Source organism: Arvicola amphibius, chromosome 5 (genome assembly GCF_903992535.2).
Source record: "Arvicola amphibius chromosome 5, mArvAmp1.2, whole genome shotgun sequence".
Classification (NCBI taxonomy): domain Eukaryota; kingdom Metazoa; phylum Chordata; class Mammalia; order Rodentia; family Cricetidae; genus Arvicola; species Arvicola amphibius.
The window spans coordinates 16,028,066-17,181,498 of NC_052051.1; the positions used below are offsets into that span (position 1 = coordinate 16,028,066).

The 1,153,433-nt window shown below is 42.8% G+C and overlaps 1 protein-coding gene across 1 annotated transcript; it reads left to right on the plus strand.

Annotated features, from left to right (window-relative positions):
* The first annotated feature begins 137,088 nt into the window (after positions 1-137,088).
* Ptprt (protein tyrosine phosphatase receptor type T) lies at positions 137,089-921,205 on the plus strand. Its single transcript, XM_042055120.1, has 32 exons — positions 137,089-137,212; positions 138,231-138,356; positions 212,998-213,269; positions 225,106-225,187; positions 237,912-238,027; positions 253,434-253,608; positions 335,368-335,661; positions 532,215-532,511; positions 555,835-555,944; positions 645,538-645,739; positions 647,031-647,133; positions 695,438-695,711; positions 725,100-725,136; positions 759,740-759,875; positions 771,023-771,052; positions 803,498-803,646; positions 846,900-847,087; positions 867,327-867,414; positions 877,310-877,386; positions 884,121-884,157; positions 885,554-885,651; positions 888,369-888,428; positions 889,110-889,226; positions 890,697-890,851; positions 894,349-894,484; positions 896,337-896,486; positions 898,370-898,543; positions 902,269-902,400; positions 915,786-915,911; positions 917,075-917,238; positions 920,139-920,274; positions 921,152-921,205. Exons 1-32 carry the CDS (start codon positions 137,089-137,091, stop codon positions 921,203-921,205), a joined length of 4,419 nt encoding a protein of 1,472 aa, XP_041911054.1.
* Positions 921,206-1,153,433: the final 232,228 nt, after the last annotated feature.

Below are 1,153,433 nucleotides of genomic sequence, written 5' to 3' on the forward strand. Positions count from 1 at the left end.
CTTCTTGGTCGCTCACGTCTCACTAAGCGCTTACACACAGAAAACATCTTCATTCCCAGTTTTGAGATCTCAGCTTTAGGGGTTCTGTCTCTTTTGGGTCTCTGAACCCTGAAGCAGGTTTTAAAGTCTTTATTTAATTTGAGACGTTTTAATAACTAGGGAAGTTATAGCAGCTAAGCTTTATGTAATCCTGGAAACTACTCTGCCTTTAGAGGACAGTCAGGGTAGAGATGAGAGAGACTCTACCCTTTTCTTGGCAGCCACACCAGGCTTTCCTGTGCTCCCTTACCTGCTCAGCCCCCCGCCCCCAGGACATATTGAGGAATGGGAACCCTGAGATGGGGAGGACTCAGCTCTTAGTCTGGCCATCTCCATCTCCTCAGAGTGTGTCTCATGGGGGCCGCTTTCCACTCCACTTCCCCAGCCGCTTATATGGTGTGAGCTACATGCTAAGTCTGTATTCTCTAACTGAGATGCTGCTGTCATGTGGCTGTTTCCTGGGGGAGCAATTCACTGTCACCAGAATTGGTTAGAAACACAGGTTTCTTTTTAAATGGAGATGCAGCCAGGATGTGGGCTCCAGGACAGAGGTCATTCCTCATTCAGATCTTTAGCTGTATGGCTGGAGCAGTTGAATCACCTGGCTGAGCTTTGGTCCCCCTCTTCTGTAAAAGGGGGCAGATGTACTCTTCCCAACACTATAGTCATGGATATGAAGACAGCACAGCAAGAGACGGGAGGGGGGGTTAAATGCGATGGCTTCTTGGTCAGCTGTTCTAGATTTTAACCCCGGCTGCATCACTTGCTGTATGACTCTGAGATTGGCTAAGTCTGTGCTCAGTGGTTTTCTGCAGCGTTGGGTGCCCTCGCCCCCTTGTGCTAGCCTCTAACTTCATTTTCTTTTCTTATGTGTACTTCATCTGTTGGAGCCCTTGTAAGTTTGGGGATAAAATTGCCTTATTAATCATTCCTTTGTAAATACCACTGTGAAACAAGAGGATATTGCATTCACTCATCTTTTCATTATTATGGTAATAACTTTCAATTTATAACTAATTAACGTTGCTCCTTTCTAACCTGGCCTTCATTACAGGCAGCCAGTGAGGGCTCCAGAAGTTGACGCGCAGCAAGGGGGAGCCCGCAGCAGCCTCTGAGGGGCAATCTCTCCGACGCTTTTATTTTTAGATTATGGGTGGAGAGAGACCTGTTTCCATCTGCCTGTGTCTGGGGCTCAGGTGTGGCTGTCCATCTCCCAGCACGAGATTGGCTGGTGTGACTGAGTCTGGGGAGTGGCGGCAGCCTGCAGGAAGCAATCAGAGAACACAGCTTGAGATGCAGGAGGTGCTCAGGGCTATCCTAGAAACAAATACTCAAAGGGCCGTAGCTACTGTCATCAAAATGTCTTTAGCAGGATCTGGATTTGTTCTCTGAGTCCCCAGGGAGAGACCCAGGAGAAATGGGCAGTAGTGAGAAGGAGGCAGAGTTGGATGCAAGGTAAGATGTGTATGTGCCCGTTACTATGACAGTCACAGCTCTTAGGGTGGAGCAGTCCTCCTTGGGAGGTCTCAGTTGCTATCCCATCTTCATTTCGAGATATATTCAAGTTCATTCCAGTTTAAACTCACGTGGCTTTGCATGACTTATAGGTAGCAAGTCATTCAGTAGAACTTCTAGATCCCTTGACATTCTGTATTGCAAACGGCATCTTTCTATTGTGGAGTAGTTGACTAGAAAGACGTTTAGCACAGCTACCTGCTTCGTCGGGGAGTGTTACTATAGCATCATTCTACTGCAAGCTGATGTAGGCCAGCAAACTGAGCAGACTCCGCAAATGCAGGGAGGGCTGGCAGGAGATGCCTTAATGACATGCTGATCCTCTTTGATCTCCGGCATGATGCAGAGAGCACCAGCCCCCTCTTGCCGCCCAAGGGGCTGAGATGAGAGACTCCAGTTTCCCTGTGGACTTCGCTAGAATGAGAGTCATTAGCTTTCCTCTGTTTATGAAGCGAACATAAACACATACAAAAATGGTTCCCATTCTCCCTTCTGGATTAATTAGACATATTTAGTCCTCTTGGATTAATTAGGTTCATTTGTTACTTTTCTTCCCCCAGTAAAAAGTTTTGCTACTGTGGGTGAAGGGCACAGAGAAAGTCTGCATCGTTAAAGCCTTGCTACCCTTCCCAGGATCCCAAAGTAGCCCGTTGCATACTGTCCAGTAGAGTTTTTCCACAGTGATTGAGAGAGTCCACATCTGGTCTGCTCAACAGGTGGTCACGATAGCTGCTGAGTTCATGTGCTCACTGAGCGCTTCAAACATGGCCAGTGCAGTGGAGGGGCTGAGATTTGGTTCTATTTCATTCTGCAATGAAGGGATGCAGAACGAAAGGACAGAATTCTAGTTCAGCCAAGGCTCCCCGGAGTGAAAACGAGTGACACCAGGAATGAAGCACCTGAGAGGGCTTGGCACACAGTCACCAGAGGGGCCTTTTGTTTGGACTGCCCTACAGTGTGGCCCCAGTCGTGGGATGTTCAGGCCTTTTGAAGCTACCCAGCAATGTCTGAGGGAGGCTATTCACTATTCATTCTGCCGCTCTGACAGAATGCCTGAAAGAAGGAACTGAAGAAAGATTTATTGTCTCATGGTTTGGGGGATTTCATCCTATTGAGGAGAGGCATCAAAGCAAGAGCATCTCTCTCATGGAAGTATGAGGTGGCTGGTCACACATGGCATCTTGTTATGGAAGTTGGGAAAATGAGCCTGGAATCAAGGCTGTGGAGCACCTTCCAAAGCTTACCTTCACTTCTGCCAACCAGCCTCCACCTTCTGAAAGCTGCCAACCCCGACAAACACCATCACTTAGGAATCAAGGGCTACACATAGGAGTGTATGAGGGACATTTCACAATCAGATCATACCAGACCTGCAGAAGTCAAGTGTCATTCTGATCCTCTGTCACGTGGACAGATAATGGACCTTCGTTGAGCGTCCATTTTTCCATCTATAACAGTAGAACCTACTCCAAAGGATTGTGTGAGTGGATTAGTTACCATCTGGGCTGCTGTAACAAAACCCCTTCGACCTGACCCTTAGAAAAAACAGACTTTGCAGGTTTGAAAGCCAAGAAGTCCAAAATGAAGGCTCCCAAGATTCAGTGTCTGGTAAGGGCTGCTCTATGTTTTAAAGGCAGGACTGCCTTACTGTGGCCCTTTGTGGTGGGAGGGCAAGGGAGCTTACTCGAGATTTTTGGGAGCAGAGCCCTTGTGCCTCAGGCCTAATACAGTCCCACTGGTTCTTGGCTCTGACATTCAGCCTTTATTTCTTTACTTTTTGAGGACACTGGAATTCGTACTGTAGCAAGGAGGATCAAATAACTGTAAGCTATTTAGCACACTGTCTGGCTTACAGTAAATATTCATCGAGGGCTGTATACTGTTGTTTCCTGGGCAAGCAGATGCTAAGTGGCTACTGTCACCTCCTCCTCAGATTCACGTGCCCAGCTTAGGATCTGGGCACTTGTTCTCTGGCTCCGAGAGAATCTTGTGCCCCTGGCTGAGCTGAATCCTGTCTCAGCACTGACTCCATTTTAAAGCTACAATCTACCACCTCAGAGAAGCTTGGTACAAAGGAGGGTCCTAAGAATGACATGCATGGAGGGTCCAAGGAAGGGGATATAGTTGAGAACTTCTGGGTAAACTGGGAGGGGGACAGAAGGAAGGGGATGGGGCATGGAAACATGAGGGATCCAGATGGCCGAGCTGGGGAGGTATGGAGAGGGAGACTAGTGAGTGAAAGAGGTATCTTGATAGAGGGAGCCATTATGGGGTTAGGGAGAAACCTGGTGCAAGGGAAATTCCCACAAACCCACAAGGATGACCCCAGCTAAGACTCCTAGCAATAGTGGAGAGGGTGCCTGAACTGGCCTTTCCCTGTAGTCAGATTGGTGACTACCCTAATGTCATCATAGAGCCTACATTCAGTAACTGATGGAAGCAGATGCAGAGATCCACAGCCAAGCACTGGCTGAGCTCCTGGAGTTTGGTTGAAGACAGGGAGGAGGGGGTCATATGAGCAAGGTGGGCCAAGATCATGATGGGGAAAACCACAGAGACAGCTGACCGGAGCTAGTGTGAGCTCATGGACTCTGGACTGTCAGCTGGGGAATCTGCATAGGTTCCTTTTGAACGAGGACCTCTGAATGTGATTGACTGATAGAGGAGGGTCATCTATCTGTTACTTTCATTGGTTAATAAAGAAACTGCCTTGGCCTTTTAATAGGACAGAAAATTAGGTAGGCGGAGTAGACAGAACAGAACAGTGGGAGAAAGAAAGCAGAGTCAGGTAGATGCCTCAGGCAGTCGCCATAGCTCTCCTCTCTGAGATGGACGCAGGCTAAGATCCTTCCCGGTAAGACACCTCATGGTGCTACACAGATTACTAAATATGGGTTAAAGCGAGATATGAGAATTAGCCAAAAAGAGGCTGAAACTAATGGGCCAGGCAGTGTTTAAATGAATACAATTTTGTGTTGTTATTTTGGTATATAAGCTAGCCAGGTGGCCGGGAGCCAGGCGGGAATGCAGCCCGCCGCTCCTCACTACAGTTGACAGTCATGTAGCTTAATCTGTTGGGGGGACCCCTGGCAATGGGACCAGAACTTATCTTGGGTGCATGAACTGGCTTACTGGAGCCCATTCCCTATGGTGGGATACTTTGCTCAGTCTTCATACAGAGGAGACGGGCTTGGTCCTAGTATGTGTTTGGGGGGTGTATGTGTGTGCACATGCATGCATGCATGAGTTTGAGTGTGAGTATATTTGAGACAGTCTTGCTGTGTACCCTAGGCTGACTTTTAGTTTTAGCTGGCTTGAGTATTAAGATTATAAACATACATTTACATACCTGGCAGATTTTTTTGTCTTCTTTTTTTAAACCCTGAGTGTCTTTTCTCCCCTTTGACCTACTAGAACACCTACTCCTTTCTTTGTTGCTGAACAACCCATCTCCCAAACCTTGTATTCCCCTCAAATTCAGTTCTCACATCAACCATATTTATTTATGGAATTTTATAAATGATAGGCAACTCTGTAAAGTCGGTTTGTCCTCTGGGTAGAGGAAGTAGAGAGAATAATGTCATCCCCCAAGCTCATGGACCCTCTTATAACAGAACTTGCCACAGGGTATCACAATGTACCCATGCCACGTCTCTGTCTTTTTAATATGTGCTTCTGTGATATGCTTTCCCCACTCAGCTTAGTGGCTGTCACATAGTAAGTCACTCAGCTCTCAAATAGTTCTCAATTCTTAGTGGTAGGTTTTTGATAAATATTAGAGGATGAAAAGGGGGAGATGTGCTCTAGTCAGATATAATAGGTTCTATATCAATAGTAAATGATCTCCAATAAAAGTCCCCAGATCTCAGTAAGTCACTAACCATGCTCCAACCATGCATCCCATGTACCACAGGTCGGCTGCGGCTTTATTCTGAGTGGCTGTCAATCTACTCCTCAGACCCTGACATGAGAAATGGACAATCTATGGCATTCACACATGAGCTGGATCCCCAGCTCTCTCCTGGAAATGACACAGTGGTCCCAAACAAGTCCAATAGGCACTGCTGAGCTCAGTGTCAGGCCAAGCTCTTCCCATGAGGAAGGGTGTCAGAACCTATGAAGCCAGAGCTTCTACCTCTTCAATGAGGGCTATATAATCTTCCTCCATGAACTGCCCTAAAACCTGTGGTCACGCCTGATGTCCACGGAGTTCTAAACCCAACAGTTAAAGCTCTCCGAGTAGTGATAAACAATACCATGGACTTAAAGGCCATGGATGAATGGCCCCTGTCCTCAGAGCCCGGGGGAGTTTGGAGGCAGTTTTCAGGAAACATGACCATCTAAGGAGGAGCACACCCAGCCACCTAGTTTCTGGACACTGCCGCCCTTTGCTGCAATGCCCACTCTGTGCTGCTATTGTTGGTGATGCAAACTAAAGCCCTTCCAACCATGACAGCCCCATGGTGGCCTGTACGCACGACTTCACTGTATCTCATGAGCAGTCGGTGGACCATGGAGACAGTTGACGGACGGCTACTGCTTGTAATTTCCGGGGCCTGCAACTTGTTTGGAGCTTCCAGGGCCAGACAGCGTGACTACTCTACCATTCTGGCTTTGAAAAATGCCCTTTGAAAGGCTTGTTCTAGTCAGTCACTAGCTGGAATAAATCGTGGGAGGAACAGAGAATCGCCGTGGCAAGACAGGTCTTGAGATTTGGAGATGCGATGCAGAGCTCCAGCAGCTGCGTGGCTGCTGAGGAGATACTGACAGGTGCCTGTCTTCCTGATCCTTCCCTGCCCTAACTTGAAGGTGAACGGCTTCCTTTTTTTTTGGTAGGGGTGGAAGAAGAAGGAAAGGGGTGATTCGTACGTAAAATGTGAGAAGCCCAATCCCATGTGTGCTGGCTGGTTTTATGTCAACTTAAGACAAGTTAAAGTCATCTGAGAGGAGGAAACAGTGAGGAAAATGCTGCCCTATGATGGAGCTGTGGGCAAGCCTGTGGGGCATTTTCTCACACTGATTGATATGGGAGGGCCCAGCCCATTGTGGGTGGTGTCATCCCTGGACTGGTGGTCCTGGGTTCTGTGAGAAAGCAGGCTGAGCAAGCCATGGTGAGAAAGCCAGTAAGCAATACCCCTTTATGGCACGCTGTATCAGCTGCTGCTTCCAGGTCTCTGCCCTGTTTGAGTTCCTCTCCTGACTTCCTTTGATGATGAAGAGTGGTGTGGAATGTCAGCCGGATAAACCCTCTCCTCCCTAGGTTGCTTTTTTGTCATAGTGTTCATCCCAGCAATAATAACTCTAACTAGGGTACCATGATATCCTGACCCCATGTCATCCCGACCTCTTGACTTCCAGAACTATATCATCTCTGCCTCCTCTGGTCCTTCCTCTGCCTCTTGTTCTGTCTCACTCGTCCTTAGATTTTCCTCTCATATCATTCCCTTTCCTGCTCCCACACTGAGCACTTGCTGCTCCTCAGGGACTGGGATTATATCTGCATCCTCTATCATTAGTCTATAGGATCTGTCCTGGGCTGGCGGCTATAGGATGCTCAGGGCAAAGGAAGGAACTTGTGATGTCTCTCTTGGTGCTGTAGCTCAGCTCATTGATACTCCACCCTTCCAGAAGCTTTGTGAGCCCAGCTTGTCTCCCCTGAGATATCAAGGCCCTGGAGACAAAATCTAAAATGTTAGTGTCTTACTCAGATGGGGTCAGTGGTGTAACATTCACTTCTTTCTTGCAAGATTGCAGTAAACTGGGCAAAGACAGTGCAAGACAGTGGGGGCTTCTAGAGTTAAGTTGAATGAAAGGGGGGCCTTTTACCTATGACATTTCAGGGAAGTTGGAGGCAGGGGAATGACCATGTTTGTCACTAGGGAAATGTTGCTGTGAACCAACTTGAAAAGGCAAAATGGGAGCAAAGGAAAACTCTCAGAAGGTATGCCTATGTATTGCAGGTAGGAGGGACCTGCTGTTAACCACAGGTTGGGGACAGTGGCTCATAAGTCAGAACAGAGTCAGGCTTAATGTAGTTGTCAACCAAAGTGTATCACATGGTCCTCTACAAAGGAACAAGGTCTCAGATTCCCAGGGTGCACAGGGCAGGCTAATGTCATTGGCCAAAGTGGGGAGGCACTGGTGAGAAGAGGCAGGAAAGAGAACACTCTCTTTATGAGACTGCTCTCTATCAAAGCATTGTGTTGGCTTTTTAAAAAATTATAAAATAGCTTTTCATTAGGTCAGAAAGGGCATTTTCTGAAAATGCAGGTGGGAGGGGACAGTTGAAGCAAAGACTTTGCGGTCCCCCCTTCCTACGGGGCCACAGTTTGGTTTCTGTGTTTCCAATTATAATGCAGGTAAATCCTCTCTCTCCCTCCCTCTTCCCCTTCCCACACATTCACATGAGCATCAGCATTATTAGAAAGGACCACTGTACCTACATAGTTATTTTCTTCCGAAGAAAGTCCTCAGCTGACTGGACAGTGTCTACCTGTACTGATGATTATCTTCCCCACTCAGTCCTCTGGTTCAAACACCTGTCTACTCTGGAAACTCCCTCACCTCTGGGCCTGCGGCAGCCATTTTCCCTGATGCCAACCACCTGGGCTTCCTTTCAAAGGCAAAGACAGACTCAGTCCTTTTGAACCACTATAATAAGTCTTTGCCTGCCTGCCTACTTCCTTCCCTCCCTCCTTCCTTGCTTCAAAAGAGACAAGGTCTCAAATAGCCCAGGCTGGCCTGACCTTGCTATGTAGCCAAGGATGACCTTTAACTCCTAATCCTCCTGCCTCCATCCTGGGTGCGGAGATTATGCGTCCACACCACCATGCTCTAAGGTTGACAAACACCTTTTACAAAGCCCCACCTCCTTCTCTGTATAGACAGTGCTGTGTTCTGTTTTCGTGGCTTAGGGATGGCTGATGAGTACCAACTGAAGCAGAGTGAGAATATCTCCAGTATATCTATCTCTCTTAGATGTGCTATGATGAATAACCCTATGCCTCTGCCTTTGAATTTCTGCAGAATGTATTCCTAAAAAGAGACTGAATGTGTCAAAGAGAATGTGCATTTAGAACAGCAATAAATATTAGCACATTGCTCTGTGGAGGGATAAAGCTGCTTCCAGTCTAATTTTCAACTCCTTTTGCTCTTGAAAACAATGGGTATTCAGCTTTGCAAGCCCACATCTTGGGAAAATTGTGTCTTATTTTTTTTAATGTAAAATTGTGAGTTTTGTTCTTACATTTTTTGTTTATTTGTCTTGAATAGGAACTTTTCTGTAATTTTCTTTAAGTCCTTGGTCTCCATTTCTTCTTGGCTTGTTTTAGTTTTTGTTGATTGATAGGTACTCTTTACATTTTAAGGATACTCATTCATGTTTTGTCATACAGATTTTACATTTTAATCATTTGTCTTTTAATATTATTGATGGTTTTTTTTGGTAATACAAGGAACTCAATTTTGTTTGGTGAAATCAACTTTTCCCTGCATGAGTTTCATGCCATACTCAGAATGGTCCCCATCTTTCAAACTGTGAGACCTTTTCCTGTACACTCTGTTGGAAGTGTTATTTTTTTCTTTTTCACATTTAATTACTCAATCTGGTTGTAGCTGATTCTGAGGGTGGTGTAACTTGTGGTCCTTACTTCATTGTTCCCTAGTCATTTGGCCACTGTGAATGTTTACTTCTGAAGAAGGATGGATGGGGAATCACTGACCTGTCTTTATTTCTTACTCCCGGGGCTATGTGAGATTATTTTGGTCTTCAAATGGAAAAGAACCCTGGCATGTTCTTTAGACCCATTGGTCTCTTAGATGGTCCGTGGTCAGATAGGGGATAAGCCACTGACAAACCACTCAACCCTCCCGTTCCTTCATTAGCAAAACAGAAATCACCATGTCCTGTCTGTGATGTGGAATGTTAACATTAAATAAAACAGAGGATGATAGCTCCGGTGTATCAGGAGGTGTTAGGTAAGTCTAGTCAGCTTTAGTCTCTGAGCCCTGTCCTAAAGAAACACGGTGAGGAGTGTCGGGCCCTGTCCTGGGGACCAGGGTCCTTTTCAGCCCCAGTCTGCTTCATTGTGCCATCGGACTTTTTCCATGGTGGTCTGCCCAGCTTCTGGGATCACCATCTTCCATCATTGGCACATGATTCCAGCATCAGCCAGCTGCCTATGGGACATAGGAGTTTGCTATCAGAGCCACCAGGACAGGTGACAGACAAGTGGAGTTGAGTGACAAAGAGAAGAAGCAGGAGTGGTTTTGGAAAGATGAGAGCCCAAAGCAAGCCTGAGATGGGTACAGAGATAAGTGGAGGGAAATAGCGGGAGAGAGGAGCAGAGAAGACTAGAGAGGGTGGGGGATGGAAGAGACAGGAAGGAGAAGTCACTGAGAGGGATCAAGATAAGTCAGGGCGTATCCAGAACACAGCATTTCACAGCTTCTCCTCCCCACCCCAACTCTTACACCCCTTCTTCCCCCCTTCCTCAGTGCTGCTGAGCCGAGGAGGGTTGGCAAAGAGGCCCCATTTAGCAGTCACTCACTCTCCACACTTTGCCCAGTCCTGAGTTTCTGCACTAACTACTGCCCGCTGCGAAAGGAAGCTCCTCTGGCCAAGGGGGAGAGCAGCTCCTGCCTATGGTGTGGTCGTACATATTCAGACAGTGGAGTGGCGTGTCCGCTTAGCAAAGCAACAGTAGTTACCTGTGGCCTGTTATCCCCTACCCTGTTACGCTCACAGTACCAGGCATGAATTCCCACCTGTGGTATTAGCCTCAGGTCCAACTTTCATGCTGCTGTTGCAATGAACACACACTGCCTGGCAGGTGAGTATCGCAGCTTTCAGTGTCCAGACCTGGTTAAGGTCGTTGATAGCTTTTCTCCCCCAGAAGCCTGCATGGCACCTTCTGATTGTGTAAGCTAGGCAGCGAGGAAGAAGTTTTCAGGGCACTTCCAGATTGATCTATGTCTGACAGGCAAAATGTGTTGTTTCTCCAGCAATCGGGTCTTACCAGCCAGTCACAGTGGGGAATGTTGTTTCTGAGAGCCTTTAGTGCCTCCTGGCCCATAGCTCATAGAAAAGTATCCGTGTAGCATTGAGACATTTTATTTAATAATTCGTGTCTTCTGGGGGAAGCATTTTCCATTCATGCAGGTTACCTGCTTTCAAACACTTTTTAAAAATTATGTTTTTTAATTAGAGTACAAAGTAGTTCCAGTGCAAGTAATACAAAGTAACTTTCTATAGGCTTAAAATTTTCATTTAGTCTTTATTTTTAGGACTTACTTTTAGTCTTATTTATGTGTACCTGTGTTTGTGTATATGCTCGTGAGTGCAGGTGCTCAAGGAGGTCAGTAGGGGGCGCTGATCTCCTGGAGCAAAAGTTACTGGCAGTTGTAGGACATAGGGGCTGGAAAATGATCTTAAGTTCTTGGCAACAGCAGCAAAGGCTCTTGCAAAGCCATCTCTCCAGCCCCTTCCATATGGGTCTCCCTGTAATGCATCTTAATTTCAGTTAGCCCATCCCCTAATCTGAGATAGGATGCTTTTAGCATGTGAATAACTGGAACCATTTGGCTAGGTTCTCTGAGAGGGGACATGTCTCAGTGCTCAGGTCAGATAATTCTTTATTGTGTGTGTGTGTGTGTGTGTGTGTGTGTGTGTGTGTGCGTGCGCGCACATGTGTGTAAAGGGTGTATGTGTGTGTGTATGCAGGTGTGATCACCTGTTGTACATACGTGTGTAGTTCAGAGGTTGTCACTGGGTCTCTTCCTCTGTTGATCTTTACTTCATCTTCTGAGACAGGGTCTTTCGTTGAATCTGGAACTTACCATTTTGGCTGGAATGGCTGGCCAGCAAGTCCCTACAATCTGGCCATCTCTTTTCCCAGTGTTGGTATAACAGATGCTTGCTGCCACACACAACTCTCTTATATTGGTTCTGGGCATCTGAACCCAGGTGCTCATCCTTGAGCAGCAGACACATCATCTCTCGAGCCATCTCCCCAGCCCTCTTCTTCTTTGGGAATGCCGTATATCCATTCTGTGAACTTTTCTGGCTTTCATCTCTCCTTAGGTGTTGTCTCCTAATCTTATACTGTGTTCCCACAGGAATTTGAGCAGGTGTAACATGTGGGTTGCACACTCAGGGAGGGCTGGTGCAATAGTTGTCTCTTTTATAGGTGAGAAAGTCTAACGCTGGGAAGGGATACCCCTGGCACTTATGTGTGGTGGCTCCTGGAGTCCAGCCCAGGAACTCTGATTCTATAGTTCACACTCAGTTCTTCCTTGAGGCTGGAGGTTATCCAGCCCGTAGCCTGTGCCATAGAGACAAACCAGCATGCTCACTGAACACCTCCACCTACGCCCAAGTGTTGCCATTCAAATCCTTCTGATTTGGGTTATTTTCTTACTGAAAATGTGGACCTCAGGGAATCAGATGTTGGTTATTCATTGAACAGAACACTGCTGGCCCCTCCTTATTTTATTTATTTTATTGTCACCCTAAGGGCAAACAGAAAGACTGGACATAGTACATCTGAGCACCTATGTTGTGCCAACTGCGTGGACAGCTGTGAAAAGCAAGTCACAGAGAGTTGAGGACCGTGCAGAACTGGGGTGTGACCTTGGGTCTGTCTGATTTTCTCTTTTTCTGCTCCTCTTTCTGCTAAGAAGTAAGCACTCTAGGCTTTAGTGGAGAAATTGACAAACATGTCCCATAGGGTATCAAGTCCCTTCATGACAGTGTCAAGGCAGGCCAGCCAGAGGGAAGGTCTGCAGGGTCTAGAAGAGGATTCTGTGGTCACAGTGGAGATCGTAAAGGACTCGGTGAAGCATGCATACTGTAAACCTGGGATTAAAAGAGAGAGAGAGGTTCTTTCCCTTTAAAATATTGTATGCCCTCAACTTTATGGGAAAATGCTTTAAAATGCTTATCTAGGACCCCCAATTCCACATCCCTTACACTATTTGACATGCAAAGTGTCATATTCAAAAGCAAATTAGTCTGAAATGAATCCTCTTTTACCCTTTTTTATTTTCAAAATCCAGATTTAGAATTTAGGTTCATTAATATGCATAAACACTACTCGATTAAGCCTGTTTTAATTTCTCTGTGTGCTTTGTAAACAGGGATTACAAAGATGTTTGAATTTTCATAGCAGATTTTGGAGTAGTGTATACATTTGAGCCATTATCACATAATAAATAAATAACCCCCTGGATCCGGGAGCTGGTGATGTCATCCCAGGATGTTGATTTTCTTCTCCTCATCTGGTCCTGTAAATATAAGCACTTCTCTGAATGTGGCTGAATAATAGCGCCCCGTGCCTGGGTCCCCATGCGGTGGGCATGTTCCAGCATTAGTGCTGGGGGATTGAAGCTTCCACTTGGCTTTGGGAAAATGGACTTGGAAAAACACCACATTTATTAAATCTCACACTAAACGCTGACAGTTGTAGGCATTAGTTCTTCATGGTGTCTGCCAAGTGAGCTGGAAGAGTAGGCTTATCTTGTTATATGCAGCTCGAAGAGTGACAGCCTCGCAGAGGACGGTTCCAGCCATCAGGGTGAACGGCCAAGACGCATGTCAGAGAAGTGCCATGGGGAAACAGGCTTCTCAAGGGGAGCTCAGTTTCCAAGCGTGGAGGCAAGATGTACTTTTCCCATGATGCACCACGGCACTGTTTTTTAATTGTTATCTGCGCATGGGGACACTTGAGGGAAAGAAGTATGTCTGGTAAGGAGAGGAACAATGTACGGAGTGTTTTGCATCGTTGCATGTTAAACAAAGAGCTGGCTGGCTTCCGTTTTTTAATTCTTTGATCCTCATAACAATCCCTTGAGATGGTTGCTATGATGTTTGTGATTGTTGTGCTTATCTCGTAGATATGGACAAGAAATGTCTAGAACTTCCCAACGACTGCAAGGCCACAGAGAGCTCCAGCCTAGCTTTGTCTGCCCCAAGCCCCTTCTCCCCACCGCATCTCTTGCTCATCTCTGTTGTGTTCCCAGGGATAGGAAAGCACAAGTACCCAGCAATATTTGTTGAGTGACTGAAGGAATCCTAAGTGGAACCAGCTGGCTGCTCCCCTTCCTTACGGCATCTGTGCCCTGCATTGCCACGAGTCCGTGTGTCTTGGAGACGCATGGCACCTGTGCCCTGCATTGCCATGAGTCTGTGTGTCTTGGAGACGCATGGCACCTGTGCCCTGCATTGCCATGAGTCTGTGTGTCTTGGAGACGCATGGCACCTGTGCCCTGCATTGCCATGAGTCCGTGTGTCTTGGAGATGCATGGCACCTGTGCCCTGCATTGCTGAGTCCGTGTGTCTTGGAGACACTCTATAGGCTCAACCAAGAGTCTCTCTTCCTAGATGCCCCCCACCAGGTGTGTACCCCTTTCTGCTTTCTCCCTTATTTCTGCTATTTTACCTGCTGTTTATTTGCTTTTCTTCCCTGGAAAGCAGGCACAAAGTTTGATCTCTCCCACTGTTTTAGCCGGCTCTTGGGTCTAGCATGGCTTCTGGGCACAGAGAAGATGGCAAGGTTTGTTTTCTTGTACCAGCTCATTTGCAGGTTGCTTATGGGGAGTCAGATGTATCCATGGAAGCAGAAATCATGTCAGTGAGCTTTCCGCTTTGAGGTAACAATCTCAGCCCCCACGCATTGGTCGTGCAAGTGTTCCCTCTAGGTTAGAGCACATCCTCCTGACCATGTCCCCCCTCGGTGTGGGAGGTACCGTCTCTGAATGGGAAGAAGTGGGACTTTGGGGGATCAAACAGGAGTATATTCTTTTATGAACAACACGGAAACCCAGAGCTGTGTGGACCTGTGTACAGAACACCTGTAGTATCAAGAGTCATGGGAGGGATTCAGGAAATTATTAAGATGCTTTCTTAGGATGGCAACAGTGGAAGAAAGGAAAGAAGCACTGCCTACGCTGAGCCTGATGTGAGGGCTCCTGGGATGGTAACTCCCAGAAGAGAATGGCTCAGGGATGAACTCTGAGGGAAGTGGGGCAGGGAGGGGCGGAAAGCCAAGCAAAACTGTGGCCTCAGCTAGAAACAGTGACCTCCAGCTGGACCCCGTGGATCTCTGGGGTAGGAATCTAGTAACAGATGCTTCTGCCTAGAAGTGAGAAGTGTTTGGCCCTCCAAGGCATTGAACCATTAACCCCTGGCTCTCTCCATGGAAAATGGTTTGTGGGAGCTAACCTTCCATGTGGCTGCTGCTTTGGACTGGCTGAGGACATTTCTCTGGTTCTGGTGGTCACTCTGAGTTCCGGCATCCAGAATTGGAGTTGAGCACAGCAGCCCAGTACAGGGGTCAGGATAGGCATCTTGAGAGTCCTCTCCAGCATTACAGCTACCTCTATGGCTTTGGATAAGTCTGTTGAATTGTTGTTCCTCCTCCTCCTCTTTGATTGTCTAGAAAATAATGACACTTTACCTCTTAAAATCATTCCTGTATTTTATTTTATGCATTGCAGGTGTTTTGCCTGCACGTATGTCTAGGCACATGTGTGCAGTGCCCGTGGAAGCCAGAAGAGGGCGTCATGTCCCTTGTGACTGGAGTTACAGGTGGTTGTGAGCCACCACGTGGGAGCTAAGATTCAAATCTAGGTTCTCTACAAGGGCATCTTGTGCTCTTAAATGGTGAGCCATCTCTCTAACTCCTACTCATTTTTAAGTGTCAATAAAGGGACAAAAGGGACAATCACATTGTTGTGAGTCCATCTCTGACATCCATTTTCTAACCCCTTTCCTCTTCTGAAAACTAAATCTCTCCAACCACCCTATGACAATTTTAATTCCAAGTCCCCTCTGTACCAACCACTATTCTATTATTTTTCTATCAATTTGATGTTCAAGACACATCATCAAAATGGAGCCATCTGCTCTTTGTCTTTTTGTGACTGCTTCCTTCAGTTCTTAATGCTCCCAGGATACATATGCTGTATCTTACACGAGAATTCCCTTCTCTGTGTGTACAGTATATGTTTCGTTTTACTTACTGAACCAGCAGTGGGCATTTGGATTGCTTTCAGCTTGGGCTACTGTGAAAAATGCTATCTGCAGGGATCTACAGATGCCTGTAGTCATCTCTTGTTTTATGCTGAGGTGCAGCAGAGCCCAGGGTTTCACTATGGAAGATACTGAGCCAACTGAGCATCCTTATTTGAGGTGATAACCGCAGCCTCCTTTGGTATCTTTGACGGTGGAGCTCAGCGGCTTCTGCAGAGGTAGGAGGTGCTTAGCATGCTATCAAGACTGACTGCCGGTTGGGGATTACCATCTTTGGGAAGTATTTTTAAATTGAGATAAATTTCAAAATTTCATTTAGAATACTTAAAGAGAGGAAATTTATGATCTGTGAGGTTTCAGAGGCTTTATCTACCCTTCTTCAGCAGACTCTGGCAACTCGTCACTTGGGCATTTTCTAGATGGCTGTGCTCACCTCTCTGGCCCGTGTCACTTTCTGTAGCCTGTCTGATGCTTATGTAACGAGGGGGACTGTCATTGGACTCATCAGTGACTCTGAATAAATGAATTGGTAAGTCAATGAATGAATCCATGGGGAGACAGAGGCTGCTCTACCTTGGGTTTGAGCCAACAGTATGTGGTCTACTGATTTGCTTTTGGAATAAGCAAAGGGTGTTTCCCTAAGGAATAAGGAGGAAGGGGACCATGCTCCGTAGTTTCTCAGGCCTCTCAAGTTTTCAGGGCAGCAGTCTGTTTCTTGTCTCTCTGCTTTGATACACAAGGACAATGGAAAAGCAATTCTTTCTTGTTGCCTCTCTCAGGGGACGTGTGAAGCTGCTTGGCATGGAATATTCTGAGCTCTTTAATCTCTTAGGAAGAAAGGAGTTTTATGAGGATAATAATAGACTGTCCTTGGTACATTAGAACCTGCACAGTACCCATGGCTAGTGGAGGAATTGATTTTGAGGAGTATTTTTTTTTGAAATTGTTCATTTCTGTTTACCTAACAAGTGTTGAATTTCTGCAGCTCTGTGTTTCTGGCTGGGGTGAGGTATTTATAAGCGAAGTTGGGTGATAGTGGCATGACTGTGTTGACAGTGATGATGGTGATGGTGATTGATAGTAATGTTGTCAGCCAAAATGCATTATTATTGCTCAGTTAGAGAATCCATGCTCAATGCTGTCTTCCAGCCCTCATGACATCATAAGGCTGATGCTATCATTGACTCAACTGTAAAGATGGGAAAACTGAGACCCAGAAGAGACACATGATTGGATCTAGGTCATTCAGTTGGTAAAAAAGCAGAGTTTTCCACAAACGATTTCCATGTGGCACACGAGAAAACCATTCTCCCTAATAAAAGTGTAAGTTGAGATCTAGTCAGCTGTCAAGGAAGGGGCGGGTTTCCAGCGGATTGTTCTCAAGAAAGAACTGGAGAGAGGGGAAGTGTTCGGTTGACCTGGAAGGGTTGGAGGATTGTGGGGGATGGGTAGACGTTGAGCTGTGATGTGCGGTATCAGTTCAGGATTCACATGTAACTGGATGTCGTGAAGGGTCAATAGGAGTGACAGAGGATGACAAATGCAGGAAGGGGGGGTGGGACCAAATAATGGAGCGTATAAGTGCTATTTTTATGCCGCAGCCAATGGTCAAAGGACATGTTTGGTAAATGGTGAGTATAATTAGGAGATAGGATTGTACACAGAAAGTAAGACAGGGACTTTTCTTGGAGGGGGAGACCCAATCCCTCCCTCCACTTCTCCTTTATCTCAGGAACAAATGAGAAACCCAGAAGTTATCACCAGTTATTGGTGATAACGGATGATGGCTGTGAATTCCTGGCTTTTGAAATGTGCAGTCCCCAGAATCCTGGGTCTGATTAGATATGGTTGAAGACTTTATCAGAGGAACGAGAGAGTGTCATGGCTTCCTGTCAGCAGATAGAGGGTTCTATTGGGCACTTGGGTCTGAGTGGACAGACAGAGAGATGAGCAAAGAACATTCTAGGTAGTGTGCACAAGGAAGTCATGGCAAAGTTGCTTCCTTCGTGAGGGTCTCTGGGGGAGGTGTGTTCTGTGCCTCTATCTTTGCCTCTGGTGCTTGCTGGCGATCTTTCTTGGTACTTGGCTCATAAAACATCACTCTAATTTTTAACTCTGCTGTGCATCTCTGGTTTCTTGTGGTTCTTTGGATTTGTTTCCCTTTGTGTAAGAGCCACCTCATTTTAATCTGACCATATTGTCTCTTAAATAACAATACCCATAAAAACCTTTCCAAATAAGAATGTGATCTTCTAAGGTTCTAGGTGGTGCAAAATTTTCCTTCTGGGACAGTCTCTCATCTAGTCCACAATATGTAAGCAAGAGCCAGAGTAAGTCACGTGGGTGCGAGGTCATCTGGGTGATTTGCTCAGCAGGCAGAACCTGGGAAGTTAAGTGTGAGAAAGGGGCTCTTGCTGGAAAGCCTGTTGGGGACACAACCACCTAGGTTCTGAATGACATACACATGATTATGAGCTTTACACTCCAAGGGATTTGGAGTCTGTGGCCTCCAAGAGTGTCTGATAAAGGAAGCTGGGATAATGGAGGAGAGGCACTAGTGACAGCCTGGGCCAGCTGGAAGGAGTTCATGACTAAGGTGAGGCAGTTGTACTATGAAAGGAAAGGAAGGATGGGACAGTTTTAAAATTTTCGTTTATTTTTACTTCATGTGTATACATGAGTGTTTGGTCTGCATGCATGTATGTGTACCATGTGCATGGCTGGTGCCCACAGAAGACATCAGAAGTACTGGATCCTCTGGAAGTGGAGTTATAGACAGCTGTAAGCTGCCCTGTGGGTGCTGAGAACCAAACTTGAGCCTCTATATGAACAGCAAGTGCTTTTAATTGCTGAGCTATATCTCTCCAGCCCAGATAGATACGTTTTAAAAGAACGACCACAGACTCAGTGAGAGATAGGATGTGGTAAAAAGAGAGAGTGAACTTTTGAACTTGAGTGAATCTAATGCTAAAAAAGGAGAGAAGCGTTTATGAGGAGAGCACATTTTGCCTTGGGTGTGATGAGTTTGGGCTTCTCGGAAGGCAGATTGCGGACATCTATCAGCCCGCTATAAACGTGGTTCTGCCGCTCGCTGGCTCCTTCCTGTTTGTTCCAGTAAATCTGAAGGAGAGGATACTGAAGTACAAGGGGCCCGTACTCTTTGAGGAGGTCAGATTCTCAAGAGTTTGTATAAATGTAGCCATAGTCATAGATTTCTTATGACTGGCATATGTCATAAGACACATTCCAGAAGCAAAGATGATAGGAGGATCTTTCTGGGACACAAACCTGAGAATATTTCAGAATACACTGTCCTATGGTGTGCCCTCAGGGAGTGGTCTCCACTGTCATCATGGTAGAGTACTGCTCATTAGTTTTCTGACAAGTTTGCTCAAGGCCTAGAACAGGTCTTAGACTATTTTTTACCTCAACTTCTCCGATCCTTCTACAATACAAAGAACACACACACACACACACACACACACATACACACACACACACAATGTCCCCCTCATTTAATGTGAAGAACATACCCAGTGTTCTTTCTCACTTTTATAATTTGTACTGAACACTTTCTTTTCCTGGAACGTCGAAGGTGGATTTTTCTTCAAGACTCTTGGCTCCCCAGTAATGATATGGAGACTTATTAAATATGAAAGCTTGACCAATAGATTAGGCATGTTTCTAACTAGCTCTTTTAACTTAAATTAATCCATTTTTATTAATTTACTTTTTGCCTCATGGTTTTATTACCTCATCTCCATGTTTCCTGTCCTGCTTGGTCTGCATCTCCTGGCATCTCCCCCTTCTTCTTCCCAGTGTCTTTTGTGCCTAGAAATCCTGCCTAGCTATTGGCTGTTCAGTTCAGAGTGACATCTTCACAGTGTGTAAAAAGATTATTTCACAACAAAACTTCTTCTTTGCTTCCATTTCCCCATCTCAGCTCAACATTTAATGATCTGTAACTCTCTAGGCAAAGTGTGTTCACTGACAAGTTTTTCCTCAAAGCCTGTAGTCTCCCTAAAACTGATGCATCCCTATATCCCTACCTTCTCCTAGAGAACTGAGCATGTAATATGTATGTAGGAGCCATTCAATATACAGTACTGCACAGAGTAGAGAAAGAAAGAAATGAATGGATAGGTAGTGTGTATGTGTGTGTGTGCCATATTCCCAAATATTGTTTATAAATGTTCTTTTACATTTGAAGGGGGATATGACATAGATATGAATAATTTGCATTGGTATGGATTTGGCTTTATTGATATAAAGTTAAGGTCAGTTTTGTTATATGCATATGTATTTCTGATCTTGATTAAGGTATTATGATTGTGTAGTTCATTTAAAATGTAATATATAATTAGGAAATATAGGTTGTTAATGGATAATCAAGCTTATAGTCATGTTAGTTAGATTTTCTAGGTGTGCATAGATATATTTCAGATAGGCATCCTTCATATCTTTCGAAGACTACAAAATATGGCATTTAAAATGTTTTAATAACTTAGGGCTTTTCATGACAATGAGACATGTCTGCTCCTGGCAGCACCAATCTACTTCAAGAGGAAGATGGGCATCGAAGAGGCTCCTTGTGGAGTTTGCTAGCCATTTGGACAAGAAACTTCTCTTGCCTGGACTGTGTAGCTGGACACAAAGAACCCAAAGAGAGAGGACTGCTGAACTTGCCTAAAGGTGAGATGATCCTTCGGGGTTCCTGATTCATAAAAGAGTCTGTAAGACATTCTGAAGGAATACATTCAGAAGAAAGTGACTGAACTGTCTTTAAATTTTCCTGCTTCATGGAAATGTCTGCTGAGTACTATGGGCCTGTAGGCTAAAGATGGATGCCCCAACAGTACAAAAGAACTTTGGGTAACTGTACAGGTAGCAAGATGTCTCTGTCAATTCTAGAGTTTTGGAAGTTGCTTACTTCTTGTTTACTTAGGTAATATTATATCCTTCTGGAGTCTTTGATGGAGTTGAAGAATGAATAGTTATTATTATAGTTTTCTTTAGTTATGATATAAGACAAAGTAGATATAAATATTATAACTGCAATTCTTGCTTGATACCTGTTATATGTAATTTTACTATGTTAAAATAAACCTTTTTTGTTTAAACAGAAAAGGGGAAATGATGTAGGAGGTCCTTCTGTATTTGTGTTGCTTTCATTGGTTAATAAAGAAAACTGCCTTGGCCTTTTGATAGGGGAGAAGTTAGATAGGCAGGGGAAAGAGAACTGAAAGCTGGGAGAAAGAAGGTAGGGGAGAGAGAGCCGCCATGGAGCCAGCTGCCAGGTCAGACATGCTGACTCTCTCCCTGTAAGCCACGACCTCGTGGTGACATACAGATTATTAGAAATGGGTTGAATCAAGATGTGAGAGTTAGCCAATAAGAGGTTAGAGCTTATGGGCCAGATACTAATTTAATTAATACAATTTCTGTGTGATTATTTCCAGGTGTTAAGCTAGCCTGGTGGGATGAAACAGAAGGGCCCTGTGTTCCCTACAATGTGTATTTATGGGAAGCCAGCTGCAGAACCATACTTCCAGCAGGGGAGGTGTAGCAATACTTGCCTAGCTTTCATCACAGAGCGCCCAAAATAAACCAATTTAGGATCCTGCTAGAGTTTATCCCAGGGAACCAATGAGTTTATTGGTCTTACTTCCAGAGCATGGCCAACCCTAAAGTAGCTGCACTCAAAGATTTGTGGCCAGCATGGTGACAGCTCCCCAGTGGCTGCATAGATGGAGACTCATATGTTAACTTTCCCCATTTGAGGGGGTGGGGGGGTCTCTGCAGGTGTCAAGCAGGCAGTGATCTGTGGAGAGGTGAGAATGAAAACTCAGTTCAGACTGCATTTGTTGATCATTTTTATTATCATTTATCTTAAAGAATTCAGGACTATCAGCCAAGCAGCAAGGGTCTTGTGAACCATTTTATTCTACTGAAGCATGAGAAAGACCTGTGTGTTTCCAGAAGAAAGCTCTGCACTTGTAAAGTCAAATGGAGAGCCTTGGATTGCCACCAGAGAAGGGTCACCATGAAGTGGAGCAGCTTTGTGATGACCTTATGCAGAGCATGAGTAAAGAGGGACAGCGCTGTGGTCAAGAGAGATATTACCGTTGGTTTATGCTGACTTCTTGCCCTTGAGAGAATGGGTCCTAGCCTATTTGTGCTATTATAATAAAACCCCCATAGATCAGGTGGCTTATCCACAAAAGAAATGTGTGTTCTTTCTTCTGGAATTGGGAAAGTTGGAGATCAAGGTCCAGCAGGCTCTTTATATAGAGAGGATCAGCTTCCTATTGTGGTATGGAGGAGGCCACTTGTTTGTTTCCCAGCTGCCCAGACTCCTGAGATAACCACATAGAAACTGTATTAATTAAATCACTGCTTGGCCAATTACTTAATCATATTGCTAGCTAGCTCTTACATCTAGAATTAACCCATCTTCATTATTTTATATTTTACCATGAGATTCGTAGCCTACCTGCAGGGTTTCACAATGTCTGTCTCTGGTGGAGGCTCCATGGATTCTCCCTGACTGCCTCCTTTCTCCCAGCATTCAGTTTAGTTTTTCCCACCTAGCTAAATTCTGTCTTGATATAGGTCTAAAGTGGTTTCTTTATTAATCATTGGTAATCACAACATTCAGAGGAGAATCCCACATCATCCTATTTCTGTCTTCATTCCTTTTAAGCAATTGATAGAAGGGGTCAAGGATCTCTCTGAAGGCCATTTATAGTGGCACTAAGCAATTTATTAGTGATCTACCCTCATGACTTTATTTTGTCATGCAGGTCACACCTAATACCATTGCCCTGGATATTAGGATTTCAGCATGTTGAATTTGGGGCACACCATCTATCTTAATCAGGGTTGTTTAGGGGAGCAGAATTGATGAAATTAATATATACATATTTATCTATCTATCTCTCTATATATATCAAAAGAATTTATCAAGTCAGCTTACATTACAATAGTAATAGCAGTTGTTTCTCATTTGACAGCCTGAGACCCCTGTAATTTCTGGTTCCTTGAGGTTGTGTACCTCAGTTGTCTGAGGAGTCCCACAATGGCTGTCTCACATTGCAGAGGTCAGGAACTTGACAGTTGTTCAGTCCATGAGGCTAAATGCTTTAGCTGTCCCAGTCTGGCTCCAACGTCTTGAAAGGTTCTTGGAAAGTTCCGGTCCTTAGGCAATGAAAGAAGCATAGAAATTATGGTTCTGACATCAGGGGAGAAATCAGTATCTGTGGCATCAGGGAGAATCAACATCAAAAGGAAGACTGACAGCCGGGCAGGATGATCAAGCAAGCAAAGGGTGAATGGTCTTCCTTCTGTTATGAACGTTTTTTGTTGTTATTGTTTTTGTTTTCTGAGAATAGGTTTCTTTTTGTAACACAGGCTATCCTGAGAAACTCACCCTGTCTAGGTTGGCCTTGAAGTCAGAAATCTGCCTGCATCTGCCTCTCAAGTGCTAGGATTAAAAGCTTGTGTTACCACCACCCGGCCTGCTATGAACTTTTAAAAATTTGGGCTGCTACTAAAAAGGGGAAGCCCACACTTGAGGTAGGTCTTTCTGCAGCAAGGAAAACAGGCAAGACAATCCCTTAGTTGAGGCCTCCTATTCTGGTGATCCTAATTTGTGGCAAGTTGGCATTAAAACTAGGCAGCCCACCATCTCTTAGACTTTATAAATATTCCTTACATTTGTGGCAAAGCCATTGGTACAGCACTGTGCCCAAGAGGCCATTACTGGCTGGTGTTTGTTGAGCTAATACAGGACATTTACTTATCTCACCTCACAGCTGTGGCAGATTCTAGTCCGTCATTCATTTTATAGTTGTTATGTGACTTTTCCTGGTTGGACTTAAAAACATCTATTTATTACACATGGGCATCAGTGACAGAACAGGAAAGAGATGCAACTCAAATCTGTCTTGGGAATCTATTGACTTTACAGGAGCAGAGGTGACTCAAAGGCACCTCTTACAACCAAAAGGCTCACCCAAGCATGGGTGGCAACTCACAAAACTGAGTACTTGGGACTGTGGGACCACCAAAGGGCTCACACAGGCATGGGTGGAGACTCATAAAACTGTGTACCTGGGGCTGTGGGCTAGTTGGTCTCCTCTTCCCCAGAAATCATTTGCTGCACATAAAGGGCCTTGTAAATCTTGACACTTGCACGAGCTCCCTAATCATTTTAGGATATAGGAGTTTCCTTATCTTATGAGCCACCCTCCAGGAGAGAACACTTGAACACAGGGGAGCTGATGTTGCCATTCCAGCAAAGGAAAGGGAAACAGAGGCGACTCTCACTTGGCCAAGGCCACAGAGCTGAGTAGCTGTAGGTGATGCCTGAAGCTTTCATGCCGAACACATCTTTGCGCTGAGGCAGCTGACTTTTTCAAACTAGGTCACATTATGACTCCTCCTGCATTTCAGAGAGGAAGTTTGAGATAGGAGACTGGAAGGCTGATGGGTGATGACCATGTTAACAGACACTCTGGTGGAAATTAAGGTAGAAAATCTCCGGTTTGTGGCTTTGGGTTTCAAGTGGCCCCTGAAGTCTGCTGAATCCTGTCTAGACATTTTCCTAACACGCTTTGAATCAGGCAATTCCATGGTATTCAGTTGGATAAGCAAATGTCTTAACGAGAAATATTAGTGTTTCTGGATCCTTATCTCAATCATAACATTTGGTACAGTGGCTTTAATTTACATATCAAAGTTACTGAAAGGAAAATGATAAATAACTCATGAAGGCAGAAATGGCTAAAGATAGTTGAATAATAATATCTGATGCCGAATGCATTTACAACCAGAAGCTAGTATTTCTTTCCCGAGAACCATGGAAGCAAATATGTGTTTGTTTCTAACATAAAAATCAGAACCAACAAGATTCTGTATTTTCTGAGATCTTACTGTTCCCTTGAAATCCTTTATCTTGTCAAAGGAAAGAGCGAAGTGTTGTAACTAACAGGCAGCTCTCACAGCTACTCTGCTCGATGCTTTATTTTTTAATTAAACGATGACGATGATGCTACAGATCCTGTCTGACCTTTTGATTGACATGGCCATCTCTGGCACTCTCATCTGCACTTTCTCTCTCTCAACTCCTCTTGCCCCTAGTCTTGATTTCAGATTGCTTCGATTGCTTTGGTGAGATTTTACCTAGAGTTTCTTTCACACTGTTTGGTTGGTGGTCTTGCATTAGAATGAGATACTATCTTGGTGACCCCTTGGAAGCTTCATATTTCCTGTGGTCTAGAGATTTTGTGTAGAATCCAAATGGCATCTCCACCCCTTGCCTCGCAGCCTTTTTCAGGAGATAAAGGTTAAATTAGCTTATCACCCCCACCTCCTTTATGCGCCAAGGTGCTAGACATCTCAGCAAGTGTATGTCTTTTTTGGGAGGGACCCACAGGCTACTGTGGCTCAGTGACCTATAGAATAAAAGGGACTTTAGTTCCTTCTGAGAGAAGTGTCAACATATGATTCCACTCATCAGATTTTGCATTCATGAAAAGAAACAAAGACGATTCGATAAAAAGCATCTCAAAGCATTTCATAGTATGACCCACAGCAGCAGGAAGGCAGCCCTAGGAAGAATGAGACTGATGGTGCTGTCACCTTCTAGGGGAGGTTGAACAAGAGACACTGAAGCAAAGAGGTAGAGAAAGGGCTGACTGACATGCCAGGGTCTCTGTAGGCCTTGAGGTGAAACAGCTCCTATTGATGATTCTACCTTGGATTTGGGAAATCAGAATGAATTATTATTTGCTATTACTATGCAGGATGATATGATCTCGTTTTGACTAAAGCAATCTTCCTTGATTAGGTTCAGCCACTCTGCTTTATTTCCAGATATATCGGAAAATAAAAGTTTTCTTTCTCTTGAGACATAAAAGGTTATGCTCATGGGGAAGGGTAGTCTGATTTTTCTTTAATTTTAAGAAATGGCATTTATTCTGTATTTCTGTTTTATAACTATCTTTTTGGTCAGTGTCAAAAATATAGGAAAATGTAGGAAATATATAGATGAAAAAAAACATGACTCATATTTTAGAGTATTTCTATTTCGCATATGGAATTAAAATGCCATTTTTAATAAATTGGTGTCTAACTATGCATTAAGCTTCCTACTCCTCATTTTAAAATTGACCAAATTATCATATACATTTATTTGACCATTCCATTCTCGCTATTAACTTGTTTAAATGTCTCCCTCTGATTGTGCATAAAGGTCACTCGTCGCTTTTGCTATTGGAAGAATGTTAAAATAAAAAGTTTAGGAAATGAATCTTTGCATTTTTCCGTGATTATTTTCGTAGGCTAGAGTCCCACAGATAGAGAAAAAAAATGACTAAGAATATTTCTTTTAATTATGCTTAAAGGTTCCTGTTCAACCAGTTCATACTCTTACCTATTTGCATTTAAAACAATTGAATAGCATTTGGATACTCTTGGCACAGCTGGAACAGAGAGGACAACACGCACATAGCACACGGCACACGGGCTTGCTCTCCGAGCAAACACTGTGGAGAAGGATACAGAGAGTGGATGTGTAAGCAAATGACTACTATAAAAATGACAGCCTCCCCTCGTTGCTGAACTGTTTGCTACATATGGATTGAGGGTAGATCACTGCTTTCAGCTGTCTACCCACCAGGGATGCCACCAAGCACCCATGGGCACGTCCCAGACTGTGGTGACACACATGGTGCTGGTTAAACTAAAGGGGTCAGTGAACAAAAGTCATGAGCCTCGGAAAAGGGCTCGTAGAAAGTGGGGCGGTGGTAGCAGGGATGGAGGAGATAAGGGAGGGTGTGGGAGAGAGTAATCAATACATTATATCTAACAAGGCTAATCAATTAAAAACTGGGAAGAATTATGGCCAGTCCTTCCCCTCCTTGCAATGAATCATGCAGAAGACAAGCAAGAGATCGTAGAATCTAAGAAGGCCAGTTAGCAGAGCTGCCCTGATGGACAGAGCATGCAGTTGAAGTTTGAACGACTAAAAACTTGCTATGTACAGAATGAGGGAAAAACCATTCCAAATAGAGATGAATGTCAAGAGGTGTGCTGAGGCACGGGGGTGGGACAGAGCTTAGAATGTTGTAGGAACTAAGAGTGTGTACAGGGAAGGAAAGGAAAGAAGGGATAAGAAGGGGTGAAAGAGTGAACAGGAACTGATCACCGTCATGCAGGACTTTGTGGGTGGTGTATGTGTGTGCGTGCATGCATGTGTGTGTGCATGCACATGTACATGAGTGAGTACGTGTATGCATGTGTGCTCATTGTACATGTATGTGGAAGCCTTGGGTGTGGTTTCTCAGGAGTCATCTACTTGCTTTTGAGACAGGATCTCTCAATTGGCTTGAAGCTCACTGGATTAGGCTAGTCTGGCTGGCCATGGCGACCCAGGGAATCGATTTGTCTCTCATTCTCCAGCACTGGGGTTACAGGTTCATGCTGTTATATCTCGATTTTTGAGTAAATTCTGGGGATTGGACTCAGGTCCTGTTGCCTGTTTTTTTTTTTTTTGAGGTTAGAATAATAAGAAGCCAATGGGGAGTCAGGGTTTAAATCTCATGCTTAAGGAGAACACAGCGGTGCTGTGATAAGGAGATGGATTATCAGGAGGTTCCCAAGAAGCTAAGTCCCTCTAAACCACCACCCATGCCCTTGGTTTCCTAAAGACAGACCATTGGCATCAGCTGCCAGAAGTACTTAGGCAATATTCATGCGAGTTGAAGAAAATTGTGAGAGATATTTACAACCCTAGATATGTAGATTATATGTATACATTTGTATATATATTTGACCAAATTCTCATGCAAGGTTTTTCATTTATCATTATTTAAAGTATATTAGGTGTGTCTTGCCTCAAAAAGTTCTAGCCTTAGGTCTGAAGGAATCTGAACTAAATAGACCAGAATAACATTTTATTTTATTGAGATGATAAAAATGCATACATAATATGCAAACCAGTATGAAGAGATGAAGACAGCATGCTGCTTTGACATGGTTATGCTAAACTTACCCTGACAGACCTTGACATAGTGTTCACTATTGCAAGTAATGCAGTAAGGAGGACCTTGCCCTCCAGGTCTTGTGGGTGCCTTCCTAAGAACTGTTTACCACAGCAGACTCAGGGTAGCTGTGTACCCGTTGAACCTCTTCTGTCAGATGGGTGCAAGCAGCCCAGCATCTTCGCTAACTCAGAGCAGTATTCGGCTCTAAAATCTTTGTCTGTTGAGCATATGTTCATCGGCATCTTTTTTTGGTTACTGGGTGTTACATAATCTTTATTTGTTAAGTCACTTTCCCCCCTGCTGCTGCTGCAGTAGCAGAATCTAGAACAATGCCTAGAGATCGGGGATCATTTTCCATTTGCTTCTTATTTAAAAAGAAAATTCCTGTTTTATTAACCCTTTCTTTCAAGAATTGGCTAGTACCATGGATTGCTAGAGTCATTGCCTTTTCTGGGCATGTTTTGGTAGTTCATTATTTTTTATATTAACTCTTTGTTTGAAACTTCAAGTTTCATTGGCAGTTTTTTGTTACATTTTGCTCATGATTAAAAGTTTCTTTCCCAGTACAGATTCTTTAAAAAAAAAAAACTGCTTTAAAGTATCTCAGTCATTTTTATGATTTCTGGCTTGGAATTGTATTCATAAAAGTCTTCCTCCGCTAAATAAATTTACCCATAGTTTTCTTTTCTCTTAATAAATTTAGCAATAAACTGTTGTCACATACTCAGAATGAGCTCTGCTCCCTTTCTGTTCAGGATTTATTTAGCAATGTGGGATTCCTTTCTGTTGGAAGCTTCAGTTTGAAATTGTGTGTATGCGCATGTGTGTGTGTGTGTGTGTGTGTGTGTGTGTGTGTGTGTGAGAGAGAGAGAGAGAGAGAGAGAGAGAGAGAGAGAAAGCAGGTGCCATACACCATGACATAGGTGGGGAGTGTCAGAAGGACAATCTCAGAATTTGGTCCTTGCCTTCCACCTTGTTGGAGACAGGGTCTCCTGATGCCTAGCACTGCTCATGACAAGCTAGATGGCCTTTGAGCTGCTGGGATTCTCCTGGTTTCTTCCTTCCTGCTCCCCTTGGGAGCCAGCCCTGTTATTAGAGATGTGTGCTCACAGTTTTATGTGTGTTCTAGGAATCTAGACTCAGGTCCTCGTCATTGGCCATCTTCCCAGACCTCACTTTTGAATCTATGTAAATAAAATACTCTACTATATTATCTTAAAAGGATTTTATAGTTTTCAACTTTTCTCTGATCTAACACCATTTGGTTATGAATGCCCTGGGGAGTTTCTAAAAATGAAGCTAATGACTGAGTAGGGTCAGGTTAGGGCTGGAAGGTTAAGTCTTTTGTATGTGTTGGGGAGTGGAGTGGAGAGGGAGGAGTTCTGGAGTCCACCCAGGATCTTGTTCATGTTGGCAGGTGCTCTAACTTCAAATTGCAGCTCCAGTCCTGAGTGTTAGTTCTTCCCATGAGCCATCAGCTAGTGCTCTCTGCTGCTGGTGTGTATAGACCACCTCTTCTGAGAGGCGTGAAGATGCGGGGCACACTCGTGTATACATAGTTTTATTCAAGTTCTCAAATTATTGGCAGAGGAAGTATTTTCTAATAATTGTATACTTGCATTTTCTTTCTGTATCTCATTTCACTGTTTGCTTGTGTCTTTGCTTTTCCTCTTTGATTAGATTAATTCATGGCTTATCTACTTTATTGTCTTTTCTCAAAGAACCAGCCTTTAGATTTATTTATTAATTCTGATATTTCTGTGCGTTTTAATGAGTTGATTTCTTCTTTGATCTTTATTTTGCCCTTCATTTTGCCTCACTATACTCTATTTTCTTCTACGTTTGCATATTAATATCTTGACTCTTATTATGGTTCTCGCTCAGTGACTAAAATATTTAAGGCTCTAAAATTTAGGTTGAGCATATGTTGGCCAATCTCCATGTATTTTGATATGTGTTAGTCTCACTATTGCTATTCTCTAAAATTCTGTAATTGCTATTTTGGTTTTATTTTTTTTTTTGACCCAAGAACTATTTCCAAGCTGCTGGAATAATTATTTTGTTCTACTTTTGAAATTAATTTCTGGTTTCTTGTAGTGTGAGAGGAGGCTATAATCTATATTATTAATTTCCTTTTTTGGAAATTTAATGGGATTTTCTTGTTTGTTGCCTATTGGCTGATTATATAACTATTTAGTGGGCATTTGAAAAGGAACCCAGTTATTTATTTGCAGTTTGTAAAGCATGGATAAAGCTTTCACATTGATTTTAATAACATTAATCATAGTCTCTAATTCTTATTATAATAATGAGCAGTCTGCTATTATTTTTCCTCCCATTATCTTGAATTTAAAACAGATTCAGTTTTGCCCTTCCTTCTCTTTGTTTTCTTCTGGTAGATTATCATGATGTAGCCCAGGCTTGCCCCCAACTTTCCATTCTCCTACTTCCACCTCCCAAATGCTGGAACTATAGAAAAACAGTACCACATTTACCTTTCAACAGTTTCTTCTTTACAATATTTGATGCTGTGTAATTAGACTATAGATATTTTGATATTTATGTATTTATTCTGGATCGTGCCCTATGTCAATTTGAAGGTGACCTTCTTAAAAATACAAGTTAATATTATTGTATTTACCAAATCCCATTTTATAACCTATAGAGTCATTTCTGCCTTCATTTTACTTGGTGTTTTTGTTTCTATCTTTACCTCTCTTCCATCTTTGTGTGTTATGTGTGTGCATGTCTGTATGTGGAAAGAGGTGTGCACACACACAAATGGGCATGCTCATGGGAGCCAGAGATTGACAAGGGTTGCCCTCTTCAGTACATCTCTACCTTGTTCTTTTAGAGAGAGCCTCTCATTGAACCTGGAGCTCACCAGTTTAGCTAGTTTGGTTGACGAGCAAGCCTCAGGGATCCTCTGGTCTCCAGCTCCCCTGCCCCGCCTTGGATTACAGTTACACAGCTGCATTTGTTTGTGTTGAAGTGGTTAGAGGGGTTTAAACGTAGGTCCTCATGCTGCAGTGAACACTTCACTGACAGCGCCATCTCCTCAGCATATTTTTGCATCTTGGAGTTGGAGTTCTGATCGTCTTCATCATCCTGGAGTTCATTTGAAAAAATGTTTCCTGTTGAGTTCATCCTATCTATGATGATTAATCTCCATTTGGCTGGATTCAGGAACATTGGGATTAGGCTTATCAGCGGGGGTGTTAGCAGGGAGGTGTAACTGAGCTCGGGGAATCCACTGTGAGTTTGAAGGGTATTATCAATGGTCCAGGCTCCTGCATGCAATAGCAAGAAGAAAGATGACTTTGGCTTAGCTTTCTCTGTCACCTTCCACTTTATTATCTTTTGAGCCAGGGTCTCTCATTCAACATGAAGCTCATCCTTCCAGCCAGGCTGGTTGATCAGTAAAGCCCTAAGATCCTCCAGTCCCCCTGCAGCAGCGGAGTTACAGGTAATATAAAAACCCACACCTGGATTTTTATGTAGGTGCTGGTATCTGGATTCAGGTCTTCATGGTTGCTTATGAAACAAGCCCTTTCCTACTGAGCCATTTCTCCAACCGAGGCATTTTTTTTTTCTTATAGGATGTAAGTTCTCCCAACACCCAGACTTTCTTGAAGGCCATGGATATTTTCTCTTTCAGTTTGACTGATTTTAGTGTCTATCTTGCTTTCTTAATTTCTTTTGAGGGGCACAGGCTACACACAGCAAATACCAGACTTCTTTACTTTTTAGCCTCTAACATTATCAAGGATTTTTTTTTTTTTTAAATCCAGCTATTAACCACTCATTTATTCCTTGAGAATTTCAGGTTTGCTTCGCTCCTTCGCTGCTGGATCTGCTCCTGTGTTCCGCAAGGACTTTGTTTCTTTGTCTCCCCCCCTATTTTCTTAGTTCTTTCATTCCACTTCTCACGCACTTCGGATTTGATTTCATGTTTTCACGATTTTTTAGTTTTTTTTGAGAGCTCAGATCATTGCTGTCACAATTTCCTCTTCTATTTTTTTTGAGTTTGTCTTCTTAAAATGTATGATCTCAGAAATGCAAACCTATAATCCATTTTTAAAAATCTGTGGTTTTTTTGTTTTTTGTTCCAGAAATGTGATGTGAGCCTCATCTGTACTTTTGTCGACTTTTTAACTCATTGTGAAATGGGACTTCATATTTCAGATCTGTTACTTGTTATAAGACCCTGTGCTTGATTTTTCTTTGACATGCAGCTTTCTTTCTAGGTGCCGTCAGATCTCCTATAACACCAGAGATGAGGGCCAGCTTTGACGTTTCCCTTCAGGTTTGAATGTGCTGTTCCTTTGAGAGGCAGGAGAAGAAGGAAGATCTGGGTCTTTGGTTTATTATCACTGAGGAGTTGTGTGTTAGTAGGATCTACGATATTTTCCAATTCTTCTTTTCCCCGATCATTTCATTCTGTCTTAAAGCCAGATGTGAATATGCACCATGGCTCACGATGTGATGATTTATCCAAATTGTCCCCCATTCGGTACTGTTTCAAAATCTACCATATTGGTAAGTAATCCCTTTTTTGTTTTTACAAAATAAGGCCAAAGCCACCGAATATATATGGCTTCAGAAGGCTTTTTACTCTCTTCCCCACTCTTATTTGCTGTTTTTTTCTTTTTTAAGGAATAACCAGTTCTGCCACAAAAATAAAAGATTCTTATTGTGTAAAATCTCTGAAAGTGATTTTAAGAATACCCAAGGCAGGAAAAACAAACAAACAAACAAACAAAAAAACAAAAAAACAAAAAAAGTCTTGTCATCTTACTGTGCAGAAGTAGCTGCTCGCCTTGTGACACTGTTGTGCCTGTCTGTGTATGTGTGTGGGTTAATATAATGTGGATAATAAGCTTGTGGTTTGGAAACTTTATTTTCCTTTGCTTAGAAATTTTCCTGAGTGTCTAAATATTCTTTCTCATCAGCAGCTTTAATGACTGCACGACACCTTCCTCCTCCTTGCGCTTTCCTCTTAGTTTCCTGTAAAGAAATGCTATGTACAATGACTGAACAGAAGACAAAGCTAGGGGGCATACAAGATGCACTATACATTCAAAATAAATGAAGCCTCGGTTGGGGAAGCAGTGGGTAGTCTTAGCATGCCTCTGCACATCTATACACACTTCCATAGACACACACATGCCCGTCCTTGAGGTCAGCAGACAGTATATAGCAGGTGTGGAGAATAGCTCTTATTGCCAGTGTGTGATGGGGTGGGGCATGTGATTGCCACGTTGGTCTTTATCTCAGCTCTAAAGCAGGAGGTGTCACATCTTCCCCTACACAGCTTTCAGAGCAACTTGATTCCTAAAATGCTACTGCAATTGCTTACTGCATGGCTAATTCCATGCTCCACGTAGGGTTAATGGGAGTAGTGAAAATCCATTTGATTCCACTAAAGTTTTCAGCACCTACTCTGGCAAAAGCCAGGGTGGGCAAACCACTACTGGGGCACCACCCTCTCTACTCAAGTGTCTTGTCTTGTTAGGCAAATTCCTTTTTTTTTTAAATCAATGATCTTCTGGGTGACAGTGCAAGCCTCCTCTCATCACTGATATGATTAATTCATTCATCATGTTAGACTGATTTAATTATTTATTATGTCGTTTTGTTTATTTAATTTGCATATCAATGGCCAGGGTACAGCATAGCTCGACTTCCTGCGGAAGCATATTAAGAAAGGTTTCTAGGCCAATGCAGGTTCCAGGGGCAAAAGAAAAAGGAAAAAAAAAAAAAAACAGAAACAAAACCAAAATTCCTAGCAACCCCCCCCCCAACAAAAAAAAGCTTCTCCATAATTGAATGAATACTTAGGTGCTGGAATGCAACAGCTTAAAATTTTTTCTGACCTGATGGCCAACCAACTTATTCTTGATCCTTCCAGGGAGACCATGAGCTGTGAATTATTCATTCTCATCTACCCACATGTCAGTGTTGGCTGATTTTGCTTTTCCATAGAGAAGGAAGCTGTTCCCTTGAGACACATCTGTCTCAAATTCTTGGTCCTTGACTTCAAGGAACAACAACACTAGTAGTTGCTCCCTGATTCCTTGTCTCTGGATTCTCTATTTCCATTATAGGCTCTAATAAGATGGGGGCCCCAAAGAGATATTATACATGTTTCCATCTCCAGATCCCCAGCTTGGAACAATAGGAGGAAGGTAATAAATTTTCCTATCTACTTGGCCATCAGCATCTTATGAAGTAGACTGAAGGCCCATGACTGAGCCAGGACATGATGTTTTGTGTGACTTTGTCAAATCACTGAAAGCTAATTCCTGTCTCCCAGGCACTTTCATTATCATTTTGTAATCTCCCTTTGTGTTCCTGCTCTGGTCACCATTGCTGTATAACAGGCCATCTAGATGCTTGATGGCTCGAGACATTAACTACAAATGTGGCTCATTTGGATGCCTTTGGGCAGCCTCAGTAGAGGTTTGTCTGTTCCCTATAGCATCTGCTAGGGTAGTTAGGGACAGAGGAATGCCTTGCTCTCCTGTCTACCAAGTGAGTGCTGGAACTCAGCTGGGCCGAGGACTGAGGGCCCTCAGTTTCTTTCTTCTTGGGTTGACCAAACTTTTTCATAGCATGGAGTCACAGGGATGGGCTGCCTGGCTTTGTCACCTTGCTTTGAAAGTCACCTGAAATCACTTCACCACATCCATTCTGTATGCTGTATGTTGTTGTTCCCAGTCCCAGCCAGGTTCAAGGAGAGGTGGGGGATGAACCTGCACACAGTGATGGGGCAGTGCCAAAGTCAGAGAGCAGAGGAGTACGCGGGTAGAAGATGCTGTTGCTGCCATCATTGGAAAATGATCTCTGCTCCAACTTGTCAGAGCTCCAATGCCTCCCCCTTCTTTTACAGATGATAAAACGGAGGCCTAGGAAGGCAGAGTATCGTTGCCATGGTCACAAGCTGATGGGAGTGATTGAGCTGAGCTTGACTTCTGGGAATCTGGCTGTGGACTTCTGTATCCATGTCCTCTAGTCCAGGGGCTACCGGCATGGCCTCGGGGCCTAGGTGTTGCAGATAAGAACTCAGGTCCTCACACTTGCACAGAAAGCATTCTTAACTACCCCACAGACCCCAAGAATCTTGCTTTCAGATTTCGTTTTCACTCTAAAGTTTCTACTTGTGAGCTAGGAAGATGGCTCATTTAGTAAAGTGCTTGACATGTAAACACGATGATCTGAGCTGAGATCCCCAACACCCACACAGAAATCTAGATGTAGGGGACCAGAGATGGCTCAGGGGTTAAGATCACTTGTTGCTTCTCCAGAGGGCCTGGGTTCTAGTTCCAGCATCCACACCATGGTTTATAACCATCTCTAACTTCAGTGCCAGGGAGGGGAGTCTGTGCTCTCTTCTGGTCGCCAAGAGCACCAGGTGTGGTGGTGGTATACAGACATACCGGCAGGCAGAAAGAACAGACACGCATATTTAAAAATGTAGTGCCTTCCACTTGGAATCTGGTACTGGGGTGCTGGAACTCACTGGCTGTCTAGTCTAGCTGATTCAGGTTTAGTGAGAGATCCTGCTCCAAAACAAGGTAGCTGGCCCCGAGGAATGAACCTAAGGTTTCCCTCTTGCCTCCACTGACACGTGTGTGTGTGTGTGTGTGTGTGTGTGTCTGCACACATGCATGTGCCCCCACAAATAATGTACATACACCACATGCATAGCAACACACATATGTTTTTTTTTAACTTGTTTTAAAATTAAATTTGCGGGGGCTGGATAGATGGGTTAATGATTAGAGCTGATCTTGCTGAGGACCCAAGTTTAATTTCCAGCACCTGTATCAGGCAGCCCACAACACCCTATACCTCCAGTTGCAGGCAATCTGAGCAGCCTCTGACCTCCCTAGACATCTGCACTCACATGTACATACCCGCATATAGACACGTGCACATATCCTTCCTACACATACTTCATTTAAAAATAAATCATTAAAATTAAGTTTATCAATCATACACATGTCTAGATTAGCCCTGCATTTTATGAAAACATTAAGAGTTTTCCCTAAAAAAAACCTTATTGCTTCTATAGGACAAATTATGCTATTGTTCCAGGTCATCTGGCCCAAATGGTAGCCAAAATTTGCAGCATCTCTTCCCCTATCACATAATCTGAAGTCTGTGAGAATGGTTATGACTTCTCCAGCAGTTTCAGGCAGGGGATTAAGAGACCTGGGTTTTATCTGGTTCCATAGACTGTATACCCTAAGATACTGCTCAGACATTCATACTGGGTTTCCAAGAGGGGGATGTGTGGCCACTCCCAGAGGTTAGGAACATAGCCATGTGGCCTCCCTCAAGTGGGGCATTTCTTTAAAGTTTTATGCTTTCACTTAAAAATTCATGTGGATTTTTAATTCTGCTTATAAATATATTCATGTTGGTTTAGCATCATGTTGTTACTCAGAGTAATCTTAGCTACATCTTAATAACAGATAAAGCCCTACCCTCAGTGGCTCGCTGGATTGGGGAATGTGCGTGGCTGCGCTGTCCCTTCCAGGTCTGAGGCATCCTGGTTGATGCAAAATTGTATTATCTCAAATTCCAATATACCTTAGTGTTATGTTTCTTAATTTGGTGCTCACTTTGAAGGCAGGAAATCAACATCTTAATAGCTTAATATACACGCACATATGCATATGTGTGTTGCTTGATTAATCCTTTTTATCCACTAAGTAGAAGATACTTCTGGCATTCTAATAGTGACACACACATTTGTAATGAAGAAATATGCGGATAACTTTTTGAGTGTGTGTGCATGTGCATGCATGGTGTGTGTGGCCTCCATGTGTGTGCATGCATATAGAGTTCGAGGTGGATATTGGAAATCTTCTTTGCTCATCATAACTCATTCAGCGAGGCAGCATCTCCCAGTCAATCTCAGTGCCTGCTGGCATCTCAGTCCAACTCGGTGCTCACGACACTGTTAGTCTTCCCGGCCAGCTTGCTCTGGGGTCCCCTGTCTCCATGTTCCGAGGTTGTAATTACAAGTGGGCTGCCATACATATCCATCATTTAAAATGTGGGTTCTGAGGATCTGAACTCCCATCCTCATGCTTTAACTGCTGAGCCATCTTTCCAACATGCTTTAACTGCTGAGCCATCTTTCCAACAACCATGTGCTTATCTCTCAAAGAATACTTAAGAATTCTTCACTGTGACACAAAACACATAAGGCAAAGCTCCTTATTTTAACCATGTTAAGTGGCTTTAAATATATTTACAATATTGTGCGGCCATCACCACTGTCCGTTTCCAGAACTTTCTCATCATTCTCAGAGAAACCGCAGCCGTGAAACAATACTTCTTCATTTCCTACCTGCCAGCCCCTGTCAACTACCATTCTGCGTCTGTCTCTGTGACCCTGCCTACTTTAGCCACTCTGCAAGCTGCGCCAGACATAATGTTCCCTTAGAGCACAGCCTTGCTCACTTGTGTTTTGTCTGACTGCTTTTGCGCCATGCTGCAGAGGTGAGCAGCTGTGATCGACGCTGAATATCCCGGGGACCTGAAAATATTTGCTATTAATGCTCTCCAGAACAAAGTTTGCAGACTCCGGAATGCGATTGGAGGTGGCTGACCTCTATGATTATTTCATTAGTGTGGGAGAGGAGCCTCATTTCCAGACTGTCAGGGATAGACTTTCGCAGCATAAATGTAACCAAGACCTTTTAACTCCACCTGCTGAAATTCCTAGCATTTTTCAGCCTCCCTCGGTTTTGTAGCTAAAAGGATGGAAAGCATTTGGGGACTGTAGTTAACGTATATTTCAAAATAGCAGAAAGAGGATTCTAAATGTTTCCCCTAAAAGAAATGAGAAATACTTGAGGTGATAGATGTGCTTGTTAATGCGAATTGAGCATTCCTCCACCTCTGCATGCGCTGAAATTGCATACATTATGAGCAAATATTTATCATTTAAGAACAAAACAAAAAACTTAGGGCTAGCAAGATGGCACAGAGGGTGAAGGTGTTTTGCCACCAAGCCTGATGATGGCTGAGTGTGGATCCCTGGAATCCAAATGCTAGAAAGAGAGCTGATTTCTGCAAGTTGCTCTCTGACCTCCACACTCCACATACTCACCAAGGCACACAAGTGTATACACACACATACACACACGATAATAAATAAATGAGACCTTCTTTCCCGACTTATTCATTTTCCTTTTCTTCCATAACAGAAATACTTGTACTAGGAAGGAACAAGCATAGGACCAAACTAGCCCCTCTGAATGTGGCTGACAGCTGCGTGGCTGGGGCAGACTGGGAGCCACTGGCAGTGGCAGCAGGATTTATCCCTACTGCATGTACTGGCTTTTTGGGATCCTATTCTCTTTGGATAGATACCTTGTTCAGCCTAGATATAGTAGGGAGGACCTTGGGCCTTCCCCAAAGCAAAGTGCCTTACCCTCTCTGATGATTGGATGGGGGTTTGGTGGGAGGTGTGTGGAGGGAATGGGAGGAGGGGAGGGAGTGGGAACTTGGGTTGGCATGTATAATGAAAAAAAGATAGTTTGTTTCCTTTTTCTAAAAAAATAAAAATATAGTAATTTATTAATCCTTAGAGAACTTTATGCAGCATATTGCTATCATATTCATTCACCACCCCCAACTCCTCCCAGGACCAAGCCTCTGCTTCCTGTCTTTTATTAAAGAAGAGCCAGTCTAACAGCAGCTATCCCAGTCCTCCACCTCTTACAGTCTTTGTGTCCCCTCTTCTGTAATGTTCCCTGAGCTTTAAGTGGGAGGTTGGGAAGGCACCCCATCTTTCCTTGATCTATGTGTTTTGTCCGGGTGTAATGGTCTTCATTTGTTGCAAAATGAAGTTTCTTCAGTAAGGAGTGAGGGCTCCATTTACCCGTGGACGTGAGGCAGGTCTTAAGAATGCAGGTAGAGGTCACACTGGGTAGTTAAATAGCAGGTCCTCTGCTAGGACCCATTAACCACCAGTTCTAGTGGTGAAAGGTGTGAATTCCCTTCTATTGAGTACGCCTTAATCCCAACTAGGTGACTGCAGGTTACCTGCAGGATGTAAGTGCCATTATTGTATCTTTAAGGATCTCTTGCTATGTTGGTCACTGTCGTCCTTCGTTATAGGATGACATCTTTATAGCTGGATAGGACTATTGATTGCTTTTCTCTTTTGACAGCTTTCATGACCCCTTTTAAAACTGTGAGAACTCGCCCTCAGTGAGGAGGTCAAATCCAGATCAATTCCTCCAAACCTTGTGTTCGAAGTGTGTGGTGTCTTCAACCATAAGGTCTTACCTTTTATTTCTGGAAAGCACCAAGGGCAACGGCAAGAATCCGTATTGTCTGGGGAGGGGTCTCGAACTCCCTTGACCAACAACTGGAAAGGTGGTTTCCCATGTCTGTGACTGGGGATTTCATTAGATAGTCTATAGAGTTTTGGGGGGAAGTATTGTCTCCCTAATTTCTATATATCTTCAATTCAAATATATGTATATATTCATAGACTTATATATATTTTATATAATTTTAAGTAGGAATAAATCATATAATTTCTTATGGGTTTTAAAAACTCCCTTGGTGCTACTTGTTTTCCCTCTTTCCTGCTCCCTCGGTGGTGCCATTACTTCTCCCTCCCCAGGTACGTCTGCCCACCTCTTTTCACATTTCCCTCTTATTAGTAACCATGTCCTACTATTCCTGCCAGCCCCCTTCTGGTCGACACTGTCCATTCCTCACCGTTTTTCCTGATTATGAAATGATACTGGGTGAACCAGCTAACTTTGCAAATTCCTTTTCCGTTAGTTTGAGTGATGGATTTGTTTTTCCTGCTTAGATTTTTGACCTTTTTTTTTTTTGTTAGTTTTATGATCTTCTCTCTTCCATGAAGAAAAATAAGACTCTGACTTACAGTTCTAAAGCCACCGCTGCATCTGTCTTCAAACTCATTTCTTATTTTACTGTGTATTTAAAAATACAAGCCAGGTTATCGCTATCTCTTGCTTTCCAAGACCCGTCACTTTTGCTGTTCCCTTGACCCCACAAGCTGATGAGAGATGGTGTCATGGGTGATGTAGAACTACTTGCTATCTCTCACTTGCCAAACAAATGTTTGCATAAATACCTGTATTAGCCGGGCGGTGGTGGCACACGCCTTTAATCCCAGCACTCAGGAGGCAGAGGCAGGCGGATCTCTGTGAGTTCGAGGCCAGCCTGGTCTACAAGAGCTAGTTCCAGGACAGGCTCTAAAAAAGCTGCAGAGAAACCCTGTCTCGAAAAACCAAAAAAAAAAAAAAAAATACCTGTATTATAATGGTACTGACTGAAACCTCAACCCAATTATACATGACAGAGTTTGGGAGACATGCCACTAAAGATGCAGATAGTCAACACACAGGTGTAACAGGTGTGTGTGAATGTGTGTGTGTGTGTGTGTGATGTTATATGTGAGTGTGATGCATACACATGAATGTGTAGGTACATGTTCCCATGTGTGTGCATGTGGAGGCCAGAGCAGGATGTTAGAGGTCTTCTTCCTTGGCTCTTCAAGTTCCTACTTTGAGACAGGGTCTCTTGCTGAAATAGAAACACTCTTTGTTAGCTAAGCTGGCTATCAATTGAGTTATTGGGATCTGACTGCTTCTTTTCTCCTATTCTTGGGTCAGAGGCACACACAGCCAAGCCTGACTTTTTACACAGGTTCTGGTGATCTAAACTAACATACTCAGACTTGCGGGATAAATGCTCTTACCATTACCATCTACCTAGCTCTATTTGTTTGTTTTAATGACAAGGTCTTATTCTGTAGTCAAGGCTGGCTTTAAATTTTGGGCAATCTTTCTGCTTCAGCTTTCTAGTCCTAGGATGATAGGCATGAACCATCACACACCTTACTTCCAATATATTTTTATTAACATAAAACTTTATTGGCAAAATAGAACAGGCCACACCCTATTATAAATGATGTCATTCTCTCTCCTAACATTGCATGTGTTTATAAGTGTGTATTGTTTTTAAATCTCTCCTTGCAAAGCTGATAGCTTCGTGAGGTTATGTTAGATACCCTTGCATGAGTGTCACCATACTTAGGCATGTTCTTTTTGTTTCTACCATAACCAATAAGAATCAGCTAAAGCGCCACGCCCAACCTGCTCTGCATTGTTCCTCCTGCCTCTCCACTTCTGGTCAATACTGCTTACTCCACACAATTCAACAGCTCCTTAGTTCTGGGCAGAGCATGCTTGTGGTGTGACCTGCAAGTTGAGATTTCTATATGTTCCTCTTGTCCTCTTTCAAATTCTCAGTGATTTCAAGTCTGTTTCAAGATTCTCATTTTAGTTACTAGTTCTGTCAAGGTGAGCAGGGGTGGGATAACACGAACAGTGCAGGCTATAGAAGCTATGTGTTGGAGCACTTCCTGTGGCCACGGTCATCCTGTATCTATATGGTCCAATAGGGTGTCCCAGCAACAGGTGGATACTAATGACTAGAGATGTGGCTAGTATAAATGGGGACTGGTGGTATAATTTTATTCAATGTCAGTGGCTCATAAATTTCCCTGTGAGGTTGGTGGTTACTATATGGGGGAGTACAGACAGGGGAAGCTCTGGGGGTGGCTTCTGGCTGGTCAGTGGAGAGCTGGATTACAGGTCTGCCTTACCAGGCTGGACAACAGTGGATCTTTCAGGAACTGGGGAGAGCTTATGGATGGCCTGGAGGATGGGTAGAAGATGGCAGAGAGATTCTGGAAGGAGAGTTCAAGAGAGAGATGACAGGCATCCTACCAGTGGCCTGGATTCTGTGGCCTCCTGTGCCTTCCAGGGACTCTAGGACTGGAGAACTGGAGCTGTGGAAGCTGAGAGGATCCATTCCTGCCCAGACAGGCCCGAATGAAGTAGCGTGACTCCCATCTTGCCAGTTTATTGATGGCAAAAGGCTACCTCAGTTCATTGCCTTTACAGAAGGGTTTGTCTGCAGCTCCTGACACCCACAGAAGTCCCTCTCCTCTGTAGAATTCCATTTCAACAGATTCTGTGTGTCTGGTTCTCTGTGTAGGAAGGCTGCTGACTTCCTATGCTTTGACTTCTTTACCTGTAGAATGGAATCTAAATACTATCTACCTTATACAATTTTTATGAGCCTCGAGGGAGCTAAGTTCGTGTGAACTACTTGAGAGTGAATGGCACATGGGAGAATTAAGGACTTCTTGGAGCTAGGGAGATGGCTCAGGCAGTGAAATGTTTGCTGTGCAGAAGTGTGGGTCCCAGTTTCCATGTAAAAAGCTGATATCACAGTGTGTGTCCGTAATGGGGATGGGAGAATGAAGACAGGTGCATCCCCATAGCTCACCCGCCAGCCGGCCTGTCCAGTCAGTGAGCTCTATCTAGGTTCAGCCACAGACTCTGTCTTTAAATCAAATAGAACACAACTTTACCTGGGTGCTTGGATTAGAGATGTTCGTTACCACACTCAGTGTTTTTATGATTTAAAATTTTCCTTTTTAATTTAGAAACACACAATACTGTTGTTAACAAAAGAGGCATATTGTCACACACCTTTAATCCCAGCACTCAGGAGACAGAGGCAGGAGCTCTCTGTGAGTTCCAAGTCAACCAAGTCTACAAGGAGAGAACACATCTCAAAAACAATAATAAGAAACGGGAAGGGAGGGAAAAGAGGAGAGAAAGACAGAAGATACCTGCACATGCACATGTGCACGCATGCGCGCACACACACAGACACATGCACACACACAAAGACACACACACACACACATGAATGTATATTCACATAGTCTCTTGTATACACACAAACATACTCAGGTACACACATACAGCAAATAAACACAGGCACACAGAAGAATTGAGAGTGGCTTGCTGTCAATCATTTTACCATCATCACAGATTGTCATCTTTGAGTTAAGAACCTCTAGTTCCATATATTGACTTTGTCTCACCTCATCTGACGTCCTGGGCTTCTCTGAGCCTCATTTAGAAACTCCCAAGGGGTTTGTGTGTGCTAGGGTTTAACATAGCAACAGGATGTTGCAGAGGGGAACAAAGACCAGGGATGAACAAAGTGGAGGAAGATGCTAGAACACTCTCTACCCCATTTCCTCAAATGCCAGTTGTCCTGAAACGGGAAGGTAGAGGTTCAGGAAGGTGACTGACTTGGGTGACTGCAGACGAATCTAAGTGAGACACAGCTGATGAGGGAACACCTGGGGCCTGTATCCCACCCGGTGGCACGTGTAGGGGAGCCTCTCTCTGAGAAGATAATCTGGTTAGAGTGTCCCCTTTCTTCCTGTGGCCTTTGGAAGGCAGATCACGTGTGCAATGGAAATGTTAATTGGCAAAGGTTGGGAATATCTCATTATCGCCGAGTGCTGGTTAATATCATGTTAATATTCAACCTCTCCTCCTGTTGCTTGGTTCATGAAATGAGTGACCGAAGAGATGAATGAAATGCGCTCCTGTGAGCCGGGCCTTACTCTGCCTGAGCTCACACTTTTCTGACTTCCTCTGCTCTCACCTTCTGGGGCTCCCGTGGCTCACAGGGGTAAATTTACTGTGTCCTAGTTCTCACCTCTTCATTCACTTGATTCCGGCTGCTAGGCTGTGCCTTGAGCCAGGAGACACACCTTGCCAGGCTGCTCTTTGTACCTCACCTCTGCCATCTGCAGGACCACTCCCCCACATCCCCCAAGTCTCACCATCTCCCATTTCTGTTGGACCAACCCTGATCCCTGTCCATAAAACACTGACATCATCCTTCCTTGCTTTTGCTCTGTCTTAGTTATTACTTCCCCGCAGTGCTCACTAACTTTATGTAATTTAACTTTCTATAATATTTTGGGGTTTTGATGTTTCCCACCACAAATTAGCAGCCTCCCCCGAGAAGCGCAACTTCAGTGCGGTCCACACTGTCCTCATTTCTTGGCATACTGCCTGGCATAGACTGTGTGACCAGCAGACGTAGAATGAATGAGTCTCTGGGCTCCCAGGCTGCCATTCAAGGCTCTGACCCCTAATCTCACTTTATTCCACTCTCTTGAGAGTCCCCCCTGTTCCCACATGAGTTCTCTATACTTGCCCTCCATTCCCGTCGGTATATCCTTACTTTCCTGACCTGCTGTTGTCTCAGGCAGATCTCTTTTGCTAGAAGTATGCAGCTGAAGGCTCCCTACTGGGTGCATCCAACCTTTGGCACTGTTGCATGATGTTATCATCTACCCAGTCCATTGAGGGTTGGACTTGTAATCAAGTTACAAAAAAAAAAAAAAAAAAAAAACTCAATGTTTTAAGTTAGCTGAAGGTTTTGTGTTGGGCTGTAGTTATAGCGAGTCTTGCTCCCGTGCACACACAGCCACAGATGGACCATAGCTTCACAGGGGAGACGCCTGCGGGCCACCTTGTCATCCTCTGTCATAGCTGCTCATTGACTTTATGCTATATTTATTCGTTCTTATTGACAGCTCTTGGGACTTGAGTCTTTCTTTGCTCTTGGTGCTTCTGTCAGTTATTTTTCTTGTGGCTCTAAGGAAATACCCAATGAGAGCAACTTCATGAAGGAAGGGTTTATTCTGACTCACAATATAGGGCAACGGAAGCGTGAGGCAGCACAGTGCAGCCATAGTCAGGGGACAGAGGGACTTGAATGCTTGTGCTCAGCTCACTTGTTCCTTTTTATCGAATTCTGGACCCTTGCCCATGGAATCATGTGACCTTAATAAACTCAATCTAGATATTGCTGAGACTTTTCTCCTAGGTCACGCTAGATCCTATCAAGCTGACAGCCAATGTTAACCATTGCAGCGGTGGTGCGTGGGCTTGCCTTGGCATTAGTTTAGGACATTGGACGTTGGTGTCAGGCATACCTAGATTTTTCTTGCACTGCCTTGACTAGTTGATTAAGTGAAAGAACTTCTCTATGCCCATCTATTTTCCCCTGAAATTAGGAGTAAGGATACCTACCTGAGAAGTCATTGTGTAAAGGACAGAATATGGCATGCATGGGGGCACACAGTAGGTGCTCAAGGAAAGTGCTGAGGGGGGCCGTGGGGTGAGAGTGGAGTCATGGAAAGGTATGGGATCAGTTATGCTAATTAGAGATATGTTATTTCCATGTGCTGAATTTGGAATGGGAGATTGTTTTTGTTCTACATTAGAATAATTAGAAGACTCTTATCTTTATTGAAATTCTTCTGCCGAAAGAGGCGAGCTTTTGTGTCAAAGATAATGCTGGCTTTTTATAAGCCTCTGTGTGGTAGACAATAGCGGGGCCTTTTAACGCATGTGCTTAGGATTTTTCTGTCTGTCTCTCTATAAGATCTGTCAATTCAAGTCTTACCTTGGCTTTCAGGTGACTTTTGTGACATTTAGGAAGTCATTTATTTGTGAATTATGGAGAGGTATGGTCTGCATATACATGCACACCTGGATATACTCATGCATACATGAACATACCCAGTATACCTAAGGAGATAGGTGCTTATGCACAGATAGATAAATGCATATTAGTAAATACATATGGATACAGTGTAGTCAATGCACATATCAATTTCCATGCATGCCGACACGGCACTCTCCTGCGGGTAAAGTCTATAGGTGTGGTAGATCTTCAGAGCAAAGTAGAGTTTTGGTTGGTTGGGGCACAAGGGGGAAAACTGAAGCCCATGGAACTACTGTGTAGCTGCTGCCGTGCCATGAGAAATGCTACCTATGCTAAACATGGCATAGAGAAAATTAGGCTCTAGAAGCAAAACAGGAAATGGATCATATACCAGATCTCAGGTGGGAGGGTGGGGGCTGCTGGCATTGGCTCCAAACAGCTTGGAACCACTCTGCTATTCTAGAAGGCTATAGGTAGGGGCTCTGCTCACTTACCCCAGACAATTTACTTTCCCTGGTAGTGTGAAGTGAGTATTCACAGCCCCCAGGAAGGGACCTGAACTAGCACACAGCTCCTGTGTTGATGTTCTTAGAGGCTCCATGTCCCTGTGACAGTGGACTTGTCATGGAAGGGGAGCAGATCGCTTGCTGTTATCTGAACCCCCACTGTAGCCTTGGGAAGATGCTCAGCCCCCAGGACTAGTCCATTGATGTGTATAGAGCATCCAGAAGTAAAACTCTGGCTCGCAGAGAGGCACCCAGGCAACGCAGGGTCTTCCTTCTTTGTCCAGCTGCATGGTCATTTACAGCCTCAGAGTTGGCAACAAGGAAGTACAAATGAGACACAGGGGATGTGCGTAGTGACCGTTGGGATTCACCAGTTTAACAGTTCCCAGAAGACACAGGAGAGGAGACTTCAAAATGAACAAGAACAGAGGAAACCAAGGCCGAGGTGCCACAGTACGGAAAGACAAAAGAGCCAGCCTGGAGTCCCTCCATAAGCAAGGTCAAGTTGTGTGCTGAACCTGACTGACTACGATCTTAGACAGGCCAGCTTATCTCTTTGGGGTGTGAGGGAGGTACTGATTATACCTACTTTATATGTCATGAGATGTTAGGGCCTCTCCATGGGAGGGACAGTGATGACAACCTAGAGCATCTTCCCAGGAGGCTGGGATGAGAGAGGGCCGGAAGAAGCAGTTGCTGCAGTTAGGAAAGCCCAGGGGAGCGGGTGTAGGTGTGATCCATCTTGCGGCTTCCTCTCATACCACTTTCCCCATTGAGCTCTTTCTACGCGGGTCACATCTCACTTCCCAGAGGCCCTTGCTGACTCAGAGCTTGTGCTCACGTCTCTTGGCCTGAGACATTTTCAGTGTTTTGCAAGACGGGCTCCTTCACACTCTTGGGTCTAGTTTCAAATTTCATCTTCCTTCTTGAGACCTTCCCTGTCCATCCTGGCCAAGTGCATGTTCACGGTCCCTAGGTCAACTACCCTCTGCCATGCTCTGTTTTTCTAACCTCATGAGGTAATACTTTTCATGTTGTTTACCACACTGTGTTCTACACACACCACACTGAGCTCTCTAAGGATAATAGAGGGCCTTAATCCCTGCTGCCTCCATCCCATTCATCCTGTGCTGATTGCAGAGAGATGCTGAGTGATTATGGATGTCCTAGTATGAATGATCCAAGTGTGACATCTCTGAGTCCATATAAGGAAGTAATTCCATACTCTGAAGACTGAGTACCCTTCCCCAGAGGGGTGTGAACTAAAACAGTAGCCCCACATATTGGTGATGCGGTAGATGACAGCTGGTACGCCTCTCTTCAGAAGAAGTTAGGACCTTAATGGCACTTTCTGGCATATAGCTTCTTCTTCCTGTGCATCTAACTTTGGCCTATTGAGCTAGAGGTGGCTGGAAGTAGAACCAGCAGCAATGAGATGTCCTGTCTGACAGGTGTGGTGACTCAGTTGCTAATACTCAGCTCTCTTGTCTCTGACCAAAATCCATCCTAAGGAATGGGAAAAGGAGAGAAATGGACGTGGATTTCAGATCTGATGCTGTTGGAAAGTTTTTGCCTTGTCACAACCTATCCTACAACTTAGTGACTTAAAAATAACTGGCTTTTCACTTCCTTTGTGTCTGGTCCTGCTGGGCCTGTCTTGTTTGGAAACTATTGGGCTCTCTTGTGTCTAAGATGGCTCTCTCATATCTGTGGTATTTGGTAAGCTGTCACCTCTTAAGCTTTGGTCCTTCTCTAAGTGGGTTCTCAGACACCAGTTGACTGGCCTAGGTTCTTACTTAGGATGCTTTCGAGTTTCTGAATGTGCCTGAAGGAATGATCTATGCTCATGTTCTTTGTGTGTGTGCGCATACACACATATGGGTATTCATACGCATGTGTGAATGTACATGTAAAAACAATACTACAACCTTGGTTGTCCTACACCAGGCACTTTCTTCTGCGCCTTTAAGATGGAGTCTCTTGTTATACTTAAGCTTGCTAGGTGGGCCAGGATGGCTGGCTAGTGATCCCTAGGCATCTGCCTGATGCTGCCTTCTTAGCACTGAGGTCACACTAGCATGTCACTATGCCTAAATATTTTAAGGTTGGTTCTGAGCATCAAACTCAGGTTCTCATAATATTTTACAAACTGAACTCCCCCTCCCCCCACCATGGACTTTTTAAAGCCTCTATTCATGGCAGGTTTGTTAATGTCTTCTTACTCATAAAGCTAATAGCATGAGAAGTGGAAGCACAGGGGTGTGGCTCCAAGGAATTAGGCATTGCCAACCGTCTGTCCTTTGTGAGGTAACTTTCATGCATGGTTTATGTCATTCCTTCAAAGATTTCATTCTTAAAATAAGGGACTTTTATTGCTTCTTATTTATAGATGGCGCCTCAAGGGTCACAGAAATTGAAGGAGGTGTGTTCACACAGTTGGGACTGACTACGGGGAATCTGCATAGAGATAAATTTATACAACAAGGAAAGTGTGACAGGACAGAGACCAAGTCCAACTCTGCTGAAGCAAAGAGCCAGGCTGGGAGATTTTCAAGAGGGGGAATACTTAAGTTTCCTGTGTTCACCAACTGACCTTTGCAAAGGAAAAGTAACTGTTCTTGTAATTTAAGGATAGCAGAGAATTTTAAAAGTTGAGTCAAGGCACTCTGAGGTAGGCTCCTTCCCACATCTTGCTGTATAGCCTGGGTTCCTACCTTAGCTTCCTGAGTTCTGTGTGCTAGGAATAGAGGTACGTGTCATCATGCCTGGCTCTCCTGTCCTCCTCCCTCTCTCTTTCCAAAGTTTCACCCATCCCAGGCTGCCCTCAAACTCACTCACCTCCCTTCTTATCTGAGGATGACCTTGCTGTAACCTGCTGGCTTTCACTTCCCTAGTACTGCACAGGTACGCAACCCCCACCAGATTTATGCATTGTGGGCTGGGGTCAAATGCAGGATTTCCCACATGCTAAGTAAGTACTCTACAAGCTCAGCTGGATGATTCTTATATTTCAGTGAGATCTTTCTTAGTGAAAGACATTTCTCTGACTATCTATTCATTGGAGTCCTCTAAAAACAGAGCTGATAGAATAAAAGATCTATATCTTTATTTATATCTATATACATATACATACATATACATGCACATGTGTGTGTGCGTGCATGTGAGAGGGAAAGATAGACAGACAGAGAGAGAGAGAGAGAGAGAGAGAGAGGGAGGGAGAGAGAGAGGAGAGGAGAGAGAGAAAGAGTGGCCTACAGACTGTGGTCTGGCTAGTCTAAGAGCGACTGTTGCCCAGAGGAAAGGCAAAGATCTAGTAATTGTTTAGTCTATGAGATTGTATGTCTCAGTTGCTCTTCAGTCTGTCTTGGAATCCCTAAGAAGCTGGTTCTAAAACTGGTGGAGTGCCTCAGTAACAGGATCAATGAACTCACCAGTCCAAGTGAGAGCAAACAGGCAGAAAGCAAAGCTTCCTTCTTCCATGTTCTTTTAGGTGGGCTGCCACCAGATAGTATGGCCCAGATCTAGGATGGGCCTTCCCGCCTCAAATGGTCAAATAGAGACGATCTCTGACAGGTGTGCAGCTGCTGGGTTTTAGTTGATTCTAGGCACGGTCAAATTGACACCCAAGATCAGTCATCACAGGCCGTAACACAGTAAGAGAGCAGGCGGCTGTCATACATTTTAAATGGGCAGAGGAAGTATGTTTTCTAAACTAAATTTTTCTGAGAATATGGAGAGCACAACAACCAGAAGAAGTTTGTTGTTGGGGAATATTATTTTAAGGTGTGTTACTTTTGTTTATGTTGCATTTGTTTAACTCCGTGAAGCTGTGTTACTGTGCCTATCTAAAACACCTGATGGACTAATAAAGAGCTGAACGGCCAATAGGAAGGCAGAAGAGAAGAACAGGCGGGGCTGGCAGGCAGAGAGAATAAATATGAGGAGAATTCTGGGAGAAAAAAGAATCTGGGGAAGGGAAAGGAGCTGGACTTCAGGGACCAGCCACCCAGATACACAGCCAGACATGGAGTGGGAAGGAAAGAAAAGGTGTACGAAAATAAAGAAAGATAAAAGCCCCGAGGCCAAAGACAGATGGGATAATTTAAGTTTAGAAAAGCTGTCAAGAAACAAACCAATCTAAGGCCTGGGATTTATAACTAAGAATAAGGCTCTGTGTGTGATTTATTTGGGAGCTGAGTATTGTCCCCCCCACCCCCGCCAAAAGACTAAGGAGCAGTTTGTTTGAAAGTTCATTAAGTTGAGTGGAACAATGAGGGTATCTTGATCAGAACAGCAATTGGAACCCAGGACTTAACTGATGCCAATTCCTCTGTGAGCCAGCATCAGTGCACACTTCCTCTGTGAGCTAACACCAGTGCACACTTCCTCTGTGAGCTAACACCAATGCACATCTCCTCTGTGAGCCAACACCAGTGCACACCCCCTCTGTGAGCCAACACCAGTGCACACCTCCTCTGTGAGCCAACACCAGTGCACACCTCCTCTGTGAGCCAACACCAGTGCATACCTCCTCTGTGAGCCAACACCAGTGCACACCTCCTCTGTGAGCTAACACCAATGCATACTTCCTCTATGATTTCTAGTGGTTTTGTGCAAATCTGGCTGCATTTGGCAGAGACAAAGCTGCCACTCACCATTTAGCAGTAGCTTCTAGAAATTCATTCTTACTTGAATAACAGAGTGTATTTAACACATCCATGGGTCCTATAAAACAGATCAGCATATAGTAAAAGCAGATCTTAAAATACACTATGGGATTTTCATTGTGCAATGTCAGAGCTAGGAGGGCCCAAGAGTTCAAGTTTTTCTATTCCCTTGGCTGATCAAGTGGGAATTGGTCTTGTCCAAGGTCACCAAGTCTTTCTTGGATCTGTGGCTGTCCCCAGGACTCCCAAATACTGTTTCCAGTGCAGACTTCTTCCCACCCCTCTCTCAGGCTTTGAGGCAGTGGCTTCTCCTGTTTTCCTTTCCTTTCTTTTTAAAGGCTCACTGGCAGCTACTGCTTTAAGGCAGAAAATGTATTCATTTAAATGACTTCGTTTGGAAATAGAAGCTTGAATAATGATGTTACCATTTATAATTGCTCTGATTAACCACACCACCGTTTTGCAGTTTAGAATAAAAAAAGCCTCATTGCCTTTGTGATGTGAATTTTAATTGCTTTCTCTCAGGAAGACCCCTTCAGGCAGACTTGCATGCTTCTCAGTTTCCCCCGAACTTCAGAAAGACCCCTCAGGCCAGACCTGCGCACTCTTGACTTCTCTGCAGAGATTTGGATTGGACACGGGAAACTGTTCAGGGAATTCCTGGATGATTGGAGATTCTGGGAAAGATGCTACTGATGTCTAGAGTCACTCACCTTTCAACTTAGACGTGATAACTTCCCTGGGGGATCATAGCACAGGGGTTGCCACAAAGCTCAGACTAGAGGCGTGGGATAAGGGGATTTGAGACTTTTCTTACGGTGTTTAAGGTTTCCTGTAGATGTCATCTTTAAGATTTCAAACAGGGCAAGATCATCCATAATTCATCTGCCAGTGAACCTGTCTGTGTCTTCTCAAGTGGATTTCCTTTTTCTTTACTTTTTAATCTTTAAGGCATTTCAGTTATTGTTTGACATTTTACCCATACAAAATCAGAATCAGCCCAATACAGTGGGAAAGACAAGAATTTGAGAAAATATAGGTAGGTATTTATCTGATCTTGGGTGGAAGCAAGGGATTTCTGTTTATAAAAAAATCAGGAAGTAAATTACAAGGTTATAGGTGATGGATTTAGCAACACAGAAGTCAGAAATATTTGTAAGTAAAAAATGCAGTCACACAAAAGTTAAAAGGAGAGTGACCCCAGGAAAATATTTATAACATAGAGGAGTCACAGTAGTCAACCAGTTTTAATATATAAAGAGCAGTAATAGCCAAAGACCAGGGTCTGAACAGAGAAGTAGGGACGTGTGACCAGACAATGCATGTGAGAAAGACTGCCAGTCAGTGAAAATCTGGGGCATAAAAATCAACAGCCCAGCTTTACAACTGAAATGTAAATCAGAAAAGACAAAAAGAGCCTGAAGAGGTGGCTCAGTCTGTAAAGTGCCTGCTTTGCAAGCACAAAGACCTGAGTTCAATCCCCACAACCCATGATCAGAACAGCTGATCATTGTAGCTTGCATTTATGACCCGGATATGAGGGAAGCAGAATGAGGTACTCAGGGGCTCTCTGGCTAGCCGCTGTAGCCAAATGGGGGAGCTCCAGGCCAAGCCAACAAGATAGTTTGTCTTAATAAAAAGATGGCACATGAGGTTGTTTTCTAGCCTTCCTGTGCTTGTTCACCCACACATGTATGTGAACCAACACACATACGAATCTATATACAGACACACACACACATACACACACAGACACATACAAACACAGACACAGACACACACAGACACAGACACACACAGACACACACACACACACACACACATACACACACATACACACGGTATCTCTTTCTCCATTTACAGTGTTAACTAACAGTGATACAGTTGGGACTGAGGTGATGTGATTGCCAGAATATAAATTCCTGCAGAGCTTTTGGAGCACAGTTCTGTCGCCATGTGTTCTCAGCGACAGGGCACATCTGAGTGTGGTGCGGGCTGTTTGGTCACTGCGGGAACGGTGCAACGCTCAGACATGTAGTCAGTATAGGTCAGTGATATCTGTGGGGGCTCTTGACTGGTGTGAGTCTGCTGAGAGAGAGTATGCCCTGCTAGTTCCTAAAGTGGAAGGAATAGTCTTCAAAGTGATGAGAAAAACCACACTATAATCATCCAGTCCACTGCCAGGTTTCTATGACCGTTATCAATATTAGGTATTGTGTATAACTCTGTATGCCCTACTGTCCGGTGACCGCCACCACAATCCACACACCACCCCACATACATGAAAATAGCACACGGTGCCACACTGTGACAGATGCCCACATTGCACCTGTGGCAGGGTCTTTATAGCTGCATTATATGCTTTTGGAACTGCCATGCCTTACTATGAAGTATGTTGTTAACTAGAATGTCACATGACCATCTGGCTTTAGAAATTAACATGAGCATACACAATGATCCTGTAACTCCATCTTCGGAAACTGATTACTTTTAGAAAATCATTAGTGATACTTATGAGAGGTGATGGAAAATTGCTTTCGGATATCATTTAAGATGGAAAGAAATGAGAAAAACAAATTTAAAAAGTCTAGATATAAAGAATGCTTAAAGTCATTATGATGGTTTCATTTCATCAGATTATCTGGAGATGTAAGAAGAAAGGATCAGGTCAAAGTAATACTGAATGCAACCTTTAAAAAAAAAGCCACACTATGTTTGGTTGAAAAATTAACCAGGCGTGGTGGCTCAGGCCTGCAATTCCACCAGTTTGAGAAACTGGGGAAAGAAGGTCATGAACTCAAATCCCGCTTGGACAGCTTAGACCTGTCTTAGTTTATAAAATAAAACATGGCAGAGAATGTAGCTCATTGATCGGGCACCTGCCTAGTGTATGCATTTCCAACATATCTCACCAACATCTCTCTCTCTCTCTCTCTCTCTCTCTCTCTCTCTCTCTCTCTCTCTCTCTCTCTCTCTCTCTCTCTCATATACACACACACACGTACACACACACTCAGACACAGACATACACAAATGCTTAATGAGTTGTCCCTTAGTTGTAATGTTGCTGTTTTTAAAGGGAAACATAAACACATGTAAGTAAATAGAAGAAAACAAAGCTAAGACTTATGATTTTTTCCCCTTGAGTGGTAGATTGTGGGTAATTTATGTTCTGAAGGAATTTGCAAACTATTTTTTATATTTCTGTAGTAAATCCTTTTAAGTCTAATAAATAATAAAACAAATGTGAAAGGAGAAGGAGCAAGTTTAGGCCAGACCTGTCTGCGTCTAAATAATCTGAGATTGCATATATTAGTTCATTGCACTGTCGTCATATTTGAATCTATTTTTGAAATGCTCGCACTACAGGTTCTTGCAAGATTGGTCTAAGGGTGAACTCAGAGCACACAAGAGTGTGGAGCTGAAAAGACTCGCTAAATGTTGCTAGTGCCTTCTGTCCCCTCCCCAGTCTGTGTAAAATGATGGATTTGGATCCGTTGGTCTTAACTGCTCTTCAAAATTTTGTCTTTGTTCTGATTTTGTTCTATGCAATCATAGCCTCTTGTGTTTGACTTCCCCAAAATGAAGGCCAACAGGCCTGCTCCCAAGGCTAAATCACTTAATATAGTAAAAATTTTTTTTTTGAATAGGTGTATTTAAAAGCTGGGTACAGATCTTTCCTTTCTGTCCCTTCTTTCTTACCATTTTGACAGAGTTTTCCAAAATTTCATAAAGTTCCCAGAGGTGGTAAAGTTATGATGAAACAGCTATTTGTGTGCCATGTTAATGAACATGCAAACTCATCTATCTTTGGTTAGGAAAGTTTGGAAGGATGGACTGGCAAAATGGCTCAGCAAGTAAATAGACTCTCTGCCAAGCCTGACAGCCTGAATTTGATACCTGGGATCCACATAGCAGAATGAGAGAGCAGGTTCCACAAATTTATTCTTTAACCACTACTGGAATGGGTGGCATGTGCATTCTTACACATACATGCATACATAATACTGCATACATACACACAATAAATGAATGTATTTTATTTTCAACACAATATGGAAGTCTTTAAGCATCTTCATGTCTTTGCTCAGTAATCTCATTGAGAAAATAGTATTTTAAGAGACAAATTAGACGTGTATCATAGTTTCTCAACAGTGAATTCCAGTTCTGTCCTTTCTAGAGTTTGAGGGGCTAATACAGAAACCAATGGTCTGAGAACCTCTTGGGAAGACTCATGCTGGACTGTCCAGAGGATGGTGGTATGCTGGGATCCATGTTCCTGATATAGTTCTTTGTCTTCGTTGTCTAGATGAACTTCGTTTACATTCATAAGCTTGTATTTGCATCTGAATATTGACAGGGAGCTGACATATGAAGTTGACTAGTGCGCCGTCCTTCTCTGTGCATTCATTGTCTCGTCTGTAAAATGGGCCTGTTAATGTTTCACTTACAAGGGTTTGCATGGGCAAGAGTGCACAATTAGACCACATGGGCAAAAGTACACGATTAGACCACATGGGCAAGAGTACACGATTAGACCACATGCCTATGTCTGTTCCTATGCCTACCTTTTGTTTTCAGTGATTTGGAATCATAGTTTAATGCTTTGGCCTTATTTACTGATTCTTCTGGGACCTTTAGGAAATAGCCAGGATGCCAGACTCCTCATTCCCCAGCAACCTCCATAAACAGTGCTGACTGAACCCTTTCTTAGCCATCCTTGGGACCAGGCTTGGGTAGAGGGTTGGTGTCAGTTCTCAGTTCGTTCAGGTGTCAAGATACCAAAAGGGTAGTTTAAGATAGGCTCCTATTATTATTGTCATTTTATTTATTTTATATTTTGTGCATGCATGTGTATGTGAGTGTAGCCTGTATGTGTTGTGTATGTGCATGTGTGTGTAGGAATGTGAGCAGATGCCATAGGAGGATGCTGGGTATTTTGCTATATCCCTCTTTTCCTTATTCCCTTGACGAGACAGGGTCTCCCACTGATGTTGAGTTTGAGACAGGGTCTCCCACTGATGGTGGAGCTGTGATGGCAGCCATCAAGGCCTAACAATACTTCCATCTCCATCTCTCATAGTCCTGGAATCACAGGTCTGTGTGCAGTCATGCCCAGCTTTGTGTGTGGATGCTAGGGTCTGGACTCGTCTTCATGTTAGCTCAGCAAGCCTGCTTGTGCCTACCCACTGAATCATTCTCCAATCCCCAGGACAGAATATTTTTATGGAAAATGTTCTCACAAAATGAATTGACAAGTTTTAGATATTACATAACAAATTCAGAGTAGGAGAGTAGAAAGACTAAGGAAAAGGTAACAACATGTTTTATGATTACCCAAACATATCCGTTATTTTCATGTGCTTTTTAAGGCTGTTTGGTTTAATGCGATTGATTTCATGAATTGCCATATGCTTAGATTTTTTTCACCATATAGTATAATATTCACTCTTTCATGTTTTTAAAACTCGTTGTAAAAATACCTTTGCACATATGCATCATAGTCCATTTAGTAGACAGATGATTCACATTTAGATATCTTGATTATTTTCAAATCAATAAAAACCAATATTGCTTTTCACATTTGGTAGTTTTGTTTCTTACTCTTGGTGTCAATATTAGTTATTTTACAAATTGTTCCCTTGTTTTTTTAAACTTCATTATTTCTTTCAGAATTTACTATTGTTCTCAAAATGACAATTAATGAATTTGACAGAGACCGAGTTTTGTTGCTAAAAGTGTGTGTGTGCCCACGCTCATAAGTGTCCTTTATGGTCGGAGAGCAAAGAACTGGGGAAAGCAAACAGGCAATGAATACAAGTGAGAGCCAGAAAACTTTGCCAATGCTCTGTTTGCCAATTAAGCTAAGCGCCGCAGGATTATGTTTTGGTTCAACGTCTGTAGTGACTCATGGTTAAATCTCTAAAAGATTTTAGCTATCTTTTAAATGTTCTATTGTCTGTGATTTTTTAATAGATTCTAGCTATCTTTTAAATGTTTTATTGTTTGTAGTTTTCATTGAGAATCCAGGTCTCACAGTGGCCCTGATGAGAAATCATGGTACAAATCCTCCCTGACTTGGCATGAGTACTTACAGCAAATTGGAAACGACCTTTGTAAATGCTACAGGGAATGCGTCTGTATGAGTGTGGTATATGTGTGCATGTGCTGTGTGCGCATGTGTGTGAGCAGAGGCCAAAGCAAGACACCAAGTACCTTGCTATGTATATAATATCTTTTGTCTACATTTTTGTTAGGAATTTGGATCATTAAAAAAAAATGAAGATGTGTTCCTTCCAGGGGATAAAGAAACCGATTTTTCTTCTTCCCCGCCTCTAGTCTTATTGGAACTTGTACCAATTTTCTGGAGTCGGTCACCCAGCACTTACAATTGCTTTCAGCAGAAGGGATCTTATTTCAGGAGCCTGTGAAGAGGAAAAGGAAGTGTGTTCTCGGGACTGAGAGTCAATGTGGAATGACAGAAGATGCCCAGGAGTTTGGCTTGTGCCTGTGGCATGGAAAACGTCTGAGGGGGCCGCGTTTATGTTGGAGTGCAATGCAGCCATGTATTGTCAGAGAGGCGCTGGTCTGCAAGGGGAGGGGAATATGGTATAAATGACACCTTGCTGGAATGAAGAAATGTCCCTAATATTTGGGGCTAATGCGACTTACCTGTTATTGGTGAAAAGATAGCTGTGGTTTTTGTTGGTGGGCAATGTTAGCGAGAGAGGCCGCCTGACTCTGCGTCGCTCCTGCAGCTGGTGTCATTGCATGTGTGCCTGTTGCTGAGTGCCTCCTCGGCCATCTTCATTTCATTTCCTGTCGCAGTAGTAACACACCCTGACAAAGTAAGGCAGAAAGGGCTTCCTTGGCTCACAGTTTCCTGCTCTGGTCCATCGCTGGTGGGGTAGTCAAGGCGGCAGGAACTTGAAGCAGCTAGTCACATTAGGAAGAATGAGTTTGCTGTGTGAACAGCACTTACTGTTTGGGGGAGAGGGTGGTAATGCACCAGAGATAAGCGCAGGCAAGCCTGGGGTAGAAAATGATGGGGACTATTGAGAGAGAATGATGAAGCGGTAGATGAAGACAGTGATAAAGAGGCTGTGATGGTCCCTCTGAGGAGGTGACATTTGAGCTGACATTTGAGGACCAAATGTCAAGAGTGAGGCTGCCACATGAGGACTTGGACAGAATCTCTTGTTCTTGTTGTCTCTCTGTCTCCTCCCTGAGACATAACCTCTTCAGCCATTCCCATATCAAAACAGCACCATGACCGTCCAGCTGCTGAAATCAGGCCCTAGGTGTTTTCCATGATTTCTCATTTCCCTTTTGTGTTCGTTCCACTCCCATCTCCACCCCTCCCCCCTGAAACATATTCCCAGCCAGAAGCATTCTCCCTCCAGGAGGCTGCCCTCCACTTGGCTGCATAGCCTCCCGATGAATCGTCCTGTCTCCACTCTTGTCGTTCTTCTCCCACATCCCATAATTATTCTTCCCCCAGCAGTTGAGTTGGGCTGATCAGTATGGTAACTGCCAGCCACACGTGAGTGCCTAAAAGGAAATTAATTAGACAATCCAATTAAGCCTTCAGTTTTCCCAGTCACATCTGCCGTGTTTCAAGTGGTCAACAGCCGTGTGGCCAGAGACGTGACATATTCTTGACAGCATGTCCATATGACGTGACATCAACACAGGAAATTCATCTGGAAATCTAGAGTGTTGAAATGCCTGGTCATATCCCTCTCTGTCCAAGAGCTCAGATATTTTCACAAGCTCCCTTGGACTAAAATCCCAACTCTCACTCCAGGGGAGCCCCACAGACTGCTTCTCAACAGTTCATACCGCATCTTCTTTTTCCCTTCCTGGGTCACTGCCTTGTAGTCAGACCCCATATTCTATTTCCAGACCACCAGGAGAATGTGTTTTCCTTGGGGCTTTTCATGAGCATTTACACCTTGAGTTCCCTTCCTATGGAATGCTTGTCTTCTTTGCTCTAACACATCACAGCCTTGGTGTTGGGTATTCATTGATAATATTTGCCATTTCTTTTCCCTGGCTCCTTGTGCCCTTAGCATCCTTCATAACTGAGCCAGTAGCTTTGGTGGGTTGGTCATGCCAAGCAGGAGAAACAGCAAGTTTAAAGGCTGGGATATGTTAGATGTGTTTATGGAAAAGGAAGGAAACAAACAACAGAAGCCAAGACTGGAGTGTTTAAAGTGTGCTTCACGAAGGAGAAGTTGTAAAAATAAAGCATATATTAAAAGGTGATCAGGGGAGAGCCGGGCGGTGGTTGCGCATGCCTTTAATCCCAGCACTCGGGAGGCAGAGGCAGGCGGATCTCTGTGAGTTCGAGGCCAGCCTGGTCTACAAGAACTAGTTACAGGACAGGCTCTAAAAAAAAAAAAAAAAAAAAAAAAAAAAAAAAAAAAAAAAGCTGCAGAGAAACCCTGTCTCGAAAAACCAAAAAAAATAAAAATATTAAAAAAATAAATAAATAAAAGGTGGTCAGGGCACAGATCACATGAGCCCTGGAAAGCCACCAAAAGGAAATTGTATTGTATTCCAGGTTCAGTTGGGAGCCATGGGAGGTTTCTTAAATAGAGGAGAAATATCTGATTTATGATTTACTCTCTCTTCTAGCTTTATTTCTTTGCCTCTATGGATAACTCTGTTTTAACATTTTTTTTTTTTTTTTTTTTTTACCTTAGGTGGAGGACTTGGGGATAGTTTTAACTTTGAGATTTTCTTTCCCAAGGGACAGTACTTTCTCAGAGGGAACAATTAAGAGTCCCAACACACTTTGACTCTTTGAAATGCCTTCTGACATGCATTGTTGCTAGGTTTGAAGGTTAAAATCCTTAGCTTCCTCCAGAAGGTGACAGAGGCACACACTAAAACTAATTAGCAAATCTTCAAAGTGTGGATTGCAACCATTTGTTAGGGTTTTGAAATGCAAATAAAAAAAATCCTTGCCTAACTCCTCCCTGGGACGAGGGAATATCTCTGGGACTCATGCTTGGTCTTAGAGTTCCTCTGTTTAAGACCATATAGCCTCCACCTAGAGACATATATGACCACAGTTCAGGTCTGTAGCTTGTTCTTCTCTCACTTCCTAAAGACCAAATTGGGGAAAAAGATATCCAATTTTTCCCAAATGTTCCCTTAGTTCTAAGATGCTGGTCAGGAAACAGAGGTACCTGTAGATAAGCTGTTGCTTTCTGGAAACAGCTACAACATAAACATTTTATTAAAAATACACATCCATGGCAAGAAAGGTCCCCATTTTAGAGACATTAAAGTAAGGAACAAAACTCATCTCTCTCTGTCTATGTATATATCTTTTTCTGTGTATCTTTCATCTGTCATTTATAATCTATCTGTGCTGGTCTGAGTGAGAGTGGCCCCCATAGGTTCATGTTTGAATACTTGGTTCCTCATTGGTGGAACTGGTTGGAAGGATTAGGAGGTGTAGCCTTGTTGGAGGAGGTGTGTCACGGGGGCCAGGCTTTGAGGTTTCAAAAGATTTGGAACATTCCTGGTGTACTCTCTACCTCTTTCTTGCAGATCAGGAAGTGAGCTGTCCCTGCCACCATCATCAGCTCATTCTAACGTTCTGAAACTGTAAGCTCAGTAGAACACTTTCTTCTTTTAGCTGTCTTGGTCATGGTGCTTTGTCACAGAGAGAGCAAAGACGCTGTTTGCCATCTCTTTAATTTTGCGACATGTTGTGTGAGTGTGGTGTCTGAGAACACATATGCGTGCTGGTGCATGAACTTGTTGAGGTCAGAGGGTGACATTTAATATCTTCCTTTATTACTCTCTGCTGTGTTTCTTTTCTTTTCTTTTCTTTTTTCTTTCTTTTTTTTTTTTTTTTTTTTTTGGTTTTTCGAGACAGGGTTTCCCTGTAGTTTCTAGAGCCTGTCCTGGAACTAGCTCTTGTAGACCAGGCTGGCCTTGAAACTCAGAGATCCACCTCCTTCTGCCTCCCTAGTGCTGGGATTAAAGGTGTGCGCCACCACCGCCCGGCTTCTGCTGTGTTTCTTAGACAGATCTCAGTAGATTGATTGATTGGCTAGACTGGCTGGCTAGTAAGCTGCCGGGATTCCTTTTTTCTCTGAATTCTAGTCTTAGATTATACATATGTGCCACTGTGTTTGGCTGACAGTCCAAACTTAGGCCCTTGTGCTTTCATAGCAAGTACTTTACTCACCCCAAGCCCTGGTATGTATGTATGTATGCATGTATGTATGTATGTATGTATGTATGTATGTATGTATGTATGTGTGATACATCTATCTATCATCTATCTATCTATCTATCTATCTATCTATCTATCTATCTATCTATCTATTATCTATCTGTCTATCTATCATCTATCTATCCATCTATTATCTGTCTGTCTGTCTATCTATCATCTATCTTCTTGTGTTCATTACTTTCCATTTGTATCATTTTTCTCTCATCTGTTGATGAAGTATCATGGTTTGAATAAATGTGTCTACAGGACCTCTGACAGACTTGATTTCATACCCATGGCACTGTGGGAGGTGGTAGAATCTCTAAGATGTGGGGCTCCAGCTCAAGTCTGGGTCCTAGCCACTCATGGGAAGCGAGTCCTTGACTCTGACTGATGCTGTTGATGCATTCCAGATGTGTTTTTTTTATTGCATTCATCTGTTTACTAAAGCATTTTAATTATTGTCCTATGAGCTGATAATCTTGCTTCTCAGCCATCTAAGATGACATATGTGTACGCATTGCTCAAGAATCAATAGGATTGAGTTTCTGGGCCTGAAGGATGGAGTAGAGGTCACGTAGAAGGGACACATGGAAGAAAACTTAGGGGGTAACTATGCCAGCAGCTTTGTAGCAGACTCTTTTTTGCTACTTTGGAGCTATGCAGCACCAGGTGAGTTCTTTTACCTCTCTGAGTTGGCCTCCTCACTCATAAAACAGGTTGAACAAGTTTTCAACCTCTTAGCCATAGTTCTTGAAGCCAAATATATTTCCGAATTCAGATTTACTTGATTCTTTAAGAATGGCAGTATACCTATCGCATACAGCAAATAACATTCCAGCAGAAGCTGGGTAACACTCTCAAATCAAGTAGGCTGGTGTTTTACAGAAAAAAAAAAGCACGAATATGTTGTGTATTGCAGTACATACTTGTGATTCTAGCATTCAGGAGCTGTTCAGGAGGACAGTGAAGCTGAGATTAGCCTGCATGGAAAGACCATATCTCTTGAAAAACAAAACAAAACAAACCCCGATACCAAAAACCCAAAGAAAATGAAGAATTTAAATAAATAAATATTTTAAAATAGAGCATAGGTATAAATAAAGTCTTCACTTTATATATTTTCATCAAATTTTTGAAAGGGATTTTTGATTTCTAAGTCTTTGAGAATTTAGAATTCTTAGAACGGGGCTAGGCATCTGCAGCTGAATCCTGGGATGGCTAATGGCTCACGATGGGGTACTCAGATCTATCCCAGTACAGTTTGTGAAAGTATTTTCAAACCATCCCAGATGAGCAGAGCTGAGTGTAGCTTTTCCAGAGCTTGGTAGTCCTGGCTGGACTCTTGTGACTACAGCCAAGGACTCTTGAAGTCTGAGGTTTGCATCCACACCCCATGGACTCGACTTCTCTCTCAGCACCGAGCTACCATCTCTGCACGCACAGTGTTTTGACTAGCATTTGGTAGACAAGGAAGGAACTAAATCAGAAGACTGCCTTCCCATCCCACCCCTAGGTGGAATCATCCTTTCTGCTGATCTTTTCTTTTTTTATGGCTGTAAAATAAGGAGAAAATTGAGAACAATAGCAACAACCAAAAGAGCATTTTCCTTCAGGCAAGCATATGTGTGACACTCCATTAGCGATAAGTGACATCTTCTTCCATCTCGCAGGAATCAACACAATATTCATGCTAACCAGGCATCTACGGCACAACTGGCGGTTGACGTCACTTTCCATCCATCCTATCAGTCATTTTCGGGCGAGTGGTGTGTGTCTGTGAGCCCCACTTGGGCACAGTCAGATGTTTGTAGCACCTCCGTCATTTCCCTATAAGTGCTCACTGGATCTTCAGTAGCTCACAGCAGAGGCCAGGCAGGGCCCATGGACGCAGAACCCGAGCACAGGGCTCAAGGCTTTTGATGGATACAAAGGGTGGGGATTGAGGCACTGGGAAGGCCTTCTCTGGGGGCTGGCCTCTACCACTTCCCGGCCTGGGAGATCTCTGCAGTGTTCATATGCCCTCTGAGCCTTGACTTATACGCAGAGGTGGCAGTGACCTGTGTCACTAGGCTGCTCTGGAGAATAAAGGACTGGTCGAAGTGAGAGTGCCGTTATCAGCTAGAGAGGGTTCCAGGAAATTTACATTTGTCTTGTTCGGTTCCCTTCTATCAGCTTTCGCGTTACCACACTGGGGTTCACTCGTGTGGCTCAAGCTGCATTCTGGCAGCTTCTCTGCTGGTCCAATCCTCCTGAGAATTTGTCTGTGTGTGAGTTCATTTGGAATCGTGTTTGTGTTCACTCCCTTATTCATGTCTCCATCTGTCTGTTCATCCATCCTTCCGTCTGTCCATCTGTCTCTCCACTGGATCCCAGTGTGATAGCTGTGAGGTCAGACTTGGGGATACAAAGCAAAAGCGGATCAGGATGGGCTTTGCCCCAGAGGAGGTCCTGGAGAAAGGGACCACAGGTGGGTGTAGTCAGGGGTATCGGTCAGGAGTGGGTAGCAGACAGTGGGGACCTGAGAGGAAAGAGCACAGGTCTTTAGAGGCGGCAATAGCAGTAGATGGAATAGCTAGAAGAATTCCTTAAGAACATCGTGGTACTCAGAAAGCAAGCCGAAAAGGGGAGGGCACAGTAGCAGAAGGAACAGCGTCTGAAAGCCTCGATGCTCAAAGGGTGAACACATGGTCATCCCTAGCTAGAGTAGAGGGCTGGAAGGGACACTTGTCTTGGCAGATAGAAGGTACAAGGAATAGGTCGGGGCAAGGTGCTCAGCATCTACGGGCACAGCCTGAGAATTGGGTTCCGTCTTGATGCCTGTGACTGGCTTGTCGTCTATTGCTGGAAGAGTTCAGGAAGGAGCTTGTGAGTCTTGGTTTGAGGTTTTAAAGATTTCTCTGACATCTGGTAGGAACTGGACTTGGACGATATGAACCTGGAGGCAGGAGGGTCCTTGAGGGATTTGAATGACAGCCTCAGGAGGAAGCTCTACCAGGAACAGGGAATACAAATGCCACAAAAAATATTCAGGGGCCTGGGGATGAGATCTCTGGGTTGGCCTTAACAAGTCACTACAGATATAGTGGTTTAAAGCAGTGTAAATCTCTCCTCTCACAGCTCCGGAGGTCGGGATCTGAAATCAAGGTGTTAGCCCTGAAGGCTTCAGGGGACATCTGTTCCTTTCCTTGTCTTCCCGGGTTCTGGTGACTGCCAGCATACTTTGTAGCTGTTACTGCCCTGTGGGCCTTGAACTTCTTGTTTCGTTTTTGTGTCCAAGGCCCTCTCTTGTGTTTCTGATTGCATCCATACCCCTCACTCAGGGTCACAAACCAAGACAAGCTAACCTTAAGATCTTTAAGTTATTTTTCACGTAAAGCTAGATTGGCAGATTCAAGAAATCAGGAGGCGATATAATTTTAAGAGGTCATTCATGGATCTACCACAGGGATAGGTGGCTCCTCTTCTCTTTGCTTCTAAGGAGTCATGGAAGGAAAGGTTAGGGCCTTTCACAAGTGCCCCTGCAGCCCCGTGCAAACACTGCCTGGTGTGCTGTGACTTCCCCACAGGTCCTTTCCACTGTCTCCTGAGTAGAGAATACCAAACTAAGTGCTTCTCTTGGAAGAGGGTGTTACAAAGACAGAAAATGGAAGCGAAATCAAGGGAAGTCTTTAAGCAGGGTCAGAAGACAGTTTTTTGCAGAGAATCTAATTTTTTCTGGCAGTGCCGCAGACACACTGCAATCGTCAATCGTTTCTTAAGCAAAATGCAATCTGCAAAGATGATTCTCCTGCAGTTTGACCAACTTGCCCCTGCCTGATGATCAGATGAGCTGAGCTGCAGACTTCCCCTGCTTCTGTCTTTCTCCTGGGTTACATGCAGTTGCTCTTTGTTATATTGACGGAGAAGCTGTGTCACCAAGGAAGAAGTGCCACTTTTATATGGCTCCCATCATTCTGCGTTAACTCCTGAGTGAAGATGCTCTCCAAACCACTGTCTTGTTCCCTTGGCCAGAGTTCAGGGAGCACCTAGTCAAAGTGTGTGGCATTTCTGCTGCGGACACAGCAAAGACATACACAAAGCCCATGCTTTTGGGAGAAGGGCCCTACATTCAGCCGTGTTTGTGACTACATGGATGCTAATGATAAGATAATGCAAGGGTCTGAGGGAGCAGAGAAGACAAACATTCGCAGTAAAGTCCACATAGAAATAGCCAGTGAGTATGTGACGTGTTAACCAGCTTCCCTAGATGTGAGCTGTAATCAATGGAATCTGCTATTCTCATGCTAGGCTAGACAAGGTAAGATAAACACAGTGCACACCTGTCTTAGTTTCTTTCCCTCTTGCTGTGATTAAATACTCGGGCAAAAGGTAACAAGGGAAAAAGGGCTTGTTTTAACCCACAGTTCCAAGTATAGTCCATTATGGAGGTGAAGTCAAGGAGGTAGGAGGGAGGCTAAAGTAGCCGGTCACGACACAGCCACAGGTAGGAAACAGGGAAGGATGAATGTGAGCTAGCGTTCACCCCCCTTTTCTATTTGATACAGCCCGATATCCCCTGACTAGGAGGTGGTTCTCCTCACAGGTCTCCATGCCCAATTAAGATATACCTCCATAGGTATGCAGAGAGGCCCAACTCCCATGTAGTTCTAGATTCTGTCAAGTTGTCAATTAACACAACTATCACAGCTACCCAGCATTGGTGGGGTAGTGATGTAGGTGTTATCTTCTATCTATCTGTTGATTTCATTGGTTAATAAAGAAACTGCCTTGGCCCATTTGATAGGCTGGCCCTTAGGTGGGTGGAGTAGACAGAACAGAATGCTGGGAAGTTAGTCAGTCGCCATGCCTCTCCTCTCCAAGACAGACGCAGGTTAAGATCTCTCCTGCCGCAGCCCCTCACTACAGTGGTAGGAATGGAAATTGTCTGCACTTCAGGAATTCAATTTTCTATTAAAAATTCTTAAAACATTTCCCAAGGCAAATTTGTATATTCCTAGGTCCCTCCTTTCTGTGGTCCCGTTGAACTTATCCTTCTCCCTCATTCTGTTGGATGGTTCCATCATGATGGTTGACACATGGAATTGGATTTTTTTTTTGTAGAGTCTTACTATGTAGCCCAGGCTGGCCTAGAACTCACTATGTAGACCAGGCTGGCCTTGAATTTGTGGTGAACCTCTTACCTCTGCCTTCAAAATTCTGCGATTGTAAGCATGTGCCATTACCTTCATTTTATTTATTGATTGATTGATTTATTATAGTTGTCTAGATCCTTTGTACTTACCTCCTGTACTGAGTATTTAAGTTTTTAGAATGTCTATAAGGCAGTTCTTAGGAGAGAAAGGTGACAAGAGCCAGAAGCTGCAGAGGACAGCTGAGAAACAATGTTGTCTGGACACGATAGGGCCATTGCACACTTAAGCTCCAAGCAGCTGTAACTGCACATGCGTGATCTGCACAAGCTCAAACTAGCCTAGATCCTAGCACTGACTGTGGCTGTGGTGGGAACGATGGAGGAGAGTCAGTTTTCTTCAGGGATTCAGACCCTGTTTGCCTTATCCATGCTTCAGAAGATGTGTGAACAGCCGGCGCTAAGTGGACTCAGCGTGTTTGTAGAGAGAAGCTGGGACAGAGGAGTTTTGGAGGGATAGTGGGCGATCTGGAGGGGAAGGAAGCCAGTGAACTTGATCAAACTGCATTATAAATATGTATGCAATTCTGAAACAGAAAAAAGGAATGCACCCCTATAAAAACCCATGAGGTTTATATACAACTATAGTTTCATTTATATTTTATTTTAGTTTAATTTTTATTATAATTTTTGTTCACCTGATTTGTGGGATAAGCAATTGAATCAAGGGTCACACATGCTAGGCAAGGGCTGCCCCTGAACTGTACCTCCTGTTTGTTTTGAGATAGGATGTTCAGAGCTAACCCAGACTGGCCTTGAACTCATGATTCTGTCTTGCCTCCTGAGATTGAGACTGCAGACTTATACCAGCATGTTCTGCTTCAATTTTCTCTTAAAACAAAAGTATTAAGAACTCAAAACTCATGGCTTCCTAATTCTTATATGACATTTTATTATTAAGTGTGCTCTTGACGTTGTTTCCATCTGTAGCATAGCTGTGTGGTACAAACACGATATAGATGGTCCTTGATTTGTGATGGTTTGACTTTTTTTTATTGTTTTGCAGCTTTAGAGGGATATAAAAGTGATATACATCCAGTAAAGGCTGCACTTCCAGTTTTGAATTTTGATGTTTTCCTGTGCTATTAGCATGCTAGCCCATGATACTCTCTGAGGATGCTGGGCTATAGCTCACCTGCATTGAACAAGCGCTTAGTCCACCATGTTATCATGAGAATGAGCATGCCGCATGGACTGTGCAGCTGAGTGAGGTGCCTCTGTGGATTCGAGGTATTCAGTGCATTTCTGACTTACTCTTGTATGTGTAGATTGGAGTCAAGAGGGCACCTGCAGGGAATTGAACAAGGGGCTCATGGATAGTGGTAGAAATAGAGACCATTCTTTAAGAGAATGCGTCCAAAGGTGGATGTTGGCCAGAGAGTAGGGGAAAGTTAGATGCCCAAAGGTCTTGAGCTATCAGAGTCCTGACCCTCAGTGAGTCATTTACACAGTGCTTATATCTTCCTTATTTGAAAACCCAGGTCTTTTTTCCCAGGTGTTTTTTCCCACATGTAGTCCTGGTGGGAAAGTTCCCCAGGCTTTCTGTCAACTGGCTTCTTCTGTATAGCAATGTTGAGTTTCTCTCTACCCTACTCTACTGCGCCTTATAGCAATTTCAACTTAAGAACTAACCCCGCCATAAGTGGGAGAGCCTCTGGTTAATGGAATCCTGTGGCACACCTCTTCTTCGCTCTAACTTCAGAAGTGCGGTGCTGCCCATCTGAAACAGGTCATGGTAGGGCTACTTAAATCACCAGCTGCGTCAAGTTCTGTTCCCTGGAGGGGCTCTAGTCAAGCATCCATGGGCGCTCCTCTGTCTGAAGAGAGGTGTCCATTTGTATTCTTGCTGTGTGTGTATTTAGGGTGTGGGTTTGTGTGTACAGTTGGAATTTCAGACCTGCAGTTTGCACATCTGTGGATTCAGCTTACTGCAGATGGAAGATATTCTCAACAAACACTGCACAGCTGACTGAACAAGTCCAGACTCCTTCTTCCTGCCATTGTCCCCTAAACAATACAGTCTAGCAATGGTTTGCATATCATTTGCATTGTACGAGACAATTTTCTGGAGTTGATTTAATGCAAGAGGATGTATGAATGACTTAATTCCTAAATATCCTTATATTTCTGAAATAAAATATACTTGGTTATGTCCTCTATTTGTTTGTGGTAGGACTTTGTTTCTTAGCTTTACAAAGGTTTGCATTTATGTGCATAATACTGGTTTGTAATTTTTTAAATTTTCACACTTTTGTAGCTTTTTGATAAAATGATTATGATAGAAATATATTTTTGAGATTTATTTTTACTTATCTGTGTGTTTCTGTGTGACTGTGTGCATGAGTGCAGGTGCCCGTGGAGGCAGAAGAGGGCATCAGATCCCTTGAGCTGGAGTTCCAGGCAGTTGTGAGTCATCCAGTGTGGCTTTTGGGGACATTCCCAGGTCCTCTGGAAGAGCAGTATGTGCTCTTAACCACTGAGTTATCTCTCCAGTCCAATAGAAATTTTTGTAAATAAATAACACTGGGGTTGCATTTTCCCTCCTAATTTAACAGAGAATGGATGTTTACCTTTGTCCTTGCCATGAGACAATATAACTATAGTTGTACATTGTCTAAATTTTTCTTCTAAGTTTATGTGTATGCGGCCTTCTTATTGCCATTTAAATAAACACTCAAGAGTTGAATATGTTGGTACTCAGAGAGGATACTGAGTTTAAAACCAGCCTGGGCTAGGCCATAAAAACTTGTCTTAAAAATGAAACAAAAAATAATAAAATAAATTCAAATCAAAGCACAGAAAAAGAAATTTTCTGTACAAGGATAAGAGTTTGGCATGAATCAGTTGTTAGCATTGGGCAGGGCTTTTCTCATTTACCTGTTCCTTTGCCAGGAAGCAGGGATGAGAGGTACATCCCAGCACTGTGGTTGTGTTTGGCGGATGCAAGCACTAACAGTTTGCTTGCGTATCTCACAGCAGTGCTGTTTGCTACACCAAAGGTCCTGCTAGTTGAGATGGCTTTGTGAATCCACGTGGAATGGCTTTCTCCACACTGCTTTCTGCCCTGCCTTTGAATTCCACCTGCGTTTTTTCTATTGACATTTGTCTTTTAAATCTGCTCATACTTTCAAACTTAACCCTTTTGTAACCTAATTGCAAGAGATTGAGTCTCATAGCAAATATTTGGATACACTCAAATCTTTGTTCAATGTGTGTGTCTGTGTCCACCACTAGGGAAGTAAATTGAGTGACTTACACAGAACAATGAACCTGTTCTGACTGATGCCCACCATCTTGATTTATTCCTTTCTGTGTTGACAGGGGTTTCTGTCCCACCCTGTCCCGTAGCCATTCTGTCACAAAGAAACACACAGAGGTCTACATTATTTATAAACGGATTGGCCTATTAGCTCAGGTTTCTTATTAACTTTTACATCTTAAACTAACCAATAATCTTTGTCTGTGTTAGCCACATGCCTTGGTATCTTTTACCAGTGAGGCATTCTCATCTTGCTTCCTCTTTGCCTAGGTGACCTCTGCAGACTAAGCCTTTCCTCTTATCAGAATTCCCCTGTTCTGGTTGCCCTACCTATACTTCCTGCCTAGCTACCGGCCAATCAGCATTTTATTAAACCAATACTTGTGACAAATCTTTATAGGGTACAAGAACATTGTCCCACAGCATTTCTGTATTGTGATTTTTGTTGTGAATTTGTCTTTATCCTCACTTTTCTTTTGATATATAGGTTGGCCACTGTAGGAGGAAGGCCCTAGTTAGTTCCTAGCTGCTCAGCAGCTCAGACCTGAAATAACCACACAGAAACTATATTAGTTAAATCACTGCTTGGCCCATTAGTTACAACTTTTATTGGGTAACTCTTATATTAATTTAACCCATTTCTATTAATCTGTATATCACCATGTGGCTGTGGCTTACTGGGTAAAGTTCCCAGTATCTCACTCTAGTGGCAGCTCCATGGCTTCTCTCTATTCCACCCTTCCTTCTCCCAGCATACAGCCTAGCTTTCCCCACCTAGTTCTGTTCTTCCCTGCCATAGGCTCAAAGCAGTTCTTTCTTTATTAACCAAAAAAGTAACACAGAGACAGAAGGAACTCCCACATCATTTCCCCTTTTCTGTTTAAACAAAAAGGAAGGCTTTAACTTTAACATAGTAAAATTACATGTAACAAAATAGGTATCAACTAAGAATTACAGGTACACTATTTATATTTATCTTTTATAATAACTAAGGAAAACTATAACTATCTATCTATTCTTCAACTCCATCAAAGACTCCAGAAGGATGTAATATTACCTAAGTAAACAATAAGTTCATTATAAGCACCTTCTAAAACTCTAGAATTGATAGAGAAATCTCACTGACTGGACAGTCATTCAAAGTTTTTCTGTACCGTTGGGGCATCCATATTCAGCCTACCGGCCCATAGTATCCAGCAGACTTTTCTATGAAACAGGAAATTTCAAAGACAGTTCAGCCTACATTGGCAGTTTGTCAGTCACTTCTATGTCCTGTAGAATGTCTGGAAGACTCTTTCATGTAGCTGGAACCCCGAAGGATCGTACCTTTAGGCAAATTCAACAGTCACTTCTCTGTGGGTTCTGCATGATAATCTTTTGGCAGGCAATATCTAGACTGACCATGGCTGTCACTTTCTTAATGATTGTGAAAGGAATAATTCCCAGCAGTAACCATTTTCCCAGAGCTGAAAAGATTTACCACCAGGGCTTAGAGACACTCTTTCTAACCAGGCATAGTGTTGCACACTTGTAATCTTAGAACCCAGGAGGCAGAGACAGAAGTATTGTGAGTTCAAGGCCAGAGTAGGCTACTAGGGAAGACCTGAACAAAAAACAAAGAAACAAACAACAAAATAAAATGAAATCTCCAAACTAAATGCTCTGCTGCTTCCTTGTTTTCTAACCATTCATATTGGAAATATTTTGTTCTTGGGTACATTCAGTGGCCTTGGGACATTTAAATTAAAGCTTTCCCCAAAAGGTATTTCTAACCGTTATCCAAATCCCAAGTATATTATTTGGTTTTTGCTTGTGTGGTATGGTGAGGTAATCTTTCTTTTCCTAGTTTTTGATGGTGAAGTTGGGATTTTTATACACATTTCTGATTTAATCATTATTAATTAAAGTTATATGCTCAGATGTCGTTGTAAAAGAACCACTGGTTGCATTTATAGTCTGTTTACAGCCATCTGTTAATCAATTTTAAAGAAAACTCCACACTTAGCTTGTTTAGCTCCCGCCTGCCCGATTCTTAAAGCCATAACTACACTTTATGTTTTGAAAATAACTCCACTTGGTAAGAGCATTTCTACTAGTGCTTGACAGAGAGAGAGATGCAGGGTTGCATTTTCATTTGTAAATATTTCTCAGCATCCTCAAAACATGAACAAAAATGCTTTAAACCTTGGAGATAATTAATTACTAACCCTTGCAGTCTGATAATGTCGAGGAGTCTGAGCCGAGTCATTTACCCAGATAAATATCTTGTTTTCTTCTTTGAAGCTTAGAAAAAAAATGTGCTTATTAAAAAAAAAAACTCCCAATTTTTCAAAGGATTTCTCATTATCTGTGTGCCAACTCTCTCTTGTCATCCTCGTTTCTGATTGTTAGTCTGGTCGTTCTCTTATGACCAAGGCTTCCTCTCCCACTATTTTCTGTAATAATATGTTTACATAATTAGCCAACATCTCTGTGCATTTCCCTTTTGCATATGTCCATGTTCATTGCTCCACTCCTCGAAATAGCCGAGATAGAGAATCCATCTAAGAATATGTGGTCCATCTGCAGAATGGAGTTGGGTTTAGCCACGAAGGACACAATTATGTCATTTGTAGGAACATGACTAGAACTGGAGATCATAGTGAAATAAGTCATGCTTAGAGAGACAAATCCCCTGTTTTTTTTCATTTGTAAACCCCTAATTTGATGTAGTTTTATGAAACTATGTATGTATGACATTATTATTTCCATTCCAAGAGTATGTAGGGGAAGGAATGGGAATAATGGGAGGGAACAGAGGGTGAGGGGAGATGATGGTCAAAGTAAGTACATGATATTCTTGTCTTTATGAAGTCTATTGCTATGTTACATGAACATCTCAAGATTGATGTGGGATGTCCTTCTGTATATGTATTGCTTTTATTGGTTGATGAATAAAGCTCTTTTGGCCAATGGCTGAGCAGAGTAAAGCTAGGCAGGAAATCTGAACAGCAATAGAGGAGAGAGAGAGAGAGAGAGAGAGAGAGAGAGAGAGAGAGAGAGAGAGAGAGAGTAGGCGGAGTCAGACATATGGGCTGAAGGAGTTCCCACAACACAAGATCATTTGTCGTCACCACTGCCGAAACCCCCCACCCCAGCCTTTCAGGTGAGGTGACACGTTCCCAGGTCTAGGGATATAGATTTGAACATGTCTATCGGTCCTTATTCAGCTGATTACAGTGCCTAACCTGGGACATGCAGGGTCCTCTCACCTACACTCCACGCATAAGAGCTGGTAGACTGGGTCCCTTCCTCTTCCTCACCTCTGTCCCAAAGTCACTCACTTCCTAGTGTTTGCTCATTCTCCCCATGAAGCATCTGTTGTGTGGATGGGTGTTATTGACTATTTCTTCTGTTCTAAGACACTCGTTCCTCTTGTTGAGTGTAACTATGCTCTTCCTTCTGAGGGACGTCGTACCTCCATATCCACCGGGCATCTAATTGCATACAGTAATTAAAATGCTTCGCACCCTGAGCAATGGTACCATACCATGTGGTTCAGCTTTGAAGAGTAGATAAAATACGATTTTATCTTCTGGGAGAATCCACATCCCTGCAGTGATCTCCATCACCACCTCCTTTCCTTTATTTCTGGGATATTTTGTTCTGCCTATTATTGTGCCCATAGTCTGTGGCTCTGCTCCAGATAGATTTTTAAATATATTAAACTTCTCTTCTTGATCACTGAGTACCAAACAGTTTTCTCTAATTGCCTATCTTTGAGTATTTTCTCAGCTTTTAAAACCAGATTTTATCTGTTTACCTGTTCTTTAAAAGAAGCCCTCCCCCCTTTTCATGGAAACCAAGATTCCTTGAATTTCTAAAGAACACAAAGCAAGGGAATCATTAATTTTAGAGCAGTATATTTCTCTTCATTCTTTATTTTTGTTTTTTTTTTTAATTTAGACATATATCATCCTAGGCCCTGTATTGGATAAACTTTTCATTTTTTATGACTTGCAAATGGATATGGTTCTGTCTATCTTTGTGTGTTCTCTTACAACAAATAAATGGATTATTTGGAGTACTCTTTATTCTCTGCTCCGGTGTTGCTTGTGACATCACGTGGCACAGGTACAGGTGTAGTGTATTCCAGGGTGTGAGTGTGTGCACACTCGTGAATACATGTTACTGTGATCTAATACTGGTGGCAGAAATAGTGACAGACACATTTTGGTGGTTACATATACATAAAGGAACTTTTCTATTAATGGGACTAAATGAGTTATTTTTTTTTTATCCTTGTTGGTAATGTTTGAATGTCTATTCCCTCTAAAATTTTAGTTCCTCAAGCTAAGAGGTATGGTCATAGTACCATCCATGGGTGGTACCCGAATGAATTAGTGCCCTTAGGAGTGGCTTGAGGGAACAGGTTTGGTCCTTCCACCATGTGATGACACAACAAGAACATACTTCACTGGAAGCCGAAGACAAACTCTCTGGGCATTGAATTCTCAGCACCTTGTTTTCATCCTTGCAAGACTCAGAACTTAGAGTGCTGTGTTTCTATTACTTATAAGCTATTCAAGATGCCTTGTTCGAGCATTATGTAGCATATCAAGCTCATAAATTATCCTGTCTATAGTACAGATTGGAAATGTAACTGACTGTTTATAGTTGTTATTTAAGTTCAAATACAGGGACCTGGAGAGTGCTCAGGAGGTGGAGATTGCACCATCTTAGCATCATTGGCGATGTGCATTGGTCTTTCCAGGTAAACCCTGGTCTTTGTAAGGCAGTACATCCCTTTCTGTTTTCACTGTGTCAGATAGACTTTGAAGAATGACAGATTTATTTTAGGCCCTGGTCTCAGAGGGTTCAGCCAGTGGTTTCTTGGGCTGAACATCATCCTGATATAAGCATGTGACAATAGAGAGCTATTGATGTCACAGCACAGAAAGAAACAAAGTGAGGCATGAAGCGACCTATCCTCGGTGACACCTTCCTCTAGCCAGGTCTTGCCTCTCAAAGTTTCTATGGTGTCTCTAAATAGCATCCCCAGCTGTTGGCCATATATTCAAAACAGGCCTGCGAGGGACACATCAAATTTAAAACACGCAAAAGGGTGGCTCTCTCTTTGGAGGACATTTATCAATTTCCAGGCCCTGGAGGATAGAGCTTGCCCTAGTGGCCTGGAACTGGGGCTGGGAGGTGCTAATATATCCTCGCGTGCTGGCAACACTCTGTTCTGTGTATGTTGTTCCTCAGTATAATCATTAATAAAAGTCCTTTCCTATCTTAAGAGTGACCCTGTGTGGATGATTCATTGTGTATTCCTTAGTGAAGGGGAGGGAGGAGGTGCCAGCAGCTAGGTGCAGGCAAGACAAATGTTCTGCACAGTGTTCTGTGATGTTAAGAGGCTACTCGGTTCCCGTCTGCAGGCGAGCTAGTTAAGGTTGGACCAGACATGTTTTATGTGATGGTCTCCCCTCACCTCCTCCTTGCTCCTCCCTCAATCTCTTCATCCACCCTGATGCTCTCAGGATTCTCATCTGGGGACGAAGCCTACCCTGGAAAAGGATGCTATGTAATTTGTATGTGAGACACAGAGCCTGCCTGCTGCTCTTATTCTTGATCTCCTTCTGGGCCCCTTGCTTGACTGAGTGCAATGAATGAGGTGTCATTTAAGAGATTGTGATATAGAGATCACAAGTATTAGACCAAAAGTACAAACTATTAATTGATTAAAAAGTAATTAATGAAAACCTAATTAAAGATGACGTTCTGAGCATGGCACTCCTGGAATCCTGGGACAGTCTCAATTGCCAACTTTCCTCTGAGATCTCCATGTATAATTGAGAGGTATTAGGCTCTAATGGATGAGATTAATATGAAATTTAATTAATGAAAAAGGAAATTAAATCTGAGTTTTGTTTAAAAAGATTTCCAGAGACGGATACATTGCCCCAGAACAGTAGGTGTTGGAAGGTTCATTAATGAAAGTCTTTGCAAGTGACAGGATGTCACCTGCTGAGATGACAAGCGCCCTCGTCCTGCGTCATTTGTCTCCATTACTCTGTGTGTGACGTCAACTCGGGAGGTTGTACAACATAAGGGGAGGTGGCCGAAGTTTGCCCTCATTCCCAAACAGAGAAAGAACATTCTGGAATCCTTCTCGTGTAACTTCCCAGATAGGAAGGAGTAAATAAAGATTGGCCTTCTCGGTGGCTGAAAAAGAAATTGAGTGCCAAGTCAAGATAGAACATTATGTTAACAACAAGTTTGTTTTTCCTATGGTTGTATAAGAAATTAACTTCATTTTCTATGCAGGGGCCTGCGCCTAGAAGGGTTGATGAGCATGCGGAGTACAAAGTTCCCGATGATGTCGGCTCTCTGGGTGATCCCAGGGACCACAGCTTGACCTCTCACGGGGTTTGTTGTTCTGTTTCATTGATCTATAGTTAATCACTTCTGTGTTTGATTTTTTTTCCCTGTGAAATGAGTTGGGGAGTTTAGGCATGTATGCTCGGGACAGCTCATCATACCAATTCTAGATGTTTCTGAAATTCAGTGCTGGGAGGAGACCTTATTAGAAATGTGCATATTAGCATGGGGCTGTAGCCAAGAAGGTGTGTTTGCATGGGTGGTTTAAGTATAGGTACCTTCAATGCTAAGTGGACATGAAGTCAAATGCCTCCGGCAACAGAATGAAGGAGCAGTCCATTGGACCCGCAGAGGTGGGTATCCTGGCCTTAGATTGTTTGTCATCCTGGGTCCCACCTGTTCCTTTGCTCTTGGCTCTTTGCTCAATAATACTTAGCAGTACACATCTTTTTTGGCCCCTTCTTTGGGGAGAAGACCAATGTTTGGCACAGTCTCGATTGCATCTGTCATTGTAGGAGCTATCGTCTGGTGTGAAAGTGTGAGCTGATAGTGTTTGGAAATGTGCCATCTTTGGTCTGTCTTCCCCCTTCCTTAGGTTGCTTTTCTTCCCACAATTTCCCTGCCCCTCACAGTAAAGCCAGCAAGAATATTCGATCTTGGTCTCTTGGCCTTGCTTCCCAGGCTATCTTTGTGACTGTGGCCTGGGAATTATAGTCAGCTTATTTTAGGAAGCCCTGGCTTCATCACTTGGTAAATGGGATAATAACGATAGTTTTTGCATCATTGGAAGAACACTAATAGATGAGAATTGCTAGTAGAAAGAGGTATTAACATCACCAAATTAACCACTATTATATGTTTGGCCCATGACAACTTGGGCAGTTTGGAAGGTCTTGAGTATGGAGTTAGGTGGTACAAGCAAACACTGTTCTAAAACTGTGCTTTCATAACTTGCTTCAAAGCCACTTGTGACAGCAAAGAACCCAGTGTTAGAGATAGGTGTGGGAAAGCATCCCACTGCAGGCTTTTAAGGAAGAGCCTCTCAGGGTTCACCTTGTTTAGTTCTTTCTAAGTTTACGAACCTGAACCACCAAGCCATTCCTGTCCCTCTTCCCTGTCAGGCTGTGGTCAGGATTAACGGTGTTAACACAGCAGAGCATGTGAAACAATGTGTGGTACACAGTAAATTCTCAGTGTTAATGATCATCATTAATATGACTGATAGGACAGCATGCGCTGTGCATCACCAAGGGGGGTCATAGTTTTCAGTGGCTCCCACACTCACATTATCCACCATTGCCTCTCTCCTCTTCTCCATCTTTACCCATCCATCCTCCCTTCTTCCCCTGCTTCACTTCTTTTCCTCTCGTCGTTCCTCTGTCATCTTCCTTCTCTTCCAGCCTGCCCCACCTTGCTATTTTTCTAATATTGTAATCCCAAGAACTTCTTTTTCAAAAAGAGAAAGATTTATTTATTACATACACAGTGATCTTCCTTCATGCAAGAAGACAGTACCAGATCTCATTATAAATGGCTGTGAGTCACCATGTGTTTGCTGGGAATTGAACTTGTGACCTCTGGAAAAGGAACCAGTGCTTTTAACCTCTGAGCCACCTCTCCAGCCCCCCCCCCCAAGGACTTTGTGAACATAGCTTCTCCAGATAGAAGTGTCCCATTGTCATTTAGAGCATGGGACCTTGATGCAGTCAGCTAGGTTCAGAGAGGTAATCACCAGTCTATTGTGTGTGCTAGCTTGCCTTAGAGGAGGGAAGGTATTATGTCCCCACCCCTTGTTCTTACACCCAGGTACCTGTAGATGGTCCAGGACTTAAACACACATCTGGCTGTGCATCTTCACGTGCTTTGTGCTGCTGTCACATCTGGCTGTGTATCTTTACGTGCTTGGTGCTGCTGTCATTGTGGACAGCATATGCCACTTACAATTCTGAAATTTGCAGGGTGCCATGGCTGTCCAGTAGGCACATTTGCATGTTACATAATAGTTTAATCCTAGATGGCACTGAAGGCCACAGGATGTCACATCCATATACTACTTCTTTCTCAGTTAGGGTCAGGAGAGTCAGCTAGGATTGCTTACCCAGGCTTTCTACCAGTTTTTCTTTTGATATCTACTCATGAAGCAATGCCCTCCTCATGATTATACTTCTTAATTCTCTCTAGGGAAGACGGTTCTGATCAGATACTTGAATATGTGGTCAGTTTGCAAAGTATGCTGGGAAATCATTACCTTGGAATATAGGTCACTCAGCAATCTCTTATGAGTTCAGTCCATCTTGTTTAGTCCCCCTGAGACTCACAAACTTTGGCACGGTGGATTCAAGAATGTGCAGTCATGAGTGCCTCTGTCTAGGTGAGGCTACCACAGTCAAGTGGTCTTATAGAGAGAGTTTCAGAGAGGACCCTGAGCCGCTATGGCATTTTTCAGATCCACCATTTTCCCAGGGTGTGGTACTTCCATCCAAGGAGGTCAAGATCAGTCAGGGATGGGTGATATTTTCCTCCTCTTTTCCTTCTTCAACATTAATAACACCCATTGCTTACTGTAGTCCATACTTCAAGGCTGGAACCAGGGTGTTGGTATCTTCTCCTGGAATGGAGGTTTGGTCTTAAAAGCATTTTCTTGGTCAGGTCATGTGTCTGGCTTTTTATCTGCATCCTTTCATGTATTTTCCAGGGCAACTATGGGAGGTAAGTGCAGTTATCCTTGATTTGCTGCTGGGGAAACAGAGGCTGAACTAGGATTCGGACTCTGGGATATGTGACTCAACCAGGCATTGATGCCTGATGGTACTTTTCGGTCTTTCACTGACTCCCTCTTTTCATTGCTGCTGTCTTAGACCTGTGCCATGGGTAGATGGTGCACCCACCCTACACACCCACTCTGGTTTTTGGAGTATGTTCATAGTCTAAAGCACTGAAATCTTAGCTCCTTGAGGATTGGAACTTTATCTCTCATAGCTACTGTGTATCCTCATTGTCCAACAGCATGCCTGACACATGGTATGCACATAAGAATACCAGGAATGATAAATAGTAGGCAACTTGTTTTAGAACATTATTATGGTGGGGAAATTGCCTATCATCTACTTATCTACTATCCTTTATGCTCCTTTCCATTTATACATCTACCCACATATTCATCTATACATTCATTTATCTACTAATCATCCTTGCCTCCCCATCTGCCCATGTATCATAATTATACATGAATGTGTCCATCCATATATTGATTCACGTACCCATATATCTACCCATTTATTTATCCATAAAGCTATTCATCAACTGACCATTCATCCATATATTCATGAATTCATCTACCTCCATCCACATAGTCATCACTAGTTCACACAGACTTAATTCATAACCATCCATCCATCCATCCATCCATCCATCCATCCATCCATCCATTTGTCTATTCATCTTTGTGTCTGTCCAACCATTCTATCTGTCCATCCATCGATTCATCTTTTGTTCTCTTATCCATCCAACCATCCACTTTTTTAGAGCAAGAAAAAAGCAAATCACATCTGGTCCCCCTAGGTCAGATTCAAGTAAGAACTATGACATTGATCTAAGATGAAGGAAGCACAGCATTATATCTTATTTTCAGAGTGAATCAAGATAAAAGCGGACACTTCATGAGTTAATAAGTGTCTTAAAATTTGAAACTTCATCTAAAATATTAAAATGCAACCTGTGCTTTTTCCTCATTTTTTTTTTCTGTAGATGATCAGAAACAACCTGAGTAATTCAGATACAACACCTTGCCTGTTAGAAAGCTACATGCACTTTAGGGTGCAAACCAGAGGTTGCAGACATATTAATATTGAAGAGCTTGGGGACTGCCTAAAGCTACGGTGTAGCGTGTTGTACAAGTGCTGGATTACTAAGTAGAAAGTTTTATAGTTTTCAGCTAGGGGATATTGGGTCTTTCCTTGTGTCTGTCATAGCAGGGCCACCCTGGGATACAGGAGATCCCAGCTCTGCCTCTGAGGTTGGGATTTGGTGGTACTCATGAGAGGATACAGGGGATTCCATTCTGCTCCTGTAGACTCCTGCCTGTGGTCATAGCTAACAAAGTAGCTGGGATATAAGGGAGGCGATTACCGGTGTACAAGCTTCATAAATATGAGATGAGACGGCTGGGGTGGAAATGAAAGTTGAGATGCTCAAAAATAAAGCGTGAAAGAGCCCTGGCCCCATCTAAGAACAGGACTGATCTCTGTACGCTGGCAAAATGTACAATTTCCCTTCACTTACTACAGAGTCTCTGTTTCTATAGAAACCGCCAATTTTATAGACAGATTGGCTCTGTGAGAAGGCACCATGGGTTCAGTTTGAAGCCAAGTGCCATCAGGGCAAGGCGCTCCCAACCCCGAGGAGGGGGCTTTCTTCTGTGCTTGCTAACTAGCTCTCTTGGGGATGGTTAATGACGACGAGGCTTGGAACCTGTCAGGATTATTACAATAACACTTGCAGGGCTGTTTTCCTTCCGTGGAGCCCCGAAACCACTAACAGGTCTGCACTTTATGGAGTGCTCTCATGGAGGTCAGAATCAGATCCGTTTGTTCATCAGATACATGCTGATATCTTAGCACCGAACACTATGCAGAGCCCTGGAGGCTGGACTCCAGGAGTGGAGGAAAACGGGCAGATGCATAGCTCCATTTTAGTTGACAGAGAGGTGTCTCTGTCTGTGGCCACTTGGGAGAGAAGGTTCTGGTGTTTAGTGGAGCTCATGAATAATTTGGCAAAGATAGGCAATAACCACGTGTGTCAATCTCCTTCAGTGCATAACAAATGACCCCATACCGAGTACCATAGCAGGCCGTGGTGGCATATACCCGTAACTCCGGTATTCAGGATGTTGAGGCAAGAGCATCAGGCTAGCACAGACTATTACTGAGATCATGTATCAAAACAAAAAGCAAAAGAAAACATGTACCTAATGACGCAGACCGACAGTGCTTCTAGGTGATCAGAAGTCTGGACCATGAATTGGACAGACACAGTGGGAAGATGCCTCCCCGCTCTTAGTTTGGGGTTTCAACTGGTGTGAGCCTAAGGCAGAAATGACTGGCATAGTTTAATGAGTTCTCATAGCTAAAACCTCGGTTTTCCCTGTGACATATTGGAGCGAATGTGTTCAAGAACGGTTCTTTTTTTTTTTTAAAGATATTTTTGTATTTTATTTTTATTATTTAAAAAATTAAATTTAAATATGTTCTGATCATACTCTCCCCCTCCCTACCTACCCTACTTTAAGTTCTTTTTTTAAATTGATTTTATTGAGCCCTACATTTTTCTCAGCTCCCCTTCCTGTCTCTCCCCTCGCCTTCAACCCTTTCCCAGAGTCCCCATGCTCCCAATTTACCCAGGAGATTTTTTTTTCTACTTCCCATGTAGATTAGATCCATGTAAGTCTCTCTTAGGGTCCTCATTGTTGTCTAGGTTCTCTGGGATTGTGATTTGTAGCCTGATTTCATTTGCTTTATGTTTAAAAACCACTTACGAGTGAGTACATATGATAAATGTCTTTCTTGGTCTGAGTTAAATCACTCAATATGATGTTTTCTAGATCTATCCATTTGCCTGAAAATTTCAAGATGTCATTATTTTTCTCTGCTGTGTACTACTCTATTGTATAAATGTACCACATCCATTCTTACATCCAATGTACCTTATCCATTCTTCAGTAGAGGAGCATTTATGTTGTTTCCAGGTTCTGGCTATTACAAACAAAGCTGCTATGAACATAGTTGAGCACATGTCCTTGTGGCACGATTGAGCATCCTTTGGATATATACCCAAAAGTGGTATTACTGGGTCCTGAGGAAGGTTGTTTCCTAATTTTCTGAGAAATCACCATGCAGATATCCAAAGGAACTGTACCAGCTTGCACTCCCACCAGCAATGCAGGAGTATTCCCTTTACCTCACACCCTGTTCAACATAAGTTGTCATCAGTGTTTTTGATCTTGGCCATTCTAACAGGTGTAAGATGGACTCTCAGAGTTGTTTTGATTTGCATTTCTCTGACTACTAAGGATATTGAGCATTTCCTTAATTGTCTTTCAGCTGTTTTAGATTTCTCTGTTGATAATTCTCTGTTTAGGTCTGTACTCCATTTTTTTTATCGGATTATGTGTTTTTTTGATGACCAATTTCTTGAGTTCTTAGTATATTTTGGAGATCAGACCTCTGTCTGATGTGGAGTTGGTAAAGATCTTTTCCCACTCTGTAGGCTGTCATTTTGTCTTGTTGACCGTGTCCTTTGTTTTACAGAGACTTTTCTGTTTCAGGAGGTCCCATTTATTAATTGTTTCTCTCAGTGTCTGTGCCACTGGGGTTATATTTAGGAAGTAGTCTCCTGTGTCAATGCGTTCAAGTGTATTTCCACTTTCTTTTCTATGAGATTCAGTGTGGCTGGCTTTATGTTGAGGTCTTTGTTCCATCTAGACTTGAGTTTTATGCATGGTGATAGATATGGATCTATTTTATTTCTTCTACATGTTGATATCCAGTTATGCCATAACCATTTGTTAAATATGCTTTATTTTTTCCACTTGATATTTTTTGCTGCTTTGTCAAAAATCAGGTGTTTGAAGGTGTGTAGATTGATATCTGGGTCATCTATTCAGTTTCATTGGTCCTCATGTCTGTTTTTATGCTAACACCAGGCTGTTTTCAGTACTGTAGTAGAGTTTGAAGTCAGGGATTGTGATACCTCTAGGATTTCTTTTATTGTACAAGATTGTTTATGCTATCCTAGTTATTTTTGCTTTCCATATGAAAATGAGTACCATTCTTTTGAGATCTGTGAAGAATTTTGCTGGGATTTTGATGGGCATTGCATTGAATCTATATATTGCATTTGGTAAGATTGTCATTTTTATTATGTTAATTCTACCTACCCAAGAACATGGGCGATCTTTCCACTTTCTAGTGTGTTCTTCAATTTCTTTCTTCAAAGATTTAAAGTTCTTATCATACAAGTGTTCCACTTGTTTGGTTATAGTTACTCTGAGATATTTTATGCTATTTGTGGCTATTGTGAAGAGTTATGCTTCTCTGATTTCTTTCTCAGCCCATTTATCATCTGTGTACAGGACGGCTACTGATTTTTTTGAGTTAATCTTGTATCCTGCTACACTAAAGTGTTTATGAGTTATAGAAGTTCCTTGGTAGAATTTTTGGGGTCACTTATGTAAACTATTATATCATCAGCAAATAGTGAGAATTTTACTTCTTATTTTCCAATTTGTATCCCCTTGATATCCTTTTGGAGTCTTATTGCTCTAGCTAGGACCTTGAGAATTATATTGAATAGATATGGAGAGAGTGAACAACCTTGTTTTGTTCCTAATTTCAGTGAGATCACTGAGAGTTTCTCTCCATTTATTTTGATGTTGGCTTGCTGTATATTGCCTTTATTATGTTTAGGTGTGTTCCTTGTATCCCTGGTCTCTCCAAGACCTTTATCACGAAGGGATGTTGGATTTTTGTCGAAAGCTTTTTCAGCATCTAATGAGATGATCATGTGGTTTTTATTTTTCAGTTTGTCTATATGGTGGATTACCTTGACAGATATTTGTATTTTGAACCATTCCTGCGTCTTTGTATGAAGCCGACTTGATCATGGTGGATGATGGTTCGATGTGTTCTTGGATTCAATTTGCCAGTATTTTGTTTAGTATTTTTGCATCAATGTTCATGAGTGAGATTGGTCTGTAATTCTCTTTCTTAGTAATGTCTTTCTGTGGTTTGAGTATCAGGGTAATTTTAGTCTCATAAAAAAAGTTTGGCAATGTTCCCCCTGTTTCTATTGTGTGGAACAATTTGAGGAGTATTGGTATTAGTTCTTTGAAAATCTTATAGAATTCTGAGCTGAAACCATCTGGTCCTGGGCTTTTTTTGGTTGGGAGAGTTTTGATGAATATTCCTATTTCAAAAATGGTTCTTCTGTTCATATGGCTGTACTCAGTTGAGAGGTCTGGGCACCAGATGACATTAGATTGTCTCTACACTACTCCTCCACTGCCCAAGCTTCCTCACATTGTGCTGCCTCAGAGAAACATAATTCCTTTCATGGCGATGGAAGCTAGGAGCTTGTGAGCTGGCTTCAGAATTCTCGACCATCATGGCTGATATATTTTATGGGAGAGAACAAATCACCAATGAAGGCTCGAGTGGATGTAGGGAGAGAAGAGGGACGGGTGCTCTCTCTCAGCTATGGAATGGTGCCCATGGCCTTGAGGGAAGGAGTTGATGGCATGTGTCTTTTGAGAGTTTCCCCACTGAAGCATCTATACTCCTCTTCTATATCAGGGTGTGGTTGGAGTGGAGGAAATAAACACCATTATAGGATTATCATTAGGGGACTGATCTACAATCTGGGGTGAGAAACAGGTGTGGCCTTGCTGTAGAGAGTAGTTCCTCTCATCAGGCCAGATTTGGGTTCAGAGATACAGTTCCAGTAACATGTCCATGTGATAAATAAAAACGCCCACAAATACATGGCTATGTGGTATAATAGTTATGTGTTAACTCAGGCCTAGTGACACGACAGCCAATGCCCTTTCTTGGTTGGCCAGTTATGTAAGACACACTCAAAACTATCATGAACGCAGTATTGGGTCATTTAACAGAAAAAAGCATTGAGACCTTCATGCATGATGAAATCCCAGGGCCCGGAGGATATGCTGATCTTCACGCATGATGAAATCCCAGGGCCCGGAGGACATGCTGATCTTTGGATCTCTCCTTGCTACTCATTTTTCACTTTTGTGAGATGGCTGAGCCACGCCCACAGGTAGACACTCCCCACAGGGAAGCAGGATGGACAAATACCCTTTCATTTGAACTCAGTGGGAAAAGAAGTGCCTCTTATCACCAGCCAGCCAAATCCTGGACCAGACTTGCTCTGTCTTATAATGGATCACTTGAAAACCCCTGAAACAGTCATCTAGGCCAAGGGCATGGGGTGGGAACCATGACTGGCCAGTCTTTGGTTACTACTGTTCATCCTTTAACCCAGCCATCAGCCCAGTCCAGGAGGATGGAAGGTTGTGATAAGCCAACTTTGGGTTACAATCTACACTCAACACCACCTGGAATAAGTTCTCCTGAAGATGCCCCAGGTGTTCTTAGAGACAGCTAATGCACAAAAGGCTGTAGGGTAGAACAGACAAACTGCCCTCTCAGGGTGTAAGGCGAAACAGATCAAAGAGATGACCTAGGAACAGAGTGTTGTTGGATTAGAAAAGAAAGGGGCCTGGACAGACTCCAGAGAGCTGCTGATGGGGGTGCTGCAGAAATCGACACGCTAGGTATGTGCTGCGGTAACGCTGGGTATGACCGTGATTGCTTCAGATTGAGAAGGCTACTGGAAAATAAGGAGAAACTGGGAGGTTGGGTTTGATCCACGCACATACTGTACACATGAATATGTACAACTCTTGTGAGGATAAAAATGAATAAAAGATGTTGAACATTTCTGTTAGTCATCAGAGAAATGCAAATCAAAACAACTCTGAGATTCCATCTTACACCTATAAGAATGGCCAAGATCAAAAAACACTGATGACAACTTATGCTGGAGAGGTTGTTGGGTAAAGGGAACGCTTCTGCATTGCTGGTGGGAGTGCAAGCTGGTACAACCCCTTTGGATGCCAGTGTGTCAATTTCTCAGAAAATTAGGAAACCACCTTCCTCAAGACGCAGCAATACCACTTTTGGGTATATATCGCGAAGATGTTCAATCATGCCACAAGGACATGTGCTCAACATGTCAAATGTTCATAGCAGCATTGTTTGTAATAGCCAGAACTTGGAAACAACTTAAATGCCCTTCGACCGAAGAATGGATAAGGAAAATGTGGTACATTTACACAGCAGAAAATAATAACGACATCTTGAATTTTGCAGGCAAATGGATGGAGCTAGAAAACATCATATTGAGTGAGGTAACCCAGACACAGAAAGACAATTATCACATGTACTCACTTATAAGTGGTTTTTAAACATAAAGCAAAGAAAACCAGCCCACAAATCACAATCCCAGAGAACCTAGACAACAATGCAGACCCTAAGAGAGACTTACATAGATTTAATCAACATGGGAAGGAGAAAAAGACAAGATCTCCTGAGTAAATTTGGAGCATGGAGCATGGGAACCTTGGGCAAGGATTGAAGGGGAGAGGCAGGGAGGGGAGCAGAGAAAAATGTAGAAGAGCTCAATAAAAATCAATAAAAAAAAATAAGGAAATGATGAATAAAAGATATTGAAATGGAGGTCTCAAGGAGAAAACCCAGCAGCCGAAGGGAAGATGTACGTTAAGAGAAGGCTCATCAGGCGTGGTGACAACTCGATCTCAGCTCTCACTTGGGAGGTGGAGGCAGAAGGACCAGAAGTTTGAGGCCATCTTCAGCTAGATGCATACCAGCCTGGATACATCAGATTGTCTCAAAAAGGGAAGAACTCCAGGGGAGGCGCCAGCTGGAAATGTCCTTCAGAAGTGAAATGAGATTCACTTGCGTTCACCTTTGATCAACAAGTGCTCAGAACACCTATGATGGGCCGTGTGACAGAGATATGTGTGAATGATACAGAGACGATTTCCCTGAGTTCGTGGGTCTGAATCCCGGACAAGGAGGAAGGTGGTAATTAGAATCAGTGACAAGTGATTTTAGTGAGAAGATTTCTGGGGAGTCAGGGTGTGTTTTTGTGTTCTGGGTGAGGAGGGTGTGGACGGTGACATAGTGGGAAAGGTAGTTATTGCCTGGCTGGAAACCCCACTGTCTAAGACGGGCAAGGAACCAGGGCTGGAGTCAGAGGGAGCCGATTTTATTCTTTTCAGTTGTAGAAATAAGATCGGAGCTCAATCTTTCTGCGCACCGGTTATTCTGTGCCCTTGTCTATTGTGATGTTCTGTCTGGTCTGGTCCCCAGGAAGAGACCTGGTTACTTGTCTCTGCTGGAAAGAGGCACAGGCTGGTGCTCGCAGGGACAGAAGCTGCATTAGAACTTTCCTTGCCTGTAGGAGAGCAGGAAGGAGCCCCGTCTCTCTTTGGTGTCTCAGCTTCCAAGGCCAGGGGAATCTGGGTAGCATGAAAACACAGCCAGATGCAAGAAGGCTGCATTTTAACAAGCTGAGGTCTCCCAGCTAAAGACAACAAATAGCCTTACCTTCCTGTGGGTCTGCATGCTCTGTGGGCAACATTCCTTCTTCCCTGGTGTGCCAGCTGTTGTGAAATGCAGGCAGTGCAGGGTGGGGGCTGGGCTAATGTAGATAATTGGCCCCCGGGTAACTGAGAGTTGATTGTAATTAACCTAATTTCAGAAGAGAGGCTCAAGATCCCATACCTGCAGCTTCCAAGCAATTCCAGCTAGAATTTCTCACCTGCTCCTCTCCCTCACCTACTCTATCAGAGGTTTGACACTGGGGTCCAGAGAGGTTTGGTCCCCGGGGGGCCTTTGGCAGAGTCTGGAGACATTTTTGACTGTCCTGATATGGGAGAGGCACTGGTGGCATCTGGTAGGTGGAGATTGGGGTGTCATTGAGCCTACAAAGCACAGGGCAAAGTCCAGGACATGCGGTGTTGACATGTCATGGCTGAGAGATGGCTCATTCAGTAGATGCTTGCTTCATAAGCGTGAGGACCCTAGAACCCATTTGAAAATGGCAAGTGTTGGGCTGGAAAGATGACTCATTTGTCAAGAGTGCTCATCCAGAGGACCTGAGTTTGGTTCCCAGCCACCCATTTTGGGTGGCTCACAAACACTTGTCATTCTGGACTCCAGGAATCCGATGACATCCCCTTCCTGGACTCTGTTCACAGTGCACTCACTCACAGGCACATACAGATACATAGACACACATACACATATAATACAGCCTTAGAAAAGGAGGCTAAGTGTGAGTGTGTGTGTTTATAATTCCAGTGCTGGGGAGGTAGAGACAGGAGGCTTCCTGGGTCTTGCTGGCCACCTAGTTGAGCAAAATCACTGACTTCCAGGTTCAGTAAGAGCCACAGTCCCAAATGTAAGGTGGGAACTGATAGCAGAAAACATCTGATGTCTGTCTCCGGCATCCTATTACATATGCCCACGGGTACCCATACATGTGCACACATAGACTATCACAAATTTAAAAGTGGGGGGGACCCACATCAGCAGTGTGAAGAAAGCTGAGACACCCTGTGAACACATCCTGCTCTTTGAGGAAAGGAGGGTCCTATGATTTGGGGCAAAGAAGATGGGGAGATCCGAGGCTACATCGGGTACTGTCTCTGCACTCACAGGATGTGAACAGGATACTCCTTCTGGAAGGTGGTAGGCTTTCAGTATAGAGCCAGGCTTTTGACATAGAATCCTTGGTGATATTTATAGTCACATCTCAGGGCTCTAGACTAGAACACTGATAACATTCTGGACCACTGGCATGCCTGCACCACCCTTGACTGATGCCTCGGCAAGGATAGACCACAATCTGTTTTGCCTCAGTCTGAAATATGGCACCATTTAAACTCTTGGAGGTGTTTGGCTTTGGGGGTTTCTAAGCTTGTTTTCTTCATCAAAAATGTGCAGGTAATATTTTACCTTTCCCTCTGTGGGTTCTGGCCAGTGCACTGACTCAGTGTAGCTAGACACAGATGCGGGAAGAAAATGAACCCATTTCTATTAACACTTCCCTAGGTGTCCCATGGAGGGAGCATGCGGACACTGATAAATCCTGGATCTGAGATTCGTTCTCCACCAGCCTTGATTGGCAGTAACGAGCAGCTGGCATTCATTACCCATATGACCTTGAAAGCTATTTGACCTCTGTGTTGGCGTTTCTTCGGTTGCAACAAGATGATGATAATGCCTATCCTATGGGAAGTTCTGAGACTTGGACCAGATTAATATATGCATTAATATTTTACACAGGTTATCAGACACATAGAAGATATATTCTGTTGGCTATTGTGTAAATAAATGTATATAATATATATACTTTACATAAATAAAAACTATTTTGATATTTAATATGTAACTATTTAAAGTACACTTATATATAATATAAAATATTTCATAGATCATATCTCATACCATATACACATATCTATAAATATACACATGCAATTCCTGTGACAATATCCAGTGACAAAAGCCACTAGTGAATATTCATTTCATGGGTAAAACTGTGGAATGGCGTCATTTGTTCATTCAGTTATTCATCCATGCCTTCATTTAGTGACTTAGTCAGTCAGTGGATGAGTTTAGTAAGTTTCTGTTAAGTGCCAGGCACGGGCAGCAGTGTTCTCTTTTGCCACGAGGCTTAAGGGCTGGTGCACATCAAAGATACATGCAATTGCTAAAAATGAGCACATGTTTCAGGTAAAAAGTCACCAAGTATGGGACATCTATGTGGGGGTTGGGCCAGGCTTCTCTAAGGAGGGAAGTAAACTGAGACCTGATGAAAGAAAAGGTGCAGTCGGTCCTGGTAAAATCTCGGGAGCTTTACTAGAGGAGAGAAGAGCCTATACAAAGGCCAAGGGGTGCTAGTGAACACGGCCTCTCTGGGAACTGAATACCAGCGCGGAGTGGAGGGGCTGTGCTCTTCCTTGGATGTTGGTATGTTGGTCAGTCATTCCCAGATGTTTTATATTTTGTTCTGACCTCAAGGATGGCAATGAAAGGCAGTGGAGTTGGGGATGGGGTTCTTCTTACTGGAAAGGCTGTGAGAGAGAATGGCTGGAAGGCTTCCACCAGTGGACAAGAAAGGCCATTACATTCATTGCAATGGTAGCATCAATACTGCTTTGGAGGACAGAAGTCCTAGCGGAAGCTCTTTGAGCCTCTCCAGCTCCTTCCTTGTTCTCCCTCACTGTGTCTAGTCTTCATACTTCCTGTGGGGATGGTGGACCTGTGAGCATGGGTGTGATCCTGGAGGGGAGAATCTTCCTCTTCCCGGCTCTTCACCTGTGATTTGACCCTACTGTGGGAGGGTCAGTTGATGGCCATGCTTCTGGAGCATCATGGCTTAAGTACTTTCCAGGTGGTCATTGAGTTGAGCTGGTATTACTCGAGTGGTGTATAATGTAGTCGATGACGTCAGGGAATGCAGAAGATGTGGAACAAGAAAGCAGGAGAACCAGCCCCTGTGTGTGTGTGTGCACGCGCGCTCGCGCACGCTGTATCCTGAGGTCATTTAGGCACAGTTATTGGGGATAGAATTAGAATTTACAGCACCTCAACTCAGAACCAGTGATCCTGCCCTCATGGTTTCTCACCATGATAGTTAATCCTGTCAGTGGGATTTAGGATCATCTAGAAGACATACTAGGTAAGCTGTGGACCAGAATTTCTCCCTCTCTTTCTGCTTCCTAACTGCAGACATTAGTGATTAGCTTCCTCATCCTCCTCATGGCCTGCCTTTGTCTCCATGATGGACTGGACCTTCTCTCTCTAAATCAAAACAAACCCTTCCATTTCATAGTTGCTTTTATCAGACATTTTGTCAAAGCAGGGAGAAAAGGAACTTATACTTCCTTGGTGCTGAGTCCTATACTTGGTGGCAAGGGTATGAGAGGGAGAATAGAGCCTTTGGTCTTCAACTCCAAGTCATAGAACTGCAAAGCTTCCAAGTCCATTAGGAGGGTGTAGAGATTTCCAGCCTGTAATTTTGAATGGGGAATGATTCCCTAGATGAAAGTTAAGCTGAGTTCTATCTCAGCTAAACACATCATATTTGAGGACGATTGCTGGTAGGCACACATACTTCTCTTGATGCTGTGGTTGTGTTGAACAGATAGAAGGCTTGTCTTCCTCATCCTCTGCTCATCCATTGCATTCCTTTCCATCCAGTTTGGTCCTCACACACCCATCCCCATTTGCAAAGTGTCTTTGGGACAAGACCTCTTTGGGTCAGGATGTGGTCAGCTGGTTTCTCAGAATATTGCTTCAAGGTAGCCTATTTCATTTCATCTCTGGCCCTAGTGATATATGCCTTAGTGACTCTGCAATGCAAATATTCCCCCCTCCTGAACTTCTTCTCTCTGTTTTTTTGTGTTGGGCTGTGTTTTTCTGATTTTGATAAGGAGCGACTTATTGGTTGTAAAGTTCTTAGGAAGTGCCTTTGATCTGACCTCTCCCAGAATATGCCTGGGGCTCAGAAGGTGATGCTAGTTAAACACATGATGCCCATTATCACTAATGTAGGTTTTACAACCATTATACATAGTGAATGCCATATAGAATAATCAACTTTAGCATAATTTTCTCTGCCAGTTTTTCTGTAACCTCAAGGAGTCCATGGCTGACCAGGTGCTATCAGAGCAACCTGTAAAGTTCAAGTGTTATTGTTCTCTGATGTACCACAGAGGCATCGTGCAAGGGTGTGTAGGAAACATGATCCTAGAGAGTGCATACGTGAAGCACCGATGTGAGCTGGGAAGTCATAGAGGATGACTGGGTGAGGAGTCATGGGAATGGACGGGAAAGATAGATGTGAATGGTTTGTTGAGTTAGAAAGTTGGCTAATGCTCAAGGGATGCATGGATTAAACAGAGAGAGAGGAAGTTAGTAGCTGAGTGAACATTTATGCAAATGAGGCAAAGGGAGTGGAGGGAGCTTGGAACTGGATTGACATTTGTACCTGGTATGGGGTAGGCCCTAGACAGACACTTCCATGTGACATCTGCCAATCTCAACAACGACTTTGAAGTCTTCAGTTTGCCACCTCTTTTAGTGGTGAAGGAGCTGAGGGTCTGAGAGATTATGCTGCTCTCAATGGAGTGGGCTATGAAGCTCTTTTTGCTGCGCTTTTATTTTGGCACGATTGTAGCTCACTCCGGAACACTGGTGGGATGTGGAGGAGCCAAAGTGGAGGCTGCCACCAGAATGATGCCACTGTTTATTGATGAAGTGAGCCAGGCTTCATAAAATACGGAAAGTTTTCATTTTCTGACCATGTTTGTAGCTGTCTAAACTCCTCTCTGGTGGGGGGGGGGCACATTGTATTCTAGTTCTCTTGTGAGTTTGAGTGGGCTCTGTTCTTTCACACACAGCAGGGGTCACACTTATCTCTACAACTTCCATATGCATAACACACCATGGGTGCTCTACTATACGGACAGTTTCCTGACTCTCCTCCACTTTCTTCTTTGCTTTCTAAGCCTGCCCCATTTTTATGGACCCATTTCACCTTTTCATAGTGCTTTTTCGCTCATCCCAGCCCATCACTTTTTATCTCTCTTCTTTGCCTTAGTTATAACTATGTGAATACATTCATTTGCCCAGTGAGCTTGGGATCTCTTTGAGGACATTAAATGCTGTTCTCTGACCATTTTATGGTCTCTACTGTGTCTGGATTGATGCTTCAGGCCCGGGACTGGTATGATGAAGCACATAAAACAGGAGTTTTAGAGGGCAAGAAAATTGGATGCTAATCTTGATTTCACCATTGTGCAAGTAGGTGATCTTGGGTAACTTTGGCGACTTCTGACATCTGCATTTCAAGTCATGGGATAGGAGCAAAATAAAGATTATCGTTTGAAGGTTGTATTTTAAAGACTAACTCAGATAATCACTTGATGAAGGCCTGGAACCATGGCTGATGACCGGTAATGCTGGTGTTTTTCCCTCCATGCCCTTGAGAGAGTGACAGGGTTGTGGCATTGAGAGGAGACAATTTGCTTTATTTAGCTTCCTCTGCTTGTCCAACAAGTGCTCTGTGGAAGGCCAGGCAGCTACCCAGAGCATGCTTGTGTGAAGCTTGCGTACTTCCAACGGGTGAAGGTGGGTGGAATGGTCTGACCCTCCTCGCTTGCCACTCAGCGTTTTTATCAACATCCTTTTTCATCAAATCCCCATTTCTACGTAAAATCAGATTTTTTATTAATGATGTCATTTATCCGAGTATTTATTTACTATCTCCCTCTTTTCTTAAAAAAATTGAAGCCCGTTAAAAGCCAAAGCCTTGTGTGATTCACTGCCATAGCCCAGCTCCTAGCTTGAGAACTTGCTGCTGGGTAGGGATCAAGTAAATGTTGGATGAGTGAATGAAGAATGAGTCAGTGGATTTCAATTTGGCTAAACAAATATTTCCTTAGCCCTGACTAGGGGCTGGGTTTTGAGCAAGACACTGAATATAGGGATTTGTAAGACAAGCACTCATCTCAAGAAGAGAGGGAGAGGAGTAAGGAGGGAAAGACAAACAGAAATAGACCCAGGCTTGGCAGGTGACTCAGTGGGCAAAGTGCTTGCCCAAGAAGTGTGAGGACCAGAGGTTGGTTCCTAGAGCTCATGCAGATGAGCTCGGTGTCCCAGTTAATTCCAGTGCCCGGGGACAGAGATGGATATTTCCCCTTGACAAGCCAGTAGTTAGACGAGCAGAAGTGGCGAGCTCTGGGCTCAAGTGAGATGCTCCTTCAATATGTAATGTGGAAAATTATCAATAAAGACATTCAGGGGCTGCAGAGATGGCTCAGAGGTTAAGAGCACTGACTGCTCTTCCGGAGGTCCTGAGTTCAATTCCCAGCAACCACATGGTGGCTCACAACCATCTGTAATGAGATCTGGTGCCCTCTTCTGGCCTGCAGGCATGCATGGAGGCTGAACACTGCATACATAATAAATAAATAAATAAATAAATAAATAAATAAATAAATAAATAAATCTTTAAAAAGATTCAGTGTCAATGTCTGGCTTTTATGTGTACAGGTATATGCATATCTACATATACCCATGAGTTTCCTCACATGCAAACATGCCTACACATATGTACATATACTATACATGCATGCACATATAATGGGACCCTTTACGTTTTCTAGTTTCTGAGTCAGAGTTGGTAGTCACTGGGGGCAGTATAAGGGGTAGACGAGCAGCCTGTGGGAGGAAAGCTTCAAGAGTCTGAGTCTGATTCTGTTTTGGAATTGACTTCTCCCCTGCATCACTCCAGATTAGCCTGGAAGGCCACTTTGCCTGGCAGGAGAAATTGACATCCCATTGAAATTGATGAAATATTTAAGCATTTCTCCATCAGCTGAACACTGGCATTTGGGGAAAACTCATTTAATAAGAGGCCTGTCTGACCCATGCAAATGTGTCCCCATGTCTCCTATTTCTATGGATTATACAGAAGCCGGGGACTCCAGTGAAGGGGGCAAGCGAGTGTGGCCAAAAGCCTCTCTGGAGTTCAAGTGCTAAGTGTCTTCTTTATTGCTCACCTCTCAAGGCAGCTCCTGTTTCAGCTGCTGGCAGTAAGTGCAGGTTAGACCCGTGAAGTTCTTATCAATGCTGCTTGCGAGCTTCAGAACTTTAATTTTTAATGGGTTGCCTTTCTTTCCTTTCCTCTCCATTTTTCCCCTACACTTCTAATGCAATAGGAAGACCAAAAATTTATAATTTAAGACACAGCAACTATTGAGAGAGAGGACAAAGGGGCTATTGAAACACTATAGGCATTCAGAAAACCCCAAACAGGCATAAGCCCCTTGCCTCTTTTCATTGCACAATGGAGCCCTCTCTAATGAGCTGTGGGGGAGGGAAGCCAGGCTGAAACCCCTAGTGCAACCCCTGTGGAATGAGAAGTAGGCTGCAGGAGGAAAGGAAGGGCTCTTACTGGCAGAGGAAATGTTGGGAGGTGGGGCTTACTGTCCTGGCTGAACTCTTTCTTCTCCAACCTTCTCTGATTCTCCTCTCCTCTCATATACTGCCAGCCATTGAAAGTCTAGCCTGAGCACATGGTGATTGGGCCTTTAACAAAGTCAGGAGATACTTTTAGTAGATTTTGGCAGAGGGCACTATAATAAAGAGCCACCTTCAGACCCTAGCTGTGACGTGACTCTTAATGGCCAAGTCATTTGTCTTGGAAGACACACAAAGAGGGATTGGTAAAATACACCTCTGGATATTTCTGGGATGGAGATTCCAGATCATGGATTGGATCAATGGTTTTAACATGGATGGATCTAAATGTGCTTGGACTAGTAGGAACTAGTGCAGCTGGAGAAAGTTTGCCTCGTTGGAGGAAGTAGTCACTGAGCTGGTTCTCTTTGAAGGATTTATCGTGGCCTTGGCCCCTTCCTGTCACATTCTCTGCTTCCTGTCAACCATGATATGGGTTACTTTGTTCTCCCAATTGCTTCCTGCCATGATGTTCAACCTTACCTCAAGCCCAGAAGTGTGAAGCCAAGTGACCACGAACTGGCAGCCCTGACAGCTCAGCCAAAATAAACCAAGGATTTGATACAGCTACAAAACCAAATAACAACTAAAAGCTCCAAAAAAAAAAAAAAAAAAAAAAAAAAAAAAAAATGAAAAGAAAACACAGCAACACACACACACACACACACACACACACACACACACACACCACTGGCGAGTCTAGAAAGTAGGAGAAATGTTTGCTTTAGTGGAAATCTCTGGTTGTCTAGTTGTAGACTGGGGGACATCACTCTTGGGTTTCTGATTTTTTTTAAGTTTATATAATCTATTTAACACCTCTCTAAATTTTCAAGAACTGTTGTGCATAATCGATCTGCTAGAGGTTCAGCTGACCCACCCATTCTTCCCTCCTAAAATGGTCACCACCATTTTCACCTCCACTGCCATGTTTCTGGTACAGCTATGTCTGCTTATGAAGTCATCTTTTGGACCACTGAAACATCTTCCTCATCCTCAGTGATAAATAATATAATAAAACCCAGTGTGTTTTAGGTCCTTTGAGTCACGATCTAATTCTAATTTGAAATTATATTTTGACACTAATTACTTCAAGGTGTTTTTGAAGTGGCAACTTCTGCCAGACTCCCTATCTTCGTGTGCAGGGTGGAGTAATAAACAGAGTGAAATAATCAAAAATTCAGCAAGGGCTTTGTAGTTCACTGTTCTGTTTGGTGTTAGTAGCGAGATAATATTTAGCAATTAATCGTTAGCCATGGCAGATGGTGAGTGAAGTATTGTTTGTGTGAACACTTTTTACCAAGGGTGAATCAAAAAGCGAGAGTCAAATTTTCTGTATTCTGTAATTACTCCTAGCATGGGATGGAGATTCAGGAGCAATTCTCAACTCTCTGAAGCTTAGGAGAGAGATGGAGCCAGTGGATGGCAGCTACAGGATCACTTTGGTTGGTGGGAGGTCTTTCTAAAACCAGCCATAGAACAGCAGCTTCATGGGATAGTGAAGTTCCTATCATTCAACACCCGCAGGCAGAGGCTCTGCTGCTCATGGTGACTGTTGTTTTAGAGTTCCAGGCTTAACTCCTGTTGTTGAGAAGAAGTTGGAGGAAGGTAGTGGGGTGGATATTATCCAAGTATGTTGTATACACCTATTAAATTTTCAAAGGATAAATATAAAGTATTTTTTAAAAATTCAAAATCCTTACAAAACCCAGGAGTCCTTACATGATCTGCTTTGCTCTATGCCCACGATTTTCTGTCTCTCACTCCCTCTTCTCTAACCCCACTGACTTTATATTCCTGCCTCAGGACCTTTGCATTTGATCCTCTGTCAGGAATGCTTTCCCCTTAGACAACTACATGGCTATTCCCTGAACTCCTTTTATGATTTTGCATAATTATAACCCCACAGAGGCCTTAGATATATGCTACATTTTGTAACCCATGATCCCACCATGCCCCACTGTGTTCATAAGCTTTCTGTGACTGTGATAAAAAACCAGTTTTATCATGGCTCAAGATTTCAGAGGTTTTGGTTTGTGGATGGTTAGCCCCATTGCTTTTGTGTCATGGCCGGGCAGAACATCAAGGCAGGGAACAGGGGGCAGGGAAGGCCTCATGGTTATGGTGGCCAGAAAGCTGAGAGAACAAGGAAGAGAGGCTTAGGTCCAAGGCCCTAACTTACATCCCTTTGGCCCAATCTCCTAAAGGTTCCACCACCAACCAATGGTACCACAGACTGGGAACCAAGCCTTTTGTACTTGGCCTTTGATTGAAATTTCAGATCCAAACCATAGCACTAGGTATTTTCCTCCTGGCTTTGATTTCTCCGTAGCCACCACCAGTGCTAAGTACACTAATTATCTTATTTTTCTTTTTTTCAGAATACGAGCTCAGTGGGAGCAGGGAATTTTACATGTTCAGATTATGCTTTCACTCACCTAGCATTTAGGGCAGTGTTGGTCTGCAGTAGCACCCACTGAATACTTGTTGAAATGAATGAGCAACTCTCTAAAATACCTCAGGCTCCAAGTCTTTGGCAAGAGGTTCAGGTGACCTTCTTGCCCTTTCTGTTTTTTTTTTTTTTTTCCATCCCTCTAGAGATTTAGGGATCATACCTCAGGTCTCATGAGCAAGGGACATGCTATCATGATGTGTTACACCCAACCCCCTTTCAGAGGTCCTACTGAAAGGTTCATTTCAGAGGTTCATTTCTTGGTTTCTGACTTCTGATTCTTCTTATTTTGGGGGTGAGGGAATGAGACAGGGACTCATTCTTCAACCTGGGCCAGGCTGGAACTCACGGTCCCACTTCCTTAGTCTCCTGAGTGGTGGAATTACAGGTGTGTACCACTGTGCTCAGTTTCACAGGGAACTTTCTGAGGAAGGAGGTTTATGAAGCGGCTCCTGATAATCTTTGTCTCTAGATATTCATGCCCTTGTATCTCCTTCTCCTCCAGTCTGGACCAGACCTGGAGATACAGTTGTAAATGTAATGTGGCTAGAAAAGGTAATGGGTCATCTATTCGACAGAAAGGTCTCAGAAGGCTGGGCCTTCTGTGGTGTTAGGGCTCTCTTGCAGGCCCATAGCGCTTGCCTTCTTGTTGGCTCACTGTGACGAAGCAAGTTAGCATGCTATAAGAGACTCTGGAGATGTCTGTGAGTGACATGGTGCCTCGGAACAATTGCTCATTAAGAACCAAGGCTGAATTCTACCAGGCCACATGGACCAGCCCACTCCCATGTGAGGGAACAGGCCTTCCCCTGGGGAACCTTTGCCTACGGCTGCAACACTGGCACAGATCTCAGCTGCGGCCTTCTGGGACACTGAAACAGCGGACCTGACTAGCTCTGCCTACGTTCTGACAGTAGAAACTCTGAGATGATAAATGTTTATTGTTTTAACTGCTAATGCACTTTGGGGATGGTTTGTTACTCAGCAGCAGGTAGCTAATATACTTCTGGTTTCTTTTCTACCTAATGGAAACTGTTTTACCAGAAGACTTAAATTCTTCTCCAAATTCTGTTTTCTCAAATCTGCACATACTTTTCTTCAGTCCGCACCCCATTTCCCCCCAGCCTCCTGCCCTCCTTCTTTTTTCCCTCTCTTTCTCTCCCATCTGTGGGATTCCAGACACAGGTGTTTGACACACTTTCAGGCTCAGCAAACTGCCTGAGGCCCCATTAGCGATGCCATGATAAGGCATGTAAATTCTCAGTACAACTGACACTGCTCAAGGCTAAGCCATCATCGAGACCTGTGTGATTATCCCAAGGCATGGCGCTGCCCAGAAGGCCAGCTGGTATTTATAGGAAACTGAGAGTTAGGCACTGGGGGGAAATGTGTTCCAGACTGTTGCACTTACTTTCAGAGAGAATCATATTCTCTGAAAAATGGCACAGGATGTTGAGCTGATAGGAAATTCACCACAATTGTATGGCTCACTGGGCTTGCATTGTGGCTGAGAAAAAAAAAATCATCTTGTTGGGTTGGGGAGATGACAGTCACATCTCCTCTGCCGGCTGGTGATAGATGTTTGAGGACAGACTGGAGACGAGGCTGCATTCTTCTCCGAACTTTAAATCTCTGAGTTGCATTTTAAAGTAAATCAACAGCAAAGAAGGACGGGCTGACAGCAGCAGCACCAAGGCTCCAGCCCAGCGGCCGCGTGAGCAGGTAGACGAAACAAAGCTTGGAGATAAGTGTTCAGAAATTCAGAGAGGCATCTTGTCTGTCATTTGTAATGGCTAAAAGCTCTGAGGAAAATATCTTCTCATATGCACGGGTTTAGAGGAGGTAAGTTTAATCAATCAATCAATCAACCAACCAATCAGCTGGCTGGAAAATAATCACCATTCCTACATTGTGCCTGGCATCGTGCTCCAGGCTAGGAAAATACAGTCAAATAAGATCTTAGCTTTCTTATTAAGTTGCTCATGAAAGAAAAAAACCGGTTTAAGGCAAACATAAATATATATAAAATTGCAATATTATGATATGGTAAGAGATCAGTTGGTGGGGAGGCTTAATGGGGAACAGTTGGTCCCATCTGTAGGAGACGGGAGAGGAACAAATGTAGATATTTTTCTGAAAAGATAAGGAAACCATGCTGGTAGGTACAAGCTTAAGATTTAGAGGTGCAGAGGACATTCTAGGGGTGAAGAGTTGGCTCATACAAAGGCCCAGTGGTATGAGAACTTGTCACAAGGATGAGGAATTATCGAGGTTGATGTGTGCCAGAAAGATTATATGAGGCCAGGGATATTATATGAAGCTGGTCCAAGATGCCTTGAGGGTCAGGCTTAAGCTTAGAGTCCGTCAAAGAGTACAGGACAGGGGGCTGGTCAGGTCTGATGTTTACAAAGTTCACCCTTATGTTCAAAGTGGAGGAGAGGCTGCAAGAAGTGAGAAGGAGGACAAACCCACAGGGCAAAGAACAGGGCAACTGTCCCCACACCATCTGAACCAGGCTTGCTGTGGGCCTTATCCTTTTCCCCAGCTGGGTTTTTATCACGGTGCCCGTTTGCAGGCAGTAGGAAGCATCCCTTGGGGAAGGGAGCATGAAGCTGTAGGCAATCTATTTAGACTAACCAAAGTGTCCAGGGCAGGTACCTGATGTCCCTTCTTTAAACTACAGTGAGGCCTCAGCAGAGCATGAACTAGCTGTTGGTGAACAGCTGTCCTGATTGACAAAGTTGTGGGATGCTCAGTTCTGAAATGGGGGACTTCTAGGGACACTGTGGCACCTTACAATGTCCTGGCTGCATGGCACAGGGGTCTCCCAGCTAGGGATGGAAGGAGGAGGTTATTGTATAAGGTTGTCCTCTGAGTACAGCAGAAACCATCCTCAGCAGAGCATGTGAGATTAAATTGCTTAAGATCTGGCCTGCTTACTGTTGACAGTCCCTCTCATTGAAGTGGTGTGAGGGGGCCACTAGAGCATCACCCAATCTCAGCTGTTCCCTATCCTGTACCGCACCCCAGCCAGTTGTGTGTCATTCTGCCCTATAGTGTGTGGAAGGTTAACTGAAGGGGGGACTTTAGGTGAAGCAGTTGAGGGGAAGTCTTCATCAATGTTTGGGGGAGACTTTCCAGTGTGGCTTTTTGGGGTCATTTGTACTCCCGTGGCAAACCCCTTACCCTGCTCTGTAAGCAAGCTCAATCAACTCATTGATTCCATAAACTGGACTCTGGTGGAAACCTACTTTGGTTTGTTATTGGTGCTTTATGGGAGTAGACATTGCTGTCTCACTAGAGAGAGAGAGGCTCTGTCCTTTTCTTCTGATCAGTCACCCCTCTTGCAGAGCCTCTCAACCAGCACCTTCCTTCCTTCCTCCCTTCCTTCCTTCCTTCCTTCCTTCCTTCCTTCCTTCCTTCCTTCCTTCCTTCCTTCCTTCCTTCCTTGCTTTTTTTCCTTTCTTTCTTTCTTTCTTTCTTTCTTTCTTTCTTTCTTTCTTTCTTTCTTTCTTTCTTTCTTTCTTTCTTTCTTCTTTCTTTTTTTGAGACAAGGTTTCTCTGCCTTGGCTGTCCCAGAACTTACTTTGTAGGTCAGGCTGACTTTAAACTCACTGAGATCCACCTGCCTATGCTTCCCAAGCATTAGGTGCGCACTACCATATCTGGCTAAGATGTATTTCTCTCTTTCTTTTCCCTCTCTCTCTCTCTCTCTCTCTCTCTCTCTCTCTCTCTCTCTCTCTCTCTCTCTCTCCCCTCCCTCTTTCTTTCTTTTGTGGGTTCTAGGAATTGAACTCCAGTTCTCTAGAAGAGCAGTCAGTACTGTTAACCACTAAGCCATCTCTCCAGCTCAACCAGAATTTGTAAAACATTCTATCCCAGCATTTGAGCTCCTTCTTCTGGACTCAGGCTCTCGTCCCTCTTTGTCTGAGACACATGCAGGTCACTCTTTGAAGACTGGGACCCTTCTCTACAGCCTCCATAGCAGCCAGACTCTGAGTGGGCACGTGTTTTAGGAGACGTATTGGCTGTCTTATTGCAACAGCTACTCTTCCAAGGTCCCTAAGAGGTTTTTTCCCCCTCTGAAATGGTAAACTTTGTAAAGACTTGTGCCCACACCAGGCCTGCATGCAACATCCATGGATGAAGGAGCCTGCCCTAACCCTAGGCAGGAGTTTCCAGTCAGTATGTGGAACTGGCAGGATGCAACAGGGAAAATGTAGACAGGACGTTTCCTGTCATTTCAAGGCATCACGGTCTAATGTCAGCAGCTCGCTTGCCCCCACCCCTTTCCCTGCTACTAAACAGATGCGTCTGTATTTGGGCATGCTAGGTTTCCGGTTAGATGGAGAACATGTCATTCCTTTAGCAAACGTTTGTGGGGTCCCTGTGCTGTGTCCTTTTGTCAGATTGCCAGCAGTGCCCCTCCCCCTTCCCCCTTTCTGGCTCCAGAAGCTGCCTTAAGGAGAGGACTCATCCTCATTCTGAGCAGAATGCACAGTAGTCTCTTCTGTCATTTGCCCCCCACAGATCTCTCTGTCCTCAACTGAGCCCATGAGGTAGTCACCCAGCTTTCTTTCGGGAAGGGCTGACACTCACCTTGGGTGCCTGCTGCTCTTACTCAGGTTGGAGCTGCCACAGCAAGATCTGCAGGTTAGAAGGCTGAAACAACACACTTTTCTCCCACCTGCACATCACCGTTCCGGCTAATGCAGTTTCTGGTACGGGTTCTTTCTCTGTTTGACCATCAGCTGCCTTTCTGCTGGGACCCCATGCAGCCTTTCCTAACAGTGGGCATGTAGAAAGAGAGAGCTCTCCTCCAGTCTCCTCCTCTCTTTGCTTCTCTTCCTCCTCCTCCTCCTTCTCTCTCTGGACCTCTTCCTTCTCTCTTCCTGTTGTTCCCTAGACTGTGTCTCTTCCTCCTACTCTTCTTCCTCTTCCGAAATCTTTGTTTCTTCTTCCATCTTCCTTCTCCTCTTCTTTCTCCTTCCACCATCCCTCCTGTTAAGATCCCGCCCTTATTCCTCATTTAACTTTCATTTCCTCCTAAAAGCCAAAGTCCAAATGTGACCCCACTGAGAATTACAACTTAAATATTTGGAGGTGGTGGTGGGAAGTTACAAGCTGGCTCAAAACCTTGCCTTTCTCCATGTCTGACTCCTGATTCCTGACCCAGGCCTGAGACTTGGTTCTCTGAATGAAGGTACCGCTAAGGATGTGGGGGGTGGTGGTCAAACAGGAGGGGCTCAGGTGAAATAGCTTGTCTCATCCAAAGATCTTGAAGATGGGTGTTTCCTGTTAAAGTTTCTACTCTTTATATACCAGGAACAACAGCTATCCTAAGCTGACTCACTCATGTGGCAGGTGTGTTTTGCTGCTTTCTACAAGGTAAATTGTGCTGCTGTTGTGCCAGCTTTGTCTCCTAGGAGAGAGGAGAAGGCATAGGGGATGTACATGAGGGCACATGGCAGACAGAGAGGAGCCTTGATTGGCACCATTGCATGGTGGGTGCTCCAAGGGGAGTGTCGTGGAATGCATCGTAAACAAGTGTTCACAGCCTTGTGGCTGCTCTTTTAGACAAGATTTCCTTATTTATTCACAAGCTGACTGTTGTCATGTGTCAATCTCTGTCTCTTTTGATAAGACTTCATGGAGTGGGAAAAGAGTTTAGCCAGGTTTTTTAAGAACGCATATCTGTACTGGCAGGAATGTGCCCCTCCCTCCTACCCCATGGCTGATGATGCTTGTATCAGAGGGGACCAGCAGGCTTGTGAGGTGGTTTTCATTGAGCTAATATTGTCTGTTAGTATCACATCTATTGGGAATTCTAAAAAGTAGGGCCTCTCTTCCTCACTGTCACCAAACTCCCAGACTTGCTGTCCCCTGGCCTGCTTTGTCAGAAGCAAGTGTAGGGAATGACACTTACACTTACCCAGAAGTCTTCCTGCTGCAATGGGCTCCAAGCATGCTTGAAAGTAGCGGCTTGGAGGAAGGGTTCCCAGTCTGTGGACCACTTTTTTCAGCCTGCTCAGGCACTAAGCTGAGGATATAGAACCTAACTGTCACGAGTCAGACCATTCCAACACGCACAATCACCAGTGAAGGAGAAATTTCAAGTATTTACTAAATGATTTGCTAACACATTGTCATGGAAACTGCTAACTCTTGAGGGGGTCTGCTCTTGAGTGGCTGCTCTGACATATGCTTGCAAGAGCTGAGGACACTTGTATTCCAACAAGCGTCAAATCAAATATTATTTTTCAGATTTTATTTAAGAGGAAAATCTGCCCATCATTTTGGCTCTGAGGACTGTTAGAATAAGAAAAAATTTTCTCTGACATTGGCTCTGAGTCTTGCCAGGTCCGAATGCTGTCTATCTCTAACTTATTTCTCTGTGCTCCCATGTTAGTTGTCTTTCCTTGACTGTAATAAAATACCCGAGATAACCAACTTACAAAGAGAAAAGGGTCAGTTTGGATCCCAGATCTGAAGGTTGCATATCATAACTGATAGGCTGTTTGTGATGGTATAACCATGGTGATAACGGCTGGTGGAACAAAAATGGTTTTGTTCACTGTGGTGTTTTGAATAAGATTGGCCCCCGTAGACTCAAATAGTTGCATACTTAGTCTGCAATTGGTGAACTGTTTGAGAAGTATTAGAAGGATTAGGAGGTGTGGCCTTGTTGGGGTAGGTGTGGCCTTATTGGAGGAGGGATGGCATTGTTGGAGGAGGTGTATCATTATGGGTGGGCTTTGAGGTTTCAGAAGCCCTTGTCCAGCATGCGCGCTCTCTCTCTCTCCCTCCCTCCCTCTCTCTCTCTCTGCCTCCATGCCTGTCTGGATCATTATGCAAACTCTCAGCTCCTTCTCTGCATGCCACCATGCTCCTTGGCATGATGATGGTGGACTAAGCCTCTGAAACTGTAAGCAAGCGCCCAATTAAAAGCTTTTCTTTTGTATGAGTTGCCTTGGTCATGGTGTCTCTTCACAGCAATAGAACACTGACTAAGACAACAAGAAAACAGAAATAGAGCTAAGAAGGGGTCAGGATCTCACATTCCCCATTCAAGGGTACAATCTCATTGGCCTAAGGATCTCCCTTGACTTAAGGACTGCTCCCATTGACCAAAGGACCTCTCCTCTGTCCCACCATCTAAAGTCCTGCCACCTTCTGATAGCACCAGCCTGGGAGACAGTCAACATTTAAAGCGGGTGTATCCAGCTTATGTATCCAGCACATTGAGTCTCAGGATGCTAAGAGCAGCTCCACACATCTGTAGACAGCAGTGTCATGTTGAAGTGCATGAGTCTCAGAATACTGAGTGCAGCCCCACCGCATCTGTAGATAGCATGCCATGCTGAAGTGCAGGAAGATTACGTACCACAGATGTGCAGTATGGTGCCTCATTACTTTTAAATACTATTTTTTATTTAAGAAATAGGAAGGTTTCTATTTAATACATATTTCTGGTAAGGAAATAGGGAGCAATGGGAAATGCACACAGGAAAAAAGCAACAGCTATGTGTAAGAGCGTTGGCGATGAAAAGGCTTGCTTTGGCTTTTATCCTTTCCTTGTTCATATTTATGTATCTGTGTGTTTTAAACACAATTGGAATAACTATTTGCATGAGAGATCATTTCATATCCTGCTTCATTACTTAATGTTTGATTATAAACGTGTCCAGACACTTCAGATTATTTAGAAGTCTAAATTATTGATAACGGTGAGCGCTTCAACCGCACGTATATATCACAACTATTTAGCCAATTTCCTGTTGTGGTTGGAACACGTTTGAATTCCTTTGCCTGCTTATGAATGATGCCACACCAAATATCATAAAATATCTCCTTAGAAGAGAGTTACTCTGCCAAGTGCTCAGGATGTTTAACTGACACACGCGTGCCCAGGCTTCATTCTAGGGATCCTGCAGTGACTTCCATATCTACCAGCAGAAGCTGAATCATAGCCCTCTTGCCCAAAGGATGGATGAAGCTCAAAAGAGAACAGCTATTCCATTGGTGATATACAATAGCACCACTCTGGAGGAGAGGTAAAGTTTATCTACCTGTAATGAAATAATTTTTTAAAAAAAAATGTAGTGGCATAATTTTTTTTTAAAAAAATGATACCACTTCATCTACCCCTTCTCTGAGAAACCAATGAGTTTATTATGCTTGCATCCATAGCAACAGTGAGGGTTTGGGGCAGGAGGATGAATGAATTGCAACCACGTTGGAAGGTCTGCATCCAATATGGGTGATGATCAGGCTGTGTAGCTGGAGTCTCCCCACTCCCCATAGTCATGGCCAGAGAACCCCAGGCTTTGTACAATTAGGACAGAACTGCATACAGCTCTTTGGGAGAGGTGGCTGGATACTCAGGTGAGGGTCCTATGACCCTCCTTGCCACCTCCTTCTCTGAGGAGTCACCTGGCCCAACTACAATCAGAGGGCCCAGGAGAATCCCTGAAGATGGAAGATGGTGACTTACAACTGAATATTTTGTTATTTTAGTATTTGCTGCTTGTGGGACAGCCATGAAAGCAGTTATCTGCGGAAACGGTGCTAGGCGTAAGAAGAGCCAGAAGGTATGCCTGGCAAGGCCAGGCCTTGTAGGAGAGGGTGTGTATTGATTGCTGTTCCCATGGTTGTGACAAAATTCCTGTCAAAGTAACTTAAGAAAGGAAGGTGTGATGGTCAGTGTTAATTACCCACTTGTAGAATCTAAAATCCCTGAGGAGAGGAGGTATCATTTAGTCTCTGGCCATGCCTGTGAGGGATTATGTTAATTTACTGGGGATGAAGGACCCACTGTAGAAGTAGGTGGCACCATCCCCCGCGCTTGAGAGGTGATTCTATAAAACGGAGAAAACTAGCTGAACAAGAGAATCATCACTCTGCTTTCTGATGTGGATGAGATGCTCCCAGCACCTGCTGCCTTGCCCTTCCCACCATGATGAACGAGACCTTGAACTAGGAGCCCAAGCCAGCCTTCCTCTGCTTCGGTTGTTCTCGTCAGAGCGTCCTGTTACAGTAACAGAGACAAGAAGTGCAGGCTTGTTGATTTTGTAGCTCAGTTTGGGTACACAGTTCATCACGACAGGGAAGTCACAGAGGCAGGATTCTGAGACAGTCTGCCACGGTGAATGCTGGCACTCGGCTTGATTTTCCTTTTTTATTCAGCCTGGGACTCCAGCCCAAGGAATGGTGTTACCCCATTAAGGTGGACCTTCCCAGCTCTCCTAACCTAACCTAATCTAGATTGCTTCCTTATAGGCATTGTTAGAGGCTTGGTTCCCAAGTGATTCTAGAACTTGCCATACTGGCGATCAATATCAACCGTCCTAGGATGTTTCATTCTTCTGATTTGAAATGGAGGCCAGGCTTCTGTGCGCGGAGACACCATCTTTCCTGGAATAGCTGCAGATATGGAAGATGTACGGGGAAGATAAGCTCGCCAGAATGGAGGCTCCAACATGTGGAAGACAGGAGTTACTGCCACATGCTGTCTGTCTCTCGGCTAGCTGAAGGCCATTGCTCCAACACCTGCTTCTTTTCCTGGATGACCCCTCCTTAGTTCTCTAGATGGTCACACTGTGTCCCCTGCTTTACACACCCAAAACGACACAGCAGGGTCCACGCGCAGCTCCTGCTGTCAGCTCCCCACGTTGTTCACTCTCACTGGCTTGTGCCAGCTGTGCACGATGTATGGCCTGAGGACAGATGTGCCCCAGGAAATCTGTCCTGAGCTTGCTGTATCCTGGCCTGTGCAGTCCACCCTGTAGCTCGCAGCTGCAGGTGCGGGGCTCCCCAGACAGCTGCAGTCATCCGCGTCCTGTCTGGGCTCTGTCCTCTCATCCCCTCCCTCTGTCCTACACTGGGCATCTCCAAGGGCCGCCTTGCTGGGAGCAGCTGTTGATTCGGATTTTCATCAGGACTTTTATAATTAAAATTCGAAGCTCTTCAGACATTTGCGTTCCATTACATTGAAGGAGCAGCTGTTAAAATTTGAGGTAGGGAACCAGAGGCTCTTGCAGTGCGCTTGGGGTTAGATTAATTAAGTATGTAGATGTATTTCCCCTTCTCACAGTCTGGGTATAGGACTGGGAGAGCAATCCCCAACCTCCCTGCCTTGCCCTAGTTCCTATATGCCAGGCGCTGCGTTATTCTGTATTACTTAGTAGTCTCAGAAACTAACTGTATGCATGGGTCAGATCCTGAGTCTGCTCGTCATTGTCCATGTGACCTTGGGAAAGTTACCTAATCTCTTTGCAAAACGAGGAGAAATGACACATAGAGAGAGGCCTGAGTTCAGTCCATGCCTAGATCAATCAGCGCTCTTTAAAGGAACAGACCTTTTAGAATGAATGTATGTTAAAAGGGGATAGATTAGATTGGCTTGCAAGATGTGTCCAGCCTTGGGTAGTTCAACAATGACTGTTTCACACTGGAGAGGCAGAGAGTTCCATAGTGGCTCAGTCCTCAAGGCTGGATGTCTCAGCAGATCCAATCAGGTGCCAAAGCCCTGGAAGGTTCCCAGAGAGCTGCTGGTCTACAGGCTGCATGGGCATCCTGAAGGAGTTGGTTCTAATACTGGTGAAGGAATACTTCAAAACCAGGGTAGATGAACTTACCAGGGAGCGTGAGGGAAGTGGGCAGAAAGCAAAGTTTCCTTCTCCCATGTTCTTTTATATAAACTGCCAACAGAAGGCATGGCCCAGATTTAGGCTGGGTCTTCCTGCTTCAAATAATCTGCCTAAGAACATCCCTTACAGAAGTACACACCTGACTGGGTTTTAGTTGATTTTAGATGCTGTCAAGTTGAAGACCCAGGTTAACCATCTCTACGTGCCTAACTTGAGTTTGCATTTATTACTAGAATTTCATCTATGCTCTCAATAGATTAGCAGCAAACCTGAATTACAGAAGAGAAGAGGAAGGGAACCCTTTGCAGGTCAAGTCATAGGCATGCACAAGTGCCTTCAACAGGAGATCTGCCAGGTATGGAAATAAAGTCAGTCTGCAGGCATCGTTCCATTGTCCCACCATGACTTTTCCCTTTTTTTCTCTTCCAATCTTGGTGCAGATTTCTCCATGCAGGTCTTGCCTTTTGTCCTTCCCCTTAACCAGGATTGTGGCTTCAAGCCTGGGAGTCACTAAATCTCATATTAGATATGTGACAAGTGGGGCATCCCAGAAGAATGAGGTTTCTTATTTGTTGGACCCTCAGCTGTTCCTGTCTTTTCTTATCATAGAGATCTGAAGACATGTCTAGAGCAGCCTTAATACCTTATCTGTGTACTGTCGTCCTACTGTGGCTTCTAGGAAGTAAATCATATACACACAGACACACATAGGTACACACAGAGACACCGACACTCAGGCACACATACAGATACACAAACACAGAGACAGACAGACATACAGAACTCCCCACACAGACACACACACAAAAACACACATAAACACACACAGATAGACACACACAGACATACACAGACCTAAATAGACATAGATGGGCAGAAACAAACACAGATGCACAACACACAGATACATACATATATATAGACAGACAGACATATAAACATAGATACACACATAGACACACACAGAAGCACATATAGAGACACACACAGACACACAGGCATGCACACAGACACAGATAAACCCATACAGAGACACACACACAGTCACATACATACATACAGGCAGACACACGGAGACACAGAAAAATACAGAGGTACATATAAAGATACACACAGACACACAAACACAGACACACACACAGATACACACACACACACAGAGTCACAAACACACATACAAATCCGGAGACACAGACACAGAGATTCCCCCAGTCACACAGAGACATATACACAGATACACAAACATGCAGATACACACACACGGACATACTGACAACACAGATAACACAGACAGAGACACACATGGAAACATAGATACATATACACAGGCACACAGACATGAACTCATACACACAGAGATGTATGCATACATGGAGAAACACAGACACACACACACACACACACACACGGAGATGCACAGATACACACACACAGATACAGACCCATGCACAAACAGACATATGCACACATGGGGAAACATACATACATACATACATACACACACACACACACACACACACACACACACACCAGCAGAAGAATGTCCATTCCAAGCTCTCCAATCTGGAGCTGCAGTGTAAACAGCTCCCCTCAATGTGTGCTCCTTCTATGTGAACAGTGGCAGTGTTTGTGGTACCTGCCATTCCTAGCTGTGAGCACACCAAGCTCGACTGCCACCCTGCTGGGCTTGACATACATTATTTAATTTCATCCCCACAATAATCCTACTGAGAAGTATGATTTTTCTGTCTGCTGCAGATGAAGAAGTAAGATCTGTAAAGGTTCAGAAACAGATCCCAGGGACCATGGAGCACAGGCATGAGGCTGGGATTGTTATTTGTTTGTGTGGTACTGACCCACCCCGTGAGTGTACTCCTGGGAAAGTCATCCATTAGAATGCATAACACTCTGGCTCAAGATTCTCTGGAAAGGGATCCCAGCAGGAGATTTCTGTCCCCCTGTGAAATATGTCCCCCTTCATCCTTTGTTAGATGCTGTAAGTTTCTTGAAGCATCAGATGCAGTGAAATAAATTGCAATAAGAGTGACTGAGAAAAAAATGTTCTTAGCTAATCCGGACCTGCTGGTTTCTGGAGAAGAGCCAAGAAAGGGGTCTAGATTGACATGACCCCACTACTAGATCTGTGAACTGGAGAGGATCAATGCCATGTAGGAATAAGGAGGAGAGGGACAGTGTTGGACTCAAGGAGGGTGCTGGATGGTGAAGTGTGGGAAGGGTATCATAGACATTGCATGGGAGAAAATCATTTTCCATCCTTCTAGCGCTCTGTATGCTAGTCCTCTGCATGCAAAGAGATGTTCTCAGTGTCGGGGTATTAGTAACGTGCTGACCTTCCAACATGGATGATCATTTTTGCCCTAGGGGAAGCAGGTTTCATGATGAAAGCCCTAGGCAAGCAGTGTCATCAGGCAAGCAATGCTATCAGGCAAGCAGTGCTATTCATACTATCAAGCCAATATTCACGTTTCCCTGTTCCCCTCCCCTTGAATTTGTCTTTAGCTTTGTGGTCCGGTTTTGGTGAGTGAGTCTTTTGTCCATATATAGTAGTAATATGGAGATGCCCTTTAAGTAACAGTGAAAAGTGAACTTCTCAGGAAGGTACCATGAGGGCCTGCAGTTCAACCCCTGGAAGCAATGTAAAAACATGGGCATGGTTGCATACATTTGTAATCCTTGTGCAGGGAAGGTTGAGATAGTTGGATTTCTGGAGCCTGCTACCCACCAACTCAAGTTGAACTGGTGAGCCCTAATTCCCATGAAAGACCCTGTTGGAATCAAACAATGGCAGTATAGCTCCCAAGGAATACATAAGGTTTACCTTTGATCTTCACATTCATGTACACATGCATCAAACTTGCATACACATACGTGCATGTGCATGCATACACACATACTCGTCTCTCCTAAGTATTGGTGTAAATGACACTAGTATTTCACAGAGGCCCAGGAGAGTTTTGCTTGGAAGTCAGTACTTCTGAAAAACTAGGATTTTCTGGCTTTAACATTTAACTGTCGGCAGGGTTAGGTTTCCATTTTGAAAGATGTCTCTCTCTTCTTCAAAAACTGCCACGTGTCTAGTAATTCTTATATTATGACCATAAAACACCTGTGTTAGATGTCTGGGAGGCCTTTACGAGTGTGCGTGCTTAGGGCTCATCCCTGTAGTAGAGGCTCAGAGTCCCCAGAGCTCAGCCCAGGAATCTGCATCTAATAAGTTGTAAGGTGGGGGGGAGTTATATAACCAATAAACGTGGAGGACCCCAGATGAAGTCTTGTGAATATAAACTTGTCAATCAAAGCCCTCTTCTGTCCACATATCTGCTCAGTGCCACATGCTCACCTAAACCTTTTGAACCACTTTCTCTTTGCTGTGTAGTGAGGTTAATGCAGCTGTTTTAGGGGACTCCTATAAGGCTCAGCCATTTTCCAGCTGTGAAGTTCTGTGTGCAATCCAGCCAGTATGTGTAACCTTGGCTTTCTTTGCCTTGGAAATGTCAAAGTGATTTCACTTGTACTTAAGCCCTCGTGGTAAAGAGATTGAATGCTTGTATGGGTTTAGGGTATGTGGGCCCTATTTTATCTATTTTGCTTCTACGTTTGGACTTTTGGAATCAAGTTGTTTTTGTTCCCAGGGGTCTCAGGTGCAGCCTTGGATGCTGGCAAGCATTGAGTAGCCTGTTCATCAGACCGAGGCTGCTGCTCTGCTTCTGTGACCAGAATGGAAGGCTGTTTTATACACGGGTACCATGGCTTTCCATTGCTGACTGTGTGCAGCATAAAGCCCAGAGATCTCTCAGGACTTTGCAACACAGAGTGTAATTGAAAAAAAGAAAAAAAAACAAGACAAGGAAGAGGAGTAATATTAAAAGGCAGATGTAAAAGTGGTCAGGGAAATTCTTATGTAAATCCATAGTATTTATTCAGAGTACCCAGTTTAGCTTGAAACAAATGGGGTACTGATGACATCAGACACTCTCAACAAGGGGCACCCTGGATATGACCACAGGACATGTGCGTTCCCTGGAATTAATGTCAAAGGCTCCCGGTTAGTTTGAATTTTATTGAGTGACCTTGTTCAGTCATCTGGTTTCTCTAGGCTCTAGTTTTTCTCAAAGGCAAAATAGCGGTGATAATGAACCTGCCTCTTGGGGCTATTATCCGGATGACTGGGAAGATCCATGTGAGAAGTGTGTTGTCACCTAGGTGGTGGTGTACGGGCGTTGTGTACCCATCTGTCACCTGGCAAGATATGTGCAGGCATTTCCCACTGTCTGGAAGTCTTCAATCAGTTTTAATCCCTGAGGTCTTGCACATTTAGAAGCTTTTTCTGTCGTTTGATTTCGAGATTGCAAATCCATGGGCCTTGAGCCCAGCTCATGGCACAGAACCTGTACTGTTCTGAACATACTGTTTTCTTAAGACAGCTCTGGGATGCTTTCTGAAAGGATCTGTATTTTTCATTTTCTTGAGAACCCTGTCCCTCTGTATCTCCTAGACTGTGACTTGGTTCATTTTTTGTTGTCTGTGAACAGAAATGCCTGGTGGTGGCCTTCAGTGTTCTTGATTTCAATTTAGCATCTCCAGGTGCTGTGGATGGACATGCTCTACGTATGACTGGCTCTCCCAGGCATACTTTAGATACATATCTGACATCAGTAGCCATGGTTACAGGCAGAAAAGAAAATGGGAGGGTCTCCCTGACTCCATTATGGAGTCTTTTCTGTCTATGAAAATGGAATATCTAATATCTGTCACGTCACAAAATAGGTAGACATTGGACACTATAGGAGTGGAGAAAAGCATAGCTTAGGATGGAGGTGCTACTTGGAGAAGGCTTCCTTGAGGAAAACTCGATGTCTCAACTTCACTTCCAGCCATTAGGATACCATAGGGTCAGGATGGTTTAGACTGCACCTGTCTACAATGATAAAGGTTTGAAGGCATTTAACGTTGCAGTGTGTTTGATGACCTTGGTGAAGATGCACAGGTCCGATGATCCCGAGGATCCTTGGCAGCAAGGGAGTCATCCGGACCATCATAGTCAGGCTTCTGGAGGCAGCCATCTTCTCCTCCAGAGTGTGTTACTGCCTAGGATTAAATGAAAGACCTACCAGTGCTATGAGTGAGTTATGAACCCACCAGGGATGCTGAGATACCAAGGGAAGGTATGGAGGGACGGGCTGGGAATAAGGTTGACATTGTCAACTTTAGATATGAAGTCAAGAAAACTGAGCCATAGTCATATGGACATGGTGTGTAGGTAGGTAGGTGTGTAGGTAGGTAGGTAGGCAGACCAACGTGAGTTTAGTGAAGAAGGCTAGAATAAAATTATATAGTTATGGTCATTGTATGGTATTATTCTGTGGGCTTGGATGCAGTAGTCAAGACGAGGGGGGAGTACTGAATCCTGAGCACTCTACTGAAGGGCTCAGGAAGAGCAGAAGAGCCCAGCAGTGGGGTTCAGCAGAGTAAGCTGTAGTCTAGCAGAACAGCACAGAAACACCGTGTCCAAACCCCAGAGGTGGGGGCGGGGCACCAGCTCCAGCAACAATGCTCCTGAAGTCAATGTGATGGGGACTGAGAGCTGCCCTTCAGATTCAGCCAAATGACGACAGCAGAGGTGACCTTGAAAAGAGCGGTTCACTCTCCTGCTGTGTGTGAGAACCTGGGTAGCAGGTACAGTGGATACCGAGGGGACAGGTACAGTGGATACCGAGGGGGCAGAAACTCCGAGTTTGTTTTTTCTTGTTCTCAGAAGAACAAAGAGATGATGATGAGCGTGACTTTGACACACCCATATCCACTTCTGTTCTGAAAGAAAGTGGGGTAGCAAAACCTTATTTCAGCAGTCTTGGGACACGGAGATTGCAAAACAAAACCTCAGCCACACCTGCTCTGTACAGTCAGTGGCTCAATACTTGTCTTTTCATAGCCCCATATCCTCCGCTCAACTCCCTTACTGTGCGTACAGGTTTGTCTTTTTGGTTTTTCTTTTTCGTTGTTGTTTTCAAACCCACTAGAACGTCTAACTCCAGCTCATTTGGTATCTTGCTTTTCTTGCTTAACACTCCATCACGAGCATTTTCCCATGCTGTCTCTTTGCCACGGTAACCTCAGGAGTTAGAATTCACACGAGCTCATTAGGACCTGTTCCCGGCCTCCATATTTCCTGTGGAATCTGAAGCTAATGAAGGGGCTGAAGAAAATGTCTGTAAATATTTTGTTGTTTTGCAAACACAGGCGCTCTTAAATCCAGTTTAATGATTGCTCAGTTTAATTAAACCCTCTTGGTCTTATTTGTTACCCCGCTCTCTGCACTGATTAGAGCCCGGCCTGAAAGGAGAAATTCAAACGTGTGTTGCAGTTGCTTTGCTCTTTCTCTCTCCTCACCGATGTGAAGGGAGAAATTCAAAAGCAAGAATGTGAATCTGTTTGTGTATTCTCCTGGCTGAACTGCACAGAAGCCTTTTGTTTAGATGAGGGGTTGCAGATCTTTTATGTGTGTGCGCCTCATGCCCTTTGGAAAACGCATTAAGATGTTTCTTGTTTAGAACATTTATGTGCACAACAGAGTGAAATTCGGTCATGCTGTGTGATCATGTCACCCATGACATTTGCATGGGCCGTTGTTCCCTTACCCTAAATATCTCTTTTCTCTTCTTTCCTTCTCTGTCAGTTTTCCACTTACTTCCCTCCCCGATGGCCCTCTGCCCCAGGCAGCAAATTTCTCCACTTTTTGATACTATAGTTTTGCCATTGCCACCATTTTATATAAAAGGAACCATAGGGTGTGTGGGCCTTTGCGCCTGACTTTGTCATTTAGGCTATTCTTTTCTTGATTTGACCATCCTGTGCATGATCTAGGCTCACGCTGGGGACTCTCCCATACTAAGGAGCGACAATGCACTTACTGTTCCTTCCTCCTTCTGACTCACCTCAATTTCCTTGTTCAAACTCAAATCACTGTGGCTGTGATCGCCTCAGAGCACCTTTGAGTGTGCTGCTGACCATTTAGCCCTTTCTCAATGCCGTAGTTCCAGGCTGGCCTTGGGTCACCTAAGCTCTTATATAGTGGACTGGAGTCCTAGGGAGGGAATGGCCTCTGAGAGCCACACACTGGGAATTGCTTATTGTTAACACCACCCTTGGATAATCCTTTAAGGCTTCTGTGATAAAGCATGTTTGATGAGTGCTTCTAAGGCACAGTGCCTTTTTATAAGATCTGTTGAGCTGGGGCTGGGGAGATAGCCGAGTCCATAAAGAGCCTGCTGTGCAAACCCCAGGGCCTGAGTTAAATCTGCAGGTCCCAAGTAAAAAGTCCTGGGTGTGGTAGCATTCTCTTGCAATTCCATTCTGGGCAAGGGGCAAGGTAGAAACAGGCAGATCCCTGGGGCTTGCTGGCCAGCCAGTGTAGCCTGTTTGGTGAGTTCTAGGCCAATGAGACAGCTAGTATCAAATAACAAAGTAAGTAGCTCCTGAGGAATGACACCCATGGTTGTCCTCTAGCCTTTACAGGCATGTACACATATGTGTACACACAACACACACACACACACACACACACACACACACACACACACACATTTATTGAGTTAGACGACATGAATAGAATGTGTAGAACAAAAATCAATGCCCACCTCAGTAGACCCTGATAGTGCTCTTCATTGAATGGATGGGTAGATGGGAGGGTCTAAGGATTTTTTGCCTAGCTACAGGGATTTCCCCCATTCTGTTTTAGTATTAAGTCTTTGACTTTCATTCAAATGATCTGTTTTTGAGCAGTAGGGATTTAACGAGCTAATATTTTCAAAATAAAGCCTACAGTTGGCACCTAATATATTCAGCAAGATGTTTCATGGACTGGCAGCTTGTGCGTGCCAGATCAGGAGCACGTGCAGCTCATTTTTGTTTGGTTGTTTTTTAAACTTAAGGGCTTAGGGCACCTGGCCTTAGCATTTTCCAACTGCCATTTCCAGTGGGGGCCCCCATATTAGCATCATCTCACATCTCAGAGGCTTGGTCTCTTCTTTGCTTTATCAGAAGTTCATAGCTCGACATTCCAGCCCAGATGGTGGGGTCCAAGTGCCCTGGATCCCAGGAAGGGAGAAAAACTGGGAGAAAGAAAAGCACAGGGCACATCGGTTTCCCGTGCTTTCCCTACTGCTGTTAGTTGTGCTGTTTGACATGAGCCTTTGTATTCTCAGCTGCTGACCACTGCAGGGGCCATCCCTTGGGGTTTCTTTGATTGAGAACCAGCCCTGAAAAGTTGGACAGGTGTCCCCATAGTCCGTAAAGAGAGTGCAGCTCCAGGAGTGTTTGGGGTTGAGTTTCAAGGCACAGATGATAAACTTTTAGTGTTGTCCTGTTTCCTAGTGGCAGGCCTCAGCCTGAGACACCCTGGATGTCGTTCCCTGGGCAAGGTCCGTTTTATGTTTAGAGAGTTATGTGGCTAATGCAGCATGAGCTTGAAGGGCCTCTCCTGGAGTTCTGAGTGGGAAGGATGCTATAGAGAACAGTGGGCTGCTTTAGTCATTTAGGGCACCTGGATTCAGCCTCTTTCCTTAGAGACTTAACTGATGAAGAATTTGCATGTGAGTATACATGCCTTCCACCACGTGTTCTTTACCCTCATAGTGTAGTTCATGCTTTGTGAACTGTATGCCAGCCCCAAGTGGTGGTTGGGACTGTGTTTCCCTTCATCTTGAACTGCAGACACCATCAAAAGACAAATTATAATTGTGAACAGCCACAAGAAAAAATTTAGAAGGGAGACACTGTGGTCATTTGAATGTAGTTGGCCCCCATAAGCTCATAGAAAGGGCACAGTTAGGAGGTTTGACCTTGTTGGATGAGGTGTGTCACCCTGGGGGTGGGCCTTGAGGTCTTCTATGCTCAAGCTACATCCACATGGCACACAGACTCCTGCTGCCTGCGAATCAAGATGCAGAACTCTCAGCTACCTCTCCAGACCATGTCTCTCTGCATGCTGTCATGCTTCCCACCATAATAATGGACTAAAAGCCTCTGAAACTGTAAGATGCCAGCTCACTTAAATGTTTTCCTTTATAAAAGTTGCCGTGGTCATGGTGTCTCTTCACAGCAATTGAAACCCTAACTAAGACGGATGCTATTACAATAGAAAGGAGAGTTACAGTGCTGTTTGGTTGGGGTGTGCTGGTTTGTGTCTGAACTATCCCCCTATGATGGTATGTTGATGGTTGTTCTCTAGCTGGTCATGCTGCTATTTTTATTTTTTAGTTTCTTTTTATTGATTTTATTGAGCTCTACATTTTTCTCTGCTCCCCTCCCTGTCTCTCCCCTCCTCTTCAACCCTCTCCTATGGTCCCCATGCTCCCAATTTACTCAGGAGATCTTGTCTTTTACTACTTCCCATGTAGATTAGATCCATGTATGTCTCTCTTAGGGTCCTCATTGTTGTCTAGGTTCCCTGGGATTGTGATTTGTAGCCTGGTTTTCTTTGCTTTATGTTTAAAAACCACTTATTAGTGAGTACATGTAATAATTGTCTTTCTGTGTCTGGGTTACCTCACTCAAAATGATGTTTTCTAGCTCCATCCATTTGCCTGCAAAATTCAAGATGTCATTATTTTTCTCCGCTGTGCAGTACTCCATTGTGTAAATGTACCACATCTTCCTTATCCATTCTTCTATTGAGGGGCATTTAGGTTGTTTTCAGGTTCTGGCTATGACAAACAGTGCTGATATGAACATAGTTGAGCACATGTTCTTGTGGCATGATTGAGCATCCTTTAGATATATACCCAAAAGTGGTATTACTGGGTCTTGAGGAAGGTTGTTTCCTAATTTTCTGAGAAATTGCCACACTGACATCCAAAGGGGCTGTACCAGCTTGCATTCCCACCAGCAATGCAGAAGTGTTTCCTTTTCCCCACAACCTCTCCAGCATAAGTTGTCATCAGTGTTTTTGATCTTGGCCATTCTTACAGGTATAATATAAAATAGAAAAAAGAAAGCATATTTAACAAATGGTGCTGGCATAACTGGATATCAATATGTAGAAGAATGAAAATAGATCCATATCTATCACCATGCACAAAACTCAAGTCCAGATGGACAAAGACCTCAACATAAAGCCAGCCACACTGAACCTCATAGAAGAGAAAGTGGGAAGTACACTTGAACACATTGGCACAGGAGACCACTTCCGAAATATAACCCCAGCAGCACAGACACTGAGAGAAACAATTAATAAATGGGACCTCCTAAAACTGAAGAGTCGGTAGAGACGGCCTGGTGATTAAGGGAACTGGAAATGTTCTGTGGAGGTCGGCTGGCCTGGGAAGGGTCTGAGAGGTGGGGTGAGGAAGCCTGAGCCCTATCTGATCCATCCACACCGGGTGGCTTTATCTAAAGTGGTTAGTAGCGTGTCTAGACTTTCTGGACAAACGTTGAGAATTAGAAGTCCCTATCTGGCCTCGTCATAGGTAAGCTAAGGTTGTCCGCAGCTTTCTGTATGCTGTATGAGGAACATGGTTCTAGGTAGAGAGCTCTTTCCTGGAACACAGAGGGCTTGAAGGATTTCTCAACCCAGAATACAGGGCTTTGGTGTCGTTGAGACTCTGCTCCCTACCTACCAGGCCCTGTGTACAACAGTAGCTCACCTCTCACACTGGCCCCAGGGTAGGGAGAGAATTACGGGGTTGACACTGCCCACCTGGGTTCTTACTGCGCCTGACCCAGAAGGAAAACTGTATCTGGAAGGCGGAGAGAGCAAACGAGAGATCCCTGGTACTCAGACTCAGGTAGGCAAAGACATTGTAGGAACAACAAGCTACTCTGACACCGCTGACCACTCGGGAGTGTAGCTAGGGGATGAGAGCAGCTGCACCAGTCAAAGGACCGAGTCCTTGGGCTTCTCCTTTACACCTCCCCTTGGCTGCAGCAGTCCTTTGTCTAGAAATGATGGACGGTGAAGGAGGAGAATTCACTGCTTCTGCCTCCCACCATCGGGTTCCAACGTAGCTGGCATTCCTATCCCCGGCTTTGTGGCTTCTGGAGGCCCTTTCTGTGACGGTGATAGAATAACAGTGATATAGGGCTCACTTCTCAAGGTCCTCAGCCCCATGGAGTTCCCCTCCATTCTGGACTGATTGGAGGGCAGAAAACAATGTGATTTCCCTGGCCGTATTAAATAGTTCTCAGATCTTCTTTCCGTAATGTCCTTTTAAACAGCGGCCATCCATCTGTCTCCCACAGTAAGACTATGGATACATTGTGAGGGACACCATTGCAGCAGCTGCCTCTGCTACTCCCAGCTCCACGGATCAGGGTGTGTGGGCGAGTCTGATCCACTCTGCCCACGGATGCATGTTACCTCACTGGGCAGCCTGCCCCAGTACCGGGCAAAGGCGGAAAACCAACATAAAGCTTTTGTGTGTTTTAGAATGCAGCTTGCTGGGGACTTTCAAGGCAAGCCAACTACTGTCAGGGCAGGGATTCCCCAGTCCTTCCTCATAGCCCTGCCAGGTTTGAAAGCTCTTTCTCAGAGACTGAATGATCTTTCTGCAGGGGCCTCTAAACTGAACCGTAAGCTTAGATTTTGTAATGGAAGCTCGGTTTTCTAAACACATTGTGTAGTGCAGCTGGGCTCCCAGAGGGGCCCTAACATGGCAAAGGCGGTGATTCTGGGAGCCATTTTCTCTTTCCTCTGACCAGGAGACATTAACAAAGATATTAGCACAACCATTTTCCTTCAGTGGCCAAAGTTTGGGTTGCCTCTGTTTCCTTAATTATATCTTTCTTTCCCACCCTCTCTTTATCTCTGAGTTTATTAAGTCATTGGGTTGCATATTTGTGAAGTAGGCCATTTATGGAGGGCTGAGGGTTCAGATAATTGGAGGGAGGAAAGCTGCCCTAGAGCCATGTTTTCAAGGCTCCCGACACACTCAAATTAGGCGCTGTGTGTTTGATTATTTTTTTTAAAATTTCAAATTAAAGTTTCAAATATATACTAAGGAGGTAAACGGCTTCAGTGAGTACCACCTTGTGGTTGTTTTTTCACTAGTGCCCAATCCACTCACCCCTTATGTGCCATTAGGATGCTTTCCCCCATTTCTGAGCAGATCGACTCCTGCTGCTGTTTGGCTATGAAACCCTCCCTTCACCTTCAGCTGCTGCTCCCCTTATGTTTGGTGCCTTCCTGTCATTCTTATATCAGCAGAGAATCAGATGTTGTATAATCTGTTGACTCTCTCACTGAGTGACCAGAAAGCATTTTTTCTTTGTTTTTGTTATCAATAGTTCTGTCATTTTTTTTATTGCAAAGTGCTTTTCCATTGTATAGAAGCACATGCATTTGGTTTTTTTTTTTTTAAAAAAACTCATGTTCTAAGGATCCAAGGAATATGGTTTTGATGTGTAATGCAGACAAATGTGTTTCATAGGCCTCAGCTTCTAAGAAAAGGGGTGTTAGCATAGTTAACTTGTCATCCGTGTTTCCTTGAAACGAGGTGCCATGACCAGAATATAATATAGAATAAAATCAAATTGAAGTGAGCAGGTTATGGGCTAGAGAAGTCACTGTCCTTCTGGCTTCTACTTAAAGCACTTCTAGGAGACAGCAAGGAAGAAGAGATAGCCTAGGACAGCCCCACACTCCACTTCCCAAGAAGACAAAGACAGTTGGGTCCTGAAATTTGTCAGGAATGTTTAGGACACCTACGCAAATGAAGATGGATATAGCTATTGCAAACAAAACAAAAGAAAATAAGAATAGTCACATGTCTATTCTGGTAAGTGGTATGGTAAAGGAACAATATACAGCTATATGATAGAATTTATAAAACAGACTTCAACAACCATATGAATAACCCAATAACCTCAAGAAGGGACTTGACAAAAATCAGTTCTTTTTTTTTTTTTTTGGTTTTTCGAGACAGTATTTCTCTGTGTCCTGGGGGATTAAAGGCATGCGCCACCACCACCTGGCTTCAAACTCCAGTTCTTATGGTGACTTACAAGCCAGCAAGTAGACCAGGACCTCTAGGAATTATGAAATGGAGCCTTGTAGTTCTCAATGAACAATATTCTAATCTACACCTAGTTTTACAGTTTGCCATAAAGGCAATAGAAACATTGTGATTAAAGTCACTGCTAGAGCTGTCTGAAAGCCTGGTAACTCCCGTGAAGAGATGTAACACATACTGTTAGATGTTAACTTGTATCGAGTGAGGTCGCTGGGATACACTCCAGTCACTAACGGCAGGTGTGCAATGGAAGGGAGAAGGGTAGCTGCAGAGACGGAAAAGGCGTTATGTGTAAACTGGAAGAAATGGCCTGTGAAGATGGAGTTGGGGGTGGGTGGGACCAGCCCAGCTCTGAGTCAGTCCGAAGAGCAGCAGCCAATCTCTGGGAACTGTCAGCCCTGAGAAAGAGCCAACCCCGCCCACCCGTTCATTTCCAACTTCTGACCTCAGAACTGCAAGGCAAGGCCTTTTGTTCAAGCCACTTGGTATGTGGTGCTTTGGTATAGCAGCCCTGGGGCACGGGTATGGCTCCTAGCACTTCACTGGCACTCACTGTGTGCCAGGTCCTGCTTGGAAACCTAAGGCAGAGGCTTTTACCATGTTTTCCAAAGGCCGTTCAGCTAATCAGAGGTGGAGCAGGGATTTAATTAGCGGCAATCTGCTTTCTGAGCTACATCATTAGCTGTATCATATTCAGACCCATGAGAATTATGCAGGATCTCCCAAAAGTGCTTTTGAAAGTAAAATGCAGGAACCCAAGAGATGCTGCAACAGTTAAAGGCTACTTGCTGCTCTTGCAGAGGACCTGGGTTTGGCTCCCAGCTCCCAGGTCATGTGCCCTATAACTGCCTGTAACTCCAGCTCCAGGGGATTAGCTGCCCTCTTTTGGCCTCCTTGGGATCCTGGGTGTATGATGTGCACACATATGCACTCAGGCTTACTCACATACATATACAACCATAAATAAATTTTTAAAAAAGCAAAATGTAGTTAGATTTATATGCTCATCATCCACTATAGTTATTCCTGGATAAATTAAATATTTAAATGTACTTATAACTTAACAAAAGAATCACAGATGACATAAGGAAATATTAATTTCTTCTGTGGTATCAAACCTATGTAGATATTCTATGAAGAAAAATGTAGCACCTTAGGATATGATTTCTAGATTTTGCTTTATATTCTATATTACACGCACATCAAAAATTATTCAGAGGATAGAAAAAAAGAGGATCACTTATAACTGAGAATGTATTAAGTAGATTAATGTCTTTACTGTATAATAACACAAATTAGAATAAACAGCTCAATCATAAATGACCAAAGGGCATAAGTAGATAATTTATGAATGAAGAAATAGCAATGGTTGATTGAACTTATGAAAAACGTTCAAGCGAATATTCAAATAAAAACTGAAACAAAGGGCCTCTGTAGTTCACCAATTAAATTGACAAAGATTAAAAATAATGATTATATTCAATGCTGGTGAGAGTGCAAGAGATTTGGACAATATTCTATATTATAAGTTTTGTTAATTGTAATAACTGTTCTGGAAGGTGATTTGAATATGTATATATGTATATAATTATAATACAGATCTTTCATCCCTAAAAATCCAATGTTCAGAAAGTTATCCTAAGGAAAGAAGTATAAATAGGCCTTAAGGTTTATTTCCTTGTTTGATGGATATTAAAATATGAAAACAAAAAATGATAAAAGATTTGACTTATCAAAGACATATAAGATATTATGTTAAGCGTTAGTATTTGACTTTTGAATAGTAAAATGGCAAAATATTTCCAATATAACAATGCAGTATAAAAGCTGGTTGGGTAGAAACCTCTTTATACATCATGCTTCTAATATTTTTAAGAAAATAAGTGCATGTATCTCTAAGTAGAGAAAGAAAAACTCAGTAGCCATAATCAAATGTGACTAGGGTAACTCCTGGAGAGACGAGTTTGAAGAATATTGTGCTCCTCATTTTTTTCTTCAAATTACCTGCAATTAAAAACTATCATTTTTTTTGCATTTAAATAAAACCAACAAGCATGACTTATATAGTCAAATGCATATGTAGGCATAAAAACAAATTAATGTATGTAGGCTGTTCCTATGTAGCATATATACAACTTTCTGGTGTCAGTTACAGCCTCCAAATGTGATGTTTTCCGATGTATGGCATTAATAGATATTTTGATATTTGTGACCACCCTCAGCATCTCACCCCCACACCCTGGATCTTGCCGAATATCTGTGGCTATAGGATAACCAGAATTGGTAGGTGCGCCTTACTCTCTATCGATAGTTAGGGCTTCCTAAAATGTGATAATATATTTTACAAATGTAAATCCTCGGTCATAATAATAATAATGATTGTATATTTAGCTTTTAAAGTACATCAGACTTTCTGCTTCTGGATGCTTACTGTCGCCTTTAAAGGTGTGTGTGTGTGTGTGTGTGTGTGTACACACATATGTGCTACATACCAAGACAAGACTCACAAATGATGTAACATGACTGTGTTAGCTTTGGGAGGGAGATACCGTGATTTAAGAGTGGGCTCTTGTGAAGCATTTAAGGAAAACTTGCTCTGTCATCACATCTGCCTCAGTCCCGTCTTTATTTTGTGTAACTGTCTTTTAGAATACCCCTTTGGGTATCATTGAATAAAAGAGCCGTCTTGAGGCTCACTGCAATGTACAGACCCAATATACACTCCTCACTCATCTGTCTGGTTGATTCCAGAAAATTGCAACTTCCTTGGGGAGTCACCGGAACCAGTTCCCTTTACGTCCACCCCCAGTCAATACCATTTCTTCTGTTTAAGTTTTCCAGTAACAACTAGACTGTGAGACTTGCTAGTCTGTGAAAGTTCTCTCACTTCTCAGAGGACTAGGACGTGAAGAGGGTCACATGAAGACTCCTACTGATTCAACCACATGGTTTCAAGCTGTTCCCAATATGGTTCTGGCATACAGTTGGCAACAAGGGTCATAGCTCTTCTCTCTCTCTCTCTCTCTCTCTCTCTCTCTCTCTCTCTCTCTCTCTCTCTCTCTCTCTCTCTCTCTCTCTCTCTGTGTGTGTGTGTGTGTGTGTGTGTGTGTGTGTATGTGTGTGTATGTATGTATGTATGTATGTGTTCGTGTGTACACATGACCAGCATACCCCAGGGATCACCTCTCTTCTCCTCTGTGGGGATTAGAGGCATGTGATGATGTGTTTGGCCTTATGTGAGTTCTTGGGATCTGAACTCTGGTCTTCATGCTTGTTCTTTACCTAGTGATCTTTCTTCCTGGTCTATTTCTTAAGGCTAGCCTCAAGGGTTCCAGGTTTTAGCTTCTGTGAGAAATCTTTGTTAAAGCTTCCAGTGGAGATCAGGGTAATTCTAGTATGTCTAAATCAAAACAGCTCCAAACTCCCAACTGGGCGGCAGGCTTCCCGGATGATCCTCAGGGCCTGCGGGCTGGAGTGTGTCAGATGGTATGGCCTGGGGCTTCTTATGAAAACATAATCTAAAAATCATCAGCCAGACCACCTGTTGGATGGAATAGGATAAAGCTGACAGCTTTGCAGCATCCACTTACAGGGTTCAAAGGTGGGATGGTGGCATGGGGAGAAAAAAAGTAGCAGAGAGCCATGAGAGAATAGGCAAGACTGAAATAAGCAAGTCTGAAAGGGCTTAGCATGTCTCAGAAAACTGGGCAAATGTCCAAATTGCAGTATTTTGGCAGATCTGTGGACAATAGCAGCTTTTTTTTTTGTTTTTTTAGCACTGTTGCATGTGTTTATCCCAGAGGTAAAATCCAGAATGTTTATATGACAGCAAGTGCGTGTAAGGAAATGGAACATACCTTGACTCTGAGACCCAGCTCATCTCCTACCTGCACCCCAGTGTGAAGTTAGGAACACGAGGCAGGCTGTGTCCAGGTGTAGTAGAGGTTGGCAAATGCTGGGCCGTTCATGGACACCTCCATCAGAATGTGGCACGAGGACCAATGAGACGATTCAAAGGATCAAGGTGCTTTCTGCACAATTCTGGCAACTTAAGTTCAGTCCCTGGCACATGTAGATGTGAAGGAGAGGACCGAGTCCACAGACTTGTCCTCTGGCTGCCACATGAGCTCTGCTGCGCCCTTTCACAGTGCATCTATGGTGCTTTACCACAGCAGTAGAAACCCTGGGGGAGCTATAGCATCATCGAGAACTATGGCATGGCGACATGTAGTAATATTGGTCACTTCCAGAGCTGGCACCTGTCATGCCTCTCTGCATCCTCTGAGAGTGTTGCAGAGCTCTGAATCCCAAGTCACAGGGGTATAGGCTCCAGGTTCCTCTCTGTCACATTATATTCCAAACCCCAGAGAGGGGCCTAGCCGTTTGTTCAGAGAGTCATATACTTTATAAAATGATCCAAAGTGAGATCATTCTAGAGACATTTGGTTAAGCCTGCCATATGATTTCCCTCCAGTTTGCTTTTCATTATACTTTTCTTTTGAATGTGAAAGGCAGGAGCAAGGCCTTTGGAGTAGTCAGAGTTCTTTAAGGATGTATACAAGCAGAAGTTAAAATTTAGTCTGGGTTAATAGAACAAGCACATATTGTGCGTGTATGTGTGTGTGTGTGTGGTGTTTGCATGAGAGAGATTCATAACTAGTTACCGTGCACATGCCTGGTGCCATCAATTCATAACTTACTTATTATAATTTAATACCCAAGAGAACATACAATAACCTGGAATATTATAGCACATAGATGAAATATCATTGATGAGAATTTTCAAGAGTCCTAACCTGTGATGTGAACTTGAAGGAGAGTTTAAACTAGCTATTCATAATAGAGAAATAGGTCTGGGAAGATGGCTCAGTGGTTAAAGTACTTGCCTTACAAGTGTAAGGGCTGAAGTTTAGATCACTACAACCAGGTGGGCATGGTTGCTTTTCTGTAATTCTAGGCAGAGACTGGGCATCCATGGAGCAGCTTGGCCATCACGACTAGACATAGCTATGAGCTCTGGGTTTGGCTGAGAATGCCTCGGTGGATAAGGTTGAGGAGCAATTGAAGATGATTTCTGACATCAACTCCAGGTCTCCACATGCATGTGCACCATCCCACACAGGTGCCTATCCACATGCAAAAACATACATGCATGCACATGGATAACACACACAGTCATGGAAAGGGACAAAAGGAAATACTAAGTGAAGAAGAGATATTAATCAAGCTGCAAGAGGGGACATTTTTAGTGCCTGTCTCTAAAAGCATGATACTGTGAAGCTGCTGTTGTTGAGAAATGATCCCAGAAACAGCATCTAGAAAGTCAGAGAGAAGATAGTTCCTAATGCTGATAGTTTTCAGGGTAATGCAATGCTTATAGTGGTTCTTGGTCACTAGAATTTTATTTTTTCTTGTAACTCCTTTTCTCATTTTAAATACATAGGGTCTATTCCAAGTTTACATTCTTTTCCTTGCAGATTGTACCTTTACCAATGTGTTTATCCTTCAAGCTTCACAAAATTCAAAATGCTTCTGGAAGTGCTAGAGAATTATCTTCTTGTAATTAGACCTTCACTCTGAAAAGATGAATGACTCGTCCCAGGTCCTGGGTCACGAGCTGGGCAGCACACACAAACAGGGATTCTTCGGGCTTCTTCTCACCCATTGGTTGCACTCTGCTTCCTCAGCAGGGCGTGTCGCCATTGTAGGTTTGCTGTTTTGGAGCTGACTCCAGTTATATCTGTAACGGGCAGGACCCTAGATGACCAGGGAAGGTTTCCTGCTCAGCCTTCTTCAGACTTCCACAACTTTCCTTCTCCAGGAAGCATTCACAGATGTGGTGGCTTACAGAAGATGCGTCCCTTGTAATGGTCTTAGAGCCGAGTCCGCCTTTCAGTGTGACTCGTACAGGGATCATGGCTGCTTGTTGTTTGGGGTGTTGCTGCTGGCACTCATCTTCAAAGCCATTTTGATATTGTGTTCTATTTTAGTTATGCTCTTAGCTCTTGCCCTTCCAGGGTGAAGGTTCCACTAGACACTTTCAGAGAACTGGCATGCAGCAGTGAGAGCTGTTGGTGCAGAAAGGGAAAGGTGCTCAAGTGAGATACCCTGCCCCCCACTTATGCCGCTCTGGGTTCAGTGTTTTGCATTTTATTTACTTTTTCTGAGAGTCCTTAAGAATCTATAAATGTATCACCTAATCCTGTCATCATCTCATTTTACCTCAGTTTCTCTCTGTGGCTTTTTCTTCCTGTTTTAACGAGAGAGAGAGAGAGAGAGAGAGAGAGGGAGGGAGGGAGGGAGGGAGGGAGGGAGGGAGGGAGGGAGGAATTTTTTTTTTTGGTTTTTCGAGACAGGGTTTCTCTGTGGCTTTGGTGCCTGTCCTGGAACTAGCTCTTGTAGACCAGGCTGGCCTCGAACTCACAGAGATCCGCCTGCCTCTGCCTCCCGAGTGCTGGGATTAAAGGCGTGCGCCACCACCGCCCGGCAAGGGAGGAATATTTATGTGAGTATGTGGGAATTTGTGTGTATATTCATGTAGAAGCCACTTCAGGCATTATTCTTCAGTTAACTGTTCATCTTATTTTTTTGAGACAAGATCTCTGGGTCTCTCGGTGGCCTGGAACTCTCCACTTCAGCTAGGCAGGCTGGCTAGCAACTCCCAGGGATCCACCTGTTTCCGTTTCCCCAGTTCTAGGATTACAAGAACACACCTTCACACAGGTTTTTCACAGAGGCTCTGGTGCTTGAACTCAGGTCTTGTCCTCAGGCTTGTGCAGTGAGCATTTACTCACCAAACCATCTCCCAGCCCCTTAATGAGGATGCACTGTGCTATCTAGCTCATGCCAGAGCTCTTTTCATTACACGTTAGCAATACTTCCTTTTTCTGTTTCTCTTGAATTCGTTTTCCTAATTTGTGATTCTTATTTTCCTTCCAGATTTTTTTATTTCATGACTATAGGTAGGAGATATCAGGGGAGGGGGAGATGGAACCTAAACCTTGTCTTCTGTTGATGTGGTTTCTAATCATTAGATGTGGTACATTTTTGAACTTGGGCATTGACAGTATGGAAAAACCACACAGCCAGCCTAGTTAATTCTAGGCAGAGGTTTAACAGTTTTCCTGTACATTCTAACAAGGGTCTAAAAGTTTGCCATTAGCATCTCAAAATTCATTTCAGTTTCTGTAATCGTGTTACCATTTTCCCCCATCTCCTTCCCTGTATCATCACTATGCTAGCTCCTTTTCACTCCCTCTGAAAGTTTTCCCCTTTCTATGAGAGACAGCCAGGCGCTTCCAGCCAGATCCATCTTCAACAGAGTGCACTGGGCCAAGGTCATGCAGCCGGCTGGCGGCAAAGCCAAGTCTTCAATGCAAGGTTCTTTTCTCCCAGGCAAACCCTCAATCTTCAGGACCACCTGCCTCCTTGTCCTGTCAGGTCCTGAGTTATTATGTGATTTAGCAAGTGGCAGCTTTGGTAAAAGTTCATTTCTGTTTCAGAGAGTTTTTGCCTGAGGTGAAGTCATGTTGGCAGGGGCTAAACTTCTGCTTTGGGCCTGCATGGATTTAAAAAAAAAATGTGCATCGAGCTGGGAATTGCTAAGTGCTTGTTCTAGAGATGAGAAATGTGTTTGTGTGTCCTGGACATGAACTTCAGGCATCTGAGAGGCCAGGATGATGTGACTTTGAGGTACTGGTTCTGCTTTATTCTGGGTACCTTAGCGAGCAATCTTCTTGCCTTTTGAAGTGTTCATCAAAGGCCACTTCTTTAATTCCTACAATGGTGCTCCCTTTCCATTGGCATATGCCTCTGCCTAGGTGAGTTTTCCCTCTGCTGGGAACCAAAATGTCAGTATTTGAGAATGGACAGGCTGGCTGGCTGAACCAAGGACAAGCTAATACAGCTGTACCAACAGTTAACTTTATCATCCCTGAGACCAAGATCTGTGGGTGGACCCAGTACTGGCATTTGAGTGATTTAAGCTTCAAATTATTTGAAGCCACTTTATGCTTTGCCCTTAAAAGCCCTTTATTCGACATTTAATGCCCTTCTAAGAGGTCATGGTAGATGAAGCCCATCTGGCTACCACAGCCTGACTTGCCAAAGTTGAACTGTCTGAAGGGGCTTCCATGAGCAGTTATATTTAGCATAATACTCAGACCACAGTAACTATGTTATCTGCATAGTTACCAGTTTGGTGATTTATATATGGAACTCTGGGTGCTATTGCCATGCTTAATGAATGGATGGGACCTTGGTTTTTACTTTAGGTAATTAAATGTTAATATACTTATAAAAATTAAAGCATGTGAACTTGTATCCATCAGCTGGACCTTGCTATGTCTTAGGTTTTTGTATGCATGACATTGTGAAATAGACAGGTGATGGCCTCTGGGGAAAGGAAATGGCCAGAATTAGCCAACAGAGGGGGTGCACACCAGAATCAGCCAACAGAGGGGGTGAGCACCAGAATCAGCCAACAGAGGGTGTGCACACTGAATTCTGAAGTTGTAATGGTTTCAGCTCGTTCACCTCCTCTATGATCAATTATTAAATCATGGCATGTCTGTTATGATCTGGTCTGGTAAGACCATGAGAATCACTGGTGCTGTGTGGTGGTGACAAGCGCATTTAATTCTAGCACTCAGGAGACAGAGGCAAGCGGATCTCTGTGAGTTCAAGGCCAGTTTGGTCTGCGAAGCCAGGTCCAGGATAGCCAGGATAGTTACACACAGAAACCCTGCCAAAACCAAATCAAAACAAAACAAAAAACAGCAACAACAAAGAGAACAACAAGGAGAAATATCTGGCTTGATTCTGGAACCATGAAATATGATATTTAATAAGCCCACTTTCTGCAGACACCTTCCATTCATTCCCTCACTCAGTGTTGCGTTTCCCTCAGACTGTGGATGAGTCCGGAGTGTGCAGTGATGAATAAGTAGACACAGTCTTCCTACCTCAGACGGGTGACGTCCCAGGGGTAGACAGTAAATGAGTGTATGAGCATCTGAAGAGTGCAGCCAGGGTGCAGAGGCCTCCTCAGGCATAGACAAAGTGGCATGGTAGAGAAGGGAGGGGCTATTTTTGTCTGAATATTTGAATCGTCTTCTCAGGGAATTTGAATTCTCATGGGGAATCATCTGGAGGGAGCCTTGCGAAGCCCCAGCATGTGAATGATCTGAGCAAGCCGTGCAAAGATCCTGAGCACACTGGGATCTTGGCTTTGGCTTCTGAGGACTTCTGATGCTGACTATTCCTGCCAGAAATTTTCCTCACCTTACCCCAAAGGACAGAAAGTTTTCTCCCCGAGACGGGGCATGACCTATGGTCCTCTCTGTCTTTGACTGTTCCCTCTAAATAAAAGTGAAAGACACATCGCTATTGTGTGGGAAAAGCTCAAAGTTGTTCTTCCGGCAGCTGAGGGGGTGGAGGTCTGGCCAGGGCTCAGGGCTTCTGGGTTCTGCCCCAGCTCTGGACCCCTCCTCTTTGTACCCTTTGCCCTTTTGTCTGTTTACCCACCTGTAAAATTAGGAGCCGGACCAGCTGATCCTTTGGTCTTCATGTTTGAGAAGGCAGTGGAATCCTTGTGGCTGCTCCCATACTGTTTGGGGGCAGAATGAATTGCTCTTAGTTGTGGCTACTTTTCCGTCTGATAGGATTCTCTCCCTTGCCCTTGACTTGACCCTTCCTCGTCTGTTGTGACTGAAGGTGACTCTCTCTTTTCTTTTCTCAAGATTCATCCTCTCCTTGGTAGGTTGCGGCTGAGGGGAAGCTTGCCAAACCCTCCACCATAGTGTTCTCGCTGTCAGAGAACATCACAATGCCTAAGTGTAAACTGATACCCGGGAAGCTCGGGTGTGAGAGAAGGTAGAGTTCTGCTGCCACGTGACGCAGTGAGTCAGAGGCCAGGCAGTCTGTAGAAGTCAAGGGGTCCTAGGAGAGGGCTTGCTTACTGCCTCCGTGACAAGTGAAGAAACCTGGGACCACGGAGACCGTCTTTCCCAAGGTCACCCAGGAGTAAGTGCTGAGGGTGCTGGGGTTGCTGTGCAGTTCCTTGTCACTATGGAAACTGCCCATCCATCCAGGACACACATGACAAACTTAGATATGGCTTCTCTAATGCTTTACGTTGAAAGATTTTGCAAGTCAGATGCATGTAAAACATCTAACCTTTCCATTTTGGATTTATACATGGAGAATAAATATTAATGTTTCAAGTACTTACTTGGTACCTACTGTGTGCCAGATGCTATTTTTGGTCTTTATAGACTTCAAGTTCATCCAATCCTCTTAATAGTGGTAGGGGGTGAAAGCAATTAGTATTTTAGGCTTACAGATGGCAGAAGGGAGGCTCATTGAGTTTACATTGGCCAAGGTCATACAGTTAGTAAAACGGAAGAGTTTAATGGTTGACTCCAGGGTCTACAGCTTTCACCATCCCTTGGGCTGTATCTTCCTGGACCAAGACCAGCCTCCTCCAATGAAGGTAAGTATGTTTGTAAATCACAAATCTCAGTGTTCAACTTCACAGGATGAAACCACAGCCCAGCAAAGATGCAAGCAGACTGATTCCAGTTCGAGGACACCCCCGCCTCTATTGCCCTATGGTTTTCCCATGGTACTCTGCCTTGGGTTGTTTTCTAAACACACTGCTGGTCTCAAAGACACTCAGCGGCAAGGTCATTATTCTTTCTGGAAATGTTCTGACTGGCTCCCATCTTTGTTGCTTTCCTTCCTCGTGGGCCATTTTGAAGCCTAGACCCTGGAGAGAAGAACCTGCTGATCAGATCATACGCCATTTCCCTGTCCTTTTTGGGGACTGTCCAAGCCATCAGAGGGGCATCATCTCATGTATCACGCTCCTACCATTTAAAGAGCTCTGAAACATCCTTTCCCTATTAGGACTATTGTTTCTATCTGTTGAGTCCATGAGTATTTGACATTGGATGACTTTATAAAACATTCTACTAATTGGATTTGTTAAAGCAAATAAATCAAACACTAATTGGAACGTGCCCTGCCATTATTTTTGCTTACTGAATTAGATATAATGGTGTGAAGGCCTTCTTATCATATTTGTGCACTTATTTAAACACCCCCCTGGCACACACTTTTGCAAATTCAATTAGATATTCAAAAAAGAAATTCAATTTATGCAAGGCTGGTTTACATTCATTCCGGGGGCAAGACTGCACTCCCCACGATACGCTGCTCACGATTAATAAGCCCTACTTAGATCCTGCCCAGCCTTCAGAGCATCTGTCTGCACGAGGGTAGAATCTCAATGACTCGGGGGCTGGAGCTCTTTAGAATGTGTGTGTCCGTAGAACAAGGCTTGCTTCCTGGGCCTGCAAACTGTGCTTGCTCGGGCCCCAGCTGCTGGCTGACAGCACAGCTATTACCCTCTCGATTTCTTTATTTTACAGCATGGTATTCTATATTGTAGTTTTGTGTTGGCCTCACAGTGTTTATAGCCGGACCTTGGAGTCTGCCTTGGTTGGCAGACATAGCGTGATTAAATTCAGCTCTGCCCTCCCTCTGATACTACATATGTCTTCTGCTCTGGCCTCGGTTTTCTAGTCTGGGTATAGTGGCAATGTCAGTGTCTCACCCAGGAGGTGTTTTTCTGAGTCAGGGGCTCACTCAGGTGGTCCCTTTTCCCAGAGCCAGGCGTGTGATATCAGAAAACAGCGGGTATGTCTCTCCATTTCCCAGGGAGAGGAAGAATCAGTCTCTAAGAAATGGGGATTGAGTGTCAGAAATCACATTGCATCAGACACTTGAGTGATGATGGGTGGTACTCTATTGGCACTCAGTGATCGTGCTAGCGTTGGGAATGTCCATTACACCGAATTAGGATTGTGGTCTGCACCTCAAGCCTGAGTCTTCCCTGGCTTTTCAATAGCCCATGAGTAACAGGTTTTGCATTTTTAAATGGCTAGGATGATAAAGGAATGTTATCTTGTGATAAGCAGTTTATATGCAGTTTTAGATCCAGGAAGTGCTAGGCATGGTGGTTCACACCTTGGGAAGCAGGAGTATGGGGGACGATTATGCATTTGAGGTTAGCCTGAATTATCTAACAAGAACCTTCTCCAGTAGAACAAGGTCATTATTTTATTTATTTATTTACTTACTTACTTTATTTATTTAGAAGCACAGCTGTGCTCATTCTTTACACGTTATGCCACCAAACTATAGTGCCTTGCTTAGCATTAGCAACAGAGCTCGGGGCCACTGTGATAAGCAGAACCATGAGGTAGCCCCAAAGATTCCTGACTTGCTCAAGAATCTGCATCCTGTAGAGTCCCCACCCCCTACATGGCAGATCACATATAGTGTGCTTGTCCCACGCCTTGGTTATGTTAGTGGTGAAGGTGAGAAAGTGTCATATGTAGCTAAGGTCCCAAATCACTTGAGCACAGTTAGTTCTAAGTGATATTCTTGGATAGATCCTGCTTTAAGGAAGAGGTTGCCACAGAAGGCTCATGCTGGGGCCACGTGGTCAGGAATTCTGGGTAGCATCTGTGGGCTAAGAATGGCTGCTGGTGTAGCTATCAAGAAAAACAGGACCTCTGTTGTCTGAGATTTCTGTCCTGCCCAGTTCCTGCAGTCATTAAGTCCCACAGAATTGAGGATTAGCACATGGTAGGCTTGCAGCGGCGAGTTATTTGGGAGCAGAGGACATGAAAACTGGCTCAGGACCATCAACCAGTTCTGTTTAAAAAGACATGTTAATTGCTATGGTGACCTAGTCTAATGGGTAAGTGTGTGTGTGGACTGAGCTAGTCTGGGTTCAAAGTCAAGCTTTGCCACTTGAGATTATTGTGATCTTGGGCAACATTTTTGGAGTATTCTATATGTTAGTTTCTTCATGCATGTCATGGTCATCAGTGATCATGTCTAGCTCATGCATTGGCTGTGATAATTAAGTGACTGTTATAGATAACCAGCACCATGCTTGGCACAGAGTGCTGTCTATATTCTCATCCCTCAGAATGGCATCCTTATGTTAACCATTCCTTGACCCTAGAGCATTGCCGGTTGGAGTTGAGTCCTTAGCAGGCTCTCCCCACACCTGTTGCTGCAATTCTAATTTCTCTTATCCTAATTTATACAAATTAATATGAAGGGGCGTGGTCGACCGGTATTTAGAATTAACCAGACCAGCTCCAAACAATGAATATAGTTTAATAATAGGAAAACAGAGAGACTCACACAACCAGAGTTCCGTGAGCACCACGCACGGCCGAGCGCTGAGCCAGAGAGAGCTTAAACAAGGGGCCTGCAAGCATTCCCCTTCCTTCTTCCCTCGCCCCAGACGGCCACACCCTAGCCAAATGTGATTGGCTGAGCTTCCCCATCATCAATATAAATCTAATTTATCATATGCTGTCTGTCCCGCCATCCTCACCTTCTCTCTTCCAAGGCGGCCTTATGGTTTCTCATTAGTTCACTAGTTGACTTCTCTTTTCACTCAAGTTCAAGTCTCAACCTTTGCAAAATTGGGATAAATACTCTTAAAAGTCCCAGCCTGAACACTGAGCCCTCAGTCCCTCCCCTCATGAAAGGTTCACTGAGTTCTCTGTGACCCCCCAAGAGAAAGGCATAGATGGACTACATTCCCCGGTGAGGGTGTCAATCTGGCACTTTGCCACGAATAAGGTTCATTTTAATGTATTCAGCTACTCTTTGAATAAAGTCAAGCCCACGCTGTGGCTCGACTTTGGCAGAGACTCCCATGGCCTACATATGTTCTCTTGGATCTTTGGAGCCTGCGACTGGAAAGATATCACCCTGTGACCTCAGATGTCTCACATCCTGTGACACCAGAGGCGTCCTCTGAGCGCCCCAAGCGTGACACTCTGTGGGTTCCTAGTACGTTCTGTTCTAGCTACACAGACTAGGCAGGGTAGGAAGCGTCCCTTTGCCTCCCCCATGCCAGGTCGCCTCAGTTTCTGGTCGTGTTTGTCAACACTGTGAGTTACTCCACCAGCAGTACTGATCACGCGGAAGGAAACTGAAGGCGAATCTCTCTACCTTTTTAAAAATAATTTTCCTCTCTCATGTTTGCCCTGGTTTCCTATCTTCACCTCGCTTCGTGGCTGGATATTAAAGGCACTGCTTTCTATTCTCAAAGAAGCAGGATGAGGCTCAGAGTCTGAATATGGAGTATTCTAAAAGAGGCTGTGCCGGAGCATTGGAGAGCTTTGGTTCCAGGACGCCAGGGCGAACATCCCGCTTCCTCTTCTTCATGTGTTTGAGCTGCTTCTAGGGGGTCGGTGAGGCTGCATCTGTAAGATGGGGTAGACACAGCAGCAGGGTGAAAATAGTGTAGGTAATGGCTGATCGTAAATGGCTGTTAATAAAAAGGACTGTCGCTGTGGTTGTTGCTAGCTGATGTCATGCTTTTTCCCCGGCTGGGTAAGTCCCTTGGGAGTTCTGCCACGAGGTTCCATGTAGAAAGGTCGAGAGCAATGCTTCTTTCCCAGAGCAAGAACTGACAGATGACAATCCCTGGGCAGAACATAGCCTGCCTCCATTATTATATATGAAGTTTTAAGGGAATGTAGCCACACCGGCTTGTTTCCGTATTGGCCATGGTTTCTTTTGCGTTGCTAGGGCAGGGCTTAGCAGCTGTGACAGAGACTGTGTAGCCACAAAGCTAAAGAGATTTGCTATTTGGCCCTTTGTAGAAAAGTTTGCTGAACCCTGTCTTTGAGAAGGGGGTTGGGGTTTTCTGTTTCCGTATGCAGACAGATTTACATAGACATCAGCACAGTTCACATACAGTGCCTGGCACCCAGCAGAAGGTAACAAATCTCCCGTCCCTCTTCTGAACTTAATTCTGCTCTGGAACACATAGGATCATATCTGAGAAATGCAGAGGCAGGCACATTTATATTTTTATTGAATTCTATTCCTCTCTCATTTCCAAAAGAAGAGCTCATGTTTAAAAAAAATTCTGATTGGCACTATAAACCTTATTTATGCTTTAATGTCTCCTAAAGTATGTAGCCCACACTATTTTTACTCCCTTACAGATGCTGATATGCTATACATTACCAAATCCAAATGGATTTTCAAAATCCAATTTCCTTGCTCCAGTCTTCCGTTTCTCTGTTGACTTTTTATGTTTGACTTGCATCAGAGCGTCTGGGGCTTCTGCCACATTTTGACCTCGACCTGTCCAGTGAAATAGCTCAAGAGGAGAGTCCTCGGGTGGTGGCTGCCCTTCCCTGTCCTCCTGTGGCTCTGTGAGTCTCCATCCGGCTTGATGGTGGCTTCTGGAAGCAGTCTGAACTAGTTCTTGGGGTGGGAGTGGAGACGAAGGTGCTATTTCCTCCCCAAACGATTGTGCTATGGTTGACATCAGTTACCTGACACTGCGTGCTCCTTATGTCTGAATGAGGTCAGTGTCCAAATGAGTTTTCTTTAGGGATTCTTTCCAATCATATATCTTCCTTAAGTGACCTACCACAAATACCTTATAGAGATTGCTAGGCCTTTCGTGTTATGGTCTCTAGGGAAGATAGGTAGATGTCATTTTTGAATGATCAGCATTACCTACAAAAGTCTTAAGGTCTTGGGGCTTGGATCAGCATTTCTTGCAGTGCATTTGGGAGAGTTTAGATTTCTTCTCTTCTTCTTTCCTGTTGACTCCTAGTGTTCATGGCACTATGGCTCGAGACAGAGTATGGTGCTGCCTTTGCTTGTTCTAGTAAGCTCCTCTTGTATGAACATTCCACTGTCGCTCCTTCTGTCTTTGAATGCTACCGTCTGCAGCCCTGGCCACCAAAGGCCTTTGCAGCATCAGAGAAGCTGGGAAGGACAGCGTGTCCGGGGTGCTTTCTGTGTGTAGCCCCTGTCTCTGAGAGGTTGTCATGGTGGAGGGTCATCGTAGTGAAGGTCTGCTTCCAGTTAATGCTGAGAAATCTTGGACCACTCCAACTTCGCAATTCTCTCACCCACTCCCAACCGTGGCATCTGGAGCACACACTTACATTTGCAGTCATTCCTTAACTTGCTTATTTGTTGCGGTCTGCCTCACTATTCTTCCGACATCTCTCTGGCAAGCCCCGTGTAGTCAGTGCCAGCACTATATCTAATCTTCAGCAAGGGACTTTGTTGAATTAGCAAAGAACTACAGTAAAGCAAATATTTCTTCTCTCCACCAGTCCACCAGTCACGTCCTACCCTCTTCTTATCAAAGAAGTTCCCCACTGGCCTTACTGCAGATTTCAGGTTTTTTTTTTTTTTGTTGTGTTTCTTGGACCTCTTTACCTTTCTGTTCCTCTCAAGATGTTTGTGTTTGTGTGGCTCCTTTTTTTTTTTATTTAATGCAAAGCACTCCTCAACTCCTGCCCCGCCAGAATGGGACCAGCCCTCTATTGCTGAGCCCAGCATTCACCGGGGTACTGTCAGAACCTGCTCAAGTGACTATAACAGAATACTTTAATCTGGGTGATTTATGAACAAAAATAAAAAAAAAAAAACCTTGTTCCCAATTCTGGAGGTTTAGACGTCTGCAACAGGACAGCAGCTGACGCGGGGCCCAACGACAGCCCGTTCTCCTCAGCTGCCTCCTTTCGTCTTGTTTACATGTCAGTCCTTTTGTTTACCTCACAGAACAACAGGTTTCCTTACGACGTTTTCACCTGTACTTTGTTTCCATCGGTTTCCTCCCCACCCCCTCTCCCCCTCTCCTCTTCCTCTTCCTCTCCTGTCATCCTTTCGTGTTGCTTTCATGTCATATGAATTCTATTGTCCTCTTCTTGGCCTTCCTCCTGCAAAGCTCACTTGGCAGAAGGAGTGAGTGTGCTCCCCAGGGCCTCTTTCATCAGGACACGAAGCTCCTACCTGAGAGCCAAACCCTCATAACCCAATCGCCTCCTAAAAATCCCTCCTCTTAATCCCACTTACTAGGGGGTGAGTTCCAGCGTAGGAACTGGAAAAGGACACAGGCTCAAGGCCTGCAGTGGATGGGGCTCAGCTTATGATGGGGACAAATGGGTGTTTGGAGGGGGGCAGGGTGCTGAACACCACGGAGACAACACAGGGACGAGATGGACTAGAATGGGAATGGGTGTGGACCACGAGCCAGGAGGCCACAGCAGGCTCAGGTCAGCAGGTGCTAGCTCCTTCTGTGGACCAGCCTGTGCTCCTTTTGTGATATCCGTCCTCTGGCCTTCTGCCTGTGAAGATGCTCTTCTCTTGCTGAGCCCTGTTAACTCTCTCCTTTACAGTAGTGGGCTCCCGTGTCTCTGGTCACAGCAGCTCTCCTAGTTGGAGCCTCCATTCTAATCTTTTATCCCATTCAATGTCACCTTGAATGGACTTACAACCCAAATATGTGCTGTTTATCCTTGCCAATATGAAACAGACACAGTATAATGTCAAATCATGGATGGCTTGAACTTTAGGGGAGAATCTAGAAACCCGCACTGTTGACTTTCTCGTCTTTCCCAATGCATGGTTGTCTAATTCTTTACCACTTTGTTCTTCCAACTCCACGAAGCATGGGTTTTCAGTCTGCTTTTACAGGGAAGAAGGTGAGGGGTGGTCCAGAGTGTATTCTGTGTTTACCTTTCATAGTCACCCCTTACCTAGAGCTGGAAGCCATGTCAGAGGCATGTCCTGGCATTCCTTGTCCCTACTCAGAATGAGATGTTCCTATTTATATTCTCAGGAAGTCAGACTGAAATCAATGTAACTAGCCTTATTAACTTTCTTAAATGAGGGAGGGGTCACCAATGCCAGAAACTTTTCTGGGATCACCAAGGCAAATATAAAAATCTAGTTTGCCTGTTGCCTGCTTTTGGTTCTTTCCCTCCCTCCCTCCCTCCCCCCCCCTCTCTCTCGCTCTCTCTCTCTCCCCCTCCCCTTTCCCCTCCACCTCTCCCCCTCCCTCTCCTTCCTTCCCTTCCTACCTCCTTCCTTTCTTTTGTTGGTTTCTTTTCTTTTCTTTCTTCTCCTCTTCCTTCTCTTTCTTTTTTCTCCTATTTTATTTTGGTTATTTTTCCTCTGACACCTCTCTAGAGTTTAAGATTCAAAGCTGTAAATGAAGAACTGGTGTGGAAAGGGTAACTAGCCAAGCTTCATGCATGGGGCTGTACTTACTCATCTCTCTTTTGTCTGCAGGTGGCTGTTCCTTTGATGAGCACTACAGCAACTGTGGGTATAGCGTGGCTCTGGGCACCAATGGGTTTACCTGGGAGCAGATTAACACATGGGAGAAGCCAATGCTGGACCCAGCTGTGCCTACAGGTATGTGACCTATCATGTTTGGGGCTGAGATGGAGGTGGCTGGCTTTTTACAGTGGCTCATGGGGGAAGGACCTTTTTATGGATTGAGGTGAGAGAATAGTAGGTTACTATGTAAATAGTGAATTGCCCGTCTTTGTTCAGGCAAGGCTAAGTGAGTTCTTTAGAATGGAGCGATAATTACAGACCATCAGGATCCAGAGACCTTTGGGATTATTTTTACTCAGAGATTTTTAAGCTCTGTCTATGCACAGGGTATCACTGAGTTTTGCTGTGGGGTCTGATGGTAATGACATTTTAGAAAAAGATGAGATTGCTCTTTTTCTCTATAAGCATGAGTTGTACACATCAGGACGTTCCCACTGTTAAATTATTATAGCTTTGGTGACTGTCCTAACATCTAAAATACCAGGCTTATTTAACCTGTAATGTAAAGTCTTGATGGATTCCTGCATGAGGCAGGCCTGTGGGAGAGGTGAACCTGCTGGGTTTTAGGGATGTATTTGGAGGAGGATTACACATACTCAAAGAGAATCCTGTCAGAGTTGGTGAATCGGGCAGGGCATAGGAGTAAGATTGCTTGGTGATGCGAGCTAGGAAGTCCTACATCCCTGTGAAGGTGAAGGTCATCCTTTTGTACAGTAGGAAAGCCAATTGGATATAGGACATGAGAGGACGTTGTCTGTGGAGACTTCCTGGCCAGTGACTCCATGTGGCTCACACATTGTCTTATATTGCACCAGCCCCTCAGCCCTCCCTGAGGCTCACCCTGTTCTTCTCTGCTAGTTCAACCTGTCCTTAAGCACTAGAGTTCTTTGGGCTTGTTCTGTACTTTCCTCGTGGATGGCTTCTCCAACACCATTGCTTCAGGTTCTATCTGAGCACAGATGTGCCAGCATCTGTGACTCCCACTGCTATGCCCTCTTGGTCAATTCTAGGGAGAGAGTTTCTGAGATATCAGTAAGTGGAGACAGAGGAGATTCTCAGAAGAATCTAGGGGCAGAAGTGTCTTCTCTGACTTTGAGCTTGACTCCAAAGCAGGAGACCCCTGGCTGGATTTGCATGGTTTCTACGAAGGCTTGTGTCATGTCTGTTTCTCAGGAGGGTCTTGAGTTCAAGGCTATCTCAAAAGGAAAGAAACAAGCCTGAAGTACTGACTAAAGCAGCATGGGAAAACTGTATCTTTTGCCTCCTTGTGGTTTTTAGTAATGCTGACTTCATTTCTGTAGTATCCCAGTCATTTGTTCCATTAGGATCCCAAAAGCTAAAACACTTGTGCTTAATTAATTAATTAACTAATTCCAGTTCTGGCATAGAACTCACTATGTAGATCAGACTGCTGTTGAATTCACAGGACTCAATCTGCCTCTGCCTCTTGAGTGCTGGCATTAACAGTGTGTGTCACCAATCCCTACATGTTCTCTGCTCTCTTGGCCATCTTTGAGACTGATCAAATTTGGATCTTATAGTGCATGCATGTGTGTGCATATATGTATGCATGTGTGCATGTGTGTATGGGTGATGGGTGTGCATGCATCCGTGTGTGTATGCATCAGTGTGTAAATGTATATATACGTGACTGTTAAGTGCATTTATGTGTGCATTTGTATGCATCCATGTGTGTGAGTGTGTGTGTGTATTCATGAATATACATGTGTTTTCTGTATATCTTTAGCCCACTCAAAATCATGTAGTGTCTCATAATCCAACATTTTCAAAATTAGCCTTCCTTCCTTCCTTCCTTCCCCCACTCCCTCCCTCCTTTCCTTCTTTCTTTTCTTTTTGAGATAACAGAACTTAAGACTGCCCTCCAAAGTGTTGGGATTACAAGTGTCTACCAATATGTCTAGCTATAAGTGAACTCTTAATTCACCCTTTCCCCTTCCATGTCTATGAACTCTCTGGAATGATTCAGAAGCCAGTGGCTATATTTGTCTTCCCTGTTTCCTGTGTGATAGTCTCTTCATCCTAATGTCTCCCCAATTCTGAATTCATCATAGGTATGCCTGGTTTCTTTGCCTAGACTCTCATTCTTCTGGTGCAGATCACCTCTGCCTCTCTTTTGGGAACCTGGGGACCTTTGTTCTGGTTCTTTGAGTCATTCTTTTGAATTCAGTCTGTACAGAAGCCAAAGAGATTCTGGTGGGATACGGGGCTGTCCATTCCCTTGCCCCTTCATCCTTCTGCAGTTTCTCTCTTGAAGATTTTGAGGTCTCCTGCTGCTCTGACATGACAGATTCCTGCTGTCCCCTCAAGACCCTGACAGCTTATCCTGCTTCAGCTTCTACCCTGACCATTTCTGCTTCCCCTGTGTTGCTTCACATGGGCTCCCGTCGGTTGCTCTCAAACTCTGACTCCCCTGCCTCAGGAGCTCACACACGACGCTCCCGGGAAGCCCTTCCCTCTAGTCTGCCCTGACGTTGTGACTTCTTCCCATTCAGTCTGGGGTGGCTCTTGGTAAAGATCCCCACATTGTGACTAACGTCCCTCAGATGAGAAATCCACATGACTGAGGACCACAGTAGCCTTGTTCACAGCTGCATTGTCGGCAGCTGCGGGATGTGGTGTGACAGATGGAGCATCCATGGCACAGTGTGCTGGAAGAGGGCACGGATCGGGCCACGTACTGAAGTGGTTAGTAACAAAGATGTGAGCTACAGTTTAGAGGCCTTTGGCACTCTTCTTCCTGATCACCTGCTTATCCCAATCGCGTGTCCTTCCTATTATCCTTCCCATTTTACAGAGAAGAAAACCAAGGTTCTGGGCAGCAACCTGGCAAGATGGATGCCTCCTCCTCCCCCCACTTTCCCTCCCTGAGGCATGATGATTACTTCTAATCTTAATTTTCTCAGCCCCTTATTACAGCAGAGTGTCATTTCGTAAATATTGGATCATGCTAATACAGTCTTCTGAGCATTCCTAATAGAGGCATTTGATAGTGATCGCTGAAATGAGTCTGTCAGGGGCGCCTCTGTGTGCTGCTCAGGCTGAGAGGCATGGATGCGAATTTGGATGAGGGGAGAAACTGTTCTTACAGGCAGCGGCTGGAATCTTATCCTGTTCTGTGGTCCAGTACTTTCCATCTCTTTGGAAATCTAGCTTGAGTCTGTTTATTCAGATGCCCCTTGCTGTTTATTGATCCCCTCTGGGCAACAAGCTCTGTGTCATACTTGGCCTGAATGGATAGGATCATGTCATTTTGGAGCTTAATCTCTTTAGTGGCTTGGCCTTTAAGTGGACTATGATCCACACACTGTGAGACCTATCCAGTCCTGGGCCATCTAATGCCGTCTTTTTTCAAACGCCATTCCTTACCTCTCAGGGCTCCAGATACCCTGGCTGACCTGGTGATCGGACATGTCACACTCTTTCCTGGCATAGGAACTTCAGACATGCTCCTCTGCTCACTGGAATGCCCTTCTCTATCATTTATCACCTTCTTCAAGTCTCAGCTCATGCAGTTTCCCATAGACACTTCCACCACTGAAGGAAGTTTCCTTGGGTGTCTGATTGTCGCCTCCAGTTCTTTGCTTTCAAAGCCCTTGTTATATAGACCCAATGTTAGCTTCGCAACAGCTGTGGGAAAACACCCAGGAGAACCAACGTAAAGGAAGAAACATTTATTAGGGCTCAGGGCAAGGTGAAGTGGATCCATGGCTTTGGACCAGAGGTAGGTCTAGCAGGAGGGTGTGAGACAGAGGATACCTTCCCGCTTGGAGTCCAGGAAGCAAGGAGACAGAGAGAAGAAGTCACATGTTCAGTGATGTTTGTCCCTCAGTCTGGCTCAGCTTTCTCAGTTCCCCTTATTTTCCAGTAGGCCATTCAATGGTTAATCTATCATCCAATGGTTAATCTATCATTCAATGGTTAATCTATCATTCAATGGTTAATCTATCATTCAATGGTTAATCTATCATTCAATAGACGGATCCCTTGGGTGGAGCCCCTTGTGGTTCAGTCACTTCTCCAAATTCCCACTTCTGAATGTTGCAGTGGAGACCAAGTCTTCACACGTGGGCCTTCTAGAGACATTTCAGATTCAAACCATAGCACACATGACAGAGGAGCTCCTTCCAGTCTTGTGCCAGAGCGGAGTGATGCTGGCACCTGGATGCTCCTGTCCCAGTTTGCTCACTTCTCACTGGAAGATCCGCGTGAGAGCTCTCTGGAGATGGCTGGGTGAGTGTGAATGGTCAGCCTCGGTGGGCCTCAGGCAGTGTTAGCGGCCCCAGACTCTTTCCTTGCTCTTGAACCCTATGGGAATCTAGGCGTGGGACCACCTGAGGTCCCGTGCCTCCCTCAAGCTCACTGGTACCCAATGCTACTTCCCAAGGGGGAGACTTTTAGCAGCTGCTCTGGCGTGAGTCACACAGGCAAGAGAAGCTTCTCCCTTCCCAGAATGCACTGCCTGTAGTTCAGCTCCCCGAATCCAGTACTGTCCCCCCATCACACTCTTCCCCACCTTCTCCATGGAGAAGTCTTTGGGCCAGCATTCCAGGCTTCAGACCTGCTTTCCAGGCATCGTGTCTGTGGCTCCATCACAGAGGAATAGAGTAAGGCTCGCAACACCCACAAACCCTCTCTAGGGCTCTGTCTTATCTAACTGTAGCTGCCACAGATCCTTAACGCTTGGCATGAACTAAAGGTTTCCACACAGTGGTCCAGAGATTTATCCAGAGGGAGGGGCATAACAATGCATGTGTTGTGGGTGCCGTGTGTGGGGGGGGGAGGGGCTGACATGAGTGCACTCGCATCAGTCGGTACATTGGGATGGTATGTGTCCACATGCTTGGGTGTGCCTCTGAAGGTCAGTCTTGGGTATCTTCCTCAGTTGCCCTCTACTTTGTTTTTTACAGAGGATCTTTCTCCTTTACCCGGCCAGCAAGCCTCAGCCATCTCCTTTTGTCTACCTCCCCAGGGCCAAAATTCTACACGCATGCTAACACACTGAGCTTCTTCATGTGCTTCTAGAGCTCTGTCTCAGGACCTCATGCTGGCACGGCCAGTTGTTTACCCACGGAGCTACATCTCCAGGCACACGGTGTGTGACTCTCAGGTCACACGTCTGTGTGTACAAGAAATTCTTCATTTCTCATCTTTACATCACCTTAGCTTTGACTCTGATCCCACAGGGAGCTGAGATCATAAGTTTTACTCGTTTATTCTGTGACTATCTTGAGACTTATGCTGGTCATTATGAGTTCATCAGGAAGTCTTCTGCTACCTCCCCCTAAATCCCTTTGTGCTGGTTTGAATAAGTATGGCCCCCATAGACTCATGTGTTTGAATGTTTGGTGACAGGAAGTGGCAGTATGAGGAGGTGTGGTCTTGTTGGAGTAGTTGTGGGCTTGTTGTAGGAAGTGTGTCACTGTGAGGGTAGGCTTTGAGGTCTCATATGCTCAAACTACACTCAATGGGGCACACAGTCTCCTTCTGCCTGTGGATCAAGATGTAGAACTCTCAGCTCCTTCTCCAGCGCCATGTCTGCATGCATGCCACCATGCTTCCCTCCGTGATGACAATGGACTAAACCTCTGAAATTGTAAGCCAGCCCCGATTACGTATTTTCCTTTGTAATAGTTGCTGTGGTCATGGTGTCTCTTCACAGTCATAGAAACAAACCCAAACTAAGACACCCTTCCCTATTCTGCTTCTTTCTGAGGCTGGGAGCCTTTTGCTGGGCCTAGCTGGCCCTGGTTCCCACTCATCATCCTGTCTTTGGCCTTTCCAGCAAGTGCTTCTGCAAAGCAGGGTGGTCCAGCAAGTTCTTCTCTTCCGGGATGGGAAACCTCCTCCCTCCCCTGCTTGCCTCCCCCCAAATGCAGCCTTCTGTCCCAGCCTTTCTATAGCCCATGGCAAACTCTGCACAGTAACTTTAAACTTTTGAGAACCGGAGGAATGAAGAAAGCAACTCTGACTTTAAGTAGCTTCTCTCTGGACCACACACATCCAGGGAGAACAGAGAGATACCAAGTTTAGTATTTGCCTGTATAGAATGTTGGAAAGGACAGGAGCTGGAGATAATACAGGAAGAACATGAGACACCCTGCAACCAGCCCACTCCTACCCATCAGTCTCTCCCATGGGAGTAGACACAGCTTCCACCATAGCTCTGGGTTCCCTTTCATGCCCTTGACCTCTTAGGCCACCTGTCTCCACTTTTCTGCTAATATTTATGGAGGACTTCCATCAGTTATGGACTGGACTGTGCCTCTTTAGAGGACATGTAGAAGTTCTAAATGCTGGTACTTGTGCACTTGACCTTGTTTGGAAATGATTTGGAGTCCTCATTTCCCCGACTTCCTTAAGATGAAGACATACTGGTTATACGGGGTGTCAGTCTAAAATGGCAAATAGGAGGTCTAGTTAGGGTTTCTATTGTTGTGAGAAAACAGTATGATCAAAAGAAACTTGCAGAGGAGAGGGTTACTTTATCTTACAACACTCGGGTTGCTGTTCTTCACTGAGGGAAGTCAGAGGAACTCATGGCCAGAACCTAGAGGCAGGAATGGAAGCAGAAGCCCTGGCAACCCTACTCAGCGACTTGCTTCTCATGGCTTACTCGCCTGCCTTATTAAACCATCCAGTGCCACCTGCCTTGGGTGGCAACTCCTATAATGGGTTGAGCCTTCCCACATCAATCAGTAACTGAGAAAATGTCCCAGAGGTTTGCCCATTGGCTAATCTTGCGGAGGCATTTTCTCAATTGTGGTTTCCTACTTTCAGATATGTCCCAGTTAGTGTCAAGTTGACAAAACCCAACCAGCTCATGGGGCAGAGACACACAGATACCCAGGGGAAAAGGTCACGTGAAGATAAAGGCAGATATTGGAGTAATGCATCTACTAACCAAAGAAGGCCAATGGTGACCGGCAAAAGGCAGGGCCTAGCCAATGTAGAAAAGGCTGCCTTCCTGGAGCCTTTAGTGAGAACATGGTTCAGTGTGATTCTGAACTTTTGGCCTCCAGATCTGGGATAGGTTTTTCTTGTCTTCAGTTACCAGTTTGTGGTAGTTAAGAAAGTTGAAGTCCAGTTGATCCCACATCAGTGCCCCTGCCCAGCCTCCCTGCCCAGGACACCTTTTCCACACAGGAATTTATCCAAGGGCATTGGAAATGCTAGGAGCTGGTATTTACTTTGTGCCTCCTCTAACCAAGAATTGGATTAGGCATTTTCCCACACACTATTTGATCTACTTTTCAACATCTCCCAGGAGTTCCGTGATACTGTTGCCTCTTTATCTTGGAGTGTACTAGGTCCCAGAGAACTAAGTAACTGGTCCAAGATCACGTGATCTCCACAGCAGGGGAGGCAGGCTTGGAATCCTGACCAGTGAAATATAAATTGTGTGCATGTTTCTGTCATCAACTGAGTATCTTTTAAAATGATTTCTATTTGCAGTGTGATTTATGATGGCAAAAACAATGCATATTCATGCAGGGGAATATACACAATAGACACAGCTACAGAGAACAAAGTAGAAGTCATGCATGCATACAAATACACATAAATATGTTTCTTCGTATGCTTTTTGAAAAGCGTTTTCCCATATCATTAAATATTTCTCAAATCATGTTTTCTAAAAGCTTCAGGGTTTTCCATTCCAACGGCTGCTCCACAGTTTATTTAACAACCCAGGCTTATTGCATATTTAAGTTCCTTGTATTTACGTCTAAGCCACATTGCAGACACTCTTTGTGTGCATACACCAGTGTAATCTTCTCCAGTAGGACTTTCCAAACTTGCTTTCAGTGGGATATGTTTCTGTGTTCCCTCATGTACCCCCAAACCAGAATGGTTGCTCATTATTTTTAAGATATGGGGAAGAACACGATCCCCATGTCAAACCTGGTTGGGAAAATGCTTTGTAAATTCTAAAGCAGCAGAGGAGTTGGGAGCTGATGGCAGTCTGCTCAGAGTAACGGAGTAGCTCATGGTTTGAATGCTAGAAGGATGGAGGTTCTCCTCAGTGTTTTAGAAGGAATTATTTATGCCAAGATGGGTGTCACCTATACAGAGCATCTTGGGATCGCCAGCATTGATTAGATGGATTGCAGGTTTGTTCATGGTCTGTGTGCTAAGCTAGATTTTGTTAATTTGCAGACAAGGTCAACATCCTACTTGTATCTGTCACTGCAATGCTGGGATTTAACATGTAATTATCAAATTAATTATGTGTAATTGTGCATGTATATATGAGTGTGTGTGCATGTGAGCATGCATGCATGCATGTGTGTGTGGTTGTGTATGTATGTGTGTGCATATATAAACATGTGTGCATGCATGTATGTGTGTATGTGCCTGCCTATGTGTGTGTGTGTGTGTGTGCATTTATGAACTTGCCTGTATGTGCATATGTATTTGTAGGGACATGGGGTATCTTTTGGGATTGATCACTGCTCTCTGCTTTAATTGCTGAGGCAGAGCTCTTGCTGAATCCAGAGCTCACCGGTTTTGCTAGACTAGTCATCCAGCATGCCTGGGAATGACCCTTCTTCGTCTCCCATTTGTGACTCTCAGGACCATAGGTTACTGCTGTGCCTGTTATATGGATGTTGGAGACCCAGCCTCCAGTCCTCATGGAAATGCAGCAAGTACCTCGACCACCGAGTCGTCTCTCCCCTGCAGTATTACATTGTGTGTGTGTGTGTGTGTGTGTGTGTGTGTGTGTGTGTGTGTGTTTGCCATGGTAGGGCTGTTGAGGAACAGTTTCCACAGTTGAATCTCTCCTTCTACTATGGGTTCTTATGAACTCAGATCATTGGGCTTGCATAACAAGCTTTAACTCACTGAGCCCTACCACTGGCCCAGGTGTTTTCATGATATAACTCTGGCATGCACCCTAAAGACTAGCTTCTTCTACCTTTTCAACCCCTTCCTTCCTTCCTTCCTTCCTTCCTTCCTTCCTTCCTTCTTTCCTTCCTTTCTTCCTCCCTCCCTCCCTCCCTTCTTCCCTCCCTCCCTGCCTCCCTCCTTCCGTCCTTTCTTCCTCCCTCCCTCCCTTCCTCCATCCATCCACCCATCCACCCACCTATCTATCTATCTATCTATCTATCTATCTATCTATCTATCTATCTTCTCTGTGTCTGGTTATGGAAGACCATCTTGCTAGGTAATTTTAGCAATCTCCCATTGAAATGAACCTTGGTAAATTATAGAGCTAGACACTCAAGTACCAACTAACAGTCTGAGATTGCTTCACAGGTAACCTGGATGCAGCCATCTGGAGTCTCCTGCCATGGATTTTCATTTAGGAGTTCTTGAACAGCATCCAGAGCTTGAGAGTTGGGTGTCATGGGAGAGTGGTAGTACCTGACCACAGTGCTGGAACTAAAAGATGTTGCTTACTGGCCAGCCAGAACTGCTTTATAGTCTGCTTTTCAAAAGATTAGTCTTTATGACATTTAACAGCACTCTTTGAGAACATTCCTAGTTTTGAGAAAGATAATCACAGTTGACTTTTCTTGTTAGCTGCAAGCCCTATGTGTCATACCATCGTGTCTTTGCTATACTTACTGAGCCATTTGGCTAGCGAATACATCATGTCCAACTTCTCCTCTCAGAGCCCACTTCTTCCGGAAGGCTTGCCTGGACTCTTCTAATCACTTTTTTCCTCCATTGTGCTTCCGTTGTTGAGTTTATCACTGGATGTTGTATCTGGTGCCACACTAGGGCTGAGAGCCTCTTCAAGACCTGGATGATGTTCATGTTTCCAGCATTGAGCACATGGTGGTGCACACATGGACTCCCTGCATAGTGGGATATTAGTGGAGTTGAGAGGAAGTGATTTCAGAAGCATTTTCAGCTCTGATGTTTTCATATTCTCAGAAGCCCTGTGGCCTTAACAGTTTGAGTGTGTACTGTTTGCTGGATGAGGTTGTACTGAGGAGCATCAAATGGTTTATCCTTGAAGGTCATTTGGGGCTTGTTTTCTGTTGTTCCTTGAATTCGTAGACTAGGTAAAAGAATTTTGGGGATACTCCCTTCCATCATACAGAAGTGGGACAAACACTCAGAATGGTGGGGAGTGGAATTTAGGAGGGACTCTCTGGGGGAAAGCTTTGTACATCCCAATCTCATTTATTGTTCCTTTCAAAGTATTAATGCTAAAATGGCCCAGATACATGATCTTTATCCTAATATCACTAATAATATCCCTTATCCTAACATCATTTTTAATATCACTCACTACTGATTGGTTCAAAACTCCATCTTCCTAGATTTCCATTCAGTTTTTCTTCCATTTGTCTTCCGTCATTAATGATAAAATATTGCATATTAATTCTTTTAACAATGACTGGTTTGTACATATATATTAATTCTTTCTTGTTCTTGTCTCATCTGATCCAAATATCACTATTTACAGATCAGCATGTGTTGAAAGAGAAAAGGAAAAGGGAGAAGGAAAGAGAATAAGAGAAAAAAGGAAACTGGGTGCTAAATGACAGAAGATGAAGAGAAGACAGAGAGAGCATAGATGTACAGTAATTATAAATATACAGATACATATATATTATAAAGATTACTATAATTGTCCTGATCATAGGGGAGTGGTATTTATATAATAGTTATCTTGCAGCAGGGTGCTATACTAAGCAGATTAAAGACATTCACCAATGTAATCTCTAAAATATTCTTCTTAAGTACATATTATTATCTACATCTTAAAAATGAGGAGAGTCAGGCACAGAAAGCTTAAATGGCTCATCTAGAGTCACCACTGACATGTGCTTGAGCAAGGATTCATCCTCAGGAAGTCTGGGTGGGTTCATCCTCAGGAACTCTAGGGATACAGATTCCAACTACTTCTGAAGTCCCCTGACCGATCTGTCATCCATCTCTTCTCCCACTACTGTATGCAGATTCAACTGACCCTCCAAGATGACCTGCTGTCCTATTGGGTAGATGAGACATTATTTATGTGCTAGGGTACTAGTTAAATCAACCCAGTACCAAAGAAAACGGCAGCAGAGAACAATGCATAAAGGTGCCAGGCTTCCAACACAGACAGAAGACAGCCCTTGTCTCATATGGCTCTCAGAAAATTGCTTACGAAGCATCTCATCTTATGAGATGGTCTCCTGTGTACCTGGGACTCCACAATTAATTGGGAAAACTGCATTAGCCTGTGATGACCCCAATCAGTGCTAGTTTGGGATGTTTATAGGGATCACAGAATTGGTAGAAAAAAATGGGCAGGAAATTGAATGCAGGTTTAGTAATTATAGCAGCGGATGTGACTGTGTAATAAGGACGGCGAGCTGTTGTTACAAAGTGTCCTAAGGATTGCTTCGAGCAGCAAGAAAGCATCCTGCAGTGTTCAGAATGCGCATCTGCTAGATAAACAGGGTAACACATCTGTTTTAGCGTACAGGTGGGTGGCTATTTTAATATGTGGGTTTCTAGTGACATCATACCTGGATTCCAGATGTGTCACATGCTCAGCAGTATATGGGAGAGTTTTAATCTTCAGTCCCCCACTCCCCGCCCCATCCAGGTCCAAGGTCTGGTCCTCAGCATCGGGTTAATGGGAGTTGGTGGAACCTTCAGTGGGAAAAGCTAGGAAGTGGTCTTAGGGTGTTGGAGGCCTGTCCTTGAAGTGGGACCTCAGTCTTCATCTTCTCTTCCTCTTTCTGTTTTCTCCTCCCCTTCTCTTCTTTACCTCCTTCTCTTTTTCTTCCTCCTCTCTTTCTCTTCCCTCTCTTCCTCTGTCCTCCTCTTCCTTCTCCACCCCCCTCTTCTTTTCCTTTAAACTTCCTGGAACACAAGGTTTTGCCTCTTCATGTGCTCCCTGCCACACGTACTGCCTCACTGTAGGCCCGAAGCAACAGGAACAATTTAATACACAGACTGAAACCTCTAAAATTCTTATGCCTGAGCCGGGCGGTGGTGGTGCACGCCTTTAATCCCAGCACTCGGGAGGCAGAGGCAGGCGGATCTCTGTGAGTTCGAGACCAGCCTGGTCTACAAGAGCTAGTTCCAGGACAGGCTCCAAAGCCACAGAGAAACCCTGTCTCGAAAAAACCAAAAAAAAAAAAAAAAAAAAAAAAAAAAAAAAAAAAAAAAAAAAAGTAAAATTCTTATGCCCAATACACGTGTCCTCTGTAGAAGCACATTCATCTCAGGTATTGGTTGAAGCAGCAGAGAGGTAACTGAGACAGTAGAATTAGAATTAAGAATTATATGCATGTGTCATTTGGATATTTCAGTGGTGGACTCTGATGTCCAGAACGCATATGGACAGTTTTTAATAAAGAATTAAAAAATCAAGACTGAACAGGTGGCTCAGCAGTTAAGATCGCTGGCTGCTCTTCTAGAGGTTCTGGGTTCCATTCCCAATACCCACATGGCAACCTACACCCATCTATAACTCCAGTTCCAGGACAGCCTCTTCTGGCATCTCTGGGCACCAGGTCCATTGTGTACAGACAGACAGACAGAACACCCATTCATCTGAAATAATACATTTTTAAAAAGAATATTATAAATGTTGAGACTGCAACAACCAACATTCTTCCCCTAAATATGTATATTATTTGATGATCAATAGTCTAAGTTGTTTGTGTGTTATTATTTAATATCTCAGCAACACTGATAACTGAATATTATTTCTCTTATTATACAAATGAAGGAACGTTATCTAATACCCTGAAATATTTGAAATAGAGGAGCTGGGATTTGAGTCTCTGCATTATGACTCCAGATATTTTGCACCACAATTAGTTTTTCAACCAATAAGTAATTTTATGAAATATGTTTTTGTTAGGATTGTTTCGAAATCAGTTATCCCATGGAACTGAGGTTGGCCTTTTGTTCAGAATCCTGCCTTGGTTTTGCTGAGTGCTGGGATAGGCAACTGAGTGAGGTGGGCACAACTATCTCTAGTTTCATTTATGTGTTTAATATTTATAATTAAATACTAAGTATAAAAATAGAGATGTGCTAGATGGTGTGGCACATACCTTTAATCCCAGCATGCGGGAGGCAGAAGCAGGCAGATCTCTGTGACTTCGAGGCCAGCCTGATCTACAAGAGCTAGTTCCAGGACAGGCTCGACAAATGAGAGAGAGAGAGAGAGAGAGAGAGAGAGAGAGAGAGAGAGAGAGAGAGAGAGAGAGAGAGAGAGAGAACTAATTTATACACCTAAAAATTTATATATTAAGTTAAATTTTTGTAGGCTTCTCACTGAAATGGAAAGAATGGTTTACTGAAAATGTTTTTTTTTTCACATTAAGATAAACATGTGTGGTCTGTGTATTTCCTAGTGGGTGTGTGCATATGTGCATTTGAGTTTGCATGTGAATGGAGGCCAGAGGTTGATACAGGGTGTCTTTTTTTAGTTGCTTTCCACCTTTGTTTTTTTTTTTTTTTTTTTTTTTTTTTTTTTTTTTTTTTTTTTTTTGAGACAGTGTCCTTCATTAAACCCAAATCTCAACAATTCAGCCATGTTAGCTGGTTTGTGGGCTCTAGGGATTCTCCTGTCTCTAGTAACAGCCCTGTGGTTACAAACACATGGTGCCATATCCAGATTTTTATCCGGGTGCTAGGGACTAGAACTCAGGTCCTTATGCTCGCATGCAGCAAATACTTTATTCCAAGAATGGTTAAGTCTGATTTAATGATTAGGGTTGATTCTGCCAGTTTGTGGAGTTGACTACATCTGTCAAGGTGGAAATGTGGGTATGATGAGCTTAACTTCTGCTCAGTTAAGCATCATGGGAGCAGCCATGTCCCAGACACTCCCTGAACAGGATGAGGGAGAGATGAGCTTCCCTGGGCCCTCCAGCCTCTTGCTGCTTTGACTGCACTGTTCTCAGGACAACCTGTTGACAGCCATGACTGAGCATCCCTCTAGTCCTGTGACTTCTGCCCTGTGTTAGGTGCTGTTCTTATTGACTGTTTACATGACAGGACTGCCATTCTAGAGTCCAGGATCCCTTTGAGTGAACCTTCCCTTCTGAGTGGATACACTATATTTCCTATCAAGGAGGCAGCTTTCTTAAAGCTTTGGAAGTGATAGTGATTTGAATTATCATTGTAATTACTGAGAGATTTGGTAAGAAAAGAAAATTGCTTAGTAGAAATAGAGTAGTTTCTTTGAATTTAGTGAACGTAAGACGGCTGAGGCATCTCTATAAAACATAGTCCAATAATCTGGAAAATTCAATAGTCAATTGCCGTCTCATTTGGGGCTATCCTGGACCTGAACATAGATAGAATGTAGGAGCCATAGTTACATGGGCAACCAAGTATTGAAATATGGCTAGTCTTAATACATCTAAAATATACACCTGTTTCAAAGGTTTCATCATCAAAAGAGGACATAAAACATTCTATGTGGGGATTTTCATGTCAGTTATGTGTTCCAATGAGTTTAGATATTTGGGGTTTGGCAAAATTATTAAAATTGATCATACACATTTTTAACCTTTTAGATATGGCAACTAAAAGTGTTTAAAATTTCATAGGTGGTTCTCATCATATTTCTCTTGGCCCGTCCTGCCATGGATTGTTGGAATTTATTGTGCCAACTGTCCTTTTGCCCACGGGGATGTTTCACTTTGAGGATGATAACAGCTGGTGTGTATTGGGCACTTATTATATACCAGGCTGTTTAAATGTTTCCACTGGGTGGATCATAGAAACCCAGTGTTGCTTAGTTACTCTTCTGATTTCCCCCTCTCACAGATGCAGAAATTGAGGTACAGAGCGATTAAACATCTTTCCCTTAGTCACAGAAGGAGCAAAGGATTGGAACCAAAGCCTGTTCAGTGGCTCCTACTGATACCTTTCAAGGCTCTTGCTTTCTTCAGAACGCCCTAAGATTTCTGTTCCTCCTTTGCTGTGCCTACTCACTCTCCGGTTCTCAGTTTTCCCACCAAGAAGTGAACTGGCCATCCCTCAGAACCTTTTAGTTGTTTTCTTCCTGCATGTGTGCATTGTGTGCATGCATGCATGTGCATGCACATGCAGGCATGTCTATGCACATTTATGTCTAGGCTGCGGATCTTTCACTTAGCCTTGACATTCTTTGAACGAGACAAGGAGATGTCTGTGTATCTGTTATGCTCTGCAACTCTCTAGAGCCAGTAAGCAGCTTTCTCTGTTCCTCCTCCTACTGCTTCTGTGTAATTAGCTCTGTGTTTGGTCCTAGCTCTGCTATTAACCTGCTTTGTAACTTTCAGACATGCATTGCTCTTATCTGTGCCTTATCTACCATTACGAATCAAAACAGAAGCCTTGTTCTTCTGGCCTGGCATTCTTTGATTTGTAACTGAGGGATGAAGGAACTGGAACATTGTAAGTGAGGGAATTCAGTGATTCCTGTGTAAAATAAAACATTGTGAGAAATCTTGCGGCCCTCACCCATCCATCCCCCTGTCATTCATCGGTCAGGTAGGACAGGTGCCTCTGATTCTCTGACAGGAGAATTTGTCTTCATGAGTGCTTGGAGACCCAGCTCTTTCGAGACAATCTGTCCCCGAGAACTGAGGCTTGCACATTAATATAAATCCCCCAGGTAAGCATACAGTATTTACTAGGTTCCCAGGTACCCACCAAGTTACAGGTCTCTACTGTGTGCCTCAGGAAGGACAGAGGACTGCTTCAGAATTCATTTTTTTCAGGACAGTACTCATTGACATTGATTCATTTCATCAGAATGATAGAAAGTCCTCCATTCTTTTAGTGTTGGTGAGGTGTGTCTGTAACTTTAGTACCTGAAGGCAGAGGTAGAAGGACTGAGAATTTGAGACCAGTTTGGTCTACATTGTGAGTTCAAGCCCAGCCTGGGGAACATAGAAAGGGCTCATGTAATAAAAAATGACCACATTTTTTAAAAATATCTTCCGTCACAGAGTGTTGACACCACTCAGTGCTAGCTTTCGGTTGAGGAAGCAACCATGCTTCAAACCACCCTCAAGTCTTTGAAAAATTGCTTCCTTTCCTAAGTATTGTGTTTCACATTAAGAAATCAAGTTACACTTTCTCAGAATTCAAAACATTATTTGTCACCAGTGAAACAACATATAAAAGCTTGGGCCAAGCCTGAGTTTTCTGTGCCCTTTAAGAGTCTTGGCGGTTTCTAAGATTAAAGGAAGACTTTGGGCACCAAGAACAATCGAGAGCCAGAGCTGGAGCAAGAAAACCTGTTAAACACGTCAGTTTGGAATTAGGTAAGAAAACCAAAGCTGCCATAGGTATTTTTGGTAGGAATGGGTTTTGTAGAAAGTATCAGATGGCTAAAATACCTTTGAAACCATCATTTATGTGGTTAGTGGTCATCCACAGGAGGTTTAGACTCTGCAATGGGGAAGGACAATTTCTTCAACAAATGGTATGGGATAAACAGACATCTAAATGAAGAACATTGAAACTTTACCTTAATGCCACACACACACAACATTAGCTAAAATGTCATTAGATACTTACCTATAAAACATTGGGTTATGAGACTTAAAGAATATATGGGAGGAAGCTTCATGACTTGGCCAGTGGATTTTTGATATGACATTAAAAGCATAAGGGTTTTTAGCAAAAATAGTCACATGGTACTACATCAAACTAGAAAGCGTGCGCGCGAGAGAGAACAACATTGGAAAAGAAACTCACAGAATGGAGGAAAATGTTCTCAAACCACAGCTAATAAGGGGTTACTGCTGGAAACTATGGCCACTCCTCACAACTCAACAACACAACAAGGTATTGAGTAAAAGCTGGACAAAGACTTTGGACAGACAGTTCTCTAAGAAAAACATACAATTAGCAATAGACATATGAGTATCACTAACAATTAGATCAATTTAAATCCAAACATCAACAAAGCATTACCTTGCATTTATTTGGATGACTTCATAAAATGAAAATCCGAACAACTGAAGGTAGCCAAGGCCAATGGCCTGGATTTGGAGGAGTTGTGAGCACTGGGCTGTAGGTGGGAGTATAAAATGGCACAGCAGCTGGACAAACAAGAAAATCAAACGGAGCCACACATGATGCGGCAACCCCCTTTCTAGCTGCGTGTCTTCAAGAACTGTGAGCAGGACCTTGAAGAGATAGGCATGCGTGCGTCCATGTTCCTTTCGGTATTGTTCGTATCGTCAGTATCATAGCCAAGAGGCAGGAACATCTCAGGCAGCCATCAACAGCTGAGTGGTTGAGAAAGGATGGCTTCTTTTCTCTTTGCCACTCAAAGAGACATTTTATTGAATCAATTCATTATTTCATAGTTTCACACGCGTATATAGTGCATTCTATTATTCTGACCACCCCCCCCATCCTCTCTTATCTCCCTTATCACCCCTAATTCTTCCCCCTCTTCTGTACAGGCTCCTTTCCTTCACTCGTGACTTTTTGTTTTCTTTTGAGACCCTCTGATTTTTAACCAGAACAGTCCATGAGCAGATGCTATATATATTCAAGGGAATATTATTCAGCCTTCAGAAGGATGGGGATTCTGACTCCATGGGTGAACTGCGAAACCGTTATGCTAAAGAAAATACAACTCATAAAATGACAACCCCGGAGATTCCAGTTAGAGGAGCACATTACTGTGGCCAAATACCTGACCCACAACTGGAGGAGGAAATATTTGGTCAGGGTCCTCTTTCGACTCCAGAAGTATTAGCTCCTCTTCGACCAAGGTTTTGGTGGCGTCTGTGTGCTTGATTGGCTGAACCTGAAGACAACACTTCCTTACGAAGCTCTTTGCTAGGGGAGTACTCCAGGGTTACTTTCTTCTTAAAGGAAACATTTTTCAATGAGTTTATAGTTTTATACTCTGGAAGCTGTGATGAGCGGGGTCCATCAATTCCTGCATTGCAGTCAAAGCCCCCCTCCTATTATCAGGGTGCAGATTGCTTGCTTCTTCTTAAGTGGCGCAGGTTTCTTTTATATCCGCGACCTCTCTGCCCACAGTGTTAGCTGGGCCCGTACTTGCTTTCTGACTAAACGGCATGCTACTTCACAAATTTAAGGCCAACTCATTTCTCATTTCTCTCTGAAAACCCGATTAAAAGCACAAAGAAATAACTGTGCCTCACAATGCTATGCTACAGAGAATATTCCTCTGACTAATCCATTAGGTCATTACGTTTGAGTTCAGTCTCACTCAAATTTCAAGACGGAGGCAAATTACAGTTTTTTTTGGGGGGGGGGTGTGTGTGCCAGATTTTAACATGGATGGATTCTAGTCCATTTCCCGATGGTGTGCTTACTCCCTTCTGCAACCTCGTGAACACTGTCCTTTTTGCTTCTGGCTTCATGCACTCACAGCAGAATCCTCCTCTTACGTTCCACTTAAGCAGTCTAGAGCTTTGTAAGTCCCCATCTCCAACCTTTCCAAATTCTACAGCAGTTCTAAAGACCTGAAAGCCAAAACCATATGGTCATGTTTGGTTGCTCATTTCTCTGGTACAAATTATCTGCGTTAGTTATTTTCTTTCGTCTCTGGGACAAAAATCCAACCAAAACAACTTGAGGGAGGCAGGGTCTATTTTGATTGATAGTTTCCTAGGGGTCAATTCATCAGGACAGGGACGATATGGCAGAGCAACTACCTGATAGCGGTGGGAACGTGTGGCGAAAGCTGTTCACATCCAGGAAGCAGATAGCAAGACAGGAAGTGGGGACTGCATGTAACCGTCAATGATGCCTTCCAGTGACCTACTTCTGCCAGCGAGGAGGCCCCGTTTTCATAAATGTTCTGCAGCTTTCCCAAGTAGCACCACTGCTTGGGGAATAAGCATTTAAGACACTAGCCTGTGCGGTACATTTCAGATGTAAAAACACACAATGAGACTTCTATAATAGAGAAAATAATAAAAACTGAAAATAGGTTTCTGATTGTTAGCACCGGGAGGAGAAGGGAGATGGGATGCTGTTAAGTGGTGTTGTTCGTGCTGCAGAAGCGGAAGTCTGGGAGGGGTAGGCTGTAAACAGTGCAAGTTTATTTCTCATAGTCCTAGGGGCTAAGGACTCCAAGGCCAAGCTCCTAGCAGGAGAATCACATTCTGCCTCTAATATGGTATCACAAATACTGTGTCCTCACATGACAAAGGATAAACAGTCCTACTTAGGTCTCTGTAGCACTGGCATGGTGTGAGAGACCTGGGTCTCATGACTTAGTCACTTCTTCACCTCCTGATGTCCTCACGTTAGTATTTGACTTTCTACATATTGATTTTGAGGGATGTGTGCATGCAAGCATGTAGCAAGTGGAGATAGGATTTTAGGTTTGCAAAATGAAAAATTCTTTTTCTTTTTCAAGACAGGGTTTCTTTCTCTGTAGCTTTAGAGCCTGTCCTGGAACTAGCTCTTGTAGATCAGGCTGGCCTCGAACTCACAAAGATCCACCTGCCTCTGCCTCCTGAGTGCTGGGATTAAAAGCATGTGCCACCTCTGCCCAGCTACAAAATGAAACATTCTATAGAGACATTGTGTAACAGTTGAATACAGTTAGCACTATAGAATTATTTATTTAGAAATGGCCTGGGTCCTGACTCTGTTGTGCTCCTGAGATTCAGGGCAGCCTGGAGCCAGATGTTTAGTCTCTCTGGACCCTGCACAACGAGGGAAAATTAAGTAGATAAAAACACAGTGCTCTTATATTGTTGTTGTCCCACCAGGTCTATGAAGTCCTCCTGCTATGGTACAGTGTGTTTGGCAGTCAAGGACTTTATGGTGTTTTCACTAAACGGAATGAGAGGAGTCTCACTTGTGTGCGAAGGTGTGGAGATGGGGCTAGAGACTCATTTGAAACATAGCCCAGCCTTTGTAAAAGAATTCTCACTGCTCTTTTCTGTGGGGGGTGTGGTAGCGATAATTAAAAGACAGACTGCACTTAACACCAGTATTTAGCTACTTCAAACAAAATATCAACTTTACAAGCCTGATTTTTTTTAAAACTTTACACATTATTTTAGACTTAATAATGTAGGGAATGATAGCAGTAGGATTATTTGCCTGGGATGAACATATATATCATGGAGGGGTGCTGGTCCTGCAGAGGGGAAACAAACAGCTGGAAATAGCCTCCTGTCAGCTAAGTGAGACTATCCGGCTAGGTGTCTGAAGGGACTCCCTTGAACACAGATCAGCACATGGCCTTTTGGACTCTCCAGCAACACCTTATCTCCTGGTGCCTGCCCCAGTGGGAGCTGGAAATGTCAAGTTGCATGCTGGCAATTGTCTGCACCTGAGATCTGAGGCTTTGCATGGTTTGTTTAGCTCACCTAGACACATCAGGGCACCCCCACCTATTCCCAAGCCTCGGGTCATGACTGGGGTGGGGGAATCAGCTACAGTGTGGAGCTTACTTCCCTTTAGAGGTACTAGAAGGCAGAGATGAAAAACTTCCCACCCCTGGACCCCTGACATGCCTGCTACTGTAATCATACTTAGAAAATGAATTTAGGAGACCAGTAGCTTGGCCAGGCATGGCAGGCAGCTCATGCCTTCAATCCCAGAGTTCCAGACGCTGACATAGGAAGATTACAAATTCAGGATTGGCTTGGTCTATATAGTCAGACCTTGTCTCAACAAGCAGGCCCAAGACCAAATAGCTCAGTTGTCTTTTAGACCTGGACCTGGATCAGCTCCCACCCATGGTGGGCATACTTACTCCAGGTTGCTCCTGAAAGCTGGTCTTCTGCGGTGGACTTGAGCAAATAGGTCACCTGAATCGGCCCAGCTGCCCTGGACAGGAGGGTAGGCTGAGTGCTTACATCATGCCAGCTCTCCCAGCTGCTCAGATCACATCATAGAGGCTTTTCTGTCACATACATTCAGGTTTGAGCCACAGTTCTGGTGTTCATGAGCCCATTATCATGAATAGCCGAGTAAAGAACCAGCTTTTTGTACCTTGTGCTGTAAGACTGGAAACATCTGTCTGCCTTACGCTGCTGCTGTACCAGGAGACGGTGGTGAGCAGGTTTTAAGAACTCTGCCATTCTGGGCATTGCTTGTTGCTGCTGTTACTGTGACCTTCAAAAACAGCTGGTTCTAAACTTCCTGTGTCAAAGAACTGTAGTGCTTCTTGAAAAGACCACCCCCGCTCACCCACCCAGCCCCTCGGAGGGCAGATTAAAGTTGTTGTGGCTGCAAACCCAGCCGATACGGGCTGTAATATAGTAAATTATCACTTGTTTTGCAGTCTTGACGAGAAAAATAAATGCAATTACACTCATGAATGTTGAAAAATGAAGCAAAGCCATGTGAATCGGCACATTCGAGGTGCTTTTCCAAATGAAAAGCTGCCTACAATGAATGCTAATGGGCTCCCTCCCTCCTGCTCCCTGGCATATGGTGCGACGTGATCTCTCTGAATTAAGAGAGCAGCTGTGCCAAGCTCCTGGCCGTGGCAGCAGTGGCTTTGAACAGCCCCATGATAGCAGCCTCAACAAGTAGACCCCAACTTCCTCCCTTGCCTGAGGTCCCAGGATGGGCCCAGTTTTCTAAAGAAGGTACTGAAATGATTTTGGTGCTGTGGCTCTGCTTCAAGATCCTTGAATCCATTCTGTAGTTGACTCTGTATGGCGGGTGCTTATGGAAAAGCTACTGCCTACTCTATGCCCCACATGATGTTGGGAACAAGAGAGATAAATCCAAGGCATCCTTTTCCTGCTGGTTACACAAGACCTTGCCACCCACGCCTGAGGGACAACATCTAGCTTTGTGTTGTCACCATAGTGGCCACCAGCCATATGAGGTCACTGAGCACTTAAGGTGTGGCTAGTCCATATGAGATGTGCCTGAAGTCTAAAGTACACACCGAACACAAAGATTTAGTACAAAAACAATGTCCAAATACTCGGGAAGGCGTGTTAGTTATACGCCAGCAGCACACAGTTTCTGTGAGGGACTGGGGCACCGGAGGATTTTGTTTGCATGGACTTCTGGGTTCTGATGAGCTAAGTAAAGTATGATAAAATTAACTTTACTTTTTTTTAAAGACAAACTTTTAAAATCACAGCCGCTAACATTTTCAAAGAACTGGAACGGCTCATCCTTCTGTTGAGCTGTGTGGATCTAACTCTGCTCTCTGGCCTCCTACACCTTTTGACACACTCCCTGCAGGGTCCGCCTGTTAGACCTTCAGCCACAGCTGGTGTTCGCAGTCCCAGGGACTTGGTACTGATGGGAGGCTTTCCCCAGCTGTCTTTCAACTTAACTGTCACCTTCTGTGAGACGTATTCTCTGACCATCCTTAAGCATATGTGGTCTCTGGTTGTCACACACCCTTTCTGGTCCCCTCCATCATGTTTAGATGCTTTATGTATTTATTTGCTTGAGTGTCTATTTCCCCTAAGAGAACAGAAGGAAGGGCAGAGAGTGTTCCTGTTTATTTCATGTTGTTTTCAGGTGTGTGTGTGTGTGTGTGTGTGTGTGTGTATGTGTACATGTTTTCATGAGTCTATACCAAGTAGGTGGAGGCCAGAGCTCAACATTGGGTATCAGTTCTCAGGTGCAACTCACCTTCATGTATTGAGACCAAGTTTTCCACTGAAACCTGGGGCCTCACCGATCAGGTGAGGCTTGGCTGTCCAGTGCACTGCTGAGTTCTACCAGTCTCTGTTCCCAAATCCTCAGGCTACAAGTAAGCCCCGCGGTGCCTGACTCTTTTGCTTAGGTATTGAATGCCGGTCCTTAGGGTTTCCTAGTAGATACTTTATCAACCAAGCTATCTCTCTAGTTTTCAATTCTGATCGCCATCTTACTGTAGCAACTGACACATAGTAGGCCCTCAAACCGTCTTCCTAGATGAATGCACAAATAGTTAATTATTTCATCCATATTGCAAAGGAGAAAATATTTTGGGTTATTTTTTGCATTGTCGATGTTTGGAAAGGAGTCAACAATAGGTCCTAATTTATCAATCAAAGAAAGTCTGAGTGGAAAGTGTGTGGTCGGTGAATGATGTAATGGATTTGGTAGAATCGGGGTTATGTGCATCGACAAGGAAGCTAAGCACAAGTGGCTGACCACAGTGCAGAGCGTAAGAGGAAAGGCCAGGGAAGAGCATCAGGGGACTGCTTGGACTATGGAGAACACAGACATACTGTTGTCTTCTATCAGTGCGTGCCTTTTGGCCGCAATGAGCCAGGGTAGCTGGTGCAGGAAGCTTGGAGATGAAGGCCAGAGAGGTTGCCCTCCTAAGTACAGAGCAGGGAAGAGATTCTCTCTGGACTGACAAGCTGAGACACTGATGGGGAGGGAGCTGGTGGGGAGGGAGCTGGTGGGAGAACAGTGGGTGATTATCATCCCGAAAAGACCTACAAAGCTATTTTCTTTAATGCGACGGAACATGCCTATTCCAAACCAACAACCCATATCCTAAAAGTGGGATGCTTATGAGCATTAAAATTATTTAACATTCATGAAGGGATTTCTGGCCATTGAGTGGAAAGTGTAATTATGGGAGACATAAAGTTGTTATTTGTAGAGGATATTATTATTCGCCAAAAAACTCAAGAGAAATAAGTGAAAAAAATGTTACAACCCCAATAAAAGAGTCCGACAGGGCAGCTAGTCAGGGAATAATCATACAAAAATCAACAATTTCCTTAACCTTGGTAATAACTAGTTATAAAAATAATATTAAATGCCTAATCTTGTGAAGGCATCAAAAGAATAGAAAACCTGAGGAAACTCAAGAACTTTAGAAGGAACTTTAGAAGGAAGCTGAAGAGCAAAACAGGGGAAAAACAAGCAAAAGATAGATATGTCTCATTCCTTGACAAAGACTTCCTACTTTAAATCCTGTGGGCTTGGTGTTACAGTGTATTACTCTTAAAGTGTATTACAGTGGCAATTTATGAGCAGGGTTGCAAATAGATTGTTTAGTTTATCTAGAAAAAAATAAATGAGTACAGATGCCCAGACAGATGTTGGGAGACAACAGTGGAGGAAGATTCCTACTTCCAGAAGATCAGCAAAACAGAATATGTCCTATAAAGAAACATGTATATGCTTGTATGACTGTGTGTGTTTGAGCATGTACCTGTATATTATAAATAATCTTGACACTTCCAGTAAGTATGAAGACTCATCTACAGTGAGGTGTCCGGGGTAAGTTTGGATTGATTTTTTAATATTCACCATCAAATGGTATTTAAGATGAATGAAATAAGTACTACTTAAATATAAAAAAATTAAATCTCTATAAAAAATTAAATGATGCATAAGTGAATGTTTAAATAATTTTAATCTTAGGACAGTTTTCTGTGGAAAAAAGTAGCAATAACAACAAATATTTATCCCTAAAAATTAAACAAAATGAAAAGACCTGCATCAAAATAAATCCTGATACATATACATATATATATATATGAAACTATATATGTATATATTTATACAAAACAAATGATTAATACCATGAATATGGAAAGAGCTTTTACAAATCAATGAAAGAAAGACAAATGATCCATTAGACAAAGTCTGTGTTAGTGAGATTTCTGAGAAATACTGTCAGTGTAAGACACATTGGTACAATATTTAGAGAAGACAATTTAACATTTGTCAGAAACATGAACTATGTATATCTCTGGCCCCAGAGTTTATTCTTGAAATGGTATTGCAAGGAAATAATCAAAGATAAGCATAAAGTGACAATCTCTGGTTGTGTGACCTCAACTTCCCAGAATTTGGCTCTAGCTATTGCACTACAGAAAGCATCAGCTTGCTTCCCAGGATGGCCTCGAGGCTTCTTTGGGATGGTTTGCCGTAAAGTCCTGGGAGAATGGCATTGTGTATTCTTAGTTCATTCCATTTTCCCATATCTTCTTCACTTTCTTTATATGCTTGGAGTCCCTTGGGCACCATTAGGGCATCTTCTATATTTCAGCTCCAGGAGGATCAAAGGCCAGAGCCTGAAACCCATGTCCAAGTTCAGTGGAGTGTCTTTAAGAATGAATGGGATAAAACCAAAAAAAAAAAAAAAAAAGAATGAATGTTTAGTTTGGCATGTCATACATTTAGTAAGTGCCAACAGCATACAGGCCAGGGCTTGGGTTGGTATTGGGTGAAAAGGTCTCTGCTTGACCACCTGTGAATGAAGCTCCAATTAGTCCTTGACTTTGACCCTTGTCTTGTCCAGTCTAGTTTTCAAAAGAGCCCTTCTAGGACTAGGTTAATTTACCGGACCATCTATCCCCCTTGGTGTCTGTTCAGCCTGTTTGGATTCTGCCTTAGTTTGCTTTCCTGTTAATGTATTTAAAAATACCCCGGTAAATGCAGCTTAAAGGATAAAGGGTATGTCTTACTCCAGGTTGTCATCTATCATAGCAATGAAGCCACAGTGGCAGGAGCTTAGGGGATTGGTCATATTCATAATTCATAGTCAGGTACGAGGAGTGACATGTGCATGAATGCTATGCTCAGCTCGCTTTCTCCTTCTCCATACAGCCCAGGATTCAAAGTCAGCGAATGTTCCACCCATGGTGGGTGAGTGGGTTTTCCCACCTAACATAAACAAAATAATCCTCCACAGACATGCGCACAGGCCATCCTAGTCCAGGCGCTTCCTCAGTGAGCTGCTCGCCAGTAGATTCTCGGTTGTATCAAGTTGTCAGTTAAAACTAACAGGCTGTTATAAAAATACAATAACTACGTAGCTTTTAGGAACAGCAATTTCTTTCTTTCCTTTGTAGTCTGACTTCCTACGAAGGCTAAATCCAAGATGACTCTCTAGTACTGAGGGCTCTCTTCTCATAGACGGAGCTCTGGAGTTCGTCTTTGTCTGGTTACTACTGCCATGATGAACACCATGGCCGAAAGCAAACTGGGCCATAAACGGCTTATTTGGCTTAATATTTTCACATCCATAGTCCATCTTTGAAGGAAGCCAGGACAGGAACTGAAACAGAGCAGGAACCTGGAGTCAGGAGCCAATGCAGAGGCCATGGAGGGGTTCTGTTTACTGGCTTGCTTTTCATAGCTTTCTCAGCTTGCATTCTTACAGAACCAAGGACCACCAACCCAGGGATGGCACTACCCACTATGTGCTGGGTCCTCCCACATCCATCACTACTTAGTAAAATGCCCTACGAGCTTGTCTACAGCCCAATCTTATGGAGGAATTTTATCAGTTGGGGTTCCCTCCTCTCAGATCATTCTAGCCTGTGTCATAGTTGATGTAACAGTAGCCAGCACAGAGCTGTGTCTTCATGTTGTGGAAGAGGCCAAGTGGCCCTCTGGGGTCTCCACCGTAAGGGAGTTAGTCTCATGAGGGGTCTGCCCTCAACACATAAGCACCACCCAGTGGTCTCATCTTCTAATATTGTTGCCCCGGGGGCTAGGATTTCAACAGAAGAATTTTGGGAGGATGTAAATAATCAGAGCATCTATCTGATTACTGTGAGTGACATTTAGCCAGAATCCTGTTACATTAGTTCATTAAGTGTCTTCCTACTGCTCCTGGTATTTCTCTATTATTTAAATCTGCTTTTTACCCTAGTTCTGTCCCCTATTGCAAGAGGCTTTAATAAAATCTTTGTTAACATTTTACCATGGCAAGTATCCATACTATGGATACTTTTATCTATGCCATGGCCTACTCTACAGGAGTTTTAGACCTAATAGATAAATTGGTAGGCAGCACTCCAATCAGCTCTTTAGAAGAACACATTCATTTATTGACTCAACAGATATATAATGAAGATATATGTTATACTATATCAGGTGATCCTGGGAGCACAATTGTGAGCAAACAAGATACCCCGTATACACCCACACAAAGTTCAGTAGGGAGCAGAGGGGGGCTTCCTCATCTCTGGTGTTAGGCAGAAAATAGGGATCCCAAGTCAAGAAGAAGAAAACACTCCCTACAGGAGGTGACATCTCAGTTACATCCCCAGTGAGTTCAACTGTCACGTATGGACTGCAAGGCTCTATGGTTTCAGAGCCCTTGTAAGCACATTTGTGAGTAAGTGAGCTGCTGGACAGCTCAGGAGCCAGCCTATGGGGAAATAGACAGCTGAGGTTTCCAGAGGCAGCCCAGCTGAGAGGAGACAGGGGCAGGGAGATTATCCTAATAGGATTTCACAAAGACCACTTAACAGTTGCTGAGCTTGGGGGGAAAGTAGTTATGAGCTAAGGGTGGAGAAATAGCCAAGAATCTGGCAACTCGGCGAAAGCTTGGAGAGAAAAGCTGACAGCCAACAGACGGAACAAGATGATGCTTGCAAAAAGGTAAAAAGAATAGATGGAGGGGAGGTACTCCGAGAGCTACGGATGGAAGTGGAAGCACATTAATATAAGTTGAGGACACGCATTAAGATAATTCCAGTGCTAAGTCGGAGCAGAGCCAAGACTTTTCATTACAGCGCTTCACACTGTCAGCGAACTCGCAGAAACAGATGTGGGTGGTGGAGGGTCAGGACTGATGTGGAATGAAAGGTATGGACACAAAACACGCCCAGAAATAGGGATGCGACCTCTAACGCCATCTCGGCAAGAGAGGGAAATGGAGCCTCCAGGAAATGAAACTTCTCATCAAGGCCACACAACAAAATAAGGAAGTTCTAGAATGAGGAGAGTAGAGCCTGGCGTGTTGCTGGTGGGTTTGCAAGAACGGTAAAGACCCCACGGAAAACAGTTGACAGCCCTCAAAGAAAGTGAAAGATGGAGTTTTTAAATGAGCCTGTAGTCTACCTGTGGGCATACGCCCCACAAAATAGAAACAAGTGTGCAGAATTGACTGAGTGGGACTTGTGCGTGCTGGTGAGTGGCTGACCTTCCACAGCAGCTGGCACGCACCCTCTCGTTCTCTCCAGCCCATCTCTCCTCCCTCTTTATCCAGAAGCACCTATTGACGAGTACATGGTGTTGGTTTCCACGCCACTTCCCGGACGAGACGAGAGGAGAGCCTTTGCAGGCCTGACAGTGTGTCGAGTTTCCACACACCTTGCCAACACATAGCCAGGGTTTCAGGTCAGAGTTCCATGGAAGGAATCAACTTTGCCCTACCTGTGAACCTGAAGCAAAAGTGGTCCCCAGTGTGTAAACCACCATTGCTTGCTCTAGTTACTTAACTGCTTGTTCCAGGGAGTTTGTGCTCTCATTCATTTCCCCGGTGTTACAAAGCAGTGGTCTGTCTCTGTTTCCTGGAGATCCTCTTCTTGCATGAGAATTAAAAAAAAGACATTTGCTTGCCACACCTGCTTTGAAGGCATACAATGTTCACTGAATTAATATGAAGAGCTTTAATTTTTTTCCCTTTACCGATTGTTGTGTCAAGGAGCAGGGCGGTCACATGATAATGCTATTTGACCCAAATTAGTTATTTTTAAATTATCTCTTTTCTTTTTTTGATTTAATTTTACTTGTATTCATATATGTGTGTGTGTGCATATGTATGTATGTGTGTGTGTGTGTGTTTGTATGTGTGTATATCCCATGTGGTGCCTGACGTGGCAAGAGTTGCATGTAGTTGTGAGCTGCCTGATGTGGGGGCTGGGAACTTAACTTGGCTCCTCTGGAAGGCAAGAAGTACTCTTAATCATTGAGTCATTTTTTTTCAGCCCCTATGCTAAATTCTCTTCTGCTAAGTGTTTTAGTTTATTTGAGCAGTGTCTGCCTCCCCTCTTAGGAGAAAGGAAGCCTTTGGGGACTTGCAAATGGGACTATTGGATGTAGTTAGGCACAGAAACTAGAGACAATGGGAACTTTGTCTCTATGTCTAACTATATCTAATAGCTGTCAGTAAGACCATTTCTACTGACTTGGTGGTGGGCAAACCCTCAGGGGATCAGGGCTATTGCCTATAGCTTCTTTTTGTTCCCCAGAATCGATAGAATCACCCCTTTTAAGAAGAGGCCCTTCTGTTTCAGAGGTTTTAGTTTTTGTTTCCTTAAACCCTTTTGTTGTCTTAACCTGCCCCATGTTTCCAGTGACTCATTATCACTGCTTCATGATAAAGAGGTCTAGGGAGGAGTTTAGGGGAAGATGTCCAGCTATAGCGGGGTAGCATTCTCCGGGTGGCTCACGTCTTCCCTAGGGGTTGACAACCCTCTTTCAGTTGTTTCTTTCAAATCAGAAACTCCTGTATTTAGCCTCAACAGTGCCATCCCATTTGAAAGAAAAGAAGAGATGTGAATTCTTCTCCTTTCCGTTTAACCCAGATGACCTTGAAAATCTTCAACGTGAAGTCATGGTGCTTATTGTGTTTCAGGATCAATTGGGTTTTCCTGGTCCTTTGAACTTCTTGTTTATGTCATCCAGCTCTGGGGATGGAAGTTCTGTGAATGGCATGCCCGCCACCATAGTTTCTGGAAGACTTGGCACCCTTTCCACTCTACCTTGCTGTGTGATTATAAATACACTCTTGCACAGCCAGTGTGACATGCTCTTATTTGCAAAGGGTTTTCAATGACCATATTCACAGAAATGGCCTATTTATATGTCAAACGCATTATTGGATAAGTGCTTTTGTAAGAATAGAAGGATGGCAAACAAAAGATCCAGGTCCAGGCTGCCAAAAGATATTGCATGGCCTCTCCCGCTCCCCCCACCCCCTCATTACCCCATGTTCATATAAAGTCACTATAGAGGGGTTCAGTGCTGAATGGATTTTAACTGGGCAATGGCTTTCAGAGGACTGTTTTCTTGTTTTCCCTTCAAGATCTTAATTTTATTGATGGTATTGCTGCTGCTCTTGGACCTAGCATCACGGATCTAATTTAATTTAATTTGCTTCCTTGCAAAGAAGGTGATCCCTTGCCCAGCTGCAGCTCTGAGCAGAGAGGGAGCAAGCAGGCTTGGAGATAAAGACTGAACCTTATCAGACCTCTCTAAGGTTTATGTTAATGAGCAAAGCTTAGAGAATTTGGGAACTTTCTCCCTGTGATTGCTTAACTACCATGCTGCTTCCTAGGCAGTTAGGCATATTGTGCCTCCCTGTCTGCTGGGCTGCAAGAAACTGGGGGAAACTGGGATTACGTGGGCTGTGGATTCTGCTGCTACCAGGTGCCGTGCAGAGATGAGGATAAGACACATGGCAGGTGGTTTTTTCCATTCATTCTGTCACTTTGTGCTTAGGGAAGCTTCTTGGGGAGAATTAGGATGGGCAACAGGTATGGTTAGGTAATCCCGCACTAAACACAGCTTCTGTGACTTCAGTAGTTTATTTCTTTGGAGGAATTCTTTAAACTTTCTTTAAACTTAAGTCATGTGTGAAGAGGACCAGTGCCTCCCCCTTCTTATCTGCATTCTCAGCAGCTTCCAGATTGTAGGATCCAACATTTCTCAATTTTAAATTTTATAGGTGTGTGTTTTGCACATATGTGTGCAAGTGCGTGTGGGAGCCAGAGATGGGCCTCAGTTCCTTCCTCAGAAGTTGTCCATTTTCTATATTTGGAAAGCATGGCCTCTCACCATTTTTAGACTAGGTTGAGTGGCCAGTGAGTTCCAGGGGTCCTTTTGTCTCAGTGTCCCCAGTGCATGGACGACAACTTTTCCATCACTCGGAGATTTTTAGGGATGAGATTCAACTCTTCATGTTTTACCAATTGACACCTGCCCACTTGTCCCAAGGCCCCCTGGTTCATGGCTTAGATGAAAGGATTTAGGGAAGAGCTGCACGATTGAAGGTACATTTCTATTCTTGAATTGGTCTTGGTACACAAGAGTAAAAGACATTTCTGATCCAACTTGTTTTGCTCTCATTCTGAAATATCACTAGGCTGCCTCTAGGAATTCTGCCATCCAGCCTCTGGCTGCCGGCATCTTTGGCTTGATCTTTGCTGGGAAAGCTTCGTTACTTCATTTGATTTCTTAAATATCCCGGCAACCCAGGTCGAGCCTGTATTTGGTATATTCTCTTGGTTACTCAGATTGGTGGGTGGCCATTCCATTAGATTTCTCGGTGAGTTTCTGTAGTTCCATCTACTTCTGGTCTCTTCTCTTGTCCACCCTAGGCTGGTGAGCTAGAGTTCCCTCCTGTATAGTATCATGAACTGAAGACACGTGGCCAGGTCAGATGAGTGAGTTTGTGAAGTGGGACAGCCTCATGTGGATAAAATCCCTGTGTGGAGGACACACTTCCAGATTGTAGAAAAAAATCCTCCTAAGGATGAAAAAAATCTGGATCAGAAAAATCAAAGGACAGAGGCCTCATGAAAAAATATAATTAATATTCTAAAAAAGCGTATCAATGAACAATCCATTGGCATTAGGGAGAGGTTTCAGGAGCCAGATACAAAATAAATTCCAAAAAAGTTAGCTTTTCTCATGTGTGCAGTTTTTGAGCTATAATATGCAGAACAAAGGAGATCCTAATAATAATATAGATCAGAGTATTTTAAGGGTTTAGGATGAAGATAATAGGAATATGTAGGGCCTGGATGAAAAACCTTAAAACATGAGCACACAAAAGACTTGAATGCTTGGGAAAATAGCACATTTCTGAATGAAGGCATGAGTCATGTTAGTTTTCCCTCAAATTTCTTACCTATTTGTATTTTTTATGATCTGTCAGAAATCATTCTAGGTTTATATGGAAAAAGAATATGTCCCCAAGAATAGCAACAACTAATTACTTAAAACTAAATGGGTAATTTGCACAGTAAAAAGTTATAAAGACTCCTAAAATGATAGAACTCTATAAACACATTGTTTTTATGTGGTTACTGAAGTATAATTGAAGCCAAACAGAAAAGAGAATAAGAATAATGTGAGTATGCATAAGTGTTTATTATGTATGATTATGGATTTTGCATTAGTGGAGAAAGAATTGATTATTAATACAATTAGAAAAATTGGTGAGTTAGTGGGGAAAGTAGATCATTATATGTTAGAAAGGATAAAACAAAATGTAGTTAGATTTTACATGGTATTTGTATGAGAAGATTTGGAAACTGTAATGATGTTTGATTTTATATGTTAAATGAATTTTAAAAGTATATTAAAATAAAAGATCCAGATTTTCTATTCCCTTTCCAGTTAAGCACCTCAAGAGACCACAAATAGTCATTGCCATTAGTCTCTCTTCTTTCATGATGCCACACCTGGTAACTGCAGCCATTCTGCCCCTGTTCCTACCTCCCCATCAGAACAGATGTAGCCAAGGTCACAGTGACCTCCATAGCCAAATATGGTGACACTTGTCTTGCACTTGTCTAGTGCAGTCCATGACTCTCTTCTTGAAGCTGACTTATCACTTGGCTCCTGCACCATCACACTCTCTTCGAAGCCCTCAGACCACTTTGATTTTTCTCAGTCTTCTTGGCTGGTTTCAGGCCCTCGTAGAGTGGATAGACCACACTTGCTTTTATGCAGTTGGGCAGATTCTATTGAAATCTATCGTAGGTGGTTGTCTTGAAGCCTACTGTAGTCTGAATGTAGGCTCAACTTTATTTTTATCTCAAACCCAGACTTTTCTCAAACTGTGCTTGGAAAGACCAGTTGCCAACATGTTATGGTCACTCGTGTGTCTTACTAGTTCCTTCACTATAGCAAATGCACCACCAAGCTTGCACTGTCCCCATAGTCCCACTTCAGCCTTTCCCATGCTGTCAATTTCACGTTTTCATCATTGGGACCAAAACACTTGACGGACACGGCTTGAGAGAGGAGAGATTTATTTTGGCTTATGTTATTAGAAAGTCATAATCTGTTATGACTGGGAGGGCAGGGCAGTGTGGCTCAGTCCCTGTAGGTGAGAGAAAGGAGTGACCACTTTTCACATGGTGGCATATGGGAAGTAAGGAGCAGGCCAGAACCAAGAGTGGTTATAAGTTTCTAAAGACCAGTCCTGGACCCCACCTCCTAAAGGGTCCACAGCCATTAGAATAGTACTACTACACACCTGGGTCCAGGAATCAAAACAAGACACACTGGGGGGACATTAAGGTTTAAATGGCAACGCGTGGTCTTCACGGAGTAGGGGAAATATCAATCTTGTGATCAGATAAAATAAACATGTAGTGAATACTACCTTCTTTTCACCACAAGTTGGCAAACTGCGGCCTGAATTTCAGGTCTGGCAGCTTGATTGTTATAACTATATGGAAACAGGGCTGCATCTCTTCCTTAACCGTTGTGGCTGCTTTTGCAGAGCTAAGTAGGTGCAGCAGCCCCCAGGATGGTTTCAAAGCCATGGACAGTGCTGTCTGCCTCCTTGCTAATATCCCATGACCCCAGGCTTTGTCACCTCAACATCTGGAATTGGAGCTGAAGTGATGGCTAAGAAACAGAAATTATCTTGTCTCTGAATCCATGGTGACTGTAGATACTTTTCTCCCAACTTGGATACTTTTAAGGACGCAAAGGATGTGTCTCCCAGACCAACAGGGAGATACAGCTATGGATGCTGTAATGGATCGTTGAGAATTAGATTAGGAAGAGAGAAGTGCATCGAGCAAGGTTAGAATTAATAGAATTAAGTAAAAATAATAGAAATCAATGCTAGTAAAGCAACAGTGTTCATCAGTAGCTGGGGGCATTCCGACTCATTGTCTCTTTAGAAACGTTCCGTGGAAAACAGGAAGTCAGGCAGTCATCCTCTAGTCAACGGTGGGCAGAATGCCATTTATTATGCGAGATAATAGCAGGGATAGAAACTCAAGTGCTCCTTGAATTGTACGAGGGACAGAGATGTGAGACAAGAACAAAATGTTCCACTCTAATGAGTGGAAAAGAACATCAGAGGATGGGTAGCATGGACATTTGAAACAGCGCAGAGTGGTGGACAGGAGGGAACAGCTGTAATTAAGTAAAGATCTAAGGAAGTGGCAAGGAGACAGAGCTTGCACGTTTGACTTAGCAATGAGCCAGCTACCAAGGGCTCTAATGAGGACCAAAGAGGATGACACTTGTGTGGAATGAGACCTCGGTAATCGGGTCTGTGAGTTTCTTGGGACACGAGAGGACAGCGAGCAAAAAGACAGATGGGCTACAGGGCTGCGCTTCTAGGCAGCCACTTCCAAAGCACTGCATGGTCACGAGGAATCTCAAGTAAACTCCTGGAGAAACTTTTCTTACAATGCTCCTGGGACTTGGAGCATCTTTTGGGTTTCTTGGAGAGTAAGGATCAGGCCATGGGCTGTGGGTAAAGTTGATAACTCAGTCATGAAAGAGTAGATGTAGGTGGAATGCCTTTGAGGAGAAAACCACAAGCCAGTGGGTATATAGCAATGGAATAAAATGGATCTGTCATGCTGCTGCTGGGGGATGCCAAAAGTTGGTTCCCAGGAAGACAGCACATGTATGACCTACATATACATGGTTAATGGACACTAGTAATTAATGGAATCCCACTTAGCCCTCACTGAATGAACCATAGTTTCTCTCCTGTTTTTAAAATTCTGCCTTTCAGAGTGGGAATATAGCTCAGTTGGGAGACTGCATGCCTAACATTCATAAGTCACTGAGTTCAAACTCCAGGGTTGCAGAAACAAGCATGGTGACACATGCTATAATTCTAGCTCTGGTAAGAGAAATGCAGTAAGGTCAGAAGTTGACGGTTATCCTCAGCTATGCGGTGAACTTAAGGTCAACTTGGAATATACAAAAGCCTGTTTAAAATCTACCTTGGAGAAGGAGCCTTTCCTGGTTTGGAAAACCTATGGATGTATGACGAGAGTTCCAGAGTGGTGCCTGAAAATATATCTTATCTGTTCAGTTCTCCTCAGAGGTGGGCATGCTCAGCTCGCTATAATATTGTATCAACTGGGTTGATTTACAGTCATGTGTTGCAGCATGATGTTGTGGCCAGTGACGGGCCACCTACATGACAATGGTCTCATAAGATTATACTGCCTAGTGATGTAAGCATCTTGGTTCATATAGGCGTACCCTGTGATGTCTGCACAAGGGTGATATCAGAACCAATATATGTCTCAGAACAGATGGCCATCCCATGTTGTCACTTTAGGGAGTTGTTTTATGAAAAAAAAAATGAGTTACATTTTCTATAAAGTTCTGTATTCAGACCTAGAACAAGCAAGAACATTTCAAAAGGGTGTTAGCTGGTTATGATTGAGAAGATAAGATTTAGTCTTTCGGAACTGTGTCTCTCTTTCTTAGCCAATGCCATAGATGCTAGGAAAGGCAAGGGCCATTTTGGCTGCTAGAAGGACTTTATTTTCCATTCTGAGGACAGAAACGCCCAGAGCCTCTTACTACCCTGAGTCTTTGCCTCTAAAATATACGAGCATTCTCTAGGTAAGTCAGGTAGCTGCCTAAAATAACTGAATGCCTAGACTAAGGCATCTGTCTTCAGAACTCCAGTTAGCTTCCCGGTGACCAGAGCAAGATCTGTGTATCCAAGGTGCTCGCTAGAGCAAACTTGTCAGTCAGTGTGTCTGCTTAAACCCTGAATGCTTTATAGTCTGTGATGTTGCCATCCATATGACCCTCTGAATTTCCTCTGTCCTTCTCCATCATGCCCACTGCCCTTGGATGGCGACTTTATGATTCAGCATTGCCCTCGTATGCCTGGGAAAGAAAGAGAAGCAGCAAAGTATGTTGTTAGTACTTATTCCATGAACCTCTCCCTTACCTTGCCTTAGGCCAACCATGTCCCTTGACTGAGGGTCACAGATGCTGTCAAAGGAGTCTTCTCATCACTGTCCTCTCTAAACTAGAGTCTGGTAAGAATAGTTTCAGAGTGGTCCTGTGGGGTAGAGATGATTCTCTAAAAAGTCCTGCTGAGAAAAACAGGGGTCAGGATCTAACTTGCTTGCTCAAGGCTATCTGATAAGTATATCATGGAACTGAGGTTTGATTCATTAAGGCATCAGGGTTAAGCTGTACCACCACTCCAACTGACTACTTAGGCATGATCTAATTTGATCTTCATTAAAAAATGGGAGGAGATTACTTTATCATTGTCTCTGTTACTGAAGCGAGAGAAGTCAAACAAGGAGCAGGGCAGTTTTTTTTTTTTTTTCAGAGTTACGTTGTTGGCTAGGAGTGGAGATAAAACTTGTACTTACCTCTGTTTCTGACCACTGTGCTAGGGTCCCTGATTCCATAGCCTCTTTTTAACATACTTGAGTTTAGGGAAAGACACATGTAAGTAGAAAGGGGGAAAATTCAGGCATTGTAATCTTCTTGGAACCCATCCCGAGACCCATATGTGTCCTTAACAAGGCTCTCCAGAGCTTATCACCTCATATGCAGCCAGAGGGGCACCCAGGCTCCCAATGAGCACACAGAGACCTCTGAAGAGTTAATTCTCCAAATGCTTTAACTCTTACCCCTTTGGATACATAGAACCCCTATCCTCTATTATGTCCGAATCTCAGCAAATGACTGTAGTTGATTTGTAGGGTGAGTTTCATATTAAACCAAGGTGATATATCTGTGCCCCCTCCTAGGCTGGATGGAGCCATTGCTGTGATATCGTGATTGCAAAGAGGAAGGAGCCCTATAACCTTACACTTGGGGAACAGCTCGTTCCTCCCTGAGTGGCTTTTGTGCTGTGGAAGCATTTGCCCCAGCCCTCACATCTGCATCTGTAATGCATTTTGTTGAGCTCTGCTCAGAGGGGGCGGTCACCACAAGGTGTTTCATTAGGTCTTAATAAGCCTTGTATGTGCAGCCTGGCCTGCCTCTCCCCCGTGGAGCTGCTTTCTGCATGAGGCAGGGTAGGGTGGATGGTTCAGACATAATTTGCATTGGCAGCAGGAATATTATTTTTGCAGTATAAAGCACGGTGGGTGACCTTATCAAAGCGGGAGGAAGTGAGCAGGCAGCAATAGAACAGGCAGGCGTCCGCAGTTACAGGTGACACATGGAGGCTGGCTGATGGCAGGAGCGGTGGCGAGAAGATGTTAAGTCTCTCAGCTACTTTGCGCTAGCCCAGAGGTTACAGGATGCTCAGCCTTCTCTCTAGAACCTCAGGGATCCAATCCCTGAACACCCAAGGTGAGGCTGCCTCTTGATTGCCTTGAGCTGGGCTATCCCCAGAATCTCAAGAAATCAGAGACAGCCCAAAGTTCTGAATGAGAACAGGGAAGAATCGGCCCTCTACTGGACCAGGGATCAGGATGAACCTCAAACACCGCATGGTATCTTTGCTGTGGAACCCCTCTGTCCAGGCATGAGGTCTTGCACAAATTGGTGAATTAATGAATGGATGGATGACTTTATAAATGTTTGAGTATAAAGAAAACTCTGGAGACATTGGATGTACTAGGGACCATGCATTTGGGAGAGAGGGAGGTGTTGGCACATAGATTATAGAGGTTGTATGGGTTCATTGCTGTGGGAAGCTGCCATGGGAACCCTTGTCTGAATGGTTCCAGCCAGGGCCCTTCCTCCACCCCAGGAAACTATTGCATTGGTCTTCAGTCTGACACTTTGTAAGTTTCCAAGGAAGGAGAAACTATTGGCATTTTAGATATCACTGGCTCTGGGGACATTCTCTACCTTTGGAAGTCATCTAGGCCAGGTAGATGAGCCTTGTAGAAAAGCTCTCTTTATGCAAGTGGCAATGTAGACACTCTGGAGGCGGCAGCAGCTTTGGCACCAGGCTCGTCTCTTCAGATGAGCCTGTCAGGGCTCTCACTTTCCTCTTCATGCCCTTTGAATTTTACAGACTCCTACCAGGGACCTGTCCTATTTTATTTTAATCACAGAAAAGTGGAAAAAAATTGAAAATACTGTTATTTCTATTACTGTTTCTGCCATTTCCCCTACTATTTGTGCCATTATAGCAACTGCCGAGAAAGAAGAAAAGTGATGAATTAATGTGCATATCATATGGCCAAGAACTGGCACTCAGAGCGTCATGGCCAAGTACTGGCACTCAGAGCGTCATGGCCAAGTACTGGCACTCAGAGCGTCATGGCCAAGTACTGGCACTCAGAGCGTCATGGCCAAATATTGGCACTCAAAGCATCACAGCCAAGTACTGGCACTCAGAGCATTAGGCCATCCCATTTTATAATCACCACAATTCCTGCTGCCGCCGTGGTCCCAGTGTGCATATTTGGCAACACTGTTTTATTCTGAAGATTCGTCTTCCTCCTCCTCATCTCCTCTGGTTGGGCCAAATACGGGTTATTGATCTCAGTCTTCTCTTAGCTGTGTTTCTGAGGTTTTTGTGTATGACACATACTTTGTTTCTGACCTGTTGATTTTCTTTCTGGGGAAGAGGAAAGAGGGCAGAGCCTCCATACTCATGTGCACGCATGTGAAAATGCACCCCACCCCCACATACGTATTCACCAATGTAGTTGCATAAACACACACACACACACACACACACACACACACACACACATTATCCAACATTAAGCACGGAGATGATTTCAACCCAATTCCAAAGTAGCCCTACCCTGTTTACTCCTGGAAGCTGAAGCTGTTGCCAGGGGAATGCTTTCTTTCCTATATACTTTAGCAAGTACTGAGACCGGCCTTTCCCCATCCCTTCCCAATTGATACCATTAACCTGTCACAGCCTCGATTTTCTCAACTTTGGACTCAGGCTGCCAGGGGTGGTCACCTTTGCCAAGGTTTGGGGAAAAAAATGACAACTTGGATGCTACCATCTGCTGTGTTTACCTGCATTACCCTCGGCTTCCAGAGATGCTATTTTTAAAAGGAGTCATTCTTGAGATTTCTTTTGTCAGGCTTCTGCCTTGTGGTTGCTGTCCAGAAGAGGCCGTGACCAGGGCGGTCAGACCATAGGGTCCAAGGAATGAAGTCCCCCAGGGTGCTGCAGAACCATGCTTATCCTGAGACGGTGTCAGCCGCGAAGGCTTCATGTCAACTGAGATGCACGCTGCATAATTGCTTATTTACCTCCTGCCTGGGATTGCCTATCATAAGATATCCATAGCTGCAGTTTATTTTCCGAATCTCTTTAGGGAACCAACGTTTATTGCTCTCGGGAAGAATAATGGCATTCTCAAGACTGGAAGTTTCTTTGGCTGGAAACTACGAGGCAGACATACAATAGCTTGTCCAGCATCACACAGGCCTAATTAGAGAGGCTTTCCTGACCCCAGCTTACACAGTTCAGCTGCTCAGCTCCCTTACAGGGACTTGCATGGGCTCCTTTTGTTTCCACACATCTTCCACGTGTGGGGATTGCTCTCGGTACAGGCTCCTTAAAAACCACTTCATACACGAGCAAGGAAGGAGACCCGTGAATCCTGTCTGCCTACCTTTCACTGTACCAGGCTGCTTTGGAGAATGTGGGACTTGGGTGATTCTGAGGATTTTTTCTAACAGTGGTCTTTATGGGACAATGATTTTTGCCAAATCTTAATAACTGTAGAATTAAAAGTCATAGCATAATGATTAGGGTGAACATTGTCCCTTATGGAGGCCTTGGTTTGGGAACTGAAAAAGAATAAAGAGACTGAATCATGCTGAGAACCACTGACCACTTGTAACCCAGAAGATGGAGTCATTCAGGCCACAGTATAATGTTTATGGAGACTGTTGGATTTTGGTGTAGGGAGAATGGAATGTTTTCCCCTATACCCATTCATAAGAATTTAGCTGTCCAGAACTAGCTATTCAGCAGGATATCGCTACACGTAGACTATCTCTTGTGCTTTGCCATGAATCCATGAAGTAGATTCAGGCATACCTCCTCTTAAGTGAAATGAGAAACTCCAAAGCAATGAGCAGGGGAAATTGTCTTTTCTCAAGTTCAACACTAAATTCATTTAGCTGTGGAATCTGACCCAAACTGAAGTCAAGCTGTGTGTATTCCTTACTTAGCTCACATTGTTGAAAGTGTTTGTATGGAAATATGTATTTATTTGAGCTTACAATGTTGCCTCAGAAGTCGTAAGGTAGTACAGGTGTCTTTGTTATCTGTCTACAAACTAGAGCTGATTTGAATTCTGAAATGTCACTTGCCACTTGTCCCAAGGGCTTGTGACTGGAAATGAGGGTGTGAACTAGAATCTGTGTTCTACAGTGTCACGGGCAGTTCAGTGATGTGCCCGAATGCACAGAGATCATGAAGGGCTCAGCTAAACACATGGAGATTTCAAAGGATTTTGATTTGTTAGTGAAGAGGTCCCTGGTAGTAGAGTGACTGAGCTGTGATGTTATGTGTTAAGGGGCAGGTGCCAAGCCTGAAGTAAGATAAGCTGTCTGATTCGTGCTTCGGTTCCCAACCTGGAGGAAGAAGGACTTTCAGTGATGTGATGTGAACATCAAGAGTCACCTATGACTGCTCTCTCCCCTCAGTCCCCAGTCCTGACAGTGTCCTGGTAAACAGACTGGATGTTGCCTGTTCTCACTTTTGCCACTGGGATGTTGTTATCACCATCACCATTATCTCTCTCCTAGATGTCACTTCTAGCTGCTCTAGAACCCTTTGGCCTCTCCAGTTCCTGTCTGCACATAGCACGTGGAAAGGCCTTAGTGCCAAACTCTATTGATGCTGTTGTTATTTGAATAGGAAATGTCTCCCCATAGGCTCCTGTGTTTGAACTCTCTGTCTCCAGTAGGTGGTGCTCTTTGATCAAGGTTGTGGAGAAGGGTGCCTAGAGAAGGGTGGTCTTGAGATTTTATAGCCCTGCCCCACATCTTCCTTATTATGGATGAAGAGTGGCTGGCAGCCACTGTTCCCATTGTCATGTTTTCCCTGCCAGGATGGATTCTACTGGAACTCTGAGCCAGAGAAAGCCCACCTCCGTTAAGTTGGTTCTTGTCAGGCACTTTGTTAAAACAAGAAGAAAAGTAACTAAGTTGGATGCCTAGTAATCTTCACGCCTCCCCATTTCTCTTAGGATACTTCCAGAATCCCCAGCACACTGCAGTCTTATATCACATGTGTGCTGGCCTCCCTGTGTCATCAAGTATTCTCTCTCATCCTGGAGACACAAGGATGTCTTTCATGTCCACAATGTATGCTGTGCTCCACCCCATCCGGGGAGTTTCACACATGCAGTCAATTGAGGATAAGATAGGCTTTCTCTTCCTTCTGCCAGGAAAACCCAAATCACATCTCATTCTTTAACTTGTGACTCAAATGTCTCCCTTTGTGCTGCCTCTGTCAAGTGATCTTAAGATATTTTTCTTTGGTGGAGCAGACCACAAGTTTGAGTTATGTACTTACTGCTGTAGTAGTCAGTAGAGACCTATTACCTGCTTCCTATCCTCCCCAAATCATTTTCCTAACTCTCAGATGCCAGTGCCCCACACAAACATCTGCCATTACCTATGCAAGAAATAACAAGTGAATGGAATCCTAGCTGTGGAATGAATGTATGCCAGACTAGACTCTGCAAGAACATTTAGCTTGTTTGTTGAGTGCAGTTAGTATGTAATAAAGGTGGAGCCACAGTCTTGCCCGCTTCTTCCCAAGCCCCATAGATTCTCTGCTTACTCTGTATGGTGGAATCCATGGAGTTTCTCCTGTGCCAAGATTAGTGTCCTATCTCCCAGAAGAAATGAACGCCTTCTTCTCCAGAAACACTCGAGAGTCTCCATTCTGTTCACTTCCATGGATCGGGACAATGAGGTTCCTCTGTGTCCCCTCCTGGGTCTTCCCTGTCCTGGCCAATTATCACTTGCAGATGTGTAGGAGGGTTTACTGACTTGGCAACAAAAAAATTCTGACAAGGTTGGGGAGAAAAAAGAACCCTTATGCATTCCTGGTTGGGGCAGGCATAGCCACTGTTCAAATCCTATGGATTTCTTCTAATGGTAAAATTTTCATATGACTTGGTGATTCCAGATCTCAAAATCCCAAGGGAGTCCATGTCTGTATACCGTAGACTTCCTTGATCATCCCTGATCGCCACTGAACTGACCATCACAATGGTCGAGATAAGGAAGCAGCCTACATGCACACCAGCAGAGGACTAAAGAAAATGAGGTGTCTATACACACACAATGGGGTTTCACTCAACTATGAAGAAGAATGAAGGCATGGCCATGGGACATTGTTTTAAAAGCTTCCAGAAAGAGACTTTTCAAATACAGGATATTTGAGTCACTGAGGGAGAAAAGTCATCCAGGTAGGCAGTGACACTATTGTGTTTGGAACATAATGTGCCTCTTCAAGGTGACATCCCAGAGGCAGGTGATAGGAGAAGGAACTCTCAGCCTCCCAGTGTTGAATATGATGGTAGATATAGGAGAGAGGGTCCCATGGTTGTTAGCATGTAACACAGTTAATATTTATTTTTGGTTAAGCTCTGAGATTTCACTTCAGTTATTGTCTCTGGATCCTATCTCTAGATGAAGAAATAATTAGATGGCCTTAGTGGTAAGAAAGCAAATGTCTATCAAAGCAAGCCTGCTAAATGCAGGTGATGGTGTTGGGATCTAGACTCTTAAATAATTCACTATAAGCCTATGAGTATCAGAGTAAGATGGGGTGACTCACTTTAAGGGCTGGGGATTCTGAGAGTCAACAAGATTCTTGGCATACTCAGATGGGGCCCTAAGGGTCCTTTGCATGTGGGGTGCCTCCAGCCATCACAAAAAGGGAATAGGAAGGGAATCTTGGCTGTATCCCCACCACGTGTAGAACTTGAGGCGATCCTTTCCTTGTAGTGGGGGTCTTGGTCTCTCATTATGACATTGGCAGGGGACAAAGAGAGAGGGCCACTTCCTACCTACCCCAAGAAGTGCCTGTACCAAGGGAAAATGAAGAGCTCTGTAATTCAGTCTGGCCTCAGCCTTCCAGGGTTTGAATCCCAAGTTTCATGGGCTTTATTGACTGACATTGGACAGATTTCCTGGGCTTTCTGTGCTGTGATTTCTTTATGTTTTAGCATGCAGATGGTAATAGTTAATTCTTAATTTCTGAGGATTAAATGAAATTGTGAACATTAAAAGCTTGGCATGATGCCACAGATGCAGCAAGTGTCCAATAAACATTAGCTGTTGTCATCTAATTATTTCCTAATCGTTCTAATTATAAAAGAGGTTTTATCATCCTGGTTTCATGGGTGAGAAATCTGCCAAAAGGTGTTGAAATTAGTGTCTGGAAATGAGTGCCTGACCAGGGAATCAAACCTGGGTTCTGTTTGGCCCAAAGCTCCACTCTTCACTTTGTATTTTACTCTATTTCGAACCCACAGTCCTGAAAACCAGCTGTTGACACTGCCCAGGTCTCATCATGGGCCTTGAACTCCTTTAATGACAGTCTTTCTTTTCTTGCCCATTCTGCCTGGCTGTGCCTTGCCAGTTGTGAAAGAAGAAATCATGAGGCTCAGGTTCTAACACGAGAGAGCTTTGTATGAGCAGAAGCTAATACACGGTCCTTTTGGCATAACAAAAGTATGGTTCTTTTTGTTTGCTAGCTGAAGTGCACAGGCTAGACAGAAGCCCTCCTGTCTCTGCAGCCATTCATGCTATTTGGAGAACCTCTATTTGAAGCAAGATATACAGCTACCTGGGATTTGCCACTGTGGAACTAGGTCTGACTATAGCAGGGAGTCACAGAAGGGGCTCCTGGCCTCTGGACGCGAGGAACTCATTCCTAAGAAGGCATAGCTTTTCTTTATGGTTTTCTTTGGGTTAGATCTGTTGTCAGACAGATTTCTTGTGTGTTTGTGCTTGGGGACACTTGTGTGTTTATGTACACACGTGAGCATGCATGTGGAGGCCACAGGGCAACCTCAGCTTCCGTTATTCAAAATGCCACCAAGGTTGTCTGCTTGTTTGCTTTTGTTTTGAGGCAGGGTCTCTCATTGACCTAGAACTTGCCAATTTGGGGAGATTCAGTGGCCAGCAAGCCCCTAAGGACTTACCCATGTGTCTAACTCACCAGCTCCAGGATTATAGAAGTATGTTACAACACCCAGCCCCCCCCCACCCACTTTCTACTTTCTTACTCATCCCCACCCCTATCTTTCTTTCCTCATGGTTTCTGTGGATTGAACTTATTCTCTCATACTTGCAAGGCAAGCTGCTTGCTGACTGAGCCATTCCATAGCCCAACTGTGTCTTTGAGATGGTAGAGAAGAGACATGGTAGAAGAAAAACAAAGTACTCACCTCAGGCAGCCAGGGAGCAGAGAGAAGGAGCAGGGAGAGAGGGTAGAATTAAGCCCTGGTGCCCAGAGGATAAAACCCAGTGACAGACTTCTTCCACCTGGGTCTCACCTCTAAAAGATTGCAGAGCCTCCTATGGTACAACCCAGTTATGAGCCCATCATAGACAACTCTGTTGGTTAGTTCAGAGCCCTGGTGACCCAATCCCTCCCCCAAATCTCACCAACTGTCAAACAACCTTTAACACAAAAACTTCTAGGAAACATTTTATATTCATAATGTGCCTGATTAAGAAGAGAAACATTTTCCTACTCTGAATCATGTATTATATGTTATTGTTATGTCTTTCTGTATTTCTCAAACCCCATCCTTCCTCCCTCCCTGTATTCCGTTGTCTCTCCCTTCCTGCTTTTCTTTCTTCTTCCTTCCCTCTTCATGGCTATTTTCTGCTCAGTTCCTTCAGCTTTTCTTCTAAGACATCTCTTGTATTTTCTTCATATTTTTACATTTTTGGACACAGGAGAGTCCTCCTTTTATTCTCTAGATAGCCCTTGGTCTCCAGGAATACATGGCTTCTCTTTGCAGCCTTAAGATTATTCTTGCCTCTCCCTTTCATGGTAAAGAATTGCTGGCTTGTTGGTGTCTCTGGGTGTCTATTCCTATTTAAAGAGGAGGCTTAACATGTAGAAGGAGTGGACTGGAAAAGGAGCTCATTCAGTGACAGGATGCACTGCATGGAGAAGAAGCAGACCGCGCTGAGACCTTCATGATGTTTTTACTTGAGTTCTAATCTCCTGCATTGTCTCACTCTCCCAAGAGATACACGGGTTACTCTACTAAGGAGACATGGAGTATATAGAAGGCTGGATCTCAGTGCAGTCAGAGCAAGAGACACTTGACACAGTGTGTTGCTTCTAGTGGCTTATCACTCCTGGATTTACCCAGATCCTTACCTGCCCACAACAGGTCACCACGTCATCTGCGTAAGATCCCTTCTGTTAGATCTGTTTTTGTGGCTAATCGCACCTAGGAAGGGAAAGGGTGGTTTTCTGAAGGCTTGATGGGTATAGGAGGGAATTTAGGGGACTTAACATTTTTAACAGGCTTTCAGATAGTTCCCTTTTGTCTCCTTGTGCCACCCCCACCTCCAGGCAGAAGAATCTCCAGGCAGAGGAGTCCGGTGTTGTCAATTTCTAGATCTTTCTAGTGTTCTGTTGAGTCTATTGCCTTGTACTCCTCACCCTGGTGTTGACCCTCACCACCCTGCCCAGTTACTGTTCTCCACCATTCAGAAATGTTGGCATCCATCTGTTTTGACTGTTTGCTTTCCCGCTCCCATGCACGTGTGAGCTGTGTCTTTGCAACTCCTACGCCATCATTTTAGTGAGAACCGAGGAGAAAATAAGTTTAATGTGTGTGTGATTAATCTATTATAGTTAATTGGAAGTTGATCTCTTCTCAACCCTTTCTTCATCAACCTTGCTATAACTGTTTCTATGCTTATTCTTTTACATTTGTGTACCTCACTTCCTTTTGTTAAATATAGATGCATATATATCCATAAAATGAGAGAAACTCTAACTGTGATGGTTAAGTTTTCTTCTCCTTTGGATTTCTTCCAGTATTTTTCCACCATTTAGTATTTTTAGTGACTGCACATTTTCATCATTATGTTATACTACATTGCCACACTATAAATTATTGAATCATGTCTTTGCCCCCAGGGAATCCACGGCAATTCTTGTCTTATAGTATTATAAATAATTTTGTTTTGAGATGTCTCATGCAAATCTTTGTTGGTATTTTTAACTTGTCTTCCAAGTTGAAGTTGGGATTGTCCATTTTCTAGTGTGTGTTTTGACAGAATCTGATTTACACTGTGATCCATGATGTGGGATATGATATGTGTCAAATTACCTCTCAATAAATACTTCTGAAAAAAAAAAAACTTCTGTTAGGGTGTAATCCAAGCATCTAGAGACTACTCACTGAACTTATACTAAGATGTGAAATTACCCCTGCTGTATGATCTTTACTAATTTGGTAAGACACGTACACTGCTGGTGTATGTGTACATGCATGTGTACATGTGTGTGAATGAGTGTATGCATATGTGTGCCTGTGCTACCTGGGTGTGGGCTGTTGTGGGCAGTGTACATGTCATAGTGGGTGTGTGGAGGTGTCGGGAGCTCACCTTCTGCCTTGTTTGTGACAGGTGTTCACTCTCCATGTGCCACTGTTTTTCTTGCCTCTGTCTTGACTCTAGGATACTGGGATGTGGTACCTGACCTAGCTTTATATAGTTCTGAGCCTCTGAACTCTGGTCCTCACACAATCACTTGAGCTTTATCTATAGCTCAAATGTGACGGTATTTTATGATTGTCCTCTAGAGTTTCCTTTCCTGAATACTTCATATCTTTTATCATATTTATAAGTTATTTCTAGAAGAATATCATGCTCCACTTGCTAATTATTTTAAAGTCCATTTTCCTCATTTTTATTTGCTTTCAGACTTTTTGATGTCTCTGATGAATAATTTTAACTTTAATGCTGTCCATAATAAAAGTACTTTGTATTTTCTTTTGCTTTTAGGCTTCAAAATTTATTTCTCTGTCCATTAAAGGGATAAATATCCTCCTAGATTATTTTGTAGGTTAAATTAAGTTTAAAATCCCTCTTTATGTTCAACTTTCTTTGTGTGTTAGTTGCTTAACAGTTAATATTTGGGCCTTTGAATGAAAAGGAATTTTTATCCACTGTTTTTCAGATGATTACACAACAATTATTCTCATCCAGCTTTCTTCTGGTATGTCAGAGTGGGTCTTTCTCAGCAAACTCTCTCTCCTAGGCTATTCTTGGTGCCCTTACTTTCTCTGTTCTTATGGTAGCGTAGCATACTTTTACTTACCATGACTTTACAAGGAATTTGAGGCACGAAAGCACACGCCTTTTTCCTTACATATCACTGGGGCAGAAGTAGAGCTCTCTGTACCTCCTTTAAGGCAGTCTTTAGAATTATCTGCTCATGTTCCAGAACAATTCTTGAGCTTCGGTCACATGGTAAATATTAAACAGACAATGGTTGTGTGTGTGTGAATTTCCCTCTTACTTGGTGGCGTCTTCAGATTGAGGATCTGATTCAGGATGAATATGTATCTTTACTTTTCTATGGGTCCTTTTATATCCCTTAGTTTTAGGGGTCTCTTTGTTGGGTTCTCACAATCTTTTTTTTAAGTTGATTTCTGAGTATTGGCTGCTATCATGATTTAATTTATTTCTTGTTAGAATTTGCAAGTGACTATTGCTGCTATATAAGAGGGCTGCTATGATTGCCTGCTTATTTTAGAGCTCTTGTATTACTGGATTCCTTCATCAACCCTTGAGGCCTTTGGGTAGATGATTGGGTTTTCTCAGCATTCAGAAACCAATGGGCCAAGCACAAAATGTAATTTTATCTCTTGCATTTTTTATCACATAAATATTTCCTCCTCGTCTCTTTCTTGTCTCCCTCCCTTTTTAATTCCATTGCATAGAATTGCAAATCAATGTGAATGATATTGGTGTAACCTGGTTACATTCTAGAGTTTAATGGAAATGAATGACTTCAGTGTCTGACTCCCACACATAACATTGTTGTTCGGCTTCATATGGATACTGTGATATTCCGAGGTTATTGTTTTCGGATTCTAGAATGCTGGTTTCTTTAAAGCCAAGAATATGGAAATATTTTTTCCCCAGAGCCTATTTTGCAGTAATAGGTTGGACATTGTTTCTCCTATTGTGTTCCTGCTAAAATTATCCAACATAGACATCCATATCAGCTTTGCAAATGGTCTTCACTTTCCTGGAATAGTTGTCTTTGACTATACATATATTTCATTTTCATAAGTGTGGTTAATTTACTTTAATTCAGGGAGCATTGTTTGTACACACACACACACACACACACACACACACATCAGGTTGTTCAATAGTTGCATATTTAATTTCATTTACAAAGCTAACAAGCTTGTTAAGGAAACACCCGAAACCAAGTGTAGCTATGAAATAGCATGAAAAGCCTCGCGCTGAAAAGCCACCATATGCTGCTCACTTTCCTGCTCCAATCCCACTCTCGCGGGCCGTCCGTTTCTATTTCTGTTTGTTCTGAGGGCTGTCTCTGCATGTGCAAATAATTCCTTAAAGTGCCTCTCTTGACTTCTTAACTTCAGGCATCGGCTGACTTTCTGCAAAGAGAAAAGGGGACTTGCTCTTCTCAATCACTCACTACCTCCCAGGAGATTGAGGGCTCGTGTTTTTTGCCTCCTCCTGGTAATCCTTCTACGTTCAGATGGTATGATTAAACTGGTCCAGGAAACAGTGTGTTCTGCTCCCTTCCTTCTTTTCTGCTGTTCACTTAGCCTTCACTCTTCTGTGATCAAGGTTTGTGATTCTAGACTTTTCTCTGCAATTCTTGTCATTCATGACTAATTGATGTCATGATTCCAAAATGTGGAGTATTCCTAAGTACATCTCACACCATTAGTGCTCTGTAGATCCTGTCCAGTGTGCCCAGATCTTGTCTTGCCTTCTGCTAGTTTCAGGTATTTTTTCCTGTACTTTTAAAAGGAGGATGCTTTTTACTTCTGGCTCAATGGATGCTCTTTTGATCACAGCCTACTATTTTCTTTTATAATACTGTCTGAACTATCCACCATTCATCTTTGCTACTCACCTCACTCATGTCTTTATTCCACGGAATGAAAGTCGCCTCCAGGCTTTAACATTATTCCAGAACTACCTGTTTTACTACAATTAACCTAATCATTGTACCACATTCTGCGCGGATGTCAGGTCTTTTTTTACAGTTAGCTTCATTGCGACCAACAAGGAAGATGTTTTTGTTTTTGCTTTTGTTTCGTATGTATTTGCTATCACCCCTAATAACAGAAAGATTTTTGCTTCCAGACACTTGTCTACAGGCTTACAAAAACCTAGTATTGGTTTTTTTTTTTTTGCATCCCAAGCTGGCTTTGAACTTATAATCTTTCTTCCTCAATGTCCCTAAAGACTGGGATTTAGGCTTTTGTCCCTGTGCCTGACTATAAAAGTCTAGTAAAATGATAGAAGCCCAATAAACAAATATTTCAGTTCCAAACCTATCAAGTAACTGCCTAACACAGCTTGAGTGATAAGTGGAAGTTTTCATGATTATGTGACTCCAAATATCTGGGTCACATTTGATACTTTTTGGGTATATAAATTTTTATGTTATTTAAAATTTAACATACAGAATAGTGGGTTTCATTGACACTATTTTTTTTTTTTGAACCAAGGTCTCTAGTAGCCCAGGCTGGCCTCAGACTTGCTGTGTTATTAATGATGATAATGAACTCTTTTGTCCTTCTGCATCTACATCCCCAGTGCTGGGATGACAGCTACTACTCTCAGCTTCCATTATGACATTTGATGCCTATATATTTAGGTGGATGAACTTATGCTCCTGTGTCTCCCCATCAGTGCACATGCCAGTTCCTCCTACTCACTCTTTCTGTTCTTTCTCCCAACTTTTCCACATTTGCTTTCATGTCACAGGTAGATTGATCGATTGATTGACAGTTATCTTGTGTATGTAAGAAAGCATGTGTGCCTTCCCCTTCTCCCATTGCCCTTGATTTTTCCCTTTTCCTTTGTCCCCTTCCTTTCTCCAATAATCACTAGACTCATATTTTCATCTCTCTCTCTCTCCCTCCCTCCTTCCCTCCCTCCCTCCCTCCCTCTCCCTCTCTCTCTCTCTCTCACCCACACACCCATCCACCCACCCCCCCACACACAAATTTGAGGACATCTTGTAGGAGTTAGTTCTGTCCCTCCGTAATGTAAGTTCTGGGGACCAAGTTTAGTCCGTCGGGCTTAGCAACAAGTGCCTTTACCTAGTGTACCACTTTCTCAGGCCTTCTTCTACCTTAGCTTCTTGAGGCAGGGTCTCTTCATCAAACCCAGAACTAACCTGCAATGCCACCTTTCTCTAGTGAGTCTCTGTCTGGTGATCCAAACTAACTGTAGTCCTCTTTCCTGCTAACCAAGTTTTTGAGACATTGTTATAGTCCTAAAACCCAATTATTTTTAATTCATCTCTTGATGGACATGCTGGTCTTACATCTTGACCATTATAAGTATTGTAGCAATAAACATGAATGTGCGAGTATCTGCATGCCATGCTTACTTAGATTTCTTCAGGCTTATGGCAAAAAATATACTACATAGACAGCTGTATCAGATGGTAGTCCTGTTTACAGATTTTGCTACACCAGTGTAGACTCCCACCACTTTGTATAGAGGATTCTTCTATCTTCACTTGCTCCCCAGTATCTGTTATCATTTGTTCTTCTGGTGATAGCTATTCTGATTGAGGTACAATGGAATTTCAATGCAGTTTTAATTTGCATTTCTCTGATGGATAAGCATATTAAATATCTCTTCCTATATTTATTGACTTATTGTCTTCAGTCTTTTGAGAGCTGTCTCTTTTTTTATTGAGCTCTACATTTTTCTCTGCTCCTCTCCCTGCCTCTCCCCTCTCCTTCTTTAGTTCACTTGCTTGTTTATTAATAAGAGGACATATAAAAATTTTGTGTGTGTGTGTGTTTTGGTGCTTAATATTTTTAGTTGAGTTTCTTTAGAGAGTCTAGATGCTAATTCTCTGTCAGAAGTAGGGTTGGCAAAGATTTTCTCCTGCACTATAAGGTGTTTCTTCACTCACCTTATTGCTTCCTTTGCTATATAGAAGCCTTTTAGTCTCTTGCAATCCAATTTGTCAGTTCTTAGAAATATTTCCTGAGTTGTTGGAGTCATTTGCATAAAGTCCTTGCCTCTTCCTACAGCTTGCAGTACTTTCCCTGTGATTTCTTACCCCTGTGCTTCCGAGTTTCAGAGTTTTGGCCTTAAATTAGACCAATCCATTTGAATCGGTCCATTCCAAAATGTGATATACATATATTCTTCTACATGTGGATATCCAGTCTTTCTGATATCATTTGTTCAAAAGGTTGTCTTTTGTCCAGTGTGTGTGTGTGTGTGTGTGTGTGTGTGTGTGTGTGTGTGTGTGTTTTGCATTGATCCAAACATCTTTTTTTTTTCTGTACCATGTTGTTTCTGTCACTGTGGTGTTGTAGTACAATTTAAGATCAGGTATTCTGATAGTTCCAGCACTGCTTTCTGCTCAGGATTGTTTTGGCTACTCAGGGTTTTTGTGCCTTCATAGGCATTAGAAAATTGCTTTTTCTAGAGCTGTAAAAACTGTCAAAGTTTTGATGGGGTTTGCATTAAATTTGTAAGATTGCTCTTGTGAATATAGTGTTATTTGCAGTATTAATTCTGTTGATCCAAGAGCACGAGGGCATCCTTCCATATTCCAGTGCCTTCACTTTTAACATTTTTCAATCAGAGGAATACTGGCTTCATAGAATGAGCATACTAGTGCTTTATCTCTTTTATCTTATGACTAAAACAATTTGAGGAGCATTGGTGCTGGCTCCTTTAAAAGTTGGTAAGAATTTAACTGCCAGTCTTGGACTCTTTTTTGGTAGGAAACTGTTACTACTTTTATCCCATTTCTTACTAAGAATCTAGTTCAGTTATATGTATTCTCTTGAATTAAAATTAATTCCTCTGATACAAAGACCAGACAAAGATATGACAAAAGAAAATTTTGGAGCAATTTTTGTGATGAATGTGTCTAGGAATTTATTAATTTTTTCAGATTTTCCAGCTCCTTTAAACTGTAAGTTTTTAAAGCATACCATAATGATACTTGAATTTCATTAGTGTATTTCGCAAAATCTTCCTTTTAACCCTTAATTTTATTTATTTTTCATGATCCTGTCTTTCTTTTCATTAGTTTGGATAAGGCTATGTCAACATTACTTCATTTTTCAAAGAGCTAAATCTTTGCTTCATTTTCTTTGTGTTTTCCTTCAGCTTTCAGTCTGAACTTCATTAGTTTCTCCTCTGATCTTTATTATTTGTATCTACCCACTGCTTTGGGCTTCTGCTTGTTTTTGTTTTTCTAAAACCTTGAGGTCCCTAATTAAGTTATTTGTTTGAACTCTCCATGATTGCTTTATATAGGCCCTTATAGCTATTAAAGTCCCTCTTATAACTCTCTTTGCTGCATCCCAGAAGCTCTGGTCAGTGATTTTCATTTTCACTTGATTCTAGGGATTTTAAATTTCTTCTCTAATTTCCTTGCTGGCATATAGTCAAGAGTATATTGCTCAATTGCTCACTGTTTTATGGTTTCTCTTGCTATTGATTTGTAGTTTTATTTCCCTGCGATTTGATAAGATACAAGAAATTATTTTGATTTCTTTGTTTTTATGAGGCATTGCTTTATTCCTTAAAATGTGATATATTTTAAAGAAAGTTCCATGGGCCTCTGAGAAGAATTACAATTTAGCAGCTGCTGGGTTGAATGCTCTGTAGATGTCTACTAAATCCATTTGATCTGTGCTACCATTTAACGTTGATGTTTCTTTCTTGGATTTTAGACTAGTTGACCTACCTACTAATAGGAGTATGATCCTGAGGTTACCCTCTACTATTGCAAATTAGGATCTATTTGTTTCTGTATGGCCATTATTGTTTTGTTTATTGATTGGGAGCCCAATATTTAGCAATTGCATATTTGCGATTGTTACATATCCTGGATGCATCGTTCTTAATGTGTAGTGTTGTTTTTCAATATCTTTTGAGTAATTTTGGTGTTAAACATACTTTATCAGATAATAGAACAGCTACATAGACATATATATATATATATATATATATATATATATTTCTTGGAGATAACAGTTATTTGGATCTGATTGTTTAATCCAATCAGCTAGTCTCCATCTTTTGCTTGGAGAGCTAAAACCATCTATGTTTTAGGGCTTATTATTAATATAGTTTTCATTAGTCTTGCTTTGTTGTTGTTTATATCTGTCTAGATACTGTTTGTTCTTCTTTCTTCTCTATTCATACTACACTTTTTTTCTACTTTACTATGCTGAGCATGGTGATTTCTGTCCTAACTTTTATTTATTCATCCATTCTTGTGAATTGCGCTTTCTCATACTCTTATGATAGAGGCTTTCCTGTTCTGTGTTTAAGGTCTCTTTAAATATCTTCTGCCTTGATCACGATTGATTTATATTTCTGTACTTCCCACTAGCCTTGAAATGTCTTTATTTCTCCACAGATGTAAAAGATATCTTCATTGTGGATATAGTCTTGGTTGAGGAGTTATTTACCTCCAAGGCTTGAAATATATCATTTTATACTTTCTTGGCTTTCAGGTTTCTGTCGTAGGTCTCATGTAATTCTGATACGTTTCCTTTTGTGAGTAAGTATTTTCCCTTACAGTGTTTATTTGTTTATATTTTTGACATCTTGACTACAGTGTGTCATGGAAAGGTCTTTGCGGTCATGTCTATTTGGAGTTTTTTGTTTCTTGTGCTTGGATGTTCATTTTTTCCCCTTATAGCCACATTTTTCCCTTTTGAAGTTTCCAGAGTGTATTTTCTACATATTTAGTTTTCAAACTTGTTCCTTCTATTGTAGCACAAATTCTAATTGGTCATAATAATAAAAATTCAGAGTCAGCTATCAGGGGGTGAAAGACAAAGGATCAGAGAAGCAGAACATCAAGCTACTAGAGAGTTCTTACCTCTACTAATGCTCAGACCAAAGGGACAATCCTGTCCTCAGACTGCATTCTCAGTGGACACTCTCTCTTCCCAGATACACATAGGTTTGTGTTATGTTGACAAGAATTAATGAGAACAAAGCTGAGCAATGCAGTGTAGACTTTAATGCATGTGCCCTGGGAGAGATAACGAACAGACATGCTTCAGAGCAAGGAGATGAAAGTTAGCACAAGCACTACTATTTTTAAATGATCTAGCTTATCTATTAGTAAATTTATTTGAATTCCGTGTGTGTGTGTGTGTGAATGTAGTGTATGCTATGTGTGCATGGGGGCCACAAGAAGGCACTAGATTTTTGGAGCTGGAGTTCCTGTCATGGCTGCTGGGACCTAATTCTAGTTCTCTGCAAGTGCCACGAGTGCTCCCAACCTCTAAGTCTCCTTGCCAGCCCTATACCATTTTTTTTGAGAGCCTTTCCCTTTCCTGACTCAGCATTTGGTCTAACTCACTGTTTTATTCCTTTGTTGTCTTTTTTTCCTCCACTCACTTCTGAAAGACAGTCTTCACTCTAAGATCTGCCTAGGCAGCACCAGCAAATGGGGAGAGGAATGAGAGCTCCTCTTAACACACAAGGTTCATTTCCAAGAAGACTTCTCGCGAATAGCCTGCTTTTCATGAATTAGAACCATAGGGTTCTTGTATGCCTCACTTCCTGGTGAAGCACAGCCTGTGCCTTCTGCCTTCTTACATATCAGGAAGAGGAATGGATAACATGGTTCCTAGGGTTTCAGGAAGTCCTAGCGCTTCGTAATCCTGTGAATCAGAAAATGACATTCATCATTGTACAGTAGCAGATATTTCATTCACAGTCAAAATGATTGCAAACTCACTATTCATATAATATTTGAAAGCTTGCAAAGCAATTTACATAGATTAAGTATGAAGTAGTTTTAGCACTGCAGAAAAACTTTGAGTTTAGTACTGTATTTATGGTTATCACCCCGGCTTCCATATGAAAATACACTTCAGAAATGCATTAATAGAATCTTCATTACAGATTTGTCCTCCAATACCATGGAGAACTCTCAATATGAGAAAATATAAGCAAATAAAATTCTCCATAAGATCTAAACAGGGGAAAGAAAACAAACATGGTGTTTAAATAGCAGTTAATACAGAAGGACACTGAAATCATGTAGTGGGATGAAGAGGGAGGTGAACATTGCTTGCTGCCCACCCCCATATTACTGTCAACCCTAGAATTTCTTCCTACAACCCAAACATCTCGAGGAAACCAAATCGACTCAGTAGGTATCTTTTTCCTCATCCAATTAAAAACTATGAAAAATGGCATGGGATGGATAGATGCAGGAAGTATAAGTAAAAAAATGAAGTTAGAGTATAAAGACAGACAGTTAAGTTTTTTTTATTGCAGACAAATATACAGGGATATCTACTAGATTGGGTAAAATACATGAAAATGGAGACTCTATCCTCATAGGAAGAACAAATATTTACAGCTGGGTGCAGCGAATCCAAGTACTGACAGTTTCACAGAATCTAGAAAGAAGGAGTGGGTACCTGGTGTTCTAAAAAACTAAATGTCACTTGGCTGAGCTGTCCTTTTTCCAATTCCACCAGGTCTCAGAAATCAGGCAGAACAAAGAATACACATTCTTCAGACAGCTTCGAGGGAAAAAAACAAACTGTTCCCTGATCTGGTGGGAAGACAGTCAGGTATCCCCCATGCTATATATCTTAGTAAATCAAAAGTTTGGATGGAATTACATAAGCAGAGCCTTGTAGACAAAAGAGAAGAATGTCCTGGTAACATAAAACACACTACAATCAAAAACAGCAAAGGGGAGGGGAATTTAAGGGAGAGAGATAAAAAGATAGAAGCAGGCAAACTGGGTACTGTGCCAGGGCAGTGATTCTAGTCTAGAAAGAAATATATATTAAGGAAGAAAAGTAAATGATTCACAATCATTTTACTCTATAAAACAACTTTGAATGAACAAGTTTATAAAACATAAGTTCAAGGACAAGATAGCAAAAGAACAGCAGAAGATTAATGGGGACAAAGAGGAAACAGACTGTGCATTAGCGGGATTTAAGAGGCCACAAGTAAATTCATGACAGTGAAAACAGAAACAAAATTAAAACAAAACAGAAAAGCCGCGTCTGTGGAAAATGGGAGTGAGCGTCTCAACAGGTATAAGGATGCAGGTGGAAAAAGAGACGAGGATGGTGGAGGGAGAAGTAAGTAAGGACGGGTGGAGAGAAAGGAGGGCTTAGTTCGTGCATACATATATGTGCCATCTGCATCATACAGATGCCATGTTGCCATCCGTGTACATCGCACAGCTAACAAAGTGGTGAGCTTCCAGTCAGCGAGAGATCCTGTCTCTAGGCAACAAGGTCGGGAGTAATCAAGAAAGGTACCCAATGTCCTGCTCTGGCCTCTACATATCACACATGGATGGATACTCCTATATACTCACATGCATACACCACACACATACATATCACACACGCACACACACACACACACACATGCACACACACATACACACACACACAAGAAAAATATAGAGAATATGAAAAAGTCAAAACACAGAAAACCGATTGTTACCAGACTTGGAAAGGAAGTGTGTAAATTTGATGGCTCCAGAATTTCTCTTTGTGGCCCTGAAGACGTTCTGGTCGTAGATAATCATGAAAGTTGCACAGTTTCGTGAGGGTGGCGGCACAGAATCCGTCACTTGAACATGGTTAGGATTGTAAATTTTATGTTATATATTTTTGAAAAATAATAAGAAACTACAGAGTAGCAGAGATTTGTACAGAATGCTGGATAGACAGCAAGACACAGCCTACTTAAGTTGCTAAACCTTGGGACAAAGAGTTGACCTGTTTTCTAGACAGAGTATTTTATATAGAATGGGGTTGAGTAGGAAGAAAGTCATCTGGCTTCAGACTTCTCTATGGCACCATTTGGTCTTCGAAGATAAATGGTGTCTCAAAGATCTGAAAGAAAGAAAGCACAGTTCAAGAAGATCACAGCATATATGGATAGGCAGTAATTGTCTTCATGGGTAAATGTATCTGAGTACTATATCATTCTGGGCATCTTGGAAAAGTAATTAATCACAAGTCCAACTAATTAAGAGTGAGTAAAAAGAAAAGATTGGTGAATGCAGAGCTCAGGGTGCAAGACTTGATGGTCCAGACTCGATCTGTCTAAACAGAGAACTAACGGTGATCAAGTATTACGGTTACAGATCAGGGCCCAGAGGTTATAAACCCAGCCATTGTGACAGCAGCAGTCACCAGCACCCAGCACCCAGAGACTTGGAGGAAACTTGAAGGAACAGGGAGACTAACACTGCACCCTTCGGCTATTGGCTGAAGGCGTTCCACCAGAAATACATCCTCCACCCACACTCTTCACATCATGGAACCACTAACCAGTGTCTAAAATTAGGATGGATAGTTAAGGAAGCATTCCTCTAAATTCTCAGTGCTTTTTTTCCACTGTATTCTTAACCTTGAGCGACTCTTTCCTTGGTGAAAGCACAGGCAAAGGTCTGGGTTTCCTTCATTCCTATTTCAATTTCCCTTTCTTGTGTCCAAACAAATACAATCTCTATAAATTTTAAAGTGGCATCTATTAGTTTATCCTCACAGTTGATATTTCTTATTCTTCTACCATCCGAAATGCAGCTATCCATCTTCGCATCTCTGTGTATATCAGAAGGTATTTAAAATGATGTTTGCCATATGTTAATGATAGCTATTTCTGGACGGTGAGATTGGGATCTTTTTTTTTTTGTAACTTGAATTTTTGTACTTCTTTGCATTTTTTGAGTTCTTCAAAATGAATATGTATCATTTTCACAATAACAATAAAGTGATCTTTCTTTAAAAATAAAAAGTCAAAGCAAATATGTCAAGATGTTCACAGTGGTTTGATCCTACTTGGTGGAACTGTGGGTGTTTATGATTTCCTTCTTTGTAGTTTTTCGATTTTCTGACAGTTTTAATTTATTAAAATGTGCAAAGAATTAAGAGAAAAAAGTAAAGTGCAACAGGCTCATCCTATGTTTTTCTGTCAGAGTGTTGAAGTTGTGATTCAAACATAAATTCAGGCAAGGGAGGAATTGAGATGGGTTGGGTGGGACCCCTGCCTGAGCAGGAAGCAGCGATGGAGACCCATGATGGTAGAAGTCATCCTGATGGAGTTCCAGTTCCTTCGTAGGGGAGGCCAGTGCTTCAGTGGTGGGGCAGTTACTTTTAGTATAGCTAAGACTCAAACTTTGACCGACATCCTGAAAGGCTGTGAGAGTCTCACCCCATGGCAGTTGCATATTGACAGAGGAGGGTCTGCAGGCGACAGATGCTGTTTCACACCATTATGGTCTTTGGCTCTGGGGACTACTTTTGAGGCTCTCCAGTGTCTTCCTGAGTATGAGTAAAACTGAATGCCATGGTAGTCTTGAATGAGCTAAGTCCGACTCCAAATCCTGAACAGACCTGGGAGACTTAATTCTGATTCACCGGTGGTTAATTTGGATTTCCAAGCACTTACAGCTGTGTCAGGGTCTCTGGTTTGCTCTAGAGCATAAAATCATCTCGATATCCAGGTGGATCAGATATTCCTCCTACTCCCCATTTCATTGTAACAAAGTCGCATCTTAGCATAGTCGTTGACTAGGGACTCCTTTCTCTACGATATATGTAAACCATAACCTGTGAAACTAGTCACAGCATAGTCATTGAATAGGGACTCCTTTCTCTGATACATATGCACACTGCAGCCCCCGGAACTTGTCTCCGTGAGCTCATTTGGAAAAAAAGTCTTTGCAGATATAAGTAAATTACAGATCTCAAAATGAGAGCATCCTGGATTTAGACAGGGCCCTAAGTTCTTTGTAAATGAAAGGCAGAGTAGGGTTTGAAGCAGAGGGACAGAAAGAAGACCAAAAGGAAGACAGAGGCAGAGAAGATCAGAAGGTGTGTCTGCTCAGAGCCTTAGGGCCCTCAGAAGCTGGAGAAGACCAGGCAGCTTTCTCCCATGGAACTGCTGGAGGTACCACAGTCCTGTAGATAACATCTTGATTCAGACCTTGGCCTTCAAAACAGCCAGAGAATGAATTTCTATTTATTGTCTGAAACCCAAGCTTGGGTTAATTGGCTGCGAATGCCCCTGGAAAGCCGTCTTCCTGCTTGGAATGGTGAGCAGAGTCTAAGTCCTGGTTTCTGGCTTTTGATATCAGGTCTTATGTCTGGGAGGAGGCTCATGCTAAAGAGCTTGTATTATGAACACAAAGTGGAATATGCCCATGATCCTAGCAATGGGGAGCTGAGGCCAGAAGCTCTCAATCCCAGAGCAAAGCCTAGATCAGGCTAAGCTACATGATAAAGGCCATTAAAATTAAAAAAAAATCATAGAAACAGCTTCAATGGTTAAGAAGGAAGAGGAAGAAAATATAATTAACTATTATTAACTGCACAATATCAAGACTGCCAGAATCCCAGCATGGATGAGGAAGGGACTCATGAAGTCCTACCTCTCAGTGAAGAGATTCTACAATTGCTAGCTGCCTGGAGGCATCCATTTTATTCAGGGATGTGGTCCCTGAGAGGCAACCCATGCCCCAGTCTTGTACATATAGGAAGCACCGAGTGGATTCAGGATGTTTAAAAAGAGCACACATGAAGTTTAGAAGGAAAATGTGGGATAGTAGGGGGAGAATTGGAGAGGAGGTGATGGGGGTCAATTTATATCTAAACACCATATATACATCTATGAAATTCTCAAACCCAAAACAACTGGGTCTCTCTGCTCTGTCTTACTACTCCTTTACTCAAAGGCAAGGAAGGGAGATGTTGTCATGTTGATTTGCGGCCAGAGTCCCTTGTAATACCACTTGGCAGGACAGTACTGGCTGTCCTTTTGCTCCGGGCCCTTTTTGTCCTCAGTTCCACTCACTTTCTCTGTCAGCTCAGAGCAGATTTCGAACCCAGTGGAAGAATGAGGAATTAGGCAATGGCAAGGACACCATCTCTTGACTGCACTTTTGCCTTAGCCCTCGACTGATTTTTCTACTTCTTGCTTCCTGCTTTTTTGCTTCTTCAGTAGCCTGGCTGACCTGCCCCTGGTCCCTCCATATTGCTTAATGCTATCCAGCCCTCAAGGTCTTTTCGTGGACTAGAAGACACCAGGACCTAAAATTGTACTTCTCTGCTCCTTAGGCTGGAGGTTGCACTCAGACTCCACCAGTAAGAGGTCTGGAAGGCGGAAGAGCCAGAATGTAGCTGAGAGCAAGTGCCTGTGTTAGGGGTCAGGAGCTAGAGATCTTTGCTTCTGTTGGCTGTCTTTCCCGGCAGTCACCCAAACAGCCCAAGTTGGATTTCCTGTGATCCCCCTACCCAGGAGTTTCCTTTGCAAGGTAGTCCTGACTATCATCCCAGTCTTCCCATAGTTGTGGAGAAGTCAGAGTAATTCTGTGAAAAATCCACTATTGTAAACATGCAGAATGGCTTTTGTTGTCCCAACAGGACCTTATAGAAGCATTGCTCTTTATGAAGTGAGTATTTGTCATATCTCAATTCTTTTTTTTTTTTTTTTTGGTTTTTCGAGACAGGGTTTCCCTGTAGTTTCTAGAGCCTGTCCTGGATCTAGCTCTTATAGACCAGGTTGGCCTCGAATGCAGAGATCTGCCTGCCTCTGCCTCCCGAGTGCTGGGATTAAAGGCGTGTACCACCACCACCACCCGGCTTCATATCTCAATTCTTATAGACATCCATTGGCTCCTAATTGATGTGCCATCCCTCAGTCTGTTTTGTCCATGTCCTTGGCCCTCATGTTCCCATACACTAGTTGGGTAAGGCTAATAAATGGTTCTGGAATGGCTTGTGATATTGCCTATGAAACAGAAGCAAGGTGGAGTTGGATGCTTATCGGTATGATTTTTGGCATCTAGCTCTAGAACTAGCAGCTTTGGGAGGACCACACAGTGGATTGAGGAGAAGCAGATAAAAATACAGGCCGAGGAATACATCACACCCCTGGCTCCATCAGTCATTGAGTAGAGTACCTGAAAATAGCAAACCTTAAATAAGGTTACCATCTGAAGCCATGAGGCAGGCTTTAGGGTCCTGGAAAGTTTATCACGAGGTCCCCTTTCCCATTTACACAAAGAAGGTACTCAAGGGAATAAATGCTATTGTGTATGTCTCCATCACTCATTCTGTGTACATGGTGCTCATGAACATTTGATGGACACATACATGAATAATTGAATGGATGAGTGACCAAATGAGTCAATGTATTTAAGGGTATGGGAGGATCCGAAGTCATCATGAGCAAGAATTTCTACTCAAGATGGCAAGGTTGGTAGGCAGCCATTGTGTGTGACTTTCAACTCTAAGGTCCAATATATCTACTTTGGTCTAGGCAGGTAAGACACAGGACTGTTTTAATATTTGATACAGGAGATAAAGGAAATGTCATAAAATCTCAGGTGGATAAAGGGTTGTGTTTCTGTTTATGGCATGGGACAATAGAACCAGAGGGTCTGGTGTTCAGGAACTCATGGTAGAGATTAGCTTGAGGGCCTTTGGGGATCGTAGCCACTTCCATTTTCCCACAAAGTTTTCCACAAAAACAACAAACGCAAAAGGCCATTGCAATAGCATCAAGTAAGTCACACACACTTACATGGGATTGGAGAAAGTGTCCCCTACTCTATGACTAATTGGAGTAGTCACTCAGTAGCTTATGTGTAGATGGGCTCTCATTCCTCTGTGCTCCTCTAATAGAGGACTGGAGCTAGTGAAGAATGGGACAGGCATTGCCATCTAAGGAGCAGTACCCCCATAGACTCTCAAACCCTCATAGTTTTTAATCTCACCCTTTTCTCTTGCTTGAGGTCAAAATTCCCAATTCCAAGGCAAGCATTAGCAGGTGATTGTGTGGCACACTACTTCTTAGGAGGTGTGGTTTTCACAAGTGATATGCTGTAGCGGGCTAGTAGAATGTTTATGAGCATGGGGGCTCTATGTATGCCATCTGTTCTCGGTATCATGCCAGACAGTAAGCGTTTAGAGGATCAAAGAGCCACCCCTCTGCAACCTCATCATAGTTCATGATAACAATGGCTAGTTATAAAGACCTTAGCCTTTGCCTAGACCTGATCTAAGCCAGGGGTCTGCAAGCTGCTGTTCATGCGTGATGCCTGCTGCCTTTCATTTTGCATAGCCTTAGAGAAGCTACCTGTGAAGGTTAATCGGCATTGTTGGTTTTCCTGCGTTTTGAATCACCTGGGAGACACACCTCTGGACATGTCTGCGAGAGTGTTTCCTGAAAGCTGTAGCCAAGGAGAGAAGTCCTACCCTTTAAAAGGGGTGGCACCATCCCGTGCCTGGGGTGCCAGGCTAAATAAAATGGGGGAGGGGGGTGGGGTAAGCCAGCTGAACACTGCCATTCATCTTTCTATAATTTGAGAATGTGAACGTAGTCAGGACCAGACTCTCAGACTCTGGATGCCGTGCCTTCCATGGCATTATGAATTGTATCCCCTCAAACTGTGAGCTGAAGTAAATACCTCTGTGCACCTAGTTGCTTTTCTGTCATGTATTTAGCCACAGCAGTGAGGAGTATGACTAATACACCAGCTCATCTCTTCATGTATCTGTTGTTTGTTGTGTCTGTCCCATTTCGCCACTGCAGTCGAGTAGCTGTGACAAGGACTTTATGGTCTTCAAAGCCTAGAATACTGACCCTTATACCCGTTGCATAAGACATGTGTCAGCTTCTTCTATGAGCTGTTTCACATGTTAATTCAGCTAATCCTTACACAAAGCCCATTTTACTGTCACCACTTTAAGTACTAGGAAACAGAGAGAGTGCCTAAGTCATTTGTCAAGGGAAGGGCTTGCGGATGTGGCAGAGAAAGGACTTGACTGCCCATATCTGGCTCCAGAGCCTGTTTCTTAGCCACCTTGTGCTTCTCACAGTTAACCAATAAGATAAGAGGATCTCCTGTGTACGAGGATTTAGGGCACGAGACACATGTGTCTACCTGCTTTCCAGGAAAGCATTTACAGAGAAAATCTGACAGACGCCGTGCAGGCTTGCTCTCTTTGTCCTTTTACAAAGCACAGGACTCACTGATCTGTGTTGTTAAGGAAAAGCTGAAGGAACTGCAGAAATGGCTGAGTCTGTAAAGTGCTTCCCACCTTGGCATGGAAACTTGCGTTCAGTTCCCCAAACCCATGGGCAAAATCTGGGTGTGGAGGCACACACATCTGATCCCAGTGCTGGGAGATAGAGAGAGCTCCCCAGAGCTCAGTGTCCAGCTAGCCTCGCCTAATTGGCAAACCCATGACCAGTGAGCATCCTGTCAGAGACACAATTGGTGGCACCTGTAGAAGAACAAATCTGAGGTCATCCTATGGTCTCTGCATCTAGGTATGCACACGCTCTCTGTCTCTCTCTCTCTCTCTCTCTCTCTCTCTCTCTCTCTCTCTCTCTCTCTCTCTCTCTCTCTCTCTGTTCTCTCTCCCATCTTAAAGAATGGAGTGAAATTAAGAAATTTATTCACAACCATATGATTTATTTTATAAAAAAGAAATGCAGAATCACAAATGCACGGGCTTGGATAATGCACCATTCACGGATACTGCCTGGGGAAATAATCATTGAGGGGTACTTCAAAGCATTGAAAGATGAGCTAAAAATCAAGAACTGAAAATGGGCAAATCATGGGATAAAAAGTCTGCTAAGTCTCCCTGGGGGTCGTCTACAGAGGTCCTGTTCAACCTGCTCCAAAGCTCCTGAGGAGAATTGTCATCGTGGCAAAGTGACTCTGATTAAGTCTCTTGGCTGTTTTTGCTCGCAGCTGTCTTTCCAGGGCCTACAACAGTGTCTGGTGTATCATTCGAGGAGCACACGATACATTTGTCACACACAAAAAATAATCTGCGGTGTCACCAATGAACAGGCAGCCCTATGGGAAGGAGAGGATGCCTGCTCCTCCCCAGTGGCACATGGGCATAGCTTCAGAGCAAACCAGACCTCCATAAACTGTTACCCCTCATTAAGCTTTCTCTTCAGGACAACTTTACTAACTGCAATCACAAGCCCAATTAAATGCCAGGAGTCTGTAGAAAATACCTACCTGTGCCAGGAAACAAGACTATAAGGAGGCACCTTGAGAGTTTGTGTGTAGTTGTCTATCGACAGCGGGTGCTTCCTTTTCTTACCCCACCTAACTACTTTTTGGTTGTTGTTGTTTTTTGATGTATCACTTCATAATTAAATATCCCACACCCCCTCTAAATCTGATGTTACATCATCTTTACAAAAATCATGAGGACTGTCAGATATCTTTATGGGCCTGAAGGTTTGCATTTTTAACCAGCGCTTGGTGATGCTGATGTAGCTGCCCAGGAACCACAGTTGGGGACCCACTGGCAAAGAGACATGCTCTTTAGGGGTCTGTTGAGATGGCTGTCTATGGCTTCGTGGAGTTTCCTAGGACCTTTGCCTGTATGAACAGTGAGAATGGTGGGGCCTACTTACTCTGCATAGGATCAGCTATCTTATGGTTGGCACTCCATAGGAGGGTTCACAGATGCTCCCAGTGGCCATGAAATGATAGTTAAGATATTAAATGTTCATCATACATTCAGTTTTTACAATGAGGAAGTGAAGTGGGTACTACTGTTACCTTCATCTCCTCCATTTTACAGATGAAGATGGGAGTTTAAGGAAGTTGCCAATGGAGGCACAGCTGGGAGATGGCAGGGCTGGGATTGGATCTGACAGTCTAAATCGAGTCCGTTGTTCCTATCTTCCATTATTTCAATGACTCTGTAGAAGAAAAGAGGCAATAAATGGCCCTAGTGATGTTGGCCAAGTTGCTTGAATTTTCTTTGCTCTCATTCTCTCAGAAAAGGAAATAGCTTTCCCCATCTTATGTGAAAAAAGAAATACCTTTTAGATTAAAAAAAAATAAGCTGTCTGGATTAATTGGATAACAGCTGTCAAACTTTTGTAGCTCCTTAGAGGATGGTGAAAGAGGAGGAATAATTATTGTGCTATTTTCCATGTAGACCCTAGTACATTTGGGGGAGTCAATGAATGTCTAATGATATTCTTGGTAATTAGCACTGATGGAAGAGAGATTGCTCAGGCCAGAGGAGAGGACTTTCTAGAGCTGGGCAGTAGAGAAAGCTTTTACAGTGGATAACCAGTGGCCAGAGACCTCGTGCCCTGTAAGAAGTATGCAGGCCATGGCTCAGGGAAAAGGGAGTGTCTCCAAGCAGGTGAGTTTCCTGTGGCCCCAGGAGGAGACAGGGGCCAGGACAGCATGTTGATTTTCCTAAGTTCATAGGCTCCTGGCTTACCAAGCCTGGGCAATTACAGCCCAGTTTCTTCAGTGGCTTACTAAGTGGGGCCAAAGAGCAACTGCATTAGCCTCACTTAGAGGCTTATCAGGAATGCAAATTCCTGCCCTCTACCCTAGACTGATTGCAGGTTGAATCCAGCAAACTTTAAAAGGATTTCCAGGTGCTCTGGTTATATTCAACAATCCTGGACTTACTCTTTTCAAACTATACAGATCATCTTAGAATCAGATACACAACGAAGATCAAGTGTTGGCACTGTGGCTACGTGGCTCTGGGCAAGTTACTGCACCTCTGTGACTGTCGAGTTTCTTCCCTATAAGCCAAGAGGATGAAGGGAAAAGATTACTGGTGGCACTGAGCAAGACTGAGACTCTTTTACTTTCTGGCTTTGAAACAGAAAATTTTATCAGCGTGGAACATTCTGTTTCCCTCTCACCCGCCTGACATCTCCTTCATCCCCTCAGTCCTTCACATATTTTTTTGCTCAAGCTGATTGCTGCTTTCTTTCTTCCTAATTCCCTCTCCCTCCAGTCGAGTCTAGGTTAGATACTCTACCATACACATACCTTACTTATCGTAAGACCTTCCAAGTTTTGAGATTGCTTTTAATTTTGCTTTGGTTTCTAGAAGGTGAGATATTAAGTGCTGTTTCCTGTCCTCCTGGAGTGTCAGACACAAAGCAACTGGAGGAGGAACATTTAAAGTTTCTGAATTTTACTAGAATACTCATTCTGGTGGATTTCGTGAGGAAACTGGTATAAGGGTTGGATTGCCATGTGGAGGAAACTGAGGCATGTAAATACTAGAAGTCTTCTACAAGTTATGGACACAAGACAGGAGAGTAAGCTTTGATATTTGAGGACTGAGGGACAGGTGCAAATTGGAGAATATATAAACCTTAGCAGAAGTCTATTGGCTGGAATGCCTGTTGACAGAGGCACACACTCACCTTCAGTCTTCATGCCGGGGGCTGCTGGATATTGAGCCAGCAATTGTGATAAGAAGACCTCCCTTGGGCTTGGGATCTAGGTTAGGAGCTGACTGAGCTTGACTCCCTGAACTGGAGATAACTGGATCCCTGAGGCAGCTGCCAGCCAGTCTGCCCTATGTGGTGAGCTCCTGGCCAGTGAGGGAGACCCTGTCTCACAAAACATAGATGACATCTGAAAAATTATGCTCAAGAAACGTGCACACACAAACACACACACAGAGTAGAACACACACACACACACACACACACACACGTGAACACACACACCCATACACATGAACATACACAAAGAATTCCTCCTTCTATCACCAGGACAGTATTTCTGAAAGCTCAGAGAAGCTCTTAGCCTTTGTTTATTTATCAGATACAAGGTTGTGGACCTCTCTGGGAAATAGATGGATGTCCTTCCCAGGGGGAAAACAAACAGGAAACACAGCAAATGTCCCCGTCTGCTGACCTTGCCAATCACGGGAAACCTGGCCAGGTTGCTTTCAGACCAGTTATTGTAGGGAACATAAAAGCATCCACTGAGTGGGGAAGTAGGTGGTGACACCGCCTGTCTCTCCCAGGTCTGGCATTTTAAAACTTGGGAACTAATAGCGATGACCCAATTTAGTAATGGGAACGTAAGGCAGCATTATTTTAGCAGGCTTAGTCATCTCTTTGTTTTGTTCTCTCTCCTTATTTCTCTCCCTCTCTCTCTCCTCCCCCTTTTCTCATCCTCCCTCTCTCCCTTCCCATTTGTTCCTTTCCCACTGCAAATATAATAATTCAGTGTTTTCTACAGAGCATGCCATAGTCGAACGTTCTGTGAGTGTAATTGGAGCATAAATGTAACTAATCAAAATATTATCATGCCAACGGATGTGTGAAGAGTTGGGAGATTTAAATCTATATCTATTTTAGTTCCACGTCACTTCAGTTTTGAGTGGTAGACACAAAGGACTTAGCCCAGTGAATGTCAAAAACAGTTTGGGGTCTGACACCGTCTCAGCCACAATGCTCGCTTTTCTCTTTGTGCTGTAACAGCTTGCCAGGTGATTCCATTGTCACTTGTTCTTCCTACTCTTCGCCCCCTCGACTTACCTGTGCCAGCTCCCCAGACTAAGGTCAGATTACCCCAGGGAGTGAGTTTGTGTCCACTCCTTGCCACCGAATCTAACATGCCCAGGAGTGGCCTGAACTAGGAGCTGTAATAACAGTGGCCGCTGCTTAGGTTTGAATCTCAGCTTTGGTGTTAACTGTGTGGCCTTGAGAAAGTTTCACTGCTCAGTGTCCGTTCCCATTTTTTGTTTAAGAATGGTGATGATAGTAAGTACCTCATACGGCCGATTTTAGATGGACTGCATGGATGCAAAAAGATTGGGTAGTATGTGTTTGGTACAGTTGCTAAAGAGAGAAAGGAATTCTTGCACAAACAGACACACACACACACACACACACACACACACACACAGAGAGAGAGAGAGAGAGAGAGAGAGAGAGAGAGAGAGAGAGAGAGAGAGAGAGAATATATTGTGTTTATCCCAGAATAGATTAATGGAGAATGCCCTTTTCTTCCTGTTCTTCCTCACAAGGAACCCAGGAGAACAGTCTAGTTAGCCATATTTCCTGACTCATCAGTGACTCCTGCTTTAGATTTTGTGAAGGGGTAGTGTATGTGTGTGTTTGTGTGTGTGTGTGTGTGTTTGTGTATTGGGAGGGGGAAGTTATAAGTTTCTTAAGAGGCTTTATATATGTGCTTCATGCTTTGTTCTGACTAGTGACAGCTCTTTCTCTTCCTTTCCCAACCCTGCATCTGTGTCCTACCCTTCCCGTGTTTTCCTGATTCACACCTCATCATAGCTCCTTGTCATCCCTCCCAGGCCTCTTCCTCTCCTCATCTTCCTTTCCTTTGCCCTCTTTTCTTTAGTTTGTTGCTTTCTTCCTTAACCCTGTCTCAGAGGTAGAGTGGTAAGGGTATCCCTAGCCTTTTGGAACTTGGCAAAAAGCCCAAGTGCTTATGGATCCCTAGCCCGAGTCTGCTTGAGTCAGGGCACAGAGCATGGGGCGTGGGGAACCCCTCCTGTCACACATGAAATCCAATCACCTAGATGCACTCCATTTTTAAACATTATCCACACCTACATGGATTATCAGATAACAGTTTCTTAGGAAATTGCCTTAACGAATTTGCATATGAAATATATGAATCCCAGCTCGCTGGTCTGAATGGATGATTACAGAAATACTTATGACTTGTTCACACAAACTGACTGACAAAATATTCACAGTGTGCAGTTCCTTTGAAATTCCAGGATCTATTTTCCTTGTTTTAAATGCATATTATGAATCCATTAAGCTGTAATTAACACCCTCCCCCATTTTCTGGTATATTAAAAGAGAAGCCACTTTCTCCCCCCACCTTTTTTTGACACATGGTAATTAGATTGCTTTCCCAGATAATATGGGTAATACTGAATGATATGTTTGGGACTGTGGCTATTGGTTTACTGTTATGTTTTTGATCAGCTGATCTCTGACATGCAGCTCAACCATGAGGAGTTGAGGCCCCAGGTTGGTCTGTGCACCAGTGCCTCACTGGAATGCTAAGTGGTTTTTAAACCAATTCCTGGTGTGTAGGACATCCTCCGTGTCACTCTACGGGTTAGTGTCACCGGCTACTTGCTATCTGCTGTCAAAGCCACCTTCACCAAGTTCAAGGAGTGTTCATCCTTCAGTATTCACCAAAATGAACGTCAAAGTTCCATTTCACTTTGCACATCCCATTTTATAGATGAGGCCGCTGAGGGTTCTGAGAAAGATGAGGACTTTCTCAGAGTCACATTTCTAACGAACAAAAGACCCGGAAGGAAAACTAGAAGCCTGGTGAAGATCCAGCACCCTTTCCGCGCTGCTCCAGCTGCTTGGCTTTCAGCAGCTCTTGGGCATCTGCCTCTATCCTTTCTCCCTTCACAGGTCCTGGCGCGTGAAGCTGGCAGCCCACCTGTCTTCAGGGACCCCTCGTGTTCTTGTTCTCAGAGCTGCAGGCCCTCGGTTGCCAGTCGCCCAAGCACACTCATGTAATCTTAATGAACAACGTGCAAAGCCATTAAAAACTCAATTAGGACTTTCTTTTTACTGCCGACGTGAGGAAATGCATTCCTGAGGTGCTCATGTGTAAACACAATAGCCGCCATCTGCTTCTGAGAAGCGCGGTGCCTCCAGAAAGGGTATCTGTGAGGCAGACACATCAGTAACAGGGCGCTTATCAAGGCCTTATTATGCACGGAGAGGGAAAACACAAAATTTATGGCCAGCCAGAGAGTACTTCCTGGTTTAATTCCACGATTTTCAGTGTTGTGTATAATAACTATGAGGAAACTAATACTGTTTTATGTTCCTTATCACATTGGTACTTTCTCTTTTTTTTTAGGGCAAAGGAAAAGACTGTATTTACAGTCTTCCTCTTTCTTGTTTTTTTGACTGATCTTGGCATAATGACTGCCTCATTTTTGATCTCTAGGAAACCGACAGCCTTGGGATGATATTAATTATGCCAACCTGTTGATCAAAGAGGGCCCCACTGCGCCGCTGCAGAACAGGGCTCTCACACTTGAATCATCTTAGAAATGGCAGGCCTGGGCTCAAAGGACTCAGAGATATGGCTTCTTGCTTTTCCGGAGGGTGTGGCAAGACCTCTCATGGAGAGGGCCATCAGAACATTATCCCGTGTCCCGGAAGACACTACTCCTGCCTTTCTGGCTGTCGTGGCTTCCGCCTCTGTGCCTTTGCGCCTTTCCTTCTAATTCAAACCACCCAGGGTTGCTTCTCGTATGGGCATCCTGACTTGCAGCATCTTGTCACTTTGCTTTATGCTTTCAATTCCTTTAATAAAGGGGCTGGAGAGAGATAACGGGTGGTCTTCCCGAGGAGCCCAAATCATGATGCTGCTGTGGAAAGATAAACCTCAAAATTCCATTGGCTTCATAACCCAATTATAGTTTATTCCTTCGTAAGAATCCCTTTGTGTCCAAACTGAGGCCCTGGCAGGTGGTTGACCTACAGTGTAGGCATGGCTACTCTGGCTCTTTCACTATGGCTCTACCATCTCCTGGATTCTCGAAATCCTGAGAATTCAGTGTGGTTGGGATTAGAGAAAGGACCGGTCACCCCCATACTTTCATGTATGTGTGCACTGTCACTGAGGCTCTTGATAGAAATGTGGGTGCAGACTGTAGAGGCATGCAGGGGTCTGAGATTCTCATGTCTTGCAAACTCTTGGATGATGCTGAGGCTGTGAATGAAGGACCATTTGTTAGGAAGTGAAGCGGCGAAGATTGGAAATAACCAAAAATAGTCCTTTTATAATTACTCAATTTTAATACAAGGGGAGACAAGGGAACTTACAGAACCAAGGGTCCAGCGAAGCGGTGAGCGCGGGGCAGCGCAAAAGAACGGGCCGCCTTCCGGCTCCCCAATCCTATTTAAGGGGAATGCTACCCCGCTGGAGCAGCCACGCCCCTGAACGCAGGGATTGGGCCAGCTGCCCCAACATCTCCCCCTTTTGTCTAAATAAGACAGATTTAGAAACCAAATACAACTATATATAATGGGAACAGACCATATAAAATTACAAAAAGTAAACAATATCAGGCGAGAAGTATATAACGAAGAATTTTTTTAATCACTCTACTTTGGGAAGTCTAAATAATCTAGAAGGTAGCTACCATTATCTAATCTTTAACCCCATCAAAGATCTGAGAAGGAGAGTAAAATTATCAAAGTAACCAGGAAGCACAAACGAGAAACTTTTAAAATGTGCAACAGAAGACAGAGACAATTGACTACCTGGGCAACCACACGAAGTCTTGATAGCAATGTTGAGGCAACCAACTTTGGCTGAGGCCTGAAAAAACCTGACATACCATTATACAATGGCAAGGAACCTTTAGTAGAACAATCCTATCCTGTCTTGGCAAGATAAGACAATTTTGTTTTATCCACTTATGGATATTTTGTAGTTTAGTCAGTAATGGAGGTATGGGCTTTTCTTTGCCCCAAGGCCAGTTCTGCCAAGTAGAAGACAAACTCCCAGTGGAGTGTCTTTGGTGCTCAACGTTTTCTCGGGAGTAGAGCATTGTTGCCAGGAGTGATTATGTCTCATAAATACAAAACTCTAGGTTAGATTAAAGGCCATGTTCTACAGTTCTTCAAAGAGGTTGAAGATTATGTTATCTATACTAAATACAACCTCTAAGTGTCTAAAAACCCTGATTGTCCTAAAAATAAACATGACCAACATATAATTTTTAACACTTATGTAACTGTATGACTAATAGAATAGACAACTGTGCAATAAATGAAGACAATGATTTTCAAATGTAAACAGGGTCCTTACATAAATAATATCTGAGGTAGAAATGTACAGTGCAATATGGTAAACAATGTCATTACATAAATAATATCAGAGGTAGAGATGTACATTGCAATATAGTAAACAATGTCAATATAACAATTGTTTCAAACAGAGGTAGTATCATACTCTCATACAATGTTCAATATATCAATATACAAGAATCAACACTCATATAGTTTTTTTTTTAAAAAAAACAATAACTCACAAAAATCAATTATTTTAGATCACCAGTTAATCCCTCCCTCCCCCCTTTATATATATATATATATATATATATATATACACATATAGATATACACATAATTTATACCCCTGAGTCCATATAAAGCCTTTTACAACCCGACCACCCTATACCAGCCACCAATTAGTGTCCTTAAATCTGAGGGTAAACTTTGTTGGGGGGAGGGCGTCGTCATCCAAGATTGCTGCTACCCCACTGGAGCAGCCACGCCCCTGAACGCAGGGATTGGGCCAGCTGCCCCAACAAGGAAGAGAAGATAATGAAGGATGGATGTGAGCATGAGAGGGAGCCAGTTGTTAAGGATTAAGTATGGAACAGGTGCACACCATACCCGGACTTCTTTGGAACAGAGTTCTGTAGCCCCACTGAACAATATTTTTGTGTCCAGAGTTGTGTTAGGCTGTACTAAGTAGGATAAATGCCATGTTCTCTGCAGGCTTGTTCAGCTACTGACGCTAGGAAGAAGAGAAATGGGAACATGAGCTTCTGGAAGGAACTTTCCCTAGTTTTCTCTGCCGTGGAGTGTAAGAAGATGCAGGTACATGTGCAGTGGTGTAGATTGGCAGGTGGACAGGAGCTGAGTGTATCCAGAAGCCGTCATGCAACCTGGGATGGAGAGAGTTCAGCATATTTCACTTCTCGGGCTGCCTCTCCTCCTGGGAGATGCATGGCTGCGATTGGCAAAGAGAGCCCACTACTCTTTGTGGCACTTGTGGGCCATCAGCCCTCTGTCAAGGAGACCCGTGAAGAACCTGCATGCAGACTAGCAAAGGCAGGTGTGGGTGTTGACTCAGTCTTACCTCTGAGCCTCAGTTCCCCTTTTAGGGATTTGCTCCTTGCTAGCTCACTGGGGGCTTTTGATAACCAGATATCATCTGTAATAGGGACACATCTTTCCACTTTGGCTCAGTTATTGCCAGGTCATGAAGGAGGGTTCTTTACACTACTGACCACTCTTGTTCCTCTTCCGCTGGATAGTAACCCAGGAGCTGGGGGAGTTTTCTGATTGGTAGATTATTAAAAATCTGACTGCAGTTTTCTCTGTCCTTGTTATTTGGCTTCCTTGTTGAAGTTTTTGTTTGTTTATTTTAATATGAGCTTATTCTATTTCCCCCAGTCATCTCCCTGAAGAACAGCTTTTCCCCTTAGGAATCTGGATTGAGTTAGGGATGATTTCAGGGCATCTGGTTATTTTTTTTTTATGCTTGAATGTGGGGAGCGATTGAAGCCTAATTTATCTTCAAGACTGATATTTTCTTTAATCCAGCTTTGTGGACGATTGTATAGAGGCTTTAAATATAATCTCCCTTCTGTGTCCACTTGTAAATTTGTTCAGAACCCAGGAGACAAGGTGCAAATGGTTTGTACTGCCTAAAACCCCAACAAGATATGGATGGCGCAGCCTTATTCCCTTGCAGCTCCATAGTCTTTCCGGTATCAGGGTGAGCAAGGCGAGTTATGGCTACCGAAGCAGCTCATTTTGCCTGGGGATAAGGGGTCTTAAGATTTCATTCAGAATGAAGGTTTTAGTGGTCGCAGTAAGGTTTCAAAGCAATTCTGGTTTTCAGAATAGAAAACATTTATCCCAGCATTAGTGGAGTTTATCTACTGTGTTTTATGGTGCATTTTATTCAGGAGACTCATAAGACTTTTAAGTTGCGGAGTTCAGCCTCCCTCCTCAGTTGGGAAATTCCCTTTGATATCCCAGTTGGTGCAGCCTTTGAGGAGCCACCTGCAGTGGCTCACTTTGTCCCTGGGCGGTTGATTCCATTTTGCACAAATTTCACTCGTTATAAAAATCTGTTGCATAATGAGCTGAGCTGTGCCTCTTCATTGTGATGGATCTGCATCTTGTTCTCGGGAAGCTTTATCAACTAGCCACTGTCGCAGCGATGTTGTAGGGACACTCAGGAGGAAAGCGGTGGCAAACAGCAGTGAGCATTGATTCTTATACTCACTGATCCATGCATCGACTGCAGGTTGACTGATGTGGGCTAGATATGTTGGCCGCATGGCTGTGCTCCTTGCTTTCAAGTGGTGGGGCTTGGCTCTTTCCTCAGGGACTTCCTGTGTATGTTAATTCTTAATCATGATATCAGCTTCTTATCACCAAAATAGTAGCGACAGAAGATGCTTGTCTTCTTGATTCTGTCTAGAATGGCACCTTTTAATACCTGTGTGGCTTCTATTAATAAGTCACATAATGGAGCCTGGTGTCAAGAGATAGCCTCTCATTCCACAGAGGGAACTGTAAAGTCTGTGCCAAAGGACTTGGATCCAGAGAGAGATATGGAGCAGGAGACAATTTCAGTTTGTCATGGCAGCTGGAAAGAGGCTCACTCAGGTCTATAGCACAGCCTTTGATATTCTTAGGAGCAGTTATAGTTATTAGAAGGAGTTATATGTTCTACCAATAGATACCTGCTATTAGTATGAGTCTACAAGTACTCACTTCGCATTCCTCCTTGAGCATCTTAGAGTTGATTCTCATACTTTTGGGAGGGATATATTTCTTCCACAGATATGCTCGATTTGTATACAGTCTCCTTTAATATGGAGTCTCTCATGCTGAGTGCAGATGGAGTCTGTCTGTATACAGGACCCTCCCATATTATAGAGTTTCTGCCTCAGCTGGGACAAGCCCCATCTTAGGTGAGGTTATTTCTCATCCCATGTTGCCTGTAGGGAATGTGTTTGACTTCCTTCTGAGGTTCTGCACTTAGAGATAAGCAATCTACCAGGTAGAAATGCTCCCTGTATAGGACCATTGATCTCCCGATCTCCTCATTCTTCCAAAGCCACCATGAGGAGGGATTTTTGCACCAGTTATGGAAATCCTTCTCAGAACTCTGAGATGGGATGTGGCTTTCTCAGAGTCTCCCTAACCTGTAGCTAAAATGGGTTTTCATTTCCAGCCTCCCTATTAGGTACCGTGTATGGGTGCGACACGTTTTCAGAAGGGCATTTTCTCTCTTTGTCTCTGTCTGCTACCCACTGTGGGTCTCTAGGCTCCTTCATGATGGTGAACAGCTCCGGAAGGGCTTCTGGCCAGAAAGCGCATCTTCTTCTGCCGACACTGAAGGAGAATGACACCCACTGCATTGATTTCCACTACTACTTCTCCAGCCGAGATCGCTCCAGCCCGGGAGCCTTGAATGTCTACGTGAAGGTGAACGGTGGTCCCCAAGGGAACCCTGTCTGGAATGTGTCTGGGGTTGTCACCGAGGGCTGGGTGAAGGCAGAGCTTGCCATCAGCACCTTCTGGCCTCATTTCTACCAGGTACGTAACTTAACCTTGCTCTCTTTCTAGTAGCTAATGCTTATGTATCTTTATACCCCTTGCCTTTCCTAGAGTGGGTAGATCTAGAAAGGACCTGATTTATTTACTCATTCAGCTCATGCTGAAGACACTTTTCCAGGGATGCAGAGGGGACCCAGCATAGCCCCTGTCTCCCTGGAGGTCATCAGGAGGGGACCGATGTGTCGATAAGCAGTGGCAGCATAGCAGGGTTCTTGTGGAGACATGCAGACCCTGGAGTCTCTTGTAAACTAACAACTGGATTCCACACATGATAAGGGTGAGGTCCGGAGAGGTAAGCTGACTAGTCAGGTGCAGGTTATTTGGTTGAAGGGGCAATAGAGTAGTGCTTAAGATGAGAAGACAGCTGGGCCCAATTAGGAAGGTTGAATTCAGATAGATTGGAAAGGGAGGGGAAGACATTTGAAATATCTGGGAAAGAGGATCATGCAGGACACAGAGCATGAGAAAGTAAGAGCTTTTGAGGAATTTGGAAACTACGTTTTCTTTCTTTCTTTTTGGTTTTCTTACTATTGTTTGTTTTTGGTGGTTGTCCTCCCACCCGCCCCCATTTTGGGACAGGGTCTCACACAGCCTATCCTGGAACTCACAATACATCCCTGGCTGGCCTTGAACTTATATCAATCCTCTTGCCTCAGCTTCCCAAGTGCTGGAATTCAGATGTATGTAATCACGCCCAGCATAAACTAAGACCTTTAAGGATGTCTTGCAGAAGAGACATACAGGGATGTCTCTTATAGAACATGTAGGTCACGGGGGTCTGAAGGCCAGGCTAACAAGCCCATCTTAGAGCAGTGCTTCATAAACCTCCATTTGGGAAGGAAGGACCACGTTTTCCCAATTCATTGCCGATCAATACTTCTATAAGACACTTTAAACTATGTTGTTGTGATGCCAGGTTTTTATGTCCGCTTGGAACCCCATTCTAACTTGCCCCACTCATCTCACTGTGGATGAAGACAAGTGGAACAGACCCACACGGCTCCACAGGGTGTTTGCAGGGGTACAGCTCCAGACAGGTGCTAGTCGAAATGATTGAGAAATTTTCCTTAAAAACGCATCTTTAGCTAAAATTTCCATATCGTTGAATTGATGTGTGTTTACGTGTGCAATCTAGTGCCTTTTCTAAGTAAAAACTACTGTGTTCTGCATTCACCGCCATCACCCATTTTTAGAAAGTCTCCTTCATCTCCCGAGCTCCCTTGTACACCCTCTCAGCTCCCATTCTCACTGATGAAAGTTCTCAAGTAAGGAAGTGCCACCCATCTGCATTTTGGAGACAATGTCTGGTGTCTGAAGCAGAAGATAGACCCAGGGGTGGCAGACGGGTGGCCAGGGCTTCCTAGATGGCCCTGAGTTCCACACCCAGTTTGCAGCTCTTTCAGCCAGTTGGTGTTCGGAACCCAGTTCTCTCCTGCGCTTGCTTGTTTACGTTAACGAGGCAGTTTTAGCCCTATTTTTTCTTTGCTTCGGCAACTAAAAGTCAGCATTTAATACTCAATTACCTTCAGTACTTAGCCTAGGTTTTTGCCACATCTATTTCCCATTTTATCTTCAGTGGCTTGTGATTTGTCTTTAGAGTGACGGCATTGTCCTCTCTTAGGCCTTTCCTGTAATTTCTCTAGAATCGGAGGGGAGAGAATGATGATGGTCACGATGGTGATGCTGAGGGGATGGTGATAATAATAATGATGATGATGGTGATGACACCTACCATTTATTGAGTGCTATGTTACAGGTACTGCACAAAATAGCCTTTTAGAAATGCAGAGGTGAGTCAGGCAGAGCCTGGCTGTCTGGTAATGAGTGTGGACTACACTCATTTTGTACACTCATTTTGTACACTCATTTTGCACCTACTCCCTCTGTGAGAGCAGTAATGTCTTAGCAAGAAAAGTGGCTAAAAGAGAATATAATGGTTTTAACATGTGTATCATTAACACTGGGACATTTTTTTTTTATTGGAGATGTCTTGAGAAAGGTGCATTTGGCCTCCTTAGTTCTTTGTCTTTTCTCGCCTTGCAAAGAGGTTTTTAAGTAGTACCAGGTCCACACACCTTGATCTGGCTTCACGGTGTCAGATATGTTTCAGAGTTCACAGTATTTGCAATTCACAGGGTTATAATGTCTGTATTCACTATGTTCTTTGTAAGTCACAGCCATCACAGGCTCTCTTCCTGGTGCACCAGATACTCGGACTGTACATTTTACGCATATTCACAAGGTGTGGCATAAATTAAGGCTATGTATTATATCTGACCAGCTCAGCTTAGCTTTTATCACTAATTTACATTATAAAATACCCATGTGACATAGGTTGTTTCAGCGCATGCTGGGTATCTGAGTCGCCCTTGGGATATAACCCCCCTCCCCCAGTTTTGTACCGGTACAGTTTCATGAATGAGAGGAATTCTTTTTGCTATCTCAGGAAGGACTTGTACTAGTTGTTTTGTGAGATGCTCTTTGGTGAAGGTGAAGTGGTCCAGGATTTGGGAAAACTCTGTGGTATCTCTATCTAGGAAGCAAAGCCAGCCAGGGAGGATTCTAGGGAGCCAGAAAGAAATCTGTATATTGGTATTTAATCTACTGTCTGCTATGGAAGTTTGACCTTTACCTGACTTTAGCATGTGAACATCTTAGCATAGAGGTTATATCCTAGAGAGTGGTACCTCAGCTTCCTGATTTATCTGAGATAGCCAAGGTTTATTCCCCTTATCTTGATGAATTCTTGTGCATCATGGGGACCATTTGGGATTGCTAAATTACACAGTCCATAGAGATTTGGAGCGTGTTTTTGTTTTTTGGCACAAGTAGTTTTGGCTTATCCCTTTTGTGCATCAGACAGAAAATGTTTTAGTTTGGTGGGCCTTAAGTGTCTGTTATCACTACCTAACTTTTGTTGCGCCACGAAAGCAGACATTCACAATATGTAAATGAATAAATGTAGCTGATCCAATAAAGTTTTATGTGTAACAATGGCTGACGGCCGAGTTTTTGATTTCCGGGCCTTAGTCTGCTGCACTCTGGTGTGAATCAGGCTGAGATGTATTACGAAGTTCAGCAGCACATAGAAAAGCATTGGCACATCTCGAGCCACAATTGAAATTTCTGGTCTGTAGCATTCCCTGTGTACCACTGAGTGTGAACATCTGCTATCTCCACACACTCACAAACACTCCCACTGAGGCCTTAGGCTTCGATCAGACAACCTTTTTTAGAGCCTACTGTGAGTAGGTGCAGGAGAGGGTCATGGCTTGAAGTATACTAAACAGGACAGTTGACCCAGAAAAGGGACCATCCCTCCATTTGCCCTGCTCTTTGATGGAGATTGGGGAAGAAAGGATATTTGATGAGCTCCCATCTCCCTGGCCCTGTGGTAGGCCTATTTCTGTATCCCATGTACTTGTACAGAAGCTCCCTGTTTTGGCTGGCAGCAGCTCTAGCCTTCCAGCATAGGAGACATTATTAGTAAATCAGATTTCCCATAATTCTGACTGAGTTCTCCAGCTCCGAGCTCTGCATCCTCTGTTTTGAGGAAGCATTACATCTATTCTGGAAACCTGCTGTTCTCTAACTGTGGGATGCTGGCTGTGCCCCATCATCTATCATGTAGGGTTCCAATTGTCTCACATGTAAGACAGAAAGAGGAAACGGTGGGTACCAGACGTGGTCTCTCTGTAATGTAAAGTAGATCATATATGGAGAGGCATGTCAGGCTTGAAGTGGCTGGAAGGAGGAAGGAACAGAAATAGAGGGAAAAGAAGGGAAGGGAGGAAGCCATCCCTGAAGAACGGCACTGCTTTGGTGGGCTTGCCATCTGCGGCCTCTGGGTTTTTTCTTAGGTAGGTAGCCTTGCCCAGAGACTTCCAAACAGCTTCCATCACCCTCACATTCCCTTGGCTCCGAGCTTTGTGAGGACGAATCACTTATGTGTTGGGAGCAGTGCTGGAAAAAGCACGTGTCACCCCTGTCTACACTCAAGCCATTTCTGGGCACTCACAAGCACAGTTGAGCACACATAGACACCTGAATTCCTGTGTCTGCCCAGATTCAAACACTCAAATATGCATGCTCAGGGGTAGACTAAAGAGAAAGGGGACCCCTCAAGAGACTAAAAGATGGGAACAAGACTTAAGGCTCCACTCCTGTAGTTAGATCGTGAGGACAGAGTCAAATTTGGATTTCAACATTGCTGGGCTTTGGACCTTATGGGTTTGTGTATTCATTTATTAAAGTCATATTTCACAGTCCTAAAATTGACTTTAGCTCTGTAATAAACAAAAATGTCATCTTTCATGTTATTGGACTTTTGACAGCTGGGCCCTCAGCAGGGCCCCAGGTGAGAAAAATCCCTTTGCTGGCCACACACCCCACCCCACCCCTGTCTCCCTGCCCTGGAATGCTGGTTTAATGACTGTGAATCTTTGTGCTTCTAGTCTATGCAACTTTCCAGGTAATATCAATTCAATTTCATATTTTAGTGGCTCTGAACTTATCTGCCCTAATATTTAGAGAAAAAATAATACCCTTACTAATTTTTCAGTCACCTTCCTGCTCTTCTCTCTGTTTCCTGCGTTAGTAAAATGGCCTTTTATTCAGCCCTGAGCAGTGTCCATAAACCCTTGAAATGAAGGACTCACCTGACTGGTGGAAGTCTCCTCAGAGCTCAGTCCCTTTCTCAGGATCTACCTGGCCCCTGGCACTTTAGGTTTAGCATTGGCAGTGACAATTCAGGAGGTTTTGTCACACCTGTACACCCTCCCTCTCACCCTTTGACTCCCACCCTATCTCCTGTCCCACACTCGAGCTCTTTCTATTATGCCAAGAATGTTCCTCTGACGGAGTGGGAAAGAATGTCCCTTGATTGTACTCTAAGCCATCTTCCCACAGAGCACTCTTGCACCCCTTGGAAACTTTTACTGTGTTTTCTGCAGAAGATCAGAGAGAAATCTTGGGTCTCTTAATCCGTGACCTGATATGTTCACATCCTTCCCTGAACATATGCATCACAATTTATTTTAGTTTAGTGTAATCCTCTCTGAGTCTCTCCTGGGAGTTGCTTCCCGGCTTTGACTCTGCACAGAGGCAGGTTTGAACTGGCCTGCATAAGCCTCCTCTCCATATCTGCATCAGCAGGTCCCCAGCGGGGCTTCAGGCTCTCGATAGCTGTAGTTGACGGCAGAGTCCTTGCAGCAGCCTTGAGGCTGAGGGATGTTGTCCTTCACAGAGCTTGAGATACTGGGACCAGGCCTTCCACTGTGGTCTTTCATCCAGGGTCTTTGCTTCTCTGAGTGTCCTCTGCCCTTCTGGGCACGTGGCCTACTACAGTATTCCACCCAGCCGCACCGCCTCCCTCCCTGCTCCTTAGAGACATCCACCTCTGGAGTATTCTCAGATCTCCACTCCTGTCTCCCTCTATCATGTCTCTCGTTTTCATGACCTAAGTTGGCCATTGTTTCTCTGCTCATAGCTCCGAGGTGGACTTTTCCTTTTACAGGACTTTAACATCCTCCTTTGTAGTATCTGTCCTTAGAAAATGGCCCTGGCTAAGACGTAGCCAGTGATTGACACCTCCCATCCCAATGCAGAGCTGTGGAGCAGTCACTGCGACTCAACAGAGCAGGGGTCTTCTGAAACACCTCTGAACATCTTCCATGACACTTAAGAGATTTGCACTCATTCCTATTTTATCAATTGTGATTATTCCTACTGAAATTACTTGCCAGATTTTTGGGGGAGAGTCATGGAGGAAGACTAATCATTCGTTTTCTTGGCTATCAATAATTCTTTGGAACTCCCCAAATAACAAGGATATGCTTCTTTTAACTGGCATAAATATTACGTGTCTTGTTCTCAGGTTGTCATTTGACTTTTGAGTTTTTTTCAGACTCTTGTTAACATAAGAAACAATCTCTGACAGCATAGTTATTAATATGCATTGTATAATTTAAGAACTTGATTTTTATGGTTGTTATTATTTTCTAGTTTTGGGAAATTTGGTTTCAAAAACATATAAAACCAAACCTATACAAATTTTATTCTTTGGGAGACTTATTGGTGTGACACCGTAATTTAGCTTATGATCACTTTATAAATCCATGAGCATTTGAACAGAAATTTTGATTTCTCAAAATATTTAGTAACACATTTAGGAAAAAAAATATATAGTTGCCGTATTGGTTTTTCTATTTATCGATCTATTTGACTGACCAAGAAATAGATCAAAATCTTTAGATCCCATCATTATTTTCCTTTCAAGTCTCTTGTCTTGAGGGACTTTGAATACAATTTTTTTTCATGGTTTATTATATATATATATATATATATATATATATATATATATATTTCCATCTCCTTCCCTCCTCCTCCCCCCTCCCTCCCCTCCTCCTCTCCCTTCCCTCCCCTCCCCTCCACCCATACCTCCCCTCCCTCCTTCTCAAGGCCAAGGAGCCATCAGGGTTCCCCACTCTATGCTAAGACCAATGTCCTCCCAACTCCCCCCAGGTCCAGGAAGGTGATCGATCAAGCTGAGAAGGCTCCCACAGAGCCCCTCCATGCAGAAGAATCAGAGCCCAGAGCCATTGTCCTTTGCTTCTCAGTCAGCCCCCGCTGTTGGCCACATTCAGAGAGACGGGTTTGGTCGCATGATCCATCAGTCCCATTCCAACTGGAGTTGGTGATCTCCCATTAGTTCTGTCCCACCGTCTCCATGAGTGAACGCACCCCTCTCATTCCTGACTTTCTCCCTCAAGTTCTCGCTCCTTCTGCTCCTCATCAGGACCTTGGGAGCTCAGTCCAGTGCTCCAATGTGGGGCTCAGTCACCTTCCCCATCTGTCGCCAGCTGGAGGTTCCCTCACGGTCCTGATTTTCTTTCTCATGTTCTCTCTCCTTCTGCTCCTCATCAGGACCTTGGGAGCTCAGTCCGGTGCTCCAATGTGGGGCTCTGTCATTTTCTTCATCTATCGTCAGGTGGAGGTTCTATGGTGATATGCAAGAAATTCATCAGTATGGCTATAGGAACTGGTCTTTTCAGGCTCCCTCTCCTCAGCTGCCCAAGGAACTAACTGGGGGCATCTCCCTGGAAACCTGGGAACCCCTCTAGGGTCAAGTCTCTTGACAACCCTCAGGTAGCTCCTTAAATTAAGATATATGCTTCCCTGCTCCCATATCCACCCTTCCTATATCCCAAGCACCCCATTCCTCCGAGCTCCCCCCGTTCTCCCCTTCACACTTTTCTCTCCCCATCTTCCCTTGGCCCAGTCTTGCCCAACCCTCAAGTTCCCAATTTTGCCTGGCAATCGTGTCTACTTCCAATATCCAGGAGGATTGCTATATCTTTTTTTGGGAGTTCACCTTCTTATTATCTTCTCAAGGATCCCAAATTTATAGGCTCGATGCCCTTTAATTATGGCTAGAAACCGAATATGAGTGAGTACATCCCATGTTCATCTTTTTGGGTCTGGGTTACCTCACTCAGAATAGTGTTTTCTATTTCCATCCATTTGCCTGCAAAATTCAAGATGTCATTGTTTTTTACCGCTGAGTAGTATTCTAGCATGTATATATTCCACAGTTTCTTCATCCATTCTTCCACTGAAGGGCATCTAGGTTGTTTCCAGGATCTGGCTATAATGGTCAATTGGTCAATTTAGTCTACTTAATGGTTATATTTTTCAGTTTGGCTAAAAATCTACTTTGAAACAATCCCATTATTTTTTATAACAACTGTTTTCTGTTCGCTTGCATTTTCCTTATTGTGTCTTTGTTCCACATGCTATTTGTAAGGTTACTGAGTTATTCTGCCTTAGGTGTTTATCTTACTGCATACAATTAGATTTTGATTATTTAGACATTCTGGGTGTTTTCCTCTATTTTAACCCATTTATATTTATTGTCAAAACAGAAACATTTTTTCTTGGGTTTGTCATTTTTTATATCACAGTGTGAATGCTTTTCTGCTGTTTCTTTTGAAATATATTTACTTTATATTCTTTATTTTCTTTTTGTCTGTGGATTTTACTTTGGTTTTTCCATTGAATCACTTAAACTCTCTCTCTCGCGCACACACACACACACACACACACGCACACACACACATACACACACACATCCTCACACAGAGATACGCAAGTTGACACCTGCTTCTTTATAGAACAATTTCTATAGTTTTCCCCTTTTGCAGGATGAAGAAAATATCATTTTTATCTATGCATGCTTTTTTTCAGATCATGCACAATCCCATTTGTTAATTCTCTCTGAAGGACCTGTACATTTTTTGGAAAACACTTTTCTAGAGTGGTCATTATGCAGAAGCCACTATGTTGCTGTATGTCTGTCACTCCCATCATCATTTCATAGAACTCTCAGATTTGACTGATGATCTTAGCACCAAGGAAACTCTCTTCGCAGCTATTTCCACCTTCTCTTCCTGCTCTCTTAGTATAATCATTAGAGCTCTGGGGCCCACTGAAAGCTCTAACCTTTAAATCCACTGGCCTGAACAACAAGGTTCCCTGTGGAGATTTCCTATTGATCTCAGCACCTACTTTATTATCCAACCACAGGCTTGAGCTGAGTCTAGTGATGGGACAGGGGATTCATCTTGGAGGTCATCACTATGGTAGATATGAGAAACGATTATAGGCTGAATTAAATATTAACACTGATACCTGACTGGCTTCGACAAACAAATGGCTGTGATGGAAAAACAGAGGCATATTTTAAAAATTCTACTAAGGTAGAGTCAAAAAGAAACTGAAGATAGGGATGAGGTTGAAGGAGAAGCCCATATAGGTGCCCAGGACTCCAGCTAGGATTAGTGGGGAAGGAATAGCACTATATTTTAGGAGGGATAACCCACTGGGTGTAAAGTAGAACACTGAGGGAAAATAGACTCAGAACTGTTACATATAGATTGCGTATGAGGAAACTTCATGATATGTATAATAATTCAGGGCCATGAGCTGGTTAGATGATGCTGATTGATGCTCTGATGAAAGACATTGGTCACAGAGCTGGGCTTGGTGTCACCAATGAATTGGCAGTGGCTGAATCCACTAATCCTAGCTGGAGTCCTGGGCACCTATATGGGCTTCTCCTTCAACCCCATCCCTTATTTTCCGTTTCTTTTTGATTCTACCATAGTAGAATTTCTCAAATATGCCTCCGTTTTTCCATCTTTTTTATTAGATGGATCATAGGAAGCAGTCTCATCCAAAGGGATGGAGAAGAAGGAATGCCTATAAACTTATGGCAGGATGGTTTGTAGATATGAGGAAAATCAAATATGAAATATCCTTGAGCCTAAGCAGAGGTGGAAAGAGAGAAGCTGTGGATACTGGCAGTTTCAGAAGTATGTTTAAGAAGTAATAACAATGATAGTAGACATTTATTGAGAATGCCATGTGTACAGCATTCTCAATAGGATATTAATTCTCTCCACCTGAAAAGTTATCTAATGGGGTCAATATTGCACAGACACTGGGGCTCAAAACACAGAACTCTTTCTTCTTCTTTTTATGTAATATTTTATTTATGTATACAGATTTTTTTGTGTACATATTCCAGAAGAGGGCATCAGGTCCTATGGGACTATAGTTATAGAAGATTGTTAGCCACAATATGGTTGCTGGGAATGGAACTCAGGGTCTCTGGAAGAACTGCCCATGCTCTTAACTGCTGAGCCATTCCTCCAGCCCCACCATCTTCCTTCTGAAATTAGGAGAGAGATCTGGAGACTTTTTTTTTAATCAGATTCAGTAATTAGAATATTAGTGTCTGTCATAAAAACAGTCTTGAGAGAGATATTTGTGACTGATTGGGATTTATTTATTTATTTATTTTTGAGGCAGGGTTTCTCTGTATAGCTTTGGAGCCTGTCCTGGAAGTTGCTCTGTAACCCAGACTGGCCTCAGACTCACAGAGATCTGTCTGCCTTTGCCTCCCGAGTGCTGGGATTAAAAGTGTACGCCACCACTGCCTGGCTACTGATTGGGATTTTTATACTTACCATTTTGTGGAGGAAGTAAGGAAGTGATATGAATGGCTTTATTAAACTACTAAGAATTGTGATTGAAATACAATTAACCACAGAGAAGAGCTTCCTACAGAGAGGTAGTATTTTTAATACTAGGAAAAGCTGATACCATTTATATATGTTAAGGTCAGAGGGAAAAGGGGAGAGCCTAGAAATACAGAGCAGCAAAGGAAAGTCAAGAAAAGCCAAGATTCTGGAAACTTCAGCAGGGATCAGCCAGGTTCAAGTATATTGACTTACTTGCAGAGATTGTGGTTGGTGTGGAAGAAGGGTAGGTTTGCATTGAAAAGGGAGAAGTCAGCCCCTCCCTGATCTTGAAGCTTTAGTGCCTTCTCCTATTGGGTGAGTGGAAGCTAGAAGGAGAACACTGGGTAGGGCTTGTGGCTGGAGAGGGACTGTGGACAATAAACTTGATAGGGTTCTAAAAGAGGTGCAAAGGAACTAGTTTTATAGGGAGAATCACATTGGTGATTAGCCACCATCGTAGAAGGAGCCTGGGCCTGGAGAGAAAGTCAGAAGGTCTAGGTGAATACGCAGACTCCAGGGAAATGCAAATGCAGGTACTGTGTGGGTCTAATTAACAGAGGAAAGAATAGTGAGCTGGGAGAGGATTATAGGGTTAAAATCTAACAGAGGATTGCAAAGTGTCACGTCCAAGTTCGGGAATGTAGCTGATGTAGATGGGGGAACGTGAATTAGTACTGTAAAAGGTCCTGGCCACGGGGCTCACACGGAAACTCATTTCTCCTCAGTGAAGAGGGTGGGAAGACAAGGGAAGTCTAACTATAACATCCTTGTGGAAGTAAAAAGTTTTGTTAGGGCTCTGAGTAGAGAAAAGAAAAGTTCTTGCTTCCTTCCATTCCTGGATAGATTGCTATTAGTCTCTATGAAGTGTGATGAAGACATCCGGGTAGCCTTAGGAAATGGCTCAGCCAGAAAAGTGCTTGTTGTGTAAACACAAGGACTTGAGTTTGAACTCTATCACCCTTATACAAAGGAGGCAGGCTTTTACAGTCCCAGGGCTGGACAGGCGCAGGCAGACAGTCTAGCTTAACTGGAGAATTCTATGCCAAGTGAGAGACCCTATCTCATAAAACAAGATGGGTGGCATCTGAAGAATGACAACAGAGCACACATGCAAACACACACACACACACACACACACACACACACACATACACACAGGAAATTCAAGTTGACTATAAAGTCACATCAGGATCAACTCTCCTTGGCTTACACTGTTTTCCAAGACAGTAAGGAAATTGGGCTATTTGTAATTGTTCCTTCTGTAATTCATTTGGAGACATAATGAGGGATGGGGACCCGGGATCTTATGTTATCTCTGAAATCCACTAAAAAATGTTCTACATGGTTGACTTCTATTGCTGGTCACCAGAATGTAGATTTTTTTTGGTCTTGTTTGGAAACCCAAGTCAACTGGCAGTATGTTACATGATTTCTAATTGGTCTTAATAATAAAACCCCAGAGTCAGGTATCAGGGTAAATGCTGAAAGATCAGAGATGTGAACTAGAGAGACATTTTATCTCTACCAAATCCTCAGACGGAGGGGGACAAGATCCTGTCTCTGTGAATGCTCAGACTGAATGCTTGAGCTCTGGTCTACTCTCCTACTGTGAGGCATTAATGACTGGTTCTGAGAGAAAACTGACACAGAAGGGGACTGGGGGCTGTGTGGCTTCTTCAGGTGGATATGGACAACTGCTTCTGCGAAACTGATGTCAGCCCTGTGTATTGCAGGTGATATTTGAATCCGTCTCTTTGAAGGGTCATCCTGGTTACATCGCTGTGGACGAGGTCCGGGTCCTTGCTCATCCATGCAGTAAGTCTATCCATTTCTCCTAACACATCCATTCTCCATGGCAGACTGGGAAGTCGCAGGGATGCAGTGCCCCTGTTCATTCAGCTCACAGCCATCTCACTTGCTCTCTTTTAATCTTTCAAAACTGCTTACACACCCAGTGCAATCAGTCCTGAAGAAATCCATAATTTTGCTGGCCGGTTCAAGAGGCAGCACCTCCAGGATTTGCAGAGACTGGCAAAAACAATTTGTCTGAATCTCTCTCCATTATTAAGAGAGTCTAAAGTCCTGATTGTTTATTAGTGGGATTCAGACCACTGAAGTGGAAGAATTAGAGGCCTTTGGATAGACTCTTCTGCAATTGTCTTTAAAAAAATAAGCGAAATAAAAAAGAACATTAAACATGAAACAAATTAGCATACTCTTTACCCACAAGGTAAAGGACCCCAGAGCTATTAATTCTTTACAAATAACTTTAAATACACTTATCAGCACTGTGTAGGCGTAGGGCAAGATTACCATGGTTCATACTCATGGTACAGTGTCAAGAGTCCTCAGGGGCATGCCACTCCTCCTTGAAGTTTCCCTCTTTGTAGCATTCAGTCAAAGACACTTGAATGTGCCTCAAGCCCCTGTGCAGCCAAGTCCCGGGTGCAAGCAGTTGTGCTGATATTATACCTCATAGGTTGGAAGACTATAGTCTGGGGATGCCTAAGGGATCATGGAAGCCACTGCCAGAGGAGGCTGGGATGCCAGGTCCTCAGTTTGGAAGCCCTGTGTTTTATATTCCTATCAGTTTCTTCGCAGCTATTTAGTTCTAGATGACTCCTGGGGGTTCCTCAACTCTCTCATGTGACCGTAAGACATTGAGATAAATATATTTTAGTAGGATGAAATACCCATGGCAGACTGACATTTTAAAAAAAATCTTAGTTTTTTTCTTTGACAATATCATACATGTAATGTAGTGTATCTTGATCATATCTATGTATTAGTTCCTCCCAGAATCCCACCTTTCATCTCCCTCCCAGCTTCAAATGCTCCCCTCCTCTCTTTCGCTCATTAATCAATTATTTAAAACCCACAGAGTCTAATTAATGCTTTCCATATATGTGTGGTTGTTGAGTTCATCCTTGGGGTATGGGGAACTGCCAGTGATCACACACCTAGAGAAAAGAAAAACTTCCTATTCCCATGACATATTGCAGCCATCAGCTGCCAATAGTTCCTCAGGTAGGAGTGGGGATTCTAGGGAGCCCTTACTCTATTCTTTCTAGAATTTTTAACTGGATAGATTTTATGCAGGTCATATGTGGAAAACCACAGAGAAAATGAATTTCACTTGTATGACAGCCATGCCATGCCCAAAGGACAGCAGCTCACACCCATCCCTTATCTTCTTGCTCTTCCGTTCTTTTAAGCTCTTCTTCTGTTGTGTTTCCTGAGCCTGGGAAGGCAGACTGCCATAGACATCCCATATATAGCTGAGTTGTTCCTTTTTGAAGGTTTTGTAGAATTCTGCAATGAACTTATCCAGTGCTGGCCTTATTTTCAGCTGGGAGACTTGTAATTACTATTTCAATCTTGTTGCTCGTTAGGGACCTGTTTAACATTTTTTATGTCATATTGATTTAATTTTGGTATGTTGTCTGCATCTAGATTTTTCCATTTCCTTTAGATTTGTTTTTTAAATTTTGTATAGTGGGGGGCTTTAAAAACATGTTCTTATTATTTTCTGAATTTCAATGGTATCTGTTCTAATGTTTCCCAAATCATTTCTAATTTTACTAATTTGTGTCTTTTTTGTATTTGTTTTAGTAAACTTGTCTATAAATGTGCCAATCTTATTGATCTTTCCCAAGAACCATCTCATTGTTCTATTGATTATTTGTAGTAGTTTTTCTACTCCATTAATTTCAGTCCTGATTTTGATTATCTCTTTCTGCCTACTATTTGGGCATCATTAAGTTATTTATTTGAGAATTCTCAATATTTTTTTTTGATTCAGGCACTTACTGTTATAAATAGTACCCTTAGTACAAGCAAACTAGCTTTGTAAAGAAAAGAGGTTTATTAGCTCACAGGCTTGGGCCTGGTGATAGCGTTCCAGCTTGTAGAGTCTGGGGCAGAGCAGAACATCATATGGAAACACAGGGCGAGGACACACATGGGTGTCAAAGCTCTGTTTACGTTTTTCTAACACCAGGATTGAATTATTCATGCTCCACTGTGAAGAACTTGTCCATGCCTTACCTGATTCTGAAACCGCCCATTCTAAATGTCACTGTCAGACGCTCCCCTTTTGGTGTCACTTGACTTTGGGTACTCAACTTTGGTTTGAGTTGGGAAGACAAATCATTCACACCAAACAGTTAGGCTATGGGTAATGGAGCAGCTTACCGCCACCTCAAGAGGCATCCTGAGTACTTATCTATGTGCCTTTTTATTGCCACACAGGTCCACTCCCCGACACACACACACACACACACACACACACACACACACACACACATCTGGGCATGAGTCTCACATCAGTCCCACTGTGTTCCTGTCATTGAAATGGATCTTTTTGCTTCTGTTGCCATCTGTTCGTCAGATCTTCTATTATCATTTCCTTCCCACTTCCGGGGAGAAGACCACCATGGTCTGACTCGTTAGCTTAAAGCACCTTCTCTGGAAAAATTTATGGTCAGTTCCAAGTTTCAGACAATATTTGGGGGAACTGGGTCTGATGTCTATGTAAGAGACGCTCTCTTTCAGTGATGAACCAGCCACTCAGAAATGCAAGGTAGACTGGGTTCCCTGTTGTTCCTGCTATTGTCTGGGTTATGTCTCAAGTCTTTTCAGAGTGTCTTAGGTGGCTCTGTCCACTGACTCATGCTTGGGAAATACCTCTGCGGAAGTCACAAACATATGAAGAGGATCCAAAATCCCCAGCAATGTAGGGTTTCAATGGAAGACATACAGATGGGTTCCCCTTGCCTGTCCTGACTGATTCCCTCTCTTGATCCTCATGAGTCTTATCAATGTCAGATACCCATTAGGGAATGATCTGTATTCTAAGACTGGACGGTGGTGTCAGGAGCACCTGTTCTTCTCACATCCATTTAACTACACACTCAACCCTATGCATTCTTCAGTGTTGAGCAGTCTCCCCCATACGCCTTTTATCTTCCTTACATCCTGCACGTGTCTATCGCCATAGAGCACACCTACCATTGCTACCCAAGCTCATTGTTTTTATGCATGGACTTGGTCTTTCTTGGTGACCCTCGGTTTTCTCCAGCAGAATATATAGCATGCTGGTCTGACCTGGGGATCTAGTGCTCTGTGCTCCTGTTGGAAACCTCCCTTTCACCATAATATCTTGATGCTCATCTCTTGGCCAACCTCTCTGTCTTATCTCCAAGTCCTGTCCATCATCAGCAGGCACCCCCTTCTCTTCATTGTATCGCTGGAGGAGAAAACCCCTGGAGCGCATTTGGATGCCTTTCTACCTGCAAAACCATAAGGACATTGGGAATCTTCCCTATTTTCACTAGGATGTCTGGGAATTTAAGATTCTCCTAATAGCCCCATCCTCCTCCTGCTGAGAAGTGTGGATTGCACAGTTATAGAATTGCTGAGAGTCGGTTACCCAGCAAATGGACCATGGGCTATAGCTCTAGAAGACATGACCTTGGCTTTATTTCCACATGGCATATTGTGGCAGTGTTTAAGCCCAGCGCTCAGGAGGCTTAAGCACATCCTTGCCAGAAAACACAATGTGAGATCCATGAAAGAGTAGCTGGAGTCTGAGAAAATCACACTAAGGAGATATGCAAACACTGCCAGGGTGTGTAGTCCCCTGAGGTACACCCACAGCTCCTACACTCAGGTCACTGCTGGTCCAGGGTTTTACCCTTTCTTCATTTCAGCAACTAAGTTATTGATTGTGAGCTGTGTGTTTTCTTGTGCTTTTCTGGGCGTAGCAGATAGTCAAGCAAGAAAGGGTTGGCACCTGTGCTTGTGGTGTTTAACTAGCAGGGGGCAAGAAGGAGAAAGAAATTGAGTATCTAATACTAGATCATCAATGGATGATTTGGAATATGGGAAAGTGTTGTGAATAGGATAAATATGGGAAGTGGAACCTGCAGGACTCCTTAGGTGGTGTGGTCATGGGATGTGGCTCCAAAGATGTGACCAGAGCTGGGACTCTAATCATGGAAAAGAGGTTGCTTTCTAAAAATCTTCTAAGGTGATGGAACAGCAAGGGCAGAATCCCTGCACTGGGTAACAGCCCCATGCTGACAGTGCGTACTGGTAGCTGGGGCACAGCAAACTATGTCCCAGGTGAACCTTGGGCAGGTGACCTGGGACCTCACCAATCAGGGCCTCAGGCGTCATTGTGGGTGGATATTAGTCATAGGTGCAGGAAGGCAATGCCAGAGGGCTTATTTGGGGATGGAATGGTTTCAGTTAACTCATGAAAAGTGCTATCTGGTGAATGGGTTTAAATCCCATAGGGAGGATGGAGAAACTATAAGGAAGAACATTCTGGAGCTAGGCTAGACACAGTGGTGACCTGAAGCAGGGCAGTGACAGTCAGCTACTCACCACACAGGAAGTGATTACTGAGCTTGTCCTTGTTGTCAGGCACTGTTCTGGGATCGTGGAGCTACAGGAGACAAACTCATCGTCTGTCCTCGTAGGCCTCCAGTAAAGTGAGTGAGACGGAAGCAAAACCACCAATGCCACAATTATATTACGTGTAACAGATGGTTTATTGCTTCACAAAGATTGTGGTCCAGACATGCCAGAGACAAGGTGGCTTAAGTGATCACACTGCATTTTCTAAGAGCCCTTGTGGATAGGAATTCAAGGTTAAGGTGTTGAAAAATTAACCTCGGAGATAGCATCCTAGGCTGGCAAATTTTTCCTCAGTGAAACCTCTCTTGGTCTTTTCTCTCTGTGTAAAAGTCCTTGGTGTCTTTTGTGTGTCTGGATCTCCTCTTCCTGAAAGAACACTAGTTAGATTAGATCAGGGGCTACCCAACAGCCTCATTTTGGCTTAATCAGTTCTAATGAAGCAGTATTGCTGGATACAGACATATTCTGTGTTTGAGTTTCCAGGAGACAGCGGCGCTATGGAGAAACACAGACCTTGGGAAAGCAGTGGCCAGGCGGGTACTGCATTCGGGGACTGGAAGGAACTAATCTTATTCAATAGGTTAAGTTGGGAGGCAGATGCCCCAAAGATGGTGGCTTCCACATCTTTGAGTATTCCTTCTACCTTGAGGTAACCACAGGCCTTAGAGCTGCTCATGGGATTCCACATCATCTCACCTTTGTGCCTCCTGGGCAGCCAGCTGCACTGCAGTGTTACCCCCAAATTCTCAGTCTCAGAATTAATTTTACTCAGAAGTTTGCAAGATTTTAACTATACTGAAAAATATATTTCCTTATATCTTCAAATTTTTATGAGTCTCTGCTTCTGTCCTTCAAAACATTTTCTATTGACATAGGACCATAGTTTATCAATAAAGGATTCAATTAATTATTCTAAAAGTTGTGGACAGAGGAATCAGGACTGATTTGCAATCTTATCCTCTTTCCCATTGAAGCTGGCTTTAACTATTTGCCTCAAAGCTTTCAAAATAGTGGCCAAAAGTCAGGCATAATCCTCCAAAAAAATATTTTACCATGGAAAGCTTCTCACCCATATTTTATAGCCCATTTAACTTGCTGTTGTTGTGATTCAGAATTATTTTGTAGCTATCATCCTTTGCTAGATCTTGGTGCCAGCCCTTAGCAGGGCCACCGCAGTTAAAGCTTCAATAACTGTCAGCACACTGTTCCACTCAGTTTCAAACTTTCTAACTCCCAAGTTGACTTTTAGATTTCTTTTTTTTCAAACCTATTTTCCCCCTATCACGGGGCCATGTCCCTCAGCCCACAGAGCAACAGCAACACGCTTCTAATGTATGTAGGAGCCTTCACTTCAATTGTGTGGCCTCCTGCTGAGCATTGTCAGGTTTAAAGAGCGAGATAAAGGGCACAATAATACGTCTTCAGATGCTGCACTGACATCTGCAGGAGTTTAAATGTCACCGGCATCAAGGCATTTTGCCCCAAATGCACAGTCGGTTTCCTCTTAACCCTGTTCAGCAGGATCCCATTTTAAGGGGAACTCAGTCTCAGTGAGTAGTCAGGGGGGTGCTACAAGCCTATGGCTTCTTGGAGGACCCAGGGATACCTGTGTTTGACTGAAGGTTGGCGAGTTGATGTTGGCACAATTATTTCACCCCCAAAGTGCGGAGGCAGAGGGAAGGTAATGATGGAAAGAGTGGCTGGAGAGGAGGCTGGAGTTGGGGGTGAAGGGAGGGTCAGAGAAGCCAGGAGCCCCAAGAAGACCAAATGCAAGGAAGATCCCAACCATGATCATGAGTCAGGGGTGATCCAGGGCTTATCCAGAGTAGAGATGAGAGGGAGGGCCTATGGGGAGACTGCAGAATGAGAAGATAATTGAGAAAAGTCCCTGTAGTTTAGTGGTTCCTACAGTGTGTGGAGGGTGCAGACTCACTGCTGGATTTAGGGGCTCAGAGAGGGTACCACTGGCCATCGGGAATTGTTCCAAGTGACGGAACAGAAGAGCAACTTATCAGAGGCCACGAATTGGTGGGACCTGAGTACTGATGAGTTTGACTAAGACTGAACGGTGTTTTCATCAAACGTACTCAAGATTGTATGGTAAGGGACTTCACATAAAATGCAGACTGTTTATTCTTCTGGAGAAATCAGATGATTGACAGTTCTGAACAAAATACTCCCATCTCCACCCCACTCCCTGCAACCCTTTCAGTGTGGTATGAGGTCTTTAAGTTCCCCTCTGTAGCCACCATTCCGTGGCAATTTGCCAACATTAGAACTGGCACTAAATACCAGTTCTCACTCTGCTTGCAACATTTTTTTCTTTATTTTGTGGAAATGTCTCTCCAAAATGGAGGATGAAAAAGGGAGCAAGAAGGCGGTGTTTTTTGTTAGTTTTGATTTACAGTGGAGCCGCTTTCTTCATTTGAGTAGCGGTTTGGTTGCTGGGAGGGCTTGGGCTTGATGTCTCTGCTGTAAATCAGAATCATCCGTGTTTCCTGAGAACGGGAACACCCGTGGACATTCCACATCTGCATTCAGAATTGGGAAGAGAGGAAGGAGATGAAATAATGAAAGAATTAAGAATGGAACTCTGTGGCTGAGAAGGGAGAAGGGGGAGGAGTCAGAAACCTGCAGGTGCCAATCAAAAGGGAACTGTCTCTAAGTGTACGTCTCCTGGAACTTAACCACTTGCCCCATGACCCAAAGGAGAAGAGGAGGGTGACCTTTGTAAAACTCAACAGAATGACTTGATTTTGGAGCCTAGACACTCCCTCCCTATATAGGGTGGGTGTTCCCTTCCCTTTTGAAACTGGAGTAGAAACAGACCTACAAGGTTTGTTCCATCTGTAATTATTCAGCCACAGATAAGGCTGCACTTCCAGGTTCTAAAGGCAGGAACGTGGGGTCAGGCCCTCAGGCACAAAAGCCCCGACTCCATGACCCATGGGCGCGCATTCGTGGTTACATCCACGTATGACTCAGCTAAACCCTTGTGCGCATGCGTGAGTCATCCGTCACCTACGTCATCTGTGTGACGTAGTCACGCCAACCCCCTGTGCGCATGTGTGGGGCAGCCTTTACAAGCTAGACGCGCTATCTTCTGCTCTCTCTGCACTTAAGCGGGTTTGTTGGCGGTCCGTGTCTCCTTCTCACTCACGCCCAGGTAATTTCACCATTCCTAGCTGAAGCACTGAGAGTTCCAAACCCGCTCCCCAAAATTATTCAGGAGAGCCAAAAGAGAACAGTTGGAAGCAACCAGAGCAGCATGACACTTGTCACATTGGTAGATGGAGACGACCTGAAGAAGGGATCTCATCTGGGTTTTGCGCCCATGACACTTTAGCCACAGGGCTGTGACAGCAGCATGTGGGGTTATCTGAACTGTCGTCGTCTGGTTTAAAGACCGGAGCAGATGGTACATACTTTCTCACAGCAAGTGTCCCCAATCACACTGAAGTCCCTGGGTTTGGGGAGAGTCTTACAGGTAGTGGCACATTTTGGTAGCCAAGACAGGTCAAACCACAGGGGAAAGGAGCATGGACAAGGGTCCCTTGTAAAATATTTGGGAGCAAAAAGAGAAGCCAGGAAAGTCATCACAGTCCACCCTAAAGGTCCTTTCTCTGCACTCTGAGGCCTGTCCAATGACATCATCTTCCCTTGCAAGGTCAAGAAGGCAAGAGAGTGACTAGTTCAAAATGGAGTTTGGAGCTCAGATGGGGCTAGGCTGAATTCTTTGTGTCTCTCTGTGAAGCTCTGTAGCTTTGGTAACTATTCTAGTTTCATCTCTGTTGTATTATAAAATACCCGATTAAAAAAAACAACTTAGGAGAAAAGAATTTATTTGGCTTAAAATACTAGCTTACACTCTATCATAGTTGGGAACACAAAGCAAGAGGAACTTGAAGCAGATACATTCACAGTCAAGAATCAAAGGAAATGCATGCACACATTCTCAGCTCAATTTCTCCAGTGACAAAATTTAGGGTCCCCTGCCTAGGAAATGGCACCCTACCCATGCTGCGCTGTATCTTCCAATATCAATTAACTTAATTCCCCTACCAGAAAGGGGAACACTTATTTTCCGCTGATGGGAATGCAAACTGGGACAACCACTATGAAAAGCATTGCGTAGGAAAATCAAAACTCAGAAGCTGGAAATAGATCTACCAAGGATCCAGCTACACCACTCTTGAGAATATACCCAAAGGACTCTGTATCTCAGCACAGAGGATAGAGGGAGTTGCTCCTTCATGCTCATCGCTGCTCTATTTACAATAACTAGTAAATGGAAAGGGCCTTAGATATCCATCAACTGATAAATGGATATTGTATATGTGGCGCATTTGCAGAATGGAATATTAAACTATTGAGAAAATGAACTTGTGAAACATTAAGCTGCTAAAAATGAAATTATGAAATTCTCAGGTAAATGGATGAAGCTAGAAACAATGATTCTGAGTGAGATAACCCAGTTCCAGAAAGACAAACATCGCATATTTTCTCTCCTTTGTAGATACTAACTTTGAGTCAGATTATGAGTGTGTTTTCTTTGGAATACCCACAGAGATTAGGAAATTAGTAAGGAGGCATGGGCGGAGGGGAGCTTTCAAGGGAGGAGAGATAGACCGCAGTACTGTAGATGATTAAAAAGGAATAGTGGAACCAGAAGGGCTAAATTTGGGTGGTGCATGGGAGGACAGTGTAGTATGATTTTTGTTTGGGTCACTAGGTCATAAATAATGATGCAGAGACGTATTAATTATGAAAGCTCAGCTTTATCTAAGGCTTATCCCACTAGCTCTTATAACTTAGTCCATATTTTTTTAATTAATCTGTGTTCTACCATGTGGCTTTTATCTCTATCCTCCTATTTTGTGTGTCCAACTTGTTCAGCGTCTGGCTGGCTTCTCTGCCTCTCTTCTTCCCAGAGTCCTCTCTGTGCCTGGAAGTCCCACCCATATCTCCTGCCTAGCTATTGGTCATTAACTCTTTATTAAACCAATCAGAAGGTGCCTTGGTAAAGACACATCTTTAAAGTGTACAAAAAAACTATTCTACAATAGGACAATATAGAGGAGAGAATATGGGGAGGGAAAACTTAGCTTTTACTTTACTTAAAGTAAAGGCCTTTTGAGAAAGTCCTATGGAAACCTACTACTATAGGAGCTTTCTGAAATATGTACTGAAGCATAAAATAAAAGAATTTTAAGAGTTGCTCTGCAAGAGGAGGATAATGCCCCAGCTAGAGATCACATGTTAGTAAATAAAATTCCCAGTAACAGAAAAGGGCTACCTCTTTTTGAGTTGTTGGCCAACAGGGTCCCAGAGACCCCACCAAGCATTATAGGCTGTTGTCAAGACTGTTGTTTACCCTCCAGAACTTAGTGAAAAGATGATATTTTTTAAAACTCTACATACTTAAAAATGAAGCTGGTATTGACCTAGAAACTTGATCTCTACTGACTACATTTTCCAGTGCTGGAGAGTGCTATGTGGACACAGGAGAAAAAAAATTAATTAAGACAAAACAATGTAATAAAAACAGAAAAAATAAAAAAGTAGTTATCAGTTTTGCACAGCTTCAGACCCTGAATGCTAAGATATGACTGTTGGTGCAATTGTCATGAGAGCACCCAGTCACCTTCTGATGGTACCGTTTGATGGAACCCATGCCTGATATCATTAATAGGGACAAGAACTTGTGACTAGATAGGTCATGGGACCTGGAGGATGACCTAGTTACACTATTCTGCTAAATGAACATATAGTATTAAGATAACTACTACTGACTTATTGCTATAGACCAGTGCATCTCAAACACTATCAGAGAAGCTTCTCCTTGCAGCAGACAGCACTGAACACAAAGACTCTCAACTAGCCAATGTACAGAAAATAAGAGATGCTGGAGTGCCCCGCCCTAAATGGAACATACATACCATCACACCCTTCCCACAAGGCTCAGGCATCATTGTGGAAGAGGGGATGAAAAGAGCCAGAGACCATGGAGAACATCAAGGAAACGGTGTTTCCTAGACACAGCAGGGCCGTTTCACTTATGAATTCTTACTAATAGTAACAGCAGGCCCAAGATCTGTGTGAGCTCAGTCAAATACAATGCCAGGATAAAGACGGGATGGTATGAAATCCTACCACTAGCTTAGGAACTGTTAGCATTTAGTAGATGTGGGAAGAGGGAGGGTCAGTTTTGTTTAATGCTGTGACCATGTAGGTGGACTCCATTCTAGGGAAGTCTTTATTCCATAAAGATGGGCAAATTAAACTGCACTTAATATAGAGAGGGTAGGGGCAGCAGAGGAAGGGTTGAGTGAAGAGCGTGGAGAAATTGGTGGTGAATATGATCAAAGTATGTTGTAGGAAATTAACATAAAATTAACAAAAATATTACTTTAGAAAATGATAACCCCATAGACATGGCTAGAGATTAACCCAACGTAGGGTGTCCTTCCTCTTTGAGATCCTCTTTCCAGGTGATTCTGGGTTATGTCAAGTTGACAATTAAAGTTAGCTGTCACAACAATCTCGAGCTTGCTGATGCTAATTCCTACTCTTCACCATCTGCTTCACAGGGATACCATGAAATTAGAATAGATAAAACATGCAAAGTGTTTTGCTGGTTGTTTTGATGTCAACTTGACACAAGATACAGTCATTTTAAAAAGAAGGAATCTCAGTTGAGAAAATGCTCCCACCAGATAAGCCTCTGGAATAACCTGTGGGGCATGGTAGGAGAGTTTTCCTGATTCATTATTGGTGTAGCCCATTACTGGTGGTGCCACTCCTAGGGAGGTGGTTCTGGATGGTATAAGAAAACAGGCTGAGCAAGCCACAGAGAGCAATCCATTAAGCAGTCTTCCTCCATGGTCACTGCTGTATTTCTACCACCATGTATCTATCCTGAGTTCCTGTTCTGACTTTCCTGGATGATGAACTACAAGTTGTGAGATTAATTAAGCCCTCCCCTCCCCAAGCTGTAGTATTTTACCAAGACAACAGAAACCTTAACTAAGACTCCTGCTTAGCACTGGTGGGTGTTTCAGTAGGTGTTATTCTTCCTATTTTTCTTGATGTCCTTGCTATTATAAGGACTCTCCATTTAACCATATCTGGGATAAGGAGTCTGTGCCCAGCTTATCATTGATTTTATTGATGATCATAGAGAATCTTCAGTGGATTCAATGACAAAGCTCATTCCTCTTGTCACTAGTGATCAGCTAATGGAAACCAGATATTGCTGTTTTATAAGCACTTATATAGAAGAACATTTAACTCCACAAACAAGGAAAGAGGTGAACACAAGCTATCCAACATGAAACCCAGGCTGATCCCAGGGCTGATTATCTTACATGCTGGTTTTTGTTTGAAAATCATGTTGTGCTCAATCCCCAGAATCCGTGTTCTACATCCTGTCCATGCTTAAGAGATGCCACAGAGTAAAGCTGAGAATGTAAACTATGTACCTTTGTGAACATGGGTGGATTTCTGGAATTCATAGGGGCAGTTGCGCTGTATTGAGTAAATTCTAGATGCTGAGCATGGTACCTATCCCAAGGAAATATTCAGTAAACAAAAGCTCCTATACTTTCTTTCTGTTTTCTTCCTACAGTATTCTTTGTCCTTATCCATTGCCATCATTAGCATCTTCACCAGAGTCAAGGGAGGAGCTTTGGGTTCTATGATTCTGCCTTTAACCTCCTGTCTGTCATTTCCAGGGACAACATTCACTTTGGACAGTTCTAGAGATATGTAGACCAAGTTGTCATAGGAACTTTGAGGGTCTCATAGGATAGGATTCATATCTTGGCGCCCCTGTTTTCTGGATTCCCAACTGTGCCAAACTATGCCATGCTCAGAGTCTTACATTTGTGAGCTTTGAACTGAAGATGCTCTCCTGTCTACTCCATAGATCATGAGGCTTAAAAGAGACAATATGTGGAATTCACAGAGTAGGCCTCACTCGGCAGTGGTCCATCAACTCTTATCTGAGCCTGACATCTTCTCCGGCACATGCCTATCCTGGACCGCTGTCCCTGATGGAGAAGCAGTGTGGGAAACTGCATCCTGTCCTCACGTGTTCTTTGGTTTTCTCTCTTAGGGAAAGCACCTCATTTCCTGCGACTCCAGAACGTTGAGGTGAATGTTGGTCAGAACGCCACGTTTCAGTGCATTGCTGGTGGGAAGTGGTCTCAGCACGACAAGCTTTGGCTTCAGGTAAGAGTGAGAGAGGATCTTGTTCACATGTTCCCTCCCCTTGCAAGAAAGAAAGTATATTCTTCGAAGAGGGGTGGGGTGGGGGAGGGGTATCATTTGAAAAGATTCCTACTCTTTGGATATTGCTCTTCACCTGTGCTTTTGTGAAAACGTATCTACTGTTTCACTAGATTGACATTTTATAGATGGAGAAGCTGATGACAATGTCAAAATCCGAGGTCTAGAATTTGTGAAAACGACCTCCCCCACAGCTACCACAAAGTACTCTCTGACAAAGCTACACGTACAAGGCTAAGATGAGCTAAATATTTTAGGGTCTGGGTTTGTGACGTCCTTGACAAAAAGGTACTTGGATATCTTCATGAAACAGTTGCTCTTTTCTTATAAAAGGCTCCTGGGATGATCAGACTGTTCTCTGGCTAAATGAGCCCATCACTGAGTAGAGTTATCAGGACAGTGCTTTAAGCGTGGATCCACTTGTCTTTCCTGTCTGCTCATTGATCCTACTTTCCTAGCGAGATTAGAGAGCATCTCTGGGTAGAGTACAAAGCCAGAGGATGGGACAGAGAATGAGAGCACTCACGGTGATGTCACTGTCATGCCCCTGTCACTGCGAACACAAGTACAAAGGTCCAAGGGAGCACAGAAGAACTTTACTGAAGATAATTGAGATGTAATGTTTAAGGCATACAACTTGACAAGTTCAATATATTTGTGTGTGAATAGTTTCATAATCAAGTTAATGAACATTGGTGTCACCTTTCAAGGTGTCCTTGTCTCCATTTTTGATCTCTCCCTGCTCCAGTGTGGAATAAAGAACCAATGGTGTTTCTTGAAACTACGTATTATTTACATGTTCTACAATTTTGTATCAACATCGGGCTTGGGGGAATATGGGTCAGCGGATGAGGCCGTGCTGTGCAACTGTGAGGACTGGAGTTCAGAGTCCCAGAATGCATGAAAATTCCTATGTGGTAGCATGGTATCTAATCCCAGTATGCCTGTGGTGAGACAGAAGGTGGAGACAGGAGCATCCCTGAGGCCTTATGAGCCAGCTAGCCTGGTGAATGCACAGCGGACACAAGAGGCTTCCAGCAGGTATATAAATTCGCTAGGCAACGGTTCTCTTAATAAGGCTGGACAAGGTAATGCAGTAGGAGGAATGGGTATCAAAAGCAGGCAACAGAGTCAGAGACAGCCCCTGCTCCCACTGTTATTAAGAAGAATCTGCTACAAACACTAATATGTTATGTGTGTGTGTGTGTTTGTATGTATGTATGGATGGATGGATATATATGTGTTATTCTTTCATTTCTCTTTGGTAAATGTCTAGTAGTGAAATGACCAGGTCTTCTGTAGATGTGAGTTTACTTTCGGAAGAACCAGGAGCTATTTTCAAACAAGGCATTGCCCCAGCAGTCTAGGCAAGGTCACTTGTCTCGCATCCTCACCAACACCCGCTGTAGTTTGTCTTTTCAATTCAAGTAGGTGTTTGTCTCAATACCTCAGTGTATTGGAAAGTTTGTCTCCCCAGTGACCAAGGCTGTTCAACGATTCTTCGTGTGCTCATCGGCCCAGGCGGATTCTGTACATTTTAATGGCAGTTTATACTGTCGCCTCTCTTCTTACATTTGAACCTTCTTTTCCTACAGATGAAAACTCCCTGGGCAACAAAGCCCATTTTAGGCGCCAACAATTTCCCCTTGACGCTTCTGTCCTCCTTCTGTGTCACTCCATATGAAGTAGCGCTATTGACTTTTTCCATCATAATTAGAGCTAAAGCACTGTCATTTTATTGGCCTTGATTCCACTGGGCCATGAGAATGAGGTAAGGGCAATCACAGTATCTTCAGAAACTTTATTTGGGTATTCCAATTATCGTAAGGTCAGTATCGCTGCAGTTCTGACTTGTGTGCACGAAGCCTCGGGTCTGTAAACAGAAGATATTAGCGCAGAGCGCAGCAGAAGTGTCGAAGAAAACAGACAGAAATACACATGTGGAGCTCTTACACATCTTGTTTATTTCAACGTTTTTCAGGTGGCTTCCAATAGGATACAGAGCAAGACAAGATCATGTAAACTAAAAGCACGGCACCACGAGGCAGGAAGAACACATGAGAGCTCCTTCTCAGGCTGTGCCTGTATTTGCGCATTCCCGCTGCTGGCTCTCGGGTCGCGAGTGGGACGCCTGAGCACCACAGGCGCCAGTGGGATAAAGAAAGCTTGTCAGACATACAGTTTACAATGTCTGTGAGATAAACACAAACCAATTGCTCAGGAAGATTCTAACTGTTGTTCACACAGAGGCCAGACAGAAATAGCTCCCGGGAGCCCTCATAAAGCTGAGACTGTGTGATGTAATGAACAGCGTCCCTCACCACAGTCCTATTGAGGGTACACAAGTGGCTTCTGTGGGTCTGCTTCCCATCATAATAATACTCTGTGTGGAAGCAGGCTTAGGAGGAGGAAGGAAACGGGGGACACAGCTCGAGCAGGGGTCCTCAGCTTTCTGCTAATCTATCTCTACCCGGGGAGGCTTTAAACTTAACACAGTGAGTGGATAGATGCAATAACTACCCCTGCAAGGAAGGCTCCTTGAGTATTGGCTCCCTCCTCCATATTTTAGGGAATATTAGGAAGGAGGGCTTAAATACTGGGCTTTCTGCCAAAGGCCCGTGTTGACTAGTGAATTCCAGGCATGCGTGCAACACTGTGTGGTTGGAAGTTGTTGAACACAGTAAGCACAGGTAAACAGAAACAACAAGACACACACGTACACACAAGTATATGCAGTACATAGACAGGGCCTTCATTTCTGGAAGATAATTAGGCTCCAAGTCTAAAACCATCAGTGCTAGGTTTTTCTAAAATTAGCTTCATTTATGGCAGTTTTCTAAGGAAATGACCAGAAATGGGGACAAAGATGTACCTGTTACTGTATTCAATTGAACAGAAAACTAGAAAGAACTGGAATGTTCTGCAAGTGGTTAATTAAGTAAATGCTGGAATGAAGTAATTAAATATTAGATGGTGGACAAACACATATTTTCATAGTATGTAATTAAGTGAAAAATGCAAGCTATAAAGCAGTTAATATATTTAATGTTTTAAATAAAAAACATGTGCATACCTAAATATGTACAGTTATATACTTACTTATATAATGTATATACATCCATATATCTTGCATATGTATATATATATGCTTATAATACTATAAAGCATACATATTGTGGTAATAGAGCATATAAACTATTTCATTCAAATATAAATTTCATTGAAATTGAAATAGAAATAATATTTCATTGAAATAGTAAAAGTGAATGCAAAAAAATTACAAAACAAAAATAAATGCCTTTAAGAGGGGAGAAAATGGATATTTTCCCTTAGATATAGGTATTCTGGGGGTAGTAGCAAGTGTCTCTTAGGGTTGAGCAGCCAGTTTCAGTGGGAAGGCTGGCTTCCTGGTGAGGACACAGACCAGATTCTCTCAGGCATACTGTTTATCCAGATGGGGGGGTTAGAATATTCTGCATGTGTCTTCCTTTCTTACCACAATGCATGGCGGATGGGACTCTACCCTCATCCAACTCTCCAGGGATGTCAGAGCAGGACCACCTGTCAGGACCACCATGGAGCTAGCCTTTGAGGCCTCTCTACAATGAGTATGCTCCCCTGGGAGTCTGTACAACCAATAACAGTTGCCGCCTCAGAAATGAGGCCTTGTGTCCAGATGCTCTGCATGGATCTCAGCAGAGTCTATGTATGTGTTGAGACAGTCACAGGCACCCGAGAGGGTCTAACAGGGAAAGGGTCTCATTCTGGGAACCCATCACTCCATGCCAGCTGTGCCAGGCTGTGAGATGAAGAGACGTGTCTGTCAGTCCGCATAGTCTGCCGTCAGTCTGCATAGCAGCAATTCTTCCTGTTAACTTCTTACCTTGATCCCTGGGGAAGCACTGGTTACCAACGTGCAGAGAGTGCTGAGTGAGGAATCTCCTCCCCAAACAGCTCTGAACTTGATGTCCCTCTGTGTCAGGCTTCTACATGGTGGTCATAGAAATGATGCAGCAAGGATGGTATAGCCAAGAGAATGTGGATAACAGCGGACATGTCCTGAGGGCCTACACATGAAACACTTTGAAAACACATGAAAGATAATGCTCACCACGACCTTTCAACAACAGCAACAACAACAACAACAAAAAGCTGACATTAACATCCCCAATGAGGGGGAGCATGGGCGAGAGGGGTGTAAATGAGGAATTCAGGGTCAAACTGGGATTGAGCAGGAGAGCCAGGATAAGGATGTGTGTTTCATGTCTCTTGGCCACACCAAATCTAAACATTCTTTGCAGGTGGATCCCTATTTAAAAATGTAACTTCAAGCTGGGAAAATGGCTCAGTGCAGAAAGTACTTGCCATGTAAGCTCTAGGACCCGAGTTCTATCTCCAGCACCCATGCACATCTGCAAGACCCGTGTTTGGGAGGCAGAGACAAGAGGATCCCAGGTTTGCTGGTCAGTCACTTTAGCTGATTCAGACAGCTGGAAGGCTCAGTAGGAATCTTGTCTCAGAGTAAGGTGGGGAGCGATTGAGGAAGATATCCAGTGTCAGTCTCTGTCCTCCCACCACACACACACACACACACACACACACACACACACACACACATGCATGCACATACCCACACGCACACGCACACACACATATGTGTGCACACAGATGCACATGCACACACACTTGTGTGCACACAGATGCACATGCACACATGCACATGCGTGCATATGCACACACATTCCTTTATTTAGCATACATTTATGCCTCTAGTTTCCCCTCTACTGTACTAGAGACTTAAATGTATTTGAATTCCCCAAATCTGTAAGAAAATCACTGAAATAAAAATATACTTGAAATGTCACTCAAACTGACCTCTCTGGATGCATGTTGGCTTTATTGCCCCTCCTTAGCCATGTTTCATAAATATAAGGTTGATATTTGCAATGTGGTTTTCGTCAGCATCCATCTCTTTCTAAAAGCCACCCTTGTAAATATCAGCAGTGTGTTCCTTGTTAAAACCGAGGGATGCTTATCAGTCCTTATACAGATGTTCCTTGGGTTAAGGATGGAGTGGCATCCCGATCAACCCATACTGAATGTGAGTGGCATTTAAAGTACATTTAGTGCACTCAAGCTAAGGGTCAACATAGCTCAGCAATGCAGTGTATTGTGGAGTTCCAGTTGCTTTCCCATCTCATTGCTGACTGACTGGAAACGGGCTTCTGCCTGCTGTCCGTCATCTTCTCAAGTGGTGTAGCACATACCGCTAGCCAAAGCCCAAATGAAAATTCAAAAATGAAAGCGCAAGTCCTGCTTAATATGTGCCACTTTCACACCGCTGTGGAGTTGGGGGTGTTCTCCGTCAACCCCCGTCAGTGGGGTCACTGTCTATACCTGACTATTCTTTCACTGAGCACTCCTTCTGTGAACATCTGCCTGCCCTCCTGGGTCTCCGAGGTCATGAGCCAATCACTGTTACAGGATTGTTTTTTAGCTGATTTGCAGGTTAACAGGATGTTGCTGGGAGATGCGGGACTCCTGGTTCAGAGATGAGGGGTGCATGTACAACGATGTCCCAACATGGTGTCATAGCCGAGGAACCCCATGTTAAGAAAAGTATACATTAATATTTATTAGTAGAGATTATTGAGGTATAAGCTATGATCATAAATTATTTTTTTAGTTATGGTCTTGACATCTCATACTTGATCTTCTCTGATATTCTTCACCCAAAGGTCACTCCAGATCAACAAATAGCTCCAGGATATGCATGACGCTCCTGGTAGAGCGCTTCCCTAGTGTGTGCCATGGCCCCCGGGTTCCATTTTGAGCACTGTGAAAAGTAAATGGAAAACAGCTTCATCTGCGCCTAACGCCCGTGTCCTTTCTCCTGTCATAGGCAGCTCTGAGGATCCTGGCTACTCTGACCTGGAGCCTTCCCCTTGGATATGTCTCTCTCTTATGCCGCTCCTTTGTGTCTTCTCTCATCCTCGGCCTATGCTTTCAGGATTTATTCCAGATCAGCTGGCTTCCTCCTTGGCTAGGAGCTGGGGGCAGGACAGAGAGCACTCAGAACCAATCTTTGCCCCACCTCCCACATGGAGCTCACCTTCTGGGGGTGAGGACAGACCATTGAGCAACACAGCTAACTATTCCATCACAAAGTGGAAAGGCTGCTTGGGGAAGATGGGGCTGGCGGTGGCAAGATGGGGGAAGTAGGGAGGGGTGCATGTTCAGTATGGTCAGCAGCTTGGGAGGAAGTGGCTTTCTGTGGAGCTTGGAGGGGTGGACCACTCTCAAACAAAGGAGGTTGTTGCTGGGAGATGGCAAATCTGCAGGCCCTTCCCCACCTGCTTGTCATGTCTGCTTTGCTGCAAGTCTGTGGCTCTCTGTGGGGCCTACACCAGTCCTCTTCTGAGTCCAGAGAAACTCTGGACTCAGGCATCAGACCCAAATGAGCCGCTGGCCATGAATGCAGTGGACCCTTGGAAGGCTTTCAGAACAGCTAATCAAAAATGATTTATGTCTACTTCTATTTCTTTTAACTTTTAATAAAGAATAATCAAAAGCTATTCTTTAGAGACTGCCAAAAAGGTACAAATGTGCTCTTAAGAGAATTGATGGGCACGATTCTAGTAAGTTTCCAAATGTCATACCATTGCAGGGAGGACTGGGGGTGAAAAGAATATTCATTACCAATGGATTGTGGGAATGTCACCTAAATATTTGCTGGCTGTGAGACTCCTGGAGCAATCAGACCATTTCAGCTGGAAATGTTGGACCTGATTATTTATTTACTTATATTTTTGATTCCTGAAGCTCAAACTAGTTTGCGAGATTGCAAGACACTGTATTAGAATATCTTCTATTTAGCGAGTGTGCAATTGTTGTGTAGAACCAGCAACAGTTTTCTTGTATTAAAGACAGCCTGTCCTCATTTCTGCCAATTACAAATCAATTGCAAGCCTGGCTCCTCTCTCTGAAATAATGACAGCCCTTTGCCCCCCTCATGCTATGTCTTATCTCTTTGTGAAGGGGATAATGTCATGGCACAAGATGTGAGTGGTGAAGGAACAGCAAAACAGTGAGGCCATAATAGATGCCTTGATGGCACATAATTAGGAATAGAACATGCTCTGTGCATTATGTGCAGCTCTTCTCTAGGTGGTTCCCAAGACAAAGATCCTACCTGAGGTGGAATGGCGTGTATGTTCAGAGGATAGCGTAGTGTAAATATTTCTAGATCATTTTCTGCAATGGATGAGCTGGCTTACCCACATAAAACAAAGCAAGCCCAAAGGAAGTAGAATACAAGTTTTTTTTTGTTTTGTTTTTGTTTTTGTTTTTGTTTTTTTCCGAGACAGGGTTTCTCTGTAGCTTTGGAACCTGTCCTGGAACTAGCTCTTGTAGACCAGGCTGGCCTCAAACTCACAGAGATCCGCCTGCCTCTGCCTCCCGAGTGCTGGGATTAAAGGTGTGTGCCACCACCGCCCGGCTTACAAGTTTATTTTATAGAGAGGTGTGGTAGAAATAGATAGGTTGATAGATAGATAGATTGAGAGATTGATTTTGAGTTCATGGGAAACTGTTACCCTGAGAGGGACATTGGTAAACATGAGATTGAACTGAAGGTTGTTTAGGCTGTAAGACCCCTCTGTTCTGGTTAGAGAGTGTGTCCCATTCCTGGATGATTTGGAATGTATGTTTCTCTCTGACCAGATGCAGCTCCATTGACCTTGGTAAGCAGACAGACCCTCTAGTAAGCTTCTATGGGCAGGACTCAGTCATCATGAGGTCAGGAATGTGGCTCTGTTTTTACATCCCGGGCTGGGTGTAGCCTTCTGCAATTAGGTACCTTTGGTGCAGTGAAAAATTTGCAGCCCCAGGAAATTGTCCTAGCGATAAAGCAGCTTACAATTTGTGCGTTCTGGTGTTGTCTACTTACTTTACCCTGAAGGACTGAGAATGAGATTAGCTCTTCAAGTTGTTGAACCCAGACCAAAGTGAGCAGCACTGGCATCATTTGAGAAGCTGTTAGAAATGAGAATATCTGCCTTCACCCCAAACCCCTGGAATCCCTGCGTATGTGATTCAGATGAACCCTAAAAACTGAGAGCCATGGGTCTATACTGATGAAGATGGCTTCAGAAAGCCTTGTTCACCTACTGATCTGTTAGCTGCTATAACTTGATACTGTGGGACATGTGTGTGTGTGTATGTGTGTATGTGTGTGTTTGTGTGTGTATGTGTTTGTGTGTGTGTGTGTGTGTGTGTGTGTGTGTAATGTCTGTTTATGACTTATAGACTTATATGCTTCAACTAGTTCTAGAGAATCAGGCCTGGGCTTTCCACAGAGCAGTCATTGATTTTCAAACACAGAAGCATCTGGAACCTTACGTGGTCCACCTTCTGTTACAGAGCCACTGAGGGTCTGTGCCTGTTACACAGTGGACAGCATGGGTGCTGGTGGTGAATGGCCTGTTCCTAAAACAGATCATCTAGGTATATTTTCTCCCTCAGCAAAGTCACAAAAACCGTGCTCTACTGGGGCTCACAGGCCAGCTTCAGTGTACTTGGGAACTCGCTAAAGATGAAGAATCCCAGGCCTGCTCACTGAATCACATAATCCCAATCAGTTTTAACAAGGTCTCTACTTTAAGCCATATTTCTTGACTTCTCCTCCAGCTTTGCTCCAAGGTGGTTTCAAATGTATTAGAGACAGGGACTTACTATATAGCCCAGGCTAGCCCCAAACACTCCGCCTTCTTGTGTCTGCCTCCCAAGTGTTTGGGTCAGAAATGTTCACCATCACACTTGCTTAAGTAGAACTGTTAATTATTACGACCCATAGCATACTTTACCAAGCATCAGTTTGTTAAGATACAAATTGCCTGATTGATTAGAATCAGTCAGTTCCCCGTTGATGAAGTCTAAGGCAGGGCCAGAGAGCCCACACCACATTTCTAGTTCACAAGGGATGTAATCCAGCTTGAGCACCAGCCTTGAGAAGCACTGTTGTAGGCTATTCTAAGAGCAGGCCTTTTTTCCACGCCCACCCCACTCTTCCGCTGTGAAGTAGGCTATTTCAATGCCCTACTTCATGTTTATGTTTTTGCCTTTTTTGTTGTTTTGCTAGAATCTTTACCCAGCCTGTGAATTCCTCTGGGCAGAAATTATACCTTCCACGCCCCACAGTCTCTCATTTTCTGTTTTGTAAAATAATGAGTACATTTCTAGAGTGATTAATAATAGAATAGGGAAAGAGGAGAAAACCTGAAGTCCAAGCTCCAGTAAACAGCATCTACAGATGGAGGAGATCAGCTGCAGCTCTCCTAACAACTGACTCTGCTAACCAGTTCCCCAGAGCCACTGAGGTGGCCAGTCCAGTGACCACCGTTGCGGAACTTCCCCAGGGATTTGAAGAGGAAGGAATCCCTCGTGTGCTTGCCAGTGAACACAGTGCTGAGTGAAGACTAGGTACTCCAAAATGCCAGTTAGGGCCAGATGTGGTAGCACGACTGTATTCCAGGGATGCCAGGGTAGGAAGTCGAGACCAGTTTGGGCTATCCGGTAAGTTAAGAGGCTAGCCTGGGCAATAGAGAAGATGGTTTTAAGACCTTAAGACATAATCATATTAGCTTTTATTCAGTGCTCACATTAATCTTAATTTAAACAAGATATTCAGTTCTGTTTATTTATGCAGTTCTCTCTTTCTTTGTGTGTGTGTGTGGGGGGTGTATGTGTGTTGTGTTGTGTTGCATTATGAAACAATGTTTTATTGTAGAAAACTTGAGCTTTCTGCTTAGTAAGTATTCTATCATGGTCACTTCCATTAACAACAACAATACAGCCTACGAAAGCAAATTATTTAGAAACCAAATACTCGTAGGTTTCAAAGTGATGCTTGCTGGAATTCAAGGGCACCATGTGTGATTTACTTTAGGAGAAGGTGTAGATAGGAAAGTGTCAGGCAGCACGGATGCTTTTATTGTTCTTACCAGAGTCTCTTCAGAAGTCAGAGTTCTCGTTCCCCGAGCCTGTGCATGTAAGCTGCCTAAGACTCTAGCTTCCTATCTCTAGGAGCCAGCTTCAGCCAATGGGAAGTTTCCTCATGTTGCTATGACTACACCTGGCCACACTGGTAGTTCAAGGGTTGGCCCCTGGTTTCTAGGCAAAGACTTCTCCTTCCACTAGTGACACCCTTTTAACCATAGGAAAGTTTACCCTGAGTACATAGGGTATATAAGACAGGCATGTAAACCAAACACATACTGGCAATAAATTATAAAGAAATATTTTATTGCTTGATATATAGATGCATATAATTTTATATTGAAGATCAAAGCAAATTTGAGTACTAATGAAATGGATATGCTTACTAATTTTTGCATAAAGAATTAAATCTTGGCTAAATATTTGATACTGTAGGATGGAGAGTTTCTTCAACACTTTTAAGAGTTGATCAATATTTTAATTTTATAATTGCCAATGATAAGAATTCTGTTTTATATAAATACATAGTACAAAATGGCAGAGTATGTTTAGGGCCATTTCAGAAATTGTTGTATTTAATAATTAAAAAAATAAAACTCAAGTCAGATACTCAAACAAGAGTTCTAACAATCAAATATAGCATGAACAGTCAAATATGGCACTGTAGAACAATTAATAAAAACCCAGAGACAGATACTGGGGTTCAACCTGAAGGTCAGCCACTGACTCTTACCTCTACTTCAGTTGGAAATGGTGATTCTGCCTCCAGGAATTTTCAGAATGAGACTGTCTGAGAGCTGTCTCCTCCCATTTTATAATCCTCTCTAGGGCTGGGATTAAAGGTGTGCACCACTACCGCCTGGGATTCAATGGCAAAGTAGCGAGGCTATTAGGATTAAAGGTGTGTGCCACCACTGCCTGGTCTGCAAGGCTGTTTTACTCTCTGATCTTCAGGCAAGCTTTATTTATTAAAATACAAATGAGATATCACAACATGGCATGGTGGTATGCAGTGTTCATGCCACAACCTAGGGTCTCAGTGAAGGATTATCTGAGATGCTGGCCCATCAGCATGTCTGTAGGGGCATCGTCTGAATTGCTTAGCAAGGACACTATTGAAAAGTTAGAGGTACCATTCCTTGATTTTATACTTGGGCTGCAGAAGAATAGACAAAGCTAGTTCAGTAATAAACGTGTATGCATTCGCTTCTCCCTGCTCTTGACTGTGGATGTGACTGGCCCCTTTAAGCTTCTTCCCTGGGACTCCCTGATAGGCTGGATTTAATACAGAATTATGAGCCAGATGACAACCCCTTTTCTCCTCTAAATGGCTTTATGTCAAGGTATTTCATCATAGCAAAAGAAATGAAACTATGATGTTCCCCTTGTCAGTCAAGCTCATGGACCTAGATTTCAAATTCTTCCCTTGTTTAACCAAGTTCCCTCTTGTTTTTTCCTTTGCATTTCCCGTTCTGCCTTTATCTGGGACTGGACCAGTAGCTATGGCATGTGCTTCTTACACACTCACTGTATTTGAATCCCTTCATATGGTCATAGCATTTAAACACCCAGGGCTCTTCCTGTCTGAGCATGCATGTCCTGCTCTTGGAGTACTCTGTGATTTCTTCCTCTGGAATCCTCCATCCTGCGTGTCCATCTTGACCTCCAGTCCTCCCCTGCTCTCCCCTGCCTGTTTTGAGCCAGCACACTCACAGGCTGTTCTCATCAGCACTCCTCTTTCTGAATTTAACCTCCATTTCTCCTTGCCCACAGTCCATCCCTGCACTCTCTCTGCCTTGACTCGGGGGCCCTCCTGCTTGTTCCTGCCCTGCTGTTACCTGCTCCCAATATGACAAGTATGATTATCAAAAGGGCCTGCTTTCCAGAGATTTCATAAGACAACCTGCAATTTCCTATCCTTCAGTGGGAGAAAGGTTCTCAGTTCAGGAGCTGAACAGAAAAAAAAAAAATGTGAACGGTTCAGGAGAATGCACTTAATCCTCTTCAGTTCTGCCAGAATCTGACATCATTAGGAAGATAAGTAAATAATACTGGAGGCAACATCAAGATAAAATGTAAATGCGCACAATGCAGCTTGAGCACTTAACCAGCCCTTTCTCTTAGTATTAGTTTCTTATTGCGGTTGAAATAAGTTCTACAAACCTAACGGCTCAGAACAAATTTATTTCTCTGCCATTGTTGAGAGGAGCAGTCAGAAGGGAGCTTCAGCGAGTCCTGCATATGGCACTCAGGTGTGGGTGGGATGTGTTCCCTGAGGGTGTGTCCAGCCAGTACATAGACTGCACGTGGCCACGGAGAGCAATGAGTGCAGCCCACCGCAAAATTGTAAATGTAAAAGTTGTGAAGTTTCTGCAGTTGTTTCTGTGTTTGGTTGTATGTCCTTTTGTTAGTTTCAAAAGAATATTTATTTTAATTTTATATGTACGTGTCCGTTTGTGTACCATGTGCATGAAGTGCCCAAGGTGGCCAGAAGAGGGCACTGGATGTCCTCTAACTGGAGTCAGAGATGATTATGACCTGCTGTACGAATGCTGGAAATTGAAGCCAGGTCCCCTGGAAGAGCAGGCAGTGCTGAGTCATCTCTCTAGCCTTGATTGTAGTTTTTGGTTTTTTTGATTGTGAACCTTGTAGATGTTGATGATGTTGTTTTAAAATGACAAAAGGCTGGTCTGGTTGTAAGTGTCTGGGGAGAATGCCTTCCCTTTTATAAATGATACCGGGGCCTCCAATTTCCTGTTATAAACAATACCCATGAGTCAGTTAGCTCCTGACTCCCTCCTTCAGATTCAAGTGAATGCTGCCTCCCTCTAACCTGTCCTTCTACACATACCTCCTTCTCTGACTCTCACGTTCCCCCACTCCCACTTTAGCTTGTAAACCTTTGTGATACATTGATCCCAGGTGTGTGTGTGTATGTGTGTGTGTGTGTGTATGTTTGCATTTTCACAGGTTCTGGGATTAGGGTGTGCGAATCTTTGGGAGGGGAGCTATTATTCCACTGACAGAATTTTTCTTTGCTGATTTCATGGTTAATTTGCAAACTCTTTTAACACCAGAATGTGCCTTAATGCTAAGTGTTTTGTGTACATTCTCATTTATCGCTCACAGTGGCTCCACAGGTGAGCAGTTTTTGACGAATCTGTTGTGTATGGGAAGAAAGAGAGGGGAGGGGAGAGGGAAAGAAAGGAAAGCTTTATAAATAAATCGGGTTAGACAATATCTAACTAATCCTCTGTCACTGACTCACGCATGTATTAAAGTGTTCTTGCATTGCCCTGCTAAGAAAGGGTGAAGATGGAGCACTTTGGGTGACCCTATATCCTCTGAAGTCCCCTCCCCTATACACTCTGCACCTTTTCCAAATCAGGGTTTGATTCTTCTATTTTCCAGAATCTTTTCAACCTCTTTATCACACTATCATGAAGTGGGGGTGTTCTTTAGTATCTGGTAGCTTTTTGTACCTAGGTCTAAGCTGTATTATTTCTTGCAAGGATTCTCCAAGACATGCACAGGTGTTTGGGGGCTATAGTTCCAGTGACTTCTGCTCCCTTATGTGGCTTTATTTTGGTCATGCTGGATCATTTCTGGCATGGGAGGAGGGTATGGCTACCTTTCTTGTTGTCCTGATTTTGGGAAATGCCATTTGCTTTAGTATTTGGAAATGCAGCGGTGATCCAGTTTGAGGCTGAAAGTCCTAAGAATGTTAAAACATTGTGGTGAAGGAAATTGCCCTTTTTGACTCCCCCAACTAATTTGAAGCAAGTCTTTCCTTTGGTGGGAGCTTTGGTGACTCTGCTTCCTGTCTCTTGGTTTGCCATATCCTCATGGGCTTGGTACTACCTCATCAGCTGCCCTGCCCATTCCTGTATCCCCATCTAAACATGTTCCTGATGGGAGGTAGATTGGAAAATGACATAAAAAATGGGTTGTGCACATGGATAGAATATGTACTTCATGGGAGAAGCAAAAGAGATCTTATCTAGGAAGACATGAGGCCTGGGAATCATAAATAGCCAGGTTTCTCTAAATCCAACCAGACAATTAAAACCCTCCATTTCACTTGAGAGATAAAAATTACATTAAAGCAGGCAATGGGGATAAAGTCTTAGGAAAAAAAAATGTTTGAACGGATGCGGGGAAGCCTGGATGAGGGATGTGTTTGCTCTACATATTTATTTAACCTCTCTGACATTTGATTCTTCTGAGAAGAGCAGCAATAACACACACCTCAACAAGGCTGTGAAGATTAAAATGGAGGATTACACAAAAGCACCCAGCTCGGGATCAGCTGCATACTAGGTGCTTAGTAAATATCCACTCAAAATGCATCCTCATGCATGCCTTCCCAGCTACTACAGCTTGCTACTGTGAAAGAATCTATTTAACCCAAAGCATCACACCTAAAACTCAGATTGCTAAAGACAAACACTTATGTGTATTTGCCCTGATCCTACAAATCTTGGTAGAGTTGGTATAGGAAAATGAATGGGATTTTTGTCTCTTGGGGACTCATGGTCTCAAGTGGGGAACAGTCATGGACCAGGATGTGGGAAAGGTTTGCACAGTACAGAGAGGCACAGCTGCCTTTCAGATGGTGGCATGATTGATGAGGGAGCTTCCTAGAGGCAGTGGCAGGCTAAACATTGATCAGTGGGAAAGGGGCTGTTCCCAGGGACATAGAACATTCTGAGCAGAGGAAAGAGGGCATGGCAAAGAGGAGAGGTAGAAATTATCGACAGTGACAGCCTGGGGCAGATGGGAGTCAAAGCCATTGAGACATTGATCACCTGCTGAGGATCTGAGAGCAAGGGAGATTACTAATACTCTATGTGGGTTGAATTGTTTGTTAATCTGCTGAAGGCCGTCTTTGGGGAAATACTGCGGTTTCTGCTTATGAGATTGAAGGAAAATAAGAAGAGCGAAGGTTAAGGGAATGGAGCCAACTCCAAAAGTGTGCTGAGCCAGGAGCTGAGGCAATTAGGAGAAGCTTTTGTCCCAGTTCCTTCCAAGCAGACACCCTTCCCCTTGAATCATTTTTTTTTTCTTGCCCTCCCTCTCTTCCTTCCTTCCTTCCTATTTTTTGAGAAGGCTTCATTATGTAGACTTGCCTCAAACTTGGAAGCCACCTGCCTCAGCTTTTAGAGTGCTGGATTGACAGACCTGTGGCGGTGCATTCAGTGGGTGGGGTTTGACTAGATAGAAGCGGTTTGCCATTCTATTTCAAGGAAGTCCTAGGCCCCTGGAGCATTCAAAGGTCATGGGGTCTATGTTGAAGGTTTGTAGGAAGTCCTGGTACTATGATTTCTTCTTCCTTTTCTTTCTGTGTCTTCAGCAATGGAATGGCAGAGACACGGCCCTCATGGTCACTCGTGTGGTCAACCACAGGCGCTTCTCGGCCACGGTCAGTGTGGCAGACACCTCTCAACGCAGCGTCTCCAAGTATCGCTGTGTAATCCGCTCAGATGGTGGGTCCGGCGTGTCCAACTACGCAGAGCTGATCGTGAAAGGTGAGTGCCGCCTCGCCACAGCTTTGCCAACTGGCTGGTTACGGGAATCTTAACTCCATTTTTATACAGCTAGCTCCTTCTCTCGCCTGTTGCTTCCACCTCCTCCCAACAGCGCGAGACAGCTTTACAGTCACTGCTCTCCAGAACATTCTCCCATAGGAGATACCTACGTGTGGGATGTCTACCACAGATGCAACCTGCAAGTTTGACTTGTATTTCAAATCAAGATGATTACATGTCCTTTGTGGTTTAGGGATGTCCTACTGAAATGTTCTCGTAGAATTGTTTGTGAGGGTTTTATAGCTGCACGTTTCCTGTAATGACAATATTTCAGGAAGACTTTTGAAAGAGGGAGCCTACCTCCCAAATGCTCTGGAGTCAACGCTCATCTGTTTTCTTGTGTTTGTTCACTTTGAGGTATGTCCACGATTCCCTTACAACATGCACATGGGCCCCTGTCTTAATTACTTTCCTGTCGCCAGGACAAAACATCGTGACTGAGGCAGCTTATAAAATAAAACATCTAATGTGAGGCTTGTGGTTCCAGGGGGCTTGAGTCCATGATTATCATGGCAGGAAACACGGAAGCAGACAAATAGGCATAGATTACCATCAGGAGCAGTAGCCGAAGACGAGCACACACGTCTTGATTTACAAGCACGAGACAAAAAGAGGACTAACTAGGAATCGCCTTGGCTTTTGAAACCTCAAAGTCCGCCCCCACTGACACACCTCTTTCAACAAGGCCGTACCTATTAATCCTTCCCAAAAAGTTCTATTGACTGGGAACCAAGTATTCAAATGTGTGCACCTCTGGAGACCATTCTCATTCAAATCCCGCATTCCCTTTCCTGCCTCTTTGGAGGACTTTGGCAAACCCTATGCCTACTGAAGCTGTTCTTTGAGTTCTCCTGCTTATCAGGCACATGCCATTTGTGCTGCTTTGAATTAGCAAAATCCCTCCTAGGCTCCCACATTTAAACACTTGGCTTCAGGTTTCTGGCACTGTTTGAGAAGGCCAGGGAACCTTTAGGAGGCAGAGCCTTGTTGGAGGACGTAACTCACTGGGGATGGGCTTTGAGAGGCCATAGCCTGGCCTCACCCGGCTTCTGCTTTGCTCTCTCTGCTTTGTGTTTGTGAGTGAATATATCATCTCTCGTCTTCCTGTTCTGGCTGCCTGCTGTTGCCTCCCCCACCATATGGACTCCCCTCTATAACCACAAGCCAAAATAAACTCTGCCTCTGGTCACGGTGTTACACAGCAGCAGAAAAGAAACGAATGCCCGTGCAGTCCAGTGCATTTTCCTCTTTTTAAAAATCCCCATATCCACAGTCATTTAAGTATTTCCAGGTGTTTCTGTTTATATCATTTCTTCCTTTGAGTGTGCAAAAATTAACATCTCAGTTCAGTTCTCCCAAAACAACAACTAATAATAATTTTAGTTTTTTTTTAATTATTATATAAAAACAGATTCTTTCCTTAGATAAATCTCTGGAAGTTGAATTGGTAGACCAAAGCATATGAATATCTTTATGAATTTTCTTCTCTCTATTGTAATATTGCTTTTGCAAAGAATGGTTTGGCGGTTTACACAGGCAGCAATAGTGTATGAATGTATTCATTTTATCACTGCTATGTTCACTGATTAAAATTTCAATATAGCAAATATTTAGTGAATGAAATAATGAACCTGTTCGTATTGTGCCAGCTGTAGAATAATACCTGCTGTGTTTGAAGGGAGAAAAAATAGCGCCTGATTCTCAGAAGGCTCTGGGCTGTTTGCGGTTGTTGCTGCCACTGCTGCTCTGTTTTTATTTGAGCATGGATTGGTGTAAAAACTTTGACTTCTCGTTGCTGGCTCTGTGTGACTGGTGGCTTCAATGGGACCAGAATGGAGAGCACTGTCTGGACTCCGTATTCTGAACTATCCTGACTCTGCATGTATAGTCACATGGAGGATGATATATTGGCACTCACTGAGCTATCCTGACTTTGTAGATAGTCAGGGTGGAGGGTGATGTATTAACATTCATGTCACCTCGTCTCCTTTCCTACTGTGATGGGCAACAGCGTCTGCCAATTTGACGGGGTCTGGATTCACCTATGAGTCAAGCCTCTGGCTGTGCCTACCAGGAGTTACCCAGATTTGATTGGCCTTGGGACGTACCTGTGTTGGATTACTTATATTAAATCAACCTGGGAAGAATATCTCAGCTACGGACAGCACTGTTAGGTGAACGGATGTCACGGACTGAATAATAAGAATGTGAGCCCAGAATGAGCATCACCGCCCTCTGCTTCCCAAATGTGGATGGAATGTAACCAGCTGCCTCGAGCTGCGGCTGAGATGGCTGTCTACCACAGCGGACTTCATTCTGGAGCCATGAGCCAAATTAAACCTTATCTTCAGTTGCTTCTGCCAGGACATCCTAGCCCAGCTTAGCAATAGGGAAAGGAAATAATGCACCTCCATGGCTCTTATCACACCTCCCTTTGCTTGTGCTTCATTTAGTCCCCCTTTTCAGACGTGAGCTCTGGAAGCAGGAGGGTATCCTCTGTCTCTTTCAAGCACTCCTATTCAAGGCTTATACCTAGCATGGGTTCTGTGTTCACGGAACGACAGAAGTTGCTAGTGTTTGACTGCTTTCATCGGCATGGCCCATCATTTCATGAGTCTCAACTGGGAGATTTCTGTGCCCTGTGAGTGCACATTGGCTCCAGCGGGCACTTACTTCATCACCAGAATGTCATGAACCTTTAAGACAAAGATCAACAAATTAGGTGGTCATGAACAAAATAATATTTTAAAAGGCACCTTTAAGTTTATTCACATGACGTGCCATTAATATATAAAAGAAACCATCACTTTGATTGCATTAGGCTCAGATCTTAACTTTTCTGGTCCCATAAGATTGATTTGTGTGACACAGTGGCCTTTGCAGGCCTTTCTAATACTCAGTGACTCTAATTTCCTGAGCTGTCTCCTGGAGCACTCACTGTGCCTTTTCATAGTTGATTTCCCACTCTGCTTTGGGAGTCCCACAGTTGAATGCCCCATTCTCTTTTGCTTTCTGCCGTCTTATTGGTGAAAATAATTTTTGACTTCTCTTTGCTGGCTCTGTGTGACTGGTGACTGTGTGAATGGAGATCACTGCTTGGGCTCTCTATTCTGAGCTATCCTGACTCCAGGTGGGTAGTCACATGGAGGGTGATGTAATAACACTCACGTCACCTTGTCTCCTTTCGTGGACAATAGCGACTGCCAATTTGACAGGGTCAAGATTCACCTATGAGACAAGCCTCTGGCTGTGCCTATCAGGAGGTACCCAGATGTGGTTGGCCTTGGGACAGAACTGTGAGGCACCCTGCACATACCTGACTGATACAGAGTGGTTCTGAGGGGATGGGAAAGACCATGGCAGTCAGTGCTGTACCTTGAAGTTTGTACTCATAGAAAAACGGGGCCAGAAAATGCTTGCTTTGTTCTTTCCCTATGTCTTCTACTCAGAGTCAGGGTGAAGAGGTGTAGAAGTGTTGATCTATGAGCTACCGGGGCAGGGGGATTGCTGAAGCCATGTTCTCTTGGCTTGGAGATGGTGGTCACTGGGACAGTGCTTTGTCTTTGTTGGCTGTATCCACTGGGGCCTAGTGAAGGCACAGAGTAGAGTGTGAATTCTGGTCCCGGGTGCATTAGTCAGATGTGTGACTGTGACCCCTCCATAACCCCTTCCCCTGCAGCCCATGCTGTCCTCTGAGAGGTGACTGGGAGCTTCTGCGGCTCCTCTGCAGTGGGCAATGGTGCATTAGTACTTTCTGTAATCTGGCTCCGTTTTATGGCACCTTGATAAAATTCATCCACTCTTTTGGCAGAGGATTTCACTTTTTAAGCACACCTTCCCCCCACATTTTAATACTGAGTGGGTGACAAGCCATTTGCTTGGTCCCCTCACATACGCTGTCTCATTTGATCTTAATTGCAGCTCTTCACAGTGGTTTTATTTCAACTTCTTTTATAGCTGAGAGAGCCAGCATAGCAGGGCTGATGAGGTGAGGGTCATCCTAAAGGGAGAGTTAGGGTTGGATCTGAGTCTGAGGTGGACTGCTATAGCTATGTTCGGGAGAGGGGGCTGGGGATTAGGGCTTTGTTGGCTCATGGTATCACAATGTTATAATCAGTGTCAAAGGGATGGAGATAACAGGCAAGCAGGTAGAGACGCTCCCCCAGTACATGTAAGGCAGTGAGAGCAGGGTTACTCGGAGGTACCCAAAGGAAACCTGTCAGCTTCCAGTCCGTGGCCAGTGGCCACTTGAAGGCAGGGGACGAGAGCATTTGAGGGCAAGGTCTTATGAAGATTGATTCTCCCCACTAAAAGACAGCCCTGGCCGAGCCAGCGGTTTGCGTGCTTCCGCGCTGAAATACTTGTATTTAAAATGAAAAGAAGAATAGCAGTCATTCTTTTGGCGAGGAAAGGAGAAATATCTAAAAAGCAAAAGTAACTGACTTCCTAAGGGCCACTTGCTGTTGAAGCAGTGGCCCCCACTGCCATTTCTCCTCCTGAGTGACAATGGCTTTTGCTTATCATACAGTTTGCATGGGCTGAAGAGACAGACGTGAACATTCAGCTAACTTTGGGGCATTGGGAAAAGAAAATGATCCTTGTTGTGTTTTTCTTCCCATGCACACAGTAATGCCTGAGTCAAGATGTCTCGCTTGGACTCCTGGACCTATCCTGATTCATCTCTGTGACTTTGAACAGGGTCTAAAGCTCTCAGTGCCTCAGCAGATACATCTAGGAATAGAGTGATAGGATTTTGTCCCTGGGAGGGTGTCGTGAGGGTGAAACGGGATGACCAGTGCAGGAGTGTTCAGAGCTGTGACTGACCCACGTGTCAGGTGCGACTCAGTGACCAGACGCCTCACCCAGTACCTCCGTGGCCTTGGAGAAATCATTTAAGGCCTATGTAAAATGGAGGGTGGTACTAATCCCCATGTGGTAATGCTTGAACAGGAGGAAAGAGCATGAAAATGTAGCTTGTGCCCTTCATTCAAACTGTGACCTATCTGTGACTGAGAGCGTATAGCCTCTCCACCCAGTACCTGAGGTGCCAGGGCTGGAGGGAGGCCTGTGCCATGGCTTCCGTAGCAAGTGTACGCACTGAGGTGAGCAGAGCAAGCTGGGATGAGTCCCTGTCTCCATGCACACTGACGTGCCCTCATGTTCCTTTGCTCACCAGCATCCTAGCACAGTGCAAATCAGGGCTTTAGAAGATGCAGCCTAATCTTAGCTGTAGGTGGTATCAGCATTCTTTGGGCGACTCAGACGGCAATGAAAGCAAATTGGAATTACTTAATTCTGAAGAAGCTGTTTATTGAGTTGTGATAATGTACTGGCTATATGTTAGATTACCCTGTAATTGAGGTTTCACTCACTTGACAGCCCGTCCCCTGCCTACCTGTTCCAGGCCAGTGCTTATAAACGTTCTTATTCTCTCCACTTATTTCTGATGGTTCTGGGCTCTTCCATTTCAGGGTGTTTTGCTTGGTGAAAGGACATAAATTGTTGCTCAGCTTCATTCTAATATTCATAAATTAACGATTTTAGAATTTGCTGTCAGCCAGGCAGTGGTGGCATACTCAGGAGGTAGAGGCTGGCAGATCTCTGGGACATTGAGGCCAGCCTGGTCTACAAAGTGAGCTGGAAGACAGCCAGAGCGCTGTTATACACACACACACACACACACACACACACACACACACACGTCCATACCCCACCAAGTACTCGGGACTTGTCAGCATAAAGTTAGTGTCTCTGGAAAATGTTATGGCTGTGTGGATCGTCAGGTGAGTTCAGCTGGAGCATGGTGATTAAGAGTACGGACTGTAGATTAGAATATACCTGAATTTCAGTCTTGGTCTTGATCTCTGCTACCTGTGAGACTTCAGGTTAAGCACACACTCACTTCTGACTCACTTCTGGCCCCATTTTCCTTGTCTATACAATGGGATAAATACATTTATCTGATGGGTTCTCTCTTAATGAGGGTCCTATTGCTGTGAAGAGATACTGTGGCCATGGCAACTCATATAAAATAAAGCATTGAATTGGAGCTTGCTTACAGTTTCAGAGGTTTAGTTTGTTGTTACGGTGATGAGCAAGTTGTCTTTACAGGCAGACATGGTATTGGCGAATAGCTGAGAGTTCTACACCTGGTTCTGCAAGCAGTGAGAAGAAAGAGACTCTGGGCTCAGCTTGAGCTTTTTAAAACCCAAAAGCCTACATCCAGCATACACTTTTTCAATGAAGTCACACTTCCTAATCTTTTCAAATAGTTCCACTCCCTCTTAATGAAGCATTCAGATCTGTGAGTCTGTGGGTGCCATTCTTATTCAAACTGCAGGTCCCTTGGACATAGACAGTGGAATATGTATAGACCCTAGCACAACATAAGTACCCACAAAATTATGTCTGTTATTATCAACAATTTTATTTTTACCATTTTTATTAGGGGTTGTTGCCCAAAGGTTCTCTCCTTGTTCTGTCTTAAGGGAGGCTTTTCCACATATTGGACACTTAATTTTTGGTTAGATTTAGCACTCACTCTTCTGAGAGAGAGAGAGAGAGGACTGAGGTCATCATATCCATCTTATACGTTGATATTAGCTGCAGAAATGCTTTACTTACACCATTTGGTATTGTCTTATTTTTTTTCTTCTTTAAATATTGTATATCATGCTTAAAAGCTTCTAAGATTTATTTATTATGTACACACTGTTCGCCTGCATTCCAGAAGAAGGCACTGAATCTCATTATAAATGGTTGTGAGCCACCATGTGGTTGCTGGGAATTGAACTCAGGTCCTCTAGGAAGAGCAGCCAGTGCTCTTAACCACTGGGCCATCTCTCCAGCCTCCAAAAGTTCTTGAAGTTGTATAAAGATGGGCCACATTGATCGTCCTGTATCCTGGGCTGGTGATAGAGAGCTGTATGTTCTGATTTCTCTACAACTGACTACTCTCCTATCTTGGTCTCTTTTGTTCATTCACTACCTGTCAGTGTCTTGGTCCCTCTATTGCTATGAAGAGACGCCATGACCACTCGCAATTGTTATAAAGGAAAGCTTTTAACTGGGCTTTGCTTACAGTTTCAGAGGCTTAGTCCATTATCTTCTTGGTGGAAGGCATGGTGGAAATAGCGTTGGAGAAGTAGCTGAGATCTACACCTGGGTCTGCAGGCAACAAGAAGAGAGAGACTGGTCCTGGTGTAGGCCTTTAAAACCTCAAAGCCCACTCCCAGTGACACACTATCTCCAACAAGGTCACACCTAACCTTATCAAATAGTGCCACTCCCTGGTGACTAAGTATTCAAGTTTATATGCCTATGGGAACAATTCTTACTTAAACTACCTTGAGTTTACAGCTATAGCTTGAAATCTAGAATGACAAGAGCTGCTGAATCCTTCTTATGTTTGTGTTATTAGTAAATATTCATTGAGTCCAAGAAGGTGTGTTCTGGCTAGAGGATACATACAGACTTACAGCGCATACCATAGAGTTGGTATCAGGCACCAGCTACATGAGCTTAAGCATCTTAACAATCACCCTCTGAAGTAGACCATTAGTAACCCCCTTTTACAAATGAAGGAACAGAGATGGAGATTTATCAAGCTCACACTGATTTCAAGTGACAAACGTAAGCCGCCTATCTCCGCCTTCTATTTCACACTTCCTGAAAAATCCAGAATGGTGGGTCCCATAATACCACATGGAGTGAACAATGCAGTCTTGAAAAGCTAGCAAGGTTGCTACAAGTCATTCCACAAGTGATGGGTCCCGTGGCCTTGGCAGGTGTGTGGATAGGGCTAGCCTGGCTCCGTTTTGAAACATGATGAGCAAGGATCGAAGAAATAGACATGCTATGGTATATCTGTGGGGGGGAGGGATATGCACGTGAATCATACACACACGTGCGCGCACACACACTCACACACATGTACATGAATCACACACCCCCTTCAGCAGTTATATCATACTCAGAATACAGTTCACACATTTGCCGTGGCCTCTAAGTCTGTCTTCTCTGTCTCTTTGATTCCTGACCCCCTCCCCTCGCACACATTAGCCGTCTCATCTCTTCTCTAACTACACTGATCCTTGTCCTCTTTGAAAGATACCCAGCTAGTTCTGACCCCAGGACCTTTGTACTTGCTTGTCTCTTTGCCAGGTGTAGTTTTCTTTCTGGTAATTAGATCACTCACGCGCTTTGTTCCCTCTGGCCTCTGCCCTAGCAGCAGCCTCTCAGAGAGGTCTCCTCTGAAGGCCTCATCTGACAGAACACTCACAGGATTTTCAGCCCAACTTCTGTAGCTTCAATCCTTGGTGTTATGCTCTGATTTCCTAGATCTTGTTGTTATCAGATAGTGTCACTTTTATCTTTGTACATGTGAGAAAGTCACCGCCAAAACAAAATACCTGAGATAACAAACACATGAAAAAAAGAAAAACAAACTTCATTTGGGTCACAGTCTATTGCTTGGGAATATTGGTGGGGATACTGAAAGTCAATGGTGGGAGCATAGTATGGAAGAGCTAACTGCTCACTTCATGGCCAGGACACAAAAGCAGAAGAGACTGAGGTCCTTTGAAGTAGTAGTTCCCTTGAAGGGAATGTGACCTGCTTTAGTTAATTTGTATGACCATTGCTAAAGACCAAACAATACAAATAAAAAAAGGAAGGGAGGGAGGAAGGAAGGGAGGAAGGAGGGAAGATTGACTATTATTTACCTTGGCTCACACTTTCAGAAGGCTTAGTCCCTGATTTATTGACCCATGTGCTTGAGCAAAATACCATGGTAGTGGCTTCAGCCGTACTTCTGTATGTGGCTAAGGGAATTCTTCATGATAGACAAGAAGCAGAAAGAAGAGGCTACAGGAAGTGGCCAGAGAAAGACAGAGTCCCAGGGCCATGCTTCCATTTACCTACTTCCTCCAAAGGCCCTGCCTTCTATTTCCCACCACTACAGGATGGATGATGCAATTGTACCATGAATCCACCAAAGGTTTAATCATTTAGCAGGTCAGGGATCTCTGATCTAATTGTCTTTGGAAACTGAGGTCCCATTATAAGCACACCCAGAAGAGGGCTTTTCTTACCTCCTAGGCACTTTGTTTTCAGATGAACTTGACAGTAGTAGCCACTGCAGACCTCCCTGTAGGCCTTCCCTTCTAACTGTCTCACCACCTCCCAACAGAGGAGACATCCTAGGGACCACATCAAAACTGTACCTGTATGCTATTCATTTCTGCTAGAGCACAGGTGCTTGAAATGAGAAGCTTTGTGCGTCCAGTTTCTTCCTGGCAACACCCACACATCTGCCCATGGATAGTTCCAAGTCACCCTCCACAAACATGCAGCTCTACTCAAGCCCTTTACCATCCCTTCCTTATTTGATTATTATTTTTCTTAAAGTCTTATTTTTGAACTGCAAATTGCCTGGAGCATACCTCAAAGCACTCATCATAGGGGGGATGCTTGTTGCCTTCACTCATCAGAGGCATTTCCCTCCTTTTGGAGGCGCTCCTCATTTGAACTCATTTCTCTTCTACTCCTGATAAAGTTATATCTGTCTCCTTTGCAGCTACCTGCTTCTTTCCCCTCTCCCCTTCAAGCATGCATTTTCATCATGCTTTTCTTCTTCCAGTGGAGCCTGCAAGCTTTGTAATGTCCTGTGTTGTTCTTATGGCCTTGATCTACGCAAGCTGTGATTTGGAGCCCGAGTCTACCTTCTCCAGTCATGCTAATTATGCAGCCTGCCATGTGGCCATGAGATCATCATTTCCTTATGAAAAAGCTTCTGGGCTCTCATTGGTCCTTTTTAATGGAAGACTCTTGGATTGTGATGAACCCTACCTGTTTACCCAGGAGTGCTTCAAATGTTAGTGTGTGCATCCAACTTAGATCAAAAAGTTGAACAGCTTTTCACATTAACCCAATTCCTCCCTGCCGCTCCCACTTCTTGCCAGTTCTCAGAGAAGCTCAGTAATATCATCTTTTTTATGCAGACTTTGTTCCCTCTAGGATAGCCTTCTCATGCTTCCATCCTAGCTTACATTATCCTTTACTGTAGCTGTGATCCCCAAGAACACATAGATAAGGAGTCTGGGTCTTGGTTCCAGATTATGATTCAACTCTCTGTTGACTATATGAATTGGGAATGGAATTCTGTGACTCCCTAAGCGTAAAAATGGAATAATGAATGCTAGCTGCCTTAGATTTGGGAGGATGGTCACATATACAGAGCCAAGACAAGCATGGTTCTGTGTGTGTTTTCACGTGTCTGTGTGTGTGTATGTGTGTGTGTGATGTGATGCTTGTCTTTGTCGGTTTCATCGTCCCTGCATTCGCCAGCTGCCCCACCTCAGCCTCTCACTTTCTCGCTCTTGATAGCGTCTCCATTAGCTTTTCATGGGAAGGGAGAAATGACAGATGGAAAAAGGGTGGAAAACTTAACTTGAACATATGTGTGTGGGGGAAGCTAGCAGGGAGATATCTATGTATATTGTACTTTATACAGGCACAGCGACCAGCTTATTTTAAAGAAGTGAAAATGTGGATAAATAAAACCTGACAAGTATTGGTTCCCTTGAATTATTTTGACTACTTCATCAGCTGCATGCTGATGTGTTGAATTAACAGTTTTAACGCATTTGGAAATTAAATCAAATGGCAATTGCATTAAATCTTCATTCACTTGGAACATTACCGTCCCGTGTTCAAGTGGAAGAACGATGGGGGCCAGGCTATAGTTAGCTGGCATTTGTGGACCATCTATTGCACACCAGCCACTTTGCTGGGTGTCTGCCCATGAGATCATACTTCACCGTAGTCTCGGGTTGCATGGGAAGATACTGACTCTCTGCTAGTCTTGTGAGTCGTACCATCTAGGCCTGCCCTGTTCCTTAAGTAAAAGTGATTAATTTTTCTGCTGTGCCTATGGCACATGTTGTCTTCTTTTCTTCTGGTAGATGGAATAGTATTCCTAAGAAGCTAAATTTGGGGTTCCACTGTGCTCAGTTAAGCCAAAGACTCCAGCTATGTGAGGGTACTGGGCCGGTGTCTCCCTACCCTCACCGCAGCCCAATTTACTTCTGAGACTTGCAGCCTCTCCCTTGACCACGCCTCCTTAACTGAGGTTGATGCCTGCTATCCACAGTGAACATGTGGTGATATCACAAACAGATTTGATTTCCTACCTGTGGAGGGGAACCCTACTGTCAGAATTCATAAATGCTGTCAAACATCTGCCTTATGGTACACAGTATAGCTCTGCAGGAAAGAATGGTCCAGCCCCATAGGACCAGAAGACATAGGGAAACCCCTGGCCCAGACTATATCTATGGGGAGATTTCTTTATCCCCGATGTTCTGGTGCTGAGTTTCAGTCCTATGACCTCTGGCCAGGTGGGTTATGCAGTGTGTGATTCAGCTTGCTTGAGTCCAGATCTTTCTATTTTCTCTGTCTTGAGAGCTTTGCCTTCACTCCCTCATTTTCCCATTAAACCCACGGAGACCCAGTAAGGAAAATAGACGAATTCCTCAGTGCTGAGATCTATGGAAAATTCCTAGTAACTCTTTCTGCCTCTGGAAGAGAACAAGATAAATGCCTCACTTTTCTCTAAGAATGGGAACAGTCTCTATGACCGAAGACTACATTTCCCAGAATGCCTAACTCATTAGAGCTGCAGTCAAAGCGGAAGACTTTCTAAGGTCTGCATGTTCTCTCAGGCTCAAACAGTTTACAAGTATGATCACTAGAGTCCACATTCTCTCATCAGACTTTGACTGGGTGATGATAAGTCCAAGCTCCCAGGAGATGATGGACTCAAAATATTCAAGAAACCTTGGTCTTTGAATTACCTGCTAAAGAACTGTCTTCTAAGCAGGGTTGTTATTGAATGAGTAAAAATGTGTGTGTGTGTGTGTGTGTGTGTGTTCAGCTATAATGTGTTAGAGCTTATTTGTTACAGAAGCTAAAAGCATCCTAATGACTAAAAGTTGGATCAAGAAAGCCTTTAATGATACCCTCAGACCTAACCTCTGCAACTAAAGCTTTATAGGCGTCTCAGAAACAGATGAAAAGATGCATCTTCCCCTTCCACAGACACTGGACTCCAAAGCTCAAGCTATATACAACTCAAAAGCTGAACAAAAATACCTTTCTTTGGGTGGGATAGAATATTGAATTTTCCAACCACTGTTTGTTGATAAGGACCCTGCAAATTCAAAGACATAAGGACAAATACTATATCATTATATGAGTGACAGGGGCTAGAGATAGGCTTGGCCATCACCCATGGAGCTCAGGTAAAGGTTGACCTGATGTGATATGTTGTTAATTCATTCAGAAGGATGAGTCTTGCGTGAAAATTCCAAAAGTCAGTGGGGCAGGTCCTGGTACATTAGATAAGGTATGTAACAGGTTCAACTGGTCACAGAAGCTGTCCTTGTGGCCACACTCACCCAACATTCCCGTTCTTTAGTCTAAGGTGAATAGCTCATGAACGGAGCTCAGTGACTCTGTGAGGTAGTGTGTAATAGTGTGGAAGGGAACCAGATCCAGTGCTTGGCACTTCTCACCACTGACCTCTTATTGATGATTCCTATGTACAAACTGTCAAAACATGCACATGTCAGCCAGACAACACTGGGACAGTCAGTAGGAGGCAGGCAGATGCCACACAGCAGCATCTCAGCAGCGGAGGTGACCCTGGTAGCTCATCCAGTCATCAGAAAAGTTCATCGTACTAGTGTGACGTTATCCTAAAAACCCACACCCACCTTCTGCCCAAGATATGCTCATTCTCATCCAGGGAGCCAAGAGCCCACGCATAGGGGAGGCTTATCTGAGAAGAGATGCAGTTTCCTGTCTTGCTGTCAATTGGACTTGGATGACCATATCTTGGCTCCTCAGTTTCCCTATTTGTTAAAGGTGAGGGTTGGATTAGAATGGTACACTTCACTCATTCTCCTTCTTGAACAGCAGAATGCCTTCCTAAAACAGGACGAGAAAGAAATGACATGTGTGTGGAATTGCGGGCTGGAATAGTATAAAATTCATGCTTCTCTGCCACCTGGCCAGGTGGATATCTTTGCTTCTTTAAGTCTTTTTTTTTTTAATTTCCCAATTCTCATGACTCTCCTCTTATTTCATGCCTTTCTGAGCGTGGTAGGAAAAGAAGCTAGGATATGGCCCCCTCTCCTGTACACTGAAATGTGCTTGTGCCCAGCCTTTCATTATTAATCAGAGCCGCATGCCTGTTGCTTCTATGTGTATCTGGGGGCAGATGTGCCTCGCTTTCCACCCAATAACTGGAGTGTGTTTCTTTCTGATGGAATGCAGCTTCTGGTGGCAGGGAGAGGCAGTTGCTGGCAGAGCCGCTGATCTCAGCGCGGGGGAGCCTCCTGCTCGAGCTAAGCAGCATCCTGAACTCTAGCCTTCGCTCTTCTGATCTTGCACACACGTGAGCAAGGAGCTGCTGGGCCTGGGAGACAGGACTGCAAATTCCTGTGTCTTGCAAACACGTGAACGTATTCTTCTTACTGGGAGCGGGCAGGCTGCTCTTTTGAGCCAGCTGGGTTGTTTCAGTCTGTGTTCTCTGTCTCTAACATCTTACTGTTTGGTCCATCTCCCTAAGTGCTTGAGCCTCAGTTTCTCTACCTGTCAAAAGGGAAGAATGATGTTATCTCAACTTCCCTGCAGCAGTGTGGGAGCCTTGCAGTGTAGGATCCACTTTTTATCAGTTAGGGAAGTTCAAAGACTCCTATGACAGCATCCTCCGTTCCATGTGTCTTTATTTTTTTTTCCTTTTGCACAAGCAAGCAGGCCTTCCCAGATCTCTGTATTTAGGTAAGGCCAGAGCGACATAAGGCCAAGTATAGCAAAGTCCTTCATGCATGGCCTGCCTCTCCTGACCTCTTCTATAGACAAGCAGTAGAGACAGAAGTTCCGTGTGGAGTTGAACATCACAATACTACATGCTACAACTCCAGTGAGTGTGACAGTGTGAATGAGCAACAGTGGCCAACCATGGCTCATCTGATTCCCGAGGAAGGAACAGACGGGACTGCCACAGGAAGGGCTTTGCCCCGTGCCCTAGCCTTGCCTATTTCAATGTCTGAGGAGCCTCTTCCGGTCTCCTGTACAGTAGACAGATATCTGTGGTCTCTGGCAAGAGCCATTGTCCCTGCTTAGCCTGCTGTGGGAGTCTAACAATGAGTCTGGACTTAGGGAAGGGGAGTTAGCTGGTGCTTCTGTCATTTGCTGTAAGTAAGTTTTCTTGGCTCTGTCACACTGTGCCTGACAGGAGCAGCTACAGGTGTGAGAGAGGTTTGCTTTACCTCATTGTTTATAGTCCATCATGATGGAGGAAGGTATGGTGGCTCAAGTGGCTCAGTCCATGGTCATGTGAGCTTGCATCTCCCTCACATCCTTGGCAGCAGATATGAAGCAGAAGCAAAGAACTCAGGTTGGAAGCAGGACCACACTATAAACAAGGCCTGTCTCCTGTGTTCCTTGCATCGTGGCAGCCACTTTCTCCCAGTTAGGCCTCATCTTCTGAAGGTTCCACAACTGGACGATACAACTGTGCAAGGTGGAGAGCAAGTGCTCAAAAAGGAGCTCATGTGGGCATCTCACACTCAGACCCACCCTAACTTGGCGTAGAGGCTGGCTGCCCAGCTGGCTGTTCTTTGTCTGTGGCTTCACTACCTCAGGTGTTTTTTTCAGTTACTCCAAGGACGTTCTTCTGTGACTCTCTTGTGGACCAACTGCCCACTTTTGTCCTTCTGTTCAATGAATACAGTCCACTAGACGACCAGCCATGCTTGCAGGCCTGGAGATAAGGTGCATTCATCCAGCTATCCCCACATGTTACTGTTGAATCCCGGTCTCTGCTGACATTGTTCCTTTTCTTTTGCAATTATACAGAGATGATATAAAATGCAGGTCCTCCCTTTCATAACCTGAGCCTCATGCAGCAGTTGGCTGTGCCTTTCCTGTCTGTGTGCTCTGCCTTCACTGCTCCAGCCCAAGCCCCCACTCTCCCCACCCTCCTTATCCTGACATGACTGAGCACTTCGGACTGACTCTAGTTCCTTTATTTCATTGATGGTTTTCCCCACTGTCCCTGGAAATCATGGAGTATGCCTTTTAGTTAGACTAATGACAGCCTTTGCACATGGCGGCCTGTGGCAGGAGTTCTTGTCCCAAAGTCATTCTGCAACCAGGGACTCCACCAAACTTTATTCTAGCTGTTAAGGCTGGGAAAGAATCAGCTGTCTTTTATGTTTTAGTTTATTTGGGGGGAGCTTCCTTTCTTTGGTCTTTATTCTTGGTGATCTCGATTAGCTCTCATACTTCCTCTCTACTCTGCACTATTAAATTTACACACACAGCTGGGCAGTGGTGGCACACGCCTTTAATCCCAGCACTCGGGAGGCAGAGGCAGGCGGATCTCTGTGAGTTCAAAGCCAGCCTGGTCTACAAGAGCTAGTTTCAGGACAGGCTCCAAAGCTACGGAGAATCCCTGCCTCGAAAAAAAATCCCTCCCCCTACGCACGCATGCACAAACACACATACACACACACACACACACACACACACACACACACACACACTTTCATATTGTATCAAACTTTTAAGGATTTAAGGCAATTGGGGAAGATTACAGCAGAGAAATATCAGTGCATGAAGTAAGTGTTCTTCAAAGAATCCATGCTTTGCCAGGTGCCTCAGCCTCTGGCCGCTGTCTTGAGTTTGCTTTCCTCTGCTGTTGTAAAACACCATGACCAAAAGCAACTTGGGAAGGAAAGGATTTATTTCTCTTACACTTTCATACCACGGTCCATCATGGAAGGAACTTAGTTCGGGAACTCAAGGCAGGAACCTGGAGGCAGGAACTGAGGCAGTAGTCGTGGAGGAACACTGATTACTGGCTTGATCGTCATGACTTGCTCGACCTGCTTTCTTATAGCATCCAGGACCCCCTGCCCAGGGGTGATCTCACCCACAATGGGTGGAACTCTCCACATCAATCACTAATTAAGAAAATATACCACAGGCCCATTTGGTAGGGGCGTTTTCTCAGTTGAGGTTCTCTCTGACCAAACGATTCTAGCTTGTGTCAAGTTGACATAAAACTATCCAGCATGGTCACCACAGCAGCAAGATCTCGGTGGCCATATAGGCTAATGCTGTGCTGCTGCCGCTCCCTCCCTCTCCCTTTTTCAGAGGCTCTCGGGCAGAGCAGTCTGGCAGCAGACAGTTGCCTTGGGCCCCGTTTGCACAGCTCATTTCTGCCAGCGCCACTTGCCAGTTCCTCCCTCTGGCTTTGGATTAATTCCCTCTGGCAGAAGCATGGTTCTCCTCTGCCTTTCCTTTGCATCTCAGAATCAGGACCCGATCTCATTGCCAGGATGCACCCATCCAGCCCTCAATCCGTCATACCTCCCAAGTTTGCCCAGCTCTGCCCACACTCTCGTGCCTATCCGGCTAAAGCAACACATTGTTGACGTAGTTGGAGAGGGGAAAACACCCTGTCTGCATCTTCAATGTGAGGGGCAGCATCCCAAGTCTAATGGGATAGAGCCCCAGAGATTATGGCATAGGCCTCTAGGCTACCCAGGCAATGGAGCTGCCTCTGTCCAGTTTCATCCCAAGGCTCCAATGCTGGACCTGGGACTTCTTCTTTTGCCTTCATTTGTAGCTCTGTCCTTTGTTGTTGTGTCCTTCCTACATGATCACACAGCAAGACAGTGGTAGGTTGGGGGTAGCAGTTTGGTGTCTGTACTTCCTACTTCTTGACCTCAAAGCTAATAGAGCACGTGTCTTTCCATGTTAGAATCTCAGTCTTAGCAGAAGTTTCTGCCATCTTGCCTGGGGTGTGCATCTCAGATTAGCACAGCCATTCTGCCCTATGGTCTTCAGAGCCCAGAGTTTTGTAGCCAATTCTGTGCTCAGAGTTAGAGGATCCAGGTTGTCCGAGAAGATGGGAATAGGATATAGGAGCCCTTCCTCCACATAAAGAATCCCAGTCAGACAGAGAGGAGATAGCTGTAGGAGGCTGAAGGGTTATGGGGGGGGGGCTTCCCCTGAGAAGAGAAACCATGGAAAGAATGAGAACAGATGAATAGTTGGGAGTCTACAAATTGTATCCTCCGGACGCAGACTTAAATACCATTGGAAAGGATCTGTGTTGAATTTCTGCTGGATAAATTGCACAAATTTCACTCTTGTGGTAGGCCGTTTTAGAATGGAATGTACTTAAATATTTAATTGCAAGAATTTATTTATTTTGTAGGTGTGCAGATGTGTCTACAGGCTTAGTGGAAAGTGCCCTTTCTCTGAATCCTCTCACTGCCCCAACACTAGTGTTTAGAACTAAGTTATAAGTTGATGTCTGACGCTAAGAGTGGTACTCTCTGTCTCTTCTGGTTTACACCAGGACAGAAATGACTTAAGGCGTGTGATAGAGCATGAGAAGAACGTGACTTTTCACTCTGAAGAGCACGTGGCTTATTGTCAGGGACTGCTTACATGCAGTTCTGTGGTCTAAAAGCAAACCAGGGGAGGCCCTCTATTCAGATTCCAAATCTGCCACTTTCTGTTCGTACTGGGGCTTACCTCCACTCGTTGGCAAACCCCTCATGGTGTTTGCAAGGTGACCACAACAAGACCATCCTCTTCAGTCTGCCATGAGGTGACATGGCTGCAGCAGTAGCTGTCAGCTCTACATCCTCTGGCCTTGTCCCACAGGTGGAGTTTAGTGACTCTCAATGCACCCGCTGCTAACTTCCGTTTGCGACCTCTAAGGAGCTCGTGCACATCCCATGTACTGTCATATTAATATTTGCTTTTTCTTTCCTCTCTCTGATTTACCCCTGGCTGGGGATCTCTAAGCTGCCAAGCATGGGGCTGGTGTTATAGACAGTCTTTGGGATTTCTTAGCTTAGCTTGTGAACCAGTTGATTTGACTTCTATCTATAGTACCATAAACTTCCCTATAGGTGTCACTGTGTCCAGATGTCTCTCTGCTTGCAATGAAAGTTGTTATTAAATTGGGTCCTTAGCTATGTGTCTTCTACAGAGACTCCTTCCAAATATAGTCTTGTTCATAGACACCAGACATTGGTATTTAGACATCTCTTCTTGGGGGCACAATTCAACCCATGGCACCTATATGTTTTATTGATTTGAAACCCCTCTCTCTCAGACACTCATGAATTATTCTTGTGTGTCTTTGCATCCGTAGAGTCCAAATGCCTTCTCTTATGATGAAATGCCAGCGCATGCCTTCAGGTGTATGCAGAGGCCGCGACCATCCTGGAGGTGTGAACAGTCAGGAGTGTGACTGCTTCTGCCCAGACACTAGTTCTTTACTTGTTTTTCTTCCAGCTCTTAGGTCTTGGCCTCTTTTTGCTCCTTCAGATTCTCTCCGTGTTCTACTGACAGACAAAACCTGGTACTCTTTAACAGTGGCCCCCACAGAAGGGGGCCCATCCAAAGATTGGACCTTATGTCTCTTTAGCTGTAGTTTTCAGGAACCTTACCTCGGGCTCCTTTAACAGCCAAACTGACTTTAGTCCTCCCCATTGCCACTGCTAGATGGTGGCATTGCTTTTCACGGGACCTAGGACCTTGGGCTGCTTCTTGCATTTTTGAAGATGTCTGATCCACCATTGCAATCCAATGGAATCTCTGTACACTGCACATTGTGTTGCTAATGTATTAAGTTCCTTAAGTTATGGGTTCTGTAGGATAGTTATTGTGTCTGTGCTTCCTCATTATCTGTCTCTTGTGCTGGGCACACTGAGGATACTCAGCACATGTATGCTGTATAAATGTAAGATATGGGGACTAGAGATATTTCTCAGTCACTAAGATTGTTGCCACACAAGCATGTGGACCTGTATTCAAGGCTTATTACCCATGAATAAGCTGTGCACTATAGTATGTGCCTATAAACTGAGCACTGGGAAGTTAGAAGCAGGAGGGTCCTGGGAGTGTGGTAACCAGCCGAATCAGCGATCATTAGCACCAGGGAAAGCCTCTGTCTCAAAAAATAAAGTGAAGAGAGATTGAAGGAGATACCTGATATCAAGTTCTGTCATCTGCATGAATGTGCACACATGCATGCACAAATATCTGCATGGGCATGCACACAGACATTTCCGCATGTATACACATACACAAGAAATGGCAAGATGGTTGTATATTGCTGGCTGTATTTGGGGCAAGGCAGGCAAAGCTCCCCATAGTTCTTCTCTTCTAGACCTGAGCTTTACCCACCCTGGCTGAAAGCCAGCCACAGCAATTTTGGTCAGCCTCTGGGGCTTTGCCCTAGAAAACTCTTCACTGCCATAGTTCATCACAGGCACTTTGTGCCCAGAGAGGACTTCCTCTTGGCAGCCACCCCCACCATTACAAAGTATATGTGCACCCACATCTCCGGCCATCTGCCAGGAACCCTTCCCTGCTAGGCTCTAATTTCTGTGAAAGCCAAGGCCGCGGCCAGTTTGTACATTCTTTTGTGAGACTACTGTTAAAAAGAGGAACTCTTCGGGTGGATCTTCTTGAAATGAAATGGTTCTTCCTTCCATGTGTGAAACCTGACACAGATGCTCTGAATAACTCACAGTTTTGATATCCACTTCATAGTGGAGAAGCCAGAGAGATTAAGCAACCTGGGTAAGGACACACAGTTGAGTAGGGGGACATGGTGTAATGAGTGGCTCAAGTCCCCTAGAGGTAATGGATAGCAACAGCCAGTTGGATGGGGCTAGTTTCACAGAAGCCCGGGACATCTAGGGCTGTCCTGGCTTCCAGGCTGCCCTTGGGGACTGCAGCACCGCAAGCTGCAGCTACTACAGTCACTGAATTCCAGGTGATTTCTGTTCTAATTGCTCTTTTCAAGTGGTGTGCTTGTAGTTCTATGTGGGGGGACTTAGTGTTTATAGCAACTGCTAATGACAGGGCTACTGAAAAAGACTGTCTATTTTTGGAATGAAGCTTCAGTTTAAAAGAAATAAAAATAAACAACACACACACATATATATATATTTATGTATGCACACACAGAGATATATGTTAGAATAAGTATGTTGAAAGAAATCAAGCCCACCTTAAAATATTCTCCCTCCTGGTGAAAGTGGAGTGGGGATTTATCTGAGATTGAAGGTCATTCAGCTATAGACTGGTATTGCCAAGGGATGGCACTGCCTCCACTTCCTGCTCATCTTGAAGACAGCTTGGGTGGGACCTAACATGGCTTAAGCCTTTTCCTTCCTATAATCTGATTGGCTCCATGGGCTCCGGAGTCAGCTCTGTCCAACCCTGTCTGCTGTGTTTTCCTGAGGACAGGTCCCAGGAGTGTCCCTGAAGATGGCACCTCAGTGCTCATCTCTTCCCAGGCCACAGGGAATCCTTGGCAAATGCTGTTACTAATGGTGACAATCATCATTGTGTCAATAATACCTGACAGTTGTTGAGACATTAGAGTCTGTCTAGTCCTTGCTGGGCACTTGGTGGACACTTGTGTTTTGATTCTATAAAAGTTTGCTCATTTGATCCCACTCCAGAGGCAGAAATGTGTCCTATTCGAAATTGACAAAATCCAAACCACTGGGAGCTTGGTTTCATGGCTTCACTGAGGCAGAAGGTTTCCAGAAGGACTTTCAGCTGCTGTCACGTGTTTCTGTTCCCTGCCTCACCTGCTGCTCATCCTTCAGAGAACCAAGCATCAGCTGCCCCTTTAGCCCCATTCCTGGAAGTGGCAGATGGAAAAGCTTTTAAACCAATCTGGACCCAGCCTTGGTCATCCTAGCTAAGCCTTAACTGACCATAGATCTGAAAGCCAGAAATGAGAGCCACAGAAATGACTGTGTCTGTCATTAAGATTTGTGATTGCAAAAGATGACTACTAGAGTACTTTAAAAGGATGAAATTGTACATGGGGGAATGAAGCAGTAGGCAAAGCAGTTGGAAGTATGAGGACCTGAGTTCAAACTTCCAGAACCTATGTAAAACTGGATGCAATGACGTGCACATCGGTAAATGCTGTGCTGTGAGGAGATACGGGGTGGAGACAGTAGAATCTCTGAAGTCTCTAGGGCCAGGAAGACTGGCATATACAGCAGTCACAATGACCCTGTCTCAAAACAAGATGGAAGGTCAGAACCACATGTGAGGTTGTCCTCTGACACATGCCACAGCACACGTATACACAGCATACACTTTTTCTTAGATTAAAACGTCATAGATAGCTCTCGTGATAATATTATCACCACCTTACTATGCCCATAAGGTTGTGTTAAATCTTCTCCTGCTAGTATCTTGCCAAGTTTTGACCTTCTGACCTTGTCAGCCTGGGGAACCCGATAGCCCTAGTGCCCTGGGAGGTTGTGGTCCCTATAGGCTTTGAGAGCCAGCACGTTACTGGGGTAGGAAATGACAAGTGATGCCATTGGAGATGCTCTGGAGCCATAAAGAGGCTCCATTTCCTGTGTTCCCACTGGTTCACGAACGGGCTAAATTCAGTGTTCTACATTCCTGAACTTATGGGGAAGACCTGGCTTTTGGAAGACCCCATCTGCAGAATTTCTGGTGACTGCCTTCCATAGCATTTACTGATCCAGAAGTCCATGAGGACCAAAGGCCTAGAGTCCTGTAGCTCAACTGTTGTGATGGCTTCTCGGGACCTTGGGACCTGCTGGGGTATGTCTAGAGCCAGGGTTTACCTGGGTCCTGCTGGCCACATTCAGGGTAACTAAAAAGCAGCCTAACACCAAAGGACTCATTCAAATAATCTCACCCAAGACTTAGCGTTCTTTCTTCTATAGATTAAATCTGTTCTTTGACAATTAACATACAGTGCATTCTGTCTTCTCTTTCCTCCTACTGTGTTTTACTCCTCACCCTTCTGTCATTCTGCCATCCCTCCCTCCTTCCCACAGTTCCACTTCCTAATCTCATGCATTTTTGGTTTTGTTCTGTGACCTGTCTAGGGCCGTCTTTGTGGCCATATGTTTGGAGCTATCCTTTGGATCCTGACGGGCTTATCATTTGGTACCCACCTAAAGGCAATAACTATCCCTTCCCCAGAACTCATACGTTGTCAATAGTTCACCAAGGAAAGTTGGGACCCGATGAATGGCTCCTCAGTCCATGACTGGATGTTCATTGGCCCAGTCTCATGCAGGTGCAGTGCAGGCAGCTAGATGTGCTGTGAGGTTATATTTGCAATAGCTAGATCATTCCCTGAATGTTGTGTTTTGCAGCCCTTCTCTCTGTCTTCCAGCTCTCCATTCTTCCCATTCCCCCTTCTGTCCTATTCTTGGCCTTAGAAAAAGTGGTAAAAATGGCCTGTTTGGAGCTAAGCATTCAACTATCATTTGTTTTAAGCTTCTTGAGCAGCCATAATGGTCTAACTATTCATGTTTCTACCCACAGACAAACACTGATCTCATCCCTAATAAGAGCGGCTCCTCCTTGAGTGAATGGTAGTAAACACAGACATTCTCGTGGTCCTGTGACTGCATCAAGTGTGGATTCAGGATCTAGTTGCCATCCAGGACTCCTGGGGTCTCCTCTACACCTGGGAGAAGGTTCAATCCATGTAAAACTCTGCTGCTTCTGAGGCCATTTCCTGCCCATGTCACCTCAGCATCTGCCTGAGGCCTGGATCCTGTGCCTGTTCCACCCTCTGCAGCCCTGCTTCTCCCTAGGTCTATATTCTGCTGTGTTAACTGCTCAGAGGGTTTGACTGGGAAGAGAGCTCAGTGAGGAAAGCACTTGCATGGAAGCATGCAGACCCAAGCTCAATTCATACCCATGTAGAAAGACCTAGGTGTGGTGTTTAGAACCCCAACAGATAGATCCCTGGGGCTTGCTGGCCAGCCAGTCTAGCCCAATTAAATCCTTATTTCCAAATAAATAAATAATAAAAAAACCACCAAAACAACAACAAAAAGCCACAAAAGAATGAACGATAGACAGTACTTTCTAAGAAATGACACCCAATGTTATACTCAGGCCTCCACATGCACACACACACACACACACACACACACACACACGAGTCTACAGAAACACATGTACACTCACACACATACTCCCAGGCACAGAGTCCAGGGGACCATTGTGCAAGAATATAACAAAGATATGTGTGTGTTGATAAACCCAAAAGAAGATTTTCCACAGAAGTCTGCAGCCTTCATCGGCAGCAAGGGCAGCTGATGGAGCCACAGAAAGCACACTGTATTGATTTCAAACAAGCAACCAAAGTGAGAGTTCAAAACGCCTTCTGGAAGGCAGGCAGCCCTTGGCTCTGGTGAAGTGCTAATGAGCTCCCCAGCCAGCTCCAGCTGACCTGCATCTTCTCAGAGAAAGACCCAGGGCCCAGCATCAAGAGAGGCGCCAGCAAGAGGGCTATAGAGGCCAGGAATGCAGAGAGGCTTCCTGGGCTCCTCGCACCTCCGTGCTCCAAAGTCTTTTGTTTCTCTTCTTTTTATCTTCACAAGGGGAAGCAAAGAGCCAGCATGCAGAGGGAATTCCTCCCTGTATTCCGTTCTGATCTGTTTGCTTGTATAAATGAGCTCATCTTTCAGAAGACAGTGAACCTGCTCCCTTGAAGGGGCAGAGACAGGAGGATTTGCTTATTCTTCTCCTGTGGTCCTTGTCTCCTCCAGCATCCTGAGCCAAGTCATCTTTTCCATGTGAATATCAAGAGGCACAGGTCACATGGAAGGCGGGGACTGAAACCTTGTATCTGTGGTGGTGGGTGGTGTGGTGCTTTATAAGGCAGGCGCATGCCTGGGTATTGAATTGGCACTTTCACTCCTGCCTGACGTTGTGTCCAGAAACCTTTTTCAGAGAGATAACCTTTCGTGGATCTCTGTGCACAGGTGCTTAGAGCTCTGTGCAACCTGTTGCGCTCGTCCGCAGCACAGCTGCCAAGAGATAGAGACCGCTGGTAGGGCATGGGCTCTTTCCCTGGTAATTGTAATGTGCACACCTACTTTTCTTTATTCGCCTTGCATTTTGAATTTGATTTATATTTCCAACTTTTGCAAGATATGCTTTGCCGGCACCTGGTTAAAGTCTTATACCCTGAGGCAGATATTTCTACCAAAAGACCCTAGACATCAGACTCTAAACCACAGGAATCCTGAGTTCTACCCCCAAGTCTGAGGTACAAGAAACTTATCAAACAGGTAAACCTTCAGCAGAGTGATCGATCGTTCATCTTTAGAGGCTTTACCTATTCCCTGTGCTCTGTGCCCCTTCACCTCCCTCTCACGGTCATGCCTAAAACACTCTTTTAGTTGCACCCTTCCTCTGTAGATCCCATTAGTCTTCATGAACAGGTGAGGCCATTCCCTTTCCTGAGCTCTCCCACAATACTTAATAAATAAAAATTAAATACTTAATAAATAAAAATTAAATATTTAATAGTTAAATTAAGTATTATGTCTTGTGTGTTCAAGTATTTATTGAATGGCTTCTATATGTCCAGGAACTATTTAGCTACCCAGAGATACAAAAGTTGGTTACCACATGCATGGTAACCCAACACTGTCCAGTAGAACTTTCTTCTGTGATAGAAATGTTCTAGGTCTACGGTATCAGAGTTGTTAGGTTGGTGATCATATGTGGCTAGTGTGTGCTTGAAATGTGCTTATGAGTAAGGAATTTATTTTAAACTTTATTATTTTTAGTTACATTTTGGGGGGGTTTAAGTAGCCATGTATATCTGTATCTATCATATTGGAAAGTATCATTCTATAGGAGTCAATGGAGTTTAAAGAGCTAAGTGACCAGTATAGTATTGCAAACTGTGTTGAGGGCTTTGTGGGAATCAGAGTGATCCATGGGTAGATTGACTTTGAACATGAGAATCTTCTTTGAGAAAGTGTCATTAGATCAAAGATGTCAGCCGTTGAAAGAGCAGGAAGACAGCCCTTCTAGAGAAGGGGTTGAGTGAGTAGGAGCCCCCCAGGTTGGCATGGGCATGGATAGTGAAGAAGTTGAAGGTAGACAGAATGGCTGGTGCAAGTGGATAAATGATGGAACTAGAGGCCGGGGGGCATCAGAGGACCACATGACTTAAGTCCTTAGAATAGGGACAGACAGGAACTTGCTGGGAATTCTCACACCAGACATTAGGTCTTTTTTCTGTCTAGCAGCTCTATGCTTCTACAACACATGGCCCAAGCAGTGTAAGTTCCCAGCGTTTATACACAATGTTGGGTCTGGCCTGAGTCTCATATATGTCCCACGTCCACCCTTGTCTCAGGCCTAACTCATTTAGACCTGTCTAATTTATGAGGCTTCCACACATGCCAGGGTAGGGGGCCTGTCCATGTTTGTCTCTGTGAAAAAGAAATACTACTGTCTCTGCTAGAGCTTCCGGTTCTGATTGTGCCGGCTTGGTAGTTAAGATTCTAGGAGCATTTAGCGCAAGGAAGAATTGCTGTAATGACAAGTGGATCCTTCTGTAACCTTCACTTAATTGAATGAAGTGGCAGACCCAGCAAAAGACACAAATAAAATTTGGGCAATTAGAATGTGTTGGACCGCTGGTGTCAGACCAGTGTGGAAATCCTACAGCTGGTTTGTGAGTCTGGTTCTAGCCAGGGAGGCTGTGCTTGCAGGCCAGGTGGAGATATTTGTGCTGTCTTTCCATCCTTTCTATCGTCCCCTAAATAATACTTTCACTTCAGAATGTTCTTTAAAGGAAAAGGTGGAAAGCGCTGAGGCCAAGGTCCCCCTAGGAGCAGAATCCGAGATCCAAGATTCCACTTTCTAGATGCAGCATGCCGACTTGATCAGGTTTTCTCCCTGTCACTCCTAGGGAAACAAACATGGGTTTGTGCCTCATTTTATATCCCTCTTATTTATAAAATTGGCATAAGCCTACCAACATAACAGAAACTTTGGTAAGATTTGATAAGGCATGGCAGGTCCCCAGCCTAATACTTGGCATTTTGTAAGTGTTATAGTCTTCGTTGTTATTATCAAAAGTCATGGTCATATCAATTTGGCCAAGAGTGGTCTTGGCATAATGTTGGGATTCCATTAAGTATATAGCACAGGTTCAGGTTTTTGTAGGTGTCTGTGTGTATGTTGTATATGTATTATACATATTTGTATCTACATGTGCAGATGGATATGCGTGGGGCATGCATATGCATATGCACGTGGTGACCAGAGGTCAACAATGGGCAGCTGTCTGAGTTGCTTGCTAGCCATATATATTTTTTGAGAAAGGTTTTCTCACTGAACCTGGAATTAGTGAATTTGCCCAGACTAGCTAAACCCCAAGTTCCCAGGATTTGCAGGCCTTTATTCTCCTGGAGTTACATGTGTCACTGCTCCCAGATTGCATTTTTCACATGGGTTCTGGGGATCCAAACTCAGGTTCTCTTGCTTACATAGTAGCCCATGTCCTTAGCTCTTAGCACAGACTCTCGATCTGGGAGGAGGCAGCCATAGTGAATATCATTGTATTAGTTGCTCTTGCTGACATAAAATACCATGACAACAAGCAGCTTCCTTTGCCTTATGGTTCCATCATAACTGGAAGCATGGCCACCTGAGAAAGGAGCTGAGAGCTCACATCTTGCACCTCAAATATGAAGCAGAAAAACAGAATTCATCCCCAGTGCCACACATCCCCAGGAAAGTTGCATTACCTAACTTCCATGAACAGTACCACTGATGCTTTGGTGACAGGCATTCAAATGTCTGGAACTATAGAGGACACTTCTAATTCAAACCAACCCAGTCATATTATCTAAAATTTAACTAGAGGACCTGTCATCTTGTCTAAACCCAAACCTTGAGATGTGAATGAGTGACTAGGTCTAAGGGCCACATTCGGAAGTAGTCTCTTACCTCTTAGCCAAGGACCAAGCAGCATCCCATCCACGTGTGGTTCCTTCCCTTCATCTGCCCCTCCCATCCTCCATTTCAGATCTCTCCCCTTACAACTACAAACCCCAGTTTTGCGTGGGAGTGGGGGCTGCTAGGATTTTGTCTCCCCCATCCCCTTAACTTTGGCTCATGGGAGGTGTCTTTCTGTCCTTGTGTGCAAAGAGAGCTGACGTGGAATCCCACACATTCCAGTCCTGATCTTTCCCCATTGTTGGACACACAGCAGGACTCCACAGGCAAATGGAAAAGAAAAGGCTTGATCACTGTTTATTTTCCTTAATTTTCATTGTGCCTCTTTTATTTTTACCCTTGATTATAAGCAACAGAAAAGTTCCTTTCTGTTTGTCTTTTCCTACCCTTTTGCAGCTGTTGGTTTGAATAGCATCTACTAGACTGACCCCACCCCCACCCCCCAGCCTCAGACTCAGAAAGGAGAAAAATTAGCTAAAAGGGAAACAAGAGAAGCATTTTTAGTTCAGAGCAGGGGCCTTATTTTGCCAAATCTCCATCCTTCTGTGTGACAACTCACTGCTTCTAGGGACAAAAAGATTTTGTCATCCTGATTGTTTTCTTTAATTCTTTTTTTTTTTAAATTTGAAGACAAATTTAATTGTTCCATAGTCCAGTTTTGGCTTTTATAGAGAAGCCAATGGACTGGTAGGTGGGTAAGACTTTGCTTATTCTCAGATCCTTTATTTACTCCCTCAGTCCTGCATATCTATTTATTCATCAAAGACGTTTATATACCTGCTAATTGCCTGTGTTTTGCTAGTGGCTAAGGATGCAATTTGCCCAAATGAGTGACTGTCTAAAGACACTCACTGTCTTGCTGGGGAGACTTTGCGAATCAAGGATTGCAAGCAAGGATAGATAGCAAGGCAGTAAGAAAATGGTCGTGGTCAATCAGTGCGCAGGCACACTACCACTGGCCCTCACTCAGCTTCCCATTTTACAACATATTGGCCATGTGACCTTTGTTAAAGAATTCTTTCTCCTTCTGCTTCCTCATCTATTATAATTTGGTGATGGTGGGCATGACCTCGGGAGAGCCTGAAGACTAAATGAGGTGTGTCCAGGGTGCTTGGTGGGATGCCTTGTGTAGGAAGAACTGTGGACAAATGCTGTCACTTTTGTTTTTGAGTAAGGGAACCAAAGATGGTGGGATTCCAGTGATGGTGGTTCAGTATTTGACTCCATCACCAACTCAGCTGCTCTGTAGCCATTTGCCTAAGTTCTCATCCCTACAGAGTAGCATGCTGTTGTGTGCTCTGCTGAGACAGTGCTGCTCTCAGTTAATAACGAATATCAGAGAGAGGTGAGGTGGGAGAGAGAGAGAGAGAGAGAGAGAGAGAGAGAGAGAGAGAGAGAGAGAGAGAGAGAGAGAGAGGGAGAGGGAGAGAGAGAGAGAGGCTGATTCATTCATTGTGCCTGTATTGGGAAGGACTTAGAAATCCATTGGCTTTCTCTTCTGGGTCCTGGCATGAGGGTATAACTAGAGTTTTTCATTGGGACTACTGGCCAACTCCCAAATAACCACACGGAGACTTAATATTAATTATAAATGTTTGGCATATAGCTTAGGCTTGTTTTTAGCTAGCTCTTATACCTTACATTAACCCATTTCTATTAATTTGTGTGCTTCCTTAGGCTTGTTCACCACACATATGTGCTCCCCATCCTGCTCACTCTGCATCTCATGGTATCCTCTCAGACTCCCATGACTCCTTTATCCCAGCATTCTCCTAGTCTCCTAGTCTGGTTCTCATGCCTCACCTTATCCTGCCCAGCTGTAGGCCAGTCAGCTTCTTTATTAAACCTGTCACAGTGACATACATTCACACAGTGTAAAGGAATATTTCACATGACAGTATGGTTTAAATAGAAGACAATAGAAATATATATATAAGCAGCCAAAAAAGATGTGGCCCCATGCTTCCTGATCTCACTTCTAAGAGCAACTGACAAGTTATAAGTCTCTAGCCAAAAGACAAGTTCCTCTTTTGGCTCCTCTAAGGGCTTCAGATTTTTTTCCAGCAGGATATTTCTAGGGAAATTCTAACATCTTGGGACTCCATTCTTTCAGCCATTTGATAGGCAAAGAAAGAGGCATAAATGTCTCTTTGGAACATATTCACTCCCGCCAGGCAGGCTGGTTATATTACCCAAGGAATAGCAGCACTGCCAGTGCCTAGAACTTGTTAGACACAGAAATTCTCTGGTCTACATATTTTTCATGAATCAGATTCGGAGGCAGGGTCTTGGAACCTGCTGTAAAAACCTTTCAGATTATTTAAATACATGCTAAAATTTGAGATGCACATTGTTAGAGGTAAATGATGACAGGGGTCCAGCATGGAATCTATCCAAATATCAATGCTTGATAAAGGTATTTACAGTTGTTATCCCAGCGAGAACAAAAATAACCAGCAGTGAATATCTCTGCCAGGATGCAGCAGCTTTTTTGGAAGGTTCAATTTGAGCTTTCTCCAGGAAGATGATTGTGGGTGTTGAAGAAAGAAGAGAACTGAATGGCAACTCTGTGTGAGTAGAGGCATAGTGAGGTTTGGGGACTATAAGGGGTAGTACTTTTCAAGTGCAGAATTCCAGGAAAGAGAGATGCCTGGAGATATAGCCATGGGCATGCAGCCTGGAGGGCTGGGGTCATGAGATCTGACTTCATTATACCCATGATACGTTAACCTTATATCAGAGACAATCGAAGGCTATTAAACATAAATCTCAAGATCAAGTTTGTGGTAAGGCTTCCCATTCAGGTTGAAGTATGGTAGTAAAAATGTTCAATGGGCAAGTACAAATGAGACCCTAAACTTGCCAGACTAAAATTTTTACTAAAATTGAGCACTCATTGGCAGACCAGTTGTTCTTTTCTGACACATTCTTGCATTTGCTTTTCTGTTAACATTTACTGATGCTTTCAGTGCTTTAGACATCCGGCAGTGCACACATGTGGATGTCTAGTGGAGACCATGTGTATACCTCCCTTAGTCTCCAGTCTTCTGAGAAAAGTGACGACTGTGACATCTACATGGTATCTTAAGGAAAGGATGTAATTAATAGTAAGCACCTGGCATGTTTTAAATGTTGTCACTGATGTAACCTCTGCCATTTTTTTAACTGTTGACATGGTACTCAGAGTATCCCAAATATCATTTTAGTCAGCAGGAAAAGTCAGAGATGCTTTGTCATATCAGGAATACTGATATCAGGTTTAGAAAAACCTCTCTTCATTGGTTAGAACATGCAGGTTATAGGGCAAATCTGTTCTTCCAGAGATGCCTGGTAAGTTCAGACAATCAGATGACTGTGGCAAAACAGACCCAATCAGGAACCAAACAGAAAACAGCACAAAGATGTAGCTGGAACGAATGCATTTTCATTGCTGTCTTATATTCCCTTCCTAGTTTAATCTCAGTGGTAATATACTTAGGTAATTATATTGCGTGTGGCTTTTTGAAGAGAGTAACTTTCTTGCATTACCTGTTATTGTCTCTTCAAGAGTAGAGTACACAGTAGGTGGCCTATAAATATTTTGGTTAGTGAATCGATGAATACCTTGAATGTCACAGATTGCTATACATAATTTCATTCCCACTTTCTAGGACGTGCCTCAGAAATATCAAGTAATCTTCCTAAGACTAAACAATGTTATCAGGGCTAGGATTAAAATTCTAGTCTCCTATGTCTAAATCCAGTGGTACATTCAGCCTAGCCCAGTTCAGCTAATCAAGCCACCCATAGAAGCTGCTTGGGTGGCTTCTTGGTGTGATGAATCTTGCCTCTAAGATCCAGATGTCTGCACTGAGAACATTCTATAGGGAGACACAACAAATGTATCTAAACGAGGCAAGTGGCATCTGACTGGGACCACACTGTACTTAGACTCGCAAAGCTTGGCCTCAGCCAGTAGAAATAAAAGGAAGAATACCCCCAGCTAAAGAGCTAAGGAGACATTACTTTAGCTCTTGGGCATCTATGAACTGAAGGGGCACTTATTTGTCTGGCCCCCAAAAGAAAACACAGACACAGCTGCGGGAGCCTGGTGGCCTTCACGGCTGCATCCTGTCCATCTGCCCTTGAGGGGTGGGGTGCAGCCGGTTCTCCCCAGCCCAGGTAGCTTCTGTGTTCTACAGTTGCCATGGTCCACAGTGAAGACTGCCTATGTAGTGGCATTATAGCATCTAGGGACAGCAGACCATAGCTGACCTGCTGACACCAGAGCTGACAGGGTCAAGTTCAAGTCCAGTTTTCTGTATTGTTTTTGCTTTCATGTTAGTCAAAGGAAGACAGTAAGAAAGTGATTCCTTCTTTGTAAGATAATGTGGAGACTTAACAGTCAACATGGCGGTGAGAAAATAGCATTAGGGCTGTCTCAAACAAGGTGGGAGGAGACAACCGACAACCAAATTGGCCTCTGACATCCACACACATACTGTGCGTGTATGTGCCTTCATTCACACATATACACATATGTACTTGCATGCATATACACACAAAAGAAAACAGGATATGCATTAATATATACTTTTTACATATTTATTATACACTGACCTACCTACCCACTCTGTATGTGATCACTAACTTAAGGCTCACAGCAATTCAGTAATAGAAGTATTTTTATGACCGTTTGTTCGACGGAAGGATGACCAAGCTTTCTTTCTGCTGAACTTGAGATTTGCACTTTCTAAAGTAACTCATTTAGCAGGTGTTAAAGGTGGGACTCAAACTCAGGCCATCTGAATCTAAATAGCTTGCTTTGTTTCTACTACTGCTTACTCCTTTATATGGTTGCTTTGCCAAGCTGTTAAAATTTACCGTAGTTCAGTAAAATATCTGGCATATGATGAGCTGCCTCTGAGGTACTTATCCCATTGATTTTTGCTGTCTAATATGGTACCCAGTGACCATGTGCTGCTCTTTAAATTCAACTTTCAATAGATTAAATGTCATTAAAAATAAAAGAAAGCAGCACTTGTGTAGGGAAACACAGCTGCATACAATTGCTGATTTCATGGCATTCTGTTGGGTAGTGCTATTAGGGCCAGTGGCACATGCCAAGTTTGGTCATGGGGTAGACAGGCAAAACCCAGATCCCCGAAGACTTACAGAGGACATTGGAAAAACATTTCAATCTCAGCCAGACTAAGGGAAAACAGAGTTGGTCAGCGTTCTCTTTGTGGAAGAAGTTCTTAGAATGAACATAGAATTGAAATCAGAAGCTCAGGGAGACCAGGGGAAGCATCAGAAGGCAAGGGTAGAGGCTGTTTCCAGGAGTCAGAGGGGCCAGTGTGAACATCCAGTGAAATTGTCCCTGGTCTAAGCAAGAACTATTCTTGTGGTGTGCTGCATGGGTGAAGCTGCCTTGAAGTAGGGGTGAGGCACTGGAGACAAAGGGTACACAGATACTTGTTTGAGGCCAGCACTGTTGGTCTCACTTTAGAGCTCGTTTGAAATGTCAGATTATCTTTCTGCAGTCCAGTGAAGTGGTGCTAGAATTTTACCAGATCCACCAAGAGATTTACAGGCCCAGCAACATCTGCAATACTGCCTCAGTGAGTGGTAGATGAGGAAGATCGAGGCAACCCCTGGTCTGAGAGGAGCTTTAGGAATGCTAGACTTGGTGGGGGTGTGGAAGAGATAGAGAGACCAAGGACAGGAAGTGAAGAGGTCCTCCAGGGTTCTCTGCAGAGGCTGGACACAGTGCTGGGTACTTACTGTAAAGGTGAAGAGCAGTCTCTCTGGCAACACAGCGACATTGGTGTCCTCCAAAGGTTCCCTCAGTAGGACAAGAAGACAGGCACAAAATTGTGAGCCTTGTGGGTTTTGGAAGCAATCTCTGAATGGTCAGTCATTGGTAGGTGTGCTAGGTGGGTCTGCTGGGCAGCTGCAGATTAAATGGAGTTCAATGACTGAGTGTAAGGGGTTGACCGAATGGATGGATAGATGGATGGAGGTGTCTGTGAATCCAGGAGAAAGAGGTGAGGAGTATGCCTGTGTGTGTATTCGACTGTGAGGGAGAGGGGGGAGGAGGTGAGGGGAAGGGGAAAGGAGAGGGTGGAGAGAGAGTAGGAGGGGAGGGGAGAGAAGAAAGGGAGGGAGATAGAAGAGGAGAGGGAAAGAAAAGAGGAAAAGAGAGGAGAAGAGAGGGGAGGGGAGAGGAAAGGACAGGGAAAACCTTCATGGATACACAGAGCTCAATTGTCTTCTTTTTATGCAAGTGGTTCATGATAGGAGTGACGTAGGAACCTCATTGCTCTGACGACAGCCCCAATATCATCAGAGCCAGCAGACTGTGTAGAACAATCACCCTTACATCCCCAACTCTTCCAACTGACCCCCTTTTCCCAACCTGATTTCATGTTTTTATCCCTCTTTTGAATTGATATGTACCTGTTTGTTCAGATAGAAACACACAGGAAAGCACGACTTCTCCTCTTAGTCTTTCAGCCTTACCAGTCAATAATCTGGAAATGTCCCAGGTAACCCCTGTAGAAGGAGCTGCTGGCCGCTTCCCTGCCGCCCGGCTCCCGGCCGCCTGACTAGCTTATGCCCTGAAATAACAACACACAAACTGTATTCATTTAAACACTGCCTGGCCCATTAGTTACCCCCTACCTGCCTCTCTAAGCTTGCATTGACTCACACCATTGAGGTCCATTGTTACATCTGCATCCTCCCTAGTCAAGCGATCGCCCTCCATTTGATTTTCTCCTCTCCAGCCTCAGTGCTAGCTCCCTAAACACACTGTTCCTGAGAACTCCCCATTCTCCATATTTCCAGGGCTCTGTGCTTTCTTTAAGATCTGTTGTAGCCTCTGGACTCTAGCTTTTCCTTCATCATCTCATTTTTAAGACCCTCGTTGCTATTTGTCTCTTTGTCCAGGTCAAAGCAGATCCTCTTATACTTGTAGATGCCGTATCTCCCTGTTGCTCGAACCCTGCTCTCTCCTTGGAGGAGTGCTGCTTTCTTAGATGCAACAAATAGTTCTGTCCCACAGAACTCTCATCTGATGCTTGTCACCATTTGTCAGTTTTATATTTTCTTAGGTGTCTTCTCACTTAGACAGGCTGTGAGCTCAGAGCATCAAGGATCTCATGAAGACTCAGAGCAGGTGATCAGTGTAGGTCCTAGGCAGCCTCTCTGTCTACCCAAGTTCATCAGTTACCCAAGACTAACTCCACTAAGCGATGATTGTAAGCCTGTTAGGTAAAGTCAGCCATTGTCTAAGGGTTCCCTGCAGCAGCATTACCTGAGAACTTAGTTGGGAACTCCAAGGCATGAGGTCAACCTTAGATGTCCAGACTCAGAAAGCCTGCAGTGACTTTGAAGCCTGTGGTCATACCAGCCCTCCAAAGTGATCCCTTTTTCACATTCAAGTTGGAGGCATGTTTACTTTAGGCAATTGGCATCACATAAATAAATTGCCAAATATCTGCTGGTTACAATGGTGGAGAGTTTTCCACTTAACACAACATTTTCTCTGTATGGAGACTTAGGGACCAGTCTTCCCATCTTCTGCCGTCCTCTCTGCTACATCACATGCTAAGGGGACACTTTGTTTTCTGTTGTTTGCTTTCATTGGCAAAGCCTGAAGATAGTGTGTTTACACTCACTTTTTAGTGGCTGGAATTCAGCTACAGTGGCCATACCTGTCTGCGTGGGATCCTGGGAATGTCAGCCCCAAAGAAGACACAGGCTTATGAACAATGTGACAGTCTCTACCCAGAGAGATGGTCTTTATCACCCTTCAAACTCTGACTGAGCCTTTCCTAACAGCAGACCAGGACTTCATCTGTGTTATGGTGACAGGGGAGAGTCTTCAGTCACTAAGTTAAAGGGATTTAGACAGGGTAACGGTTGAGAGATACTAGTGCAGTGTACAAGAGTGATCCAGAGAGGTCGCTGGAGGGGCTCCTCACTCACTGAAGTGTTTGTGAGGTACTGGAGGATGTGTGAGGACAGTCACATGCGATATTTATGGTATTTTGAACAGTATATATGAAAGAGTAATGGGTGAGGAAAGCAGAGTTCAGAAAGTTTAAGTGGCTTGTCCTGGTCACACAGCTAGTTAGCAGCTTGTCCTGGTCACACAGCTAGTTAGCAGCTTGTCCTGGTCACACAGCTAGGTAAGAGCTTGTCCTCATCACACAACTAGTTATATACACAGAGGTGTGTGCTGGGTCTAGTGCTGGGGACCTCAGAGACATGTGTTTTTAATCAATAACTGAGTATGCTATTAGGACAAATTCTAGGAACTCCCCCCACCCCCACCCAGAATAGCACGAGGAACATTCCACAGGTGCCAGAAGGAAGTCTTGAGGTAGCTTTATCCAGAAGCTTTGGGCATTCTACTTCAGACTTCTGTTCCCTCCTTCACAGTTTCTCCTTTCAGAAGGAATCCTGGACAGTACGGCCTCAGAGGCACGGAGGCTCAGCCTCCCAGCCGGCCTTCCTTTCCCGGCATATCCATCTGCTTCAGTTGCTATAACAAATACCCTGTGCTGAGGAAGTTTGAACTGGAAAAGCAAAGCTCATTTAGTTCAGATAAAGATCTCAGATAAAGATCTGAGATTTGGACACGTGCTTCTGAATGGCTCTCGTGGTGGCTCTCAGCATGGTAGGGGCGAGGCAAAGAGAGATGACATGGTAAGTCCGAAAGTCAGAGATTACAGAGGGGCTAGTTCTGTTCATTCTTTATGTAATAATCCATTCTTAAAGGAACCAGTTCGTTCCTTGAGACCAGCATAATCCCATTCCTAGGACAACATCATCAATGATGTGAGAACCTTTTTTTCTATCACAGGTAGTTACTCTGACAAGTGCCCATGTATCCTGAGTCTCCTGTGCTGATTAGCCAACCATGCCCAACTGTCATGTCCAGTTCCTACCAGTGGAATGAAACATAGTTACCACCTACAAGATGGATAAAGGACAGAGGTCATTTGCTTGCACCTGGTTTGGGTGCTGGCTTATCTTTTTTATAAGAAGAAATAACCTAGCTGAACTATTTTCCTTTTTGTTCTTTTTGTCCCTTTGTGTAACCCCAAAACTATCCTTTTCCAACCATTATCTAACCATTTCCCTACAACTCTCAATGCCGTTCCATCAAGGCCTGTGCTTCTGGCAAATGAACTTTATTGAGGGGCGCACCCAAACTAAATAAAAAAAACCATAGCACCTGGGGCATACTCTCAACTCCCTTCAGAGAACTGGGTTCTGCACCATTTACATCAGGCCCAGTACGGGTGCTCTTCATCATATTTGAAGTGGTAGAGCCTGAGTAGAGCTCAAGCCTACACACACTCATCCAGCTCTGGCTGTGCCAGGTTCCTTGCTTAAGAGGGAAGTATGGAGGCTCCTGAACACCAACTTACCAACACATAGCTGTACTAGTTCCAGGCATGTCTGAGTTTCCTCTGGGTGCCAGGTAGTCCCAATCAACTCTGAGCTGAGAGAAATCCTCCATTTTGGTAAAAATTGTATAAAATATATTTTAAAGTAAAGCTTGATATTGCAAAGATGTCCTTTTCTTGTAAAGAAGTTTTCTTCTAAATTGAAAAAAAAAATAAATGAAATATTTTCTTGGTTGCTTTTGTTTTTTAAAAAATCAGAGTCTTAAATATTTCAGCCATCTGTTCTCTATTATTTCTGCAACTCTGTGTTGAATATGTAGGGGGTAGGGTGGAAGAGATTTAAATGGCCATTGAAATTGTTTTAAGTAATTAAAACTGATAAAAATTGTAAGTTTTTACCTAATCCCTGGATGATTTGATTGGAGTCAGCCAGATGTAAAAATGCCTGAGACAAATTATCCTGTGCCTATATGACATGCAATTTTGACAAAATATCTTTAAAACAGCTGCTAAGTATGCAATCTGGGAATTTGACAGTGCAGAAGGACAATTCTGTGTACTCAGGAAAGCTTGGCAAAAATCCATTCTAACTTTGGTCATTAGAATGAATTGTGTTCATTCAAGATGAAACCATGTGTGGATAATGAGAAGGCAAGTAAGACTCCTGACTTTTCCCTGTGCAGCCAGTATGCTGTGGGTGCATATGTCAGTGTAATACCGGAGTTCTGGTCAACCTTTTCTTTTCGAATCCATATGGCATTTTCCTCATTGAGCTCTCTATAATTCCAACAACAGCCGGTGTATCTGTGACACCCATATTACCTTCCACAATTTCTCGATGAAATGTGAATCTATTTTTCCATTACTGGCTCTGATACTTACTGTCATATGACCTTGAGTTTGTCACTTAGCTTTTCACACACACACACACACACACACACACACACACACACACACACACACACAGAGAGAGAGAGAGAGAGAGAGAGAGAGAGAGACAGAGAGACAGAGAGAGAGAGAGAGAGAGAGAGAGAAAGAGAGAGATACACAGACATACATAGACATATACATGGATAGTGAGTTTTATCTTTGATTATAGCCTGTTATGCACATAAGCTCACACTTTGATACAGAGGAAATGATCACTGTCTCTTAGCCTCCATTTGGGTAGAAACTTATTTCTTCAATGTACCTGATAGATACTTGGTATCTTTCTCAAATACTTAAGGAGTAAATAACTGGCAGGTGAAGGAATTAAGTTTGCAATTTCTTCAGTATCTCTTCTACCAGCACTGGTTGTCTGAAACGTAAGGATTCTTTCCTAGGGCTTCTCAGCTCATAGTGGATGTCTGTGGTAGGGGTGCACCTTTCCAATGCAGCAGCCACCACGTCATCAGAGTGTCTATTTCTGCAACCCTTCTTACTTGTGTCAGTATATCATGTGACTTCATCGTCCTGTGATCCTGAGGCCTCCATTTTCTGCTTTCTCCCAGGGGTAGTTAGTGATTTCATCACTATTCCTAGCCTGGAACTCATTGCTGTATCCCCCAACCTGAGAAAGAAGACTTCACTAGGGTTATCAATGTGAGGATTGTGAAGGCTGTAGTCCACAACTACCTGCTGTTTGCTAAGCACATTAAATGTATTGTTATGTTCAGTTCTCATAAGACCCTTCAACACAGGTGCTAAATATTCCCTAATGTAGCATTGAAGAAACTGAGGCTCAGAGGTGAGAAATAACTTGCATGAGGGCTCAGAGATTCAGATCTATCTCTGTGCCTTCAAGGAGGAAACAAAGTCCATAGATTTCTCTTGTATCCCTTCAGAGCTGTGATCCCATGACTGATGTCTTTTGGTCTCTTCCCAGTTTCTAGAGTTGAAACTTGTCTGCCCTATGCATAGTTTCTTCTCTCAAATGTCAGATCCCCAGAGTACCAGACACCTACCAGCAGTTGATGATGCTTTTTGCTTCATGTTCTTTCTATGACAGATTCTATCCAGTCTCATTATTTTAATTATGACTAGAGTTGCTGATGACTTTCATAGCCATATCTCTTGCTCAGACAATTCCCCGAAATTCCCAATTAATTACATGCCAGAGACAATCTTGCAGATGACCACAGGTACCTCCAGCTGAACCTGCTCTTCTTATAGTTTTTGATTTCTATTAATGATCTCCCTATTTATTTCACCTCTAATATTAGAAAGAAATCTGAGATTAATTTTAAGTTCCAACTCACCTCAACCACACATCCAATCAATTCATTTGGACCTGGCAATATATCTCCTTTTTCTTGACTGAACCCTTCACTATCTTTACCACAATCCTTACATTGACTCTTGCCAGCCCTCAGCTGGATTCTTGCAGTGGCTTTTAGAGGGAATAAGGGTAAACATTGATTTTAAAGTAGCATGTAAATACATAAAAAAGCATAAATCATGAGTGAATGCACAGACATAGAGAATACTCAACCAAGATGTGATATATTACTAGTGCACAGTAACCTTTCTTGCCTGCCCTTCTGCATTATTAATTCTCATTCTCAATGGTTTTAGGATTTTTTTAAGAGTTCCTTTTTCTGTTTTTGAATCTTATATAATTAGAACCATAGAGTGTGTGTTTCTGGACTTTTTTTCATTAAAAATAGTATTTGTGAGTCCAACTTATTGTGTGTGTTATGCTGAGTATTCATTATTTAATTTTACATAGTGTGGCCTTATATGGATATATAAAATATGTGTACTCTCTTCTTAAGACCTGTCTTGCTTCCTATTTTAGTTGCAATGAAACCTGCTGTTCTGATCACTCTGTATGTGTTTTTATCTATAGCATTTAGACTCCATTTCTTTGGATAACCTGGAGTGGAGCTATTCTTTGAGTTAAACAGGTATTAGCAGATAGAATGGTGATGTCGGCTTACTCTCTGTATGCTATGAATGTTTTATTGCCATTTGGTTAATAAAGAAGGGGCTTTTGGCCAATGGCTTAACAGAATATACGAGGCTGAAAAAGATATATGTATATTGAGAGAAAGTAAGCGGAGTCAGGGAGACACCATGTAGTCACCGCAGGAGACAGGCGCTGGACAGAACCTTACTGGTAGGCCACAATTACATGATAATACATAGATTAATAGAAATGGGCTAGTTTAAGATGTAAGAGCTAGCTAGAAATATGCTTAAGCTATTTGCAAAACAGTATTGTGAGTAATACAGTTTCTGTGTGATTATTTCTGGTCTGGGCGGCTGGGAAATGAATGAGCAGTCTCTATCAATAGACTGGGTTATTGTTGACAGTCTTGTAAAGTTAACTCTTCTAATATTAGGTGTATAGGGATAATTCTTTGTGGTTTTAACTTACATTATTCTGAAGATTACTGAGTTGAATGCCTTAACACAGACATACATGGGGATTATCTATCAATCTCTTATCTATGGTATATATGAGACCATGTTTTAAAAATAGCCACTTTAATGACATCTATCCATATTTTTGCATTTATTTGTATTTGTCCCATTTGAGAAAGAATTGTATCCCTTAAGATTAACAATTGTGTTGTATTTTAGAAGACACATTATTCTACGTTCCATAATAAACCCATGTAATCTGAAGTTGATTTCTCTGAATGAGGTGTTAAATGGAGATGATGGCTCATTTTATCCAAATAGATATCAGCTGATAGTGTATGATTACAAAAATATTGTGCTTCCACAAGTCGTTGTAATTGGACTTTTTCAATATGTTATGTGACTGTAAATGTGTGGGCTCATAGCTAGATTCCCCATCCCTTTCTGTTGATAGCTTTGTTTACTAATGTTTTGATAACTCATTTGACTTGGTTATTATAAATTTATCTTACATTTTGAAATTAATGTGAAGTCTAAGACTCTCTACATTCTAAAGCCAAAGAGCAGATAATTATTATCTCAGATATCTGTGAGTTTGCTAGACACTGGCAGATAGTGGCTGAGTTTGGCATCCTGTCTCTATTCAAGCTGTGAACCAGCCCATCTCAGATCTCTGTTCTGAAAAGAGCAGCTACCATAGTTTAAGATTCTTATAGGAAGGACAGAAGTGTAACAAGTTGCATCCTGCTGCATATAGACTTAAAGAGTTGAGTGTTGAGAGCAGGATTAGAGTTATGGTAAACACAAGTAAAAGGTGTCATGCTTCTGTCTTGACCCCCCACACACTCTTTATGAGTTTTGTTTTAACTGTTTTGGGTCCTTTGTACCTCTCTATGCATATTGGCTAGTGTGTCAACCTATTTAAAAAGAAAAAAATACTTTTGGGATTTTGGCCAAAATTTTCATTTTCTATATGAGAATTTTGAGATAACTTGTCGTTTACTGAAATTTAATTTTACAGTCCATTAATGTGACATAACTCTTCATTCATTAAGGCTTTATTTTAAACTAATTAATTAATTTAGTATAGAGATTGGATCTTACTATTATGCCAAGCCACTTTGGAAATCAGTGTGGTGATTTCTCAGACAATTAGGAAATAATCTACCTAAAAACCCAGCAATACCACTTTTGGGTATATAGTCAAAGGATGCTCAGTTGTACCCAAGGACATGTGCTCAACTATGATCAGAGCAAAATTATTTGCAATAGCCAGAACCTGGAAATAATATAAAGTCCCTCAACCAAAGAATATATAAAGAAAATGTGGTATATTTATACAATGGAGTACTACACAGAAAAAAAAATGACATCTTGAAATTTGAGGCAAATGGATAGATCTAGAAAAAGTTATATTGAGTGAGGTAACCCAGACCCAGAAAGACATATAATATGTACTCACTCATAAGTGGCTTTCAGACGTAAAGCAAAGAAAAACCAGCCTACAATTTATAACCCCAGAGAACCTAGACAACAAAAAGCACCTTAAGAGAGACATACATGGATCTAATCTACATGGGAAGTAGAAAAAGACAAGATCTTCTGATTAAATTGATAGCATGGGGACCATGGGAGATGGTAGAAGGGGGTGGAGAAGAAGGAAGAGGAGTGGAGAAAATATATAGCTCAATAAAAACAATAAAAAAAGCAAAAAAACCACTACATTTACTTATAGTGGTGTGTGTGTGTTTGTGTGTGTGTGTGTGTGTGTGTGTGTTTGTGTGTACATGCCATGGTGTACATATCGAGGACACAGAACAACCCCTGGGATTCAGTTCTCTCATTCTACCATGTGGATTCTGGGCATTGAACTTAGGTTGTCAAGTTTGGTAACAAGCACCTTTACCTACTGAACCATCTTGTTGATTCAAGAAACTGGACTGTTCTTGAATCCTGAGTCTCAAATTATCCTCCTGCCTCTGATTCCCACATATTTGAAACCATTGACAGATGTTCATATACCTAGCTTGCCAGTAGTGCTTCCTTCCTCCCTCCATCTCACCCTCCCTCCCTTTCTCCCTCTCTCCCTCTCTCCTTCTCTTCCTCCCTCCCTTCTCCCCCCTCTCTCCCTCCCTCCCTTTCTCCTTCCCCTCTCCCTTTCTTTATTGTTTTATTTTTTGTACTATGGATAGAAACCAGGCCATGGTGCACACCAGGCTATTGATCTACTAACACTGTGTCTGTACCCTATTATGTATTTATATACTCTTTCTACCTGTGTCTTTTTTTTCAGCTTATCTTTATGACATTTATAAATACTAGACAACTTTACTGTTAGACCACATGGTATTGCCTGGCAACTTGAGTCTCATTAACTCTTTGTTTTTAATCTTGCTTTCACCCAATTGGTAGTCATATTTGGTCATTTCTACTAAGTTTTTAATCTTGTGATGAATTGCTATTAATCCAAGAGCAAACTTTTTTGTTTTGGCTTTGGCACATTTTTATGATGAAAATGTATCATCCATCCATCCATCCATCCATCCATCCATCCATTTTACTTTCTCTACTTCTCCTATGACTCCCTGTTTGTCCTTTCATAATTTTGAATTTCTTCTCACTCTTTAATTATATCTATAATAGTTATTTTAATGTTCTTTAATGTTCTTGTCTGCAGACTGTCACTTCTCAATCATCTTGGGGGACTGTTCATGTCTCAGTGGTTTTGTTTACTATTCTTTGACTTCCTGTTTCTTCACCAGGAACCCAGACAGTATGCTCTAGGCAGTCTGAATTATGTCAATTTTCTTTAAAGGGTATTGAATTGTATCCTGGCAGGCAGTTAAATTGCTTGGCATGTCCTCCTGAACCTGTCACGGTGTTTTCTTCTTGTTTGGATGCATCTATTTCAGTTTTGTCAGTCATCCGCACGTGCGGTCCTCACTTTCAGGCATGGTGCCCATGCCTGTGACTTATTCTTTCTGAGCTTCAGCTGGGGTCTCCACTGAATGGATGGGCATGCTTGCAATGCTCCCCAGTACTGTGTAACTTCTCATCTTTCTGTTTAGTTCTCAAGTCTCCATTACTTACTCTTTTTTTAGAACTGATATTAGAGTTTTTCTTTGCATGTGTACAGGCCAGTCACTGTCTAAAGACTGGCAAAGAAATCCCTCATGTAGCCGGGCGGTGGTGGCGCACGCCTTTAATCCCAGCACTCGGGAGGCAGAGGCAGGTGGATCTCTGTGAGTTCGAGGCCAGCCTGGTCTACAAGAGCTAGTTCCAGGACAGGCTCTAAAAAAGCTACAGAGAAACCCTGTCTCCAAAAACCAAAAAAAGAAAAGAGAGAAAAAAAAAAAAGAAATCCCTCATGTGTTTTCTGGTACCTGGTTTTATAAGTTCCAGCCTCTAAAGCATCATTTCTCAGGTTCCAGCAGGCCTTCTCAGTGCAGTAAGACTGCCATGCTGTGCTTGGACACTGCCTGCCTGTGTTGGATCTGGAGAATTTCCCCAGGCAGGAAGTCACGATAAACCCTGACACACTTGTATTTTTCTTTGACTAGTGACCAAAATATCATGTTGAAAAATTAAAACTCAGATTATTTGTAGTTTATTAATTGTTTTGTCAGGAGATCAAGTCTAGTGCCAGTCAGCCAGTCGTGACCACGTGCAATAAGTCCTTGTCATAGCATAAAGAAGATTAAAGTCATCGTTTCACCCTCTGCATGCTGCAACGTGAGCTATATCAAGGTTTGCTTATGTCCTGTTTATAGTTGTACCTCCATTTTCTAGTAGAACACCTGCCACAGAATTGGTACATAGTGTGTGTTGACTTGATCCATATCATTATCCCATCTGGAAGCTGACTGATTCATTTAGGATGGATCTCATGGTCAATAGAGCAAGAGAGTACGTGTCTGGTATCTGGACTGGGGTGAATCTTGGTTTTTTCCCTTATTCTGTGAGCTGCTTAGAATTCTAAAAATATAACACCATGAGAGATAGCGCTGGTGATATCACATATTCCATAGCTACTTTTGATCTAGTGGAGACATTGAGGCCTTGAGAAGGCAATATGGTGTTCTGCTTAGATCCTGTTCCTGCTTACTCCTTTGTAAAGATCATTTTTATTATTTCTACATTCATCAAAATGCTTTAAAATAAAAAAAAATCTAAGAGTATCATATAAGACATAACCATACTTAAGAACAGAGGATGATGGGAAGGCAAATTGCATAAAATTGCATAATATGCCTTGGGAAGGGAGAAGAAAGAACAGCCATCCCTGAGATGCCTGGACACGGTGCCAAGAAGAGGGTGCTGTGGTCTTAAGAACCCTTGAAACACACTTTTGAATCTTACTCCAATTCTTGTTGTAAGGAGTTTAAAAATAAATATAATGTTATTCTCTTTTGTTTGTTTTTTAGGTAATATATTTTATTAATATGTTGTTATTATTATTAGCATTACTATATCATTCAAAATCAAATGCCACGTTAAAAAGTATACACTAGAGATCCCTCTGTCCATGCTTTATCCAAGTAACACATTTTTCTTCCTGAAGATTCCTAGTGGTCTCATTTTTTATTATCTTTCCTGAGACATTTCATATATACATTAATCAAATTCTCATTCTTTGGCTCATGGATAAAACTGCTTGTTACTCAAACCTGATGCCCTGAGTTCTATCCTCAGAACCTGTATTGGAAGGAGAGAATTGATTACTGAAAATTGTCCTTTGGCTTCAAGATATATTTGTGACACAGACACAGACACACACACACACACACACACACACACACACACACACCACAATGCAATTAAAAATCCCTCCATTATATTGCTTGTTTGCACAAATTAAGAATATTCCAAAACTCTTTATATCTCATTTTCCCATTTAATATGTCTGGTAATGTTTCTGCCATATTAAGTTTCCAATTCTCTCTAAAATTTAGAAAATCCCAGTGTATGGATAGACTTTCATTTGTTTACCTAGGTTCTAAGAGTAGCCATTGGGTTGTTTCTACACATTTTTTTTTAATCAAAAAGAATATTACCATGTCCAAACCTCATTTTATTGTGCAAGCATATCTTTAGTATAATTTCCTAGGTTTAGGTTTCCTGGACATTTATCTTTGATAGATATTGTGAAAGTATTGTCCATAGGGCTCGTTTCAATGACTATGCCTATCAACAATGTGTGCAAGTTGGTATAAAGTTTGGTCTTTGAATCTTTAAGATGGACTTTACCTTAGGTCCCACCTTTCCATTACCATATGCCATGGATAGGAATGAATGGATCAGAAGTTCAGTCTTCTTGTGTACTATTGCTGATGTGGGCTTAAATCCAGGCATCCTAACTGAACGGTACAGATCCCAGGGTGCTGTGAATGTGAGGAGGGCCTGATTGAGCCTGTCGACTCATTCTGTGTCTTGGTTAAGATTTCTATCATTGTGAAGCGACATCATGACCATGGCAACTCTTACAAAGGAAAACATTTAACTGGGGTTGGCTCATAGTTCAGAGGTTCAGTCCATTATCATCATAGTGGGAAACATGGAGGCGTGAAGGCAGACATGGGGCTGGAGAAGTAGCTGAGGCTTCTACATCCAGATCAGCAGACAGCAGAAAGAGAGAGTGATACTGGGCCTGGCTTGAGCATCTGAGACCTCAAAGCCCACATCCAGTGGCACATTCCTTCAACACGGCCACACCTACTCCAACAAGGCCACATCTCCTACTAGTGCTATGGGCCTGTGGGGGCCATTTTTATTCAAACCACCACCCCCCCTGCATCCTTAACTAATTAGAGCAGTAAATGAGCCTGACTGTGAGTATGCAGAGTTCTCAAAAGAGTCCTCTTTGCCGAAATCTCGGTGGAGACCTCCAATTGCCACGCACCGCACCCCCGTGTCTGTGTTCGGTGCGCTGGCACCCAGTTTGCGAGATTCAGGCAAGGGGCTGGAGGTTAAAATACACAAACACACACAGACAGAAAGACAGACATTTCCCAAGAATGCCCCCTTTATTGTGTTCAGGGGCAGATTATATAGAGATGGCCATGCACCAGCCAAACCCACCAGAAACCACTCTGCCATCAGGAACTCCTGAAGGTCTCATGCTCAGAACAGCTGTAGGCACTCAGATCAGGAGATTACAAGAAATTCAGGATCTGGGGTCCCACTGCTCCCAACACCTCTTTTCGGCTGCTGTGTCATGTTTTCTTTCTTCAAATAATGGAGAATCTGCACCTGGCAAGTCAGAGTAGGACACTAAGCCTATTTTCAGCTTGGGCCAAACCTGCAGCCTGATCCCCAGGACTCGAGAAGAAACCACAATGACACCTGGGCAATGGTAACCTCTTCATAAGGCAGAGATGGCATTCAGGCTCTTTCCTAATGATGCATCTCTTTCTATACAAGTGTCCTTATAGTTGGTGTCTCCCATCTTTCCCTGACTTATTAGTGCAGGTGACAAGTGGCCTATTGTGCACCTTGCTGTGAAGTGGGAATCTTGTCACATCTCTGCTTCTACTACGACTAATATCACATTATCTAGGCATCAAATAGGGGCGTTGGGAAGGGGCGCACAAAGGATGATAATCACCATGGACTCTAGGCCACCTGAACTGCATGCTCACCCCTGTCCCTACCAGCTTTGGAGATTTCAGATAATGAGGGTATCGTCTTAGTCTCCTCCCCCTCTTTAGGGAGGAGAAGTGTCACATTGACACTGTGGTAGCAAGATGCAGTAGATAACAGGAAGGAAGACTCAAAGTCAGAGTTGAGGAAGTTTTGATTGCTGTCTACATGCCTTGGTAATCAGCATATAGAAGTCCTCTATCATAGCCTAAAATTATGGAACAGCTACAGCCTGGAACCCTGTAATGATCCTGACAAAGAGGACAAGAGAGTTTCAGTGTTATGGCATGAAAATGAGTTTGCTGCTATCTCTTGTTATTTCTTTGAGGGTGCTGCAACCAGCATCTATGAGAAGGTCAAGACAGTGATACAGAGTGGACAGCAACTGTGTGCTGTGCCGTGTGGTGCCGTGTTTCAGGGAGCTGCCACTAACAGGTCAGGTCACTATCAGCCTGATTAATACATTGCCCAGGTGGACTCAGGCATGCAGGATTCTGACTTGCTTTGATTATTCAAGTTATTAAAAATGAGTTTGAAGACTTCTTATCTTGGTGAAGAGCCACATGGACCATAATCAGCTCTTATCTCCATGACCTTAAGTGATATAAGAAGACTAAAGACAGATCTGTGTGCATGTGTATGTATATGTATGTGTATATATATGTATATGTGCATGTGTATGTATATGTTGTATGTGTGTGTGTGGGGGTGTACACATGTGAGGGAGGTTCAGAGGCCAATGCCAGGTATCTTCTATCATTCCTCTATCCCATCTTTTCTTTCCTGAGAAAGATCTCTCATGGAATATGGTGCTCACTAATTCTGCTAGGCTGGCTGCCCTGTGAACTCCCAGGTTCCTCTCATCTTGGCTTCTTCTGAGCTGGGATTATATATGTGCACTGCTGTGCCCGACTCTTTCATGGGTGATTTGGATGGGATCTCAGGTCCTCACACATCTGTGCACACACTTCACCAACTAGGGCATCTTTCTAGCTCTTAGACAGCTTTAAACTAACAATCCTGTCAACCAGCCACATCTGAAATTTTTCTGTTATTCATCTGTATAGGAATTTGGTGTATACTCCATTAGAAGAGCATATCACTTTATTTTATATATTTTAAGGTAATGTTACACCCACCAGCATTTTGTGTATTCCTTTATGGTCTTGGACATATTTATAATTTAATAGTCACATAGAATTTTCAACAGTGGATTACATTCCTGTGTTCGTTTTCTCATGTTCTGTAAGAAATGACTTCAAACTTGGCAGCTGAAAGTCACATTATCTCAGATAATGAAAGTCCATTATCTCAGAGGTCTCAGGGCCAGAAGCTGGGGTACAATGTGGCTGGGTGGCTGGATGCTGGGTCCCAAGTATCACCAGGCCAAAACTGAGGTGCTCAGTGGGCAGAATTCTCATCTTGAAACTTCAGAGAACCATCTGCCTCCACACGCATCCCTGTGTCTGGCTGAATTCTGGTCGTGGCCCAGGTGAGACAGAAGAGGCATTCCTTTGCTGGCTGTCCGCGGGGAGCTACCCTTCACTCACAGATGGCCACCCTGTTCTTTGTCATCTGTTGCCTTTTATCCTCAGAGTCAGTGTTAGAGCCTCTAATTTGACTCAAAGCCTCCAGACTTCAAATCTCCTTCAGCCAGAAGAGCGCAGACTCTTTGAAGGTCTGATGGTCAGTTTAACTCAGCACGATCTCTTTCTCCCGGCTAAGTTGCCCAGTGGCAGCCAGGGCAGAGGAGTGCCGCCCAGTATGGGCTTGCATAGCAACTTCCGTCTTTTATTACAACTGTATTTCTAAGGTGGCCACAACACAGTATCATCAGAGCCAGGGTCCTACCACACAACAGTCACCTTTTCATAGTTTTGAGAACAAGAAGCCTGACCATAATCTAGATATTGGGGTCCACACTCCCTACAAAATATGGGTGTGGTAGGAAACCCTCTTTCTTTTCCTGGCTTCTGGCGGTTTATGGGCCATCAGTGGAATGCCTAACTGAATACATGGAACATTGTACTCCTTAACCTGCACATGTTGTCCTGTGTTTGCCTTTGTGCCTTCCTTAGTTAAGACACTCGCCATGTTAGATTAGGGCCCATCCTGCTGCAGTATGACTGCTCACCTTAGCTAATTGTATTGCAACGATCCCTTTCCTTGAATGGTGGGCATTAGGGAATTAAAGTATTCTGAGTGGAAATCATAATTCAAGTTTTAGTAACTGTTTTTTTTTTTAAAAAAAACTGTGTTCTTGGACTGCTTCAAAATTCTGTATGGTAGATATTTTTAATCATCACACTGACTAATAGTTTTATTCATTATTTCCCAATAATGGGGTCCTTGAAATGGACCTCTGAACAGAAAGATTATTCGCAACCAAAGAAGAAATGCAGCAACATGAAAGACCGGTGCTGAGGTGCTGCATGCTCGTGGTCATTAAAAATGCACTAATTCTTAGAGGATTTCATACAATGTCATCTGACTTTGTCTACTCCCCTTCCTTTCCTCTTCTCAGATTTAACCATTTCTCATCCTCCCCACTCAGATTTCTTGTTCTCTCTCCATCCCTCCCTACTGTGAGTCCAGTTAGCGGTGTTCAAATACTCTTGGGCGTGTAAGGTACCCTGGAGCATAGTTGACCTACCAGGGGCCAAACCCTTAAAGCTAAAGCTGTCTGTCTGTCTGTCTGTCTCTCTCTCTCTCTCTCTCTCTCTCTCTCTCTCTCTCTCTCTCTCTCTCTGCAGTTATCGATGAGTCAGCTGCCCCCCATCTTGGGTGGAACTTCATGTCCATCTCGCCTGTCCCTCAGTGCTGGGATTTTGTCCGCCCATACTCCCGCATATGCAGTTTCCCTTTGTGTCTAGACAACACTGTTTCCCTGTAGCCATTCACAGCCTCTGGCTCTTAGTTCCCCGCTCTTCCAGGATGGTTCCTGAGCCTTGGGGGGGAGGACTATCATACAGTTGTTTTACTTAGAGCTGAACATACACATAAGCTCTCATTCTCTGCTTCATGACCACTTATGGACCACTGTGTTATTTGTCTACAAGAGGAACATGTGTGATGATGAGAGACGCACTAATCTACTAGTGTGGTAATATGTCATCAGGGGTCCTTTTAATACTGTGTTCCCTTAGGGCCAGTGACCTATCCAGCCATATAGTCTGGGCCCTTATAGCGGTGACCAGGTATGGGTTCTATCCCATGGAGCAGGCCTTAAAGCCAATCACAGTGTGTTTGGTTACACATGGAATACTCATGCGCTATAGTACCAGTGAGCATATCTTTTCAGACCACTGTTGGCTGGCAGTGTTTGCAGCTGAGTACGGCTAATGATTGCATTGAACGATATCTAGTATGAATGGATTTTCCATGTTAAGTACCAGCTTGAAGATTCTATCTCCCATGGTTCAATTATGTGGCACCTTCAGCAATAGAGTCTTGTGGTCAAGTTCTTGAGGGTAACCGAGATTAATGACAGTAATCTCTAAAGTTTGGGGGTCTATGGACCTTCCTGTCCAAAAACACCAAAGAGCTAAGAGGTAACCCATTCCTGACTCTGGAGTTTTTGTTTCCAGCATTTGATATTCAGTAGAGGTATTGTTTCTTATTGCATGATAGACCTATTAAGGCTGTGTGTGTGTGTGTGTGTGATATTTTAGGCAGCTTCTACAGTAGTAGTGTTTCCATATGGCTTTCAGAAGGCACTTAGTGTTAGTCATCTCTCCCACATTCCCTCCTGTGAACAGAATCTTCCCAATAGAAGAACAAATTCAGCTTCTCAAAAACACTGGTGCTGAGGTGGCTAATTGCTCGTGTTTTCGTGTTTTTCCTTTACTCTTACATTGTATGTTGTATCTTCTGTACACATTTTTAAGACATTAACAACACTTCATAGATAAAGCAACTGAGATACAGGAAGAAACTTGTCTAGTGTATGTGTTCATTGAAACCCAGCAGGAAAAACAGTCTTCAGATATTTCAAATAGAAATCATTTCTTGTAGAGAATTGTTTGTTTATTGGGATGAGGCAGCTCAAGAATCAAGAACTCCCAGCCGCTGCGAGAGTCCTTGGGCTGGGTGATTGAAGATGGTGATTGTGTTACTGGTTCAGGGTGCTGGGCCACTTACAAGCCCACTGAGAGGTATGGTGTTTCTAGGGTGACTCACTGTAGTCAGTTACCAGAAGGACAGGGATAAGTGCCTCCTTTCTCTGAGTTCAATTTTTCTACCCAGTACTTGGAAGGAGTGAGAAGAGATGGTCCCGGAGCTTCCTCCTCCAAGAGCAGAGGTTGGATGATTCACTGCTTGAGAAATTCATGGAGCCTTGGTTACAGTGGGAGGAACAGAAACAGGAGCCTCAACTGGCCCACAGGAGTTCTTTGCTTTGTGCCCACTGCGTATTACTTTGCCAACCACAGCAGGACCACTTTCAAGTTGAGAGTGGAGGTATGGGTACATAAGTACCTGGATTTTATCTCTTAGATTTTGTTCTTCTCTTTCCTGGTAACAATTTTTCTTCAAGCCCCTCTTTTCCTCCTTTATTCTTGTTTATTTTGAGTGATCTGTTTCCTCTGTTTTTATTCCATGATTCTGCAGAAGGGTCTGTAGCAGTGCTAGCCTCGACCTTATTCCTTAAAAATTTTAAATATGTAATCTGTGTGTTTACACATGTATGTGCATAGCAAACAAGTATTTAGAGGTCAGGGGGTAGCCCGCAGAAGTTGGCTCTTTCTGCCACCCTGTGGATCTCAGGGATTTAACTTCAGTTGTCAGACTTGGTAGGGGTCCTTGTCTAATAAGCCATCTCACTGGTCCCCTGACCTTTGTCCTTAATGGATGAACAAAATATTTATTACTGCCACCGAGCAGCACTGGGTCCTTTCTCTGTCATTCTCTAAATGATAGGAGTGGAAGAGTGGGCTTGTCTCTGGATTTTGATCATCGGAGCCCTTTTTGGCCTTGCTTCTGGATACAGGTAATCGGTCAGTCAGCCCCATGCTTATGGACTGGTTATGGGGCTGGGCTTCCCATCATGACTTTGTAAAGAAATGTGACCAGAAGAATTGTGGTTGGAAATTGACAGGGCGTGTCTTCCTCGGGATCTTCATGAAAGTGTCAGGTGTGTTGAGATTCAGAATCCAGAATGGTGGCCTAGCCATTCGTCTACCCTCATGTTTGCAGCAGTCTTCAACCTGGCCTCTGTTGTCCATGGGGACTGGTAGAGAGGGCGGTGCCTTCTTTATCCTACCAATTGTAGGGCATGAGGTAGCCATCTGGGGTCAGTGGAAGCCCTTTATTTACACTCTGTCCAAACCAAGTAGTCCACTTTCTTCCTCTGTTAGTTAAAAAGGAAGGAATCCACAGGGGGGTTCAGTGTGTCAGGAGAGTGTTCCTAAGGTAGAGAAGAGATACCACACTCAGCACTCCGCAGACAAATGAGTGTGCACACCAGCCTCTTAAAGTTTCTGCAGCCAGGATGGTTGCCTTCTCCTAACCTTGGGCTCTCTGATTGTGCTTCACTGTTCTGGCTGATTCCCCGGGGGGGGGGGGGGGAGTGTTCCTGAAAATTCCCATGCTGAGATGAGGCACATGCTATATTGACTCAATGGCTTGAAGAATCTCAAAGTGAAGCCAGGAGTAGCTGTCAGGGCAAGCACTTAATACGGGCATGCATAGTAAATAGAGAGCAGAGCAAACAGCACTTCATTCAGAGTTCAGCAAGGCTCCGTGGAGGTGGAAACATCTTCAGGTAGGTGGGTGGGCGTGGTGATTGGCAGGTATACCTAGGTAAATTAGGGCATGGGAGAAAAAGGATGGGCACCAAATAGATTAGGGTTAGGGTTAGCTTCAGTGTTCCAGGCTGGCCCACATTCACATCTTTCTTTGCCATACAAAAGCTATGTGGCTTTGGACATATGATTTTCAATGCCAATATCTGTAAACTGAGGAGAGAAGAAATTGTAGTTGTAATCCTTGGGAACTTAAATACTTGTAAATGTGTCAGTGTCTGAGCCCTGTCACATGCTACTATAGGTAAGGGCTATGAAATAGGGTAGAGCTGATGATCTTGTGCCTTCTCTCTGAGTCCCTCCAACTTTTCCTGGCATGTGACCTTTGATCATTTCAGGGCATCCAGTCTTTGCAGGAACCCCCCAAATCTCACTGAGCCATGCTCATTTCTTTTTAGGTTTTGTAGGAGAGTCTTTTGTATCCCTGGCTGGTCTCAAACATGCTCTGTAGCTGAGGATGACTTTTAGCTTCTTATTCTCCTGCCTAAATATCCAGAGCCTGGAATAACAGGTGTGTGCCACCACGCCCACTTTTTATGTAGTGCTGGCAATTAAACCCAGGAGCATTCAGGACAAGCAGTCTCTGCCATGTTTCTTGTACAACTTCAAGCTTCACATTTCCCAAAACCAGCTCTGGGAGAAGCCATTACTGTCAATCTAAAGCCCATGGTTTCTTCTTCTTTCTGTAAGATCTCCTCCCATTGTGTGTTCTGGGCTCTAGAAGGTGTGTGAATTCTAAAGACCCCACAAAGGAAAAGACCTCTGAAACTGAAATCTGGACTAGAAAGGGGTCCTCCAATCCTACAGCATCGTGACTTTCTCTGAGTAACATCATTGAGCATCCTACAGTAATGCCCATCAATACTGACTAATTCCACATTGTGTGGGACACCAACACCTACTGTTGGTCATGAACCTCATCTGCCTCTCTCCAATCCTGGTTTGGATAATGTACCTTGTGGCTGCAGGAGTTTTTCCAGAATGAGCAGGAATGACTCACGTTATTGCCCTAAAGCCCTGTGGAAATGTATTACCACTCGCTTCCTCCCCCGTGTGATAAATCTGATTATAACTTGCAGACGGCCACTCGTGGCTGTGCAGCGGTTTAAAATGTACGGAAAGATTCATTCGGCTAAACTGAACTTGTCAGGTGGAGAGCCTGAGGGAATTCTTGCTGCAGACACAAGTTGTGTTCTGTCTGCTGTAGCCTTGTGGCAGCTTTCAAATTGCTGTTAGGAAATAAATCCATTCATCAGTATGGACCACCCCCGGCTCTGCCAGGCTACGGGCTCCTTGGAGGCTGAATGTTCCTGAGTGGCTCACCTGTCTTACAGGGTCTGTTGTGATTTGCCCTTGATAATGGATTCTTTTTTATTTCATTTTAATATTCCAGCCTTACAAAACAAAACAGACTCACCCAATATTGTAGATAGAAACGGCCCCCAAAGACTTCCTTGTCTGGACCCTGGCTAAGGGTTCTGATAGTCAGATGGAGACAGTGACATCTCCTGGATCACACAGTTAGGTCATCAGGAAATCTGGCTCAAGGACTGAGGAGGTGGCTCAGGCATGAGTGTCTGTGTTCAACGTCATTCCCAGCCCCCTTATGAAAAATCTTGGTGTGGTGGTATGTGCCGGTGATCCCTGAGCTGGAGAAGTGGAAACAGGAAGATCCCTGAGGCTTGCTGGTCAGGCAGTCTAGCCAAATCAGAGAGCTCCAGGTTCAGTGAGAGACCATGCTTCAAAACATAAGGTTGAGAAAACATCTAGTCTGTTTCTATACAGCGCTGGCTGCCAACGCTCGTTTGCGCTTTTCTTGGCTGTTCCTGTTAAAGAAGGCTGGGAGGGGTCCATTTGAGCTTCTCTCTCCTGTTTTACAGTCTCTTTTGAGTAATAAGGTCAGCTTGTTTAATAAGTTCAACTTCAAAGTAGGTCAGGGACTTTATTTCTGTGCATGGTCCATTAGCATTCTTAAGTGAGAACATCTTTTTTTTTTTTAAACTGAGAAACATCCTCTGTAAAGTTGAGATACTCCACGCCTCCTATCTCCCGAGATGCCGTGTCAGATTCTTGCACATGCCACACACCCTGGGTGAAGGGGGAAGGGTCTCTCAGTCTCGGAGCTTCTCAGAGGGTCCTGAGGGGACCTGAGGAGACCCTAGAAGCCGCAGCACATGAAGCTGAGGCAATAAAGAAATTGTCGTGGGTCACTTTAAATGGGAGGTGTGTTTGGATTCATCAAAGAGAATTCTGTGAAAACTACAAATTCTAGGGTAGAAAGAATCAATCTCTATGTCAAGAAAATTCTCGAACCCTTTGTGACTGACTTGCCTTCCAGAATCTGTCACCCAGTGATCCCACAGGCAGGGAACAAACCAGGGGCTTGGGTTTGGCTGCTGATGCCAGAGAGGAAGGGACGGACGGAGGGACGGAGGGATGGAGGAGAGAGAGAGAGAGAGAGAGAGAGAGAGAGAGAGAGAGAGAGAGAGAGAGAGAGAGAGAGCTTTATGTAGGTCTACTACCAAGAATATCAATTTTGTATTTTTAGCGTGGCCTAAATTGTTGTGTAGGCTTGCTCCTTTATCAATTGTTTTTATTTTTAACCCTAAAAGGGTATTAGAAACACAGTAAAAGAAAAGAAAATGGTTCTCATTTTAAGCCTCTATGTGAGACACTGCACTTGACTCTGTGAGGGGCATAGGCATGATTGGTCATTGTCCCCATGCCACAGAGACTCTGTTGTCAGGGAGAGAGACGCAGACAAGAATGACGGCATCCCACAGAATGGAACAGTGCTGGTGTGGGCTACAAAAGCCTCTGAAAGAATGTTTCACATTTCATTTGTCTTGTGCCCCTTGATTCGAGTTTTCCCCTTGTTAGTCTCTTATTTGTTTAATGCCTTTGCTTGTAAAAGACAAAGAACTTGCCCCCTGATCTTTGAGATGGGGCCTTATAGTTCAAATATATCTTCAACTGTTAAAATAGTGGGCAAACAAAGTTCATTGGTGGGTACCCAGTTGACTGTTACAAGCCATTTTAGAAGTTGTCAGACAAGCTGGTGGGTCCAAGGATTTTAATGGGGACTTGTAAGGTGATATGTGTGACCATCTGTGTTTCGAACCTGACTCAGTATGAGTAAGCAAAGCAGCACAGTACACCAGGATCGTAGTGGCTGAGTATAGAGTAAGGGATGCTACCCTGGCTTCAGAATGCTGACGCATGCACTTCAGGCTGTTTGCAAAGAAAGCACAGTGAGGTTGGATTTCTTCTCATTTCTCACTCTCCTCCATGGCTGCTATACTACAGTGACTGCTTAATCCCTGCAGACCATTCTGAAAGCAGCTGAGATCCTCCTCATGGTCTGCGGTGATTTGGAATAGCAGCATCCCCCATAGACTTGGGCATTTGTACACTTGGTCTCTAGATGGTGGCTGTTTGGGGAGGTGTAGAGGATACGGTCCTGCTGGAGGAAGCAGCGTCAGGGATAGGCTTCAGGTGTACATAGCCTGGGACTGGAGAGATGGCTCAGTTGTTCGGAGCATTTCCTGCTCAGGCAAAGGATTTGGGTTCCATTCCATGGACTCACAGGCCCATGTGGTGACTCACAACTGCCTGTAACTCCAGTTCCAGGAGCTTGAACACCTTCTTCTGGCTTCCTTGGGCATGGCACATACATACTGTATTTACATATGGCAAACATTCATATACATAAAATAAAAATGTTAATAAAACTTTATAAAAAAGGAATATATAGACTCACCAGAGTCTGCTCACTCTCCCTGCTTTGTGCTTGGTGTTCGAGATATGGCCTCTCATCTTCTTGGTCCAGCCACCATGGTGCCTGCTGCCCTGTTGGCCTGCCGCCCTGGCCTCTTAGTCCTCTGGAATCGTAAACCCAAATGAATGTTTCTTTCTATGAGTTGCCTTAGCCAAGGTCCTTTACTACAGCAGCAGAAAATGCTTAACCCATATACCAAGCCAGAAGGGGGAAGAAAGGAGACCATTCCTTGATTTGTCCATTCTTGTGTGCCGTTACTGCTGGTTCTGATACTGGTATTAGATACATAGAGGTAAGTTTAACATTGCTAACTAGAACAAGGTAGCTGGGGACTCACTCATGGAATCAGTGTTCAGGAAGGATTTGGATGACAAAAGGTAGCCTGGTGATGCTTGTGTTTGTTTGCATCTTGGAAATGCTTGGGGAGTTTGAAACCATTGTTAATCTCTGGGTCTCATTTCGGAGATTCTCAGTGGTTCACTAAAGGTTAAGGCCCGAGCGTCAGGAGCTTAAACCTTTCTCCATGATCCTAATATGCAGCCAAGTTTGAGGGTTAACTGGCGAGGCCACAAAAGCTATCCTGTAAGTATTATCTCTTTCTACAAGGATCTGTAATAAAAACAGTATTTATTCATATGTAGGGGAGCTACTTGGAGGGACCTTAGCATTTGCTGCTTAAAGGTGAGTGTAATTGAGTGCCCTCAAAGAGCTCTTGACAGGACCAAGCCTCATGGTTTCAATGATGACTACCATTTCTGAGAAAAAGCGCCATGGAGGCTTCTTATATGTCAAGGAGATGGGCTACTTAACTTTTGAATTGACCTTGAGGCCAAACTATTCTCACATCACCTTTCTGGGAAAGGGTCACCATTGATACAGGCTAGCTGTCTGGGAACCTCACTGAGATTCCCAGCTAGGAGCATTTCCTTCCTGTAGGAGAATAAAAGGTAGAAGGGGAAATTCATGAGGCAATTTGCAGAGACCGTAAAGTCCTCCAGGCTGTGGTGCGCTCTGTAGGAATGATGCCATTAGAGGCCTAGTCTAAAAACTGCTAATGCTTTGGGGAAATTGCCACCATGTGCCAGTGTACTTTGGCATATGTGACTTAAAGATTGTGTTACTGGTTAAGATCTAGATGGGTGTTTTGGCAAGACCAAACACACACACACACACACACACACATACACACACACACACTGGTAAGTGTATGTGTTTTGTCCTTTATGAACAATGATGACTGTTTTGCTGAGCCCATCAATGCACCTCATTGATGAAGCAAAGGAATCTATTGGAAGTGAACTTCCAGATTCACTTTTGCTATGATTGCATGTATGACCACAAAAGTAAATTTTAAACATTTTTGTCCACAGTTTGTCATCCCACTGAAGAAATAAAGAGGTAGATTTTAGACCTAACTTTTGTAAACAACTGCCTCCCTAGCTGTTGGAAACTTTGAATAATGAATACAGAAGCCTACCCTGTACCATATGTGTGTACGTGCATGTGTTCCTGCATGTGTGTGTAATAAACACATATACTTATATTAAATTTCATTTTACATTCCCATCTCTGTGACATATTGGACATCTGGAGAAAAACCTTCTTTTGGCTCATGGTTTCAGTACATTGTGGAAGGGAGGGTATAGTAGAACTCCCTGCTCCAGCCCAGCCAGGGAGCACACCCAGGGACAGTGCCCAATAAGTATTAGGGATTATCCTTTGCCCCATCTTTTCTTCAATCTGTGATCTAAGATCACCTACACTGAGATGAGTCATCTTCCTTAGTAGATCATCTCTGTAAACAGCTCCACAAGTGCACCTAAAATGTGTTTCATGAATCTCCTAGGTAGCTCTCAGTCAGGTTAAGTGGACAACTGAGGTTTACCATCACGAGTTCCGTGTTTCACAAGCATCTACCTGTATTTGGTTTACATGGTTTTCACCAGTTATCTTCCTTTCAAGTAATTTAGAAACTGGTGCCTCGTAAGTAATAATGAATATACAGAAAAATATACCAAACATCTGGATGTTATTGCCCACAAGTGTTTTCTTCTGTGGAATAAAGCACTGAGCTTATCAAGTGTTAAAATACCTCTTTAAATGCATTAAAACACATCTTTAGAGGGTATCCTTCAGTAACAGTGGGCTTCCTCTTTTTATTTTGATCCCAAACAGACTGAACTGTGTTTTCTCCAGTCTTTGCCTGTTTGTGAGTCTCATCTTCAAAGGAGATTTTGAAACTTATCTTAAAAGAAATGTCAGGCTGTGTGTGCATGTGTGTGTGTGTGTGTGTGTTCTTTACCTTTTTCTACTTGGTATTTATTTCCACCTAAGACTTTCTTTTGTAGTTACAAAAAGAATCTAGTTACATACATGTAAATTATTATGGAATGTATCTATGGAATATATGTGATGTATTGGTCACTTATAGCATGAAACAACAGAAACATATTCTGTGTGCCTGGGTTGGGATACTGGTGTAGCTGGGTCAGTTCTGGCTGAGCTCCCAGAAGGCTAAGTCGAGAGTCATCTTGGGCTGTAATCATCTCCAAACTTGATGGGTAGAGAATTTAGCTATCTCACTCAGAAAAACATCACTTGTGTTGGCTAAAGATGCAGTTTCTGTGCCATGTGTTCCTGAAGGAGAGCAGAGAGGAGAAGGGTGGAAATAGAAAGAAAAATTGAGAGAGAGTTAGAAGATCAGGGTGATCATAGAAGAAAGGAAGGAGTGGGAGGAGAGGAAGAAAGAGAGAAAGGGAGAAGGAGAAGGGGGAGAAAGAAGAGAGTAACGAAGAAGAGAGGCAGGAGAAGAAGGAAGAGAGGTGAAAATGAGAGGGTGGGAAGGGAGACAGGGAGGACAAGTAGATAAGATGGTGACATTTTTGTGACCTGACCTCAGATGTTAGTTCATGGTGTTCTCACTGTACTTGTGTTCCAAACCAGTTGTTACGTTCAGTTCCATGTCAGTGGTACAGAATTATACTAGGATGTGGTCATGAAGAACCAACATATGCTGGGGGCTGTTGTAGAACTGACCACAATGATTCAAAAGTGATGGTGTTATCTAATGCATGCGTTGTTCGGGACTTTCTTGTACAAGAGACAAGGAATTTTAGCTCTCTGCACCTGTGTCTTAACGCTGAATCACACGTTAAACAAGCCTTTAAGCATGTCTCACACTCTTCAGACTGACAGCTCTCCTGCACGAATCTCCTGCCAAACGCAAGGTTGTGCTCTCATTTCTTCCCAGTCAAGTTCAATAAGGGGATGCTAAAGGACAGTATTGTATTGGATATGTGCCTTCCAGGTTGTATGTTCTTTGGAGTTTTACTGTCTCATATCTTATTTAGTAGTCTTTGAATTCCCCAATTTTAAACAACTATCCATCATCTTGATTGAAGGCTAATTTAAAAAAATATTGTACTTGTAAAAAATAAATGAAGAGAGGCACTGTAGGTTTTGAAATAATTCAGGATCCCCACCACACACCAGTATTTTCTGTGTTATTGGGGAACTCTCTGGGGTACAAAATAGGACCGAGCTGAGGTGTCAGTGTCAAATGAATCCTTGAACATATTACTTTTTTGGCCAAGAATATGAACTATTTGTATGAATTTGTGTGGAACTAAAAATTAATAAGGACTTGGCATCAAAAGCATGCATTATAAAAAGAGAAATTGATAAATTGAACCTTACCAAAATTAAAGCTTTTTTACTCCATGAAAGCTCATTCAAGGAGGCTAAAAGACAAGCTATAGAGTAAGAAAGCATACTTTTACAGCCCCATATATGACAGATGAGTACTGTCTAAAATATATAAAGTACCATTAAAATAACAGCAAATCAAGACAATAAGAAAATGGAAAAATACATCAGCAGACATTCCAATGAAGAGGGTTTTTTTAATGTAAACTAAGCTCATAAAGTAGTCAGTTGCTGACGGCTGGGGATTGAAATAGAAACACAATGAAACATCAGTATATAATTACCAGAAACATCTATAAATCTAAAAGTATGATGCAAAAGAAGGAAGCGGCTATTGGGAGCAAAGGCACAGCAAAAGGGGAATGGTAGAGGATGATGGGGTAAAAATGATCAGGATCCATGTGTACACATAGAAAAAAAAAACAAAGAACAAGAGATGGCAACACCACCAGTGTTGGCAAATAGCTAGCTCCTTCCTCATTGCAGTGGGCATGGGCAATGTTCTAGCTGCTCTGTTAAACTTTCCAAATTTTTCCTTTTTCAATATTACCTGGAATATTTTAGGCCTTTTCTATTTTTATATAGATTTGAGAACTTATTTGTCAAAATTTCCTTAAAGCCAGCATGAAACAAAATGTTCTCATGTGTTCAATTCAAGATGATCTACAACTTTACAATATTGACTCTTCTATTTCACAGACATAGACTCTTTCCTTCCTTATTCAAAGATTTAAAACATTTTCAGTAATGTTTTATAGCTTTAAGTGTAGAGGAATATGTGAATATATTCACAAACAGAGGCATATGCATATATATATATATATATATGTACATTCTTGGGTATCTTCGTTGAAACTATTTTATTATTGAAGTATAATACATTGAAATAAATGATAGTAATATATGAATATCTCAATTTTTCTGCAAATATACATTAATATAACAATGTAAATATGGCCATAAACATTTTAAGTACTCTATATATTTCATTCTATTTCTGTTTTGGGGGGGGTTGTTTGTTTGTTTGTTTGTGTTTTGTTTTTTGAGACAGGGTTTCTCTGTAGCTTTGGAGTCTGTCCTGGAACTAGCTCTTGTAGACCATGCTGGTCTTGAACTCACAGAGATCAGCCTGCCTCTGCCTGCCAAGTGCTGGCATTAAAGGCATGTGCCACCATTGCCCAGCTCATGCTATTTCTGAATCAATTACTTCCATCCAAAGGGAACATTATTACAGTGTCTACTTTTCAGTAAATGGCATCTTTTATGTTTCTTTTTATAATAGTTTATATTCCATGAATATTAATATATGGAACTTGGATAAAATATCCTTGCTAATTTTCATCATCTTTTGAGATTTTGGGAGGAGGAATTTTCTATATATACAATCCTGTGTTGATGAATAATGAAACTGTCTTATTTCCTTTCCAATTTTATGTCTTTTTCTTGCTTCATTGCATTGACTTGAACACCCAGTAGAACTAGGGAAGTTAAGAGAAAGTCTTCAATATCATACTGTCAATTATGATTTTAGACTTATATTTTGTACATCCTTTATCACATTAAGAAAATTCTCCCCTATGACTATTTGCTAAGAACTTCATTATGCATGAGTGGATGTTGACTTTCATCAAATATTTCGTTGGCATCTTTTGAAATGATTGAATTCATTTTTAGAAAATTCCATGCATGTACACAAGGTATAACCTAGCTCCTTTCGTACCACACAACATATCCTCAGTTTCATGTCTTTTTTTTTTTTTTTTTTTTTACAACTTACTAAGTCAGATTAGTGCTTCTTATAAGTATCCATTAGGGCATAGGCAGACTAACTGGCTACCCCAGTCCAAAGTCAAGTGATTATTCCTTCCTCAGCAGCTATCAACTGCAATAAACTCCTCAGCTAGGTGAGGCATCTAATAACCCTTACTTATTCTTGGTGTCTAAACTTTTAACTTTTGATTCCACGGAGGTCTTGTGTTGGTAACCAAAGCTGCTGAGAGTTGATTTGTGTAATAGTGTGTCATAACCAGAGGCCTCTCCATCCTCTTTTGTGTCTTTTCTACCCGTTTCTTCTAAGATTATGTGGATTTCATCTGATAGATTTCCTGGTCTTAAGCCAGTCTTGTATTCCTGGAATAAATCAACTTGGTCATGATCTTTTCTTCATTTTATAAATTAATTGCTTTCCTTCATTTTCCTATTGTGTAGGCTGTTGTCTCCATGCTTTTGAGAGATGGGCCTCAGAGTTACTTTTTATATGATATCATTGTAAGATTTTGATATTTATCCTTGGATTCCCAAATGGATTTGGAAGTATATTTTCTCTTCATATTTCTAGAAAGTATTTTCATGAAAGTAAAATTTCATTGAAATCTTTTATGTGTGTAAAAATTTGAAAATAACTTCTCTGTGCCATCATGTAGAATTTCTTCTATGAAATTGCTCCATCTAAAACTTGATTGTTTTATAAAACTCAGTGGAAGCCAATACATATCTCTTCAAGTTCTTTACGCCCATCTTCAAGAAACAGTTAAACTCTATATTAGAAATATCTAGAATATTGCTTGAAGAGCCATGAATACTGAGTTTGCATGGAGCTATAGGAGACTGTGGAAGATATTAGCGTGAAGTAAAGCCATTTTTTTCTGCCTTCAGAGCCCATAGCCTCCCGTTTAAGACAGAATCCTGGGGAATAAAACCTCAGTCTATAGGACCTTGCAAAGTTTTGCAAAATTCTTTTGTTTCAAACCCTTTGCCATGTGAACAGTTGCTTAGCTCTGCTGGATCCTCTCTCCTGCCTGAATATGGCAGAGCACAGAGACAGCCCTACGGGAATGAGAAGGGATTTGGGAGAAGCTAATTTTTCAGTTCCTTTACATTAAGGGGACAATCATCTCCTAAACTCTCCACACAAACTGAGAAGGCTATGTGGATAAGCTTCTTAATCCATCTGAACACCCCTTCCTGACACTTCAGAGGAATCTATACTTTTAGGTACTTCTAGCCATTTCAGCAGCTTACAGACTAATTATGCATCTCCTCCTTGCACATAGGGATAGACAAAGGAGAGAAATTTGCAAAATAACAATCTCTCTAAGCCCCATTCCCCCTCTGTGCAAGCCTTTCTATTGGTGTCTGGTAGCATAGCAACTGATGAAGCCTCATGGTCTGTAGTTGCTCCAGACTGCATATTCCTTCCCTTGTTCTCTGTATCTCCATTTATTGTGTTTTCTCAGATATATTCTAGTGTGATAGTACCAATTTTTCTCCTGGTGCTTGTTGGCCACAAGTTGCTGATGCTTGTGAGAGAGAAGTGGTTTCTTCATTCATGGATCTGAATTTGACTCTTTCACTTCAGTCCAAGATGCTTCAAGAATCCAGATGGTCAGATTGTAGATCATAGCATACTTAAGAGTCTGGGCTAGATGGCCATTGTTGGAAAGGACTTTGGAATGGAGAAAGGGAACATTGCAGGAAACAAGACCATCAGTTTTGTCAGGTATTTGATCTTTACCAAGACCAAGTCAGATAAGATTTATTGCCCCAGTTGAAGATGGAAAGATGAAGAACCCAAGCCTCAAGGGAATGATGTCCCAAAGTGACACAACTAATCAATAGTAAGCCAACCTCTCTTTGACCCAAATGCTCATTGAATGTTTTAATCCCCCACACTGTCCTTTGAATTGCAAAGAGATTGCACACAGGGCATTGGACATAGCTTGGAAGAACTATCACAGAGCATTGGAATACTGGGAAAGTAAAGTGGGTAGATACCTGCTAATTTTAACCACACATGCACTATAGAGGCCAAGGAAATCTGTGTAGGAATAAACAAACCGCCTTGGCTTTTTGATAAGGCAAGATTTAGGTGGGTGGAGTAGACAGAACAGGAAGAAGGAAGTGAGGTAGACGCCTCAAGCAGACCGCTTTGCCTCTCCTCAGGGAGACAGTTGCCATGAAGCCAGCCACCAGGTCCGAAATGCTGAATCTTTCCGGGTAAGACACCACTTGTGGTGTTACATAGATTATTAGATATGGGTTAAAGCAAGAGATGTGAGAATTAGCTAATAAGAGGCTGGAACTAATGGGCCAACCCAGTGTTTAAAAGAATACAGTTTCTGTGTAATTATTTTGGGGCATAAGCTAGCCGGTGGCTGGGAGCAGGGCGGTGAGAACGCGGCCCGCAGCTCCATCACTACATAGGAAACCAGGACTCTTGAAGCCTCACTTTGTATTGGTTCCATTTCCTTGGCTCCTTTTATCCGATCTGTGATCATGTGTTGTCTTCCTTTGGTTTCCTTAACCTGTAACTTATTCCTCTCACCCAGCCTGTCCAACCCCATCATATTCCTCAGACCTCTCCAGCATCTCTCCCGTCTATACCTGACAATAGATGCTGACTTCCTTACTAGATTCGCAAGTCTAATTTCCTTCCTGAGACCTGTTCTCTACCCAGCATTCAGAAGGGTTTTACTAAAGGAACTGATATCTGTGCCATACCAGTGCTTACAAAGTCTTGGTATGATGAATACTTTGTCTGGTACCCATTGACCTCTCTGCTCCTCTTTTTGTCACCTGGATTTCTACAGGACCTACAGCTTGAGAATAGCCTAGACTTGGCTCAGAGGAACCTACCCCATCCTCAACCCTGTTTTAAGACTTTAGTCTCAGCTTTCAAAAATGTGCCTCATGGTTTGATGTCACCAAGAAACCCTCTATGAGCTCCTCCATCTTATTTTGATATCTTTTCTAGTATTAATAGGCTGTACATACTATAAGAAGTGGCCATGAACTTTGTACCCTAAACCATATAGGTTTCTTATCTGATAGTACCAAAGGTCAGGTGTCTAACACAACTAACTATACTGTGCTCATTTGTCTCATGGGATTACTTATTCCATGGCCTTTCCAAGTTTCTATAGGTCATTATTTCCCTATCTAATAATGTATCTTTATCTATCTTCTAAGCCACAGAAAAATATTTTTCTTTTGTCTTCCTTGTTCACTGAAAATGACTATAGGTTATTGATGTGGGATTTCCCTATGTATGCTATGAATACCATTAGTTAATAAACTGTCTTGGGTCTGCACAGAAAATAGAGGTAGGTGGGGAAAACTAAACAACTGAATACTAGGAGAAGAAAGGCAGAGTCAGAGGGAAGTCATGGAGCTGCTGCTGGAGACAGGCATGCTAAAACTTTGCTGGTAGGCCACTACCTCATGGTGGTGCACAGGTTAATGGTTATGGGTTAAATTAAGATGTAAGAGTTAGCCAATAAGAAGCTAGAGCGAATGGGCCAAGCAGTGATTTAAATAATGTAGTATTTTGGGGCTAAGTGGTCTGGAACCAACAAGTGGCTCTCTCCTCCAACAGGTTATTATGCTGAGCCCACCTGCATAATCCAGGGCACTAGACCCAATGGCTGTGTCTCCATCACATCTGCAGAGTCCCTTTGGTTCTAAAAGTTTGAGAACAGAACTTGGACATTATTTTCAGGCTGTTTTTCCTGATTTATCACATTCCTGTCTTAGCCAGTACAACTTTGGACCTACCATATCAGTTGTGTAATTCCAATTTCATCCCAGTAAGTTTAGTTTCTCTCGCTAGTCTCAGGTTCCTCCACAGTAGAGATAGTGCTTTACTTTGATCTATTGTCCTGGGAACAAGGAGGCTCAGTCTTCAGTAGCTGTTTGTTGAACTAGAGATTTTTTGTTCAGCTCTTATCTTTGTCTAGTCTGTGGCTGGCCAGAGGGTTAGAACAACAGGCAGTTAAAATTACAAATTCTAGACCTACGTGATAGGAGAGAAACAACTCCTGTTAAGTTACCCATTAGCTTCTGCAAGCAAACCATAGTGTGTACATGTACACATATACACACCACAAATAAATGGATAGATAGATAGATAGATAGATAGATAGATAGATAGATAGATAGATAGATAAAATGTAATAAAAACACAAACTCTAGAGCAGGACAGTCTGGGTATCCTGACTCTACCATGTACTAAATGCATGACCTTGGGCAAATTACTTATCTTCTGTGTCTTTGTTTCTTGATGTGGAAAATGAAGATGATTATAATATATAGCTTGGCTATGTAGGGTTAACCAGCCCTCAGCCCACACAAAGTATTTCAGCAGAGAACTTTCATTGGTGGAGGAATTGTGTATAAATGCTGGAGGGCTGACAGAGCAAATGTGAGAGAGGCTGTAGCAGCCACAAATGACAGGAAGCACCTGCTGCATCTAGGTCTTAGCCAGCCAATGGGAACAAGTCTTGCTATGGGGACTAGAAGTCTGGAAAGACTAGAACCCTGGAGGGATAGTTGCTGACACCTCCAAAGGGCGGGTTCCCTTCAATAGTTCATCAGCACTAAGGGCATGCCCTGGATTCTGACGATGTTTCCAGTGAGAGGCTATGCTATGGTTAACCGCACTGAAGACCAGAAAACGTGAAAGCTCAGAAAGCAGCTGCTCTTGCTGCACTGGCAATGAGACCAGAAGGGAACATTTCAGACCTTTGTTTAACTCCCTCTAGAGCACTGGTTCTCAACCTTCCCAATGCTGCCCCCCTTTACTGCAGCTCCTCATGTTGTGGTGACCCCCAACTATAAAATTATTTTGTTGCTACTTCGGAACTGTAATTTTGCTGTGGTTATAAATCATAATGCAAATATCTGAGATGCAGGCTATCTGATATGTGACTCCTGTGGGGGTCACGCCCTAAAGATTGAGAAACACACTGCTCTAGCATCTCCTATTCCTGGGCACCTGAAGTAGAATTTGCAGGGTTCTATCCCAGAGTCACAGAGGTGGTCATTACAAGCTTAAGGCCAGAAGACCAGAGATAAGTGGCTGGCATATTCCTTTAATTTTCTCATCTTTAAAGTGCACCTAGAATAATATTTACATTATAGCATGGTACAGAGAAATGAACAGGTTCATATAAGTAAGCCCAGTACTAAAAGCTTATGCGTACCACAAAGAGATTATTAGTTGCTCTTGCCCTGTAGTATGCGATGTCTCTAATGGCCACATGGGTATATCTGGAACTCAGAGATCCAAACTCTCTAAGATGTGAGTTCCTCTTACTCATTTCTCTAGAGCAATGCTGCTGGGCAAAAGTGGGGCAGAGGCCGAAAGATTGTCTGTGAGATGCCCTTTGCTGCTCTGAGACAGGGCGCCTCTGCAGAGCGGCCTCTGATTGCAAAGCTTGACAATCCTAGGTCTCTCAGGTCCTCCTCCAAGGGAGACAGACCCTTGATTCATGCTTCCTGAAGACTCCTGATTAGCAAGTAAGTTTTAAAAAGGCTCTTCTTGCATAATTATTCTGCTCTTAATTTTGGGAAATGGCCCAGCCAAGAGTAATCTTGAAAATTATGAGGCACTGAGGGACAAAGAGGAGCCAGGGGCAGACAGAGTATTGCAGATCATAAAAATCTCATCTGGTGCTAAGCTGTTGCTGAATTATGCAATTTCTAAATGACTTCACAGGTTTTGCTATGATGTGTTAAGTAGACTGAGGCTGGGCTCCTGAATGTATTTACTTGTGGAAATGTTTATTAGAAAACACTGACATTGCTGTTGTTAACTTTTTATCCAGATGTATGCAGGAAAATGTGTTGGGGTCTTTCTGTTCCCCAGAGTTAGAGACCTGGGGACTCTGTACTGACTCGCTCACCAGTAGCTGGGTAGAAGTGTGGTGACAGAGATAACATGACATATACCTATGTGCTGGGAGTGGCCTGCTTGTTTTAAATATAGTGGTTTGTTTTATCCTAATGTCAATTCCTGTAAGGAAAGGGATATTATCAACCTGTTTTATAAATTACGAATTTGAATGTTTAATTCTTTGCGGTTTTATCATTGTTCTTTGGGGTTTTTGTTTTTGTTTTTTTGACTCGATCTCACTTTGCCCAGACTGGCCTCAAACTTGCCAAGTAGCCAACGATGATCTTGAACCTCTCATCTTCTGCCTTCCATGTTCTGGGTTGTAGGCATGTGCCACCACCCTTCATTCATGTGGTACTGGGATTGGACCCGGGTATTTGTGTTTGCTATACCAATACTCTACCCGCTGAGCTGTACCCTCAGCCCAAATGGGGAATTTGAGATATAGATATTAAATAACATGTCAAGGCTTTCATAATAATTTAAATTAGATTTCTCCCCAAACAGACTCTGAGACACATTTGCAAGTAGTTTGCCTAAAAGTTAAAGGGCATACTAGTGGAGATGGGGAGGTGAGGCAGAGAAGGAAAGGGTCCCCTGAAGGATGGTTCAGGATTTTGTAACCCTGCCTTGTATCTGATGATCAGTGCCACTAGGGGTCATCTGAGATATAGGGAATTATCATACTGTCTTATCAAGAGCCAGCAAATTAGGGTATTTACTTACGGACTCTTATCCTTCTTTGGGGTGAAGGTTTTCCCTGAGTGTAGTATCTAGTCTTGGCAGAGCCAGTCTGCCTTGCCAGGTTCCCTTACAGCCCTGTGACAGCAGCATTAGCAGAGAGCTAGCCCAGGTGCTGGAGAGAGGACGTTTCTAAAGCGTGGAGGTGCTAACCACTAAGCAGTCTGGCTGGGGGCCTCCAGTGACTACTGTATATGACTAAAAACAGCAGAACTGGGATTCAAAGTGATTCAATTCAGATTCCAACTCAAGCAACCAAAATAAGAGATATTAAAACTCAACCTTATAGTTTGGTTTATAAAATGCCCCACTCCAAGACCCATATGTAGATCATATGTCCCCAAACTGGTGACACTAATTGGAGACATAATGCTTGCTGCCTTTAGGTGGGATGCTTAGCGGTCAGAAGTGGGCTGTACAAATGAAACAAAGCCTTTCTCCCCCATGTTTCTCTTGATCATGGTGTTTTATCACAGCAATAGAAACCCCTAACTATGAACATTATATAGACATTAATCTAGTATGAACTAAGTTTCCATATGAAGAAGGAAATTTGGGTACAAATTCCAGCCACATAAGAACATGTACAAAGACAGGGTAGAGGGTGATGAAGTGCATGCACAAACCACAGAAGCCTGAGGACTTTTGACGTAACTCAAGAGGCTCAGCGAGGTAAGCAATGAGCCTTCCTAGAGCCTCGCAAGAGAAAGTGGTCCTACTGACAGTTCGACGTCAGATGTCTCAATTTTAGAACTGCAGGACAATAAACAACTATTGCTTTCAGCTGTCTACATTGGGGCATATTGTTTCAGAAGTCCTAGGAGAGTAATATTCCCTGTCTCAGGATAAGTGCCGTTAGCAGTGGGAGCTGCGCTGCTGGGGAGCAGGGAGAGGTAGTGATGCCTTTGCCTCCAGGGAGACTGACTAATTAATGCCATGCACTTCTGGTGCCTTTGCCTGCCACTGGTATAGTTCATGTCCAGAGCTCCTATGAGATTAGGCTGAATCTAGTCTTGCAATTGAAATCACATCCTCGTTTAGAGCCATTGCTTCCCCTCTCCTGCCTCCTGAGAATTCATCTCTAGTCTCTTGCCTCTGCAGAAGCCTTGTCTCTGGCTCTGCCTCTTGTATCCTGAGCTAAGAGACCAGAAAGCAGAGAGAACAAAGTAGAAGGATGGGAGTCTCCAGGAGGGCACTGCACAGAAGAGCTCAGTTTTCAAGGACAAGAGAAAGTGAGTTAGCTGGAGAAGGGGAAGGGGAATCTAGCAGAGACAGGAGCACAAGCCGAGATGTCTTCTGCTATTTCTGTATCAACAGTGTGTAAAGTTAAGATGGTGAAGGTACTATAATGAACCTAGTGGGCTGGAGAGAATTATCCTCCTAGAGGCCAGTGTGTGCTGTCTCAGTATAAAGACTATAAGAGGCTAGAGAGATGGCTCAGAGGTTAAGAGCGTGCACTGCCCTTGCACAGGACCCAGTTTCAGTTCTCGGTACTCACATCAGGTAGCTTACAACCATCTGCTCCAGGGGGATCCATTGCTTCTGAACTCCATGGGCACCTGCACTCATATGCACATGGGCACACACATAGACACATGCCCGTGCACCTGGTTCATGTGCACGCACACACACACGCAATTAATTCAAATAAATCATTTTAAAACTTTACCGTTTATATGGTCAATAGAAAATATGCTTCTTATCCCTGAACCTCTTCAAGCTGCCTGTCAGGCACATATTGGGGCCCTCGGTTTCCACGAGGTGAGACATGGAGACTTCCTGCATACCTTCTGCATCCACAGCTCCATAACTGTTGGCTCCTGTTAACATGGCATGGGCTAGTTCCGGATCTGCCTTCTCTTCCTCACCACCTTCTGTACCTTGATCAGGATTGCTTTCCCTCTTCACACAGTGAGGGTACTGATAAACTTGTCTGTGGTTTTCCTTGGACTTTTTCCCGGCTCCTCTGGTAATCAGGATCAGCTAATCTGCTTAAGCTGTAGGTTTTGTTGCCTGGTTTGTTTGTTTCACTTAGAAAGTAGGAATGATGATACCAGCTGCCCGAGAGAATTGTATGCCCCCAGCATGGTGCTGGATGAAAGGAACGTCCTTTGTGAACACACCCACCCGGTCTTCTTCACTGCTTACCTGGAAGAGCATTTGTATAGTGCACAGAAAGCAGCGGTTCAGTACTCGGGAAAGAGCGTAGACTTTGAGAAGATGCAGGACTCAGTTCTGGTTACTACCTGTGTGATGTGAGCAGGCGACATTTTATGAAACACAGAGCCTTGGATCCATATGAGAACATTTTTGTCTCATTGCATGGATCACTGTAGGGAGAAAATTTACCTTTTAGGTTTGGGTTTTTTTTTGTTTGTTTTGTTTTGTTTTTTTAATTTTAAGACCATTTGAAGTTCAAATCTCATTACCATGGAGTCTTTTGGGTGGTATCAGAAGTAGCCATATCTCCCACTGCTACTGTGATGTTGATGGGAAACCAGCAAGACAAACGATGTACCTGTGCTTCTTGATCTCTGGTACCTAGATGTCTGGGCAGATGCCAGGGGATGGATCACAGAAAAGGACATGCTACATGAGAAACCGTGAGATAATAGACAACTGGGCTTATTTAAATTTGCATCTTTACAAGAACTAGCCAATGCCTGTTTATTAGAAAACATCTGTCCTGGAGAGACAGGGGTTGGGGTGGGGTGGGAAAGTACCTGCTTGCTTAGTGTTGTATAAAGGAGACATTGAGAATCAACATTTGTATAGTATCTAGTATCTATACAAAAGGTATATATCTATTGTATAGTGTTAGTATCTAGGTGTTTAGTTTTGCTTTTTGTTTTCTTGAGACATTGTCTCACTTCTGTTGCCAAATATGACTTAGAACTCAACCATACAGCCTAGTTTAGCCTCACCCTTGCAGCAATTCCCCTGCCAATGGCATCTCAGTACTGCTGGGATTGCAGGCTTATACTCTCATGACCTGCCGGCTATCTGGTATTTTAATAGACTTAAGTGGGTGGAACTTTGTTTTCTTGTTTGAATTAGTTAAAGTAGAATTTTAAACCTACAGATATCAGTCTGAGAGAGATTTTTCTGAAAGCATTTGTGGTGTCTCATGAAAGGGTTAACCTTTTCTTTTTTTTTTTTTCTTTTTTTTTGGGTTTTTCGAGACAGGGTTTCTCTGCAGCTTTTTTAGAGCCTGTCCTGGAACTAGCTCTTGTAGACCAGGCTGGCCTCAAACTCACAGAGATCCGCCTGCCTCTGCCTCCCGAGTGCTGGGATTAAAGGCGTGCGCCACCACCGCCCGGCTTTTTTTTTTCTTTTTTTTTTCTTTTTTTTTTTGGAAGAGTTAACCTTTTATCACAGAATGGCTTGTTACTAGTATTAGCTAGACATGCCTGAAAGGAGCCCCCCTCCCCCAACAGTGTGGGCTCCCTTCAGTCTAGTTTGTCTTAAAGCAGCTTTCTTTCTGTTTAAACATAATTCTTCAAGATTTTTATACAGTGTAATTTTTAAAAAATAATTACAAAGGTTACATGGGAGCTTGGGGGCTGGGCCACAGCCTGTGACCTTGTTGGCTCCCGGAGGGTGTGCCACCACCAGAGCCATCAAGCAGTGTATTTTGATCCTCCGTCCTAGCTCCTCCAAGGCCCACCCTCACCTCCCCACCCCACAATTTCATGTTGTCTTCTCTTCTCCCTTTTAGAAATTAACCCACCAGCTCCAGTGGATGCTACCCATGTGCTCCTGGGGCTGGGCCATCCACTGGAATGGGGTTGACCTACAGGAACCACACCCATAAAGAAAACCGACTCTGTCGTCCCCAGAAGCCTCAACTGTCCCTAGCTCCTCAGTTAGGGTTGTGGACTGGTAAAGCCCCTCCCATCCCATGCTGACATATTAACTGGCAGCCTCCGTTGCTGCTACTTCATGAGCCCTACAGTTCGGCCTTGTGCAGTAGACACTGTGTGCCCCTGGTCCTCCCTTACCCCTGCTTCTCTTCTATGATGGTCTCTGAGCCTTATGGAGGGAATGTGGGGTTGATCTTTTCTTGACTCTCATCTCAAAGAGAAAGGTCTTGTAGCAGCTAGCTCTCCGGTGGGGACTGGTTGGCGGCATAGTCAAACTCCACATCCTAGAAACTATGGTACCAATCATGGCAAGGTGCGCTGTTGCTAACTGTCAAGTCCCTTTTCTCTGAGGAACACAAGTGGGTGGTGTTTTTCCTATACATGCAAGTTCTGTTCTGTTGGATGTGCAAAAAGAAGCTCTTTTCTGGCTGTGAAATTCTTGGCACATTTCAGAGGAGTACTCCTCTTCTCTCTCTGTGGTAATGTTATCCTTACATTAGTGCTTGGGAGTGAAGCCTCTTAGGCAGGTACTTCAGTCCCAATCTTGGTTCATTGAATGACTAATTATTTGACATTCATCTTGATATCTCTTCTTTTTAGAAAAATTTTAAAAAGTTGGTCTTTACAGCTGTTACCCGTAGGATTTCTGTGATCATAAAACCAATTAGCATTTTAACACCCTAAGTGCACTGACAGGTGTCCACAGATGTCCAGTCTTTAAGCTCACTCTGCTGTCACTTGGGTTATAATTATTATTAGTCTTATCATTTCCATCCTTCCCATATCCCAGGGTTTTAAATTGAAAGGATATAGTGTGAGGGCTGGCGTGTTCTTTAAAAAAAAAGTCTTTCTGTTTTGTTTTGGTGGATAGTTGTATGTTTTCTAGATATTGGGGATTTTTCTCTAGTCATATATTTCAAAGATATTCCTAGGTGGGTCTAAACTCGAGCCTTCTGATTGGCTTGGTCTGGATCTCCCTGTGTTCTTCACATTTCACAGTCTGAAAACTCGAGACTTTGTTTGAGAGTTTTCTTCATTTATGTTTTGAGAACCGTTCGGTCCCAGGGTTTTAGTTTTCCTCTGTTCCTCTACAAACCCTTCTGCTCCTTAGACAGACATCCACACCTGCTTCTCTCCAACATTCCTCCTGATGCCCTCATCTCTTTGCCCCTACACTAACCTTTCCTTTTAAGAGGATTTATTAAATTCTTCACTGCCCACTTAAATAACTTCTCAAATATATAAATCTTCCCTTTTAAACTTGTAGACAGGTTTTCACTATGTAATTCACGCCAGTCTGGAACCCGCTATCCTCCTGTCTCAGCCTTATCGGTATTGATATATAAATGTGCTTTGCCACATCCAGCTAAGACATCAAATACTTATTCAACTTTGACCCTGTGATAATCTGATCGGTTCAAGAGATGCTCAGGAGACTAGTAAAGGACACGTCTCGGTGCACCTGTGAGGGTGTTTCCCCACAGGAAGGGAGGTTTCACTACACAGGGGGACCTGCTCTGAATGTGAGAGACACTGACCATATTGGATGGGGACTCATATGGAAAAACAGAAGAAGAAGAAAGCTAGTAATATTTCTCTCTGCCCCCTACTATTCCTCTCCCTCCCTCCATCCCTCCACCTTCCCACTGCATTCCGGGTTGTTATTGTGATATGAGCACCTCTGCTCCCCATGCCCTCCCTACCATGATGGAGAGAAACAACCATAATTCTAATATAAACTAAATCTCCCACTTAGGTTGTTTTGCTTAGAGTTTTGTCTTGCTGTCAGAAGTTCAAGATGAGGGACGAAAGATAATTCCAGGAGCACCCATTAGTATATTGTTTGTTGTGGTTCATTTGACTGCACTCAGGGACCGCCTGGCCCCCAGCCAGGCTGAGGATGAAAGGCAAGGCAGACTCAGTGAATGCATAGGCAATCCTTGTGGTCCTAGCTAGAGAATTTAAATATTTCTGCAACTTACGTCGTAAAGCCATTTTCCAATCTTGAGGTGAGAAAATCAAACCCCACAAAGCTCAGGTAGACTATTTAGGATCACACATATGAGAAGTGATGAGCAAGGGGCCAAGAAGACTTGAACTCTGGCTGCAGCGCCCCTTCATCTCTTGATCCTTGGCCCCACTATTTTACGCATCAGTCTTGCTTAAGCATCAGTAATCTCTCAGTTACTACAGGGACTTTGAACACCTTTGCAGATACCTCAATGGTCCAGACTACCAAAGAAGTTTTACGGCAGATTTGAAAAGCAGAGCTGTACAGGACTTAGTTAAGAGTAAAAAGAAAACAGCCCAACGGACCTGAAGAGCATTTGTGAAAGTGTGGGAGTGCTGGTAGCATATCCTTGTGCTTGTCTCCCTGTGCGCCTACGTTTACATGTTGTTAGACCTCTCTAGACCACATGACCAGTAAATCAAAAGAAATGCAAGCTCCGATAGAGTAAAGAAGGCGGCAGCGTGTGCTGGAGGCCACAGTATCCCTACCTGAACCGTATTAAGGTTCCCTGAACACCCGAATGACCTCCAGTGTTCTTCAGAACATTTGATTTTTGTCCAAAGCAGACAGTACATGTACACACCGATCCATCTTCAGCTATTTGAAGCACTTTTGCTCTCTGTAGGAATTTCTGGGAGTCAAACTGCTACAAGTGCTCACAGCAGGGAAAAGAAAGACAGAATTGGTCTGAAGATTGCTGCCTGAGGATGAGGCTGAATTACATTAAGGGGTTACTTCACCATCTATACATCGAAAGAGAGCTTTGGCATCTTGAGGGCAACTGTAGCCCAGGGTTTGAGGGTTGCTCACAACATCTTTTTCCTCAGTAGGCTTTGATATCTAGCCAGAGGGGGGCCAATGCCATTTTCTAAGTCAGGCTATAGCTCCCTAACAGCTGACTTTTCTCCCTCTTGATTTGGTTCCAAACTTTGTGGGCCGAGAGGCCATCAGGTGTCAATCACTGGTCTTTGCATAGTGGATGCTGGGAGTCGGAGAGGGGTTGATTGTGTTATATGTGGGGAAGCTTCTGGTCGGGAGCTAATAGTATCTGAGCAACTGAGCCCCAGGGGCTGTACTGGAGAGTCAAGATCTGAAAAAAAGATATAATTTCTTAGAGAGAAATGGCACAGGATTGAAGGTTCATCTCCTTTTAAACATTTATTTTTATTAGTAATTGTTGTGTGTGTGTGGTTTTGTGCACATGAGTGCAGGTGTCTTCAGAAGTCAGAGTTGCCAGATCCTGTGGAGCTGAGGTTACAGGTGACTGTGAGCCACCTGATGGGGGTGCTGGTTATCAAATTCAGGTTCTCTGAAAGAGTCAAAATGTGCTCTCAAATGCCTTCTTTCTTCTTATAAACTTTGTAGGATTTATTCTAAATAAATTTAGAAACCTGTATCTCTGTGAACAGTCTTTCTCATTGACTGACCAGAGATCAGTAATGCTTTGGTTTGGTTTTATGATTTATAAGTGTGTGTGTGTGTGTGTGTGTGTGTGTGTGTGTGTGTGTGTGCGTGTGTTCATGCATGTGGAAGTCGGAGGACAACTAGAAGTGTCTGTTCCCCCCTCCACCTTGTTGAGACAGGGTCTCTTTTGCTGTTGTGTTGCTAAGCTGCATCTTCTGGGTCAGCTGGTCCGAGAGCTTTCACATGGTCCTCCTGTGTCTGTCTCCCATGCTGCCACAGGAGTTCAGGGATTACAGCACTGAGACATGGTGTTTTGCTTTTTAGCATGAATTCTACAGATTGAATCCAAGTCACCAGGCCTGTGCTCAAGAACTTTGACGGGCTGAATCATCTCATCAGCCTAGTTTCTCATACAACTTCAACACCCCATATCTACAACCAAACACGTCTGTATTTTAAGGTCCGTTTTGATGAGTGTCACTGTGTTACTGTTTTGTCAACTTGACACAAGCTGGGGTCTTCTCAGAAGAGGAAATCTCAATTGAGAAAATGTCTCCGTAAGATTGGTCATGTCTCTGAGGCATTTACTTGATTAATCATTGATGTGGGAGGGCCCAGCCCACTGTAGGTGGTACCAATCAATGTTCAGGTGGTCCAGGGTTCTGTAAAAGGAACAAGCTGAGTGAGCCACGGGGAACAAGCCAGGAGGCAGCTTCCCTCCATGGCTCCTGTCTTGAGGTTTTGCTTTGATGCCCTCAATGCTGGTCTGTAGCTTTCAAGGTGAAATAAATCCCATTCTCCCTGAGTTTATTTCAATCATGGTCTTTATACCTGCAATAGAAGGAAAACTGGGAAGTTCTATAACCATATTCAAGGTATAGAAAATTTACAAACTCCAGAAGTTTTCCTCATGACCCCTTCCAGATAGCCAGACTGCTAGAGAAAATAATGTTCTTGTTTCTATTATTTAACTGAATCAACATGTAGAACATGCCAGCATCTCAGAAATGTTTGTATTCCCAAGTGAATAAATAAATCTTCACAATATATGGTTTTAGTTGTTGATCTGAATGGCCTTGGGTGATTTCTGTCCAAGCAATACAGACTTGGGGGACCTCTGTAAATTTCTGAACCCTATAGTACTCTCCCCTAAGCTTCCCCTGGAAGATCTTTACTGGTCAATAGGCCCCTTTGCAGACTGTCCCCTGCAATATGACCCACGTCCCAGTTTGTCATTGCTGTTTTCTCAGCTATCTCACCACTGAATTCAAGGAACAGATGGCCTCAACTTCCAGTGAGATGCACAGGTTTGTAAAGGATGAGATTTCTCTCCCGGAGAACTACTGCCTGCCAATTTGTTCATCTTAAAACCCCAGTGACGTTGTTGATGCAAAGAAAGATGGATTCAAAAGCATTTTTATTTTCTAAAGACAGGTTCACATGTGTCCCAAACTAGTCTAGAACTCGTTATGTCTCCAAAGAGAACCTTACACTTCTGACCCTCCTGCGTCTACCACTTTAGTCCCGGGCTAAAGTGTGGGGCACTATATCCAGTGTATATTATGTTGGGAACTGGGCTAGATAAACATGTAACAACTGAGCTACCTCTCTAGTCCTGGGATAAGTTATGGGACACTATATCCAGTGTATATAACGTTGGGAACTGAGCTAGATAAACATGTAACAACTGAGCTACATCTCTAGTCCTGGAAACAAGCATTTGTAGGAGGCTCCTCTATGGCCTGTGTGCTATGTCGTGGATCAGTCTCATGTCTTCATGTTTTAGATATGAATGTGTTGGGTGCACCATTTTCATGGGACTGAGCCATTTACTCATCAGCACTCTATGAAAACCTTTGCATGCTTATTTTCCCCCAAAGGTAGGGAGCCTGGGAAACTGGAAATGCTGAATCGTAATCCCTTTTATGGTTATGTTCCCACCCTCTGTCCCTGCAACAAAGGGTAGTCTAGAGTCTTGAAGAAGTGTAATATAAGGGCATGTAGGTTCAGTAGATTCTCTGATATTTTCTCTATTTTCAATGCATAGACTTATACATGGGCTTCAGAGGTTTTATTATTTACTTATGTTATTGTTGTAGCAAAATACCTGATAGAACAATTGAATGGAGGAAAGGTGTATTGGGGATTTTAGTTTAGGGAGAGAGAGAGAGAGAGAGAGAGAGAGAGAGAGAGAGAGAGAGAGAGAGAGAGAGAGAGGCAGAGAGAGAGAGAGAACACCTAGACTGCACATGAACTTGTGAACCTGCAAGCCATTTGAGATGGGTACATTTATACACTTGAGAAGATGTTTGTTATTGCACTTGTAGCTACCATTAGAAATACATGAAAAGAGAGTAAATGTTTGGAAAGATTAATACTGTATTTTCTTTCCGGTGGTCAGAAATTGAAAACTGCTAAGGCCTGAAATAGGAGAGCAGTAAACCATGGGAGAAAGTCGATGGAAGAGCTGAATGCAGCCACCGCTCAGCTCCCACAGCATTGGAGTGGGTTGCTCTTTGTCCCATCCAGAGCCACTCTGTGAATAATTATATTAAGGAATTAGGCAGAGTCATCATGGAGCTACAAAATACCACCCTTGAGGCCTCACTGGAGACTGATGGGAGCTCCTGAGAGTTGATAATGGCTGTCAGAGGCTCCATATATTTAAAATGCACAAAGGACGAGTCCAGAAATTATCTGCCTGCCAACTTAACTTCTCTACCTGGAACAAATTATCCCAAAATCAATTTGCAAACACCTTGGAGATAACAAGGTCTTGAGTAATAACCTCCATGGCTTTGTAAAGAAAGCACCTAGCTTGACTAATCTGCTTAATTCCCTTCTCTGACCAAATGGTGAGCTGTAATAGAGGCAGTCTGAAGTTGTCCCTCAAGATGTGTGCTTCGAGTCACACTGAGAGGATGTTGTCCACCCCTGGTTTATAGCAAATTATTTTGCTTTTGGAGAATCATTAATGCTGGGCCATTAATTAAAGAAAAACACAGAATAAGTCTTTATCCCAAAGTATCCACCTGAGTTCCAAACTAACGACACCCACACTTTGCTCATCTGAGCAGTCCAGAGACTCCCCACCCCCAATTAGGACCTCCTTAATAAATCTGCATTTGGCTTCTCACCCCCATCACCTTTATATTCAACTTTAGGATTCAAGGACTTGTTCATTCTCCTGGACAGATAACCCCATTCCTGGCTTTTGGTCATTAAACAATACCAGACTCAGACAAGGAGGCCTGAGATCATTTGCATAGTGATGTCTCTGGCAGAATTATTTACCATGGCTAAGCTTAGAACAGCCCATATACTCAACCGTGGGAACACACTTAGGATGATAATTTTATAGTCAGTACCTAGAAGAGACAGTAACTCCCTCTTCCTTGTAGCATGTAACTGGACCTACTAGGGTGCTTAAAGTGAGGGAAACAAAACCATCTACCACTAGCCTGTGTGTCATTGAGACTACAGGAAAATGTGAGACATGAACGAGAACTGCGTTAGAATGTGCAGAAATGGCTGGTAAGAGAGACATGCTTTCTCTTCCTTACCTTTTGTGATTGTTGTTCCCACGTCTGCGTTTGTCACAAATAAAAATAATGAACACACCATGCTTCTTTAAAAAACAAAACAAACAAAATGTGGGTGAGGGATGCTGGAGAGATTTCGTTGGTTAAGATGGCTTAGCGGTTAATAGCACTGATTGCTCTTCCAGAGGTCCCAGGTTCGATTCCCAGCACCCACATGGCAGTTCACAATGGTCTGTAACTCCAGTTCCCGGGGATCTGATATCCCCATACAGACATACATACAGGCAAAACCCCAATGTACATTATATAAATAAATAAACATTTTTTTAAAAAGAGTACTTCCCACTGTTGTGGAAGAGTGAGTGGAATTCAGTTCCCAGCACACACATCAGGCAGCTCACAACTACCTGTAACTCCAAGCCTAAGAGGGTGGATGTTCTCTTCTGGATTCTGCAGGTACCTGCACTCACATGTAAATACCCACACACTTATGCCCAACTAAAAATAAATCAATCCTTTGGATCATGGGTTGCATCTCAGAATCCACATCCCTGACAAAATGTGACTCCCCCTCCCCAGTAGATATCATAACTCCTTAGGTAGTGGTGGCACTTCACGAGCCCCTCTGTATTTGTGCTGGGACTATGGTTGATCCTGGTTAAGTCCTGTGAAAATAATAGGCACGTATGAATATTAAATAAAATATCTACATTTTAAAAAATTTATTTTATTTTATGTGCGTGAATATTTAGCCCGAGTATGTGTCTCTGTATCATTTGTGTGCCTGGTATGTGTGAGTATTAGAAGATCCCCTACTGTAACTGGAGTTACACATGGTTATGAGCTACCAGGTGTGTGCTGGGACTTGAACGCAGGTCTTCTTCAAGAGCAAACAAATGATCTTATCCTCTGAGGTATCTTTCCTGCTTCAAATAAAAAATTTTTCAGAAAGTAAAATAAAGCCTGAAAGACACCTCAAAACAAACAGATGGCCACGTGGTAAAGCATGGTGAGACATTCCTATAATTCCTGTAATTGGAAGGCCAAGGCAAGGGAACCTGGCATTTGAGACCAGCCTGGATACATAGTGAGTCTGAGGTCCAACATATAGACCAACATATAGAGACCATGCAGGGGGTTGTTAATTGCTCTATGAGTTTGGTTATGTCTATTTGGTTAAATATATATTGCCTAAGGAAGGTGTCACATAGATCAATAAGCACAGAACTTGCTATACCCTTCCTTTGGCCTGTGATTCCTGCTATGCCAAGGACACTGTGCTGGCAGAAACCCGGCAGGGTGAGGGCCAAGCTGGATTCTTGTTGTATCTCCATCTCCTATCTGTGTTCACCCCACCATCTGCAGAGGGTTTCTGCTAACAGTGTGTGTAATTTGAGGTGGAACCAGCCCGAAAGCCTCCTCCTGGAGGACTAGGTCTCAGAGCATCCAAAGGTTCTGTGCAAGCTGCCATGGGAGAAAAGCAATCAGTTTTACCCAACTACCTACTAACCATGACAATGACCAGCCCAGCAAGACATCACCAGTGATACAATAGTGTCAATGATATCTTGGGAATAATGCTCAGCTGTTAAATTGGATTTAAGTATCCTTAATAGGAGGAAATTTGTGGTTGGTTAAAGTAAACCTATTCAACACCCCATGATGGTTGATATCATGGGCTCTAGAGGAGGATCTACTACATGCACTTTTTTAGATCAGTGCAGTGCTTAACTGTATTCTAAATACATATCTTTCTGCCCATGGATAAGTTTTGCTCTTAGACCCTATCAAAGAAAATTCCTATTACAGTAGATGGAGCTAACTGGGGAAACAACCCACTGTCTTAGTCAGAGTTACGATTGCTGTGACCAACACCATGACCAACGCAACTTGGGGAAGAAAGTGTTTATTTGGCTTATGATTCCACATCACTGCTTACCATTGGAGGAAGTCAGGACAGGAACTCAGACTGGACAGGAGCCTGGAGGCAGGAGCTGATACAGAGGCCTTGGAGGAGTACTGATTACTAGCTGGCTCTTGTAGCTTGCCCAGTCTGCTGTTTTCTTATAGAACCCAGGAACACTAGCCCAGGATTGGCAATGCCCATAATGGACTACTCCCCACATCAAACAGCTTGCGTCAAGTTGACATAAAATTAACCAGCACACCCACAATTGGTAAAGTGCAGACAACAGACTCTCGGGTGTCCAGCCCCAAATGATACATCTGTCTATAACATGATCCCTACAATGAAAGCTCAGAGTAGATCATGAAAGAGGAGAAAGGTGGTGAAGGGCCACAGGATCAGGGCATGCGGTGTGAGACAGTGCCTTCTATATATGAGAGTTGTACCCACGACACTGCAATTACATTGTTCCCTCAACAGCACCCACTTAATGTCCAACACCAGATGCTTGCCAGCATGGACGGGAAAAATCTCACAAGGCTCCACCCCTAGATGAAGAACTATAGGCAACTAAAGGCTGCTGAGAGGGAGAATCAGCCCCCTGCCAGGTTATGCAGTCCCAACCAGTCATTCCTAAACATATATTCACACAAGTTACTCTAAATGGTAATGAGAGAGAGAGAGAGAGAGAGAGAGAGAGAGAGAGAGAGAGAGAGAGAGAGAGAGAGAGAGAGAGAGAGAGAGAGAGAGAGAGAGAGATTATGCCCTTGTGGAGATCAGGGACAACTTTTGGGGGTCATGTTCCATTCTACCATGTGGGTACTTTGAGTCCATCTCAAGGTATCATGGTTGGCACAAGCTCCTTTACCTGCCATTTCAACAGCCTTCTCTATGGTTTTGTTGAGAGTTCGGCCACTTTTCTTTACATGCTTGGATTCTACTTTGTAAGCTTAGACTGACATTCCTTGGCTTGCTTGCTTTCTTTTACAGAGCCTCCCACGCCCATTGCTCCCCCAGAACTGCTGGCGGTGGGGGCCACCTACCTGTGGATTAAGCCAAATGCCAACTCCATTATTGGGGATGGCCCCATCATTCTGAAGGAAGTGGAATACCGCACTACCACGGGCACCTGGGCCGAGACCCACATCGTGGACTCTCCCAACTACAAGCTCTGGCATCTGGACCCTGATGTGGAGTATGAGATCCGGGTGCTGCTCACACGGCCAGGCGAGGGAGGCACAGGACCACCAGGGCCTCCTCTTACCACCAGGACCAAGTGTGCAGGTAAGGACGTCCCTCTAGATATTATGCTGTTCTGATTGGCCCTCCTCTTGCCTCTTGGACACAGGTTCCTCTGGTGTAGATGTGCTGCCTTTGATGGAAAGACCATTAAAGGCTTGCTCAGAATTGAGAGAAACTCTCAGCTCTGGATGTGATTCTAGAACCTTCTGTCTTTGGTCGTGTCACAGAGATGCTCATGGTGTTGACAGTATTTCTGACGGGGCATTGGCTCTATTGTTGTGAGGAATCCTAGTGCTGTTTGTATGTCTCTAGTGGATTTTGGTTCTGTGTCTCCAAGGAATCCTGCCTCTGATTGTAGCCTTCAAAGTCCCTATATCAACTACGTTCCTGCAGGCTTCTGGTTCCAATTGTCTGTCTAGTAGGCGTAGTTTTCTTGGTCTGCGACCCCTGGATCTGGTCATTGCCCTGGTGCTTCCTGGTTCTAGTTTTGTCTCCGAGGAGATCCTCTTGCCAGTTACATTGCTATAGCTTCCTGGTTCTGTGAGTGTCTCTGAATTGATTCTGAAACTGCCTTGTTTCCTCAGATTTTCCCAACTCCATATCCTCTGGGGGCTCATGACTTCTGACTAAAGAGTGTGACTTGGCGCAGTCCTTCTGGGAACCTCTGGATTCTATGTTAACTGTAGGTTTCTGGCTCCAGCTGTTTCCCTGGTGTTCCTGCCTAAGCCCTGCTGGGGTGGATGTGATTGGAAAGGTTCTCTGCATACAAAATTATCTCTGAGGTCTCTTGGCTTTGTCTGTTGGCTGAGCTTGGATCTCTGAATGGAACCCATGAAATTAAAAGAGACTGGTGCTCATTTTTCTAAAACTCACCATCTGTCCTTATCACCCTCAAGTACCACTCCATGGCAGTACTTTTGTTCCATGTATACATGAAGGGAGAGCGGCTCAGGATTTTCTGACTTTATCCAGGCTCCCCACATGGCCAATGGTACCCTCAGGATTTGCACTCAGGTTTTCTGACTCCAGAAGTCTGGATCTTTGGCGACACCGTGATGGATGGAGAGGCAAGCGCCCCTGGTATAACATTCTGAGCTCAGGGCTACTGTACTGCTGTGGTTCCGGGCCTAGTGACGCATCCAGCATGGGCTTCCAAGGGGAAATGAAGCAATACTGCCTCTGAGTGAAGAATTCATAGATGCACCAACACGGGACACAGCGGAGGATGTTGTATCAGGCCTGTTAGAATTTGACAGTCATGTCACTAAAATTGTTGCCCCTCACTGTATTATGCTATAAAGAACACAGGGATTAGGAGGAAAAGCAAGGGTAGAGGCTCCCCTTACTTCCTCAGTAACCCATGAAAACGAGAGCACCATCTGATGCTCCCGGGAGCACAATTTTAGACATCAGGTGGAGCAGAAAGTACAAGACACTATTACTGCAGCTCGCAGACACCTCCCGGAAAGCTCAGTATTTTCTTTACAAGTAGAGATAGGGGGTTTGCAGCCTGTGCGTTCCTGGGAGGCAGGAAGAAGCCATCTGAATTAGATGGAAAGGAAGCACCAGGTGGAAATGGGTGTGTCTGACCACAGTGGTGAACTGAGGGGAACTCTGTGTGAGTGTGTGTGTGTTTCTGTGTGGCTTCAAGTTTTTACTTTATGTCTTCTGTGCGCACAGTCACATATAAGTACATTTGCTCTGTGCTTGCATTGCTCCCTCCTAGATCAATGGTTTTGGAACAAGGTTGAATTTTAGTTGTTCATGAGCCAGTTTGAGTGTTAGAGCAGAACTGACAGCAGCCCCTCTTTCACATCTCAGGAGCGTTCCTGATAGTGCAGAAGCCAAGGATCACCAATATTTCTATGGCCCAGACTTTACTCCTTTGAAAATTATTGAACTACTGTGATGAACAGAGAGTCCATTTTCCCAATGATTTTTCTAAACAGATCTTTGGTAAAATTCCTCATTGAAACCTGATTATGAAGCTGACTGCTTTCAAAGGACAGAAGGATATGTTATTAAGCCAGGCAATGCCTTACCTCAGCTCTGCCATGCAATAGTCATTCATAAAAATAATTGATTTGAACCTGTTGATAAGGCTTCTCTTTCTCCACAAGGTAAATGTAAGGGCTTTGATCTTTGGAAATGGCATTCAAAGCACTTTCAAAGCCCCTGTGGACTTATTTGCTCGTGATCATATAATGCACTTAGAAATTCAATCGCGAGATGATCATCTCAATAAAAATTTATAACCTATTGCAAACAGTTGCCACGGCTGCCTAATGGATTTTACATGTGACAGGCACAATGGTCTGACTATTGTTGTAAAAATTAGGAGTTAAAATGTTGTTTGTGGTATTGTATTTCAAGAAATGGTGGTGTTTAAGTAAGTTAGACTTAAATCTCAAATAACCTACATTCTTAAACTATGTCATAAAGAAAATCATCTTTTTTTTTCCATTGCCACTGATGGTAGATTGTTCTCTTTGCTTCGTAATTAATTTTTAGGAGAATTTCGAGCTGATATCCGTTTGTAGATGCCCTTTATTACCTTCGGTATTTGGAGTTTTCCCCCCTTCCCCTACTCTATTATTAATCACTCTGGAAATGTACTCATTATTTTGCAAAACAGAGTGTGGAAAGTATAATTTTTGCCCAGAGGAATTTGCAGGCTGGGTAAAGATTCAAGAAAAATAGAAAAGGGTGGTAGGGTATAAACATGAAGTTTGGGTGTGGAAATAGCGAGCTTTGTGAAGGAAGATGGGGTCAGCAAGCAGTGTCCTTAGGCACATTTGGAGCAGCATTCCTCAGTGTGGGATTCCTGGACCAGGGACATCAGTATGGCTAGAGACTGGGCACTTTGGTTTACCCTGACTCTTATGTTGAAACCTGGGTCTCCATGTGATGGTGTAGGAGACGGAGCCTTTGGAACAACTATGTCATGGGTAGATTTGCACTATTATAAGAGAGTATCCAGAGTTCTCTCTTGCTTACTCACCAAGTGAGGGCATAGTGAGAAGACGCCCTCTATGGCCAGTAATCCAGCCTTTACTAGCACTGTAAAAAGCCAATTTCCATTATTTATAAATAACCCAATCTATGGTATTATGTCACAGAAACCCAAAAGAATTAAGTTTCATGTAAGCTCAGACCTAGAATCTCCTCACCTAGTGAATCAGAAAGTACAAGAGAAAGGCCATGCAATCAGAAGTCCTGACTCACACAGCTGCAAATGCAAACATTGCATCAGTGGCACATTGGTGTGCCCACTGCGAGTAGACCCACAGTGTGTGCGACTTGAACTCTGAGAGGCAGACTGCCACTCACATGACTGGATCAAGGCTACACAGCATGCCAAGTGCTGAGAACGAGGTCTCCTTGCCACTGCTTTGAAGGAGTTGGGGGTGGGTTCCTCTGCTCATGAGTGTCCTCTCAAGTACGGGGTTGGGTAGTAACTATGGAGACCAGCTAAAAATGAATGGCTGCATTTGTCCTTTCAAACACTTACTCATTCTCTTCTATGAGCCAATCTCTTTTCTAGGCAGTGGGGGAAGAGGCTGGCTTTGAAAGGACAGGACAGGCAGGGGCAGAAGCTTAGCAATGGTTATGTTATAAGCTCAGTTAAGCTCCAAAAAGATACCAGGGTGACCAAGTCAGTGAGGGCAGGTGGGGGTATATTCTTGTTCTACTTGGTATGACCAGAAAGATCCTTGACGTAGTAGAAACCAAGAAGCTGAGTCTGACCCTTTAAGGGGGAGACATTAAGAGTTTGGCTATAGTGTGTGAAGGACCAATAGGCAGGAGTTCAGAGCACATGCTTAGCTACTTATATCATAGACAGATTCACAGCAATTTCCATATGTGGGGAAGCAAGAAGAGGGTCTAAGGTGAGAGCTAGGGCTTGTGGTATATGTAACTGAGGTATGAGAGAGAGAATCTTATTCTGAGATGGTAAGTGCTGAAGATGTTAAGGGAGAGAATATGATTTGTTTAGGGGAAGATGAATAGCAGTCAATGGGAATGTATTAGTCTAGAGCTTAAGAAATTTGAGCTTTTCCCATGAGAACGTCTCTAACTTCACCTGGACGTTAGGGTTGGGGACCTCCTTAGCACTGATAAAATTAGTTTAATTCTCTTTGTCTTCCTGCTTTCCTCTCAAAATGCTTCATTCATTTTTAATTCGTCATTTTGTTTCTTTCCCTCATTTTAATCATTCATCATCCTTCCTGGTATAAAGGCCTAGGGGCAAAGACAATGATGTATATCAAAGTGTTTTGAAAATCTCAAAATGCTCTTCAGACTCTTGTAATGGAACGAATCACAAGCTGTTGGTGCTTCTGTTATGAACATTATTATTGTGAGCCATTAACACACAGAGAGGAAGGCTAGCCTGGCCGGTTGTCAGGACTAGCATAGCTCTAGCCATGTTCTCTAGTTCTTCCCCCTCTCATGAGGATTTCCATTTCAGAGCATGATGCTCATGGTGTCATCTGTGTTCTGGGCCGCTTTCTTATCGAGGACATTGAGTGCTTTCCTCCAGCACAGTGGGTCTCAGCCTGTGAGTTGCAACCCCTTTGGGACTGCATATCAGATACTCTGCATATCAGATATTTACATTAAGACTCATAACAGTAGCAAAATTAGGCAGCAACAAAATAATGTTATGGTTGAGGGTTACTAAACACATGGAACTGTATTAAATGGTTGCAGCCCTAGGAAGGCTGAGAACCACTGCTCTAGAAAATCCCAGACAGCAAACATCCGGGTAGCAATGGGAGTTCAGGGATGCTGCACAATGGGCGGCTCACTTTGAACCTTGCCTCTAAAGGGCGGGCCACACTGTCCCCACAGACCGCTTCCCTGGTGAAGCACCTGAACTCTTACTGTTTTCTCTACCCAGTGTTGACTTAATTGTCATAGAACCCACGCTGCGGTCACACCCAGGAAAAATCTTTTAGGTTCCAAGTACAGACAGTTAGGCATTGTGGGACATATCTCTAGTCCCCAGCATACTGGTGGCTATGGCAGTCACAAGTTAAAGGCCAGCCTGGGCTACTTAACAATACCTTATATTCAGAAGAAGGCTACTGCATTCATTATTTGGAGTTTGTAAAGAACCCTGAAGGCAATGACATTGAAGAAATTTACCACTGGGGAAAGCAAGAGGCACCATATTAACCCAGCCTAGCTCTGCAGCTCTTCTGTAGGTGTCAGTTCCAATGGCTTCAGCCCCATCCTGTTGGTTTCTGAAAAGAATCATCTAAACACCACACAAAAAGACTCTGCCACACGGTCCCCCAGATCTGCTTCCAAACGACACCCACATATCAGCCTTGGTTTTGCTTTCTACAAGCATTTCCCATCATCTCAAATCAAGATGTTAGCAATCTAAAGTTGTGCCTCTTCTCCCCTGGAAACCCCATTTTTCCATCCCCCCTGGGCGGCTCTCTTCACATCCCTGTTATAGGTTCACCAATCCATACAGTAAGCTGAGTGATTGCCGCTTCCTGTAAATCAAAGACCCGCTGCCTGAGAGCCCCCTTCATCGTGGTCAAGCAAAGCTCCAATCCCCCAAGTGGAAACCCACTTTGCCTGGTCAGAGATGGCTGCTCCATTGCTGATTTCAAGGGCTCTTTTTCTATTCCCTTCACCTGAGGGCTGATTGCACCTTATATTTTATTTACATATTTATGGGTTTCTACTTGAAATGATATGTGTCTAGTTCTCTCTTTTCTCCAGAGGGATAAAAAGGAGGAATTCAAATTGCTGAGCTCAATGAAGTGAGAGTAGTCATTAGAATTTAGTGAAAAAGATATGGGCCTTCGAGCCAGAGAGAATCTGGTTTTTATTTCAAGTGGGACATTTGCTAGCTGGATGACCAGGGATGTATTACTTCACTTCTCTGTGCCGCCGTTTCTTTTCTTCTCTTTAAGGGATATTCTATCACATCATTTTCCCCGGAGCTTCAGTAAGGTATATGCCTAACAGAGAACTCAGAACCCCAAAAGCCTTTATGAACATAATTAATTTAGAATGGATCTCAGGCCTGGGAAGGGGGTATTAAGACATGGACCAATTTTCTACCTTGGGCGTTATGTTCGTAAGAACATTTCTCTAGTGCTGTGGTTAGCACAGAACTCTGATAATCTGCGGGAAGGATGGGATGTTTGTGATCGTCCTGGGTCATTGCTCAGTAGCTGTGATGGTACCTGATGGTGGGGATGGGGTATGGAGGATGGGGCTTGTTCTTTTTCTGGTTCTAGCCAGAGTTCCAGTAAAATAGAGACATGTGACAATTGAACCCCCTTCTCTTCTAGAAGGTCAAGGAACATAAGAACATTAGTGACATTTCATTTGTATTTTAATAAATCTTGCCTGAAGGTCAGAAAAGTAAAACAGTCACACTGGCCAGCCTTACAGACCAGGCAGCTATGACACACAGCTTTAATCCCAGTAGACACACTAGCTTGCCACAGAAACCAGACAGTAGTGGTGCACACCCTCAATTCCAGAACTAGAGAGGGTTATAAGATGGAAGGAGACGACTCTCACACTTAATCTCATTCTGAGGATCACAGTGTTCAGACTGAAGTTGAGTTAAGAGTCAGTGGCTGATGTTTTGTTTTTCTGATCTTCAGTTGAACCCCAATTTCTGTCTCTGAGTTTTTATTAATTGTGCTTCAAGAACAAGACCTTGCAAATTCAGGGAAAAAAACTGTGAGGGAGGAGGATGGGAGGAGAGTTCTGAACAGCGACAGACAGCACCTTCGGGGGTCTCTTTTTTATATGTAAAAATTGTTCTTATTACAATCTTTTCTCATTTTACATAGCTATCCCCATTCCCAGCCCCTCCCCTCTTCCCGCCCCACTCTTTTCCTCAGCCTGATCCACATCCACTTTTCAGAGAGGGTAGGTATCTTTTCTTAAAGAGAACAGTAGGGCCAGAACAGAAGGGTCTCTCATTCTAGAGAGCAATTCTGCCTCAGAAGAGAGCGTGAACAAGAGAAAGACAAAAGAAATACTTAAGGGTCTTCAAAAATAGGGCAGAATCATCTCACTGGCCCTTTTCTTCACTGCTGTAAGCGTTGCTGAACCATCTGTAATGTGACGGTGTGTGTTTGGGAGGGAGCAGATGTAGCATAATTTGGCTCAGGGCTTTGAACTGCACTCCTAAGTGCGTGTTGTTATGAATACAACCTCATCCTCACTGTTACCCTGCACTACAGTCTAGGTAAAATGATGCATAAATCTTAAGGGAACACGGCAAGACTAGCCAATAAAATACCAAATCCCCATCCCATTCAGAATGCAATAATGCAATCAATAGATTCTAAAGACCAAAAACTTCAGACATGCCACACCGTGCTTGAAGGGACATTGCTGCTGATAAGCTCAGGACTGGAAGCCACTGCGGAAAATAGATTGTGACCACTGTTTCCTCAGAAAGTGGGGTGTAAACAGAGACTGTTCTTTGGTTTTTCAGGCCATCCATACCTGAATAATCACACAGAAACTATATTAATTAAAACACTGTTTGGCCAATAGCTTAGGCAAATTCCCAGCTAGCTCTTACATCTTTTTTTAATTTTTATTTTTCCATTCAGTTATTTACACTTCCTTCCCTCCTCCCAATCCCCTCCTGCTCCCCTACACTCCTCCTCCCTCTCCCACCCTGCTTGAGAGAGGGCAGGGAATCCTGCCCTGTGGGAAGTCCAAGCCCCCCCCCCCATCCAGGCCTAGGGAGCTGTACATCCATATAGACTAGGGTCCCAAAAAACCAGAACAGAGGGCTGACTGTGAAGCACTGGAACCTGTTTTTATAGCTCTTACATCTTAAATTAACCAATTTCTATTAATCTGTGTCTCACTACAAGGCTGTGTCCTACCAGTAAGGTTCTGGCATCCTTGTCCCTCAGCAGCTACATAGATAGCATCTCCCTGACTCTGCCTACTCTCTCTCTCTAGATCTCTGTTTGGATTTCCCACCTGGTTTTATTCTGTCCTGCAATAGGCCAAAGCACCTTTTTTTATTAACCAATGGTAATAAAACATATTCACAGAATACAGAAGGGAATCTCATATCATCTCCCCTTTTCTGTCTAAATAAAAAGGAAGGTTTTAACTTTAACATACTAAAATTATATATAACAAAACAGGTATCAAATAAGAATTACAGTTACAATATTTTTGTGAGTCTGAAGTTTTATATCTAATTTATCTTTTATTATAACTAAGGAAAATTATAACTGTAACTCTCTGTCTCCAACTCCATCACAGACTCCAGAAGGATATAATATTACCTAAGTAAACAGGAAGTATATTGTAAGCAAATTTCCAAACTCTAGAATTAACAGAGACATCTCATTGCCTGGAACCCAAAGTTCTTCTGTTTTTTTGTTTGTTTTGTTTTGTTTTTTTGTTTCTTTGTTTTTTTTTTCGAGACAGGGTTTCTCTGTAGCTTTTTTAGAGCCTGTCCTGGAACTAGCTCTTGTAGACCAGGCTGGCCTCAAACTCACAGAGATCCGCCTGCCTCTGCCTCCCAAGTGCTGGGATTAAAGGCGTGTGCCACCACCACCCGGCCCCAAAGTTCTTCTGTAATGCTGGGGCATCCATCTTCAGCTTACAGACCTATAGTATCTGGCAGACTTTTCCACGAAGCAGGAAATTTGAAAGACTGTTTCGCCTATTAGAAGTTTGTCGGTCACTTTCTTCTGTGTCCTGCAGAATATCTGGCAGACCTTTTCATGAAGCAGGAACCCTGAAAGTCTGTCTCACCTTCATTTGACAAGTTCAGCAGTAACTATGGGTACAGCATACCATCAAGCAGTCCAGGCAAGAACAGTTTTTTTTTTTTTTTTTTTTTTTTTTTTGCCCAGATGGCTAGCCTTGTCATATTGAAGGCAAATTCTATAATGAGTTTCTTCAATGCCCATAAACCTCTCTGAAGTAATTGGTGCTGCTAGAATCATACATGTCTCACTGTTGAAAAAAAGCCTAAGTTCTGCCGGGTGGTGGTGGTGCACAGCTTTAATCCCAGTACTCGAGAGGCAGAGGCGGGCAGATCTCTGTGAGTTTAAGGCCAATCTGGTCTATAAGATCTAGTTCCAAGACAGGCTCCAAAGTTACAGAGAAACCCTGTCTTGAAAAAAAAGAAAAGTTTGAAGAATACCTATCCATTTGAAATATATTTCAGTACATCTAGAAAACATAACTAATAAGACTACAAATTTGACTATTAAGATGACTGTCTATTAATCTGTATTTTAACTACATGTTACATTTTTAAATGAGTGGCACAAACACAATACCTTAAACAAGAGTAGAAATACACATATAACAAATTGATCTTAAATTAATATCAATAAACCAAAGTCCATACCAATGTAAAGTTTTCATTTCTATATCATATCTCCTTAAATGAAAACAAACATTTATAAACAATCATTTTGGGAATTTGGGCATAGTTTCCCTAAACTGCTTCCTACTGTTTGTTGTACTTTTAGGGCTTATGGAGACCTTTTGGGGGGGACCGTTTCTTGTTCAATCAAACCACATTAGCCTGGAAGGAACCCACAAGTTTCCATCCTCTGTGGAAGAAAATCAGAACTTCTTTTCCAAAATAACATATCCTTAGACTCAAATTTTGAAGTCAAGATACCTTTAAAATATATGTGTTGGTTTAGTTTAGCAGTTCCCAGAATCAAATGTCTCCTGCAGTCAAGAAATTCAAAGAAAACACAATAATATACATAAGCCAGACTCTCTGTGTATTTTCCATCTTTATGTGGCTTCTCTATTACTTTTTAATATTTGTTATCTTTACTCCTTTAATCTATGACTTCCTGTATTCTTTTATATTAATTTTACCATCTCTTTAAAGACTTCCTTTTATTTTGTTAAACTATTTTTTATATCTTTATCTCTTTTTTTCTCTCTCCCAAGTCTATGTACATGTTTTTAAACACATTGTGACCTGCTCAGAGATTTATTTCTGTCTGAATCTATCTTTATTGAATATCTGTAATCTTTTTGGATCACTGTTGTAAACTGTTAGGCTGGCATGGCTAGGACCAGAGCAACCACTTTGATTCTTGGTTTCACCCTGCTTGGCTTTTCAACATGACAAAGTTCCTTTTACCACCAGCTCTGGGAGCCAACTTTACCACACCAACTCTCGGAAGCAGGTGACCCATGCTGCTACCAAGTAACTTGCAGCATGCTGCCCTCAAACCCCATGCAAGTACTTCCTAACAGAATCTCCCGAATGAGTCAGAGTCATTAGTACCACCTGTGCAAACCAGGAAGCCATCTATTAAAGGAGCCATACTTCTGCTTGTGGCCAGCAAACAGAGCCTATATGAAAAAAAATGTGGCTTCCAAGAAGCACCAATTGACTCCCATTTTTGTGAGTTTAGAAGCTCCCCCTTTTTAAAGCCTTTTTAGATGTTATGTGGATCCATGCCAAATGGTGGCAGGTTACCTCTCCCGTCTCTGTTTTCTCTAGTGTTTCTATACTGCCTTCTTCCCTAGGTGTATAGAACCATAGAGGTCAAGCTCAAATAAGGTAGGAAGGAGCTGCTCTTATTTCATCAATTCTGGAGCCTCCATAAGAACCACAAAGTGTCTTCTCAAGGGCCTAAATGTTTGATATCCTCTTCTTATAAATCTCTCTTTTTTTCCATCATACAAGCATGAACAAGTAGCTGCCTTAGAGCCTTTCTCCCTTGGTTTATGGAAGAGAAGGTGTAAGGTAAAACCTTTTCTCTTAAAACCCATACTTTACAGTCTCAACGAGTTTCTTCCCCCAACCCTACCACATATTGTATGGACTGAGTGTGGTGTTGGGATGATCCAGCTGGGCCGCTCATTGCAACCTCTGGAAAGGATGGTTGGTGGAGCCTTAAGCGTCTATGTGGACTGTTCCCTTGTTTAACTGCTTATTACTGGTCATGAGGTGTAAGTCAAATTCCAAACCAACCACAGAAACATCATTCCACCCCTCCCGTACTTAGATACCCCTGGCACACTATGCCTTCCAGGAACGTGGGCTTCCTGGAAGCTGAGGACCGAGAAGAAGATGGTCAGTGTTTCCCCAGTCTCTCTCTCTCAATCTTGAAGGTTCAGATTTGAACAAAAAGTGAGTCACAGAAAACCACTAATGGTAATGAGAGCTAATACCATTTAGTTATCAGATCATTCAATGAAAATAGCCTCAGAATACATTAAAATTAGGGTCACTCACTCCTAAAGCTGTAAAAGCTTAAGATGATAAACACAGCAAATGGATGTTTATTCCAAGGTAAACAGTGGCTGTCAATACAAATATCCACTGTCTGCAGCTTGGATAGCCTGAAGCTGGCATTAGATATCTTGTACTTCTTGTCACAGCCTTCAGGGTGGGCATAACTTTCTCCAGTGACTATGGGGCAGATGACATGACCAAGGCCACACTCTTGCCCCAGTGATCCAGCCAGGGATTGAGCCTTTGATGTGTAGCTATGTCTTAGTTTCTTTCTGTTGCTACGACAAAAGGCCAGCCAAATGGCTCAGACTCTCACTGCCAGTCCCCACCACCTGAGTCCCTTCCCTGGGACTCATATGGTGGAAGGAGAGAAAGGCAACTCCCACAATTTGCCCTCTGACTTGTGGACCCGTGAGCACACACACAAGAAATTAATACCTGAAATCAAAAGCACTTTTTAAAAAGCAACTTAAGGAAAGAAGGGTTTGCTCTGGCTCCCAGGTGGAGGACACTGTCCATCACGGTGGGGGAGGCAAGGTGACAAGAGGGCGCGCAACTGCTCAGATCACTTTCCTAGTTAGGGACAGAGAGCAGTGAGTGCTTGATGCTGCCCAATCCCCTTTGATTTGCTCCAGTCAAGGATGGGAATGGTCCAGCCTATGATTAATATGATCTTCACACATCAATTATTACAAGGACATCCAGATTCCCATCTCCTAGGTGATTCTATCTCCTGTCAAATTGACAACTGAAACTAAGGCTCAGGGCTACAAAGCCCACTCTCTGATATGAGCCCCAGGATTCGGTGTGATTAGCAAAGCATCCATACACTATGGCCAAGCAGGGCTTCTCCCAGAATAGGGGGAGAGAAATTCTTGAATATCAGAAAAGTACTAGTGGAATGTTTCCTTCTAGTGGTCAGAGAATAAAAACCATATGACCCTCTCAGGAGAGGCTGGGAAGTAATTTGAAAGAAATTCACCCTTCATTACTGATCAGAATCCTTAGTGAGCCAGCAGTGGGAAGGTGCTTTCTTATTTCAGGCAGAAAATGTTCTTATAGTCTCAAAGCCCAAGAGACTAAAGCAAACTTTCAAAAAGGGAGGGGTGAGGGAGAGAAAATGGTAGTAGAAATACAAACTCATTTCAGTCTTGCTGTTGGACACTAAGTAAATAAACAAAAATCAATAGTTACATGCCAGTAATAACTGTTACAAAAACATAATAAAAGATATCATATTCCCAAACACAATTAAAATGTAAATGCTTAGGAGTAAAGTAGGAAAGACTCAGAATCTATGTGAATATACACACACCTACAGAGTTTCATTGAGGATGATAAAGCAAAACCGGAATAAATGGAGCCATATATCATGCTGCTGGATTAGCAAATTTAGTACTGTGAAGATATCATTGTTCCCAAATTAATTTATAGGCTTAATATAATTGTGATCAAACTTCTAATGTGATTCGTTTTGAAACTTAACAAAGTGATTTAGAAACTGATCTGAAAAAATAGCTGGGAATGAGGGAGTAATGCAGACCATTTAGAAAAATGGCAGGAGGAGGGGATTTCTCTGTGAGATATCAACATTTATATTCACTATCATAATTAAAGCTCTGAAGGATATAATCTATGGAAAAACATAATTTAGAGATTTGTCTGAATGTGTAAATTCTTAATAAATTGCATGTGATTAATAAGTAGTATATATTATAAATAATTGGGAAAATGAATGTTCATATATACCAGGGTATACAAAATAAATTACAGATAGATTAAGCACTTAAAATATAGATAAAAATAATAAGTAGGAGAAAGTGAAGAAAATTTTCTTAGGCAGCAGTCTCAGTTCCTTAAAAGTGAACAGATCCATCGTCAAGGTTGTGTTTGGAACACTCACAACTCAGAAAGAGAAAAAGGAGAAGGGAAGCCTATGGCGGGCACTGACAGTAATTAAAAATCCAATGGTTTAACTGGCTGTGGGAAAAGCTGCGGCAGAACAAGAACAAAGGGTACATACTGTTATGGAAAGAGTGCGGCAGTCACTAAACTCTAACTGCGTTGATAGATAAAAAGCTTCATTGCATAAACAGTTAAATGAAGTAAAAATGTGAAGGGGGTGGGGATTAGAAATGGCTTCCTAGGTAGAGTGCCTGCCGTGCAGGCATGAGGTCCTGAGCATGTAGACTCCCAGCACCCATGCAAAGGCCTGGTGTGTTGCTGCACATCTGCAATACCAGTACTGGCTAGGGTAGAGACAGACTCCAAGAGCTTAGCCAGCCAGCTGAGTGGGATCAATTACCATCTGATCCAGTGTGCCACTGTCTCAAAAAGTAAGGTGATGAGCAATGGAAGGAGATACCCTGTGTCAACCACTGACCTACACACACACACACACACACACACACACACACACACACACACATCCACACCCACCTGCAGGAATACCTCTGTGCACCACACACATGCACGCACACAGATATGAATGCTGAAATGCACAGTAAAATGTCCAGTGTTACAAACAAATAAATGTGTCCTACCTGCTCCGTTACAACAGTCTGTGTTTTATCTGATTGTGGCTAGCAGTGTGAAAGGCCAGGCAGTTCCAAAGGTGGGCTGACGGACACTGTGATTTTCTTTCTAACCAAACACTGGGAGCTCTCGGAAGGAGCCCTGTGTGGACTCTGTCACTGCACTCTTTTCTTTTTTTTCTCAGTGCACTCTTTATGAGGGCAAATACTCGCAAATCACTTAAACAGGGCAACAATAGGAAAATAAATAATGTTTGCTATTCACATAGTACAATTTTCTGTTACTTTATACAAACCACATTCTCCATGACATCAAATGACATGGGTTAGTGTTCAACATGTAAAATGAAAAATTCAAAACTGCTCTTCTGGGAGACCCTGGTTCAATTCCTGGCCCTGATATGATCTCTCACAGCTGTCTGTAACTCAGTCCCAGGGGGATCCAGTCCCAGGAACCCTCTTTTGGACTCCTCAAGCACCAGATAAGTATGTGGTACGCAGGCACACATTTCTGTGCAGGCAAAACACTCATGCACATGAAAATAAACAATATATAATATAAGATTTGAATATGCAGCCACTGCCAAGGACCATGTTTGGGTCTGGGTCCTACCATGGCCGGGGTCTGTGCCAGAGTCAAAGTCCTGTATTTTCATCAAAGTTTGGACAGAAGCCAGGGATTGGGGCTAAAACCTGAGGTCTTGGTGGTTTCTGCTGCATGCCACCAGAGCCGTTCCAATCTGAGTGGCCAGTGTGTCCACCCAGAGCCAAGATGTTGTCTGGGCCCAAGCTGCTGCCAAGGGTCATGTTTGGGCTCCTTGGTCCAGCTGCATGGGGGATTTGTGTCTGTAGCCTTTGTCACCTCAGGAGACTATAGGAACCTTGTGTAATGAAATCAGAGGTCCATGCTGAGTGGGCCCCACCACCCTACGCTGGATCTGGGACACCTTGCCCTGAAGCAAAAGAACTGGTCCCCTGCTCTCGGGAGAGATGGCCCCACCCCTCACCACAGACAAGGGAGAACTGATCCTGATAACAGGAGCATGGGGGAGCTGACTCCACCCCTTCGCCTGAGACAGGTGGCCCCAGTGGTCCAGATCAGCTCAGCTACTAACCAGGCCCATGACCATCCCTTGGGGTGGTCCACCCTAACATCTACCCCATCTGGGACCTGCTGGAGCTTGTGAAGGAACTGGTCACATGGAACAATGCCAACAGGATCTCCATGACTACCAGAGGATCCAGTGATGATGGCATACCAGAAACCAGAGATCTTGAACCATATCAGTGAATCTTTGCAATGAACATTTGCTAGTAAAGACGATTGGACAAAAGGGTATACTGTGTGACAACACCGCTCCCAGTGCCACCAGGGCAAATGAAGAGGTGATGGAGAGGTGGGAAAGATGAAGAAAGGATGAGGGGTTTAGTTGGTTGGTTTGTTTTGATTTCTTTTGGTTTTTTTTTTACTTGCTTTGTTTTATTTTGGTTTGATTTTTTTAAAATTTTTCTTTGAGGGGCACTTCAGAGTTGTGGGGAAGATATGCAGGGACTGGGAGGTGAGCAGAATTAGGGTGCATGATGTGAAATTCCCAAAGAATCAATAAAGAAATTATGTAAAAACAAATACACAAACAAAAAAAACCTGACTATGTAAGTACTGTCCCAATTTGGAGTAATTTATCTGCAAAGAATTGCGAGGTGTGGATAAGATCTATTCCGTATCCTGCCAGAGACAAGCAGAGCACTGGGACTCCCATCACACCAGCCCAGGATTTTGAATGCTCTGTTTCAAATACAGTTCCTTAAATAAGAAAAACAAAAGGCTGCACCTACACTAAGATTTTATAAGGTTGATTGACTGATTAGAACACCTTTGATTGTAATGAGTTGGAATATTGCAGATCTAGAGCCAAATTATTTTGGACTACCTTTATTTTTCTTAATAGACATTCATTACCTACCTCAGTGACTGTCATCTTGTGACTCATGAAACTTCCCGGGATATATTAGCAGGTCACTGGCTTCCACCAACCATAATCAATGCCATCAGGAGGCATGTCAGACCTGTCTAAGAGAGGTCTCTCAGTTATAGCCTGGCTGCATGGTGTCCAACGGTTGTATATAGAAACTGTCTTGAGTATTTTAATCTATTGTCTTCTGTTAAGTATAAAAGCTTCCATCAGCTGTTACGATGTTAGGACCTGATATTTAGAGCAACTTTGTGGATCTGTGTTTTGGGTCATCCTCATTCATGTTTGGCACCAGAATAAGTGATCTCTTCTTTCCTTTGAGATGAGTACTGTGTTCCTACATGGGCATTTCTCCCCGACTCTTAGCAGGACTAATGTAGACTAGGTCATTTATCAATTGTCCAAAGCTCTAGAATATATCTTAGTGTTTGGTGGGACAAGCAGACTTGCTTGGCAAATGACTTCAATTCCTTTCTGAGCTTGGAAAGTTATCAGACAGATATCACATCTTCATCTCCCCTCTCCCACCTTGCACATGAGGATAACAATGTCTCTTTTAAGTGTTGGTTATTGAACACAAGGTTTGCATGCACTAGGCAAGCACTCTACCACTGAACTAAATCCCCAGCCCCCTTTATGTATTAATGGCAGTCTCCTGATAGAAAGGCAAAGAATCATCTAATTGTTCTGTCCTCGGCACTGGATTCCTCAGCATCCTCAGTCTGGTGCTGGAGTCCCTGGGAAGTCCTAGAGAGGCCCTGGTCATTGGTCTTTGGAATCCTGGTCATTAGTTCTAATACCAGTGAAGGAAAGCCTCAGCAACAGGGCAGATGAAGTTGCCAACAACAACGAGGGCAAGCAGACAAAAGGAAAATGCTTCTTTTGTCCATGCCCCGTTATGAGAGCTGTCACGGGAGTTGTGGCCCTGGTTTAGGGTGGGGTTTCTGACCTAAGATGATCCAGATTTAGGATAGGCCTCCTATGTCAAATGACCCACTCCAGAAAAAGCTCCTCACAGGTGTGCCCAGGTGCCTAGGTTTTAGTTGATTCTAGAAGTAATTAGTCAAGCTGAGAACGAAGATTAACCATCACACCTTCTGTTTTAAGATGGCATCTCACTACAAATTAACTCTACAGCCCAAACTGATTTTGAACTTGGCATCCTCCTGCCTTAGCCTCCCAAGCATTGGAGATTTCAGGCTCAAACCACCTGGTCAGATTACAGTCATGTCATGCACAATGCAAAGCAGTTGTATTGCTCCAGGATCTATTTCTGAACCCCTCCCCCCCCCCGCATACTGTGTGCATTGAGCTGAACATTAAATGGGTTGGGGTGGGGTGGCTAAATTTGAGATGAAAGGTTTAAGTGGGGAAAACATCTATGGTAATTTGAATATAACTGGCCCCTATAAGCTCATCAGAAGTGTCACTATTAGGTGCAGCATTGTTGGAGGAAGTGTGCCATTGTGGAGGCAGGCTTTGAGGTCTCATACATGCTCAAGTCATGCCCAGTGGTTCAGTTCACATTCTGTTGACTGTGGATCAAAGATAGAGAACTCTCAGCTCCTTCTCCAGCACCATGTCTGCCTGCATGCCATGCTCCACCTTGATGACAATGGACTGAACCTCTGAACTGTAAGTCATCAAGTAAAATGTTTTCCTGTATAAGAATTGCCATGGTCGTGGTATCTCTTCACACCAGTAGAAACCCTAACCAAGACAATATCCTTAAAATGCTTTCAGTATATCTGTTTATGTATCTACACATACATATATACATACACATGCATATACAAGCACACATACACACACAGAGATTTTGAAATTATAGATCACTATAAATGTTTTCTCTTTGTTTTACTAAACTGCATAAAACTTATCCAATTAAGAGTGTCTCCCCCTTAGAGTCAAGTGTGGATATAAAAGAATTGTTACGCACTGTAAAACACGATATAAATGTGAGAGGTTATTTTTAATTGCACTTAGCAAATCATTGGTATTTTGGGAAGCTACAGGCATAGTTCTACATTGCTAAGGCCCTGGACTATAAATGGAGCAAGGGATGGTTCACGGACGGCTTTGTTTTCAGGTTTTTCTGACTTTGGATACAGGTTCATTTATTTGGGTGCAGGATGACCTAGCACAATTTGCATGACTGTTCCGGACTATTTCTCCACCTATTAACCAGGGATAATATTGCTCTCTCTTCTGCTCCTTATTTTGAGACAAAGTCTCACAAAATTGCCAAGGCTAGCTCTCAGCTGACTCCTAAGCCTAAACTGTCCTTGAACTTGAGACCCTCCTCCCTTTAATCCCCTCTTCTCTCCACTCACTTTACCTGTGTTCTCTTTGGCTTTTTTGCAGGCTCCAACCACTCCCATCTTTTTCCATTTCCTCAGAAGTATAAAACACAAGCTTTGTAAGAGCAAAGTCCTGACTTTGGTCTCCAGCACCATGAGACTCCGAAATGAATAGCAAAGTTCCACGCAAAGCCCTTTCTAGCCTGGGGTCTTTGCATGAGTTGTCCCCTCCTCCATGGAGTGTTCTCTCCACCCCCGCTTTTCCCTAACTCACTTACCACTACCCTACATGTGCCACCATCACACTGCAACCTAAGTTAGTTTCATCTTCACTTTTCTTGTAAAGCATTTAAAACCCTGCCCATCTGCTCATTTGTCCATCTGTTTGATTGCATGTGCTGTTTCTGTTTGATGTTATATCTCCAGGGGCAGCTCCCTGCTCTGTTCTGACTGGAATTGTATGTAAACAGCTAAAAAGGAATATGAGTGTCAAATGCATGAAGGTTGTGAAGAGGTATGTGCACCTTAGAAACAAGTTTGTAACATTAGAAAATACACAGTCAGAAATGAAAATGGCCCCATGTAATACCATCCATTGAAGACAGAGGTTGCCAAGGTGGCATTTTGAATGGTTCTTACTGTGCACTGAACTCATTAATGAATGTGGGTTCATGGTGGTCTCTGGTATATGGTGAGGTTTCTACTTTGTTTCTCACATATTTGACATGATATCCCAGCACTGGGATGGGAAGGGATGGTCAGACAGTCCCATGAGGAACAGGTGGGATGGAACACTGGGATGGAAGAAGGAGCCATTATTGCAAATCCTTTGGCTTTGGAGACACAGAACCGATACAGTGAGAATGACTTTGGGCGGAGAGCACAGCCCTGTCCATGTGATCGGCATCTCTGTGTGTGCAGAGCGTTGACCTTTCTAACTTTCTGTTGCCCTCTCTGAACAGAATCTCATGATCTTCAGAGTAAGCTGAGACTAACTCAGTGATGGTTCCTGCTGTATACAGGGGTGGTTCTGAGGGTGTGATGGAATGAAGGGATAGTCTACCAACTGGAATTTCATGATGACTAGGAAACAGCCTCTTTGGGCTCCACGTTCCCACCCCCCCTGCCCTCCACCCACTGCAGAGGTTTCTGTAGTCTCTGAGTCATGGATTAACTAGATATTTGGTGGGGAGGGGAAGGGGAGAACTATGGGACAGAGGAGGCAGAGATTCTGATTAATTGAAAAGGTTTTTTTTATTTGAAGGTTAAGCAGCAAATCCATTTAAACTTGACCCAGACTGTTTTATATGGGATAGTATATGAACTAAACACAATAAAATTGAGCCCAGGGGAATATTCCTGAGAAGAAAGAAGTCAATAATGTGACCCTCAGTTGCTTTTTACAGTTGATATGGGTGTTTGGTTACTCCCACACCCACTAAAAGAATTTGATCAAGGCCTTGGCATCTTAGACCTCCAAAGACATTAGACTTAATACCCCATGGGTATTAAGTGGCCAGTATTCTGTCTTGAGCACAGTAGATGTTGTGCGTGCTAAGGACAGACTTATGTCTCTAGCTGTGAATCTGGCAGCTTTAGGAAGAGATGTGCATGATTACCAAGGGGTTCTGTATTATGTTGAGTTGAGGATTCTAAAGGAGGGAGCAATGGGATCCTTGTAATATGCGAGACAGAGCACCCTAAGAATATAGCACTTGATTCTGACCATGTATTGTCAAGGACATTAGGTAAGAGATTTTATGTGGGATGGTAATGGGCCCTGTGGGGCTGGGCTGTGAAATCTGTATTGGCAGCCTGGGGTGCTGACTATGACATTTCCTTGCCGTCTAGAGGGCCTCCAGTGCTCGGAGCTGTTCAGACATCTGCTGCAGACAGCGGAAAGGCAAAGGAAGGTGTTTACATCCTCCTGGCGTGGCGGAGTTGGGGAGAGAATTACGTCTTCATTTTTATCTTGGAAGATGTGGAAAAAAACACTGAAGTAGAATTCAAAAATAGCCCATAAATTTCACCATTTGTACATAACCATTCCAAATTCCAACACAGTTTTGCCCATTACAGCTTTTGTCTGCTATTGCTTTGTTTCTCAGATGCAAACACATTCATCCCCTTGTACAAATTTGAGCCAATACGTACATAGTCTATGAGCAGTTGATTTTTTATTGAGCGGTATGTGGTATGATGGTTGATTTTCATTGTCATCTCGACCAGATTTAGAATCATTGTAGAAACACACCTCTGGGTATATCTACGAGGGTGTTTTCAGAAACATTCATCTGAGGAGGGAAGGCCCATCTTGAATGTGGCAGCACCATCTCATGTGTTGAGACGTTAGACTACATTTAGAAGGAGAAAATGAGCTGAGTATCAGTGTTCATTTTGTTCTGCTTTTTGACAGATGACACAGTGTGACCAGCTACCTCATACTCCTGCTGGCATGCCTTCTCTGCTGTGATAGACTATGACCCCTCAAACTGAGACAAGACAAACCTTCATCCCTTAAATTGCTTCTTATCAGCATTTGGTCATAGCAATGAGAAAAGTAACTAATATATAATGTGAATATATTTCATACACCTAAGTATATTTGCAGTCTGATAAGTTAAGATATATATTTAATAACACTATGTACCAAACATAGGAATTGGGATTAAGGAATATAACACAGTGAATGAAATAATCATAGGCTTGTTTTTATTTCTGTTTATCCCAAAGACTAATGGAGGAAACACTTATTATGTTTAGTTCAGACATGGGGTACTATCCATTCTCATTGTTTCTGGTTTCCATGTTTGCAAATTCATTTATCCCACAAAATTTACTTAAACACCAATGCCAATGCCACAATCCACTCTCTGCCCCTACATCCTGTCATAAATGTACTCATAAGTGCACACCAAGCCGTAAAATATCTGAGTTGTTTGACATACATATTCTCAATGGAGGCCCAGTGAGGTGGCAAGTCTGCTCTTTATTCTAGTGTAAAAGATGGAGATCCTCATGGTGGGTGCTCATATGTAACGTTTTCTCTCTTTCAGTGCTTTTTGTTGGGAACTCTGTTGTTTAAAATGTAGTAGCGCTAAAGTGCCAACCGGTACCCCTAAGTACTAGAAGGCTAGGATGTGCCTTCCAGAGACACAGGTATGCTGAAGGAGCTCTGCTCAGGCATGAGTTACTGTGCTGTTGGCTGTGCGTTCAATGTTAATGAATCAGCCATGTCTATTAAACAAGGTGTCCCCAAGCAGAAACACACACATGAAACAGGGACATGCATTCATCAGTTGAAACTAATATTGTGACTAGAGGAACATAACCACGTATTTCCTCCAGGAGCCCATGGTACAGTATTCTGTAATTCAGGGCAGCTTTATTGAAAATTGCCTTGAGCAACAAGAGTCAGCCATATGCCTGCCTATGCTCTTCAGTGAAGGAGGACACCCAGGAATGGAGACATATGTTTAGGTTTTTTTGGCTTCACATATTTAAACCTATTAAATAAGCATAATTTCAAGACAAGATAACATCATTGCCATCATAGAGATGCAAAGATGAGCATGATTTTATCTAATTCATGAATGGGGAAACTGACGAGGAGTTACATTCAGTGCAGAGGATAACTCGAAGATCAGAATATCTACATATTAGGAATATTGAAATGAATATGCAAATGAGGCAAAACTGACCCATTTCTTTGAGGAAAAGCTGTCCCTCTTCCAGAAAGAACCATTTGCATGTCCATAGAGACGAATTATGCTGGATTGCTGTTAACCACAATTCCCAGAGTCTTCACAGCTCCACAGACACAGCATCAGATAGCAAGTGAGCAGGATTACAGACAAAGCGTGTGTCCCAATGAAGCGCACACTTTTTCCTCCCACAAACTTCTAATAAATTTAATCAGCCTACTGAGAGTAGGGAAGACGAAGAGGCTGATTCCGATGAACACATGGAATGTGGAGGCAGAGCCTGAAAGTAGGTGTCTAGAGGAGTAGGGGACAGTCAGGGAGATACACGGCCTTAGGGTCAACAGCATGGACAGTTGCCAGCCATCTGAGGAGCCCCACTAAGATCTGCTCCAAACGCCCCTTTGGAACTGGCAAGGTGGCCGCCAGCAGTGACTTGGCATGGACAGTTCTTATAAGGATACGGCAGGTACGAGAGGTATGAATGGGTGAAATAGAGACAAGAGAGACGAAACAGTATTCTACATCTTGACATGCCATCGTGGATGTATAACTGATTACATCCCACCTTTGATTCTTTGACATTTAGGTCTTTTAAAATATTTTAAAATTACAGTTGCTATCTTGATAGATGCCTAATAAATTTATCTGGAATAAATTCCTAGAATTAGGCTGAGTCACTGAGCCTTTCAATACTTTGTTCTTTTTTATTAAAAAATTGGATCAATTTACACCCAGCGCTCAACTGTGGACAATGAGGCTTTGTTTGTTGGGACATGTGTGTCTGAAGCTATTGTGAGCCTGTGTTCTCTCTTTATTCCTTTGTGTTTGCCTGGGACAAAAACTCTGCAAATAAGAAATTTGGTGTTGAGAGTTGATAACCGATGGCTCTTATTTCTTATCTGTGATTACAAGTCCCAACCTCTAATTTGGTTATTTGGTACAGAATCAATTCTTTGCCTTGTTGGCATCCATCCATGTTAAATATCAGCAGACTGTTATCTTCCCTTTTGACTTGGGTTAGGTACGCTCTGATTTAGCCCCAGACATTTTCTTTCCTTCATCATCTCTGTTTTCCTCGTAGCCTTCCATTTTGCAACAGCTTTTTTTTCCTCTTAGACTATGACCACCCTACCATACTCAAGAACAACACTGTCATTCTTGGAGGGATAGAGGGACTTTCTACCTGTTCCTGAGGGCTGGATTCCCACTGTGCTTTCAAAAAAAATTATATATATTTTGCTATTCATTGTTTTCACTTTTTATTTTATACTTATTACTAACTGTCTTACCAGGTTTGTGGAACCTGGAAAGTTTTTAAGGCAGATAATTGTCATTGTCTTTTATTTTCCAGTTGACTATGTTGGATTTTCCAAATTAATTTCCTTTTGCTGATTTATTTTGTTCTGTCCTAATGAATTCTCTGGGTGGGAGGGGAATTTACGTATCGAATAGGTTCAGATATAAAGTGATGCTACTGGATCTTCTCGATTGTCAGGCTGAAGCAAGCCTCAGTATGACTAAATGGCAGAATTATTAATTTGTAGTTACATATGATGGACATCTGATCCAGGTACTTACATATGTCAGGTAAACCCTCTACCGCTGAACTGTGTCTCCAGCCTGAGAAAATTAATTTAATTGCATATCACAAAAGCTCAAGAAGATAAGTCTCCCTCTCCATCTTTCCATTTCATCAGCTCTGTCATAGCGACTGGTGTAGTGGCCTGGGGGAACCAATGTGACCTAGATTATATATTCTCTACTTACCAGTGGTATCGCCATAGACGAGTTTGCTGAACTTCACTGGACCTCTTCTGTTTGTTTGGAGTGACAGTCTGGCTCCTTTGAGGCACCTACACATAAGCAACTTTGTGCAGAGCGGCTCAGACACTCAGAACATGACCCGTGACCTAAGAAGATGATGAGTCTTGAGAGCTGGTTTTGATTAGCTTTTCTGGACCTCATAAAACCTCTCATGTCACAGCCTCAGGCTCAGCCCATACCCATCTCCATAGAAACCCTTTGGCATGGAAACCTTGGAGCTCTTAGTGAGCCAACTCCAAAAGGGAACAGCCTGACATATCTGTTGCAGGAGTTCTCAGTGGTTGTCAGGGGCACTTCCTCAGATGCCCCCCCAAGTCCCCTCTGTGTGCTTGTCTGTCTTGTAAGGGGCTTGTTTTCAGTGTCCTTCACCTCGCTGTGCAAGGAAGAGCCTTTTCACCTCTCTCCTGTACTTCTTCATCATCTTTCCCTCCCTATTGTCAATCAGGAATCTGTCTCTCCCCCTTCCAAGTTCCCTCCACCCTCCCTAGGACAGTCAACTGAATCTTGCCAGCACATATCTGGCTCTGGATCTTCCCTACTTTACTTTTTTCTACCCCTCCCTCTCTTTTGCTTTTTCTGACATTCAAGGACCTTCAGGAGATCTTCCAACTTTACCTGTCCTGTCGAACCCCCTTTCTCAGTCAGCTTCATGACTAAGAGATCTCACTGCTCACAAGAATGTTTTAGAGCCCGGAATGATGGTATTTAGACTCAAACATATGTTGGAAAAACAGTATGATTAAAAGTAACAAGTGTTTAATTCTCTCCATATTATGTCTACATGACATATATAAAATCAAGTTTGCTGTTTAAAATTTTCATTTCAACTATTAGTTAGCTTTCCTCCCAGACAAAGAATTCTCAAAGTACAAAGTGATTAGAAAAATCCAGAGGCAGTGATAAGTTATTAAGTTGTAGAGAACCAAATGATATTAAAAGCAAATTTATTTTATCAGTATTACAGAATTATTTTATGACAAAATTAAAATTAGTGTTGGAGAAAGAATGTAAGTGTGTTTTAATATGGTTTGATAGAGAGTTTCAAAACTACACTGGCCTTTGAAGATTAGGCACAGACTTGGAACTGCCTTTGTCTTTACTCTCTGCCTCCCTTTGCACCAGCTACTCCCTGATATGTCTTTGCTCCTGTAGACTACAGTACCATTTATCTTTTTCTTTTGTTATCTTTTAAGTCTGTGATAATTGGTGATGTCTTCAATTTACCACCATCCCTACGAGGTTTAGTTGCTGAGTTTACCTGTTAGCAATCTAGTAAGAACCGGGGCTTTACACACAATGTGAATTCTCCTTATTCTTAACTGGTTGAGGACTGGTTTGTCCCAAGTAGTTGTCATTAAAAAGGGGAATGATGGGGTGCTCAGAGGTAGATTGAGCATGTCCTTGTAGTAATGAGTCGAGCATGAACAGGTCTGCTTTTCGTCCTGCCCAGATCCCACACGGCTAGCTTTACACCTGAAATAATTACAGGGAGACTGTATTCATTTAAACACTGCCTGGCCCATTAGTTTCAGCCTCTTATTAGTTAATTCTCACATCTTGCTTTAACCCATATTTAGTAATGTGTGTAGCACCACGAGGTGGTGTCTTACCAGGAAAGATTCAGCATGTCTGACCTGGTGGCTGGCTTCATGGCATCTGTCTCAGAGAAGAGAGGCATGGCAATTTCCTGAAGCATCTGCCTCACTTCCCTCTTTCCAGCATTCTGTTCTGTCTACTCCACCCACCTAAGGGCTGGCCTATCAAATGGGCCAAGGCAGTTTCTTTATTAACCAATGAAATCAACTCAAACAGAAGACCCTCCCACATCATGTCCTGTCTTGGGTTACCCCACCACAGGCACTCAGTGAGAACCCAAACATGACCTATTTAGGAAATTCACACTAAGTCATGTGACATGACACAGAGATAAGGAGAAGACAAAGACAGGAAAATTACCCTTGGCAAGTGACCAAGCCCTTGACTTTGAACTCAGAGGATGTCATGGCCATCAACTTCCCCTGTGTTCTCCATAGAAGATTGAAGGGACTATTGTTATGGAATAACACTGTGAAGATGTGTCTTTGCCAAGGGTTCTTCTGATTGGTTTAATAAGAGTTGACTGGCTGGTAGCTAGGTAGGAGGTATAGGTAGGACAGCCAGACACAGAGGATGCTGGGAAGAAGAAGAAGGGAGAGTCTAAGGATTCACAAACTAGACACAGAAGAAGCAGGACATGTAGAAAATGAGGTTTTGAGTCATGAACCATGTGGTAGAACTTAGGTATGAAATATGGAATAATTTAAATTGTAAGAGCTAGTTAGTAACCAGTCTAAGTTATCAGCTGAGTCTCTGTGTGGTTATGTGGGAACTGGCCAGCAGTCCTGACAAAAAACTCCACTTACAGACTATGGTAGACAGGATCGGTTCTAACACAGCGAATAGGGTTTCCAAGTACCATGAGAATAATGAGTGGTGGAAAGGCACAGGTTCCAAGAAGGAGCTAGGATATGATCTTCCAATGATAGAGAAATTCCTGAGAACCACAGTGGTCTGGGGGAAAGTCAAGGAAAGGGACCCAGTGTCCCCAAAACATTGGTACTGTAGTGTCCAGCACAGCCTGGCAGTAGGCAAGTACTGAGCAATGTGTTCCTTTAATAAAAGACTGCGTCCCACAACCATGCACATGGTATTGTGGATTCAGAGATGATAGTTCCTTTCTATAAGTGCCCCATTTCATAATGAATGTTTAAAGAACCATTTTTGGTCATTAGAGTAGAATAGAAACAAACTATATGGCAGATCTGTTACTTACACTCTCTAATTGAGTATTACTAGCAATCAAAGAGTAGAACTAGCTCTGAAATATATTATCATTATTTATTTGTATGTGGAGAAGGCATATATGGAAATGGAGGACAATTAGTAGGGGTTGGATCTCTGTTTCCACTGTGTGTGTCCCAGGGATTAGATTCAGGTCCTCAGGCTTGGCAGTAAGTGACTTTAACTACTGAGCCATCTTGTTGCTCCAGAATCATCTCTCTCTTTTTAATTTTTTTTTATATGAGGGCAAAGGTCAGAGAAGAAAATCTCCTGCTATGGGCTATAGAGTTGAAGAGTAGCCATGCAGAGGACCTTAGCCCTGGCCCTCTGCAATTCCACCTCTACCATCTGTGATGTTTTAAAAACTTGAGACTTCTCCTTGGGGACGAGAAACCTCCCTGGGCTTGCAGTCCTGGCACACGAGTCTCAGATCTGCCCTTCCCTCTGTCTCATAATGAGTATTTCTTCAGATCTGAGAGCCTATGCCTTCTCATCTGCAAAATGGGAATACAGATGATTACTTGATAAACTTAAAACAGGTTGAGATGGATAATTTGACAGTGTTTTAAACAACTGTTATAAAGTTAGAAATCAATATAATATGCCCATACCTATTTTGTTTTCTTTGAGATTGACCAAAGACCTTCCACAAGTTAGGCGAGTGCTATGCCGCTGAGCTACATCCCCAGACTCCCACATAGTTTCTTGTATTTCATTTTGGAAAGTGAGGAAGTTTAGGCATGATCATTAATTCTATTTGGTCCAATTAAATCTGTGTCCATTGACTTGTTTACTATCATAACTTCCAAACATCCTCTCTACAAATGCATTTGCCATGTTCTCATAATAATAACATGCATCAAAACTGGTTTCCTTCTCCAAATGCCTTTTGGTAGTGGAACCACTTGTGATCATACACTGTCTGAATTTAAACGCCATCTTGTTGCACATGTGAAAGGAGCCCCTTGGAAAGAGGGTAAAGTGCCCTTTATTTAGTATGACTGGGGGGGAGGGGGAGACAGTCTTTCTTGAAGACTGTTCTTGGAGAAGCAAGTTTACATATTTCCCCAAGAGCTGGAACATCACTGGGATTCCTTAATTTGTGTTATTTTTTCACTGTGCCCACACAAGGCTCAATCACTTTTGCTTTCTGCTCTTGTCATTCTGTGCCACAGTGGCAGAGATGAATATCTTCTGCTCTATGGTTATTTTCCCGAGACGCTAAAAATATTGGGAGGAAATTGGTTTTTCTCTTCTGCCTTATCTTTGCATACGTATTCTGGGGGATCTCAGAGCAGCTCAGGGGGTGACCTTTGCTTTATTGTCACGGTAGAACCATGACACAAGCACAAGCCACACAGAAAGAAAGCCCAGACTCTCTGCATACTGAATCTCTCCACAGCCCTGGCCTCTGTGGCTATATCTGCCTGAAAGTATCAAGGGGGTGGTGAGAATAAACCCACTGGCCAATTTCAATTTATTCCTGCCCTCTGGTTTGACATGGTCCCCTCCCCTGTAGCTAGCTAATTGATTCTCATGACTGATGGAGGTGACAGATATATTTTTGAAAATGATGTAATCCCTGATGAGACAAGAGATGGAGGGTGTATGTGTGCGTGTGTGTGTGTGTGTGTGTGTGTGTGTGTGTATGAGAGAGAGAGAGAGAGAGAGAGAGAGAGAGAGAGAGAGAAAGAGAGTGTTGTGTGAGTGTGTGTATGTGTATGTATGCGTGTGTATGTGTGCGTGTGTGGTGTGTATTGATATTATCAGCGTTGGGTAGTGCTCTCTGCAAATTCCTCAGTGGTTGATTCAGATATTACAGTACTAGATGATAGGATGGGAACTGAGTCCTGGTTGGGACACCCGGGTCTTGGTTTTGCTATTTTCTTGAGGAAGTTTAGTAACTCCTGTGAGATTCGTTTTTTTCCATTTTTAAAATCCTTTATTGTTTGAGATTCTCACACATGTATAGAATGAAATATGGTCATATACACTCTTCTTTTCTGCCCCCAATTTTTCCTATATTTCTCAACGCTTCTCCTTCCTAAATTCATACCTTCTTTTTGATAGCCCATTAAGTCCAATTAGTGCTGTGTATATATCACAAGTGTGGGCCATCTGCTGAGCCATGGGAAACCTGCCAGTAGCCATCTCTATGATTCTCCCCCAGTAGCCATCAACTACCACTAGCTCCTCAGTAAGGAGCAGAACCTGAGGAGCATTTGCCCCATCTATGCAAGGATTTTAGCTAGCTTGATCTTTTGTAGATCTTGTTGAGGCAGTCAGAGATGCCATGAGTTCATGAGATAGCTGTTGTCATATCCGGAAGACAGCATGCCACAGTCCTCCCCACTCCTACAAGCTCATGAGATAGCTGTTGACATATCCGGAAGACAGCATGCCACACTCCTCCCCACTTTCTCAAGCTCTTCCATTCTTTATACTTCCTCTCCCAAGATCTTCTTTGAGTCTTGGTAGTAGATGGCTTGCTGATAAAGATGTCCAGTTTAGGGCTGAGCTTCTTTTCCATTAAAAAATTAAGGCATCAAAGAGACATCTAATTACCTAACTAATATCTATCCTCACCTTTTCTTTCTTTCATTTTCTTAATTGAAAAGGGGCCACATATAGTCCAGGATGACCCTGAACTCCTGATTCTCCATAGTGACAGAATTATGGGCTTGTGCTACCTTATGCATTTTCATGTACTGTTAGGGATCAATTCCAGGGCCTCGTGCACACTAGATAAGCAATCTGCCAACTTAGTAACACCCTCAGCCTCCAATTTGTAACTTCTAATTGAGGTTGGATTTTTACCTAGCAACAGTGTTAGCATCTAAAGACTATTATTTCCCAGGATCCCATGCAGTTGAGTATGAGTATGTGACTAAGTTTTTTTTTTTTTTTTATCAATGAGCTATAAGCAGAGTGGGAACATTCTTTCTAAGGAGGCAACAGTTACTTGTGACCACTTACTGCTGTTATAGCAGTCCTTCTGCCTTAGAGATATAGACCTAAGGTGAATGAGTCTTCCCTACATCCTGGAGCAGGCCTAAGTCACTCAATGTTTTGTACTGGATACCCTTGAGTGTTAAGTGGATACAAAAAGATTCTCATACTAAATCAGCTGGGGTGCCTCCAACTTCAGAGGAAAGCAAGGGAGGGCTGTGTCTCCCTCCCACTCAACAAGCACTTTTTGCAGTAGGTAAATCCCTCAGCTCTTTAAGGATCTTAAGCTAATTCCACAGAAGAAGGGCGTTGTTAAGGTTTCCTAGGGACAGCGTTCTTTTCTCTCTGATAGAGGTGGACTGTGATCAAGTCACGCATGCGTGTCAGGGAATTCAGTCTGGAGGACGCAGTGAGACAACAGCAGGAGTGATAATGGTTAGATTGCCCCAGTTGTGGGTGAAGAAATAGGGGATGGAGTGATCTGAAGGGTCTGTGAGGCCCAAGGCTCACTGTGAGGCTGTGACAAGGACCCATTCAGTGTGCTGTGCTGTGCACTATTCACATACACTTCTGTGGACTTCGCTGGTGGCCTTGGCCTTCTGAGGAAATTCGGCTTAGATTCTAGACCCTCTCACACCCAGGACAACTCTTCGCGTGGGTAGGATCTCACTTAACCACAGAGCCGACTTCTTTTAGAGCAGCGGTTCTTAACCTGTGGGTTGCAACCCCTTTGGGGAGCAAACAGCCCTTTCACAGGGGTCACCTTTAACCATCTGCATATCAGATATATACATTGCGATTCATAACAGTAGCAAAATTGCAGTTATGAGGTAGCACTGAAAATAATTTTATGTTTGGGTGGTCAAAACAACGTAAGGATCTATATTAAGGGGTCACATTAGGAAGGTTGAGAACCCCTGCTCTAGAGGTTGCTAAAGAGACACGTTAGGAGGCATAAGGCTGCTGAAGCTGACTGCAGTCCTGTCTTACGGGTTTCTTTATGTATTCTCTGGGGGTAAAGGGTACCATGGAAATTCAGGAAAGTGATATAGGATAAAGGCAAGTGACGCCAGCCCCCCCCCCCACCCCCGCCTCCAAAAGGAACCTGGAGACTGAAATGATGACGGAATTGAACCATTCGTTCTTGAAAGCATCTGACGTCAATATGGCTGCCAGCAATGCAGCAAATTAAACAAGATGCCTCAAGGCCCTGGAGCCATGGAAGAGTACTGTAAAACCCACAGAGCACCCCAGGGTGAGCCATGTCCTCTGAGTATCAGAGAGAGGAAAGATACTGATGGACCACACCCAAGCCTCTTTCCTCTACGTGTTATGGGATGCAGTACTACCAGATCCTTTCCTTCGAGGCTTTATCTCCTACCCTTTGTTATTACTTAATGATTTCTTTTCATCCAAACCACTTAGGTGTGATTTTCAGCATCTGTGGGATGAAAGCAGAATCTAGATTGCCCAGCTTTTCTCTCCATTTTGAAATCTGGGAGAACTGGTCACTAGAGCCTGGGTTTAATGAGTGTCAGCTGATTTCATAGACTCTGTCCTTGTTAGCAGGCTCAGGAAGATAAAGTCACAGTCCCTTCCTCCTGGCTCCCATTTCTGTCTTCCAGGGGCTCAGAGGGTGGCATGTTAAAGGGCTGTGTTGGCAAAGGCAAGGTCATGGGGGTGAGTGCTAAGTCCTAGGTGAAGAGCACCCTGGAGATGTGTCTTATTTTATGGCTGAGACTCAGGGGAACTTGCAAATCGAAGGGATTCATCTATTAGCTGTCACAGCTGGGCTTCTGGGCAAGGCTGAATGACTGAGAAATCGAGCCTGAAGTCTGCCAGAGGGATGGGTCAAGGGGAGCATCTGGCTATTGGCTGGACCAGAGTGCCGAGTGTGAAGGGCCATTTGTTTACCTCCCTCATTTGTTCACTGAACGTCTTTTCTATGACAGATGCTGAGAGGGAGACTTGAGACGAAGGGGTGAAGGGCATTTCTTCTATCTCAAATAGTTCACCATCTCATCACAAGAGAGACTTGTATGAGCTGTTATACTTTGCAGACATATACGTAATCATGCAGGGTGGGAAGCCACCGAGGCAGAGACTGAGGTAGAGAGATAAGTAGGTGTGGTCTTCTAGAAGACCTTGTAAAGGAATACTGAATCAGGGTGAGGTTCTGTAGCAGGAAAAAATAAAACCCAGAGACAGATATTGGGGCTCGACCTGAAGATCAGAAAAGCAAAGCAGCCAGCCAGTAACTCTTACCTCTACCTCCAAGAATTGTAAAACTCCACACCCCACCTTCCACCCTCCACTGAATTCCTGTCTCTTCCTCCTTATATTCCTCTCTCCACCCAGCCATATCAGTGCCGTCTCCACCTTCCTAGAGCTTGGATTAAAGGCATGTGATCCCAAGTGAAGGAATCACCTTTGTGTGAGCTCTGTTTCTCCTTTTAGGCAGATTCAATCTTGTGTAGCCCAGGGTGGCCATGTAGTAACAGAGACCCATCTGCCTCTGTCTCCTGAGTCCTGGGATTAAAGGTATGTGTCACCACTCCCTGGCCTGTATGGCTGACTGGTGTGGCTGCTTTGCCCTCTGATCTTCATCAAGCTTCATTTATTAAAACAAAAGTAATACAGCACTGTAGGAATCACTTCCCTTCACTTGTTCTTCAGGCTACAGTTTCTAGTAACTGTTCAAAAAACAAATACAAGATCTTAGTATTAGCCCATGGGCCATAAAAGCAATGCACAGGGCTTTCTCCTCCACCTCCCTCCAGTAAGGGGCTAGCCTCCTGTAGCCCGTGTTAATCTGCCATTGGTTGTACGCCATTGGGGAAGGGTGGTACTTAATGGGCAAAGTGAATTCATTATCTGAGGCATTTCTTGGAGGGAGTTAAGGTCCCAGTGGGGTGCTGAGGTTTCTTAGTCAACTTGCCTTCACGGGGTAAAGGGAACCTAGTGGTATCCACTGTACTCGTTAACAGTTTTTGCAGTGTGCTCATCCTGGGCCAGGCAGTATTGGGTGAGCTTCCCCAACCAGTTATTGAATTTTCAGGTTAGCTCTAACTCCAGCTCATTTATGTCAAATTCAGTGGCTTTCAACACTTTGATTCTGTTGGCTTAGTTATTAATTAGCAAAATATATACTTATTCAAGCTCCCTTCTCTTCTACACACGTCCTGCCTGAAACATATGCATGATGGCCCCAAAGGAAGACATGCTCTTTTTCTTCCCAGATAACTTTGATTTGCTTCCAAAGACTCCCATGACCTCATCTTCCTCTGTCGTATCTGTTGCTAGTTAGTCTCTCCCCTGTGGTGTTTTTCAGTCCCCATTCTTCCTTCTTGTAGGGAAATCCCCATGTCTTGATGATTGGTCTCAAGTTTGTGCAAAGCAAAGGAATGTGTTGATTTTACTGTATGTGGTTTCCTTGGGAGATGACCCTGAGAAACACAGAGAAAAAACTGGAAGAGACCGGGAAGGACTGAATGGCATGTTAACAGACAGCTCACCTCTGTGTTTTTTCTGTGGACAGTCTTCTAGATTCACACTTTAGAAAGCAGGGATATGTCCCTCCTCCCCTAGTTTCCAACAGGATGAAGTTTGTTGCTCTAAGACAGCTCCTTTGCACTCCCTGAAGACCCAGAGTCAAACATATTCTATTCCTTCAGTGGGACTCTCTTCTCCAAAGTCACGACCAGTCTAGCAGGCTGTCTGTGATCTCCAGGCTCAGGGTATGCTGCCGACAGCTGTTACTCAGCCTTCATCAACTTTTACTAGCCCTTCAAATCCAGAATTCTTTTTGCTCCAGAGGATTTGTTGCCGGTTTCTACATTGCGATAGATACAGCTGGACAGACAGCAGCATCAAGAAGTTATAGTATGTTCCTAGGTGGATTCCTGCATGATCCTTAGCTCTGACTCTGGATGGACTTAGTGAGGCTCTGCCCTTCTCCAGGTCAGTTTCTTCCTCCATGTAATGGAGATGATGACAAGCTTTCGGCCGGACTGCAAAGGAAGAAATGGATATGCACATGCTTAGGACTCGGTGAAGCGCAGGTGGATGTAAGTTATCGATTACACACTAAGTGCTGGGATTAAAGCAGTGTAAATGGATTGATGATAATTATCCCAGGGCTTTACTCTAATGTGTAGGAAGCTACAGCTCTCACCCATCACTCCTTAAAGAGGTTTTCTGGCTGTTCCTGGAGACAGGCCCTTTGGGGTATGCTAAAGACTGCTTTGCTGAGTCTCTGTTCAAGGGATCATGACTGAAGGGGAGGTTGGGACCTTGGCTTTCCCAGGAAGATAGCTCTGTTTCCAGCCCATTGCCTGGCTGCTGGCCTAGAACATGTCGCCAACACATTTGTATAGGTGAGAGCCTGACCTGCTGGCATTGAAGCGCTGAGACTAGAGAGGAATGCGAACTTAGAGCCACAGGGCGCAAGTACATTGGTGCCTGGTTTGAGAGGCTGTGCTGGCAAATCACATGAGAGACTGAGAGCCGGCTATAGGCATTTTATCTCAGGCAGCCATTGCTGATGTCTGTACAGGGCTTGGCCTATCATCACGTGTATATTGAGAGTATGGTCCAATGGAGTTGAGGGCTGTGTTAGAAAGGCTGGTTCTGGAAGAGCTCCAGAAGAAACTGTCACAGAGTTTAAATGGTAGAGACCAGCAGGTCTGGGGGAAACAGGCTTGTTACACATGTTCAATCAATTGAAGCCTCAGTGTGCGTTAGTGGAGAAGAGGTGAGAGGACAGAGCCAGGGTCCCAGCTGATTTCCAGCAGGCCTCCTGGGTAGTTCAGATGGCTGGTACTTCCGGAACTCTTCATCAAGACCAGCACTAGACATCACAAGGCTTTTCAGTCTGTGGATCTTGTATCTAAGCTACATAGGCCTTTTTTCCCCCTGAGGATGCACCCAGAATGCCTTGGCCATGAATGAGCAAGCACTATAGGCTCAGAGTGGAAGGCTCCAAACAGGTTGGTTTGAGGAGCAGCTTCTTGGAACAAACTAAGCAGTATATAATGGGGTCTCTAAGGCTGACATTCCCAGGGTCAAGCCTTGCCTTTCTCATTTAATGACCATGGGAATGTGGGAAAAGTATTTAAGCTATTTGTGACTGATTTTTCCACCTATAAAATGAAGGTAGGAGCCGGGCGGTGGTGGCACACGCCTCTAATCCCAGCACTCGGGAGGCAGAGGCAGACGGATCTCTGTGAGTTCGAGGCCAGCCTGGTCTACAAGAGCTAGTTCCAGGACAGGCTCCAAAGCCACAGAGAAACTCTGTCTCCAAGAACCAAAAAAAAAAAAAAAAAAAAAAAAATGAAGTTAGGATAGCATTATCTCATGGGGTGTGGAATAACAAATAAATGATAGAATCCCTGTGAAATTTTGTCGCAGTGCTGACTCGCTAGATGGTGTCAGCCTGGGCAAAGGAAGTCGCACCTGTGCGTTTCTGGACGTGACTTTATCAGTCAGTTATTGCCATAATACGGTTGTGTGACAAAACCTGTATAGCCTCGATGACACAGAACAGATGTTGACCTTTGTACGGGTCCTGTTGACTTGAATCAGGCCGGCCTATGTGCATCCTGGATCAGCAGACAGGTCATTTGGAGCTAGATGGCCCAGGGAGCCTCAGTTGCAATGGCTCTACTTTTCTCCACATGATCTGCCATTCCCTGGCAAGACACTTTGGGCTTGATCTCATATCAGGATCAGGGACCCAAGATGGGAAGGAAAACCGTACAATTCTCTTTTCAGCCTTCACTTGTCTGAGGTTTCTGTTTTACCACTGACCAAAACGAGTCATGTGATCATGCCCAATGTCAAAGTTGGAGGCTGTCACTTGATTATAGAGCAAACAGCACAGATACAGATAAACAACCAAACATGGCTATAAATGCACTCAGCAGCACTCTGGTCCTTTTAATAAACTTCCCAGGGGACAGCTATTCTTGGCAATAGTCATTTCAATAATTCTTCTTTCCCGCTAGCTAATTGGGCTATTCCTCATTGGGAACTGCTAATATTAAAGGACATAGCACTATTACCATTCACTGGGCTTTTTGTTGATGCCAGTTATTGAATATTTCTAGCCTGGGAGGCTACGGAGAGTATCAGTGAGATAATTTGCATAAATTCTTTTGTTTAACTCAGAGCAAATAGGTTGTATTAACTCAGTAAATGTAACCATTGATATTTTTGTAGTTGTTCGACTGACTGACTGATTGATTGATCCAGTTTATTGGCACTGTGTATTGAACCTAGAACCTTCTCCATGTAAGACCAGTGATCTATCACTGGACGATTCCCCCAGTCCTTGGCTTTTATTTTGAGACAGTGTCTTGCTGAATTACCCAAGATGGATTAGAACTCATTCTATAATCTAGCCAAGCTGGGACTTGTGAGCTTCCTGTCTCAGCTTCTCAAGTAGCTGCGATAACAGGCCTGTGTCACCACACCCATCTTGAATTGTAGTTTATTTCATTTGTTTTTTTCATCCAGGGGACTGCTAAATGTTATTTTAATCTCAGTGTTGGCATTTTCATCCCAATTTAGCAAATGAATCACGAAACCTAGCGGCATTAATAACCCTCACAATGTCACACAACTAGTAAGGGTAAGACCTTTTACAATTACATTTGGGGATTCTCTTATTTTTTTAATGTGATATGAAAGAGAGAACACAGACAAGGATAGAAAGTTCTGAGCCAGACCCAAGATGATCTACCTTAAGGTCCTGGGACTTTATTTCTGCTTGGCGGAGCCTCAAAGAGTATGCAGACCCTGTTCTGAGTGGCAGCTTTGCAGACACCCTGACCACTTGGCACTCTCTTGTCTCCCGGACTAACCTCCCAGGTTTGCTGTGCTGCTACTCATGCAGTCGGTATGCCCACATACCAGGGCTTCTGTACTTAGTAGATGCTTGGGTCTTCTGGGCCAAGTTCAGCTCCTCAGCCCTTCCAGCTCTCCACTAGCATGAGAAGCAGATGTTCAGGTTCCATTGGAAACCAGAGTGAGTCTATGTCTCCAGAAGTCATGCACGTGGAGCTGGCATGTGGCTCATGGCGAGAAGCACGAATCCTTGTCTCGATACTGACTCTTACCTTGACATGGAAGACCGTAAGTCATAGATATCCTGTGGATGCAGTCTCTAGTTCTCAGGATCCATGAGGAGTGCTGCCTTCAGCCTTCCCTGTATCTTGTTGAGGGAGAAGCATGATTATTGCTGGACACAGATGGAATGGTCTTTGTCCCAGGTCCAGGCACCATTAGATTTAGGAAGCCTTGTATCATCTTTGCAACAAGGACTCTCAGTGATGACTGCTAATGTGACTTCTTCTTTGTGAGATTTATTTGAAGAACTCATACTTAGTGCTTATGTATGCATACACATGTGTGTGAATGCCAACTGAGGCCGGAAGATGACATCACGTCTCCTGGAGCTGGAGTTGTAGGCATTTGTGAGCTACCTGATGTGGGTGCTGGGGACCTAACTCTGGTCCCCCCAAAAGATCAGTAAGCATTCTTAATCACTGAATCATCTCTCTAGAAATCTTAAATGATTTCTTGACAAAGGTTAGGTAGAAAGAGACAAGGTGGATAAAGAAAGCCTCTATTAGAAGAGACTTATATCCATCAAAATAGCATACACTTTCAGCTTAAACTGTTGCTTAATCTGCAGCTTCATGGTGTTCTGAGAGCACAGTTCTCAGTCCGTCTGGGGGTGGCAGTAGATTGGCACAGTCATTTCAGAAAGAACTGGAAATGTGTACCAAAAGCCTCAAAATGGTTCAGAGTAATCTAATATAGGAGAAAATTACCATAAGGAATCGATCTAAACCAAGGATAGAACTACATGGAGGGAAAGGTATGGGGGCAAAAATTGGAGACAGACCTAAGCGCCGGAGAATGAGATAATGGTTCAGGAAATCCTAGCTAGTCCACTTAGTGGACTATTATGTAGCTGTTAAAATGGTAATTATAGATGCTATTGAGCAACATAGGGAATGCTTATGATAGAATGGCAAATAAACTAACCCAGAGACGCCACTGAACATTCACAGTGATTAAAATCATGCAAAAATGTTCCTGTGTTTTCATAAATGGTATGGCTCCGGCAACAATATATATTCTGAATTTCTAGGTAGAGACAGAGAGGGGAGAGAGACTTCCAACTAGCGAGCAAAACAGGCTTGCTCAGAGCAAGCTGATGGCAACCTCAATGGCAAATGAAGTCTCCTATCAATTTTAAATTTCTTTTTTAAGATGTATTTATATGATTGCTCTATCTGCATGCATGCCTTTATGCCAGAAGAGGGAATCAGATCCCATTACAGATAGTTGTGAGCCACCATGTGGGTGCTGGGAATTGAACTCAGGTCCTCTGGCAGAAGAACAGTAAGTGCTCTTAATAGGTGAGCCATCTCTCTAGTCCTGAATTCTAAATTCCTTTAGCAAGTTTTATTTTTCAATGAGTGTTGCAGAATCTATATTGCTAAAATTCACATATGTTTATATTTTTAATAGTTCCTTCAAACCTGTATATTTTAAAGTATATTGGAATTTAGGAAACACAATGTCCAGCAAGCTCATTAGATGAACTATCTGGACTTGCTGAGAGTGCTGGGCTGGAGAGCTGTGGACAGAAACCAGCTTGAACGGGTGGAGGCTGGGAGGGTGCAGCATGCTTAGATAACTGTTTGAGGAGGGTCGACTGTAAAATGGAGGTGTCCTACAGGTTCATAGCTGCTAAAGGACATCTGGTTAAAACTCCTAACTTTAGCTGTATTGTTTGAAATGCCAGGATTGCTATATAAAGCCCAAATCCTTATAGGCAACACCAGATGAAATTCCTGGAATATATGGAGCAAGATTCCTAAGAAGGTGTAAAGCAGTTAATGTCTGGATAGTTCTGTAGTTTTCTTTTATATGATATAAAAGTGAAATCTTTTGACCTGATAGATACAAACTAGTTAGTCTTCAAATATGGGGATGGGGATATTGAGAATCAAGGAAACCGAGAAGCTGGGATAAACCAAAGGATGTTTCTTGGGAAACGTCCTCTGGTTTGTTGTGTTTTCTTAGTAGAATTCCATACTTTGTGCTAAGTGACCATGTCCTTTTCATCTCCCTTTTTCCCCCTCTGCAAAATGCAGAAGCAAATGTAGAGAATGCGTTAGAGCTGAGATCTGAGGGATTGCTGTGGGAATGTGCAGAGCTGGTTGGGGCTGGCTCAGGGGCAGCAGGCAAAGGCAGCTGGCAGCCAAGGCACAGGAATTCCAGCGCTCCGAGGAAACCAGAAGTCCTGCGGTCCTCATGCAGGAAGTCCAGCGTCTAGAACTATAATAAAAATGAGCACCACTGCTCCCTGTCCTATTATTTCTTGGCTTGTTTTTAAAGAGTGCAAATGCCAGCCTCGGGTGGCTACAGAGCAACTCTGAAACGATAAAATTATATTGTGACAAAGATGGGTTCCTTGTAGAAGAGGTCAAGTGTGAATTTGGGCATTTTTTCTGAACCGGCTGAAATTTAAAGGTTAACTTGTCCTCCTACTGGGGACATTAATAACTAAAAGCGGCAAATGGGAAGATAATTTAAATTTTTCACATTTGAGTTTTATAAAATCTACCTGAAGCCTTATAATTAACATGCAATGACAATCTTTGTAACAAGAGATTTTTCCCTCAGCTTTTCTTTAAATGTGCAGTACTTAAATGGGCTCTGCTATTATAATTTCTCCATTGATTTATGGGCTTATTTTAGACATCATCATAAGTATCTAGGAAATCATTTTATAAACAAAATGTAAAACTCAGATCCAACTTACTTGTTATAAATATTTTAAATTAAAATGATAATGTGCCTAAAATCCAGATAAAGATCCTTAGACAAAGGAATAGGTACTGACATAGAAATGCTTTTTACTGGTGCTTATTCAGTTCTGTCACTGTGGCCTTCAATTTGTATTTCATTCTCTTGTTTCTATACCTGGATATGCACAATTGGACATGCAGTATCTTGAAAATATATTCTGCATATTCTAGATATGTTTAGTTGGGAATGAGAGGGAAGGACATTCAGTTACTCATGTGTGGGCTCATCATTACCAGTTTAGCTTTGGACCTGTGTGTGATGGCGTTTCCACAGAGGTTTAACGGAGGATGGAAGACTCACTCTGTATGTGGCCTGTACCATCCCTTAGACTGGGGTTCTGAACTGCATCAAAAAGAAAAACCAAGCAAGCAAGCTGAGTACCAGTATTTTGTCTCTCTTTTGCTTCCTGTGTGTGGATGCAATGTGACCCGCTATGCCTTCTCTGCCTTCCTTGCCATGACTTCTGCTTCCTGAGTGTGGATGCATTGTGCTGTTGTTTTCTTTTTTAATTGTTGCTGCTTTTTAAGCTATGGCTAGCCTAGTTAACCACTGTAACTCTGTAGCTACCAGCAGCAGTTGGCTGCAAAAGGAAATTCTTCTGTTCCTTTAGGCACCGACTCTTTCAAAGTTACAAAAGAAACTTATCTAAATCTCTGTCCCTCCAAAGAACTCAAGATTCAAAGGTTGATGTAGAATCCTGCTCCCTGGAGAGGCTAAATAGCAAGCAGCTCACCTAGCTCATCTCCTCACATCTCCCCAGAGGTTCTCCAGCTTCTCCTCACCCCTCCTTCTCCACCTGGCTCCTCCCTACAACTAACTTCCTTCACCATTTAGGAGGCAAAGGCAGGTAGATGTCTATGAGTTTAAGGCTACTGTGTAGCAAGTTTGAGAATAGCCAAGGCTATACAGTGACAGTCTATCTCAAACAAAAAAAAAATAAAGAAAGAAGAAAGCAAGGAAGAAAAGAATAAAAGAGAAAGAAAGAGAAGAAGAAAAAAGAGTAAAGGCTTGGCCAGAGGTGGTGGGACAGATCTTCACCCCACACTCAGAGATGGGGGCAGATGGAGCTCTGTGAATTTTCAGTCATCACGGTCTGTATCACAAACAAAAAACTAAACAACAGTAACAAAACAAAACAAAACAAACAGAAAGCCCACATCACATCCGTTTCTTATGCAAGGGTGATGGAACACACACCTTCTCACAAGTCCTGCCACTAATGCCCATCTTAAAACCCTACCAATTCACTCTCATAGTCACTTGTGAGTGTCTCTGCTTCTCCCTCGGGTATTTTTGTCTCTGATGCACCCACCATGATAATTTTCTTAAAGTTCTCTCTGTTTGCTAGGAGTGTAGCAAAGAGAAGCATCCACACACAGCATAAAGGTTTTAGAACCTGTGTGTGACTGGTATGACTTGTTCAGTGATACTTAATTTAAGCTATTAGATATTCTCAATTCTCCACCCACATGAGATTTTTGATTGCCCTTGCAATTATAAAGAAATACCAGGATTTGGGTCCCACCTATATGATCACAGTTTGTAGGCCGCCTTTGGATGTCTGAATGATCTGATGAGCATGTGTGAAAACAACCAAGTACAAGGTTAATGTAGCCTCGTGTTACTGAAATCATTACTCAGTTTTACTAATTTTATAAGTAGCAATCTTAAGAGACCTTTTCAGCGTTAAGTCAAGGACATTCCTTAAAAGACCATGACAGAGACCTCACTGGTAGCTAACAGTTACTTCTTATGAGTTATGTATAGAACTGCAGTGTACACAAGTGCTTAAGAAGCCAGCGTGGACACTCGGTGTACAGAAATCAGGGTGGTGATGGTTTGCTAACAGTAGGCAGTAGCATTCAGTGGGTGAGTGAGCTCCATGTGGGTCTCATTCTGGCTGCTAGTCTAGACCTCACCACTCTCTGATCTGTACAATGGAATCTTACCTAGTTTCACACAAAACTGAAAAACCTGAGGCTTCCAGAAAGAGATGTTATGAATGCTATATGCACCTCTGGAATCCTAGCACATCCAAAACTAAGAATTATGGCTGTGCTTGTTCAACTATAGTCATCCAGGCACATTTCTACACATATCTGTTATTCCTATTACAAGCAATTCCAGCAACAGAAGAAATAACAATTTTTCAGGGATTATAAGTTCATATAATTGCACATCAGAGGAAAATATGGATATTAAAGCCTCATAAGTGTTGAGATGCAGCACATTTTTGCCTGTTATTTTTTCAATTTCTTGCTCATGAATTTCAGCTTAAAGTACATTCATTCCCCCCACACCATTTTACCCTCTTGTTTCATAGATTTCAGAAATAAAATTTACCATGACATGGAACTTAAGTATTTTTTGCTACTAAAATCCTCTACACTATAAACTGTTTATCTAAAATTTTATTTCCATAGCTGTCGTTGCTCCTCTAGAGATATGCGCACCTGTCTGTTTTTAGTGTAGGCTTGTAAGCCTGTCTTTCTAACGTTTGTCATTCTAGGTGCAGGACTTTGAGTGACTTTTGTCTTAGAGCTCTGTCATTTTAGAAGCACATGGTATTTCCAATGTCTTTTGTGACAAAGGAAGAGAGAAATAGGTAGGACACACTGGCTCCTGGCTATCTGAACCCAGCAAGATGTACCATTTATGCTTACAGCACATTGGCATCCGCTGCCAGACAAACTGGGTTTCCCATTTCAGTTTTGTTTATGTATCGTCTCAGGACTGAGTTGGGGATCATCGGGTAACCTACCAAACTGTGCTCATTCCCCATACCCCCAATTATAACAAAATGTCATAGTAGAGATTAAGCAGAATTTGCCATTTCCCAGCTGTGAAATACAGTTTTAAAAACATGTGGTTATTCTCCAAATGAAATTGTGTGTCCTCCCAAATACTGTTCGCTATTTTTGGTCTGGAAGATGCCTCGCTGCATTTGATCTAACTCTAGGACATGAAATACATTGAGAGTTGCAGTATTGGAGTTTGTCTGCTTCTCTCTGGTGTCAATCTAATAGAGCAAGTGCATGGGTTTTTTCCTAGCGACTCAATTTCAGATGGCTCCGGCAGCCTTCAAAACGGGAGACTTTTCAAAGACCTAGGATGCTCAAGGTCAGCTATAGCTGGTGGCTAACATTAATTCTGGTTTCTATCCCGAGCTGTGAAAGGCTGGTTTTGTCCTTCACGTGAATTGCAAATGGAGTTAGAGACCACAGTCATTCTCGGGATCCATTCTCATACTAGTGAGTTTGGCGAGGTATTTCCTGACTTGTGTTTGCCGAACAGATTGTCTATTACTAGACTTGCTTTTTGATGCTATGCTGTGGTACTGACTCTGCCATCAAGACAAAATCTGTAACTCCAGCTGCTAGGATGCCTATCAGCAGATGGCTTTCAACACCTAGTCCTATACTCGGGTCTTATCGCGCCATCCTTGCTTTGATGATTGCAGAAAGGACCGGTAGGACGCAGGGTGGAGGTTATGCTAGTGGTCACAGCTTAAACAGTAAAAGAACAGGTTGAGATCAACACAGGAAGAGCCAAGCATGAGAGGTTCAGTCATCCCCTCAGTGGACTTGTGCCAGCAATGTGTGCCCCAGCAAACATGTGATAATGATACATAGGATGTTAGGATGCTGCCAAGCAACCTTGAGGTCCATGATTTTTATCGGAGGTGAGTCCTATAGGCTTAATATGACCATGTGACTTACCTCAACTTCTTGGTCCCCAGCTAGCAGACCTCGAGGGCTTCTTGGAGGTTGTATCCCCAAACTGGTCAATGTTTTCTTTGTCATACAGCATTTTACCACTTGAAGTTCACCAAGTTGAATCCTTTGACATAAGGATCGTCTGCAAGAGACTTATCAGTCTCTGAGAGCTGCCTCACCCAGAGTCATATTGTTTCTTAGGGCAGCTAGGGTCATCAACCACTGGAGCAGGCAGGATGCATGCCTCACACCCTGACCTAACTGCAGGACACTCAGATGGGCCATTTGAACTCTGTCCTTGAGTCTTAGTCACAGCTGCGCTTCGCTCACTCCTGTTAATCCCGCCTTCTCTCCATAGATGTTAACACCAAGGAAACCTTGTGATAAACACCTTCCTTCCTAATTTCCAGCCTACATCTCAGGGAACCTGCCATGTGACGAAATGTGAAATTGAGGTATTTTCACGTGTTGGTCGTTTTGTTTCTTCTGAGTGATTTTATTTTGGTTCTATTTTCCACGATCATCATCAAATTATAGAGAGCTTGAAAGTTAATTTGGAAAAAATAAAGGTGTTTTTCCTTAAATAAACGGTCTCAATGTACCCAGCACCAGGTGGTAGACAATTCCAGTTTTTCACTTATTTCTCCAACATTAGGGTTTATATTCTTGGAGTTAGACTTTCTGTCCAAAAGAGATAATTTTTTTCTTCCTGTTACCTCAGGTTATGAATATTAACTCCTCCCTGACACCATAAAAGATCTTGTAAAAGTGGCCACCTGGATGACGGCTTAGTTACCGGCACAATTGTTTCGGTTGAAGATTTTTCTGTCTGGCATTGTTTCCTGAGTGAGCCTCCTGTCTCCATCATGAGTAAGATCAACAGCCACAAGGATGAGATCATGCTGGTAGTTCCCTTTCCAGGGGAGAGAGACATCAGCCACTTAGAGAGTATTTGTGATGTCAAACTCTGTGCATGGTGCTCCCCATATTCCTAAAGTCACTGATCCTAATTCATAGCCAACATTCTTAGTGGTAACTAAGTATATCCTGCTGTCAAGGCCATTGTGAATTATATTAAATTTACACACTGATGCTTGCAGTCTCTAATCTTTCTTGTTTCTGGATACATGCCCAGTAAATACATCAACACTTTATTTTGTGTCCACACATTTATATAAAGATTTGTGGATATATATAGCATAGTATTTTAAAGTAAAGTATATCAAATAAATAAAGGATTGAAAACAAATGAATTTTAATATTGTATTTACTTTATGAATTAAGCCATACCAGAACTGAAAAGTAGCAATGGATTATTATGGTCTCCATACCTGTCTAGGATCTGATATCTTGTATAATTCTGACTTCCTATTATGTTGGTAAGGAGGTATGTGGCTCTTTTTCCTCTCTCACCACTAAGCATAATTTTATATTAGTTTCTTAAAGCTGTTGTCACAGATTGCCACAAGTGTGGTATCTTAAAAATAATTAAATCTATTATGTGATAGTTACACATTATCTTCTAACTTTCTCAGGTCAGGGGTTAGACATAGCTTTCATTGAATTGACTTCCAGACACTCTTGGGGTAAATCCACTTTTTTTCCTGTTGTAGCATCTAGAACTTACCCTAGTTCCTGCAAATGCAGTGGGAGAGAACCTATACATCTTTCTCTGACTCTAACCTCTTCCCATTGCAAAGGTCTTAGTGATGACTTTGGGCCACTCAGGTGATCATGGGGAAGGACACTTTTTAAGATATTCTTTATCATATCAGTAGAATACCTCTTATTTTTTTAATTTTATTTTACATTCCAACCACACTCCTCCCTCCTACCCCTCTTCTATCCCCCGCCCTGTGCCTCCCTACCAGTTCACTCCCCCTCCACTCCTCCCATAGGGTAAGGCTTCCCATGGTGAGTCAGCAAAGCCTGGCACATTAAGCTAAGGCATGACCAAGCCCCTCCCCACTGCCTTAAGGCTGAGCCTGGCATCCCACCATAGAGAATGGGCTCGGAAAAGCTAGCTCAGGTACCAGGGAAAGATCCTGATCCCACTGCCGAGAACACCTCAGATAGACCAAGCTACCCAACTGTCTCCCATATGCAGAGGGTCTATTTCAGTCCCATGGAGGGGGTTTCCACAGTTGTCGCTCTAAATTTCCCTCAAGTTTGGTTCAGCTGTCTCTGTAGATTTCCCCATCATAATCTTGACCTCCCTTGCTCATATATTCCCTCCTCCCTCTCTTCAGCTGTACTCCCCAGAGCTCGACCTGGTGCTTGATGGTGGATCTCTGCATCTGGTTCCATCAGTTCCTGGATGAAGGTTTTATGATGACAGTTTGGGTACTGTCTACACCCCACCTAATCACTTCTTGTCTCCACCTCCCATGTGCTGGAATTAGAGGCACGTGCCACCATTGCCTGGCTTCTATGGTTCACTAGTGGCTAACTCTGCTCTCTGATTTCCAGGCAAGCCTTCTTTGTCAGAACACAAACAAAATACCACATAGCGGGTACCATTAGAAACCACTTTACCATAGGCAATTGTTTAAGGTATCCTGGTGATGAAAGGGATGGAAGAGAGATCCCAGGGTGTGGAAGTTCTCACCGAGATTCACTCACGTTTGCCCTCCCATGTTCCTCTGACTCACTGGGTACACAATAGCTATGCTTGCTGAGAATTGCACCAGATCTTTTGTGGTGTGTCTCATGGCTCAATTTCTTTAACTTCTCCTCTTCTTCGCACACTGTAAAGCACAGGCGACTGATCTGTACATTCCTTGACAACTATAGTTCCATTTTCTCTATTTAGAAACAAACGTAATTACTTAAACTGGAGCAGACAGAACTACTTTTGCAGAAAAGTCAAAACATGTATCAATACTCATCTCTACAATTATTTCTCAAGGAAAAAAAGTCCTCCCTGGCTTTTCTTAATAATGAGGAAGAGTCTCAACAGAAGGTGGCTACTTATGCAGTAATATGGACCAGTTCTTCACCTCACATCTGAGCCTCGCTTGGCCAGCTTGCCCCAGGAGTCAGGGAATCATGAAGACCAAACTCAAATTCTTCTGCAGCACAGGAGAACACTGAGGAATATGTTTTCTGAGGTGAATGTACCTAGACTTGTGTCATTGACTGTGCTACTTCTTAAAAATTATTACTGAACAAAATCACATGCCAAATTGAGTCTGTGAAAGACCATCAAGTAAATATTTTTAAGTTTTGTGACTCGCAAGGCCTCTATTATATGTTGAAATCTTAGCAAAACTTTATGCCCCAGTATATGTTAACTTTGGTCCCTGGGGTGTAAGCTGCTGACTCTTAACTAAGTCATGTAATATCTTGAAACTTTACGTAATTCTGACTAATATTTTACTTCCAAGATATTAATAGAATTGAACAGAGATGCTGTGTGTGTGATACTTAGTATAATACCTAAAACAAATATATGCTCTATATGCCATTTGATAAAAGGATATGTAGATATAAGAATGAGATAATTGAGATCGAGAGGCAGAAGGAAAAAGAAAGTGAGCATAACCTTATTAAAATTAAATTTCTAATTTCTAGAAGGGAACTCTTCCAAGCTAACGGCATACTAAAGTAAACGGAGTGAGTTGAGCAGCTGATTGAAGCTTTGTCACAGGTAGCGGAACAGCACAGCTACACTTGCCCCGATGCTTCCTCAAAACTGGCCTCCGTGAAGTGATGGAGATTGATTCACATCTCAGAAGCAGAGGCCTTGGTGTCACCTGTGTCTTGACCCTGTCCCACTATGATAAAATACATCCAAAGCTTTTTAAGAATTTGAACAAGAAGAAAAGTGAAATTGCACGAAAAATTGAAGCTCACTTCCCCCCCGAATCTCACTGCTGTGCCTGGTCACCCAGTGTATGGCTTGAATAGTGTGTTCATCATTTAGGATGAAATAGGTGAAAAAATATGCAGGGTTTTTGACTATTTCCTGTAAGAAATGAGATTGGCTCTGTGTGGGGATGCTTCACAATCATATGGAAGTGTCATTTAAGAATAGGTGTGTGTCATACCAGCCAATGGAGCCTCATCAAAGCTCCTTTCTGTAGGCAGAGAGGTGCGATTCTAGTCAAGGTTTCTTTTCCCCCTTGTTGCTAGACTGAGGTCTGAAGGGGTGACAGGCAGTCACTGTCAAGCTAGAACCGCCATGTTGGATATGTATCTAATGCCACAGGCTATTTCAGGGAATCAAGTCTTTGCCCTCGTGCACAAAAATAGCAATTCCACCTGTTTTAATTACATTTCTCACCATTATGACAAAGTACCTCTCTGAAACCTTTTGAAAGACAAAATATCTGATTTGGCTTCTTGTTTCAGAGGGTTTAAACCCTTGTTTACTTGGCCATGTGCTTGACAAGAACGTGCTAGTGTGGGAGTAATGTAGAAAAGGAGGCTTCTCACTTCAGGGCAGACAGGATGCAGAGGAAGGGAAGGCATAATTTTCAAGTCATGTCCCTGGCACCAGCTTCCTCCAGTGAGGCTGCATCTTCTAACATTCCCAGAATCTTTCAAAAATAGTGCCACCACCGAGTACCGGACATTTGGCCAGAAGCCTGCAAGGTCCATTTTCTGTTCTAACCATAGCCCCACACTTGACTTTCTGTGGTTGCTCACAGGAGTCTCATTCTCTTCATAATCCCCTGAGTACATGGTGGACCCTCTGATTTCTGACTCTGAAGGGTTTCTGACTCTCAAAGGGTTTGGGGATTGAAAAGGTCCAGGCTGTGGTTGAGAAACGCTGAATGATTAGTCTCAGAGCTGGAGAGTGTCAAGGATAATGGGGACAGAATATCTTTAATGTGCTCAGTTAAGAACCTTTTCTGGGGCTCCGGATCAGTAAAGTAAGCTAGACTTCACAGTTAGAACTTTGAGTTGCTCAACCCAAGTCCTACAGCATAAACCCTGTTTTCTTTTGTCTCGATACCCTTTAATGGACCTCCTAGCCTGGCATTATCTATGGGACTGCTCTGTCAGTGTTCAGTGTATGTATATATATTTATGGGTGTTTGTGTAGTATATATGTGTGTGAGTCGGTGTGTGGGTGTGCTGGCAAGTTTCATCTCAACCTAACATAAGCTAGTGTCATCGGAGAAAAGGGAATAGCAGTGGAGAAAATGTCCTCTTAAGTTTCTAGGAAGTTTCCAATGGGATCAGAGCCTTTACTGTGGCTTCTGTAGGAAACCTATGGACAGAAAGTATATGTCCTTATAAACCATTCTAGGCTAGTCCTGATTTTCACTCTTCGTTACATCTGTCTTGTTTCTCACGTTCTCCCTGTAGACTGCCTCCAACCTTTTCGGTGGCTCACTGAATACCAAATGGGTAATGTTCTTTCATGAATGGTTATTAACCAACTCTGCCTCGGAACTGCCGTATTTCATACATCCAGCCCCCAAATCTCAGTTTCCTAACATGCTCTGCTTTTCTTCTTTGCCTGCTGTTTTTCATAACACTCAGAGGTGAATTGGACCAAAGTAATGACAACTCCAAATACCAGTCTCGTTTCAACTTACTCCATCCTGTAATAGTGTGTGCATTGGCTCAGTTCTCCCAACGTGCTGCTTGGGACATGTCTTTTAGCTGATATGCCTTTAAAGAAATACTTAGTTTTTTCCCCCCTTTTTTTTGGAGCAGTCTGAGTGCCACAGTAAATGCAATGGTCTACTTGCAATATTAATAACCGATGTGGTTTTAACCTTATGTTCCTAATAAAGGAATGCTCTGCCGTTTAAGGCTCCAGGATGAATAATAGCTGAGTGTTTCTATTGTCCTCTTAAAATGGAGCTCACTATATGTTGAATCACAACAGCACGACTTTTTATAGGTTGTGAATAGCATAAAGGCCCATCATGTCGTTGCAGACTGTGCCAAGTGAATGGATAATGGTGAACCAATTATTATAAATAATGCCTTGTTTCCCTCTGGCCCCTGCGCAGATTTCAAAGAATGGGACTCTATGAAGGCTGGGAGATTAAATGAAGTGAGACATCGTTAGCACCGGTACCCAGCACCATGCTTGGCACATGATCTCAGCAGCATCTCCATTCTGCAGAGGTCATTTTTGTTTTGTTGTAACTCGTACTTTGTTTGCCACGATGAGTCTAGCCCTGGGTTCTGGGTCAAGCCCGTCAGGGTGTGAGCCCAGGAAGTTTTACATTGCTTCTAGAATGCTCCTGGATGGAGCCGGTTGCAATGGAACTAGAGAAAGGTAAGAGATTTGAACATTAAAGCAGAGACAATGGGACTAAGATTAGTCTGAGTGGAAAGGTGAGATTGGCTTTAGGCTCTGGGCAGATCAGAGGATCCTACTGAAATATATGTAGGGCGCACTCCCTAGCTAGGGTTCTGGAAACGTGTGAGTTGAGCATGTCGGAGGTCCCGCTGTGTACTGAACTAATGTGCTTTTCGAGCTCTGATGGTCACAGTATCTTTGTGAAACAAGGTCTCCCAAGACACACGCTGATGGAATAGCACCAAGTCCTGTCACTGCCTCATTCCATTCCATAGAGTTTCACTAATTCTTTCTTGTGAGCTTTATTGAGATAAGGTGGTGGATAAGGGTGCTCTGATTTCCAAGTTTTTAATAATTATATGATGTATTTTCCTGTGTATGAAGTTGTTCTTTTTCCAGGCTTATATATTTTAAAGCTAATAACTTTTGTTTCTATTTTTTCTGTTTTGACCTTTCTCGTTCTACTTTGCTTGCTATTTAATATCCAGCTACTCACAAATGCAATTCTATCCAACAAGAGGGGCAAAGACCAGAGTAAGTGGACAGCAGGAAGCAAATCTTAATAAAAATGTACCTCTTATAGTTACAAGTCTAGATGGAAGAAGTAATAGTCACTTTAAATCCAGCACTGCACAATTCAATGGCATACCCATGACAAGGTGCTCCTTGACATGAATTAGATTAGAATATTCTTCTATCTCAGAAAATATAATCTTCTTCCACCAAGGCCCTGGGATATGGATGGTATCTATTGAAAATTGTGGGTATCAAAGACTCAAGAAAATTTTATTTGTGAATATTTATAAAAGAAATAGCCAGTCCTTCAGTTAATAACCTCACTCCACTTCTGCTTTTCTTTACTGTTTCAAATGGATTTCTGGTGCTCCTGAATTTGTCTCAGTCCATCATCAGTTGCCTGTATCTATCTGTGTATGGGGGTCATTTGAGAGGGATGTAATAGTTGGGTGAAATTGCCAAGCAAGAGAGAAAGAGGTAGGTAAAGACTTCTGACTCACCAGAGTCTAGGTAGTGATCTAACTCACAGTGGAAATGATAGTGGGAAGGGAGGGGAAAGAGCTAAGCACAATAACTAGGAATACAGACATTGAGCATATGGTTCGTGTTGGAGTGAGAGAGGCCATTCAAGCAAACCAAAGCAAAACTGCGGAGATGTATTTAAGGATGCCATCAGTGGAATTCCATGCTTACTGTTAATCCTTTAAAGGGAGGGACTGAAAGAAATGACCAGTTCTACAGCCACAGTGCCCATGGCAGTCATTTTACAGAATACAGGGAAGGGTAGAATTTATATGGAACGGGTTAACCACAGAAAGTGGGGTTATCCTGATTTCACTCTTCTACCCAATTCAACTATGAAGGAGCGTGGAGGGTTTGGAGAGACATGGAGACACAAGATCTAGGTTTTCAGGGCAGGGAAGATGTGGAATTGTGAAAATACCCATGGGAAGAAGCCTATACAGAGGGAGTGATGAAAGACAGAAGTAGAAAGAGTAATAGATATAGGTGAAGATTCTTAATGAGACTGCAGGTAGGGGTCCAGAACCCAGGGAAATAACAACCCTCTGTTTATTGGCAGCACAGGAGGAAATGGATGCAGTAGGGTGTAGAGGAGAATGATAAAGGTCTGGAAAGGCAGCCCTGGAGGACGGGAAGGAGCACGTACCCTAAAGTATGGTAAAGGACTAACTCTTTGACCTTGGTGCCCTTTGCTGGCCCTCAATGGCTTAGTTGGCACAGAGTCAAAGGAGGTAGCTTCCTTGGTTCACATAAAACATGACAAATTGAGTTAACCCCTTCAATTGTTAAGTCCTAAATCCTGGATCACAGAAGTGAACTTACTTAGAAATAGGCTCGTTGTGGAGATAATTAAATTAAAACGAATACACTAGGTTGAGCTGTAATCTAATGCTGCTAGTGTCTTTATAGAAAAGGGAAATTTAGACATACGGACATATGCACTGTGAGAAGCTGGGGGAAGATGAGCACAGATATCTGGGTGTTGCTGCTGTAAGCCAAGAGATGATGAGATAGTCTCCAAACCATCAGAGGCAAAGAAAGTTGGGGATTCTGTCTTACAGTCCTTATAGGGAATCAAATCTGCTGCTACTTTGACATTGGACCTCTGGCCTCACAAACTGTGAGCCTATAACAATTGCCGGTGTTTAATCCTCTAAGCTTGCGGCTCTTTATTGAGGAAGCTCTGGAATTCTGATAGAAAGGAATTGGGACATTTGATTTTGTTCCCCCTTTTCCTGTCCAAAGAGAGCACCTACAGAAACACTTCGAGGATACAGTACTCTGGAGGAGATAGCCTCAGGAATACAAGGTGGGTAAAGAAAGAGAGGCAAAAAAGCACAGAAGGAAGAGAAAGGATGAGGTGCGGTATGGAAGTGGTTTTTGCTCCCTCAGTGGTAACTGTAATTAGACCAGAGGATCACAGCTTCTTAGAAGGCCTCCACTCTACCCACCCAGGATTTTCCAGTAAAGGTTAATCCTAGCCTCTGGGTCCTTGCTACAGTGATCACGGTGTTACACCCCAGATTAGAGCTTCAGCTTAGATCAGAGCCAAGGTATTTGCGAATCACTGGTTCATGGAGGCCCTGGCTTTCATTTACATATGATAACCACAGACCTTCGGTATCCTCAGAGGGACTTTCAAATGATCTGAGCCCTGGGCCTCTTCAAAGGACTGCATAACTAGTATGGATTTAATGGGCTATTCACCCCATGATTCAGCATTTTCTTGGTTCCAGCACTCAGAGAGTTCGCTCATTAGCTTCAAGAGGCAGCATTTTAATGGAATAAAATAAGAGGAAAAGCGGGTTGTGGTTTCAAAAGTTACTGTGATTAAAATCGTATGGACAGCTGCTGTTCAGGGGAGTGTCACCCAGTGTGGATGAAAACGTGCTTTCTGTCAGAGAGCCACTGGGCTGTGAAGCCTGTTTACTGTATAGAAGATTCTCTCCGCTTCTCTAAGTCTTCAAAGTAGTGTGTGCATAGACAGCATGGATAGCAAATCTATTTCTTAAAAAAAGTTCTAATTTAAAGAATAACCTTTTTTCTTCATTGAAGAAAATTTGAAAAATACATTTAAGCAAATATCTTTTTTAAAAGCAGGACAATCTCTCGAGTTTTAACATTTAGGGTGTGTATCCATCTGGTGTCTTCTTCCCTATGCATACATATATATGCATACATTTTACTAATTGGAGTCCTACTGTAAATACAGTTTTCAAACTTGCTGTAGTTAGCATATCCGGACACAGTTCCTATGCTACGGCGCTACTCTTGCAGTGGCTCACCATGTGGGTATTCATTAATTTATTTAATTCATCTCATTTCGTTGGAAATTTAGATTGGTTTTCAGGTTTGCGCTATTAGAGTTGATTCAATGTACATTTTTTCAATATGTAATTTTTAAAAAAGCCCGAGGCTTCTGGGTTTGCATTCTGATATGTTTGAAGGTCAGTCAGGTAGTGGCATCTGGGTGTAGAGGGCTGTCATACTCCTGCCTCTCTAACTGCCTTCTTTGTGCACTAAATGCAAGGTCCTTGGAGGAGGTCATTGTCTGATCTTTACTTGAGCAACCTTGGGGGAGAGTTCATACCAACAGAATAGCCTTTGAAAATGGCTGTGCGGGAAATGGGGCCTAAGTGCTGAGTGCAATAGAAGGAGGAGCAATTTGAGGGGGTGGTGCTCAGGCACTGGACGGATTCTACCAATGAGCTGGGCTGTGTGACTCACAGGAGAAGGGGGTGCACTCGGGTGTTTCTGCTCCCCCTTCTACATCCTCTCAAGACAGAAAATTCCTAAGCTGTTCTCAGTGACAGTTGTGCAAAATGAAAAGCTTTGTGAATGTGCAGAGAATAGATTATCCTGACTGCTGTTAAGCGTTTGACAAATTGGGAGTTTTGTCATACATCAAAGAACAATAGAGGGAGAATAAGGAGCGATGTGCATCATATAAATACAACATACCTGATGCTTCTCAGCGTCATTTATCTTCCTGGGTGGTGGGGCTCAGGAGAGCACTGGGAGACAAGTGGGAAGAGGGAGGCCAGTGGCCCCAGGAGCCTCCAGAAACAAACCCCGTGATCAAGATCAAGGTGTGCCTCAGGATACGCCAAGCCATTTAGGGACTTTCTCCTTGTGATTTCTTAAACGAGGGAGAAATCTTGTGAGTCGGATAGAGAATGGAGTCTGTGAAGCTACTTATGGGCCAAGCAAGAGTCTTAGGTACTCCAGCATTTAGAGGAAATGGAGACTGATCTGCGTGCAGTCTGACAGAGCTATGTCCAGATGTGGATACAATGGGAATGTGGATGGATGGCTGAGAGGCAGGTCTGTTCCTGTTTTCCCCTGCCCCTCCTGGCCACAGCTTCTACCACCTTTAGCAGAAGGAATGCAAAACTCCAGGATGGTGTGGTTCAGTCTCAGGACTCAGAAGAAGAAGAGCTTGCATCGAATGTACAGTGGGTTCCATTCCAGAGGGCAGCCATGGTCCTTATGTACACCACAAAGAGAAATCTGCAGAGACAGCTAGAGGCAGGAAGCAGGTGTGAAGGCTGGGCAGGCTGCAGAAGAGGTGGGGGAGGACTTGAGAGCAGATCTTCACATCCCTTTCGCAAAAGGGCAGCCTTCGGCATCCAGGAGAATCAACTTCTTCAAGCCTCAGTTTTGTGGATGGACCGTTGGTGCTTGTTAAAAGATGAGCCAATAGAGCCTGTCTTATGAGGATCACAGAAAGGCTCTAAATCTAATTGCAATGATGGGCACACAACTCTGTGAAGGTACTAAAGAGCACTGAATCACACAGTTCCAACGACTGAATTCTATGACATGTGGATTATGTCTCAGTAAAGGTACTATTCCTTTTAACCCAAGAAAAGGAGGCAAAAAGTGTCTGGCACACAGCATGGGGAATTTATTTATATAGACTTGAGTTTCTTCCCATCCCACAGATGCCCGTGGAAAAGGTTGACAAGCCCTCTGTTCTCAGCGTTCCAAGTTCAAGTCTTTATATTCTGCTTCTAGAAATGTTGTCTTCTTTCCAAAAAGCAGACACCCAGCCTTCATTTAAGCCCAACGTGCTTACCACAGTGACATTCATAGTTGAATAATTGCGTTCCAGGAACATTGGGGGTGTGAGCTAACAGCCCGGTTTCCATCAATCCAATTCCTTCCCTGTGTCTTCAGAGATCACTCTTATAGATCCGAGTGTCTATGTTGAGTCTGCATACCATATTGCAAAATAATTTGCTAGAAGGGGAAAAAAATTGTGGAAAAGAAGTCCTTTCTGCTGTGGAACGCAGATTTTTCTTATAGTAATTGAAGCCTGCTTCCCACTGCCTGTCTGAATTCTGGCATCTGCTGAGGCTTGGATGCCTGGAGTCAAATGGAATAAGTGCCTCTTTGGAGAACAGTCCTGGAGGCCAGGCGTATTTGTCACATGTCAGTGGCATCTGCCTCTGGCTGTGAAGTGTATATTTAAAATGTGCTCACACTTGACTGCACCCGTGTCCTGCTCCAAATGTGTTTATCGAATTGCCCATCACAGGACCCATCCTGAAGGTTTGGGGGATTAGGGGCTGGCTGACCCATTCACCTTTATCTCCAGCCTGAAAGCCTCCTAAAGCGTTGAATGTCCCCTGTTCACCCTCGTGACTTCCTCCTCCTCCCTGGAATGAGAAGGCTGGAGGATTCAGTTTCTTGTCTGGTTACCCAGCACTGGAGATGGATTTGTTACCTTGGTTGAAGAAAACAGAAAGCCACAGCTAGTATAATAGCCCTTCTGTAACAAGGGGATAAGCATAGAGTTTGGAGCCAGCAGACTTGTTTTTTGAGTACTGGTTGAGTCACTTAGCAGTCATGTGACACTAGGTATATCAAGTAGATTCTCTTGGCCTCAAACATAAAAACAAGGCCTTATATTACTCAAAGACCCTAAATTTATGATTTAAAATATTAAAAATGGATTTCATAGTCCCCTTAGTGAACTTATCTCAGTGATCTAAAGACCTCCACTGAGCTCCACATTTTAAAAATCCCAACAACTTTCAAGAGTCCCTTTAACACATGTGCATCTGAAGAACACACAGGATCCAAACTGTAGCCCCAACTCTATAGTAAACTCTGAGATCCTTCCCAATAACAAGTTGAAAACATTGACCCCCAACTTCTCCCATTGTGAAAGGTCTTAGCCCCATTCCACTGAGGTGAGCAGGTTGTGGCTGTTCCTTCCTGTGGAAAAAAAAATCAAGAGTGCTGCTTGCAGAAGGTTTTCTCCTAAACCTCTTTTTCACATGGAGGTGCTCTTTTTCTGAATTACTTTCTTGGCAGTGAAAGGAATGGCATTACGTGACAAGATACCTCTCTGAGCTCCAGGTGACAGTTCCAGCCCAGATGACCTTCAGCCACACCAACACAAGCACAAGACATGTGAGGGAATAAGACTTACTGGAAATATATTCCTTCCTCTAGTCCCAACTTCCCCAGCCTTGATCCAATATCCAGGTTACTCTAGTGATTCTTCCCAGTTGACATCCCGGACACTACAGAGTAGAAAAACCATGCATGCTAGATCTTCCTATCGCCCTGATCAAATGAGCCTTTAACTGTTGCTTTAGAATTATGGTGCACTGAATGTCTGTATCTACCCACCCCTGTCCCCAATTCCCAGACTGAAGCCCTTTACCCCAATGTCATGCTATTTGGAGGTTGAACCTTTAGGGAGAAATAGAATTAGAAGCGGTCAAGAGAGTAGGACCTCTGTGATGGGATCAGTACCTTTCTAAAAACATAGAAAGACACCAGAGCCAGATTCCCCCCACCTGTCTCTTTCCCCCTACACACACCAAGGCAATGCCATGAGACCGCATAGCAAGAAAGCAGTGGTCTGCAAGCCAAGAATATCAGCCTTCCCATGCCACTGTCGTGATCTTGAACTTTCAGCCTCTAAAATGATTAGAAAATAATTGTGTGCTATTTAAAGCATTCAGATACAGTGTTTCATTAGAACAGTCACGTGTGCATCTGTGGAGCACCAGAGGTGTAGACCTGCCCAGACTTAGTCCTGTTGTTTGTAGCTTGGGCCCTTGTTCATCACAGAGGAAGTCTGCAGGGAATGAACTAGCCATACCAAACAACCTTCCAAGAGAAAAGTGTGGCTCAAACTGGCAATCCTTGGTAGATTGGAGTTGGCTTCTCTCTCTCTTCCGAGTGGTCATTGTGATATACATTACCTGGGATAAGGATTGGGCTTCCTTAACAGACAGCTGGCCTCTGGGGTTGGGGGAAGGGGACTGATAAACGTGCTCCTGCCACTTCCTTGTGTGTGTAGTGGTAAGGCACAGCGTAGAGGGAGTTCAGGAATGAGGCACACAGTTCCTCTGGAAGGACTCGCCCAGTGCCCTTCTGCCTTCCTTCTCCCTGTGCCATCTCTGAATGTTTATCCTCAGTCAGTCTCCTTCCTCCCAGCCTGAACAGATCAGAGCTATTATCCAAGGACAATGGGGTCCCCCCATGGTCTTTTTTCCATTCTGCACGCAGAGAGGCAGAGCTGACAACATGGATATTTATATCATTCCGGCTTTCCAGAGGCCTCAATTCACTAATGAATTTAACCCTCCCTAACAACGGCCCTCTATGAGGGAGGCATCACAGTGTGTTCATCAACAAGGGCACCGAGGCAGTGGCTGAGGCTTCTCCTGATGCATGAGATAGCCAGCTGTGGCCATTATGGGTCAGAAGAGGCATGTTGTGCCAGATACAGAGAATGGGACAAGGAACTTAGATCTGGGTGGGAGTGGACCCTGTGGTTATTTCTTGGAAGGATAGAATTGTACTTGAAGTCTCTGCTTCTCATTGATAAAACTGGGAAAGTAAGGAATCTAATCAATGTGTAGGACTTTTTGTGAAGATTCAGTGCCAAGCGTTGTGGAATGTTGTTTAAAGATGTGTTTATACTGTGAGATATTTGTTTAATGATGCAAAGACATGTTGCATTCTTTTATGCTGCATTTGTTTAATTCTGTGAAGCTGTGTTACTTTGCCTATCTAAAACACCTGATTGGTCTATTATTAGACCTGAGTAGCCAATGGCAAGGCAGGAGAAAGGATCGGTGGGGCTGTCAGAGAGAATAAATAGGAGGAGAAATCTGGAAGGAGCAAGATCTAGGAGGAAGAGAAGAAGGACTCCAGCGTCCAAACACCCAGCTGCACAGCAAACCATGGAGTAAGAAGGAAAGAAAGGTTTATAGACTAGAGAAAGGTAAAAGCCCAGAGGCAAAAGGTAGTCAGGATAATTTAAGTTAAGAAAAGCTGGCTAGAAAGAAGCCAAACTAAGACCGAACACTCATACATAATAATAAACCTCCATCTATTTATTTGGGAGCTGGATGATGGGACCTCCAAAGAGCAAAGAGTAAAAAGTAAATAAATAAAGAGATACACACATGGGGGCATTTTCTGATCTGTGACACGTGCATAGGCATGCTATTAATGTGGGTGCCAGAAAGATCTGCCTTATATTGAGGGTGAAGGACAGAGGGCAGAGAGAGAACCCTCAAACTTTCCTGAAAGATGCTGAACTAAAAGTAAACACCTATAAACCTCTCAGACCCAGACCATTGGCTCCCTTTCTCTGAACTCTGAGCTCCACGGAGCCTATGTTTTCCTAAATATACGCAGCACCGGGTGCTCTTGCTCTCACTCATTCCTGGTCCAGGCCCGCTCAGGTTCATTCTCTTATTCATCTGTCCATTCATTCACTTAACTCTGTTTTTGTATGCATGGGGGGGAATACTTTATTCTATGAAGAATAAGAATTATTGATGGTTGAGTAAAAAAAAAATCAAGATTTCAAGGTGCTGGCCTGCAGAGGTTTTGAGCCTGTAGGTTTTGAATCTTGGACTTTTTCCAAAATATGAATGCATTTGTGTCAACTTGTGATGGTCAGTCTTTATTGATAACTTGACTGGAGACATTCCTCTGGATATATCTGTGAGGTAGGAAGACCGACACTGGATGTAGCTGCCACTGTCACATGGGTTGGGGTCCTAGAATAAATAAAAAGAGGGAAAAGAACTCGATCCCTCATTTCTTTTGACTTTCTGACTTCATGCACAACGTGACCAGCTGCTTCATGCTTCTGCTGCCACAACTATAGTCACTGGACATGCCATGTCTCCCCTGCTGTGACGGGCCGCACCCTTTGTCTGGGAATCACTTAGAGTGACTTTCATTTGGTATTTTGTCATAGCAAGAGAGAAGCACCTAAGCTTTTACCCATGATTGGTGGCACAGCCATAATCTTCCCTTCTGTCATCAAATCTTTACCTAAGAAGTTCTGTATATCCTCCTTGTACCTATTACCCACAGCTATTTTCATTGTTCTAAAATATGCAAACATAAAGTATGCCTTCTTAACTATTATTCTATGCAAATTTTAATCGCAATAAGTGCTTTCATAATGGGGTGTAGTCACCAGCAACATCCATCTCCATAACTCTCTTCACCGTGCAGAACTGAGACTCTACACACTCCATAAAAATTTGGCAACCACTGTTTTTCCTGACTATGATTTTCACTATTCTAGGTATCTCATGTCATTGGAATCATGAAGTCTTTTTCACTCTGTAACTAGCTTGTTTCACTTAGCATATAGGTTGGTCTGTGTTAGTGTGTATTTCAGAGTTCCCTCCCTATGCATATGTCACATCTTTCTTCCCATCCATCTCTCTAATGACACCTGAGTTGCTTCCACAGGTTAGTTATTGTAGACAATAATTTTGTGAAGGTATTTCTGTTCAAGGATTACTTTTTTACTCCAAAAGGATGACTCTGGCTGATGGATATTTGTGGCAACTGATCACAGCGCTGCTCCGTGGAAGGCACTCTTAAAGCAGGAAGACAGAAATAACTAAGTTGTAATAGTTAAGCAACCATGTATATATGGCACAAAGATTCATCATGCTTGTGGAGAGAGAAAAGAGCCAAGAGCATGGGACACCAGATCAGAGTTCTCAATCTCAAGCTAGTTATTTAGCTGTTTTGAGCCCCCCTTTTTTTTTGGTACTTAGGAAAGTAGGATTGTGCTTTTGTCTGTTGCATGTGCAGTTGAATGGGAGAATGCAGTGGACATATTTTATCAAACAAAAGGCATTAAGTGAACGACAGTTGTCATTCCCCCAAGGGCCTGGCATGTAACACATGCCCAACAAATGCTGTTGGAATTAATAACCATTTGCTTAAATCTGCATGTAGCAGCCTTTGTTTGGAATTCTTATTCTCTTGTCCCTAGATTGGACTTTCGGTGGACTGTCCTTTGCAGGAATGACCCGATTATACTAGCTCTGTTAAGTACAAGCAGGTGTACACATCTCCGTGTGCTACTGTGTGCCCCAAGAGAACAATGACATTGATATTTGGATGAACTAGGCCTCTCAGGAAAGTAAAGGCAAAATAGTAGGTGTCACAGAGAGTTTGGGAACATTGGTGTCCAGAGAAGACTCCAGGGGACATATAGTATACCACTAAGTAGGCATGTCTCAATTTTCAGTGTACATAAGAATGACTGGAGATACTGTGAAATATGGACTATGGTTCTTTGGGATTGGAGTGGAGCCTGATGTATTCTTCATTTCTGTTAACTTCTTTTGGTGATATGGTTGCATACAATTCACCAAACATATAACACACAAGAGCCCATCCTGTCTGCAAGGCTGATTAGAGAGCTGGAGCACAGAAAGATTCCTGGTCCATACAGCACATCAGTGATATTCTGTGCTCCTGTCTAAGGGGAAATAGGCTTCCTTCCCTGTACCCACATGATTCTCCATAATGGTGCCCTAGAAACTGTGTCTTGGACCAGAAGACCAGTCTTAATGTTCTTCTTTCTGTTGGTCTCTGAAAGGCTTGGCCATTTAAGTCAATTGTTCACCGACATTTACACAAGCGTACTTTGTTCCAATGTCTGAAGCATATTTGGATAAGACTGTGATAAATGTGTGAAAATTGAAGCTGGAGGTCAGTGGCTGGAGCTGAGGTGTTAGCTCAGCTGTGAGGACTCACCTAGCCTTTGGCCTGTAGAGGCTGAGATGTGAGTAAATTGACACCCATGGGACTTACGAGCTGAAGATGCATAGTGTCTCTCATTCATGAGTTGATGAGCAGAACCTGGCCTTGCAAGTCACAGGTGTAAGCTCTTACCTGGATTTTTAAATCCATGTCTTCCCCCAAGTATGGTCAAAGCTCTCCCTACTGCAGGCTGGGTCTTAAGGTGTGAGGCACAAAGTGACCAGGTAGATTCTGTTCAGGTCTAGCTCTGACCAAACGGACACATCCTTACTAGCTACAAAGAAGACATAATAAAATTCTTTATAGCCAGACTTTCTTCGGACTGCCAGCTCCCAGCCGATGACACAGAGACTTGTTATTAATTATGAAAGCTTGACCTTAGCTTAGTCTTGTTCCCAACTAGATCTTAAAGGTTAAATTAGCCCATTTCTATTCATCTACGTTCTGCCTTGTGACTCATCTGTCCTCCTTACTGTACATCTGACTTCCTCCGCACCTTACTGGCAATTCTAGACTTTCTGATTCTTTCCTCAAGTTCCTCTCTCCCCTAAAGTCCTGTACATCTTCTCCTGCCTTGCTATTGGCCATGCAGTTCTTTATTAAACCAATCAGAAAGCACGTTGGTAGGGACGCATAGTCACAGTGTACAAAACGATTGTTTCACAATATATCTTTTTTTTAAATTTTTAAAATTTCTTTTAATGTCACTGCCCACTATATCTCTAATTGGATTCTTAAAGGACTCCTTGAGCCTCTATCCATTTTTATAGCACTTGGTTCCCACCTTAATCTCAAAGTGCCATTACCATGCCTATATTTCTGTGACACACACAGAGAAAGATGATTAGACAGACAGACGGACAGACAGGCAGGCAGGCAGGCAGGCAGGCAGGCAGATAGAGAACCCCTCTCTGATTACCTCTCTTTACCTTGACTGCCTTCTTGCTGGCTACTCTCCACTGTTGACAGTTTGCTCTCTTCTGCAGCAATGCTCTGAACTAGGTTTTACCCCAGAGACTGAATGAGTTGCCTTCTGAGCACCCAGCAAACTTCATGGTGGGGAGGAGGCTCCTCTCATGTTCTTTCACCCATGCCAAGGCAACTACGGTAGTTAGGAGAACTGTACAACGCAGTGTGTTCTGGGTAGAGAAGGAAGAGCTTGTCTATGAAGGCCAGGTCAGTAGAATGTCCTAGGATAGGACAATTGGGCAATCAATCCCTCCTGCCCCCTCTTTCAACCTTCCCACCTCTTTCCTTCTAACAGGCTCATTTTGAGCAGCTGTTGAACTTCGAAGGGATCATCAGGGACAATGGTCTTAGTGGCTTTTATTGAGTGTTCTTGTGGCTCGAAGAAAGAAAACAGTATCCTAACTGGGTCATGAGGGGCTTCCTGATCAGAGTGGACCCTATAGATAGGAAGGAGGATAGAGCTCACAGGGAGAAGGTGGCCTTTGCTGTGTAACACGAGGTAGCAGAAAGGGACACAGGCAGAAAAACAAGTCAGGGTTTGTTTTCTTACCTAGTGTATCTTAATTTGAATTTTCTGTAGTGACCTTGGTATTTAAATGCCTTTGTTCCTGTGGGGCGGCCATAAAGCTTCAGTGTCCATGGGCTGTGGAGAAATAGAGAGCTAGCCGTTGACTTGCCTGGCTGTTAGGAACCTGGAAGTGTTTACCAAGCCTGATAGGTTGGATTACCTGGGGGTCAAGCGCCCCAGTTGGCTTCCTAGTTCTTTTATGAGAAGGAGAAGCCCCTCTTTCAGTGCTCTACTGTTTTACATCCTCCTCCTCCATCAGCATAGACACTCACATAGGTGCAGGCAGCAAAACTTGTTGATGAGCTCATTTGTTTAGATTCCAGAGAGAGGAAGGAAGTGGGCGGGGGGGGGGGGGGGGGGGGGAGTCTTTCCGGCCTTCTCTCTCTCCCAGGCATGCCCAGGTGAGTTGACCCTATATGATCAGGACAAATAAGACAGCAGGACTCGCTGTCCTGGGACGTTATAACCTCTGTTTGATGAGCTAAAAGTCAGAATCACCCAGTTTTTATGAGCTTTAAAGCATTCCAAGAAACCAGATTTCTCGTCTCAGGAACAACCGAATGGCTCTTCCATCTCAAGCCCAGCATCAGCAAGGCAGATGAGTATCAGAATTCAACAGACCCCATGTGTTAATGGGGTGAAGGAAGGAGACAAAATATTTTAAATGTATGGGTTCTTAACAGAAGACTCTGTTTAAAAGACCAGGACATGCAGAGGCAGAAGGAGACTGAGGGAGTGACATTAACTAGAACATTGTTGGCTCATGGCCGTCAGCTTCTGCAGGAAGTCCTGATTAGGCCCATGTCTGCCTGAAGCCACCTGCAACAGGAACATCATTCTGTTGTAAGCTCCTGACCACTTCCACACACTTGGGTGTTTTTCTCAGTTTCCTGACTTTAGGTATATTTATATGCCCATCCCTTAGTGTCTCTGATTTGTTCCTAAAAGTATATTCTTCCCATAAGAGAAGGGTGACAGAGCAGAGATACTGATTCCGTGGCATTTGTTGAATCTGAAGTTCTTACAGGGTCCTCAGCCTGAGCAGCTAAGTATTCCGGATGGAGGAGTCTAGAAGGTGGGTGGAGAATAATTACATCTTATTTGTTCTAATGCCCTGTTCCTCGGTTTCTTGGCCCACATGTGTAGGGAGATGAGTGAATGTCATTGTTGTCTGTCTGCTAAGTGAAGTTTTGAGGGCTAACATTTATCACCATCTCCAGGTTCCTGCGAAGAACATCCTATTCTCCTTCCCCTTTACCCAGTCTCCACTTAGTACCCAGAGTGAGTTTCTGAGAACAGAAGTCAGACCACATCACTCCCCTGCTTCAGTCACCTCCAAGCTTCCTATTGCATTTTGCATAAAATACAAACTCCTTCAGTGGCCTTCAGGGCTTGGCATGACCACTCCGGCCGTGCCCACCTCTCAGCAGCCACCCACCCCTCAGCCCCTTCTCCCACCCCTGCTGGGAGCTGTGTTCCAGTTGCACTGGCCAAGCTAGTTCTGCTGCTTGTTCTGCAGCTTGTAGTGTGCCTCAACCCCTACCTCCAGCTCCTCCAGTCCCTCCCGCCCTTCCCGCCACACCCTCCCCACTAACCCAGACAGTCCTGTGACTGACTGATAGAGCTCTGTGCTTGGCCAGTTCCCCCCGTTCCCCTGCCCCACACCCTCTATCCTACCTTGCTGATATATCTTGTATGTTTTCTTCTGCACTGATCTCTCTCTCTGAATTTGTGTACAGCATTTATCTGTTTCCCTTTTTAAACATTTAATGTTTTTGTTTGTTTGTTGAGACAGGGTTTGATTATGTAGCCCAAGCTGGCATTGGACTCTTTTTTAAAAAATCATATTACAGTTCATTTTCATTTGAGATTAAAAAGACAGAAAAGCATTTTATGTGCTGACTGAACTATATTATCTTAGATCGCACAATGTGGGCTGTGCCTATTCTTAGCTATGTCACTTGCCATATTTTAAATTTCTCTGTGCCTTGGTCACCCCATAGGTACAATGGAGGTATTACTAACTAGCATCCATATTTTGTCATTAGCGTTGAGTGCAAGAATATATGTAATACTTTTGGCCAGTGTCTTACCCCTGGTAAGCCCTGAATAGTGGACAGCCTATATTATTACTTTTTGGTAATTCTTATTCACAGGTGGCTCTTCTGGGAGTCCTTTAGGGGCAATTTGATAATACACAGGTGTTATCTGAATTCCTCTTTCTCTCCTTCTCAATCAGCAGGAGCCTTAAGGGTGAGTTTGTCTGTTGCAAATGACTTGGAGGATAGCAGAATATGCAGCCATTGTATACAAAGAAGCATAAACTTTAGAGACAGAAGGAACTGGTATGTGTGAGTGGTACATTCAGAACGTAGGAGAAACCACCCAGTAGACTATGGTTCACACACACACACACACACACACACACACACACACACACACTATGAGGTGCTTAGCTAAATGGGAATGAATGACTGTGGGATGGGGAAGACTGTTTTATTATTATTTGCGTAAATGACTTCAATTCATTTGTTGGTTGTTGTTGTTACTTCTTATTTCCAACCAGTGTGTCTGGTGTTCTACATATCTGCATGCTGCTGGGCACAGGCCCCAGCCCCAACAGCCAGAATCAATAGCTAGAGAAAGAACATTCCAGAAAGGTTCTTGGAAATCACGTCACCCAAACATATTTATTTAACGATGAGAACAACTACAACCAAGGAAGGAACCTTATTTTATTCAGTAATTCAGTAATGATTTATTGAGCCAGTTGCTGTGGCAAGGCCCCAAGCTAGGGGAGAAAAATCAAAGGAGCCATCTCTCTTTCAGAATGAAGCATCCACAATTAACTCTTAGAAAAGACTACTTAATAGATGCAATATGCAAAGAGCTGGGCCTGAGAATTACAAGCTTTGAGTTCCAATCTAACTTCCATCACCCCTTAAAAAAAAGAAAATCTAACCCAGAGGAATTTACTGAGCCTTGGCTCTTTATGTGTAAAAGGTGGAAGATGGTGTCTGACTGTGAATCTCACAAGGAATTTATGAGCGCACAGATAATCCTGACACATGCTGATGCTTGATGGCCTATACGCACTTGTAGACGATGCTTTTGTTGCTGGTAGGATGATAATTTGCAAACAGGGAATTGCGGCGGCAGGAATAATATAATGCGAAAATGGAAGGATGGCTGTGGAGGTGGAAGGAGGATTGTGGCTTGGGGAGGGAGAGACTCCGGAGAGCAAAGGCTGAGCCCCAAACCTTTATTCTGAGAAGTATGTGTTTCCCTACTATTTGGAATAAACGGAAGGGATTTTCTCCATGAGGAGTGGTTCAATTGGGTGGCAGCCACGACACTTAGCATCCCAGTTTGTCTTTTGGGAAGCGTGAGGAAGGACGGGAGTGAAGCTCAGAAGAACTGGGGTGGGAACCACTGAGGGAGCTGGCAGAAGGATCCTTTAAGGTGGAGAGGTTGGCATAAAAATAGTGTGTTTATTTTCTACTACTAAAACAAGATAGTGGAGGCTGGATAACTTTATAAAGGAAAAAAGGCTTATCTAGTTCATATTTCTGGAGTTCCAAGGGCATGGTGCCAGCCTCGGTTCAGCTCTGCTGAGGGCCTTGCAGTTATGATGTAAGAAAATGGGAGCAGAGATGGAGAGGACGCCACAAGACAAGGAGCTAAGGAAGGAGAATGGTCAGACGATGCTCCTGTAAGAGCCTTTGGAAGAGCATCATTCAGTCATTCAGGGGTCCTGGGAGAGAGCTATTTCTTCCTTCCTGAAAACTTACCCTGTGACCTTCAGGTTTCCCACTCATCCCCACCACTTTCCAACATTCTTTCCCTGATGACCAAGCTTCCAAAACATGAACCCCTGAGAAACAGACCACTTCCAGGCTGTAGAAGACATTGATGTGGCAAATTCGAAGGACAAGATATGGTTTAAAGTGAGACCTGAAGTTAATGTAGGTATGGCTTAGATGAACCATTTTACCAGGCAGACCCGAGCTAAGCCAGGAGAGAGAGAGAGAGAGAGAGAGAGAGAGAGAGAGAGAGAGGAGAGAGAGAGAAGAGGAGAGAGAGAGAGGAGAGATATGAGAGGACAGCTTTGGTGACACAAGATAAAGATTATTTGTTGCAATTGTGATTTATAGTCAGAGACAGCCTCCATCCCATTGTAGCTGCCCCTGGAAGCCACATGTGGCCTTGTGAAATGTGTGGCTAATTCTGCAGGAGAGCCTATCAGGGTGAGGATGCTGAGAGCAATCATCATCTGGAGTGCATATGAAGAATGGGCGTGCGGTAGATGGGACCCATTCAAATGAGCATCCTTCTGGGGAGTAGAACAGCAGCACCCTGGGGCTCCTTGGCTTTTGTGGTACCCAGCACTGTACTCCAGTTCTCCATCACAGGATCTCTCTTCCCACTTCAGAGAGTTAATGGGATCTTAAGGCAGGGGGCATTCCTTCCCTGAGGAGGGATAGATGGAATTTTCTCAGAAGACATGCATCTATTAAGCTCCTGTGGTTTGTAGAAACATCCCTGTGGATGGTGACAGCATGGAGAGTGACAGAAGCAACGCTTGTGGCACTTCCCAAGTGTTGCTATTCATGAACCTCCATTCCAGCATGTCCAAACCTGACATTTTAACGTCTTCCTTAAGAACAGATGCACCCTCTTCAGGCAAAGTCACCATGTTGCTGTCCCCACCATAGTCTGCCCATTGTCCTCAATGCTTTCCTGCTCACTCCTCACCTGCCACCTCTGCTTCCCCTGCATCTGCACCACTGCTGCTTCAGGTCCTAGGTCTTTCCACATCTGAGAAGTGAACAAGCAAGCTAAGCTCACCCTGCCTCGGTTTGTACTTCACTTCCTGCCCTCCTCTGAGGGGTGGATCGCTTACATTGCTTTGCCAGCATTTGCTTTGTTTCTTCACTGGGGCCACCTTGAAGTCTTCTTTAGGTGGCCTCTCTGTGCTAGGCACTGGAGGTTCTAGCAGAGCAGGAGCCTTCTGATCAAGGCACCCACAGCTTAGTGAGGAGCGGCTGTAGGAAGAGTTATGTCAGTGTGACTTAGATGGTGAAGGCCAGCTAAGACTGTGGATGCAGCCTTTGGGTGACTGTGCTCCTTTAGGTCATTTCCTCCACCTAACAAAAATGCCAGGATTGAGCTGGAAGCTATGGAAACCGTGTTCACATCATATTGAAAAGAAGCTAACTAGTTCTTTACTAGTTCCAACCCTCCATCTACCCACTAGTAACATTTTGTGTCTTTACTAATAGCTTTTAGTTCATATACTTATACTTAAAGAAATATGATGCTTGACTATTTTATTTTACAGACTACATCTGTTTATTTCTACTGAGGCTTTAACATTTATAAAGCATCTTCTTTGTTCCTTGTTGTAGAGAGAATGCATCGCTACTTCTGAAATTTTAAACAGTAAGAACTACAAGCAAACAGATCTCATGTGTTGCTTGAGGCATCACATCTGCTAGGACTTTGACACATGTCCTTTCAGAGTTCGAGTCCTACCCCACATGTAAATATAACACAGGTGCTGACATCAATCTTCTGCTTTCTTCATCATCGCACACTGGCTTTTTTTTATTCCCCTTGAATTGTTTTCCTTTATCTATATGATATCACATATAGAATATTATAAATCATTGAAATCATTTTTTTGTAGACCCTTAGGGTGCCTCTCTATAGTCATGATGAGGAACTGATTCTGTGTGTATGTTTATGTGTGTCTCTCTCTCTCTCTGTGTGTGTGTGTGTGTGTGTGAGTGTGCACTCAAAGCATGTGTGCATGTCTGGCTCATTGGTTTCCTTGCTATTAAGCCCCAGAAGACAACTTGCTCTGAAAAAGACTGTAAACAGCTACAGCGTTGGTGTGTATGTGTCATCAGTAGAATTATAACATGATTTCCAGTGACCCCCGTCAATCTTTAGCTACCACGTTTCTTGTCACAGATGGGGGCTGAGACTTGATTTAACCAATAGATTATAGCAAAGGCTGTCACTCCCATGACCATGTTTTAATATGTGCTAAAATAAGGTTTTGCAGATGTAGCTAGGAGCCAAACATGTGGCTTTAAAGGATAGATTAGTTTTAATGAGTCTTAGTAATTGGGAAAGCCCGTTATAACAGAGTCTGGAAGCCAGGGTCCTTCTTTTCCGCTAATCTTGAAGAAGTTACCCACCAAATCTGTAGCTACAAGCAGATGAAACCTGCCAATCCTACATGAGCTTGAAAGAAGATGGAGCTGCAGATGAGGTCCAAGCCCTGACTGACATCGCTATACTGTTTGTAAGGTGCTAACCCTAGAACCCTCCTACCTCCTCTCTGAGTTCCCAGCCCACAGAAACTTTGAGACAGTGTATGTTGTTTTAATCTTTTGAAATTTTGATGATTTGCCATGAATGAAGAGAGCACTGATACAATATACGAGAACTGCCTCTGATAAATCATGCATGATTTAAACTTCTTTTAAGCCAGTCCAATGTCCACATAAATTTCTGTCAATACTAGATGTTGCTAAGCTTTAAATTTTTGAGAATCTAAGAAGGCAAAATAATACTTTTATGTCTGTAAGTTAGAGCTAAGATTGAATGCTTTCTGTGTTTTAATTTAAAAATTGTTCACTATATGTGCATAGCTATTTTGCTTACATATATGACTGTGTACTATGTACATGCCCATGGAAGCCAGAAGATGTTGGATCTTCTAAGACTGAAGTTACAGTTGTTAAACACCATGTGGGTGCTGGGAGTCAAACATGGGAAGTACTCCAGAAGAGCAACCAGGGCTCTTAACTGCTGAGCCATCCCCCACCTCTACTGTGATGTGGGAGTCCCCTCTGTGTGCTATAATTACCATAAATGAATAAAGAAACTGCTTTGGATATATAGCAGGGCAGAATCTACCTAGGCAGGGAAAATTAAGCTGAATGCTGGGAGAAAGCAGGGCAGAGTCAGCGAGAAGCCATGTAGCCCCATCAGAGTCAGACATTGGAACTTTAGTCGGTATGCCACAGCCATGTGATGATACACAGATTAATAAAAATGGCTTAAATTCATATGTAAGAGTTAGCCAATAAGAAGCTAGAGTTAATGGGCTAAGCAGTGATTTAAATAATCCAGTTTTGTGTTATTTCAGGTTTAAGCTAGCCAGGCAGCTGGGAATCAACAAGCAGCCTCCAACTACATTTGACGCCCAATTGGGGCTTGACCCATGACCCTGGGATTAAGAGTCCCATGCTCTACCTATGGGAACTAACAAGTGACCTCTCTCCAACAAATTGGCACCCTCATGGCCAACTCAAATCCACTTAGTGATTATTTGGGGTCTAAGCTAGGTAGGCAGCCAGGAACCAATAAGCAACCTCTCTCCAACACTACTGTATTTTAATCAAAAATTAATTTGGCTAATGACAAAATCATATCCTCTTTCTAGCTTTGTCTCTTTCATATTGATTTGTATTAAGTATGATTGCTTCCTCTGCTGGACATGGTAGTTGTTGTTATGGTTGTTGTTTTTATTTTTCCTAATATCATTTATATTATTTAGTGACCATAGACATGGATTCCCTCCTTCTCTGAGCTTTTAAAGTGCCATTCTGTCCATCTGTATGGACATTTGGTTGATGGATAGTAAGGAGAGACATGATAATATAGCCACATGTGAGCAGATAAGCGAATGATGAGGGGACCTGCAGTACATTAAGGAGATGGAGATGGCAAGGTGGAGATTTGCTCAGAGGGCTTTCAGAAATAGCATGGGCAGGCTTTGATATTCTTCAGGCAAGGTTCCTTACTAGATGTAGCATGCTGGTGAAGAATTGAAATAATAGAGTATTTTATGGCCTAGACTGGTGGGTAGCAAGTTCACCAGGGACCCTTTCTCTCATGGATGTGGACAACCAGTGGCTGTGGGCCTTTAAACTCCCCCAGAGAAGGAAGCAAAGCCATACCTTTATTTCTAGTGGGTGGATGAAATGAATAAACTGTTCTTGGAGATGCCCTTCCTTTCTCTAATAGACAGACTCTTTGCTTTTATGGTAGTCCCTCAGCAGACAGAGCCATGACTTCGATGCTGAGCACATTAGCCAGGGTGTTTGACAAACAAGCATCCCCTTGGACATGCTGGCACAGTGCAGATCTCCCTTTAAGCATCCTGAGCAGTCTAGTCTGTGGGCAGGGGTAGCTGTGGGTTGGAAGAAGCATTCTTTCTTGCAATGGAAAAACCTTAGTGAGATGTTAAACATTACATTAAAATATCTGGCAAGAGGAAAGAAAGCCATTTGTTCTGTTCCAAGATGCCAGATAGTTCCTCAAACCATCTAAAGGGAAGCCATGCTGCCCACAGTGTGTAACTACATGAATGCAGATGATCGGCTGGGCAGGAGATGTCTTCTCCCAGGACATTTGGAAATATTTGGACACTTGTTCAATTATCTAGCATCTGGTGTGGGTAGAGGCCATGATGCTCCTAAGTGTTCTAAAATGCATGAGGTGGGCCCCAGTAACAGAACTGTGTGGCATCAAATGTTCACGCTGAGGAGACAGAGAACCCCTGGTCTGGTAGGAATGAGAGCATGGCAGGGGCTGGAGAGATGCCTCAATGTAAGAACACTCGCTGCCTTTCCAGGAGACCCGAGTTTGGTTCCAGCATTCGCATCAGGCAGTTAACTCACAACTACTGGCAGTGCCGGGGGATCTGTTGCCTTCATCTGGCCTCTGTGGGCACTGCACTCTTGTATGTATACACACACACACACACACACACACACACAGAGAGAGAGAGAGAGAGTGAGAGAGAGAGAGAGAGAGAGAGTGAGAGAGAGAGAGAGAGTTAATATTTTTTAAAAAAATAGTGCTGTGTCTGAGTCTATGGTATGTCTAGTTTAGGGCTATATGAAAATACCTCTAAGCACTGTACCATGTCCTGTCAGTATGGCCTCTGTAAATGGAGACTGCCCTTTCATTTCTCAGCCATCCAGACCCAAATAATCACACAAAATTATATTAATTATACCACTGTTTGGCCAACAACTTGGGTGTGTTCCTAGCTAGTTCTTATATCTTAAATTAACCCATTTCTATTAATTTGTGTATCACCACAAGGCTGTGGCTTACTGGTAAGGTTCTGGAATCTTTCTCCTTTGGTAGCTATGTGGCATCTGCCTGACTCTGCTTTCTTTCTCCCTGCATTCAGTTTAGTTTTTCTGCCTACCTATATTCTGCCCTGCCATAGGCCAAAGCAGCTTCTTTTTTAACCAATAGTAATAAAATATATTCATAGCATAGAGAGGGGAATCCCACAATAGGCTTCCCAGAATCTCTTCTTCTCCTGGTATTTCTTCTGAGTACCATTTTGCCTTCTTAATGATGGGAACCCTAGAGAGGTTCAACACTATGGGGTATGAATCTCTCAGTTCACCTGCAGAGTTCTGGCCACAAGTAACACTGATTGTCCTATAGCTGAAAGGACCTTTCAAAAAACACATCTATCTTTGAAGTAGGAGGATATTTCCTCAAACCCCAAATTAAACAGCTCTAAATACTGGTTGCTGTTTACCAAGGAATATCAGATCCAACACAACATATACCAACACTGACTTCATCTTTGATTCTGATGATGTTATTTGCCAGCCGAGATAAAAACTGTGTCCAGCAGGAGAGGTCAGCTGTGGAAGGAGACAAGAGGCTGTATATTTAAAATTATGAGAGTGGATAAATATTTGATATGTAGTAACTAAAACTGGACATTGCTTATGTATGGGTCAGAACAGACTATGTGGATTCTCAGTGCCAGGTATGGGGAAGGTAACGCTGTAATAAATTAATGTTAAATTTGTCTATGCATCTCTAGAATAATGTGATTTTTACAGTTAATGGAGATATATATGCACTATATAAAGACATTCAGAGGTTCTTCTGTCTCTTGGTTTGTTTCCAGATTGATTCCACTGAGCAAGGTTTTCTTTTCTTCTCTTTCTAATGTTTGTTGATGGTGGCAGTATTCTTTTCTGTCCCAGGAGAGATACAGAAAACAAACATTACAAAAAAATAAGTATTGGCCTTAAATTGTCACTCATAAAGAATCCTGATGCCTATGTTCTGTTTCCATGAACCAATTTTGCAGAAAGAGGTTTTTTTTGTGTGTCTTGCGTCTGTTTCTCAGAAATAGTCTCCATGGGACAAGATCTGGATTGACAGCAGTAAATGGGATTTGCATGGAGGCAGCATCTCCAACTAACAATTGCACAGAGGGTTCTCAGCCCTCATCATTCTTAATCCCCCTTGGCAGGAACTCCCACCCCCTTTGTTCCTGCATTTTGCCTCCTTCCCTTAGTGTCTGTCTCCTGCCTTGGCTGTTTTTACTGTCGTCATGCTGGCTCCTTTGCAGGTGCCCAGCCACCTGTTCCATTCTGCCCCTGTGCTCTCTCTTATGGAAATTTCATCGACTCCCAAGGTCTTAACCACTGACTCTACAGACAATTCTGAAATCCCTACCTCTAGCTTCCGCCAGTCATAGACTCACTGGCCACTGAGATGAAAATATGCAGTTAATCTCTTCCCCATAGTCTACTTTCAACAAAGGGAAAAGCTCTGCTTTTGCAGGGTAAGACACACAAAGTGGTATTTTGATGTGTCTTGCTCCTTTAGATTTGGGAACAATCTTAGGGTAGCTTAAAACGAATCTATTCTCTGTATTAGGACCCTTCCTACAAATGAGAGTTGACATCTTTCTAACCCTCCTTATTTTTGTTATCACTATTACCCTACTGTTGCCATCCCAGGCAACAGCTTCTATTTCCTATGAACTCTAAGGCTGTCGCATATATGGAAAAATGAAATCCTCAAAGCCCACGGAACCTGGTTTTAATGGGTAGATCACTAATCCCTCCATCTCTGCCAAATGTCACTCACCAGTTTCCACGACATCACCCACTGATCTCTATGATGACACAGCTTGGTTCTATACCTGATCCAACTATGAAGAAGGCAAAACAGAATGAGGTGCTAGAGAGAGGCCTGGAAGACGAACAGGGACAGCCCTTCTGGAGGGGTGGATCCTCCTCCTTAGACTTTTAAAATTTGAAGCCTGGAGGCTGTTAGAGACCACCTGACCACTGTAAGTAGAAGTGGCATCCATTAGTGAGCGAGTAGGGAAATTTGGGGTATTCTACTCTTTGGAGGAATTTAATATTCTGCAATCCTTTTTATACCTGAGCTGAACACTGCTGTAAACGCTCACAATGAACTTCAGTTTGGTTTCTACTTCTAGCTGCATGCATCCACTGCCATGTTTGACTGCCTAATTGATCAGTGGCTACTTCTCACACATGGGAGATTTTCCCAGCTACTTTTATACCAAGGGAAATGGAGGGAAAAATGATGTTGAAGTTTTTGAGGTCATTTTCGTTCACAAAGATAAAGAAATTTACTAAAGGTGCCCTCATGTGAGCTAAGAGGAGAGACTGTCTTTTGGTCCTTGGCTTAGCATGGCAGGAGCTGATAGCATAGGCAGGTGGAGTTCGGCTAGAGATCAAGTGGACTGGCAGGCATCCTAAATGGGAGCTCTGTGTGATACTTACCAAGAGTGAATGAGTTCCACGGAGCCGGGCAGCACTCTCAGGGCAGATTACCCCATGCCGTCAAAGCATGAGACACCGAAGACCCTTTTACCAACCTTGTCCTAAAACTCTTGATTATGTTAATGTCTTCATCTTCTCTGGGTTAAGGGAGAGCTGAGGAAATAAAGCCTAATGGAAAAGGTCCTGTCTTTCAGCCTGGAACCCTGGGTGCAGGGCCTCAGAGCAAGCATCCTTAACAGCACCTCAGTGTGCCTCAGTAGGTTCTAGTGGACCCCCAGGGTGACTTAGCGTGCTTCAGTGCACCCCAGTGTGCTCTTGGCTCTCTCTCTCTCTCTCTCTCTCTTTCTCTCTCTCTCTCTCTCTCTCTTATTTCCATGAGATATTGGTTCCACTTTTTGTTCCCTCCTGCAGTATTAAAATAGGAAACAGAAGTGGGGGAATTGCCCGCTTTTCTGGGGAGGAGTTCTTCAGAAATCCTTCCACAGTATGGTGTAAGTCTTTAGTAAGGTGACCATCTCTGTTATGACTGTGGAAGCTGCAGGGTCCCTGAGTTCAAGGCTTGTATTTGTCCTGTACCTGTGCTTGGCTTACATCCTACATTGTCTATTATCTTCATTCCAATTAACTCTTTCATTGTCATTGTCTCTGCTCCCAGAGAGAAAACTGCAGCTTAGCAAGATATAGGTTCTAACCTGCAGAGACCTGAGTCTAGGGTGAGGGATTAGGACTAAAACCCATTAGAAACATGCCACACTCTCTCTGTTGTCTAATTATTGGGCTGCTTTAGGTTGCTTCAGTGGCTTTGTGTGGCATCCTCAGTAACTCACAGTAACAAATGATCATGAACATGGTGAATTTTTTTTTAAGGGCTGGGGTGAGAAGTTGCAGACAAAACAGCTGATACCTGTGGGCACCTGAACTCTATTAGCTAAACCCTCAGCTCACAGAACAGCCCTTTGCCCAGTAGCGGTTGACTCTAAACTTCATCCTGTCTTAGTAACTGCTGCATCCAGTGTACCTTACTGAACATCACCTGGGCGTGGTAGTGCACACCTGCAATCTTACCACTCAGGAGAAGGGTTTTGAGACAGGAGGATCACAAGGCTATGGCCAGCCTGAGCTCCATGTGGGATTCTGTCTCAGAACAAGTCCGCAGTGTGGGTTTGCAATGCTCCATGGAACTAGAGTGTCTTAGGATTGGGAAAGAAAAGCCACAGTTTCCAGACTGCCATTTCATGAACCTGTCTCCGTGACACAGTTCTTTATTTATAGCTTAACGAACATGCTCCCTTGATCTCCATGTCTTCTTTCTGTTTTGACATTACACGACATTTTTAGGCAGTAATATTTATTGAACCTTTTTTTTTAGTGTTTCTGGATTTTGAGTAAAAACCTGTAAAGCCTTTAGACATTCCCACGGCTTTGAAGAATTTTATTTTCTCTCTCCTTTCTTGTCTCCTAGGATTTCAATAATTTTTTTTATATTTAAAATTTGATCTGTTTGGGGTTTGATTTGGTATGTGACATAGAAATTGATGCATTTCTAAGAAGTTACTCTTTGGGATGCCCCTTTAATAACTATGCTAAACGTCCACGGACACTGAGCTCTGACTCTGAACTTTCAGGTGTTCTAATGGTCATGGCCAATTCCTGTTAATATGTTAGTTAATTGTTGAGGTTTCTTGTGTCCCCTACTCCTGATTCATTTCCGGAGAAGCCGCCACACCTACCTTGTCACTTGCCCATATGAAGCAGGCTTGTGATTGTCTATCTGTCTTCATCCTACGGAGCTGTGATCTCCTCAAGAGTAGGGACCAAATCCCCTCGGCTTTTCTGCCGTTCAGGAGTTAGCTCACGCTGGCAGGTGGCAGGTGTTCTCTGCCGTTATCAGTTGCATCACAAGCCACCTGAAACCTAACGGCCGCGCTATTTCATTTTGATGATAACTGTTTCAGTGAGTTGTGACTGGGTTCATCTGGATGGCCTCACTGTTGGAGCTCTCCGTGTGGTTGCATCAGGAGCTGGTGCTGGGATCGTCGATGAGAATTCCTCACGTCCAAGCCAGGTGGGGGATGCTGGCTGTCACTGGGACCTCAGCTGGGCCTTCTGGCTCAAGCCCCTGTCATGTGGCCTGCATTTCTATAACATGGTGACTACCTCCAAAAGCTGGAGAATTTGGCAGAAGCTGTGCCATTCTTTGTGACAAAGCCTCAGAACCGTGGCATAAAAGCACAGCTGCCGTGTTCCATGGTCTGAGAACATCACAGAGGTCTGCTTCAGTTCAAGACGAGGAAACATCAATTCAGTGTCTCGATGGAGAGTGATAAAATCACAGTGGAGAAAGTGGCGTAGGCATGTCTGTTATCAGAACACATAACCCAATAATCTAGGCAGGGGATTGTGAGTTCATTTTGTCTTCATGTCCCATCTCATCCCATCCCATCATAAATCATATCATATCATATCATATCATATCATGACTGCCCATTCTACTGTTATATCAGTTCAGTTCACTATAGCTGTTTATCAAATAGATGCAAATGTACAACTCAGATCACTGGTGTGGTTACATTGTGAGCCTAGATTTGATCTAGAATCTCTGATGAGATAAGATCCAGTGCTGTCAGGAATGCTGCTTATTTAGTTGTTTTGGTTTTGTTTGTTTTTTCTGTGTTTGTTTTGTTTTGTTTTTAGTTTTTCCAGATAGGCTTTCACTGTGTAGTTCTGGATGTCCCTGGAACTTACTCTATAGACCAGGTTGACCTCAAACTCAGAGATCCTCTTGCCTCTGCCTTCTGAGTGCTGGGATTAAAGGTGTGCGCCACCACTGACCAGCAGAAATGTTTTCTTCTACACCTCCCCAGGCTGGAGGTGAAGCCAAAATGCTTTGTTTCTGGGGAGGTTTTTCTGTCTGCACCACAGTTCCAGGAACCACAGGGGGTGTGGCAGCACCGTGGCTCAGCTCTTTTCTTCTTGACTATAAACTTTCCCTCTTCCATTCAAAGAGCCAGCTTACTGAAGTTTGTTTTCCGTCTACTTTCTGAAGCAAGCGCTTTGCAGAAGATGGATGCAAGGGAAGTGACACATTAAGTATTTCTGCTGAAATGTGGGGCTTCCGCTCAAATGGAAGGTGCTGTGTTTATGACTGGCTCACAAATTGAAGAATGGAACTCGCTTTTTGCACAATTGAGTTTATTATTTTTGCTCTCAGAGGTGGCTCTTGCTAGTGGAGAAAGCTAAAAGTGCTTGAGGAAGCTGTCTGATTTGATTCTGCCAGATAAAGTAAGCAGGGCACTGTGTGCGAACCACAAGAGACTGAATGGGAGAGTTCTCCTGTGCCTAGGAGAACCTCACTCATTGTTGACCAGTCTCATGGGCAGGAAGGCGCTGGCAGCGAACATCGTGTAGGATTGCTACCACTTGGGTCTTCAGGTCAGACTTTAACTACCTAGTGGGTGTATGCCTTATGAGATAATCCATTCTTATGAAAGTCTTTGTTGCAATGGCCTTTGCTGTGTGTGGTCGTAGACAGACAGACCCTAAACTCAGATGCTGTAGACTCAAACACTACTCCTCTTTCATACCAACACATGTTACCCTGTTCCTTATGGCCACAGTGGTTCCATCTCAATACTGAGCTAGCTTTTAGAAGTTGAAGAACATTTAAATATAGATAAAACAGTGGCTGGCATACAGTGACTGCTCAGTCTGTGTTGGCTACTAGATCCATTGTTTCTGATACTGTTGTTTAATTGCCACTGTTAATCATGATCTACTCCATGTTCTCCCTAGACCTACCTGTACAACTTCACATTATTCATCTATTTAAAATTTTTAGTAGCAATATTTGTTTAAAAGGAAACATTTTTAGCAATATCTTTTAGCAATAAATTTTGCTTAACTAATTTATACAACGTATTTTTAATTTAACCAACATAAAAGAGTTGCTGATAATCTGGGTCAGGTGGCCCAGGCCTATAATCCCAACTACTTGGGAGACTTGAGGAAGGAGGAACACAGGTTTAAGGATGACCTGGGCGATGTAGTAAGGGCCACATCTCAAAGTTTCAAAGCAGTAAAAGAGGGATGGATCTACACAGCTCAGTTAAATGTGTGCTTAGCCTGCACGAGGCTGTGAATTCAGCTCCTAATCCCCCACCTAATCATCAAGGACATACTTTTTAATCTACTTCACGTTAAGCTTTTGTTCTACGAGACCTGTGTACTTCCTACAGCATCTCGCATTTGCATTAACTGCATTTCATCTACTCCATAGTGTCATGTGTTTGGTCACTGTCACCCTGAGGAATATAGCTCCAGTGGCTTGTTATTCCATGAATTTAGTCACAGCAGACATGGTGCCTACTGGGGTGGTGGTGGGGGGGTGTTATTCCTTACTAGGTTCTGTGAGCTGGCTACTTTATATTGCCATATAATTTCTTTTTTATGAAGTAAAGTTGAATTTTATTAAGAGAAGGATTTAACACAGATTTAAGCACAAGCATTAAGGGCAAAAGTGGTGCTGAGGGAGAGGACAGTGTGTACCCAAGGCATGGGTCTGGCTCCTCAAGAGAGAGTCATATTGAGTATATTAGCAATAGCCATATATATGGTAATTCTTGTGGCCATCTTGCTAGCAAGTATTTTATACCCATTTTATTGCTTCAATAATAAAATTGAAGAACTGAATTTTCCCTAGTTGCCCAGCTTGGAAGGGCAGAATTTGAACTCGGGTCTACAAGAGCGAGGCAACTTTCTTCTGGTAAAGCAGGTGATCACTTTTACTGGCAGAGTGATTACGAGTCTGTCTAGCGCTGGGGCAGGGATCACATACATCATTCGCCTTGTTTGCTTTGAAGACAGCTAGGTCAGTACCAAGAGAAGGACTGATCCTGAGTCTAGGGTAGGTATACAGGATAAGTCTTGATTACAGCTGTGTCTGTGACCTGTGTTATGACTTAGTGAAAAGTTGGGGTCATGCTGTTCATTGGCCAGATTCAGGGCTCCTTCTTTCCAAGGGTAAGAACTGACTGTGGGTCTAGTCTGTGGCCAAGTCAAACGTTGATCTGAGATTGAGTTCAGGGTTTTGCTTCAGTTCAAGGTCAAAACTTACTTATGTCCCAAAGCTAGAGCAGTACACACATCTGGTTCATAGAGGACCCATTGTTTGCTCATAGTCCTGAGTACATACCAGGCCGTACCTTTGTAATATCATGATTTTATCCTTCCCCATCTTGGTGCCTCTATGGTGTGCCATACAAATGTCTGTTGTGTACCTAGCTGGAGCGTCTTCTAGAGTCCCCACAGGAATGGCAGCTTCTCTGGAGATGTTAGGGAGTCATAATGGCCAGACACCTCTGCTACTTTCACCCTGCATGGGACCAGGCTCTATGAAGTTAGTTCAACAGCCACACAGCATGTGACCCAAGAAAGGCAGGCTGAGTATTGTTCAAAGAGTCGCTGGGGCATTTAGGGACCATGATATAGCACGTCTCTCTCCCTGAATCCTCACCTGAGCCCAAGCCTCCTGATATTGCTAGATCAGGCTCAGAAGGTTATGTCTGTTAGGCATAGCCATGTACCGGACAGGGAGCCTCAGGGGGACCTGTGTGTGAGGTAAGGGAAGCAATAACCCTACTCTTCCAGACAGCCAGCACTCAGTTGCAGGGATGAACGAGGGGGCATTCTCAAATAAATCATTCATAGAGAAGCACGGTAGAAATGGTGTGGGCAATATTTTCTCCTTTGTGTAAGGAAGTGCAGAAATAAAAATACAAGGAGAATGTTAAGTGATACAGGGAGATGCTCGCAGAGGCAGCTTCCATTTGCTGAGGTTTCAGGCAGGCGGAGGGCTTTCCATAGCAAGCATGGATGGCTTTCTAGGGTGAGCCGAGAATATGAACAGCATCAGGTGTGAGGTAACTTCAGCTGTTCCTGAAATTCGGGGTGCCGTGACTACTCTTTCCTGTGTCCCACTGCATGTCCAGGGATCAGGTTCTCTTTTAGGCATAGTGGGGAGCATAAAAGGAAGGCTTAACAGGAGCTTTTTGAAATGCCCTAACTTTCTAAATGTGGTTTCCGCGTGTTCTCAACTCTACAATGGGGTTGGAAGGATTCTTCATGCACCCAGCTCTTGTTAGTTTGAGCTCAAATCAAAAGCAGACGGTAAGAATCCAAAATGATGAAGCTCACCATCCCCATGTTATAGAAAAGATCATGTTATTCTGTGACAGATAGGCTGTCCTGATTCTAATATGAAGTGTCCCCACAGGCTCATGTGTGTGAGCACTGGTCCCCAGTTGTGGGCCCTTTTTAGGAGTTTGTGGATCCTTTGGAAATTAGGACCCAGCTGGCAGACATAGGGCATATAAAACAGAAGACACCCCTGTTCCTAGTTATAGCCCACCCCTATACCTGGTCACATCACTGCTCCCTACTAACCTCGTGGTTTTGCTGCCATGTCTTCCCTGCCATGGTAGACTGTGTATCCCTTTAAACCATGAGCCCAAGTAATCCTCCTTTTCCTTAGTTAATAATGTCAGCTATTTTGTAACAAGGAGGAAAGCGATTAATACAGATCAGTTCTGAGGAATGTGTCACTAAGCAGTGTCATTGTTGTGTGAACGTCACCATGAATTTATGTACATTGAGATATGTAGTCTACTGTAGGTCTAGGCAATGTGGCATATGTTGTTATATGTGCAGCCTATTGATAAATGAATTATAATTACGCAGCATGCACCATATTTCCTTTGGCGTAAAAGAGCTTTGTGTGTTTTGTTGTGACTGCCAGGATTCTGAAGCAGGTTCCAAAGAGTGTTTGTGCATTTATAATGCAATTTGGGAGCATCGATGTGTGTACTTGACAATAATATTGAACACGCACTTAATTTGGACTTGTAAGCAATCACTGGTAATCCTTTTATGTTTCATCTTTATGTTTCTCTATGAAATTGTTTTTCTTTACATGCACCATGAAAAGTATCAAACAGTCTAGCAAGAATGACAGTGGAATTGAACAGAATATCGATGGCAGCAAGGACTGTATATTTGTGTGTTTGTGTATGTATAAATGTCGTGTCATGTTCATATATGTATAAAGATATGTTCATGCATATGCATAACAGTATCTTGCCACATTAAAATTAAATTTAAATTTCTGATAAAAGAGATGAATTATTCAATAAAGTACATTGGAGCTTTTGGCAACTTTGGTGAAAAATAATTATATTTTTACACTCAACTCTAAGATGTGTCCCGATTACTGCTATTATCAAATAACTAAAATTAAAACTGGCTTAGTGATGTATTCCTATGATCCCAGAATTCAGAAGACTGAGGCAGAAAAATTGCTTGAAGTCAACTGGGACTATACAGCAAAACCTTGACTAAAACTTTAAAAAATGATAATAGTGATAAAATAAAATATATTGAAATTGAAAACATAAAGCAAATTGGATGATGTATAGGCAAATATATATGAAATCTTATATAGGAAACAATTTATCTCCTGACTCCGTGCCTTAGTTTCTTCATATTATAAGATTTTGTATCTTGTAGGAAGACTGTGGGGATTAAGCAATGTATGTGAATTCTTCAGAAAAGCAATTGCCTGAAGAAATTATATGTAAGTATTAACTACTCTTATCAAGTATAGGAACTAAACTAAAATGATAATCGGACTACATAAAATGTTAGAATTTCTGAATATCAAGAAATAGGATACACAAAATAGAATGCAAATCACACATTAAAAATTCATCCTGCCTGACAGATAATGGGAAAGAGTATGCATATATAGAGTTTTTTCAAGCCAACAAGGGAAAAGACACACAAACAGTGGCTTTCTGAGGATAAGAGAAAAACATCCACACTCATCAGTTCTTTCTACAGATTGTTGGCACACAGCTGCTGTGTATCGAACTCTGTGTGGGACAGTGAGTGCAGCAATGGGCAGAGCTAAATCCCTGTGATCAGGGAACCTACATCTTAGTGGGCAGTGTACATACAAGCCAGAAACCTGGTTCACGAAGAGCCAAATAAATTTCAATTCTGACGAGGAACCATGTTTATTAATGTTCCCATATCGCAAATATTTTTGAGTGATTTTATCACATATTCTGGATGATACAGGGAAATTAACACCCTCACACATTTGTAATAGGAGCAAGAACCACTGAAGCTTGACTGTTGGGAATTTTGAGCAAGGCGCTAACAGATCTTGAGATGTGTGATCCCTACATTGTGACAATTTTATGTATAGGAAGATACCTTCAAGTAGTCAAAATGCATTAGAAAGATTCTTGTACAAGAGCAAGAGAGAAACAAAAACAAATTTTGTTTGAAAAGTGCCATAATGAAAGCTGCTTCTCATATGCTAACAAACATGTAAGCAGAAAAATATAATATGGGTTGATGGATTCGTTTATTTCCCACTATTTATTGTTCATCCTGCCCCTAAAGCATTGTCGTAGGCCCAGAGGATACAGCAGTGAGAAATGAAGCCATGCATTTATTCTTGGGAAGTTTGCATCATAGGAAGAAGACACCGTCTAAACTGACAACAAACCCACAAACAGGTGCACACATGCACACACTTTATATACATATGCAGTGTGTATACAGTCAGGATTATGAAAATGCTATGGAGAAATCCAAGGCATATAAAGCATGGAAAGATGTGTTTCTCCTGTTACAAAGGGCTGAGGTGGAGTTGTATAACCTATGTATTGGTTAAGGTGTCAGAGGTGATATATGTGTGTTTTTTTGTTGTTTTTTTTAAAGAAAGATTTATTTATTTATTATATATACAACATTCTGCCTCGATGTATGCCTGCACGCCAGATCTCAGTACAGATGGTTGTGAGCCACCATGTGGTTCCTGGGAATTGAACTCAGGACCTTTGGAAGAGCAGCCAGTGCTCTTAACCTCTGAGCCATCGTTCCAGCCTCCCCCCCCTTTTTGAGACAGGGTTTCTCTGTAGCTTTGAAGCCAGTCCTAGAACTAGCTCTTGTAGACCAGCACCTTGAACTCACAGAGATCTGCCTGCCTCTGCCTCCCAAGTGCTGGGATTAAAGTCATGTGCCACCACTGCCCGGCTGTGATATCTCTGACTGATGATTATGCATAGGCCATGTGAAGCCAGGCCCATGCCATGCTGACCTTTTATAGAAGCATCCTCAAGAGAGGATGAGAAGGCAAATCACCTAAGAGGTTATTGAGAACTGTGGGACATTTTGAAGATTGTGAGGGTATTGGGAATTCTGGTCAATACTGAATAATAACATTATATATGATTTTGGGGGTCAGGAATGTAGACAGAGCCCTTCTGAGAGGCTCTGCATCATTGACTCGTGGTAGTTTGAATGAAAATGGCCTCAAAAGGCTCATAGGGAAGCCTCATAGGCACTGTTAGGAGGTGTGACCTTGTTTGAATAGGTGTGGCTTTTTTGGAGGAAGCGTGTCACTGGAGGTGGGCTTTGGGGTTTCAGAAGCCCAGGCTAGACCCAGTGTAGCTCTCTCTTCCTGCTGCCCACCTATCTGGATGTAGAACCCTTAGCCACTTCTACAGAACCATGTCTGCCTGTGTGCTGCAGGGCTCACAACCATGACAGTAACAGGCTAAACCTCTGAACTGTAAGCTACCCTCAGTTAAATGCTTTCCTTTGAAAAAGTTGTCTCTTTACAGCAATAGAACCATAACCGAGACATTAACCAACTGGCCTCTTGGTGGAAAGTTGGGCGGCTTTTTAGGGTCTAAAATGAATTTTGGGTAGAGCTGGCTAGTGGGCTGGGTTATGGTGGCTAGTCACCTGAATGCCTACATACATCTGGTATGATGCTCTCTAGAAGAGGCCAAGTGCAGAAAGGGCTTGCAGGCTCAGTTGGAAGTCAAATTTAATCCACCACAGTAAAGGAGAGGGGAAAGGAGCCAAGGGACCAATGCAATTTTAGTAACTTAAGATTATGGCTTTATAGACATAATCAAAATATTCAGCAAAGAAAATTACTGACTATGCTGTACAAATTTATATTTTCCCAGGGGAATATTTGTTAACTAATAACTTTTTTATTAGGGAGTGATGTATGAGAGAAGATAGTACAGTGTGTGTGTGTGTGTGTGTGTGTGTGTGTCCCCGTATACATATATACTTTTGAAAGCTTGTGGCGGTAGAAGGTAGTGTTCAGCTAATACTTGGGTACTATGTGTCGCTAGCCCGGGTTAGTAATGATTGTAGAGCTTCCTATTCTTTGTCATGGCCATTGGATGGAATTATTCTGAACAAGGGGTCCTGCAAGTGACTCTTTGCATTCTTGACTCTGACATAATCAGGGTTGACCCTGAAGCAGATTTTTGAACAGATGATCCTGACCAGGCTAGTGGCTACAATAAGTTTTCCAGTTTTTTTTTTTTTGATCTTACTAAACATTCTCCCCAAGAGTCTGTTTAGAGACTGTAAGCCTCTAAGGATGTGTTCCCATGGTCAAGATGTGGTTCAAGGTCCTCTCTATTGATCCACAAGCCAATGGAGTTGCAATGTTGCTGTGTCATTCATTTATTCTTTTTTTTAAATTTAAAGAATTTTTTATTAAAAAATTATTTATTTTTAATCTTTGCATTGCTATGTGCATGTCTGTGAATCATTCATTTATTCTTACATGCAGCCAGCAGCTTTGTACATGTCAGGGCGAGCAAGGGCTCAAGCATCGGACAGTGCCCTACATGCTGGGGTTGTGAAGATCAGTGGGGATGGTTATTCTTTTTCTGTGAGCAGCTTGTGGAAGGAACAGAATCAGCCACTGGTGTGGCCTGGACCGGGCTTTGTGTGGTAACTCTATACATCATTTTGGATGGATGAAGTGAGCAAATGAGTGAAATAGCCATTGGGGACCAAGTGTGTGACTTGTTCTAACAAAGAAGTTAGAGATGAAGTTTCCATAGACTTCTCTATAGGGCCCAGACCTTTGTGTAAGTCTGGAGGAGGTAGGAGGAAACTTCCTCCATGTTCTCTTCTGCAGTGTCTCTGGCCATACCGAACAAACTGCTATTGGGAAGCCACAGACACCAGGTCACCCGTGTCTTGAGGTCTGGGCAAATTTTTAAAAAGACAGCTTTTCTGCTCCCCGAATCTATACAGAAAAGAACAGCTCCTGACTGATTTGCAAGTAGCCCCTCCTGGTCCCCTTGACCTGTGATTTTGTACATCCTACAATCATAGGTGGCAGCCAAGGAGTTGTGGGTCCCTGCGGGTCATATGTAACCCACTATGACCCTGTGTCTGCCCATCTCTGGACAATGATATTCAGTCTGTCATTTCATAGCTAGCTTGAGATAGCTAATTGTCACAACAATGGGTTTGAAGAACACTCCATCTTCCCAGGGAGACCCTACACCAGATCCTGCCTCCAGGACCAGTCACCAGTAAAAGAGGGCTACAGACTGAACCAAGTCAGTCACTCCCTTTCTCTTCTCTCCACAAAGCAGGGCATATTCAGATCCTCCTCTGTCAATCTGGGAAGTAGGCCTGGACTGATATTCCACATTCATAAGATTATCACAGAGCTTAGCAAGGAGCCTGGAGCCCCAGACTCACTAGGCTGTGTCAAAGCCAGGAGCCCAGCCCCTTTGTTGTTCCCAGAACTGATTTGTTTTTCTGTACTATTGTGTATTCATTTCAGTTCTACCTTTAGAGCAGAATTTAAGTTGTTTATTGATTTGGGCTGTAAATTGCTCTGCAGTGCTCCAGGCGGAAGAGCAGACAACTACAAATTCCAGCGCACCTATAGCAGCCTCCTCTACCTCCCACCACTGAGCTCTTTCCATCTGCAGGGCCATCTCTTTTAAAAAAGAATACCAATCCAAGTTCCCACTCCCTCCCTTCCTCCCATTCCCTCCACACACCTCCCACTCCACCCCCATCTAATCCTCAGAGAGGGTAAGGCACATTGCCTTGTGGAAGGTCCAAGGTCCTCCCTACTATATCTAGGCTGAGCAAGGTATACATCCTAAGAGAATAGGATCCCCAAAGCCAGTACAAGCAGTAGGGATAAATCCTGGTGCCACTGTCAGTGGCCCCTTAGTCTTCCCCAGCCATGCAACTGTCAACCCCATTCAGAGGGATTAGTCTGGTTCTATGCTTGTCCCTTCCCCGTCCAACTGGAGTTGGTGAGCTCCCATTAGCTCAGGTTCAGCGGGTGTACCAATCATGATCTTGACCTCATATTCTCATTCCTTCCACTCTTCAACTGGACTTTGGGAGCTCAGCCTAGTGCTCCGATGTGCATTTCTGCCTTTGCCTCCATCAGTTGCTGGATGAAGGCTCTATGGTGTTATTTAAGATAATTATCAGTCTGACTACAGGGCAAGTCAAGATTGGGCCCCCTCTCCTCTATTGCCCAGGTTCCTAGGTGGGGCCATCCTTTTGGATTCCTGGGAATTTCTCTAGAGTCAGGTTTCTGCTAACCCTATAATGACTCCCTCAATCAAGATATCTCTCTCCTTGCTCTCATCTCTGTTCTTCCTCCATCTCAACCATCCCATTCCCTCAAGTTCTACCCTCCCTCTCTTCTTTCCTTTTCTCCTACTTTCCCCTCTCCCCCACGCCTATGCTCCTAATCCTACCAGTCAATCCTGTTCATTTCCAGTTTCCAGGTGGGTCTCTCTCTGTTTTTCTTTGGGCTCACCTTATTACTTAGTGAAGCTCCATTTTCAAGTATGCTTTTTCTTCTTCCTCCTCTATGTGGACTCTTTTGTTAAGGTTGAATCTTTAGTCCCTCCTTCTGAAGAACTGGGGAAAGGGTGATGGACTTTTCATGTTGATGTGACAGCATACCTGAGCAAAGCTACTCAAGGAGAAAATGTTTTCTTCCGGCTCCTGGTTTGAGGGTGCACTCCAGCATGGTACTAAGGCATGCCCGCAGAAGTGCAAAGCAGGAGGCAGAAAGATGAATGATGGTGCTCAACTCATCTTCGCCTTTTCGTTTAGTTCTGGACCCTTGTATCTTAGTTAGGGTTTCTATTGCTGTGAAGAGACACTATGACCATTGCAACTCTTATAAAGGAAAAGCTTTTAATTGGGGTGGCTTACATTCGCAGAGGTTTAGTCTATTATTACCATGATGTGATTTGGTGACATGCAGGCAGACGTGGTGCTGGAGTTGAGAGTCTTACATCTTGATAGGCAAGCAACAGGAAGTGGTCTGAGACAGTGGGCAGTATCTTGAGCATATATAAGACCACAAAGCCTGCCTCCAGAGTGACACACTTCCTCCAACAAGAACATGACTACTCCAACAAGGTCACAGCTCTCTTTCTCTTTCTCTTTCTCCCTATATGTACCCATGTCTGTACATTTATGTAGAAGCCAGAGATTGACATCAGATGACTCTCTTACTTGTTCTCCACTTAGTTTCCTGAGGTCGAATCTCCCACTCAACCTGGGGCTCACTGATTTGCTTGGGTTCATTCTGTTCCTTTATTTCCACACTGGGTCTACAGACAGCTACATACTACCACATCCATCTGTCTTCTTTGTGGGTACTAGGGATCCAAGCTCAGGTTCTTATGCCTCCACAGCAGTTTGATGCTGACTGAATCATCTCCCCAGTCCTGATCCTGTACTTCTCGTGTGTACATCATTTTCATTCCTGGAGAGATAGAATATTAGTGTGTCCCGAAAGTACCAGTAAGCTTTACCAGTGAGATTCTGCCTTGTGTATTTCCAGAGAGACCCAGGATGAAGTCTAAGATGACTCACAAGAGTCTCTTGGTTGACATGAAGTTATTTACTACTCCTACTCTGAGCCTCAGTTTCCTCATCTCGAGCTGAGAGAACTGACATGACTAACCCCATGAATAACCTCTTGTGTGTATTTCGGTGTTAAGGGTGTGTGAGGCTGGGGCAGAGGGCCTCTGCATTACAGCTTGATGGTGTTCTGCCTCATCCTGGAAATTTGCATCTGTGTCTGCACATTTGTACACACACATGCATAGACACAGCCCATCCTAGTTCTGAAGGATTGCTTGTTTGGATGGATACCCACTTTCTGGCCACACCAGAGACTCTCTCGGGTCAGCACCTTTTGAACTTGAGTCATTTATTTCTGTTTTCATACTCTTGATCTTCCTCTTTGGCTCATCATCTGGACTCCCCTCACCCTTCCTGGTTGCCACAGCAGCCAGAGAGATGGTCTAGGCACCCAGTAGTCCCGCAGATCTAGTAATAACAGAGATGCTCTCTGTCCCTAGTCTATGAAGCTGAAGAAACCTGGTTCAGAGAACAGATCACAGTTCGCCCATTTAGTCTGTTCTCATAGCTGAGTACTTAGGTCTCTGACCAAGCTTCTTCTTGGAAGCCTGCCCCAATACTTGGGTAGTCCCAAGGTTACCTCCTCCCATGTACCTGTCTGTCCCTTGGGCTGTTCTCTCACCTTTATCTACATCACCAAGGTTAACACCTACGTGAGTTTTAGAGGGAATGACTCAATAAAGCTGGTTGTTTTCCTTGCAAAACCATACTTCTGTTATTCAGTTTTGTACAGAATCAGATTTTTGCTTTCCGTTCTGCTATTACACTCCTTGGTGTTAATGTGACCTACCTTGCTTTATTTATTAACCGTCTCCCTATTGGCAGGCTTTCTTGGTGCTGACCCTCCATCAGTCTATTAAGCCCACTCATTTCTAAAATACTACTTGACCGGAACATTGTAGTCTACTTTACTGTCAGTTTTATTCCTCCTCATTTTACTCTGCCACATCACTCTTGATCATCCGTGTATCATAGAATTTACCACTCTATATCCAAATGGCCTGCCTTTCTCACCCTACACTAGGGCAGGAATTGGACATCAACTGTCCCAGAGAATACATCAGCCACTTTGGTAGCAGAAATCCTGTGGGAACTGGGTGACTATCTGTTAAGCATTTAATAAATTGTACTAAAAAATGACTGTGAATTCACCTGCTCAGAAAGACACGCAAAGGTGTTCATTCCTTTTTTGCTTCTACCTAAATAAACCACACTGAGTTCTAGAAGATGGGTTGTGTTCTTGAACCGCATGACTCCTGAGCTTACGAAAACTCCAGAGAACTCAAGGGTCTCAAAGCACCCGACTCAGTGCATGCCACACCACACAGAACCCAAGCCACAGCACCATTAAGATCCTGGAAAAGAGTAGCCAAACACGTGTCCTTGAAATCACTGTTGTGATTTACTTGATCAACTCAGTGATACATCTAGCCATTAGATGTCATTAAGCTTTGGCCATAGGTAAACACTGCTACATGGCATGGGTGTGTTGCTCAACATGACTCTGAACTTCCAAAGGCTCACAACTTAGCTGCTTGGTAGCCATGTCCAGAATAGGTACCCAACATCCATGGAGGATATTAAGAAAGGCTGCCAGAGGGAGCGATGCCTAAACTGAGGTGGGTCAGAATGAGGGGAAGGAGATCAATGATAAATTGGCTCATACCAGATTTTATTGGGATCATGGCTTTATGAGAAAAATCACTTCCTAGGGCGCTTACACTGGCTGCGTCACAGCATGTGGAGAGGTTGCTGAAGGCTTGGGTTCCTTGTGGGAAGGGTGAGCCAATAGATTAACCAGGCAATAATGTAGATCTTCCTGAGCAGAAAGGTGATCCCTGAGCAGATAGGATCCAAACAGATCTACAAGGTAGGAAGTTCCCTGTGTGCACCGTTGGAAGTTGCTGGGACACAGACAAAATCAGAGTGACCAGGAAAGTAGCCCGGAAAGGTGATGGGGATGGCTAGAAAGAAGCGATCAGGTCCAGAATAAATTTTTAGAAACTAAAATCATCTTGGCAGCTTGTTAGACCATAGAGTTGGCAAGAAGAGCTTGGGGCTAAAATCTGACCTGCTGCCTAGTCTTAGTTTCTCTGGGACATTCATACCATAGCAACAAATTTGGAGGCACTATGGAAGGAACTCTGACTTGCAAAGACCAAAATGTCTATTGTGTGACCATTTGGGAAAGAAAGCATCACTAACCCCTAGCTTGTATGTAGGGCATGGGAAACTAGAAGGAAGGAGGGGCTTGAAGCATCCTCTGTGTTTCTGTATGCTGGTGACTTGTACTTACATGGAGACCTAGACGGTAGGAAGGGGCTTCCTTCACCTTTCAAACCTCCTTGGTCTCCCTTCCTTAGTCTCTTAAATGAACTATAACCCCCAGTCTGGATCTTCCTTGAATTCCTTCACTGGAATCCTAGGCCCCTGTCCTCCCTCAGTGAAATCCTGGGCCCTGTCCTCCCTTCCCTGGAATCCTGGGCCCTGTCCTCCCTCACTGGAATCCTGGACCCTGTCCTCCCTTCCTTGGAATCCTGGACCCTGTCCTCCCTTCCTTGGAATCCTGGACCCTGTCCTCCCTTCCTTGGAATCCTGTACCCTGTCCTCCCTTCCTTGGAATCCTGTACCCTGTCCTCCCTTCCTTGGAATCTTGGGCCCTGTCCTCCCTCACTGGAATCCTGGGCCCTGTCCTCCCTTCCCTAGAATCCTGAGTCCTTTCCTCCCCTCCCTGAAATCCTGGGCCCTGTCTTCCCTTCCCTGAAATCCTGGGTCCTGTCCTCCCTTCCCTGGAATCCTGGGCCCTGTCCTCCCTACATGCAAATGTAACTCTGCTACAAACTGATGAGTCTTCTACAACTTTGATTTTGACTTCACCTGCCCTTAGAATTGCATGATCATGCTGCTCCCCTGTGGCTTGGCCAAAGCACTGATCCGGTATGCACATATACCAGCCTGGGTCTCTCTGTGTACATGTAACCCAACTCCGTTCCAGAGCTGGACCTGGTTCTATTTCAACTTTGACCCAGGCTGCTTCTCTTCAGTGTTTCCCCCGACAGATCATAACCACCTCTTCCACTGACACTCAGATGCCCATCTGACTACTAAACGTGCCCCAGTGAGCCAGCTGCCACAGAGGAGGGCGCTGCTTCTCCACTGTCATTCTCTGCAGCTGAAGTAAACCACAGGGATGCAGTCTGTGACTGTCTCTCTCAGAGGCCAGGCTGTCTCTTCCCAGGCAGGTCATCTTTGGTGGGTGTGTAAATCCACTTTTCTGCTTGTCAAAGTGACATTTTCATGATGCCCAAAGTTATTAAGTGGCATCTTTGGGTGCCTACTTTTTAAGCAAAGTGGAGTAGGCTGGGAAATGTCAATAGTGGTAATGTACAGTTATGTCCCCAATACCCTTTTGATTGAACACATGATGGAAACAGTGCAAACCACAGAGCCCTTTGCAGGGAATTGCCAGTTAAAGAATTTGTTCAGACTCTTGGCTTTTTAACTGCAAACTCTGAGTATCTTAAATAAAATACCAGCTGCCATGGGCCTCCGACAGACTAGGAAATGTCAGAGCTCAGCCTGCAATGCTCTGGCAGGCTCTGTAGCCTCCAGCCTACATGGGCAGGCTCCAGTCTGTCCTCAGTCAGAGATGGAAGAAGTCTACCTCGTACTCTGAGGGTATTGTGATGGCGTGACTGCTGTGTTCCCTTCTGTGGAAGAGAACCAGCTGGGAAGATGCTGTAGACAGAAGTTTACTGAGGAGGGGGATGCCGGAGGGCCCGACTGCTGAACTCATACTTGCATTGCAGTACAGTCCTCCTGTGTATGTCATCCATTCCATTCCTTCAAACCCAGTCTCAGGCTCGATTTCTCCCAGGGTCTGACACTTGCTTGGCAGTTCTTACCATGATGCTGTGCTCTGCCGTCTCTTTATTGCTGGGACCCCCACAGAGTCCCGCCTTGTACCCGAATTTCCAGAAAATTTCTTCCTGTTGGGAATGTTTTTTTTTTTTCTAGGCCATTATGCCAGGAGGGTTGGGGAAGAGTACATTCATCAGTTATAGTAGAGTACCTCCTAGTGGCTTGGGTGCTTGTCTCTCCCATGGCAGACTGGTTCTTATATAACTAGGCTCATTTAGCTGACCTCCCTACTAACCCCATGTCCTTGATGGACATTCCTTCCCTGGATGACCATTGTTTTGCATATCTCCTGTGTGTGGGGAGATGGAGAGGTCATGTGTGGGTGGTGCATGTGTGTGCATATGGAAGTGGTTGGTACATCTTTTTGTTTCTAGACATGGCCTCTCAGTGGGATTTAGAGTCCTCTGATTAGGCTAGATTGACTGCCTTTATGGGGATTATATTCAAATGTATGTTCGGGGAAAGGGAGGAGAGAGGGGAGGGACATACGGAGTGGTATGGAGATATGTACATTTTTCTATAGAACAATTTAATCTTAGCGGTGTTGGTCAAATTAATTTGGAGTTAGTGACTGGAAGATTTAGGATGGGGTGAGGCTCCTGAGTGGCCTAGACTGCCCCAAACATTTTCTTTATTCTGTTTCTTCTATAAGGAGTTGATGACTGCTATTTGTGGAAAACCAGAGATGTTTGTATTTGATAGCTATTATTCCTTGATGAAAGGTTAAGGAACAAATTGAACAGTTAATTAATGAAACACATAGTGAGGTCTACTAGAGAAGGTGGGGATATGGGAATATATGAGCAGGATCTGTCCTGGGTACTTACTAGTAAGAGGCACCCTTAGTTGAGGCTCCAGTAGAGAGCCCTTCATTGTCTGTGTCCCTTGGATGTGGGCTGAGATCTTCAAGGCCAGCCGTGTAACTTCTTCTGCCCTCTGATCTCTCCTCTTCCCCACATTTTCCTGTCTTTCCACTTCTTTGCTCACCAACTTCTCACCTTGACCTCTTTTCTCTTCCCTCTTCTGCCTTCTCTAGACTCTATCTCTTGCTCCCTTCCTCCCCCATTTTTCACTTATAAAATCTTTGGTTACATTCGAGTTATCCAAATCATCCAGATGAATCTCCCCATCTGGAGACCATTAACTTAATAATTTAATTAACGTAACATCAACGTTATCTGTAGCACCTCTTTTGCAAAATAAGGCAGACCAGTCCTTAGTCACAGGGTCTACAAATTCGGACAGGGTACAGACTCTTTTTTTCTTTTCTGAGGGGACAATATTCTGCTCACCATGATATTTATCACAGCAATGCTTGTGTTAATAAAAGGGTCAAAACAACCCCAATATCCCAGAAGAGAAAATGGTTAAATTATTTTACCTCCACATTATACCTGACACCATTAAGGTACTTAGGAAGAATTGATCACCGCGTAGATGATTCTGGAGTGGACAGTTTTGGAGCTGTGCAAATTTAAAAGCATTGTGAGTTGCAAAATGTGTGAAAAGGATTATTATGAACAATTAGGAGCAAATACGTCCAAAATGGAATAATAGTTCGCATTTATTACAGTGCGTAGTCGATTCATTTCTATTTAATTCCAATCGTCTGCACTTTCCCAGTTTTTCTGTAATAAGCACACATTAAAAAATGTTAGTATTGACAAAAAATATCTGGAGTGGGCAGAGCCAGGAAAGAATGGGGTTCTAAAAGCTCTTTGCATCCAAGTCAGTGATCTGATGGTGTGATGGGGTCACTGTGGTTGGCCATCTTTCCTCACTCTGAGCGTTGGTGGTTTTGTGGGTGTGATAGATGAAAGGTGTCTTCTACCCTGCCTTCCTACAGGAGATGTTGATGTTTCTCTGCTGCAGTGATCAAACTGCTACTCAAAAAGAACAGTGCATCCCACCATGTGGTCTGCAGATCAGCAGTGGGAGCTCCCTGGTGGAGGCTATAAACTAACAGTGGTCGCCTGTTCCCAAGAGCGATGAGTGAATAAGTGAACATTATATACAAAGACCACCTTTAGAAATGGGCGGTGTCATATAGAAGTGAATTCTGTAGGAGTTCAGTTTTATATATAGTGAAAGCTATTAGGGACCCTACAAAGTCACTGTGTTTGCAAGGGGAATGAATAAAAGTGCTCGCTACCCCCTCTCTCTCCCTCTCTCTCTTCCTTTCTCTCTCTTTTCCTCTCTTCCTCTCTCTTTCTCTCTCTCTCTCTCTCTCTCTCTCTCTCTCTCTCTCTGTGTGTGTGTGTGTGAGTGAGTGTGTTCAGGTGTGCATGTGTATAACTAGAATTAGTTCATCATTGGAGCTTTCTGAGGACTTTAACTCATTATGATGAAAGTTTTGGTTGCTTTGCCTACATCAAGCACCTTAAACATGAATGTGCATACTTGAAATACAATTAATCATAGTATCTGGTGGAAATAACTCTCCCACCTCTCTCAGATAGAGAATCCTCGGATATTGTGTTTTGGATTAGATGTCCCCCATAAGTTCTGGGCGTCAGAATAGTTGTTTGCTGTCTGGTGGCTGTTTGGGAAGGACTAGGAGATGTGATTTTGCTGGAAGGAATCACTGAGGGTAGGCTTTGAGGTTTCAAAAGACACATTCTATTTCTTTTTGTGGTTTTTTTAAAAAAGAAACAAACTATCTTTTTATTATACATACACTCCCTCCTCTCCTCCCATTCCCTCCACTTACCCCTCCTATCTCTCATCTGCTCCTCAGAGAGGGTAAGGCACATTGCTTTGGGGAAGGTTCAAGGCCCTCCCTACTATATATAGCCAGCAGCTGATGGAAACAGAGGCAGAGACCTGCATCGCAGCACTGAACTGAGCTCCCAAAGTCCAGTTGAAGAGTGGGAGGAGTGAGAATATGATAAAAGAGGTCAAGACCATGATGAGCACACTCGCCAAAACAGTCTACCTGAGCTAATGGGCGCTCACCAACACCAGCCAGACTGGGAAGGAACAAGCATAGGACCATACTGGTCCCTCTGTGCTTGATAGTTGCATGGCTGGGGTAGATTGAGAGGCCACTGGCAGTGGCACCAGGATTTATCCCTACTGCTTATACTGTCTTTTTGGGAACATGTTCTCTTTTGATGGATACCTTGCTCAGACTCATGGTATTTCTAATTTATCTATCTTTCTGCTTCCTGTTTGAGTCAATATCTGGACTCTCAGCTGCTGTTCCAGCACTATATGCCTGACTGCCTCCTGCCATGTTCTCTCCCATGATGGTTATGGGCTTCTAATCTGTATAACCACAAGCCCCAGCCCCAAATTTTTTTCAACAAGTTTTCTTAATTATGTATTATTCTATCATTATAATAGAAAAGTGTCTAATATGGATATATGAGTCTCTTGTTTAAAATGGCACAGTACGTGCTTATATCCTTGCAAACCCTTATTTATATTTTAAATAATCTCTAGGTTAATTATAATAGTTTAATGCAATGTAAATATCATGCTAACAGTCATTATTCTGTATTATTTGGTAGCAATACCAAGGAAAAAAGTTTGCGCATTTTCAATAAAGATACAGCCTGACCCCACACCATGGCCCATGGTCCACGATTGGCTAGATCTTTAGATGTTATATCCAAAGATACAAAATCTGCAGATGTTGAGAGCCCATTTTGGTAGGGGCCTAAAAGGTTTGGAAAAAAATGAGACAGTGATATTTTTATATAGTAGAAGACATGAATGGAATGAAAAACTGTGAATTTCCTTGGAAAATCTTCGGCATTTCCTGGAAACATCAAAATGTCGGAGTACATGGCTTATTAATTATGAGCCTCTCACCTTAGTAATTAAGCAATAAAGGGCCATCAGGTAGTGCATTTGTGGGCTATTAGAGCAACGTTTGGGGGAGCTGGAAACTTACAGCTGAAGATTAAGTGGTTCTCACCCCCTGAGAGAGGCATTAATCACCCAGAGCTGCCCTGCTTGGTGGGTCTGGTTACTTCTTTAGAAAGCCACTTACCCATCAAAGTCAGCAATCCCAGTTCATGCAGAGTGGAACTGCAGAAGGAAGCGGGGGACTTAGCAAGGGCAAGCAATGTTTCCGTGAGTGATATTTCTGACTCCATACAGCATCTGCCTGTGAGTCACCCTTGTGCTCTTGTCAAGGAGGAACAGATGGGAAAGATGCCCCAGACCCCTATGACACACAGTGAATGTCCTGCCAGGTGTAAGGACTATATGTCCTTGGGACAATGTAGCGCAGTAGAAGCGTGCTAACTTTATAAATAGGCAAGTTGGGTTTAAATAGTAGCTTCATTTCTTTCCTGGAGACTTTGAGCAACTTAATCTTACTAGATCTAGGCATATTAATTTGCCTGTGTCAGCTATTCCCATGTTAAACATCAGGCAGAACATCAGTGCATTCAGCGGTGAGAGTTGACTTAGCTCATGTATGTTGTCTTAGTCCATTTGTTTTCCTTCTGATTAAATACGTGAGAAAATCTGTATAAAGCAAGAAAGATTTATTTTGTCTTTGGCCTTCAGAGTTTTGTTCCGGCATGCTCTGCTCTGTTGCTATGGGCCTATGCCAAGGTGGAACTTCACTGCAGCAAGAACTATGGTGATGTAAAGCAACTCACATGGTGGCCAGGAGGCAGGAAGAGGGGTACAGGAAGGGGCCAGGGACCATGTATAACCTTCAGAGGCATGCCTAGTGACTTCTTTCACCTAGATTCTACATCCTCAAATGTCTGCTATCTCTTAAAGAGTGCCACTAAGCTAGGGACCAAGTCTTTACCACATGAACCTTGTTACAGCGTCTTAGTAGAGTCAAAGCATACACGTGTGCAGCAGGTTGGTCAGTCCAAGCTGAACGTGTTTACTCTTTGGATATTGAGAATCAGCTAGTACAGGATGTTATACCTGGATTGGCTCTGTTTTGGATGTGGTTCCAATGCCTCCATCCCTCCTTGGAGGACCAGGGAGTGACCCTGGAGCTTAATCTCCTCATGATAAAGGCAGCAGCGTGGAGGGTAAGTGAGACACACAGTGAGGTTCTTGAGCTGAAGTCAAGATGTAGCAGTGGGCTCCACCTAGTTACTCTGCTAGGTGCTGGATGTGGGGCTCTGAACAAGGCACCTTTGTGCAAACCAGAACCTTGTAAGTGTGTCAGACATTAAGCAGATACGTGTGCAAGTGCTCAGAAATTAATATCCATTGTTGTAAATACTACAAAAAGGAAGTGGGAAGTGTTAACAGGATCTATACAGCAAAACCATCTGCCATAGTTGAAGGAAGAAAAACTTTATCAGCTCAGTGATGGCTCACTCCTTTAATCCCAGCACTCAGGAGGGAGGGGCAGGTGGATCTCTGAGTTTGGGGCCAGCCTGGTCTTCAAAGTGAGTTCCAGGATAACCAGGGCTACACAGAGAAACCCTGTCTCAAAAAACCAAAAAATTAAAAAAACACAAAAATTAAAGAAGACAAGAACGTTTTATGAGCTATTCTAAAGTCTACTTTAAAATGTAAATTTTTAAAGAAATTATTTTTAAGTGTGTATGTGTCAATGTGAGGGTTATTTGCACATGAGTGCAGGTCCCCATAGAAGCCAGGGATATAGGATGACCATGGAGCTGGAGCTGGAGGTAACGGTAAGTTACCTGATGTGGGTGCTGGGAATTGCACCCAGGTTCTCTGGAACACAAGTCAGTCTTCTTAACCACCGAGGCACCCCTCCAGCCCCTACTCTAAGTCTTAAGTGGAATGCTTGGCCTGAATGCTGGAGACATTAGGACAGCATGGTACCTTGTATAAAGATTCCCAGCCAAGGTGAGGGACGCACACATGTTCTGCTCACTAAGCCTTACATGGTTTTGGGTCTGTTGTGCATAAGCAATCCTGCAGTGTAGGGTGGGTCTGTGGTTTCCAGTTCCAAACATCTCCCCAAGTTTATGGTCAGTTAACCATGCAATGTTCACAGACGGCAGATGCACATGAACCTTGGCTGGGATTTAGAGTGTCTTACTCTCAACTATCAAATCCAATGAATGGATATGCTCAGGGGTGATGGGCCTCCAGGAGAACGAGGAGGAAATAACTCAAGATAGAGGCTAGGAGAGAGCTCTGGGTAGTGATTACTAGACAGCGCTCAGTGCGTTTATGGAGAGACCCTGAAGCCACGAGCACATATGCCAATCACTCAGCATCAGGAAGTAGGGTGTGAGAGAACTCGGTCCCAAAGAGCCCTTTGCTTCTTGCCGTCTAGAGCATGGCATGCCTCTGGCCAGAGCTCTGAGAGGACACACTGTCATTTTGTACCAAAAGCCCGACAATCCATAAGGAAAAGAAGCACTGGGCCTCTGCTCTCACAACAAACCATTTCAGCACACTCACTCTTGCTCTGCATGGCCGAGGCTCAGTTTCTCATCTCTACAGCCGGAAGAGTGAAAATGCCCCCCCCTTCAGTTGCTGGAAGGGTTCAAGGAGCCATGTTGCGCTAAGTGCTTAGCACAGTACTGGCATGCGGTGAAAAACTGAAATATGGCTTGTTTTCAGAGGCTTCTAGGAACTTGAAGCATCTGGGTTTAGCAGCGTTGACAGCTCTGTGTAGGCCTGGGGCTTGGCACCTCTGACCCCAAGTTCCAGCTCCAACAACTGGACTTGAGTCTACGGCAGTTTGTTGAGTTCTGGCATTCAGCTTTTATTTGAGAGCCAACCCGAAGGGGCATAGAAGAAATTGGATTTATTCTTTATGACAGTTCTTAGTGGAGCCTGGCAATCAATCACATGTCAGGATGCTGTTTTGAAAAGAAGCAGGTTATAGGTGGACTTTGGAGACCCACTCCACTTAGGAGTGAGCGGTGGGAAACACATCACTTACTCCTTCTGCTCAGTTTTTTCACATGTGAAGTGGAGAATAAGAATTCAACCCTTGAAAGGGGGAATGTCCTGGGATTTAAAAAAACAGAAGAGAAAGCCTCCCAGAACCTGCTTGTGTGGCCCCCACTAATTACCAGTAAATGAAAGGTCCCCCATGTGTAATATCTTTGGTTGTTGGGTGGAAGGCATTGAAAGGACTGTTTAAGCCATTTTGCTGCATCAATACTAATTAAGACAATCACAATCTCAAACCCGAGCACCATGCATCAATGCAGACATTGTAGGCCACTAGAAAAATATATCACAGCGGCAAAGCAGGCTGCTGTTCAATAAATACTTTGCGACTGATTAATCATCCCCTGCATCTGTGCAGTACTTCAGAGTTAATGAAGCAGTTTCCCTCTGGTTGGTATAGTAACTCCGCACAACATGGAGAGGAGGTTGGCATTAGCTCATTGGACAGATATTTGGAGCTAGGAAGAAGGCGAGACATCTCGTGGATGATGTCAGTCTGGTTGGAGAAGTGAGGAGGTCAGTTCATCGCTTCTCTTGAGTAGGTGTAAGAAGGCACGGTACAGGAGAGAGGTCACCCCCAGCAACTACAGAAAGTTACCTAGAGGAGACAGTGCAGCTGAGTCCCAAAGTGTAGCTAGGAGGATGTTTAATATTAATTTATTTATCTATCTCTCTCTGTGTGAGCATGCACGCAGGTGTGCACATGCACAAGATGGGGGAGGGTCCATACATGGTTGTAGGAGATTAATCTGTGAGGTCACTTTTCTCCTTCCATCTTACTTGGGTTCCAGAGATGGGACTCAAGTCTCCAGGATTCCAGGGCAAGTGCCTTCACCAGGTGAAGTGTCTAGTTGACACTCAGGAGTTTGGTTTAGGGACATGGTTTGTGCATAAATAGTTATAGACAGGTTAGCTCAAACTCACAATCCCTTGGCTTCAACCTCCCAAGTGCTGGGAATATATAGGCACTTCATTTTCATAGGTGGAGAGGAACACATGTCGGGGCAGATTAGGCTGCAGTAATAATCACGCCCAAACATAGAAAGCTCAACATAGCCAACGCTTGTTTATTATTATTTTAATCAACTTTTAATTTTGAAATAATTTTAAACTCATAAAACACTGCAAAGTTCCCATTTACTTTACCCAGTTTTATCGAATGCTAACATTTTACATAACCATAGTATATTTGTGGGGTACGATTGGCTAAACTCCAGATTTTAGCTTTAAAAAAAGTTTCCATAGATACATTTTTCTTATCCCATGGTTAATGTTAAGATGACACTGCACTTAGTGAAAGTTCCCTTTTGCTCTCTCTGGATAAACCCAGTGCAAGGTCCTGGAAGTGTCCGTCGAGTTGTCTAATGAGGAGGGACAGGGCTCTGACATCCTCTCTTGGTGGCTCCTGAGTATCTATCTTGTCATCTTCATCCCAGCCGTTAGTTTTGTTTCCTTCTTATTACTGAAAACCACTGGAGTTAGTTGTGCACTTTTTATGCAGTTGTGTTCTGAACGTAAACCTTCTGTAAAAACAATACCATCTATCAGAGAAGCATTCCCTTAAAACTGCATACAGCCAGCATGGGGGTGGGAGATAATTCCCACTTAACTGCATGCTGACAAAGGAGAACAAACTAGAGGCGAATTGGTTGTCTGTGCCACAAGGGAATGTGGGGGAATTAAGAGGGAATTGCATCCATAAAGCCAACAGGAAGGGTGAGTGCGAATATGCCCATTTTGGAGGCAGAAAAGATAAGGCTGAAGGCAGGAAGGCACAGCTGTTAGGCTTGGCTGCAGGGACCAACTCCAGGGTTGTTTAGGCCACAAGCCAAGCTGTGCTCTTTTCTTGGCCCCAGAGATCTTGAGATCAATAGGTGAACTGTAGGACGGACAAGGCACAGGCTATTCCATCTCATTCATTTCTTCAGGGGTGACATTTATCAACACTGGGACAAGCGTTTTGTCATTAGGGGGAGGAAATGTTTGCTTTGGCCTGCAGTTTAGAGATTTCAGGTTGTCTTGGTGGGAGAAGCCTTGTGGCTAGAGTACCTGCTCGAGCTCCTCGCAGAAAGGAGACCAGGGAGCAGAGAACTCAGGCCAGTCCAGAAGAGGGCATGGCCTTCGTGGACCCACCTATAGTGTCGAATTTCCACCAACTCTGACCTACATCTCAAAGGTTCCACACATTCCCCAGAAAATACCAACAGTTAGGGACCACAGTCTCAAACATACAGCCTGTGGCTACATTCTAGACTTCAGCCACTATAAAGCCTGTTTTGATTGTTTGGTTGAACTGAAATCTCTTTATTCTCAAGGAAAAAGGCAAACGATGAGGGAATAAAAGAGGGAATCTTGGGGCTCCGGTTGATCTGAGTTTCTTACCAGGCCCATGCCCAGAGGCTCTGTCGCAGCTGGGTAAGATGGGGACCATGTCTGCCTGTCATCTCCAGCATGACGCTGGTGTCTGTTTATTTCTGACTGGATGGAATATAATTGCTCCCGAGGCTGACAGTGACAAATGATGGCATTGGGGAGTGTGTTCCTCTGAGTAATGGGATGGGCTTGTGTTTCTCAGCCAACAGAAACAGGCCTTGTCAGCAAGCAACAGGGGGTTTGCTTCTCAGCTTGAGGCCTCATGGGCATGACAGTTTTTGGGGGTGAGTTCTAAGTTTTCTCAGCAGCTGGAATCTGTCCCTTTTGGGATACGAGGGACAATCTATGCCAGGGCTTTCTTGTCTTGGGTACAATAGCCTCTGCCCACAGCTTTCTTTCTAAGTCTCATTTGTCTGTGGTCAACCATTATCTGAAAATACCAATTAGAAAAAACTCCCAGAGATGAACCATTCTAAGTTTTAATGTGCAGTATTCTAAAGAGTGTGATGAAGTCACTCCCCTGTCTGTGAATGAAGCATCCCTTCATCCAGCATGTCCAGCCTGTATATGCTATCTTCTCTTAACCACTTAGGAACAGTCTGGGATGACAGATCACCTGCAATGCGTTCAGTGTCTTAGTGCCTGTGTCCGCACAGCCAGTGTTTGATTTTATGATGCCGCCAAAGCTCAGTGCAGTGCTATTAGAACGTTATCACAGTATATAGTTACAATTATTTTATTTGCTATTATTTATTCCCGTTAATGTCTTATATAGCCTCCAAGTTGTAAATTAAACTTTAAGGTCCATAGAAAACTAAAACGTATATATCAATTTTGAAGTATGTTTTGGGAAGCTTGGAGCATCTTCTCAGTGGATAGCGTGGCAGCACAGCTTTGACATGGACTCAAAGCTCCCACCATACCAACTACAACACAACCTACATTGGAGGAGCAATGTACTTCTTATATGTAGCTGTTAAAGCAGAAATACATTTATTGGGTTTATCCTCCTTTATTTAAAAAACAGAAAAGGTCTTTTTGGAAAAGCTTAAATAATGCAAAATGATAGCTAGACAAAGCCAATTGACTCTATATATCTGGAGGTTTTGCTGGTTCCTTCTATAAAAGCAGTTGGGCAAACAGCCAAGTGTGTCTTTGAACCCTCTTATAGTTAAGGATGGTCATAGTACAGGCTTTGAGGTAGGGATGCATGGTTAGACAGCCTCTACTTTGAACCCGAGCCTTTCAAACACCTTGTATGACTGTCTCTTCCCTCTGATGGACCTGTGCAGCGAGTGCCTTCAAGAGATGGAAACACCTGTGTCTCTGACAGAAAGAGCCTGGGTTCTCCAGTAATGGAGTAAACCTTCCTCTATACCCATGAGCAAAATTAATAACATTTCTTCTATTTGATATCAGGGGTTACAAATATTGACCAGCTCTGAATAGAAAACTTTTCATACCTTTAATATGGATATATGTAGACATGCATACATGCACACACACATACACACACGCACTCGCACACGCACACGCACGCACACACACACACACACACACATGCGTCCATATGATGGAGTTGTATCATAAAACTATTGACCTGATTAGTCTATGAAAAGACTTGTGGACTTCCTATGGTAGAGTTATATTTAATCACTTTAGGGCCTGCATATTATTTCGTTATATGTATGTTCCACAATTTAACAGATCACCTCTTTATGGGCATTTAAGTCATTTCCCATTTTTAATAAAATATCTAAGTACTTTTGTGATCCACAGACTGATACAAAACTCCTTGCAGGCACTAACCCATTTCCTGAGGATATCTTCCTCAAAGCTGAGTCATTTGACCACATTTTAATGGCATCTACTCATCAAAGGAAGGTCTATAGGGAAAAAAGTATTGGTTTAAAGCTCAGGAGTGTATGAAAGATTTATTCTTTGAAAACCATCAACTCAGTGCTAATCTGATAAGTGAAAAAGCATGTCCTTTTCACACATTGCTGTTTGTTGATTGATAATTTTGAGTAACTTCATACTTATCAGCCCTGAATATTGACAGTTGCCTCTTCTTTGCCCACTTTTTCTTTTGGAGGCTTTTCGTGGTTTTTTTTTTTTTTTTTTTTGTTATTCTCTAAAATCCCTTTGCCTGTTAAGGGCAATATTTGTTAGTATATTTTACTTAGCTTTAACCTGCTTATAGTCTTCATGCTCTTTCTGTCGGGAAGTTTCCAAGTTTCATTTCAGTCTTTCTTCCATACTTTTAGTCCTATTGTCCCTTCTGGGAACCAAGACCAGGAAATGGTTTTATTCTTCAGACTTTCTTCCAACATTTTTGATTGCTTTACCCTTCTTTGTTCCTTTATGTCTTTAGCCCATCTACAAAGCATTTCCTTGTAAAGGAGATGTAATCATCTGACTTTAGTTTACACTAGGGGCCAGGAAGGGAGGAAGAACAAAGTATACTCAATGAAATATACTGCAGCCCTGGCGGAGGACATTTAATTATGAAGCTAAGTGGGGTGGTCATGGCCAGGTGATAATCATAGTCTGGGATAAGTAGGACATTAAAATCAGCAGGTGGGGCTTAGATATAGTATGTACTTTTGTATTTAAATCCTTGGGCCTGGATCTAGGTATAGAATCAAGAGAAATGAATCCTTGTGTCTACAGATGTTGCAGCCTAAGAATGCCAACTATCACTGTAGTCATATTGGCCCCAAGTGTAGAACAACAAAATGGCAGTTCAAAGGGGAATAGAGGAATAAGTGATAGTGAACACAATGGAATCCTACTTAGCAACAGAAGTAGATCAACTCTTGATACACTCAGTAACGTAGAGTAACCTCAAATCCTTCATTTTGGAAAAAGCTAGACACGCAAAAAATATATATGGTATGTGAATCTGCAGGACATTTTAGGATTAGGCAAACCTATTTCAGTGCTAATATAAGGTCAGAATATCAAGTCCCTTTGGGGATGTGATGTTACCTGAAATGATGGATGAGATCACTCAGGAGAGATATAAATTAATGCTCTATGAGCTAATTTGGGTAGCAGGGAAGTAGGTGTGTACATACCTAGACATTTATCAAATTGCATGTTTGAGGTTTCTGTATTTTATATTTTTTTTAAAAAAATCAGTTTTAATAAAAGAAGCTCCTGATTATGGGTGGGAAAGGATCATCTTCGCTCCACAGATAAAGCAACTGAATCCGAGAGATATGGTTTGTTTTGTGAGTTGACATTTCAGGCCAGAGCTGACAGAATGGTGGCTCCCTTGACTGGAACAGGTAGGGTCTGCAGGATTTGGCACCATCCCTGAGAGACTCAGGTGTGGAAAGGGAAGCCACAGCTAGTCTCAGGATGGTAGTCAGTGAGGTCACAGCCCCAGCAGACGCCGTATCCATCCACATCCTGTATGGTTTCTCTCTCTTTGGAGTGTTTATCAATATGAACTGGCAGCCCCTGGTACTGACAGGTAGCCAGAAGCACAATTCTTCTGGTCCCACTCACTCAGTTGGGTATTTGCTTTGGTATAAGCAGAAAACATGATGTCATACGACTGTATCCAAACCACACACCTAGGCCCACAAGAAACAGGGAATAGCATGTACCAAGGCACAGCATGTCAATATACTGCCAGCTTCTCAATATACTCTAGAGGACTTGTGCATGGCTCTCCTGATACACACCCGCTGGCTCATTCTTGCAAGCCTCTTTCTTTGGATATTCCCATTATACACAGGAGATAGTGGTAGCAACCTCAGGACAGCATCACTGGTTTTAAATATTCCTCGATGACGTATGCATCCAGCCACAAGACCTCCCTAATACAGCTCCCTGCTGCTGTCCTGGGTCCTAGCTGAGCTCTCAGCCCTTGGCCTCTGCCCTTTGCAAGAACCTTGGGAGACAGGGAGTGCTGGCTTATACAGGAGGAGGTTGTACCTTCTCGTGGAACTTCTCAGCAAACTGGCACACATGTTTACTAACTTGAGAGCAGTTCATCGCTAAGGTTCTATTTCTGAGGGAGAAAAAGCAATTGTTAGAGTCCTTAAACTAAGGCAAAAGCGGACCTCATTTTGAGGTGATTGCTGTGTCCCAGGGACCGGCAGCATTTGCTGTCAGCCACAGGTTAACCACAGGGCACTGGTGCCAATTCCGAAGCCTCCCAGACCTTTTGTTCCCTGGGAGGAAATTGCCAAGAGATGTGAAGAGTCATTAGAAAGAGAGGCTGGGGGTGGAGAATTGGCCAAGTGGCAGGCCTGCACTCTGTTCCTACTGAGAAAGAAGCCATGGAGGAGATTTCACTAAAGCCCCAGGACCCCAGTCAGACAGAAGCATGTCTTCAGCTAGTGGCAACATTGTGTTAAGAACCTGCTGGGAAGGTTGTGCTTCACATCAGAGCCACGGAGTCTGCTCTGTGAAAGCTCACAGTCAGTGGAAGGTTGCAGAATATTCTTAATTACTCCTGGGACATTCCAGACTGATCGTATGTAACAAAGGCTACTTGCAAATGGTGTGTAATCCATGTGTTATCAACAGGAGCGAAATGAAGACCTTGGCTACATGTGTATAGTGTGTAGGTGATGAACCAGGGGATTCAGGCAATGTCTGGAGACACTTTGATCACAATTGGCAGTGATGTCACTAGTATACAGGCATCACAGGACAGGGTACTCTAAAATAACCTTCAAATGGGACTGAGGAGTCTCCACAGCTCACAAAGCGCTGTGCAGCCCATATAAAAGGGTGGGAATCATGGTGTGTTCTTGTAACCCATCTCTGGGGCTAACTGAACTGAGTCAGTGAGTTCCAGGGCAATGAGAGACCCTGTCTCAAAATAAAATCTAAACAGAACATGGTAGAAAGCTCCTGAATTGATGCCTTAGGTTCACCTCTAGTGCCCCCCCCCCACCACATATGCACACACACACACACAGACACGTGCATGTACTCATGTATACATGTACACCTGTGAATAACCCCCCCACGAAGGATTATACAGCCCTGAATGAATGTTCATAGAACTGAAACACTGCTGGAAGGGAACAAAGAAGCAAGGTATTTTCTCTAACTGTCAACCCCTCCATCCTCTACTCTTCTGTCAGTGCCTCCTAGTGACTGCACCCAGCTAGAATCTAGAGCCTGGGAGATCAGTGGGGATGGTCTGTTGATGTCAGCTCCCGCTCCCCCCCATGGTTGGTTGATGCCCTTACAAGGTGAGAGGACCAAATTGAACCCACAGCTCCCAGTGAGCTTTGTTTCTGCTCAGACAGCAGGGCAGGTGCTTGGTGGCCCCAGGCTGCTCGCTTTGTCATCTTTGCTCCTGCTGCCGCTGCTCTTTTAGTGTTGGCTGTCAGAATGAGGGCAGGTCATGAAGGTGGGAGCTGCAGGGGGAGAAAAAAAGCTGGGGTAGGACGCTGGGAGAGAGTGCTGCCTGAGATGCTGCTGAAATATGTGTTTTCACACAGTTCACGAACTTCTTATCCCCTCCCTGGTTTGGATGAGAAAGTACGAGCTAAGTAGCTACAATAATTTTTTTTCTAGCACAATGAATTTAAAAATGGAATTGCTGTGCAAAGCAGTGAGTGATTGTTCGGTAAACAGGCTAAGTACAATTACATCTTGGCTGTTTGAGCTCTGACATTTCTTTGGGAACAGAATAGCTTCAGGATGGATGTTTGGAGACCAGATTATTCTCACTTTTTGGAGCACAAGATCTTCCAATTAGGGATCAAAGGGCATCAGAGTATTCGCTCTGGTCTGAGAACATTCCAGCCCATGCACGATTACAGATCGCATACCGGCCCTCCTTCAACAACAGCAGACTTTAAAAATACATAGAAACAAATTAATTTACTGAAAAAAGTGCAGGGCCTCTGCCTGTGCCTGCCACAGTCTTTGTGTCTAGCATCATCAGCTGCAGAGTGGCGGATGTTCAGTGTGCACTTCAGTCGATTAATGGTTGAAGCAGCGAGTATGTGAGCATGCCCAGTAGACATTTAAAGCCAGATCTCAGGACCAAAGCAGCTTTTCATCAGGAGCTGTGCATCTCAGACTTCCCCTGTCTGCTACACGGAACCGCTGTCTGTGTGTGCAGGACGCTGGCTTCATCCAGTTCACTAAAATGTCTGGAAGAGACATTTAAGATGTTCAAGCGTGAGAGAGACACACGCCTTTCTCAGTGCTACCTTTAGATGTGTCTCAGACCTTAAGGAAAGAGTTATCTTTTTGACTGAAGATATAACATCTGTGGGTTTTTTACCTGGCCATTAGCTCCTGCTCGTTCTATTGCAAAGTTAAGGACAAATTGATGAGGAGATGATGTTTATTTAGCTGCCTTAACCACAGTGTATAGTCTATACATGCTGGTGCGCTCTCTCTCTCTCTCTCTCTCTCTCTCTCTCTCTCTCTCTCTCTCTCTCTCTCTCTCTCTCTCTCTCTCTCTCTTAAATCTACCTAGAAACTAGTATGGGGATAGTATCATGCTGGAAACAGATTCTGGGAGGAAAATTCTTTGTTCTGAGCTGTGATCTTTTGAGTTATAAGGACTCTAGTGTGACTTTGTGTTACTGGACTTCAGTTTCTTCATCTGTGAAATCTCGGAAGCAACTTACCCCTTTGTAATGAGGCTGACGTAGCAAATATATGAAGCTTATACCAGGGAAGTAAGGATATGGCCCGATCAGTAAAGTGCTTGCCTCTTAAGCAAGAGAGCCTGAGCTTGGATCCCAGGCATCCGTGTAAAAACCCAGATATAGCAGTACATAGTAATACTAGAGCTGGGGATGCAAAAGCAGAAGTATTTCTGCTGATTGCTGGCCAGCCAATCTAGCAAGCCCAACCGGTGATTTTCCAGGTTCAAAGAGACCATCTCAAAAACTAAGATGGAGTGTCATCCAGGAAGATACCCCTGGCTTCCACAGGCACTCACATGCACGAGCACCCATCTGCACAGAAACACACATGCACGTGCATGTGCACACACGCGCGCGCATGCACATACACACATAAGCACCAGTTTTGTAGCATAGCCACAGTCCTGAATTCAGAGAGTCATGGTCTGGACCACCAACCTCCACTTTCTGGGTGTTGCACTGTCTGCAATCAATATCCTGCTGAGTCTCGTGGGCTTTGGAAAGATTTGAGTGAGATGTGAAGAAGGAGAAAGAAAATGAAGAAACCGCTATAGACTTTGGCACATCTGTCTTCAGTCCCAAGAGGACACAGGGCCTCAGTAACCTGAGTTAACTTGGAGGAAGCTTATTGAGAATGGGGAAAGGCTTCCGCATGAAAACACACTGTGCCTTTGCCATGCGGACTAAATGGATCCCTACCTGAGAGGATTTTGTCACCCAACCCAGAGGGAAAAATCATCAACACAGTCTTCACCTCTCACCACTTGGGCAACTTGAGAATCTCTTTACTTCTCAGAGACTCCGGTATTATCTTCTTATCTCCTTCGTCCTAGTCTTTGAAAAAAAGTCACCTTCTTAGAGAGTCTTTTTATAGTCTTTTTTATAATAACTGGCTTTATTATAGCAACAGAAAAATAACAGTGTGGCTTCACAACAGATATTCTTTATATTGCTTTCCTTCCCCATTAGGCATGGGCTTCCTGGAGCCAGTTACTCCAGACTCAAGAGTCTAGAGCAATTATCTGTTATTAAAGAAGTCACATGGTGCAATGGGGTGCTCCACCTTCACAGCGAAGGGAAAATGGGAGAGATTGAGCTGAAGACAGTGCATTCTTTTAAGATGTATACGTCATGGCTCCTTCCATTCTGTTGGACAAGCCAAGTCTTCTGATAAACCTCATTCCCTGGGAATATTAGGCAACAGAGTCTTGGCGGTGTCAAGGAAAGGGAACGGAAGGAATGGAAGTTGAAGGAGAATGTAGCCGACCTGCTATGACTCTTTGGGTGGTGTTAATGAGCTGCAGGTGACCTGTGACATCAGCGTCATCTACCTGAGTGCCAGCTTAAGTTTTCTTCACTGTGCTCACCATCATAACCCTATGTAACTTGCTTGCATAGTTTCCAGTTGTCTGTCTGTGCCTTGCATCCAAGTGTAGACATACCTCTTTCTATGGGAGTATCTTCAAAGTCTGGGACAGTAGCTTCCCGACTTTGAATTGATTAACGGAACAATCTTTTATGAGAGGTAAGAATGGACAATGGAGCAAGCATTTCTCTGAGCATCAGGCCCTCCACTTCTGACCAAGAGCACCCGTCCCCATTAGATTCTTCTTCAGTTCCCATGCTTTGAAGCAAAGCTTTGAGTTTCTCTGGAGATCCCATTGGAGCTCCCACTTGTCAATCATTCCTCACAGTCTTGTCTGCTGACAACAGTTTACCTTTCTCTGCAGATTACATGTTAGGACAGGGTACCAGGGCAGGCAGCTTCTGCTACAGATATAATACTTTACAGAATTTCTGTAGAAATCAAATACTCAACTGTGCCAATGGTTGACTTAGGTCTTTTTTAAAAAAATAATATATGTATATATACATATATATATATATATATATATGAGTGTAGTCAGTTTTAAGAAACATAAAAAATAGAAACAACATTAAATAAAAGTTCCTTTAAAATCTTCTTTTACGTTTTGAAATGCTGCTTCCAGCATTCAGTCTATCTTTAATTTTATTATTGTCATTGACAATTGAGCACAAATTTGGCTAGGTGAAGTTTGACGAGCAGCCAATGGAGTCTAAAAATTTACCATTTTCAGCGAAGTTTAATGAGTCTCATCATTGCCTTGGCTTTACGGTCCTTTGCTTCTCATTATGAATGCGTGTTCCCGTAATTTCATTTCGACATTCTGCTTTTGCGCACTGACAATGAACGGCACATGAGAAACTCCAAGTAGTTACCTCAGCGTATTTGCTGAGCAGTCAGTGAGCACCTGCCATTATTGGAGGTGGCGGAGTCCCTGTGGGGACTCAGAGGACAGCTTCCCTGCCCTCTTGAAATTGAACAGACTCCCTGGAGAGTTCTCTGCCTCAAGGACTTGTGGGGAGAGATGGGACAGCACTGAGTGAGTCCAGGAGAGAGTGGCATTGCCTTTCATGCCTGTTTTCCTGCCTTTGTTTGTTTGTTTCTCTAGTGATGCACGAAGCTTAAGTTTTTAGAGAAAGGGTGTTTCAAGGAGGCCCCTGGGTGTTAGAGGGTGAGCAGTTTTAGGATGAACAAGCCAAAATTGATGACTGAGTGTACGTAATTATAATTTCTTTCCCTCCTGGAACTGGGTTTTTGTTTTTTTGGTTTTTTGTTTGTTTGTTTGTTTGTTTAAATATACCACAGGTATTTAGGAGCTTTGGTTGTTCTATCCTTTTTTGAGGTGGAGTCTTGATTCATAGCAGAGACTAGCCTCAATTTTGCACCCCTCCAGGTGAGCCTGCGAAGTGTTGGGGTTACATGCATGTGCCGCTGTGCCAGACATATTTTCTTTATATGTGCTTTAGACATATTTTCTTAGCTTCAGTAAAGTGGCTCTGTGGTCTTTATGGTGAGGAATGCCTAGATCCACTCCTCTTGCTGCTTTCTGTGGCTCTGGATGACATCATTTGTTTTGCTGCTCAGCCAGAAGCTGTAACTTCCTCCTGGATTCTGCCCTTTATTCAGCCCAGGTCCTCCGAACAGTGGCTCAGACCCATCGATTCCATCTGAGAGGTGCATGCTGTCTCCTTGACTTTCCTTCATCCCTCTGTGGCTGTCTGGTAGAAGTCAGTTCCCTTCTGGAACACGGCAGATGGAGCCTGCATTTGTGTTTCAGGCCCCGGCTGCCGCCAGGTGGGTCTATAGCCTCGTGTTCATCTGTCACTGACCCTTCCACCCGCCAGTCAGAGCTCTGTGGGTTAGGAGAGGAGAGTGGACAAATGAAGGGAGAGAGAGGAGAGGGAGGGTGAGTGGAAAGATTTGAGGTGGGGGAGAAGGAAAGGGAGGAATGAACAGTGGGCAAGAAGGAAAAGAAAGTTCTGAGGAGACCATACCTCTGGACAGTGGGGTGAAGCCCTGAGGTGACAATGCCACTGGAAAGTGGGGTGAAGAAGGGACACAGCAAGTAAAAGTTTGTGACAAAGGAAGAAAAGTTTTGTTGAGGGGAGGGAAAGAAAGGCTTATGTGAGAGAGAAACAAATGGTAGTGAAAATGAACAGTTGAGTGAGCAGAAACTGAAGTGGTAGAACATAGGGAAGAGAGCAACTGTAGGTGAAGATGCCTGTGTGCAGAGACAGGAAAGGGAAGTTCAGTGGTAGAGAGAGGAACAGGAAGCTGGGTGGTGGAGAGGAATAGCTGGTAGGAGGAGAGGACACAAATTTGAAAGCTTAAGAGATTTTGTAGTTACACAAACTGTGGGAGAACGAGAGCAGGAATGGTGCTCACATCCTGGAGCACCCTCCCTGACCTTCCCCAGCTTCCAGCAAGCTGCAATGGCTCCTTTTCAGGTTAGTCTCTCTCATGTCTGTGGCTTTTCTACAGTAGGAGACCTGACCCACAGCATTGGGATCAGGGCTCCTGGTAACCTGGGGAGCTTTGTCCAGTATGGCCTCTGCTCAGACGCATGCTGGCGTGTCAGAGTGTATACCTCTACCCCTCTACCCTTTCTGTGATGGGCTGAATTGAGGACGTTGGTTAGAGATGCTCTATCCCCAACCCTGTGATGGGCTGAAGTGAGGACCTTGGTACACTGGTTAGAGATGTCCATAAAACTCGGCCCGGCTCCAAGGATCTTTACCCTCTATTGGAACCCCAGTGCCCAGAGAAGAATACAATGTGGCGGAGGGCTTATCTTGGAAAGATAAACATCTTAACTTAGATAGAACTGGGGTGGCTCCACAATGACCATGTCTGACTTCCTGCTTGCCTGTCCTGAACAGAAGACAGACCCATTTTCTAATAAGTTCCAATGAAGACAGAAATATTTCAATTCTAGGGGAGAACTCAGTGATGGAGTGCTTGCCTTCCATCCAGAAGGTCATGGACTGCATCCCACAGAACTCCAAACAAAACAAAAGGCCTGATGGATGAGGCCTGGGCACAAGCAAAGCAGACTCTGAGGTGGAAGTAGACTTGTGGAGGTTCTTCTCTGCATGCTGTCTTCCCCAATTTCCCCACTGCTATGGACTGACCCCCAGCTAGAGGCAGGTGTAGGGACAGAACAAAAGGACATGTCAAAGCAAATGTGTGATATTTAAACATGTTACAGGAACAGACCATGTCAAACTAGGTTCACTAATGAATACCAAATTGGAGTGTGTTGCATCAATCTAACGTGTTACCGTTTCGTGAAGAAGAATTGTATTTCGTGTTTAAGGCCATGTCAGACTTGAGATTCAAAGTCTAGAGTGAATGGGGCTGGAGTAATAGCCCAGCCCTTACTGCTTTTGCAGAGGACCTGCATTCAGTTCCCAGCACCCACATGGAGGTGAAACCATCTGTAACTCCAGCTCCAGGGAATCTGATGCCCTCTTCTGACTTCCATGGATACCAAGCACACATGTAGTACACTTATACAGACAGCAACAGACAAAACACCCAAATGCACAAAGTAAAAATAAATAAATCTTTAAGAAATCAAATACGTATGAATAAAAATGCATATAAACATTTTTATGATCTTCATCACAGGGTTTTGTGTAAGTAGAGTGGTGCATGTGGAGTGTGTGTGTGTGTGTGTGTGTGTGCATGAGCATGTGTGAGTTTGTGTGTCTGTTTGTGAAGGATAAGTGTGTAGGTTTGTTTGTATTTGTGTGTGTGGTATGTATGTGAAGGAGTATGAGTGTGTTGCGTTTGAGTGAATATGTATATATGTGTTTGGTGTGTGTGTGTGTGTGTGTCTGTGTGTGTGTTTTATTGACTTTTGCATGTGTCACTCCAAATTCATTTCCTGGTCACTGGAGCCCCAATGATATGTTAGGATTCTTTAAGCAAGAACCAGTGCCCAAAGCCATGCAATGGTTCATCTCTACCAATGCCCCTCACTTTATCTCTAGGCCATAAACTGTGTATTCACTACACTTGTCAGGGCATACTACTTTACAAGGTTCACTTAAGTGCTATTCCAGAATTATCCCAAGGCCTCATTTGATGTAGGAGGGTCTTCTTTCTATGTGTTGTTTTCATTGGTTGAATAAAGAAGCTGCCTTGGCTTTTTGATAGGTCAGCCCTTAGATGGGTGGAGTAGACAGAACAGAATTCTGGGAAAAAGAACAGTCAGGCAGACGCCATGATTCTCCTGCCTGAGACGAATAGATGCTGGCTAGACTCATGCTTGTAAGCCACAGTCAAGTGGTGATACACCTTATTAGGAATGGGTTAATCAAGATGTGAGAGTTAGTCAGTAAAAGGCTAGAGCTAATGGGCCAATGGGCCAGGCAGCAATTTAATTAATACAGATCTCTATGAGATTATTTCGGGCATAAGCTAGCTGGGTGGCCGGGACAAGCAGTCCACCAGCCCGGGTGTAAACCAGTCAGGCTGTGGGATGCAGCCCACCGCTCCTCCTTACAGCACTCATTTACTTCTTACACTGCAGGTTTGTAAGTACTTACGGTATGCCACCTGGATGCTGCACACAGGGTAAACAGAAACGATTGACAAATGCCCCTGCTTTTATAGTGAATACTTACTGGCAATGAACTCTGAAATGTTCCCAGGGTATTCTCATGTAATATTTTATTTTCCCTAAAAGCCCATGGAGAGTCCTGCATTCTGCAGTTCCAGGCTTAACTGCTGTTCATTCATACGGAGATGAATGGGAAGAGTTTTCATACTGTCAGTGGTTCCCCAATTCCCTGGGAACCACCTCAGACACTTACTCTTGCCAACACAAAAGCTATTACTGCCTTTTTTACACCAAGGTCTCCCTTACCCTAACACTGGACATGGACTCTCAGCGTGAATCAACTGTCATACCAGCATTTCAAACCCATCTGTAAGTTTTCATATGAGAATATAAATTCCTTGTGGTTTAAAAAATTAAGACATTTTCGAGCAGCTATAGAGAAACGTTTTTCAGAATCAAAAATAATAATCTTACCACAAAGATGTAATCCTACTAACGATCTACTTGATCATGTGGGTCTCTTCCAAATGTGACATTTTAATAATTTTTCCCACTTTTCACAACTGTTAAGTGTGTGATGAGGAGAAACATCTGTGTCTTACATCATTAATTTATTACTTGTGGTAAAGTCCAAGAAACTGAATTGCTAATGCAAAGTCTGTGGAGACATGCCGTCATTGAATGTTCTACTTTTTTTAGTCTTTGTCAGTAATGGACAAAAGAGCCCTTTGTTCACAGATATTATTTTCCTAATTAATAATCACGATGCTCATGTCATTTATCATTTACTGTCTTTTCTAAATGTCAATGGCCTATTTATATTGTCTGTACATTTTTAGAAACTGTCTTGGTTGTATTGTACTTACAGGTTTGTAGGTGAGATGACTATATAAACATAAACAGAGACTTGTTGTGTAGTTTGTTACAAATACCAACCTTGATTTTCATTTTCCTTTTAATTTTGTTTTAGATATACTTAAGAATTTGTTATAGTGTGGATTACTAAATATTTTCACCACAAAAGTAATGCTATATACAAGGCAGAAAGCTCAGAAAGGCAGAAATATACAGTGTTGTGTTTTCATATTCTGTGTTTATATATCATAAATACAGTATTGTTTATATTTCTATAAGTTTTCTTTCTATCTAAGCACTTTATTAGGATGCATAGTATTCTGTTGCAATAGTATTTATTTTTAGTAGATGGTAATATTCATAGGTCTTAATTTTATAACCACGTGTCCCTAATTACAAAGCACCATATTAACCCCTGGCAATGCAGCTGTGAAGGAACCCAGACCATACCTTAGGGACCATTATTGGACCTTACATTTCTTTATAGCAGAATTTTACAAAGGAGATACACTGGCTATGGAATGCAAATGATATCAGAGATTGCATTGGTAGCATAGGAATCTGTCTGAAAGAGGTATTTAAATAAAGCCTCTCCCCAAACCAGATCTACTCATGTATATATACAATGCCTGTTTCTGTACACTCACACACACGCACACACATACACACACACACACACACACACACACAGAGAGAGAGAGAGAGAGAGAGAGAGGAGAGTAAGTACATTTGGGCACCATATATCAATCAAAAAGAGAGAGGGAGAAACATTTGGATACCATGCCTCAGTCAAATTAACTACCACAGGAAGTGTTGGATATTTTCCTGAATTCTGAAGAACATTGCTGAAGGTTCAGGAATTATGCACATATTTTAACAAATGGAGTTATTAATTTTAATTGTGTGTGTGTACAGGACAAATATCATGCTCATATGTTTACCCTGGTTTCACATTCGAATCACCTGGGTGCCTAGGACCTCAGAGACCATTAACTTTGCTTTTTTGAGAGAGGGTCTTTCTCTTGGACCTGGGTCTTGGTGATTCAGCTCAGAAGCTACCTCCCTAGCAATGACATTCCAAGTATGTACCATCACACACAGCTTCTTGTCTGGGTGCTGGGAATAAAATCCAGGTCCTCATTCTTGTATAGCAAACATTTTACTATCAAGCCTGTGGGAATTATTGAAGAGGCAAATTTGGAATAAGTGTCTAAGACAGACTGTAAGAGAGCAGGGTTTACCTTGGTTTCACATGGGAATCACCTGGATGCCTAGAGCCACACCCAGAAGTTTTAACTCACTCATTTTGCCACCCCTGCGTTATCAGACTTTTGATCTCTGAAAAGCTGAAACGAATCCAGCTACCACTGACATGTCTGTAGAGACCCAAGAGATGGTTCCCACCCTGTAGGGCATCGTTGGAGAACTTTGTGAAATAGACGGCAAGAACCCTGTTTCCGGATGGGCTAAGAGATAAGTGTTCACAGGTGATACTCATTATACTGGTCTAAGGTGTATACTTTAAGAACTGCTGTAGAGATAGAATAGGAGGAGGCCAGGACCATTCCACAACTTGTATATCTCCTTTGTCATTCTCAACTATGTCGAAACAGTGTTACAATGAGAAGATTAAAAACAGCAAGGAAAAGGCACTAACAATGACTGCCTAGAGAAGCAGAATGGGTCTTGGGAGAAGAGACTCTACTAATTTCAATGGTGCTGGGGCATCTGGGTAGTTCAAGACAAAGAGCTGACCTTGGGAGTTCACTGAGACTCATGAGCTCATGCAGGTTAGTGTTGGTTGAGATAAAGTTAGATGTGACAAGGAAAGAGAAAGTCATTTCAGGAAATCTTTGGGGAAGAGATTTGACTTGAGCTAAGCTATCACTGAATTTTTGTGTTATTTTCAATTTTCCATTAATGTACCATTTTAGAGAGCATTGTTACAGATGCATCAGTGTGGATTCATATGACTCTTTCAGATAAAGTCTTTGAGTTAGAATTGCTGAAAAAATTATTCGCAGCTTGAACTTCAGATAGAAAACATAGATATGGAATATAAAGAATCAGACCGAGCTCCAAAACCAATTGGATCACAATTCATGGGAATTATGACCACTCTGCCCCATCACCAACCCCTACAGTTTTCATTTTAATCCACAAAAATGTGATATGTTTAAAGCTCCATTGTTTAATTTCAGTTCTTTGATACTAAAAGTAGGAAAGTTTCGAGTGTTTTCTGCTTTCGTGTGTCTTTTCGTTTGCAAGTTTCAACTTTGCCACACCTTTCACCCAGGAGACAGCCATCTGTCTGACTGAATTAGGAAGACTGTTTATGTATTAATGACACTACTCTTGGTTACCTCCACACTTGCAAACTATTTCCCCATTTAGCTACGTTTCAATGGTCTGTGATGATGGTGAAATGGTGTATTTTATGTTTTGAATTTGTCTACTTTTTAAAAAAAATCACCTTGAAATTTAGTGATAATCATGCAGAGCAATGCTGAGTCATATATTGATATTAATCATAAATCATTAAGAGTGTCCCTTTATGCACAGAGGGTAATGAAGGGCTGAAACCAGAATATTCAGGAAGAGAATGTTTTTAAACTAGAGAAAGACATTAGAGATGGGGCCTTAAGGAAACACATCAAGCACAATGGTGAGAGACACAAAACACTTAACCTGATGGCCATACTAGTCACATTGGTGTTCAAAACCACCAAGGCAAGTGAGTGGTTCCAGAAGGCAAAGGCAAAACTAATTCATACCCTTATCACTCAACAAGTGAGGGAGTAGGACTTCTGAGCAAGACGGAATAGAAGTCCAAAATGTGACCAGCTAGAAAGTGCCAAGACACAATGTAACTTCAGAGATTCAAACTTTCTACCACAGATGCAGTCAGGATTACCCAAAGCCATCTTATTACACTAGATAAGAATTCACTAACATTGTACACAAGGGAAAATGCACTTAGCCAAACAAACAAACAAAAAAAATCCCTCTCTGTTTAGCCATCCATTTCAAATTTTTATAGAAAATTGTGTAGGCAGCATCAATTATGCTTGGGCAAATTTAGACTAATTAATGGGTTGACTAAGATAATTATTGAAATTTGTCTATGGATGAAAGGAGGAAAGATGAGCCATTTAAATTGCTTTTTGTGTGTGCCTGATGACGATTTCTAAAAGAATGGGCCTGCTGAGAAGCCTATGAAATGGGAGTGGCCCGGTTCTTCTCAGGGTGATGATGAGTAACAAGGCAGCTGTTTTAATCAACACTTCAGGATTAAGATTAACGCCTTAAAAAGTCCAATATGCATAAATCCATAGAAGGTGCAGCTTATATAAAGGAATATGTATTTATGGGAGGTCAGCAATCTACAAACATTCTTTCAGATGGTTTGTGTGTGTGAATACCTTTTGCCTCTAAAAATCAACCCTTTGAAGAAGACATTAGACATGTAGACATGAGGTCCCTGAAGCTCATAAGGGTTAAGCAGGTAACCAGTTTCTATAAACTAGTACAAGGGGAATGTGCCCCGTTCTGTTGCTTTCATTCTCTGTGTTCTATCTCTTCCAGGAAGCTTCCTTGGATGGTAATTTATTTGTTGTAGTGACAAATTCATTGCTCAAACCAGACTTGTATTTACCGAGAAATGTCTTCCAAAGCAAGTGTTTGACGTACAGGACATCCTTCTCATTTCCTTCTAGCTACACTAAAACATTGAAAAATGTTTCCTGAATTTACTTTTTCATTCTAGGGAACTGAGGTGGGCCATTTATTTAAAAAAAAACAACAAGAACAACAACAAAAAAAAACTAGATCTTTCTGTGGAAGTTGAAACATAGCTTCACTGTGCAGCACTTTCAAAAATGGTATGAGCAGCATGCTGGGTACATAGGCAAGAGATATCATGCCTCCAGACTTGGAAGACTCAAATTTGGATTAGAAAGATGTCTCATTAGCTGTTGTTGAAAAGGTCAGCAATCTGTTGGGTTCAATTGATAGAGGTCACCTCACAAACCTTAGTGAAGAAGAATGATTTTTCTTGAGGTTCTCTGGAGGAACTGAAGCAGTAGAATAAATATAGCTTAAACTTATTGGATTGACTTATGGGGTGTTGAAGAATTTGAGTTTTGATATCAGCGAATTATAGCAGCGGAGCAGTAGCACAAGTGAAGCTACATCGTAGTAGATGCACTTTCCAAAGCAAACAAGAAAAAGTGTGTAGGTGACCATATTGGTGATACTTTATGGGAGCAGCTCCTGATATTTCTAGGAGACAATATGACCCAAACCAGGATGGCACCAGTAGACGTGGTAGCATGGATGGAGGGAAGCCCATGAGACCTCAGCTCTACACAGAGAACTACAGGGAACTCAGGAATGTTGAGAATGGGAGGAACAGACTTCCCCAGGGAAACACCCACCAATTGGTTGTCCAATAGCAAATAGTCATCCCTAAAAACATACATACATCCAATTAACATCAAACGGTCTAAGCAGGTTTTAATTACATATATAGGAATTTACGTAATTAACACACATGTGTGTCACAACAATTAAACACAAAGAGGCAATGAATTTGAAAGAAGATTGTTGTTTTTAACAAAATCTAAATTGTTTGATTTTTACCAATAAAGACTCTGGAGTCAGATGCTGGGGTGAAAACCTGCTATCTGAAAGAGACAGTGAAGACACCCAACTGACCTTCCTTCTCTACTGACATCCCAGAAGCCTCCTCTTCCACATCTCAAACAAGACCTTCAGACTGACTATTCCTCCGTTCTACTTGCTGTGCATCTCTCTATCCATTTCTATCTCCTAACTACCTCCCATTCTCTATGGGTTTTTCTTAATAATCTTATGTTCTCTTTCTGTTAATTGGTTGCTTGCTCTACCTCTTGACCTATGGTTGACTTTATTTAGCACTGTTTACCATATTCAAGGAGAAAGCTCTTAGATAAACAGTGTGTGGTAGAGCTGAGCCACACCATGACTTGAACAGGTTTTTCCAGTAAATAATGCAATCTCAGGATTCACAGTGTGATCAGCTATCCTGCAACAGAAGATGGGGTGGAAAAGGACACTGAATGGGATGTTCTCAGCTGAAGGTAGTTACTCAATAAATGATCTCATGATTGTTTAACTACATACCAGTCACAGTTCTCCAAAAGATGCAAACTCTTAAACTATTCACAGCTCGTGTTTATTTTTAATATGAAGCAGAGTCTGGTCTTTGTTCAGTTAAAAAATATCTGTTCAGGAAACAATGGAGACAGGTCCTTGAGACAGAAATGGATCAAGTCTCTGCCCCTGAGACTCTCCTGACCATGTTGTTTAAATGCTCTCTAGGTGTCTGAACCCTAGAAGCACAAGCCTCGGGATGCAGCTTGTATTGAGAATTATTTTCCAAATGACTGCCCCAGCCTGGGCCTCTGCAGTTGCCCCTGGATCCTCCTGGATCCTCACAGCTGCTCTGATAGAGGGCTGTCTCACTTGTTTGCTTCTTTGCCATTCTCTTTAGTTTTAATTTCGTTGTTTCAATTTCTATCTCTCTGATTACTAATGAGTTTGAACATCAATCTCAAGCTTATTATTTCTTCTTTATTAATCGTCTGTTCACATAACTTATGCATGATTCTTTTTTTTTCTTGAGAAAGGGTCCTGACACATCTATTAAGTTTTCATGATTTGCATTTGTATTCCTGATATCATTTGGTTGATGATTGTGATGCTTTCAAATGTTACATGTATCTGTTCTGGCCTGCCTTTGGTTTTATTAAATGTAAGTCCATAAGTTTTTATAAAAATAAAATCCCTCAGTTCTTTGCTTTATACTGTCTGTCCTTCAAGTTTTTGACAACTTCTCCACCCTTAAGTCACAAAGATAATCTTCCATATTTTCTTCTATTACATTTATAGCCTGTTTTGTATATTTTAATACCTGATATCATTGTTATATACTTCTATCATTGTGTTTTGCTCTACTTGAGAAGCCAGCATTCCCAAAATATAACTAATCTGATTGTCAAGTACCATTGATCTCTAATTTGCTTTTTATATCATACCATACATTTTCATATTTCAGTAACCAATTGTAGGCCTGATTGTTGAGTTCTGTTCTCCTCATGCCTTCTTCGTCTATCCCAATATTGATCTGGGGATATCCAATCTCATTCTTTGTGACTTATTAATTTCTATCATTTCTTATAAATTTTAAACTTATGTAATTACTAGGCTACAATTGGGACTTTTGGAAAATTTTCATTGATCTCACAGATGAATTTAGTTTGAAAAGATGATGTATTTGTTGCATTATTGCATTCGTTCTAATAACATGTAATGTGTACATCCACTTGGTTTTATATGTTCACTATTATAGTGTTATAAATTTGCATATATATATGCACAAACATATGTTAGGGATAGAAGGGAGAAAAATATGTGTGTGTCTGTGTGTGTGTCTGTGTGTGTCTGTGTGTCTGTGTGTGTGTCTGTGTATGTTCATGTACATAAGCGTGGGTGCAGAGAATGAAGTCAGAGGACAACTCCAGATGTAAGTTCTTGCCTTCTGTCTTGTTTGAGACAGAGTCTCTTTGCTTAACCCCATGTGGACCCTGCTAGCTGGTCTACATGCTTGCAATAAGAATGCTGGGATTACAGATGTACATTACCAGGTCTAGCTTGGTTCTGGGGATCCAACCTTAGGTTTCATGCTTGCCCAGCAAGTACTTTCCCCACTGAGCCATCTCCCTAGGCTTCTTTGGTTGTCTTCATGTACGTCTTACAAATTCTTAATTAATTCTTAGGCATGTTAGTTTTATTGTCATAGTAGAGTATATGATATGTAATTTTTACTGTTGTTTTATTTAGTTACTGATGGTGTGGAAAAGTGTCATTGATTTTTCAGAGTTAACTTTGAATACAGCTACATACTAAAGTTTTATTGATTGTAATAGCTTGTGACTGTGTTGCATTTTTTCTCTTTTTGGTATATGTGATTGCATTTTATCTGCCAATATTGACCATATTATTTCTTAAAATGTCTATCTAGTGTTTGGCGACACTGTGGAGATATGAACAAACATTTACTTAAACCAGATAGGAAATCAACAAAAAACCCAAAGTTATAATGCCACCAGGGTGTTACTTAGTGAAACAATGAGTTTATTGGGGTTACTTACAGAAGAACAAATAAGGCATTGCTTACAGGAACATAAACAGAGCAGCCCGTCACTGAAAGCCTAACACAAGTAATGACTTGTGAAAACTGAAACCCTAGAACTTGCTGAACAACTTGCAGGCAGCTCAGTGGGTCCAGAGTCTCTTCTCTTCAGCAGTCTTTGCCATTCATCTCGGGGAGAGAAAGACTTTGTGAGCCTGGTAAGTTTCAAGGACTCTCTGAGACTTGTGAGTTGCTTCCCTCTTCAGTCATAATGGGCTTTCCTTTAGAACCCCCAAGCCTTAACAGATTTCATTTAGAACTTCGTAAGTCATAAGGAACTTCCTTCCAGAAAAGACTGATTCAATTCAGAGGAAATTGCTACTTAACTCATCCAATCTGCTCTTATTTCTTTGAAAATCAGAACCAATGTTGGATGTCTTTGTCTTGCTTCCAATCTTAAAATGCACATTTTAGCACTCTCTAAAAAATATTTACTCTTTATTGAAGGGTTTAGGTATATATACCTTTTAAATAATTAAGAATATTATCTTATTTTTAGTATATATCTTTTAAATAGTTAATATTATTTTAAGTTATGTGGTGTTTCTTTCTAATCAAATATAAAGGTTGAGAGCCATGGGAGATCACTAAGTCAGGAAACAGTAAAGTGCTTATCAAACAAGGGTAAAGATCTGAGTTTGAGCCTCAGCTTCCATGCAAAAACTGATCATGATATTGTGTGTTTGCATTAAGAAGGAAGGAAGGAAGGAAGGAAGGAAGGAAGGAAGGAAGGAAGGAAGGAAGGAAGGAAGGAAGAAAAGCAAAGCAGCTTCGCATGGGCACATGTCTTTAATCCCAGTACTCAGAAGGTAGAGGCAAGCAGATATCTGAGTTTGAGACAGAGTGAGTTCCAGGACATTGAAGGCTACACAGAGAAACCCTGTCTCAAAAATTTAAAACCAAACCCAAACCAAGGTATATAGCGTCTGGGGACCAGCACCCATGGTAGCTTCTGGCCTTCACATACACACGTACACAATCATACACATAAACCCTTCCCCTCCTCAAAGCAAAATTAAAATTTATCAATATTTTCTGTCATTTAACTTATTATGACTTTCTCTTAAGACTACGCCAATTTATCTATTAATTGAAATCACAGTGCATTTTATTATGTGACAAGAATATATAAGCTTCTGATTGTAAAATGTAAAGTCTTTCAAATGTGTTTTAATTCTTTCATGCTAAAATCAATCTTATACATATATGAACATTTAAGTTATTCACATAAATTAAGGGCAGGGATAACTTATGTAAATAGGTTCACAGTAAGCTTTAAAAATGATTTCAGTATTTCCTAAAGACCATATTAGCAAAATAGTTTCTAATTTTGTAGACATTTTTCTTACTCTACAAATCTTTAGTTCTCAGTCTTAGTCCATTGAAAGTTATAGTTAATACATAGTTTTTATACAAGTAATACATTTCTGAGATACAAAGCAAAAGGGACATAAGAATACATGAGAAAGAATAAACTTCCCTCCAGTCCACATCCATGCACTACCTAGTTCCCTCCCCTTACGTTAATCAAAGTGATGAGCACATAAGCATTCATAGGTAAGCAAACTTTGTGCTCAAACACCTAACAGATGTCAGTGAATCTACTACTTAAGACTCTTGGTTTACTTGTCAATGTAACCATTCAGGTGCATTAAGATGGCTGTTTTGTATTTTTATGCCATCAAATCATATAGCACTGTAAAAGATCCATCTCTTCATGTGTAGCTTGGTTGGTTTAACAGTGTACTGCTAATAGACATGTAAGCCATTTGCAGCCATTTGTTCTTATAAACATCATTTCATGCATGTGTGAGTACATTTGCAGGAAAGATTCTTGGATGTCGAGTTATTGGTCCCAAGGCATTTACAGATGTAATTTTCATAGATTTGCCAAATTATCTTCTCTTCGTGGATTGTGTCACAAGTCTGTTCTTTGACAAATATGCAAGGATGCTTGTTTTCCCTGTATTCTGTCCTACAAAGAACATGTCTTAAAACTATAGCAACTTATACATGAAAAACATCTTAGTGAAATACTATTTTATATTTCTGGAACTATAAATTAATTTGAATTTCTTTTTAAATACTTCTGAATCATTCACATTTTCCCCCTGGGATAAACCTCCTGTACTCATTTTTTTTTTTCTGTTGGATGGGTTTTCCTTCCTGATTTATAATAGAAAAATTTCAAGTATTAAATGATAGTTAACTTAAGTCTGGGGATATAGCTTAATGGCAGGGCATTTGCTTAATAGTCCCAAGGCCCCGGATTTGATCTTCACTAGTAGAAAAAAATAAAAGTCTATTGCCAGATTCTTTGCACTCAACATAATGTTCTTTTTCACAGTTGCCTGATATTGTTGATCATTTTACCCATGAAATGTAGAACCTTCTGGTTTAGTGTATCAGAATCACATGAAATTTAAATAACCTGGGGAATATTGACATCACTTTATGTAATTTTACTTCATAGTTTGAAATCTTTATTCGAGCCATATCTGTACATAGTCTAGAAGATCAAATTGCCTTTATAGTGAAGAACAAGTAGAGACCCTGGCTCCCCTCTCACCGCATAACAAGCACTTTTGCCTGAATTGAAGCCTAGCCTCACATTTGCGTACTAGAAACTTCTCTTGTTAATTGTGTTTGTTCTCTTTACTGCTGTCTATTAGCTTCTTTTTTTATTGATTTTTATTGAACTCTACATTTTTCTTTGCTTCCCTCCCTGCCTCTCCCTCCCCCTTCAACTCTCCCCCAAGGTCCTCATGCTCTCAATTTACTCAGGAGATCTTGTCTTTTTCTCCTTCCCATGTAGATTAGATCTATGTAAGTCTCTCTTAGTGTCCTCATTGTTGTCTAAATTCTCTGGGATTGTGGTTTGTAGGATGGTTTTCTTTACTTTATGTTTAAAAACCATCTATGAGTGAGTACAGGTGACAGTTGTCTTCCTGTGTCTGGGTTACCTCACTCAAAATAATGTTCTCTAGCTCCATCCATTTTTCTGCAAAATTCAAGATGTCATTATTTTTTTCTGCTGTGTAGTACTCCATTGTATAAATGTACCACATTTTCCTTATCCATTCTTTGGTTGAAAGACACTTAAGGAAATGTTCAACATCCTTAGTCACCAGAGAAATGCAAATCAAAACAACTCTGAGATTCCATCGTAAACCTGTAAGAATGTCCAAGATCAAAAACACTGATGACAACTTATGCTGGAGAGGTTATGGGGTAAAGGAACCACTTCTGCATTGCTGGTGGGAATGCAAGCTGGTACAACCCCTTTGGATGTCAGTGTGGCGATTTCTCAGAAAATTAGGAAACCACCTTCCTCAAGACCCAGTAATACCACTTTTGGGTTTATATATCTAAAGAATGCTCAATCATGTCACAAGGACATGTGCTCAACTATGTTCATAGTAGCATTGTTTGTCATAGCTAGAACCTGGAAACAACCTAGATGCCCCTCGACCGAAGTATTAGCTTCTTACAAAGGAAGATGGCTTAGCTTTTCCTGTTTTCACCCAGCATCCCATGGGCATTATCCCCACCCACCATCCTCTTCCTTACAATTGAGTGATATCCTAATTTTGGTTAGATCAACAGTCAGTGTTTTCAATATTTTGACTATGTAAATGCCATTCAAAACTGAACCATGCAGTAAATTACGATTATTTTCCCTTTCTGCACAACTATTATGTTTTCCCCGAAGCTAATATTTGCCGTGTTTATGGTTTGTTTGCTTCATTTTTATGTTTTTATTACTAATTCAGCCCCAGATCTTTGCCAATTATCTAAAACCCTCCTCCAGTAATTCAGATGCTTCGGTTGCTTCCTTCTTCATTTTCTTCCACCCACTGAAAGCCTCCCCCCCTCCCTGCCACAGATGCCGGCTTGTTCTGCTCTTCCTTCTTTAGCTCAAGGATGCTCTGCATCTTTGTGTCAGTGTCCGTTGCCAACTGCTCTTCTGGTTCTCCTAACTTTTCTCAGAGGAGCCTATCGTCCAAGAGGTCAGTATGTGTCATCTTTTCTAGGCAAACCTTTCATGCAACAGATGATTTAAATGGAAATAATTGTTCTCTAAAGGTCCCGTCACCTCACACTTCAGCAGGCATCTTTGTTTTTGAGAAACATAAAGGTATTCCTAGCCGTGGCCTACTCCCCACTCTCCTCGGACTGCTTCCAATGCTTCCCAACTCTAGAAGTTAGCAATTATGTGCATCAAAGTGTATGTATTTCTGTGCATGTACTTATTGAGCTGATGCTAAGCTATCAATTCTAGCGGTACTCATACATCATGCTCAGGAAAATTCTTTTTTTTTTTTTTTTTTTTTTTTTTTTTGGTTTTTTCGAGACAGGGTTTCTCTGTAGCTTTGGAGCCTGTCCTGGAACTAGCTCTTGTAGACCAGGCTGGTCTCGAACTCACAGAGATCCGCCTGCCTCTGCCTCCCGAGTGCTGGGATTAAAGGCGTGCGCCACCACCGCCCGGCCAGGAAAATTCTTGAACGCTTCTTTGAGCATCTTTAATTGTGTATGTTAATTATACAAAATAGTTGGTTTTCATGCACATGTACAGAGTACTTTGATCATATTTTTCCCTATTACCTACACTTACCTTCCATTACCCCCTTTTCTCTCCGAATATTTCCTCTCTACTTTAATGCCTTTGTGTGCACATCTGTATGCAGGTGTGCTAACCCAGGTAGGTGTGTGTAGGGGTCAGAGATTGATGATGGCTTGTCTTCCACAACACTTCTCCATCTTTTCTTCACAATGTATCTCTCATTGAACCTGAAGCTCAGTGTTTTTCCTAGGCTGCCTAGTGGCCTCTGAGATCCTCTTGTCTCTGTCCCCCAGTACTGTAGTTAAAGACGCATGCTGCTCCATCCAGCTTTTTAGAGGGGTGCAAGGGATTGAACTTCAATTCTCATAAACAGTTTCACATGTCAACTACAGAGCCCCTGCTTTTGTCTGATCTGTGTAAGATTCTACCTAGGAGAGAACTGTGGGGCTTTTCTCTCCGAGGTCTCTCACTTAACATGACGATCTGCAGTCCCGACAACAACCCTGCAGGCCATGTGATTCTTTATGGTGAATATGGCTCCGCTGTGTGTGTATTCCCTGTAGGCTTTCGTCCATTGCTAGGCACCTAGGTTGATCTAAACTTGGCTATTATAAGTTAGTGCTAGTTTGAACGTGAGTGTTCAGGTTACCTTTGTGTTTCTAAGTTAGACTACTTCTTTTCTTAGTTATTCTCTCCTGTTATATTTGTCTTCTCCTTTCTTTCTCTGAAGCTATGGCTTTTTGATGTTGGGATGGTTGGGTTGTTTCTCTAATACCCATGTACCCATGTTTTTACATTTCAAATATCTTCAGTGTTTTGCTTGGCTGAGAGATCTCCTCAACTTCCTCTTTCTTTCCTTTTTGACTTTTGATCCATGCCATCATTGCTTTTCATTCCTGAGAACTCACTATTGTTTACTGAAGGTTCCTTTTTGCACACGTTTGCAATGTTGTCTTATGTCTCTGGGGATGTTTGTAATAGCCTTTTCTGTTTGTAGTTGTCCTAACATTGAATACTCCATTCCCTTCAAGTTTCTCTGTTCTGCTTGCTTGTTTTGATCTCTATCTCCTGTAGTTGATACTTCTTTAGATATCTGTGTCTGGTGAGAAATTGTGAGACCTGGATTGAGACAAACCTGGGGGTAGGGAGGGAGATACCACAACGACTGAGGAAGTGGAGCTATTTAAGGTGGTCATTAGCTGAAACAGCTAGAGATAAAGTGATTTCAGTTCTTTAATTAATAGAGATTGGTAGCAAGTTAAGAGAGATGGAGTCTGGGAAAGTGCATATCGAAGGCTGGAGAGACAGTTCAGGGTTTGAGAGTGTGTATTTCTCCTGGAGAGGACCTGTGTTTGGCTCCCAGCATCCACACTGGGCTGCTCACAGCCACCTATATGCCAGCTCCAGGTACTCAGTGCCTGTGGCTCTGTGGGCACTCACTCATGGCAAATAACCCCCTCTACTTGCACACTTAGGTAATCAAATACATATTATTGAAAATGTTTAGCATAGAAAATCCTGTGTATGTTGTCTGGGGCATGTGGATTATTTTACCTTGTAAAAATTGGGCAAAAGTAAATAATCCTATGTATTAGTTTTACTTAATTTGGTAACAGGAGTATTAAGCATCCCTTCCAGCCTAGACCATAGTGCTGTGTGTCAAGTTCTATGCCTCATCTGGAGACACATTCAACTGTATCTTACTGAATGTCAAGATAACTTGCAAATGCAGTCGTGAGAATGGCCCCATTGACAGTGCAGGGGACTGAATGGTAGATAGGCAATGGTTAGTGAGCACTGGTAAATAGAAATCTGCCTGTCTTCTCTGCACTGAGTGTTTATAAAGCACAAATAGAGCATAAAAGGGGAATTAGTAAGAATTGCATCCATAGATGGCATTCGAACCTTTGTTTGGCTTGTGAATAGAAGTTTATCAAAATACCTCATGCTCCTATCTCCATCCCCTCTTAACTATTTCCCCTTCCTGGGGCCCTCCATTTAGCTCCTCATAGGGTTCTCATTTTACCTTGCTTCTATGGGGTTGTGGGTTGTAGCCTGGTTATCCTTTGCTTTATGTCTAATATCCACTTATGAGTGAGTACATACTGTGTTTGTTTTTCTGGGTCTGGGTTACCTCACTCAGGATGTTTTTTCTAGTTTCATCCATTTGCCTGCAGATTGGACCAGGACTTATCCTGGGTGCAAGAAAAGGCTTTTTGGATCCCATTCCCTATGGTGGGATACCTTCTCAGCCTTGATACTAGGGGAGGAGCCTGGTCCTGCCCCAAGTTGGTACGCTGACTCCTCAAAGGAGGCCTTATCCTCTTCTGAGGAGTGAATGAGGGTAAGATGGGGGTAAGTAGGGGTAGGAGAAGGGGAGAGAAGGGGAACTGGGGTTGGTATGTAAAATGAAAAAATATTTAAGTTAAAAAAAGAAGTTAAAAAGAAGTTAATCAAAATGCTCTGTGGGGGAGGGCTGGTGCAAAAAAATAGCTATAGGAGAGGGCCTCATGGTGGGTGAGGCTAGGATGTGGTTCTATGTGTTGGGAGACAAAACACTGAGAGGCCACAGCGAAGTAGCTATGATAAAGCCACATGTCCTTCTCCTTCTGTCCAATAATATAATACACATGGTTCATGAGAGCTATAGGTAAGAACTTCGAATTCCCTTTGGCACCAATTGTACTTTCCACTCTGCACGGAGCAATATTGTTCCAAATGATGACATAAGTTCATCCTCATGTGACTCGATGTATAATATTTCTGAGTGGCTAATTAATTCTGTAATCACATAAGTAGCAATTAGCAAGATGCTTCTCTGATTAGGAGCCTGTGGTCAAGAGGTTCTTGCATACTTGCATTTACTGAAAAGGAAGTCCCTTCTTCGTGGCACCTGTTAATTTCTACCAGCAGGGGACCTGAAATTTAGACAAAAGATCTCAACTCCTCCCCTTCTCTACACCTGTCACTTGTTCTTGTATAGGAAGTATTCCTGCACCTGCCACTCATCCTTGTGCAGGGAGTATTCATGCACCTGTCACTCATTCTCGTATAGGGAGTATTCCTGCACCTGTCACTCATCCTTGGATAGGGAGTATTCCTGCACCTGTCACTCATTCTTGTATAGGAAGTATTCCTGCACCTGTCACTCATTCTCATACAGGGCATATTGCAAAGGCAACCTCAGATGTGGGTTTTTAACCTACCACCTTGATGTAAAATCTCTTTACTCTTTGCTACTGTGTACACAAGGATCTCTGACCCTTTGAATTCTGGGGATTCTACTGTTTCCACTTCTCTCTCATCTTACTGTAGGAGCACTGGGTTTATAGACATATACTACCATATCTGGCCTTAGGTGGGTTCAATGGATTCAAACCGAGGTCCTCATGTGAAGCACGATTAATAAAAACTTAGAGAGATTGGGTTTCAACCTGAAGATCTGGAAACAAAAGAGCCAGTCACTGGTGCTTACCTTGACCTTGTCCGAAATGGCGATCCTGCCTCCAGGAATCTCAGAATGAGACTGTCTGAGAGCTGTATCCTCCCGTTTTATAATCCTCTCTAGGGCAGGGATTAAAGTTATGCACCCCTGGGATTAAAGCCATGCTTTGCGTGGTTTCTACGGCAACTAGTGTGGCTACTGGGATTAAAGGTGCCTGTCATTGTGGCTACTGGGATTAAAGGTGCCTGTCATTGCTGGCTGGTCTGTAAAACTGGCTGGTGTGCTTGTTTTACTTTCCCAACTCCCCAGGCAAGCTTTAGTTATTAAAATACAATGAAATGTCACTACCCTCATGCTTAGGTGGCAAATGCTTTGCCCACTGACCCTTCTCCATAGTTCCTCAGTGTCATTATTGACACATAATCTTGTGAGGATTATTTCACTTCTGTCATTCTGATTTGGAAAAATGAAACCTCATCTGCCCAATTAGTAAGTGTTACAATAGATACTTTCTCTACATCCTCACTTAGTCTGCGAACCATTATTATCACTTTAGAGGTATATAATCAGAGGCCCCAAATGTTCATAACACATGCATAGCCTTGGATAATGGCAAGGTGTTTACATCTGGAAATGAAAGTATTCCCTGACAGCTTTTCTGAGGCTGACCAGGGAAGTGTTAGAAACAGAAGGTAGAATAAAAATTATTGATAATAACACTGATGGTAGATAGCCTTAAGCTCAAACATAGAGTTTCCAAATTGCCATCTATCTCCCAGTGGATATTGTTTAGAAATACTACATTTGACTTTATAACATTGCTACTAGGATTAGAGGATAACATATAGAATATATACAACTTTTGAGAACTGTTAGCTGCTCCTGTTTCTAAGAAGAAGATGTGCCTGGCTTATATGATGCTTTTTCTTATGAAATGGTCAGCTCCATTCACTGTCGTCCTTTGGCATACCCAGTGGGGGCATTTATTCTTTTTGCTTAACAACAGTCAGTCCCTATTTACAGATAACTCTAGCTTGCGTTAAGTTGACCAAAAACTAATGAGCTCATATGGGAACGCCAAGGGAATGAATTCGACCTTCTCATACGGGGTCCTATCACTGCCAGGGCCATTCTTAGGTACTGACCACTAGTCTCATCAGCTGCTGTCTTGATCTGATAACTGGCTAGAGACAGGAGCCCCCTTAAAATTACAGTAGTTTCTATTCCAACTACCTTTTTGCTGAATCCTTGCAAATAGTGCTATGACTTTGGGCAAGTTCATTAGACTCCTTTTCCCTGTGTTTTTTATTTTCATAAATGGAATTAACTGTGGGCTTGCATCCCATGGGCACTGGATTTACTGGAAGGGAAAAAATACACAAGATTTTTAGCACAGAACCAGCTTTGTCCCAAATGCTCAATAAATATTAATCACTGTCCATCTATTTCTAGTCTCAGTTTCCTTATGGTTCTGGTGGATAGTCAGTTCCATTTTATAGAAAAAGCAATTAAGACAGAGTGATCACATGACACTCACAGGATGAGAACAGTCATAGCATTTGACTTTGAAGTCACCATTGATAACTGATGATCAAAATATGGAGAGACTTTCTTAGGATAAATCCCTGATCAGTCCATGTTCTCTCCCTCTTTCTTCTCCCCCTTCACCTCCTCCTTCATTCCTGCTTCAGTCCCCCCTTCTAATATCTATTTGCCAAAGCTTCAAAAGAATCCTCCTGGCTGGACACTGGTGTATCAAAGCTTATTAGCACAGCGAGTGTCAAGGTCTAAGGCAGAGATCCTAACAGAGGCTGCTCTCCTTTTCTGGCCGTCCTCATCGCTGGCCTAGGGAGAGCTGTTGATAGCATCTGCCTGCCCATCTTGTTCTTCCCAAGTGAGTTCTGGCCCACCCTTTCCCTACTGTCTCCCTGATCATGTGACCTGTCTTTCCTTGGCATCATATGTGACTCCAAACTCATGGACAGAGGAAACAGTGGCACAGGAATGTTCAGAAAGAACATTGAGTAAGAGAACATGGCTTGTCCCAGCTTCCAACTTTGCTCAGGTGGGGAGAGGCACCTTTGTACACCCCCTTTTTTTTTTTACATTCATAAGTACAATAATTATCACCCCAATGTTGGAAGAAAATGAGCTTGAAGAGGACTATGTGGTGGTGGTGTGAAAACTGCGAAATAAGGACGGAAAGGAGTGGACAGAATGGACACGTGACATTCAACCCTCACAATAAGTCCTGCAGGAAGTAATAACCATCCCATTTTAGAGATAGGAACCCAAGGCAGACTATCGTCAGAGCGCATTTTTACAGTAAACCTGTTCACCTTACTAAACCCACCCAGAGCCATGCACACCACTCACCCTGTGCCACGCTGTTTCCTCTCCTTTCCAATTTGGTAGCCAACTAACAGGCATGTGGGAGCCCTAGAAGTTCCTCTTAAGCTTTCAGAAAGATGAGCAGGATTCCCGAAGGAGCACTTCAGAGTCTGCTCGGGAAAGCACCCAGGCTGAGAGCTGGCAGCACCCCGAAGTGTGATTACTTGAGTCTACAAAGGAACACTGACTCAGTGGAACAGCCCATTCGAAAATTCCTCTGCTTGATTTTTCTGGAATCAAATTAGGCCGGTGAATAGGCCAGTGGCGTTTTCATCAATTTCTCAGCCTTCCCTTGGAACCGAGCCTGATTTCCTTGGCCTCCCGCAATGCTGCCTGCTGTTTTCTGAGCAAACTGGCTTCCAGAACCAAAGCCCTGCTTGGGTAATGTGGCACGGCCACGTGGCAGAGGGAAGATTACAGGTATTTCAGGTCATTTAGGATCATTTAGAATCGAGCTGTTTTCTGGGCAGGCAATTAATCCAGTTGCATTAAAGGAAGCTGCTGGGTTCTTACACCTCTCCTTGAGTTAAGAGGCGGAATTTGGAGGCCCTATTAGCTGATTTGCCAACTGGCTTTGGGGCCCAGTGGTGTCTTCCTTAAGGAAAGGACCACTCCCCTGTCAACCATAAATAGATCTGCTATGGGAAGAAGGTTAACTGATGAAACAGATGTCATGGCTACTCAATGGGATGTAAAGGTCTCATTGTAGGTCTGAGCGAGAGGACAGCCAGAGGCGTCTGGAAGCGTTGAGAGCAGACAGAGAAAGAAGTAGACTGATCATGGTTGGCAGACTGGACCTGACCAGGGAGGAGAGAATAGCAGGAGATAGAAAATAGAGACTAGATAGTGAGATTAGCAGGAGCATAGAGATAGCATGGTGAGAATACCTAGGGCCTAGAATACTGAGAATAGCCAGGTTAGGAAGGGTGAGTAGCAGGGCGGGGGTGGGGCAAGAAAAGGCCAGGAGACTGGAGTGGGGGCTTTGAAATTATAACAAGTACTGTGAGTAGGGACTGACGAAATCTAGAGGCCAGAACGGACCTTGATTATGCCTATAGGTGCCGCAGGTATATGGAGAGTCTTGTGTCCCTGTTGCTGGAGGTAATGAACTGGCTTCACAAATTCCTGAGACACACTGGCGTTTATCTAACCACCAGAAATCCTGCTCTAGTCCAGACTGAGCACATTTCTGGATATTTGGGCTGCCTTTGCGTTGAAAGGTTTGAGCATTGATTTGGAGTCCACCACTTTCTAAGAATAAGAACCTGGTAGGATCTTGAAATAGAAGTTTGGAGGAATGCTGTCAGGTCAGGGAATTGGGTGATTTCATGAGCATCACCATGCCAGAAACGTAGATAAACAGGCTGTGAACATGCTGTGTCTTTCTGAAACATAAGAATATATCAGATAACAATAGCAAGGTACTGTGATTTCAAAGGCAGCAGTTAGCCCAAAAATCCTACTTTCCTTTGTAACTCAGTCAATAGAAACCCGGGTCCTAGTATACAAAACTTAATTATTAATATTAACTTCCATTTTAAATTTGAAAAATAATCCAAAACATGTGGGAACTGAACAGAATGGGCACGGAACGCATCATGCAGTAAATCTATCATCTGTCTATCTTTCTGTCTGTTATAGAATAGATATAAAAGATTAAAGAGGCTATACCAGAGTCTTAAGAGGTTTTCAGAAGCGGACGGGCAGACACGTCTGTGTTGGTAAGATAAAGAACTCGAATCACCTGTAAGATAGGAGCTGCTACCCTTATGTCAGGCCCCTGTGGAGTCAGAGTTGAGACTGAGGATTCAGGGTGAGTCAAGCCAGGAGGTAAAAGAGCGGGACAGGCCCCGAGATGGAAAACGCAGACAGGCTGAGGGACAGCAGGAGACTGGGTAGAGGATAATTGAGTAAGACTGTTAACACCTGCCGTGTGCCAACAGGCAAAGAGCTCCAGACTGTCCCAGGGACTTCACCAGGTGTCAGATGGCAGAGCATTATGGGAGCTGTTGCCATCGCAGTCATGGGTGGGTGTCTTCTTCTTTATGGGGTCCATAAAGAAGTTGTACTTCTTCTTCTGTCTAGTGTGTATGATAAGTTCTTGGGCCTGGTTTCGCTGGCATGATTTGAATATGCTCATTGGCCTATAGTAACTCATCTCCCAGCCTGCACTGCACAGGTGGTTCTGGAGATGTTGTAGTTACTGGTCAACCCAGGCACAAGGGCACCATCCATCCTCAAAATGGAATCACGGGCTGCCTGTGAAACAGTCTCTCACAGCAAGGCTCAGTCTGGGGAAAAACTAAAAACAAACAAAACGCTCTTCTACACAGTATGCAATAACAAACTTAGGACCCATCATAACAAGATCCAAACAGATAGGATCAAAAATAAACACAATGCCTTGGGGCATTCTCTTTCAATTAATATGGGTCTGAACACAGTGTATGGGGTCCCTGGAGGGCATCTGGAATTGTGCCATCCTTGAAGTCCTGCTATAGGCTGAGCATGTGCACCTCCATTTACATCAGCCTCACAAGCAATCACATGAGGTAGGAACTGCAGGGATGGTGGTTAAGACTTGAAGAAATGAATGAGTTTATACTAAGCCCAAGAATCGATGGCATTTAGCTCAGCAGCTACACTATCCACATCCTCCGAAGGCTTACTTTAGGGGACTTTATTTTTCCATGCTCAGGCAATACAAAGCCAGGTGGTCATACTGTTTAGCAGTATCTTTTTCTTCCGGCCTTGTCTTTTCCCAAAACAAGAGAGATGCATTGATTGTCCATGCTGCAGTGAGAGCCTATGTGTCCCATCATGTTGTGGTGAGGAGAAGCATCCCTTTCTACTCATTTTTAATGGATCCAATGCTATCTAGTGGATAGCACATGCTTGGCCAAGTTTCTTTCATTTCTGTCTCTCTTTCCTTTGAAGCGGTATTAGAGAGCTGTCTCCATGAAGGCTGAGGTAGAGCTGGCAGTCTGTGGAAAACATAAGCATGTACTCAGCATAAATATGGCCTCCTTAGGAGAAGCATACAAATCTCTGCCCTCTCCTGATACCGGGAGTCCTTGCTTCTGTACATGGCCCTCCTTTCAACACTTACCCATAGAATAGAATCCACTGAGGAAAACGTGCTTGCCTGGTTGGGTATGTTCTAAAATGAGAGTTCCATGGCAGAAGCCAAAGGGGCTGGCAGCCGGGAGGCAGAAGTTTATATTTGCTGAAGAAATGCTAATGAAAACTCCATTAACGTCCTTCCCAGTGAAGTCAGGCACATCTGCCATGCCCAAGTAAATGTGATAATCAATAAGAAGGCCAATAATCAATTTATAGACTTGCCTATCTTTCCCAATTCTGGTGATGCTATTCTGCCCATTCGCAGCCCCCTCAGCACGTGGACCGCCCTCTGTCCACAACACAAGTAAAATTTCAGTTTTATTTTACTTTGTTTTATGACTATAGAAGGAAATACATATACTTAAAATTCTATCATTTCATATCATCATATTGTCGTATAAAAATAGAAAACTACCCCCCATAGAGAAGATTTTAGGTAGCAGGCCATTGTGTGTTGACATCTCTTTTCCTTAAGAATTTAACTTACTGACTTTTCTAATTCCAAAAATGATTCTTCCTAGATAAGGGAGGGTCAAATCTCCCTGCCACCATTAGGTGGCAACTGAAGCATGCTTGTCACTAATCTTGGGGATGGACTCCTTAGCTCCTCTGTGAGGCATTCCCTATGTTCGTATTGGGTTTAATCCATGGGTCTCTGTGCTCAGAACTGCGTTATAATGAAAATGTTAGGGCTCATTGGCATGCAGTTTATAGCAGTCCTTGTTTCAAAAAGCAACACATTCTAGGTTACACCCTGGCTCCCGCAGAGCAGAAGCTGGGTCTCCAAGCACAGTGTCTACTAACACAGATTCCAGAACCTTGTTCTCACTTCTCTTTGCAGTGCCTTAGTCTGAGAGTTTCAAGTGACAAGGTAGGATTGGATAAGCCCATGGATCAGAAAGACATTGAATTGACAGGAAAAGTACTTGCATTTTCTTAAACAAGAACAAAATCTCAAGAGAACACTGAAGAGTTTCAATTTCCCTTTACCATCATTGACCTGGTAAACTCTACATTCCTAGCTGGATCCCAGAAACTACCTCTCCTTCAAAGCCCTTGGGTAGATCTCCAGGCAAAGCTTCCATCCTGAAGAGATTACATGGTGATGATCTGTGCCTGCTGCCTCCCTTTGGGGTCCACACGATGCTTAGGGGGCATTGTGCACAGTACGTGGCATGCAGCAGGCAAACTGAGTGACGAATGGTAAATGACTTAGAATAAACTCCTAGTAATACTTGGCTTGCCCTGTATTTTTCAAGGAGGAGATCATGGAAGGTAGGGTTGTCCTCTAAAGAATTCCCCTTTCATTGCTTCATCTACCTCATTGGATTTGTGGTCAGTGCTTTGTCAGCCTGTGGACAAGCCCTTTCTGGTCATAAATGAGATGAAATCATTGTAGCTGTGTATTGCAGAGTTATATGAAGGTCCCATAAGATTACAGTTCCTTGTTACATGGTGGCTATCTCCATTTGTATGAACATATTTTGTGACGTCAACACAATGGCAGAGTCACCCAATGGTCGGTTCTCTAGAATGTGTTCTTATCTCATGGCTCTGCTGACTAGAAGCAAGCAGCAGCCACAGCCTTAGGAGCACATCACGTTTCAACTCGGGCAACCGAACAGGTTTCATGGATGAAGAATCTTTTTAGGAAATTGTTTTGCAGCCTGGGGAGAATGCTCAGTTGGTGAAAAACTGCCTCAGTTTCCTTTCTCTTAAGATGGATGTCTGGCATTGTGTAAAGCACTAGATGGTTCCTCATCAAAGGTTTATGGAGTGTAATTTATGAAGTCAAAAACAAAACAAAACTATCAAAAATACGTGGATTGTATTATCACCTGCCCTCTAGGACACACCTCTTGCTTAGGAGTAGATGGACCGTACAAAACAGACTCTGTGTGTGTGTGTGTGTGTGTGTGTGTGTGTGTAGGCATGCACATATACATGCACACACTTTTGTTTTTCTAAGAGAGAGAAAGAAAATGGTGTTAGGCAGATAGGGAACATGAAAGGATCTGGGGGGAGGTGTGAGAGAGGAAATATTATGATCCAAATATTTTATATAAAATCTTTTAAGATATATTTTTAAAAAGATGTTACACAAATCATTTTTATTTCTGTTTGACCAAAGTAAGACAAGGATGGGGCAGGAGCATTGATGATAGAAAAAGTTCATTTAGAATTAAAAGAAGAAGAAGAAAGAGGTCAGCTCTGCTTTTCATAGATAGTTATAGACTTTTCTAAGTTTTTTTTTTCTGTAAGAGCATGGCAGATATCATAAAAGGATTCCAAAAAACAGTTATAATATGACAAACTGATGACTGACGGAGCCATAAATGGGCAATTGCCAAGTTTAAGGAGACAAAAAACAATCAGGGCATGAAGGCTGACAGGAAAGCCAGAAACATGAACTCAGCTGTTCAGTAGAAATGAGAGAGAGAGAGAGAGAGAGAGAGAGAGAGAGAGAGAGAGAGAGAGAGAGAGAGAGAGAGAGAGAGGAGAATGAATTTCAGAATGCTGGGCACACTTCTGGAATGCTCGAAGTATGGACAGGAAAGCTATACTGCAGGGCTATCATTGTGTTTATGTTTTAGGTATTTAAACTCTAGGCCTATGAGGAAGCAAAAAGGGGAGGTGCTTTTAAGGCTTTCCCAGTTTACGCGGCAGCTGAATTGTAATAGAAATGATCTATAGTATTGGTCATTCTGAGAATAAAACTTGGAGTTAACTATGACATGCAAATGATCTGACTGAGACTCAAAGTCAGGCCAAGGAATTGTGAGGGATGTGAAAAACGTAATGGTTTTGGATAGCTAACTTTCAGAGCTGTTGTATTTGGCACAAAAATACCTAACCGTTCATTTATACATTTATATCAATATGTATGTGCAGAACACTCACTACATGCCAGCCACTGCAAGTTGTCAAACTTAAATCAAGGCAATATCCTCAGATGCTATGAACATATGAGCTATCTTGAAGTTTTCAAGTGCTGTCCAAGTAAGAGAAATCCGTATTGAGTTCTAAAGGGTGGGTAAGAAAGACAAATAGCAGAAAAAAATTAAAAAGAAAAATTGTGAGGCTGGAGAGATGGCTAAGTAGTTAAGAGCACTCGCTGCCCTTGAAGAGGACCCAGGTTCAGTTACCAGTATATACATGGCAGCTCCCAGCTCCAGGTGATCTCTCTTCTGGCTGCCAGAAGCACCAGGCATGCAAATAGTGCACAGACATGCATTCAGGCAAACACTCATATGTATACACAAAAATAAATGAATATTTTAAAAAGCAAAAATAAGGTATAAAGACGTTCTTAGCAAAAGAAACTAAATATACAAAGATCCCAGAGCTGGCAGACACATGATATATTCCAGTAATAATGAGCACAGCAGTTGGAGTGTAGTTTGCAATCAGAGGTCCAGCAGGAGCCAGCTCATGGGCCTTGTAGACCATGTGGAAGATTTCGCCCCTCGCCTATGAATGATGGAAAACATTGGAAGATTTTAGGCAAGAGATCCACAGAGCTTTGCATTTTAAAATATTCTATGTTCTATCAGCTAAAACTTGGAATTCATTTTTTCCCATAGAAATAACTTAATAAATGGTAGCTCTGGGAAGCCAGAATAATGCTATTAGCACAATGTATCCAGCTAAACAGCCTACTGAAAAGCTTGGCTTTGTTGCCAACCGCCATTTATAACTTAGTTTCTATAAGAAAATGCATTCCAAATTCCAGACAACCTAATTACAAATGACATTTTGGGGGACAGCCTACAATCTACTTAGACTTGTGAAAAGACTCCAACATTTTTTCATATCAAAAGTTGTTAAGTAAGGTGAGTAACAGACTTCTAATTTTGAGATGCCAGAGGAACAAGCCATTTGCCCACTTCTGCTCCCTGAAATTACCCCTCCATAAAAAGAAAAAAGGACCAGAAGAAAAGAAAATGCAAGCGGTAAGGTAAAAGCAAAAAGAATGTATTTTGCTGGATGATAGCTATGAGGAAGGGCTGCAGTGTGAACATTAAGGGTATGGTTGGGAGCTGAAAGGAGACATCTATGGCCCTAGACCCTAACAAAGTCAGCAGGACTGATTACAAGATTGGTATTTTACCCTAAGAAGCCAAGACCTTTGAGGTTAGTTTCAGAGGCCACATAGGGATAGAGCAATACTTTCATACAATTTTCCAGAACAGAGAATTAAGGGGCTGACTGAATAAAGAGCTAAGATCCAGCCTATAACTGGCTTCAAGGTAGAAACAATGGGATTTTATGGCATTGACCTATGTGGGGTAAAATAACTAATGTGTACACCATGTACTTTGTACCAAGGGAATTTGCTATGAAGTGGGAGGATTATTACAGCTTAGAATACATCCCAGCTACACTTCTGATAAAACCATATGCGGTTACTGCAAAAAGAACTCTACTCAATCATTGGTAATAGTAATTATAATTAAAGAAACCAATACAGGTCCCACACAAGGACAGTTTCATAAAACGGAGGAGGAAATGGACGGGAGACAAAAGCTGCCTCAGAAATATTGCTGCCGATAAAATGAATGCTGGGTCCAATTTATCCCTATTAATTTAAAATGAAAGCTAAGCAATTGCCTCTTTCCACAAGAAAAATACAACATGATGAATATCCAGCAGGCAATAAAACAGGTTTGGATTATTCAGAGTTGGGAAAGAGTAAGAAATCAGAGCATCCTGTCAGTGACTGAGTTGTACTGGGAACTTCAGAAAGGGGAAGTGGGGATACCTCATATTCAAAAACCTCCAGTAACAGTGAAGAAAGGAAACATAAGCTAAAGCACTGAAAATAATCTCAGAAAATAGATAGATGTGGAAGACAAAGGAAATTTAGAATGTCCATAATTATGTTCCCCAAAGAAGAAAACTAATCTGAACAAAGCAATGTCATATTGAAAGAAGCACAGCTACATGTGAAAGGTACACTAATAATATCAGAAGTGCAGTCACCATATATAAATTTGATTAAATTATTTTAGAACAAACCTCAGTCAACAGTAGCAAATGGATTCAATATTCTGTGCCCAGCCTTTTTGCTATAACTTCTCCATTCAAAAAAGACACAATTATAATTGCAGAAATAGAAATGTGGAAATTGTCCAGTTTATTTCCACTGTGACCAACACTGAAAGTCATGTATTCTTAAAACAAAACAGCAAAAAACACTGAAACATTTATCCTGTCTCATAAATGGTAGGAAATTGCAAGTGTGCTTTAAAATGAATGATTATGCCTGGGTAATAAAGGAAATATTCATAGGATAAAATAAACATGAGCTGAGAATTGAGTCTTGAGTGAACAGAAACCAGAGCCTGAGGTTTGGTTTCAGTGGATCCAAGATGAAAGTCTCACCCTTAATAAATCATATACACTTTAAATGAAGCAGCCTCAATGAACTACCAAATAGGCAAAATTTATGTATTTATTAAAAAGAAAGACGGGATGGTGGATCTGAAAAATACCTGATGCGAACAAAGCACATTTTTTTAAAAAAAGAATTGCATGTGATAGCTAAGAAATTATAAAGTTAGTGGACATGAAAAGGAAAGAAATGAGGGACATGCAAGAAGCCTATTAATAACTTGTGAGGTGAAATTTAAAACTCATTTAAAAATATTTTGTTTTTAATTTTAGTGACATATATATGTGTCTCTGTGTGTGGTTTGTGCACTTGAGTGCAGATACCTGTGCAGTCCCAAAGAGGGCGTCAGATCCCCTGGAGCTGGAGCTAAAGTGTTTGTGAGCTGTCTGATATGCATGCTGGGGACCACACTTAACTCTTCTGCAAGAATGGTGCGTTCTCTAACCACTGAGCAATCTCTCCATTCCCATGAGGTAGAATTGATTAAGCTACTGAATATACTCAGGGAGACAAAAATTGAAAGTCTCAAAAAGAGTTGATAAGGATAGAGCAATATTGAAAGAGATGTAGCTAAGAATTTTCTAGAACTTGTAGAAGAAACTATTTCTTAATTCCAGAAGCCCAGTTAATCCCAAGTAGAATGAATTAAAATACTGAAAAGACACCTACACTTATTATAGAAAATTTCAAAGCATCCCAAAACATCTTAAAATATGAATGGGAAAATATACAACTTACTTTGCCATGGAATCACCAATTCAAATCAGACTCAGTTTCAGCAATGAATGCTGGAAAACAGCAAACAAGCTACAGCATGAGCATGAACAGGCAAAACAGCAAACCTTCATTTGGATACACAGCTGAGCATATGGATAAGAGCAAGCAGTCTGAACAATAAAAACACAAGCATTGACTTCCAAGAACCCATCACTCTAGTGGATTCAGAGGATGACTGAATGGGAAATTTATCTACCACAGAAGACAGGCATAAGGGCAAGAAATGATGGTGATCTAAGCAGCTGTTATGGACAATGTGAATTGCAATAAACTGTGTGAAGAAATATTATAATGTATAGTTGGATGTGTGCACATACTAAAAAAAGAGTGAAATTACTGGTCAACAATATGCATACAAAGGGGGATAGAGTTAATTGGATTTAGTGTCAAAGATCCATGAGTTGTTTGGAATATACTGATAATATTTGGACTTTGGATAAAATGTACATAGTATAATTTTAAAGAGAGTCTTTTATATTCATTTCCCAAAAAAGAGAGAGGCATTGACAAGAGGATTGGAAAATTACATAGAAGTTGAAGGAGAAGCAAAAAGCAAAATGAAATGAAGAAGTGATGTGAATTTATCAGTACCCATATTGCACATCCTTGCCCTTCTCCAAAGTTCAGCAATTGACAGAGCTGTTGTAGAAAACATTGTTTCTTCTAGTAAATCTTTTATGATGGATAATGAAATTAGAGATTAAGTTTTTAATTTCCTAAAGTTTCTCCTACAAGCAAAACAAACAACAAAATACCAACTCAAAAGACATGATCTCCCATTCAATTACAATTTGTGGGTGAGAATAATTAAACCATTGATAACTAGAAGTCCAATTCTGGGACATTCAAACATTTAGGATTTAAAAGAAAACTATATCGTTTGTATTTACAGATAAAAGGGACTAGATTCCAAAAAGGAGGATCAGATTACTAAGAGACCCATGAACCCAGAGCCTGCATGGTGGTCAGTACCATGTAGAGAGGATGGCAAAGCAGCGAGGCATCCTGGGGGGACCTCCGAGTAAGAATCAACATGTCCCCACTGAAAACACAAAAATCAATATTGGAGCTAGTGTGGTGGTACATGTCTATACTGTTCTCACCTGGGAGGATGGCACAGGAGAATCTCGAGTTCCAGAATGATCTGGGCAACAGAGTTAGGCAGGTCTCAAAAATAAGAACAATAATAAAAGAAGAAAAGAGAAAAATAACAGCAATCAAGTTTGAAAATAAGGGCAACCACCAAGAGAGACCCTGCACATCACAATAGTGAATGATACCAGAGGTTCTGCTTTAAAGCATGAGAAGTATAGAGCCATCTTGAAACCACAGTCTCTTCAAAATAGCCTCCATTCAGGTAAAAATACTGGAATTATAGTCTAAACTGAGCAACACAAAGCAGTAGCAATAAGGAATTGAAAATGTGGATAAAAAAGTTGGGGATCAGAAGGGAAGTCAATATATCTTTGTAGGCCATGCAGGAAGAAGAAAAGGAAATGCTGGAAAGCTATTAATTAAGTTTTGGATGATGTGCTCTTCATGTTCAGGGAAATGAATTTCATATAAAAGATGGGATAAAATCACTGAAATCAGAATTACCAAGAGAAAAAAGAAATCATATCACATCGTGAAAGCACGGCAGAGAGATATCCCTATAAGCCAGATGAAAATGGTAGTGTACTTTTTCAAAATCTGTAAAAGACATCGTGAAATGAGACATTAAAGGATTAAGAAACAGAACTAGAGAATTTGGGGTTGAAGCCAAAGGACTTGGGAAATGACTACAAATTTAAGAAAACACTTCTCAGAAATGAGGAATAAACTGGAAGTAACACAAGAGTAAATGAACACAAAGAACTGTGCTTAGAGAAAAGCAAGAGAGGGGAGGATTACCAGAAAAGAAATGTAATTAAAATCAGGAGATGAGGGAAAAGTTGGAAAGAAAGCTAAGAAGATCACCATAGCTAAGCCAGAATGTCCAAGGAATAAACTCAAAGCAAAGGCATGGATACCACAATGTCCAACTGGGCAAGGGGAATGGCTCTATGAGTAGAGTACTCGCTGTTTAAATGTGAAGACCTGAGTTCTAAAAAGACAGACATGTCAATACTTGATTATAATCTCTGCACTTGAAAAGGAAGAATTCTTGGGACTTCCTTACCTGCAAGTCTAGACAATCAATACGTTACTGGTTCAGTAAGATACCCTCTCTCAAAAAATAAGGTATAGAGTGACAAAGAAAGATACATACTTCACATATAGACCTCTATACATATTATCCACATGGGTGTTCACATATGCATATACCCCTTTACCACCCCACATGTATACAATTCAAGAAAACATTCTTGAAGAGACCAATCAAAATGATAAAATGAGAAGGCAATACAGATTATAAGGGGGACAGAGAAGTCTAAAAGGCTTAGCAGAGGGTAAGATATTAAAAAGACCTAACATTTTCTCATATGAATATTTAAAAGATATAGAGAGTTAACAATATATTGGCATTAAACTCACACATGCACACATACACATGCATACATACACATATACAAGCATGAACACACACATGCATGCGCATACCTGGGAAGTAAGGAGAGGGACTATTTGGAAAGAGAAAAGTTCAAGTAAGGTTTAAAAACAGTTCATAATAAAACATATTATGTTGTATGCCAAGTAAAACTAAATTTTAAAATGAAGAAAAAAAAAGGACACCATGCCTATATGAGAACATATATCTAAAACAATCTATACTAGGGCATATTTCAGCATCATTTTTTGGAACTTGTAATAAAATTATTCTTTCATATTTACAGGAAAAATGTCTTAGTCATATATAAAAGAAAAATGAGATTATTATCAAGCTTTTGACTGTAATGCTATGTAGATGTAAGAAAGTGAGCAGTATATTGATAAAGCACAAAATAATATGATCTAAGATTTTATACACAAGAAAAGTAACTTTCAAGCATATACTTGCAAACAAGTTGTTCTCCACAACAAAAATATTAGAGATTATTCTCATGGGTTCTTCTTGAGGAATCTACTCAACAATGAGCTGCAGTCAACCGACATGGTTGCAGAGAGGTGAACACAGTGCCAGTGAATACACTGTTAGATGACTGTATGCTCTGACTATGTAGATTCACTACAGTTATTAGGAAGAGTGTCATGAGATTTATTGTTTGAATAATGAGGTTAGTAGAGCTGATAGTATTGTTACTGACACTTGAAGATGGCTATGTGCAAATGGAGGGAAATGTGATATTCTCTTTTATTTTTACCACTTTCATATGTAGTGTGAGACTAGTTGTGGGAAGATATGAACAAATATCTTCTCATCCAAGAATCCACAAAAGTCAAGCTTGGTGAACTGTGGGGAGCAGATGTAGTCCTGAGTGAGTGTGTGTTTTTTATGTAAGCAAGACCAATTCAAGGGCCTTAATGCTTCAGACTCAAGGAAATGGCAAAGCCTCCTCTGGTCCAAGTATGAGTGTTGAGAAATGGTTGACCTTTATCTAAAACTATAATATGCAGAAGCTGTCAACTGCAGCTTCTTCCTCCTGGATGACTGGGATTTGGGGTTACTACTCTACTGGGACCTCTAGTGCAGATTAGTCCAACATCATCGCATTATATATAATAAATTGTATATTGTGTATAGTAAATGCACGAGTTTCCTGGTTGTTGGTTTGTCTCCATCAGAGTGCATGGCTTACCTAGTCCTAGCTTTTCTGCATGTATGTATGCTGTTTCCTGTAACCAGAGGCTAAGATTTAGCTTCCCAGCCACCTAGACCCAAATAATCACCTGGAAATTATATAAATTACAACACTGTTTGGCTGATAACTCAGGTATATTCTTAGTTCTTACATATTAAATTAATAACCCATTAGTATAATTTTATATTTTACTGTGAGGCTTGTGCTTCTTGGGCAGCTACATAGCATCTCCTTGACTCTACTACTTTCTCTCTATACATCTCTCTTCCAGCCTGGTTATATTCTGCCCTGCCATAGGCCAAAGCAGCTTTATTTATTAATCAGTAAGAGCAACATATATACAGAAGCACATCCCATATCATCTCCCCTTTTCTTTCTACATAAAAAGTTTCTGTCCTGCCCGGTTCTCACAATTGTTTTTTTTTTTTTTTTTTTTTTTTTTTTTTTTTTTTTTTTTTTTTTGGTTTTTCGAGACAGGGTTTCCCTGTAGTTTCTAGAGGCTGTCCTGGAACTAGCTCTTGTAGACCAGGCTGGCCTCAAACTCACTGCCTCTGCCTCCCGAGTGCTGGGATTAAAGGTGTGTGCCACCACCGCCCGGCTTTGGTTCTCACAATTGTTAAGTCCCAAAGAAATCACACATAGGTCTACATTAACTATAAACTGATTGGCACATTAGCTCAGGCTTCTTATTAACTCTTATAACTTAAATTAGCCTATTATTCTTATCTGTGTTAGCCACATGGCTCAATACCTTTTTCAGCGGTGTAGTCACATCTCATTTCTTCTGTGTCTGGATAAGACTGCAGAGGGAGCTTCCCTGTTCTCATTGACCTGCCTCTACTTCCTGTCTGGTTGTCCTGCCTATACTTCCTGACTGGCTACTGGCCAATCAGCATTTATTTAAAACATAATTGACAGAATATAAACAATTGTTCTGCATGAGAAGGATTAATCTTTAACATAGTAAAACTATATATATATATATATAAAACAGTTATCAAGCAAGAATTGTAGTTGAAATATTTAGTCTATTTACATTTGGCAAATTAAGGAAAATACTGTATCATCTATCCTATCTTTGTGAGTCTAAACTTTTATATCTAATTTATCATTTATCATAACTAAGGAAAACTATAACTTTCTGTATTCAACTCTTCAAAGACTACAGAAGGATCTAACATTACCTAAGTAAACAAAAGTGCATTATAAGCAGCTTTCTAGAATTGACAGAGACATCTTTCTGCCTGGACAGTCCTCCAAGGTTCTTCTGTAACATTGGGGCATCCATCTTCAGCCTACAGGCCCATAATATCTGTCACACTTTTCCATGAAGCAGAAAATTTGAAGATCTGTTCTGCCTCCTAACAGCAAAGTTCATAAGTTGGTTTCCTCTGTGTCTTACAGAAAGTCTGGCAGTTTCTTCTGTGAAACAAGAACCCTGAAGGACCATCCTATCTTTCAGAAAATTCAGCTGTCACTTTTCTGTGGGTCCTGCATGTCCAGTTCACATAGCATATCATCAAGCAGTCCAGGCAAGAACAGTTTCTTGCCCAAATGGCTAGCCTTATCATATTGAAGGCAAATTCCATAATGAGTTTCTTCAATGCCCATAAACCTCTCTGAAGTAATTGGTGCTGCCAGAAGCAGACATGTCTCACTGTTGAGAAAAGTCTAAGTTCTTAAAACATTTTAAATGCCATGTTCTGTATGTCTTTAAAGTGTTTAAGATTATTTAACTGAAATATATCTCTATATATCTAGAAAACCTATCTAACATAGTTGAAAGTTTGATTATTACAGATGACTATCTATTAGTCTGTATTTCTTAACTATACATTACATTTTTAAGTGAACTGCACAAACACAATACCTTAAACAAGAGTAGAAATACATATACACAGTGTAGCAAATCAACCTTAAATTTGTATCAATAGACCAAGATACATACCTATGCAAAGTATTTATCTATATATTTCCATTTTTTTCTTAAAAAAGACCTTGATTGTGACCATTAACACTTTATAATCAACCTCCTTTAGATGAAAACAAACACTTATAAACAATATTTGGGAATTTAGTTCTTGAGATTATTTCCTGCTGGTTGTTGGATGAAGTATTCTTAGGGTTCACAGAGTTCTTTCAGGGAGTCTTGTTCCATCAAACCACATTAGCCTTGAAAGAATCCACAAGTTCTCATCCTCTGTGGAAACAAAATCAGTAACTCTTTTCCTAAGTAACATATCTTGAGACTCATTTTTTGCTTTTTTCTTTTTTATTGATTTCTATTGAGCTCCACATTTTTCTCTGCTTCCCTCCCTGCCTCTCCACTCCCCCTTTAACCTCCCCCAACATCCCCATGCTCCCAATTTACTCAGAAGATCTTGTCTTTTTCTACTTCCCATGTAGATTAGATCTATGTAAGTCTCTCTTAGTGTCCTCATTGTTGTCTAAGTTCTCTGGAATTGTGTTTTGTAGGCTGGTTTTCTCAAATTTTGAAGTAGTAACCAATAAGAGCAACACATATACAGAAGGACATCCCACATCAGTTTCTTCCTTCCCCTCTTACCCTAATCAAATCAATACCAAAGTTCTGTAGATTGTGGCAGTAAATGAGTTAGTTTATTGGGGTTACTTAGAGAAATGTGGGGGATCCAAAGACAGCTGCTTCTTTGTGACAAAGACAGAGATCTCTGTGCATTCGAGGCCAGCCTGGTCTACAAGAGCTAGTTCCAGGACAGGCTCCAAAGCCACAGAGAAACCCTGTCTCTCAAAACAAAACAAAAAGCAAAATAAATTCATAGGAATTTTTCATAATTGCAATGTAAACAATTCATACTTTGGATTGGGATCAGAGTAGATGCATGCACAGATAGATAGATAGAAAGATAGATAGACAGACAGACAGACAGACAGACAGATAGATAGATAGATAGATAGATAGATAGATACATACATACATACATCATGAACAAATTAATGTACATTTATCACATTCTGAGCTCTGCCTACTAAGAAATCTTAGTATGACAGCTGAGTCAAAATGAACATACATAACTTCCAAATCTTATTTTCTAAGGATTTATTTGTTTTTTAAAATATTATGAGTATGTGTATATGTCTGTGTGAGGATGCATGCTCATGCGTTGTATCTCTGTAGACCAGAAGAGTGCATCAAATCCCCTAATGCTGGAAATTTGGTTCCTCTGTAAAATCAGTATAGATTCTTAACCAATGGGTTTGCTCTCCAGCCCTAAGATTTTGATTTCTAAATAGTGGTCTCTCATAGGAAAAAATGAACCCTTCTTACAGAGTATTTGATCTCAGGGCAGAGGCAAATAACTTCAAAATGAAACCATGGCAGGAGTATTGACTCAATAATGTTTTTAGATACAAAAGAATGTAGTGGGATAGAGAGGAACCAGACCAGAGGAGGAGGAAAGCATTATCTTTAAAAGTATGCACAGAAACAACAACAGAAGCAACTCTACTGTGGCATTCTGGGATGTGCATTTTGAAGATAAACCTATAAATAAAGCCAGAAGTATTTTTCATAAAGGCAGGAATGTGATTACATTGAAAAGAATGAAGGGCTATGATTACTATTCTTCCAGAGAAACCAGCGAATTTTATTTGTTGTCTTGAGTGTCAATATGCTTTACAGGCATTTCCTAAGCTCTCTATTTTTTTCTATTTCACTTTCTCTATTTGTCCTATATTTTACAATAAATGCATTTGCTTGCTTATGCCGCATGCTTTTAAATAGACACATTCCAGACATAAGGTTATAAAGGGACTAGAAGTAAAGAAATGAGAATACAATACATTTTTTATGTATAGAGTAGAATGCTGTGGGCACAAACGGCCCCCAAAGTGAGCTGGTGTAGTTATGATAATATGAGACAAAAAAGACCTTAGGTAAAATAATAATAAAGAAAAAAATCTGTCACAACATTAGGATAAAAGGTTAAATTCACTAAGACTATGTAATTCTAAACTAGTATGAACAACATAGTGCAGGTTAGAACATATAAAACAAAACTTAACAATAAGAAATGAAAATTGTAAATGACTAATATTCAAAAGTATCACACATCTTAGTCATTATCAAACAGATTATATTAACTATTAATGAAGATACGAAGTTTTAAATAACAAAATTAAGGTCTAAGAGGACAATAAAAATATAATAATTGGAAATTATAAGTATAGCCTTTTGAAGAACATATAGAAAATAAGTAGAAGGCAGTGGTGGTGTACACCTTTAATCCCAGAACTTGGGAAGCAGATCTTTGTGAGTTCAAGGCCAGTGTGGTCTACAAAGCAAGTTTCTGGACAGCTAGAGCTGTTACACAGAGAAACCCTGTATTGGAAAAAAAAGAATTAAAGAAAAAAAGAAAAGAAGTAAAGTATAGACTCTACTAATTTTAAAACATGAATACATAAAACAATATTTTATTTCTTTATCATCTGTAGTTACCAGAAAGAAAATAAAAAAAAGAAAAATAAAAAATAACTTAAGATCTGTATTCACTTTATTTGATGTAGGGCATCCTTCTATATATGTGTTGCTTTATTGGATGATGAATAAAACTGTTGGACAATGGCTTAGCAGACTGAAGCCAGACATGAAATCTGAATAGAGATAAAGAGAGAGAGTGGATGGGGTCACAGAGCTATCATGTAGCAGCAAAAAGAGACAGACTCCCAGAACTTTTACCTGTAAGCCACAGTCTTATGATGAAACGTGAATTAATATAAATGGGTTAATTCAAGATGTAAGAGCTAGCTAGAAATATGCCTGAATCATTGGCCAAACCATGTTGTAATTTATATAGTTTCTGTGTTATTATTCAGGTCTGAGCAGTCACCGAAACAAGCATGCAGTCTCTGCCTGCAAATGATGCTAGCTGGGGCAACTACATACACATATAAACTAAGAGAGTTTGGGAAGAATTTCTACACACAAAACAGAGTTAAGCATGGCTTCTTGGTAGCAGCATTTTCTCAGGTGGGCTCTGTTTGCTAGAGACAAACAGAAGCATGATTCCTTTAAGAGAAGGCTTCCTGACTCAGTGGTAGCAGCAAAAACTGTGTGGCTCCTTTAAGAAGGCATCCTGGTTCATGCTGGTTGCACAAAGATGTCTGGTTCTTTTAGGAGGAGGTCCTACACTTAAATGGAGTTTGTGAGCAGTGTGCTACTAGTTGCTTTGTGGCAACACAGCATCCCTGGAGCTGGGGCGGTAAGCATGACTCACAGAGCTGGCAATGAACATTCATCTGCCATGTTGGATGAGGCAGAGCCAATTAGTCGTAGCCATACCTGCTTAGCATTTTAACAAGTGCTCTTGATCAGAAAATGATTACAGATACTCAATAAAGAGATTCAAATAGGTCATAGGTCTTATGAACAGGTTCATATGACTATGGACAGGTCATAGTGTGTTTAAAAAAATGTATGTAAGTAACCTTGAGAATATTTTTAAAAAAATAAAACAAATTCTTTAAAGAAACAGTAAAATAATATAGAAGAGTACAAACAGCCCATAGATTAATGGAGTAAAGAAAAAAGCCACAAAAAGGTGGAGTATACACAAAGAGTCTGGATTATGTATACTAATGTGGTTTTTTTTAAATATTTAACTGCAGAGAGACTTTTGTCAGACTGCTAAGTGAAACCAACATATTTATTTTAAAGGTATTTTGACTTCAAAATTTGGGTCTAAGGATATGTTACTTTGGAAAAGAGGTTCTGCTTTTGTTTACACAGAAGAAGAGAACCTGTGGATTCCTTCCAGGCTAATGTGGTTTAATGGAACAAGACCCCCATGAAAGTTCTCTGTGAACCCAAAAGACATTTCGCCCAACAAATAGCAGGAATTAGTTTAGAGAAAACAGTGCCCAAATTCACAAAATGATTGTTTATAAATGTTTGTTTTCTTTAAAAGGGGCATTATATAGAGATGAATACTTTGTATTGGTATGAATTTTGGTCTATTGATACAAATTTAAGGTTGATTTGTTAAACTGTGTGTATATATTTCTACTCTTGCTTAAGGCATTATGTTGAAACAACTTATTTAAAATGTAATATATAATTAAAAATTACAGATTAATAGATAGTCATTTAAAATACTCAAAGTTGTAGTTATGCTAATTAGATTTTCTGAATGTACAGAGATATATTTCAAGTAGATAGGTATTCTTTAACTCATTCAAAGACCTAAAGAATATGACATTTAAAACATTTTAAGAACTTAGACTTTTCTCAACAGTGAGACATGTCTGCTTCTGGCAGCACCAATTACTTCAGAGAGGTTGATGGGCATTGAAGAACCTCGTTGTGGAATTTGCCTTCAAGGCTAGCCATTTGGGCAAGAAACTGTTCTTGCCTGGACTGCTTGATGGTATGCTGTGTGAACTGGACATGCAGAACCCATAGAAAAGTGACAGCTGAATTTTCTGAAAGATGGATGTTCCTTCATGGTTCCTGCTTCACAGAAGAAACTGCCAGACATTCTGAAGGCTACAAACTTCCAATATAGGCAAAAAAGCCTTTCAAATTTCCTGCTTCATGGAAAAGTCTGACAAATATTATGGTCCTGTAGACTGAAGATAGATTCCCCAATGTCACAGAACTTTGGGTGACTGTCAGAGCAGAGAGATGTCTCTGTCAATTCTAGAGTTTTGGAAGTTGCTTACAATGTACTTCCTGTTTACTTAGGTAATAGTTTATCCTTCTGGTGTCTTTGAAGAGTTGAATACAGATATTTACAATTTTCCTTAGTTATGATAAAAGATGAATTAATATAAAACTTTAGACTCACAAAGTATAACTTTTGCTTGATAACTGTTTTGTATATGTAATTTTACTATGTTAAAATTTTTCTTTGTAATTAGACAGGAAATGGGAGATGATGTGGCATATCCTTCTGTATATGTGTTGCTTTATTGGTTGATGAATAAAGCTGTTTGGCCAATGGCTTCTCAGAGTAAATCCAGGCACAAAATCTGAACAGAAATACAGAGAGAGAGTGGGTAGAGTCAGGGAGATGCCATATAGCTGCCAAAAGAGACAGACTCCCAGAACATTTACTGGTAAATCAGAGCCTTGTGATGATATGCAGATTAGTAGAAATTGGTTAATAAGAGCTAGTTAGAAATATGCCCGAATCGTTGGTTGAACAGAGTTTTAATTAATATAGTTTCTGTGTGACTATTTGGGTCTACATAGTCTGGAAATAAATGAGCAGTCTCCTCCATTTATTCATAGATTAAAAGTGAAACTATAATAAAATATTATTCTCTACTAGATTTAAATCTACTATAATCATTTAGGTACAATTTTATTTTTCTGTCAAGAGGATTTCACATAGAAATTCTTGTGTAAATATTCATTGAAGCTTTATATATAACAGCCCCAAACTGCAAATCACTGATGTCCTCCAGTCTGTGAATGACTAGATGAATTATGCATCTATATATTATCTAATGCTACTCAACAGTAACCAGTATACATACAATAACTTGGATGAATCGCCAGAATACAAGATTAAGTGAAAAAATAGTTATTGCTAAAATATTATATATTGTTGGAATCCATTTAATGCATGGCTTACTTTGGGTTTCTATGGCTGTGAAGAGACATCATAACCATGGCAAATTTTATAAAGGAAAATATTTAATTCAAGTGGTGGCTTACAGTTCAGAGGCTTAGTCCATTATGGGGAGCATGGCAACATGCAGGCAGACATATTGACAAGAAGACAACAGGAAGTGAACTGGGGGGTCACACTGAGAAAAGCTTGAGCAAAAGAGACCCCAAATCCCACCCCTACAAAGGCACACTTCCTCCAACAAGTTCACACATCCTCTAACAAGGCCACATACCCTAATAGTGCTACTCTCTTTCTTCCAAATCACAACAATACAAGTCTTGAAATGTTTTTTGCTTGTTTGTTTTGGTGGAAAACAAATTAGTAGCTTCCAAAGTTACAAAGGGTCTGTGGATTATAGGGAATTAGAGAGAGAAAGGCACTGTTTTGTTTTTGGGGTTTTTTTTGTTTTTTGTTTTTGTCATGATGGAGACCTCTTGTATCAATGTTAGTAACTTTATCATGAATACACACTATGGCTTGTCAAGATTGTATAATAGGAAAACTTGATAAACCAGCATATACTGGATTTTTCTGTAATATTTCTTAGAGATGCATGCAAATCTACATTTCTATTGAAGTAAAAATTGATGGAAACTGCAAATAAAATGTATAAATGAAAACATGCAAGATATAGCAAAGGTAAGATTCTAAGTCCTTATTCTGATTTTTAAATGCTAAATTATTTGTAATGTTACTCTCTAAGCTACACATGAAAAAATATGTTCCTTGAATTAAAATTTAAAAATTAAAATAATGAGCATAATCCAAAAATTTATGAAACAAGCAAAAGTTCCAAAAGTTAAGATCAGCAAGGTCAAAAAGCAGAAATCTCCCCCATCTCTCGTATGTCTGTGTGTGTGTGTGTGTGTGTGTGTACGTGTGTGTGCCACACCCTGTTCAGAGAACCCAAAGCTATTTTATAGATATAGCAGAATTTAAAATAGAAGAGAATAGAATTGCTAATCTCTTGCACTACAATTTGAATCTTTTGGCAAAGTAAATAATTTCTAAGAAAACAAAGTACTATGACAAACTAAAATGAATATTTCTAAATACATTAAGCATTACGAAATGAACAAAATCATTAGGAATCCATTTAATACTGTGTACAGTTACCAGAATATTAATATCAGTATTTGTTCTACACCCAGGGGATGGGAACTATGACTCATATAGTCACTGTTCTTTGGACTCAGTATGGATTCCAGCTTGTGAAGTGGGACTTCAATCCAGTCAGAAACTGGTTGATTCCTCCCATGACACTTTGCCACTATTTCACCACCAGTGGGCATAGTTTTCCAGGTCAATTATGATTGTACCTTGCAAGATTCACAACTGACTGAGACTGGTGATTTCTCTTCTCCCAGAGTAGCAAGCACAGGACCTAGTAGCACTGTGAAAGCTAGCTAGTAAGGATGAAGCTTCCGGGTCACTGACAGCTTGATGTCTCTATGTCCTACAACCCAAGAATATGGCGTCTTCAGCAATTAGTACTGTCAAGTTCTGGAGGGTAACCAATAGCAACGGTCAGAGCCTTTATAATACTATACATAAGAGGTCTATGGGAACTCATTAATCTCCAGCTTCAATTAAAGTAACTCATTCCTCGCACTGGGATTTTTATTTGATATCCTCTGGTATCTAGTAGGAGAATTGTTGTCCTTTTATAATAACTAAATTTAAACTCTTTTTATATTTGTATGTGTTTATCTTTCAGGAAGCTTCCATTGTAGTAGGTTTTCATATTACATTTTAAGCCCATCTTTAGTGCTGGCTGCTCATCCCTGTATTTTATCCTCTATTTTGCTCGTTTACCCCTGACCCAGTTTAACCTTTCTGTTATTCTACTTTCTCCCCTTTAAAGCCCCAGTAGGTTATTGAGTCTCTCAGGCTTCATCAGAGAAGCTTCTTTTTGTAGTAGATGGCAATGAACACAGAGACTCATCGTTGACCAAAGTACAGAGAATGAGAGGATACAGTGTGGTCAACCCTATCTGTGACATACATAACACAATCTCCTTCCGGTGATTATAGATCATCACAGTAAAGGGGGTGAAAATTAATAGAGTAAGTAGTGCTGAATACAACTTGACAGTGTTTTCCAGACACAACAGGTCAATTGTGCACATGAACTCACAATGGTTGAGGCAGCACAAGACCTGTGCAAGGTCAAGCCAGACAACATCTCCATACGGAAGGAGAGGTAGGCATGAAGTCCCACCGCTAGCCAGAAAGCTACTGATGATTGATAGCTGTTCTGAGGAGACTTTGTTTTCTTTAGGTTGTGGTCCCTGATAGGTTGGATTCGGTGTGGAAGAGTAAGGGTGGATCTGGAAGGAGTTGGGTGAGAGGGGTGTATGTGTGATCAAAATACAATGTATAAAATTATCAAATAAGCAATACAAATACTTTATATGAAAATGACAATGACTCACATCAGAATAACAAATACACACACACACACACACACACACACACACACATACCCCAAAAGTATAAAATGCTCTAAGAAGAAACAAGAGACTTCAATGAGTGTAAACAAGTTAGTAGAAAAGAGATGCCAGGAAGTATAAAAAACAGGTCATATTTTCAAACATAAGTTCAATCATTAAATATCAGGCATTTCTAGAGTAGGTATGTCACTACTAATGTGCCTTTAGAGGTCCAAGAACAATGTTGAAGCAAGGAGATCACAATGAATGCATCATCGTCCTTATGGTCAGTGCTGATGCAACCTCTCTCAGAAAGTGGAAAATTTTACCCCTAAACATCATACTATTAGAGTTGATTTTGAATAAAATAGATCAAAAGTACTCAATAACTGGAGGCTTAGGATTGTTTGCAAACACACATGAGAATTCAAGAAAATTGAGGCTACGTTAGTCATGATCAGTTCTCAACACACTTCCTTTGTAACACAGACATTATTTGAATAGAAAACAGTTAACATAAAATCAATAAAATTTAATTTTGTGTTGATTTTATTGTATCAGAACTCAAATCCCTTGTACTATACAGTGGTCAGAGAGTTTCAGTGAGAACTGAGAAATATTTAGAATTCTGTATTAATGAAAATATTTATTGAAATACATGCAGTGCACTTAAGACAGAACTTAGGGATAAAGCTGAGAAATTTATGCTAGTGATGACTTAGAGCTGGAAATTAATGGATTAATTATTTCACTTCAAAGATTATGAAAGGGAAGAAACAATTAAAGGCAGACATTAATTAAATAGAATAAAATACACAATAGAAATGACAAAATCAAAGTCCTAGAATAAAAGCTGCAATAACTGACATCTCTATCAAGATTAAGTGAAAAAGAGATAATATAAGTAAACTGGATTCCACTAAAAATGGAAAGTGTATAAATGTATCCATTATATAAAAGATAATACTATAATTTCTGGGATAATTATAATGGAAAAGTATGTGGAAAAGACTACATTATAAATAAATATAAAAACTGACTGAATCCCTGGCTTGTATGAAATGTTTCCCTTAGGCTCATGCTCAGGATGGTTGGGCCCCAGCTAATGATGTGATATTGGGAGGTAACGGAATATCCAGGAAGAATGATAGGGCCGGAGGAAGTGAGTTCCTGGGGATGGGTCCCTGCAATATCTCCTGTTGTTCCTTGCTTGCTGCTGTAATGTGGGACCCTCATTGGGTCCCACTGCTGTGATGTTCTGCTTAAGCACAGAAAGCCAAGCACCCATGGCTGGAACTTCCTGAAATTGTTAGACAAAGGAAACTCCTTCCTAAGTTCTTTCTGACAGGTAACATCAAGACAAAGTCACTAATCTAACATGGTGGTGTATGCTTGTAATCCCTGCCAAGTTACAGGGTCGGGTGGGGAATTGGGATTATGAATTTGGAGCTAACCTGGGCAGCACAGTAAATTCTAGGACAACATGGCTCATATAGTGTGACCATGTCTCAGAAAATTAAGAAAAAAAAAAAGAATAGAAATTACAGAAAGGTAAGTACTCATATGTACACAATAAATAAAAATAAACCAAGGAAAATATAAATATAAAAAGTCTTATTATCCTCAAAAAGTACCTGTGATCAATAATTATCAAATCTTTCCCCTCACATTGTTAGCTCCAAATAGTCTAATAGGGAAGATTTACCAAACACTTGAAGCATCAGAAAGTCTAGGCTTACATAAAATCTTACAAAGATAAATAATGGGAACTTTTCATGATTCATATACTTAAAAAAATAAAATCTGTGCCAAAAGTAGATAAAGACAATATTTAAAAGGAAGCTATAATTTATTTCTCTCATGAATATTCAGAAATCAAAACTTTATTAGCAAAAACTTGTGATAACTTTCTTCTATGGTGCAATATTAATGGTGTGTATGAATTTTAAGAAGGCTAGCTTATTTGTGTAAATAAATTACTTAAGTCAATATGAAAATTTACAAAGTTTCTCATAGGAAATATTAAAATATCAGGCACAGGTTGTATTGGGTTCTATTTTGAGTTATATATTCTACAAGAGAATCTTAAATTGGTATGAGTTTAGTAAATCAAAGCCATATGGCAGAATCTGCTAAAGCTGAATATAACAAAATTCTTTATAGAAATAATGAAGATACCATGGTAAAACCATGTCCAACATGGATCTACCTCACAAAGAAGTATTATGTCAGCAAAAATCTAGATATAAAATGATGCTTTCTGTGTAATTCTTTAAGTACATAAAACTCAAAACAGATATATAGTCAAAGGGCTCAGCATCTGAATGGTCCACCTGACTTTGGTGTCATCCTCAGCAGGGATGCATCCCTTGGCAGGGGTGGGTCTCCTAGTGGTGATGTTGTGTTCTGCATCCTGTGCTTCTTACATGACTCTTCACTCTTTGAAAATCTTTAAAGCTTTGCATGTATGAGTTGTGCACATTTGTGCACATTGCACTCCAGTAAAAAAGATCATTGGACAATTCAATTGCATTTGTATGCCCCAGCTGCAAACAGAAAAGATATTAAAATGACAACAATTATAAAAATGAAGTATTGTTTTCATGGTTTAAAAAAGCACAGATACATGATTCCTATGAAGACATTTATAAAATTATATTAGAAGGCATTAAATACATTTCAATAAATAGATTTAATATTAGATTAAAAGGACTTGATTTGTTTTAGATGTCAGTTCTTCCGAAATAAATATGTAGATTCAGTGGCACTTCAACTAAAACCATCCCTGTGAACCTAGAAAAAGGCTTCTCTAATTTGTGCCAAAGACGATGTGCGAGGGGAGAAACCAGACCCTGTGATCAATACCCAACACTACAAAGTTATCTAAATTAAAAAGTCAAAAAAGGGCAAAGGAGGAGCTTTTCCCCTTACTAATTAATATATAGCACAAGTTACAGAGGTTAAGCATATGATCTTGTTACAAAGTTTGATAAACAAAAGACAATGAGAACAAAAAATCGGCCCACACATCCACAAAACTGTTTGATAAAATGCTAATGCAGCCAACCTATATGGCTCTGAAATCACTGACTGTTCACATAGATAACCGCCAGGAATTCAATCACTTCTCATGCAAAAAATTGATTTCTGATGAACTGACTCATATACGAAAGAAAGAGATTCATAATTTTTTAAAATAAGAAGAAATTATTTTGACAATGGGGTTGAGACAAATTTCTTAAACATTGAAGATACACACACACACACACACACACACACACACACACACACACACACACAATGCATTTATTACCTAAGGAGTTGCTGAAAAATATCTGACCAAAACAGCATTAAGAAGCGAATTTGGGCTCATAATGGTCCAGTCTACAATGGTGGGGAAGGCATGTCAGCAAGATCTCATGGTGGTGGGTCAAACACCGTATCTACAGTCAGGAAGTAGACAGATGTGCGTGCTGTGTTCCGCTTGCTGCTGCCTTTTTAATTTGCCTAGTACCCCGTGGAATGACACCTTCCATAGGATGGGTTTTCCCGTCTCAGTTAACCTAATGTTTAAACTCCTTCATAGACGCAACAAGAGAGATTTGTCTCCTAGGTAATTAATTCTATCTCTTGTCAGACTGGCAATTAATAGTAGCCACATTATATTTGTATTTGGTAAAAGCCAGGCCATCTGTGAAAAGAAAGCGGAGTAGGAAGGAGAGGATAGGAGAGAGACTATGGCCGATGCATATGATATTCTTAGATGAAAACATCTTTATGAAACATATAGCTACTAGTATGAAAGTGTGACTTTCAAGTGTCAGAGAAAATCAATACCACAATTGTGCAATAACTAGAAAACGTCAGTAAGGACAATCCGTAACAACTGGTGGGCTTACAGCAAAAGTGAGGCACTTGTGGATTTTATTTTCACTTTTTTAAATTAATACCTGTGATTTAAGAAGCTACTTCAAATTATTTTTCAATGGAATAAAGCAAAAAAGTAGATAAGAGAAAGCATCCAGAATTTAGTGAAATTTTAAAAGTTCAAAAATATAATGGCCTCTTCGAAGAGGTAACAGAGTACCTTACACAATGAGTGCATCTAGATAACATGAAGAAAACCCATGCAGAATATATGAAAATCTCCATGATAACTACAAAACAGTACGATGTCATGGAAAGAACGAGGTATGTCAAACACGCTGATAGATGCAGAGTGATATCTGGGATATGTTGCTGGCTTTACAAGGAAAAAACAGAGCAGCGTGCACAGTCAAACTCCGTCTGTGGTTAAAGTTCTCAAGGAACATGTAAAAACATTATATCGGCTTCTTAATAATTTCAACATATAGGATCATATAGTCCACAATCCAACTTATGAGTATTTTATAGTAAAAAGAAAAAGAAAAGAAAGGAAGGAAGGAAGACAGACAAAAGCGTCTTGATCACAAAAAATACATAAAACTACTGTGTGCATAATAACCAAAAAGATGTAGGCTGTGACTGGTTTAGGGCAAAATGAAGTTTGTTAGGTTTACACTGTAGAAGACTATCCAGCAATGATAAATGGATGGATATTGTTGCCAATAACAACTGGATCAACCTCAAAGGCTTTCTACTGAGTACAATCTTCAGAGGATGCCTCTTATATGATGTTTCCACAAAGCAGAATTAGAGAGTAGAAGTTGGTGGCTTCCAGCTTTGGAATGGGAGGCACTGTGACTGTGGATTGAGTTTATAAATAGTGAGGTTATGTTGCATCCTGGTCATGGTGGAAGTCACATGAAATGTGCCTGTGTATTAAGGTTCACAAAACAGCACTTACCAAAATTTTTTAAAATATATTATAAAATTTCAAAACTAGACATACTTATATTTAAGGATAAAGTATCTCTTGAAAGTTGCACTTAATTTATTTTCTTTGTTGATTCCACAGAGGAAAACAGAACAGAAAGCTTGGATTCAACAAAGGCTGGAGTAGAGCTTTGCCCCATACAGCTCTGGTACTTTCGGAATTTGTCCTTTGTGTTTAAACACAGTAGATATACTTGAAGAACTATATATACTCTTCACAAAATGAAAGTTTGTTCTGTACAATTGGAGATCATAGTGCTGGGGATATAGCCTAGTGTATATAGTTCTTTCCTATACTTCATAAAATCCTCTTCTCAAGCTCTAGAGTCATCCTTGTGCCCAAAGAATTGGAAATATGCACTGGAACCTGGTGGAGTCACCAGTGGTTACACAGCTGAAGGCCATGCTTCCTTAGATCCTTGAATCTCTTTGTAGCCAATAGTTCAGCAGTGCTGAATAGGGCCTTACTGTAAAGGGGCCTCCTCCTGTATAGACCCAGCATGGACATCTGCACCTGTGCTGAGTTCATGGTTGTCCTGTCTTGTGTCTAGAAGATGACATTTTGCAGGCTTTTCCCCAATTTTCAGCTCTTAGAGTCCTCCTGCCCTTCTATCATATTTCCTTTCCCTTGGTGGGAATGGCATAAATAAAAGTCTTGTTTCAGCCTGAGCAGTCATCTGTCACTAATTCTCTGTACCTTGAGCAGACACAAGCTTCTGCATTCACCCATAACTGAGAAGAGAGGCTTCTCCGATTAATACAGAGAGTAAGTAGCCTTTTTCTATGTGTATCTATAAACACAGATATTTCCAAGGTGATTTGGTGGTGTGTCAGTTTAGACACACAACAATAAATGTCCTTCAATCTCTCTCCAGGCGACAACCTCCCTGCCAGGGATTTTTGACTAGGTTTATAGTACTAGGAATGGATTTTCTACTTTGGAGCAGACCTCAAAGCTGTTCACAGAAGCCTTGAGTTATTAATGTCATTAGTGCCCGGAGTGGGATATATCCTATTTTCCAGGGAGGTCCAGGGGCACTCGAAACAATTTAGGCTCTTGCCATTCCTAGTATTTGCTTTCCAGAACTCGATGATTTGACCTTCTTTCAGAAGATATCACACATCTTGACTACATGATACAAAGAAATCAAGCAAGGCCAGGCGGTGGTGGCGCACGCCTTTAATCCCAGCACTCGGGAGGCAGAGGCAGGCGGATCTCTGAGTTTGAGGCCAGCCTGGTCTACAAGAGCTAGTTCCAGGACAGGCTCTAGAAACTACAGGGAAACCCTGTCTCGAAAAAACCAAAAAAAAAAAAAAAAAAAAAGAAAGAAATCAAGCAGGAATTTTGATGGAAGCCACCTCCCTGATTACTAGCTGGTATAGTCTTGGAAAGTGCCATGCAAGGTGATGTGAAAGGAAAGACATTGACCGTTACATATGAACCATACAAACTGCAAGACCAACCAGCTGGGCAGGAGGCACCCACTTGTGCTACCCTGACAGTACTGACGTAGAAGGTAACCACACACTCTCTGCAGATGCGTTTTTACCCAAGCAAGGTTCCAGGAATACACTGCAAAAGAAACAATGACGGTTATACAAGAATGTAGGCTCTAGACAATTATCCCTAGGCAGCAAAAAGCCTCAGGAACCCATCATTTTCCAGAGTTATTGACATTATAGCAGTCATGCAGTGTTGGAGGAAGAGAGCCGCTTGTTGGTTCCTGGCTGCCCAGCAAGCTTAGGCCTGAAATAATCACACAGAAAACATATTATTTAATTCACGGCTTGGCCCATTAGCTCTAGCTTCTTATTGGCTCTTACATATTAATTTAACCCATTTCTATTAATCTGTATATCGCCACGTGGCAGTGGCTTACCACGTAAAATTCCCAGCATCTGTCTCCATGGCTTTTCTCTGACTTTGCCCTTCTTTCTTCCAGCATACAACCTAGCTTTCCCCGCCAAGCTCTGCTCCCCATAGCTCTGCTATAGGTCCAAAGCAGTTTTCTTATTTATCAGTGGTAATCACAGCATACAGAGGGAAATCCCATATCAACGCAAGGCATTTCTTCCTGGGGTATTTTGAAGGGCAGCAAGTATTAGAAACAGATGACCGTGGGATCACTGACCTGTGGCTATAGTGCCAAGTAGAAGGTGGTGCTTTTACAGCTAGTCTTTGGAGTTCTTTTGAGGGCTTTGTTTCTTATGAAAACTACAGTCAAACTGGAAGCACACCTTCTTCTTCCTGGATTCATGCTAGCAAGACACTATGTATATTCGCATTCTCAAATTTTTGATCTTTTAAAAAAGATATCCCTCTATTATGGGCAGAACTCAGAAAATGGTATAACACATCCAGGTAATACGGTGACTCCCATATTCTTTCTATGTCTGTGACCACAGAACTCAGGCTAGCATGCCAAGATTGATTACAATTTCTGAGTAGCCCCTCCAGTAAAGAGTAGTTGAAAGCCATAATGTATTCAACACTGATTATGTGAGAAGCTCCTCTATGTGGATGCTTAGTCTGTATTTTCAAAATAGGCAAAAGATCATAGTGTTTTTTATCACTTCAGTCTATAACATGACAGATGTAACAGGGTCCCTCATTGTACAAAGAGATGAGCTTAGATTCAGAATAATTTTGCTTTAACAATATAATTAGAGAGAATTTGACTGAATTTTTCAAGCCTGAAATATTTGCCAGAGTGACATACAGTGACTGTAATTAAAGGCCAGTTCTTACTGGACCCTGAGAAATGAATGTATGGAACAGTACTGCACAAGGCAGTTTGACTAGAAACAAATGAAGTCAAAGGACATATGTAAAGGGCAGGCGTAAAACATGCAGCAGCCAAAGTTCCAGCCCAGTGTCCAAATCTGTTAAGTACTAATGAGCTTACGGCACCAATAACCGAAGCAGAGAAAAAACAACTGTATAAAGGGACTTGGAGCATGCAGTGTTCTAGGCAGCTGGATTGGGCTGTGATTCCAACTCTGCTACTCAGTAGCTGTTGGCATGCTAGATTGCTTACTATCTCTGTCTGGACCTTACTTTCCTTATCATCAGGTAGAGACATTCAAAGTAGAGTAAATGAGTTACTCTCTATTTGTAAAGTCACTTAGAATGGTTCCTGGTGCCCAGGAAAGGCTGGTAGGTAAAATTACCTTTTAAGTGGATTTCTATTCTTCAGACTCATGAAGAATCCTGCTGTGCCATTTTGCAAATTAGACATTCAGCACAAAAACTCTGTTATGAGCCACCTCTCACACAGTTTGGGCTCAAATCTACATTGGCTTGACTGGGAGGCCAGCCACCCCCCACTTTCTCAGTCTCTAGTATTGTCCTTGCATGAAGGTGTTATTAGAATTATACTTTAGGACCTGCCTTTGGGCATAGAAGATACCCCCAAAACAAAACCTAACAAAAGAATGGCATTTTGAGAATTCTACCTTAGTCTTGTTTTTCTTCTACATACCTAAAAGCCACAATTAAAAGGAAATGGGAAGACTATAACACACACACACACACACACACACACACACACACACACACACACACAAAGGGTAATTACTGATTTTATTAAAAACATCTATCATAGAGCCACACAACCATTGTTATTTCAAGCCTGGGAATACAATGCACACTATTAAGCCATTTGATGATTCAAGATAAAAGCATGATTAAATATGTTAATGAAAGTGCCAGCCTGCATCAAGATGCACACCACAGATCAACCTCAGACAGATCCTGCTGCTGCCGAGATGTTCCCTTTGTGAACTTCCTACTCAACCTGGCTTCTAGTGAGTTAGCTATTTTGTGCTGTATATATGTAATATATAGACCAGAGGGTAATGACATTCCCTGTGATCCTGGGCCACGCTGGCTACCCTGGAATCCTGCCCTCTGACTGCTGTTCAATCCCATTTTCAGTGCCTTCCTAGTGGAGTTAAAAACCAGGTCCCTGGTATTGTCTTACCACTTCCCTCTGTTCTCATGCCTGGAAGGACAGGAACCCACTGCAATCAGGATGGCTTGAGTGTGTCAAGTCTCAATAGTTGGTCAAGTCTCATGTTGGCTTCTTAACACATTAAGACAGGTGTTCTAATTTTCCCTGTTTTATCCTCCTTACTGTCCTGTCTTTACACAGAGCTGGGTTCAGAAATGTTAAATACTTCAGTGAGATGTCCCTGTTCTCATATGGCTCAGCCCTCTCTGTCACCCTGGGTCAGATGTCCCAATGTGAGTATAAGTGATACCTATCTGACCAAGGTGGAGGCCTCAAGGACTAGTTTGTATAACACTGCATTTTCTGCAATCTGTTTCATAAATTTGATTTCTCATGTAATTAGGATTAGTAGAGTCCCATTTTAACCCATCAGTGGACATGTAACACAAGAGACATACTTGCTGTTTTGGACCAGAGATGCCCTACCTGTCCTGTACCTGGTCAAGCCTGAGCAACTTGTACAGACCTGGGAATGTGGGATCTGGAATCTGTCATCTGAATGACATTTGTTCTATTTTCAAAGACCTTACTCTTTCTAACACCCCCAGCATTTTGAATGATACTTGGTTAGACGCTAGCATCTGGGACATCTTCCTCACAATGCAAGGTTCGAAGAAAGAATATAAATGAAATCTAGATAGATGTTTTGTGTGGACTCTGAGGAGCCCATCAGGAGAAACCAGAGGTCCCTGGAGCTCAAGGTCAGAATAAAGTGCCAGTTCACTCTAACCTTCGATGGACTCATCTCATCTGATTCTTCTCTTCTTTCTCCCTCATGTATAATGGAAACTGTACTGTCCATTCTTAGCCTTGTTGACCTCTAATGAACCTTGATATCGAACAGTATCTTCCTTGCTTTCTCAAGCCAGGAAAGATATATTCTGGGATTCTACTTGATACCATGGACCACTGTTCATTACCTTTGTGGGGGAAAATATTATGAGATGTAATGGGTTGAAGGTGAGATAATCGGGGGTCTAAATATGAGAGGAAAGGAGGAAATAGATGAGGAAAGATGCCAAGAAATAGATTCAGCTGGAAGGCATGAGAGTCATACATTTAGGTCAATAAAGAAGACCCACAAACAATCTGGGTTTGTATGCGGAGTCCTTAGGGCTGTGTTTCAAGTGGACTCTCAGTCTTCTAGATCTGTACCATCAACCACTAGACTTACTGCTTTTAGTTGTAAACCACATCAGCAAAACTTTTCTGAGAACACATTTCCCCATATACACATATGCTTACTCGTAAAAGTAAAAACAGCTGGATCATGTACACCTTATATGTATTTTGTGTGTCTAAAATGCACAGCCAAGGAAAAATATTTAAAAGATGAGTATGTAAATAAAAAGAAACCATATAAAATATTCTTTTCATATTCTGCCATCACTCAGCATGAGTTGGAATATACATAACCCACTATTACTGGGCCAGTGGCTTTGCATCATTCCACCTAGAAGTGACTTTGTGGGCACCAGTAATAGAACCCATGGGTAAAGGGGCACCAAGGAGCTTTCAAAAGCTTGTTGTGGCTGAATTTTTCATTAAGCTATAAAGAACACGATGAATAAACTATTCCTTAATCAAATTCCAATGAAGAGCACAGTCAAGGGTCAAAGATGCCTTTTGCTTTTTTTTGTTTTTCAATGTCACAGGTGACTGACAATAGTGTCCTTTACAGATCAAGCCAGGAGAATAGATCCTCCCCCTTGTTATTCAGAGAAGCGTTAATTTGCACATTTAAAGCAGTAGTTCCTGTTGCTCACCTCAGAGTCACACTTCTCCTGTGACCCTAAGAATCTGTCATCTCAACAAATAGCTAAAGAGTCAAACATATCACAGATCCATTTAAATAATAAAGTCATGATTCTGTCAGTCCTATTTATGAAATGGAAGAACACCTTGATATATAGAACAGAGGCTTGGTGACTGGTTTGTTTGTATTAAAATACGGGAAGAGAGAGAAATGAATCTCCTTAAATAGAAACTTGAAAATGATTTCTTTGGGGCAAAAAGTGGGCATTTATATTCTGTGACATACTGTTTTGGGCACTTCTTGCCAGACTCCCAGAACATAGGACCTGTGGAGTGGTTGCCTTTTGAATGTGTAAATTTATAAGGATTTTTGAATATGTGGTTCATATAGGTCTGAAGAGTCTAGTAAAGTGTTATAAAGTCTAAAAGGTTATAATTTTTAATTTCATCTTATTGTAGATAGGATTAATGCTCAAATCCAAAAGTGTCAAAAGGGGAAGAAAATGCATTAAAAAGCAAGATAGAAAGCAAGATGATAATGGATCAATTGTACAAATAATTCTTAATTCATCTTTACTCTGAAGAAATGTGCAAGAATAAAACTCTTCAAATATAAACCATTAGATTAACTAGAAAACATCATCCAAACTGTTCAGTTTTCAAAAAGATACATCAATAAAAGGAGAACATGGATAATTTTGAAGTCAAGACTGGCAAAATAAATCATGAAAACACTAACAATAAAAAACTGGAAAATATTAACATTAGATAAAATAGGCAAAAAGAACAACAACATGCTATTGTTTTACTAATATAGGATTTGATTTGCATTTCATTCATGAAAGGTCCTGTTATTCTTGGAGTTTTATCAACTCCAAACCTATGTGCACATAACAACACAAATGTACAAAACATATGTAGACCCAGTTTGACAGGACTGTAGAAATAATTTTAAATTGATCAATGGGAGATTTTTTTTCAAACATAGTTTTCCTTCACTGAGTAAATGTTTGCTCTCAGTTTTGTTTCAAACAAACTTCTAGGACTTGAGTAGATAAAAGGGTATACATCTGAATTCCTAGTTTTATAATATGCATATACCCTAGGATGTAAAACATAATAAAAAAATTAATATGATGAGTGCTAAGAAAGAAAAAGCTAAATAAAAGTTGTGATGCAGAAAGTTATGGGGTAAGAGGCCTATTGTTTAGTCCATGGTGAAGGTAGGTGTCCCTCATAAAATAAAGTGACATACAAGGAGCCATAGAATCAACCAAAGACCCCGAGTGAAGGAAAACATTTCAAATAGTCAGTCAGTGTGCTGAAACAGAGGATGCAGAGTTCTTGGGCCACTCCCTACAACAAGGAGATGGTATTACAGAGTGTGTGAGTGGAGAGGCTGGCAGACAGACAACTTCAACTAGCTGGATAATGAATAAGAATGGAGATTCACTGGACACCTTAAAGTAACCATATAACTGATGACTGTGAAAAGATTTACCACCGAGCGGTGGTGGCACACGCCTTTAATCCCAGCCCTGAGGAGGCAGAAGCAGGTGGATTTCTGTGAGTTCGAGGCCAGTCTGGTCTACAAGAGCAAGTTCCATAACAGACATTAGAACTACAGTGAAACCCTGTCTCGAAAAGAGAGAGAGAGGGGAGAGAGAGAGAGAGAGAGAGAGGGAGTGAGGGAGGGAGGGAGGGAGAGAGAGAGAGAGCGAGAGAGAGAGAGAAATGGTTTACCTAACATTTGGCATGAATTCTGCTTGAAAAGCACATAAACAGGTATTTTTTGAATCAATAATTAATATGTAAGGCAAGTCTGAGATCTTCTGAGTTAGCCTCACACATTCTCTGACCAGAATGAAGTTAAGTTAGAAATTTGAAGAAAAGATAGAGCAAAAAGCTAACAACATTTGAAAATATAAAAACGCTTGTACAATGTATATAGGTCACTGAGCACATCATAAAGAAAATGTGTAAGCTCTTAAAAACTTAGTGACAATAAAATATGACAAACCCCCAAGGAGTTGTCTTTTTTTTTTTTTTTTTTTTTTTTTTTTTTGGTTTTTTCGAGACAGGGTTTCCCTGTAGTTTCTAGAGCCTGTCCTGGAACTAGCTTTTGTAGACCAGGCTGGCCTTGAACTCAGAGATCCACCTGCCTCTGCCTCCCGAGTGCTGGGATTAAAGGCGCACGCCACCACCGCCCAAGGAGTTGTCTAAATCCGCACTTGAAGAAAGTTTACAGTTTAAATTGCATATAAAAACAAAGGGTATTCAAATACTGAATGATGTCATCATTCATCTTTAAAAGGTAAGGAATTGTGAATTGAATGAAGAAAGAGGAGGGAGAGAAAATAACCAACCAGAGAAGGCATAGATGAAACAAAAATAAAAAAATACCATGAAACCCAAAGCTTTTTGAAAGGCGTTTTTAAACATCCTGAAGTATTAGCAATTATTTGGGGGGGTGGGGGGGGGGAACAAGCTTCTTAAGCACTCTTCTGAAGAATACAATTTGTTGCATCCACTTTGAGAAGCAATTTGTAGTCACCTGAAGATGTGTGCGGCATACTATCCAGTGTTTTATAGTCTAGACCAGAGAAAATACTGTGTTTGTATTCTTAGGAGATACGCACATAGCCTTCATAGCAGAAGCTAGAACACTGCCAGCTGATATGTGTCTATGTCAAGAAAATTGATGAGTAAATTGTAGTTTACATGTGTTTATATAGCATCATGTTATAGGACAGTAAAAACGAGCAAGCCCATTCAAAATGGACAGCCCTCACATTGAAGTTTGAGTGAAAGCTATAGGATAAAGGAAGAATATCTGTGCCTTTTCCATTTAAAATGAACTCCGAAACATACGCAGGTTAACCATATCTGCTGTGGAGATGCAGGATTAGAAGGACATCTACCCAGCTTCCCCCAGAGGTAGCGGATAGAGGCAGTACATAGATGTGATAGGAAGGTGCACGTAGATTTCGATCACGTTGTGTTTGTTCCATTTCTGAAGATGTTCATTATACATACTATTTAATTTTATTATTTTTAGCTGCATATACTTTATTATTTTTATTATCTTACTGAGAAATAAATTTAATTGCGTCCTTTTTAAAACCAAGTTTGTTTGTGTTCTTTCTATTCCCAATTCTTTCCACTGCCCTGTTCCTCGCTTGCGCCCTCTTATCCCTGGTTCCCACCTCCCTGCTTTCACGTCACAGTCTATATACATAATTTATAAGAGCGTTTTCATATGAGATAATTTCTACTAAAAAAATTGCCGGTTAATGACTGTTAGAAACAACAATTTATTGGGGCTGGAGAGAAGACTCGGTAGTTATGAGCACTGGCTGCTTCTCCAGAGGACACAGTTTGGTTCTCAGCAAACATATTGGCACATAACTATCTATAACTCCATTTCTAGGCACCGGATACCCTCTTTTGTTCTCCATGGATACCAGGCGTGCGTCATGTGATACATAGACACTTATACAGAAAAAAGCAGCCAGACATGTAAAATTATAATTTTAAAAAGGAGAAACGGTTTATCAATTACTAAAATAAAACAATATATAATGACAGTGGAAGATGTAACTGACAATACTAACTCTAGAGAAGATATGAAATGGATGTCTTCTCAGTCAGCCTCCACCGTCGGCCACATTCAGAGAGTCTGGTTTGGTCGCCTGTTCCATCAGTCCCAATCCAACTGGAGTTGGTGATCTCCCATTAGTTCTGTCCCACCGTCTCCATGGGTGAACGCACCCCTCACGGTCCTGACTTTCTTTCTCATGTTCTCTCTCCTTCTGCTCCTCATCAGGACCTTGGGAGCTCAGTCCGGTGCTCCAATGTGGGGCTCAGTCATTTTCTTCATCTATCGCCAGGTGGAGGTTCTATGGTGATATGCAAGAAATTCATCAGTATGGCTATAGGAACTGGCCTTTTCAGGCTCCCTCTCCTCAGCTGCCCAAGGAACTAGCTGGGGGCGTCTCCCTGGAAACCTGGGAACCTCTCTAGGGTCTAGTCTCTTGACAACCCTCAGATGGCTCACTAAATTAAGATATATGCTTCCCTGCTCCCATATCCACCCTTCCTGTATCCCAAGCATCCCATTCCTCCGCTGAGCCTTGACTCTTCTGCATGGACAGGCTCTGTGGGAGCCTTCTCAGCTTGGTTGATCACCTTCCTGGACCTGGGGGGAGTTGGGAGGACCTTGGTCTTAACATAGTGTAGGGAACCCCGATGGCTCCTTGGCCTGAAGAGGGAGGGAGGGGGGTATGGGTGGAGGGGAGAGGAGGGAAGGGGGAGGAAGAGGGGAGGAGATGGAAATTTTTAAATATAAAAAAAGGAAAAAAATATGAGGTTTTAAATTTGTAATATACAGGGAAATATGATTTGTCTAACATTGAGGTATACAATACTGAAGTTGTCAAAAATTTAAATATATTTACATTAGTATTTCCTAATTAAAAAAAAAAAGAAATGGATGTAATTTTTAAAAATTCAATAACTGAAAAACATCTTCTGGGGAGGCTAATGCAAATCTAAATCAACACGATATTCAATATTATCTTTTTGCATATTCTCTCAGTAATTATAAAATTCAAGGATATTCTCCAATTCATCCAATAAGCCTAAAATGTCTTCCTGCAACCTCCTAGAACAAAAACATCAAGGAAATTCCAGACTAATGTCACTTCTAGTTAAGAGTAAAATTCATTTTGTCTTGTTGACTGTGTCCTTTGCTTTACAGAAGCTCCTCAGTTTCAGGAGGTCCCATTTATTAATTGTTGCTCTAGTGTCTATGCTACTGGGGTTATATTTAGGAAGTGGTCTCCTGTGCCAATGTGTTCAAGTGTACTTCTTACTTTCTCTTCTAAGAAGTTCAGTGCGGTTGGTTTTCTTGGGAAAAGATCTTCACCAACCCTATATCGACAGAGGACTGATCTCCAAAATATACAACGAACTCAAGAAAATTGACATCAAAAGAACAAATAATTCAATAAAAAAACGACAGTCTACATAATGGGAAAAGATCTTCACTAACCCTACATTATACAGAGGTCTGATCTCTATAATATACAAAGAACTCAATAAACTGGTCATCAAAAGAACAAATAATCCAATAAAAAATGGAGTACAGATCTGAACAGAGAACTCCCAACAGAGAAATCTAAAATGGCTGAAAGACAGGTAAAGAAATGGTCAACATGCTTAGTCATCAGAGAAATGCAAATCAAAACAACTTTAAGATTTTATCTTACACCTGTAAGAATGGCCAAGATCAAAAATACTGATGACAACTTATGCTGGAGAGGTTGTAGGGAAAAGGGAACACTTGTGCATTTCTGGTGGGAATGGAAGCTGGTACAGCCCCTTTGGATGTCAGTGTGGCGATTTCTCAGAAAATTAGGAAACAACCTTCCTCAAGACCCAGGAATACCACTTTTGGGTATATATCCAAAGGATGCTCAATCGTGCCACAAGGACATTCGCTCAACTATCTTCATAGCAGCTTTGTTTGTCATAGCCAGAACTTAGAAACAACTTAAATGCCCCTCAACTGAAGAATGGATAAGGAAAATATGGTATATTTACACAGCAGAAAAAAATAACAACATCTTGAATTTTGCAGAAAAATGGATGGAGCTAGAAAACATTATTTTGAGTGAGGTAACCCAGACACAGAAAGAAAAGTATCAAATGCTCACTTATATAAGTGGATTTTAAACATAAAACAAAGAAAACCAGCCTACAAACCACAATCCCAGAGAACTTAGACAACCATGAGGACACTAAGAGAGACTTACATAGATCTAATCTACATGGGAAGTAGTAAAAGACAAGATCTCCTGAGTAAATTGGGAGCATGGGGACCATGAGAGAGGGTTGGAGGGGAGGGGAAAGACAGGGAGTGGAGCAGAAAAAAATGTAGAGCTCAATAAAATCAATATAAAGGAAAGAAAAGGGGAAAAAGAACAAAAGTAAACTGCAGCTCTGTATATTCACACATGGCAAAAGCAGAGTAAAAAGCTGAGAGCTGGAATGACCACTTTCAAAAACGGACCAGGAAATAGTGAAATTTCTGAGTGAAAACAGAATAATGATTATTTTTCAAACGTGGTATGTTACACAATAACAGCACAAGCCTGAAATCCTACTGCTGCTCTAAGGTGGCCAAACAAGAGCAAAGCATGCTTTGATAAAACTCTTCTTCCAAAAATGTTGCCAGGCTGAGTTTCACCTAAGTGTTATAGTTTGTGTGGTCTTTCTTGACAAGGAAAGAATGAAACTAAGTGCGTAACTACCCCACACCTAAGGTTATTACTTATGGGGATAGTCCCAAGAGAAATGTTCTCATTACTACCAATAAACTATATGCAACGATGTAGTGTTTTTCATAGCTTCGTACACCCTCTCTGTGAATGTGCATGAGTGTGTGTGCATGCATGTGTGTGATTACTCGTGTTTGTGTTCATACATGTGTGTACACATGCATATGTCTGCATGCATGTGTACATGTACACGTGTATATGTCTGCATGTATGTGTACACATGTGTGTAGTATATGTGTGTATGTGTGTGCTTCATGCATATGTATGCGTGTGTGCATGCATGTGTGTCTGTATGTTCATGTGGGGGAAATGCAGCTGCATATCCAATGTGTGCCTGCAAAGGCCAAAGGTTCATAACTGGATGCCTTCTTCAACCACTCTCCACCTTATATAACGAGGCATAATCTCTCCCTGAACAGGGAGCTTGCTGATTTTGCTAGTTCAGCTAACCAGCTTGCTTTGGGAAACCCTGTCTTCTGCCTTCCAAGGGTTTTAATTGCAAGCAGCTGACATACTGGTCTGGCATTTGCCTGGGCTCTAGGGATCCAAATTCTGGATGCCAAACACTTTATCCATTGAGCCTTTCCCTTGGCCCTAGCAGCAAAATTCTTAATAGGTAATAACTTGAAATAACTGTAAATGCCCCTGAGTGGTAGAATAACTAACAAACTGAGGAATGTTCATACCATGTAGTATTGTATTTATTGAGAATGGAGATGGGCAAGTTCTTACACATGCACAAAAATAGGAGAAGGAAAAAACTAAACAAAAAATGTAGCTTATGATTCCATGTATGAAAAACTTCAAAAGTAGGTAAAATTATGCTTGGAAGTATCAGCTGGGATTTCGGTTCTCTTCTGTGAGTTTAGAGACTGGAGGATGCCATGTTGTAGCCTCTGAGGTGTTGTTTGTCCTGTTGGCTTCACAAGAGTGTTTGCTTTATGGAAGGACACTGAGGTGTTTGCCTTTGATTTATAATATGCATGTGTAATAGCAATTGAAACTGAAGAAGTGAAAAGATTAATAGATGGAGACAAAGTTAGGTTCAGTGAGGAAATACAAGGGCTGTCTAATGCTGGAAAATATGTTAATGTAATTACCACATTAATCAATCCAAATAGAAGAATCAAGCTGAATAGATGAATAGAATCTCTTGCTAAAATTAAAAACCCATTGATAGTAAACTAAAAAGGATTTCATCAATCTTAAAAAAGAACTTTCTTAATCTGATAAGGAACATATTTAAAAATCAGACAAAGCACCATAAAAATGATGAAGTATGAAAACATTGCACCAAAAAACCAAAGAAAAATGAGGAAGAAACACACTTCTTGCATAATACTGAAGGTTTTGGGCATAGTCAAGAATTATAAAGGAAAAACATCAGAAAGAATGTAAAGCAGTATGCCAATCACCTGTGGCATGGTTGTCTAGAGAGAAAAAAGACGACTGAATATGCTTACAATTGTACTATATTATGGGTAGCAAAAGGCTATATATCAGTTTCATTAAAAATCAGATCAGTGGGTAAGTCATTTATAGCTCTATGGAGCAATTGTAAAAATTTAATTTAAAGCATCAGAATAGCTATTATCATTTTACTTAAGATATATTCTATTTTTATTTATGTGTTTATATGTACTTGTATGTATGCATTCATATGTGTATACAGGTACTCACAGAGAGTAGAGGAAAGCATTGGATAGCCTGAAACTGGAGTTAAGTTACAGTAACCTGTAATTCTTACACATATATTGGAAGGAAACCTATTTATTCGAATGAAAAATGGAAACCCTAATGTCTAAGGGGTTAGACTTGGGTACTTAAAGCTTATGTTTTTCTGTGTATTTCAGTTGCTTTAGAACTCATCCCCCTTTGTCAAGGGGTAATGATGCCTATATAACAAAGCCAAAACACTTTGCATATAGTTATTAAAATACCATTTGCAAATGATATGGATGTCTTTTGATAATTGCTGGAGAATTGTGGTTTCTTTCCTCTTCTTGGTGATTCTTCTGGCATAAAATGCAGACTCTGGGCATGGGGCATGGAAAATAAGGAGAGAAGTTTTTGGCTTGGCTCTTCTCCTTCTGAGTCTTGCTGTCCTTTCAAGTCACCTGGTTGAAGACCCAGAGTAGGAACTGCTGATGGAACTGTCCCGAGATACAGAAGACACTGGTGAGAGGCCTGCCTCCCCAACCACTGTTCTGGGCCTCACAATGACTCATCCGTTGACTCATGATGATCTGAGCAAAGAAAATATAGCATAGAGAATGTGTCACTTTTCCTTGACTCTATTTTGCCTTTAGGTTTTCTAGAGCCAACATTTGCATCTCACCATCCTCATCTATACGTAAGGTAGCCCTGATGGTGTTGAAGTTCTTGCCTGCTATTGCAACAAACCTTAGTACTCAGGGACCTTATGTTAAGACAGGGACTCATAGTGAAGACAAGCTACATACGTAAACAGGTAGATCACTAGGCTGACAATCCCACAATTCCCCAAAGGGTTCAATACTCTAGAGTGAAACCACTTGCACTAAGGAAATAAGAAAAGTTTTAGGATGATACGGTGCTAAATTAACAGCCACCTTGTTTCATTAAGTCAAGAAGTAACTTTTGTTTTATAAAATTTTGGAAGTTACAGAGGATTATGAGCAGAGAAAATACTATCTTATATATCTCTAAATCTTCTATCCATTCATCCATTATTCATCTCTTCATGTATCCATGTATCTATCTATTTAACCATCCATCCATCCATCCAACTATATTCCCACTCACCTATCCATTCATCTATTTATGTATTCACCATACATCTATCCACCCATCCATTCATCCATCCTTCCTTCCATCCATCCATCCATCCATCCACCACACACCCATCCATCCATCCATCCATCCATCCACCCACCCATCCATCCACAAACCCATCCACCCAACCATCTATCCATCCATCCATCCATCCACCCACCCATCCGTCTACTCACCCATCCATCCATCCCTCCACCCATCCATCCATCCACAAACCCATCCACCCAACCATCTATCCATTCATCCATCCATCCACCCACCCACACACACACCCATCCATCCATCCATCCATCCATCCATCCATCCATCCATCCATCCATATATTGACCATTCCATCCATGTAGACATCCATTCATTCACATTTGACTACCCATTATGTGACAACTATGATTTTAGACACAGGAGAAACAACAGAAATACACAAAGTTCTTGCTCTTGTGTATTGTATTTTCAGTCTAATCCTATTAGTGACCAATCGCATGAACACACAAATATGATAACTTCTGCAAAAGACAAAGATAAATAAATATAGTAGCTTATTGTGGTAGTGATATGGCCCAAAAGGGGAAGGATGTTTTCTTTTTAGCTCATGAAATGTCTCCTTTATTGCATATTACCATAACCTACAGCCCAGATTCACAATTGACATATGGTATACCCTTTCCTGGGTGCTTGCACTCCTGCCATCTTTCCAACCCTGTGCTCTCACGGCCCCAACTTCATTACTCCTTATCATTAAGGCTTCCCCGTGCGTCATCATAACATTTGCACTGAGAAAACTTGTTTCCCTAATTTTCTCAAGGATCAATAAAAACAAATTAAAATAGAGGATTAAAGGTGTCTTTTTGTCACATTATTTTCCTGAGAACAAAAGATGTAGTGATATCATTGTTATTTCTCTAGAGGTCCCTAACTGTAATATAAAGCCATTTAGTAGACTTTCAGATGGTAATAACTCACTGCTTATTTCCCCTCCCTCCAGGGAACCAGGGGGAGGAGAAAATGCAGGTAGGCAAAAGGATGGGATGAATGAGAAAAGCTGCAGCGTCCATATTGTAAAATACATTAAGAGATGTATCACTTTGATAGTCCATTTCCTGAAAGTAAGGGGAGGGGCTGGGCAGTATGACTTGGGGTATGCAGCTCCTCGGCAAATGGAGAGGTAATTCGGGGTATGGTAAGAAGGAAGAAATGAGCTTGGCAAAAGCCAAGGGCTGTGTTGGGGAATTCGCTAAGCATTTGGAGGAATAGACAAGGGGTTCTGTGTTTCCATTTCGAGTAAGTTGAAAGAGATAGCTCCTTCAGGTAAGACAGGGAAAACTTCTCTCAAGACCCCCAGGGAACACCACAGGCCCAAAGGATGCATGTGTTTAGAAGGGAAACTATGCCCTTCGTTGACAAGGGTTGTGGGGAGTCTGTATTTCAGCCTGGGAGACCTAGTCTGACACTGTGATTGCACCGTAGGACTTGGATTATGACCACCAAGTTCATATCCTACCTGTTTACAATTCTCAGCCTCTGCTTGTCCATCTGTGATATTAAAAGCTCAATACCTACCTTATGCAGAGCTTGGAGGAGGAAATAAGATTATGGGCAAACAGGACTTAAACAGCAAGGGAACGGATGTTATTGGAGATGATGAAATGATAAATTCCTTGACCTCAACTGAGTCCTCCTAAGATCCCCCACCCTTTTCACATATGAGTAAACCCAGTCCTGCAGTCAGGAAAAGCACAGACCCAAAAACATCTGCACTTAACACATCTGCTGTACTGGTTCGTAGATCTATGACTTAGTCATTGTGCTTCTGGACCCTTGGCCATTTCACCCATAAAATAGAGCACTGCAGTTGTAATTATAGAAAGTAAATATGCTGTGGACAAGGTGCTTAGCAAGTGCCTGGCACATATTCCTTAAAACTGCACAACATGGACAGGTGTTTACAAGTTATGGCTGCTTTTTTTTATGGTTATGATGTGAGATGGAAACAAGTTAATGACTGAACTGGGAGTCTAAATCTATTGACACGGGATAATATCAAGTAGGCAAAAAATGAGCAGAGATGTTGAATATCTAAAAAGTAAAGTTATTAAACTCAGTCATAGTAAGATACTGAGAAGTTAGTGTTGAGTAATTTTGAGTGATGGAAATCTAACCTCAAACAACAACGGTATTGTTTGAGCACAATACAAGTAGAGCGTGCATTAACCTATGTAAAAAGAAAGTTAAATATAAAGAATCCTTGTCACAAACACCGTGTCCCCCAATAAATAATACAATAGTGCAATAAAACAGGAAATTAATTACCAAAGAAATAGTTTATAAGATCTGCAGATCTGACAACTGAATTGCATACTGCTAAATTATACTTAGGTGAAAGGAAAGTCCTCGAGAAATCATAGAGTAAATAGTCATGACAGGTCAGAGAATGCCTGCAGTTGTATCACAGATCAAAAGGCACACATACAGGGATGGAATTTTAAAGTAAGTTACCAGGTAACAGAGGTTGAAAAGCAAGAGGCTATAAACATAGAGAGACAAAACAAACACGCAAACAAATGAAAACAAAGCACAGGAGAAGATGTTCCATATCACCAGCCGCTGGGGAAATGTCAGCTGAAACCAGAGTAAGGCATGGCGCCTCTCTCCACTTATCTGAATGGCTCGCAGAAAAGCAGCTATGTTGTAAACTGCTAGTAAGGATGTGGAGAAACTGCTGGGAGTGGGGGAAGTCAAGTGGGAGGCCTCTCAGGAAGCTAGTCTTTTTTATTATTTTAGTTTTTGAATTCTTAAGTGTGTGTGTGTGTGTGTGTGTGTGTGTGCACCCATGTGCCATTACAAGTGCATGTGGAGGTCAGAGGACAACTTGCAGGCGTCGGTTTTCTCCTTCCACAATGCACAATGCTGGTCCGGGCAGTCAAACTCAGGGCACCGTGCTTGGCGGCAAGCACCCTGGCCCCCTGAGCCATCTGAGCAGCTTTAGTCTGTTTATAAGTCTGAAAGGGTTCTCCAATCCAGGGGCTGTATTCACGGGCGTTCATTCCACGAACATGAAACATCATCTTCACACAGAAGCTAGTGCATGAGGAGCCACACTCAAGTTCTTCATGGTAACCCCAAATTAGACAGTATCCAAGCGCCTTTTAGGGGCTCAGTGATGAAAGAGTAACTGCGAGGCAGCTGCACCATGGAGTCTACTAAGCAATGAGCAGGTGCAAACTGTTGATACGGGGCAACTCGGACAAGCACCTGGCGAAAAGTTCTTCTGAGACAAAGTAGTAAATGTTATTTTTTTTTTATATAATTCCTTCAAATGCAGTTATAGAGGCGATGGCCAGGTTATTGGTTGAGAGGGGTTTCAGTCTGGAAGGGAAGCGAAAGAGAGGAGAATGGCTTCGGTAGCAGAATAAACACCTTAGTTCCTGCAGCTCCAGCACAGTCCCTCAGACCAGGTGATCTCTTCCCACACTTACAGATGCTGCAGGTGATCTTTGATCACTCATTGCTACAAGGCAGCACCTAGCCATTTCTTTCTCTAGAGGGAGCAGGACGGGTCTACACATCACTCTCAGCGGTGAACCCTTCTTGGTTCTCTATATAAGACATTAACCATTCACATGACTCTGCCCAATTGCCTCCTAAAGTGCATTCGCTATACTGTGCTTGTCTAGAAAAGGCCAGCATTAGCTTTGCAGGCATCCAAATATGCAGACCGTAGTGGCAGGGGAGCCCTGTGATGGTGCGCTGCACGTGTTAAAATGACATAAAATTAAACACCAACATTCACAAGGATGTGTATGTGAGGTCTGAATTAACACTGTGGCTTGAGATAGTGACAGTTTCCTGTGTGCATTTTACATCAGATGTTAACAGTCCGGGAGGCTGGGTTATAGTTCTTAGGGAAGTTTTGTATGGTTCTTTGCCACCTCTCATGAATCTGTAATCATTTTTAAAGACTGAAAATGAGCTAAGCATTCAACTCAAGAATATCAGAAAAAAAGTCCAAATAAGCAAGGAAAATATTAACTGAATAGAGGAGAATTTAAAAATATATAATTTAGTTCTTTGAAAAGAATGCTAAAAAAGAGCCAGTTGATGAAAGAAAGACATGACAAACACAAATATTTTTAAAGTAGGAATATAATGAATCCTGTGCTGCTGAACTAAGAACTTTGAATGCATATAATTATGGAAAAACTTAAAATGACAAACCTAGCATAAGGACAAAAAGAACAATTCAGGAGATCAATGGGACTAAAGAAATTGAAATGATAGCCAAGCAATCCCCCAAATCACTAGGCCCTCAACAAGAAGGCTCAAGACCAAGCCAGTCAAAAGTTTCAGTGTGGATGGGGACACCTACCCCAAGTTCCTAACTCTATCCGAAGAGCTAATGTGAGCGGATGGGTGCTGAGGAAGGGAGAGTCATTCTTCTTTGGGGATCTGGCCACTGTCAGCTAGGTTGCTCACATCCCAGTGGATGGCCGCACACCCGTGTGCAGATAGGCAGCACCAGCAGACTCAGGGGTTTGCTAACAGCAACAATGACGACGACGACAACAACAACAACGACAAGAAGAACATGACGTTGGCAGGTGTAAGTGAGGATCAAGTGAAACCACCGAACTGGACCACTCCATGGGTAGAAAGAAAGGCATATTGACGATCCAACTTCAAAGGCTCTATCTTGGGGGGTGGGGGAAAGGCAGGGAGAAGAGCAAACTAGAAGGAAAGCAAGCCAGTTTGACACAACAGTCAGCAGAGCTGGTGTCTTTGAGCTGACACAGGCTGGTCTATTGACAAGAACTAGACGCCCTTGGTCTGGATCAGTGGTTCTCAACCTGTGGGTTGCACATTGCACGCATCAGATATCCTGCATATCAGATAGTTATATCATGATTCATAACAGCAGCAAAATTATAGTTATGAAGTAACAATGAAATAATTTTATGATCGGGGATCACCACAACATGAGAATTTGTATTGAAGGGTCACAGCATTAGGAAGCTTGAGGACCACCGCTCTAGGAGCTGACCTTAGAGGAAAGATTAACGGAACTTCCTGGCAGGTTAAAGGACATTCCTGATAAACAGAAAACCCACCTTTAGGCTTCCGTTTATCTGGCCAGAGTCCGTCTGTCTAGGGCTTTGTAATCAGCACTGCTTTTTTTGGGGGGAGGGGGCTGTTTTGAACCTAACAGGGGGTACTTGAGGTAGGGAGCATTAGGGGGGATTAGACACAGATAGTGTTGAATGGATATAATCAAAATGCATTTCATAAAAGTATGAAAATGTAAAAACATAGTAAAAGCGCTCATTAAAAACAAGAGCTACATTGACCCTGTCTCAAAAACATCAACCACAGCATCAAAACCCACTGAGCTCATGAGCCTGCTGAGCGGTAGGTGCTAACAAGTTACCAGAAGAGTCTTGACTTTTAACTTAATGCTATTTTTTTTTCTAGAAAATCAAACAAGGGCAATTTAGTTCCTTTTATGAAGTTACTAGAACCTAAATTCTAAAATCAGTTAAAAATCCAAGACAAGAAATTATAGGCACATTTTATGTATGGATGTATCTGAAACCAAATCCAGCCAGTGGGTTCAACACCGTTTAGAAAAATATTTATCTTGTACATGGAAGCTTATCTCAGAACTGAGTTAATTTCAGTAAGAGCATAATTCATTACTTTAATATAAGTGACATAAATCATATAGCTGCTTACATGAGACAAACATTTGTTAAAACATTGTCAACAATTTATCATTTAATTTTAAATGTATTTAGAAAACAGAAGGAAATTTTTAAAATTTAAATTTCCATACTTAAGCAGAATCCTGCAGAAAATATGACCCTTGAGTCATCGGGAGTAAGATTTAGGCATATCTCTATGAGTTCAAGACCAGACTGGTCTACATAGAGAGTAATAAGACAGACCAGGATATAGAGTGAGACTCTGTGGTGGTTTAAATGAGAATTACCCCCATAGGCTCATAAATTTATAGGCTTGGTCATCAGTTAGTGAACTGCTTAGAAAGATTAGGGGGCGTGATCTTGTTGGAGGAGGAATGTCATTGGGAGTGGACTTTGAGGATCAAAAGCCCATACCAGACTCTGTAATGTAACTCTCAGTTACTTCTCTTGCGCCATACCTACCTACAATCTAACAGCAATTCTGCCAAGCTTCCTGCCATGGTGATAATAGACCAACACTATGAAACTATGAGCAAATCCCCAATAAACTTCTTTACAAGAATTGTCTTGTAGTATGGTTGAGCATCCTTTGGGTATATGCCCAAGAGTGGTATTGTTGGGTCTTGAGGTAGGTTGATTCTCAATTTACCTAGGAAATGCAATACTGATTTCCAGAGTGGTTGTACAAGTTTGCATTCCCACCAACAATGGAGGAGTGTTCCCCTTACTCCACACCCTCTTGAGCATAAGCTATCGTTGGTGTTTTTTGATCTTAGCCATTCTGACTGGTTTAAGATGAACTCTCAGAGTTGTTTTGATTTTTTTTTTTTTTTTTTTTTTGCCATTTGAGATTCTTCTGTTGAGAATTCTCTGTTGAGTTCTGTACCCCATTTTTAATCGGGTTATTTGGAATTTTGATGTCTAATTTCTTTCTTTCTTTTTGGTTTTTTTGAGACAGGGTTTCCCTGTAGTTTCTAGCCTGGCCTGTAACTAGCTCTTGTAGACCAGAGGCTGGCCTCGAACTCAGAGATCCGCCTGCTTCTGCTTCCCGAGTGCTGGGATTAAAAGCATGCGCCACCACCACCCGGCTTTTTTTTTGGGGGGGATGTCTAATTTCTTGAGTTCTTTATATATTTTGGAGATTAGTCCTGTCTGATGTGGGGTTGGTGGAGATCTTTTCCCATTCAGTAGGCTGCCTTTTTGTCTTATTGACTGTGTCCTTTGCTTTACAGAAGCTTCTCGGTTTCAGGAATGTCCCATTTATTTATTGTTGCTCTCAGTGTCTGTGCTACTGGTGTTATGTTTAGGAAGTGGTCTCCTGTGCCCATGCATTGAAGGCTACTTTCCACTTTCTCTTCTATCAGGTTCATTGTGGTCTGATTTATATAGATGTCTTGACTTGATTTATATTTGGACTTGAGATTCATGCATGGGGATAGATATGGATGTGGTTTCTCTTTATAGCAATAGAGCACTAAGACAGACCTTTTCTTAAAAACTAAATAAATTAATAAAAGTAAACTCGTTGGAATTAGAGGGATGTTAAGGGAACAATAATTAGAATTCGTTGGTTTGACAAAGAGTAGGTAAAGTAGATAATGCCACTGATTGTTATGCGTGTGTTGCTACACAGAATTCTCACACAACGAGGAGTTGAGGGTGTCTGAAAGCCCTTTGTCCAATTAAGCTTAATCATTAGTCTTAATCTCTTAGGACTATATATACTGGAAAGAGGCTCATGCAAATCCACATAGGGATATACTGTAGAAGGTGCTCTTCAGCACAGTTTATAGTAGTCATTACTGGGAAGTGAATCCTTCAGTGGGGAGTAGACTGACCCCGTAGACGGGCATAAACCCTGAAATCCCATGTAGTGGTTGGAAGTGGTTGACTAAGGGCACATAGGGGCATAGACATATGTCAAAGGAATAGTGCTAAACAGCAAAGAGAGAAAGCTGGAATATATTCCAATTTACATAATTAAAATGCATGCATACTAATCAATTGCATGCATTTTTAAAAATTCATTCAAGCAAGAGAACATATGTGGAAATCACATTTCTATGGAGGAAAGGCAATGAAGGTGAAAATGGAGATAAAAATGCAGAAATATATAAATGCAGAAATATATAAATGCAGAACAATATTTGGGAATTGTATGGGCTTCTGTTGCTCTTGTAACGAGTCACTACACATGAATCTATTTTTATTGTCAGAAGTTCAAAATAGTTCTTCCAGGCTGTTCCTTTTGCAGAGTTTAGGTGAGAATCAGTTTCCTTCCTTTTTTCTAGGAGGCTGCTTACGTTGCTTGGCTTGGGGAAACTCTCTCTATCTTTGGTACTAGTATGCCTTGGAGAGGCATACTCTCTCTTCTTGCATCTTCTGTTCTGCTTTTAAGGACCTTTTGATACAGTGAGTTCAGCAAGATGGTCCAGGGTAACCTCCCTGAAGTAGTTGCTCAACTTAATCTTATCCAGTGTATTTCTTTATAGAAGGTAGCAGGTTCTAGATGACATGTATTTATTTCCAATCACAGGGGATTTGGTACCAAGAAGTAGGATTTTAGTATGTGTGGGTGCATGTGGTCTGAGTAGGTGTTTTTGTGGTGGGGGTGTATACTTAACCTGACCAGTTTGTCAGATGGCTCAGCCAGTTCACTTTGACCTTGGGAAGGCCAGAGTGACTTTCCTAGCTGTGTCCCTTTGTCCCAGAGAATCATCACACAGTAATCTACATAGGCAGAGAGAGGCCACTGTCTTGCATTTTGTGTATTCAGCAGAAACTTCTGGATTTCCAGACATCGGCTGCAAAATCAGATTTCCCTTTCTCCAGAGGACCAATTCTGGACTGTGTATTATAAGGCTATAACCAAAGCATAGACATGTATCGATTTGGATTGTTTGAGCTATCATTCAGCAAATATTGACTCACACTGCCTTCTCCTTTCATCCTCTGTGGATAGCAGCCCCACTCCTGTTGGGTTTGCCTATGTGACCTGCCCTGACTGATATAGTCATTATTCATAGACATGATATAAGGGAGCTTTTGGGAATTGTACACAGGTTGGCTTAATTCTGACAAATCTATCAAAGAAGACACAGGGCCTGGGGAGTGCTGACCTTGTAGCCTAGGATCCAGAATAAATAGAACAAACCTAAAAACAGCTCAAAAGCTTAAGTCAAGCTGAGCCTAGCCTGGATAATACATGTAAGACCATATAAGAGACTCAAAAATAAATACCTAGTTTTAAAGCAATTGCTTGGGAGTGATTTATTACACAGCACTATGATATGTCAATACTACACCTATGTGCATATATAATTCCATTCAAACCTCACAAGAACCTCAGGAGATAAGGGCTAACCTAGGTATTCAGGGTTGAGAGTTCATAAATAAGGTTTGATGGGCAAGAGAGAGAAGTTGTGAGAATGGTGGGCATCTGAGAAAGGTCTCGTGTAAATTGAGGTCTGATGAAAAGCAGGAAAAGCAGGGTTATAGAGGACTTGCAACTTGACCTTGGTTTTCTGAGGCGACCCTCCACAACCGTTGAAAGTCAATGAAAAATAATAGTGGTGGGTGGTCTTAGTCTCTGTTCTATAGCTATGAAGAGTCACTACAACCAAGGCAACTCTTCTGAAAGAAAGTAATTAATTGGGGGCTGGCTAACAGTTGCTGAGGGACAGTCCATCATCATAGCAGGAATCACACATGGCAGGTAGGCATGGGGCTGAGAGCTCTACTTCCTGATCCACGGGCAGTCAGGTAAAGAGAAACACTGGGACTTGTGTGGGCGTTTAAAACATCAAAGCCCATCTCTAATGAACAGCTCCTCCAACAAGTCTGTATTTACTGTAAGAAGGCCATGCCTCCTAATCCTTCCCAAACACTTTCACTAACTGGGACCAAGCATTCAAATACATGAGCCTATGGGGACCATTTTCATTTAAACCACCAAATGTAAGCCACCAAATGAGGATTTTTTTTCCCTATCAGAGTTGTAAAGATGGTCAGGTAAAATCTGTAAGACCATACCACTGCATCGCAGCAAAGGGCCAGCCTCCATATTGGAGCCTCAGCCAGGACCGTGATGTGTGCATTTTATCCTGCCACTGTCATGGAAAGGTGTACAAGCAGGCCAGGAAGTGCTTCATAAATGATCCAGATGGCATTAGGAAGGCTAAGGTACTCTCTGGCTCCTGCTTCCCTATCCCATACCCTACCTGGCTTCCCTTTGGGATGTTTGGCAAAGTCACTGGAATAAAGCTCTACTCATATCATTCATTCATTTCCATCCCCTTTGGCCAGGTAGATCCCAAGCAAGAGTGGACAGAGCATAAAGCTTCCTTTAACTGACAGTGGTTTTTATTTGAAAATGTTCCTACAGTTTAATGATACTCTTGTACATTTCAAAGAATAAAGCTTTGGACATCATTAAAAAAAAAAAAAGCTTGGTAGGCATTTCTGGGGCTGCTGACACAGCAGGGCTCGTCAGGGTCCAGCAGTCCTGAGCAGTGTCTATAGATTAATACAATTCCTTGTGAGATCAAGAGTGTCCCGGGGTGGAGGAGTTCTCGGCTGTGAGCTGTCAGAGCTTTGAAAAAGCCCAGATCTGAATATAAAAGCCAGACTCTCTCACTGAAAGGGAAAGTAGTAGTTTTGGAGAGGGACCATCAAAGTCCAATTAGGAGCTATGACTTCTGCATGTTGTACAGAGTCTAGACACAATTTGATCTACAACAAGGCTTCTTAAATAGTGACAGCAATAGCTATATTGAAGGTTCTTTCCCAAGTCCACTGCTGTCATTATGCAGAGTCAAGAGAACAAAAATGTTCAGAATATTTAACACCTTGAATCCAGCACAAAGTGGCTTTTGACCATCAAGAGTGTTTTTCCTTTCACTTACCCACGGTTCTTCTCTCTCTCTCTCTTTCTCTCTCTTTTTCTCTCTTTCTCTCTCTTTCTCTCTCTTTCTATTTCTCTCTCTTTCTCTTTCCTTCCTTCTCTTATTTTTTTATTTTGACAATGGATAAGGATACTGGCCATGGATTAAAGGTGAATTGAAATAAAACCTGGAAGATGTTGTAGGCTTGGCATCTCTTCCTCCACCCTCCCTAAATCGCCTCCTCTTTATCTGGAATCTGAAACCATGTAATTTGGAAATTGCTTCTCTCTTTCCAACCTGATTTTCTCTGCAACAAAAGTAATTTTTAAACATTCTAAAGCTTTTATTTCCAGACTTCAGCCTTGTGCCTGTGTCAAGCGAATGTTCCCAGCTTCTGAGCACTTGAGCAGCTAATGTGTTGGGAGGCATGGCTGGCAGACCACCTTGTCCCAGGGCTCAGCGACAGAGCAGGTGGAGAGGCGAGGGAAATTGGAGATCTGGGGAAGCACAGTTAGTTGGCTAGGGTTCCAGCTTTGTGGCTGTGGATTTCTCAGTCTACATCGCACAGTGGTACAGGACATGAAGAACATGAACATTCAAGCCTGTTCAGGGAGTATTGTTTTCTGTAGTAGTCAAGATAAAGTACCTGTTTATAACTAGTATCCTTAACTGTCAGAGTTCTCAATATGTGTGCTGAAGCCACCATGAATGCCTGGGAACTCCTAAAGACACCAAGAGCTATTTCTAAATATAGGAAATGCAGCAGCACGAAGCAGACACCATGCAAGCTGCTAACCTTAGGCAGTCTCTAGTTTGGGAACTAGACTATGTGGCTTGTGTGCATTTGCCATGATACCATAGCTTTGCAAAGCCAGGTTTTGGGCTGTGTCTCTGGTGAAATGCAATTATTGGATACAAATCAACTTGGAGCTGGCAACAGATCTAACGGTGTCTGAACTGGACCCACAGTGAAGAAACTGTGTGGTGCTGCTCAAAACGATGCACGTGTTCATTAGTGAATAGTGATCGTTAAGAGTAAAATAATTCATCCTCCTCTTGATGTGTGTGCTGGATAGTTTTATGTCAACTTGACACAAACTAAAGTCATCTGAGAAGAGGGAACCACAATTAAGAAAGTGCCTCCACAAGATCTGGCTTAAAGCAAGCCTGTAGGGAATTTTTTAAATTAGTGATTGATGGGGAAGGGCCCAGCTCATTATGTGTGGGGCCACCCCTGAGTTGGTGGTTCTGGGTTCTATAAGAAACCAGGCTCAGGAAATTGGGATGAGCAAGTCAGTAAGAAGTACTTCTCCATGGCCTCTGCATCAGCTCCTGCCTTCAGGTTTCTGCCCAGTTTGAGTTCCTGTCCTGACTTCCTTCAGCGATGGGCTCTGATATGGAATGGTGAACCAGGCAAACCTTTTCCTCCTCCAAGTGGTTGAGGTCATGGTGTTTCATCATAGCAACAGAAACCCTGTCTAAGACAATGTGTCTGTCTTGTTTTCTCAAATCCTCCTTAAGATGCCCAGGTATAGGTATTTAAGAGATTATATTAATTGACTACTGAATGAAGCTAGTAGATGTTTCTTTGGCTTGGGTTGTACAAAAATAAATGACTTAAAACAGCAAGGGCACCATGAACTGGGAAAGTCTGGGAAGCTGTGGTTAACTGTGTGCGAAGAAGGGTCTACAAAACAGAGACAGTAATAGGAGGAAATTAGACAAATGGCATCAATGTAGGAAGCAGTAGTCTCTAGCGCCAGCAAGAAAGGGAAGGGCTACAACTGCAAAACCCTAAAAGATAGGAATAAAGAGTATTTTTCTGGCTGGTGCTACTATGAAGCTTATTCTATCATTCTCTCTCTCTCTCTCTCTCTCTCTCTCTCTCTCTCATTGAAAAGTACATTTTGTATGAAGCTCAATCTTTCACTATTGGAGAAACTCTAAACTAGACCTGTATATTTTGATGAAAGACCTCCCACCCTCAGATGAATAACTTGCACTGGCATGAGCACACAAGAATTTGGTGGCAGCATCTTCCTACTCCTCCGGCCCCACCCTTGCTCCACCTATTGGCAAAAGGAGCACTGAGGCCAGTGATTAAGCAGAGATATGGTTTTTTTTTTTTTTTTTTTTTTTTTTTTAATCTCACTCCCCACGCCTAAAAGTAGGGTATCAAAGGAGTGTTCGGAGTCTGGCCTGGCAGTGCACACCTGGAATTCTAGCACTTGGGATGCAGAGGTAAGACAATCAGGAGTTCAAGGTCATCCTCAACTACAGAGCAAATTCAAGGCCAGCCTGGAATAGCTGAGGCCCTGTCTCAAAGCAAACAAGAACAAATGGTGCTTAGAGCCAAGAAACAATGCTTTAGTACCTGGTTCAGAGCCCTCAGTTTCCAGCTCTGAGGCTCTTATACCAGTCCATCAGTCACTTCTTGAGACTGATTTTATCTGAATCTTGGCTCTCTATCCTGGTCTTATGGATAGAAGTGGACCAGGCGTGATTAAACTCTCGCTTGCATTTCAACCAAATTCAGTCGTAGTGTGAGGTCACGGATTTGGATCAGAGTAGCTGATCTTTAGACTAAGGTCCAGAGTTGAGTAGATGCTGAGATAGACGAGGAACTATAAAAGATAAAGGACTGACAACTTGTAGTCCACATGTCACCTCTGCCTAACCACCCTCTGTGCCCAGCACACACTGGCTGGCATTTTATCTAGTTTGCCTCTCATCTGGTTTCTTTAAAGCAGTTACTATTTTATTGTAACATGACACATGCTATTTCCTTCAGCATGTAATTTGGTCAGGCCATGTGCTTGATTGCCACTGTGGTTATCTGACTCTGCCCTGCCAAGGATTAATCTTGAGGAAGGCAGAGAACCTGTCACATTTTTAAGAAGACTATGTTCCCAACACCTCATCTGCCACCCTGTTGCTACCTACGTTATTTTAAACTGAATCACAGAGAAAAGTAAAACTTTGTGTAGAAGGAGAGGAAAGATTAGGAGGTGGTAGCAGGACTTGAAATCAACCTGCTTGTTTTTCTCCACAGTGCTCATTATCAAATGGCCCCTAACACATTTGTCTGATATAGTATTCAATCCTCTTGCCTTCAATAGAATACATTCTCTATAAGAAGAGAGAGGATATTTGGTCTGCTCTTACATACCATATAGTGCTGGGTATAAAGCAAGAGCTTAAAATATTTATTTGAAGAAAGCATCTTTCCAGTGTTTTACCTTGAGCAAAGAATACCCTTAGTGCACTGTTACAGCTATCCTGACTGTTACTGTTATTCCTTGATATGGACGGGAGGTTGGGCCAAGACATGTGGACTTGCTAGGGCATCACTGTATAGGGCCCACCCGTCTGGTAAGAGGTAGGGATAACTACTCCACTGCCCTGTCCTTATACACCTCAGCCTTTCAATGGCCATCTGTCTACCCGTTATAAGTCCTTCGATATTAAACATGCTATCCTCTCTGTTTGGGCTTTAATCTTTTCATCCCCCACTTCTCCCAGCCCCATCCTGACACACCTTCCCATTTACGTTCACATATGTAGGTCTGTGTCACTGGCATGGGATGACTGTATTATATAGATAGTGAAGCTTAGTCCAGAGCCAGGAGCCTTCGAGTCAAGACCAAGAACATACCACCCAGGAGTACACAAGCATTTGAGCTGAGAAATCTAAGCCTTATTGAATACTCTCAGTACCACAGAGGCTTCTGATACATGTCTTGGTAGATAACTACTATTTTGCCAATTGGCATAATCTGTATAAGAAATTGGTTGTCTTTAGAAGCCTGTTGACTAGCATAATGATTACTATAAATTATTAAAGTTATTCAAAATATGTAGTCTAGCCAATAGTTTTGTTTATTCTGTTGGAGTACTGGAGACAGAACTCAGGACCTTGTGTGTCCTTGGCAAGCGGCTTCAGTCTGAGTTACACCTTCAGGTCCCAGATCCTTTCACAACATTTTTCAGACTTGCACAGTGACAAGCAAGATCTCTGCTTTTCAAACTTTTTTCTATAAGATATTTTTATTGATTATTTAAATAACACCCCAGAAAATTGACATAATTGTTTACATTTGTGCTGTCTCTTGAACCTTGCTCAGTCTCAATTAGTGTCATCTTGTATATCCCATTCTTTTTCTTTTTTTTTAAAGCTGAACCTCATGCCATGATTCCTAAACAGTCCTGTGACTGGGTGACTTTAAGACATTTGTTTTGTCCCTTCTATGAGAGCAGTCAAATGAAACCCCATAACCTTGACTGCCTGATCTACACAAAGCATCGTGGAAGCATAGGCATCCCCATTATACATGGGTTGTCTGGCCAGGTGCCATTACAAACACAGGTATGAACAGACATAGCAGAGACTACCAGACCTTCAGGGTCTGAAATATTTGCTATCTGGTCTCTTACACAAAGGGAAAATATTTTCCCACTTACGATACTATCCCATCTGCTCCAAATGATCCTTTCATGCAAAATGGAAAGCAAATTGCCTTAAAGGACAGACTTCTGGGCCCTCACTGAGCCATATGGAACAGACTGACCTATTTTGTGCTTGCTGGCTAATACATGTTCATATAATAAATGTTCATCTGCGAAGTAGAATTGGGCTCAAGACTTGCTCTCATTATAACCTAATAATGCAGTTATAGAGGAATCGTTAACCTGAACTCACCTCAAATTTCTTTGGTGGCTTCAGTTTCTATCAAAAAGAATGTCTGGGTTGTGCAAGACTCATGTTCAAATTGGCTCAAGTGAGTCCCCAAAGTGAAGCTATACATTGCTGCTCTGTGTACCCAGGAGGCTAGTACTTCCCCTGCAGAGGACACAGTGGGCTCTGTCACGCTCTCCTTCATAGCTATTATGCCTGTACCCCGCTAGTATAAATTCCACTAAGATGAGAAAGTATCTGCCTCATTCACCTTTATCTCCAATGCCCGGTCCATCTCAGAGATCTAATATATTTTCATAGACGTTATAACCTACCTATAGTATTATCCGAAGAGGTATCCTTGAAAGGTTAGTAATGATAAATCATTGCTGGTTAAAGCGTAAGCCTAGAAGCAACCTATAGTACATACAAGGTCAGGAGCTGGAGCATGGTAATGTCCCTGAGTTCTGCTTGACTTAATATCAGGTCATCTCACTTCCTCTTCTGGGAAGTGTAACTCTGTCAGACACACAGTTGACATACTGACTTCTTGCTTCACTCATGGCCCTTGGAGACATCCATCACACAAATAGGATAATGAGGCCCAGCTATAGGTAGGAGAAGGGAACTGCTTTCCAGTTAGGTGCTCACAGAGACAATGATCTTCTCACCATACTATGGTACCTCCTTGATCAATATATACTGTTCAGTTTAGGGATACGATGAAATGGTCAATGAATTACCTTCTCCAGGACATTGCCACAAGAAGGTAGTGGACAACCCACCTCCTCCGCTATCTTGTTCCAGCTTCTGATCGTTAGAATTGTCAAGGCAGCTGCTGTCAGATGTCTGTGTGGTTGGTCATGGTCAACAAATTCCAGCCACCAAACATCTGCAATAATAAAAGTCAGTTAAAAAGTGAAGGATTCGAGAAAGAAGATGGATTTTTAACTTTGCTCCTTTTTCCTTTTCCCCCTCCTCTGTGTATCATTTCCATGCAGGAATTGCAAATTAATGGCCACATCGAGCTATCTGTCAATGTATTACTGCTCTTGCAGTGTCAAATTATGTTGGCAATAATGTTTCCAGCTGCCTAGGACTCCATTGCAATTTAATTTGAAAGGAACTCAAATTGCATCTCCAAATGGATAAAAAATTAATTTTACATACAAGCTCTCCACCTCCACATTTTCAGCCCCATGCCCCAAATTATCTCAATTTAGGTTCAACTTGGAACAGTACATGTGCCCAGCCAGCTCCACATGCCAAGATGAATACATGGTAAATTCATGAACTGGAAATCTGATTTCTGCTCCTTTCTTTAATAAGATGTTCTGCTTTGATTAAGGTCATTAGGAGATTCTACAGCTATTTCCTTTGACTTAATGGCTGAGTCCATGCAGAACAAAACCAGAAGGCAATTCTGAGTTAACCACATGATTACCCTTAAAATTGAAACACAAAGAGACCCCTGGAACACCCTGTTGCTTATTGTTTTTTTCTATTATATTAGGACCTTGGTTATGCTCCTGAGGTCAGGCATCATTGGCTTTTTAGATTTACATATCCATCAATTTAATTTGGCTGTTTGTCTAACCTATATATTAGTTCTATGTTCAAGTTATCATGCGACAAAACCTCCTGTGATTCAATTAGAGGTTGACAAAAGTCTCTAGGTGTGCTAACTAGAGAATTTAAGGCAGTCACAATGGTCAAGGAAGTCCTTTGAAAAATTTACCAGCAAATAGTGATTTTAGAACTGGACTTTGAATATATTGACAAGCAATTAGTCTCTGTAGGCAGCATCTCAAACACAGAGAACAACACAGACAAAAGCAAGGGATGTCAAAGGACTTGCATGCCATATTCCCCTTTAGGAGTCTAGGGTTTGATATATAAATAGTAGAAACAGAGGCAGAGGGAATTGGGGTAGGAAGCTCCCAGTAAAGAAGCTAAGCTTCTTTTTAGAGGTGGCAATAGTTTCTTAAAATGTTAGGGACACACACACACACACACACACGCACCTGCACCTGCACCTAGCACATGCAAAATTCTTAATGACCCTGAAATAAAAGGACAAATGGAAGCCTGTGACCAGTTTCTATTCTCCTTTGACCCAACTCTGTTTCTCTCATCAAGGACTTGTGCAAATATGGGTGGAGACCTCAGGCCTCAAATTCAAGCTCTCTCTGCTCCTCTTCTCAGCTATTCTTTGCCCTAGCAGTGCTCACAGGAAGGGACAACTAAGGAAAGTAGGCCTCACAGGACCTACAATGAGTTTGGAGCTATGGAGACAGAAAATCTTAGGGTTTCAGTGACGTGAAGCATGTTCAGAAGGCAGATCAGGGGACAGGTGGGCACGATGCACCCACTGCTGAGCCCTTGTCCTGGGAAGAAGTCAGTCTGACAGGATCCAATATGGGACTCAGAACAAGGTCCATGGCTGCACTGCGAAGGTGTTGGGATGAGAGCCACTTCTATTTCCCATAAGAGAATAACTTTCCAAGGCTTACATGAGCCAGCAGCTCTGTGCTCTGTCTGCTGTCTTTTTGGCCTGTTACTGAAGAAGGTCACATGGACAAGACCTTATCTGGAAGCAGAGACCAGAGGCTGTAGGCTTGGATGTATTTACACGAGGGATATAAATTCAACAAACCAATCTCTACTGCACACACAAGACTTTCTCAGCAATTTCAACTTGTTTGCACCGACCCAAATGTAAACCCAGGACTTTGACCATGGAAGGCAATTACTGGCGCAGCATCTCAGTTTGGCAGGTGAAGCTATTTGGGAGGTGGGGGTCATCACACTTGAAAGTATGAGTGTTCCCATCACACATTCTGAAAACTAGTTTTTCTCGTGTAGGATTTCAGGATCCTCTCTTGGTTGAAAACAAAGCAAAAAAAGAAACGCGTGCCTCGGAGATCCTGCCGATGTGCTGGCGTGCATAGAGGAGGAGGGGTGGAAACAAGTGATTGGAACTCAGTTTCCTAGAACAAACGACCATCTGGTCATCTCCTAGGAAGTCCGCTCGACAGATCCCAGAGATGCTAGACAAACGGAAAATAGTCGTTGGCAATCTGGGAGACAAATGTATAAACAAGCAGTTCCTGGGCAGTGTGACAAGTGCTAATTATGATGGACAGTGGTGCTTGGAGGTAGGGCTGTGTTCCGCTTGAAGCCTCGGGGACATAGACCACAGGGTTGTTTCCCAAAGGCAGATGCTGAAGCTCTACCTAGCCCAGAGCTCCTGCCTCATAGCCAACGCCTCTGCCTTCTAGAATGTGAATGACCATGGTCACAAGACACTTTCAACTGCATTTACCTTACCCAGGGGGCCACTAGAGCCCCAACTTACTGCCTTTGAACTGAGATTTCCCTGAACCTCTTAATTTTAATAGACTGGGGGAACCTTCACAACCATCTCCCAAGGTCTCTTTAGTGGACTGATGTATTCTGAGTCCCCTTTTTCTGGTGATGCTGTGGAGAGTCCTATTTGGCCGAAGTGTGCATGCATGTCTCAGTTCTGTCTGAAGTCTAGTCATAGTAAATATTTTTGTGACATCTGAAGAGAAGTCACATGGAAAGCAGTCATATTTGTGGGTCCTCCCAACATTCTACTATGTACTTATTTCCCTACTTTTCCTAATTTATCTACCCACCCAAGAACTTGGTGTTTGTCTTCTCATGAAGGCTTAGTAGGGCTGCAAGCAAGGCCCTGGGAATGCAGCTCCTAGTCTTAAAACACTCCCGTACATGTGGGTAGCAATGACTGGACTTAGTGGGCTATAAACAATAACAAAACAATGGGAAGTTTGGAAGGGTTGTGTTGGGGGAACATGGGGCAAGGTGGAGGGGAAAATGGGAATAGAATTGGTATTTTATTGTATACATGTATGAAATGCTCAAGAAAAAGACAAACTTTTAAAGGCTTCTTAGGGCATTTCTCCAAGAGAGGCAGTTCTGTGTAAGAGGAATCCCCACTGTTAGGGAAAGGCAATTTTCTCTCTTTACAGTTCATTTTATGCTCATTAGCAGCCCTCTGAGATTAGTGCAGTAATTTCCATGTTATAGATGAGAAGATGGAGGCACAAAGATGGAGTGCCCTTGGCCAAGGTCACTTAGCTATTGTGTGCCAGACTCTGGCTTCCAGCTATGTTCCAGCTCAATCATGTATTCTCTGGAGAAGCAGGGTCTACTCCTGTGCCCCAAAATTCCTAAACCAGAGGGAAGCTCTTTGCTGCATGTCAGGCTTCCCACTCCTCTTGAACCCCGTGAGAAGAGGGAAGGAAGGCTCCGGGATCAGGTCCCTCACAGAAAGTCAGGAAGGTGTTTATATGTACATCTGTACAGTTGGGTGGCGGAAAATAGGGTGGGAATTGAAGACAGGCCTGTGTACAGCTTAGCACTGAGTCCCAGCATTGACTCCGCTGGTGGCAAGTCCCAGGCTCTTAAGGACAAAGCAATTTTTGTGTTACAATTTTTGTTCTTCCCTAGCTTTCCTCTAGGTCTCTTCCAAATCCCCAACGGCTGTGGTCTGCCTCATGTTTACGCTCCTATTCTGACCTGTCTCTGGTGGGGCCACGTAGAGAAAAATCAAAGGATTGGGACTTTCTTAAGACTGTAAATCTCAGCCCTGTCTCTCACTGTGTGGCCTGAGGACGCAGGTCTCATCTTTCAGCACCTTGGTTTCCTCTCGAGTAGGTCTTCTGATGCCTCCTCACGAGTTGTGAGGGCGATCAAGCCCAGCACATGCCCCTTCAATGGCTGTGGTAGTCTGGCCCACTTTTTACCTCCCTTGTATACTAGACATGGGATGGGATCAGGCAGATTCAAATTCAAAGCCTCATCTGTTACTTTGTCCAAGTTCCATTACCTCTCCAGGCTTTGATTTGTTCATTTGTCAAGTGAGTTGGCAATCCCTTCCTTCTAGCATCATGATTCAGGAAATAGAACAAACACTTTCTGGATGCTGTTCCACTGATGATACTTTATTTGTACTTTTAGACCATACTGAACAACTCAACACTTGTCTTTGACATGGAATATTGTAGTATTTAAGATGTGTAACAAAACTATGTCCTTAGCCTTAACTGAGTATTAAATATCTGTGCTATCACTCCCTAATGAGGGAATAGAGGAACCCATGAGGTAATTTCCCTCCTGGGGTTCAGTGTTGGTTTTGAAGAAGGCCCCAGAGAAGGAGCCTTTGAAAGGTGTTACTTCGGGGTGTATACTGGCAGAGTTCTGGAATGTTTGCAGACAGAAAAATTCCTGCTGGACGAAAGCTGGAGGGGTTGCTGACATTTCCCAGGCTAAACGCCCTCTATCACTCTGCCCATGTATCTGTTGTCACCGCAAACTAGACCACAGAGACACACCCAGCCAAGCAATCATAGCCATCCTGCTCACAGCCCCTGACTGTGAGTCCCACATCTTTTATCTTTCATTCCACATAGGTTCAGCATACTGGGCCCTGAGCATCTCGTCCGCGGTCCCTTTCACCAAGTCACTCATTTGCTTTTGGGACTCTGGCTCTCTTTTGCACAAAGGACTCTGTAGCATGGATAACCAAGTTGAAGAATGAGGTGTGAATTCCTCAGCCGAGGAAAGGCCAGAGCTACTGATTTAAGCAGTGTGCACATCTATGGGATGGATCACCCTCCTCCCTGACACACTTGTGAAGTGTGTGCCTTGACAAAGCTCTCTTATAAGCTACACTTCTCCCATAGGGGTGATTTAGGGAACTAAGTTGGTAGCAAGAGTCCCCACCATAGCCTTTCTTGTGGTGCAGAGGCAGCTGCACTCCAAAAGCTCTGGGAACTCGAGGACCATATCCTTGTCTGGTGCTCTGCATAATGGTGCTGCCCAGAACTGGCATTTTGAGGCATTCAGGTTCTGTATGGCATATGAAAGATAATGATTATTCTTATTACTCTCTCTATTACTATAAAATAAAGCCCCAGCTAGTCTATATGATGTGCTTATTAATTCCAGGTGCAACTCTAATGGCTCAGAGTATTTTATCTGGCTCCACCCTCTCCTGCAGTGGGGTTAGCTTCTAGTATCACTAATTTACAAATGAAGTAAAATGTAGACTCAAAGACACGGCACAGCTTGATAATGGCCTGGAAGTAGTATGGGGTTAAATGCGGACCAGACCCCTAAGTCACTGTCCTTGTCTGTTTTAATAAGTTTTGTGAAAAAAAAAATCGTCTCTTTATCTCTTGCAAGGTATAAATATCAGTATAGAGATTATGAAGTACAATATGGTCATTGTTATATACGGGGGTCTGGGACAAAGATCGGCGTGTAAAGGGAGGTGAGGTACAGTATTGGGGTGCTGGGGACTAGTGGAGTGATGCTCATGGGGGACGTGAGGGGACAGGAGGAAGAGTGGAGTGTGGCAGGATGCTAGAATGATTCATTCATATCGTGAGAGTGGGAAGGTGAATTCAAAGGCCAAGTTCTTGCGACATTGTGGTCATACAGATGGATTGGAGCTTGAATGTCTGTCCGTGGTGTAACCAAAGTTCCAAATTGTGCATCTGATGGGAGGAAAAGGGGGGACCCTCAGCTCTATGGAAAGAGGTTTCAGCTGAATTAAACACAGAACTCCACTAGTCATCTAAATCAGCGAATGGCAGAAGTGGGTGCACTTGGGAGCATCCGACAGTTGTCAGTGGAACTCAGATGAAGCCCTAATTTTATATTTTTGTGACTGGCACATTTCATTGTGAAGGAAATAGAAAAATTTTCACCCTATTTATTTTTGTTTTGTCTTAGATCTGTGTACTTAAAGAAAAGAATTTGATTTAAAGAAAAATTTCATGTAAATTATGCTGCAGGAGGCAAAAGTCATAGGAGACCGTGGAGACGTTGAGATGTGCGTGGAAGAGCAACAGTGTCCACCCACTTCCTGTAGTCTCCTCAAAACTCACGTACCTTGTGTGTATTTTCCAGATCCTGTGCACGGCCCTCAGAATGTGGAGATTGTGGACATTCGGGCCAGGCAGCTGACCCTGCAGTGGGAGCCCTTTGGCTACGCAGTGACCCGCTGCCACAGTTACAACCTCACGGTGCAGTACCAGTACGTGTTCAACCAGCAGCAGTACGAGGCTGAGGAGGTGATCCAGACCTCTTCCCACTACACCCTGCGGGGTCTGCGGCCCTTCATGACCATCAGACTGCGGCTACTGCTCTCCAACCCTGAGGGCCGGATGGAGAGTGAGGAGCTGGTGGTGCAGACCGAGGAAGATGGTGAGTGGGGGATAGTGAGCCAGTTTATGGGAACAGAGAAGGTGAAGTGTGCTCAGGGGTCATACCAGTAAGTGGTGTGGTGCGCGTGCGTGAGTGCGTGCGTGCGTGCGTGCGTGTGTGTGTGTGTGTTTATACATGTGGAGGCTGCAGCTCAGAGGTGCAAGTGTCTTCTCTATTTTTTTCCATCTGACTTTTTGAGACATGGTCTCTCTTTGGCGTTTGGTGCTCATGGATACACAGGCTAGTCATCAAGCCTCAAAGACCTTCCTACCTCGGCATTCACACCACTAGGAATGCAGTCTTACTCTGCCATACACATTTTTTTTTTTTTTGGTTTTTTTCGAGACAGGGTTTCTCTGCAGCTTTAGAGCCTGTCCTGGAGCTAGCTCTTGTAGACCAGGCTGGTCTCAAACTCACAGAGATCCGCCTGCCTCTGCCTCCCGAGTGCTGGGATACACATTTTTTATTTGGATGCTGGGAATCCTAGCTCAGGTCCTCGGTCTTACACAGGAAGCAATTTACTGATGGATCCGACTCCGTAACCCTGCCCTCCATCTTCCATCTTCCCACTGTCCTCAAGACCTCCCTAGAAGCAGACTGTGCATAGTAGGATTCCAGAGTGGCCATGTTGCCGGGAGCAGTGTCAGCTTGGCCATAGGTATGTGCTTGTGGTAACCCCATGTCTCCCCCATTTCCTCCTCACATTCTATCGCTCTTCCTACCCAAGATTTAACTCTTCAGATGCCTCCTGGAAAGGGTAGTCATTTATTGTTTAAGCATATGGAGATTGAAAACCAAACAACTTGATTCTGCACAAATTTAAAAAAAAACAAAACAAAACAGAATAGCTTAAGGCATAACGTGCACATTGAATGCGCGCAAAGTTGATTATCCACCGGAATGTCCCGCAGGCATCTCAAATACCATGTACTGCAAAATGAGCTAATGTTCTCATCTAGGCTGGCTTACCTTCTCGTGTTCCTTGTTTCAATGAGCTACACCTGGGAGAGAGAGAGAGAGAGAGAGAGAGAGAGAGAGAGAGAGAGAGAGAGAGAGAGAGAGAGAGAGAGAGAGGAAAATCAACCTAGAAATGTCTTCACACACCTCCCACCACCCACCCCTCCTCTTCCCCTCACCCCTGCCCCATCACAGTCCCCATCCACTCCATCCCTTCTATCCCATCCCACCTTGCCTTCCCACCTCACCACCTTATCCCACTCCATCCTTCCCCTCCCCTCCCCTGTCCATCTTCCCTCCCCTCACCATACCTCCCCCACCCTACAAGGCTCTATGGCGTCTGCTTCTTGCACTGCTTCTTGGAATGTGTCTCCTACCTTGAGAATACTAGATTATTGAGCCTTTTTAAATAGAGAATATAACTATCGTCCTCTCTGTCATGCCAATGCTTTTGCTTCAGTTTAGACTGACATCTCCCTTCATGTCTGCAGGACAGGTTCCTCGACTATGATTCCAAAACTTTACTTCAATTTTACTTTCTCCATAAGTTATCTTTGCCTCAAGTTTCTTGGTTGTTTCATCCCAGGATTGCAGTACAGTCTGCATGGAACTCCAAACAGTAGGCATCTTCTGTATGACAGAATTTGTGATTTCTAAGACATACCTAAGAAACACTTCACGCTGTGTTTATTTTGGTTTGATCCTTAGCCAGGCTAATTACCGGCCCTATTAAATTCTCTAGAATCGGATTCAATGTAGATTTGTGTACAAGAGATTAAAGAGTTTGGGTAGGGATGACAAGTAGGCCAGCAAAGTGGAGGAAGCCCTGTTACAACTTCCGGCAGGTCTGAGGAGAGCTCTCGAGGGTTTGCTATGTATCACAGATGTTCCACGCCAGAGGAGGGAGCTGCAGCTTGTCTTAGATCTGGTTCCATTTTTTTATTCAAACACGCAAAGCCCCTATCTCCAACAGAGAGAACAACACTCTTTGAGAAGGCAGACTCTCTGGTCCAGTATGCCTGGGGCACCCTTTTTAATCTCTTAGTACATTGGTTTTCTCACTTATAAAATGAACTTGATGCTAATACTACCTTGTAATTTATTGTGAATATTAAAGGGGATGAAAGATTAAAAAAATGGCCCAAGACCCAGTACTAGGCTCTCAATAAGCATAGCTACCTATTACATTTATAGTAAGTCACAGAAAAAAAAAAGTAAGTCACAGAAAGCCTCTGGTACAAAACCTCAGCCAAGCAGATGTTGTGGGATTTGTCTCCATGCTCTTACCAACCATTGGCCTGGCTGTGGGAAGTCTACTGAGGGTTCTGAAGGATTGGCCATATAGCTGGGTCCTGATAGGAGAAGCAGGGTAGTGAGCAGAGAGTGGTCGGTGATTGCTATTCCAGGGGGCTATCCTCTGGTTCCGGCAGGGAGGAGCCTTTGTGGACAAATCATCATGATATAGCCAAGGAGCGCCTCAGAGGGAAGCGTTCTCTAGGTTCCAAGGCCCCTTTGAGCTGCACTATGTCCATCAGCAACAGCAAGTCCCAAGTCCTACCTTCAAACTCTGTCTTGTCCTCTCTCATTCTCATTTTTACCACCAGGAGAAAAATAAACATACCACAAAGCCTTTATCAAAACAATGTGGGAACAGCAGTGCTTTGAAATTAAATTTATAGTAAACATCATTAATAAAACATCAATTCCTGCTTCGGGAGATGTGTGGACATTATCATATTAAAGACACCAGCTCATAAGACACCCTTCCTTGGTCTGTCGCTCTTCTGAGGTCATAGCTCATAATCTCCTGGAAGACTCCAGCAGGGAGTAGAGACTCTTTGGCAGTTTGTATTTATTTTTGTTTGTTAATGTGTTGTCTCAATATGTTCCTCAAGCTACTCTTAAACTCTTGGCTGAAGCCATCCTCCAGCCTCAGCCTCTTGAGTAGCTAGGATGAAGGCATGCATCAAGATTGCTGTGTACAATCCCTGAAGGCCAGGGCCAGATTGCCTTCTCCATAGCGGGTGAAAACATTGGCTCCTTTTCCTGGAAACCCATTAACAGTAAGAATACAGTGAGGTGGGAGCCCTTGAGGGGATGCTTGCCTGAAACTCTCCTCCAGGAGCCAGAGAGCAGCCTCCTAGACTGGGCTGGCTGACTTTGTGTTGCTTTCACCTGCCCTCAAAAGTTTTGAGTTGAAAGGGTTCAAGATCAGTCATTTTAGCACCCCAGGACCTTTGAGGGTCCACAGAATAATTGCCACAAAGCAGCTCCTGGTCTCTGAGACACTGGGCTTTATCAGGAAAACAACTATTGGAAAAAAAGTGGACTTTTACTTTGTTGTGTTCTACAAATATCTCAGATCTTCATGGTCATCATCCACCTTTAGCCAGCCTACAGCTAAGCGTACGGAAATTTAACAGAGGCAGTCCTAGAAGGTACAAACTATGGGACATGAAGTCGGAGAGGTATGAGAACAGGTGGGGTAGATCTGAGAGGAGTTGCAGGAGTCATGGATGAGTATGATCAAAATATGGTGTATGAATGTATAAAATTCTCAAAAAGTTAATAAAAATATTATATTCTAAAATAAACTATGGTATTTAACCTATGAGTTCTTCAGTGTGCATAGCTCAAAGTAAAGATATTCTCATATAAATCCACCGTATTATGCAACGTCTAATAAAGTTGACATTACCTTAAAATGACAACCCAGGCCATCAGGAAAGTCTAGTGCAGTGGTTATCAACCTGTGAGCCACAACCCCTTTGGTCCTTATGACATGTCCTTGTTAGTCCTCCTCTTCTCTGGCATGCTGCAATGCCCCCGACTGTCTGTAATGTTCCTGCTCCAGAGGCCATCACTTTCCTAAAGATTTCTGCTTGCTTCTTCAGGGAGCAGTCTCTGGGCTCTATGACGGTTTGCTACATTCAGTGGAACAGCAATGTCACTAACTGATCCATGAAGACAGAGCTGGGGAATATAATTCACCTGTTTTAAATCATGAGCCAATCCGGACTGAAACACATGCCTCCCGATACTTCTGCACACATATTCCAACAGTGAGGACCCCGATTTTCTGCATCCATCTGTCTGTCCATTTGTACAGTCCCAAAATGTACCAACCCACCAGCAATTAGTGGGCCTACTAACAAAACATTTTCATTTCTCTGCACTGCATTTTGTACTGCTTGGAATGTGCAGTCAAAATACTGTGTTCAAACGTTCTGAGTTTCTATCTATATGATCTTAGTTTTAATTTGATAGCCAATTAAGGTCCTTTTAATTTTAAGGTTTTCTTTCCTCTATGCTTTGAAACATAAATGTTACTACTTCCAACATGCAAATCAGTTGCTTCTTTAAAATGTCAGAACTCTATGTTACAAAGGATTCATTCTGAGAAATAACTGACACAATCCTTCTGTATTCTTCAATTCAAAACCTGAAAGACCAACATTTTAATTACAAAACACTGCATTTTGCTATTCATTTTCAATTTAGTATTGCATGTATATGTATATGTATATGTATATGTATATGTATATGTATATGTATATGTATATTTTAGACATGACTGCTTGGTATTGGATAACCAATTAGGAGGTTCATTCCTGGGGAAGACTTATTCTCTCTCTCAGCAGCCATTGGTTGACTATAGCTCCTAGGGGTGGAACCACATGAGACTTCTCCATACATGTTGGCATGTTAGTTTGTAGTGTCATTGTAAAGATTGCTGAGATTTCATGGCTGCAGCTTCTGAGATATATACAAGACACTATCTCACATCAGGTGTCCTGATCCTCTGGCTCTTACAATCTCTCTGCTCCCTCTTCCATGCATTCCCTGAGCCTTAGACATAGGGGTTGTTTTGTGGATATCAGTTGGAACTGGGTACCCCATGATCAATTGTTGCCTGCTTTTGGACCAACTGTGTCCCCATCAGCCATAAACATAAAACTTCTTTATGACGGAAAAGAGCTACATTTATGTTTAACTGTTTGATTATTCTTTCATTTCCATTTCATATAGTTTATTTAGCAAAAAGCAAATAATATTTTCCTCTTCCCTTCCTTCTACCTCCTCTTTATCTTCTTCCTCCTTCCTCTTCTCTGCCCCTTTTATCCTTCCCAATCATCCCCCACAATTCCATTGAGCCCAGAGCCTTCCACACGCCTGCACCACTGCGGTAACTCGGGGTTCCCTTTTCCTTCTATTTAATACTAAACCTATGGAATAATGTATACTTCACCTGTATTTATGTTCACTTTCTCTATCCTAGAAAACATTCCATGTAAACAATGACCCGTTCTCTTCACACCTTCCTGGTGCCATGGCTGTGTGGAGCGATTGCCCGAGTGTCCAGTGACAGCTGTTTCAGTTATGTTCTATGACCTAATTTTTTTCATCTGTGTCATCTTGTGTCCCCCCATTTCAAGCATCATATTTGCTGGTTGATTGGTTGCTTGCTGTAAAGAGGTACACTGTAGTCATACTGCAGCCAATAGCCTTGTTGTGTAAGTTGTTGGGTGTTTGTGGAGATGTATTTTCAGGTAAATTCTTCACGGTAGGCTTGCTGAAGTCAAAGGGTAAATGCACAATCAATTAAGTTCTCCTTCAGAGAAGGCCTATCATTTTTCATTTTCGCAGGCACCGTGTACTGATTTAATCTTCACACCAAATATGAAAGAACAAGCAGGATTTCCCCCTGTTGTATAATAAGGGGATGTAATTTTAACAATACATAAAAAATGTAATTGATTATAATAAGCAACAGTAACAAATATATTAACATAATTGATATTTGATATGTTTAACCACATCTAATAGGTATATTATCCCAAGGTGGCAAAACAAGCTTAAACTCAAGTGCTTTCATGTAAGGAAAAGTAGCAGTGCTCAGTGCCTTAATTTTGTGTGCAGTTCTTATGAGCCTACTCAGTGGGTTTCTTAGGTTACTGTGAGCCAAAGCAGAGTGCACTTTGCCAATGACAGGTAAAGCTACACTAACAAGAGGGCGCATGCAAGAGGTAAAGTAACAGGAAATAACAACAAGGCAGATGGAACGCAGTGCAGAGGGAGACAGTACAGATAGAAAACTGTGTACCTTAGGAGGTCCTTCCAGCCTCATTTCACCTCATCTTCTTGCACCATAGTGATTGTAAAGGTGACCTTGCAGCATTATGAGTGACAGGGAGAAACACAGTTATGTTTGTCATGAGCCCGCAGTGAGTTAGGCTTTGTACTCATACTCTTGTCCTTGGAGTCTGCTGTCAACCACCAGGGTGCTGGGGCTGTTGCCATTGTTGGGCAGGTAAGGAATTCATACATTTCCAAGTCTTACCTGTGCAGCCTTCCCTGACCATGTGTTATGAAAGCCCAGAGCTGGCTTACTTTTTCTGTCTCTGCAGCATGCTTTACATTAGTCCTTTAGCTTCTGACCTGTCCCTCTAAAGGAGTGGAAGCTTGGTCAAAGCAGAGATTTCATTTTGATTCAGTGGATGGATTACTCTGATGGATGTTTTAGTGGATGGGTATCTCTGATGGATGTTTCCTTGTAAGAAGGATGTTGGTCTACACTGTGTGCTCATAAACCATTGGCTGAGTAATGAGTTAATGAATGAGTATCTGAAATCAAAGCCCATATCCCTTTCATGATAGCATGCTGTTCGTAAATGGGCACCATTTCATAAGCTGGGTACTTGCATGTGTCCTTTAGGTGCAAATGAAGCTCACTCATCCTGGCTTGCTAAAGAGGACTGTGGGTAGCTCCTCTTGCCTCCAAGTTTGGTAATACATTTACTGCTTAGAGTCAACTATGGTTGGAAAATTCACACCATGGAAATTAGAAAACAAGTTATTCTTTTCCTCCCAGAGAGCTTGTGGAAAAAAAAATATTTAGTAGCATACTACTGGTTTCTTCAATAAAAGATGTAGTTGATGTCTTGAGCTAAGAAGATTATTTCTGGAAGAAATAATTTCCCTCCAGTGAATCTATAAAACATGAGTAGAATGAAATGTTTCTTAAATTTTTCCACAAGACTCCCTCACACACACTGGTGTCTGCTGAAGACTTCACTAGTCAGTTTGTTTTCTAAGTTAATTCTGGGCTTCCTTATGAGGAGTGGTCAATCAGCCAAGTGGCCAGTGAGAACCCTGAAATGGAGGGGGGAGGGAGAGGAAAGGAGAAGTCCCAGTTTCCTAGTCCGTGGCTCTGAGCTCTTCCATGTACAGCTTTTATGCTTTCCATTACTGTCCCCCAAGTTCCCCATGGTGAACCCATCTTACAGATGTGCAGATTGAGAAGATGAAGAAAGAAGAGAAGAGGAAAGGGCACAGGGCAAACAAGATGGAAAGGGGACAGAAAACGAGGGAAAGCAGGCAAGAGATGGAGAAACTTCCTTTGACAACAATCTGTTCTCTTGTCTATTGAAATAAAAATCCCCCTTAAATTACCACCTGACTTTAAAGCATAAGAAAACATCTGGTTTAATTACAGTGAATTTACATGAACCTACTGACAAGAAGCACAGTTAAAATTAGAAATTTTACTGTGCTTTTTTTAAGAGAATGAAATTATAAAGTAATTAACCTTTGTTGTAGAACTCTGTCAAGAGGATGGAAAGTTCCATGCTGTGACAGAAGAAGAAATGAAAGTGTGGACGAGGAAAATGTGGGTTCATTAAAGAATTATACAGAATTTAAAAAAGGAATTGAAGGTAGGCACAGGATTAGAAGATATGGCAAAAAGAAATCTCCCAACACAGCAGAGTCTTTTGAGAGAGAGAGAGAGAGAGAGAGAGAGAGAGAGAGAGAGAGAGAGAGAGAGAGAGAGAGACCCAGTTTCATCAAATGAAAGTCACTGTACTGCTTTGTAAAGGACATCCTGACCTACAGAAGCAGGGATGGAGTGGGAGGGAAGAGCCCTGGCCTGAGGCTGACTCATCTTGACCATGGCTGTGACATCTGGTAGATGCAATCACCTTTCCACCTCCAAAGTACAAGTACAAACCCGCAAAGTGATGGGAGAAAGGAGATCATGCTCGAAGTCGAAGGATGTGAGCCAGTTCCAGTTCTGTTTGTCACCTTGTTAGGACACCTTGTTTATGATATGCATATTCTAAGCATATATGTCCCCCCACATGTAAGATGGGGCCAATGGTGACAGCAGGCTTCAGTCAGTGCAGAGATGCATATTTGGTCAAGGAGAGTAAAAAACTGAGTGTCCATCCCTCATCAAGACATCTTTATCATCATCATGACCCCACTCACGCTCTCCATCCTCAACAAGGCTCAGGGAACATCAAGGAAGAGTCAGAAAGGATGTGAGAGCCAAAGGATGGGAAGAAATGCTGTGGCATGCTGACTTCTGGACATGACATAGCTACCCCACTCATGAACTCACAGAAGCTGTGGTCCTCGGCCCAAGATCAGCACAGCTAATGTTTTGACATTAATGGGGGAGATGACAATCTCCAGCTCAAGTCTCTTACTAAAGTGCAGTTGATAGCTGATGTGGGAAGTAAGAGCACTCTCCTCTAAAGGTGTGGTGACTGCCAGCTTTGCCGTGGCTCTCCATCCATATGGTGATAAGACAGAGCAGAAGAGGAAGAGGAGGAAGGGGAGAAGGGGGCAGCAGCAGTGGCAGCATACTTGAAGCTGTGAGAAGCATGTGTTGGGAAAGTGGAAAGATCTGGATGGAGAAAGTGGGAGTGGGATCTTATTTCATTGTACACATGTACAAAATTCTTACAAATAAAGGAAATATATGTTACAAAGCTACACTCCACAGATGTCTGCACATAAAGCCCTCAGCTGTGCTAAGTGGTGTGGAGCCAGAAGCAGAGAGAGAATATAACTCTTGATTGGAAAAAAGCCAGGCCAAGGGCTTATGTATATTTTCTCCTCGCTGTGGCAAAGGAGGACTTTTTAAACAGCTTCCAACCTTTATTTAATCCAGATTACAAACGCTCAGGTTGACTGTGACTTTTCCTCTTTCACTCCTTCAAGTTTTGTAGGTACAAAGCTTCAACCCTCCTGGAATGAACCTTTCTCCTCTCTGCCTTCCCTGCTCTTCCCTCCCAGGTTACTGGCCAATCATTCCAGGCCCCATCTGCTTTCTCAACCTCTCAGCCTGGCTCTCATTTCATGTACATGGAGCTCTGTTTCATGGAATCCTTCACCTATCCGAGGCCCCCTTTTTGTAGCTGACCACACACCACCCTTCCATTTGCTCCAGTTGAAATCAGGGACACCGATGGAGTATGTCCTAAAAACTGTCCAAAAACAGCGTTCTTTTCCTGATGAACTCATTATTTCTACTCTCTACAGAATAGTTATCTGCATCTTCAGATCTCTGTCACCTCCATATTGCTATCATATTTAGCTGATGACCTTGTCTACAATACTAAGGAGACTGAAGACATTTGATACTTCTTGACCCACGTAGTGCCCACATACTCAATCTTTCCTCTCATTTCCAGAGATAAAACATTTGTTTTCTAAGTGAAAACCAATTTCTCTACTTAATGTGCCAAATCCTACTTCCCTTTCCCTAAGGGAGGTCATTACTCTAGTGCTAGTATACTGTCTACCCTATAGCAAAAATCCTTCTCTGTAAATGATTATTGCACTTTCCATGGAAGCTTTATTTTCATCATCTTTAAAAAGACAAAAGCAAGATTGTCCATTCTTCCCTGCTCTTCCAGCTGCTTTTCCACATGACCAGTTTCCCCTTCTGAATTTCATGAACACACTCAGCCAAAGTAGCTCAAATCCAGATCACTTCTCCAATACAGTTCTTTTGAGATCACCCGATGACTTAGTTTGTCTGTTATTGTCATAAGATGCAGTGACAAAACTTAAGAGGCAAGCAGTTTGTTTTGGTTCTCATTTGGCAGAGAAGTTCATCATGGCAGAGAAGTTACAGCAGCAGGATCTGAGGCCTCTGGTTCCATTACATCCACAATTAAGAAGCAGAGTGCAATAAATGCACCTGCTCTACTCATTTCTCATCTTTATAGAGTCCAGGATCTTGTCCCAAGGAATGGTGTCACCCCCAGTAGGCAGCTCTTCCTGCCTCAATTAACCTAGTCAAGATGCTCGTCCACAGGCACATTCAGAGATCCACCTTCTAGGTGGCTCTAGATCATACCAGATGCTCATCCACAGGTACATTTAGAGATCCATCTTCTAGTGGCTCTAGATCATATCAAGATGCTCATCCACAGGCACATCCAGAGATCCATTTTCTAGATAACTCTAGATCATATCAAGGTGACAATTGGGATTAACCATCACTCTTGTGATCTTAATGAATTCAACCATCATTATTCCAAGAGTCAAATCTTATTTAGCCAGCCATCACTGTTGGGCATGGTTGGCTGCCACATTCTCCTTAAACTCCATTTTCCACAGAGTTTCCATGTTATCACACATTTCTAGACTCCCTTTCTCTCCTGCATTTCTTTTAAACATCTCAGCTTTATTGACTTATATTTTTGAGTCTCTTTCCAGTCATTTCGGAATCGAAGGTTAGATAGACTTGGGAAAGTAGATTTGTAGACCACATAGATCTCTTTGGCAGTTATTTTATTCTGCTGTTGCAGCAGGAAAGTATCCAGCAACAATATATACATGATTGGGTATGACGATTTTCCAATAAAATTTTATTTATCAAAGCAAGCAGCTGGTTGGATTTGTATCAAGGGCCACAGATTGCTGACTGTGGATCCATTTATTTACCTAATTATTTCTGATCCCTTGGCTTTAAAATCCACACACAAGCTAATAATTTTTCTAATGGATGTCTCCAGGCCAGACCTCTCTTCAGCCCTCCTGAATGATTTACTTACCCACAAGCTCAACCCTCTCACTTGGATCGCTCTGGTCCTTTGGAACGAAACATCCCAAATAGAAGGAGGTAGTCATCACTCAACCGATGTCAACCTCTTTCTCCCCACTGTCTTCTCTATCTTAATTAGTAGCACTGTGTTTTATTAGTGGCTCCTCACTTTATGAGACCCTGGGATGCACAGCTCTAGGAAACCCCTTCATGTTAGGTTCTCTGTAATTAGTGCACCAGGCTCACTCTCTACATCTTACTCATCAGCATAATCTCTTAGTTCTGTCATCAATATAGTAGCTCAGAGACATTGAACAACCTAGCCCATTGCTGGTTCACAGCCTCTATTGCTGCCTCCCTGTTTTCAGCTGCTGTGATCACCAGTGTGGATGATGTGAGCAATTATTCTTTCAGCCTCAATCCTGGGCTCGCCACACTGTTCTCTACAATGCATCCAGAATATTTTTGGGGGGTTGTTTGTTTGTTTGTTGCTTTTGTTTTTGTTTTGTTTTTTTTCAAGATAGGGTTTCTCTGTGTGGCTTTGAGGCTGTCCTGGAAGTCACTCTGTAAACCAAGCTGACCTTGAACTCACAGAGATCTACCAGCCTCTGCCTCCAGAGCTCCCAAGTACTGGGATTAAAGGCATGTGGTACCACTGCCCGGTCAGACTTTTTTTTTTTAACCATGAAGAAAATCACCTCAGCCTCTTGCTCTAATCCCTTCTGGTCTTTCTCATGCTATTGAGATAAAACCCCCATGACATACAATGTCCAAAGTCCCTAGGAGCCCCAGTTCTGTTTTTTCTGACTTTATCTCCTACTTCTGTTTTATTTTATGAATCCAATCGTTGACTTCAATTTTACCAAGCATGCCCTTGCCTCAGGGCCTTTGCACTTGTCACCCCTTCTGACTAGAATGGCCTTCTACCAGATAAACATGGCCGTCTACTTTGGCCCCCATCATGTCTTCATTCCTATTTAGAATTTAAGAGCTCTTCATAGCCAATTTCATTTAAATGTGGAAGCCTCTTATATGACACTTTGTCTCTCTTCCCTGCTTCATGTATCCCTTTAGCATTTATCAACTGAAACTCTGCATTTATACTTTACCTTTTATTATGTATATTTTCCCAAATAGAGTGCACTCCACAGAGACAGGATTATTCTCTCTGTTTTGTTTACCGTTACAATGCAAGTACTTAGAACAGTTCCAACTAGATAATACGCACACATAAATATGTTATCAAATCAACGAATCTTGAACCCTAAGAGACAAAATAAATTTTTACAATTATTTACTGAAGAAATCTGAAGACCATTGTTAGAGCTGTTTAGCATCCCTGGTAAGCCATGAAAAGATACAGCTTCTGTGGTTAGCAATACGGTATCATTCCAGAAAAGGAGCATGAGGCAGAGACACATTGGAAATAAGAACAATCTACAGAATTCAAAGTGTGATACCCAGTCCTTATTAAAGCAGCTTTTGGGGGAACACAGTGGAATCCTAGGGAGGGGCAAGCACACAGGGCACTTAGTTTGTGCCAGGTGCCTTGCTCAGTACATTATGGTGTTGAAATATTAAATGCTCATGGCAAACTATGAGAAAGGTGCCAGTTTCATACCCTCCTTAAAGCAAAAATAATTCCACCTAACGATGTTAAATGACTTGCCCCAGGTTACACAGCAAACAAGTACAAACAAAACAAAACCCTGGCAGCATGGGTCCAGTAGTAGCTTAGAGTCCAAGTGATGAGAATGTAAGTTTTGATTTAAAATGGTGATCACCTTTCTTGAGATACCTTCCCAAAGAATGGAAACTATCCTGAGTGCCATAAGAGAATGTAACACAGCTATAGCAGGAGGAGCTAATACAGAGTTGCATGGAAAGCCAACCCCTAAGAGTCAGGGCTAAAGGCAGGGTTGAACTACCAAGATCTCAACTCCAGATGTCAGGCCCCAGTGCACAGGATGAAGGCTCTTACTGGAAGTTGATGTCCAGTGTACAAGTAAGGAAAGTAACTTGTTCACATTTCCTGTTGCTGGGATGAGAAGCTCAGATAGCAACAACTTTAGGAGGAAGTGTTTATCTTGACTTTACAGCTTCAAGAGCATAGACCAGAAATCAAGGCGTGGCTGGGGGTGGTGTGAGGGCTTGAAACCACTGGTTACATTGTTTCTGCAGCCAATAAGATGGATACTTGTGCTCTGATTGCTTTCTCTTTCTTCTACATCTTATCAAATTGAGCACTGAGACTTAACAGCTCAACATGGAAAGGACATTAATACATCATTGGAAGGAGACACTCCAAATAGAGGAAGTACAATGTTCTGAATACTACAGGCTGTCCCTCCTTAAACACCTAGAAAGTCTCTCTGTAGAGAACCCTTGTAACTGGAAGGCCACTTGTTTGTCCCGGCCACCCAGAACTGAAATAATCACACAGAAACTGTATTAATCAAATCACTGCTTGGCCCATTAGCTTTAACTTCTTATTGGCTAACTCTTACATATTAATTTAACTCATTTCTATTAATCTGTATATCACCATGAGCTCGTGGCCAACCAGCAGAGTTTCAGCACATCTATCTCCAGCAACAGATCCATGGTGTCTCTCTGACTCTGCTTTCTTCCTCCCAGAATTCAGTTCTATCTTCCCCGCCTACCTAAGTTCTCCCCTATCTGGACAAGGCAGTTTCTTTATTCATTAACCAATGCAAGCAACACATAGAAAGAAGGACCACCTACACCAAACCCTCCTCATACCTGGTTATTTCTTTAAATGCTCTGAGTACCACATCCTCACAAGACAAACAGAATCCTTGTCTGGTCAAATAACGCATGCACGTGTTCTGTTCTTTCCTTTCCCTTTGAGTTAGAGAAACAGAACTGGGCTTCGGTCATTATCAGAATGATTCACAAAGTCAGACCATTTATAATATTCCCACCTCTGAAAATACCTTTTATGAGTTTCATAAAGACAGGTTTCTGGTCAGATAAAAAGGACTCCATTTTTATTAAAGAGGAAAGGATCTGATATTGCAAAACTAGGGTCCCCCAGGAATTAAAGATAAAAAGACCTTTTTGTTGTTGGTTTTATAAAGAAAATGCTAATATCTAGTTTTAAGAATATCTAAGTAAACACTGATATGGAATATGTCCCTAAAATGGAAATTAATATTGTAAAGCTATGATTTCCCCCACAGTGATCGTAAGAGTTCAAAACTATTTGCTAGATGTGTAGTTAAGGAATAAAAATCTATAAATAAAAGCAAGGTCATTGAATGACATTCACTAGAACTAAATTAATGAGATGTTTGTTTTATCCACTTGTACAGAGTTAATTTCACACACAAGCATACACACACACAAGAGTTTCAAAAGACTCCGAATATAATTTTACATTAACATTTAAATATTTTCTGACATGGAAAAATTCTTAGACATATATTTAAAACCTAGTAAAGAGAAAATTTTTTACGTAGTTCTACAATATATTCAGAAATAGAACCAATGACATAGACTTTTTCAATGAAGAAATAGTTTAACAGTTGAAAAGTTTGACTTTGTTTTACACATGTGGTTGAATCATCATTGTGGGAATTTGTATTCTCAAGCTACTCACAACCGTTCATAAAGGGGAAATACCAGCACATCCTGCCCCAATTCATGATGGGACCATAATCTTGACTTTCAAGGCAGACAAGTTCACAATGAGAGAAGGAAATTAAGTGTAGATGTCCCAATCAAAAGAGAGCTGAACAACCCAGTATCACATATATGAGTTGAAAATATATTTAAAGAAAGAAGCCAGCATTGGCTTAAACTTTGCAACACTGTTAAACTTTGCAATATCCATTTATATAATTCACTGCATTAACATCCTAAGAGAGGGGAGGAAATGTATCATCACTACAGTGGATTCAGTTAAAGCCCAGCATGATTTCAAAATAAAATTTCCTTGAATATGAGAAATTAAATGGACCTTTTAACCTGCTAAATGATAACTACAAGTGACCTACAAACACCACATGCAAGGATAAAAGAATAGCATCATTATCTTTGAAATTGGAAAAACACATATGTCTATCATTATTCCCATTAAATACTGTATTGTTGACCCTAAAAGACAAAAATAAAATGAGCTAAAATATTGGAAAGAAAAAGACTGTTATTAGCTACAGATGCTGTGATTATTTACATAGATAACCCAAAGGAGTCTGAATACAAATATTAGATTTAAAACTGGTATATTTCCCAAAATATCCACATTGAGGAACATATTCCATTTCTATTTGTCTAACAGGTATGTGGTATTTTTTAAAGATACTATTTATAATTGCAATAAAAACATATACAAAGGACATTCAAGAAGGCCCCCCCAAATAGGCGCATTATACTTGTGATGGGAAAATATAACATCATACAAATAGATTAATATAAAAGGCAAGTTATCTTCAAGCAATTACAACAAAAACCCCCAACATTTTTAATTTGTATATGGGTTCAAAAGTGTATTTATGCTAAAAAAAAAAAAAAGTTGGCTACTTAAGACAGTCCTGAAGAAATTCAATACTATTCAGCTCGTGAGAAAAGTATCCAGTGCTTTTAACCACTGAGCCATCCTCCATCATTTTTCCTATATAGTGTGGCAAATCATGATTCATTAAGAGAAAGCGATGTGCATGCAGGGTTGGTCTATCAGAATGGCTAAACAAAACAGAACTTCCGGTCCCATACCCGCATGGGAACGTGATCGAAGTTAAAAATAGCATGGCACGTAAGTCCTGTAATTTATTTTGGTAAATGATGCTAGACTGCAGGTGTGCACTTAATAAAGATCATTTTTATCAAAGGCATCGCTTCCAAATTTTTAGGAGCATTTAAAAAATGCTGTTGGACCTTGAAAGAGAGAAAGTGTTTCTTCAAATGACTATTTTGTTTGGGTTTCTCAGAAGCTAAATCTACAAGGATTTCAGTGGAAGGCTATTTAGGTGGCCACACTGGACACGGAGAGGGAGATGCAGGGGAGGAAAGAATGAATCAGGGCAACATATATTAACCAGCAATTCCATCAAACGCTGGATTTTAGAACAGAGCCCAAACACGGCCGCTGACTCATTCACTCTTTCTCCTCAACAGATGAGTACAAATGCATGCAATGAGTGTTTTTTAAAGCAAAACTTTTATTTTCAATGGTTTTTAGGTGTCATTTTTAGTTTTCAGCTTTGTTTTCCTGGTGATTCACGCTTAGAGTCATTGGTGATAGCATTAGTCTACCACGAATTGGAAAATGTCCTAGTGTCTTCTTCCCTGCCATCACCACTACCAACCCCACCCCTAACCACACGGCCACCAACACTTCAGTGTTTAAGATGCAGATGAAAGCCAGTAGAATGTGGAGTAACCAAACCAGTGGTGAAGAAACACGGATGCCCATCCGTCAACTTCCTGTCTCTCATGATTACTAGAGATGTCTTAAAAACTTAACTAACACTCCTTGATTCCCCTGTGTGGTCACCAGGTTTATCCCCATGGCCTTAAGTAAAGAGAAAATGAGGTGTTTGAGACTGTGTGTTTTTCAGTAGGATGGGGATGGGGCACCAACAGTGTCTGCTGCTGTTTGCCTTTTTCTCTCAACTCTCATATAAAAATTGAAGGTCTCTGGTGAATTCAACCATATTCAAATTAACAACTGATTTATATCCAAAGGCAAATATAAGACACAAACTGAGAGATTTCCTGTTGCTGTTGTTGCTTTCCTGTGCTGGGGATAGAACCCAGGGCTCTGAATATAAGAGGCGGATACTCTGCCCCTGAGGTGCTACCCAGCCCTCAGAGAGTTGTTTTTTTTTTAAATATAAGACTTGTTTTATGAAATAAAGAAACCAGTAAATCAACACAAAGAGGCATTGCAGCCAACAAATATTAACAGATGCTCAACTCGTTTATTAAACAGGGAGGAACAGATAGAAATCTCTGGGAAATCACTTACCAGTTGGCCTAGGCTTTCAAAACTGATATTGCCAAGTATTTTTAAGGCTATTGGAATGTGCAAACTTATAGAACACTGAACAAGAGAGTCCAAAATTCTGACATCGCTTTGGAAAACAATTTGGTATGACTCAGGAAATCTGTATACTGATAATCTCTTTGGTCCATCTATTCCTAAGTACACCTTGGTATCTATGGATGCACTGGGAGGAACGGTAAATCATCTCAGGATGGAGATGAAAACGAAACTGGTCAGGCACTGGAGGGTGCTGTGTTGACAAAGGGCTGACTAGGAGGTACCACCTCAAGAAGCAGGCATCCAGAGCGTCTGCCAACTTTAGTCTGTCTGGAAGAAGAGCAGACCATGCCTTGAGTGACCTTTGAGGTGGAAGCCCCTTCCAAGCCAACCAGGGTTAGTGAGCCACACCCCTAATGACAGATGATAAAAGCCCACAGGATGTGGATAGATAGGACCTAGAAGATGAGAGCTGAAGTCCCTATTTCTTCTAACAAAAGATTCTCAATTGGAGCCAGAAGTGTTGGGTTCACCTTAATGGAGTCTAGTATACATTCAAACAGAGTTTTAAAAAATTCATGTATTCATGTGAGCCAGGCACAAGAGAGACCCACCTGGAAATAACTCTATGTTCAGTCTGAGGTGGAATGATAAGATAAACCTGGGAAAATGACATTCTTGAACTGAAGAGTAAGAAGACACGGCTGATGGATCTCCAGATGTCCTAGAATGATGAATGGAGGTCTCGGAACATTTGATCTGCATGTATGAAAGGAAGAAAGAAAACCTAGATGACCCGTTGTTCTGGGTCATGTGATTATATTGTTGACTCCAAATAAGAATTTGGGGTGATTAAGATGAAGTTTTGTAATATCTGGTATGTTGATGCCAGTGGTAAAGGGGAAAGAAGGAGTCAGTGATCAGAGGCATAGAGGGTATAACACCTTGCTTCTTATGTAATCATCATGTGATTATTCCATTATCATCCTGTAAACACAGACAAATTTCGTAGATTTTATATTAGGGCAAAAAAAGAGAAGCTTTTTAATATAATACAAAACAAGAGGAAGAAAGTAATAAAATTATTAAAATGCAATTTATAGGAAACAAAAAATACTCCATAGCTTTAATCAATGGACACAATTAGAGGTACTAATGAAGGAAGATTTAAATAGTGTTACAGATTAGAAGGACCCATAGTTATAGACCTGTTCTTTGCCCTCAAAAGAAGATAGAAATGAATCTGCAAAAATAAGTTCTGTTGGAATAGCTTTGAAATTTTATAAAATTATTTCTAAGTTCTTCTGACATTTTTTTTTTTGACACGGGTTCTTATGTAACCGTGTTTACTCCCAAATGGTATGTAGACAAGGATGACTTTGAGCCTCTAATCCTCTCACCTCTGCCTCCTAAGCACTAGGATCACATGTGTGTGTTATTCTTGAACAATAACAGAATAACCACACCCCCAGAAACATGGAAAGGGAATAATAATGAAAGAGAAGGGCTTGTTCTGCCAGTGTTAAAGCATATCATCCCAACCTTAATAAGGAGGTAGTGTCATACTAGGATCTATGACCTAGTGAAGGCTGAAACATATGCCAGGCTATAAAATAACCCATCGTGGAAAGGTGGCATTTTAAATCACAGTGAAAAGTTTTCACTGGCCAAATAATTGTCCTAAGAACACTGTAAAGAATTATGGTTAAAATTTCTACTCTGTGCAGTGTAGAAAATAAATTCCAGATGAACCTTCCCCACCTTCAGACAAACATTCAGATGAATCTGTAGAAGCCCCATTTCTCTCTTCATTCTACTGTCTACTCAGTGATTCGACCATTTCTGCTCTCCCCACAGTCTTGCACTGCTGGAAGGCAGATGAGCTCCCACTTTAACTTTAGGCTACTGAGGTTCCTTTGCCTAAGCAGCTTCATTACTTCATCCTCTTTTCACCTGTCACAGTGAAAAAGGGACTTCTACCCACCCATTCCTGCTCTTGTCTTTCCAGGGTGCTCCCAAGACAGCCCCCTTCCTCTTCTCCACTCTTTTAACTTATGGCCCCTTTGGGATTATTTTTGACTAACCTAGCCAAGGTAACCCTTCCCATCTTTGGAAAAGGACTGGGTTTTTTTGGCCCCAATTCTCATCTCTCTCGTCTTTTACATTTTCTTGCCCTTTATAATGAAAAGATTTTGTTCATTGCACTTTATCTTCTACTTTTTTTTAGCCCTCTTCAGGTAGTATGTACACAACCAGTCCCCCTACAGTATTATTACTCTTGATGCAAGTGTTGGGATACTAGTTTCATTAGCAATCTCAAGGCCACATCTGAGTTGACTATTCAACCATATCCATCACTGCTAAGCAGTCCCATCCCAACTCCCTCTCCCTCCATAGCTGCTGCAGTGACAACTCAATTTTCTGGTTTCCTAGTTGCTTTTCTCAACACTGGCTCCTTGTGCCCCCATGTCTTTTCCTCCTCGCTGTTGAGACAAGTTTCTCTTAGCCGAGTCTGGAAACTGCCTTTCCCCTCTTCTCTTGCTTTTGCTGCTGGGCCTATTTCTAGGATACGATTTCAATATCCAATCTTCGGTCTTGACCTTGTCTCTCCCTCCAAAGGCTATTCACCCACTCTGGTTGGGTGTTCTACACGTACCTCAAGAACATGTAGAAAAGCTGAGCTCACCAGATTTCTCTCCAAAATTAGCCATCCTTACGATCCTTCCCTATATGAACAACAGCCTGATTTCCTCAGTTATATTTAACAGTGCTGGGGCCCTCCCTGACACATCCTGTCATCGTTGCCCTCATCCATCACCATCAGTTCATGCTGGTTTAGCATGAAAGAATTCTACAGTTCATGTCTCTTCTAGACTCCTCGCCCTGCTGCAAGCTAACATCCTTTGTCTCCAAAATGACTGCAGACTTAACTGATTTTCCTTTTTCCACTCTTGACCTCAGAAAGCTATCCACCACACTCCCAATACTCCCTTTCCTCTAAGTACTCTATTTATCCATCAACTCTGACTTACATGCCACTCAGTGTCCTGGCTTGCTAGCCTAGCTTTTTCTTTGCTCATTGTTCTCCTAGTATTATATACCCTTACCTGAGAGTTCTGATAGTTTGAATGAAATAATTACAGGTATAGCTATTTAACACATTTATTTAATGCTCCCTTGATCACAAGCTTTGGATTTGGTTATATTTCCCTTTGTTAGTTGGTTAATCCTAATGTCAATAACAGTCCCCTCATCACATGAATTAAGATATGTTTGTGGAGAAGGAAAGGGGGTTAGGAAGAAGCAATAAGAATTTTGACTCATTTTAAAAACTGTAGAACTTTAAAGTTTGTAATTAAAAACTTTAAAAGGCAAGTGAAAATCTGTAGGAGGAGGGGGCCCTTGTTCTTCACGGCCACTCGGCTAGCTTAGTCCCGAAATAACCACACAGAAACTGTATTAATTAAATCAGTGCTTGGCCCATTAGCTCTAGCTTCTTATTGGCTAACTCTTACATCTTAATTTAACTCATTTCTAGTAATCTGTGTATCGCCATGTGGCAGTGGCTTACCGGGTAAAATTCCCAGCGTCTGTCTCTGGAGGTTTCATGGCGTTCCTCTGACTCCGCCTTCTTCCTCCCAGCAATCTGTTTAATTTTCCCCACCTACCTCACTTCTGCCCTATCAAAAGGCCCAAAGCAGTTTCTTTATTAACCAATGAAAGCAACACAAAAACAGAAGGACCTCCTACACCAAAATTCCTGCAAAAACAAAAGGACTAACAGTCACCAAAAAACCATATTTGTAAACTATGCAAAATAAATGTGTCTTTACAAAGGGATAGCAGTGACAGTGCCATAAGATAAAGATGAGCAAAAATGAAGACACGTACAGGAAACTGAGCACAGGGTGTAGAGAGCATGCTCCTAAAGAGAATCAATGCAAATGACTAATTAAAAGTGGAAAAAGTTCTGCTTTCCAGTATTCTAAAAATGGCACATATACTTAATTTTTTAAATAGTCAGTGTGGGAAGAAATCAGGCCTAGGCTTATTCTTCTGTTAGGAGCCCAGACTCACACAGACTTTCTGGGAGGCAATCTGGTAATATGTGTCAAAATCTCTAAAAATAGGGTCTACTTAGGCCTAGTAAATTAATTGCCACAAATTTTCTTGAGGACACTAGCAAAGTTGCATGCAGACTCTTATGTGTAAGAATGCCCATCAAGAAAGCTGAAATTTGCCAGAACATGGATGGAACAGGAAAATATTGTATTAAGTCAGGTGACCCAGGTTCAGAGTTTCAAATACTGTATGTTGTCTCTTGTATATAGCCCTGAGTTTCTAATTTTTATGTGTGCATTTTTGTGGGAGTGAGTTTTTATCAAGGTAATGATGCTCCAAAGGGGCCCATGAGAGTGGAAATGTGGGTTTTAAGTAAGGAACTCAGGGAGGTGAACGGGGGCACTAGAAGCATAAAAACACACAGGCAAGTGCAGAGAAATGGGGGAAGGAGGTTCAGCAACAATGAACATATGACCATCTTGTAAGAAAACCTGTACTTTGTGGTAATTTTTAAAAGCATGTTTAACTCCATGATATCCACAACAATGAAATTTTCAAACAACTTAACATTCAATAAAAAGAGAGATTTGTTATGTCCATAATGCAGTCACATGCTTCCAAGTGGCCATTAAAATGTTTGATCTCAAAAGAACATTAGAATTTTAGGAAATTTTAAGGTCTATGCTTTTCTAGTTATGAAAGAAAGTAAAATACAGCATACACAGTATAGATTAAATATGACAAAAAGTAAATTCAAATTTTATATTTAAAAGATATATATGCGGCTATATTCCCACACATTACTGGAAAGCTATCTTTGGATTTGGGTATGAGTGATTTTTGTTCATCCTCTTTTAAGATTTTTGTTTGTTTTATTCACTTTTTTATTTTTTATTTCTATTTTCCCTTTTCACCCTTTTATTGAAAATTGATTCTTTTTTTTCTTATACTATATCTCGATTACACTGTTTCCCTTCCTTCTACATCTCCCTGCTCCTCCATACAGATCCACTCCCTTTCTGTCTCTCATTAGGACAGGACAAGCTTCTACAAGATAGCAGAATAACAAAAAAGTAAAATATAATGATGCTTTACAAATATTATCAAAATTGTACAAGACAAACCACAAGAAGGAAGGAAGCCCAAGAGAGGCACAAGAATCAGAGCCCCACTCATTCTCACAGTCAGGAGTCCCACAAAATACTAAACTGAAGCTATAATATATCTTAAGAGAACATGGTGCCGACCAGAAGATCTTTTTGTATATTCTTAATATCAACCAATTATATGCATCATGACCATAATGAGAAAAACTTAAATAAATTTTAATTTGACAATGGGGAACTGATTGCAGCATATGGCTGAGGCTCTATCCAGAGAAGCATAGCATGATGTTTAAAAATATATGCACTGAAGTTCTGAGACAGGTGTTCCATTCCTTCTTTACAACTTAAGTATGACCTTGACCAAGTTACTTAATTCTCAAAACTTCATTTTTTTTTTATCAGCATGGAGAATAATACCCACTAGGCAGAGATGTTTTGTAGCTTAAGTGAAATAATCTATGTAAAGTTTGGATCAAAGAGTAAGCACCTAGTAAGAGTAAACTGCTTTTCTTATGCCAAAGTATAAATAGATCTGGTAATGATTTACATGAATTCTTCCTTCTCTAAAGGCTTATAAGTGGAAGTTTGGGGAATCATTTTCTTTCTGGCTCAGCATCCTCCAAACTGTTGTGAGAGGATGCTGGAACCAACCAGAAGATGCTGAAGGAAAGACTGGCCTATTATAGAAGCAATCTCAAGAAAAGTGTGCTCATTAGGGTGAAATACTGGCATAAGCCATGCACCAACCTCTTCATCCAACCAACAAGTGAATATTAAACATCTACCCAGCAAAGGATTACGAGACTCAGCAGCACAATGAGTCAGCTGACTTCTTGGAGCAAGATGAGGTTCTTCTAATTGGGCATGTGGTTACTGCTGGACACAGGAATTAATAAAACTAGGAAGCATTTTATAAAGTTGGAGAAAACTTGGCAGGGATCAGGGACTGAGTTATTAAAATGATTTTAATAAATCATTTTATTATGCATCAAATTACAACCTAAAGTAAGCTGAAGTCTACCTACTTATGTTCCGTGTGACCAATCAGGTTTACTTCACCAGTAGGCTTTCTCAGTGAGTGAATGAAAAGCTGTCAGTCAAATCCATCCAATTGTCTGATTTTGGAAATGAAGTTTTATTGAAATAAACCCATATTTATTCATTTACAGATCTTCTATGGTCATTTTTGTGCAAAGTCAAGAGAATGAAGCAGAGGTAGTATCAACCATCAGTCATGACATATAATGCCTAGTCCTTTATAGAAACTTTGATAGACTGTGGTCTTGGTTACTAGAACTGGAGAAATGATGTGGGAGGTGACATCAGGCTTACAACATTTCCCTTCTTCAGTTCCAGGAGCTGTTCCTCTTGAGTCCATCCAGGGAGGGCCCTTTGAGGAGAAAATCTACATCCAGTGGAAACCTCCCAATGAAACCAATGGCGTCATCACACTCTATGAGGTAAGGAAACTCCTGAGCCACTTCAGTTAGTTCAGCTTCATTCAGTGAGTTACTTCAAGGGCATAGAGGTGAGTGAGACACAACTTGGGCATATAGTTGGGCTCTTTTGATTATCCCAAAGACAAATACATGTGGATATGCCTTGCATTGATATTATCGTGGTTAGAAGTGATCAATAGTTTAAGGTATCAGGTTGTCCTGATGTAAAAGAGAAGATCGAGACCTGGAAGACAGAAGCTAAAGTTTGTATGGAAACCACAGTGCTCATGGCAAATCACCCTACATATATATCAGTTCGTGGGTTTTAGAAAGACTCATATAGCTATTCTCTGTTTCAAGGGTAAAATATTCCTGAGTCTTAACCTGCTCTATACCCAAAGCATATTATATCATTATCCAACTGGTAGTTCTAATCCTCACACCCATCAACAAGGCTTTTTCTTATCAACCATGGGATAGATCATATTCAGGAAGAGCACACCCACCAAGCAGACACCTGAAGATGATAAACTAAGATATCTAGAAGTCTGTTGCAGAACAAAAACAAAACTATCTCCACAAAGGCTGATAATCTAGTCAAAAACAGGTATGTGGGTAAAATTGACTTACTTTTCATTTTTGTATTCTGAGACAGCATGACCTTCTAATACTGGACAAAGTAGAAAACAGAGTGATAAAAATGAGGGGCCTGGATGCTGAAGTTAAAAATGGTATATATTGTGTCCTAAAAGCATGTCCATAGTCTCAGGTCCTCCTTGGTAAGATCTCCTCTCTTCAGACCTGATCCCTCATCTATGAGACTTAAGTGCCAATCACTGCTTCAGACTATAACACATCACTCCCAGGCTGAGACTGAACCCTGATCTGCTCAGGGGCTCATGCCACTAAGCAACCATGAAGAAACAGGCACCTGCAAAGAGTGGGCTTGGGAAGGGAACTAGGCACAGTGTAAAGCATTTTTGAGTCAAGGATCAGGATTGGTCTAATGCACCCATAAGCCTTCTAGAGACATGGATGGTCCTTGGATATCTATGAAGCAAGAGGTTATCAGCATGTACAAAAGAAAACACCTTGTCTCACTGGACACCTGGTTTCAAAAGATCTACATAATGTCCTCATTTTAGAAAGTTATTTCGGGGACCTTGGTACAGCTCTCAGGGTTAACACTTGGAAGGAGAAATATAAGTACCTTAATGTCTATGATCCTTCTTGGGCCACAGAGAAAAATCTTTCCTTCTGTGTTTAATAGAAGAGAAACATTCATATTGGCACAGTTGACTAGGTAGGGAATACTCAAAATATTGTCTGAAACAAAAATCCTATCAATTCACAGTAATTCACAGTTGTGTGTTTTTCATTGTAGAGACCACAATCAGAGAGAAATAGAGGAAGGAAAGGAAAGAGACAGAGACCGACAAACTGACCTGAAATTTTATTGTTCATAGCAGCCTGTGTTTCATAGAGCAGGATAAAGATCCATGATTTAGGGAGTGATGGTCCTATCACATGAAATTTCTCCATTGTAGAAGCATACGGATCCAGAGTTCATGGATTAGCAACACCGAAAAGATTTTAGAAACCAACATAAGCTAATTTATCATCTCTTATTAACATTCAATTTAAAAAGATATAATTCCAAGGCTACAAAAGGATATCATTTCAGAATAAAGGTCTCTGAAATTGAGTGAATTTAGCTTTATAAATAGCTCATGGTAAGTGCCTTGTTTTTCTCTTTCAAAATGATGACAGCTTGGTCATGAAAGGCTCTGTTCTTGCACTTACCTGCTCTTGGAAAGCCCTAGGTTCCAGTTTTAAAAGTGTGCCTGAATCTCTGCATAGACTTCTTTCTCAAGAGCTCATCAGCTTTTATATCATAGGGCTGTGCATTGCTCTGGACTGGCAAAGCAATGCTTTGCCATTTTGTGATTAGACTAAAGAAGCCGATGGACGGAGAAGTGGCCAAAACACAGCTGTGAGTGAGATATGTGGATTTATAACATCTGTGTGAGGTCCAATCTCTGGAGCCCTTAGCCACAAGGTGAGAGGAAGGAAGATGGAGAATCTTGTCTGGCTTACTTGATTATGAACCCAGTGCCATGTGGAGACTCGAAGACCTGAATTAATTTCCATAATGGACTCTTCTAAAGATGGCTCTGTGGTTGTATTTTCAAGTAACTTCGTGGGCTATGATTATAGAGAACCAAGGCCAGGAGATCGCTACTGACTGACATTTCTGTGAGCCATTTGAGAACACACCAAAACTCTTGGGGGATTCTGGTTTTGTGTGTTTAGTTCCTTGTATTCTGTGTGGAAGCATGACTGTGATGGTGCATGTCACAAGCTAACGAGGCCAAAGCATGGTAAGAATGTTAATGTGGAGGTCAGGCCCTAGATCAGAATCCAAGTTTGCCTCATTACCCGTGTGAGGCCTGTGACACATCGGATATTCACTTAGGACTGCAGGCTTCTCCACTGGCAAAAACTTAGAAAAATAGTAATGTAATTTACTAGATGAGGTTGCTGCAAGGTTCATATTAAATACGTATTTAGCACAGTCTTGGAATTTAGAAGTAATGTGTTATCTATTAACACTGCATAGAAATGAGGAAGTTGAGGGATAGAATGTGACATGTCACACGGTCATCAGCCAGGATGGCATATCCTGTCTCCTGAATTCAGGTGAAGCCTCTGATAAAACACAGTATGGCTTATGAACCAGCACTGCCTGGGAACTTCAGAAATGCAACACACCAGGCCCCATCAGTACTTCCTGAGTCCCAAATTCCAGTGTAACCAGACCCTGATAGATTCATACAGGCGTTAACAACTGAGAAGAGTTTTTCTAAAAACATGAGATTTTAGAAAGTTCTTGCAGTTGACAGAGGGGCATTCACTCTTGAGCAGAGGGAGGTGAGGTTCCCTCCACAATGAGCTCAAGCTAGCCTTGTCCCTGAGAACAAGCAGTAGACCTTGCTTTTAGAGACATCTATCGCGAAATATGTGTTTATGAGGCAATTTCCAAATTTAATTAGATGAAACCAATTTGCTTTTTAAAATTAGGATCTAGCTGTAATTTCCAGAGAGGAATCCATAAATCACAAAGCACTCTCTTCTAGCCTCAAAAAAAAAAAAACACCCTAATATTTTGTTACAGGGGAAAGAAAATAGGATGACACAAATGGAAGAGAAATTCGGATTATCTGTGCCTTTCTATATACAACCCAATCTCGACTCACCAAAGCCAAAGCAAAAGCATGCACACATGTGCGTGCACACACACAAACACACACGCGCGCGCGAGAGAGAGAGAGAGGGGGGAGGGATAGAGAAAGGCAAAGAGAGACTAGTTCTCCATTGTTGAAACCATGTATCTTAAACAGAGTGGGTCCAAGCAGTGCTCCGACAAAATTTCTTCCCCTTTAAATCCACATCACACAGCAACCTCTGGAGTTATCCTTAAAGAATCTTGTACCCCTAAATCTTAGTGGCTTTGATTAAGTACCATTCTGTCTTTGAACCGTGGTCTCCACTTTATAATCGGAATGTGCCAAACTGTGTCAGGCTTCAGCTGTGTAAGAATGAGAGATGAACGAATCCCTGTCAAACATGCAAAGCAAAGGTTATAAACCTTGTGTGGTTGTTTTGCCTGGAGCCTGGGGAGATCTGGGAAAGCCAAACAGTGGTGTCAGGAAGAACCCAGCTTGACCCAGCTAGTGCCACAGCCCTGAGGTCAGAATGACTGGAATGTCTGACAGGCAAGAGGCAGAGTGGCCAGAGCTTTTATCATGGAGAAGACTGAGGAGACCCTGTGTGAGCAATGTCTGCGTAGAGCCTGTAGACCTAAAGTTTGCCTTTTATCTTGAGGAGGATGGAAAATTCTAGAAGAAATTTAACCAGAGAAATTTAAAGAATCCGGTGTATGTGTGTGTGTGTGTGTGAGAGAGAGAGGGGGGGGAGGGGGAGGGGGAGGGAGAAAGAGAGAGAGAGAGGATGTCAGATGTCCTTTCTATCCCTTTCCTTATTACCTCATTTGAGGTATGCTTCTCTCACTGAACTTGGTACTCATCTTGTTTTCCATTTATCCCTTTGTTTTCTGTTCTTTATTTTTGATTTTGTTTTTTGGCTAGGCTGACTGGCCAGCGAGCCCCAGACGCTCTCTCTTCTTCACTATGCTGGCCTTACTGGCAGATGCTGCCATGCCTTCCTCTCTACATAGACACTAGGAATCCATCTCAGGTCCTTTGCTTGCTTAGCACGTGCTCCTGCCCACTGACCCATCTGGTGTGTGGAAAACACACCAGGAGGCAAGAACACTGCCATCTTCTATGAAGCTGCTATGAGGGCTCACTTATTTATTGCACCTAGGTGGAAGATAGGAGGTTTGTTATGGCTGCCTTGTTTTTAATTGCTGACAGGCCTCAACCATTTCAACTCAGTCGGGAGTTCTTACCTGGATGAGCTCTCAGAATCTGGGCAGGTTAGCTTCTGGACTTTCTTCCCATAATAGATGTGAGTCTCACCTTGACTGTTCTGACATTTCACTTCTATGAACCAGCAGTCATCACCATGCCTCTCCTCACAGAAGGAAGAGCTCAGAATTCTCTGCAGAGCTATAGGAGTGGGCTTTCCTTCCGCAATAGAAAGTCTGGGTGAATGAGATCATGACTTCCTATAACTGGGGATTCACTTCAGTGGGGGATAAAGAATCCATGTCTGTGATTGTTCCTACCTTCTGAGTGTCAGGTGATGTCAAAGGTCTTCTGTCCAGACTCCAGAAACATCAACACCACATAGGAGCACGCTAGAGGTGAAGAATCTCAGGCTACAGAACCCATGGCATTAGAACTTCAGTCAGCATGATCCTTCGGTGGTGATTCCCGTGTACATTTGAGCATACCAAGCTGTGTTCTGAAAGATATTCTAAAATTCCACCTTTTGGACCTTTAAAAGGAGGCAGTAGAGGTAGTGAAAGAATTACAAACTCATCTGGAAACATCTGCCTGAAGGAAGCATGGCAGTCATTGCGTGGAAGATATGGCTGTATGCTAAGGAATGCCCTTTATAATGGGCTCCAAAGAGCAGAGTATTTTCATCATCAGTGTAGAAAGCTTGCTATTCACACAGTTTTTATGTCTGAGTGGGATTCCAAGGTTCATCACTCAGGGCCTAGATGTGAAAGAAAGATAAAGACAACCAGAATTCCTCCAACCCAGACCATGCAATAGCCAGAAATGGGGTCACGTAGGGCAAAAACCTGTCAAGCAATTGTCTCAAAGTTCTTCGATAAAATCATTGGGAGACAAACTGCTCAGAGCTCATGAAAAATAGTAATCAATATGTGTTTTTGTTCCAATTCAATTAATTGTGCGCATCTCTGCCCCAAAATAAAATTCACACCACATGAGGGAATTGGGCCAGAAGATGTTACACTTGCAACTGGGTTAACGAAGTGTGAAAATATTTAAAATTCAGACATATGAAGCTTACCAGTAAGCCTTTCTGTTTAGCAGTCAAAATCACCAAGTTTCTAATTACAGAGTATAAATCTGAGAAGCTTAAAGGGAATGAGAAGACCCTAATGAGGCAGGAATGGGTGTCTTGATTATACTAGACTTGATTGACATTTATCTTGCAAGCTATTCTAGGTACCCAACATTCAGAGTTAAGCAAAACACAGACTTTGCCTCAATAAAACAAGGCAGCATTGCTGTGTGGGAACGCCTTTAAAAAGGTATGATAGGTCTGAGAATTGTCAATATTTTTCCAGAATACAGATGGCTGGATTCAGTCTGAACATAAAGCAGGGACTCCGGAAATCAACATAGTAGAATGCACTGCAAGACGGCAGTGAGTTCCGAGGCAGAGGAACTTTGAGCAGGATTGGAGCCAACAGCAACTTTGATGGAGAGAGCTAGCAAGCTGTGTGTAAGATCAGGGTTAAGGGCTCAAAGAGGAGGCTTCTGGACCTGGATGAATGCACACACCACCCTCTGCCCTTTAGCTTGAGCACAGTGAGTACTTAGGCCCCATCAATACTGGGCTCTCGTGTCTATGGTCCACAGAGGCACAGTGGGAAGGATGCAATATGGTCCAGATGGACAGGAGGTAGGAAGGGATCAGCTGAATCATAACTAATACAACCCTAAGCCCAAGTTCGAGTAATTTAAGACAGATCTATGTTAATTAGGATACAAGATTTCCATAATGCAGACCACTATGGGGTCTGGTAAGCCAGGCTGGTAACTAGAAAAAGAAACCTCTTGATTCTTTTGAATTGCTAATGACAGAAATATGAGCGTTATCTGTTATCCCAGATGCTGTACAGAGAATCCACAGAAAGTTCTATCATTTCTCCTGTCCAAATAGTCCCAGGTCAGGCCAAATGGTCCCATTTCCATCAAGCCTATCCTGAGTGCCATCTGATTCCTGGATCATTTAGTGGCTCTTGCCTGTACCCAACTATACCCCACTCCCAGTACACTGTCAATTTCATTATGCCAATCATGTTCCTTGACCTCACCTGCATTTTAGAACACTGAGTCATGTAGCCTCTGCTTGCCTCTTCTATTTGACTCGTATTAGTTGCTATGTCCCGGATCCCCCAGCCTTCCATCACTTTCTTAGGCTCCCCAAGTCTCCTGCAACCTTCAGAACGCCATCTTTCTTGACTCCAGCTTCCTCCCTTTTTTCCCTTCTTAGGGTTTGTTCCTTTTGTTCTTTACTTCCAAGAGGATTTGCTCTTTACTTCCCTCTTTGTCTCAGACTGTTTCTTCTTGTTTCCTTTTTAGCCACTTGCTTTTTTAAATGCTCTTCCTCAGACCACACTCAATTTGATTATGTGCCATACTGTAGCCTTATCCAAGCCCCTGGACTTTTAGCACCATGAGTTATGGGCTCTGTGATGATTAATTTTCTGTGTTATCTTGGATAGGTCACAATGTCTAGAAGTGTGGTCAATCATTACACTGCACACTTTTGTAGGGGTGTTTGGGGTGAGATTAACTAGACAAGTGTACTGTGGATAAACCAGATTGACTTATATAGTATGAATACAGCCAATCAGGTGAAGATTTGGGTAAGGCAGGCGAAGGCTGAGATCTGCTGAGTGAAAAGAATTCAGCCAGCAGATCTTCAGATTTGAACTCAAACATCAGCTCTCTGGTTCCACGTCAGAGAACACCCAACACTGTAGGTTCTGCATAATATGTACTCATTCTTTAAATGAATGTATAAAACTGTGCTTTGTCTTATCACGAGGTGTAGGGAATTTTTGTCTAAATTATTTAGTGGTTTAAACCTGGTTAAAGATTAGTGTTACCGCTTATCACTCCTCAATTTTACTTTAAACCTAAAACTGTCCTAAGAAAGGAGCCTACTTTTTTTTTCTAGACAGGGTTTCTCTGTGTAGCTTTGGAGCCTGCCCTGGAACTAGCTCTTGCAGACCAGTCTGGCCTCGAACTCACAGAGGTCCACCTGCCTCTGCCTCCCAAGTGCTGGGATTAAAGGTGTGTACCACCACCGCCCGGCAAAAAGGAACCTGTGTTTTTTTTTTTAATCCCATTTTGAACCCTTGAAAAATGTTTGTAAATAAATAATGAGATAGTTACACCAATGAGAGGGTAGCTAGACAGGTCTCACTGTAGTCCAAATAGCTAAGGATTTCTTACAGAGGGTCCTAGCTGTGTAATTTGAGTGTATTTGTTTGCTTATTAATTTTAAATTTATTGAGGAAACTTCAATGAAGATGATACAGGATTGCAAATAAGCACAATGCGAAATAAATCCAGCCTCTACTATCCTATTAAGGACCCGCTAAATAAACACAGCCTGACCATTGCTTCCTCCATATTCTATCTTAGTGGGCTAGCCTCCAACTGCTTCTGATGCAAGACACTGAAGCCAGCTTATTCCTTATTCATAGATAGATGCAAGGTGCCTGTGCTCTTAAAGGCTTAAATTTTGAGAAGCCCTGGTTGGCCTTTCCCCCTCAAGATTACTGCATGAATAGGATATGCCATATTGGCAGACACACTGGGAGACAGCATTGCATGAATAGGATATGCCATATTGGCAGACACACTGGGAGACAGCATTGCATGAATAGGATATGTCATATTGGCAGACACACTGGGAGACAGCATTGCATCACCATCCCTTTATGTTTGATAATTGCCTCTTATAACTCAGATGCAGTAGCCCACCACAGACTTCACTTATGACTCTTCCTCCTCTCCTAGATAGCAGAAGTTGGTTCTATTGTTTTTCATAAGATTAAGAAAGATACACACGTACACAACACATAATATTTGCCCAGAGGTATTTCCTAAATCTTAAAAGCCAGGGCTCTGAGTTGTCTGGGAGCCATTTCTTATTTTAGATCCCCCAGCTCATCACTCACTCCTCATAGGATGCTTCCTTCCAGAGACTTTAAACATGTAGGCATCTCTGGGTAGATGCCGTAGACAGGGCAGGGTGTCTGAGTATAAGAGGCAGGATGACAGGTATGTTACTAGGAACAGCTCTGCTTGAAAAGGCTGATTTCTGACTCTCAGAGTCTTGAAGGAAGGAGACGTGTGCTGAAGTAAGTTGCATTTATGCAGGTAGGTTCATTATAACCACCTGTCACTCCCCTGCAAGATACCAACAGTGCCTATATATTTGCCTTGGGTGCTCTGTTTTATTCTATTACAACATGAGTATCTGTGATGGAGCCAGGGAACATGATGAAAGACATCATTAGATGTATAGCACATGTTACTTAAGAACAGAAACTCATTCTCCAGGCAATAGGTTTTCCAGAAGAGACACCAGTCATTGGGTTCAGCTGTAAACTGTGGGAGCCATTGCATGGGAATGCAGTGTAGACATGCAAGCGCATTTGTGTTTGAGTGTTGGTGTGTTTGTGGGAGAGTTTATATTTTGTGAGTTTATTCTGTGTGTGCTGGTGTGAGAATAAATAAACATGTGTTCACATCTGATGAGGCATCTGTGATTAGTGTGTACCCTTATCCATACTCCGCTTCCTAACTCCTTCCGTAGAGTTGCTCCAGCTCACGGTAGAGAGGTCGGTAACCTCTTGGGAGAGCTGCCCTGTCGTCTCAAGAGGCTCCCAGTTGTAGCTCATGGACTTCTTGTCATGATATCATTTAGAAATTTGCTGAAGGGGAAATTTTAGATTGAAGAAAAAAATCTCCAGGAGAGATGAAGGATGAACATGAACCATGATCTTAGCCTTGTATTTGCCCAGGGTGGCCTCTTTCATGCTTCTTATGTGGAACTGCATTTTGATGCACTGCATGGGACCAGAACCTTTGTAGGAGACCCCTCTGTACACAGTCACATGACTAGTCAGGGACGCTTCCCCTGGTAGCCATGTCCTTTTCAATGCACTGCCCAGAGGCGGAGTGTAAGTTGCTGAGAACATCTTTCAACATCGCAGGTTGTTCTCTTTTCATGTCTGATGTTTTACCACTCACTCCTATGGAATTCTGCCAGTCTGGGCAGTGCGGCATTGCTTTTAAATGGCTGCGTGGTGTTTCTGTTTGGGTCAGAGTCCTTTAGTCTTTAGGACATAAATGAATGGGAGCTGCAAGTTTTCATCTACTATCAGGACAGGTGGTAGCTCTGAGCCCCTGGAGGCTGGAATTCAAATTTGCCATGATTCCAGCTTACCTCTGTCATTGTTTAGGAAATAGCAGATGGCTTTTCTTCTTCTCCCCAACCCAATTGGATCTTTTCTTTTCATTACTTTTTACTTTACTCTTAACTTGGAAGAAGTAATTCCATTACAACTGGCACCAAAGAACAGAACTTCGCTCTAATTTCTTGTGGCTTCAATGCATATAGACACATATGTACAGACACATAACACATGAACACACAGTCATACAAATATCCGGATGATTAGGCACACACACATATAGAATATACATGTACATGCTTACATGCACAAACACACACACACACATATATATGTGCATATATATGATACATGTACAATAGACAAATACATGCAAACAGACAAATGGATACATTTGCATATGAATAGAGATTTGTATGCTCATACATATGCATATAATGCATGCATGTATATATCTACAAATCTATCTATATATGTATATATGCATACACATGCATGCTTGCATACCATGTCCTTCAATTTGTCATAAAGGTGCTCATGGCTTTCTTGGTCTCTTATTTTGTTCTAGGCATATTATTAACATGTATCTTTTACTGAAAATCAGATTGGGAATTATTCAGTTAGGAAAATTAATATTCACTTTTGGTTTGCCATTGGCAAATGATGTATTGGAATTAGTCCTTCCCAAGTTTGGGTCTTGGTTTCCACATTTATTAATTAGGAGATTTAACCAATAGACTCAGGGGGGTCTTGCAGGCCCTGACTTAACCACTTGTGGGTCAAAACTTAGAATAATGCTACTCCTAGTTTCATGAAGCCCTTTTCTTATTCTTCTGTGTGCGACTTTTTTGTTCATTCTGAATGTGATCTTCTTATTTATCCATTCATGCATAGCAGGTCATTTATTAGACCTGCAGAATTTTGAAGTACCTTTCATATACTTATTATCTACAGAAGTCCATGTATCTATTTATATCTTTTCAACTCATCCTTCTGCCTCTTCCAGTGTTCTGAATGCTCTACATAATATGTTCACATTTTATATAGCTTTATAATAAACATTTCTGTGTAATCATTTGAAGTATTTTCATTCTAAGTTATATTCCTAACATGCCTCCCTATTGATGAATATAGCTGTAGTTCATTCCCCTTGACTACTGTCTTTTAGTCCATCATTTGAGTTATTAGAATGTACCTTGCACACACGAGGGATTGCTCCCACTAGGATGTTTTTATCAGTGTGCTGAAGTGAGCACCATCTATTCAGGTCAGGTAACACAGGACTGAAATCTTAGCCACTGGTAATAACAAGGCAGGAGGATCACAAGTTGGAGGTGTTCCTGGTCTAAAGAGTGAGTTCACAGTCAGTTTGGGAAACATAACTAGCTCCATGGTAGATCATTTGCCTAATAGTCATGCAGTCCCAGGTTCGATCCCCAGTACTAACAAGAGTACCACTATACATTACTTCTATTTATTCAAGTATGTGTTTTGTCCTGGGTGTGAATGTAGAAGATGGGTAATGTGTTATAGTTAACTATGCCCCAAAAAGCCAAACAATTTTCTTAATTAGTTTAACCAGTTTACATTATTTTAGGCAAAATACAAACACCCTGATGACTTTTGGACCCTTTTTCTTTTTGATATTGTTATGCTCCTTTTGGCCAGGTAAGTGTCAAATGGCATCTAGTTGCTTCTCACCATATAACCCTAAGATCATAAATAATCATGAATAAGGCTGAATCGCCACCTTTCCTTGTTCATCTGTATTTTGTTCTCTGTCAAATTTCTACTCTTGCCATTTGCCTTTCAATTAGATTGCACACTCCTTTCTCTTGCTATGTGATGCATTTCAGAACATATTTTGATACTTATCTTCTTAGTTACCCACATAGCTTGATACATTTACCCTCTGTAAGTATATTTTGAAAATATAAGTCTTTTATTATCAAATTCAGTCTTGGATTGTCTTAGTACAAGTCTCTGTTCCTAACAAGTCCTTCTCTAACCTGTAGACAGAAGTTTCTCTCCTGCCTGGTCCTGCAGCCATTCAGTTCCAAAGAAACACACAGAAACTTATATTAATTATAAACTTTTTGGCCTGTTAACTCAGGCTTATTATTAACTAGCTCTTATAACTTAAATTAACCCATAATTCTTATCTATGTTTAGTGGCTTGGTGCCTTTCCTCAGGAAGCATTCTCATCTTGCTTCCTCTGTGTCTGACCAGTGACTGATTCTCTGCCTTTCTATTTTTTAGAATTTTCTTAGTCTGGTTGCCCCACCTATACTTCCTGCCATGCCAATCAGCATTTTATTGAGCTAATACAAGCGACAAATCGTTACAGTGTACAAAAGCATTATCCCACAGCAGTTCCCCTTTTTTTCTTTTCAAAACAAGTCTACCCTAACCCAAGTCAAGAAGAACAATTTCCTGTATTTCTACTAATATGTGTAAGTTTTGCTCCTGAGATATGTGTTTTATCCATTTGCAGTTATTTTTATATATGGTTCAAGATGGAATATACAGTGTGCTTTTTCCAGTATGGAATAAATACTTTAGTTGAGTCATCTCAGTTTACTTTACTAGCTGTATATCTATCTTACCCCTAAATTCCTGATATGTTTTATATTTTTTTCTGTGATTTCTGTCTTCCACTGGCCTCAATAACAACCACACATGTCCAAAATTATTATGGTGCCACATTTAACCCGAATCTCTGATAGAGCACATCCCTCTGCCTCATCCTTCAGAATATCTTGATTATTCTTGCCCCAGGGCCTTTCATTTTAGAATCTACTCATCAAATTTAATGACAACATCTGCTGCCATTTTGATTAGAATTGCATTGACTATGTAAAACTATATGTGGGCAATTGACATCTTTACAATATTAAATTTATCTATATTTAGGCTTGTTATAATATCCCCCTTACTTTTATTACCTTACTTATAGAGGTATGTTGTGTTTCACATAAAACCAGAACTGCCTGCTTTGGTCAAAAAGAACTGTGCCTCTCACTCTTATTTCCCTGTAGTCTCCATAGCTGTCTCTTCTGCCTCCATTTATTATGCTCAGAGCTCTTGGTTGCCAGAAAGCTCACGTGCCTACTCTTCCTTGGCCAACTCATTTTACTATACACCTTTTACCTTCTCAGAAAGACCCCCTGTAATTGCCCTAAAATGAGACTTTTCCACTGCACAATTGTTTCTCATTCCTATATAGCATGCCATAATTTAGCATTGTAATATATTTATTTGTGTCTCCCTATATTATAATTGCTGTGCTGTGAAGATAAGACCTGCATATGTAATATTCACCATAGGAAAGAATGCAATTCCTTATGTGAGACCTATTGATTGCAAATGTGATTTTTTTTGGTTTTTCGAGACAGGGTTTCCCTGTAGTTTCTAGAGCCTGTCCTGGAGCTAGCTCTTGTAGATCAGGCTGGCCTCGAACTCAGAGATCTGCCTGTCTCTGCCTCCCGAGTGCTGGGATTAAAGGCGTGCGCCACCACCGCCCGGCTGCAAATGTGATTTGTTAATGCATGAGGATCGGAGTGGTTTCTATGATAGCCAAGCTTGCAATAGCTTTGTTCACAGACACAACCTGATAGACCATGTGAAATCTCAAGGGTCTATATCAGATTCTGCAGTAATCTTTAATGGCATGTATGATACCCAAATGACCAACAAGTTTGCATTTAACTCATGAAATTCAGTTTCTTAGCCACAAACTTGCTAAAGCTCTGGACCTTTGTTTATATCTCTGTTCCAAATCCTAGAACAGTACCTGCTAAAAACAGACACTCAGTAAATAATTGCTTGGTGGGTAAAAGTGTATTTCAAACTTGAACCAAATCTCCTTCCATAAGATTATTTAATGAGTCTGTTCATGTCTGTATGTATATATGTGTGTGCAAGCATGCCAGGAATGAATGGAGGGCAGAAGTTGACTTTGTGTTTTCTTTTCTACTGCTCTCTACCTCGGTGTGGATTGTATGTTTGTTTGTTACTGTGTTTCTTAGTGAACCTGGAGCTCACTGATTGGCTAGACTGACTGGCCCAGCAGCTCTGGGAAATCCACCTGTCTTCCTCTACTCTGGTGCTAGGATTCCACCCATGTGCCACCATGCCCAGCAATAGGTGGTAGAATCTGAATTTAAGACTTAGTGTTTGCAAAGCAGACATATCACTGACTGAGCCATTTCCTCAGCCTTGACTGCTTAATGGTTTTTTTAAACAAATAATTCATTCTCTAAGAATCTTAGTGACATTCTAACATCACATCATGATATGCGGAGAGGGAGTAGAAAGTCACTCCTATGTGTGTTCCTTCGCACACCAGCATTTTATAAACAGATTCATTTTCTTTCTGGACACCATCAATTTGCAACGTCTCTGATATGCTGATGATCACATTTTGACTTTTCACCATGTCCAACACATTTTCATTTCTGTGTAATCCTCTTTATCTCGTTTAATGGCTCTCTGGCAACACAGGCCATGGCTGACTTTGTAATCACTTTATTTGGGATATGTCAATTGATCTTTCTAGGATGTAGAACAGAATTGGGAGACATAGGAGTGAACTTCTCTTTAAACAGCTGGTGAGGAGAGTCTGACTCCTGCTTTCTGTCTTCCTCTTATAGATTTGTCGGCAGCAAGCAGAAGCACTCATATGCCTCCCATTGATCGCAAAACTCTGCTCAAAATAATAGCTCTCTGTATTCAATAGAAATGGATCTAAGGGAGGAGAGTAGAACAATATGTCCAGATTGGGATGGAAATCTATACGCTCAAGGTTAGGAGACTGGACATAGATTGCTCCTTGTTTGAAAACTTAGCTTTCAGATTGTTATTTCCTAACAGAAGGAGATGTATGGATGGCGTAGATATGTCCTCACTTTCCCTAATACCTATTCCTATATAAATGCCAATAATCCACCAGGGAATGCTCTTCTACAGAAACTGCCGTGGCCTCGGGACTTCTCTCCATGTCAAGACACTAGAGGTGCTTATTTCCAGTCAAATGAGCTCCGCATTCAGGATACATCATGGCTTTGGAGCCTTAGTGTGTGGGCAGTGAACCTCTAAAGTTATCAATATGTCTCATAGAATCTCATTTCTCTTTGTGTTTTAATTTTAAAATATTACGTAATGTGTGCTGGCATTTTTGCCTACCTGTATGTCTGTGTGAGGGTGTGTGTGTGTGTGTGTGTGTGTGTGTGTGTGTCCTCGCACGTGCACACACACACACCCGCCAACTGCGGAGGGCTTCTAATCCCCTGCACCTGTAGTTACAGTGTAAGCCACAGTGTCAGTTCTGGGAATTGAACCTGGGTCCTCTGGAAGGGTATCCAGTTCTTTTAACCCTTGAGCCTTCTCTCCAGCCCCGCCCATGTGTTCTTGGTACTAATTTGTACATAGCTTTTTCAGTCTAAGCCTATTTTCATTTCAATGAAATGCAATGGTTATAGTCTTTATGGACATTGTCATAATACCCTCAGGGACCTGAGAATTATGAACCAAGAAAATGAGACAATATGAAACCCTTGTAAAGCTCCCTAGACACTGTCGTCTACCCCAAGCTGTGGATGTCCTGTCAGCTGTGCACTGAGACAAGGCCTGCACATGTCAGGATCAGAGTCATTTCAATGTGGTGATTAGAATCAACACAGAGAGTCCATGGGATCAGAGGTATTAAAAACAAATTGGGCAACTGGCTGTGGTTTCTGAGGATCAACCTACTCATAAAAAGACCCAAGCCTCTGTGTGGAGCTGCAGGGAGCATGTCAAGACCAGTTTTCCTTCGGTGACCTCCTAGAAAGGACCATTTGGGGCACGTTCCTCCCATCTTCCAGGCATCATGACTTAACCTGAACTGAAGCTTTCATTGCTCCTTTGACCTAGGTAGCATGAGGCTGAGATTTCCTGTTGGGAGCAGTGAGCCCCCAGATCCTGAATTTCTTGTAATCCCCTGATCTGAGTGCTTACAGCTGCTCTGAGCACGAGACCTTCAGGAGTTCCTGATGGCAGAGTGGTTTCTGGTGGGTTTGGCTGGGGCGTGGCTATCTAATCTGTCCCTGAACACAATAAAGGGGGCATTCTTGGGTAATTCAAGGATGACCCGTGTCGCTGTCTCTCTGTCTGTGTGTGTCTGTGTTTTTTAACCTCCTGCCCCTTGCCCGAAGCTTGGTAACAGGGTTCAAGCGCACAGAGCTCAGACACGGGGGCGCGGTGCACGGCAATTGGAGGTCTCCACCGAGATTTCGACAATTTCCCAGGAAGGTAAAATTAAGACTAGAACTGGCGAACTCCCTTCACCCACAGCTGTTATTTCTTCTTACCAAGGTGTGCTTCTGCTCTTTTGGAGTTTTTGGAAAATGCTCATGGGACCTGACCCAGGAAAACAGCCGTCATTCCCAGCATTAGTCACTGTAGCTGTTACTTCCCCTGCTGATATGATGAAATGCCCTGACAAAAAAAAAAAAAAAAAAAAAAAAAAAAAAAAAAAAAAAAAAAAAAAAAAAAAACCACAAAAAGGGGCTAAAGGGGTTTGGTTCACAGTTTAACGATGCTGTCCATCCGGGAAGGGAAGTCAGAGCAGCAGAAGTCCAAGGTGGCTGGTCACGCTGAGCGCACCATCGCACCGGTCAGAAGGCAGAGTATTGGATGCTGCTGCCCAGCCTCCTTTCTCCTTTGTGTTCAGTCCGGGAGCTCCGGAATGGTGCTGCCCTCAGTAAAGGTGGCTCTTTCTGCCTTAGTTTACCACATCCAGTGAATCCTCACGGGCATGCCCACGGGCTTGCTTCCTAGGTCATTCTGGATCCTCTCACGCTGGCAATAGAAAGCCTCACAAACATGTTGTCAGCAATGATGCTCAGGGGTTTTGCCCTTCCTTGCCTTCTGGGTCAGTGCGCTGTCTGTAGTCCTGGGACACAGATCTCAATACTGAAGCTTACATGTCTTACTGTGTAGAAGGGGGTGACCTATGAGGTCTTTCTGAAGAAGAGGCTAGAAGAGGGAAAGCCCACCCTTGAACAATTCATCTACCCTCATCATGCCTGAAAAACCTCAGGATGTCTTAAGGACCTTGTATGCATACGCTTCTCTGTGTGCTCCTCAACTACACCCTCATTCTGTAATCTTAGCCTCCCTCAGATAATTTTTATAACCACATTACAGGAAATTTGATATTAGAGAAAAACACCTATAATTTCCTCCTCACTACAATTATTTTGTCTTGTGTTTTATCTTTATTAATATGCATACATTTTCACCTAACAATAATTACATAAAATTTGTTATTGTAATTCTTCATTAAGCATTTTATCACAATCACGATGCCTTTAAAGTATCATAGAAACAGCTTATCTTTTTTAATGACTGCATAATTGTCCATTGAGTATGCATTCCATAATTTACTTTTCCATTCCTCTATTGTTTTCTCCATATTTCATATGATGAACCAAGGCTTTTGGTAGCATTGTATCATGATAAAAAAAAAAAAAAACATGACCTTCAAATCAGATCAACCTGAATTCAAACTCTGTTTCTAATACTACCCAAATATCTTTGAGGCAAAATGAACTTATTTGGGAAGTTAGTTTATTGGCTTAATGTATAAACTAGTGTCTAGGCAAAAGCAATTTTCAAACCCACAATGCTGAAATATTGTAAGAGGTAGATATATTACTGTCATGGCTACCAAGGAACCATTCAATGTCATAGCTGGCTTTTCTTCCTCCTCTGGGTAATGTGTTTTCTATATTGAATAACCACCCCCCTACACACACACACACACTCACAATTGCAGAGTTGAATGGGATAAAAACTCTTTGTAACTCTTGGTACATATTGCCAAGTTGCTGTCCAAGTGCATTGCACCCCTATGAGCATGTGTTTTGAGTCTTGTGTTGAGCTTTTCTGCCAATCATCGAGTCTGGGAAGCAGGTCTTTGGCAGCCCACCAGAGATTTATGTCAGCTTTCATGATACCCTCGAGGAGGCTGCTGCGTGCAGAGCTCATCACACACATTGGCAGATCCATTTGCACTCTCCAAGGACGTGCTAGGAACACTTGCCTCATCATCTCCTGCTTCCTCCCTCTTCCTTGTGCTGGAAAGCAGAAAGTAGCATGTCTGGTTCCCAGGAGTAACCCGGAGCACCCTGACACCCTCTGAGATCTCAGAGGTGGGTAGCCCAGGCTAGGTCACTACAGCATCTGTCATCAGCTTCCCTGTGCTGTGCCACCAGGTGTGTCTGTCTGTTGCCCTTCTAAGGCTTCCATGAGCTCATGTGTAACAGATCTCCTGAGAGGTGTGGTGTCCATGTCCCCAGGCCACATTCATTTATATTATAGTTTGGCAACTACAGTATTAAACTAGCTTCCAGCCAAGATTTTCCATTATACCAGGATGGCCTCCATTTTAGAACGATGTCTTTTCTACTTCAGGATTCTCCTACCCTGCAGAGAGTCTTTCCTGTATCTTTAGACTTGGTCCTTCTGGGTCAGCACCAGAGCAAGCAGCGCTTCCATGGCCGAGGTGATCAAAATCAATTTGCTGAAACATAGATCATAAAGTCACTCTATTGTTTAAAATCCACCTTTGATTCCAGTTACTCTTAGGATAAGATCTCAACTCCTCTTTATCATGACTAAGGATGCCCTCTATGAATGTCCCAGCCCTTTCTAGCTTTCCTAGCACCTTTTTTTATTCATATACATTACCCCAGAATCCACAGGGTTACATGCAACCATTATCATATTCCATGCTACTCTTCTCTTCATTTCTAGGACATTATAGATATTAGGATATATCTATATCATGTTTCCTTTATTGTATCCTCAGTACCCTGCTAAAGGATCATCTCAGGAACATTTTATACTTCTGTACTACCTGAATTAAGGGGTCGTTCCTTGTTTTATAATAGTATTTTTTTGTTCTGCACCATGTCTCTTTATGTCTGCATCTATTGACAGCTCAGAATTCTGAGACTTTCTAGAATGCATTCTGCTCCTTGTTGAGTCTCAGGACCCATATCTGTGGGGTCTTTCAGGGTTGGTATCTGTGCCCATGTCTTTTCTACCTGCTGCCCCTTGCAAAAGATTGACTCACAGCTCCCACAGTGCTGCCTTCCTCTTTAGCTTCTGTTCCTCTGGATCCATTCCTGGCAGGACCAGGGAACCCTGTCTTCTCTGTGTCCTGATCCCTCCCATTTGGAAAGATCATAGATTCTCTCAATGTTACCTTCCAGGTTCTGTCACCTGTCGCTCCACTCTTCTCTCCCTCCAGTCCCTCTCCTACTAGGCTCTCCTGTTTCCTTCAAGGGGCCTATAGATTATAAATAATTCTCCATTAAATTATCTACAGTTAATCATTTGTTTCTGGAAGACCCCATTAAACCCCCATTATCATTACCAAGCACCACTCCAAGTACTTATCATCCTGTATTTTATTGAAACGTTATAGCCCTTCATGGTAAGGATTATTTTCCTGTTTAAACCCAGTACTTGGAGAGAGGAATTAAGTTACCAAAGATCTTGGGACTGGTGGGGCCAGATTGAGAGGAGGATGCTTCATGCCCCAGTAAATATGGCTTCGTCATTATGGTTCAATTTGCAAATCTCATTCCACTTAAAGATTTTTTGCAGCTCAACAAAGGTATTCAACACTGTTCGTCCCTTTATGCAATTGAATGGCATGCTTGACCTGATGGCTTTGGGAGAGTCCTGTCATAAATTTCTGACACAAATATTCACTGTCTGGCCTGTCAGCATCAAAAGAAAATTGCAGAAGGCAAATAGGGATAATATTTTTTCATTACTGGGGAAAAGTTTCCCATCCCAAGTCAATTTTGAGAGATAAAAAAAATCATTTCCCCACATCTGCACAGCAGATATCAAAACAGGCAAGGCTCTCTATGAACTGCAACTACAGCATTTCATAAAGTTCCTCATTTCCAATCAGTTATTTAAAAGAAAGAAAACTAAACACAACAAAGCAAGGCAGTCCTAACCAGCTTAAATGGCTTCTTCTGTCCCCTAATAGATCAACAACCCAGTGACCATGCTCCATCTGCAGCTTAAATTTGAATAGTACACATTGTTTATTCTGTTCAAGGTAAGGGTTCTCAAACAGATGTCTTGGAACCCTCATACAAGGGTACCCACACATTTGCACTTAGAGGTTGTTATGGAGTGATTTTTGTGTGTCCCCCTCCTCCAAATTCATAATTTGAAACATAATACCCCAAGTGGTGATGCTAAGAAGTGGGATCTCTGAAAGACTAACTGATAATTAGATGAATGAAGGGGCTTGGCCTTTGTGGTGGTATTGGGTTCCTTACAAAATAGTTCTGAAGCAGCTTGTTCACACTTTATGCCAATACAGACATAGCTAGAAGGTACCATCTATAAGGAGGAGAGCCCCTGTCACACTGAATCTGTAGGGACTTGGCCCCCATAATTATGAGCAGAACATCTCTGCTGTTTGTGAGACCTAGTCTATGGTAGTTTGTTGTGGCATCTCTAATAGACTATGACAGAGGTTTACAAGTTTTTCATCTGGAAAAATACTTAAAATGAAGTAAAATGTTTACATTTTTGCTTATTCATCAACTCCTACAGTTCTTTTAGTAAATTGCTACCATGTATTTGCCAAGAGCAAATAAACAGCCATAGGAAGAACAGAAGGGAAAATAGTGAAGGAAGAAGGGAGAACATTGCATTCCAGGCAGTGGCCTTCAAACCCAGACAGGCTTTCAAAGTTCCCTGTGCATCCAAAGGCAGACAGATCTGGTCCTTCCCGAGATCTACTGAATCAGACCCCACAGTGGAGGCAGGAGATATAAACACCAAGGAATCCCTTGTGCAGGTGTATTTGAAAGCCTCTATGGGAAATTCCAGTGCCTGAAGTTGCCCTCCTGCCTCAGATCTGCTTGGGTTCCAAACATCTCCAGGACTCACACATCCATCACTTGGGGCACGTTGGCCCTTAGTCATCTTTTCTAAGATGCATCCTCCATAAACAGAGCCTATCCAGCAAATCAAAACAACTTCCATTGCCTTTCCGTCCAGTGTGTTCTCTGACTTCAGAGCTTTTTCTCTGGACACCTACTAATTGTTCTGCTAATTCCCGCTGAGTCCTGCTGTTGGAGGAGAGGCCGCTTGTTGGTTCCTAGCCTGCCCAGCTAGCTTAGACATGAAATAATCACACAGAAACTGTATTAATTAAATCGCCGCCTAGCCCATTAGCTTTAGCTTCTTAATTTAACCCGTTTCTATTAATCTATGTATCAACATGAGGTCATGGCCTCATACATAAATAAAGAAACTGCTTTGGCCTATTGATAGGGCAGAACTTAGGTAGGTGGGGAGCTCTGGACTGAATGCTGGAAGAAAGAAGGGCAGAGTCAGAGAGACGCCATGCAGCCGCCACTAGGGTAAGACATGCTGAAACCTTAACTGGTAAGCCATAGTCACATGGCGATACACAGATTTTAAAAATGGGTTAAATTAAGATGTAAGAGTTAGCCAATAATAGCTGGGCAGTGGTGGCGCACGCCTTTAATCCCAGCACTCAGGAGGCAGAGGCAGGCAGATCTCTGTGAGTTCGAGGCCAGCCTGGTCTACAAGAGCTAGCTCCAGGACAGGCTCTAAAAAAGCTACAGAGAAACCCTGTCTCGAAAAACCAAAAAAAAGAAAAAAAAAGGAAAAAAAAGAGTTAGCCAATAAGAAGCTAGGGGTAATGGGCCAAGCAGTGATTTAATGAATACAGTTTCTGTGTTATTTCAGGGCTGAGCAGCTGGGCAGCTGGGACAAACAAGCAGTTCTCCTTTCAACAGATTGGTGCACCAACGTGGTGAACTAAATCCATGTAATACTTCACCCAACTGCTGACTGAGATGAACCTAGCACACAGGATACACTATAAAAAACCAGATTAATAGCACCCCTAAACAGCAGAAAGTAGTATGAACAGAATTATGCCTATAGTCCTAAATAATGTTTATAATTGTTTACATTAAAGGGGGATATGATATATATATATATATATATATGAATATTTTGCATTGGTATAGATCTTGGTTTATTGATACAAATTTAAGGAAAATTTTGTTATACTGTATATGTAAATTTCTGCTCTTGATTAAGATATTGTGTTTGTGTAGTTCATTTAAAAATGTAATGTATAATTTTAAAATATAGGTTAATAAATGGTCATCTAAATAATAGTCAAAATTTCAGACCACCAAGTCCACTTGGAATGGGACTGATGGAACATGCGACCAAATCGTACTCTCTGAGGGTGGCTGATGGTGGAGGCTGACCGAGGAGCCAAGGACAATGGCGATGGGCTTGGTCTCTACGACATGGACGGGCTCTGTGTGAGCCTTGTCAGTTTGGTTGCTCACCTCCTGGACCTGGGGGGAGTTGGGAGGACCTTGGACTCAACATAGTGTAGAGAACCCTGATGGCTGTTTGGTCTCAAGAGGGAGGGAGTGGGGGTGTGGGTGGAGGGGAGGGGAGGGAAGGGTGAGGAGGAGGGGAGGAGATGGCAATTTTTAATAAAAAATAAATAAACTGGAAAAAAAATTTCAGTTATGTTAGTTAGGTTTTGCTTAACTGGCCATGCAGGTCCCACAGAGAAATGACTGCTAAATTTGCCTAAGGGTAAGATGGTCCTTCGGGGTTCCTACTTCATGAAAGAGTCTGCTAGACATTCTGCAGGACACAGAAAAATGTGACAAACTACCAGAATAAGTGGAACTGTCTTTGTAATTTCCTGCTTCATGAAAAAGTCTGCTGGATACTATGGGCCTGTGGGCTAAAGATGGATGCCCCAATGGTATAGAAGAACTTTGGGTGACTGTCCAGTCAACCAGACGTCTCTGTCAATTCTAGAATTTTAGAAGTTGCTTACTTCCTGTTAACTTAAGTAGTATTATATCCTTCTGCAGACTTTGATGGAGTTGAAGAATTTATAGTTATAGTTTTCCTTAATTATGATAAAAGATAAAGTAGTTATAAATATTGTAACTGTAATTCTTGCTTGATATCTGTTTTGTGATATGTAATTTTATTATGTTAAAGTTAAAACCTTCCTTTATTATTTAAACAGAAAAGGGGAGGTAATGCGGGAGTCCCCTCTGTGTTCTGTGATTACCATTAATAAATAAAGAAATTGCCTTGGCCTGTTGATAGGGAAGAACTTAGGTAGGTGGGGAGGACTGAATACTGGAAGAAAGAAGGGCAGAGTCAGAGAGATGCCATGGATCCACCGCCAGAGTAAGACATGCTGAAAGTTTAACCAGTAAGTCACAGCCATGTGGCGATACAAAGATTTTAAAAAAGGGTTAAATTAAGATTTAAGAGTTAGCCAATAAGAAGCTAGGGCTGATGGGCCAAGCAATGATTTAATAAATACAGTTTCTATGTGGTTATTTTGGGGCTGAGCAGCCGGGCGGCCTGGACAAACAAGCAGCCCTCCTTCCAACAGCCTACCAGCAAAGTTTCAGCTCATCTATCTCCAGTGTAGGCTCCATGGCATCTCCCTGACTCCACCCTCTTTCTCCCAGCATACAGTCTAGCTTTTCCCGCTTCGTTCTGTTCTTCCCTGCCATAGGCTCAAAATAGTTCTTTATTTATTAACCAATAAAAGCAAGACATAGACAGAAGGACCTCCCACACCATCCTGCCGCCACTTTCTTTGAACTCTGTACCTCCAGGCATATTAATCCAGTGATAATTTACCTTTGATGCCCCCTCCCTTCATCTAATGCCTGTTTCCAACCTCAGTCACCTCAGTCATCCATTACTGCTTTTCTTTTTGTTTCTTTATCAGGTTTTATTGCAGGGCACCTGACAAATAAAAATTTTATCTATTGAAAGTATACAACATACACACACACATACACACAAACTCACGTGCACTGTGAAGGGGCTACCACAGCCAAGCAAATTAATATATACATCCCTTCACATGGTTAGGATATTTTTGTGTATGTAGTGAAATCCCTTAAGACCAACTCTCTTAGGAAATCTCAAGTATATAACACGATACTAGTAACTATTAGTGCTCGTGTCCCCGTTAAACCCCCATCACCTGTTCTTCTTGCATAGTTGAAACTTTGTGATCTGTCACCTCTATCTTCCCATCTCCCCACCCATAGCCTGGAGAATATTATGCTAAATTTAGTATATGTGAAATCTAAAACAGACTAACTCATAAAGGCAAAGGATAGAATGACAGATTTCTGAGGTTTAGTGGCAGAGTGCTTGCGTAGCATGAATGAGGTTCTGGGTTAAATCCCCAGAACTGGAATAAAATTAAGTTGCCTGCCACTAAGAAAAGGGGAAAAAAGTCAGTTTTTGCATTTTCCCAAGCAATTCCAGAGAAGATATGCCATTGCTATGACACTGTATAGTGGTGTGTGTGTGTGTGTGTGTGTGTGTGTGTGTGTGTGTGTGTGTGTGTGAGAGAGAGAGAGAGAGAGAGAGAGAGAGACAGAGAGAGAGAGAGAGAGAGAGAGAGAGAGAGACTAAACCTCAAGAAAAGCCTCTGATTCATCAGTGTTTCTCCAACAGGTAGAATATTCTTAGCACACAGTGATACCCATGAGTACAAGGCAAACTTGTGATGTTTTTCAGCTTTCTCTATCCTCTCACAATTTAATATAGAAGAGCTAGAGCAATAGGTTGCAAAGAACTATGGGTGAGAGAGAATACCTCTTTTGACTTTCTTTTTTCATATTATTTCCTTATCCTTATCTCTTTTCCCAGACCCATAATTTTCAATGTATACATCAGAGACATGCACATCTCCTTAATTTAGTATTCTATCTGGAACCATCTCCCTGTGTAATACCTTTATGCTATACTGGATTCTGTTCTCCATTTTTAAGAAGAAATATGTTACAAAGAAGTATTTTGTTTTCATGTTCTTACCTGGAGTGAAAAAGCCCATGGCTATATGGCAAAGTCTATTTCATGAAGCCTTGAGCAGTGTACTTTGAGTGATCTGATGTCTCATATCTCTCCCCAGAGACACTGACTTCCAATACTACAAATTTATCACACCAGCTTCAGCTACACATTTTAATGAATTACCAGCACAAATTAGACACAGAGTTGGTCATGATGCTTTGCTTGCATTAGGATCTAGATGCAGGGCCTTCCTTCCCTTGCTCCCCTGCAAATCCTCTCATACAAGTATCATTCAGTCACATAGTGAAATGGAGGTAAAGGCTGCCAGTTCCAAGCCCTGTTGTCTTCTGCCTAGGACTTGACAGTCCGTTGGTGAGAAGCTTATCTTCAGATCCACAGGAGTCACAGGATGACAATGCCCTTCATATAACCTCGCATCTGCTATCCAGGCTTTGTTAAGTTTCTTTCAGTGGACTGAGAGTATGTTTTTGTCCAGAGACAGTGCACCTGTGACATTGGACTCCAGCTGAGGGGAGCAATGCTTTCTTTGTTGAGGCTTGCAAAACCTCGAGTGTCCAAAGTCACAGTAGCAACAAAATGTTTTCAGGGCAAAGAAATCAAGGCTCTTTGAGGGTGGTTACTGGTGCATCTCAGTAACTGTGATTTAGGTTGTTCTTGCAGGTGCTGAAGCAACCAACACTGATAGAGGGCCGTTGAGTAGAAGCTTTGTACAGACTTTAAATTTATCTTAACAAGTTAGCAATTTATAATGATAAGATATAATAATAACAACAGAAAATGAAAACAATTTCGGTTACTCAGACTCCACATTTTTCTTTTTTCGATTCCTTCTATTCCTTGTCTACAGACATATGAAATTTTTATGTACTTGTAATTATTGCATCTTTATAATTTTAAATGCATTTCTCTTGCTTAAATTATACCAGAGTTATATTATTAGCATTTTAATGGTCACATAATGTCCCATCAAGCTCACTACCACACTTTATTTAACCATCCCCTGTGACACTCACACAGCCTCCAGTATCTCCCCGGCCCCAGTATAAATGAGGTTTCCATGGACATCTCAGGAATTTTCTTTATCCATTGTTTTGTTTTGTTTTGTTTTGTTTTTTGTTTTTCGAGACAGGGTTTCTTTGCAGCTTTAGAGCCTGTCCTGGAACTAGCTCTTGTAGACCAGGCTGGTCTCGAACTCACAGAGATCCGCCTGCCTCTGCCTCCCGAGTGCTGGGATTAAAGGCGTGCACCACCACCGCCCGGCCCTTTCTTTATCCTTTGATCAAATTATTTCCTTTAAAGTGTTTTCCAGTGTTATTATGCTGGCGTCAAGGAACATAGCCATTTGGTATTTCTCTAGGTTGCTCTGTCCCTTTCAATACTGTATGACATCAAACCCCCACTCCGATAAAAGTACCGATAAATGTATGTATTACCTTCATCAGGAAGTGGGGTATGGCTAGTGGATACTTGAGCACAAAGAAATGTCTGAAGCTGAAAGTTGGGTCTGCACTGAGGATGTGGTAGAGGGAGTGATGGGTGGAAAGGCCATATAAAAAGAGAAAACTTATTCTAATTTTGCTGTTAGCCACGGACAATGCTGCACTCTCTCTTCTATCCCTATCTCTCTGCATGGAAGTAAGCAGAAACATAATAACTAGAGATCTTGATGCACCATAGAAAAGAAGTGCCAGGTATCTCAAGTTCTCATTTTATATGCTGTGCTTTGACACATACTTGAGCTTGTGTGTTCACACATTATTCGGTCTGGGGTTGACTCTAAATCCATCATGATCTCCTCTAAAGACCCTTAATTGCATCTGCAAAGACATCTTTTCCTAACCAGGTCCCATTCACAGACTCTAGTTGAACATACCTTTTGGGACCAATCACTCAACTCATTACCCAGGGTGTCTCCTTTGAGAAGGTGTATGTGTGTCGGAAAAAGCTTGGTGGAAAACAAATAAATGTGTTCATAATAGGAGGGCACTTCTAACAAAATGGGAAGTGATTAGACCCCTGTTTCTGTGTGGGTTCATACAGGACTGCCTGACTCCAAGAGGAATTTGGAGATGAATAAACAGCATGTCTAGTCCACCAGGAACATATGCTTGAGTTAATTTTGACCCATTTGGGGAGCTATATGTTACCTGGAGGCATGTTAGAGCAGTCAGACTCAATACTGGACAGCAGAGCAATCTTCTCCACCAACCCCACCCCTTGTTCCTCCCTGCCAAAGTTCTGAGACATAAGGTTTCCACCAGGGACCTCACAACTCTCAGCAATCTTCAGTCTCAAATCCTGTCAGTAGAATGACCCCACATGTCATAGGATCTCTGGATCCATAAAACATGCCAGGGAGGGATTAGTTTAAAAACACACAAGGACTGTCAGTTACTTGGGGCACTTACTGCTCTGGACACAGACTAGAGCATCCTTCAAATGTGGATGATGGGAGGAGTAGTGCTGCTCCTCAGAGCACTGAGCCCACTGCCTGAGGTTCCTCAGCAGTTCCACCAAGGGGACTCGAGTCCCTCTGTCTTCTGCAATGCAGAAAGCCAGCACTGATTGCCAGGAGACTGGAGGCTAATTATTTTCCTATTAATTCTTGTGTGTTCACTCTGTCTATCTAACTATCTATCCTATTAATTCTTGTGTGTTCACTCTGTCTCTCTGTCTATCTAACTATCCTTCCTATCTATCTATCGATCGATCATCTATCTACCCATCCATCCATCTTATATCTATCTAATCTATCTATCTATCTATCTATCTATCTATCTATCATCTGTCGTCTATTTATGTCCCTCAAAGGCATGTATTTTGTTCATAATTAGAACAAAGAAGTGTTTGCTTGTGGGTGAAGAAATGTGAAGATTTTAGATAAAACACAAGGACTCAGAGCTTCATCTGAGCAGAAACCAGTTCAGAGTTCTTAGCTGAGATAACCCCCAGATTGTTGACTCAGTGAGATTTGGATGGTAATAGTCAAGTTTTCACATAAATGTGTTCGTTCACTCAAGGGCTTTTGCTTTGGTGTCACAGTTATACCCAAATTGCCTGTAATCACTAGGACACCAGACAGTCACACTTGCCAAATTCATGCCTGTATGAGCTTGCAAGCGCTCCCTTCCCAGAGCAGCACACGCTGGGTGGCTTTAAACTAGAGGCACCTGTTTTCCCAACTCTGTAGCTGCAGTCCCAAAGTCAAGGTGCCCAGGCATTGCCCGAGTCCCCTGGGAGCGTACATCTAGGGAGAATGTACATGCTGTCTTTTTTTCTTAATAGATTAGTACTTTTATAAAAAAAAATTGTGAGCAACCAAAACAGTGGGGAGCTGGGAGGACCTTGGACTTAACATAGTGAAGGGAACCCTGATGGCTCTTTGTCTTGGAGAGGGTTGGAGTGGGGGTATGGGTGGAAGGGAGGGGAGGGAAGGGGGAGAAGGAGGGAAGGAGATGGAAATCTTTAATAAAAAAAGAGGAAAAAAATTGTGATGATTTGTTTGTTTGTTTAATGTGTACATGCATGTGTGTGTATGTGCATACATGATTGTGTGATATGGTGCATGTGAAGAAGTCAGAGGACAAGATGTAGAAATTGATTACCTCCTTTCCCGTGTAAATCCCAAGGATGGAACTCGAGTTATCAGGTTTGGTAGCAAGTGGCTTTCCCCATTGTGCCATCTTGCCAGATTAGTAATTTTAAATTTATTTTTTAGCGTTTTATACATGTATGTATATGTATGCTATATATATGTGTGTATATATATACACACATATATATATACACATATACATATATATATACTGATTGTATTCACCTTCCACTAATTCCTCTGGGATCCTTCCCCTACTCTCCCACCCTCTTCCAATTTCACATCTTCGCATTTTGTTCTATATAATCCACTGATAGTATTTTTAAATATATTCCCTTTGTTCAAAAGAAATAGGAAAATACATATATTTCATATTAGTATCAGTCAGAAATTACCTATAACATACTGTGGTAAAAGGAATCAATGTCAATTTCCTAACTTCTGTGGTTACTAGCCTTGGCATTCCTTGGCCTATAACCACTTCCCTCCAGTTTCTGTCTTCATCTTCACATGTTTCCCTCCTGTGCATTCATCTCTTCCATGCCTACTCTCTTCTTTTCATTTGAGTGCTACTTATACTGAATGGGGTCCTCCCTGATGGCCTCATGTTTACTTTACTAGCTAGAAAGGTCTCACTCCCAAAGCACATAGTTCCGCCCGCAGTGAAACCCCACTCTAGCCTGCCCTTCAGGCTCACTGCAGGGTTTGTCCTAGCAGACAGCTGTGTGTGAGTGTGCAGAACAACTTCCCTTCTCTTCAGCCTCCCTTGGTTCCATCCACACACCTGTTACTGCTACCCTTTGGCCAAAATATCAACCACTCATCAGTGACATGTTACACAGCCCTATCTGGGTTTGCTTGTCCCTTTAAAGCTATGAACCCATTCCTCACACAAAGCTTAGGCAGCAGAGAAGTGCCCAGCATCTTGGCCACATACTCTAAGGAAGTCAGCATATCTACTTGGGCCATCTTAGGCCCCAGTCTGCCCTCTACCTGCTTATCTGCCCATCTCTCTTGGTCTCTGACTGATACTTCACTACCCGAAGAAATATTGGAAACAGAGATGATAGGTAATTGCATTCAATAAGAAGCTAAAAAATAAATTGGCAAGATTATTTCTAAGGGGCTGGGAGAAAGGAAGAATGAAGGGAGAGGGGAGAAGGGAGAAAAGACAAAAGGGAAGGAGTCCTCCACAGACTGGTCCCCTAGCCTTGAGTTCTAGGGTTTGCATCCAATTCAGGTGTGGATGAGTGAGTGAGCACAAAGGGAAGTAACAGCGGCAGGGGCCAAAGTTAGGAGAGAAGGAGATGGTTTGCTTCAGACTGATGCCAAGACAAGGAAAGGTCTGTTTTCCCCATAACTCTAACTCCTGCTGTGCTAGAAACTGCAGGTGCCTGGAGGTCACTGCTTGGGCAAATTAGGTGCATAGGCAGCTGGGCATAGGCTCTACTGCATCCTTACACATAGTGGGTAAGACTGAGCTACGTAGTTATGGGACTCATGTAGTACATGGACATAAAGATCATCACAGGAAGACACAGACTCATCATAGACAGCATGGTCTCTTCCTGTAGGCTCCCTTCATGGGAAGACCAGTCATTCATTCATTAACCTGTTTCATTTCTTCAGCATTTAGTTAACACCTGCTTTGTACAGCAAAATGTCCTAGGCAGCTGGGATACATCATCAGTGGACCAATGAGACACCGAATTCTCTCCTCCGGGAGTTCATGCTTCAGTTGTAATAAGATGCAGCTCTCATGAAGGATTTGTGGGCCTTCTGCAAAGGCAAGGAGGACAGACCAGTGGGTTGTTGAATGGCATCTACTACTGCACAGTCAGATGGGGGTGTCCTCTAGCTAGGACAGTACCTCCCATAATGGAGCTGAGGATATGCTATAGATGAGACTTCTAGAATGGGCTGTCCTAACTCAAGTTCCTTCTAGCCTCATTGGTTACTAACACAGTATGAGACTTTAGGACCCTTCTCCATCTGGGTAATCTGCATTGTCTCGGTTCTCATCTGATTTAGACATTGATTCTGAGGGTAAGCTGATGGCCTTATTGTTGTCTTTCATTTAGCAAATGTAAACTTCATATTGATTACTTACCATGTTCAGTCCCCAGTGTATTTCTTAATCATTTGTACCTTGTTTCTGGAAAGGTTTCAGGCTTCCGTTCTTTACTGTAAGGATTGAATCCTGACAAAAGAGATGAACGCTGTGTGTTCTGTAGTCCTTAGTGTGTATCTAAGCCAGACTCCTCCACTTGTCAATTCTGTCATTTAAACCAGCACCTTCCAATGGAAAAATGCTGGGAGCCATGTCTAGTGTCTTCATTAAAACAAAAACATAAGACAATTGTTTTTATTGTATTTCACTTACCATATCAAATAGTATCAGTTATATGTCATTAATATAGAAATATTTATGACAAATTTTACATGCAAAGATTTAGAAACACAATGCACATTTTACACCCACAGTACATTTGAACAGTGAGTAACTACTCTTTGAATGATTTGTGGGAACATCTCAATGTCCTCATTTGTACACCATGGACACAAACGTCAGCTTTATGAGGGCAAAAATGATGTTTTGCTTAAAGACCAGGGGTACCCTTTAAGGGATCAACACATGTCTAGCTCTTCCCATCTTTGATTATTTAACTATTTTGAGAGTGTCAATAAAGGGCCAGCATTAGCTTCAAATTATAAATAAGTTTTTAAAACTTGATAGATAATAACGTGTTCATTGATTTTATTAACTGATGTTTCCCCTGTTATTTTTACTTTAATGTTTCCATGAAGATTACTCTCTATGATGGGTCAAATTATTTTTTTCTCTCAAAAAATATGGAGAAACCACCCTGATACTTGTGGGTCTGTCTTCATTTAAAGAGTCTTTATGGATATAGTGAAATCATATCATACTGCTGGATTATGGATTGGGCTGGAGCCCAAGATGATAACTTCCATACTTATAAGAATATGGAGATTTGGATGCAAAGACAGACGCATGGAGCAAGAACCATGTACCAAGAGAAGTAGAGCCATGAATAACACTTAAGAGAGATAAGGGGTGTCAAGAGTTCCTGGTGGCTCTCAGGACTTGAGAAAAGGAATAGAAACACACCCCCTTTGTGTTTGTAGGCAGTACAAAACAAGAAAGAGGGAGGGATCTCCATAAAGTGGGTGGAGCAACTAGCAGCAGGAATGATAAGACCGAAGAGGGCCAGAGGGTGCCCAGACAGGAGTGTGGCTATCCTGCCTGTTGTTTCCTCATACCCAATGGCTAATAAAAATGCAAGCAAGAATTAGAGCTTCACTCCAAAATGAATTTAAATCATTGTACAGTATTCCATCCTTCAACAATAAGTGTTCAACTCTCTCCCGTGACAGTTTGGTAGAATTTCCAGACAAAGTTTTGGCCCCCTTTTCTCTTTCTGCAGTAGTAGGTATGAGTGACCTTTTCGCTATAATACAAGCATCACCACAATGACATCACTAAGACTATATCTCAGAAAGAAAAGAAACACCATCCCACAGCCCAATAAATAAAGTGGTCAGAAGCCGTCACTCCTATGGAAGAAGCATGTTATCCACAGCTATTATAGTACAGAGTTGATTTGATAACACACTCTCCTTAGCTTGGTGTTGTGTCAAAATTCCCTTGACTCACATAGCTAGTCTTTATCTTATTTGGTGACTGAAATATTTCATCATGTTGACAGACCCTAATCTCCTTACCCATGCCCCTCTTAGTTACCCTACCACAGATAATGCTTGTGTCTCTGGAACTAGGAGATCAAAGCAGGCAAAGATGATGCAGCTGCAGTCAGCCTGAATTATGCAAAGGGACAGGATTTCTTCTACTATTTAATTCCAGGGCTGGGGTAGCTCTCACACACGGTGAATCAGAAGGGATTTTTAAAAATGTAAATACTGGGGTTCGTTGGGATTGAGTAGTGTATTAGTTGCTGTAACAAGTAACTACACACCTAGTGGCTTCAAACAGGATTTCTTCCTAACCCCTTCAGAAGTCAGAGCCCAAATCCAGGTGTCAATGGGACTGGTTTATTTCTAGAGTCTGTTTTGTGACTTTCTCATACATAGAACCTAGTCTTGCCTTTGACCCTTGGCTTCTCTTGGCTTGTGAATAAATCATTCCGACTTCTGTCTCCATTGCCCGCCATCTTGCCTCCCTACTGGAGCTTTCCTTTCTCTCACGGAAGGATGCTTGGTGTTGGGCTAAAGCTCACCTGCCCTAGGACACTCTCATCAGAAACCCATAACTTACCAGATATTCTTACGTGGTTATTTTTCTAGATAAGTGGTAGAGAATTCTGTGAAGTCGTAATAGAAATCCCATTGCATTTATACTGTGCCTGCAATAAATTCAAAGATTAACTGAGAAAGAATTGATACTTTTAGCAGATTGAATTTCTTATGGCTTCATAAAATCTTATCCATTTCTGAGCAGATTTTTTTAGTTTTGTTCACATTGTTTCTTCGCACAGGTGCTTTCCATTTCTGGTTAAGCTTGTGCCTAGATTTTTTCCTGATAATTTTTTTTATTTATAAAATTTTCTTTGTACTACATTTTTAAACTGATTGGTATTTCCATTGCATTTCTTGTTTATTTTGTGAAGCTGTTAGCTTTTTTATATTAATTTTGTAACCAGCCACTTTGGTAAATGCTTCCATTTCTTTTCTAATATGTTTTACAGCTGATTCACCATGGCTGACTTGCAAACAATAATGATTTTTTAAAACCTCCTTTTTAACAATAAGAATGCTTTTTATATCAACCTCTGGTTTAATTGCTTTGGCAATTATATCTGGAATAGAGGACATTTCCTCTTGTCCTGAATCTAATGGAAAATGCTTGGATTATTTCACCATTAAGCATGAGAGAAGATTTAAATATGAGATAGCTTTTTCTTTTATCATGTTAAAAACTAGTCATTTATTTCCATTTTACCAAACCTTTTATCAGGGATGGATGTTGAATTTCTTTAAAAGCTTTTTCAAAAAGGTATCTATTGATATTCATCAAGCAAATATTTGGCGAATAGTGGGGGCAGGAAGTAAAGTCTCTACCCTCGTGGCAAGCGGTGGTGCTTGTCTAGTAAGGAAGCAAATTTTCAAAGAACACAGTCCATCTTAAAAGGCTGTTTCTCAGAGGGGATGCTATCGACAAAGGAGATTGGCATGAAGAGACTTGTGGAGTCTGGAAAATATACCAAGCAATGATATCAGAAATGATCAGGAGACTCTCTCTTTAACTTTATAATGTGATGAAAGACAGATACACATTTCCTGGTACCCAACCATCGCATATAACTCAAGTCTCCACAAATTTCCATGCAATGTTATGCTTTTTTTCATAGCCAGAGGAAAATCTTTATTCTAGACACTGTTTAGATTGCTCAGTTAAATAGAATTTAATTTTGATATTTTACGTCCATATACCTGTTATGTTTGAGGACTTTTTGAGGCAATTTTTGCAAGTGTCTGCTTAGCTTGTTGGGCTGGCTCTACAAGGGGGGGGGTGGTCCTAAGTTGTTTGTCCCATTCTGTGTCTCAGTACCATTTCACTAATGTAGGAATCACATGGGTTTTTGATTTTAAAGAACTGAAACTATCCCCCCCAGAAAAGGTTGATATGAAACTTTGGAGGGCTCTCAAGTGATTTTGTGGTTGTATTATTTGGTCTTTTCCCATTTGCTTTCAGGAAAATTTGTTAGTTTGTGTTTTTTTTTTTTTTTCTTGGACATTCATTCGGGTATTTAAAAGAGTGTGATAAGGGTGAGCAAGTATTGTGCCCTATGACTTTAACTTTGCCTTTTTTATTGTTTGCTGTTGTTTCGTAAATAATTTTGGAGGTGCGTTTTAAACTGTGTTTCTTAAACCATTGTTATAATAAAATTTACCTTTCAAAAGAGGGCAGTTTAGATCCGGGCTGTGTGGCGCACGCCTTTAATCCCAGCACTCGGGAGGCAGAGGCAGGCGGATCTCTGAGTTCTAGGCCAGCCTACTCTACAAGAGCTAGTTCAAGGACAGGCTCTAGAAACTACAGGGAAACCCTGTCTCGAAAAAAAAAAAAAAAAAAAAAAAGAGGGCAGTTTATCATGGAATAGTCATCCCCCTTCTCAGTTATAAGTTGAACAACTACTACCAATAACAAGATAAAAGGCATTTCTAACATACATCAAGGTTCCCTGTGCCCTTTGTAATTAGCCCCTCCTTCTTCCTGGCCCTGGAAGCCACTGCTCTGATTTCTTATGTTCCTAAAGTTTTTCTCTTCCTAGAAGGTCATGAATGGCATTCCTCTGTGCATAACTTTTTGAATCTGTTTCCTTCCTGAAGCATCATGGTCTCAAGGTTTATCCAGGTTATTAAACGTATCCAAGACATGTTGCTTAACTGCTGAGTGGTTGTTCGTTGTACACATGTGCCCATTATTTATTTATGGATGAATTCATTCATTAACTATGAACCTGACTGGTATGAATAATAGGGTCAAAGTTTTTGAGTGGCCACCTGTGTTTTATTTCTCTTGGATAAACACCCACAGTTGGCTTTCCTAGGTCGCCTATAATATATATGTTTAACTTGATAGGAATTGGCAGATTTTTCTCCTAAGCAATTGTGTTATTTCATGTCCCCGTAGCTGTACACAGAGTCCCGGCAGTTTCCCACGCTGCAGGCTGGTGACTTTACACTGTCTTCCTGCTCACTTTGACTGTATCTGTATGTGACTGGGTCAGGTAAAGTGGATCCTTGAGGTTTCATATTTTTATTGAGCTATACAAATATAAAAGGTTTCATTTTTTGGTGTCCCTAGTGACTGAGAGTGTTAGCGCTGTTTCATATGTCAATCTTATGTGTTTTTACTACATGATCTTTGAAGAGAGATCTAAAACTTCTTTTTAAGCTTAGAAGTTCAATTTTCTTCATAATGCTGAATTCTGTTGTTATTAAAGATTTTTTATATATTTGATCATATTTTTCCCATCCCTTGGCTGCATCCATATCTTCTCCACCTTCCTTCCAATTTCATGCTTTTCTCCTCCTCCTCTTCCTCCTCTTCCTCCTCCTCCTCCTTCTTTTTTTTCTCTCTCTCCTTTCAATCTTTTCAAAAGAATCAAAACAAATAAGAAAAATAACCCCAAAAGACAAAAAAAATCAAAGCAAAACAAAAAGCAGACGAGAAAAGTGTGGAGCCTGTGCATGGATTCTGCTCTGGAGTGTGGGTGATAGACATGGACACTCTATGATGTTCCCTTCCCCAGCAGGTATCACTTGCAGATAGCTTCTTGGTTAGGGGTGAAACTTTGTGTCCACTTCTCCTTCATCGTGCTGGGATTTTTGTCTGGTTAGGACCTGTATAAGTCTTGTGCATGCTGTGGCAGTCTCTGTGAGTTTATATCTGTGTCATCCTTGTTATGTCTTCAGGACACTGTTTTCATGAAGTCATCCCCACCTCTGGCTCTCACCATCCTCCCAACCCCTCTTCCACATAGATCCCTGAGCCTTGAGGGGAGGAGTTTGATAAAGACATCCCACTGAGGGCTGAGTTCTCAAAGTCTTTCCCCCTCTCTCGACACATTGCCCAGTTCTGGTGTTCTGCATTAGTTACCTCTACTGGAAGGAGAAGCTTCCCCAATAAGAGCTGAGTGATGATTCTCTGCTCTCTGGTTATATCAGGTTGTCATTAGAGTCACCTTATGTCTACATTCGTTTAGTAGACTAAAAGTGTTAGACTTCCCATAGTCCCATGACTTCTCTTGTCTCAGGTTCTTGGCCACTTTAATTGTGTCAAGTATGGGTTCCATTTCATGGAATGGAGTAAGCCTTAAATCCAATCAAAAAGTGGTAGGTTACTGAATTATTTTTTAAAAATCATTAATGTATATTCATAATACATAGTTTGATATGACATTTTTTGCTATTTTTTCATTTATTTTTCAATTGGATTAGCTGGCTTACAAACTAATAACTTCCATTATGGCAATTTCATGCATATCTGAGATTATGCTTTATTTTTATTTGTCCACTTCTCTTCTCTGCCCCCTTCTGATACCCCCTTCCTCCTCTCCAATAAGCCCTTCTGCTAGCATGTTGTAATATCCTACCACCATCTCTTGCCTCCCTGTCCTGAACTCTATACGTCAGCAAGTTCCCCAAACTATATGTCACTGGGACAGTTTCATGCAAATAGATCATATCCTTTGACCTCATTCACTATTACCCTGACATGTCCCCACCTCCCCACTCCTGTTGCTTCCTTCTTCTTCACAGACAGCCCCCTTCTACTTTATTTATGTGCAATGTCCTTAGATGACTAGGAGTTGTGCTGTCTATTTGCAATGATGTGTGAGTACTATCACATGTATTAGCATACATTACTTCAGCTATCCTCACTTCCTTCCGATGTTCTGGTCATCTCTGGTGATGCTCCCTACAACACTATTTGTGGGAATGATTTTTACCACCCTCTTTTCTTTCATCGTCAGTCTAACTTGACACCTGCCAGTCTTTGTTAATCTTTCAGATAATTAACTCTCAGACTTTTTTATACCATAGTTTTTCCTCATTGTCAATTTCTGTTCTTTTGCATTTCTTTCTTCTTGCCTCCTTTGCTCATTTTTCTAATTTTTTTTTCTTCTGAAAGTGCCATATAAGTATAGGTGTTCTCTGTCTATCTATCTGTCTGTCTGTCTGTCTGTCTGTCTGTCTGTCTGTCTGTCTCTCTGTCTCTCTGTCTCTCTGTCTCTCTATTTCTATCTCTGTCTCTATCTATCTCTGCCTCTGTCTCTGCCTCCTCAGACCTGGAGCCTTGCATATGCTATCCAGGATCTCTATTATTAAAACTCTCCTCCAGCTCTCAATTTTGTTTTAGTTTTGCAATATGGGTATTGTATACTATCAGTTTCTCTGTAGATCCTACTTTGGTTGTATCCCATATTGGGCATAGTTAGACCTGCTGCATTTTCATTTCCAAACAGTTCACTATGTTGTCATCTCCCTAGTATCTTTGTCTTTGATCTGTGGATTCTAAGTAACAGTTCTATGGGAATTTAAAATATGGATAGACTTTCCAGATCTCTCATGTTGGTTTTTAGTTTAAATACATTGCAGTCAGAAAGCACATCCCTCTTGATCATGGTTCTTTTAGATTTGTGAAATTTGGATAGTAATGCTGTGTAGGGTTTCTCTTGGGCACTTTGCTCAGTGCACTTGAAAAGATGTACATTTTACCATCGGCAGGTGAAGTCACCTAAAATTAATTAGGTACAATTAATTGGTTTACAGTTTTGCTCTGATCTTCTCAAATGTAAGAATTTTCTTTTATTTGCTCTATCAAATTTTTAGATGCAATTGTTGCTCTGAAGATTTCTTTGTTTTGATTTCCTCACTTTCGATGCTGGGCATCCTCATATTGTTTTATGTAGCACAATTTCTATGTGCACTTATGTGCTTTATCTCCACATTCATCTTATCAGGTGTTAGCTCCTGCATACTATTGCCTGCAAAGAGGTTTTATCTTAACAACCTTGGATATTGCTTTTAATTTATTCTTTTATAACTTCTCCTTTGTAAATTACCCCCTCCTGCTTACATTGAGTTTTGTTATACCTTTTCCGTCAACGTTTTGATTTACATGTTTACAATCATTTATCTTCACTCTTTGCCTTGTAACGAGGCAATGAAATATGCAGTTTTTAGCAATAGTTCTTACATTTTTAATGAAACACAATAGTTATTCTGTTCTAAAATTTCTTGAGCAGACTGTGATTTTGATTTCTTTGAATCAAATTTTGAATGCATTTGTTTTTTGTGTTTCTACTTTTCTAATTGTTTTTCTTAACTTACCAAGTGTAAGTCAGATATTTTCTGGTCTGTTTTTAGAATTAAATATCTTTTCTTTAAACCCAAGTAGGAGTATCGTGAGGGCAGCTGAAGACAATAGAAGAAAAATGTCTGTCCCCATATTTTAATAATATTTTTCTTACGAAAATAAAGGAAGGTTGGCTTTGGTCCCTGGGCCATGCTAAACACTGAAATAAAGAAATTGATTATATTCTAACTTGAGTTATTAGTTCTCTTCTATTTCCTTATTTTTTTTATTCTGAAGCTAAATAAGAAAACAAAATAAAATACAATTGCAGTGTTGTGATTTTAAGAAAAACAGTATTATCATTTCATACTTCACTGAGCTATATAAAAACACTTATATAAGTATATTTTATCTTGAATGATTCCACAGTTTCAGATTATTTATCTCATTTTCCATAGTTACATGACTTATAGCATAAGATTTTTTTTTTTTTTTTGGTTTTTTGAGACAGGAGTTTCTCTGTAGCTCTGGAGCCTATCCTGGAACTAGCTCTTGCTCTTGTAAACCAAGCTAGCTTTGAACTCACAAAGATCCACATGCCTCTGCTTCCCAAGTGCTGGAATTAAAGGCGTGCACCACCAACCAGCTAGTAGTTTTCTACTCTGCGTTTATGTGGGGACTCAACAAGAAGAGACACAGTGGAGTAAAAGACTAGACCTCATCCTGGCACACCACCTACATCCTGAGCTTCCCAGGCCCTACTCCTCTGAAGACATGCATTTCCATAATTTGTCTTTTATCTAGTTTTCCATCTTTTGTTACAGCAGCAAGACAGATGGAGGGGATCACATAGACCTTCTTTTTCCTTACCCTTTTGGGAGTCCATTGATAGGTCAACTGATCTTTAGTGCTGTCTGTTTTGTAGTTTAGGAGATCAAACCAAGGGCCTCAGGAATATAAGCAAGTATATATCCTTGAGTCACATTCCTAACTCTGTTACTGGTCTTAGTTCTGTGATCACTCGATGTGTAGGTGGAAAATAATGTACTCTTAACACGGAACAAGGGTTTCAAGATACATTTAACACAAAGGGTCCAGTTTCCCATAGAAAGGAAGGGAAGCTATCTTACATTTTTAACTTCAAGATTCCCTACATACATGTCCTAATTTTGTTACTAGCAAAATAGTTAAAGTGTCTCAAGAAAACATCATCAACTATATTAATAAATCTTTCTCATATAAAAATTCCCATTGGTTCTACTGAGTTCATTCCATTCTAGCCACTTACTATGTAGTCATAGAATCCAGAAATATCTATTATATCCTACTGAATTATTACTTGTTCTTGGGCTAATGATATACTTTTATTGTCACTTCAAAGAGAAATGGTATCTCTACCTACTTTTCATAGCTTTCTGGGTAGACTTACACATAGAGTCTTCGACACAGACTTTAATGTCACTTGGAAGTTAATCTTATAAATGAAAGTCATGAAGATTCAGAATGAAATTCTTAACCATTCAGGTACTGGCTTTGGAAATATTGACATATTTACAATTTTAAATCTTTTCATTCCAATGTGTGACAATTCCTGATTCTTGTTTTGGATTTTTGCTATTGCTTTCCTATTTATATCAATTCTAGTCAAATATAAAATTTCTATATAAATTCTGATAGCTTTATAAGTTGCTTCAAAATTTCTAAGTTTAAAATACTATCATTTGACAATATATTCATATGTCTATTCAATTCTTGTATTTTCCAGAGTAATTTACTTATTTCTTCATGCATTGGTTTAATCCACCAAAACAATATCAACAAGAAGTAGAAATGATGGTCACTCGTGCCTGTTTTATTCATGATGTTAATACAGATTGCTTCAATATTTTCTACCTTAACATGACATTTACTGAAGACTTTTTTTAAAGCAATTTTTATTCTGTGTCTATCAATTCCTATTTTTGGTGTGGGTCAATGATCTGTATTCTGTCAATTATACTTTAAATAAACACTGATTGGCCAGTATCCAGGCAGTAAGTATAGGCAGGACAACCAGACAGGAAGTAGAGGCGGGTCAATGAGATCAGGAGAATTCTGGGAAGAAGAAAGCTTGGTGCGCAGTCCTATCCCAGACACAGAAGAAGCGAGATGCGACTGCCCCACTGAATAAGGTACTGAGCCTGGTGGCTAACACAGATAAGAATAATGGGCTAATATAAGTTGTAAGAGTTAATAAGAAGCATGAGATACTGGGCCAATCAGTTTATAGTTAATATAGACCTCTGTGTGATTTCTTTGGGATGTAATGATTGCAGGAACCGGGCAGGATGAAAAACTCAGTCAACAAATGGCCCTCCTGTTACATATTTTAGTTGAAGTTTTAAGTGTGTTTACTGGATTTTATCAAGTACATATTGGAAAAATACATCAAGAAATACTTCTGTGACAAATAGCCAAAGCATCTTAACTCAAATTGGCTTAGCCTTTTACACAGAATACGTTGGCTAAAGGCCAGCTTGATAGATGTTCTCAAACTATGTTATCGGGGTCTGATACCTCTTATAGACTGTCACTGTGGCCACATGAGGGGCTGCAGCAGTTCTAAAACCCATGAAATTCATTTCAAATCCAGTGGTAGGGAAAGAGATAAGGGTTTTTATGATTCCTGAAAAAATACCATTGTATTTACTCACCCTACCACATTCATGGGCTCATCTTTGAATACAAAAGCCTTGTAACTAGGGGGAATATAATGTGCTGCTTGACTTCAGTGTAGATCACAAGCCCTGCCCTAAGTTGGGTAGAGTGCCTTCCTGTCTACATTTGCTGAGAGGAGAAGGGCAGGTACATCCCCAGACAGAAGCTTTGGCATCAGTTACCAGAATGAGGGAAAAGGGTGGCTCAGTGGCAGGAAATTCCAATATCCACTGATCCAATTATATGGTTTTACCGATAACTCTCTGGTTGTAATACAAGTGCCTTAATAAATTTGCTGATTGTGAACCATTCCTGGAGCAATTCTTGCTTAGCCATGGTTTATCCTTTAGATGTTCTGACTGGAGCTGTTTGTTTAATATTTCCATCTGTTTCATAAACAGAATTGATCTCTCATCTGTTTTTTGTTTTGTTTGTGTCATATCTTGGCATTAATATTATCTTTGATGCATAAATGATGCATTTTAAGTCAGTTGGAAAAAGAATATCAATTTGATGGGGCTTTTATAAAAGATATTTCAATAAACTATTCTATGATTTTTATCTTCTTAGTTGAATTTTATTTCATTTTTTGTTTTAATCTTAGGGAAAGCATTACTCTCTAATCCCCAAATTTGTTACTCTGATGTTATACATAAAGATCTCTTTAAAAGTATAAATGCATTTAATCTCTTTCCTACTTGTGGCCACTCTGTCCTTTACTTTTTAATATTTTATATTATACTCTTTGTCTTCATTGTTTCAGCAAAGGTGCATTTTTTCCCTCAAAGGCCAGCTTTAAGTTTCATTCGCCTCTACATTATTTCTCTGTCATTATTTTATTTTCAGCTTGTGTACTCTCCTGATTTCATTTGTTTTCTTATTTTTCTTCAATATGTAAAGTTGAAATGCTTGGATCACATTACTGTGAATTTACCTATTACTACTTTTAGGTCTTTAGACATAAAAAAAAAATCTCTCTTCCTTTTCTACATTTGTTTTTAGGTAGTTCACCATTTCCACCTGAATCTCCTGCATGATCTAGGATCTATGTACTTAGAATAAAGTGTCTTCAAGTGCAAAAATGTAAAGGTGCCTTTCAGGCAGCCAAGTCTCCAAGATCTAAGCAAAGAAAATAAATGCAGGATGGGCTCTGCTGTTGTGAAAGGACACAAGCCAGTCTTACTAGTAACAGGCATCATTATGACACTGGGGACAGATGAGCCACACTCACAAGGCGAGGCCAGGAAGCAAGATGTGTGCATGCATATCGCCATGGTCAGTAACTGTGCACAGCGTCTCAACAGCAGTCATCTGAAATATGAGACCAACAATCTCAGTTACTGATGGAGCTGAGGTCTTCAGAGACTTCATGTCAACAAATGCAGACAGAGGAAAAAGATACCTTTTTAGTTGTTAAGGAAAATTTGAGCCAGGCTTTATGGCCCATGCCTGTAATCCTAGCTTGTGGGGTGTTAGAGGCAGGAGAATCAGGAGTTCAAGGCCGGCCAGCACTGGGTACATGTGTGAAGAAAGCTCAGTGTGTTTATGTTTGTACCCAACGTTTGCCTGCAAAGCTAACTTAGTAACAGTGTGTTCCTTTGCAGTCTAATCTGAGAAATAACAAAACAAATAAAATGAAAAAAAATGCCTTTCAATATGATCAGGGAAGAATTCAAAATGTGCTTGAAACTGTTCTTGGAACAGATTGTATCACCATTTCTATCTTGGTCAAGAAATGAGAAATTTAAACTCATGCCCCCCGACACTTACATGTACACTCCCCCCCCCCACCCCCCCACACACACTCACACACCAAGTGCATATGGCGGTACTCAGTTCATTGTGCATTCAGCTAATATAATCATTGTGCCCCTACATGATTGATGGCTTGATGCATATATGTGATTTTATTCCGTGATCTCTGTCTTGGTTACTTACTCATTGCTATGACAAAAGCCTCTGACAAAAGCATATTGGGAGAGGAATGATATTTTTAGTTAGTTCTATAGGAATACAGACAATTTTGAAGGATAAGATATGACAGCAGTCAGGAAAGATATGGTGGCCCTTTACCTCTTCCTCTTCCTCTTCCTTCTTTGTATTCTTCTTGTCATTATACCAAATAATTTTATTAGTGATAAGACACTACATCTCCCAGTCAGAACTTCTGTGTGTTCATTACTCATACACAATATACTCATTTCTGGTACCCTTGTCCCTCTAGACATCTCACCGGTCTTCTCCACTGGAAATCTGCAATCGAGTTATCCATGTTTTTATAGAAAACAGTGTTTTCTTACAATATATTTTAGAAGATGGGGAAAAGGAGGGAATATAGGGAGGGACAATTAATACTGACTGATATTTGATGGTTCATAGTGAAGCCTACTACTGAAGAAGCTTCTTAAGATGTATACATATATGGAAGAATTAAAAACAGTATCAAGCAAGGTGGTAGTGCCACATGTCTTTACTCCTTTACTCACATTGCCTGGGAGTCAGAGGCTGGCAGATCTCTGTGAGGTTGAGGCCATCCTGGTCTGGAAGAGCTAGTTCAAGGACAGCTAGGACTGTTACACAGAAAAACCCTGTCTCAAAAAAAAAAAAATAGTGTCACCAAATAACAAGCAAGAACATTCCCCAACTAGACATCTTTTATCAACAAGAGAAATATCATGTGTCAGAAATTAGTTAAATTTAATTGTGTTGTTGGCTAAAAGGGCCCTATGGAAACCCCTGAACAACTCAGGCTATTGCCAAGACTGTTGGTTGTTCTCCCCAAACTGATAGCTAAGCAACATTGCTGAAGATAATGCTCACATATCTTATTGAGCATGGAAAATTCAAACTGGTACCTAACTAGAGCCTTTGTCCCTCTGGCTGTTTACATTCTTTCCACTGGAAGCAGAGGATGGACAGGGAGTGGGAACAGGCTGGAGTAAAACCTAGAGGGTCACCCCTTGTGACCCACTTCCTTCTAGTAAGGGTCCATATTCCAAAGGGTCTACAACCTTCCCAGACAGTACCATCAGCAGGGGACTAAGTGTTCAAACACATTAACACATGGGAGCATTTCATGTTTGCTTTCATTTCATCTTCAAAGGACAAACATGATATTTCTAACTACTAACATTATTAAAATCTTGTGCCCTGGTTGTATTTACCAAATGCTCTTTATATTTCCAGTGTTTTTTTGGCTCCTGTATTCTTACATATATCATCCAAGTTATCAATTACAAATGTATTCTTCAGTCCCTCATAGTTGGAAGGTTCTTGTTACTTTTGACCTTTCAAATGAAGAACTATTACGTCGAGAGCAGAGGTTCTCAACCTTCCTAATGCTGCAACCCTTTGATAGAGTTCCTCATGCTGTGGTGACCCCCCCCCAACCATAACATTATTTTTGTTGTTATTTCTTTTTTAATATTATTTCATTGATAGTTATTGAGCTCTTCATTTTTTCTCTGCTGTGCTTACTTCTTCATTGTAATTTTGCTGCCGGTATGTCCATGCAGCTCTTGAGAAAAATGTGTATGTGTGTCACTCTGAAAAAAAAAATGAAGCCTCATTTGATGGGCTCTGTGGGAGCCTTCTCAGCTTGGTCGATCACCTTCCTGGACCTGGGGGGAGTTGGGAGGACCTTGGTCTTAGCATAGAGTGGGGAACCCTGATGGCTCCTTGGCCTTGAGAGGGAGGGAGGGGAGGTATGGGTGGAGGGGAGGGGAGAGAAGGGGAAGAAGGAGGGGAGGGAAGGGGGAGGAGGAGGGAAGGGAGGGGGGAGGAGGAGGGAAGGAGATGGAAATTTTTAAATATAAAAAAAATAAAGAAAAAAAAAGAAAAAAAATAAATAAAACACACTCGCTTACAAAACCAAACCATTTTATAACAACTTAAAATTGTAAAAATAGAAAAAATAGGTAAATCATACTTGCTCATGATGAAATATCACAAAATAGCTAAAATCATTTATATTGTGGTTCAAGTGACACGACTGTAGAATCATGTAACAAGATGAGTGGTGAGAAAAAGTGCAGGACTTTGTGTTCCGAGTGACAGAAACTATGTATGGATGAGTCGCAAGCACTAAGTGAGGACAGGGACTAACAGAGGAGAATATACAGAGTGGTTGCCATGGGCAATCAAACTAAGACTTTAACCTTTCCTTAGATATAGTTCCTAAATTCTGTACTATGTATACTTAATAATGAGATAAACATGGTAAAATTGTATTGCTGTTAAAGCTAAGTATTTTGATTATCCTTGGATTCAGATGATAAAGCCATCTTTCCAATATTCACACACTTAGGAGTAAACACACACACATACACCACACACACACACACACACACACACACACACACACACGGCACTCTTGAGCCAAAGCACAGGCCTCATTGGTAGCAGATGATGAGAAAACACTTAGGTTTCTAAGATTAAGTGCCTTATAACCCACAACATACTTCATTACCCATTTGCATTGTTAGAAGCTAGATTTGCGAATCCCCTTTCTTCTTGCGTACTTGAACCCCCCCCCACTTTATAAATGGCATATATAATTGAATATAGATCACTGGATCAGACTAGATCCTGCTCTGAACTGGGTTGATAGTGGAATCTTTGGTTTTTGCAGCAAGTTTCCGTTTTTCTGTTTGTAATGCTCTATCTTCCAGAGGCAAATAGGACATCTTTCTAAAAATGAGCATGTAAATCTCCTTGTTTTTCGCAAATATGTTGGTTGCATGCTTGTCTCCTGCCTCTTGGGCCCAATTATCTGAAAATAGACCCTCATCTGTTTTAGCGTAGGCATGGATGGTTGTAAATAATGGAAACCCATCCCACCTGGCTTAATCAAGAGAGAAGATGTGCTGGAAAGCACAGGGATGGCTCACAAGTCTCAAACCAAGGAGACTGTAAGAAAACCAGCGTTACCATGGGAATCAGACACTGGTTCTCTGCCTCACCTTCACCATCCCTTCTCTGTCTCCCTGTTCCATTCAGTCCTCAGCTCTCTTCTCTCTGTCTTCTACTCCACGTCACCATTATCTGGAATAATGGACCATTCTATCCCATGATCTTGTAACCATTTTGCCCCTGTTTAGAACGAAACACTCCCCCCCCCCGTTCTAAATTTCAAGGAAAAAGGATAGAGCTGTTCCAAGGCATATGTTCACCAGCTGCGACAGTGACAGCAATGTTGCCTGGGCTCCTAACCTGCTGTCTTTCGGGCATGAGAGCCCCATAATGGTACTAACTGTTGTTCTCAAAATGGTTAGGGCTTGGTGAGACGTGGCTAAGTTCCTGTATGGTATTTGATTCAACTGACTCTTACTGGCTTCCTTTGTATTATCTGTGTGTATGCACACATGCGTGTGTGGTTCTCTTTCCTATAAAGCAGAGTTGGGAAATAACACATTCCTTCTTACATGATTGCTGTAACAGTAAGGAAGAGTTAGAAACATTTTGAAAACTACATACTACTGTATAAATGCTACGCTCTTGTTGCTTTCTCCATATATTCCGCTCCCTACTACCCCACCAAGGTTTATGTAAAGGGTTGCCTTGATTTATATTGTTTTATCAGGGGATATTCAGAGTTGATGGTGGGAAGAATGAGGGAACAGAGGAAGAAAGCATTAAGTTCCTGAGAAGTTAAAGCTTTGGTACATTAAAATGCCAAGCTTGGTAATGGTTTTAAATAAAGGTTAATTTACTTAGTATTTTAACATTTGTATCTGAGCAATTTTCATTTGAAACAGGAGTCAGCCAATCTGCTTTTCTAAGCTACTTCTGCTCTTGGCTTCCTGTCCAGGTAAAAAGTAGATCCCATGCTCCTGAGCCAGAAAGTGGCAGCGGTGGGGTCTCAGGGATTCACCATGTTCCTCACACCCCACTTCCACCTACTTACCAAATATCACCTACAGCTTAATCTGTTCCAAACTGAGCCTTGCCTCAACTACAGGGAGAGCCTAGTGGTGGCTGTGAACTTCCTCAGACATGTGCTCTCAGATCGTAGCACCTTACCTGCTCAAAATTCCTCGGTAGCTCCCCCCTCAAGCCCAAGCGCTTGGTATGATTTTCAAGACACCCTTTTCTACTTCCATCCTGGACCCTCTCAGCATCCTTACCAGGCCCTTAATAAGCCATGAGCATCATTTTGGCCCTTGCAAACACCATTTCTTTATAAGGATACCCCTTTGTATACTCTTCCTGCCTTGCCCAGTGTCCCTTCTCCAATAAGTTGGTCCCTTGATGTACTCTTCGGCTTGCACTGAAGGGGGTAGTCCTGTCAGCATCTCGGCTCCACATCTTGTGAATATCTTTCTGAAATCCCTCTCAAACACAGCAGGGATTTAAATACCATCTGCTCTCCTGGCAGAACACCTTGAGGGCAGAAATTGTAGCAGTCATAATTGTATCCTTAGAATCCTTCACAGGACCAGGAAAAGAGGATTCTTTGATTAAAAAAAATATATTTGAATAAATGAATCAATCAATCAACTGTGCCTGTCCAGACCCATGCTTACTAGGGAGGGGGGAGCCATAGAGGAGTCCCATATGGTTTGAGTGATGCCCATAAATAAAACTTCAGAACTTTACCTAAGATGCCAGTGTTCTGTTGTACTCTGCCCTGGAGTCTCTTTAATAAAGATAGCCATGTAATCCACCCCTGGCTATGTTGTGGCTGTGGCTCTGGAGTGAGACAGAGGAAACATGACATGCTTTAAGACCCTGCTGTATGCTGGTGTTCTGCTAAAGGATGGGCACATCCCAAAGTGAGCAGAGACTGTTTTCTTGTATGCCTGTAATGACCATCTGGATTCAATTGTTAATGCTCAATCCTATTTGTTGCCAAGGCAACCCAGTTATAGGCCATCCTCACTTTACCAAAGGTGATATTGCCAGAGTCATCTTATAAGTCAGATTTGGAAAGACACAATAGATTTTCCTGGGTGAAAAGTGATGTTAATGGTGACTAGAACCCAGAGAATTGTATTTAACTCGCATCGTTGCAATACTTGTGCAAAATGAGTCAGTAAATATATCCCATGCTGCCCAGCTCACAGCAATATCTTGGAACAATCTGGTCATGAGAGAAAAATCTTCTCCTTTCCAATATTCTTCAAAACTGGTTTGAGCCTCAGGATATCCTCTATTAGACCCTAATTTCCAAAAGTTGTTTGAATGTCTGGATTACCTAGGAACGGTTTATTAGGACCCATCAGTCTAGGCTTGTACACATCAAAATCAGAATCTTTTGTGGGCTCTGGAAACAGGTGGACTTAAAAAGCTCCCACCATGTTGATTCCATTATTATTTGTGTATTGTTCCCTAAACTTCACAGGTAGCTCTCCCATTGTCTCCCTGCTTCTTTTGCACTGGAGATGCCATCCCTTAACCCTGCCAAGATCAAATCTATAGTTCTGTGGTCAGTTGCCTCTCAGGGTACCATAATTCCTACTGCTCAAAAACTGATCTCTATATATTCGGAAGATGCTGAGGTCTAGACTAGCACTGTTGATGCTCACAGGAGCAGGCTCTTCCATCTCCACCAAGGGAGAAGGCTGACAACCCAAACAGAGAGACCAATGCTGCCATGGTTACCAGCTCCATTATCAACATCATGGGATTCATTTAAAAATAACTAAAATAGCTCTGTTTCTTCCTTGTTCTTATTACTTTTTGACTGAGGCATGTGTCTCTAAGGTAATCTACATAGAAGACACTCCATCCTACTGAAGGAATGCCTCCCCAGATACTAACAGACTACGTATTATGTCACTGATATGCCGACCCTGATTTTTACAACAAACTAAGTGATACAGTAATGAACCACTGTTCATAACAAAGTCCTAGTAGAGCCATGTAGGGCAGTCCCTAGAAAGTTCCAAACAGATCTAAAACGGGACCAAATTTGGGTTCAAAAGAGGATCCAGAGAAGGCCTTCTGCAGTGAGATAAAAGGAGTTAATAATCTGTATAATTGTTATTATCAGATCACAAGATTATTCCGAGTATAAAAATAATGGTGCTTGTGTCCTGTTATCACTCTTGCAGAGAGAGAAAGAGTTTCTCCTTCCCTTAAGTCTGTGCTGACTTAGGGATTCCTTTGGCCAACAGAAGAGGATAGAAATGATGCTGTGAAGGTCTAGAAGCTACACCTTTTGTTTTTTTACTTCTAACCAAGTTTCCCTTCCCTCTCCTCCGCCCAACCCCCCACCTCACTTATACTGCCCACCCAATCCACTCCTCCTCCTCCACTGTTTTTCTTGAGATACAGATAAGCCTCCTATGGATATCAACCAGCCATAGTCTATCAAGTTACAGGGATACTAGACTCCTCCTCTTCTCTTAAGGCTGGATGAGACAATATGAGAGGAGGGATGGGTCCCAAAAGCAGGCAAGAAAGAGATAGCCCCTGCTCTCACTATTAGGAGTCTCATAAGAAGAGCACATTACGCAACTGTAACATATATGCAGAGGGCATAGGTAAACCCTATGTAGGCTCCCTGATTGTAGTAGGTTCAGTCCTTGTGAGCCACTATGAGCCCAGGTTAGTTGGTTCTGTGAGTTTTCTTGTTGTGTCCTTGACTCCTCTGGTTCTTACAACCCTTCCTCTCCCTCTTCCATAGGATTTTTTAGCTCTGCCTACTTTGACTGTGAGTCTCTGCATCTGCATCTGTTCCCATTAGTTGCTGGATGAAGCCTCTCTGATGAAAGCTGGGTTAGGCACTAATCAAAGAGAATAGGAGAATGTGGGTAGGAATCATTTCATTGACCTTTCCCCCCTTCATTTTGGTTCTTGCATAGGCCTCTGGGGTATCCTGCCGCTGGGTACTGACCCTCAGAGTTGAGCTCCCTCCTAGGGTATGCGTCTCCAGCTGGCCCCATCATAAGTTGGCAACTCCATATTTTTCATGTCCCAGCCCTAGATCTTAGAGTGTCTGTTTTTGATCCCTGGAGTCATTTTGGAGAGAAACTGAGTCTTCTACACAGGACTTGTCAAAGCTTCCTAAGCAACAGTTGGTGTCTACTGTCAGGTAGGAGTGAGGATGTCTCAGAATTTCCAGCCTCAGGCAAGCCTTCGGGTGATGGGTATCTGAGTGATCCCAAGCAATTCTAGCACAACAGCCCATGCAGTTGGATTACAGAATGACAAATCACTATCATTTAAAGCCACTAAATATTAGAGTGCTGATTGATAATCAGATTTGGTCTTATATTAAAATTACATAAATGGGAAATTATCACCCATGATCTTTCTGTGCAAGGATAATTATTATTATTAAAATTGACTTTCTTCCAGAATTTTAATATTCAAATCAAGACATGCCAAGAGGCTTTGTTCTTGTTGACATACTATTGGAATTCTATTGAACATGCTATTTGAAAACCTGTATTTTTCTTGTAATAATATACTCATCATTTTCATGTCTCATAAATAATCTTTTATATCATTTTAATGACTACATAATACTCCATCATTGTATTATATATAATTTATTTAACCAGTGCCTATTACTGGGTTATTTGGGCTATTATATTTAATATTGTGATGCACATAAATCTTTGTACAATAAATGATAATCTTTAGTAATACATTATGGGCACTGCTGCTTAAGGGTTTTGTATTAGAATGAAGTAAACAAAACATTTTAATTTCACTTCATTTTTATTAAGCATGAGTTTAATGAAAGTTTTACATGTCTGTTGGCTATTTGTTTATCTAGTGTTTTATTTAGAAATGGCCCTTATGTATATTTACTTAATTTTTAAACAGTTTGTTATGGAACACACACACATACACAATGTGGTAGGATATTGCAGAACACTGATATTCAAACTAGAGAAAAGTGGGTCACTTACCACCTTAGTTCTTTTCTAGCTATTGGGCACAAAGTATATTGCCTACATTTTTCAAGCCTTGTTTTCCTTACATGGGGAGCTAGTATCTATTTCCTGAGATTGTGATTTTGATGATTTAAGAAATGTTCAACAACATAACTGATGCAAACTAAGTGTTCAATAAATACTGTCTTTTACCTGTGCTTGCTTTACAAAACCAGGCCATATTATAGTTGCATTTAAAAATATTTATGAGTGTGTCCGTGTGGGTATGTGCATATTAGCCCATTGAGACCAATGAGATATGGAGGAAATTTTGCTTTGGTCTTTGGAAACATTTGTTTGCCTGCAAAAGAGGATCTTAGGAGGGGATGCCATCCTGTTCCAATGTGGTGTAGGAGAGTGCGGCACCTGTCTCATGAGGAGGGAAACTTGCTTGAGGGACCAAACGCAAGGATTAACAGCAGATAAATCTAGGTCCATGATAATATTTTATTTATGTATATGTATGGAGGCATGCGAGGCATCGTGGGTGCATGAGTAGAGGTCAAAGGACAACATAAGAGAGTCTCTGGGCTTGGTGGCAGCTGTCTTTATCCACTGAGCCATCTTTGCAGCCTCACTTAGAAAATATTGAGTTGCATGGTCATTCTTGCTTGCAATCAGAGCACTTGAGAGCTGTTGTGGCAAGAGGGTTGATGGAAGTTTAAGGCTAAACATGGCTGTATGTGAGTTCCAGGACAGTCTGAGCTGCAGAATGAGACCCTGTCTCAAAACTCAAAATTAATCAACTATTTAAAATGAAGAGCTGTGGTCTCAAGAGCAAGATAATAAACAGTTGTTTGTTAAATTAAGTGATGATAGAGTTACAGAAAAATAAAGCAGGCAATTAGGGGAGGGTGTGATAAAACTGTCTCTGTGGAGGGCTTTGTTTGTGATGGTTTTATTTATTTATCTGTTAGTTTTTGTTTTAGTTTATATTTTTTTTGTTTGAGGCAGACTCTCTTATGGTCCAGGGTGACTTCGAACTTTTGATCTTTCTGTCTCTGCCTTTCCAGGTGCTCAGATAACAAGCATGAGTCATCAAAGCAGTGTTTCCTTGTATCTTATTGGTTGGGATTTTGTCACATGCCCACGTATAAACCAATCACAATGAGATCAGTGATGTAGACATTGGCTGAGGTGCTTCATGACTTTTCCTGTAGATGAATATGAGGTTTCATTTGCTGTGTGTCTGGGCACATAGAGAAGGAGAAGTATTCACCTGTGTAAGTCATTTTTCCGAAGAGAAAATAGGTAAAGCAGAAAGATAAATGTTGATCTGCCAAGGAGATGCATATTTATATAGATTTTAGAGGTAAATTATCAAATTCCTTGCCTGCCTTTCATTCATTTCTTCTGTCCTCATTTCAATTTGTTTAATACAATTTTTAAAGACCTATAACGTTTTCTTAGAATTAATTTTTTTTGCTCTGATTCTTACAAATTTGGGTAAAATCCTAATTTATGAATGATCTGTGGGTTGTAGAACAGCACAAGTCTTCAGTTGGGATTCCATTGATCTGTACCCTATTTGATTCTCTAGCACTTGGGAATCCAACCCGTCTGGATAAAATATGACCATGTGCTCTTAAAAAGCTACCATGCTGTGCAAAAATTGTACAATAAAAAGCAAAAGACTTGAGGGAGAAATGCAGTTAGAGACAGCATGAGGAAATTTTCAGTGGACAAACCCCCCTCCCCCCCCAAAATGAAGAAAAAATGCTAATAAAAGAGTTACAGTTTTGAACATGTTAAATGTTTTTAAATACACGAATGTAAATACATCCAGCATTTTAAGCTGAAAATTCTTAGTATTTGCCTGTCAATGTAAGTGCTGAGTTATGGTTTCAGAGTGAGAGCGAAGTGGCAGAAGAATTATAACTCATAACATCGGACAGGCTGGAGCCTATGGAGGAGTTGAGCCACGGCAGTAGACAGAGGTCTTGGGCTATTGTGTGCACATTCCTGTGTTTCTGCAGATGGGGCTCCTCCGGATGAAGTTTGTTCCAGTTGTTAAGTGTTTCACGCACACAGAATTGCACACACTCCAATGTAAATGTTATGCCCTAAGTATGGGTTATAATGAAGAGAAATGGAAGAATAAACTTTACTAGAAGAGTCTACAGATCAGAGTGATGGGACGTGGTCAGCCTTGAAGTGAGAGAGCAATTAAAGGAAGTAGAGCATTCTGTCAGAGACAACAAGGTGGAGCCTTGAAGAAACTTACTGTTCTACTGAGAACCTGGCTCCTTGGCACACACAGTCGCATGGTGTGGAATTTTCCCTATTGACCCAACCCACCTGGCTGCCAGGCTTACAACCATCCCAGCAGTGCACTTCCTGGAGGAAAGAAATGCATTTATCTCTGAAGAATGGACCCAAAGAAGCATCTAGAGGTCTCTCTAAGTCTTCACATCACAGATAATTACTGCGTACCATGCCCTTGTGCAAGCATATCTCTGCACAACTGTCCACTCTTCATCAAATCTAAGTGTAAGGTACACCGGCTTCTACACCTTTGCATCTTCGTTTCTAAAGATTCTTTTTTCACAAAACTTAAATATATGTGATGTGTTTGCCTTTTTCTTCCTGGTCTGTCTCTTGTTAGAGATGCCTTAGCCATGAAATAGCACACTGAAAAAAGAATTCTCTTTTTTTTTTTTCTGGGCAAAGGGGATGTTTTCTCCACTATGCTGTCTGTACCTCTTTCCATCACGTTCTGTCTACACACCACCTCACCTGAATTTGTTACTGTTTCCTGTCTGTGGAGAGTACCCCCTCTTAGTTCCCAGGGCCCATTCAGGCCTTCAGCATCTATACTGTGATGCCCTTGATCTCTGCAGATACGGATAGAGAACTACGCATCTATAATCACAGTGTTATCTTTTATAGAAACCCCATATGGCCCTGTTTGTTTATGCGGCCCCTCACTTTTTCCTGTGTCAGGCCAACTGAAATGCTGGTCCCTGTCAAATGTCAGCTATTTTCCTTTAAAAGAAAAGGTAAATATGTGGTTTGGGGTAAGGAAAATGAAGTCAATTTCTTTGAGAAACCATCAGAAGAAAGGTTTGTAAACTCCGGTAGAAGAAAATGTCAAATTGTATTTTCTTATCAAAAGCTATCCTTTTCCTTTTTTCCCTTCTTCTTGATACATGCTAACAGCCCTATTACCTTTCGGGTCTGTAGTGGACTCACGGAGCAGAAAGAAGGAGCAGAGGCATTTCATTCAACATCTAAGCAAAAGTAGAGAAAGAAACATTTGTCTGCAAACTAGTGGGTTTCAGAAGGATGGCCTCCAGTAGAATGAAATGGAAGCAAGAGAGGAGAGGGGAAATGCAGAACCTGCTCGGAGCAAACTAACCCTGGATGTGGGAAGGGGCCGTTGGTTTAGCATCAGACAGATGACTGGAGAGCTATCAGGAAGGAGGAGGGAGTGCACGTGACTGATCACGCCACACTTTATGTGCTGATGCCACCCTCTCGCTGCACCTGGAACTCAAGGCCTCTGGATGATCAAGCTAGGATGAGAGGCAGCTGTTACACTTGGTGGGTTTTTTTTACACTGCATTCTGGAGCTTCAGGCTCCATTCCATATACTTGCATGGATCAGTGCTCCAGCCACTAGGCCATCTCCCCAGCATTGTAAAGACAAAGAAATGCAATGGCAGTTCACGGTGGGACAGAGCACTTAACTGTCTTCGGTTGCTGGACGAGACCCAGGGCAACATCTCTAAGATTTCCTCGACTCTCAGAATGTAACAGAAAGTCTGTCCCTCCTCTAGTATGGTTTTGCAACACCTCCAAACCTCCCCTCATTCTTCAGGATCTCCAGAGAAGCCCTCTTTGACATACTCGTTCTCTGAAGCCCAAGAAAGGCCTTTTGTCTGTAGCCTGTCCCTCTGAGATGGCATGCAGGAAGTCTTTTGATTTTGCCTGCTCCCAGCCCGCTAAGGGCAGGGAGAGGGACATGCCTTTCGTTTTGCCTCCTAAGAGACCGACATAGTGATGGTGACATGAAGGGGTTGATATTTCCCCCTGCAACTCTGAATCCTCTTCCAACCTTCAAGCTGCTGCCATGGAAGATGTTACCTGAGGTTTCTGTCCTGCCTGACCCCGCAGCTGTTCAGCTCCAAAGAAACAGACAGAGGTCTACATTAATTATAAGCTGGCCAGCCTATTAGCTCAAGCTTCTTATTAACTAATTCTTCTATCTTAAACTAGCACATAATTCTTGTCTGTTTTCGCCATGTGGCTAGGTCCCTTGCATCAGCCAGGCATTCTCAACTTGCTTCCTCTCTGTCTGGATGATGGCTGCAGACTGAGTCTTTGCTCTTCCCAGAATTCTCCTGTTTTCCTTGCCCTGCCTCTACTTCCTGCCTGGTCACCCCACCTATACTTCCTGCCTGGCTACTGGCCAATCAGCATTTTATTAAACAAGTACAAAAAAAAAAAAAAAACAAATCTTTACAGGGTAAAACCATTGTCTCACAGCAGGGAGGTACTGGTGTGGACTCTTAAGAATTTACAATGGAGAGAGTAAGTGCCTTCTAATCCTTAGAATCCATAGTCAAGTCTTTCCTCTCCTCCCATCTAAGGAATTGCAAATCCCTCATCCTTGCTCCACAGTTGCCCCAGTATAATTATTCAGCTTGCCCAGTGTGGTTCTTAAAGCAGATGAGTCTGATTCTTTGAAGCAATGCAAAGAAATAAGGAACTCACCCAGGGTCCATTTTATTATAAGAGTAATCACAAACGTGTTTTCAAACTTTACTACTTGGCATTATCCCATTTCGGCCTAGCTTCAAACTCCCACTTCCCTGCAAAGTCTGACGAATACTTCAGACAGACGTTGCCCTTTAGATGATGTTTTCTCCAACATAAAATAACAAATATGTTATTGTAATTAGTTTATAAAGCTGTGGAGTTCCAGGGACAGGGCTGGTAGCACTAACTCAGGATCTCTGGAATCTACCTCTACCTAAAAGCTGAACTGATTCATTGGTTTGCATGACAATACCTTCACACAGCTTTTAGTGGGAGGGCTCACTTCCTTATAATTCAGCATAGGGTTTTCCCCTAGAGTGAATGATTCAAGAGGGAAAAAAAAAATGTGTGAATGTGTTTTAGCCCACCCCCGTTCTTAAACTTCTTTGTTTTTAATACTTAGATTCTGGGGACTGAACTCAGATCTTCCTGCTGGTGTGACTGGGCACTTTACCATCTGGGTCATCTCCCCAGCCCTAAATTTATATTTTCTATCATTTTCACACTAAATTGGTCATAGAGGTAGATACTTTTCAATGGCATTCCTTCTTTCATTATATGTTGATTCATTTGCCCGTTCAGGGTGGATCGTCTACTCCGTGCAGGTGCCGCAGTGGCTGCTGACAGCGCAGGGAAAAGGAAAATGAGGGCTCAGCCTCAAGGAGTGTCGATGATGTAAGGCAGAAAGCTAGTCAATGAGGAAGTCCATTTTATATATTGCTACAGTACTTTAGCATGTAGATGGCAGTGTGTGATTGATAGGAATATTTTGACTTATCCTTCAGGAAGCTGAGAAATCCAATATTGAGAGATTGGCATTTAGTAGGAGCTTTCTCGCTATGCCATGCCATCTCATGACAGAGTGGCAGAGAAAAGAGAGGTGGAGAGGAAAGATCAAACTCCCTTTTTCTGGCCCTTTAAAGAACTTTGGTGCTGGGCAGAGGTGGCACATGCCTTTAATCCCAAGATTCAGGAGGCAGAGGCAGGCAGAGCTCTCCCCCTTGTGGACTTCCTCAAAACAGAGTTACAGTATGTATTGTTTCTAAACCTAACAATGACTTTTTGAAGGATATATATAAGCCCGAAGCAATAAATCATTTTTGTGGGATATTTGTTTACACTATGTGAAGATATGTCACTCTGATTGGTTTAATGAAAAGCTGAATGGCTAATAGTTAGGCAGGAAAGGTTAGGCGGGACTTCCGAGTAGAGGAAGAGACTCGGGGTTAGAATCTGGTGTGACAGGAGATGTCAGTGAGACACTAAGGAAGTCAGACATACAGAATGGAGGAGAGGTAAAGAGCCAACTGGAAGAACATAGACGAATAGAAATGGGTTAATTTAAGTTATAAGAGTTTGTGGAACAAGCCTAAGCTAAGGCCAGGATTTCATAATTAATAATAAGCTTCCATGTCATTATTTGGGGGCTGGCAGTCCAAAGAAAGTCTGTCAAGAAAGTCCAACTGCAAAGAATAACACAAATAGATCCTCACAAAATCATGGTAGGTGCTTTGAACACAGAACTGAACTTAAGAAGGAACCATCAACATGCGGCCGCTCATTTAGTTTGAGATACAAGGGAGAGCCCTTTCTGCCCTGGCACTAGTAACATGTGGACTGGGGACCTTCGAAGTGATGTTACTTGCTCTACATTCCTTGTCAGTTATTAGCAGCAACTCTGAACTCCACCTACTAGATGTCCTTCTCCAACTGTGGCAACCAAAAATATCTGCAGAGATTTCTTAAAGTTCCACATGTTCTCAGCAGGTAAAATCTCTCCTAGTAAAGAACTACATGCCGTATAAAAAGTTCCCAAATAAACAGAGCTGGGGGCATTTAAAGACGAGGGAAAGATGGGCTGGTGAGAGTTTTGTTGATTGTTATTTCCAAATGATAAACTAAAAGAAAGGAAGGAAGGAAGGAGAGAGAGAGAGAGAGAGAGAGAGAGGGGGGGGGGGGAAAGGGACGGAGGGAGGGAGGGAGAAAAAGAAAGAAGTATCAAAAGTTACCCAAAGTAGAATTTTATGTCGGATTCTTACCTGAGAGCCACATCGTCATCGCTTTAAGCAGACGTTCATCCTCTGGAGCTGTTCTGCTTGTCCTGAGTAAAGTGTCTTCCCAAGAAAAGATAGACCTTGCCTGAAGCTGTCTTCCAAAATGTATTTTAACTTATTGAATCTCTGGGCTGGTTAAAGTTGTTTGACCTTCAGCCTACTGGTTTATATCACTGCCCCGAGCACTGGTACTATCACCCAGAAACACATGACCTCACTTTTATTGAAAAGATATTTTTAGGTACTGCTTAGACTCTATATGATTATGTCTAATGTGTTGAGAGTTTGTAAGTAGGCTGGCGTAGTATCAAATAATTTCCAAGTGTTGTCTTATTTCAATTTTGAACAGACAAGAATTAGCTAATTAGCTTGTGTGTTCAAAATCCTAAAATCTTGAGTCAAAACAAACAAACAAACCAAACAACAACCCCACAAAAAAACCTTAGAGGATCTAGTATGGATTACAAACAATGCTAAGTCAAAGTTGGCAATAACTCACTGGTCTTGAACATACAAACCAGCATCAATTTTCTCATCTGTAGTGGACATGATAATTTTTTTCTTAAAAGGGTATTAGGAAGATGTATGAGGTAATAGCTATGGTGGGTACTGTGAAAGTCCAAGCATGACAGGTTCCTCATCCATGTATGTTGTCCAGTTTAACTCCTCCCAGCCTTCTCCTGACCTCAAAGTGCTCGTCATCTTCTCCATCCAGGGGAACGGCAGAGTCTCTCAATTTTACCTTCCTGTTTTAGTTAGACTCCTATGATTTGTTTCTGGACTCTCAGAGTGATTTTCCAATTAGGTAATTATGACCAGAGATGGAATTCTAACTGTGTCACTCTCTTAAGTAATATCTTTAATACTGCCAAAGCCTCACAGCGTAAGAGCATTCCAGCTTCAAGGGAAGAGTCCGTTTCTCTTCTCCAGCCTCGTTGCTCTGGTGTTCTAGCCATGCTCAGACTCTGTAGTAGTGCTCTGTTTGCATCTCTGTCCATGCTGTGCCATGCCATTCTGTCTCTTCATCTGTTTATGCAGCCCCCTAGCCTTCCCCCAGCCCTTGACAATCATCGTTCAATTCTCTGCAGCTTTATTTTTACTGCTTATAATGGCCACTGAGTTTATCATAAATGGCAGGACTTTCTCATTTTAATGGCAATTAATACGGATTACAGATTTAAATGTAACAATATAGACTAAATGTTCATCACACCTGTAGCTATGACACATGGAGGAAAAGACCCGTGGCTTTGGTCTGGGCCGAGGTTTCTTGGATAGGATGATGCAAAACAAAAAGAAACACAGAACCCCCAAATTACGATGGAACTGGCAATAGAAGAACAGGACTGTGACCAACTAAAAAGCTTTTTCACAACAAAAGAAACAGTCATCAGAATGAGGGGACCACACAAAGAGCGAGAAAAAAAATGTATTTGCAAGCCATGTATCTGATAAGATGTTCATATTCAAAATTCAGAAGGGATTTATACACCTTGATAGCAAAAGTCTATTGCAAGTGAGTAAAAAATTTAAACAGACATTTCTTCAAAAAGACAAACAAATGGCCCAGAGGTGCAGGAAGTGATGGACATCAACTGATCATGGGGGAAATGTACATTGAAACTAAACCTGATAGGGAGGAAATCATTCAAATAAACAAGCAACCCCTGAAGACAGCAAGTGTTGGCAAGGATGTGGGGGAGCTGGAGCTCTGTAGACTGCTTACGAAAACTAAGGTGCTGCAGAAACTAGATAATAGTGTGGCATTTACCAAAAGAATTGGACAAATGCCCCAGTCATGCCACTTCTTAAGATACATTTTTGGAACCCTGATGGCTCCTTGGCCTTGAGAGGGAGGGAGGGGAGGTATGGGTGGAGGGGAGGGGAGGGAAGGGGGAGAAGGAGGGGAGAGAAAGGGGAGAAGGAGGGGAGGGAGGGGGGAGGAGGAGGGAAGGAGATGGAAATTTTTAAATATAAAAAAAAATAAACCATGAGAAAAAAAAATAAATAAAAAAAAAAAAAAGAAAAAAAAAAAAAAAAAAAAAAAAAAAAAAAACATTTTTATAAAATTGTTATCAGTATCTTAGAGAGATTATATTCATTCTCATTTTAATTGCAGTGTTAGCCACACTACTAGTCAGGATGTGAAGTGACCCAATGTTCATCCGTGGATTGATGAGAAAAGACAAACATCCATCATTCTATTTTGTATGCTTCCTAACTCAGCAACATGATTTCACCTTGTCTACCCCTGACCATCCTACTGATTCAACCTGAAAGACTGGCTGCTTGCCAGAACATCACCTGACACCCCCCCCCCATAGGCCCCCTTCCCTCTTCTCATTACCTCTTTGTTCTGACAACTTTGTACACATTTCTATTAGTTCGTGTGACATATTATTGGCATAAATATTTGTTTATGGCTCTGTCTGCTCCACAGGAATGTGATTTGCTCGGAACACAAGCACTATAGCCTATCCATCTTGTCTTCTCAGCTATTACCACTGACCCTGCGCCATCCCATGTTCCAAAAGTATTTGATGAATGAGTCCACATTCAATTTGAATCTCCATAGGGATGAAGCATGCACCAGGGCTAAGTAACCACCTGATTTGACCATGTCCCATGTCAAATTCAAATAGAGAAATCTTTCATCTTTATTGTCCTATCTACTTTCTCCTCAAATGTATAACAATCTGATTACTAGAGTGTGATAGATATTATATAACAAAAATTTCCCATTTTAGATGAATTCTTCCTAGAGCTAACTCCATGACTCTTAGTGGATACTTAGAACACGGGTAGGTGAGCCCTTTCCTAAATCCAACATTGTAATATGAAGAGGATAATATATATGCTTACATTTATTCCTGAATCTTCCTGTTATAGTACTAATATCAGCTGGAGCACTATAGGGGTCAGAATGATATGGAATTTATGGACGTGGTCCTGGTAAATCTCCCTGGACCCCAGTCTATTAGCAATGACCAGCTCGGCCAAAGTCATCAAAACTTCAGTTTTATCAAAGCCCCCTCTATAGATGCCATTTTATGTGCTATTAAACAGAACAATGCAGCTCACCAGTAAAATCATCTACAATAACAGCCCATTAAAAGCTTTCCTTAATATGGAACTTTCTAATTAATGTAAATGGAGTGCAAAGCTTGGAAAGACAAGTTGATTCGAGTGTTCAGAAAGTAGGTAAAATAGGAAAGGCTCTGATTTTTCATTAGCAATGTATTAGAGAGTCTAATGAAATCTTTATGGCTTGGATACACTGCCCAAAAGTCACAATTGCTTTGTTTCCTGCTTCATTTCACTGCCACCTTTCTCTAAAGATTTTGCTCTGTTATGCATTAGATTTGATAAAATGGAATTTTCTTCCACACAAAGAAGCATGGGTTTTGTGTCCAATTACTCCTGGGGTTCTCAGAGTATTCAAGACAGAAGAAGGCAGGGGAAGATGGACCTTAATTCCCAAACGTCCAAGTTAGAAACAAAGTCCCTACGGAGGGCTAGAAACGAATTCTGTCATTTACTTCTTCTTTTCCATGTCTTCCTTTAATCCTCTTTCCCACACTTCTTTCTTTTTGCTTTCTATCCCTCCTCTCCTTCCCTCTTCCTCTTTTCCCATCCCTTTCCTCCTCTTGTTTTCTGTGAAGCATGCATTAAGGAGTGTATCATTCAGCTGAAGCTAGTGTTCACCTTAGCTCTGTCAACTTGGCAAGCCTAGAATGACCTGGAAAAAAGGGGAAATGGCTCATTAGTTGAACCATTGTCTTTATCGCGTTGTTTGTGGATGTATCTTTGAGGGATGGTCTTGAGTGATGTAGGAAGGCCAGCCCATTGTAGACTGGACATTTTCCCTGCCCTGAGCTCTATAAAGAAGATATCAAAGAGTGAGTCTGTAAGCAAACCAGTGCCCAGAGCAGCAAACACCACTCCTCCACGGTTACAGCCTCCAGGTTCCCACCTTGAGCTCCTGCCCTGACTTCCCTCAATGATAAATTGTGACCTGAAGGTATAGAAGTCAAATCAGCCCTTTCTTCCCTCAGTTTGCTTTTGGTCATAGTGTCTTTATCACAGAAATGGAAATCACTCTAGAACAGCTAGTTTAAACTATGATGATGACCAAACCCCCAAATCGTAAATGCTTAAGTATCAACATTTATCTTGAATTCAAAATTAATTCAAAATTAATCTTGAAGGCAACAATTTCTTCCCATAGCAGAGCATAACTGCCTTCCCATAACAGGGCAAAGACGACCAGAGCCACTCAAAGACTCAAGCTGTTTGAGCTGCTATTGCCAGTTCTCATAGCAGAGTGGAAAGGGGTTGATGAGTCAGGCTCTAGACCCTTAAGTGTCTGCATGAATGTCACAGGCCACCTCTGCTCACATTTCAGCGCCAAAAGCAAGTCACCTGACCGTGCCTAACTTCAAAGAAGTCATGCTAGCTCATCCTACAATGACTATAAAAGGTCCCCTGGGATGCAGATAATGTAATATTCCTAATTCCAAAACGAATTGGAAATATACCCTGCTGTTTGTTGAGGAGCTCAGGGTCCAGGTGGAGAACCAGAACAAATACCACACAGCGATGCATAAAGCCTGGAAAAAGCTCGCCAAGAGCCCTAGGGACAAGTGGGCCTATTCTACCTCCCTGTGCTGGTCTTCTGGGATTGGATCACTGTTGTACGACAACTGCCCTTTTACTATTGGGGTGCAATGTCCAGCAGAGAAACTCACATCGCTCTGCACACAAGTACTGACACCTGTGGATAACACCGCTCTGCACAGAAGTACTGACACCGTGCATCACATCTCTCTGCGCACAAGTACTGACAGCGTGCATCACACTGCTCTGCACACAAGTACTGACACCGTGCATCACACTGCTCTGCACGCACACAAGTATTGACACCTGTGGATCACACTGCTCTGCACCCACAGGAACTGACAGCTGTGCAGATCTATAGAATTACAAGAAGGACACCTATGGCCAGGCAGCCCAGACAGACCTCCTTGACACAGAGGAGGTCAGAGTGCACAGCTCAGCCTGACCTAGCTTACCAAATGGCACCTGTTGCATCTGAATGCCAAGAAGTAACCCGTGGTTAGACAGCTCTCTACCCTATGGAAGAGGCAGCATAGAGCAATGAGGGCCATAGGAAGTGGGGGCGTGAGGGAGAGAAACTGAAGCAGGAATACAGCAAGGCCCAGATTGAAGTTCAAAGTTTTTTTTTTAATCAGCCTTCTGCATAAGCCCAGAGCCTACCTACTGAGGTTGGTCCCAAATCCTTAGTGGACTACTGACCATACATACTGATCTTGCAGCCTCGAGAAAGTCGGTGGAGGAACCTGGGGCACTAGAAAGGGGAAAGAACACTTGGTGTTGGTGGGTTGCTATGGATGGACAGATATTATACACTCAACATACCTCCGTGATGGGGCTTTTTTTTAAGCACAAAGAAAATGTTCTGCCTGGCTTTGCAATCACATTCCAATCAGTTTTACAGAATTGTGAAATTGATTATCCTGTGGATCTCACAGGAGCTTTGAACAAGGCACAGGGGCACCTTAATTCTTTGTTGAGCTCTACATGCTGATTCAAGGAGACTTTAGCTTTTCCATCTATCCCCGAGAGGAAAGGAGTTCAAATTGCCTTGAAATTACAATTTAGTGGCATCAAGCCTTGGCCAGCCTCACAGCCAGGACTGAGGGCAAAGAATGAGGTACTAGACACATTAGTTCCTTGTAAGCCGCCACATAGAGAAGAGATGGAGAGAGAAAGATGGGGAAAAGGGAAGAAAGCGAGAGAGGAAGAGAAAGGGGAGAGAGAGAGAGAGAGATAGAGAGAGAGAGAGAGAGAGAGAGAGAGAGAGAGAGAGAGAGCGAGCAGAGCGCACTGAAAATTTAGGTGACACTGGGAATCCTAAGGAGTAGCTCTGAGAAGCAAGGCAGCAGTTGCCTTAAGCTGGGCCAAGTGGTTCTGAGTTTCAACAAAAGATGGTAATTCAGGCATCATAATCAGCTGAGCTGTGCCCAGAGATTCACACGAGTTGTTTCTTATTTTAATTTTCTGTTATGAGGAAATGGTTGGAGTTTTTAATATGGGTGGAGGGAAATGAATAGAACCTTTGTCATGTATTTCACTCTTGGGGAGTCCAGGAGATCTGCCACAAATGGGGTCTGGCTGAGACTTGAAAAACAACTGAGGGGATTCGGGAAATCTGTCACAGACATGGAAACAGCATACGCCCAAATATGGAAGTACTTCACCAGAGTAAAAGTGGGTGAAGAGGAGGTAGAACAGGAGACTGTTGTCGCCTAAAATGCTAAGGACATTGCCAGGCAGTGGTGGCACACACACCTTTGGCCTTTGTTCCCAGCACTCAGGAGGCAGAGACTGGCAGATCCCTGTGAGTTCAAGGCTGCCTGGTCTTCAAAGTGAATTCCAGGACAGCCAGTGCTATACAGAGAAAACCTGTCTCAAAACAAAACAACGATGACATGTCTCCTCACCAGTGACAAGGCTGATAAGTGGCATTACAGAATCGTAGGTCCAGGTCACCCATTTTAAACCTAGTGCTACTTACAGGCTGATACAATTGCTACAAAGAGCTCAGGGTCTCCCAGCAATCTGATCTGGCTGTGTCAGGTGTCAGCCATTTAGGGGCAGTATCAAAATCACCTGTGGGTGGGGGCAAACTGCACGGCTCTAAGCCCCGCCCACAGACCTACCTCCTCAGAGTCTGAGTCATTTGCTCATTCAAACCTACAGAGCGTTGCTTTAGGATATGTTTGGAAACCTACCACAACACGCAATCCTTGGATCCCTGTGAGAAGGGATCACCGTGTTCACCATTAAGTCAAGGCTCCAAACCCTGAGCAAGAACCAGGTGCTCGCTGCTCCTTAAGAGCCAGGGAGATGTGCTATGGATCCTGCTATGGATCCGGGTGGAGGGTATCAGGTGAATCACAGTGTGGCTTTCCTTCCTAAACTCAAAGAGCAGTGTCTGCTGGTATTCTAATAACCTGGTCGGAGAGACACATACGAGCATGCATGCACCCATGTATGTGTTAGAGTAGGAAGGGGGGCAGTATGAGGGGAATCACTGCTCGGGCTTCTCCGTCCTTAGGCATGAATGGTTTGTTTCAGCCACATTAAACTTCAGTATCGGTGGACTTGGCATGTATCTGAGCTCAGGGACCATCTGGACAGCACTCCTTGGCTTTCCACTCCACTGCATCAGCTCCATACAGTGCACAACCCCTTTGTCCCTGAGAGCTTCCAGCACATGCTGCTTCAGCACAGGATGTGTGGGCCTCTGCTGAGCATGCGCACTGTGGTGCAGGTGGCATTCAGCCCAGTTATCAGAGGAGGGCAGTAATTGCAAGTCAGAGGCCGGCAGCGGACAGCGTCACTCCCTCTCCTGCTATGTATCTTCTCTGTACATGGATCCCGACTATCGCCAGCTTGTTCCCTCTTTAAAACGGGAAATGTGATAATGTCAGTCTCTCGTTTAATGCCAGGGTTGCGTTCCTGCAGCTTGAACCTCTCACCGGAGCTTCTCAAGGCCCAGAGTCACCTGACCCTAAATCACCATCTCTCCCGTGCTCACCTCACCAGACTCCACAGTGCAGAGATAGCTTGTGATTTACATTCCCAGGCTACACGCCTAGGAACCTTGCCTCAGTTTATGCCTTCTGTCTAGAATTCTCAGACCAGCTCAGAGATTCCAATCTCCCACTTCACGTCCTGAGTAATGTAAATATTTGCTGAACTAGGCGCTGGTGGTGCCCTCCTTTAATCCCTGCATTTGGAAGCAGAGACAGGTGGATCTTTGTGAGTTCAAGGCCAGCCTGCTCTACAGATTGAGTTCCAGGATAGCCAGGGCTGTTACACAGAGAAACCCTGTCTCAGGATAAAATAAAAATAAATCCAGGAGGTAGTGGCACATACCTTTAATCCCAGCACTCGGGAGGCAGAGGCAGGCAGATCTCTGTAAATTCGAGGCCAGCCTGGTCTACAAGAGCTAGTTCCAGGAACACAGAGAAACCTTGTCTTGTAAAAAACTAAACAAAAACAAACAAAAATGAAATACAAAAAAATAAATAAATAAAAAGAAGAAGTCATGTTAATGTCTGTCTAGCACCAAAGGCTGGACTCCTAACCCTTCCTCAGACTTCCATTCAGGGGCACTACCAAAATGTGAGGATTCTGAGAACAGGGAGAGGCCAAGTTAAGGGAAAAACTTCTTTAGAGAGTTTACCATGATTGTGGCTAGAGCATCTTGGCATATCTGTTCCAGACAGCCAACTGGGCTGTCTGGTGGTCAGGACCAGAGCCAGAGACAAATCTACATAATGGAGCCATTGATCACTGTCATCAGGTGCAGCCAGCTGTGGTCTGGAGAGAATTTTTTTTCCAAGGATATTCTCTTGGGGAAACTACTTCTTAATAGAAGGCGCTTAAGAGTGGCGAGGGTCAGTCAATGTGAGAAGGTTCTTTCCTGCTCAAGTTTCAAGACAGTCTTGTACTGAATTAACTTGAAAATTTTTCTGTTTCTGTTCTTGGAACTTGGGATGGCTGTCTGCCCCTTCACAGTGGGAATTTGCGCATCCTGTATCTGGAAAACCTTGTTTCTTTTCGGTGCTGTTCATTACAATTTTCTACTGTGACTGTGGACGCAGTTTTCCCCATTTATGATGACAGTTTGATGCTGGAAAAATTCAGTCTTTGCATTCTGCAACTTTTGTAATTGTACGCCTTTCATATTCTTCGCTAAAGGGTTTCGCTATGGTGGCTGAGGAGGTGGCTCAGCTAAACAGCGTGGTGTGCAAGTGTGAGGACTTGAGTGGAGATCCCTGGCAACCACGTAACAGCCAGGCATGAGGCTAGCAAGCTGGCATAGCCAGAAATGATGTGCTGCCAACTCTGGTGACCTGGGTTCAATCCCCAGAATACACATGGCAGAAAAAAAGAGAACCAGCTCCTAAAAGCTGTATTCTGACTACACCTATGCCATATAACATATGTGTATGCACACAGACTACCACTAACACAACATATGAACGTAAGGCAATTAAAGTCAGGCACAAGAGTGTGTGTCTGTCATCCCAGCACTGGGGAAGAGGGACGGAAACAGGTGGATCCCTGAAGTTCATTGGCCAGCCATCCCAGCTAACCCATGAGGTCATGCTTCAGTATTTGAAACAGAAAAGGGGAGTTTCTGTGGAAGGTAGCCAGCCCCAACCTCTGTCCTTCACACACATGCACTTGTATACGTGCGCGCGCACACACACACACACACACACACACACACACACACACACACACTTTTATGACCTCTATACCCCTCACAGGATTCTTTACTCATTGTTGGTCTGCTTTCATTCAGAATCCTATGTTGGAAGCAATTTTGAATAATAATGGTCTGGGCAGTTACATCCTTTGTTTCTGACTCTAATGGGACTCTTCTGGGTTCATTCACCACAGAAAAGGGAAACTGTTTCTCACCCAGATTTTCACCATAGCACACACCGTTCTTTCTTTTTATTTAAACATCTATCAGCTCATGACTCCATCTGAGTACTTGGTTGCCACGTGTCTTAATTCACTTGTGTTATTGTAACAAAAAGCCACAGGCTGAGTCAGTTTTTGTTTGTTTGATTTTGTTTGTTTTTTGAGACAGGGTTTCCCTGTAGCTTTGGAGCCTGTCCTGGAACTAGCTCTTGTAGACCAGGCTGGTCTCGCACTCACAGAGATCCGCCTGCCTCTGCCTCTCGGGTGCTGGTGTATTAAAGGCGTGCGCCACCACCGCCCAGCCAGACTGAGTAATTATAAAGAAGAGATTTGAGTTCTAAAGTTCTAAGAAGTTAGGGAGCCCAAAGCGATGGCATCAAGGGTAAGTGTATGTTGGAGGCCAAGTTCTTTCTTCCAAGGTGGGCCTGTGAACTTTGTGTCTTCAGATCTTAGAGGGGAGAAGGGCTGGAAGATCTAAGCTAGTTTCCCCCAACCCTTTTACAAAGTACTAATCCATATGCGGGAATGGAGGACATATGACATAATCACTTCTCCAAAGACACTATCTCTTAATACACAACAGGGTTAGGCTTAATACACAACAAGGTTAGCATGAGCCTTGGAGGGACACTTCAGACTAAAGCTCCTCCCGTCTCACCAAGAGACTGGAGCCTCCATTTGGGCTCTTCATCCCATCATCAGGCACATGACAGATATTTAGCAAATGACTGTTCAAATCATACATGGTTATCCCCTCCAGTTTCCATTCTTACAAAGATACTAATTTTTCTTAAGGGATGTATATTTGACTTTGCCAAATACAGTAAATGTCATCTCACATGAATTTTGAACCACAGACAATATGAATTCTAGGCTAGAGAGATGGCTCCTTAGTTAAGAACACTGGTTGTTTCCAGAAGATCTAGGTCAATCCCAAGCACCCACAGAGTGGCTCACAGCTCTGGTCCCACGGTATTTGATGTCCTTTTCTGGCCTCTATTGGCACTGCACACATTTGATATGCAGATATACATTTAGGCAAAATACCCATATGCATAACAATAAGAAATAAGATGAACTCTGTGGTAGAATCTTAATTGTAAAGATGTTCAACTTCCCGAAATAGATTCTCCTCTTTAGCAAAAGAATGTTGCCTTATTCCGTTAGGATTGCTGTGCTGGCCTGTGCTTGTTTGAACTCAACTGGCTTCATTTGTCTTTTTTGTGATTCTGCTTCTATGTCAGATTCTTTCTGTGACTGAATTCATGTGGGAGACTTAACTAACCAGCTATGAGGTCAGTTCTCTGCATTCGAAACAAGAGATGTACAGCCAAATCCACAATACACAAAACTGTCCATTTGGCAAAACTCACTATCATTTTAACTTTTGGGGTTTAGTTTTATCCTGTGTGTATGTTTTGCCTGCATATATGCCTGTGCAGCATGTGTGGCAGTGCCTGGAGAGGCCAGAAGAGGGAACCAGATCCCCTGAAACTGGAGTTACAGATGGTTGTGCATTTATATGTGGGGCTGTGTGTGAGCCTGGGTCCCCTGGAAGAAAAGCCAGTCTTCTTAACCACTGAGATATTTCTTCAGCCCATCTGTTATCATTTTAATTTCCCTTACTGTTAGAAAAGTGTACCAGGATACTTAATGGAAACATACTCATGTTTGATTTCTAGTGAGGTCAAGCCTGATTTCACCCTTTGGTGATATAAATTCTTGTCATCCTCTTATTCATTTCTCATTTCTTTCTCTTGGCATGATAACCCTTTTATTGATTCATGAGAACTTTTTCTATATTAAGGACATTGACTTTCTTTACCATGTATATTCATACATTTCCCACTTTGCTCTTTACTCTTAATATAATTTGGCTGTACATTTTAAAATTAAAACATGATTCAAACTCAGTTGTTCCGTATTTCAAGATACACTTTATTTATTGACTTGAATGAGAAAAATGATAGCAAAGAGACCAAACAAGCAGCATCCTTTATCTACTAATTACTTATGAATTATATTGCATTGGACTCCTTGATTGAGTTTTCCCCTTGTTTATAGACCAACCAGCCTTTTCTTTGGCCTTAGAGTACTGTAGGCTCTTCCTCTATAATGTTTATATGGTGAGAAAGGTCACTGAGAGGATGTCCATGAGGCAGCAATGTTGCAAGGAAGCTGTAGGGATTCCCTGGGGCAGATGATGGTGACGCCCCCCACCCCAGGCTGCTGTCCTCTTCAGATGTAAAAGACTAGGTTAAGGCAGTGAGACTTGCAGAGTGCAAAATGAAAGAGTTGAGTTGGTAACTTGTGAGAACATTCTAGTTTGTTTCCTGGGCTGTTCCCCTGCCCCCAGTCTTACCCTAGGAGAAAACAGCTCCCCCCAAATGGACATTAGACCTCTTTTAGGTCTGATTTCATTCCTGGAAGTCTCCTGTTAGAATCGTTCTGTCCTCAGCTCTCAATGTTCCTTGGGTCTTGCATGGCTTTTGATGTGAGGTGCTCTTGTTGGCACTGTGGCTGTGATTGCTGGCACAAGCTTTACTGTGCTGCCTTCACCGTGGAGTACACAGAGGTAGGCTGGACAGGGCTGTGCAGTGAGTGCCGGGTTTGCCATCTTCGGGCCATGTATGTGGCAGACATCCTTCTCACTCCCACGTCTGTTGACCCCAAAGCTTTCATGTCTTCCTCCTGTGTGGTGTAACACTATTCAGCTCACCACACAGGGCAGTTCCAGCAGTCAAGGCAAGTCCGTAATTTGTGAGAGACAAAACTAGGCACATGTGCCTGTGATTTCTGTAATTGCAGCTGAAAACTAATACTGGAATCAATCATTTTCTTCTATGTCAGAGGTTGCTGCTGCTGGCCCCTGTTCTTATCCCAGCTGTAGAAGCATTAGCCCTGCAGACAGATCATTCAGGGATGTGACAACCAAGCAGGAATGACTTCTCGTCCCCTCGAGTCTCTATCAGGGATAGGATCCTGTCAGTTTATAAATAAAAATCTAAATATTTAGAAGCCCTAAGCTCCCGTGTGAAAACAAGGATTAAAATGAATATTTATGACCCAATAATTCTGTAACTGTCTTGGACATCATCCCTTAGCTGACACCTACAAGCCTGTCACAGTTAAGACAGAAGCCAGAGCCCAGTCTGGCAATGCATCACCAGCTCTGTGACCTTGATAAAGTCACTCACCCTCTCTGACTCTGTCCCCTCAGCAGTGCAATTGGAAAGATGATGCGGATTTCACAGTGTTTGCTCTGCATGTTAAATGTGCTGTAAACTGGGGAGTATAGGATGGTACCAAGTACACAGTATGTACTCAACAAAGCATGAGGATCATGAGTGTTACTTAACCTAGATTTCTGTCACTCTGCCCCTCCTGCAAATGTAGCAGAATCTCATGTTTTGGGGACAAGGGGTATGTTCCCTTAGTGCATTTGGGCGACAGCAGCTTAACATAAATTAGGCAGCTTGTAAGCAGTAGAAATTTATTTTTCACTGCTAAGATCAAGACATAGACAGACTCAACATCTGGCAAAGTCCAGCTTCCTCAGAAGCGGCATCTTCCTGCTATGTCTACACATGAAAGAAGAGGAAAGGTACCTCATGGTACCTCTTTTATAAGGGTGAAAGTCCTTCTGATAAGAACACTCATGACCCAATAACCTCCTAAGCCCATTCTTTCTAAGATCTTACTATGAACCCTCCAGGCACTCCCCTAGTTACACACCTCCTCCAACAAGGCCACACCTCCTAATCCTTCCCAAACAGATCCAATAGCTATATCGGATATATGAGCCTACAGGGGCCATTTTCATTCAAACCACTCCACTTCCCTAAGAACCCAAGATGAACTAAAGGTCAGGCCTCCTTCAAAGATGAGTCCCTTGAGATCTTGGCTCCTCCCAATTTTCAGAGACATAACTAAAGACCCTTAGCCAGTCAATAGTTCTAGAGTTTAAGGTAACTAAGTTGAACAGAATCCAAGCCTTGCTAAGTTCCACAGAGTTCTTGCTTTACTTAGAGGTTGTATGCATTGGTCTATGATCATGTCTCTGAAGTTTTATATATGACACCTGATATTCCACAGCATGCCTGTCCTTCACTCCACCATCATGGAGTCTAGGTCTCTGTCACCGTAAGTTACATTAAATGCTATCTTTTATATGTTGTCTTGGTTGTGGTGTTTTAGAATGCCAATAGAAAAATAGCTACAGCCGGAAGCAAAGGGCTGTTGGAGTCTCCCAGAACAGACCCCCTTCAGCTATCAGCTCATCCTTCAAGTCACCTGAGTCTGCCTAAACGAAACTTCCCAACCATCAGAGAGTCCTAATAAATATCATGATGATGATATTTAACCAACTTCCACACTGACAAAGAAAGATGAGATTGCCTCTTATAAATTCCCTATTTGGTGACCTTGGTCTTGTACCTGATTCACTAGAACAGTCAAGGAAGTAATAGGAACATAGCAACAGCCATGCTAGACTATATTTGACCTGCAGGCTGCAGTGCAGATGGTTGAATTGTTTTTCCTAACAGCTGCAGAAAATCACTGGGGAACTTGAATGTTTTAGAAACAGTAAGAGTAGGTTGTATTTATTAAATCCTAACTGTGTGTGGGCACTAGTCTGAGGGTTTTAAATTATTATCTCCATTATTACTTAGGCTAGGACACACCACCTCTCTTAATAGATTGAGGTACTACAAAGTGTCCTGCTCAAATGTCAACATTGGTAGAACAATGAAGTTTACAGTAAAAGAAGCTGCCTCCTGCTGTTTAAGAAGGGGTAAGCACTGTTCTTGATCAACAAGGCCAAACACAGTCCATCTCCTGGTGGGGATGCTCACTTCACCCCTCTGACTTGGAAGAAGAATATGGTAGAGGTATGGGTTCGTGTTTCTAACCCTTACGTGGAGCTGGTGCCTCTAGGGTCTGACCAGGTAGAGAAGCCCTTATCAAGCCTACACAGCTGCATCCTGGGATATATCCTCAGGGAACGACATGACAGAAAAAATGAAGACATCAGCATTCACTTCCGTAGCCTACACACACCAGCCTGCCCTGGGGAGTGCCAGGCGCCCATGCTAATTAACGTGTTTCAGAGCCTGCACTTTGGATACATCCATGGCTTCTAGCAGGTAGGCTCGATGACTTGGAGAGGGAAGAAGGAATCATGGACCTGGGATGGTTGGCTTGACTAAACATAGAGATAGTCACTGAGTTAGAGGGACCAGTATCATTTGCTGAGGGGAGGGAGAAAAGGCTGAAGATTTAAATAAGACAATATTTAGGTGAGATGTTTCTGTCAAGAAAATACACTTTTGAAGAAATATAAAATTTACTAAAAATACCTCAGATTGGCATTTCAGGAAATTCTGGGCAATGTATGAAAATGATTGGACATCCTGGAATTGTAGCCAGAAAAATCCAATTCCTGGATTGCTGTCTACGTATTTTTCTCTCTCTCTTTTTCATTGTGTCTGTTTCCTGACTCCTTTGGCCTGCCTGTTACTTCCTCTGCTGCCACACTGGCTTTATTCCTCGTTGCTTAGCTGTGGGTTTCCCTGGCACCTGTTTCTAAGGCTCTGTAGCTTCACCTGCAGTGAAATAACCCAGGCCGGTACGACTGCTGGCTCTCTGAAGTCCGACACCTTACATTGTGCTCTTGTAACCTCCAGACACCAGTGTGCGTGTGTGTGTGTGTGTGTGTGTGTGTGTGTGTGTGTGTGTGTGTGACCATTGACTCCAGTCACTAAAATGACAAAGGCATTCAGGGAGTAAGAAGACAGCTTTCAATGCCAGACATTGGAATGAATGGGCAGTGAAAGTCTCCAGGGTACCCCAGTTTAGAAGTCCTGCTGTTGGTTACTTGATTCTTTCTACTTTGGAGGTAAGATCTGATAGCAAGAAAGTTTGTTATTAGATAAAAGGGACAGTGTTGGAAAGTCAGGACCTAGCACAGCCCCCTGCCCCCACCAAGCCCCTTTTGGATTAGATAGCCTGGCTGCGTGGTGAGCCACTGAGGGGACTTAGTCCTCTGGCACTAACAGTGAAGCCAGCAAGGCAGCCGTAAGGCGAAGAGCCAGTGTGAGCTGGGTATCCATGGGAGTGTGTCTATGTTCACACTCAGAGCACTCTGAGGACTATTTCTATGACTGTTATTTTATCAAATGTCTTTCATGAAAACTTTGATATTTTTCAATGAAAGATCTGTCATTTGAATCAATGAGATGATTTCTTTGCACCACCCACACAAAACACCCTGTGCCTTTGAGCTGCATGCATTTAACATGCTGGGTAACGAGTCTCGGGTTGTGTTCACATCTGGGGGATTTATGAGTTGGATAGCAGGCTGGAGTTTCAGATGTAGACCACACGAAAGGGTCCCATTGCTTCGGATGCTATTCTGGCAGCAAACCTTATCTCTGATGATGCTCTGCTGGACCTCAGCTCTGATTCCTGTCTCTGGGAGACCAACCCTTAAGGTGACACATAACATCTCTGAGAATGCTTGCTGAAGAAAGCACCGCTGATAGCAGTGCTTACCCTGATGTAGGCAAACTCCGCACACTCCCAGGATTCAGCTTTGGAAAGCCATGCTGAATAAGTGACAGTTATCTTCTTGGACATTCCTCAGTGTTTGTGTGATCCTCTGTCTGCCCATTACCATATTCTTCCTCCACATTCCTAGAAAACTGATGAGCCAAGCAGCTGGACCAGTAGACAGAATCCCATGGACCAGCAGACAGTGCCCCATGGACCAGGAGGCAGAGTCCCATGGACCAGGAGGCAGAGTCCCATGGACCAGGAGGCAGAGTCCCATGTACCAGTAGACAGTGTCCCGTGGACCAGCAGACAGTGTCCCATGGACCAGCAGACAGTGTCCCATGGACCAGCAGGCAGAGCCCCATGGACCAGCAGGCAGAGCCCCGTGTACCAGCAGACAGTGTCCCATGGACTAGCAGGCAGTGTCCCATGGACCAGCAGGCAGAGCCCCATGGACCAGCAGGCAGAGCCCCGTGTACCAGCAGACAGTGTCCCATGGACTAGCAGGCAGTGTCCCATGGACCAGCAGACAGAGTCCCGTACACCAGCAGGCAGTGTCCCGTGGACCAGCAGACAGTGTCCCATGGACCAGGAGGCAGAGTCCCATGGACCAGGAGGCAGAGCCCCATGTACCAGCAGACAGTGTCCCATGGACCAGTAGGCAGTGTCCCGTGGACCAGCAAATAGTGTCCCATGAACCAGCAGACAGTGTCCCATGGACCAGCAGGCAGAATCCCATGGACCAGTATGCTCTGCAGCATCCTCCAGCCCCAGAGGCTATTAAGGAAGGTTCATTGCACCAATCTGTCTTCCCAGGTACCCTTGGCCAGAGTGTTGTGGAAAAGTCATAGGATTCTGCATCTATGGTGTCATTTTCTTAGAATCAGCAGCAACCTTTAAGGACAGTGTAGCCCTAACAGCTGGTTCTCACCATGAGTTGTCCCAGTGATTGTCAGTGACTCCAGGTTAAATGCTCGAGGCCAGAAGCTGATGTCTGATGTCTTCCTCTACCATCATGTACATTTTAGTGTAATGCATAGTATTAATAAAACAGCACGCACACACACCCCCTCCCCCCCCACACACACGAGGCAAAATTTTAAGGCCATTTTCTTTTCCAGTTTGTGGTTTTGTTTCTCCCTACAGTGGCTGCCTAATGAGGCATGGCTGTAGAAGGCCAAGCCATCACACTGCTCGCTTTGTGGGTTTCACTCATCAGTCTCCAGCTCAGGACCCCGAGTTTTTTTACAATCAGTTAGGCTCAAGTGGGCTGTACAGTTAGTGGAATGGCTGGAGATGCTGAGAGTAGAAACCAGCATTGTCTGACATGGGCACACATGCAGTCTGACATCCCTGGCCAAAGGCAGAATTGCAGACTCAAAAGGAAAGAGCTGTGTGTCTCTGAAGGAATTGGATGATTTGTGGATGACCCCTGGCATTGCCTCTGGGATCATGTCTCACTCAGGACAGAAGGAAGTACCAGACAGAGGTGACAGTTGTGACAACACATTAGAGGTCCATGGGAGCCCCCATGGCAGAAGTAGATCTTGTTGGCCGATACAAAGGTGAAATAAGAAGAGAAGCGACTGCCAGAATCTCTCTGGAGATGAAGTATCAGATTTACATGTCTGTCTCCAGAGGGCACTGACTTTCAATGGAGGGGGAGACCCACTTGGCTCATAGTTAGCAACCCCTTGATTCTGGAAACCTGGGGATTGGGATAGGGAGGAGTTTAGAACATGCAGTATGTGTGTGTTTGTGTGTGTGTGTGTGTGTGTGTGTGTGTGTGTGTGTGTGCGTGTGTGTGTTTACACATGCACAGAAGCAGCAAACCTGTGCACCTGAGTTCTGCCAATGAGTACCCAGGAGAAGAAAGGGAGGCTAGTGCTGGGTGCCCCAGGACCTGGGCTGCCCCACAAAGGTACCCTTTATCCTTTTGTCATCAATTAGGAGTCTAGAGAAAAAGAATAGCTGGGAAGATACTATGCACAAGGTCTTGTTGCTCTGGGCTGAGTCATGGCTACACTAAAGGGTATTACAGCTAGCTTTCTTTATGAGAGCTGTGGGAAAATCCCCTGGAACAGTATACAGGGCACAGACAAATGGCATGTACCCTTGGCAATTACCTGCATATGAGAGGAGTCCCAGGGGCAGTATGGGAGGCAATGTGCAGGAAGCAGCCGTAACTCTGATATTAGACTCGGCACCATTGGAGGCTCCTTCATGAGAGCTGCATCATTTAGTTCCACATACAAATACTCTAATACCCGATGTATAGATGACAATGGGAGGCTCTGATGTTGCCTACTGATTAATCTAGATAATTCCTAACAAGGGTACTATCCATATACCAAAAGGCGAAAATGGGTTGTTGTCATAGTGATGGCAGATGATTCAAAACCTCTTCCTCCTCGGGTGTGTATGTCTAACGCACATAGAGGGATGTCTAACCCAAGGCCCACTGGCCTGCTGTGTGTACCCAATGACATATGTGTGTATGTTTGTGTGTATGCCAGTGCTTGCATGCACGAGTAGGTATACATGTGGGGGCTGCGACCAACCTTGCATGTCATCCTCAGGAGCCATCCACCTTGCTTTTGCTGCAGGGTTTCTCTCTGGCCTAGGGCCTGCCAATTCAGTGAGGCTGACTGGCCAGTGAGCCCGAAAGCTCTCTACCTCCCAGAACTGTGGTCACAATTACATGCCACTATGCTCAGCTTTTATTTTAATGGGGTTTCTGGGAGACACCTCCGATCCTGATGCTTGGGCAGAAAGCATTTTGCCGACTGAACCACGTCCCCAGCACTCTTGGTAGTGTTTTTACAACTCAGTTCCTTTGTCCTCAAGAGGAACTGTAGCTGACAACAGTGTGTCATGGTAATCATAGGCTATATACCCATACAGCTGTGCAGGAGGGTGTATGGGACAGTCACATGAATAGAGCCCATATACAGCTGTGCAGATGTGAGCTTCTGGCTTATTATGGTGTTGTGATGAAATACTCTGAGCAAAAGCAACTTGGGAAGGAAAAGGCTTCTTTGACTGACTCTTCTAGGTTAAAATCCATCACTGAATGAAGAGAAAGCAGGTCTGGAAGGCAAGGAGCTGGAGGCAGGAACCATGGAGGAACACAGCGTGCTTGCTCGCTCTCTGGCTCACTCATAGACTCACACTGTAACTTCTGTATACAGTCCAGGACTGGTTGCCTTTGGATAGTGCTGCCCACAGTGGACTGGGCCCTCCTGAATAATTAATGGCGAAGGCAATTGCCCACTGGCATGCCTCTGTGGATTTGGGTGATTCCTCAATTGAGGCTTCTTCTAATGCTGGTGCGTGCGTGTGTGTGTGTGTGTGTGTGTGTGTGTGTGTGTGTGTGTGTAATTAGGTTCATAGAAGTACAACAAAGAACAAGTCTAACTGAGTAATTTGGGGGATGATAAGGGAATGAGAAAGGAAGAAATCTGAGAGTGGAAAGGCTTGGCCTAGACCTTCACTGTCTTGTCAGTAGCTGCACGTGGCTCCCGAGCTGAGGAAATGTGGTAGCGTGTTGTCCACGTGATTCAAGATCTGAAGGAAGAACAAACTACACCACATTTCAGCAGGAAAGCAGAATGGTGTTGGGAGCAGTGAGACCCCAGATCCTGAAATTCTTGTAATCCCCTAATCTGAGCACCTACAGCTGCTCTGAGCACGAGACCTTCAGGAGTTCCTGATGGCAGGAGAGTGGTTTCTGGTGGGTTTGGCTGGGGCGTGGTTATCTCTATATAATCTGCCCCTGAACACAATAAAGAGGGCATTCTTGGGGAATTCAAGGATGAGCCATGCCTCTGTCTCTCTGTGTTTGTGTATTTTAACCTCCTGCCCCTTGCCTGAAGCTCGGTAACTGGGTAAAAGCACATCGAACGCAGACACAGGGGCGCGGGGCGCGGCAGAATGGAAATTGTCCCCTTAGTAGTTTTGTGCTTATTATGTGTCAAAGCAGTAACAGTGTGGTTACCTTGGGCTACATAAAGCACATGAACCAGGTTGATGTCTCCAGCCTCTTTCTCCCTTTTCTCCATGTAGTTCTGAGAAAACAACACAGATCACACGTGTGGCCTGCCCTCTGCTTCTAATGGGCAGTGTTGCTCTAAAGGGCCATCTGTACAGGGCTGCACCAGAGGTTTCGGTCTCACGCAGTACAATGCTTTACCACCCATCCTCTGGCTACATCTCCAGAAGAGCCCACTCATTCTCTTAGCCTTTCTGAGTCTCAACATCCTCCTCCTCCACTCACTCTCCTCTGGCCACTTTGTCAATTTGTCAATAGAAAGGCTCCCTCAGGCTGTGAGCCTAGGGCCAGAGAGGAGGCAGGTTCCTCAAAACTTGCTTCACCAGAGGTGATAATCCCTAAGGTGATGCCACCTACTATGTGTCTGTTTGCTCCTCCGGTGACATCACAGAATTAGATTAAAATTCTCACCTGGCTCACAGGGGCTCATAGAGACTGAATCAGGGAGCCTGCATGGGATTGACCTGGACCCTCTGCCTGCATGTTACAGTTGTGTAACTTGGTCTTTTTGTGGGACTTCTAACAGTGGGAGCAGGGGACTGTCTCTGACTTTTTTTGCTGCCTTTCATGACCATGTTCCTCATACTGGGTCACCTTGCCCAGCCTTAATACATGGGTAGGTACTTAGTCTTACTGCAACTTGATATGCCATGTTCTGTCTATATCCATGGGAGACCTGCCAAAATGGAGAATGAGTGGATTGAGGGTTGGTTAATGAAGAGTCAGAGAGAGAAAGTGCAGTTCAACCTGAAGATCTGAAAAGCAAAACAGCGAGCCAATGGCTCTTACCTCAACCTCAGTCTGAAAAGGTGATCATGCTTCCAGGAATCTCTGAATGAGACTGTGACTGAGAGCTGTCTCCTCCCATTTTATAATTCTTTCTGTGGCTGGGATTAAAGGCGTGCACCACCCGGTTTCTATGACAACTAGCGTGGCTACTGGGATTAAAGGTGTGTTACTACTGTCTGGTCTGTAAGGCTGACCAGTGGGGCTGTTTTAACTCTCTGATCTTCAGGCAAGCTTTACTTATTAAAATATAAATGAAATGCCACTATAGAAGGGGATGTGTGTGTGTGTGGCGGGGGACTTGGAAGAAAGGAAGGAGAAAAAACTGTGGCCCTGATGTAAAATAACAAAAATATTAATTAATTAGAAGAGAAGATAGAGAGAGAAAGCCATGAGGCAGTGGAACGCACCTTTAATCTCAGCACTTTGGAGGCAGAGGCAGGTGGATCTCTGTGAGCTTGAGACCAGCCTGGTCTACAAAATGAGTTCAGGACAGCCAGAGTAGTTACATAGAGAAACCCTATCTTGAACCGGGGTGGGGGGGGAGATGCTCTAACATGAGAGCAGAAGGTTCAAAAGAATGTTAAATAAATGATCATGTTGTCCAAGTAAGGAGAAAAACAAAAGCTCCCACTTCTTCTATGGAGGAGGAGAGCTATTCCTCCAAATAAACTCTTACAAAACCTTCCTGTGATAAATGATAAGCAATAAAACCCCTCACAAATGCCACACTGCTGCATGGAATTGATGCCTGGATCTGAGATCGGGCCACCCTTTCTTTCCTTTCTTAATGCCTAATGTCATAGGGGAGAGAAATCAATTCTGTTTTAATTTCATGAGAAAAATGCTGAATGAAGAAAAATGCAATAGGACAAAACTTCCCGATGCAGTCCTCCACTGGCCCTCTCAAAACCTGTGCTTGTGTGATCAATGGGTTTCTCCTTAGGAGGCTCTCACAGACCTGCCTACTGCCTTCCCCTCGGACAAGGAGGCAGGAAAGGAAATTCAGCTGAACTTTGATGCCTTATCTTGCCTGGATGTATAAAGTCATTTCCTCCCAACTCCCCTTGATTTTAGCTTCTGGGTACCCTCCTTCCTCACCAGGAACACTGCTTAATCTTATTATGAAACCCCTATAACTTCTCAGATGAGGACACCTCAGGGTGCTGGTGCGGTTTCTAGTTTTCTGGGCCTGGAGAACCAGATGGGCCAATCTTCATGATCATCACAGAGCACAGAGTTGGGCCTGTGAATTCTGGGTTCATTCTGGCTAGGTTCCAAACCCAACTTCGCCCCTTGTCAACTGGGAGAGCATACACTTAAGAAATAATAACTATTTCCCTCTCAGCCTTAGTTGCTTCTCTGTGGAATGATAACCAGAGTGGTAGTAGTGGCTAGATGAATTTGGTGTTTCCACAAGTAGTGACTGGCAAGTGCTTATCAGGGGCCTGATAAAGAACGGGTAGAAGGAGATGGTCCTTAATGTTGCTGTGATGGGTGGGGCTGATGACTTGAACTTTCAGTGGAGTACCTGGTCACCTATGTGACACAATTTTTCATTATAAAGTAAGCTTCTCACTCCCCAATTCTGCTCCAATTGTAGGCTAAGTGTTCTGAGAACATCATACAGGATAGGCTAGCTAGCTGTGGTGGCTCCCTCCTGGAATGCCTTGGGAGGTTGAGGCATGGGGATCACACCATTAAGGCTAGCCTAGCTACGTGGTGAGTTATGGACAGACTGGGGGTCCTTGACTAAAAAACAGTAAGACTAAGCTATGATGTTTGGTAGGTGAGTTCCAACAAATGCACTTTTCAACTTAACTGTATTGAATATAACTCTATCACAAGCTGAGACACTTTAGTAATTAGGAGTTGATGGAGGAGTGTCTATGTGTTACTTTCATTGGTTAATAAAGAAATTGCCTTGGCCCCTTTAATAGGACAGAAAATTAGGTAGGCGGAGTAGACAGAACAGAATGCTGGGAAGAAGGGAAATTAGACAGTTGCCATGCTTCTCCTCTCCAAGACAGATGCAGGTTAAGATCTCTCCTGGTAAGCGACCACCTTGTGGTGCTACACGGATTACTAAATATGGGTTAAAGCAAGATATACAAATTAGGCAATAAGAGGCTAAAACTAATGGGCCAGGCAGTGTTTAAAAGAATATAGTTTCCGTGTAATTATTTCGGGTGAAAGCTAGCCGGGTGGCAGGACGCAGCCCCACCGCTCCTTCTACAAGGAGTTGAGGATTTAGCCTTTGCCTATGGCTCAGTGATTCCATGATTCTCCAAGGATGAACACACTTTCTTATTCAAGTCCTAAATCCCAGCAGGATAGGGGAGAGAAACCGGTGCAATGAACACGCATTTTTCTTGTCTTTTTTATTAAATAATATAATTTATAGGTTCTAAAAGATTAGGAACAGTTATGACACGAAGAACAAAGAAGTGGAGGATAGGAAACCAGCCCACTGTCTAGTCTCATTACTGTAACAGGTAACACTTCAATCCCACTTTTGACCTTTATGAACCTACTTTTAAGAGTGGTTGCTGGGGCTGGAGAAGTGGCTAGTGGTTAAGAGCACCAACTATTCTTCTATAGGACCTAGGTTCGAGTCTCAGCATCCACATGAAAGCTTATAACAAAGTGATATGGTTTCTTATCTTTAAAATAAATATCTAATTATTACTGAGTACCATCAGTGTGCCAAGCAGGTATGGATCTGCCCTGGAGAAGCGTAATAGTTTGGTTTAGTGGTAAAATACCTCCTAGAGGCTTATTTGGTTAAACACTTTTTCCCAAGCTGGTGGCACTGTTTCCGGGAGCTATGGAACCTTTAGGATGCAGTTTCCAGCTGCTAGAGGTAGACCACCGTGGGGTGAGCCTTGAGCGTTATAGTCCAGCCCAGATTCAGTTCTACAGTCTGTCAGCTTCTGGGTCTGTGGAGTGATCCCACAGGCCCCCACTGCCACCAAACAAACTGGGTTAGCCATCCCGCCTTTACCGCCATGGGGGACTGTGGCTCCCGAATCATGAGCCCAAGTAAAGCTCTCTCCTCCTGAGTTCCTCCTGCCAGGTGTTTGATAACAGCAGTGTAAAGGTCACTAACACTTTAGACAAGTCCCTCTGGTGGCAGGATGGCCACAGGTCCCCACACCTGACCCTCTTACCCCAAAATCTGGTCACATTGGGTGGGAGAAGGTCTGCAGTCAGACTGGGTGATGGGATGGAGCGTGGAGGACCCTGGGCATATCATTACTCACTTCAAAGCCCAGCAGTTCTCTACTAGGCTTTGCTGACTCTGTGTTCTTAGCGCTCATTTAGTCGGTGCTTATGGACAACCGCTCTGTGCTGGGATGGGTGCTTGGCAGTTACCAAGAGGGAAAGAACAGGCACCTGCCCTCAGTGGGGGGGGGGTGCCCCAAGGCTGTCCCTGCCAACAAGGCTGTTGGCGTGACTGCCAAGACTCCAAGGAACCGGCCTACTCAAAGCCAACTGGAGAAGAATTCACCCTGCACCTCGGCAGTTTAACCGGATTCAACTTAGCGAAACTGAAATTGACTGAGTGAGAAGCTGAAAGGCAAAGCCACTTACATCCCAAAACCTGAGTAGTGTTGCTTCGCTGGCTCCAAGCCATTGGGAGTCGAGCTAGACAGACTCATTAAGCAAGAAGGTTTCTGTGAAAATGACAGAATCATAGCACCCCAGACACCCCAGCGTGAGATTAAAAGCTGAAAGGGCTTTAAGCTTCATATTATTAACTGGCATTATGACAGTTTAGGAGAAAGGAGCTTTGCGGCCTTCTGAGTTGATGGTGGCCCTGCTATGGGATTGTCTTTGTGACACCACAAGAACTCCCTTCCTGTGTGTGGCAGAGAATGGGGAGTGGGGAGCAGGAAGTGGGTCGGAGCTTAGGACTGGAGGAGCAATTGTTGGTAGAGGGAGCAGCTGTAGCCAGGAACTTCTGCACCTGAAACGTGCCTGGAGCTGAGGAGTGAAAGTGATTTGGGGGTGCCGGGGGGAGGCACTGCATGTACATCCATGTTAGTTCCTGTCTCCTTCCTGGCTAATCAGCCTTGTGACTTTGGCTGTTGGGTGGTAAATACCAACCACCCGTGGCCAACTCCAGGAAAGTCTCACTAGATAGCCAGGCTGGTCTCCTACTCTCTCCCTGCTGCTGCCTCCTAAATAATGATGGGATTAGAGGCATGTGCCATCAGACCTAAATGATGGGATTAGAGGCATGCGCCATCAGACCTAAATGATGGGATTAGAGGCATGCGCCATCAGACCTAAATGATGGGATTAGAGGCTTGCGCCATCAGACCTAGTTGCAGCATTTTATTTTGAAATAATTTTATAGATTTACAGAGAAATTTTACAAAAAATGATACAGATGTATACACATACACACACACGCGTGCACGCGCGCGCACCCACCCACATACACACAAACACACACACACACACACACACACACACACACACACACCATCTAAGAGAGAGTTTTCTACCCTGTATCCAAGTGTTCCTCAAATCAACATGACAATTCCCCTCTGTATTCCATGGAGTAGAGTTCAGACTTTGGGAATCATTTTCTTCTACCCTCTCCCCCACAGCAGGTTCCCCCACGCTATTCCCCCCATGTTACTGGATTGACAAGTCTCCTTGTTCTCCACAATAGTAACCCTTTCCTCTAAAGCATTCCTCTGTCCCTTCTCTTTCCCCTCTCTCCTCTCCTTTCGTTATCTATCCTTTTCCTCCTTGGCCAGACCAATCACTCTGGTCGTGACTTTCCCAGGCATTTGCCTGTGTTTGTTAGAAACTGCATCTGGCCCCTCTGCCTTTCTCCTGCCCCAAGATTCTAGCACAGAGCCCAACAGCAAGTGAGTTCCCTGTACCTGGCGGCTTCCATAGAAACCTGACTGGTCTCTGGCTGTGCACAGAAGCACCAGTCTCCAGGCACCTTTCCTGGCTCTGAAGACATCCATACTCGAGAACTAAGTAGTGAGAGCACCAATCATAATCGCTTTTCTGTTGTTATAATGTTCTTAGTCGTCTAGGAAAAGGGACACCGTGCGTGGACAGGAAGTCACTGGCAGGTGCACTGCAGACAGCTGTGTGTTCCACTGCTCTTCCAGAGGATGCATTTCTATTTCTATTTAAATTGTCTGGAAACCAAAGGACCAACACCATCCTTTCTAACAAGAGGGGTTGTCTTGACCTGGCCCCTCTGCAGGGTGTGTCCCTGGGGCCCCCTGGGTGGCCAAGTGCATGTGTAGGAACGTAGTCACAGTGGATCTGAAAAAGAAAATGACCTGTCGTTCTGGTATTATCCACCTACCCTGTGATCTTGCTAAAACTGGCCTATAAAGACTTCCAGAGTGTGAGCAGGAAACCCTGCAGGAGGGCAGAGCCTGCTGGGAAGGATAATTTAGGGGACCGACCCTCCCAGAGAGTTCAAAATGGAGATAGAATTGTCCCTGTGAAAGAGAAGGGTGCTGAGCCCTGGAGGTGGCTTCTGGAGCCTTGAGCCCGTGGAACCTAGGTAGACACTCAGTTCATAAGGTCACTCTACCAGACAGGCTATTACATTTAATCAATGTTGGTTTGTTTTTACCCTAATTTGTTGTAGGCTTGAAACCCCTTGCTTCTGACAGTAACTCATAAGCAAATTTGATGTTTTCCACTTGACTATATATAAATATGTAACCAGGGTTTAACTAGCTTGCTACTTCTTACCCTGTTCTCTCAGTTCAGGGTGATCTCTTTAGTAATCGTTCTTGGCTTTGTGTTTCCTGCCGCACAGTGACCCCCATATTCACACGTATCACCAGAGAGTTGGGATTGTAGGGAGGCAGCCACAGTGAGGGACAGCCATGTTCTGTCCCTGCCGTGGCTACTGCCTTACCCCACTCACAAGCTGCCTTACCTCTCCCATACGTCACCATTTCCTCTCTTGGCATCAGTTTCCTCAGTGGAGGAAAAATGGGCGACCATGAAGAATCTATACTATTTCATTTTAGGATTAAATTATTTTTATGTGAACACACTCCCCTTCCTAAGTACTTGGAGTAAAATGTGTACTTCAAAAGTTTTTACCATGCTGTGCTTTCCAGTCCTGTGCTTCAGAGCCCTGTTCAGGCGACTCTTCCCTACTTTATCTTCGGTCCTCTCTTAGCCCTGTGTGTCTCATTTCCCTTAGAACCAAGATTTTCCCAGCCCTTCCCTGGGAACAAGGCTGACTGATTAGCCCCACCTCTGACTTGGCAGCATCTGGAGCAGGATCTTTCCTGGTAGGGCCCTTTGAGGGATTGCTCTATTTCTTGTCCCCTCCACTCAGCTCTGGTAGGAGAAGAGTCTGTTCTTCCCAGGATGTCCCTGTGTCCACTGAAGCTACAGAAACCCGAATTAGAATCCATGTTTTACCCTTGAAGGACCAGAGGCTCACAGGAGGGGTAAGCAAACCGACCCAGTTGCACAACTAATGTGGCCATTTGCTTTCACAAGCAAGTTGAGGAAATGTTGAAGAAAAACAAGAGAAAGTTCTTACCCCAGCTGGGAGAGGACTAAGTCAGCATCTCTTTGAAATCAAGATGACCCATGTATGATCCCAAGACCCCAAACAAAAAAGCCTAGGCTTGATGGTATGTGCTTGTATTCTCAGCAGGGACAGGCAGCCAGCTTAACCTAAGGAGAGGTTTCCAGATCAATGAGAAAGCTGTCCCACAAGTAAGGAGGATGGTGTCCAAGAGCGTCCCCTAATTGCCACACACTTGTACACACGCATGTTCTTGGGTCCACACACATGTGCACCCACACACATATAGACCTGCCTAGATAGATGAACACACATGATGAACAGGAACAACACACAAACACACAAATGAGCTTTACGTGTAGCACAGGGGTCAGGAACCTCTTTCTATAAAATGTCAGAGAACATATTTTGGGGTGTATGGACCGTGCAGTCTGTCTCAACTCCTTAATTCTGCTGCAGTAGTGTGAAAACAGCCATTGGAAACAGAGATGAGCGCTGTACCTGTGCTCTAGTGAGATTTTATCCCCATAAGAAGCGGGTGATTTCCAGACTTGACTTACGATCTATGTTCTATCAACTGCTTGACTGCTAACAACAACAACAAAAAACAAAACAAAACAAAAAAAAAAACAAAAAAAACAGGAGGATTAGGGGAGACTCATTAATGGAATCATTGTGTGATTAATATGAGGTTAGTGAATCAAGGGAGAGATGACTTGTTTATATGTCTTTGAGAATATAAGGCAGGGGTAACCGGGAGCCACAGAAGTTGTTCATGTGAAGTATTGCCTTCAGTGAGGTCTATAGACGAGGAGCCATGCCTTAAGGGAGAAGCATGGGAAAGGAAGGAGTGTCCCCAAATGATCCATTAGCCTGTTCAAATGCCCTGTGGTTCAAGGGACTATGAATCCTTTCAAGTAGTGAAATCAGGCTGTCAGGCCAAGGCAGGGTCACAGAAGTCAGCCCAGATCCTAAGCTGGCTAAGTCCAAGGGACACGGAGGCCGTCTCACCCCTCCAAACCAAGGAAACAGTCACATCTTGTGACAAGATATATGAGATTTCTAGCTATTGATTCCACTGTTCCCAGCCAGAGAAAAGAACAGCATCCAGCATTTGGATGTAGCCAAATCCAGTCTCCAGACCTCTGGACTCATGTGTAGCTGGGCTCCGTTTCTTACTAGCCTTTCATTTCATGCTTGCCAGCTAATAAATGTTCTCCTTGCGCCACCACCAGAGAGTCACGTCACCCTCTTCATTGGCGGCCATGGCTCCAGCACATTTTTCTCACCTTTCTGCCTCCCTCCCTGGCCTGATCCCTGGCCCAATCCCCCACTAACTTTGTAAAACTTGCAAGTTAAATTTTTCAAAGACTGTTTCTGACAAAGCAGTGGGAATTAGATTTGGTGAAGCCCTTCATAAAAAATTGAAGGCATGCTATATTAACATACATTGATTTATTCATAGTGTTTCATTACAAGTAAGTGAGGATCCTGTAATACCAGGAAAGGTTAGGAGAGCAGGGGAGCATGGTATATTATATTGACAGCTCCGTCGAAATTGAGTCACTTTTGGATTGAATTTGGAGTTCAGGAAAAGAGCCGGCTAGTAAATAAGGCATGAGCTTTCACTCCGAGTGTCTGTATATCAGAGGCATTGCCGCCTGCCCAAGGCAGGGTCACTAGGACCGATTTTTAGGAAAATACAAAGGCATCTCCTTTCCACTGGTGCACCAGAGTCCCTGGCCTCAGGCACGCCTCTGAGCATCTCCCTCTTCTGTTGCTAGGAAACGGGAGTCCAGTGGTACACTTTTCTTCACTTACCCTCTGCACTGGACTCACCCTGGGCTTCTCTCTGTGTGAGCCTTTCCCCACTGCAGGCCCTTTCCCAGCCTATTGTCTCTGCCTGGACCCTGCAGAGCTTTTCCCTCAGCTGTGACTCCATTCCACCTTCAGGTTCAGATCTTTTCTCTCCTAAGGAAGGACTAAGCATTGCATCTTGGTTCAGAATTGCTCAGACGCGGGCTCTAAGCCGATGATTTGATGCTCAGCAAGTGACTGGGAAATGTAAGAAGCACCAGTTTTAAACAACAACAAGAGACAGGGACAGGAAACAGAAAACAAGACAGAATGAATATATATATATACACACACATGTATGTATATATACATGTATGTATATATAAAATATATATATAAAATGTATATATAAAATATTTTACATACAATGTTAATCTACATGCCATATGTAGATATGTGTCATATAAGTTATAAATATATAGTAAATAAAATATATTTGCAATGTATATTTTAAATATATGTATACATTGATAATATATATTGTGAACAAAACTTTATTTTAATTAATTATTTTATTTTATTTGCATGTGCCTCCATGCACAGGCATGCACATGTACCATGGCATACATGTGAAGATCAGAACATAGAGTAAGTACAGCTGAATCCCCAGATTATCAAGGGAACTAGGAAATTAATGCAGTCACCGAGAGTGCCCCAACCAGAAAAGCATGGAGAGTTGGGGCCCTACTAGTTTTTGAGTTTGGGATGGAAAGATGGTCCCATCAGAGCATCCTAAAGCTGCTAGCCACCTGTGGATAGATGTGCATGTGTAGACTCTGCTTCTGAAAACCCAAGTTATCAACACTTGGAGTTTCTCTCCCTGGGCTCACCCTGAGCCCAGCCAAGACTAGCCTCTCTCATTAAACACATGGTACCATTGCTGTCACTACTTCCTCATGCAAGGAATCACTCTCTCTCCAACACAGTTGCTAACTGTGTCAGGGATAATAAACTGTTCACTTTCTTAATAATGAATATGTGCCTCCTCTTTGTCCTGGTTTGCCTGTTCTAGAAGCATGGAAAAGTTTTTTAATTTAAATGTTGTGTGTGTGTGTGTGTGTGTGTGTGTGTGTGTGTGTGTGTACAGATGCTATGCTGCACATGTGGAGGTCAGGAGACAACTTTGGAGAGTTGCTTCTGTTTTCTGACCTACCTAAGGAAGGGGCTCTTGTTTTGCTGCTCCACGGCATACTCCTAGCTAACTGGCTGGTGAACCTCCTGCCTCTGCTTCCCAGGTTGCCATGAGAACGCTGGAAGATAGATGCCCATCACCACATTCACTCTTCATGTGGGCTGCAAGCATCAGACTTGGTTTGTGTGACTAGCACTGTTGCCTGCTGAGTCATCTAGCTAGCCCTTAGCAAAATATTTCTTAATGTAACTGGGCCATCTGTGTAATCTTGGGTTCAGAGCACTTACTTGAGCCTGGTGGATTCACCAGTGGGTTCACCACTAGAAACTCTGCCTTCCCCTTACCTAGTCTGCTAACTGACAGTATTTCAGCAGTAAGTGATAAGGCCCAATGTGCTCCTCTCTGGTCCATAACTAACCATTGGCTGGGTCATTTTTTTATAGGCCCATTGCCAGTATTGACAGCTCATATGAATTCATGAGTTCCATGGCAGAAAAATGTATTCTGCAGCCCTTCTTTTTTATCTTTGAGCTTTTGCATTCTTCTGCAATGATATCTGTGATAACCTTCTTAGGATGTGGTGTGAATACCTTGTTTAGGGCTAAGCCTTCAACCACCATTTATTCTCAGCACCCTGTCCAGCCACAAATTCTGCATTTGCTTATATTCACTGCAAAGATAGGCTTCTCTAATTTGGGCAAAAAGTGTCCTTTATAAGTATAAACATAGATGTATAGAAGGCAGTGTACTAGGCTTCCCCACTGGTGCCTAAGACCTCCTCAGTCACAATTACTTGACTGGATGTGAAGTACCAGGGATGGATTAACTCTTATGGAGTGAGCCTAAAATTCAAGCAGAGAGTTGTTGGTTACTCGTATATCATCCATACTATTATTGTACCAGTGAGCACATCTTGCCTGATGTGCTGGCAATGTAGTTCATAGAGTTCACAGCTGGGTAAAACCACTGGTGCCTTTACTCCCTGCAGCACCCTGTGTAGAACTGTTTGACATTGCCATGAAGAATGGGCAACAGGGAGGAGGCTTCCAGCTCAATGGTTGTATGATTTGTATGTATTTGCATTCAACTGTGGTACCTTCAGGAACAGAGTTTCCCAAATCAACAGCCACAGAGGTATCCCACACCTGAAACTGAAAAAGTTTGTTTAGTGGCCCATTGCTTCTGGGACTGACATTATCTATCCCTGGGAGGCATCTGTCAAGGAATTTTTTTATGTCATTTAAATTGGATTACAGGGTAACAAAGAGAACAAGTTTCTAGGTGGCTTTTCATATCCCCTTCATTTCGGCTAACCCCTCTCTACTCTCCCATCTCCCCATCTTCTATCCCTTACGCTGATTAAACCTTCCTACCTCCAGTAACTCCCTCCCCACCCACATTTTACCTATGTGCTACCGTCTCCCCTCCCTTTGGGTATTCTCCCACAACTGCCCTCTTTCTAAACTCTGGCAGATGGTGGGGGGGATATAGAAAATTTAATGGCACACTCTGGTTGTGTTAGACATGACTGTTCCATGGGTGTGTCAGTAGAAACCCCAGGGCTGTAGTTGTCTATACTGTACCAAGCAGCTCTGTAAGATGGGGCCTAGCTTGCCTCTCTTCTCCTCCCTGCTGCTGCTGCCCCTCTCCAGTGAGCTCCCTTAGTTACTGAATATAACATCTAAGTGCTTGCTTTTCACTTTGCCACACAGATTAACTACAAGGCTGTTGGCTCACTGGATCCAAACGCCGACCTGTCCAGCCAGAGGGGGAAAGTATTCAAACTCCGGAATGAAACCCACCACCTCTTTGTGGGTCTGTACCCAGGAACCACCTACTCCTTCACCATCAAGGCCAGCACAGCCAAGGGCTTTGGACCCCCTGTCACCACTCGGATCGCCACCAAGATCTCAGGTATCCCTTTTAGAAAGAGAAATGGGGTGGGTTGTACTCCTGTTTCCTGCAGCCTTTATAATTTCCTGGAGTAAAAAGAGACAGAATAGACAATCACTGGTAGCAATTGAACAATTTAGACAATGATGTCACTATTGGGTCAAAGAAAGTCCAATTGATAAACTTTCTGAAGTTCACCAAGTAACATGCCCTAGGGTGAAAGGGGGAGAGGGAGAGAGAGAGAGAGAGAGAGAATGTATGTGTATGTGAGAGAATGTGTGTGTGTGAGGGCACATAAAATGGTTTGTAAATTTGTTTTCCAAATAGAATACTTTCTAGTATGACAGCCACAGCACTGCCTCTCATGAAATACCAGATGGATGGATGGATGGATGGATGGATGGATGGATGGATGGATGGATGGATGATGGATGGATGACTAAGCTGTGCTAGCCCAAGACTGCAAACTGTCTCTACCTGTAGGGTGTACCACACCACCTGAGAGCATTAAAACAGAACCGCTGCAGAATGCTTATTTACAGCTTCCATATTTTGGAATATCTATTCAATCTGATCTGCATTCATATGTATTTTGCATGTGGTTTTACAGAACCATGTTTTTTTGTAGCTTAATGTTTCCACTTATCCTCATCCCATAAGTATTTCCCACACTGCTGCGTAGCTTTCATTATAATGTCTGTCAGCTGGATGGACGTAATTTAATTAAACAGTCCCTTGTGGTTGAATATATTTGGTGTTTCTACATTTTTATAAAATAGCGCTTCAATAAACATGTTACAAAATAAAGTTTAAATCGTTGATTGGGATTATAACTTCAGGATTAAATTCAGAAATTGAAAAAAAGCATTAAAAGAGATGTGGGTTTTAATAGCTCATAATACAAATGGCTAAATTACCCTTTCAAAGAATTAGATTTAGTCACACTCCTGTGGGGGGAGAGGGTCTTAGAAAAAAATGGAACAAATTCATCTTTGCTTTAATTTGCATCTAAATTTGTTTAAGGGGGTTGACTCTGTTTTTGCGTCTTTATTAAGTACTTATATATCCTGCACATTCCTTTTTCCTGCGTGGGAGAGGCGCTTTTTGATGATGCACATGCCTAATACCCCTTCAGACTGTTGCGTCTGGAGAGAAGCTGCAGGTGGGATGTCAAGGCCCCCCATGCCGAAGGCCTCTGATCCCACAGGGTTCTCACTCTCTACCTCTGTTCAGCCAGGCTGAGATCAAGGGGGCATGTTGAGAGGCATTTGGTATAGGAAGTCCTCAAGTCCAATTTCTCTCTCTTGCCCAGCTCCATCGATGCCTGAATACGATGCAGATACACCACTTAATGAAACAGAAACGACCATCACAGTGATGCTCAAACCTGCCCAGTCTCGGGGAGCCCCTGTCAGGTGAGGAGCTATCCTTTGTGGCTTTCTTCTGCTATACCTCATGCATCTCTAGGTGAATCACATGACTGGCAGTGTGCCTGAATGAGGTAAGCCAGAAGCCAGATTTTCCCCAAGGAAGATGGTCAGCAACTCTAAGCCCAGTTCAGAGGCAGACGCTGAGCCAGTGTCTTCTTTCCCCACAGTGAGCATCCATTCAGAGTGAACACCCTGGTAGGGACCTGAAAAGGTAAGGATAATTGTGGGTGGAAAATCTAGATACAGCAAGACACCCATCTCACTGCCATAACAGACAGACAGATATGTTCTCCAGATAATCTGCTCACAGAGTTCAAATATGAGACCAGGGGCTGGTTCAGTCCAGAGATATGAGATATTAAAAGTCCCACAGGGCTATGCCTTCAGGATCGTACTACTTATTTTAATGAGAATTTGTTGGGGCCCAAGAACTTCTCATTAACTTGTTGACTTGTGAAAGTTCCTAACTATCAGGATGGGCTGGCATTTATTTTAAACAAGATCTCCTTTGCACGAGGCAACAATATTGACTGCTGGTTTTGCTCAGAATGCTGGGTCTCAGGACCTCAGTCCATTGAAATGAGAAGAATGTTAGGCAGAACTTCCAGATTGGCTCAGTTCAGTCCACCAAGCCCGTACCAGATTTCTTATACACAATGGATGGGATGTGGGGACTGGAGACACGTCTTCATTAGTTTAAGTGCTTGGGCTATGGTATCACCTGGTGTTATGTTCAAAGGAAGCCAACCTGTAGTTAAAGAAACAGATACATGGCATAGGTACAATGCTGTGCAGTCTTAAGGGGAATCTTCACAGCAGCTTAGAAACACCCAGAGAAAACTCTCAAAGAAGGTGACACTTGGTTGTATAAGGTTTGGCTTCTTACAAGTGTCCAGTATGAACCAGGATGGCTTATTATATAAAGGAAGCAGTCATGCCTAGTTAAGTTTGCTTTAACCTAAGGAGCAGGGCAGAGCGATGAGAAGGAATCAGTGGGGCTGAGAGGTGCGGACTGACTTGAGGACCTTGGGGGATCTGTCAGGGATTGACTTTTAGCAGCTTTACCTCATTTTCTTTGGGGGCTATGAGACCAGCCTAGAAGGAGGCTCTTGAGATACATAGTCCCGGTCTTCATTTTCAACCCTCATTCAACTCTACCCAGAAATTATAGTGGTGGGGCCAACAGAACGAACCAACAAAAATGCAGAAGTTCTTGCCTGATCTGAAGCTGGGGCATGGCCCTCTTTACTGGGCTCAGGGGATACTGCCCTGCAGCAGGTTGGGATGATGCTCATGGGCCTCTTACCATAGGATGTCAGAACTGTCCTTCTTCTGATAATCCAAAGAAGATGCTGGCATTTCAAGCCAAGGTACTCATTCCCTGCTTTCCCTCCAACTGCTCTGGTACAGCGTCCTCATTTAATTTTCCATATCTACTGTGAGCTGGTGTCTTCATTTTCAGAGGAGGAAGCTGAGATGCAGAAACGAAGTAAAGGTCCTGTGAAGCTCCCCCTGCCCACACATACCCCAGTTTGAAGATATGGAAACAGACAAACAGAAGCTAATGAGTTGACTTAGACCATGAAACCAGTGGGCCAGGCTAGATAAGATGGAAGACCAGTTCGGACCCTTGCCCCACATTCATTTTACTGAACCACGCCATCTTGCTAGGAGGATGGTATGCATGACATAGTTTGCTGACATTTCCATCTTTAAAAATTAAAGGAAATGTCACTGCTCAAAGGGGAAATGGTTGGTGTCTAGAAATCTCTGGCTGCTTTCCTTCCCAAGGCCCCGGTTCACTGAGAGTGGGTGTACCCTCTGTCTCAGGAATTATTTTCAGAGCAGAGCTTGGACATTTGCCAAGGGGAGGAGGCCAAGCAACGACAAAGAGGGAAAGAGGGGGCCTTTCAGGACAACTGCCGCGAGAGCAGAAGCACTGCTATATATTTCAGTTGCAGCAACCCGATTCTTACCTGGGCACGAGCCTGGTCATGAGGGTGTGCATCTTGGAGGCAGCTGGACACAGCAAATATTTATTGAACATTTGCTATGGACCAGGAGGTGAGCTAAGCAATCTGGGAATAACATGAAGCAAGAAAGGCTCACTCTGCCTTCTTGAGTGAGGCTCATCATCTTGCAAGTGTGTCAAAGAACAGACATGGAAGTGAGACAACAAGCAAATTAGTAGAGAATTAAGTCACGAAACAAGTAGATGGTTGGGGTGAGCCGACTTTCTGACCGAGAGGAACTGTGGGCATGATGGAGAGGTGAGCTGCGTGTGGGCAAGCTGGCACTGAGCTGCTCTGTACACCGGGAATCAGGAGCAGGTAGGAAAAGTGACCTAGATGTCCTGAGACCCAAGGGCTTGCTTCAGGCGTCTGGCCAAAGATGCCTTGAATTACATTTTAAAGTAGAGAAGGTGTCCTAATGCCTGAGAGCATGGTTTGGTAAATGTAGTAGGCAGCAGTTTGTAACATGTTTCACATAGAGAGAAAAATGTAAGTGTTCCCAACACAGAAATGATGTTTCAGGAGCCCAGTTATCCTAAATCACTCGTGATATATGGTATTTTCAGGTATCGAATTATTACTTGTGCTCAGTAAATACAGATATTATATGTCAATCTAAAATTAACCATGTTTAAGGAAATAATTTGGTCTGGCAAGATGGCTCAGCAGGTAAAAGTGCTTGCCACCAAACCCAGTGCTATGAATTCAATTCCTGGGACCCACGTGGTGGATGAGAAGACCTGATGCATGCAGATTGTCTTCTAATCCTTAAACGTACACGTCCCTCCCCCACAAATCAACAAATATAAATGTATAAAAAGACATTACTATGATAATATTTTTACTTCTGTTGCATGGTATGACTCTAAGTATTCTTGTGGATGAATTGGTTGAGAACTAGCATCTCTATTTCAGAGAGAAATTGACATCTGTGATGTTAAATGAGAGGTTCCAGGTCCTGGTAGGGAAAACCAATTGTTTAGTTCATCTTATCACGGCTGTGACACAACACCAAAACAATTGAAAGGAGGAGGAGTTTCCTTGGGGTCACAGTTCCAGGGTATGGTCTGGCATGGCAGGAAGGTCCCCGGCTACAGGAGGCTGATTGGGGTTACATTGTATCCTCAGGCAGGAAGCACTGAGTGATTCTGTTGCCCGTTTCCTTTTCTCCTCTTCACTCAAGCCAAGACCACACCCTGTGGAACCAGCTGCCCACATTTGGGGATAGGTCTTTACACCTCAATGAATGCATTGTAGAAACCCCCTCCAGAGGCAGAGAATTGTCATCTGCTCATTCTAGATCCTGTCGGGTTGACAACTTATGTTGACTATCAGCTAGCTGAACATAGGACAGGCTCTGAGGTCATTACTGCCCCACTAGTTCGGTCTTCCACTTTTTCTGTGTCCAGGGTATCTGGAAGGACTTTTGAGAGAATGCTGTATAGTTAGACATTTTGCCAGCTGGGGGATGACTTTGAGGAGGGGGTCCTCTGACTCTGGATTGTATGGGCCCAACCTGGTCCTTCTGTGTATTTAAGTACTTGATTCTCAGATTCATACCTAAGCCTTGGCCCCCAGGTCTCTGAGCAGTCTTTTCTTCCTTCAACCCACAGTGCTTCACCGCTGGCAGAGCCAAATTCCAGCCTCCCACTCTTTGGAAGCCTCCCAAGTTTGACTCCTAGTAGGGCTGGGAATTCAGAGCGAGGAAGGGATCACTGAGGAGCCGACTGCATGAGGTTTCTGTACCCTCACCCTCCAGCCAAGCCACCTCGGCAGCTTGGCCTATTTTTCTAATACTCCACAATGGAGATTTATTGCTTTTGTATTGCTCTCCTCGGGCCTTCAAAGATTTATTGGTTTTTAAGTGACAGAATCCCAGAATTGCTTAAAAGATCAATCAAGTGGTGACTAGAATCTAATATTCAGCTCTGACTCGAACACGCTGAGCCTTCTTCCCCCACGCCCCACCTGTCATGCTGATGTATCTGTGGTAACCTTCATAAGAAAGTAACTTGGCCATGAATTAATCACCCATAATGCAGTTCCTGCAGTGAGAACGGGGGCTCTGTAACAAAATCTGTGGGAGATGATCCCTGGCTACAGCAGACTTCTTGCAAGTATCCTTTCCCATCTCTCCTGTCTTGTCCATTTTGTCCCCTGCATTGTCCCTTGATTTGCAGACCAGCCCTGGATGGAGACACTGCTTCTCCAGTCTGATTGTCCTGGTCAGCAAGCATACCCTCGCTGATATGTTTGTCAAGAGCATCTCTCTCAGGTCCATCCCCCACCACACTGCTGGAGTGGTCCCTGGGAAGCACAAATTGGATCAAGTGAGCTTCTCTGCTTAAAATTCTTAAATGGGTCACTAGTTTTCTATTGCATTAAGTTGAAGCTTCTTAGCATGAAATTCAAGGCCTGTCAGCATCTGCCCTTAACCTTCTTCCCAGTTTCATTTAAATTCACTCTGTCCCTTCACCAGGTTTTACTCAGCAGTGATCCGTGTCATCCCTTAGTGGGTCTTCCCTGCACGTTTAAATATGTTATGCATGAATTTATAAGCTTTCTTTGTTTTGAATTTTTGTTTGTAATTTTATTGTTTTGGATTCTTTGTTTTGGCCCCAGTATACTTGAAGGCTTGGTACTATTGGGTCCTCTTCACATGGGATAATGCCAAGCCCATAGTTGGTGCAAACAGACAAACAAAAACACAAAGGGAAAAGAAAACCCAACAAGTAGTTGCTAAAGTATGCATTTATTAAATTCAGCAAATATGTCACGCCAACCTTGTCAATTCCAGATGTTAAGGCTGTGGGCATTTTCTTCAGCTACCTTCTATCCCACAACAGATTGTTATAAGATAGATCTTTCTCTAACAATAACAATTCCCTTCTTTGTGAACTGTCTGGTAGGATCTCCGCTGACCACACGTGACTGTCAAGCACTTGACACATTCCTGCCATAACAGAGGAGCTAACTTATTTTATGGTGGTCACTTTTGATCAGTGTGATATTTCAACATAGGGGCAGCACACACTAAAAAATGCCAACCTTCCTTTATCTACCCTTTACATGAACTTCCAAACTCTAGCTACCATTGTTCTGTATTCACGCAAACTTTGCTTGGTGTCTAGAAAAGAGAGAGACAGCATTTGTTCTGTGGCTTTTTGTGTTTGGCTTATTTCATTTGGCACAAATTTCTTTGGATTTATTCATTTTCCTGCAGATGATGGGATTTCATCTTTATTTATGGCTGACTAGTTCTCTGTTGGGTAGATATACTGCATTTTCTTTATCCACTCATTGGCTATTGGGCATCTAGGCTGATTCTGTGTCATTCCCATTGGCAATGTATACTGTCATGGGGTAGCTGGATCATAAACTGAAGCTGACTTTTTTTCCCCCTATGAGTTTCTTTTACTTCACATCCATGCTAGCATTATATTTCATTTGATTTTGATAACAGCCTTTTTAAATAGAGTGAAATGATACCTCCCTGTCGTTTTGATTTGTATTTCCCTGGTGGATAATGATACCAAGCTTTCTAAGCATGTTATCAACCATTCGTCTGTCTTCTTTTGAGGACATAGTGACTACCTCTGATTTGGAATATTACAGGTGTATAAGGGCAAACAAGTGTGAAAAAGATACAAGTGATGATGAGGGTATGTGTGCGTGGCTCGGGGTTTCCATGACAACTAAGTTAAGTGCATAGGCATCCAGCATGAGCCTCATGGATGTGGAAGCTGGTTGACTTCCTGGAGGTAGTGCTGCCTAACTGAGATCTATAGAATGAAGTATTTTGAAAAAATTTTTAATTTTTAATTCCTTTTATATGCCCCTCCCACACCTCCTCCCACTCCACCCACCTCCCTCCCCAACCCACCCCCCCATCTGCTCTGTAGAAAGGGTAAGGCTTCCATGGGAAGTCAACAAAGCCTGGCACATTAAGTTGAGGCAAGACCAAGCCCCTCCCCCTACATCAAGGCTGAGTAAGGCATCCCACCATAGGGAATGGGCTCCAAATATCTAGCTCATGCACCAGGGATAGATCCTGGTCCCACTGCCAGGGGCTCCTCAAACAAACCAAGACACACAACTGTCTCCCACATGCAGAGGGCCTAGTTCGGTCCCATGCAGACTCACCAGCTGTAGGTCTAGGGTTCCTGAGTTCCTACAAGCTTGGTTCAGCTGTCTCTGTAGATTTCCCCATCATGATCCTGTCCACCCACTTGCTCATATAATCCCCCCTCCCTCTCTTCAACTGGACTCCTGGAGCTCTGCCTGGTGCTTGGCTGTAGACCTCTGCATCTGCTTCCATACTGGACAAAATCTCTATGATGACAGTAAGGACACTCACCAATCTGATTACAGGCGAAGACCAATTCAGGCAACCTCTGCACTTTTGCTAGGAGTCTTGCTTAGCTGGGTCATCCTGTGGATTGCTGGGAATTTCCCTAGCACCAGGTTTCTCCCTAACTAATGGCTCCCTCTATCGAGGTATCTTTTTTTTTGGTTTTTTTTCGAGACAGGGTTTCTCTGTGGCTTTGGAGCCTGTCCTGGAACTAGCTCTTGTAGATCAGGCTGGTCTCGAACTCACAGAGATCCGCCTGCCTCTGCCTCCCGAGTGCTGGGATTAAAGGCGTGCGCCACCACCGCCCGGCAACTGTATTCTTTTATATACTGCCTGGCCCATAAGTTTCAGCCTCTTACTCACATCTTGACTAACCAATTTCTAATAATCTGTGTAACACCACAAAGTGGTGTCTTACCGGGAAAGATTCAGCATGTCTGACCTGGTGGCCGGCTTCATCGCATCTCGCTCCCTGAGGAGAGGCATGGCAGTCTGCCCCAGAGAGGAGAGGCGGGGCAACTGTCTGAGCCATCTACCTCACTTCCTTTTTCCTGTTCTGTCTACTCCACCCACCTAAGGGCTGCCCAAGGCAGTTTCTTTATTAAAACAGAAGACCCTCCCACATCAGTCTTCCTTGTTACCCAGCTTCTCTGGGACTGTGGTTTGTGATCTGGTTTTCCTTTGCTTAACATCTAGTATCCACTTATGAGTACTTAATGGAGGAGGGAGTTTGTGAGTGAGAGGAATTAGCAAGAGTCAGGGCAGAGAAGATGCACAGGGGTTCTAGGAGCCATAAGTAGTTCAGTGAGCAAGAACATAGACAAGGTAAGAAGAAGGGGGTGGAGCAGGAAGGCCTTTGACTTGGGTTTAGACTTTGTCAAGGCCTGTGGGAAGGATATTTGGCAGATGCCCACATTTGGTCCTCTGTGTCATTGGTAGCTGTTCATGCCACTATGCAGGTGTGTCATTCGTTACCTTTCCAGCATCCAGGCCAGCTGCCACAGCCCAGACTGTCTGGCCTCCATCATGAATGCAGGCTGCACTATCTCTTCCAGTGATGCAGTCTGCGTCGCCACTGTTTTGTAGGGACTTGTGTGTGAGTGTGCTAGTGACTGCGGCTGCTTGAGTCCAGGAGCTAGATCCTGCAACCCAGCTAAAACCTTAGAGCCATATGTTCTTCCCTCTACATCTGCCTCCCCAGTTGAACACAGTAGGACAGAATCAGATTCAGCTTTATTATTCAGTAGCTTCACTGGGTAGTTCTGGACCAGCTACCTGATTCTGTGAGCCTCAAGTTGATAAGTGGAAGCATATACATACATACATACATACATACATAATCACAGTCAGCTTTGAAAGTCAACTAACACGGGTTTAGGGTGACTGTCAGTTTCTAGGGATTTTCTAGTCATACTGTTGAAGGAACTGATGCCCCCCACCCCAGTGCTAGGTGGTCACAAGCAAGTTTATCTCCAAGCTCATGTCTGTATGCTGTGTGTGTCCAGACACTCCGGTGAGTTTGGTAACAATGTAAATGGTCTGGGAACTCAATATACTCAAGAACTGGATGGGACCTAATAGGCAGTGTGCAGGTATCCTGGGTATTTCTCAGGGGCCATCTACAAAGTTAGTTAGGACTTGTGACATGTTATTATGGCTTCTGGAGGCCTGGCATTGCTCCAGCCTGTAGGATCAGATGTACAAGACTGAACAGCAGAAGTCAATGTATCTTGCCAATGCCTTCCAAAGGTCACGGCAAGTTATGTTTATTTCCTGATGAGAATCCTCAGGTCTTGACAGGAGCTTCTAGTTACGACTGCACATTCTGAAATGCACAGTGATTAGTTACAGTACAAATTAGAGACCCAGCCAAGAAACTTTACTGGGAAGAAAAGCAAACTATTGCCAAATTTCCTCCAGGATTCCTTTAATAATGGCAAAGCCCCGAGTGGGAGCACACAGAACAACCACAGAAGGGCTTTGCTGGTCTGTGGAACTGCAGCGAGCAAAATTGGAATCATTATCATCTGATTCTCAGACACCAGCATATGATTGTGTCCAATTAGGAAGAAGAAATGAAAATTTGGAGGATTTATTAGCATGAGGGAGCCTGAGGAGTTTGCAAGTCCCAGTTCACATGGAGACAGAAGAGAAACAGCAATTGCAATCATTCTCTGAGCCTTGTTTGTTTTGCTCAGTCCCCACAGTTCTCTGGGTCACCTTTGCTGGGGCCTAGCTATGAGGAGTTCTGTGTGCCCCACTTTTCAGGGACCATGTGGTGGAGATGAGAGGGATTTCCTATAACCTGCGAGACGATTTAGCTCTGTAAGTAACTAACCCGGCTAGTATCCATGCCCAAAACATGCTGGGAGTGCATCACATGGGATTAGAGAATATGAGGAGCCAGATACAAGAAGCAATGAAAATAATTCCAGAATAATAGGATGCGTGCTGTTACAGTTTTCTTCCCAAAGCCTAAATATGGCACTAAAGGAACATACTGCTTTCATTAAAGAGATATGGAACTTCCTGGACACTCCCAAGGAGACAAGGGTCAGTCCTGTATACAAGTACAGAGCTACAGGCAGACAGATAAAGTCAGTCTTGCTGCAAAAGCAAATAAACAAAAAGGCAAAGTGTGTGAGGCTGTGGATGTGCTGATTCGCTTCACTATGGTAACCTTTTTTGCATCTCTCATCTATCTTATTATCTCTGTATCTGCCATCTATCTCAAGCTCCATGCACAGCTTCGATATACATAATAAAGTCTATCTGCTTAAGGAAAGAAAGATTGTGCAGGGAAACACCAGGGAAGAACGGTGAGGCTTCCATAGTTTAGTCAGGCATGCATTCACTTCAGCTCACCTTAGGTGCCTGCAGCACTCCCTTTAGAAACCATCCCACCCACCTCCAACCTCACTTGCAGCCCAGCAATGCAGCTTACCAAGAACTAGCCCTGCTGTTGGGATTTGGGATTATATCACTCAGGCTCAAACCAAGGAGGAAAACAGGTGTTTGGAGAAGAATATTTTAAATGGAGCAGTCGACGGAACATGAAGAGTGAGAATGTTCTATTTTGGACTGTCTGCCATCTGCGGAGATGCAGAGCGGGGCTGTTATTGCCACGCGGGAGAGGAAAGTGTGGTTGCCATGTTCACCTCCTACCACAGCGGCTATTTCAACTCTAGAAGTCTGTGGTGCTGGAGAGGCATCTGACAGAGGTTTGCATTTGGAAAGTCCAGCATCTATGTGGCATCCGAAGACAGAGGGGAGAGTGTCCTCATTCAAGGAGAGCACAGAGATGAGTGGCAAGACAGAGCTCTGGGACACGCTACAAAAGGACCGCTCAGATTATGGAGGACAGGCTTGTGAAGGAGAAGAAGAAAGAAACCCAGATTGATATGATTCTGTTTTAACTTCTCTGTAAAACAAGAAAGTTGAGTAGTAATTATGGGGTAGCAGCAGAGGAAATGGGCAAGACCTTTACTTGAACCTCTGATAGAAAATAAGAAAGAGGGCAAGAAAGATGACTCAGTGGTGAGTGTAGACTGTTCATGCAAAGAACTGGAGTTTGAGTGCCAGCACCCTTATCAGGCCGGTCATAACTGATCGTAACTCCAAATCCAGAGGGAGCTGACACCTCTGCCGTTCATGAGCACCTGCACTCATATGCTGCTACCCCCACACAGACATATGATACACTTGCATATAATTTTTTAAAAAATCAAAAGGAAATTAAAAATGACACATAAGTTTACCTAGGACAATAGGAAAAGGAAGATAATGCTGTTAACCAAAGTGCTCAACCTGAACCATCTTGGCCAAGCTTGCTTTAAAAATAATATGACAGTAGGGGCCCAGGAGCTAAGAGCTCTTGCTGCCCTCATGGAGAGTCAGTGTTCATTGCAAAGCACCCACGCTGGTCTCTGCCCCCTGTGGAGAGTCAGTGTTCAGTTTACAACATCCACACTGGGTTGCTGCCCTTGTGGAGAATCAGTGTTCAGTTTACAGCATCCACATTGAGTAGCTCACAACTGCTTGTAGCTCCAGCTCCTGGAGATCCAGCACCCTCTTCTGGACTCCACAAGCACACCATGAAACTGTACAAACACACAAGGCACACACATGAAATATAAAAATATGTTGTAAAAAGTATAAAGGTAGATGTGTGTGCATTTAGAAGAGACTCTGAGGGCTGGCAGGCCACACTGTTGTCAAAGAATCTGTGTAAAGCGAAGAGATGGGCTAAAAGGGCAGCTAGAAAAACCATATTGAGTGAGGTAACCCAGACCCAGAAAGGCAATTATCACATGTACTCACTCATAAGTAGTTTTTAAACATAAAGCAAAGAAAACCAGCCTACAAATCACAATCCCACAGAACCTAGACAACAATGAGGACCCTAAGAGAGACTTACATAGATCTAATCTACATGGGAAGTAGAAAAAGACAAGATCTCCTGAGTAAATTGGGAGCATGGGGACCTTGAGAGAGGGTTGAAGGGTAGGGGAGAGGCAGAGAGGGGAGCAGAGAAAACTGTAGAGCTCAATAAGAATGAAAAAAGGGCAGGAAATAACTGTCCTTGAATAAGATGCTAAGAAGGCAGGCCATAATAATAAAAAACCCTGTAGAACAACATGGTTATAAGATACCGGATGACTAGAACAACTGTACAAATATGTATGGTCCTGTACTCAAAGTGAAGGTCTCCAAAGTCGGGTATGTCAGGGAACAATAGACTGCACAAAGTGTGGGAGGGTTGCCTAAGTAGATACAGTCTTATGATGCTTACCCTCCGCAACAGGGGAGCGCATGCAACCTCTGCAAGAGCAGCAGTGATTGCAAGATACCTTCCCCACAATGTCCTCTTTCTCCCACTATTATTCCCCGCTGGCTTCTACTTCTTGTACTGTTCTGAGCCCCAGGACAGTGTGTACCACTCTGTGTCTCAGCTTTTGAGCATCTGATAACCAGTGGCTCACAGGCTCTCTGTCTGCAACTGCCAGAAGGTCAGACTTCGAAGTGCACCTCCATCTATACATTTCCATATCATGATCTATTGGTGTTTTTCTGAGCACATGGAGTTGTGCAGCCATAGTATCCAAGGAGGCTTGTTCTTTTGCAAAAGCAATGTCTGCTTCATCTGCCTGGAGCTGCTCAGAGAGCTGCTCCTCACAGTAGCAGTAAGAGAAATGATTCTGAAAACCCTGGAGTTTTGGCAGTAAAAGAAGAGCATAAAGGGCCGGACAGAGGTGGCACACCTCTTTAATCCCAGCACTCGGGAGGCAGAGGCAGATCTCTGAGTTCGAGGCCAGCCTGGTCTGCAAAGCCACTTCCAGAACAGGCTCCAAAGCTACTTAGAGAGACCCTGTCCCCCAAAAACAAACAAAAACCAGAATAGCATAAAGATATAATGAATACAGCCTATGTGGCTAGGAAAAAGAATTTATGCTTGCCCCAACCCTTACCATGCTACCCACCCTTTTCTGGCCTGGCTACAGCTGCTTAGATTTTCCTGTTTGGCTAGTGTGTTTCCACTTAGGTACTGACTCTGGAAGAAATTTTTAAAAGTTTACAAACATATAAAGAAAGTATCAATTTTAAGAACAAACAAGATAAGAAAGATTTGAGATCATGACTTTAGACATGAATTATCTAATACTGTAGCCACTTCCTGTATGTGGCTATTTAAATTAAATATATGAGATCCCCGAACACCACCAGCTCAGTAAATTCTTTTATGTTTCTGAAGAAATGAGCATCCTCAAAGGAAGATGTCCAGGGCTGTTCTTGGGGATTGGGATCTCGCTGTTTTTCTGCTCAGTAATCCTCAACGTGTGGTCTCCTGAACACAGGAAGGCTAAGGTACTTCTGGTACAGCCTTTGTACTCCTGTGGAGAGAAAGACTGTGAGGTTGTAATTGGATTATCTCGGTATTATAGGTCCCCTTTAAAGACCCAGAAATGCCATCTGGCAACAATAATAACTTGGAGAATGAACTATGTACATGGCCATCATAGCTTTAAGGAATTTGTAAGATGTATGATTTGTTGGTGTTGGTGTTTGTTTTCTTAGTCAAGGGCAGGAACATGACTTCTTTAAGAAAAATTGACAATCCTTTAGTAAAGGAAAAAAATTAAAAATATTTGATTGATCATCTAGCACTGATGTCCACAAAGCATAAGCTCACTGGTACACAACTTCATCTCACTATTCAGCATCCCCCATGGGACATCAGGGAGCTGACCATTAAGATGCTTTCCTGCAAAAGTTATTGGCTTATCATAGGCTTATATGGCTCTTCCTTGCTTCCTCTGGCAATAAATATATTTTCAATTTAAAAAATAAATTAAATATATGAAATAAAATATTAGTTGTATTCGCCACATTTAAAGTATCCAGTGTCCATGGGTAGCTATTGGATACAATGTTGCACACTATTTCCATCATAGTAGAAAATGGTATCTTCTGCTGTGCTGGACCCTACAAGGGTTGATGGAAAGAGGTCCTGGTTTCAAGGAGACCATTGATGCAGGTATTTGAGAGTAGAGAAAATCTAGAGATCCTTCCATGAGAGAGGAACAGGATGATGGGTACTTAAATACAGGTATAGAACAAGAAGTACCTGGAGAAAAAATGAGCCCTGGCATCGGGTGACTTGCTCCTGAGACCTTGGCCTGATGAACGAGAGCTCCAGAATTTCACTCTGTCATCTTCCCCAGGGATAACAACTACCTGGGGATGCTGTTACATGGTTACTTCCCATATGACTCAGAATTCTGCAGAACATACAGTTACTGGAGAGCTAGTCTACCTGCAGATGCCTGGCCAGGTCCAGGGATGAAAAGATGGTATCCAAGAATCTGCCGTTAGAATACACTCCCAGGTGACACTGGTCGTGCTGGTCCATGCTAGAGAACTAGGGATTTGGCCAATAGGAGGCTCAGGTGAAGCAAGGAGCCTATGGCACCTGTACAGATAATCAGGAAGTTCTCTATGGTGCTGATATTTGCTCCTGGGCCTGTAGTAGGAAGCAGTTGTTTTATATTCTATAGGGATACCGCCCTTGCTAATTGTGCAGATTTTAGAGTCCCGTGTCTCTTCGGCGGTGTGTTTCAGCATTCAGATAACAGTGTTAAGCTCATAAGTGCTGATCCAGAATCTCTGTCAATGTATTCCTTTATTCCTGTCCATACGGGGGCTAAAAACACACCCCTATTTTCTGATGATGACAATGACTGGTGTCTGAAATAATTCATGTTGTGCTGGTGCATGCTGATGGTGTATCTGAATATATTGCTTCTATGCAGATGTTGGGGCGTAGGTAGAAGATGGATGTGGGGTAAAACTGAACATCAGACTCTGAACAAATCTGTATTCTTTTGTAGATGTCTGGAGCAGCCTGGGAGAAACAAACCCATTTCGAACTTTCACTCTATAAAAAGTTCTATATTTTCTTAGATCAGACAAAATATATTGAGTGCCAAAATGCTGTGGCAGTATGGGTGCGTCACTCAGCTGGGTTGGAGTCTGTACGCATTGTCCCCCCGGGCCAGTTTTGATTATGTTCTTTTTCTTTTTATTGCAGTCAGCAAATCTGAATTTGCTATTGTGGGGAGAGCAGGAAGATGAGGGGAGAAAAGAAGGTTTTTAACCTTCAGAAAGTTCAGAGGTTCCGTCTGAATAAGCACAAAACTTTCAGCATGCCTCGGAATTCCTTGAATTGGCAGAACTGCTCAGCATCCCAAGAGAACTACCTTGCATGCAGGGATCCAGGCCCTGCTTTGTGGCCAAAAGGCAGAGCTGAGATTATGAGTGGGAGAGTCAGAGAAAGTGGGAAGAGAAATGGATACGGGGGAGAGGGCTCAGTACCAATCAATCTAGGACAAGTGTTAGATTATGGTTCAGTTTCTTCATTTCAAAGTCATTTGCTTCCCACAGCTCGCAGGTAACATCTCCTGTGCCAGGACACCCTGTTCCTGCTTAATTGAATTTAGTTCCCAAGGATAATTGCTAAAACAGTTCCCAGTAGTGCAATGTTTGTAAAGTCACGGAAGGACGGAAGGAGTGGAAGGAGCGGAACGACTGGGATACATATGTATCCACATGGGCCAGATGTTTGAAGACAATGTGTGGTCTGTGACAACCCCACGTGCCCCAAATCAAGGGACTTCTCTTTGGCCTCTACAGCTTACAAGTGGCTCCATTAAAATTGGCACTGTCTCCCCATCAGGGACCTGTGGAGCTGAGTGTGAAAGGAAACAATCACTTCCACTCAGGTTTGGAGCAATGTGTTTCCCAGGCTTAATTATAGCACAGGTATATAAATTACAGAAACATGTTAATGCTCCCATGATTAAAATTATAGAGTGCCTAATTGAAAAAGCATAAACTGAATTGAAGAATTCCTAATTATAGTTTGCTTTGAGGTGTTAATTTCCTCCATAACGAATGCATAATTTCTTGGAGCCTAAAAGGGTGGCCTCTGCATTGGCACCTAGGCTCCAGGAGGATGGGAAAGAGCTCGCATTGCTCATAGCACAAGAAGTTAACTCGGGAGGTTTGGCTAGGCTCTAGACCCCAGGAGAACCTTGTTAAGGAGCTTGGAAAGGATATTAAGCTGGTGGAGACCTTATGCCAAAGCTCTACCTGGCAGGACCAGGGCAGATGAGGAGCCTTAGGGTAAGAAACGTTTCTGTCTCCTAATCTTCACCTTGTTCCTGTTGCTTTTGGTGAAAGTTTGTGTCTTCATGTCTTAGTCTGGGATTCTCAGTATTACCTGGGAATTCATTAAAAATCAAAATCTTGGCAGAGGGGAGCAAGCAGATGGCTCAGCTGGTAAAGTGCTTGTTGTACAAGCAGGAGGTCCTGAGTTCAGATCCCTAGCACCAACATTAAAAGACAGATGTGATGACACACTCCTGTAACCCCAGTGATGTGGAGGCAGAGGAAGAAGGGTCCGTGGAGTGTGATGACCAGTTAATCTAGAGGAATCCCTGAAAGAATATGACTCAAAAGGAGAGAGAGAAATGACGAGAAGGAGGGAGGAAGAGGAGAGGGAGAGGGTGAGAACATAAAAGTGACAGCAGAAGACATCCGGTGTGTTGACCTCTGGCTTCTGTAGAAATGTGCACAGACATATGCACATATACCCATGAACATGTACATACATATGTACACACACACACACACACACACACACACACACACACACACATTGCCAGTGTTCAAGTCTCACCAAAACCTACTGACCTACTAAATCAGAAATCCTGAAGGTGAATCTGGAATTTAGTAAGACTTCCAGAATATACTATAATGTACACTGGAATTTGAGATCCAGATTCAGGAGCAAGTCATAGACACTTAGCCATACATGGGTGAGTTCTCTTGGGTACCTGCTCTGGATAGGAACATGTTGATAATGTCCAAGACATCCTTCTGTTTTACCTTTATAACCATGCTGCGAAGTAGTAAAAAGGTGTCCCCCATCTGATGTCTTTAGGTGTTGAGGGAAATATAGAACCACACAGGTTCCAATGTAACATGAAGTGAGAATTTCCAAGTACTGTCACGTAGTTTGCTAACATAAATGTCTTTACTGATGGTTTGGAGAATGTGCCACAGCAAGAATGAAAAAGACTTGGCAAACACTAAATCTAACTATACACAGGGAAGGCTCCTAAATCCTCTTATCTTTGTTATCAGTGGCATCAGCTATGGTGATGCATTCTCTCTGAGCAGTGATGTGAAATACAAGTAACATAGCTCAAAAAGAAGTGAAGGGCGTGGTCAATCAGCAGTTGTGAATAACCAGACTAGCTTTAATATATGATATTCAGCTTTAATAAAGGAAAGAAAAAGGGAACTTACAAAAGCCAAGGTTCCAGCGAGGAGGGCAGGAAAACAAAGAGAACGCGGGCCGCAAACCCGCAAGATTTTATAAGTAAATATTAGCCTAAGGGGGACACGCTTTACAAACAAAGTGATTGGCTGGGCTTCCCCTTCATCTCCCCCTTTTGTCTAAATAAGACAGAACCAAACCAAATACAACTATATACAATAGGAACAAATAATAAATATAAAATTACAAACAACAAACAATATTAAGCAAGAAACATATAACAAAAGTTTTACTAAGCATTCTATTTCAAGGAGTCTAAATAATGTAGAGGGTAACTACAGTTATCTAATCTTCAACCCCATCAAAGATCTGAGAAGGGAAGAAATATTACTTAAGCAACCAGGAAGCATAAACGAGAAACTTTCAAAATGTGCAACAAATGACAGAGACAACTGACTACCTGGGCAATCACCCAAAGTCTCGTTTGCAATGTTAAGTCAACCAATTTTGGCTAAGGCCTAACATAACTGACATACCATTATCAAAGGCAAGGAACTATTTTTTAGAACTATCCTACCCTGTCTTGGCAAGATAAGACAATCCTGTTTTATCCATTTATGGATATTCTGTATCTTTGTCAGTAGTCCAGGTATGGGCTTTTCTTTGCCCAAAGGCCAGTTCTGCCAAGAAGAAGACAAGCTCCCAGTGGAGTGTCTTTGGTGCTCAACGTTCTCTTGGGAGTAGAGCAGTGTTGTCAGGAGTGATTGTGTCTCATAAGTTCAAAACTCTAGGTTAGATTAAAGGCCATTTTCTACAGCTCTTCGAAGAGGTCAAAGATTATACTATCTATATTAAATATAATTTCTATGTATCTAAAAACCCTGAATATCCTAAATATAAATGACAAACATATATGACTATTGATTTATAATTCTCGATACCTATCTAACTTGAAGACTAAGGAATAAACAACTGTGCAATAAATGAGGACAGTGTTCTCCAAATGTAAACAATGTCATTACATAAATAATATCAGAGGTAGAAATGTACATTGCAATATGTAAATATCTCAATATAACAATTGTTTTAAACAGAGGTAGAAGCATACTCTTATACAATAAATAGAGGTAGAAGCATACTCACATACAATGTTCAATATATTAATATACAAGAATCAGCATCAATACAATTTTCTAAAAACAATAACTCACAAATACCAATCATCCCATCAAACCAGTTAATCCCCCCCCCCTTTTGGGGGGGCTTCCCTTTCAAAGAAGCTTTAAATTTGGGGGTTAAAAAAATCCCTGTACACAGTGACCCCAGCAGCAAGGAATCATCTCTTCAGAGACTCAAAGTGCAGAGAACTTAGTGTAAAAAACACTATGAATTCTTAGCTGGGATCATCCTTGTGAATTTCTGGACATTTCTCTGGCACCAGGTTTCTCCCTAACCCCATAATGGCTCCCTCTATCAAGATACCTCTTTCCTTGCTTTCCTTCTCTATCCCACCCCCAACTCAACCATCTTGTTTCCTCATGTTCTTCTGCCCCTCCTCTTCACCTCTCCCCTCCATGCTCCCAATTTACTCAGGAGATCTTATCTATTTCTCCTTCCCAGGGGCAACCATGCATGTCTCTCTTAGGGACCTCCTTGTTACCTACCTCTCAGGGGTTGTGGATTATAGCCTGATTATCCTTTTCCATATGTCTAATATCCACTTATGAGTGAGTACTACCATGTTTGTCTTTCTGGGTATGGGTTACCTCACTCAGAATGTTTTTTTCTAGTTCTATACTTTTGCCTGCAAATTTCAAGATGTCATTGTTTTTTTATGGCTGAGTAATACTCCATTGTGTAATTGTGCCACATTTTCTTTATCGATTCTTCTGTTGAGGGGCATCTAGGTTGTTTCCAGGAGTTGGCTATTATGAATAATGCTGCTATGAACATAGTTGAGCAAATGTTCTTGTGGTATGAATGTGCCACTTTGGGGTATATGCCCAATAACGGTATTGCTGGATCTGGAGGTAGACTGACTCCCAGTTTTCTGAGAAACAACCATACTTATTTCCAAAGTAGCTGTACAAGTTTGCACTTCCACCAACATTTATGGAGGAGTGTTCCCCTTACTCCACATTATCTCTAGCATAAGCTGTCACCACTGTTTTTGATCTTAATTATTCTAACAGGTGTAAGTTGGTATCTCTGAGTTGTTTTGAGCTGCATTTTCCTGATGATTAGAATGCTGAACAATTCTTTAAGTGTATTTCAGCTATTTGAGATTCCTCTGTTGAAAATTCTCTGTTTAGATCTATATCCCATTTTCAATTGGATTATTTGGCATTTTGATGTCTGGTTTGAGTTCTTCATTTATTTTGGAGATCAGCTGTCTGTCATATGTGGGGTTGGTTAAGATTTTCTTTTCCCATTCTGTAGGCTGCCACTTTATCTTACAGACTATGTCCTTTGACTTACAGAAGCTTCTCAGATTCAGGAGGTCCCATTTATTAACTGTTCTCAGTGGCTGTGTTATTGCTATTATATTTAGGAAGTACTCTCCTGTGCCAATGCATTCAAGGCTACTTCCCACTTTCTGTTCTATCAGGTTCATTGTAATGGGATTTATGTTGAGGTCTTTGATCCACTTGGAATTGAATTTTGTGCATGACAATAGATATGAATTTATTGGCATCTTCTACATGTCAATATCCAGTTCCAGTTATCTCAGCACCAACCATTTGCTGAAGATGCTTTCTTTTTTCCATTGTTCAATTTTGACTTCTTTGTCAAAAATCAGGTGTTCACAGGTATGTGGATTAGTGAAGAGGGTGCCTGAGCTGGTCTTCCCCTGTAATCAGATTGATGACCCCCATAATTGTCATCATAGACCTTCATCCAGTAACTGTTGGAAGCAGACTCAAAGATCCGCAGCTAAGCACTTGTCCAAGTTCTGGGAGTCCAGTCAAAGAGAGGGAGGAGGGATATATGAGCAAAGGGGTCAAGATCATGATGGGGAAAACCACAGATACAGCTGACTCAAACTAGTGGGAGCTCATTGACTCTGGACTGATAGCTGAGGAACCTGCATAGGACCGAACTAGGCCCTCTGAAAATAGGTGGCAGTTCTATAGCTAGGGAAGTCTGTGGGGCAGGACCAGGACTTTTCCCTAGTGCATAAACTGGCTTTTTGGACCCCATTCCTTATGGAAGGATACCTTGCTCAGTCTAGATACACGGGGTGGGGGACCTTGGTCCTTCCTCAACTTGATATGGTAGACTTTGTAGACTCTCCATGGGAGGCCATACCCTTTCTGAGGAATGGATGGGGAGTTGAGTAGGGGGAGCAGGAGGAGGGAAGGGGGAAACTATTGTTGGTATGTAAAATTAAAAAAAAATATTTTAAATAAAAAAGCACTATGTAGACATGTTAATTCTACTGGCTCTGTCAAGCTTCTTTAACCTGTTTAAATACACAACAGACACTGTGTGTGTGTGGCAGCGTTGGGGGGGTTATTAGCCAATGTGTAGCCATCTGAAACAATAAAATTTTATGGCTGACTTATAACATTGTTTCAGGTATTTGCATAATTTTTAGCAATTCCCATATAGTTGAAAATTTGGGTCATTTCCAGTTATTTGTTGTTATAAATAACTCAGTTATAATGGGTTTATTCATGTTTTTATTTTGATATTTTACCTTTAAGTAGGAAAAAATCCCCACGAATAGAATTACTAAAATGAATAAAATGAAACAACAAGGAACAACATGTCTATTCTTACATGCAAGTACCGGGTCTGTTCATTTGCGTTAACCTTTTCATTCTTTGATTTAAAAATTCAAGCTAATACGTACACGTAATTAGAAAATCAAATAGATGAAATCGTTCTCTGCCCCATGATTTACAAACCCTCCCTTTCCTGCCCCATAGGTGACTACATTTTAGTTCTTATTTATTTTTTCCAGGAATTGGTATATCACTATACAATGTCCCATTTTAAGATTATTGATTTGATTACAGATATTTATCTATTTACCTCCTGCTTTGATAGATGAGAATTCATCTGTCCTAAATCCTTTAATATCTCTCTCCCTTCCATTTTCCCAGTGAAGTTATTCCCTTGCTTTTTAAATATAACTACATACATAATAGCTAATTTTGTAATTCCATCAAAGCAGGTCACTTCAGAGCCAAGTGGTATACTATTTTTAATATAGCATCATGTAATTTACTTAAAGCTTACTAAATGCCAGGAGGTAAGTCATTTACATATCTCACCTCCCTCAGTTAATTCTTATCATAACTCTATAAAATAAGAGCTGAGAGGGAAATTGGAGAAATGCTTCAGTTGAAAAAACCAAAAAACCCTTGCCTTGCAAGTAAGAGGAATGAAATTCTGGCACATGGTACTATGTTAGAGCTGGGTGTGCTTGGTGTGACCAGCCTAGAGTTAAACAAATGGAAGGGAGAGAGGGGAAGTTTCTGAGCTCAATTTCAAACCATGAGCTCTGGGTTTAGTGGGAGACAGCTTTTAATATAAAACATGGAGAATAATTGGGGAAGACACAATATCAACCTTGGGACTTCAGATGCTCATACACACTTGTGCGTACACACACGCATGTGCGCACACACACACACACAAATTGAGAAAGAGAGAGAGATAACTATATATGCATACAGAAAGAACACCCCTCCTATTTTACAGTTGCTGGAGGGAGACTCTGAAATACAGAAAGGTTAATTAATTTCTCCAAGACTGTGCAGCTGGTGTAAAACGTGATAGCCCATCGCACACTTGCTAGCCTTTACCACCGTGTTACACTCCCTCTGACCACCCTTACACTCTTGTGTAGTGGAAACTTTTAACTCATTGTGAGCTGTACAATTATATGTTGTCTTCGGTGATATCTAATTAAACTAGTCAGACTATTTCTCTACCAATAGAGATGGTCATTTCAGTGTGTTTGATTTTAGCTAATCTGTATGTAACCCCCTAAAATTTAAATGAATGCTTTTTTTTTTTTTAAAAAAAAAAAAGGTCATTTAGTTATATTTTCTAGAAAACTGTGGACCATTTAATTTGCATCTGCGCATAATTTCACTCGGATTTCCTCTAAAGAAAATTGTATCCTGATGTCTTTCCTGATGTCTTTCCTCGTGAGCTTCCCTTCTCATTCATAACACCCAGCTCATCAGGATACCATTTTTGATCTGGGGGAATGGGGATCTTTCCCAAATGTTCCCCCTTATTTCTGTTACTTCCAGAGTTATAGTTTTCCTACTTGCATTGACTGATCATGTTGAAAGGGCTTGTCACAAAACCAGTAAACTGAGTAGCAATACCAAAGGTAAGGTGAGGAAAGTTGATAGACAGCAGACATTCTGTTTTGAGAAGTGGAAGTATCCAAATTCTCGAAATAAGAAGTCCCCTCCTCTCTCCTGCTGAACCATAAGAGACACATCCTTGGCTCCTGGTGCAGTTTGGGGAGGACAGGCTTTCCAACACCCCTTTTTTATGTAGCACATTCTGCTTCCAGACTCTCCAGGATGCGCATCTCCTCTCAAAATCTGTGACACAAATCGATTTTCTTCCTAGCATTGCTCTCCAATTTGGTTTTCTTTTGCCTTCATGCTTGACATCTCTCTGACCTCACTTAGTGTTCTAGAATTGCGCTGAAACCTCTCACTGGTGATCCCTTGCCTGTCTTTTTCTTTGTAGATTTTTATATTTTTCATTGGTCACTCTTGTTTTAATGAGAGGTAAGTGAGCTTACCTCTCATTAAATCTGCTTTCAAATAGAAGCTCACTTACATAGTTATCTACTCCGCCGCTCACAGTAGTAATCGATAGACATTGTTGTCTTCAGTTGATAGGAATGCTAATATATAAAGGGCCACACAGTCACTAAGATTCAGAGCCAAAGTTCAAATTCAATGCCCATTCCAGAACCTACACTCCTTTCACTCCTGGATCATAAAGCCACTAATGAAAATTGAAAGCATTTGATGGATTTCTTTTTTTCCCATTTTGATGGCTTGCAGAACAAAGAAACTATCATGATAGTCCTGCCAGATCAGTCACAGTTCCATGAAAAGGTTGTTGTAATTAGTGTTTTATTTTTGTTATTTTTAATTCAATTTGCAATTTACACAGGGACATACTATTGTTTGGCACTTCTTGGCCTTTTGACAAGATGGGTATTTCATAGATACTTATATTATTGACTTTTCTTGTCTTTTCATGGCAATGGTTCTAAACAAAGGTTGTTTTAATAATGTGTAACAAAATGGTGGGTTTTTATTGGATTTTTTTTTATTGGTAGTGGAGGTTCCATCTAGTTAATTAATGAGGAGCTAGTAAATAATTGATGAGAGACCAATACTGAGAATTTAAGGGCAATGCCCCCAAACACAAGATAATCCAAACCCAAATGGCAAAGAACACTGAAACGTCCTAAATTGTGGGCATTTTGGTAGTGTTCTAAAGTTGAAATATATGGTTTTTGTCAGAACCATTCATTCCTTTGGATTGGAAATTCCTTAAACTTTAAAAATAAAATCAGTGACTATTCTAAAGAGATTTTGCTTATGTGGGTTTTCTTTGTTGATATTTGCTTTATCATGAATTAAAAGTTGACACACTTTAATCCACATGAATTAAAAGTTGACGCACTTTAATTTATATGAAAGTAATACTAAAACAAGCCAGATGTGATAGTACAGTTTGTAAATCCAGCACTCTCAAGTCAAAGGTCATCCATAGCAAGTTTGAACGGATAAAACAAAAGTGATGATCGACCCACTATATGCTAATATCATTAGTATGTTTTATTTTCAAAGCAATAAAGCTAAGGTGGTAGGTACAGTTCTATATTTTGCAAAAAATTTTAATGTCTGACTTGATGGAAGATAACTGGATTCTTCTATCCATTTCTGCACTCAATTAACCTTGGGTTTTTAGGACTGAAACATAGCAAGAAAATACAACATTAGACACATTCATAGTTGGAAACAAAGAAGAATTTTAATAACCACTTAGGATAATTATGGATTTTTTTTTTACACTCAATGGTAGTTTCCTAACATTTAGTTGCAATGAAACTATTTTTTTTTCTTTTGGTGCAAAAGCTGCCTTTCCAAACTTCTCTCACTTGGTTACATTAAACTACACCTATCACACATTTTGAATGAGCCATTTGTCCTCAGAAGATTTTGTAATATTGTACACTGGTCATTTGAAAGCTACTCAGAGTTATGACAACCCTCCAAATGTTGTGACTTGCCTTATCACAGCTGATGGAATTGTGTATTGGCTATCACCTCTAATTTCATGGAGGCACCAGCAACTTTCAAGCTCACAGTCATGGATACAAGCTTTCCAAATTCTAATTTTCACTTGGAAGCTCAATTATGTCTTGGTAACAAATGCTGTCAGTTTTCCTTATGGTGACAGTTAGACTTCATTTGTTTCAGAGAAAATGTTTATCAGGCATCCCAGTGTGAAGGACTGTAACTTGCCAATCACTCTCGCAAGGAAATAAATGGTACCCGGGAGAGTTCATGGATTATAGGAGTTTGAGTCCAGCCAGAGGAGTATAGTAAAATCACACCTCAAAAATAAGCAAGATAATTAATTATTAATAATTAATTTTAAAAGCACCTCAAAAATATGGCTAGTTTGATATGCAGAGTAACCATAGAAATATTTTCAGTAAGCAGAAGATGCCATTTATGCAATACCACCAATTGTCTTGCGGCAATATTAGTTGATACATTCTCAAGGACTTATATTTAACCTAATGAATACTTCTATGGCCCAATCAGAGACGTTGTAGAATAGAGGATTTCTATTCTACTCAGTACCTACTGAGTTAGGTAGCAGTATGCTGGTCCATCTGAAAGCCACCATTCCTATTGCTCTCCGGGTGATAACAGGAAAGACAAAGAAGGGCTGGCTCCCTGCGACAGAGTTGTTCTTATGTTTATCAAGCAAAACACACCTTTGAGTCTCTACTAAAAGAAAATTTATTGGGGAATAACCAAAAAAATAGTATTTCTACCTGAGCCACGCATGTGAGGCCTCTAGGATGTAGGAAAAACACAGGACAAGTTGGGTTTAATGGGGAATGAAACGTGCTCACTAGGTGGGGGTGATCTGTGAGTAGCAAGTGACTTACACTTGCTGATCTTAAAGGTTGAAGTAAAAGTAGTCTTAAAGTTCCTGGAGGCTGTTTCATGGGTTGGGCCTGAGAGGTGGTCCCTGGAGAAGGGTCTATGGCATGCTGCATTGTGTTTTTCCCTTCAAATCTCCTTTAGTGGGGTAATGAGAATGGCTCTACTTAGCATAGTAATTCCCATGTTGCAAAATCATTGAGTGGGTCTTCAGGGTTCTTGGGGGTGAGGATATGTCATAGGTTATATTTGAGGAACTGCTGAGGTAGATTCAGGGTAGATTTATACAAGAAATTTCTGCTTGGTGTGTGTTTGAATAGCACGGTGAGGTTTTTTTTTGTTGTTTTTTTGTTTGTTTTGTTTTTTTTGTTGTTGTTGTTGTTGTTCTTCATGTTCCTGCACTGCGCTTCTGGAAATCCTCAGCCATACTCCAGAACCTACAGGCTTTGCTTCTCTTGCATGTCTGCCCAGCACCTACCATTTCCTACATGCATGGGATTTCCATTGCATTGCATTTCTGAAAACAACTCCACAATGGGTTGTATTTTTCTATAGGAAAAATGTTTTAATGGGTGGTATAATTTTTTTCTAGCATTTTTTGCCCTGTCTGGCTCTAGTATGCTAGCTACTGTGATTAATTTAATGTTTAATTAGTAATCCCTCTTTTTACCTCTTAGAGCTTTGTAGTCCACGCCCCCTTTGATAATTGATTTTGGAAGGCCTTAAAGAAAAAAAAAGAGAGACTCGTTTAGAGGTTCTCACAGTTTTCCTTTTCCAAAGTGCCTTAGTTGCAAATGGAGACATCCCAGGCATGCAACTGATTACTCTTTAAAACAATCCCTGTAGATTTCCTCCAGAAAGCATCACCGTGGGTTTTAATCACGGTGCCTGGAGCCAGAATCCCTATCACACTGGAACTTGCCTTGTTCAACGGTTTTCTTTTTCCTTACCTATCTTACCACATAAGGTGGCTGTAGAAAACATCCGTGGTTTTTCTAAAGAGAACATGGTGGGCAGTGAAAGGGTGGCTTCCCATGATGTCCGAACAAGAAGGTCGCGTTGGGAGGCCTGGCAAGTGGGAAGCAACGGCACGAAACTAAATGCTTATTAAGGAAAGCTGAGAATCAGGAAGGAAGATTTGTCCTTCAAGTAAGTGTTTTGTTTCACGTGCTTCTTTTCAGTTTAGTGTGCGTATGAATCCACCTGAGATGGATTAAAATACGGTGCCGTTCAGTCAGACTGTGATAGGATCTGAGATGCTGAATCCCATGGTATTCTGAGGTGATGAGGATGCTGCGGGATGATGGACCACTGACCAGCCATGTCCTCATTCTGAGGTGATGAGGATGCTGCGGGATGATGGACCGCTGACCAGCCATGTCCTCATTCTGAGGTGATGAGGATGCTGCGGGACGATGGACCACTGATCAGCCATGTCCTCAGCATCTGTCTCACCTAGCTGTTTGCCCGTCGATGCTGTTTGCATTGAACACACTTTATTAGTTAAGTCTGCATAAACTTTTTTAAAGTTAAAGGATAATGAGCATCTGACAGTAGTGAAGATGGTCAGGGGTTAGTATCATTCAAAATTTATCTCTCTGTGTTATTGGATTCTTGGTTGAAATTGTATTTTGGGTGTTATCTGAGAAAATAACAAATCTGGAATCAGATAGAGACAGGGTAACCTTGGTAAATACTAAAGAGTAAGGTGCAAGTGTGTTAGTCAGAGAGAATGCTACATCACTAAAATATAGAAATCTTCCTCCACTAATTTAAAAATGTGATATTGCAGGGCAGCCCAGGGCCTGCTACCCTGGGCAGCCAGAAGATGCCAGAGTATCACCTGGTCTTGCAGACCACACTGACACCTCTGCAGTGAACAAACACGTGATGGATGAAGATATGGGAAAGACAGAAAAGCTAAGTGGTGCATGCACTAGGGAGAGAGGCAGAACTGAAGTTCTGATGATGGTCACAGGTGAGAGAGAGAGTCGACATACTGTCATTGCCCAGTAGTGTTGGCAGGATGCTGACAACAGCCTGGAGCTTAGACAGGTGCAGATCCAGCCCTGGAACCTAGGCCAGGCTGGGAGAATCCCCCTGGCCCTGGGCAATGTCACAGGCCTGAGATGAGGAAAGGTTCAATTTCTGGACTGGGCCTCCTCAAAAGCCCACCATGGCCAACGATGCTATTGGAGACCATGTTGGTGTCCATAGTCCATGCTGCTGTTCATGATCACAATGAAGCCCAAGATTCATGTGGGCACAGGCAGTCTGTGCTGCTGCTATTTCTTGGTGATGTCCTCAGGCTTTGCTGCCTTGGGGAGCTGATGTGAGTACCATGTGTAACCACCTGAGACCATGTTGAGGCTCGCAGTCTGTACAGCCACTGAGGGCGATGAGTGGGTCAGTGGTCCTGTTATGTGGCCAAGGGCCGTGTTGATGTCTGTGGCCATGTCACCACTGAAGCCCACCTGGATGCTGGAGGTTGGGGCTGCTGCCCGAAGCCATGTTAATATTCGTGAGCACAGGAGAGCTGGCCCTACCCTCCCAGGAGATCTGGTCCTGCCCCTCCCCAGCTCACAGCACTGGGGTACAGGTGGTGGTCTGGGCTCCAGAGAGCTAGCCCTGCCCCATGCCAGTCACCGAGCCACTCTCTTCTTCTGGAGACTCATCTTCTCTTGGGAGGCTGGCCAATAGGAATTTGACCATGTTCCCATGGATATATGGACAACAAAGGAATGGGGGACTTGTTTTCACTTGGGCAAGTTGGACCTCACGGGAAGGGGCAGCCATGGGAACACTGAGAGGTGAGCACAGTCAGGGTACATGATGTGACATTCCCAAATAACCAATAAAAATAATTTTAAAAAGTGATAATTGTATGTGACATGTTTCTAAATACCTTAAGCCCTTATCTAATATTGAAATAGTTGATGCCTCTTCATTGTCTTGGTTTTAGCGAATGCCATTCACTTTATTTGTAAAATTTAAAAATAGGTTTATTTTTTAAATGTTTTTAATTGAAATAGAATTGGATTTCCTTGCCCCCTCCCTTTCCACTTTCCAGATGCTCCCAGACACCTTCCCACAAGTCCCTCACATGCCCTAGCCCTCTCAAGTGGACAGCTCCTTTTTCTTTGATTATTATTGTTGCATGCATTTATATATGTGTGCGTGTGCGTGAAGATATAAAAATGAAACCTGCCAAATCTGTTTTTCTTGTTGTGGATATCTGATTTCAGGGCTGAACACTCTGCACTGCATAGCCTGTAAGGGTCCTCATCCCTGGGGAGACATTCTCTCCTCCCAACAGTCATTAGTTGCCTGTGGCTCCTTGTCTAGAGGTGGGACTCTGCAAGAATTCCCCTTCCCCCTTAACATGCCCATTGATGCCAAAAATTAGACTCTTTGTAAGTGTGGCCATTCTACTACAGTGTTGCATATCACAGTGACGATTACTTTTTTATTTGGGGTATCCAAACAGCATATTTTCCTTTACATTGTTTACTACATACATATCCTTTCCAGTCTGCTTACTTGTAATACTGCCTTTGTGTGTGTGTGTGTGTGTGTGTGTGTGTGTAACTATGAGTAAGCACATGTGTATGTGTGCATGTTGCACTTGAGTGTGTATCTCTTCATGAGTGTGTATGATTTTTGTGTCTGGTGAGAATATGAGAGCTTATCTGTGTATAAGTCTATGTCTTTATATGTTTATATGTGGTTATGGTGTGGGGTGTTTAATTATGTGCATATGTCTACACCCAATGGTATTCTTTATTTTCCTATGCTGTTCCATAATCTCCCCTCTGTTGATCCTTAACATACACTCATCTTAATTATAACTTTACTAACATTTTAACATCTACCCCTCCTAATGATTTCTATTCAAGATATTCTTAGCTATTTTAGCCATTTAAGTTTCCCCATGAATTTTAAAAATCAATCATATTCTATAAATAATCCTCAAGTGAATTGGCTTAACTTGCATTAAAACTATTTCTTAATCTGAAGTGATTATATTACTATGAGCATACTGAGAAAGGTCATGGATATTTGAGTCTTTATTCTTTCTATGAAAAACTCATAGAGTCTATCACATATATCCCGTCCACAGCTATTTTGTTATAATTGTTGCTAACATTAAATTTGTCCAATTTCTACTTCCATTTCCCCCATTAAATTTGCTAACCTCTTTTGAGCTGGTATGGAGGGAAAGGTACCCCGCCCCCCACCCGTGCGTTTGTGTTAGAAAGAGAGATCCCATTTACTTAAAAATCTCCTGTGATTTTCTTTAATTAAATTTTATTATCCTGGTCTACCAGCTAATAATCACATCAGCTTTGAATCATGATGATTTCCTGTCTCTTTATTCAGGTTGAAGCGGCTCTTATTTTGGTTTCATGTTTCTTTGCACTGGGCAGAACATTGGAACGACACTGCCAAATAATGCTGATGGCTAACTTTTCCTCCGCCTCCCAACGTCAGTGACTGGTCCTCCAGCAAAGGCCTCTCAGTACCGTGGTAGTTGTGCATTTGCGTCAGAGTATTTGTGAAAACAGAACAAGGAAAACTGTTTCTGTCCTGCAGTTTGTCTTTGTTACTCATCAGCAATCAGAAATGAGTGCTTAAGTTCTCCCAAAGGCCTTTCCGCGTCTACTTCTAAGATCGTATTGGCGTTACGCCTTGAGTGTTGCGATATTTACCGAGATTTCCTATTGCTAAATCCATCGTATGTTCCTAGGTAGCTGTGACCTGCTTATAGGGAGCCAGTGGAGGAGTGTGTTGTAGTGTTAAATGTCCTCTCTTCTTTTCCTGCCTTGTGTAATTGTTTATAGAGATGGGATTTATCGGTTCCTGAAAGAGTGAAAAAGACTCATTGGAAGAGCCATCTGGCTCCAGTGTTGTTTATTCTAATTTCTTTTTATAGAACGCTTAATTAATTTTTGTCATTGTGTTTTGTTTAATAACACATCCTTTTCAGATGCCAAAGGCAGGTTTAGTTCCCTACCCTGCAAGCACTAAACATTCATTGTTCTGTTTCTAAATAGTATGAAGTTATGGTTTGAATTTCCTATTTGATATGAGAATTATTAGAAAAGTTTTCCCCCAGGTGGAAGTTTTTTATTAGTGTATCATTTTAATAATTTCTCACTCTGGCACATTATATAAAGAGAATATAGCCAATATCCTATTTACTGAGGTGATATATTAATTTGTATGTGTATCCTTATCATTTTTACTCTCCACACCTACTGCAATCTTGCAAGCATAAACATATTTTCCCTCTGTTTTATTTTGAGGCATGGCTTCTTATAATTTGTTATTCTGCTTCTTTTTCTTGAATTCAGGTGTTTCAGGTGTGCAATAAGCCTATTGTGTGGACTATTATATTGCTATGCTTAGAAGGATGTTTGCAGCCAGGCTTGGTGGCACTTTGGAAATGGATGCAGGAGGATCAGGAGTGGTTGTCATGGGGAGAAGATTCCTTTGTGGAAAGTACCCAGAGGTCTGAGGACCTGAGTCCAGTCTTCATCATTGACATAAAAAAGTCACATATGACTGCTTCACCTGTGTGCTCAGCACTGGGGAGGTAGAATCAGGAGGATCCCTGGAGTTCAGTCCTGGCAAACTAACCAAATCCACGAGCTTCAGGGGTCTCACAAATTGAGGTAGAGAGTGACCAAAGATGATGCCAGATTTGACCTCTGACTTTTCCCCAAATATGCACAGGTGAACACAAACAGACACACACACACACACACACACACACACCCTACCTCAAGATGGTCTCCAGCCAGGATCATCTTTTCCTTTGATTTCAAACCTGTAAGAATGTTCCCTCAGGTTCACCGCTGGAGAGCACTTTACTGTATTTACCTTCTTTCTGGTCTCAAGTAGATGTTGAAGTGTTTGAGGGCAAGCTGTAGCAATCATGACACTTGAAAGCCGTCAGTTTGCATGCACAGAAAGGGAAGGCCCGGCTCTTATACACACCGTACAGTCGTCACACTCAGGAAAGTATAACTTCATACAACCCTAGCATCTAAAACTACAGTGCATGTCCCCAATTTCCTCAGTTAAATGTCCTCTGAAGCTTTAAATTTTTAAACTTAAAAATTTAATTGGGACCCAGTCAAGTGCTACACATGATATTTTGTTTAGCATGGGCATCTTGATGCTCTTCAGTAAATGAATTATGAATAGTTAGAATATAATGTGGTTTCTCTTATGTGGCGAGGTCAGAAATTTGGTGTACTTTTAAAATCACAAGTATGAAATTTCCTCCAGTTTGTTTCTCTTTTCATACTAATTGGTGGTATTTATATTTCTACACATAGAACTTCCCCCCCACACACACACTTCTCAATTTCACTTTAACCTATATTCCAATACCCATAATTTAATTATTGTAACACCATCTTATTTTTTAATAAACAGCCATAGTTTTTTCACCACCATCTCTCTTCTCTCCTGTGTCCCCCCCTTTTTTTAAGAAAAAAAAATTGAACTATATCTGGTATTTTTAAAGAAACAAGTGCCAGATTCGGGTCATCACATGGTTAGGACTCAGGATATATGGCTCATATTTTGTAAGTTTGCTTTTGGCCAGGGAAAGGGATGCATGGGTTTGGATGACTCCGCAGCTCCCTGGCACGTGGTGCTTCCCCCAGCACTTTTCTGTTTCTGTCCACTTATTCATCCTTGACCCGGCAGTTACTTACCAAGCACTCTGCCAAGCCCCAGGCTAGTGGCTGGAGATTCCTGCAGGAAGAGTCTTCCCTAGTCACAGTCTCGTGTTTCTTATTTGTGTGACCCACATCTGGTTTAACTCTCCACTGTTGTCATGGCGTGCAGTTTCTTTATCTCCATCTGACATCAAACACTTGGCTGGGTTCTTTTATTCACTTTAGACGGCTCCGAGCTGATGAGCTTCAGTAGATGGGACCACGGTCATATTATCTACAAACGATGCTGAATTGTTTTCTTTCCTAAGATGCGCATCTCCTGTTGCGTGTCCTATTGTGTTGGTCAGCATTGTCCCATTTTAAATGCAAGTGAAGTGACTTGCTCAGCATGTCAGACAAAATAAGAGGCAGAGCTAGAACTAAAATTTTCATCCTGTTTTGGTTCAGTTTCTCTTTGGGATAGGTAACATAATCACTGACCCAAATAGCACATATAATATCCAATTGTATGTGCTTGCCATACTTTATTCCTAAAAGATTTATTTTTATAATTCTGTTTTATTGGAAATAATTTTTATATAATATATTTTTATTATTTTTCCACTCTGCCCAACTCCTTGCGGATCATCCCCAACCACCCAACTCCAAGCCCTCTTTCTCTCTTTCTTTTTGTATTATTTTATTATTGATTTATTCTTATTATCATCATCATCATCATCATCATCATCATCATCAGTATCCCAACCACAGTTTCCTCTCCCTCTTCTCCTCCCAGTCTCTCCCCCTATCTCTTTTCTCCCCCTCCCCATCCATTCTTCTTCTGTTTCTATTCAGAAAAGAGCAGGCCTCCCAGGGATATCAGCAAACATAGCATATCAAGTTGCAGTAAGGCTAGTCACCTCTCTCATACTAAGCCTGGATGAGGCAACCCAGTATGAGGAATAGGATTCCAAAAGCCAGCAAAGGAGTCAGAGATAACCCTTGTTCCACTGTTAGGAGTCCCACAAGAAGACCAAGCTACAATATATGCAGAGGGCCTTGGTCAGTCCCGGTTGTAGGTTCAGTCCCTGCGAGTCCCTATGAGCCCAAGTTAGTTGATTCTGTGTTTTCTTGTGGTGCCCTTGATCCCTCTGGTTCCTACAATCCTTCCTCCCCCTCTTCACTGGATTTCCTCAGCTCCTCCTAATGTTTGTCTGCGGGTCTCTGTATCTGTTTCCATCAGAGGCTGGGTGAATCCTCTCTGATGACAATGGGGCTAGGCACCAATGTGTGAGTATAGCAGATATTATTAGGCATCATTACATTGACTCTTGTTTCAGTCCTTTACCCCGGAACATGTCGTTGGTAGGGCAAATTGTGGTTAAAGGTTATGTGCCTGGGTTTTTGTTCCAATCTCTCCACTGAAAGTCTTTCCTGGTTACAGGATATGGTCAGATCAGCTTTCTCTCTTTCTTTCCAAAACAAACAGGCAAAAAAGCAAACAAACAAAAAGAAAAACAAGATACATACATACAAAAAATGAAGCAAAGAAAAACCATGAAAACACAAAATCAGAAACCATAACATACAAGCAAAGAACCAGTAAGACAAAAACTGCTGGAAGAAAGTAAGACCAAAAGTCTACAAAAACAAAATACTATTGAGTGTTCCTATGTGTTGATCATCTACCGCTGGGCAGGGAGCCTACCCTGAAGTGTGGTTAATATTCCCAGTGAGAATCCATAGGAGAAACTCTACCTTCCTTTGCAAGTTCATGGGGACTCCATTTCCTGAGGACTCTACTGAACCTTAGTGCAGACGCAACTTTCCTCTTTCATGTGGGCCCTCTCAGCCATTCCTTCTAGTCTATTCCCATTCCTTTTTGTGGGTCCCCAGTACCTAGGAACACTTTCTGCCTGGGACTCTCGGTGGCCACACCAGGCTAGGACTCAGGTCCATGAGTCATCTTATCCTGCCTGCCCTCCATGACATCTCTCCATTTTCACCTGCAGCCCTGTAACAACCTGCTTGCAGCTGCTCCTTCTTCTGCCTCAGTTCCATTCCCCAAAGACTCAAACTCTTGGTACAGACCCAGGGTCCCCATGGCCCTTTCATCCCTGTCTGATTATTATTTATTTTATTTTATGTGCATGTGTTGTGTGTGTATGTGTGTATGTGTACCCTGTGTGTGCCTGAAGAGGGCATCTCTGGATCACCTTAACCTTGAGTTACAGATGGTTCTGAGCTCCTGCCTTGTGTGCGCTGGAAACCAAATTGGGATTTCTGGGAAAACACCAAATCATCTTAACCACTGAGCCATCTCTGCAGACCTTTGGAGTGCTTTCTTAAGGGGACTTAACCTCCTAAATATGCTAGATCATGATGGGAGATGACAGACAGCAAAGGTAAGCAGGGAATTCTAAAAAGCTGTAGTTTGAGGTTACTGTGTAACAGCAGTTCAGTAGCTTTGCTGGCAGAAAGGAAGAAGCAAGGTCGCATAGTTCCAAAGGAAAAGAGGGCACAGAGGCCTTGGCATAGGAGCATGTTTGTGAATCCAAGAAAGAGCACAGACTGGTACAATCGAAGACTGAAAAGGTGAAGTGAGATTTCTGAGCAGTGGCCTTGTGGATACTTCAGCAGTGTTCGCTTTCACCCTAATCAAGGTGGAAAACAAAGAGCAGTGGCAGTCATGACCCTTGTCATGTTTCTGAAGAGTTCCAATAGATGCTGTCTTGAGAGTAAATTGTCAGGGGCACAAATGGAAGTGGAGAAGTGGAGGGGGGTAAGTAGAAGCGACAGCAATAATCTAATCCAGAGATCCTGGGAGTCAGCTCAGAGATGCAGCTGGAGAGATGGTGAGAGGTGGTGGGATTTGGGATACGCGGATGGAGAGCCACAGGCATGCCTATGGAGTGGACGAGGGATTGTGAAAGAAAGAAGCTGTTCTTGAAAGACAATACATGAGGGCAATGACTGAGCCTTCTACATGTGATTTAAACTGACCTGACTGCAGTGTTCAGTAAAGATTAGACATGCATGTTCTGCATACGGGAGATGGGGAAAGAATGTCTGGCCTCATTCGAAAAGCAGAAAAACTTAGCTAAACTCTTAGGTGAAATTGTCATGGTTCCTCTAAGTTTTTTTTTTTTTCTTCAGAGAATATTTTTCTTCCTCTAAATTCATATACATAATCCACTTCTTTATCAGTGCAATTCAACTACAGGTAAGGGTTTGAATTGAATACCAACCACATCTCTGTTGTCTAATTAAGTGGTATGGTAATCACACGCTTACCTATGGTGAATGGCTCCAACCGGCCTATATAGAGGGCTTTGTAGAAAGCATTTTCTAGACCCATTATCTCATTTAGTCTTGGCAGAACATAGTAAGCTCCCTCTTCTCAGACACCTTCCCTGGCAGATTTTAAATTTCTGCCTTCAATCATCATATTGAATACAGTTTTAGTATTTGTTTAACCCATCTTGATTCTGAGTACCCAGTATCAAGAAGCCAGGATGCTTTCCAATTTGTAGCTGATATACCATAAGTAGTCAATAAATTATAACTAATCTGATAAATTATGTGTATAAAAAACAAGCAGATGTTTCAGTTGCTAATAAGCTAGTAGAAACCAAAAGAAGATGCCCACCCCCGCATTGAGAGACACTGTCCCCAATTCCCCAGTGTCCTCTCAGTAGTGTTTTGACTAGGCAAATAGAGAAGAAAGTCCAGAATGTCCAGAGTCATGAAATAAAGGTTGGCTAACTAAGACATATTGTAAATTTCAGCTCTGTAGTTCCAAGTGACCTTTAATGTGCAGAATGAAATTGCAAAGGTAGATTCTGTTGGGGATTAAAGAACTCAACTCGTTTCTTAGCCCATCTTGTTCAGTAACACAAATCATTTGTCACAGCAATTTTGCATTAAAATTTGTGCATAGTTGAAGGCTAAAGCATAGAGCTTAGAAGGGAGAACGAACATCTGAGATCACTCATTCCATTTTTCTCACTCAACAGTCTTATGGTAGTCCAATTTATGTTCCATACACTTCACCCGTGCTAAGTGTACGATTAGATGACTTCCAGTGAATGGACAGAGTGGGTAACCATCACCCCCAAAAGCATCTTAGAATGTTTCCACCTGATCATAAGACCCCCTTGTCTTATTATCAACATGCAATGGGTTTTTCCCAACCCCAGCCCCAAACAATCACTGATCTGATTTCCATCCCTATAAATTTGTCTTTTCTGAGCATCCCCTGTGAATGGAAGTGCACAGTAGGCATCCTTTGCATCAGGCTTCTCCTATTCAGGGCAGAGCTTCTGAGCTCCTTCTATGTAGAATGTATCAAGAAGACTCTGTTGCTGTTGCTACTATAAATAACACTACATGGTGTGGCTATATGTGCCACCCATGCTGTTTATCCGCTTGCCAGCATCTGGGTGTGTACATCGTTTTCTATGGTCGTGTCACTGTGAATAGTCACATGCTTTTTGTGTTCTTACATGTCTTCATCTCTCATGAATAGATGTCTAGAGACAGACTGTCTGGATGACTGGAAGTTTAATGTTGACCTTTAATGGACTTCCAGACTTTTGTTCCCCAAATGGCTATACCATGTCTAATGGTCCTAGCTTTTCTTTTCTTTTCTTTTCTTTTTTTTTTTTTTTTTTTTTTTTTTTTTTTTTGGTTTTTCGAGACAGGGTTTCTCTGCAGCTTTAGAGCCTGTCCTGGAGCTAGCTCTTGTAGACCAGGCTGGTCTCGAACTCACAGAGATCCACCTGCCTCTGCCTCCCAAGTGCTGGGATTAAAGGCGTGCGCCACCACCACCCAGCTGGTCCTAGCTTTTCCACCCTAGCTAACAGTGGTCTGTCCTTTGACCAGTAGCAATCTAGTGGTAGGATGGAGTAGCTTATCATCATTATTTTGATTTATAATTCCTTATATGATTAATGATGCTGATCATCTTTTCATTAGCTTATTAGTCTTTCGTATTTCAGGTTTCTTTGCATTTCTCAGTGGAGTTTTTCGCCTTCTTATAGAGTGGGAATGGATCACTATATTGTTGTACTTATATTTTATCACTCCTAAGAGTTAGAAATATTTTCTCTAAGAATATGACTTGTGTTTTAACTGGTATAATAGTGTTTTTAATTCCAATTTTAAAGTAATCTAATCAAAGCAGTTTATCTTTTCCCCCAGCAATGGATCATTGTCTTGCTGTAACAGTTATATAGTCTTCCTCCAGTCCAAGGTCATGAAGATTTTCTCTTTTATCCTGGAAGTTTTATTGTATTAGCTCATCCGTTTAGGTTTATAATCCATTTTCTGTTAGTTCTTGTGGGCAATGTAAATTTAGATTTTTGCAAGTGGATATTCAATTGACCTAGCCTCGTTTTCTGAAAAGACCATCTTATTACTGTTGAATTGTCTTTGTCAGGAATCAATGGATCCTAAATGTAGAATTTATTTCAGAACTTTCAATTCTCTTTCATTGATCTTTATGTCTATCCTTCTGCCAGAATCTAACAGTATTGATTTTCATAATTTATAAAATTAGTAATTGTAAGCTCTGCAATATAGTTCTGAGCTTTTTTCAAATTGTTTTGTCTATTATGGCCATTGCATTTCCATGTGTGTGTGTGTGTGTGTGTGTGTGTGTTGTCCTTTTATTAGATTTACAATGTCCCTTATGATTCTTGTGTTACTCAGTTTTCTATTTATGTAACAGAATACTTGAGATAAACAGTTCAAATGAGGAAAAGCTTAGTATTTTTCATAGTTTTAGTCCATGGTCGTCACTTGGCACCATTGCTTCTGAACCTCTGGTGAAGCTGATGGCTGATGGCTGGTAGCAGGGGACATGTGTTAGGCCCAAGGGGCAGAAGGCAGAGAGAGCACAAAAGGACTAGAGAAAGGCACACCCTCAGTGTCCTGTTTCCTTCACGGGGTCTCATGTTCCCACCATCTCCAAATAACACCATCAGATTGCTAAATCTATCAATGGAACAGTCCACTCATGATGGCAGAGTCCTCTTGATCCACTATCCTTCCCAAAGACATAACCCTGAACTTTACTAGGGATCAACTCGTCAACCTAGAAGCCTTTGGGGGCTATTCCAGATCTGAACAGTGAAATTCTGATGTTGATTGCACTAAATATCCCGATACATTTGAAGAGAAATGTAATCTTAACAATATTGACTCTTTAACACTTGAACATGGAATCTCTCTCCATTTACCTATATATTCTTTATATTTTTTTACTTTTTAGTATCTAAATATTTCATGTGAGTAGAAATGGTTGCTTAATTTCATTTTTCAGAATGCTTTTCTCCAGTGATGAAATTATTATCTATTTTTATATATTGCAGTTGAATATTTTGATTAGTTAAAGTCATTTATTAGTTCTAGTTGGTATATATGTGTATATAAACCTTCTAATTCCCTCCACACAAAATTATATCATCTCCAAATAAAGTATTTTCCTTCTTGCTTTCTATACTTGATGTTGCAAATTAATTAAAATAATTACTAGTTAAACTTGCCCTATTCTATTAGGTAAGCTCTCCACTCTAATGTTGGTCAGACATCCTTATAGAAAAAAACGATTCAGACTTTTGCTCTTGAGTGTGATGCTAACTTTGCATGTTTCATGGATGGCATTTATCAAACTGAAATTTTTTCTCTCTTTTGCCTTTCTGTGATATTTTTATCATAAATATGTATTATATTTTTATCATTTTCTGTTGAGATGATTATGAGATTTCTGACCTTTATTCTGTTAATGCGCTATACTGCATTCATTAAAGTTCCAATATTAAACCAACTGGCACTGCTGAAATAAACTTCGTTAAGCTAGAGTATAAAATCCTTTTTAAGTAGTAGTGGGTTCTGTTTGCTAATATTTGGTTATATATCCATCAGCAGCAGTAATGCTGCCATTGTCTTCTATTGTAATATTTCTCTGGGTTTGATATTAGGACCCAGTCAGAAGAGTTTTATTGCTATGAGCATTGCTATGTCATCCTGATTGGATTGAGTAGTAGCTATTAGATTAAGAAAGCATGCCTCTGAGTGTGTGAAAATGGTGATGTTTCCAGGGAGGAAGATGTACCTTCCTGGAATGTAAGGGCATTGTGCTATATGCTAACGGTCTATGGAATAAAAGGAGAGAAAGAGATAAAAAACCAGCTGCTACAAGCATCCTCTCTCTTTGCTTCTTGGTTGCCATGATGTGGGCCATTCTGTTCAGCGGTGCCCTCTCAACTATTGGCCTGACATTTCCAAAGCCATGACCCAGTTAATTAATCATGTGTTCCTAAATTGTTTCTCTCAAGATTTGTCACAGTAGCAAATGTCAGAGTAGCAAAGATTCATTCACTTGTCTCCTATTTTTTACATAGACTTGCACAAATTTGAACTACTGTTTAAATATTCCTAAATATGGTTGCCATGTGACCAGCTGGTCTCCTCCTGCTGCCGACATAGTGGCTTCCATACCTGCTTCTCTTGGACACATTCAAGTTTCTAGGGCTAAGCAAGATTAAGAATGCTTGAACACAGGCTCTGTGGCAGTTGATCTGATAATTGAAGTGGCTATCTATTGCCTAGTGGTAGTTGGGTACCATTCATCAAGTGGATGTGCTCAGTAAAGGAAACATTCATGTCTTGGGTGGGATGAATAGGGACAGTGCAAGATTTAATTATGCTAATTAGGATGCTGCACAGTTAAAATATATGGATTAATTATTTCTAGAATATTTGATTTAATATTTTCAGACTACAGATGATCATGGGTAGCTGAGATCATTAAAAGGAAAACCATGATTAAGAGAAACTAGTATATGTGCGATCTAATGAAGTTGGCTGTAAGATGAATGGTTATAAAAGGCTTTCTACTGTTGATCTTCAGTGTAAGTCAGAGGGTGTTCATGCAGGAAAGGAAAAAGAGAAGCTGAAAGATTCACCAACATTTTCCTAAAAAATGTGTTTTAGTAATTGGCTAAATATTCTTTCTTTCACTTTCCAAAATGTATAAAATACTCTTGTGTTTTTCCTAACAAAAATAGTATATTGAAAAGCCAAGGTGTTTGGTATGATGAGAACAGTTTTATTGTGACTGAATGCTATGATTAAACAATCTCATTGTGATTTAACGCCATGATTAAGACTGAGGCTTAATCTGGAATCCGACTCTCCTCAAATCTTAGCTCAAGTACTCAAACAGCACCATCTCTGGCATTTTCTGCTTCTGTTTCCTGATTTTTGTCAAATGGAAATAATAATATCTGCCTGACAGAGTTTCTGTGGAAGCCAAATAAGGTAAAAGTCAGAATACACACATGTGGAACTTAGTAAATGCTCGATAAATGATTTCTGTAAATGAAGCCGTATTTTCAGCACAAGGTGCTGATAACAAGGAAGAGAATGTTCACAGAGACTTATGGAGTACCAAAGGAAGGAAGGAGAACTCATTCTCTTTCATAAGTTAAAAGTTCTTCATATAGAGTCACATTCAGTCTGGGGCTTTTTTGATTGGATGAATAATTATCAGCGTGCAGAAGGGTTATGGGAACACTGTGTGCAGATGGGAATAACATATTAAAACCTATGTGAGAAGCAAAATGTGGTGGCAATTTCCAATAATCTCAGGTCTCCGGGAGCTGCTCCTTGCAGGCCACCCTGAGGTAGATAGTGTTATTCTCTCAAAGAAAGAAAGTAGAGAACAGAACATGAAAGAAGGGAAGGTAAGAACAAGGACTGATTTGAAAAATCAGCTTCTAAAGTTAAAATTTGTTATGTAAATTTATTTTTTGTTTTATTTTGTTTTGTTTTTAATATAAGACCTTATGCAGCCTAGTTTGGCCTCAAACCTGCCACATAGCTAATCCTTGCCTTGAATTGACCCTCCTGACTCAGCCTCCTAAGCACCTAGATTGCAGGTGTGAGCTTCCAAATCTAATAATTCATTTCTTTTACACATACTTGATTAGTAAGTATTATGCTGGCGGGGTCTGAAAAGAAATGAAGGAGACAACAAACTCTCAAACACAGTAGGTTCTCAATCTGTGTAGTTACTGGGACCAAGCCTGTAAAGAGGCCATCAGTCGAGAGGTCTTAGTTGTGATAAAAATTATGGAGGAAATAAAATGGGACAATGACCCTTGAGTGTTGTGGACAAAGATTGGTAGTTGTGGATTAATGCTTTAGTAAACTTAGAATGCCCCACATTGGTAATTTTAAGTGGGTGAGAATTCTAAAAGGGGATACTTCTACTGGGTATAAAAAGGCAAACACTGGAAACACCCAGGTTTTACTACATAGCTGTATACTAGAAGTACTCTGAAAGCTTAGTAGTGATGCTGATATTCCATCCTGACAGAGTCTGGTTCTGTTTGCCTGGGTAGGGCCAAGGAAAAATCTTTTTAAGCCTGTAGGTGATTCTAATGTGAAGTCGTGGGTGAGAGCTACTGAGTTGAAGCAGCCCTAAAGAATCTGCTTGCCCTCTCTTGAGGTGGTGGAAAAACCACACTGATTTTTTTTATGATTGTCATATGAGTCTGCTTATAGAACTAGAAGCAATAATTGGAGAATACCTTGCCAAACTACAACTGTGATTTCATCCAACTCCTGGCGTTACCAGATCTTCAGCTGTATAGACCTACTTCCTTAGTTTTCTTCTAGTCAAAAATACATAAAAATGGAATTGGAAAAAAGAAGTAGATTTATTTCAGTATGATCAGAGCAGGGTAAGAAAGAAGTTAGTCATACCATTCCTATGGCTTTTATAGAAACCATTATACATTAAACATTCCATTTATAGAAACCATTACAAAAAAGGCAAAAGGTATGAGATATACCTGCAAGACAGTTTCACCAACCCTTGCCTAGAGAAACATAGTGTGGTCCCAGGTCATCTCCACTGCGTCCTTTCTCTGTTTCAGAGATGACTTTGTATTCAACTCCAGATTCAAGGCAGATTTCAGGGGAAAATTCGCTAGAAAGTTTATATAGGACTTTATCTCAAAAAAATAAAGTAGAGAGATATTGAGGAAGGCATTTGATGCTAAATTCTCACCTCTATATACATGTAAATACTTGTGTGCATACATGAACATGAGTGTGTGCACATACATGAATATGTACACATGAAAGACACACACTCAGAAAGACTCATGAAAGGAGGGATACAAATGTCTCTCTTTAAACCTTAGTGGTTTACACCTATAAATCCAACACTTGTGAGATACATATAAGAGGATCAAGAAGTTAAAGTCATCCTAGGCTGTATACTGAGTTTAAGGCTGGCTTGAACTATAGAAAACCCTACCTTAAAAAAAAGTAGGGGGGAGGGGAGGAAGGAAGGAAGGAAGGAAGGAAGGAAGGAAGGAAGGAAGGAAGGAAGGAATAGGGACAGGGACAGGGACAGGGAGAAAGAGGAGAGGAGAGGAGAGGAGAGGAGAGGAGAGGAGAGGAGATGGAAGAGGAGAGGAGAGGAGAGGAGAGGAGAGGAGAGGAGAGGAGAGGAGAGGAGAGGAGAGGAGAGGAGAGGAGAGGAGAGGAGAGAGGAGAGGAATGGAGAAGACAGGAGAGAAAGGAAGAGAAGAATGAGTTACAGTATCGCCCTGTCCCACCTCCAGCCTGTTCTCTCAGCCTTGGATTGCTGTTTCCCTTACACCGTGTGGACCCTGCTCTAAAGCACCCTGTAAGGCACAATGTGGTTCCCCATAGATCCATCATGTCCTCTTACCTATGCCGTGCCAGTCTCCCAGGTGCTGTGTGCAATGGTGGAAGGATTCTCAGGTGTGACCTGCTTGGGAGGGCAGTTATTACGCACGTAGGAACTCATCGTCTGACCCACATTTCAGGTTGGAAAATCCCAAGAAAGCCCCGAGCTGAAAACAGATTGCAGCTGGAGGTTCAAAGCCCTTGGCTTGAGAGTTTAGGATTTCACCTGGTAGCACACCCCTGGTTGGCCCACCACTTTTCTCCCCTGTTTCCCTCCCTTACCTATTTCTCTTGAAACAATTTCTATAACACATCATTTGACTTGGAGTCAGTCCCTGGAGAAATACGAGCTAACACATGTCTTTTTCGGGGAAAGCACAAACCAAAATGTGCACCTGCCTAGAGTTTGGCAGTGATCACCTGGGAAGTGCAGCTTACTCTCCATCTGTTAGCTGAATCAACATCTCAAATGGGTGTTTCATCTGTCTGTAGGCACCTGCCCCACATGCAGGAAAAGGACACTGGGTTTTTTAATATTAGAAAGTTGACTGTCTCATCGGAGGAATCGGGTCTAAGAGACGTGAGCCACTACCCAAACTCTTTGCTTTGCTATCAGAGACAGCATAGTGACCAAGTGGCCAGGTTCCCCCAAAGCCTCTGCAGGAGTCCTGTAGGTTCTACCTCAAATGGTGTCTGTGGAAATCATCCTTTGCACACGGAAGGTCTTGGAACCTGGTACCAGAGTGGAATGCCCCTGCCTTCAATGGCAGGAGATGCTAAAACTGAAGGGACACACTCTTGCTAGCTTTATAGCAGCTACCGTAAAGGTGGATTTGAGGTACAGCATGGCCATTGGAGTCCTCATGGGGGACCCCCCAGGGCATTCCATACAAAAAAAAAAACCATCACAAATGCCCATCTTCTCACTGGGAGAGACATAGTCAACACAGCTGAGAAACTGCATGAGTAAATGCATCTTGAGCTATTTTTAATTCTTCTTATATCTTAAAATGTTTCTACTACAAATAAACCCACATAGTATATTGCAGCCACTTCTTCTCTGGGGTTAGAGATACAACTTTGGGGTAGACTATTCTCGTTTAGGCATGCATTTATCATTGCCAGAGGTTCGAAAGGAGCATGTTCTCGGTAGCTATATTTTCGAGAGAATGACGAGAACGAAGTTGCTGTAGGAAACAGAAACCATGCGCACGCTCACGTTTTTCGCCTCCACCACCTCTCCAGGTGTCCCGTGCTTTTCTCTCTCCCTTGGCTGTGGGGAGGAGCTGGATGGACTGGCAGACAGATGCATCTGACAAAAAGGCTCATGGCTTTCTGGCGACACTTGCAGTTTATGTCTGAATGGATACACTGCAGATGCAGTGGGCCCATGGGAACTGCTGAATCTGCTTCAGCACACTAATTCCAGTCATATGTCTACCATATGTTGGCTCCACAGCTTAACCTCCAAAATGCCCTTATCCTCCCCCTGTCTGTGATTTCATATGAGCTGGGATACAAACTAAGCAGTTTAGGCCACCAGCTTTAAAAACTGCTCAGGTGGCCCTTTGTGCATTATGTTGGTTTGGGGGAAAAGAACATTTTTAAAAAAGAACTGAGCTGTGAAGGAGTTCTGGGCTGCTTTTGCTGAATTGACACTCATAGATCACTGAGCCTCTCAGGTTTATCCTCATCCCTTCAATCTGATTATTACAGACCTGCTTGTCAATTCGACCAAACTGAAGAGCCAGATAAGGGATAACGGGACTACGCCTCTGTGGATGCTATGCTTTCTCCCAACAGCCTTGAACAACTGAATGTCCAAAGCTCAACCATGACCTGTTTCCTTGGCTCATCACAGCTACAACATCATGGCAGTCATGGGCAGTATATAAAACCAGCCCTGGGTTCTTCTTGATCCAGCCCATCACAGGAGAGTCAAGGATATAGAAAGTAATTCTAAACCCACAGAATCAATGAACCTGGGATCATAGGGATCCAGAGAGGCTGAACTGACAACCAGGGAGCCTGCATGAGACTGGCCTAGGCCCTCTGCAATTAAGTTGCAGTTGTGTAGCTTGGCTTTCTTATGAGACTCCTAACAGTGATATCAGGGACTGTCTCTGACTCTGTTGCCTGCTTTTGGGATCCTTTCCTTCTACCAGACTGCCTTGTCCAGTCTTAATAGAAAAGGATGTACTCAGTCTCGCTGTAACTTGATATATCATGACTGGCGATATTAACTGGAGGCCTGCCCTTTTCTGAAGAGAAATAGAGGAGGAGTGAATGAGGGGGGGAAAGAGGGGAGGTGGAGGGAAAGACTAGGAGGAGAAGAGGGAGGTAAAACTGCCATCAGGATGTAAAAACAAAAAATAAACAAGGAAGAAAGGAAGGAAGGAAGGAAGGAAGGAAGGAAGGAAGGAAGGAAGGAAGGAACGAAGGAAGGAAGGAAGGAAGGAAGGAAGAAAGAAAGAAAGAAAGAAAGAAAGGAAAGAAGGAAGGAGGGAAGGGGAAGGAAGAGTGATTCTAGGAAGAAGATCCAGCTCCTGAGAATCTCCAAAAGCTTTGGGGTCTCAATTGATTAACCAAGGATGCTGAAAGGATTAGGTATAGGATAAGAAGGCTGGCTGAAAAATACAAGACAAAGGTCTTATGTAGTAAACATTAAGAAGAGGGGAGGTGAAGAACAGACTAGATCTTTGGGTCCACAGCCCATTTCAAGTCCTATAGGAGTGAGTTTGGTGAACATGGATCAGGAGGGTAGGAAGGCTAAAGAGAAGTCACATTACTTAATTCAGTACACAGTATTGTTAGATTCTAATTCTAGGTTCAGGAGGAAGCCTGAGAGACCATATACTTCTTCTTTGTTCTTCCTTAATGATCAGAGTTCCTTGAATAGAGGACCCTCAGTTAGTCAAGCTGTCATTAGCATGCTTAACAGATGCAAAGCTTTACTTGAAGCTGTTGTTACATAAAGAGCAGTGCAGGTCTTGACAATTCCTTGCATTCAGCCCTCTCCTCCTGTTCATGTTTCCTGGGATTAGGTCTTAGGCATTTGTGCTGTTTGACAGTGATTAAGTTTATCTGATATACATAAGGCTTTTTCATTTAAGAAAGACTCCAGAAGTGAACGAGCATGGGATCAAACTAGTCCCTCTGAATGTGGTTGACAGTTGGGGCAGACTGAGGGGCCACTGACAGTGGCACTGGGATTTGTCTCTATTGCACGTACTGGTTTTTTGGGATCCTATTCTCTTTGGATGTATACCTTGCTCAACCTAGATGTCGTAGGGAGGGCCTTGTACTTTCCACAGGGCAGGGTGCCTTGCCCTCTCTTAGGATTGGAAGGGTGGGGTGGGAAGGTGTGTGGAGGGAGTGGGAGGAGAGGAGGGAGTGGGAATTTGGATTGGTATTTTTTGAAGTAATAAAATAAAATTTAAAAAAAAGAAAGACTCCACAGATGAGGATGGAGTAAGTTTAAATCATATGTATTGACTGCCTTCGGCCGGCTTTGTGGACATAGAAGGCTCTCATACATGCACAGGCATGTGGAAACCTTGAGCCATTATGCATGCCATCCACACTTCTTCTGGAGCCTAAATACCCAACTGCATTTATCTGTGTGTTGGGGTTTTTTAAATTAATTCATTAATCTGTGTGTGCATAAGCTGTGATGGGGATTTCAGAGGACAACTTCCTGGATTCATTTTTCCCCTCCATCTTTACATGGGTTCCAAAGCTCAAGTCAGAAGGCATGCCATCAAGGGCTCTAAGCCCCTGAGCCATCTCACAAGCTCCAGACATTGCTTTTGTCTAGAGTGAGACACTCAGGTGCTGCAGCCCCTCATTTGGACATCGTGACACTCAGGTACAGTATGTGCTTCCTGTGGCACTGGCCACACCTACTCCTGTCACTCATATGTACTCTGAGCTGTTAGATTCTCCATCAGGAGGTGCATAAAAGACAACAGGCATGCTCGTGTCCACCCAAACTTCTTATTCATCAAAGTGTGTCATGCACTCACACGCATTCCTTCCTTATTTGCACAAGTGAGCATCCCGAGGTTCAGAGAAAATTGAGGACTATCTGCCTCCTCGATGAAGCTACATGCTCTCGGGAGGAGTTTCTTCACAGCCTTTGTTCACCTTAATGAAATAGTCCTGGCTTTGTATCTTCCGCAAATCATGCTTCATAATCCAGTGTCCTTGGATGGATAGTCTAACCACGCCGTTGAAGCCTATGCTACTCTGTTTACATAAAGCATGTGGTGTTATGTTTAAAGGTGAGGGAGGGTAGAAATCATGATAGGGAAAACCACAGACAACTGACCCAAGTTAGTGGGAGCTCACAGACTCTGGACTGACAGCTGGGAAACCTGCATTGGACCACACTAGGCCCTCTGAATGTGGGTGACTGTTATATGGCTTGATCTGTTGGGGGGGCTGGCAATGGGACCAGAACTTATCCTAGGTGCATGAACTGGCTTTTTGGAGCCCATTCCCTATGTTGGAATACCTTGTTCAGCCTTGATTTGGTGGGGAGGGGCTTGGTCCTGCCTCAACTTGGTATGCCAGACTTCATTGACTCCCAGGCGAGGTCCTACCCCCTCTGAGGAATGGATTGGGGGTAAGATGGGGGGAGGTGGGGAGACAGGAGAAGGGGAGGGGGGGGGACTGGGGTTGGTATGTAAAATGGGAAAAAAAAACTTAAATAAAAAAGAAAAAACAATGGGTACACTTTACAATCGCCTCATTGGTGCACATAATTGTTTTCATACTCTGGACAATTGGTCTTCTGTCTTAGATCATACAACTCAGAAAGAAATAAAATCCTTCTAGAAGGTGTTTCCTCAAGAGAAGGGTACACTGAACATTCCAAGGATAAGGGCTTTTTTTATCCAGTTCACAAACTTTTGAGTAACTTTCACAAAAAGAATTTATATACTTGGCATATGGTTGATATTCAATAGAGGCTGTCATCTCTATGCACACACTGGCACCTCCTTATAGTCCTAGTTGAAGGGGGTGGTATGAGATTAGTTGGCAGACTCTCCTGGGAGTCACTCTTTACCCAGATTAGAGTTTCAGCATCCATCCAGATTTGGCTGCATGCTTGCTTTCAACTTCAATTCAATTCACTTTGATTCATTTCAACAAATGTTCATTGATCACTTGCTTAGAGTCAGACATGCTCGTAGACACTGTGTGTGTGTGTGTGTGTGTGTGTGTGTGTGTGTGTGTGTGTGTAACAGGGGAGAGGATAGAGTGATTCAGAGATAACTAAGCCACATTTTTGTCAAGGATACAATGGAGCCAGCAAGGCACGTGTCCCATCTTATGCTTTTGAAAAAACACAAGCAGACAATGAAGAATGAATTGGAATTAACTCATTCTGGGCTTCACGGAGTAAATATAAGAAAACATCAGTATTATTGGAAGTCTTTTATAGACAGAGGTGGTTAGCATTGGTGGGTGTTTCAAATAGAGGAAGGTCAAGCTGGTGATGGAGAGGGTCAGTCATAGGATGCTTATGTAATATCTGGAGCTGTTGGGATTAGTGGGAACAATGAGATAATCACCAAAAGGAAAGCAGAGACCGAGCATAAAACACCTCAACTGCCAATGTGAGGAGCTTAGGCTCTATAATTTGGACAAAAAACTATAAAAGTGCTTGAAGAGAGATGGTATTATATGATTGGAAGCAAAATGGATTGATAGAATAAACAAATGAATTGAGGGCAAAAGAAAATCAGCTAAGTCTAGGTGGAAGGTGGAAAAATGCCTAGGCATCAACAGTGGGAAGAAGTAAAGGAGCTGTGGCAAGCATAGCACTGCTGAGTCCCAGGCCACAGAGCTTGTGGGTTGAGGCAAAGAGAGAGCTCTGTGTGGGTGAGACCTGAGAATGTGCCGGATTTAGGATCTGGGCACCTGCCAGATAGTGATAGTATCCTTCAAAAGGGTAAACCTCCTGCAAGGGGCAGCAGGTTTATACAGATTGGTGAAGAGATGGACTTTGGATGTGTCTTGTGTGAAGTATTGATATCTTTGCTTAGAGATAAATTTCTATAAAGTAGTGGGTTTGAAAGTCTGAAAGTAGAATAAGAGTTTTGGTTTGGTTTGGTTTGATTTGGGTTTTTTTTATATTTATTGAGCTCTACGTTTTTCTCTGCTCCGCTCCCTGCCTCTCCCCTCCCACTTCAGCCCTCCACCAAGGTCCCCATGCTCCCAGTTTACTCAGGAGATCTTGTCTTTTTCTACTTTCTACTTCCCATGTAGATTAGATCTATGTAAGTCTCTCTTAGTGTCCGCATTGTTGTCTAAGTTCTCTGGAATTGTGAATTGTAGGCTGGCTTTATTTGCTTTATGTTTAAAAACCATCTATGAGTGAGTACAACAAAGAGAAGTGATATCAGTCTGTTCACAGGGGAGTTCTACAAACACAGCGAATGCTAGTGAGCTTATCTGTCTGCAGAGTGACTCATCTGCCTCTCACCTTTCTTTTCTAGTGTTTACCAGCTGGTGGTCAAGGAGGAGCGACTTCAGAAATCCCGGAGAGCAGCTGACATCATCGAGTGTTTCTCTGTACCTGTGAGCTACCGGAACGCCTCCAACCTCGATTCTCTCCACTACTTTGCTGCTGAGTTGAAGCCCTCCAACCTGCCTGTCACGCAGCCATTTACAGTAGGAGACAACAAGACATACAATGGCTACTGGAACCCTCCCCTCTCCCCATTGAAGAGCTACAGCATCTACTTCCAGGCACTCAGCAAAGCAAATGGAGTAAGTAGGTCATTACTTGCTTGGTTTAGATTCCCCTACTCAAGTGTGAAGTCTGTGAGACTTTACAGCAGGGTTTAATAATAAACTAAGGCCCGTGAGCCAAGTTCAGCCCTCATGTCTTTTAAGATTTGGAATAAGGTTGATTTTTTTTATTGCTTTATTTTTTTTGTTCAATTTTTGACTTTGGTTTTATTTTTAGTGCCGCTTTCCCTCTTATTTTGCATACTACTGATGGTGATGTTGATGCTTAAGAGTGAAGTTGAGAAGCTGCAGTAGACACTGTATACGGATTACAAAGTCTAAAGCATTTATTTGTGTGGCTTCTATGGAAACTGTAAACTTGTATTAGAGTATGGGAAAGGCGCTACATTGAGAAAATCATGAGGCCTGAGTTGTGATTCCTTTATCTGTATACTGATGCCTGTCAGTGTCTGGGTGCAGAAGGAACATGTTCCAGTTCACCTTTGGAATTACTCCTCTTATGGCCATGAGTCACATTCAAACAAATTTTTTTTTTATCTTAAAAACAAAGTGACTGTTTTGGTAGCAAGTGTTTCCTTGGTCTGATAGTTGTATCAACCAACATCACACATTCACAAGGCTGGAAAAATCGTAAAGGTCATCCATCACCTTTCCATTCATCCGCACCTACCCTTGCATATTATATGATTCAGTTACCATTACCACATTACAGTCAGCGGTTGTCAGTGCTTAGCTTTGAATGCCTGATTTGGGAGTGGCAAAGTGGGGATTGTGACTCTAAGAAAGCTTTGTAATGTAATTATTTAATATTTCTTTGATGGTAGCTTCTCAGTGTTCCTCAGTTATACATTTTAGGGGTTCGTAGAGCCAATACAATCACCTGTAGGGCATTTGTTTCTATTGCATTTAATCTTTCCTGCCACCCACTTACTCACTCTTGAATCATACCCATCTGCTCACCTTGTCTGCTAATACTTCTTGTAAGTTAGTATTTTCCCATTCAGAGTGTTTTCATGGACATATTCCAGGTTTTCACAATTTATTTGTAAAGCATTTGATGACCACTATCATGTGCAAATCCTCGTGGTTCATGTTATGGTTAGTGTGTGCCCTCCAAGAGATTACAGATATATGGGGAGGCCTGAAGTATACTACATCATGTACTCTCTGCAGAAGTGACAGTTCACTGCAAATAAGGACTGAGACCAAAACAAGATTGGTGGCATGTACATAGAACTGTTTAGTCTGTCAGTGGCAATCACTGCCTAGGGAGGAAAAAAACCCCTGGACTGAGGAACTAATTAACATTTAGAGTGTCCGCATGCCCATTTAAATTCCACTTTGATATTTCAGTTCTGCATTTATTACTGGTTCAAGCAACACTCCTCACTGAGAGTGTAAGGCTACAAAGAGAAGCTGCCAGACTGCCTTCTACCTGTTCATCTGGTCCCCACTCTGCACGAAGCACTCTGATGTATTGAGCATGAAGACATAAATAGGGGCCAAAGCATCTGGGGGCCCATCTTGCTTTCAGATCTCGGATAAGATGTGGCTTTCTTGGTTCTCAGCACATAGGGAGAAATAGGCTTGTTTCCTGTCTGCTTATGAGGATGAGATGCCCATGCCCCAGTCTCACATTACCATATCCTACCCACATATTGCTCAGAGAGCTAGCAACGCCCAAGACGACTGGAGACTAACTATCCCAGGTGTTTTTCTGACCCAAGAGTGATTGGCTGTGAAAGGGATACCAGGTGCCACGAAACATCCAGTGGATGGTTTTTCTCCCCAAATCTTACAGCATTGCCCCTTCTCTGGGAGACACAGGGGTTTGATACATAGAGAAACCAGGTCAGGTACTCAAGTTGCATTTGCCCCAGAGGCAATTCCAAGAGGATGAAAGCCATGAATTACCTGTGCCTTCCATTCCACATCATCTGCTCTACCATTGTGGAATTATAATTTCTAGCCAAGATATATAGCAGGAGGAGAATTGGATGAATACTTATGCAAGATTGTCTGAGGGTACAGTTGGACTCATAAAAAACAGAGAAAGGAAAAGCAGTGAGCGGTGGGCACTCAGACTGAATTTTTTCTGGCAAAAAAAAAATTGCACACATTGCTTAAAATTACTATCTTTAGTATTAAGTTGTATGGGGGAAAATGAGCAAAAAGGTCATAGAAGCAGAACAGCTCTTCCCATTCTAACAAACCTCTGTTTGGCTCCTTTCCTACTTTGTGTATTGTAGAGGCCAGGAAACAATGCTGTTAAACCAGGAGGGCTTTGGAGAGTGATCAACCACAACCTCCAACCAGCCACATTCATTGTTCTTGAGCAGATACATCAGAAAGACTGCTCCTTGGTACACAGAGCCACCTCCGTGCCCTGCTTCTAATAAATCATTCAAAGAACAATTGACTAGCAATGAATCAAAACAAAGAAACCAAGAATTTGGAAGAATGGAATAAAAGACCCACAATGAGCAGGAAACTAATTAGACACTGCATTAATACTAAATAATCATTCCAAATACTCCACAAAACAGAAGGTTAATGTGAAAAAGCAATTACTTAAAGAGGGGATGCACAATGTAAAAATTAACAATTGTGATTTGGGTCCAAAATTCACTGTAATGTTAGCAAGAAACTAGAAAAGGGTCGGAGACTGAAATATGCAAGCAAAACTCTCTAATTTTCTCAGGTAAGACAAAAGCAAATGAATAACCACTGTTTTACTCTGGATGCTGGCAAGTTTTGAAGCATACAGATGGCCTTCCGATAATAGAAAATAGAATAATAACAAAATATAAAGAAGCACAGAAAAGACAAAAGAAATTACAAAGAAACATGAAAATCAGCAGCTTGGAGGGAAGAAGAAAACAGACTTCGCAATGTGAAGAGAAAGTAACGTTATTCCTTCGTAAAAGGAGACAATGGCTTTGATGTAGTAAAAACAGAACTCAGTAAACCTGCATCAGTGCAATATTTAAAGCCAAGGATGTGCCGATGCCCTTTGAAACTAAAGCAAATTGGGAGGGGGCATGAACAGGCACTTATTTCAGAATGGTTGTGGGCCAGGTTGAATAATTTACTACCAGTCAATTTTATTCTCAGGATCTTACCGGCTACCTTTGTTCAGGACAAGGTGAGGGAATTTAGAATCCAAGAATCTCCATTCTGTGGATATTAGGATAGTTTATCAGCTTAGCAGATGATGGCGAATTCAGCCTTTAAAGTCAGACTGCCTGCATACAAAACCCTGGTGGCTGTATGACTTTAATTTAGCTATTAAACACATTAGATACGGTTCATTAATTAAAAGAACATCTATCAAGCACACACTATTTGTCACAAAGGCACAAAAAAAAGTTCTGGGAAACTGCAGTGAGCAGCCAGAACACTGCCTGCATGATGTTTACGTTCTAATGGGGAAGACACTAAAATAAAGAAGGGAAGTGACGTATCAAACGATGAATTACTGGTTTTAGTAGTGGGGGTTCACTCATCAAGTGCTGACTGATGATAGAGACAGTTTGTAAGTCTTCTAGGGTTACGAGTGGGGTATGCTTTCCCAGAACCAGGCGTGCTATAGAAACTTTGAGCATGGCAATGCATAAGGTTTTCAGAGCCCCTTCGGGTGTTGCACGAAATTTGAGTTATCCTCTAGTACTTAAGTTGAAATTTTGCCTGATTAGTGATCTTGTGTTTGCCTGCTCATGTGTTCTTAATAATAAAAGATATTTAAGGTTACATCACCCTAGTCTGAATTCCCATTTGTTGAGGATAACAACAAATTGTGGTTCTCAGGCATTTCATCGTGGAATGGAAGCACCTAGGCTTCTTCTCAGTCAATCCACACTATAACCATATGTTTTAGATAGAGCTATATTGACACTTTGGACTTGGATAGAGTTTGAAGTGTCGTATAATCTAGAGCAGAGGAAAAGAAGACGGAAGAAATATCCAATGAAGCAATCTCCGCAGGGTGTCCCCATGATTACTGCAATTCTATGGAATGAAAGTTGGTTGATTCCTTCATGGCGCAAGTAAAATGATTAAAACTTTTTTCTTACATTAAAAGACCAGTTATTTCTTCCTACCTCTTATCTCCTAGTCTCTTTGATTGCCTTGAACAAATCAAATCTTTTTCTATCAACCTTTCAGAGGAAGTAATGAGCAGTACCCCATACCTACCCTTGGCCTTGGTACGTGACTTGCAGCTCCTCTGATCCTTCCTTGTCTTTCCTCACAGTTTCTCTATTATCTGACATTAGGCTTCTCGCTTCCAAAGACTTCTTCTTCTTCTTCTTTTTAAAAAGTTTTCCCAAACCAAAGCAATGTCTCAGTATATTTTAACTACTTCTAACTTGAACATTCCTACGAAGTTATCAAATATTTCAAGATAGACTTCTCACTTTGAAGCCTTGATACAGGCTGAATCTCTCTGTTACTCTCTGTACAACCTCTTGATTTTAGGCTTAAGTTTCATGTCCAGTCATCTGCGAATTTCTCAGTCAGGTCACCTGGAAGCCCACACTAATATTAACATGTTAGCATCTTAATTTCTTTCCTAGCACTGGATCCTTTAAATTTTCATACATCTGTGTATGTTGCATGCCTTTCCCAGTGTACTGAGAGCACTCAGAGTGAAGAGCTCTTCTCAGCTCTTGTTCCCACGCTGCTACCTTTTCTGTCTTATTCAGTTGTTCTTATGTTTGGGATTTTGTCTGGATTTTTTTTGTACTGTTTCCCATGCTGTGTTCAATCTTAAACCTAGAATAGGCCCTCCAACTCATTTAATTAGTTGATTAGCTAATACAGTATGAATTATTTCTTAATGTAAGTGAGTCTCAGTTTCCTCATTATTCCTCATTTATGAGTTGAATTGGTAATTCATGCTTAATAGTCATTTCATGGGATGCCAAAGGAAAAAAAGATCTTGAAAAGTAAAAGACATTTAAGGTTATGTTACCATAGTCTGAATTTCCATTTGTCGTAGAGTAAAAGTTGAGATTCTAAGCCATTTCGTCATGGACAGATGAACCCTAAAGGACCTTCCTTCCACTCTGGTAGTTAGACTTTCCACCCAGATGTCTCATTTCCCAAGCTCCAGGAGCCTGGACAGCCTTGATTTTCTCCAGCCCCTCCTAACAGCCCCCAGAGTGGCTGGCTCAGTGATAAACAGCGGGTGGGTAAGGGTTTCATTGTTCCTTTCTCTCACTTTCTCAGAACAGCACTGCTGAATCTCTGGTTCTCTGCATCCCCACCACCATTATCTGTGATTGTGAAGTTGAAAGGACCATAATTAAGGGTTGGATGCAAAACAAATGTGGCAAATTCATGCAAATATCTATTAGAAACCCTGTTGTGTTGGACGATGCTGGTGTGTTTGTTCTGTTTACTTAGAGAAAACTCTTTCCTTGCCATATCCTTTCTGTTTTGGAGGGTGCATTTAACCTGGCTGATGCCTTTGCAGAATGCTGAGCTAAATAAGAAAAGAAGGAGGCAAGAGATTACTTGTTCTCTTTTTCTTCTTCTTCTAGCTCTTGAACTCAATTGCCTCTTGAGAGCAGTGGGAAGCCAGATGCTGTGTTGAATGGATCACCATGTTTGTGGTATAATCACATAATAATAGTTGGGATCAGCTAGGTAGGGCTGGGTTAGGGGGCAATTCTATGCCTCTGGATGAATTGGAAAAGATTATATTTAGTTCTACCCAAGCACTGTGGTAAGAATGCTTGCATGTGGATGTGTTTTTGAGACTTGGTGGGATAGACAACACTGAGTGTTGAACATCAGACAGATTTGACTTTGAATTATGCGGTTCTTCTTAGCAGACATATTGTATGGTTAATGATCTCCATCGTGAAAGTTTGGTCGAGAGGAAATGATACAGTGTGCATTTAAAGCCCCATGTTGCATCACGGTTGTAGCATTTATTCTTTTCCCTTTTGCTGATTTTTTTTCTTTCCTGAGGGAGGGGTGGGTAGAACATCTTCCTCTGCTCTATCCCAGTCTATCCTATAACTGCCACATAGCAGTGCATCCCTTCATAATCCAGGCAGGCCCTGGACTCTTGTCCACATCCAGCCACTCCTCTGGACTAATGTATGATCTGCACCAGACTTCATTCTCATTTTAAATTCTTTCTTGGTTCATGATTTCCAGCCTGACATCTAACCCATTGAATCATTTACTTATTTTTATTTGTTTGTTTTCTACATCATATTCTGATTCTTTTGTTAGTGATTATCAAAATGTCATATACAAAATCTCAGATGGACCCTTTTATGAGCAAGACCCATGTTCAAATAGGTTAGAGTTGAGACCCTAAGATGCCCATATGGCAGTGTGTTGAATATCCTGTTAGGCTGTTTATATAGAAACATCTATGTTAGTTAAGGTAAAGTAATAGTTCTATAATATTGAGCAATAAAATCTCAGTGGATTACAGAAAATATACTTTACAGTTCTGATTCTTATGTGAAATGAGCCACCAAGAGGTCAGAGAATTGGCTCAGTGTCTAAGAGCACTAACTGCTGTTGCATAGGACCCTAGTTCAGTCCCATATACTTATATGGTTCCACACAGACATCTGTAACTCCAGTTACAGGGGACTTGATACCCTCTTCTGACTTCCATGGACATTGTTCAAATGTGTTACCCATATACTTATGCAATCAAAGATTAATATGCATAAAATAAAAATAATTAAATCATTGAAAGTGTGTAAGCAAAAGAGATCTGCTTTTCATAGGTACTCATGGGCTCAGGATGGTGGATTGTCTATCTCAATACAAGGGTGAATAGGCATTGCCTCTAGAAGTTTCCACACAAAATGACACATAGAACTTTGATAAATAATTGAGTAATCACATGATCACACATAACTTCAAAAATAATAAGCCAGTGTTTGTTTAGTATGTGCCTGGAAGGAGATTGGAGTATGTGAGGTTATCTATAGTGACTTTTATACATCCCAATAACATCTAAGCTTTGCCCACAAATTCTCCTTTACGTGGGCCCATTCTTAGAGCCGCTGGCTGTTTAGCTACTCTGATAAATACTGAGTGAGAACTTCCCATTATCAAGTGCCTGCCAGGCCTCAGATGTGAACTAAAATGATTGCACTTCTACCACGTCCTCACTGGATCTCACAAAGTAGCTCTACATCTGTGGATGGATGGATGGATAGATGGATGGATGGATGGATGGATGGATGGATGGATGGATGGTTTGCCAGAATATTCCCCTGGAATCTCACCTGCAATGATTTAATACTAAGAAGAAATCTTGGCTTCAGCTTTCCCCACTCTCCTCCTTGGAGATCTGGTGAAGGAATACCTGGCTCTCACTGTGCATCGCCCCACTCTGAAAAGTAGTAGTTCTTCCCAACTTTATCATCTAGTACCATTGAGAGGTCTCAGGTAACCTATGGTAATCTGTCCCACCCACCAGTGACTGAGCCAAGAAACAGAAAGCTTGAACTAAAGACCTCATAATATCCTTTTGCTGACATGTTGCCATATTCCAATATCAAGAACATATTTCTGATATTATTAACTCTGCAGCAGCCCTTTGGAAATTAAATGGGTACCAAGCTGGATATTTGGAATCTAGATTTGTTGCAACAAACTGGAAATGATCCATCTGATAAGTGCCCCTACCTGGCACATGTCTGTCTCTAGAGTCAAGTCTTCATTCCCAGTTTGCCTGCCTATATCTTCTACTAGGTCTGAGTGGATTCTGTTTACTGGGGCTTCCCCTACTCTCCCAGGCATCTCTATCTCCAAGATTCCCTTCTTTCCTTTGCATTTTATCACATGCTCTTAAGAACTCTCAACTTCTGTTAGTGCCCTTCTGGGGGCTCCAACGTCTCTCCTCAGGTAAGAAGAAAATTCCCCTAGTGTCACCTTGTACAAATACCAAGATGAGTTCTCCCAGGTTGCTAATTTATTTTCACATTCACTTACAGTTCGTACAGATTTTATTATCATGGTATGAGGCCTGAGGGAGCAAGAACTTTTTCTTTCCCATGCAAATATACTTTAAATTCATTTGGAGATGGCGATGAAGGTTACCCAAATGTTGACAGCTGATAATCTTGTCAGCTGTGCCTCCAGGCTTCAATGTTCAGACCCAACATCCAGTATATCTCATGGAAACTGCAGTCAAATCTTTCATGTTGTAAGGTCTATACTTCCACTGGGTCCTCCAAAGTAAGTGAATTGGGAAACGTGATCTAACTGCCCCTTAATGATCAAAAAGTAGTAAAAGTTTTGGACTTGGAGAAATGAATCCCTGAATTTAAGAACTTGAATACAAGTTGTGCAAGACTATAACTTGGTTGTATCATTTATTATCTACAGGAGTGAGAATTTAAATGACAAACCTGGGTCATCTCATCTGTCAAATTGGATGAGATGTACCTTCCTCAACTTACATGGGTTCATGCAAGAAATATCAATAGGTGATAATTCTTTCTGAACACCCAAGGGCCTATCAAATCAAGATACAAATACCAATTTGAAAATATAAATATTCAGTATATGTGTAGGTTGGGTTGATTCACTATGCGGATGCATAGTAAATATATATATATATATGGATATATAAAATGAATGTTTAAGGGCTCTCAAGATGACTTAGTGTATAATGGTGCCTGCCACCAAAAATGATGAGCTAGGTACATTCTACAGGATGTACAAAGTAAAATAGATTAAAATGTAAGTAAGTGGATGTTTTTATATGTGTGTATAAATGCATGTATGTATATATAAATGAGTTTATCTGTGTTCATATTGCTAGAAACTTTAAATTAGCTTAGGAATCTTATAACAGAGAAAGAAAGTCTTTGAGTCAGAAGTCTAGTGTGGAAGTTAATAAATAATCTTTAACACTTGAGCTCATGGGAAACCAGGGTGAAAAGGATTATGCTGCAGGCTTACATAGTTTCTCTTATTTGATAGAAGCAAGGATTCATGTGTTTCATAAAATGCATTATGGGAAATTTTCACATATATGCCTACATAAAAGATCAGGAGGATACACTGGTTGGTATCTTAAGACTCCCCCCCACCACTCAAACACCCAATTAGTCTTTTCTATATCAATTCTGTGAAGTCTGAGGTTACAGGATTAGAATTTAATGGAGCCATTTGCACTCAAAGATTCTGTTTCTTGTGCTATAAAATGGTATTCATTCTACTAATTAATGCTATTAAATAAGATTAATGGATTTTCAGGTTTGTCTCTTTTCAGCATTTTTGATGAGCATTCTAAGCATGGGCTTGCATAGATTGCCCAAGATCAGCTATGCAACTTTAGAAAATAACAAATACTCTTTGAGTGTCTTGTGTAGAAACTGTTGATGCTCCTAGTGTCAGCTTGTTGTAAGAAGATACTTGTTGGTTTCCAGCTGCTCATATTTCTGAAATAATTACACAGAAACTATATTATTTAAAACACTGCTTGGCCCATTAGCTCTAGCTTCTTATTAGCTAACTCTTACATATTAATTTAACTTATTTCTATTAATCTGTGTATCACCATGTGGCTGTGGCTTACTGGCTAAAGTTGCAACATCCATCACTGGCACGGCTACATGCCTTCTCACTGACTCTGCCCTTTTTCCCAGACTTCAGTTTAGTTTTCCTCAACTAGCTCTGTTCGCCTATAGCTCTGCTATAGGCCCAAAGCAGTTCCTTTATTCACCAATGGTATTCACGGCATATAGAGGGAAATCCCACATTACCTCCCCTTTTCTTTTTAAATAAAAAGAAAGGTTTTAACTTTAACATAGTAAAATTACATATAACAAAACAGGAATCAAGCAATAATTACAGTTACAATATTTATATCCACTTTATCTTTTATCATAACTAAGGAAAACTACAATTGTAAATTCTTTAACTCCATCAAAAACTCCAAAAGGATATAATATTACCTAAGTAAACAGGAGATGCATTGTAAGCATCTTTCAACACTCGAAAAATTATAGAGACATCTTGATGCCTGGACAGTCACCCAAAGTTCTTCTGTACCATTGGTGTACCCATCTTCAGCCTACAGGCCCATAGTATCCAGCAGACTTTTCCATGAAGGAGGAAGTTTCAAAGACAATTTTGCCTATATTGGCAGTTTGTCAGTCACTTTCTTTTGTGCCCTGCAGAATGTCTTGCAGACTCTTTCATAAAGCAGGAACCCTGAAAGATTGTCTTACCAATAGGCAAGTTTAGCAGTCATTTCTCTGTGGTTCCTGCATGTTTAATTCATCAAGCAGTCTAGGCAAGAGCAGTCTCTTGCCCAAATGGCTAGCAAACTCCATAGGAGCCTCTTCAATGCCCATCATCTTCTTGATGTAGATTGATGCTGCCAGGAAAAGATGTGTCTCACTGTCATAAAAAGTTCTAACTTCTTAAAACATTTTAAATGCCATATTATGTAGGTCTCTGAAAGATTTGAAGAATATCTATCTAACTGAAATATATCTCTATATATTTAGAAAACCTAACTAACATGAATACAAGCTTGACTATTTTTTTTTCCTCATGGTTTATTTTTTTTTATATTTAAAAATTTCCATCTCCTTCCCTCCTCCTCCCCCCTCCCTCCGCTCCTCCTCACCCCTTCCCTCACCTCCTTCTCCCCCTTCCCTCCCCTTCCCTCCACCCATACCTCCCCTCCCTCCCTCTCAAGGCCAAGGAGCCATCAGGGTTCCCCACTCTATGCTAAGTCCAAGGTCCTCCCAACTTGATACAGGAGCCAAAAGTACACAATGGAAGAAAGAGGGCATCTTCAACAAATGGTGCTGGCATAACTGGATGTCAACCTGTAGAAGAATGAAAGTAGATCCATATCTATCACCATGCACAAAACTCAAGTCCAAATGGATTAAAGACCTCAATATTAATCTGAACACATTGAGTTTGATAGAGGAGAAAGTGGGAAGTACTCTACAACAGCGGGGGCTGACTGACAAGCTTGACTATTTTAGATAACTCTCTGTTAATCTATATTTCTTAATTATACATTTTAAGCAAGAGCAGAAATATATATACACAGTGTAAAGCAAGATTCATTCCAATATAAATCTCGATGTCATACTCCCTTTAAATGTAAAGAAACATTTATAAACAGTATTTGGGAATTTGTTTGTAGATCTCTAGGCTGCTTCCTGCTGATTGGGGGCGCTATTAATCAGGTCTTTCATGGTTTATCCTGTGTGCTAGGTTCATCTCAGTCAGCAGATGGGCTAAGTAATTTATTTTTTTTTTCTCATGGTTTATTTTTTTTTATATTTAAAAATTTCCATCTCCTTCCCTCCTCCCTCCCCCCTCCCTCCCCTCCTTCTCCCCTTTCTCTCCCCTCCTTCTCCCCCTTCCCTCCCCTCCCCTCCACCCATACCTCCCCTCCCTCCCTCTCAAGGCCAAGGAGCCATCAGGGTTCCCCACTCTATGCTAAGACCAAGGTCCTCCCAACTCCCCCCAGGTCCAGGAAGGTGATCGACCAAGCTGAGAAGGCTCCCACAGAGCCCGTCCATGAAGAAGAATCAGAGCCCAGAGCCATTGTCCTTTGCTTCTCAGTCAGCCCCCGCTGTTGGCCACACTCAGAGAGACGGGTTTGGTCGCATGATCCATCAGTCCCATTCCAACTGGAGTTGGTGATCTCCCATTAGTTCTGTCCCACCGTCTCCATGAGTGAACGCACCCCTCTCGTTCCTGACTTTCTCCCTCATGTTCTCGCTCCTTCTGCTCCTCATCGGGACCTTGGGAGCTCAGTCCAGTGCTCCAATGTGGGGCTCAGTCACACATTGAGTGTGTTCATGGTAGCCTTTCAGGGGTCTTGGCCCATCAAACTACATGAGCTTGGAAAGATTCCATAATTTCCCATCCTCTGTGGAAACAAAAGAAGAACCTCTTTCCCAAAGCAACATATCCTTACATCCATATTTTGAAGACAATATACCTTTAAAGTATGTATGTTGGTTTAGCTTAGCAATACCCAGAATCAAATGTCTCTCTAGTCAAAAAATGGAAGAAAATACAATAATATACATAATCCAGACTCTCTGTGTACATTCCATCTTTATGTGACTTATTCTTTCTTTACTTCTTTTTAATCTATGACTGTCTATACTCTGCTTCTTAAAAGACTTTCTTTTATTTTTTAAAACCATTTAAACTTCTTTTTATAACTCTCTATACATTTTTTCTTCTCTCTCCCAAGCCTATGTACTTTTATCCAACACTGTGACCCGTTTAGAGGTCTTTTATGACTGAATCTGTCCTATTATGTATCTGTAATTCTTTACTGTCTAGGAGCACTTCTTAAAATGCTAAGCCCTTCTTATGAGCTTATGCAGCACCATTGCTAGGGGAAATATGGCACTGCCTGCTTGCCCTGCCCAGCTTAGCATGGTGGAGCTGTTTGCCACCTCTGAGAGCCATGCACAGTGCCCCATCTCTAGGCACACAGCCCATCCATGTTGGCACCAAGCAAGCTATAGCATGTTGTTCACAAACCCCATTCAAATATTCAGTTTCCTAAAAGAGCCAGAGGTCATGCTGGCAGCACAGCCCAGAAAGCTGGCATTTAAAAATGGCACAGCTTTTTTTCCTATGCTACCACTGAGTTAGGAAAACTTCTCTTAAAGGAGCTATACCTCTATTTGCTTCTACCAAACAGAGCCCACCTGAGAAAATGCTTAATTTTGCTTTTCTATGTCTAGAATTCCTTTTTAAGTTCTTTCAGGTTTTTTTGGTTTTTTTTTTTTTTTTTTTTTTTTTTTTTTTTTTTTTTTTTGGTTTTTTGAGACAGGGTTTCCCTGTAGTTTCTAGAGCCTGTCCTGGAACTAGCTCTTGTAGACCAGGCTGGCCTCGAACTCAGAGATCCGCCTGCCTCCGCCTCCCGAGTGCTGGGATTAAAGGCGTGCGCCACCACCGCCCGGCGCTCTTTCAGGTTTTAAGTGGATTTTAGTTGACCATGTGGGTGCCAATTTGTTATCAGGAGCCACTTGTTGGTTCCCAGCTGCTCAGAATTCTGAAATAATCACACAGAAACTGTATTAATTAAAACACTGGTTTGTCAATTAGCTCTAGCTTCTTATTAACTAACTTACATACTAATTTAACCCATTTCAATTAATCTGTGTATCACCACGTGGATGTGGCTTACTGGCTAAAGTTCCAGCATCTGTCTCCAGCGGACCTACATGGCCTCTCACCGACTTTGCTTCCTTTCACTCAGTCTTCTGTTTGATTTTTGCTGCCTAGCTCTGTTCCCCTATAGCTCTGCTATAGCCCCAAAGCAGTTCCTTTATTCACCAATGGTATTCACAGCAAAAAGAGGGCAATCCTACATCATCAGCTCTATGTGAATGTTTGTAGATCTTAAATAAGATACATGAAGAATAGTGTTGGTGCTTGGCAAACAATGGATTACAGTCAGATGTAATTATTAGACTGCCACAAATGTCATGTGAAGGACAGAGGGTAGAGGTACACTAACAAAAGACTAAACAAAATCTGTAGGAACACTCAGTTTTAAAATTCATCAAACAAATTTGATTGGACTATGGGCATAATGCAGAAGGAGAACATCTAGGAAGAAAAAACAAAACTAGGTGGGGCTAGAAAGTACAAAGACACCATATGGACAAAATGCTAAAGGAAAAGAAAGAAGAGAGATTGCAAAGGAAAGATAGTTTGCTGTATTAGAATGGAGGCTGGGCACAAAGTCCCTGCAGGCCCTTCTGGAGACTGAACATTTTATATCATGGCTCTCACCTTTGCAAACTCAAAATTTAATTTATTAGGTGGCAAAATAAGAAAGATTGAAATGAAATAAACCTGTAAGAGACTAGGCAAAACAACAGATAATAAGTAGGGTGTTTTTGTCAAGTTTGTGTTTAGTCTTTGAGAATTTCACACCGTGTAATTTTGTCATATTCTTTCCTTTCCCCAACTCCTCCCAGATTCTGTCCTTCTCACTTAAATTCATGTTCTTTCTATATAAAAATGAAAAAAGAAGAAAATCCGTGGAGTCCATTTTTGGCCACTTACTTCTGAGCAGGGGCCCTGCCTTGGATGTGGTTGAAATACTCAGGCTCACTCCTTTGAAAAAAATGGGTTTTCCCCTTCCCAGCAGGTATCAAATGCAATAGCTTCTTGGCTAGAGGAGGGTCTTTGTTTGGACTCCCCCTCCTCTGTGCTATGTGTTTTGTCTGGCTAGAGCCTTGCAAGTCTTTATGTGTGCTGCTGCAGTCTCCGTGAGTTCATATGGACATGTGCCCTGTTGTGCCTGGAAAACACCATTTTCTTCAAGTTGCCTATCCCCTCTGGCTCTTTAACTCACCTCTTCTTCCATATAAATCCTTAACCCTAGAAAAGAGGGGTATGACAAAACATCACATTTAGGCCAGAGCACCCCCAAATCTCTCAATTTCTGCATGTTGTCAGTTGTGTGTTTTTGTGTTAATTATCATCAATTGCAAGAAGCAGCTTCTCCAATGAGGGTTGAGTGATGCACTGATCTATGGGTATAGCATGTCATTAGGTGTTATTTTATCCCTATGTTCACTTCACAGATTTTTTCCATCATCGGTTGTTTATCCTCTCCACATTTCATCCTCAGCCTCCCATTGTTCAGTGATGTTCAGGCTGCACAAGGCTTTCCAAACCCCCTTCCATGTCCAGTCATTACCAAATCCTATTCATGCTTTACTTTAGACTTCTCAGTAATCCGTGTTTTCTCAGCTCCAATGCTACCATTGTGTCTCAGAAATCCTTCTGTCTCAACTGGAAAACTGACAAATCCCTATTTTTTTTAAATTCCTACAACCATATTTTCTTACTTTAAAAACACCCTCCAACCACAGCGAGTACAAGTACTCTCATTTCACAGGAGCAAGGCAGTCTATTCCAGAATCAAGAGATGAGCTGTTGTTCTGATATGACCCCTACGAAACTTCAGAATATCCCCTGCATTTAGTGTTCTCTTCACTCCGAGTCTCCACTCCCATGAAGTGTCTTTGTATAGGAATGTTTCTAGGCCAAAGTCAACAAGAATCCCTTAAAGTTGCCCCAAGTCCCCCATGCCACACTGTTTTTCTCTTTCTCCTAGTCGACATGGCCAGGCTTGCTCCCCTATGCTGTCTTAAAACACCTGCTGGCCCTGCAGTTAACATCCAAAACTAATGAGAAGCTGTACTAATAACAATTATCATAATAAATTGGCCTTTGATTACATCTGTCACCTGAGAATTTCGAAGGCTTTACAAACATCAATTAGTAATTAGAGCTCCCTAGATTGCTTTCCGAGAGAAGGGATCATTAAGGTCAAGCCCATGTGGTGCAGCGAATCATGACGGGCAGCTTCGGCTTAAGCAGCTTCAGATCTAGGGGTCTGTGGCTCTTGGTGGAAAGCTTAAGCCCTTCTCCATGATGCCCAGAGGAGACACGCTTCTGACATCACAATTAGGAGACAAATTTTGCAACCAATACAGAGCCCTGAGTTCCTGTTGCTGAGCAATGGGGAACTATGTATGATGGCCTGAGAAGGCAGTTTAGAGAATGCCCAGTTCCTTTCTTGTGGGAGGAAAAACAAACAGATGCAATCGGTGGCTTCATTCCAGCTTCTCCCAACCCTGCCCCATACACACATTTACTCTTTAAAGTGTGTCTTCCTCTGTCTTATAAAGGCTCCAGCTGTGTGAGGGCAGGATGATGATGATGATGATGATGATGATGCTGCTGCTGCTGATGATGATGATGGTCCAACAGCCGTTTACTAAGGGCTTTCTCTGAGTCGATGGGTGATGAATGGGATACAGCCCTGTCCTCAGGGATCTCATAGTCCAGTAGAGAAGACAGCCATGAAAACAAATGTGTGCAATAATCTGTTCCAGGAACCACAGCATCAGAAGCCCCAGTGCATGGCTTGGAGGTAGATGGGAAGGTCTGGAGAAGAGCAGAGCTTGAATTGACTATTGAAGTCTAAGAGGATGTTTCCCAGGCAGGAAGTGAGTTAGGAGAAGGTATGTCAGAAACATTCAGATATGAACCAAAGTCCAAAGATAGAAGGACTCCCTGCTATGTTTGTGGAGATTTTAGTGAGGTTGTCTGTGGGCCTTGGAGAGAAGGCAAGAAGCAGAGACTAGACATAGGCGCCTGAGGACAACATGGTGCATTGTGGGATCGTGAGATCTGTGTCCCTTAGAGGGAGTGCTAAGAAGGAACTGGAGGAGACAGTGGTGATGCCTGTGTAGGGCAGGGCACTGTTGGGAAACCAAGGAGAGTTTTAAACAGAATGGTGTCTCTTGGGTCGTCATTCACTCTCACACATGGACATGTAAGTTATGGTATTTTTAAATTGTGAACTTAGCTGTAATAAAGAAGTGTGGACACACCTACACACACACACACACACACACACACACACACACACACCTTTATGAGAGAGAAAGGATATTTCTCCAATGTGGGCATGTGTGCATGCATGTGTGTGGGAAGCGTATCATCCAATTAAGTTGCCAGGAAATAGATGATCAGTTCCAATGTTCTAATGATTCACTGCTGTGTAGCTGGTTGCTAAACCTTCTTCCCTATGGGCTGAATCAATTATTGTTTTCCTTTTTCTGTCTGTCTGTCTCTCATCTCTCTCTGTGTGTCTTCCTGTCTCTTTCTCTTTTTGCCTCTGTCTCTCTCTCTCTGTGCATTCATGTTTGTCTGTGTGTCCATACATACTTGTGTACAGGCAACTATGTACATCTGTGCAAGTGTGTGTTACGATGACTGGTCTCCATTGTTAGTTTGACACATCTGAGCGAGACAATCTCAATTTGAGAATGGCCTGTGAAGCATTTTCTTAATTGCCAATCCATGTAGCAGGGCCCAGCCCACTGTGGGTAGTGCAATCCCTAAATAGATGGGCCTGGACAGTAGAAAAAAAGGTGGCTGAATATGAGCCTAGCAACAGGCCAGTAAGCAGCATTCCTCATGGTCTCTGCTTCAGCTCCCGCCTCCAGGTTCCTGCCTTGAGTTCATTTGGCTTCCCTCTGTGATAGTCTGTAAGCTTTAAGCTAAACAAACCCTCTCCCCAGTAGGTGCCATTTTACTATCTTGTTTAACACAGTGATGGAAGGAAACATAGAACACATTGTCTGAGTCTAAGGTTGAAGTCTAGTGTCTTCCTCAGTCACTTTCCACTGCATGCATTGAGGCAGTGAGAAGCTGGAGCTTGCTGACTGGGACTAGTCTAGCTAACTAATTTGACCTAAAAATCCCCTGTTCTCTTCTTCTCAGGCTCTTGGGTTACAAGTGGCCTGCCACGCTTGCCTGGCTTTTATTCTGGTTTTAGAGATCTGAACTTCAGCTGTCATGCTTGGAAAATAAACTCGTTATCCACGGAGACATCTCTCTGCCCTCAGTGGCCATTTTCCCCATCATCCTATAGGACTGTTTCTGGTTGCTTGTCAAAAGTTCGCAGGGTCTAATTTTCATATCTACCAAATTTTATTTAAAGTGTTTCTCAGTACAGCGCTAACTTACCTTTTTTTTTTTTAAAACTACAAACTAAATTGATGTAATCTGTGTCTGAGACATTTTTAAATACTTTGAGTTGCTTGTTTATATCGTTTGCCCAGCTTCCGAGCGTTTGCACCTTTTCTCAATCAGTTTCCAAGTTATTTATACAGCGCAGATATGAACTCTTCCTCTGGGTGATGTTGCAAATTTCTCAGTTTGTTACTCATCTTTTGACTCAACTCAAAGTGTTTTTGTCACAACAAATAAAATTCAGTCCAATACATCATTTTGATTTATTTTCTAGCATTCAGCACTGAGCCAGAGGTTTAAAAAAAAAATCCTTTCATATCCAGACGCAAACAAACCCACCTGTGCTGGCTTCTAAGTCTTATATAGATTTTGTTAATGTTCAGACTTTTGATGACCGGTGCTTATTTTGGGGTACTATGTAAAGTATCATATCAGTTACTTTTCACTTTTCTCATTAGTGTGAAAAACATCTGACAAGAAACAGATTAAGGGAGGAACTCTTTATCTGGGCTTTTGGATTAAAGGGATACAGTACATGATGGCAAATAATGCCTGCAGGGTGTAGAAACAACTGCCAACCTTGTAGCCACCTTTAAGAAACAGACTTTGTGTCTTCTGTAATCATCTCCACCTGTTGCAAAGAGAAGTTTACTCGATGGGGAGCTGGTAGGGAGGGACTAGACTCATCTGTGGGTATAAGGACAAATATTTAGTAAACCGCAACCAAACCAAATGCATAGTTGTGGAACCCGGTACCAATGGCTACATCTACATAACACTCCCCCACCTAAGGCTCAGACAGCATTGCTAAAGAGAAGGAAGAAACGTTTTAAGGGTCGGAGGATAAGGGAGTTTGCCATAAGATTATATTTGCCAATAATGTCAGTGATACATACATGAAGTTTTCTTACTGACATGACCACCTAAGCATGAACTGAAGATGGGTGCATCAATAGACATGCCAAAGTAGACTGGAGAAAGCCCACAAGCCTTTGTCACGATATAAAGAACAAAGGGCAGCTAAACTTTGTTGAGAGCCTATCCTATGTTTTTAAGTATTCTGATATGCCTTTTTATAGTGGTTTCAGAGTATTGTGTCTGTCATTTTGGTCTTTGATCAGTTGAGTTGGTTTTTACATGGGTGACAGTTAACAATCAAGGTTCAACCTTTATACATAGGAATATCCAATTTTCTCAACACTGTTGGTTGAAGTAACAGCCATCTCTACAATGCATGGTTTGGGTGAGTTTGTCTGGATTCAGTTGCTTGCAGATGTGTTTATTTCAAAGATCTTAATTCTGTGAATTAACCTATGTGTCCATTTTTGTGCCAGTACTGTGTGATTCTTGGTTATGAGGCTTCTGTAGTATGACTTCAAATTCAGTGTTGTGAGGCCTCCAGCTTGCTCATTTTCCTTAGATGGTTTTGGTTGTTTGATTCCTTCTCACTTCTACATGAACTTTAGGATTTTCCCCTGGTTATACAAAGGATGGCTTGGAATTTATTTTTATGAGAATTGCATTAAATCGGCAAAGTGCTGTAAGCGATAGGACAGTTGAGCAATTTTAATTCTTCCAACCCCCGAACAAAGCAGGACTTTTTATTTTTTATTTGTTTATTGCTCTAACTTCGTCTGTCTTGTTAACAGTCATTGTAGATGTCTTTTACTTCCTTAGCTAAATGATTTCTGTTTTTAAAGTGCTTTCAAAGGTGATTGCCCTTTGGTATTTGTGGGGCTCTTTCTCAGTGAGCTAGCTACTGGTTTAGAAAAATGCTCCAAGTTTGTGTGTTGCCTTTGAGCCTTTCCTCCTTACCTAGCACTGTGTTGTTTATAGTCGTCTTTTGCAAATGGATAATTTGACCTTAACTCTTTTCATTTGGACGTCTTGTACTTCACTCACCTGGTTTCTCTGGCTAAAACGTTCAGTGCAACATTGAATAGGAGTGAGGAGGCCAGGCCGGAAGGCATTTAATCCCAGCTACATAAGAGGCGAGAGCAAGAAGATTGCAAGTTCAAGACCTGAGCTAGCTGCAGAGTAAGTTTAAGACAACTTTGATCAATTTAGCAAAGTTCTGTCCCAGATTCTTTTTGAAAGTGGAAAAGAAGAGAAGGTAATGTAGCTCTGTGGTAATGTGTTTGCCAAGCCTAGCGAAGAGCCCAGGACCAACACCCAGTACTTGAGAAGAATAAAATATGCTGAGGATAGATACTCTTTAATTATATTCAGCTCCTTAGAGAAAATACATTCTGCTCTACTCCTATCCAGTCTGATATTGGCTGTGAGTTCATTACATTTAGATTTTTTTTATATTGAAGAGCCGAATTCTATACCTATATTTTAGGGATTGTGTGACAAAAGAACGTTGAATTTCTTAAATCCCTTTCATTTGTTCTTTTATTTTGGTGTGTTTTGTCCTTGATGTTGTTGTGGTGAGTTTCATTTGTTTGACTGAACCATCCTTGCATTCCTAGAATAATCCCAATTCCGCTTTGGAGGCCATCATCTTCTATTGCTGTTGGATTCAATTTACTGCTATCTTGTTGAAAATGTTGTACTCTAGGTTCAAGATGTTTATGAAGGATTTCTTTCTGTTTTTCTCTTTCTTTTGTTGTGTCCTTATTTGTAGGATAATCAAAATCAGCAAAGAAACATCAACATTAAACTGCACTACAAAGTGAACAGGCCTTTATAGGTCGCTTTGGCCAATAACTACACAACACACATTATTTTTATAATCACGTGGGAATTATTTGATATTTCCCCCACTCCTTAAAAGATTTTTGACTTAATAGTTTTATTATGCTATGTCCTCCATTTAATATTACCTAGTTAAATTTCCCAGAGCTCTAGATATTCTTTAAATATATAGACCCAAACTTATTCTACTTCCAGTAAGCTCTTGGACTATTAAATGCCTGCCCCAAAGTTTTTCTGACTAATAGGGGATTCTCTACCTGCATGTGTGTTATGTTTTTTGTCTTATTTCTAGGCCACTTTTTGTAGATTCTTAATTTTTCTCTTTATTTCATTTTCATAGCCATGGTTTGGTTTGATTTTTGTCTTCAAATGCTAATTAAATTTCTCTTTTGGAATCCTTATAATTAATCATCCTTTCTTAGGTGATTTTTGTTTCTTTGTTTTCTCCCTCTGATTTCTGTAGCATTTCTGCTTTTAATTGGCCTATTTTCTAAACCAAAGTTTTTTCCAGAATGTTTAATTCATTGTAAAGTTTTTTCTTTAACCTTTGTTTCCCCCTTTGCCTGTTTGCTTTTCTGGTAAGAACACTTCCATCATCTGCATGTGGTTACTTTATTATTTATTCAGGATTTTATTGGGTAGATTTACAGTGGCTTACTAAATTTGCAAATCACAAACACTCTGATCTGACATGACAGTACAATATACGAGTTAAACGATAGTTTATTTATTCTACAAGCATAAGGGGCACAGGTGTGAGCGCATGTGGCAGTCAGAGGACAACTTCCAAGACCTCTCTTTCCTCCCTCCACCATGTGGAGACATAGAGTCAAATCAGGTCATCCAGCTCGGGGACAAATGCCTTCGCCCACTGAGCCTGCTAGGCAGTCTCTGCAGTACAGATTTACTGATTGTTCATTTTGCACCACTGATGGTCAGTTTCATTGTCATCTGTTTACTTTTGAGATCTTTGCTCTTTGTGATGGCTTGTGTTGACAGTCGTAGACACATTTCATTCATGTTTGTCTCTTTCCGTGTTGTCAACACGGACTATAACGTACTAGTAATGTTCTGTTGGTTAATTTTGTGGAGGTTGTAGATATTGACTGATTAATTTTCTTTACCCGTGTTGTTTCTGAAAATATGCAGGAATATTGGATGCTATATAGTTGTTGATTTATTCAGCTATTCATAGCCAATCGGGATGAATGTTCATTTGGTTGTAAGAGTTGGTGATGTAACGAGAATAATCTATGTTATAATATAAGTTTTTTTTGGGGGGGGGGATTGGTTTGTTTGTTTTGTTTTGTTTTTTCTTAATAACTGATTAGCAAATTGAGGAGAACTTTAATTGAGGTTGGTGGTAGATTATTTAAGAGTAGAAATGGTAGGGGTGGATAGAATTCTCTTCAGGGTCTGCATATTTGATTATAAATATCTCAAGCATATAGATATGTGAGACTTAATACCAAGAATAACAGTGTGAGAAACAAATTTGAGAGTCATGAAGATTGAATGTTCAAAGATTGTTGGTCCAGTAAAGAATAAATATCTAGTCAAAAAGGAAAAATGACAAAGAACAGAGAAGCAGGTAGAAACCAAAATGCAGAATAACCTGGAAGTCAAGAGCATTGAAAGGGTCAGGGAAAGAATGATGGGTTGTGGCTAATGATGACAGGTCAGGGAAGATGGGGTTGCAGCAGCTGCAATTAAAGCTGAACTTTGGCTGCTCTTCCCTGACCTTAACGGGAGCCTCTGACTGAAGGGAGGCGCAGAGAGAAGGTGGAGCTGAAACAAGAGAATGTTCACCTGGGGAGAACTTAAGTGGCAAGCTTAAGTTTGGTTCTAAGTTTGTGAATAGACTGCCGTGTGACTTAGGAGGTTCCTCCCTTAGAGCTGGACTCTGGGTTCTGCCTATAGCAAGAAGCATAGCCTGATGGGATCCAGGAACACCTTGCAAGGTGGCAATAGACAGTGTCCACCTAGCAGAGTGTGTCACTATAACTACCCCTCTGCAACCCAAAACATCAGCTAGCTTCTCCTTGGTGACTGAGGATTCATAGGAACTAACACATAATGCCTGGAAGTAACTTAAGTCAAGTACCTCTCTGCCAAATTAAAAATAGCCTTTAAAAGGCATTCCCTTGAGTGTTTTCCGCAGAGGAGCCTCTGTCTCTCTTACAACCTCCTGAGTGCTGGGTCTTCCAAAGTTTCCCCACAGGCTTCCTTTTGCTGTCTCTGACTTTCTGACTCCTCTCAGGTTCCTGTGCCAAATCAAATCAGATTTCACTAAATTGAAACCTGCTTAGCCTGTTTGTTCTCTGCCATCTTTGTGTGTCTCCATGTGACTCAAAAACAAACAAACAGGTGAATTTCAAAGGGGTGTTTGCATACAGACACCCAGAAAAGAAGGCCGCTGGCTAAAGGTTATTTTGTAATTCAGCCTGGCTTGCCAACTGTGTAACTTTGGAAAATGTCATCAAATCTTGTCTTCTGAGGGAAAAAATCAAGGGGCAGGTGTGGGGTGATTGTGGTACTCATAATCTAGTTGAAGAATGGGAAGCTATAAAATATGCAGACTTGTGGTGCTTGAAGAGTGGAGTTATTAAAAAAATGGCCCTAGGGCTGGAGAGATGGCTCAGAGGTTAAGAGCACTGGCTGCTCTTCCGGAGGTCCTGAGTTCAATTCCCAGCAACCACATGGTGGCTCACAACCCATCTGTACTGAGATCTGGCGCCCTCCTCTGGCATGCGGGCATACATAGAGACAGAATGTTGTATACATAATAAATAAATAAATCTTTAAAAAAAAATGGCCCTAGCACTTATTCCATAGTTTTGTTTCCACAGAAGATAAAGAGCAGCTGAAAGATCAGGGGACTCAGGTTGTAGGAAGCCTGGGCTGAAGACGCAGTGTTTGTTCAAGCCAGGATGGAGTGAGAAGCCCTGTATACATAAGTGTGGACTATGGCTATGGAGTAGCTCTGGAGTCAAACAGAGCCGAGATGAACATTGCATTGCAAGGGTGAGGGGAGGCTGTAGGACCACTGCAGGACTCCACCTGGTCCAGCCCACTAACACTCACCTCTTGGTCAGTGTCCTCTGCCGCCCTCCATCCTCTGTCTCACTGCGTTATTACTCTTAGTCTGTTCCCCTGTACAGTGGTTCTGACATGCTAGAAATCTAACCGGAAATTTGCACTCTCCCTGTTTATATGACCTCTCACTTTTGAAGTATAGAGTTGCTATATATAGCTTCCTCTCACACCATGGTCCAAGTAATTTGTTGTGACGATAGCCACTGCAGACTTCTTTATGTCTTCTCTGAACTCCTCACTTTCCTACTTCAGATGTCTGGCACATCTGTTCTTGAGTGTGGACAACCCTCCTTGACACTTCATGTATCTGACTCCTACTTCTCTTGCAGGTGCCAGACTGACTATTCTCTCAGAGCTGTAAGGCGTCTCCCTTCCCTCCTGCAGCCCACTTTGCTTTCTTTACATGTATACAGCACCCAACACCTGTTGCTCCTATTGCTTACGGCCTCTTGCGATTAGATATTTGCTTGTGAGGACAGTCATTTAAATGTGTATCTTCATCCCAGGTGTGACAGTCTGCCAAGGCAAAGACCTTATCAGTTTTGTTCATCGTTGTAGCCGCAGTGCCCAGAACAAAGCCAGATACAAAGTGGTCATCCAGTAAGTGTCTGTTGAAGAGTTGGCCAAGGAATAATGAACAAAGGATTAGGTAGGTTGTCAGGTTCTTGGGTCTTAGAGGAATGTAAGGTATAAGTCAGAGTAGCTAGAAAAATTGCAGCAAGACTGCAGACAGAAGGTCAAGTCCTATCAGACTAACTGAGGAAGTTCAGTAATAGAGAAGACAGAGCCATAAGACAGGGAACTGGAATAAGCATTTGAAAACTATGAGGTCAGAGTTAAGCCCTCACTGTAGAAGATCAGTAATCTAACAGGCTAAAACAGTAAGAAGTGCAAGTATTAGCCACCTTTCCAAGGTTTCCTGATTGGGGGTGATCTATCTTAACTCTACACCTTCTGAATTGAAGTTATGGGCACTCTTGGATGCCATGGGCACTTGCGTTGAGATCTTACATTAAAGAGGCATCTGACAATTGCAATAATTGTTAAAGGATGGATGAATATACTATTGGGTAAGTCAGACCTGGCTTATGATAAAAGGCATTTGTAGACATAATGTAGGTAATAATGTAAAACCTATTTGCATAAGGCAATGTACAATAGAATAGTATCAAGAATCAAGACAACAGAATGCTGGAAAGGCAGGAATAGTACTGCTACTTAAGACCAGATTCAATGTTTGATAATGTCCTCAGGATGTTCCAGCTTCTCCACAAAAGGAGTCTTTTCCTCTGTCATTTGATTATGGGAGACAGAGTCACAGAGACAGAAGGTGACTTGCTCAATCTTGCATAGCTCTGGCAGAGCCTGGAGTAGAGGGGAAGTCAAAACACAAGTACCAAAGTGAGGTTGTTATAGGTTCTGCTACAAGGTGACATGCATCTGTGTGAAGACTGTCAAGTCTATGGCAGGAAGGAGGACATGAGCAAGGTTTAAAAGATGAGAAAGTAATGTGTGTTGCTCCAATGCAGATTATAGACCCTGAGAAAGATATGATAGAGATAGAACAGAAAACACTATACCCTTTAAATTCTAACACAATCTGAGCACAAAGAAAGCACTTCCTTCTTGTTAATCTGATGAGGACTCTAGACATATGCACACTGGCCAGACGGCCCATGTAATAGAATTTACAGTGTCCAGCAGGGCTCTGATTTGCTTGCTGACAATCCAATCAACCAGAAGGTCAAGGGAGTGACTCAGGGCTTTGTGATTCCTTACCTAATTCTAACCAACCAAGACAAATTGCTTATGGAATTAAAGCTGTCAGGAACATAGGGAAAAGTGAACATGTCAGCTTCATGTTTGTGAACGTCAGGAAGACTTAATGCACCCAGACATGCACTCTGCCGTGTAGAAAACAGACTTTGCCAAGTGCGGAGTTGAAGGTGTGGTGTTTGGAAACAACCTGGTTTTCAGGCTTGAAGCCATGAAGGGGCAGACGATTCTAGGCCAAGTTAGGAAGTCTCACACGTGATACAGGGAGCAAGAGTAAGTGATGGAATAAACCGTTGTAGCTACCCAAGAGTTCCAGTCATGTGGACACACATTTTAAAAAATTCCCACAGATGGCAGGTTAATCTGTCCTTTTGAAGAAAGGAAGTGCTAAGAAGGAGCCTGGAAGAGACATCTGAGATGTTGGTGGCGCTGGGTCTTTTTAGACTTGGGTGCTTGTCATAAATTTATGCTTACCTTTGAAAAATTTGTCAGATTATTTTTAAGGTGTGTACTTAAGATGTATTTTTGTATGTCGTATCTAATTAACAGTGCAACAATTACATGCCCTTCAGGACATCTCTCCATGCTTAGAATTACCCATTAATTAAAGCAACAATAATGCTTTGCTTATTCGTTTAATATTTTCTTGTTAAATTTTTATTTTGTGTGTATGAATGTTTTGCATGCATGTGTGTATGTGCACCACATGTATGCCTGGCACCCTCTGTAACCAGAAGAAAGCACTGGATCCCATGGTACTTGAGTTAAAGTCATTGTGAACTCCTATGAGGATGCTGGGAACTTTACCTAGATCCTCTGCAAGGGCAGCAGATACTTTTAAGCACTGAGCCATCGCTCCAGTCCCTCACTTAATATTTCATATGCTTACAGTTCTATGTAGTTACATGGCCCTCACAATCACTTTAGCTGTAAAAACGTCTTCATGTTCTGCTGTGTTAATGTGCCACCACTTCCTTCATGGTTCTTGCATAGTTAGACAAACATATCTTTCTTAGTTTTCACTCTGGATCCAACATGTTTAGTCAGAAGGCCATTTTCTGTGTTCAAGGTTACTCTGTGAGAGCAGCTTCTTAGATCAGAAAGATTGGATTGAATCTCTTTAAAGTTAAGTGCAGTCAGTCTTCTGCTTGTGTTCACTAATGCGGAGTCATGGGTTTGGAGGACACACTTAAGGAACTTGAACATCTGTGCGTTTTGTATCCGTGGGGTTTCTAGCTTGGATACCAAAGGATGGCTATATTTTCAAATTACTCCAACATTCATGGCTTCATCCAGCCTTTGCCCACTGTTATTCGCAACTGCCATGAATAAAATGGCAAGTATTCTCATACAATGTTTTCCAACTCTTATTCCTTTGCACCGATGTTAAGTTGATGAGCCCCTGACTCATAGCTTACATATCTCCCTTTTTCCAGTTGCCCAGGAGTGGTCAGTGCGACACCACCATTTGAAGGGCTTCAGTTTTCTGAGGGTCACATTTTCTCAAACTATCTCAGGCTCTTTAAACTAAGCACAGTGCTGAAAACCAGTGAGAATTTAAGGACCTTCATCTCTCTCCAAATATGAAAAGCAAACTAATAGTTTGTGCACTTAACATCATGTACACATTTCAACTTACCCGTGATTTTAGCCTTTGGAATATCAGTTCTATTTTTTTGCATGTCTTTTTGGTCATTTTTCTTTCCGTCTTCTGGATATATTCTTTAATTAAAGGTAACCTTTTATTTGAAATATAACAAGGTTCAATTTTCCTGTGTAATCCTAAATGGAATCCGTCAAATATTTGAACCATAATTTGCTGAACTGTTTAACACTTATGCTTTCCTTCCTATAAAATACACAGTGTTTTTGCAGGGACAGTTTCATAATGGAAAAAGAAATGCTCATTCCAAAGAACAAGTTGGGCCAACCCAACCTGCTTCCTTTAAGAGGCACCTCAGAATGATAGGTTAGGCAAATGCAGTAGGCGGAGGAGCTTTATCTGCAATGAACTTGACCATCGTCTCCAGCCTCTGCTGTGCAGAAGTTACAAAGGATGAGCCCTTGAGCTGTTTGAGAACTCAGAAGGTTTGAGCAGTCAGGGTAACTGGTAACTGGTTAACTGAAAGACTCTGGTGTACAAGCGAATGTCAGTCAGGATAGGCGCTTGTAGTGTCTGCCCCGGAGCTCTGTCATGGGCATTCTCCTGCTTACCCTGGCTAATAGTTTGGATGAAATGCTAGAAAAAATGTTTTCTAAAAATTTGTGAGACAAGTAGGATAGGTTATTAGGATCACATCAAAGAAGATAGAACCCACAGTGGTCAATATGATTCTATACGTTGGCTATGTTACTAGAAGCTCACTATTAGTAATTAAAATAGCTATAGTCTAGATAATGATATATGTGGACAAGGCCTAAGAAAGATTGTGCCCTCTTGTTCTCATCATTGCACACCAAGAGACACAAAAAGAGAAGGTTTCCCAGGATGAGTAGCAAAGATGCTCAGAAGACTTGAACTCTTACCTTTTTATTATTTATTTATTTATTTATTTATTTATTTATTCATTATTGATTTTTATTGATGTCTACATTTTTCTCTGCTACCCTCCTTGCCTCTCCCCTCCCCTTCAACCATCTCCTACTTGCTGACAAAGAACATTTTGATCTGACAACTATCTTTCAGTATCCCATCCCTTTCCTCTGTAAGCAAAGAGAAACACTCTGTGCAGCCAGGAGCTAGAGTTAGGAAAGCAGAACTTAATTACTGAGACTTGTGCGTAATCTAGTGAAAGAAACCAGTTATAGCACTCACGGGCACGCATAGATGGGATAGTCTGGGCCAGCAACATTGCCATTTCTTCTCTGCTCCTGGGTGTAAGATGTGGAAGATTCCATTTCCCTTCCTCACTGACATTGGGTGTGACCTTATGATTAGCTCTGGCCAATGAAGCAGGAGTAGAACTGAGAGTGTCACTTCCGACATAAAGCTTTTGATTTCTAGAGTTTGCCTTTTCAGCATTTGTTTCCTTTGGGATAAAATGAATTGAGCAGTTATGTTTATCTCTCAGAATAAGTAAGTAAGTAAGTAAATAAATAAATAAATAAATAAGTGATTTACATGCCACCCCAACTCTGTCCCTCTGACCCAGCCATATACGTATGTGGGCCTGGTAGTCTGAGTAGAGAATAACCCTTTGGTGTTTCTGTCCGTGGAAGGCTGGTATTTATTACTGAAATGCAATCTTTCTAACCCGATGGACCCAAATACCTTCAAGACAATGTGGGTCCTATAATAAGCTCTGAGCTCTTGACAGATATTGCTTTGGCATCTCACACCTTTGCAGTCCCTGTTTTTTCTTTCTTGGCTGCATTACCTTCACTCTGTAATTTAGTCCAATAGGATTTCTCCTGGTTCCAGGACATCCTGGCAAATGAGTGCTAGTAAAGAGGGGCCAAGATGATTGTCCTTATGAGCACATTTCGCTGAAACTCCACAGTATGCCAGCAATGGCACAGATTTATGGGACCTTTTCTCTTGGGAAACAGCTAATGGTTCACCCAGTAAAGATTTTATATACAGACTAATAGGCACACAGATAGACAGACAGGCACATGCACACACACATATGGAAAGGGGGACAAAGACCCAACACACACACACACACACACACACACACACAGAGAGAGAGAGAGAGAGAGAGAGAGAGAGAGAGAGAGAGAGAGAGAGAGAACTTTAGTTATAAAGACTATGAAAAGCATCAAAAAACTCAGGATCAAATCATCTTTTTGGAACATAAACTTTTTTGATTCATAACACATCTTACACAGCCTTGACTTTTATCAAGTGTTCATTCAGTCTGTCCAGGTAGACATATTGCTGCTCATAACAAAGTTTCCCAAGGAAGGCTGGTTCCTTATGTTAATTCATACCTGAGAAAAAAGCATCCTGTACGCTATCATATAACAACTGAACACTGCTAAATTTCCCGGGTGTTGGAATACTTATGAAGTAGTTCTGTCTGATGAAAAGGTTGCTGAGGTAGTAGGTGCCATGAAACAAACAAAACAGCATGTGTTCTAAGCCTGAGAGGAAATATGGCTGAGATTAAAAGGTGATCCCAATAGGGGAGAAATGGAAAGGACAAATTTTAAATTATAATTAAATACATGTACATACATATGTATATGTACAAATCCCAAGTGTTTTTTTATAGAATAATCCTTATATAATCAACAATTCATTAACTACTGTCTCATTCTTTTTGTTGTTCCCAGGAGACAAAAATCAACTGTGTGCGTCTGGCTACAAAAGGTATGTTGAGCTGTCCTTGTCTGACTATAGCTGTTCTTCAGCAATACAAGCATTGCTCCTTGTGTTCCCACAAGGGAAGTTTAAGCAACAGTCTCTAAAACTAAAGGGAAAGAATTATTGGGGGTGTCATTTGCACCAACACCATGTATCTCCAAAAAAAAATATGTTCATATCATAGAGCTTAAAGCATATTAAGAGCTCCAAATGTATTTATTGGATGGATGGATGAATGGGTGAATGGATGGATGAATGGATGGATGGATGGATAGATAGATAGATTTTACAATGAATGTAAAATATTTTAAAATTGTATTCTGTATATGTACATGTATACATCCATTGTATTTGTGTCTCCATTTGTGGGCTGTTTTTCATTAAGCTTGTCTATTAGACCTGTAGTTGAGGCTTCGTGCTTTATTCTGATGGTGCACGGCTTTCAAGTATGAGGTGATTAGTATTGGTGCCTTTAAAAGGAGGAAGCAGACACTGCATTGTTGTGTCCTTCACATTTCAACACTTAGCCCCCCAGACACGGGGGCGCCATTGTTCAGGCTCATCACTGTGTTGTCCTAATTATAATTGAATTGCCTGGCTCTTTCGATTGGTACATGTTTCTCTTTATTACTTTTTTTAAAAAAAAATCAATGAATGGTTTGTTATCATTTAACCTATTACAAGGTTGAATGGTTAGAAATCAGGCTTATCTTTTTTCTTACAGAATTGATATTTTCAACAAGAACTTCCCCCGCCAATGCTCATGAAACAAAATTGGGCTCTGTTCTCTGCTTTACTCACGGCATACACAAGTTCACACTTTACTTCCAAGGGTATAAAATTTATAAATATACTTCTACGTGTCATCATAGACATAAGAGACACAGGCAATGACTCAAGTTTATATGTGCATATATTTGAATATGCGCACATGTGTATGAACAAAGGAGTCACATACGTACAGGTAGAAGAGGAGAGACAGTGACTGAGAAAGGGGACATAAAGAGAGACATAGAGAAAGAAAGAAATGGGCGGGGTAGATAGCTAGCTATCAAAGCATGCTCCAAGGTCTCTTACAAGTTTTCTAATTTCTAAGAATTCAGCCACATATGTAGGCACCAAATGGATAGTACAAGAAGAAGATGGAACGTTGTGTCTCTTGGTGATAAGAAGTCCCTGAGCTGGCATGTCCCTAGCTTGTTCCCTCTGAGGAACTCAAATGACTCTGTGGAAAGAGATAAAACAGTCTTCTTGAGGCAGGGAGAATTGATGGCCTGCAGACAAAAGTGACACCAATCACAGACCTTGGCAGGCTTTGCCACTGAAGGAAACAGATACTATAGAAGGAAGAACACCATCAATTGGGTAGCACCTGGCTCTAGACAGAAATCAGGAAGCTTGGTGTCTGCAGCATCCCACTTAAATAGGTAGTCCAAGAGGAGAGAGAAAACTCCTTTTCAATGGTAATGCCCCATGGCTTCCCAGTGTTCTCTCTACACATGGAAGAGGCCAAGATGATTCCTCTCTCTGCTGTGGTTTCTAGGGAACACTGAGACCTTGGTCCCTTCAAAGACTCCTTTACTAGGTATGTTTTACCTGAGAACCAGGAGCATGTGACTTGAGAGGCAATGGGTACATAGAAGGACACATGGACAGTATATAAGACTGTGCTTTCCCACCGGTCTCAGGGCCATAGTCCTCAGATGTATAGAAGGCTTCTCCAAAGACAAGTTGCTCGGCAGATGGAGAATGATATTAGAATAACTAGAACAGAATGCTGTCTGTCTCTCCATGGCATAGCTGTGTCTCCTCTGTGGTGACCATAGGCTAGCTTTCTTTAGTAGCACAGCTAAAGGGTGAGTGCGTGAAATTGTAGGGATGCATGAATGAATGTGGGAATCCCTAGCTGATTAAACCCAGACAATGCTTTTAGGGGCATTTCCAGCATCTTCATTCTGTTTCTGTAGTACATTGAGATTCAACAGGTTTTTTTTTTTTTCCCAGAGACGCCATTACCACATGGGAGGAGGGTAGAGAACTACCTAACACAGAATCCTGTCATTGCCCAGGGAGCCATCCCTTATCAATACAGCCTTAGAGGAAAAGGATTCTTGAGAAATACAACAGGAGGGTTAAGGGAAGGAGATTCATGCTGGGTCTATTCCCTATCAGTCACAGCACTTGGAATATCCTAGGGTCAATCAAAACCAAATGCTGCCTGAGTACACATATCACCCATAAGGCACTGAAATGAGAACCATACATGACTCCTCTTATTCCTTTTCTACTATGTATGTGAAATTTCTTTTTGGTGGAATTTTGCTGTAAATATTTTTTTCAGTGGGAGTGGGGACTTGATCCTGGGCATTCCCCAGGAATCTGGCAATTATAAAGTCCCAGAAAGATGTCATCACTGTCTCTTTAAGTATCACAACCCTTCAGCCATTTTGGTAACCTTCCTTGGGGTTCTGCTGACAGGCATTCCATATCTGGAGGGAAATCACATGCCAGATACAGGCCAGCACTCTGGTGATAAAGTAACTTGCTGCTGTCTTGTTCATGACCTTGGGTTCTCTAGCTATTTTCCATGGTCATCCGTATGAATCCCATAGAGCCAGACAATTATCATGTATTTCAGCCATAACTACTTATTTGGGGTCATTCTGAATTGACCCTAAAACCATTACCTGCTACATTATATACTCAGTAGCTCTAATTTGTGTCTCGCTGTGATCTCTAGAAGCAGAGCCCAAGGCGAGAATTTAGAGGCATGTTCTAGTGCCCTATTCAGGGAGGGCTCTCAAAAGAAATCTGTAATCCATAAAAAAAGAATGGAATGGGATGAGCAAGAATCTTTTCCAGGCGGGTCAAACTAAAATAGATCTACAGTGAATACAGATGTCTCTGAAGACCCAAGTCTTCATCAGAGTTTGGCTCCTTCTACCACGGTCTCTCAGGTAGTTATAGAGTAAGTAACAAAGGTGAATCTTAGACGAGACTTGGGAGAAAGTTCTGGTTGTAAGCTCTTAGTCACATCCTGATGCTACACCAGCCTGAAATGAGTAACTGGGTGCAAATCAAAAGTCTCTTTCTGCTGCCTCTAACTTCAGCAAGACTCCTGGACACATTATACCATCATGTTGAGGGGCAGCACAATGCTACTAGAGTTGTTTCAAGCATGAGAGATTCGATTCCAGAACATTCCAAATTCCTTTGCAGAGCACAGTCCAGTCCTGGTAATAGACCTCCTCAGCGCTGCAGAGAGAAGTACAGCAAGAACATTTAAATAAACATTGCTCTTGTTTGGAAACAAAAAAAAAATTAGACTTTGAAAGGAAGGCCATAGAAAACCAAGGTACAAAGATGATCAATTTAAATTTGGTTTCTTACTATTTTTAAAAGACACAAGAAGTAAAAGAGACACTGCAGAATCATTAGACAGAGCTGATCTTTGGAAGCTTGGGGATGGGGTCAACTTGAGCAGCGTATGGGAAATGAAAGCTTCACATGCTCAAAAGCAGTGTTGCAGAAGAAGGGGTGGAAAGAATGTAAGAGCTGAAGGATGGGGAGAAGAGCTGTGACACGCAATCTGGGCAAGAGACAGTCGTTACAATCAGGAAACCACAGCGACTGTGTGTGCTTTCACTGGGTCTACACAGGAATGGACCCGTCAAGAATCAGGCATGGATGGAGGAGCATGGTGGGTAGCTAACTCTCACTGCAGGACTGTTTGTTGTTACTGATAAGTTAAGGGGAAGGAGGGATATTGCCTTTAATTGTGTAGCCCCTTGTGACCCACCAGACTCCAATGGACAGTTCCAATCCTATGAACACACACATGGCCCTGATAAAACTAAATGGGTCATAAAAACAACCCGAATGGCATGAAGCCTGGAAGGGAACTCGTTGGAGAAGGGAGTTGAAATGCGAGGGGGATAAGAAAGGATTAGGTAAGGGAGTAATCAGAATATATTTCTTCACTTGTATGAAATAGTCGAAGGACTAACTTAGTTTTAAGTGGATTTGGGCTTTCCTAGGGAGCATGTGGGAACTTTGAATGAGGTACTTAGAACTCAGAGGTGCTGAAGTTCAAATAAGAGATAAAACGTGGAAGGTGCATCAGCCTCAGTGGTAGAAGACAATCCCAGCTGTCACTGCCGAAGGAGATGTCCAAACAGCTGAGTGCATGCCCTTCAGGCTGGGGCAGAGGAGGCCAGGTGGAAAACAGTCTGCTCATGCTACTCCCTTACAGAACTCTACCGGATGCTTCCACTGTCTGCATCTGATGGGTCTTTGTGTACCCTTCGGAGCTTTGCTACTTTGTATCAGCATGCTGGTCCCTACCAGTCTTTCCTGCATTGTGTGACCCCTGTTTGCTCTTCATCCTCATCCAGGCTTCTCCCCTCTTATCCACTGCATGCCAGAATATAGTCTTTGTTCAATTATTTTTTAGAATTACCTTTGATTGATTGACTGATTGATTGATTGATTGACTCTTGTGGTTTGTAGTGTGGGGCTAATATGTGTCACAGAACCCATATGGTGATCAGAGGACTACTTGAAGAAGCTCTCCATCTAACACGTGGATTTTGGGAATAAAACTCAAGTTGTTTTAGCCTAATAACAAATAGTCAAAGGACAAAGCAAGCTACTTTATCCACTGAGTCTTCTTAGTTTTTTTAAGCACAACTTATTTCTTTATGGGAGGAGTACCATGTGCATGATACATGTGTGAGAGTCAGAGAACAGCTTAGAAGGCCAGATCTCAAATCCCTTTCACCTTTTGTTTGAGACACGGCCTCTCATTGGCTTGGAAGCTTTTCATATAGGCCAGGCTAGCTTTCCCACAATTATCTAATGGTCTACCTATGTGCATCTTCCACATCAGCATCACTGGGATGACATGTGCACAGCACTGGACATAGCTTTTTATAATAGATTATAGTGATCTGATATCAGGACTTCCTGCTTGCAGGGCATGAACATTACCAATTGTGCTGTCTCTGGAGCTTCTCATTTAACTCTTGAACTTACTTGAAGTTGCTCCCAACCTCAGGGCCTTTGTTTATCATGAGCAACCATATGTATCTGACCACCATATGTATCAGCTTAGCATATAGACATCTTTTAAGTTGCAGCTTGAATCTTACTTGATAGAGAGACCATCCTGTCCACCAAAGCAATATACATTCCCAGCATTCCCACTTTGATTGTGATTTGTGATGTGCAGGTACAACCTGCACACATGCATGCCCTTGTCTGTATGTCTAATATTTACCATCCTCACGGATGCCAAGTGACAGACATGTCTGTTTTGATGATCACGGTGTCCCCAGATCCTAGCACACATTGATGTTCAACAATATTTGTTGAACAAATACGAGGATACTTTTTCTGATCAGTGGACAGATAGATGGATAGATGTTTCTGTGAATGAATGGATCAATAGGCAGCTGATCCTAGATTATTAATTTTATTATTTAGCTTATCAATGGGTAGAGGAATCCTAGGTTATTATTTTTTTCTTGCCTTCTTTTTCTAAGTGTAAAACTGTTTATCAGGACTATACTCTCAGAAGATAAAAGTAAGGTAAAACAGAGGAAAAAATTGTGTGATCTACACTCCTCACTAACAAAACAGCAGGCCATTCTCTTCTTGTGGTTCACATAGACAAGAATTTTACAACTCCCTCGGGGAGCTCTTTTTACTTTGGACACTCCAGTTGCCAGGAGTTCCTTGACCCTTCATTGGAAAGAGTCCTGTGCATTAGGTTCTTCTAATTCCTGCTGATCAATCCTAGAGGTCACATAATAATCTTGTCTTCCTTTCTCCTTTTAGAAATAAAATAACTTCCTCTGACCTGTCCTCCTGATCTCTTGCACAAATAGGGTCAAGAGGAAACACAGTTGCTGGTCTTCTGGCACTGGGCTGTAGCCACACTAGCCCACTGGCAGGCAGTAGCAGCCCCACCGTTGTCCCCAGCCTTGAGGAGAATGCAGCTGGCTTCACAGACTCCTGCTGGGTGCGCAGGAGTGGCAGTTAGAAAAATCAGCTTTGATTTGATTTGCAAACTGAGCCGAGTCATTGAGACAAAATAAATCCGGAAACCCATAAAGCCATTTGCAGAGTTGCTTTGCAAAAGACAGCCACAGTTTTAATCTAGTAAACACTCTAATGATCCCATTAAAGCAGCCCCCTTTGGAGTAGGTGCTGAGAGTGAAGCCTCAGAATAATGAAGCATGAGACACGGGGCCAGTGGCACCAACAGCTCTGTCTTGTCCATTAAGGATGGACTAAACCCATTGTCCAACAACAACAGGCAAGAGGCATGGACAATGGCCTTTTGTAAATGTGCCATCTTTTGGCAAGTCTGAGCCTGAAGTGAGCCATTTTACCCAGCGTTTCTCTCTCCTCTCTCCATAATGGATCCTCATTCCTACAGGAATTGACAGGGACAATCAATAGCCCTTCTTTAAAGAGATGCCCTCATTTTGCAGATGCTACGACTGGGGACAGGAGGATGATGTGTTCATGGCTTCCTTATCCACAGAAAAACAGGCCACGTGCGATACAACAATCCAAGAGCGATGTAAAAATTGTCTTCTCTATGTAGGAAACTGCCAGCCGCACTGGTCCGATTCTACTTGCAAGGTTTTCTTGCACATCCTGGAGAGTTTGCTTGAAATCATGAGTCTCAGACACCTGGCTTCAAATCCTTTTTCCAAGTTTAGTTGCTTGGCCTGGGACAAGTCACTTACCATCTCTGAGGCTAGTGCATCACTTTAAAAGCGGGTATCATTAACTCTTTCTGTCACTCACCCAAGCGTATGATAGATTAGACAAGGAGCTTCCACCCTTCCTTTGACTGTACAGGTCTTTATAGATCTTGGATCTCTGCAGAAGGCCATAGCCTACACCCTAGACATTTCACATGCGATTTTATCCTTCCGCCATGTGTCAGAGGGACTCAGATTAGATTCAAGGTGGAGAAGCTGAAAGTGTACAGAGATGATGCTGCCCTTTGCACCATCTAAAGATCATTTGCTTAGATAAAAACCTCACCCAGACATTTTACATATACACGTGTACATATCCACGTCCAGGCACTGTTCTCTCTGCCAAACCCGCTTGGCAGTCTCAGAAGAGACCCAAGGACATAGCACGTCCAAGCCTAGCTATGGTAGCTGAACAGGGACATAATGAAATATCTATTGTGAGAGAAAAACCATAGTCCAGTGAGAAAATCCTGACTGTTGTCCAGTCTTTTGAACTCTTTCAAACTGTGGGAAAGGGAGCTGGAAGCGTGAGTTTGGAGGGTTGAGACACAGTGCTGCTGTTCTTCCCTAGCTGAGACTAAGGGATGAATATTCTGGGCTTGGAGTTGTATAATAAAACAAAGTCCCTCTGACCTTTAACACCCCTTGTTCTGCCCTGTTTCCATCTCTACCCTAAAATGCCAACGGAATAATATAGTTTTTCTGAGGGTTGTATGAGAAGATGAAAGATTACAACATAAAGGACACCATAAGATAACCTTAAGGTCTTGAAAAATCCTAACCCTTTCTTTAATATTTTTCTTGATGCAACAGCTGGCATATATTTCTGGTCTTGTTTGGGTTTCCCGTCTTCTCCCTCTCTAGACTAGTGCAAATTGCATTCTTCCATACACACCTCCTCCGCACCCCACTCATGAAGGCTGAAGCCGGTACAACAGAGTCCAGGAAAACTAAAGTCAACAAGGACTCTTGTCCTCCGAGTACATTCCTGAAGACATGAGATACCTGGGTTGGCTTTAGCTCACATCTGTGCTTCCAAAGGACTTAGTCTCTTAAAGGGAAAATGAGACCTAGGAGGGAAGGACAGGGAAATTTGGAATAAGGTTAAAGATGCAGGTTAGAAATTAAAAGAATTTAAACCCCATTAGTGGGCTCTCAAATGGGGGGAGGGCTTCAGAAATTTAAATACCTACGTGTTCTAGTATTATGAGACTTTTCTTGGTGAGATGAGAGCTAACATCTGTTGACCTCACCAATGGCAGCTCAAAGAAATGGTGCAACACAAATTTAGCTTAAGAGTCAGCGGGATTTTTGCAGTAACCAACAGAACTAGGGGTGGCTCAAAAGCAGCTGCCTCCCGGAAAAGCCTCCCCCTAGCATGGATGATAGCTCATGAACACTGTGTCCCTGGAGCTGTCTGTGTGACGTGTGCACAGCTCTGCTGGTCAGAATCTCCTCTCCCCAGCAACTGGCACAGCTCATGTCATCTTGGAGGCGGCCCTGTGGATCTTGTTTCAGGAGCTTCCTAAGATTTATAATTTTCATTTACTCCCTGAGTGTTAACTTGCCATCCTCTAGGAGGAAACAGTCCAGGTGAGGGGGTTAGCTCCATGGCAGTCAGTCACAGGACTCTGTGTAGAGATGTGGTGCTGGGAGGTTACAATGTGTTGAAAGAACGAAGTCATGGCCTTCATCAGGTGCTAAATAAATGTTGGCCATTGTTATTATCTCCACTTGAGGAATGAACCCATGTAAGCTCAGGAGAATAAAACCTTCAGGTATCCAGGAATGCTACTCAGAGCTGACTCCGTATCACTAATGAATTTTTTTCTCTATCATAGACTGGCTAAGATATTCCATGAACCACCGGTAGGATTGCTTAGCTTCTATTCGTTAACCCTTCTCCATATCCTTTTCCTACTGATGATTGGTACGTGCGCTTTCAGGCTGTAACAGGCATTGTATCTCTTCAGGGGTATTTAAGTTAAGATCTAAAATCTGGAGTAGAAACTAAGGAGGCTTGAGGACCTCTTAGCTCTCTTCACTTCTTCACTTCCATACCAAAACTGAAAATTAGTGTGTCTTCAAGCTTGTCTTCTCTAGGGCCAGCTGTAGCCCAGTAGTATCTCTCTATACTTGACATTCATTGCTTTGGAAGAAAAAAAAGTCAGAGGCATTCCACATTCTAGCCTCCTTTTTATTTACAGGGTCTCAATTTTTTTTAAATCATGATTTCTTAAGTCTATAAATATGCCAAACAAATTCTGTGCAAAGAGATATAAATCACAAACCCTCCAGTCTTTGAAAAAATTAGGTGGTGCAGGAGAAGGAAGACCATTCCACCTCCTCTTCAAATGGGTTAGTCAGGATAGGATTAGCTTTGCTACAGTAACAAGTTATAGCCAAATCTCAGTAGCTTAAATATCTAACTTAGACATGACTAATGTTTCTACTCCATGTCCTTGATAAGAGGACATGATAGACACTAACTTCCAGGGGATTTGGTCTCTTCTGTGCATTTCAGAAGTGAAACGGTGCTGGTGAGCAGTACTTCCACTTCCGTGTATGGGTCCCACTCCTATTTCCATTTCCCTGTTCTGCTAAGATCTATAATCCACACCTTACCTCTGCTTCTCACTCACTAGAGGAGCACCTGTCTCTCCCTGGGTCCTTATACCTGCAAGCTGAGCATCACGCCGGATTACCATCCCTGGAAGGTAAAGCAAGGGGGGCCACCTCCAGGCTCTACCAGCTAAGTGAAGACTTGTGCTGCCCTCCTTAAACTCATTTTACAAGATACCTATTATTACCTTGATGGTTTGGGCAAAGAGCCTGACTTAGGAGTACCTACAATTTTCCAAGTGACATGCCTGGTAAATGAAAAATACCGAGCCAGAGTTTTCTGTACCCAGTTAGCTTTTATTGCTTGTTTATTAAGTGAAACTTCATATTGATATGTGGCCCCTTATTCTCTAGAGGTGGCGAAGTTCATCTTTGGGTTTGCACAGTATTGGATTCTAGGCCAGCAAAGGTGTTTAACTGTTCTGCATCTCAATGCCGGCATCCTCGGACTGACAACAGCAATGCCGCTTATTTCCCCGACCTAATATAAGAACCTAGCAAAATAGTGCATACCAAGGGCTCTGGGTGGTAGCCGGCTTATAATAAACACTCAGCAAATGGTAGGCATTGGCAGAGCTAACACACATATACCAATATAGCTTAAGAAGTCTAAAATGACTGTTTGCCGGGGATGCCATTGGAGCAGGAAGGGAAATTCAAAAACAACCAAAAAAAAAAAAAAAATAGTACAAGCTTTCTTGGAGTGTGTGGGCACAAAGCCAAGCTTTGAGGCGAGAGTAAAAATGAACACAGAGGATGGTATTAGGGTTAGAAAGAGGGTTTCCAAGTCAAAGAAGTAGATACGTGAATCCTCAGAGGACGGGATGTTCAGCATACCATGTAATGGGAGTTAGGAGCAGTCCTGAGGGAAAAGGGTGCTGGGGTTGGAGAGATGTCTCAGTGGTTAAACACGACTGCTGTTCTCTTACTGAGTCCCAGCACTCACATCAGGCCACTCACAACTGCTTTCAACTCCAGAACCAAGGGGTTTCTGATGCCTCTGACCCCAAATGTTCCTAAACTGGTGAACACATACTCCCCACATAAGCGTGTAGTGAAAATAATAAAAATAAATACTTAAAAAGAGAAGTACTATGCATTGCCACTCAGCACGAAATATAGCCCATGATTCTCATTCTCCTCTCCCTCCCTCGCTCCCTCCCTCTCTCTCTCTCTCTCTCTCTTTCTCTCTCCCCTCTCTCTCTCCCTCTCTCCCCTCTCTCTCTCCCTCTCTTCCCCCTCTCTCTCTTTCTCCAGTGAGAATTATGGCTGGGAATATGGCTGGGAATGCTTAAGCAGACTCCTTTTTCAGGAGGGTCCTCTAGCTGCAGCCTCAACAGGGGATGGGGTAGATGAACTGAGGTAGGAACTAGGCTGCAGCGAGAACACTTAAGATGTGTCTGAAGGAGGCCGTGTAGGAGTATGAGTCTTGTACTCCCTCAGCCATTTGTTTCTTCTTCTGACTTGTGAGGTCAACAGTACCTTGTCTCACCTGCCTCATAGGGCCTGGAGGAAAACAGACTAATAGAAAATCACCACATAGAACAGGGGTTAGCAAACTTTCCTATAAAAGACAAGGTAGTGAATATCTTCAATTTTGTAGGCCTCAAGGTCTTTCTCCTACCTATCGGCTTTGTCAGCACAGCACAAAAGCAATTGTAGAAATACATAGGAGGACATTTGTCTTAAAATAAAACTCTGAGAATGAAAAGTTCTAATGTAAATAATTTTCATACATGTTGTAGTTTCACCTCCTTCCTGGGACAAAACACTCTGGCCCAAAGCAAGCTGGGGCAGGAGTTTGTTTCAGCTTATTAGTTATAGTCCACCACTGTGGAAAGCCGAAGCAGGAGCTTGAAGCAGAAACCACAGAAGAACACTGTTTGCTTGCAGGCTCACAGGCTCACGCTCAGCTGGCATTCTGGTACAGCCCAGAACCACCTGCCCTAGAGAGCGATGCTTACCCCAGAGGGCGGAGCCCTTCTGCATCTATCACAGCCAAGACAAACCTCAGAGAGATGCTCACAGGCTGTTCAAACCTGAACAAGCACTCAACTCAGATTCCCTTCTCTGATGCCTCTAGGTTATGACACTTTGGCAGTTAAAGCTAATTAGTACAGCATAGTGCAAAATATTAGTCATATTTTTCCTGATCCACTGAAAAATCTCAGAGCCATTCATTCTTGCCATATACCCACCCAGGAAATAGCATAGGTACCAGACTTGGGTCACAAGCGCACCACTGACTTAGAAAGTGCTTTCGAATGGACAAAGCTTCATGTCTTTCAGAACAGAGAGTTATGATCACTACTACATGGGCAGTTTTATAGCTGCCAATGGGCTGTTGGTCAAGGTTGCCTCTTGTATTATCTTGGAAATAATGTATTTTTTGTTTATCACTTCTTATTATCACTCTCAACATTTTGAATAAAGAGCTTGTGCAGTTTTGCTGATAAATGACCGGGGAACCTTGTAGACTGTGACTGAGGGTGTAACACTTGCTGGGATTTTTGTGTCACTTTCTGTAGACACTTGAATGGATGGGGACATTAAAGTTAGGCAAACCGGGCTTTGAATGCAGCATCTGCTAGTTACTATTTTTGTAACCTTGACCAAGTTGTAAAATTTTTTGAGTCACCACTTCCTCATTAATTTATTCATTTACCTGACAAATATTCATTGAGTACCTACTATGTGCCAGGTGCAGTAGAGGGCTACAGAAACATATTAATCAGTGAGACACATTACCTACCTTCAAGCAGACTCCAGAATGAAGGAGAAAGCATCCGTTCACAGTTCACAATATGGGGCGGTTGCTGCAATGAAAAAGGAAGGGACTAGGAGGAAGTTACGGGAAGACAAGGGAGGCACATCTGCTCCAAATGCAGGACCCTCGAGGGAAGAGCCAAGCTGATTCCTCAAAGGTTAGCAGCTGTCTGCCAGGGGAAGAGGCAGGAGGAAATAGATGCCAGACGAGTGGCTGGCCCAGGCATGGTCTAGAGACAAGACAGCAGGGGCTGTTCATCATGGGAATGTGTTGACAGCCGGGCAGAGGGTAGGGTGATGGGAGTGGGGAGGGATGAGCATGGTCCGGAAAACTGGAAACTCATCGCCAATAGTCTGTGAGCTGTACTGAGGGGTTCACCTGTGAAGACAGTGAAGAAAATGATTCTGCACTCAAAGGGTCGGGGCTCAGTAGGAGGGGAGGAAGAGCAGAAGCCCGAGCCCATCTGAAGCTGTTGAAATGATTCAAGTGCAGTTTAGGACGGCTGGAGAAAGAGGGACTGGCGCTGGAGGAAGAGGGGATCTTGGCGAGTTTCCCTGGAGCAAAATCAGGAAGAGCAGGCGACCAGTGACAAATGGGAAGTCATGTTAAAAAAGGTGGGGGGGAGGGGTAGAAGGTGATGACCTTACTAATAGGGATGAGGGTAGTCACCCAGGTTTCTCCACAGAGAAGCTGTGTGGGTGGAGGCACCATTTGCAAAGACTAGAAAAACTGGGGGAGATGCCCTTTGGCTGGAGAAGTGACAGGTTCATTTGTACTACCACCGACCTTTCCAGTTGTCCTATTTCTTAGGAACACTGGATGTGAGGTACTTGGCCGAGTACCTGACATATCATGCGTGCTTGATAAATGGTGACTCTTACTCTTTTGTCATTTAAAAAAAAAATCTATTTCAGGCCCCTGTTTTGGTTAAAGCGTGATGTTCTTTTGTTGTTTAGTACGAGCTCTTCAGAGCCAGAAGAATTACAGTCTTGCTCATTGTACCACATGTGTTCATGTGTGTTTCTTTCTCTCCTTCTCTTCTGCATGCTGCCTGGGGATTGGCTTCCTTGTGGTCAGCACCAATGGGCAGCGCCCAGGTGACCCCGGGGACTCCACTCTGCCTCCTCACCACAGGTGATCACCATAGCCCTGGGCAGGAGGGAGGGAATGGCCCAGGGCCCATGCTCCATGGTTTCTCCAGCCAGGTGCACCAGAGTTAAGTTGGCAGTTCCTTCACCATATCTTCCACCCACCTACCTGCCCGTCCACCCTTTTATCCACCCAACCACCACCATTCTGTTCTCTCCACCTACCTATTCATACAGCCCCCTGTCCACCCTTTCACTCCTTCTACCTACTGTGTACCAGGCATTGTTCTAAGTACTGAGGAAGACAATAACAAGCAAAAAGGACAAGTTCTGATGCCTTAGCTGGTTGATGAAAAGATTGCACCAGTAAACGTGCAGTTCTCACTAATGCTAAGGAGAGGTGCATGTGATATTTAACACACACACACACACACACACACACCTGGAACTAAGGAAGTGTTTCACAGGAGACTTGACAACTGAGAGCAGGAGAGAGCTAACTTAGCAGGCCATTCTTAAAGAGTGAATAGGTTTGACCACAACCTTAGCTCTACCCATGGCCCTGATATATCCTTCAGTTGTGACTGGTCCCACATTTCCTTTCTGTTAGTAAGGAATAATAATACTTGCCTCTTTGGGGACACTATTGCCATTATGAACTCTACAGATTCAGATTCATCTGAAATTGCAATCTGAGACTAAATGAGATGATAAATGTCAAAGAAGCTAGAGTAGAAGTGTCCAACCTAGTGTAAGAATTTGTTTGGTTGTAAATGAGAGCCGCCTGTTTTCCTCAAACTCAGCCTAGGTAGAGTTCATTTCACATAAATACATACCATTATTCAAAAGATACAAAGCCCACCCATCACAAGCCAACGCCCATTGAGAACATGGAAAAGACAGATAGCCTGCTAACCACCCCTGTCCTTCCTCTGAAGGACAGAATCCCCTTCTGACAAATGGAAAGCTTCCTGAGACATTTCACATATTTACCCACCATCTTTATTAAAGGTCTTGCATGTCCCAATCATTGACTGCTCTGCAAATAGTGCTCAGAAAGAGTGTAATAGGCAAGGATGACACCTGCCCTTTCATCGGCTCCACCCCCTTTCCAAACCCAGATACATCACTGACCCTGTGATGGGGATTCCGGTGCAGACTGTACATTGAGAAGTGTGCTCAGACAGGAGATAGATACAGGATAGGACAAAGGACAACGTGTGGCCTGTGGTAGTCAGAGCCCTGGAGATGGGTTGTCTCTGGAATACGGTTGTGCTATAGGTTGGGCCCATGCTTTAATCACCATGGGCTGTCATGAGTGTGCACAGCCTTCTATAAACAATTTAGAGTCAACATCTACTGTGGCTGGGGAGTAGATACACCAATCAAATGAAGGCGATTTGAATGGAGCCTCGGTAGCATCTGCTGTAGTCCTGTGTTGGCCCTACTATTTGTATTGCCGTAAAACACCCTAATCCAGTGTGTCCTTGGCAACACTCAGTCACGCCTTGATTATAGAAACTTAGTCTACTTGATGGGCTTATTTTTACACTGGGAACCAAGTACCGTGTTTATTTCATACTATCACATTAAAGATTGAATTTTATAACCTCAGAGAATGCCCTACACACAAAATGGAAGTTCCCACCCTTCTCCAAAACATGCCCACCATCCTCACCCTTCCTCAAGGGAGGCAAAAGTCACAGACACACACGAGAGCATGCCGAAAGACAGTGAGAGGAAAGTGACTCTCGCCTCTGTCCCTAAACTGGATTTATGAAGAAACAGTGCCTCCGTGGAGTGTGTATGAGCAATTCCATTCATGCTAGCCATTGTTCTCTGGACTCTATTCGAGTCAAACAGTGAGATTATGTTTTCTTTAACCAGAGCCAATCCCATATCGGGTGCATTTGTTCTTACTTTTCGCCTTCTGAGGCATCTGAATGGTCCTCCTCTGACAGGTTTATTATATTGGGCTCCATTTATTCCCACCCATTTCCCAACTTCTTTTGATAGGTGAGGCTCCTGTGAGTTTTTGTTTTCTTCCTCAGAGCAGGCTGTCCCTCTCAAATGGTGCTTTTGTTAATGCCCCTTCCCTGGTGGTAATAATGGCTGATGTAAATAATAACTGCCTGGGTCTGAGTGATGAGGTTATTGGGCTGTAAGTTCAGGTGGCTGTGTGCATAGCAGCTCCAGCATCGTGCTGTGCACAACCGTGTAGGATGTAGCATGCATGGCCCAGCCTTGGCAGTGAGTGGAGGCTGATTTCAGCTCTCAACCCTGCCACTTTCTGGTCTGGTGGTCCAGTTGAGTTTTCCTTTGTTGAACTTGATCTCCTCCTGTGGAGAAGTGGCGTCAGTCATACCTGCTGCCAGGGTTAATAAAACGTAAGTGCTAGTGTTATCATTGCTTGAGTGTCTCTGCCAAGCCAATTCTTCAGGCATCCCTGAACTGCGAGACTTCCCTTCAAGGAATCCCTGTGCTAGACCAAGGCATCCGACCTTGGTGTGATTGATATCTGGGCCTGGATTGTTTTCAGTGGCTGCGGTCCAACCTGTGTACTGTGGGATGTTTAGAGAATCCCCGTTCTCTACCCACGAGATGCCATTTGCATGTCAGCCCCAATTGTCACAACCTAATATATCCAGACATTCTCAGATGTCCCCTAAGGAAACAAAATAAACCCTCTACAAATAGCTTTTTAAAAGCTGCAGCGCGTCACTGTTCAATGGAAATATAATTTCATCGGTGGATATAATTTCTAAATTTTGAAATCCCATTATGAAAATAAAAGAAACTTGAATGTAATTTTAATAATATAACCTGTTTCATCTAAAATGCCCCAAATACTATTTAATAAGTAATCAATATTTTACAAAACTATTAAGTGGAAGAGATTTCACATTCTTGTTTTGGTACTGTCTGAGATCTGATTTTTTTACATTTAGAGTCAATTCAGATGATATATTTTAAACAGTTAAAATGAAAGCAATATTAAAGAAATAAAACTTGAGGGCAGGGGAGACGGCTTAGTCAGAAAAGAGTCTGCCAGAAAAGCCTAAGGAACTGGGTTTGTGTCCCCGGAACTGAGATGACAACCTGGTTGGAGGAGCTCACTCCCATGATCTCAGCAGCAAGAGGTAGAGATAGGTAGGTCCCTGAGGCTCAAGAGCCACCTAAACTTGATGAATCTAGAAACTTCAGATTCAGAAGAGTCCCTGTCTCAAAAAAATCAATCAATCAATAAATCTATCTATCTATCAATAAAATTAACCCTGATTCAGGAGAGCACCAACATCAACCTCCAGCCTCTACATTAAACAAACCTATATAAGTCCATCTTTTCACACACATGTACACACACATGTACACACACTGACACCACCAGCTACGCACATAAAACATACACCACACACACACACACACACACACACAAATACAAAAAATTATATGCAACAAGTAAACATGCTCTTCATTGCCTCCATTTTAAATTTCAAAATAACTGAAATAAAAATAACACATTTCAAGTGTAGGATGATATGCACGCCTGGCTCAGTGAGTACCGTTTGGCACAGTGCAAAGGTACAAATGAAATGTGACTTTATCTCCTTGGTCCCTGCTTAGGGAGCAAAGGAGCAAATGAGCAGAGTCCAGGTTCTGGACTTATTCTCTCCCTTTTATGCCACATACCAGGGGATGTGTCTCCATGTTGGGCATTATGTTTGGTTGTTCAGTGTGCATGTGGGGATGTATTAGGTAGAGAGCTGGGAAGTTTCCATGGAGAAAAATGAGAAAAAAGCTTCCCTGGCATAGACTGCCCATTTTTCTCTAGAAGGCTGACCTGAGGCTACAGTAGACAACTGACCAGTCAATTAACATTTCACCTGTAGGTACTCAATCTACTCCAGCCTCACCAGTGCAGAAAGAATGCCTCGTCTCCACCTTTCTCTTTCCTAGCCAAGCCTCTGCCTCTAGACCCAATTGGGCATGGGCAGTGTCTAGCCAAAGCCAGCGTGGGGGAATTAAAGGCAATCTCCAATAACATTTTGCTCTCACTGTCTTGACCATGCTCAGTGCCCATTGTTAATTTGTCCACAAGAAAGACTTTAGCCCAAGCCTTCTCCTGAAGCCCAAAATATATATATATTGAAACTGGGGGATCCTGAGAAAATTACCCCAACTTTATGAAGCCCAGATTCCTCATTTATGAAGTCAGAAGTCATGTACTTGAGCTCTGGCCTGGGTGGTTCAATTGTAATGAGGTGCAGCTGGAAAAATGAATGTAATCCTAACCAAGGCTAGCAGATGTTGGTTAGACCTCCCTTGGCACTCATTTCTGTGTATCTCATGCTAAAACCGTCACTATTGTTTCCTCATTGGGGCTTTGCTTTGTGACAAGATTCAGGTTCTAATGATACTCCTTGGAGGTGCTCGGACAGAGCCCTTAGAATGTTGTTTCAGGAACATCTTAGGCCTAGGTACAAAGAACTGTGGGCTTTGCAATGGGGCTCTGAGGGCAGAACGAAGGCAATGAGACTTAACAGCCACCTCCCAATGTCACTGACTGGGCCCTGCAGCCTTGAAAACCTGGAGGCCATGACAGCTCACCCATGCAGCTCATGCTGCTGGTGGCAGCAAACAGATGGTATGAGAATAGGAGCTGGAGGCAGCCCTGGGTGAAGCTGCATGCTGAATGCTCACCATTCTGGATGCTGTTTGGTGAGGAAAGGAGGGGCAGACTCTGGGGAAATCTCAGCCTTGGAGACCATCCATAGAGAAGTGGCTATTCCAGGGGCCCCGTGGCTTCAAGGAAGTCTGACAGTGTGATAAAAAGAACAGTAAAATGAATAATGTCTGTTCCATGCTTCATTGTGTTATGGGAAAATGCTCCGTGTTTCTGTTAATAGCTCATGTAAAAGTTCCCAAATCTCTACCAAGTCAGGTGCTGCTCTGGTTTTACAGAGCAGGCATCTGAAGCTTAAGTAGCCAAATAAATAAATCACAGAGTTTGGAAAGGATGGCACCAGGATTCAAGCCCGGGCCTCTCTAGGCAGTCCAAGTTTATTTACCACACTGTCTGCCAATCTTAGTGAGCGCCTATGATGAGCCAATTCCTGGGGATCCTACAGCAGTGTCCCTTAGGACTGTGTCTCAACGGCCATGTGACTCCAGAGCTGTTGCTCCATTTCTTTATCTGCAGAACAGAAATGCTAACATTGCCTAGCTGTAGAGAGAACAAGGGAGACGGTCTCCATCATCTTACACATCCATTACTGTTATTAAAACCTAAACCCATTTTCTAGATGAAGAAGCTGAGACCCAGAGAGGGCCAGGCAAACAGTCAAGCTTTCCAGTGGCCAGGCAACAGCTATGATTTCTGGGACAAGTGAAAAATAGGAAGGAAGAGAGTAACTATCAAGGCCGCAGGCTAGAGGCATCTGAAGAGTCGGATAGAATTTATAAATCCTGGTACATAATGAAGCCGAGATATAGCTAAAAGTCTAGACCAAATTTAACAGCAAAGCTTGCTGTGACAACCCAAAGCAAGAGGTGAGGGCAAAGAGCAAAGGAGGTACAATACGAAGATCCCGTTGACCTCACACCCCTCCGTTTAACCAGTTTCTTAGTTGCCATCAACATGGACCAGGACTGTGGCTGCAGTTTAAGATCAGACACACCGGTAGCAGGTCAGAGATGGTGAGCAAGGAGGACTTTCTTTGGTGCTGCTCTTAGCCACACGTGTGTCTCCAGCACTTGACGAACTGAACCAGATTCTGTCTTTATCCGTAGTCCATTCAAAGCATGACAAGAAACAAGGCTGTCGGTCCATCATTTGGGCTGCATTTTCTGTTACCAAACTCTCAACGGAATCAGTAGATTTGTCCAGACAAGGCATACAGGGTTTTCTCCGGTTGCATTCAAATGCTCATTCTGCCTTCAAAACAGCATCTAGTTGAGGGACTTCTATGGCTGGGGTTTACATGAAACCATTTCACTCCTGGGATATTTCCTTTAGGCCAAGCAGAAGTCAGGCCATAGTCTTGTACTCAAAACCGCCATCAAATTCAGATTCAGAAACCCAGTGCCATCCATCTTATCTCTCCTTCTCCATCTTTTGTAGCTGTTATTTTACTCTTTTGGGGCCCCTCTACCCAGCTCCCAAATAAATATATGGAGACATATTCTTACTAATGAATGACCTCCCTTAGCGTGGCTTATATCTAGCCAGTTTTTCTTTTTTTTTTCCCACAAGACGCGGCGTGGATTATACACACGCGCGCCAGGTCGGCACAAGCAGCACACAACACACATACACAGGATTCGAACTCGTGGACACGCACACGCACCCGCATGCGCCCTACACGCTGAGCCACCGCGCGGCTCGCTTAGCCAGTTTTTCTTAAATTACCCCATCTACCTTTTGCTTCTAGGCTTTTACTTTTCTCCTTTCTGTATATCTTTTCTTTCCTTCTTATTCCATGTCTGACTGTGTGTCTGTGTGTCTGTCCCCTGGCATCCTCCTCCTCTCCTTTCCTCACTGTTCCCTCTTCTCATTCTTTCTTTCTGTTTATTCTCTCTGCCTGCCAGCTCTGCCTACCCTTTCTCCTGCCTAACTATTGACCATTCAGCTCTTTATTAGAATAGTTTTAGATAGGCAAAGTAACACAGCTTCACAGAGTTAAACAAATGCAGCATAAAAGAACACAACACATCCTAGCATCATTAAGCAAATGTTCCACAGCACAAACGGATGGAGCACATATCTGACTAATATTCCAGAACAATCTTTGATCTATGATCTGCCAGCTCATTTGGCTGATGCTTTCTCTCAGATGACTCTGGATCTCTCTTTCCTTTCTATTTGCAGTGCTCATGCATGGATCTACTGAAGTCTTACTTAATTTACTGCTACGGCTTCATAGTTGGTATGGCTATCTTCACATTCCTCCTCTTTCAGCCTGTCCTCCCCACAGACGCATGAGTCATCCTTCAAAGAGAAGAGTCTGATCCTGACTGACACATGCCCAAAGCTTCCCCTGCACTGTGGATAGACAGCTTGCCTCTACCTTCTCAATCGCTCTGACTTTAATTCCTCCTCTGCTCTCTTTATCTCTTCCATCTTGATCACATAAGTACTTGCCTTTCTCACCTCATGTCTTCCTTTGCTGGGATGCTCTCCTTCTCTGGTCTGGCTTTCTAAACCTGTAGGAGCTCTATAAAGCCTGTTGTCTCTGGCTGATTCTATGGGAAATGGCCAGCTGCCTCCAGCTCAGAGTGAGGGCTCCACTTCAATTTGGCACAACCCATAATATGAGCTTGCCTTGGAGCTGCTTGGGTTTCGTTCTCTCAACTTTTTCCTTCTTCCAGCAAATATGCAAGTGGTTTTGCTCTTAGCCTCCTGCATGCACTGGCAGATCAAGGGGTAAGAGGTTAATTCTGAGAGAGCATGTGCCAGACACAGTACACTGTCTGTTCCTCCTTCTGCAGGGTGATTCTTCATACATCTTACCTGACATGGTTTTTGCCAATTTTGTAAGGTCCATTGTGTGCCTGAGGGCACTAAATTTCAGCTACTAGGAACTCTACATGGCCCTGTATACAAAGCCTCCCAAACGGACTAGCCCTGATCTTATTGATCTTATGGTTTGCATGGGACTGGTTGAGAAGAAGCCATGCATGATCAGAGTCATGGGGAGAGACTTGGCGTGTTAGTGTGACCAGCATCAGCCATTGTCACAACTCTAGGCCACTTCTACTCTCATCAGCCCAGCAGCTCCACTAATTGAAGATCTGTATTCCCACCAAACCTCTAGGGGAAGGGGATAGATCTGTTTTAATCCAAAACACACTGATTCAGTGTTTCCATTTTTAAAAGCCATGATTCAAAGGCCAGAAAAAAAGAAAACGCATTCATAGTGGATTTGGCTGGAATCTCAGCAATTGCTTCCCTGCTCCATGCTGGTTTATTACCTCACTTGGGTTAGCTGAGCTAATCTGAATTCCATGCTGCATGTTTTCTGGCTCCTCTCTCTGATCCTGCTCATGCTTCTTCTAATCCTAGCTACAGATTTCTCCCTCCCTTTGGGGTTCCTTCTCTCTGTTCCAGGCCCTCTGATACCTACTGAAAACTACATGTTGCAGAGGCATGATTTGGATAAACTGCCCCAGCTGGGAAGATCTTTCTTTGCTTCCTTTCCCACTTCCTGCCCCTCTGAGTCAGGTAGCACAACCATCTCTTGAGGGATCAATTTGTCTAGAGTTGTTTATTAAAAGAAAAAAAAGAACTTGCTTTTGAATAAGAGCTTTGGGAAGTATAGGTCCCTAGTGTACCCTGCAATGCTGTTCAGGCAGGAAGCCAGGACATGTTGGCCACCCTGAAGGTCCATATTCTATTCTGGCATGCTGTCAGTGGGCCATGGCCTCAACTATGGTCATGATCTTCTCTTAATGAATTTCTAAGATCCCATCCTGTCTGCATCCCATTGCTGGGATGCTTGTAGCATCATGGCTCAACTCAGGTGTATGTCAAATTGTCTCCCAAAAGATATGTTGAAGTGGCAATCCCCAGTAACTGAATATTTTTATTTAGCAAGAAAAGTCTCCACAAATGTGATTAGTTAAAATGAAGTAAAAAAGTGGACCTTAAGCCAATATGACAGAGGAGGGGAGCATCACATGAAGACACACACAGCGGAACAGAGCAGTGGCAGTGGTAGAGGCTAGAATCATCCATCTTTGAAGTTTGGAATGCCAGGACTGAAGACTACCAGGAGCTGAGAAGAAATGAGGAAGGCTCTTCCTGATGGCTGGAAAATGTGGCCCTGGTAGCATGTTGATTTTGGACTTCTGGAAGTGTAAGGATACACACCTGTTGTTTTAAGCTGCCACATTGTTATCCCAGCCATGGAAGCTCATATGCTTGCCAACATATGAGCTTGGGGCAGTGGTCTGTGGTTGAACCTCAAGTGTTGTGCCCTCACAACAGAAAGACCTCCACTGTGAAGAGATCACAACCAAGCGTTGAGAAACTCCATGACCTACCCGTCAGTCCTCTGGTGTACCTTCGTTTGTTATATTAGACATTTGACCTAAACTAGTCTCCACTTTTACGACTCTGGCCCTTCCCTTTCTGATAGAGTTTCATGTGTCACTAGTCATGGGATTTGCTGTTGGCCTTCCCTTGCCTCAGCCTTTGCTTTATAGTCAAGACATAGGTCACCTGGCTTCCATGCCCTGAGGTGATAAAACCTACACACCATTCCTGACTGGCTTTTGTACTCTGTCATGCCCTGATCCTAGGAGAGCCTCTCTTGTTGCACAGTTGTCCTGGCCCAGTACTCAACTGCAAAGCAGGAACTATAACCAGCTCACTGTGGCCATGTGCTTTCTCATGCTAGCTGCCTGAGAAAGTCTAAAGGGACTATTGCTTTGCTGCAGGGCATCCTAAGGATTTCATGTTCTCGCCTACATCTGTTCTTCACACTATATTCTTAGTCCCTGGTACAGCTCTGGGTTCTCCTGTTGGTGACAGCTAAGCGGTGTTGAACCCTCTGGGCTCCAAGCTCAATGCACAGATTTCTGCAAGCAAGGGGCAGTTCTTGTGGAACCATAGGACACCAATGTGGGGGAAAGAAAGAGAGGGGAATGCTGGATTGTGACAGGGATGCCTGCCGTGTGTGTCATACCACTGACAACATGTGGAAATCAAGTGTGTAGTCTAGAATTATGCGTGCAGTCTTCCTAGACATACTTCTGTGTGAGCATGCAGTATGTGAGACCTTCTCAGTTTACATGTTGCTTTTCCACTCAAAGGTGAGTTCCATGATTGCAGGATTGTTACTTCATTAACTCTCATGCTTGGCACCTCACAGTACTTATTATCAGTGCTATAATTGCAACATCTCTCAGGTTAGGCCATGTCCAGGACCTCCCCTCTGTGGCTGAGGGTTGAATTGGTGCTAATGAGTATAATCCACTTGGAGGTCACTTAACCTCTCTAAGACCATGTCCCTGATTTAAATTTTGTTTCTGATCAGTATCAAAGCATAACTCTAGACATCATTTGACCTCTCTCCATGGATACAGATGGCCAGATCCTAAATCTAAGTCAAGGGCTGATGTCTGACCCCTGCCTTGTATTTAGCCCTAGTGCATTACATCCTAATTGTTAACCTTGACTATGACTTGACCTTTGTGAACCTAGTTTACAAAGTGCATCTTCTTCCTGATTTTGGAGACAGCTTTGTACCCCACAGTAGTTAAGCTGAAGGTATTGTTCTGATAGCAGATCAAGTCCTTTCTCTAAATATGTGCTTGGGTCCTGGAAATGCATAGGCTAGACCTTGAAAGGGCACAAAAGAACAGGTGGAGTCATCTGAAGATATAAGGTTTTTCCAGCCTTGCTCTACTAGGGGTGTGTCAGTCTTGCCTATGTATAGAGTTCATTGCATATGACTGCTTTTAGGAAAGTCAGGTGCTGAATTTTAACACATGAAAAATATTTTGTAATCAGGGATTTTCCTGCATCCAGAAGAGAGTCTCAATAAGGATCTCATTGCACCATCTCATAAAGCCACTCACTGCCAAGGTAGACTTTGACGTGCAGAAATATTCATTGTACAAAGCAAAGTCTACCTAGAAATGCACAGTCAGGAGATGCATGGGCTGAAGCAGAATCAGCACTGGGGGAACAATTTATTTGAGTGGCCAAAGGGCTTTTAAACAATCAATTAAAGTGATTCTCATCTCACAGGGTGCTAACCTCCATTTAAGATGGAAGATGAGGGCACCTCTGTCAGCAATATTTAGCAGATTTAGTTGTACGGGCTATGATGAAGTCACTTTTAACCTCTCAGGACTGGCTAGTTAACGCTGAGGGAGTCTGGGGTATTAGAAATGTGTACCTTCTTTACACCTAACTCGGGACTTATTAAATTACTTTGTCCAGCAAGGGTTGAGCTATTTGTGAAAAACCCGTGTGTCTGTGGTGTTTTCCAGCTACCTGACATTGACTCGAAGTTAAATCTTGGTTAAATGTAATTACTGTCATGTGATGAATTGAGGCAATTTATTTATTCCTTGCAAAACATCGTAGGTGATGTCACTTGAAAGCAGACTAGAATGATCCTTCTTAGGTACTCCACTATCAATCCAATCCACTGAGTGAAAAGGTTCAGTTCTGTGGTGTGGGGGAGGCAGTCAGGAATTTAAAAAAAATTAAACATCAACCTCAAAGAACGGGTATTGGAAAGAATAGAGATAGCACTTACCTAAACTTGGCGCAAAACATGTCTTTCTATGGAAATAAAATGAGGTGCTTTGGCTGCTAAATATCAAGAAAGGTTTTAGCAAGAAAGTCCAGAGATTAATAATGAAACTAAACTCAGAGTATTAGGCACTTTAAAATGGTGGTTGATATACAAGGCAAGAGAAAAGAATAAAAGAAGTTAAGTTGAAAAGGTCAAGTTTAAATATCACTTGAGCAAAACCCGTATAATTTAGCTCATATAACAAGGTTCACATGACATGTTCATCAATCCCATGGATATTAGAATAAGGTATGCTGGTTGGAGGGCACAAAGAGAGAATCTTCAAGCAGAGGCAGGTATGAAATGGAATTGGTTGGTAGAGCAGCAGGCGGTAGACCCAGCGGGGACAGATATAAATACCTATGGCTGGTATTTGTACCAGGTTGGTTTTATCTAGCTGGTTGAGATAAGATTCTTGATCTCTTTCGTACTGGTCTCCTTCTATCTTCTAGGTACCAGAGGGCAAACAGCCAGTTTGGGGCTGAGTAACCTCTCCCCCCTTTTAGTCAAGAAGTGGCAGCATAGTGGTAGCAGTTTAATGCGAAGAGATTCGGCATCAGACTTCCAAGTTCTGTAGGCTCTGCTGCCAGCTGCTGTTATCTTGTCTCTTTGAGCTTCAGTTTCACCATCTTTGAAATGACTATGAGAGCAGAACCTGCTTCAGGGTTTCAGTAAAAATTAAAGGGGCTATGAGAGGGAACAGGCGTAAAACATAGCTGTAGTTTAAACTCTGCCGCACAGTTTATAGTTAATTATATTAGTGTTTTAAATGTGGTCATGAATCCTGCTCTCATTGACTCTTATGTTGCCATCTTCTGGAAAGCCCCAGCTTAACATGTAACTGTCATACAAGCCAGTCATGATTTCTCCATTGCAGCCCTGACATTGCTGAAATCAAAACACAGTATGAGGTGAGACATTCTCCAAATATATACATCCTGGTAACTCTCAAAAGCAGCCAAGAGTAGAGTCTGGGATCATGTGCTCGTAGAGCGCCCATGCTGGCCCCTTACCCATCTAATTTATGCCTGTTCTTCTCTATTGTCATGTCCTGTGTGGACATCAAGGTAGTCCCTGCAGACTTCCCCTCCTGCACCGCCATACCTGTGACTTCTGGGTTTATCCAGCTGAAGACACCAGTTAGAGTTGGAAGAGAAAAGGCCAGGAGAAGCTTCCCGGTTTAGCCTCAGCCCTTCCTTTGTCAGTTTGTGTCTGTCCCATGAGTCTTAATTCCCCCAAAGGTCACCTGCAGTTCTCTCTCACTGAGTGATATTGTCCTCTGGCTGATTCACTATTTTCTGTTTCTCCTGTCTGGGGTGGGTAGTAGCTTCCCAATAATTTTACTCTTGACACCCAGCATCTTCTGATTCTGGCTACCAATACCTTGGTACAATGGCTCCCTTTAAAAGGCCTAGAGTTGCTTCCCTTTTCTTGGTTGGCTACTGATTGATGTGGACCCTGTGCCAATTTCTAACTATCATCCCTTCCCTTTATGAGTAGTAAAGATTGGGGGAACTTGACTTCATCATCTAGTCTATGTCTTTTTTCCTTCATCAATATCATACTAGCGAAAGAAAAATCTGAAATACACATCTTTTTCATTAAAAAAAAAAAGTCAGCAATAGCATTTGTTTCTCCCCAGGCTTCCCGCTCCCCTCCTGTTCACTACTGTTTCTACCCTCAAAGGCTGCCAAAGTAGTTCATGATCACAATTACAAATACTTTAAATGCTTTGGGATGCAATTTGTAAAGTCTAGAGGCTTGAATCTAATGAAGTAACCAGATGCTTCTCCCACCAACTTGTTTCCTATCTTGGACTTCCATTCCATCTTAAAATAGCCTGTCGTTTAGAGAATTCGCTTCCAGCCAAGTCAAGCGCATATATAGTACATACCTGACTTTCACAGAGCCGGGAAGTTTCCCAGCTTCCTTATCTGTTCCCTGTTGTCTCCACTTGGCAAAACCGCCATAATCAGAGATGCCTGCTATGCTTAAAACCTTCTCTGGCATAGAGGTAGCAGCTCAGAGTGAGGGTTTCAAAGGTTTTTCGCTGCGGGATGCCAGATACACGCATAGCCAAAGTAAAGACAGAGAAACTCTTCAACAAAAGGAGTCATTAAGTAGACGGGGGTAAACTGCCAGCACAGTAAGATTCGCCTGAGATAAGCCACACTGGGGATAATATGCCCTTGGATAGCTGAGAGGCCGCTGTGTGTTTTAAAGAGTACAGCTTTTAGGAACCGCAGCCCCAAGAGCCAGCTTCCTTTCTTTGCTGTCAGCAGTGATCACCAGCATGGGTTACGCATCCACTGGGATTTACTTGGGTTTTATCAATTGCAATTAGATGTTCTTCATCTGTGACTTCTATTTCTTGCTGCATATCTTTACAGGGAAAAGTTCTCTCAAGTACAGCTATGCAGTTGGGCCCGACGCCAGCAAGAGTGCTTTGCGAGTGAATCATTAATCCCTTGTTGCCAAATTATGTTATTGCTACCATTAAGTCATCCAGATGTAAGCCTGATATGGACCCTGCCTATATGAGCAGAGTCAAGTGCATCACTCTGGGGATGGGGACTCTGTTTAGCTTTATTCAAAGGACTTGAGTAAAACCAGGTAGCAGGACTGCAAGGAGGTATGGTCCCAGCCTCCAGTTGCCAGAGCTTACAGACACCCTGAAATCAGTTCCCATACTGTATCGTCAGGACACCATATGTGTGTGGTTCCTTAGAGTTTGTCAAGCAACCCCTGATCCTGAGAAAATCTTTGTGATTTTAGGATTTTCTCTCAATTTTTACAAATGAGGATATTAAAAACACATTGTGTTTCATTGATTGGATCAAGGCCACTCAGCTAGTCAGCAATGAAACTCAAGGATTTCTGTATGAAAACCATTGCTTTCGGCCAATATCCTAAAACCATAGCATTTCAATATCAAATGAGGCACCAATGTCATGTAGTCTACTCTGTTTGATAAGGTGCACTCTATGGGCCTGAAAATCTCCTTTCACTGTGGGATACTTGTTTTCTGCCTCTGTGAGTACCCTGGGAAGAGGTAGGATGGGATAGAAGTCCCAGAACTATAAGGATGACAAGAGAACTTCTCACCAAGAGTATAGACATCACTGGAGTTAAGGGACACCCAAGTTAAGATGGGGAAGTCCTGTCAATTGATAGTGATAGAAGGTCAGGGTCCAATGAATGCTCTGACTCTAAGAAGATGATGGCTTTGTTAAGCATTCAGGGGTGCAAAGCAGTCAGAACAGGGCAAAAAGTAGGAGTCAGAAAACAGAAAGACTGCCTCTTCAATGAATCTTGGGAATCGCAGCGTGAATCCTAATTGGTCTTAATTATAAAATGCTTGGAGTCAGTTATTAGACAGTGAAGCATAAAGATCAGAGAAGCAGAGCACCCAGCCACTAGAGTTCTTACCTCTCTGAAATCCTCAGATCGAAAAGGCAAGATCCTGTCCCTATGAAACCTCAGACTGTACTCTGAGCTCCTGTCTCCTCCTGCCTTATATTCCTCTCTCTGCCCAGCCATATCACTTCCTGTCTCCACCTCCCTAGTGATGGGATTAAAGGCTTGAGCCACCACCACTTGGCTCTTTTTCTCTTTTAGATTGTTTCAATCTTCTGTAGCTAGGGGTGGCCCTGAACTCAGAGATATTTCTGCCTCTGTCTCCCGGGTGCTGGGATTAAAGGTGTGTGCCACCACTGCCTGGCCTCTATGGCTTACTGTTGGTTAGCTCTGCACTCTGATCTTCAGGAAAGCTTTATGTGTTACAGCACAAAGTGTCCCCACAGGGAATGATAACTATTTTCATGTTGTCACTACTTTGTGTTGGAGCTCGGCCCTTGTTGAGTAAGGAATCCCTGGTTGAAATCGAGATGATGTGGTTGTATAATAGCATGAGAGAAACAGAGTGTTAGGATCCAGTGGGTAGCTCTTCCACATTGAAATATTTCATCATGGGATTCCCTAATCTACTCAGTCCCTTCTATGCTCTGACCTTTTAAATGAAAGAGACCAAATATGTCCCATCTTCTGCAATAACATGTTAGGTGACCAGAAAGCAAGAACTGGATCTCGTCAGAATGGAATCTCTAGATAGAAACGTTCTGATCATGACTAATGCATCTGCATGAGACAAGTGATCTGTGAACTTTGCCCTGCTCTTGACTCACAGGGAGACTTTGTCAACATGTAACTGCCACTTCCACAGTCCTGGGGCAGAGCCTGTGAGTCTGAAATTTAATAAGTTCCTAGGTGATGCTGGTATCCTGAGTGCTAAATCACTTTCTACGTATCAAGTCTCCTGGTTTATCCTATCCTGGGTATCTCTCTCAGGTTGTTGGATGTATAGTTAGAGAAGATTCATCAGAGTTCTGATGAATACAGAGGAGTATCGACCAACACTGCCTTTGCCAATAGAGGTCTTAGAAATCCCTGGGGAAGATCAGGATGAGATAGCTTCTTTGTAACGTTGGAGAAAGTAGGAGGGAGACATGCATGGCCCTTGGCCTCGCATAGGGATATAAAATTGAGGGTGGGGAGACACCTCCTCGAAGCTATGTATCTTAGGTCCTGAGTGTCTATGTTTAAGGATAGACAGCTAGAAAAGAGAAAGTCAGGTATGGACTGGGGACTGAAGCTAGGAGAGGATAAGACTCTAAGCCAGTGGTTCTCAACCTTCCTAATGATGTGACTTTTCATGCAGTTCTTCATGTTGTGGAGACCACCCACCATAAGTTTATTTTTGTTGCTCCTTCATAACTGTAGTTTTGCTACTGTTATGAATTGTAATGTAAACATCTGTGTTTTCCGATGATCTTAGGTGACACCTATGAAAGAGTTGTTTGGTCCCAAAGCATCAAGACCCACAGGTTGAGAACCACTGCTCTAAGCTTTGAAGAACACGTAGAAGGAAAAGCCAAGTGATGGCTGCTTTGAGAAAACTAATATAGCCTTTGGGAGTACTCAGAGCTCAGAGGGCACAGCTGGCTGGGGTTCAAGGTCAGTCCTGCAGCCTCATGTTAGACACAGCAGAATTAGTAAGCTGAGTTCACAAGACTGTTTTTGATGAGCACATCACACAGGGGACTCAGGAGAGCCTCAAAGCTTATCTAATTTAATAACATCACCTGGTGTCTCGTTGCCAATTCTGATTTACTTGGATTGTGCTCAGGCTGGGTCCTGGGGAAGCCAAGGGTGAAGAAGATGTAACCAAATTTCCTTCCTCCTTCCTCCCAATTCTGGACTGAAAGACAGAAGTCATCAGAGTCAGAGACTGGGTCTGTCAGGGACTGGAATTGAGGCTAAGTCATTCTCTGGTTGGATTTCCAGGGCATTGAGTCAAGTAGGCAGCCTTTGATTTACCAGCCTTGGTTGTGGCACTTGTGGAATGATGGTCATTGTGGTTCGTGGTCCTATGAGAAGCCAACCCTACATGCTTACCTGTATCTCTGAACTCGGTTTTCATTCCCATCACCAAGCATCTCCAGTGCCAGCCCTGAGCACATAACTCTGACTCCCAATGGAAGTGTCACTGGTACTTCCCATGTTCTTATCCCTCTCTTCTACCTCTTGGGTCACAAAGGAATCTTGTCTTTTCTCTAGAGTAATTCTCTCCATATGTCTGCCACTTTTGAACTGCCAATGCCATTCATTTATGTGCAGGAAAGCAAGTCCCTGGAAACTACTGAAAATTATCTTAAGTGAACGTTGAGTTTTCTGCAAATTCTTGTAGTCATATCTGAGCCAGAAATGATCAGGAAAGCATAGTTGCCCCTAATAACCTCACCATGTAGTTCATGCTTTTGAAAGGCTCTGAGACCTTTGGCTTAAACTCACTGAACTTTTCTAAACTATTAGGCTGTCACTATTCACATGACTGCCCGGAATCTGGATGCTTCTCTGTGGCCGTCAGGTGAATACTAGTGATTGGCCCTGGTCACTGCTGAAGGTGCTTCTATCAAAACCATCTTGGTCTTGGGGAAAGGCTTCCTAACACTTAACTAAGACCTTCACTTACCTTGGAGCATGAGCCCTGATCCTTCCCTTGGAAACAGTGCGTGGCACAGCTGATCATGCCTTTCTTTTGGAAATCCATCTTCTGTTGGTTCTAGGACACCATACTCAGGTGGGTTTGCTTTCCCTGCCTAGATGCTCATGTTTTGTCTGTAGGTTTGTCTGCCTCTGCCCACTCCCTGGACACTACTGAGCTACAAGTCTCTTGTCTAAGCCTGCTTCTTCTTTTACTTGTTATGCCCTTCCTAGGCAGTTTCACTAACTCCCATGCTACAAATACTGTCTGTGGATCAATTTAAGAATTGATCATTTTATCTACAGTGCAGAGTTCCCCCCGCCCAGAGCTCTGGATTCACACTTTCAGCCACCTACCTTCCCAATCAAATTACTCTAAACTCAAGCAGGGTTTCATTCTAGGTTTTCTTTTTGTGCGGTTTCTAGAAGCCATAAATCCCGCTATCATCTACCACATCACGCAAACCAAAACCTGTGGCCACCCTTGTAACTTTGTTCCCCTTTAGTCCCCTTGCTCCCTCTATCGTCAGTTTTCACTGTGTTTATTTCAGGTCACTATCCTTTTTATTACATCTCCGAATCTCCACTGCTATTTCTTGAGTCTTTGTGACTATCATCTTCTACCTGGGTGCCGACGATAATATCCAAACTCATTTCTCCAAGCCACTTTGGCTCCACGTTGACGCTGAGATGATGTGCTGGAAGCACAAGTCTGACGCATGAGCACATGAGTGTTTAGATGACTGTGTCTGTTTTACTTGGGCTATGGACCAAAACCATTATCATAGCCTGCAGTGCCATGTGTGAACTGGTTCCTGCTTCCCTCTCCAGCATCCTTCTTTACCTTCTTTCTTACCTTTTAACCCCTTAAACACTACATATCTGCCATACACTAGGTTCCTTGCCACTCACAAAGCCTGGCCAAGGGTGTCTGCTTTACTGCTCCTGTCTACACCCTGGAGCTCACCCTGAGGGTCATTTCCTCCCAGAAGTGACTTACTTCCCTGTTATGCTCTTTCCAAGGGGTCATGTGCCTCTGTGCAAACCCTTAGCACAGCTGAAAGTTGCTATCTTAGTTAGGATTTCTATTGCTGTGAAGAGACATCATGACCATGGTAACTTATAAAAGGAGAAAAAGCATTTAATTGGGGTGACTTACAGTTTCAGAAGTTTAGTCCATTATCATCATGGTGTGATATGGTGGCCTGTAGGCAGACATGGTGCTGGAGATGCTGCTGAGATTCCTACATCTTGGCTTGCGAGCAACAGGAAGTGAACTGTCTCATTGGACATGGTTTGAGCATATATGAGACTTCAAAGCTTGTCTCCACAGTGACACACTTCCTCCAACAGAACCACACCTACTCCAACAAGGCCACACCTCCTAATAGTACTATTCCCTTTGGGGGCCATTTTTCTTTCAAACCACAGTTGCCATTACCAATTACTGATTTATTAAGTATATCCTCACAGTTAGGGTTATACATACCAGTGAGCCCAAATTCTCTGATGACTATGCTTGCTTACCACGATGTCTCCAGATACCTGCCACTAGTGGATGTTTACATACCTAAGGCGTGGGGTGTGAATCTCATTAGACCAGTGATAACAGGGATATTACATAGGAAGAGGCTCTCAGGGCACTTCAGCCTTGAACTGCCAGACTCCAGAACAGGTACTAAGTACAGATAACTCCACCAATGATGCCATGATCTAGAGCCAACCTTTCCTCTGAATCTGAATATAAAAACTGTCACTATTGAGGTGCTCTCTTTCCTTTGGTCTTGGTGCATTATCAACTAGGTTTTTCCTAGAAATCATACCTTCAATCTCATGAATAGAGGCTATGTAGGAGCTATTCAGAAGTACCCCTACTCTGCAATATCAGACTGCCCTGACTAAAGATGCACTGACTGTCAACCACATGCATCGGAAAGTCAGTGGGCTGCAGAAGAGCAGAACCTTGTCAGACAGCCCAGGAGTTGAATGAATTGGTCTTGCCTTTATCTGGCAGAAGTAATGAATAAAATATTTCACTTTTAATTTCTTCTATGAAAATGTTTTTTGACCCTACAGAGACTATAGTTTGGACCCAGCACTTGAACACACGGCAGCTAAAGACGCATAACTGAATTAATAAATAAGTGATTCTGGCCTGTGCATTTTTATGTCCCCACAACCTTCACAGTGACTGTGAGGAGGAGTCCTTTGGTCGACACTGACATTATATCTATGAAAAGGACACAGCACCTGCTCTTAAAGGCTTCCTATTCCCACCAAGGGCACTCGGCTAAGTAAACCAACTCGCCAGAGTTAACTAAAGTTTGGGGAAAATGCCTGGAGAGAATATGCACTCTACACACATAAACAGAAAAATTGAAAAGTATCAATGTGCTGGAGGCCTGCACTTAAGCAGCAGGGAGTTTGGGAATCAGATTCGAAGTTTTGTGTTGAAAAGCAACCCTTCAATTCAGTGCTCAGCTAAGTTCTATGAATACATGACTAAAAGCAAGAGAAAACTCAATTTGGTTCCATGAGGACAAATGTGTGCAGGCAGAGACATCATCCCTTTAGCCAAATACCAAAAAACCACACACATTTAGTGAGCCCCTATTATAAGTCAGGATCTGTGCTAACATAGGAAACAAAGATAAAAGAGGCATAATGCTACCCGCAAGGAGTTTGCAGACCAGTGGAAAAGACAGATGTGAAAACAAGCAACTAATAATATCGGTACATTGTGGTATGAGAGACTGTGAGATATCCTCAAACTGTTATAAAGTGTTATCAGAATTTAGCAGAGAAAGAAACTCTGCCGGAGGCACAGGAGGCCACAGAAGGTGTATTGGCTGATGAAGGATGAACTGGTGCTGATGTTGCAGAAAAGTAGAGATGAGTTTGGGAAAAGGTGCTTCTGACTTTAAATTGCTAACCAAAAGAATGATTCTAATGGGGAAATAAAGACAGCAGGGGAAAATTACCCTAGGATGCTGGTAGCCCATGGTCTACCATCCAGAATGTCTGAGACAGGAAATTGACTTCCATCCTTAGTAAACACATGGAGAGGCTTGTCTCCGCCTCTCTTTGCTCAGTTACTTTGCTATGGAACAAGCAAAGCAGCTGTTTGAAGATGGAGAATAAGGAGGAAGGGGCTTCGGGAGATGTATTCAAAGTTTCTCATCATTAAGGCCTAAGTTTGAAGTTACCAACCTGGTGAATATTGTTCCTGACATTAATATCACCCACGAGACTTCTAGCAAGTCCTTTCATTTCTTGTTTTTTTTTTTTCTTTTTGTTCTTTGGTATTTTTGTCCATATTTAAAATTGGGAAAACAATGTCTATCTTTGGAAATATTTGTGATGATTGGCCAAGTTAGAGCCCTGAACCATCCACACAGTCTAAAGACATAAGTGGTCAGTTCATACTTTCCTTTACAAGAGAGACTGGGTCAAAAAGTTAACATACAGTATTACATAGTTGCCAAAATTGAAATTCATCATGTTTCCTAAACCCAAGGCTATTCCTTTTTATCCACTACTTTTTCCTCTACTTTGGCTTCTTATATAAAAAATAATAAAGCAAAAGATTCCTTAGCTAACAAATAATTTTAACTGTGTTACTTTAACATAAAGCTATTATTTCCATTACATAATCTGAAACATAATTCTATGAGCCCAGAAACTGACTGGTGAGCCAAGGACAGAACTCTCACAGCAGAGCAACATAATGAATAAAACCTTGTGCTCCCACATGGCAAGTATGAGAAACTCTTCTGTTTGCTTTAGAATGTCAGTTTCTTCACCTCGAAGAGGACATCATAGTAATCCCAACCTCTTAAGGAATCACTTCTCAGAGGGGACTACGTAGAACAACGTATCTACAGCTCTCAGCACATTGCCTGGCACATGGTTAGCTTTAATAACTAGACACTGTTCTCACCGTCACCATCGCCTGGTCACATGTGAGCCTTTCTGACGTCTTCCTCCTCCCGTTCTCCTCCCAAGGTGCTTCCACCCAGAATTCGAACACTGTGGAGCCAGAGAAGCAGGTAGACAACACGGTGAAGATGGCAGGTGTGATCGCTGGTCTCCTCATGTTCATCATCATCCTCCTGGGTGTGATGCTGACCATCAAAAGGAGGTGAGTCTTGACACTGCCCGGAAGATCTTGCTGACTCCATGACCCTAGCACTAGCATGTGGCTGGGGCGTTTTTCTGTCAACTACTGTTCAGTAGAGCTTTTTCCCATAGTATTCTTGAGTTCCTTGTGTGATTGTTTGAGAGATATATATGTTGCCTCCTTGACAAGTGTCTTTGAGAAGGCCAGCTTTTTAGGTGGTCAGTGATTCCTATTGCTTCATTGTTGTGCCATGGAGTCTGGTTATGATGAAGTAAGTCTTCTTGGAATTAACTACTGTAGATGGTTTGTGACACCCTCAAGATGGTTGGGGAGCTACAGGAACACAGATGAGCACAGTAAAATGATACTTTACCTTTTCTTTCCTGTGTTTCCCCAACATCCACCAGTCAAGAGCAGCCTCTCCTGCTGCCTCAAAGCCTCCAAAGGAGTGAGATTCCAGAAATTCTCCTACATGAGACTCCTTCCTTTGCCATGTCTCACCAAATCTTCCCAGCCAGTTATTACCATGTATTATCTTTTTTCAGAATGTTTCCCTGGGCACTTATGGGGAACTAATACAGTTTTCTTATGTTGTATGTATTTTCTTGCAAATCACATTGCTGATGAAAGCAAGGGTACCAATACTTTTTATTACCAAGGTTCAACCTCTCATACTCATCCACTGCTTAATATATAGTCACAGGTTTGAAGATAATACAAGGAATTCAAAGAAAGGGATAGAAAAATGCAAAGCATGGGTAGGAGCAAGCATTATCATTAATGATCATTGAATATCACTCAAAACTGGATCCCCAACCATCTCTGTTTGGCCTTTACCTTTCACCATATTGGCAAACTTTATTTCCCAGTTTCACTGATGGACTCCAGTCACAGCCTCCATCTTCCCAGTTTCCAGCCAAACCTAAGAAGGCATCAGCCATATATGTATGTATATACACATACATATATGTAGCAGTATAGTAACACCTGCTACAACCCCATCTTTCCACAATGCAAACAGCAGTTTACAAAATTAGCCTTTAAAGTTACAGCTGACACTGGAGCTCTGGGATTGGTTAGCTGCGAAGTTCAGGTCAACAGCAATGATAAGGACCAGGGAATTTCTACCATCTTCAAGTTGAAAGGCATTTTGGAACTTGTTCTCCACCAGAATAAAGAAACTAAATGCCCCCAAAGACACCAGTAGGTCTACTCAAGGAGTCGCATGAGTGCCAGTGAGAAAAAAAAATTGAAAAACAGTGTCCTTATTTTTAGTCACTGATGACTCAGAAATGCTAGTGCTGTCATTATGTATGCAGCTAGTCTTTTCTCATCCATGAAACCACTTGTTGAGCTCTCTCTCATGGTAAAGGCTTTAATGCTGCCAGTCTTCTTCCTTACCAGGATATCTTCTTTCTGGGACTTGGCCTTTGATTTATATATTTTATCTAATGCTACTGTTTCTCTTCTCAAGTAACCAAAGGAATGACATAAGAGTTAAGGTTCCCAACCAGTTATTAATTTTCTCATTGGAAAAAAATAGAGTGAAAGGAAAATTTTATGTTATCAGTGTGAATACAGGGGCTTCAGAGAGCTAAAGGGAGCGCTTCCTTGTAATCCCATTATCATTGATTAAACATGACCATGCTGTATGTCCCGGGGACTAGCCAATCAGCCACTATTATTTGAAGCAGAACATGCACTTTGAGTTCTCTGGGAGTGGTGAGCATACTGTACATATAAGATCACAGACAGGTCTATTAGCCTTGCAGGTGTGGCAGAGGCAGAGGCAGAGGCGAGTCTGGGACTGTCTACATGGAAAAAGTGGCCAATTAAATGGAATTGAATACCTTGAAATTTCCTGATTCTTTGCCACCAATTTGTAAGTCAGATATGTTCTTCCAATTTTGCTCTTTCTAAAGCCTGGCTTAACCTACGTCACCATCGACTGTGAGCTTGTGAGAAAAAAAAAATTCACTTCCTTCTCAGCAGCTATTTCTGAAATGTGTGATTTTCCGGGAGGGAGGAAAGGGATGGCTTTCTGCTTCTAGGATGAGGGTACGCAGACAGTGAGCCTTCCGTGTGGTTTAACCTCTCCTGGGGGTATCTTTATCACCTCTCATGTCTACAAAACTGTCAGACACAATCAACAGGTGTCACATGATCACCATTTCATCTCCCAAAGCAAAATGTAGACCCTGTGGCAATGCACAGCTTGGGGATGCTGATCCTTACTTACACTTACATATGCAGTATATGGGCATGTTTCTTCTGGTTGATAGGAATAATGCACAGATGGTGTGAAGGGGGGAGGGGGGCTAAAAAGGGGTAGAGAGGGGGAAAGGAAGAGAGGAAAGGTAAGGTGGGGAAGGAAAGAAATTAAGCACAGGCCTGCTTCTTTCTCCTAACCATGTTTTCCCATGTCTAGAGATGCCTCAAGGACAATGAAGGCCACAGTGAACTCATTCTTTCTGTGGAATTCTTCTGACTCCAGCCCATTGTATAAATATGGGGACATAATTCAATCCAGTATGTTACCAACGGGCTGCTCGCCAAAATGCTACCCAATAGCAGCCTGGAAGGGAGACGTTTAGAGGAATGGACCCACTGGAATGACGAATGAGTCAATCAGCGCAGCTCAGGATCCCTGGGTCAGGATCCTTCCAGCGCCCCATTCTCACCTCCAGTTCCCGGGTCCTCGGGGGTCAAATACCTGTTTGCCATTACCTGTCTCCTTTACTGGCTTGAACTTGACATCCCCCTGTCCTCCATGGTCATGAATGCACTGACAGGTTTTGGTTGTTGATTTTTTTCTGTTCCCTATGCCTCTAAATCTTGAGTTGAGTCCATCTCAGATCTTTCTAGGCTACAGCAACAGATGTTTCCATAAACACAGATGTCCCCAGACTCTCCCTCTTAGGGGTTCACTGTCATTGATGGTAAAGCTTTCTTCTTACTCTCCAAAAAAAAAAAATCTGTCTTCTTGCTAGGGATTCTCTTTAGTAACAGAATGGGAAAGCAGGCAGAGAATGTACTTGAAGTGCAAAGAATAAAAGGAAGGACTTAATGGAGAAATTAATTTACATTTAGATGACTCAAGAAAATAGAAAGAAAGAGAAATAGGAAGGAAAAATATCAACAAAACAATCGGTTGAATGTTTTGTATTCTTTCCTTGTACTTGTTTTATAATGCAGAGGAGGGTTTTCAGAGATAAAAGTCAAATGGTGATGTCATTGGAGGCTTAAATAAGACTTTTTATGGTTTCCAAAACACTGAAATTAAAATTTGGAATTATCTTTAAATCACTCTTAACCATTCAGTTTTTACATTGTTTATTATTATTATTATTATTATTATTATTATTATTATTATTAAAATTTCTGCCTCCTTCCTGCCTCCCATTTCCCTCCCCCTCCCCCCACTCCCCTCATTTTGATTGTGGACCTATGCATAATCTGGGCATCATGAAAAGTAGACTCTAAACCCTGAGCCCTTCCCTGACACACTTGATTTCCAGTGTGGTTTTAGCCATGCTCACTGCAAAATATCCATCCTTAGTTTCTCTTTTGCTTCAGGATCTACCAGTTATATCTAGACTTCAAAGTATTACAGAATGGATGCTCATATACCCTTGGACATCCACTGGCCTTTTTCAGAGTCAACATAGAAATCATTGTCTGTCTGCCAACCAGTTCCCAATCTCCAGCTCATTGACAGGCACACTTTTTTTTTTTTTTAATCAAGCACATGAGGATTTATCACCATGAATTCTTCTAAGCCTACACCTTTGCATTTTGATGGTCGGGTGTCTCGCTGTCCTTGGCTCTTCCCAGGGCAGAGGGTAGACCTGTAATGTGTGTGTCTCCTCACTATTACCGTGTCAACCTATCCTTCCTCAGTACCCAGAATAATGTTTCAAATTTCAGTGCATTCTCTCTAGCCTGATGTCTAAAGCGTCAATGGCTCATGGGGTGGGGTGAGGGAAATGCACAAGCTCACCTCCTTTGGAAAACTGTTTCATGAAGTTCTGCCCCCACGCTCACTGTGGTTTCTCAGGGCCCCTCGCATCACCCTGACCCTGTAGTTGTGTTCGTGAGCTTCACTCCTGATCAATGCTGGTATTTTTTCATCGCCTATATAAAGGTCAAATTCTGGTCCCCTCTCCGGTAACCATTTCATGGCCCTACTATACGGATGTCCTCTGTGAAACCTCACTTTATGTTCTGATTCACCATGGTCACCTGTGTTCACACTCTATCAACTCTACTGGATTACCAGCTATGTATCCTGAATCTTCCTCGACTCAAACATGCCTTGCAGAGCCTGGAAATTTCCTACAACAAACAAACAAAAACAAAAACTAAATGGAATATCCCAGTGGATTTAAAACAGATGAGGGCTAGCGCTATCTCTTAACAAGTGTATTATTCTTCAGAGTATAGATACAAATATGAGCACCCAGCATCATTGTTAGCACAAGTCCTAAGACATATGAGGTAAGTCTAGAGGACACTGTTGAAAAAATTCACGGTCTATGCCATCAGATACCACATTGTTTAGAAAGAAAAGCTAAATAAAAACAAAAGAGTGAGACAATCAGAAAGCCTAAGTCCCCCTGGACCAGCTATTACCAGACATATTATTGGGTTATAGTGTGTTTAAGTACATATTTATACATATAAGGAGATATATATATATATATATCCTGTATGTCAGACAACTAAAACACGAAGAATGTTAGAAAATTGCCCCAAATCACATGTCTCTGTGACAGTACTGTGTCTCACTCTTAAATAATACTATCTAACCTGGATGACATATAAAACAGGGCACACTAAATTGAGATGCTAAATTGTGTGGCATAATTTTAAAAGGGTCATTGAGGTAAGAAAAAAAAACAGATGAAATGTGTCATCTTATACCCACCTCACACTAAATGACTTCTTATCACAGGCTCAGAGAAGGAACCAACACACACACATACACACACACACACACACACACACACACAGGCCTTTCTATTTATTTCTTATTGAGCAGCTACCCAGCCTGGAAGCTTGGAAGCCTGTTTCCAGCGGCTCACACTTAAGTCACCTGTGGATTTTGTGTCTTAATTGCCCTTCACGTTACTGCTTATTTCCCTCCCCATGGTGATTGTGAAGAAAGTCCCCCATGTCCCTTGTCTTGACTCTTGTTCTGTCTTCTGTGGCCACTGTCCCTTTCCCTTTCTGCTTTCTCTTTACCCTGCTCTGAGGATCATCCATCTAGAATAAATATCTGTCCATATGGCTTTGTGGGTTTTCCTGTGACCTTTAGGATGGAGACAAAGTTCCTTGGCAGTATGATGACATTTCCACTTTACTCCCCACCCACTCCAATCATAGAAGAGTTCTATGTACCTGAAAATGCCACTCACAGCCTGGCTTCTCTGTGCCTCGATCCAAGCATGGCAGATTCTGCTCCACCTTATCTGCCTTCTCTCCCCACCTCCAGCGGTATCATCCCACATCTGCCCGTTGTCATATCAACTCTCACGGTGGAAGAAAAAATTACTCAGTGCTTGGGAAGATGGGCTCTTGAAGGAAGACTCCCAGATACTAATACCCAGCAGCCACGCCACGTACCCACTGTGTAACTCTGAGTCACTTCTTTGAACCTCACTTTCCTTGTCTGTAAAATAAGGATAATAATGTCTCATTGTACCAGTTTGCTGATCAAATGGGGCTGTCCACGTGACTCACTTATAATAATATTTGGTTTAGCTGGCATATACCCTATTGTTTAAAAAAGTAGCTTTTTTTACTTTTTATTTTCAGTTTTTATTCTTAGGAAATTTCACTCAATATATTTTGCCCACATTCATCCTACCCTAAACTCCTCACACATCCCAAACCCCTTCCCCACCCATCCAACTTTATATTCCCTTTAAAAACAAACGCATCAAGTGTAGTTGATACCGCGCATGTACCCTTGGATGTGTGTCCTTCCATGGGAGTATGTTAACCCCCTCAGGGACTACAGCCTTAAAGAAGACCGACTTTCCTCCCACATGTATCAACTGCAAATAGCTCCTTAGCTAGGTCTTGGACTTTGTACCCGCCTCCTCTCTGCACTCTGGCTTGAGCTTTCATGTGTCTTGTGCATGCTGCAGCATCGTCTGTGCAATCGTATTTGCAGCTGCCCTGCCATGCCTACTGTTTCCTTCCAGCCATCTGCCTCCTCTTACAATCCCCCTGCCCACTCTCCTGCAATGGCCTTACACTAGTATCTGGTACATAAGTGATTGTCTTCTATTTAAGTGGAAGCTATCATTATTGTCTCCTCTATAATTTTCTTGTCTGGCTTTCATATTAGACCAGGTGGGCTGGATCAGAATCTCATTTGTCTATCTATGGTACTTGGCAGAGATAGGTATATTAGTAGACTCTCAGGAAAGTTTTCCAATTAATAATTAAATGATGCTTGAGTGGATAATGAATGTGTCGTTGGATGGATGGAGGGCTGAGGGAGTGAGTGGATGAACAGATGAATGGGAGGGTTAATTTCGGGGGTAGATGGATAGAGGGATGAATTGTTAGGTGAGTGGATGGATGGATGGATGGATGGATGGATGGATGGATGGATGGGTAAGTTTAGGGGCTAGACAGATGGGTAAATGACCAAATGTGTGATTACATAGACAAGTTAGCACTGTTAAAATGATATAGAGCAAAGAGAAACTCTACCTGAAGTCAGTGTTGTCAGCCAGCTAAAAGGCGATTCTGTAGTATGTGATTTATTAAGTTTGGGATATTGTTTTTTCCCCCTTCCTAAGCACAGCTGTCTTTGTGTTCAGGATTTTTGGTTTCAGGCAATCTGTTATCTGCAATATCACTGTATCCTTGTAAATTCAGACCTCCAGTAAATCTTCTTCAAGAATCTTCAAGGTTTAGAGAATACACACATGTAAACTGTGTTGTGGTCACAGAGCAGATATCTGTAACTTTCCAGCTTGGTGGAGGAAAGAATGCCCATTATTAGAAAACCGCTGATCACTGCCATTCTTGGAGTTTCATTGATGGCAGCTCAGAGACAGCACTAGATTTGGTGACCTTCGAGACAACTCAGAAAATAGACAGTCTGTGTTTAAATGGGAAGAAGGAAGCATGTTGTTGGGAGGAGGTGGCCTTAGAGGAGGTGAACCTTGAATGTTGAGAACAGAAAATTCAGAGACTCGGAATACTGAACAACACCTGCTGCCTATGAGGAAGCAGCTGCCAATAGAGAGAAAGCTCAGCTCAGGACAGAAGCATTCCAACTTCTCCACAGGTGCTCAAAATCTTTGATCAAGTGAAGAATACCCTCTTAGAGCCTTGGGTTCCTCAGTTAAAAGTAATAGTAACAATGTCTACATTTTTGAGAAAATTCAAAGAGCTGAGGCATGGGGCATCATCTTGTCTGGTCCATTTCTGCTACCCTGTTTTATGTCTACACAGTGGTTAAGAACATGACCTTTGGAGAGGTGATGCCATCAAATTGGGATACTGGTTTGTCATTTTCATCACCATTTGCTTCAGTTTATTCTTCTATAAAACTAAGATGATAGTGTCTATTTCTTTGGATAGTGTAAGGAAACACACAAGCTAATCTGTGATAAGGGCATAAGACAGTATCAGTACCTAATAAGTGTACCTATATATTTGATTTCATTTTATTATTATTGATAACTATTTTCACTGTTCTCCAAAGTATAGATGAATTCTAATTGGCCTTATTACATAAAAGCCTGAAGTCAGGTATTAGGGGCTGAGAGACGAGAGATCAGAGAAGCAGTGCAGCCAGCCACTAGAGAGACCTTTTACCTCTACCAAATTCTCAGACCAGAAGGGCAATCCTGTCCTCAGACTGCATCCTCTGACTACATCCTCTGACTGACTGCTTCTGACTGCTGCCTCCTCAGACTGTACTAAGCTCCTGTCTCCTCCACCTTCTATTCTCCTCTCCGCCCAGCCATATCACTCCTGTCTCCACCTCCCTAGTGCTGGGATTAAAGGTGTGTGAGTTCTGTTTCTCATTTAGACAGATTCCATCTTGTATAGCCCAAGGTGGCTTTGAACTAACAGAGATTCCTCTGCCTCTGTCTCCTGAGTCCTGGGATTAAAGGTATTTGCCACCACTCCCTGGCCTTTAGTGGCTTAGCTCTTCACTCTGATCTTCAGGCAAGCTTTATTTGTTAAAGCACAAACAAAATATCACTACACCAAAGTATGAGCATTGTACTAATGATGTAAGAAAGAAGCAGCAAATTTTACATTTGTATATGGGGTGAGAGATAATCTACCTTTCATCTATCCTTAGCATATTCCAAATATAGATTAGTATTAACTAATGTTAATTTAGATTAATGTAATTTTGAAAAATGTATATCATGTCATATCATATTTGGATATAATTTAAATAAAGTCATCTAAAGTAAATTGCCATATAACCATGGTTACTCTTAGGAATAGGTAGTCTTTGTTTCCAATGTCTGAGACAGAGGAATTGGAACAAGGGGCTATTTAATTACTTGTTCCAGAACATGTAGCTGTAAATGATGGTACTGGCATACTCGACCTTCTTGTAGTTCCAGGACCCAAAGCTGTTTGAAGTGTCTATCGTGTGTAGCAACAACTGAATACATGGATCAGGAAACAGGATTGGGGGGTGGGTCTGCTTGTCTAAAATGTCACAGTGAACAAGTGAAAGAGCTGAAATTAGAACACTCGCCTCTTCTCGTGTTGTCAAAAATACGTAAAATAATTAATCCAGTTCTATTGCTGTAACAAAGTACCTGAGACAGAGTAACTTTTAAAGAAAATACCTAGTTTGTATCATTCTGGGCAATCCAATGGTATGCTGCCAGCATCTGCTCAACTTCTGCAAAGGGCCTTCTTGCTGCACCACCACGGGGTGAGAGGGCATCATCCGGCGGACAGACTGAGTATGTCTCCCTCTTCTCATAAAGCCACCAGGTCCGTCATGACCCTCCATCCCCTACCCTAACCCTGATGCTCTTCTCTGGTCTTAGTCACCCCCAGAAAACCTTTGATAGCAACAGCTTATGAATTGGGGGTTCAAGTCACACCATCAGCTTCCAAGGAGATGGTCAAATCATAACAAGAAATCTTTGAATCCTGAGCTTCCTGCCTCTCAAAAACAGCATTTTCTGACACTGCCCCAGCCATAAGGGAAGAAGAAGATGAAGCAGTGGCAACCTGTGTGGCTAGCAGATGGGGATTTGACGACTTGCCTGAGTTTATCCAGTTTCCATCCATCACAGATCTGAGTCTTTCCCTTTCATTCTCCAGGGTCATTATTCATTTGGTTCAGGATCCTGAACAGTTTGGCTGGGGGCTGGTGGTCACGGGGCCTTGCTATGCTGTGGTTCATTTTCCCCAGCTCAGCCTACCAAGCAAGCATGGTTTCTGTATGTTTTCTTACTACTCACCTTTCTTCTGGACTTTTAGGGTTATTGGGTTGAGCTTTGCTAACCCTGCCTTGGGGGCTTTGGCTACTTCTAACTTGAAAGGTGGAAATCCTGAGCTCTGAATATGTGTTCACACCTCTGTGGTTCTAAAGACTGAGTCTTCCTGTGACAAAAAAAAAAAAAGATAATAACTGCAATTAATCAAATCATTCAAGAATAAAGGGAATGATTGTTGGTCACTCAGGACGATATTTGGGAACCTGAATTTTTTAGCAGTCTTTCCCAATCCTCAAATGCATCCTGTATTATTGTCAGTGTAGATAAAACCGATGTGAAATAAAAACATCCCTATTTATTTTCTTACAACATAAGATAAGTTACAGCAAGGGGAATACAATGAACATATATAAAGGTGTGTGGATGCTTAGAAGCTGAGAGCTAGTGGGGACATTAGGAAAAGCCTGAAGGCAGTGATTATTTAAGCTTTGAAAAGGAAGCTTAGCCATGTGAAATGTTAGATGGTACAAAATTGACACAAACCGAGATGCCCTGGTTTTGGTGAGTAGCAAAAGACCAGAAGACCCCCTTTCATGATATCCTCCCTCCCTCTGGCTGCTCTACAGACCTCCTGGAATCCTGGACTTCATTTGGGAAATCATTAGCTGTAGATGAGAACATAAAGGCAGAGTTTATTCAAGTTGGGATCTGTTGAAACCTTGGGTTCTGATTCTTCCTTCTCAAAAAAACTGATGATGTGGAGAATTATTATTTTATTATTATTTTTGTACCCTGCCTAGATCTTCACTTTGTGTCGGGCATAAAGGAAATGTATCTGTTCTGTGATACTCAGTGTCTCAGCTGAGATAACTTGTTGGAACTCTAGCTTGGGCTGGAAGGACTGGAAAATACTTGGTCATTTCTTTCCCTTTTTGTAATCTCGGGGCTTCTCTATGTGATCTCTCCGGCATGGCAGCTTTGGGGAAGTTGAATTACTTACACGGACACTCAGGCATCCATTAGAGAGGTCCAGCACAAAGGAACCACAGAGCTTCGTTTTCCTAAAACCCAGCTTAGAAATCCAAGAACACAATCTTACTACATCTACTTGTCGCCCACGGTCATCCATGACTCTTTACTGGGGACTAGATACTACACATGAGCCTGTGATACACATGTGGGTGCCTGGGGAGCTGGCAATGATGCTGTCCAGTTGTTTCCCTGTCTCGGGCATGACCTCTTACAGAGTAGATGTGGACGTGACCTTCTGTGACATAGTTGAGATGACAAGTGCTGTGACAAGATGACTGTGTCTGTCATTGCTTGGATTCTAGGAATATGGAACGTGAAAGTTTGGTAGTCTATTTCTAGGAGGCCTCAGAAAGCTACCTCAGACTTTCAGAAGTCCGTCATTATAAGGAAGTTTGTTTTAGCTGCCCTCAAGGAAGAACTTTCAAACAGTCCAGACAGCCACCCAGAACCTTGGCTTCCTCTGCAGGAGGCTGGGAGTCTCTGTCAGAGGTGAGGTCCCTCTCGCTTCTTTCACCACTAATAGTAGCTGATGTGTAAGAAGATGCTGCATCTCTTTGAGCTTAGGGTTACTAAAATGATGTGCATTTCTAAGATTCATGATTTCATATAAACCTAATTCTTCTTTGTTTGTCTTTTCTTTTTCCCCCCCTTTTGGACATTTCCTTCATCTGACTGCCCATCAATATATAGAAGAAATGCTTATTCCTACTCCTATTACTTGTAAGTATCGAGCCGGTGTTAACTGCTTTGTGCTCTGTCAGAGAGGCTGTAGCATGCGTTTCCCCCTGCACCAACTGGTTGATTGTCTGTTGGCCTCTCACATCCACTCCTGTCTAGTCATCTGTAGTCCAGAAGCTTTTATTTTGTATGGATGCTTTTACGTTTGCAAGTGCGCTGTCCTTGTTCGTGTCTATTACGTTCCTGTCATCCTGATTTTACCCCCTCATACCCTTGGAGATGTGAGGGGCGAGTTCTCTGTCGTGAGTGTCAGTTCCTAGCGAGCAGCACCTCAGTTCCAGAAGGAGGGAAGGTAAGACAGAATCACAGATCGCAGGAACTTCTGGGTCCCTTTGTGCCTCTTCAGGGAAGAAGTAGTCTTAGGGGCTCAAGGGATAGAAAAGAGTCCAGTGGCTCTTTCCAATGTGCCACGTAGACTACAGGGAGCCCTGACTTGGTCCAAATCCAGCCTGGAGGATGACAGAAACATCCAAGGTCTTGGCTTTAAACTGAAACTCCCTGTTTGGCATTTCACGTTAGTTATGCCACCTCATCAGTTCATACATTCACGGTTAAAGATGGCTGCTGGCTTTTTACCCTTCCTAAATATAGTGGTTTTGTTACTAAATCAGTGCTTTGCATGCAAAGCATGAGGGTACAGGAGAGAAACTTTATAGAATAGATCCTTGCTGATAAAAAGTTGGAAAACCACTACAATACTCCTATATTCCCAGTATGCCTCTCTGGATTTGGAAAATGAGGTTCAGAGAGGAATATGAGAACTTATCACATATTCAGCCTGTGTAAAAATAGGAGTCGAGCTCAGAATGCCAGGACTTAGTAAACGAGGTCTTCCCTTACCCTTGGCAAACACAGCCTTGTGAGAAAGTCTGCATCTCGATTGCCTTCTGCTGAAACTTCCACAGGTGGAGAGGGAATCAGAAGGTGGCTTCCCCACCCATTCTGATCAGTTAGTGCCATGCTGTGGGCACAGAAGATAATACCATCACCATCATTCATGTAGGGACCAGTGTCCACTACTTCTACTACCAAAGGTCCTAGTCCACTTACCTCACCTGTTCATTCATTCAGCAAACACGTATTGATTATGCACACTGCATTCCAGTTAGAATGGATGGAAAAATAGCAAGGACCTAAAGCCTCCCCCTTGTGGTGCTCTTGTCTGTCTGAGAGATCAGCGTGGACAAATAATGAAATAACAGTTGAAAATTTGGTATATGCACATAGTATAGGAACACTAAGTAAGTATAGGCTCATTAATGTGGATGGGTATACCTGCCAGTGGATTGAGAGTTAGATTTGCCCAATTCTGGAGACATTAACATTTGCATTGGTCTGAATTGTGTTTGCAAAGATGTGTACATGTAACACTACACAGCTGTTGTGATAGAATGAGAAGGAGATTTAGGATTCATGCAGTACTGGGTTCAAGTCTTACCTTAGATATCATACAGTCTTGAGAATGTTTCTGGACTCAGAGTCTCATTTTTCTCAGTGCTAAAGGGAAATTGTACTTAATCCATAAATGAACCTTGAAGAGAGTGAGATGAGTTGGTAGAGTGTTTCTGCTAGTGAAATCTTAGTTTTCTTCCTACTCCCATTCATAAAGGATGGGTTTGTGACAGTAACAACGGCCCCTGGGAGCTAAAGTGATCTTACAAGGGTTCTGATGGAATTGATATTCTTATAATGATTCTGATGTAGGCACACAGTAGCTGGCACAAATTCTATGTGTCTTGCTCAGTCTGTAGATTAGCCAGTCTATGTCATATGTCTAGACACAAACTCTGTGCTCTGCACTGTACCAGAAACTGTGATAGGATTCACAGAAAAGCAGGTAGAAGTATTGGAGACAGGTAGGTATTCAAATACTTGTAGCGCATGTAATAACAAACAATAGACTTTCTACAGGTGTGGGAATAAAGCTCTTTGTAGTAGTCCCTAGAACTTGAAACTCCACAAGTCCTAGGACATGAAACTCATGCTTATTCTTGGAAGTATATGCATGTGCATGAGATGTAATATTCTGTGATAATAATCATACATTTTTATTCATCAATCCCAAAGCACATTGCATGTCCTATATGGTATGCCACTGTAGAAAAGTCTCTGCAATATTTTGCCACCTAGAGAGAAATTGTAGGTAGTTCAATTTTTCTCTAGGGTATCGTCTTTCCTTTCTTAACCTCCAGATAATACTTGGCTAGAGATGAACCCCTTAAGCACCAAAGAGCCTGACCAGACAAGACACACTTAATCATGCTGAGTAGGGAAAATGACTAGAAGTTACCAGCTACCTTGGGCATGCATTAGCTCACTAAGCCCTCATCAAAGTGCAGTTTGATAGGCTAGCCATTCTAAAGTCACTCAGCATTGAACAGGAACGAGAGTGGCTTACACTGGAAAGAGAAACATCTGGGGAAGGGAGAAATGGTTGGGAGCAAAGAAGATAAATATGACTATAGATATATTTAGTCTGAGGAAGCTGGTAGAATTCCCAAGTTAAAATGTCCCAGGCAGCCTCAGGAAGAGAAGTAGAATTTAGGCAAGAAGGGTGTTTGGACCCGTCCTCTGAGGATGGCAAAGGAGAATATGGGGTGGGGCAATTAAGACTAGAGAAAGAATAGAAACAAAGCAGAGAGTGAAGGGCTGAGGTTCCCAAACTGATCATGATTAACAATCTACAGGCAAAGGTTTGGAGAGGAGGTGTAGGATGGCAAAGCAAAGAGATGATAGGAGGGAAGAGGAGAAGTCATTAGCTGTAGAAGATGCTACAGAGAACGGAGCTAGCTGTGAGGGGGCAACCTGGTAATTCCAACAGAAGTCGCTTCTGAGAGTTATAGGGTAAATGGTGGACATGAAGGAGGCTTAAGATGCTAGAGGTGGGGGAGCCCTGGAAAGTGAGGTCTGGAGGCAAGTTGTTTAGAGGCAAGGATTGACAGAAAGAAAATGGTTCAGCAAGATGGCTCACTAGGATGAAGTCCTCACTCACAAATCTAAGAACCCAAGATTGTTCGCCAAACTCACAGTGGAAGGAGAGGAGCCACTCCTAAAGTTTTCCTCTGACCTCTCTATGCATGCTGTAGTATGCATCTATCTGCACTCTCACATACACATAAATAAAAGTTAAGAAAATATCAGAAGAGAATGAAAGACAATGATGGTCTCCGTGTTCCACAAATATGAAAGCCTTCCTCTAAGTACCAGGGTAGATTCCGAGTGAAAACCTTCGTACTCAGGGCACAGACCAGCAATCCTAGCAGTAGGAAGAGATTGTGGCAAATGCAGCATCTAGGACACCAGACTGATGTCCTGAATTAGAAATTGCACCATGACAATGTCCTTTTCTAGACAGTGTTCATATTACACCTGAAGAAGCAATGAATAAACCAGAAGTCCAGTTGTCCCCTCCATAACAGATAAAAGAAAAAAAGATGCTACTCATCTCATAGAAGTCTAGAACACACTCTCTCTAAAGTCCCCCAGATCACCCACAAAAACAAAGTCTCTAGCATGGCTTGTCTAACCTAACCTTTACAATGAAGCCAATCTAATGGACTCATTCGTGAAGTGCCTACTGTGTGCCAGGCTCCTGTCAAGGTTCTAGGAATTTAGGAGTAAATGCAAAGAAATAGATAGAAAGAAAGAAAGAAAGAAAGAAAGAAAGAAAGAAAGAAAGAAAGAAAGAAAGAAAGAAAGAAAGAAAAGAAGGAAGGAAGGAAGGAAGGAAGGAAGGAAGGAAGGAAGGAAGGATTTCAGTCATGTATAAATGTTTACTAGGAGGGAGAGAAGATAGCATATATCATAAAATGGGATGAATAAAAGCTAAGACAGAAATAAATAAAGTAAAGGCACATGAGTGTAAGAAATAGAGGAATTTCTCTATCCTCAAAGCCAAACAGCCTTCAAATACTCACCCTCATTGAAAAGATATGCAAATAAGAGTAAAGTCCACAAGCTTTCTAGAAGGTACCAAATAGTAAAATCTTTGGCTTTCTGAATAAAGCGATCATAGATAACATGTTCATGAATGAGTATGACTATCTTTCAATAAAAACCCCTAATATAAAAACAAAGTATAAGGCTACTGGGCCATAGTTTACCTGATCCTAGACTTCTCAGAGTAGGGGGAGGATGAGGTCACCCTGCTTTTTTTTAAGTTCCTAATATGTGTAACATCCTACAGTTGGTGTTGACCATGCCAAGGTGAATTTAGAACACTCCCTACCAAAGGATAGAAATGAAAGAAACTTCCAGTTGCCCCATACTGTATATCCAGCACATCTAATGTTTAGAACAAGCCTTGTAAGAAATCAGCTTAATTTTGACATCAGAACTCAGCCTTGAAGATGTGTTTACACATAAAACATAAAGTAATCGGGCCAGAATTCGAACTCAGGCCTACATGAACTCTAAGCTCTAACCATCTTCTCACCAAACCACATTCTTAGACAGATAGAATTCTATCTTAGGAGCCTTTGTCCAGGACCCAAATTCAAATCTAGTTACCTAGAAAGCCTTTGAAGAGAGTGACCAAGATAAAGAAAGTGACAATATAAGCAGGATTGGAATTTGGAGACCCAGAGACACAGAAGAATTTAGGACATCACACAAACACACACTCTGTGCACATACACACATACACACACACACAGAGCTGGAGAGAGAGAGAGAGAGAGAGAGAGAGAGAGAGAGAGAGAGAGAGAGAGAGAGAGAGAGAGAATAATGAAAGTTCAGATGTCATACCTAGATCCGAATTCCTGACCTGCCTCTCCTACCTCTACTGGTTTTCACCTTAAACAATCAGGGGACCACTGTGAGACTTCATCTGCAGGATGACGATGTGACAATGACTTCCCAACATAATGGAAAAGTATATATGTACTATCAAGAGATAATCAAAGTCAGTAGATATTTTCTAAACGGAAGCTCGTATTCCTTCCATTCTAAGCTGACATTAATGCTCTGTGGGACCCTTGTTTGCCTTCCTATATTAAGGCAGTTCTCAGCAACTTTAGCTGTTCGCTGTTTGCCTTTGGATAGGATATTAAGACCTGGCATGTGTCCACAGGTTAATTTACCTCAGAGTATGTGATAGGCACAGTAATTATTCTGAACAGAGACATTTTAGTCAAGTAAGTCTTTTTAAAAAATCACTAAGAATTTACCCACTGTGGTGGTCAAGAGAGGGCAGTTACCTAAATTACTAAGTCTTGGATATGTGCATTGTGTGTGTCACAAAGGTGGGAGACATCCTGGTTGGCTTGTCTCAGCTACTCTGTGGGGCTCCTGGACTTTTCTTACACATTTTCTGTCCCCCTGATTTCAGGGAATCCAAGGTCTGCATCAAAGGCTGCCTCCTCCAAAGAGCCTTCCCTGATTATCAGAACCTTCACAAACACGCCCACCCCACCCCCACTTCTCTGTACTTCCATTGCACTGACTCTGTATCGGGAGCAGGGGCATACGTTTCTTCAGCTTGTTTTTGTTTCATGAGGAGGTTATCTCTGCGGTATCTGGTACCTCTGGTACACACAGTGAACCCCCAGTAACTGTGGAATTAAAGAACAAGGTAAAATCAAACAATGGAACAGCTAAAGTTAAAATGAAAATGACATCGTTTTTTATTATTACAGTACCTATACTTTCCTTGTACCTATACTTTCCTTCTTTTTCTAACTCTAAGGCAAGCTTGTTCTTAAGTTTGCAACTGTGTGAGTTAGATATATGACCTCATTTATCTGAGCCTTGGTTTCTTCATATGTAAACAGCATTTTAAAACTCATGCCTTAAGATGTCTTGTAATGGATAAAATGTTTGAAAAATGCCTCGCTCTTGGTAGGGCCTTAAATGAGACAAAAGAGGCCAAGTTCTTCTCTGCGATGCCTATTGCTGTCCACACTCCACCTATTACCAACCAGGTATCCTTGCCACAATAAATTTAAGGAGGCATTTACAAATGATTATATCAAGAGATGCTCAAAATCGGTTTCTGTAATTCATCAGTCCTTTTGAATTAAGACAAGGAAAAAGATAGGGCTAGAAGAAAGCCATTCAAGACAATCAATACCAATTACCCAGAGCTGACAGAAAATATGTTGACAAGTGAATAGCCAGGGCATAATCACAGTCTAAGGTCAAACCACCCTGAAGGAGGGTGGTCTCCTCCAAGGCATTACCATGTAAGCAAGACAAAATCAGTACTATCCTTGTTGATTCATAGGCCCTATAGCAGATAGCCTCAGTCTCTTTGAAACAATAGCCTGAGGTCTGGATTATGGGTGAGGAAAGTCGACAGTTGAACCCAGGGCCTCACACATGCTGGGCAAGGTCATTGTCACCAATATCCCCACACCTTTCTATCACTTCTTAATTTTATGACAGGGTCTTGTTAAGTTGTTAGAACTAACTTTACACATGCAGTCCTCCTGTCTCAACCTCAAGAGTTGTTGGAATTATAGCCCTATGACACTAAATCCTCCCTGGTTTCGAGTTTATATGATTTAAAAAAAAAAGCTTTCTTAGGGTTTCTGTTGCTGTGAAGAGACACCATGAACATGGCAACTCATACAAGTGAAACATTTCATTGTGGTGGTTTCAGAGACTCGTTCCATTATCATCGTGACGGAAACACGGTGGTGTGGAAGCAGATGTGGTACTGCAGAGGTATTGGAACATTCTACATCTCATAGGCAACAGGAAGTCAACTGAGAAGCTGGGAAGTATCCTGAGCATTGGAAACCTCAAAACCCACCCCACAGTGGCACACTTCCTCCAACAAGGCCACACCCACTCCAACAAAGCCATACCTCCTAAGGGTACCACTCTCTATGAGATTATGGCAAACAATTACATTCAAAATACCACATTCCACTTCCTGGCCCCCATAAACTTGGAGCAATATAATGCAAAATTAATTTAGTCCAACTTTGAAATTCCCCATAGTCTATCACAGTCTCAATAATATTTAAAAGTCCAAAGATCAAAGTCTCTTCTGAGGGTCATATAATCTCTTAATTATAATCCCCTATAAAATCAAAATAAAAAATAGATCATAGACTTCCAACAAATAATGGCACAGGATATACATTACCATTCCAAACTGCAGAGAAGGGAGCATAGTGACCAATGCAAGCCCCAAAACCAGCTGGGCAACCTCCACACCCTGCATCTCCATTTCTGATGTCAAAACACTCAGATCTCCAACTCCTTTCAGCTTTGTTGACTGCAGCACACCTCTCTCTCCCCCTTGGGCTGGTTCCATGCCTTGTTAGCAGCTCTCCTCAGCAGGGATCCCATGGCTCTGGCACCTCTAACATCTTGGGTTCTCCAAGGCAATCCAAGCTTCAACTTCACACCTTCATGCAATGACCTCTCTAAGCCTCTGTTTAGGAACATCCCTGACACATGCCTGAGCTCAGTGACTTGTTTTTTTAAGATATGGAGACAAATTTCATAACCCATTTCTTCTATCCTTAAGTCTAAAGCCAGAACCACATGGCTGAAGTTGCCAAGTTCTGCTGCATGCTGCGCTGGAACATGGACCCCTCATTCAATTACATATTCATCAGCTTTCTGTCCTTTAGTGCCTATGCTTGACTGTTCTGAAACTTTCTCTGTAGACCAGGCAGGCCTCAGATTCAGAGATCTGCCAGCTTCTGCCCTCCCAGTGCTAGAATTAAAGGTATGCCCCACCACACCTGGGTCTAAACTTTTCTTTGGTTTCTTTTCACAAGTTAAAAATTTAGCTGGGTATAATCTTGCCCTGAGGGCTCCACTCCTTAAATTCCATTTTTAATCCCTTTATCTCCTTGAACACAGGATTTAGCTCCATTCCACTTCCTGGTGCTCTTTTGCTTCTCAAAATTTACTTTTTGTAATTTACCCTGCTCAGCTTGTTCCTTTTTATTACAAATCTTCAGTAGAATTAGCACTAATAGCCACACTTCAGAGTCTATACTAGGCTGTTTTGATATTTCTTCTGCCAACAGAATTAGTCCAAAACTCTTCACTTTAGATTCAGGCAGACTCCTTGGACAGGTACAAAAAGAAGCCATTTTCTTCACCAAAATATCATAAAATCAGTCTCTAGGCAACATACTTACGTTCTTCTCCTCTGAAACCTCTTGATCAGTTCATCAAATCACATTCAACACCACTGTATCCATGCTCCTACTACTATGGCCCATTAAGCATCTCTTATAAAGCATTCTACTGCTTTCTTAACCCAGACTCCCAAAGTCCTTATTACTCCAAGCAAAACATGGTCAGCCTATCACAGCAATACCGAAGTATCTGGTACAAACTTCTGTCTTAGTTAGGGTTTTTATTGCTATGAAGAGACACCATAACCATGGCAACTCTTATAAAGGAAACTTTTCATTGGGATGGCTAGCTTACAGTTTCAGAGGTTCAGTCCGTTATCATCATGATGGGGAGCTGGAGGAGTAGCTGTGTGTACTACATCTTGCAGAGCACAGGGAGTCGATTGAAACGCTGGTAACACACTTTCTCCATCAAGGCCATACCCACTCAAACAATGCCATACCTCTTAATAGTGCCACTCCCTATGGAATTATGGGGCCAATTACATTCAAACTACAACAGCATCTTAGGTTAGTATTTTGTGTGATGATTTTGAGAAAACTCTCCTGAAATCTTCAGCACACAGATGGATGTGTCCCTTCCATTGTATTGGACCTTTGTCTCTGCAGCATTCTTACTAGAATACCCCCACCTTGTGTGTCTAGAAAGTTCTAATATATTTAACAAGAAGCATCGTTCTCTTATTGGGGCCTTCTCCAGTTTACACAGATCATATTTGTTCACTGGGCTCACATCTTTACACTATCTGTATCTCATTCATTCACATATTAGCTCATTCATGATCTTCTTAGGTCATACTATGCTTGAAAAAGCTGCATGCCCATCTACTATACAGTGGCTATTCATTGCCTTTTTTCATTTCCCTACAACTAGCTCAGTAAGCAGAGTAATTCAGGCATCATAATGAGTGGGTCTCTGTGGTGGATATCCCTCCATGTATGCTTTATCTCTATTAAGCTATACTATTTCATTCTGTGTAAGTTATTTAGTATCTATTTTTATTTATTTTGGCTTATGTTGATGGTAGGTTTTCAGATCACTATGGTTTCATAATTTTATATTGAATTCAAACTAGAAACATTGTATTCAAAGTTGCATATCACAATTATAAATACATGAAATTAATGAATGCTGTCACAGTGAGATAGATATAAATGCAATGGGTTAGATCATGTGTACAGATAGATTTGGGAAGGGATTGCCACTGAAGGATGCTTTATTGTTTACTCTATTGGATTAGAGGAAAACCATATCAGTCATGAATACCAAACAGAGTCAATCTATAAGTCAGAACTCTGTTGCTTTAATCAGGGAAAATACAAGGGACCATTTCTCCTCCAAAGATCGGAAAAGATATTTATTCCATACTTTTAAATTTATACCTAAGCTTAAGCTTCCATACCAACCAGGTATTAATGATGCCTTGAAGCTTAGAAACATCTGGCTATGATTCTTCGTGCTTCTGCTCTACAAATGCATTTGAATGTTAGATGGTAAAGGGAGGTGTGTGAGCTGTCTGCTGATGGAGAGGGGTGACTGAAGTGTGGGCAGAGAGGATGCTCCCATGTGATAAAATACTGAGTCTCTTTCTAGAAGGAAGGGATTAATCACTCTCAATAGAGGCTGATGAACTGCCCTTTTCAGGGCTTTATGTTTGATAGTGACTCTCCAGGTGGATCCAGTAGCCTGATGGGATATACAGTCGTCAACATGGGGTTATCCAATCACTCTGGCCCCCAAACGTCCTATGGAATTGCCACCAAGGCTGATGCTGTGACTCCATCACTACTCATTTTCTTCTACCCTCTTCTTTCTCTGCCTTTTTCTCTAATACAGGTGAAGTCTGTCAATCACACTGAGCCTCATCAAAAAAAAAAAAAACACTATCCGTAGCACTCCCATTGACTTATCTGTAATTTGGCCATTAGAGACAAGTGGGTTTCAGTTCTGTGTCTTTCCTTAGAAGATGTTCTCTTCATAGCTTATGAGCACTTCATATATCCGCCAATTAGGGTACTCCTCTCCTTGCTTGTTGATTAGGTCGACTCTAAAGAATCCTTCCTTAGACGCCCTTCTCCATGGGCATTAGCTGTTTGTGCTGGTATGAAGATCATGAGGTCATTCCTATATAGCCCCACCTGGGAGAGTTCCAAAATATCCCAGATAAGACTATAGCAATACCCAATTGTCGACACAACTCCAATCAACTGCCATTGTCCAAAGTACTCAACCATAGTGACACCTTAGCAATGTGTCCCCAGGGCAGAGGCAGATGTTCTTCTGAAAATACTAGCTTCGGGCACACATCCTCAAAGTCAGGCTTATTCTTGCAGGCAGGACCTTAGGAAAGAATTATGGAATGCACACACTGAAAATGCTTTTCTCGGTATTTCAACAGGGTGCCTTTAATGGAAGGAAATGCTTTAGTTAAGCCCTGCCATGCTCCCGCTGATGATAATGATTACATCTTGTTTGTGTGTGATGCTTTATCTCTTCTGAAGTGCTTTCCTACTTATTACCCACTTGTCTGCTTGGGCTTGGAGGTATTTAGCAAGTTATTATGAGATGGATGATGGAGCTGATCAGAAAGGAGTCCTGGGCATTCTGGCCCTGGCATTTAGAGAAGACTCTTTTTTTATTTTTTTTATTTATTTTTCCATTCAAAAATTTACACTTCCTCCTCTCCTCCAATTCCCCTCCCACTCCCCCACTCCCCCTCCTCCCTCCCCCTCCCTCCTTAAGAGAGGGCAGGGATTCTATCTCAGGTTCTGTTTCTCATCTGTAAAATGGGAGTCACAATACTGCCATTTCAAAACAGCTTTGGAGAGTCATGCTTCCATTCAGGCACCTGTAATGAAGATTTTTTTCCTTTTTACTTTTACTTTTGAGGATTTCATACATGACTAATGTGTTTACACCATTTTTACCTCTCCCTCTTCTCTATTCAACTCCTCCCATTTCCCCTCTATTCCCTCTCAAATTTATGATCTCTTCATTGTTAGTGTGTGTGTGTGTGTGTGTGTGTGTGTGTGTGTGTGTGTGTGTTAATGAACACAGCTGAGTTAATTTAGTGTTTCTGGTATATATAAATATAAAACTTGGGTTTGGACAACTAGTCAAGGAGTCATCTCTGCAAAAAAAACTCTCTCTCTCTCTCTCTCTCTCTCTCTCTCTCTCTCTCTCTCTCTCTCTCTCTTTCTCTCCAACCATAAATTGCCTGTAGCTCTTCATCTAGGGCTTGTGCAGTTTGGCATAGTGACTGGTATTGTCACTGTATAGGTCTTGTTAGGCAACCATATTGTTGAGATTTCATGAGTGTGGCTTCTCTGTCACATAGAGAAGTCACATAGAGAAGACACTACCTACTGAGCTACTGAGCGATTTCTTTATGTGAATTTCAGAACTGAGTTCTGAGTAATCAGTAAAAAAAATTAAAAATAGTAAATGAATAAATAAGGCCCTTCTTTTAACGGATTCACAGCTTTAAAAAGAACACGGGCATGTCAACAAGTAACTGTAAAATAAGGTGCTCAGTGCCTAGAGGACTACTAAAGACGTAAAGGGGAGGCAGTCATTGATAACTGTGAGGAAAAATCTTGCAAGTTAAATGGCCCAACATGCTCTGGGAATAAAGTATGCACGAGATGTTTCCTTTTGTATTTGTTTAATTTTTTTAATTAAAATGGAATGACAGCATTTTCCTCCCTTCTCCCTCTCCCCACAGCCTCTCCCAGATACCTGCCCTCCACCTCCCCCATGCCTTCTCACTGTCAAATTGACATCTTATTTTTCTTGATTATTATTATTCCATGCATGTGTATGTATGTATGCGAGTGTATGTATGTGTATGCACAAATATATCCATTTTATTGTTTATATGTATGTGGTTTCAGGGTTGACCGCTTTACACTGGATAACCATTAATGGGCTCATCCCTGGGAAAGGACCAGTTCTTCTTCTCCCAGCAGCCATAGCTGCCTATAGTTCTTTGTCTATGAATTGAACCCCATGAAAATTTCTCCCTCATACATTAACTTGTCTTTTGATGTTGCCATTAATCCTGTCTTATTTATGCAGCCATTTCTAGGAGAGACTGTTTCAGGGCAGATTTCCTAGTATTCTGGTCCTTGCCGTTACTTTCCTCCTTGGCCACATCAACTTCAAATACAGGCACAAAATACACACTTTTATTTTTCATAGTTGGTTTTGTGGCATCCTTGGGGTAAAAAAAATAAAGATTTTGCAAGGGAGATAAAAGATAAAGAAATCAATGGAGAAGAAGGGGAGATAAAAGGACAGAGGAAAAGTTTACATTCTAGCTTTACTACTTGGTAGCTATGGATCCCAGAGCCTCGGGGCTTCATTTTCTCATCTGTCAGTGGTTTTTATAGCCCTGGAATCACTGAACTGTGTTAAGAGATTAAGTAGTAAAGTATATATACAAGGTGATTGTCATTAGAAAATAGTAGATCTGTAGAATCTAGCTGTTGTTGGGGGTATCCAAGAGGAATCTTAAGAGGAACAGAGATGTAGAGTTATTGTAGATGATGGTTTCTTAAGCCTTATTTTAAAAATTCCCCTCTAAGCAAATTGGGTAGGATATCTGTCCCCCTGGAATCCATCTGTGGTGACATCAACAAGAGAGATCCAAAACAAATTAGTGAGACTCTGATCAGAACTATCAGTTTTGGTGATGTTATTTAATACAAGCAGACTTTGTAGATTTGTGGGCAGGAAAAAAGGCTGCAGTTGACAGTTTCCATTTAACTAACTTCAAATCCAGGTACTAAGGCTTGTTCTGTATGGTATAGCTGTCAAAACCTTCCATTCAAACACAAGGTCCCACAATTTAGGAACGTGGGGCCTTCCTGTTCTATTGTGAGGTGGCTTACCAGTCATGTCACCAGCTTCCTGAGAAACAGAGCCCAGGTAAGTTGGTGCAAGGGTAGGGAATTTAGGGAAATGAAGGCAGTCACATAGGAAGGAGACCCATATCTACAGCCTGTAAACAAGTAATTGAATAACTGAATTCACGGATTTGGTCATTACAGAGACATGGTAAAGTCCATTAGCTTATTCAGACCTGAAACCAGGGTTGAGGACTCCCCATTTGTAAGAGCTGGATAATCTAGCATCATTGAAGAAGGAATTTTGGAAGAGGACTGATGCGGCGAAGACCAGCTGCCCCAACAGAGGACAGTGAAGGCATGATCTAATCTAACTAAAAACTTTGCATGAGAATTTGATTCTATAGAGCCATCATTTAGAAATTACTTTGATTGTGGTGGTGGAACCTGAGTTTAACAAGCAAAGCCTACACAGAATAGGCTATTCAATGGTACTATTTCCTTTTTAAAAACTATATTAGTTTTTTTGTATATATGAGTACATATAGGGGAGGGACATGCGAATATCATGTCATATATGTAAAAGTCAGAGGACAAATTGTATGGTTTGACTCTCTCTTTTCACCACAGAGGTCTTAAGGGTAGAACTCAGGTTGTCAGCTTGGTGGCAGGTGCTCCTGCCCATTGAGCCATCTTGTCTACCCAATCATTGCCTTTACACGTCATTTAGGAATGGCAAAAATGTCTCAAGCACATGTTTAAATTGTGATTATTTAATGACATGATTCCTTTTTGTGGTCTGGGTGCCAGTATGAGGAAGAAAAGCCCCCTGGTCATAACTAACATCCTTGGAAACATTGTCTTCAAATGCATCACTTTAGCACCAAAAACCTCAGGAGTCTCATGGTGTTGCTAATAAAACCTCCTTTCTAATAGGAAGGAAGGAAAGGAAGAAGGAAGGAGGGAGGGAGGGAGGGAGGGAGAGAGGGAGGGAGGGAGGGAGGGAGGGAGGGAGGAAAGGAAGGAGGGAGGAAAGGAAGCAGGAAAGAAAGAAAGGAGGAGGGAGGGAGGGAGGGGCGGGAGGGAGGGAGGGAGGGAGGGAAAGAGAAAAAAGAATTGAAGGAAGGTAAGGAAGGAAGGAAGGAAAGAGGTAGGAAGAAGGAGAGGAGGGAGGAAGGACAGAAGGAAGGATGGATGAAAGGAAGGAAGGAAGGAGGGAGGGAGGGAGGGAGGGAGGGAGGAAAAAAAGAATTGAAGGAAGGAAAGGAAAAAAGGAAAGAGGTAGGAAGGAGAGGAGGGAGGAAGGACAGAAGGAAGAATGGATGAAAGGAAGGAAGGAGGGAGGGAGGGAGGGAGGGAGGGAGGAAGGAAGGAAGGAAGGAAGGAAGGAAGGAAGGAAAGAAGGAAAGAAGGAAGGAAGGACTGAGCTGTTTTTTGAAGTTTTTAATCCCTGTTCAAAACATTCTAAGAGCCTGGGGAGAGATGGGTAAGTTACAACTACCCACGTTGTTAAGTAGGAGCATGGAAAACAAAGTACCACCAAAGCACTGTTGTTAATGGAAGACCTGAATTCTTGTAAAATGTGAAAATACGATTTTATTAAGCCTATAAACCAAATTGAGACTCAAAACTAAAGAAGGATTGTTTTGTTTCATAAAACACCTTAGCAACAATGAACTTTTAAAGAAATAGACTAAAGCCGAGAGAATATCTCTTGCTTATTGTTCTTTCCACATGCCATTTGTCATCAGGGCGTCAATGGGATAAGAGAATACCCTCTCGGAAAAAAAATCTAAGCTCAGATCTTATGAAAATAGGATTCTACACCATTCTTTTCCCCCTTATCTTTTCTCTAAACACTAAAACTACCATGAAGGAGTGAGACCCAAGGTATTGTCTTATTTGTTTATTTGTTTTTAATAGGAGATCCGTGGTGGATACTTTGACCAAATTACCATGGATACGTTTCCCAGTCCTTGGCAAGGGGAAACATGTTCAGTATATTATACTACTATAATCTCATCTCTCATCATTTAAGGGTCTTAAATAGTGGTTTTGTTTGGACTAGTGCGGAAAATAATACCCATACTAATAAGCAGCACCATTGTAAAAGGCACACAGTGCAGGCTTGGGTCCAGTTCCTGATATTATCGCTTCCCTTTCACCTTCCTTCTTCCTTCAATCAATCATCCTCCTCCCTCCCTCTTCCTTCCTTTTCCCTTCCTTCCTTCTTGTCTTCCTTCCTTCTTTCCTTCCTTCCTTCCTTCCTTCCTTCCTTTCATCTTGAGTTCTTTCCTTTATTTTGATACAGGGTCTTACTTTTTCACCCAGGCAGGCTTGGCAGGCAGCTTTACTACCATTAGCCTGAGACTCTGTTTCCTCATCTGTGAATTAGGAATAGCAATTACAAATTAGAGAATTATATTGCAGGCTTATCATTACAGTGTAAGATAATATTATACCGGCACGGAATCTAGGTCTCTATTAAAATATTTTTAAATTAACAGACACAAAAAAGCAAAATTTAAACATATCAGGAGAGAACCATAAGATATGAAACTTTGTGACAGGTGGTGGTGGCACATGCCTTTAATCCCGGCACTCACGAGGTAGAGGCAGGTGGATCTCTGGAAGTTCAAGACCAACCTAATCTTCAAGAGCTGGTTCCAGGACAGTTAGGGCTACACAGAGAAACCCTGTCTCAAAAAAAAAAAAAAGATATGAAGCTTGTATACCTTGTGTGCTGTTTAAATTAGTATAAACATGTCCATCCACTTACAAATGGATAAAGAAAATGTGGAATACATACCCACCATCTGTTTGTTGTTGTTCACTAAGTGCATTATGTGTATATATTATTACTACATTTTGTGCTTTATGTCTAATTCTATTAAAGATGTATTTTTATTATATATATATATATATATATATACACATGTCTGTTTGTCTGTGTTTGTGTGTGTGTGTGCCTCTATGTGTGGTGTGTGTGTGTGTGTGTGTGTGTGTGTGTGTGTAAGGCCAGAAAATGTGCCATGTCTTCCAGACTTGGTGTTTTAGGTGGCAGTGAGCTACCTGATATGGGTGCTGCAAAACCAAACTTCTGCAAGAGCATAAGATGCTCTTCATTACTGAGCCAGCTCTCCTATCCCATATGTCTGTGACTTTGTAGTTTACAAGTGTCTTTCACATGGGTGTTTCATGGAATCTTTATGTCAACCCAAAGAGAAAATTTCATTTCAAAAAAGGCAGGCTCACAAAACTGACCAGGGACAAGGACTAATTGAGAAAGAGAACAAAGATGTCATTACGGTGCCATGACCTTCTGATGTGCTGTGAGAGGCATATGCCAAAGATCCGGAAAGGCTATGCTACATGGCAAGAAAGCTAACGAAAACCATAGCCTCTGTCCCACAGAGCCGTTTAGAAGCCAAAGTCCAAGGGGAACAGTGAATATGGTCCAAAGCTGGGTCTGACTTGAAAGTGTATAATCACTGTATTCATATTATACTTGGAAAAGATATAGACAAACAGATATCTTTTTATATTTGTTATGAACTATAACAAATATTTTATCTATTTAAATGCATTTTGCGTATGAATGAGACAAGAAATAAAACATAGAAGTCACTCATCTCCTTGTAATTAGTATGAAATATATAATCCACACTGGAAAAATAAGGACAGAGATTAAGAGAGCAGAGGGTAGAGATTGTTTTGTGACTGTTTTATAAACAGGCCTCTTGAGTCCTACTTTTAAATGCAATCTCTTAACACGTTTTTGTTTATAATGCCCTATAAAAGGGCTGTGCTCTGGAGAGATTTTATTTAGATTCATTTGTAGCAAACACAGAAGTAACTAGTTATAGAGTAATCAAATGATAAGCTTATTTAATATAATATGTCCCAGGTGATCTTTTCTGGGCAGTTGAGGCTTGTTGAATTTTTTTTCTTCCTTTGACATAAATACATGGTGGTGATTCTACTTGTTAAGAAACAATGGTGCTGGTTCCTGACTGGGGCTACACTGAATCTTCATGTTGACTATGTGGGCACTGAGTTCTTTATGACATCAAATCTTCCAGCCTAGAAATGCTATATGCCTCTTCATTTGGGTAGATCTTCCTTGATTCTCTTTTAGAAGAAAAGAGGTGTATCAGCTACACTGCAAAGGGCAGTAGGCTGGACAGTCACAAGAGAACTGAAATGTAACTCAACCTTATCTTCAACTCACTCACTATATAATGAGCCTGGTCTTGAACTCACTGTGTAGTGAGCCTGGGCTTGAACTCACTATGTATTAAGTGAGCCTGATCTTGAACTCACTGTGTAGTGAGCCTGGGCTTGAACTCACTATGTATTAAGTGAGCCTGATCTTGAACTCACTGTGTAGTGAGCCTGGTCTTGAACTTTCTGTGTAGTGAGCCTGGTCTTGAACTTACTATGTATACAGCCTGGTCTTGAACTCACTATGTAGACAGCCTGGTCTTGAACTCTCTAATCTCCTACTTCAGTTTCTCCAGCTCTAGAACTATAGATTATGTTAACACACCTAGCTTCTTGTTTCTGTTTTGTTTTTATTCACCTCTTTCATAGATTTGGTATGTAGTCCTTTGTGTGATCTGAAGATATATGCTTGAATATCTCCTTTCCATGCCATTACAAATGGCCTTGATGTTTTAAAACTCCTGTTCTCATTGTTCATTGCTAACATATAGACATGAAACTGATTTTCACATTTGGAAAAGCAATTAATTATTCTCATCGATTGAACTTTGAAAAGACAAAAAAAATCTTAAGTGGAAAAATAATTTATCTCCCATATTACGTAATTGTGCATGAAAGATTGGTTGGCAAACGTAAGCCAGATGTTTATCAGAGTGCCCAGGGTGTGCCCAAACTCAGTTCCCACACTTGTGCCTGCTCTCCGGCTGTATTACTGTGCAAGCCAGGCCCCATTCAGTGAGCAGCGGTTGCAGCGATTACAACTGAGTGGTGGTTGTCAAGCTCTGGTCTCTGCAGAGCTGGTTTTGGATTGTGATCCCACTATGGACTAGATAAGTACTCTTTTAATCACTCACCTTCCCAGATCTTCACTTTCCTCCAACATAAACTGGGACCAGAGCCTGGAGCCTGGTACCCAGTAATGGCTCAAGAGCCATTACTTATCATTTTTCTTATCATTTATTTGCAAGAAGAAAGATGCTAAGGAAATCCAATGAGCTTTCTGATGCTGATGAATTAACAACGAGGCAGGCTGACTGTAAGGTGGTCAGCCTCCCTTTACTAGGGAATGAAGCACTCCCTATCTAGGATAGCAGAAAGCACCCCAAGAGTGGTCCCATGAGTGTTGGGGTATCATAATCCTCCCTCCTTGACCTTAGGGCCAGTTCACAGGTCTCTTCAGTTCCCCACGCGTCTGACCCAGAGACACAAAGAGCTTGGAAGCAGTATGCAGAAATAGTTTTTTTCTCTTTAAAAACTGAATGCAGACCAGACTTATCTCTCCATCTACTGCAGTTTATGATTGCACATTAAACTCGATTGCTTTCTCTGGAGGCTGGTGCTGGGACCCATCATCTCTAGCCCAGTGCCATCCATTCTTGCTTTCCCCAGGAGTGCAGACAGACAAGCCGCCTTCTCGGTGTACACTAATTAATTTATCTCATGCTTGTGATTTTACGGCACTTAAGTGCTGGAGCATTTCTGTTTATTCTTCTCCCTGAAAAGCACCTCACAACGCATAAAGACCATGAATCTCTATTGCAAACCACCGTCTGTCTTGGGCTGGAGAACAGCCTGCCTGATGTCTTGCTGGCGCAGTGTCTTACAGCCAAAGTAACACATCCATTAATTTATCCTTAATGACATTTTGACATACCAATCAGTTCATCAGATGTTCCTTTCGCAAGGCTTCTCTTGAACGGCAGGACCAGGGTGCCAGGCCACTCTTGATGCATAATGCATAAGACCAGCACTCTGCTCAGTGCCTTTAACAGACAGGCATGTCTGCCACCCCACGGCTGCATGTTCCTAATGGCCCCTTCTCCCTGAGTGATCTACACTGATGACCCAGAGGTGTTGGATCTTGCACTTGGGGCTCGTTGTGCTTTGAGGAAGCTGGGCTGGAATATGAGAGGGTCCTGTGTTCAAAAACATGCTTGTGATAATGCTTTCTGATGGGAAGAAGTGATCAGCACCTCTTTGCCCCACTCCGTGAGCTCAGAGAAGCTTGAGTTCCAGGAATCCAAGTGGATCTGTGGCTGTGCTAACGTGCTGCATTTCATCAGAATCCTGCTGCTGCTTAGAAATAAAAACATCGCAAGGATACTATGATAATAGTGAATATCAAAAAGGAATGGAAAATTAGCCGTAAAATCCTCACTCTCCCTTCAGCCATCTACCCGTAGATGTAATACCTCGTGGTTGTAATCACAATGTAGACACGGTTTGCTTTTTTTTTGGTATTTTAACTTAATGTAATCCAGTTAGCATTTTTCCATGTGGCTGCATAGTTTTCATCTCTAATGGCACTCCATCATTTTAATAGTTGCATAATATTCCATCCAGGGGATGTATTATAATTTACCGAGCCACCTCCCTATTGTTAGACATTTATGAGGCTCTAACTGATTGTGTGCTATTAAATAGAAATGCCAGAGGAGGTGAAGGAGACAGCAGGCTCTGCAGACTAAAGAGCTGGGCTCCAAACCCACCTGTTCCCTTTACCAGTTTTATGAGTTTAGCATTAACCCTCCTGGGCCCAGGATTTCTCATCAATAAAACAAAAAGAAATAACCACCAGTTTGTGGCAACATTATGAAGCTTCAAGCTGTTTCCCAGGTACCAACCACACGGTAGCGTCTATAAAAAATTAAAGTATTCCAGTTATACATATCTACTACAGGTAGGAAAAATTCCCCACTCTGACCCCAAGAATATTTGCCAGTGCTTCCAGATCTTTTCTCTTTGGAAACGGGGTTTCACTGTGTAGTACATGCTAGCTTTCAATTGGGAATCTCCTGCCTTAGTATCCCAAAGTGCTGGGATTATAAGTGTGTGCCAGCATGCCCAACCAGAGACATTTTTCTTACGTTATACCTGGGAGCAATGGAGGTCCCGGCAGCTAGAAGGTTGAGATCAAGGATCCTAACAAACACTGTGTATTATCTAAAGTACCAGCAGTGCCACAATGGATGAAATTAATGCATATAGGAGCCAGAGTGTTCCAGCATCGCCTCATAGTATATGTTATATACTTTGTTTACATTATTGTTTTTATTTCCTCTGAATAAATTCTCAGAAAAACAGACTATTTGAATTAAAAAGTATATGATCCTAAGCCCAATGGCGGTGGGAGTGTCTAAGTGCTGTTCCAGGTGCTAACAGAGAAAAGGCAGCAAATGGATTGCCATGTGTTCCTCTCTGGATCAAGGATGATGTGCTACAGAGGAGCACTTCTCAAAGGACAGTGCCCAGCATCTCCTGGGAACATGAAAATGAACCGTTTCTTAGCTTTCCCTAAACCACAAATCCCAAGACTCTGAGAATGGAGGCCAAGCCACTGTGCTTCGGCCAACAGTGTAGGTACATTACATCGCATGAGCAAGCTGGAGAATCCTTGCCGTTCACTTCTGCAGAATAAGGCCAGTTCTTCAACAGTCAAGTGCAGCCACTTTGTAGAGAAGAGTGTTGAATATGAGGTTATAGGGAAGTCCAGATATGGAAGTGACATCCATTCATTCAGCATAATTAAAGCACTTAAATAGTGTGCCAAGTGCTGAACTAGGTGCTTAGTACAGAAGCACAAATGAACTGATGTATGCCATGTCCCTCCTGCACAGGGAACTGTGCTTCTGCAAGGTCATGAGTTCTTGCTGCCAACATTACACAGGAAGGGACCGAGTATCTTCTTCCTTGTTATTACAGGGGTTCTCTAAGTAGGGAGGGTGGGATGGGGGCCTTCCCATTCCAGATAATCAAAGATCTTATAACTCGTGTAACTAGGAATTGAACAGTGGGAGGACAGCTTCTGCCCTGATGTCTACTTTGGCTTGTTTCCTTGTAAGACAGATTTGTGTGAAGGAGGGGGACGGTAGGTGAAGGTGGAAAAGTCTTTCCTTGGTTCCTTGGAGTGCTCCCTGTCAGGGAGCAGATTCCATGCTAAGTGGATGATAGTGATGATGGCGATGGTGATGATGGTGATGATGATGATAAATTGTGTTTGTGAACATGCAGGTGGAAGACAGAAGACCTGTCATTCCTCGGGGGCCATCCACTTTAGATATTTGGTTGTTTTAATTGTTTCATTCTTGAGATTAAAATAATTCCATTATTTCTGCCTTTCCCGGTCTCCCATTGGCTTAGGACTAACCTGGTAGGCTAAACTGGTTGGCCAAAAAGTACCAGCCATCTCTGTCTCTGCTTCCCCACATTAAGGCTGCAAGCGTGGGCCACAGCTGGCTTGCTTTTATTAACTGGGTTAAGGAGGCGTAAACTCCAGTCTTCCTGCTTGCAGGGCAAGCACTTTGTTAACTAAACTATCGCCTCAGCCACCAGTGGTTATTTTTCTATCAGTCCAGTCATTCAGAAGATGAGAACATTACCTGAGTATTCTACTGATGAAGAAACTAAGTCTCATTCTCTCGTGAAGATGGAGACTCTATCATGATTACACAGATAGGTACAACCTAGGCAGTCCAGGGCTCAGGTCAGTAGTATTTCCATAGCGCTAAAACTGGAAGGGTTGCCTACCCAGCCTGGGACTTTCAGAGCTCTGTGGCTTGAAAGCCTTCAGGGCAACACCCAGCATCTGAACCATGAATTCTCTTCTCCCTTCCCTACCACGTGTGCCTTCCCTCACCGTTGCTTATTATTCAACAAACATCTTATATAAAGCTCACTTGGCAGGTAGCAGATCCAGGTGTAAGTACTTTCGGATTCATTGTCACAGCGTCTACCCTGAAGCAGGAAGAGAAATCACAGTCTTCAGCAGTAGTTGACAGACAAGGAAACTGAGTTATAGAGAAGCGAGAAATACCCAAGACTGAAGAACTAGTAAATGTTAGACTACGGCTTGAGCCTCATCATTCTGACTTGAGCGGCCATGCTCCTCCCACTAGCTCCAGTTTTGGGGTTCTGGGATAGTATGCTCATGTGCACATATAGAAACAGCTCTTATATATGTTATATGCCCTCTGCCATACTGGAACATGTCCAGTGGGGGGTATAACTGCACCCTAAGTAAAACAAGAGCCTGTTTCAGGTGCGAGAGAAGGAGAGGCAGATATGGTCAGGAGAAAGAAGCAACCAGCAGAGGCACAGACAGAGAAAGCAAGGCAGCAGAGGGATGGAGGTTGATAGGTGACAGCCCTGGTCCCTTGGGCATTTAAACCATAATTAGATGCTGCTGCTATTGCTATTAGTGTAACTTCGCCAACCTGGAGCAAGTGAGACGCTCCCATTACAAGGAGGGGAAGACCCACCATCTCAGAATAGGTACCTAAGAGAGGCAGTGAGCAGGCAAGGATGCTCAGTGAGGGAATGTGCACTCCATAGTGGGAGTCTGTTTGCCTGGGGAAGAAGGGACCAGGTAAGAAAGCGGTGTGCTTTGATTGCATGGCATAACAGAACAATCAGAGGAAGCATCTAGAAACTTGAATGCCTGTTTTTGACCCTCTGCCTGCTCTGCCTCTGGAAAGTTGGGGTATTTGATTATAAGCAAATCAGTTCAAGTCTCTCTGCCATGCCCCTTCATCTGTGAAGTGGTGGCTGTGCTGCTGCTAACCACATAGTTATTAGAACTAAGGCCTCTGATACACTGTGCCTGCAGTCTGTGAGTAGTACCCGGAGTGAAGGAAGTGCAGTACAGATGTTTACTAACTGAATGTGGGGTGTGTCTTCTATATCCTATCATAATTGCATTAGTTTCTTAAGGCTGCTATAACGAAGCACCACATGCCGGGAGGCTTAAGACAACAAGAATTTCTCTTCTCCTTTGGGGAGATGTCTCAACTAATAAAGGTTCTGTGGTGCAAGCATAAGGCCCTGAGTTTGATTCCCAGAACCCACATGGAAATGGTTGGGGGGCATAATTATATGCAATTGTACTCTTAGCATTACAGGGGTGGAGACAGGTGACTGACTCCCTGAGGCCTCTTGGGCAGCCATCTTAGCATATTCAGTTAGCTCCAGGTCAATGAGACACCCTGCCTCAGAAACAAAATAAAAAATTAACAAACAAACAAAAACAAAACAAACAAACAAACACGAGGTGGGTGGTTCTTGAGAAAGAACACCCAAGGGTGGTTGGTCCATGTTTCCATACATGTCGAACACATATGTGCACCCACATAAACATACACGCACAGAAATTAAACCAAATTAGATAACACTTCATGATGGCTATCGATCTTTGGTGTTCTGTGGTTGGAAGCTCCATCACTCCGGTCTTTGCCTTGGTTGTCATGTGGAACAGGTAGCTTACTCGCCCAGGAGCTAGGTTTTGATGCCAGGCTATCTGCCACCATCATCTGTGCCTTCACTATTCCACCATCCCTGACCAGATACAAGAGAAAACGTTTCATGCCCTCTAAACCCTGCACACACCCGTGCCATCGGTTCATATGACTGACTCCGATATGATGGAGCTCAGCCTCTACCTCAGTTATAAGGATTCTGAGTGAGGGGAGTTGGGGCTAATGAGGGAGTTTGGGTGCATTAGTAAGAGACTGGAATTATCTATAACATGGTCTGAATCTGCATTTTAAAATTTTGTTTGTACTTTCACAGTTCCATCTATAACGTACTTTGTACATCTACAATGTACTTTGCCCTTGTGCCCAGGATCACCATTGCCCTCTCTTACCTCCCCTCCCTCTTGCCAAACCACGGCTTCTTTCTATTAAGCCACCCACCCACCCACCCACTTTCAAAAAGTCTTTTGTTCCCTGTTACTGTTAATTAGTTTAACTTGTGTGAGCGTGGGTAGGGGATTATTTACTTGAGGAAGAACAATTTACCAGTGTCTACACCCCTGAGAAATAGGACCTCCTCGCCCCCAGCACCTATTAATTGCCTCTTGCTCCTCAGAGAAGAATGGGGCCTCAGGAGCTCCGCCTGCTCTGGTGCGGGAATGTTGATGGGCTCCGTATTGGGCAAGTCATGTTTGGGTAACCACTGTGGCTGTGCATTCATGGATGCGTCAGAACTAGAAGGTCGACAGAATTCAGAAGGTCACATTTCACATCACTCCTTACTACCTTCTGGCTCTTCCATTCTTTCTTACCCTCTTCAGTGATGTCCTCTAAGCCTCGTAGAGAGCAAAAGAAATGTCTCATTTAGGGAGGAACACTCGGCCATCATTTATTCTTATCACTTTGATCTTTGATTGGTTATGAGTCTCTGCCTTAACTGGTGTCCCTTTAAACAGAAGCTTCTCCAACCAAGGCTAGAGGAAGAATTCATCTATGTATATAAGCCTAAGTGTTTAGAGGGCAGTTTAACACCTTGTCTGCTTGGCAAATCAACAATATAGGTTCACCCTACGGCCTATGACCTCCTTCTCATGGGCTGTGACCAGGTTTTCCAGGGCCAGGCATGAATTCCCTCCTTGGAGCAAACCTCCAATGCAGCCCACAGCTGTCAGCTAGCGCGCTGTCAGTCATCACTTGGCACCACTGGACACGTATTTCCCAGTAGGTGAGGACTGCAGCTCATAGCACTCACAGCTGGGCAAGACCATTGATAGCTTTTATCCTCTGGCAGCTGGCTTTTCCTTCTGGCGTTCTATGAAAGCTAACCAGCAGGAAAAGAAACGTGGAGCTCACTTACAGCTTGATTTCTCGATGTCCTGCAACCAAAACGTGCGGTTCCTCAGTATAGGGGCATTGTCATCGAATCTGCATTTCCAGCTGCATCCCTAGAAGAGAGGGAATGTTAGGCCAGGGTTCTGAGTTTTCAGACAAGAGCAGGGACTAGGTCTTGTGGCTCCTACCTGTGTGCTGTGTGCCTTGACTAAGGACCCTCTATCCAGGCCTGAGTAAGAGGAGTCTCTTTTATGAAATGGGAGACTGGAATAGTTCTCTTGCTGCTATGATGGGCAATCATAGATGGAGAGTCAGGCATGTGGCAGATAGCTGTACACTCTGGCTGTAAACTCTGTGATTGATGCTGACTTTTAATTGGTATGGAGCCATATTTATATTTTCTTTTTTCTTTTCTTTTCTTTCTTTTTATCGTCTTTCTTTCTGCCTTTGATGGGCTAAGATAACTTCTGGCTTCAAGGTTCAAGTCTCTGTGAGTTACCAAGATATTCTATCCAGAGATGCTTGTGAATGGTGAGCCAGAGACAAAGCCCTCTGGGAAGGAAAAAAAATGTCCATGGCTGGTCAGTGTCCACCCAGGAGAGTGTCCATGGCTGGTCAGTTTCCACCCAGGAGAGTGTCCATGGCTGGTCAGTGTCCACCCAGGAGAGTGTCCATGGCTGGTCAGTTTCCACCCAGGAGAGTGTCCATGGCTGGTCAGTGTCCACCCAGGAGAGTGTCCATGGCTGGTCAGTTTCCACCCAGGAGAGTGTCCATGGCTGGTCAGTTTCCACCCAGGAGAGTGTCCATGGCTGGTCAGTGTCCACCCAGGAGAGTGTCCATGGCTGGTCAGTTTCCACCCAGGAGAGTGTCCATGGCTGGTCAGTGTCCACCCAGGAGAGTGTCCATGGCTGGTCAGTGTCCACCCAGGAGAGTGTCCATGGCTGGTCAGTGTCCGCCCAGGAGAGTGTCCATGGCTGGTCAGTGTCTGCCCAGGAGGATGTATATAGTTGTTCATATTCAGGAAAAAAAACTCCCTTAGATGGAACTCTCAAGATTTCCAATAATAAGCTGGATTCTCCTGTTCCGGACAAGAAGAGACTGTGGGATTTTTTGAATATGAATGCTAGAATCCCTCACTGCCTTTATTCCAAGAAAATTTCCAATATGTACTTAAACTCTTCTAGCTGTAGGAATCCTTACATCCCAGCCCAAACTGGAAAGGACCCCTGTCTGGGTTTTGTCTTGTTTTCATCTGCAAAGCCTGTCTTGCAGCCACAGGTGCAACGTACATGCACATTAACTGCTTGTCCAACAAGCTCATGAGCAAAGGGGAAGAAAATAATTTTAGGAAAAAAAAGTGAAGACTTCAAGAGGAGAGAGAGCTTTTTAAAGGTTCAGATTACTGTCTTGAAACATTCTCCGCCTCTGGAAAGGACCTGCAGAGGAATCCTTAGGCCTCTGTGTTCTCCCTTTTCTTCAGCTTTTGGTACCTCCTGCTGGTGAAATCCTGTGACCCAATTGACAAGAGATGCCAAACTAATAGAGAAATACTTGCAAGTTCAGAAAAGTCACAAGTACTCGAGTGTTAAGGGCCCCGAAGGACCACCCCATGAGTCATAGGACTATTTTATGATGTTTGGCTGTTTGGTTTTTAATGTTCTGTGACTTGAATACCCCATAGGATCCAGAGTTTTGTTTTGTTTTGTTTTGTTTTTAAAAAGATTTCTATGAAGACTAACACCGCAAATATTCCAAGAACAAAATGCTGAGTTATCTACCCCAAATATCCCAAGGTACATGTATTCCAAGGCCCAAACTGATGCCAAGCAGGGCATTCCTTCTCTTTGGTTGCACTTATCTACTTTTGAAGTGGTTATAATTTGTACTCGGAGCAGGATAACAATCTTTTCTCCACTTCAAATCATAGACTTTTAAATAGAAATGTGTGCAACAAATTTATTGAGCATGGGCTGTGTGCCAGATACTCAACAAGAAACTGGAGTGGATACAAGGAGTCAAAAGCCCTTCTCCCGAGAGGTACTCACCCTAGTGGGTGATAGCTGAGTGACTGTCACAAGAGTGGAGGGGTGCTTAGCTGACATGGCATCAGAACCTTTCCTGGTCTCCCGCCAGAGTTCAAATCTAGTATTAACTCTCTCTTGGCACCAAATACTTCACAGCATTCTCCGTCTCTGCGATTTTTACATTTCCCGCGCTTACCTATTCCATGCTTGTCTTTGTCATTTGTCCCTGGGCTTGCAGAGGGTCAAGGTGGAGAAGACACCGCTTTCTTACATTTAACAGAGCCTGATACATGTGTGTGCTCAAATATTTGTTCAAAGAATGAGTCAGCCTGAGAGAAGGAAATTACAGTTCTGTTAGTGGAACACCAGGAAGCCCCAGAGGAGGTCTGACACTGGATTGACTTTCAGCTTTGAAAGATGAAGAGAGGTGCCCAGTGGAGAATAAGAACACATCAAGGCCACGAGTATTGAGCATCATGGGGTGGGGGACATAGTTGCTGTTTACGAGGAAGTGTGAACAGGAGGCGAAACTGAGGCCTAGACTATAATTTGAAGATTTGTTGGAGGAGAATGCCGCTTCTTGGTTCCCGGCCCCCTGGCTATCTTAGACCCAAAATAGTCACACAGAAACTATATTATTTAAATCACGGCTTGGCCCATTAGCTCTAGATTCTTATTGGCTAACTCTTAAAAATTAATTTACATATTAATTTATCCCATCTCCATCAATCTGTGTATCACCACATGGCAGTGGCTTCCCAGCAAAGTTTCGGCATGTCTGACTCTGGTGGCAGCTCCATGGCATTTCTCTGACTCTGCCTTTCTTTCTCCCAGCATTCATCCTAGCTTTCCCTGCCTACCTATGTTCTGCCTTGCTATAGGCTCAAAGCAGTTTCTTTATTCATTAATGGTAATCACAGCACACAGAGGGGACTCTCCCACATCAGAAGATCTTGAGTATTTTCAGATTTGGGTTAACTCCAGAGAGGGCAAAAAATTAAAACAGAAGAGAGAAGTTAAATTCTGTGATGATGGCAAGAAATACCCATTTTTTTCCTGTTACTAATATTATTTTTAATGCTTAAAAATTTGAATGCCAGCTGTGAGTTTGTGGGGTTTTTTTCTCTGCGCCTCCCCCATTTCCACGTTTAGCGCTGTGTTTACCTATCGACAAACCCTCACGGTGTTTGCCCATTACTAATTTCAGCCAGAAGCTTCAGCTGTGGGTTCATACCCAGGATACTACTGTGGTTTGGAGGAGTCCCACCCCTCTCACAAAAGACTGTGTGTTAAGCCCAAGGCCCCAAGTCCAGTGTTGTGGATGCTTTGGAACTGTAAGACTTAGTGAAAGGTCCTTAAGTCCCTGGGGTGACTTTTCTGACCTCAGCCTATCTAAATCATTTTGTTTCCTGGCTCCTATCTTGAGCAGCTTACTCTGCCATGTACACAGAAAACGTTCACTCGCTAGAGGAAAAAAAGCAAGAGGGGCCAGCAAGTCAATGACTCCGAAGCAAACTTGCTTCTCTAGAAAAAGAAAAAGTGAGAACTAAGGCTACTGCCATCTATGGAAAAATCTAAGTAATTAAGTAATTAAAAATTAAGTAATCCCCAATACTGTTTTAGCTGTCAGATGAGTGTACATACATTTATGAACATGTTTGAAAGACTTTAGAAAAAGAAAAGAAGCTCATTGTCTCTGGTATTTTTTATGTAAACCTAGCTAACATAGATATTATATAGCTGATACTTATAGCTTACTTTAAAAATTTTTAAATACCTCCATGTTTTGGAGAGGCTGTTTTTCTTTTCGTGTGTGTGTGTGTGTGTGTGTGTGTGTGTGTGCTGTGTGTGTGTGTGTGTGTGTGTGTGTGTGTGTGTGTGTGTGTGTGTATGTATGTATTTGGTTCTACCTGAACATTTCTATAAAATGACATTTTTCTAAGAAGAAGCAGCAATATCTTTTTTGGATATTATTACTCCTTTGGAAGCCAATGATTTGTGTCGAAGGCATCTCTGTCTATATTATTTACCCTGAATGGAATGAGATTGACTGGAAGTTCTGCCTCCAAGGAAATAGCAAAGCTCTGATTCATACTCATTTGTACTTTCCAAGTTAATTCTCTTATCAGATTTCCTTTTATTTCCTGCTGGGGCAATGTGAGCGAGATTGGATGGAAGCAAAATATCTGCTGTATATCCTTTCAAATTTACGATTAAGAAGGTCACATATACATTTTTAAACAGACTCCTTTTTGATAATGAATGAAGAATAAAATTGTGAAATGTCATCAGCTACAAAATTATTCGTTTTTCTTTTCACTGGTCTTTTCTTTGCCAGTTAATTGTCTAATGGTGACGAGAGAGGGCCAGGCTGAGCCAGGCTGTATTTCTTGTCTCTCTTTTGACCACCTGGAGTAGTTTCAGTTGTGCACCATCTCTGCCTGTGACCAAACCATTAACGACCCCAAACAAAATGTGTTCCTTACCTTGAGTGCAGTTCCTTCCCCAGGCCAGTTTTCAAGAACAAATAAATGAAGAATTCCACTTTAGGCCACATTGATCTTCAAATTATGGCCAAATGAGGACTCTAAAAGCTACCGTCTTCTCTGTTCAGATTCCCCATGTCTTTTTCTCTGTCATGCTTTCTACTGCTGGACTGTGCTCTGCAGGGACTCCATTGGAAGAGTCCTGTGACACTTGGAGCTTTTAATTAAGTTCAGTTAATGAGAACTGCTATAGGAAGTCAGAGCATGGGGAAAGGGGAATTGGAGTATTGAGGCCTGTAATAATATATGTATGTATGTATGTATGTATAGATAGATAGATAGATAGATAGATAGATAGATAGATAGATAGATAGATAAATCTTGCCTGCAGACCAGTAGTAAAGCTAAAGCCAATAGAGGTCAGGCAATGGTGACACACACTTTTAATCCCAGAATTTGGGAGACAGAGGCAGATGGATCTCTGTGAGTTCAAGACTACCCTGGGCTACACGATATCAATGCAAAAATAAATCCAGGTAGTGGTTGCTCACACCTTTAATCCCAGTCCTAGGGAGTCACACGCCTTTAATGTCAGCACTAGAGGGAATATAAATAAGAGAAGAGAGAGGCTTAGTCTGCTTAGTTTTGTAGTCATCTAGCCTTGGTGGAGGTAAGACTTCTCTAGTGGCTTGGCTGCTTTGCTTATCTGGCTTTTGGGTTGAACCCCAATTTCTGTCTCTGGGATTTTATTACTTCTGCTACAGTGGCCAATGATTTCCTCTCTGTGTGCCCATCTAGGACTGACCAGATCCTCTCTGTGTGCTCATCTATGACTGACCAGATCCTTCAAGAGAAAAGTTCTACCCATCTGGTTTTCTCTTTTCAACTCTCTCCTTAGGGCTTCTGATTATGGCTTCCTCTGATTATCCCTCTGGGCTCCTAAGTGGGAAACAAGGTGTCTTGTCTCAGTTCTATATCATCTTGCTGCCCCTATGACCTTTTTAATAGTCCTTTCATGAATAAATGCAAGTGGAGACTGCTTTTTCATTCCCAGCCACACAGATCTGAAACTATATTAATTGCAATAGTATTTGGCCTATTAGCTCAGGATTCTTATTAACTAACTCTTATATTTTAAATTAACCCATCTCTATCAATCTGTGTATCATTACAAGGCTGTGACTTACCAGAAAGTTTCCAGTGTGTCCTCCTTCAGCAGCTATATGCCATCTGCCTCCTTCGGCAACTACAAGGCATCTCTTTGACTCTACCTACTTTCCTTATATATATTTTCCAGCATGGCTATATCCTGACTTGCCATAGACCAAAGCAGCTTCTTTATTAACCAATGGCAATAAAACATACTCACAGCATACAGAGGGGAATCCCACGTCAAATAAAGACTTCTGAAATTATATTCACTTAAAGGTACCATCTGTCATTCTCTGTAATCTGCACTTACACATTAGACCCGTGTTCTTAAGAGAAAGCTGTCAGTTGGGAGTTGGACAGAGATAAACTCTTCTAACATACTTTTCTATCCAGATTTATCCTTTTCTTTAGTGCTTCTTGTGGCAAGGAGATCATTAACTCTTGACATGACCTAGCCATTATTGGGAACATTGTTCCTATGTTACATTTAAAAATTAACCTCTTTAGGATGTCTGTTCTTTCTTCACTGGAACAAGAATAATAAAGACTAAGGTTCAAGCCAAGTTCTGTGAAGACTGGAGCAATAGACTCAGAAAATTTTATCCTTAAAATACATATTTAGACCATAGATTTGCATCTCATAAGAACAGGACAACTATATTTAGATATAGTGCAAACCTGGAGGACCGCATGGAAGAAGGGTCATCATATTTTTATCACTTATGAAATACCTAAGCCCCATCAGTTGAAATTTAAGTGAAATAGATTTTTTAATCCATAAGGAAAGAAGCCTTTGACCTTTTTATTCCCCAGTGAGGAATCAAAGTTGTTGTGTCTTGATATAATTAAAAGACAGAATCCCACTGTGGGACTGCTGAGGAGGGTGCTGAGACCTTAGAATATGGTTGGCTGAGTCAGCAAAGATTTAAAAGCAACCTCCATGTGCTCACTGTCCTCTAAGTGCCAGGCACTGTTCTCCGTGTATTGTATGTTCTACCTCATTGAATCTGTGTGACTATATGAGTCTCATCCCGCTATTTGGTGCAATGCGTAGACAAGTTCAGCATAGACAGAGATGAATAAACCTGCCCCAGGCAGCAGAGGTAGGCTATACACACATGCACATGTCTGCTTAGAGTCAAAGGAGGTGTAGCCTCAGTGGTTGGGGTCAGGACAACTAGGGGACCTTGGTGGCTATATACCAGTCCTGCATCTAGACTTCTGGGTGCTGTCTTACATCTTTGAGTGATTTGGATTCACACCAAACTTTAAGAAATGCTTCTCTACAGTATTGTTATTAGAAATGTCTCTCTGGTTCTCTGGGACTGCTGCTTCTATAAGAATGTTTATGAATCAAGCCCAACTTTGGCTTTTCTTTATTTGAGCTAAAAGACTCACCCTCAACAACCACCAACCCCACTTCAGTCTGCGGCTGTGTGGTGAATTCTTTTATTATTCAATCACTGAGGAAGGCCATACTGTGTCTCTTATGAAATAGCTAAGCCCTATCAGTTGAAATCCAAGTCAACTACATCTTTAAGTCCATAAAAGAAGTCTTTGACCTTTTAGCTCCCTAGGGAGGAATAAAAATCTCGGTTGCTTGGTGTAATTCAAAGAGAGATAGAATTCCACAGTGGGACTTTTGGAGGGGGAGGGTGTTTAGAGGAATGAAAACAGAGAGGCCAGTCTGAACTTTCTTCCCTCCATAAAGAAAGTGAGGGAAGCATCATTATAGAGCCTCATTGATTTCTCATTATGAACTGAAATATATAACATGCTCATTGTTAAGGTAAAAACAACTACTCAATGAAAATGATTTCTGGTTTCAGGAAGGCTTGTGTTTACTTGACCCTGACATTGGAGAGCCTGCCTTGCTTCTGCTTATGTTGAATGAACTAAATATGGTGTTGAGAGTAAGGGATGGGGAAAGAGAGCAGCCTACCTTCCCAGTCCTCTAATGCAACTAGAACCATCTGACTGTGATTTTTCCCTTGCACATGTCCCAAAGGAAGCTGGCTAAGAAGCAGAAGGAGACACAGAGCGGAGCCCAGAGGGAGATGGGCCCCGTGGCCTCAGCTGACAAGCCCACCACCAAGCTCAGCACCAACCGCAATGATGAAGGCTTCTCCTCCAGTTCTCAGGATGTTAATGGATTCAGTAAGTCGAGTCAACTAAGGTGAATGGAGTATCAGTGGTCGCTTTTGGTCCTGGTGCCTCTCCTGTGTATCACTCACAGTGACTAAGTCCAGTAAACTGTGGGATCAGAATGTTCTCATGGGATATCAGAGAGGAAAGGTCTTCTCCCTGACAAAGCTTTGGAGTAGCCCAACCAGATGTAAAAAAAGAATATGGGACCAGGGAGGGGGTCCAGCCAACACGCCACATGTGCATGAAGTTTGGATCCCCAGTACCCAAAGAAAATGTTTTGGATGGCATGTGCCAATAAGCTCAGCACTGGGGATATGGAGACAGAAGGACTCTCTTGAGCTTGCTGGATAGCCAGTCTAGCCAAATCAGTGAGTTCCAAGTTCAGTGAGAAGCCCTGCCTCGAGAAAAAAGGTAGGGAGTGATTAGGGTAGTTACAAAATACCAACTGCTGATGTCCATATATATATATATATATATATATATATATATATATATATACACACACACACATATATATATATACACAGACACACACACAACCTGTATACACAAGCACACACATGCAAATACATGTGAGCGTACACATACACATAAACCACATATCTAAAAAAGAGAAAAAGACAGAATCTATGCCTAAACAGATGGAAAGGGAACAAGTTATCTTAAATAGAGACAGGTAGTTAAAAATAATAATAGTGACAAAGAAGGAGGAGGATTGTGACCTTAAGGCAAAAAGCACACTATACTGAATTTAGTAGCTGACAATTTTTAAAACTATTTCGTATTTACTTTGTAAGGTAGATGAGTCATGGAATGCTTCTCTCTGTGTCCCTAATATTTAAGAAACAATCTCTAAACTCCCAAGGCTGCTGAGTTCCATGTACCTACTAGAAGCTGTGCCTCCTGAGTCCTAAACAGTTCTTAGGTCAAAACTATCTTCATTTTCATGTAGAATTATTAAGGCATCCTTGGCTAATATAAGTAGTTTAGGTTCCACAGCTGACTCATCCAAAGGAGGACTTTGAGGCTGGGTAGTTATAAGCCGAGTTTAGTGGCCAGGATTGAAAAAGCTGCCTTCCCCCTCTGCCCCCCGAAAAAACTGCCTTTTGTTCTGATCTTTCAACCATGCTATAAGCTAGTTCTTTCCTGGATTTAATAATAAGATAATTATTTTCACTATATATCTTATACATTATAGACAGAAGGAACCGCATTTTATGATGATCACTTTAGATATGGTCTGTCTGGAGGATATGGAGCCATAAGAACATGAAAGAATAAAGGAAACCAATATATATATATATATATATATATATATATATATATCACACCGTCTTTGATGCAGACACTCTTGTTTCATTTCCGCCATAATCCTACAAGATACTTAGTGTTGCAGATCCTATTTCATTGGTAAGATATGTTTGTCTCAGCTTCCTAGTGCTACACAGATCATTTCTCATGGATCTAAGTCCCCTAAGCTGGTATGAAGCAAAAAAAAAAAAAAAAACTTGGAAGGTTTTCCAAACAAAATCTCCTTGTGGATGAGATATAGGGCAGAGACTCAAGGCTGTGGATTTTATACCATCATCCAGGTAGTTCTTAGAGAACCCTTTAGGAACTTCCTCAAGGAAGGCAATTATGATTTTCAAATATAGATGTGCTGTCTTTGGTCTAAACCTACCCTCCCCCCAAAAAAGGCTGAGGGAAAAGGGATACTCAATTTTTTTACCCGCATTCACCAACTGGTCACATTTTTCAATACTGGCATCTGGTTGCACTCTCTCTCACTAAACCCAATCTTCTGAGCTATTTAGAAATAAAGTTGAAGTTTTTGGAACATTCTACCTGTAGAGATTTGGGTATGTGGATTCCTAGAGTGTAAAACAGCTCTTCAACACACCTCAATAAAATTAATCTTCATTAAGAAGTGTGAATTGATCCAGTGATATCAACGATGTTCATCTGCAATTAAAGATCTCTTGCATCCCCAGAATATTCCGCTTCCTTCACTGTAGGTCAGGATCCAGACAAGGAGCTCATATTCCATTTGGTTTGTTCTGTCAGCCTTCCAATAGTCCCATGACTTTATTTTCTTGGGAATTTTACATTTTCCAAAGTCTGATGTGGTAGTTCCATAAAATGGTCTACATGCCAGAGCTCTCTGATTTACCATCAAATTTCATTTAGGCTAATAATATTGGGAAAAGATGGTGGTATTATTTACTGCACTAGACTTTATAAACAGCCACATGATATCATTCTGCCCCATTGACAATGCCAAGTTTGAATACCTCTTAAAGTTGGATAATGGCTTTTACAATAAAAATCTAAAAATATACTGATGGTCTTACCAACAGATATTTAATTTTTGCTTCTTCTTAGCGATGAGAAGCAATCTGTGATCTGCTTTATCCTACACACAGTTTTTTCCTCCCTTAATCTGGGTGAATTGCCTAAATCATGTATTTCCTGGAGATTCAAAAAGAATAGGCAGACAGAGAGCTAGAAAGGCACAGAGGAGCTGCCTAGGAAATAGACATAGCACGTCCTTGAAGAAAAGTTGATCCCGAGTTGTCTCTGTCCCTTCTACTTTGAGAATTGCAAGTTTTTCTTGAAATTGGCCCTAGTGTTACTTACCCAGACCAAAACTCTCCTGTATAGCCCAGCCTCATTTGCACACTTATTTTCTTGTTATAAAAACGTCCTGGAAAGGCATCAGATGCCGAAATATTATGGTCCAAGAAGCTTGACAATCACTGTGACCCTGAAATTGCAGGTATTTAATCTCAAGCTTGCTACTCACATGGGAAAACAACGTAGGTCACACTGATTTCTTGGATTTCAAAGAGATATATCACCACTGTTTGCACTGTGGACAAAAAGTTAGATCCTGGAGATAAAAATACTGAAGACTGGGTGGATTCTTCACTAAAGAGAAAGAGGAAGAACATTCAGTGGAAATCTGATGAGGCATTTTAAAGATCAAGGATAGTCTTCCCAAACAATTCAATGTGTATGGTGTCCATATTTTATATTTGAATACACATGCATATATAAAGCCATATGTGCTCCTATGTACCCGTGTATACATATTTATTTTAATGATATTCCTTTTTAAAAGACAGAAAAAAACAACTTTCAACTGACTGGTTATATTTAATTATTATGAAATCTTGCATTTGTTATAATCACTGAATATTTTATATTCTTTCTAGACATCTAGCATCTAGGGCTGCAGCTGTAAACACACTCTGGAGATTTTTTTATTTTTCTGAATGCCCTAAAATGCATCAGGTAACTTTTAAAATGCCCTATGGAACCACTGGGATGAGATTTGAAGGGGAAAATTTAAGTAATGCTTACACTGGAGATGTAGAAATTGCTTCTAAAATCACCCTGATGTATGTAAAATTGAATCTATTTTCGTGACATTAGGGAAGTGGCTGTCTGGCTTCTGAATCGGCATCTTTAAGAGCAACTGAGATTATGTGCAAATTTTGAGGCAGCATTGAGAGAGGGAGGGCAGGAGAATGGTTGTTATATCGGATAAGATTGTAGAAGGACATGCTTTGGGCAATTATTTCATTATTGAGCAGGTGGGCCCTAGCTTTATTCAAATTCTGCGTCATCCTGCTTAGGTCTGTTTTCTGGCCTTATCTATTACCAGTGACTGCTATGTTTGGCAACATCTATTCAGTCAAGCCTCTCAATATTGTATAGGAACAATGACCTCTGGGACAGCAGGGTGACAGGGTTCTGCCAGATAGGGGCTGTTGTTTTGAGTGCTTAGGCATTCTTTTAAAAGCAGTGCATGGAACATTTCAAGGACAAACAATGCACATTGTTTTCCATTTAAAGAAAAGCTGGCTTTTATTAGGTAATCTGATTGTGATCTTGGCTGCCTTGAGTACTTGTAATTTTTTTTCCTGTGATCTTTAGCTCACTGGGATTGCTTTCTGGGGCTTTCTTCAAGTACCTGCCTTATATATCATGCTTACATCTGCTTCATCTCGTGTATTTGCATGTCTTCTCCTGGCTCATTTTCAGACTAAATAAAAAGCTTCAAAACAAATCACAGTTGTATCCTTCTAATGCGGGAGCTTAGCTGTTCACCTTTCTCATAGTGCACTTGGGCATCCTTGTTCACTGGCTACCATTGAGTGCACTCCCATGGAGCTAGAGTTACAGGAAATTGTGAACCACCTAATGTGGACACTGGGAATCAAACCCAGGTCCTTTGGAAGAGGAGCAAGCAAGAGCTTTTAACCACTGATCCATCTCTCCAGACTCCAGATAAATATTTCTATTAATGCAATACATTTCAACAGTAGACCCTTATTTCCGTGTCAAAAATAATATAGGTTTTCTATGTTATCTATTCTTCATATGGGGAAACTGAGGTATAGAGTACATGGTCTTTGACAGGTCATAATCTGGACACATTTTCCTTGTATCAGTTAAAGCCTAAACACCTAGTTCTACCAAGAATTTAGGGAAATAGCCAACAAGAGCACCCTTGATAAAAACAATAGTAAAAAAAATTAATATTAGAAAATTAGAAATAAAAAGAATAAAGTCAAGTCAATGAAACATTTCATATAATTTATATCATAAGTGAATCTAAATATGCAGGCTAGATCATATTAAAATCACTAGACATTAGACCATTAAGTGCACTGCTAAATCAGAAGCAAGCTGAGAAAAATAGTAATAAATTAGGAACACACCTCACGAATAAATATTTTTCAGAATGTACTTATCGCAGTATCTTTTATGTGTGGATGCAGATGTGTATGTGTGTGCAGGTGCCTGCAGCAGTGACTAACTTTTACATAGCGATCTATCTCTTGACTTCCTGGTAGCAAACACTCGAAGAAGGCAACTTGGAGGAGTACCTACTATGCACTGGATCTTTTGTTTTTTGTAAATTATTGTCAAACCTCCTCAGAAGTATGTGATTTCTATATTACCTTCATTTTGAAAATGAAGACACCAGGTTTGGGGTAGCTAAAGTAAACAAGCCCAAAGTCACAGAGCACTAAATAGTAGACTTAAAATTTGGCGCCAAATAGGGTTACCCACCCTCAAATCAGAGTCATTCACTGTAGCTTAGCGATTGCCAGCTCCACTGAGTAAGCTTTTTGGTACTGGCAGAGACAGACAGTGCTGTTTCCCAGTGACACGGTGGGTAAATTTTCTACCAGGTGAACAAAAGCTGCCACCACCTCTCTGTAGAAAACAGAGGACTATGTCTGGGTACTGCAATGGAACCAGGTTGTCACGAGGTGCTGGCCAGCCTTGTAGGAACCCTGTCCTGATAATATGTATATAACTGAACCCACTTGACAGTAAACTGATACATTTATATATTAAAACGTCTTCCTAAAATTCTTTGAAGAATCGTTAAAGAAATCGACATCCAGAAGCACGCATTCCCCTTTGCAAGCTGGACATTTTTGTCTTTAATCTTTATCAATCCCTCTACCGTGAAGCTGGGTAGAAAAGAAAAAATACAAAGCAAAATAACCCTGCAGAGTAGGAGGACAGTGCCTCCTCCCATCTCCTCTATTCATCCAAACTCCTGCTGCAGATGCACCTGCCCAGTAGCTACTCGCACAAACAGGTTCTGTACAAATTGTCCCTCTAGGAGATTCCGAGGAAGGCAAGACTTTAGATCAGTGGTCTCATCCTCATTATTGCCGAGCTGGTGCAATCTGCAAGAAGACAGAGAAATAAATGAACAGGAATGGCTTCTGGCCCCTGACTCACCACGGGGCAAGAAAACAGAGGTCCAGATAATGTGCACCTTTGTTGTGTGGCTTTGTGCTAAAGCAACCTGCACAAAGAACTCCAGGACTCTTCCCCCCGTCTTTGTGATCAAAATACACTTACAAGTACATTTCAAGAACAAAAATGTGCATTGTTTTCCAGCTAAAGAAACACTTCCCTTTCTTCAGTAATCTGATTTTGATCTCACTGGCTTGCATATTGATAATTCTTCCCCTTTGATTGTTTGTTCCTTTTCCGGATGTTTCTTCGGGTGCTGTCCTTGTATATTGTGCTTATGTCTTCTTCATCTTATGTATTCATGTGTCATCTTCTCCTGGTTCATTTCAGTCCAAGCAGAAATGCTTCAGGGGCTGTTTTCTTCTGATGATGAGAGTAGCCCCTAAAGCCTGAGGCATGTCCCTGTCACTCGACAGACAGAACTCATAAAAGGATTTCTTTGGGCTCAAGTCAGTGAATGCTGAAGTTTGATTCTCTCACAGAATGGTTGAGCAGAGATGGGGCTGGCAAGAGGAAGCACTAGGCAAATGCAGCCTGACTTACTTTAGAAATAGGGCATTGGGAAGATAGATGCGGACTTTAAAATGTACCAGGGGTTGGAGAGGACTGTGGTGAACTCCTTGGGAAGGTGAGCCAACCACAGATGGACTTGGTATGTGATGCTGATGACTGCTTCCTCCATTGAGGACGTTATCTGGGTCTGTTTTGTTTTTGCTGAATTAATTTTGTGTATTATTGTGTATTTAGTCCCAAGCAGCATAGCTAGGATTATATTATATGCTGGTATTATAAACAACATCACTATAGCATAAAATCCTAAGCATGATTCCTGGGTCCTTTGTAAGAATACACTCTGGCCATTGCCCAAATCTCTGCCCATCAGATACTCATTGACAATTTATTTATATAAATGAATCAATCAATGGGTAAATGATGGAATTACGATTCATACTAAGATTTCTCTAATTCCAGAACCTCACACTTTTCTCAGAGTAAATTTCATCTTCTATGAGTCTAAAATCTGTCACTATAATTTCAACTCGTTTATTTCTTTTTTTTTTTCACCTATGTACCAATCAGTAGCCCAGCGCTGGCTTTGTCTGCCCTCTGGTGTTGGATAGGGTAATGGAATCAATCTGTTTCTGTGGCACCCACCTCCACCCCATCTATTTAACTATTACACTGAAGTTTCACACAGCCAGGTCCTTCTCACGCACTTAATAGCCCCACTTCAGTTGTCAGGCTTCAGTAGAGTACACATCCCCATTTGTCATCTGCTCAAAACCTCAATTGGCCCTTTTATTTGACCTGTGCTCATGGAGTAGAGTTCCCAAGAGAACCAGGACACTCTAGCCCAGGCTAGGCCTTCAGAGAGCTGTCCTCATCCTCACTCTGGATTCCAAACTGACATTCAGAGTATACTGCTTATATTTGAATTAATGTCCAAGTACCTATCACAATCCTGCCTATTGTAGATACCATTGTTTCCTTCAGAACTGGCACATCTGGCCTGTGTGAAAATGACTTTCCAGACCTGAAAGGAGAAAGGATTTGATGTCTTATTTATGCCAAAGCCACCAAGTTATGTGTTACTTCCAACTGTGTCGCCACTGACATCATTTACTCTTCCAGGTCTCTAGTCTCAAAAAGGAAAAATTTTGTTCATATTTATGGTCATAGTTATCCCTGTTCAAGAATTAATGATATTGTGGCTGGAGAAATTACTTAGGGGCTCAAAACACTTACTGTTCTTGCAGAGGACCTGGGTTCAATTCCGAATACCCACACGGTGTCTCACAATCATCATTGGCTCCAGTTTCACGGGATCCAATGCCTTCTTTTGGCCTCTGTGGGCACCAGACACACCTACACTGCATAAAAATTGCATGTAGGTAAAAGACTCATACACATTAAATAAAACTAAATCAATCTTTTAAAAATAGTTAATGATATCCCTATTTCAATGCAGAATACTTAATATCATATTTATTAGCATCATTAGCATATTGAGAGGATTGAATACATATCGTAAACTGATGATTTAAAGATGAGGAAAAAGAGCCGGGCGGTGGTGGCGCACGCCTTTAATCCCAGCACTCGGGAGGCAGAGGCAGGCGGATCTCTGAGTTCGAGGCCAGCCTGGTCTACAAGAGCTAGCTCCAGGACAGGCTCCAAAGCCACAGAGAAACCCTGTCTCGAAAAACCAAAAAAAAAAAAAAAAAAAAAAAAAATGAGGAAAAAGAGACTTAAATAGAAATAAGCAGAGGTCCTGAAGCTTTGTAGCTTTAAATGTAAGTGTTAGACCTAAAACCTGGATCTGTCTGATACCTCTATCCCCATAGGGAAAAACACTCTTTTATACTGCCTTATAGAGGATTGGCATTATTATTGACATTTATAGACAAAGACACCTAAGCTTATTCTAACTGTATAGAAGTCCACTGCGCTGTATAGAGTTTGGGTCTGGTTAGCATGCGATGTTTGTTTTTATTTATTTGCAAGTTTGTAAAGAAAAGGAAAGAAACTCAGATCCAAAGACATTGAGACATCCATTGAAAGCAGCGTGTCCCAAAGCCCTGTCTCCAAATGAGCACAATCAGCAGGGTTAGTGCTTAGGGATAAACACGCTCAATATTGTCTTTCAGGTAATCCCAATGAAGTTCAAGTTTAAAAGTCACTAGCTCAAGGTAAAGCCAAGGTCTGTCAGACTCCGGAGCTTGCGCGCCTCATTTGCTAAGTTGTCTCTGATATTAACAGAGTTACAGGTTCACTAGGTGGAAGCCTCTGACTGCTCTTCTCCCCGGAGTGGCTGTTTCAAGAGGACATTGCTGTCAGAAGTATTTGACCTGAAGGCTGCTAGCACGTGTCAATACGACTGAGGATCCACCTGTCAAGGGTTATCTCTCAACCATGTGGGATTTTCTTCTCCTTTTGCCTGAGAAGTGAACAAGCTAAGAGTCAGGATGGAAGGAACGGAAATTTCCAAGGTGAAGCAATGATGAGTCACACCGTAAAAGGCAAGAGCTCAACTGAGCCTCACGAAGAGGAATGCAAAAAAAGAAGTGCAAAAATTCTGTTTGCAGGAACAATTATCTTTTCTGGTTGCTCCGGGATTAAATTGAATCTGGGAGAAGAATTGAATGTTACAAGCTTGCCACCTCCAGTTTTATTGAATATTTTACAGGGATTATTGAATATTTTGCAATCATCCACTTGACTGACAGATAAAGGACGTGCTTATTAAACTCCTGGAAATGCAGAGTTGTGTGGAATTGTTTGCTCTTTGGAAGAGAGAAATGGGAATGTAAGTGGCCCTTAAGAAAGTGAACAAATTGTCCATCACAAACACTAAGGAGTTAGATTGTGGCAGATTGCTCAGAAGAATTTTGAACAAAAATGAATGTAGCACAATAAACAGTAAAAATTAAGAAGTGTCTAAGATTCCACCTGATCCAGCCTTCTCTTATTAGAAATGGAGAATTTGGTCCTCGGGGTGGTTTCTAAAGATCATTCATTAAGTCACTGATGGAATTAAGAGTAGCTTGGGGACTGGTTTAGCTCCTTTTTTACAGTTTCCTTCACAGGGTTAAAATGCTATGTATACTGTATAGTCATTAGTGGTTTGTCTTCTAGTAGTTTCTGCATACATACCCCTGTCCCCAATCTGATTTCTGCCAAATAGAACCTCCTCAAATTGAATCATCCTTTTCATCTCCTCGTTATGGGAGTAGCTGAGGTGTTCCTTTAAATATTCATTGAATGCCGACTATAGGGGAAATATTATAGGGATTGCAAAGATAAATAAGACACGGTCTCTGCCTTCAAGGATATTACTCTCCTCCACGAGGAGACTTGTAAGTGAATCTGTTTCAATAAATATGGTAAGCGATAGAGGAAAGGCATGTATAGTGTTGCAGGAACACCAATCAGAGGCTCAGCAGGTAATTAACTCTGTCTAACTGAGTTAGCAGCTGCCCATTTAAAGGCCATGCAAGAGAAGACTTGTCCCGGGTGAACAGTACAACAGCTTGGATGTGTCTGGAGCACCGCAGACACAGACACAGAGTCCAGCGCGCTCTGCCGAAAGCCCGTGGTCTGAGATGAGACTGGACCGGAGGTTTGGCACTCACTAAGCAAAGGGCCTCCCATCCGTAACCAAGTTAAGTTCACATTCCAGGAAGGCTAAGCTGCCTGAAAGCTGAATGAGCCTAGTGCTGACTCCTGGCCTCACAGGCTCCTCGGGTGCTACAGCTTCACCTTTGCCTCGCAGGGGTGGGGACGACATTTTGCCGTCGAAGGTCCTTCACTGTCACTGTGAGGAGTTGTCGCAGCCATTCCTTCCCAATAGCTTTTCAAAAGGACATCAGCGAAGCAACAAAGCCGAAGGCGCTGCTGAAGGTTTATGCGAGGCCACTGCATCTCCAGAAGAAAATAGAATGGTGCTCTCCACTTCACAGGTGGTCCTGAATTATAGCAGGCCACTTCGAATGTGCTTCTCAGAGTAATCAGGGATGAAGAAAAGATGCTGGAAATGTAAATATGTAGTTGCTAGGTAGCAGAATAAACCAAGTCTCAGAGACCATTTTTTTTTTTTTTTTAAATCTCCTCAGCTCTAAGCAACAGCCTGGATAAGCGGTAAAGTCAGGTAATTCTACTAGCTAACGTTTTTGTGAGTGATTACCGGACACGGTGCTTTGAAGGCCTCATTTTGTATAATATTGGAAGTAGTTGGTAGTGCAAGTTAAAGAAACTGAGGCTCAGAGAGTTGAAGTCGCTTACTTGAGCAAAGCCATGTTGGTCCCAAAGAAAGCAAGCCTGGTTTTGAAGCAAAGGCTTTATGGGATTGATCTGTCTGTAGCCCCTCCTTCTAATAACAATTCCTTCGCTTGACTTTCCTACTCTCTGTGGGTCTCACTCCTTTTCTACAGCCATTCGCTCTCTTTTCCTTAGTGGGTGCTTTTTTATTTTGTACAGCCTCTCACCACTGAGGTCCCTGGGTCTTTCTTAATCCTGAAGCTCATGGTTTCTGTGCTGTTCTCACTCCAGGTGGCTGCTTTTGCTGCTGAGACAATCAACCAAAGAACAGGCCAGACTGGAAACAGATTCCAGTTGGAGTGGGTGGTGCTTGCATCTCAGCCATTAGGTTTGAGGTACTAGTGAGTCCCTGCAGAGGCGTCAGGTAGGCAGCTAAATCTGGGTCCTTGAAATCCACCAGAAAACGGTCTGGGGACACAAATGTTGACTCTGACTTACACACAGGTGGTTAAAGACCCTGCTATAAAATTAAATAGAGAAACTAATGATCGAGAACTCGCTGACTGTTATCATCTTCCACACCCTCTTCCGCAATCATCGCTGAGGCTTAGGAAGAGGGGAGGTGCTATAGATGTCCAGTTTAGATGTGAGCATTCTCCTGTCTTTCATTCTTTGCATCTTTACCAGTTGTGGTGTCTGTACTTACTAATCACCACCTATCACCTAAAGAAGCTTCTCTGGTAAGGGTTGAGAGATGCACTCATCAATGCATGTGATGATTAGTTACGAGAATTTAGTTTAATACTATGTCTATTAAGCAGAATAATAATGATAGGTCCTGCCCCTAGGTCATAGGCCCTGCCTACCCCCAGGCTCTCGTCCCTGATAATGGTGCCACTTATGAATTTAAACTTACAGAGTGGACCTTAAGTTGATCAAAAAAATGGTTAGTTATTCATGTGACATTCATGCCACTATTGCATAGGTCTTGCCAGGCCAGAAGTTATTGTAGATGACTGGTAATTATCCTATCCTGGTAGTGTGACTAGCACCTTCTGGCACTATAAAAGCCATCCGGAAGGAATGTGCCTTTTGTATCAGTACCAGCTCAATTGTTCCATGTTCTCTGATTCAAGTGTGTAGTGTCTTCAGTGATAGATTCTTATTGTCAGGTTCTAGAGGGTAACCCAAAACCCTGACAACAGCCTCTGTCTGAGGTTCTATGGGGCCTCTCTGTCCAGCAGCCATTCATGGCATTAAGTTTTTTATTGGTTATCCTGTGGTTCTGGTAGGGGCACTGTCGCCCTCTACTAAGGTAACTCTATTTAATAGAGTTTTTTGATATTTTCATGGGTGCATGGGTGTGTGTGAGAGTGCACGCTACAGCAGCACTGTTCCACGTGACTTCTTTGAAAGGTCTTTAGCATTAGCTAACACCATTTTCCCTCCTCTACCATGCCCACCCAGATATGGTGGCTCACACCTGCAATTTCAGCACTGGGAGGCTGAGGATGGAGGATCAAAGTTCATAGCAAAGTTGAGACTGGCCTGACCTATGTAGGATCCTTGCTCAAAAAACAAGAATGAAACCAATTTTTTTTTTTAAAAAAAAGGACCGCTTATTCTGAAGTTTTGCTGTATCTAGAACTCAGGTGGTTTTCTCCATACCCACTCTCTCTATTCATCTCCTCCCAAGTCATTATCACCTCTTACCTCAGTAGAAGATCATAGTCCACAAATAATACATAATATCTGTACTGGCTGGTTTTGTATGTCAACTTGACACAAGCTAGAGTCATGAGAGAAGAAAGAGCCTTGGGTGAGGAAAGGCCTCCATGAGATCCAGCTGTAAGGTATTTTCTCAGCTGATGATCAATGAGAGAGGGCCTAGCCCATGGTGGGTGCTGCCATCCCTGGGTTGATGATTCTGGGTTCTATATAAAAGCAGGCTGAACAAGCCTTGGGAAGCAAGCTGGTAAGCAGTAACACCCCTCCATGTCCTCTGCATCAGTTCCTGCCTCCAGGATCCTTCCCTGCATGAGTTCCTGTTCTGACTTCCTTCAGTGAAGAATAGCAACTTGTAAGTGTAAGTCACACAAACCTCCCCAACTTGGTTTTTTTTTTTTTTTTTTTGGTCATGGTGTTTTGTTGTAGCAATAGAAACCCTAAGACAATAGTAGCAATAAATAATAAATAATTTATATATCCATCTTTATCTTTCTCTACTCCATTTCTTCTCACAATAACCAGGTATATCTTTTTCTAAGTTAAACATTAGGATAAGAGCCAAAGATAACACCCTGAAATCTTAAACTGTTCACCTCTCCCAGGCTGTCACACCTTACTGCCCTTTTCTGTGAGACTCATCTATGCTGTCTTTTCCCATGGGGTTTTATCTATGCCATTTCTCTATCTAGATTGTGGTGGACTAATCTAGTCTAAGGTATCTATTAATATAACTGAAGTTTTATTAGATCATAGTCGTTCCTGTTTGCATATTTCTTTTTTAAAGCAAACTGCAGCTTTCTTTAGAATTTTTTTTTATTTCTGTACTTTATGTACATAGGTACTTTGTCTGCATGTACATCTACACACCAGAAGACAGTATCAGACAGTTGTGAGCTGCTATGTGGGCGCTGGGAATTGAACTCAGGACCCTCAGAAGAGCAGTGAATGCTCTTAACCATTGAGCCATCTCTCCAGCCCCACTGTTTGCATATTTCTACAACTCCTTTTGTGCTGTGATAGTGTCGTTACTTGCCATAGAGACCACTTGACCCACGAAGCCTAAAATATTTACTCCCTGGCCCATCACAAAAACAAGTTCGAGCCCCTAATTGATTATTTTAACGCTCAACCCAAGCGCTTTTTAAAATCTGCTAATCCCTTTATCTAACTCCTTCCCTCTTATCCAGAGCATCACTGAGTTGTGTTTGCTCACTTTTCCCCTTAAGACTGACTACGGTTTTCAGAGACATTTTTTTTCTAAGATCTATTTTATGAAAGTTCCAAGATGGGGAAAAGCATTTACGGTTTATTGCTCCCCTATCCTCAGCATGTAGTGCAATGTCTGTCACAGAACAGATACTCAATACTCTTTATAACAAGTGGATGGATGGATAGATACGAATTAGGCAGTGAACCGCTATATGCTCAGAAAGCTAAAAGAAATGTTTGGCAGAGATGGTGCCACATATGGTTGTACTATTTTCAACATCTCTAAGTGGATGCAGGTGGAGAAATGGATCAAAGAATGTGCCTTTGCCAGTCAGGTGTCACCCAGCTCTTAGCCCCTCTGGTGTACTTACCATCAACCTCAGTATTCCAATACTCAAGACGGTTTTGCATGTTCATTTTCATGGTTCCTGGAACCCTGAGATGGTAGTCTAGTCAACTGAGCCTGGGGAATGTGGTCAAATCACGCTTCCAATCCCTTGAGCAGGAATGGGTATAAATGAGATGTCTTTAGGGCACATACGAATAGACAAATCTGTTTGGCTGCTTCCCGGCTCTGCCAGGTAGAGAAGCAAGAGAAATAGCAAAGCAACATTTGTAACAACAGATTTGGTTCTCACCTGACTGGCTGGCTGGCTGCACATGGAAACATGGAGATACAGCTTATTTGAGGCTGTATTGTTGGCAACAAATGCCTGTTTCACAGATCTGGTCCATGTAGCCATGGAGAGCCAACTTCCTCTCTTGCTCTGAGAACCACAGTCCTTCTATAATTAGTGAAACTTACTAGTTGAAAAGGAAGGCATTTGGGACCATTAGGTTTTCTAGGTAATGAGAGAGTTTTCTAGATGGGAAGAGGTATCTAGGCGAGATGCATACCTGCAGGAAATGTGAATAGGTTCCATTGGTTAAGGACAATATGGTAGAAGAATTGGATTTTACAGAAACAATTGTCAGAGTCAGTCAAGGCGGCAAAGGAGACACAAGTGACCACTCTTTATTTACCACATCAAAAACTGATGGCAGGAGAAACAACAGTTACTGTGCTTTGTTCACAGTTTGGTGGGCCAAGAGTTTGGAGAGAGTTTAGGGGCTATTTGCTTCTGCTTGGGATGTCCTGAGTGGCTGGAAATGGCTATGACAGCTCTCCTTGGGCCATATGTCTAGCACTTCAATTCTGTCTCAGGTAGCATCTGCTGGGGATGAAATGGCCCAATGACTCCGTTGTTTGCATGTCTGATGCCTGAGCTGAAATGACTCAAACATCTGGAACAAGCTAATATTGCTCTCCCCATGCATTTGACAGGCTTCCTTATAGCGGGGAAAGCTTGGAGCAATCGGATGTCTTCTGGCATCACCAGCTTCCCCCAGAGAGTGTATTTCAGGAAAGTCAGGAAGAATGCCAATTATCTTAAAAATGAAGTCTATGTGCCAGCATCACTTCTGCTGCCTATCATCATTGGGATCAGTCGGAGGCCAGCTTAACTTGAGGAGACTTGAGGGGCAGACTCCATTTCTCTACAAGAGTAATGGCATATACATACAGGAAGGGAAAGGACCAACGGTGTTAATTGCCGTCTGCTGCACAATGCAGCTTCTCTGGTGAAGTTTGAAACATGCACTAATCTATAGGTATAACAATGAATCATTAGGAGTTGGTTTGATACCATGCCCCTTAATTAACAGGTTCTCCCTAGAGCCTATGACCTGTCTAATCATGAATTCTTGGCCGCAATAACTTACCGATTAGAGATCCACAACTAGTCAAAATGCAGAGACGGAGGGACTATGAAATGCTCAACCATAAATGGGAATTCTGTACTGCACGTACTCCACCCGGTTTCAAGACTCAAGGATCATTGCAGAAGAAGTGGAAAGTTTATAGGAGGCAGAGGCAGTGGATACCTGCAAGAAAACTGTTTTTCAGACCCAACAGGGCAGTTGCATATATGAACTCACAGAAGTTGTGACAGTAGGCACAAGACCTACACAAGCTCAAGACAGACAAAATCCCAGTATATTGGGGGGAGGGGGATAGTTACTAAGTTCCACCTCTATCTGAGGAGCTATTTGTGATAGCTTCCAGGGTGGGGGTTAGTTTTCTTTAAGGATGTGGCACCCAGTAGACAACCTTACTCCACTGCATGGCCAGTTATACCAGAGTATGGAGCCAGAACAAATTCGACTTGATGAGTTAAAGACAATAAAACAAGGGTGTGAGGTTAGTGTGATTAGGATGAATGGAAAGGGAAAAGTAAATGTGATGAATGGATGCCTTAGTTAGGGTTTCTATTGCTGTGAAGAGACACCATGAGCCACGGCAACTTTTATAAAGGAAACATTTAATTTAAATGGCTCACTCACAGTTTCAGGGGTTCAGTCCATTATCATCATGATGGGGAGCATGGTGGCATGCAAGCAGACATGGTTCTGGAGTAGTAGCTGAGAGTCCTACATCTTGCCAGAAACAGGAAGTTGGCTGACTGACTGTCACACTGAGTGAAACTGGAGCAACAGAGACCTCAAAGCCCACCCCCACAGTGATACACTTCCTCCAACAAGACCAGACCCACTCCAACAAAGCCACACTTCCTAATAGGGCCAGTCCCTATGAAACTATAGGGGCCAATTACATTCAAACAACCACAATGAAATTCCTCCCAAATTACTAAAAATATATATTCTTAAAAGAATCAAAGGTAACCATCTTAAAAACAATCAGGCACACTATTTTAAAAGGAGAAAATAAATATGCAGGGGTAAAGAAGAATGGCAATGTCTGCTCTGGCTAAAAGTTAGTATGACAGTATGGATAGTTCACAGTTTCCCAGTTTACATTTTTGTTAGTGGCAACTTTGCTGTTACCAATAGTTTGTCGAGATGTCTGCAGATTTTATGACTCTAGAAAGTTCTCCTCTCTTGTATAATTCCTTATGAGGGTAAATATATACTTTCAGAGAACAGCCCAGTACTGATGAGATGACTCAGCAGTTAAAGGTGCTTGACACCAAATTTGATGACCTAAGTTCTATTACTGGGACACATAGGATGGAAAAGGAGAACCAGCTCCATGAAGATGTCTTCTGAGCTCCACTTGTCTCCTCCTAGACACACACACATACACATGCAGAAAGAGAGAGAGAGAGAGAGAGAGAGAGATGATGATGATGATGATGATGATGATGTAGGAGTCCCCTCTGTGTGCTGTGATTACCTTTAGTGAATAAAGAAACTGCTTTGGACCTATAGCAAGGCAGAACGTAGGTAGGCAGGGAAAGCTAGGCTGAATGCTGGGGGAAAGAAGGGCATAGTCAGAGAGAAGCCCGGGAGCCACCACTGGAGACAGATGTGCTGAAACTTTGCTGTTAGGCCATGACCTCATGGTGATGTACAGTTTAATGGAGATGGGTTAAATTAATATATAAGAGTTAGCCAATAAGAATCTAGAGCTAATGGATCAAACAGTGATTTAATTTAATTAATACAGTTCCTGTGTGATTATTTCCGGTCTAAGATAGCTGGGCGGCCGGGAACCAACAAGCAGCTCTCTCCAGAGAGAGAATGAGTGAGAGAGAGAGAGAGAGAGAGAGAGAGAGAGAGAGAGAGAGAGAGAGAGAGAGAGAGAGGTGGTTTAAAAGTTTTAAAAACAAGAGTCTAAAACCATTAACTTTTCCCAGAGCTTCTTACAGAAGGCAGAAGGTAGGAAATGCGTTTGTTTCAATGTTTGTGGTTCTCACCCTCCCTGAATCCAAGCTGTCCCTGGCATTTTTCAGTAATCTCATTGCATTAGACACACAGGTATAAATGGCTTGGCCTCTTGTGGTACTTGATCTATTAGCTCATTGGTATTAAGTGGTAGGAGATGAACGTAGGCAAGTGAACCACAGGCCAGCTCCTAAAGAATATGAAAGTGTTGAAATGCATTGATTTCTGCAAGGAGCTAAGGTGGATGTTAAAAATGAAGAGAAAAGATTGCCATCTATTTTGTAAAGGTCATCCTGGTGACAGTGAGGCAAATGTGCTGAAGTTGATGAAACTAAGCAAGGCAAGTCTTACTTTTCCACAGAAACAAGGCTTCTGGGAAATGACAGCACAAAATACTGATACAGACAGGAAATTCTGTTATACACCACACACACACACACACACACACACGGAGAATTAACAACCACTACAAAAAACTGGCATGACCAGCTCCTTGCAATGAAGGGGTAGGGAGTGTGCTTTAGTATTACATTCTTAAAACTGTTTTTAAGTACTGGGTATTGATTAGATGTTCTGGCTTGCTTCATATTTTCTTGCCCAGTCAATATTTTGAGAGCTTGATACCTGGAAGTGTTTGGACCTGTTTGATTTTGCAATGAGTGTCATTATTCAGATAATAACTCATTGGGGCAGTTCAGTTTTTCCTAGGTGAAAACCCCTTTTCATCTTCAGGGTCTTTGATCTTGTTTAGATGAAATTCCTTCTGATCTGCAGATGTGACAGAGGCTTAGAAAGTAAGAGAGTCATTCCAGACTAGCAGAGTCACTCCTGTCCCTGCTGCAGTGGGGACCCAGTGGTGAGTCTTCAACCAACTGTGCCCATCAGATACACCTACTTGCAGATCTATTCTCTGGCCATTGTCACTATAAGCTTATCACTGTCCTGTCACTATCCTTTCAAACTGATCTATCAGCACAGGTTTATCTAACAACTCAATGTCATTGCTAAGCTTTACTTACAAAAAGAGGCACTTGCCTAGGCTGAGATTTAAAGATGTAAATCTTACCATGTGTATTCAACCAGCCCTCCCCAGCCCAAATAACAACTTCCATGTATGTGCTACTGAAATAAAGTTTAAGTGCATCTCATAATCTATAGGGACCAAGAATGAGCTGAGTTCTGTTTACATCTTTATAGTCTCTCTCTGTCTCTCTCTGACTCTCTTGCTTTCTGTCTCTCCTGCTTCTCTCTCTCTCTCTCTCTCTCTCTCTCTCTCTCTCTCTCACACACACACACACACACACACACACACACACACACATACATTCCCTCTGTGTGTGCTTACATACATAAGCATGCATGTTTATGTGTGTGCTTGTGTGAGGGGGTGCACATGCTTGTATACATACACATGTGGAGACCAGAGGTCAATGTCAGGAGCTGCTTTTTCCATCTATCCTGTTCACTGATAGGCTAGACTGACTGCTGTCTCCTCCACCCTCACACTCAGCATTGAAGCTGCAGACATACGTCACAATGTACAACTCTTCTATGTAGGTGCTAAGGATCTAAACTCTGGTCGTCATTCTTGCATGGCAGATAATTTACTGACAGAGGGACCTCCTTGCCCCTTCCACTAATGTTTTGAGGTAGGACCTCACACTGAAATTGGAGCTCACCAATCTGTCTATACTTGGCTGGTCAGCAAGCTCCAGGGATCCCCCTGTCTCCACTTCCCCTGTGCTGGGATTGCAGGCCTGTGACACCACACCCATATTGTTTTCTGTGGATTCTGAGGATCAAACTTAGAACCTAGTGCTTATGTGGCAACTATTTTACCAGTGGAGCATTTTCCCAGACCTGTTGACATCTTTAATTTCATCTCTGACCACTGTCTTGATTGCCTAATACATCCCAGAAATATTAACTCATCTCCCCATTCTTTGAAAACACTAAGCACTTCCAACATCATGGCTTCAACAATTATGTTGCCTCTTTCTAGAATATTCTTCTCTTTATTTCTTAACTACCATTCCTCCTTCAGGTCTGTGATTAAATGTCAATTTTGGAGGGGTTTTCTGGATATCTTATCTAAACAATTTCTACTTCTTTGTTTGCAATTTTTAATTTTAATTAAAAACTAATTACATTGCTTTCCCTCATCCCTTTCCTCCTTTCAACCCCTCCTTTGCTACCTGCCTCCAATCCCTCCCACTTCCTCTCAAATGGATGGCCCTTTCTTACTTGATTGATATTGTTACGTGTGTGTGTGTGTGTGTGTGTGCATGTACGTGCGCGCGTGCGCACGCACACATAAATATATAAATACAACCCGCTGGGTCTGTTTGGTGTTGCTTGTGTGTATATGATTTCAGGGCTGACAAATTTTGTATTGAATAACTATTAGGAGCTTTAGGCAGTCATTAGTTTCTTGTAGTTTTTTTTCTCTAGATATAGGACCTTTGAGACTTCCCCTTCCAGGTTAGCATGCCTATTGTTCAGGTCTTGTTTAGGCAGCCATATTGTTGAGCAGCCATATTGTTAGGCAGCCATTTTGTTGAGGTGGCAAGAGTATAGCTTCCGTGTCATTTCTAGAAGACACAATCCCCACAGCAGACTTTCTGGTCATCTGGCTCTCACTGTTTTTCACCCCTTCTTCTGTGATGTCTCCTGAGCTGTAGGTGCAGGAGTTGTGTTATAAATGTATCCATTAGGACAAAGCTACCTTTGATCAGTTGATCTATGCATTTATGACCAGTTGTGGTTTTCTGTGATCATCTCCATTTGCTTCAAAGAAAAGCTTCTTTGATTTGGGGTGAGAGCTACACTTGATCCATGATATCCCTAGCCCCTGTAGTTGGCTAGGTTTCTAGTACCAGACATGATTTCCTTTCTGTTGCAAGTGTCTTAATTTCAGTTATGTATCTGTCGGTTATCACCCAGATTTAAATGCCCCTGTTGTACCTTTAGGGATATCTTGCCATACTGGTCATTATTGTGGATCGTAGGCATCATGATTGGATAGTGGTGCTGTGTACTTTGCCTCTCAGTGTGTCTCAGAAATGCTGTGTGTGAAAATGCTTGCTTATTCTTCTCAGTGTTTTGTGGCAAATATCAGCATTCTTATTAGCCTGCAAAAATCACAGCATATAGAACATTCACTTCTGTGTTGGTCACAACTGAATCCTTGAAGATTAGTGTAGCTCTTGGTATAGAATGGATAATAGATAATTATGTGTTGAATGAATCACTTGTTAATTTTGTAGTCAAGATGAGCCACAATGGTTCACTTTCAATTACTCAGTGTTCAATCAACTATTCTTATGAATTGCTAAAAAGTATGAAGGACTGATGATGAGATGACTTCTGAAGTTGTTCTTAGGTTTTAGCCCCATAGTGGAGAAAGAGAAGAGGCCATTATACTTGTCTGGAAAGGATATCTGAGGCATTTTGTGTGTCATTTCTGAGGAAGCTGTCATTCTGGTATCTTTGTCTTTGTCATTAGTTCTAAAGGTCCCATCCCCAGTTGATCATGTTCTTGGGCTCCATCACACAGAAATACTCTTCAGAACCACTCTGTGGACCTTTCTGTCCTCCATTTGTGATGGCTCTCTCTGTCTTTTACAAGAGTTTACAATTGTCTAATCCTTCCCCAGTCACAGATTATCTGTCTTTAGTTTTATGTCTTTATAAATCTTCTCAATGTCTGGCATAATCTGAAAATTCATCTTTACTTTGTAGATTAATCATTGTCTTTTAAGTCATGATATAAAAGATACTCACATTTAATGAGTCCTAATTATGTTTCAAGAACTATGCAAGATCCTGTCTTATGTTATATAGTATGTTTTTCTTAATCTGTGAGGTGTTGATCATTAATGGAATAATATAATCTTATTAATTATTACAATGAATAAGTTTAATTATTATGATTAATAACAATTGTATTTCTTATTAATTCTATAATTGTAAACTTATAGTTAATAATAAGTTTCTTTGGCAAGGGGGAGAGATTGAGATTCAGACAGACTATGTAACTTCTTACATTCCACACAGCTATGAAGTGGGAAAGCCGGTTTGAAAACTAATATTTTAGTTGCGTATGATTCTACTACGATATTGACCTCTTTCCTAATTAGTGAGAAGTCGTCACATTCTTTCAGGACCACGGAAATAATGGCCCACTATGACAGTGACATCTTCAAATCCCAAGATCTAGTCTATTCCTTACTCAATTTTTAAGAGTCCAGTAAACTTTTCAGGGTGCTGTTGACATTATCTCATTCAACAATGTGTCTTGGGTGCCTGTTGCCTGTATGCTAGCATGTCATGGTTCTTCTACCACATCAGTGAATAAAGCAGAAATATAAAAATGTTCTTTAAGTCTTTCTGAAGGCCACATTTCAATAGTGGCAAGAAGTATAGAAACAAATGAGTAACAAACAATAAAAGATGATAAATTAAGTGACAGGATAGAAGCGACAAATGCCCTGAAACAGTGGTACAGGCTGAGTGAGGTTAGGATCACAAGTAGTCAAGGGTTTGGTTTTGCAGCAGATGGGATTTGACCAAAGACTTGAGGAAGACAGGAAATGTGTTAGAAAACCATCTCTACTATAGGATTCCAAGACATGCGCACCTGATGTGTTGGAGGAAAAGCAAGGAACCCCAAGAGCCTGTCTTAGCATTGAGGGTCTAGAGAACCTGGTTTTAATAACTAAAAACCCTCACTGTTCATTATTGTGTGAACTTACTAGTTCAAACAGTGGCGTACTTGAGAAACATGTACTTCTCTGAATTCAGATACCTACAAAAGACACTATTGGGAAGGTATCGAACCCATGATTCTTCCAAATAGCAACAAAGACACTAAGGCAGAAAGCAAGTCACCCAGGGTAGGAACCTGGCTACTTCCCTGACTTCCTCCTCCCCTCAGAACCTGACACTTCCTGACACCAGTCAGACCACATTCTCTTGGTCCTGCTTGGCAGGGAGCCCAGTGTAAGGCTGTTAAGGATGCTGATTGACTTAGTCACTTCCATCACTGTTTTCTGAACTTGTTTTTTTTTTGTTTCAATTGACCAGAGATGTGCGGAGGGTTTAGTCACGATCCCAAGTCATTTATTTAGCATGGAAATTTATTAGGTAAGCTGTTGTTTAGCAAATCCATCACATCACACTTTTTGCTTAGCAGAATCACTTCATTAGTGCTTCATTGCTGGAATTGACTGTCAATTATGTAGTTAACTCATTTACTTAAGAAATGAATTTTTTTTTTTTAATCTGGGCAAAGTAATTCCAAAGTACATTGTTAACTCTTTAACGATTAAAGATTGCTGTCAATGCCAATTCATGTCATCAGGAAAATTACAACCACTTATTTCCCTTGAAATATTAGATGCCGGAAAATGTTATGAAAAAGTCGAGAGGGTGTAGCTTAGAACCTGTTATAAATTAGAAACTTACTACATAGAGCAGGAGAACTGGCAAAGTTGAGCAAAGTTAGCTAGAAGCTTTGCTTGCACCTCCTTTACTATAAAGAAAACACGTGTATATTTCTTGAAAGTGTGTAAGGCTCTGTTGATATTGTATCATTAGGCTCTCACAAGAACATTATGGGATGATGTTAAGATCTGTAAATGGCAGCCTCTAAGATGCCCGCAGTGATTCTTGCCTTTTATTCTATATCAGTGTATCATCATCTCCTCTCCTTCCTATAAGTGCAGGGTTCATCTATGACTGACTTCTAATGTTTAGACTATGGCATGATAAAATGGTGAGTTGTCACTCTCAAGATTAGGTCTTAAGAGACTGTGGTTTCTATCTTGGTTGCTCATTCTCATGCTTTTTGTGGAGCCATCTCTGGTGTTGAGTTTCCTTATGGAGAGATCTAGTCAGGAAGAAATTGCTAGAAATACCCAGCCAGTAAGATGTCCAAGGAACTAGGTTCATATGCCAATGTTCTGTGAGAAAATGAAACCACCAGAAACTATGAGCATGAACTTGGAATCAGATTTTCTTCAAAACAAGTCTTCAGGTGAAGACCATTGTCATAGTGGATGACTTGAGTACCACCTTATGAAAGTCATGGAACAATCTCAGATACATTCATATTTTATGGTTTCTGCAAAGCCCATGACATAGCATTATTTATTGTATTGTTTTATATTAAGATTCGGGGTTTGGAATGAGTTGTTTGTTAATGCAACAACAGATTACCAGTGCATGGTTTACGAAGTGAGAAGTTATAATAGTTTATACAAATTCCTTTGGCTAATTAAGTAATAGAGCCAGGATTTCACTCTGCTTCTTCTTCTGTATCTCAGCAGGAAAAACCAAGCAAAACAAAAACAAAATATGAGCTACAGACCAGACCCCCTCCTTGCTATTTTCAATAACACTAAAAATTTTGAGATTCCCACAGAGGCAACTATGAAGAGACTGTCTACCTAGAACAGTCATTTCCTCACGATTTTCAGACTTTTACTACCCTGAAAAGAAGAAACTGAGACTGGCAAGCAGGCTGAAGGACAGACAGATCTCCACCATCTTTTTAATAGTATTTGAATGAAACATGTCTTCGTTACCATAAAATGCATATAACCGTGATTCCCAAATATGACTGACACCAATCTAAAGCTATGAAATCCTTGTCTCCTGGGTTTGGCGTCACATACTCTGTATCTAACGTGCTCCCCAAATTACTGTTAATCCTTCCCAGAATTTTAGGGTCTATGATGTAGGTCAAACCAGACTGACATTATAGTGATTAGCCATTACAAATCAGCAGTTGAGAACCTGAAAAACTGATCTTTGAAATGGATATATACAGTGTTTTATTAGTTCTAACCATTAGTGTTTTTTTGTTGGTTTTTTTTGTTGTTGTTGTTTTTTTACTCAAGTAAAACCATCAGCTTTTGGTTGCTTGAACAATATCAAAACGAAACATTCATTTATTGAAAGCAGAAAGGAAGCATTCTCAGTTTTATGAGCAACTGCAGGACACTCTGTGAGAACAATTATATTTATTTCTTGGAAGTTCCCTGATGGACTGTTCAGTCCTTTGCTGCTCAAAGTGTGGTCTACAGCCCGCATCCTCACCATCACTGCGGGTTAGCTAAAGATGCATATCCTGAAGCCACATGCGGGATCCAATAACCAGAGTCATTTAAAAGTATCACAGAGATATAAGATAAAGCTCAGGATGCATTAGTCTAATTCAATTTATTAATTAAAGCTAAGGTGCACAGTGGTAAGAAAAAATAGATAATTCAGTAGAAAACCTAGGATAAAGACATTGGTCTTGAAATCCCCAAACTGTTCTACTCTATCCAAGTTGTCTTGCCTGAGCTGTTGACCACACCCAAAACTCTACCTAAGTATCCAGGGTACAATTTGAAATGGACACGGGAATTCTCTACCTGGAACCTTGTACCATAGCAAACTCATTAAATGGCTGTTACACATTTACATTTTCTCTCCCAAGCAAGGTTAGCCATTTCATTTTCTCTTTCTTACCCATCAATAAAAGGCAGAGTCACCTGTCAGGCTGGAGATTGTAAAACCTGTCAAAACTGAAATTTTCTAGTTTAGCTAAATATTACTCTGCAACTATTTTACATGTCTTTGTCTTACTACAATTTTGATGAATGAGAGAGAGAAAATAATCCCGTTTCTTTCGAGTGAAACATTACTTAAAAGTCCATTGTTTCTGTCTTGCTGTCAGGGTGAGAGTTCTGGAGGTTGAAAATCACACACACACACACACACACACACACACACACACCTGAGCTCAGCAGTTTTTAGTGTATACACAGTAACTTTAGGACCAATAAGGAACTTTAAATCTTGTCTAGCCCAAGCTGGAGTCACACCAAAACCAGCAATGTTTACTCTGAAAGAAGGATATTGGGTCTAGGTGTAATTAAAATCGCTAGTAGCCCATTTGGGAGATGTATATTTTGAAGTCAATGTGGCTTGTTCACGTCTTCGCACTTGCCAGGACAGATGAAATAGAAATAGGAAACATAGGGCAGTAGACAGTTCCCTGCAGTGTTTATCAGTAAGTTAGAGAACAAAACAAGATATTGGTGCTAAACACGGATCACAGAGATGCACTGGTACACACCGGACATGTGGCATCTGCCAACATGGAGTTTACAGTAAGGTAAAGGATACAGATATGAGACGGTTTCGCTGTCAGTCACTCACTCTCACCATTCATGAAGATGACATGTGTCCAAAGAGATATACTGTAATTCATGAATGTGATGTGATTGTCAGAATATAATGCAGGTTCTCAGATGGAAGCAGACAAGGGTGTCTTTCCTGATGTCTTTATTCAGAAGGAGGGGAGAGTGGATAATCATCACCTAGATTATTCTGTTAAAATTTTACAAGACTTATTTTGTCATCTATTTCCCTACCCATTAATCCATCTTGATTTTGATTATGCATGTCAAAGGGAGTTTCAGACGTCAGGACATTTTCCCTTTCTTCTACTGTACATCACTCAGCCGTCTACATTTCCTTTTGAAATGAATTTTTTATTAAAAATACATTCTTCTCTCATACGGTACATCCCAACCACAGTTTCCCCTCCCTCCACTCCTCCTAGCCTCTCTCTACCTTCTCTCTCCCCCAGATCCACCCTCCCTCATTTCCTCTTCAGAAAAGAGCAGGACTCCAAGAGATGACAGCCAAAAGGGACAAAACAAAATACAGTAAGACAAAGCAAAAACCTTCATATCAAGGCTGGACAAGGTGACCCAAACAGGAGAAAAGAGTCCTAAGAGCAGGTGAAAGAATCAGAGACACACCTGTTCCCGCTGTTAGGAGTCTCACAAGAACACCAAGCTAACAGCCACATCATACACACAGAGGAGCAGGGGCAGACCCACGCAGGTCCCACGCTTGCCATCTCAGTCTCTGTGAACCCATAGAGCCCATGCAAGCCCTGTTCATTTGAATTGATGGGCCATATTCTCCTGGTATTATCCATTCCCTCTGACTCCTACAGTCTTTCCTCTTCCTTTTCCTCTTCCTTTTCCTCTTCCTCTTCCTCTTCCACGGGGGTTCCCCAATCTCCGAAGGAAGGGACCCAATGGAGACCTTTAATTTAGATTCTCTCTCCACATAATAGAGTTTCCACTGTGGGACTCTATGCCTGCTCCCATTTGGTGCCAGAGAAAGCCTCTCTGATGACAACTGGATAAGACACCTATCTATGAGTGTAGCAAAATTTCATTAGGGATCTTTCATTGTTTTTTTTTTTTTTCTATTCATTTTGTTCTACCCCAGGTCTCTGAGCCATCCAGGCATGTTCTCCCTCTTGTGGTGTGGACCTCAAGTTAAACCAAAACTTGGTTGGTTGGCCGCTCCCACATGGTCTCAGCATATCTTGTAGGTAGGACAGACTATAGGTGGAGGTTTTTGTGGCTGGCTTGGTGTCCAGGCTTCTCTTTCCGTATCTTGCAGAGTACCTTCTCATGCCAAAGAGATGTAGAGGTGAAAGCTCCAAGCCTGTACCAGTTCAACCACTCTAGTCTGATGAGTTGAGTAGAAGTTGTTCTTTGCAATGAGGCCCCACTTCTTTTTTTTAGTCTATGTGTGTTTTATATCTTGTATCTTGACCCCATTCATTTCCCCATCCCTTCACATCCGCCCTCTTCCCCTGTACCTCCCCACAAAAAATAATTTTTTAAAAAAAAGGAAGAAAATTTAAAAAGAGAAAAATATTAAAAATCTTGCTATGGAAGCTACAGTGTAAATCACACCATGGACCCCTTTGTCCATAATCTTTACTTGCAAGTGTTCCTTGCAAAGAGTCATTGCTCTGGCTTGAGACCTCTGTTACTACACTGTTGATGCTGGACCCACACTAAGACCTTCCTGGGTATCCTATTGTTGCCCTGTGTTGTGGCGATCCTGCAGCTTTGGGTCTGTGGGTCAGCTTCCTAATGACACACATGCTCCAACAAGACCACACCTCTTAATCTTCCCCAAACAGTTCTACCAACTGGGTACCAAGCATTCAAGTATATAAGCCTAGTGGGGCAGTTCTCATCAAACAACCACAAAGTCCTATCCAATACAAGATCTCTCTTTAAGGATAAGTAGCTCAGGCTGTCCTAGGAGCAATGATCTGGAACAAAGTAAGTGAGGCAACATGAATCCTCCACTATTCGGTTTTTTTTTTTGTTTTTTTTTTTATGCTAGTTGTTCCATCAAAAGCAGCAATGACATCAGGTCCCATCTGCAGTCCCTTGTGCGTGCAGCTTCAATCAACCCTTTTATCTATGACTCATTCCCTTCCTCATATAATCTCATTCTTTCTTTATACATGAATGCTTCCTAAATGCCACCCCCAAGTTGTCCTTTTGTGCTTACAGAAATATCAAAACTGTGCAAATGACATGTCTTCATTTCTTCCGCATGGAGCAAATTACCGACCAAGATATATTCCTCACATTTCTTTGCAGATTTTATTTGTACTAGCATGTCACAGCCACGGACTGATGTTACATAAATTCTCAGTGATAATCATCTTTACGACATTCAGCAACCGTATACTTCCTTCTTCCTTGACATACTTCTGTGTCCCCTAGCAAACCATGTACTCCCCCAAAGTCCATTTCCTGCCAGCCAGTATTTTTGCCATATTTTTCATTAGTTTGTACAACATTTTAAAATGCTATTTCATTGTGTACTGTAGGGTGTTTTTTTTTTTTTTTTTTTTTTTTGCAGGTGAAAGTTCAGCATTTTTCCAGGTCCATTATTTTCTAACATAAATGACTCCGAAAGTAAAAAAAAAAAAAAAAAGAATAGAGCACATGCAAGAATAGAGCAGTAGCCATATCTTACAAAAAGAACTCTTGTTCCTATTGAGCTAAAACGTCTTAAAAGTCCACAATTAGATCCCTTCCTCTTTGTGGTCCAACAATGTGTGTGTGTTCAGGCTTCCCTACCCACCCTTCAGCTTTATTCCGTATTTCCCATTTAGAACAGTAAGTGGTTAAGACCACAGAACACCCTTCACATGGTTTCTGGCACGCCCAACACCCTTCATCTTGGCTTCAATTATATTAAGTGTATAAAGCCCTTGCTGAAGCACACTGGTGTTAGCCCTTCTGCTATTTTTCCAGGGACTTTCATGAAATTGTGACAAAAGGAGAAATCAAAGTTTTCAAAAAAAATTTAATAGTGAAACCCATTCATCAAATGAAATCCTTTCAGGAAATTTATTTTCTAAAACATTTATAAAGGCAGTTAGATGTGGTTGGAGTAGACGTAGAAGATGACAGAACAGACACATAAACTCCTCCACACACGTACACACACACGCACACGCGCACACACACACACAACATACACACACACATGTTTGCATGCACACTAACACCATATGTATGTTCATAACACCCTTCCCAGGGCTCCAATTCACTCTGACCCACAAATGAAATTCTGAAATATGTCTGTTTTCCCAGCTCTGTCTTAGCTATTAGAACACTAAGTCCACACACTGATAATTTGCTTATTTCTTGCAGACCAGATAAGCAAAACTTCTCACTTGGCTCTCTACTCCAAACAAAACTAACAACCCCAAACTACTGATCACTTCTACCAGTCAAGACTGGTGATCATTAATCAGAGGCATATGGGTCACCGGAGCATTGCGGTCAAATGAATGGCACAATCTAAATTTGAACAGTGTGCAGCATATGTAGCCAACTGACCATGGTGGTCCTCTGAAAGCCTAGATTAGAGGACCATCGGGAGAGATGGGAATCCATTGGTGAGTCCCTGACAAAATGTAGTATTTCCCTGGAAGACAGTTGTTTTCAATGTTGCGGCAGTCACCAGCCCTCAGCATAGACGCAGGAAAGGGATTCCAAGGCTGCTCTTTCACTACCTGAGAAACCCATGGGAAAGAACTGTCTCTGCATCCAGGCTGTGGCACATCCATTTCCTGATTAAATATTCAACTACAGCTGTGTAGATGTTGGCTTTGGGAGAAGGACAGAAGGAAGCCCCATGTCTGATCTCATCATTACATTGGAATCCACGTTGTCTGGCCCTGGCCTTGTCTACAAGAAGGCTTAGCTGTGTACCATGGCTTCCTTGGCACTGCTCACTCGCCAACTAAACATACTTTACCAATCTAGCATTACCTAATCAGTTTATCTGGGGGTACTTTTTTTTAACCTTTGCAAAAGGTTTGTTAGTAATTTACTACTTTCAAAGGTTAAGAGTCAGATTTTTCCTTGACAGCCTCTCTACTGTATCCTTAACTTCTCCACATCCTTTGGTTTTTGCATATTTTATGTGTACTTTCTTTTGGTGACTATATTTTTCATTTATAGAAGTTGACTTTATATTTTCAAATCTGCCCCTCTCTGCCTCTGCTGTGTGTCTCATACTGTTACAAGTTCATATTTCTTTCTTTCCTCCCTTCTTTAATCCATACAAATGTATTTATTTTATGATGTCTCCAATTGTTTTATTATTTTCAATTCTTAGGACGTGTTTCTCAGTATCATGTCTGCAGCTTCCCTCTCATGGGGATGAACTTGTCATTTTCTATATTTTATGTTTCTACTGAGTTCATCTTTTGTGGAGGAGGTTTTGTTCCAAGGTAACTAATGTACCTTAGATTATGAAAATACCTTTGCAGGCTGGTTTCTTGTTTGCCTGTGAGATCAGGGAGATTTTCAATGGTCTTAAGGTTTATAAATTGATATCTAGGTTTATGGTAGCTCTATTACACAACTTACAAGTTTAAGTTTTGTTGGATTTTTGTTGTTGTTGTTGTTGTTGTTTGTTTGTTGAGGTGTGTGTGTGTGTGTGTGTGTGTGTGTGTGTGTGTGTGTGTGTGTGTGTGTGTGTAGAGGCCAGAGGAAGACTATACCTGTCTTGCTTCATCACAACCTCTGCCTTATTCCCTTAGATGAGTCTCTCACTGAACCTGTAGCCTGTAGAAATTCTAGGGCTAGGCTGGCAGTCAACAAGCCTTAGAAATCCTCCAGGCCCCCACCCCATTCTTCTCAGTGATGGGGTGACAGCTATGAATGGCCATGGCCAGCATTTTACATGGAGGCTGGAATCCAAACTTGGCTCCTCTGCTTGTACATCAAGCATCCTTATCTGGGCGTCTTCCCAACCTAAGCACATAAATATTGAACCCAGAATCTCCTGGGATAGACTTCAATTCAGGGTCTCCTTCCTTCTGTTTTTTTTTCCTCTATTTGAAACCTGCGCTCTTTTCATTTTATATGCTGATATCATTGACTTACCCACACAAAATACTCTTTTCAAACACGTCTAGAATTACATACTTTAATTAAGTGCACCAAGATTAAAATACTACACATTGATTGTTCAATATGAAAAATAAAGAAGTTTATATAATATTTGTTTCCGGCTATGTATTTCCTTTTATTGATAAAATTAGAAATTTAGCCATGAAATTTTGCATTACAGTTTTTGTATGATTTTTCCTTAAATTATATTCTTCATTCTATTTAATAGTTTTTGTGACTTTTGTGCTCATATCTATATTTTACTGAGTTTTTGTGTTTAACATTTTAGTTCTTTTATAACATGATTTCCTTAGTTCTGCTGGGTTTGGTTTTGTTTATTTGCTTGTTTGTTTGGTTGGTTTACTTGTTTCTTACCTACCCAAAGCTCTAGAAAAGAGCCCCCAGTATAACTCTGGAAGCTTTGAGTGTTGGAGAATGCCTGTCTGTAATCTCAGAATTGAAAAAGAGCTTGTTTCAATATGTAATCTTGAATTCAGGCTTTTTTCCCTTTGACAATTTTATTTCACTGCTGTCTGGCATTTAAAATTGGGCAAGAGAGGATACAGTAATGCTGTTTCTTTTAGCTTAGTAATTGTCGTGTTTTTTTTTTTCCCCAGCCTAAATGTTTCTCTAAGTCTTTCTACATCGATGATGTTTAAATTGCTGGATCAGACTCTATGTTCTGATTTTGAATCGTATGTGGGAACACTGTACTTGCAGATCTTGTCTTTCTCTTTGTTTTGTTTTTGTTTTTCTTCTGTTGGGAGCTGTGTTCACATGGCTTTCTTCATTATTGCCCTCGTTCACCAACCCTGTTCTCTTCTTTAGTAACACGTTTATCTGTCGTTTATATGTCTGTTTTCTTTGCCCTGGAAGCATCTCTGTTTCCCTTACACACGATCACACATGAGTAGATGATAGATACAGAGGAAATGCATGACCCTCTGTTCTCATTCCCTCGCCTTTCCCTCTCAAAGTTGGTCAAATTAATTCTCCACAAGTGTCTGCCTGTTGCTTGTTCTCATAAATTCTAGCATCCTCATTAACTTTGAATTTTGTTTCATTGTCTTTTGGTTTCTCAACAATCTTTTCTTTATTTCTAATAAAAATCTTAAATTATGGTTGTACACCTAGGATATGTCAACAGTATGGCTACCTAAATGGAACCTGAACAATGACCATACCAATAGACATGCTGTTATAAAAGGGGCTATCTCATGGGGCCCTTCTCATAGACAAAGAATTACAGGTAACTAAGGGCTGGTGAGAGTGGGAGAAACCGTCATCCCCAGGGATGAGCCCCCAGTTGATTATCCCACACCAAGTGACCAGCCCTGAAATAATGTTCATGCATGCAAAACTGAATGAACTGAGCGAGTTGTAGTTATACACTTATGCATTTATACATTTCCATAACAACAATTAAAGAAAAAGAGGCCATGAATTTGAAAGGAGTGGGAGAGGAGGGTGCATGGGAGTAATTGGGAGAAGGAAAGAAAAGGTGAGAAATGGTGTGTTTATATTTTCATTCTAAAGGATAAAAAAATATTGAAAAGAAAATAATTAAAATATTATTTTGTTTTACTTTGGGTTAACCTATTCATTGTGCAGATTAGTCACATTCAGTGAACTATTGAACACATGTATTAGGCATGCACTGATCAAATCTAACTGGTCTTCCCATCCCACCTCGCACCACACACATTTCAGCCTCTGTTATCATTGGTTTACATCCAGGTTGGTGTCTTTCAGCTATCGCAGATGAGGGAAACCATGTGGTTCTGGACTGTCCTCCATAACAAAAGTCTTCCAGTTACAGACATTTTGCTGTAGATGGTGGCATTCCTCTCTTGTTTTATTTTTTTAAACAAATTTAACTTTGAATGTATTTTGATTCTATTCTTACGCTCCCTCAAGTCCTTTCAGATCTTCTCTCCCTCCCTATCCTTCCAACTTTAAGTTCTTTCTCAAAAAATAAACTAACAAAACCAAGAAAACAAAACACCACACAAAAAGAAAAAATAAAACACCAAACTGTACCAAACTGAAGCACACACACACACACACACACACACACACACACACGCACACACATACATCTGTGGAGTCCATTATATGTTGGGTAGCTATTAACAGGGGCCTGCCCTGCATACCCAGTGTCCTTCCACTGGAGAAAATTGATCTTCCCTCGCCCAACAGGTATAAATGATAGTTTGATTGATAACCTTTACCCTAGTGGTTATGTTTTCCTTCATTTGTTTAAATATAATAAAATAGAATATAATAAGGTAAAAAAAAAAGAGCTCATTGAAGTTGGGCAAGACAAACCAACAGAAGGAAAAGAGCCTAAGAGACACCATAAGAGCCTGAGACCTACTCATTCACACACTCAGAAATTACATAAAATCCTAAACTAGCAGCCATAATATAAACACAGAAGACCTGGTACAAGCCATACAGGCCCTGTGCATGCTGCTGCTTCAGACTCTGAGTTCGTATGAGCTTTGCTCATACTGGTTTAGAGGTCCTTTGCTTTCTTGGTGTCCTCTATCCCCTCTGGCTCTTATATGCTTTCTGCCTCATCTTCAATGGGGTGCCCTGAGTGCTGAGGAGAGGTATTTAGTGGAGACATCCCATTTAGGGCTGAGTGTTCCCTGGTCTCTCACTCTATGTAATGTCTGGCTGTGGGTCTCTGTAATTGTTCCCATCTGCTCCGGGAGGAAGCTTGTCTGGTGATGGCTAAACAAGGCCCCAATCTACACATACAGCAGAATATCATCAGGAATCATTTTATCACAACATTTTTTGTTGTTTTATATCATTATTATTTATTTGGTAAAAACCTTAGGTCTCCAAGGTAACTAGCCTCAGGGTCTTGGTCATCCATGCAGTGTTGCATGGGTTCCAACTTATAGAGTGAGCCTTAAGTCAAATCAGTTATTGGTTGGTTACCCCCGCAAGCTTTGTGCTACCATTGCCCTAGCTTATCTTGTAGGCAGTACACCACTGTAGAGCAAAGGGTTTGTAGCTGTATTTGTGGTTATGTTTCTCTTTTGAGAGCACTCAGAGTAGCTTCCTCTACCAAAGACACTGGAGCATAGGGGTGAAAGCTCTGTATAATCATGGTAAATGAATTTTGTAAGTGTCATCTTAAGCAATGGGGAATTGGTATCAGTTTATGAAGAGTCTTGACAATAGCCTGGGTTGTTTAGGGATTCCCATGGGACCCCTTTGACCAACAACTCAATTAGATATAACCCAATTCCAGTACTGGAAGTTTTGTTGGTGGCAAGAGATAGTCAGTTGGGACCCTGTCTCCCCCAATACTGGCAATTTTCATTTAGATAGGTATCATATATGTATGTTTTTAGAAAATTTCTACTGTTTTAGGTTTTCATAATGCTCCTCAAATGTTCCTTAGCTGTCTCTCCCCATATTCCTTCCCACAAGCCCCCACTTGATCCTCCCATTCTAGCTAACCTTCTACTCATAACTGTCTATTCTATTTCCCTTCCCTAGTGAGATCTAACTGTTCCTGCTAGTCCCTTATAATACTAGCCTGTACTGAACATGATCAATTAAAAAGAAACCTGTGTCTTATTAATCTGTCCCTTCCTTTATTTCTCCATATGTTCTTGCATTTTACTTTCTAAGATGCATTTCAAAATGCAATTTTGCTCTCTATGTTGTAAGCTAACATGCCCTAAAGAGAAGAACTCATGTCAAATTGGCTTCAATGAAAACTTAGTGACTTGTATAACAGAATAAGAAAACGAGCATCAGAACCAGTTCTAGAAGACTTTCCAGGCATTTCATCTCACATGGGTGTTACCCCTAGGCTGACTTCCATCATGAAGTCGCAATTATCCATCAAACCCAGACCTGATGGTGTCCAACGACAGATATAGGTGTCAAGATTACTCTTCTTAGCAGGAAGAAGTCCCTAAGACTTCCCTCACATTTTATTGGTGGGGCAGGGCTGACAATAGGGATCAGAACACCCAGCTGACATAAATGGAAATCAGGACATTCTCATGGGTCTTGGAATAAGTTCCTTAACCATATCAGAAGGTGTGGACACCCAAATTAATTTGGGATCCCTACCAGACAGGAAAGCTCTTCAGTAAAGAGTAAACACTGACTGCTAATCTTCTAAATATTGTGGGTTTAAAATATACATAGAGAGTATACAATTTTCCTTAATGCTGGCTAACATGGTATATTTTCATGAGATCCAATTTCTGTCTTGTTTATGTTTGTTTAGCTTTAAAGGAAGTGGAGTGTTTGTCAGTAAACACAGCAGAAGTACCGCCACTATTCCTTGCTGGTGACTTTTGGGCCCCTGTTCTTGTATGTAAAGCAGGGGTGATGGTGATGTGCAATGCCCATGCCTGTGCAAGAGCCTTGCCCTGGCACAAGTGCAGAGGAGCAGGACATGTTCTCCCTCGAAACAAAGGCTCGGATTCTCATCAGAAAGGGAAACTCAGGATAAGCACTTTGGATACAAAGGTGACTTGTTTGGCCTTTGTCAAAGATTCCAGTGAGGAGTTGGAAGAGAAGAAAGCACTACCAGGGGAGCTTCTACTTCTCAAATTAAGTTTGGGGTCTTTGATTTCTCTGAGCCTGGAAAGAAAGTAGGAGAAGATGAGACGCTTCTTTTCTGTCCTTCAGAAACTGTCTTTTGGTGTCAGATGTCCATTGCATCATGTCCACTTCAGCCCTAAACCCACATGCACAGCAGCAGGTAACATTCTGCATGTTGTTCAGTTTTACATGTTCAATTCTATTTGATCAAGCACATGAAATCGAGGAAATATACTTCAGTCTGCCATTCCATTGAGTGACAGACAAGTCTTCCACTTGGTATGAGATGGCATGTGACCTGACTGTCCCTCTCTCAAGGGTCACAAATCTCCTGCACTAATCCTAGTATAAGTCTAGAACTCACAAATAGAGGACATGTTTTCTTTTTTAATAACATGCCTTCCAACCACAAGGCAACTGCTTCATCTTCGACTTTATCACAGACACCACAATTGCTTCCACGTCTGGGGGAAGGGGGGGCTGCCTTTTCGAAGCAGTTGGATGATTATTTTATACATTTGCAGATATTCGAAAAAATTTTGACACAATTAAGTCTTTATCTTTGTGCACATGTTAAGTATGCTAATGCTATAATTCACAGATGCTCCTCCCAATTCTGGCACTTAGCTTGGTTGACAGACTTAGATTTTAGTTCCGGTAGGAATTTATCTTGCAGTTGTATTGGTGTTTGATGAGAGAGGGAATGAAAACCCCTGACTGATGACCAGGTGCCACGGGAAGCTTCCCACAATGGAATCCCATTTAAACTTCGCAACGACCTTCGCAGTTGATAAGGGAAAGAGATGGCGGTGGATGGAATATAATTGTGGACAACATCATCACCAGTTAAAAGCAAAGATTTAAGGTTCTCTGTAACTTATGTGAGGTCTCATGGCTGGAAAGTTGTGAATTTCCTATTTGAATCCAAGTTTTCATCAGGTTCTGTCCTTTGACTCTGCTGCCTGTTATTGTCACAGCTCCTGCTGCACTGGCTCTGATCACATCCCCCACACCAAGCAGGTGATCCAGCCTCCTCCTCATTTCGCACTCTCTCTTCTCTCAGACTCTGTGCTCCCAGCAAGCATTCTAGCTATTTGCCATCCAATCTCTGTGCTTTCCTGCTCTAACGGGCACATGGATTTGAGAAGATTTTTGATAGAAAATAAGAAAATGATAGTGGTATCAGAAATTACAGGAATTTGGTTGGCCGATTCAGAAATTTTTGTCTTGACTCTGTGAAGACTTTGGTTAAGGATGACTTGACTGTCTGCATAAAGAGGGCTACAAAAGCAGAAAAGGATATTAGGATATTAATATCTATTAGGATACTGATAGAGTACTCCTGTCAGAAGGAATCAAACCTGACAGTAACAGTGGGAACAGAAGAAAACAGAAGGAAGTCAAGAAAAGGAGAGAGGAGGCTGGAGAGATGGCTCAGTGGTTAAGAGCATTGCCTGCTCTTCCAAAGGTCCTGAGTTCAATTCCCAGCAACCACATGGTGGCTCACAACCATCTGCAATGAGATCTGGTGACCTCTTCTGGCCTGCAAGTATACATGTAAGCAGAACACTGTATATGTAATAAATAAATAAATATTTTTTAAAAAAAAAGAAAAGGAGAGAGAAGCTACTCTTCTGTATTAGTGTTTTCCATTGCTACAACACAGTACCTGAGGCTAGATATTTTATAAAGCAAATAAATTCATTTAGGTCAGTTTTGGACACTGAGGATCCCAAGTGAAGTAGTCTTCTCTGCTCTCTGTTGAGGGTCCCTTTGGACCCCTTGGCTATGTTTTGGCATGATGGAAGGCATCATGGCGGAAGTATATGCAGGTGGTGAGAAAAGTAGTCCGTGGAAGGGTACAGGTCAGTCATGCTCTCTATAACAGCCATCTCCAGCGCTGAAGCACCAGACTCCATCTCCTCTCACCACAGCCACTTTGGAGGCCATATTTCCAACATGTGAACCTTGGGGGATCTCATTCAAACCGTATGGAAGCTGCAACATAAGACCCCAAAGACCACTGTGTGAATTCCCATGTACCAGTGGGATGTTGTACATAGCTTCATTAGAACACTTGGTAGCAGGCACTGTGCTGGGAAGTTATCACACATGGTATCTTTGAGTCTTCATACTTACTTTTCCTATATGGAGGAGAATGTGAGGAGGAACTGGGGCTCAGAAAACCTGTCACTTGGCCAAGGTCACAGACGTGTAGTTGGCCAACCTGTGACTCCAGCCCTGTTATGTCAGGACAGAAACTCAGCGTCTTTCGGGCTAAAGACTGGCCATTTTTTTTAAATTTAATTTATTTTTATTTTTTTATTAAAAATTTCCACCTCCTCCCCTTCTCCCATTTTCCTCCCCCTCCCCCATCCCCATCGCCCTCTCTCTCCAGTCCAAAGAGCAGTCAGGGTTCTCTGCCCTGTGGGAAGTCCAAGGTCCTCCCCGCTCCATCCAGGTCTAGGAAGGTAAGCATCCAAACAGACTAGGTTCCCACAAAGCCAGTACATGCAGTAGGATCAAAACCCAGTGCCATTGTCCTTGGCTTCTCAGTCAGCCCTCATTGTCTGCCACGTTCAGAGAGTCTGGTTTGATCACATGGTCCATCAGTGCCAGTCCAGCTGGCCTTGGTGAGCTCCCATTAGATCAGCCCCACCGTCTCAGTGGGTGGGCGCACCCCTCACAGTCCTGACTTCCTTGCTCATGTTCTCCCTCCTTCTGCTCCTCATTTGGACCTTGGGAGCTCAGTTCAGTGCTCCAGTGTGGGTCTCTGTCTCTATCTCCATCCATCGCCAAATGAAGGTTCTATGGTGATATGCAAGATATTCATCAGTATGGCTATAGGATCTGGCCTTTTCCGGCTCCCTCTCCTCAGCTGCCCAAGGAACTAGCTGGGGACATCTCCATGGACACCTGGGAACACCTCTAGAGTCAAGGTTCTTGCCAAACCTAAAATGGCTCCCTTAATTAAGATATATACTTCCCTGCCCCCATATCCACTGGCCATTTTTGAAATAGTTCTGCAAACATTTTAGCCAAGGCTAAAATGAAACAAAGCCCACATACATATGATTGTATATTTTACTATATTTCTAATGAAGTTTAGAAGATGATTAACCACTATCCAAATGCAGTTACTTACATTTAAAGTAATTGACATTACATATGCGTGCCCTCTGTCACGCTGTCCACATTTCAGGTGGTTGATAGCCACAGGTGGCAAGTAGCTGCCATGCTGATGGTGAAACTATAGAGCCCTTCTGTTGTTGTCTAAAGTTTTATTGCAGCGTGCTTGGGCTAGAGCTGTCTTACACAAGACCAATATCTCTTGGTTTAGAGTTCACTCAAGCTCTAAATAATCTCTCGTTAGGATTTTACCTGGACCTAGATATATCTGTGTGTACCTGTATTGTCTAACCCGGTAGCCATTAGTCACCAGTGTCTGCTGAGCCCTGGAAATATGACCGGGCTGGCTGAAACCACTCCAGGAGTGAAAGGTACACACTAGGTTCCAAAGCTTTGGTATCCGGAAAGAATGTAACAGAAAACATCAATAATTTTACACTGAGCATACGCTGAAATCTTTCTTTGGATATGTTGGGTTTTAAAAAATGCACTGCTTGAAATAAATTGCCTGTGTTCTTTTATAAAAATATTATTTAATGTTGCTACAAGAGTATTTTCAATTATATCCGTGGCTTGCGCAGTATTTCCTCTGGACAGTCTGCCATAGATTCCCTACACTCATCTTTAAATGGGGAGTGAGTGTATGGGCGTGTGTGTGCATGAATGTGTGGTTATATGTGTGCGGGGGAGGGGCGTATGTGTGTGCCTGTAGGAGGCCAGCGTGGGACACTGAATGTCTTACTCTAACATTCTTTAAGACAGGACTTCTCATTAAACCTGGAGGTTGCTTATTTAGCCAGGCCAACTAGCCAGCATGCTCCAACTATCTCTGCCTCCCCTGCCCTGGGAGTCCATGTGTGTGGCACCTTGCCTGGCTTTTTTACATGGATTCTGGGGGGATCAGACTTAGGAGCCATGCTGTTGGGCAAATACTTTGCTGAGGATGTCATCTCCTGAGGTCCCACGTGAGGGTGCTTCCAGTGAAACGAAACAAAATAAAGTTCAATTCCTCTGTCACATTAGCCACCGTTCTGTCACTCCGTAGCCACGTGTAGTTAATGGGTGCCATATTGCAAGTCACAGAGGGAAAACACTGCCCTTGTCACAGAAAGTTCTATCAGGCAGTACCAACACCGACTGTACACAGAGATGGCAAGAGGCACGGAGGTGAATTATGAAGGATGTGGCAGGTTTCCATGGCGCCTAGACCTGCAGCACGTAATCCGCTGTCTCCTGAATATCCGTCCCTGCTTAGCTTTATTAGACCTGTTTGTGAACAACTTATCTCTTCATCCCTCTCCCTGCAAGGACTTTGGTGTGTTTATCTCTGCTGCAGCACATCTTCCTGCCCAGCCTGCCATGTGTATGTGTAGCTAGCATGTGTTTTGTATGAGGCTGGTACTTAGGAAGCCTCTGTTAGCCAGCTGCAGTGGTAGTGTCAATCAAGAGAGTGGAACAGTGTGACCGAGACAACAGGGAGACTGGGAGGCTGGGAGCACGCGATAGAAGAGGGGGGCATATGCCAGAATCCGTGGAGACAGGAAGATGAGCTGCAGGAAGAGAAGAACCCAGACAGACAGGTAACTGTTGACCCAAAATTTTTTTGATGTGCCCCAAACCCTTGAACCCACCCCACAAGCTCCCTGCAAACGGTAGTGAGAGAAAAGCCATCACAGGCTTGGGCAGCAGTTACATAGGAGGTGCAGAATAAACCACAACTATTATTACATGATACATAAACATGCAAGACCGATGAATGGAAGTATGAAAATTAAAGGTCTGATGAGGAGGGAGAATGACAAATGGCCTCTCCCTGGGCCAGCTGGTTTGAGTTACATTTTATGGGCAGCGTGTGAATTCCTGGCACCCTTGTTGAATTTGCGGCAGACTCACACATTAGTTTTAAGGCTCCCTCTCGAATAGGAACATCATAACGCTTTTTAATTGGTGCTGATAAAAAACGTAGCCTTACTTGTAGGTGCCTGAGAGAAGTGAGTTGTGAAATTGGGTTTTCATTAAACCTAATGACGGAAAATTAAGCATAGTGCGTCTGGCGAAATGGGGTGTGATAAAAGACATCACTTCTGCATTATCGAAGGTTAATAAGGGAATAGGTGAGGTAAGATACATCGGAAAAGGGAGTACAACCAGTTGAATTAATAAACCTTGAAAATCCCTTGGTTCCAAGTCCTCGTGGCATCATTAGTGCTGGCATCGGCATTATCACAAATGTTGCAGCAATACGAGTTGCTAAATTCCAAATGCATTTATTTTCCATTCCACTGTTGGTTTTGCTGACACTAAGTTTACAGTCTGTCTAGCAATGTGTTTGGGGGGAAATATCCATAGTGATAGCCTTTTCAGTTTGGAAATGTTTGGCGTCTCACAAAAATTTGCCAGGTGCCAACTCCAAGGAAGCCTGCCTCTGCCAGGCAGCTGGTTCCCCATGCAGCCTACACCCTGAGTCCTTTAGAAAGTTGGGGGCAGGGCATCCACATAATGGTGTTTAACTGGGAAATAAGGGCTCTGGCGTTTGATTTGATGTCACCTCCATCTCCAGTCCCATGACACCACCGCAGGAGCGGTACAGGAAGGATGCTTCCAATGCAAAGGGAATTTCCAATGCATGCCAGCTGGGACACCTACGGCCAAGGGTGTGAGTCTTTAAAATGTAGGATTCTTCTGCAGAACCCTCAACGGTGGGTGTCACACTGGTTTTAAGAGTCCTCGCGTTCTCAGCTCTTCTGGATCTGCCTCCCATTATCTGCCACAGCACGGTCCCGCCGTTCTTCTTTATGCCTGCCTCTCTGCTCTTAAACATGTCTCCATCTCTCAGGTGCTGATCTTTTTGCTTCAGGCAGCTCTATTTTCTCTTCTAGACCATCAAGCTTTGAGTGTAGACTCCTTTTCTTCCTACTTTGCCACTGTCTAAAAAAATCCTTGGCATGAAATTGGGTCTCATAAGTCTAATGCATAAATCACAAGAATGTGATGTTAGCAGGGACTCAACCCCACTACGTGCCAGGAGTTACATTCAATCAGTGCTATTGAAGATGTATCAACCTATTACCAAATCGTGGGAGAAAAAGTAAGAAATAATCTCAGTGCAGCCAGGAAAATTTTTTAGCCTCTCCCTGTAACCCTTCTTTCCTGTGTATGAACTTCTATCCTTTATATCTGTCTGTTAGAGAATTTAGCTAATTTCCAAAGGCTGACTCTGTCTTGTCTACTCATTGCGTTGAAGCAGGAAATGCTGAGACCATAGGTGACACATGATACTTCAGCTCCTGGTGAAGTGTGGCCCAGTCAGTGTCTCAAGCTCAAGCTAATCCAAGCCATAGCTTGTCCCCCTCTGGAGACGGGAACAGGTGGGGTCAGACGGAAGGGAGGAAAGAGAAGAAGGTTGCCCCGACTCAATACAGATGAGCACATGAGGGAACCAAGGCTCTCATCCCAGAACTGAGGGGTTTCCTAGACATTGTACTTTCAATACTAAAGCCAAGAGCGGTTGGTTAAGTGTGGTCAGCTGCTCACTCTGCAGGCCACACCTGTCTCCCCAGTATCCTGTCTTGTGAGAAACTGACTTTGATGCTGGACTGGATTGTGCTTTCCCGGAGAGCCTGTCTGACGGATTATTGTGACAGGAAAGACAAGCTGAGGGGGACATGGCTTTCAAAAAGACAAGTTGCAGAAAGCTCTGGAATATATACAGCGTCTCTCAGGAAATGAGCATAGCACAGGCTTCATGGATGTCTGCGTGGGGGCCTTAGTGTCTGAGAACATCTGGATATGCCCATCAACTGCCATATCTGGCAGGTCTTATCTCTTGTATGGTACAAACAAAATGGCCCCAGGGCAGAGACTTTCAGAGTATTTCAGAGGATGTGAACATGCCAAGCCTAGATGATTCTGGGAAAGAGAAACTGTTTCCAGAATGACCAGACAACAGAAAGTATTTAAAGGAGCTCCGTAGAGATGTAGAGAGATTTCTATGAGGTGAAGGCATAGGTTTTTATTTTATTTTATTTTATTTTATTTTATTTGTTCTTTTCCTTTTTTTTAGATAGAGAGAGTCTCAGGTGGTCAAGTCTGGCCTCAAATTTACTATTTAGTCGAGGGTAACTGATCCTCTTGTTTTTCCACTTGGATATCTAGGATAATAAGCTCATGCAAACCAAGTATTATGTGATGGTGGGAACCAAATTTGGGGCTCTGCAGCATGCTAGGTAGACACTTCCACCTGAGGTATATATATATCCCCACTGCCATATCAATGGGTGTGGCGTAGGGATACACATGAGAGTCATGTCTGGTGAGAGCAAAGGAAAACAATTAGAGAAATCTGCAAAGTGGGATCAGGGACATTTCAGGGTCAGTGGTAGTAAGGGGAGAATAGATGTCAGGACAATGAAGGTGGCCTCTGTTACAGAGCCCATTGCTGCAGGGCGTGGCTGGAAGGTAGGATCCCTGCTGCCTATTGAGAGTCCAAAACTAGCTATACTTCATCCCGGTGTACAACCCAAAGGAAACAAACTAGGAGAGCAATCAGACTGCAGACATGCCGTCCAGGAAGCAGTCACATGGATCTTTTGGCCAAGCACCTGAGACTCTCCTCACCTGCAGACAAGCAACTGAATTAACCTACATTTTACATTACATTGGGCCTGCAGCTCCCTAAAGCCTGGCTTCTTACTAGCTCTGGGATTGGCTGGGGTTGGCCAAGGCACACTACAAGCCTAGAGAAGAGACAGGACAGGCAAGGGATAGTCACTAAACTGTCCCTTTGTCTTCACACAATCAATAATAAGCCCTTGAAACTGAAATGAACGAAGGAAATCCACATGTACAGTTTGTTATTTCGCCATTTAGATCTGTGCATGCAGCCAAGCCAGGGATGCGGTGTCTTTTGTCTTTCTATAATTTCCTGACCAGCGGAGTATCCAGTTCATTCCCTCCGCCCTCCTCAGGCCACGCTGGGGGTGGGAGTGGGGTGCAAAGAACAAAACTCCCAAAGTTAGAGTTTGTCCTGCTTCTTTCTCTTTGAAGCAGACAGCAGTCGTGGGGAGCTGTCCCAGCCTACCCTCACCATTCAGACTCACCCCTACCGGACCTGTGACCCTGTGGAGATGAGCTACCCCCGGGACCAGTTCCAGCCTGCCATCCGAGTAGCCGACCTGCTTCAACACATCACTCAGATGAAGCGAGGCCAGGGCTACGGCTTCAAGGAGGAATACGAGGTAAGAGACTAGCCTGTGAGTATCTGGAGCGCTAAAGCCTTGCCTCTGACCTCTGACCTCTGACCATAAGCATTAACAATGCCTGGGAACATGGTGGAAATGCTCCTGCAGGCCCACTTAATCAGAACTTATGTTTAAACTAGAACCTAGACACTGAACTTAAGAAAGCATGCCCCGAATCCCTCCATTTTAGAGACAACCGTTCTTCACTCTGAAGGTAGAATGGCTCAAGCCTCTTGCCATGCACTGTAGAAAAGCCAGCCCATCTTTGCTGCCAGTAGTGCCTGGTGTGCCTGCTTTTTCCTGCTCACCTCTTGCCTTGTGTCCCTGCCTCTATGCTGTTCTCACCATGTTCCACCAAGACCATGCAGGGCACTGACTGCTGTGCTCGCTCTCTCTACCTCCTCCTCCCTCCTGCACTGGTCATCCCTGTACCCCTACAAGCCCCTCACTCCCAAACCACCTCTACTGCAAAAGATAGGAATGCGTGCTGTAGTTATTTCAGGAGCTCAGGAGGTGACAAACAACCCTAGCAAAGTATGGCAAATGCCTGAAACTGACATTATTATGTAGATTCCTAACCATGCAGCATGCTAGCCAGGCCCTTGAGGTTCTAGTTTCTCCCAGGTCTCTGTCTTCTCCTCTGTCCTGGGTCTTCTTTCATGTCTTCAAGCGACGCCCTCAGCACCCGAGGAATGACTCCCATGTTTCCTTGGCTCTATTGTACAAAACAATTTCTTCTCTTCCTGCTGTCTTTGTCTAACTCTTTTTGTTTTGAATCTTACCTACTGGATCTCACCTTTTACAAAGGAAAAGCACAAAGGAAAAATCCATTAAAATATTTTCCTAGACCAAAGAGAAGCTCACCCTTCCTCCCCTCCAAAAAAGAAGTTCTCTTAGTGACAGTGGAGCCCAGTTACAGTCATCTTCCTGATTTGTTTCCCTTCTTCCCCTATTTCTTCCTTGGCCAACATCTCTTCAGCATTTTCTGTGTGGCATGTGCTAAATGATACCCAGTAGGCATCACTCCCTCCTTCCCTGCCTTCCTTCTTCTCCTTCCTCTCTGTTTTCTTCTTTCTGTCACATGCAGCCATGACCCAAATGTGTTCTGTTTAGTTCCACTGTGTGCAGTGACGGCTCCTTGTCTCACTCCAGCTCAGACTAAGTTTACCCTCATACTATACCCCTAGAACACGCTTACACATAGTATTTCTAAAGTCGTGGGAGGACAGGAAATCACACTAAACTTGGGATAGCTGGGGTCCCGTGTGATAAACTATGTGATCTTGGCACATAATTTTGCTATCTCAGTTTTTAAATTCATTATTGAAGAGTGTGCCTTATGGACCAATGTACTCCTAAAACTTTATGGGAATATGAAACAGTGGAGAGGGGTGTGTTTGACATACTTTGAGAACAAAAGCATTCATACCAGTGGATGAAATTACCAGCTCAGGGGAACCAGCAGTTAATTTCAAATACAGTCTAAGTCAAATACCATTTCTCTGTGTGTACTCAGTCTATTACACGAGTCTCTGAGATTTTTTTTTTAAAAAATCTTCCTTTAAAAAAATATGTTAAGACACAGATTAATAGAGGAAAATTGATTTGCTTATACTTTACCAAACCAAGGAGAGAAAGACTGCAGGTTGGTTGGGGCTTTTTCTACAGCATTGTTGCCCTCTCATAGAAAAGATGAAACAGAAGCCAGGGGATATGCATGTGTCCATCACAGGCTTGTCAGAGCTGGGTGATGCATCTTTCCAAGAGGCAAGCATCTCCTCTGGCTGGCACCAAAGCTGGTCCAGCCTTTCCCTTTCCCCAGCCTGGGATTCATTGGGGCCCATCATTTCTGGAGTCCCATAGCAAACAGAAGGGTACAAATCTTTCTTTCAAATATTTCCTCTTCTGCCAGGCTAGTTACAAGACTACCTATTTTGGAAGACTGTTGGAACAAGAGTTACAGGTAATGCTCTCATCATCTCTGGGTCTTATTTCCTAAAAGGATGCATGGTCCCAAACCCTGTGTCTGCATTGATGCACATGGATACAGATCAGTTTGTTGAGCAAACACCTCAGCACAGGATACGTTGTTTGTAAAGCCATACTCAATATTATTGGAGTTCGATGAACCCCCAGTTATTAAAAGTTGTCTTGAAGTTTCAAATAGCATCCAGAGAGGTATGTAGTTCATCAGAAAGGTATACAAATTGTCAAATGTACTTAACCTGTTCTATGAACTTTCAATCCAAAATTCAAGAACAGAAATACAGATGCATTGACTGTTTTGGTACATTCCTTCCTAACATATTATCTTCTAAACCATCCATTCCTGTATGATCAGTTGTTTGTCCTTTGGTTTTGTTTAATTCCTCTTTATACCTGTCAGCCTCTCCCAGACTTCCTAGCATGGAAACAAACTTAATTTTCAGCAAAGTATAACTATTATTCCATCATTTGAGCCTCACCCAGAAATCTCACTAGTAAGGCCACCCTTACCCTCGTTAGTTCTAATTGTATTAATCAGTGAGCTAGTGTGCCTTGCTTCTGGTTCAAAGCATTGTATGATTAACCTGGAGTTAATTGGAAAGCATTGTCAGTTGAAATATGCTACTTTGTAGGATGTGGTAGTCCAGTTCCTTAGAAACACTGCTGTGCTTTTTCTTTTATCATAAAGGCTCCTAGAATCTTCATCTTGAACATGCATTACAGATCTGCTTGAAGACTGAGTGTAGACATAAAACCCTGAGCCTCCAGTTCTGCTGTCACACAGGCTGCTATGTGATGCCCTTGCCTGTCACCTCCCTATTCCGCTCTGCTTTAATTTTTTCTCATGCCAGTGTGTGTGGAGTTGACGAGCTGACATCTAAGGGACCCTCAGCTTTAGCAAACTGCACCTTCTAAAATCCAACTTAGCTACACAGTAGTCATTCCCAGGTTTGTCCAGTAAATATTTCCTGAGTATTCGTTCCAACCAAGGACTCGTGTAGACATTTAGGATACGACTGTGAGAGAAGAAACCCATGCCCCTCACGAAGCTTGTATTCTAGCAGGGGAAATAGAAAATAGGCATAGGCTGAAAAACAAACTGCCTCAGTTAAGAGCAACAGAAAACCATTGATTTATTGCAATAATTAGTTCTATGGGTTAGGAATTTGAACAGTGAACAAGAGGTACAGTTGATCTCTTCTTTGTAGTACAAGGCTCCATGGTTAGGGGCTGCTGTCAACAGTGTCTTTAGTCTGATGTCTAATAACTGATGCACATGTCATCTGATGTCACAATGGAGATTCTCACTGAGATTCCTCCAAACAGCCTCCTGGGTAGTTTGATATTCCTGGCAAGATGGAGGAATAACTTCCAAAGCAGCTGGGCTTGTGTTTGGTTGGTTGGTTTTATTTGGTTGGTTGGTTTTGATTTTGTTTTTGTTGTTGTTTGTTTGTTTGTTGAGTCAGGGTTTCTCTGTGTAGCCTTGACTGTCCTGGAAATCACTCTGTAGACCAGGCTGTCCTTGAACTCATACACCTGCCTGACTCTGACTCCTGAGTACTGGGTTTAAAGGTGTGCACCACCACCTCCCAGGGTGAACTTGTATATATAGCTCTAAGGCGAGCCTCCTACCTAACAAGTTAAAAACTGCATATCATTGGTGACCTAGACTTTGATGTCACATTGTGTTGGATATGAGCAAAGGAAAGGCCTCTATTCTTCTAGTGCAGAGGGAACTCAGACTCCACTCTTCATAGGAGGACCACGTGCCAGATTCTAGAAGAGGACATAAACTACTAATCCTAGAGTGATATGATCTGCTAGAAAAAGAGAGCAGAGCCAGGAAAGGGAGAGGTATAATCCAGGGCTATGGCATGCAAGCAGCCCAATATTAATTAAGGTAAGAGGATTGTCCTTAAGATTTGGAGGAAGGGATGTCCATAGCAAGGCGTGTACAAGGAAAAAAGAAAGCTGGTCAAGATATAGTGAATATGTGCTAAGCATGAAGTAATCAGATTGGAAAGGTAAGGAGGGACCTGGTGCTTTGGTACATTACAAACTGTTATAAGGAGCTTGGTTTTTACTCTGAATAAACTGGAAATTTACTGCAGAGCTTGGAGAACTACAGGTGTGAATGGTCTGGTTTTATGTTCAAAGACTCATTCTAGCTACTGTGTTGAGAGTGGGACCTAAGGAGGCAAGGTAACGCCAGGAATGTGGTAACCCTGATGGGACAATAGTAACTCTGCCTAAGGCCAGCACAAGAGTCTAGAAGAAAATGTCTGGGTTCTCAATATGTCATAAAGATAGAGCCAAGAACACTTAATACATGGAGTTAAAAGAAAGGAAGCCAGGATGACCCTGAACTAGCTCTTACCTGAACCTCTGGAAAAATGGAATTGCTACCAACAGCAATGAGAAATTACAGAGAAGTTGGATCTGGAGCAGCTGGAAGTTCAACTGAACTGAGTTTGCAGTGTCCTTAAGAACAGTTGGCTGTATGAATTTAACCTTGAGAAAGAAGCCCGGGCTACAGAGAAAACACTGCTAAGAGAAAACTCACAAGACCAGATGAAATAATCCAGCATGTCAGCAGAGACTAGTACCCTGGACTTTTGAAAGTCTCCCTTTAGGAAGGTATAGAGTACTTTCAATGGAGGCCATAAGGACTGAAGAGATACAGTGAGCATGACCCCACCTGGAGAAGCTGAGTTTATGATTAAAACCAGGCATATAGACTTATAATTTTAATTGTAGGACAAAATGTGACAACAAAGGAATGCCCAGAATTATAGTGACCCATAGGGATAGAGCATGTTAGCCTGAGGGTAAATATGTTAGTGGTTTCAGGAAAACACTAGTCTAAACCAAATGAACAAAAAATAAGAATAGTGAATACAAACAGGGAAGGAAGTTCTGGACAGAGAACTACAAGCTATGTCATGGGAGAATAGAATGTAGATTGAGTTAGAGGAAACACAAGTAGCTTGGTTTATAAAATATGAGAGGGTGTATGAAGGGAGTTGGGACTGGAGTTATTACCAGGAGCCTATATGTCCAGGAAGGGGCCAGTATTTGCCACACTAAGGAACTTGGATTTCATTCCTGGAGTCATGGGGGCCATAGATGGGACAGAAAATTTTGAAGTAGAGTTGTACTTTAAATCTTGTATCAGAGAAGAGCTGTGAGAGGCAAGTAAGCAGCCAGGCGATAATTCTTGGAAAAGATGGAAACTGTACCATCCAAACATGGAGACTGGGCCCAGAGCTCATATGATCGCATACTCACACTCTGTAGATAAAGCTTTAAAGTCTTCTTGTTCTCTTTGATATGGGAACTTGAGTCTTTCAATATACATTTTTAGTTTTCAATACTTGAAGTAATAATACATAGATTATCCCACACTGAGAGTCAAATGCCTGGACTCACGTAAGTATGTAGGTGATCTACAATGAATCATCTCTTGCCTTGGGTTCTCATTTCTATCCTCATGTACTGAAGATGAGTGGGTTGGTGAGTTGGTCACTAGAGTCCTTTGTGTAGCTAATTTTATGAGAGTCTAAATAAGAACCTTTTGGCCAGACTAATTGGGTCTCCTTACCATGGAAGTCTCTGGGGGCTCCCTCTCCCATGGTTTTGTCTCAGGATCTAGCTGATTGACCAGAGTTCAAAGAACTCAAGAAGGGCTAAGGCGAATTAACTTCCCTTGCCATGCATATCTGGGTCTCAGCTGAGATTTTTAATCTTGGCTTCAGGTTAGAATTACCTGGGGGGAAAAATTTAAAACAGCAGTGCCCTGGCCATATTTCAGACCAATTAAAACAAAATGTGCTATAGAAGGATCAGAGATTTTAACAAGCTTTCTAGTTGATTAAAATATACTTTAAAAATTACTATCCACTAGTCTATGGAAACCCTTAGAATTTCCAGTGTGGGCTATATCTATGTCCACAGGCCATCACATTGCCTACTCTATTGTCTGACCCACAAATCTGCCAATGATAGAACACAGTCACTTTCAAAGACCATGACGTGGTCATGAACTCCAGAGCCTTTTCTTCTTTCCTGTCCTCCCTACCCTAGCCAAGATGATTCCACTTTTTCTAGCTGCAAACAAACAGAAGATACCATCGCATGCCAGCAAATGTGAACAGATGTTAACTAGAGAGCAGGGGCGTTTCCATGCCCTGTGACCGTGATGAACAGAAGAGTAGCAGGTTTGGGGAAGATGAAGGAGAACAGAAAGAGGTGACTTTGTGATAAACAGAGAAGGCAAATGTGTTCATCCCATCCAACCCAGACAGCCTGTCGCAGTAATGAATGGAACGAGCCCAGTAGGGCAACCAGAAGGTGTCTGGTTATCACAGCTCCATTAAGACTATTTCAGGCAACAAGGAACAGCTGTGAGGAATATGATGCAGTCTAATGAAGAGCAAACATTTGTTTATTTTCCAGCTCTGGCCGGATGCACCATGTGCACAGCTTTGGAAGGGAGAGGCCATCTTGCTTAGTCATCTGTGGGTGATGTCAGGCAGGCAGCCTCCTAATGGAGCATAACCACAGCAATGGAAGCTTCCTGGGCAAGACAGAGTACCCTTCAGTTGGTAACAGATTACTAGAACATCCTGTTCCTAAAGGGACTCCAGTCCAGTTCCTTGATTTATATCTAAGAGGGGTTCTGGGGACAAGCATGAGAAATTAGTGGCAGATGCTCAGATCATAAATGAGAAAACATGGTCGCTCTTCTATTCTGCAAAATCATCATGACCCAAATGAAAAAGCCAGGCTCCCACCTGTTCATCTCACTGTCCTGGCAGGGTCCAAACAGGAAGAAAGTGGGCCAGTTCCTGGAAGTGGCCAAGGGCATTGAACCCATGTGGTATCAAACTTGAGAAAGAGCTCAAGTAGGTGACACTATTAACTCAATCCTTTTGGCCTATTTTTTATCATTCTACTTACAATACTATTCATAACACATCCAACAGCATTTGTTTGTTTATGTTTGATCCAGGAACTCTCCCAAATAAGTGAGTGATCCTCAGAATCCAGTAAAATAGTTCTTGAACCAAGAATCAAGACCTAGTTCTCACTCAAATCTCAAGATTATGAGTAGTCTTAGACAAGACTTTTCCCTGGGTGAATCCTCTGTGAAATGATTGGCTGTTGAGTTTTCAGCTACGTTTTGATCTAATAGTTTTTTCTAATCACTCATTTGGTCAGAACCACCAACTAAGTACCCGTGGTGTACCTTAAACTATTTCAGGCACTGGAGATAATTAAACAGAAGAAATGAAGACCCTGTGTTAAGGAAGCTCATGTCCTCACCATAGAAGGGAATAGCTTAACTCCAGCTAAAATGTTTTAAGCAGTGGTTCTCAGCCTTCCTGATGCTTCAACCCTTTAATGCAGTTCCTCATGCTGTGGCAACCTCTCCAACCATAAACCGATTTTTGTTGCTACTTCATAACTATAATTTTGCTGTTGTTATAAATCACAATGTAAATATCTGATATGCAGATTATCTAATTTGCAGCCCCTGTGGAAGAGCCGTTCAATCCCCTCCCATGGGGGTCATGACCCACAGGTTGTGATCCACTGCTTTCGAGGCACATGAGCGAAGGCAGAATAGGAAAAGAGCAGGCAGTTGTTACAGGCATTGTTAATATTTATTTTGGTTTTGCTGCCTGTTACTAAGATAAGTAAGATGTGCTGCAAAAGATGTGACATTGGGCTGAGGCTAAGTGGAATATGGAGGAAACTATGTACACTGTGTGTGTGTGTGTCCGTGTGTGTGTGTGTGTGTGTCTGTGTGTGTTTGTCTGTGTCTGCATGTATCTATGTCTGTGTCTGTGTGTGTCTGTGCTGTGCCTGTGGAGGCCAGAAGAGGGCATCAGATTCCTTGGAGCTGCAGTTATAGGTGGTTTCCTGACTTTAGTGTGAGAAACTGAACTTGGAGTAAGTACTCTTAACCACTAAACTACCATTCTAGCTCCTACCACCAAGGTTGTAATCAGGATCTTCAGCAATTCATTCCTTCTAACACTGAAGTTTAGGAAAAAAATTACTGGCCCAGAAACAACCTCCTAGATGCTGATGTGTGGTGTGTATAGCTAAAACCGTGGACTCGGGAATGGGGCTGTAGAGACAGCTCCCAGCTCAGAGCTGGAAGAGAAAAGGAGATCCTAGTGCAAGCTTTTCCACTGGGCTTGAAAATAAGGACTAAGCCTTCCCTTTTTTTTCTTCCCTAAAACATCTGGAAAATAACATACTTAATTAACATATGAAAATAACATATTTAATTAGGAAGTGCTGGTTAAAAAATTTTAAGCGATTAGCAATAATTTTATCCAAAATGCAAATCAAAACTAAAATGAGCTATGAACCCACCCTATTTAGAATAGCTGTTGTCAGAATGGCAGGAAATAGAGGGCTGGAGAGATGTCTGGTGGTTAGGAGCACTTATTATCCTTGCAGAACACCAAGGATAAATTCCAAATTCCCTAGAACCCACATAACAACCCAGTAACCATCCATACCTACAGCTCCAGAACTCTGATGCCCTCTTCTGACCTCTGAGGGTACCGGACACACATATGATATGCATACACACAGGAGAAATATTCATACAAATAAATTTTTATTTTTAAGGAAAGAAATAAATGCTAGTAGAGGATCAAGAGGTAGGGGAAATCACATGTTATTGGTGGGCATGTAATAAGCACAGCCATTATGGAAAACAGTATGGAGGGTCTTCAAATAACTAGAAATAGAACTGCCATATAGTAGAACTGTCCCACATTAAGTTATACATCAAAGGAATTTAAATCAGTACATAGAACAGACATCTTAACTCACAAAAGCTAAGATATGGAATCACCCTAGTGGTCCATTGGCAGATGAATGATAAAGAAAATGTAGTGTGCATACTCAATGAAATATTCATCCATAAAAATGAGACTGTCATTTGCAGCATTATGGATGAACAAGAGACCATTATGTTAAGTGAAATAAGTCAGGCATGGAAAGACAGATGGTTTCACTTAAATGTGGAAATGAAAATACCGGCTTTGAAGAAGCAGAGACTAGAGCAGTGGTCACTAGAACCTGGGCAGAGTTTGGAGGAGGGCAGGGAAGAGAAACGATGGCTTGTGGGTACTTGGGCACAAGTTGGAAAAGAAGAACAGCTTTAAAATCTAAAGTAGTGTGACTGTGTTGACAACAGTTGATTGTATATTTCAGAATAGCTGCCGGAAGTTTTGAATATTCCCAACACAAAGATATGGCATCTGTCTGAGGTGACAGATATGCTAATTACCCAATCTGATCATTATGTATCGTATAGAGGTATTGAGCTGCCAGAGGATACCCCATAGATACACACAATTAGTATGTGTCAATTAAACATAAGAATCTATTTTTAAGAGAATAGCTCACCTCAAGAAAAAGACAATATGTCTTATAGAAAGAAGCCAACATAGAAAGCCCCTCACCTGTGTGTGGGTGGTCCCTGGGGATGTGTGGAGCATCAGCCTTGAACTTTGAGGCTGAGTCTCCCCCAGGGCATTTGCTATGTGCCTCTGCCTTGCTGCCTACAACAGCAGTTCTCCAGCTTTGAAGTCTGTCAGACGCAGCTGGAGAGTTAAGGAAGGGCATCAAGGCATAGGGTCATTGGTGCCAGACAGCCACTGCATAAACTGAGGGCATGGTACGGTTGAGGGGAAGGTTTTTTATTGTTGATATGAGGGAGTGTAAATCCAGAGGAATCTGGAAGGATCCAAAGCAAGGGGAAAACGTAGTGTACTGAGCATGGCCAGCAGACTGAACCAGGCCATAAGAGAGGAGAGGGTGGGAGCAGGGGAGAAAGAAATGACCAAGAGAGAGGGGGCCAAGAGAGGAAGACAGAAAAAATAGAGAGCTTGTAGCTGAAATGCAGGAGCTCTGTGGCAATGAGAATCTGGAAAAAGAAAAGCCCATGAGCTGGAGAAGTTTAGAGTAGGGGGTGGGGCACAAAGAGCTAAGAAGAGCCAGCCTGGACTCTGCATCTGTGATGCTGAGAAAGCCTGGAGGCCAGCATGAGCTTTGGTATGCTAATAGGTATCACACATAGCCATTTGTCCAGAGCATCTTTTGAACCTGACATCTATGAGGCTCTGTATTTTATCCTTAGGAAAACTGGATAGCCACCAAGTTTGAGAGCCACTGACATAAAAATTGTCATCTGGAAACAATCTGTGATTTGTTTGCTTGTTTTTTAAATTTGGTGTGTGTGTGTGTGTGTGTGTGTGTGTGTGTGTGTGTGTGTGTGTGTGTGTGTGTGTGTGTGTGTGTCTGTGTGTTTGTATGTGTATATGTGTACATGAGTTCACACATTTTGTGCGGGGTTTATGTGCATGTACATGCAATCATATGGAAGCCAAAGGTCGACCTCTTGGGCATCATTCCTCAGTATATACTTCCATCTTCTTTCTTGAGACGGGGTTTCTCACCAGTCTGGAACTCACTGATTGCATTTTTTAGGTTGACCAGCGAGCCCCAGAGATCCATTTGTCTCTGTCAGTCCAGCACTGGGGTAACAAACTACCATGGCCAGCTCTTTTTCACATGGGCTCCAAGGGTTGAACTTGGGTCACCATGTTTGTCCGGCAATCACTCTACCAAATAAATGAGCTGTCTCCCTAGCCTTTTTCTTTTTCTATGACTATAAGGTTGGATCTGACTGTATAACCCAGGCTGGCCTTGAACTGTTGATCTTCCTTGCCTCAGTCTCCTAAGTGCAGGCTATGATTGGGCCCTTTAAAGAATATTTTATGACTATACACATGGTCACACACTCAACTATTCTGACTTGATCCAAGTTCTCATGACAGACGAATACCTACACCTTGCAGCAACCTGATTTTCTACTTTGCTTTACCAGCAGAATTCATAAATTACCGTCTATTTAGTGACACTGTATGCAATAATATTTACTCTCCTGATGCCATTTTGAGCAGATGTCATTAGTCTTCCCTTCCTGCCTTCTCCATCCACATTTATAATCCCTGAGGCAATCTGCTTTTCAGCACAGAATAGGTAGCGTTTGTTAAAAGCTTAGCCTCTGCCAAGGCCACACTAACTTACACAGCACCTCAGAGAGAAACAGCAGAAGGTGTAGCTGCCTCAAGATACTTAACTGTCACCTTCCAAAAGGCATTCATGATACAGATACATAGAAAACTATACTGTCTGTCGTGTGCACAGTTCTTCTTTAGATCTAGGGCTCTTGTATTGTCTCCCACCTGCACAGCTGCCCATGGTTGCCCTTATTATCTAAGTCCCCCCACAGACTTCAATGAATTGAGGGTTAAGTGAGTCCGTAAAAAGGACTGAGACTAAACCTTAGACTCCAATGAAATTCCTTACTCCCTGAATTCTGTATTTTGCCTGAAAAAATAACTCATCCTGACCTCCTAGAAAGGCCCCCAGTTTAAACCTGAGAACCTATATTCCAAGAATCCCTTTGATCTGAGACAATCTGAGACAAGTGTTACCAGGAGTCCCCACCCTTATGCTTATGCCGATCAGTTGGATGTTTCTTAAGGGGCACATGGTAAATTCTGTGGGTAAGATGGATAGTTGGTGAACACCTTATACCTCAGGCATTGGTCCAGATGCTGTGAGCTTTGCCTCAGGTAATCAGTCATGGTCATGAAGCTCTGCGGAACATGCCTCTTCATTTTTTATACTAAATAACTTACATATTAATTTTGAGCATGCCCCATGCTAAGTTTTAACAAATGCACAGAATGGCATAAGCACCAACATAATCAGGACCCCTAGGAGGTAATATTGAAACTCTCTTTCTGCTCCCACTGCGGTTTTTTTTCCTTCCCCTCCTCTCACCTGAAAGGGGTACTACATCACTGAGTCTCAATGGCAAAATGACTTCCAGTAAGACTATTCAAGCCCTGTAGTCAGCTTGCCTTTCTGCCTTTCCCCCATTCAAGTGCACAGTTGCCTTGCTCGAAGTATTTCTTGACTAGAAAAGCGGATGACAGGGCCTACTAAAGTGGCTCCTCCTTGGTGAGGACTCTCTGGAAGTTTCCTTCCATAGAATACAGTGGGAACAGGCAGAAATCCTGGTGGGCTGAACTGATTATGGTGGAGGCAGGCTCTTGGCTGTGCCCTGAAGCATCATTCAGGAACTGGCTGATCAGCAATCCTGGGGCCTGGTTTTGCTGCACCTCAGGGCATTTCACATCCAATTATCTCCTGGGATACTGTCAAGCCAAGGGGAATGAAGGGAGGTACCACTGCTGACAGAGCTGCTAGGTTAGTGGGGCTGCAGGAAAATGAAGTGGACTGGCACACACCAGCATAGGATTGGAGATGAGTTGTTCTCAGAAACTATGTTCTGAGGTCTCACTATTTGGGACTTGAATCCAAAGAATTAAAAGCGTTATAATGGCCCTTCTTAGCTAGTAGAAGAAAAGGAAATAGGCATTTAGGGATGATTCTTAGTTCTAACAGGGAATTAACGAACTAAGTAACTAAGTAGGGAAACAGAGGCAGGTTACTCAGACTTGGGGACTAAGTCAGCACAACAGAGCTCAAGAAGGAATGATCTGTGATAATATGGTCGGCGTCTCCCACTGACACTGTGGCTTGGCAGGTGAGTAACAGACATAAGAAGAGTACCTGAACTGGGCAAAAACAACCATTAAATCTATCATCTATCAGGTCAATCAACAAAGGTGAAAGGGGCAATTAGGTAACAAGTACTGTCTGCTGTTTATCATAATGTGACAGTGGCTATGCTTCCTCCTTATCAAATGCTCCCAAGGCATTCCTATTGACTTGGAATAAAACTCACATCCTATCTGTGATCTTTAGGATCTTCACTGAGTCACACCTATGTGCTGTGGAATATTCCTTTACACTATGGGGATATATGTCACTGTGATTGGTTTAATAAAGAAACTGACTGGCTAATAGCTGAAAAGAATAAGGTTAGGCAGGAGAACCAGACTAGGAGAATGCTGGGAGGGAGAAGGGCAGAGTCTGGAGTTGGAACACAGATGCAGAGGGAGCAAGAGATGAACATGTCATGTTAAAAAAGAAAAAGAATATGGGTTAATTTAAAATGTAAGAGCTAGTTAATAATAAGCCTGAGCTATTGGTTGAGCACTTGTGATTAATATTAAGCCTCTGAGTGATTATTTGAGAGTGGCTATGGGACAGGAAAACTGCATCTACACCTATGTGCCACTGACCCACATAATGTATACCTTTTATTCTTTCTGCTCCGGGATCCACCCTCAAGTTCTAGAATACCATGAGCTCATTCCATCTCAGGGCCTCTGCATTTGCTTTTCCCTCCACCTGGAACACTCTTCCCAGTTCTTGTCATGGCTGACATTTGCTTATCATTTTCTTTGAGATCAAATATGTCACCCAAAGACTAACAGTAGCATACACAGTATCAAGAAAGTTGGAATTACTACATACCTCAGGTGCTGGGTGAATTTTCCTAAGGACACATGAACTAATGTATTCACTCCAGATAGATACCTGACAACAGAACAAAGAAATGATTATGCCAAGTCTAGCTTAGTGAACCAGTAAGTTTATTGAAGTTACTTATAGGAATATGGGTGAATGTTTACTTACAGGACATGTATGACATATAAGGCAGCAATATCATAACAAAAAGTCCACATAGGTAATGGCTCACAAAAGCTCTGGCCCTGGTTTTACCAGTAAGATTTGTAGCCACGTGGGCTGGTTGAAGCATTTTCTCTCTTCCACAGCTGTTACTGTTTATATAACCTTGGAGAGGGGCCTTGTGAATCTTCTAAGTTTCAGGAATGTCCTAAGACTTGTGAACTGTTTAATCTTTGAGCTTTGAAATTTTTACTTCCTGAGTCTTAAAGATCTTCCCTCCAGCTTTGACAAGTTCAATTTGGAAGAAATTACTATGCAACATGGAAAGAGGTTGGTCTCTCAGGAAAGGGATGTCAGAAAAGGCTTATAGAATGTGGATGCTCGGTGAAATCATAGGTGGTGGTTTAAACAAGCTCCAGGTTGGAAGCCAGATGTGGTGTTATTGGGCAGCTTGATAAATCTTAACTTAGAGAAGAATATAGCTGGCAAAGAGGCAGTAGGCATTCCTGTCAGCTGGGATTCAGGGGTGTTTAGCCATTTTCTTTGTGGTCATGAGCAATGCTCATACTTTTGTCTCTGTTTAGATGTGACTGAAGAAAGGTCTTGCAATTGTCCCTTCCCATCATGACTCTCAGGAGGGCTCTCGTCTCATTCTGGTTTCTATGAAATTTTTATGCTCAATAGGAGAGCCCTGGGGTTCAGCTGTGAGTGTCAGGCCAGCTTGCTAGTACCAAGGTCTGCTTTTCTCCTTCTCAAATGTTACCTTTTCACATAGCCTGCCCAAACCTCTCTTTCTGAATTGTTCTTATCCTGTCTCCCTGTGCACCCTGCTCATCTGCTTCAAAGCACACATTAAAAATTGTAACCACTTGTTTGTTGGTATGTCATCTGCCTCTCCCCACCATGAAAGTGGTTCAGGAAATAGTATCTGTCACATCTACGGCCATCATTTCTAGAACCTAGTACAGAATCTAGCCTCAGATGACTATCGTGGAAAGAGGTACTGGAAAGAGGGACACAGTCTCCTGTGTTGCTAAGCAGCTATTTTCCTGCCTCCAGACCTCACTTTCCTAAGTTACACAATAATCTACTTCCTTTTTTTAATTTAAAAAGACCTTTTCAAATCTGACTTTTGAGGATTTAATGAATACAAAAGCTCAGCTCTCCAGGGACAAGGACATCCCCAAACATAGCTTTTGAAATTAAAGACTGCCTTGGGAACCGAACACTAGGGAAGAGTGGGGAACCTTGCCACACTCAGAGGGAATGCAGAAACAGGGCTTTACACTTTAAGAAGAAAGAACAAGAAAAGGGAAGCAGAGATTGATAATAGAGGAGTATAATGAGGTGGCAATTTTGGTTTCAAAAGAATGTGATTAGCTCCTAATGACTGCCACCATTCCCTGGTCAATCTACTGTAACTAGCCACTAATGTAAAAATAATGCCCCTGGCTCCTTCACTTTGAAGACGAGATGAATCTCCCTTTCATGCTCTTACCCCTCAGATTTGTTTTCTTGAAGAGATTATCCTCTATTAGACTGCAACTGCCTAAAAGGGGAAACATATGGGTGATCAAAGTCTGCCAATTAGGGGCCATTACCACCTCCCCTTGGTGGTCCTATTAGGAACACCTTCGTATTTGTCAACATTGTCACAAAACCATCATACTCACCCCACACCCCATTTCTGGCATCTTTCAGCCTCACTAGGGGGAGACAGAGGTCCTGGAGCTGCAGTAGGTGCCTGTGTGTATTCCCATGGGGAAGTAGCCCTCAGTCATTACAGCTGTTAAGTTGGGTGTAAGATTTCTCTGAGATAGTGTAGTAGGAAGGCTGCTTGTTTGTTCCTGGCTGCTCAGGCCCAAAATAACTGCACAGAAACTCTATTAATTAAATCGTTGCTTGGCCTATTACTCTAGTGTATTCCTAACAAACTCTTACATATTAAATTAACCCATTTCTATTATTTTATATTTTTACACGAGGCTCATGGCCTACCAGCAAGCTTCCAGCTGGAGCTCACATCTTTCTCCTCTGGCAGTTCCATGGCTTCTCACTGACACCACCTTCTTTCTCCCAGAATTCAGTTTTCCCTGCCTAACTCTATTCTGCTTTGTGCAGGCCTAAGACAGTTTCTTTATTAAGCAATGGTATTCACAGCATACAGAGGGGAATCCCACATCAGGGTAGGTTTGCCTTGGCTTGTCCCCAAGGCTATGGTTTTGGTGTTTAGCCACCATGAAGAACTCTAGGATTGGCAGGATGGACTTTGGTTGGATGTCTGCAGTGTTACAGTACAGAGGGACCATCCTTATTCTACTGGGTCCGGGGGGTTAGGCCAAGGAAAAGCACAGGGCCAGAGCAAGAAGAAATCCAGCCAGCAATGCTGCTGAAAGGACAGGCAGGAAACTGTGGGACAGTGAGCAGTCTGCCACTGAGGGTTTTCCAGTGATTGACACTGTGAATCAGCTGATGAGCTGCTCGAAGGCCACAGTGGGTAGGACAGTTTTCAAGGTCACGGATGAGTCTGCAGTTCCACGATCTTTGTTATCCACAGACTCAGAAGCCACTCATTTATTAGTCATTTTATTCATGCCAAGCTTGTCATTCTCACAGTATGAAGTACAGTGCTAGTAGTGGGTCCTGGAAATGGAATTATAAATGTGGTGTTCTCCTTTCCCTGAAGAAGCCCATGGCCACTTTGGAAGGGAGGCTTTTATGTTATTAGATGTAGATGTGTCCATGCATGTGGTAATATATGGAAGTTACTGGCTGTAGCTGAGAATGCAGTAGGGAAGGGTGAGCATAAAGACCAGACAAGGGGAAAGAAGCTTGGATGTATTTGGAAAGATTCTTAGGGATTTTACAGGAACCTCGAGTGGAAGGGAATTTCAAGTAGAAAGAACATGTGTAAAGTCTCAGAAATCTAAAGGACTTTGTACATGGCCAAAGTAAGACTGAAAGAACGTTTGGGGTGAAGTCATAAAGGGCTTGTTATGAATTTGGAATTTACTGAGTAAATTCTAATAAAAATGGAGTAACTGGGTCCTGTTCACCATTTATAAAAATCACTCTGATTACAATGGAGGATGAATTGGAGGGAACAAAACCAAAGCCATGAAATCCAAAGGTAAATTACCTCTGCTGGGAAATTTGCCATTTTCACAGTGAAATCTCATAGGAGCTTTGATCATGGCCTATGTCCACATTTTATCACAGACAGTGATCTATCCGATCTGGAGTAAGTCCTTGGCTTCAAGAGTCTAAAACCATACACAAGTAATGCTAGCGTGCAACCATAAAGAGACTGTAAGCTAACTGAAACCTAAATTCTGACACACAGCAGATACTAAACATATTTCCCATAAGATTCATATGGAAATAGTCTGCCCCACTGCCATGTTGGAATGAACAATTGACTTTTATCACAGAGAGTTCCAAGTAGAAAATCTGCTCCCCACAGATCAGCCCAAATATCAAGAAAGACAAAACTGTCACTAAGACTCTGACTCACAGAAATATGCCGGGCAGGCTGACTGACAGAAATGGGGCTGCCCAGTTAGAAGGTAGGATGAGGTTGGAAGCTGAGTTAGGCATAAGAGAAAGAAGCATCAGTAGTCTAAAGATAGCCTAAACAAAAGGATAGATAGTTACAGGGATGCTTGGTACCCAGAGGCCAGAATTTGCTTTGTTTCCCCTCTGAGATACCTACCTAAGAGTGTGAGGCACACAAAGAATGACATTCTGAGCCAATAATAGTTTAAAAAGACACCTTAGAGCTAAATTGGAGAGCATGTCTTAGCCAAGAAACCAAGGAAAAGCCCTGTCATTTGCGCCTTTCAGTGGCTATGTGAAGGATTGGAGACAGAATGGACACCAGTTCTACACATCCGACTACTGCATACATGAAGCCCATGATCATGCTAGAAAAAATATGCTGGCAAACCATAGACACAGGCTAAACACATAGTTACAAACACCTAAGTTTGTAAATAAACGTTTATTGGAATACGTGCATTTGTCTGTGATTATTTTTCCTCTACAACCAGAGAACTGGGTGTGAGTCAAATATGTATTCTGATTTTCACAGGTAAGTCTTGAAAATAAGCTTTGCTATAGGAAACCAAAAGTTGGTGAAGCACATGTGAGACTAGAAGAAAGGGTTCGCTGTGCACGAGCATTACTTTTGCATACACAGTGACCATGCCTGCCTCTGAGACACAGCCTTCTGAGTGACTGAATTTCTGACCAATTGGTGAGGACTTGCTCTTGCTTAGGATGGAGCCAATGAGGAATAGAAGGGCAAGGTGAAGGCTGATGTGTTAAGATGAGCAAATGTCTCCTCCTCCACTGTGCTGACCAAATCTTGTATTGTAAGTAATGTCAGGACCATGGTCAGGACATTCAGTCCTTCTGTGGGGAAGGATAGAGACACTCACCAAAATATGGCTTGTCTTGAATGATGCTGCAGGCTTGCTAAAGCTGTTCCCACTCCATAAATGCTCATTTCTCCCCTCTGTGATGGAACTGATGGCATCTCCCTTTGTTCTAGACCTCTTGGCCCTTAGCTCTTGCAAACCATCCACATGGGTGTTCACTTGGCTGTCAGTTACGTACCTGCCTCCCTCTTAAACTGATGGCCAGCTCCTACCTCCTCCGTGCCTTTAAACTCTGGAGCTCTGCATCAAACTTCCTGATCAACAGCCCAGCTTAGGTGTCTTACAGACATCTCAAACTTGGGTGCCATTATTACTATTATCGTTTTTACTAACTTCAACACATTAAAATACACAGTGCCCACTAGTTAGGAGTCTTCTAAGTATATTATATACCCAAAATGCAATGCTCAATTCCCACCCAATCAATAATGTTTCTCCCTTAGATTTCTTCATTTCAGTAAATGACATTTCTCTGGTTCTTCAACCATGGACCTTCAGCCTACATTCTTCTTTCTTTCACAGTTCCTGTCTAAATTCCTTGCATTAGTGCCCTCTGCTGCTGCGCACTGCCCCCCCATCTGCCCTTTATGCGCTAGAATCCAGTTAGTGAGCTTTGGGCAAGGGGCTGGAGGTTGAGGAAACACATACAGAGAGAGACCGACACAAAAGCCTTCTTTAATAGCACCATGGAGGCTTAAATACCCTGCAGTCAATGGCCAACAGGTGAAAATCCCATCCTCTGATCCTCTAGGCTAGGCACAGCTTCTGGTAACTTCAATTAGAAGGCTCTAGACAGGGAAGAACAGCTGAAGGCCAGGACTCAATTGGTCCCAACACTCTGCAAATCCATACCTTCATGGTTCTCTGCACACCAACCTGAAATCTTCCTCTAGTAAGCATCTATGTTTTGTTATCCAAGGGCTTACTCAAGACTAAAGAACATCCTCACTATCTACAGAGCAAGGCATAAACTTGAGGGTTTTCTAACACTTATTCTCCAACAACAGTAGAAGAGAAACAATTGGCAATCTCCCTTCCATCTCTCTCCTTCCCCTCTCATACAAGAGTCCTGGACATGAGATGTGTTCATGAATTATTGAGCCTCAATTTGACTAGTTGGTACAGTGACAATCTGCCCTGTCAGCTTCATTCCCTTGACTGTCTGCTTCCCCCTTTCTCCTCTCATTCTCTTTGATTGCCTCCAAACCCAGCCACTTGTACCCAAAGCATTATCTCTGGGTCTCCTTCTGAGGTGACCTAAGTCTGACATGCTCACCTAAACAACCACAAAATAATTGCTTCTCTTATGCCTACTACCACTACCTGCTCCAACAGTCCGAGGACCATTACAAGGTACGATTGCAATAAATTCATAACCAATTACCCTGCTTCTTCTCTGGCCTTCTTAGAGTCTGCATTCCACAGGAACGCTAATGCCCTTGGTATAGCAGATGAGGGGACTTCCTTGCTCAGAACCCTCTCATGGTTCCCTACCACACTTAGAACAACATTCTTTATTAAGGATAATAGGAACTATGATACTTGGGGGTCATTTGGATTCTTGGATCCTCCCTAGAAGCTTCCAGGCATTAGCTCCCCTCAACAATCCTGCCATATTCTCATCCTATGAACATGATCATGTGGTCGCTCTCTGACCTTTGCACCTGTTCCTCCTGCCTGGAAAGTACTCCCTGCTTTTCTCAATGTGACTGACTTCTTTACCCCATCAAGGAATGAATTTGCATGTGAGTCTCACACAGAAAGCTTCCTAAACTGTTATCATCCTGTTGTTCTTTATATCTTCATGTATGAAATTGGATTTGCTTTGTCCTTTGCTAAATTTCCTAATCCACTGGATACTCTAGAGTTCAAGTTCCTAGAAAAATTCCCAAAACCTAATAGGGGATCAATGAGCATCTGTTGAATATATGAATGAATGAATGAATCACCACTGGGCTAGACTGTGAGCTCATGATAGAAAGAAGATAAAACAATATTTGAGCCAATGAACAAGCAATGTAAGCTCATAGGAGACACCATTACAGACACATAGCCCTGTGTACTGAGTGCCCCATCATAGTCGATACCCATTTCCTGTTGTTGGTTCCTCTACACTTGAGGAGAGTTGCATCTCAGGCTATGCTAACCAATCTGCCATTGCCTTGTAGGCCTTACCAGAAGGACAGACAGCTTCGTGGGACACAGCCAAGGAAGATGAAAACCGCAATAAGAATCGATATGGAAACATCATATCCTGTAAGTGTCCTTCTGAGAGGTTCTATGTGTTAGATTTGGGGAAATGTGGGAGAAAAAAAGTTATTGTTTCCTGGGATTTGATATAAAATAATCCTTATGTTTCCAGATTTGGGTTAGTAGATTATTACAATGATCCCAGGAAGGGATGCAAGACCCAACTGAAATCAGTAGTAATCCTAAAGGGGGAAGAAAGAGAGAGAGGGAGAGAGGGACAGCCATAAAATGAACTACCGCTCACGGATAGCACACAAGTTTTGGCATTTCCAGATGATGACATGAACAGCCTTCAAGACAGCACGGGGAGAGAGAGCAGAGTTACCCCCAGACAAAGTGTTGAGTCAGTGCTCTGTTAAGAGGTGCCCATAGCAACCTTCCTGTGATCTATTGTACCCCAACACAGGCCTTTTGACATCCTACCCACTGTGTGAGAACCATTTCTTAAGATCTCAGGTTACCCCAGTTTGGGCAAAGAAAGGAGAAACAGGGAAATCCTTCGGGACAAGTTATTTCTAGCACCGTTAAAAGTTTTGTTTTAACTGTCTAGACATCTCAAAAGAAAAAAAAGCTGGAGAAAGAATAAGACACAGGCAGTTTGTAAAGGAAGAAAGAGGCAGAAGTTTTCGCTTAGCTGTTTCCTGTGCTGATTTAGGAATGGGCTGTGAATACTGGAACTAATCAGAAAACATTTATAATTTCTCTCTTGCATGCAGACAGCAAGATTTCTTGCAAGTGAAGTGTCGGAAAGAGATATTCAAATAGTCAGCAGACATATATTAAGGCATAATGTGTGGGCCTCCTCTGAACACTTGCTGTGCTGGGCACTGGAAAATGTCTTTGTTCTGGGACAGGTGTCTATTCGCTATGGCGTGTCCCCACTGTCATCAGTTTCAGTACAGTGCCTGGGGTACTGTGACCAGCGCATTATCCAATGTCATTGTCCCGTTGTGAGCTCAAATAGGGTTCACTGTTGAAAACAGGTTTCCAGCCGGGCAGTGGTGGCGCACGCCTTTAACCCCAGCACTCAGGAGGCAGAGGCAGGCAGATCTCTATGAGTTTGAGGCCATCCTGATATACAGAGCTAGTGCCAGGACAGGCTCCAGTGCTACACAGAGAAACCCTGTCTCAAATAACCAAAAGAGGGGGGAGGAACTTGGACTTTCCACAGGGCAGGGAACCCTTACTGCTCTCTGGACAGGAGAGGGAGGGAGAGTGGAGGGGGGAGGGGGTAAATGGGAGGCGGAGAGGAGGCGGAAATTTTTATTAAAAAGAAAAAGAAAAGAAAGAAAAAAGAAGGAGAAAGAAAAGAAAAAGAAACTAGGTTTCCAATGCCCTGCTCCCAAGAATATTAAACAGATGTGAAAAGTAAATGCCTTGACCATAAGGAAGGGAGACCTACTCATTGACAGACAGGAATATTTAGGCCAACGGACGGAAGCCAAGATGTATGAGAGATACACAAAGGATAGGAGAGGCCTCCTATGGCCTCCCACAGCTCATCCACGCCTGAGTCATCACCAGCGGTGCCCTGGATCTGGCCCAGCCTTTCCCTGTCTCGTCCATATCCTGCCGACCCAAACTTTCCACCTATCTGATCTGTGACCGGGTTCATGAAGCTCATTACTATGTGACTAGATGATGTTAATTTTTACATGAAAAGCCCTTTAGAGGTTCCTTTTCACCCTTGAGTTCTCCTTCTTGCCAGGCCTTTTCCAGACCCACCCATGGGGTCTCAGTCCATCCCAGTCTCCTCGGTAAGCCACGCTAGCTGTCACACAGCTTTTGAGATTTCCACGTTGTCTGTCCACACCTAAGTGTCACCTTGACACATTCCATCCTCTCCATCAAAGTGCCCTTCCGGCCTCTCTTTGACTTGCTAATGTCTACTTCTTTTGTCTATCAACCATCATCGCTCTCTAGGGGAATTTTTTTACCCTAAACATGTTGATGAACCCCAATATTCAGCCCTAGAGCTGTATGCCTTCTGTACACCTTGTCCTTGGCCATCATTGTATGTTGAGAGGCATTTGGATGAGCCTGAGGTCAGAGTCCAATGCAGAAAACCCATATTAAAAGTGAATGGAAATAAAATCTAGATCTAGTGTGGACTTGGGCATCATAGATGTTTTGTGTAGGGCAGTCTAGCCTCTGAGTTCACAAGCCAGGAGAGATGACCCATTCCCAAGGTCACACAGTCACATAATAAGTAGGTAGGACTGCCATGGCCAGAGCTCTGATCTGTCACCTGCCAGGATGCCACATGCTTCTTGCCAAGGGGTCTCCCGTGCATGAAGCCCCATCTATGCTTTCCAGAAGAATGTGTTGCCAAGGGCCCAGCTTCCTAACAGATAAGCTCTATTGTAGGAGGAGGCTGCTAATTAGTTCCCGGCTGCTCAGACCCAAAATAAACACACAGAAACTATATTATTCAAATCACTGCTTGGCCCATTAGCTCTAGCTTCTTATTGGATAACTCTTACATCTTAATTTAACCCATCTCTATTCATCTGTACATCACCATGAGGCTGTGGCCTACCAGCAAAGTTTCAGCACATCTGTCTGGTGGCAGCTCTATGGCTTCTCTCTGACTCTGTACTTCTTTCTCCTAGCATTCATCTTCCTTACCTACATAAGTTCTGCCTGGCTATATGTCCAAAGCAGTTTCTTTATTTATTAATGGTAATCACGGAATACAGAGAGAAATCCCATATCACTCTATAGAATGGTGTTCTCTTCCTAAAGTTAAAAGAGCTAGGAAGAACTCCAGTCCAGAACAAATCTAGAGGTCCTCTCATACAGCAGGATTCTCTACTGCTTCCTAGGAAAAGAGCTAAGAAGACATAATGGGCCCCTACCTAGTTCATTGCTCTTGACTCTCGGCCTCTGCTCTTCTTTGTCCTCTCTGAGGGTGGCTCTTGGTGGGTTCCCCCAGGCATCTCCTAATAGAGAAATCCTTGGTATCCCTATCTCCCCAAAACCCTCTGTTGTTCACGGTCTTAATTCCACTGCCAGCATCTGTGTCGGTCTCTGAGGATGTGTTCTGGACACTGGACTATCATTCTCTGTTTATAGGACAGATCACAGCATTGGGGAATTAAATGTCCTCAGGAGTTACTTTCAACTGACGGCTAGTACAAGTGGGTGTCTAAGAATCCCAGCTTCCCCTTCCCTGGAGGTCCACATTTTCTGTCTTCTCCCAGAGCTCCATAGCAGCACCGACACCTGCTTGTCCAGTGTGTGTGACCAATTCTGGGTGACAGTCTGTCACTGGATTCCTTTCTTCCTAGCATTTGCTGGGAGACCCTCCAAAACCACTAAACGGACTCCTCCGCTCTGGTTCTGCTCCCACTGTTCTTTCAGGAAGGCTTCCTGATGGGGCACTGCCTGGTAACATCCTGAGAATACAAGGAGCTACAGTGGGAACAACACTGTCCCCTGTCCTCTCTGGGTGCTCTTCTTGTCTGTTCTTTCTCTCTCCTGCCTCTGCTGTGAAAGCTTCCCAACTTCAGTTAGCGGTTAACATGGATCTGTGGAGACAAGGAGACACACAGAATGATGTGTATCCTCTTTGTGTGGTGCCCAAGCTATGCCTTCTGTGTCCCAATAAGAGTAATTCAATCAAGATTGAATGTTTAGACCTTTAGCTTCGATGAGGTACCCAGGCAGTCCCTGTGGAATTACCTGCCTCCTCCCTACCCACTCGTGCAAGATGATAGCATTAACATTTCCAATACTTCCAGGAAATGGTTTTGCAGCTCCACAATTCATTGTAATGAGTCAAATCTCTTTTCTCTGAAAAATTGCTCCTGTTTTTTACCCTCTGCCATCCCCAGAAGACAGGAGGAAAGATTATAAAGTATGCAAATGAGAGTCTCTCCCAGCCCCACCTTTCTGAAGTGATTCTCTCTTAAAGTGGATGTGACTTGAGATGACTGATTTATTGGGTTCTGTCTGATGATGGGGAAAAGGGGGGGATCTGGGGTTTGGTTTTTAGTTAGAATTGTACAAAGGAGAGAACTGAACCTCCTCCTCCAGAGTGGTTGTGAAATGACAAGATAGAGACAGGGGACCAGGGTTGGGGACCGAGATGTTGGTGGCAAACAAGGGATAGAAGGATTTGGGGCACTGGGGTCTTGGGGGCCAATGTACCACTATGTAAGGAGGCTGCCTGCCTTATACCTTCTATTGAGTGACAGAACTCCACGGAGCCTTGAGTTTTCCATCCATGAAGTAAGGTATGCAATTTGCCACTCAGAGTTACTTTTTTAATCAAATGGCACAGTATCCATGCAGCTTCTGGAATAGTCCATAGAACACCTTACACTCTCCATACAGATAAATTCCTATCCCTTGCCACCTGCCACGGAGGGGGTCTTTGACCTCATGGCCCAGTTCTGGGAAGTCTCCCGATCTTTCCCAAGAGAGATTAAAGTTAGGACAAATCCGTGCTGAATAACTCAACATTAATTTGCATGCTCAAAACAGGGTGTGCACTGTGAAAAGCTTGCTAAAACATACATTTTCCTCTTACAGCTTCTGATTCAGGAAACTGGAGTATGGCCCAAAAATCTGGATATCTAAAGAATCACACTTAGAAATCCATTGGTCTATAATAATAATAAGGATCAACTTAGATATTTGTGTTGTTCTTTACAGTAGGTTCAATGTTTTCATATTTGATCTCTTTTCATCTCTGGCACAAGTCTGTAGTAAAAAATATTATGTGGGGTTATAGTTGAATAAATAGAGGTTCAAGGAATATTACAACCCAACCCAAGTATTATGATGATCTAGTGAGGGAGTGGAGGGGGCGTCTTGGGTGGGTTTTCACAATTCAGCCGATCCTTTAGCTCTCTTCTAATAAAGATAAGGATTGGTTGTCTATATTGGGGCAGGGCAGGACTGCAGGTGAGACAGTGGATCAGCCATGACAAGATAAAGAATTTGGTCGTGATGCATGGTCCCAGACAAGTGTGTGCCTCAGCACGTGTGAAGACTCTGTGACCAGATCAAACACAGTATATTGGAACCACTTAAGATCAAGGTTACCAGGGAAGTGTGTGAAGAGGAGGCCATGACAGGGCAGTGGATTCTCAGGCAATCAGAGCTTGTGTGGCTTTGTGGGGAATGGTAAGAGTCTCTGCTAGTGATGTGCTCTGGTTGATTCATGCCAGTGAACAAAAGCAGACATATGATCAGCATAATTTTCGTACATCTGTAGTTTACAATGGGTGATGGTGATGAAATTTACACCAGCCACGTGATATATAAGACCTCTGTTCCCTTTCAGAGAGCTGTTTGTAAGCCTCTGAAACAGTTACCAGCCTACCATGGGCCCACATTCTACAGCCATAAAGAACAGATAGTTTGAAGACAGAAGGTGATGTCCTCCTGCCCCTGCAGCTGTGTTCATGGGACAGCTTTGGATTTCCAGGTCCTTCATAGCCCTTCTACCATCAAGCAAAGGCTATTTCTTTCCCAATCCCCACCTCCTCGAGGAACCTGGAGTATCCAGGCTCCTGCCTCTTCATCTTACTTCCCATTCAGGGAGCTTCTCCTCCTCCACAAGATTCTTCATAACCCTCTCTTTGTCTTGACTCTCAAACACTGCATGCCAAATTAGTTGTTTTTCAAGCTTGCAAAATGTAGATAGAGTATAATGAACATTCTGGGCGGCTTGTAAATTACCTTGTATAAGCTCCTTGCCATCGCTGGCTGCCCCATCTTTCTCCATGTGCATGTGAGTAAACACAATTTTTATCTTTCTAATTACATAAAGTTAGCAGAAGAAAGGGACACAGAATAATATTAGCATTTCCCAGAACAGATAAATAAACCATGAGGACACTGCCATTCTTTGTATTGCCTTTCTGGTAGACCTGGATCTGAATTCTGTCCTTTAAGGGACGCATATATTACTCCTTGTCTCTGCAGATAAACAGATTTGTCTTGGGGCAGATGGACAAATGGGGAACATTAGCTTTCTAGGTGTCTCCACTGTCACCCCACTGTGTACCTGATATCTAGCCCAAGCCTCCATTTATTGAGTCCCTGCTGTATGCCAGGCACTATCCTCTATTTCTTTAGGAGCAATTTTAGTTTTATGGAGAAGCTGAGTGGCAAGTACAGAATTCTGCACCAGTTATATGTTGTTTTCTCTTTCATCAACACTGCAGAACATTTGTTGCTGTTGATAGCCTAATATCGGTCCCTTATTGTTAGTTTAAGTTCACAGTTTACATTAGGGCTCACGTTGTATGTTATGCAGTTCTATAGAACTGGAAAGTGCTTATATTCCAATTACACTATTTTATAGGATAGTTTCCTTGCCCTAAATGTCCCCATTGCTCAACATATTTAACCCTCCTTCCTCCTCTTCTAAACCTTTGCCAACCATTGAGGTTTTTATAGGCTCCATGGTTTCTTCCTCTTTTGGAGTATTATATAGTTAGAACCATATGCAGACTCAACATTCAACATAGCCTTTCCAGATTGGCTTCCACTACTTAGCAATCGTATTTAAGTCTCTGCCATGTCTTTTATAGTTCGTGAGTTCATTTCTTTTTATCACTGAATAATATTCCAGTATATGGCTATATCACTCTTTATTTATCCAATTCACTTACTGGGGACATTTTTGGTTGTTTCCAAATTTGTACAATCATGACTAAAGCTGCTTACGTAGTTTTTTAATGTAGGGATAAGATTGCAATACTTTGGATAAATACCAAACAATGTAATTACTGGATCTCATGGTGATGGATTTTTGTTTTGTACAAATGGTCTTGCTATCTTCCAAGTGGCTGCACCACTGTATGGTTTCTCTAGCAATGGGTGGGTGAGCATTCCTGTTACAAATATTAGCAAGTAGTTGCTGGTATTGTGAGGTTTTGCCACTGTTGTGTATGTAGTATTTCACTGCTGAAATTTTAAATGTTCTAGGTCTTTGTGTCTTGGTGCCTTAAAGTGGCATAGAGAACACTCCATTCTAATCCAGCCTTCTCCTCTGTCCCCTCTTGTTACTGTTCCCCTCACAATCAGTGATCCCAGGGAAAAAGACTTCTGCAGTCCTACACCACAGCACCTTCCTGCAATGTGCTGGCTCTTTGAGGATCCCTGCTTCCACGGTGTCCTCTAAGAGAAAGACTTCCTGGATGCCCGTGGGTCAGACCTTCCTCACTTTTAATTCCCGAGTCTCATTTTACTACAAGAGCTCTCTATTCCTCTTTTGCGAGACCTTGATGTTTCCCTTCCATTTGTGAGCCATCTCCTGGATCAAATTGCCCCTGTTGCTTAAGCATGAAGCTCACCTACTCTAACCCTTTCTTAGTTCCTTCAACTAGGCTGGCACATAGTAGATAATCGGCAAGTGTGTTGTTAATAATAAAGGAAGATATGGGTAGACACACTGATGGTTAGAGACACATATGCTCTTTAAGGATATTTGACTCAAAATTGTAGGTTTCTTTCTTTTGCTGTTTCTAATGATTTTTGCATATATATTTCCCCTTTTATCATTTTAAACCAGAATCTCTATTTCCACTGCTATAGTCTCCAGGCAAGCATAACTCAGTAAGTAAAGGAGATTTTGATCTGCCTCTTTAGTATAGCAGGCTATTCATCAGTCTCATAAATAAAAGAGATTTTGAATCACCAAGTCATTAGTAAGAACACTAGATAAAAACATAATATACATTTCCTTTTTCTGAGACTTATAAATTCTGTAACTGCTGGTAGCCTGGGTTCAGAGTCAGGTCACACTCCTACAGAATGGCCATCCCCAGGAAGTCTCCCTCCCTTGAGTACTGAGGGTTGGGGACCACTCACTTGCACAGACCCTAACAGTAGTTACCCTTTGAGATGCTTGGAATTCCTCAGGACAGTGAGTCCTGTTGGTAGAGCAGGATGCACCTTAGAGAGTAGCTATCTAATTGGTGAAAGTGCTTAACCTCTGTGAGCCTGAGTTCCTGTACCTGTGAAATCAGAATCATAATAGCACATCATTGTGACCATGATAAGGTGAAGAGCTACTTTTAGAGAAAAGTGAATGAGATGATGTACCTAATATTGGAGATTTATAATTAATTCAGTAAAGTTTAAGTTGAAACTTTCCTCACCCCAGACCCCATATCTCTATCCCATACCCTTTCAGAGTTACCTCCTACCTACTCCTCCTTTCCAGTGGCTTCCACTGAAACTTTTCCTCCTTGGAGAATTAGAAAAGGGGTTTCCAGTATAATGCATTATCCAAGCATGGTACCTGCTGCCTGTTGATACTCATGATTGATTCCGAGTTAATAGATATGAGTGGTGCCTTATCAGTCCAGGGCCTGTTTGCCCAAAGCTGGACCCATCCTTGACCTTCCAGTTACTGTTACATTGTAAGGAGCTGATCTCTGCAAGGTGATGTCCTTGCAACCAGGAAATCCTCCCGTTGTGTCCAGCTCCTGCCAAAGACACCTATGGTGGCTCCAGTTCTAGGTTGGCCCAACTCTGGAGTTCTGAGAATGCCATCCCATCTGTCTCTTCCTCCAGTCTGTGAAAGTAGTGTCTCTTTGTTGTTTCTCTAAACTATCTCACTTCTTAAACGTTTCTTCTGTCACTCAACCAACAGCTTCTCGAGCCATTCCCCACTGTGAATACTTACATGGTTTCTAATCTCCTGCTTGGAGCCTTTTGGAAGTAGGAACATACAGCCTTGAAGTTAATAGGCCCACACTTTTCTATGTCGCATCATTCACTAGTCATACGGCCAATTTTTATGAACCTCAGTTTGCTCGTTTGTTACAAGGACTAAGGGAACCATGCTGCCTCTCTCGTGAGATCACTGAGAGCACCCAATGGGGCCATTCACTCATCCACTCACCAAGTACTCACCGAGTGCCTGCTGTGTGCTACTCCCGTAAGGCGGTAAGGGATAAAACACAGAACAAGGCAGTCAATGCCCCATCTCAAGAAACTCAGGTTAGTGCCAGCAAATGTGCTTAGAAACTGAAGAGTACTGTAAAAGTCTACAAGAAAACCCTGTTCTCCCTCCTTAACCCTATGAGGCCCACACCTCTCTATCCCACTGACTGTGAACCCCATCTCTGCCCTGGAGTATAATGGGGGTAATGTATGCAATGGAAGGCACACAGTGACCCAGGTAGCAGACTGAGGGTCCTCACCAGACCCAACCAAGATGTTCCCTAGTGTGTGTAAATTAGCATGTCAGAATTGACATTAATTAATTGCAAAGGATTATCCAGATTTTTCTGATGTACCATTTAAAGTGTGGTTTGAAGCAAGCATGCTATTGACTAAAGCCCGAACATCTTGTTGTTTATGTCTAGACTGTGTTTGGAAAGGCATCCTCGGTAACATGATTTTTAGTTATTGATGACCCCTTTTCTGATGAGCCAGTCCTCAGTTTAATGATAGTATTGATAACAAGACACTGCCGACATTCTGTCTGCATCAGTGCTCCAAGAGACAAACATAAAGTAGTTTGTGTTCATGGGGAAATGGGTAACCCTGCTGTTTTTAAACAAGCACAGAAAGGAAGCATATTGATTCAGACTCCATGACCTTATGGTCTGGGCACGGATATCAGTCTCTCATATTATTCCATGAAGCAGGTATTTCTGTCCCGATATTAATGATGAAATCACTAAGACTTAGGAGCCGGGGATACACTTGCTCAGGTAATGGTGAAATCATAATCAAAATAGAAAGTAGAAAATGGGTCCTCTGTCAGATTCATCTCCTCTCTGTACCTCTGTTTCCTCATTTGTAAACAACATATAACTGTGAGAAAGAGGCGGAGTCCCTAAGGGTGACAGTTCTACCGAAGACAACGACTGACCCCTCCTTCCACAGCTTCTCATCTACCGCTTCCTGCTTTTTGTTCTCTCTGCAGATGACCACTCCCGGGTGAGGCTGTTGGTGCTGGATGGAGACCCCCACTCTGACTACATCAATGCCAACTACATCGATGTGAGTATCTTGATTGGGCTAAGTAGCTATGGGCTAGAGTTGACCGTCCAGACTCGAGATCTAATTGAGAGGCTGTCTTTAATCTGTCCACCAGAAGGTAGCCAGAACATGTCCAGAGCTGTGTGTCATTTCCCTAGTTTGTATGGCACAAGTTGATTATCCACCCAGAGCTACAGCTGCGTTCAAGCAGACTCGAGTCATCTGCTCTTTGCAGCTCCAGGGAAACGGCTGATCTTATTCATTCAATCCATGCATTAATGTGTATGTGTCTGTCTACTCAATCATTCATTTGAAGATACAACCATTGGTGCAACAAAATGTTTAAAATACTCACTATGTGCTAGATATTATGAGGCCCATAAAACTAAAAATGTCAGGGTCTCCACCCTCAAAAACATCAGAAAAGAGAAGCTGCGCACATCTGTGGTAAACTAGAGCTTGCTGACTATTATAGGTTCAGATAAAACACTTTCAGGATTCGGGGATGGGAAACATCACTTCTTCAATCAGAGATGCAGAAAATTGTGTGAGTCAAAGCTTCAGGTGCAAGAGAAATTCAAACTCAAAGCGAGAGAGGATGCGCCTTTGGTTAGGGAACTGCTCTTGCCAAGAGGAAGGAGTTTGGAAAGAAAGACATATCATCTCTGTCTGAGGGCAGTGGGAACAGGAGAGTGGCAGTACTGGAAATGAGGTTGGCCCTGGATCCTTGATGACTTAGGAGGTTGAACCCTGAAGGAAAGAGAAAGCTATTGAAGGTGTCTGAATATGGGTGGTCCCATTCAGCACTGAGCTCTGCAATTCTTCTTCTCTGGGAGGAAAGGAAAAGCCCAGAAAAGAGAGCCTGGAATATACAGCCAAGTAGGAGGGAGGCTGCCACCACATTTCAGACACTCCTGAGAAAGGGACTCGGTTCAAAGAGGAGCCAAGAACGGCGTGCACAGAAGTGAAAGGCTCTACAAAGGAGGAAGTATGGCCACTATTGCCAAGTTGATAGCCCAGCATCACTGACCCAAGCTGACTTCTCAAGGACTCAGCTCAGAGCCCAGAGGTCTTGAAGAAAGACTCAGTTTCCCACTGATCCCTCAGACGCTTGAGTGTATTGATAGACCAGCTATGAAGTACAATAACATGTTTCATGAATTTTTATAACATAGCCTGAGCAGTAGATTCATTAGTTCAACAAACATTTATTGAACCTTAAACCTGATAACTGCTTTACACTTTACACTGGGTGAACACTCAGCCAGCAGATACCAATCCAGGCTAGATTGGTTCCTTCCTTTTCTCCTTTCCCTTGATTATGGCTAGGTAGATGTGACTGTCCTAAGGGAGAGTACCCACATCGAAGCTTAGAAGCCTAAGTTGCTAGCACTATCTGCCCTTTGTTATGTGAATGGAAATACCCAGCAAAATCACATTTCTAAATATCCACTCAGGCCAGCATGGTCATTTGTCTGTTTGCCCCCAGTAATTCCTTGACACTCTCTGCTCTCCTTTGCTTTGTAGATGGTAGTGATTGTGCACTTGTAAGCATGGGTATAGTGTTCAGGGAAGGAGGAAACAAGGATCGATAGGACCCCCAGGGATGACAGAAAGAAAGCAACCAGGGTATCTCTGCTCTCTTCCTGCCTGGGTAGAAGTTCCTCCATGGTCACCTTTCATCTGTATCTCCAGTTTCCCTTGGTTTGAGTTCTAATTCCTACCAGGCCATCTCAGATACCCTGTTCTTACAATTTCTGTCTTCCATTGTTCCTCTGGACAGTGTCCTCAACCTGTGGGTCTTGACCCCTTTGGGGGGTCAAATGACTCTTTCACACAGGTCGCCTAAGGCCGTCAGAAAACACAGATCTTTATATTAAAATTCATAACAGTAGCAAAATTACAGTTATGAAGTGGCAACAGAAATAACTTTATGGCTGGGGGGTCACCCAAACATCAGGACCTATATTGAAGAGCCACAGCATTGAGAGGTAAAGAACCACTGAGCTACGGGCTCTATGGGCTGCTGATCTTGAGGTTGGCCCACGGCTCCTCTGTGCCATCACGCTCCTCTAGAACCTCCATGTTGAAGTACCTTTTTCTGTGATGCCCAGAGTGGTTTCCATTTTCCTACCTGACCTCACCTAACAAAGGACCTGCTGTGTGGCCAAGACCCGGGGCTAGAGCTTCATTGGAGGTAAAGAAGGTTGTCTCTGTGTCTGTAGCCCTCCAGATGACTTCACAGGGAGCAATCCAATTCTGAGCAGCTCGTCTCCAGCAAGAGTGGGTTGCTCTAAGCATCCACTGGCCATGTCATTAGCTTTCCGTTCTAATAGTCATCTCACAAATGCCAAGCAGATGTCCCACTGTGTGCTAGAAATACTGACCTATCAGACAAAGATTCTGTCTGGTAAGAGGGGTCAGATGAGAAAAGATTCTTTCCTAGAACAGGGGCTGTCAGACTGAAGCCTCAAGAGGGAGTCCAATAAAAGTTTGAAGGCAATGACATCTCAGTCCTGCCTTAGAAAGTGACAAAGAACCAACTGGACAAGAAAGGGTTGTAGCGACCTAAGAATAAGTGATCACTCCTCATGAACCAGTGTGTCACCTTAAGTAGTACCTCAGCCTAACTAGATGACTACCTTTAGGACCCATATCCAGATGAGTAAGCTGGGACTCTCAAGGTTATGAAATGTACCCAGAATCCCACCCAAGGAAGTCAGAGAGGGGGAGCTAGACTTTGAATCAAGAGTGCCAAACTCTGTTTCCTCCAGCAATAATAAGCAGTGACAGTGGCAGTAGGTTCTTGATGGGTCACTCCTGCCCCTGTGATGTATGCTTGAAGCGAGTCAACTTTCTAAGACTTCTTGGTGATGCTTCAATGTGGTTCTTATCACTCCCACTTTGCAGATGGGGAAACTGAGACCTGGGGAAATTGAAAAACTGGTTCAATGTCATAGAGATGTGGCACAACCTGGGTATGAACCATAGCTGAATGTTCCAGCCCAGTACTCTTTTCCCCTGGTCCTTCATCTACTCCTAACACCATCCACAGCGTGCATCTAGCGGACACTCATCAAGCACTTATTGATACGGGCTGGACTAGTTTCTTTCTTTCCTTCCCCACCTTGACTGTGGTCGGGTGGCTGTGACAGTCATAAGGATATAGCATATACATAGTCTTGTGTGCCCAGGTGGACGTATTTATCTGGCGTTTAATAGCTAAATGGAAGCCCCCCATCGAAATGATTTTTCCAACTACTTACTCAATCTGCAATAGAGTGAATATCTGAGTACGCGTAGAACTGAGAAATCTCCATGTAATATAGACAGCAAATGAAACTGCTTTAAATGCAAGTGACTCTATACAGTGCCAGCACTAATCAGCGCTGTCCTGTTCTGTCATTACAAAGTCTTTTGCAAGCCTCTAAAAGACAGGAAACCAGGGATTGAGGCTAAGAGCAATGCCCTAGGTCACACAGCTAGACTTTAATTCGCTGCAGAACTGGAACACAGAAGAGCCCCCTCCCTTTCTGTGTAAGAAGTAGACTGTGCAGACAGGCCAAATGTCCCTACCGCATGCTGTCCTAATGGGCAATGTCAGGCCCTGAGCTGCATCTCAGCGATTAGCATTAGGACTAATGAGACTGCAGTCATGAATCCCATCCTTGTTGGGCCTGTTGTATACAGGCCTTTCTGATGGCTACCTTTGTAACTTAGGGTAACTGCCGTAGAGTATCAGGGTTCCAAGGGGAAACAAGCTGGCTCACAGGTCTTAACTGGGTAGAGTTTAACAAGTGCCTGAATAATCCTGAGATGGACTAACCAACCAGATTGTGTGAAGTAGCCTGTAGCTAGAGAAGGCAAAGCAGTCAAGTTCAATGGCTGGATAAGAGAACGGGTACAAAAGTAATAGCATTACTATAAGGAGAAGGCTGTCTTGCTCTTGTCAGGGAGAAGCTAACCCCTGCTAATGCAGCAAGGAAGAACCTAGAAGGGCATATGCCCCAACTTCCCACTGGCCTCTTAGCTTTCCCTCCCCCTCCTACTTAGAAGATGCCCTCTGAACGCCTGAGGACATGGGAGCCTACACTGTGGTTTACTTTGTCCCCTCCCATTGCTACAGAGCGGAGTGTGGAAAAGACAATGGGAAAGAGGCAGAGGCGAGACAAAAAGACACCAAACATAAAAGCACCTTCTTATGTTAATCATGATGGGGCAGAAAGCAGGAATATCACAATTGTGAGCCTACCTGAGATCTCCGTAGAACTATACTCTGTGGTCTCCTGGGGATCCCTGAAACCCAACAGTGGAGTGGGGGAGCTATCTAGTCTTCACCGCCTTGTCCTGGTCTTCAGCACATCCCAAAGACAAGAGCTAGCCATCCAAGTTAGAGGACCTTCTCTATAATTGAATCTTGACAATTCATTAAAATGACTCTATTTGGATAGTGAGCTGGATGAGGTCAACTTTGCCCGAGCCTCGGGAGGCCGTGGTATGCTGCTCTCTGAACCAGCCCACTGGCCTGTTTGTTTGAACACCCGAGAATGTATTAGCCACTTGAATCTGTTATAAATTACCAGCCTGGAAATAAATATCATATCTGGGTCCCTAGTAAGTAACAGATGCAGGAGTGCAGAGTGAGATAAATGCGTTTTGGATGCAAACCTCTTTCCCATTGCTCACAGACAGATGGAGGCAGGCCCAGTGCTGGTTTGCAGTCAGTCTGTGTGCTGTGTAGGTGGGACTTAAATGAACTGGGAGTTCTTTTAAGGTTAAGAAGTTTTCTTCACTAGCTCTTGGCAAATCCCCAGAGAAGACCCAATTGAGCAACACATTTCCTTTTATCTCCATTGCTAAGGAATCACTCCCATGGTTTAAATTTTTCCTCTTTGGGAGTTCTGTGAGTTTCTTGAGTCTAGATCAGGTCTTTTTGCTCAGATGCGGCATGGGGGCAGGCATGTGGCACACGTGCATTCAGTGGGTCTTAGGGGCTTACTGGCCAGGCAGTCTAGTCAAGTCAACAATCTCCAGGTTCACTTAAAAGACTGATTCACAAAGACATCTGACATCGACTTCTGGCTTTCACACATATTTACACACATGCACTGACACCTCCACACACATGTGCATGCATACACGAACACGTGCACACAAAATGGAAGAACAAAATATAAGTCAGTGGTAGAGGAGGGAAGCAGACAGTGGCCTGGTGCTAAGTCTTCTGGACAGAAATGTGACCACCACTTCTGAAGAAGACTTCTAAGTCCATGGGCAATGAGGACATTAGTGGGAAGACTAAACAGGCTACTGATGGCACGAAGTGGGATTTCAAGAATGTCAAGCAGCCCAGACTAATTAAACTAATTAATTAAGCTAATTAAACTACCACCTCATCAGAGAACATTCCTCTGATCTATAGCTGAGTCAGTTACCATGGGTGCTCTACAGAGACCCCCATCTTCCCTTGGAGTTTCATAACCCAGCTTGTAGATGTCTATGAGCTGCTCCAAAGCAGAGCCTACATCTGGATGGCTCACTGTTGGGTTTCCATGCATTGTGTATAGTAGAATGTGCCCCTTTGATGCTTGCTGGTCGAATCTGAAATGATTGCGTAAACACATGAAAGCACAAAATAGAGCCTCGGCAGGCCAGCCTCACAACTGATGTGTGAATTTCTTGCCCAGAATTTTCTGCCATTAACTTTCAAGTACATTTGAAATCTTTCTAACCCAGTTTCTTCCAGGGTCTTTGCCAATGCAAAACCAGACCTCTGCATGCATCCCACTGACCAACCTGTGCAGAAAGCTGCACCTCGCTCCAGATGGTGTGTTTCATGACCCAGGAGAAGAAAAGAATAAAAGTTTTTAGTGCTGCTGTTCGTGTTTCTGTATTCACTGAGTCTCTGTGAAGCCCTGTGGAATCTCTCAAGAGAAAGGAGACTCATGAGGAAGGAGTTACCTCTGTATCACAGAAGAGGCCATGTCTAAAGTCCTTGGTAGTGAGGCTGTAACACAAGATGAGTGTATTGAGGGAGCAGACACAGCAAGAGAGCAGGAAAAAAAGTTCAAGATGCGGATGCTATCGTGTAGTTACTATAAGTTGAAACATTTAGACATTGCCATGCAAGTAATGCAGAGTCACTGCAGACTCAAATAAAAACAAAAACCTGACAACCTTGGGTGTATCCTGAGAAGCCCACTGCTGCAGAAAGCTTATGAGCTTCAGGAGTAAAACTGGGTTCTTGGAGGACACCAGGAGGTTGAAGCTATGGCCCAGGCCAGGGAAGACTTTGAGAACAGCTGACGAGGTGGATGGCAGAAGAGAGTAGACACAAGGAACCTCATCCTTCTGGGTTCTACGGAGCTATTTTCTGCTCCCAAACATACTCAAAAGACCCCAGAATCTAAGTCTCCTATCCAGCCTGCATAGCCCCGTCCATCTTGACTTGGAATTACAGATACGCCTTTCCATCCGTTTGCTCGTGGAGGAGGGCTCAGTTACTAACATGGGAGGACTCACCTCTGCAGCAACCCTAACAGAGAGGCCAGGGAAGAAGGGGCTGACGCAGGCTCTGCATCAGCATATATAGTATAAGAGGCCACACCCCAGTAGGCGGGTAACCACAAGCCCTACAGCAATTCCCATTTTGCCTATGAGAACACCAGGTAGCTAGAAAGAGATGTGTCTTAATATTATGCTGTTTCCAAGCTTTGAATGGAAACCCTTGGTTGTGTTTTCTTCCTATTTTCCAGGGGTACCACCGTCCCCGGCACTACATTGCAACCCAAGGTAAGTGTCTTGGCGTGACCTCAAGGTTATCTAGGAAGAGGGAATTTTTAAAATCAGGGTAAGCCTTATTATCTACTCTTCCTCTCTCTGTTATCCCAACGCTCTTTGTCCACTAAATGGTCTGGCTTCTCCTGAAGGAAGAGGATTAACTTTTGCAGACAGGGAAGCCAGAGAGACAGGGCAGCAAAGCCTCCACCAGTCTTTGAAGAGCAAGCAGAGGACAGATTTGAACTAGACTTTCAGCAGAAATGGTTGTCACTAGGAAATATTATTCAGAGGGAAGGGACCACGTGTGGGGTGACCAGAGAAAAGCCTCGGTGGATACACAGCAGACATTCCCATCCCTCCAGTGAGTGCAAGACCACAAGAGAGATACAGCCCATTACCCTGGGAAGCAGTGTGGCAGTATGCTATCAGAAGGCTTAAAAATGATGACGCCTTTTACAGCCTCCCGGGGGAAGTCCTGCAGATAATTATATGTGTGGACCTTGACATATATCAAAAGCATTCTTCACAATGTTATCGTGTCATCTGTAATAGGAAAAAGTGAAAAATCCTAAATGCCCAATAACAGACAGGTTGTTAAATAACATATGGTGTCTCTGTGTTATAGAAAGCGCTGTAGTTTTGAGATATATTATTTTGATGATATGAAAATATACTTATAATAAATATACTTTATTTTCTGCTTATTGCAGAAAATGTATATGTACAAACAAAACACAGAAAAATGCTATTCAAATTTTCTTTCAAATGCTTGAATTGCTTTTGTAATTTTAAAATTGATAAAGACCCAGGATATTAAGAATTGTTTCCTAGGAAATTGCTTTGGACTGTCAGATCCTATCTCCTATTCCTTGGTTTTTCTGCCCTTTTCTTTTTTTTTCTTTCTTTTGTACTTTCTGTGCTTTAATCCTCTCCTTCCTGGTCAAACTTCAGATTATTGTCTTCGACATTTGTCAAATTCAGAACTCTGGACCCTCTTGCTTTTGTCAGCTCTACCCTCCCTACCCTAGATCCCTTGCTATCTCTCATCGAGATCCCACTGTCTAATTTCTGGAACCCTCCCCCCCCTTGGACATGATAGTTCAGATAAAATAGTGGATCAGGAAAAAGTGGAGCTGCCGGGCTGAGCATGAGGGTGAGGGCAAGGGTGAGGAGGATGCTGCAGACCACAGATACGGGAAAAAAAAGTGGGGTGTTTTCCCTTATCTGTGCTCTGCCCTGGCCCCAACAGATTCACACCTCCGGCCTCAGTCTCAGCTACCCATTCAGGTTCCCCAGGCCTCACTCTTACCCACCTAGGTTGAACCCTGATTAAACAGCCGAGAGACAAACCGCTCGGCATCCATTTTGTACCCACAGTCTCTAACCCCATCCCCTTTTCTGTTGCCAGGTCCAATGCAAGAGACTGTGAAGGACTTTTGGAGAATGATCTGGCAGGAAAACTCTGCCAGCATCGTCATGGTCACAAACCTCGTGGAAGTGGGCAGGGTAAGCGTCTCCTTCAGTCGTGTGGGCAGAGGGTGGTGGAGATATACCCTGGGGTGCCTGCTGCCTGCACTGTGCCACCAGCTTCCTAAGCAGTACCACCTCTTTACGGCAGCCTATAGGGATGGGAGATAACTTACTCTGTTTCTCCTATGAGCAGTGTTCCTACTCCTTCAAGTCTCCCATCCCATTCCTATCCTCTCTCTCCACCGATAACGTCATCTCATGCATTTTGAGGAAATTAAAACCATCGGGTGGAAACTCTCTCACCAACACATCCCAAACCTATAACCTTATTTGTATCTGCAGCCATGTTCACAACCTTCCCTTCTGCTCTCAGGTTTAGCCGTGAGAAAGGGCTGTTTCTATTGATTCCAAAAGGTTGAATATTGGCCATTTCTTATGACCAAGCCCAATACAGCAAACACTAAGTTTCTGCCTTTGATAGGTGACCCTTGGGAAGATGCCCTTTGAGAGATCACCACATGCCCTTGTTCACCTCCCTTCCTCATCTGTTAGCCCAACCTTCTTTTTCCGTTAAAGAACCTGGCCTTGCCTAAAAGAAGAGAATGAACTTGAAAGAAGCCAGAGGGACAAGGCAGGAAGGCAACCAGGAGTCCCTGAGAAGCAAGGAAATGACACATTCAGCTTTGAAGGGAGGCTGCAGGGACCTGTCACTAGGATATACTGTTAGAAGGGAAGGAACCAGGCAGGGCAGATCAGACGTATTAATATCCTCAGGTGCAACCCAACAAGGCTCAGAGATTTTCTCATATTCCCTTTTCATTTGAAATATAAGTCTCTTCTCCATTGCTGAATTATTTCACCTCAGCATGTGAATATGCTCAGTAATTTCCATCTCAGAGGGACAAAAACCACCACCAAATGAGTCACAAAACAAAAACTAAAGCCATGAGCCTGCTAAAGGGAGGGGCGGGATGGGGGAGGACTGATAGCAGTAATAGAAAGGCAGGGGAAGGAGAGTAATCTGAATAAATCATATTTGTGTACAAAATTGTCAAATAACAAAATTAATGACTAAAAAACTATTGGAAACATTTTTTAAAGCCAAACAAAGGTATCTTCCCTGTTCCCGTGTTTCTGCTGACTCTCAAGGACTCAGAGGCCTTGGGTCTCCTCTCGGGTCTCCTCTATCCACCTCAACATGGCAGATCTCTCCATTCCACCAGTGAAACTGTCAGCATCACTGCCTTGGTGTTGACAAACCCAGGCTCCACATCTCTCTCTTCATCTGTCTTCTCCTCTCAGCAGCATCTCACCCTCTCCTGCCTGCTCTTCCTCCCCTGACTGTGAAATCTCATCAGGGTTCAGGCCTCTGTCTTTCTCTCCGTTCTTTCCAGATTGGGTCCTAGGTTGTCCTCAGCCAGAGCTTAGACATGGGACCACTGTTTCCAACCTCGCCTCTGCCTCTTTGATTAACTGTGGCCTGCGGGTGGATGGGTGGGCTGCACTGGTGAAGGGCTGATGTACAACTATCTAGACTCAAAGGGCTGCCATACTGTAGACAAACTATACAAGAGTGGTAGTCAGGTCAGCTTTTATAGAGAATCTGGAGAAAGTGTCCTGGTCACAGAGGTGCAGAAGAAGAAGGTGGTCATGGTGTACTGAAAGAGCATGGACCTTAATAGAGGATCAGGGCCAAGTGGGACTTTCTCCTTGCGTTTTTACCTCTATCTAGCCCCGTTTCCCCATTTTACAGATGAGGCGTGGGTGCCAAGGGGTAAAGACCTGAACCAATTAGCTCTCTTCTCACTCTTGACACTCATCCTAGTACTCGTAACCCCATTGTTCAGACTGCACCCACTGTTCAGACAGCTCTCGCTGTTCAGCTGCCTCCACCCAGGGACCGCAGCTCCAGAGGGAAGCAAAGGAAGCCCAGGATTTGAGAATTCCAGTATATTCCATATTCTGAAACAAATTCTCCCAGTGATGGGGCCATGGACTGTGGATTGAAACTGGGCTTGCAAGGGGGGGAGAAGGTTCTTAATGTCACTCCTGCTAGTGGCCAACTAACACACTACAGTATATTCACTCACAATGATTGTGCAAGGCGATGTTCTTTGTTGTGACACAGACACTTGGGCTTGGTCCTGACTCCATCCCTTGCCAGCTGGTGACTTTGAGCAGGTTCCTTGGCTTCCCCATGTTTAAATCCTCATCTGTAAAATGTGGGTGAGCATACCATCTAAGTTTATGGTGACATCAAATTAAAACAATATATACAAATAAGTCAAAGAACACTTATAGCAGGCAGTGCTAGACAAGGTAAGTATCGGCTCTCATTAGCCAAAGGAATCTAAGGCTTTCTATGAGGGTCTTAGCTCTAAAGTCTTAGAATCAAGCAATATTCTGCAAACCCTGGTGTGCTCTCCGTGTTTCCCTAAGTGGGTTCCATGGGATGCTAGTCTGCAGGCTGGCTAGTGAGCAGAGGGTTCCATGGTTAAATATGTTTGGGAAATGCTGTGTCCTCTGCCCCTGTTGGAGAGTCCTAAGATATTTAACAGCATTAGTGCTTCTGAGGATCTAAGTCATGTTTTAGCAAAGCAGCTTGTTTAACTTTGTTGAAACAGCATTTCCCAAACTCATTTGACCACAAAACCTTTTTGTGTTTGTTTTGTTGTGTTTGTTTCTTGTTTTTTTTTGTTGTTTTTGTTTTTGTTTTATTTTTTGTTTTGTTTTGTTTACCTAACACCTATTAGCACCCAGCGGAACACACTGTGGGAAATGCCACGCTAGGCCGTGCGTCGTCCCCCGGAATGGTAATAACACTTTTGCTATTTTAAAGGGGGAAAACCATGATTTCTTTTGCTCTCTGTGGAACTTAGAGTCAAACGTGGGAACTGCTTGCTGGTAGCATAGGAACCCACCGCTGGGGCAGAGAGCAGTGGCACATCATCCCTTTGAGCTCAGGACTGTCTGTCTCTTCCCCAGCAATGAGCCTTTCTCCTTCCAGTCCCCAGTGACCACCTCTTTATAAGGACCCTCTCCTCAACCCTTCTGCTTCTACCTCCTCGCTGGTTTCCACCTGAACTTCTCATCCTTGCTCAGATAATAATACTCAGCATCCCCGTGCTGACACAGTAGGAAATGACCACGTCACCATCTCCAGTACTATTATTCATCAGCTATGTGGGGATGATACGCCTCCCGTCTTACCTAGTTCTTTCTCATGGCTTAGGATAGCAGTGCACTGGAAAACCACCAGGAGCTGTAAGAGAAGAAACTACTGTCATTTGTAATGGCCCCAGTGACTCTAGCAGTGAGTTAGGCCCAGTGTCACTTGCTGATCCCTGACCACTGAGCGCCCCATGGGCTGAAATGCCTCCAAAGTCACCCTTGGGTTTATTTGGATGGGAAAACCAAAGGAGTTGGCTTCTCATGCTTGGCTTTGTTTATGCATCTTCCTCCCTATCCTTTCCCTGTCTCTCACTTGGCCACAGGTAAAGTGTGTGCGATACTGGCCAGATGACACAGAGGTCTATGGAGACATTAAAGTCACCCTAATTGAAACAGAGCCCCTGGCAGAATATGTCATCCGCACCTTCACAGTCCAGAAGGTAAGTTTCCCTTTCTATGAGTACTCCCTCTTCCATGTCAGTTGATGGGGCTACTCATCCAGACAGTGGAGACCAAGGGTCTGATTCGTACCCAGCCACACACCTGACATGATAAACAGAACGGTAATCAGAGATGATATGGCCATGTAATGGAGAGAGAGAAACAGACTTCAACAGACAATGCAGTAGACTAAGGGATATATTGTGATAAGAGCCATAAGGAACCAAAGGATGGAGAGAGGACCTACAGAAGCACCATTACATACCCCTAGGACTGAAGTAGCTTGTAGAATGCAGAAAATTGGGGGCTGAAAAGGCCCCAGTCAAGGAAAGCATGGGAGGAATAATATCCTTGGCCAAGTGTCAAGAACATAGCATGGTGGGCAAAAAGAAGCCAGCATTTCCCAGGCTGGGAATCTAGTCTGGGCCTAATTCTCTGGTGGGTATCTGTGCCTGTCTGAAGATGTCAGAACATCACAACTTGGGAGAGAGTGTTACTGACACCTAGTGGGTGGAGGCCAGTAATGCTGCTAGAGAATCCACAACACACAGGATAAAGCATTATCCAGCCCAGCATGTCACATCCAGGAGTATCTAGGTTGAGAGATACCAGTCCATACATTTGTACTCCTGCTGACTACGGACATACTAGTGAGGGCTAACCTCCAGGGTGGGTCAGCGCTTGCCGTTTAAGGATGCAATCCAGGAAAAGGGACAACAGGAAGGCACCAACCACCAATACTGTGTAATCAAGGCACCATGAAGAGAGTCTGAATGGACACCGTTTTTGTCTAATGAGTCCCCAGTTAATGTTAAGATAATCTCTCTAAGCCCAGACCCCAATAGAGAAGAACTGTAGCCTGCAAGGCATGGTGAAGGAGTGGTGTCTTTTCTTGGCTGTTTTTTTTTTTAATCTTTCCTTAAACAATCAGTCAAGGAGGCCTCTCCTAAGAAGTCTTCCCAGATTTCAACTCCCCTCCGATCTTGTTAGATAATTCCTTTGTACACTCTGGTCAGATTATCCACATAGGAGTTTTCCCCTTCCTCACTCAGTGGGGCCATAAACTATTCCGGGGCAGCAGCTGTGGCTTCAATCATCTCTGACATGTCCAGGAAAAGATGGCCCTGGGTGAGTATTACTTGACTTGAGAGGAACAATAAAGTTGATGTTTCTTAGCACCAGCTAGGAATTGCTCTGAATGTCTGCAAGACATGCAAGGAAAGTTCTCATACACATAAAAATAAATGAGTTAATTAATTTTTAAAAGGTTCTTCAAAAAAACGACTGGTTTCACATTTTCCAGAAGTAACTGAGCTCCTGTGAGCTAACACCCACTAACCCAGCGAGGGCCTCATTTCCCCACACAGCAGAGAGGACCATTCCTCAGTACCACAGCCCCTACACCCCATGGAGCTCGGGGGGCACATGAGGGCATCAGCTGGAGGAACAGAGTCCCTTTCTCTCCTCAGAAAGGCTACCATGAGATCCGGGAGCTCCGCCTCTTCCACTTCACCAGCTGGCCTGACCATGGTGTTCCCTGCTATGCCACAGGCCTTCTGGGCTTTGTCCGCCAGGTCAAGTTCCTCAACCCCCCAGAAGCCGGGCCCATAGTGGTCCACTGCAGGTGAGTCAAGCCCCCACCCCCATTCTGCAACCAACTGTACCTCTGGATTTGTTCTCCATACTGTCCCATGGCTTTTGTTTCTTCCTTTAAGATTCCTCCTCCTATAAACCAGAGCCCAGCCACCTTCTGAGAAGACCTGGGTCTCTAGTGGCAGTAGCGGTTACCATTATGAATGTTGTCCAGAGACACAGCTGAACTCGGCAGCACCTGCCATGCCTGCCATGTAGATCTGGCCAAATTATTTCACTTCCCATCCAAGCTTGAGAATTGAACAGTAGCCTCTTACCATTCCCATTTTACAGATGGGGAAACTGAGGCACAGAGATGAGAACGAGGTGGGAAATGTCAAGGCTGGGATACTTGGCATGTTCTCTGGGGCTTCCTAGCAGCAAATTGACGTGTCATATCTTGGTATAAGCATGCATCTCTTCGCTTCCACTATTTTTAAAATCAATTGCTAACCTGCAGGGTCCCTAATAGAGAGCAAGTGGTCAGCATCAGCTTCCCCTTATTACAGAGACGGGAAATTTTCAGCTTTGACCTAGAAAGTCACATTGAACATAAGTGGCATTGAATCCTCCTAAATGGAGATGAAGTATTGTGTCAAGGGCATTTAGAATTGGAGGAAGGTAGATGTCCATACCCGAAGGCCAAAGAGTCTGTATTCTCCTCCTTCCTACGCCCCTCTATTTCAGTATGTCCTTGGGCTCGGCATGTCTTCTTCCACCTTGAATGCTCAGGCCGTCTCATCCTTCCTGACAATGTCTGTGTCCGCCAAGAAGTCAGGGAAGACACTATGCATGTCTCAGACCCAGCCCCTCCCTGTGTGAGAATCTCCCACACAGCATCCCTATAACACATAGGAGACACATCCACAAATATTTACAGAGCATTCATGATACCCTAGATGCCAAGATTAAGAGTAGGCATAGGAAGATGAGCAAGTCACATTTGCTGTCTGAAAGAATTTGTTAACCCCACCTGGGGTGTTGGGTGACCTTAAGAGGCAGAAAAGTGATAGATTTAAGTAGAGGTAGAAACCTCTGCACTGTCTGGGTGTTTGGCACGGATTTTCTGCTTTGCCTTTCATTGTAAGCAAAGAGAAAAAGGTGCATTTGTGTTGAAGCCCAATATCCCCAACTGCAGGCAGAGTTCAGGAGGAAGAGAGGAAAGGAGACCATGGCAAATATTCACCAGACCCTGTGCCATGTGCAGTACTGTGTGTGACGGCCTGTGCCTGCGTCTCCATAACAAGACACTGTAAAGCATCTAAGTAGAGTGGTACCTACTCCTGGGGCTGCTATGGTTTGGCTAATGCACACTAAGTGCCTGAAAGAACTGCAAACATAATAAACACTTAAATCCACCACTCTTGCTGCCTCTTAAGGTCATCCAACACCCCAGGTGGGGTTAACAAATTCTTTCCGACAGCAATTGTGACTTGCTCATCTTCCTATGCCTACTCTTAATCTTGGCATCGAGGGCATCATGAATGCTCTGTAAATATTTGTGGATTACAAGTAGCCAGTCACAAAACTGAGCAATTTACATGCATTATACTTCTAAAATATAATTTAATGCAATTTACATATATTGTACTATTAATACTAAGAGGTATATGGCCACTTTTATTTTATGAATGAGAACAGTGAAACCCATAGAGATGAAGTCATTTGCCCAAGGTCACACAGCTAGTCAGTAACAGAGCCAAGATTTAATCTCAGGGATCTCAAATATCATGTGGCTAACTACTGTTTTATTCTAGGGAAAAAATACACACACACACACACACACACACACATACACACACAAATACATACACATATACATACAAATGAATACACACATACACACGCATACACACACACAGCTCAGACTTTTCAAAAACTCTTCTAGGAGGCACAAACTGAGGCTCACAGACACCGGACACCTTACTCTCTGATACTGTAGACCTTACTCTCGGATAAAGTAGCCTAGGTTGAAAACTAAAGATGCAGCTTCATTCCCATGTGATGTGTTGAAGATGCATCTTGGGGAACAGATGAATGAGTGTGTGTGGTTTTTTTTTTAAAATAGAACTCTTCTCAGGCTCCTGAACCCATTCTGTTGAGTCCCTTTTAAATGGGTCTGGAGTGCACTGGGGACAGGTATTTTGAGGCACAAGTAAGGCAAGCTCCACTCAGTTCAAACCATGGTGGTTTATCAGTGAAGACTGCTCCCAAGGCTTTGGTTTCCAGATCACTAATGTGCGGGTCCCTGCTGGCCTAAGCTTCTTGGACCTATCAGGCAGTGATGCTTTTGTATCTTATTCCACCCATCCCCTTGTATTTCCTTTGATTTCTGCATTGTTCGACAAAAACGTTTGTTTCCATGGGGTAAGTAAAGGGTGAAAGCACTGCCAATGTGAACTTCCTTGACTCTCTGCCCTGCTTTCCCTTCCAAAACTGTGCACAGTGCAGGCCAGGGTTTTATGATTCAGCCCTATTGTTTGATAACCCAGAGTTGATCTGGGGAGATCTGGCTGTGCTCCAGAGGGTCTTGTGAAATCCTCTTGCCATTTTCTGTCCGGTTCTATTAAAGCATGTCAGTAATCAGAAGCTGATCATCTGTCAGAGATCCTGGTGCCTGTTGAGGGTCTCGAGACTGTCAGCTACTCTAGTTTGATGATGTGCCTGGCTCATGACCCTGAAGAAGGCAGCACAAATGGGTCAAGTGCAAGGCCTTGAATAGGAGACACCAGATCAGCTCTCTGCCTTTGACACAGCTCGGGCTCTCTGATCTCTACTCTCTCACTCACGTCTTCTCTGTAACCTCTGCCTTCTTCTTAGTTCTGTCTACCAACCCATTTGCTGACATGAAGAGGGGCATATAAAAGAAGAGTAGAGAAAGGGGGAAGATGTATTTACCAGGAAGGTTCTAGTATGCCAGGCATTGATAAGTGCTTTACACTGTACCGCTGGACTATATCCATTAGATGCGGAGCCTACAGGCACACCTACTATGAAATCTTGCATTACACGTTATAAATCTTATTAAGAAGGGTAGTAGAAATTCTAGACCACCTGGGGGAACACTCAGCTCTCCCATTTGCCAGCTCTATGACCTCAGGCTCTAAGCGCTCTGTGCCTCAGCTTCTCACCTATGAAATGGGGTAAGACACGTCTCTATCCCCTCATAGGGAAGTCCATAGACATGTTTGTAAAGCACAACAATGCGTCACGTTGTAAGCACTAATTAAGCATTTGCTAAGTAAGTACAATAAAGTAAGTCCCCCAAAACAACCACAGTGCTAAACATTACTCTCCCATTTAATAAAGAAAATTTTGATCACTTGTTCAGCATAGTCCAGGAATTTGGGGGTTCCAACCCTTCCATCTGTCTTCTACAATACACTGTCTTTCACCAAGGCTTTCGAGACGGGGTTCGATGGTAGGGGCCTTGTCACCCTATCTCATCCCATCTTTAGATCCCTAACACACAGCAAACTTCTCTTCCAGTGCTGGAGCCGGGAGGACTGGCTGCTTCATTGCCATTGACACCATGCTCGACATGGCTGAGAATGAAGGGGTGGTGGACATTTTCAACTGCGTGCGTGAGCTGCGGGCACAGAGAGTCAACCTGGTGCAAACAGAGGTTAGTCCTGGGGCACCCAGTCAGCTAGTTTCCTGATACCTTGGCCAAAGAGAAGCATGGTAGGACAGAGGCTCTGTAGCAGAGAAGGCGCACAGAAAGGATATACCTTCACAAGTATTAGTACAGAATGAATACGTAGCTTGCTCTGGTGAGACGTCCCAGCCAATCCTGAGAGTCTATGGTGCAGGAATTCCTGGTAGCAATAACTGTTAAATCCTCCGTCTCTACAGTCATCCAAGTAAGACTGAGCGGCAGCTGTGAGGTATAGTAGTCCAGCCTCTGATGCAGGGATGGAGAGGAAGAGGGAGTGCTGGTACTGATGGAATGCCTGCTCTGTGCCAAGCGCCCAGTCGTTCCTTGATGGAAATAATATCATCAACAAAGTACACTTCTTTAAGGTTTATTTATTTTATTTTATGTGTCCGAGTGTTTTGCCTTCATGTACGTAAGTGCACCACATGAGTGCCTGATGCTCTCAGAGGTCCAAAGACCCTGTTGGACCTCCTAGAGCTGGAGTGACCATAGTTATGAGCCACCATGTAGGAGCTGGGAACCAAACCCTGGTTCTCATTAAGAGCAGCAAGTCCTCTTTATTACTGAGCCATCTCTCCAGCCCAAAGTTCTTGGGAACTTTGAGTTGAGCTAGAAGCTAAGGATTGCTAGAGAGACATATGCAACCCTTAACCTCGAGGAAAGGCAGGTGCCCAGTGTCTGAGGATAGTGTAAGTATGGCTGTCTGAACTGTTGTCACCTACAACAGAAATATGCATTATTGTGTCTAGGATCCTTCCCCTACTCTTCACATCCCATGGTATGTCTCCTACTCACATCTCCGTTCTATCCCTGGGAAGGACACCAAGAAATTATATACTAAGTCTTCTTATGGATAAAGACCAAGTGGTTTGTCCTGAACCACTCTCTCTTGTTAATCAGGTTTTCTGTCTATCCCACTCCTGAATGCCTTGGGTTGTTGTTCCTGCATTGGGTTCACCTTTTGGTTCTAGTAAAGGCTGTGGATGTCCTAGCAGATCTAGAAGCCGTGGGAGCTGCACTCATATCAGCCCTGATATCCATGGCTTTAGGTACGGCAGTCCCTGCAATGCTCACTGAAAGCTTCATCACACTGGACTCTGCTGCAGGCTCTGAGACAGCTCACAGGCTAATTCCCAGGCCTATAGCACTAGAGCCAAGATGACTGCACTGTCTGTGCTTAAGGCCATGCCTGTAGAGGACAGTTAGAGTAGGTAGAGTCAGACACATGACCCTCACTGTGGGGCATGGAGACATACTTAAATATAAACATATTAAGATAAGTTCAAATAAAGCACTTTATTTAAAAGGGTCAATTTTTTGTAGAAAAAAAATGATGCCCAGCAAATACTTATAAAGACCCACCATTAACAATGAACTTATGCTCGGTAGATTTAAAGGCATTCTGACGGTTGAGTGTGACGTGGGATGGGAAAGAAGTGAGAGAATACTAAATACGCTCCAGAGAGTAGGAAGAAAGTCCTCCACAAAGAAAAGCAGGGTTTCTGCAGCAAGCAGCTTCTGGATGAAAGCTGGGAAGATGAGCAGAACCTCCAGGGCATCTGCAATGACACATGCTCAAGTTTCTCATTCTTATCAGTGGCTCGGCTGTTCCATCTTACACAAGGGCAAAGCGCCCCATAGCTCAATCACCATGAAACACGGTGACTTAGACCTTTGGGTTACAGGATATAAAACTAAGGATTCTGCAGAATAAATCATGTCCTTTTCTCATTGCTACAAGATTCATTCGATGTGGACAAGATGCTAGCAAACAGCAGTTCTCACCTGGAGCGCTCTTCCCCTCCTGTTGACCTTGCAGGAGCAGTATGTGTTCGTGCATGATGCCATCCTGGAAGCATGCCTCTGTGGCAACACCGCCATCCCTGTGTGTGAGTTCCGCTCTCTCTACTACAACATCAGCAGGCTGGACCCCCAGACTAACTCCAGCCAGATCAAAGATGAGTTTCAGGTATGGGCAAAGCCGAGATCCAGGGACTTAGCTGCTCTGGGTCGTCCTGACGATGTTCCATCGTCTGGACGACTTATATGGCAGGCACTTGCTTATCACGCTTCTGGAAGCAGTGAAGCCCAAAAGCAAACAGCCAGCAAATCTAGTATCTGGGGAGAGCTCAGACACCAATGTCATTTGTGAGTGGCTGCGTCCTTAGAGTTTCATTTGGTGGAAAGCAGAGGGGCAAACACTTGTGTGTCTTTCCATAGGGACACTGATCCCATTCATGAAGACTCCACACTGATGATGCAATTACTTCCTACAGCCCCCACCCCTCCTCATCTGCCCCGTTGGGAGCTGGTATAGTAGCATCTGTGTTGGAGGGGGGAGGAATGTATGCATTCAATCTATAGCAATGACCCAAGCAACTTAATTCACATTGTGGGCCTTTCTTGATGAGATTGATGTGTGTGTGTGTGTGTGTGTGTGTGTGTGTGTGTGTGTGTGTGTGCTTTCAAGCCTAAAGTGGCCGGCAGCTGTGGAGAGCTTTTCACACCATCAGATTGCACAGTCATTAGCAACTATTAGCCAATCACTCAATGATGGCTGACACTTGTTTTTGTGCTGTGATTATGCTATTGAACTGAGGTCTTGGTTAATTCTTGTTGATGTTGTGGAATGGACAGAAGTTTACACACTGATGTTGGTGTGAATTTCAAGCTTCTTTGACTCTGAAGGGACTGTACCCACACCCCCTACCCCAGTGTTCTCTCCACAGATTCTTTAAACCCATCATCTGTCTTTGGGTGCTTGTTGGAAATGAAGATTCTTGGGTCCCACCCAAACCTACTGAGTTAGAACGTGCGATTTAACAGGATCTCAGGGGCATTTATTTATATGCAAGTTAAGCTTTTAACCATCCTACAGCATGGCTCAGATATGGCAGATTCACATGTTGGTATCAGGATGGTCAAAACTAAAGCTGTGATCTGAGAGGCCCAGATATAAGTGACTGATTGGAAAACTAAAGACCTGAACATGGATCAGCAATAAATGCTAGAGTTCTACCTTTATCCATGGCCAAAACCTGAATAATGGGGCTGTAAGAACTGGGCAGGAAGAAACAAGCAAATCCCAGGCTCAGAGTTTTCCAGTCAGGCTAATACTTTAGGAATCATTTAAACAAATAATCTTTGTTGTCTTAGAGACAGCATGCCAAGTGACAGAGAGATGAAAGGCACAGAACCCTGGTCATTGCACACAGGACCTTCTATTGGCTGGAACAGCCATGGTCCCTCACTGCGTGAGAACTTGCTCTACAGAGCACAAGCCTGGTAATTTTGTAGACCTACTAATTTGCCCCACAAGGGCCCTTACCCACCCTGAGGAGGGCATCCTAGCATCCATCTATATCCTCCTGCAACTGAGACACTTCCATCGCTGAGAAAAGCGCTGGAAAAATCACTTCCTTCTTGCCATGGCACTTCAAGGGATGTTTAACATTCATTAGAGATTCTCTACGCCTTTCCCTGCCATATGCCCTTCTGGCTGGCCCTCCTTTAATGCTGTGCTAGCTCAGCTGAACAACAGTTCAAATGGTTGGCAGGTGTTGTCAGCCCATGTCTTAGCCCGTGTATGGGCATGCTGCCCCTGCAGCCTTGGCATCTTGAAGGTGTCACAAAGCTCCTGGAAAAGTCTCTTAGCACAAAAGTCCTGTAGCTTCATCCATGATATAAAAGACTATCACGGTCATGGGAGAAGCATGAGTGCAGGGAAAGCAATGGCAGAGTCAAGCTTGGAGGGAAAAGACCGGCGAGTTAAGCTAAACTGGGTGATCTATCTCCTTTGCTCGGACACAGCCTCCTGTGTGTTACTCCTCTTCTCCCTTTTATGCCCCACAGACACTCAACATTGTGACACCCCGAGTGCGGCCTGAGGACTGCAGCATCGGACTCCTACCCCGGAACCATGATAAGAATCGAAGCATGGATGTCCTGCCCCTGGACCGCTGCCTGCCCTTCCTCATTTCAGTGGATGGAGAGTCCAGCAATTACATCAATGCAGCACTGATGGATGTAAGCTGAGCCCTAGAAGAAAGGCCCTGGCTGCCATTACAGAAAAGGCTTTCCCCCAAGGTGGAGATGGCTGAATCCCAGAGCCCTGACCCTACCAGCCACCTTGTTTCTAACTGCTGGCCTTTAAGACCATTTCTCCCAATTCCCTCCCCAAGGCTCATGTTGAAACCCAAGTTCATTGTGTGCTTTTAGCTCTTTGACTTCAAGAAGATGGAAAGAATACATCAAACACTGAAGAGAAAAAAAAAATTCCAAGCTCAAGTGGATAGTTCTATCATGCAAGATGCTATGTCCCACAGAAATGACTCAGCCAGAAGTTCAGGTCTGGCCACATTCCCCAGAGTTTGAGACCTCAAGAGATAAGATGTGGTGTATTATCTTATCTTGGGTCCTGCTGGAACATCCCATTTAGTTCCTTAGATAATTCCTTTGTGAGGCCAAGAGGAGATTGCACACAGTAGATGATCAGTAAATGGCTGGTGGGCAGTGATTGGACGTGTTAAAGAGAAACAGGCCATGGCCCTTAAGGCATCAACTGCTGTTTCCTCAAGAGCACATCCTGCCCAGGGTTCCCATTCCTCTGCCTCACACATCTCCCTCCCTCCTGGGCCTTGGGACATCTTTTAGCTGTCATCATTGCACCTTCAGGATACGCAGATGCTTGCAGTGCTGTGGCCCACAGTCTAGTCTTGTCCGTGCTCCTTTCAGCAGGAGAGACTCAGTCAGACTGAGGAGGACTTGCTCAGGGTATCCTAGAGAGCTGGAGCCAGACTTAGAGTTCCTAGTTCCCACCCTAGAAAAAAGATACTATAAAGTCAATACCCAGCTAAGGTGTCAAAAAAACCTTCCCTGGTTTTGGCTCACAGATGCTTATATTTTCCATGGAAACCTGGCTGAGTGCAGAAGCAGGGAGCCTTGGTCTGGATGGTGTTGAGTAGCTGGAATTGCTGAAAGAGGAAGACAAACTTCTGATATTAGCTTAGGATCGCCTTCTACGATCTCTCTATTGCTCTCTTTCTGTCTGCCTCTCTCTCTTTCTCTCTCTCTCTCTCTCTCTCTCTCTCTCTCTCTCTCTCTCTCTGTGTGTGTGTGTGTGCGTGTGCGTGTGTGTGTGTGTGTGTGTGTGTGTGTGAAGACATGGTTCAGAGATAAACCCATACTTTCATGCTCCTCCTGCCATTATCCCCCATCACCCCAGCATCCTCTCTCATTGCTTTTTTCATCCAAACAAGGATCGAGGAAGCTCTTGGACTCTACTTCATAGGTGAGATGCTGCCTGGAGTCAAATACCTTCTGCCAAGCTCTGGTTCTGATTGTATTCTCTTTGTCCACAGGGCATTTCTCTTGTGAGCCATCACTGAGGCCTTTGCTTTTCTTATATTAAAAAAAAAAAGATTCCTTATCTGTATTCCAGCCCAGTCTGTGCATTATCTGGTAACCATAGCAGCTTTGCCTCGAGCAGAAAAATATGAAGTCCTCTGGGTTAATTTTTAATGTTTCCCCTGGGAACGGATGATGTTATCCATGAAATGGATTGCTGGCTGATCCCTGAAACCCGGCAGGAGCACAGATCTCGAACATATTTTCAGATAAGACTTTGTCAGGCGTGCTGGCCTAATAGAGCATTTATCACAGAGACAGGGAAAGCAAAGAAAACTAACATGCGCTGCATGTCGGGCACCATGTTGGGCTCTGGACTTGCATTGTCTCGTTCTGCCCTGGAGTATTATTCTCCCCAATTTTTTGGAGATCTACTGAGGGTCAAAGGATCTCCATCAAAATCAACTGGCTTTGAAATGATGGCACCAAGGACCAGAACCATGTGACAACTGCCTTGAAAGTCTAATTTTATTTTATATTTTATGCATCTAATTTTATTTTATTTTATATTCTAATTTTATTTTATGTTTTATGTGTATGAATGTTTTGCCTGAAAATATATATCATGAGTGTGCCTGAACTGGTACCTGCAGAGACCAGAAAGAGGTTGTGTGTGCCTGGTGCCTGCAACTCCCTGGAATTGGAGCTATAGACAATTATGAGCCTCCATGGGATGCTGGGAATTGAACTCAGGTCCTCTGGTAGAGCAATCAGTGCTCTTAACTGCTGAGCCATCTCATTAGCCTTAGCCTGGATGTAGTTTTGAAAGTTTGGAAATGGCAGAAAGGCCATGCTAACATCGTCTTTCAGCTTTGAGAGATGTAAAGGCTCTGTCCCCTGGTACACTTTGTTAGGTCATCTACTGGCTAATAGAAAGCCCCAGGAAACAGGAGTCCCTAATGTAGACATGACATACACGTCTGCAAAGCCTTGCCATGCTATTTCTGAGGTCTCTGTCCCTCTTCTCTCCCCCATTTCCTTCTGACTTGTGACTCTAGTTAAGCAGCTCTGACTCCTACTCGGAGAAGCTACTCAGAAAACATGTTGAAGCATCGTCTGGTTTGCCAGTTTCACCTGCTATTGATGAAGTAGAAACACCCCCCAACAATCTTTCCAAATACTTCCTCCTGAGGTGGAATGGCACATGGGGCCCAAGTGAAGCTTCTAGGCTTACACATGGCATTTCCCCCTTAGGCCTCAAGGTCTCTATCTGTAGCACAGGGAAAAATTAAGGTCTTTCCAATGCTGTGGTTGTGATTGTGTCTATTGTGTTCCAACCACAATGCTGGTGCTGAGGAAGAAAACCTAAGTCAAAGTATCTCTACCCTGCAGTGAACTTGCTTACTGCTTTTTTAAGGTTTATTATTATTATTATTGCTTGTGTAAGGTGTGTATGTGTGTGCAAGTGGCCATGCACATACGTGAGTGTGGTGCTTATAGAGCCAAGAGGAGTCAGATCCCCTGGAATTGGAATTACACATAGTTGTGAGCTGTATGATGTGTGTTTAGGTCTCTGGAATAGCAGCAGGTGCTCTTAACCATTGAGCCATCCCTCTAGTCAAGATTTTTCTCTTGTTTTCTTTTTGCTTCTTTTTTTTCTTTGCTTGCAAATATTGCCCACTGTACAACAGCCATCTCCTTAGATTTGAGCTGCATTTTCCATGAAAAGAGTCTAAGCTTTGAAATCATCTAATGATTCACCGATTCTTAGTACCTGATGTTAAAAATATGAATGGCTAAAAAATGAGTGAATAGTGCTGGATGAATGAATAGATGGCTGAGTCATTATTTACAAGGGGCAAAACTGGGTTTGAACCTCAGGTCCACATGACTCTAACACCTGACTGCCTTCTACCACTTTGTTGGGGACAATGCCACCTCTGGGCAGACTAGCTCAGCTCTCAATTAAGGGCAGAAGTGATCCTTGTAATCTGTACCCCCTCTGGGGTCATTGGCCCCCTCCTCATCATCATAAGCACCTAGAACTCGTTGGATCCCTGCTCTCCCAAGAGGTAAATCGGTCAGCAGTACAGAAAACCTACATCCAGGGTGTTTCGTTCATATTGTGATGATGATTTGCTGAGCTGCAAGGCACAAATAATTTATTTGGATAATCCCCATCCAAGTGACACTTTCCTAATGAAATGTCTTCGTTTGGAGGAAAATGTGTTCATTATGAGAAAGTCCCCTCTGCCGCCAGGGTACCGAGAGATAACAGAGCAGGCAGGTGCTATGTGAAATCTATTTGGCAGGCTCAGGACCTCTGGCAGCCATCCCGGCCTCATCATGATCAGAATATCACTGATGGGTATGTATTTGACTAAGCCTGTGTCATTCCTCTTCAGAGTCACAAGCAACCTGCCGCCTTTGTGGTCACCCAGCACCCTCTCCCCAACACTGTGGCAGACTTCTGGAGACTGGTGTTCGATTATAATTGCTCCTCTGTGGTGATGCTGAACGAGATGGACACTGCTCAGGTAGGAGGGGGCATGGGGCTGCTGTTGGTGGGTCCCAGTGGGTCATGATTGGTATGCTGTAGACTGGCAAGGAGACTCTCCGATACCCCAGTGATGGGCACTGTCAGACTGTGAATGTCAGGCACACCCATCCTGCTGCCTACAGAGGCAAGGAGTCTCCCACTGAATCCTTCACCAAAGACTCCCATAAATTAGTCCCCTTGACTGTGGACTTTGTCTAACTACAAGGACAGGACCCTATTGTCCCTGCCTCAGACACTGGTTATAGCCTTACTCTAAATCATGAAGAGCTCAGGGAACCAAGATCCCACACAACACTAAGCACTAGCCCCAAAGACTCTTGACCATTTGGCCTCTGCGAGCAGAACCTGGAGTCTGAACCTAGGAAGCTTTGCTCACTGACCACCCAGCTAAGCCTTGACTTCATGGCTAAGCCCCGCTGGGTCTTTGTGTGTTTACACTTCCCCACACCAAAGACACAGGACATTATCTTAGGACAGTCTCTGGAGACCACCATTATATGGCAAAACAGCTCTTCTAGGGTAGGTGAGATGAAGGTGGCAATGTGTCTTTTCAGGGCCTTGAAGGAAGCCCAAAGTCATTCAGTACACTCTTGTGTGAGTGCTGGCCTTGCACAGACCTTGGGTGGGAATAATTTTTTTTTCCAAACGGGGCTGAGCTATAGTCCCAGAGACAGTTGAACGAGTTATTCCAGGCTTGTGTGGCTACGTTGTAATAGAGGTCAGCAATGAAGTGCCACGTTGACCTAGAGCAGGGAGCAATTCATTCTACCCAGAGGGTGGGGGAAGAATTCAAAGGGAAGGTGACTTGGACCTTGAAGGGGGCAGGGAAGATCTGGTCATACCGGGGATGGATGGCTAGGTAAAGGCAATCTACACGAAGGGAATAATGGAGGCAAAGGTGAGGCAGATGGACATATAGAGGCTTGTTTGTAGTCAGCTTCAGTTCCAGTGTTCTAGGGCTGTATCCAGAGAGAAAGAGAGAAGTAAGGCTGGAAAAGACAGCAGGGCTTAGTCAGCAGGGAAGTTCCTTGTGCCGGGCTCAGGAGCCTGGGCCTTGGACTTTTAAAGCATTGATAGAATGGGATTGTTGGTTATTAGTGACAGGATCCTTTCTACCGATAAAATTTTTATACAAACCCAGTGAATGAAGGAGGAATATTCAAAATCTGGGCATATAAAAGCAGGAGATAAAGGTAAAACGTACCGCTCCCACTGGTCTTTCATCTGGCCTGATAGCTCTTAGTTAGTCTGTCATCTGGATCTCTTTGCAGTATCCATGGGTTCCAAGATAATTAGGAAAACATTGCTATACACTGGGGGTTGTCCTAAGGTTTTCAACTTGTGTTAGAAAATGGAGTCCAGGATCAGAGCACACAGACATGGGAATCAGAGACTGGAGAGAAAACATGGCTTATATTCATAGATTCAAGAGATCTGAGCAGAGAAAGCAGCCTGATCAAAGCAGAACTTGGACTAGATGTGAAATCATTTCCAGTGTGACGTCCTCACACTGCAGGGAGCAGTTGCATGGACTGTGGATGAGAAGAAGTTACGGATGGTGGCAAGTAGCTTGTTTAGGAGACCAGATATCCAGGAAACACATGGACAAAATGGAAAGGCAGGACGATGGGAGGGGTGAGTATGGACAAGGGCAGAGTAGAAGGGGAGGAAAATGAGTGTGTGCTGGAATGTGTCCATGAGAGATATCCAGAAGAGGTTCCCTTCATTCACACATTCCACATTCGGTGAGCATCTGCCACTGCTATTTGCTGGAAGCTATTCTAGGTTCTTGGAATGCATCAGTGAACAACACAGACAAGGTGAAGCAAGAATGTTCCTGTCTCCTGTGCACTTCCAATTCTAAAGGGGGGAGACCAACCATAAACAACAAATGCTCTATAATGAATTTGATCATATATTGGGACACGAGGAGAAGGAAGTACAGAGAATATTTTAAAATTGGGTTGAGGCACGAGACACAGATGTACTAGAGTAGTCAAGGAAGGACTTGGAAATATGTGAACACAGAGCTGAAGGAGGCTCGAGAGCAAGCCGCGTGCTCCTCCCAGGGAACAGTGTCTCTGGCAAAGGGAACTGTGTATCCAGGCAGTAGGGTAGGAAAACAAGTGACGCCCTCAAGGAACAGCATAGTACTCTGAGGCCAGAGAGACAGGTAGAGCCGCAGGCAATGGTATCACAAGAGTAAGAGGGTTACATGCCACAGACAAGCTTAGTGATCATAGGGAGACCTTGGAACTTCATTATGCACAGGAAAGGAAGACACAGACAGATTTGCCAGAAGGGTGACACCACTTGACTTTGAAAAGTGCAGAGAATAGCAATAAGAATAGTCAGGTGCAGGCGATGGTGACTTGAGCAGCGTGGTAGCATGGTGTAGACTCTACATGTATCCCACAGGGAGGAAGACAAACTATGCTGCCTGATGAAGAGGGGAGGCAAAGGAGGACACTAAAGTTTAGGCCCTGCAGAATGGAGGATTGAGAATAGAGATAACAGTAGGAAAAAGCAAATTTCCCCTAGAAGGGAGTTCTAGAAATTTCTCTATCAAGTTCTAGAATCAGAAATTATCACCACCTGCTCTTCTGCTTGGACAAGTAAGGCAACAACTCACCTTTGTGAAGTGTGAGTGAGATGGGACCTACAAAAGCCTTCTCATGAGCACATTAAAGTTGTTTCTTAATGGCAGAGTGCTTGACCAACATCCAAGACCCTCTAGGTTCGATCCCCAGTAGACAGATGAAAGTGTCCATGCTTGCTCTTCTCTTTATCCAACACCCATTTTGCAAAATTGGAACTTGGGAACAGAATGGCAATTGTGAAGAACCTTACTTTGGGACATAGAATGTCAAGGTCGCTGACTGTAGTTCCCCCTTTTCAAGAATAGATCCTTGGTGAATGATAGATCTTTCAGGCCCAGATGTTGGTGCAGCAAAGCCAGTTTGAGTCTCTGAATGTAAAAATATCAAGCTCAGAAGCACCCCAAGGTTGGCTGCCATACACAGCTGGCAAACATCCCCTGAAATCGGCAGATGAATAGAGTACTTATTGATATAAATATCATCACCACAGCAGCTGGGAGCCTTACAAAAATAAGCAACGTTATAGCATGAGCATCAGAAAAGCCGCCTTCAGCACCTGGAGGGGTGGTTCTTTGAAGTGGTGTGAACCTTTGCCTGCTAGCATGCTCCTGCCAAGGCAGCCCAGCATGTGGGCCAGGCCAGCAAGGTGGACAGGATTGCTTTGGTCCTAAGTATCTCTCAGTTGCTCCTAAGAAAACTAACAGCACAACCTGCGGTTTGACTATGCACTCCTGTTGGAGGGTGGTCAAATTACAGGTAGGATGCAAGAAGATAAGGACAAGGAGAGTATGTGAGCTCTTGGGAGCCTTGATTTCCTTGTACTGCTGTGGAATTGGTCTACCTTTGCTCTGAATCCTATGCTGCTTCTTTGAATCGGCCATCTGCAGCCACAGTATTGTTTTCCAAGTAGATACTGATCAGAGAACTGGAATCCGTGAGAGCTATTGATAAAGATTCTCAAACCTCTGCCTTCAGTCCTAGACCTTTTACTAACTCTTTAAGACTCTGGGAGCTGGGAAGTAGCTTGCTGGATAAAGTTCTTGCTCTAGGACCTAGACACAACAGAAGACCAGAGAGGCACCCAATCCCCATGAGACACATGTTGTGGCAGGAGGTGAATCCCATTCAGGCTGTCTTCAACCAAAAGTAAAACCCCTCTAAAGTGAAATCTATAAGAGGCTTGAGGGGCAGAAAGACCCAGAGCAGAAGGGTGGTGGAGATGGTATTCGGGGAAAGGGGAAGAGGTGGCATATCACATTTCCCTCAAGATCTGTGACAGGAGGAAAAAATTACAGTAAAAAGGAGCACTTTTATAAGCCTGGAATCAGATTTGGGGATAGCCAAGCTGATAGCTATCCCCATATTAATAAATACTTGTGTTTCCAGTTCCCTTGAATATTAGGTTGCTTCAGAATATGGGCAACTTCTCCTAATTTTGCTTGTTGCTAATACTAGGGAACTAAGTGTTCTCTAGTATTTATCTTGTTCAAATTTGAGAGAATTTTGTATTCCGAGTTGTCTTTGAACATTTTCCAAGGTTTCCCTCTCCACATGTCATAATTGGTTACCTTTCTTCTATTGGTCCATGGGCTTTTACTGTCTCAGCGAGCTTCTGTTCTGTAGACCGCGTGCATTCTAGATGACAGAATAATCCTCATTTTGCTTTCAAAGACTTTGGATATAGTTCAGTGAATTTCCCTGCTAACTTTGTAGACACTACTTTGGAAACCATTGTTTCCTTCTTGTATATCTGGAAGCCCAAGCCCAAGCAGGGAAGCAATGTTAACAAGATCACCTGGCCCATCATGAACTTTTTGCCTATGACCTCCTGCCAGGGATAATGGAGATGTTTATACCAGTTAGAGACATATTTCTAGGTCCTGGTTCCTGACCATCACCCAGAAGACAGTAACATTTCCTTACGGCAAATCAAGAGCTTACGGCTTATACAGAAGTTTAGTTGCCCAGTTTTGAGGCCCTACTGTGAAAAGCCTGAGATCTGGTGATGCAAAAAACAGGTAGAAAGGTGGGAATTGGGTGGATCTGAGCATAAGTGGATGTGTGTGATAAGTTTTCATGCAGGCGAAAGCTTCTGGAAGGGAGGGAGGCAAACGCTCCCTTCTAAGGAGAGAGCAAGGTGACATTTGAGAAATGTGTTTGTTGTCATTATGTCCACAAAACAAATACTCAAAATTGATTTATTTATTTTACCAGTGCTTGAGAAAGCACAGCCTAACGTGCCGAGTAAATGCACAGAATGTCCCTTCTGTTCTTCGGCCTGCTAGGCCTGCCTTTTCAAGGCACTGTGCCTCTAACTCCCCAGAATAGTGGAGGTAATGCTGGAATAGGAAGTCGGGGTCATTCAGGTTTTGCCTGATGTTCACATGCTGTGTTGCTCTGAGTCAGTTTTCATAACCCAAATGTCAGCCAAGTTGCCAAATCTCTTCCTTTCTCCCCAGTCTATGAGAAAAACCAAGTATCCACCCAACATTTTTATGAAATTCCAAGGAATTCCCAGTCTCATACTTGTTGGGGACTGTGGACCCGCATACCCCAAATTTCCTGTAAACAGCTTGTTTTTCCTATGCTTGCAGCTGCTCTGAGCAAAACAACTTGTTTTCCTGTGTCTGCAGCTGCTCTGAGCACAAGACCCTGATAGCAGGGGAGTGGTTTTTGGTTGCTTGCAGCTGAAGGATCCCAAGAGCGAGGGCGTGGTCATTGGTCAGGGAAGGCACTATGCAAGCTGCCCTATAACACAATAAAGGGGGCATTCTTAGGGAATTCAAGGATGACCTGTGTCCCTGTGTCAGTGTGTTTGTGTGTTTCGATCTCCAGGCCCTTGTTTGTGAACCATCCCGTAGTGTAGGTGGTACATTACAGGCATAGTACCGTACATGTAGAGCACAGAACAGGCGTAGTGTGTTATACATACTCACTCCAAAGTTCTAGTTTTGCATGGATGGGAACAAGGTAGGGCTCATATCTCTGCAATTTCATGATTTAAGGTTGAATATCATACATCATCTTTCTTAAATCCCATCTTGTCCTTTGCTTATGGCCGCACATCTTTCTCCAAACTTGTCAGCTAAATCCATTTCCTCCTCCACCAACCTCTCCTCCTACTCCCACTTTCTCAATCCTGCGCTTCTATTTGATAGGATAAGAATGACTTGAGAGGGGTACACAGGCCCGGCAGTGGGGATTATCTCAACTACGTACGTTGATAGGAAGACCACTGTGGGTGGCATCATTCCCTGGTTGGAATCCTAGACAGTACAAAAATAAAACAGAGTTGCAGTGGTATGACTTCATTGCTGACTACTTCCTGTTGTGGATAAAGAATGACCATTTATTCCAAACTCCTGACTCATTCATTTCCCCACCATGGTGAACTGTGCTCAAGCTGTGACTCAGAAAAAGACCCTTTCTCCCTTAAGTTGCTTTGGTCAGTGTATTTAATTACAGAACAGAAAAGTAATTAAGATATAACCCATCCCTCAAATGTGTTCCCTTTTCTACAAAATTCAAATCTATCTATCTATCTATCATCTATCATCATCATCATCTATCTATCTCCTTAATTCTTCTCTTTAAAAGCTTCCCAGACTCTGCGTCACGCATACCATGCACCTGTAGGAAATGCCCTAAACCCTATCTTTCCTTCCCAGGAGAAAGTTTATCTTTGTCTGTCCTAAGAGTAAGTTTCCATCCGCCATATAAAAATCCCATTCTTACTTACAGGGCTGTGGGAGGATGAGGTATGTAATGTCCTTTGATCACAGTTCTAAGATGTTTCTTTCTCTGTCCCTTGTACCTTTAACACCTACTTCCATAGTCTCTCGTCTGTAACTGGCCACAGTGTCAAAGCTAATTACATAATCTTACAGAATCTATTTAAAGGAATATTATAATCATGGCCCAGAATTCTAACACCAACTCAGGTGGCTCTGTTACATTTCTCTACATAAATTCTGCATAATTTACTTCACTGTTAGGTGGCCCAGGATTGATCTTTTCTCCACTCCCAACCCAGAGGACCACAGGACCCTGCTATCTAGAGTCATTCATTTCTGATATTACCTGCCTTTTTCCTACTTATCAAAGGTTTTTTATTTAAGAAAAGGTATAGCTAAGGTGCACTGAAATATACTTTTGAAACTTTTTTCCAAGAATAGGCCCATCTGCTTCCTATCATTCAACTCACCAGTGCCTGTTTGCTATCCCTGTGACTAGACTAACAAGCATTCAGATTCCATCAACAAGAAAAAGATGTTTAACGCAGGAGGCTGCCCCTGCACTTGTCGCGTTCCATGCCTGAACTTGCACCCTCCCCCTTCCCAAAGGAGATCTTTCCCTGGCCTGAGCAGCCACGGTGTTCAGGTGGAATAATGTAGAGCAGCTGTTCCTGCACTGTCTACAAAGGCTGATTGACTTTTGCTCGGTTTAACTCATTTTGACAACAGACAACAGAAGCCCCTCTGCTCCTCAGGAAGAAGTGTGAGCATTTCTAAATCATCGGTGACAATGAGGCTGGCTTCTCTCCTGGGCACAATCATAGGCCCTCCCTCTGAACATCTGCAGTGGTGAGGCCCTCCCTTCTGGCAGCTCTACCCTTCCTAGGCTGATAAGGAAAGGAGAGGGGGCAGGGAAGAACAGCTGCTCCAAACTACAGACTTCTAATCAGCATATCTGGGAGAATATAGGCGTGTGGACACATGTACATGTGCATAGAGAGGTCAGAGGTCAATGCTGAAGACCTTTCTCTACCTTTCTCCACCTAATTGGGTTTGTTTGTTTGTTTGTTTGTTTGTTTTGAGACGGAACTCTCAGTAAACCTAAGGCTCACCGGTTTAGCAAGACTATCAAGCTTCGGGAATCCTCCTGTTCCACTTCCCTGGTACAAAGATTACATCACCATAGAGCTTTTTCTGTGGCTTCTAGGGATTCGAACTCAGATCCTCATACTTATGTGGCAAGCTCCTCATTAGCTAAGCCCATCTTCGCGGACCTTTCTTAAGACATTTGTAGTAGGAGGATACTTGTTTGTTTCCCAACTGCCCAGCAGCTCAGACCCAAAATAACCATATGGAAACTGTATTAATTAAATCACTGCTTGACCCATTAGATCTAGCTTCTTATTTGCTAACTTTTACATTTTAATTTAACCCATTTTTATCTGAGTATTGTCACATGGCTGTGGCTTACGGGGTAAAGTTCCATCTGGCACCTGTCTCTGGCAGGGCTACATGGCTTCTCCTCACTCCACCTTCCTTCTCCCAGCATTCAGTTGAGTTTTCCCTGCCTACCTCTATTCTTTGGCCAAATCACAGGCCAAACAGTTTCTTTATTAACCAATGGTATTCACAGCATACAGAGGGGAAGTCCACATCAGACACTGTCAATATTTTCATTAAACTACAAAATATCCATGTAATATTGAGTGTAAGCGTGGCTTCAAGATCAATTGATCAATTGCATCTTCAAGATTTCAGGCTTGAGAGGATCAAGCAGGATTCTTGGAGCCTATGTACTTCTAGGATCTTAAACTATCAGAACCCCACAAAAGTTCTAAGCAGCAGTGGCACATGCATGTCTTGGTCTGGTTCCTCTGCCCACACATGTGCTCTGTTCCATCCCCATGTCACTTACAAGCAAGCCTCAGTTCCCCTCGGGTTTCCACAAGAAATCCATAAACCCCGAGCTTTGTGCACACTATGAGAAACGGAATAATTAGGAGGCTTGAGAAGGGGACCACATGACATATTATATCACCTTCTACCTTTCACTGCCTCTTCCTCTTTGACTTTCCAGTTCCCTCTCAAGAAAACCCCACAAGTCTCCTTCACTATTGTCCTCTGAACTCCACAGGCAAGTGACATGTTTGTACACACACACACACATACAACACTACACACACACACACACACTCAGCACATGCACACATACTAATAATAATAAACAAAAATTAAAAGAATTAGAAGGTGCGTCAGATGAACCCCCATTGCATTCATTTTTCTACAAAGAGAAAATCCTCTTTGATTTTTCTAAATCGCTCTCAATAAAACCCTATACGCAAAGTGATTACTTCCCTGTCCACAATGACGCCTGTCTCCACAGCTCCCCAAGCTGACTCTTTTGGAATTTTTGCAATAAAGACAAGTTTTTTGGTATTAATCCCAAAGATAAATTTTCAAAAACACTAAAACTGAAAGAAAAATAAAAAAATCTTTCCCTTTATTCATCCCGTCTTAAGTTATGCTGCCTAATGTTGCCTACTCACTGGAGACATCCCTGTGCAAGGAGACATTAAGATGCACACATCCCCTTATAATAAACTGGATGAATTAAGAGTCCTGGACAAGTTACCAAGAGAAAAAGTATTAAAATGAAACCCTAGCTTTTATTTTTATTTTTTTGTTTGGTTTTGTTTTTCGAGACAGGGTTTCTCTGTAGCTTTTTGGAGCCTGTCCTGGAACTAGCTCTTGTAGACCAGGCTGGCCTTGAACTCACAGAGATCCACCCGCCTCTGCCTCCCGAGTGCTAGGATTAAAGGCATGTGCCACCATTGCCCTGCTCCCAGTTTTTAATTTTTATCTCTGCTAATGTAAATATAGATTATAGGTAATGAACCTAGGAAGGGGACGGCAGGGAGAAGGGCTCTGAAGCAGACTTGGAAGTGATGGAATCCCTGTGGCTTGAAGAAAGGGAGCTGAGGGGATGGGAAGACACAGAGGGAGCATGGTGGTGGGGAGGAGAGTGGAGAAGGAGGAGGCTTAAGAAAAACAAGTTATGTCTGAAAATACTGCAAGGAAACCTGTTGATTCATTTTTGTTGTTGTTAAATAAACATACAAAGTAACAGGTTTCTAGCATTTTCACACAAACTTAGTTTTCCTTGATGCCCCCCTGTGCTTCTCCAGCCCCCAAACTTCCAGTCTCCTTCCCCATTTGTACCGTTCTGTCCTAGTATTCTCCTTTGTCACCTGTGTTGCGTTACCCTCCTCACTCTGCTTCCTTAAAGCCCCGTTCTCTTCTCCTAGCAGCTTTCCAGTTTCCTGACCTCTTACTGCACAGGCACCCACATGTCCACACACTTGCAGAAATTAGTGCCAGCTGCACACAAGGGAATGTGGTATCTGTCTTTCTTCTTTCACCACTTAAAAAAAAAGCCATGAGAAGGGAAAAAGGGAGAATGGAAAATATATTTTAAATGTAAAACTGAAGAAGAAAGGAAGAAAGAAAATTAATGGAAAGGAAATAAAAACAAAACCACAGAAATGGGACCAGGTGAGATAGCTCAGTGGAGAACTGGCTAGTGACACCATGACAACCTAAATCCAACCTCCAGAACCAGTGGACACAGCGGGAGAGCGGAGCCAACCCCTGAAAGTTGTCTTCTGAACTCCGAAGGCAAGTGACGTGTGTGTGTGCGCGCGCACACACACACACACACACACACACTAAACATACACACACACACTAAACATACACATGTATACTAATAGTAATAAGTAAAAATTAAAAGAAAGAAATAGAAGATACTTCAATTGGAAACTCCAATGTGTTTATTTCCCTACTTTTTGTGTGCTTCATACTCAAGCCAAAATGGAAGCTTCTGCTTCAATGGAACCATGCATTTGGACACAAAGATGGTCTTAAGACAACCAGAGAAGATACTTTGCTGATGAAAATCATGTACAAGTCCAGAAGGGTCGCTGGGAATAGAGTGCTTGGTGTCCCTACATTTCTGTCTCCTATTTCCTGTTTCTGGATTATATGCAGCATGCTGGGCTGTGAGGAGACCCTGATGATCTCTGGCAGCTCAAACGCACATCTGCCCACATGTCGCCCAGACGATGTCACCCACTGCTGCTGCTGTGGTCTCACAAATTAGGGAACCGAAGTGAAAAGATGGCAGCGATTTAGGATTAGAAGGACCCTGCAACCTTCTCCAGCCCTCTGGGCATTATGGGAGAGTGACCTGGAAAATCAAATGCAGAGAAGTGTCCTAAAATATAGGACTCTTGTTTGAGGCATAGTAGAACCTATTAGCTTGAGAAATTGGTCTGGAAATCTTATTAAAAGAGACACATCATTCCACATTCTCCTCAGGCTGAAAATATTGGGGGTAATAGACTCTCCCCAGTGCCTCAAATCCGTGCGCCTCATGTCAGGATCACAGCCGAATTCTGGCAAGGCTAAATTCAATGCAGGCAATAAAGGCAATTATTTTTTTTAAATGGGAAGTTCTGATTAATTCCAGTTTCTCTGGCCAACCACAGACTTATCGGTACCAGTCCCTCATTACTGTGAAGGTTGCGAGGCAGAAGAGCCAGTGGCAAAGAGAAATGAAGTTCAAATTGCAGCTTTGTCATTACAGCTCAGCAGCAGCAGACTGTCCAGCTACAGAGGCCCCTGTGACCGGCCCTCCTCCCCTACCCCCACATCCACATCTCCTCTCTCAATATACTTGATTAACCCCCAGTGGAGAGGCTGGGCAAGCCAAGCACCAATGCCTTATGAAACATCACCTTGCATGTCTTTGCTATTCGTGAGGAGCAGTAAGAAGGAACATTCTTCATATCTAAATGCAGAATGACTCCTGACTTATAACAGGACATTCAGCTTGAGAATTTTGACTTTACAATGTTGTGTAAATGATATAAATTTAATGGAAGCTATATAAATTTTGATTTGGGTGTCTTCCTTGGACCAGTAATAGGCAGTACTCTCTGGTGACGGTTAGGTAATGGCGGCAAGCTAGAGATCTCAGCATCCTGCAGAGAAACTACTAGTCCTTAACAGTATGCAGTACTTCATTGCAGAACCGCAATAATCTGAAGGTTATGTGTACTGAGTATTTTTTTTTGCAGTGCTGGGTATTAAACATAGGGCCTCATGCATGTGAGGCTGTGATCTACATCCCCAGGTCTAAAGTCATTCTCTACATTATAATGTCATCAACCAATGATGCATTTGTGGGTGTGCAGCCCCATCATAAGCCAAGGAATATGTGAATGGTAGTCATCATCCAGTGGCAGCAACTATACCATTGAATTATAAATGCAATAATTACCGGCAATATCAAGTAGGTATTCATTTCACAGCTGGTACAGTACTAAGTGATTTATTTTCATGAATTATCTCCTATATCCTCAAAAAGCCCTGACAGAGAAAGAGATGGCAAAGATTGGTATGAACGGCTACAGAGAAAATACTGTAGGTCTTCATCTAAACTGCCCAGTTCTGTACCTGCAGCACTGCGTGGCAGCAGTCATAGACAATTCAAGAACAGGTTAACAAATGTGTGTCAATAAAACTTTATTTACAAAACCATTTCCTATGGCTGTTAGGTCATAGTCTAGCAATCACAGCTAAAGTTAAATGATGGTGTCTCTAGGGGAGACCTTTGGGTCTTCACTGGGAAGAAGGCAAGGATATGATGTTCCCCTTTTGCATACCCTACCTCTGGTTCTTTCTTCATCATTCAGTTCTTGAGGGAGGAGAGAATAAAACTCATCATGTCATGTGACTCCCCAGGGTAAATTGTCAGTTCAGTATCATCAACAAAAAAAAAAAAGCAATTTTTCTTTCCCAAGAAAACCCTCCCTCAGAGGAGACCACCACACTGGATAGGCAGGGGGCTTCTCCATGCTTCTCAGAGACCAGAAATTTGAAGGAGCATGTGTTGCCTCTTCACAGACACCCACACTAAAGTCACCCAACAAATCAATAGTCACAGAAGAATATCCATCCTCTTTGATGACAGACTTAAACAAAAGACCACCTAGGGTCTCACACCCAGGTTTCTTGGCCTCCACAGCACTGCATTGGACTGACAGTATTCTCAAGAAGTAATCTGAATATTATAGTATGTCTAGCTGCACCCTAGCCTGTTCTCATAGCTGTGATGATCAAAACTGGCTCCGGACATTAGGGGACAGGAACAAATGTATCTAGCTGAGAGGCACTCTCTTAGAGTGAGGGGTGACCATGGCTCTGGCTCTCAGCTATGTGTGTAATTCCCAATTCTAAGAGTTCTGGGAAGACAGTAAGCTCTCTTGGTACCAAGTAAATGCTCTTTCTTATGGTATGAAGGAGACACACTTATCCTCAATTAGCACCTGAGAGCAGAGATCTGAGTAACAAAACCCATAAGCATTAGAGCCTGGGCTTGAAGCTAAGACTGTCAGATGCCCAAATCTGTACTTTTGTTAAACAAGCAGTCTGAGTATGACTGTGAACAGTCACTGTAGACCTTTCTGGAATTGGAAATGGTTGGCATAATAAAAGCCAGATTGTGCCTGCCCTTCACTTGGAGCTACTAAAACCCTGCCAGCACAACTTTACAGGTAAATTCTGTTCTCCCCACTTCACAGGTTAAAAAAAACTGAGGTCTGGATACTGTTCTCCCCATTTCACAATTGAAAAGACTGAGGTCCAGCAAAGTAAGAAATAATTTGAAGTAAGCATAGTAAATATTTTTAAGCCCCCCCCCCCCCACTTCGTTCAAAGCTTCAGCATTTTAGAACCAAAGAAATTGGACCTGTACTGCAACAGGGAAGTTACATACAGTTTGCTTCTTAAGACCGGACCTTTCTGGCCATGTGCCCTGCTCACAATAAAGGCTCAGTGACAAAGAACACTTATGTGCCCCCTTCTTTGACCTTGGCCTCCTGTGACCTCTGGTTTTTTTGTTTGTTGGTTTTGTTTTGTTTTTTCGTTTGGTTTGGTTTCGTTTGGTTTGGTTTGGTTTTCTGCAGCTTTGTATGCAATACTGGCCTGAGAAGACCTCCGGGTGTTACGGTCCCATCCAGGTGGAGTTTGTCTCCGCAGACATTGATGAGGACATCATCCACAGAATCTTCCGTATCTGTAACATGGCTCGGGTGAGTGCAGAGCCGCCATGGCTCCCCGTTCCCCTTCTTTGCAGAACAGATGGAGGCTGCTGGGAGAGGATCCCACGGAGCCAGCCAAGAGTCTGTTCTTCCCTCCTGATAAGCTCTTCCTTAGGGAAGTGATGTCTCTGCTGATTCCGACTCCAGACCCAGCAATGGCTGTAGCACAGATAGATGTTCAGAGTGGCATCCAGCCTGCCAGCTCTATTTCCTGACACTCTAGCAGCCATGTAGACAAAACTTCCCAGACATTAGCTCTTCCACACTCTGGCACACTGCACTGGTACCCTTCATTTGGATCTTAGGAGCCTTAGACCAGTTCCTACTAACATTGACATGGACCACACAGAGTTGCTTATGAAGGGATACTTACTGGTTGAATCCTGGGTTGGAGGGGCACATTAAAAATCTGTGAAACAATGGCTAACTACTCTTGCTCTTTACTGAGAGCTCAGAGAGACGGTATGCCATGCTCCCCCCCCCCCCCCCCCCCCCCTTCGTCTGCTCTCTATGTGCTAGAATCCAGTTTTGAGCTTCGGGCAAGGGGCTGGAGGTTGAGGAAACACACACAAAGACAGACAGACACACAGACCTCCAATCACTGGTACAAGGCCCCCTTTAATAGCACCATGGAGGCGTAAATAACCAGTTGTCAATGGCCAACAGGTGAAAATCCCATCTTCTGATCCTCTAGGCAAGGCACAGCTTTTAGTAACTTCAATTAGAAGGCTCTAGCAGGGAAGAGCAGCTGAAGGCCAGGACTCCAATTGGTCCCAACAACGGTACTCGGTTTCTGCCCTCAGTTTACTACCAAATAGAAATAAGATATGCTCCAACTAATGACCTTCAAAGAGAAAGAATTCTACTTGGCAGAACAAGAAAAGTGTTCCCAAAGAAAGGAAATCTGAACTGAGTTTGAAGATTGGCAGGACTTTTCAAGGCGTAGAGAATTTAAGCAGCAGGCACAAGGGGATGACAGTAAGTGTAAAGACACTCCGTGCCCATGATGGCACAGCTAAGGCCCCACTCTGTCTGATTTCTGTAGATGGAGCGGCGGGGCAGATTTCTACTCTATCACAGCCCCCAGGGAATCTGAAAGGCTTGTATCCCCAGACATCCCCAGCAGAATAGCCCTAAACAATGCTTATTCTCAGCCACAGGATGGTTACCGTATCGTCCAGCATCTTCAGTATATTGGCTGGCCTGCATACCGGGACACACCCCCTTCCAAGCGCTCTCTGCTCAAGGTGGTCCGACGGCTGGAGAAGTGGCAGGAGCAGTACGATGGGAGAGAGGGACGCACTGTGGTCCACTGCCTGTGAGTACCACAGAGATGTCTTCAGAGCAGTGTAGCAATGGGTGACAGATTATTGGAAATTGTTTCTGGTTGCATATGCCAGTCCTAGGCATCATATCAACATCCTTTATAATATAATTTATTGATGATACATTCAAAGGAATTAGAGTCCTTTAATAAACTGAGGTGCCAGTTTTTGTAAACTATTGTTGTATGACACATTGCTCAAGTGGAATACGGTAGGCAGACCACTTCCCAGTGCTCCCAATACAGAAGTGAGTTCCACTGTCTAAAAGGAGGTGTATGCATCATGCTTCTCAGTACAAGAAAGCTTGGGATAAAGTGGGTCCCACTAACCAGAGCTCCCTTGTGTTATTTCCTCAAGGAGAAGAAAAAGGACGGTACTATATTATCTTGATTTAAAATTTAGTCAGGCATTTAAAATGTATCACCTCATCCCATCCGCGAGGCAGATACTATCATTTTGCAGTAAGCAAACTAAAAGCATAGATGGGTAAGAGAAGAAAGCAAGAGGAACTCAGTTTGAATTCTCCAGACTGCGAGCTGCTGTACTGCCTGCTGTCCCACACTGCATCTAAGAAGAGGGAGTATGAAGAGCATGCAGGATGGGGACCTCTTGGACAATATGAGGACGACTTGGACTTGTTCACGGTGTCAGCCTCCTGGGATATCTCTTACCTTGTGCTTGGTAGGAACAGGGACACAGAGAGCCTGAGAGGAAGACACTACTCCAGTAGATAGATTTTTCAAAGCCCTGGAATCTGTGTCCCCCAAGAGGTACAGTGAGCTTAAGACTAGCCACTGGGATGATCTTTGCTTCCTGTTTAGGGATGGGTACAGCTCAGTAAATGGGCCCCATGACATTCTGATAAGCAAAGATTAAGACCCTTAGAGATTGTGGCTGGCCAACTACATTATCAAAAATTTTTAAAAAGTACTTAATTATGTTACCCCTGTTTTCCCATCTGTCCATTTGGGTATGTTGAAGTAGATCATGTTGAGAGCCTGTAGTTCTCAAGCATTTAGAAGATAATAATGTATCTGCCAACAGAGAGATTTACAAATGCCATAGCAGAAAATACATGAGTTCAATTCCTTAAGATGTCACAGAGTCTACCATGGGGCAGGGTTCTATGAAGAACTCAGACCTATACACAATCTGCAGTCATAAGAGATGTATGCAGGATATCTACAACCGTTAACTTGTTAGAGCATCATTTTGGAGAGAAATGACTAAAAGTCCCTCCTCTTTTAAAAAATCCTGTATTGCAGAACATCTGAACCACACTTTTATCTTCTCGTCAGAATAATTATTTCTGGTGTGAGTGGAGGCATTAATTATCTTTTATTGGCCTCAGAACTGAGTTGTCTTTTCCAAAGTCGCTAATTGTTCACTTTCTTCCAGATAGGCAGTTCATATGGTCAGGAAGGCCAGAGCTTAGAGCAGGTTAAATACACATGTGCACACTCAGAGCTGAAATGCTCCCACCTGTAGAAGCTTCTGTATAAGGATTCTGAACGGACTCCAGGAAGATACTGTTTAGTGTGTCTTCTCAGGCTGATGGATGATGTCAGACATGCCAAGCTGTCTCTAACTATATAATACAGACACTAGAGGCTGTTTTCCAACCCTGGCTCCCTCCAGTTCCTTCCAACACATTAGATGTCCCCTCATTAGCACAAGACAGTGTCCATTCCTCAGGACTTCCATGAGGCCCTAAGATGACGCATCTTTTTTCCTTCATCCTCTTGGTCCTATGTTCTGTTTCAAAAGATATACTAAACCTTCATTGCTGGGAAGGCTTCCTACACTCCAGTGTTTTTATTTCCTAGTCTATGGGGGCAGGAGTTGTTTCTTTGGTTGGTTGGGGGTTTTGCTTATTTTCACCCATGTCTCACCTGCTCTAGGTGACCAGCACATGGGTGTCATCTACCAATAGAGAACTGGACACCCTTAGGGTCCCCAGGCATCATGACAGTCACTGAAATGCAGGCACCCACCACTTAAGGGAGGATGATTTTGAGTATTTGAAACATCTGGTTGTTAGATTTCCTGTAGGTGAAACATCTGGGAGATTGACTAAGTGCTTCGTTTCTGCCCAGATGTTCCTTAGACACAGACCATTACATGAAATCATTAGCTGCCTTTGGCAGCTCGCCCAGAAGTTCAGAATCAGGTAGGTTCCTGAAGAGGCTTGTTTCCATAAGGGTAATTTATGGAGCTTCAGAAAGAAGGAACAACTGAGGATGGCCATTCCAAGAATGCTCAGTCCCTATTCCCAAGACCAGTAGGACCCTATTTAAACAAGATTTATAAGGAGAACTGTGGAATTAGTCTGGTGTTTTAGATATACCAAGCCAATGTTCCAGGACCACAGCCCAAAGTCAGGGCTAGCTATCCCAAGACTCAAAAATTACTATTGTTTTTATTAGAAGATAGAGAGAAATAGTAATACAACTACCTAGTGACTTCCATTGTTTTCAGTGGATGTCTGGTAAAGTATCCTTTGGGGCATGGATGTAGGTACCACATGTACATAGACACAATACCATCCTGCCCTGAGAATGTAGAATAGTGTCCTTGGAATGATTATAAAATGTTCACAGAGCCAAACAGACATCATTCTAACTAAACACTCAAAGGTCACATAGTCTAACATCTCTAATAAATAAATAAACTCAGGACACAAACCAAGAAGTGCCTTTCCCAAAGTCAAAGAGGATTCAGAGTCCCAATGAGATTTAACCCGAAACTCATGACTCAACTCAAGTTTCTATGGTTGTCTGCTCACACGTCTGCTAGGACAACTACTCCTTGCTCCCACGATTCAGCTCTAGGATCAACATGTATCTGAGTAGGGGGTCCTGGGGATTTGCTCACCCATTCACTCTGTGTTTAGAAATGGAGGCGGCCGCAGCGGAACCTTCTGTGCTATCTGCAGTGTGTGCGAGATGATCCAACAGCAGAACATCATCGACGTGTTCCACATCGTGAAAACACTGCGCAACAACAAGTCCAACATGGTGGAGACACTGGTGAGCTGCCAACAACCATGACCCAACAGCCAAAGTCTTTCTGTTCCCTGGACCTGAAAAAAAACAGTGTCCGTAAACAGGACACACCCCCAACAACTGGGTCTTATTTGAATACCTGTAGTCTATTCTCCTGGATGATACTGCCACTTTTCCTGTGTCTTTCCAACCCCAACAATTTCTCTTTCCTGCAGGGCAATCTAAAGAGTAATCCCAGTCCACTTACTTTGTTTTGCTTTCTGCCTGCTCCTTAAAATGTCACTAATTCGGACTTCAAGGAAGGATTCTAGAATAGTAACCTGTGAATTATGTTTTCAATTCAGCCCAAGCCTATTCTAACTCACTTACACTAATACTTTACAATATAAAGCATTAAACTGGGATGCTTTGGAGAAAAGATAGTAAAACTAGCGGGAAGGCAGAGTCCAGATGTTAAGATCTGGTACAATGGTGGAGACAACCCATCAAGGAGTTTGACTGTAAGTGTCTTTATAGCTGCTCCAAGAGTGGTGAGATCCTACATGGGATGTGGTCCAGAGACTGGTAGAAGCAGCATCACCTGGGCATTTGTGAAGAAGGCAGAATCTTGAGCCCCACTCCAAACTGACTCAATCAGAATCTTCATTTTCAGTATATACCCTTGCATGTTCTGCCTTGGTGTGCAATGTAGTAACTGAAAGGGCATGATCTCAGTTGGACATTCTGGGAAGCGTGAATAGAAGTAGGCATCAGTCGGGATGCTGAAGGTTGTCTAGACATGGAATATGGATTATCTCTATTTGATGTTCAGTGTGTGTGCAGTTTTCTCCAAAATCTACCTTTCTAATGCATTCTTTTCTTTTCTATCTCTCTCTTGTCTCCATCTCTCTTCTCCTCTCAGGAACAGTATAAATTTGTATATGAGGTGGCGCTGGAATATTTAAGCTCCTTTTAGCCCAGTTGGATGGGAAACCTGCCAGAGTCCAGAGGCTGTTTGTTGCAGCTGACCCTCTTTTTCTGTGACTGACGATGACTGGTCTCAGGAGTTCGGAGGTGGCACACCTGCCCAACTCCGAGAAGAAGACTGGTGGTCTCATGCTCTGCTGTGGGCTCTGCAGCTTCTGGCGGGTCTTCCATAACTGTGGGAGATGCTGCTGTGACGGGGCCCGAGCTTCCCTTCTACACCTGATGACATGGGGCCCACAGAAGTTTACACTCGAGCAAGGCCCTGGACTTCCAATCCCCAGACCTCTTGCTTTTGTTTTCTGAGTTTGTCAATTTCATGACGAGCTGACTGTGCGGGTGCTGGGGTATGGGGAGCTGGCCAGCCCTTCCCTTGCTGTCCTTAGGAGGACTGGGGGTGGAAGTTCTTCTCCATTCTATCTTGCAAAAGACAGTAGTTTGGGGGATCACTGGGTTATTGGGTTCTACAATCTCCTACAAGGGTCTCTGGCATGAGACACTTGCCAGTCTGTATCAGTGTGACTTCTGGATAACCCCTAGACCATATCAGGGTTCCTCTTCATCTCACACCCAACCTGTGCTGGGTTTGACTCATGATTACCATCTCCAGCCAAGACCTGACCTTCTGTATTCTCCTGGCCAACCAGCTATTTCCACGTCATACTTGGGCAAGGGTTTCCTTTGCTTTTCCATAGTCTGTAGGGGGAGAGGATTCATAGGAAATGTTGCAGTACCTTTTTTTATCTTTGTAGAAAGGGCCACTCTTCTGGGCAGGTTCTGACTGGCCTGTATGGTATAACCCTGTGCTCCCTAGGTGGTACTTTCTGTATGAAAGACAAACAAGAAAAGCTTTGATTGTTCTCCCAAGTACATGTGAAAAGAAACCGTATGAGAATATAAATCCTGTATTCTCTTATGTCAGAAAAAAAAAGGAAGAAAAGAAAAAGGGAGGATGGCAGTTTGAGTGTGTGGCTGTAAGATACGTTTCTTGGGCTTATCATGATTCCTGGCCATTCCCTTGAAAAGTCCCACTGATAACACAGCCGTTGAACAAGTGAAGTGGCATCCCTGTGATTGGTCCCTGGTTTGGGGGGAAATACAGAAACAGCTTTATAATTTATCTCTCCAAATCTGAACACTTTCCTAAAGAAACCCAACTGCTGTTTTGAAAATGGCTACTGTGGCCCCCAGGTTGGTTTCTAATATATTAAGCAGGCTTAGCTCCTGGGATTCTTAGTCTTGCCCAAAGCATGAGTAAATTCAGAAAAGGAAAACATTTGTGAAGCTTTCCTGCAAGCCAAGTGCCATACTTATCCCCTCCCATATGACATCTCATCTCACCCCTGAAAAGGGTTTGCATCACCTCCATTTTGTAATTGAAGAAACCTGAGCACCTTCTTCAGTGATGGAATTCGGGATTCAAAAAGACAAGTGATGGCAATGAAGCCTCCCTGCCATTTTCTTCATGCTTTCTCAGCCACACAGTTATTTAGTGGAAGAAAAATAAGGCTAGAAACTTCTGAGCAGAGAGAGAAGTCCATGAGCAGAAAATTTAATTCTTTCTTTCTGCTACCAGTTCTTCTCGGTAGCCCAAACTTTCGGAAATATTTTTATTAACTCATTCCCAGTTCCCCGGGAAAGCTAATCTTATCTAATTTCTTCATTGCTAAAAACAATTCTCATTTTCCCTCAGGGTACAAGGGAGCCAGCCTGGGAATCTCTCTAGCCTGGGCTGAGCCACAATATTTGACAGCCTTAATAGCCAGGGGTCTAGAAAGGTCTATCTTGCAGACTGATTTAGCCGCAAAGTATGAGGGACACAGAATCCAATAAGGTACGCATCTTGCCCTTCAGGCTCACTGTATACTAGGAAAGTTGAGCCACATTGTAATAATGGAACATACAAACGTTCAATGAGCCTAGACATGAGAGTAACTCACTCTGCCTAGCAACACCCATTCCAGCTGGGTCTCAACAGATAGAACAGAAAAAAAGGAAATTCAAGCCAAGGGGGTTAATGTGCACAATGGTAAAGAGAAGTGAGAAAGTATCAGGAGGGACAGATGGTGGGAGGTCAGCCCAGCTAGAATAGAACAGGACCGGGATAATAGCAGGAAGGTAGCCAGAGCCAGGGAGGAAATATAAAGAGCACGGTCATCACCCTGCAGGCAACAAGAAGCTGGCTGAGCTCAACAGTGATGCACTCAGCTTGGTTTGGGAGAAGGTCCTCTGGACCAGTAGTACAGCATCTTTTCCTTTCATCAGACACTGTGAAAACATCCTCCTCTGCGTGTGCTTTTAATGTTACCTGTGAGTAAGTGTGTGTGTGTGTGTGTGTGTGTGTGTGTGTGTGTGTGTGTGTGTGTTCATTATTTTGTTGCTGGAACAAATATGGAGTGGATCATGAAACTCAGCTCTTGTGTAAAACACCAGGTCTCTGCTCTACCGTGTAACAGGGTCAACAATCCTGACCTCTAAACCTCCAAGTACAAGATATAAAAGGAAACCAGGAAGTCAACTTCCATTGGCATGAGCCCAGGAGCTCTCTAGAAGTCCAAGAACACCAGACTTGATCAAGGAAGGCTGTCACTTTAGAGGTTCAAAAGAAAACATCTCAAAGCAAAGGCAAGCAAAGGGGTCCCATGATTCATTCTTCTCCTTTGATGGGCCTCTTACCAGGTAGATTTGAGTCTATCCGCAGGCCCCAGCCCCTACTGGTCCTTCTGGTTTCCTGTGGCTCTTGTCTCCTATTACAAATGGACTTCCCTATAGCCTGCAGGAGTCCGTAGCATAACCAATTAGCATGTTGCATGCTATATTCTCAGATCTTGGCCAGTTCCAACAGGGAGCGGACAGAGGAGGGATTATTTCACAGAAATCCTAGAATTCATTCTGCTGAGGAAGGGGTGAAAGAGCTGAAAGATAAAGATGACAGTGGCCTCTATCATTTCAAACGATGGGAATTTGAAGAGTAACTTCAGGGGGAAAGAAATGTGTGAAAATTCAGGCCATGCTGAGGGAACTCATCAAGGGTTAGCCCATCCCCTTATTTTCTCATAACCCAGTCACCCTCAAAGAAAGTGGTCTTAGGTCAGTGTGCACAAAAAGAAAATGAGGCACATGGACAGAAATGACATTCTTCAGATTCATGTAGAAAACATGCAGAAGGGCTTAGATGAAATGAAGATGGTCTAAGGAATTTATAAGGTATTTTCTCCCAGGAAACCTCCCAGGGAAATCCACCTTCCAAGAGTCTCGTCTCACTTCTATTATAGAATGAGCTCATCTTTACATGAGCAACGAAAGGGTGCCAAAGAGAATCCTTGCTTAGCAAGATCTTCCTATTGGTCTCTATTGGAATCTAAATGGAGAAAGCATAAGATATAAATGAGATACCATCAACTGTCCTCACTTGGGTGTGTTTGTGGCCCACATGGCTTCAGGTTGGACCTGAATTTCAACATCATGTTATCTTACCCCTACTGATAGGTTTATCATGGATGAGGTACGGGCCTGTCAGCCTCTAGACAGCCATAACACAGCCCTTTTTATAGGAATGGAAGAGGCCACTTGCTTCAGGTGTTTACCCTCACTGAGGGACTAAGCAATCAATGTCACCTACTCTGTGGAACCAGCAGACTCTACTGTAGACTCTAAACCATGAGTTCACTCTTCCGACACTTCTGAAGAGTCTGTGACCCATCGCTACTTTTCTGGCGAGGAAAAAACTCCAGAGGGAGAACTCACTTGCCCATATGAGCAAATTTTACCTGGTTTTCTGAGCACAGAGACAATATTCTTCCACCATGGTATCTGGGATTTTCCCACATGATTACTCTTAACAACAGAAACAGGAGTGAAACTAATGACTCAGTGGATAGTGGTGACGCCCAGTGAAGGCAATGGTCAGCTTCAAATTTCTTTAGAGACTCATGTTTTACATTCATAACATATTTGAATTCCAATTGCTAATTTATTCTCCGTAGTTTAAATATGACTATTATATATATATATATATATATATATATATATATATATATACCCTTTATCTCGTGCATCTCTCTGATGGACCTTGGGGAATGATATCTCTGTCCAAGGCATAGGACCTAGTCTTGTTCCTTCCTCCCGAGGTCAATTCTACACACAAATTCACATCAACTTATACTCCTCTAGGCACAGTCACTGCTGTATGCATATCCTGACTGCACTGCTCCTGACATTCAGCTTAGGTCTCTTCTTCTTACAGAGGGTTCTGCAAAGTACCTACTGACAGACTAGAATAATGAGGACTTACCTACCTGGCATGGTGAAGGTTGATCCCACAAAACGCAGTAGACAAAGGAGAAACAAGATGTAGCTTTACTCAGAAGATCCTTGACTACTGAGCAGTGCCTATTGTCTAAGTAGAGTCCCATGGCTTCTGATGTGGACAAATCTTAGGACACATGTCATACAAGCATATGGAATCTTAAATACCTTTCACTTAGCTCTATACAATCCTTGGGTTCCTATAGCATCCAGCACTCCAGACAGGTACCACTAGGAAGTACAGATCACTATAGCATGGTACACCATGGTAAGTAGGATAAGAGCTTGCTCTTTAGTTTAAACTCCAACTTTACCATTTTGGGACATTAAATTATCAGGCTGAACAAAGCATGGAAAAGTTAAAGCATGCAAAAATCCTTGGCTAGGTTAGAAGTGGTTAATCTGGAAGGCTAGGGCAGGAAAACAGGAAGGCAAAATGAAACTCAATGTTTTCTCAGAAGCAAGGGATGTTTATGGGATGTGGAGCTGAGTGATAAATGATGTGGGGGATAGAATAAAGAAAGTCACCCTTCATTAGCCTGTAGCTGGCCACCCCTACTAACCATCAGCACCAAGCTAAAACGAGTTCCGTACTGCAAAACATATGTCTAGATCCAAGGCTCAACATGAACAGGGTGCTGATCCTATGCCATAAAGTCAATAGATTATACTGAGCTGAGTTACTTAAGAATGAGTCACCAACCCAAACCAATAGACAAGACAAAAGATAAAAATGGAGAGATAACAGTGTCATTTGAAAGCCCTGACTTGCCTTTCCCCACTGACCAATCAATGTGAGGCCCTCCTTAGCCTCTTGTCAGCTTTAACATACAGCCACGTAGAGCAGAAAAATGGGAAAAGTAAATTCAACTATAGACCAACTGAGATTCAACCTCGTTTGTGTGGGTTCCCTGTGTGAGATCGTTTCTAGATATATATCAAAATATCAAAAACTACAAAACTCAGAGCCTTCCCTTTACCTAACATGTTGTCACCTTTGAAATCCCATCCTTTGAGAAAGAGAGAGAGAGAGAGAGAGAGAGAGAGAGAGAGGAGTTGGTTGACAGTGGGGGAAAAGGAATAGATCTAACTTTAGTTTTCTCTGACACATATTTCCGGGTCATGGAGCTGATCCTCAGAACACACCACAAATATCTCTGTCATTTCTATGTATGAGAATAGGCTCTTTGAGTTTCTCGATAATCATGGGTAGAATCTTGTATGACAGTGGCTATATAACTGTATTATAGAGACCAAGACCACCACTTGCATACCTCCTGGCAATGTCCACAAGGGGTAGAAAAGCTGTCAAAGAACCACATTCACCACTAAATTCCATCCATGAATATTAGGTGCCCCACAGGTGGAGTCAGCATCCACATTGATAGTACCCCCAAACCTGCTACCCCTTTACCAAGCATGGATCCACCTAAGAGCTTAGTAGTGGTCCACTGCAGCTGGTACAGGAGACAGTCAAGGACTGGGATGGAAGACAATCTTCTAGAAAAGACTTTGGAAGGCAGTTAACCATAAGGCTTCCTTCTGGATCTGAGAACCACTCTAGATGGTAAAATGAAGACTCTGGTTCTTTGTTGGAAAGTTCAGAATATAAAGCCTAGGGGCCCTGGAATATTAGCAAAGTAAGGGTATGAGATCTGGGCCATGGAGGGTACCTAATGTGGGTCATGGTTCTTCAGTGAGGATAATTTCTAAGGGCTTTGCGTGCATATTCATGTTAGTCTAGAAAAATGTCACCCTCCTGAAGAGACAGGCAGGATACCAGTATCCATAATCTTCATAAGACTGCAGATGCTTAGATAGAGTCAAGCAGAGTTTGCTACCCTGGTGACTCCTATGGGGGACGCTAAGATGACTGAAGAAACGGAGCCTGTAAGAAGGAACTTGACGACTGCCAGAGAGGCTAGCTAACCATCTCATGCTTCCCAGCGGAAGCTGGGCTTCTCCATCTGCTGGAGCAAAGTGCAGAAGCAGCATTGCTGTGATAGACTTCAAAGTCAGTTTCACCTTTGCTGGGCAAATCCCCGCAGAGTGAGAGTCGTGTTTGAACCGGTCCCTGCAAACTGTAAGCTAAGCAGGTGGTGCTTGGATTGTGAGGTGGAAGCCTCCCTGCTTTCCAATCAAAAGGCAGCCCTAGCTGTGTATGGTTACCGCAATCACAGGGAGCAGCTCCTTGGCCATACATCTGATGCTTACTGAAAAGGACAGCCATCACCCAGACTCACTGGCCATAAAGGCTCTCGGTGACAGCCAGAACCAATAAAGGTCCAGGCAGGAGTCGTCACAAGACTTCACTTCCTGCTAACTCCAAGGGTTGATTCAGCCTTCAGTCCCTACTCAAGGCTTGTAGGAAACGATTTCAAAAGCACAGTGATTCTGTGGACACCCGATCATAGTCATTCCCAATGCATACATTTTATCACCAACAGGATCTTGGAATAGCCCAGGTTAACTCATATTTGCAATCAGGCTCAAAATCACATTCTACCTTCTCTCTCCACTCTATATCCTAGTAGCCAATCAAAGGTCCAGTCATAGCTTCTATGGTTGCCTTGGCTAGTGGCTACCAGTACAGCTCTCCAGGGACTATCATGAGGTCCCCAGTCTATACTAGGGAGGCTAACATTTTGATACCCGTGTGGCATATGATATCACATGAGACCAAAGTCTCCACACTATTTGAAGCCTCCACAAATTCCAGTGGCCTGCACTTGTACAGTTTGGGTGTTTGATAGATAAAGCACGTATGAGAAGAGAAAACAAAATAAATCAACTTCAAAAAATAAAACCAGCACTGTGCTGTCGATTTTTTTTGTTTTGTTTTCTTGTTTTTTTCCTTTTTCTTTCCAGTTCTAGCTTCAAAAAACAGAAGGTAAATAATGTCAGGTCAATGAATATCAGATATATTTTTTGACTGTACATTAAAGTGACGTGTAATCTTTTTACACCTGCAAGTCCATCTTATTTATTCTTGTAAATGTTCCCTGACAATGTTTGTAATATGGCTGTGTTAAAAAAAATCTATACAATAAAGCTGTGACCCTGAAATTCATGTTTTCCTAAGATATTCACACTTGTGTCTTCCTGGGAGTAAGGGGGAGATGAGAAGAGACAAATTGAAATGCAAGAATTAAAGGTACTACTATCAGCTAGATTTATTGTAATTTGCCTCTTTAACCCTACAACCATAGCACAAGGCATGCAAATGAGAAAGTTGACGCATAAGAGTATCAAGAGATTTTTCCATAAGTGTACACTGTACTAGTAGAAGGGTCGTATTTTAAGTATTTAAAGCAGCGTGTCTTTGACTGTGGTTCAGAATACTGGCTTCAGAATCAATGGGACATTTGTTAAGCAAATATTTTTAAAGTGTCACTCTGTCTCTCTGTAAGTGTGTGCTCTGTGTGTGTGTGTGTGTGTGTATGTGCACATGTATGTGTGTTCACATGCCAGGGCACAACATGTCAACCCTCACCTTTTACCTTGTCTGAGAAGTGGTCTTTTGTTGTTCACCAGTGCAAGTGCCAAGATAGCTGGCCCAAGAGCTTCCAGGGATTCTCTTGCCTCCACCTTCCCCTCTGCATCAGTACACTGAGATTGTATGTGTATATCACTGCATCCGGGTTTGTGTGAGCTCTGGGCATCCAAACTGAAGTTCTCACGCTTCCCTGGCAAATGCTTTTACCCACTGAGCCATCTTCTCAGTCATGCACACTTTGAGGTCCTACATCAAAACTTCAGAGTCTGCCTGTTAGCAAACTACTCATGTAGCAAACTGTCAGTTAGCTCCAGCTACATAAAAACCAGCAACAAAATTCAGAGATACAAGCCTTTTATAGCACTCATCTTGGATTCGAACTCAGCAGGGTTCTCCTATACATTCACCATCCTGGGGCTCTGCTCAAGGCCAGGCACATTGGCTGGTATAGCCATGTTCTATGTACCTCTTACCAGCTTCCCGCAACCTAGCCTGGGCATATGATTCTCATGGTGATGGAAGGTGCATGATAGACAATGTTTAACTAGCCTTTGCTTGAAAGAAACATGCATACAGCATCCTGTGAGCAAATTGAACTCTTTGAAATACTTAGGATCAGGAGCAGTGATTCTTCCTCTTCGTAAGGGCCTCTCGTCAATTTTCCAAAAAAAAAAAAAAAAAAAAAAAAATCTTTAGTTTAGCCATCCTACCAATGGTGTCTGGTTCACCTGTTAACATCTAATCTCAAAGTCACCTGCATCACTCATTTCTCTTGGAAGATACAAAAACATGCCGGGTTGCTGGTGTTTAATGGTGTCCTCTACCGATTGCAGCACAAGCTCAAGTTAAACAGTTATTGCGTGCATTTTTTTTGAGATAGTATTTTAATTGCAACATTTTCCCCTTCACTTTTCTCTCTCTAAATCCTCCCATATACCCCTCCTCACGGTTTAATTTCATGACACCTCTTTTTTAATCAGTTGTTATTGCATTGATGTGTGTATATATATATATATATATATATTTGTATATACACACATTTATGTATATAGACATATATTTCAATATATAACCTCTTGAGTCCATATAATGTGACTTGTATATATATTTTCAAGGTTCACCACTTGGCACTGGACAACCTAGTAGTGTTCTCTTTCCCGGAGAGGACACATGTTGCTATTAGAAGGGGTTGGAGAGGAGCCCAGGAGGAAAGGGGACAAGCCAACTCAAAGGTGAAGCTGCTAACCTGCGAGTTTGATGCATATTCTATACATTTGCTAGCAGAACAGAAGAAACAAAATCCCCCTCTTTGGAGTTTACTGAGTCCCAGTGTCTTTGGCCGTATCCAGACCCAAGTGTGTCCTGAAAACACAAGCCGTGGGTCTAGAGCCCATGGTTCATTTGGTTCCCCTTCAACGTTGGCAATGAGGCAGGGCTTCTCTGCCTAAGGGGCCTAAATGTAGTCCCAAAAAGACACCCTCCAAAGCTCCAGAGCCTAAAAACCCGTGCTTTCCAGCTTGGCCCTGATTGGGAAACCTGGTGTCCTGCCAGCTAGTTATCCTTGCCACTCTGTCCTTGGTCATGTTAATCTCACTTATTCTGCCTGCTATAATTATTCTTTTGGGGTCAAAAATGTAATAGATGACACTGAGAAAAGAAAATTAAAAAGATGAAAAATTATACATAATATATAATAGCAAAGGTACTTTAGGACATAATAACTTTCTTTCCAAAGAGCTAATACCTTTGAAAAGTGTTTTTGTAAAAATCACACATACTCGCTTGCCAGAATGAAATAACCATAAATGAGGGCATAAGACAAAGTTACCATTTAAAAGCATTTGTTACTGTTTAATCATTCCAGATCCTCCTCGGCAAAATATACTTATGTAATTTTCTATGTACTTGGCATCAAATTGTATATTCAGGGATGTTTTCTCTTCTTCCTTGACAGCAAGATGTGTCCATCTTTTGATGCACACATGCTTACATAAACACCTTTTTGTCTTCCCTGAAGTCTTTGCAGTGCTATTGGCCTAGAGGCTAAGCTAGCTTGGGTGCATTGACGCCAAAAGTTACCACAATGCCTACTAAAGATGTCATCCCAGCTGAGGGGCCAGTGTTAACCTTGAAGAATAGCCTCCCCTGTCTGCTTTAGCCCTGAGGAGAAACAGACAGAAGTGGCACATCTTTCTTCACGTGTCCCTTGGCTAAAACTTCTAAATCAGTGCTTCTCAACCTATGGGTCACAATCCCTTTGGGGTCACACATCAGATATCCTGCATATGAGATATTTACATTGTAATTCATAATAGTAGCAAAATTGTAGTTATGAAGTAACAATGAAATAATTTTATGGTTGGGGGTCATAACATGAAGAACTGTATTAAAGAGTCACAACATTAAGAAAGTTGAGAACCACTGTTCTGAAGGTTCCCTAGTCCTCAAAATAGCTCCACAAGCTGAGGACCAGGCACTGAAAATATGAGCCCATGGAAAATTTCCAAATTCTAACCATACACATATCTAGATAGCTGTAATAATATCAAGAGAGGTAGAGATGCATAGAGACAATAAATTAAGTACATGATCCATTAAAAACCTTCAAAATCATCTTTCATCACAGGGAACAAAAAATAATTCTCATTTATAAATTTCTATATTTTCTAAATTTTATATTCCATTCATATTCAGAAAAGCCAATTATGCAGAAAGTGGAGAAAACAAAATGTAATAAAATGAAGGTAGAATAGATAAGATGATAAGAAAATATAGGTGGCCATTCCAACCGATCTACTATACACCTTGATTAAGGTAGAGCCAAAAATTTGGTATTTTCATCCAAAGCAAGAAGAATGTGGTCAACTAGTCAAACAATGTCCAAAGAAGAAGATTAAGTCAGTTGCTTAACATAAATAAAAGCAATAAAAGCATTCCTGCTATAGAGCCTAGACAAAAAGGTTTTTGTCAGAAACTTCCTTTACAAATAATAGCTTCAACAACAGCCTTAGCAGACAATGATCTCTGCAAGGACAATCCCCGTCTCTGCAGGCTGATGACCTCATTCCATTGAACAGTTCCTAGGATGCTCTTAACTGAAGGGCCAAAATGAAGGGGCCCAGCTACACATTTCTTGGCAAGTCGGTCGTAAACAAGGTGTCGGCTTACAGAATCTGGAGTATTCCACTCTCTGAGCATCACAGCGCTCTTCTCTCTAAGTGTCCGTGAGCTAGAAGGAGGCTTTTATCCCAGACAATTACCAGGAAAGTAGCTATTCTGAGCTGTTGGGTAAATTTGGAACCTGCCTTTAAGAGCCAGCTGAGCAAAGAGTAGGCTTGCTACCTCCTTTTGAATGGTGAGGAGTCTTAACAGCCAGATGTGCTGGCATCAAAAGCAAAAACACCAACACCCCTCTACGAAGGTGAGGCAGGAAGGGGCAGGGGGTCTCACTGTAATGAGGTTGTAATGAGGACTGGCTCCATCCTATCCCACTTGTCTTTCAAATACTTAGTCCGGACTACAAACCTATGACCACACCTGGCAACCACAGCATTGTGTAACCTCAAGAGGAATTTCCCTCTGATTATAAAACACAAGAGACTCAAATGAGAATCATAATGAGGTGTTGGTGCTGAATCAAGTTTCACTACCTAAAAGAGGCAGGAGAAATGCAAAGAAGATGCAGTGGTTCATTCCTCCCAGGTGCATGTTCCAGATGTTTCCGATCACTCAAAAAAAATTGGTCAATTGTCCATTTATATTTCCTGAGAGAAAAGGATGACATCAGGAAAAATACAGAATGGCAGGAAGAAACTTCAGCAAAGCATGCTGAAGATTGCAACTTCCATGTTTCCTATCTGTTTGAAGCACCCCAGAGAGACGGGGAGAGATGGGATACCAGCTGCATGGGTACAAGGCAACATACAGAAAGTCAAACACCTTCCTCCTCTGCGTTACTTCAAGTTCTCTCAAACTTGGCTCGGAACCAGGGCTGTGGTGACCATTTCCAAACAAGCTCTGTGGGTTTTCTGCAGTAGAAATCTCCTGTGGTTTCCCTGACCGGGTTCTATAATTCTTGCTTCCTTCCACCATGATCCAGTGCTCTCAGATGCCAGGGACACTCACTTAACACTAATATGCCATCCAGATATAGGAGGAGTTAATGTCCTATAGTATCTCTCTCCCTTGCTGACTTAACCTTCCCTGCCGTCCTTGATACCAAAATGATATCTCCAAATATTAATAAACGTTGTCTCGGGTTTTGCTTTTAGGGAAATACCATCTGGGATACTAGGTTCAGGCAATGCACAATCTCCTGTTCTCAGCTGATAATCTGCCAACACCCATGGAGGGCTGCCAAGTGTTCAGTTAAGCTTTTAATCAAGGGACAAAATGGACTTCATGTTAGTGTAAAGCTACTCAACTGGAAGGAGTTTTACACAGTCCTGGGTTTATACCATAGATTTCACAGTTGATTTGCTTCTCAGATGTGGGAAAAGGAGTCCTTGCACCCGGTATTTTGCTGTAAAGAGTTAACAGGGCTTTCCAGTAGAGAGCAAAAGGACAGTAATGGGGCTCTTTATGGGAACCCACTTTTTGGTAAGGCATAGCGCACAATAAGATGGTTAGCATGGGGCTGAGTGGGTAATGTCAGGATCCAGAATCCATGCAGGAATCTACGCCTATACTCATCCAGTCTCCTCCTAGAAGGACACAGCTCATGACAAACCATGGGGGAAGGATCAGCCAGCTTACAATGGAAGACATTATGGAAAGGTGTAAGTGACGGCATGCATTTTCCATATACCACTAAATGTAAATATACATCCTCTTCAGTGTGTGTAAGACCCAGGAGCCAGTCCATTGCACCACCTCTGCTAAGTGCCATGCCTTTTCCTAGCTTGCAGAGCAAAGATTATAACAAATCTCAAATTCATATTCTCTTTGTTTCTGGTTCCTACGTGATACTCTCTAGCAATGCGGAACTCTGTGCAGTCTCGGTACTCCCCTTGTGAGTGGGAACCAAGAGGAGAGCATCACCAGACATGTGAAAAGATGCAGGAATTCAAAAGCAGAGGCTCACTTGGAGGAATCAGTGGAAGTGCCAGACCATGAAATCAAATCCCTGAGAAGAAAGGACAGATGCAAAGACACCAGATTTGATGACTGAGTCTAAGAACGATTTTATTATCACTGTCTCTAACCAAATAAGTTGTTGAAAAATCTAACCAAGATAAAAAGATACATATTCAAAATGAGGAAACAGAAATGGATACAGTAGCAAAAGAAGAAAATATGCAGTTTTATTAAAGGATATTATATCTAAGTAGTAAGTGTGAACATCATGACTGAATGGATGATTTTGGAAATTCATGGTTATTACCAAAATCACTCAACAACTGAAAATCCAAGGAGGTCCATTACCAGAGGAAAAATGTTTTATTGTTAATTTTACTTTAAGTATATGATAGCAGATACTTTCATAACTGAGCCTGATCAAGCTTTCAAACAAAAAATTATGAAGGATACTCTATTCCAAAATAATTCACATGAAGGAAGCTTCCCAAAGACAGAACAAAAATAGCAGAACACAAAATATCTCTCTCTCTCTCTCTCTCTCTCTCTCTCTCTCTCTCTCTCTCTCTCTCTCTCTCTTTCTCTCTCTCTCTCTCTCTCTCTCACACACACACACATACACACACAGAGAGCGCACATCTAGAATAGTCATTTATAAATAAAAAGTTTTGTTAAATTGTAATGACTACATTTAACTGATTTTCAAAAGAAATGTACCATGTCTAACTGCATGCCAGAAATTTTAAAATAGTTCGATACTAAGAGTCTATAAGAAAAGGAAGAAGATATGGAATTACCTTAATAAATATTGAAAAAACATTTCACAAAATTTAATATTGATTCTTGATTAAATAGCCTGAGCAAAGTAATAACAGCAGGACACTGTGTTAGTATAAGAGTTAAAATCATGAACAGTGAGCTTTATAGAGAGCACCCGTGTTCACTTCTCTCTGTCCCTCCTTCCTTCCTACTTGTCAAGGCCAGAGGTCAAGTCCTGGCCAATGAGCTTAATTAGAACAGATGTGTCAACGTTTTATGCTGGAATGTGTCTCCAGGCTGGTGAGAGACCTTCCAGCATTTTCTTACCCTGTCTCATCAACCAACTAAGGAAGTGCTAAGTTATAGATGGTGCAGCTGCAGGATCGGGGAGCCTCCCTCACCCTGAATCGCTGATAAAGGACACATCAAGGACAGATAAAGGACAATCACGTCTGGAAGGTAATTCCAAGGACTTGTGTTTGTAGTAAATAAGTTTTGTTATCCTTAGTTATTCAGCATTAAAAGTTATTAACCAAGCATGCTCATGCAAATAGTAGATATAACAAAGAACAAAGAAAATTTACGAGCATTTCCTTTGAAATCATGCATACCTATGTCATTTATAATTTTTTAGTATTTTGACTAATGTATGCAGTGGCATTTTATTTATATTTTAATAAATAAAGCTTGCCTGGGGATCAGAAAAGTAAAACAGATACACTGCTCAGCCTTAAAGACCAGGCAGCATTGACACACACCTTTAATCCCACTACCCACATTAGTTTGCCACAGAAACCGGGCAGCAGTGATCATGCCTTTAATCCAAGCCCTAGAGAGGAATATAAGACAGAAGGAGACAGCTCTCACACAGTCTCATTCTGAGATTCCTGGAGGCAGGATGGCCATTTCAAACTGAGGTCGAGGTAAGAGCCAATGGCTGACTACTTTGCTTTTCTGATCTTCACTTGAACACCAATATCTGTCTTTGAGTTTTTATTATTCTTTCATTTAATGTCTACATAGATAGTGCAATTTCAGAGAGAAAAAATAAGACATTGGTAATCCACTGAATGCACCAGCTCCCGTGGTGTAATGGTTAATGCTCTGGACTCTAAATCCAGAGATCCAAGTTCGTATCTTGGTGGAACCTATTTCCTTGAGGAAGAAACCTGGTGAATTGTCCTCATCAACTCAGACCATGAAACCCAATACAGTGGTTGCTATGGAAAAAATTAACCACAGCCACTTTTATTTTGGTCATGATTGTATAACCCAGGAATCCAGAAAGAGTTCATTGGACCATTCTCTATTAGGGCTATTAGGGCCTGTTATACAGTCAGGTGTTCAGTCTGAAGTCACCTTTAAATCTTTTAAATCGTACCCAAACTAGATGTCAAAGATGACTGATGAACGTGGCGTTTGTGGATGGTGGATTTTGACTGGTAGATCAATTAATGTGGCCCCTCTAGAATGAATGTCTCATTATAACCAAACTCATCATATGGCCCCTGGATTCAATCAGAAAGAGTATCCTTACATATTCTAGTGAAGTCTAAAACTATATATTTAATTCAGCCTCAATCAAACCCATATGAATCTTTTAGTAGATACCTTTAAATTGTCTGAATAAACGAACAGGTGAGAGCAACCAAATAACTTTTAAATGAGCTACAATGATTAAAAGCATGTCGTACCATTGTAGAAATGTATTCTAGTCAATTCCTTGGAGGTCCCTTGTCGCATCAAATGTTAGGAAGCTGCATTGACATTTATCACTGTATAATCCGAATAAAACAGGTTTTATGTTGTCAAGTATCCATTGATCAAAGGCAAGGGGAAATTCCCTTACAAATTACCACAGCAGAATTTTTGTTGCCTTCTGGGTTTAATTTCATTCAGGGAATTTTATTGTATCCAATGTATCCATTAATGCTAGTACTTAAGAGTGAAGTTTTCACATTATTCCTTGTCTTGACTTTTAATTACACAAATGGCACGTGAATACATTCTCTCTGTGAAACAATTAGAACATTTGTGATAAATTCATGCCTTGTCTGGTAGCCCCTCTCCCTACAGAAATAGAAAAATCTCTAGTCTATCCCCCTACTCTTGACCTTCTCCCTTCTCCAAGCAACTGGAGAATAGACAGGCCCCAGCTCATTGCTAGCGGTATCTGATTCAGTGCCAATACAGGGCCTTTTCTGGTTGAGGATATGCAAATCAAAGATAGAGGTAAGCAAAGACTCACTTTAATATATCGTTAGCTCTAGACTTCAAAAATGATTAAAGCCTCCCCCAAGACTTACGCATCGTTCCATCAGTTACAGCCAACAGGTTCTATACAAGATAAGAAGCCAAGCAAAGAATCTTCCTCAGCGGTGACTCCATCTGTCTTTTTGAAAGTAGCTTTGGAGAGCAATCAGCCATCACTAATGCCTCCAAGAAGGACCCACAGGGACACCCAGTCATCTTTGGCATCCAATTCCCCAGAGATGACTAAGGCTGCCCGAGGGTCATTGAATAAGCACAAGCTAAAGGCCCCTCAGAGAGTCACCATATGTCCAAACAGACTGTGGCTACCTTCAGTGGGGAAATGCGCTAAGACAACTCATGCCCTGCTTGTCAGAACCAGAAAGACAGTGGTATGGACACACGAGCCGAAGGGAGCCACATGGGATACACTCGCGTGGAGAAAAAAAAAATGTGACCAGTTCTTACCACTACAACTAGAGAAATAAAACACCTGCAGGTATGAGTATATTAAGAGGCACATTCTAGGCTCCTTGAAAAATTAATTTTAGTGTCTACATTTTAAGTCAGTGCATCCAGGTTTATTCTCTGCTGATGCCAGGAGAAACGAATGTCTCTGAAGCATGAACTGCAAAATACTCTGTGGATCCGAAGACACAAACTGTGCTGCCTATAGAACTGCTCTCTTGATGGAATTTAAGGCCTGCTCCACAGGAGGGAAGTCATGCCTGGTACTATAAACGAAGTCAAATTCAAGGCTAGGGAAGTCGTAGGCCTTAAGGGAGAGCATATGGATATCACTTTTCTAATGGTCATGTCAAAGTGCCGTCTAGATATTTTTGTTTATATCCCATAAGGATGTGTGCTGCTCCCAACTTTGCAGTGGGTAGTGGTTACTACAGGTAGTAGTTACTCAGCCACCCAAAGTGCTGAGGATGTGTAACTGCGGGTGCTCAGCTGTAGAAGGGACATCTGTATCTACACTTACCCCCAGCCGAGGTGAGGGGAGCATTGCAGAAGAGGGAGCGAAAAGGATGCAAGAGCCAGAGAATGGGGAGGAGTGCTTCAAAAGGTGGTTCTCCGGACATGATATGGCTGTTGTACACAAGAACTCACAACAGCAGTGGTTACCTACATGAGATCAAGCCAGTTATAAATACCAACATGGAAGAGGAGAGGCTCCTGACACCCCACCCCTAGCTAGAGTGCTATTGGCAGCTGATGACTGCTGGAAAAATCAACAGCAATTTTCTTTAGGGTTGTGGCTACTGGAAGGTTGCCCATGCCTCAGTGAATGGCCCCAATGCCCACGAGCATACAGACAACAGTAATTGGATTCAATAGGTTACAGAATAATTAATAATTGGCTAGACAAGCAAGACATGAGGTTGAGAGGGAGATGTGATGGGTGAGTTCTGGGGAGAGATGAATGGAGTAGTAGGGGATGGATATGATCAAGCTATATCATATACATGTATGAAATTTTAACAATATTTTTGAAATCACAGTTCACCAGGAAGTAGTCATACTGACTCTTACGAGATGGGTTAAAATGGTCTAAAATCAGATGATTATTAGTGCCTGAATCAGGGAATGAGGTTGTGTATTCTACACTGGAGTGTAGATTAACAGAGAATCAATTAAATAAAATTTCCAGAAACCATGGTGGACCACAGGGACAAGAAAGGCCTACAAGGTACATCTGCCTTTAGTGAAAGATAGAAAGTGGAGCCTCGATGTGGGCCCCAGCAAGAGATCAAATCAGTAGTAGCTTAAGCAGCCCAGGTATTTTATATGTAAGAAATGGCCTCCCTGGAGATCATAGGAAGGGAAATTAAATGCATATGATGTAGGATATTCCTTTATCGTGGTCTCAACTCTGCAGGCCAATTAGAACCCACTTCAGAGATGCTGCCCCCTCTCTGCCTAAGAATGGCAGAGTGGCAGTTGCCAACCTTTGGGAGATAGACTAACAGCTGAGAATCAGTTCTGGTGCTCCCCAGAAACTCAAAGATACTGAACTGCCTATTGGGTTCTTCCACTTCTCTTTATCTTTGGATGTGAAGCTGATCCTTGGACTAGCTTCATACATCCCACCATTTCCTCACTGAGGATGGCTATTTCCAATGAGGTTCCTCAGGCCCCATACAGACAACTCCCCTGTCGGCTGCCCTCCAAACAAATCATATCATATCGTAATATGTATGTATGTATATATATATATACATATATATATATTATGATGTGATTAAACATATCATCTCATCAGGCTAGGGGCCGTCAAGCACCTTTCTATCTTCCCCTCACCTCATTCCATCTACACGACCCCTGTAGAAAGCAAAGGAGGGGCAATCTTGAGTAGTAGAAAAGGATCAAGAATCCAGAGCTCTGCCAGTGGCCTCCTTCCCTTACTGGCCCTTAGAATCAGCATCCAGAAAGGGAGCTATTGGATAAGATCAGCTTTTCATCGCTGCCGATACCCAGGTCCCTTGTAGTAAAAGTCTTGGGAGTGGTCTGGGCATTGAGACCTTTTAAGCCTTCCCCAGGGAAGGCTTGAAAACCTCCTTTCTGGATGATTCAAAGGTTCCCTTGCTCCAAGTTTTACTGAATCTCTGAAGAAGTCTGGGAATCCTTGTGAGCCTCCTGTGCTGATAAAGACAAAGGAAGGAAAGGAGCTTCTAGAAATGGGTGTAAGGGCTCATTAGGCCTGGTTGGGGGACAGTCTGTCCAGCCACAGTTTCTACCTCCTGTGGCTAGAAGGATGTCTAGGTTCTATCAGGGCCCAGCTGGGAGGCCATTTAGTTTGGAGAATGATTTCCTCTAGGTACCTCTCAGAGGCTGCTTTCTCTGATGCTGGGAACTGAGGCTTTTCATTTTAATTAGCAAAATCTTATGACTGCCTTTGGAAATGAGCCTCTGTTCTCATTTCCTCCACAGACTCTGTCAGCCGAGATGGTGAAGGAGGGGATGAGAAGGTGACAAGGGAGCTGTTATCTGGTGTAATTTCAGGGCTGGCAGGGGGCTCAGGATGTGAAAGTAGCTGAGATTGCAAAGGAACCAAATCATACACTTAAGTAAATGGCTTTGTGGCTTCAGAATGTGGTGACTCAGGTTAGTCTGTAGGACTGCCCTGGTGCAATGGAGAAGATTAAGTGACAGGTCCATCCAGCTACAGGGACACAGTACAGAGACCATATCATGTCTTGAACCTTTTCAGAAGAAGGAAAGGGTATGCTTTCAGCAAAATAGCTATATATGGAGATAAACAGAGGATGATATTTGTCTAATCATCTAATGCATATTTTGTCAGTCTAGACTTTAAACTGAAAGTGAGGGCTCTTTGGTCATCTCATTAGCTCCTGGTTTAGTGGAGAGAGAAGCAGCTTTACTGAGGTGCCATCCATCAGTGGTCATGGGCTTCCCTTCTTTGTTGTTCAGCAGGAAGGCAAGACCATGTGTTTGACTGGGTCTCCAAAGGCAAATCTTGCTCTGAGATGAGATCTAAACAGCATGTTCACTAGCCCTAGCATATTTTTTGAGTGCTGATAGTTGTTTGATTTTTCTGAAACCAAGGAAATCTTATTTTGTGAGGACTGCAAAAGAATAAAAGAGGAAAACTCAGAGAAATGACCTTAAGCAATTTGTCAGTGTAGAAGGACAACACGGAAGGCCTGTTAGTGGATGGTTCAGAACTCATATGATCAAGTGGGGGCATGGCTTAGTGGGTAAGAGTGCTCTACAAATGTCTGTACCTGAGTTCAAACCCTGAGACCCAGGTACAAAGCTCAGAGAGGTCATGTGGATGTGAAATCCCATGTTGTGTGGAAAAGGAGACCAAAGATTTGTTGTAGCTGCCTAGATACCAGCCTAGCTCTGGATTCAAAATATGCCCTGTCTCAAAGAAATAGAATTAACAAGGATAGAGCAGTGCTATGGGGTAATACACTTATGCCCTGTAAAGATTTGTCACTTGTATCAGTTTAATCAAACACTGATTGGCCAGAAGCCAGGCAGGAAGTATAGGCAACCAGACTAGGAGACCAGACTAAGAGAATTCTGGGAAGAGGAGACGCTCACTCTGCAGTCACCAGCCAGACATGGAGGAAGCAAGACGAGAATGCCTCACTGAGTAAGGCTAAAAATAGACAAGACTGAGTAAGGCTAAATATAGACAAGAATTTTGGGTTGATTTAAGTTATAAGAGCTAGTTAGTAATAAGCCGAGCTAATAAGCCAACCAGTTTATAATTTATATAAGTCTCTGTGTGTTTCGTTGGGTCGGAAAGGCTGCGGGACCAGGCAGGACAGTAACTTCCATCTACAAAGCAGAATAAATAATGTCATCCTGTTCTCACACGCACTATCACCAGGGGCACAACTTCCAGCTGCTTTGTCAGCCACTCACTGACCCCAGTCCTATCCACTTATCTGCTTCACTCTTCAGGTGCCCACACCTCAGGGCTAAATGGCACCGTGTTTCAGGACTCAGGCTATTTTGTTGAACATCCATGAAAGGGTATTGTCATGGCTGTTACCACCTTTATATTGAGGGGAGGGAGACAATACGAGAAACAGTTTTACAATTACAAGTAAAAGTATCCTAAAGGTTAATGCTTGAAAAGAGAGATTAAGGGGCCGGGAGCATGCATAGGAAATTCTCAAGGGAGTCAATGACTGAAATGGGATTTGAGAAACTGAACAAAGCCAAGAATGGATAGGGAAAGGCCATATGGAAAACCTACAGGGACCTTCCCTAGGAAGCCTTCTGTCCTTCCCTGTGCCAGGCACTATGTAGGGTGACCATATGTCCTGGTTGGCCTGGGATAGCTCCCATATATGTTGGTTGTCTAGAGTTTAGCATTTGTCCCAAATCTGTCCCAATTTGGATAAAAGATTGTGCTTCTACCCTCTGAGTGATACATTTCTCAGACTTCATCATTACATTTGTATAACTGTCCACCATGAATGCGCACAAACACACACAGAGAGAGAGAGAAAGAGACACACACATCTCACCTACACAAAGGACTAAACCATTCACTTGGCACAGTTCCTTTTGTATTCATCCTTTGCTGCTCATCACACAGCACAGCCCTGACATTTACACATAGAGGATGTTTGGTGGCTGTTTTCTGAATAAGTAAATAACAGGAAAAATGCCTTTTAAAATTCTGACACTTCTTAAGCCCTGCATTTCACTTCAGATGTCTATACCCCATGCCTTTACAGTGTTCTAAAGCATATTTGTGCATATTTTGAGTTTGTCTAAGGGCCAAGAAATCTGAAATCTTTTTTCTATAGTCTGACTTGGCCCCAGAAGTTGACAAAAGCATCATCTCATTAGAGGCTATTTGAATAGAAATTATAGGTTTGTTCTTGGAGTGTGGACTTGAGAGCACTTCATAAAACAATCACTGCTAAATATCTGAAGAGGAACACCCTTATTGGTTTCTAAAAGCCCATCTCAGGTCAAAGTAACCTAAATTCCTCTCAATACAATTAGAACTTCAATAGGATGAGAGAAACAACAAGCTTCTAAGAACATGGGAACCTTGAAGGAATGATAAATAGCACCACTGAAGGTCCTAGAGGTCCATAGGGGACAGTAGAAAATTATAGATGGTAGCATGAAGCATATATAGTACAAAGTCTCCCAGGCTGAGTGGAGAATAGTCAGCTAGCCTCCCATTCAAGAGAGAAGGAAGAAATACAGAGCAGTCAGCTTCCTCCAGGTTCCTCCTTTCTTCTTTCTGCACCACCTTCTTGTTTCTTGTCCATTTAACACACACACACACACACACACAAACACACACAAAGGAGAAAGAGACAGACAGATACAGAGACAAATAGGCAGATACACATGAGAGAGACAGAGAGAGAGAGAGAGAGAGAGAGAGAGAGAGAGAGAGAGAGAGAGAGAACATGAATGTATGGTGTGGTGAGGCCAAAGGAAACCAAGGGAGAGTGACTCAGGTTACCAGGGGCTGCTGTATTGAGGTTTATGTAAAGGATAACTCTGTCTCCCAGACCCAGAGCTCGGGCATTCGAATCCTTGTTTGCTCTGGAGAAAAACAAACAAACAAACAAAGAGAAACACCCCACTGACCTGGCTGTCTAAATTTTTGCAGTTCTGTTCCCTCTTTCTTGTCTTCTCCTCAACTCTCTGAGAATCTTAAAGACATACTAAAAATCAGCCCTCCTCATATCAGGGTTTCAAACCCCTTTAGACATCCAACACATGCATGGATTTAGAACAGAAAGGGAAGAAGGTGATAAACCACAGTCTTGTTCTAATCTGGATTGAAGGCATCATAAAAATAACAGGAAAGAGAGTATATGTAACAGTATATGTTTAGAATTTTTTTCTTTTACAGGAAAATGAAAGATTATCAAAGGATGGAGACCTAGGAGCCACAGTCCATTCCCTCCCTCAGCAACCTGCTCCTTGGATGGCTCAGGAGCAGAGCTGGTAGGGAGGGAGGCATCTCCAAAACAATTCCTTTACCACAGTGTAAGTGTCTAGGTGACTTCTCAAGAAGGACGTGGAAACAAACCACATCTTGTCTCAGATAAGCCCCTGCCAGGTGATGGGCCCTGGTGCACAGCTGTCCACAAAAGCAAGCTGTAGCCACTGCCTTGGAGAGAATTGTCTGGGGGCTTTGTTGTTATTATTGTTTAGTTTTGTTTTAAGATGGGGGTGTGTATCATGTAGCCTAACCTAATTACAACTTACTATGGAGCTGAAGCTGCTCTTGAACTCTCTAGTTCCCGGCCTCTGGCTCCCCGAGATTACAGGTATGAGCAACCATGAATGTGTTTAGCATCTCTTATGCCTACCTTCTCACCACCTCACCCCATGAAGGAACCAAGACATTCTTGAAAACTTGAGTGGGCCTCCTCTGATTAGGCTGGAAGTCCACAGAGGGAAGGGAAATGTTGGCGGAGGCAGGAAGCAAGAATGATGTGAGGGACAAATCAAGGAATAATTTAACTAACCTTCCTCTACCTCACCATCCTAGACTGTACAAAGGGCTTACGTGGACCCTTACCACAAGCACCAAAAGAGAAATGGAATCCAGAGAGCTCAGCTAAAGGCAGTTAACCAGGATAATCTCTGCCCCCCTCCCATCCAACGCTGATGCTTGAGGTTAACATGGAAAAATTCCACTCAGTTCATTGACACTGTTGAGTGGTGGGTTAGGGATCCCAGAGCATACAAAATATCTCCTGGGAAGTTCTAATTTATTCTTAAAATGAGCCGATTTTTTAATCATGGAATAGCTTTCAGCCAAAACTAGTAAACTATTTCCTCAAAAACAGGTATTTGTGGCTAGCCTGCCTCTTGCCATCCTTACCCAAGTGAGTACAGAGCACTAAAATGAGACGATGAGACAATATCCTCTGAACTCTCACTGAGTGGCCTCCCCGACCGAGCCACCTTGCTCAACATCATATGGCCTTCCTACCTGGGGGCTGACTCACCTTGACAGAAATTAATATTTTCAGCCATGAGAACCATTTTCCAAGATATGCGTCCATATTCTATACCTCTCTGTGACCAAGTAGTTCAGAAAATTGTTCATCCATGACCTAGTGGCCAATGGTACAGTGATCTTCACTACATTCATGGACAAGAGACTGAACCCTAACCCCAGACCCCAGACTGATTCCTGATCCAGCCCAGACTGGATCCCAAAATGATCCCACTCTGTGCTGGAAGACTGGCCATCTTCTTCTCTAACCACCTCGTCATCGATTGTTCTCCTTTATCATACGAATCACAGTGAAGGAAGACCAAGATGAGGTCTTATTCAGCTACCCCTCCCAGATGCAGGATAGGAACTTATTCTAAATATGTGTTAAACAGATGTTAATTAAATCTATGAAGAAAAAAATGAAAGAAAGAAAGAAAGAAAGAAAGAAAGAAAGAAAGAAAGAAAGAAAGAAGGAAGGAAGGAAGGAAGGAAGGAAGGAAGGAAGGAAGGAAGGAAGGAAGGAAGGAAGGAAGTGACTGGTTCTAAGTGAAGATAGTTGACTTGTCCTGGTCTTTCAGTAACACGCCAAGGTCTCAAGGCACTGGGACAGGTCTGTTTTCCCAGTGTCCATCACTCCTGTCTTTTCCCAGGAGCTTCAAGCTCTCCTTCCTGTGACTTATCAATATTCCTGTCATTGAGCTTAACTGCATAGTGGGCTGCTCCTCCAGAGTTAAATGACAGGCAATTGAAAAGTAATGAGGTGAGAAATGCTCCCGCTGTGAGTACATTGGTGTCCACAGCTGAGCTAGTCACACCTCTGGTACTCAGGAGAGGTCTCCTGAGGTCCCCACAGGAGGAGATGGCAGCAAGGTAGAAAAACAGAAGTTAGTCCCCAGACGATGACAAAAGTCCTATTTCCTGTTTGTCATTGTGTCATCGTTCCACCAGTATAAAGAGGTGACCTGCAGGATACCTCTAGCTGTACTTTATAATTAATGATCCAGGAAATTCTCAAAAGTGTGGAGTATGAATTCCACCCCAAGTTCTCTGACTGTGGGAAGCAGAATCCAAATTTTTTTTTTTAAAAAAAAGGTTTTGTTTGTTTGTTTTGTTATGTGCATTGTTGTTTTTCCTGTGTGTGTATCTGGGTGAGGATGTAGGGTTCCCTGGAACTGGAGCTACAGACAGCTGTGAGCTGCCATGTAGGTGCTGCGGTCCTCTGTAAGAGCAGCCAGTGCTCTTAACCACTGAGTCATCTCTCCATTCCCTTTAAACAGTTTCCAATAAAAGGTTACAGCTGGCATAATTACTGCCAGGGTCAGAGTTCTATCTTAAGAGCAGGGAAACTGTGATCTGAGAGCCATACGCAGGTCAGGATTTACTTGGTAAAATAAGGGTGCGTGGGTACACAGCCACACCCCTCCATGTGTATGCTGCCTGTGGCGTCTTTCTCCCTGCAGTGGTAGAGTTGACTGTGGCCCCCCAATGCCTAAAATACTTGTTTTTCAAGTCCACCTTCCATTACCTCCATCCCAATTACTCCAACCTCCCCACTGCTACTCTCTCCCAATTTCATGTGTGTGTGTGTTTTTAACCCACAAGGTGCACTTAGCGTTGCCTGTATGTTCATGCTATAGGCACATCTACCACAGCGTGGGTAGCCTCTCAGGGCCCTCATCCTTAAAGAAAACTGACTCCACTTCTCCCAGCAGCCATCAGGGCCAATAGCTCCTCAATTAGTGATGGAGACTTCATAACCACCTCAGTCTCTATGCTGGGACTTTGTCTGGCTTAGTCTTGCATCCTGTCCCAACCCCGGTGAGTTCACATGTGCCAGTACTCTGTCGTGTCTGGAAAACAGCCTCTGGCTCCTCATCCTTCTACCCCCTCTTCTGAGCTGATCCTTGGGAGGGAGAGAGCGATATAAATAGTGATATAGATATTCCGTTGAGGATCAAGGCTCCTTGTTTTAAATGCCGACATCCCCACTTCTGTCAACAAAGGTCGATAAAATGGTGTGAAAAGGGAGAGAGGGAAACAAGCTTGTGGGGAAGGGGACAGCAATTCCAAACGCCAAAGGCTTCAAGATTCAAAACTAAACAAGCAGAGTCACCAGCTCTGGGATCCAGCCAGGGTACCTGTGGACGGAGATCACCCAAGATCACCTTCATTCTCAATCACTCTGTGGACCTGAGACCTCTTCGTCTCATGAAAGCAGACCATCTGCCCTGTGCTGTCGACAGAGCTGACAGCATGACAGTGTTCATAGGGAAGACAAGGGTCCCAGCCTGGTGGGTCCAGGGTGGCTAGCTGGGCATGCATGAGCATTAGCCAATTGCGATGCTCAGAGCCCCCTCCAGGAGCCATCTGTGCCAGGCCCGCTATCTTCCCAGCTTTCCATGTCCACCAGGGTATGTTACCCCAGATGTTCAGGAGCAAACAGCAGTCAACACCAGGAGTCCAGGCAGATTTGCATTACTTAAAACTGACTTGAAACACACGCACATGTCAATCAATGTAATCTGTTCAGCTGGCAAATGAAACCGGGCCTCAGGGAAATTCCAGATCAAACATATCCACCAGGAACCAAACAATCTGGGGGCTTTGTCTGAAATAACTGTCGGTGCCAGGGAGCTGGGGTCATATGGCCTCCCACAAACATATGACACCAGGGCATTGGAAAAGAGAACAGCCCCCTACACAAGCAAAACTGTGACTTCATCTTAATGCTGTATCAAAGCATATTTTTCCTTTTTTATCGATTTTATTGAGCTATACATTTTTCTCTGTTCCTCTCCCTTCCTCCTCAACCCTCTCCCATGGTCCCCATGCTCCCAATTTACTCAGAAAATCTTGTCCTTTTCTACTTCCCATGTAGATTAGATCCATGCATGTCTCTCTTTTTGGGTCCTCATTGTTGTCTAGGTTCTCTGGGATTGTGAATTGTAGGCTGGTTTTCTTTGCTTTATGTCTAAAAGCTACTTATGAGTGAGTACATATGATATTTGTCTTTCTGGGTACATATGATATTTGTCTTTCTGGGTCTGAGTTACTTCACTCAATACGGTATTTTCTAGATCCATCCATTTGCCTGCAAATTTCAAGATGTCATTATTTTTTTCTGCTGTGTAGTACCCCCATTGTGTAAATGTACCACATTTTCCTTATCCATTCTTTGGTCCAGGGGCATTTAGATTGTTTTCAGGTCTGGCTATGATAAAACAATGCTGCTATGAACATAGTTGAGCATAGTGTCCTTGTGTTACGACTGAGCATCCTTTAGGTATATACCCAAAAGTGGTATTGCTGGGTCTTGAGAAAGGCTGTTTCTTAATTTTCTGAGAAATCTCCACACTGATATCCAAAGGGGCTGTACTAATTTGCACTCCCACCAGTAATGCAGGAGTGTTCCCTTTACCCCACATCCTTTTCATCATAAGTTGTCATCAGTGTTTTTGACCTTGGCCATTCTTACAGGTGTAAGATGGAATCTCAGAGTTATTTTTGATTTGTATTTCTCTGATGACTAAGAATGTTGAGCATTTCCTTAAGTGTCTTTCAGCCATTTTAAATTCCTCTGTTGAGAATTCTCTGTTTAGGTCTGTACTCCAATTTTTATTGAATTTTTTGTTCTTTTGATGACCAATTTCTTGAGTTCTTTGTATATTTTGGAGATCAGACCTCTGTCTGATGTGGGGTTAGTGAGATCTTTTCCCATTCTGTAGGCTGTCGTTTTGTCTTGTTGACCATGTCCTTTGCTTTACAGAAGCTTTTCAGTTTCAGGAGGTCCCATTTATTAATTGTTTCTCTCAGTGTCTGTGCTACTGGGATTATCTTTAGGAAGTGGTCTCCTGTGACAATGTATTCAAGTGTACTTCCCACTTTCTCCTCTATGAGGTTCAGTGTGGTTGACTTTATGTTTTAATTTGTACACATGGACCAGTCACAGGTCTGAATGGAAACCCAGAATCACTCAATAATTAAGGGGCACTTCATTGCCTGCTTCCCTCTCCACTGTCCCCTAATTTTAATGTTAAGTTTGCCGCCAGTCAGCAAAGGATGGGACAGCCACCTGCCTACTGGGTGTCTCTGACCTCACAACCCACCCTCACGGGGGACATGGCTAGCTTTTGCATGCTGGGGATCACAACAATCCATTGAAGAAGGGTAGGGCAATGACACTCTAATGGCGAGACCCTTAAAGCAAGGCAGAGGTGAATTCCCACAATCTACTTTCCTCCCTACCTCCACTTACCATTTCCTACCATGCTGGCTGAGCTCACCACCCCAAACTTCTACACCCAGTCTTGCATCCAAAGCTCTATGCTTGCAGGAACCTGAAAGAAACAGCAGGAGTCAATCCCCTCCCCCTCCTTCTCACTGGAGCCCAGCCCTGGTCACTTCCCATCCAGAATAAGTGACAAGCAAGGACTCAGACTGTGGCCCCAGTAGTGTCATAGTATCTGGCGATGCTATGATAGAATCAGTGCATTTCTCAGCTCAGCATCTTGTAAATAATCTCAGATCCTCGCCTGTGTGATGCATTTGCAGCAGCTAGGCGAGCTATCGTTCTCCCATTTACTTCTCGCCAGGTGGCATTGATGCCGGCTTTTCTCCGCCTAGTTGAGCTGGCGCTTCTCAACAGGGAGTGCTATTTTCATAAATTTGTGTTTTTGGATCACCCACAGCTCAAAGCCCTGCTTTTGGTGTGTCAGTAATAACTGGCGGGTCTCTCTCAGGGGCACAGTGACTCAATCATGGGCACAGTAGGCCTTGCTCTAAGCACAGCGCTGCAGCTCAGCCCACAAGCTCCTCTGTGATTCAGGACCATGAGCATCTTCTTCTGCTCCTCTCAGAGCTCCAGCCACTGCCCCCGAAATGTCTCTCTGTGTAATTAAATAGACAACTAAATTCAACTTACAGCTAGAAATTGACGTATTTCTTCACAAAGAGAAGTCACTGGGATGCTGGGGGTCAGAGGGCACACTGTGTTGAAGTTATGGAAAAATGGTGACTAAGAAAATATCTCCATTGGTACAGTGCTTGCCTGTGAGTGGAAGAACGAAGGCTTGGTGTCCAAAACCGGCATGAGCCAGCCAGGAGTGATGGCGTGAGCCTGTAACCCCAACACTGAGGAGACAAAGACAGGCGAGTCTATGGGTCCACTAGCCAGCTAGTCTAGCTAATTGGAAGCTATGGGCTGCTGAAGATCCCTATCTCAAAAGCAATACAGTGAACAGCACCTAGAAATGACTTCCAAGTTTGTCTACACACGAACATGTGCCACACACACACACACACACACACACACACACACAAATGAAGGAGCTGCATGAGGGGCACACTGCCAAGATTCCGTGGTTAAAGAGAAAAACTACCCAACAGTGTACAGATCGCAGAACTGTTGAAAACACAGAACACAGAGGGAGTTCTTTAGTTCAAAGCTGAGACCTCCTCTTTCCAGATTTGTGACCCAAGGCAAGCAGACACAGTATTCAAATAAGAAAATGTAATTTGTGAGTTCCTTTTCATCACTGTGACCAAAATATCAATACAAACAACTGAAGGGTGCTGTTTTAGCTCACATTTCAGAGGGTTTGGTCTACCATGGCTGGAAAGGCATGATGGGGCAGCAAATTCATAGCAGGTCAGGGCAGCAGAAGAGAAATGAGAATGCTAGCACCTCTGGCTTTATCCATTAATCTCATGCAAGACCCTATCCAGGGTAAAGGGCCACCCACACTCAGGACAGTCTTTCTCCCTCAGACGTCCAGAAATATCCGCATAGACACACATAGATGGTGTGCCTCGGGTGTGCCTCTTCTAAATCCAGTCAGGTTGGCAAAAGAGATTGCCCATTCCATCTACACAGAACTTAAAACTCATGCTTGTATGAAAGTGGGTGTTTGTGAATGATGTCCGTCCTCTTGAGGAGATCAGGTGTCCCACGCAGCAAAAACTGCATCTTCCAGAGATCAATAATAGGGGACATGTCTCTCCCATTCACAGGAGAGTTGATCAAAAGCAGAAATGGCAAAGGGACGTTGTTGAGACCCACATGGTGATAGTGAGAGAGGGTTATTTGGGGTGTTCATTAAACACTGGTGGAGGGTTTGGAGAATTTGGCAATAGGATATGGGGGAAAGAATCCACTCTGGGCATGCAGATGGAGGCTCAGAGCCATTCATCCCATGTGGACCTACAACATGAGGCTATCTGAGTAAAGAAGGCTGGTGGGGGTCACAGAGAAGTCTGAGTTATAATTAATGAGGACCTAGGAGGAGCACCACACAGGGAGTACTGGCCTGCCTCCTGCTGTGCCTTTGTCAACTTGCAAATGGATTATAATTGCCAGCCTTCCCTTCCCTTTCTTCAGGATGAGATTGCCCAGGGCACTTCTGAGTTTCTCCTCAGCCCTGAAATCCCCGCGTGGAGAGTCTCAGAACCCCACGGGATGGTGGTAGTACTTGTGGAAAGTATATATTTCTGCATCAAGGCCCCACCAGAAAATGTTTACTTCGGGTCCGGTCATCTGCATTTTCCAAAGTCCCCAAGAACTCACTTTGAAGAATACCTTGGGGAAAGGGAAGTGTTGTTAGTTTGGGTTGGGGAGTGACAATCTTGGGGTGGATTGTTTTTAGAAGTTGTGTTTATAGACTTCCTTTCTGAAGTCTGTTTGTTGAACCTGTCTACAGCCTGGCAGAAGTTGCTAAGGCATTAACAGAGGGTCTTATGGTTTGATTGCTGAGTAACAAACTACCTACCATAAAACTTAGTGGCATTTTGTTATGCTCATGCACTCTACAAAGAGAAGGAGGGTGGATGATCTCTGCTTCTTGATGGCTGAGGTTTTAGTTGGGAACTCTGGAAGGCAAAAGATCAGGTTGTTAGTGATTGGTATCACCTGAAGGCATTTTACTTACGTCTTTACGTCTGATGTTAATTATGATGGTTGTCAGTATGGGCCTACATGAGTCAGCCAGAACCCCTCCACATGAGCTATTCATGTGTCCTGAACTCCCCTACAACATGGTAGCCTTGGCCTTCTTACACAGTGGCTCAAGGCACAAATATGAGTGTCTCAGAAGAACCAGGAAAGAACATTGTCACTGTGAAAACCACATAGCTTCACCTTCATCCAACTCTGCCAGTCAACCAGTCACTTAGGTCACCCGTGATTCAGGGAGAAGGGACACAGACCCTACCTCTCAGTGAAAGGAGTGGCAGAGAGTTCAGAGGCAGGCTTTAAAACGTCCACGTGACAGAACCAGATTGTGAGCCGACAAGAAGAGTTGACTTCCCACCAAGAAAATCATCATGCACTAATTTGGTTGTGAATCCTGCTGGGCCTTGTCTTAACCCCCTTCAGAACGCTCCCTTTCTCTGGAGTGTTGTTTGCTGCTGTTGCTGGTTTATGCAAGGAAGAGCCCCATAGGTTGGAACCCCTCAGGACTTCTACCCTGCCTCCTACTGTGTTCTCCTGGGCCAGATTTTGAAATCTGAAATTTGAAATTTCCATTCCCATCTTCTCCAGAGCAAGGCCCTGAACAACGACTGTATACACTGGAAACCCATGGTTAAGAGAGGCTTACAGAGTTCAGAGAGAGTCCCAGAAACAGTTCTCAGTTAAAATGTGAAGCCTTTCCTCAGTATATAAAAGTAATAGCCACGAGCCTACAGGGTCACAAGGACCCACTGTCATCCGGAAAAGAAGATTGGTCTATCTTCCTGGTGAACCAACAAGCATAACTGTTTAGTGATTTTTAGGATTTTGTCTATGTCCAGAACTAGAGGGTGTGGATTTTTCTGACAAATCCCAATTTTAAATCCACCTTAGGGAATCGCACTACCTATCCACATTAGCCTTCCACAGAGAATGGGCAGAGAAAGCCACTATACGTCACCAGATGGCCATGGAACAGTGCAAGGGAGCTGGTCATGTGATCAGAAGATGTGACAAGCTGGATGGAAGGTCCTGGTTGTCTAGCTTTAAAAGAGTCCTGGACCCTGAAGTTGATCAGCTCTGGGACCACACCCTAGAAGTGATACACATCCTCAACCAAAAACCCATGCCTCTCTCTCCAGGCATCACTGTAGGAGAGAAAGAGGCTGGGCTTAGTACTCTCACCCCACCCCATTGTGTCCCACTCCTGGTCTCAATGCTGCTGTAGAGCTAAGATAGTAACGTACACTTAGAGCAAACACTGATGGGCTATGTTGATCCCAACAAGTTACTTGTCTACACTATTTTCAGATTGGAGAACCTTGGCAGGGCTGATGTAAGAATTAGTCAAGATGACATAAGTCAATGCCTAGCATACATGTGCCAATTTATATGACATTCTGACAATATCAAGAGCCCTATTTCATTGCACAGAATGCTGGGACCAGCTACCATGGCTACCCTAGAGGAAATGAGGACTCTATCAGAGAGGTGCTGGGTCCCTCAGGCACACTTCTGTTGCTTCAGGCAGATTCAGGAATTCTGTAACTCCCCTCCTAACCTACCCCCAACATGCTTCCACACTCACTTTCATACAACACCCTTTCTGATGCATACATGTAACCAGTAACAGTCTTCCTCAGCCTAACAAAGCCAACTGGTCAAGAATCAATACAGGTTTTAATTGCAGGATTCACACTGAAAGAATGCTGGTGGGAGATGAGGAAGGAAGGACAGCCCTTGATGGGTGCCTGTAATGAGGTGTCACTGGTCCCCACTGTAAGTTGTTCATAAACATGGTCGCATATCTGCAACTGTCAGCATCCCCGCCAGAACTTAATGAGCTGCTCTTCCCTGCCCCGGGGTTAATGTCAGAAGCTGATCATGTTCTCTGCTGAGAGAGGCGATGCCTAATGGTCGGTGAGTTTCATCCGCAGATATCCCCATTCTCTCAGGAAATGCATTGTCCCAAAACTCCTGGCAAGAGGCACACTGCTTTTCCCAGCTGAGCCTCCTAATGCCCACCAAGTGCACTACAGAGCTCCTCACCTGTAGCCTCTTCCCTTAGCGCACGTGTGTGGAGAAGAAGATTAGCCAGGCCTGAAGATTAGCTCCAGAGTGAAATGATTAAGACAAGGGACTCAGCATCTGCCTCTTCATGGCTGACTCCTCTGTCGCTGTTCACAGTCCAGGTGACAGCTATCTCATCCTCAGGTAGCTCATCTGAGATTCAGGAGCTGCAATTCTTCCTTAGCACATAACATTCTCTCCTAGCATCTCTCTCTCTCTCTCTCTCTCTCTCTCTCTCTCTCTCTCTCTCTCTCTCTCTCTCTCACACACACACACACACACACACACACGCACATGCATGCACACACACACACACACAGATGCACACATACACACACGCACATATGCACGCAATCACTTGTGCATACTCCATTGTGTTTTCCTTTCTGGGATCCTCTCTATGGCATTGTTTCTCCCTTTCAATGTTAAATACTCTGTGCTTACTTTCACGATCACAGAGAGGCCTTAGTCTCCACCAACAGTTCATCCCACTTTGACATCATTCACTAATGATGACCTCCTAGAAACGTCCTTATCCCCAGGGTCTGTTAGGATACATGGTAACGAAGTAAGGTCGAAAGTTTGCTAATCAGATTACTGAGCCTGCAGGGAGTGGTCCAAGTGGATCCAGTGTAATCGTGGCCATCTTTCAAAAGTGAAGAAGTGAAGAGGGAAGATGGCTTTAAAGGTAGAAAGAACAAGGAGCTTGTAGGCAGCTTCTAGAAGCTGGGGAAGGGGAAATGTGCCTTCCCCTTTAGCTTCTAGAAATGGCTGACTGCTTACTTCTTAGTGGGAGCATATGAGGCTCCTTATCTTAGATTTTCAATACAATAAATTTGTGTTGATGTAAGCCACCAAGACCAACGTCATTTGACAGCAGCAATGGGATATGAATATAACCACGTCTCTCATTGGGGGGTCTTTATAAGGATTAATGGAGTTCTTATAGGTCGTGTCTAAGGCCACCAATGTGGTGACACATGCCCTTAATCCCACCACCTAGGAGGTAGAAGCAGGTATATCTCTGTGAATTTGATGCCAACCTGGTCTACACAGTGAATTCCAGGCCAGATAGGGCTATCAAAAAAAATGGATTATAATTGTGGTTGTTTTATCAACTCTTCATTATAGAGCTTTCTATCTTCTCCCTGCTGTGGCCATTCCCAAAATTTAACCCTGGCCAGCAGAGTTGGAGAAACAAGAGCTGAGCTTTACCAAATATTTCCCATAACTAAGGGCACCAGGACCAGCACCTTATATGTATTCTTTCAGATGGCATGTGTCTGGAATGACTTCATCCGGAAACCAGAACAAGCCCAAGCCTAAAGTGTTCATAAAATCCAATTACAGATAATCAGCCATTTAGGGCATCCATTCCCAGTACCTAGTTCTTCTCCAAACATCAGCTGGGTTTGCTGTTTTTACAATAGCCATCTGCCAAGGATACTGAGGAGGCCTCTTTTTTATCCAGGCTCCCAAGCCCTTGGCCCACTTTTCGGCCTGGAAACCAAACACTCTCTGTTGTCCTTATTCATCTGTCTCTTCAGTTCATGGTGACCACCCCCAGGAGGAGGACAACAGCTGTTCTGTTGATCCCTCTGTCCTAGTGCCTGGTTTTGACATGTGGATCTCAGTAAGACTTCATCGACATGAATGAGAGGCGAGATTACAAATCAGTTTTATTTGTGTCTCTAAAGTGAAGATCTCTCCACCACAAGGCTGAGATGAACAGGTTGGGCCTTTTCCATTGCTCACCCTCATCCTAGCCCTGTCCACTGCAGTCATATCTGGTTTCTCTGGCAACTGCCACTGGAGCTTAAAACAAATCTCCTTAAACTACTTGATGATGAATAAATCAATTGCCCCACTTGGTTGAAAGATGATCATATTGGCTTGTGCATTGGTAAGGATAAAACTAGACTTTGCTGTGATTAAAAAAAAATTAATCCTGAAGTCAGTGGCTTAGCAGAGCAGATGTCCGTGTCTCAGTTCCAATGCTTGTCCACAGTGGTCCATCAAGGGGGCTCTGCTCCATATAGTCACCTAGGAAGCCAGCTCGTTAGAAACGTCAGCATCTTGCACCTGCACAACCTGGAGCACATGACTTCCTGGGTCACCACATGGGGCAAAGGGAGAGCACAGGGGCCTCACCCTATTCTCTACTTTGTACTTCAGCCCAAATGTGTTGTAACTTATCTCTGTATAGTCCAATCAGTAAGAAGATTACAAATCCTATATAATTGCAAAGAAAGCTGGGAAACGGATTATCTTATGGGTTCATCAGGAGGAAAACATGGCCAATATCATTTACACAAGAAATATAATTAAGATGCCTCCTTAAAGGAAGGTTGTGTCTACAACAGTATGTCCAAAAATACAATGGAGAACATTATTTTAGCTTTTGCTTAAAAATTAAGATTCTTTTTTCCAACATAATATTTTTATTGATTATTTGGGAATTTCACATCATGCACATTCTGTTCATACTCACTTCCCATTCCTCCCTGGTCTGCCCCCACCCTATAACCTCCTCAGACACACACAAAAGAGAAGAAGGGGGATAAAGAGGTGACTCAGTGGTTAAGAGAACCAGCTGCTCTTCCAGAGGACCTGGGTTCAATCCCCAGCATCCACGTGGCAGCTCACAATTGTATAGCTCCAATTCCAATGGATCTGGCACTCTCACACACGCATGTAGGCAAAACGCCAATGCACACAAAATAAAAGTAAATAAATAAAACTCCCAGTGGCCAGCCCCTTAAAGAAAACTGAGCCCTTACCTACCCGCACCTGTTCAGGGAGGCTGCTCCTTCATTTCCTCCTGCCCATACCATGAAATAATCACTCAGAAACTTTATTATTTGCAATACCATTTGGCCAATAGCTTAAGCTAGCTAGCTCTTATATCCTAAACTAACCCATCTCCATTACTCTGTACATCACCATGAGGTTATGGCCTACTGGCAAAGTTTTGATGGAGGCATCTGTCTCCAGAGGTGTCTGGTTCCGACTGTGGCTACATGGCTTCCCTGACCCTGCCAACTTTCTCCAAGCATTCAGTTTAGTTTTCCTGCCTAGCTCTATTCTGTTAAACCATTGGCCAAAAGCACCTTCTTTATTAACTAAGGCAATAAAACATATTCACAGCATACAGAGGGGGAATTCCATATTACCTCTCCTTTTTTGTCTAAATAAAAAGGAAGGTTTTAGCTTTAACATAGTAAATTTACATATAACAAAACAGGTATTAAGCAAGAATTATGGTTACAATATTTATATTTATTTATCTAATAACATAACTAAGGAAAACTATGATTATATCTTCAATTTCAACTTCATCAAAGACCCCAGAAGGATACAATAATACCTAAGTTCACAAGAAGTACATTGGAAGCAACTTCCAAAACTCTAGAGTTGACAGAGACATCTTGCTTCCTGGACAGTCATCCAAAGTTCTTCTGTATCATTAGAGCATCCATCTTCAGCTTACAGGACTATAGTATCTGCCAGACTTTTCCATGAAGCAGGAAATTTGAAGATCTGTTCTGCTTTTAAAGGCAAAGTCCATCTGTGTCCTGCAGAATGTCTGGCAGATTCTTTCATGAAGCAGGAACACTGAAGGATGGTCTCACCTTCAGGCAAGTTCAGCAGTCATTTTTCTGTGGGTCCTACATGTCCAATTCATACAGCATAGCACACCCCTGTCAGAAGCCCTCAGTTGTGGAGAGCTACACTTCAATATCCCGAAATCACAATTTTTAAGAGATCTCTTCCGTTGTTTCCTATCTAGGCTGTTCCTTTGGAGGGGGAGGTTAAGTGATAACCCACAAAGTCTGTCCAAATGTCATTGACTTAATGGATCAAGCTCTCATAACAGGAGAGGGCAGCAGGGTTGTCACAGAAACCTTCTAGGTTTTAAAATAGGTCGACCCATGGAAGTAGTCATGATGTACTCTCTAAGGGCCTGTGCATCACATACATTTCTCTAAAATGCAGTGAGCTTTGGTAACCTAGAACCATATATTTGGCAGAGTTCTCTTAAAGGGAGATGTCATGTTTATTCTGCTTCAGGTATCCTCAAAGGGCAAATACAGCTTAAGACATGTAAGATACATTAAAGAGACAGCTGCAGCCGGGTGATGTTAGCTGTCCCTTGCAGGTACCTGTTCAGTTGTGAGGACTGTGGTCCTGGTCAAAGCGTTCTGTAGCTATTCCCTCCTAATCAAAACATTCTGTCCTTGAGGGAGAGGGAAGCTCATAAGATCCAAGAAGTGAGTAAAGCCTACATGGTCCAAGAAGGTCCTGAAGCCTACAAGATTTCCAAGAGCCCTCTGCACAGTTACAAAAGCAGTAACAATTGCTGCAGAGATGAGACTGACTAGCACAGCTATCTAAAATTCTTCAAGAACTCTGGACATTCAGCTCTCATGAGTCACCCTCCAGGCAGGCTATGCTTTTTGGTGAGACACCTGCCTCTGAGTTATCCATATTTCTATAAATAACCCCTTGAGTCATACTTCTACAAGCAGCAACTTGGTTGACTAAGATAAGTGAAGAATCCTTTCTTTGGTCTGTGATCAATGCCTTGTCTGGGGTCAAGGACATTTGTCTACTTCTCTCTGGAAAAATTCACATAGCAACAAGCTTCTGGGAATCAGAAAATAATCCAAATATCTGTAGAGATAAAAACATTGATGGGCTTTAAAACTGATGACAATGGGTTAGCAAGATAATGTCCCTGAGGAGAGGTACCTTATTTCATGCAACATATGAAGACGTCAGCATTTAACTTTACAGCATCTGGTCTGATGGAAGTGCTTTCTCTGATGGAGAACAGATCTAAAGAGCTGCTGAACACTTAGCAGCCAGTGTAAGCAAGATTCTGAGGCTCACACAAAAGACAGAAGTGACTGTGATGACGAGGAGAGATGAAGGAGGAGGAGTCAGGCTGACAAATACCTGAAGGGAGAATCCTTGGAAAGGGAATGAATGATACCAGGATAAATAATGTTTAGTTTATTAGGTGTTTTTGCTGCATGGATGCAACCGTACTAAGCTCCAAGAAACTCTCCAGGACTCACCAATGCTTGGTGGGGTAGATTCTGTTTGTAGAGGGTCTAAGTCCTGTGTCAAGGATATAAAGCCAATTCAAGGAAAACCCTTCTTTCAACTTTACATGGACGCTCTGCAGCCTAGAAGCACTCAACTTAAAAGTAGTTCCTGAAGAGCTGCCGCACCTGGGTAAGCAGAGGGACAGATAGTATGGGAAGACAGCACAGAGCAGCACCTGCCAGACTGTGACACAGCCATCAGCTGTACAGGATGGGACCTGTGACACTTGTTGATAAATGCAGGTCAAGGGGCATCTAGGATCGCCCCCAGTGTTAAAATGGGGGCTTAGAGGATGTACACAGGCAGAGAGGTGCTAAAAATCCAGGCAATTTGGACTATACCATCCATGTAAACAAATGGGCATAGGAATAAAGTAGTATTTACAGCAATAATGAATACTAAAAAACATGTGGCCCTACTATGTGTTCATCTTATACTTAGCACTTTACATATATTAATTTATCCTCCAAATGATGAGGTTATATTTTTACTTCTGTTTTCTGGGAAACCTGAGACCGGAAAGATTGAATTACCCAAGGTTATGCAGCCAGCACTGGCAGAGCCATGATTTGAATTTAGGCAGCATGCCTTCAAGGTCTATGTTCTAAGCCACTGCCCTTTAATATATGTAAAAGTGTTTTACTAAATAAATTGTAAAGTGCTGAACAGTGCAATGTATCACTAGGCTCCTGGCTGTCTGGACAAGGTATTAAAGCAGAAGAAAGTAAGAGGGGGGGAAAAAAACACAAGTAAAGAACTGAAAATGCAATTTGAAGAAATTGCCACTTAACCTGTGACCTCCCCCTAGGTGGGAAGAAATATACATCATGCCCAGCATTCCAACCGTGCTTCCCAATACTAACTGCTGACACAGGTTCTTCTCTATTGCAGATCACAAACACTACTCAGTCCTTAGAAGTCAGTCTCTAAGAACAAGACCAATGGCCCTGTTATACCCAGACCATTACATAGCTGGACACAGAAGATAGGAATGGAGGCAATCAGGTTGGGCTCATTCAGCACTAATGGATAGCAGAGTGTCAGTTAAAGGGGACAAACATCCAAGAGCAACACAGAGACATGACCCAAAGGTGCCAGCAGAACAAAATATTGACATACCTATAACTGAGATTCCTATCATAGAGACATGAATGGCACTCCTAAATATTCTGACCAAGTCTATAATTTCACCCACCAGAAACACCCTAGTACCAGATGCAACTGAAAACCCCTCCTTCAAGTAACAAGAACTCAAAGAGCTAAGCAAATGGGAATTGCATTGCACCATAGCCAGGCTGGGACCCAGTAGAGCAGCTCAACGTGGTCCTATGTCTTTGCCAGACATGGAAGATACCTATGCAGCATGCGAAGCAGGTTTTTCTGATTCCTGTAACTACATTTAGTCTTTGTTGATATATTTATGTCAAATCATGATCATCACACTTTCCTATAATTTAGGATGTTTTCTTCCAAACACATTAAATTAAACACATGTTATTGCTAAGAAACTGAGTTCTCAATTTGAACTGTTTTGCACTCATTTCTTTAAATAACTCAATGACATTTCATCATGAACCACAAAACTGGCCCTGAAAGTTTTCCTGTGAGGATCACAAGAAAAAGCAAATTAGACATCCTGGAGGCACCTTTGGAGGTGGTGAGCCCTCTCCATTCACATCACAATTAGACTTCTGTTGTATTCGATAGACATTGGGAACCCCAGAGAAACCAAAAGGGGGAATTTAAACAGATCCCAAATTTCCCTACTTAGACTAGAAAAGACATTAGCATCCTATCCTTATCAAACTCTACTTGTGAGACTAAGGACAAGTACGCCCTATTAAGTATTCAAAGTGGCTCTACTAATGGGTAGAAGTTGACCCTGATTACATAGCCTGTCTCTCATGCCCCCATGATTGGACTTGAAGGTGATTCTTGTGGCATGTAAAGATGTGGCATATAAAGAAAGCATCTCCCATAAATCCTTAAGAAAATACAAAGCAAAGTGCCAGAGATTCTCAGTGAGAAAGAATGTATGAGTTTGCTGTGTAAAATTAAGGATTTGAGTCTGGATCCCAGAGGTAATACAAAAAGTTTGATTGACATGGTCATATGCATGGCTGGTACCCAAGCATTATGAAGGGGCAGAGGCAGAGGATCACAGCACTTTGCAGGTCACAGTCCAGGGTCAGGTTCAGTAACAGATCCTTTCTGGAAATGAGGCAGGGTGTGATAGTGCAAGACATTCCTGGCCTTTACACACATACACAGATATGTGCACACATAAATACATACACACATACACACACCTGTATATACACTATATTCACATCTATGCATATAAATACACAAGAGAGAAAGGTAAGAAGGAAGAAAGAAAGGAAGGAAGTAAAAACAAAGCATGAATAAGCAAACCCCATGAACTGGCAATGAACAAAAGCAAACCCTGGCAAAGCCATAGCAAAGGGGAACAACTCAAGCACTAATATACTGTCTGTGGGCATATAAATTAATTCAACCATTATTATAAGGTTTGAAATTCCTCAATAAGTTAAAAAAGACCTTCGTTTACCAGGAGGGCTCCTCCTCTGAAAGGCTCCGTAGCCTCCCAAAACAGCACCACCATTCAGGGAATAATCACACAGATCTTGAGACTATAAAAGGCATCTCAAATTCAAGCTATGATGTATGAAAGAGCAAAACAGGTATCAGGTATCATTTCTCTTAGCCTGTCTCTTTGCACAGATGATGTGGGATTCCCCTCTGTATGCTATGAATATGTTTTATTACCACTGATTAATAAAGAAGCTTCTTTGGCCTATGGCAGGACAGAATATAGGTACAGGAAAACTAAACTAACTACAGGGAGAAAGTAAGCAGAGTCAAGGAGATGCCTTGTAGCTGCCAAAGGAGAAAGATGCCACATATCCTCCCAAGAAGCAAGAGGTAACAAAACCACAAGCCTCGTGGTAAAATATTAAATAATAGAAATGGGTTAATTTAAGATGTAAGAGCTAGCTAGGAACATGCCTAAGCTAATGGCCAAACAGTGTTGTAATTAAGATAGTTTTTGTGTGATTATTCAGGTCCAGGTGGCCAAAAAACAAAGTGCAGTCTCTGCTTACACACAGAAGGCACTCATTACTGAAGTGCCTGTCTGTCCTTACCCACTTGCCACTTTCATTGACTCTGCCTGGATCTGGCCCCAGCCCTTTTGACTGGACTATACACGTGGCCTTTCTGCTTTCCTGCCTCTTACCATTGAGTTCTCACTCAGCAATGAATCCTTTCCGTGCCTGGACCCCTAATCCATCATTTTTAATGTTCTAGGATTCCTACTGTTGTTGGCATCTAAGACCAATCTTGATCCTCTTTGTTCAGCTCTGCTGGGGGCAGAGGAGCAGAAAAGGTGACAGATATAGAATTTGGCATGCCCGTGAAGAATGCTAATCATTGCCTCTTGCCAGCATGAATGAGTTAGTTGGCTACACTGAGCCTGTTTCCCCATCTGTACAATAGGGTTAATCATAGTTACCCTGTTCCTTTGAAAACTACACAGGATCAAGGAGATGCCTACTATATCACAAGCTCAATAAACCTTAGCTATGGATTTTTATGAAAGATCTTACTGCCTGTGATAAAACATCATGACCAAAATCAACTTTGAGAAGAAAAGGTTTATTTAGCTTTCAGGTTATAGTCCATCATCAATGGCAGCCAAGGTAAAACCTGGAGGAAGAGTTGAAGCAGAGACTCCATGGAGTAATGCTACTTATTGACTTGCTCTTTCAGGGTTTGATCAGCCTGTTTTCATATACTACCCAGGACCACCTGCCCAGGGATGGGCACATCAATCGTTTATTCCCCACAACTCCCCACAGAACTGCCCATGAGCCAATGCGATGGATGCATTTTCTCAATTTAAGTTCCCTCTTCCAAGATGGTCCTGGCTTGGTGGTCCTGGCTTGTATCAAATTAGGAGAAAAAAAAATTAACCAGGACACTGCCAAAACAAGAAAAGGTACTGGTGTTGTGATTTCCTTTACCTAGCCCAGAAGTCATCTGTAGACTATTTCTGTGTGTGCCAAAGGTCACAGGATCACAATGAAACACTAACAGGACGGGAACAAACATCAAACAATGCAGATGTGAGCTGGTGCAGTTTGCTACTTTCAAACAATTGTCAGTAGGACAATATTGTGTTCAACCCCACTGCTCAGAGGCTCAAGTGCATTGAGTTCCAGTTACACACAGCTCTCTTTCCCTGTTCTTAATCATAGTTGCCCCTCTTGGCCACAGTGTGTCCCAAGCAAACAAATGCTCCCAAATCCTTGCCTCAAGATCTACTTCAGGGGAGCACAAGCTAGCTAGTGTACAAAGCAAATGGATGGGTATCCCACTGAAATGCCCTGTGGCCAATGCCTTGACAGAGAACACCATGAAACTACTGGCTTCATTCCAGCTTAAGGGATGCATAAAAGCAATCCATTCTATGATCTCCCAATAGGAAAAGGGTATAGTCAAACTCAAGCACCATCAGTTTTTACTGAGTGTCTATTTTGCATCAGGTACTGTGCCAGGTACAAACATACCCAGCTCCTATCCTGGCAGAACTGACCAACTAGGGGGAAGTGGCAAACATAATTACATGCTCAAGGCTGCAGCAAGAATCTATCTAGGGCCTGTGTGAGGGGAGCTGTGCCAGAGGCAGGACTGATAAGCCAGCCTGAGGGGTAGACAGACACTAACTGAGCATTGGGGAGGGGAGGTCTTTGTGTTCTCATCTGTTGGAGAGCCATTGCCTGAGATGATTGATGCTCAGACTAGCTCCCCCATGGTTAGAAATGACCTAAAGTTCTGGTTCTTAGGTCCTGGGACTGAATTATGTTTTTGAAACAGCCTAGAATTTAGATTGTAATAGGTCCCAATCCCAGACCTTGCTAACTGAGATCGCTTCATTTCGGTGGTGCTCAGTTACTCAGAGTCAACCATTTATACTTGGGTTGTCATGCAGGTTAGATGAAACCAGCCAAGATAATACACAGTAACTGAGCCCTAAGGTTAAGGGAACTTTACATTGAGAGGTAAGTGGGAACTCTGATATAGCAGATGAAAATATACATGTTGTCTTAGTTACTTTCTCCTGCCCCAATAGAATACAGGCCTCTTGTAAAATGTGTTAGATCTGGGTTTTGTATAGGGTAGTTGGAAACAAAGACTCTACCTAACCTTTAAACCCTACTTTAGAATACAGGGTTACCAACAATCATGGAACTCTTTCCCCTGAGTCAGTTCTAGAATCATCCCCCAATCAAGGTCCTAAAGCTCCTACTAGACAGGAATTCAAGGAGCTAATGATAAGCTAAGTGATCATGTAAAAAAGATCCAGAGTGGAGCAAATGCCCATTATCAGAGTCTCAGAAGGCTCTAAGAACTGAACTGTACTGGTCCTCATTCTACCTCTTTGGACATAAAAAAAATGAACCAAAACAAAGTAGTATTCTCAAATAATTTGCACCTCTCAGAATTTTTCAGTAAAACAGGTCATCCATCATGAAGCCATCTAAATGATCTCAAACCATCCTGTCTGTTAATACACAACCCACACACACACACAATTTGGGGAGAAAAGATAATTGAAAGGTGACCATGCTTAACACCCACACAGAGGTTGAGACTGTCTATCACTGGTAACATCTATACCATGGAAAGAATTCCACACAAGGACCCTTGTCGTAGTGAGGTTCACAACTTCTAGCCAGAATTTCAATCTACCAGTATCAGAATAATAAACACAAACGTGAACCTCTACCATGCATGGAATATCGTGGAGCCAGGTGGGAGGTTTCATCCTTAGTAGACACTAATCACTGCTATTAACAGATATGCTGGCAATATTTCAACTATCTCACTGTGGTGAGATATTTACATATGCAGATTATGCAACCCTAGTGCAGTAGATAGCTCCCGACGTGGTCCATGATGATCTGTTATTTCTTCTCTTGTAGAATTTATATGCAATTCTTAATTGTGGGCTAGATTTGATATCTTGCTTCCAATGAGTAGAATATGACAAAAAGGTTGAGTGCCACTTCTGAAATTAGTTACTCTGTCCTCCCTCTTTCTCTTCTCCCCTTTTTTTTTCTGTCCCCTCTCCCCCTCAGAGCACCCACTCTGGTTCTTTTGTGGTTACTCTGACGCAGCATCTGGAGAGGTCCACAGGGTGGAGACCTGAGGACAGGATGGTCCTAGTCAATCAGCAAGAACCTGATGCCCTCAGCCAACACCCTGGAAAGAAATTAACATCACCAACCACCACGTGAGCTTGGAAGTGAATTGAGCCTAAGCCTCTCTGATTTCAGAAACTTCCTTCTTAACCTCTGCATTATAACCATTGCTAGGCTGCAAATGAGGTCAGGGCCTTTTACAAGCTGCTTCAAAGAGGGTAAAGGTCCACTCAAGATTCATTTTTTTTTAAATCCGTGACATGAAGCACTGCCATTTTCCAAAGCTTTGCTTGAGTCTGGGTGGAGCACAGTGTCCGGTAAGTCTCCAGTGAGTCCCATAATCATGCAATAAGCTACATGCATTGCATTTTATTACAACATTAGCACCAATAAAGAATGATTGGAGGAAGAATAACATAGAAATCCCTGAGGCAGAGAGGAGTGTAGCCTTGTAATCAATTGCAGGGAAGGCTGATAAATTTATAGGCCTAAAGAGTCTGGGATTCTAAGGACTTTACAGATTCTTGAACTTTGTGTGTTTTCCTTTAGCTGACCTACTGCATCTCTAAAAAGTGATGCCATAGGAAAGTCTGACCTCCTTACTGAACACCTCATGGTACACAGTAGCTTATTTCCAAAGCCTCCTGTGTCTCCTCTCTGTACTAACCCACATCTAGACACATGTTGCAGGGGGCTAGGAATTTTGGAGCAGCTTAACTGGGTGCTTTTGGTGAAAGATATTTCTGTACAGTCAAGATGGTACACACCTTTAATCCTAGTACTCGGGAGGCAGAAGCAGGTGGATCTCTGCGAGTTTGAGGCCAGCCTGATCTACAGAGAGATTTCCAGGGCAGGCTCCAAAGCAACACAGAGAGACTCTGTCCCAAAACAAATGAAAAAAAGTTGCAGGATCTGCAGTCACCACCAGTCTCCACTGGAGGTGAAAGGTCAACATCCAGGCTTATCCTGGCAATTGTATGACATGGGAAGTCCTTCTGTATATGTGTTGCTTTTACTGGTTAGTGAATAAAGAAACTTCTTTGAGCCTATAGCAGGGAAGAACACAGCTAGACAGGGAAAACTGAATGCTGGGAGAAAGAAGGCAGAGTCAGGGAGAAGTCATATAGCCCTGCCAGAGACAGATGCCAGATAGAACCTTGCCAGTAAGCTACAGCCATGTGGCAATACACAGATTAATAGAAACTGGTTAAATAAGATGTAAGAACTAGCCAATAAGAAGTTAGAGCTAATAGGCCAAGCTAATTAATTAAATGGGTGATTTAATTAATACAGTTTCTATATGGTTATTCCGGGGCTGAGCAGCTGGGGACGAACAAGCAGTCTCCTTACAATGGTTATAGACAGGTTTCATTTCCTGATGGGTTGCTCCACGGAAAACTTCATCACTGTTCCTTGGAGGCATAGGACTGCTCTCAACAGAGGAAGAGGAAAGGAACAGAGAAGAGTAAGAAATGGTAGATAGATAGATAAATAGATAGATAGATGATTAATAGATAGATATTAGATAGACAGAAAGAAGATAGATAAATAGATAAATAAAAAGAAGATAGATAAAGATAGATAAAGAAGATAGAAAGAAGATAGATGATAGATAATGATAGAGAGATAGATAGATGATAGATAGATAGATAGATAGATAGATAGATAGATAGATAGAGACAGACCAGTATCTTACATTAGAAATGCTGCTTCATCACAGCTGACATAATACATCTCACTCAAAAGGAATCACACACTATGAGTACTAGGAATTTGGGGTCACTAAAAGTGAGGTTAAATTTTTCTCAGTTCTCAGTATCTTTTAACGATAAAAAAAAAACCCTCCTGATTGGGGCCAGTAAGATGACTCCTCAGGTAACAGCACAGGTAACAGCACTTACCATTAATTCAACCTGAATTCAATCCCTGGAACGCACATAATGGAAAGACAGACATATTCATACAAGTTGTCCTCTGACATAACATATGTGTACATGTGTGTATACACACAAACAATACAGATACATATACACACTGTTATGACGATGCTCGTTGAATCAGTAGACAAACTTTCTAAAGACTGGCTGAAAAAAAGAACAGAATCTATTTTCTCTTTCCCTGTGCCCAGTTATTTATAAAGTGCTTTCACGGAGACCCTCACACTTTTGTAACCACCCTGCAGTGAGGTAGAATGTATCACTATCCAGCCTTGTAAACAACTGAACATTTAGAGGAGTTTAATACTCTGTTCGAAGTTATGTGGAGAATTAGCAACACAAGCGGGAAAAGACCTCTGTCTCCAGATCCTGATCGTTCATGTGCAGAAAGCCAGTTGCTCCACCAAATTCACACCTACCATCATTCTCAAGTTCCTACACTTCCTATCCTCTCATAAGGTAAATCAGCAATTAAATGAGCAGCATGTGGTCCCTATTGAGTGAGTCAGCTCATACAAAAAAACCCTAATATTTCCCCATGTGTTGTGTTGATTAGTTGCAGAAATCTTGGTGTCTATGACAGCTCAGACAGGGGACCCAGAAGGTACGATAAGGACTCCGGTTGGATCCACACCTGCCCATTCTGAGGAAATCCTTCACTGTCATTATAGGTTAGCTTCCTGTATTTCCTTTTTCATAACAGCTCTGCTGAGGATGTTGCCACATCAGCTTGTCCTCTGTGAAATAAGCTAGAACTGCTCTCACCTTGAGCAAAAGCACGCCAACCTAACTCGGAATTCCAAGCATCAACCAGTGCCGGGTAGCTACACGCTCCAAAGATCTTCCAAGGAGTGATCTTGGAAATCCCCTCCTAGGTCTGGTACTGAAACACACTGACATCAAAGATAGAGAATCAAAATAGCTATAGCAACTCAATGAGGATAGCTGGAGTGGTAAACAGTAGATTCTGATATCAGAAGTTAGCTCCCTTCCATAGTATATAGTGGTAATCACACGTCCCCAAAGACATTCCTTGTTTAAGAGGCATATGGGTATTTTTTCCATGTACCATGTTAACTATGGAAACTCCACACTGGGGAAAAAAAGGAAAAAAAACCCTTTCTTCTGAAGACCAGGTCTAGTGATCGATCTAACCACCAGAAACTCAATTTAACTGGCATGTTTGTCACCCACCATGCAGGCAGCAGCTTCTGGGTGAGTCTGAGGCGTCTGAAATGCAGACACCAAAATAGAACCATATAGCAAAATACCATTAGAATAAATGCCAATGACTAATGGAGGAAAAAAGATCAAGCAATGAGAACTCTCAGTCAGAGGCACGGGTGAGACACCCACACCAGAAAGAGGAAGACAAGGATGAGAGAATCTAGCTCATAGCTCAGTACTGAGATGGTATCTGGCAGCTACTGGAGAGAACCCGGCCAAAGGCAGCCCTTGGAGAAGTACAGCGTTCGGAGAGAATAATGAAGGGATAGTCTTGGGCCATAAATTCTGGGAGAAGCTTGACCTTGACCTGAGTTCCACCCACAGAAAATCTACAAGTAAAGCAGCAAGGGTCCTCCAGGCAGTCTGCAGCATTTCTCTTGAAGGGAGTAGCACACACACACACACACACACACACACACACACAGGAACATGGTAGTCACAGATGCTCTCAGGAGTTCCAAAAGTACAGATGTGCATGAGATATGGTGTTTGGGTTGGAAAGTTTTGTTACTTTTTAAAACTTGAATCATAGTGATCATGATTTTTTTTCATATAAAATGTGGCATCTAAAGCAGAGGGGAATGGAAGATTGTCCCAAAGGTGTTTTAGGGACGACTTGATGAACAAGTCAAAGTTTTGATGTATATTATTGTTTTTCTCATCAACGTGACTAAATACCTCATAAGAATCAGGTTAATGGAGGTAGGACTTGTTTTGATGCACAGTCTGAAAGGGTACAAGCTCATCACGGTAGAGAAAGGATGGTTGAGTTCATGGTGCCTTAGAGTTATGGCAGCAGATGTGTGAGGCCACTTATCTACAGAGAAATTAGAATGGAACTACAGTCTGGCTATAACCCATAAGGCCCACACTAATGACCCACTTCCTCCAGGTAGTCTCTTCCTCTTAAAAGTCCCACAACTGCCTCTCTTCTGGAGACCAACAGCTCCAACACATGACCTGGTGGGAGATTTCACACTCAGTTGAATATATTCCACCCCTAGTTCCCATAGGATCATGTCCATCTTGTAATGCAACATGGCACCCCACCCAGTGTGTTCCTTGAAGTCTTACAGTTCCAACACCATTCAAAAGCGCAAAGTCCGAAGTCTCTTCTAAGACTCAAAAGAAACTCTTAATTATGGAGCCCTATAAATATATAAACAAGTTACACACTTCTGGTACACAATAGCATAAAGTAAACATCCCTACTCCCATTCCTAAGAAATATGGGAACAGAAGGATAACAAGGAAATACTGGACCAATGCCAAGACTGAAGACCAGTAAGACAAACACTAAATCCTATAGCTTCCCATCCCACCCTGGGGCTCATAGTGGCATTATCTTGGCATTATTCAACAGGCTTGTATATTCTCGTCCCTGTAGCTTTACTGCCTGTAGGATTTGTGAGCTTTCTCTTGGGTCAGTTTCACTCTACACCTGTAGCTTTTCCCAGCATTGATGTGGGATTCCCCTCAGTATGCTGTGAATACCATTGGTTAATGAAGAAACTGTCTTAGGCCTGTGATAAGGTAGAGTAGAGCTAGGCAGGGAAAACTAAACTGAATGCTAGAAGAAAGGGGGTGGAGTCAGGGAGAAGCCATGGAGCTACCGCTGGAAACAGACATGCTAGAACCTTGCCAATAGGCCACAAGCCTCATGGTAAAATATAAAATAATGGAAATAGGTTAAGTTAAGATGTAAAAGTAAGTCAATAAGAAGTTAGAACGAATAGGCCAAACAGTGATTTAATTAATACAGTTTCTGTGTGGTTATTTCTGGAGTCTGGGTGGCCGGGAAACAAACAAGTGTAACAAGAGAAACAAGTGTTTCTCTTACAACACAGCGTCTTCAATACCCTGGAGTCTACATTGCAATTTAGGCCTTAGCTTCACAATAATACAAGGTGTCCTCAGGAACTCTATGCTACCCATTGCTTGGCCTAATTTCTTTAGCCTTCTGGGGCCCTTGCACAGACCTCTCAGACCCCACAGCTATTGCATTCTGTGTGCCTACAAGCCTGCATCCTGTGACTGCTACTGTCAAGTACCATATTGAAGTATAAATCCCCATACACCTTTTACCATAGCCACAGCAGTCTCTGTGTTCCTTAGTGGTTGGACCAAACACACTTCTGTGAGAGATTATGTTCAAGCAGAGGACCCCTGGGTCAGATTTTTCTATGTTTGCACTCTGTTTTCTAATGAATTTGCATTTTGATACCATAAAAACTTTCGACAGCTGGGGCCTTGCTCTCAGAGTTTCAATTCTTTTTGTCCCATTGCAGGAGTGAGTGGTTTTGTCTTCAACCATATAAATATCTTTAACAATTCGGACAGCTTTGTTCACAGTTGGTTTGTCCCCCAGTGGAACCCACTGCTCTCTTTGCCAAAATGTACACTTTCTACCTCTTTCTCTTCCGGTTTATGTTTCACAGTAAACCTGGCTAAACGCAATGAGCAGTAACCACATCACTACCCAAATACTATGCTGTCTTGAAATTTCTCCCACCTAAAAAAGTTCATCCATTACTTTTTGACTCAACCTCACTCAAGTTCTGAGGACAAATATAGCCAGACGCTTTTCCACAAAGCAATTATGAATAACTCCTAGCCCAATTGCTATTAGAGTTCATATATTTCTCTGAAACCCCATCAGCCTGACCTTTTCTGTCCACCTTTCTGCTAGTATCATCATTAGAATGACTCCTAGACTCTGCCTATGCTGCTGTAAGCCTTCTCAAGTCCAAATTTAAAAACTCTTCTGCAAAAGGCTTAGCTCACCTGGTCATGTTTATCACAGTAATTACCCTTCTTAGTGTCTTTATTCTTATTAGATGTTTTTACCATTGTTATCACTAAATACTTGATAAGAAGTGACCTAAGGGAGGATTGACTTGTTTTGACTCATGGTTTGAAGAATACAATCTGTCATGGAAGTGAAGATGTAGCAGAATTCATGGTGGGTTGTAGCTATGGCAACAGGAGCATGAAGCCCCTTTTTTACATCTCAGCAGATCCTGAAGCAGAGGGTTCAGCCTGGAACTGGGGCTGAGATCACCCCATTGGCCCATTTCCTCCCAGTAGGCCTCACCTCCTAAAAGTTTCACATCCTTCCAAAACACTGCCACCATCTGCGACTTTTCGCATTCAAACCACAGAAACAAACACATACTCAGTGAGCGGAAGGAGATGCATGCATAGAAGAAATGTCCTCTAAATGAGAATAGATTTGGAAAGGCTTTCTATCTAAGTCTGTAACGATGGAGCCTGTCAGGAGTTTGAATCAAAGTCCACGGATTCCTGAGTGCTAAAGAGACAGCGGAAATGAATTTGTGCATCAAACCAAGGAAAGAGGAGAAAATGTTTCCAAGCAGATGAAAATGATATTTTTTTAAAAAGAGGCTGTCGTCTTGTGCAGATAATCAAAACAAACTGAAGATGTTACTTTAATGGCCTCAAACTCCAGCACCACTAGGAAAAGAATCTTTTAATCTCATCTATTTTCTACGACAGGACATATTTCATTCAAAAATAACCAGAAATAATAAAACATATAGAAGAAAAATATTACTAAGATGAACTGACCAGTGATCTATCTGCTTAAGCTCCATTAGAAACTTGTTGGGTAACTTGGATGAACTTGCTGTAGTCACAAATGGATGTGGTCAGAGATAGCAGTATAATTCCAATAAGGTTTGGAGGGTGTTCTGTACCCACACTAAAGAGCTCCAACTACTCTGCTTCTGAAATTACTCAGTCACCTCTCAGACCACCTAGCATTCCAGAGTACATCTCCATGCTCTCTAATGCTTTTTTTTTACAGGAAAAATGGGCCTACCATCCTTTCTAACTTATTTTTTCTGATCTCTGGGTTAGAAATTTATTCTCATCAAAATTATACTTAACATCAGACATAAGACACTGATTGAAGAGCTGGGGTCCTGTTGCTTAAGTAAATGATTGATCACTGAGGTACACAAATGTGATGATATCTATTTTTGCTGTGTTGGTGGAGGGAAATTCATTTTATTTACTGAAGTTGCTAGGCAACCCATTTCCAGATAAACGAGGTCCTAGATGATCTCACTATGGTGGACAATTAAGGGAAACCTGAGCAATTCTAAACAAATTCCTTTGCATTGCCAACCAACAACAGAGTTACTACTATATGGCTGTGGGTCAGCTTTTCCAGCATCTGTGTTCATGAGGGGCAAGTATGCACGCATGACTGCCATGATTTCTTATGCTTCTTCTAACCATGCTCGTTTATTGAACAGTAAAGACTGACTTCATTTCTAATCAGAGTTTGTGACCCACCAATCCCTTGCTAGAGAACCAAGCAGAGCAGAAGCTGGACAGCGATATCCTAGGGCAGCATTCCTGACATGTTACTCTATTGCAGACGCACTACAGAAGTCTCCCCAAAGATGGAAGAGCAAAGGCTGCTAGAGATCCAGCTGTGTGCCAGGCACTGGGCCAGATGCTCTAATATCAATTACTCCATTTATTATATCTATATGGCAGAGACCATTAGCTGGGTTTTACAGATGAGACTCTCAGGGAAATTAGTGGAATGCCTAAGGTTGTGCTGCCAGAATTGGACAGACCTAGAGCTATAATCCACACTGCATATTCGAAGCCCACCGTTCTTTCCCTTCTAAACAGCACCCTGAGGAGCCTGGAAATCTCACATCCCAGTAGGAATCAAACAGAGGTGGGCGTATCATTAGCACTTTCCCATCGTTCTCTTTGAGAGTGCAGCTTCCACTCTCCTAAAGAGAATGAGAGGTGCTGTCATTCAGCATTTGAAATCCAGACTTCTCTCCACCTGGTCTCTCTCATTTCCCACCATCATTTCCATTTCCCCTTTCTGAATCAAAGAAACCAACAAAACCAAACAAAACCTATTCACAACCCTCCAAATCACTTCCTCCATGACCCTTTGTGTTTGAATTGACTTCAATTCACCCCTTACCTCAGTGCTGGAGAGATGATTTAGGCTAAGAGCACTGGCTACTCTTCCAGAGGACCTGGGTTTGATCGCCTGCTCACAACCATCTGTAATTCCAGTTTCAGGGATTCCAATGTCTTCTTCTGGCCTCCACCAGGACCAGGCATGCATGTGGTGCACAGACTTTCATGCAAGGAAAGCACCCAAAACATATAGAAATAAAATTAAATTAATCTAAAAGTAATAGGTGTGTCTCTCTCTTCCCTCCATCTGGGCTTCTCTCTGCCTCCCAATCTCCCCTTAAACACAACTTCTCTGGAAACAACTAGTTGAACACATTGTCTTTGTTCTTTTGAAAAAGTCACAGACACTAAATTCAGAAAAAAAATAAAACTGGCATCCATCCCATCACAATGACACCCACCTGTCTAATCATGAAGTAAAAATCATTATTTTTGAACCTGTCTCTTTAACTATAAAACAAAGATAATCAATTGGTGCAGCTCCACACTACAGAATGGCGCCCACGTGGATAACTGAATCCACAGAAAGCTTGAGAAAGCTTGGGAAAGAATAGAGTAAAGCATGGCTTCTTGGTAGCAGCAATTTCCCGGGTCTGAACATGTGTTTTTCGGTTGTAAAGTGCTTGCTGCCAAGTGTGGCGAACTGAGTTCAAACCAAGATGAGAGGAGAGAACCAACTCACTGCAAGTTGGCCTCTGACTTTCATACATGAAACACAAAATAAATGAATGCATATTCTTTTAAACCAGAGATGTGAATACCTTACACCCTCTTCAACCAAGGCAGAGGCAGCACAGTGTGAGCTGGATCCTGGTGATACCACCGCGATCAGTTACTGGGATTCTGTCAGTCTCCATCTGCAGAGTGTTACCTGAGAGCTGTACCTATGGAGCTGTGAAGTCTCCAGCAAGTAGCGATGTGCCTAAAACACTCTGCAGACTGTCTTCAGATCACAAATGGTAATTCTTCTTCTTGTTTTCTGCCTGCCTTGCCAGGTGGATGCTAAAATAATTAAAACAAAAGACCTTGAGCTAGCCATGTGTTGAAGCTGGCTTCTCTCCGCTCATAGTGCTCCATTAGTCAGTGTTAGCAGCTTGGCCAACAGACTGATGGCAAGTTAAGAGCTTGAAATCAGCTACGAGTAAGCACTTCACTCCAGAAACCAGCAAATGTCCAGGCTAGAGAGATGGCTCAGTGGTTCAGAAAGGTGGCTACTCTTCTAGGGGATACAAGTTCAGTTCTAGGAACCTATACCTGAGGAGTCACAACAGGTAACTCCAGCTCCAAGGGATCTAATGTCCTTCTTTGGCTTCTGCACACACGAGCACATGTATACACACACACACACACACACACACACACACACACACCCTTACTCATGTAAATAAATTAAATAAAAAAGAAATCATCACATAATATAAATCAGGGAGAGAGATGTTAAGACATTGTTCTTTTTATTTTTTTCTCAGAGCTTATTGTAACCAGCCCATAGCCATGTCTGTGCCTAGAACACAGTAAATACTGATGTGTGTGTGTGTGTGTGTGTGTGTGTGTGTGTGTGTGTGTGTGTGTGTGTGTGTATGTGTGTGTCTGATGGGAAGGCTCACATTCTGCCATTTGAATGATCGTCAGACTATTTTCTCTGGTCCCAATCTCCTACAGTAATTCATGTCATAATTCATTCCTCCCTACCTGCTTTCCTTCTCACCTTACTAATGAAAGGGCACCATCTAGTGTCCAAAATAGCAATCCCTAGCTAGTCTCAGTAAAGGAATCTCCACAACAGGGGTCAGTACAAAATACCACCTGGAAGCTAAGTCTGGCCCTCTACCTACTTTACAAATAAAGTTTTATTGTCAAACAGCATACCTAATTATTGAACAAATAGTCTAAGGCTCTTTTTAACATTGTCACATCAGAGTTGAAAAGTTATTGTAGAGATGGTAGGATCTGGAATGCCTAAAAATTTTACTATGTTGCCCTTTACACAGAAAGCTCCCTGACCCCAACTCCAGTACCCTTGTGTAAGCTGTCTTTTCATTGACTCAAATCTCAGCATCTCCGGATTTTTGGCTCAATCACAATTGAATATCCACTGTTGCATAGCTGGCTTTATCCCCCAAATCCATATCACGAACAGCACTACAATGAAGGAGCATCATTTTAACACAAAACCACAGAGTTGTCCCTAAGGTAAAGACCTTACCCTGTCACCAGAAGAAAAATGCTCTCAGAGAGTCTGCTGTCCTCTGGCTGCATTATTTGGGGCAAGGCAATTAGAGCTCCTGACGCATTGTTCCTTCATCTGCGAGGTGGGTCTTAACAGCATCGTTTGCCTCCCTGGGTTATTGTGGAAACAAATGAGACCATTCATTAGCTAGCCTTTCAAGAGCTACAAAAACAAGTTCAGTAATGTTAGTTTTTATTACCCATATTGCCAAGGGTGGGGGATATGACTTTCCTTATTAATTATCCACTGCTCTGTGAGAGCACGTGGGTTCTTACTCTCAATGTGTTTCTGATGCAACCCCAACACTCCAGCTCTGCTTCTGAATTCTACCTGTGCCCTTCCACTGTGAGTGCTTCCCAGCCTGAACCCAGGATTAAGTGTGGCTAGAGGCAACTGTGTGTTTTGAGGATGGAGAAATGAAGACATGGGATAAAATGTGGGACACCTGAGAATAGTTATCTTCAGAGGTGTGGTAAATTAGTCATGAGGCAAAGGAAGGAGGTCCCTGCTGTTCAGAGGGTGAAGTTTCTCTCTTTACGGGGCAGAGAAAGGATCCCTGGTGAATTCCCCTAGCAGGAGACAGAGAAGCGAAGTCCACATCCCATAATCGTGAGAATATGTCCCTTGGGGTTATAGCTTGCTCTTCTGGGGCTCAAGTCCAGATGGTCCCAGTACAATCTCTAGGTTTTAGTTTTCTGTAACCTAGGAGAATACTGCCCAACGGTAAGACTGAGTTTTTCTTCTCCTTTCTGTCAATTTTCTTTGGCGTCTTTGAAGTCTCTAGTTCTTGTTACACACACACATACACACACACACACACACACACACAATGTATAAAAGGGACGTTGGTGTTTCCTGCAACACATACCATATGGAAAGTGGCTCACCTACAGTCACTCACTCTCCCTCCCTGATTCTCACGTACACAAGCCTGATGGGTTCTGACTACAGATAACTGTGACTCGTCCCTCTGGACCCTGTGGACAGACCGCAAGTGTTGAAATTCACACTGTCTGGCAGTGACTGTAAGCAACTGGTGGATAAATGCCTCTGTTCTTTGTGAGAATAATTCTAAAGAGTGTTGTACACTCTCTCCCATGGGTCTTGTAGATGAGCAAGCCCCCACGCAGCAGTGACAACTCAGCTTCCCTCCGGCTCATTTCTGCAGCAGTATGTATGCTCTGGTACTGCCCAGGATGGCCACCAAAGGAGCTACTAACACACACTTGTCTTGTGATCTGCATCCAGGTTGCCTAGTGTCCAGTCGATGTACTTACTGTAGCTCATGTTCTCTTCTGAGAAACTCACAGAGGAGGAAAGCAAAGTTCCCGTGTTGACCTCTATCACCCGAGCGCTCTGGCTTCCGGCTGGTCTGGTCATTCTGCCTCCCATGACTCCCCATGCTCCTTCATCTTTCCAAACTCTTCCTGAGCCCAGGCCCGTGTCTCATGTTATCTGCTTAGCCTATCACTTAGCCCATCATCACGTAGCCCGGGTGAAATCTCAACCTTCAGGTTTTAGCATAAATGTCACATATCTTCAGAGAAGCCAGTTCTAATCACCTCAGCTGAGGTAGTCTCCCGTCATCCCTACTATTCCATCAGAATATTTCATTCGTTTGCTGATTTAATCGCCTTCATAACAATTCGTAATTATGGGCTCCATTGTTTGTTTACCTCTTTAATGACTACCCTCTTTCCCAACATAGGCAGAGACGAAGTCTGCTTGATTTACTTTAGTATCCCTAGCACTAAACAGTGTACCTGGCATGTAATAGGCGTATAATGAATATTTGTTATATCAACGGATAGATGAAGCCCTCGGCCAGTACTTTCCATTAGTCCTGTTTGTGTGTTCACCTTGCCCTCACCAGCTACTCACATGTGTGATTATATTCTCCATAGGATTGTGACTGCATTTTCTTCTGCATGTCCCCAAAGAACTTTAAAGTAATCAATTAACCAAATTCTATTTTTTTTGGGAGGAGAAAGATGAATAACTCAGAAGTCACAAGACTTTGTTGCTCTCATGCTGTGGCAGGAGGGTGGAACAGGGACCATCCTGGCATCTCAATTTCAGCATCCACACAGTGAGGATAAGGACTCTTCTCCAATTCACAGAGCAGATTTCATGTATAAAGGGCCCCGTAAACTGCAAAATGCTACCCAAAAGTCGTATTTAATTCACAAGTTAAGTTTGTGAATGCCACATAATCCCCAGCCATTTACAAAGCAAATAACAAATAATAATAATAAAACTTGAGAGTGTGCTGACAGTTTCTAGCTGTGTCTGTGTGTTACATGTTCCCCCAGTATGCCAGAGGCAGGAAAACAAAACAGGAGCTGCCTGGACCAAATGAGGCTACTACACATAAGTCCTTTAATTGTCTACAGCTGGATTCACTCAGCCAGTTTCCTGGTGGATTGATTTAAGACAGTAGATATCAGAAACCTCAGCACCAGGAACATCAGTAGGGGCTAGCACAGGCCCCAGGAATCCACTATTACCCTGTGCAGGATACAACCCAAGGGAGCCTCATTTGGTGTATCCTCGAACAAAGTGCGATAGAAGTTGTAGCTGACCTTGCTTTTGCATGTAATAAACCCAGAAAAATTCACAGTTTGAGTGATGTGGAAAGGGTGGAGAACCTAGAGAGGTAGATGGAAATAATAATAATAATAATAATAATAATAGACATTAATTTCGGAACACAGAAACACATGTGCAGGAGTCAGGGAGAACTCAAAGGCCTCCTAAAGTGGAGGCTCATGGGATTTACCTTTAAGGAGGGTAAGTGGGACCTTTGGTACCCGACACTCCTGAGCTTGTATCTCTCTTCCAGATATTAGCTGTGTGGTTGGGGTGACTATTTAAACCTTTCTGATATCATATTTCCCATCTACACTACAAAGGTAGCACTACTTTTGTTGCTGTATTATCAAATCAGTATTTACTATTAAGTTGCTGTCCTTGATTTTCCATTCTGCCCCATATCTGCATCTTTGCCTCATCAGGAGTGGAGTACCTTTTTATTCCCTTTTCATTAGGGTGTGGCCTGCTTGGTTGGTGATTTATGAATAGGAATGCCATTCACACGGTCTTGACATGATCTGGCAAAACAACTGACAAGATGGGTATGTGACCCTGAGCCAAACCAGCCCAAACAGGATCTTGCAATGAAAAGCAATGCCATTCCAGCTACTTTGAAGCAAGCACAGCTCCAACCCAATACACAGATGATGTAAGTGACAGTCACCATGGTTTCAAGACACTGAGTCATGGGGCAGTTTGTTACACACCAAGAGCTAACAGATTCAACAGTCAAAGCTTTCTTTGCTCCTTTCTGCTTTCCCATCCAAACTGTGTTACATCATGTGCACAAACTGTCTGACAGAGCTAGAAATACAAGTCGTCAGAGGCTCTTTCCTTCCCATCTCTGAAGGCAGGTTCATCTGGTGACTGCAACCAGCTTCTGCCTTATCTTATGTTCCCAGTCTCTGCTTTGGAGATGCCCTCGGTGACTAGAGAGAGAAGTGTTTTTCTTCCTCATTTTGTGTGCCTGGTGCCAATTAAATCAAATTTATGGAATTTACTCTGGTCGGTAATTATCCTGGGAAATTTATTTTGACCTGTTTATGAAGCTTCTTTGCCACCCTCCTTTCCCCCTCCCCCACCTTTCCTAGCTGGGGGCAGAATTATGACAGCAAAGGCTCAGCTGCAAAGGAGAGCAGCTAATGCATTATTTATTTCTTTGTATTTGTATTTATGAAGACAGGAAAGGGATTTCAGGCCATTCAGATCTCTTATTAGAAAGAGGGGGAGTAGCATGGACTTGGTTTCTTGGGTTACTGTAACTTTATTATCATCGTGTTCATATGAAACTAATTGTACTCCTAAGCCCCGAGTCACTCTTACAAGGCCACATGGCTCATTAGTTTGTTCTGTTGTTTATGCGTCCTTCATTTTCTATGCCAGTAGTGATAACACACAGGAGTGCTGGGAATGGAGAGCTTGGTGCAAAGACTATTTCTGCCAGGATTGTGGGTGATCATGCACAAGGCTCCTCAACCCCTCCCTATAGTCTCAGCTTTCTTACCTAACAAGTGAGAGTAATGGTTGGCCATCTTGTATACTTATAGGGTCAAAAGGAGAGGTTCTCAAGTGTTCAGAGCTGGTTAAAGGCTTGCTCTGTGTTTACAGTGAGCTTCCATGGCACTGTGTTCTAGGGATCCAGACATGACAATACATGGCCTAACAGCTGAGCAGCCTTATGTCAGGCATGGGGAAAAGTACCTAAATGGACTACCAATAGAGTTCTATGGAGGAAAATGGAATTTCAAGCAGCCTAACCAAGAATGTGAAGTCAAAGAAGACTTCTTGAAGGAGGCGATACTTAAACTCAGTTGATTATCTCCTAAAGTTCTCACCCCTGAAGGGATGATTGTCCCCAAAGTCCACAAAGTTTCCCAAGTCCAAAACAAATGAGTGGGGCTTAACTGGCCCACGAAGACAGATAGCTCGTAGTCATTAATCCCCTATGCTGAGCCTTGTATGCTGTCACAGCTTCTCTTACTTGATCTTCATAAGTAGGCAAAGTAGCTTTCATATGAGGAAATCGAGCCTCACAGAGGTTGACATGCCCAGAATCTCAGAATTAGCAAATACATAAAAACTGGAGATCAAATCCAGATCTCTCAGTGCTCGGCATATGTCTCTGCTCTGTTCCTTTGTCACACACGAAGGGAAAACAATGAGTTATAGGGTGCTGAAAAAGGAAAACCAAAAGCCACCAGTGGGACATCAATATCATTCACAACCCGAAGGCTCAGGGACCATCAGAAAAGGGGAGCCGGTAGGGGTGTAAAGGCCATGAGAGCCAGAGGACTGGGAGGTCCTCCAGGGAGGATCAGAAGAAAACAAGTGTCTCTGGGCATGATGCACCTGTGCAATTATGAGCTCACAGCAGCTGTGACTGCCCACATATGACCTGCACAAGATCAAGCCAGGAAACTCTCTAGGGCAATGTGAAGGGGAGTTCAGGAGCCTGATCCCTTACTGGGGAGAGATGGAAGGTTGATGACTTCCAGGGGAGGGAGAGTCAGTTTTCTTACATAAACCATGCTCCAATGGATGACTCCCACATCCATAAGTATATGGAGAACACAAATTGAACTCAGTGGGTTGTTTGAAAGAAGAGAAAGGGAGGGAGGGAGGGAGGGAGGGAGGGAGGGAGGGAGGGAGGGAGGGAGGGAGGGAGGGAGGGAGGGAGGGAAGGAAGGCAAGTATAAAGTTGGGTGGTGACAGGGAGACAGGATGGATTTTGGAGAAATTAGGGAGAAATTGGGGGTGTCGAATATGATCAAAATGCATTATAAGTTCCCAAAAGGCAATAAAAATACTGTATTTTTAAAAAAGAAGGATGATCCAGTTCTGCCATCTATTCTCACCTACATTTCTGAAATGCCATTAATAGTAATCATTAAATGAGTCAAAATCTAAAATCAGAATCAGAAGTGAGATTATAACATTCCCAAAGTTAATAGGGCCTTTTTTTCCCCTCAACAGCTCTGGTTCTACAACCCTTCAAAAAAAATTCTACCCAAAGTCCATAATGCTAACATCTTAGATCAGAGCTGGTATCGGTATCAGTTAGTTTGAAATTTTCTTTGTAAATTCAAGAGTATAAGAATAAACTCTCTATTTCTTCTGTCTTTAAACTTTAGATAATATTAGATAATATTTGCAATAATATAGCAAAGATGTGAATATATTTAACCTTTAAATTGTGGCACATTAGAGGGAAGGAACGGGGAAGAAAGAGAATCAGGAAGGAAATAAGAAGCAGAAGGAGAAACTGTTAGGGAAGAGACCACAGAGGGGAGAAGAAGTTGGGCCGAAGGCAGGACCTGGTTCATAAAAACAAGGCCCAAAGAGAAAACAGACAAATACAAGAGAGAAATGTGGGAGAGTTAGGAAAGAGTTTAACCTTGCTCTGCAAAAAAACAGACCAATAGAGAGATGGAAACAGGGATAGTGAACCGGAAGATATTCATACATGAGAAGCCTCATGGGAACTGGACAGTGGTGGGACTCAGCCCAAACATAATGCCTGGGAACTAGAAGCTCTGATGTCCAAGACCCAGAGACAACAGAGGTCACATACCTGTCAAGAAGACTAAGCACAATCGCCCTTCCTCTTGCTTTTTTTAGCTCAACAATTGGAGGACTCCATGCTCATTGGTTTGGTTAATCTTTCCTTAGTCTACAGTTGAAATACTAATCTCATCCAGAAATGCCCTCCCTCATATATCCAGAAGTAATCTGCCAGGAACCCGGGCGTTCCATAACCCGGTCAGGAAGATATAACATTATGGCGAGAAGAGTACTACTGAGAAAGAAGATAGGCGAATCCGCGTGTAGCGGGATGGGGAAGGGGGCTCATCAAGTTATCAGTTCCAGTGTGAGGACTCACTTGGCCACAGCATTCAACTGCTTCCTCGTTTCCTTTAGTGAACTGATTGTCCCATAATCTTAAATCTTAGTTCCTGCCATTCTGCCTTTAAAAGACCTCAACACAACAGAACATCCTGCCCAGAAGAAAATTAGTCTCAGGACAAACGTAAGCATCTCTCTGAAACCCGAGCGAAATAAGATTCAGCACAAAGTCTTTCCCTGTTTGCTAATTTGGGGTGTTACTAGAAAATCACTTTGCTTCCAGTCCTATGCCCTCCCTAGACAGCCAAGTTCAATGTGCCACTTCTCTGGAGGTCCTTTAAAGTCTAAGATATTGAAAATCACTCAACCAAACCAGATTTTAGGTAGGGAGGACACTGAAGAGAATGAATTGGTTTTTCTGAAACCCAGGAGACTTTCTCCATGAACAGAGACCCCTGGCCACAGTGACTGACAGAACCACAGCCAGCTCTGAGTTTCTCTGGAGGCATTTCCTTTTCTCCCGGACTGTAGCTCCTGCAGCCTTCTGGTGTGGGAGCTGTAAGAACTGACGAAGACCAGGGAAGTTGACCCCACCCTATGGGCTCGGTTGCTACCAGGGCTCAACTTGCTAGACCGAGATATGTGTTTCTTTACACTTAAGCAGCCAGGGCAAAAGAACTTGTGAGAGGTTCTTGTCTGTTCATGCCCCCTCTGTCTCTTCACACCAGTCAAGGCCAGGATGGATCCTTGGGCAAAGATGGCCAGGAGTACCAGAGATCTGGAATCTTCATTACAGCCAGAAACCCGCCCCCCAGGTACACAGTACAGCATCATTAGAATGTAGCCAACACTGCAAGTACCCTAGGCCTTCTGCTGCATTTTACTACCAAAAGGAGGTGAAGAGGAGAAAGGATGAACAGGAAGAAGAAAAGGAAGGAGGGAGGGAAGGAGGAAGGAAGTAAAGAATGAAGGAACAAATGAATGAACCAGTATTATGTTCATGTAATGACATAAAAATTAAAGTTATGCCAAAATGTATAAAATTTTTAAAACTCTAATGTTGCAGTTTTAAGCTGAGACGTCCCCTACAGGCTCCTGCTTTAGACGCTGGTGCTATACTGAAGGCTGTGGAGTCTTTAGGAGGTAGGGCCTCAAACTTCTTAGTTTCTTTTCCCTGCTGTTGTTTTCCTGTTCCTAACAGAAGCAATGTAAGGGAGAAAGGATTTCTTTGGGCTCACACTTCCATGTTTCAGCCCACCATAGTGAGCGTGAGACACAGTGAAACCACTCAGCTAGACTGCTCCATGGGGAGAAAGTTCGTTGAGGGAACAAACAGCTGGGCTGCCTCGGAGGATTAGAGGACAGCAGCTGGTGGGAAAAGCTGTGTCGCTTTTGTTGGGACAGTAGAGGTGGGAGGTGGAGAGCTGGCCAGTATAGCCTGGGAGTTGGCAAGGAGATTTTGAACTGCTACAGGTTGATTATGTTCAACTATATGCCCTTTGCCAGAGGTAGACTGCCGGGGTCAGATAAGGGAAGATGTAGCTTCCCAGACACAGAGGAAATCCTCCTTAGGACATTCCTGAGGGATGCTGAGTTTAGGTTGCTGTTTACCCAACAGCAATTCCTCTGTTTACCTAATCAGAGTTTTGCATAGATTGGACCCAGAACATTATTTTTAGGACATTTGTCATCAGCACTGCCTCTGGGGTGGGGGAGAAAGGGGTCCTGTTTTGTAACCCAACCATGGAGAAGTCTTAGTGACGAGAGCTTGAGGAAGCAGGTCACACCACATCCAAAATCAGGGACAGAGAGCAATGAGGGCATCTGCGCTGGTGTTCAGGTTGCTTTCTCTACTTCCTACAGTACAGACTCCCTAACCAGAGGGTGGTCCTGCCCATAATTATCATGGGGCTTCCCACAGTAATTAATTAATCAAGGTAATTCCACACAAGCATGTTCAGAGGCTGATCTCCCAGGTGCATCTAGATTTTAGCAAATCCACAGTTAGCACTAATCATCACCGCCCTATTGGTGGAAAGGGCTACTAGTATGGCTTTGAAGGTTATACTGGGCCCCTGGTTTCTGCTAACGTCTCTGCTTCTTGGCCACGGCCGTCTAAGGGAGTCTCCATGTGCACCTGCCATCACAAACTCCACCATGCCATGCCTTCCCTTCCATGAGGAAAAGTGTTAGCCAAAATAATCTCTTCTTTCCTAAAGTTGCCTGTCAGTTATTTTGGTCATAGCCACAAGATTAAAATCACTACTCTTTCAGAAAGTCCCCTGTATATGATCACCACGTCTTTTCTTCTCCACGGGAGTAAGTGTAATAAGTAGCCTTCTGCCCTTCTTGTGTATTAGCCTACATGTCTGCATATGTCTAAGGATTAGGGGTAATTTTATGTGGGTAGGTAGAATTATGTTCTGTAATTCTCTTACTTTAATTCTCTTACTTCCTTTTGGTGTCTATCAATATATCCTTCCAGGCTTTCTAATAAAACGTGTCAGAATATATCGTTTCCCTTCATCATCTTCAGTTACTGCAATAGTGTAATGGCTCAGCAGGATGTTTCCAGTCTCTCACCATGAGGAACCACGCTGAACTGAATGTTCCTGGTGCATGTGTCTAGCCCAGGTGCTCAAGTATTTCCACTTATATCTTGGAGAATTGCTAAGACAGTTTTCTCACTGAGGCCCACAGAAGGGAAGAGTGTTTCAATGTTACATGAGATCTTAGAAAGAATGGGCTTGAGACATTAAGGGTCCTGAAGGCTAGGCTAAACTGTTTTAGGACCCCCATACCCACTAGAACTGTCAACTTGGACATCCCCCATGCAGGGCCCCTTTCTGTAGAAGGACACTGTACATTCATTTCCCAGCCACCCAGACCCAAATAATCACACAGAAACTATATTAATTACAACACTGTTTGGCCTCTTAGCTCAGGCTTCTTATTAACTAACTCTTCATCTTAAACTAACACGTTTCTACTATTTTATATTTTATCGAGAGGCTCGTGGTTTGTTACCTCTTGATGGAGGAGTGCCTATGTGTTACTTTTATTAATAAAAAAAACTGCCTTGGCCCTTTAAGAAAACAGAAAATTAGGTAGGCGGAGTAGACAGAACAGAATGCTGGGTAGCAGGAGTGGGGAGACACTTCAGGCAGTTGCCATATGCAGTCACCATGCTTCTCCTCTCTGAGATGGACGCAGGTTAAGACCTCTCCTGGTAAGCCACCCCTTGTGGTGCTATATAAATTACTAAATATGGGTTAAAGCAAGATATGAGAATCAACCAATAAGAAGCTACAGATAACGGGCCAGGGGCCAGGCAGTATTTAAATGAATACAGTTTCCGTGTAATTATTTTGGGTAAAGCTAGCCGGGTGGCGGGATGCAGTCCGCCATTCCTTCTACAACCTCTTGCTTCTTGGGCTGCTTCATGGCGTCGGCTTGACTCTCCTTCTTACTCACGCACAATAAAATAGAAGCTGGAAAACCATCGGTGAGGTCCAGGGTGAGAGGACACAATTGAGGAAATGCAGATGTAGTTCCTGGGGGTGACCCCAGGGAAGCCAAGCCATTTGGGCCTGGAAGTTCAAGGTGGCAGAATAAGAAGGTTGAAGGCTTCTTCCACCAGGACCAGAATTCCCAGAAGGTGACCCTGCAGAAACCCCTCAATGTCTGGGATTCTTTCCAAAGAGGACCCTTCAAAACAATCCATCTAATGCCCCTCTAAGAAGGACTAACGTTATCAGGGAAAATGATGTTTGCTCTATGGAAATACCCCTGACACGACCTTCACTGTGGAAAAAAAAAATGAATAAGAGGAGCTTGAGAGAAAAATGTTATAGAATCATTGCATGGGAGAAAATATTAACAAAGAGAACCAAGACCATAGGGTTGGAAAGTCAGGAAGAGAAACAGAAGAGCTGGGGGACTGGATGTTAGGAATTGTTCAGAGAAGTTGGTAGCGGTGACAGAAAACGATCCCACATGGTGGCATACTGTAGTAGGTAAGGTTGTAGAGAAGGTGAGGCAAGAAAACCACGAGTTCAAAGCCAGCCTGTGTTACAACTTTGTGCCTGCCATGGAGGCTCGTGTCTATAATCCTTGTACTTGGAAGGTCGGGGCAGGAGAATTGTGATGAATTCTGAATCAACCTGAGCTGTAGAGTGAGATCTTGCCTCACGAATTACAAATAAAGTTAGATTTGAGGCCTGTTCCACAAGAGAGAACTCATGCCTAGGAATATAAAACAGGTCAAAAGTCCGTGGCTATGGAGGCCATGGGCCCTGTGGAGGGGGAACATGCTGCTACTGTCTTACTAAAGAGATATGTTTCAAGCTGCCTTTCTGTAGTGGCAGAAAAGTATCTTTCTATAGTGGGTAGCAGTCGGTACAATCTCACAACTGGTCAACACGCTGAGCTCACGTGACTTGGAGTGCTCATTCCTAAATGGGTCGTTTATATAGAGCCCTACAAGGCTCAGAGGACATGGCCAAAAGGAGGGTGGGGCAGAAAGAATGTCAGAGCTAGAGGATGGGAAGGAGTTCTATGAAACACTGTTTCTGAATATGGCATGGTCATTGCATTCATGAGCTCACAACAGCTTCCAAGTTACCAGCACAAGATCAGCCAGTCAATGATTTCATGGAAGAAGGCTTGTCGATCCCATCCCTGACTAGCAATTGATGATAGCGAGTAGAGGGAGATGTGGCCTCAAGTAGGTTGCTCATACCTGTGCAGGCAGCTCTAAATGGACTCACTGATATACACATACATATGTTTAAGAGACCTTGGAGGTAGGTGGGGCATTGTTGGAAAAGCCTAGGGAAAGTAGGAAGGGAAGTTTGGGGATAGACATACACGATACATTGCATACATGTATAAAGTTGTCAGAGAATAAATATTAGTTTTTAGAAGAGCAAGAAGCATGGATTCCTGCTCAGATGGGTGCAGCTGCCATCTGGGTGGACAGTGGCAAGAGAGACAGAGACTGAAAGACAGGAACTTTTATTGCAATCTCATGATCCTCTCTGCGTTGATGATGAGCGAAGACTTGAGCTGTCCATGCGAGACTGTTTCCAGGAACCTAGTACCACAAGTAGGTGGTCCACTTAGCCCCTGGGAGGTTTCTAGCCACATCCACGGGTCTCCAGGACCCTTTAGTAGAATCCAGCACTCTGCTGTCCATTTCCATCATTGAAGGCATGAAAAATATTTTATCCTGAAAAATTCCTGAACCTCTATGATGAAACGTAACTATTTTTCACGATCCAATTCTGTAGCCCTTAAACTGTCTGCCCATGCCTCTAGCACTTACTGTCTTGGCATGTCTGTCAAGTAAACTGATAATTGTTTTTGCTGTTTAACTTAACTGTACAGTTTTGGAGAGTAGCTACTGTGTATTTTAATATATATTATTAACTTAAAGTGTATATGGGCCTGAGGGTATACATGGGCACCACATCCAGGCAGGAGTACACAGAAGTCAGTCACATATCCTCTGGAATTGGCCTAACAGTGGGTTGTGAGCCGCTGTGTGAGTACTGAGAACTGAACCCAGGTCGCCTGCAAGAGCAATAAGTGTCCTTAACTTCTGAGCCATCACTCCATCCCCAAGGCTTGTCTTTTTTATCCTTGCCTGTCTTATAGCAATAAATGTAAATATTTCTGTCTTGTCCATCACTCTCTTCTTTCTCTCTCCAGTGCCTTTAAGATTATCTGATTCATGGTAGATGCCTGGTAAATGTTTGCTGAGGGAATGAATGAATCAGTCTATCTATCAAATTTGAGTAGATAATACTCACAGTCTCTGGGTAAGGCAGGTCATAGCATGCTTCATTACTCTTCAGGTTTTCCCACTAACATTCATCTTCACAATGAAATTGCCCTGTGCTTACAGGTGGGACCAATTTTAAACAATGACACACTGAGGTGGGAAAGACAAAGAATGAGCAAGGGAGTCAGAGCCGGAGCTTGCTGATTCTATTTCCTGAGTCGCTATAAGGGCTCCAGTATTAGATAGCTCATATTTCTATGCCAAATGCAAATCTAGCATTTTGATTAAAAAAAAAATACACTCTCATGTTAGGGTAAGACGGTGAGACTGAAATCATGGATTCCCATTCCTCTGGTCACCAGCACAATGGCTTTTTCAGTCAAGTTACATGTTATTTCTAAGCCTGTGTTCCCTCATCAGTAAAATGAGCGTGGTGACACCTCTGACTTCTAGGAGGTGTGTGAAGCTTTATAAAGACAATCTTTGCAGAAAGAACCCGGTATGGACTGTAGCTCTCTCCTTCTCAGAACATGCATGATGAAGATAGAAAGAAAGAAACCATGTTCTGAGATTTCCTGTTTGACAAAGAACAGTCTCCAGTAGCCTTCCGTTTCGTCAAAGGGAAGAGCAGGGCCATTCATAAACTCACCAGCCCAAATGATCTCCTCAGTGGTTCCCTTTCTTCATTTAGTAAAGCTGGTGAGGGGAAAAGGGGGAGGCTTTTGTGTTGTGTGCCTGATTGCTTACAGTAACGAAGAAAGGACAGTTTCACCCACTTATGATAATCGGGACATTTACAACTGTGACTTGATCCGTAGCAGAAGAAAAATATACTCTTTCTGCTCCTTTTATTTCTACATGGAATGACGGAAAAAATTGAAATGGATGGAGAAAGTTAAAGGCAAACACTCTATTCTAGGGATTGACGTCATTCTTGGTCACTGAATTTCTGTTGCGGTGCTGCTGACAAAGCTGGAGACTCCGTTCGGAGGTGACCACCTCCTCAGGTGCTGTCTGATCACATGATCTAACTTCTACGGCAACAAACTCTTGGGAAACGGGGATCTGCTGCCTGACTGAAGAAGCTAATTGTGACTTTAAAAAAATGGTGTGTTAAAATTATATGCTATGTCAAAATACAACATTCTTGCAATGATACTTACATTTCATGGGTTTTTAAATATCTTTCATAATATTTAAATAGCTTGAATGTGAGACCAAACCACTTCAAAAGGTAAGTTTTCTTGCAGCCTTTATAGTCCTTCATACAAAGTCCTTCGTATAAAGGCCTGATTGCTCTTTGAGACTCATCTCAGGACACAGAGAAAGGGGGACTGAGTCAACACTGTAAATAGATTTCAATTCATATTTTCTCTTAAGTGAAATTTCTTGGATATTTCCATGAGGAAAACAGTCGAGGGATCAGAATGGCCTGAATAATTACTGTCATTCCTAAAGTCATTCTGCTAAAGCTCGCCTAACCCACTGGCCTTGGAGAATTTGTGAAAGCCGCCCTTCTGAACATCCAACCACTGTTGATAGTATTTTCCCCACAGGATTAGTGTCCTGCATGATGGAAGAGGTCAATGGCTAACTTACAAAAATGAAAAAAGAAATTCTTAGACTGAGAAGAAATCGCATGTTCACTAATATTTATGTAGAGAGTTTCAAGTTGCAAAAAAATAATACTGTCCATAACATTTTAACTTTTATTGAAATAATCACTGTATGGAACACAGATCATAATATCTATGTTTACAGAGAAGAACACAAGAGGCTCAGAAGGGGAACTGTTTTGTTTAAACAATAGTAAGTAATATCTAGAGCTCTCTTTACTTTGCTTACATCGATGTGCTTCTGAGGCTAGGATTAAGAACAAGTGATCCCAAAGAAATGACACTGGATAGTGACTCAGTTTGCTGACCTGGGTTCTATCCTGCCTCAACATGTCTCAATGATTGGCATCAATGGAAAATGCTGGACCCCCGCCAAATGACATAGCTGCTCATTCAGATTTTCCCATTATTGCCCTTGACCGGTTACTGCAAAGATAGGTTCTGGGCCTGCCTTTATGGACATCAATTGCTGACAGTTTAATAACAGTGACCTGGTTTCAAAATTGTGTCCCTAGGAAACTTAGTGGCCCTGTGGATTTGTGCTGGTCTTGTAGTAGACAGATGACATCTCCGTCTTGGTTTATTTACAAGCACTGATCACTATTTTTGTGTTTGACCTGTGTTTGTGTGGGTGGATTTGAGAACTTAGATCATGGTGGCTTGTGAATATAAAACCACCCTAGAAAGTAAGGATGTCGAGATAAAACAAAGAGAGAGTAAGCTCAAGGTTATACTCTCCTAAGGGTGGAAAGCAAGTGAGCAACTCAGGGATCTTCAAAACAATAAATTAAGATAATCAGGGACTTGGGGTGACTCAACAGAGTGCTTGCTGCATGAGCATGAGAACTGAATGCAGAGCCTCAGTACTCATGAGATGCCAGACATGATAACACGTGCTTTTAATTCCAGCCCTGGAGCCGTGAAGATGGGAGCATCCTGCGGCCAGTTGGCCAGCTGGTCTACCCACTCTGTAAAGTCCAAGTTCAATGAGATACCCTGTCTCAAAAAATAAGATGGAAAGAGACTCAAGAAGGTATCAGCCTCTGGCCTCCACATACATGCACATACTTAAACACACATACACAGGGTTGATTCTCTCTCTTTGTCTCTCTCTGTATCTCTCTGTCTCTCTGTCTCTCACACATACACACATGCACACACATGCATGTACACACACACACACACAAATAACCCACTGATTTACAGTTTACATTTAATGATGATATAAATATTAAAAGCCATTGGTATGTTCTAGAAACCTGAAATGGCGTTTGTATTCTGTGCATATTTTATTTCCTATTTTTTCTGATATAAGACTTTCTAACATTCCCAAACTCCTGTCAGGTCCAATAAATGCCCCCAAGCACACACACATGAAAGAGATTAAAATATTGGTACAAAAATACACAGCTGAACTAAAAGACTCTTCACACCTCAGAGCTGAAACAAAAACTATTATAAAAGAGGATGAAAGTAAGAGCTGCCTGAGAAAAAAGGGGGGTTGGACCAACGGTCCAAGACCCTGGTCATTGGATGCTAATGTCTATGCATTGAATACTCTGCTGAAGGAGCCAGTGAAAGGTACTGTCAGGAAAAGAGATAGCAAAAAGTAAGTTGGTAATTCAAAAAAAAAAAAAAAAAAAAAGACTGGGAAAGCTCTGGGCAAAGCTAAGCAGTGATTTCATGAAATAATCCCAGTAAGGATGCTGAGTCTGGTGGTGACAGATTCAAATGTGAGGCTCATCATCTGTAGAACAGTGACCAAGAGGACAAGGTGCAGGCTCAGGGAGACACAGTCCCACTGTCTTGTACCTGGTGGGAATAAAAGAAAAGTGGCTAATTATAATCAATGTAAGGGTAAATATTAAGTTTTTAATGGAACACATGAACAGGAGGAAAATTTAAGAATAGCTAGTAAATGCAGAATAAAGTCAAAAAATAGCTTATTCTACACTGGGGGAGGGAGGAAGGAGGGGCCAAAGGCACAGAATGACCAAAGCACAGAACACAGAAGCAAATATAAACATAGCAGTGGGGACAGTGGTGTCCCTAGACAGCATGAGGTGATTCACACTCAGAGAATTTCAAGTTGGACTTTAAAACCAACCCAACCGTGAGATATTTAAAACTGAAATACCTAAAGCAAAAAGGCAGAAGTTTCATAGTAAAGACACAAACCGTATTCCCCAAGCACCTGAGAAGGTAGTGTGCTCTCTTAATGTTAGATGAAATCATATTTAAGGTTAAAACCACTAAGAATAAAGAGAACCATCACAAAGAAAATGCAAAAAGGACATTTCCACACACACAAAAAGATACCAATTCTAAAACAAGATGCACAACATGATATGAGCAAGATTAATCGCCTGAGAGAAGATGTTTACAGCCCATACAACTGATAGCTAGAATCTATACGACGAAAACAAACAGCATAAAACAAGATGAGATAAATATGAACAACCAAGTAGCAAAAACCCAAAAGTCTGTAAATATTAAAAAAATAAACAAATAGGGCCAGCCTTGCTAATAAAAAAAAAGAATGTAAATTTTAGAAGAAAAATGAGCACAACTATACGTTTATTAGATTTGTGAATGTTTAAAGTTTGATCATGGCAAGCACCATTGAGGGTGAAATGACTCTAAAGCTTTCACAGTGTGGATGGGAAGGGAGCTGCTGTCCTCTCTGGAGAATGATCCAGTACTATTCAGCACACTTGAAGACGGGTCTGCTGCGCATGGAACCATTTCACTTGTCCGTGTTCAGCCTCGAGCTGCTCTTACAGTGTGCACAAGGACACATACAGCCCTCAGTGCTGCAATTTACATGACAAAGTGCAAACAACTTAAATATTTCTCGGTAGAAGAACAGATAAACTATGTTTATTCACACAACATTAAAAGCAAAAAGGCTAGCTTATATGAATCAAAATAGGAAGTCTAAAGAATATATGTTGGGTGAACAAGACACAGCATGCTGCAATTGATATGTGTGGTGGGATACAAATATGCAAATTTTAAAACACAAAGAACACTAGTTTATACCATTGAAGGATTCATACATATGGATACAGGTACTGACTCAGGAATAAATGGTTCTGGGGAATGGGGGACAAGACAGAAGGGAGGGAATGAGGAGAGTAACTATGCCTGTAATGGCTTCTGTATTTTCTTTAAGAGTTCTTTAGTAGCTCTGGCCTGGAACTAGAAGCTAGACAGCCCAGAGACCTAGGGTAGAACCAAACACCACTATCAAAAAAAAAGAAAGAAAAAAGAAAGAAAGAATATTCTGCTACACTCACAGACTGGAGCCTAACCCAGTTGCCATCACCCAGCAACTGACGGGAGCAGACGCTGAGACCCACAGTCAAACATTAGGCAGAACTCAGAGAACTCCATGGAAGAGGGAGAGGAAGAATTCTAGGGACCAGAGGGGTTGAGGACACCACAAGAACATGACCCACAGAATCAATTAAATAGGGTTCACAGGGCTCACAGAGACTAGAGTGACAGTCACATAGTAGTTAAGAGCACTGGCTGAGCTTGGTCTCTGCATATGAGTTATGGTTATGTAACTTGGCGTTTTTTGTGGGACTCCTAACAATGGGAGTGAGAAGCTTTGCTTCCATGAATATGAGAACTTGGGTGGCTTTTGCCTGCTCTTAGGACCCTGTTCCTCCTACTGGATTGTCTTGCTCAACCTTGATATGAGGGCATGTGTCTAGTCTTTTTTGTAACTTGTTATGCCCTGTTTGGTTGATATCTCTGGGAGGTCTGCTCTTTTCTAAATGGAAACAGAAAAGAAATGAATCTGGGGAGAGAGAAGAGATGGCAGGGGTGGGGGGAAGGGAGAGGCTGGGAGGAGTGGAGGGAAGGGAAACTGCAGTCAGAATGTAGTAGATGAGAGAAGTTTTTTTTTTTTTTAAGTTTTTAGGTAAGGACTGGGAAAATGACTCAGTATGTAAAGTGTTTTCCTTGCAAGCATTAAAGACCTGAATTTGATCTCCAGAAACCAGTCATAGTGATATGAATTTATAATCCCAGAGCTGGGAAAGCAGAGACCAACAGATTCCTGGGGCTAGATGACCAAACAGCCTAGCCTACCTGGGGAGTTCCAGGCCAGTGAGGAAAAGAAAGAGATAGAGATAGAGGGGGGAGGAAGGAGAGGTAAGGAGGAATGGAGGGAGAGGAGGAAGAAAAAGAAGGAAGGAAGGAAGGAAGGAAGGAAGGAAGGAAGGAAGGAAGGAAGAAAGGAAGGAAGGAAGGAAAAGAAGGACAAAACGACATAAAAACAAAATCCAAGGATGGGGAAGGGAGGACATAAGTTTTCAAGTGAAGATGCTCACATTTCCTACTCCCAGACTGCTGGTACAACTCTATAGTCCCAGATACTTATTAGGGAGGCTGAAGCAGAAAGGTCATCGTGTTCAAATTCAATCTGGACTATAGTGGTCCTTGGCCTCAGGAGTTAATGAAGTGATGCCCACCTCACCTGGGCCCTGAGAGTGGCTGGAGGCAGCCTGCTTCACTGCCTTAAAACCTGCTATCCAAGAACAATAATGTTTGGCCCTCAAGTTGGAGGAAGCCAGAGAGAACTTAGGCTATGTCTGGATCTGGCTGCAGACTCCCACTATTGTCTGTGGTGTAGGGTTACTGTGGTTCTAGACAGCTGTCTGCAAGGCAAGCATGGGGAAACAGATCAGATTCGTACAGAGAGACAGCAGGTTTTATTGGCAGGGGAGGGCTAGGGGTTGTTTGAGGGTTATTTGGGGGGGGGGTTGTTTGGTTTTTTGTTTTGTTTTGTTTTGTTTTAATACTGTACTAAACATCTGTAAAACCAGTTTGATGAGATGGAGCAGCAGAGACTGAGCTAGGCTTGCAAGCCATCCAAGTTCATATTCAAGGAAGCTAAAGCCTACGTTTAGCCCCAGTGCCCTAGTCAAATGCACCTCCTAAGCGCTGCTGTTCTCCTTCTGATTTATAGCACACAGACAACATTTCAAAGAGCAAAAAGATTATCTTTGTTCATCACTTTTCTCATCACTGGGACAGAAGAGCTGACAAAAACAACCTAAAATGGGAAGGGCTTGTTTGGACTCACAGGTTGAAGCTACAATCCATCAGGGCAGGGGAGTCACGACTGCAGAGAGAAAAACTGGGCTTGGCTTCCTACCTTCATTTTATTCAGTCTAGGACACCAGTCCACAAAATAATGTCACCCGTCTTTATAAGGATCCTCCCACTTCATTTAACCCTACAGACAGTTAGACTTCCTCATAGACATGCCCAAAGATTTGTCTCATAAGTAACTGGAGGTATTATCGATTTGACTAAAAAGTTCACCAATCCCAACACCATCACCAAGAAGTTACTACCAACAAATATGGGATATTTTTACCCTAGACTCTTTTTCTGTAACTGTGACTGATCTACAAGATACACCCAAAGCCCAGGACAACAGACTGGACTTTCAACCCCTCAGCTTCTGTGAGTGTTAGTGATTAGTGGCTCGCAGCTATCACACCTGAAGTGCCTAGGAAATTATGTTTCCCTCAGGGTTCCCCAGTCAAAGCCATGGAGGTTTTGGTTTGGGGTTTTTTTGTTTGGTTGGTTGGTTGGTTAGTTGGTTGGTTGGTTTTGGTTTTTCAAGACAGGGCTTCTCTGTAGCTTTGTGGAGTCTCTCCTCAAACTAACTCTTGTAGACCAGGCTGGCCTTGAACTCACAGAGATCCGCCTGCCTCTGCCTCCCGAGTGCTGGGAGTAAAGGCGTGCACCTCCCAGCTTGGTATTTTATGCTCAGCTGCCATCTGTCAGAGCAGGGAGCACTGGGGTCCCATGGGGTTAGGTGGAAGCTAAGCTTCCACTGAATGGGAATCTTCCTTCCCCTCCTCTGTTTTTCTCACCTCTACAGAGTTTTCCTGCCTTCATTGCTTACATGTGGACTCTTAGCTCCAGCTCTAAAGGAAACCTCATTCTACCCAACCAGTGGATTTTAATTATCCCAAGGCCTGGAGTTTTGATCAAGTGTTTGATGAAGCTGGGATGTGCAATTTTGGCAGCCAAGTCCAACCAATCACCAGCACTCAGCTATCAACACAGTCTTTGTGGTTTCCCGATTCTTTAGGCTCAACAGCCACTCCTTAGGAGATGCTAAAAGCCATGTTTCCTGGGTTTAAAAGCCTATTACTTTATACATTTCTCTGTTGTCGTGTATTTATATAATCATTAAGGTGCTGAAAAACAACATGCATTATTCAGTTAAGTTTTACTGCGTTTTTATGATGGGAAAGTGTACGCTGTAGTTGAAGTCTTAATTTAAGGATTCAGGGAGGTTTTGAACTTATTGATTATCATATTCCCTCCATTCTAAGGCATATAACTTAATGTTTTTGAAAGTATTAGAATCAATGAATACATTTAGTGAATTTTTTTGCACCACAGTCCCCTAAAAACCTATTAAACATTTTTTATTCATCCACATGAACTCTAGAATCACCTGATTGCATTCTAAGACATAGACCCCCATGAATAAACTGAGGATAAAATTAAGTCAAGCCTATAAGTTCATTTGGGGGAAATGGCATTTTTATGACATTAAGTGTCCTTAACAATAATATGGTGTACCTCTCCATTTATTCAAGCTTTTCTTTATTTCTCTCAATCGGTCACTGTCACTTTCTCCATATTACATAATCCTTATCAAAGTTAGCATTTGAATCTGCATTGCTAATGGAAACCTGGGCTGTTTTTCCATTACATTTTCAGCTAAATTATTAGTATAGACCACACCTGCTTCTAGTATTTCTTAAGCAGCCAGTTGCCTTACTTTCCTGCCGTGGCTTTTGTTCTTTTGCTGATCATCTAATATAAGATGTACCAATAATTGCAGCATGTGTACGCAAAAACAATGTCACTTGCTCTGTGATTTATTTCTGAGACATGTCTTGTTACAGTGACCACAGCATCTATAACATTCTGTTTGTTTGTTTGTTTGTTTGTTGTACATGTTTGTTTCACACCTGCATGATCCTGTGGGTGTGTGTATGTGTGTGGGTGTTCACATACCCTGGTGTTCACCTGCATGGTCCTGTGGGTGTGTGTATGTGTGTGGGTGTTCACATACCCTGGTGTACAGATCAGAAGACCACTTGTGGGAGTGGGTTCTATCCTTTCACTATGGGGAGCTAGGGAATTAAGTCAGGTTGTCAGAGTTGGTGACAGTCACCTTTGCCCACAAAGCCATCTTGCCCATGTAGCATCTATAAAATTTTAAATGGAGGTAATGGAAATGATTGTGGATGACCCTGAACTTTTACGTCTAAGCGGGAGCTGAAGATTTCATATAGATAGTTTCACATATTATTTTAAATGGGTGTGCCCTAAGTAATTAAGGCATTTCCACCAGTGACGGGTTCAAACAGTATCTAATGCAACTTAGATGTTGCCTTTACCCTCTGGAGTAAGGGGACTTGGAGTTCAATATCAACCCTGAGGCTCACTTCAACTTTGGCCAACCCAGCCAGTAATGCATAGGCCCTGTGATCCCTGATTAATCGAGTTTGTAGTAGTGTATAACACTTTGATGATCACACAATAGGGAGTAACCACTCAGCATTTCCCAAACATTCTACTTTGCTGTGGCCTATCCTTCTTTTAACATACCAATAGACTTTACGATCATTTTATTTGAATTTGACCCATGCACTTTTTAATTTTTATTTTTGTGAGAATTTTATGTATGAATACTGTATTTACATCATTTCCACCCATCCCTCCCTCTCTCCTCCAACCTTTCCATCATTTCCTCCGCTCCCTCTCAAACTTATAACTTCTTCTGTCATTAGTATTGATGAAAATTTTTGTATATATAAACAAGACTTGCTGAGTCCACACAGTGTCCCTCATATGTATGTGTTTAGGGCTGACCACTCAGCATTAGATAACCTGTGTAGCATGTAAGAAAACACTGTATTTTCTCTGTTCAAATCACCTAGAAGATAATAATACTCAAGTCATTTTCACTGATGTGTAAGCCGCAAGCAAACATTGCATAAGGGACGCATTCGTGACTCATCTAGGCTCAAAGTACTTGATGACTTATTTCCAACAGCTGTTCATTGCCAGTGACCATCTCAGTGGACACTTAGGATGTGCCAGATTCGTGCTAAACACTCCTTGCTCATCATTCAACGTGATCATCTCAAAACTACCGTGAAAAGGCAATAACTCTTCCCGGGAGAAATGAAGTTAACAAGTGGGCATCCTGACTAAGGTCACATGGTATCGGGTAGCACATGCAAAAGCTGATTCCAAGGCAAGTCCTCCCTTAGCTTTTTGAAGAAGGTCTCTATTCTGGTCCATGACGGCTGTAAATATTTACATGAGCTCCAACAGTGTAAAAACATTCTTTCTTCTCTACATTTTTGCCACCGTTTAGTATTTTGCAAATAACTATTCTAATTGAAGTGAGAGGACTTCTTTAAAGTTTTGATTTGCATTTTCCTGTTGATAATGATATTGAGCTTTTTTTTCCCCATATATTTCTTGGTTACTTAGACTTCTTTGGAGATGTGTCTATTCAAAGCTATCTTACTTCTGGATACATATCCAAAGAACATGAAAATAACCCACCTCATGTCTACTGTGACACTATTCATAATAGCAAAAATGTGGAATCAACCTAGACACGCAACAAGAGATGAACAGATAAAGACAATATAATAGATATGGACAATTAAATATTATTTGTCATAATTAAGAATAGGATCTTATCAACAAAATGTTCTTCCAACAAAATAAACGGGACTGGGGGATATCATGTTAAATAAAAATAAGCTAGACATCAAAGATAAGTGTGCATATTCCTTTTCTTATGTGGAGGCTAAGCAAAGTCTACCTGGTTGTAGAACAGAGTTTGAGAATGGTAATGTGCTTATGGTTGAGAAAGGTGGCTGTATTTGATCAGCGTGTATGGTTATGCAGGTGTTGAAAAACAGCACTGAATCCTGATATACAATGACTACATATTAATCAACAATGTAAAGAGTTGTACTTTCAAGGATCATTAATTTCATGACTTCGAGAAGGTTGTCTGAACTAGGAAGCATGAATGGGGGCCCAGCAGCCTCTCCTGAGCATGCAGCTGCCTTTTGCATCTCTCTGTACCTGCCATTTGCAACTGCTGTCCTCTTCTCTTCTTCTGGGAGGGAATAGGGAAAGGGTGTCACCCCACTGTAAAAACAGAGAATGATGATAACATATTTTTAAGTACTATAAAAATAAATTATCTTATATGCTAAGCAGTCATGTCTCCATGAAAAAAACAGCAACTGACTTGTTTCTTTGTTCATTTTTGAATAATTGATATTGCTCTACAGATAATGTGCTCCTTAAAAATATCAAAAATACTAGAATTAAGCAGTGTATGATAAGTCTTAAAATATAAAACTCTAAAAACTTATTTTATTTCTCTTCAGTCCTAATTTTCTGCATTTATATCAACTTCCTCTTTTTCTAATTTATAATTGCCAGGCTTATTTATGCTATTGCCATTCACAGAAATCATCTCAGGTTTTCATATCCATTTTACCTTATTCTGTTTTCTGAGTGACTTCTGCTTTTAACTTTACTGTTTCCTTCCTCCTGGTTTATTTGAGTCAGTTTTGAGTCTCTTTACCTTAATAGTTCATACGTTTAAATTCTACCCTGTTAAATTGAAAATAGTAAAGAATAACTTCTTGCACATATAGCTTTGGCCATTTCCAAGAGTTTTAAAATGCAGAAATATGATTTTCCTAATTTCCAAAATAACTTATAATCATAGTGTTGATGTTTTCTTGGCTCTAAAAATATGAGAGTTTTTTTCCAAGGGTTTGGAATTTTTATTGGTACTCTATATTAATTTTATTTTGATTTCATCCCTATCACGGAACTTCACCAGAACCTTCCCAATAGTCTCCTCAGTAAGTTTTTTTTGTTTTTTTAAAGCACCATAAGTTAATTGCTGGTAAAAAGTCCAGGAAGAACAAAGAAAAATTTCTTTCTCCATTTCTAAGCACAAAATAATACAACTTCACTCAGACAAAGGTCAATGTTATTATCATCCATTTTCTCCTTTGCAATTTTGCCAAATATGTATAATGGTCCCTTGAGTTGTGGGTGTTTGGTTGCAATGAGGTTGTTGTATTCATATATAAAGAACACTATGCATGTCCATCCGTGGTGATGCTGGATCATATAGAATGGCATAATCCACAATATCACCTACAAATATAAGGGAGTCTGGGAGTTAATAATATCTTTTAATTCACTGGGTATATTCAGTGTAGATGGCTCTATGTAACATAAAGATATTTTTGTAAACAGAGACCACTTTTGTTTCCCAGACTCCCAGACCTGAATAATCACACAGAAACTATGTTAACTACAATACTGTTTGGCCAATGGCTTGGGCATATTTCTAGCTAGCTCTTACATCTTAAATTAACTCATTTCTATTAATCTATGTACCACTATGAGCTGTGGCTTACCCGTAATATTCTGGCATCTTTCTCCTTCGGCAACTACATAGCATCTGCCTGAATCTTCCTTCTGTTTCCCTGCATTCAGTTTAGTTTTCCTGCCTAGCTATATTCTGACTTACCATAGGCCAAAGCAGCTTCGTTATTAACAAATGATACCAAAACATATTCATAGCATACAGATGGGAATCCCACATTACATTTTCGTATATGATACCATTTATGTTGAACATATTTTCCCCAAGCAATGCTACCCCTCTTTTTCATTCCTCATATGAGCCCCTTTCATTTCTCAACTAAAGATTCTGCTTCCATATCATATATGCATACATAATTTTACATATCTATGTAAAATCTAGAATTTATAAAAGAAAGGAACATATATGTGTCTTTCTCACACTGACAATCTACTTCATGTGATTGTCTTCAGTTGTGTTCATGTTTTTGCTAATTACATAACTCTATTCCTTTATAAGTGGAAAAAAATCCATTGCATAAAGACCACATCCACTCTGTTGTTGGATACCTAGGTTGGTTCAATAGCCAAGCTCTTGTGACTGGGACTGCAATAAGTATTGACTTGGAAGACTCTAAATCAACACAGTATGTGGATACGTGGATCAGTGTTCTACTTTTGAGCTTTGTAAAGAGCATCCTGGGAGACGTTGATAAGATCCTTTGAGTATCTTATACCTTACTTGTTGAGACTGACTCAGATGGATGGAAGTTATCGTTCATGCCAGTCACTTTTCCTGGCAACACAACCAAATACGTAATAGGAATCAACTCAGCTGAAGTGGGATGTGCTTTAGTATAACTTCATAGTGGGGGTGGGTTACAGCAGAGGGGCTCTAGCTGCTGGGGAGAGAGTTTGTGGTAGAGCTTGTTAACATTTTCTCGTGGATCTGGAAGCAGAGCCAGGACAGGAAGGATGGTCCAGAGACCAGCTTCCTCCAGCTAGACTCCACCTCTTAAGGTTCCTTCCAAATGTTCTACCACCCCAAAAAACAGCATCATCGCCTGGGAAGCAATTATGCAAACGTGCCTATGGGAAATGCAGGCCCCTTCCGACTCGCCAAGTCCTACTGGACGGGACTCTCGGTAGTGCCAGCTCCCGCTCAGTGTCGGCTCCCCTAGGTCTCAGTCGCACCACCTCGTGCTTTGCCCCTAGAGCCCAGGACCTCCACTCTCGGCGATCTATATGCCTCCCTCTCACACTGTTCTTCTCCCCTTAGGTTTCAAGAAATGCCCCCAGTGAGACCTTCCTAACTGTGCCCTCCCTAAAGCCAACTCCATCTCCTGTGGTGTTGGTTCTTTGCTTCTGATTCAAATGTAAATTGAAACTTTATCGTGCTATTGTGGTTTGTATTTCTCTGCACCCCGTCTCTCTCTTTCTCTCTCAATTTTGCTTTCATCTCAGCAACCTTTTAATCTTATCATTTCATTCTATTTTTCTTTTGTAGCGTCGAAATTTATTGAGAACACAAAAACTCATCCTAGTAGATATTTTTATTAAGTATTCTATATTTCTCGAAGGTTTGTTTTTCTTCTGAATCTCATATTTCCCTCTTTATCCCTCTCCCCCACATCTCTAAAGACTCCCAGTTTTGTCTTCTTGTGGTTCATCCCTGGTCAGGCACGTTGCTGGCAAATACTTACATGGTTCTTCTTTGATGCTTCTTCTTACTAACCCTATGGTTAGTATGAGAACTTATGAGTGGACCTTACAATTAAAATGCACAATCCTTTGCCTCATGTACTAGACCAGAATGGGCTCCAGGTCTTCACTTCCTGGCCTGCTGAATGAATGGAAAGAGTCATTTTGAAGAGTAAACTTATGTAGACTTCTTGTCTTTGTGAAAGCAATAGAGGGACATTTGCACTCACCAGCTTTCAACTATTTCCTAGAGCTCTCTGTCTGTATGCCCTTGGCCTATTGATCTCACAATCCTGTATTGCTATGGGGTGCATGTGTCCCCTACATTCACAAGATGAAGCTTACCTACCAGTGTACAGTGTTAGGAGGCAATGCCTTTAAGCAATAATTGTCATGAGGGCAAAGCTTTTGTGGGTGAGATCAGGGTCCTTAGGAAGCGGGTGGAAGAAGTGGAGGCAGGTTTGCTCTCTACTTTTCTTATGTCAAATGAGGACACACTCTCCCTATTCAGAGTCTCAATAACAACTGCGATATTGACCCAGATTAGATAAATAAGCCCCTCCATCCCCGAAAGGTTAAATAATTCTCCCCTTTCAGTTCATTCATTTACTAGGAGCGAAGAATTCATGCAGTAAAAGAAATAGCAGACCAGGGTTCAGAAAGAAATCCTAAAATTTCCCGAGGCCCAAGCACGGCACATTAGGTTTGCCCCTCCACTCCATTCCTTCCTAAAGTTGTTCTGTGTGTTTTATCCTAGCGCTTACTGGGGACATTTCCTGTCCACTTGGATGTGCGTCCCCATCCCAAGAGGGGTCCAAGTTCATCCTGGGGAGCAATGATGTCTTAGTTTCCATAGCTACGGTATAGAGTATTCCGTTCTCACTTGAAGCATGGAAGGGTGAGCAAGGACATGAACAGAATGAGTGGGTCCTGGCAAGGTGGGATTGACAGGTCCCTGAGCTCCCTAACCAGGGGCAATGGGTAATCTGAATAGTACAGGGATGGGCAGATAAGAACAGATGGAGATGAGACATGGGGTAACATCAGAAAAGCTATGTTCCAAAGTAAGCCCAAGAATCACGGAGCAGATATTATAATCTGCAGTGTGAACCATAAAGGCAAGGAGGAAGAAAAGGGAAGACACCAGAGGACAGGACAATACATTACCTCTATTTAGCATGGCCTGTGTGATTCTTAAAAAGGAGTGTTTAAAAATCAGAGCCCGGGCAGACACGAAGCAGATCCTCCCTGAATGTTTTATTACATTGGCACCCCTGGAATAAGTCTTGGATAGGAATGTTACCGCTGCTCCCGTCAATCCTTAGCTCGAAATCCTTTGCCCCCAAATGACCCCAGATGAAAAGGATTTGAAATTGTACTGACATGTCCCTTCAAAATCCACTCATCACTTCTGTCTGAGGTCTTGGACCACTGTCCTTTTTTGAGCTCAGTTTCTTCAGCTGTAAAGAGGATAATAGCACCTGTGTCCCAGAGCTTTGTAGAGGATTGATTCGCATAGAAAAAAGTCAACCCCCACAGAATCATTCGATAAATACTGCTTTCTACCCTGCCTTCGCAGACTACCTGTGAGTCTAATGAGGGTGAAACGGGGGGGGGGGGGGGGGGGAGGGAGGGGTACTTACTTAACAATTTAGAGTGAGGCAGGTCTGGTGAGCAGACGTGCATTCCTGATTTCATTATGCGCCAGAAGATGAAAACGAACAGCCCTGCCGTCACGCCCCATCCCTCGCAGCTAGCTGCTTCTCTGCTGAGGGATTTACGTTCTGCGTGATTAGGCCTGAAATGGACAGGAAGCTTTATTGTGCTCGGCTGGCGGGCCGTGGAGGAGCAAATTGATAAAGACGCCGGGGTCAGTGGCAAGCTAGGTGGTTCCTAATTTATAGCAAGGTATCCAGGTCCATTACTCAGCCCCTTCCTCCCTGCTCTTACCTCCCTACCCTTGCAACTAGACCCTTCTCTGCCCTCTTCTGCCAAATGGTGACATATTTATGGGAAAGAAGAAAATTTACTAATAAAGATGAGGCATGAGCCAAGCCCACAGCAAGTAAATCCCCAAGCAAGCAACATGTTGTAATTTGACTCAACACAACAAATACTTCCAGTACCCGATGCCAGGTGTCCGTATGTAGATGGTGAAAGCACACAGATTCAGTATAGTCTTAGCACCCGGCTTCTTTGTTTCTTGTGTGTCAGGGTCAGGGAGGAATACAAGTTCTTGCCTCCCAGATAGTAGATGCTCAATAAACAGTAGGACTTATCGTTGTTGACTACCTAGATTCCGAGTCTCTAGACCTTGGCACCAGCCTTTCTATTTTCATTGTGTGTGTGTGTGTGTGTGTGTGTGTGTGTGTGTGTTTGTGTGTGTGTGTGCACATGTGCATATACATGAGTGTAATTATGTGTTGCACAAACACGTGCATGGTGCATGTGCACATGCATATGCTTATGTGTGTCAACCTTGAGTCATTCCTCAAGAGCCATCCATCTTGATTTTTGACACAGAGTCTTTCACTAGGACCTCACCAATTAGGCTAAGCGGCCTGGCCAGGAAGCTCCAGCCTACCACTGTCCCCAGAACTTACATCACACCTGACTTTTAAAAAAATCTGGGGTGCTGAGCACTGAACTTGGGTCCTCATTCTTGAGCGGCAAGCATTTGACTGACTTACCTATCTCCCTAGCCCCTTCACATCTTTCATTTCTCTAGATTGTTTTTTATTGATACTTTTACTTACATTTTGACAATACATGTACACAATGTATTGTGAATATATTTACCCCTCATTACCTACCCATATCCCCTTCCTAGTCCTAGACTCTGGTTCTTCATCTTAATTAGTCTCCCTCCACTTTCCACATGAGTGTTTTGCTTGGTTGGTTGTTTTTCTTGTTTGTTTGAGTGAGACTCCACAGGTAACCAAAGCTACTGTGTGCTCATGATTACTTTGGTCATGTCACATCTAGCAGACAGTCTTTCATAGAACTCTTCATCCTCCTCCTGGTCTTTTTCTGTTGCATTCTCTGGGCCTTGAAAGGGGTGCTAGAGAAGTCCTGGTTAGAGCTGACCACTCAGCAGCCACTACTCTCAGCACTTTGAGCAGTTCTGAGTCTGTACACTCACCATAGTCCACTAAGTAAGAAGCTTCTCCAACCAAGGCTGAGAGTTTATCTGAGGGTACAAATATCAATACTTAATAGCCAATGACTACATACCTATTTAACATAGTATCAGTAGTAAGAACCTGCACAGGGTCGGGGCTAAGAGCTTCCCCAACCATGGGGTTTTGAGCAGTTTTGTCTTACTAGGTATGCATTCTCTTCATGGAGCAGACTTCAGATCCAATCAGAAAGCAGTTGGTTACCCTTAAAACAGTCATGCCACTATTACACCAGTAGGCACATTTTATCTGCAGGGTCAGTATTATGGCACACTGCATCTGCAGCTAGGCCAGACCATTGATGCCTTTTCTCTCCCAGCAGCCTGTAGAGCATCTTCCAGCACTATGACTGCTAGCCAGTGGAGAGGATGCTTTTAACCTAGTTTCAGCTTGACTTACCTGTATTCCACATCCAATGTGTGTATTGTGTCTTCAGCAATATGTGTGTATGTGTGTCTTCAGCAATAGGGCCTTACTGGCTAGTTCCAGAAATGGCCTCCACTGTCTTGGGGAGCCTCTTGAGGCTTCCTGACTGACAACTCAAAAAGAGATATCTCACACCCGACACTGGATTTTTGTTCACAAAACAACAAAAAAACATATGAGTTCTGGGTACAGGATTATCCTCCCTGTGGAAGATAGTATCTTTTTTTAGGAAACCCTTAAAGTGACTACTCTAAGGCCCTAAATGCCAGATTTGTTAAAAACTATCTCAGTTTCTCTCAAGGCAACTGTGCAGGCTAGTTTTATGTCAGCTCGACACAATCTAGAGTTATCTGAAAGGAGTGAACTTCAATTGATAATATGCCTCCGTAAGATCTGACTGTGAGGTCAGCCGATGACGGGGGAAGACCCAGCCCATTGTGAGTGGTGCCATCCCTGAGCTGGTGGTCCTGGGTTCTGTAAGAAACCAGGCTGAGCAAGCCATGAGGAGTGAACCAGTAAGCATCATCCCTCCATGGCCTCTGCATCAGCTCCTGTCTCCAGGTTTCTGCACTACTTGAGTTTCTTCCCTGACTTCCTTCTGTGATTAGCTGTTACCTGCAAGCTGAAATAAACCCTTTCCTCCTCAATGTGCTTTGGTAATGGTGTTTTTTTTTAATCACAGCAATAGTAACCCTAACTAGGACAGCAACAGAGGAACAGTCCAAGCTCATCTCCTCTTCAGACTGTTGCTTCAGCAAAGGGAGATGATATAGAAGAGAAGGAGGTGATGTGAACATTCGCCAAGAGACTCCTTTGGGTCAGACAAGATGGCAGCCTTCCCACTGGGCTCCTGCTTTTAGACTCCTTGTTTCCTGGAATCAAATATATTTCAAACACGGTTCTCATCTTACTGGGATCTCCACTAAAATCTCCAAGCTTCTTAAGAATATGAAAGCTAAAATCCTATTTCTGTCAACCAAGACACTTCACGATTTGGTCCCAAGGTCATGTACCTCACACTTCCTTTCTCCATCTAGATCACATTTGTTCCAAGGAATCCAATTTTTCACACCCTCTGCTTTTGCTCACACAGATTTTTATTAAAATTGTTTTGAGTTTGCTCATTAATTTACAAAGGAGTGACATCTTAGAGCTATCGACTGACACCTTCTATCTCAGGACCACAGTATATCTCTTTATTGATTCCAGGCTTCTTCATGACATTCAGTAATATGGTTTGCCGTCAATACAAACCTGGTACATTTCTAGTTAGTACTCGTTAGTTTTATCCTCTTTTGACATCATTGTTATTATCATGAATCATTTCTTTCACATATTACATTTTCTAATTACATATTCCTAGTCAATAGAAATGCTATTTTTTCCTCACTTCATCTTATATCCAACCACCTTATTGAACTCTCCTTGCCACATCAAATCTCTTCAGGTGAGCCTCATGAATTTTCTAAACAGACAGCCAGCTATCTATAAATCATGACTTTGCAGTTCAAGCAAGGGTAGAAAATTCATCATAAAGATACTGAGGCATTTCTTCAAAGCCAGCTCATTAACAAATGGAGTCAGAGTCTCAAATGCTGTGAGAATGTTCTGTATCACTTCCCATGACCCACAGTCCGACATTTTATCTTAATTTGCTTAGTTGTATGTGGGTTAAAGTCTATGTTTCCATTCTTCTTCTCAACTGGTTTATATGGTAATTAATCAATTTGAAATATCTATGTAAAAACATACATGCATGCACTTAAGTGTTATTATTGTTACGTTACTAGGAAATGTTATTTCGTACTTTTATATATGTACACTTTGCATCTGTTCCTTCTCCCACCAATCTCTCTTTCCCTGTTCTCCAATTTCCTGATTCCAATCAATTCTGCCTATTTGTTATCTTTTGTGTGTTCGGTGTCCCTAAAGAATTTAACTGTCAAAACTGTCCATGTGATCTTAATTTGTGAACTTACCATCAGAGTGTTGTACTCACAAGCCAGATATTTTTCAAAAGTGTATGAAAATTCAAACAATGCAAAACAAATTTGTTTTTCAGTTAACATTGACATGCAGAGATAGTGATACATATACCTGTAACCTCTTTTTCTTGTTTTTTAAAATTATAGGAGAAAATTGTATGTGCCTATAGATTTTCCCATCTAAATGCTGCTATAAAGTCATTCATCAGAGTTCTAGATGATGTTTTCTCTTTCTTTCTAGCCAGTGCCTCCTCCTCCTAGCCCTAATACCTGGCAATACCCATCTATACCATAACCACAATTTTACCTTTTCCAAGACATTTTATAAATGAAATCCTATCAGTCATAACATTTTGGCTCTTTCTATCTAGTGTTCACCGTGTTTTTTCTTGTCATACTGCTTTGGCTAGGCTGCTGCTGGAAATTTCTTGCACTTAGCTCATTAGACTTCAAGATTCTAAAGAATAAGGATAGTGATTTCAGCATCTAGGCAATTCTTTATCAGTGTAGATACTTACTATATATATATATATATATATATATATATATATATAGAAGCTGGTGTTAGTGGCTGAGATTTTTTTCAGCATACCTTGAAAGCTTTGCATACCAAAACATGTCCTCTAGGAAGGAACAAGTTTGAGTGCCTCACTGGCTTATGGGCCTGGGAAGAAGTCTTCAGGTCTTATTAATTAACTTGTCGAGATACAAGAAAAACCCCACCTATTACAGGCATACTGTGCCACATGGAACTGTCAGTCTCTAATTAGAATTAATTAGCTAATGTGGGTTTTAAATTTGGAAGACAAGAAGCTCTGCCTGTGTGCTCATTTGGTGTTAATTATCATGGAAATCTGTTTCAACCTAAAGACTCGCTCAAAGCACTGAGACAGTCCTTCCCACACAGACTCCAGGAGGTAACTGATGTGATGCTGTCTGACAGTCAACAGGGCTCTCTTGAGGCAAGATCTCAAAGGAGAGAAGAGCTCTCTTGGGACTCCCAAGACAGGAATTCTAAGTTCAATAGATAAATGAAAATCAAATTAGGAAGGGCTGAGGCTTCAAGTGCCCAAAAGACACAGCAGAAGGGCACCCAAACCACTTGAGAGATCCATTTAAGGAGTCTCAACCCAAAAGATGTAACCCACCCCAGATCATGTGGCACGACTGTTTCTTATATTTGCCAAGAAGGGAATGTTAGAACCTACTTCTTGTAAGATAATTTTTTTTAAAATTCACACTGAGGCATATCTTATGAGAGAGTATGTGTCAGGGGTTCCTGTTCACCCAGTTGTCCATACTGACCTCCAATAATATGTGAGACTGTCACGTTCACTGACGCCTGCTCCACATCTCATCTGGATAAGGATGCAGCATCTAAATGCCCATATCTCCCAGAAAGAACTATAACCAAGACGGAGGAACTTGTTGGTAGAGCATAAAGGACAGGAGCCTTAAGAGAAAGTGATCATATCAGCTCCGAATTCCAAATGGCCAAGGAAAGGTTGTTCAGACTCCCTGAAACTTCAGGATACTTTAGAAGATCCAGATAGAGATCAGCATAAGGATGTGACACAGAAGATGGCTTGGGACAGCTCTCAAAGCCTCAAGTCTGGCCACTTATGACCTCAGGGAACAAAAAAAATAGCCAATATGAGGAGATATTGCCAGAGACTCGGGTTTCTAAAAGTAAAGCAAAGGTGGAAACTTGGAATGTCACTGAAGAGTTACACAGATAAAAATGGGTGAGGAAACTAAAATCTCAAAGAATAGGGCTAAAAATGCGCTCAAGACGATGCATTTGGAGCAAAGAGTGAGGTGATGGAGGTAGTGACTGAGCTCTAGGCTAACATCACCATTTTCCAGGCCTGTGGCATCTCTACCCTTTTCTAGTCTGCCGAGTGCCAGGAGCATGGGCTCTGGGGGATTTACCCATAATTCTTGCTTTCTTGGTTTTGCAAAGGCTTATATACACTGAATAACCTTGGATAGATAATGGAAAGGAGATATTAGGTAGGATAGAAAGACAGGGAGAATTGGAAGGACGCAAAAAAGTAAAGATGTCCCCCCACCCCCACTGTGAAGTCTAGTTGAAGTCTCCCACCAGCTGTGAGTCAAGAATTTCCAGTAAATTAACATATTGTTGCAATTGCCAGTATAGAGACAATATGTCTTATAAAGAGAAATGTTTTAAATAAGAATGTTGAATTAGCAATGAATCATGCTTGAAGCCTAAGCATATATGACCTTAAAGGGTAGCCCCTCCTCCTTTCTCATAACCTTTGCTGTAAGCCTACTGTTTTCTAGGAATCTCACCAGCACACTCAGTTACAGGAAAAGTATGCCTCAATCTCCTATATGACCCTTGTAACCCATGGTTTTACTTTATCAGGATGTGGTCCTATCCAAGCCACCCTCTAATATCATTTACCAAAGGGGAGGGGGTTCTTAGCAACTCGTTGAGGTTTAACTGACAGCCCCCAAAACCAAACATTAGGTACTGCGATTTATCTGTATGGTCACTACTAAGACGCATCTGATCACGACTCTCTGAGAAGCTCACGCTCATGTTTAGGTAGGTCTTACCCTTTCCCAGGTCACCTCTCTGGTAGCCCCAGGGCTTCTCTTTATAAACCCTACTCTACTTCATACTGTCTCACCCTTCAATTCTTCTCCATAGCCAAGTCAAGAGTCCAGCCTAAGGGGTCTCTGAAAATAGCCCCTTAGGCTGCTGCCGTCAGCACTGGGGATCTGTTTCCGACCGACAGGAGAAGAAAATCAAGGCATTTATTTCCAAACTGCATTTCTGCCAGACCAGAGCAAGTCCTGAGAGCCCCTCATCCAGCTCACAGCTCTGCCAGACAGTCCCCTCCTAAAGCTGCAGCCTTCCCAATCTTCCAGCATAGGTGTGATGATCTCAGCATCTACAGAGGCTAAAGACCTACTGCTAATTTATCCTCAATTTCTCTGCCCCTTTGCAAGTGCCCCTTTATTAAATTCTCGTTTATTGCTCCTCTGAGTGCACCTGTTTCTCCTGAAGACTGATGTCAGACAATTGGGACTGTCCCAAGCTCTCCATCTGAGAAACTCATGGAAAGCTGTTTCGTTTCTTTCTAGAAGACAAGAATGCCTAGCTCCTGGTCAGAGAACTCCTGAGCAGCAGAGCGGGATGTATATGATTCACTTCCGGATGCAGGTGGCAAGATGTCCATGGAGAAGCAGGAATCCAGGTCTCATTTCCAGTATACGCTGAAGTATTGCAATGACCAGTGAGAGGTGCCAACTTGACAGGACCTGAATCAGCGAGGAAACAAGCCTGTGGGCACACCTGTGAGGGGTGACTATCTTAAGTGGGTTATTTGAGATGGGAGTACCCACTCTAAATATGGGTGTCATTATTCCATGTGGGTCCCAGCTGAATAAAGAGAGAGGGAGCTGGGCTCTGACGTTCGTGTTCATTTGTTTACTGACTTTGGATGCAATGTGACCACCTATCTCAAGCTCCTGCTCTTCTAACTTCTCTGCCATGATGGATTGGACCCTGAACCCATGAGCAAAGATGAACTAAGTTGCTTTCATTAGGATATTTTATCACAGCAATGTTATGGAATATTATTTTAAGATATATTTGCTTATGCTGTGGAATATTTGATTAATGACACAAAGACTTTGCCTGTCTAAAACACCTGATTGGACTAATGAAGAGCAGAACAGCCAATAGCAAGGCAGGAAAAAGGATAAGCAGGGCTGGTAGGCAGAGAGAGTACACAGAAGTAGAGAAAGAGAGAAAGGGGAACAAGAAGTCAGAAAAGAAGGGGCTGGCCACCCAGCTACATAGCAAGTCACAGAGTAAGAAGTAAAGGAAGACATGCAGAAATAGAGAAAGGTAAAAACCTAGAGGAAAAGAGACCTGGTCAGTCATCCTCATCAACTTAGACCATGAAACCCCACATGGACAAGTTCGACAGAACCGCCATATACGGGCTGCCCATAGAGGCTTCATCAGCCTTGCCAGGGCATAAGAAGAAGAGAAGATAAAAGCCTAGAGGCAAAAGATAAATGGGAGAAATTAAGTTAAGAAAAACTGGTTAGAAAAAGACGTGCTAAGTAATAATTATAGTCCTTGTGTGTTTATTTGGGAGCTGGCTGGCAAGCAAATAAGAGCAAAAAAAGTTTAAAAACAAAACAAAACAATCAACTACACAGCAACAGGTGAAGTAGCTAATACAAGTGCCAGAGTCAACTTTACAAATGAGTAACCTCAAGCTTGGGGTGCGATAAGAAAGTGGAAGGAGATTCAAAGAAGATAAGTGCAGGTCATCCTTCTCATTGCATCGTGTGTGTGTGTGTGTGTGTGTGTGTGTGTGTGTGTGTGTGTGTGTGTGTATTGCACAAAAGGGTGAATCTCCTTTGATTTAAGGACAAAATAATTCTCCCCCATCCCTCCTTCCTTTCCTCCCTCCTTCCATTTCTCTCTGTGTGTCCTCTCTTTCTCTTTCTCTCCCACGCTCTATGTTTGTCTCAGAAGAATTAGTTTTCTGCAGCTACTTTTTAATTTGCCCTTGCACCATTTTTGTTCCCTGTCCAATGGGACAATCAATGGCTACGTCCTCAGTACTGGAGCCCTGACTTCATGGAGTCCCCTCCCACTACCTCCTTCTGCCTTTGGATGGGTCCTACATCACCTGTTCTCCACCTCTTCTTAGGCTTTATCACGTCCCCCCACCCATAACTATGGCTACCTTCCATTTAGAATGTGACTACACCTCATGCATGGATGGAGGCTCCCAATATACTTACTCCCTGTCAGAGCGAGAGTGTCAGAGTCAAGCACAAATTGTAACATCTTAGGAACACGCAAGGTTGCTTCTGTCCCCAGTAGGGATGGAGAGCTGATGGCACAGCTGGTGAGATGCGCTTGTCTCTTGACGCTGCACAGTTCCTGGGGCAGGGGGTCTCGCCCACCCACTGTGAGTCGAAACAGCAGAACCATGGGAAGCAGCTCCAGCCATGCTGCACATTTTTACTGTGTATGTAAAGTTTGCAGTATTTTCTCTAAAAGTCCCATAGCCATCCTGGAGACTATTCCATGGGGTTTCAGCTTTCTCCTCGGGTTTCTTCTGTCCCAAACTAGTGTTTGCTTCCTCTATAAAGACATAATGAGCATAGTGACACATGCATAAAGAACAGTGGGTCTCTTAGGGTTTCTATTATTACGATAAACACCATAACCAAAGTTGGGGAGGGCAGGGTCTATTTCATCTTTTTTGTATGTGTGTGTGATTTTTCGAGACAGGGTTTCTCTGTAACTTTGGAACCTGTCCTGGAACTAGCTCTTGTAGATCAGGCTGGCCTTGAACTCACAGAGATCTGCCTGCTGCTGCCTCCTGAATGCTGGGATTAAAGACGTGTGCCACCTCCTCCCGGCTCATCTTATTTATTTTTTTTTTGGAAGTAATAAAGCAAAATTTATCTATAGTTTATACAAAATTTTAAATGTATGCTTAGACTACAAAAAACAGCAACTATCAAAACTTCATAGTATTATGGGTGAAATTATGCCATCACCATGAATGTTTAGTATTTTAATACATTTTACAGTATTAACACTGAAACTTATTTTTTAAAAATCTATTTTTTTTCTCATTTTACATGCCAAATCCATTTCCCACTCTGTCCTCTTTTCCTGCCTTTCCACCTCTCCCCCACCACCTATCCATCCCTCATCCACTCCTCAGAGAGGGTAAGGCTTCCCCTGGGGAGTCAATAAAGTCTAGCACATTGCTTTGAGGCAGGACCAAGGCCCTTCCCCACTATATCTAGGCTGAGTAAGGTGTCCCTCCAAAGAGAATGGATTCTGAAAAGCCAGAATAAGCAGTTGGGATAAATCCTGGTCTCAGTGCCAGTGGTACCACTGTCTGCCCCAGCCATACAACTGTCACCCACATTCAGAGGGACTAGTTTAGTCCTATGCTGGTTCCCTCACTGTCAGGCCAGAGTTGGAAGGCTTCCATTAGCTCAGATAAGCTGTTTCAGTGTGTGTCCCCATCATGAGCTAACCTCTTTTCTTGTATTCTCACTCCTCCCTCTCTTCTACTGGCTCAGGCCAATGCTCCACTGTGGTTCTCTGCGTCTGCTTCCATCAGTTGCTGGATGTAGGCTCTATGACGACATTTAAGGTAGTCATCAATCTGACTACAGAGCAAGGCCAGTTCAGGCACCCTCTCCATGATTGCTTAGGTAGTTAGCTGAGGTCTTCCTTGTAGATTGCTGGGAATTTCTCTAGTGCTAGGTTTCTTGCTAGCCCCATAATGGCTCCCACAGTCAAGCTATCTCTTTCCTTGTTCTCTTTCTCTGTCCTTCCCCATCTCGACCATCCCCTTCCCTCTAGTTCTTCTCCCCTCCTCCTCCCCTCTGCCTTCCTTTCTCCCCCGGATGTGGAATTCTCCTCTGTATGCTGTGAATATGTTTTATTGCCATTGGTTAATAAAGAGGCTACTTTTGGCCAATGCCTTAACAGAATATAGCCAGAGTGGAAAAGATATAGAGAGAGACTAGGCGGAGTTGAGGAGATACCATATACATGCAGAAGGAGACAGACACTCTGGAACCTTACTGGTAAACTATCTTGTGGTGAAATACAAAATAATAGGAATGGGTTAATTTAAGATGTAAAAGTTAGTTAGTAAGAATCTTAAGCTATTAGGCCAAGTAGTATTTTAATTAATAGAGTTTCTGTGTAATTATTTCGGGTCTGGGAGGCCGGGAAACGAAGGAGCAGTCTCTGCCTACATCCCTCCACCTCCATGCTCCCAATTTTCTCAGGAGATCTTGTCTATTTACCCTTCCCAGGGGGAAATCTATATTTGTTTCTCTTAGGGTTCTCCTTGTTACTTAGCTTCTCTGGGGTCGCGGACTCCATACAGGTTTCTTATCCTTTGCTTCACAGCTAGCATCCACTTATGAGTGGGTACAGACCATGCTCATCTTTCTGGGTCTGGGTCTGGGTCACCTCACTCAGGATGGTTTCCTCCAGTTTGTCTTACAGTTTCACGTCGCAGTCCATCATCCAAGGAAGTCAGGGCAAGAACCTGGAGGCAGGAACTGAAGCAGAAGCCACAGAGGGGTGCGGCTCACTGGCTTGCTCCTTGGGCTTGTCCAGCCTGCTTTCTTACATTACTCAGAAATACCTGCCAAGGGGTAGCACCATGCACGATGGACCGGGCTTCCTACACTAATCATTGATCTAGGAAATGCCCCACAAGATTTCCCACAGCCCACTCTGCTGTAGGCATTTTTTTCAACTGAGGTTCTCTCCTCCCAAATGACTCTAGCTTGCATCAAGTTAAAAATAAAATAAAACAGCCGGGCGGTGGTGGCGCACGCCTTTAATCCCAGCACTCGGGAGGCAGAGGCAGGCGGATCTCTGTGAGTTCGAGACCAGCCTGGTCTACAAGAGCTAGTTCCAGGACAGGCTCCAAAGCCACAGAGAAACCCTATCTCGAAAAACCAAAATAAATAAATAAATAAATAAAAAATAAAAATAAAATAAAATAAAACAAAAACCTTATTAGGACAGTGGGGTAAGGAAAAACTAAAAGTCTTACAAAAATATCACGAGAGAGGAAATATCTCTGTTTACATTTAGGATTTTCCCTCTGTGCATTGGATAAGGAGTTTTCTCAGCAGAGACCTAAATGGTTCCTCCTCAGGAGTGCATTCTCTGTTACAGAAGATGTTCAGGTACAGACGCTAATGCTGCTGGGTTGTGGGGAGCCACCTGACACGGATGACTGGAGAGCATGGGAGCCTGTGAGAGCTCTAAACAAGCTCTTCTTTGCCTGGCTGGGTCCGGGTTCTGTGTCCCAATCCTAGTGCTTTGTCTTCTTTCCTTCACTCACCTCCAGGCACAGAAATCTAACTGCCTTGGAGCCTGTCTGTTAGTACTGCTCTCTTCTTGATACTTCTGGGGCAGGAGGGCACAGAACAGTCTCTTTCTGTGACTGCCTCATCGTCTCCCCCTGAGTTGTCCCTGGCCTGTGTTCTCTGCTATCCATGCAGTTTCCTCTCTGGGTGCCTATACTCACAAACTGTATTATGCTTTGAGATAACCCCTCTGTGTGCTGTGGATATGTTTTATTATTATTGGTTAATAAAGAAGCTGATTTAGTCAATAGCCAGACAGAATAAAGTCACAAAGGAAATCCAAGCAGAGATACAGGGAAAAGAAGGGCAGAGAGAGACACCATCCAGGCACCCAAGAAACAACATACCAGAGCACCACCAGTAAGCCATGAGTCACATGGCAATACACAGATCAGTAGAAATTGGTTAATTTACAGAGCTAGCTAGTGATAAGCCTGAATCATTGGCCAAACATTTATACTTAACATTAAGCCTCAGAATGGTTATTTGAGAACTGGTGGGCAGGAGAGAAACCTCCAGCCACAGTATCAGTCACTTTCCTGCTGCTGTGATAGAACACAAGGAAGAGTTTGTCTGGACTGACAGTCTCAGATGGAGAAAGTCAGCTCTAGCCAGGAAGCATGGCAGCAAGCAACAGGCATGACGGTAAGTACAGGAAGCTAAGAGATCACGCCTTCTACCACACACACAAGCAGAGAAAACCCCCAAATTAGGGTAAGTCTATAAACTCTCAGAGCCCACCCCAGTGACATACTTTGTCTAGTAAAGCCATACCCCTTAGACCTCCCCAAGCATCACCCCTGGTAACCAAGTGTTCCAAATACATGACATCTAATCTCCTTCCTCTAGCTATACATACCCCTCCACTACCAACTTCCCAAGTTAAAATCCCCCAAACACAAAATTTATGCTCAACAGCCCACATTCAATTCAAGGTCCTTCCGTGGCTCCCTATAGTGCAGAAAATAAGACTGCACAGGCTTGCAGCATGCCCTGCAAGGCTCTGCCATCTGAATCTCTATATATCTCTGAAGTATCAAGATGGATGTTGATAACATGGTGCCCAGATGCTGGTTCCTGTGCCAAGTTCTATGTAAAATGTCAGGAGTATCTCGAGTCTGGGCTCAGAGAATTCAGCACGCTCACAGATGTCTCCATTTGTTTCTTGCTTCTAGAAATTTGAAATATTTTTAATTCTGATATCTCTTCTCATATCCAGTATCTATGTATCCCAGAGCTCAAATTAGAAATGTTACTTGACAGAAAAAAAGCATCAGGTATCTGTCAAAGGGGACCATGGAAATGCAGAATGACATAGGAGTGGGTGTCCTATAGCAATTAACCAAGAACAAAGAGAAGCTATTGTGTAAGTGCGTAACTATTCAGCTCCAAGCAGACTGTGGTCAAGATACCCAGGGGTAGGAGAATAACTGAAGGAATGTTTTGTTGTTTTGCTTTGGGGGTGTGTAGGATTGCTGCCTCTTTTTGAAGTTCATTCTACTTCTCTTTGAAAATCAGGCTTTTACATAATTAATATTAGGGCATTCTAGCATGAGAAATCTTCTGCCTTAGCTGGTTAATAAGATTAACAGAAACGCTCATAAAATAATAACCCTTCAATATGTTTGGCACTTTATTACATATTAAAGTAATGTTACATATATTGTCCCATTCAGTCACCTTTATCCTTGAGAGTCAAGATCCAGGTAAAGATGTGCAAATACCCTCACTCAGATCCTATATAGTGAAAAGTAACAGACGATAAGTTACACGCTATGCTCTGAATACAGAACACTTTCTTTTCTTTTTTAACTTTTCTTTTTATTTATTCTTTGTGTCTTTCACATCATGCCTCATGATTTCACCCATCTCCCTCCCCACCACAATAAAACAAAATAAAAATCTAAGCAAAAAAGCGGGGGAGGAAGGAAGAAAGGGAAAAAGCTCGTCATGAAAGCTGCATTGTGATACAGTGAGTCACGCAGTGAACCCCTTTATCCATATATTTTTACATGCAGGAATTTATCACAAAGAGTCACTGGTCTGGTTTGAGGCCCTGTATCTGCTAAACCACTGATGCTGGACCCTCACTGGGACTCTTCCTGGACATCCAGTTGCTGCCCTGTGTTGTAGAGATGCTGCAGTCCTGATTCCGAAGGACCAACCCTAATCCCTTACCCCACCCAACCCACCCCCATGCTCCAGCAGGTCACAGATGGGGTGGATATTGGGGTGGGCCAACATATAACCCTGGTTCTGGGCCAACATATAACCCTAGTTGCAGGGTGGGTCAGCCCACCAGCTCTGCCCTGTCTTCACCACCAGGGTGCGCTCTCCAGCATTGCTCTGACAGTTCTGCTTTCACATCCTCAGAGTCGGATCTCCCACACCTACACCTTAGGGGCCTGCCCTACTGTGCTACACAGGTGAGGTGCAGGGGCCACCTTCCCGGGTGCTACAACTGGTAAAGGGGTGTCAGCTTCCTCTCCCACCACAGATGGCGAGTAGGGAGGGCATCTTTCCCTCACCCTCACCACATGGCAGACAAGCCAGGTGTGACTGGCTATTCCATTCACACACACTCATTGCTTTCTCTCCCGCTCCTCTACCAACAGGATCAGCTCTAGTCCGCTGCCTAATCAAGGAACAAGGAACAGGGCCAATTTTCCTGAGCCCTGCAGATGGTAAAGGGAGGGGCAGCTCCCTTGTCTGTTGCAAGGAGTAAGGGGCATCTCTCCCCTGCCCAAACCCATGACAGACAAGTAGTGAGGACAGCTCTCTAATGCTCACAACTTTGGGCTTGGATCCTCCACATCTCTGCCATTAGGGTTGATTCCATCGTGCCGAGGTGCAGGACCTGCTCTCCTGATTGTTACAGCTGGTGGGGGGCAGGAGCAACTCTCCCCATGCCTCAGGTGTTGATGGGGAGAATGGCATCTCTCCTCACCCATACCACCATATAGGAGATGAGGGGTGGGGCTAGGTCACCCACACTCATGTTCTCGGGGTTGGCTCACCTCTGTTGTCTTCAATAGCATCAGCTCCACCGTGCTGCTTAGACACAGTGTAGGGCCTCCTGTCCTGGGTGTTGCAGCTGGTAAAGGGGTGAGCTCACTTGCCAGCTGGAGGTGGCAGGATCAAGGGAGGAGGGAGGCATCTTTCCCTCATCCCTACCACCACACCACAGATGAGGGCAGTGATACCAGCCACGGCCCTCTCACACCCTCAGGGCTGGCTCACCCACACTCCTGTCTATGGGGTCAACTCTACTGTACTGCCCAGGTGAGCGCTGCAGGTGAGAGGGGTCAGGTCCTCCACCTGCTGCCAGTATCGAGGGGCACAGGGAGGAGGGCATCTTTCCGTTGCCCATGTTACCACATGGCAGATGACAGAGGTGTGACCTGCTCTCCCGTTCTCATGCCCTTAGAACCAGCTCACCCATACTGCTCAGGTGAAGTGTAGGGTCCTCTTTCCTGAGCACTTCAGTCAGTGAGGAGCAGGGCCAACTCCATATAGCCCTAACCTCTCTGCCTTCATCAGGGTAACAGACCAAGTCGTGTCCCTTGGCAGCAGCCAGGACTAAGACATCTGGTCCTGGGTGGCAACAGGGTATCTGTGTCAAGCCATTCCTCGCCGCCCTTGCCTCTTCAAATCTGCCTCTCTCCCGTGCACACAACTCATTCTGCGCCCCCATCTCTCTCTCTCTCTCTCTCTCTCTCTCTCTCTCTCTCTCTCTCTCTCTCTCTCTCTCTCTCTCTCTCTCCCTCTCTCCCATATACCCACCTTGTACTCACTCACCATAACAGTGTCTGATGTCCCAGTGACAGAGGCGCTGGACAGGCTCCTGGGAGAACTTCTTCCCAGCTGTGGTTATCCTCAGGACCTTCCAAGCCTAACAGAATAGTTTCTTAAGAGAAATACTGTTGATGCTGCTTGGAAGAAACAGAAGGAACTAGGTTACAGACGCCACCTAGAGTTGCTAGAATAGGGGTGCTTTACCGAGCAGATGAGTTAACTTACAATTATCACATCATATTATAGGCGTCTAAGGCTAGACCAGACTGTTTATGCATCAATGTGCTCCAGCTGGATGAGTATCATTCCTGACTTTGGATTTTATTTTCTTCACAAGCTGAAGGTGATGCTCCTTCCAGGGACACAAGCATTTACAGACAGCTCAGGCGTGATACAGCAAGGATGCTAAGAATCACCATGATCTGTACCCAGCTCCTCTAAACTCCCTCCATTCACAAGGCACACTGGCTCTCCGAGTGCTGGAAGACCTTGCTGGTCGAGGCTGCAGTCTATCACGGTCTGGCAGCTTTCTCCAAAGCTCAGCAACATGAGGACTCCCTCACTGCCCCCCTCCCCACCCCCAGCAAGACTTCCTGCTCCCTACCTTATCTAGAGAATGTCTCTGGGCCCCAGGACTGACCTTATGTGAAAGCTGTCTCTAAACTGGATGCTGATTTATCCCTAGGAAGACCCTAGCACAGTTTCCTGCTAGGAGCCTTTCCCCTACTGTACTTAGAGTAACTAAGATTTGTACTAGGAGTTTTGCAATAGGAGCCTACTGCCATATGCAAAGCCTTATGATAAGGCTTGAAAACTAGGGTTTGTCCACAAGGTCCCCAATTCTATGTATTTCCTATACTCTGGAACAAAGCTGAGTTGATTTACCAAAGTCATCTCCTAGAGGGCTTTCTCCATCATACCCACAGCCGTCCAGACCCTATTCCCCACTTCTGTTCCCTCTACCCACATGGACTAATGCACCCATGATCCTGAGCATCTAAGTTTGAGGATCCTCACCCATTAAAAGTGACTACAAATACAACCTCATTCTAGTATGTGGCTGAGAATAATCAAATCAAATAATCCAAAGGAAGATCTACTAAATAACAATACGCCTCAAACTTTGATTGTTGGTTTGATTACTTAAGCACACAGGTTTCTGTTCAGTGCTGTTAAGCAGGAACAATGGCTGACATCCTCATACCTAGCAGTACAGTCACGACCACAGCATTGCTGCGAGGATGGGGCATTTAAATCACATGACAAAACAGCTTCTATCTGCAGTAAGTACGTGATAATTGTTAACGCTTAATGTTCCGGTCTGTTAGGTCAGTATGAATGGCATTGGAAGTATGGAAATTCACAAGCAGTGTTCCCTAGTGAGTGTCTGGGAGAACCCAAGGTCCCCTGTAGCTGATGGGAGAAACAATGACTGGCCCTGGATCAGAAGAGAGGCTTCTTGTTTGGCTCTCTGCACACACTGCTCTGGAACTCCAGGCATCTCACTTTGCCCTGCAAACCTCTGTTAACTGAGAATAGAATGAAGAGCTCTTGAGGCTACTTCTTCCTAAGACAGTTTGCTATAAGGTCCATAGCTTTGGATGGACCTGCCTTCGAGGCCTGGGGTATATAACTCAGAAAGTACATAGACCCTGCCGCATACTTGCATCCTGCATGAACAGGATGTGATATTATCTTCATAGAAATCAATGAGGATTTAAAAAGTGGAGGCATGAAGGCTAATGACAGCTCTTTTTATTGGAAAACCATGGTACTTCTTCCAAGAGCTTTACCTGATGGTATCAATCACGGGTTTAGTTTTCAAGGTACGGCCTCTAGACCAACAATATCAGCGTCACCTGAATCTTGGCAGATATACACAAATTCCCAACACCATATGAAATCTACTGTGTCAGAAGCCCTAAGGGTAAGGCTTAGCAGCAGACCTCCAACAATTTTAAAATTTCAGAGTGCTTAGCGATAAAGAGATACATCCATTCAGCTGAGGATGCTGGATCAATGAGTCTGGAAGTCTGGATTCAGGTCCTGACCTTAATACTCACTAAGGACCCATAAGCCTCCATTTCCTCTTCTTCTAACAGACATCACAACACACACACACACACAGAGAGAGAGAGAGAGAGAAAGAGAGAGAGAGAGAGAGAGAGAGAGAGAGAGAGAGAGTACTTCTCCTTCCTGAAGGATTACAAGGCTTCCAAAGAGATGACTATCAGGAATTAGAAGATGAACGAAATGATACCCAAGTCTCACATGGAGTTCTAGAAATCCATACTGCTAAGAATTAGCATATTTTCACGAAACAATTCTCTTCATGTTTCCCAGAAAAGGCGCCAAGTTTCTATTTTGCTTGCTTTTTTTTTTTGCTTTTGTTGTTTTTTTGTTGTTTTATCTTCGCAGTTCTAATCATTTTATCCCAGTGCAAAAAAAAAAAAAAAAAAAAAAAAAAAAAAACCTTCATATGGTACATTGATACTATGTTAAAAATGCAGATTCTGCTTCTGCTTCTTAGGGTTAAGGTAAGGGCTGAGATGCTGCATCTAACAGGCGTGTCCCTGGTGGAGGTGTTGACTTGTGAACCACTCTCTGTAAAGGTCTAACCAGCGCAGTCATTGCCCCGTTTCCACACACGAAGTCCCTAAGCCTTCTGTTGTTTAGCTTTCCTTCTATAAATGAAAACAAAGACTCTGCAGACAGGTTAAAGAAGTGGCTGGGGCACGTTGAGAGTTCTTAAGGGACACAATATGTCAATAGACCTGGTACAAAATAGCCTATGTTCCCTGACAGATGACACGCGGAGGTGACTTGAGAAGGAAATGATCAGCCAGAGAGCTGTGGAGAGCACCATCTTCAAAAGATGACAGCTACTGATGCAGAAGACAACGAAGAAGAAGCAGGTGGGGGAGGATGGCGTGTGTGCACACTGAGACCTGGGTATACACAGGTGCACTGCCTTGAGCTGCTGCTTGTAGATCACTAAACTGCTTACATCCAGGTGGTCATTTAGATATTTTGGTCTGGGTTTCAGCCTGAGATCTGTGCTAAACTCTGAAATGTGGAGGTCATGCATATATGCAGCAGCTGTCTTTCAAGTAGTTGGGTGGGGAAGAACTCTAAGTGCTACAGGCAGCAGTGTGCATGCAAGTCCCATACACGTCTGTCCAACTAAACCTCTGTAGCCTACTTTCTCCTATGCTCATCCTTCCCTATTATGACCCTTCCTGGTCGTTCTGTGGGGGTGCAGTCTGGAGGGGAACTTCAATATCCCCTCCCTGGAAAATACATCAAGATTTTGGAGACAATTGAATCTAGGGGTGAACCTCAGCTCTACCACCCCCTGGCTGCATGACCTCAAGCTTGTTGACTCCCTTCTGTAGCCTCTGGTTTATCTGTAAAATAAGAACAATATGTATCCGGATAGAGAGAAGGGACTCCAGTTAACGTGTGTGTGCCTCTGATGTGCTTCCAAAGCACCGCATTGGTATCCAGGACACGTGTGTTCTCTTCTGCCTTCCACCATCATTGCTATCTCAAGGCCACGAATTAAATGATTAAATGATACCCAACCTCAATTCACATCCATATGGATGTGCATCCAAACGCATGCAAACTCACACACAATACACATGCAAAAACCATAAAATTTTCTTCACTTTTCTCATGACACCAAATTTCTTCCTAGTTGAGTTAAACATCCATTTGAGTCTTCTTTTTAATTCTCAAAAGTCAAAGTGCATGATCTACAGATAAATCCAAGCTGATTCTGCATTTACCAGGGTCATTCTCTGTTTGTCCAAGAGCAGAGTCCCAACCAGGAGTTGTATGTAGAAGCTGCCTCTAAGAATGCTGCTGTAGAGAATTCCCTGGAGCCTAACAGACCTCAGAGGTCAAGGCTGTTGTTGTCTCCTGTTCATCAGATAACTATCTGCCAAGGACCGAGCACAGTCAAAGTACTTGATATTGCATTATATCTGCAGAATCAAAAAGCAGCTCATAGCAATAAGAAAAAATAGATAAGTTAAAATAAACACAGATAATTGCATCCCAACAGTGTGGCCCTGCTCTCGCCCCTACCCCTCTGGTTGCCCCCATTCACTTTGGATCTGAGCTGGGTCTTCACCCACCCACCAGATATACTAAGCTACTATCATGAGCAAGCATCCCCTTAAGATCTGTAGGACTTTCCAATCTAGAAATAGTCACATGCTCTTGGTGGTCGTCCTGATTCCACTAACTGGAAGACAAAGCAACCAGTTCACAATTCGGTTGTTCAGATTTAACAGCATTCAGGCCAAACACCAGTTCATAAGAGAGAGGCAGAGACAGTGTTTGCTTATTAATAATATACCAGCTGTAATTACTAGGCCAAGACCAGCATGCTCATTCCATTCCCTTGCTCGCTACCATATGCTCCTTTCTACCCTGAGGCTGCACAGAAGAATATGCAAAGGCCTAAGCATTTTCCTTCCAATGCTAAGAAGCACACAGTCTCAGATCCCCATAGCAACTTAATAAAGAGTTTGCAGTTACATATGTGTACAGTTATCTGATTAAAGTTTGTCTTCTCCTGTGGGCTGCTAATGCCATTGGGACAGAGTTGGTGCTCATGGGTAACACAGTAGGCCCTCAATATTCACAGGAGGGAATTGATGAAAGAGTGGAACTTCTCCCTGCCCTGTCTCTTCACGCACTAAGTCACAGATACGCTAAGAGTTGGTAGAGCAGAAGCTGGGAAAATTGGAGAGGTGTAGGGAGCTGGACTAGCCATAACCATCTGGCTCATGGAGGTCAATACCCAGAACCTTGTGGTATTAAGGGGCTATGCATCATCACATTTCCAGAGAACTAGTCAACGGTCCCAGAGTAGACAGAAGCTAACATCAGTCTTGGCTGCAAGAACAAACACATTTTCTTGCTTTAGACATCAGATATGACTGTCCTCAGTCTATTTTTCCAGGACCAGCAACTAGAGTTAGGCTTCCATCAACACCCCCCCAGATGAAATCACACTTGAGCTTACCGATGCTTGACAGATCATATCAGGATCTCTCTATTCCAAAATGGCAGCCAGTGTGACCACAAAGTAGACTCAAAATCAAACCGGAATAGGTAGGTGAGAGTCCAAAGCAAGAGGAAGCATTAATACGCATTGCTGGGTGTCCCACTCCTGGCTGCCCATCCTAAATTACAGCAGTGTCTGACCTTCACCAGCCCATATCTCCTATCCTCTGCTTTCTGGATCTCTCTGATTACAAAGCCCATGTCTGCCCACCTAAGTGGCCGATCAGAAGGGAAGAGAAGGTTGACACTTCTCCTCCCTACCCACCTCTCAGCAGCCTAGCTTTCTCACCCTTCATGTGATAACTCCAGGTACCACAGGTTTTGTAGTACGCATTTTATGGGCTATCTTCCCTTTCCAGTTCACTTTCCTGCTCCCTTCCACTGCTTTCTGAAGTCAGATAAGCCGAGCCCACTTGAACCTTTGCTTCCGGATCTCCTTGTGGAAAAATCTAAACGAGTATAGCACTGAATGCTGCACACTGCAAAGACCTGAGAAGGAGAAACAGATGGTAAGGCTGGTGTTTGCAGGAGGTGGAGCCAAATTCAGGAGGATGGGAACAGGGGAAGTGAGGCAGTAGGCTGGGAACAAGCTGGAGGGAATTCCTGAACCAGGCTGAGGAGTCTAGTTTCATCAGAAGGGTAATCGCCGATTGCCGTAGTTGCCTGGAAACAGTGTCACCGAACGGCTCTTGGGGCCAGAAAGGACCAATGTGAGAACCCCTGGCAGGGCAGCCTCATGTCTATCTAAATGTTCCCAGTTGACTGGGTTCTCGTTTCTTGGCCAGGCTGCACTATTAGCCAAGTCTATGGAATAGTAACTTCTAGAAAATGCTAAAAAACATTCTCCGTTTCTTCAAAAGAGCTTAGTGTTCCCTACAGTATTCAAACAATCTCCTTCCTAAACCCTGCCTCCTCCAGGCTTAATCTCCCTCTTCCTTTCACCAGAAGTATATGATAAGGGTACTTGACCTGCCCCACCCAAGCCCTATCTTATCAATGTTCTCTACACTCTCAGACTTGGGAATGATTTTCCAGACGACATCCATTCTTTATCCATAGACAAAAGAAGCTTCCATAGTTTGCCAGAGGCAATCCCCTGCTCAAGAGCCCAAAGTTGTAACAGTTATCACGACTCTGCCAAACTAGAAGCTGTTGAGTCAAACACCTTCCTCTACCTCCTTCATTTAGTCAATTATTCATTCAGTGTCTTTCATTGCAAGGCACTATTTGGTCTAATGCAGATGACAATACATAAATTTTCTTTAAATCCCTTCCCTTACAGAGTTTATATTCAGCAACAGGAGTCAGCAAGCCCCTCCAGCTCTCTACCCTGTTGCCTGTTAGGTATAACTTTACTGTAACAGTCATGCCTGCTTGCTCAGGTACATTGGTCTATCTGCTTCCACTACACTGTGGAGCTGAGGCTGAGTGGTACAATAATCCTCAAGGCTGAGCATGTTCAGTGTCTCTGTCCTCACAGAAAAGGATTGCCATCACTTTTCTAGAGCATCAACTAGGATGTTAGCTTGAGATATAGCAAGGAGGAGACAAATCCCCACTCTCCCAGGGCTTGTGTTCGAGAATTCCTACTACACGGCAGACGAGGATTCTGAAATGAGCAGTCACAGAACGTCCCCTCAGGAATACTCTAGAGGGAACATGATATACAGCGCTTCTCGCTGGGCCGCGGTGTAGAGGTGAGCCAGACTGATAAAAACCTTTATTCCCATGAACTTTGCACTCTAGCTGGGTATAAGGCAATAAACAAACAAATAAATCAGCAAAACATATGGCTTTGGGTCATAACGAATTCTATGCAAAAGTAAGCAGGAGCTGGGATGGCCTCACAGTGACTTGCACCCTGGCTCCACAATCCTCTCCCCGCACCTGCTTTGGATCCACATGGGGGCCCTAATGTGGATGTAATCCTGTTAAGATCCATCTGTTGGGCTGGGCTTTTTGTCCCAGGCTACTGAGTTGTGACCAGGGACAGATCTTATCAGCCAGGCAGGCATGATTCCCCAGGGGACTGAACTGATGTCACTAGCCCTGTGAAGGTGAGGTCTATAGGTAGGCAGCAACATGCCTTGTGTATCTGCTCACCTCTTCTTTCCAAATGAGACCTGGAGACAGGCATGTGGGGCTAACACTTTAAAAGGATCTTTACTGCTTCGTTTAACTGGCGTGTTTTTCCACATAAGTTCCTCTGCTCGGGCATTCTTTCTAATTACCATTTTCCTTTCACAGTATGTTGTGTAGCACAGCACAGAAGAAAGCTCATGGTGAGCAAGAACCCCCCAGGTGGCAGGGAAAATAAGGCCTGGCTATTAGGGGGTTCAGTGAAGCGGCAGAGTCTACATCTTCCCTGCAGGAGGGAGAAACAGCCCTGAAACTACATTGTACCAGGCCAGACCCAGCTCCGTAGGACTTGGCTCTGAGATAGCTTTGTAAGCTTGGGAAATACCATCGGCTTTCCAGGGGTTGTAGAACTGTCATTTATAAATCAGGAATGTTCTGGAAATGTTAAGTTACTCTGTGGATTAAGGTACAACCACTTGTGTAGCATGAATCCACGAGAATCCGGGAGAGGTCCAGAAGAACTGATTTAGATGTATAATAGGGGTAAACACTCACTGATACAGGACAGGTTATATGCCACCGAGGTTGTTCTGCCCAGGGGGAAAGAGCACCAACAGCAAGCTGCCTGCTCAGCAAGCTGCCTGCTGCCATCCTACCATCCAAGCCAGCAAGAGATCAAGAGCCCCTCCCCCGCCCCAGGCTTATCTGTTGTGAGGCAGCAGACAAGGCCATGCCCTAGAGCTGGTGACCCAAGGCTATAGGTGAAATGAATTCCACAACACACCTGTCCAACAAAGATCTGATTTCCTTTATGCATGCTTCCTGTCAATTTGACAAATATACTGGGGAGCACCTATTATGGGATACAGTCAGAGCTTTGGCACAAAGTATATCTATGCCAAGTGTTTAGAATGGCGCCTAATACGTACTCAAAATAAAGTGCTAGGTTGTTGCTTTTACTGTGATACCCAGGCACCCTCTACCTTTATTCACACATTCATCCCTTCCAGTGGCCAGAGTTCAGTGATGTCCCAGAGATGAGATGAACGAGATGAAAGAGGACAGGACTTGTCAGAAATGAGATGTAGCATGGGGGACATGGAGGAGGAGGTGAAGGACCAGTCTCTCGCATTGCTCAGGGTAAAGGTGTAGATCATGGAAATCAGCAACCAAGAAAAGGTCTGCAGTGGCAGAGGCTAGCCCACAGGAGGCTTTGGGAGCTTGATGGGTAGCATTGTCTCTAAATACTCCAGCAACAATGTTTAGGAAGTTGGGACTCAGGAAAAGCCTAGAGGGGTTTGGGGGAGTCCAAGCCTGTGGCATGGGCTACTCAAGAATCTGTTCCTATAGATCAGACCTGATTCTCAGAGATGAAAAAATGTTTAGCAGCTCCCTGGGGCTATTAGCACAGGCATACTTTTAGAGCATCATCATTCAATCAAAGCTCCAGAGCGTGTGCTAGGAAGATGGCTCCAGGAGTGAAGTGCTTGTGAGCAAGCGTGAGGACCTGAGTTCAGATCCTCGGTGTATCAGCTACTTTCATGTTGCTTTGATAGAACGCCATGGCAAAGAAAACTTACAGAAGAAAGGGTTTGTGGTTTCTGGTTTGTGGTTCTAGAGAGGTAAGAGTCCATCATAGAAACATGCAGCAGGCATGGCAGCAGGAACTAAACGCTGAGAGCTCTTGAATATCTTGAATAGCAAGAACAAAGCAGAAAGCATGAAAGAAATTCAGCTTGAGTCTTTAAACTCTCAAAGCCTGTCTACTGTAACATACTTCCTCCAGCGAGGCCATACCTCCTGAACCTCCCCCCAAAGAGCTGGGGAAACAAGTGTAGAAATGCCCAAGACTCTGGGAGCATTTCTCATTCAAACCACCATACCCAGCAACTACAGAAAACCTAGGAAGGCCTTGAAGTTCAGATCCTCCTGCTTCAGCCTTCTGAGAGCTGCATTGAAGGCGGCCTGCATTGCCAGGCCCAGCAGTCTGTATTCCTAACTTCTGTCTTGATGGCCCCTGGCACAAACTGGACAGATATCCCTGGACCCAATCCTAGAATTTGTTGGGCTCCTGGAAGAGGTGCATTTCTCTTTGGCCAGTACCATAGGTAGCCCCTTCTTTTCACCCTAAACCCAGATCCCTGCTTCTAGCCTTTGTGCTCACACATTGGGGCCAAGGGCAGTCTGCTGGCAGAGCAGCAGGAACAGGAGTCTTGGCAACAGGATGTCAGCTGAGGCTGCTAGGGTGTGGGCTGCCTCCTCCAGCTTTATTAGTCCCTTTTAAAATAGACTCTTCTATTTCAAACACCTCCACTTGCCACTCGCTGCTCATCTTTCAGCACATCCAGTGTGTTTCCCTGTCATCATGATCAGCTGCGTGGAATCTCACAGCCACGCTATTCCATGTGCAACAGCAGCCCCTGGGGAGAAAGCTTCTGCTTCTCCTGAAATGATGCCATTCTCCAGCTGTCTTGTTCGTAAAGGTGAGACTCCAATCACTGGCTGCCCAACCGCTAAGCTCAGCATTTTGATCACAGTTTTTGGTAGAGCTGGGAAGAGTCTGGCTAATCATGTTACCCCACCCTCCTACTTGGCAAATGAAGCAACCAGGGCTTAGGGAGAAAGCTGGGCTTGGTAGAGAGCACACAGCCAATCAGGGGCAGAGCTGGAACTGACACATGAGCCAGTTAACATGGCAAGAAGGGGGTTAATAATAGCAGTCATAATAATTCACTATTTTACAGTTGAGAAAACTTAAGCTCTCGTCCTCGTGTGGACTCATGGGGGTGGCTGTCTCGGCTCATCAGAAAGGACCCTCCCCTTCAAAGCCATCTGTCTACCTCCACCGGGAATCTCAAGCTTTCTCATCCCATCAGAGTCCAATCAAGTGGGGTTTATCCAAAGAGAGCAAGCAGGTTAGGCAGATGGTTCATTAGTAAAATACTTGTCACACAAGCACAGGGACCCAAGTTTGAATCCCCAGCACCCATGTAAAAAGTCAAATGTGGTGATGTAGCTGTAATCCTAGTCTGGGAAGGCAGAACCAAGGGGATCCTGAGGCTTGCAGGTAACCTAGCTGAAGCAGCAAGTTCCAGGTCAGTGAAAGATCCGGTCTCAAAAACAAAAAAAGAAAGGAAGGAAGGAAGGAAGGAAGGGAGGGAGGGAGGGAGGGAGGGAGAGAGGAAGTGGGAGGAGAGAGAGAGAGAGAGAGAGAGAGAGAGAGAGAGAGAGAGAGAGAGAAGTAGAAAGCAACCGAGGAAGATACCCAGTGTCAGCCTTTGGCCTCTGAGAGTGTGTTTGTGCATGTGATAGGTAAGGTACCACATACCAACATGCAAGAGGTTGAGGCCAGAGGATTGTGAGCTCAAGGGTAGCTAGGGATATATACCAAAACCCTGTCTAGAAAACATCAAAGACAAAAACTAGCAATGCTGATTATCTACACTGAAAGTCCCATAAAATGCATTTTACCAACTCAAGGAAGGAAAGTGACTTACCCAATTCCGCGTTTCTCTGAGACAGAAATGATGCCTGAATATGTATGTACAGTCTAGATAAACCTAATATTAACATCAGCCTCTGGCTACACACTGCATGACTTCCCTTATTGTTTATTTTTTTTAAAGAAAAGTTCTCCCATCCTTTGAGGAGTAACAATAAAGTTTAGGACACCAGCAATTTGCCCACCTCATCCTCCAAGTCCAACCACACGCCTTTAATTCTGGTTACACATGAGAAGCTCCAGTGATCCTCAGCAAGCATTCATGTTCCCAGGTTCCACCAGAGTGAATGGACAAAGTCACATGCATGTTCCCAGGTTCCACCAGAAGTGATGAAGTTCAAGGTACAGTTACTTGGGGTTTCATAGGGAGTCCTAATTTCATGCATTTCCTTATGCTTTCCTGATTTCTGGCTTCTTTATGAACTTACTGTCTTTTGAAATAACTCAGGTTAAGGCTGAGACTAGAACTCAGTGGTAGGGCTTGACAAGCAAGTTACCCAGTCACATGCATGTTCCCAGGTTCCACCGCAGAGTGAATGGACCAGTCAGGGAACAGAGCCCTGGCATCTGTGTTTGTTCAAAGCTGCACAAGTGATTCTAAAAGACGACCAGGAACAGGACGGATAGGTTCTCCTGATTGCCGAGAATCATATCCGTGGATCTGAGTCATTACAACTGAAATGGAATGTAACTGATTATATTATACGAGCATTAAAGGCTTAATTCTAATACAATTGAAATATAAAGCTGAGCGAGTATGAGATATTTCTGAAAACAAGATCTCTTTGTGGATCATTCCCACTACTCAGGGAAAGTTTAGAACATCTTCATGCACCCTTGTGCACAAAGGACACGGGGTATCAAATACCCAGTTAATAATGCCATGCATGGCCAAGTGAAAACGGATGCCCAAGTATCTGAAGGACTGCTAGCTTTTGTTATTGCAAGCTAAGGAAAATGATAGTGAATAACAGTTCAGAATGAACTAGTCCTCCAAGGAGGTCTTTCCTTCCTTTATCTCCAGTTCTTCCTCATAAAACCCAAGTTGGCCTTGAATTAAATATGAAGTTTAAGTCCCAAGGTCAAATGTTTGGTTGTTGTTGATCCTAGTTTCATGCCTGTTACTGTGATAAAATACCTTGACCAAAAACAACATAGAAAAAGAAAGGGCTTATTTGGTTTACAATTCGGGATTGGGGGAGTCAAGACAGGAACTCCCACAGCTAGTCACCTCACTTTCTAGAGCCATGAACGGAGAGATACCATAGACTCATGCTGCCTGCCTGCTTGCTTCTAGCTTCTTTTTGTCTTATGTAGTTCAGAGCCCCTGACTAAGGAATGGTGCCACCCACAATAGGCTGGGCCGTCCTCTATTAATTAACTGCTAAGACAAACCTCAACAGACATGCCCACAGGTCAATCTGATCTGAACACTCTCTCATTCGGGATTCTAGGTTGTGGCAAGTTGACATTTGAAACTAACCAGGACATTTTCATTTTTGCGGTATTGTGGGTTGGATCTAGAACCTCTCACTTGCTTGTCAAGCCCTACCACTGAGTTCTAGTCTCAGACCTAACCAAAGTTATTTCAAAAGACAGTAAGTTCATAAAGAAGTCAGAAATCTAGGAAAGCATAAGGAAATGCATGGAATTAGGACTCCCTATGAAACCCCAAGTAACTGTACCTTGAACTTCATCACTCTGCCCAGTCAGATATTGACCCGTGGTGCACACTAGAGACAGGATGCAGGGAATCCAAGAGCATCGTGGGGAGTGAAAATTCAACAACAAATCTACTGATGAGAGAGGAAGAAAGGCACCCGGTTCCTTGCAGTCAGAAATAGATGGTGATAACGCTGAGGTTCCTGTGGCATGAAAAGAGCCAACTGCATTTTCTAGTGGGGAGGAAAAAGGTAGAAATCGGCAACAGTTAAGAGTCAAATGCTTCACAGGGCCGTGGTGTTGTCCAGTCCTGTGCTGCTGCGTAGGATCATGTCTGAGTCCGTGGCCCCAGCAACAACTAGGGTCTGAGTTGATGTCCATGGCAGCTATTGTTGCTGAGAGCTCTGCAGATGCCCAGTGTCTGGACAGCCACCTGGGACCATGTTGGTGTCTCAAGACTGGTCTAGGTGGCCTGTGCTGCCACCAGGGCCACAGTGATATATAGACCCACGCTACTGCTGAGGGACATGTCTGGGTCCGTGGTCCTGCTGCAGCTGGGGCCTGTGATGATATCTATGGTCCATAATGCCACAGGGAGACATAGGAACCTTGCATGTTGAAATCCAAGGGCCATACTGAGCCTGCCCCACCCCTCACTGTCCCTGGGATGACTATTCCTGTCCCTCATCGGACACTGAAGAAGGAAGATGTCCCCACCCCTCATGGGAGAACTGGCTCCCACACTTGCGAGAGATGGCCCCACACCACCCCACAAGCATGGGAGAGCTGCCACCCATGGCAAGGGCCTAGGAGAGCTGGCTCCACTCCTCACCTGACAGTGGCAGTCCTAGTGGCCTGGACCAATCAACTGAGCTACCTACCACCCAGACCCACACACTGGGCGTTCCATTGACCCATCCCATCTATGACTTGCTAGAGTGCATGAAGGGACTGGTCCTACAGAATGCTAACCACCACATCTCCATAACTCAGGGCAACAGCAGGATGTCCAAGAGGAGTTTCAGGGTGCAGTGATGATGGTGTACCAGAGGATTTGAACCAGACCTATTGCTCATTGTAATGAACGTTTTGTGGGTGGGGCTGATTGGACAAAAGGGTACACTGTGTGACACACCGCAGCACTCAATGGCACTGGGATGAACAGAGAGATGGTGGGAAGACAGAGGAGTAAGATAGGGTTTTAGATGGTGTGAGTGTGTGTGTGTGTGTGTGTGTGTGTGTGTGCGTGCATGTATTTTGTTTTGTTTTGTTTTCAATTGATTTGGGGGGAGATGATTCAGGTTCATTATGCCAATCTACTTCATGATAAACCTGTTGAGTATACACTTCCCTCCACCAATCAGAAGGGAGGGGTGAGAAAATCGAGAAACCTTAGCCAAAGTCACGGAGTATCAAACCCAGACTTGGGAACCCACACTGCCCTGGCAACCATGGTTTTTCCCACAGTACAGTGCATCTGCAAGAGCTAGGGAAGGGAGTCCAGCTAGACTGGGGGTGGGCGAGGAGTAAAGCCAAGGTGTGCAGGTAAAGTTTGGTTATTAGAATATTGAAAATGGTTCAAACTAAAGGCCAAGGTCTCAGTGAGGGTCCTGATAGGAACACAATGTTGCACGTGAACGGAGCAATTTGGAAACACTCTACTAAAGAGAACATTTCCAAAGATGTGGGCAGAATGAAAACTGACAGTGAAGAACAGTGCATAACTAGAGGTGTAATAATAAGTAGGTGCTCTTACCTACGCTAGCCTAGAATGAGCAAGACGAGATGGAAATTACCAAAAACTGGAGGGAGTGAAGCATGAAGAGAGCCACCTGCCAACAGTATGGGCTCTACTGAGGCACAGGAAGACAGATGGCACATAAAACCCAACCATGTTCTCACCCTCCACTTAATCCACTGATGGAGCTGGTCTGATGGACCCACGTAGACACCAGAATGGCAGGACCTTCAATACAGGCAGCTTCCCAGCCCAGGCTATGTGGGAGGGGTGGGGAAGAGTGGAGTCAGAGGAGCACAGGTAAGGAATCCACCCTCCTGGTATCAGAAAAGGAAAAGAACCATAGAGGCTCAGAGTCAGGGAAGGTGTGGGGCTGAGTTGCAGGCACAGGTGATCATGGGAAGCCTGCTGAGGTGGGGCGTGCAAGCTAAGATGCTCCTCCAAGGCTCAGGGCTCACTCTGGGCTTACGATTTTAGCTCATTTGAAACTCATTTTTCTGTTCAACACCTGATACCACTCCTACCTTTTCATGATGCTTTTCCTTCCTCCTGCTTTCCAAAAACATAGTTGGGGGGGGGGGGGTTGGAGAGATGGCTTAATGGTTAGAAGCATGTGCTACTCTTACAGAGGCCCCGGGTTCAGTTTCCACATATCAGGTAGCTGGCAACCACCTCTAGCTCCAATTCCAGGGGCTCTGACTCCCTCTCCTGGCTGCCACAGGTACTGCATACATGTGGTACACATACAGACCAGCCCACGTACTCACATTCATACACACAGAGCAACAAAAACCATAGTGGGTTATAAGCATGGGTTTTGACTTCCTTTTAAATCCTAGTTTTATTTCTTACCAGTTGTGTGATCTGGAAAAATTACTGAGCTTGTCTCTTTGTTGGTTTCCTCATTAGGAAAGCTATATTAAGATGATAATTTTTAATGTAATGAAATTATTCCAACACTCTATCTACTTCTATTTATTTCTTTTAGAAGAACTTCTAATCTTGTGACCTTCCTTAAGGAAGACTGAAACATAGCTCAAAATTTTTTTTTTAATTCAGTAAAATTTGAATGGGATGACTTTAACTCAGGCTAAGTTCTCTGGATATCAGTTCTTCATTCAGATATAAATTGAAATAAGCATATACACTTCACACTCCTTCTAGGGTTTATGAGGTCCAGAAACATCCTGGATAAATGTTCACAATCCAGATCTCCCACATTCTTAAATAAATCAATCCACAGACAAAAGAAAGTGTCCCTTAAACACGGTATGTGTTCAATAAAGTTTAATGATTGTCATGAAAAATGAAAATGTCCACAAGTAACGTTGTACCCAGCACGGACTAAGAGCTCAGAAAGTATGTGCAAATATTATCGTTATCACACTCCCTCACAAATGTTCCCTGAGCTGTGAGCTAGGTAAGAAATCTGCTGCGATGCTCATGAGTTCTAACAAATGCCCATATAGGAAAGCACCAGCTGCTCTGGCCAAACAGAAGATGTGCTAATGGGCCAGGAGGAGTCACCTTGCAAGTGGGGGGCACCAAGGCTGCAGCCATAAATCAAAAGGAAGCCAGTGGCAGAGAACAATGAGTTAAAGGCGCGAGTTAAACTTGTAGCAGACAAATAGCACAAACTGGATCCCCAAACCCCTCCACAACTGTGGGTAAGGAATACTGATCAAACCCAGGCAGCAGTCTTGGAGTTCAGCTAGTTTGCACCTGGAAATCTGGGTGCTGAGTTTCGTACCCTGGAGACAAGCTTCCTTCCCTGTTTGGACCAGTCGGAGAAGATGCTGCAAAGTCCATTTGCTTAGGAGTCGCAGCATTTGTATAAAACCCTGCTGGAGCAAATGGGACAGAATGAACTAAGCAATAAAATGACTTTTAAGAGGCAAAACTGTAAGAATTGTTATCACACAGGTTGGTTTGTCATGTGGTAGGGAAATAGGTTGGCAATATCCCCGCTGGACCAGCAGGGTGGGCATAGGACAGACTTCTGCTGGAGGGCAGATCGCAGAGACAGGTAGTGAGCAGAGGAAAAGCAACCATAACGAGGGTCAGTGTATGGTACAGAAAAACTCCAACCAAACTGTAGAGGCAGCTCAGAGGCAGCAAAAGCCTTTACTGTGGAGAGCAAAAACATCCTTGGCACCAAGTCATGTATGGGAAGTGGGAGTTTATCCAGTAAGGGAGAGCGACATTCAGGCAGAGGAAATGTTGTATGCCAAAGGCCAGCCAGTGAAAGATCCATTCTATGGGAATCCAGACCCCTTCACAATTAGAGCTGGGCAAGACCTTACATTACCCCCAAAGTTGGAACTCCAGAATTGTAAGTGGAGCTCACACCCAGCTGTGCCCTTCCACACACACCTGCCACATCTGCCCTATAACATGTTGTAGCTTTGTGTCTGACTCTGGTCACCTCTACCACCACTGTCATGAAGAGTCCTTAGTCCACAGTCTTTTGGCTGAGCCTTTATTGTTTTTTTTTTTTTTCTGGTCTCTCTAGCTCTGAGTTCTCCATTCCAATTCATCCATTCCCAATGGGCCTTCATTTTTTAAGACATTTTTTAAGACATTCCTTAACTCACGGCAAACCAAGGATACTTGCTCCAGCTAAATCTCAGAGGGAGCGCCAAAAGGCAAGCAAGAAGTGAGGTTGACCTGCAAGGACCATAAAACTGAGGACCGGACCTGTGCACATGATAGACACATTTTATCCTTTTCACACATCTACTTATTCAACAGTGTTATGGGCCACTTCACTCTGAGCCAGTCTTCACACTGGTGCAGGGCAGCAGATGGCACACAAATGACACCAGCGTGCTGTCTCCATAGAAGACAACTGCTCATCAAATATTTATGCAAATAAACATGAAGTCCCAATCTGTAGTAAGTACAGTGGAGATACTGTAAAGAGAGCTCTGTGTGGTTGCGATAGTCTTGAAAGCAATCAGGGAAGCAGTCCAAGGACAGAACATTGGAGCAAGATGCAGAACGTTACAACCAGATCCTCGTCAGCAAAGGAGCGCTGTCCTGCTGCATCCAGAGTGGGAGACGCTTTCTAATGACAATGGGAAATGGCAGAAGCCCTCAAGTTGGATGTCACTGTTTATAAAAATTGACACAAAAGACTGGGGTAGAAGGCACAAAGAGCTGGGTTTGATATCCCAAACCCATGTATACAAAGCCAGGCATGGTAATGCACACTTGTATTCCCACCGATGGAGACAGGAAAACAGATGATCCCTGGGTTTGCTGGCCAGCCAGCCTGGCCTGTTTGGTGAGTCCCAGGCCAGTGAGAGACCCAGTATCAAAAAGACAAAATAGCTGGCACCTGAGGAACACCTGGGGCTGTCCCATAGCTTCCATGTGCACAAATACATATCCACATAAACATGCATACACATACATCACACACACATACTCACATGCTGCCCAGCCACAAAATAACCACTCAGAAACTATATTGTTTGTAATACTGTTTGATCAATAGCTTAAGCGTATTTAAGGGACATACAGACAAGCGCAAGATAAACACTTATATTTTACCCCAACTCTAAAGTGTTCAAGAATATGTAAAAGTTCACAAATAATGCCTTTCAGATGAAGGATGAAGCGAATGCCACCTGGCTTCTGTGTACTCAGGCTGAACATGGCTTCCTGGGCACCTGGCTGGCCCCCCTGTGTTCCGTGTCAGATGAGATGATCCAGCTGAGGTCCCCAGGTTGCAGCTTTGGCTCCTAGAAAACAGGCTCTTATTAGCTGTGTATTTCAGTGTCCTTGGCTCCTGCAGGAGCTTAGCTTACCACTGAAGTCTGGGCCAGAGGCTGAGCAGGGATGCTGGAAGCACATTTTGGCCGTGACAGACAAATTAGGCTGCATGCTTTTCTGCAGACAATGGTTAAAAGTGAGCCCCTGGGGACCGAGGCAGACTTTGTCTAAGACCCAAGCAATTCATTTATCCTTTCTCTGCTTCCAGTTTGCCATCTGGGAAACTGGAATAATAACGGTGTTTCTCATTTACCTTATCTTAGCTCTTGCTGTGGCGGTGCTCAGTAATAAACGACTTCCACGTTTTCTTGCTTTGCCTCAACAAGCGTTTATTCCTTGCCGGTGCATGGGCTGCCTGTGTCCCAGGCTCTGGGCTGAATTCAGGCTTTTCCGTGTGTTTCTTAGTTTGAGATAAAATGAAGCAGTTTTCCAGAGTATGCTTCTCCCATGGCCAGTGTCAGTTGGACATGAGATGTTTCTCATAGGCCTACACGTTTGAATACTTTGTCCCCGCAACTGGTGGCACTGTTTGGGGAGAGCACAGAGTCTTTAGGAGGATAGGTGTAGATGGAAGAAATGGGTCACTGCTGGAGGTGCAGTCCTGAGAGGCTACAGCAAGGCTACTTTCAATCTAAGATCTTTCTTCCTGGTCCACCAAGACATGAGAGGTCCTAGTCTCAAGCTCTTCCTGCCGAGAGCTCAACCGTGCTTCCTCCAACAAGGTGAGCTGCAACCTTTCCAACTCTTCTCTCCCTTAAGTCGCTTGTATCAAGTGTCTTGTTGAACTGGTGCAGTCAGTCACGGGGGTGCAAGAAGACCCCCCCAAGTAACCTGAGGACATTGAAAGCTTTGGACTGGGGGTGGGGAGAGAGGGGGCTCAACAGTTCAGAGCCTTTGCTTCTCTCACAGAGGACCCTTGTTTGGTTCTCAGCATCTACACAGCAGCTTATAATCATCTTTAATCAGCTCCCATGGGCTCCAACTTTCTCCTCTAACTGGACACCAGGCGCACTTGTGGTGCACCTACCAACATGCAGGCAAAACACACATGCACATAGAAGAAAAATAAATATTTTCAAAAATGAATTTTGGCTGGACAGAGGTATATTATATCTTTTACTCACATCTCAGTAGCCATAAAAGTCTCATGGCCAAGTTCAAAGTTCAGTGGTCCTACCCACATGGTAACCATGGAAGCAACGAGAAAGTATGATGCTATTGATTTACAAAAGGACTGGGGAGTAGGTAGGTAAGATTATTTATTCATTTTTCTTCCCTGACTCCTGGTGATGACCGAAAACTATGCAGGTAAATTTCTGATGCTTAACAAGGATATTCTGTGTCACTTCCCCTTGAGTCTGGGTCAATCTTCTTAATTGTGACGACTAGAAGGCTGTAGGATCAATGTGGGTCTTTGAAGGCAAGATCAGAGAAGGTCATATAACTTCTACTTGGGTCTGTTAGAAGGTTTACGTTGGGAGATGCCAGGTACCATGGGAGAACTCCGGCTATGCCACCCTGGAATTGCCCTTCTTTGGAGGTCACAGGTATACAATGTGATTGACAGCCCAGCAGTGACTAGTATTAAGTGCCAACCGTGGTCAGTGGTGCCTAGAGGTGGCCAAAGCCCAGCTGACACTTGCCAATCATTACTGCAGAGTCCAAGTGAGAACAACCCATTTGAGCTTTGCCCAAATTCCTGACCAAGATTGCTCTGGGTCCCTAAATATCTAATCTCAGAAGCATATGAGGCTGTGCTGATGTCATCTTCTTTATACTCTGAAATTCTGATGTCCGCCCATCAAATGTCAATTTAGAACATGCCACCAAGGGAATGCATATCCAGAAGAGTAAGCAAACATCCCTCTCTCTCCCTACCTTCATCACTCTTTCCATGTTTGATGGCCAAAGTCATGAGAAAGCCCATACAATTCGCTCATGCCTCCGTCTCAGTCCCAGTCCCACTGCTTGTCATCCTGGCTCCACTGTCCCATCGTCACCGACAGCTCTTTGAAGATGGACTATGTCCGATTTCTGGTCCTGTGCTCCGGACAAAGCCCATCACAGAAGAACATGGACATTTTCCATTTTTGCTTCACGTCCATTCGGCAATCCTTCTCTACCTGTATGGATCACCCATTTGACCTCTGCTTCTGGCAGGGTTTCACCAAGGAAAGATTCCAACTTGGGAGCAGAGAGGAGGGAGCACACAGTCAAGAGTACCCATCACGACAGCTTCTTCTCTGCAGGACTGATGGATCTGACTGGTTCTCCAACTGTCTCCCCTCCATGATGCTCAGCATCCGGACTCCCTTATCGAGCACATCTTACTGCTTCCCCTTCCCTTGGGTCTTTTGGTTTGCTTACACTTTACTAATGCTTTTACAACAGCCCTTGCATCCATTCCTTCCTGAATTAACCTAATTGGGGTGTGCAGTCAGCATCAGCATCCCACTACCCTTGAACAATACAGAGAAATCAGAGACCAGCATCTAGATACATGTTTTCTGCCTATAAGGCTTACGTAGACACATGGGAGGATGAACCAAACGATAATGGAGGCCATGGTGGTTATAGCAAGCTCTGTCAGTGATCCATTAAACTGCTGAATTGTCTCTACTCAGAGGCTGTCAAGCTTCCATTCCAAGGTTTCATTAAGGGCAGAGCCATCTACTCCCTGACATTCCTGTGACAGAAAGCATTTCAATTAGAGCCACAAGAGTCCTTGAGAACCTGACACACCTCACAGCCAGAGTCTTACAGTTCCCTGAGGATTGTCAGCTCAGCCTTCTCTCAAACCTCTCGCCTTCCCCCTCCAGCAACCCTCTCCGGGCCCCCACAGTCCTCTAGCCCACAGGTAGAACAGTGCTTCAGCTGCCCACCCAAGGATCTCCCAAAGCTGACTTAAAAGGAGTGAGATCTGCATTGGGGCGGAACTCTTCAGACCCCTGCTTAGATCCGTTAGGTGACTCTCATTTACCATAAGGTCTCGAAGCTACCTGAGCCCTATGTGAACCTCTTCTGCCCCCAGACTGAGTCAGGATCTCCTATGGTCCTCTCACACCACACCCTGCCCTCTCCATCCTAGCTCTTGTCACACTTGTCACTTGTCAATTCCCTATATGATTAATATGCTAATTTGTTTCCTGGGGAGGCAGGAACAAGCTTCTATTCACCTGATAGGGGACTGTCTTAGGTGGCATTTCCTATTGCTGTGAGGAGACACCATGACTACAATAGCTTTCACAAAGGAAAAGATGTCATTGGGGTGGCTTACGGTTTCATAGGTTTAGTCCATTATCATCATGGTGGGACATGAGGCACAAAGGCAGATGTGATACAAGAGAAGGAGCTGAGAGTTCTGCATCTTGATCTGCAGGCAATAGGAAGCAGACTGTCTGCCACACTAAGCAGAGCGTGAGCATAGAAGACCTCAAAACCTACCCCCACAGTGACACACTTCCTCCAACAAGACCACAACCGCTCCAACAAAGCCACATCTAGTAGTTCCACTCCCTGTGAGTTTATGGGGACCAATTACATTCAAACGACCACAGGGACCAAGAATATACCAAAGTAATGATTCTATTGAAATCCAACTGGGCAAACCAATGAATATATGGGGTTTTCTTGTAGGGCACAGGTAAGAGGTTTCTCCCAGGAGAACAGGTAACCCCAAATAGCTGCTGCACTGTAAAACCCCACTCCATCATGGATGATGACCACACAAGAGTTGCATCATGGAGTCTTTGTAGTCAAGCTTCCACTTCTTGTGTCCTCTGCTATCTCCCAAAATCACGTGTAGATGAAGCAGGGCAGACAGCAGGAGGTGTCAACAGTCCCATTGCCATAAACCTAACTTCCTCTGTGTTGTTCTGCTCCCCGTCCAAGGTAATCTCTACTTCAAAATGATGACCATGTAAAGTGGTCACCTACATTCTATTCTCCATCCAGGTCACTCCTCAGCTCCAAGTCTTCTGTGGCTTCTCTTGTCACTTGAGTAGAGCCAGTCTTCCCAGTGTCTCAAGAGGTGTCTTGACCTTTCAGCCCTTCCTTCTCTCTTATTCTGTCACCCTAGCATTCCTTCAGTGCCCTGGACAACATCAGCATGTCCCTACCTCAGGGCCTTCGCAGACACTTATTCCTTTGCCTAGAATGCTTCTGCCTGTGATGTCTCTTTCCCTCTAGCAAATCTCCATCCCAACACAGTGTTTATTATACCTTGGGTTAACAACAGTTTAAAAGATTCAGCATGTGCAGAACACAGGCAAAGACCCAAGAAATACCGCCATTACCTCTCTTTCATTTTCCAAAACCAATGCACAATTCCATACCAGAAAATAGAGGGCTAAAGGTGTAACCCTTAGGGAATGGCTTTCCAGTGGTCTGTCTCCACAGCTGGCATTTTTGTTAAATTCTCTGTCAGGCCATGTTACCCTCCTATGCAAAGGGAGAACTTGAGATCATAACATTCCCCATCTTTGAGCTCCCATTTATGATTTATAACATCGCACAAACCAAGTTTTCTGTTTGATTTTTTTCTTTGACTAATTGATTAAGGCAAATACATGTATAACATAAAATTGGTTGTCTTAAAGTGAATAATTTGATGGCACTAAGTGCATTCCAGTGTTGTGCAATCACTACTTACATCCAATTCTAAAACATTTCCATGACTCCAAAATGAAATCCCACACTCATTAGACAGGCATTCCCCACTCCACCTCATGACTTCCCATCTCTAGAAACCATCAATTTGATTTCTATTACTATAGATTTGTCAAGTCTGGATATTTTATATAAATGAAATCACATGTTATCTTTTGTATCTGTCTCCTTTTATTTAGCATGATATTTGGAGCTCTAGCTACATTGTAACTTGGATCTGTATTGCATCTCTTTTATGGCTGAATAACAGAGCATTGTATGCATATACCACAATGTGTTTTTCTACTAGTCAGTTGATGGACATTCAGGTCAATTCTACCTTTGGTGATTGCTACTTCTGCTGCTATGAATATGTGTGTGTGCTTTTTGTCTAACTTCTATTTTCAGTTCCTTGAGTTATACACCTGGGACTGAAGTTACAGGGTTAGGTGGTTACTCTGTGTTTAAGTTTTTGAGGAACTCTCAAATTTTATCCCACCAGAGCTGAGGGATCATATAGCTACCACCAGAGCACAGCATCCAACAGGTCCACAGCTACCACCAGAGCACAGCTTCCAATAGGTCCATAGCCACCACCAGAGCACAGCTTCCAACAGGTCCATAGCCACCACCAGAGCACAGCTTCCAACAGGTCCACAGCCACCACCAGAGCACAGCTTCCAACAGGTCAGCACTCTCCACACATTTACTCCCATTTTCATTGTCTTTTTTCAAACTATGGTCATCCCAATAATTAGGAAATTGAACACCATAATAACTTTGATTCATTCTGCCCTGAAAATACATGATATTGCACACTGTTTCTTGTGATTGTAGGCCATTTACTAAAACACCAGTACCAAATCCAGTATCATTCCATACAATTAAATATGGTTGGGATACAGAAAAAAAATGAGAATAAATTCATCTACCATACACTAGTGACCCATTTACACCAGGCCTTGTAGATGCCTGGCAACTAGAAGCCTTAGAAAACAAAAAGATTTTGTTCAGGTCTTAGAAAAGCAGATTTTATGCACATATTTATTGCCCTCTCAGCAATTTCCAAATGCACTGTCAGTAGGAAAGTGTTTCTCAGATACTGAGACTAATCAAAAGCCTGTTCAAAACCCATTATCGCAAGTACCTAACATAACCACATACATTAGTTTCTTATGGTCTTATATTCAACTCAACAAAAATTTATTGCGCACAGGCTCCATGTAAGATACTATGTCAGGTGCTGTGGACCGCGTGACAGGTAATGACAGTCCTTGTCTATCCCCATCCTCAGCAGGCAAATTCAAGTTCAAGGTGAATACGAGAAGTGACTAAGTAAAGTGACTTTACTACAAAAATCTCTATGCTAAATACCACAATGGAGACGCAAACAGGAAGATGAGAAAGTGGAAGAACGTGTTTAATTCTCCCTGGATGGTTTAGTGTGGGTCTAAGTTTTCCTCTGACTTCATCCTCATAGCAACCAAATAGGATGGCTATTATTATTATGGTCCCCCATTTTATAGGTGAGGAAACTGAGGTCCAGAGCAGCTGAGTAGACTACCCAACGATATTCAAGCAACCGGATCAAATCTATGTGGCTAGAGCCTTTGGGCTCTTTGGGTGACACCAGCAATTCTTGCTAGAGGTGCATGTCAGGGAAAAGCATGCATGCTTGAACCCCACCTCTGATCCACTGAATTAATCTCTGGGGTGAGTTTCCAGACATGGGGTTGGAGAAGCTCTCCCAGTGAGGCCAAGATTCATCTTGACCTATGTCACACTATGAAAAGCTGAGAAAAACATCAACAGATGAGGCTAGGGAAGAAGAAATCATTCACAAGGGGCAGAACCACGGAGGCAAAAGTGCAAAGCCAGAAGGCTCCTGTGGGAAATGGTGCATGTCCCCCAGAAAAGGAAGGACAGGCAGTCTTAAAATGAACCAGAGGAAACCCAGATCACCTTCCCAGTAAGTGTGATCAGCTTGGATCACAACAGAATGATGCCAGAGTCTGTTCGCGGGGAGATGCACGCTTATGGACTGGCAAGTTGTGTGTGTCAACAGCACACAAGCTAGAGGCATCGGAGAGGAAGGAGCCTCCATTGAGGAAATGCCTCCATGAGCTCCATCTGGAAGGCCTTTTCTCAATTAGTGATCAATGGGAAAGGGCCCAGCCCATGGTGGGTGGTGCCCATCCTGAGTTGGTGGTCCAAGGTTTTATAAGAAAGCAGGCTGAGAAAGCCAGAGGAAGCAAGCCCGTGAGTAGCACCCCTCAATGGCCTCTGCTTTAGCCCCTGCCTCCAGGATCCTGCCCTGTTTGAGTTCCTGTCCTGACTTCCTTCACTGAGAAACATTAATGTGGAAGGGTAAGCCAGACAAACCCTTTCCTCCCCAACTTGCCTCTTAGTCATGGTGTTTCATCATGGCAATAGAAACCCTAACTAGGACAGTCCATAGGGCATTATTGAGCACCTACTAATTGCCACGCATTGCATTGAGCCCTTTGCATACATTAGTTCATTGATCCTTCCTGATAACTGTGAAACTTATTTATTTATCTTCATTGTTTAAAAGATGAATGAAGTTGGAGAATAAGTGGCCCAAGGTCACACAGTCATTAAGGGACCTACCCACGATTCCACCTCTCATCTGTCTGGCTTCAGCGCTGCTCCATTACCTCTGGGATCAAATATTTTCCACGGGTTTTCAGAAGACCATCCGACAGGAGCAAAATGATGTTAGGCTGAATGGCCAACAAGAATCAGTAGAAATAATTCCCAGATCAAAACTGAAAGTAGCTCTTTAGTCTTCGTCCACTCAAAAGCAGAGCCTATGATGAGGATTTAGGTGCATTTGATTTCTTTGGGGGGGGGGTGATTTGAAGAAGTACTAGGAGGGAGTAGAGGGCTGAGACTGGGAAGAAAGAGAAGGAAGCCAGTAAAAGGTGTAGCTAAGCCACTGTAGATAGCTGTAAGTCACTCTACTAGAGACACCGTCAGACTGTGTGGAACACACTGTGGGCTAGTATTGAACTTGGAGGTCAAAGCTTGTGCCTCAAGTCTGGTGTGGCCTCCCATCCTCAATAACTCAATTAAAAGAGCCAAATTAATAGTGAAAAATAGAAAAAGGAGCAAGATTCCAAGCAGCCACTTTGGAAAGAATGACAAAGAGATCCAGGGATCCCCCTCCCCAAGTCTGTGTTTGGGGTCAAGTGTGATTAAAGTTTAAAGAGAGGAACAAGGATGTGTGCATCTAAGCAGTCTGCTCACAGTGCGGTCCCACCCACCACTAACCCACCATCATCTGGGCTTCAGTCATCATCTGTAAAGCGGTCTGAGGAGTTGTTAGAACTGCATGCAGTCTCTTTCCAGGAGGCAAGGTTCCCCTCTGGCTGCTACCTTTCCCTTCTCCCCGTGGGAGATTCTAGGAGAGATTTCCATTTCTTTGTTTCCATAGTCAATAACCATATTGAGAGGCAAGAGTATTTTGTTAGAATATCCTCAGTTTTGCTGGCCTGTTACAGGGCTGCCTAGCAGGAGCAGGAACAGGGAGACTGAGAGCCGCATTCTATTTCCACAACATACATCCCCACTTTTATCCTGTCCGGCTTGAAAGCTAAACATAGTCCTTGGAACCTGCTGGAGTAGAGAGCTGGTTGGGGGCCTTTAGTACACAAGAGCCCTGTGTGTAGACAGTCTCCAGAGCCGACTGAACAAGTGCAGGATGTCAACCGTGGGACTGGGCTGAATATCCGGTGACTAACAAATCTTCTCTCGAGAACGTGGAAAGGAGGAAACTAAGATCTCCCTGTGTGGAATAAACTGAGAACCTGAGCAGGACCTGTGTCAAAGGAACTGAGCAGAGAGGTGCTAGAACAAGACAGCCGCCAGATCTGAAGACAAGTCGGGGATCTCATCAGATGCCTCAAGGTCTCTGAAGAAGCAGGTACGGAGCAGAAGAGGGTAGGCCAGCTGCAGAAACACAGACCCTGTTGCCCCGGAAGCAGGAGTTGTCTGGGGCTGTCCCGGGCTAGACCACAGAAAAGAGTCCATGGCCAGCAGCATTCGTGGGCATAGAATTCAAGCCTGTATCCCAGGCCAACAATGACTTTGTACTTGTTTGATTTTAGACACTGGCTTGTCCCCCACTCCCATCTGGATATATCTCGGAAAGGGGATTTTAGAAAAACACCTCTTACCACATAGCGGGACTGAGGATTTGGCTGTTTATCTGCAGTCTCGGGCCTCCGATGATTATTCTGATAAACTGGAATGAATCTTGCGGCAGAAGGAGAGCTAGCAACAGTCCTGCTGATTTATCACCCTTCGCAACCCAGTTGGGTTCCAAGAGAATAAATCTTGCTTGCCTCTGGCTAGGTACCCACAATCATGCCACGGACCGTGACTTTCATATCCCATTAAATCTGAATTACTCAGTCTGGGGCTGAGCTGAGAGGTAATTTAAAATGGCAAAAGGGGGAAAATGTTCTGATTTAGATCTGATAGAGACTGGATTAAGTCCTCCCATTTTTCAGGGCTTAAATGTGAGCTTTGTGAGGGCAAGCACCTGCGGGTTGGATGGCACTCCCGTGAAGGGCCTGAGCCCCAGATTAAACTAAAGGAGTTGAGCCAAACACACATTCAAAGCTCTGAGGCCCCAGTCCCTGCCACTGGACCACAAGCAGGGGCCGAGTTTTTCCAGGGGAACGAGCCACTCTGTTCTGGGGTGTAAATTATTGCAACAGTTTTCGGTAGCAATTTGGCAATTCCTATCAAAATGAAAAAGACCTAGACACTGCCCTACAGACACACTGAGCCACGTGTTCAAGGTCAGATACTCACGGATGCTCACTGTAGCCTTATTTATAGTCCAGAAAGCTGGGGTAGTAGCAAAATATTCTTAGGGGAGTGTACCTTAAGAACGGATGGGATACCTATTCTAGAGGAAAATCCGTACTCATGTAGCAGAGTGAGGTGGAGGGACACCTGCTAACACAGAAACTGCATGAAGAATACTTGTATGTAAAATGTGCCCCTGATTTTCAAAAGTATCAGATGAGGCCAAAGCAGTCTAATTTTGCTCTGTCCCAGAGTCTTGCTACAATAAGGAGTGCCTCTCTCAGCAATCACTTGCGTGCTGCAGTTTAAGCCATCTCAAAAGAAATTCCACATCCAGCGTGAGCGTATAGGTAAGGTGATCAGACCCCCTTGCCAGAACCTTTGCTGGAGCCTTGTGTAGAGGAAGCCTGCTGGTAACAGGCTTGGAGCACATTGCTCTTCGCGAGCCGAATGCTCTTAACATAATATTAAGGACTCTAGGAATAAGGGTGTACATTAGTCAAAATAGAAAATGATGTTATAATCACAAATCAATGCCCATATCTCTGTGGCATATCATAAATATATTCGCCCCTCTCGAGAAGTGTGATTCAACAGCCTCTTCCATGAGGAATGACTCAGAGACCCAGGCTGCTACCATCCTGGGACTTGATCATCTCAGACTGCAACCTCCATGGATGCAACAAAAAATAAATAAATAAATAAATAAAATAAAATAAAAATAAAAGACAAAAACAACAACAACAAAAAAACCATAGACGTGGTAGTTCTTATCTCTATCTGCATAAGAATCACCCCAACTTGCTCCAGTGGTCAGAACTACCATGGGGACCCAATTTCAATGCCCAAAGTGGCCTTTCCAGGCCGTCCTATTAACACCGTCTCTGTAGCTCTCTATCCCTCCACCTTGTTACAGGTCTCCCAAAATTATGCATCACAACTATTAACAAGCCTTACTGAGATTGGCATGTCACCAGGGCACCAAATCACTGTCCTGGTGGTTCCAGGAGGCAGAGCAAGGTGGGGTTGTCCTTTGAATGCTCCCTGGCCCCCAAACCTGAAAGCACACATGCTTCTCTAAACACACTCCTTGACTGAATGTATTTTAAAAAAAAAATGGGATGGTATCCAAGCAGTGGTGGCACATGCCTTTAATCCCAGAACTTGGGAGGCAGAGACAAGTGGATCTCTGTGAGTTCGAAGCCAGCTTGGTCTACAGGGTGGGTTCCAGGATAGGCTCCAAAGCTACACAGGGAAACTCTGTCTCAAAAAACCAAAAACCAAAACTGAAAAAAAAAAATGGGGTGGCAGGAAATTATTAAGAAGTATGTTTCTGTACCTCAACTTTTAAAATTATGTTAAACTTCAGAATTTCTGTAGGCGCCTGTTTATAAATAAAATTAGATTCATCTGAAATTGAGTTATTCTTCATGGTTGGTTAGCTATTACTGGGAATTTAAAAGCACTTATTTGGATAATATCCAGGTCATTTGGAGTTGGCATCTAATAAAAGTTGGACCCGTTACAGATAAACACCCATGCTGGGCTCCAGGCGCTGAAAGAGGCAAAATGGTTCATTTCCTAGCGTATCACATGAAAGGACCCCTCCTCTAAATATAGCCTTTCTCTAACCAAAATATTCAGTACATAGCATGAGACTGCATTTCTGTCCCCACATGGGCTTTTGTTAACATACCTCATGCTGCTTTTCAAAATCAGAGAGATTGGTTAAATCCTTTTAAGAAAATTAGGCAAGCAAAGAAGCCATCAATTCTGGGAACCCATCACATATATAACAGAAGCATCGTAATTATCTTTAAGGCCATTCTTTTTTTTTTTTTATAATGCTTGCCATTTTTTGAGCATCAGCTCAAAAAGCCAAAACTTGGAGTCCTTTTAGGAGATAGCCTTAGTATCAGAGATAATGTAACTCATCATAGGGTTTGCGGGTGGTTTTGTGATCTCCCTTTCAATTCATTTGTCAGTTATATACAGAATGACAATATAATCTACTTCCCAAAGACACTGGGGGTGGGGGGTGGGGGCGAGAAGAGCTCGATTAATCCAAACAATTGTGCCAGCACAACAGCCAGGCCCACAGTACCGCAACTTTATACTCATTGAGCTGTTTGTTTGCTTGGTTGGTTTCTTTACAAGCTAGGTACTGAGCCAGGCTCTGCAAGATAAATATGTAAAATCCTGGGAGTTAATCATGGAAAGAAACATCAGAGCTGGGTTAAAGATGAGTAAACTTTCTTAAAGGGTTTATTTCAAATAGTAAATATTTAAGATCTGCAAGCCAAGAGACCAAAATAAGGTTGTTATGTAGGTGTTTATGTAATCATTTAATAGGCAACCACTCCAGAGGCTGGAAAGATGGCCCAGTGGTTTGGAGCACTAACCGCTCTTGCAGAGGATTTGAGTTTGTTTCCCACAGGAGGCAGCTTACAGTCTCCTGTCGCTCCAGCTCCAGGGGATCTGACGACTTCTGGCCTCCGTGTTCACAGGCACTCATGCACATATACACAAGCGATATACACATGTGTAATTAAAAATAAAAATAAATCTTGCAGACATAAACTACCCCGAGCTAGGAGCTAGTTTAGTATGTAAAATGCTTGTCCCACAAGTACGAGGACCTGCGTTCATGTCCCAGAATCCACGTGAATGAGCAAGGCATAGGGTGCATGCTTATAATCTCAGTGCGGGGAAACCGGAAGAACAGCTGGAAATGGCAGGTGAGTGACAGAGACCCTGTCTCAAGAAGCAACGTGAAAATCAGGGCATAAAGTTTGGAGGGGTCCAGGAGAAATAGAAGGGGGTGGGCAGTGAGGAGCGAATATGAACAAAACAGATTGTATACATCTATGAAATTCTCAAATAAATAAAAAAATATTTTTGTTGTTATTTTGAGAGAGAGAGGGGGAAGGGAAGGAGGGAGGGAGAGAGGGAGGAAGGGAGGGAGGAAGAGAGAGAGAGAGAGAGAGAGAGAGAGAGAGAGAGAGAGAGAGAGAGAGAATATAAAGTTGTTTAGGTAAGGAGGTAGGGAGAATCTTGGAGGAGCTGAAAGAGGTAGTCGGCTTTCTTGGTCCACCAGGCCCCAATCATGACGTGGAGACTAATTATTAGTTATGAATGCTCGGCTTTAGCTTAGGCTTGTTTCTAGCTAGCTTTTGTATTTTTTAACTTAAATTAACCCACTTCTATTCATCTATGTGCTGCCCTGAGACTTGATTGCCTCGTGTATTTACTGCCCATTTTGTTTTCTCTGTATCTGGACGGTTGACTCCAAGCTGGCCCCAGCTTGGTCCTGCATCTCCCTGGTATCTCCTTGTCTTTCTTCATTTCTTTCTCTCCCCCAGCCCCTAAATTCCTTCTCCGACTTACTCTACCTGCCCTGAGGCCCCACCTATACTTCCTCTACAACTATTGGGCATTCAGCTTTTTATTAGAGAAATCAGGTGCCTTAGGCAGGCCAGGTAAAACATCTTTACATAATTAAACAAATTTTACATATCTTCACATAGCTAAGCAAATATTCTGCAACATGAACAAATGCAACACATCTTTGCATAGTTAAACAAATAATCCATAACAGAGGAGGGGGAAAATATGATCAAAAGATATTATATAATAATTTTTAAAAAAGACTATTTTTTTTAAAGGTGGATGGCCCAAGAAGAACAAATCCAAGGTTGGCTTCTGGCCTCTATGTGCGTATACAACACACCACACATGCACACACACACACACACACACACACACACACACAAGAAAGCACCTAAAATGTCATTGGGTGAACTGGGTCCATGAGCTTAAGATGGTCAACAACTGAGATGAGCATTGAAAACATTAAACGCTAAACTAAGAAGTTCAGATTTAATTCATTTCCAGAAGTATTTTTTATTTTAGGAGTAGAAACTTGTCCACAAATGAAATCTTATGCAGAAGCCCAATATATATGCAAAGCAGATGAAACTAGGTCTGCAGCATTTGAAACAGGAATGAAAGAAGACATCAGCATAACCTTTTTCACCCCAGCCACACTCCCAGAAGCCCAGAGGGGCCCTGCCAATCATGACTTAAAAACCACAGCCACCATCAGTGGGGTACGATTTAAGACTTCTGAGGAGAGGTGGAATTGTGATCACAGTGTGTACAACCATCGCCGTGGGCATAGTGTGAGAGATGCAAAGAGATCAGAGTGCCGGAGGCAGAGAGGCCAGGGAGGGGGTCCAGTCTGGGAAAGTGGCAGCCCATGCATCTGCAGCAGACAGCAGGGGCACAAGGACAAGCTTGGGAGGGATAAAACATTCAGGCAGGCCTGGATTCACTGGCTCAAGAAAACCAGTGTGGCCCCACAGGGCTCCACACGCAAAAGGGCTCACACATTGGTCTGCCCCACCATCCGAGAAGTCTTTGCATTTCCAGTTTGTATTTTGCACTGGACCTGCAGGTTACAAATGATGTAGTCGACTCTCTATCCAGGGCTGTCTGAATCTGTAGAGGCCAGAGCAAGTACTCTGACAACTTTCAACCCGTTGTCTCACTGGGCATTCTATGTAATTCCTAGTGTTGCTTTCTTCAATAAAAAATAAAAAAAATGTCGGGCTGGAGAGATGGCTCAGTGGTTAAGAGCATCACCTGTTCTTCCAAACGTCCTGAGTTCAATTCCCACCAACCACATGGTGCTCACAACCATCTGTAATGGGGTCTGGTGCCCTCTTCTGGCCTGCAGGCATACACACAGACAGAATATTGTATACATAATAAGTAATAAATAAATATTTAAAAAAATTTTAAAAAAGTCAAACGTTTCTTATTCCTTCTCAGGACCCCAGATCCTGTCTCCTGCACGCTGCTTTACCCCATCACAAGCACCCAGCATGCCCACCCATCCTCCTTCTGTCTTCTAAATCCTAGACACAGCAGGCTGCGCTGTGACACCTCAAGCTCAAACACCTGTGATTCAATTCAAGGCCAGGTTCTGGCAGGACTCTCACTGCCCAGCTGCTGCCTCCTGCAGACCGCCGGGTGGGGCATGGATATGAAATGCTGGGCCCCTCCTTGACTTGGGCTCTGCCAGAACACACTCCAAGTGAAGGACTGGGGAGCCAGGTGCTTTGTATGTGATATGATTATAAGAAGCCCCCCTCTCCAAAAGAAAATGGGGGGATGATAAACAAGCTCCAACCATTGAGGATGCTGTGGGGCATTTGATCACCAACCCCCATCCCTCATTTTCTCAGCTCTTCCTGAAAACTGACTAATGACTTCCTGGGACCCCAGAGGAATTTGAAAAGAAACGAAATGGGTACAGGTTGTCTTTTGAGGGTAGTGGAAATGTTCTAAAACTGATCAGCAGAGGTGGTTGCACAATCTTGTGAACAGGAGTAAAACACTAAAATTATGCACTTTGGGTGAATCACATGGTGTATGAATTATACTCCAATAAATCTGCTTTAACAAAAAAGGACATGAGAGTTTATTGGGGACCCATTCATATTTTCCATGGGCATATAGAATGCACCATTGAACAGAATGGACAATAGCCCTCTTGAAGTTCACATTCCCATGAGGAAAGAGGCTAGTGACTCTTGAACATGTCAACCAAAATGTTATGTCATTGTGAAAAGCGATCAACAGTGGTGGAGAGGGGCAGGGGATGGGGGAGCTGGTAAAAACCAGCGCTTTAGATGTGGTGGTTTGGAAGCTGTTACTAACGAGGGGACATTTGGGCGAGTTTGCAGGAACTAGTCTGGAGATACAAACAGAGGGTGTTCCCAGGGCAAATACATGGAGCAGGAGTGAAAAGACTGGAGCACTAGCAGGAAGGTCAGCTGAGCAAGAAGCATAGGGTCATTAAAAAAAAACAGCAAGGAAACTGAGGACTCTGTCACCCTGTGTGGCTGGTCAAGCAAGTGGAACCCTGCTGGTAGATCAGCTCAGAGCACAGCTCCAAGTAGAAGGAAGCCCTGTAACCCATGGTCTGTCTATGCCTTCTTAGTGTCTCATCAGCTGAAGACCACGGCTCTGGGCAGAAGAACGAGGTAGCTCACACTCACCCAGGCAGAGGTGTGGGTGTATCGTGGGGATTTGTGGAGCTCCAGCAAGGAAGCAACAACTGATGAAAAACTGCGATTCCACCATCTAATAACCCAGTGTTTGTGATCTTCAGCTTCCAATTTTTGTATCGTCACGGTCAATTACAGGTCACAATGATTTCCAACGTGGGCTGCCCGGGGATACTGTTGTGCAAATCCATTTACACCCACAGCCCTCCCACATACCCAGGCTGCTCAAGTCCCCAGATGTGCCCCGGAGTCCATCATCACAGACCCCACAGAGTGAGGGGGAGAAGGGACTCCTGGAATGGGAGGAAGGAAACAGAACTGTCCTGAGACCTGGATGGAGGTTCTACCCCAGCTCTGCCGCACATTCTGCCATCTCGCCTCTCTGAGTCCTTCTGTAGAGATGGCTAGCTAGACCTGCCTGACTTCAGGAGGAACCGTGTGTGCTACGCCACCAATGAGATCATAAAAAAAAAAAAATACCACATACCAAACCCTGACCCATTCCTGGACCGGAGTGAGCACCCTCATTTCTGCATTGAGATAATTTGCAAACTGTAAGATGATCTCATTCGAACTACACAAGTGGAGTTTTGGAATTTCAAGTTATGCAAATGTCACAATTCAATTAGAATATTTCCATCATCCCAAAAAAGAAATCTCCAGAACAACCCTTTGAGATTACAGGTCCATACATAATGACATCAGCTCAGTGCCATATAAAAGCAAAAAAAAAAAAAAAAAAAAGGTAATGTATTAGCCTGGAGTGCATGAAATTGCCATTTTTATAGGCTAAAACTGTCCAAATATTGGCAATTTTAAATAGCTTACCCATTAAAAAATTCTGCAAATATGCTATTCTAAAAATATTGTTTCTATATTAATGCATATACTACCTATGATTGCCTATGAATCACTCATGTTATGAATCTATACAGCATATTTTTAATGCAAAAACCCATACACATTGAACTTGGCGGCTGGTCAAAGGGATCTAGGATTTTTCAAGGGGAAAAATGTGGCTATGCCTGTTTTTAGCGTGATACTCTGTCTTTGAAGATGAACCTCCACAGGAATTGCCCACTTTGAGTCTTCTCTAGCCAAGGCTCTCAATTCAGAGTGGAGAAAGATGAAGCTTTACGCAGGGTGGGTGATGGATCTCTGCAGTCTCTGCCACACAGCACTGTCTCTAGAAACGTGAATGACGCATCAATTGTGAAGACCTCGTATTTGTGGTGTAAAAGTGTCACATTTTGTTCAGCGTTTTTTATCATTTTACGTGTTTTCATTCTTAAAATCTCCATTCTCTGCTGGAGTCTAACACCCATGAACAAGCATGCCAGATCCTCTATATGTCTTTATAATCCCAGCACTTAACCATCTGTCCTTGGGGCTCTGCTTGATCAATTCATAAATGCTTAATAAATGAATCTGATGGAAGACACTGACTCATGCATGTAAACACTCCTCTCATGCTCTCTCTCTCTTACACACACACACACACACACACACACACACACTTCCATCATTTCACTAACAGTAACAGTTTCTGGGGAATGATTTCATGTAGGTAGACCCAAGAGGCTTCTATGTCAACACACGGCAGATCCATTTAGAGCCAGCTCACCCTGAACTCAAGAATGCAAACAACCCTACTGTCCAGTGCCTGAAACAGGAGCTCCCAACCCCAAATAGGGGAGAAAAAAGGGGAACAAAAAGAAGCCTCACAAGAGTGCCAGTCACCCCAGGACCTGAACACCCAGGGTCTGGAAGGGTCAGAGGCCAGACCACAGCTGGGGCAGGGTTGAGAGTACACTGCAGACCAATTGGATGCTGAAGCAAACGCATCCAGGGCTGCCCAGAGCTGTCAGGTCGGACAGAGTGTAGGGAGGACGCAGCAAAGACTTGGGACACAAGAGCTAGAATGGTGACTATTCAAGGTTCAGGGTGGCACAGACAATCTTACAGGGAAAGATCTTAGAATCAGTTTCTCTCTCTTCTCTCTCCCTCTGTCTCTCCTCCTCTCTCTCTCTCTCTCTCTTCCTCTCCCTCCCTCCCTACTTCACCCCCTCCTTCTACCTCTTCCCCCATCCCCATAGCTGACATGGACTCTTGGAAGTAGGAATTAAACAAAACCTCCACCTAGACCCCACTTCACTCGATATTCCACACAGGAGCTCGACTCAGTTCTCAGCGCCCACTCCACACCTGAAGAATAGCACTTGTGGAAACAGCCCTGATGAAGAGACATCAGCATCACCATTTGCAAAGGTGGGTAAACTGAGGCCCAAAGAGTGTGGAAGATCAGCATTGCTGGTGTCAAAGCTGTTTCCAGTTGAAGGTTGAATGGATAGAAGTGGAGGAAGATTGGGGGTGGGTTAGACCCTTAACTCGAAGTAGAGGGGGAAAGAAAGCAAGGGAAAGCGCAAGTACGAGTCTATGGGAGGCCAAGTGATAGTTTTCTTAATTTTAAGCTAAGTTGCAGGGGGAGGAGTATGCCATTTTGGTGGATAGGTATGCCTGCTGCCTGTTGTTAAAAACTGAACATTTTGTATCCTTTGTTTTTTTTTTTCCCTTGCTATGGCAACCAAGAAGCTGAGAATCAGATTTCTCACTCAAATAACAAAAATCCCCAATCTAGAAGCATCTATCCCTCCTTCCCCTTCCAAGGACCTGTTTTCTGCTGTAGGGGCTCTCTGCCCTCAGTCCTTGCCTTAACCCTAAAACATCCTGGAAGAGTCCACACAGTGCATTAACTGACCCATTCTTCCGGTTCTTACATTCCAATAGTCCTACACTGATCATGGGAGTAATATCTGCTATAATTAGGTATCATAAGGACAATGATTTCATTAGAGATTCTGTAATAGCCTCGGACATGTGCGAGGCAACGTGTTATACAACACGGTCTGACGCTTTATCACCTTGTAATAATTGAAGCTGCTGAATTACAGTAAGAGAGCAGTGGAAGGTAATTTCCTATTTGGCCAAAGTCATCTGCCCTCCCCAGGCCTCCAGTTATCATATTTCTTCTTGGAATCAGATCTCATCCTTCCCCTCAGAAGCTGCTGCGAGCTCCGAGCCGCTACCACAGACAGCAAACTTGTATGGGAGCCCTGAAGTCGTAATTTTCTCATTACGCAGCCTCGCCTGTCAGCTATTTCCTGGTGAGCCAGCCCTGTTTTCCAGGTCAGGTGATAAATAGGCATGAACAACTTAGCAGGCAGAGAGGCAAATAAACATTTGAAAATGATCAGGCCCGGAGAATCTTCTATTTGCTAGTGTTATGGTTTAGAGAGAACCCAAGCAAACGGCACAGCGAAACACGAAGAGTCTCGGGCCAGCTCGTTCTCTTCCGTTCCCATGACGGGAGGCAGTGTCTTCAACTGAGTGTACGGTCTCAGATGGTTCTTTAGACAACATTGCCTATGAAGCTGATCAAACGGCAAGCACTACCCTTTGCTGAGCGCCTAGCAGGAGTGTTGGGATGGGGAGAGGGTTCCCTGGGTAATAGAGCTTGCTGCGCAACCACGTGGACATGCGTTTGAATCCCCAGAGGCTACTGTCAATCATTAACGCGTTCATGTTTAAATGAGATAAAACCATGACATATTAAAGTCACAGCAGGAGGGTTTGCCTCCAGCTTCTTTCCGTGCCTGTGAGCACTGTCTACACTGAGCCAAGACCTGTGTTAAACTCCAGAGGTTCGATTTTGAATAACGTAGACATAAACGCTGGCCTCAAGGTGCTGATGTCGTCACGTAGACATCGACTTACCTTATTAATACCAGTGTTCTTCTACCCCAGTAAGTGCCATGAGGGAATGTAAGAACCAGAAGGTAGAGCCAGTGAGCTGACGGTCCAGTGAAGTGGGAGAGATCAGCAAGGAGGTAATCTTAAGTTTAAGATTCAGGAGTGAGCCAGGTGAAGAGGAAAAGGAGACGTTGGAGAATGTTATTTTAAGGTGTGTGACTTTTGTTTATGCTGCATTTTTTTTAACTCTGTAAAGTTTTGCCTGTTTCAAACACCTGAATGGCCAGTAGGGAGGCAGCAGCAAAAATAGGCGGGGCTGGCAGGCAGAGAGGATAAATAGGAGAAATCTAGGAGGAGGGAGAACAAGGAGCAAGTAGAGATCAAGGAGAGGAGGACATCAGGGGCCAGCTACCCAGCCATCCAGTCAGTCATGAAGTAAGAAGGACAGTAATATATACAGAAGTAAGAAAGATAAAAACCCAGAGAGAAAAGATAGTCAGGATAATTTAAGATAAGAAAAACTGGCTAGAAACAAGCCAAGCTAAGGCCAGGCATTTAGACTTAAGAAAAGCTTCTGTATGTGTTTTATTTGGGAGCTGGGTGGCAGGCTCCCTAAAAAGCCAAAAGAGTAAAATCATCACACAACAGGGAGATGGTCCAGCAGAAAAGGGGCAAGTCATGCAAGGGTGAGAACCCAAGATCAGTTCCCCAGAGCCCGCACAAAGCAGGAACCAGTAGTAGTGCATGGCTGTAACCCAGCACTCCTCAGGAGTGTGAAAGCCAGCCACACTGGTATACGCAGGGCAAACACCAGACTTTGTCTCAGACAGGGTGGAAGACAAGGACTGATACCTGAGGTGTTCTCTAGTCTCCACCGATATGCTATGGCACACATACACCCACATGCTCACACCACACACACACCAATACATACACTGAGATTAATTAAAACAATTAATTAATTAATTAATTAATTAAAACAAATAGGAAACAGGATAGATGGAGGTTCTTATTCAGGAAGGTGTTCAATATAATACACAGGGAAAGGGGCACTTTTTAGAGCTTAGTGGGTAGCAATGGGAAGGTGTTGGCCACAGGATCATACAGAGCATTATAGAACATAGGAAGAGTGAGAATTTTGTCCTTGAACCCTGTGTTCTCACTGAAGAATTGGTGATGGGTCAGTAAGGGATTAGTTCTGATGACAAAACAGGTCACAAAGGCCATCCCTTAATTAAAGTCTCCATGCAGGCAAAGGGGAAGCGGCCCATGGTTAAGGAGAGAGAAGTCAAGTTCCACCTCCTGAAGGGAGGCTTGTCCCAAAAGTTACAGACACATTACAAACCACAGCAGTCTTAGGTCTTCTTATATACTTGTCCTTGTTCTGGGATCCAGCCCTGTTTCACTAAGATCAAGTATCCTGGGTTAAAAAAAAAATACAAAATACAATTAGTTACACTTGGAGCCAGGACTTATGCCCAGGTGTGTCCGATTCCCAAAACCCATGTTTATCTCTTTAGACACTGGTAGTAGAGGGATTCTGGACCACTGTGAGGTGTTACGTGGAAGCAACTGTCATCTGGACAAGCCACTGGGGTCCTAGGATAGACTGTTGCACACTCCTGCCCTGAAGGGACAGCTAACACTGTGGCATTGGAAGAGTTCTCTGAAGGGCACAGCTAACACTGTGGCATTGGGAGAGTTCTCTGATGGGCACAGCCTACATTGTGGTATTTGGAGGGTACTCTGAAAGGCAAAAAGCAGTGGGGAATAAGAATCATGGAGAAAGATGTCATGGGGCGAATCATTCATTGTTGATGCTGTTCCCACTGGCAGGTTTCTAATGTTCCAGCGAGGAGACCCATATCCACGAACATAGTGGGAGCTCTAATTGAACTTAATTGGTTATTTTAAAAGAGAGAAAGAGGGAGAGAGAGAGGAAGAAGACATGAAGTTGGGAGGGAAACATATTGTGATAGGGATATGGAAGAACTGGAAGAAAAAATGGAATGTATATGATCATATTTCATTGTATATATAGATGATAGTCCCAAGAATAAATTATAGTAAAAATACAGTTTCACATTTAGTTTTAAAACATAGAAGAGCAGTGGGCTAAAGACTATCTCTGGAAGCTTAACAACGCCCCTACTCTGATTAAAGTGCATCTTCCAAAACAACATTTTTCTAGTAGATAAAGTTGTAAAAAAAAAAATCATGCAACTAAAAACAATGAGGTCTAAGAATTGAACACATAAAGCAAAGCTAAAGAAGTAACATCCAGTGGTTTTAATGGCAAATGCCAACATGTTAAATTCCACAAGTAAAAGGCAACCGCTCCCAATTTAAGTCCAAGAAACAATCCAATTATAGAGTATTCGAGAGACATGAGTGAAGTGTCCTTTCTGTTGAGCATAAAAAGAAAATGTGTATTAGATAAGGGCAGCCTTTAAAAACGCAATCACAAAAAAAAATAGAAAAAAATAAAACGCGATCACATTAACATCCGACAAATAGATTGAAAGCCAAAAGAAGCACTAAACAGAACACTGTGGATTTGGATACACTGATAGAAAGCCAGGATTTCCTAACAAAGCTTCAACAGTCATGTCTAAGTTTATGTTCTCCCAGACGAGAAAGAGTCAGAGCCCTAAATACAAGGACACATGGAACATTAATTACAAAGTGACCGTATACTGCAGGAAGACAAGAGTCAGCACATTTCACATTAAATCCTGCAAAGTAAATTCTCTGACTGCCAGAGAATTGACTTGAAATCAGGAATAAATAATAGCAAGAAAATTCCCATGTTTGGAGATTTTAAAGAGAATTACACCTCAAATAACTCATCATGAAAGAAGTCCCCATGGAAATGAGAAAACGTTTTCATTTGAATCTTAATGAAAATAAAACATACCAACATTTACAGGTTGTAACTGAAGCCTGTAAACATGGACTAAAGATCAATGACCAAGGCAGGTACTCTGGGAAATTTGGAGAAAGGAATAAATTGAAGATAAAAATATATATTAAAGAAAACAAGGAACTGAGATTCTAACTAGTGAAGTAGAAAGTTGAATGCACTTTACCAAGGTAGAGGAAGTGTTGCTGTTTTCAATAATTCTCCGAGTTTTCAAACCAAACAGGAATATAATGAAGTCTTCTATTATTAGTTCCAGGGATGCTAAGAGAAAGACCACTGACCCAAATCATCATAACCAAATTAATTAAAGAAAGAAATTAATTAAAGCAAGCTTTTTTTTATTTTGTGTACATGGACTGCCTTCCTCTAAAGTGGGGTTCAAGAGATCCACATTGGACATGGGGAAGATAAGGGCTTTTATAGCTCAGGGTAGGGGGTTTCTAAATGAAGGATTTGGCAGACAAATAGGCAGGTTATAGAAGCAGAACACAATAAGGTGGCCATAGCAAGGTAGTCATAACAACAGGTAGTTATAATAACCTTTTGAAATAAAGGTTGCAAGATGGTGATAACAATATTTTGAAACAAAGACATGGTCACTGTTTCCTGGAACAGGCAGTACAGATCATTTGTAGTTAAGGTTACAGGTGGGGTGTAGCCCAATCCTTGAGAAACAGAAGTTTAATCATAAACAGAAATGAGCCTAGTTTGTCTTTATTGTAAGATGGCTTTTAAGCCAGAAAGGGAGGCAGGTTGGTTGGCTCATTAGTACCCATCAAGAGTAAAAAGTAAACAGATAAATAAATACTATAAAGTTTACTAAAAGGAAATTATAGAGAAGTTACAACAAAACATAGCCAATTAAAAATACCTGAATAACTCAATTAAGCAAAACCTTAATGATCAATTGAAAAATGGGAAGGAGACTTCACTATGTGTTTTCCAAGCAGGGGAAAAATATCCAAAAGGGATTTTACAAAAAGGAGAAACAATGATTCACCTTACTAATCATCGGAGAAATACAAATTAAAACAATGACTGACCTCTGCACATCTACAACCATGGCCAAGGTGAAAAGTCAGACCACGGTGAAGTGTTGGCTGCACTGGAGGTTCTCTTATGCTGTTGGTGATCATGCACATGAGTTTAAACAACTTAAAATCATGTGCTGCACTGCTAAGATTGAACACAGCCCCATTTTCTCTCTTGGGGACATGCATCAAGAAACACATAAATGGCCCATGGGGCATTTTCACTCCTTAGGACATGCATCAAGAAACACATAAGAATGTTTGTGACAGCATTATTTATAAGTATAAAAAAACTGGAAATGAGCCATTTACTCCCATTTCACCATTTATCTGTTATCAGCTCATTAATCCCCAAGCTGGAGCAACCCATTAACCAAAACAACCCATTAGTAGTCAAATGAACAAATAAATGATAGTATATTCCTGAAATAGAACCAAAAATAAATTCCATTGTAGTCATACAAGGAAATAAACAGCAATTAAAATGATTGACCTATAGCCACACATCAAAAAGGAATCTTACAAAATTATGAAGACCAATAATCTAGATAGACAAGAGTGAGCCATACTGTTCCTTTTCTACAAACCTCAGAAATCAGACAAAGCTCACTGCGGTATTCCAGTTATGAAAGTAACTGGCTAACTTAAAGGGAAAGTAAAGGAACCACTAACATAAATATCAGTAGTGTAGTTTCTTCCCTGGGGAGAGATGAGCAGCAACTGACAACACACCAAGGATATGTCCAAAAGCCAACACCAGGGGAACAATTCATATAATTAATTAAATGCTTTGCTTGTAAACAAAAAAAGATTATGAAGTATTTGAAAAACCTAAAACTCAATCTTAACTATAAAGCATGAATTTCAGACATTAGAGAAAGCATGCAAACTATTTACCTAATATCTATCTCTTCAATATCTACAAATAAATCCATAAAAGTTGCCAAAAATCACAATAATTCAGGAAACTATTTTTAAAAAAGGAGTAGAAATGATACGTCTTGGAAAATGGAACATACTCTTCTTGCTAATTTAAATATAGTTATTTATTTAATGCACATGCCCTTCATGGTAGGAATTTTTCCATAAAAAAGATGTAACCAGTAATTATCTGTGGATCCCATTCGCATTCCTAAAAACAGTAACAATTTGCATAGCTGTCAGATTACAAAAATGCCCAGAATGCACTATCCCTTGCCATACATATGAATGAACTTTCACACTCCTGCCATTCAGGATTTGAGCCTATTTTGAGTTGATTCTAATCACGGGAATGTGGCTTAGTTGGCTTTGTGCAGTTCTAAACCCAGATCCCCAAAGTCATACCCATTTTTTTCTTACTCACTCTTGGAACAATGCCATCATTGCATGAGCAAGCATAGGCCAGTCTTCCTGAAAAAATGAAAAAGTACAAGGCAAGAACGGTGGCTTGGGTCTGTTGTGACAGCTCCTTGGAAGCTAAAAGAGGACCCCATAATGCCAATCCTGAATCACAAACAAGAATAAAAAAAGAAAGAAAGAAAAATGAAAGAGTGCACTAAGCACATAAAGATAAACCAATTGAGATGAAGTCACACATAGACCAATCATCCCCAGGTGACCTAGCAGCTAGCTGTCCAACTCAATCCAGAAACTTCCCAGCTGAATTCTGCACAAATGGCTAACCTACAAAATCTTGTTGGTTTTTAAGGCATTACATTTTAAAGATATTTGTTATGCAGCCAAAGCTGACTGAGACATATTAATGAAGACTACTATAGTAGCTCCCTGTGAATTCAAACTTGAAAATATATATTCTAAAAAAGGAAGACCCAGACTCCTTGTTCAACTGGTCAAAATTATCATAGGAATGTATACTTTCATTTTTCCTCAGTCTTATAATGCATTTTTGCTGTTCATTCTTTAAAATTGCACAGCAATCAAAAGTGTTAGGTTAGGTTCCAGAGTGACAGGAGGAGAATGAGAACACAGGCACGGGTAAGGAGGCATTTAAGTTTGTGTCTCTCATCATTGAAAAATCAAATTTTCATTTTTAGCTTGCAATAACAAAATACATAGGCAGAAATAAAAAATAAACTGTAGGCAGATTTTTCTGTCCTGCCTGCCAGCTCTCAAATAACCCACAGAAACTTCTTATTAATTAAAAAAGCTTGGCTGATAGCTTAGGCTTGTTTCTAACTAGTTCTTATAACTTAAATTAACTCAGATTTTTAATCTACATTCTTCCATAATTCTTATTACCTCATTTCCATTTTGCCAGTGCTACTTCCTCTATGTCGGCTGGCATCTCTGCCCTTCTTTTTCCCAGCATCCTCTGTGTCTGGAAATCCTGCCTAGCTATTGACTGTTCAGCTTTTTATTAAACTAATCACAGTTTAATATCTTCACAGTATACAAAGAGATTATTCCACAACAATAAACCTTTATTACTTTATATTTGTAGGAAAAATAACTCTTTGTGGGTTCTGAACTCTCCAACTTTTAATGATCATTTTTAAAAAATCCAAACAACTTTTTATAGCTTTTAAATGTGGTATTTCCAAAACATGCTCATTTTTTTATCAGAAAATACAGCTAAAAAAAAAAGAATTGGGATATATTTACATATGGGCTCTCCTTTCCCACTTATGAATGAGTTCTTTTTTACCAAGAAGACATTAGGCATAATTCCATGCTAAAAATTTGAAATTCTCAGCAAAATAATATTGGTAATTTACATTTTACTAAGGAATGTATAGGAAGTTGGAAAGCTGAAGCAAAACACTAATCATCTTTTTTTAAGTATCTTTAAAAGAAACATTTCATGATTTGAATCCCATGCTTTGCAGCTCGTGGAGCTATCGAAGGACATAGAAAACGTTGGTAGGAGGGGACCAGTTGGAGATGTAGACGTGGCAATGTGAAGGTCACACCTAGCCCTTTAGGATTAAAAATTTCAGAAACATGGAGCTAGAGACATGCAGTTGAGAGTACTTACATTTCTTGAAGAGGACCTGAGTTTAGTTCCCAGAACCCACATCAAGTGACTCACAACCAACTGTAACACCAATTCCAGGGGATCCGACACCTTTCCCAGCCTCCATAGGTACCTACACACACATGGTACACATAAACTCGTGTGTCAGACAAACAGAAATAAATGTCAGAAACAGCTGGAAAAAAACCCTCAAAGTCAGCTTCTAATTTCCTGGAGAGGTGCTAGGACACTACGTGGACCTGTGGGAATGAGAGAAGTCCCCAGAGTACAGGGTGGTTATTGCTAGACACTCGGGACACTCTCACTATTATTGGGAGGTTTTTGTTGTGGTTTTATTTGTTTGTTTTAGCATGTTAATTCATTCTGCCCTTCATATAGGAAGGATTCAGTTCAGCTACAGTTCCATGGCTTCACATACACACAAAGACTTACTTAATTTCCTTACTTCCAAATTTAAAAAAAATAATAAGAAACCATCATCATCATCATCATCACCATCCTGGGAAAGACTGCCAAACACAGTGAAAGAAGCAAGCTTCCAGAAAGCACCAGCATAAAATGGTCTTACATTCAGAAAGAATTGCCTACATGAAAGGAGAAAAGGCCAAGCAATTTTACAGAGAGCTTCTTTTAATTTTTCAAATAGCAAATAATTGGCACAATAAATAAACTCTTCCAGAGTACAAAAAAGTAATATTTTTTAAAAGTCTATTCTTCCAAATTACCAGAACTGAACACAAAAATATAAGAAATTAAATTTTCAGGCCAATTTCACACAGAAGTATATATGCAAAATAACTAATAAAACATTATCAAAAGTGATTTATGTTTAAAGCAAAAAGATGTGAGGTATCCCTATCCATCCTCACAGCAAGGGTGCTCATGATTAATTTTAATGTTATTCTAGAAGGCCAGCTAGAGCCATGTCCCAGACTCTGTCCTTGCACTTTGTCACATCAGAACCCTAGAATGCTAACATATGCTTCACTTATATTTGTACATTTGTATTGGAGGAAGGGGGTCTTCGACTAACTGAAAGTTTTGAGTACATAGCCTGATGCCTGTGCACAACAAAGAAAAAGTGCTTACTCAATGTGGCAAACGAGACACCTGCAACAGAATGAAAACTCACAAAGCAGAAAGCAAAACATGGCCAGTTGAGCCACAGCAAGACACAGATGTTCTTAGTGAAGTGGGAATTTAGAAGTAGTAAACATCATCGGAAGAGCAGGAACTTCTCAGAACTCAGTACAATCTTAGAAGTCTTTCTTCAAACACTGTCAATAAGCCATTGTTTTCTTTGAGGCCCTCCCTCTCTCTGCACCTTCACTGCTGCCAGGGAACTTGGATGGGTGATTCTAAGACAGCCATCACGGAATCCAGTTCAGCCACCATGTCGATGTGCCCAAGAGCAAAACCTTTAGCTAACTTCAGCCAGTCTATATATATTTAAAACCAGCTGAGAGGCCTTCAACACACAGCCAGACTACATGAAATTATTAAAATTACTACTCCCTGCCATTCTTCAAGTGCTGGGGGAATAGGATTTCAAGTAATATTTGGAGGAATGCCATTCCAAGGTCATTTTGGAGTGTGTGTTTTTTTTTAACCAAAAATGAGTGGAGGCTGGAGGTTGGCATGGAACACCAAGAGACAGAATGCCAGATGGCTAGGCAAAAAGAACGATTCAGTCAAGGAGAGAAAGATCCGGTTTGATTACCTGCCAAGTTTAAAAAGTAGTGAGACCAACTTATGATAGTAACAGCCAAGAAAATCCTCCCTACTTCTCAACTCCAGCCTCGGAGAAGCCAGAGATCGCTCCTTGTGAGGCGGATATGGAGGAAAGAGGAACAAGATACAAACACAGAGCTCAGCTGTTGGTTTCTAGCCCATCTAACAAGCAGAAGGGAGGAGATTTAACTCTGCCCCTTTCTTGCTGTGGAACAATCTTTTGGTACACTGTGAGTAGCTGTTTCTCTCACTGGTTTAAGAAAGGGCTAAGTGGCTAAGAGCTAGGCAGATAGAAGCGAGGCAGGACTTGTGGGGGAAAAAAAAAGAGCATCAGGCACAGAGAAAGCAGCAGATGAACACGCCATGCCGAAAAAAGGTACTGTCATGTGATAGAGCATAGATAAGAAACATGGATTTATTTAAGTTGTAAGAACTAGTTGGTAACAAACCTAAAGTATCAGCTAAGCATTTAAAATTAATAATAAGTCCCTGTGTGGTTATTTGTGAGCCGGCTGGTGGGACAGAAGACCCTTCCTGTAACTGGGATGCTATATATGAACATGTAACTGTGCACTAGTCAGACAGTTGCTCCATGTGAAATTCAGAGCCCTGGGAAAATAAAACAGAGATGAAGATGTGCAGTAAGTGTAGACAGAGACTTTGTTCCCGGCTGTCCAGACCGAAATATTCACACAGAAACTATATTGATTATAACACTGTTTGGCCAATGGCTCAAGCATACTCTTAGCTAGCTCCTATATCTTGAACTGACTCATTTGTATCATTTTATATTTTGCCAGGAGGCTTGCAGTTTGTTACCTATTACTTCTTGGGCAGCTACATGGCATCTGTCTGACTCTGCCTTCCTTCTCTCTGCATTCAGTTTAGTTTTCCCGCCTACCTATATTTTGCCCTGCCATAGACCAAAGCAGTTTCTTTATTAACAAATTATTTTTGTCACTTGTTGACATCTCCCTTCCAGCTTTCATTGCTGCCATCTTCCCACAGAGGTTGAGACAAGGTCACAGCTGGAACCAAGCAGGAAGCAAAGGTTCCTTCATAATGGGTCAACTGAAGACCATCCAATGGAAGAAGCATTTACAAAGCGGTGTGCAGCAGGCCCTGGAGAGCTGGATCTCGGTCAAGTGACTTGGCCCAAAGGATGGACCCCTGTACCCACTAAGAAGTCGGGCATCCCACAAACACCAGTAACTTCAGCTCTGAGGTTGCCAACGCCCTTTTCTAGCCTCCTTGCACATAGGTGTGTTGCACCAGCACATACACCATGTACACACATGCTCGTGAAGACATATAGACATATACACACAATAATTAAATATTTTTGGGTTTTTCAAGACAGAGTTTCTCTATGTAGCTTTGGAGCATGCCCTGGCACTCGCTCTGTAGATCAGGCTGGTCTCAAACTTGCAGAGATTCACCTGCCTCTGTCTCCTAAGTGCTGGGATAAAAGGCACTTACCCCACTGCCCGGCACCGACAATCAAATAATTTTTTTTGAAGTGTGGGCAGATTATAGGGAAACTATGAGTGGCCTCATTTACATAGTCTTTGTTAAACTTTAGAACCAGTTCCTAAGATTAGTAACAGCATAGCTGTTGTCCTTTCTAGATGCAAAAATATAATGAGGGAGAGATCAAATACTAAAAGTAGAAAGTAAACCAAGGGGCAGCCTTGGGAGGGACACAGACATCACGGACATTCAGTTAAGGGCACAGCCACGCTGAGACAGTACAACCAAAGGATCACATCCTCCTCCCTCTCCACTTCAAAAATATTTTAATAGTATATAGTCATAGTACAAAGTGACAGATTCCATAATGACCCTTTCATTCAAGTAGATTATGTACTCTGACCACTCATCCCCATTGCCTCTCCCATTATCCCTCCTATTCTCCTTCCCCTTTTGAATTAGTTTTGCTTGTACTTCCAGACACACACACACACACACACACGCACGCATGCACACACGCACACACACACACACACACACACAGAGAGAGAGAGAGAGAGAGAGAGAGAGAGAGAGAGAGAGAGAGAGAGAGAGAGAGAGAGACCTGGGTTTCTCATATAAAAGGATACATGCAATATTTGCCTTTGTAAATCCAGCTTATTTTACCTAATATGGTCATTCTGGTTCCACCCATTTTCCTGAAAATGGCATAATTTTGTTCTGTTCCCATAACACCTTACTTACTGGGCATTTACAGCATACCAAGGACTGTGCCTAACATGTCCCATTCACACACATTGGCCCCTCTAGTGAGTAGACAAGAACTCTTAGTATCCCTATTTCACAGACAGGACAGAGAAGTTAAGGAACAAGTGTAAATGAAACAAATAATTCATGTCCCCAGCACCCATAGAAAACACCAAGAAGAGTGGTACAATGCCTATGCCTGGGAAGACTGAGGAATTGTGGAGGCCTCTGAAGGCAGGAAGATCTCACATAGACAAATGGATGGACTTTGGGCTGATGGAGAGACCAAAAAATAAAGGTAGAAACTAAGAGAGGAAAGACATTGAACCTGGGCCTCAATGTGCATACACAACACACACATACACACACACAGAGGGGGAATAAACAAATAATTTAAAAAGTATCTTTAATATACCACAATTTATTTATTCTTTTATTGCAGTGGATGGTTACAAAGACACTATAGCTAGGCAGCAGAGAGCATGGCTGTACATGTATCTCTATGGTAAGCTTACATTCCCTTTAGATACAGGCTCAGGAGTGCTATAGCTACATCCCATGGCAGCTTTATTTTTTCGTTCTCCAGGGGACCTCTGGACTGAATTCCACTGTAGCTGCACAAGGTCACATTTTTACCAGAAGGTTAAAAGGGGTCCTCTCGCAACCTCCTACCAACTAGTCAGCATTTGTCATTGCCGGGTTCTTAATGATAGTCATTCTAACTGGGTTAAGATGACACCTCATTGTAGTTTTGATTTGCATTCTCCTGATGTCCGAGGATGTTGAACACTTTTGGGTTTTTCATATAATTACTGGCCATTTGTGCTTCATCCTTTGAGAAGTATAATGTTCATTTTATTCGTCCAATTATTGACGGGATTATTTGGTATTTGGGAGTGTGTAGGTTTTTGAGCTTTTAAAATATTTTGGAAATTAATCCCCATCAGATGAGTGGTTGTAAACTATTTCATTCATTCTGAAGGCCGACTCTTTGCTCTGCTAATTATTCCCTGTGCTCTTTCAAAGCTTTTTAATTTTATGCAATTCTATTTGTCAATTCTTGGGGTTATTTCCTGTGCTGCTGGAGTCCTTGTCTATGTCTATATCAATAAATGTCTCCCCTACTTTTTCTTCAAGCAGTTTCAGCATTTCAGGCCTCACATTAAGGTCTTTGATCCATTTTTAAGCAATCCTTCTCCACCCCCATCACTTGCCATGGCTCATTGCACGCACGCACATGGCAGAAGCACTGGCACCTGATATATAACACCCAAGTGTCTCCCTCCTGGAAGGACACTGAACTGGAAGATGGGAGATATAGGCCACAAAGAGGTTCTTTAAAGTCATTTGGCACAAACACCTAAGGCAGAAATGACTAGCATATTCCCTGCATGCAAACAGGAGTCTCAACTTAGCCCAGATTCCATAAAGTCAGAGGAAGAGGCCAACGAGCTGTTGAGTGATTCCTTTGGCGTCTCCCATCTGCCCCAGGATGCCAGGACTACTTGCTGGAGCTCCTACTTACACTGGTCACCTCTCTCAATCTCTGCTATCTCCCCACGACCATTTCTTCCTCCACAGTATGAAGTCCCTTGCACAAGCAGCTACGGGTTTTGTTTTGTTTTTCTCTTTTTCAGTTAAAAGTCAAATCCAGAAATTACTGTTTCTTTCAAACAGCCCAGGGCTATCAAACCACAGTGGGACCCAGCAGAAGTCAAGAGACACAAGAGCCTCAGATCAGAGGACACTCGGATCCTGGAAAGAAAATGCAAGTAATTGTCTGTGGGCATTTTTCTAAGAAATTTAGAGGAACACAGAGCCCCTTGAAAACACAGTTCAGAAAGTCTGTACTTGACCATGTAAAGAACATAGGCAATTACAAATAGAGAGACAGAATTCTTTGAAACGGCAAAAGTAAAGGGGGCTTTGATACAGAGATGCAATCCTTGTCCATATATTACCCTGACATGCAGAAGCCTCTCACTAAAACCACTGTCTGGCCTGTGATTTGTGTATCAAACCTTCCACTGATACTCATTGGTCATTTACTGTATTCAATTACCAGGGTAGGATCATAGAGGAAAGAAAACAGAGTTAGAACAGAAGTTCAGCCGCAAATCTATCTAATAAATACTCTCATCATTTACCCAGGGAGGGGGGGTTGGAAAAACAATAGCTCTGCCTTTTAGGGGGTGTACAGCATGCCAGAGCTTGCATTTACACTATTCGCTCACTTCAGCTCTAATAGATAAATCATGAATATTCTTATCCCTGTTTTACAGAGGAGACAGAAAGGTCAACGAGTCACATAAAAAGAGATGAGACATAAAAGCAATATCAGAATCAGAACCATGGGGTATGTCACTGATATATAACACTTCATAAACAGAGGTGATGGGGAACTTCCTTCAGCCAATGGCCTTTGAAAGACTGGACCGGTTGGGCGTGGTCTTGAGTACCAAAGAGGTGCAGGCCTGCCTTTTGCTCGCTCGCTCTCTCTGCTCTCACACCTGAATGCTGGATTCTATTCCTGTTTCCCCATTCATGCAGAGGCCTGTGATCTGTGAGTTCCCCTAAATAAAAAAAAAAAAACCCTTTATTATACTCAATTTTGAGCTAGTGTGGGGTTACTTTGTGTTTGCCTTCACTGAGGGGTGTGGATGAGATTCAAAGAGGGACATGACGGAAGGAGAAGAAATGCATACTATCCATGGATGCACAAATAAATTTGCCATCTAATTGGGTTTTCCCTCCAAAGCTGTTTCCTTCCTTATGCAGTCCTCCACTGCATGACACTATACAGCAGTGCTCTGTCAGAGAATATTGATGCCTGGACATATAAATCAATTAATGCCTCCATTGCAATCGCTTCATCTGTCAGGAACAGCAAACCATCTTGGCAAAGTAAACACAGAAGCAAGGGGAGAGAGCAGAAAGTAGAGAAGAGAAAACTGTGGGCAGTTATAATTATGCCAAAAGAGGTATTTATACTATTTCAAGATTAAATGACTAGAGGCTGGAAATGTTGCTCGGCCATTAACATCACTCATTGCTCTTGTAGAGGACCAGGGCTGGATTCCCAGCAGTTCACAGAGGTCTGTAACTCCAGTTCCAGGGGATCTGATGCCCTCTTCTGACCTCCACAGGCACCAAGCATACACATGGCACACATGCTAAGTACAGGCAGGCAAAGCAGGCATACACATTAAATAAGATTTAAAGGGAAATTTAAGCATTAAATGCTAAATTATCTATTTTTTTCAACCCAAAGAGACAGTCAAGAGTGGGTAGTATGGGTTCAGGATTCAGCTTGCTTGGATATAGCTTCCAGAACCAGTTCTTCCTAACTATGAGATTCATAAGAGTCCTGAATCTTTTTTAACCTTGTAGAGCAGTTAATAATATGGACTAAGAGCTCAACATTGTCCTTTCTCTCTGTAAGGCACTTGTTAGCATGCACAGCACTACGGTGCTTAGAACCAGCACTCTGCTCTAACGTGTCCATTCATTCCTGCTTGTTAAAGAGTTACGATTTTATTTATATGTAAGTGTGTGTGTGTGTGTGTGTGTGTGTGTGTGTGTGTGTGTGTGTGGTGTGTGTGTACATGCGTGCACGCACGCTACATTCTTGCAAGTATTGATAGAGACTTGAAGAGGGTGTCAGATGCCCTGGAGCTGGAACTACAGATAATTGTGAGTTGCTCAACATGGTTGCTGGGAACTGAACTTGGATACTCTGGAAGAGTAGCTGGTGCTCTTAACCACTGAGCCATCTCTCAGCACCTGTACCTTCGTTTCATAGTTGGGCTATTTATTTTTGTATTGCTCGAAGTTTGCTTCCACCAATTAGGTTTGCTACACCATTCACAAGTCTCATGAAATGCTATTTGGAAGAGTCAATGTGTCTAAATACTGAGTTTTAATGTTTTGCACAAAACAAATCGCCTTTTACTATTCTTTTCAAAATAAATATAAAAATTTAAAATTCTACAGAACTAGGATTTTGAAAAAAAATATAAAGTTTAAGGGAAAATTCTGGAAAGATTCTACCTTCACATTGTTTCACGTCTTGAATTCTTGCCGGCTTCAAAGAAAGACAAATGAAATGTCATAACATTCATATGTAAACTTAAAGTAGTAAAAAGAGAAAGGTCTTGATCCTCTCTTATCAAAATATCAGTGAATACATATACAACTATATGATTAGTTTAAAATGAATGTCCCAGATATGCATACTTTGCATGATTTCCTGCCTTAATCAATTCTTAAATCATCTTGCTAAACCTCTATACTAGACAAGTAAACTTCTATAGCTACTTCATAGGAATATGTGAGAATTAAACAGAAAATCCTAGGGGCCGATGCTGGGCACAAAGTAAGTTCTCATTAAATGATGGTAGCTCTAAGGCAGAGATCTCAGTAGGCTCACAATAATTGTTGGCTACTAAGTCAGTAGGAGTCGTCACAGTCCCGTTCTGCCTCTAAATAACAGGGCAGCCGTGAAGCCATTTTACCTCTTTTCAACAGTGAGCAAAAGCATTTGGATCAGAACCGGTTAGAGTCACACAAATCACCAGGGTGTCTAGCTAAGATTCTGGCTCTGACTCAGGGTGTCTGGGTGTGGTCTGAAGAGGTTGCCTTGGAAACAAGTTCCTACATGATGCTCATACTACTGGCCTGGAGTCCATATCAAGGACCTAGCCTGTAATTCTCAAACCCAAGTGTGCACCAGCATCATCTGGGAGGACTTACTGAAACACAGAGGACTATGTTAAAACGAAGTCAGTCGGGTGGAGACCAAAAGTTGGCCTCTCTCATGAGCATACCTTGAGAATTACTCTTGACCACAATGCCTAAGTGTTCTTCCCACTTGACACAGACTCAGAATGTACTTGACCTTCTTGAGCCAAGCAAAGCACTGTTGCTGTGTTCAAAACGGAGACCAGAATGATCCAAGTGGAGTGTCTAGATCTCACAACCCTGAGAGACTCGCTTTACCCCAAACCTTAACTTTCCTACCAGCCTCTGGGACACCATCCTCTACCCCCTTTATTATTTGTTCAAAACCTTTCCTTCTCATCAAAAGAGAAAAAAGAAAGTCTTGTCATACAACGGTTACATAAACTCAGTTCTAATCCTGGTGTCTTGACAAGCCCGGAGATGCAAGCGTCTCTTAACGTGACAAGCAAACCCTAACTGTAGAGAGAAAACACTGTTGGAGCGGGAAAGAGATAATTCGCACAGAACATGCTGAGCAAATAGCAGACCTTTGTGAGTCGGCATTAGCATAATTACTGAACATCAGTAATTGCTCAAATTATGTTCACCAGGATCGTTTATAACTCGAAGTGAGAGGCTTCTACCATGGATTCTCACAGCAGGAAGCTGAAGGTGGCCTACCAGCTGGTGCCAGACACTCCAAAAGGCACTAGCCATCTCCCAAGGGCACCTGGAGCACAGACTCTAGATGGACTGTCGTCATGACACCAGTGCCAAACTCACAGGAGTTTCTCCGGCTCTGTTCCGTTGTATTTTCCCCTAGCATGCCTCCCCCTCTTGCAGCAGTTCATCAGATACTGCCTGGGTCGACAAGACACTCTTACATAGTAGAATACAGAAGGAAGCATTTGGATCAGGGCCTGCAGAAAGTGCAATGGAAGCTCGACCACCTATCCAGATTAGCTCTCTGTAAAGACAAATTCTACCAGGGAGCTGCCAAAACTCAGGCCAGAATGCCAGATTTCCCCTCCCAGCAAAGAGCAATGTGTTTAACATGCTCAATCATCAGTACCACCTTGCTGAAGATTACAAGGAAGACTGCTCTTATGTGTCAGAGCAGAATATGTATGTAGTCACGTATACATGTGCATGTGTGTGTGCAGATCAACTTTAAATGCCATTACACAAGTGTCATCCCCTGTGACTTTCTGAGACAGTGTCTATCATTGACCTGGAGCTCTCTGGTTAGGCTAGGATGACTGGTCAACAAGCCTCAGGGATTTGGCTGTCTCTGAGTGCCCAACACTACTATTATACGCATGTGCCACCTCACTTGGCTTTTTTACGTGGGTTTTAGAGATTAAATCCAGGTCTTCATGCTTGTGCAGTATGTATTTTATCAATGGAATTGTCTCCCTGTCGACAGAAGTTTCTGCCCCGCCTGGTCCTTTTCTCAGTGAGGCATTCTCATCTTGTTTCCTCTGCATCTGTCTGGTGACTGCATCTCTGCACTTCCTCTTCCCAGAATTCTCTTAGTCTGGTTGCCCCACCTATACTTCCTGCCTAGCTACTGGCCAATCAGCATTTTATTATATCAATACAAGTGACAAATCTTTATAGTATACAAAAGCTTTATCCTACAGCATCTCCCAAGCCCAAGAAGCCTTCTGAAATCCTCATACCACCTGAATCTACATAAAAGATTAAAAGGATGCTATAAAATATAACCTCTGAGACCCTTAACGTAGTCAGGAAGAATCCACTCCCTTTAATTCTGTCAGTCCCGTGCACTGGGATGCAAAGGACACAACACAGAATGCACAGAGTAAGAAAGTCCAGAAGAGGACCTCGGGCCTAGCAAAGTAGCCGTGGACCTGAGGTCATCCAGGCAAGGCCATGAGTCTCAGCGGCTGGTGACTAAGAGTCTCAAAACTGCAGGGTGAGTCAGGTGCCACTGTCCCCTCAGGCAGGAACTGAGAGCTGTCCCCATTACTCGCCTTCTTCCCCTGACTTCCACCTCCCACCAGCTACATCAGCACCTTTTTCTGCTAGCAGTTTACCGTTATATTCCTAGAGACTAACACATGTGAATTAATGAGCCAATAACTAAATCCATGTGTCCTGCCAGGTCTACCTCCAAAGAAGCCCATGTGCCTATCCACTTTTGTCCCTTGCACTAAAGCCCCATCCCTGCTCATTGTCACCCATCACTCGGCCAATACATTAGCCCTACCTTGCATTCGTGTCTCAACTCTCAGCCCCTCTGAGCCATACTCCTTTCTAGAGGCCGAGGATTTCCTGACGCCTAGGTCACTTAACACCTGATTTTCATGAGCTGGCCGGTTCTCTGAGTTGTACAAAATTATGGTGGAACTCCATTGTTAAATACAGGCCTGTGTCAAGCTCCACCTCCACCTTCATCCTGGTCCTGCATGCACTCAGCAGTCTTCTCTGGGCTCCCCAAAGCCTGCTGCTTCCAAAAGGCCAATTTCACCCTCTCACTTCCAAGGGGCCTTTGATGACAATCCCTGACCAACGTGTCCCTCTCCATGCTGATACTGTCTCTGCCCTACACATTTGGCATTTAACGTTTTCCACTCATTATCACAGAATGACCTTTTGTGGATACGATAAAAAAAAATATCAGCTGCTTCACAGTGCATCACCAAGCACAAGGTGGTTTGTTTGTCAATTATTGTGATTCTCATCTCCATCTTCAAGGTGAAACTGAGGGCCAGGGTAAATGCCGAAACCCTGAAGCTGAAGAGGGCAGAGCTGAGACGCCAGGCTCTAAAGAAGCATCCGTTGCTCTGTCTACCTAGTGCGAGCCTTCCTTCCCCCAGTCAGCCTTGTTGACAGCCCACCTCCATGCCTAATCAAGTGACCAGTAGCTAAGATGTGGTTATTTTCTATTGTGTCCTTGTAATGTTTTCCATGTTTTATAAATGGATTACATGGATTATTGCCTAATTCTTACAACCCTACAAAGTCCACCTGTTATGCTTTCTCCTGAAGGGCAGGGTGAGACTTATAAAGCTCAGAGATGTTAATAACTTCCCCCAAAGCCACACAGCCATCAGCACAAGAACTAGATTAAAAAGAATAAATAAAAGAAATCCAGTAGCTGAGCCAGTTGGCCACTTACTGACTCCGCCTCCTTCTCTAATAGGCCCCATGAGGAAGTTTGTAGGTTGGTTGGTGACCCCATGGAGCCAGGAGAAGGGCCTTGGTAAGATCAAACATCTACAGTATCCAATAAAATATCTGTCCTGCTGTGACAGCTGGCAGTTGATAAGGTTTGACATTTTCAAATCAATTTCTATCGACCTCTCTCTCTCTCTCTCTCTCTCTCTCAAAAAAAGAAAAAGAAAAAGAAAAAGACACAGGTCTGATGGATAAAGCCAGAACCCAGTGTGCTTGGGAGCCGAGTGGAAAGTAGGCCACAAGCTAGCTCTGCAGAAGCCAGCAAGAAAATCAGCTCCAAGGCCAGGCGGTGGTGGCGCATGCCTTTAATCCCAGCACTCGGGAGGCAGAGGCAGGCGGATCTCTGAGTTCGAGGCCAGCCTGGTCTACAAGAGCTAGTTCCAGGACAGGCTCTAGAAACTACAGGGAAACCCTGTCTCGAAAAACCAAAAAAAAAAAAAAAAAAAAAAAAAAAAAAAAAAAGTCAGCTCCAGTGGAAGCAGCTGCTGCTGAGAACCCTGGCATGGCTGAGGCCCCACTTTCAGGGGTCGGCACAGGGTCCAGAAGATAACACAGACTGCATCCTGGCACCGCTAAAGCTTTCTCCTTGGCAGAAGCAGAAACAAGGGTCTGTACTTGGGCACAGTTCGGAAGTCATGAATATTTATGTGGTCAACACATAAAAAGTCTCATTTTAACAAACACCATTCTGATGGCTTTAACGAGTTAATCTAAGTGATTTCCACATCCTAGAGGATGCCTGCAAGAGACAAGCAGATCATTTCTGTAGTCTCCGGAGTAAGAAAAACATATGAAGCAGATGTGGGCTGAAATCCACACTTATCTGGTAAACATCTTATTTCATGTTTCAGCCTTGAACCTGTGTGTTGCCCCTAACAAACGATGTCTGCTGCTCTCTCTCCAGTGCTGGCTCCTCCCCGGCTCTCTGTGAAGTACTACGTCCTGGGGGTCCTGTAAGGGTCTGGTGGGGTGTACCTTGATAGGCAGACTCGGCAGTGAGGGCCTGGAATGCCCGGTTAAGGCCAGGCTGGTGAGTTAGGAGAGCTCGCCACCCATTGGTAGGCCAGTTTGAGTAGATCCAAGGTCCTGACGGTCCACAGCCTCATGTCCCCATGTCCCCAACCTGCTGACCACTGATGAGTGCTGTCCCAGTGGCCACCTTCCTCGACTTGGGCTTTTGACACAGATTTCCTCATAAGCAACTGGACGAGAGTTTCTGTGACAAAGGAAACCGAAGTTCTGATTGTTTCCGAAGTTATATCATAAACATATGGTTAGGAAGCTTCAATATAGTTATGGACATGAATATGGATCTTTGCATTCTATACCATGTAACCCTGCTCCTAAACCACAGAGCAGGCCCCAAGCAGGTTTAAGCTTAAATCTGTTCTGCAGTTTCCTATCCCCAAAACTATTCTATCTGGAGTATAATGCTGACTCCAATTCTTCCTTCCATTTAGAATGTACCTTGCATTCCTTACTTTGCTTGTTGCTGTAACCAAATACCTCACAAAAAGTAATGTAAGGGAAGAAGGAAGCCACGGCGGCAGGGACACAAAGCAGCTAGTCACAATGCATTGGCAATCAGGAAACAGAAAAGGGACAGGACATGGGGTGAGGTTACCAAACCTCAAGACTCATGACCAGTGACTAACTACCTCCCTCCCTTGTCAGGGAGGCCCTAAAGGTCTCCAAAATAAAAATCTACTGCCATTGATCTTGGTTACCTACCATAACTACATAGTAAGACCATATTGCTTAGGACACTACCCACTTTAGCTGCAGGTCATAGAGAAATTGAGCCCAAACTGACCAGGAAACTCCCTCCCTGCTGACTAGCTTCCATGGTGCTGGAAGGTTCTATGAAGGCTTCAGGGGAGAAAAGATATCAATAGTCTTAGGTGAGGTCTCTCATTCCCCCGCTGTCTGGTCTATATGCCACCAGGTCAGGAGGACAAAAGGAACAGAAGTGGTAAGCAAGGTTAGGTCCAGCCTGTGAGTACAGAGGAAACAGCTTTCGTGGAGACTGCTTCAGTGTTACGGCTCAGTTTTAACCCAGAGTGAGGGGAGGTGTCTAGTAGGGTGGGACCAGCACCTGAGGCAGCACCTAATTTGCGTTTGTCCTACCATACAGCTGGGAGCCCAAAACCTAATTATCATATGGGCAGCAGAGGGGGAGCATCTGCAGGAATCTGTGTCAAAGATCATAGATAGGTATCCAGACTTAGGGACAGTTTCCCTCTGAACCTAGGAACACTATCCTGGGAGATGGGGAGTCCTGCTGGAAAGGAGTCCAAACATGGCAGCCTGCAACCTGAAGTGCAGGGTACTCCAACAGTCTTACCCAACCCCAAACCCTGCATGGTGCAATACTAACATGCCAGACAGACAGTATCTTCATATTGGTGCAATAGTGGTGTGATCATGACAGAGTAACTACATTTTCTGATTGGGCTTGAGGCCTGGACCACTCAATGGAATTCACATCTGGTACTGCAAACCTGGGCAAAATGCCAAGGCTGAGGGAGTCATAGGCCCTAGGGTAGAGCCTACTATTCTAATTTTGCTAAATAGTCGTGATCCCAAAGTGCCTTCTACATATTTATTTTCATGCCTATATTCCCAAGCTGCTCTCATTCTCGGCCACAGAAGCATCTTCTCACAGTGGGCAGCAGTCAGCGTAAAGATGGATGCCTGGCCAGAGTGTGAGACTAAGAGACTGAGCGGCCAGTGCTACGGAGGACATCTGTATCAGCCCGTGCTCAACCAAGGCTCCAGGAACATCGAGGAAAAGCAGGCAGGATGGAGAATGGAGAGGAGGGTTGTGAATTGCTCTTCTAGAGATGACGTGGCGGTCACACTCAAGGACTCACGGCAGCTGTGGTTACCTGCAGAAAACCTGCATAAGAGCCCGGAGCCAGAACCCCAGCACAGATGGGGCAGATGATCTCAGGCTCCACCTTTACTGAGAAGCTTTGGTAGCCAAAAGTCTCTTGGGAAGAATGAATCATTCTCTTTTAAGAGTGTGGTGATTAATTCCTTGTGTTCCCCTTGTCCCCACATGGCCCCACACCTAGATGCACAGGGTAGCACACACCAGACTTAGTGGGTGGTTTTATAAATAAACAAACAAAAGGAAATAAGAAGCTTGGGAGAGCATATATTGTGAATATGAGCGGAGTTAGAGAGGAAATGGAGGTGGATGTGATCCTATTTCAGCGTCTAAGTGTGTGCATCTAACTTGACTCAAACTAGAGTTATCTGGGAAAAGGAAGCCTCAGTTCAGAAACGGTTTCCATCAGATTATCTGTAGGGAAACTGACAGGGCATTTTCCTGATAGATGATTTAAGAGAGGGCCCATCCCACTATGGGCAGGGCCACCCCTGAGAAGGTGGTCCTGCGAGGTGGAAGAAAGCAGGGTGAGCAAGCCATGAGAATAAGCCAGCACTCTTCCGTGGCTCTGCTTCAGTTCCTGCCTCTGGGCTCCTACCCTGACCTCCTTCAGAGATGGACCCTGACATGGAAGTATAAGCCAAATAAACCCTTTCTGTTGGGCCTCATGAGGCCCAGTGTAACTTCCTGAGCCTACCTTGAAGTTTGGAGAGGAGTGACTCAGCACAACCTGACTTAGGCCCGCCTCTGCCCAGCCACTGCTGATGTGGCAGGATACTATTGGCCCTTATTCCTTACTCCACCTACCCCAACCCAAGACTCCCACCCACTACCTCAGCCCTATATAAGTTCCTGCCCTGTTGCAATAAAGTGAGATCCTGCTTCTACAGACTCCCAGCTCAGTGTGTGTTTCTCCCAGGTGGCCAGTGGGGAGGTCTAGGTCGTCAATTCTCACCATCCTGCTCTGTCCCAGGGAGAGATCTGCTGGACCGGCTCTGCCTCAGCCCTATCTGCTGGAGAACCGGGCACTTTCCTCCCCAGATTGGTTTTGGTCATGGTGTTTTACCATAGCGATAGAAAACAAACCAGGATTATAGGCAACAGAGCCATGGCAAGTATTAGACTGGGGACTTGGTATTAGATGAAGGGACTTGTGAAACTAAGATAGAAGCTGAGACACCAGCTAAGAGCCTACTATCACTGCCCCATGTGGGAGGTTGGGATAACAATATGGAACACATTAGCAAAGACTGGGCATCTGACTGATGATTGCAGGAGCAGCCATAGCAAAAGTCTCCAGTTTATTCCAGCTTAAACTCACCCTCATTGCCCCTCAGTTTCTGAGTTATTCCAGCCCCTCCATTGCTGGGGAGGTTGTAGGACTCTTTCTGCCACACATCCCATCGTTCTAGCAGAGTATTAGCAAAAGCCATCCATCCATCTGCTGACTCCACAGAAATCCGCGAGCACCAGATCCAGGGACAAGAGGGAGGGGACAATCCTGATTACAATATTTTATCCTCAAGCATGCGCCACCATCCATCAAATTTGCTAACATGGCAAAAATTCTGGAGCTGAGTTGTAAGGAAAGGAAGGAGAGTCTTGTCCCAAAAATGACCTAATATAACTGCCCTAGAAGTCTGTGGCCTGGAAGCGGTGAAAGCTGGATAGCAGGCTGGCAGTGGAGGGAGAGCCAGATATAAGGGTCCGGGTGACTAGGGTCCAGTGAGGGATGGTGGGGAGGGGCCTGCAAAGACAGCAAGCCCACTGCAGACTCCACATTCATTTATTTTAATAATCGCTCAAAGACACAGCACATATTTTAAATAGTAAAAGGCAGGATTAATTACACACAGACTCATAATTCCAGAGCACTGCCCTCCTCTCTCCAAGAAGAGGGACGGTTCCCTCAGCCCTAGGATCTCCTTCCCCTCCTCTCCAGTCTTTTTGCTCTCTGTGAACCCGAACCATGCTGTCTCATGTGCCCTTTCTTTAGTACCTCTGTCAGGGCCGTAACAACATTAGACTCAGAGACGAATGCTAAGAGCCAGCAGAGTCAGGAGTGGCTAGTGGCCTCCCCAGAGCTGTCCTCAACCTGTGTAGCCATGGGAAGTGAGCTTCCTGTAACAGATGTACCATACACCTAGATACCATGCATGTTACACACACACATACACCACATACAGTCAACCGCACTTACCCAATACACATCTATACATTATATGTACCACATGCACATGTCACATATCATGTGCCACATGTTCACATACACATAGAGCTATCATGTGTACATCTGTGTTCACTGCTTGTTTACCCATCTTATACATATATGTATATATATGTCTATAAACCTAACATACATAACATATATGTGTGCATATAATATATATTCAAAACATGTTTTGCAGCATACATACCCTGTAGGTACACTGCACACACAGGTTACATATCATGAACCTCACAGGCTTGTACACACAGCATTCACTATGTCTATCATTCCTCTGTGTGGCCAGTTCTGGTCCAGTCCAACCGAAGACAGTCTCCAGAAACTCAGCTTTTGGTCTTTTTAAAAACCAAATCTAAAACATTTCTGTAACTGTGGGTGTGTCTCAGCTGTCTGAGAAAGCAGTGGCAAGAGTCTGACCTGTTCTGACCTCCTAAAGGTGACAGGCGAGGCAGTGGAGAAAAAAGATCGCACTGGGGCTGAGCCCTGAACCCATCAGTTACAAGAATTTAACTCTCTTCCCTCGATGGCTGGGCCACCTTGGTTAAGGGCCCTCCATGAAGCCCATGGTGATGGCAATTGCCACAGAACCACATGCCTGAACACAGGTGAGCAGAGATCTAGAGTCCAGGTGACACAGTAACACATGGACAAAGCCCGGTATCTGGATTCAGAGGCAAGATCCAGGTCCTTGTCCCAGGGCTCAAGTAGTGCATGCAAAATCAAAGAGAGGAGAGGGAGAGCAGATGCAAAGTGGGGCTCACTTTCCTGCACCAGCGAGGAGATGGGGTGGAGAAATATGGGGTGACTTCAAAGCTCAGGGTGGAGCAGACTGGGAGCATCCATGGAAGGCAGAAGCACCTCCATTTCCATGCCTTCAAAGGATGTTTATTGAGCTACTCCTGTTATTACGCAGTTTGTAGATCTATCATCGTATGGGCGGTCAAAATGCAAGCACACTCGGAGAGACGTGCCATTGGGTAACATACTGTGATGTGTCTGGAAGAACAAAGGCGATTGGCTCATCTTTTGTATTATTTATGTTTGGAGCACAATGGTGAACATAACAGCAACAGACGAAATCCAGCTCAGGAGAAATGAAGCTTCAGCCAAATGGCAATCACAAGATGTAGGGCACTGTTGTTAGGGTAAGACACCATACTGTCTGTGATGATTGGTTTTAAATGTCAGCTCTCCACAGCCTACAATCAGCTGAGCGGGGAACCTCAATTGAGGAATTGTCTACATCAGGTTGGCCTACAGGTAGGCGCATCTATTGGAGATTATCTTGGATTTCTTAATGGATGTAGGAACACCCACCCCAAATGTAAGTAGCACTTCCTGGTAGCAAACCAGATTTTTTCAAAAGAATACAGAAGAAGGAAGAGAATTCACACACACACACACACACACACCCTGCTTGTCCTTCTTCCTCTCTGCTGAATTAATTTATCCTGTTGCTCTGGGAGGAGGTGGCACATGCCTTTAATCCCAGCACTCAGGAGGCAGAGGCAGGTGGATCTCTATGAGTTCAAAGCCATCCTGGTCTACAGAGCGAATTCCAGGACAGGCTCCAAAGCAACAGAGAGACCCTGTCTCAGGGCGGAGGGGAGACAAAAACTTACCCTGTTCCTGTTTCAGTTTGAACCAGCATTTCAAGGCTTCCCATGTGTGGACCTGTGACTCTCGGGGAAACCTCCAGGCCTTCATCGCAGGATTGGGTCTGCTGAGGCCCCAGCCTCATGGACTGAACAACTCCCCTCTAGGACTCTCAGTGTGAGGCACCTTTGTTGGACTAGTTCCACCATGTTTCACAGGCCAATTTAATAAATCCTTTTTAAACGCACTGTTTGCATTCTGTCGGTCTTTTTCTGCTAGGGAGCCCTGACTAATACGGTCCTAGAGCAAACCTGAAGGCAATGAAAGACAGCACGATACAGCAAGTGTGTAAGCTAGCAGCACCGTCGCCATCACTAACGATACAGCAAGTGTGTAAGCCAGCGGCACCGTGGTCATCACTAACGATACAGCAAGTGTGTAAGCCAGCGGCACCGTGGTCATCACTAACGATACAGCAAGTGTGTAAGCCAGCGGCACCGTGGTCATCACTAACGATACAGCAAGTGTGAAAGCTAGCGGCACAGTGGTCATCACTAACGATACAGCAAGTGTGTAAGCTAGCGGCACCGTGGTCATCACTAACGATACAGCAAGTGTGTAAGCTAGCGGCACCGTCGCCATCACTAACGATACAGCAAGTGTGTAAGCTAGCGGCACCATCGCCATCACTAACCGGGTGCTCCTCATTCACCATACTTTCACATGGCCAGCAGTGTGATAGACCTGTTCACACCAGAAGCACCACAAGTCTGAGTCGTGTGTTGTTTGTTGTGCTACACCAGCGAGAATGTCACGCTGGGAATCATCAGACTGTTGTCACCTTGCAGGACCACCCTTGTCGATGTGGGCCACGGTTGAGCCAGTACTCAAAATCAGTCTCGGAAAACTGTGGAAGGGCTCGGTCCTGCCACGTGACCTCTCTGGCGAGAGCCACCAGTGACCTCTAAGCCTAAAGTCTTCTGACTAATTTTCAGAGGCACCACACGCGAACCCCCCAAATCACCCTCTAAAGCACAGCCTCCTTCACACTCGCTCTTTTTTTCCCACCAGCATGCCAATCTTGTTCCTAATTTAGCCCTTAGACTAAGCCAGGTTGTCAGTTTGCTATTCCCTAATCCCTTCTCACCATGGCAATTGAAACTGATGATTGCAATATTTCTGAGTTCCTCGTTCTGAGGCCTATTGTGTGGAGTATAATCACCGCCCGCCACAGACAGCTTGTGGAGCTGGCAGAGCCCACATCAAACAAACAGCACCCCCTGCCTCCTCCTGGGCCCAGACTGTTTCAGCAGAATCCATGGGGTCCTGCTGATGGCAGCCAGTCCCTGCCCTCCTGGTTAAGTGGGAAAGGCCAAGCCTGAAAGGTTATGCAAATAGGGCTGAGGACAGCCACCTAAAGTGGACTGGCCAGGGCAACAAGCTGGGGCATCTTCCTGCCTGAGCCAAACAATGGGAAGAGGTGAGTGGGAAGATAAGGGAGGAACGGGAGTCATACAGACAGCAATGGGGTGGGAGACCAGAGCATAACATTGGGCCAGAGTTTCTGGAATCCACTCAAGAAGCTAAGTGTGGCAGGAAATGAAGCTGTAAGGGACACTGGGGCCAGCCCTCAGAGAACCTTGCCAGCCAAACAAAAGAGCGGGAGTTGATGCCAGAGCTGATAGAATATCACCAAGGGACACTTTACAGGGAAGGGGGCAACTGCAATAGTCCAGGAGGAGCTGAAGGGAAGTATTTAAGCAGGTCACCCACGTGCAGTTTGTGAGCCCACCCAACGGCACATAGAATTGGGATATTTGATGGCAGGTCCCAGGCCCCACCTCTATACGTTTTTAATAAGCTGCCTCTGGTCTGGTCTTTGAGTTTAAGAGCCTCTGAAAAAGACAAAGCAATCCATATAAAAAGGTTAGCCAGCATGCCATGTGGCTCATAAAGCTGGGCTTTATGCTAGTATGCTTTGGTCTATTCTTAAGGGATCCATTGAGACAGAGAGAGAGAGAGAGAGAGAGAGAGAGAGAGAGAGAGAGAGAGAGAGAGAGAGAGAGAGACACTGAAGATTGAACCCCCATGCATTACAATGAAGGACAGACTTTTCCAGCAAAGACCCTGCTCCCTCTCCAGTCCCTAGCATGATGACTGGTACACAGACCTTTCACCTGTGTGGGCTTATTAGTTCAACCACAGTAGGCAAGGGAGGGATATAGGACAGATCAAGGATGGTCAAACAGACCCATGTCACTCCCCACCTCTACCACTGACCTGCCTCATATTCAGGAAACTTGTTGCTCTTCTTAGACTCAAGTTTGGAGTTACCAGTTTACCATGATTTGCCAGAACTTTCTAGCGTTTGGCACTGAAAGTCCTGTGTCTCAGTGAACATTGCCTGACTGGTCACCCTGCCTCGGTTTGGTTTCCTCCTTGGTAAAAATCAGTTTCACCGTGTGCCTAAATGCCACCATGAGAGCTCCAGGAGAGACTGGTGGTCTTCCTCGGCATCAGAAACATAACACATGGTTCAAAAATACATTTATGCAAATTCCCTGATTTGTAGTCTGTTACTCAGGATTCCTCCTCCAGGGCGCATCAACAGCCCTTCTGAACCAGGGAGCAGCTCCTCTCCCCCCACCCCGGCCCATCTCGGGTGAGGTTCCTCTTGTTCTTCAACACTCCTATACAGGAAATGGGCAGAAACTGTGTGCCTACTAGCCGGATGGGGAAGCAAAAAGACCAGATACGCTAAATGGTTCTGTGGAATACATCACCTTCCTCCAACCCTTTCTCTGCCCAGGCCCTGTGGGCAAGGAAACTGGGACTCCTACTTCAGCCCCTGCAGAGGAGCATTGGAGGACAGAACCGCTAGACAGCAGCATTAACTGGATGAGACTGCACTACACTGCTTGGGGGCTGCAGGGGGCGGGGAGGGGGGTTATGCCCGTTCCTTTTAATCAAATTGCTCACTTTTTCTGTAGAGTTATAGATTTGTTTGATGAAGACAAACTCAGGTTTAAGCAAAAGTGACTTTAAAACAGGATAGTTAAGCTCCGCAGCTGGGGAACCTCCACTCCTACTTCTCCCGGAGAGGAGGGCGGGGGAGAGGGCTGAAATTTTGACTCGGAGCTCTTGTTTACTGATTGTTAAAGTTGGAACTTTGTGCCCTGTCTAGTTATTAAACCTTGGACCAGAACCTGGAGGACTGGGGTGGGTTGCGGGGGGATAGACTTAGCAGCCAGACTTCCAAGTTGCTAACACTCAAAACTAGACCAGGATAACCTAAGGACTCAGCTGCTGAGCCACACTTGAACCCATGGCAACCACCTCTGTATCCACTGTCGTCTTCCTTTCACTGGTCCCTGGAAACCACACCTCGGTGGAACTCAATCAATTCTTGTTAACACTCACCCCAGACAAGCAGCTTTGAAAAAACCTGTTTTAGGCAACACAATCAGCCTTTTGCTGTCGTTCATTAAGGGCTTAGCAGCTCAGTATCGATTTCCTTGCAGCTGCCTCTGAACCTTAATTCCAAGAGCAGAAAAACAAGGCTTTGTCTGAGACATTTCCTGTCCAAGTGGCGGGTAACAACCATTCCTGGGATGCTGATTTCCCTGGTGATGCAGCAAACCACGGGATGCCGGGATGCCAGCAGCATGTCCTTTGTCTACTCCAGAGAGTGATTTCTGTAGCTGCAGGCGGCCCCTTCCAACATGAGACACAGCCCCACCTCCATCCTCAGCCTGCATTGTCTTCAGACTCCAGCTGTTGAAAATCCAATGACCCCTCCCCCTTTTCATCCCTCTGATTTGCAGCCCCAGGATTCACGAAGGTGCCACCTTTTGTTCATATTATGTGTGTTGCTGCTTCGTGGTAAAAGTTAATTCTTAAGATTGGACAGGCCCGCATCTCACAATTTTCTCTTCCCAGAGTCTGGCATTTTAATCTCTTCTACAACATCCCCACCAAGTGGCCATTCTGGCTTTGCTTGAACACCTCTGAAGACAAGAAACTCATCCCCCTGCAGAGGGAAGCAACCGCATCTCAGGAAACTCTGGGAGGACTTTCTTCACAGTAGATAGAATCAGAATCTGCCTTCCCGAATACCAGTCTTCCCCACTAGACCCCAGCACATCCATGTCCATGATATTTGCATTTCCTCTACAACATCCCCCAGCAAGTAGGGACAGGGGTCCCATTGAGCACTACTGAAGAGCACATTATCTGATACATCGTAAGAGCCCAGTGGGTCTTAAGTGAATAAATGACTCTGCCCACATTGTTGATGAGGACCATGCACTGTACTAGGGATGTCAGTTAGGAACAAATGCTGGGTGTCATGCAATATTGCAAATAGTAATACTATATCTGGTTGTGCTCACTCAGCATTCTAGCTAACATACCACACGCTGGCGCCAGTTATGTCTGAAGGGATACTTAACTAGGGTCTATAAAGGCACTGAAGACCAGGCTGTTAGAATTCAGGCATTTACACTGGCCTGCTCTCAGCAGGACATGTCAGCAGCAGCAGCCAAGGCATGGTACTGTAGCTACCATGACACTGTAGCTACCACAGCCATCAAGTAGAGCACTCCCCCTATGCACATGCGCTACATCCCCTGATAAATGGCAAACCCTTCTTGCCCTTCTCTCTCTCTTTTCTTCTGCTCTTGCTCAGAGGCCACCTCTGCAACACCCCCCCAATAAACCTCCTACATGAGCTCTGTCCCATGGTGTGGCCTTGTGGTGTGCTTGGCTCCAACCCACCCTGCTTGCCTTCTGCTGCTAAACTGTTACCCAGGCTGATGTACAATACATGTTTCAGGCAGCAGAACTGGAGAGCCGTCTAAACCCTTTAAAACTAAAGTCCCAGATCCTGGACATGGAGCTACAGGATATGGTGTTTGCCCTGCTGGCTTTCAGTCTTGCTTTTGGCCAGTAATTCCTCATTATGCCTCCATTGCTCCCTTTTGAAATGGAAATATATATTCTATGTTGTTGTATGTTGAAAATATATAATTTGCTTTTTGATTTTTACAGGAGGTTACAAGTTTTTTGGCCTTGAGTCTCAGAAGAGACTTTGGACTTTTGAACAATGTTGAGACCATGGGGAGTTTTTGAAGTGGAATTAGGTGCATTTTGTATTGCAATGTAGCCATGAGCTTCTAGGGAACCAAGGAGTAGAATGTGGTGGTTTGAATCTGTATTTGTTCCTGTATGTGAACACTTGGTCCCTGGTTAGTGGGGCTGTTTGGAGAGGATATGGAACCTTCAGGAGCGGAGCCTTGCTGGAGGAAATGCATCCCAGGGGACAGGCTTTGAGAGTGCAGAGCCTCATCTTCCTTAGAGTTCACACTCTGTGCTTTGTGTCTGTGCTTGAGGATGTGATCTCGTCACTTCTTTCTCCTGCTGTCGCGCCTCCTACCATGATGGACTCTTATTCCTTTGAAACCATGAGCCAAAATAAACTCTTCCTTCCAGATGGCATTTTTGGTCATAGTATTTTGTCACAGCAATAGAAAAGTAAGTAATACAATGGGTAAGAGTGGGACTATCCCTGCTATTGAGAGACCAGGTCATCACACCACCAAACAGCTGAGGATTTTGGAGACAGTGACTCACCTCTGGGATTCTGTGGCCTCGTGTGTAAATTCCCGTGGCAGTGGTAAATCTCACCCTGTAACATGAGGCTTGAGTTAATGCAGGTGAGGTGCTTGACATAAGTGGCAGCTGTTGCTATTCTTTATGCTCAATGCCTTCCCCAAAGGCATCTGCAAAGAATAGGTGGTGATTTCCTTAACAGACCTCATCACTCAGGGATTGGATCAGATGCCCAGCACCTGTGTGGGTGGAGAAACTGCTTCCATGGAGGACCCTCCACCATCTCCTGTGTGTTCTCTGTATTTGCCAACCAAGACAAAATGGTTTGTATCTCTGCTACAGAAAAGATATATCTGTGAGTGTTTTCTTGTGTCTACACCATGAAGTTATCCTTGCTAGTCCCATTTTGCAGACCAAGAAGCTGAGGCTCAGAGAGGGTAAGTAGTTTCCCAAAGGTGCCCAGCTGATCATTGGCAGGTCTGGGATCGATCTGATCTTAGAGTTGCCGTCACCAGATCCTGAATTGGCTCCACTATTCAGAGCTTAAAAAAAAAAAAGTCAGGCACACTTTAAATTTCAGAGGCGATCAGATCTGACAAGACAGGTCTCCCCTCTGCCCAAAGAGCAGCGAATTTCTCAGAGCTAGGAGAGAGGCCTCTGGCAGAGAGAGTTCCCTGTTCCTGGCAGATCAGTTCTCTCTGCTGTTGGAGAGCAAGACCATAGTGCCAAGACCAGTGGATCTTGAGACCCAAGTGATAAAGCAGCGATTAGTAGTGCTGGCGGAGGAAGACCCAAGGTGACAGTAGTGTCCAAGCCTAATTCTGAAGCACAGCACAGGAATGGCATTCTAAGATGGAATCTGGGTCACATTTGTCAGTCTGAGCCCCTGACTTAACCCTTTCTACTTTGGGCCGAACAAGGCCTCTTCTCAGTGACTAAGGTTCTTAGACTCTCCGTCAAATAGCCACCCCTCACTGTGCCTGCCTGTCCTCACCCTTGTCACCTAGGACATATATTTGGGGCTTAGTGTTGACCTAGACAATAACCACTCTGCAAAAGACTGGGGAGCTAGACTCGTTGCTTACTGTATACCCTTACCATCCATTCCTGCATCAGCCAGAAAGCTGCAAACAGGATGTGAACAGGAGAAGGAAGACGGGAATAAGGAAGACAAACTGAGAGGCTGTAGCAAGTGGTCAGATGAAAAAGCCAATGAATCAGGGAAAGGACGAGAGACTGGAAAGGAAGGAATGGCAGAGAGACACAGAATGGGACACAGTCATCAAAAGTACAGAGGCCACGGTCACTGTCAGGATAATATGTCAGGCAGCTTCTAAGTGATTGAGGCCGCTGTCTATGTGATTGCTATCCACTTAGATTTGGCTTAGTGACTCCAACATAATATAGCAAAAGTGCTGCCATCCCACTTCTGCGTCAGGTTACAGAAAGACACGCACATCCCTCGTTTCCATCTCCCTTCCCTCACCTGCTCAGACAGAAGGCAGGTGTGGTGATATCAGCAGCCCATAGAGAAGCCCAGGTGGCAGACTTCTAGCCAATACCCTGCAAGGACGTGTGTCAGGGACCATTTTCCTAAAGGATAGATTTGTCAGGGACCACCGTCCTTACAGGGATAGCAGAGGTCATTGCCCTAACGATGTTTACTGAGAACCCACCCCTCATCCCAACTATCTTGAGAACATTCTGTTAACGGAACCCACCCCTTACTCCAATGTTAATGAATCACATGCTTTGGCTTACACCAGGTGCTGGCTGACGACCTTCAGTTACCCCGGCAGAGTTCCTGCCTACCTACCTCCACCCCATTCAAGGGTATATAAGCTGTAACTTTCACCCCAATAAACGGAGACCTTGACAATAGAATCTTGCTTGGTTTCCTTCCTCTTCTTCAGCCCATGTCTTGCAGGTTAGCGCCCCTTCAGAGGACCCTGAATAGCTGACCTGCCACACGGGGGTTACAGACGTGAATCCTGCTCTGAGTATTTTTTTTTTCTGTGATAAACACCATGGCCAAAAGCAACTTGAGGAGGGAAACGTTTATTTTAGCTCACAGATTTTCATCCATCATCAAGGGAAGCCAGAGCAGGAACAACAGGAAGGAGCTTGAAGAAGAAACCAAAGAGGAACACTGTTTGTTGGTTCCCTATACAGCCCAGGCGTACCTGCCTAGGAGTGGTGCCACCCACTGTGGATTGGGTCACTCTACATCAATTATCAATCAAGATAATGCACCTCCCGTGACCATATGCCAATCTGATCTAGGCAATACCCCAGCAGAGGCTCCCTCAGACAACTCTGGACTATGTCAAGTGGACAACAAAAGCTAACTGGGACACCTATCAACAGTCACACAAAATGGTTGGAACCTTGGAAGTGAGTCTTCTCCGGTCACCTCTTGAGTCCCAGTTAACTCCTTGATGGAAGAATATGAGAGAGACTGAGCCAGCTTCTGTATCCCTCTCCAACAGAAACTGAGCTAATGTTTTCATTTCAGGATACGTGTGTGTGTGTGTGTGTTTGCTACAGTGCACACATGTGTACTCTCAGTTGCACTTGCCCATACACACACACACACACACACACACACACACACACAAAGGCCAGAAGTAAACATTGGGTGTTATCCTTTCTCACTCCCCACATTACTTTTTGAGGCAGAGTCTCTCATTGCACCTATAGCACACCATTTCAGTTATACTGGCCACCAAGCAACCTTCCAGATCTACCTGTCTTCACACCCACAGCACCGGAGCAACAGATGCAGGCCACATGACCTGCAGTCACATGGGTGCTGGGAACCCGATGTCCTCGTGCTTGCTCAGCAAGTACTTTATTTAGTCAGCCATTTCTCCAGCCCTTTGAGCTACTCAATTTGAAGGCCATTTGTGACACAGCTACAGATAAGTGATTCAAACAGATTAATAAACAAGGTGTCCTTTCTCCCAGTAGTTAAGAAGTTTAGGGTGGCTGGATATTGAAGATGGAAAAGGAAAAAAAAAGAATCAGAATTTAAGAGAAAATTCAGAGGTAGCTTGTAGAAGGGTGGAAGAAAAGCCCATCAAAACTGACAGCTGGAGAAAGCTTGGGAACCCTGCCTGATGTTGAAATGACCAAGCCGGCACAGCAGCTGTTTCAGGGAACCTTTAACACGGGTAATCACAGGTAATCAAACCACTCCCAAAATATAGGAATTAAAAGATTTCCGAGATCAATAGAGCTCTCTCCAAAGCCTGGAATTGTCTTCACAATCACACTCAGCTGTTGATGTCTGGCCGTTCTCTGGAGGTGACTCCAGCCATGAGTAGGCCTGGGGCACTGTCTGTTTTCCTTGCCACTTTCTCACTGCTAAGAGTTGGGTGGCTTTAGCTAAGGGAGGACCATATTGGCAGTTCTGTAGTGTCAGCTTTCTGTGCTCGCAAGAGCTGAGATGGTAGCTGGAGAGAACACACAGTGGGTACTTTATACATGTTTAATCATACATGACAGAAAGCTGTGGGGTTTGGGGGTGTTTTTTGTTTTCTTTTTCTTGTTTGTTTGTTTTATTTGCTTACAATACAGAAATTTCTAAGAAATAAGGAGATAAAGAGAGATGCAAAAAATTCACAGCCGTCCTTAAGGGAGCTAGCCTCCGAGACGCCAGTCAATGATGCCCAACCTCCAGGTAGTCATGCCCGCATTTACCAGTGGGTGATGGACTACATGACTAATATCATAGATCACAAATGACGCCATCTCAACTTCTGAGACCAAGTTAAAGCGGCTATGTCTTCTGTACCAGACCCGCACCCCTCATTTCCCTTTCCCTTACCCTTGGGAAAGCCAGATACCATGTTATGGAGAGACACAGTCAACAGAGAAGTCCACAGGGAACAGAGGGACTAATGACACTCTAACAAACATGTAAGTGAGCCTGAGAGTGGACTCTCTAGCCCTAAGTGAGCCTCGAGGTCCCTGCACCCCTCAGAGTCTGATCGAGATACATTCAGCAGAACTATTCCCCACTCCCTAACCCACAAGAATGACAAGATAATAAGCACTTGATGCTTTTATAAAAGCTGTTATCCTTTGCAGGGGGCAACATACTTGGTGTCGGGCCTTGTGAGCTGTCTAATTATCTAGTGGGTGGATATGGGAAACAAAAATAAAAGGCAACAAAATATATTAGGCTCTGGGCTCAGGTCCTGATTTAGTTAAGTAGGCTAAAGGTTCCCTTAATCTCTGCAAAACAATCATAAATATCCATTGGCATATGAAGCAAAAACCCTTGAAAATATTTACAGATTATATTCAATAATAGTAAAGGTAGTGCCATAGGAAAAGAAAAATATAATCTGATACACATTGAAACCTGCATTGCAGAGATGTTTCTCTCATTCCCTACAGTACTTCTTAAAATGAAATACTTAGTGGCTTAAGGGCACTGCTCTTCCAGAGGACCTGGGTTCTGTTCCCAGCACCCACATGATGGGTCACAACCATCCGCAACTCCAATTCCAGAAAATTGGACACCTTCTTCTTCCAGCCTCCTCAGGTACCTCATGTATGTGTTACATAGATGTACATCCAGGACAGACACCCATGTGCATAAAATAAGTAAGTAATAGATGAAATAATACGGCTATTCTGCAACAGAGAATTGTTATGGATACTTTAAGGGCCCAGGCATGTGACACTGTGTCTAATTCATTGCCCCAATAGCTATTTTAACCCCTTTAACTGCAGAGATGAGGAACTGAGACTCAAGGAAGCTGCATCATTTTTCTGTAGATTATAAAATCAAATGATGAGTTAAATAATAACAACAATAATAATAATCACTAAACTTCAATAAACCCTTAAACTACTATGTTAGGCACTATTCTATGTGCTTTAAATACAGTAAGTCATTTAAATCCCGATTCGTCTGCCTCAATAGTCCTTAAAACTATTAAAAAACAATTATGTGCATTGGACACCATCCTAAGGACTTTGACTGCAATACATTGTTTGCAGACTTACAAGTGTTATTATAGATCCACTAGAAAAGTAAGTATGGTTTGAAAAATAAGTTCATAAGCCATTCATTATATTGTACCTCACTGGAGGACTAAACATACTTTCATACTGGGTTAACAAAAAGTAAAATAAAAGCCTTGGAAAATTCTTGACTGTCTTCTAAATCCACATCCAAACCATCAACAAATTCTGTCACCTTGCTTTAAATATTTATCCTGAGTCTGACCACATATCACTAACTAAATTGTAGGACCCAGCCATGACAAGCTCAGTAGAGGCCTCAGTAGTTTACCCTAAGACAATACCTGGTTCCAAGAAAGACCACAAATTGATACCACACAGGCACCACCCAGGAACAGACTCCAAAGGAAATTCCTAACATTCCAATCATTGTAGATAGCATCACCTGCCAGCAAACACCCATCACTTTTCACCAGGACACCCCTAGACAAATGTCAGCCAATCATGGTTCCTGAACCTAAGAAATCCCTCATCCCCACCTGTGTTTCTATAAAAGCCCAACCCTAACTGAGCTTGGGGCTCTCCAACCACTCCAATACATTGGACACAAAGAGAGTCCAAGTTTGCAAACCTGTGTAAAAATAAACGCTCTTTGCTTTTACATATAGGACTCAGTCTCCTAGTTGGTTTTGAGGGGGCTCCGTGATCTGCGTTGTAATATGCTGGCCTGGTCTGTCACCTGGGTACCCTGTCTCTTTAAGAAACAAGCCCTGCCCACTCCCATTCTCCACCCCCTTCTGCTGAGGCAAGTGGATCTCCTACCTCCTCCCCAGTCTTCTCTCTCTCTCTCTCTCTCTCTCTCTCTCTCTCTCTCTCTCTCTCTCTCTCTCTCTCTCTTCTTCTGGAGAAGGAGCTTCTGCCTCTCTCTTCTCTACCCTTCTCCCCTTCCCCTTCATCATTTTCTTCCCCCTCCATAACCCACTAAATAAACTCTATACCCCAGCTCTCTCTGCATGACATATCTGTCTTTCTCCCTCCAAGACCTCAGGCTACCTGCCAAAGAATCCACCGAGACCTCGGGTGACCCGCCGCCCCCTGTGGGACCAGTCCCCCACAACCTCTTTATAAAATTATAATATTGGTGCATGACTTGGCCACGTTCTCTCTACATTCCCTTCCACCTGTAGGCGGGCCAGTTGAGGACACATGGCAGCCTTGGACTCGGACCACTTTCCAACATCCTGTGCCTGCTCCACTACTCAAATGGTCCCCTCCTCCAAGTGAGCTTTTGCTGACATTCATCTCTAGTTATACCCACAGCAAAGGACTAAGATTTGGCCCCACACCACTCAGACTTTTGTCCTCTCTCCGGCCGCTTGGAGTGATCCTATCTGGTCCCCAATTCCTGTACCAATAGGTCTCAAATTGTCTTGACCTAGTCCTCGACCCTCATGTTATCCAAAAGACATTCTGGTTAAGAGTCCTTGGGACCTCGCCTTTCTCATGCTCTTGCCTTAAAAAAAAAAATACACCTAAAACTATCTGCCTAACCTCCAACCTGCCGTGTCTTTTACAGACCCGAAAACCTCTGCCTTTCTTAAAGATTCCCAACCTTACCCACCTTTGCACTAACAAATGGCCTACGTACCCCTTAAATAACAACCTAAAGTGAGAGCTAATTTCTACCACCAAACAGATTAAAAAGTTTCTATCCAGCCGGCATCTCACACCAATCTGCTTTTCCTTTCCCTGGGCAACCCCACCCCCACTCACCTATAAACATTCTTTTACTCCTGTTCCTTCTACTCTATCTCTGCCACCACTGCCGCTGGTCCCACTGAAACTGGCAAGACCAGTCAGACCCACAGGGCAGCTGTCTCCAGTTCTGGCCCTCGCTCCCAGTGTGGCTGATGGTGTGGCCGCTAGGCGGCATGGCAGCTAGGGTGCTGAGTAATACTGTCTACTTCATGTATGAAGGAATGTGAATGTTGTGGCCACATGGATGTGATTATGTTTTAAATATATGTTCTACATGGCCTCTATGTCTCTTTTGTTATTTGTTGGCCGTGGCTCCAAAAACGTGGTTTCTCCATACAATGCATGACCACCACCATTTTGATTTAAGGGCAGGTCAGATGACCTTACCACCATCTTGATTAAGGGCAGGTCAGATGTCCAAGTCCCACCACCTTAACTAAGAACAGGTTAGGTAACCAAGTTGCCATATTTATTGAGGTATTCATTGCCTAGTCTTACAGGTTACTTATGTTTGTGTCTCTAAATTTCTCTTACTGACTCTGTTACATGTGTGTTTTGTGTGTAGCATGCTCTCAGTAGGGTCCACCAAAGCTTCCACTTCACCCAACTCCTGTTTAATGGATGTGTGTGCATGCATGTAACTTTTGAATTAACTTTATGTATTAACATGAATTAATTTTAACTCTGTGTGTATATGTGTATAAAATTTAAACCCAACTGGGTGTAAATGTACAGATACTTATTGATAAATATTATAATTGTCTGTTCATTGTATTTATTCCAGACTAAAAAAAACAAGTCTCATGCTTTAAATTGATATGTACTCCAAAATACCTTACAAAAATACTGTATGTGTAATCCAAGCCTGCTTTAAAATATATTAAGCTGTTCTCTACTATTGTCAGTTCTACAGTTATGTTTCTATTGCAAGCAGTTTTTCTTCTTTGTCCTTCACAAGATTAAATCTCACCTCTTAAGTTAAAAACCAGTACAGTCAAGCTTGGACCCAGTTCTCAAGGCAGCTCCTATGCTGTCGTTCTAAATTATCTATGCCCAATAAGCAGTCCTCAACTGCTCAGAGATCTGGGGAATATGGCATTTAAATGTTTAATTATTAAAAGACTTTTCATAACAGAGAGACAGGTTGGCTCCTAGCAGCAGCACTCTATTTCCTCCAAAGAAGACAGAAGACAGATGGGCACAGAACAACGTCCATCTGTAATGTGCTTCATCAAGTGAAAGCACTAACTACTGGGGAAAACTGCCTTTCATCTCAACTGAAGATCTCCAGACATGGACAAATAATCAAATTAGCCATCCCAATTCCTTCAACCTGCTATACTTAACTCCCTGCCTTATTAGTATAAGAAAAAGATGGGATGTTGTAATCTGCCGGCCTGGTCTGTCACCTGGGTTGGGTACCCTGTCCCTTTAAGAGATAAATCCTGTACACTCCCAACCTCCCCCATTCCACTGAGGTAAGTGGATCTCCTACCTCCTCCCCAGTCCCCCCTCTCTCTCTCTCTCTCTCTCTCTCTCTCTCTCTCTCTCTCTCTCTCTCTCTCTCTCTCTCTCTCTCTCTCTGTCCTTCTTCTGGAGAGGCAGCTTCTGCCTCTCTCTCCTCTCCCCACTTCTCCCCTTACCCCCTTACCCCTTCCCTTCCTCCTCCATAACCCACTAAATAAACTCTAAGCCCGAGCTCTCTCTGCATGGCATATCTATCTGTCTCTCTCCCAACAAGGCCTCAAGCCACCGGCCAGGAGACCCACTGAGGCCTCAAGTGACCTGCCACCCCTCTTGGGTCCAGTTCCCCACAACTCTTTAAAATGATAACAATCTGGGCATAACATAAACGACCACCATCACCACCCGAGGCACAAGTCTGTCACACTGAAATAACAAAATGACCCTTTAACTGGTTTTCCTAATTTGACCCTAGTCCTCCTTCAGACTTTTTACAACATGGCAGTCAGAGCTAAAACTTTTTGTTTTGTTTCTCGGGATAGGGTTTCTCAGTATAGCCTGGCTATTCTGGCACTCACTTTATAGATCACACTCCTCTCAAACGCATAGAGATCCGCCTGCCTCTGCCTCCCCAGTGCTGGGATTAAAGGCGTGCGCCACCACCTCCTGGAGAGAGATAAAATCTTAACAGTTTGAGGAACGGCTGCAGTCAGAAAAAGTGTCCGCAGGCTTGTGTCCTTTGGCATCCCAGTCTTCAGAAGACAATGAAATAGAAAGCAACTAGCAAGGGGCAGTGAGAAGAAGCAACCAGAAATGTAATGCCTTGGAATTAAAGCATTCAAGCAGGAAAAGGTGATCGATTGTGTCCATGTCCAGAAAATAATCAAGTCAGGTGGTATTTGAGGACTCCCTGGTGAACTGGGAAGCACAAAAATCGATGGGAAATTTAGCAGGAGAAAGACTAGTGAGTGGTGCCAGTGGAATTCTCACGGTGTTGTTTTAAGGGAGGATTAAGGAAGAGGAAGCAGAGGCTAGAGTGGACAGGCCCTGACCTCAGACATCCACCATGAGCAGGAAGCAGTCCCTCAGTGTGGCTCAGGTGGACTCAGACATCCACCACGAGCAGGAAATACTCCCTCAGTGTGGCTCAGGTGACCTCAGACATCCACCAGGAGCAGGAAGCCGTCCCTCAGTGTGGCTCAGGTGACCTCAGACATCCACCACGAGCAGGAAGCACTCCCTCAGTGTGGCTCAGGTGACCTCAGACATCCACCGTGAGCAGGAAGCACTCCCTCAGTGAGACTCAGGTGGACTCAGACATCCACCACGAGCAGGAAGCACTCCCTCAGTGTGGCTCAGGTGGACTCAGACATCCACCGTGAGCAGGAAGCAGTCCCTCAGTGTGGCTCAGATACACTCAGACATCCACCGTGAGCAGGAAGCAGTCCCTCAGTGTGGCTCAGGTGGACTCAGACATCCACCGTGAGCAGGAAGCAGTCCCTCAGTGTGGCTCAGGTGGACTCAGACATCCACCACGAGCAGGAAGCCATCCCTCAGTGTGGCTCAGGTGGACTCAGACATCCACCACGAGCAGGAAGCCATCCCTCAGTGTGGCTCAGGTGGACTCAGACATCCACCACGAGCAGGAAGCCATCCCTCAGTGTGGCTCAGGTGGACTCAGACATCCACCACGAGCAGGAAGCCATCCCTCAGTGTGGCTCAGGTGGACTCAGACATCCACCACGAGCAGGAAGCCATCCCTCAGTGTGGCTCAGGTGGACTCAGACATCCACCGTGAGCAGGAAGCACTCCCTCAGTGTGGCTCAGGTGGACTCAGACATCCACCGTGAGCAGGAAGCACTCCCTCAGTGTGGCTCAGGTGGACTCAGACATCCACCATGAGCAGGAAGCCATCCCTCAGTGTGGCTCAGGTGGACTCAGACATCCACCGTGAGCAGGAAGCAGTCCCTCAGTGTGGCTCAGGTGACCTCAGACATCCACCGTGAGCAGGAAGCACTCCCTCAGTGAGGCTCAGGTGACCTCAGACATCCACCGTGAGCAGGAAGCCATCCCTCAGTGTGGCTCAGGTGGACTCAGACATCCACCAGGAGCAGGAAGCACTCCCTCAGTGAGGCTCAGGTGACCTCAGACATCCACCACGAGCAGGAAGCCATCCCTCAGTGTGGCTCAGGTGGACTCAGACATCCACCGTGAGCAGGAAGCACTCCCTCAGTGTGGCTCAGGTGACCTCAGACATCCACCACGAGCAGGAAGCACTCCCTCAGTGAGACTCAGGTGGACTCAGACATCCACCACGAGCAGGAAGCACTCCCTCAGTGTGGCTCAGGTGACCTCAGACATCCACCACGAGCAGGAAGCCATCCCTCAGTGTGGCTCAGGTGGACTCAGACATCCACCGTGAGCAGGAAGCACTCCCTCAGTGTGGCTCAGGTGGACTCAGACATCCACCAGGAGCAGGAAGCACTCCCTCAGTGTGGCTCAGGTGACCTCAGACATCCACCACGAGCAGGAAGCCATCCCTCAGTGTGGCTCAGGTGGACTCAGACATCCACCGTGAGCAGGAAGCACTCCCTCAGTGTGGCTCAGGTGACCTCAGACATCCACCACGAGCAGGAAGCCATCCCTCAGTGTGGCTCAGGTGGACTCAGACATCCACCACGAGCAGGAAGCCATCCCTCAGTGTGGCTCAGGTGGACTCAGACATCCACCATGAGCAGGAAGTACTCCCTCAGTGTGGCTCAGGTGACCTCAGACATCCACCAGGAGCAGGAAGCCATCCCTCAGTGTGGCTCAGGTGGACTCAGACATCCACCATGAGCAGGAAGCACTCCCTCAGTGTGGCTCAGGTGACCTCAGACATCCACCGTGAGCAGGAAGTACTCCCTCAGTGTGGCTCAGGTGACCTCATCTCACTTTCGTCTTCACTCTAAAGCTAAGATCAAGACAGAACAGTAGCTCTTCCTCAGCAGACAGGTGTTTTTCAGACTCGAAGGAAAGGGACTTGCTCACAGGTTCAGTTCCACGCCTGGGGTGTCATAGAGCATTTCTTCCTGTCATGTAGCAGGAAGAAATCTATACAACCATCATCAGGAAGGGAAGTAAACAGGTCCTACTAACTCATGATAAACCAGGGAGGTGGGGTTTCTACTGGAGTTGAGCCAAAGATGTGTTAACTGTTACCATGGCAACCTCCCTGGCTCTTCTTGCCCACAGTATGACCTGAGATGGAAAAGTACAGATAAGGAGACAGGAGAAAATCTTGGTAATTTAACTTATGGAGAAAAAAAGAGAAGAATTTGGGATTATAATATATACAGAATGATGGCTATCTGACAAGAAAGGAAAGTTTCAGAAATAAAGTCAGCAATGAAAGAGCAAAATATAAAGCTCCGCCTGCAAAGAAGCTCTCAACTGGGGAGTCTCTATTTTCTGTATTTTGTAACTAGCAGTGATATACTTAGAGAGTTCCATATAATATAAAGAAAAAACTCAAAAGGATAATCAACCCAGCCTTTCCCCAGGAGTTGTTCCAAAGATTACAATGATTAATATTTGAATAGCTGACAAGCACTTCGCAATAATCTCATTTAATCTCCACAGCCAATATGCCTTCCCTTGACGCTTCATACAAGCTGTATCGCTGCAAATCGTGCTGCAAAGAGGTGTTTATGATCTTTTTCACACCATGGACTGAAGTATCCTAAAGTAAAAGCCACACCTTCTTGTCTTCCCCCTAGACAAGAGGCAGCACAGGCCCAGGCATGTGAGAGGAGTCTGAGGATGGGTGGGTAATGGCTGACTAGATGAATGGGTAGTTGGATCAAACAATTACTGCTTTAGCCAAGAAGCAGGAAACTGTGAGCTGAGTTTCAGACGAGTGATACCTATCATGATGAGACAATCCTGCAGAGGAGAACAGCCGGTTGAATCTGGAGCTAAGAGGAGAGATATACGCTGGGTTGATAATTTCCAAGTCATCAGCCTGTAGTTGGCATTGGCTTTTCAAAGGCCCTTACGGCCTACAGACTGAAGGAGGCATTCACCCTTCCTTCCATATCAAACTAAACATTTTATGAATCATAACACATTAGCTCTCCCTATATTTTAAATTCCTGATAATTTTGGCGAGGCCCCCTCTTAGCTGTCCTCTTGCACACTGCTGTGTGTTGTCCACTACCCTACTCCAATTCTTTACTGTGCTATGTCATCCAGTCTTCCCATTCAACAGTCAGAAGTCTCTAAATGCACGCGGGAATGTGTCTATAGCCTCCAACTTTACAACCTCTGTACTAGGAAAACCTAACTCTCATTTAGAACCCTATGTTCTGAGTCTCTCTCTCTCTCTCTCTCTCTCTCTCTCTCTCTCTCTCTCTCTCTCTCTCTCTCTCTCTCTCTCTCTCTCTCTCTCTCCCTCTCTCTTTCCTGTTTTCCCCTGGCATTGGTTTGATCTGTCAATGCTATGACAAAATGCCTAAGAGAACCAACACTAGAGAGGAGAGAGGAGGAGTTTATTTGAACTCACAGTTCCAGAGTGTTCTGTTCAGTTCAAGGTCCATGGCTTCACTGAGGCAAAATACCATGGCAACTGAAGCACAGAGCAACAGTTGTTCTCCTGTGGCAAACCCAAAGCAGAAAGCGGGATGGAAAGGAGTCGTGAGAAGATATAACCCCCAGGACACACCTACATCATCCAGCTAGACCCTACCTCCCAAGGTTTCTAGTACCTTCCAAAACAATACCACCATCTGGTAGTTCATAAAAGCATACAGGTGATGTTTCCAATTCAAGCTACGGCCTACTCCATTTCTAATCCATCTTCCTAGGACCTCCCAGTGGTACCTATTCCATGATGTTCTACCACACTGCTGTTGATTGAAACACAAAAAGCAAAAGCAGTTTGTCTGTATAGATGCTCCCATCATCTTATGTGAAAAGATTATATGACTGGATATTTGCAAGAAGTGTGACACAATCTACATATGTAGCTGGACAATGTTAACTGCAAAGAACAAGGAAGCCACTCAAGCTGGTTAAAGTTAAAACAATGGATTGTATTGGCCCATGCAACTTAGGAAGCCCAGCAATGATTCCGGGATCAAGTAGTCATCAGGATCTCATTGTTCCCAGATAAGGCCCTACTTTGTGGTAACCAATGGCAACCTCAACCTCAGCTACATCCATAGTCAAAGTGTCCAGCTATTCAATCACAAAGAGCTCTGATTGACTCTGAGTTATACCATACTTATCATGTCCTCATGAATACAGCATTATAACTAAGAGTCCAGAAGGGACACATGGAGTTGGGAAGGGGACGAAAATATATGAAACTCTCAGATACAGTAATAAATATGTGGCCTGAAAATGAGGTCTACATTTCCTTCTGCTGAGTCATTAGTGGGCCTGTCATGCACTCATCACATAGACATTGTTTTCAACTTGCTAAAAATTAGCAACATCAAACGGAACATGCTAGGAAAGCTGTGAGGTTTTGTTATCTATCAAAAACTTACACGTTAAATTTTATCATGGTTTTCTATGGGAAGAAAGAGGTAGGCATAGGAAGGGCTGGCGTATAGAAAGGAACATGGGCATTGAGTTGGGAGGGGTTATACATCCTCTGCGTATTTTTAAGTATGGCTTGGTGCCTTCACAAGGAATGGGAATGAGCTTACCAGCTGCCCATCAAGGAACGAGAAGTAAAGATTCAGGAGTGTGGTTCAAAGAAAGACTTTGGAGAAAACAAGGGAGGAATGGAGATTTCTTAAAGATGTGTGCAGAGCTTCGGGGCATCTTTTCATCCCCTCTTTCCTGTGAAAGTTAAACCAGGCGTGAAAGCAAACAATAGCAACATCTGGGGTTCCTTTCCCAAAGCTGAAGAGCTGGTGTGCAGCTGAGGGGAAATTGTTGTTTTTATTAGTGCTGTGTTTGTCTACTGTTTAAATCCACACTCCAGTGTATTAGAAATTAATTGGAACTTGGAAATTACATTCATTTCCTTTGAACAGTATGCTGATAAATTGAAAGTTAAATTGGGTCTAAAATATGTTTTCCCCTTTACAAAAGTCACAGAAAACTAGCCAAACATTAAAATAGGAAAAGACCAAGTTGGGAATTAATTCTTCCTCTTATTTGGTAATTATTGAATTTCTCTGAGTGTAAGTTCCAGTTGAATTATCAACCTTGTCTGGAAAGAATGAGAATGATTTTTTTAAAAATAGCCTATAAGTCAAATTGGGTGAAAAATGATATATACTGTTGGTATATTTTGGGCTGGGGGAAAAGTGAATGATATATTTGAGTGTCATTAAAGTTGTCATTGATGAGAAATGAGGTCACTAAATCTGACAGTGTGCTCATGATTCGGGAGCCAAATCGCCATGGAACATAAAATTGAGAGAGAAAGAAGCACTGCATACCTAATGTGTGCGGGAGATCCGCCAAGTTTCACCAGGAACACAAGGGACACCGGCTAAGAATTACTGTTGCTGAAAACTGTCCATACTGTATTTTAGGATAGTGTTTAGTTTGGAAAGAGTGTGGCTGAAATAAAAGAACAGATTCTTACTGAGACTACCCTGATGTTGAAGAATTCCGCACCAATCCGAGTGGATTTACCTTTCCAAAGCCAAGTATTTGTTGCCCTATTGATCCCTGTGAAGAAGGGAAGTATAAGACAAACAAGTATTCAACACGGCTGGCCAAAGCAGACTTGTGCGCGTTATTCAGTAGGCAGCTCCTGAAGGCAAACGCACAGTGTTGTTCCACTCAGAAAACAGGACTGTGTCATCTCCCAACAGTTACACTTGGAGATTTGCCTCCTTCCGTTTGTGAATAGCACATCTGTCCAAGCAGAGTTTTATACTGAGTTTTTTTCCAAGGGGCCAAGAAGAATTGGAGATATCCTAGGATTAAAGTTAAAAAGAAGATTTATGTTGAGTGCATTATTATAAATCATATGTTTAAAGTGCAGACTATTATTGTTTAATAGCCATTAAAGCACAATGGCTATTGATCCCAAATCTGGTATCAGTTACGTGTCTCATTGTTGTTGCAAAAATATCCAAGAGATGCCACTTTAAGAAGGAAGGGTTTATTTCAGCTTACAGTTCCGAGGAATATAGTACACCACGGCCAGGAAGGTATGGTGGCTACAGCAGGAGGTTCCATTGCATTCTTGGGGAGCAGAGAAGAGTGAGTGTTGGTAATCAGCTTGCTTTCTCTTTTTCATTCAGTATAATACCCATGAAATGGTACCACCCATACTTAGGGCAGGTTTTACCACCTCAATTAACCTAATCTATATAATCACTTGTAGTCATGCCCAAAGATTCGTTTCCATGGTGATTCTAACTTTCATCAAGTTAACAATTAAAAAAATAATCTAACACACGCACACACACACAATTTATAAAGGGCTCTAAACCATCCACCGAGAGGCTATACATCCAGTTATAGAGAAAAATGACAAATGTTTATCACATTGCCTTCATTACTTTCCATGCACCATGAATGAATCCTCCAACTAAGCTGTAAAGAACATAATTATATCATGTCTTACTCTTTGGGTGCTAAAGGATTATCAGTGTGTTCATCGTAATCCTCTCCTAAGATCTATGAATTTTTTAGCCTGAGTAAACAGTCATGTTTTGCTTGTTGATTTGTATGTTCCAGGTTCCCAGTACAGAGAAAAGTGAGAGAAGACCAAGTTGAAAGAGGTTCCTCTTTTCCTTCCATCTCTGAAAAGCCTGATCACCAGCCAAAATGAGTAGGAAGAGAGTTGATGTAGTTTAAACAGATGAGATGGGTAAGGACAGAGGGAAGCTGAGACTGTAGTAGAACAAAATCCTTGTGCCAGATGCCCCACAAAAAGGAACAGTGGCTAGGCGGTACTCGACAATTGTTTCCAAGTGTCAGTTCAGATCTAGCATCTAGTATTGATCTTTCAATTTTTAAGAGAGGCTATGAACTCAGATTTTCCATGGACTTTCTCAATTTTCAAAGGCTGTCTGATTTTTTTTTTTATTATACCCTGTGTCAGATAAAACTTGTCTTCCGTCCAGAGTTATCTTGTTCAATGCTCAATTAGACCTGTCATTCAACTAAGATGAGGGGCGCTTTGGTCATTTCCCAAAAGACCTCACAATTAACTGAGACAAGTGCGTAGGCATTTGGTCCAATGAGAACTGGTTGTGGTGGCACAGGCCAGGAGGATATGCTGAAGAGGCAGAGGCAGGAGAACCATGACTCTTTCGCACTCATGAGCTGCTCAGGGCGGTTGTTTTAGTGCAAACACAAGCTACAGTTCCTGGACTGGATGCGCCATGTGTTAATTGGACCTCATGCCATTTTAAGTATATATTTCCAGAATAGATTTGTCATGTAAATCATAAAACACTACCTTTTGAAACCCATAAATTTTAAAGATCTAATGTTATCAGAAGAAAACAAACAAGTAGATTCTGAATCATTAGCTGTTCTTTTTTATTGTTTTCATTGAACTATATATTTTTCTTCGCCTCCCTCCATTCCTCTTAGGGTCCTCTCTGTTGTCTAGGTTCTCTGAGATTGTGAATTGTAGGCTGTTTTTTCTTTGCTTTATGTCTAAAAAGCCACTTATGAGTGAGTACATATTATATTTGTCCTTCTGGGTCTGAGTTACCTCACTCAATACGGTGTTTTCTAGATCCATCCATTTGTCTGCAAATTTCAAGATGTCATTTTTTTCCCACTGTGCAGTACTCCATTGTGTAAATGTACCACATTTTCTTTATTCTTCGGTTGAGGGGCATTTAGGTTGTTTCCAGGTTCTGGCTTTGACAAATAATGCTGCTGTGAACATAGTTGAGCACATGTCCTTGTGGTACAATTGAGCATCCTTTGCGTATATACATAAAAGTGGTATTACTGGGTCTTGAGGTAGGTTGTTTCCTAACTTTCTGAGAAACTGCCATACTGATTTCCAAAGCAGTTGTACCAGCTTGCATTCCCACCAGCAATGGAAAGGTGTTTCCCCACCCCACATCCTCTCCAGCATAAGCTGTCATCAGTGTTTTTGATCTTGGCCATTATTACAGGTACAAGATGGAATCTGCAAAGTTGTTTTGATTTGCGTTTCTCTGATGGCTAAGGATGTTGAGCACTTCCTTAAGCATTTCAACATCTAATGAGATAATCATGTGTTTGGGGTTCTTTTTTTCAGTTTGTTTATATAGTGAACTACATTGACAGATTTTCATATGTTGAACCATACCTGCATCTCTAGGATGAAGATGACTTCATCATGATGGATGACTTTTCTGATGTGTTCCTGGATTCATTTTGCCAATATTGAGTATTTTTGTATCAATGTTTATGAGTGAGATTGATCTGTAATTGTCTTTCTTAGTGGTGTGGGTATCAGGGTATTTGTAGCCTCATAAAAAGAGATTGGCAATGTTCCTTCTGTTTCTTTTGTGTGGAACAATTTGAGGAGTATTGGTATTAGTTCTTTGAAAATCTTGTAGAATTCTGGGCTGAAACCATTTGGTCCTGGGCTTTTTTTGTTTGGTTGGGAGACTTTTGGTAACTGTTTCTATTCCTTTAGCAGTTATAGGTCTATTTAATTTACTTATCTGGTCTTGGTTTAATTTTGGTAAGTGATAATTATCCAGAAAATTGTCAATTTCCTTTAAGTTTTCCAATTTTGTGGAGTACAGGTTTTCAAAGTATGACCCGATAATCTTCTGGATTCCCTCCGTGTCTGTTTTTATGCCCCCTCTCTGTTTCTGATTTTGTTACTTTGAATAATGAATTGAGAAGAATACAAAAGCTGAGTTTAGAAAGCACAAAGCAGAACTAGGGAGTAAATGAGATAACAGACAGGTAATAAAATAACAACAGATTGAACTAATATGTAAAGAAATTGAATATATCTATTTGTTAACAAGTACCAGTTTTGTGACGTGTACACACATCATGTTAACAACTAATGTAACATGTACATATATCATGTTAACAACTAGTGTGATATGTACACACATCATGTTAACAACTAATGTGGCATGTATACACATCATATTAACAACTAATATGACATGTATATACATCATGTTAACAACTAATGTGACATATACACACATCATGTTAAGAACTAATGTGACATGTACACATATCATGTTAACAACTATACACCTTATTTAATCTTTACAACAATCCAGGCCTTTGTTTGAATTCCCGCAGAAGCAAAATCTGACACAAATATTTGAGTATAACTATTCATTTGGAAGATGACTTCAGGCAAACTGTGAGGCAGAGAGGTGAAAGGAGCCACAAAGGGGCCTAACAGCACAAGCAGAAACCGCCATGAGCAATAGGAACTCAATACGTGGGAGTGCTCTAAGAACTCAGCCATCGCGTGCAACGGGCAGAAGGGCTGGGATGTTTGTATCATCGCCCCCTCTAGTCATTGGCTCAAGGCTGCTCTCAGGAAACATTCATTTCCTGGCATTTATAGCTGCCAGGTTGAAACAGCAAGAGGAAAGTACCCAGGAAAGAAATGCAGGTGCCAGCTATGAAAAGTTAGACCAACATGCATAGAAATGGGAGAAGCCAAGGGGAAATGTGTGGAGATAAAAATCCTCTACTACTGTCTTAATGATAGAACATCCTACTAGTCACATTTTATTAAAAGGCTATATGTGGCATTCCCTCTTCCATTAAATGCTGGCAGGTGCCCCCTCCCCCCACACTGGAAACATCCCAATCAAGAAGAGGCTTCCAAGACTCCTCTTGATTGGGATGCATGGAAGGAACCACTTCTCAGCTGCTCTGTCAGCTACAGGACAAAGTAGCAATAGTCCCCAGGTTCAAGTGTCAATGGCACATCAGTGGTCACCAACAGGCAGAGTTTATACGTGGTGTCAGTACTCTTTGAGAACCACCACGGATGGAAGATATCATGAGCCTGAAATAGTTTACCTAAGCTAATGGGAGCTCACCAACTCCAGCTGGACAGGGAAGGAACAGCATAGGACCAAACTAGACCCTCTGAATGTGGGTGGCAGTTGTATGGCTGAGGCAAACTATGGGGCCACTGGCAGTGACACCAGGATTTATCCCTACTGCTTGTACTGGTTTTTTGGGAACCCACTCTCTTTGGATGAATACCTTACTCATCCTAGATATAGTAGGGAGGGCCTTGAACTTTCCCCAAAGCAATGTGAGGAGTGAATGGGGGGTGGGATGTGGGGAAAGGTGGAGGGAATGGGAGAAGAGGAGGGAGTTGGAACTAGAATTGGTACATAAAATAAAAAAGATAATTTGTTTTGTTTTTAAAAAATAAAATAAAAGGCATTGTGAACTAAGATAGGCAAATAAGAAAGTGACTGGTACCACGTGAAAGTCAAAAGGACCATTGTCAAGGACTACTATGATTCCTCTCTAAACACTCTTCTAAGAAGGGATGGTGTACAGATTTACCTAGACAAAGTGTAGACAGTGTGAAAATGTACAATGATCTAAAGTTGTAGCCACAAGCCACAGAGGTACATATTGAAGGTGTGTTCACAGGGCTTCCAGGTGCTCCTTCCCTAACTCTAGTGAAGACTGGACCAACAAATTAAAATGACATAGATCAATTGCCAAACTATTAAATAAATGTCAGTTAATAACCTGAGAAGCTGAATACAAAATGAACTTGCTAACACTGCCTTGTTATAATTCCATTGTGTATTAAAAAATCAGATTTAAATCCTTAATGAATGTATGAAAATATAATTATCAAGTTATTGTTCTTGTATGAGTGATTAATAATTGCACCATTGACTTTTCCATGGTGCTATTGGGTTATTGAGTGGAAATATTTCAAACAGTCTGTCTTTGTAGCTTTAAAAAAAATAGTCCTTGTGCGCAGTTTCAAGTTTATTCCCCCATAAGACTCTAAAACGTGTGTGAACCCGGGCAATGCCATGCATTTCTTAAGACCTTAAAGAGTGCCTAGCAAATGGTGGGTACTTGTGAATAAATAGAGGCTCTTACCTTTGTAAATGAATATACCTTTTGTTGCTATTTTTCGCTACAACAGGACTGAAATGTGTGGGTTCAAATCTTGGGCTCATCAGTTATTAGCTGAACCACTACAGTCAGGTCACTTAACATCTCTGAATATTGCCAGTTTTGTCAGTAGGAAAATGATACCTGTCTTAGTTTGGTTCCTCAAAGTAGACCCTGTGATAAGAACTTGGAAGTGGGCAATTCTCTGCAGCAGGCAACAAAAGAAAATAGAAAAAAAAAATCAGACAGAAATCAATTAAACACATATAAATGAGCACACGTGCCTAGTCCCACAGGTGGTGCTCTGGGAGATGCCATCAAAACTGCTTCTGCTGCTTCATGTGGGACAAGTAGACAGGGGCAGGGTAGCTGCTTACTCTGTTTTCCACTGGCCAACAGCTCTTTGGTGTTTTTAACCATTTCTACATCAATTTCCACCTATGGACAGAAGCGTAGACTCTTACAGTGCCAGAGAGAGCCATCAGGCAAATGAGAGGGGGAGACATCTGGGGTTCAGAGCTGTGACACCAACAGGACTCACAGCTGCCCACGACCTCAGAAGAGCCACGGGAAAACGAGGCACGGCATCTCTAACAGCAGCAGCAGGAAAACTCCTGTGCCACGGAACCACCTTACAAGTTGGGAGTCTCAAATGAGAAAATGTACGGCAGGCACAAGCCATACATACGGCGCCTGACCCATAGGAAATTGGCTATAAATTGTTGTGGTGATTGGACTGGGTTGTTCTTGTTAAATGTGGTGGGGAAAATTGAAATTCATAAAGAGAATACTGGAATTTACAAGTCAATTCCGTGCTGTTGCTGCCTGCTCTGAAGCAAGGTCTTTTGCAAGTTCATGAGTTATATAGCAGGAGGAAATACGATCGTCGCCCATGGAACTCACGGTTATAAGGGACAGCCAGACTCCAAAGTTAAGGTTGATTCCTGTTCTGCCTCACTTCTTCTCTTTGGATGGGTTTGAGCTTTCTTGATGATGCCAAGAGAAAACAGCACAATGAGCACACGTTTTATTGCTAACTGAATTAAAATACAAACTATGCCATCACCTCTGTGAAACTCTCATACTCCACACATGCTCTGTATGCCACAGTCACTGCCTTGGACTATAAATATGTTTATTATAATGTGATTTCCCCCTCCTACCACTATTACCCATCCACAAGATTTTCATTTGTGTTTCTCCAGCAATAAATGTTGAGAAGATTCAAGGGCAAGGAGGATGAGAGGCAAGCTCAGAAAACTCCAATAGGGAAGTGTGGAAGTGAGACAGGACAAAGAAGGCACATAATTTGAGGTGTGTTAGTTACCAAGTTGTCATCATGGGAAGCTAGATCTTAATCATATAGTGAGTTCTGGTAATCAATATAGAGCACACTGTGCTATTCTACCTGAGAAATGGGGAACCAGGGCCCTTGGTACACCAACCCCCGTAAAGTGTTGGTTGAGAGCTACCTTGAAGGTAGTAACTTTCTGCTGGTCTGCCATGCTCCATCAAAAGAGGGATGTCCGACGATGACCAGAGGAAGTCTAAGGAAGTTGGAAGTCAGGGAACACTCATAACCACAGGCACATAGCTGTCTACCTCTGGGGATGCTGCTCCCTTAGCCTCGGGTGTGTTGATAATGAGATCCAAGTACCAGTACATCAGGCACTAACAGGTTGTGTTCAAATATATAATGGAACAGTGACCACCACAGTCAAGATGAGAAACAGGCACAAAGGGAAGAACATAAAGAAGCCTCAGCTGAGAGCCTTTCCACAGACGCATGTCACAGAAAGCCACAGAGAGGAGATTAATTCCACAGACTTCCCTTTCTGTTGTCTGGGGGTATCTGTCCCACTAGGTCCCACATCCGTTTAGTCCCAAATAAACACACAGAGGCCTACATTGATTATAAACTGATTGGCCTATTAGCTCAGGCTTCTTATTAACTCATAACTTATATTAGCCCTTAATTCTTGTCTGTGTTAGCCACGTGGCTTGGTACCTTTTTCGGCGAGGCAGTCACATCTTGCTACCTCTGTGTCTGGATAAGTACTGCAGACTGAATCTTTCCTTTTCCCAGAATTCTCCTGTTCTCATTGCCCCACCTCTACTTCCTGCCTAGCTACTAGCCAATCAGCGTTTTATTAAAATACAAATGACAGGATTAAAGAGCATTGTCCCACAGCACCTTTGCATCGGGACTATCTGATAGTTTCTTATCTGTTTCTGTGATAAAACACTCTGACCAAAGTAACTTCAGGGGAAAGGGTTGATTTCAGGCCACAGGTCAAGATTACAGTCCATCATTTCAAAGGCAGTCGCAGCAGCCGGAGCTTGAGGCAGATGGTCACACTGTAGCCACAGTTAGGAAGTAGAGAGCACAGTTAGGATGAATGTAAGCTTGCTGCTCAGTTCCCTTTCTCCATCTTTTACAGTCTGGGGTCCTCCTACCTGGGGAATGGTGCCAGGGTGCCATGCACAGTGGACAGATCTTCATGCTTCAATTAACATGATTAGGGTAGTCCTCCATGGTTAAATCCAGAGGCCTATTTCTCAGGCAATTCTAGATTCTTTCAAATTGGCAATTAACCCAGCTGTCAGAGACTACATCTCCCTTATTATGGGCCACAGGCTCCTAACAGCTTCTCTAGCACACAATGGGCATTCAAGGAACCGGTTTGGATGGCTGATGCATGCATGGTATTTGCAGGAGTGTGTCTTGAAGGATGACTGGGTTACCACATACTCTAAAATAAAAAAATTAGTATCCTCACTCAAGGGTTACACAAATGGTATGGCTCCACATTGGAAAGAACACAGCACAACCCATTGTCTACAGCAGCTTGCAAAAGATTGCCTTGCACAGAGGTACAATCTGCCTTCCTGTGACTTCTACTCACCCAGCCTACTTTTGCCTTTAGAGTAAACATAACCCCGAGATTGGTCACCTCTCCTTCAGGTCACAGCCCTTTTGATACTAAGAAGCACGTCACCTAAGATTTACACAACTCAGTTTTCCTGTTAACATCACAGAATGAAGAGTGTCCTGGTTGTTTTCATATCAGTTATAGAGTTACTGGGGAAGAAAAACCTCAATTAAGAAAATACCTCCATCCGATTGCATGTAGGCAAGTCTGTAGGGCATTTTCTTAATTCATTATCAATGTGGGAGGGCCAAGCCCACTGTGCTGGACACCACCCCTGGACAGGAGGTCCTGGGTTTTTTTGGTTTTGTTTTTTGTTTTTTTTAAAAAGCAGGCTAAGCCAGCCAAGAGGAGCAAGGCAGCAAACAGTGCTGCACCATAGCTTATGCTTCAGTTCCTGCCTTCTGGTTCCTTCCTCAAGTCCCTGCCCTGACTTCCCTCAAAGTCATAAACTGAAATAAACTTTCTCCTCCCCAAGTTGGTTTTGGTTCTGATGCTTTATCATGGCAACAGAAACACTAACTAAGACAAGTAGACTCATCCCAATGTTTCTGATCACATGGGGATATGTTTTTGGAAACTCCAGTCCAGGAAGTTGGTCTTGTTAGAGTTAGTGGAGTAAATAACTTGGATTTCCTGAACCTCACTCCTCCACCTACGAAACAAAGACAGTAATGCTTATCTCATGAGAGCCATAGCGAGCATTTTAGAATGTTACTCTCTCCCATCAAACCTACTGGCCTTTTCTCAACTATGTTGCTACTAAGTCACATCTCCTTGCATGCCCTGGCCTTGTGAGCCTTCAACACATAAGAAAGATGAGACAGGACAAATACTCATGTCACCCAAGCCACTGCACAGAGGATTGAGTCCAAAGGCAGTCACTTGGGCTCCTCCCCACTCTCCAGCAGCTCAGAGTTAAGCAGCTGCTCTTGTTCCTATAAAAGCCGGAATAAGTAGCGCTAGCTTGTTCACCTGCTGAGCAAATGGACTGATTACCCAAGAAAGGAAAGTGTCACCCAAAGAAATCAATACAGATGAGGCTCTGAAAAGGTTGACTGGCTGCCAAGGATTAGATATTGATCTCGCTTGTTTTCCCAGTTATTGCTCCGTTCACCACCTGTGGAGGCCACTTCTAATCTCCTGCTAATACCAGACAGTACAAGAGAGCTCAGCCCACAACAGGCTTGGTGCATGCTACTGGAGGGCATAAAGGTGCTCCCAGGACTTGTGTCCAAAACAGCATGAGCACAAAGGGAAGAGACCCCCAACAGCATATGGCAATTCCAGTTGGGTGGAGGATTTACAAAGAACTAGACACCCAGGCTGACTCTGAAGTAAAGTCATGCCTGCACCACTGCCACACAAAACTCTCAGATGGCCCCAGAAAAAGTCAGGGGGAAAGAAGGCAGAATTTACAGAAATGTAAATAAACTTATATAAACTTAAATAAGTATCTCTTGGTTTTCTAAGAAAACTTACATGGACATTTAGAACATTCAAAAGAAGATACCAGAAGCTAGACATGGTAGTCCATGCCTATAATTCCAGCATTCAGGGGGCTGAGGAAAGATCCAAAGTTCAAGACTAGCTTGGGTTAACTCACAAGATCTGCCTCAGAGAAAAATAAATAAATAAAGACAAAAACGAGGGAAGGAAAATAAAAGACAAAAATTCCATAAGAAAGATGCCAGTGTGTGTATAATGAAGTTATAGATTGAAATGCTTATGGATGTAGTACAGATATATTAAGAGAAAGAACACTGCTTTACCTACAAAATTAAAGGGCTCTTTTTTTCTATGATAGTGTTGCATAATAGTGACTGTTCAAAGAAATAAATGGAAGGAATGAATAACTTTCTCTATTTAGTTTGCTATTTTGAAAGATAAAATTCATCATATACTTTGAATCATTAATTCCACATCTAGGGATTAACCTGAAAGACATCATTAAAAATGTGTGCAAAGCTTTTCTGGAAGTTACAAGACGTTTCTCTCTTTCTGGAGACATAAAACTGGAAGAGATGGAAGAGGGTCTGTAACCCAGATGGAGAAGGTATTGCAGTGAACACTCATGATCTCTTTCTCGTATAGTGGAGAACTCAAGCTTGCTTCAGGGGGGAAAATACAGCAAGGCCAGGAGACCCTTTACCTTTCATTCATCATGAATGGCCACCACTATGTTAGGGACACAAAAAAGTAAAATTCTTTTTAAAGTCCAGCATAGTAGCCTACACCTATAATCCCAACACTCAGGAAGCTGGGGGATGACAAATCCCAAAACGACTGGGGGGGTTGTAGTTTGAAAGAGACTACACCCCAGAGGCTCATGTGTTTGAATGCTTGGTTCCCAGTTAGTAAAACTACTTGGGAAAGATTGAGAGGTATGGCCTTGTTGGCACAGATGTGTAGGTGTGGCATTATTAGGGGATGTGTGTTACTGGAGGTAATCTTTGATATTTCAAAAAACCAAAGCCGCCCCGGGCCCCCCGCCTGATGCATGCAGATCAGGATGCAGCCTAAACTGCTGCTCTGACACCATGCATGCCTGCCTCCCGCCATACGAGCACCCTAAAGGGCATAGATTCACTCTCCAAAACTATAAGTACGGTCCCAATTAAGTGAATTCCTCCCCAAGTTTCTTTTAGTCACGGCACTTCATCCAGGAGCAGTAAACCTAACTCAGACACTGGGCTACATAGTGAGACTCTGTGTTTAAAATATACATATAGTCAGTCCTAGGGCCATTTAAGACAGCTCTTATTAGACAATTATAACTTCCATCAATTTACTTCACTTTTATCATAATGTCAGGTATGGTTCTCTCCCATCTTTGCAGGTCAATATTCTATAAGTAATATAATCACTGTACTATTTATTCTGCTATTGATTATTTTACATATTATTTCATTCTTATCCAAAAATTGGGAAAGACAAACATACAGAGACCCCAGGAAGTACAACATAATCATCTTCAACTTTTCATTGCCCTTTCCTCTGTAGATGTTGATCACAAATGAGGTACATGGGATCAGTATTGCTCTCTGATTATGGATGCATGCAGAATCTGTCCCTAATATTAATGTGAAGTACAGAGTTAACAGAAAGTCTAGAGAAATAGTTCAGTGGTTAGAAGCACTTGTTGTATGATGCCGAGGACCAGAGTTTAGATCCCAGGACTCATGTAAGAAGCCAGGCATCCTGCAAACACCTCTAACTCAAGTGTCACGGACTCCCTCTTATAGCCTCCATGCATGGGCATATGAACACACACACACGCACGCACACACACACACACACACACACACACGCACATGCACATACAATCACACAGACATGTACAAACACACATAAATAAATCTTTTAAAAGTTTCTTGACAAATATGACTTCAATTCTAAGTGGAAAATAAAATCTGCTAGGTGACAGCCACTTGTCTCCTAAAATTGTATTGCAGTAATTTACATCTGCCTTTAGGTAAAAGAGGCTCCTGTTTATGAGCTACAGAGAGGAAAGGAAAGAACATTGTGGTGGTTTGAATAAGCATGGCCGACATAGGTTCATGTGTTTGAATGCTTAGTGGCCAGGAAGTGGCACAATTTGAAAAGATTAGGAGGTATAGCCTTGTTGGAGTAGGTGTGGCCTTGTTGGAGGAAGTGTGTTCCTGAGGGTGGGCTTTGAGGTTTTAAAAGCCCAAGCAGGCCCAGTGCCTGCCTCTCTCTCTCTCTCTCTCTCTCTCTCTCTCTCTCTCTCTCTCTCTCTCTCTCTCCCCCCCCCCCCCCCCCTCCCTCCCTTCCCTCCCTCTTTTCTTTCCTCCCTTTCTCCCTCCTTCCCTCTCTTCCTGATGCCTGCAAATCTGAATACAGAACTCCCAATTGCTTCTCCAGCCCCATGTCTGCATTATGGTAAGCTTCCCACTATGACAATGGACTAAACCTCTGAAACTATAAGCCAGTCCCAGTTAAATCCTTTTTTTATAAGAGCTGCTGTGGCTATGATGTCTCTTCACAGCAATAGAACAGGGTTTAAGATGAGCTCCCTCCCTCTGATAATTTGGTGTCATGATGTACTATAAGAGTTCTAGAAAGCTAGCCCTGGGACCACTGGGGCAAAATACCTTCAGACTAACTACTGCCACACCAACGCCAGTCCTTTGGTACCTTTGGTACCTGCTTCCCAATGTTTGATACTAATAGCCTCAGTCACTAAAGCAAGTGAACATAATTATTTCCCTGCCTGTGTCCATATGTTTACCAATATGACTTCAAAGCTCCACATAGATGTAGACTCGGTGTTTTAACTCTCTCCATATAGGTTAACCTTACAACTTGCATTCATTGAAAGAACGTGGTGGGTTCTTTTGTAGCTCAGATGTCAGTGGTCTAGTTGGGAAACCTTTACTTGAACCCCCACGTTTTATTAAGGCAGTGTGCCAGAGGAAGCCAGCTAAAACTGAGAATTAAGAAAAATTGGGAATCTTGTATTAGCAAAAATATTTCAATTATTTTTAAGTTACTGAGATCCAGGGGATCTCAATCTGAAAAAAAGAAAGAAAGAATCAATAGGCACCAACAATAACATGCAAAGGTGGTATGATTTTTTTATTATTTATTTTTTTTAATTTTCATTTTACATTTCAACCACAGTTTTCTCTCCTACCCCTCCACCTGCCATCCCACCTCCCCACCCAGCCCCTCCTCATCTACTCCTCCCAATAGGTAAGGGCTCCCATGGCACAAAGTCTGGCACATTAAGTTGGGACAGGACCAAGCCCCGTGGCCGCCATCCATGCAAAGTTTTTAAATAATTGCTAGAAAAATGATCCCATGAGAAACCAGGATGTGTAACAGATGCACAAACAGAAAGCATGAGAAAACAAATATAAGCCATAATGGAAAACTAAATGGAAACTTTAGAAGTAAGTACAATAACTAAAATATGTAAAACTCAACAAACGAACTCAACAGCAGACTAGAAAAAGGTGAATCAGTCCGGTGAGTGGCGTGAAAATAAAAATTACCCAGTTCCGAGAGAAAATGAGCCAGACAAAATTTTTAAATGAATAAATAAAATTATAAGAAAGCAGAGCCTTGGGGACTTGTGGAACTATAGTGAAAAAGATCAAATATTGATGTGAGGTGAGACTTGAGAAGAAAAAGATAGCAGTGCTGAAAAGTAGCCAAAAATACTGTTTTTTAAAAAAATACATTTTAAAAACACGCAGAGTGAGTAAACTATAAATCAGATGTATTTTAATTGATTCTACATAATAGGGATATTCTTTCTGAACACTAATGATAAAGATAAATATCCAGAAAGCAAGAAAGAAATGACAATTCATGGATGGATGGGGAAAGGATTTGAGTGACAATGGATTTCTCTTCAGAAATAGTGGAAGGCAGAAGACGATGATGCATTTTCCAAGTGCTGAAAAGTGATAACAGCCTTCCAGAATGAAGCACAAAACAAAATGGTCCCAGATGAAGAACAACTAAGAGATTTTTCTTAGTAAAATATCTACCCAAGAATGGCTAAAGGAATTTCTCTAAACAAAAATGAAAGAGAAAAAGAGGGGACCAGGAATATCCATAAGAAAAAAGAAATGTGATTTGTGCAATAGACTTTTTTTAAACCTCAAGAATTTAGCTTGATGATTGAAGAAAAGATATTTTAAAAATATAAGCAGGACTTACATGCAAAAATTACAAATACATGATAAAGGAAAGCAAGGAAGACCTACATAAATGGGGAGACTTGTGTGAACTGGAGGATAAACCACACAAAAGATGTCCATTCTTTCCAAATGTATATACAAGCTTCATGGTGTCTCCAAATCCCAGAAAGATTATGTGAAGGTATAGATAAGATTGTTCTGAAACACCCATAGACTGGCTAAAATCATTTATGGAAAGGAACACCATGGGACCACTTAGTGCCCTTGTGTCTTTCCCTTAGGGTTAATGGGCTAGATATGTGACACCAAAGGCAATGGGGTTGAATGGGGACCTTTAAGTGGTGCGGAGTAGTGGGACACTGGGAGCACTGTCCTTTCCTGGAGTGAGTTGTTGTTATAAATGCCTAAGCCTGCCTCTAAATCACTGTCTCTGTTCCTGTTTGAAATGTGATCACATGCTCCACCATTGCTATCTGCCATGATGCGATGCAGCCCAGAAGCCCTCATCAGGGTTGAGCCAATGATGTGATGCAGGCCAGAGGCCCTCACCAGAACTGAGCCAATGATGTGATGCAGACCAGAAGGCATTCACCAGAACTGAGCCAATGTAGCTGCCATGTGCCCTTGAATCACAAAACCATGAGTGAACTAATCCTCCCTGCTTTATCAATAGCCTCATTGGGTAACTCACAATAACGAAAAGTTGAGCAATACATCAGTAGGCCCAAGTTCAAGGCTGAGTACTACAGTCAAGACAGTGTGATGGCAGGGGGCAGATGATGCAGATCACTGGCCAAACAAAAAACAAAAATAAGCACTAAAACTAGGCTCACCTGATTTTTCAAAGCACAAGAGTAATTCAATAACAAAAGACAGCCTTTAGACTAATTATTATGTAGCAGCTGGACATCTGTAAGTACACACACACACACACACACACAAAAGAAACACAACCTAGTTCTCCTACCTTATGTGAAACATCACTTATATGAAAAAGCAGTTCATAAGAAGAGACTTAAAGCATAACATTGAAAACATTTAGAAAAATAGAAGAAATATTTGGGGATTATATATAACACTGTCCATAAAAGGAAGACATGATAAGTCAATAAGAAAAGATAAAATTAAAGCTTTTCCTTCATAAAAGACCATGTGATGAGGATAAAAAGACAAACTACAGAGGAAAAGAAAATACAACTGACACATCTGACAGAGGACTTATATAGAGAATGTATAAGTAGTGCTATCAAATCAAAAATAAAGAGAAAGCAATAACAGCATGAGGATATGAGCTCTATCCCCAGCATCCATCTAAATAGCCAGGTGTAGTGGTGTCCATTTATAATCCCAGCTCAGAGACAAGAAGATGGCCCTGTCTGGCCCCACTGGCCAGTTAGGCTAACTGCAACAGAGAACTCCAGGCCAATGATAGTTACTGCCTCAAAAACCAAACAAGCAAACATGGTAGCAGAGACCTTTGTACCAGCATTGGGGAGGCAGAAGCAGGCAGATCTCTGTAAGTTATAAGGCAGCTTAGTCTTCATAGTGAGTTCCTGGACAGCTAGAGATATACAATGTGACCTTGTCTCAAAAAAGAAAAAAAAACAGGGGAGAATAACTGCTTAAGGTTGACTTCTAGCCTCCACAAACAGATGCACACACGTGTGCCCATCCCTAATGCCCCATACATAAATGTGAACACATTAATAATAATGATTATAAGAGTAATAATAATAAGTGAATAGAATAAATGCACTGCAGTTAGAAAATAATATACAAATAAACATTTCACTACTTGGACATTTAGATGACTATAAGCCCATAAAAATGCCTAACATCCTTAGCCATTAAGGAACACAGTCTGAAAACATAATGAAATTCACTGCCTACATATCAAAATAAATGAAACTTTAAAACAGAAATGGTTGTCACTGCCAAATGTTGGGGAGTATTAAGAGGGGCAGATCACTGCTTTATCCTTCTTAGTACAAATATAAAATAATCCAAGTAGTCTGAAAAACAGCTTAGCAACTTCAAATAAAAAACTATACATGTAACTACCATATGACCCAGCAATTCTACACCTTGGCATTTGTCCCAGAGAAATGAAAATATGTTTACATAAAAGCATGTATGCAAATGATTCTAGCTGTTTTATTCATAATAGCTAAAAACTAGAAATAATCCTGATGCCCTAGAGTGAGTCCATGATTTCTCAAGCTGTGATTCAACCCCACTATGGTGTGAATGTATGTGCCCACGCCAACAAGATAATGGTCTTCAGAGCTTGGGCTTTGAGGGGGTGATTAGGCCACGTGTGGAAGTCAGTGGCTAGTGTACTTACTGAATAACCCCCCAGAGTGGTAGCTAGTCTTTTCTGACATGTAAACAACAGCAAGAAGATATGACTTAAAAGTCAGAAATCAAGCACGCCTTTAATCCCAGCACTCAGGAGGCAGAGGCAGGCGGATCTCTGTGAGTTCGAGGCCAGCCTGGTCTACAAGAGCTAGTTCCAGGACAGGCTCTAAAAAAAAAAAAAAAAAAAAAAAGCTGCAGAGAAACCCTGTCTCGAAAAACCAAAAAAAAAAAGAAAAAAAAGCCAGAAATCAGACATTTAAAATCAACACTAAATCAACATTGATTTTAGACTTTTCACTCCAACAGTGAAATATTTCTCTTGTGTACAAGCTACCTATTATATGGAATTTTGTTAAAGCAATCCATAAAGAAGGCAATACAAAATCATGGACTTGGCATCAAGAAGGGAATGAACTATTGATACAGACAATGTAAGTGAATCTCTAGAGTTTTATGCTCTGTGAAAAATTCCAGTCTAAAAATACATGTTATACAATTCTGTTTATATAGCACTATTAAAAATCAAAATCTATAAATGTAGACGAGAGAGTAGGTGTCTGTAGCACAAGTTCTAATTGGTCTTAATAATAAAAACCTGGAATCAGACATTGGGGGCAAAAGCTGAAAACTCAGAGAAGCAGAGCAGCTAGCCACTAGAGTGCTTGCCTCTACCAAATCCTCAGACCAAAAAGAGGCTGAGCTCCTGTCTCCTGCCACCTTATGAATATCACTTCCTCTCTGTCTGTACAGACTTCCAGAACTCTATGTTTAACCAGTGGCTAGCTCAGCTCTCAGATCTTCAGGTAAGCTTTATTTGTTAGAGAACAAACAAGATATCACCACACTCCCTCTTTTTTGTCTAAAATAAAATAGGTTATAACTAATATAAGATAAGCTATATACAATAAGTATAATTAACTATATACAATATACAGAGGCAATAAATACATCAACAATGTCTAGTCCTTAAACATTTGATAAAATGAGAGAAAGTACTCCATTATCTATTCTACTTTGGTGAGTCCGAAAGATTGTACCTAATTCACCTTCTATCCTAATTTGCATTGCCAAAACTATCTTTCAATGTCTCTCAACCTTATATACTTTAGACTTCTTTAGTGAGTTTCTTTTCTAAATATGTTAACAAGGAAAACTATACTTATAAGGTCTTTAATTCCATCAAAGACCCGAGAAGGAAATAATATTATCTGAGTAAGCAGAAAGTGCAAGCAAGGAACTTCCAAATGTGAGAAATGATAGAAATGGCTGGCTGCCTGCACACTCACCCAAGGCCCCTCTGAAATGTTGGGATATCCATCTTCTGTCTACAGCCTAGCATATCTGACAGACTTTTGTGTGAAGCAGGATATTCTGAGGGCTGTCCTACCTTGTCTTGGCAAAGTTTGGCAATCCATACTTCTTGTACTGCTTGTCCAATTTGGACAGCATACTGTTAGCAGTTGATGCAAGGGCACTTTCTTGCCCAGTGGCTTACTTTTGCAACAAAAAGCAATCTCTATATGAAGTTTTTTTTGATGCCCATCATCTTCTCTGTAATAGATTGATGCTACCAGGAACAGACATGTATCACTGTCATTTAAAAATTGGGGGAGCTATGTTATTGAAACATCTTAAATGCCATATTCTGCAAATCTCTGAATTGTTTGAAGATGATCTGTCTATCTAAAATATATTTCTGTTTGACCTTGAAAACATACCTAATATGACTATAAGTTCAATTGTAATAGGTAGCTAATTACTAACGTGCATTTCCTTATTATCCTAAATAGCTGGTAATAATAACTTTCAAGGACTAGACATTTTCCTTATATTGTTAAATGAGCTGTATAGGTACAATACCTTGAACAAAATTAGAAACATATGTGTAGTATGTTCTAATCAAAATAAACTTAATTTATTTTCAATAAACAAAAGTCTATATCAATGTAAAATATTTAAAACTAGTAGTTGCCTTTTTGGTTTAAATGTATATTCAATAATCTACCTTTATATTCTATCACATCTGTACCCCACTTTTTTTCTTTTCAAAATAAGAACTCTGAATCTAATCTCCTTTGCTCAACTTTCTTCCTGACCATAACCAATAACAACTCGTAACCAACCCCATTAAACAATGATAAATATCCATAACCCAATGAAAGAAAAAAACCACCCACCCCACCTCTTAGGAATATGAGTGTTATGTTTTTAAATTTACTTCTGCTGTCTGGGAGCAATGACATCTTTAGGGGATCCTGTGAAGAAAATTTGGGGTTAACTGTCAAGTCCTGGGAGAGGAGGCTGCATCATTAGTTGTCCAGATGGAAATGCATGATGGGAAAGTGCAGGGCTTGTCTCCGTTCTTAACTTGAGTAGTCTGTGAGGCTAAAAACTCTCCAAAGCAGTTTGTAGTCCAAATACAATCTTTAGGTGATGGCTTGTCAGCTTAGTGGCATTATCATTGTCCAGGTGGAATCATCGTTGTGGGGCCCTATCATCCTTTTGGAGACTTCAAACGTCACGGTTAAGCATGGTCATGGTTCACTGAAGAAAATTTAAGCATTTTTTTTTTTTTTTTTTGGTTTTTCGAGACAGAGTTTCTCTGTGGCTTTGGAGCCTGTCCCGGAACTAGCTCTTGTAGACCAGGCTGGCCTCGAACTCACAGAGATCCGTCTGCCTCTGCCTCCCGAGTGCTGGGATTAAAGGCATGTGCCACCACCGCCCGGCGAAAATTTAAGCATTTTAAATGTCATGTGCAGCAGATCTCAAAGAGGTTAAAGGACCATAATTTGATATGTACTTTCAGAGTACAAAAACTTAATTTCTGGTAGAGTATCAAACCTGAAATCATGTACAGGAAGCTAGACAAAGTCTTTTTATAGAATTTGTTAGTACTCTACATGACCATTAATATCATGAGATAATATTTATACCTTCAGAAAAGCTGCTTAAGAGTTGAAATAAAAACCAAAGGATTGTGAGATTAGTGGCAAATAGTCCCTTAATTTTGGTTTTTCTTTTTTTTTCTTTTTTTTCTTTTTTTTCTTTTTTTAATTTTTTTTTGTTTTGTTTTTCTTCTGTCCTATATCAGGTGGGTAGTCTAACATGAGACAGAGATTTGGGATTTTACTTTAACAAGCATGTTTGGGTTTCGAGAAGGAGAAAGCTACACTCCAACTCTAAAGTCAGTTTTAATTTTTAATTGGACTGAGACTACAAAAAGATCACTTGTGTTACAGGTCTGTAGTGAAAACCAGAAACAAATATTGAAGAAGATTTATGAAATGTTATCCTGTTGGAGATGGGATATACTAATAAGCCAATTTATTCTTTTTCTTGGGACATTTCTCTGGATGATTTATCCTTTTTCTTCACAGGTCTCATTTCTCTAGTGGTCTTTAGATTCTTTAGCTGGATGCTTTAATTCTCCCAAAAAGACAAAATAAAACCCTGTTCCAACCCTAACTTTTGTGAGGCTCACTATTGGCAAGTTATAACTGATCAAATTAAAAGCATTTGTTAGTTTTATAAGTTAGTTTAGAGTGAACGTTCATGCTGTTTGATGAACTATAACCTCATCTAATCAAGAGGTCTTCTTGTTCTGGTCTCTCCTGTGGTGTAAGAGTTCCTTCTGTCTATGTGTTGCTATTATTGGTTAATGAATAAAGGACTGCCTTGTGTCGGTGCAGGGAATAGAGGCAGGTGGGGAAATCTAGGCTGAATGTTGAGAGAAAGGAGGTGGAGTCAGAGAGAAAGGAATGGAGCTGCCACTGGATACAGATGTGCTGAAACTTCGCTGGTAGGCCATGACCATGATGCACAGATTGACAGAGATGGGTTAAATTAAGATGTAAGAGTTGAACAATAAGAAGTTAGAGCTAATGGGCCAAACAGTGATTTAATTAATACAGTTTCTGTGTGATTATTTCAGGGCTAAGTGGCTGGGAACCAACAAGCAGCCTCCTTACTACACTCCTTAGATTTTGGTCTTATCTTCTATAGCTTCCATCTTCCAGAGCACTATGGATTCTTACAATAGGCATTAGGTTCTTTAATTGATCTGGGAAGGAGTTTCCTCAACAGTGACAGGAAATAAATGAACTGAATTTGGCATGGAGGCCTGAGAGAGGACCCTCAAGGTGTTTCCAATGGCAAAGGGTTACCTTCACGGTCCCTTGTTGATCTACATTTATTAGTCCGATGCCTGCCCTTGACACATCCTCTGCATAATCCAGAAGGGAGAGATGTTCTGTTTAGATTATGCTTAGAAAAAAACATTTTTTCTAGGAATGTCCTGTTTGCAATCCCTTTTAAGGTGACTTTGTTTACCTCAATTGAAAAAAAAACTTGACATATTAATTTTTCTTCAGAATGCTAGAAATCACCTCTCTTATCCAAGCATCATCATGGTCATGGGATTCAATATTGATTATATCTCAGATCCAATCCTCCAAGAGTGCTGATCTTGCCTTTAATGGCCTAATTACCTGTTTACGTTGTGCATTACCATTTTCAAAAGCCAGAGATTCAACTATTATTCGTCTAGCTTCTGAACTTATCATTCTATTTACTGCTGAAGTCAATCTTCATAAGAAATCCAAGAAGGTTTCCTTGGAGCCCTGTATAACTTTAATAAATGATTCAATTTTCTTTTCTACTTTTTCAGTTCTATCCCAAGCATTCAAAGATGCTGCATGGCATAAAGTCAGGGTTTGATCACCATATATAGACTGCCTTTGTACATTAGCATAATCTCTCCTTCCAAGAAGCTGGTCTTGGAAGATTTCCATACCTCTAGCCTGACATCATTGTTCAATAGTCTAAGCCTCATCTTTCCAAAAGGTCCTCCATTATAATTGAGGACCAGACTCCAACACTGCTGTAACCAAGTCTCTCCAGTCTTGAAGGATAATTCTATTACAAGTTGACCACAAGTTTAACATCTGCTTCACAAAATGTGTATGAATGCCATATAAGACTATCATGTCCTTGAATCTCCTTAAATTCAGCATTTCCACAGGAGTCCATTCTGCTCTTGGACAGCCTTAGGGATATCTATCATTTGGCAGTTGTTCCTGTGAGGTGACTGGATAAATTAAAGTTGGTTGTTTGAAAACCTTAGGCTGTTCCTCTCTAACCTTATAATGCAATGCTGAAACTCATTCTCCTTTAAATTCCTCTGTCTGGATTTCAATATCTCTATGAACTGTTTTAATAAGTTTTTCTAGTGGCTGTATCTTGGCACTCATATCAATCAACTTTTTAAAGGATAAACTAAGAATTATCACACCAACAATAAAGGTTATCAAAATGATACCTAACATTATGTCAATCCTAGCTAAGTTGATTACCCCTTCATTTAATTGTTTCAAATTTAAACCATGCATTGTGTAATCATACAAAGACTTAACTCTCTCCATTGTAATAGTGTTTCTCATTTTTTAACATGGGGAAAAAACTCTCTCTTTTAACTAATTCCTGCCTTTAAGAATTACCAATTGTCTCACCACATCCACTGTCAATGACAGTGAAGTATAAGGCTACACAGCACTTCTGGTCAGAGAACACAGGCAGTGCATAGCCTGACTGAGGACAGCTGCAGCTGCTAGCATGTAGCTCTGAGTTGACAGTGTGTAGCAGTTGCAACAACAGTAGAAGTCTGAAGCAGGTGTCAAGGCAGTTACCTAGCGTGGCAACAGTCTGAGGAGGGGATTGGTGGGGAGAGGGAGCTGGCTGTCTGAAAAACACACACGGGGGATCTTGTGGAAGAAGCACACGTGGTGGGAGTGTGTGGCGGGAACTGCCTGAAGGCAGAGCCAGCCAGTCTAAAGCAGGTAAGTCTGCCTGCAGCATTTGGAGACCAGGTGCCTCTGGAGTTTTGAGTCTGTGGAGTTTGCTGCAGAAAGACTGCAAGAAAAAAATTTCAAACTCGCTCAGAGGCTTGGAGGAAAATAGAGAGAAAAACTTAGCTGGTGAGGTGGTGACTCTGGAAGGAGCCCTGCGTGCAACTCCAGCCTGTGCCAGTGGCTTCAAAGCCACAGGCAAGTGGCTTTTTTGTGAATTCATGCCCCAAAAGTTGGACACCAGATGTAGCATGAGTTCTAATTGGTCTTAATAATAAAAACCTGGAGTCGGATTTAAGAGGGTGAAAGCTGAAAGCTCAGAGAAGCAGAGCAGCCAGCCACTAGAGCTCTTACCTCTATGAAATCCTCAGACCAAAAAGAGGCTGAGCTTCTTCCTCCTCCTGCCTTATGAATATTCCTCTCTTCATCCAGCGGTATCACTCCCTGTCTGTACAGACCTACAGACATTTATGGTTAACTATGGCTAGCTCAGCCCTCTTATCTTCAAGCAAGCTTTATTTGTTAGAATACAAACAAGATATCACCACAGGTGCTAGGGCTTAAGGAGGGAGTAAGGGCATGTGAGGAGTGGATGCAGTTATATGAAGATGGTAGGTCTTTGTGGTGTAAACAGCTACATTGTCAATTGGATGGCTATCAGAGTCCTGACTGTGGCATACTGTGAGGTATTTTCATGGGTAAAGAGAACACTGGTTCCTTTTACTATCTCCAATCCACGTACACAAGTCTATAACTACCTTGAAATTAAAATTATAATTTAAAAAGTGAAATGAAAGACTATGATAGAAATCATGGTGTTTCAGTTCCAAGATAAGGTTTAAAGACCCTTTGGGTTTTCCATTCCATCCCTCCCTAGACACCACATGAACAAGCCTGGGCTAGATGCACAGCACGTGGGTTCCATGGGAATTAACCATCCCAAGTGATGCCCTCAAAGGACCAGTGTGACTGGGCCAGCATGGTAGTCAACTGTAAACACATGACTGATCCCAGCAGAAACCAGGAAAACAGTCAGGTAGACCCTGCTAATGCATTTACATATCTCAGAACCAATTTACTGGTTGTTTTGAAGTAATGTATAACTGAATTGAACATCTAATGAGCACCAGTAAAAATAATCTAAGCCCAAAATGGAGAGATGGCATAAATCCCTTGGGCCCACTGGTAAGGAAGCAGTAGGTTCACTTCATGAGGAAGACAGTGTGCAGGCCTGGAGCTTTGATAAACACAGCATCTCAGCAATCATCCTCAGTTACCACTGCTGACTCCAGCAGAGAGGACTGTCAAAATACCCCCCTTATGCTCTTAAGAGCTTCATAGAAAAACTGCCCAGACAGTTGACCTCCATTTCAAGGCCACACAGTTCTTATCAAGAGCTGAGTTCATGTAGAGAAGTGTCTTAGGGCTTCAGTGTCAACCTATCATCCAGGTCTCTAAGCACTGCCCTTGACTCAAGCCTCTCCACTCAGAAATGAAGGGATCACAGTTTGGACTCCAGGAACCTGCCTCTATGAAATTGCATGTTGACATCAGCCACAGCTCTATCCCATTAGTCTTAAAAAAAAAAAAAAAAGTTCCATGAAACCAACACTGTCCCAACTCTATGAGGGGTCAAGGATTTATCTAGAATGAGAATCTATGGGAGGCATTGCTCTTTGTCTTTCAGATCAAGAAGAACATAGCCAACCTAAAAAGCCACTTGGTTTCTTCCTGGCCACAGGAATACTGTTACTTATATGACCTGGCTAACTAGTTCAGTTCCAAACTGAGGCAGGAAGAAGAGGAGGTCCTGAGAGTAAATAACCCAGCACAATTAACATTTACAGTGAAGGCTGCTGACATAGAAACAAGTATTTCTTTCATACACAACAATTAAATAAGAATATTAAAATAGCCAAAAGCCAGGCAGAAGACCTGAGTGCATATGATCGGGTAGGGCCTCTCACCCCTCCTGGACATTATCTCTCCTAAGCAAGACTACTGACTGCTTAGAGTGTCCCTCTACCCAGAAGGATCCAGTTGCAGCCTGTTTTTGTAAATAAAGTCTTACTGGAACACAGCCTACTCATCAGTCTGCTATTTCTCCTGCCTGCTTTCACACACAATAGCAGAATTAAGGAGCAATGGCAGAATCTATGTGTTCCCTAAAATCTTCATTGTGTGTTTCTTTGAAGAAAGAAGAAAGCGTCCCTCTATCCGGAAGGAGCATTACCTGGCTCACCTATGAAGTTGGACAGGGCTTCTTGGAAATGCACATTTCCAAGCTCTAGCTCAGACTTAGCAGGTCAGGCTCTAACAGGCTGGAGGTCTGAACCTGCATTTTTACCTCTCCCACAACGTACTCCCAATGTTCAGTGAAGTTCATGAACACTAGCCCAATCAGTAGCAGTTAGCATCTCCTGCCCATAGTATCAGCTCTGATGAACACTAAGGAATAAATATCCAGGCTTCCTTGTTCCTTAGTTGTGATACCACTGAGGCATACTTCACAGTGGCTCCCAGCAGAGCTGACCGCACTGGCCTTACACACAGTAATAATGTGCTAAATTATGCTCCCTTCCACTGTCTGTCCCTTCTCCCTGTGTCACTGTCCTGATAGTGTACTGGCAGTTTCTGGGATTGTTTCCTGAATTAACCACTTGCCTTTGAATTGCTATCCCAAGGGCTGCTTCTGGGATTGCCTTTAACCATAAGAGGACAAAAGCCACAGGTACTGAAATAATGATTAAAGCAGTTTCTACTTTTTAATACTGTGTGTATAATAATTTTCATGTTTCTATCAGGGATTAGGTTCTAGGCCATACTCAAAACAGGAAGGAGACCGAGAAGGGGTGAGTTATAAGTATTAATCAGAAATGGCCCCCACCGGGCTGGAGAGATGGCTCAGAGGTTAAGAGCACTGACTGCTCTTCTAGAGGTCCTGAGTTCAGTTCCCAGCAACCACATGGAGGCTCACAGCCATCTGTACTGAGATCTGGTACCCTCTTCTGGCGTGCGGGCATACATCGAGACAGAATGTTGTATACATAATAAATAAATAAATCTTTGAAAAAAAAAACAAAAAAAGAAAGAAATGGCCCCCACCTAGAAAGAGCTAACAATTAGTTGTGGGCAGGAGAACTGGCCTCTAACAACGCAAAGAGCTAGAGATAAGAAAGGCAGGGGCTGGAGGATGTAGCTAGACAGCTTTGGGTCTCCAGGTTTCTGCTCGAAATTTCTTTGGGCAAGTTACACTGATAATTTCTTCTATAGAACGTTGATGGCTCCCTGGTCCTAGGCAGCTCTGGAGTTCAGAATATCTACCAAAGAAAAGATTCCCAAGGGTTCAGTTTTAGCCCAGTGTCCACCTCAGGAAGTAGGATTTTTTCCCACACATCTCCAAAGTCTGTGTATTCAAACCCCTTACCCACCGTATTCCAAGCTTGTTGTGGCCCCACTACTATCCAATGGACACAACTTCACCCCCAAGAGAGTCAAAGGAAGAACAGAATTTTTGTTTCCATAGCAACACAGCCAGGTTCATACAGCAGTAAGATCCTGCCTTTGCAGACAGCTCAATAGAACCGTCAGTGGCCAAATCAATTTCAAGTCAGTCTCTGAGGTTAATTTTCCTACAGGTTTGTCTGTGAAGAAGCCCTCAACGAGGAAGGAAAGGTGAGCTCTCAAGCCCAGTCCACACTATGGATCCAGGACCAAATTCAATGATCTGTCTTTCCCCCAACTCAAGCCTGAGGGCGTCAGCCTGGATATACAGCCTGTGTTTAATAAGGAGTTCTTTAATCTATGAATACATTATAAACTACAGAGGAAGAAAGATGAAAACTTCTACCAACAGAGGATGGGGCTTTTCCACATCTTCTCTCATCCTCAGTCCCTGGGTTAAAGCAAAATTACCCTGAGAAGCACCAGCAGAGTGAGCTGGCAGGCTGTCAGAAGCCATTGGCCTCTGGTCAACTCCTAATTTGGAGGGAGTTTTGGAAACTTCCTAAGACTTGTCAGAGCGTATGCCTATACTATGCAGTAAGATTTTGTCCCAGCTTAGCCTGCTCATTCCAGTTGCTCAGGTGGTGTGGATGGTCCTTCTTTCCATGTGTTGCTTGTATTGGTTAATGAATAAAGAAACTGCCTTGGCCTTTTGATAGGGCAGAACTTAGGTAGGCAGGGGTGGAGGGTTGAACAGAACTGAATGCTGGGAGGAAGAAGGGCAGGGAGAGAGAAGCCGTGGATCCTCCACCCGAGACAGATGCTGTCAGTTAGAATCTTTCCCAGTAAGCCACTGCCACGTGGAAATATACAAATTAATAGAAATGGGTTAAATCAAGATGTGAGAGGTAGCCAATAAGAGGCTAGAGATAATGGGCCAAGCAGTGACTTAATTAATACAATTTCTGTGTGGTTATTTCATGGCTGAGGTAGCCGGGTGACTGGAACAAACAAGCAGGCCCTCACCCTGAAACACTTAGGAGTGTGAGAAAGAAAGTGACCAGCTTGGGCAATGGAGTGAGAGCCTGTCCAGAAATAAAAAGCAAGAAGAGCAGTGGGGTGTGGCACAGGGGTAGTGTGTTTGCCCAGCATGCCTGAGACCAAGGTCAACCACCAGGATGGTGATTTAAAAATAACAATCTACCAAGTGACCCAGCTATTCCACTCCTATGCATTTAAACAAAGGACCACAATTAACATTTCACAGAAAATACTTGTACAATAATGTTACTGTGGGCAGCACTCTTCACAATAGCTTAGTTATGGGACCAACCTAGGGGTCCAACAACAGAGGACTAAAAAAGGAAGTCTGCCAGATTTACATAATTGAATTTTTTCCATTCATAAAGAATGAAGTTATGACATTTGCATGAAAATGGATACACCTAGGGATCATCATATTAAATTAAATCTCAGAAAGATAAATATTATATGTTCTCTCTCATATATGTTTACCAGATTTCATATTGATACATAAAATTATATGTGTCCATAAGACATGAAAGTTGAAATTAACTCTAGGGGAACGAAGACTAATGGGAGCAAGCAAGGAGAAAGCAAAGGGGTAGGGCGGAATATGCCCTACATACATTGTACACTTGTATGATAGCTTAAAAATACATTTTTAAAAGGAAAACAACAAGAGAAAAAACTCTCACAATGCAAGAAAAAGAAAACAACACAAACAAAAAACCCCACAGGACATTGCCCTCCCCTAGCCTTCTCACATATACTGAAAGATTTCCTTTCTCCTGGGCTGGGGTTCCAGAGAGACAAAGCTACTCCTTAACTCCCCAAGGCTTGTCTAGAAGCCTATAGTCTCCCATCCCAGTGAAGCTGTTGGCTCTCCAGATAGATTTGGGACATCTGTGACAATGCTACTCAGAGAGGAAGGGCCCTACTGTGTTCAAGACCAAAGAGAAGAGAGAATGGTGGCCCTACTGTGTTCAACACCAAAGAGAAAATGGTGGCTGCGACCCTTTAATTGAGTCATTAGGATGGATGTGCTGAGGACTTTATGCATATTCCATTAATTGATCTTTACAACAGTCCTGAGAAATGCTCCCCCCCCCCATGAGGATTAAAAATAAAAAAAGAAGTTCAAAAAAGCCAAGGAGCTCATCCAGCATCTCAGAGCTGACTTGAACACAGATCATCTACAAACAAATCCATTGTAGCCAATCTTGACACTGAAAGAGAAAGGGAAATGTAAATTGCAAAGGCAACAGCCCATGCCTGCCTTCCCCATGCAGGAAATTGTTTAAATGGCTTCCCTGGTAGAAGGAGACACAGATAGGAAAATACCCTCTGTTTTCAGTGACAGGTCAGAAACTACCCTGAAATTTCAGCCCCTTTAATTTTCCCTTTCCAAAGAGGATATAAATAACAGAAGCACCCAAGCTAGAGAGGAAGAGCAATGCTGCAATGTTTATCTGCCGATCTGCATACAATGAACATTGAGACATTTGACCGTAATGCTGAATCTTGGATAGGAGAAGCGATTTCCAAAGGAATGAGGAGACATCAAAATGCCAAATGTTTGAATTGTGGTAGGCTAGAACATTTGAGAAGAAATTGTAGACAGGGAATTCATAGGAATAATATCTCCTCTGGAAATGGCAAGAATAGGAGGGCTTGGCCTTCTGGTATATGGAGAAGATGCGGTAAAGGCAGACATTGGACCAGTGAATGCAGATCAACAAAAGACAGACAAGGCAACCTGATGCCATTGGGAAACTCCTTGGGGGGCCTCTCAAAGGCCCCCAGGTCAAAAGTGGTCCAGTCATTCCCAGCCACTGTGGAGGACATATCTCACTAGGAAAATTTAAAAATCCAGAGTCTTCTGTAAAAGAACATACTGTTCTGGGTGATGGAATAAGCATGAAGGATAAATAAAAAATTCCAGTAGGAAATAGGAAATGTAGATTCTGGTAGACTTCTATAAATGATCAAAGACCAAAGCTAAGAGTGCATGCAAATGGCATGTAATTGTGGTTTGATAGACATGGGTGTGGACATGAGTATCATTACTCCAGAATCTTGGCATCAAAATTGGTCTCTGAAAATGGTCTGTCAGTTATTCTAGGCCTTAGCCAAAGTTGATTGCTCCAATGTTGCAAATGAGACTTTGGGTGATTGCCCAGGTAGCCAGTTGTCTCTGTCATTTGATACACATTTTGGAAGTTGCTTGCTTGCACTTCCTGCTTACTCAAGTAATATTATTTCCCTTCTTGGGTCTTCAATGGGGTTAAAGACTAGATAGTTGTAGTTACTTTCCTCTCATGACTTGGCCAAGTTATTTATATACAAGGTTTAAACTCATTAGGATAGAATAACTATTGAAACATTTACCACATGTTTCTTGCTTGATATTGTTTATGCTGGTTGTAATTCTAATTTTTATACCTGATATTTGTTCTTATTGTATATAATTTTGTATTAGGCTTAGAACTTTCTTGGTTAAACAAAAGGGGAGGTGCTGTAAGAATTCCTACAGCCCATAGCCTAGTTACCTGCCCACTTGGGCATGGCTTCTTATACTATATATGCCTATGTAAAGCACGCATCCGGCCTCTCTTCAGGTGGTGTGATTTGGTTCCTGTTCCCCCTTTGTGCAGAAGACTGTAATCTATGAGTCTACCTCTAAATAAATAACCCTCTATTATATTCAATTCTGAGCTAGTGTGTGATTTCTTTTAAGCGTCCATCTTCAATGATTGGCATCATCTGAGTGAGTGTGTGCAGAACAGGATTTGGAGGGAGTGGCAATGTCTTCATTGCACTGAGTCTATATAAAAGTGTATCTCCTAGGAAACATACACTAACCTACTTAGGGGCTGGTGGCCATGACATCTGCAATTTACTCCCAAATATCTCAGAAAAAGTGTACACCAGAGGAGGTAAGAGCAAAGAGAGGAGAATCATAATATAAAAAAGGTAAAACTTCACAACTGGGGCTGGGGACAATAGCTCAGTTGGTAAAGTGCCTGCTGGACAAGGACAAGGACCTAAGCTCAACTCCCAGAAACTACATAAAACACTGGGTCGGGCTGGATGGTGGTGGCATATGCTTTTAATCCCAACAGTCGGAAGGCAGAGACAGATGGATCTCTGTGAGTTCAAGGCCAGCCTGGTCTACAGAGTGTGTTCCAGGACAGGCTCCAAAGCTACAATGACAGAGAACACATCATATGGGGGAACACAAATCAAATAATCCTACCCTCACTAGCTCAGAATAGGGTATACTAAGGGTTTTTGTTTTTATTATTATTAAAAGGGAAACTCACAAATCACAATGAGGAAATAGGAATGGGATCCAACATCCATGTGTGGTTGAGTGGGAAGAGGCCGAGAGGAAGGTCCTGCTGGCCTTTTGGTACCCAAAGTCATGCCCCACCTGGTCCAGCCTCTCAAAGGCCATTGGCTGAAAGAGGTTCCCCATCACTACACAGAGAAACCCTGTCTTGAAAAATAAAAAACAAAAAACAAAAACAAAAGAAAAAACTGGGTTGGTAGTAAATGGGTGGTTTGGTTTATTTGTTTTTGTTTTGGTTGGTTGGTTGGTTGGTTTTGGGGAGTTTTTTTATTAATTAAATGTATTTATTTATTTTATATGCTGACTAAAACTTCCCCTCCCTCCTCGCCTCCCATTCCCTCCCCACCCCAATTCACTCCTCCTCTGTTTCTGTTCAGAAAGGTGTAGTGAATGTTTTTAATCTGAGCATTTGAGAGGCAGATACAGGTTGCTAGGGCTTGCTGGTCAGTCAGTCTAGTCTACTTAGTAAGCGCCAGGCCTTAGCAAGTGAGAGGTCTGGTCTCAAAAAAAAAAAAAAAAAAAAAAAAAAAAAAAAAAAAGGTGGACAGCTCCTGAGGAAAAAGAAAGAAAAGAAAGAGAGAAAGAAGGGAAGACAGGGGAGGGAGAGAGGGAGGGAGGGAGAGAGGGAGAGAAGGAGGGAGGGAGGGAGGAAAATACGTATCCCAAAACCCGGTCTTTGAGCTGCATGTCTGTATTTGTTCACTTTGTTCAGCAAGCTCAATGGACAGGAAGTAATATCTGGAGTAATTCACAACCCAGGTAAAATGAGCTAAGGAGAGAAGAGAAAAACAAACAACAAAAGACAACAGGAAGAGAAATACAAGAACTGGGTAGCTGATTTGTGTAGTTGTTGCTTTTTTATTCGTTTTTGCTCTTTACTCTTTTGCTCTTTTGGGGGCCCGCTGCCCAGCTCCCAAATAAATCATAAACGGAGTCTTAATCTTTCTTATAAATGCCCAGCCTTAGCTTGGCTTGTTTCTAGCCAGCTTTTCTTATCTTAAATTATCCCATCTATCTTTTGCCTCGGACTTTTATCTTTCTCTATTTCTGTGTACCCTTCTTTCTTTCTTTCTCCGTGGCTCGCTGTGTAGCTAGGTGACAGGCCCCTGATATTCTCCTCTCCCTGTTCTATCTTACTCCTTCTTCTCCTCCCAGATTTCTCCCCCTATTTATTCTCTCTGCCTGCCAGCCCACCTATCCTCTTTCCTGCCTTGCTCTTTATTAGATTATCAGGTGATTCAGACAGGCAAAGTAACACAGCTTCACAGAGTTAAACAAATGCAACAGAAAGGAATGCAACAAATCTTTGCATCATAAAAACAAATGTTCCGCAGTATAAACAAATGTAACATATCTTAAAATAATATTCTACAACAGATTTAATATGGGGAAAGATGTGGTAATGGAGTAAGAGGATGTCTAGCGTGTTTGGAATCTGGGGACCCAGGACCCAATTCACAGTGTCCTCTTTAGGAGTGAAGAATGGTGTAGCAACCCGGGCAGTGGTGGTGCACGCCTTTAATCCCAGCACTCGGGAGGCAGAGGCAGGCGGATCTCTGTGAGTTCGAGACCAGCCTGGTCTACAAGAGCTAGGTTCAGGACAGGCTCTAGAAACTACAGGGAAACCCTGTCTCGAAAAATAAAAAATAAAAAAATAAAAAAAAAAAGAATGGTGTAGCAGTCTCTACCCAAAATCCTCCAGGCCCTCCTAATGTTTCCTACACAATAGAGGTTAAACCCATGTCTTAGAGCAGTCCTTGGCTAATGACTGACGGCTGTGAGGAATTTATAAATACCCAAACTCATAGGTCTGTCATCTGGGATAAATCCAAGGTCCGTGCTTTCCACAGTGCTATGACTTAAATGCGTGCCCCAGAAGATCCACGTGATGCATACTTAATTCCAAAATTCTTATGTTAATAGTGTTGGGGTGGGACTTTTGGGAGGTGACTAGGATAAAATAAGGTCATGGAAGTGGATCCCTTGATGACATTAGTGGCTTTCTAAGGAGAGGAAGGGAGAGCTGAGCTAGCAGGCTTGCTCAGCTGCCCATCATAGAATGCAAGCAAGAAGGCCCTCAGCAAAGACTGAAATGACATTGGATACGAAACAGCCCTCCAAAACTCATTTGTTCAAGGTTTGGTCCCCAGTGCCATGCTCAGAGCAAAAGCAACAAAGCTAGATGACTGTGAGCTGAGATTTCTGGAGCCGTGAGCCAAAATAATCTTCCCCTCCTTTAAGTTCTTTGTGCTGGATACTTTGTCGGTGAACCCATTTGTGGCTAACCAACCAAAGGGAATGGAATCAGAACATCAGAGAAACTCCTCCATTCCCATGTTTGCTTCAGCACAATTCACAAAGCAAGACACAGAACCAACCCAGGTGTCCTCAGCCCCTGAATAGGAAAGGAAAATACATATTTAAGTGAATATCACCCAGGCACAGGAAAGGTTAAAATTGTGCTGCTGCTTAGCAACACAGAAGAAACTGGAAGACATTTTGCTGAGCATCAGTAAGGCAGGCACAGAAGAACAAATACAACATTTTCTCATCTCAGAAGAGAGTCGACTAGTGACTGCCATTAGCTGAGAAGCAGAGAGGGCATAGGAATGGGGAGAAAGTGGGAAACAGGTGCCGAGACACAGTGTGGTGGGAGGGATGAGCACTGGCATTCTCGGCACTGAAGTTGAGGGGATTTTATAGCAACCTATTAAGTATTTTGTGGGGAGCTAGAAGAAAGGAGTCTGAAGGCCCCAGACACAGCGAAATAATAAGAAGATGGAAATTCTAATTACCCTAATTTGGTCATTACACATTGTATGCATGTCCTGAATAAATATGTAGATTGTTCCTCATAAATATGCATAATTACATGTCAACTTGAAAGAAAAATTAAATTTGAGGACAAAACAGGAATAATAAAAGTAGGAGGGTTTTTGTGGTTGTTGTCATTGTTGTTTTAATGAGCAGGAGAGGCCCTCACGAGACATGTTCCTACTCCTGGGTTTCTCAGCCTCTAGGACTACATAAACCTGTGTGGGTTATAAACTCCCCAGCTTGCAGTACCCTGTCATAGCAACTGAAAGCAAAGATACAGGGTGTGTCAGTGCTTCCCCCGTGGAGTTAAGCTCCAGGCTCCGACTGTCGAAGCTGACCTCACAGCCCATCCTTTGCTTCCTGCTTCTCTCTCTCTTTGAACCATCATTTCCCTCTTCATCTACTCGTCTTCCTAGAACCGTACAATAAACATTTGCTCTCAAGTCCTCGACCTGTTTGTGTCTTCTACGTGTGACTCCACACTCAGACAGATGGGTGTTGAGCAAACAGCTTCCCTCCAGTATTATTCACACCATTCGTGCACACACACACACACACAGAGAGAGAGAGAGAGAGAGAGAGAGAGAGAGAGAGAGAGAGAGAGACCAAGAGGAGGGTTTTCTGTGCTGCTACCCACATAAACCATTAAAATAAGCCAGCATTTCTTTGTCCCGGTATCCAAGGGGTCCCAGCTCTGGGGATTTCAAAGTGCCTAAAACGTACAGCCTCACTATTTATTTCCCAGCATGCAGAATCCATTTTTTGTTTTATCTCCTTCCAGACAGTTGCTTTGTTTTAATGGACTGCTCTTCCGCTTGTGCATAATTCTTCTCTCAATTAAATTCTCCTCGCAGCCCAGCATCACACACGCTGTGCTGTCAGCTCATGACTTTTACATCCTTCCTCGTTCTGTTTATGCAAAGGTTTAATTAACTGTGAATTGCGATGCAGGCGACAGGGGAAAGTCCACCTCCAGGTGGCTGTGTGGCACAGTCCTGAGGGGGAAGGCAGAAGCAGGGTACCATGAGGAAAAGCCAGAAGTTGAGATGAGACCATAAAGGTCTTCAACTTCTCATTACTACTTCTGTTCACAATGTATTTATTAAGTCGTGCTTCTGTGCTTGCCATTGTTCTCTTTGTAGGAGGAGTGAGAGGCACAACCAAACCTTACCCTCACAGGCTTACCATCTTCCAGAGGAGACAGAGAGGTGTCTTGGCTATCTCAAATCCCATCGCAAAAGGGATCACAAGTGGGTCAGGAACTTGAGAGTGGGTCGACTGGAACACTCTAGCTTGAGACGTCTCATAGGATTCCAGTTCGGCCAGGGCTATCTGGATCTGCAGGATCACTGGAGTGGTGTACCCACTTCTCAGAAGGCTCATTCACCATTCATGTGGCTGGTGAATCCATGGTGTCTATGCACAGGAGACCCCACTTACTCTTAACGTTAGCTTCTCTATTAGATGGGTGCCTTTCTCACACAGCAAATGGTATCCCCAAGGTTGTGTTAGTTTTCCATTGCACAGTAAATCTCTGAGATAATCAATATACATTGGTTTATTTAGGCACATATTTTGGAAATTTCGATCTATAATTGGTTGACCTTATTGCTTTGCAGATTCTGGTAGGGAGACAGGATCCTGATCACAGTTGCTATGGTTTGAACACTTGGTTCCCAGCTGGTGGTACTTACTTGGAAGGTTTAGAGTAGTTCTCAACCTGTATGTCACAACCCCTTTGGGGTCACATATCAGATATCCTATATAGCAGATATTTACCTTACAATTCATAGAAGAAACAAAATTACAGTTATAATCTTATGGTTAGAGGGGGTCACCACATCATAAGGAACTATATTAAAGGGTCAAAGAATTAGGAAGGCTGAGAACCACTAGTTTAGAATCTTTAGAAGGTAGAAACCAACAGGGTCCCTGGGGGATGGGCCTTCAAGCTAATAGCTGTGTGCTGGGTCTGGTGTTTGTACTTCACTGTCCCACCCAGTGTGCTCCACCCAGTGTGCTCCACCCAGTGTGCTCCACCCAGTGTGCTCCACCCAGCTGCAGGCCAGCTCTTACCAGGCCTTTGTCATCGAGCCTTCTCTGTCACGATGGGCCTCAAACCACAATGAAAAACGGATCTGTCGTTCTATAGTTTGCTTTAGGAAATAGGCTGCATAGTCAAGTTCATCAAGGAAGACTTCTTAGTAACTGAAACCTACTTAGTTCTCAAGCCTCTTGAATGCTCAGCATCTTTATCTGTAACAGGGAAACAATCATCACTCCTAGCCCACAGACAAATTGAGGCTCAGAGGCAATCATACATATAAAACTTCAGTTGGTTATCTAGTTTTCTGCATTTGAGCAAACCACATATCTTTGCCTCTGAAGAACCAGTGCTTTAACCAGGGAAAATGGGTAGGAGGCCCCAGGACTACCAACTGTAACAATGAATAGGGTCTGTTTGTTGGGGTTTCTGTCCCACCCAGTACCCCACAACTGTTTAGCCCCAAAGAAAATCATACATAGGTCTCTAAAGTTATAAAGCTGATTGGCCCATTAGCTCTAGCCTCTCACTGGCTAACTCTCACATCTTGATTAACCCATTTTTCTGATCTATTTTAGCCATGTGGCTCAGTACCTTTTTTCAGTGGGGCAGATCACATCCTGCTGCTTCGGTGGTCTGGGCAGGAGTGGCAGGAATCAACTTCCTCCTTCCCAGAATTCTCCTGTTCTCATTACATCATTTCTACGTCCTGTCTGGTTTTCCCGCTTATACCTCCTGCCTGGCCAATCAGCGTTTTATTTAAAACATGATTGACAGATTACAGACAATTCTCCCACAACCAACTTCTAAGAAAGATTTAAAGCCATGTTGGCAGAGATCAAAGCTACTAGATCCAATGGATCTACACATCCAGAGAAAAGAATCTTAATGGGTCTCCAACTTCCAGCCAAGAAAACACATTGGACTAAAAAGTAATTGTCAATTACTGAATTCAGGATGAAGCACACAGTGACAGGTTTGCTTTACCTCTGCCCCAGAAGAAGAATGTATCTTTTACAGAAGTTCAGTGCAGCTGGTGTGGACAGAGTGAAAGAATTTTGGAACTCATGATTCTGAGTATGAAGGAGAAAGGTACCATTGGGTTTGTTATGTTTGCCAGCCTCTGTCCCAGGGCAGGAAATGAGGTATAATCGACTTCTGGTACCCCATCTGCTTCCTTAAACCAACTGCTGCACTCTCCGGGCTTCTGTCTCTTCTTCAACAAAAGAAAGCGCTTTGACTATCCACAAAGTTAAAATAATAAAAGATGCATAATATTTGAGAAAGACATAAAAATGAGCAGTGATTACAGAATGGAAAGGGAACAAAAACCGATCACTCTTGTGAAGAAAATGGAAAATCATGAAAATAATTTCAAAATAGTCTTTTCAAACATTTATCCTTTGAGTGGGATAACAGGGTACACACAAGTAAACCCAGCACTCGAGACTAAGAAAGAGAATTGTGAATTCAAGGACAGTCTGATCTTAGCAAGACCCTGTCTTAACATAAAGAGGGGCTGGAGAGACATCTCAGTGAGCAAAGTGTTGGAAATGCAAACATAAAGACCTGGGCTTGATCACAAGCACCCATATCAAAAACCGTATATGGGGCATGCCTATCATCATAGCGCCAGGGAGCCAATGACATGAAGATCCTTCAACCTCTCTGTTCAGCCAGTCTAGCCAAATTGATGAAGTCTATACTGAGGAAAATGTCCTGTCTCAAAAAATAAAGCAGAAAGCAATGGAGTAAGATTCCTGATCCCAAAATGCTGTGGGACAGTGGTCTGTACCTTGTCACTTGTATTTTAAATAAATGCTGATTGGCCAGTAGCCAGGCAGGAAGTAGAGGCGGGGCAACCAGGCAGGAAGTAGAGGCTGAGCAATGAGAATTCTGGGAAAAGGGAAGTTTCAGTCTGCAGTCATCACCCAGACAGAGAGGAAACCACACGCAGAGCAAGCAAGATGTGACTGCCTCACCAAAAAAGGTACCAAGCCACATAGCTAACACAGACAAGAATTATGGGCTAATATAAGTTATAAGAGTTAATAAGAAGTCTGAGATACTAGGCCAATCAGTTTATAATTAACATAGATCTCTGTGTGATTTCTTTGGGACTTAACAACTGTGGGAACCAGGCAGGACAGAAACCTTAGTCAACACCAAACTTTGATCTCCATGTGTATACACACATGAAGATACATGCACAGAGTATAGACTCTGAATAAATTATCTCACATATTAAACTAATCCTAATGAAACTATTAAAGGTTGACGTAAATTATATGTATTGACATGGAAATGTTTCCATAATATATTGCTACACGTTTTAAAGTGCATCTGAAAGATAACATAGACCATATGATACTACTTTGGGGGAAGAAAATAAAGATAAAGACTTTTGATCATCAAATGCATGCAAGTTCACGTTTTATACTTGAGTAGACAAAGAGACTATATTCTATTTTTAGTGTGTGCAGAAAATTTACAAAGATTAATCAGTGGGTCACAAGCCAATAAATTTCAAAGAATTGATATCATATGACCACACATATGAGGAAAATACATTTAAATTGGAAATCAAGAAAATGTCTACTAAAATAAATATCACTTAGTGGCTTTTAAAAAACATTCTTGAGAGGCCCATGAGATACAGGGAAACTCACACCGGAGATTAAGAAGCATTTAGAACTAAGAAACAATGAAAATACTGCATACTAATCTTTAGGCTAGAGCTAAAGTAGGCTATCACAGAAAGCATTGCCATAACTCATCAAAGAAACATAACTTATGCAGTGACAATTTATAATTTGAAGGAGACTAAGGAGGGGCCTCTGGGAGGGCTTAGAGGGAGGAAAAGGAAGGGAGAAATGTTGTAATTAAATTACAATCCCAGAAAGCAACAACGACAAATAAATACAGCTTAGCCCCAGCTTAGCCTGAGTTGTACCTCAATATTCTCCCACATTCCTAGGAGAAAAAGACTTCCGGTTTCCAGTCACAGGGAAGAAGGCATTTGCAGACTCTACCGAAATTTTATGTCTGGTGTGACATCCTTGCCAATGGGCTGCAAACAGAATGTCATGTGTACCTTTCTTAACATACCCCCAACGTCCCTTCAGAATCTCTTTCTCTCCTCCCTTCAGGCTCTCTTCCTGCTTATCAGAATGCAGACACAGGGGTGACAAGTTAACTGGGGTGTGACAAAGAATGTGTCTGGTTTTTAACCCCAAGATTCTGGCAAGGATCTTCAAAAGCTCTGGAAATCTCCTGGGTGGCAGGGGATATGTCCCTGTAGGCTAACAAGGTGGATCTTGGTGAAAGCCTAGACAGTTTTGAGCTAAACTGGTCATCAGGAAGAGTAACCCTGTGGTTAGAGGTCTAGGACGTGAAGTCAGAGAAAGATGGACAAGTTGGAGGCCGAGTTTGGTCTCGTGGCCAGTGACTTAATCAACAATACTGATGGAATGAAACCCCACCAAAAAGTGCACAGCGGGGCTCAAAGGTAATGCTTGATTGTTTCATCCACTGATGTGCTAAAGAACAGCTTACACTGACTCCTCAGACAAAGGGATGGCCTAATCCCTCTGCCCCATCTCCCTCCCTCCTCCCTCTCTCTCTCTCTCTCTCTCTCTCTCTCTCTCTCTCTCTCTCTCTCTCTCTCTCTCTCTCTCTCATGGTTTATTCTTGATCTCTCATTGTTCTCTTCCACACTCCTCTCTTTTTCCTTTTCCACTTTGTAGTAAAACTTTTCATGAAAAGTTCAACACTTGGGTTGGAGAGTTGACTTAGTGGTTAAGAATCCTTGTTACTAAGGACCTGGGTTCAATTCTCAGCACTTGTACAGTGGCTCACAATCACCTGTAACTCCAGTTCCAGGAGATCTGAAGGCCTCTTCTAACCTTTGTGGACACCAGACACATACATGGTGTGAATACAAACATGCAGCAAAACACTCATACACATAAGGAATAACGTAAATTATTTTTTCCAAGCTTTTTTGGTGAGTTCTGTAAATCATTCTAGCAAATATCAAAGCTCACAAGTCCAGGAAACTCTCAGACAGGTTGTCAGTAGTTACAAGTACAGGTAGCCTAGGGACTCCATTTGTAGCTGGCATCTGAAGCAGGAAAAGTAAACCCTTAACTTGTATAAAGCTATGCCTTTAACTTGTGGGAGCCAATAGCAATGCCAGGTGGTAAGTATTAGATTGTATGGCAGTACACACGGTCAGAGGAGAAATGAGATAAAAGCTGGCCATTCTGGTTTGTCCGGTGTTGAAGGTTCTGCCAAGATGGGGGACTTGCAGAGCTGAAATCAGAAAACTGTGTGCAAACTAGAACAAGGCAGGCTCTATAGCTAGTGCTTCAAAAGTCATCAAGACAAGAGTGAGACCTTAAAGACCATGGGACAAAAATATTACAAGTAGTGAGTGTCTACACAGATGGAACAGACCCTCATTTCAGGAATCCCAAACTACCCACTTCTAGTATTTTGCATGAGAAATAAACATTTTTCTTGCTGCAGCTACCATTTCTGGCAGACAAGTCTAAATGTGGTATATTAAGCTGGAGTACTCAATGTAACAGACAAGCATGCATGTGCCATTGAAACGGTGTCCCAGCGATGGACAGGAATAACTTTAGTGTTCGGGGTTTGTAGGGTTAGTAATGAGGTTAGGAAGATGGCCCAGTTGGTAAGAGCATTTGCTGCAAAAGCATAAAGACAGGAGTTCAAACCCTTGGTGCCAATGTATAAAGCCAGGCACGACCCCACATGTGCCTGCAACCCCAGCACTGTTAGGAAGGAAGCATACAAAAGGAGAGCTGGAGCATGCAGCCTCTATCTTAGCTCCAGGCTCATTGAGACTGTGTCTTAAGGGAATAAGGTAGAAAATGATAGAGCAGGATCCTGATGTCCTCATCTGGTCTCTATAAGCACAGCGGTATGCACATCAGCACACACATGTGCATACATCACACGAAGATACGCATTGTGGGAAAAAAAACTAAAAAGAAAGTCAGTCGTCTTTGTTACACAGTGATGAGCCATTTAGCCAAACCATAATATTCTACCTTGAAAAGCAGAACATGTGTTAACTGGAGTTCCTGTGTTAGGGACAACGTGCATGTTGGGGAGAGGAAATGTTGCTGCTGTTTCTAACCTTCAGAAAAGTCCCAAAGAAGCCATCCAAATTCAGCGACCTGGGAGATGTTAGGTAAATAAGCCCATACACAGGCAGACAAACACAGCATGCTCTCACATAAATGTAGAATCATAAAAACTAGTGTTTATATGAGCAGAGACTAGAACAATGGTTACCAGAGACCAGGTAGAGTAAAGGGGTTGTAGAGATATGAGTCAAGATATTAAATTTCAGTCAGGTAGAAGAAATAAGTTCAAGAGGTCTATTCTAGCTAGGCAGTGATGGCACACGCCTTTAATCCCAGCACTTGGGAGGCAGAGGCAAGTGGATCTTAGTGAGTTTGAGGCCAGCGTGGTCTACAAAGCAAGTTCCAGGACAGCCAGGACTGCTACACAAGGAAACCCTGTCAAGGAAAAAAAAAAAAAAAGAGGTCTATTCTAAAACTGTGTTACTATAGTTATAAACATATATTAAATTGCTAGTAGAGATGTTAACTATTCTTAACAAACACTGAAAAAAAAAGTCTTGAGTGTACTAATTAGCTTGCTTTATTCATTGCACTGTATACACCTTTCAGAATACCACAAAGACACGCAATTTCTTATTTCTCAATTTAAAATACCTTTAGAAAAATCATGTTTTAAAACAAAATAGTTGCCAAGTGGTGGTGGCGCACGCCTTTAATCCCAGCATTTGGGAGGCAGAGGCAGGTGGATTTCTGTGAGTTCGAGGCCAGCCTGGTCTACTGGAGCTAGTTCCAACATAACTAGGATTGTTACACAGAGAAACCCTGTCTCAAAAAACAAAATACAAAACAAAACAACATAGTCATCGCGCTAAGAGATAAAATGAAATACAGGTTTAATGTACCCTCACCTGTGTTTTCCCATCGAAGCTGACTAAGAGTCTCTTCATTTGGGCCTCCTCAGGGCTGAAAAGACCCGATGCTTCTATAACTCCCAAAATGAAGCTGTGAGAAATAAAATACCAGACTTGGCATGAGGTAATGCCATGGCCCCAAACCTTTGTCAACACTTTCTTTCAGAGATGCTCTTTCCAGAAAATTGGAGCCAAGCTAGAGAGGAAGATTCGCTTTACGAAATTGTTTTTCTAACCCAGGTCTTTTGTTTCTGATACAACTCTTTAACTGTCACTAAGCTGAACGACAGGGTAATGAGGATGGTCCCCAGTGAATGCTAAGGAGTCATGTCAATCTAGTCCCAACCAAGAGAGATGGCTGCTGAGTCTTCACAGTGAGGTGACTAGGTATGGACCAGCAAGACTGGGCTCTAGCAAGTGTTCTGCTCATTCTCCATCCCACCTTGGGTAGGAAATGGAAAAGGAGAAAGACACAGAAAGATAACATCAGAGGCCTCGAGGCAGGAGTTTCTCCAGCAAAGAAATACAGAGGATCCTGAATGCAATGGAACCTGGACTTTGGCACCACTCCTTCACATCCTCATTTAGCACACAGAACTGCCACTTCTGTAACTGCCTTTGTGCTGTCATGTGAACTGGGTAATGAGAGGCAAGTATCTACCTTTTAACATATTCAGTCACTGAAACGTGGAAACCACATCTGGAGCAGATGAAAAGAATAGTGCATCACCCAGCAGCTCTTCTAGAGCAGATGGGGAGGGTAGCACATGACCCAGCAGCTCCTCTAGAGCAGATAGGGAGGGTAGCACATGACCCAGCAGCTCCTCTAGAGCAGATAAGGAGGGTAGCACATGACCCAGCAGGTCCTCTAGAACAGATGGGGAAGGTAGCACATGACCCAGCAGCTCCTCTAGAGCAGATGGGGAGGGTAGCACATGACCCAGCAGCTCCTCTAGAGCAGATGGGGAGGGTAGCACATGACCCAGCAGCTCCTCTAGAGCAGATGGGGAGGATAGCACATGACCCAGCAGGTCCTCTAGAGCAGATGGGAAGGGTAGCACATGACCCCGCAGCTCCTCTAGAGCAGATGGGAAGGGTAGCGCATCACCCAGCAGCTCCCAGGTTTTAATTTGGATTCAGTAACTGCAAAGAATTGTAGAGCTATCTCTTTCGGTAAACAGCCAGTAGGGATTGAAGGATTGCACCATAGCAGAGACTCCTAGAAGTCCTGGGATCCATTGTCTTTTTACTTCCATAGCATTAGAATCCTTAACTTTAAGCTGAGACATATGAATCCTGAGGATAAAAACTCAAATATCACTCTTCTACTGTGTGGTCATATCTCTAGGGAAGGGAAGCTCTCCTTTTCTCCTTCATCCTTCACACTGACTGGGACACAGGCAAAGAGATCAATTGTCCAACACAAGGCAGGCAAGAACAGGCCCTATAAACAAGAAAATAGAAAGATCTACAGTATCTATGGTTTTTGCATGGTCCAGCCATCATGCCAGCCCTGGGTTTCCTACCCTCTAAAATTTCATGTACAAGAAAAAGCAAACTTTCACCTTATTTTAAGATACCATTTTTTATATCTATGCTGCTTATAGCCAATCCTATATAGTACTAAGCAAAGTCAGGAATACTGGAAATAAAGAAATTATCCATTCACCTTTAAAGCTAGAAAGAAAATGGGAAAAATAGAAATGAGGAACTAAAAATAAGAAGAAAAAGTTTGAAATATGAAAAATTTCAACACGAAGATTTTGTCAAAACTTGACAAGAGTTTCTGACAAAGAATAATCAGGTTCTCTAAAAGGACTAATTATGCAGACAAACTTACTTAAATTTTTTATCAAGAAAAAGAGATAAGACATAAATAATATTCTCATTAGAGCATAATTAAAATACAGCAAAATTTTACTCTTTAATCAGGAGAGATTCCTACAGACAATTTCATGTTGACATAAAACACAATTACAAGGAGAAATTTCCTACAAAAATATAAATTACCAAAATGGAAGGAAAAATTGAGAACATAAATTATGAAATATGAAATTGACATAAGGGGAAAAACAAATATGTCAACAACTAGTTTTAATTGGATCTCCTGTCAAACTTCTCACAATAGCACCCCCTGATAAAACACACACACCAGCTCAGACACTTTGACAATCAAATTTTACCAAATATTAGAGGATCAGACTGTTTCTTTAATGTATAGTTATGTTTAAGGAAACAAGAAATGTAGTGGTCCATTTTAATCGAGCTAAGTAAACGCTGATTCTTAAGCACAGATAGGGATGTTTAACCAGCTTTACTATGGCAACAGTCAGTTAAACACTGAATCTTAAATCCAGATATGGATATTTAACTAGCTTTACCATAATGACAACCTAAAATATCAGTGGATTAAAAAAATTATTGTTCATTCATATTATATGTAGGCTGCATTTCAATGGAGACTATAAACCCAGTTCAGATGTGTTTCCCATAATTCCATATTCCAAAGACTAAGCTAAAGAAATAATCACTGTGTGGAGTGTGGCCATTGTCAGGGCAGGCAGACATAGCAGAAGATGCAGAATAGTCACAAATGCCTATAAAACCCCTACTTGAGATTGACACACTGACTCCCACACACAAAGAGCAAGCAAGATGTGTGGTTGAACTTGACAAGGGGGAACAGAAGTACATTCCAGTTTCAAGAAGGCAGTATATATAAAATATACTCTCCTTGAAGGGAAGATGAATAATTACAAACAAGTACACACCCTTTAACAGGAAGATTAAAATATGTAGACCAATTTAATTTATAAATATTAATGCAGACATCTAAAATGCATGAGTGCACTATGTAATAGTCTGTCTTGTTCCTTTAAGAGACAAGCCCTACCCACTCCCTCCCCCATCCACCTCCAAGGCAGGCAGATCTCCCTTCCTGCCTCAGCCTGAGCTCCTTCCTTTCCATCACTCTCCCAAAGAAGTAGCTGCCACCTTGTTGCTCCTCTCCTCCCCTCTTTCCTTTCTCTCCTCTCTCTCTCTCTCTCTCTCTCTCTCTCTCTCCTCTCTCTCTCCCCATCTCTCTCTCTTTCTCTTTCTGTCTCTGTCTCTCTCTCTTTCTCTCTCCCTCTCTCTCTCTGCTCTTCACCCTTCTCCCCTTCCCCCGTTTCCCTTTCCCCTTCATAACCTACTAAACAAATATCCAACCTCACTCTGCATGGCATCCATCTTGGTCTCTTACCTGCCATACATGCCTAATAGGTCTCTGTCTCTCATGGGATTTGTCTCTCACCCACCATGAGGCTCCCTGCCTAGGCTCACTGCCTAGGACCCACTGGCCCTCATGGTCCATCAGCCACTCGGGGCTCCCTGCCTGGGACTGGCTACCTTCATGGCCTGCTGCTACCACTCAGGGACCTGTAGCGCTTTATTTAAACCATTACACACTACGTAAGATTTTTGTGCCTATGTGTGTAAGAAGAGCATGATTGTGTGAATGCTTACATGTGTGAGATCACATGTGTTGCGGGTACACATGTATGTAAAGGTCAGAAGTTGATAGCAGGTGTTTTCCTCAGTCTCTACTTTAAACACAGGGATGGGGGGGGAGGTCTCTCACTTGAGCTGAGAACCAGCTGGTTTGGCTAGTCTGGCTATGCATCTTGCTCTGGGGGATCCCCTGCCTCTGCCTCCTGCATTCTGGGATTACAAATCATACACCTACTTAGCATTTAAATGGGTCCTGGGGATCAGAACTCCAGTCTTCCGCCTTGCAAAATGGGGACTTTGCCCACTTTGCCATCTCTCTAGCCCTAAAGACAATTTTTCCCTGCAAACAATTTTTAAATTATAAAATATAGGCAAGCAAAATTTATGCCAAGAATTTATGCAAGGAGGGTAAAAGTCAGAAAATTTAGCACTCTGCAACACTACCCTGACATACTAAAAGGTGAAAATTTATTGTCTCAGTAGCTGAAGAAAAATATTCAGTAAAACCCAAGAGCCATTTCTACAACTTTAGCAAGAAATGTGTTTTTAACCTAAAAGTGGAGCATAAAGTATAATAAACATAATATAGGTTCTCCTCAACTTACACACTCTCATCTATTTCCAAACACCGTGAGAAGGTATCGGAATACATACCATGTATCTAGTCAAAATTCAAAGTAAGGTTTCTCGTGATTTCATGTTGCTTTTGCAGACCATAAAGTTAAAACTTGAAAATGGTAAGTCAAAGCATCCTAATTCGAGAGCTACCAATAGCCTGTGGTTAAAATTCAATAAAATTCTATTTAGATTCGAAATGGTACGCATGCATTGTGACCACCTCTAGTCTCCTGAGGCTGTAGTGAATTCAGTAAGAAAAAATTATATGAGATACAGGATTGGAAAATTAACAGGGAAATTTGTCATCATTTGCTTAGAATATGTTTGCTACTCTGAAATTCCAGAGAATCTAAAAACTACTGGATAAAATTAAATTTTGTGGTTGAACTGATATTAATTTCAGTAGTTTTAGAACAGTTGTCTGTAGAGTAAAAATAAACTAATTAGAATATATAAAATCTTCAAAACTATTTTCATTAATCAAACAAACATAAGACATCTGCAAATAAACTTAAGATTTAACAAATAAAACTTTCATGAAGAAATTTGCAAAACCCTTATTCATACTTTTAGAGGACATGAATAAATGGTCAATTATACTATGAATAGAAAATTTTATAGTGTTAATGTTAATTGTCCACAAATTCATTACCAAATTAATTTTAGATGGTTTCATTCAAGAGGGAAATGGAACTTTTCACATCAGTAGTCCTGCTTCCAACAGCCGCATGCTCCAGAGCAAAAATCTTCAAAGAGTTGAGACAATTCTGAAACATGAGAGACTTAGAAGAAAGAAAAGATATTCTTAACTGCAATCATTGGGGAATAAAATCATAGTTCCCTGCAATAGAGAGTCTAGAAGCAGACCTACCTCTGCTTTGTTCTTTTATTTTTTAAATGTATACATGTGTACGAGTGTGTGTGTCTTTGTGTGTGTATGGGTGGGTGCACACATGTGTGCTTGTATATGAGTGTGTGTGTATGTGTGCATGATTGTGTGTGTGTGTGCACCCACTCGAAAGAAATGAACGAGGATATCAGGACCCCTGGAGCTGGAGAAAGAGGCAGTCGTAAGCCGTATGACATTTGCAGTTGGTTGTTTTACTCTTTGGGGCAGCCACCCAGCTCCCAAATAAACACACTGAGACTTATTCATACTTATGAATGCCCGGCCTTTGCATGGCTTGTTTCTAGTCAGCTTTTCTTAACTTAAATTATCCCATCTACCTTTTGCCTCTAAGCTTTTACCTTTCTCTATTCTATATACATTTCTTTCCTTCTTACTCCATGGCTAGTTGTGTGGCTGGGTGACTGGCATCCAGCATGTTCTCTGCTTCTCTTCTTCTCACTCCTTCCTCTTCTCTCTTCTTCTCTAATTTACTCTCTCTGCCTACCAGCCCCACCTACCCTTTCTCCTGCCTAGCTACTAGCCATTCAGCTCTTTATTAGATCAATCAGGTGTTTTCGACAGTCAAAGTAACACAGCTTCACAGAGTTAAATAAATGCAGCATAAAAGAATGCAACACTCCTTTGTATCATTAAACAAATATTCCACAGCATAAACAAATGTAACACATCTCCAATAATAATCCACAACTTACTTGGGTGCCGGGAGCCAAACTCACTTCTGCTAGAACAGTGAGTGCTTTCAATCTCTGAGTCATCCCTCCAGCCCTGCAAATCTACTTAGAATCAGTGAGGTAAATAAGAACACTTCGCATCCACACAACCTTTCAAACTTTGTGAACAATTTGATCTCTGTACATTACAGTTAGGATTGTACCCCTGACTTCTTCCACATATAATATATGAACTAGAAGTAGAAGCTTAAATGTGAGAACTATTTTTTCAAGAAAACGTACATTTTGTGAGTCATATTTAAGAAAAGTGCCTTGAGATTTAAAAAGTCTATCCACTAAGAGTGACAAACTAATTTTTAAAAATTTCTGTATAAAACAGCATAAATAGGGCTGGGTGTAGTGGTGCATGGCACGCCTTTAGTCTCAGCACTCAGGAGACAGAGGCAGGCAGATCTCTGTGAATTTAAGGCCAGCCTGGTCTACAAATCGAGTTCCTGGACAGTCGGGGCTACACAGAGAAACAAATAAAAAAAAAGTAAAAGTAAACAAAGGTACAAAGACCAAAGTAGGAAAACTATCTATCATATAGGATGTAAATAATCAAGAGATAACACAGGCAGTGTGTAAAGAAACAAATCAACATGAAACACAGATTCCTTTATCGAAAGTTACAGCAACATTGGCTTGAACTTGCGGGCACTGGTTTTTCCCGAGCCATTTTTCACTCTGGCACTTTTATACTCCAGCACAATGAAGTTCAATTTGCTAACAGCTGATAAATGCCCGTGTCAATCAGAACTGGACAGAGAGGTTTGCGATGAACTGCAGTAACTTGCTGTTGTTGGAGGGTAGGGCGAGTTAGAATGATCAGATAAGGGAAACAAGGAAGTAGGGAGGACAACGTTGGTAAAATAAATAAACAAGTAAACTCCGCCTTCTGAGCAAGGTGAGAAAAGGGATGATTGACAAAGGAATATGTTAATGGAAAAGTTAATTGGGGTGCTGTGACAGGTAGCTTTGTCAACTTGACACAACCTATAATGACCTGGGAAGAGAATCCCAGTGAAGGATTTTCCACACTGGGTTGTCCTGTGCATACGCCTGTGGGAAATTGGCTTTAAGTGGAGAAATCTAGCCCAGAAGCAGGAAGCAAGTGAGCATGTACACATTTATTTCTCTCTGTTCTTCACATCTAGGCGTAAAGTTCTTGCCTTGACTTCCTGAGAATGATGGGCTGCAATCTGGAATTATCAACATCTTCCCGATGCTGTCTTTTTATGAAATTTTAATTTTATTTTCTTACCATGACATGAATAGCAGGTCTTTATTCTGTAAAGAAATATTTAGCTGGGATCTGCCAGGTGTGAGAGTTTGTGCCAGGAAGTATGCAAAGCATGTTTACGGTATTGACATACCCAAGTTGATTTTCGTCCTGGTACTTTATTGCCACAATGGGAACGAAACTAGAAGAGATACTGACCCAGAATTGGGGAGCAGACATAGCAACCGTAAAGAGAAATTTTTGAGAATTCTCTTGGGAAACCAAGCATGTTAAAACCACCTTGAGCTACATTATTATGAGGATTGTGTGCACAGAGATGTGAGAGAGAGCAACTACGTTCTCCACATTCGTTAATCAGACCATATTGGAAAAGGGTTTTCCGTGCAAGAAACACTAAATAAGATAAACCCAGAGACTCTCAGCTATATCAATCATAATCAAAGTTTCAGAAGTTAGAAACAAAGAGAAATGGAGACCTCTTCCAAGTCACCCATGTCGGGGGAGCACACAGAGGAAAGCATAAAAGAACCCTGCTAATAAAAGGCTAGAACTGAATGTGTGCTGAAACCCTACCATTTGTTCTTCAGCCTATTAGGTAATAAGATGTATGGTCTCCACCTATATGCGCTGGATACAACAGAAGAGGGAAGATAGGAAGTCAAACTTCATTAGGGTTTGTGCTGGTTTACGAGCAAGGAAGTAGAAAGAGCTGCAAGACCACAAGGAGAGGCGTTAGAGTAGCCAACTTCGCCATGCTGCTTGGTTTTGTTTTGCTGTAGTAACACTCTTCAGGCTTCAATTGCTTATAATAGATCTGCAGGAAGCTCCCCTTCTATTTTTATTAGTGCTACGACCAAATGCTTGACAAGGAGCAACTTAAGAGAAGACTCGTTTTGGCTCAAAATTTGTGACAATCGTGGTGAGGAAATCATGGTGGCAGGAACATAAGGCATGTGCTTAAGCTCACAGTCAGGAAAGCAAGAGAGATGAATGCTGGTATTCAGAGCAGTGATTTCCCTTTAATTCAGTCCAGGACTCCATCCCCGGAACTGTACCAGCCACATTTTGGGTGAGTCTTCCCCTTTCAACTAACTGAATCCAGAAACTATCACAAGCATGAAAGGAGGAAGGAGACCATGAGAAGGGAGAAAGAGATCTAAAGCAGGGAGGGGGGAGATGGGAAGCAAGAAAGGATGATGGAAAAATCTATCACACCAAAGCAGAAGCAAGGACCATTGGAGGGGAGGAAGAGGGTCAGCAAAAGGCTGGAAGGGGGTAGAAGGAGGGCAGCAGGAGAAAATAACAACAAAGCATAGTTATGTATATGTATGAAAATGACACAATGAAACCATTACTTTGCTAATGAAATATTTGTAAAAATGATGTGGTAGTTTGAATGTGATTGGCCCTATAAGCTCAGAGGGAATGGCACAATTAGGAGGTATGACTTTGTTGTAGGTGTAGCCTTGTGGAGGAAGTGTGTCACTGCGAGGGCGGACCTTGAGGTTTCCTGTGCCTAAGCTTCATTCAGTGTCACAGTCCACTTCCTGCTGCCTACAAGATGTAGGATTCTCCGCTACTTCTCTAGCACTAGGTCTGCCTGCACGATGCCATGTCCCACCGTGATGATAATCTGAACCTCTGAATCTGTAAGCGAGCCACCCCAGTTAAAAGTTTTCCTTATTAGAGTTGTCATGGTCATAGTGTCTCTTCACAGCGATAGAAACCTTCACTGAGACAAATAACAAGGGTAGGATCTATGCCATGAATGACTTCCTGAATCAGACTCTGATAGTTGAGGAAATCTGAGAATTGATAAATGGTATGCCTCAATGTATTAGCTTCTATATTTCAAAGGAAAACAGGGTAGAGACATTCTAGAGAAGTAAGGAAAATCTTTGCTAGCTATACATCTGTCAGGGAATTAACTTTTGGAATATAAGGAATTCTAAAAGCAAGCAAAAAAAAAAATCACCAAATCAATATCGGACAAATGAATTGAACAGACAATCCTCAAAAGAAATTCAAATGGCTAGGACATATATAAAGAAATGCTCAACATCCTTTGCCATCAGGAAAATGCAAATCAAAACTAAATTGAGATTCCAACTCACCCCAGTCAGAACTGTTATCATCAAGAAAACGACAACAAAAATAGCAAACGCTGACAAGGATGCAGGAGGACAAAGGCACGCTCTTGCACCGATGGGCGGACTCTGACTTAATTCAGCCACTATGAAAATCAGAATGGAATTTCCTCAGGAAACCATACCATTTGATTCAGCTGCATAAACCCAAAGGAATCAAAGCCAGCATGCCTGAAAGATACTTGCATACCCAGGTATACCAAATTGCAAAATCAACATAGGTTTCCATCATGTGAGTGGGTATGAAAAATATGAAGTATAGAGACAATGAGGTTTTATTCAGCGACAAAGGAGAATGAAAACATGTCACTGTCGGAAAACGGGAAGAAATTAAATAAGCCACTTGACAGAATGACAAGGATTTCTCATGCTTGGAATGTAAGGGCTGGGGAATGACACACAAATGGGTAGTATTAGGGAAAACGAGATTCCAGGTAGGGTTAGAGAGCATAATGGGAGAGTGGATATACAATATGAAAAGTTACAATGAAACCCACTATTGATATAACTGATATATTTGGGTAAAAGTAACAGAAAAGAAATTTTTAAATAAAAATTTAAAAATTACAATATATCTATACAATGAGTCATACAATAAAATTATATAAAAAAAGATTAACAGCTGATGCATGAACCAATGCAGATGAGTGTGAACAGTCAGATGTAAAAACTGAATCCCGCAAGATAGCACTTATAGGAAGTTTGAAAAAGACAATAATAGTAACCTATGGCAATAGGTACCAAGCAGGAACTCTTGCACACACATACACACTTAATGCATGCACATACAAAGGAAATACGAAGAAACCTTACTAGAAGTACATAACTGTACTTAAATAACCACACCCTTAAAAATAGGTCTAATTTATTGCATAATCATTGCATCTTAGCAAAAATAAAAAAAAAAGAAGGTTGAAAGGAAGTGAGGGGACAGAAGAAGTTATTACTGCTGAACTCAGACTTGAACAGTGAACAGAGTGTGTCAATGAACATCAGAGGAACAGCTTCCAGACATGGGAACCCCTCAGCATGAAGACCAGGGACCAGAGAAGTCACAGCATAATCAGATGCTAAGACACTAGCTGGAGAACTAGCACACCAGCTGCCCCTAAAGTCCCAGGAACCACAACTACCTGAGGACACTGCAAACCTTGAGGGGCGTGTTAACAGTTTTGTCCTTCATGCAAAACCACTGGGACTCTCGTGAATGGTTTTGAACAGGAAGACCACCTGTTTGTATATTCATTTAGTAAAGCTCTTTGCTAACAGCTAAAATGAAGGAGAAATGCCAAAATGGAAGAAGGGACGGTCGCTAGGAGAGGGCTATAGGGTTCTGTGTGTCTGCCTTCTGTCCTGTAGCAAGGCTGTGCTGTGATCTCGCTCTCCTGTTCTCTAGGGCTTCAGAAGTCTTAGCCCACATCAGGCACAACTCAGAAGTACATAAGAAGTCATCATATGAGATACAATCTGATAGCCACAGGTTACCAAGTGTTGGTGAATGAATGCCCCAGCCTCCTGTGCTCTAATGGGACAATCTAATGCACAAAGTGGTAGCTCTGTTGCAAGGATAATTGCATGGAGGGATGAGTAGGGAATCTCAGGTCAGAGTTAATGAACAGAGTCACACAGGGAGGTTCCCACCTCTCTACACACCCCAGTC

Excerpts from the sequence above, each read along its gene's own strand:
- Ptprt (XM_042055120.1), top strand. The coding sequence starts at position 137,089 with ATGGGGACAAATGGGTGTTTGGAGGGGGGCAGGGTGCTGAACACCACG. Across the intron at positions 647,134-695,437 it reads TCTCGGGGAGCCCCTGTCAG|TGTTTACCAGCTGGTGGTCA; the intron begins GTGAGGAGCTAT and ends TTTCTTTTCTAG. Across the intron at positions 888,429-889,109 it reads GTGCGTCGTCCCCCGGAATG|GTAAAGTGTGTGCGATACTG; the intron begins GTAATAACACTT and ends ACTTGGCCACAG.